This window comes from Felis catus, chromosome X (assembly GCF_018350175.1).
Source record: "Felis catus isolate Fca126 chromosome X, F.catus_Fca126_mat1.0, whole genome shotgun sequence".
Taxonomy (NCBI): Eukaryota; Metazoa; Chordata; class Mammalia; order Carnivora; family Felidae; genus Felis; species Felis catus.
The window spans coordinates 71,463,940-72,563,284 of NC_058386.1; the positions used below are offsets into that span (position 1 = coordinate 71,463,940).

Genomic DNA, 1,099,345 nt, shown 5'->3' on the forward strand with positions numbered 1-1,099,345 from the left:
TAGGATGAATGTGGGGAAACCTGGGTGTCCCTTGACGATGAAGCAAGAATTGGAATATATGAAGGGTGGAGTGAAATTGAAAGGGGATTGCTCTGTGAACAAAGGAAATTTTCATTCCAGTCTTGAAACTGTTTCCCCTAGCGTGTCTGTTCTTTTGTTTTGGCCTCTGAGGCATAATTTTACGCACCAACACTTTAAAACTATATCCCATATATTTTTTGCCTCCATACCTCCCCAACGAAAACCCACGAAAACCGTCTCGCCCTAGTCTAGCCCTGCTTTCTCCAGAATGGAACCTAAATTGAGTCTGCATTTGTTCTAGTTAGTCCAGCCGGACATCCGGCAGTATATATTTAGAAAATTAGCCTTGCTTTACAGCAGTGAAAAAAGATATGAAAGCATAGTAGTTGCTTGATAAGCGTCTAATGATTCTGAATCTAGTTTTTTATACATATGCACGGAGTCCATACAAGATTCTTCTGATAAGCTGCTGCAGAAATGACCATGATAAAATGGCCTTTATAGTAAAGTGATTGTATTTGATGAGGGGCTTTAGGGTTCGTTGTGTAGTTATTTTATAAGCGTTTCAAAATAATTCAAAGCGAGTGCAGTAGTGGACCTTCCCTTAAACAACTTGTCCTCTGAATCGTTTGTGGTTTCCCAGTCACACTGTTGTTCCTCCAGCATGGGATTATCTTCCCATTCTCTACCTAACATATCTTTAAGATTCAGTTTAGCTTCTACCACCTCCTCCTTTTATGTCCTCCCTATATTGGGTTAAATTTCCATAGGTAGTGCTAACATTCTGTCATAGTCTTCCATATTGCCCTGAAATTATTTGCATTTAGGTTGGTTCCTATACAGTACACATATCTACATATGTACAAAAATACACACCCAGATAGGCCTAAATTATAAGACCTTCTATGACAGGGACTGTGCCTTATCTTTTTACCCCCTGCATCTAACGTGGGCCTCTTGCTTAGTAGGATGCCAGTGTTTGCTGAACTGGTTAGTTCTGACTCCCTTAATAGATGGTAAGTACTGTGAATACAGGGACTGAGTATTCCATCTTTATATCTACCCACAACTATCATGTGTCATATTTTGAAGATACTCAATACCTGTTTCTTTGCTAAGGTTCCATGAAAATTCTTTAAAACTGTACTTTACTGGGGTTGGGTTTTGTTTTGTTTTGCTGCATTTTGCCATAATCTTTAGCAACATTTTACATGCTTCATTAATTTATTTTATGGGTTATCTGGATGTATTGAACAATTCTTTTGTGATACGGTCCTCTGATGAATATTTTGTGTAAGAGATTTCTTTGAGAAGTGTAAGGTATTGTTCAGTAAATCACTCTGCCATTTGCCTTGATATGAAAAGAAAGTTTTGAGTACTATCAGAAGTGAAATAGATCTTATCTGTTAGATCTATGAGATTCTTAATACCATCAGTGGAAATGAAAATTAATAGATTTCCCAGAGTAAACACAGGAAACTTTCCAAAATCTCCTTTAACAGTGAGAAGCTATGGATGGGTAGTTAAAAACATGATAAATTAAGGTATCTCTATCATACTTTGGCAATATCTGTATACTTGTGTGTGTATCTTTTTCAATATGAGTGTATCTTTCTATGGATTCAGAAATTTTATAACAATCAGACACACTGTGAAGACACTACTTATCATTTCATTCAATTTTCCTCAAATATTTATTGAATACCTACTATGTGCAAAACACTGATTTAGATGATGGAATTACAGCAATGAATAAAACAGACAAAAACCTCTGACTTCATTAAGTTTACATCTAATAGGGTATAAAACAAAATAAACAAGTAATTGCTCTGTCATGCTAATATTCCAATATGTTTTGCCTCAAATATGAAATCCCTTTTATTCTGAAGTTAGAAAGCAGGACCCTTGGAAAAATAAATTTGCCAGCCTATATTTAGCTGTCCTTCCTCTATTACACACTCTCTGAACATGGAAAATATGGTTACATTAGAAAAAATTAAAAGCCTCTGCATGGAGAAAGTGTTCAAAATACCTTTTATTTCAAATGTATTTTTATAGATCTCCTGTAAAGTAAAGACAAATATAGGGGTTGATAATGTCGTAAAATAGCATGAAGCAAAGCAGCTTAATTGCTGTCTATTCTGTTATTCTAAGGATGTCTATTTTTGAGAAGTGAAATATTTTATTTGGATAAGTCATAGTACGAGATGATGGATACATATTGACTTACCCTATTAAATCACTGTGATCCTAATTTTGTACTTAATGGTTTCCTGAGTTGAAAACCATAATTCCCTGAATATTTACCTTGTATTCAGAAGGTTACATAACTGTGTGATCTGACATAACAAATGTTTATAAACTGGTAATTTAATGGTCTCTATCCCTGGCCTTTCCTTTGAGCTCCAGATCCATATATCCAATCCCTTACTCAACATCTCTTCTGAACATGTCCACTACTGAACTCCTGAACATTTCAGCCCCACTCCCAAACCTCTTCATCCAGTGTTCCCTACCTCAGAAATGGTACTACCTTCTAATTAGTTACTCAAGTCAAAAACTTAAGAATTATCCTTGATATATTATTCTCTTTCACTCTTAAACCACTTCATCATCAACTCTTGCCATATCTATCTCAAAGTTATATTGTAAACATACCCACCTCTCAATCTGGACTGCCCCCATAATCTCTTGCCTAGACTACTACAATAGGCCCCAGCTCGACCCTTGATTTATGCTTGCTTCTCTCCAGTCCACTGTAGAGGAGAGTAAACTCTTAAAAATTCAAATCTAGGGGCATCTGGGTGGCTCAGTCATTTTAGCGGCTAACTCTTGATTTCAGCTCAGGTCATGATCTCACAGTTTGTGAGGTTGAGCCCTGCATCAGACTCCACACTGTCAGCACAGATTGGGATTCTCTCTCTCCCTCCCTCTCTCTCTGCCCCTACCCTGCTTGCACTCTCTCTCTCAAAATAAATAAACTTTTTTTAAAAAAAGATTTAAAAAAAATTTAATTCAAATATAAGGGCACCTGGCTGGCTTAGTTGGTGGAACATGTGACTCTTGGTCTCAGAGTTGTGAGTTCAAGACCCACATTGGGCATAGAGGTTACTTAAAAATTAGATCTTAAAAAAATTCAAATCTAATTATGTCCTCCCCTACCTAAAATCGACATGATTTCCCATTACTCTTAAAATACACTCCAAAATTTTAAGCATGGTCTAAAAGTCCCTGCTGAACTCTCCAGGCTCTTCTCATACCTGTCACCCTTCTCTCTCTAAGCTCCATCCATATTGTCTCTCCTTCATTTTGTCTGATACACCATGCTCCTTCCTTCTTCAGGGCCTTCATTCATGTTCTTCCATATTCCTGAGGTATACTTTTGTCCTTCTTCTCCCTTTCTCCTAGCTTAATCCTACTCATTTTGCAGTTCATTCAGAATATCACTTTCTCTTGTAAGTCTTCATCTAATCCTCAATCTACCTTAAGTCTCCTTTTACCCTATACTTCTCCTTTGTTCAACTTTTCATGATTGGAAATATCAAATTACTTATGCAGTTTCTTATTTTACATCTGTTACCCTCCTAGGAGGTGAGTTATGCAAAGGCGAGGGCCATACCTATGTTTTTAATCATTATATTTCCAGTACCATCATTCAGTGCCTAGCATATAGTAGGCACTGAAAAATATCTGCTGAAATCCCACTTCTGGGTATATATCCAAAGCAAATAAAATCACTATCTCAAAGATATATCTGCACTCCTATGTTCATTACAACATTGTTCACAGTAGCCAAGATATAGAAACAACTTCAGTGTTCATCAACAGATGGAGATATATATATGTATGTATATATATATATATATACACACACATATATATGTATACACACACACACATATATATATATATATACACACACATAGATACATATATGTTTACATAGATTTATACAAATGAATATTAATCATCCCTTAAATAGAGAAATTCTGCCACCTGTATTTTTTTACATAATATATTTAGGAGATCCTGTGTTCTCAGAACATATAGGGACACCTCATTTTTAATGCTTTCCTATAATTCCATTGTATGAATATGCCATGATTTTACTTAATATTCCTCTATTGATGGATATTTAGTTTTTTCCTACAACAAATGATATTGCAATGAACATCATTTTCTTGGAGAGGCAGTATAGAATAATGGTTATGAGTTCAGACTCTTCGCCAGACTTCCTAGGTTGGAGCCCCAATTTTATCTTCTACCAACTGAATGGTCTCAGATAAGTTACTTAACATTTCTTAACCTCAGTTTCCTCATATGTAAAATTGCAACAATAATATAACTTACCCTCCACGGGAGTTATGAGGGGTAAATAAAGCCCTTAACACTGTATTTGATGGTAGTAAGCACTCAATAAATAGTAGCAGCAGCAGTAGTAGTAGTAGTAGTAATAGCAGCAGCAGTCATTGTGAGCATGTGGGAGATACCAACTTCCATCAATCAGATTGGCAAAAATGAAATTATTTGATAGCATACAGTATTGATAAACTTCTGAGGGAGCAAGCTCACTCATACAGTGCTAATGGAAGTGGAAATTGATACAATTTGTTGAAAGAAATTTGGCAGTATTTGTCAACATTTTAAATGCGTATATTTGGTGATTCGGCATTTTCTCATTTTAAATTTATCCTGCAGACTAGTGAATTGTTTTATTCATATGTCAAATGATATGACACCATATTGATCCTCTCAATATTTCTCTGACTTTTGGGTTTTAAATTCATGTGACCAAAATAAAACTTTTCATGTTAATAGTTATTTTTGACATGTGGTATTATAGAATATGTAATTTTTTCTTAAGTAAAATACAAATTCTCTCCTTCCCTAATGGCTTGGGAATTGAACATATAAGCATATTTAAGAAAGGCTTATATAAATTCAAGGACTGTAAAAGTTAGTACTATGAGGGTAGGGATCTTTGTTCACTGACTCCTAAGCATCTAGAAGATGCCTGTAATTGAATAAGAGCTTAACAAATGTTTCTTAAATGCTGAAGGAGTGGATATCTAAAATAATCCCCTACGAAACACCTTTCAGTGCCATGGCCAGCCTTTTTCCCAAAGTGTCTTCTGGGGAAAAGTAATTCTGTAGGATGTTAATAGGGGTTGCACTATCAAATACAATTAGAGAGCAATAAAAGTCAAATGGTTTCTTTACTGGAGGATTCTTCAGATATTTTATAATAAATATACATGTGAGCTATGAAGATTTCTTAATAACCTTAAAAAAATTTAGTATACTTGACAAAATAACATTTAAAGGAAGAACATACTTTGGGAAACACTAGGCTGGACTATTGGTCTAACTCAGAATAACATTTCTTGTGTGTTTCACAGATGATGTTTTTGTCCCACCATCATTAAGACACAGCAAAAAAATTTCTAGGAGTGATAATGGGACCAGATGGACCAGAACTATTACATACATACTTGTTCCAAATGTCAGTGTTACTAGTACAGTTTATGATCCAGCAGTCATATAATTTTAGACACCCATGTGTGCACACACGTACACACACAAATTCAATTCACTACCATGGAATCTCATTCTTACTATATTGTAAACAACCAAACTTACCAGACACTGATCTAGTATAAACTAAAGTAAGAGTGCCAGATAAACCACCGATACTCTAAGTTTATCTTTAAGTTTACAAGAGCTTCTTAGAAAATAGTTATGTCTGTATGAATGTGTATCTCTTAACACTGTGAAAAACAAGTAATAACAGTTAAGGAAGTAAATTATTAACTCCTTAATACAAGTTTCAGACTTACAAAGGAAAAACTTTTTTTAATGCAGAACTAATGTTTGAGCTTGCTTTGAATTAAAAATTTTCTATCTCTAACCCTGTGGTTGTAGTGATAATAAAAATTCATGAGCACAAGTATTCTGGACAGTAAAACATAGCTAGAAGTGGAGAAAATCCAGTCTACCGGAGAATAACCTGAAACTACCCAAAGTTGTACTTTTGTGAGCATACACACTCTTTGAGGTATACCCAGTTGAAGTCAGCTTGGACTTTTCCATTTCAAATATATACAAATATTATCCCATCATACTATTTTCTGTTGTATAAAATTCAGGTTCTTTGAGTTCATGTTCATTTTTACCTTCAATGATAATCAATGTTGTGAGAGCAATTATTTCCACTATATCAGAAGTATGTTTTAAATACGAGTTTTAGTATCAAAATGATTATTTGTACTATTGTATTTGTCAGTTTATTCAATACAAAAATATTCAGAATACATTTGTATTTTTTTTCACTTTCCTTACAAAACAAAACAAAAAAGCTATGAATAATTTGGTGGGAATTTCACAAATCCTTACAGATAGTCTTGCTGTTCTTCTTGTAGCTGTTTAATTGTAATGTCAGTAATAGAAAACAACATACCAAATTTTGCATGGATGAATAAGCACAGTCAATAAGGAAGATTTAATAGAGTAAATCTAATACTGGATTAAACATTTTCTGCATAGCAGACCATAAAATGGGCATTTATTTTACCAATGGATCCTTGGCATTAGAAGTAAATAGAAGTGCATACCAACGTAATTAAACTGAATATTCAGTGGCCTGATTGCAAAGTTTTCCTACATTTTGTTGTGGTAACATCCTGTTAATTAGAATTGTCTAAACATATTCAAGCACACATATTGAAAAAGTTACGTATAAACATTTCATTTGCATTTCATCATTCAATAAATCAATTTGTTTTATTATCCTCAGAGTTTGAACATAGTAAACTTTCTGTATGATTGCACAAAGTAAAAAATTCAAATATATGGATGGGGTGCCTGAGTGGTTCAATTAGTTAAGCATCCGACTCTTGATTTCAGCTCGGGTTATAATCTCACAATTTGTGAGTTCAAACCCTTCATCAGGTTCTGCACTGGCAGCACAGAGTCTGCTAGAGATTCTCTCTCTCCCTCTCCTTCTGCCCCTCCCCCACTCACACATGCATACATATGCTCTCTCTCTCTCTTAATTTCTCAAAAATAAAATTAAATTAAAATAAATTAAGAATGGGGTACCTGAGTGACTCAGTCAGTTGTGTCCTACTCTTGGTTTTGGCTCACGTCATGATCTCACAATTCGTGAGTTTGAGCCCCACATCAGGCTCCATGCTGACAGAGTGGAGCCTGTTTTGGATTCTCTCTTCCCTCTCTCTCTGCCCCTACCCCACTCGCATGTGCTCTCCCTCTCTCTCTCTCTAAAAATTAATAAACTTAAAAACATTTAAATATAAAGAATGAATGAATGAGTGAACACATGAAAACTGCAATATGGGATGGGTTCACATTTGAATAATATTTGATTTTTCATTTTTCATTAAAAAAATCTTTTTTTCTTAAAAATGTTTGCTTATTTATTTTGAAAGAGAGAGATAGAGCACAAGTGGGGAGGGGCAGAGAGAGAGGGAGACAGAAATCCCCAGCAGGCTCCATGCTGTCAGTGTAGAGCTTGATTCAGGGCTCGAACTCACCAACCCTGAGATCATGACCTAAGCTGAAGTTGAACACTTAACTGACTGAGCGACCCAGGCACCCCATAATAAGAAAAAAACTTCTTAATTTAAAGATATATTTAATCTCAGAGGGTGAATTATTCCCCCCAAATTTGCTTACAAAACCTCATATCAAAGTTTTTAACATGGCTATTTATAATAAAATTTTCAAATATTCTATAGTTTGTACTAATAGTATCTCTTATTACTTGTACTTTATCAGTATAGTTTTTTTTACTATAATGCATTTATGCTGTTTTTCAATGCAAAAGCATTTTTAATTAATTAATCTTTATCAGGAAATAGTTGAATAACCTAAGATTCAGAACTTTTATTTTCTTTAATCCTCAAGGATAATGTTTTATTCAGTCAATGTATGACTCAAACCATTAGGAATAGAGTCATTTCATGTTTGGACTAACTTTGTGACAAGTTTGACTATAATGAGGGCATTTGAACTATATTTTATATTCTTTATAGGTACAAAATAGGAGTGTGGAGAGAAATATATGAAATACCTGCTAAAAAGCAGGAATTGTCTCTATATTTCTATAGTACTAATGTCTACCATCGCCACTATACCTTCTCATGGATGCTTTCCCTCCTTCCTCCTGCCAAAAGGCCACAGTCATGTTTTAAATATCACATGACTTCAACCCTCTAGCCATAGTTGATTGAGGACAAAGAATAAAGCTGACCCAAGAGAAACCATGGCTTGCAAAGATTTATGCCTAAACTTGAGGCCTGTTTTAAAAAGATAACCTGAGCCAATCAGACTCCCTTTTCAGGAAATTCTAAATAAATGACATAGAAGATGCAGTATAAGAAAAGCCAAAACAAAATACTGAGATTCGACTTCACTGTAAGGTGAGTTGGAGCAGCCATTATGTAAGGCATCCATCTTTTGTATGCACTTAATCAAGATAGGTACTAGAGGAAGTCAACTGCTAAAGAGAAAGGAGAGTAGAGGAGATATGGAGAGAGGAGTATGATTGCCATGAGAGCAAGAGCAAGTTCCTGCCCTGAGAGAAGAGTTGTGATCTCTGTCCCATGAAGATCAGCTGTGTTTTGTTTTATCCTTCAATTCCTGTAAACTCCAGTGTATCCTTACAGTAAAACCCCCTTTTCTTCAGGTAGCTTGGATTAATATTGAGACAAAAAGAATTTTGTTTAAAAGATTTTAAAGTGCCCATGTAGCCAAGAACAAGTTAGTACACAGGCCCTATAAAATAAGAGGCAGTTACAGACAGTTCTTTGTAAACTATTTCTCCACCTGAAAATTACAGCTTAAAGAGGTTTTAAAATTATTTTTTAATGTTTATTTATTTTTGAGAGAGACAGAGTATGAGCTGGTGAGGGGCAGAGAGAGAGGGAGTCAATCCGAAGCAGGCTCCAGGCTCTGAGCTGCAGCACAGGGCCCAATGTGGGACTCAAACTGAGATCTTGACCTGAGCCGAAGTAGGCCGCTTAACAGACTGAGCCACCCAGGCACCCCTGAAAGAAGTTTTTATTAGCACTATTAAAATGCTAGAAATATTAGTTCAAGTCTAAATAATGCTCAAGAAATCATAGGAAAAAACATATTTAAAAAAAATTGATCTCTCCTTTTGCCTTCAGCTCATTTCATAGCCAAATTACTCCAGGCAGCTGGAAAAAGCTATTTTTATTCTTAAAACCTCTGGGGAAGTGTATTTCATTCTTTTTTGCCCATTTATTCATGGTTAGGAATCTCTGTCACTGCAATATTGGTTTCTGTAATTTTTAATGTTAAATTTGGAGTAGTAAGTGATGTATTAAAATATTAATATGACATCATGACATGATTGAAAATAAAACAACTAATGCCAATTCATCCTAGCATTCAAACCTCCATACAATGCTCCCAATATAAGCATGGTATCATATGGAGTCTGTCAGAAATAGTATATATTATATATAACTATCAAAACACATGAAATTAGCTGCATTAATGGTGAAACCTCAGTTTCAGTCCTAATTACTCTACAGTAGTATGCAAATTACAAGTATTCATCAAGATGGGAAAATCAAAACTGTGGCAGCCAGCCAGCCTCCAAAATGGCATCAATGGGACTCATATCCTGGAAGTCATGCCCTTGTGCAGTCCCTTGCCACATAAAATCAGCTAGCCTGTGTACAAATAGGATTTTGTGGGAATGATGAAGTTTGACTTTAGAGGACAAGTCATTTAAGACATTGCAATTTCCACCTTAATCTGTCTAGGATCACTTGCTCTGGGAAAAGTCAGCTGTCATTTCATGAGAAATTACAACAACTCTTTGGAGAGGTCTATGTGGTAATAGCTTTTGCACATATGCAGCAGGGAACCAAGGCCTCTTGCCAGCAGCCATGTGAGTGGTTGATCCATCTTGGAAGTGTATCTTCCATCTCCAGTTAAGCCTTCAGATGACTACAGCCTCAGCTGCCATCTAGACTGCAACCTCATGAGAGACCCCAAAACAGAACCACTCAGCTAAGCTACTCCTGAAATCTTGGTTCATAGAAACTGTGAGATAATAAAGGTTTATTCTTTTAAGACACTAATTTCTTTTCTTTTTTAAAAATTGTGTAGTTCTTTAATGTTTATTTATTTTTGAGAGAGAGAGACAGAGAGATAAAGCAAGCAGGAGAGGGATAGAGAGAGGGAGACATAGAGAATTCCAAGCAAGCTCTGTCCATGCTGTCAGCACAGAGTCCAACACAGGGCTTGAACTCACCAAACCGTGAGATCATGACCTGAGCCAAAATCAAGAGTTGGACCGACTGAGCCACCCAAGTGCCCCTAAAACACTAATTTCTTAGGTGGCTTTGTTATGCCCAGAATTCGTGATCCCCAAAGACCGCCAGGAAGCCAAGTCTGATGTAAAAGCAAAAGAGCCTTTATTCGAGCTAGCTCGAGCTCAATCCCCTACCTGCACCAACGCAGCCGTGAGATACGGTGAGATACCGGGGAGAGAGAGCGAGTTTCAAAAGGACAAAGGTTTTATTGGGGCCTAGGGGCAGTTGGTGAGGTAATGGCTGTGGCCTCAGCCGATGGGCTGGGGAAGGGTCCGAGTCCTGTTAGGCAGGTGAGCGGGAGGTTACTCAAGGGGAGGAGGCGTGGTCAAGGTGAAGGACACAGAACAAGATGGAGTTGGCCGGCATAGTCCCGCCCTTTCAGCTTCTTATTCAGCATTTGGTAGCTAGTAAAAAAATAGCACTGTAATCTGAAGATGACATTTCAATCATGCTTTCTCATGGTGAGAGCTGCCACTGCTACATCCAAGAAATCTATGCCCCATCCCATCCCAATGATTTAGTCAAATCAAGCCCTAATCTAACCTTTCCAGCATTATATACCACTACTCCTCCACTACCTATACTCTGATCCAGCAAAACTGGTCAAGTCACTGTTTCCTGAACATTTTTATGTCTCCATGTATTAATTTTTTTCTCTCACTGAAAAGCATTTATTTTTCCTATCTTTATTGTAAACTCACACATTTCCTTCAGAATCCCTCTGAGCTGCCACCTGCTTCATGCAAGCTTTACTGATGATCTCTGAAATTGGTTTATATATCTTCTTCCATTTAAGTCCTGTATTATTGGAGACTATGTTAGTTGCAAGTGACATAATCCCACCTCAGACTAGCTCAAGCAAAAAGGACATTTACTGAAGGGAAATTGGCAGTGTAATAAGAGAACACTACGCTTGTGTCATCCCATGAATACAATTGGATAACTATAAAATCATCTTAAATACCCCAGAAATTTATCTGAAGATTGGCAGAACAAATTCCAAAACTGAAGGTAGAGAAAGGCCACATCAAAGAAGGTAGAAAGTGCACAGATGCAGTTTGAGAGAGAAATGGTGTGTGGCTGCTGCATTGGGAAGGGAGCCACAGTTGCATAGAAGGGCGAGACAGACTAGCACACAGGAGAGTGTATGGGGGGAAATAAATCCTCATAGCAATTTTCTTGGAAAGCACAAGGGACTAAATTTTGTGAGTTCTTGCAACCAGTGAGGGTTAAAGCCTGAATTTTTAAAGGTTAGCAGGCATGGCTTGAATAGAGCCTGAGGGCATTGGGGCTGTTCTTGGAGAGAAGGCAGGGCCAACAGCCCATGGACATGCAGCATGGAAACAGCAATCTGAAGAGTGCCTGGGGCACACAGTGGGGAGGTTATTTGCTCATCTCAGAGTGTGTCCCAGAGAGGCAGCATTCATAGAGAGACCCCTCTCAGAACAAAGGAACTGACAGGTGCCATTTTCCTCCCTTACCCTTCAGCATAAGCACAGGACCACCTGCGGGAACCACCGCACAGCAGATACTCGCTACCTAATTTTCTTACAACAAACCCTACCTCCCACACTCTAGGTGAACCCCCCCTTTCCAGTCACACTTGCCTCAGTCCCAGCATGGCAGGCCCCCTCACCCAGAAGACAAGTTTAAATACCTGCCTGCACCTCATCTCCTGACTCAGGAAATTTGCAGGGCCTTGGTTCCAACAGCAGTGACAACTGGTCTTATTTCACAAGCAGACCAGAGCACATCTGGTAAGATTGCACCACATTTAGGCCAGAGACCCAACACTGTCCACAATAAGCAAAGAGAGCCTCTGCAGATGACTGGCCTGAAGGATAAAGTAGTCAGCACAAAACAGCAGCATGCATGCAGCACACATTGGAGACACTCCTGGTGCACCAGGATCTGGGAAACATGGGACACTACATGGCAGGGCACTATAGGATCTCTTCTTCATAAGGCTATTATCCTCAAGAATAGGAGACATAGGTGACTTTCATAACATAAAAAAGCAGGATCAGAAACTTAGAAAAGATGAGAAGACAGAGTAATTTATCCCAAATGAAAGAACAGGACAAGTCCATAAGATATAAGTAACATGCCAGATAGACAATTTAAAGTAATGATCATATATACTCACTGCATTTGAGAAAGAAATGGAAGGCATCAATAAGACCCTTAACACAGAGATAAGGAATAGCATAGCAGAGTTAAAGGGCTCAATAAACAAAATAAAAACATTACTGATGGAGTAAACAGCAATCTGGAAGATGCATAGGAACAAATTAATAACCTAGGAGACAGAGTAATGGAAAATAATCAAGCTGAACAAATGAGCAAAAAAAGAATTATGCAAAATGAGAATAGGTTTAGGGAACTCAGTGACTCCATCCAATGTAATAATATTTGTATTATAGGAGTCCCAAAAGAAGAATAGAGAGAAAAAGGGACATAAAATTTATTTGAAGAAATAATAGCTGAAAACTTCCCTAATCTGGTAAAGGAAACAGATACCTATGTCTACAAGGCACAGAGAACCCTAACAAATTCAACAAAATCAGGTGACACCAAAATATATTGTAATTAAACTGGCAAAATATACCCACAAAGAAAAAAAATTTAAAGGAGCAAGGCAAAGGAAGACAGTAACATATAAGGGGAATATTGTAAGATATCTAATATCTCAAAATATCACTGGATTATTAAGCAGAAACTTTCCAGGCCAGAAGGGACTCAAATGATATATTTGAAGTGCCGAATGGGAAAAATCTGCACCCAAGAATACATTATCCAACAAGGCTATCATTCAGGATATAAGGAGAAATAAAGAGTTTCCCAGACAAACAAAAAATAAGAAGTTAATGACCAGTAAACCAGCCCTGCAGAAAATATTAAAGGGGACACTTTGGAAAGACCAAAAGTGACAGTATGAAGGTAGAAAACACAAAAGCCATAAAGAGGAATATGTCTGTAAAAAAATCAGTCAAGGAACTTACAAAATAAAAGGATTTAAAATATGATACAATATACCTAAAACATTGGGAAAGTGAGGAGTAAAGAATGGGTTCAAATTTAAAAGACCATCATATGAATATAGACTACTATTTGCAAAAGATGTCATATAAAGACCTAATGGACACAAAAAATAAAAAAAAAAACTAATGAATATGCAAAGAATAAACAAATCTAAATATATCATTAAAGAAAACCAGCTAACAATGCAAAAAAGAAAGACAAGAAAGGATCAGAGAAAACCTTCAAAAACACTCAAGAAAGAAGTAATAAAATGGCAACAAGTACAAATCTATCAATAATTACTTTGAATGTAAATGGACTAAGCAATCAAAAGAAATAGGGTGACAGGATGGATAAAAAAAACAAAACTCATTTATAGGCTGCCTACGAGAGACTCATTTAGACCTAAAGACATCTGCAGATTGAAGCTGAGGAGATGGAGAAACATTTATCATGCAAATGGACTTCAAAAGAAATATGGACTAGGAACACTTATGTTGGACAAAGTAGAATTCAAAACAAAGACTGTAACAAGAGACAAAGAAGGACACTATATAATAATAAAGGAGAAAATCCAACAAGAACACATAATAATTGTAAATATTTATGTACCCAACATGTAGCACCCAGATATACAAAAAGTTAATAACAAATGTATAGAAAATAATGGGTATAATACAGTAGTAGTAGGGGAATTTAACACTCCACTAACATCAGTGGACAAATCATGTAAATAGATAATCCACAAGGATAATGACTTTGAATGATACACTAGAACGGATGGATTTAACACATATATTCAGAACATTCCATCCTAAAACAATACACATTCATTTCAAGTATGCATGAAACATTCTCCACAATAGATTACACATTAGCCCGTAAACAATCCTCAACAGGGTGCATGTCTAGCTCAGTTCATGGAGCATGCAACTCTTGATCTTGGGGTTGTAAGTTTGAACCCCACCTTGGGTGTAGAGATTACTTAAAAATAAAATCTTAAAAGAAATAAAACCTCAACAAATTTGAGAAGATCAAAGTCATACCATGCACCTTTCTGACCACAATGCTGTGAAACTAGAAATCAAACCCAAGAAAAAATCTGGAAAGACCACAAATACATACATGGGGGTTAAATAACAAGCTACTAAACAATGAATGGGTCAATGAGGAAATAAAATTTTTAAAAAACCCATGGAAACGAAAATGAAAACACAAAATGAAAACAAACCTTTAAGATGCAGGAAAAGCAGTTCTAAGAGGGATGTTTATAGTAATATAGACATACCTCAAGAAGCAAGAAAAATCTCAAATAAAAACCTAATCTTACACATAAAGGAACTACAAAAAGAACAATAAAACCTAAAATGAACACTATAAAGGAAAAAATAAAGATAAGAGGGGAAATAAATGATATAGACACTAAAAAAACCAATAGAAGACATCAATGAAACCAGGACGAGGTTATTTGGAAAAGTCAATAAAATTGAGAAACTTCTACCCAGACTTATCAAGGAAAAAACAGAAAAGACTACATAAAATCACAAGTGAAAGAGGGGAAATAATAACAAACACCAGAGAAATACAATTATAAGAGAATATTATGAAAAAATATATGCCAAAAAATTGGACAAACTAAAAGAAATGGATAAATTCCTAGAACCATATGAACTACCAAAACTGAAACAGAAAGAAATAGAAAATTTGAACAGACTGATAATCAGCAAAGAAATTTAATCAGTACCCAAAGCTCCCAACAAACAAAAGTCCAGGACCAGAGGGCTTCACAGGTGCATTCTACCAGACATTTAAAGAAGAGTTAATACCTTTTCTTCTCAGAATATTCCAAAAAATAGAAACTGAACGAAAATTTCCAAATTTATTCTATGAGGCCAGCATTACCCTGATTCCAAAACCGGATAAAGACAACACATAAAAGAGAACTACAGGTCAATATCTCTGATAAACACAGATGCAAAAATCCTCAACAAAATGTTAGCGAATCAACTCTGACAATGCATTACAAATTATTCACCACAATCCAGTGGGATTTATTCCTGGTTTGCAGAAGTGGTTCAATATACACAAATCAATCAAAATGATACATCACACCAATAAAAGAAAGGATAGAAACCATATTATCCTTTCAATAGATGCAGAAAAAGCATTTGACAAAATACGACATCCATTCATGATAAAAACTCAACAAAGTAGGTATAGAGGAAACATACTTCAACATAACAATGGCCATATTTGAAAAACTGACAGCTAACATCATCCTTAATGGGCAAGTACTGATAGCTTTTCCCCTAAGATCAGGAATAAGACAAGGATGTCCCCTCTCACCACCTGTATTCAGCATATTACAGGAAGTACTAACCACAACAATCAAACAACAAAATGAAATATCCAAATTGGTAAGGAAGAAGTAAAACTTTCATTATTTACAGATGACATTATACGATCTATGGAAAACCTGAAAGACTCACCAAAAAACTGCTAGAACTGACAAATGAATTCAGTAAATTTGCCAGATACAAAATCAATGTACAGAAATCTTTTCCATTTCTATACATCAAATGAAGCAGCAGAAAGAGAAATTAAGAAAACAATCCCACTTGCAATTGCACCAAAAATAATAAGATACCTAGGAATAAATTTAACCAAAGAGGTGAAAGATCTTTACTCTGAAAACTATAAAACACTGATGAAAGCAATTGAAGAGGACACAAAGAAATGGAAAGACATTCTGTACACGTGGATTGGAATATTGTTAAATATTGTTAAAATATTGTTAAAATGTCTATATACCCAAAGCAATCTACACATTTAATGCAATCCCTATCAAAATACCAACAGCATTTTTCACAGAGCTAGAACAAACAATCCTAAAATTTGTATGGAACCACAAAAGTCCCCAGATAACCAAAACAACCTTAAAAAAGAAAAGTGAAGCTGGAGGTATCACAGTTCTGGACTTCAAGTTATATTACAAAACTATAGTAATCAAAACAGTATGGTACTGGCTCAAAAATAGACACTTAGATCAATGGAACAGAATAGAAAATCCAGGAATAGACCCAAAATTCTATGATCAACTAATCTTTGACAAAGCAGGATAGAATATCCAATGGGAAAAAGACTCTTTAGCAAATATTGTTGATAAAACTGGACATCAACACACGAAAGAATGAAACTGGACCACTTTACTACACCATACACAAAGTAAATTCAAAACAGATTAAATACCTAAATGTGAGATCTGAAACCATAAAAGTCCTAGAATATAACACAGACAGTAACTTCTCTGACAGCAGCCATAACAAGTTTTTCTAGATATGTCTCCTGAGGCAAGGGAAACAAAATAAAACTGAACTATTGGGACTTCATTAAGATAAAAATCTTCTGCACAGCAAAGGAAACAATCAACAAAACTACAAGGCAACTTACAGAATGGGAGAAGATATTAGCAAATGACATATCTGATAAAGGGTTAGTATTCAAAATATATGAATAATTTATAAAACTCAACACCCAAAAAACAATCCAATTTAAAAATGAACAAAAGACATGAACAGTTTTCCAAATCATCCATATGGCCAACAGACACATGAAAAGATAGTCATCATCACCATCAGAGAAACGCAAATCAAAACTATAATGCAATATCACCGCACATATGACAGAATGGCCAAAATCAACAACACAGGAAGCAACAGGTGTTGGCGAGGATGTAGAGAAAAAGGAACCCTCACGCACTGTTGGTGAGAATGTGAACTGGTGGAGTCACTGTGGAAAGCAGTATGGAGATTCCTCAAAAAGGTAGAAATAGTACTACCTTATGATGCAGCAATCACACTACTGAATATTTACTGAAATAATACAAAAACACTAATTCAAAGGGATATATTCACCCCAATGTTTATAGCAGCATTATTTACAATAGCCAAGATAGGGAAGCAGCTCATGCGTTCATCAATTAAGGTTAAAGAAGACTTGGTGTATACACACACACACATATACACACACACACACACACACACATATATATATATACATTGTGTGTGTATATATAGTGTATATATATACATATATATGTATACACCTACAATGGAATATTATTCAGCCATAAAAAGGAATGATGTCTTGCCACTTGTTATGTCATAGATGGAGCTGGACAGTATAATGCTAAGAGAAATAATTCAGTCAGAGAAAGACAAATACTATATAATTTGACTCATATGTGGAATTTAAGAAAGGAAACAATTGAGCAGAGGGAAAATAGACCAACCAAGAAACATACTCTTAACTATGGAGAGCAAATATATGGTTACCAGAGGGGAGGTTGTTGAGGTATGGTTTAAATAGGTGATGTGGATTATGGAGTGAATTTTTTGTGATGAGCACTGGGTGATGTGTAGACTTGTTGAATCACTATATTGTACACATGAAAATAATATAATATTGTTCTTGGGGCGCCTGGGTGGCTCAGTTGGTTGAGCGTCTGACTTCAGCTCAGGTCATGATCTCACAGCTCGTGGGTTCGAGCCCCGTGTCGGGCTCTGTGCTGACAGCTCAGAGCCTGGAGCCTGCATCATATTCTGGGTCTCTCTCTCTCTCTCTGCCCTATCCCGCTCATGCTGTCTCTCTCTGACTCTCAAAAATAAATGAACTTTAAATGTGTGTATATATATATACATACTGTTCTTAATTAACTGAAATTAAAATAAAAATTTCAAATGCATTTGTTGATTCACATAACAAGATATGGAGGTGGCTTAACTATGACTGAATCCTGAGACTCAAACTCAAACAATGCCATTCATTAGTTCTCTGTGTCTCCCTTTCTTGGTCGCCCTCTCTCTATCTCTATCTCTCTCTCTCTCTCTCCCCCATTTCTTGGTCCTGATTCCCCGAGTACCTGTGAAGATTTCCTTTATTCCATAGGCAGTCTCTTTGTTGGGGAAAATAACTGTTAGAAAGATACACATTAAACCCTTACAGTTTGTTATTCAAAAGTAGTCTCTCCATCTCTCCCCAGGTCCCTATATAAGGGCAGTCCTTGATTGCTCCTGTCATCAGGGTCTCAGCAGAAATTGAGGGCACACTCAACCTTGGTAGTTTATTATCAGAGTTTGGGGAAACCTGCATAGAATCTTGCAGCAATTACAACAGAAGAGAGCTTTTATCATGTATGGACAAGAATTGGTAAGAAGCAAGAAGAGTTAGCTGTGCTCAGAGAGGGTAGCTATATGGAGAAGGCCACCTGGCAAGTGTTGTTAATTCAGTAGATGATTGTAGCCAATTCACAGCAACTTTGAGAGGAACAGAGACTAGACCTATGTGGTTGTAGTATGGAACATGGAGAATTTTCTTAAAATGAGACTTTCAAAGTAGGTTATGGTGAGATCCTGAGGGACTTCGAATGGAAAACTAATTGTGGATTTTATATATATGTAACTGGAAACACGAAGCTTTTTGTATGGGAAAAGATATAATTATATCCTTAGAAGAAAATGTTGCTTGTGATATGAAGACTATAGTAGAAAGAGCAGGAGGTAGAATGATCAGTTAGGAGGCTATTGTAATACTTTAGAAAAGGAAAATGCTGAAACCAGAGCAGTGGCAGTGAGAAGGTAATGAGAATGAATTTGGGAGACACATAAGTAGAAAAGACAAACCAGTCAGTATATTGTGGGTGAGTGTGAGGATAAGTGAAGAGAAGTCAAACTTAACCCTAGATAATTAGAGAATGACAATGAAACCAAAGATTTTATCAAAGCTACCACATTGCTCAGTTTTAGGAGGCACCATTCACATTGTGAGCTATGTGAAAGGCATCCTCTGGAGTAGTATTGCACATAGATTTCGCAGTCTGCTCAACTGTAAGTAAAAGTCCTGGTTTCTGTATCCTTCCTGTATTGAGAAAGTACCATTTCTGAGGCAGCTATGTGGCTCAGTTGATTGAACGTCCCACTTCAGCTCAGGTCATGATCTCATGGTTCATGAGTTTGAGCCCCACATCCAGCTGGCTGCTGTCAGTGCAGAGCCCACTTCAGATCCTCTGTCCCCCTCTCTCTGCCCCTTTCCCACTCACACTCTCTCTCTCAAAAATAAAAATTAAAGAAAGAAAGTACCATTTCCTATTATTGACCAATGGAAGTTTTAATGACACTGATTGCTGAGATGACAAGTAACCTATATAGTAAATGGGGAAAATGTGAGAGAATAAAATTTAGGTTAACAGCAAGTTAACAAGTAAAGTTGAATAACAAGCAAAGTTGAATCCAGTGAAGTGACTAGGGCTGTGTTTAAATATTATTTACATATTAGTTTACTATACTGTTTTATTTGCATTGTTATAAGAAGCAGTTGTTTGGGACTAATAGGCTTTCAAACTAGTGTTTCCAGGGTCAAGCATAAAGCAGAGTTTATCAGTTTATTGAGAAATAATTCATATACCACAGAATTAATCAATTTAAGGTGTATAATTCAATGGGTTTTTAGTTTATTCACGGAATTGCGCAATAATCAAGACAGTCAATTTCATCACCTCAAAAAGAAACCCCATACCCATTAGCCATTACTCCCTTATCCTTTTTGGCATCACTCCCACCCTACTTCTCAGCCTCTATAAACCACTAATTTACTTTTTATCTGTATAGAGTTCCCTGTGCTGGACATTTCATATGAATGGAATCATACAATATGTGATATTTTGTGACTGACTGCTTTCAAATTCCAATGTATGGATATACAGCAGTTTGTTTATCCACTCATTTAGGGATGGGCATTTAGGTTGTTTCTATCAACCCATTACTCATAATATGAGTAATGCTGCCATAAATAATCGTGTACAAGTTTTTGAGTGAACGAATATTTTCATTTCTTTTAGGTATATACCTAGGAATGGAACTGATGAGTCATGTGGTAACTTCATGATTAATGGACTGAAGAACTGCCAGACTGTTTTCCAAAGTGACTGAACCATTTTATATTCCTGTCAGCATTGTATCAGGATTCTTATTCTCCACAGCTTTGCTAACACTTGTTGTTATCTTACTTTTATGCTAGCCATCCTAGTAGATGTGAAATAGCATCTTTTTTTTTTTTTTGAAATAGCATCTTATTGTTATTTTTATTTACATTTCCCTAGTTGTTCAGGTCTAGTAGCAGAACTTCAAACCAATCCTCACATTTAGGATAAAGCAAAGGTTATTTAAAAATCTTGAGATCAGTTTATTTAAGATATATTTACATCATTTCTTTGAGTATATTAATGAGAAAGAATAAAAATTTCTTAAAGGATACATTACGTAGACCTACTAGGTTCAAGACACTAACAGAGTGTATAAAAAGACACACAAATGAGTTATAATACTAGGCATTAGATGATAAATGCCACTATAAAGAAATAAACAAAATGTCATGAACATATAAAGGAAGGAACTCTTCCTTATCCTCAGAGAGCTGGTAGAAATCTTCAATGAAATTAAACTATAAAGTATATGCTTGAAGAATAAGGAAGAGGTCTGTGTGGCCATAGCTAAATAAACCTGTCTATACTTATTTATGTAAAGATTTTTAAAGTAATAAAACATATATTTTGGGTATATTTATAATTGTTAAGTGATAAAGCCAGGTTTTTCCCTTTTTAATTTTTTTAATTAAAGAAAATTCTATGTACTTTTAAAAATTTAAGTGATAGTTTAATAAACATGTCAAATTTATTGCTGCACATAGTTGAGCTTTCTTTTGTCTTTACCTGGGGTGGAGAAATGGGAGAGGAGTGTGGCATGTGACCTGACTGCAACATACCTTTCACAGTCCCTTATTTATTTTTTATTGAAATATAATTCATACAATATGTTATAAGTTTCAGATGGACAACATAGTGATTGAACATTTATATACATTATGAAATGATCACCATGAGAAGTCTAGTTACCATCTGTCACCAAACATAGTTATTACATTACTATTGACTATATTCCCTATGCTATGCATTATATCCATGTGACACTTATTTTATAACTGGAAGTTTGTATCTTCTAATCCCCTTTACCTATTTTGTCCATTCCCTAACCCCTATCTCCTCTGGCAACTGCCAGTTGGTTCTTTAACTTGAATTTAGTTTTTTTTAATTTTTTAAAAGTTTATTTATTTATTATGAGAGAGAGAAGAGACAGAGAGAGAAATAGGGGGACAGAGGTAGAGAGAGAATCCCAAGCAGGCTCTGCACTGTCAGCACAAAGCCTGTTGCTGGGCTGTGTCCTGCAAACAGTGAGATCATGCCTGAGCCAATATCAAGAGTCAGATGCTCAGCCAACTAGCCAGGAGGCACCGCTTAATTAACTTGAATTTAAGGAAAAAAGAAGAAAATAAGGATACTACCTGGGCTTGAGAAAAGTATAGAGGAAATTAGAGAATCCCTTACTGCAGAATTAAAAGAACTAAAATCTAGTGAGGCAAAAATATAAAAAGCTATAACTGAGATGCAAAACCCAATGGTTGCAATAATAATGAGGATGGACAGAGCTGAGGAATGAATCAGTGATATAGAAGATGAAATTGTAGAAAATAATGAAGCTAAGAAGAGAATAAAGGTATTGGATAACAAATGTAGACTTAAGGAACACAGCGACTCCTTAAAATATAATAACATTAATGTCATAGGATTCCCAGAAGAAGGGAAAGAAACAAGAGGTTTATTTGAGCAAATTATAGATGAAAACTTCCCTAACCTGAGGAAGGAAATACACATCAACAAAGTCCAGCCATCACCAAGACATATCCTAGTCAAATTCATAAAATACACAGATAAGGAAAGAATCCTGAAAGCAGCAAGAGGAAAAAAGACCTTAACTTTGAAGGGAAAAACAGATCAGGTTCACAAATCTGTTCAGAAACTTGGCAGGCCAGAAGGGGTGGCATGATATATTCAACATGCTAAATGGGAAAAATATGCAGCCAAGAATACTAATCCAGCAAGGCTGTCATTCAGAATAGAAGGAGAGATAAAGAGTTTCCCAAACAAACAAAACCTAAAAGAGTACATGACCACCAGCCCTGAAAGAAACATTAAAGGGGACTCTTTGAGTGGAGGAAGAAAGACAGAAAGGAACAGAGAACAACACCAGAAATACCCAATTTACAGGTAGAACAATGGCACTAAATCCATATCTTTCAATAATCATTGTAAATGGAAAAGGGCTAAATGTCCCAATCAAAAGACATAGGGTACCAGAATGGATTAAAAAAAAAAAGATCCATCTATATGCTGCCTACAAGAGACTCATTTTGGATCTAATGACACCTGCAGATTGAAAGTGAAGGGATGGAGAACCATCTAACATGCTAATGGACAACAAAAGAAAGTGGGAGTAGCCATACTTATATCAGACAAACTAGATTTTAAACCAAAGACTGTAACACGAGATGAAGAAAGGCATTATATCATAATTAAGGGGTCTATCCATCAAGAAGTTCTAACAAACAATGTAAATATTTATGCTCCCAACTTGGATCACCCAAATGTATAAATCACTTAAAAACAAATATAAAGAAACTCATTGATGATGATACATTAATAGTAGGGCACTTTAACACCCCGCTTACAACAATGAGAGATCATCTAAGCAGAAAATCAAAAAGAAAACAATGGCTTTGAATGACACACTGGAACAGATAGACTTAACAGATACATTCAGAACATTTCATCTTAAAGCAGAATACACATTCTTTCAAGTGCATATGGAATATTCTTCAAACTAGATTACATACTGGCTCAAAAATCAGTCCTAAACAAGTGCAAAAAGATTGAGCTCATACCATGCATATTTTCAGACCATAACACTATGAAACTTGAAGTAAACCGCAAGAAAAATTTTGAAATACCAGAAATGCATCGAGGTTAAAAAACATCCTACTGAAGAATGAATGTGTTAATCAGGAAATTAAAGAAGAAATAAACAACACATGAAAGCAAATTAAAATGAAAACACAATACTTCAAAATCTTTGGGATGCAGAAAATGCAGTCCTAAGGTGGAAGTATATTACAATACAGGTCTACCTCAAAAAATAAAAGTCTCAGATATATAACCTAACCTTACACCTTAAGGAGCTAGAAAAGGAAAAGCAAGTGAGGCCTAGAGCCAGCAGAAGAAGGGAAATAATTATGATTAGAGCAGAAATAAATGATACAGAAACTTAAAAAAATACAGTAGAACAGATTAAGGAAACTAAGAGCTAGTTCTTTAAAAGAGTTAATAGAATTGATAACCCCCAGCCAGACTTTCAAAAAGAAAAGAGAGTACCTAAATAAATAAAATCACGAATGGAAGAGGAGAGATCATGATGGAGCACCACAGAAATGCAAATAATTATAAGAGAATATTTTGAAAACTTATATACCAACAAACTGGGAAATCTGACAGAAATGGACAAATTCCTAGAAACATGCAAACTACCAAAACTGAAAGAGGAAGAAATAGAAAACTGGAAAAGACCCATAATGAAGAAATTGAATCAGTAATCAAAAATCTCCCAAAAACAAAAGTCCAGGTTGAGATAACTTCTCAGGGGAAATTCTACCAGTCACTTAAAGAGGAAACGTACCTATTCTTCTTAAATTGTTCCAAAAAATAGAAATGGAAGAAAAACTTCCAAACACATTCTATGAGGCCAACATTAACTTAATTCCAAAACCAAAGACCCTACTAAAAAAGAGAATTACAGACCACTTTCCCTGATGAACACGGATGCAATAATTCCCAACAAGACACTAGCAAATCGAATCCAACAATACATTAAAAAAGTTATTACCAAAAAAAAAAAGTTATTACCATGGTTAAGTGGAATTTATTCCTGGGCTGCAGGAGTGGTTCAATATCCACAAATCAATTAATGTGATACACCACATTAATAAAAGAAGGGATAAGAATCATATGATCCTCTCAATAGATGCAGAAAAAGCACTTGACAAAATACAGCATCCATTCTTGATAAAAACACTCAAAAAAGTAGGGATAGAAGACACATACCTCAACATCATAGAGGCCATATACAAAAGACCCACAGCTAACATTATCCTCAATCGGGGAACAACTGACAGCTTTTCCTCTATAGTCAGGAGCAAAACAGGGATGTCCACTCTCACCATTACTATTTAACATAGTACTGGAAGTCTTACCCTCAGCAATCTGGCAACAAAAAGAAACAAAAAGCATACAAATTGGAAAGGAAGAAGTCAAATTTTCACTCTTGCAGACAACATGATACTCTACATTGAAAACCTGAAAGACTTCACCAAAAAATTTCTACAGCTAATAGATGAATTCAGAAAATTCGCGGGATATAAAAGCAATGTACAGAAATCTGTTGCATTTCTATACACCAATAATGAAGCAGCAGAAAAAGAAATCAAGGAATCAATCCCATTTACAATTTCAACAAAAACCTTAAGATACCTAGGGCTAAACCTAACCAAAGAGGTAAAAGATCTGTACTCTGAAAAGTATAGAACACTTAAGAAAGAAATTGAAGAGGACACCAAGAAATAGGGAAAAAATGCGTACTTATGGATTGAAAGAACAAACATTGTTAAAATGTCTATACTACCCAATGCAATCTACATTTTTTAAATACCTCAAGCATTTTTCACAGAGGTAGAACAAACAATCCTAAAATTTGTATGGAACCACAAAAAAACCCCTGAATATCCAAAGCAATCCTGAAAAAGAAAAGCAAAGCAGGAAGCATCACCATTCCAGACATCAAGCTGTACTACAAAGCTTTAGTTGTCAAGACACTTTGGTACTGGCATAAAAACAGACACATAGATACATGGAACAGAATAGAAAACCCAGAAATATATCCACAGCTATATGGTCAACTAATCTTCAACAAAGCAAGAAAGAATATCCAATGGGAAAAATAAAACAGTCTCTTCAACAAATGGCGTTGGGAAAACTGGACAGCAACATAGCAAAGGTATGAAACTGGACCAATTTCTTGCACCATACACAAAAATAAATTCAAAAAGGATGAAAGACCTAAATGTGATACAGGAAACCATCAAAATCCTAGAGGAAAAAACAGGCATCAACCTCTTTGTCCTTGTAGCAATTTCTTACTGGACATGTCTCTTTACTGTCCAGTTTTGCTGATTTGGATCTTCTTTGATCCAATTTCTTTCCCTCTTTACCTTCAAATCTTGCTTCTTTCTTAAATGGTACTGTTGAAGTTTGCCTCAGCTCTTCCAAACTCATGCAGTGGATATAAGTTGCACTGTTTCAAAAGTCTGATGTGAAGCCTCAGAAATTTCATTTATTGTAATTTAAATTAGCTTATGAATCCCATTTTCATAACTGGCAGAAAAACCTAAACGTGCCAATTTAATGTATTTCAGTCGCCTTTAGTTTTAACTGTGGCCAGTGCAGAATTTGAATTTACCATGTCTTCCTTCTTATTTTATCTTCACAGCTGTTTCTATCAGCACTGTCTTGATCTCTTCCTGTGGGCTGTAGAGTACATAGCTGCTTTCCACTCACCATGTTGAGGTATACATGATGTATGCAGGCTGCACTGAGGATATCTTCCTGAGTATCTCTTATTGCCATTGCTAATCTATTGCCAAGCTATATCCCTATGAGACTCATACTTGTTAGGACACTACATCTAGTACATTTAGGGAGCTAGACAATGGTCTCTGGTAGTGTGGGTCCCACCCTCCAAAAAACAAAAACAAAACAAAACTCTCACTTAGTGGCTGATGATAACTCCATGTTCTCAGTTTTGGTTCCATGAATACATTTTAGAATTCCAGGAGCATTTTTGTCTGTCATCATACTTGGCTCTTATAAATCAAAATGTATTGGCTTTTAAATAATCATATGTGCTATAAGTTTCAAAATCCAATCAACAGCTTAATTAACATCTTACATCTTTGTTCTAAGAGAGGCCCATCCTTCAAGCGGGGCATACAGAAAGCTATCTCTGTTGCCAGGTTAGTGGGAAAGAATAATGGATACAAGGAATAGAGGCAGTGGAGATGAAACATCTCAGAATATTTGCTCACAATATTACACATAAACACACGCAGGAGTTCCACAAATAAATGTCCCTAAATTTACCAGTATCTACATTCCCTTGAAAGCAAGCTTAAAAAATAATACTATTAGGGGCACCTGGGTGGCTCAGTCGGTTAAGCGTCAGACTTTGGCTCAGGTCATGATCTCGCGGTTCGTGAGTTCGAGCCCCGCGTTGGGCTCTGTGCTGACAGCCTAGAGCCTGGAGCTTGTTTTGGATTCTGTGTCTCCCTCCTTCTCTGCCCCTCCCCCACTCGTGCTCTGTCTCTCTCTGTCTCTCAAAAATGAATAAAATTAAGAAAGAGAATTAAAAATATTAAGGAAGGGAACAAATCTTTTTTTTAATGTTTTTATTTTATTTTTGAGAGAGAGAGAGAAAGAGAGAGAGAGAGAGCACAAGAAGGGGAGGGGCAGAGAGACAGGGAGACACAGAGTCAGAAGCAGACTCCAGGCTCTGAGCTGTCAGTACAGAGCCTGACGTGGGGCTTGAACCCACAAACCATGAGATCATGACCTGAGCTGAAGTCGGATGCTTTACCGACTGAGCCACCCAGGTGCCCCTGAAAGGGAACAAATCTTATACAATGAAGCAGCTCTTCCCTTATACGAATTGATTCAGTAGAGTATACAACCAATTCTCTTCTCTTCTCATCTTATCTCACAGTATAAATGTACCACATCTTCTTTATCTATTTATCAATCAATGGACACTTAGGCTTCTTCCATATCTTGACTATTGTAAATAATGCTGATATAAACATTGGAGTGCATATATCATCTGAATTACTATTTTTGCATTCTTTTGGTAAATACCTGGTAGTGGAATTACTGGATCATAAGGTAGCTCTATTTTTAACTTTTTGAGGAAACTCCATACTGTTTTCCACAGTGGCTGCACCAGTTTGCATTCTCACCAACAGTGCCAGAGGGTCTCTTTTTCTCAACATTCTCACCAACACCTGTTGTTTCTTGTGTTGTTGATTTTACCTGTTCTGACAGGTGTGAGGTGATATCTCATTGTGGTTTTGATTTGCACTTTCCCTATGATAAGTGATGATGAGCATCTTTTCATGTGTCTGTTGGACATCTGGATGTCTTCTTTGGAGAAATTTCTATTTATGTCTTCTGTTCATTTTTAAATGGATTATTCATTTTTGGGGTGTTGAGTTTTATAAGCTCTTAATATATTTTGGATACTGTTTATCAGATATATCATTTGCAAATATCTTCTCTCATTCTATAGGTTGCCTTTTAGTGTTGTTGAGTGTTTCCTTCACAGTGCAGAAGCTTTTTATTTTGATGTAGTCCCAATAGTTTATTTTTACTTTTGTTTTCCTTACTTCAGGAGACACATCTAGAAAGAATTTGGTATGGCCAATGTCAAAGAAGTTGCTGCCTGTGTTCTCTTCTAGGATTTTTATGGTTTGAAATCTCACATTTAGGTCTTTCATCCATTTTGATTTTTTTTTTTTTTTTTTTTTTTGTATATGGCATAAGAAAGTGGTCCGGTTTCATTCTTTTGCATGTTGCTGTCCAGTTTTCCCAACACCATTTGTTGAGAGAGACTGTCTTTTTCTCATTGTTTCTCTTTGTTAAATATTAATTGACCATATAATTTTGAGTTTATGTCTGGATTTACCCTTCTGTCCTATTGATCTGTATGTCTATTTTTGTGCCAGTACCATACTGTTTTGAGGACTACATCTTTGTCATGTAACCGAAAGTCCAGAATTGTGATGCCTACAGCTTTGCTTTGATTTTTCAAGGTTGCTTTGGCTATTCAGGGTATTTTGTGATTTCATACAAATTTTAGGGTGGTTTGTTTTAGCTCTGTGAAAAATGCTCATGGTATTTTGATAGGGATTGCATTAAATGTGTAGATTGTTTTGGGTAGTATAGACATTTTAACAATATTGGTTCTTCTAATCCATTAAAACATGGAATGTCTTTCCATTTCATTGTATCATCTTTAATTTCTTTCATCAGTGTTTTATTGTTTTCTGAGTAAAGGTCTATCACCTCTTTGATTAGGTTTATTCCTACATATCTTATGGTATTTGGTGCAATTGTAAATGGAATTATATTCTTAATTTCTCTTTCTGCTGCTTCACTTTTGGTGTATTGAAATTTCTGTACCTTGATTTTGTATTCTGCAACTTTACTGAATTCGTTTATTAGTTCTAGCTATTTTTTGGTGTAGTCTTTGGGTTTTCTCTATATAGTATCATGTCAACTGTAAATAGTGAAAGTTTCCACTTTTCTTTACCAACTTGGATTCCCTTTATTTCTTTTTGTTGTCTGATTGCTGTGGCTAAGACTTCCAGTGTGTTGAATAACAGTGGTGAGAGTGGACATCCTTGTTTTGTTCCTGACCTTAGGGGAAAAGCTGTCTGTTTTTTCCTGTTGAGGATGAAGTTAAGTGTGTATTATTCATATACAGCCTTTATTATTTTGGTGTATGTTCCATCTAAACCTGTCTTGTTGAGGGCTTTTATCATGAGTGAATGTTGTACTTTGTCAAATGCTTTTTCTGCATCTATTGAAATGATCATATGGTTATTAGTCTTTCTCTTATTGATGTGATGTACTACAGTGATTAGTTTATGAATATTGAACCACCCATGCAATCAAGGACTATATACCAATTGATCGTGTATTTTTGTGTACTTTTAAATTATTTTTGTATTTATTTTTTGTATTTATTTTTTATATGAAATTTATTGACAAATTGGTTTCCATACAACACCCAGTGCTCATCCCAAAAGGTGCTCTCCTCAATACCCATCACCCACCCTCCACTCCATCCCACCCCCCATCAACCCTCAGTTTGTTCTCAGTTTTTAACAGTCTCTTATGCTTTGGCTCTCTCCCACTCTAACCTCTTTTTTTTTTTCCTTCCCCTCCCCCATGGGTTCCTGTTAGGTTTCTCAGGATCCACATAAGAGTGAAACCATATGGTATCTGTCTTTCTCTGTATGGCTTATTTCACTTAGCATCACACTCTCCAGTTCCATCCACGTTGCTACAAAAGGCCATATTTCATTTTTTCTCATTGCCATGTAGAATTCCATTCTGTATATAAACCAAAATTTCTTTATCCATTCATCAGTTGATGGACATTTAGGCTCTTTCCATAATTTGGCTATTGTTGAGAGTGCTGCTATGAACATTGGGGTACAAGTGGCCCTATGCATCAGTACTCCTGTATCCCTTGGATAAATCCCTAGCAGTGCTATTGCTGGGTCATAGGGTAGGTCTATTTTTAATTTTCTGAGAACCTCCACACTGCTTTCCAGAGCGGCTGCACCAATTTGCATTCCCACCAACAGTGCAAGAGGGTTTCCGTTTCTCCACATCCTCGCCAGCAGGGATAGTCTCCTGATTTGTTCATTTTGGCCACTCTGACTGGCGTGAGGTGATACCTGAGTGTGGTTTTGATTTGTATTTCCCTGATAAGGAGCGACGCTGAACATCTTTTCATGTGCCTGTTGGCCATCCAGATGTCTTATTTAGAGAAGGTTCTATTCATGTTTTCTGCCCATTTCTTCAATGGGTTATTTGTTTTTCGGGTGTGGAGTTTGGTGAGCTCTTTATAGATTTTGGATACTAGCCCTTTGTCCGATATGTCATTTGCGAATATCTTTTCCCATTCCGTTGGTTGCCTTTTAGTTTTGTTGGTTGTTTCCTTTGCTATGCAGAAGCTCTTTGTCTTCATAAGGTCCCAGTAATTCACTTTTGCTTTTAATTCCCTTGCCTTTGGGGATGTGTCGAGTAAGAGATTGCTACGGCTGAGGTCAGAGAGGTCTTTTCCTGCTTTCTCCTCTAGGATTTTGATGGTTTCCTGTCTCCCATTCAGGTCCTTTATCCATTTTGAGTTTATTTTTGTGAATGGTGTGAAAAAGTGGTCTAGTTTCAACCTTCTGCATGTTGCTGTCCAGTTCTCCCAGCACCATTTGTTAAAGAGGCTGTCTTTTTTCCACTGGATGTTCTTTCCTGCTTTGTCAAAGATGAGTTGGCCATACGTTTGTGGGTCTAGTTCTGGGGTTTCTATTCTATTCCATTGGTCTATGTGTCTGTTTTTGTGCCAATACCATGCTGTCTTGATGATTACAGCTTTGTAGTAGACGCTAGAGTCTGGGATTGTGATGCCTCCTGCTTTGGTCTTCTTCTTCAAAATTCCTTTGGCTATTCGGGGCCTTTTGTGGTTCCATATGAATTTTAGGATTGCTTGTTCTAGTTTCAAGAAGCACACTGGTGCAATTTTGATTGGGATTGCATGGAATGTGTAGATAGCTTAGGGTAGTATTGAGATTTTGACAATATTTATTTTTCCAATCCATGAGCAGGGAATGTCTTTCCATTTCTTTAAATCTTCTTCAATTACCTTCATAAGCTTTCTATAGTTTACAGCATACAGATCCTTTACATCTTTGGTTAGATTTATTCCTAGGTATTTTATGCTTCTTGGTGCAATTGTGAATGGGATCAGTTTCTTTATTTGTCTTTCTGTTGCTTCATTGTTAGTGTATAAGAATGCAACTGATTTCTGTACATTGATTTTGTATCCTGCAACTTTGCTGAATTCCTGTATCAGTTCTAGCAGACTTTTGGTGGAGTCTATCGGATTTTGCATGTATAATATCATGTCATCTGCAAAAAGCGAAAGCCTGACTTCATCTTTGCCAATTTTGATGCCTTTGATTTCCTTTTGTTGTCTGATTGCTGATGCTAGAACTTCCGGCACTATGTTAAACAACAGCGGTGAGAGTGGGCATCCCTGTCGTGTTCCTGATCTCAGGGAAAAAGCTCTCAGTTTTTCCCCGTTGAGGATGATGTTAGCTGTGGGCTTTTCATAAATGGCTTTGATGATCTTTAAGTATGTTCCTTCTATCCCGACTTTCTCAAGGGTTTTTATTAAGAAAGGGTGCTGGATTTTGTCAAAGGCCTTTTCTGCATCCATTGACAGGATCATATGGTTCTTCTCTTTTTTTTTTGTTAATGTGATGTATCACGTTGATTGATTTGCGAATGTTGAACCAGCCCTGCATCCCAGGAATGAATCCCACTTGATCATGGTGAATAATTCTTTTTATATGCCGTTGAATTCGATTTGCTAGTATCTTATTGAGAATTTTTGCATCCATATTCATCAGGGATATTGGCCTGTAGCTCTCTTTTTTTACTGGGTCTCTGTCTGGTTTAGGAATCAAAGTAATACTGGCTTCATAGAATGAGTCTGGAAATTCTCCTTCCCTTTCTATTTCTTGGAATAGCTTGAGAAGGATAGGTATTATCTCTGCTTTAAACATCTGGTAGAACTCCCCTGGGAAGCCATCTGGTCCTGGACTCTTATTTGTTGGGAGATTTTTGATAACCGATTCAATTTCTTCGCTGGTTATGGGTCTGTTCAAGCTTTCTATTTCCTCCTGATTGAGTTTTGGAAGAGTGTGGGTGTTCAGGACTTTGTCCATTTCTTCCAGGTTGTCCAATTTGTTGGCATATAATTTTTCATAGTATTCCCTGAAAATTGTTTGTATCTCTGAGGGATTGGTTGTAATAATTCCATTTTCATTCATGATTTATCTATTTGAGTCATCTCCCTTTTCTTTTTGAGAAGCCTGGCTAGAGGTTTGTCAATTTTGTTTATTTTTTCAAAAAACCAACTCTTGGTTTCGTTGATCTGCTCTACAGTTTTTTTAGATTCTATATTGTTTATTTCTGCTCTGATCTTTATTATTTCTCTTCTTCTGCTGGGTTTAGGCTGCCTTTGCTGTTCTGCTTCTAGTTCCTTTAGGTGTGCTGTTAGATTTTGTATTTGGGATTTTTCTTGTTTCTTGAGATAGGCCTGGATTGCAATGTATTTTCCTTTCAGGACTGCCTTCACTGCGTCCCAAAGCGTTTGGATTGTTGTATTTTCATTTTCGTTTGTTTCCATATATTTTTTAATTTCTTCTCAAATTGCCTGGTTGACCCACTCATTCGTTAGTAGGGTGTTCTTTAACCTCCATGGTTTTGGAGGTTTTCCAGACTTTTTTCTGTGGTTGATTTCAGGCTTCATAGCATTGTGGTCTGAAAGTATGCATGGTATAATTTCAATTCTTGTAAACTTATGAAAGGCTGTTTTGTGACCCAGTATATGATCTATCTTGGAGAATGTTTCATGTGCACTCGAGAGGAAAGTATATTCTGTTGCTTTGGGATGCAGAGTTCTAAATATATTTGTCAAGTCCATCCGATCCAATGTCTCATTCAGGGACCTTGTTTCTTTATTGACCGTGTGTCTAGATGATCTATCCATTTCTGTAAGTGGGGTGTTAAAGTCCCCTGCAATTACCACATCCTTATCAATAAGGTTGCTTATGTTTATGAGTAATTGTTTTATATATTTGGGGGCTCCGGTATTTGGCGCATAGACATTTGTAATTGTTAGCTCTTCCTGATGGATAGACCCTGTAACTATTATATAATGTCCTTCTTCATCTCTTGTTACAGCCTTTAATTTAAAGTCTAGTTTGTCTGATATAAGTATGGCTACTCCAGCTTTCTTTTGGCTTCCAGTAGCATGATAAATAGTTCTCCATCCCCTCACTCTCAATCTAAAAGTGTCCTCAGGTCTAAAATGAGTCTTGGGGCGCCTGGGTGGCGCAGTCGGTTGAGCGTCCGACTTCAGCCAGGTCATGATCTCGCGGTCCGTGGGTTTGAGCCCCGCGTCAGGCTCTGGGCTGATGGCTCCGAGCCTGGAGCCTGTTTCCGATTCTGTGTCTCCCTCTCTCTCTGCCCCTCCCCCGTTCATGCTCTGTCTCTCTCTGTCCCAAAAATAAATAAACTTTGAAAAAAAAATTAAAAAAAAATAAATAAAATGAGTCTCTTGTAGACAGCAAACAGATGGGTCTTGTTTTCTTATCCATTCTGATACCCTATGTCTTTTGGTTGGCGCATTTAATCCATTTACATTCAGTGTTACTATAGAAAGATACGGGTTTAGAGTCATTGTGATGTCTGTATGTTTTATGCTTGTAGTGATGTCTCTGGGACTTTGTCTCACAGGGTCCCCCTTAGGATCTCTTGTAGGGCTGGTTTAGTGGTGACAAATTCCTTCAGTTTTTGTTTGTTTGGGAAGACCTTTATCTGTCCTTCTATTCTAAATGACAGACTTGCTGGATAAAGGAATCTTGGCTGCATATTTTTTCGGTCTAGCACCCTGAAACTCTCGTGCCAATTCTTTCGGCCTGCCAAGTTTCAAAAGAGAGATCAGTCACGAGTCTTATAGGTCTCCCTTTATATGTGAGGGCACGTGTACCCCTTGCTGCTTTCAGAATTTTCTCTTTATCCTTGTATTTTGCCAGTTTCACTATGATATGTCGTGCAGAAGATCGATTCAAGTTACGTCTGAAGGGAGTTCTCTGTGCCTCTTGGATTTCAATGCCTTTTTCCTTCCCCAGTTCAGGGAAGTTCTCAGCTATTATTTCTTCAAGTACCCCTTCAGCACCTTTCCCTCTCTCTTCCTCCTCTGGGATACCAATTATGCGTATATTATTTCTTTTTAGTGTATCACTTAGTTCTCTAATTTTCCCCTCATACTCCTGGATTTTTTTATCTCTCTTTTTCTCAGCTTCCTCTTTTTCCATAACTTTATCTTCTAGTTCACCTATTCTCTCCTCTGCCTCTTCTATCCGAGCTGCGGTGGTTTCCATTTTGTTTTGCATTTCATTTAAAGCGTTTTTCAGCTCCTCGTGACTGTTCCTTTATCCCTTGATCTCTGTAGCAAGAGATTCTCTGATGTCCTGTATACTGTTTTCAAGCCCAGCGATTAATTTTATGACTATTATTCTAAATTCACTTTCTGTTATATTATTTAAATCCTTTGTGATCAGCTCATTAGCTGTTGTTATTTCCTGGAGCTTCTTCTGAGGGGAATTCTTCTGCTTGGTCATTTTGGATAGTCCCTGGTGTGGTGAGGACCTGCAGAGCACTTCCCCTGTGCTGTGGTGTATAACTGGAGTTGGTGGGCGGGGCCGCAGTCCGACCTGATGTCTGCCCCCAGCCCACCGCTGGGGCCACAGTCAGACTGGTGTGTGCCTTCTCTTCCCCTCTCCTAGGGGCGGGATTCACTGTGGGGTGGCGTGGCCCATCTGGGCTACTTGCACACTGCCAGGCTTGTGATGTTGGGGATCTGGCGTATTAGCTGGGGTGGGTAGGCAAGGTGCACAGGGGCAGGAGGGGCAGGCTTAGCTCACTTCTCCTTAGGTGATCCACTTCAGGAGGGGCCCTGTGGCAGCAGGAGGGAGTCAGATCCCCTGCCGGAGGTTTGGCTCCGCAGAAGCACAGAGTTGGGTGTTTGGGCAGAGCATTCAAGTTCCCTGGCAGGAACTGGTTCCCTTTGGGATTTTGGCTGGGGGATGGGCAGGGGAGATGGCGCTGGCGAGCGCCTTTGTTCCCCACCAAACTGAGCTCTGTCTTCTGGGGGCTCAGCAGCTCTCCCTCCCTTTGTCCTCCAGTCTTCCCGCTTTCCGAGCAGAGCTGCTAACTTATGTCCTTCCAGACGCTAAGTCGCGCTTGCTGTCGGAACACAGTCCGCCCGGCCCCTCCGCTTTTGCAAGCCAGGCTCAGGGGCTCTGCTTGGCTGGCGAGCCGCCCCTCCGCCCCGGCTCCCTCCCGCCAGTCCGTGGAGCGCGCACCGCCTCGCCGCCCTTCCTACCCTCTTCCGTGGGCCTCTCGTCTGCGCTTGGCTCCAGCGACTCCGTTCTGCTAATCCTCTGGCGGTTTTCTGGGTTATTTAGGCAGGTGTAGGTGGAATCTAAGTGATCAGCAGGACGCGCGGTGAGCCCAGTGTCCTCCTAAGCCGCCATCAAATCATTTTTGTATTTAGTCCTAGTATTTTGTTGAGAATATTTGCACCCATGTTCATCGGTGGTATTGGCCTGTAGTTCTCTTTTTTAGTGTAGCTTTCATCTGGTTTTGTTATCAGGATAATGCTGGCCTCATAAAATGCTTTTGGGAGTTTTCTTTCCTTTCCTATTTTTTGGAATAGTTTGAGAATAATAGGTATTAACTTTTCTTTAAATGTTTGATAGAATTCACCTGTGAAGCCACCTGGTCCTGGACATTTTTTTGTTGGGAGTTGTTTGATTACTGATTCAATTTCTTTGCTGGTGGTCAGTCTCTTCAAATTTACTATTTCTTCCTGTTTCACTTTTGGTAGTTTATGTTTCTAGGAGTTTATCAATTTCTCGCAAGTTGTCCAATTTGTTGGCACATAGTTTTTCATGATATTCTAATTGTTTGTATTTCTGTAGTGTTGGTTGTTATTTCTTCTCTCTCATTTGTTATTTTTTTTTATTTGAGTCCTTTCCCTTTTTTCTTGATAAGTCTGGCTAAAAGTTTAACAATTTTATTGATTTTTGCAAAGAACCATCTCCTGGTTTCATTGACCTTTTCTATTGTTTTTTGTTTTGTTTTGACTTGTTGTACTTTCTGTATCATTTATTTCTGCTTTAATGTTTATTATTTCCTTCCTTCTGCTGGTTTTAGGTTTTGTTTGCTTTTCTTTTTCCAGGTTAGGTTGTTTATTTGAATTCTTTTTGTTCTTCACATAGGCCTATATTGCTATAAACTTCTCTTTAGAACAGTTTTTTGCTGCATCCCAGATGTTTTGAACCATTTTGTTTTCATTTTCATTTTTTTCCATTTATTTTATTTATTCTATGGTTTCCCAGTTGAGCCATTCATTGTTTAGTAGCATGTGTTTATATAACATGCATATGTGGGCTTTTCTTTGTGTGTGTGTGTGTGTGTGTGTGTGTGTGTGTGGTTGACTTCGGTTTCATAGCATTGTGGTCAGAAAAGATGCATAGTATGCCTTTGATCTTCTTAAATTTGTTGAGTCTTGTTTTGTAGCATAATATGTCATCTACTCTGAAGAATGTTATGTGCACTTGAAAATAATGTGTATTCTGCTTTTTTAGGATGGAATATTCTCAATATATCTCTTAAGTCCATCTGGTCCAGTGTGTCATTCAAAGCCATTGTTTCCTCATTTATTTCCTGTTTAGATGATGTTTCCATTGATGTAAGTGGAGTGTTAAAGTCCCCTACACTTACTGTATTATTATAGATTAGTTCCTTTATGTATGTTATTAACTTTTTTCTGTATTTGAGTGCCTCTGTGTTGGGTGTATAAATATTTACAATTGTTATGTATTCTTGTTGGATTGCCACCTTTATTATTATATAGTGTCCTACTTTGTCTCTGGTCGCAGTCTTTGTTTTAGAATCTAGTTTGACTGAAATAAGTATTTATACTCCATGTTGCTTTTAACATCTATTTGCATGATGTATGTCCTTCCATCCCTTCATTTTCAATCTGGAGATATGTTTACATCTAAAATGACTCTCTTCTAGTCAGCATATGTATGGGTCTTGTTCTTTTAATCCATTTTGTCACCCTATATCTTTTGATTGGAGCGATTGGTCCATTTACAATCAACATAACTGTTGATGGATATGTGTTTATTGCCATTTTATTACTTGTGGTAGTTTCTGAGGATTTTCTCTATTCTTTCTTGTCTTTCTTTCACGTTTTGCTGATTATTTAGTAATATGTATTTATATCTTTCTCTTATTATTTGCATGTTTATTGGTGGTTTTTTATTTTTATTTATTTATTTTTATTTTATTTTTTATTTATTTTTTTAATTTACATCCAAATTAGTTAGCATATAGTGCAACATTGATTTCAGGAGTAGATTCCTTAATGCCCCTTACCCATTTAGCCCATCCCCCGTCCCACATCCCCTCCAGTAACCCTCAGTTTGTTCTCCATATTTATGAGTCTCTTCCATTTTGTCCCCCTCCCTGTTTTTATATTATTTTTCTTTCCCTTCCCTTATGTTCACCTGTTTTGTCTCTTAAAGTCCTCATATGAGTGAAGTCATATGATTTCTGTCTCTCTCTGACTGACTAATTTCACGTAGCATAATCCCCTCCAGTTCCATCCATGTCATTGCAAATGGCAAGATTTCATTCTTTTTGATTGATTATATATGTATATATACCACATCTTCTTTATCCATTTATCCATTGATGGACATCTGGGCTCTTTCCATACTTTGCCTATTGTTGATAGTGCTGCTATAAACATGGGGGTGCATGTGCCCCCCAAAACAGCACACTTGTATACCATGGATAAATGCCTAGTTGTGCAATTGCTGGGTCGTAGGGTAGTTCTGTTTTTAGTTTTTTGAGGAATATCCATACTGTTTTCCAGAGTGGCTGCACCACTGTTTGCATTCCCACCAACAATGCAAAAGCGATCCTCTTTCTCCGCATCCTCACCAACATCTGTTGTTGCCTGAGTTGTTAATGTTAGCCATTCTGACAGGTGTAAGGTGGTATCTCATGGTGGTTTTGATTTGTATTTCCCTGATGATGAGTGATGTTGAGCATTTTTTCATGTGTCCGTTGGCCATCTGGATATCTTCCTTGGAGAAGTGTCTATTCATTTCTCTTGCCCATTTCTTCACTGGATTATTTGTTTGTGGGGTTTTTTGTTTGTTTGTTTGTTTGTTTTGGTGTTGAGTTTGTTAAGTTCTTTGTAGATTTTGGATACTAACCCTTTGCAAATATCTTCTCCCATTCTGTCAGTGGCCTTTTAGTTTTGCTGATTGTTTCCTTCTCTATGCAGAAGCTTTTTATTTTGATGAGGTCCCAGGAGTTCATTTTTTCTTTTGTTTCCCTTGCCTCTGGAGTCGTGTTGAGTAAGAAGTTGCTGCAGTCAAGATCAAAGAGGTTTTTGCCTGCTTTCTGCTTGAGAATTTTGATGGCTTCCTGTCTTACATTGAGGTCTTTCATCCATTTTGAGTTTATTTTTGTGTATGGTGTAAGAAAGTGGTCCATATTGATTCTTCTGCATGTCACTGTCCAGTTTTCCCAGCACCACTTGCTGAAGAGACTGTCTTTATTCCATTGGATATTCTTTCCTGCTTTGTCAAAGATTAGTTGGCCATACGTTTGTGAGTCCATTTCTGGGTTCTCTATTCTGTTGCATTGATCTGAGTGTCTGTTCTTGTGCCAGTACCATACTGTCTTGATGGTTACAGCTTTGTAGTATAGCTTAAAGTCGGGGATTGTGATGCCTCCTGCTTTGGTTTTCTTTTTCAAGATTGCTTTGGCTATTTGGGGTCTTTTCTAGTTTTCTGGTACAAATTTTCAGATTATTTGTTCTAGCTCTGTGAAGAATATTGGTGTTACTTTGATAGGGATTGCATTGAATATGTAGATTGCTTTGGGTAGTATCGACATTTAAATTTTTTTTTAAATATTTTTATTTATTCTTGAGAGACAGAGATAGACAGAAATTGAGCAGGGAAGGGGCAGACAGAGAGGGAGACACAGAATCCAAAGCAGACTCCAGGCTCCGAGCTGTCAGCACAGAGCCTGACACGGGGCTTGAACTCACAAACAGTGAGATCATGACCTGAGCCAAAGCCTGACGCTTAACCAACTGAGCCATCCAGGCGCCCTTGGCATTCTAACAATATTTGTTCTTTCTGTCTAGGAGCATGGTATATTTTTCCTTTTTTGTGCATCTTCTTCAATTTCTTTCATAAGCTTTCTATACTTTTCAGTGTATAGATTTTTCACCTCTTTGCTTAGATTTATTCCTAGGTATTTTATGGGTTTTTGTGCAACTGTAAATGGGATCGATTCCTTGATTTTTCTGTCACTTCATTGTTGGAGTATAGGAATGCAACTGATTTCTGTGCGTTGATTTTATATCCTGCAACTTTGCTCAATTCATGAATCAATTGTAGCGGTTTTTTGTTGGAATCTTTGGGGTTTTCCATACAGAGTATCATGTTATCTGTGAAGAGTGAAAGTTTGATCTCTTCCTGGCCGATCTGGATGCCTTTTATTTCTTTGTGTTGTCTGATTGCAGAGGCTAAGACTTCCAATACTATGTTGAAGAACAGTGGTGATAGTGGACATCCCTCTCTTGTTCCTGACCTGAGGAAAAGCTCTCAGTTTTTCCCCATTGAGGATGATATTAGCGTTGGGTCGTTCATATATGGCTTTTATGATCTTGAGGTATGCTCATTCTATCCCAACTTTCTTGAGGGTTTTTATCAAGAAAGGATGCTGTATTTTGTCAAATGCTTTCTCTGCATCTATTGAGCGGATCATATGGTTCTTGTCCTTTTGTTTATTGATGTGATGAATCACGTTAATTGTTTTGTGGATATTGAACCAGTCCTGCATCCCAGGTATAAATCCCACTTGGTCGTAGTGAATAATTTTTTTAATGTATTGTTGGAGCCAGTTGGCTAATATCTTGTTGAGGATTTTTGCATCCATGTTCATCAGGGAAATTGGTCTATAGTTCTCCTTTTTAGTGAGGTTTTGGTCTGTCTGGTTTTGGAATCAAGGTAATGTTGGCTTCATAGAAAGAGTTTGGAAGTTTTCCTTCCATTTCTATTTTCTGGAACAGCTTTAAGAGAATAGGTGTTAACTCTTCCTTAAATGCTTGGTAGAATTCCCCTGGAAAGCCATCTGGCCCTGGACTCCTGTGTTTTGGCAGATTTTTGATTATAAATTGGATTTCCTTACAGTTTATGGGTCCTTTCAAATTTTCTGTTTCTTGCTGTTTCAGTTTTGGTAGTGTATATGTTTCTAGGAATTTGTCCATTTCTTCCAGATTGCCCATTTTATTGACATATAATTGCTCATAATATTCTCTTATTATTGTTTTTATTTCTGCTGTGTTGGTGGTGATCTCTCCTCTTTCATTCTTTATTCTATTTATTTGCATCCTTTCTTTTTTCTTTTTGATCAAACTGGCTAGTGGTTTATCAATTTTGTTAATTCTTTCAAAGAACCAGCTTCTGGTTTCATTGATCTGTTCTACTGTTTTTTTGGTTTAGGTAGCATTAATTTCTGCTCTAATCTTTGTTATTTCCTGTCTTCTGCTGTTTTGGGGTTTTATTTGCTGTTCTTTTTCCAGCTCCTTAAGGCATAAGGTTAGGTTGTGTACCTGAGATCTTTCTTCCTTCTTTAGGAAGGCCTGGATTATATATAGTTTCCTCTTATGACTGCCTTTGCTGTGTCCCAGAGGTTTTGGGTGTGGCGTTATCATTTTCATTGACTTCCATATACTTTTAAATTTCCTCTTTAACTTCTTGGCTAGCCCATTCATTCTTTAATAGGATGTTTTTCACTCTCCAAGTATTTGTTACCTTTCCCAATTTTTTCTTCCGGTTGATTTTGAGTCTCATAATGTTGTGGTCTGAAAATATGCAGAGTATGATCTCGATCTTTTTGTACTTACTTAGGGCTTATTTGTGTCCCAGTATATGGTCTATTCTTGAGAACGTTCCATGTGCACTGGAGAAGAATGCATATTCTGCTGCTTTAGGATGAAATGTTCTGAATACATCTGTTAAGTCCATCTGGTCCAGTGTGTCATTCAAAGCCATTGTTTCCTTGTTGATTTTTTGATTAGATGATCTGTCCATTGTTGTGAGTGGGTGTTGAAGTCTCCTACTATTATGTTATTGCTATCAATGAATTTCTTTATGTGTGTGATTAATTGATTTATATATTTGGGTGCTTTCACATTTGGAGCCTAAATGTTTACAATTATTAGGTCTTGTTGGTGGATAGACACCTTGATTATGATATAATGCCCTTCTGCATCCCTTGATACAGTCTTTATTTTAAAGTCTAGATTGTCTGATATAAGTATGACTACTCTGGCTCTCTTTTGTTGATGGTTAGCATGATACTGGTTCTCTATCCCCTGATTTTCAATCTGAAGGTGTCTTTAAGTCTAAAGTGAGTCTCTTGTAAACAGCATATAGATGGATCTTGTTTTCTTATCCATTCTGTTACCCTATGTCTTTTGATTGGAGCATTGATTCCATTGACGTTTAGACTGAGTACTGAAAGATATGAATTTATTGTCATGATGCTTGTATATTTGGAGTTTCTGATGGTGTTCTCTGGTCCTTTCTAATCTTTGTTGCTTTTGATATATACATATATATATATTATATATATATACATATATATATAATATATATATATATATATATTATATATATATGTATATATACTCCCTTCAGGGAGTCCCCCTTAAAATTTCTTGCAGGAGTGGTTTAATGGTCACAAACTCCTTTATTTTTTGTTTGGGAAACTTTTTATCTCTCCTTCTATTTTGAATGACTACCTTGCTGAATAAAGAATTCTTGGCTGCATATTTTTCTGACTGAGTACACAATATATTCTGCCACTCCTTTCTGGTCTGTCAAGTTTCTGTGGATAGGTCTGCTGCAAACCTGATCTGTTTTCCCTTGTAGGTTAGGGACTTATTTTCCCTTGCCACTTTCATGATTCTCTCCTTGCCTGAGTATTTTGTGAATTTGACTACGATATGCCTTGTTGATGGTCGGTTTTTGTTGAATCTAATGGGAGTCCTCTGTGCTTCCTGGATTTTGATGTCTGTCCTTTCCCCAGGTTAGGGAAGTTTTCCGCTATGATTTGCTCACATAACCCTTCTTTCCTATTTCTCTCTCTTCCTCTTCTGGGACCCCTATGATTCTGATGTTGTTTTTCTTTTTTTTAATGAGTCACTGATTTCTCTAATTCTTAAATCATGCTCTTTTGCCTTCATCTCCCTCTTTTTTTTCTGCTTCACTATCCTGTATAATTTTGTCCTCTATATTGCTGATTCTCTGTTCTGCCTCATCCATCCTTGCCACTGCTGCATCCATCCATGATTGCAGCTCAGTTATAGCATTTTTAATGTCATTCTGGCTATTTTTTACTTCTTTTATCTCTGCAGAAAGCGATTCTAATCTATTTTTGACTCCAGTTATTATTATTATTATTATCATGATTCTACATTCGGGTTTAGACATCTTGCTTGTATCTGTGTTGGTTAAATCCCTGGCTGTCGTTGCTTCATGTTCTTTCTTTTGGGGTGAATTTCTTCGTTTTGTCATTTTGAAGGGAGAAAAGGAATTAATGAGGTAGAAAAATTAAAATTAAAAAAATTAGAATTAAAAAAAATTAAAAAATATTAAAATTAAAAAAATTAAACACACACACAAATAGAATAAATGATGCTAGATCCTAGGTGTGTTTTGGTCTGGGTGTTGAAAGTGGTTTGACAGATTAGAGGAAAAAAAGGGGGGGGGGAAGGCAATAATTTGAGAATTTCAAAAAATGAATACTTTGAAGTAGACCAAAATGAGATGATGGAGCTAAAATAAAATTTGAAAAAATATACACAATAGTATAGAATATAATAGAGAAAATGAAAGAAAAATATTTTTAATAAAAATTAAAAATAAAAATGAAATTTTTCTTTTTCTATATTATAGAAAAATTAAGGAAATGAACAAGAGAAAAAGAGAAAAAGAAAAGAAAAAAAGGAAATTGTTTGAAAATTTGAAAAAGTGAATACAGTGTAGTACACTAAAATGAGATGATGGAAGTAAAATAGAATTTGAAAAAAATTACATAAAAGCAAAAAATATAGTGAAAAAATTAAAGAAAAATACTTTTAATAGAAATTGAAAGTACAAAAGAAGTTTTTCTCTTTCGCATTCAAGAAAAGAAACGAAAAAGAGAAAAAAGAAAAAGTTAAAAAAAAGAGGAGACCGTTTGAAAATTTGAAAAGGTGAATACACTGAAGTAGACTAAAATTAAATGATAGAAGTAAAATAGAATTTGAAAAAATTTACACAAAGGTAAAAAATATTGTAATACAAATTAAAGAAAATATTTTTTATAAAAATTTAAAATAAAAATGAATTTTTCTCTTTCTGTATTCACAAAAAAGAAATGCAAAAGAGAAATAAAAGAAAGAAAATTGAATAGATGGACTTGCTAACAGATTGAAGTAGGACTGAAATTACTTCGTTTTCCCCTAGAAGTCAGTCTGTGTAGCGCTTTATAGTACATAAACTAAGCCAGTGGTGAGACTTGTGTTTTTGAAGAGCAAAGTTGGCCCAGTTGGGCGGGGCTCAGTGTAGTGGCTCTGCTCTCCCCTTGATGGTGCTGCTAGCCTGAGATGGAGTGGTGTGGCACTCGTAGGTGGGTATGCCCATGCGCGGGAGCAGAGAAAATGGCACCACCCAGCTACATAGTCTGTTCTCCCGGATCAGCAATCACGCACCCATCCTCTGTCTTCAGCTTTTGTCCGCTTCCCGCTTTTTTACTCTCTGTGACCAGGCCCCAGGCAGTACTTCTTTCCCGAGTTTTGTCTCAGATGTGCCTGTTTTCCCTGGCCCCTTATTTCTGAAGGACTGTGTCTTTGACATTTTCCACCCCTCTGTGGGAAGGTACCACTGAGCAATGGTCAAATAAGCAATGGCCAAATGTTGGCTGCACCCAGGAACGCATGCTGGACCCTGCTGCTGTCAGTGCCCAGAGACTATGGCCAGGTGCCAGCCCACCCCAGAAAAAGTTTGTGAGATAGTGTAGCAGCAGCGTTTCAGGGATTATGGAAAATCACAACACACATCTGGTACCAGGCTTTACCCTTAATGACCTTGTTCCAGCACCAGTGAATGTGGCCTTTCTCTAGGGTCTGCTGGGTCCAGGTGGCTTAAACAGTCCTTACCAAATGTCCTTCCAGCAGTGGAACCGCTTTTCCCCATGTGGCCCTAGAACCTCTTGGGCCCCACTCTGTTCCTGGGGATTCGCCTTTCCCATCAGAGCACCACCAGGTATCGAGCTGCAGAGTTGCAGACTGCACTCCCCTTGTTTACAGTCTTAATGGAATTTAAACCCTCTCCTTTCTCCCTTTTTACTTTAGTCCCTGAAGCTGTTTCCAATTTTCCACTTTCTCTCCAGCTGCTTTTGGGGAGGGGTGCTTTTCCTCTATTCTCTGCCCCCTGCCAGTCTCCATCCTCTCTCTACTCACAACAGCACCTCCCTTCTTGCACTTTGCTGCTCCCCAAGTTCACTTCACATCGTGTACCTGATGAAGTCTGTGGTTCAGGTTGTGCAGATTGTTGTGTTATCCTTCAGGCAGTTTTCTAGGTGTGCAGGATGGTTTAGTGTTGGTCTGGCTGTATTTCATGGACGTGAGAAACACAAAAAACTTCCATGTTGTTCCCCCACCTTGGCTCCTCCTCCTAAATTATTTATATATTTGGGACAGTCACCCTTTATCAAATATGCAATTTGGAAATATCTTCTCCTACTCCATAGATTTCCTCTTAGTTTTTTTTTTATTGTTTCCTTTGATGTGCACAAACTTTTTGTTTTGATGAAGCCACAATATTTTTTAGTTTTTTTTTATTTTATTTTTTATGTTTATTTTTTTATTTTTTATATGAAATTTATTGACAAATTGGATTCCATACAACACCCAGTGCAAATCCCAAAAGGTGCCCTCTTCAATACCCATCACCCACCCTCTCCTCCCTCCCACCCCCCATCAACCCTCAGTTTGTTCTCAGTTTTTAACAGTCTCTTATGCTTTGGCTCTCTCCCACTCTAACCTGTTTTTTTTTTCCTTCCCCTCCCCCATGGGTTTCTGTTAAGTTTCTCAGGATCCACATAATAGTGAAACCATATGGTATCTGTCTTTCTCTGTATGGCTTATTTCACTTAACATCACACTCTCCAGTTCCATCATCGTTGCTACAAAAGGCCATATTTCATTTTTTCTCATTGCCATGTAATATTCCATTGTGTATATAAACCACAATTTCTTTATCCATTCATCAGTTGATGGACATTTAGGCTCTTTCCATAATTTGGCTATTGTTGAGACTGCTGCTATGAACATTGGGGTACAAGTGCCCCTATGCATCAGTACTCCTGTATCTCTTGGGTAAATTCCTAGCAGTGCTATTGCTGGGTCATAGGGTAGGTCTATTTTTAATTTTCTGAGAACCTCCACACTGCTTTCCAGAGCGGCTGCACCAATTTGCATTCCCACCAACGGTGCAAGAGGGTTCCCATTTCTCCACATCCTCTCCAGCATCTATAGTCTCCTGATTTGTTCATTTTGGCCACTTTGACTGGCGTGAGGTGATATCTGAGTGTGGTTTTGATTTGTATTTCCCTGATAAGGAGCGACGCTGAACATCTTTTCATGTGCCTGTTGGCCATCTGAATGTCTTCTTTAGAGAAGTGTCTATTCATGTTTTCTGCCCATTTCTTCACTGGGTTATTTGTTTTTCGGGTGTGGAGTTTGGTGAGCTCTTTATAGATTTTGGATACTAGCCCTTTGTCCGATATGTCATTTGCAAATATCTTTTCCCATTCCGTTGGTTGCCTTTTAGTTTTGTTGGTTATTTCCTTTGCCGTGCAGAAGCTTTTTATCTTCATAAGCTCCCAGTAATTCACTTTTGCTTTTAATTCCCTTGCCTTTGGGGAAGTGTCGAGTAAGAGATTGCTACGGCTGAGGTCAGAGAGGTCTTTTCCTGCTTTCTCCTCTAAGGTTTTGATGGTTTCCTGTCTCCCATTCAGGTCCTTTATCCATTTTGAGTTTATTTTTGTGAATGGTGTGAGAAAGTGGTCTAGTTTCAACCTTCTGCATGTTGCTGTCCAGTTCTCCCAGCACCATTTGTTAAAGAGGCTGTCTTTTTTCCACTGGATGTTCTTTCCTGCTTTGTCAAAGATGAGTTGGCCATACGTTTGTGGGTCTAGTTCTGGGGTTTCTATTCTATTCCATTTGTCTATGTGTCTGTTTTTGTGCCAATACCATGCTGTCTTGATGATGACAGCTTTGTAGTAGAGGCTAAAGTCTGGGATTGTGATGCCTCCTGCTTTGGTCTTCTTCTTCAAAATTCCTTTGGCTATTCGGGGCCTTTTGTGGTTCCATATGAATTTCAGGATTGCTTGTTCTAGTTTCGAGAAGAATGCTGGTGCAATTTTGATTGGGATTGCATTGAATGTGTAGATAGCTTTGGGTAGTATTGACATTTTGACAATATTTATTTTTCCAATCCATGAGCAGGGAATGTCTTTTCATTTGTTTAAATCTTCTTCAATTACCTTCATAAGCTTTCTATAGTTTTCAGCATACAGATCCTTTACATCTTTGGTTAGATTTATTCCTAGGTATTTTATGCTTCTTGGTGCAATTGTGAATGGGATCAGTTTCTTTATTTGTCTTTCTGTTGCTTCATTGTTAGTGTATAAGAATGCAACTGATTTCTGTACATTGATTTTGTATCCTGCAACTTTGCTGAATTCCTGTATCAGTTCTAGCAGACTTTTGGTGGAGTCTATCAGATTTTCCATGTATAATATCATGTCATCTGCAAAAAGCGAAAGCTTGACTTCATCTTTGCCAATTTGGATGCCTTTGATTTCCTTTTGTTGTCTGATTGCTGATGCTAGAACTTCCGGCACTATGTTAAACAACAGTGGTGAGAGTGGGCATCCCTGTCGTGTTCCTGATCTCAGGGAAAAAGCTCTCAGTTTTTCCCTGTTGAGGATGATGTTAGCTGTGGGCTTTTCATAAATGGCTTTGATGATCTTTAAGTATGTTCCTTCTATCCCGACTTTCTCAAGGGTTTTTATTAAGAAAGGTGCTGGATTTTGTCAAAGGCCTTTTCTGCATCCATTGACAGGATCATATGGTTCTTCTCTTTTTTTTTGTTAATGTGATGTATCACGTTGATTGATTTACGAATGTTGAACCAGCCCTGCATCCCACGAATGAATCCCACTTGATCATGGTGAATCATTCTTTTTATATGCTGTTGAATTCGATTTGATAGTATCTTATTGAGAATTTTTGCATCCATATTCATCAGGGATTTTGGCCTGTAGTTCTCTTTTTTTACTGCGTCTCTGTCTGGTTGAGGAATCAAAGTAATACTGGCTTCATAGAATGAGTCTGGAAGTTTTCCTTCCCTTTCTATTTCTTGGAATAGCTTGAGAAGGATAGGTATTATCTCTGCTTTAAACATCTGGTAGAACTCCCCTGGGAAGCCATCTGGTCCTGGACTCTTATTTGTTGGGAGATTTTTGATAACCGATTCAATTTCTTCACTGGTTATGGGTCTGTTCAAGCTTTCTATTTCCTCCTGATTGAGTTTTGGAAGAGTGTGGGTGTTCAGGACTTTGTCCATTTCTTCCAGGTTGTCCAATTTGTTGGCATATAATTTTTCATAGTATTCCCTGAAAATTGTTTGTATCTCTGAGGGATTGGTTGTAATAATTCCATTTTCATTCATGATTTTATCTATTTGGGTCATCTCCCTTTTCTTTTTGAAAGCCTTGCTAGAGGTTTGTCAATTTTGTTTATTTTTTCAAAAAACCAACTCTTGGTTTCGTTGATCTGCTCTACAGTTTTTTTTAGATTCTATATTGTTTATTTCTGCTCTGTTCTTTATGATTTCTCTTCTTCTGCTGGGTTTAGGCTGCCTTTGCTGTTCTGCTTCTAGTTCCTTTAGGTGTGCTGTTAGATTTTGTATTTGGGATTTTTCTTGTTTCTTGAGATAGGCCTGGATTGCAATGTATTTTCCTCTCAGGACTGCCTTCACTGCGTCCCAAAGCGTTTGGATTGTTGTATTTTCATTTTCGTTTGTTTCCATATATTTTTTAATTTCTTCTCTAATTGCCTGGTTGACCCACTCATTCGTTAGTAGGGTGTTCTTTAACCTCCATGCCTTTGGAGGTTTTCCAGACTTTTTTCTGTGGTTGATTTCAAGCTTCATAGCATTGTGGTCTGAAAGTATGCATGGTATAATTTCAATTCTTGTAAACTTATGAAGGGCTGTTTTGTGACCCAGTATATGATCTATCTTGGAGAATGTTCCATGTGCACTCGAGAAGAAAGTCTATTCTGTTGCTTTGGGATGCAGAGTTCTAAATATATCTGTCAAGTCCATCTGATCCAATGTCTCATTTAGGGCCCTTGTTTCTTTATTAACTGTGTGTCTAGATGATCTGTCCATTTCTGTAAGTGGGGTGTTAAAGTCCCCTGCAATTACCACATTCTTATCAATAAGGTTGGTTATGTTTATGAGTAATTGTTTTATATATTTGGGGGCTCCGGTATTCGGCGCATAGACTTTTATAATTGTTAGCTCTTCCTGATGGATAGACCCTGTAACTATTATATAATGTCCTTCTTCATCTCTTGTTACAGCCTTTAATTTAAAGTCTAGTTTGTCTGATATAAGTATGGCTACTCCAGGTTTCTTTTTGCTTCCAGTCGCATGATAAATAGTTCTCCATCCCCTCACTCTCAATCTAAAGGTGTCCTCAGGTCTAAAATGAGTCTCTTGTAGACAGCAAATAGATGGGTCTTGTTTTTTTATCCATTCTGATACCCTATGTCTTTTGGTTGGTGCATTTAATCCATTTACATTCAGTGTTATTATAGAAAGATACGGGTTTAGAGTCATTGTGATGTCTGTATGTTTTATGCTTGTAGTGATGCCTCTGGGACTTTGTCTCACAGGGTCCCCCTTAGGATCTCTTGTAGGGCTGGTTTAGTGGTGACAAATTCCTTCAGTTTTTGTTTGTTTGGGAAGACCTTTATCTGTCCTTCTATTCTAAATGACAGACTTGCTGGATAAAGGATTCTTGGCTGCATATTTTTTCTGTCTAGCACCCTGAAGATCTCGTGCCAATTCTTTCTGGCCTGCCAAGTTTCAAAAGAGAGATCAGTCACGAGTCTTATAGGTCTCCCTTTATATGTGAGGACACGTTTACCCCTTGCTGCTTTCAGAATTTTCTCTTTATCCTTGTATTTTGCCAGTTTCACTATGATTTGTTGTGCAGAAGATCGATTCAAGTTACGTCTGAAGGGAGTTCTCTGTGCCTCTTGGATTTCAATGTCTTTTTCCTTCCCCAGTTCAGGGAAGTTCTCAGCTATTATTTCTTCAAGTACCCCTTCAGCACCTTTCCCTCTCTCTTCCTCCTCTGGGATACCAATTATGCGTATATTATTTCTTTTTAGTGTATCACTTAGTTCTCTAATTTTCCCCTCATACTCCTGGATTTTTTTATCTCTCTTTTTCTCAGCTTCCTCTTTTTCCATAACTTTATCTTCTAGTTCACCTATTCTCTCCTCTGCCTCTTCTATCCGAGCTGCGGTGGTTTCCATTTTGTTTTGCATTTCATTTAAAGCGTTTTTCAGCTCCTCGTGACTGTTCCTTTATCCCTTGATCTCTGTAGCAAGAGATTCTCTGATGTCCTGTATACTGTTTTCAAGCCCAGCGATTAATTTTATGACTATTATTCTAAATTCACTTTCTGTTATATTATTTAAATCCTTTTTGATCAGCTCATTAGCTGTTGTTATTTCCTGGAGATTCTTCTGAGGGGAATTCTTCCGGTTGGTCATTTTGGATAGTCCCTGGTGTGGTGAGGACCTGCAGGGCACTTCCCCTGTGCTGTGGTGTATAACTGGAGTTGGTGGGCGGGGCCGCAGTCCGACCTGATGTCTGCCCCCAGCCCACCGCTGGGGCCACAGTCAGACTGGTGTGTGCCTTCTCTTCCCCTCTCCTAGGGGCGGGATTCACTGTGGGGTGGTGTGGCCAGTCTGGGCTACTTGCACACTGCCAGGCTTGTGATGCTGGGGATCTGGCGTATTAGCTGGGGTGGGTAGGCAAGGTGCACAGGGGCAGGAGGGGCAGGCTTAGATCGCTTCTCCTTAGGTGATCCACTTCAAGAGGGGCCCTGTTGCAGCAGGAGGGAGTCAAATCCGCTGCTGGAGGTTTGGCTGCGCAGAAGCACAGAGTTGGGTGTTTGTGTGGAGTGAGCAAGTTCCCTGGCAGGAACTGGTTCTCTTTGGGATTTTGGCTGGGGGATGGGCGGGGGAGATGGCACTGGCGAGCACCTTTGTTCCCCACCAAACTGAGTTTTGTCGTCAGGGGGCTCAGCAGCTCTCCCTCCCTTTGTCCTCCAGCCTTCCCGCTTTCTGAGCAGAGCTGTTAACTTATGACCTCCCAGACGCTAAGTCGCGCTTGTTGTGGGAACACAGTCCGTCAGGCCCCTCCGCTTTTGCCAGCCAGACTCGGGGGCTCTGCTTGGCCGGTGAGCCGCCCCTCTGCCCCGGCTCCCTCCCGCCAGTCCGTGGAGTGAGCACCGCCTGGCCGCCCTTCCTACCCTCTTCTGTGGGCCTCTCGTCTGCGCTTGGCTCCAGCGACTCCGTTCTTCTAATCCTCTGGCGGGTTTCTGGGTTATTTAGGTAGGTGTAGGTGGATTCTAAGTGATCAGCAGGACGCGCGGTGAGCCCAGCGTCCTCCTAAGCCGCCATCTTGCCGCTTCAATTCTATTTTTTAGTTTTAAGTTTATTAGAGAGTGAGAGAGAGAGCGCGAGTGCTCACAAGGGGGGGAGGGGCAGAAAGAGAGGGAGAGAAGAATCAAAAAGCAGGCTCCAGGCTCCAAGCTGTCAATGCAGAGCCCAATGCAGGGCTTAGACTCACAAACCGTGAGATCGTGACCTGAACTGAAGTAAGATGCTTAACTGACTGAGCCACCCAGGTGCCCTGAAGCCACAATATTTTATTTTTGCTTTTGTTTGTCTTGCTTCAGGAGACATAATTAGTAAGAAATTGCTACGGCCCATGCCAAAGACAGTACTCCCTGTGTTCTCCTCTAGGATTTTGATGGTTTCCTGTCTAACATTTAGAACTTTCATAATTTTTGAATTTATTTTTCTGTATGGTATAAGACAGTGGTCCAGTCTGATACTTTTTACAGGTTGCTGTCCTGGTTCTCAATACCTTTTGTTAAAGAGAATGTCTCTTTTTCCTTTGGATATTCTTTCCTACTTGACCATTTAATTGTAGGATCATATCTGGGTTTTCTATTCTGTTCCATGGATGTATGTTTCTGTTTTTGTGCCAGTACCATATTCTCTTGATCACTACAGCTGTGTGAGGGATTGTGATGCCTCCTGCTTTGCTTTTCTTTTTCAAGATTGCTTTGGCTATTCTGGGTCTTTTGTGGTTACATACAAATATAGGATTTTTTGTTGTAGCTCTGTGAAAAATGCTGCTGGTATTTTGATAGGGATTGGTATTAAATATGTAGATTGATTTGGGTAAGAGAGTCATTTTAACAGTATGTGTTCTTCCAATTCATGAGCATGTAATGGTTTTCCATTTCTTTGTGTCATCTTCAATTTCTTTCATTGGTGTTTTATAGCTTTCATAGTACCGATCTTTTACCTCATTGGTTAGGTTTATTCCTAGGTATCTTAAGGTTTTTGGTGCAATTGTGAATGGAATTGATTCCTTAATTTCTCTTTCTCCTGCTTCATCACTGATATACAGAAATGCAACAGATTTCTGTACATTGATTTGTATCCTGTGACTTTACTGAATTTGTGTCTCAGTTATAGTAATTTTTGGTAGAGTCTTTTGGGTGTTCTACATAGAGCGTCATGTTGTCTGAAAATAGTGAAAATTTGGCTTCTCCTTTACATATTTGGATGCCTTTTATTTATTTTGGTTGTGTGATTGCTGAGGCTAGAACTTCTAGTACTGTGTTAAATAATAGTGGTGAGAGTGGATGCCCCTGTCTTGGCCCTGACCATAGAGAAAAAGCTCTCAGTTTTTCCCCACTGATGAGGATATTATCTGTGGTTTTTTCCTATATGGCCTTTACAATGTGGAAGTGTGTTCCTCTATCTCTACTTTGCTGAAGATTTTACCAAGAATGGATGCTGTACTTTGTCAAGTGTTTTTTCTGCATCTATTGAGGGGATAATATGGTTCTTATCCTCTCTTTTTGTAATGTGGTGTATCACATTGATTGATTTGTGAATACTGAACCAGCCCTGCAGCCCAGGAATAAATACCACTTGATCATGGTGAGTGATTCTTTTAGCTACTGTTGGATTCAGTTTGCCTGTAATTCTCTTTTATAGTGGAGTCTTTGTCTTGTTTGGCATCAATGTAATACTGGCCTTGTAGAATTAGTTTGGAAATTCTACTTCAATTTCTATTATTTGGTGTAGTTTGAGAAGACAAGGTATTAAATCTTTTTAAAATATTTGGTAGAATTCCACTGAGAACCTGTCACTAGACTTTTTTTCATTACTGATTCAATTTCTTTGCTGGTTTTACATCTGTTCAACTTTTCTATTTCTTCCTGTTTCAGTTTGGTAGTTTATATATTTCTAGGAATTTATCCATTTCTTCCAAATCGACCAAATTTTTGGCATATAATTTTTCATAATATTCTCTTATAATTGTTTGTATTACTGCAGTGTTAGTTGTGATCTCTCTCATTTATGATTTTACATATTTGAGTCCTCTCTCTCTCTTTCTCTCTCAGTGAGTCTGTCTTGGGTTTATCAATTTTATTAATTCTTTTAATGAACTATCTCCTTGTTTCATTGATCTGTTCTACTGTTTCTTTTGTTAAGTTTCTGTATCATTTATTTCTGCTCTAATCTTTATTATTTCCCTTCTTATGATGGCCCTAGGGTTCGTTTGTTGTTCTTTTGGTAGCTGCTTTAGGTGTTAGATTAGGTTGCATATTTGAGATTTTTCTTGCTTCTTCAGTTAGGCCTGTATTGCTATATTGTTCCCTTGTATGACCTCTTTTGATGCATCCAGATGGTATTAGTCTCTAAGGTTTTCATTATTACATATTTCCATTTAGTGTTTTATTTCTTCTTTAATTTCCTAGTTAACACATTCATTCTTTAGTAGGATGGTCTATAATATCCATGTTTTTCTGGTCTTTCAAATTGTTTTCTTGTGGTTGACTTCAAGTTTCATAGTGGTGTGGTCTGAAAGTATGCATGGTATGATCTCAATCTTTTTGTACTTGTTGAGGGCTGACACATGAACCAGTATGTAATCTCTTCTGGAGAATGTTCCATGTGCGTTAGAAAAGAATGCATATTTTCCTGCTTTAGGACAAAATATTCTGAATATATCTGTTTAGTCCATTTGGTCTAGCATGTCATTCAAAACCATTGTTTCATTGTTTCCTTAAATGATTTTTCCATTGTTGTAAGTGGGGTGTTAAAATGTCCTACTATTATTGTATTGCCATCAATGAGTTTCTTCATCTTTGTTTTTTTGTTGTTGTTGTTGTTGTTTATTTTTTTGAGAGAGAGAGACACACAGTGTGAGTGGGAGAGGCACAGAGAGAGGGAGGCACAGAATCCAAAGCAGGCTCCAGGCTCTGAGCTGTCAGCACAGAGCCCGACGCAGGCCCCAAACCCCCATACTGTGAGATCATGACCTGAGCTGAAGTCAGACACTTAACTGACTGAGCCACCCAGGTGCCCCACTTCATCTTTCTTTTAAAGTGATTTATAGGGGCATCTGGGTGGTTCAGTCAGTTAACTGACTTCAGCTCAGGTCATGATCTCATGGTTCATGAGTTCAAGCCCAGCCTTGGGCTCTGTGCTGATAGCTCAGAGCCTGGAGCCTGCTTTGGGCTCTCTGTCTCCCTCTCTCTCTCTGCCCCTCCCCTGCTCATGCTCTGTTACTCTGTCTCTCTCTCTCAAAAATAAACATTAAAAAATTAAACAAAAATAAAATGATTTATATATTTGGGTGCTTTCAAGTTGGAGGCATAAATACTGAAATTGTTAGATCTTATTGGTAGATTGACCCCTTAATTATGATATAATGCCCTTCTTTACCTCTTGTTACAGTCTTTGGCTTAAAATCTAGTTTGTTTGATATAAGTATGGCTACTCTGGCTTATTTTGTTTTCAATTAGCATTGTAGATGTTTCTCCATCCATTCACTTTCAACCTGCAGGTGTCTTTGGGACTAAAATGAGTCTCTTTTAGGCAGCATATAGTTGGGTCTTATTTTTTTTTTCATTTATTCTGATACCCTATGTCTTTTGATTGGAACATTTAGTCCATTTCCATTCAGAATGATTATTGATAAATGTGTATTTACTATTATTTACTATCATTACTAACATTTACTATATTACCTGTAAAATCATTGTTTCTGGAGATTTTCTCTGTTCCTCTCTAGTCTTTGTTGCTTTTTTTCTTTCTTTTCCACACTCAAAATGTCACCTTTAATATTTCTTTCAAGGCTGGTTTAGTGATTACAAACTTTTTATGTTTTGGGGGGGAAACTCTTTATCTCTCCTATTCTTAATGACAGCTTTGCTGGATAAAGTGTTCTTCACTGCATATTTTTCCCATTCAGCACGTTGAATATACTATGCCACTCACTTCTGGCCTGCCAGGTTTCTGTGGAGATATGCTGCTAACCTGATGTGTCTTCCCTTGTAGATTAAGAATTTCTTTTCCTTTGCTGCTTTCAGAATTCTTTTCTTATCTAAATATTTTGCAAATATTATTATGATATGTCTTGGTTTTGGCATGCTTTGGTTGGTTTTGATGGGATTCTCTGTGCCTCCTGGATTTGGAAGTCTTTTTCTTTCACCACATTAAAGAAGTTTTAAGATATAATTTGCTGAAATAGACCTTCTGCCTTCTTTTCCCTCTCTTCTTTTCTTGGGACTCCTATAATACAAATGTTATTACTCTGTAAGGAGTTGCCGAGTTCTCTAAGTCTACATTCATGATCCAATATTTTCATTCCCTCTTCTTTTAAGCTTCGTTATTTTCCATAATTTTATCTTCTATGTCACTTATTTATTCCTTTAATTCTTCCATCATTGTGTCATTATATACAGTCAGTTTTGCATGTTGGTTATAGCATTTTTTAACTTGTTTTTAGGTCTTTTGTCCTTGTGGTAAGGGTCTCCCTGGTTTCTTCTATGCTTTTCTAAAGCCTAGCTGGTATCCTTATGATTGTTGTTTTAAATTCTGGATCAGGCATATTACTTGTATGTATTTTGATTATCTCCCTATCCATGACTTATTGTTCTTTTTTTTGAGATGAAATCTTCCATCTTGACATTTTATATAGGTTTTCTATCTTTTGTGAGTTAGGAATTCCTTTGCCTGGTCCTATTTCCACTAGATCTGAAGCTTTGCAACACTCTATGATCAGTAGACCCGGTGTGTGTGGGGGGGGTTTCTGCTGGTTTTCTGTGGGAGACGGCCTGCTGCTTCTCTGGCTCTCAATCACACTTGCCTTTTGTCAAGAGGGCACAGGACAGCACAGAGGGCAGGGCTTAGTTTAAGCAGTTCAAGCATCCACTGTATGTGTGGTTTTGCTCGCTAAAGTCCACTTGTGCTGATGGGAGGGGTAAAAAATGGTGTCAGCCTGCTCTCTTCCCCACAGAGGGGAGTTCATTCCTGCCGCTGTTTAGGAAGCCCTCACAAAAGAGCAAATAATCTCCCCACTTGTGTCCCAGGCTTCTGTCAGATTACTACCTTCAACTTGTCTATGACCAAGCCATCTGCCCACCCAGGAGCATGCTGATCCTGTGTTTTATCTCAGGTGACTGGCTGGGTTTCAAAAGTCCAAATTTAAGAAAAGCAATATGAAAAACAATTTAATTATATGCTGCCATTTACATAGTAGGCTATTATTTGTGTAAAAAGAAGGAATACAAATTTACATATATGTATACATTTTATATGCACAGTATAGTTGTGTATGGATGCATAAGAAACTATGAAGCAGTGGAAAAAGGAATCCTAAAGGCATAGCTTATCTTAACTTTCATAAATCAAATGAATTGGAAAAATTTCACATTTTTATATTTAGTTACATTTTTATAATAAAATTAAGAAATATTAGCTGAATAATTGGGTGAATACTAATTAGTGAATCAGTATCAACCACAAATAAATAATCTATATTGGACCAGAGAACACTAGTCTCCATTCCGCTCAGAAAGGATAGGAATGACTTGGATGAGAACATAGATTACATAGTCATCAATTTCCATTATATCAGAAAACTCATAAAAATAAAAAATACATTGGATTGTTGGTCAGTGTTCAGTGCTCTTGTCAACCAAAGTCATCTACATCCCTTAAAAAACCATTAGGATAAAAATAGAGAAAATAAGAGGAACTGACATAATTGTCATCAAGTTTATATTTCTAATTCAAAATTTGACTATTACTATTTTCTCTACACTTGATAAGAGAATTAGTTTGTTGAATTCCAACTCAAATGTGGATTGGTAATTTTCTTTAAACCTAAATAAGAAAGTTTACTAATGTTTGCTGTTTATATCTGCCTATAAGCATTTCTGAATTTTTTTATTATGAAATTTATTGTCAAATTGGTTTCCATACAACACCCAGTGCTCATCCCAACAGGTCGCCTCAATACCCATCACCCACCCAACCCTCCCTCCCACCCCTCATAAACCCTCCGTTTGTTCTCAGTTTTTAGGAGTCTCTTATGTTTTGGCTCCCTCCCTCTCTAACTATTTTTTTTCTTCCACTCCCCCATGGTCTTCAGTTAAGTTTCTCATGATCCACATAAGAGTGAAAACATATAGAATCTGTCCTTCTCTGTATGACTTATTTCACTTAGCATAACACTCTCCTGTTCCATCCACGTTGCTACAAAACGCCATTATTTTTTTCTTTCTCACTGCCAAGTAGTAGTCCATTGTGTATATAAGCCACAATTTCTTTATCCATTCTTCAGTTGATGGACATTTAGGCTCTTTCCATAATTTGACTATTATTGAAAGTGCTGCTATAAACACTGGGGTACAAGTGCCCCTATCAGCCCTCCTGTATTCCTGGGGTAAATTCCTAGCAGGGCTATTGCTGGGTCATAGCATAGATCAATTTTTAATTCTTTGACAACGTCCACACTGTTTTCCAGAGCGGCTGCACCAGTTTGGATTCCCACCAACAGTGCAAGAGGGTTCCCGTTTTCCACATCCTCTCCAGCATCTATAGTCTCCTGAATAGTTCATTTTAGCCACTCTGACTGGCGTGAGGGGATATCTGAGTATGGTTTTGATTTGCATTTCCCTGATGAAGAGTGACATTGAGCATCTTTTCATGTGCCTGTTGGCCATCCGGATGTCTTCTTTAGAGAAGTGTCCATTCATCTTTCTGCCCATTTCTTCACTGGATTGTTTTTTGGGTGTGGAGTTTCGTGAGCTCTTTATAGATTTTGGATACTAGCCCTTTGTCCGATATGTCATTTGCAAATATCTTTTCCCATTCCGTTGGTTGCCTTTTAGTTTTGGTGATTGTGTCCTTTGTAGTGAGGAAGCTTTTTATCTTCATGAGGTCCCAAAAGCTCATTTTTGCTTTTAATTCCCTTGCCTTTGGGGATGTGTCAAGTAATAAATTGCTGCGGCCGAGGTCAGAGAGGTATTGCCCTGCTTTCTCCTCTAGGGTTGTGATGGTTTCCTGTCTCACATTCAGGTCCTTTATCCATTTTGAGTTTATTTTTGTGAATGGTGTGAGAAAGTGGTCTAGTTTCAACCTTCTGCATGTTGCTGTCCAGTTCTCCCAGCACCATTTGTTAAAGAGAATGTCTTTTTTCCACTTGCTGTTCTTTCCTGCTTTGTCAAAGATGAGTTGGCCATACGTTTGTGGGTCTAGTTCTGGGGTTTCTATTCTATTCCATTGGTCTATGTGTCTGTTTTTGTGCCAATACCATGCTTTCTTGATGATTACAGCTTTGTAGTAGAGGCTAAAGCCTGGGATTGTGATGCCTCCTGCTTTGGTCTTCTTCTAAATATTACTTTGGCTATTCGGGGCCTTTTGTGGTTCCATACAAATTTTAGGATAGCTTGTTCTAGCTTCAAGAAGAATGCTGGTGCAATTTTGATTGGGATTGCATTGAATGTGTAGATCGCTTTGGGTAGTATTGACATTTTAACAATATTTATTCTTCCAAACCATGAGCACGGAATGTTTTTCCATTTCTTTATATCTTCCTCAATTTCCTTCATAAACTTTCTATAGTTTTCAGCATACAGATCTTTTACATCTTTGGTCAGGTTTATTCCTAGGTATTTTATGCTTCTTGGTGCAATTGTGAATGGGATCAGTTTCTTTATTTGTCTTTCTGTTACTTCATTGTTAGTGTATAAAAATGCAACTGATTTCTGTACATTGATTTTGTATCCTGCGACTTTGCTGGATTCATGTATCAGTTCTAGCAGGCTTTTGGTGGAGTCTATCGGGTTTTCCATGTATAATATGTCATCTGCAAAAAGTGAAAGCTTAACTTCATCTTTGCCAATTTTGATGCCTTTGATTTCGTTTTGTTGTCTGATTGCTGATGCTAGAACCTCCAACACTATGTTAAACAACAGAGGTGAGGGTGGATATCCTTGTCATGTTCCTGATCTCAGGGAGAAAGCTCTCAGTTTTTCCCCATTGAGGATGATATTAGCTGTGGACTTTTCATAAATGGCTTTGATGATGTTTAAGTATGATCCTTCTATCCCGACTTTCTCAAGGGTTTTTATTAAGAAAGGATGCTGAATTTTTTTTTAAATTTTTTTAAATATTTATTTTTGAGACAGAGAGAGACAGAGCATGAACAGGGGAGGGTCAGAGAGAGAGGGAGACACTGAATCTGAAGCAGGCTCCAGGCTCTGAGCTGTCAGCACAGAGCCCAACGCGGGGCTCAACCCACGGACCGTGAGATCATGATCTGAGCTGAAGTTGGACCCTTAACCAACTGAGCCACCCAGGCGCCCTGAAAGGATGCTGAATTTTGTCAAATGCTTTTTCTGCATCGATTGACAGGATCATATGGTTCTTATCTTTTCTTTTATTAATGTGATGTATCACATTGATTGATTTGCGAATGTTGAACCAGCCCTACAGCACAGGAGTGAGTCCCACTTGACCATGGTGAATAATTCTTTTTATATGATTTTGAATTTGATTTGCTAGTATCTTACTGAGAATTTTTGCATCCATATTCATCAGGGATATTGGCCTGTAGTTCTCTTTTTTTACTGGGTCTCTGTCTGGTTTAGGAATCAAAGTAATGCTGGCTTCAGAGAATGAGCCTGGAAGTTTTCCTTCCCTTTCTATTTTTTGGAACATCTTGAGAAGGATAGGTATTATCTCTGCTTTAAGTGTCTGGTAGAATTCCCCTGGGAAGCCATCTGGTCTTGGACTCTTATTTGTTGGGAGATTTTTGATGACTGATTCAATCTTGGCTGGTTATGGGTCTGTTCAAGCTTTCTATTTCTTCCTGTTTGAGTTTTGGAAGTGTGTGGGTGCTGAGGAATTTGTCCATTTCTTCCAGGTTGTCCAGTTTGTTGGCATATAATTTTTCATAGTATTCCCGGATAATTGCTTGTATTTCTGAGGGATAGGTTGTCATAATTCCATTTTCATTCATGATTTTATCTATTTGGGTCATCTCCCTTTCTTTTTGAGAAACCTGGCTAGAGGTTTATCAATTTTGTTTATTTTTTCAAAACACCAACTCTTGGTTTCGTTGATCTGCTCTACAGTTTTTTTAGACTCTATATTGTTTATTTCTGTTTGTTTATTGTTTGTTTATTTCTGATCTTTATTATTTTCTCATCTTCTACTGGGTTTGGGGTGTCTTTGCTGTTCTGCTTCTATTTCCTTTAGGTGTGCTGTTAGATTTTGTATTTGGGGTTTTTCTTGTTTCTTGAGATAGGCCTGGATTGCAATGTATTTTCTTCTCAGGACTGCCTTCGCTGCATCCCAATGCGTTTGGATTGTTGCTTTTCATTTTCATTTGTTTCCTTGTATTTTTTAATTTCTTCTCTAATTGCCTGGTTGACCCATTCATTCTTCAGTAGGGTGTCCTTTAACCTCCATGGTTTTGGAGGTTTTCCAGACTTTTTCTCGTGCTTGATTTCAAGCTTCATCGCATTGTGGTCTGAAAGTATGCATGGTATGATCTCAATTCTTGTATACTTATGAAGGGCTGTTTTGTGACCCAGTATGTGATCTATCTTGGAGAACGTTCCATGTGCACTCGAGAAGAAAGTATATTCTGTTGCTTTGGAATGCAGAATTCTAAATATATCTATCAACTCTAATCCAGTGTATCATTCATGGCCCTTGTTTCTTTATTGATCTTGTGTCTAGATGATCTAGCCAATGGTGTAAATGGAGTATTAAAGTCCCCTGCAATTACCACATTCTTATCAATAAGGTTGCTTATGTTTGTGATTAAGTGTTTTATATATTTGGGGGCTCCCATATTCAGCACATAGACATTTATAGTTGTTAGTTCTTCCTGATGGATAGACCCTGTGATTATTATATAATGCCCTTCTTCATCTCTTGTTACAGCCTTTAATGTAAAGTCTAGTTTGTCTGATATAAGTATGGCTACTCCAGCTTTCTTTTGACTTCCAGTGGCATGATAAATAGTTCTCCATCCTCTCACTTTCAATCTGAAAGTGTCCTCAGGTCAAAAATGAGTCTCTTGTAGACAGCAAATAGATGGATCTTGTTTTTTTTTTTTTTTTTATCCATTCTGATACCCTATGTCTTTTGGTTGGCGCATTTAGTCCATTTACATTCAGTGTTATTATAGAAAGATACAAGTTTAGAGTCATTGTGATGTCTGTAGGTTTCATGCTTGTAGCAATGTCTCTGGTACTTTGTCTCACAGGATCCCCCTTAGGATCTCTCGTAGGGCTGGCTCAGTGGTGACGAATTCCTTCATTTTTTGTTTGTTTGGGAAGACCTTTATCTCTCCTTCTATTCTAAATGACAGACTTGCTGGATAAAGGATTCTCGGCTGCATATTTTTTTCTGTTCATCACATTGAAGATCTCCTGCCATTCCTTTCTGGTCTGCCAAGTTTCAGTAGAGAGACAAGTCACTAGTCTTATCAGTCTCCCTTTATATGTTAGAACACGTTTATCTCTAGCTGCTTTCAGGATTTTCTCTTTATCCTTGTATTTTGCCAGTTTCACTATGATATGTCGTGCAGAAGATCGATTCAAGTTATGTCTGAAGGGAGTTCTCTGTGCCTCTTGGATTTCAATGCCTTTTTCCTTCCCTAGATCCGGAAAGTTCTTAGCTATTATTTCTTCAAGTAAACCTTCAGCACCTTTTCCTCTCTCTTCCTCCTCTGGAATACCAATTATGTGTAGATTATTTCTCTTTAGTGCATCACTTAGTTCTCTCATTTTCCCCTCATACTCCTGGATTTTTTATCTTTTTCTCACCTTCTTCTTTTTCCATAATTTTATCTTCTAGTTCACCTATTCTCTCCTCTGCCTCTTCAATCTGAGCCGTAGTTGTCTCCATTTTATTTTGCAGCTCATTGATAACGTTTTTTAGCTCCTCCTGGCTGTTCCTTAGTCCCTTGATCTCTGTAGCAAGAGATTCTCTGCTGTCCTTTATACTGTTTTCAAGCCCAGCCATTAATTTTATGACTATTATTCTAAATTCACTTTCTGTTATATTGTTTAAATCATTTTTGATCAGTTCTTTAGCTGTTGTTATTTCCTAGACGTTTTTCTGAGGGGAATTCTTCTGTTTCGTCATTTTGGATAGTCCCTGGAGTGGTGCGGGACTATGGGGCACTTCTCCTGTGCTGTCTTGAATAACTTGCGTTGGGGGGCGGGGCTGCAGTCAGACCTGATGTCTGTCCCTAGCCCACCGCTGGGGCCACAGTCAGACTGGTGTGTGCCTTCTCTTCCCCTCTCCTAGGGGCGGGATTCACTGTGGGGTGGCGTGGCCCATCTGGGCTACTTGCACACTGCCAGGCTTGTGGTGCTGGGGATCTGGCTTAGCTGGGGTGGATCGGCAAGGTGCACGGGGGCAGGAGGGGCAGGCTCAGCTCACTTTTCCTTCCGAGATCCGCTTCAGGAGGGACCCTTCAGCACCGGGAGGGAGTCAGACCTGCCAGAGGGATGGATCCGCAGAAGCACAGCGTTGGGTGTTTGCGCGGTGCAAGCAAGTTCCCTGGCAGGTACTGGTTCCCTTTGGGATTTTGACTGGGGGATGGGCGAGGGAGATGGCGCTGGCGAACGCCTTTGTTCCCCGCCAAGCTGAGCTCTGTCATCCGGGGCTCAACAACTGTCTCTCCCGTTGTCCTCCAGCCCTCCCATTCCTGAGCAGAGCTGTTAGCTTATAACCTTCTAGATGTGAAGTCCCGCTTGCTGTGAGAACACACTCCGTCCGGCCCCTCCGCTTTTGCAAGCCAGACTCGGGGGTTCTGCTTGGCCGGTGGGCTGCCCCTCTGCCCCTTCTCCCTCCCGCCAGTCAGTGTAGCGCGAACCGCCTCTCCGCCCTTCCTACCCTCTTCCCTGGGCCTTTCTTCTCGCTTGGCTCCAGAGACTCCGTTCTGCTAGTCTTCTGGCAGTTTTCTGGGTTATTTAGCCAGGTGTAGGTGGAATCTAAGTGATCAGCAGGACGTGTGAGCCCAGTGTCCTCCTATGCCACCATCTTCCCAGGATCCTCTGGAATCTGCATTTTATTTTTTATTTTTTATTTTTTTTTAAAGGAGTTTTTTTTTTTCAACGTTTATTTATTTTTGGGACAGAGAGAGACAGAGCATGAACGGGGGAGGGGCAGAGAGAGAGGGAGACACAGAATCGGAAACAGGCTCCAGGCTCTGAGCCATCAGCCCAGAGCCTGACGCAGGGCTCGAACTCACGGATCGCGAGATTGTGACCTGGCTAAAGTCAGATGCTTAACCGACGGAGCCACCCAGGTGCCCCTGGAATTTGCATTTTAAATGAACATCCCAACTCTGTTAAACACATTGCTGTAGCCCTTTTTTTGTTCTTACTCCAAATATAACTTTTTAAAAAGGCACTTTTGGTGGTTTTAAATTTATCTTCTAATTTTATAGTTTTCATCCCTTCCTTGGCTTCAGTCTTCCAGATAGTGTATAAATAGGTATATATGTGCCATCTAAAAATATTTGTCCTGAGTATATTTGTTTTTTCATATTTTGTGTGCCGCCTTTTATAATTGGAGCTCATCTGAAATCTCCATATAAGGTCACACTATATTTAGATTCACTCTTCTTTTATATGAGCATTGTTTTAGTTATATAATGAAATTTTCATTTTTGAGATTTCCTACCCTCTTAATATAGTCTCTTTATTTGGATCTCAGTTAGTAAGTTCAGAACAACATTTTCTCTGAGCTTAATTGCCTCAGATTCCTTAGATAATCAGAGTTCCCTGATTTTAAATTTATTGTCTTTGTCTTAAATTTAAGAATTTCCTCTTAGTCTAATTTTTGCTTTATGACACAGTAGGATACAATACTATAGGGTTTCACTGGTCTTCCAAACACAAAAACAAATCTCTTTTTTTTTAACCTGTTTTATTTTTTTAAAATTTACATCCAAATTAGTTAGCATATGGTACAACAATGATTTCAGGAGTAGATTCCTTAGTGTCCCTTACCCATTTAGCCCCCCCCCCACAACCCCTCCCATAACCCTCAGTTTGTTCTCTGTATTTATGAGTCTATTCTCCAAAACCAAATCTCTTACTCCAGAGTTTATACATGGGAGGTTTCCCTCTGACATTTTACTGTAGCCTAACCCCTAGCCTACATGCTGATCTTAAATAAATACTGAATAGATTCAAAACATGCATTCTAAGTTGGAAGCAAAATATCTAGCTCAGAATTGAATAAACTAATATAAATATTTGGAGAAATGAATATTTTATTATTCTTTAATTACTACTATACCATCTTAGTGATGATTTTTTTTTGGACACCTGAAAAATGATTTGTATCTATATAACTAAAGTAATGTTGCTTCTAAAGATTCCTCTTGCTGTATTAATATCTTACTTAGGAAATTGTACTTTTAAAAAAGTTAAGATTCTCGTAATACAGATGAGGCAATGGTCACTTAAAAATCAAGTGGAGAAAATGTACTTTTGATGTTTGAGGTATCTGTGCTTATTCCATTTAATCATTCTAATTCCCCATTTATTTTCATGTTAAACATAAAAGATTTTGGATTTTCCTAATGTTGAAGCCATTACATAATTCCTATCACATTCTTTATTTGCATACATTAAAACAGTGTTATATAATATCCAGGGTACACCATGGGCACTTACTAACTATTTTATAAATTTAGATTCTACTTCTGGGGTAAAATCATGCATATAAGAACAGAGAAGATGGTACAGGAACAAAGACTGTTTTATATTGCTTTGAATATTTTATATGATACAGATTCCTTGGGAAGTTGATATGGGACATACATTGTTATAATTCTCAAATAACAACATAATTGAATCAGTATTGTATGTATTTAATTTGAAATCATTTTAAACGTAATCTAACCATAGACTAAATATTCTGGTCATTTTGTAGATGTCTATTTATAAGGCATCAGCTGATTTTAATCCTTACATTTCTAATATTATGACTCAGTAATATCATTATGTTACTTCTTGAATTCAATTCTGATATTAAATTGTGAAAGAGCTAAACCTCAGAAATCTACTGTTTACTTTTGTTTTCTTTCCTAGCCCAGATGGAGAAACCATTACATTGCACACATTTTAATGTGATCTCTATAACTTTTTACAAGACATAGATTAATGAGACTTGGTTCCAGTGACTCTGGGAAATGAAAAGTGGTTGCTAACCTAAAGACCCAGAACCTACCCATTCATATTTAAGGGTTTTCTATACAGACAGAGACAAAAGAACTTGCCTAAGCACCCCAAGCGGTTCTTCAACTGGATGAAGTGATTAAACTCCCCTTTTGGAGTGTCAGTATCCATGGCAGATATTTTTATCTTGTTCCTTAGGGAAAAGTTAACTAACAAAAAATATATATATAATTCTTTGCATTTTTAAATGTCAGGACAGATGATTTTTAAATAAGGACTATTTGATACTAAATACTAGTCCTTTATAAAATGTGGTCATTTACATGGAAGTTACCATTTGTAGTCAGTAGAACTGCATTTGATTCTTAAGAAAACTGAACTGAAATTCTGCAGTATCACCGTGTTTCTTAGTTTAAACAAGAGGTCACTTTCCAGATTGAGGTTATTATGCATGTGACCCTGAAAAATGATAGTAAGGCACAGTTTTAGAAAGCCTTCTAACTCCTATAAAGCTAGATTTTACAAATATTTTTAGCATAAGTTACTTAATACCCTATTTCTGAAAGGATTCTAAAGTATTTTGAACAAATGTTAACACTTTTTTCCTTTAAGACAATATTTATGTAGTGATGAATGCAAGGAAATCATTTGTGATAATATCTCAGGAACCTGCACACACAGAAATTTCTCAAGATAAGAGCTACAGACATAAGCACAGTCTATAAAAATAGCAAATTATTATTATTGAAAACAATCAATAAAAATAAAGATTATTTCAGCATATAATTTCAATAAGTTTAAGATGCAAAGGAGTACATAATCTGTATAGTTTATATTTTCATCACAAAGTAAAATGTTAACATGCTAGAAACCTGGAAGAAGTCCAATTCATTTGAAAACAAAAATAATTACCTTCATTTGCAGTCAAAAAATATTGTGGCAGCTATATTATAGACTAAGGAGTTCTTTCAGGGTATTTATATTAATTTTCTTATTTATTTCTACTTTATTTTACTTTAAAAAATTTTTGACAATTTAGTTTTAAAATAAAAGGATTAAATTCCCCTACTAGTCACTAGATGGCAGTGACTCTAGGATGGGTCTCAGTAAAGCAGTAAAATGGAACATTTTGTTTGCACCAAAGATAAAGATACATAACAACCCATGATCAAGATTTTAGTGGTAGTAGTAGAATGAGTGTATGTTTGTTGGGGAAGAGAGGATGGAGTAGTGTGTGTGTGAAATGTTTTTATTTGTATTGAAGACATAGTTCATGGTTTAGAAGAGAATTGAAACTGTTTTAGATCCCCTTTTCTGCATATATATGAAATTAGAACTTAATAATGAATTAGAAAAATATAAAAATGTCATATGATAAAACACATGACATTTTTATTTTCATACATTACCCTTATATACAGATGTTTAGTATTTATATTCCAAACAGAATGATTTGCAAGTCATTGTTAATGATAATAGTAGCACATGATTTTTATTTAAGAGGAGGTCACATCTTCCACTTGATGTTTTCTTTCTTTTCAGACATTCAGACAAAATGCATAAATTTGTCTCTATATTTTAAGTAGGGAGTTTAGATAAGTTATTTGAAAATGCATGTCTTATTGAGTTTGAAAGAAATTTTGAGTCTTCATGATGAGTGATTTCAATTGGAATTTATACTTTGTATGCAGAGTCCTCATAGGACAATAGAAGCAAGTGATTTGCCCTAACAAAGACCTCTTATTGAGATGTTTTAGTGAGTAGCTCAGAGCAAAACTTTTCAGAAGTCAGTATGCAAACAGAATACAAACATTGGTTTACATTAAATGGCAGTTGGCAAACCATAAGAGACTTAGAAACTGAGAACAAACTGAGGGTTGATGGGGGGTGGGAGGGAGGGGAAAGTGGGTGAAGGGCATTGAGGAGGGCACCTGTTAGGATGAGCACTGGGTGTTGTATGGAAACCAATTTGACAATACGTTTCATATTTAAAAAAAAGGCATTTGGTTCTTTCATCAGCCATCAGTTATTGATGAAAATTTTCCTATTGAAGCACTCAAATTTCCTACTCTAGCCATAAAATTACATTGAGACCTGACATCCTGACAGGTGCAAACTATTGCAGAGTAAGTGGAATGTGACATGTTGACAGAAAAGAGAAGTGATAGGTTTCCTTACTGGACAGAATCAAAGGCTGATTAGCTCTCATAGAGCAAGGTGAAACCTCTTCAAGCTTCTGAAAGAAAAGAAAGAATTTTGGACAAATAAGAGCTTTGAATTTTTTTAAGCAGCTGTTTTTGCACCACTGCTGCTGTGTTTACACTTTTCATACTCCTCTGTGAACTTGGAGAATATGGTTGGAGAGTCAAATAAAGTCATGTCCCTTTTATTGGTTATTATTTTGAAGTTAGGAGTTAAATTTCTAGATAAACTGAAGGGCTCACCTCTACTTTTCATCACCCTCTGACACTCCTATTCTCAGCCATATTTACTATTGTTTTCATGCCTCTGATTCAAATGCCTTGTCCCATCCTTCCACCCATTTTTACCTAGGTAATGTGAAATGATCCTTCATGATGGCTCAAGTATCACCTGAGAACCCTTCCCTGATTCATCCGATGTAAGGGTTACCAGATTTACAAAATAAAGATACAGGAAACATAGTTAAAATTGAATTTCAGATCAGTGATGAACAATTTTTTGTATAGTACATTCTAAATATTGCAGTGTTTTTTACTTGCTAAATCTGGCAACCCTACCTTAGTTAAGAGATTTTTATTTTTATTCACTTTCAAAATGCAATGTTTAATTGGGCTTATCAAATAATTCCATATGAGGATTTCTTTATCATTGTTTGCTTTGTATACTAACAAAATAAATGAGTATGGCTTTTGTGAAAGGACTGATTACAAAATGTTATGAATTGGCTTTCAACACAAAATTTTCCACTGTTCTTTTCTGGCCTGATTAGACTATACTTATATATTTACTCTGCAACCTCTAAGTGTAGCAGAGGAATAGCCTACCATTGCTAATCGATAAGCTTTCAATATTGTAGAACAATGTAACAAAAGAATTCCTCAATTTACTTCCACAGAAAGAAAGGGTTTATGCCTGAATATTGTTACTCATAATTGATAGTGGGTTAAAATGTAGTTATTGTAAGAAGGATAAATGCCTTTATTAGATCTCCTTGAAGATACTATCATAAATGCCAATTACTGAAAATATCTCTAGTAACTCCTTCTTCTACTTAATAAGTGATATCCCATCTTTAAAATGTTAAAAACAGATGTTGCTGCATTACTTCACTGCTGATGTATGTAATAGAAATGACACACTAATTAATTTAATGCAGTATAAGTGTACTGATTATTTATCATGGCTGACAAAATTATGGAAACATTCAATTACAATCAGTGGTAATTCATATTTATTGATTTTACATTATCCACGCATAAATACAATACAATTAATTATGCAGAAGATGGGATCATTTTTCTGTTGATATGCAGAGATTTGAATTCATCAGTTCCAGTTAAAAATAAAAAAAAATAAGTTTGAGTAATAAGACCTGATCCATACTGAAATAAGAATGCATTTGGAATATTAATATCTAACTGACTTTAGTCTCCTTTAAAAGAATGCCTAAGAAACATGAGATTTTGAGCAAGATTGAATTAATTTTAATATGCTGCTCAATTATATATCTCTGAGGCAGCCAATTATTCTTAACTTCCTAGAATTGCACAGCTTTCAGCCCTTAAACACATACTCAGCACAATGCCTAATAGACTGCTTTGTAAATAGTAGGAATGTAACAAATATTTTCTGTCTAAATATGATCTTGAAGAAAATATTTTGAAAAATTTGTGATTTAAATGTATTCTATGGGTTTCTGGAGAATATAGTGTCTCCCCCACCCCCCCTGTGGCAGTCAGGTAAGACTTTAAGATTAAATATTTTGAAATATAGATTTTCATAAGCTGAGAAATAAAATTTTAGGCAAAGGAACAGCATAGACAAAGGTTGGAGCCATGGAAGAGAAATGTGGACTTAGAGGATATAACAGTTTGACTTGTAGGAGTATATTGAGAACAGTATGTAATGGTTTACTGGGGCCAGACTGGGAAGCAGGATGGAGTGAGCAGGGTATCTGGAAGAGAGGGATTCATAGTTTAAACAACTTCCATTAATTATTGCTACACTAGGTAATTATTCTTCTGACCTTCCCATAGGCTCCAAGTAGTCTGTTGGCTTGGTATTTAGCTCAACCTAGGACTATATATATAAATGAACTTTTAGAAATAAACCATTCCATTTAGTGTAGGCCATTGGAGATGGTAGGGGGCTTATTTTCCTTACAATGTAAGACACTATTTCTTCTTCCTTTAAGGTTTCCATTAGACTGAATTTGATTTCCATAATATTAGTAAAACCAAAACCATGGCGAAACTGCTGCCAACACCATCACCTGAATTGCACACCACAACAAATAGTTTTCTTTATAGTTCTGAGAGGAAATTATTTTCATAATTACTTTAGAAACAGAAAACAGATTGCTTTAAGTATAAGCACAGAAGAAATCATCATTCTAGTTGGCAAAAGGGAGGAGGGGAATGACAACCTCATTTTCCTATTTTTTTCCACTTGTTTTTGGGGGTATAGAACTCTCAGTTGCAAAAGTCTACTGTTTGGGTTTTCATTATTTGCATAACCTTCTTTCTAGAGGCCTATTACCTGTTAGTTTTTCCATATCTCTTACAGTGTATATAAATCACTGTCCACAGAAACAGAACATGTATGCATTTATAGAAAACTCTAATGAAGAATATAATGCATATACTTTAGGTTCTCCTTGACTTCCAGTCCACTGTCGATATTATCAATTCAACTTCAGCACCCAGGTAAGTTAAGACATTAAACAGTATTCCATGTTCTACATTTAACTTGGAAATTAACTGAAAATTGAGTCTTTTATGGACAAGGCAAAGGTGTGGCTTGTTTGTTTCTACCAATAAATTTATACATTTGATGGAGATGATGACATTATTTGAACCGGGTTGAGGAGAAGCAGTATTATTGGCAAAAGCTCTCTCTGACAAATGTCTATCTCCTTTGTCTGCACCTTGGGAGCTTTGAGGTTGGGTTAAGCATGGCTGTGAGAAGAAATGGTGGAAATAGGAACTGGTGAAAACTAATGTGTGAGTGAAGCTTCACAGATAAAATTGATTATTCTATTGTGACTATGAAATCAGCACAATTCTGGAAACCAAACAGCATGGAGAAGTACAGCACCAGTTAAGGCTTCCTGTTTATTTTCATACATAAGACCCATTAAAACTAAGTAGTTGAAGAATAAATGGACAAGATGAGGTCCAGTCAATAAGTGAAGAATATAAGTAAGTTCCTTTTTGATGTAATGTGTTCCTGGAGAATATATTATTTAAAATCTTTATCATAAGTTAAAATCAAGCAGCATGTGTACTTTATCCTGAATGCATATGTAGTGCTACTATTATCTCTTCTGATATCACTGGCAATCACAGATAAGGAATTAGAGTAGGTAAGAAGTGTAACAAGTGGATCCTTCTCCAACCATGATGGCAAGGTTTCTCAAAATCTCTTTGGTAGAAGTCAATTTGAGGAACTTACAACTTAAGGCATCCAGATTTAAAAGAACTGACCTAATGAATGCACCTAAAAACCCTTACAAATTAATTTTAAATGCACTAAACTGCAACAATGACTCTGGCACATTAAGAGACAGACTTACAAAGGCTTTTTTTTCACAGTATAAATGACCAATACTGAACATTGGACAATTAGTGTTCATTTGTCATACTTTGCTCATAAGAAATTGCTCAGGATTTCCTTCCTTCTCCCTTCCCTTATTGCGATTTCAAGGAGAAGCTTGCCACTTTGTTTCACTTTAATGCTGGTTGTATTCACATTAGTAGATGATAATAGTGCTCCTCTGTGTCTAGTCCCTATTCAAGTGTTCAAGCACTTTCAAGTGTTGTGACTCCCTGTTGTTTTCTCAAGCTGCAGATACCAGAAAGTGTAGACCCTTGGAAGTTTAAGATGAAAAAAAACCTTTATGGGAACCTTTTTAAAGCGACCCCATTTAGCTGAGTTAGTATGTTTGAACTGTTCTTCCCACAAAACATGTTGTCAGATATTCTTGCCTATATTTCAATTCCCTCCTTCCTCAGATACATATATACAGTTCTATGACTTGGGTTACTTTCCCTCTGCTTCTTGTATCTCTCCCAGCCTGCATTGCAGAAATGTATACTTTGCTTCCTACTCATTTCCCTTTTTTATTACCACTTGTCAGCATACTTTTTTCCCACCTTTACTAATTATTCCAAGTTGAGGGAGTCATAGTTTGTATACACTGAAACTGAAATTTTGAAAAAAAAAGTTCAAAGATAAATGATAATAGTTAACAGGAATAGCACTTACTCTGTAACAGGCACTATTCTAAGCACTTTATATATATTGTATACATTAACTCTTGTTATCTCACAAAACCCTATGAGGAAATAGTATGATGATGATGATGATGATGATTTTACAGATCAGGAACCAAGGTACAACAAGGTTAAGTAATTTCCCCAAAATTCCCAGTTTACCTAATTGTGGAGCCAGAGTTTGGATCCCAGCAGTCTGGTTGAAGATGCCACTTTCTTACCCACTTTACTAAACTGCTTTCTCACAGAAGAATAACCAAGTTTTAGCCTGAAGAGGTCTTATGGTTGTGAAGGGATGACTGTACTGTAGAGTCCTAATTAGGCACCAATCAATGAATAAAGCACTGAACAATAGAGTAACAACAAATACAAGTACTCGTCCTACTGCGATGTGATGTCTCAGGTTTATGTTCATTTTAATAAAGTATTCCTCTTCATATATTGAATGTAAGTTTTGGACATGTTGAAAATTCTTCAATAGTTTGGAATATGTGTACACATTTTTGTGCCATTTTCTATCACCTCAGAACTTAGGTGTTTCAAAAGTAAACTTTGAAAGTTGTTCTATTAACATTTCAAAAAGTTTAAATCTGCAATTTATGGTTTGTGCCACCATATGGAAAATAGCTTAAAATTTGAGATAAAAGCATCTGAGATTCAGATGGGTATTTTTTCCAGTGGTACGGTTCTCCCCCTACTTCTTAAAATACTTTTCTTATCTTGTTTATAAATGATGCAATTTTATGTTTAAAACATCTGAACTTTAATTTAGCATAGAGTAATATTTTTAAAGAAACAGTACAGTGATTAATAATTGGGTCTAACTTTCTTACACCATTCACAAAAATAAACTCAAAATGGATAAAGGAGCTTAATGTGAGACAGGAAACCATCAAAACCCTAGAGGAGAAAGTAGGAAATAACCACTCTGACCTCAGCCGCAGCAATTTCTTAATTGACACATCTCCAAAGGCAAGGGAATTAAAAGCAAAAACGAACTATTGGGACCTCATGAAAATACAAAGCTTCTGCACTGCAAAGGAAACAATCAACAAAACTAAATGGCAACCAACGGAATGGGAAAAGATATTTCCAAATGACATATCGAACAAAGGGCTAGTATCCAAAATCTATAGCGAACTCACCAAACTCCACACCCAAAAAAACCAAATAATCCAGTGAAGAAAATGGCAAACAAAACATGAATAGACACTTCTCTAAAGAAGACATCCGGGTGGCCAACAGGCACATGAAAAGATGCTCAACGTCGCTCCTCATCAGGGAAATACAAATCAAAACCACACTCAGATATCACCTCATGCCAGTCAGAGTGGCCAAAATGAACAAATCAGGAGATTATAGATGCTGGCGAGGATGTGGAGAAATGGGAACCCTCTTGCACTGTTGGTGGGAATGCAAACTGGTGCAGCCACTCTGGAAAACAGTGTGGAGGTTCCTCAAAAAATTAAAAATAGATCTATCCTATGACCCAGCAGTAGCACTGCTAGGAATTTGCCCAAGGGATACAGGAGTGCTGACGCATAGGGGCACTTGTACCCCAATGTTTATAGCAGCACTTTCAACAATAGCCAAATTATGGAAAGAACCTAAATGTCCATCAACTGATGAATGGGTAAAGAAACTGTGGTTTATATACACAATGGCATACTACGTGTCAATGAGAAAGAATGCAATCTGGCCTTTTGTAGCAACATGGATGGAACTGGAGAGTGTTATGCTGAGTGAAATAAGTCATACAGAGAAAGACAGATATTATATGCTTTCACTCTTATGTGGACCCTGAGAAACTTAACAGAAGACCATGGGGGAGGGGAAGGAAAAAAAGTTGGGGAGAGAGCCAAAACATAAGAGACTCTTAAAAACAGAATAAACTGGGGCGCCTGGGTGGCTCAGTCGGTTAAGCGTCCAACTTCATCTCAGGTCACGATCTCGCGGTCCGCAAGTTCGAGCCCTGAGTCAGGCTCTGGGCTGATGGCTCAGAGCCTGGAGCCTGCTTCCGATTCTGTGTCTCCCTCCCTCTCTGCCCCTCCCCCGTTCATGCTCTGTCTCTCTCTGTCTCAAAAATAAATAAACATTAAAAAAAAAACAGAATAAACTGAGGGTTGATGTGGGGTGGGAGGGAGGGAAGGGTGTGTGATGGGCATTGATGAGGGCACCTGTTGGGATGAGCACTGGGTGTTGTATGGGAACCAATTTGACAATAAATTTCATGTTAAAAAATAATTGGGTCTAGATCATATCTGAATTATATTTCAAGCTCAGACATTTCATATCAGTGTAACCTTGGACAATTAATCATTTTAAGCCTCAGTTTCCTCATCTGAGAATAGGGTATGATAATAGAATCTCCTTCGCAGAACTGTTGTGAAGATTAAATAAAATTATGCACAAAAAGTTTTTAGCAGAATGCTTGCACAAAGTAAGCATTCAATAAATGTTAATTGTGTATATAGCAATGCAGTAACTTTATTATGAATACTTTAAGTGTTTACACAACAAACCCAGCCCTTAGATGGTATGTATATATATACATACATATTTGGGAGTTGATTGTCAACTTTTACACTGGCTTAGTGATGAAGTGCCTAGAGTTCCTTAGGTATATGAATTCAGCCCAAAATGGCTCAGTCATTTGTCTGGATTGTTGCAGCAAAACCCAGGGAAGCCCTTTGCTATGTTCTCAATAACACAACACTTAAGAACGTTTGCTTTCTTTGCTCATCTTTTGCAGAAGAAAACTAACAAAAGGCAACAATTGCCTGGTGTTCTGATGCTGCTGGAAGTATAAATACCCTCATGATAATATTTTCCCCACATAAGAGAAAGGTACTGATTTGTCCCCTACTCAGGAGGAAGACTTTTTTCTCAAGTCAGAGCTGGTTATTTTGCATATGATATTAAATTTACACATTAGCTCTGGGTAGCTCTGTGTAGTCTCCCAGCAGTGATTTGAAATAGTTATGTCGATGACATACTTCCTCTGTTAAGATTCACTTACATAAAACATAACATATAGGGGCACCTGGGTGGCTCAGTCAGTTAAGCTTCCACCTTGGCTCAGGTCATGATCTCACTTTTCGTGAGTTCGAGCTCCGCATTAGTCTCTGTGCTGACAGCTCAGAGCCTGGAACCTGCTTTGGATTCTGTGTTTCCCTCTCTCTCTCTCTGCCCCTCCCCTGCTCGTGCTCTGTTTCTCTCTCTCTCAAAAATAAAGAAAAACATTTATTAAAAAAACCCATAACATATAGAATAAAAAATTTAATAAGGTTTCAAACAGAGATTTAAATATGTTTCATTGATATTTTGTTACATATTCATTACAAATATATAACAATGTTACATATTCATTACAAATGTATAACAAATAAATTCTTTAGAGTTTATAGAAGCAAACATAACATGTAAATTTGTTGCTTTTAAAAGAAGCTTTCATGGGGCACCTGGGTGGCTCAGTCATTTAAGCATCTAACTTAAGCTCAGGTCATGATCTCACTGTTTGCAAGTTCGAACCCCACGTCAGGCTCTGTGCTGACAGCTCAGAGCCTGGAACATGCTTCCAATTCTGTGTCTCCCTCTCTCCTGCCCCCATCCTGCTCACGCTCTGTCTCTTTCTCTCAAAAATAAACATTAGAAGAAGAAGCTTTTGTGAGGAAATTAATGCTTAGGTAAATAAAAATTGAAGTAATTCTTAAGTAATTTGAGAAACCAGCCATCAGTAAAAAGAACCAGCAAATAAGCAAAATAATAATATTTTGTTAATAAGCAAAATAATCAGTTTTTTAACAGAAAACAAATCTTTAATGCACACTAATCTGTTAGACTACTTCAGAGTTGGTAACAATGAACATTTATATTGCTTAACAGTTTATAGATAAGTATCACATACCCATTCATTTAATAAACATATATGAGCACCTCTGATGAGCCAGGCACTATGGTTGGCACACAAAATAGCATTTTGATGGGGCACCTAGGTGGCTCAGTCGGTTAAGTGCCCAGCAGTTTGGGGTATGATATATTAAAAGTTGACAAGTGCTTATGTTTTATGATATGCTTTGAGAGTTTCTTTTTTTTTTGTATTTCAGTTAGTATATGTCCATTTTTCCTCTAATCATCTGATTTTAACTATTACTTCTTGGATTTTGACCAGTTTTCTTCTTGCTCCAGTGATCTTCCTTTTCCGTATTTGCTTCCCTTGGAACTCATCTACAATTTAACATTGAACAGAGTAAGAAAAAATAATTTACATTATAGAAGGTCATTTTATAGCCAGTTTCCTAAGAGAACATATATTCCACTGAATGGGTATATATCTATAGGCTTTAGCCAGTTAAATTCTCAGTTATATGAAGGCTTTCATTTCACATTTATTGCCTTGGTCAATCAATTTTTTTAATTTAAGTATAGTTGACATACAAGGTTAGGGTTAGTATTAGTTTCAGGTGTATAACATAGTAATTTGACAATTCTAATCAATTTCTTTGTATTGTTTGCCTAAAAATGAACCATAGAGGGCTCCTGAGCGGTTCTGATTAGAGCTTATATTAAAGGCTGCAATCTCAGTTGGCTGAGGGTTTCAAATAATTCCATTTGTTACCATGGGTTTTGCTTGAATTCCCATTCTGAAAAACAGTCCTTTAAATGGTCTGGACATTTTGTAATCCTGCATAAGATTGCCAATATATTTATTGATTTTAATTAAAATTGTATCTGCATTTCACTGAAAATGTCAAAGTGGAATATTTGACCTAAAGTCACAGATGACCATCCTTCCCCTCCAAATCAAGTATGAATTAGGAGAAAATATACATTTTCCATTAAATCTTAGAAGATTACAGCATTTCAGAGTATGAGAAGCTACAGTTAGGCCCCAAATCATTCCACTGGAATAGTGGCACCTAAAACTTCTTGTTCTGATGAGATATGGTATCTATACTAATTTTGTTCTCTTATTTGCTAGGGTGATCTGCTCTTACCTGGAAATCATTCATACACTTTGAGTAATGTCTTACTTTTTGTGCAGTGCTTCTCTCCATGGGTATTCTGTTTACTGAAGCCTTTATGATGTTATATTACTTCATGCAATTCCAAATTACAGGGTGTTGGTTAACAAGAATTCCTTTGGCCTTGTGGAAACCCAGGCTTATTTAGGAATAGGTTTATAGAAGACATGAAAGTCAAGATGCGATAAAAACAAACTCTCCATGAAGAATTGTCTCAATCTCAAAGCATACATAACGAGATTAGAACTAACAGTTATAGAAAGAGAGTAATAAAAATATCAAGAAAACCCAAGGAGACAACACCTGGCCTCTTAGATCTAAATTAATAAATCTTTAAATTGTAAGTATCCCTTCATGCAGCAAAGGCAGACCTAAGAGGGAAGGATATTGCAATACATGTCTACTTCAAAAAACAAGATAAGTATCAAATATACAACCTAATCTTATGCCTAAAGGAGCTAGAAAAGGAACAGCAAATAAAGCCTAAAGCCAGCAGAAGAAGGGAAATAATAAAGATTAGAGTAGAAATAAATGATATAGAAACAAACAAACAAAAAAACCCAGCAGTATAGATCAACAAAACTAAGAGCTGGTTTTTTGAAAGAATTAATAAGATTGATAAACCCCTAGCCAAACTTAAAAACAAAACAAAACAAAACAAGAGAAAGACCCAAATAAAACCATGAATGAAAGGGGAGAGATCATAACCAACACCAGAGAAATACAAATCGTTATAAGAGAATATTATGAAAAATTATACAGCAACAAACTGGACAATCTGGAAGAAATGGAAAAACTAATAAAAACACACAAAAACCAAAGCTGAAACAGGAAGAAACAAAATTGGAACAGATGCATATCCAGCAAATAAATTCAATCAGTAATAAAAAATCTCCCAACAAACAAAGGGCCTGATTGATTCCCAGGGGGAAATCTACCAGACATTTAAAGAAGAGTTAATTCCTATACTTCTCAAACTGTTCCAAAAAATAGAAATGGAAGAAAACTTCCAAACTCAGTATATGAGGCCAACATTACTTTCATTCCAAAACAATGACCCCCATAAAAAGGAGAATTACAGGCCAATATCCCTGATGAACATGGATGCAAAAATTCTCAATAAGATACTAGCAAATTGAATCCAACAGTACATTAAAATTATTATTTACCATGATCAAGTGGGATTTATTCCTGGGCTGCAGCGGTGGTTGAATATTATTAGCCAATCAATCAACATGATAATAAAAGAAAGGATAAGAACCATATTATCTTCTTAATAGATGCAGAAAAAAGCATTAGCAAAATATGGCATCTGGTATTGATAAAAACACTCAACAAACTAGGTATAGATGGAACATACCGCAGTATAATAAAGGCCATATATGAAAGAGCCACAGCTAATATCATCCTTAAGGGGGAAAAACTGAGAGCTTTTCCTCTATGGTCAGGAACAAGACAGGATGTCCACTCTCACTATTACTATTTAACATAGTACTGGAAGTCTTAGCCCCAGCAATCAGACAACAAAAAGAAATAAAATGCATTCAAATCAGCAAGGAAGAAGTCAAACTTTCACTCTTCTCAGGTGACATGATACTCTATGTAGGAAACTTGAAAGATTCCATAAAAAATTGCTAGAACTAATACATGAATTCAGCAAAGTCACAAGATATAAAATCAACATGCAGAAATCTGTTGCAGTTCTATACACCAATAATGAAGCAGCAGAAAAAGAAATCAAGGAATTGATTACATTTACAATTGCACCCAAAACCCTAAGATATGTAGGGCTAAACCTAACCAAAGAGGTGAAAGATCTGTACTCTGAAAACTATAGAGCACTTATGAAAGAGATTGAAGAGAACACAAAGAAATTGAAAAATATTCCATGTTCATGGATTGGAAAACAAACATTGTTAAAATGTCTATACTGTCCAAAGCTATCTACACATTTAATGCAACCAAAGTACCACCAGCATTTATCACAGAGGTAGAACAAACAATCCTAAAATTTGCATGGAACCACAAAAGACCCTGAATAGCCAAAGCAATCCTGAAAAAGAAAGGCAAAGCTGGAGGCATCCTGATTCTGGACATCAAGTTATATTACAAAGCTGTAGTAATCAAGACAGTATTGGTACTGTCACAAAAACAGACACATAGCTTCATGGAACAGAACAGAAAACTCAGAAATGGACCCACAATTATATGGCCCACTAACTTTTAACAAAGCATGGAAAAAAGACAGTCTTCAACAAATGGTGTTGGAAAAACTGGATGGCAACATGCAGAAGAATGAAATTGGACCACTCTCTTACATCATACACAAAAATAAATTCAAAATGGGTGAAAGACCTAAATGTGAGGCAGGAAACCATCAAAATCCTAGAGAACACAGGGAGCAACTTCTTTGACCTTGGTTGGAGCAACTTCTTAGACACATTGCTGGAGGCAAGGGAAACAAAAGCAAAAATAAACTATTGGGACTTCATGAAGATAAAAAGCTTCTGCAAAGTGTAGGAAACAATCAACAAAATTAAAAGGCAGCCTATGGAATGGGAGAAGATACTTGCAAATGACCTATCTGATAAAAGGTTAGTATCCAAAATCTATAAAGAACTTATCAAACTCAACACCCCAAAACCAAATTATCCAGTTAATAAATAGGCAGAAGATATAAACAGGCACTTTACCAAAGAAGACATTCAGATGGCTAATAGACACATGAAAAGATGCTCAACATCACTCATCAATCAGGGAAATATAGATCAAAACCATGATGAGATACCATCTCACATCTGTCAGGATGGCTAAAATTAACAATACAAGCAACAACTGGTGTTGATGAGGATGAGGAGGAAGGGGAACCCTTTTGCACTGCTGGTGGGAATGAAAACTGGTGCAGCCACTTGTGAAAACAGTATGGAGGTTCCTCAAAATGTTAAAAATAGAACTACCCTATGATGCAGTAATTGTACTATTAGGTTATTTACCCAAAGGATACAAAAATACAGATTCGACGTAGTACATGCACCCCAGGATTATCAACAACAGCCAAACTATGTAAAGAGCCCAAATGTCCATCAAGTGATGAACGGATAAAGATATAGATATATAGATATTATATATACAATGTAGATATAGATATACAATGGAATATTATTCAGCCATCAAAAAGAATAAAATCTTGCCATTTGCAAGGACATGGATAGAGCTACAGTGTTTTATGCTAAGTGAAATAAGTCAGTCAGAGAAATACAAACACTATATAATTTGGCTCATGTGAAATTTAGAAAAAACAAACAGATGAACATATGGGATGGGGAAAAACGAGAGTGAGGGAAACAAACCATAAGAGACTCTGAATGATAGAGAACAAACTGAGGGTTGATGGAGGGTGGTGAGTGGGGAATGGGCTGTATGATTGATGGGTATTAAGGAGGCCACTTGTTATGATATGAGGAGCACTGGGTGTTGTACGTAAGTGACTAACCACTGAATTCTACTTCTGAAGCTGATATTGCACTGTATGTTAATAAACTAGAATTTAAATAAAAATTTGAGAAAAAAAAACTATGAGTATCCCTTAAGACAATTTTACCAAGTTTATTTTCTAGAAAACTTCTAATGGGAAGGAATCCAAATAACTAAGTGTAGAGTCTGTTGTGTATTGATAAGTTTCCAACGGACTTTAACACTTAAGTGGTCAATGGCTAATTTTACTCCCTAGTATTTTTACTAGAATTTTAACCCTAATCTCTGGTAACAATTAAGATATTACTACATATCTGAAAGATCACATTAAATATGCGACAAATCTAGTTTGAATCTTTTCTAAAGTTGTCAAAGTACATTTATTTTTCAGTATTGCAAATAGTGATTGCAGCCTGTTCCATCTTTTCTTTTTACATTTCAGAATTTCTAAAATTTGAAACATCATAATATATGTGTAATGTTCTATTGCTGAAAGCTCCAAATCTCTTTGCACAAAAAAGGGATTTAGTAATGTGAGTGCAGCCCTATACAGGGAGTAGGTTGGCTTTAGGATTTTTAATGCCTATAGAGGAATTTCCAAATAAAGAAAAAAAAAAAAGAAAAGAAAACAACTTTCCTTTAAAGTCAAATCTAAAAATTTCAATTACAAGTTACCAGAGATAAATTATTTTAACACACATCTTAATAAACATTTCTTGCAAAACACCTGTTGAACACAATTTAGGATTTATCTTAAAAAATTTTTTTTATGTTTATTTATTTATTTTGAGAGAGAGCAAGCGGGAGCGGGGAGAACCCCAAGCAGGCTTGGCACTATTAGTGTGGAGCCCAATGAGGGTTCAAACTCATGAACCATGAGATCACGACCTGAACCAAAACCAAGAGTTGAGTTTAACCCACTGAGCCACCCAGGCACCCCAGGATTTATCTTTTAAAAATCTGGTAAATATAAACATTTCTGTCAGTGCTTTTTGAAAACCTCTACTGCTTTTCTATTCCTTTTTGAAAACCTCTACTTTTTGTGGAAGCTTTTTCTGCCTCTGATTTCTCTTCTCAATTGTCCTTTTTTGCTCCTTCTTCTTTTCTTCCCACAATAACAACGTAGAAAAGATGATTTAATACCTTTTAAAAGTGTTTTATGGTTGCATGAATTGTAGTCTATTATGTTAGAGTCACTTATCACTGTATTCCAAAAGCAACTATCATCACAACTTCTTAACACTTTAACTCCATACAATTAAAAAATTGTAACAGTATGAAGCGATTCAAAGGATAGTTCTTACTACTTGTTTGATGAAATGACAAAAGGAGAAAATATGTTGAAGAGAGAGACAGGAAAATCCAATTGAGAACATTTATGTCTTATTAAGGGGAGGGGAAGCCCACCCACTTTTCCTTTTTGATACTGCTATGTACAAGATCTAAATAGAATTCAGTAAAGATCTAAAATTATTTGCATTTTGGAACGATATTGGAGAAGTGGCCATAGCTGTATCATTGGTAACGTTTTGTAAGGAAATGAAGCATGGATTTCACTTTATGAATAACAGCCTGTAAAGGAAAGGAGCACAGGAAAGGAAACACCTCGATTTCAGAGAATCAAAAGCTCCACAGGAGTCTTAAAACAACTTTGCTGCAGTGATCTAACCACTTCATGCTGTATGGAAAGGACCATGCCTTTTCCCTGGAATGTACCTTGCCTAGACATTTTGCTTATCGTGAAATCTAGTAGTGGGTTTAGGGGCACTTGACGTGTGGGGGAAGAGGAATCTTGAGCTACAGTGCAGGACATGGAGCTGTAATTACTGGGCCATCAAAGCCCATAGATGAGGGAAGAAAATGTAGTATTAAAGAGTGCAAACCCTTGCTGTTCTCTCATATTCTGTAATGACTGTCTTGAGTCTTACGGGAACGTTTCCTATCAATTTTTTTTTTTTGCCAGGGATGGGGCAGGACAATCTTGAAACTAGGGAAAGGAGACAGAGAAAACTGAGTCTGTTCCTAGACAGTGAAGCAAAGGGCTGTAAAATGAGGCGTCAGTCCACCACCTGCAAACCAAATCCCTTAGCCTACTTTCCAAAGCGATTCATCACAGGCTCACCGCGCCTGCTAGTGCTTAGGATTAGGGTTAGCAACCTGCAACTCTGATCTGAGTGCGGTTTTGAACCCTGGTTCCTTTGTGCGCTGAGTATTGGAGAATTTACACCAAGCGCTCTAGGTGGGCTGAACTCACTGGAGTCTTTCTGGAAGCTGGGTGAAGCTATCTAAGACCCACAGAGTTTAGGAGCAATGTGCAAATGGAATTGGAGCTGCCACCACCCTTTCAGGAATTGAATCCAGGTGCAGGGTGGTTTAGGGTTGCGGAGAGGCATGTTTTGGACTCGCGCTTTGTGTTCCCACATCAACGTTGGTGGGGCATGGAGGGGGAGGGGCTTATATCCCAGGCCACTTTGAGAGCTCTGCGTGATAATTGGACGTTCTCTCCTCTGCCTGCTAGGCTGGAAGCAAAGGAACCACACCGCCCCCTTCTCGAGCTCCATCCTCCTCTACCAGGGAATCCTGAAAGGCCTCAGGTAGTTGGGAGGCCGGCCAGAGAGTCTCCACCTCCTCGCGGGCAGCAGCCATTGGGCGCGCTCAGGAGCCGAGGCGAGTGGGGTCCATTGGCTGGGGGACGCTGCCAGTCTAGTAAGAAGGAGTGTTGGGGGTGGGTTCTCCGAACGCGGCGCGTCCGGGCTACTAGCCATTTGCTGCGTAGTGGGTGAGCGTGAACGTGAGTGTGAGCCGGGCTACCATAGACTTGAAAACAGTTTGGAGAGAGCAAAGCGCGCCAGAGTGTGGGAGCGAGTGCGAGGAGACCTAGAGGAGACAGGGTGAGAAAACAGGGCCCAAAAACCTACGATTTGAGACTGAATGACCATGGCTGTCTCCGTACCTCCGGTGATCTCTGCAACTTCCAGCAGTGCCGGCGTCCCGGGGGGCTTATTTCGGGCAGAAACCTTGTACTCGACTCCTGGGGAGCCTCCTCGTCTCACCCCTAATATGATCAACAGTTTCATGGCTAATAACCACAGCAGCAGCGCCAGGGGTGGCGGAGTTGGTGGAGCCACCGGAGGCAGTGGCAACACCAACACCGAGTGCAGGATGGTGGACATGCATGGGGTGAAGGTGGCTTCGTTCCTGATGGATGGTCAGGAACTGATTTGCCTGCCGCAAGTCTTTGATCTCTTCCTTAAGCACCTGGTGGGAGGGTTGCACACGGTGTACACCAAGCTGAAGAGACTGGACATATCCCCCGTGGTATGTACTGTGGAGCAGGTCCGGATACTCCGCGGTCTGGGGGCCATCCAGCCGGGGGTGAACCGCTGCAAACTCATCACCAGAAAAGACTTCGAAACTTTGTTCACCGATTGCACCAATGCCAGGTGAGATACTCATGTTTTAGCTTACTCTTCCCTCTTTGCCCTCTTCTGCATGTTTCATCAACAGCATCCAACTTTGTAGAGTGCCTTAACTAGATTGCCTCTACTCTTCAGGCTGTAAGTCGGTGGGGAAAGGGGACTAGAAGGACTCATTAATTGTTCTTCCCTTCTGGTCTCCCCGCTCAGTGGCAGGGCATGGGTCTAAGTCCCGCACAAACTTCAGTTTGCTGTCCTCTACTGAAACTTTTCAGCTTTTCGTCCATATCTTGCATGGCTTTTTTGGCTGCTTGTGGTTGTTAATTTCTCTATGTGGTTTTCATTCCTCTTCTGTGGCCATACGGGTCGGATAGGTTTTCTCCTGAACACAGACACCATGGGCTTTCCGGGGGCGGGGGGGGGGGGGGAGGAGAAGGCTGGCAGAGCTGTAAACTGGGCTCCTAAATTGGCAATCCAGAATACAGCATTTGGGGGAGGCAGAGGGTCTGAAATTTAGAATCCAACCCAGAGGGTGATTCTTTTCCCATTCTGTGTGTTTGTTGTGAGAGTGCACGGCGACGTGTGTGATGGTGGTGATGGTGATGGTGTGTTTATGAGTGTCTGTGTATGAAAGAGAGCAGAAACAGAGACACACACACACACACACAGAGCGCAAGAGAGCGTGCTAGAGAAAACGCGTGTGTGTGAGCCAATGCAGATGCCTGCTGGGCAAAGCTCCCCGGTTCAGGATACAGGAAAGTCGATGGATCCCATTAAAAAAAAAAAAAAAAAAAAAAAAAAAGAATAACAACAGATGTCACTTTCCTGGGGTCGTCTCTTTTGGGTAATCCGCACAGGGCAATGTGGGGAATGAAACGCTGAGTCTGGGAACTGGTTGAGGGTTGAAGTAGAAGTTGGAGAGGATGCTTCCAGCTCTTCCCCACCGCCAGGCAAACAGTTGGAAGGATCCTATTCCCCCACAGAGAGGATTCCTTAAATGATGATGATGACCAGCTTCTCTGGTTGTAAGTGTACCTTCTTCATATGACAGTTTAGAAGTACATTGTAGAACAAATGTCTATTCGCATATGCCCATCAGCAAATTGTATTCAGTATTTTCCGAGTTTAAAAAAATAAAGTGAAGTAAACTATACTCAAGAGTATTTGACTTTTTAAAGACCTGTGAATTAGTCCTCTTAGTGTTTTTATTCCATCTCTGGGCTGGTAATCATGTTGTTAAGCATGTACACATTTGGCATACAAACCAAGAAATCATCACTGGGTTAAAGAGAGCAAAGGGATTTGTTGTAAAACAGCACTACTGTTGATCATTTTGCAGAAAACTTCTGCAGAGGTGGACTTTCTCACGGGGCAACTTTAAATCATAAGAGCCCTGGATTTACCAACTAAAACTAACTGAATTGTCACATCTGTTGTAAAATCCAAATTACTATGTATTGTTGAAGTTTAGTGACGACTTGTAGACAACTGTTGCTGACTGCTACAATAAAGTAATGCTACAGAACTTACAAGGGAACCTTTCTTCCCCCACTTTAAGCAGTGTTCTCCTGTGTTCTAGCAATTAAACAGAAACCTCTTTTATGAGAACTTCTAGGTGATTCATATCTGGGGCTTATAAACCTGGTTTATTAGATCAAATTTTCTCAAGGTAGATAGATGGCCTTAAAACACAAAGAATAACTGCTCCCTCAATAAAATAAGCAATTATAAGTTTTAAGAGTAGAAAGGAAATTTTATTTTGACCACAAAGCACTGTACTAACATACAAACTCAGAAAATTACCAGGGACTTAAGATGAAAGTCATCTAGTTCATTTGCTGCCATTTAAAAAGACACATTTAAACAATTGCAGACATGAAAACCTATCTCCCCCACCTCCACTCTCACTCCTCCTCCTTCCCTTCCCTCTTCTTTCTTACAAATACCCATTCTTAAAGTGGAACAATTATTATATGCAAGAAATTTGCCCTACTTCAATATTTAATTTACACATCCTTGAGCAAAATCTATGACTTTCATTTAAAAATAAATAGATTAGTATTTTAATGTGACTTTGATACTTCCTCTGTAAATAGAAAGTTTTCTTTAATTAATTTATACTACAGCTACTTACTGAAGGGAAAAATGATAGATTACTCTGTATCAAGAAGCAGGTGTTCTTATACTATTTTTGGACCCTAATGTATGATGTGTTTTTAGGTTATTATTTAATTCAGTTAAGTTTTATTTACTCCTTATCACAGCATTGGCAGTGCTAACTTTTTTGAGGGCTTAAATTGCTTTTGTATATGTATATGCATGTATACAGGTGATAGGGAAATATTAAAAACATAAGAAGAAATATGTATGAGATATGATGCCTGTGCCTCCTTTTGCATTTATTTGTTTATGGGGATGTTATTTATTCACGTGCATTGTATATGAGTGACAAGTGTCACAATATATAATTGTAAAAATTTATGAAATATATTCTATGAATGCAGCCCATGAATGGAGATGAGGAAAACTACTAGAAACACATCTATAATGCAATTTCTAGATAGTAAAAAAAAAAAAAAAAAAAAAAAAAAAAAAAAAAAACAACCACAATATCTGGGAAAAATCTAATTAATGATAAAATAACATTACCCAATTTTATCAAAGCAAAATGCCCTCATAACCATGTTGTTAAAAGCTACAAAATGTGATAATGCTATATATAATGGATGCTTTATGACTTTAGGTAACATCATTTACAGAAATGTGTACCTTCAATCACTCCCACTATCCAAATGATTTTATAAAATTGTGAGATTATTATTTAGATCAACATTATTTCTATGACTTTTCTAGTCCGTGAAAAGAAAGGTGAGGGATGTAAATATGAATGGGGCCCAAGAGAGACAAAATAAGGTAGATGAGACATGAAGCCAGTAAGAAAAAAGAGATATAGGATATGAGCAGGATGATGCTATGAGAGGAGGTAAAAGATGAATCAGAAGAGCTTATAGAGGTGCCTAAAAACATGAGCGATGAATCAATGGAGACTTGGCTAACGAAGATTGTCACTGAGGACTCAAGACTTCTTAGCTCTTTTGCTTAAAGGGGAAAATGCAAGGAAAGAGTATATATATGTTCAGTGAGTAGAAACTCTTATATGCTATTTTTATTTGAGAAAAAAATTAATCCTTATATCCTGATGAATAAATTCCCATAATGTATTGTTCAGTTGAAGGCCTATTTGTAATGGTGTCATTGGTAATTTTCTTTTCCTACACACTAAACATTTCTTCCTCTCTGTGTCAGTTAACTGGGGAAGAGTATAAGTCCTGACTTAGGGTATTCTAATTTGGAATGCTTCCTACACTATTCCAGAAGACACAAAATGGACCATTTTCAAATTGGTCACTTTCAAAGACCTTAATGTATTGCCACTAAGTGACATTTTGATTCAGCTCAGGACACATATTTATTTATGTGCACTGCCGAAAAGTGAATGAATAAAATACGTACATGATTGTTTCTTTTACAGTACTGAGAGTCATAAGAACTCTATCAGTGGTTTATATTAATTATTTTGTTATTAGCTAATTTTCAAAATATTCCAAGTTGTCTTCCCAGAAAAGTATTTGGAAAATAATACTTGCCTCAGCTACTAGAGAATAGTAAGACTAAAAAAACTTCTTGACTATACATTGTTCTATTAAATAAACCAAGCTTTACATCACTGCAGTTCCAAAGGACTGTACAATATTTTTCCTGGTTACTTTTTTACTTCAGAAACTAATTGTATGGAGATTACTTTGAGGACTATTAAGAAAATGATGATGAAAAGAACTAACACAAAGTTATCTTGTTTTAGATTTTTTTTTTTTGGCAGATGAGTCACCGTGATTTTTTTTTTTTCATTTCTTGTGCAACAAAACTTGGAGTTTTTAATATCAGAGCAGGCAGATTCAGAAAGCAAATGTCTAAAAATCTCACTCCCATGCAATGAATTTTCCTTTCTAAATTCTTCAAAGTTTAATATAGCAGTAAAATATTAAATTAAAAATTGATATTCAGTAAATGTGAAAAATCAGCACGTTTTGGTGTTATCTATTTTTATCTACCTTTTACCTGTGTAAAAGTAACATTGTTAAATTTCATCAGCATTTACTTTCATTTGGGGATCAACTGATTAAATGTTATTCAGTCATTTATATATTTAAATGAATGCTTGGGGAAACAAGAATGTATGATGAAGAAAACATTTTAACATATTTGGAGACATGACTCAACATATATTCAAAAGAATAAAATTCAGTTTTTATATTAAAAATTTATATGATCCAATTGTAGTTAATTGTTATTTTGACTGTGTGAACAAAGCATAAATGGGCATCCATGTTAGAATAACTTTATGTGAATTATGACTTTAAAATAATTTAAAACTACTTTCAAATACAAGAAATGCAATTATTGTAAATACTCAATGATTTTGGCTTTGTATTCACACTCAATGAATATAATTCATAATCTACACAGAATAACAATTTACTTTGAAAATTGATGTTTTCATTCATAAGAAAGTTATGCAAAACCAGATTTTTGAAGAACTTGCATCACTTTCCTGGGCTAATATTTTGAATGACTTAACATTTGCAGAAATAATAATAATGTTTTAGAAGTTAATCTGGGTAGTAAATACAGACTATTTCATGGGCTAATGAGAGGATAGTCAGATTGTCTATTAACAGCAGTCAAATAGTTGTCAATGATCTTTTATTAGAAGAATGATTCAAGATTATAATTAAAGCAATTTAGTCATGTGCCAGTGTACATAACTTCTACATGTACATTTATTTTAAATGTACAGTTCTGCATAACTAACAATTTTTGTATTTATCTAAATACTCTAACTGGATTTAATATTTGTCCAAACACTCATCTATTAGGTGATGTATATTACATTAAAGAAGTGATGCATGATATGATGGAGAATTTCTTTGGATATTTATGTGTGATATTACCCTTAATGTATAGTACATGAATGCCAGTAATTAGGAAGTAATGGTCTTCAGACATTAATGTTTTATATGGTTTCACACAGGAAATTCCTAATACTGTAGAAAATATTGTCTGAATTATTTGGTGCTCTCTTAGGTGATCTTTGTCTGAATGAAATCCCTATGTACTTTAAAAGTGCTTCAAGCAGGCAAATATAATTGTAAGAAACCTTAATCATGATATGTTTCATTTGGCAATCTAGATCTTCAGGGTCACTTTATCTGGTGCACTTAGATACAAATGATTTAAGTTTATCCACTATATGCATTTCAAATATGTATTAAAACCACCATAATTGACCAAAAGTGAAAATGTTGTTTTCAGAGAAAGGGCATCAAACCTTCTCCCAAAGCAAAACAATTAGGTATTAATGATATTCTTGTTGCATATTCAAAAGGTCTTTTGTAGCATTTTCCCCTCTTTTTCTTCCCTTTTACCATCTCAACATGCAAAACTCTTCACTGTCACTTCAGATTACACAATTCTAAAAAGATAAAACATTTAAACACATTTTCTTTGGAAGGGAAAATGAGCATTTGTACCCAATAAGCCTGATTGTGGAACTGCATGCAAATTGCGTTTTGATTTATCTCTTTTACACTTTTTTTCCATTTGAATTGATCTTGCATTAATTTCACCAAGCGGCTCTGTGAGGCTGCAGATGTTGCCGTGTGTTTAATAAATCAATGAGACAGATCTGAATGAATCACTTCAGATGGATTCTCTGCTTGGTTTGATGTCTAGATGTTATTCTTAGCTTGTTATCATGACAGATGCATTAATGTTCCCATACTCTGCCAGCAATGTCAAAGAGATCGAAGCTTTTAAAGTGGCAGCATCCCTTTTTCCATTTTCTGCTAGAACAACTAACTGCATTTTATTTTATTTAGGAATCAGTGAAAAATATCAAATTAATCATGAGTTTCTTCACGGGAAAAAGTCTTAATTTTCATGCTATATTAATTATTCTAAAATCGTGGAAATCAATATATTAACACCTAAATATAGTGTAGCTACTTAAAAGTGCCCCCCACATTAATACTTAATCATGGTAGGAAAAATGAGAATAAGTAATATATGATTGGGACAAATTGAAAGTGTCACTATAAATAGAATAATGCTGTATCCAAATTGATTACAAAAGGGTGTTAGTTTTTAAATCCATACTAATAAGCTTCTTGTTGGTTTAATGCAGCTGTAATATACTACCAAAGGATTCAGAACTCCTTCAGGATTTGATATTTCTTTTTAGTAGGAAGAAGATAGCCTGTCCATTGTATATGCATCATTCCTCACTTTGTAAAGCTGAAAATTTTAGAAAAGTTTATTTCAGTTTAGTATATTTCAGTTATTTATATTCTGTGTAATTATTAGTAAGTCATTCAGTAACAATAAATGCTACTTTTATAATCTAATTTCTTAGACTGTAGAAAAGCATAGGCACACCAAAAGAACTTTATTGTAATGCTAGTGAAATTTATTGTTTACATGCATTAAATATCATAATGATCATATTTTATTTCATTTAACGTGTGGCTTTGTTACCTTGATTTTAGGAGAGAAACAATTCTGTCAATTGTTGTGAAATATTTTGAATTGAATGTTGTAGGTGTTATAACTTTTTAGTTAATCTCTGAGACAGGTTTTACTTTTTTTTTTTGGCGGGGGGGAAAGCAATATAGTTTTAATTTAGTTTTCACAAAGAGATACCAGTTGTATGTACCAGACGTCATCCTAAGCACTTTACATGTACCCATTTAATTTTCATCATGGTTAAATAGAAACAAAACTGGAGCAAATATAAACTTTGACTAAGAGAGGTACTTCAAATAAGGGTTCAGACTTACCATCTCAACTGAAGTGTGAAAATCTACTTTCAGTATCATTCTCTGAGACAGGTTTTAAAAAAGAAATTCAATTTTTCTATGTTAAACTTTCTGAAGAATATATATTAAAAAATCAGCTTTTAGAGGTAGTTCCTCTTTGCAGACCTTTACAGTATTCTTTCATCATAATTTTGTTAACTTTATTAAAACAGGAAAACTGGAAACACTGTTAATTGATACCGTTGCGGTCTTAAATTCTTCAGGAGAATTTTTATCTCCACTATTAGGCTAATTTTAGAAGCTTAGAATACATGCTATTGTCTACAGTGTAAAGATAATTTTATAATGAAGTTTAATAAAGTTATAGACAGGAATCTTTTTTCAAATTTTGCTTAAAACATGGGAATGTTTTCATGATAATATTTTGCCACATCTTTCTTTAGAGCTAAACTTATATATTAGAATTGATGAAATTATCATATCGAGAATGTGAATATAACATAATGCATATTATTTTATGAAAAATTGAATGTAATAAAGAGAAAATTGATATATTTATCCCTACCTATAATGATATTCTTAAAAGAGAATGGAATTTGTTACATAAACAAAACCTTGAATTTGTAATAATAATTTCTGAGGAATAAATTTTAACTTTAGTCATATTCATTGCAGAACTTCATTAAGCCTAATATTGTGTATATTTCAGGTACTTAATTCACATTTGTTAAATGAATACACACATGCACACATACACATTTATTCATTTTATCAGAATTCTTTGCACAAATTTCCATTCCTTTGAAAAGCTAGGAAATAGTTACATAAGGTATGCAGTTATTAAAGACACTAATCCTGAAATTTTAATTCCATTATAAAACCATTTGTAATCATGCCATAAACTTTTCATAAATATACCTATAAAGGTATCAAAATCTAATATATGAAATTAGAATTTTGAACTGAAATATATCTTTAAAGAAAAGATGACTTCCTTATATTTCCTTTTAGTGAAAACCCACAGAAGATGCTCTAATATGAATAGCCAAGAATTAATAAATAAGGCAAGCCTACTACCATAAAATCATTCTCAGCTATATAGATTTATACTACTTGATATCAGCACCATGCCTAGTGACAGTTTACTTTTGATCTTTCAAACAGTAAATGCATGTTTATCCAAAATTAGTTGGTAAGAAGAGGGTTTTTCTCCCTTCTATCTATAGCCTGTAAATAGAAACACAAATACTGAAGTATTATGATTTAATTTTTCCCTGTATAATCTCAAGATCTATCCAATGCAACATTAATTTTCATGAAGTATCCCCCATCCAGTTAAAGGAATAACTTAGTTCTTTCAGGTGTAATTAGTTTTGAAGAGTAAAATTTCCTTTCATCTAGGATCCCTGAGGTTGAAGCTACTCATATGTATGTATTATTTTGACCCATTATAGTTATTTAGTTTATTAGAGGAAATTGTGATGAAAACTTTGCAATTACACTACTGGAAAAAATATATATAGTATAGGAAAGTTAAAAACAATAATGAACCACAGTATTTTTATTGCTGCATAACCATTTTATTCTTAAACAAGTTGACTGCTTAATAGTGGATAATGTAGTGTGTATGTTAAGGTAAAAAACATTCCATTGCAATTGTGTCCAATGATCTTATCAGGTTTCTGGCAACTGTTAGCTGGTAACAGCATTTAGGCTACATTTAGTCTATTTGCTATTTATGTGATGAGTTAAAAAGAAAAAAGTAATATTGATCTGTCTCTGGATTAAAGTTTGAAATGGGCAACAGCCTAAACACAAAAGGCTTTTTTTTTTTATGATTTCTCAGCTTGCCATTGATCTCCTAGTTTTATTGCATTCATTATTTATTAAAAGAATTTGCAAGCTAAACATAACGTTAAGCTAGTTTGCACACAGGGACCGCACTTAGGAAATTGAATGGAAATTGCATTAGAGATGAACATCTGTGCTATTTTTCCACTCATGTGTTTATGGGTTTGTATAAAAGGTGTATTGGATTAACAGTTATAACCATTATAGCTTACAGCAATATGCTAGATTCTGAGCTTTTAGTTATTTTGGAAGAAGTCTGTCTTTCACTTATTTTGGAAAAAGTCTTTCTTTCACTTATTTGTCTAAAAAGCATAGTAATAGCATCACAAACATTGAGATAGATTTAATTTTTATTATATTTGTTAATTCATTATCTATATTATGTATCAATTGTGAAATACTGTGCTGTATTAAAGTAAAATATTAAAAAATACATACATAATTATCATTTAAGATTATTCTATCTCTTAATGGTTTTAGATAGTAGGCTACATAGGTGCAATTTATGTAGTATCTATTTTAAGAACGTTGAGTTTAATGCCATATTAAAGCACACCAAATTCACAAAAACAATATAAAATCTTTAATGTGTCCATTTATACTATGTTATTATATATGCATGTTAGACCTTGTTCTTTCTGAGGGGATAATAACTATACAGACACTGAGGACTTGCTTTGTATAACACTATGAACAATAGGGTAGGATGCTGTATGATATGGAAATTTATTTACAAAAATTTCAGTACTTCAATTGAAACAATTCTCCACAGAACATTAATTAGACCCTCGTATCTTTTTTGCAGTGTTGTCTTTAATCTGTAGACATTTGAAGAACTCAATCTACCAATTTAATTATTGGTATTAAAATAAAAACCTCTTCACAATAGTTTTGGTATTATGATTAGATTTGTCATGAGTGTGTGTGTGTGTGTGTGTGTGTGTGTGTGTGTGTAGAGTATACTATGTGGTGCCAGACAATGTTTTAGTTGCTGCAAACAGAGTGAACACAACAGTCTTTTCTCTCATGGAGCTTACATTCTAGAATCATGCTATCTTTAGCTTAGGGTATGTAAACTATATATCTCTTTTATTATATTTGCTAAATTGTGAAATCTTTGTGGTTACAAATATTTTGCTATATATCCATTGTTGAATACTTAAATTTCCTTTCTCATATCTGCCTCATGTGTTATGTCAGTAAACACTAGATTGTTTTTAGTCTATAGAATTATACCAGGAATGTTCAACTAAAAATAGAGTTATTGAGATATAAAACAAAATATTTAGTTTTATGAATGTAGAGAATTACTCATGTTATAAATAAAATATACATCAAGAGGAGACTGGAATAAAACAGGTATTTCTACTTAAGAATGGCTATAGTTAATTGACTTTAGTATCTTTTCTCTGACATATATTTGCTGAATCTTTATGATATGAGCCCTTAAGAACTCATTAAATTAGCCATTCTCTGAGACATATTTTTGTAGTAAAATGTGCAACTTTGGATTAAAAACCATGTTTTTTTTCCTCATGTGCAAAAGCTTTCTTTCATTTGTGTTAGAGTTTTAAATAGATCCTTAAGCTTAGAGTTTGATTTGCTTTGGAAGAATATTTGCAAACATGTATAATTAAATGTTTAATATTAATATTTAGCCTGCTGCTTTGAAAATAGCCTGTGATCTGCTAAATTTCTAAATTTATTTTGTAAAAAATATTTATGAGTAGCCTCTAGGTTTTTATTTGAGGAAAACAAAAGGGGAGTTTATTCATAGAAAAAAAATTTACTGCATAGTATATTTTATACATAGTATACAAGTTTTAGGTCTCATAAGCCAATTAGAATATTCAGTGGAACACACACATATTATATGTGTATATACATATATATAATATAAGTATATATATGAGTATGTATATAAGTATACATATATAATGTTAACCAATGTATGTTAATATTATATATTCATATGTAACATATAAATATTATGTACATGTATACATATATGTATATTTTCCAGGTCCATTCATTTGTCACTTCATTTCAGCAAATATTTAATAAGTACATACTATTCATCTGTACAAGGCTACTTATCAAGGGGAAAGTAGTGATCTTAAGAACTATCCAAATTCTTATTTTTCTTATTTCCAGATTACCCAGCTAGAGTTTTATTGTTACATTGTTAACTCTCAGCTAACATACATTAATGCAAGGAAAAGCAAATAATGTATGCAATTCAAAATTATGGAAAATTAATATAACATTAATTAGGTTTTGCAGTACATTATAAAATATTTATAGTATATTTAAGTGTCTAAATATATTTGCTTATTCTACTATTAAATTGTATTTACATTTTATGCGTATTCACTGGTGGGAAGGAGAGATAGCCCAGGAACATGCTAAGATTGAATTAAATCTGAAATTAAATGTTTTATATGAAGAAAATATCTGAAATGAATAAATAATTAGCAGACATAGAGCTTATATGTTATAGCTAACAGCAGTGTATTGGATCATGTTATTGATTAACTAAGTGTATTTTGCTTGAATTTATTATGTTGTCTATAGAAATATTTATATACGTAATGGATACAATAATCATTAAAACTCTTAGCAGATCAAAACCTGGAAAATTGCATGAAGCCAGTTGTTGATTTTAACATATTTTCCTATGCTTAGGTCCCCTAAATGACCATCTTCCATAAGCTAAACAAACATTTGTTGACAGAAGAATCATGACTTTTGAGTGAAAACACACTGACGAGTATAGTACTAAATCATTTCTGTGAAGTGTTTCTACTCTTTGAAAAGAATAATTAATCTATTTTCAGCTTGTAGTTTTAAAAAAAATGGAACATTTTAGTCTTAGTGCCAATCATGTCCTGCAAGAGTGGTCATTTTGATGATGGGCACATGTTGAACACCTTGACCTCTGAAGAGGGTAGTAACTACTCCAGAACTTAGCTGATATGAGTTTATTTGGTATAATCACTTTCTAACATTTGCAGTTGTTTTGGATTGGTCTTTGTCATACTAGAAAACTGACAGGTTTTTGTTATTTTAGGGGCATGTTCTTTTTCACAAGGTTGTGTGATGTTTACATATCTCCATGTTGCCAGAGTCGAAAGCTTTTATTATTCTTTGAAATTTAGTCCCATAGAATTGAATGATTGTTCTTCTGTGTATTTTGTTTTCAACAGCACTCTCAGTTTTTAAATGTAAATGAAACTCAAGAAATTCCTCCTTTTAGATATTTTTCTGTATTAGTGGTAAAAATGTAAAAGTATTTGTCTCATGGATTCATGTTTCATCAAAGAAGAGGCAGTGGTGCTCAACTATTTAAAGTTTTCTGTCTAATTAGGAAGGCTCTTTAAAAAAAGATTTTATCATTTTTAAGTAATCTCTACACCTAACGTGATGCTTGAACTCACAACCCCCAGATGAAGAGTTCCATGTTCCCCTGACTGAGCCAGCCAGTTTACCCAATTAGGAAGGCTCTTAATTTAAAGATAGGAAGACTGTAATTTGGGTTATGTCAGCATTGATTTAGTTCCATTTGGGCATGGACAAAGAATGAAACTAAATAAAGGTGGAGAAAGCTTGATGAGAAAATATTTCTCATGGAAATATTGAATGGATCAAGAACTAGCTGATAGATAAGAGGTAGGCAGTGTAGTGTGGACTGATGAAAGCCTTTCCACAGAATTCTTAAATGAATTATCCATTTAGTTGCATTCATTTTATTTTAGTGGTTAGTTTAAGCAGATTCCTGAACAGGAACAGAAAGCATAAAAAATATTAGCTGTAAACAAAAATAAAAACTCTAAAGGCAAATGTGGAAATGTTATTCCATGTGAGGTGAGCTGGTGGCATTTGAAACCATAATAGAACATTTTAATACGTGTTATCACTAAAATATTTGTTTACTATGCTAGTAAATGTTAATTTAATTTCTAAAATATTTTATACAACATCCATTTACATTTCTTGTGTAAATTCTATTACTGTTACTGGTCTATTAGCCTGCTTCTAGCTTGCCATAGCACATTTTTAAAACACATGTTGACTGAATTTTTTAAAAAGGGTTACATTTTGCCTTTGGGTATGTGTGTGAAGTTTTATAGTATTCAATAGTAACTAAGTGTGCATTTTAGGAAGTAATTTGAACCACTGCATTCAAGATTATTTAATGAACATTAAAATTTGAATTAAAGAACATCAAAGTGGCATTTTTGTCATTTTTGTATTTAATAAGTGCAGTAAAGTTTAAATATTTCCTTCATGCCTTCTGCCTGAAAATATATCTGGAAATTTAAAATTACTAGCTAGGTGTAATAGTAAAAACTTTACATGTATATACTGGTACATAGTTTATATAGTGCTCTCATATATGTTAGCTCATTTAATCTGATCATTAGAATAGCCTGCTTTTATAATTTTGTTGCAAAATTTCTAAATTTTTATTTTTAAAAAAAAATTTTTTTTTCAACGTTTATTTATTTTTGGGACAGAGAGAGACAGAGCATGAACGGGGGAGGGGCAGAGAGAGAGGGAGACACAGAATCGGAAATAGGCTCCAGGCTCTGAGCCATCAGCCCAAAGCCTGACGCGGGGCTCGAACTCACGGACCGCGAGATCGTGACCTGGCTGAAGTCGGACGCTTAACCGACTGCGCCACCCAGGCGCCCCAAAAATTTCTAAATTTTTATAAACAGATGGCTGATCATTTTACAATGTGGTACTTCTGGGGATCACTTAATCTCATTTAGATTTTCTTCACTAAATGCTAAATCAGCATCATCCATAGTTATAATGAAACTTATAATGCTTCTGGGGAATAATAGTACCTTATGTTTGTGCAGAATCTCATAGGCTACAAAGCTTGTTCATACACTCTCTGCATTTATCCTCACAGCAACTCTATGAGGCAGGTCATCTGATTGTGAATTTAGGTGAGAAAATCGAAATGTAGACAAGTAAAGTAAATTGCTTAAGGCCATAAAATCTAGTCAAGGCAGAACAGTTCTTGAATCTAAGTCTTCTGTTGTACCTCCTCTGTTGCACCTCCTCTGGTACACTATGCTCTCTATGCTGTCTATGAAGTCGTAAATCTTGATAGATGAGTTTGAGCAAACAAGTTTAGTTAGGTGGTGGATTCTTCCAGTTATTCAGAGAATTATGGAAAAACTAGGAGTGGGAAATAGAGATAAGGAAACTAGTAGGAGAGATAAGCACTACACAAAATCTTCCCTGGAATTTCTTCAGGGTACATGCCCTGATAGGAATTTCTGCATTTTAATGATGATGTTTTCAGAAATACAGTAACTAAACTCCCTTGGTGGTGATTCAATTCCATATGCATGTACAGGAAGGTTTTGGGAACCAACAAAAACTTAACATTTTGAATGAAAAAGCGAAAAGAATAATAATAATTCAAGAAAGTGTGTAGAGATGGCAGTAGTTCATTAAAGCACAATATTGAAAGAATTTATGAAATTGGGACCTAGTTACTAAAACATATGAACTGTCTCTTGTGTCCAAAATACTCTGTGGGTACCTTCAGAGAGCTTTAAATCTTATTGTAGAGATAAGGTATACACACATAAAAAAGATTGTGTCATTCATTCATTCATTCATTCATCAAATAGCTATTGGGTGTCTATTCTGTGTCAGGCACTCTTCTAGGTGCTTGGGATACATGTATTAAAAATAAACAAAGATCCCTGCTTATATTCTAGGACATTGTAGTGTGGATAGAGGAAGACAATAAACAATATGAATAATAAAGGAGTCAATTATATTGTAAGAAGGTGGTAAGTGCTATGGAAAAAATAAAGTAGAGCAAGGTACAGGTATGAGTGAACTGGAATTGGTTGCAGTTTTAAATAAAATGAGTCTTATAGCCCTCATTGAGAATGTGAGCTTTGTTCAGACTTGAAAGGGAGGGGAGTTGGCAAAGCCAAATCTGTGGAAAGAGATCCTAGGTTGAGAAAACAGTTGACCAAACGCCCTAAAGCAAGAGCATGCCTTGCGATTTTCAAGTGCAGTAAGGAGGCTAGTGAGGCTGGAGTAGAATGAGCTGAGGAGGAGAATAGTAGGAATCAGATTATAATGGCAATGTTGCGGGTGTGGGAGTGTCATATATGGCCTTTTAAACCATTTTAGTTTTTTTTTTCTCTAAAAAAATGGGGCACCTGGGTGGCTCAGTCAGTTAGTTAAGCATCCGATTTTGGCTCTGGGCATGATCTCGTGGTTCATGGGTTTGAACCTTGTGTCAGGCTCTGTGCTGACAGCTCAGTCTGGAGCCTGCTTCAGATTCTGTGTCTCCCTCTCTCTGCCCATCCCCCCAATAAATAAACATTAAAAAAATTAAATAAATGAAATGAGGAGTCACTGCAGAGTTTTGAGCAAGGATGTAACAGGATTTGACTTAGGATTTCAAAGGATTGATCTGGCTGCTAAATTGAGAATAGGCTTAAAGTGGAGCAAGAGTAGAAACAGGATGCTATTGCAGTGAACTGGGGGAGAGAGGGTGGTGGTTTAGACCATAGTAGTAGGGTAGAGGTAGTGAAAATCAGATTCTGGATAGGTTTTGAAGGTAAAAACAATAGGACTTCCTGAGGGATTAGACACTGAGTGTGAGACAAAGAAGAGTCATGAATAACTCCAAGATTTTGGTATGAGCAACTGAGAAGATGAAGTTTTGAGTCATTTCAGAAGGGGAAGGCTATAGGTGAAACAGATTTGGGGAGAAAGTTCAGGAGTTCATTGTTATACTTGTTAGTTTTTAAGTATTTTTCTTCCTTTTCAGCAGAGATTTAGTCATGTATGCAAGTCTGGTATTTTGGAGAGACATCTGGACAGGAGATATAACTTTAAGACAGGAGTGATTGTAAATAGAAAAGAGGAAAATTTCAAGGACTGAATTCTGAGTCACATCAATTCAAAGGTTAGGAAGAATAGGAGGAATCAGCAGAAGCCTGAGAAAGAAAATCCAGTGAAATAGGGGGGAAAAAGAGAATGGTGTCCTAGGAAAGAAAATGTATTGGGGCACCTGGGTGTCTCAGTCGGTTGAGCGTCTGACTTCAGCTCAGGTCATGATCTCGTGGTCTGTGAGTTTGAGCCCTGTGTCTGGCTCTGTGCTGACAGCTCAGAGCCTGGAGCCTGCTTCAGATTCTGTGTCTCCCTCTCTCTCTGCTCCTCCCCCACTCATGCTCTGTCTCTCTCTGTCAAAAATAAAATAAATATAAAAAATGTTTTTAAAAAGAAAATGTATCAAAAAGGAAGGAGTGATCAACCATGCAAATGTGGCTAATCAGCAAAAATAACTAGGAGGACCAAGAATTAGCCATTAGATGTGAGAATGGAAGTCACTGGTGATCTTGATGAGAGCAGTTTTAGTGGAAAAATGGGAATGAAAAGTCTGGGTGACATCATGTGTTTAAGAAAGAATAGAAGGAGAGGAATTGGAGACAGAGTATAGACAACTCTTTACAAGGATTTGCTGCAAAGATAGCATACAACTCAAGGTCAGAGGGAGTAGCTTGAGAGCAGGGAGCAATGGATCAAGAGGTTATCATATTTTATTAAGATGGAAGAAATAACAACATATGCAGTCAGCAATTTTCCAGGATAAATTTTTAAAAATTTATGTAGAGAAGAGAGAGGAGTATTGCTAAAGTGATATTCTTGAATAGGAGGGAGTGGATAGGTTCCAGTACACAAATAAAGTCATCAGTTTTAGATAGGAGCACAGTTAGTGCATTTCCAGATAGGAAGCCTGAGTATGTGAGTGGAGATTCTGGTTGATCTGGTATTGGGACTCTATGGAAGTCGTGTTCTGATTGTTTCAATCTTCTCAACAAAGTGGGAAACAAATAATTAGTTGGGGGGACTGGAAAAGAGGTGTTAGAGGTGTTGGAGGTGTTGGAGTTTGCGGTGAAAAAGAAAGTGTAAAATAGCCATCTAGATGAGTAGGAGAGTAAAGTATTTAAAGAGGTTTAGTATGATTCCCAGGCAGCACCAAACACTCATTGAGGTTTTATGATCATAAATTCAAAATGGTTAGTGTGGTTGCATGTTTTAATCCCACTATGTAGGGCTGTGTTGGTACTGGTGCAATGTAGGCAAATAATTGGCTTTAATGAGATTTATGGTTTTGCTATGTGTATAAGAAAACCAGAGGTCAAGAGAGTTGAAGGTTTTTGCAAAAAGTTATTATAATTGATGACAATGCATTTTAAACTGCTAAGGGAAAAAAGGACATCAAGGATGTGAGAGATAGTGAAAGCATGGTAGTATCAATGAATTTGAGGTTCCAAGAAGAGGTCAAAGGATTGTTGGAGTTCAAGTATTAGAAGGTGTGAACAACAAAGAAGTAGCGAGAGTCAGAGAGTAGGATGCACAAAATTAAAGATAAGAAAGTGTTGCAGTTAATGGTAAATTACATGGTTTAGGGTATGACCATGGGCATGAATGGCTGAAGTAAAGAGGACAAGATATTTGGAAAGGAGGAGGTCAAGAAACTGAAAGGCTAGAGTGTTGGTCATATCATCTATGTGTACATTGCTCATTGAAACTGCTAAGGATTAAAAGATAAGTCAATGTATCATATTTCAAGTTTTATAGTACATTTCATAATGCTATCAGAGTTTGCTTTGTTTAAAAACTATTTTTAATTTAATTTCTAAAATTTTAAAATTAAAGTTGTTGGAATTAAGAACTCAGGGGACTCGAATTGACTGAATTTTAAAAAGTATTCCTCATTCACTATATTATGAAGGTTTGAACATTTACTTTAACAATCCCTGTTTTGCCACGAGCATGCTGTGCTTCAGTTAAACTGTCCTGAATAAAATGGTGAAAAATGACGTTTTCTAAATAATTTAAATAATGTTTGTTTATTTGATCTATTATTAACATTTTTTACAATGGATAATGCACTTAATTTTATTATGAGTTTTTATTTAAATTCCAGCTAGTTAACATACAGTGTAATATTAGTTTCAGGCATAGAATTTAGTGATTCATCACTTACACACAACACTTGGTGCTCTTCACAACAAGGACCCTCCTTAATCCTCATCACCTATTTAACCCATCCCCCCCATCCACCTCGCCTCTAGTAACCATCAATTTGTTCTCTATAGTGAAGAGTCTCTTTCTTGGTTTGCTTCTCTCTTTCTCCCCACTATGTTCAATTGTATGGTTTCTTAAATTCCACATATTAGTGAAATCATATGGTATTTGTCTTTCTCTTACTGATGTATTTTGCTTAGCATAATACTCTCTAGCTCCATCCAAGTCATTGCAAATGGCAAGATTTCATTCTTTTTGATGGCTGAGTAGTATTCTGTTGTATATATACACCACATCTTCTTTAACCATTCATCAGTCCATGGACATTTGGGCTTTTTCCATAATATGGCTATTATAGACATTGGGGTGCATGTATCCCTTTGAATCAGTATTTTTGTATCCTTTGGGTAAATACCTAGTGGTACAATTTCTGGATTGTTGGTAGCTCCATTTTTAACTTTTTGAGGAACCTCCATATTGTTTTCCAGAGTGGCTGCATTAGTTTGCATTCCCAACAGTGCAAGAGGATTCCCCTTTCTCTACATCCTCTCCAACACCTGTTGTTTCCTGTGTTGTTAATTTTAGCTGTGAACTGAGTTTTATACCAGGAACATTATTAGTCCCAGGAAGCATGTGTGTTGATATTATTATGTCATATATTAATGAAGAGTAAATTAATTTCCTACTTTCATTTCAGTACATTGGTATTTTATAAACAGAGTACTAAAAGTTTGCTAGGCACAGCCCAGAACTGGTAGTCATGGTTCTTTACCTATAGATGGTTCGTAATGCATTCTAAGTTGAAGAAACCCAATCAATATGTGTATGTATATATACAGAGAACAGCAGGTGCTAAATTCGTTATTAACTTCACATGGAAGTTACTTAAACAGCTCCTGCTGTAGTCACCACTTCTAGCTACTCTTTGACTACTGGTTGGATTTCTATGACCTTGGAGGTTTGGTGATGAAGAAATGGTTAAACTTTAAATGAGGTTCTCATGTGAAATCTTTGCAGAGTAAAGCTAAGAAGTTGGTGATCTCAATAGCAATTCCTTGCTAATTACCTGGGAAACGAATTTTCTCTGGTGGAGTTTGCCCATTCACCTAGCATCTTAGCAAAGTGATTGGGAAGAAGGGTTTGGTCAGCATTTTCAAACTCCCATTAGATTCTGTCACTGATCCTGAGTGAGTTTTAATTTCTGTAGCTGGAGAAAAGCAAGGAAAGCCAGATGTAGTAACATCTGCTATTAAGATTCTTGTTTAGGAAAAAAAAAGCAGTTCCATTGTTAAAATTTGATTTTAGCTCTGTTGGGTTGATTTAAAGGATCTTGTTTCCCTTCCTTATGTAGCACTGAAAAAAGACATGTGCATACAATAGACACTGGATTATCTCAATCAGGATAGCCTGTCCAAAAAATGTTGTGGAAATACTGTTTTAGGCACTATGACCCTAGTATCTGTTATACAAAAGCAAAGTAGAGAAACAAATGATTTTTCATCCTGCCTGATATTTCAAATTTGGTGAGATTAAACTTCAAATGAATATTATATCCAATAAATGATCATTGGCAGTGCACTGATATAATATAAACTGCCTAAGGAAACTGATATCAGAAAATATTAATATTGAGATTCCAGGAAGAATGGCCTATACTCAAGAGTTGAAAACCATCGTTAAAGATCTAGCTGAAGTCTTAACCCGTCTGTGAAGACTTCCTTTATCACCTGCAGTGATTTCTTGCTTCTTTGAAATTTTATCTGCAGATAGCCTTCCTCCTCCTCCTGCTCCTTCTCTTCTTTCTCTAAATTATTAAGTTTTAAGCTGTAAATGTTTTCTCTTTCTCTAAACTACCTTCTAAATTATTCAAATTCAGGAACAGTCTGATGTTTGTCATTTTATCACTCATATTGCCTAATATAGTGCACAGATGTAAGTATTCAAAATGTTTTCACTTTTCTGTTTGACAGTATAACTATGATTTTTTATAATTAAATTATTTGCTTTGGGAAATATTCATATTTTAAGGAAATTCATTGCTATACCTAAAGGGTGTATTATTCTGATTCTGATTGACAGCTCCTCTTGAACAACAGAAACCTAGGGGATTACTGTTCTGTCTCAGATACCGGCATTTGTAGATATATAACCATCCAATCCTTAGGTTTTCATCTAAAAATGGGGATAATATTAGTTACATAACTCATGGGGTTAAGATTAATTGAGATCACATTCATAAAGTGCTTAACACATAATAAAAGTTCAGTAAATGTTAGCTTTTAATACTGAAAGTGGTAACACACTAATATGTATGAACCCACATGTATACCTACATTCAGAACACAAGAAAAAAGGAAAATCTCAATAAAATGAACCAGTTAGTTTTCAGAAGTTTTTGCAACCAGTGCTAAATTAACAGGTTGACTTGAGTGACACTCTATGTACTTCATTTTCCAGGAAATTCTTGCATGTTGACTTTCTAGCCTGACATGGCAGCTGGTAGGCCATTTATTACCAGTTCTATTTTGGTGGAAAATTCAGCCTTGTGTGTCATTTAGAGTTTTTGACACATGTACCCTCCTAAGGCTTAATGATTTTTCTGCATATGGGCTGTTATATATTACAGTCATGTAGAATGAAATTGTCTTCTAAAATTAATTTTTCATTTGCCTCCAGCCTTCCTTTAATAGAGGACATACAGTTGCCTGTTTGCAGAAATACTGTTTAATCACATTAATATCTCAGCCCCCCAGGCTGGAGAAGATAATTGTACAAATGAACAGCAAAATCTGTATCTTTAACTTCTTTTTATGATTAAATTATGCAAATGAATTATCTCCTGCCCTTCCAAGCACTAATCATCTAATTAGGAATGATGTGTTAAAGGGATGGTTTTAAATCAGGGGAGGGATGAATTCAAGAAGCAGAAAATGGGGCTGATAATGAAACCACTGAAGGTACATTAATGTGTACGAGATGAATGTATGCATTTGGTATGAAAAGAGGTGAGAAGGCTCATATATACTATCCATAGACCTGACATGTGGCATCTTTTGGCAGGAAATATAGTTCCGTATCTCTGATGACATCATTTTTGGATTAACCTCAAATTTGTTGTAAGGCAAGTGTTAAGTTTTCTTTATTCTTGAACACTCAAGTTATCTATGGTGTTTAACATTTCACTGAGTGAAGGAGTTGGCTTGCTCTTCCAATCCATGGAGGATAAGCTGCAGCAAAGGAATGGGACTCCACCTTGATCATGAATATACACTTGGTTTTTGAGACTACTTTAGCAGAAGCAGTTCCCTTTTCCCTGAAAAAAATTATACAAATTCAAGATATGCAAACTCAGAACAAATATAGTCTTCCTCTTAGGGAACTCAGGCTTAAATTCCAAGTTGTACTCTAGATATGTATTTGTAAGATCTGACTATGGTTTTGTGCTTCTGCTTCCAGAAATTGACTGTATAGAGTTTTTAGCACAATAGTCCTATTTAGTTGTATCTATAATTATTCTATACAATATATTGTCTCTTTTTTATAATAAATACTGTGTTAGAAATTGATAACTATGATAATAATAAATCATATTAATGTTCCTTAGAAGCCATGTCAAACTTTGTACATTGACATAGTTCTTATACTAATGTAAAAATGTAATAAATCATATAGAAATAAAAGAAAATAAGCTTACTGTGTATATTTTAGAGCCTCTTGAAATCCTTTCTTATAAGTACATTTGTGGGAGTCAGAAATCATAACGTTTATGTACTTTTCATATTGTCTTCTACTGATTTGAATTCTGTGCTTTAACTGGTTATTATGGTGAACTCCAGGGTATTTTCTTTTTATAATGTAAATCATTTCCCAATGTGTTTGAGAACAAAATCTCAAGAAATGTATTCTAAACAGAATATAAACATTTATGGATTGCACCAGATAATTTTGTTCTTGAGACCAGTGATGTCATTCTTTTCTTATTTCTTGTAGAGCTTTTTCTTCTGCATGTGCTAGTCCAGTTCATTAACAAGACCCACTGATACCCAACAACTGTCATTTTCTATTGGAGTGTGGCACATCCTTACTATATTGATGACCACTGTATATAGACATTTATATAACATCATTGCTTGTTAAGAATAGGCATAAAAATTCAGTTCATTTGATTTTATTGGGGAAAAATGTTTAAGCTATTTATTTAGACAATTGGAGCTAATGGGTGTAACTTGTTGGACATTCCAACATTGACTTTTTTGAACTTTGTTCTGGAGATTTCACATGTATTCCTGTAAGACAGCTATTTATAGATTTCTACAGTGAAGAGACCACTGCTTTCAGGATTGCACCAAATTCAGAAGGACCAGGTTATCCTGTGGGAATGGAGGGTGATTCCTTTACAACTTATTCTATTGGTATCTCATGAAGCTTTGTCTATCTTTTTTCCCTTTGGAAGCTAACATGATTATTACATTCCCTCCCCCCAAAAAAGTAGTGCATTACTGTATCATATGATAAAAACAATGAACTGAATATGCGCTTGTTAATACATTCTTTTTTACAGATTGAGTTAATCCTCAAAGTCATTGTTGTGGTTTTCCAAAAAATCTAAATAAGTTGAACAGACATTGCTTCGGTTTTAACGGAGACCAAGAAGAATGGTTTGAATATTTGGCAATAGTAGAAATCAATTTTATAATCCCTGACTTCTAGTAACTTTTCCACAACATGTTATTTGCATAACAATTATGGAACAGTTGTGTTCAAGCTCATTTTTATTATTTTATTATAATAAAATAAATATATTTATGGTTTATCATTTTATCATTTGCATAAAAGTTTAACAAGAGATCTGCTTTCATTGATTGAGTCTCCACATTTCTACTGACTCAGTCATAACATCAAGTGCTACCCACACCTCCTGGGTTCTGAAAACACTTCTTCAGAATCCTGAGGTTATGAAAAGCAGATTTTAAAACATAGTATCGAGCAATTAAGTGATTTTTAAGTATTTTTTTATTTTTATTTATTTATTTATTTTTTTATTTATGAAATTTATTGACAAATTGGTTTCCATACAACACCCAGTGCTCATCCCAAAAGGTGCCCTCCTCAATCCCCATCACCCACCCTCTCCTCCCTCCCACCCCCCATCAACCCTCAGTTTGTTCTCAGTTTTTAACAGTCTCTTATGCTTTGGCTCTCTCCCACTCTAACCTCTTTTTTTTTCCTTCCCCTCACCCATGGGTTCCTGTTAAGTTTCTCAGGATCCACATAAGAGTGAAACCATATGGTATCTGTCTTTCTCTGTATGGCTTATTTCACTTAGCATCACACTCTCCAGTTCCATCCACGTTGCTACAAAAGGCCCTATTTCATTTTTTCTCATTGCCACGTAGTATTCCATAAACCACAATTTCTTTATCCATTCATCAGTTGATGGACATTTAGGCTCTTTCCATAATTTGGCTATTGTTGAGAGTGCTGCTATGAACATTGGGGTACAAGTGGCCCTATGCATCAGTACTCCTGTATCCCTTGGATAAATTCCTAGCAGTGCTATTGCTGGGTCATAGGGTAGGTCTATTTTTAATTTTCTGAGAACCTCCACACTGCTTTCCAGAGCGGCTGCACCAATTTGCATTCCCACCAACGGTGCAAGAGGGTTCCCGTTTCTCCACATCCTCTCCAGCATCTATAGTCTCCTGATTTGTTCATTTTGGCCACTCTGACTGGCGTGAGGTGATACCTGAGTGTGGTTTTGATTTGTATTTCCCTGATAAGGAGCGACACTGAACATCTTTTCATGTGCCTGTTGGCCATCTGGATGTCTTCTTTAGAGAAGTGTCTATTCATGTTTTCTTCCCATTTCTTCACTGGGTTATTTGTTTTTCGGGTGTGGAGTTTGGTGAGCTCTTTATAGATTTTGGATACTAGCCCTTTGTCCGATATGTCATTTGCGAATATCTTTTCCCATTCCGTTGGTTGCCTTTTAGTTTTGTTGGTTGTTTCCTTTGCTGTGCAGAAGCTTTTTATCTTCATAAGGTCCCAGTAATTCACTTTTGTCTTTGGGGATGTGTCGAGTAAGAGATTGCTACGGCTGAGGTCAGAGAGGTCTTTTCCTGCTTTCTCCTCTAAGGTTGTGATGGTTTCCTGTCTCCCATTCAGGTCCTTTATCCATTTTGAGTTTATTTTTGTGAATGGTGTGAGAAAGTGGTCTAGTTTCAACCTTCTGCATGTTGCTGTCCAGTTCTCCCAGCACCATTTGTTAAAGAGACTGTCTTTTTTCCATTGGATGTTCAAAGCAGGATTTTTAAGTATTTTTAAGAAAGTTAGAAAACAATTTGAATCTAAAGCTCCAATAATTTTTTTTTCATTCAAGGATCAGAATAAGGAATGCATAAACCAGTTGATTATTCACCAAATAAGAGATTAAGTGCCCTCTATGAAGGAGGCTTATATTCTCTGAGAATTAAAAAAAAAACTCAGAGAAGTTTATCAGCAATTGTTGTATTAGAGTCAGAATTATGACATCACTCTCTTAAAATTCCAAACTATAGAGCTAAGCTTGTAATATGCCTCAGAAGGACTCAGAGGAATACCAAGTATGGAAGATTAATCTGATACTGTTCCATTTCTCCTACTCTTCAATAATTGGGAATGTTGAGTGATCTTTTGAAAAACCATACATATATGCCATACATATATGTCAAACCTTAGTAAATGATCTCTCAATAAAGAATATGTATCTCTGGTTAACCCTACCTGTAAGAGGCAACCTTCTCAGCTTTCCAAGAATATAGGGAAGCACAGTCAATAGTTTTTCTCAATGCTTTTCTCATTGATCTTTTTCTTTTTCTCCAATCCTTTATTCTGTGTAGAGATAGGGAATCTTAATGATATGAGACATAGTCTAACCCCAGCCTGTAATTTCTAGGTAATTAGTTTAAGAGGCCGAGGCAGGGAAGAATATGTCTTTTAGTTTTCTAAAGGGCCTGATTCCTTACCCAGTACATGGTTAACTTTCTGGCATGCTCGGTTCTCTAGAATCTTGCTCTTAGTTGTTACAAGTTTGGTGGTAATGATTAATTTCTGTCTTTTTTTAATGGGGGCTTTTGAAGTTTACTCATTTTAACAGTTCTAATAAACTATCCAGAGGGACATTTGTTAAATATAGAGCATTATATAGCTTTTTAAAAAGTACATATTCTGTATATATCAGTTACTAAAATTATGAATAACTGTCTAACTGCCAATAATATTATTTAAGAACCTGATTTAATAAATGGCATCCATTACCATGTATCTATACTCAAAAATAGACGTGGCTGTTACACTATTATTAAATGAAAATTTGTAGATTAAGGTTTCTAGAAAAAAGTAAGCCTGCCATATTTTTATAGGATTTGAAGTTATAATAATAGTTTCTATTTATTGAGTAGCATCTGTGAGCCAAACACTGTCCTTGGTTCTTTTTATTCATTACCCAATTTAATGCTTATAACAACCTTATGAGTTTGCTACTGCTTCTCACTTTTACAGTTAAGAAAGGTGAAGCTAAGGGAAATTAGGTAAAAGAACTAGTTAGTACGAAGCCAGGAATTCACTGACACCAAACCCAGGCTCTTTTGATTATATAATCCTGTACTAACTAAAATAATACATTAATTAAACATCTTTAAATTATGGCACCAACTAGATCAGGTTTGAGGAAAGGATATTTTAGATAAGGACATAAAAGTGAAATATATACTTTTGGTTGCTTATAATATGGAACACATTTTTATCACTGATATATACTAGTACATTTTAGAGGGGTGGTAGTATTGGCAAATGCTAGTTTTCTTCAGATATACTCCCATTAAGCTCTGATTACAAATGGGATAGAGATTGTTGTCTGTAAAATGAATACCTATGTATTTTGACAAGTCCCTTACCCATTGAACTTATCAGTGGACATCCCAAATCATGAAGAATCTATTTCAGGGGCAAATAGAGTCATTGAACCCACCATTGTTCTGGTTTTCTTCCCTACCGCCTTTAAATGATAACATGGTGTTTTTGAAGACAGGTGGTAACAATTCTCTAAAAAAAGTGTAAGCTGTTGAATGTTAAGTAGGATATTTATAGGGAGCTATAAACTGGAAAGAGTCTTATGTTTCTACTGCACAGGATTTACTTATGCAATTTGCTGTGACTTCAAGGAGAATGAGAGCATTGTTTCATACAATATTGCAAAGGAAGCATATTGGGGAGAGGAGTAATGAGAATTCATACAAATTGGGGTCCAGACCCCAGGCAGGGATATAGAATTGGTAAGTCAATTAACGTTTTCTTAATAATAGTGGTGATCTAAATTGTAGGGCATATGTGGACTCTCTTCTTCACACATATATTTTCATGATGCCTTTGTTGAGTTAGTACTATCTTATTTTGCAATTGGAGGAACCAAGTCACAGAAAGATTTAGTATCTTATCAAAGCAAAACTGGCAATAGTGGAAGAGAAATGGCAGTGTACTTAATTTGAGCCATCTAGTCACTGGACAATGTTTCCTATATCATTTTCATTGTTGTGCAACTCAGTTTACTTAGGGATCTTGGAATAGCTTATTATCAATAGTTAATGAAATATCACAGTTATATAGGATAACAATAAAACTTAATGAGAAGTATTTAATGAATAGAATGAGCTTTTTGGATATTGTGAAAACATGGTCAGAGGTGTCAACTACCTTGAGATTATAATTGATGCCACAAGAGGAAAATTTCCCCTAAATTTTTGGCATAGTATAAACCACTCTGAGAGTGTATAGACAAAGGTTTAGATATGGTCCCTACTTTCAAATCTTACAATGTAAGTGGGAAACTATAAGATATTTTAGTTGATCTATAATTCCTATTCAACAGTAACTAATAAGTTAACTGTCTGACTTAGATGGTTTTGGGGAACACTTTTACAAAACTTTTCCAACTTGAGGCTAATAGTCTACCAGAATGTATATGAAATTCTATAAGAAAGAAGGAAACTCTAGGACATAGAATATGAAAAGGGTAGTAATAAGATGGGATATGGGATAAAATAAATAATACCTCTCAGGTTTGATTTTTGTCATATCCTTCTACAAAGTTTGCAGATAACTACTGACCTATCTTCAGCAACTACTAATAAGGAAATGCTATTCCAGTAGTGAAGGAAGTTATTTTATTGCTTAGATAGCCTGTTTAACCCCAAGAAAGGGAGATTATAAAATTTTTGTGGTCTGATACATTTTAGTCATTTTATCTGTATGATTGATAAAATGAAAGGGACACTCAATAATAAATTCATACCAACAAATTTTTCCTGAGAATATTACTGGCATGAGTTGTCAAGTCCATTCTCCTTTCTCTGGTCCACTGTATAATTGCTGAGAAGATAGTGATTGAAACTCAGGGTGAATCAGTAGGTGGGAAGAATTGTGTTGCCTTCTACTTTCAACCTTTGGTCTACTTACAGGTAAGGAACTGTATCTTTGACGGTGCCTATGATAGAGTATTTATCTTAGTTATACCACTGATCTTACCAGATAAGGTATTTGACATCATTTTCTATTTTTTTAAATGTTTTTATTTATTTTTGAGAGAGAGAGACAGAGACAGAGCATGAGCATGAGCGGGGGAGGGGTAGAGAGAGAGGAGGCACAGAATCTGAAGCAGGCTCCAGGCTCTGAGCTGTCAGCACAGAGCCCGATGTGGGGCTCGAACTTGTGAACCATGAAATCATGACCTGAGCCGAAGTCAGCCACTTAACTGACTGAGCCATCCAGGTGCCCCAGTTTCTATTTTTTTAGTATGATGTGTCCTGTGGTTGGCTGAATAACGGCCTCCCAAAGATGTCCACATCCTAATCCCTCGAACCTGTGTATGTTACCTTACATGGCAAAAAAGATCTTGCTGATGTGATTAAGGCTTCATTTTAAAATTGAAATGAAGAGATTATCCTAGATTATCTGAGTGGATCTGATATAATCACACGGGTTCTTATAAAACTAGGTTGGAGGATCAGAGTCAGTTGCAGAAGATGTGACAATGGAAGCAAGAGGTTGGAGTAGTATGAGGAAGGAGCCATGAACCAAGGAATGCAGGTAGCTTCTAGAAACTGAAAAAGGCAATGAAGTGGATTTTTCCTGAAGGAACCAGGGGAGATACCTTGAGTTTAGACTTTTGCCCTCCAAAACTGTGAGGGAATACATTTGTGTTGTTTTAAGCCACTAATTATTATAGTAGCAATAGGAAAACAATACAAGCCTTAAGCTCTGTTGTCTCTCCCACAATATCTGTCATGTGACTGAGTACATGGTAGACAGTAAACACTTTTTTGCTTGGCTATCTTTCCAGAAAACCTAGGAAATGATTAACTAGAAGTGATTCTGAGACTTTTTATATGATCAGTGGACAGTTGTTGTAAAGGACTTGGAAAATCTTCAACATTTCTCTAAGATGCTGGAATTTGCCCTGAGCAGATTAAGGATTAATGTAACTAAATTCTGTGCAAATACTGTAGGTACCCATATTCAAACACAAATATTTAGAAGTTATAGGAAGCTAATAGTCATTAGACATTTTGATTTTGTTATCATTTAACTCTAGCAGAAATGTTTACCTTGCTATTTTTCTCACTGGAATTAAAATCCAATTATAGTAAGTAGGAAGAAAGATAATTTGGGGTGTTTGGGGGGCTTTGGTAGCATTCACCTTCATAAACCATGTCAGTGAACAAGTGTCATTTATTTAATTGCTTATTAGGACTCTATCATATTGATATGTTCAAATAATGGACAACGGAATATTACAGCTAAGAATGTTTAAAATAACAGTAGCCTGTATGGCTCTATAACAGCCTTGGAATGAGTTCTATAAAACACTATGTTTGTTAGTTTAGTCTGGAGGCCCTTAGGTAGGGTGCATTAATCATTAGTAGGTACCAAAATCAAAAGAATATAGATAAGAATTTTTTTAGTCTATGTTGCCAAAATTCTCATGTTATAAATGTTATAGTTGAATTAAGAATACAGAAAATATTAAAAGAATATTCATATATTTTTCACATTCATATTTTAATGTCCTTCTGGCATTAAAATATCATACAAATGAAATTTATCATTTTCCCATTACCAGATGATCACACTTTATACTTTTTCCATCTTGTTAATAGGGTCACCTAATCCTCTAGACTTTTGATCTTATAGTAATTAAAAAAAACCCCTTCACTTTGTCTTTCATATCCAAACTGTCAAATCCTGCTGATTCTTCTCATTATTTCTGAGACCATCTCCTCTTTGGACTCTTATGCAGATCTCTACATTTTGTTCTTTTATGTTCTTAACATAACCCCCTAAAATAGCTCCTCCTTTTTTCATTGTCTGCATATTTGACTAATGTCATTACTCATTGATCTGCATCATGGAGGCTATTCTGCAGACAATTTAATTTGCTTCAATTCCCCTGATTCAAGATGCATTCATCTCTGGAGTTCCCTTCCTGTACCTTTGTACTAATACATGCCTCTTACCCTTTCAAAACTACTTGAAAACATATGTTTTAAAGCAATCTCTCTGCATCAGTCTTTTTTAAAAAAGTTTATTTTGAGAGAGAGAGGGCATGGGCTTGTGTGTGTGCACCGGTGCGGGAGGGGCAGAGAGAGAATCCCGAGCAGGTTAGTGCAGGGCCTGATGCAGGGCTTGAACTCATGAACCATTAGGTCATGACCTGAGCTGAAATCAAGATTAACTGACTGAGCCACCCAGGTGCTCCTCTTCATTAGTCTTACTTAACTTTTATTCCCCTTTATTCTTACTGTGGTTTTCAACACTTCCTGACTTCCTGACTTGTGTTATGTATGTGAGGCAATATTGGCCTATACTCACAATAGCATGCCTACTGCCAAGTGCTCACCTTGCCTCAGTCAGTGTTCAATATGCATGTAGTATCTGTACAGTGCAATTTCAAATTTATACATAGGCAAGTTTCACAGAACAATGATCAAAAATATTACTCCATATTCTCACTATTATGAATAGTGTTGAAATAAACAATCATTTGAAACCCCTCCCCCCAAGATCCATAGCTAAAGAAAAGAACATTTTGTGCATCTGATTGCTTTCTTGGTTGTTATCTCCTGGAAATCAGTATAAGCCTTGTGTGTTTTAATTTTTCCATGAAACAATGCCTTAAATATAGGAGGTGCTCAGTAAGTATTGAGTTTAATTGGAACATTATAGTGAATATTTTATTAAAAATTAGATGATAAAAGTAGCTACTTTTGTTTTTCACTATTCAATCTGTGTACAACCAGCTCTATTTTAACAGTGAGAAATATTGCCCAAATCATGTGATATAGTGAAAAATTCAGTATTTTGTGTGTGTATGTGTGTGTATTGTGTATAGCCTAGCACAAGGTGTGTCACATAGTGAGTTCCCAGTTAATATATTTGAAAAGATCCAGTCTTCCTTTATGGGACATGAAGTAGAGATTTGGTGGATTGCTGTTATAAGTTGTTGTCTTGGTTAACTGCACCATGACCTTCTAAGATACATTTACCAAGCAGTGTGCACTAATGTATTTAGTAAATGACCTGTTCCTGTGTCCTGACTTCAAGGAATCCTATTTGGTAAACAATATGTGTGCACATGAAGCAACAAAAGAGTATAATTAATTATCAAAATATGTAATATAGATTCTTTAGATTATGTAGAACTTTAGAAAAGGAATAGATCTTGATGTTTTAATAAAAAGTCTGGTTTTCATTTATTTTAGGATGGTGTGGAGAATCATAGTCTCCTTATTCTTACACATTTAAACTATATACTGCAAGAATTGGCTTTTTTTTAATGCAATATAGTGCCCTCTGGTGAATGTTCATTTCAGCATAAGAATTCTATTCCACTGACTTTTTTTGTAAAATCATTTATTCTGTGAAACATTACTAGAAAATAAATTCTATTTGCTCATTAGTTTCCAGAAAACAATGAAAGACAATATTCTGATTTATAATTAAAATTTTAAAATGATTATAATTTAAGCCCATGTAGATTTCTTTTACTCAGTACACTAAAAATTTGCCTGCCTTCTTTTTTCTGTTACTTCCTATGTGAGAAGTAGATTGAAATCCCTGCATCTATTGATAGTGTTGCCAGTTGCTACTTTTGCATTTTTTAAATGTTTATTTATTTATTTTTGAGACAGAGAGTGAGACACAGAATCTGAAGCAGGCTCCAGGGTCTGAACTGTCAGCACAGAGCCTGATGCGGGGCTCAAAATCATGAACCATGAGATCATGACCTGAGCCAAAGTCAGATGCTTAACCAACTGAGCCACCCAGGTGCCCCTACGTTTGCATTTCTTAAAGGTAAAGAGGTGGTACTAATACTGATACTTCAATAAAATACAACAAAGTCAACAGTGGAATTATTCTACAGGGCAAAGCATTTGATCTGTAGGCTCAAATATCACAGGTCAAAACTAGGTTTCATTATTTTTTCTCCTTATTTAAACCATAAATATTCTTTTTTTTTTTTTAATAAACTCTTTAAATTTTTTTTTCAACGTTTATTTATTTTTGGGACAGAGAGAGACAGAGCATGAACGGGGGAGGGGCAGAGAGAGAAGGAGACACAGAATCGGAAACAGGCTCCAGGCTCTGAGCCATCAGCCCAGAGCCCGACGCGGGGCTCGAACTCACGGACTGTGAGATCGTGACCTGGCTGAAGTAGGATGCTTAACCGACTGCGCCACCCAGGCGCCCCAAACCATAAATATTCTTAACCCTTTCCTTACAACATGCTTACTTAGGAGATAGATACTGTTTTTTTTTTTTTTTTTCTGGACATAACTGGAAACTATCTCGTGCTTAAAGTGGTTCATAACAATATAGTAAGGTAGGGCAAATAGCTGTTTTAGACTGATATATTTGAAAAATTTTAAATATAGACCTCAATTTATAATCTCAGCTTAATTCTTTTTTTTTAAATGAAATTTATTGTCAAATTGGTTTCCATACAACACCCAGTGCTATTCCAACAGGTGCCCTCCAATAGCACTGCTAGGAGTTTACCCAAGGGATAGAGGAGTGCTGATATGGGGCACTTTTACCTCAGCTTAATTCTTGACTATTCGTAGGGAATAAACCAAACTTCACCAGAACAAAAAAAGGTGAATATCTTAAAAGAACAGTGATGTCCTTCCCAGTTATTTTTTCTAGGCATGAAGAATTCGTTTAGACAGTTTATATGCTAAGAGGTAAGTGAAGGTAGTCATAAGACAATTAACTGAAGATTCCATCTACCATTTATGAATGATTCTATTGTTTTATTTAGATACTTGCATATGACATTTGTATTATAAAGATATTAATTTTGCTTTTGTTTTTTAAATGATTATAGGTCAAAGTGAATATACATACATTCTTCTCATTATTTATAGCTAACTTAGCTGTTCACATCATTGTAAAGTGATCTTCATGCCCCACTGGTGACCTCCATGTGTATCACTTGAAACTGACAGATTGATGGAATTATTTAGAATTTTGTGTGACATAGAAATAAACCAGAGTGACCCAAATTCAGCTAATTTTACTGAGAGAGACTAATTAGCATTGAGTTGTGTTTTGTAAAAGTATCCAAGCTGTGGTTAAACTTGGTTAAAGTGAATACCCATCTTATGTTGGGGATTTAGTGCATCTTGGGAAAAATCCTACATATTCTTCATGAAGAAATGTATAAATTCATTAAATGTCGTCTCCCATTAAGATATACCTAAGTAGAAAAATTTGACAAGTATTATCTTATGCAGTTAGCTAAAGGTATTTATTTCAGTTAGTTGTTCATCCTAAAATTCTCTGCTATTGTAGTTTCTTAAACTACTTGTCAAGAGAGCAAAGATTGAATAGTTTTAACATGAGCAATTTTATAGAATGAAAATGAAAAACTATGGACTAATAAGATACATAACTTATTTAGTAGTTATGTTATCTATTAGTTTAAACAGATTAAGGTATTTTTCTTTTTTTTAAAAATTCAGTTAGTTAATATAAAGTACAATATTGGTTTCAGGAGTAGAATTCAGTGATTTACCACTTACATTCAACACCCAGTACTCATTATAATAAGTGCCCTCCTTAATACCCATCACCCATCTAGCCCATCTGTCACCAACTTCCTCCATCAATCCTCAGTTTGTTCTCTATTTTTAAGAGTCTCTTGTTGTTTTGTTCCCTCTCTTCTCTTCCTCTCACCCATATGATCATCTGTTTCATTTCTTAAATTCCAGAATACAAATGAAATCATATGGTATTTTTCTATCTCTGATTGACTTGTCTTTCTAGACATAATAGTTTCTAGCTCTATCCATATCATTGCAAATGGCAAGATTTCATTCTTTTTGGTGGCTCAGTAATATTCCATTATATATACATATATTATATTATATATATATGTGTGTGTGTGTGTGTGTGTGTGTAATATGTATATACATACACACACACCACATCTTCTTTATCCACTCATTATGTGATGGACATTTGGGTTCTCTCCATAGTTTGGCTATTGTTGATAATGCTTCTGTAAACATTGGTGTGCATGTACCCCTTTGAATCTGTATTTTTGTATCTTTTGGGTAAATACCTAATTGTGCCCTAATTGTGCAACTGCTGAATTGTAAAGAAGTTCTATTTTTTTGTTTTTTGAGGAACCTCCACAGTGTTCTCTAGAGTGGCAACACAAGTTTGCATTCCTACCAGCAGTGCAAGAGGGCACCCCCTTTTCTCCACAACCTCACCAGCATGTGTTGTTTCTTGTGTTGTTAATTTTAGCCATTCCGACAGTTGTGAGGTGGTATCTTATGGTTTTGATTTGTATTTCCCTGATGATGAGTGATTTTGAGCATCTTTTAATGTTTGTTAGCCATCTGTGTGTCTTCTTTGGAAAAGTGTCTATTCATGTCTTTTGTCCATTTCTTCATTGGGTTGTTTGTTTTTTGGGTGTTGAGCTTGATAAGTTCTTTATACATTTTAGATACTAATCCTTTATCAGGTATGTCATTTGAAAATATCTTCTCCCATTCCATAGGCTGCCTTTTAGTTTTGTTGAGTGTTTCCTTCATTGTGTGGAAGCTTTTTATCATGATGAAGTCACAATAGCTCATGTTTGCTTTTGTTTACCTGGCCTCTGGTGACAGGTCTAGTAAGAAATTGCTCCAGCTGAAGTCACAGAGGTTGCTGACTGTGTTCTCCTCTAGGATTTTAATGGTTTCCTGTCTCACATTTAGGTCTTTCATGCATTTTTAATTTATTTTTGTGTATGGTGTAAGAAATTTGTCTAGTTTCATTCCTTGGCATGTCTCCATCCAGTTTTCCCAAGAACATTTGTTGAAGACACTGTCTTTTTTCCATTAGATATTCTTTCCTTCTTTGATGAAGATTAGTGGACCATATAGTTGTGGGTCCGTTTCCGGATTTTCTGTTCTGTTCCTGAGATGTATGTGTCTGTTTTTGTGCCAGTACCATACTGTCTTGATGACTACAGCTTTGGAATATAGCTTGAAAACTGGAATCATGATGCCTCCGCTTTTGTTTTTCTTTCTCAATATTTCTTTGGCTATTCAGGATCTTTTGTGATTCCATACAAATTCCAGTTATGTGAAAAGTTCTCATGGTATTTGAGAGGGATTGCATTAAACGTGTAGATTGCATTGGGGAGTATGGATATTTTAACAATGTGTATCCTTCCAATCCATGAGCATGGAATGTTTTTCCATTTCCCTGTGTCCTGTTGAATTTCTTTCACAAGAATTCTATAGTTTTCCAAGTACAGATCTTTTACCTCTTTAGTTAGGTTTATTCCTAGTTATCTTACTGTTTTGGGTGCAATTGTAAATGGGATTGATTCCTTGGTTTCTTTTTCTGCTGCTTTGCTATTGGTGTATAGAAATGTGACAGATTTCTGTGCATTGATTTTATATTCTATGACTTTGCTGAGTTGATGTATTAGTTCTAGTAATTTTTTAGTGGAGTCTTTAGGGTTTTCTACATAGAATATCATGTCATCTGCAAATAGTGAAAGTTTTACCTTTTCCTTGCTGATTTGAATGCCTTTTACTTCTTTCTGTTGACTGATTTTTAAGGGTAAGGCTTCCAGTACTATGTTAAATACTAATGGTAAGAGTGGACATTCTTGTCTTGTTTCTGACAATAAGGGAAAGGCTTACAGGTTTTCCCAAGTGGGGATAATATTAGCTGTGGGTCTTTCATATACAGCCTTTATCATTTTTTTAAATTTTTATTTAATTTATTTTTAAAATTTACATCCAAGGTAGTTAGCATATAGTGCAACAATGATTTCAGGAGTATATTCCTTAATGTCCCATACCCATTTGTTCCATCCCCCCTCTGACAATCCCCCCAGTAACCCTCTGTTTGTTCTCTATATTTAAGAGTTTCATGTTTTCTCCCCCTCCTTTTTATATTATTTTTGTTTCCCTTCCCTTATGTTCATCTGTTTTGTCTCTTAAAGTACTCATATGAGTGAATTCATATGATTTTTGTCTTTCTCTAATTTCACTTAGCATAATACCCTCCAGTTCCATCCACATAGTTGTAAATGGCAAGATTTCATTCTTTTTGAGTGCTGAGTAATACTCCATTGTGTGTGTATGTATGTATGTATGTACGTATGTATGTATGTATGTATGTATGTATGTATGTATATATATATACACACACCACATCTTCTTTATCCACTCATCCATCGATGGACATTTGGGCTCTTTCCATACTTTGGCTATTGTTGATAGTGCTGCTATAAACATTGGGGTGCATGTGTTCCTTCAAAACAGCACACCTGTATCCTGTGGATAAATGCCTAGTATTGCAATTGCTGGGTCGTAGGGTAGTTCTATTTTTAGTGTTTTGAGGAACCTCCATACTGTTTTCCAGAGAGGCTGCACCAGCTTGCATTCCCACCAACAATGCAAAAGAGATCCTCTTTCTCCACATCCTTGCCAACATCTGTTGTTGCCTGACTTGTTAATGTTAGCCATTCTGACAGGTGTAAGGTGGTATCTCATGGTGGTTATGATTTGTATTTCCCAGATGATGAGTGATGTTGAGCATTTTTTCATGTGTTGGTTGGCCATCTGGATGTCTTCCTTGGAGAAGTGTCTATTCATGTCTTTTGCCCATTTCTTTACTGGATTATTTGTTTTTTGGGTGTTGAGTTTGATAAGTTCTTTATAGATTTTGGATACTAACCCTTTTTCTGATAAGTCATTTGCAAATATCTTCTCCCATTTTATCGGTTGCCTTTTAGTTTTGCTGATGGTTTCCTTCACTGTGCAGAAAGTTTTTATCTTGATGAGGTCCCAGTAGTTCATTTTTGCTTTTGTTTTCCTTGCCTCTGGAGACGTGTTCAGTAAGAAGTTGCTGCGGCCAAGATCAAAGAGGTTTTTGCCTGCTTTCTCCTCAAGGATTTTGATGGCTTTCTGTCTTACATTGAGGTCTTTCATCCATTTTGAGTTTATTCTTGTGTGTGGTGTAAGAAAGTGGTCCAGGTTGATTCTTCTGCATGTCGCTGTCCAGTTTTCCTAGCACCACTTGCTGAGGAGACTGTCTTTATTTCATTGGATATTCTTTCCTGCTTTGTCAAAGATTAGTTGGCCATACGTTTGTGGGTCCATTTCTGGGTTCTCTATTCTGTTCCATTGATCTGAGTGTCTGTTCTTGTGCCAGTACCATACTGGTTGATGGTTACAGCTTTGTAGTATAGCTTAAAGTCGGGGATTGTGATGCCTCCTGCTTTGGTTTTCTTTTTCAAGATTGCTTTGGCTATTCGGGGTCTTTTCAGGTTCCATACAAAAATTTTAGGATTATTTGTTCTAGCTCTGTGAAGAATGCTGGTGTTATTTTGATAGGGATTGCCCTGAATACGTAGAATGCTTTCGGTAGTATCGACATTTTAACAATATTTATTCTTCCTATCCAGGAGCATGGAATCTTTTTCCATTTTTTTGTGTCATCTTCAGTTTATTTCATAACCTTTCTGTAGTTTTCAGTGTATAGATTTTTCACCTTCTGGTTAGATTTATTCCTAGGTATTTTATGGTTTTTGGTGCAATTGTCAATGGGATCGATTCCTTGATTTCTCTTTCTGTTGCTTCATTGTTGGTGTATAGGAATGCAACCGATTTCTGTGCATTGATTTTATATCCTTCCACTCTGATGAATTCATGGATCAGTTTTAACAGTTTTTTGGTGTAATCTTTTGGGTTTTCCATATAGAGTATCATGTCATCTGTGAAGATAAAAATTTGACCTCCTCCTGGCCATTTGGATGCGTTTTATTTCTTTGTGTTGTCTGATTCCTGAGGCTAAGATTTCCAATACTATGTTGAATAACAGTGGCGAGAGTGGACACAAATGTCTTTTTTCCTGACCTTAGGGGGAAAGCTATCAGTTTTCCTCATTGAGGATGATATTAGTGTTGTGTCTTTCTTATATGGTTTTTATAATTTCGAGGTAGGATCTGTCTATCCCTACTTTCTTGAGGGTTTTTTATTAAGAAGGGATGCTGTATTTTGTCAGATGCTTTTTAAGCATCTATTGAGAGGAGATGTAGTTCTTGTCCTTTCTTTTATTGATGTAATAAATCACATTGATTGTTTTGTGGATATTGAACAAGCCCTGCATCCCAGGTATAAATTCCACTTGGTCGTGGTGAATAATATTTTTAATGTATTGTTGGATCCAGTTGACTAATATATTGCTGAGGATTTTTGCATCCATGTTCTTCAGGGAAATTATCTATAGTTGTCTTTTTTTAGTGTGGTCTTTGTCTGGTTTTGGAATCAAGGTAATTCTGGCTTCATAGAAAGAGTTTGGAAATTTTCCTTCCATTTCTATTTTTTTGGAATGGCTTCAAAAGAGTAGGTGTTAACTCTTCCTTATATATTTGGTAGAATTTCCCTGGAAATCCATCTGGCCCTGAACTCTTGCTTTTTGGGAGAGTTTTGATTACTAATTCAATTTCTTTACTGGTTATAGGTCTGTTTAAATTTTCTGTTTCTTCCTGTTTCAGGTTTGGTAGTTTATATGTTTCTAGGAATTTGTCCATTTCTTCCAGATGCCCATTTTATTGGCATACAATTGCTCATAATATTCTCTTATTGTCTTTATCTCTGCTGTGTTGGTTGTGATCTCTCATCTTTCATTCTGGATTTTATTTATTTGGGTCATTTTTCTTTTTGATCAAACTGGCTACTGGATTATCAATTTTGTTAATTCTTTCAAAAAACTAGCTTCTGGTTTCATTGATCTGTTCTACTGTTGTTTTTTTTTTTTTTTGTTTTGTTTTGTTTTTGCTTTCAATAGCATTGATTTCTGTTCTAATCATTATTATTTCCTGTCTTCTGCTGGTTTTGGATTTTATTTGCTGTTCTTTTTCCAGCTGTTTAAGGTGGAAGGTTAGGTTGTGTATCTGAGACCTTTCTTCCTTCTTTAAGAAGGCCTGCATTGGTATATACTTCCCTCTTATGACCACCTTTGCTGCTCCTCAGAGGTTTTGGGCTGTGGTATTATCATTTTCATTGGCTTCCATGTACTTTTCAATTTCCTCTTTGACTTCTTGGTTAGCCCATTCATTCTTTAGTAGGATGTTCTTTAGTCTCCACGTATTTGTTATCTTTCCAATTTTTTTCTTGTGGTTGATTTAGAGTTTTATAGCACTGTGGGCTGAAAATATGCACGGTATGATCGAGATCTTTTTGTACTTGTTGAGGGCTGATTTGTGTCCCAGTATGTGATCTATTCTGGAGAATGTTCCATGTGCACTGGAGAAGAATGTATATTCCACTGCTTTAGGATGAAATATTCTGAATGTATCTGTTAAGTCCACCTGGTTCAGTGTGTCTTTCAAAGCCATTGTTTCCTTGTTGATTTTTTGTCTAGATGATCTGTCCATTGCTTTAAGTGGGGTGTTGAAGTCCCCTAGTATTATATTAGTATTATCAATGAGTTTCTATATGTGTGTGATTAATTGATTTAGATATTTGGATGCTACCACATTTCAGCCTAAATGTTTACAATTGTTAGGTCTTCTTGGTGGGTAGACCTCTTCATTATTATATATTGCCCTTCTTCATCTCTTGATACAGTCTTTATTTTGAAGTCTAGATTATCTGATATAAGCATAACTGCTCTGGCTTTCTTTTGTTGACCATTAGCATAATAGATGGCTCTCCATCCCCTCACTTTCAATCTGCAGGTGTCTTTAGATCTAAAGTGGGTCTCTTGTAAACAGCATGTAGATGCATCTTGTTTTCTTATCCATTCTGTTACCCTATGTCTTTTAATTGGAGCATTTAGTCCATTGATGTTTAGAGTAAGTACTGAAAGATATGAATTTATTGCCAATTTGTTTCTTGTAGAGTTGGAATTTCTGGCGGTGGTCTCTGTTCCTTTCTAGTCTTTGTTGCTTTTAGTCTTTTTTTTTTTCATCTTCCCTCCCCTCAGAGAGTCCCCCTTAAAATTTCTTGCAGGGCTGGATTAGTGGTTACAATCTCCTTTAATTTTTGTTTTTCTGGAAACTTTTAATCTCTCCTATTTTGATTGACAGCCTTGCTGGATAAAGAATTCTTGGCTGCATATTTTTCTGATTCAGCACACTAAATATATCCTGCCACTCCTTTCTGGCCTGCCAAGTTTCTCTGGATAGGTCTTGTGCAAACCTGATCTGTCTTCCCTTGTAAGTTAAGGACTTTTTTCCCTTGCTGCTTTCATGATTCTTTCTGTGCCTGAGTATTTTGTGAATTTGACTATGTTATGCCTTGTTGATGGTCAGTTTTTGTTGAATCTAATGGGAGTCCTCTGTGCTTCCTGGATTTTGATGTCTGTGTCTTTCTCCAGTTTAGGAAAGTTTTCCACTATGATTTGCTCATATAACCCTTCTACCTTTTTCTCTCTCTTCATCTTCTCGAACCCCTATGTTTCTGATGTTGTTCCTTTTTGATGAGTCACTGATTTCTCTAATTCTTAAATCATGCTCTTTTGCCTTAGTCTCCCTCTTTTTTCTGCACCATTATTCTCCATAAGTTTGTCCTCTGTATCACTGCTCTGCCACATCTATCCTTGCCACCGTGGCATCCATTCCATTCAATAATGGAGCTTAGTTACAGCATTTTTTATTTCATCCTGACTAGATTTTACTTCTTTTATCTCCACAGAGAGGGATTCTAATCTATTTTCAACCATAGCTGGTATTCTTATTATCATGATTCTAAATTCTGGTTCAGACATCTTGATTGTATCTGTGTTGAGTAAGTCCCTGGCTATCATTTCTTCCTGCTGTTTATTTTGGGGTGAATTCTTTCGTTTTGTCATTTTGAAGGAAGAAAAGGAATTAATAAGGTAACAAATAAAATTAAGGTATTAAAAACAACACACACACACACACACACAAATAAAAAAAAATGATGCTAGTTCCTAGGTGAGTTTTGGTCTGGTTATTGAAAGAAGCTTGATAGATTAGAGAAAAATGGGGGGGGGGGAAAGGAAAATCTTTGAAAATTTGAGAAAATGAATACAATGAAATAGAATACAATGAAATGGTGGAAGTAAAATATAATTTGAAAAATTTACAAAAAAGTAAAAAATATAGTAGAAAAAATAAAAATATTTTTAATAAGAATTGAAAATAAATATAATTTTTTTCTCTTTCTGTATTCAAGAAAAATAAGAGAAACAAAAAAGAAAAATAAAGAAAATTGAATAGATGGACCAGCGAACAGACTGAAATATGATTGAAATTACCTCATTTTCCCGGAGAAGCCAAACTATGAGAGCCTTTATATTCCATAAACTAAGCAGGCAGAGATTTGTGGTGTTCTTCAAGAGCTAGGTTGGTCCAGTTGGGCGAGGCTTAGTGTAATGGCTCCATTCTCCACTAGATGGTACTGCTTAGCTTACTGGGTGGATTGTTATGGTGCTTGTAGGTGTGTATGTGCATACATGGGAGGGATGAAAATGGCATCACCCAGCTACCCAGTCTCTAGTATCTTAACTCTGGGCACTCCCTGACCAGCAATTGCACACCTGTCCTTTGTCTCTGGCTTCCATCCACTTACTGCTTTTACACTGTCTGTGACTAAGCCATCAGGTTGCCAGGCAGTACCTCCCTCCTTAGTTTTATCTCAGATGAAGCTGTGTTTCCCAACCCCTCACTTCTGAGGGACTACGGCTTTAACTCATTCAGATCCTTTGGGGTAGTGTCTCATGAGCAATGGCTACGTGCCAGCCACACCCAGGAATGTTAATGGGACCGTGCTGCTGCTGATGTCCAGAGACTGCAGCTGGGTGCCAGCCTGCCCCAGGAAAAGTTCACACGATAATGTGGCAGTAGCATTTCCAGGATTATGGAAAATCACAACACACATTTGGCACCAGGCTTCACCCTTAGCAACCTTGTTCCAGCACCAGCGAATGTGGTTGTTCTCTGGGGTCTGTTGGGACTGGGTGGCCGCATAGCCTCTATCAAATGACCTTCCAGCAATGGAACCACTTCTTCCCGCATGGCCCGAAGACCTCCTACACCTCACTCTGTTCCTGGGGATTCACCCTTCCCACCAGAGCACTGCCATGTTTTGAGCTGCAGAGTTTCAGATTCTGCACTCCCCCTGTTTATAGAGTCTTAATGGAATTTAAACCCTCTCCTTTCTCCTTTCTCCCTTTTTAGTTCAGTCCCTGTGGCTGTTTCCACTTTTCCACTTTCTCTTCAGCTGCTTTTGGGGTGGGGTGCTTTTTCTGTACTGTCCCCCCATCTCTGTCCTCTCTCCACAAGCAAAAATAGCTCCCTGCCCTCCATGGCTTCTTTCTCCCCAGTTCACCTCTCTGCACTGCATACCTGCTGAGTTCTGTGTTTTAGGTTGTGAAGATTGTTGTGTTAATCCTCAGATCAGTTTTCTAGGTGTGCAGGATGGTTTAGTGTTGATCTGGCTGTATTTCATGGATGCACGATGCAAAAAAACTTCCATGCTGTTCCACCATCTTCCGTATATGGCATTTATGATGTTCCCTTTAAACCTACTTTGTTGAAGTTTTTCATTGTGGATGTAAGTTGTACTTTGTCAAATGCTTTTCCTGAATCTATTGAGAGGATCATATGGTTCTTATCCTTTCTTTCAGTAATGTGGTCTATCGTGTTGATCGATTTATGAATATTGAACCAGCCCTACAGCCCAGGAATAAATCCCACTTGATCATTGTGAATAATTCTTTTAATATAATGCTGGATTCTATTTGCTAGTATTTGTTGAGAATTTTTGCATCCAGATTCATCAAGAATATCAGCCTTTAATTCTCCTTTCTAGTGGGGTCATTGTCTGGTTTTAGAATCAAGGTAATGCTGGGTTCATAGAATGAGTTTGGAATTTTTCCTTCCATTTCTATTTTTTGGAGCAGTTTGAGAGGAATAGGTACTAACTCTTCTTTAAGATCTGGTAGAATTCCTCTGGGAAGCAATCTGGCCCAGGACTCTTGTTTGTTGGGAGATTTTTGATTTCTGATTCAATTTCCTTGCTGATTATGGGTCTGTTCAAATTTTCTATCTCTTCCTGTTTCAGTTTTGGTAGCTTATATGTTTCTAGGAATTTGTCCATTTCTTCCAGATTGCCCACTTTGTTGGCATATGATTTTTCAGAGTATTCTCTTATAACTGTTTATATTTCTGTGGGGTTGGTTGTGATCTCTCCTCTTTCATTTGTGATTTTATCTATTTGGGTCCTTTCTCTTCTCTTTGTTTTTAAGTCTGACTAGGGGTTTATCAATTTTCTTTATTCTTTCAAAGAACCAACTCTTAGTTTTGTTGATCTGGGTTTTTTTTTTTTGTTTGTTTCTTTATCACTTATTTCTGCTCTAATCTTTATTATATGCCTTCTTCTGCTGGCTTTAGCCTTTATTTCCTGCTCATTCTCTAGCTCCTTTAGTTGTCAGGTCAGGTTGTGTATTGGGTCCTTTCTTGCTTCTTTAGATACGCCTGAATTCCAATACACTTTCCTTTTAGGACTGCCTTTGCTGCATCCCAATGGTTTTGGACTGTTGTGTTTTCATTTTAATTAACTTTCATGTATTTTTTAATTCTTTAATTTCTTGGTTAACCCATTCATCCTTTAGTAGGATGTTCTTTGACCTCCATGTATATGAGGGATTTCCAATGTTTTTCTTGTGTTTGATTTCTAGTTTCTTAGCATTTTGATTTGAAAATATGCATGGTATGATCTCCATCTTTTTGTACCTGTTGAGGTCTGATTTGTGGGACCCGTATATGATCTATTCTGAATAATATTCCATTTGCACTCAAGCAGAATATGTATTCTGCTGCTTTGGATGTTCTGAATGTTCTGAAAATATCTGTTAAGTACTTCTGGTCCAGTGTGTCTTTCAAAGCCATTGCTTCCTTATTGGTTTTCTGCTTAGGTGATCTGTCCATAGCTGTGAGTGGGTTGTTAAGGTCCCCTACTATTATTGTATTATTATTAATGACTTTGTTTATGTTTTTTATCAATTGATGCACATATTTATGATTTCTCAAGTTGGGGGCATGAATATTTACAATTGTTAAATCTTCCTGATTGATAGACCCCTTAATTATGATATAATGTCCTTCTTTATCTCTTGTCACACTCTTGTTTTAAAGTCTCATTTGTCTGATATAAGTATGCTACCCCAGCTTTCTTTGACATCCATTAGCATGATGGATGGCTCTCATCCCCTCACTTTCAGTCTACAGATTTTAAGTGTAAAATTGGTCTCTTCTAGGCAGCATATAGATGAATCTTATTTTATTTTTATCTTTTCTGATACCCATATGTCTTTTGATTGGAACATTTAGTCCATTTAAATTTAGATGACTATTGAAATATATGAATTTAGTGTCATTGTGTTACCTGTAGAATTGGTGTTTCTGGTGATGTTCTCTGGTCCTTTGTAGTCTTTGGTCATTTTTGTCTCCATTCAATGAATTCCCATTAAAATTTTATAGGGTTTGTTTAATGGTTATGAAATACTTTAATTTTTGTTTTTCTGGAAACTATTTCTCCTATTTTTTTTTGACTATGTTATTTGCACTACACAGTGTGAATATAGTCTTTCTTTTTAATGTATTAAAAAATATTTTTAATGTTTATTTTTGAGAGAGAAAGAGAGCACCAGTGGGGGAGGCCCAGAGAGGGAGACAGAATCCGAAGCAGGCTCCAGGCTCCAAGCTCTAAGCTGTCATCACAGAGCCTGACATGGGGCCCAAACCCATGAACATCAAGATCATGACCTGAAATTGGACACTCAACTGAGTGAGCCACCCAGGTGCCCCTAGTCTTTATTTAAAAATTAAAAAAAAAGTTTTTGAGAGAGAGAGACAGAATATGAGTGCAGGAAGAGCAGAGAGATGGAGACACAGAACCCAAAGCAGGCTCCAGTTTCTGAGCTGTCAGCACAGAGCCTGACGTGGGGCTTGAACTCATGAACCATGAGATCATGACCTCACCCAGATTCAGATGTTCAGCTGACCCAGGCACCCCTATTTCTCCTTCTTTTCTGAATGACAGCCTTTGTATAAAGAATTCTTGGCAGTATATTTTTCACATTAAGAATGTTGAATTTTTCCTGCCACACCCTTCTGGCCTGCCAAATGTCAGTGGACGGGTGTGCTCTTAACCTTATTTGTCTACCCTTGTAAGTTAATGACCTTTGTCCCTAACTTTCAGAATTCTCTTTATCTTTGTATTTTGAAAGTTTCAGTATAATATGTCATGATGTTGACCTGTATTTGTTGATTTTTAGGGGAGTTTTCTGTGCCTCTTGGACTCGAATTCCTGTTTCCTTCCCCCAATTAGGGAAGTTCTCAGCTATAATTTGTTCAAATAAACCTTCTGGCCCCTTTTTCACCTCTTCTTCTGGAACACCTAGGATATGAATATTATTTCACTTTATGGAATCACTGAGTTCCCTGTCTGTCTTCATGATCTAATAGTTTTCTTTCCCTCTTCTTTTCATCTTCATTATTTTCCATAATTTTATCTTCTATATGTTTTTAAAAAAATTTTTTTCAATGTTTATTTTTGAGAGACAGAAGACAGAGCATGAGAGGGGGAGGGGCAGAGAGAGAGGGAGACACAAAATCGGAAGCAGGCTCCAGGCTCAGAACTGTCAGCCCAGCGCCCAACATGGGGCTCGAACTCACGAACGGTGAGATCATGACCTGAGCTGAAGTCGGACACTTAACTGACTGAGCCACCCAGGTGCCCCATATAACTTTATCTTCTATATCACCTATTCTTTCCTCTGCTTCTTCAATCCATGTTTTGACTATATCCACTTGGTTTTGCATCTCAGTTATAGCATTTTTTTATATCAGCCTGACTAGTTTTTATATCTTTTATCTCTGCAGCAAGGGTTACTCTGGTGTCTCATATGCTTTTTTTCAAGCCCAGATTTTAAGTCTTATGACTGTTGTTCTAAATTCTTGTTCAGATATATTACTTATATTTGTTTTGAGAAAGTCGTTGGCTGTGATTTCTTCTTGACCTTTCTTTTGGGGGGAAGTCCTCCATCTTCTCATTTTGGCTGTTCTGTCTTTTGAAAACTTACTATGTTTACTGCACCTGACAGAACTATTATATCAAAAAGGGGTCATACACTGACCATGTCCTGGCACTTCAGGAATTGTTTCTGGTTTATGCTGTTTGCACTCTGCTGTTGCATTCTGGCTGCTCTTTTCCACTGGTAAGTCGTGTGCAGAGCTCATCCTTGCTTGCATAAGGGGTGTTTGGACCTTTAACTAGGTGTGCTTTGATTTGTTTGTTGATATACATCTTGGGAAAAAAAGAGAAGTATGAAAAAAAGCCTAAATCAAAAAAAAAAAAAAAAAGGAAAATGAATAGGAATTAATAAACCAAACGATCAAAAAACTATAAGCCTGATTCTAAAGAAAAATTTCCAAAGAAAAAAAAGAAAAAGACATAAAGAAGCCCAATCCAGAAAAAAGAGAAAATATAATGAAAAAACAAACTGACAAAGAAGAAACTATAAGCCTGATTCCAAAGAAAAGACAAGAGAAATATAAAAGTCAAGAAAAGAGAGAGAAAAAAAAGTAATCCTGGTCTTATTTCCATCAGAAATGCGGGTGACACTTTGAAGCACTCTATGTTCGGTAGACTTGGTGTATGCGGGGTGCTGCCTGTGCTGGTTTTGTTGAGGAGAGGCCCACCTTGCTGCTCAGAGTCAGAACTGTCACAGTAAATATGCATTTGCCAGGTCCAGTGGGGTAGGGGTTGGTACAAGCGAGTCCTGCCTCCACTGGGGTCGCTGTGTTGCTCTCTGAAGTCTGTATCAGTGGAGGGGGAAAATCACATTCTCCCACTCTCTTGTCCCCAGACAGGCGATCTCATACCTCTCGCTGTTCAGGAAGCCCTCACAGAATAGTGAGGGTCGTCCGTGTTTCCTTGCAATACAGTTCTCATGCGTTTTATCTTTGGTGCACAGCTGGGATTCAAAACTCCACATCTTAAAGGACCCGGTGCTGTGTAGACTTGGCCCCTCCTTCAGAGCCTCTCTCCATGCTGTGTCTGATTTCCTTTGTCCCAGACAAATAGTCCCATGCCTGTGTGGCCCACGGAATCTATGTTGTAATACTGCGAAAAGCAACAAGCAGATTTTCTGCTCTCTGTGCACACATCCATCCCTTGCTAATGAAAGGCTGTTTGCTGGTACCTGCTGGGTCTTTTGTCCCTGGGGAGGCAATATACCCTCTTTCAAATGTACTCCAAGAAACATAATATTATCTCCCAATGCAATCCTGGAGATCCCTACACCATTCTATGGGGCCAGTGTGCTCATTCTCCCCAGGAGCTCATGCCATAGCTCTGCCCAGGATATAAAGTAACACACTTCAACGACCTCAGAGTAAGCTCCACACGCTGTTTGCAGAAAACCTGCAACACTCAGTTACCCTCAATCACCAGTCTGTGGTCCAGAGAGGTTTTCATCTTGTGGGAACCCAATGCTGCACTCTATCAGCCCCTCTCTCTTTCTCTCCCTTTTCTCTCTCCAAGGGAACAATTCTCTCCCCTCAGCAGCACCACCATTTTTCTCTTCCACAATGTACTTCCACACACCTTGCACATGTCACACTGTGTTCCTCCAGTGGAGATCCTTCTGTCAGTCCTCAGATGATTACCTGTGTGTTCCAAGTGATCTGACCTCAATTAAGCTATGTTTGAAGGACAAGGAAAGCCTAGGATCCCCCTACTTCTCTGATATCTTAACTTCTCTCCCGAAATTAAAAGTATTTTTTATTTGGGCAGGCTGAGAGAGTAATTCCCCCATGATCCCAAATAAATTCAATCTAATTTCATACAACTTGGGCAACTATTTGCTATGAATTTACATTCTTCAGTCTAGATACTTACTCTGAGTCAAGTGACTGAAGTTCTAGTTTGTCCCTCCCCGAAATTTTCCATTTTTTTCATTTTTAAGAATAATTGACAGAATTGTGTATTCTTGTGTCAATAATAATTGACAATATTGTGAAATACACCATATTTCAAGTGTAAAACATGGTGATTTTACATATGTGTACATTATGAAACGATTACCACAATCAAGTTAATTAGCATCCAGCACCTCACATAGATTTTTTTTTTCTTTTTTGATTCCACATGTAAGTGATACCATACAGCATTTGTCTTTCTCTGTCTGGTTTATTTCACTTCACATAATGTTCTCCAGGTTAATCCCCATGTTAATGCATATGGCAGGATTTCCTTCATTTTAGAGGCTGGATAATATTACACTGTGCATGTGTCTGTGTATCTCTGTGTGGGTGTATAATCACAATTTCTTTATCCATTCATCTGTCAGTGGATACTTCAGTTGATTCCATATCTTGGCAATTGTGAATAATGCTGTAATGAAAATGGAAATGCACATATCTCTGGAAGATGCTGATTTCATTTCCTTAAAATACATACCAATAAGTGGGATTTATGGATCACATGGTAGTTCTATTTTTAATTTTTTGAGGAACCTCTGTAGTTTTCTCTATAATACCTGTACAAATTTACATTTCCAGCAACAGTGTATAAGGATCTGAATAGGCATTTTTCCAAAGAAGAAATACAAATGCCAAGCAGATACATGAAAAGACTAATCATCAGGGAAATACAAACAAAAATCACAGTGGGATATCACTTCATACCTGTTAAAAATGGCTGTAATCAAAATGACAAGAAATAACAAATGTCGGTGAGGATGTGGAGAAGAGGGAACCCTTGTCCCTCTCTAATTTACTGTGTAATGTGGGCAAAGTCACCTATCCTTCCTCAGACCTGTTTATTTGTAAATTAACGTACTTATCTGAGTGATTGGAAAAATTAAATAAAAAATGTGACTGTAGGTTTCCAAAACATCAATATACATTTTTATATTTTTATCCTTCTCTTCACTAAATAATAATCTACTTGAAGACAGAAATGACATCTTATTGTCTTATCCTAGTTTTCATTTAGTAGGTACCAGCTATAAGCTAGGCTATGTTCTAGCTACTTGGAATAAAAAGGTTAATAAAATATAGTCTCTATGCTGAAGGGGCACATACTTTATTTTATGGAGGAAGAAAGGAGGGGATAAAGTGGGAGCAGTAAACAAATATTTAACTAAATATGATGCTATAGAGTTATGCAATAGAGGCATATTAAGACTGATGAATGGATAAAGAAGATGTGGTATATATACACAATGGAATATTACTCATCCATCAAAAAGAATGAAAACTTACCATTTGCGATGATGTAGATGGAGCTAGAGTGTATTATGCTAAGTGAAATAAGTCAATAAGAGAAAGACAAATACCATATGATTTCACTCATATGTGGAATGTAAGAAACAAAACAGATGAACATATGGGAAGGGGGAAAAGAGAGAAGGAAACAAACCACAAGAGACTCTTAACAATAGAGGACAAACTGAGGGTTGATGGAGGGAGGTAAGTGGGAGATGGGCTAGATGGGTGATTGTTATTAAGGAGGGAACTTGTGATTAGCACTAGGTGTTGCATATAAGTGATGAATCACTGAATTCTACTCCTAAAACCAATATTGCACTGTATATGAAATACGAACTAAAATTTAAAGAAATAAAAAATAATAGAGGCATATTAAAAATGCAGAAAATGCGATAACAATGGAGATGGGGACGTTATTGATCCTGACTTGGGATATTCAAACAGTTTCCCCAAAATGGCTTTAGAACTGATTCCTGAAGCATGGGTAGAATTTCTTTCCAGGCAGAATTAGAAAGAGAGGGCATTCAAAGGAGAAAGAAGAGGACAGAGAAAGTACAAATGTATGGAAATAATTTACATGTTCTGGAGAGACTGAGTAATTTGGTGTGGTTGAGGTGTAGAGTGGATGCATGGGGAACTGGCTACAGATCCTGGGGAAGTTGGGAAAATGTATTGGAGTGAAGAGGAGACTAGAGGCTGGGAAATTATCTAGGAGTTTGCTGTAGTGCTCTGAGAAAGAGATTTTGAAGACTTGGTAGTGGCAGTGGGAATGGAGAAGGTTTTGTTTGAGAGCCATCCCAGAAGTAATACTGACAGGATTTGGTGACTGAATGTAAAACTAGAGGGAGCCTTGTAAGTAAAGAGAATTAACCTTTTTAAGTCTTGTGACTCAGAACTATATACAGTGACTTGTACATAGAAGGGGGTTATTAAATCATTGCCTAATTGGATTGCTTAAAGCTCCTCACTAGAAGATGTTAATATCATCATAAAGATAAGGCTTTATTTTCTTGTATCCACAGCTGCCATTCCAGTAACTTTTAAGAGTATTAAATTCGCTATTAAATGATTTTTAGTGTCTCCAAGAGGAAAAAAAAAACAATTCTATTTTTCAAGTAAAAATATAAAGAATTTATAGATTGGCTTCTTTGTTATTGAGGACAGGGAAGAATAAGGATATTCAGAAATTTGCTACTTATTATCATGTGAACAGAACTAGATTGATGTTTATCCTTTCAATATATACCTGGTAAAAGGATTTGCTAGACAGATTTATAGTATTTTAAACTAAAACATTACATTTGCAAAAACTTTTAATTGCCCTAGGTAGTTCTCAAAAAAGCCCTCTGAAGTTGACAGAATATATATTACTATATTCATATTGTAACTGAAGACACTGATACTGGAAGAAGAAAAATAACTTCTCTAAGTATGACAGCTAGTCAATCTTAGTGTCAAGAATTCCTTTCATTTCTGATTTCAGTTTCTCAGCAAGACCCAGGAATATGTATTTTTATCAAGGTCTTTGGGTTATTCTTCAGCAGATAGTACTTAAGAATCATACACTTATAAACTAACTGGAGTTGGGAAATGAGAATGGAGAGGAGGAGAGGTGTTATCTAAAAGGAAAGTAGGTGTCTAAGGTGTTATAATGGGATTATGGAGGAGGGTGGGATAAAGTCCAAGAAAGGTAGGGAAACAGTCACATTTCTAATCCCTTAATCTAATTCCTGGGTTTAGAAATGAGGAGCATTGTTCTTGTGATGGTTGTTGCTGCTGTTGTTTTTGCTGGCGTTTTATTATTATTTAAAAAAAATTTTAAAGTTTAAATTGAGAGAGAGAGACACACAAACAGAGCACAAGTGGGGGAGGGGCAGAGAGAGGGAGACAGAATCCAAAGCAGGCTCCAGGCTCTGAGCTGTCAGTACAGAGCCTGATGCGGAGCTCAAACCCACAAACCAACTGTGAGAGCATGACCTGAGCCAAAGTTGGACGTTGAACCGACTGAGCCACCAAGGCACCCCATTACTTTATTATTATTAATTATTAATTATTATTAGCTTTTTTAAGTAGATGGGGAGTTAAGCACACGTGGAGCAAATTCAAGTTACTTCTTAAAAGTGTTTGCCTTGTCTTACCAAGACCTAATGGTGAATATGTGTCCATGACTTCTTTGGCTGAATGTCAGTATGCATTTCTTTCATTAAAATAAAAGTTCCAAGAAGGTAGGATTTTTGTTTGCCTTGTTCATTATTGTCTCCCCAGAACTTAGAACTGTTTCTGCCACAGACTAGATATACCAGAAGCCTTTGTTGAATCAAATTTCTTGTAGAAAGACATGTCTAAATTCATACATTTGTTGTTGTTAAGCAAGGATACTTTTCTGTAATTGAAGTCTCAAGAGGTTAAGATATGTGACATAAACATGATAGTTTTTTGGTTATGTTGATGTTTGTAGGACTGCCACAAGTACTTCCCAGGACTGGACCAAGCAGTTTCTAAAGACCTGATCTCAGTAGTAGTTGGGTCTATTAGAAATAGAACGATTACTTCAGGTACTTATACATTAAATAAGCCTTTGTGGGCTGGCCTAGGGACATTATATTTTGAATGAGTTGTTTCGATTAACTTAAAATTTAGGAAAGGGGTAAATTGGAATACAAGGTATTATTTTGACATAATCAAAAAAACTGTTCACACCTTAGCAATGGTTAATTTACACTGAAATTTCAAGGCATCAAAGAAATACTTTTCAGATTGGATTTAAAGCAATATATGATAAGAGTACAGTTAGAATAATTTGCTGCCTAGCACAAGTCCAACAATATAATAAAAGGTAATGAGAATTAGAAGTAACTAAAAATGAGGAATAATTTATAATTTCTGAGGCACTTTTACATGCCTTATTTCATTGGATTCTTGAAATAATGCCTATTTTATAGCAAGGAAACCAAAGCTCACAGAAAATAAGTGACTTATCCAGGGGTACCTGGCTGGTAATAGTTGTGTTCCACTTCTATAAAGTGCATTTCTCCAAATGTATATACACACACACACACAAAAATGAGTTTTGAGGGTTTTAAAGAATCCTCCTTCCCAAATGAGAGGAAAATCTATTTTCAAATGTCTATGAAATCTAAATCGGTTTCTTAATGGCAGCATTTACAATCTTTAGCCTGTAAAATGCTAATTTGTATTCTGTTTTCACATATCTAAGTGGAAAAGGCAATAGACAAAGTTTTCTAATTATTTCTGATCATAGAACATTTTTCTTTTCACAAAGCCTTTCCTGAGATTGGTGTCTCTCAGAATTTACTTCAGGAAATGCTATTTCAGGACCTTGTTCTCAGCTGTCAAAGTCAAAAAGCATTGTCATAGTAGTTCAAGGTGTAACAGCTAGAGTTATTTGACTTTTACTATAAGAATCTTGAAGATAGAAGTTTTCAAGTTCCAAAAAAAGTCCTTAATGCAATGATTGTTTTTAAACAAAACCAAGAAGCTGAGGTAGGCATCTGGGGGGGGGGGGGGTAGGAATTATATCCTGAGTGCTCCTCAAATTGTATTATGTAAATGACTACCTATTCCATATACCTGAAAGGAAGCCCTGTGTAGTTGACCTTGATAAAGAAACAAGGCTTTTGCATGAGGATATGACACATATTGTAGTATATTTTTTTCTTTTCCTCTTTATTAATAAGAAAGGCAATTTATAAATGATATATGCTTTTACTTATAATAAAAACAGAACTATATATTTCTAGCCCTTGGATACTTTAAATCAATCATTTGAAAATGATTTGAAAGCGGCTGGAATGATAGCCTTGGGGAATAGGGAATAAGTTTTCTTTTTGGAGACTATTTTATTTCATTCATTTTAACAACTCAATTCAATAAATGGGTTTGCTGAGTGAATGAAAAAAAATCCATGAATGAATAAATGCCACCTGTGTATAATGTTCCATCTGAACAAGGAATTTTGAAGACAGCTAAGAGGTGGTTCTTTATCTTCAAAAGTTTTTAATGGAGTTATGAGCTCTTACCTGTTGCCTACTCCAGATAAATAGCTTTCATGCTTTACAAAGTGTTTTTACATTTATTCTCTCATTGAACCTTCATAAAACTCTGGTATGTAAAATCAGACTTTTCCCTCATTTTATAGGGAGGGAAAATGACTTGCCTGGGGTTCTATTGTAGAAAGATTAGTGTCAGCTGTCATCTATGTGTAGAAAGGCAAATTCTAATCAATCCTTTGCTGGCAAGCTATTCCTGATGAACCATGCCTGTTTTATCAATCTGTTTAGTAAGGATTCCATATGAATTTGAACTCCTTGGTATATACATTTAACTTGTTCTTAAGTTGTTTTCACTGGGACATGTTCCAAAAGGAAGAAACTACACTCGTTTTTTAAACCTTCTCTTAGTGTTTTGTTGGCACATGCTGAAGAATGCACTTCACTGAGAATCTTTGGGACCAGATGATGGTTGTGTCTGAGGTCTGTTTGGTACTTTCCCTCCTTGTATTGGCTGTCTACATGAACATTTTTGGTAAAGTACATACTGCATTTGTAAAATATAAAATGATTTGCACACTTGTCTTCTCAAAATACAAATATATGCATTCCACTTACCAGGAAGGCATCAGGAAAAACACCAGAAGCTAGACAAGAGAAGACCCAATTCAAGTTATGGCTCCAGAATTTACAAACATGTAGCCATGACAAAGTCATTTAGCCTTGCTAAATCTCTTTCCTCACTTATAAAGTGACAGGGTTACTTTTCTTTGTCTATCTATAGATTGGTATTTACAAAACTACTGGGCAGACAATGTCTTTGTAGAGGATTTTGAACTTCTACCAGGAAAAGCATTATAAAAATGTAGCTTTTATTATCATCATGCAGCCATTATAGCTGGTACAATTGGTTTTGTTAAACATTGAAGATCAGGGTTCATGGATTATAGTGTCAATTTTGTCATAAACTTCCTATTTGACTGTGAACACCCAACTTCACACTTTTGTTCCTGAATTTACCTTCTGTAAAATACAGATAGTAATATTTAACTGCATCATACAGGATGTTATGAAACTTTCCTTTTTCAATATTCTCAAGTATAAAGAAACATAACAATTATTAGCACTACTTTATTCTGACTGGCATCTTTGTAGGACAGTCTTAGCATATATGAATAAATTAGAGAGGTAAAGTCTTCTTTCTAGTATATAGTTAAAAATTTTTGCATATATATTTCTCCTATATTCCCTCCTTAAACTGTTATGGAACCAGGCTGGAATGCTGGCAGAAAAACCAAGCGGCACTCGGAGATCTTGGTGGATCTGAGATTTATTTAACACCACCGGGCTCAGAGGAGACCATTTCTCCAAAGATCTGAGTGCCGAATGCAAGTGGGAAGGGTAATTTATAGTTGTCAGCTTCCATATCTGTGGGGGTTTTCACGTGTGTGGCAAACAGGGCAAGAAGAACCCGGAAGAGGGGTCTCTAAGTTAGAGACTAGAGCTTGTTTTAGTCCCATCGGCCTTCTTACGGTGTAAAATTTTATTCATTTTCTCAACATTCTCTCCTTTTATGCTTTTTAAAAAATCTTTTATTAGGCATCACTTTTTAGCTCTAGGGGTTGGTACCCTCGGAGGGCTAGGATATGTGCTGCAGTTTGGCGAGCAGCAGTGTTTTCAATAAAACATACCAGGGTATTTAGTATATAGGGGCCAATGGTCACAAGTAAAATTATGGAATGGAGGGGCCCTGCCAGGGATAGGAGCCAGAATGCCCAGTCTGTGAGATCCCATTCTCTCCATTAACTGATATTTTCCTGTTGTCTACGTTGAACTCTTTCCTTGAGTTACTTAACCTTAGTCCTGACTATTCCTGATTTGTTTACAAAATAGCAACATTCATCCTCCAGAAAGATACAAGTCCCTCCTTTTCTTGAAGTGAGGAGGTCGAGGGCTCACCTATTTTGGAGGGACACTGCTTCCAGGGAGTTTATTTGGCTTCGTAAGGTTAACAGGGAGTCTGCCATCTGTTCCATGTCCAGTTTGTTGGTGCAGTCTCTATTAGCCCAACAGCAAGAAGCAAGATCAGAGCTCTGACACCAGTAAGGGGGAAGGGCTGGCAGAGTTGCATCCGAACCCCTGGGCTTGGCCCACACGTTGATTCCTCAAGCTTTTGTCATGCACAGGCCAGCCAGCTTCTGGGGTGTGGCTGGAGCAGGGCAGGAGATGTCAGGGGCCAGTGTCTTTTTGAGGGTCAGTTTAAGCAGGTTGACTGGATCTGTATCACTTTGCCAGGTTGAGGGTTCCTCTGAGTTGGCCTTCTTAACTCTGGAGTGATGGACCCACGGGGTGATACCTGAAACTGAATCCTCTATTTGGTGGTATATCTGTAAAGTCCACCTCCAAGTTTTCGAAAGGGGTAGGTTTCTGGTAACTGTCAGATCAGGTTTAGGGAAGATATTGTTTGCATATTTAGAGATCCATCCTGTTTTCCAGTTGTTTAAATAATCTTATGCCCATGAGGTCTTATTATTATCCCGCAGAATAATAAGCACAGAAGATTATCTATACATGAAATAGTGTGACAATTTTTCTGAAGTTTACCTCAAGTTGTCTAGTTTAGGCAAACAACAAACATTTAAAGGCGATCATAACTAGAATTTAACATCCATAATGGTGCATTGTTGAAACATAGTTTTTCCCTCTAAACCCCACCCCCCCTTTCCTGAGATAGCCAAATTGAGACCAATGCATTTGTAGAACAAGTCCAGTCTTAACAAACCTGGCCTAAATATTTACATAAGCTCAGCAAGAATAGCGATTGATTGGGGCACCTGGGTGGCTCAGTCAGTTGGGCGGTTGGGCAGTTGGGCGGTTGGGCATCTGACTTCAGCTCAGGTCATGATCTCACAGCTTGTGAGTTCCAGCCCTGCATTGGGCTCTGTGCTGACAACCCAGAGCCTGGAGCCTGCTTCAGATTCTGTGTCTCCCTCTCTCTCTGCCCCTCTCCCGCTCATGCTGTCTCTCTCCTTCAGAAATAAACATTAAAAAAAATTAAAAAAAGAATAGAGATTGATCATGTGGATTATTTATTTATTTATTTATTTATTCGGTGAGCTTTTTTTTATTTTTTTAATATGAAATTTATTGTCAAATTGGTTTCTAAAGAACACCCAGTCTCATCCCAACAGGTGCCCTCCTCAATGCCCATCACCCACTTCCCCTCCCTCCCACCCCCATCAACCCTCAGTTTATTCTCAGTTTTTAAGAGTCCATGAAGATCTTTTAAAGTCTGCTTTGCTGGAACCTTTTATAAGGAATCTATGGGTTGAACTTTTAGTAGCCTCTCCAGGCCAGAAGCCAAGCCAAATACTTGCCATCAGACAGGCCTGCAATACCTGTAGAATTGGGCGAATTCCCCTTCATGAGGTCACCAAGATATCCTGAGGTTCCTGTACCTGCCAGGAAGTGACCTTCTTTACTCACCTGGTGAGGCTGCTGGGAACTCTGTAAGCAAGGTATCAGGCCAACATTTCCAACGGGCTTTATGGTTCCATGTTTCATAAAGTCAATCTTAGTTCCTTAAAGCTGTCTGGTCATATCTGAGTTTATGAATGCAACTCTCAAATATGACATTCCAGTCAAAGCCTTGGTAAAACCAATATTTGAATGGTGACCTGTCACAAGATGAACAGATTCTTATTGAACTTATGCAAACAATTGTAATTGCCATGAAAGAAAGAATACTCACTGAGAGTTTTTGAATTTCAGGGGAGTTATGTAGAGAGAAAAGATAAATGCTTCAGTTTACAAATAAATATGTTATGACATTTCTGTATATCATAGATATCTTAAGAGAAAGTTTCCTTAATCTGGAAGAGCAAACATTAGAGAACCAGCAATATTTTCAACAAGAATCACAAAACTATAATGTTCCTCAGTTCATTTAATCCCATGTTCCTAATTCTTGTTCAATTTGAATGCAGCTTTTTAGTTCTGGAAATTCTTACCCATTTTAGTATTAATCTTAAAGATGTCGAATACCTGCATTTGTCCCCAAAGTCCTTTTATAAATCTCCTTGAAGAAGAAACACGTTTTGTGAGAGAATAAGAACAATATAAATGATAAAATGTCAGAAATAGACATTGTTAAAGATCTGATGAGAGTTCATTATGATGCAATTGACAAAGAAATTCGGTTATTTCTGTGACACGTAACACTTCAAGTAATCAGAATATTAAGTGATGACCTTATACCAAAACATTAAAACTTTAGGAATTGCATATATATTTGGGCAGTTACAGCATTTACCTGTGCAATACAACCTAAGGTTTACCATTGTATGACAGTGCCTTTCCAAGTAACTTAGCATCCCAAATAAAAAGGCCTAATTGGTCAAAAAGACTTCATTTACCATTTAAATCCTGGGAAGTTTGTTAAAACCTTAGGAAGTTATAAGTACATCCTAAATAGGATTACAGATCATTACGAATCTTAAAACTTTATTTATTCAACCAAGGTGGCAATAAAAGATCCTATAGGTGAATATATAGCATTATATAGTTGTTACCAAAACCTAGCTCCTTTAACATTGAGAAATTTTAACTAGTAATCAAAGACCTGATAAAGATGAAACATAAAACTTTGGTTTTCCTGGAAGACAAACCTTTGTTTGCATTGTCTTATCAAGAGCAGATCAACAATGCAAGAACACTTTGACATTTGAGCAGAGAGAAAAGCAGAATTTCAACCTTATACCAGTGTACTTTAAAATTCCATTCATCTCAACCTTAGTTCATCCTGAGCACATGTAAAATTCCTTTTTAAAGATTTCCTTTTATGAACCTTTTACAACTTTTTTTTTGTCTTCAAACTTTGTCCCAAAGCCATTTCTGTCCAAATAACCAGTCTCATTTAGGACAAAATTACTTTCTTCTACCCTCAACAAAAATGTATTTCCATTCCTTATATCTTTCTTACATACTTCCTACTTTCCTACATACAGGGTTGCTTTCCTTATTTCCATCAGTCAAGTACACTTAACAGAATTTAATTCTTAGGAAAACTTAGTCTCCAATTGAGGACTTAGTAACCAACTGAGAGGTGTTTACACCAGAATTTTTTAGATGGTAAATTCATGAACCAATTAAGTACAAAGCATGTTTTCCAATAGGCCCAAGTAGCTTTAATTTCTCTTCAATAAGAAGTTAAAAACACAAACCTATGTTCAGTAATCAAAGCTTCAGCAATTCATTCTATTTGGAAAAGACCTAGATATCCAAGGGGGTGCACTTGACTCCTTGACCTTGAGGATGGGAGGAGGAGCCAGTGGTGCCTGAGGCACTGAGGAGGGTATAGGAACCAATTATATAGACCACACCCAAGTTGGTGCAGAAACAGCAGGGGGAGGGGCAGGCAGAAGAGGCAAGGTGCCAGTAGAAGGCAGAGAAGGAAAACCTAATTCAAAACCTTAACTCAGACAGAGGAGCAGACACCATGTTGTTTTTCCACCAAAGTGGAAATATGGAGTGCACATCAGGCCAGAGAAGACTGGGAATTTCCTTGAAACAAATGGAGTTTCAGCAACTGCTTGGGAACATTCCTTAAAGTCCCCATCCCGAGGTAGACTAACCACAGTTGGCTCCAATTACAGCTGTTAACCTGGGAAATGAGGGGGAATCCCTCACATCTATTAGGCAGAAGAACAGGGAGAGAGAGGCAGTGTCCCTTTCGGTCTGATTCTATATCGGCCAGACCAATAAGGTCCCCTTCTCGAGGTTCCTCCTCCTGGTATCGGCTGGGTTTCTGGGACCTTCCCTGGTTGGGACATTTATTATTTTAATGTCCTTTTTCCTTGCAGTAGGCTCACTGACCCCTTGCTAAGGAGGTTCTGGGCCTCCCCCCTTTTGTTGTGGTTCTTTTGTGCCTCTGGAGCAAACAGTGTGTAAGCCTCACATAGTCTCTTATAATAATCTCTGGGGGAATCTCCTTGCTGCTGGGAATATTTATGGGCTTCTCAGCCCCTGTTCTGATACCCTGGAGGAGAGCCTCTTGGTACTGGCAGATGTTGACCGGCATCTGGAGAGCTCCTGCACCTGTCCAAGGGTGCAATCTGGCTGCTGGTTCTTGTGGGGGAGGGTTCTCCGGTCCGGTCTAGGAGAGGAGACAAGGGCGGCAGTGTGGAGAGACAGATGGGGGGAGGAGTTTCAAGCTCAGGGTCAGGGAGGAGGGAGCCCAGTGAGTCATAAGGTGGCAGAAAGACAGGATCTTCCTGCCAGTGTCCTGCAAACACTAGGGGAGAGGTGGGTTGCTCCTTTGGCTCCCTGGGTGAGTCTCCAGATAAAGCAGCTAAAACCTTTGCCTGGCTCTGCTTGCTATGGATGAATCACACCCAAGGCGGATGATTTTGGGCAATTTCAAGCCAGAGGTCGATGTATGGAAATTGATCAGGGTGACCTTGGTCTCTGGAGACAACATGCCAGATGCAGTGGACCATTGGGACATCTAAGGTTCCTTCAGAGGGCCCTCCTAAACCAAAAGTGGGCTGTTCTAACTCACATAGGGTTCTTAATGTGCTGGGGGTTATCTTAATTCCATAGTCTCCCAAAAAACCCTTCTTTGGTCTGTCCCAACCCCATAATATTCCCGTGAGGCAGAGTCGCATAGACAGAGGGATAGGGGTGCCCCCTCTAATGAGGAGATGAGTCAGATGCCTGTCTGGCTGTGTCCTGAAGGAACTTAGGTGACGCTTAGCTGTAGCGGTCTCAGCTTTGTGACTTATGATCAGAAACTATTCCAATGCCGCCATACGCTGTGTGGCATTCGCCACGGAATCACAGATGGGCTCACTCAGACTCCATGGGCTTTTGGGGACCTTAAGGGTGCCTGCCTGTGGAGCCACAGAATTGAACTCGGCAGGCAAGCTAGACCGAGTTGCACACTCATACTCACATACATACCAGAGGTTATTACATTCCCTCCCATAGAATTCCTACCTGTGAGACTTCTGAAGTCTCCAGGGAGTGATCAGGTCCCCCTTCCACTCTTGTGAGTGGGCCTGACTAGATTGGGCCCCAGCCTTACCGGTTCTGACGTCGGGTCCAGGTCCTCATCTGCCAAGTCTCCTCGAGTCCGGCGGGAACAGCAGAGCTGGGCTGGCCTGAGGCGACCCAGTGGGAGACTGCTGAAATTCAGGCAGGGCGCACCTTCTCCCTTGCGATTCCTCCTTCTGTCACCGCCTCGCCATTCTTCCAAACCGGTGGCAACATATGGGCCAGCGTGGCCCTGTCAGGGAACCAAATATATTATGGAACCAGGCTGAAATGCTGACGGAAAAACCAAGTGGCACTCGGAGGTGGAGATCTTGGTGGATCAGAGGTTTATTTAACACTGGTGGGCTCAGAGGAGACTGTTTCTCCAAAGATCTGAGTGCAGAATGCAAGTGGGAAGGGTAATTTATAGTTGTCAGCTTCCATATCTGTGGGGTTTTGGCTCGTGCGGCAAACAGGGCAAGAAGAACCCAGAAGAGGGGTCTCTAAGCTAGAGACCAGAGCTTGTTTTAGCCCCATTGGCCATCTTATGATGTAAAATTTTATTCATTTTCCCAAAACAACTAATATTTACTGAACTCCACCTGTGTGCCAGGAATTGAATTTAGTGCTGAGAGTTCAAAAGTGGCACTTCCCTCTACCTGCTTTAGGAGGTTTAGAAGTAGAGATCATAAGTTTCTTCAACTGAGTCCTGCTGCTGCTTCAGGTACAGTGCAAGAAAGCAGCATGCTGACAGGGCCCAACAAAGCATGACAGTTGAAACTATTAATGATCATGTCTACTATTTCATAGGAATGAGGCTTGAGGTTCTTACTGGGTCTTAGTTTCTACTATTCATCCATTACCTAGCTATGTGACTTTGGGCACATCAGCTCCACTCCTTGGCATCTCTCAGTTTTCTCATCTGCAGTCTTTAAGACATCATTTATTTTAGGGTTTCTGTCTTTCAGCTACTGGCAAGACAACAGTTTATAAAGACAAGGGAGTTTGTTTCTTACGATTAGCTTCATTAGCCAATCAAGATTAGAAAAGAATGTCTGGGATGAATGGTCCTTTATGGACCTTTGAATGAATAACACCTTTCATGGTGTGTGTAAAGGGAAATGATGAGTTTGTTGATCCAATGTAGCCCACTATAAATACAAACTCTCAAGCCAAGTTTGTTGTTTTCTTGGATTACATTTCCTTAATTTACAGGATCAATCAAAATTGGAGTTTACCTTGAGGTTAATGATATGTACAGTGTTAAGTGAAGGCAGAAATGAAATATTTTATTTTTCAGAGGGCTTTATGTGATTTACTCTATCTTTTTAGTAGGCAGATTTGTCTTGCTCAGAATTTCTTTATTGTTTGTACTCCTTGGAGTCCTAAGAAAAATCATGCATAATTTCAATTTCAGTGCAGATAACACAAGCTTCCTAAAAGTTTCAACTTAGAATTTGTGTTTCTTTCCCCCTGCTTGACTTGAGTGGCAGGAGGCTTAAGGGGGTAGGGCCATGTCTCCTTCCACTTGTGTATCATGGCCCAGCAACTTGATGCTTTAGGCATTATTTAAAAATCCAATGTATTCAAACTTTGGCTTCTGAGAGCAGTAGAATCTGTACGAACAAATAATAGAGTGATAAATACAGAATTTTCATTAAGGAAAAGACTATATTGTGTCCTTTTAAATCAGTATTCAGAAGTTAATCTCAGCATTCACAACCTACTATGTGCTTTAGCTTTGTGCTCATGAAGAAAAGAAAGGAACAAAAAAGTTGATAGTTCTTCTTTCAAATATTATTGTGGCATAAAGAAATAAGTTTAATATATGCCAACAGTGAGCTCCACTAACATTGTGATATTAATTTAATGCTAGTCTCATTAATTTAATACAAGTCTCTTTGAGCCCTGCATAATTGCTGCCAAGAAAGATAGTGCAACTCAGTGAAGAACAGTTTGTGCAGAGCCACCCCAAATTTGTCTGGTTTACTAGAGTAACACAACTGTTAAATTTTCTAGTTTTATTTTTCTTCACAGTATTGGTTCACTCATGAAGATAAAAAAAAGGAGGGGCTCTTTAAAAATACCAATGCATGATTACCATCTAGATTTTCCTTGAATTGCTTGTTACTTCATGTTCACAAAAGCTATTTTATATTAAAATGCATGAACTTTTGCATTTAGAATGTGTCTAATTTTTCTCAGTTGTGGTTATATCCTTTTAAGAATGATAATTTTAAAACCTTCTTTTAACCTTGTGATACTTTAAAAAAAAACACTTAAAAAGCAAAGGAATGAATTAGTAGTAGCTTTATTGTTGTTAGTCTATGGACTTTGACTCTGCAAACTTCTGTTCAGGATTCCTTTGATAGAGAATTAATTTAAAAGAAAATAAAAGAAAGACAAGAAACGCTGACATCAGCTCAAAAGTTTTTTGCTGACCTTTAGTTAACAAAGCTCTAAATGGCTACTAGTTTTCCACCTGCAATCAAGTGTAATAAACCTTTGCAGCAGAAGTCAAATTCTAGGAGAAAAAAGTTGGAAGCACACACTTACACCATAAAACCTTATTTATTGCAACCATCAGTCTTCTAAGATATGCTCCACAATGGGATTTGGTAAAGCCATTACAAGGTGCCGTATGAGTTCCATTTGCCTACAGTAAATAGAATGTCAGAAATGTCAGGGGGAAATAAATATCGGGCTGGTTAAAAGGGAGCAGAGATGGCTCAAAGCATCATTGAGAGGACTGATTTATCTGGCATGCTGTAATGACTGCAGATGTGGATCTGTTATTCTAGATGAGCAATGAATTTGATGAGCTGATAACATAGGGCCAGAGAGCCTGGCTTTAATTACTGATGAGGAATTTATTTGTGAAGCACTCTGATTTACGGAGGGTTTGTTGTGTTATTGACAGGTGACCTTGGGGCTTTTCTCTTCTGATGAATCCCCAAAAAGGAGCTTTTAAAAGAAATAATCAAACGAAAAGTATTTTATCTGTGCTTAGAACACAATGAAGTCATTTGAGATACATTGTTGGGGTGGAAGCTACATTCTTGCTACACACAAAAAGTTTGCTGTTGTGGTTATTTGCTGCTTATAAATTACTGCTGATTTTTATTCAAGTATCTTTTTATGTTTTTCCTCTAAAGTAAGCCTTAATTCTGAGACTAGATGTTGGTATTTATTAGTGTGCTTCTGTCAAGTCAGTTTGAAAAGAAGTTAACTAATTTTCTTTTGCAAACCTTACATCTTATTGTATTTCTTTCTTGTTTTGCTTTTACTTCTGAAGAGCTGGCGGGCATTGGCACTGCAATTTTTTGTGTGAGTATTGTAATGTTTTCTGCAAAAAGTATTATACAGTCTACAATGAAAATCTTAGCATAAATAGACTGAGGCTTTTATATCTGCATTTGTTTGCATGTATAGAACAATAACTAATTAAACTACTTTATACTATTATACTATTATAATAATACTATTATATTTTATTTATACTGGATTTTATTAACTAATATCTGTCTTCTGTATTTCAGATGAGGGGATTTTATCATTAAAGACAAATGTGACTTATTTATTTATTTATATGAAATTTATTGTCAAATTGGTTTCCATACAACACCCAGTGCTCATCCCAACAGGTGCCCTCCTCAAGGCCCATCACCCACTTTCCCCTCCCCCCACCTCCTATCAACCCTCAGAAAAATATGGAACACTTCATGAATTTGCGTGTCATCCTAGTGCAGGGGCCATGCTAATCTTCTCTGTATCATTCCAATTTTAGTATATGTGCTGCTGAAGCGAGCACAAATGTGACTATTTTAGAATAAATTTAGCACCCTAAATTGTGTTACTATAATGTAGAACTAATGTATATATATTCCTAAAACTAAGATTTTATTTGATATATCAAACCAGGTCGACTTGAAATTTTTTTAAATTGGAGGTTAATAAAGATTAAATAATAATTAAAGCAGGCTTTACCCGTTTTTCCCCCCTGTTTTGTGGTTTTATATTTTTAGGTGGGAAACTTTTTTTTTTCCTTTTGCTTTTTTTCTATTGTGGATTTACCATTATAAACTATAGACTTATTTTTTTAATTTTTTTAAATGTTTATTTATTCTTGAGAGAGAGACAGAGACAGAGACAGAGTGTGAGTGGGGGAGGGCCAGAGAGAGAAGGAGACACAGAATCTGAAGCAGGCTCCAGGCTCTGAGCTGTTAGCACAGAGCCAGACACAGGGCTCGAACTCACAAGCTGTGAGATCATGACCTGAGCTGAAGTCGGACGCCCAACTGACTGAGCCACCCAGGTGCCCCTGTATATAGACTTCTATATTTTCCCCTCAAGTAGAAGATTCACTTCTCATCTGATTCATTTTAGATAGGTTAAGTTCCACCAAACAAATGTCAAGTGTATGTTTTCAGGCAATGGGTAAATGCTCTCATGGTAGTACGATCTGTATTTTGGGAAGCTTAAGCACACTAAAAGGTCAAATGGCTAAAATCACAGTTTTCTTACCACAGAATTTTACCATGAGGCACAAGAGTCAGTTCCTACTTCAAAGTATGTGACTTACTTCCATAGAACAAAATTTATTTATATGTGTTTACACACTCTCTTTATATTCTTTCAGTGTAATCTCCTGACAGCATTTTATTAGTCTCCAAGACCAATTTCTAAGGAAAATAGAAGTAAATGGAATAAATTCCATTTGCTATGGTGAGACTGAGGAACCAAAATTAAATACTTTAAAGAAGTTGATTCAGAAAAAGAATGAGCATAATTAACAGGCTACTGCTCAACAAAGAAATAAAGGTAGATTAGTCACTGAAGTATATCTACGTCTACAATGTGTTATTTAATCAACACATCAGAATTTATGCATCCAAACTAGTTATTTAGATATAAACTTTTCCAAATAATACTGCTTTTGCTCATAACATTTTTGAATCACGCTTTATGGAATTATATGCTAATCATATGTTTTGTTTTTATAAATGTAATCAGTAATAGTCATTATCCTTTAGGATGAATTATTTTTCATTATAACCTCATAAATTTTACATATTAGTGGAAAACTGAAAAACTCAGGTGATCTTTTTCCAGTCTTATTTTCCTTGACCTTTCTGCAGCTTTTGAAAAGATTGAAAATCTTTCTTCTTGCCTTCTGTAACAATATAATTTTCTGGTTTTCTTACGTCTCTTTGATCACTCTTCATCACTGTTACCTCCATAGCTAAAGAATAAAAAATTCTATTGTTGGCTCTGTTTTTCTACCTCTATATTTACTTCCTTAAAGAGATCATGACTTAAAACTATTACCTCTTCAAAAATGATCCTCAAACTCCAGAAACAATAGCTTTTCGTCTTTCCGGTCTTAGAATTCTAGCTGCCTTTAGTCATGTTTATATACCTCCAAACTGGGCTTAGAATTCTCATCTCTAAATCACTTCATAATTGTCTATATTAATATTAGTTGTATATATAATAATTGTATATATTTTTTATAATTGTGTATAGCAGTATGATTCCATTTTACAAGTTTATGATTCTCATTCAAACTTTACTGCCTTTTGACCCCCCCCTTTCCCCTTTTTTCCCCTTCCCTACTGTCCATTTCTAGTCTACCCTAACACACAGTAACTATAATGTTGGAATTGCCTCCTAGCTTTTTCAGTCCCTTATTCTTCTGGATTACCTTCATATTGCTTCTAGCATAATCATTTAAAAAATTTGTATAGTTTGCTGTTTTTATTTTCCTTAAGAGTCTTTAGTGAATCTTTTCTTTAAGTTTATTTATGTGGAGGGGGAGGCAGAGAGAGAGGGAGAGAGAGAATCCCAAGCAGGCTCTGTGCTGTCAGTCTGACACCGCTCTCGATCTGACAAACCAGGGTATCGTGAACTGAGTGAGAATCAAGAGTTGGAGTCCTAACCATCTGAGCCACCCAGGCGCCCCATCTTTAGTGGATCTTTTAGTGATTTTTTTAAATTTTTTTTAACGTTTATTTATTTTTGAGACAGAGAGAGACAGAGCATGAACAGGGGAGGGGCAGAGAGAGAGGGAGACACAGAATCTGAAACAGGCTCCAGGCTCTGAGCTGTCAGCACAGAGCCCGACGCGGGGCTCGAACTCACGGACCGCGAGATCGTGACCTGGCTGAAGTCGGACGCTTAACCGACTGCACCACCCAGGCGCCCCTCTTTTAGTGATTTTTAATTGCCTTTAGTATTAAATTTGAACTCCTGAGCTAAGAATTCAGTCTTTTCTATTATATGATTAATTCATACATATTAAAACCTATCTGGTCTTCTGAGTTTTCATTCTAACAGCTTCAGTAATCACTCATGGGTGGGTGGCTCACAAATTGCTATCTTAAGTTTGATGCTGTCAGAAGAAGGATGAAACTGGTGGATCAAGTTACTTGGTTTTGCCTCTAGCCAAGTAAGTATGGATAAGTCAGTGATCTCCACAGTACATGCAGAAGACATTTAATGAATGTTGATAGAATTAAAATACTGTCTTAAAGTGTTTCTCTGTGACTGTTTAAGAGTAGTTAAAGAGTTAAAGAGTAGTTTATTTCCATGTGACATCTATGTCACAAATAAAATGAAATCCAGAGAGTTTTCTGTATTAGTTTTAGACCTCCTCCTTTGCTTCTATTTAGTTTAATATAAAATTATCTTCTTTATGTAAGCTACATACAGTGTACTACTCTTCCTCATCCTTATATACGAAGGTGTGTTTTGTTTGTTTGTTTTTACCAAATAGAAAAAAAAAAGTTAACTCCAAACTATTCCTTATTTTCTTTCATCTCTCAGCAGAGTTGGGCATTTGATGGCTTCTGGGCATTCTTATTTTGGCTTCTCTGAAGTAATAATCTCAATTTTCTCCCTACCCACTTTATCTCATTTTAGAGATCTTAAAAAACACAACACTTGACGTGTACATGGCATATAATTGGAAAAATCTTTATTCTGATTTTCTTTTTTTTTTACAGTTTAAAAAATTATTATTTAATTTATTTTTAAATTTGCATCCAAGTTAGATAACATATAGTACAACAATGATTTTAGGAGTAGATTACTTAATGCCCCTTACCCATTTAGCCCATCCCACTCCCCTGCAACACCTTCAGTAACCCTCTGTTTGTTCTCCATATTGAAGAGTCTCTTATGTTTTTGTCTCCCTCCCTGTTTTTATATTATTTTTGCTTCCCTTCCCTTATGTTCATCTGTTTTGTATCTTAAAGTCCTCATATGAGTGAAGTCATATGATATTTGTCTTTCTCTGATGAATTCACTTAGCATCATACCCTCTAGTTCCATCCACATAGCTGCAAATAGCACGAATTCATTCTTTTTGATTGCCATCTTCTTTATCCATGCATCTTTTGATGGACATTTTCTTTTGGAGGAACCATTCCTCTTATAGTGGCATAGAATGATTTATTGAATTCAGAAATTTATATGGGATTTTACATCTGGTCTATTAAGATTCAAAATGATGAAAATTAGTAGCTTTCATGGTTTTCATAGGGAATCATTTGGGTTCACAGTGAAGGACCTTGTGGTTGAACTGAATTTTCTTGCATCTATTTAGCTGAATAGAGGGGAATGCATAGTCGTTTAGCACTCTTATCATGTAAAAAATAAAGAGAAACCTAAACCTATTGTGTTAAACATAAAATTTATTTTATTCAAGTTATTAACATTCTAAAAAACAAATTAATATTAAATTATGAATAAAGCACTTGTGATGTCAAGATATGGCACAAGATGTAGAGAGTGAGATAGTTTCACCTCTTCTCTCTCATTTTGGTTACAGTCCCTCCTAGTATGCCCATAATTACATTAACTTTATTTAATAATCACAAGTTATATAAGTCATACAGAGAAAGACAGATACCATATGTTTTCACTCTTATGTGGATCCTGAGAAACTTAACAGAAGACCATGGGGGAGGGAAAAGAAAAAAAAAAAAGTTAGAGAGGGAGAGAGCCAAACCATAAGAGACTCTTAAAAACTGAGAATATACTGAGGGTTGATGGAGAGTGGGAGGGAGGAGAGGGTGGGTGATGGGCATTGAGGGGGGCACCTGTTGGGAGGAGCACTGGGTGTTATATGGAAACCAATTTGACAATAAATTTCATATTAAAAAAATAAATATTTCATAACATAAAAAAATAATTACATTGTTTTCTTCTTATTGGAGATATTTCTTTCTCCATTTATTCCTCTACAATTTGTGGAAATAAATTACATAGTTGACAAATTGGATGCACATCTCTAAAATATGTGGATCTGAGGAAAAGGTAGAGTTAAATCTCAGGAATTCTATTTAAGAATTCTTGACATCTTATTACCTAGATGAACTGAAGGTTTTTGGGTTTTTTTTTTTTTTTTTTTTTTTTTTTTTTGGTACCCTCCATGGGAAGAGTTTGCTAAGCAAAACAGTAATGGCAAAATTTAATATGTGTTATTATTTTTTTTTAATTTTTTTTTTCAACGTTTATTTATTTTTGGGACAGAGAGAGACAGAACACGAACGGGGGAGGGGCAGAGAGAGAGGGAGACACAGAATCGGAAACAGGCTCCAGGCTCTGAGCCATCAGCCCAGAGCCTGACGCGGGGCTCGAACTCCCGGACCGCGAGATCGTGACCTGGCTGAAGTCGGACGCTTAACCGACTGCGCCACCCAGGCGCCCCAATATGTATTATTTTTAAAACTATGCAAGATAATTTTAAGTGTTTTAATAATATCTAATCATATACAAGTAATGGATTAGTATCCTATCTTGCAGAATATACATAGCCTTTTATAAAATTGAGGCTCATTATTTTTGAATAAGTAATGGATGCATGTGTTAAGAAAAATTACAAAAGAGTATGGGATAAAAAGGAAGTCTTCCTTCCATAGACTCCTGTCTGCTAGTCATCTAGTTCCCTTTGATTGAGTTTACATTTGTTTGAGGTCTGTGCCACTTTATTTCTGAGCACCTGCCCCTTACTAATTAACTGAGTAGCTTGAGAAGCAGTTGGTAAGGGTATATAGACACAAGTGCCAGGTCCTTATCTTCTTGATAGCATGTGAGGGGAGTTCTGCTATTTGAAGTAACTGGATAAGAGTACAGATAGATCATGACTCATATTCCTACAAGAAAAGAAGTCAGTTTGACATGTGTTAGACTCAAAAGAACTTATTATGATAATTGTAAATGAGCCATATCTGAGTATTACAGTGTTACTTCCTTTTGGCAACTTTGTTAGCAGTTTTCAGATATGACTATGTGGCTCTATATTCTATAAGTAGAAAAAATTTCACTATATCCAATGATTATTTCCTCCATTTCTGAATAAACAAATCGATATATACTTATCAAACTCTAAGTTATGTATATTAATAACTTGTCCAGCAATATAATGATTTTGTGTGCATTATAACAACCACCTTTAAATATATTATTGAACTGAAATTCGATGCAGTATTTGAGCATATATAGACAAGTTGAGACCAGCAAATGTTGCCATGGAGATATCATGGATTTAGAAAATATAACTATAAGTGAAAGTTTCATATTTTTGGAAATAGGTGTCTTTCTGAATACCTGTTTGGTAGTTTTTAATTGTGTTAAGGAATATTGGGTTGAATGCTGAATTCAATAAATACTGCTCCAGGGACTTTTCTTTCTTTTTTAAAAAATATAATTTATTGTCAAATTGACTTATATACAATACCCAGTGCTCATCCCAACAAGTGCCCCCTCAGTGTCCATCACCCACTTTCCCCTCTCCCCTACCCCCATTCAACCCTCAGTTTGTTCTCAGTATTTAAGAGTCTCTTATGGTTTGCCTCCTTCCCTCTCTGTAACTTTTCCTCCAGGGGCTTTTCAAGAGGGATTTGGTTAAAATTAATGTAGTTGAAATGGGAGGGAGATAACACTAGTGAGTAGCAATAGTTAATAAACATTGAAAAGTAATAGGATCGTAATAACTATGCAGAGACTACTTTATTCAATATGGCATTGGAATACAAAATTGTATCTTTGAATAATGCAATAATAAAAGAATCTTTAAAAAGAAATAGAAATAATAGGAAAGTTGAGAATGAAATAAACATTTAACTATAGAGAACAAACTGATGGTTAGCAGAGGGGAAGTAGGTATGGGGATTGGTGAAATACTTGATGGGGATTAAAGAGTACACTTATCATGATGAGCATTGAGTAATGTATAGAATTGTTGAATCACTATATTGTACACTGAAACTATATTTTAACTATACTGGAATTAACTATACTGAAATTAAAATAAAAAAAAAACTTGGGGCGCCTGGATGGCTCAGTCAGTTAAGTGTCCGACTTCATCTCAGGTCATGATCTCATGGTTGGTGAGTTTGAGCCCTGTGTTGGGCTCTGTGAGGACAGCTCAGAGCCTGGAGCCTGCTTCAGATTCTGTCTCCCTCCCTCTCTGCTCCTCTCCCACTTGTCTCTGTCTCTCTCTGTCTCTCTAAATAAATGTTTAAAAAACTTAATAAAAATGAAATAAACATAGTATCTAAAATGCCTCATTGATCTTATGAACATCCTATTTGGAAAAAAAAATTTGCAAACCACTCGGCCCCATTCTGCTCTTCTACTCTAACCTAATAACAAAACAATTATGCATCAGAATTTCTATTCATGAAATTTTAAAATGCCCTTTTAACCTTCATCCAGTATTTGTAAGAATGCAGATTGGTGCAGCCTCTGTGGAAAACAGTTTGGAGTTTCCTCAAAAAAATAAAAATGGAATTACCCTATGATCCAGTAATTTCACCGGTGGGTTTTTACCCAATGAATATGAAAACACTAATTCGAAAAGATATATGCACCCTGTTTATTGGAGCATTATTTATAATAGCAAAGATATGGAAACCCAAGTATCTGTTCATAAGAGAATAAGGAAGATGAATATATCATACCATGCAGGCACTCCAAAATAACTGTACTCTTAATCTCCTTTATTTATTTCACCCAACTCCCCACCCATCTCCCCTATGGCAACTACCAATTTGCTCTCTATATTTAAGAGTCTGTTTTTTTTTTTAATTTTTTTTCAACATTTTTTATTTATTTTTGGGACAGAGAGAGACAGAGCATGAACGGGGGAGGGGCAGAGAGAGAGGGAGACACAGAATCGGAAACAGGCTCCAGGCTCCGAGCCATCAGCCCAGAGCCTGACGCGGGGCTCAAACTCACGGACCGCGAGATCGTGACCTGGCTGAAGTCGGACGCTTAACCGACTGCGCCACCCAGGCGCCCCTAAGAGTCTGTTTTTTATTTGTCTCTTTTTCTGCTCATTTGTTTGTTTCTTAAATTGCACACATGGGTGAAATCATGGTATTTGTCTTTCTCTGACTGACTTATTTCCCTTAACATTTTACCCTCTAGTTCCATCCATGCTGTTGCAAATGGCAATATTTCATTCTTTCTTATGGCTGAGTAATATTTTATTGCATATGTATACACCACATTTTCTTTATCCATTCATCAGTCAATGGACACTTGGACTGTTTCCATAATTTGACTATTGTAAATAATGCTGCTATAGACATTGGGATGTATGTATCCCTGTGCATTGGTATTTTTGTGTTTTTTGGGAAAATACCTACTAGTGCATATCTGGTAAAGGGTCAGTATCCAAAATATATAAAGAACTTATAAAACTCAACACCCAAAAAATGAATAATCCAATTAAAAAATGGGCAGAAATGAATATACATTCTTCAAAGAAGACATACAGATAGCCAACAGACACATGAAAAGATGCTGAACATCACTCATAATGAGGGAAATACAAATCAAAACCACAATGAGATATCACCTCATGCCTGTCAGAATGGCTAAAATCAACAACACAAGAAACAACAGGTGTTGGTGAGAATGTAGAGAAAAAGGAACACTTGTGCACTGTTGGTAGAAATGCAAACTGGTGCAGCCACTCTGAAAAACACTATGGAGGTTCCTCAAAAATGTAAAAATAGAATTACCCTATGGCCCTTTTAGAAAATTAATGTATAAGCTCTAAATTCATTATTAGTAATAAAACTACAGAAAATATGTCACTCATCATATCTAAATATTTACAATAGTAACTTGAGACAGTAATAATTATTTAGAGAATGAAAGACCTATTTATTTGAATAGTATGCTAGTATTTCAGGGAGTATATCAACACACATATAAAATGCATAAAATAGTAGTTAAGTCAGTAATCAAAACTGGCAGTGAAATATGGCCCTAAATTTAAGAATAATGGATAATATAAAAACTACAAAAATATTAGAAATATTGAGATCCTTACTACATATAAAACTAATAAAAAAGAAATACTAATACCTTAGAAAAAGAAACAAAGAATTTAATAACCTTGTAGAAGAAATCAGGTAGATGAAGAAGGAAAGATCATGTAGAAAGCAAAAGAAACAAAGTGTTTAGGAATTATAAACAGAGTAAATACAGGTAACAAATATGATGTAATGGAAACTTTTCAGGTTACATTGCCATAGGTGGACATATCCTAGCTGTGGTTCTTGGAATTCCAAGATCAGGTAGATCAGGGGCCATCAACCAAAGTGCGGTCTGACAGTTATAAAGGATATTAATTAGAGCAATTATATTACATTATGGGCTTCCAGGTAGGATTACTTAGATAAGTATAGAGTGGTGTATCTCTTCAATCCTCTCTGTCACTCTCCCTCTCTGTCTTTGTGTCTCTGTCTCTTTCTGTATCTCTGTCTCTCCCTTACTCTTGCTTTGGTTGATTGCCTAAAGTCTCACAACCAGTATGAGGAGAAGGCATGAATATCATGCTATGTGTTACACCTAAGATAGTGTGTAAATAAAATATCCAAGAAAAATATATCAATTTGTTACTCCTTAAAAACATTTAAATCTTAACTTTCTTGGTTTTAGGTTTTCAATGATTTTATAGAAAAATTGCTTATTAATTTTTATAATGTTTATTTATTTTTGAGAGAGAAAGAGCATGAGAGGCGGAAGGGCAGAGAGAGAGGGGACACAGAATCTGAAAAAGGCTCCAGGCTCTGAGCTGTCAGTACAGAGCCCAATGTGGGACTCAAACCCATGAACTGGGAGATCATGACCTGAGCCGAAGTCATATGCTTAACCCACTGAGCCACCCAGGCACTCTGAAAAAATGCTTATTAATAAGTATTTGTCTTGTTATCTAACTTTTTGTATTATATTTAGTGATTATGTAAATGGTTTCCTTAAAATAACTATTAAATTGCCTAATAATTTCCCCTCAATTGTTGAAAAATGTTTACCCATTTTCAAAAAAATGTTTACTGATTTTCTAAAATTGGTCATCAGCAGCAAGTTTTCTTGTCATTAGTGAGAATTAGTGGAATTCTACTGTATTGGTTAACTTATTATGGTTATCAGCACTATTACATTTATTGCATGTTAATACTTTCTAATTATCCTTTGTATTAAAGTGTGATTGTTGATGGCATACACCTGAAGTGAGTAATTGCATGAATTCTAATGAAGAATAAAGCACAATTCTGTGGAACAAAAGCTGCAGTTTTGTTGTGAAACTTTAATGTTTGTAAGGGATTCCACTATCCCCTTTTATTCTTTTTGTGATTTCCCATTAGGATCTGCACATTATATAAATTCTGAGATTTAAATAAGGACAAGTATTTTTATATTATTTGTAGTCCATATAATATGGCTTAAAACTCCATTTTGTTAAAAAAAATGTGCCTAAAGGGAAACACTTCCCCAATCCTACAAAACCTTAATCCTTATTCCTCGTTTGTAATTACTAGAAATGTGATAGAAGGATATTTAAATAAATACATACAGGGTTGATTTGCTCTCATATATTCTTTGATATCCTTGTAGAACTTGTGAAAATAGTTTTAATGTCCATCAAATACACATTAATGGAAAGAAGATGTCTGATCCATTATTATATTTTTTTCTTTAGCACATGATTTTAGTAATAACTGGCGCTGTGACAAACTACTTAATGCCAGTTTTGTAATGAAACATCTGTACAAACTCAGAATGTGAGTTAATGCATTTATAATGTAATAAATGTCTGAGTTTATGCATCATTTTCAAGGTGGGGGACACTTCATATGAAATAGATACCTTTTTAACGATTGCTGAGAAGAGGATTTATGATACCGAAGGAATTTTCCATGGAATTATTTTTCATATTATGTTGTTTAGTGCAAAAATGCTGTAACCAAACTACTCTTTGGTAAGTTGAAACTGATAATTTGTAGCACAACATTAAATTTTATATAATGGAATTTGTGGATCAAATTAAGACATAGAATGCCATTACATTAAAATAAAAATTAAATGAGTATATGGCACTGTAGTGAGTTCTAATTCTTGTTTCTTGAGAGAAACAATTCATGATCCTTGCCATTCAATAGTTGGTATATTTATATGCATATGTTAACATAAATATTTTTTAAATTTTTTATGGTTTATTTTTGAGAGAGAGAGAGAGAACAGGGGAGGGGCAGAGAGAGAGGAAGACACAGAATCTAAAGCAGGCTTCAGGCTCTGATCTGTCAGCACAGAGCCTGACGCAGGGCTTGAACCCACGGATGGTGAGATCTGAGCCAAAGTTGGACGCTTAACTAACGGAGCCACCCAAGTGCCCCTTAACACAAATATTTATTAACATAAATACCAAACTAGAGTAATACTTATATCCAGCTGTATTTGTCTATCTAGCTTGCCATAACAAAATACTACAGACTTGTTGTCATAAACAACAGAAATTTATTTTCTCACAGTTCTGGAGACTGAATGTCCAAGATCAAGGTGTCAGAAAGTCTGTTTTCTCCTGAGGCTTCTCTCCTTGGCTTGTAGGTATCTGATTTCTCCCTTTGTTTTCTCACAGCCTTTACTTTGTGTGTTTGCACTGCTACAGAGCAAGATCTCTGGTGTCTTTCTCTTTTTATATGGACACCTGTTGTATTGGATTCGAATCCCTCTCTCATGACCTCATGTAACCTTAATTACCTCCTTAAAGGCCCTATCACCAAATACAGTTACATTGGGTTTTAGGGCTTCAACATATTAATTTAAGGGGACACAATTAAGTCCATAATATCAGGTAAACTCTGCTCTGCAAGAAATAATTTTCTGTACATGAAAATAATGCATTGAATTGTATTAAACATAAGAATAGAACTCTCACAATCCTCTCAAATATTCACAGGATGGATTGGGTCTCTAGAAATTATTGCTTCAAATTGTGAGAGGCTAATGGGTCAGTTCTAGAAGATGAACTGTGATGCCTAAAAGTAAGGATCTGCACATATATTCAGAATACTATTCTGGAAAAAGAAGATGGGCAAGATCTAGCTTAACAGCATCATGTAAACAAATGGCCTAAGAGCCAAAAGTGCGAGAACAGGATCAAGGTAGGTATCAGTAAGATACCTGTAGTAGGTAGAATCAGTGTAGATTCCTTTGGCAATGTATACAAGACAACCATATTGGGACTGGGCATGGGGTCAGTCATTGGGTGGGAGGGTTTAGGCAGTTGGGGATAACGGAAAGACCCTAGAAATGGTACTAGGAGAAAGAAGCTGGCAGTAAAATGGTGGTTGAAGAGTCTCAAAATGCAGACTTAATTTCATGATTTTATCCAAGGATACTAAAAGGAGAACTAATGCAGCACTAGCAAATGGGACACAAAGCAGGCTACTTAACCAAGAGAGTTAAATCAAGGAAAATGGCCACCAACCAGGAGGGCATTGGAAATAAAAGTCTGAGAATATGACATGAAAGATGGAAGGGAAATTACATTGGTCCTGTGTGAAGGGAAGCCAGTTTATAAGGACCAAATCTGAAAGTGACAAAAAGAATAAAATGCTTCAGAATGTATAATAAGAAAGTGATATGTGTGGGAGCAGGGAGAAAAGTTTAATGTCTAGGAAAGAGGGTACAAATTTTTTGTTATGATGCAATGTGAACTTGACTCAAAAACCATACCACCAAATACCTACAGCTCTGTGAGGAAGTGGGGGAGGAGGGACTGTCGTCCCCACTGAGAAGGCATTTTGAGACCAGAAAACCAAGCACGTGACTCCATACAGTTTACACAGTTTTATTCAGGGTAATTTACTGACAGAGGATTGGTCAGACAATGATCCAGAGCTGTGCAGCTATTCTCCACGAAGTTCAGACCTTAGTCCACAGATTTTACAGATCGAGGGAATGTGAAAGGCATTGTAGTGTGACCAAAGGGTCCATGTGCACCTCAAAGGGTTTGCTTGTACCTAATTGACAGTTAACCTTTAATTAGATCTCTGGAGCCATCTGTGTGTTAGGAAGGGGCGAGAGATATGTTATCTTTTCTTTCTTTCTTTTAAAAAAATGCTTATTTATTTAGAGAGAGCAGGCAAGTGAGGGAGGCGCAAAGAGAGAGGGAGAGGAAGAATCCCAAGCAGGCTCCGTGCTGTCAGTGCAGAGCCCATCGTGGGGCTCCATCTCACAAACCATGAGATCATGACCTGAGCTGAAAGCAAGAGTCCATGACTCAACCAACTGAGCCACACAGGCACCCCAGACTATGTTATCTCTAACAAATTTACAGAGGGCCAAAGTAAGGCTTCCCATATCCTGGCCTTGGCAGGCATTTCTAAGGTATGTGTATTAATCTCCATAGGGCCCAAAACATCTAGCCTCAAGAGAGGACATGAACACGATGGAGGGTTAAAGATGGAGTCAGTATTGTCAGCACTCCTACAAGCACCTGCTTGCAAAGTGGAGGGTATTCCAAAAGAAATCCCCTTATTAAATGGTTCTAATGTAACTTGTAGATGAATTAGTGATTCACTGCTTTGTAAGCAGTAAGAATTCAATAATACCTAACTGATAATCACCGGCTTTGGCACTATAGCCATTTATCCTGTACATAATAAAGGATTGAAGTATAATCACTTTGTTAAACTTTATATTTTTTCATGTATAATGTACTGTACTTATTAGAGAACTTTGCCTCCTTTTACATCAAACTTCAAAAAAAAAGTGTTTTTTACCTCTAGAGTTTGGTTTCTGTTGGTGCTTTTTAAAATTTTAGTTTGATCTCCTTTTTGTTAAGTCTCTTGCATTAGCATGATGTTGCAGCAATGAATTCCCCTCCCTGAGATCAAGAATATTCTGAATTTTGATGCCTATAATTAACCTTACATACTTATGTATATTATGTAAGTAAATGTATATTATTTTGTATGTATATATAAAGGACATTTTTTTTCTTTCCATCATTTATTTGGTACCAAATAAAACAAAAACCTTTTTCTTATACCAGAAAATAGAAATTCGAGGCCTTTATAATGACAAGCTTACTATCAGCTCATAGATCATCTTGTCAACTTCTGTTTTCGAGGGAATGTCCAACAGAATGGGATATCACAGTTTGTCTCTTTGTCAAAGGGAAAAATAGACCTGAGCTTTAAGGAGAAATAACCTTTTGCTGTTCATTTGACTGTTAGGGTCGTAGTTACTTATCTTTCATTGGGTGCACATTCTAAAGCATTGAATGCTGAAATGATGTTCCCATTTTTAGACACTGACCATCTCTTGAGAAGTAGGGCCTTGGTGTATCGCTATGTAGCTTGTATGCTTTAATGACATGGTAAGCTGTGTCTTCATTTATCAAACAGGGTTTTCTTTGAGATTCTAGTTTCATAGCTTTATCCTTCAGTCTCTTCTGATTGTTTGGAATGTTGTTTCTCTTGTTTTGGCACTATTCCTCTGGTTTTTGCCTTTCCTATAGGAAAGAAAGCTGCCATTTAGAAATGATGTGAATTTCTATATTTATTCTGTTTTTTACCCCCTTAGGAACTGAAAATTGACTGAAGTGTGCACATTTATCTAAGGATGAATTAAATAACTTTAAGAAGTTATTTAGGAACATGCACGATTTTTTGTGAAGTTTTGGTCATGTGTTTTCAGAAAACAATCTTGAGAATTATCACGGGATTTTATTTGGTTCTTGTGTCTGTATTTGCTGCTGTGCTTATTATCTCTTGCCTGAGAAACATACTCCATACATATCTGTTGGTTAACACTGATATATATATATATGCATTCTGTAACTTGCTAATCACGAATCAGCACCTTCCACATTGAATTGTACAAATGCCAGTAGATGTTCCAAATTACCTAGAAATTTCAGAATAAGGTTAATAATCATCCTTATTTTTCTATTTGAAATGGTTGTTAATAACTTAAAAAGTGAAGTGGCTCATTACAAGTTTTTTAATTAGAATATTTCTTTTTATATTTAATTGGGTGTCAAATTTTGCAAATATAATTAATAAAGCATTTAAGAGTAAAGAATTTCTTCAAATGCTGAAAACTGTTGGATTTTTTCAACAAGTTTAACATTTTGTTAATCATACTTCTGAAGTAATGATTTAATGTGCAACCATTTTATACAGTTTATGAACAAGAAAATGCATGGCCTTCAAGAAAGTCTAAAGAGTTCTCTTATTACTGACATCACAAATAATGAATGCAATTTACTCGTCAAAGCTACTTTGTTGTATCTAATGCAACCCCATCTCCCTTTTCACCCCTATATTTGGAGAGTCCATTCCTGTGTGTGGCAATAGCCTTCAGTGAAGTTCTAAATCATCGGTTAGAGTTGGCAGTACTGACAGGGAATGGAGATGTTCTTTGCTAACAAAATGAGTGATAACTTGCTGTTCACTTCCTAGTGAGCTCTGCCTTTAATATTTCTCCAATAAAATTATGAATTTTTCACACCCTGTTAAAAATTCATGAACACTCTAAAATGAGAGCCAATTTGTATTTCCAAATTTGCTGATCACCTGCATCTAGAAGTATAGTGAATTTAGATATATCATTCTGGATTTAAGTTCCAATAAATAATTTTATTGTGATTTTGTTTACTTTCAATATTGCAAAATATTCAATGTTCCCTATTGCCATTTTAGGAGGCTAGTGTTCTTTAAAAAAAAAAAAGTTCTTCAATTAGCTGATTTTCATGACTCTGGTAATTTGTGGCTTGGGATGTTCTTATTTCAGATTTAGAATGGGAGTTACCTAGTTTTAGAATTTACCAAAGATATTTTCCCCCTGTTCTTTTTTTTCATAAAGGGGGGTTTTAACTTATAAAACATATTACAAAATTCAAAATTCTTCTCAGTGGGTATTTTGGTTTTTGAATCTGGATCTGACATTTGTCTATCCTTTGCTTCACAAGTTTTGTCCTTTGGAAAAAAAAAGTCTGGAGCTCTAAAGTAACCTTTTTGTGCCAAAACTTATGAATAGGAGGGGGAGGGAGTGCTGAGACCCATCTTTTAAAAAAGTTTTTATTTAAATTCTTAACATGGTTTAACATAAAATGTTATATTAGTTTTGGGTGGGACACATTTGATAATAACAATCAGCCTTTGTAAGGATTCATTCCAGGCTACTGGCTGGTGAAATTATTTTGGGTAGTTAAAATGAAGTGAAATGAATTAAAGAACATGAAGTAGAGCAAACAGAATGGTTTATTGATTTTCTTTGAAGACACAATAGTTATAGTATCTTTTTTTTACTCATTATCTATGTGGTGGATATTTAAAGCCAGGATTTTGACGACCATGATGGCTGAATAAGGGCTATAAATCCAGGCTAAGGTGCAAATTTCTATGGCCAGCAGTTACTAAAACGGGATGCAAAGACTCCAGTTCTCAAATTGTTTTAAATGATGAATATTCACAGCTGAAGAAAGGAGCAGGCACAGTTTTCCCCCTCTCTGAGGAACATCATATTAGAAGTGAAAGAACTAATGGTTGATTTAAAAAAAAAAAACATGTAATGAATATGGACATAAGAAGGCCATGCACCATCCAAGTCAGAATTGGTATTTGTTTCAGAAGTGTTTGAAAGTTTCCATCTATAAAAATGAAGGCAGTTTTGAATGTATGAGACAGTCAAGTGATTTATAATTCAATTAAAAAATTTAATCAGCTAGGTGACTTGGATCTTGGAATGAAGAAAACTTGTACTTTTAAATGTCTGGAAGCTTGAAGATATCAATACAAACATTTCATGAGTTAGTATAGGGCAGCTTAAAAAGCACTTGGTTTTATGGTATTGTAGCACAGCTGAAAAAATAAAGTGTCATATCAGGTTGGGGTCACATTTGTCTAAGAAAAACTAACAGGATTTCTTTTGTCAACACAGGAGATGAGATGTATGATAAGGGAAAATTATACTCTTACCCTTCTCTTATGGAAGTGAGTAGAGATTAAAACCTCAGTCTGGAGTTGCATTACTTTTATACATTTTTCATGTAAGGCAATTTTTGCAAGAGGAAAATGATAACAAAAAAAGAGTCCATTTTTTTTTTTTTGCAAAAATCACAAGTCTGTTTTGGATTTTCATTTTTCTTTCTTTATTGGTATTCTTACAAATGGATTTGAAAGGATAAAAAGCCAAGTATTCCAAACCAAGAAGTTGTGTGCATGCATACGATGTGTTTCTAATATGTCTGTATTCATCATAAGTTCTATATGAAAAACAATTTACTTATTTTTATTTCAATTAATGGAATACGTATTACAGTGTCAATATAATTTGTCATTGGCAAATTACACTATGTTTTTCAAGTTTTTATTTTAATTGCAGTTAATATACAGTGTTATGTTAGTTTCAGGTGTGCTATATAGTACTTCGACACTTCCATACATGCCCTGGTGCTCATCAGGACAACTGCACTCCTTAAACCCCATCACCAATGTAAGCCGACCCCCCCACCCATATAGTAACCTCTCATCTAGTAACCATCAGACTGTTCTTTATAAGTGTCTTGTTCTTCCTTTGTACCTCTCTCTCTCTCTTTCTTATTTTTCTTCCTTTTGCTTGTTTGTTTTGTTTCTTTAATTCCACATATGAGTGAAATCATATGGTGTTTGTCTTGTTTGTCTTCCTCTGATTAACTTATGTCACTTAGCAGTATTCTGTCTAGCTCCATCCATGTCTTTGCAAATGGCAAGATTTCATGGTTTTGTATGACTGAATTATATATATACATATACACACACACACACACACACACACACACACACACATATATATACACACATCTTTTTTTAAATTTTCCTTTTCTTTTTTTTTAATATGAAATTTATTGTCAAATTGGTTTCCATATAACACCCAGTCCTCATCCCAACAGGTGCCCTCCTCAATACCCATCACCCACCCTCCCCTCCTGCCCACCCCCCATCAACTCTCAGATTGTTCTCAGTTTTTAAGAGTCTTTTATGGTTTGGCTCCCTCCCTCTCTAACTTTTTTTTTCCTTCCCCTCCCCCATGGTCTTCTGTTAAGTTTCTCAAGATCCACATAAGAGTGAAAACATGGTATCTGTCTTTCTCTGCATGACTTATTTCACTCAGCATAACACTCTCCAGTGACATCCACGTTGCTACAAAAGGCCATATTTCATTCTTTCTCATGGCCACATAGTATTCCACTGTGTATATAAACCACAATTTCTTTATCCATTCATCAATCCATGGACACTTGGCCTGTTTCCATATCTTAGCTATTGTAAATAATGCTCATATAAAAATAGGGGTGCATGTATCCCTTGGAATTAATGTTCTTGTATTCTTTGGTACAATAGTGTGATTGCTGTATCATAAAATAGTTCTATTTTTAATGTTTTGAGGAGCCTCCATACTGTTTTCCAGAGTGGCTGCACCAGTTTGCATCCCAACCAACAGTACATGCACGATTGTTCTTTTTCTCCACATCTTCACCAATACCTTTTGTTTCTTATGTTGTTGATTTTAGCCATTGTGACAGGTGTGAGGTGGTATCTCATTGTAGTTTTTGATTTGTATTTCTCTGATGATGAATGATGATGAGCATCTTTTCATGTGTCTGTTGGCCATCTGGATGTCTTCTTTGGAGAAATGTCTGTTCATGTCTTCTGCCCATTTTTAAATTGGATTATTTGCTTTTGGGGTGTTGAGTCTTATAAGTTCTTTATTATTTTAGATACTAACCATTTATATTATTGGTTTCCTCCCATTTCATAGGTTTCTCCTATGAGAATGTCTTCTCCCATTTCATAGGTTTCCTTTAGTTTTGATGATTATTTCCTCCATTATACATAAACTTTTTTTTTAAGTCCCAATAAGTTATTTTTGCTTTCATTTCCTTTGCCTCAGGAGACATATCTAGAAAAAAAACTTGATACAGCCTTTGTCCTCCTTACAGCCTGTATTCTCTTCTAGAATTTTTATGGTTTCCTGACTCATATTTAGGTCTTTAATCAATTTTGAATTTACTTTTCTGTATGGTGAAAGAGGGAGGTCCAGTTTCATTTTTTTGCATGTTGCAGTCCAATTTTCCCGACACCATTTATGGAAGAGACTTGTCTTTTTCCTGTTGGATATTCTTTCCTGCTTTGTCAAAGATTAATGGACCAGGTTTATTTTTAGGTTTTCTACTCTGTTCTATTGATTTATGTACCTATATTGGTACCAGTATGTTACTGTTTGGATTATTACTGCTTTGTAATATAACCTGAAGTTTGGAATTGTGGTGCCTCCAGTTTTGCTTTCCTTTTTCAAACCTGCCTTGGCTCTTTGAGGTCTTTTGTGGTTCCACACAAATTTTAGGACTTTTTTTTGTGGCTTTGTGAAAAATGCTGGTGGGATTTTGATAAGAATTGCATTGAATATATAGACTACTTTGGGTAGTATAGACATTTTAACAATATTTGTTCTTCCTCTCCATGAACATGAAATATCTTTCCATTGCTTTGTGTCATCTCCAGTTTTTCTCATCAGTCTTGTCTAGCTTTCAGAGCAGAGGTTTTTCACCTCTTTGGTTAGGTTTGTTACTAGGTATCTTATTGTTTTTGGTACAGTTATAAATGGGATGGATTCCTTAATTTTCTTTTCCCTGTTTCATTATTGTTGTATAGAAGTGCAACAGATTTCTGTACATTGATTTTGTATCTTGTGACTTTACTGAATTGGTTTATATGTTCTAGTAGTTTTTTTTTGTGGAATATTTTGGGTTTTCTATATATAGTATCATGTTATCTGCATATAGTGAAAGTTTTACTTCTTTCTTGCAGATTTGGATTCTTTCTATTTCATTTTGTTGTATGAATGCTATGGCTAGGACTATGTTGAATACAAGTGGTGAGAGTGGACATCCTTGAAGTTTTCCTGACCTTAGGGGAAAAGTTCTTAGTGTTTCTCCATTTAGGATGATATTAAGTGTGGGTTTTTCAAATATGGCCTTATTATGTTGAGGTATGTTCCATCCAAACCTACCTTGATGAAGGCTTTTATCATGAATGGATGTTGTACTTTGTCAAATGCTTTCTCTGCATCTATTGGAATGATCATATGGTTTTTATCCATTCTCTTATTGATGTGATGTATTACATTGATTGATTTGTGAATATTGAACCAACCTTGAAATTCAGGAATGAATCATACTTGATTGTGGTGAATGCTTTTTATTGTATTGTTGAATTTGTTTGATAATATTTTGTTGTGAATTTTTTAATCTATGTTCATCAGAGATATTGCCGTGTAGTTTTCTTTTTTAGTGTAGTCTTTATCTGGTTTTGGTATCAGGGTAATGCTGGCTTCCTAGAATGAATGAATGAATGTGGAAGTTTTCCTTCCTTTTCTGTTTTTTTTTTTGAATAGGTTAAGAAGAATAGGTATTGACTCTTCTTAATTTTTTCAAATTTTTATTTTAATACTAAATATTTTATTTTAATACTAGTTAAAATATAGTGTAATATTGGTATCAGGAGTAAAACTTAGTGATTCAGCATTTAAATATAACACCCAGTGCTCAACACAAAAGGGACCCTCCTTAATACCCATCACCAATTTAGAATAACCCCTGCCCACCTCCCCTCCATCAACCCTCAGTTTGTTCTCTATAGTTAAGTCTATTATGTTTTGCTTCCCTCTCTTTTTTCCCATGCCCTATATTCATCTGTTTCATTTCTTAACATTTTTTAATGTTTATTTATTGTTGAGAGAGACAGAGACAGAGTGCAAGAGGGGGAGGAGCAGAGAGAGGGAGGGAGACACAGAACCAAAACAAGTTCCAGGCTCTGAGCTGTCAGCACAGAGCCCGATGCAGGGCTCAAACTCACGAACCATGAGATCATGACCTGAGCTGAAGTTGGATGCTCAATCAACTAAACCACCCAGGCTCCCCCATCTGTTTTGATTCTTAAATTCCACATATGAGTGAAGTCATATGGTAATTATCTTTATGTGACTGTTTTACTTAGGATAACACCCTCTGGCTCCATCCATGTCATTGCAAATGGCAAGATTTCATTCTTTTTGATGGCTGAGTAATATTCCATTGTGTTTATATACCACATCTTCTTTATCCACTCATCAATCAGTGCACATTTGGGCTCTTTCCATAATTAGGCTGTTGTTGATAATGCAGATATAAACATGGTGATGAATGTGCCCCTTTGAATAACTATTTTAATATTCACGGGGTAAATACCTCATTGTATTACAATTGCTGGGTTGTAAGGTAGTTTATTTTTAATTTTTTGAGGAACCTCCATACTGTTTTCTCCAGTGGATGCACCAGTTTGCATTACTACCAATGGTGTAAGAAGGTTTCCCTTTCTCCCCATCCTTGCAACAGGTGTTGTTTCTTGTGTTGTTAATTTTAACCATCCTGACAGGTGTGAGGTGAATTCTCATTGTGGTTTTGATTTGTAATATCCTGATGATAAATGATGCTGAGCATTTTTTACATGTGTCTGTTAGCCATCTGAATGTCTTCTTTGGAAACATGTCTATTCATGTCTTCTGCCCATTTCTTCACTGCATTGTTTTTGAGTGTTGTGTTTGATAAATTCTTTATAGATTTTGGATAATAACCCATTATCAGATATATCATTTGCAAATATTTTCTCCCACTCCATAAGCTACCTTTTAGTGTTATTGACTGTTTCTGTCACTGTTCAGAAGCTTTTTATCTTCATGAATTCCCAATAGTTCATTTTAGCTATTGTTTTCCTTGCCTCTTGGATGTGTCTAGTAAGAAGCTGCTACAGCCAAAGTCAGAGAGTTTGCTGCCTGTGTTCTCCTCTAAGATTATGATGGTTTCCTGTCTCACATTTAGGTCTCTCATCCATTTTGAGTTTATTTTTGTGTATGGTGTAAGAAAGTGGTCCAGTTTCATTTTTCTGCATGTCACCATCCAGTTTTCTCAACATCATTTGCTAAAGGGACTGTAATTTTTCCACTGGATATTCTTTCCTGCTTTGTCAAAGATTAGTTGACCACATAGTTGTGAGTCCATTTCTGAATTTCCTCTTTTGTTCCATTGGTCTGAGTGTCTGTTTTTGTGCCGGTACCATATTGTCTTTATCACTATACTTTTTAATATAGCTTGAAGTTCAGAATTGAGATACCTGCAGCTTTGCCTTTCTTTTTCAGGATTGTTTTGGCTATTTGGGGTATTTTGTGGTTGCATACAAATTTTAGGATTGTTTGTTCTAGCTCTGTGAAAAATGCTGGTAGTATTTCATAGGGATTGCATTACATGTGTAGATTGCTTTGGGTAGTACAGACATTTTATAACTATTTTTTCTTTCAGTCCATAACTATGGAAAGTTTTTCCATTTCTTTGAGTCATTTCCAATTTATTTCATAAGCTTTCTCTAGTTTTCAGAGAACAGAGCTTTCACGTCTTTTTATTCCTAGCTATCATGTGGTTTTGGGGGCAATTCTAAATGGGATGGATTTCTTGATTTATTTTTCTGCTGTTTCATTATTGGTATATAGAAATGCAACAGATTTCTTTAATTTTTTTAAATGTTTATTTTTGAGACAGAGAGGGACAGAGCATGAGCAGGAGAGGGGCAGAGAGAAAGGGAGACACAGAATCCGAAGCAGGCTCCAGGCTCTGAGCTGTCAGCACAGAGCCCGACGCGGGGCTCAAACTCATGAACTGCGAGATCATGCCCTGAGCCAAAGTCGGACGCTTAACCGACTGAGCCACCCAGGCGCCCCAAATGCAACAGATTTCTGCAGGTTGATTTTATATCCTGTGAGATTCATGTATTAGCTCTAGCAGTTTTTTGGTGCAGTCTTTCGGGTTTCTACTTAAAATATTGTGCCATCTGCAAGTAGTGAAAGTTTGCCTTATTCCTTGATGATTTGAATGCCTTTTATTTCTTTTTGTGGTCTGATTGCTGAAGCTAGTACTTCTAGTACTATGTTAAATAACAGTGGTAAGGGTGGGCATCATTGTCTTGTTCCTAACCTTAGAGGAAAAGCTGTCAGTTTTTCCCCATCGAGGATGATATTACCTGTGGATCTTTCGTATATGGCCTCCTATGATGTTGAGGTATGTTCTCTCTATCCCTACTTTGTTAAGAGTTTTTATAGAGAATGAATGCTGTACTTTGTCAAATGATTTTTCTGCATCTATTAAGAGGATCATATACTTCTTATCCTTTCTTTTATTAATGTGGTGCATCACATTGATTGATTTGTGAATATTGAACCACCCCTGCAGCCTAGCAATAAATCCCACTTGATCATGGTGAATAATTCTTTTAATGTACTATTGAATTCAATTTGCTAGTACAGTATCTTTTTAAGAATTTTTGCATCCATGTTCATCTGGAATATTGGCCTGTAATACTCCTTTTCAGAAAGTGGGGTTTTTGTCTGGTTTTAGAATCAAGGTAATGCTGGTTTCATAGAATGAGTTTGGAAGTTTTCCTTCCATTTATTTATTTATTTATTTTTGGAACAGTTTGAGAATAGGTATTAACAATCTGGTAGAATTCTTCTGGTAAGCCATCTGGTTCTGGATTTTTCTTTGGTGGGAGCTCTTTGATTACTGATCAATTTCTTTTCAGGTTATGGGTTAGTTCAAATTTTCTATTTCTTCCTCTTTTAGTTTTGGTAGTTTGTATGTTTCTAGGAATTATCCATTTCCTCAAGATTTCTCAGTTTCTTGGCATATAATTTTTCATAATATTCTCCTATAATTTTTTTGTATTTTTGTGGTGTTAGTTGTGATGTCATCTCTTTAATTCGTGATTTTATTTTATTTATTTGTTTCCTTTCTCTAGATAGACATTTATCAATTTATTAATTCTTTCAAAGAACTAGTTTCTACTTTCATTGATCTACTGGGTTTTTTTTGTTTGTATATCATTTATTTCTGGTCTAATATTTTTTATTACCTTTCTTCTGCTGGCTTTAGACTTTATTTGATATTCCTTATCTACATCCTGTCAGTGTATGGTTAAGTTGTGTCCTGAGAATTTTCTTTCTTCTTCACATAGGACTGTATTATAATATCCTTCCCTATTAGGACCACCTTTGTTGCATCCCAAATATTTTGGACTGTTTTGTATTCATTTTCTTTGCTTCCATGTATTATTTTCTTTAATCCTGGTTAACTCATTCGTTCTTTTTTAAAAAAAGAATATGTATTTAGATTCAAATTTTTTAACATACAGTATAGTATTGTTTTCATGAATAGAACCCAGTGATTCATCACTTACATATAACAACAAGTGCTCATCCCAACAAGTGCCCTCCTTAATGCCCATCACTCATTTAACCCATCCCCCCATCCACCTCCCCTCCAATAACCCTCCGTTTGTTCTCTGTATTTAAGAGTCCTTATGGTTTGCCTCCCTCTCTGTTTTTATCTTATTTTTCCTTCCCTTAACCTATGTTCATCTGTTTTGTTTCTTAAATTCCACATATGAGTGAAATCATATGATATCTGTCTTTCTGTGGGTAACTTATTTCACTTAGCATAATAAACTCTAGTTCTATCCATGTTGTTGCAAGTGGCAAGATCTCATTCTTTTTGATTGCTGAGTGGTATTCCATTGTATGTATATACCACATCTTCCTTATCCATTCATTAGTCAATGGACATTTGGGTTCTTTCCATAATTAGGCTATTGTGGATAGTGCTGCTATAAAAATTGGGGTGCATGTGCCCCTCAAATCAGCATTTTTTTAATCTTTGGGAAATACCTATTAGTGCATTTCCTGGGTTGTAGGGTAGTTCTATTTTTAATTTTTTGAGGAAACTTCCATACTGTTTTCCAGAGTGACTGCACTAGTTTGTATTCCCACCAATAGTATGAAAAGCTTCCCCTTTCTCCACACCCTTGCCAACACCTGTTGTTTCCTGAGTTGTTAATTTTAGCCATTCTGTCAGGTGTGAGATGATATCTATCTGATTGTGGTTTTGATTTGTATTTCTCTGATTATGATTGATTTTGTGCAACGTTTTCATGTGTCTGTTAGCCATCTGGATGTCTTCTTTGGAAAAGTGTTTATGTCTTCTGCCCATTTCTTCACTAGATTTGTTTGTTTGTTTTTTGGTTGTTGAGTTTGGTAAGTTTTTTATAGATTTTGGATACTAAACCTTTATCAGATATATCATGTGAAATAACTTCTCCCATTCCATTGTTTGCATTTTCGTATTGTTGATCATTTCCTTCATTGTGTAGAAACTTTTTATCTTGATGAGGTCCCAATGGTTCATTTTTGTTTTTATTTCCCTTGTATCCAGAGACATCTCTCATAAGAGGTTGCTATAGCTGAGGTCAAATTGATTTCTCCCTGTGTTATCCTCTAGGATTTTGATGATTTCCTGTCTCACAATTAGGTCTTTCATCCATTTTGAATTTATTTTTGTGTTTGGTGTAAGAAAGTGGTCTAGTTTCATTCTTCTGCATGCCACTTTCCAGTTTTCTCAGCACCATTTGCTGAACAGACTTTTTTCATTGGATACTCTTTCCTTCTTTGTCTAAAATCAGTTGGTCATACATTTGTGGGTCCATTTCTGAGTTCTCTATTCTGTTACATTTATCTATGTGTTTGTTTTAGTGCATACTGTCTTGATGATTGCAGGTTTCTAATACAGCTTGAAGTATGGAATTGAGATGCTTCCAGGTTTGGTTTTCTTTTTCAACATTACGTTGGCTATTCAGGGTCTTTTCTGGTTCCATACAAATTTTAGGATACTTTGTTATAGCTCTGTGAAGAATGCTGGTGTTATTTTGATAGGTATTGCTTTGTATGTGTGGATTACTTTGGGTAGTATAGACATTTTAACAGTATTTGTACTTGGAATCCATGAGTATGGAATGCTTTTTCATTTCTTTCTGTCTTCTTTAATTTCTTTCATAATATTTCTATAGTTTTCAGTGTATAGATCTTTTACCTTCTTGGTTAGGTTTATTTGTAGGTATCTTATGGATTTTGGTGAAATTATAATTGTGATCGATTCCTTGATTTCTCTCTCTATTGCTTCATTATTGGTATATACAAGTGCAACCAATTTCTGTATGTTGATTTTATAGTCTGTGACTTTTCTGAATTCATGAATCAGTTCTAGCAATTTTTTTGGGGTTTTCCACGTAGAGAATCATGTCATCTGCTAAGAGTGAAAGTTTGAGTTCTTTGCAATTTGTATGCTTTTTGTTGTTGTTGTTGTCTGATTGCTGAAGCAAATACTTCCAGTAATATGCTGAACAAAATTGTTGAGAGTGGACATCCCTGTCATGTTCCTGACCATAGGGGGAAAGATCTCAGTTTTTCCCCACTGAAGATGTTATTGGCTGTGGGTCTTTCATATATGGCCTTTGAGATTTTGAGGAATATTCCTTCTATCCCTACTTTCTTCAGTGTATTTTTTTTTATCAAGAATGGATGCTGTATTTTGTCAAATGCTTTTTTTTGCATCTATTAAGATGATCATATGGTTCTTTTCCTTTCTTTTAGTAATGTGGTGTATCATGTCAATATTGCACCAGCCCTGCAGCCCAGGAATAAATCCCACTTGATCATGGTAAATAATAATTTTAATGTACTGTTGGGATCAATTTGCTACTATCTTATTGAGAATTTTTGCATCCAGCTTCATCAGAGATATTGGCCTGTAATTCTTTTTAGTGGGGTCTTTTTCTGGTTTTTGTATCAAGGTAATTCTGGCTTTATAGAATGAGTTTGGAAGTTTTCCTTCCATTTCTATTATTGAGAACAGTTTGAGAATAGGTATTAACTCTTCTTGAAAGGTTTGAAAGCCATCTGGTCTTGGACTTTTGTTTGTTGGGAGATTTTTGGTAACTGATTCAATTTTCTTTGCTGGTTATGGTACTGTTGAAAATTTCTATTTCTTCCTGATTCAGTATTGGTAGTATGTGAGTTTCTAGGAATTTGTCCATTTCTTCCATATTGCCAGTTTTTTGGCATATAATTTTTCACAATATTCTCTTATAATTGTTTGTATTTCTATGATGTTGGTTGTGATATCTCCTCTTTCATTCATTATTTTATCATTTTTATTACTCTTCTCTTTTTGATAAGTCTGACTAGGGGTTAATCAATTTTATTTATTCTTTCAAAAAACCAACTTTTAAATTTCATTCATCAGTTTTACTGGTCTTTTATTTCTGTATCATTTATTTCTGCTCTAATGTTTCTTATTTCCCTTCTTCTGCTGGTATTAGGCTTTATTTACTGCTCCTTTTATAGCTCCTTTAGGTGTAAGGTTAGGTTGTTAATTTGGTACTGTTTTTGCTTCTTGAGCTAGGCCTGAATTGCAATGTACGTTCCTCTTAGGACTGCCTTAGCTGCATCCCAAAAGGTTTGGATTGTTGTGTTTTCATTTTCATTTCCTTCCATATATAAATATATATTTATTTCTTCTTTATTTTCCTGGTTAACCCAGTCATTCTTTGGTAGGATGTTCTTTCACCTTCATGTATTTGAGGGATTTCTAAATTTTTTCTTGTGGTTGACTTCCAGTTTCATAGCATTGTGTTCTGAAAATGTGCATGGTATGATCTCAATCTTTCTGTGCCTGTTGAGGTCTGATTGAGTGAACCAGTATACTATCTATTCTGGAGAATGTTTCATGTGTACTATAGAAGAATGTGTATTCTGCTGCTTTAGGATGAAATTTTTTGAAAATATCTGTTAAGTCTATCTGCTCCAATGTGTCATTCAAATCCATTGTTTCCTTGTTGATTTTCTGCTTTAGATGATTTGTCCACTCCTGCAAGTAGGGAATTAAAGTCTCATATTCTTATGGTATTATTATCAATGAGTTTCTTTATGTATGTTATTAATTGATTTATATATTTTGGATTTCTCAAGATGAGGCATAAATGTTTACAATTGTTAGATATTCTTTGTGGATAGAACACTTAATTATGATATAATGCCCTTTGTCATCTCTTGTTATGGTCTTTGGTTTAAAATCTTGTTTGTCTGATATAAGTAAGGGAACTCTTATTTCTTTTACCTCCATTAGCATGATAGATGTTTCTCCATCCTCTCACATTCAATCTACAGGTGTCTGTAGGTCTAAAATGAGTCTCTTATAGGCAGCATATAGATAGATCTTTTTGTTTTTTTACTCCATTATAATTCCCTATATTTTTTATTGGAGCATTTAGTAAATTTACATTCAGAATGATTATTGAAAAATATGAATTTTGTGCCTTTTTGTTACCTATAGAATTGGTGTTTCTGGTGTTGTTCTCTGATCCTTTGTAATCTTTATTGCTTTGGTCTATTTATTTCTCCATTCAGAGAGTCTCCCTTAAAATTTCTTGTAGGGCTGGCTGGTTTAGTGGTCATTAACTCCTTTAGGTTTTTGTTGTTGTTGCTGTTGTCTCGAAAAGTCCATATGTCTCCCTCTATTCTGAATGACAGCCTTACTGGATAAAGTATTCTTGTCTGTATATTTTTTCCATTCAACATATTGAATATTTCCTATTTTCCTATTCAACACATTGAATACTTCTGGCCTGCCAAGTTTCAGTGGCCAGATCTGCTACTAACCTTATATGTCTACCCTTGTTGGTTAAGGACCTTTTGTCTCTAGCTGCTTTTGGGATTCTCCCTTTATCTTTGTATTTTGCAAGTGTCACTATTATATGTCATGGTGTTGACCTGTTTTTGTTGATTTTTAAGAGAGTTCCCTGTGTCTCGTGGCCTTGAATGCCTGTTTCCTTCCCCTGATCAGGGAAGTTCTCAGCTATAATATGTTCAAATAAACCTCGTGTCTCCTTTTCTCACTTTTTTTTGGGACTCCTATGATATGAATATTGTTTTGTTTCATGGAATTTAGTTCTCTATGTCTCCCCTCATGATCTAGCAATTTCCTTTCCATCTTTTTTCAGATTTATTATTTTCCATAATTTTAGCTTCTCTTTCATCCTTTCCTCTCCTCTGCTTCTTCAATTCTCATTATCACTGTATCCACTTTGTCTTGAATCTCAGTTACAGCATTTTTTTCCATCTGGACTAGTTCATAGGTTTTTGATCTCTGCATCAAGAGTTTTTCTGGTGTCTTCCAAGCTTTTCTTCAAGCCCACCTAATATTCTTATGACTGTTGTTCTAAGTTCATGTTCAGATATATTGATTATATTTATTTTGAATAAGGCTGTGATTTCTTCTTGACATTCCTTTTGCGGGGAATTCCTCAATCTTGTCATTTTGCTATGTTTATGTCTTTTGTGTGTTTTTAAAGCTTAATATGTTTCCTGCACCTGAGAGTACTGCTATATTAAAAAGGGGTCATACACTGTGCCCTGGCACTGCGGAAGTGTTTATGGTGTATGCTATGTGCACTCTGATGTAGCATTTTGGCTGGTATTTTCCAATGGTCAGTCCTCTACAGAACTCCTTGCTTGCAGTGGTGGAGTGTTAGGAACTTTAACTAGGTGTGCTTTGATTGTTGAAGTAATCCGGAAAAATAGAGGGTAAAGCCTGATACAAAAAAAAAAAAAAGCAAAAGAAGAAAATCCAAACAATCAAAAAATAAGACTGCTTACAAAGAAAAAGAAAGGAAAAAATGAAAGAAGAAAAGAAAAAGGAAAGAATAAAATAGCCTGATCCAAAAAGACGTAAAAGGAAATGAAATTAAAAAAAAAACACAAAGTAGACACTATGAGCCTGAATCCAAAAAAAAAGCAAGCAAGCAAGCAAGCAAGCAAATAGCTGTAGGTGTAGTTTTGAAGTCCTAGATTTTTAGTGCACTTGGTGCATGGGGGATGTTTTCTGTGCTTGTCTTCTGGGAGGAGAGATCCACTGTTTTGACTTAGTCTTGCCACAGTAAATAAGCAGTTTCCAGGCATGGGGAGGTGGTCAGGGTTTGGTGTAAGTGGATGCTGCCTCCACTTAGGGCTGCTCTGTTGCCCTATGAACTCCCACCATGTTGGAGTTGTCAGGAAAATGGCTCCAGCCCAATCTCTTATCCCTGAACTGGGGATCTTATATCTCCTACTGTTCAGGCAGCCCTCTCAGAATAGCGAGGGTAGTAAGCTTACCCTGTGCCACAACTCTCCTGCTTTTTTTTCCTTTAGCATATGGATGGCATTCAAAGACCAAATTCTTTTTTTTAAACAAATTTTTCTTGTTTTAAATTATTTTATTTTTCACTTTTTACTTTTTATTATTTTTTAAATATAATCTCTTGTCAAAATGGTTTCCATAAAACACCCAGGGCTCGTACCAATAGGTGCCCTCCTCATTTCTCATCACCCACTTTACCCTCTCCCCCATCCCCCATCAAACCTCAGTTTGTTCTCAGTATTTAGGAGTCTCTTATGGTTTGCCTCCCTCCCTCTCTGTAACTTTATTTCCCCTTCCCCTCCCCTATGGCCTTCTGTTAAGTTTCTCAGGGTCCACATATGAATGAAAACATATGGTATCTGTATTTCTCTGTCTGGCTTCTTTCACTTAGCATAATACCCTCCAGTTCCATCCACATTGCTACAAATGGCCAGATTTCATTCTTTCTCAATGCCAAGTAGTATTCCATTGTTATATATAACCACATCTTCTTTATCTATTCATCAGTTGATTGACATTTAGGCTCTTTCCATAATTTGGCTATTGTTGAAAGTGCTGCTGTAAATATTGGGGTACATGTGCCCCTATGCATCAGCATTCTGGTATCCCTTGGGTAAATTCCTAGCAGTGCTATTGCTGGGTCATAAGGTAGTTCTACTTTTAATTTTTTGAAGAACCTCCACACTGTTTTCCAGAGGGGCTGCACCAGTTTGCATTCCCACCAACAGTGCAAGAATGTTCCTGTTTCTCCACATCCTCTCCAGCATCTATAGTCTCCTGATTTGTTCATTTTTGCCACTCTGACTGGCGTGAAGTGGTATCAGTGTGCCTTTGATTTGTATTTCCCTGATGAATACTGATGTTGAGCATCTTTTCATGTGTCTGTTGGCTATCTGGATGTCTTCTTTACAAAAGTATCTGTTCATGTCTTCTGCCCATTTCTGCACTGGATTATTTGTTTTTCAGGTGTGCACTTTGATGAGTTCTTCATAGATTTTGGATACTAGCCCTTTGTCTGGTATATCATTTACAAATATCTTTTCCCATTCTGTTGTTGCCTTTTAGTTTTGTTGATTTTAGGTTTCTTTGCAATACATAAGCTTTTTATCTTGAGGTCCCAACAGTTCATTTTTGCTTTCAATTCCCTTGCCTTTGGAGATATGTCCAGTAAGAAATTGCTGGGGTGAGGTCAAAGAGGTTTTTCCTGCTTTCTCCTCTAGGGTTCTTATGGTTTCCTGTCTCACATGCAGGTCCTTCATCCATTTTGAGTTTATTTTTCTGTATGGTGTAAGAAAGTGGTCTAGTTTCATTCTACTGCATGTTGTTGTCCAGTTCTCCCAGCACCATTTGTTAAAGAGACTGTCTTTTATCCATTGGATACTCTTTCCTGCTTCATCAAAGATTAGTTGGCCATACATTTGTGGGTCCAATTCTGGAGTTTCTATTCTATTCCATTGGTCTATGTGTCTGTTTTTGTGCCAATACCTTACTGTCTTGATGATTACAGCTTTTTAGTAGAGGCTAAAGTCTGGTAATGTGATGCCTCCCGTTTTGGTCATCTTCTTCAATATTACTTTGCCTATTTGGGGTCTTTTGTGGTTCCATACAAATTTTAAGATTGTTTTTTCTAGCTTTGAGAAGAATGCTGGTGCAATTTGATTGGGATTGCATTGAATGTGTAGATAGCTTTGGGTAGTATTGTCAGTTTGACAATATTTATTCTTCCAATCCGTGAGCATGGAATGTTTTTCCATTTCTTTATATCTTCTTCAATTTCCTTCATAAGCTTTCTATAGTTTCCAGCATACAGATCTTTTACATCTTTGGTTAGGCTTGTTCGTAGGTATTTTATGCTTCTTGGTGCAATTGTGAATGGGATCAGTTTCTTTATTTCTCTTTCTGTTTCTTCATTATTGGTGTATAAAAATTCAACCGATTTCTTTTCATTAATTTTGTACCCTGCGACTTGACTGAATTCATGTATCAGTTCTAGCAGTCTTTTGGTGGAGTCTGTCAAGTTTTCCATGTAGAGTATCATGTCGTCTGTGAGAAGTAAAAGTTTCACTTCATCTTTGCCAATTTTGATGCCTTTTATTTCATTTTGTTGTCTGCTGATTCTAGGACTTCCAATACTATGTTAAACAACTGTGGTGAGAGTGGACATCCCTGTCGTGTTCCTGATCTCATAGGGAAAGCTCTCAGTTTTTCCCTATTGAGGATGATATTAGCTGTGGGCTTTTCATACATGGCTTCTATGATGTTAATGTTCCTTCTATCCCGACTTTCTCAAGGGTTTTTATTAAGAAAGGATGCTGTATTTTGTCAAATGCTTTTTCTGCATGTATTTACAGGACCACATGGTTCTTATCTTTTCTTTTACTAATGTGATGTATCATGTTAATTGATTGGCGAATGTTGAACCAGCCTTGCATCCCAGGAATGAATCCCACTTGATCATGGTGAATAATTCTTTTTATATGCTGTTGAATTCAGCTTGCTAGTATCTTGTTGAGAATTTTTGCACCCATATTCATCAGGGATTTGGGCCTGTAGTTCTCTTTTTTTGCTGGGTCTCTGTCTGGTTTGGGAATCAAAGTAATACTGGCCTCATAGAATGAGTCCAGAAGTTTTCCTTCCATTTCTCTTTTTTGGAACTGCTTAAGAAGGATAGCTATTAACTCTGCTTCACATGTCTGGTAGAATTCCCCAGGGAAGCCATCTGGCCCAGGACTCTTATTTGTTGGGAGATTTTTTTTCTTTTTTTCTTTTTTTAAATTTTTTTTCAACGTTTTTTATTTATTTTTGGGACAGAGAGAGACAGAGCATGAATGGGGGAGGGGCAGAGAGAGAGGGAGACACAGAATCAGAAGCAGGCTCCAGGCCCCGAGCCATCAGCCCAGAGCCTGATGCGGGGCTCGAACTCACGGACCATGAGATCATGACCTGGCTGAAGTCGGACGCTTAACCGACTGCGCCACCCAGGCGCCCCTTGTTGGGAGATTTTTGATGACTGATTCAATTTCTTCACTAGTTATGGGTCTGTTCAAATTTTCTGTTTCTTCCCATTTGATTTTGGTAGTGTGTGGGTGTTTAGGAAGTTGTCCATTTCTTCCACGTTGTCCAGTTTGTTGGCGTATAATTTTTCATAGTATGCTCTGATAATTGCTTGTATCTCTGAGTGATTGGTTGTAATAAATCCGTATTCATTCATGATTTTATCTTTTTGTGTCCTCTCTCTTTTCTTTTTGAGAAGCCTGGTTAGAGGTTTATCAATTTTGCTTATTTTTTCAAAAAAATAGCTCTTAGTTTATTGATCTGTTCTGTGTTTTTTGGATTCTATATTATTCACTTCTACTCTGATCTTTATTATTTCTCTTCTTCTGCTGGTTTTGGGGTGTCTTTGCTGCTCTGCTTCTATTTCCTTTAGGTGTGCTGTTAGCTTTTGTATTTGGGATTTTTCTTGTTTCTTGAGATAGGCATGGATTGCAATGTATTTTCCTCTTAGGACTGCCTTTGCTGCATCCGAAAGGGTTTGTATTGTTGTGTTTTCATTTTTGTTTGTTTCCATATATTTTTAAATTTCTTCTCTAATTGCCTGGTTGACTCATTCATTCTTTAGTAGGCTATTCTTTAACTTCTATGATTTTGGAGGTTTTCTAGACTTATTCCTGCAGTTGATTTCAAGTTTCATAGCATTGTGGTCTGAAAGTGTGCATGGTATGATCTCAATTCTTTTATATTTAGTGAGGGCTGTTTCGTGACCCAGTGTGTGATCTATCTTGGAGAATGTTCCATGTGCACTTGAGAAGAATGTATATTTTGCTGCTTTGGGATGCAGAGTTCTAAATATATCTGTCAAGTCCATCTGATCCAATGTATCAATCAGGACCATTGTTTCTTTCCTAATTCTCTGTCTAGATGATGTATCCATTGTTGTAAGTGGAGTATTAAAGTCCCCTGCAATTACCACATTCTTATCAATAAGGTTGCTTATGTTTATGAGTAATTGTTTTATATATCTGGTTGCTTCTGAATCCGGCGCATAGACACTTATAATTTTTAGCTCTTCCTGTTGGATAGACCCTGTAATTATTACATAATGCCCTTCTTCATCTCTTGTTACAGCCTTTAATTTGAAGTCTAGTTTGTCTGATATAAGTATGGCTAATCCAGCTTTCTTTTACCTTCCAGTAGCATGATAGATAGTTCTCCATCCCCTCACTTTCAATCGGAAGTTGTCCTTAGGTCTAAAATGAATCTCTTGTAGACAGCTAATAGATGGGTCTTTTTTTTTTAATCCATTCTGATACCCTATGTCTTTTGATTGGAGCATTTAGTACATTTACATTTAGTGTTATTATTGAAAGATATGGGTTTAGAGTCATTGTGATGTCTGTAGGTTTCATGCTTGTAGTGATGTCTCTGGTACTTTGTGGTCCTTGCAACATTTCACTCACAGTGTCCCCCTTAGGATCTCTTATCAGCCTGATTTAGTGGTGATGAATTCCTTCAGTTTTTGTTTATTTGGGAAAACCTTGATCTCTCCTTCTATTCTGAATGACAGGCTTGCTGGATAAAGGATTCTTCGCTGCATATTTTTCCTGTTCATCACATTGAAGATTTCCTGCCATTCCTTTCTGGCCTGCCAAGTTTCAGTAGATAGGTCTACTACAACAATTATGTGTCTACCTTTGTGTGTTTGTGCCCGTTTATCCCTAGCTGCTTTCAGAATTCTCTTTATCCTTGTATTTTGCCAGTTTCACTATGATATGTCATGCAGCAGACCAATTCAAGTTACATCTGAAGGTAGTTCTGTGTGAGTCTTGGATTTCAATGCCTGTTTTCTTCTCCAGATCAGGGAGGTTCTGAGCTATGATTTGTTCAAGTATACCTTCAGCCCATTTCTCTCTCTTTTTCTTCTTCTGAAGAAATATGATATGGATATTGTTCCATTTGATTGAATCACTTAGTTCTCTAATTTGCCCCTCATAATCCTGGATTTTTTATTCTTTTTCTCAGATTCCTTTTTTCCATAATTTTATCTTCTAATTCACCTATTCTTCCCTCTGCCTCTTCAATCTGTGCTGTGACCTCCTCTGTTTTATTTTGCACCTCATTCATAGCATTCTTTAATTCATCATGACTAGTTTTGAGTCCCTTGATCTCTGTAGCAGTAGATTCTCTGCTGTCCTCTATGTTGTTCTCAAGCCCGGCAATTAATTTTATGAGTATTATTCTAACTTCTTGTTCAGTTATATTGCTTAAATCTGTTTTGATCATTTCTTTAGCTGTGACTTCTTCCTGGAACTTCTTTTGAGGAGAATTCTTCCGTTTCATCATTTTGGCTAGTTTTCTGTCCCCTATAAGTTTTAAAAGCTTGTTGTGTGCTCTGCACCTGTGAGCACTGCTACATTAAAGTGTGTTCATACACTGTCCAGGGCCTGGCCCTTCAGGAGGTGTTTTTTGGAGAGTGTTACTTGCTCTCTGCTTTTGTGACTTTGGTTATTTTATTTGCCTACTCATGTGATGTATTGGGCCCTCCACCAGGTGTGCTTTGATTTGTTCCTTGGAGTAGCCCTGTAAAGGAAAACAGACAAACAAGAGACAGAAACACACAAACACACAAATAAAACAAACAAATAAACAAAAACAAAAAAAAACAATCCAACAGCAAAAAACCAGTAACACTGGCTACAAGTAAAAACATGGTGGTGGCGATGATGATGGAAGAGCACATACAAAGAGAGAAATGACAGGGGCAGGGAAAATGAAAACATAGACATTGTCTAGGCAGAGAGACTAAAAGCTTTAATCCAGAGAGAGAGAAAAGAAAATAAGGAAGGAGATGGGGAAGAAGAAAGAAAGATAAAGTTAGCCAGACAGAGAAACTATATGGCTTGATTATTGCAGAGAGAGAGAGAAAGGAATGTAAAGAAGGAGGTGTAGAACATGTATCAAGAGAATGGATTAAATATGTCTATTTAGACAAAGCAATAACCAGAGTAACCTTCCTAGAGGAGGCAAGAGATAAGGAATAGAAATGGCGAGGAGAATATATCTATATATCCAAAATTGACCTTGAATTAATCCAGGCAATGCTGCAGTCCTGGTCTGTAGGAGCTGTCTGTCTGGTTCCATAGGGTCTGTCCTGCTCCAGTAGATACACAGTTACCCAGTGTGGAGGGGCATGGTTTGTTGTAGGTTGGTCCCACCTCCACTGTGGACCCCTCCAACCCCATCCCTGAAGCCCCGCCTTGGTGGTGGGGGGAGGTTTGCGATCCCCCAGTCTCTTCTCCATGGACCCAGGGGACTCTGTTTGAGTCATCCTCACTGTGCCACAGGCACAGATGGGGTGGTCCTACTCACTCTGCCAACTTCTCTGACCCTGCACTTGGCTAAGATTCAAAGACCCACTCCGTGCACTCTGGCACTGGGGAAGCACCTCTCTGTGCAGCCTGACATATGGTCCTGGCTGGCTTTATCTGTGCTGCATCACTTCTGGGAGGACCACCTTGTCCTACTGTGGACTGCACCACTGAACTCGCCACCAAGCCCAGGGGTGGAAGATGCAGGCAGGCTTTGTCCTATCATGCTGCCCTCCAGAGAGGGGACTGCTTTCTCTTACTGTGGCCTGTGCCCCTGATCTACCACCAAACCCAGGGATGGCTCCCCTCCTCCCCAGGTGCACAACCAGGGAGCCAGCCCCAGTCCAAAGAAAGCCCGCAGTTAGAGATGGGATTCTTGTCATTCCCAGTCTGAGGATTTTCTCTTGTCCAGATATAGTCCTACTCTTTGTCTTTCTGCAGAAGGGGATCCTTTCCTTCTGTGCCTACACAGCCCATTTTATCTCCCCCAGTTCACAATCACCCACCTATTATGTCTCAGTTTGTCCTGTTTTCTTCCTGATATATTCAGTCTCTTTTCCTCCCAGACTCTTGGGTTTCAAAGTCCTTTGACTTCAGCACTTCTTTGTTTGCATGACATGGGAAGTATGGATCCCCCTACTTCTCCACCATGTTGGCTCCTGTCTATTTTTTAGAGAGAGAGAATGTGTGAATGGGGGGGGAGGGAGAGAGAGAGAGAGAGAGAGAGAGAGAGAGAGAGAGAATCTGAAGCAGGCTCCAGGCTCTGAGCTGTCAGCACAGAGCCTGATGCGGGGCCTGAACCCATGAACCATGAGTTCATGACCTAAACTGAAGTCAGATGCTTAAACAACTGAACCTCCCAGGTGCCCCTCAAAGTCCAAAGTCTTAAAGGACCTGGCACCATGCAGATCCCTCTCCTCCTCTGCAGTAGAGCCTCTCCATGTTTTGTGAAGTCCTCTGTCCCTGAGAAATAGTCCCATGCCTGCATAGTGCATGAAATCTGTGGTGTAGCACTGCTAAAAGCAGCAAAGTGTATATTTACCTCTAGGTACACCTCTGTCCCCTGTTGATGAAAGGCCTTTGGCTGACACCTTCAGGGTCTTTTGTCCTTGGGAGGCAATAAACTGTCTTCCAAAAGTACTCTAGGAAGGGGAATGTTCTCTTCTAGTATGCCCCAGAGGCCCCTACTCCATGCTATGAACTCCGGGGCTTGTTGCATTCTCCCCATGAGCATGTGCCACTGCTCTGCTCTGGAGAAAGTTGTGCACTTTCAAAACCTGAGTTTGAGCTCCAAATGCAGTTTTCAAGAAAGAACTGGGACACTCAGCACCTCTTGCTGCCCAGTGTGTGGTCTAGAGAGGTTTTCCTCTTGTGCTAACCCTATGCCACACTTTCTCAACCCCTCTCTCTCTCACTTTTGTTTCTCCATGGCAAGGGTTCTCTCCCCTCCTTGGCACCACCATTTTTTCTCTCCTAAATTCATTTCTGTGCACCTTGCAGCAGCCAAGCTGTCTCCCCCCACCATCTGCAGATCTATATCCTGTGTGTTTCATGTAAATTGACCTCCATACAGCTGTGTTTGAGGGATGAGGAAAACGCAGTGTCCCCCTACTTCACCATCTTAACTCCTCCCCAACCCTTTCATTCTATAGTAGGATATTCTGTAATCTCCATGTGTTTGTTGGTTTTTCCAAATTTTGACTTGACATTGACTTCAAGTTTCATAGCTTTCTGGTCTGAAAATATGCATGGTATTATCTCAGTCTTTTGGTACTTTTTGAGGCCTGAGTTTTGACCCAGTATGTGGTCTATTCTAGAGAATATCCCATATGCACTGGAAAAGAATGTGTATTCTGCTGCTTTAGGATGAAATGTTCTAAATACGTCTGTTAAGTCCATCAGTCCAGTGTGTAATTCAAAACCATTGTTTCCTTGTTGATTTTTTGTTTAGATGATCTATCCATTGTTGTAAGTAGGGTTTTAAAGCCTACTACTATTATGGTAGTATTATCAATGAATTTCAGTATGTTTGTTATTAATTGATTAATATATTTGAGTTTCTCCATCTTGGGTACATAAATGTTTACAATTGTTAGATCTTATTGGATAGACTGCTTAATTATGATATAATGCCCTTGCTCATCTCCTGTTACAGTCTTTGTTTTAAAATCTAGTTAGTCTGATATAATTATGGCTACTTTGGCTTTCTTTTGACATCTATTAGCATGATATATGGCACTCCATCCCCTCACTTTGAATCTGCAGGTGTCCTCAGGTCTAAAACAGGTCTCTTGTAGGCAGAATATAGCTGGATCTTTTTTTAAAAAATCTATTCTGTTATTTTATGTATTAATGAAACATTTAGTGTATTTACATTCAGAATGATTATTGATATATATGAATTTAGTGCCATTGTGTAATCTGTAAAGTTGTTGTTTCTGATGATGTTCTCTGTTCTTTCCAGTCTTTGTTGCTTTTGGTCTTTCTTTCCAAGTCAAAGAGTCCCCTTTAATATTTCTTGCAGGGAGGGTTTAGTAGTCGTGAACTTCTTTAGCATTTGTTTGTCTGGGAAATCTTTTATCCCTCATGCTATTGTGAATGAAAACCTTCCTGGATAAATTATGCTTGGGTGCATATTTTTTCCCATTCATCATGTTGCATATTTTATGCCACTCCCTTCTACCTGCCAAGTTTATCTGGACAGATCTGCTGCAAACCTGATCTGTCTAACCTTGTGTGTTAAGGACTTTTTTTCCCTTTCTGGTTCAGGGTTCATTCCTTGTCTGTGTATTTTTTAAATTTGACAATGCATCTTGGCAATGACCTTCTTTTGTCGAATTTGATGGGAAATCTCTGTCTGTATTGGATTTTGATATGTTTCCTTCCCCAGATTAGGGAAGTTTTCAGTTATAATTTGGTCAAATAAACCTCCTGCCTCCTTTTCACTCTCTTCTTCTAGTACTCTTATGATACAAATTTTCATATGCTTTGAAGAGATTCTGAGTTCTCTAAGTCTACATTTTGATCCTATACTTTTTTCCCCTCTACTTTGCAGCTTCATTATTTTTCATAATTTTATCTTCTGTATCACTGATTCATTCCTTTGATTCATCCATCTTCATTGTTATTGGAAACCATCAGTTTTGCATCTAAGTTATGCCCTTTTGTATTTTGGGCCTAAGTAGTTTTTAATTCTTTTATCTCTGCTGTAAGTAATTCTTTAGTGTCTTCTATGCATTTATTAAAGCCAGGTAGTATCCTTATGATTGTTGTTCCAAATTCTGGTTCAGGCATCTTATATCTGTATTGATTAAATCCATGGCTGTTACTTCCTCCTATTATTTCTTTTGGGGTGAATTCCTCTGTCTTGTCATTTTGTCTAGGTCACTGCTTTTTTTTTGTCTGATTGTTAGGAAAGCCTTTTACAGTTTTGCTCCTGAGAGTAATGGCTATATTAAGAAGAGGTTCTGTACTTTTCTGGGCCACATTCTTCAGGGGGTGTTTCAGAATGTGCACTTTGCTGTTCTGTTTTGGTTGCTCCTTCTCTCAGGTCAGTTCTCTGGAGAGATTCTCCTTGCCTGTGGTGGCGGGGGGGGGGGGTGTTGTACCTTGTCCACTGTGTGGCAAGGTTTAACTATATGTATTTTTGTCTGCTTTTTAAATGAAGCTGATCCTATTTTCCCTAGAGCTGAAGTTTTGCAGTGCTCTATGATCTGTAGTCTTGGTGCATGTGAAGGGTTTGTGCTGGTGTTCTGGGGGATGGGCCTGCTGTGCTGAGTATCAAGCAGACTTTCACTAGTGGAGATGCACCTGCAGGGTTCAAGGGTTGGGGTTTTGTTTACATGGACCAGCCTCCACTGGGGGGGCACTGTGTTGCTCACTGAAGTGGGTCAATGCTGATGGGTTGGGGAAAATGGCGTTGCTCCCTTCTATCTCATCCCTGGAGTGGTGAATTTGTGTCCACCACTCTTCAGGAAGCCCTCACAGAAGAGCAAACAGTCTCCCCTCTTGTGTCACCAACTTCTGTCAGATCCCTGCCTTCACCCTGTCTGTATCCAAGTTGTCAGTCTCTCAAGTGGCACAGTAATCCTGTGTTTTATCCCAGGCACACAGCTTGGTTTCAAATCTCCAAATTTTAGGGATCCATGCTGCATGGATCCTCTGTTGTTAGGGTCTTGATGTGCTTTGGCTAGTGCTGGTTTGTCTCAGAAAAGTGGTCTCATGGCTGCTTTATGTCAAAATCCAGCAAAAAGCTAGCACCAATGTTTGTTGCCCTCAGCAGGTTTCTTTGTTTATATGCTAGTGAATAGGGAAGCATGTTGGCTCCCACCAGCCCTTTTGTCCTTGGAGATTCCATGCCACCACTCTGAAATGTAATCCAAGAAAGTGGACTGTTTCTCCCCTTGTGAGGATCTTCAGACCATGATGCCTGTTCCTTAGCCTCCAAGCTCCTTCCCCACAGGAGCTCCACTAAGCTAGACATGATATCCCAGAAATGGTGCAGACTTCTAAAACTAAGTTAGCTGCTGCTAACTTGATTTGTCTTCCCTTGTAAGTGAGGGATTCCTTTTCCCTTGCTGCCTGCATTTTTCAAATTTTACTACACTGTGACTCGGTGTTGGCTTGCTTTTTTTCATTTTGATGGTTATTGTCTGTGTCTCCTGGATTGGGTGTCTGTTTCTTTCCCCAGATTAGTGAAATTTTTAGCTATAATTTGCTCAAATCAGCCCTTTGCCCCCACTCTTCTTCTGGGGGTTCTATGATACAAATGTTATTACATTTTATGGAGTCGCTGAGTTCCCTAAGCCTACATTCATGATGCAATATTTTTCTTTCCCTCTTCTATACAGCTTCATTATTTTCCATAATTTTATCTTCTATATCACTTATTAGTTCTTGTACTTCCATCCTAATGGTTATTACATCCAGTCAGTTTTGTATCTGTGTTATAGGATTTTTTATTTTGGCCTGACTTGTTTTTAGGTCTTTCATCTCTGCAGGAAGAGTCTCTCTGGTTTATTCTATGTTTTTCCCAAGCCCAGCTAATATCCTTATGATTTTTGTTTTAAGTACTGGTTCAGGCATATTACTTATATGTATTTTGATTATCTTCCTGGCAGTGACCACTTCTTGTTCTTCCTTTTGGTATGAGTTCCTCTGTTTTGGCATTTTGTCTAGGTCTCTTTCTTCTGTGTATTAAGAAAGCCTATTATGTTTCCTGCAGCTGTGAGTAATGGCTCTATTAAGAATAAGTTATATATTCTCTCAACCTTATGCTTCAGGAAGTGTTTTTGGTGTAGCTGTGTTCCCTCTGCAGTTGTGTTTTGGCTGCTCTTTCCCTCAGGTCAGTCCTTTGCAGAGTTTCTCCTCGCCTTCAGTGGGGAGTGTCTGGACCTTATCCACTGTGTGTCAAGTTTTAACTAGTTGTGTTTTGGCCTGATTGTTAAAAGAACCTAGATACTATTTCCCCTAGAGCTGAAGCTTTGCAGCATGCTATGGTAAGTAGTTTTAGTGGGTGCAGGGGATTTATCCTGGGCTTTTGGGACCTGCTGTTGCTCTGACTCTCAGGCACACTTGTCCTTGTAACAAAAGCATCTGTAGAGCACAGGGGGGATGGGGCTTGGTGTAAGTGGCTCAAGCCTTTGCTGTGTGCACTGTGCCCTTCGCTAAAGTCTGTCAGTGGTGATGGGAGGGGTGAAAAATGGCATCAGGTGCTTTATTTCCCAGAGAAAGTAGTTTACATCCACAGCTGTTCAGGAAGCCCTCATAGGATAGCAAATAATCTCTCCTCTTGTGTCCCAGGTTTCCATAGATCCCAGCCTTCACCCTGTCTGTGTCTGAGCCATCTGCCCACCTGGAAGTGCAGTGCTCTTGTGTTTTATCTCAGGAGCATGGCTGTACTTCAAAACTCCAAATTTTAGGGACCTGTCATGTTGCAGACCCACACTGATCCTCTGGGAGAGGGTCTCGCTATGCTGTGCATGGTTTGGGTTTGTCTAAGAAAAGGAGTTGCACAACTGCACAGGGACTTGGCTTTCATGGTAAAGCATAGCAAAAATCTGGCATCCAGGTTAGCTGCCCTCAGCGGGCATCTCTGGTCATTTGCTAATTATTGGGGCAGCTCAATGTTGCCCTGCCCCAGCTCTTTTGGCCCCTGAGAGGCAGTGCTGCCTCTCCCAAATGCACTCCAAGAAGGGGAACTGTCTTTCCCAGTGTGACCTAGGGGATCCTCAGAGCACACAGTCGTCTCTCAGGACTCTGCCCTCCTTGTCTATAGGAGCACAGCTACAACTGTCAGGTTTGACCCTGGTGATGGCATGGACTTCTAAAACGTCAGACTTTCAGTTCTGCTGTTTGTAAAATCTTGAGATAATCAGCCCCTCTCTTTTTCCCAGTCAATGGTGTTGGGGAAGTGTTTTTCTTGTGCAGTCCCCATGTGTGCTGCTTTATTTCTCTCTGTCTTTCTCTCTGTTTCCTCTCTCTGTGATCCAGGCTTCCTCCCCACTGTAGTACCTCTGATTCTTTTCTTCCCAAATCATATCACTGCACCTCCTACCTTCCACAATATGGCCTCTTTTCTCGCTCTAGTTGTATAATTTGTTCTCTCAGTCCTTAGCTCGATTTCCTGGGTATTCAGAATGATTTGATAATTATCTAGCTGTTTGGGGGATGAGAAAAGCATAAGATCCTCTTACTACTCCGCCTGCCATCTTAACTCCATTCCAACTGTTCTTTAACTGTTTGGTAGAATTCTCCTTTGAAGCCATCTAGCCCTAGACTTTTGTTTGTTGGGAGTTTTTTGATTACTAATTCAATTTCTTTGCTGCTGTTTAGTCTGTTCAAATTTCCATTTCTTCCTGTTTCAGTTTTTTTTGTAGATTATGTATTTCTAAGAATTTATTCTATGTGGTTGAATTTTTTTTCATAATTTTTTTCATAATAATTTTTCATAATATTCTCTTATGATTATATTTTTATGGTGTGGTTATTATTTCAATCCTCTCTCATTTGTGATTTACATGAATCCTTTCTGTTTTTTTTCTGATAAACCTGGCTAGAGGCTTATCAATTTTATTACTTTTCTCAGAGAACCAGCTCTTGGTTTCATTGATCTGTTCCATTTTTTTTTTAATTTCTATATCATTTAGGGGTGCCTGGGTTGGTTAGTTGATTAAGTGTCAGACTCTCGATTTTGGCTCAGGTCATGAACTCATGGTCATGAGACTGAACCCTTCATCAGGCTTAGCACTGAGTATACAGCTTGCTTAAGATTCTCTCTTGCTCTCCCTTTGCCCCTGCCCTGCTCTTGTGCATGCACACTTTCTCTTCTCTCAAAATAAACACATAAAATTTATATCATTTATTTTGCTTGAATCTTTATTATTTCCTTCCTTCTGCTGGATTTAGGTTTTGTTTGTTGCTCTTTTTCTAGCTCCTTTAGCAAGGTTAGATTGTTTGAGATTTTTCTTGGTTCTTAAGATAAGCTATAAACTTCCCTCTTTGAATCACTTTTGATGCATCCCAGAGGTTTTGGACTAGTGTGTTTTCATTTTAATTTGTTTCCATGTACTTTAAAAATTTCTTCTTTGATTTCCTGGATGAGCCATTCATTCATTATTGGCATGTTATTTAACCTCCATGTATTTGTGGTCTTTCCAGATTTTCTCTTGTGTTTGACTTCTAGTTTCTTACCATTGTCATCAGAAAAGATGCACGGTATGACCTCAATATTCTTGAGTTTGTTGAGGATTGTTTTATGACCTACAGTGTGATCTCTTCTGGAGAATGTTCCATGTGCATTTGAAAAGAATGTGTATTCTGTTTTAGGATGGAATATTCAGAATATCTCTTAAGTCCATTTGGTCTAGTGTGTCATTCAAAGCCATTGTTTCCTCATTGATTTTCTGTTTTGTGATCTGTCCATTGATGTAAGTGCGGTGCTAAAATCCCCTACTATTATTGTGTTATTATCAATTAGTTCCTTTATGTTTGTTATTAACTGTTTTATGTATTTCAGTGCTTCTACGTTGGGTACATAAATATTTACAATTATTATATCTTCTTGTTGAGTTGTCCACTTTATTATTATATAGTGTCTTTCTTTGTCTCTTGGTACAGTTTTTGTTTTAAAGTCTATTTTGTCCCAGAGCGACTGGGTGGCTCTGTTGGTTAAGCGTCCAACTCTTGGTTTCAGCTCAGGTCATGATCTCACAATTCATGAGTTCAAGCCCTATGTTGGGCTCCAAGCTGAGCACACGGAGCCTACTTGGGATACTCTTTCTCTCCTCCCTCTCTCATCTCTCTCTCTGCCCCTCCACTCTTTGTGCTCTCTCCCAAAATAAATAACTTAAAAATGCTTATTTTGTCTGAAATTAGTATTGCTACTCTAGCTTTCTTTTGACATCCATTTGCATTTATAGAATTTTCTCCATTTTCTCATTTTCAATTTGTACGTATCTTTACATACGTTGTGAAATGAGTCTCTTGTAAGCAGCATATAGATGTTTTTTTTCTTTTGTTTTTATTCATTGTGTTACCCTATGTCTTTTGGCTGGAGCATTTAGTTCATTTACATTCAAAGGAATTATTGACACATATGCATTTAGTGCCTTTTTATTACTTGTTTTTTTTTGTTGTTTCTGAAGATTTTCTCTGATCCTTTCTTGTTTTTCTCTTTCATGTTTTGCTGATTTTCTTTAGTGATATATTTGGATGTCTTTTTATTTATTCTTTGCATGTTTATTAGTGGTTTTTGATTTATTATTACCATTAGGTTTGTATATAACCTTTCCTGCATATAGCAGTCTATATTAAGTTGATGGTCATTTAAGTTTGAACCCATTCTTTTCTCCTCTACTCCCCACATTTTATATATTATTAATTTTATATCCTTTTTTTAGTTTATTGACTGATTTTTTTAGAGAAATATTCATTTTTGTGACTTTTGTGTTTCCTACATTTATTCTATCACTTTTGGTGTCTCCTTTCCACTCCTAGGTTCCCCTTTAGTACTTCTTAACAGGCTGGTTAATGGTCATGAACTTCTTTAGTTTTTGTTTGTCTTGAAAGGTCTTTTTCTCTCCTTCTATTTTGAATGATAGACTTGTTGGGTAGAATATTCTTGGGTACAGATTTTCCCCATTCAGCACTTTGAATATATCATGCCACTCACTTCTGTCTTGCAGTTTTTGTTGAAAAATATCCTGCTAGCCTTTTGCTTTCCCTTTTAAGTTAATGACTTATTTTGCCTTGCAACTTTGGAAGTTTTTATTTCTATATCACTATATTTTGCAAGTTTAATATACAATGTGTCTTAGAGTGGGTCTGCTTTTATTGATTTTGATTGGAGTTCTCTGTGCCAAAATTTGGATATTTGTTTCTTTTCCCAGATTTGGTAAGTTTTCAGTTGTTATTTCTTCAAATACATTTTCTGGTCCCTTTTCTTTCTCCTCTTCTGAGACTTTTATAATACGAATCTTATTACATCTGGTGGAGTCACTGAGTTTTCTAAATCTAGTTTCATTTTGTGTAATTCTTTTTTTCTTTTTTGTTTAGCTTGATTACTTTCCATTACTCTGTCTTCTAGATCACTAATTTGTTCCTCTGCTTCTTCTATCCTGCTATCAATTCCATCAAGCATGTTTCTCATTTCATTTATTAAGCACTTTATCTCTTTAATATTATTACTTATGTATGTGTTAAGGGTCTCACTCATATATTCCACTCTTTTTTCAACTCCAGTGAGTATCTTTGTTGTCATTGGTTTAAATTCTCTCTCAGGCATGTGACTTAAATCTGTTGCACTTAGATCTCTGACTATAGCTTTGTCTTATTCTTTCACTTGGGATGAATTCTGTGTCTCATCATTTTGTCTGCCTCTCTGTGTATCCTTCTGTGTGTTAAGAAATTCAGCTGTGTCTTTTGGTTTTGAATGTAGTGAGTTTATTAAGAAGAGGATCGGGGTGCCCTTCAGTGCAGTGCCCTCTGTTCCCCAGAATCTGGCACTTCAGAAGAGTATCCTATGCATGTTACATAGGTCCTGCTGATGTCACTTTTCCTTTCAGTGCAGTCATATTTCTTTTGTGGGCGGTTTTTACTCTCTATGGTGTTAGTGGGACTCAGGCAGGCCAGGTCTGAAGGGGTGTGACCTCCGGGGAACTTGGGAGAGGGGTGGTGGTGTTAGCAAAATTTGCACTGGGTCACTAGTCCTATGCCAAATAACCTTAGGTGCTGCAGCAACTGGGGGTTCTGTACCATGCTTATTAGGGCTCATGGCTGGATGAGGTGCAGGAAGATGGCTGGGTACAGCTGCACTTGGTGCATGATCATGGCTGGATGCTTGCAGCTGTGCCTGGTGGGTTGACCAGGACCCAGTGCAGCAGCTGGGCATGGTGTTTTATGGCACCTGGTGGTGCCCTGTTGGGCAGGTGCAGTAGATATGCACATAGGGGCTGGTAGAGATGCATGCATGGCTGTAACAAAATTTTCTCTGATCCTAGAGCCCAGGCCAACAAGCTTGGATTAGGCTAGTTCTTCAGAGAACTTGTGGGCATGGAACACTGCCAGTGGGTCAAGTAGCAAGTGTCTGTGCAACCCTGCCTCTGGCAGGTCACTCCGTGTTTTTCTGTTCCTGCAACTTCCCCATTTTTAGAGAAGTCACCTAACAAGCTCCAAAATCAGTATGAAAGATCTGTCTTCTGTTTGCCCCCAGCATTATGCAAACTTCTGGCTTTTTGTTGACTTTCCATGAAGACTGCTCTCCCTTTAATGGCAAGGACCCAGGTATCACTCACCCTCTGGGTTCACCCAGTGCTGAGTCAGCAGACTTAAAACTCTAGTCTCCATGTACCATCTGCTTTATAAACTCACAGAATTCAGCCCCTCTCGTTTTCAAAGCCAAATGTTACAGGGATTATTTTTCCCCATGTGGGCTCCCTGGTGCATGGGCTTGTTTCTATGACCTCTCTGTTTTCAGAGCTCTCTCGCTCCTGTGAGTAGCTTCCCTCTGCCTTTCTGACCTTCCTAGATTTTCAGCTGCAGGTTCTTCTTTATATTTAGTTATGGAGTTTGTTCTTCCAGTCTTTGGATTTTTCTCTGGTTTGTTGACTTGGATGTGGATGATATCTAGCTCACAGAGTGAGCTCAGCTTTCTCCTATTCTGCCATTTTCCCAAGGTTCTCCAAAACTTTCCTATCAGCTATTAAATACAGCTTTATTTCCTCCTTTGAAAGCCTTCAAATATTTTCATGGCTGTCTGGTAGCACTAGATGCATGTGGTACATTCTTGCAAGGAAGTAATCAAATCCTTCATAACAAAAAAGCAAATACCAAACAAGCAGCATTCTATGGTTATGAAGCCTATATTTTATTTGAGAGAGATACAGGGAGAGCATGAGTGAGGGAGAGGGACAGAGGGAAAGAGGGAGAGAGAGAGAAAGAGAGAGAGGGAGAGGGAGAGGGAGAGGGGGAGAGAGAGAGAGAGAGAGAGAGAGAGAGAGAGAGAGAGAGACAGAGAGAGAGAAGAGAGAGAGAGAAGAGACAGAATATTAAGCAGGCTTCACACTTAGCATGGAGCCTGAAGCAGGGCTCAATTCTATGACCCTGGGATCATGACCTGAGCTAAAACCGAGAGTCAGATGCTCAACTGACTGAGCCACCCAGGTGCCCCTGTGAAACCTATTCTTAAACTTTAAAAATGATATATATGCTGGAAAAAATATAATGTTCCAGCAAAAGTCATTGCCTGATTATTAAGCTACTACAACAGTACTATATTTATATAATGAAAGTTGACATTTGGATAGTGTTTACTTTAATAAAATTGCTCACTGCTTCTTTCTGATTTTATCTATCTTTTGATAAAAAAAGTAATTCAGATATAATAATAGTTTGCATGGCATAATGAATGTGTGTTCCTACCAGTACATAATGCAACAACATGAAATTAATCAAAAAATATGTTTTTTTTTTTAGTTTCCAATATTGGGTGTTTGCTTTCATCTTGAGTTCAGTTGGTTAGTGGGATGACTGAATTTTATATTAAAATTCAATAAATAGGGTTTTCATTTGAAAAATATTAGAGTTGTTCTTTAAACAAAACAAGCAAATGTAAATCATGATAATTAAACTGTGACATGATGGCTTTACTGTGTGTCTATTTATGAAGATTAATGAGGTGACTGCTAGTAAGTGCAAAGTACTAAAAATGAAAGGAGAGCAAAGAGGAATTTTTAGGATTTGCTTTATTGTTACCAGTGAGCCACTTCTCTTTAATAGAGAAAAGAGTAAGGTTGCAATACCAAATCCTGTCCATCATAGTTTAAATCATAGATAATGCAGTATTATTACAGGTGAGAGTAATGGGATAAAGCAATCATGGTGCTGGTGTGAACTGTGAAGTAACTAATTCAGGTTGTTAATTTTAGTTTTCTCTCCCCTCCTTTTAATGTAACATAAATACAAAGGAGTACACAGAGCATAAGTATACAACTTGATTAATTTTCATAAGGGGAACACACCTGTGTTTGTGAAGCCAGCAGCCAGATTAAGAATTAGAGCATCATTAGCACCCCAGAAATCCTTTTTATGCCCCATTTTATATACCAACACCCTGCCAAGGAATAAGCTGTATTCTGACATTTCTCATCATGTATTTGCCTATTATTGAGCTTCATCTAAATAGAATTATGACATATATAGTCTTTTGTATCTGGCTACTTTTTTATTTTTTATTTTTTTAATTTAAATTTTAGTTAACATACAGTGTAATATTGGTTTTGGGAGTAGAATTCAGTGATTCATCACTCACATGCAACACCAAGTGGTCATCACAAATGCCTCCTTAATACCCATCACCCATCTAGCCCATCTCCCACCCATCTCCAACCATCAACCCTCAGTTTGTTCTCTATTGTTGGAGTCTCTTGTGGTTTGTTTCCCTCTCTTCTCTTTTTTACCCCTCTTCCCGTATGTTCATCTATTTTGTTTCTTAAATTCCACGCATGGTGAAATAATATTGTATTTGTCTTTCTCTGATTGATTTATTTTCCTTACCATAATTCATTCTAGCTCCATCCATGTCATTGCATATGGTAAGATTTCATTCTTTTTGATGGCTGAGTAATATTCTGTATACGGCTACTTTTATTCACTATTATGTCTGTAAGATCTATCCACGTTTTTATGTGTAGCAGTTTGTTCTTTTTAATTGCTGCATTATAAAGTATTGTATGAATATATAAAATTTATTCATAGTAGGATGGATATATTCAATAGTAGAATGAATAAATATATCAAATTTATATCAAATTTATTTATTCATTCTACTATTGATGGATTCTTGGGTTGTTTCCAGTTTTGGGCTATTATGAATAGTGTTTATATGAGTATTCATGTGTTTATCTTCCTATCTTTGATGGGCATAAGCATACATTCCTATCATAAGATATATATGTTTAAATTTATTTTAAGCATTATAGATATTGCCAAATAGCTTTATACTCTCACCAGCAAACAGAGTGTGAGAGGTCGAGTTTTTTAACTTCGTTATTAACATTTGGTATTATTCATATTTTCATTTTAGACATTCTTATGGGTGTGTAATGAGGTCTGTTGGAATTATCAGAAGGGAAAATATGTGTCTGCATAGAGGTTTTTAAATATAGAAAATTATGTTCAGTTAACATCTGTAAGTGATAACCTGATGTTGATTGTGGAGTCCTTTGGGAAGAACCAGTGCTCAGTGTCATCATTTCTCTATGTTGCAACTCAATGCCATTCACTTCATTTTTGTCTTTTCATCTCACCAATTATAACCAAAGCAAGCAACTTCCAAAACTGATTCTATTTAAGCTGTCATTTTAAGCCAGCTCTGTAAGCTAGAGTACTTCTTTGAAATAATCCTGAAAGACTAACCTGATTAAACCCAATTCTGAATTTTAAGCATACACTTACCACATTAGAAAGTTTTGTTGTTTTTTAATGATCAACAGGTAGGCTATCAATTTTGAGTCTATGGAACTTTTAAGAAATGTTAAAGTTGGATATCCTCAAGTTGAAATTTGAGCTACATTTTGCAATTGAATGTATTAAGAGAAGACATCACCATGGCTGCTGTTATCAGAGCATTGTTATTTTATTTCTTGTTCTGTATCCTTTCTCAGATGGTTTTTAAAACTAGGTGGCAGTGTAGAGATAGTTACTCTGTCAACCATCATTTACTGATCAGTACCTCTTTAGGACAGATTATTTTTCATTTGCTTTAAACAGATTGTCTCAGTATGCTCAAAGAAAATGGATTTATAGAGGCAGAGAATAGTTTCTTTGGTATAGGCACCACTCAGGGTTCCTTCCAAGAAAGGTATGCTGTCCCCAGTCTCTGGTTATATTTTTTAGTTCATCATAATAAGTCTGTAGTTATAGCATAGAAAGAGATGTTTGGAAGATATATGGTCATTGTTTATGAAAGCCAACTCCTAATAGGATATTCAATTAGGTCATAAATTAACTGTGAGGTGGCATTGTCTTCAGAGTCATGGAATCCATTTAGATTTTTCTGTCTGAAACTATGAGATTACTTATATTTCTACTCCATTACCCTAACATTAAGCAATTGACAGTATTTTTGTAGAGTTATATTTAATATTTTAAAATTTTTGAATTGATAGTATAGAATTACTCATTTTGATCTTACAATACATCAATATCTCACTGTGGGAAATTCATCAAGTGTCCTATATTTAGAAAGCAGTATTTGTAGGCTAGGTATACACTGTAATTCATTTTAAGAATTAATTATCTTATATGAAGAGGTAGGGTTTATTCCTAAAAGGACTTAATCTCTTATTAGGTTGGAAGAGAGGCCACACTGAAAAGCAACTCAAGAGCATTGGTTACATCATTCTGGGTTTATTGCATGCCCACAAAGAATTTAAAAGGAGGACAAAAGTCTTTCTATTGTGTAATCAACCTCTGAGTGAATTGATTATCCTAATACTACAAATACTACTTCTAATACTGAAAAATATCTTGAAAAGATAGAGTTATAACTAAGCCATGGATGGAATAATAAAATATATTTGATTAGATAGATGGTAAGGCAGTGTGTTTTAGCAGAAGGAAGAATGGAATAGGTGGCAGAAAATTTCTAGTTCTTGGTTGGCAGGGTCAGTTGCTATCAGTGTAGTATTATGAAAGTCACTTAACTTCTCTCAATCTTCGCTTCTTTATCTGTAAAATAAGAAAGAGTCACTGTTATCACCTTATATATTCATCATAAGCATTAAAATCATTTGTAAACTTAAAGTATTTTGTAAATATAGTACACTATTATTAGGATTTTACAAATCTAGGATAGAGAGATTACCACTAAAAGTTATTACAGGAAGAAGGGACTCCTGTTGGGTGTCCAACTCTTGATTTTGGCTCAAGTCATGATCCCAGGATCATGGGATAGAGCCCCACTTTGGGCCCCACGCTGAGTGTGGAGCCTGCTTAAGATTCTATCTCTCCTTCTGTCCCTCTCCCCTGTTCATGCTCTATCTCTAAAATAATAAAAATAAAATAAAATAAAATAAAATAAAAATTATCACAGGAAGAGAGGAAAACTTGGTTTCTGTTGGGTACACATTATATATGAAAACTGGTGAAATAATTGAACATAAAACAGAGAAATCATTCATACCTTGTGCTATGGTATATTATACAATCTTATTTAATAAGGTTTTGCACTATCAGTAAGATATAGTCTGATAAAGGATTTAATGCAGGACTATAAGAACAAAATTAATATAATTATAGAAAATGATATATGATATAATATAATAAAACCAGCAAAGCAAGGATATTAGTATATTTCTCTTCCTTTGAGTAAACATTGGAAAAAAACCCTCACTATGCATTCTCTACCATTCATTCTTTCCCTTAGTGGCAAAGGAATTTAAAAAGTAACTGTGTATATTAAAGGTTACCAAAGAAAAGCTAATGAAAATGTCATCAGTGAGATCATGTACATGTACTGGCTAGGTATATTTGACAACTGAAAGTCTATTATTTTGGTACTAGTTCACGAGGAATATAAAATACTTGCCTATCACTTGGATATTTTTAACTCAGAGTATTGTTTTGTTCCTTGACAACAGGTCCATATTCTTTTATGGATGTATATAAAATTAGTTGGAGTTATAAAAACAATTAATAATATTACATATTTTAGACACATACTATATCCAAATGCTTTTTACATCTTCTTCTCATTTTCTTCATTTTAAGTCATTACCAACTTTGAAACTGTTATCTGAGTGGTCAGTATACATTCTTAATGTAAATTGCCTTTATGGGTAACCACAAAGGGCCAAGATCAGGAAAATTAGGATATACCATTCCAAATAACATGTATTTGGTTTTTAAGTTAATGCTGCTGAAAAACCTCTGCAATATAATAATTCAATGAATCCACAGTAATTTAACACCAAATAAAGAGATTATAATATTGATCTTTCTGGGTTACTACATCTGCTTTTAAAGGTAAATGAAGCATTAACACCGGAGACTGCAGCATTAATCATAACAGTGTCATTGTGAAAGCCTCATTGCTGTCAATTTAATTCTAAGATAAAATAAAGGATTAGCCTACCTTCAAAATCAGGTGGTTAACTTACTGGCCTGCAATGTGAGGTTTCCAGTTAGTTTCAACAAAGTATGTTTCCCTGTAGGAGTTCTGACTCCTAACTTTATAGATGCTGCAGGCATCAGATACTTGCTTGCATTGTATTCCCAGTAATACAATGTATCCACATCTGCTGTGTATTTAAAAAAAATGTTGTTAAAATAATTTATTTAAAGCATAGTTGTTCGTTAAAAATATACATATACATTAACGAGTCTTGAAGATGGTCTGCTTCACAGTCTCATGGAAATATCAAAGATGTAAAAGAAGATTTTGTCTGTCTCATTAAATGAAGAAATACTTTAGCCTGTTTGATATTTCTTGATCGTTTATTGACAATCCTGTCTCCTCTTAAATGACTACTTCCTAAATTCTCTTCTATTATCTTTTTATCACCCAAATAATCAACATGTTTTGCTTTTTTGATGTTGATGTGCATGCAAATCAAAGAATTTTTAAAAAACCCTTCCAACAAGACTAGCTAATTCAAGTTTAACATGTAAATATCCCTGGAAGATAAACTTCTCAACCAATTTTTCCCAAAGTCAATTTTGACACAATTTGACACAAATAATAGATTTTATGGTGTCAGTTTAAGAATTCTAGGGGAACTTTTTATAAACATGTGACTCTCAGAGGAATGTACTACTTGTCTACAGAAAAACGTTTTGCTTTACCCTCTGTTTGCATTCATCTTTAGTTTAAGAAGCAGATGGGTTTTGAAAAACAGGAAGCTCTGGGATGGACAGAAAGGTAAAGAAAAGCTAAATCCATAAATGCCATGTAAGCCATCCAGAGGTCTGGTTGGATTCTTCATGTTTACTGTATTAGGGAAATTATATCAGAAGGGAAATGACACACATATTTACAGATTATGTTATCTGTATTTTTGACACTGTAATCAGTATGTTTCCCATATTTACAGAGAAATCTATTAAATCCTAACAAATATTTTGTATGGTTTATTGGGTTTTTAAGTGTTTCCTATGAATCTTATAAATAAGAGAATACTAAGTTAAAAGGAATTAGCTCCAAGAACAATCCCTGAGTCTAGGGGGGGACGTCAAACTTACTGTTTAGGTGATCAGCTTGTATCAAAATATATTCTACTTTGTATATAGTATCTACATCTCAGAATATGGGGAAATTGAGAGTTTCTGATGATTTATTCTTTCTAATATATGTAAATAATTAAAGCATGTATTATAGATGATCATCATATAAACAGATATGTGTAACAGCATCACTTTATTATTTCATCTATTTCAGAGTAAGGCAAATATAATCTTCAGAATTATTGCTGGATATCTAAACATGGATTATATTATATATTTTCTTTCTCTTATTCATTACCTTTCAGAAACTAAGAACTCATGTGATGCTCTCTCCTTTTTTATGTCTTAAATACTTTTTGCAAAGAAATTAAAAGGCTTATTTCAGTAATTTACATCATGTGCCAAATTCACAAATAATAGCTAAGAATAAAGTTCAGCTCTAGCAAGGAAGGCTTTTAAAGGGAAATCCTTGCATCTATTCCAGTGACTTCCTCATAGTGATTAAGTCATTTCTTGACTCACTATTTTCATAATACTTTGCAAATGAAGCATTTTACTTTTTTGATATTTCACAAGAACTAAAGAGGAGGTCATAAAAAAGGGAAGGAAGAAAAGCAAGTATAACTTAAGTTATACTGCCAAGTATGTGGTATATCTTTCAAATATATATGTAAGGGAAAAGGTTTGTAAAACAAAAATTGTAGAAAATACATTTTCACAGTTTGTTTAAAGAAGAATCCACACAAGAAGTTTCTCTGAGATAAAGATGAAAAATGCACACTGGAGCAGGTGTTGCCATTAGTCCTGCTGTTGGGACTGATGGATCAGTACTGAAGTGGCATAAGGGCAGGGGGGCATCAGCCTCAGTAATGGAGAGATGTCTGGGGGAAAGATTGCTCTATCACAGTGATGGGTTCGTAGCATGTTATAAATCGAAGTTTGTTCTTTCCTGCCAATGAGATGAGCAGCACTTTCTCCTTTTCCAAATGAAATGTTGGACAGAGACAAGGAACAAATGAAAACAAAAAAAGTAAGAGAAAGTTTTATCTCCTTAATGTAAATCTCCAGAACCAATCTGCAGCTTAAACAGGAGGTTAAGAAAATACTTCCTTTTACCAATTCCTTCTCATCTCAGGATGCAGAATAGGTAGGTTATGGTAGCAGTTTTCTTCTTTGCTTGGTGTAACTTGATTCTTAATTTAAAAAATTGAAAACAGGGGTGCCTGGGTGGCTCAGTTGGTTAAGCCTTTGACCTCAGCTCAGATCATGATCTCCCAGTTCGTGGGTTCGAGCCCCACGTTGGGCTCTGTGCTGACAGTTCAGAGCCTGGAGCCTGCTTTGGGTTCAGTGTCTCCCTCTCTGTCCCTCCCCTGCTCTCTCTCTCTCTCTCTCAAAAATAAATAAACATAAATTTTTTAATTGAAAACAAATGTTTTAATAGATTCACACTTTTGGTTTAGCTTGAAAGACATGTTGAACTGGGATGATACTCAGAAGAAGGGACAGGATGGATTAAAATATGTAGAGCCCAGGTCTTGATTTCTGGCTAACCATAATTCTGTGTAAGTAATCCTGCAATTTTAAGCAAGGTACTCACCCTCCTTGAGTTTAGGTCTTCTCATAAGTAAACTGAGAACAGTAATATTGATTTCATAAGTTACTGGGAATATACATGGGATGATATGTAAAAAAAAAAAAAACCTAGCACAGTGCCTTGTGAATAATAAGTTATCAAAAAGTGTTAGTCTCTTTCCCTTTTTACCAGGCTATTAACTTATGTAGCCAGCGTTTAGTTGCCTTTTCCTAGAAATGATTAAATGAAAACCAAAAAAAACTTTTTTTCTGATTATTAAAGAAATATTACTGTCATTAAGATGATCTCAGCAAGGTTCTATATGTATAAATCACCAAGTTACCAAAATTGCTTGCACTTTTAATAAACAAAATGAAAGAAAACACACAAAATTTATGGAGGGATAATTTCCAACAAAGTATTAGGGTAAATTTGTAACATAGGCAAGGTGAAAACTTTATTATAATCATTTTAGCCACAGCTTGGTTAAGTGACTGGCCTAAAATACCATAGAGGATTAGTAGCAGAGCTAGAAATGAGCAACAAGTCTTCTTTCTTTCCATCTAGCATTTTAGATTTTGGTTCATATAATTTGTCACTGGGCAAGCAAGAATCACATAGGAATTTTCTTTTAAAAAAAGTAAAAGAGAAAAGAAAACTAGCAGAAAAAAAAGCATGCAACACAGACTTATATACCCCTTTTAAGGGAACAGGAAGAGCATCAGTGAGGATCCTAGTTGATCTATATGATAATTAATCATCATACTTGTCAGCTGTAAATGCCAAATTCTAACTTCTTGAAGAGCAGCATGTTGTTCCTTGACCTAGTCTATTTTGACCAAAGTCATAGATCATAACTTCCTCCTGAAGAAATATCACTGATTTCAAGATGAGAATTATAGTAATTCACACACATACATGTGAAAAGAGAGAGAGAGGGAATCTGATTATAAAAGCAAAATACAGATTAGACAACATTTGGGAATCTATATAAAGGCAAATATAAACCCCTTCTATTCCCAGCACCCATTGTTACTGCTTGATCTTTTCTTTCTTTTGTGCACACATCTTCATATTTATTTAAACACAATTGGGATTACAAAGTATACATATTTCTCCATTCTTTTTCTTTTATTTAACTTTACATCATGATTATTTTTACAATGGTTTTAATAATCTTCAGAGACATGCTATTTAATGATGGTGTAATGATTTCTTATATATAATCTTTAAGCATTCTATTAATTGGGATCTAGATTATGTTTTATTTTTAGATATTGTTATTATCTTATCATCTTCGCTTTTGTCATTATATCTAACATTTATTAGGTTCTAGTTATGTTCTAGGCACTGTGCTAAACTCTTAACATGCCTTAGTGCATTTAATCCACTTTTGGGATGTCTATTTCCTCTAAGAAATGGTCTTCTTTCTTTTGTTCCTTCAATTCTTTCTATCATGGCATCTAAGTTGGTAGATCATACTTAAAAGGGAGCGTGATGGGGGTGCCGGGTGGCACAGTTAGTTAAGCATCCGACTCTTGATTTCGGCTCAGGCCATGATCTCAGTCACAGTCGTGAAACTGAGCCATGTGTTGGGCTCTGCACTGAGTGTAGAGCCTGGTTGGTTCTCTCTTTCCCTCTTGCTCTGCCCTTCTCCCACTTGCTTTCTATCAAAATAAATAAATAAACATTAAAAAAGAGAGTATGATGTATTGGACCATCTCTTGCTTTTAACATATAAGAACCAAGGAAAACAACATCTAATTATTGCAGTCTAACTCATTCTAATGAACAGTACTGGTATAAAAATACTGTGGTTATGTTTTCTTCCTGCTTGTTTCGTGTGATTAGCTATGATGTTCTCTCTCTCTCTCTCTCTCTCTCTCTCTCTCTCTCTGTGTGTGTGTGTGTCTTTTCTCTTCAGGATTCCTTGGATGAGGGAATTTGCTTTACTTTGTTTAGTTAGAAATAGTGCAGATTTGGGTCCAGAGAAATTCTGCCTCACAGATATGCAGTGTACTGCTAATTCCAGTTAACTATGTTAAGCATGCATGAGGACAATCAGGCAAAAGAGAGTGGATATCTCAGTATAAGCTATCCACAAGGATGGTGGAGTACTAACAACATTCCTTGCATATTGAAGAAAAGTATTTTCCAGGACAAGATGCCAACATAGGAATTCTTAGTATTGATTGCTTCATTTTAATACAGTTCTGTTTAAATTATTTTATCAGAAAATTGTTCATATTTTTTAGCTTGACTTTGCACACTAGATTTTTTAAAGTATTTGAGCATTCTAAACATCACAGACATGAGGAAACAAAGAACACATTTATTGAAGTGCAAAACTGGGAAACAATTTTCTTTAGCTGATTTTTTTTTTCTATTTTGCCCTTCATGAATGTAACCAGTGAGTCTGATTCTGATTTAATTAGATAAGAAAATCAGAGGTTAATCAGATGTTGCCTCTTACCTGCATGTGCCTACCATTTGAAATAAGTGATTATTTTCCGTTACAATAAAGATTAGCTATTATGAATACTTTAAATACCATATCCTATAGTTTATGCATATATGCTTTTTAAATATAGCATCTTAGGGGTGCTTGGGTGGCTCAGTCAGTTAAGCGGCTGACTTCAACTCAGATCATGATCTCATGCTTTGTGGATTCCACCCCCATGTTGGGCTCTATGCTGATGGCTCAGAGCCTGGAGCCTGCTTCAGATTCTGTTGTCTCCCTCTCTCTCTCTGCTCCTCCCTGGCTTGTGCTCTGTCTCTCTCTCTCTCTCTCTCTCTCTCTCTCTCTCTCTCTCTCAAAAATAAATAAACATTAAAAAATTTAAATATAGCATTTTATTAGAAACTCAGGTTAGAAGTGTAACAGCTAACGATGAGAATGTTTTCTTAAAATAATTGATCAAAATGCATGAAGGAACAAGAATGCTCAGTCTAATACATTTTCGTCTGTACATATTTATGTGCCATGTTTAGCTTCAAAGTCATATTCTTTGAATAACTTTTTATTTTCAGAACAGAATATTTTTTCAGAAAGTACCCATGTTAGTTGTGACAAGACTCATTAAACACTGTGTTATTCAATACATCATTAAAATACATGTAGAAATTATTTATTTTAGGTTATCTGTATATCACATATAAAATGTTATTAATGTGCTGACTTGAGGAGATTTTGCCTAATCTTTGAATGAGTTTATTGTCATCTAACCTTTTGGGAGTATTTCCTTTCTTTAAGGAGACAAATTAAAAGGAAATTTTATTTCTATGAGTGGTTGTGACAACCACATTTAAAAATGAGATGTTTAATGGAATTACAAGTAAATGGAAATATATTTTCCTGCCAAAAATTAAATAGAAGTATTCTTTGACTAATACCAAAATCTAATCTAAAATAGTTTTAGCCATTTCATACAGGTGACATCTGTGCTTAAATATAATTTTCCATCCCTGTTCTGGTATTACTGTTAATTACTCAATGTAGTTGAACATTTAGTTAATAAATATGTCAGGCTTTTACCATAGTGTTCTTTTTGCAGAGTTGTGAATTTGCAATTAGTTTTAGATTTACAACATGGTGACAGACAGTGCTGTATAAATAGAGGTTAAACACACAATTTACATATTAATTTCATGATTCATTTATTCAATGATTTATGTGGATATAGGTTGTATTTAATCTCTGTACTGTAGTTGTTTCAGGCATGATGAACAGAATCACTATACTGGCAGAGAAGTAATGATGAACTACGGGAAGTTTGGAGGAAAATAAGAAAAGTTTAGAAACACAATGATTCATTATCTTTAATATTCTCTGAGAGACAAATGAAAAGCAATAATGGATTTTTAAAAGGACTACATCTGACAATATTAAGAGTGGGGGAGGACGGAAATTAACCAGCTAGCACAGTGTAGCGCATAGTAAGGACTGCATCATTTGTTAAGTTGAAATGACTTGAAGTTGGGGATGATAATATATTTCTAATTCTGGATAAAACCTAAATTAAACCTTAAAAAGTTTAAAGTAATTCCTTTTAACTGGCTTCCGTTAATTAACCTTGTTTCCTCATGACAAATACCCCTATACTTAAACAATCCTCTTCTCCTTTCATGTAGTTTTATTTTATATTCTTGGCCATATTGATACAATGTTAAATATAGATTACAGTAAATAAGAGATTTTCTTTCTGCTTATTTTTTTGAAATATTGAAATATATGGACTACTGAAATAGATTATGTCACCTAATTTAAAATTTTTTCTAGTTTGTAGTGGACACAGGCCAGTTTTTAATTGATCTACTTAAAATTTTCAACATATTTCAAAAAAGATCTATTTAAGATAGGTAAATTCATGTATACTTTTCTTTTTGCAATATAAAACCTTGTAATTAAACAGTTTAAAGTGGACAAAACTTAATAATTATGGTAATATTTCTGGAACAGCTTATGGTCTTCAAACTGACCTCATTTTGCTCCTTTTAAATAGGGATCAAATTGTGGATATTCCTTAACTTTAGTGCTGGAAGTTTCACCTTATTTTGTTCTTGAGAAGGAGATCATGCCCTACAAGCCTCATATTCTCAAGACCCTTTCCTATGTGAACATATAGATGTAAAACTCATAATGGTCTGTGGAATGCTTGCTTACATAGGTCATTGGGCTAGATTCTCCCAGTAGGTAAACTACTTTGGACGTCTTTGTATTAAGCATATTTTCAAGCCACAAATTTTAACATTTAGTATAATAATTGCAATTTTTGAAATGAAATAAAAAACACGATTTATCTAATTTAATAAAATGAATCTATTCAATATGCATTTATTTAGCTTCTATTTTATGCTGGGTCCTTTTATATACTCAAAGGGTCTTATTTAATCCTTGAATATCACTGAATAAGGTATTATCAATTCAATTTTGTGGATGAAAACTCTCAGCCTCTGAGAGATTAAGTAGCTTGTCTCATGGCCAATTTATGAAGATTTGAACCCAAAAGGGGGCTCCAAAGACTTATTTTTTCTTTCACATTATGCTGTCTCCTGTTAAGGGAAGGAGTTAATGTGTTTGCAAATGTACCTAAAATATTCCAAGAAGTAAAAATAAAGGATCTAATTCAGAGTGCTCAATCTTCACTCTTGGCAATATTGGTTCCACTCATGCTTAAAGTTTCCCAGTCTAACAGTGTCTATGATGATTCCAGTAATTTTAGTGGATTTACTTAGTAGACAAAATTGATTTCTTCTGTTGTCTATATTGCCTTTTGTTGGTTCAGGTCCAACTATTTCTCATGTTCAGAGCTCCTGTATTCTTCAGAAAAGTTCTAAGAGCCAAAGAGTTAGATGATTAGTGAGTAAATGTTCACACTTCTTCACTCTCTAGTGTCTCAGCATTTTTCTTGAATGCAGTAGTTTCTTGTGGAAAACATACAGGTAATATACAAATCCATGACATATGATCATTCCCTGGGGTAATCTAATGAGTTAATACAGAGGTATTTAGTGGAAAACAAAGCCATCTCATCAAAGCAATTCGTGTTAAAGCAAGCAGCAAATTTCACAAACTAATTCTTTGGTTCTTCTTCCCCTAATGGTTCTTATCCTCTTTCTTCTTCACTCAATTTTCTACTGCCACGCCACTTTCCAGAGGGTGAGGCAGGGATTAATTAAGACTTGATTTCATCTGAAGACATTTTCTAACTACTTAAAATTTACAGCAAAAAGTACTGGATTTAAAATTGTCAAAAATGATTGACTAGGAGTGGAGGATGGAGAGGAATTCCTGGGAGGAAGATGTTTAATGGAGTACATTGTATTCTGGGGCCCATAGTTGAAATCACTATTCCCATTTGCTGGGCACATAATAGGTACCTTTCAGCTTGAGAAAATGGCAATAAATAAAATAAGCCTCTTCCCAATAAGGAAAGTTAGTTTATTATAGTCTTCTTCACTGCGAGCTGTCTTCTTAGCCAATGAGCAATGACACCTAAAGTATACATATGAAGGAAAATTGAAGACGTAGGATGAGTAAAGAGTCATTTCCAACAGCAGACAGACTAGAAAAAGGCAATTTAATGAATGAATAAACAGGTATTCTTGGCAAGATTTCAAACATGATCTCAAATATAAACACTTGAAATCTAAGGGCAGGAAAGGGTGCCAAAGCCTAAATATTCTTCTCCCATATAAACCCACAAAACTGAGCCCACTGCATTTCCATTTATTTTAATAATTTGCATATTATCAAGCAGTGTCTTGCTTTATAGATGAGTTTCTTTTGTTTTACTAGAGTTAAATCTCACTTTTAAGTCCCTTGAAATTGTAATGTGATGAGTAGCTGACTATAGGGAGCAGGTGTCAAACAATACCTAAATGACATTCTCAACAAAATAGATATTGAACCATCCTGTCACTTTGTTGAGGGAATAATCTGCTCCCCAAAAACTCCCATAAATCGTATATCGCCTCTGACATTGTTCTTCAGGAATTATCTGCAGTTTATCTTCTGAGCTGGAGCCTTTTATCAGCACAGCAGTTGAACTACAGTGTAAAAAAAACTGGTAATTGAGTATTTTATCAAATGCTTCTAACAAAACGGACTTTGCAAGTCGTAAATGAAGATTAAAACCATTGCTTGCAGAGATGAACAAATTGGAATGATTTATTATCTTAAACATAAATATGTCGCTGTTCAGAAATAAAATAGAAAGAAACAAACAACCCTGGCTCCCCTCCACATTAACACACCCCTCCCTACCCTACTCTCAGAGATATACATCCAAAGCACCCTTAGTTGCAGCCAAAGCAGTGGAAGGAAGGTAAGTACATTTTAATTATTTGTGCTAGCGAAACAGATAAAAAGACAGGAGGAAAAACATCATAATGATAGTCTAGCTGCTGTGGAGTACTATGTAAGAAAAAAAGACAGTAATAAAAGAACGGTGTCAAAGGAAAGCAACTATGCATGCGCACTTTAGTGCTCCTGATTACAGAAACAAGGATTAAATATAATAAATGGGACGATTTAGAAAAGTGGATTTACTGCTTATGTTGAACACCTAAGTAGCCAATGCTTTTAAAATGGGCTTTATCTCACTTATCTAAAATTTAAAATGGGCTTTGTCTCACTTATCTAAAATAGCTTTAATGAATGATGTTAGAATAATATGCATTGCAAGAATATTCTGTCTTAATCATTTTAATTTTAGGACGATTTGGATTAATGCAGCATGTCTGCCTATTCAGAGTGCAGCCATGAAGGAGATTAACAGAAAGTAAATAATTCATAGGAACTTGATATGGTTTTTCTCACATTTCATTAAATTAAATAATAAGTTTTTGTTTGCTTGTTTTTGTTTTTAAGAATTAAGTTGAGTAAAAGAACAATCCCCTTTTTGGGGATGGTTTAAGCTACTAAAAATGGTGTCATTACTTTGGAGATGTCATTGAATAAGAATCTTTAGTTTCCTTCCAGGATTCCAGCAGGATACCATTGTCTTTGCTGTTCATTCTCTGTGAATCTAAGAGCTTACTTATTCACTAAGTACAAATCAAGTGTCCTTGCATCAGGTAGAAACTAAGGCTGTGAACTTTTTTTTAATTTTTTTTTCAACGTTTATTTTATTTTTGGGACAGAGAGAGACAGAGCATGAATGGGGGAGGGGCAGAGAGAGAGGGAGACACAGAATCGGAAACAGGCTCCAGGCTCCGAGCCATCAGCCCAGAGCCTGACGCGGGGCTCGAACTCACGGACCGCAAGATCGTGACCTGGCTGAAGTCGGACGCTTAACCGACTGCGCCACCCAGGCGCCCCAAGGCTGTGAACTTTTTAAGGGATGTGACAAACAATTAGGTACAGTTCTTTTGGTTTGGATAGAAGGAGCTTTATTCTCTTCCCTCATTGCCCCAAGACTTCCATCTTTTTCATATCTTTTGGATATAAAAGTAAAGAGACAATAGATTGTTACACAGCAAGCATAGCATAATTTTATAAAGAAGTCATAAATGGTTGAATAATTTTTTAAAAAGTTAAAGAATCTACTTCTCTGCTATGTTTCCGATTCTGTGTCTCCCTCTCTCTCTGCCCCTCCCCCGTTCATGCTCTGTCTCTCTCTCCCAAAAATAAATAAAAACGTTGAAAAAAAAATTAAAAAAAAAAAAAGTTATCATAGTAGTGTGCCAACATGATTATTCATATTCATGATCTGAATGTTTAAAAAGCATTCCTGGCTTAGTATGTTACATACCTCTCTCCATTTTATGGCACTAAATATTATAGTTCAATTCATTATATATTTAAATCTTACCGTGCATTGGCTTCATGGTTAGTATAGGTAAAACAAGTGCTCATTACTTGAATGTCATAGACTTTGCTCTGCCAGGTTAAATTCTGACACCCACTCTGCGCTATTTTTTCATTTCTATGTGTTTGTAGTTGGGAGAACATTGGTAGATGAGAACAATCAGCACAGGAGAAGAATTACTAGACAGCATAAAGAATGTTTTCTTCCAAAGCAAGTAATGATGTCAGCTCTTTGAATGAAAAGAGCCTGGTAAAGTTCATTTTATCATGTACCAAAGGACCATAGACTTACTTCATTGCTTTATTCATGTAATTGAAATATAATAATCTCAAATTTTTTAGTTCCTTGAGAAAAGCCAGTGTGCAAATTAAAAGTAATCATAGCAAATAGCAACTAACATTTAGTGAACACTCTCTATGTGCCAAGAATTCTTCTAAGTGCTTTATATATATTGACTCACTTAATCTTCACAAAAACCTTTGAGTAAGGTACTATCATTATCCCTGTTTTTCAGCTGAGGCACACAGAAGCTAAGCAACTTGACCAATGTCACATGGTAAGTAAAAGGTGAAGCTTATTTGAGGATTTAATACCACGCTAGTGGTAAACAGTACTCCTTATTGACTGTTATTACTAGGTGCAGCTACTTACCTGAGCCAAATATAAAGTAATAGTAGAGATCATTTTCTAAAGATTAAGGTTACACAATGATGATGATGCCTCAAAATTAATATGTAGGCTTCATCTATCATGGTATTTGAAGGTGTGGTTAGGCTGCCTGTAGGTTTCTGTTGAGCATTCTACACTCTACTGCTGCTGTCTTTGGAAAAGTGTAAGTGTTGGTGAGAGCTCTTTTTGGTTTATCACCATATTTGGCTTGAATTTTTAGCAGCTAAATTCTACATACAATATAAAGGGACAGTTCACTGACATGTATTTTAGTGACTCCAGCAGTATGCTGCCAATTTTTTAAAAAGTGTAAGCTCTTGACAATACAGATAATCAAATCTCATAATTCAGAGAATACACTGGTCTCCTGCAAGGACAGGGAGAAAATTTTCTTCCCTCAATAATTGACTGGATGCATTATTATTCTTAACCCCCATCCACAGGACCTGGCATTTTCTTGTACCAAAGGCAGGACTAAGAATTATATTACGATGGAACAAAATTTATATAGAAATGACACATTAGGCACCAACCTGCAGAACTAGAGTAGAATGAGCTGAAACTACAGATACTACTTTTGCTGTCTAATGGAGTTCTTTGAGATTTTTTCATTTTGTGTTAAAAATTACACTGAGACTTTCGGACTTTGCTGCTTGATTTTATACATGCAGTATTATTGTCTTTTAGGTTTCAATCTTAAAGCTAATGGGATGGCTGATTATAAATGTAAGGCTTTTCAGAATAGTGAGTAGGAATCAATTCTCCACCCACTCCTCAAAATGGGAATCAAAGATGAAATCGATCTGTTAATTATATTTTTGTCTAAATAGTTTACCAATGTTTACATCTATTTTCTAATTTATATTCAGAAGATTTGGGTTGGAAGTGAGGATGCATGCAGATTGCAGAAATTCCTGTTTCCACATGGGTATATTTTGGTTAGTACAAAGTTGAGCAACTTGTTGAGATTTTTAAGGATTTTTAAGTTTTAATTCCAATATAGTTAACATACAGGATTATATTAGTTTCAGGTGTGCAATATAGTGATTCAACAATTCACCCAGTGCTCATCATGACAAGTGCACTACGTAATCCCCATCTCCTATTTCACCTATTCCCCTACCCACCTCCCCTCTGGTAACCATTGGTTTGTTCTCTATAGTTAAGAGTCTTTTTTTTTTTTTTTGGTTTCCATCTCTCTTTTTCCCTTTGCTCATTTGTTTTGTCTCTTAAAGTCCACATATGAGGGAAATAATATGGTTAAAACTAGAACTACCCTATGATCCAGTAATTGCACTATTGGGTATTTATCCGAAAAATACAAAAACAGTAATTCAAAGGCATATACACACCTTCAATGTTTATTGAAGCGTTGTTTACATCAGCCAAAATATGGAAGCAGCCCATGTCCATTGACTTATGAATGGAAAAAGAAGATGTAGTATATATATATACAATGGAATATTACTCAGCCATCATAGTTTGGCTATGTTGATGGTGTTGCTATAACCATTGGGGTGCATGTACCCTGTTCAAATCTGTATTTTTGTATCTTTTGTGTAAATACATAATAGTGCAATTACTGAATCATAGAGAAGTTCTATTTTTAGTTTTTTAAGGAGACTCCATACTGTTCTCCAGAGTGGCTGCACCAGTTTGAGTTCCCACCAGCAGTGCAAGAGAACTCCCCTTTCTCTGCATACTCATCAACACCTGTTGTTTAGTGTGTTGTTAATTTTAGCCATTCTGACAGGTGTGATGTGGTATCTCAGTGTGGTTTTGATTTTTATTTCCCTAATGTTGAATGATGTTGACCATCTTTTCATGTGTCTGTTAGCCATCTGGATGTATTCTTTGGAAAAGTGTCTATTCATGTCTTTTGCCCATTTCTTCACTTTTTTTTTGTTTGTTTTTTGGGTGTTGAGTTTGATAAGTTCTTTATAGATTTTTGGATACTAACCCTTTATTAGATATGTCATTTGCAAATATCTTCTTCCATTCCACAGGCTAACTTTTGTTGATTGTTTCCTTTTCTGTGCATAAGCTTTTTATCTTGATGAGGTCCCAATAGTTGATGTTTGGTTTTGTTTCCCTTGTCTTCAACAACATGTCTAAAAAGAAGTTGCTCTGAGATCAAAGAGGTTACTGCCTGTGTTCTCCTTTAGAATTTGATGGTTTCCTAGGGGCGCCTGCGTGGCTCGGTCAGTTAAGTGTCCGACTTCAGCTCAGGTCATGATCTCATGGTCCGTGAGTTCAAGCCCCGCATCGGGCTCTGTGCTGACAGCTCAGAGCCTGGAGCCTGTTTCAGATCCTGTGTCTCACTCCCTCTCTGCCCCTCCCCTGTTCATGCTCTGTCTCTCTCTGTCTCAAAAATAAATAAACGTTAAAAAAATTTAGAATTTGATGGTTTCCTGTCTCACATTTAGGTATTTCATCCATTGTGAATTTATTTTTGTGCATGGTATAAGGAAGTGTTCCAGTTTCATTTTTCTGCATGTCGCCGTCAAGTTTTCCCAACACCATTTGCTGAAGAGACTTTTATATATATATATATATACACACACACACACACACACACACACACACACACACACACACACATTGGATATTCTTTTCTGCTTTGTCAAAGATGAGTGGACCATATAGTTGTGGGTCCATTTCTGGGTTTTCTATTCTGTTCCATTGATCTATGTGTCTGTTTTTGTGCCAGTAGCATACAGTTTTCATGACTAGAGCTTTGGAATATAGTTTGAAATACAGAATCATGATGACTCCAGTTTTATTTTTCTTTTTCAGGATTGCTTTGGCTATTTGGGGTATTTCGTGGTTCCATACCAATTTTAGGGTTGTTTGAGTTAGCTCTGAGAGAATGCTGGTGGTATTTTGATAGGAATTGCATTAAATGTGTAGGCTGTTTTGGGTAATACAGACATTTTAACAATGTGTGTTCTTCCAATCTGTGAGCATGGAATGCTTTTCCATTTCTCTGTGTTCTCTTTGGTTTCTTTCATAAGTTTTTCTACAGTTTTAAGAGTACAGATCTTTTACCTCTTTAGTTAGGTTTCTTCCTCAGTATCTTGTTATTTTTGGTGCAGTTGTAAATGGGATCAATTACTTGATTTTTTTTTCTGTTGCTTCATTACTGGTGTATAGAAATGCAAGATTTCTTGCCATTACTGGTGTATAAAATCTGCAAAATGTAGATTTCTGCACATTGATTTCATATCCTGTGACTGCTGAATTCATGTATTAGTTCTAGTAATTTTTTGATGGACTCTTTCAGGTTTTTTACATAGAGGATCATGTTATCTGCAAATAATGGAAGTTTGACTTCTTCCTTGATATATTGTATGGTCTTTATTTCTTCTTGTTTTATGATTGCTGAGGCTAGGATTTCCAGTACTATATTCAACAGTAATGGTGAGAATGGGTATCCTTGTCTAGTTCCTGACTGCAGGGCAAAGGCTCTCAGTTTTTCCCCATTGAAGAAAATATTATCTGTTGGTCTTTTGTATATCGCTTTTATTATGTTGAGGTATGTTCCATCTATTCCTATCTTCTTGAAGGTTTTTATCAAGAATGGGTGCTTTATTTTGTCAAATGCTTTTTTCTACATTTATTGACAGGATAACATAGTCCTTACCCTTTCTTTTACTAATGTGGTGTATCATGTTGAGTGACTTGTGAATATTGAACCAGCCCTGTAGCCCGGGAATAAAACCCACTTGATCATTGTGAATAATTCTTTTATTGTAATGTTGAATTCAATTTTTTAGTATCTTGCTGAGAATTTTGCATCCATGTTTATCAGGGATATTGGCCTGTATTTCTCCTTTTTAGTGGGGTCCTTACCTGGTTTTGGAATCAAGGTAAGGCTGGCTTTGTAGAATGAGGTTGGAAGTGATCCTTCCATTTATATTTTTTGGAACAGTTTGAAAAGAATAGGTGTTAACTCTTTTTTAAATGTCTGATAGAATTTCCCCTGGGAAACCATCTGATGCTGGACTCTTGTTTGCAGATTTTTGATAACTGATTCAATTCCTTTGCTTATTATGGGACTGTTCAAATTTTCTATTTCTTTCTGTTTCAGTTTTGTCATTGTGCGAATTCCTAGGAATTTGTCCATTTCTTCAAGATTGTCCAATTTGTTGGCATAATTTTTCATAATATTCTCTATATAATGTTTGTATTGCTGTGGTGTTGGTAGTAATCTTTCATCTTTCATTTGTGATTTCATCTATTTGGTTCTTTTTTCTTTTCTTTTTGATAAGACTGGTTAGGGGTTTATCAACTTTGTTTATTTTTTCAAAGAACCAGCTCTTAGTTTCGTTGATCTGCTCTACTAGATTTTGTTTGTTTGTTTCTGTATCGTTTATTTCTGCTATCATCTTTATTTTTTCCCTCTTCTGCTGCTTTTAGGCTTTATTTGCTGCTCCTTTATTTAACTAGTTCCTTTAAGCTTTTTCTGCTCCTTTATTTATCAGCTCCTTTAGGTGTAAGGTTAAATTATGTATTTGGGAACTTTCTTACTTCTTGAGATAGCCCTAAATTGCAATATACTTTCCTCATAGGAGTGCCATTGCTGCATCCCGAAAGGTTTGGACTGTCATTTTCATTTTCATTTGCTTGCATGTATTTTTTATTTTTCTTTAATTTCCTGGTTAACCCATTCATTCTTTAGTAAGATGATATTTAACCACTGTATATATTTGTGGTCTTTCCAATTTTTTTTCTTGTGGTTGATTTCAAGTTTCATAGTGTTGTGATCTGAAAATATACATAGTATGATTTCTATTATTTTGTACCTGTTGAGGACTGATTTGTGACCCAGTATGTGATTCATTCTGGAGAATGTTACATGTGCACTCAAGAAGAATGTGTATTCTGTTGCTTAGGATGGAATGTTCTGAATATATCTGTTAAGTCCATTTGGTCCAGTGTGTTATTCAAAGCCACTGTCTCCTTGTTGAGTCTTTACTTAGATGATCTGTCCATTGTTGTAAGTGGGGTATTAAATCCCCTACTATTATGGTATTATTATCAATGAGTTTCTTTATGTTTTTTATTAATTGATTTATATATTTGGGTGCTTTCAAGTTGGGGGCATAAATTTTTAAAATTGCTGGATCTTCTTGATGGCTAGATCCCTTAATTATGATATAATGCCCTTCATCATCTCTTGTTCCAGTCTTTTTTTTTTTTTTTAATTTAGTTTGTCTGTTATAAGTATGGCTATTCTGGCTTACTTTTGACCTCGACTAGCATGATAGTTGGTTCTCCATACCCTCACTTTTAATCTGCAGGTGTCTTTAGGTCTAAAATGAGTATCTTGTAGGCAGCATATAGATGGATTTTTTTTCTTTTCCATTCTGATACCCTTTGTCTTTTGATTGGAGCATTTAGTCCATTTACATTCAGAGAGATTATTGAAAGATATGGATTTAGTGCCATTGTGTTGCCTGTAGAGTTGGTGTTTCTGGTGATGTTTTCTGGTCTTCCCAGTCTTTGTTGTTTTGGTCTTTTTTTTCCCCACTCAAAGAGTACCCCTTTAAATTTCTTGCTGGACTGGTTTAGTGGTAATGAACTCCTTTAGTTTTTGTTTGTCTGGGAAACTCTATCTCTCCTTCTATTCTAAATGATAGTCTTGCTGGATAAAGAATTCTAATTGCATATTTTTCCCATTCAGCATGTTGAATATTTTTTGGCACTCCCTTCTGGGCTGCCAAGTTTCAGTGGCCAGATCTGCTACTGACCTTATGTGTCTACCCTTTTACCTTAAGGACATTTTTTTTCCCTAGCTGCCTTTAGAATTCTCTCTTTATCTTTTTCTTTTGCAAGTTTCACTATGATATGTTGTGGTGTTAACCTGTGTGTGTGTGTGTGTGTTTCATTTTGAGGTGAGTTCTCTGTACCTGTTTCCTTGCCCAGATTAGAGAATTTCGCTACAATTTGTTCAAATAAACCTTCCCCTTTTTCCCACTTTTATTTTTCTGGGACTCCTATAATACAGATATTGTTTCATTTTATGAAATCATGTAGTTGTCTAAGTCTCCCCTCGTGATCTAAAAGTTTCCTTTCTCCCTTCTTTTCAGCTTCATTATTTTCCATAATTTTGTCTTCTGTATCACTTATTCTCTCCTCTGCTTCTTCAGTCCTTCTGGTGAATGTATCCAGTCAGTTTTGCATCACAGTTAGAGCCTTTTTCATATCAGCCTGACTAGTTTTTGTCTTTGATCTCTGAAGCAAGGGTTTCTATGGTGTCTTCTATGCTTTTTTCAAGTCCAGCTAGTAGTCTTGTGACTGTTGTACTACATTCATGTTCATATATATTTATTATATCTGTTTTGGGCTAGTCTCTGGCTGTGATTTATTCTTGACCTTTCTTATGTAGACTATTCCTCCATCTGGTAATTTCATCTAAGTTTCTGTCTTTTGGGTGTTTTGTCTTTCAAATGTTTATTTATTTTTGAGAGAGGGAGAGGGACAGTGTGAGCATGGGAGGGGCAGAGAGAGATGGAGCCACAGAATCTGAAGCAGACTCCAGGCTCTGGGCTGTCAGCACAGAGTCTGATGTGGGGCTCAAACTTATGTACTGTGAGATCATGCCCTGAGCTAAAGTTGGACACTTAACCAACTGAGCCACCCACATGCCCAATATTTTGCATGTTTTGACTGCTTGTTATGTTTCCTGCACCTGAGAGTACTGCTATATTAAAAATAGATCATACACTGTCTTGGGCCTGGCACTTCAGGATATGTTTCTGGTGTATGCTGTGTGCACTCTGCTTTTGCGTTTTGGCTGTTGTTTCCCACTGGTCAGTCCTGTGCAGAACTCCTTTTTGCTTGCAGTGGTGGAGTGTTTGGACATTTAACTAGGTGTGCTTTGATTTGTTTGCTAAAATAAACCTGGGAAAAGGAGGGGGGAACTTGATTCCAAAAAAGGAGAAGAAAAAAGGGAACAAAAAAAAAGAAAGAAAAGAAAAAGGAAAAAAAAATAAAAAAAAATAAGAAAAGAAATAAAAGAAAAAAAGAAGACTGGTCCCCCCAAAAAGAGAAAAGGAAGTGAAAAAAATAAACAAGAAACTGTGAGCCTGATTCCAAAGAAAAAAAGGAGATAAAAAAAGAGCAAGCCTAGTCCTATTTCCCCCAGAACTGCAGGTGTCTTTTTGAAGCACTTGCTTTTTAGTACACTTGGTGCATGTGTGATGCTGGCTGTGCTGTCTTCTGGAGGAGAGGGCCATTGCATTGGTCGAGAGTCAGGTTTCTCCCAGGAAATAAGCAGTTGCCAGGCACTGGCGGGGTGGGGTTTGTGTAAGCGGTCCCACCTCCACTGGACTCCACTGTGTGGCTCTCTGAAGTCCAACCATGTTGGTGTTGAGGGGGGGGATGGTGCCACCCCAATCTCTTGTCCTGGACAAAAGACCTCACATCCCTCACTGTTCAGGCAGCCCTCACAGAATAGTAAGGGCAGTCAGCTTGCACTGCTCTACAGCACCCCTCATCTTTGATTTGATATGCGCCTGGGATCAAAACTCAAAATCTGGCACAGAACAGACCCATATTCCTTTTCTAGAGCAGAGCCTCTCCACCCTGTATCTGATGTCTTTTGTCCCAGAAAAACAGTCCCACACCTGTGTGGTCTGTACAATCTGTGGTGTACCACCACTAAAAGCAGCAAAAAAGTTATATGTCCTCTGATTGTACCTATACTCCTGCCAATGAAAGGCCTTTTTCTGGTGCCTATAGGGTCTTTTGTCCTTGGAGAGGCAATATACACTCTTCTAAAAGTACTCTAGGAAGAGTATGTGCTTTCCCAGTGTGCCCTGGAGATCCCTACACCACACTGTGCAATACAGGGCCAGAACCCCTCTTATCTCCAGTAGCGTTTGCCACAGCTCCATTCCTGAGAAGATCACATAATTCCAAAACCTCAGAGTTTGAGTGCCACAGGCTGCGATGCAAAAACAAACAAACAAACAAACAAAAAACCACCAAAACCAAAAAAAAAACAAAAACAAACCTGTGATACTCTGAACCTTTCACTCACCAGTCTAAGGTCCAGAGAGGTTTTCCTCTTGTAGGAACCTGACACTGCACTCTCTCAACCTCTCTCTCTTTCTCTGCCTTTTGTCTCTCCATGGAAAGGGTTCCCTCCCTTCTAGGGAACCGCCCTTTTTCTCTCCTGCAATTCACTTCCATGTACTTTGCACCTACCATGCTGTCTCCCTCCAGCTGTGGAGATCCTTCTGCCAGTCCGCAGATCAATTTCCTGGGTGTTCCAAGTGCTATAGAGCTATGTTTGAGGGACCAAAAAAAATCAGGGTTCCCTACCACTCTGCCTTCTTAACTCCTACCACAAAATATGATTTTAAATATTAATGCCATTGTTTCTACCCAGAAACTAAATATAGAAAAGAAACAACACATAGATTTCTTTTTGAGACTATAGCAGGAGGCTCTGATAATGGAGCAAGTTGGAAAGGAAATTGAGACAATGATCATTAGGTATATTTCTCCATATGCATACTTGTGAATAGCTCACTCTATATAAGAGTTATGAGTTCAGTATAATTTTCCAGCACCTCTAGAAATCATTTGGATTGGGAAAAATGGGTAGTTAGAGGTGGGAATAGTTTCATGTTGGATTTTTCTCTAAATATATAAGATTAATTCCTCAGTAGTTATTGATTTTGATGCTTCAGAACTATAAGCAAGTAATCAAATCCTTTCACTCTTTACACTTGCACGTTTTAGCAATTTTTCTTCCAAATCATTGATTATCACTCTTGCCAAATGTATTTTATTATCTTCAGGTAATGGTAAGGCAGGATGTAGACTCAATACTATTTGAAATATATTTTTCCATTTGATTTGATAGCGGACAGATTTCATCTGTTTCACTTTTAACATGCAAATGAATACAGATATCCTTTTTGCATGTTATGGATTCCCAAAAAAGGGAGATACCACCTCTTAAAAAAATAATCAAAATAAATAAAATTAATATTTAGACAGATTTCTATAAAACCTTCCATTTGAATCAATCAATAACTATTGCTTAGTTGTCTACTATGTGTCTACTCTATAATATATATTGTAAGGGAAATTTGTAAGGAATGTAAGATGATTTGACACTCACAGAATTTATAGTGTCTTGCATCATGACATACAAAAAAGAGTATGTGACAGCCCTATAGCAAGTAAGTGAAGAAATTTATATTATGGAGAACAAGCAATATAGGAGGTCAGGGAAGAGGTTGATATGAAATAGTTCTATCAAGGGCCTTCAAGCTTTTGAGGCTCTGAGTTTGTTAACGCTGTTCTTTCAGCTTTATAATTCATCTTGTCAATTTTTCCTTCCCCACCCCCTCTTCAAATTTCTGCTTGTAATATTTTAAGACTAATTCAAATGCTACCCTTTCCATGAGTTCTCACAGTTAGGTTTGATTTTTCCTTTTTTTGTGCACAGAATATCATAACACAATATTTCTATTATTTTATTTGCTTCTAGTGACTATCATAGTGCTTTGCTCATGATAGAATGTCAATATATATTTATTCAATGTATTTGACAATGGAATTGTTACTACAGGTGGGAATTGTATAGAAGCTGAGCCATGAGAGATGAGTAGGAATTGGTTAGGGAGAAAAGTAAGGAACACAACTCTGGGGGTATAAATGAATTTGACCATTTAGAACGAGCACAAAATGTGCATTTAAAAATATACACTTTGAGTATAATTTGTAAACTTTAATTCTATTCCCCAGAACCAATGGATTTTAATGCATGTACTAAAATATGTTACCTTAAATTTTATCATGCCTTTATTAAAATAGTTGTATAAGAAGGCATGGTATATTTCCAATTATTCTTAAAATAATGCCTATTATGTTAAATATACTGTTTTAAAAGAAGAGAAAATTTTGAGAAAGACATTTAAAAAGTAAAAGGTTACAAAATTTATCTTGCATTCAGAGAGAACTAAAGAATAAACTATAACAAGGTGATTCGATTTATTGTAGAAGTCACTATGAAAATAGCTAGAGATTAGAGAGAATAACAACCAAAAAAACAAAAACAAAACAAAACAAAACACGAGGAAAACAGCATTGTGTGAGTACTATCAAAATAATTTGGGTTAAGATAGATTGGACACCTAATTAAAGGCTTGGAGAGATCTTTAGCTTTTTCTGATCTAGAGTGAAAATGGCAGGAACAAGTACCATTGAAGAGCAATTAGGTCTCGATTGCTATTGAGTTGACTTGTGTGGATCAATTCAGAAGTCAACTCAAGTAAGCTGGTCCACATGAGAGAAAAGTACTTGTAAAGATTCCATATAATAAGATTGGTTGAAAATTGTATTGAATAAATGAAATATTTCCCTAACATTGTACATACTGCCAGACTCTCAATGGGGCAATGTGGCTTTTATCAATGTATCAACAAGCGTGTGGCTCTCTTGGTTTAGTGTATCTGTTGACTATATTACAATCATTTTATGGGGGGAGAGGAATAAAAGTTTTTAATGCTGACAGGACTACAAGAGAGACCCCCCAAATGGTTGTCTCCCTTTGTAACAAAGATGACATCTAAATGGGGGGACATGCAAATGACTCCATGCCACTCAACAGATACACTGATTCTTTGATAACAGAGAAGTTTTTATTGTTTTATTTTTTAATTAATTAATTTATTTTGAGAGAGAGAGAGAGAGAGTGTGTATGTGAACAGGGGAAGGGCAGAGAGAGAGGGAAAGAGAGAATCTTAAGCAGGATCCATGCTGTTAGCATGGAGCCCAATGTGGGGCTTAATATCACGACTGTGAGATCCCTACCTGAGCTGATGTCAACAGTCAGATGCTTAACCTATTGAGCCACCCAGGTACCCTGAGAGGTTTTTATTTTTTAAAACTATGCATTTATGTCTCTATTGCCATTCATAGACCTTTTCATAGTGCCCCATTTATCTGTATGTGTATTTAATTTTAGGAAAATGAAATTGTAGAGACAAAATGCTATGTAATTTTACATAGTATATAGATATGTTTGTTTTTGAGAAGATTTAACTTGACGTTTACTTTCAATTAGCTCTGTACATTAATTTCTTATTTGTAAAAGAATGAGCATTTCCTTTTTTTTTTTTTAAATCTCCTACTTTATTTGAATGAATGCCCAGCCAATTCTTCTAGGATTTCCATTACTTACTAGGTGTTACTTACATTTTAATTTACTCTTTGTGGATACTATTTAGTTCACTGAAATTGTTATATAATAACTAATGCCTCAGTCAGTGTCCTGAAAGAATATACATATTTCCATTGGTCCCTAATGAGAATGCAAACTATGCCCAATAGGGGAAAAAGTCTCCAAAACAAATATTCCAGATATAAATATTCAGATAAAATGGAAAACTACTAAAAAGAGTTTTAGCATATTACCATTTAGATTTTCTCCAGATTAAAAACAAAAGCATGTTTTTGATATACATTTAGTCAATAAGGGATACAATGATTTTTGAGTCTATAGTATTATGTTACTGTGGAAAATATAATAAAATTAGTTCACTTGAAAACAAGCCAGGCTCCTGATATCAGTAACCTTTGGGAAACTTAAAAATATTTGGCATTTCCAAATTTTATGATTCTGGTCTAATGGGGTTCAAATCAGACTCATATTTAAGGGAAACCCAGTGGGTCATAGGAATAATATGTTTACTGCTTCCAGCATTGGTTTTAATGTTCAGAATACTTTCTTTTGATCTTTACAGAATGTGCATTTTAGGTCTAAGTATTCTATATTTTGGTTTTTTTATATATTTTTCCTTTAAGGAACATTATTTGTATTCATCCTTCACTAGAAGTTTCAAGGTCAGTGTTACTTTCACAATTGTAATAGTCCCAACAGAAAGATAAATATATATTGACTGAGGCTGAAGTTCCAGTTATTTCAGTAAAGGTCAACAGCCCCTTGGAGGTACACTACAACCTTTAAGTGTCTATTGGTTAAATTACTGATAAATTACTGAACTTTTCAAAATGGAGGAAGCCTACATTGTACTGGGAAGAAACCTGATATATTGTGTCTTTGCCTGATATAATTTTGAACAAGATGCAAAGTAATTTCAATCCAGCCCCAGTTCCAAAACTTTATGGAAATGATTATAAAACTGACTACTGAGGCTGAATGTACTGGACCAAAAAAAAAAAAAAAAAAGATTTAGGGGCACCTTTTCTTTTGCAAACCTGATTTGTAACATTGTCTTAAGATGAATTTAAAATGAGCTGACACTTTAAACTCTCAGTCATGTTAACATTTTAAACTATGTAGATACTGAAAGCATATAGTATTGAAAAAGCTGGAGGTGTTGGGGGAAGAGTTAATAAAAAGAATAAAGGACATCATAAGAGAAGATAGATATAAAAACCATCTTCAATGGATAGAAATGCTTTGAGGCTTGAGGTAATCATGTAACAGAGTATTGAAAGCAGAACACTACATCATAGTAAAACTAAATGAGACACTTGACTTTGGACATATCTGCTGGCATATTTTAGACAATGTGATCCCTGAGGGTTGGGTTGAGAAAACTAAACAGGTAGGGTAAAGAAGAATGCATTGAAGATGCTGATTTTTTTCCCTCTCATTTATATATAATTAAGTAATATACCAAAAAGGGTTTATATAACAAACATTATTGTGTAACTTAAAATTTCTTTGTAGTTCAGTACATTTTCTATTACAAAAATTTTTGTATTTTTGTATCATAATATACATATTATACATAATATACATATACATATATATCAAAAAATACATAATACATAATATACATATTTGTCACAATATACATATTTTGGATGTATATTTGTATCATAACAATGTTTTGATATTATCCTTTCCAAAATGATTTCATTTTTAGTGACTTAAATTTTTATATAGTTTGACACTACTTTAGAATCATTTAATTACTCAGCCATAAAAAAGAACAAAATCATGCCATTTGCAAGAACATGGATAGATCTAGAGTGTATAATACTAAGTGAAATAAACCAGTCAAAGACAAATTTCATATGGTATCACTCATATATGGAATTTAGGAAACAAATCAAACAAAGAAAAAAACAGACAAACACAAAAAACATTCTTAAGTATAGAGAACAAACTGGTGGTTGCCAGAGAGGAGACGGGTGGGGGATGGGTGAAGTAGGCAAAGGGGATTAAGAGTACACTTATTGAGCACTGAGTAATGTATGGAATTCTTGAAGTACTATATTGTACATCTGAAACTAATACAATACTGTATGTTAATTATACTGAATTAAAAATAAAAAGTAAAGTAAATAAAAATGCAAAAAAAACCTTAGATGGAATAATAATCTAAAGTAACTTTTTTAAACAAAAATTATTTGCTTTCTGAGGGTTGATGGAGGGAGGTGGGTGGGAGATGGGCTAGATGGGTGATAGGTATTAAGGAGGGCACTTCTTATGATGAGCACTGGGTGTTGTATGTAAGTGATGAATCACTGAATTCTACTTCTGAAACTAATATTGCACTGTATATTAACTAACAAAAAATTAAATTTAAAAAGTCTAAGAAAATTATTTGTGAAATTTATATGTGAAATATCTTATTATGTGACATATTTGATATAAATTTTTACAAATGTAACACCTCAGTTATATGAGCCAAATTTAATAGTACATCATATGCCCAAGTTTTCCTATAAAATATAAGAATCAATGGCAGTATTTTCCCTAAATTAATATCAGATTAGTAATATTACTTTTTATTAATATCAGATGAACAATCTCACTTTTTATTAATTAAACACTTTATTATCAGACCCTCATTGTATTGTGATTTCTTTTGGTTTGTTTAGAAGCTGAATAAAAATTAATGCTTTTGACTTCAAAAGGGGATTCTGAGATTTACAAATATATATCACAGTGATTAAAAATAGTTCCTAGGAGCACACAGGAGAGGGGCACCTGGGTGGCTCAGTCAGTTAAATTTCTCTGTCTCCTCATTTTTTCTGCCTGTCTGTGTCTGTCTGTTTCTGTGTTAAAAAGTAGCTGTGTCTTCTGCTCTTGAAAGTAATGATTTTAGGGGTGAACCTGGGTAGTTCAGTCAGTTAACTGTCTGACTCTTGATTTCAGCTCAGGTCATGATCTCACGGTTCATGAATTTGAGCCCTGCATTGGGCTCTCTGCTATCAGCACAGAGCCTGTTTCAGATCTTCTTTCCCCCTCACTCTCTGCCCCTTCCCTGCTTATGCTCTTTCAAAAATAAATAAACATTTAAAAAAAGAGAGAAAGGAGCACATGGGGAAATGCACAAAGAGAACATTTCCCCAGGCCATAGGCTTAGAAAATGATAGGGGCTGAATTTTGTGAGTTCCTGCAACCAGTGGGGTTTAAAGTCTGGATTTTTTTCTTAAGATTTTATTTTTAAGGAATCTCTACACCCCACATGGGGCTCGAACTCTAAACCCTGATATCAAGAGTTGTATGTTCTATTGACTGAGACAGCCAGGTGCCCCCAGCCTGGAGTTTTAAAGGTCAGTGGGATTGGCCAGGGTAGATCCTGAAGGACACTGCAATGCTCCTGGAAATAAAGCAGGCAAACAACCTGGACACATACAGTATGAAAACAGTGATCTAAAAAGCCCTTGGGCCACATGGGGAAATTATTCATTCTTCTCTTGCATGTCCCTGAGAAACAGTGTTCCCAGGACACCTCTCAGGGAACAAAGCAGCTAGCCAGTGACATTTCCCACCCACTGCCCCTCAGCATAAACACAGAGCTACCATTGGGAAGCAGTTGAACACCAGCACTGGCTGCCTAACTCGCTCAGAGGAAGCCACACACCCCGGGTTCTGGAAAGACAAGTCTTAAAGTCAATCTGGTATCAGTCCTGGCGTGATAAGCTCCTACCCAAGAAGACCAGCATAAATCACTGTGCAGACCATGTCTTCTGAATAGAGAGTTCTTTAGGGCTTAGTTCTGGGTGGAATTGGTGTCAGGTATAATTTCACAAGCACACCAGAACACACCTAGGTAAACTCACCACATCAAGGTCAGGGACCAAACACAGTCCACCGCAGGCAAGGAGAGCCCTGCAGATGACAGGCTTAATGGATAGAGCAGCAAAAACAATAACACAGCATGCATAGCACACACCAGAGACACGCCCTGAAGCACTAGGCCCTGGTCATTACATGACCTCTTCTTCAAAAAGCAATTACTTTCAGGAGCAGGAGACATAACTGGATTTTATAACACAGAGAAGAAGGTACAGACTTCAACAAATGCCAAGACAAAGGAATTTATCCCAAATGAAATAATAGGATAAGGCCACAGTGGGAGATCTAAGCAAAACAGATATAAGTAACATGACTGATAGAGAATTTAAAGCAGCAATCATAAGGATACTTGATGGCTTTAGAAAGGAAGATATCAGCTAGACACCACAGAGATAAAAGAGTTAAAAAAGAATCAATCAAAAATGAAGAATGTAATAAATGAGATTGGAAACAGGTTTGGTTCAATGAATAACAGTCTGGAAGAAGCAGGGAATGAATTAGTGGCCTAGAGAAAAAAATAATGGAAAATAATCAAGTTGAACAACAAAGAGAAAGAGGAATTATGGAACACGAGAATAGACTTAGGCAACTCAGTTACTCCATCAAATGTAATAACATTCATATTATAGGAGTCCCAGAAGAAGCGAGAGAAAAGGGGGCAGAAAATTTATTTTAAAAGTAATAGCAGAAAACTTCGCTAATCTGGAGAACAAAACAGACATCCAGATCCAGGAGACACAGAGAACTCCCATCAAAATCAACAAAAGCAGATCAAACCAAGACATATTGTAATTAAATTTGCAAAATATAGTTACAAAAAAAATCTTAAAAGCAGCAAGACAAAAGAAATCCTCAACCCAAAGGAAAACCCGTAAGCCTAGCTGGAAACATCTCAGCAGAAACTCTGAAAGCCAGTAGGGAGTGGAATGATATATTCAAAGTGCTGAATGGTAAAAATATGCAGCCAAGAATATTCTCTCCAGAAAGGCTATCATTCAGCATAGAAGGAGAGATACAGAGTTCCCCAGACAAAAAAAAGCTAAAGGAGTTTGTGACCACTAAACCAGCTTTGCAGGAAATATTAAGGGGGACTCTTTGAATGGAAGGGAGAGACTAAAAGTGACAATGACAAGAAAAGACAGAATATTTTCAGAAAAAAAGAAAAAAAAACAATTAATAAATTGGCACTAAATTTGTATCTATCAATAATTACTCTGAATGTAAATGGACTAAATACTCCAATAAAAAGACATAGGGTATCAGAATGGATAAGAAGTCAAGACCCATCTATATGCTGACTACAAAAGACTCATTGAAAAAAAATAAAGTACAACAATTAAAAATTTCTCTTTCTGTATCCAAGAAAGGAAAAGAAGAAAGAAAAAAGAAAACAATTTAAGCAAAAACAGAAGCAAAGAAAACAAATAAATGAACCAGCAAACACAATGAAACCCGAATGAGTTTACATCCAGTTTCCTCTAGAACTGAAACTGTGAAACAGTCTACAGTCCATACACTAAGCAGGTAGAGTGACTTGTGCTGGTCTTCAGGGGGATGATCTTGGAGGGTGCAGTTGGGTGGGGCTTGGTGTAACAGCTCCGTTCTCCACTAGGTGGCGCTGCTTAGCTTACTGGGGGCAGGGATCCCTGTGCCTGGGAGGGGGAAATGGCTCCATCCAGCTCCCTAGTCTCTGGTGCAGGAAATTTGAACTCTCACCAACCTGCAATCAAGCCCCCCTCCTTTGTCTCAGGCCTCTGTCTACTCCCTGCCTCCACACTGTTCATGACCAAGCTGTCCACCTGCCAGGCGGTACCTCCCTCCAGAGTTTTATCTCAGATGGGCTATATTTCAAAACCTCACACTTCAGAGACCCCTGAGGCTTGGACCCACACTGACTCTCTGGTGGAGGGTCTTGCTGAGCAATGGCTGGGTGCCGGCATGCCCTAGAAAATGTTTGTGCCATTGCAGTTCAGAGGTTCAGAGATTATGGCAAATCACAACACACAGCTGGTACTAGGTTTTGCCGCACTCTGACATCTTTGTCCCAATAGCAGCAAATGTGGCTTCTCTCTGGGGTCCTTTGGGACCTTTGACCATGGGGAGGCCTTATGGCCTCTACCAAATGCTACCAAGCAGGTGAACCATCTCTCCCCATGTGACACATGGACCCCTCTGACTTCACTGACTGCTCCTGGGGATTCAACTTACTTCCTCACCAGAGCAATGCCAGGCACTGAACTCCGAACCTTCAGACTCTGTGCTCCACTGTTTATAGAATCCTGGTGTTAATGAAACCATCTCCTTTATCCCCATTAATGGCTTTGGGGAACAGGTTTCTTGTTCAGTCACCTGTGAATGTTTTCACTTTTTCTCTCTTTCTCTCCAGCTGCTTTTGAGAGGAGTGTTTTTCTTGCACTATCCTGATACGCCACACTCTCCCCCTTGCTCTATCTCTCTCTGTCTACTGTCCGTGGAAATGGTTCCCTACCCTCTGTGGCTTTTCTCTCCCCCAGTTAAACTCTCCCTACTGCATACATGGCGAGTTCTGTGGCTCAAGATATGCGGATTTTTGCATTAATCCTCAGATCAATTTCCTGGGTGTTCAAAATGGTTTAGTGCTGATCTAGCTATGTTTCAGGGATGAGACAAACCCAGGGTCTCCATGCTGCTCTGTCATATTAACTCATTCTCCCTACAAGAGACTTATTACAAGAGACACCCTCCTCCCTACAAGAGACACCTGAAGATTGAAAGTGAGGGGATTGAGAAATATTTATAACACAAATGGATATCCAAAGAAAGCCAAAGTAACAATGTGAATATCAAGACAAACTAGACTTTAAAACAAAAAATCCAAAAAGAGACAAAGAAGGTCATTATTAGGTGTTAAAAGGGAAAATCCAACAAGAAAATATACCAGTTGTTAGTATTTATGCCCTCAACATGGAAAAACCCAAATATATAAAACAATTAATAACAAAAATAAAGGAACTAATTGAAAATAACAATAATAGTAGGGGACATTAATACCCCACTTACATCAATGGACACATAATCTAAGCAGAAAGTTAACAAAGAAACAATGGCTCTGAAAGACACACTGGATGAAAGGGACTTAAGAGATATATTCAGAACATTCCATCATAAAACAGCAAGTGCACATGGAACATTCTCCAGAATAGGTCACATATTAGGCCAAAAAATGGGCCTTAACAAATACTAAAAGACTGAAATCATGCCATGCATGATTCTGACCACAAAGCTGTGAAACTAGAAATCAATTACAGGAAAAGAAATTGTAAAGAACAAAAATACATGGAGGCTAAAAAATATGCTACTAAACATTGAATGGACCAATCAGGAAATCAAAGAAGTTGAAAACACACTAGGAAACAAACAACCAGGAAATCAAAGAAGAAGTTTAAAAAACACTAGGAAACAAATGAAAATGAAAACACAATGTTCAAATATGTTTGGGATACAAAGAAAGTGATCCTATAGGGGAAATAAATAGCAATAAAGGCTTACCTCAAGAAGGAAGAAAAATGTCAAATACACGACCTAACCTTACACCTAAAGGAGCTAGAAAAAGAACAACAAATAAAGCCTAACGCCAGCAGAAGATGAAAAATAATAAAGATTAGAGCCGAAATAAATGATATAGAACATAAAAAAACACACAGTAGAACAGATCAGTGAAACCAGGGACTGTTTTTTGAAAAAATTAATAAAATTGATATACCCCTAGCCAGACTTATCAAAAGAAAAGGGAAAGGAGGCAAATAAAATCAAAAATGAGAGAGAGGAAATTCACAACTGACATGACAGAAATACAAACAATTATAAGACTGTACTATATGAAATCATATGCCAACAAATAAGGCAATCTGGAAGAAAAGGATAAATTCCTACAAACATATAAACTATCAAAACTGAAACAGGAATAAATTGAAAACTTCAATAGACTGATAACTAAGCAATTGAATCAGCAATAAAAAATCTGCCAACAAAGGTCCAGAAGCAGATGGCTTCAGAGGGGAATTCTACCAAGCATTTATAGAAGAGTTAATACCTATTCTTCTCAAATGATCTCAAAAAATAAAAAAATGGAAGGAAAAATTCTAAACTTATTTGATGTGGGCAGCATTACCTTGATTCCTAAACCAGACAAAGACTCCACTAAAAAAAGGGGACTATAGGCCAATATCCTTGATGAACATGGATGGAAAAATTCTCTATAAAATGCTAGCAAATCAAATCCTACAATACATGAACAGAGTCATTACCACAATCAAGTGGGATTTATTCCTAGGTTACAAACATGGTTCATTATTGACAAATCAGTCAACATGACACACCACATTAACAAAAGAAAGAATAAAAACCATACGATTTTCTCAATAGATGCAGAAAAAAAAACATTTGACAAAATAAATCATCCATTCTTGATAAAAACCCACAACAAAGTAGAGATAGAGGGAACACACTTCAACCTCATAGAGGCCATATATGGAAAACCCATGATAATATCATCTTCAGTGTGGAAAACTGAGAGCTTTTCCTCTCAGATCAGGAACAATACAGGGATGTCCACTCTTACTGTTATTTAACATAGTACTGTGAGTCGTGGCCTCAATAATCAGAGAAAAAAAGAAATCAAAGGCACCCAAATAAACTAGGAAGAAGTTAAACTTTCACTATTTGCAGATTACATGATACTGTATATAGAAAACCCAAAAGACTCCACCAAAATATTGCTAGAACTGATAGATGAATTCAGTGAAGTTGAGGTATGCAAAATCAATATACAAAAATCTTTTGTATTTCTGTACAACAACAATGAAAAGCCAAAAGAAAAATCAAGGAATGAATCCATTTACAATTGTACCAAAACCAATACGATACCTAGGAATAAACCTAAATGAAGGGATAAAAGATCTATTTTCTGAACACTACAGAACACTGATGACAGAAATTGAACATGACACAAAGTAATGGAAAAGCATTGCATGCTCATGGATTGGAAGAACAAATATTGTTAAAATGTCTATGTTACCCAAAGCAATATACACATCTAATGCAATCCTTATCAAAATACCAACAGCATTTTTCACACAGTTGGAACATACCACCTTAAAATTTCTATGAAATAACAGAAGACTCTGAATAGCCAATGCAGTCTTGATAAAGAAAAGGAAAGCTGTAGGCACCACAATTCTGGACTTCAAGTTATATTACAAAGCTGTAATGATAAAGGAATTATGGTACTGGCACAAAAATAGACACAGAGATCAACGAAATGGAATAGAAATAGAAAACCCAGAAATGGACCCACAACTATATGGTCAACTAAAACTATAACTACCCTATTACCCAGCAATTACACTACTAGGTATTTGTGCAGAAGATTAAAAAATAGTGCTTGGATGGGAATCATGCAGCACAATGTTTAGCAGCACTATCAACAATAGCCAAATCATGGAAAGAGCTCAAATGTTGATCTACTGATGCATATATAAAGCAGCTGTTGTATATATATATATATATATATATATATATATATATTTATATATATTTGTATATATATATGTGTGTGTGTGTGTGTGTGTAGTATGTCTATATACATATATATATATATGTATGGGTCTATATACATATATATATGTTGTATATATATATGTTGTGTATATATATATATATATATACACACACACACACACACACACACACACACACACACACACACACAATATGGAATATTGCCAAGCCATAAAAAAGAATGAAATCTTGCCATTTGCAATGATATGGATGGAGAGAAAGAATATTAGGCTAAGTGAAATATGTCTTTCAGATAGAGACAAATTCCACATGGTATCACTCATATGTGTAATTTGAGAAACAAAACAGATGAATATAAGGAAAAAAAGGAGATGGGAAAACCATTAAATGCACTTTTCACTATAGAAATACAAGTGAGGGTTGCTGGAGGGAAGATGAATAGGGAGATTGTTAAATGAGTAATGGGTTTTAAGGAGGATATTTGTGATGAGCCCTGTGTGTGGTATGTAAGTGATGAATCACTAAATCCTACCCCTGAAGCTAATATTATACTGTATGTTAAATAACTGGAATTTATTTATTTATTTTTTATTATGAAGTTTATTATCAAATTGGACTCCATACAATACCCAATGCTTATTCCAACAGGTGCCCTCCTCAATGCTCAATGCCCATTACCCACTTTCCACTCCCTCCCACACCTATCATTCCTCAGTTTATTCTCAGTTTTTAAGAGTCTCTTATGGTTTGGCTCCCCTCTCTCTCTTTTTTCCTTCCCCTCCCCCATGGTCTTCTGTTTCTCAGGATCCACATAAGAGTGAAACCATATGGTATCTATCTTTCTTGGTATGACTTATTTCACTTAGCATAACACTCTCCAGTTCCATCCACATTTCTAAAAAAGGCCACTATTTCATTCTTTCTCATTGCCACGTAGTATTTCATTGCGTATATAAACCACAAATTCTTTCTCCAGTCATCAGCTGATGGACATTTAGGCTCTTTCCATAATTTGGCTATTGTTGAAAGTGCTGCTATAAACATTGGGGTACAAGTGTCCCTATGAATCAGCACTCCTGCATCTCTTGGGTACATTCCTAGCAGTGCTATTGCTGGGTCATAGGGCAGATCTATTTTTAATTTTTTGAGGAACCTCCACACTGTTTTCCAGAGCAGCTGCACCAGTTTGCATTCCCACCAACAGTGCAAGAAGGTTCCCATTTCTCCACATCCTCGCCAAAATCTATAGTCTCCTAATTTGTTCATTTTAGCCACTCTGACTGGCGTGAGGTGATATCTCATCATGGTTTTGGTTTGTATTTCCCTGATGAGGAGTGACTTTGAGCATCTTTTCATATGCCTGTTGGCCATCTGGATGTCTTCCTTAGAGAAGTGTCTATTCATGTTTTCTTCCCATTTCTTCACTGGACTATTTATTTTTTGGGTGTGGAGTTTGGTAAGTTCTTTATAGATTTTGGATACTAGTCCTTTGTCCGATATGTCATTTACCAATATCTTTTCCCATTCTGTTGGTTGCCTTTTAGTTTTGTTGATAGTTTCCTTTGCAGTGTAGTAGCTTTTTATCTCCATGAGGTGGCAATGGTTCATTTTTGGTTTTAATTCCCTTGTCTTTGGGGATGTGTCAAGTAAGGAATTGCTTCGGCTGAGGTCAGAGAGGTTTTTTCCTGCTTTCCCCTCTAGGGTTTTGATGGTTTCCTGTCTCAAATTCAGGTCCTTTATCCATTTTTACTTTATTTTTGTGAATGGTGTGTGAAAGTGGTCTAGTTACGTTCTTCTGCATGTTGCTTTCCAGATCTCCCAGCACCATTTGTTGAAGAGACTTTTTTCCATTGGATATTCTTTCCTGTTTTGTCAAAGATTAGTTGGCCATACTTTTGTGGGTCCAATTGTGGAGTCTCTATTCTATTGCATTGGTCTATGTGTCTGTTTTGTGCCAATACCATGCTGTCTTGATGATTACAGCTTTGTAGGAGAGGCTAAAGTCTGGGATTGTGATGCCTCCCGCTTTGGTCTTCTTCAAAATTACTTTGGCTGTTCGGGGTCTTTTGTGGTTCCATACAAATTTTCGGATTGATTGTTCTGGCTTTGAGAAGAATGCTGGTGCAATTTTGATTGGGATTGCATTGAATGTGTACATAACTTTGGATAGTATTGACATTTTAACAATATTTATTCCTCCAGTCCATGAGCACGGAATGTTTTTCTATTTCTTTCTATCTTCTTCAATTTCCTTCATAAGCTTTGTATAGTTTTCAGCATACAGATCTTTTACATCTTTGGTTAAGTTTATTCCTAGGTATTTTATGCTTCTTTATGCAATTGTGAGTGGGATCAGTTTCTTTATTTATCTTTCTGTTGCTTCATTATTAGTGTAATGCAACTGATTTCTGTACATTGATTTTGTATCCTGCAACTTTGCTGAATTAATGTATCAGTTCTAGCAGACTTTTGGTGGAGTCTATCAGGTTTCCTGTGTATAATATCATGTCATCTGCAAAAAGTGAAAGCTTGATTTCATCTTTGCCAATATTGATGCCTTTGATTTCCTTTTGTTGTGTGATTGCTGATGCTAGCACTTCCAACACTATGTTAAACAACAGCAGTGAGAGTGGATATCCCTGTCGTGTTCCTGATCTCAGGGAGAAAGCTCTCAGTTTTTCCCCATTGAGGATGATATTAGCTGTGGGCTTTTCATAAATGGCTTTGATGATGTTTAAGTATGTTCCTTCTATCCCGGCTTTTAGGAGGGTTTTTATTAAGAAAGGATGCTGAATTTTGTCAAATGTTTTTTCTGCATCGATTGACAGGATCATATGGTTCTTATCTTTTATTAATGTGATGTATCACATTGATTGAGTTGTGAATGTCGAACCATCCCTGCATCCCAGGAATGAATCCCACTTGATCATGGTGAATAATTCTTTTTATATGCTGTTGAATTCGATTTGCTAGTATCTTATTGAGAATTTTTGCATCCGTATTCATCAGGGATATTGGCCTGTAGTTCTCTTTTGTTGCTGGGTCTTTCTATGGTATGGGATCAAAGTAATGTTGGCTTCATAGAATGAGTCTGGAAGTTTTCCTTCCCTTTATATATTTTGGAATAGCTTGAGAAGGATAGGTATTATGTCTGCTTTGATTGTCTGGTAGAATTCCCCAGGGAAGCCATCTGGTCCTGGACTCTTATTTGTTGGGAGATTTTTGATAACTGCTTCAATTTCTTCGTTGGTTTTGGGTCTGTTCAAGTTTTCTATTTCTTCCTGTTTGAGTTTTGGAAGTGTGTGGGTGCTGAGGAATTTGTCCATTTCTTGCAGGTTGTCCAGTTTGTCGGCATATAATTTTTGATAGTATTCCCTGATAATTGCTTGCATTTCTGAGCGATTGGTTGTAATAATTCTATTTTCATTCATGATTTTATCTATTTGGGTCATAGCCCTCTTCATTTTGAGACGTCTGGCTAGAGGTTTATCAATTTTGTTTATTTTTTCACAAACCCAACTCTTGGTTTCATTGATCTGCTCTACAGTTTTTTTAGACTCTATATTGTTTATTTCTGTTCTGATCTTTATTATTCCTCTCCTTCCGCTAGGTTTGGGGTGTCTTTGCTGTTCTGCTTCTATTTCCTTTAGGTGTGCAGTTAGGTTTTGTATTTGGGATTTTTCTTGTTTCTTGAGATAGGCCTGGATTGCAATGTATTTTCTTCTCAGGACTGCCTTCACTGCATCCCAAAGGGTTTGGATTGTTGTATTCTCATTTTTGATTTTTTCCATATATATATTTTTTAATTTCTTCTCTAATTGCCTGGTTGGCCCATTCATTCTTTAGTAGGGTGTTCTTTAATCTCCATGCTTTTGGAGGTTTTCCAGACCTTTTCCTGTGGTTGATTTCAAACTTCACAGCATTGTGGTCTGAAAGTGTGCATGGTATGAGCTCAATTCTTTTATATTTATGAAGGGCTGTTTTGTGACCCAGTATGTGATCTATCTTGGAGAATGTTCCATGTGCACTCAAGAAGAAAGCATATTCTGTTACTTTAGGATGCAGAGTTCTAAATACATCTGTCAAGTCCATCTGATCCAATGTATCATTCAGGGCCCTTGTTTCTTTATTGACCATGTGTCTAGATGATCTATCCATTATTGTAAGTGGAGTATTAAAGTTCCTTGCAATTACCACATTGTTATCAATAAGATTGCTTACGTTTGTGATTAATTGTTGTATATATTTGTGGGTTCCCGTATTTGGCGCATAGACATTTATAATTGTTAGCTCTTCCTGATGGTAGACCCTGTAATTTTTATATAATGCCCTTTTTCATTTCTTGTGACAGCCTTTAATTTAATGTCTAGGTTGTGTGATATAAGTATGGCTACTCCAGCTTTCTTTTGACTTCCAGTAGCATGATAGATAGTTCTCCATCCTCTCACTTTCAATCTGAAGGTGTCCTCAGGTCTAAAATGAGTCTTATAGACAGCAAATAGTTGGGTCCTCCTGTTTTTTTATCCATTCTGATACCGTATGTCTTTTGGTTGGAGCATTTAGTCCATTTACTTTCAGTGTTATTATGGAAATATATGGTTTAGAGTCATTGTGATGTCCGTAGGTTTCATGCTTGTAGTGATGTCTCTGGTACTGTGTGGTCCTTGCAACATTTCACTCACAGAATCCCCCTTAGGATCTCTTGTAGGGCTGGTTTAGTGGTGGTGAATTCCTTCAGTTTTTGTTTGTTTGGGAAGACCTTTATCTCTCCTTCTTTTCTGATTGACGGACTTGCTAGATAAAGGATTCTCAGCTGCATATTTTTTTTTCTGTTCATCACATTGAAGATTTCCTACCATTTCTTTCTGGCCTGCCAAGTTTCAGTGTATAGGTCTGCTACCCTTCTTATATGTCTACCTTTGTAAGTTAGAGCCTGTTTATCCCTAGCTGCTTTCAGAATCTTCTCTTTATCTTTGTATTTTGCCAGTTACACTATGATATGTGTTGCAGAAGATTGACTCAAGTTACGTCTGAAGGGAGTTCTCTGTGCCTCTTGGATTTCAATGCCTTTTTCCTTTCCCAGATCTGGGAAGTTCTCAGTTCTGATTTGTTTAAATACACCTTCAGCCTCTTTCTCTGTCTCTTCATTTTCTGTAATTCCTATAATACAGATATTGTTCCATTTGATTGCATCACTTAGTTCTCTAATTCTCCCCTCTTGATCCTGGATTTTTCAATCTCTCTTTGTCTCAGCTTCCTCTTTTTCCATAATTTTATTTTCCAATTCACCTATTCTCCCGTCTGCCTCTTCAATCTGTGCTATGGTCACCTCCATTTTATTTTGCACCTCGGTAAGTCCCGCTGGCTGTCAGAACTCATGGAGTCTGGCCCGTCCACTTTTGCAAGCCAGACTCGGTGGCTCTACCTTCCTGGGCGGGCTGCCCCTCCACTACCCAGCTCCCTCTCACCAGTCCATGTAGCATGCACCGCCTGTCTGCCCTTCCTATCCTCTTCCGTGGGCCTCTTGTCTATGCTTGGCTCTGCAGAGTCCGTTCTGATACTCTTCTGGTGGTTTTCTGGGTTATTTAGGCAGATGTGGGTGGAACTAAGTGATTAGCAGGACGAGGTGAGCCCAGCATCCTCCTACGCTGCCATTCAAAGAGTCTGTCCTCTGCCTTCAGGTCCTGGGAGGCGATGTCCAATAACTGGAATTGAAATAAGAATTTGGAAAAACAAAGAGAAAGAGAAACTACAAAAACAAACAGGAAATAGAAAACAAAAAATAGAAAATTTGAACAGATTGATGAATCAGTAATTAAAAGAAATTTAATCAGTTATCAAAACACAAAAGTCCAGGGCTTCACACGGGAATGCTACCAAATATGTATGTATGTATGTATGCATGTATGTATGTATGTATTTTAAATTTTTGTTTATTTTTGAGAAAGAAATAGAGCACACAAGACTGGGGAGCAGCAGAGAGTGGGCGACAGAGGTTCTGAAGCCAGCTCTGTGCTTATATCAGTGAGCCAGACATGGGGTTTGAACTCACAAACTGTGAGATTATAACTTCCGCTGAAGTCGGACGCTTAACTGAGTGAGCCACCCAGGCGACCCCAAATATTTAAATAAGTTACTACCTATTTATCTCAAACTAATCCAAAAAATAGAAAAGGAAGGGTAAAGTCCAAATTCATTCTATGATGACAGCATTACCCTGATACCAATCCACATAAAAACTGCACTAAAAAAAAAAAAAAGAACAACAGCCCAACATCTCTGATAAACAATTGTTAACTTGAGACAAGTACAGAATGGGAGAATATGATTGCCAATGACATATCTGATAAAGTGTTAGTATTCAAAAAAATATAAAGAACTTATAAATCTCAACACTCTAAAAGCAAATAATCTCATTAAAAAGTGGACAAATAACATGAATAGATGTTTTTTCCAAAAAGACAAGCAGATGGCCATTAGGCACATGAAAAGATTCTCAACTTCGTTAATCATCGGGGAAATACTGATCAAAACTACAATGAGATATCATCTCACATCTGTCATAATGGCTAATATCAACAGTACAAGAAATGACAGGTTCTGGTGAGGATGTGGAGAAAGTGGAACCCTCTTGTACTGCTGATGGGAATGCAAACTGTTGCAGCCACTCTGGAAAACAGTATGGAGGTTGCTCAATAAGTGAAGAATAGAACTACCCTATGATTCAACAATTACAATTCTAGGTGTTTACCCCTGAAATATAAAAATACTAATGCAAAGGGTGACGTTTACCTGTTATTTATAGCAGCATTATCTACAATAGCCAAATTATGGAAACAGCCTAAATGTCCATCAACTGATGGATGGATAAAGAAGATGTGAATAAAGAAAAAAAGGCTTAAAAATTATATAATGAAATATTAGCTATAAAAAATAATGAAAATTTGCCATTTCCAATGGCATGGATAGTGCTAGAGAGTATTATGTTAAGAAGAATAAGTCATAGAAAGATCACTACAGTATTATTTCACTATATTTCTATTTTAAGAAACAAAGTAAACAAGCAAATCAGGAAAAAAAGGAGAGAGTGAGGCAAACCAAGAAATAGACTCTTAATTATAGAGATCAATTTATGGTTACCAGAGGGGAGTTGGGTGGGGATGATTGAAATAGGTGATGGGGACTAAGAATTGTGCTTGTAATGAGCACTGGATGTTGTATGGTAGTGTTGAATCACTATATTGTACACCTGAAACTCATATTACACTCTATGTTAACTAACTGGTATTTAAATTAAAACTTTTTAAAAAAGTTCTTAAAGGAATCTAGTGAAATGTGTTACATATATACTGGAGTTAACACAACATTTTACTAGGCTTAGTAATTTTATTTTACTTGAGTTTATTCTTGAGGGTTCAGTATTATATGTAGAGTCTACACACAGATGATACAATAGTAGTTGTTACTGGCATTATCTTGTTGAAAGACAGTAAACCAAGGAAAAGGGATGTAGCCCATTTATACACATACATCGTATAATACACAATCCATTCACAAATATAGTTTTACTGGCTTTAGAGTCCTATACAGAAACATATACAGTCACATACAAAAACATATAATTTGAGTAGTTAAGGCAATGAAAACACCACAATTATACCCACACAAAGTGTCAATTTGGTAACCTTATTATTGGGTGATAAGTAGCCTCATTTTCAGAATATTATACAATTAAAAAAAAAAGAGCTTTGACCTTCTTTGATTAAAATGCTTCTAAAAGCCAAGCCACAATCAAGCCCAAGTTCACAGTCCATGGGTCACATCTGGCTCCCAATATGATTTGATACAACCTATATTACTACCCAATGACAGCAAGTGCCTTTCTGCTTTCTGGGTAAATAATTTGTCAGTTATATGGGTATGTGAGCAGCTGCCTGAACACTAAAGTATATAGCAACCCTATCATAGGAGGTTAGTTGTACTAGGAATAGGTGGTCCTGTGATTATATGATTTCATTTTATGTGGAACATTTCAGAAGCCTTTTAAATGAAACCTTTTTCTGACAAGAATAATGACAAAAGAAGAATTTATTGGAATTCAGTCAGATTGTAGGAGGCTGTTAAATTACTCTGCTGAAAGTGAATCAGGCTAAGTGTGTGAAGTGGTGGTAGCTGAAATGTGAGTGATAATCCTCGGAGGTCATATCATTTTATGGCCTAGAAAATGTTTCATGTTGTACTCATACTGCTGTCTGACGAGCAATCTCTGGATAAAGGAGGAAGTGAAGATATTTCCTCCAGTACATAATTCTAGATATTTATTTTTGGTCAGTGGGATATTAATAGGGAGGCCATATAATTTATCTTCTTACCAGAATACTTTAGAGGGTGAAAGGGGTTACCAATAATAATTACATCAGTACAACTGGCATAAATCAGGAAGCACTTTCCGACAAACTGGAATGTATAGGTACCCTAAGAATGAGATATAAAATTGTATAAGATAGTTCCATAGGTGACCCAGGACTAGCCATTAATGAAACTCATTGTCATTATCCTAGTACTGAAATGACATTTTTATAAATGAAATTTCCATATAATAAGTGTCCATTTTATAACAGGATATAATATGGTTCCTGAACATGTTGTGTGTATGGATTTCCTTCTGAGCCCTAAAAAAGTTTGAATGTGGTAGGGTATTGCAGCATCATTAGATGGAAATGCCTGATACAATGGCTGTCATAAAAAATGATATAATTCCATAATTTCCACTAGTGTTTTGACCTTTTTGGCCTACTTCCAGTTTCTGTTTCTTTCTCTTTAGAATTTTCATTTGAGACTGATTTACAGTCTAATTAAACATGCCATATTTAATTTGCTTCCTCTTTGAACCCAATTTTTTTCTGCATACCAAATATATTGTAGTTAAAAGAGAGGCTTCACAGAAACACTTGATTCTCTGGTTTACTCTGATGCAATCTCCCTGGCCTCTTAGACAAATGATGAAACGGTTTTGTTGATGTCTTTATGAAGTTTTATAATAAAGTAAAATGTGTGAGTGCATTTTATGCAACTTACTTAGGTTTTTAGCTGAAAAACAATATAGCTACGTGGAGTAGTACTATCTCAACACACCCGCAAACTAAGCCCTTTGCACATGAAACGTTCATCCACAAGTCTTTAATTTCTTGTTCAAAATGCTGTTGTAAAGATTTTTTTCAATTTGAAAACACCTAATTATATCAATTTTCCACTGTCTTTGAATTATTTTTATAGAAAAGATTTCAAAGTTAAGGTGAAACTTGTAAAATGATGGCAAAAGTTATTTTAGCTATGAGCTGCTTGCCTAATTCACATTTGTTTCTCTCTTACTGTGCCTTTGATGTATAACTAGATTTACTAGATATATTCTTATGATAGTTAAATATATGGCAAATGCTTCTTTATCTGAAAAATAAGCTGATCAGAAAGCTCAGCTAACTACTTACATTATTTCTTAATTTGTATCTTTAGATTCTAAGATCTGTTGAGTTTGTAAAGTTCCTCTTGGCTCTGTCAACATTTTTTTTCTTTTTAAATAATTGCCCACTTTGTACTCATATATTTTAGTGACTTCAAGATTTATTTTTGTAACCTAGACAGCTGTTTTTCATGAGTATACAGTATCTTTTATTGAAGGAGAATAGGCAATGTCAGTTACATTTTAGAATTAAGTTATTCCGGACCAACTTTTCCACCATAAATAAGAGGCAGCTTTATTATGATTCTTATGTTACATTGCAGTGGAGTTCACCTCTCTTTACCACACCTGCCCCCTCCCAACATGGGATTTTCATTATACTTCTGCTTTTTTATATACAATGATATGTGTACATAATGATTATGTTAAACTATGCGGTGATTGTGAAAGTGTTCAGCACAAAGTAGATGCTTAGTACATTTTTGCTGAATATAATATTGCCATAAAATTAACCCTTGTAACTCACAAAGATATATATGCTTTGATTACTGAAGGAATATTCAGGGCAACTGGGAGTTGTGATTGTTGCTTTAGGCCAGGTTTTACCCACATTTGATGGGAGAAAAGGGTAATTACCTCCCCAAATTTGTTTCACATTCTGAGAAGTCAGGTTATTCTGTAACTTGAAAAAGATGTCATTGCTCATTCAAATGAAGAAGCAATTGTTTCCAAATAATGTATATACACATAAAGCTCAGATTAAGATCAGGGCCATTTGTAATATTTCTCCCCATTTGGCCTCCTCCATCTGTTACCATTTTGAGAAGGGTTTATGTTTTTGTATACAAGTCGTCTTTTCTATTGAAATTTTCAGTTTTCTTAAAGCAACAATATAAAACCTATTTTAAAGATTCTCTCTATATTTTATTTTTTTTTATTTTTTTTAACGTTTATTTATTTTTGAGACAGAGAGAGACAGAGCATGAACGGGGGAGGGGCAGAGAGAGAGGGAGACACAGAACTGGAAGCAGCCTCCAGGCTCTGAGCCATCAGCCCAGAGCCCGACGCGGGGCTCAAACTCACGGACTGTGAGATCGTGACCTGAGCTGAAGTCGGACGCTTAACCGACCGAGCCACCCAGGCGCCCCCTCTATATATTTTAAAATGCAGTCATCCAAGATAGAACACTTAATGAAAAAACTTGAAAGAACTAAACTTTACTTCTTTGTGAAAGAAAATTGCATCTTGGTAATTGAAAAGATATCTCTAATTCATTACTGATAATGTTGGGTTTTAATGGGATTTCACTTTACTGGTAGAATTTCTCCGGCTATGTTACTTTCATTTCATTATGAGAGATACTTATTTTTTAAAAAATTTCCTTTATGAATATACCAGTTTTCAAATTAAAAAAAAAGTTTTAGTAGTCTAATAAAAATAGCCGAAATTCATGTGGCTCATCTTAATTTAACTTTCCAGTGGCTTTGTGCTTGGATGCTTGACTATACAATTTGTAGTAATTTCAGGATGTGGTACACAAAAATTCTATTTTGACAGCTTTTCTGCCCATTTATTTTCCTACAATTTAAGAATTATTAAAATTGAACAAATATTTTAGCCTCATCTAAGACAAGTTTTCTTTCAATATGAAACAATGAAAATATTAATGTCAGTATTGTGACCAATGTAATATGGAATGGATTCCTTTAGTGGTCCATATACTAAGGAAAGTAACAGGAAAAAGGAGAAGGTATTCAATGTATGTGTTATATGTGATCTATCTTGCCCATAGAATATTGTTTTTTTTTTTTTCAATTTTCATTTAAATTATAGTTAGGTAATATATAGTGTAATATTAGTTTCAGGAGTAGAATTTAGTGATTCATCACTTACATATAACACCCAGGACTCATCATAACAAGTGCCCTCCTTAGTACCCATCACCCATTTAGCCCATGCCCCACCTCTCCATCAACCCTCAGATTGTTCTCTATCATGAAGAATCTCTTATGGTTTGTTTCCCTCTCTCTTTTATTTCCCTTTGTTCATCTGGTTTGTTTCCTAAATTCCACATATGAGTGAAATCATATGGTATTTGTCTTTCTCTGACATATTTTGCTTATCACAATACACTCTAGCTCCATCCACTTTATTGCAAATGGCAGGATTTCATTCTTTTAGATTTTCTCTTACAATATTGAACACACTGGACTTGAGAATGGTAAGAGGAATAATGATTATAAAGCATTTACAAGCATCCATTGCTTGTGGCTCTCAATTATTTCAGTCATGGAAAAATTGCACATAGGACAGAAATGAAACTATTCTATGTGCTCTATAATATTAACAAAGAATACCATAGAAATTTCTTAATAAATTTTTCACTGCAACACAATGAATTGGGCAACAGATATACATAACAGTATAATTTTCTTTGCTTCTACCAGTGCCAGATGCACACTAATAAATATATTATTGAGAGTATTTTAATTTTTAAAATCTTGTATTCCTGATTCATGCTAAAAATTACTCTTGAAATATTGAGAAAATTATTTTTGAAATATAAAGAAACTTCCCTGTGGACAATGATAGTCTTAACTACCTGTCAATCAAAAGAAGAAGTTTGTTGAGACATTTAATTACAAGATAACGTAGCCATCAAGGTGTCATTGTGGTAACTGACAGCTCATTTTGGACTGAAAGCATGCAACTTCTTCCCCTGAGGTCAGAGATGTTTGGAGGTTAACTTAGTAATGACAAGTCCTTTATTACCACATTATGACATTGAAAAAAATGCAATTATACTAATAAATTAATAACAGTAATAAAATGACAGTCATAATTGCATAATATACAAGTTGTCAACTACATTTTTGTTCCATGATTGGAATTTTTATCATATCAGTATATCTGCACTGTGTTAATTGTTCCCAATATGGCATAGACAAAAAAGGATTTCTGAAAGTTTTCAAAAGCCATGTCTATACTTACAGGTGGTCACTGTGTCCATATTTTTTGGTCCCATTTATCTTTTACCCTCCTCTTCCCCCCCCACCCCGGTATCTTAGCCTTAAATAAGAGAATAGCTATCACCTGACCCAGTGTTAATATATAGCTAACATCCTTATTACTTCACCATGGTTAGTTTTCTGTCTACTCAAGATTTTTTGGGGGGGCTTAAATGTCTTCTTTATGCATTATGATACATGAAGGGAAAAGGACATTTTGCATTTTTGTTCTATTTTCTTTTATTCTATAATGACACTCAAGGAGAACACATTGTATTTAGCCAAACATTTTGCACAGATTTACTATAGAGTAGAGGCACTTTTTACGTTAAAATGAATGATTATGTCAGTAATTACTTCTAAACAGCTGTAAATACAGTTTTAGTATTTAGGTTAATCTAAACAGTTGTAGGCAAAATCTTTGGTTTCCTAATTTTACATAAATCTGCAAAATAGATCTCTTTAGTATCTGACTTCTTTCTGGTATGATACTTTCCAGTTAATGTAATTTAACGAAGTCTAGACTTCTCTATGAGTAGATTATAAATGGATTTATGTGTGGAGTGATCTAGCCATGAGTTTGTACTTGGTAGTTGATATTTATTTATATAGAAAGCCTGTGAAAAGGTGTTTAGATGGCTTTTGTTTCCATTGATCTGAATTCCAGAGAGTAAATTGTATGCTTTTGCAAGCTTTCTCCTGGGATCAGAGAGGACTTTTATAATAATGATTTTCTCCTTTTTATAGTTTTTTGTATCTCTTTCTTTATATCTTCTTTTGGATATGCTTAAAAAATTCTGGGTGTGCTGTGGAGAAAAGTTTTTCTCCTTGGGTTCCAGAGTCAGAAAGTTTACCCAAGTTACTGCCCAGGCTATAGGACACAATAGGACACACACACACACACACACACACACACACACACACACACACACATTTTTTTTTTCCTGAATATATATATATATATATATATATATATTTTTTTTTTTTTTTTTTTTTTTTTTTCCTGAATAGAGAGGAGGTATGCTCCAGATTGAAATATGTTTTAGGGAGACTAAAAAGTCATAGGAACTCACTGGTAATATGGTTGTGGATTGGCAGTGTTATGTAAGTTTGAAAAGAATATGAATGATAATAATAATAGCCAATATTTACTAAAAAAGTTTACTATATTTACTGCACTGCTTTAAGAACATCACATATAGAAACACAGATACCCTACCCAAAATCATATGAAAGAGGTACCAATATTATCTATGTTTTTCAGATGTAGAAATTTAGACAGAGAGGGTAAGTAGCTTGTCTCAGGTTAAACAACTAGTATGTTGTAAAGATTGGATTCAAATCCAGGCCATCTTTAGAGTCCATGTTCTTAAACCAGTAGGGATATCATAGGAAAATATACTTTAAAGATCACTGGGATGGGAATCAGAAGACCTGAATTCTAATCTTATTTTATTGATACTAAATAGTCCTATGATCTTGCACAAGGTGATTCATTGGTCCCAAGTTTCCTCACCTGCAAAATGGACAAGTTCAGGGGCTCTAATCTGGGGTTATGAGAGTTTCAAAAACAGACTAATTCATTTGGTATCCACTCCTTGCCCACTTTCTGTTTCAGTGTGTACCATTTGTTATGTTGTTATAGAGGGTGAACTTAAAAGAAAGTTTTCTATCGGATTTTCCATGTATAATATCATGTCATCTGCAAAAAGCGAAAGCCTGACTTCATCTTTGCCAATTTTGATGCCTTTGATTTCCTTTTGTTGTCTGATTGCTGATGCTAGAACTTCCGGCACTATGTTAAACAACAGCGGTGAGAGTGGGCATCCCTGTCGTGTTCCTGATCTCAGGGAAAAAGCTCTCAGTTTTTCCCCGTTGAGGATGATGTTAGCTGTTGGCTTTTCATAAATGGCTTTGATGATGTTTAAGTATGTTCCTTCTATCCCAACTTTCTCAAGGGTTTTTATTAAGAAAGGGTGCTGGATTTTGTCAAAGGCCTTTTCTGCATCGATTGACAGGATCATATGGTTCTTCTCTTTTTTTTTTTTTGTTAATGTGATGTATCACGTTGATTGATTTGCGAATGTTGAACCAGCCCTGCATCCCACGAATGAATCCCACTTGATCATGGTGAATCATTCTTTTTATATGCCGTTGAATTCGACTTGCTAGTACCTTATTGAGAATTTTTGCATCCATATTCATCAGGGATATTGGCCTGTAGTTCTCTTTTTTTACTGGGTCTCTGTCTGGTTTAGGAATCAAAGTAATACTGGCTTCATAGAATGAGTCTGGAAATTCTCCTTCCCTTTCTATTTCTTGGAATAGCTTGAGAAGGATAGGTATTATCTCTGCTTTAAACGTCTGGTAGAACTCCCCTGGGAAGCCATCTGGTCCTGGACTCTTATTTGTTGGGAGATTTTTGATAGTCGATTCCATTTCTTCGCTGGTTATGGGTCTGTTCAAGCTTTCTATTTCCTCCTGATTGAGTTTTGGAAGAGTGTGGGTGTTCAGGAATTTGTCCATTTCTTCCAGGTTGTCCAATTTGTTGGCATATAATTTTTCATAGTATTCCCTGAAAATTGTTTGTATCTCTGAGGGATTGGTTGTCATAATTCCATTTTCATTCATGATTTTATCTATTTGGGTCATCTCCCTTTTCTTTTTGAGAAGCCTGGCTAGAGGTTTGTCCATTTTGTTTATTTTTTCAAAAAACCAACTCTTGGTTTCGTTGATCTGCTCTACAGTTTTTTTAGATTCTATATTGTTTATTTCTGCTCTGATCTTTATTATTTCTCTTCTTCTGCTGGGTTTAGGCTGCCTTTGCTGTTCTGCTTCTAGTTCCTTTAGGTGTGCTGTTAGGTTTTGTATTTGGGATTTTTCTTGTTTCTTGAGATAGGCCTGGATTGCAATGTATTTTCCTCTCAGGACTGCCTTCGCTGCGTCCCAAAGCGTTTGGATTGTTGTATTTTCATTTTCGTTTGTTTCCATATATTTTTTAATTTCTTCTCTAATTGCCTGGTTGACCCACTCATTCGTTAGTAGGGTGTTCTTTAACCTCCATGCTTTTGGAGGTTTTCCAGACTTTTTTCTGTGGTTGATTTCAAGCTTCATAGCATTGTGGTCTGAAAGTATGCATGGTATGATTTCAATTCTTGTAAACTTATGAAGGGCTGTTTTGTGACCTAGTATATGATCTATATTGGAGAATGTTCCATGTGCACTTGAGAAGAAAGTATATTCTGTTGCTTTGGGATGTAGAGTTCTAAATATATCTGTCAAGTCCATCTGATCCAATGTCTCATTCAGGGCCCTTGTTTCTTTATTGACCGTGTGTCTAGATGATCTATCCATTTCTGTAAGTGGGGTGTTAAAGTCCCTGCAATTACCACATTCTTATCAATAAGGTTGCTTATGTTTATGAGTAATTGTTTTATATATTTGGGGCCTCCGGTATTTGGCGCATAGACATTTATAATTGTTAGCTCTTCCTGATGGATAGACCCTGTAACTATTATATAATGTCCTTCTTCATCTCTTGTTACAGCCTTTAATTTAAAGTCTAGTTTGTCTGATATAAGTATGGCTACTCCAGCTTTCCTTTGGCTTCCAGTCGCATGATAAATAGTTCTCCATCCCCTCACTCTCAATCTAAAGGTGTCCTCAGGTCTAAAATGAGTCTCTTGTAGACAGCAAATAGATGGGTCTTGTTTTTTTTATCCATTCTGATACCCTATGTCTTTTGGTTGGCGCATTTAATCCATTTACATTCAGTGTTATTATAGAAAGATATGGGTTTAGAGTCATTGTGATGTCTGTATGTTTTATGCTTGTAGTGATGTCTCTGGGACTTTGTCTCACAGGGTTCCCCTTAGGATCTCTTGTAAGGCTGGTTTAGTGGTGACAAATTCCTTCAGTTTTTGTTTGTTTGGGAAGACCTTTATCTGTCCTTCTATTCTAAATGACAGACTTGCTGGATAAAGGATTCTCGGCTGCATATTTTTTCGGTCTAGCACCCTGAAAATCTCGTGCCAATTCTTTCTGGCCTGCCAAGTTTCAAAAGAGAGATCAGTCACGAGTCTTATAGGTCTCCCTTTATATATGAGGGCACGTTTACCCCTTGCTGCTTTCAGAATTTTCTCTTTATCCTTGTATTTTGCCAGTTTCACTATGATATGTCGTGCAGAAGATCGATTCAAGTTACGTCTGAAGGGAGTTCTCTGTGCCTCTTGGATTTCAATGCCTTTTTCCTTCCCCAGTTCAGGGAAGTTCTCAGCTATTATTTCTTCAAGTACCCCTTCAGCACCTTTCCCTCTCTCTTCCTCCTCTGGGATACCAATTATGCGTATATTATTTCTTTTTAGTGTATCACTTAGTTCTCTAATTTTCCCCTCATACTCCTGGATTTTTTTATCTCTCTTTTTCTCAGCTTCCTCTTTTTCCATAACTTTTTCTTCTAGTTCACCTATTCTCTCCTCTGCCTCTTCTATCTGAGCCATGGTGGTTTCCATTTTGTTTTGCATTTCATTTAAAGTGTTTTTCAGCTCCTTGTGACTGTTCCTTAGTCCCTTGATCTCTGTAGCAAGAGATTCTCTGCTGTCCTGTATACTGTTTTCAAGCCCAGCGATTAATTTTATGACTATTATCCTGAATTCACTTTCTGTTATATTATTTGATCAGCTCATTAGCTGTTGTTGTTTCCTGGAAATTCTTCTGAGGGGAATTCTTCCACTTGGTCATTTTGGATAGTCCCTGGCGTGGTGAGGACCTGCAGGGCACTTCCCCTGTGCTGTGGTGTATAACTGGAGTTGGTGGGTGGGGCCGCAGTCTGACCTGATGTCTGCCCCCAGCCCACTGCTGGGGCCACAGTCAGACTGGTGTGTGCCTTCTCTTCCCCCGCTTAATTAACTTGAATTTAATGAAAAAAGAAGAAAATAAGGATACTACCTGGGCTTGAGAAAAGTATAGAGGAAATTAGAGAATCCCTTACTGTAGAATTAAAAGAACTAAAATCTAGTGAGGCAAAAATATAAAAAGCTATAACTGAGATGCAAAACCCAATGGTTGCAATAATAATGAGGATGGACAGAGCTGAGGAATGAATCAGTGATATAGAAGATGAAATTGTAGAAAATAATGAAGCTAAGAAGAGAATAAAGGTATTGGATAACAAATGTAGACTTAAGGAACACAGCGACTCCTTAAAATATAATAACATTAATGTCATAGGATTCCCAGAAGAAGGGAAAGAAACAAGAGGTTAATTTGAGCAAATTATAGATGAAAACTTCCCTAACCTGAGGAAGGAAATACACATCAACAAAGTCCAGCCATCACCAAGACATATCCTAGTCAAATTCATAAAATACACAGATAAGGAAAGAATCCTGAAAGCAGCAAGAGGAAAAAAGACCTTAACTTTGAAGGGAAAAACAGATCAGGTTCACAAATCTGTTCAGAAACTTGGCAGGCCAGAAGGGGTGGCATGATATATTCAACATGCTAAATGGGAAAAATATGCAGCCAAGAATACTAATCCAGCAAGGCTGTCATTCAGAATAGAAGGAGAGATAAAGAGTTTCCCAAACAAACAAAACCTAAAAGAGTACATGACCACCAGCCCTGAAAGAAACATTAAAGGGGACTCTTTGAGTGGAGGAAGAAAGACAGAAAGGAACAGAGAACAACACCAGAAATACCCAATTTACAGGTAGAACAATGGCACTAAATCCATATCTTTCAATAATCATTGTAAATGGAAAAGGGCTAAATGTCCCAATCAAAAGACATAGGGTACCAGAATGGATTAAAAAAAAAAAGATCCATCTATATGCTGCCTACAAGAGACTCATTTTGGATCTAATGACACCTGCAGATTGAAAGTGAAGGGATGGAGAACCATCTAACATGCTAATGGACAACAAAAGAAAGTGGGAGTAGCCATACTTATATCAGACAAACTAGATTTTAAACCAAAGACTGTAACACGAGATGAAGAAAGGCATTATATCATAATTAAGGGGTCTATCCATCAAGAAGTTCTAACAAACAATGTAAATATTTATGCTCCCAACTTGGATCACCCAAATGTATAAATCACTTAAAAACAAATATAAAGAAACTCATTGATGATGATACATTAATAGTAGGGCACTTTAACACCCCGCTTACAACAATGAGAGATCATCTAAGCAGAAAATCAAAAAGAAAACAATGGCTTTGAATGACACACTGGAACAGATAGACTTAACAGATACATTCAGAACATTTCATCTTAAAGCAGAATACACATTCTTTCAAGTGCATATGGAATATTCTTCAAACTAGATTACATACTGGCTCAAAAATCAGTCCTAAACAAGTGCAAAAAGATTGAGCTCATACCATGCATATTTTCAGACCATAACACTATGAAACTTGAAGTAAACCGCAAGAAAAATTTTGAAATACCAGAAATGCATCGAGGTTAAAAAACATCCTACTGAAGAATGAATGTGTTAATCAGGAAATTAAAGAAGAAATAAACAACACATGAAAGCAAATTAAAATGAAAACACAATACTTCAAAATCTTTGGGATGCAGAAAATGCAGTCCTAAGGTGGAAGTATATTACAATACAGGTCTACCTCAAAAAATAAAAGTCTCAGATATATAACCTAACCTTACACCTTAAGGAGCTAGAAAAGGAAAAGCAAGTGAGGCCTAGAGCCAGCAGAAGAAGGGAAATAATTATGATTAGAGCAGAAATAAATGATACAGAAACTTAAAAAAATACAGTAGAACAGATTAAGGAAACTAAGAGCTAGTTCTTTAAAAGAGTTAATAGAATTGATAACCCCCAGCCAGACTTTCAAAAAGAAAAGAGAGTACCTAAATAAATAAAATCACGAATGGAAGAGGAGAGATCATGATGGAGCACCACAGAAATGCAAATAATTATAAGAGAATATTTTGAAAACTTATATACCAACAAACTGGGAAATCTGACAGAAATGGACAAATTCCTAGAAACATGCAAACTACCAAAACTGAAAGAGGAAGAAATAGAAAACTGGAAAAGACCCATAATGAAGAAATTGAATCAGTAATCAAAAATCTCCCAAAAACAAAAGTCCAGGTTGAGATAACTTCTCAGGGGAAATTCTACCAGTCACTTAAAGAGGAAACGTACCTATTCTTCTTAAATTGTTCCAAAAAATAGAAATGGAAGAAAAACTTCCAAACACATTCTATGAGGCCAACATTAACTTAATTCCAAAACCAAAGACCCTACTAAAAAAGAGAATTACAGACCACTTTCCCTGATGAACACGGATGCAATAATTCCCAACAAGACACTAGCAAATCGAATCCAACAATACATTAAAAAAGTTATTATCAAAAAAAAAAAGTTATTACCATGGTTAAGTGGAATTTATTCCTGGGCTGCAGGAGTGGTTCAATATCCACAAATCAATTAATGTGATACACCACATTAATAAAAGAAGGGATAAGAATCATATGATCCTCTCAATAGATGCAGAAAAAGCACTTGACAAAATACAGCATCCATTCTTGATAAAAACACTCAAAAAAGTAGGGATAGAAGACACATACCTCAACATCATAGAGGCCATATACAAAAGACCCACAGCTAACATTATCCTCAATCGGGGAACAACTGACAGCTTTTCCTCTATAGTCAGGAGCAAAACAGGGATGTCCACTCTCACCATTACTATTTAACATAGTACTGGAAGTCTTACCCTCAGCAATCTGGCAACAAAAAGAAACAAAAAGCATACAAATTGGAAAGGAAGAAGTCAAATTTTCACTCTTGCAGACAACATGATACTCTACATTGAAAACCTGAAAGACTTCACCAAAAAATTTCTACAGCTAATAGATGAATTCAGAAAATTCGCGGGATATAAAAGCAATGTACAGAAATCTGTTGCATTTCTATACACCAATAATGAAGCAGCAGAAAAAGAAATCAAGGAATCAATCCCATTTACAATTTCAACAAAAACCTTAAGATACCTAGGGCTAAACCTAACCAAAGAGGTAAAAGATCTGTACTCTGAAAAGTATAGAACACTTAAGAAAGAAATTGAAGAGGACACCAAGAAATAGGGAAAAAATGCGTACTTATGGATTGAAAGAACAAACATTGTTAAAATGTCTATACTACCCAATGCAATCTACATTTTTTAAATACCTCAAGCATTTTTCACAGAGGTAGAACAAACAATCCTAAAATTTGTATGGAACCACAAAAAAACCCCTGAATATCCAAAGCAATCCTGAAAAAGAAAAGCAAAGCAGGAAGCATCACCATTCCAGACATCAAGCTGTACTACAAAGCTTTAGTTGTCAAGACACTTTGGTACTGGCATAAAAACAGACACATAGATACATGGAACAGAATAGAAAACCCAGAAATATATCCACAGCTATATGGTCAACTAATCTTCAACAAAGCAAGAAAGAATATCCAATGGGAAAAATAAAACAGTCTCTTCAACAAATGGCGTTGGGAAAACTGGACAGCAACATAGCAAAGGTATGAAACTGGACCAATTTCTTGCACCATACACAAAAATAAATTCAAAAAGGATGAAAGACCTAAATGTGATACAGGAAACCATCAAAATCCTAGAGGAAAAAACAGGCATCAACCTCTTTGTCCTTGTAGCAATTTCTTACTGGACATGTCTCTTTACTGTCCAGTTTTGCTGATTTGGATCTTCTTTGATCCAATTTCTTTCCCTCTTTACCTTCAAATCTTGCTTCTTTCTTAAATGGTACTGTTGAAGTTTGCCTCAGCTCTTCCAAACTCATGCAGTGGATATAAGTTGCACTGTTTCAAAAGTCTGATGTGAAGCCTCAGAACTTTCATTTATTGTAATTTAAATTAGCTTATGAATCCCATTTTCATAACTGGCAGAAAAACCTAAACGTGCCAATTTAATGTATTTCAGTCGCCTTTAGTTTTAACTGTGGCCAGTGCAGAATTTGAATTTACCATGTCTTCCTTCTTATTTTATCTTCACAGCTGTTTCTATCAGCACTGTCTTGATCTCTTCCTGTGGGCTGTAGAGTACATAGCTGCTTTCCACTCACCATGTTGAGGTATACATGATGTATGCAGGCTGCACTGAGGATATCTTCCTGAGTATCTCTTATTGCCATTGCTAATCTATTGCCAAGCTATATCCCTATGAGACTCATACTTGTTAGGACACTACATCTAGTACATTTAGGGAGCTAGACAATGGTCTCTGGTAGTGTGGGTCCCACCCTCCAAAAAACAAAAACAAAACAAAACTCTCACTTAGTGGCTGATGATAACTCCATGTTCTCAGTTTTGGTTCCATGAATACATTTTAGAATTCCAGGAGCATTTTTGTCTGTCATCATACTTGGCTCTTATAAATCAAAATGTATTGGCTTTTAAATAATCATATGTGCTATAAGTTTCAAAATCCAATCAACAGCTTAATTAACATCTTACATCTTTGTTCTAAGAGAGGCCCATCCTTCAAGCGGGGCATACAGAAAGCTATCTCTGTTGCCAGGTTAGTGGGAAAGAATAATGGATACAAGGAATAGAGGCAGTGGAGATGAAACATCTCAGAATATTTGCTCACAATATTACACATAAACACACGCAGGAGTTCCACAAATAAATGTCCCTAAATTTACCAGTATCTACATTCCCTTGAAAGCAAGCTTAAAAAATAATACTATTAGGGGCACCTGGGTGGCTCAGTCGGTTAAGCGTCAGACTTTGGCTCAGGTCATGATCTCGCGGTTCGTGAGTTCGAGCCCCGCGTTGGGCTCTGTGCTGACAGCCTAGAGCCTGGAGCTTGTTTTGGATTCTGTGTCTCCCTCCTTCTCTGCCCCTCCCCCACTCGTGCTCTGTCTCTCTCTGTCTCTCAAAAATGAATAAAATTAAGAAAGAGAATTAAAAATATTAAGGAAGGGAACAAATCTTTTTTTTAATGTTTTTATTTTATTTTTGAGAGAGAGAGAGAAAGAGAGAGAGAGAGAGCACAAGAAGGGGAGGGGCAGAGAGACAGGGAGACACAGAGTCAGAAGCAGACTCCAGGCTCTGAGCTGTCAGTACAGAGCCTGACGTGGGGCTTGAACCCACAAACCATGAGATCATGACCTGAGCTGAAGTCGGATGCTTTACCGACTGAGCCACCCAGGTGCCCCTGAAAGGGAACAAATCTTATACAATGAAGCAGCTCTTCCCTTATACGAATTGATTCAGTAGAGTATACAACCAATTCTCTTCTCTTCTCATCTTATCTCACAGTATAAATGTACCACATCTTCTTTATCTATTTATCAATCAATGGACACTTAGGCTTCTTCCATATCTTGACTATTGTAAATAATGCTGATATAAACATTGGAGTGCATATATCATCTGAATTACTATTTTTGCATTCTTTTGGTAAATACCTGGTAGTGGAATTACTGGGTCATAAGGTAGCTCTATTTTTAACTTTTTGAGGAAACTCCATACTGTTTTCCACAGTGGCTGCACCAGTTTGCATTCTCACCAACAGTGCCAGAGGGTCTCTTTTTCTCAACATTCTCACCAACACCTGTTGTTTCTTGTGTTGTTGATTTTACCTGTTCTGACAGGTGTGAGGTGATATCTCATTGTGGTTTTGATTTGCACTTTCCCTATGATAAGTGATGATGAGCATCTTTTCATGTGTCTGTTGGACATCTGGATGTCTTCTTTGGAGAAATTTCTATTTATGTCTTCTGTTCATTTTTAAATGGATTATTCATTTTTGGGGTGTTGAGTTTTATAAGCTCTTAATATATTTTGGATACTGTTTATCAGATATATCATTTGCAAATATCTTCTCTCATTCTATAGGTTGCCTTTTAGTGTTGTTGAGTGTTTCCTTCACAGTGCAGAAGCTTTTTATTTTGATGTAGTCCCAATAGTTTATTTTTACTTTTGTTTTCCTTACTTCAGGAGACACATCTAGAAAGAATTTGGTATGGCCAATGTCAAAGAAGTTGCTGCCTGTGTTCTCTTCTAGGATTTTTATGGTTTGAAATCTCACATTTAGGTCTTTCATCCATTTTGATTTTTTTTTTTTTTTTTTTTTTTTGTATATGGCATAAGAAAGTGGTCCGGTTTCATTCTTTTGCATGTTGCTGTCCAGTTTTCCCAACACCATTTGTTGAGAGAGACTGTCTTTTTCTCATTGTTTCTCTTTGTTAAATATTAATTGACCATATAATTTTGAGTTTATGTCTGGATTTGCCCTTCTGTCCTATTGATCTGTATGTCTATTTTTGTGCCAGTACCATACTGTTTTGAGGACTACATCTTTGTCATGTAACCGAAAGTCCAGAATTGTGATGCCTACAGCTTTGCTTTGATTTTTCAAGGTTGCTTTGGCTATTCAGGGTATTTTGTGATTTCATACAAATTTTAGGGTGGTTTGTTTTAGCTCTGTGAAAAATGCTCATGGTATTTTGATAGGGATTGCATTAAATGTGTAGATTGTTTTGGGTAGTATAGACATTTTAACAATATTGGTTCTTCTAATCCATTAAAACATGGAATGTCTTTCCATTTCATTGTATCATCTTTAATTTCTTTCATCAGTGTTTTATTGTTTTCTGAGTAAAGGTCTATCACCTCTTTGATTAGGTTTATTCCTACATATCTTATGGTATTTGGTGCAATTGTAAATGGAATTATATTCTTAATTTCTCTTTCTGCTGCTTCACTTTTGGTGTATTGAAATTTCTGTACCTTGATTTTGTATTCTGCAACTTTACTGAATTCGTTTATTAGTTCTAGCTATTTTTTGGTGTAGTCTTTGGGTTTTCTCTATATAGTATCATGTCAACTGTAAATAGTGAAAGTTTCCAGTTTTCTTTACCAACTTGGATTCCTTTTATTTCTTTTTGTTGTCTGATTGCTGTGGCTAAGACTTCCAGTGTGTTGAATAACAGTGGTGAGAGTGGACATCCTTGTTTTGTTCCTGACCTTAGGGGAAAAGCTGTCTGTTTTTTCCTGTTGAGGATGAAGTTAAGTGTGTATTATTCATATACAGCCTTTATTATTTTGGTGTATGTTCCATCTAAACCTGTCTTGTTGAGGGCTTTTATCATGAGTGAATGTTGTACTTTGTCAAATGCTTTTTCTGCATCTATTGAAATGATCATATGGTTATTAGTCTTTCTCTTATTGATGTGATGTACTACAGTGATTAGTTTATGAATATTGAACCACCCATGCAATCAAGGACTATATACCAATTGATCGTGTATTTTTGTGTACTTTTAAATTATTTTTGTATTTATTTTTTGTATTTATTTTTTATATGATATTTATTGACAAATTGGTTTCCATACAACACCCAGTGCTCATCCCAAAAGGTGCTCTCCTCAATACCCATCACCCACCCTCCACTCCATCCCACCCCCCATCAACCCTCAGTTTGTTCTCAGTTTTTAACAGTCTCTTATGCTTTGGCTCTCTCCCACTCTAACCTCTTTTTTTTTTTCCTTCCCCTCCCCCATGGGTTCCTGTTAGGTTTCTCAGGATCCACATAAGAGTGAAACCATATGGTATCTGTCTTTCTCTGTATGGCTTATTTCACTTAGCATCACACTCTCCAGTTCCATCCACGTTGCTACAAAAGGCCATATTTCATTTTTTCTCATTGCCATGTAGAATTCCATTCTGTATATAAACCAAAATTTCTTTATCCATTCATCAGTTGATGGACATTTAGGCTCTTTCCATAATTTGGCTATTGTTGAGAGTGCTGCTATGAACATTGGGGTACAAGTGGCCCTATGCATCAGTACTCCTGTATCCCTTGGATAAATCCCTAGCAGTGCTATTGCTGGGTCATAGGGTAGGTCTATTTTTAATTTTCTGAGAACCTCCACACTGCTTTCCAGAGCGGCTGCACCAATTTGCATTCCCACCAACAGTGCAAGAGGGTTTCCGTTTCTCCACATCCTCGCCAGCAGGGATAATCTCCTGATTTGTTCATTTTGGCCACTCTGACTGGCGTGAGGTGATACCTGAGTGTGGTTTTGATTTGTATTTCCCTGATAAGGAGCGACGCTGAACATCTTTTCATGTGCCTGTTGGCCATCCAGATGTCTTATTTAGAGAAGGTTCTATTCATGTTTTCTGCCCATTTCTTCAATGGGTTATTTGTTTTTTGGTTGTGGAGTTTGGTGAGCTCTTTATAGATTTTGGATACTAGCCCTTTGTCCGATATGTCATTTGCAAATACCTTTTCCCATTCCGTTGGTTGCCTTTTAGTTTTGTTGGTTGTTTCCTTTGCTATGCAGAAGCTCTTTATCTTCATAAGGTCCCAGTAATTCACTTTTGCTTTTAATTCCCTTGCCTTTGGGGATGTGTCGAGTAAGAGATTGCTACGGCTGAGGTCAGAGAGGTCTTTTCCTGCTTTCTCCTCTAGGATTTTGATGGTTTCCTGTCTCCCATTCAGGTCCTTTATCCATTTTGAGTTTATTTTTGTGAATGGTGTGAAAAAGTGGTCTAGTTTCAACCTTCTGCATGTTGCTGTCCAGTTCTCCCAGCACCATTTGTTAAAGAGGCTGTCTTTTTTCCACTGGATGTTCTTTCCTGCTTTGTCAAAGATGAGTTGGCCATACGTTTGTGGGTCTAGTTCTGGGGTTTCTATTCTATTCCATTGGTCTATGTGTCTGTTTTTGTGCCAATACCATGCTGTCTTGATGATTACAGCTTTGTAGTAGACGCTAGAGTCTGGGATTGTGATGCCTCCTGCTTTGGTCTTCTTCTTCAAAATTCCTTTGGCTATTCGGGGCCTTTTGTGGTTCCATATGAATTTTAGGATTGCTTGTTCTAGTTTCAAGAAGCACACTGGTGCAATTTTGATTGGGATTGCATGGAATGTGTAGATAGCTTAGGGTAGTATTGAGATTTTGACAATATTTATTTTTCCAATCCATGAGCAGGGAATGTCTTTCCATTTCTTTAAATCTTCTTCAATTACCTTCATAAGCTTTCTATAGTTTACAGCATACAGATCCTTTACATCTTTGGTTAGATTTATTCCTAGGTATTTTATGCTTCTTGGTGCAATTGTGAATGGGATCAGTTTCTTTATTTGTCTTTCTGTTGCTTCATTGTTAGTGTATAAGAATGCAACTGATTTCTGTACATTGATTTTGTATCCTGCAACTTTGCTGAATTCCTGTATCAGTTCTAGCAGACTTTTGGTGGAGTCTATCGGATTTTGCATGTATAATATCATGTCATCTGCAAAAAGCGAAAGCCTGACTTCATCTTTGCCAATTTTGATGCCTTTGATTTCCTTTTGTTGTCTGATTGCTGATGCTAGAACTTCCGGCACTATGTTAAACAACAGCGGTGAGAGTGGGCATCCCTGTCGTGTTCCTGATCTCAGGGAAAAAGCTCTCAGTTTTTCCCCGTTGAGGATGATGTTAGCTGTGGGCTTTTCATAAATGGCTTTGATGATCTTTAAGTATGTTCCTTCTATCCCGACTTTCTCAAGGGTTTTTATTAAGAAAGGGTGCTGGATTTTGTCAAATGCCTTTTCTGCATCCATTGACAGGATCATATGGTTCTTCTCTTTTTTTTTTGTTAATGTGATGTATCACGTTGATTGATTTGCGAATGTTGAACCAGCCCTGCATCCCAGGAATGAATCCCACTTGATCATGGTGAATAATTCTTTTTATATGCCGTTGAATTCGATTTGCTAGTATCTTATTGAGAATTTTTGCATCCATATTCATCAGGGATATTGGCCTGTAGCTCTCTTTTTTTACTGGGTCTCTGTCTGGTTTAGGAATCAAAGTAATACTGGCTTCATAGAATGAGTCTGGAAATTCTCCTTCCCTTTCTATTTCTTGGAATAGCTTGAGAAGGATAGGTATTATCTCTGCTTTAAACATCTGGTAGAACTCCCCTGGGAAGCCATCTGGTCCTGGACTCTTATTTGTTGGGAGATTTTTGATAACCGATTCAATTTCTTCGCTGGTTATGGGTCTGTTCAAGCTTTCTATTTCCTCCTGATTGAGTTTTGGAAGAGTGTGGGTGTTCAGGACTTTGTCCATTTCTTCCAGGTTGTCCAATTTGTTGGCATATAATTTTTCATAGTATTCCCTGAAAATTGTTTGTATCTCTGAGGGATTGGTTGTAATAATTCCATTTTCATTCATGATTTATCTATTTGAGTCATCTCCCTTTTCTTTTTGAGAAGCCTGGCTAGAGGTTTGTCAATTTTGTTTATTTTTTCAAAAAACCAACTCTTGGTTTCGTTGATCTGCTCTACAGTTTTTTTAGATTCTATATTGTTTATTTCTGCTCTGATCTTTATTATTTCTCTTCTTCTGCTGGGTTTAGGCTGCCTTTGCTGTTCTGCTTCTAGTTCCTTTAGGTGTGCTGTTAGATTTTGTATTTGGGATTTTTCTTGTTTCTTGAGATAGGCCTGGATTGCAATGTATTTTCCTTTCAGGACTGCCTTCACTGCGTCCCAAAGCGTTTGGATTGTTGTATTTTCATTTTCGTTTGTTTCCATATATTTTTTAATTTCTTCTCAAATTGCCTGGTTGACCCACTCATTCGTTAGTAGGGTGTTCTTTAACCTCCATGGTTTTGGAGGTTTTCCAGACTTTTTTCTGTGGTTGATTTCAGGCTTCATAGCATTGTGGTCTGAAAGTATGCATGGTATAATTTCAATTCTTGTAAACTTATGAAAGGCTGTTTTGTGACCCAGTATATGATCTATCTTGGAGAATGTTTCATGTGCACTCGAGAGGAAAGTATATTCTGTTGCTTTGGGATGCAGAGTTCTAAATATATTTGTCAAGTCCATCCGATCCAATGTCTCATTCAGGGACCTTGTTTCTTTATTGACCGTGTGTCTAGATGATCTATCCATTTCTGTAAGTGGGGTGTTAAAGTCCCCTGCAATTACCACATCCTTATCAATAAGGTTGCTTATGTTTATGAGTAATTGTTTTATATATTTGGGGGCTCCGGTATTTGGCGCATAGACATTTGTAATTGTTAGCTCTTCCTGATGGATAGACCCTGTAACTATTATATAATGTCCTTCTTTATCTCTTGTTACAGCCTTTAATTTAAAGTCTAGTTTGTCTGATATAAGTATGGCTACTCCAGCTTTCTTTTGGCTTCCAGTAGCATGATAAATAGTTCTCCATCCCCTCACTCTCAATCTAAAAGTGTCCTCAGGTCTAAAATGAGTCTTGGGGCGCCTGGGTGGCGCAGTCGGTTGAGCGTCCGACTTCAGCCAGGTCATGATCTCGCGGTCCGTGGGTTTGAGCCCCGCGTCAGGCTCTGGGCTGATGGCTCCGAGCCTGGAGCCTGTTTCCGATTCTGTGTCTCCCTCTCTCTCTGCCCCTCCCCCGTTCATGCTCTGTCTCTCTCTGTCCCAAAAATAAATAAACTTTGAAAAAAAAATTAAAAAAAAATAAATAAAATGAGTCTCTTGTAGACAGCAAACAGATGGGTCTTGTTTTCTTATCCATTCTGATACCCTATGTCTTTTGGTTGGCGCATTTAATCCATTTACATTCAGTGTTACTATAGAAAGATACGGGTTTAGAGTCATTGTGATGTCTGTATGTTTTATGCTTGTAGTGATGTCTCTGGGACTTTGTCTCACAGGGTCCCCCTTAGGATCTCTTGTAGGGCTGGTTTAGTGGTGACAAATTCCTTCAGTTTTTGTTTGTTTGGGAAGACCTTTATCTGTCCTTCTATTCTAAATGACAGACTTGCTGGATAAAGGAATCTTGGCTGCATATTTTTTCGGTCTAGCACCCTGAAACTCTCGTGCCAATTCTTTCGGCCTGCCAAGTTTCAAAAGAGAGATCAGTCACGAGTCTTATAGGTCTCCCTTTATATGTGAGGGCACGTGTACCCCTTGCTGCTTTCAGAATTTTCTCTTTATCCTTGTATTTTGCCAGTTTCACTATGATATGTCGTGCAGAAGATCGATTCAAGTTACGTCTGAAGGGAGTTCTCTGTGCCTCTTGGATTTCAATGCCTTTTTCCTTCCCCAGTTCAGGGAAGTTCTCAGCTATTATTTCTTCAAGTACCCCTTCAGCACCTTTCCCTCTCTCTTCCTCCTCTGGGATACCAATTATGCGTATATTATTTCTTTTTAGTGTATCACTTAGTTCTCTAATTTTCCCCTCATACTCCTGGATTTTTTTATCTCTCTTTTTCTCAGCTTCCTCTTTTTCCATAACTTTATCTTCTAGTTCACCTATTCTCTCCTCTGCCTCTTCTATCCGAGCTGCGGTGGTTTCCATTTTGTTTTGCATTTCATTTAAAGCGTTTTTCAGCTCCTCGTGACTGTTCCTTTATCCCTTGATCTCTGTAGCAAGAGATTCTCTGATGTCCTGTATACTGTTTTCAAGCCCAGCGATTAATTTTATGACTATTATTCTAAATTCACTTTCTGTTATATTATTTAAATCCTTTGTGATCAGCTCATTAGCTGTTGTTATTTCCTGGAGCTTCTTCTGAGGGGAATTCTTCTGCTTGGTCATTTTGGATAGTCCCTGGTGTGGTGAGGACCTGCAGGGCACTTCCCCTGTGCTGTGGTGTATAACTGGAGGTGGTGGGCGGGGCCGCAGTCCGACCTGATGTCTGCCCCCTGCCCACCGCTGGGGCCACAGTCAGACTGGTGTGTGCCTTCTCTTCCCCTCTCCTAGGGGCGGGATTCACTGTGGGGTGGCGTGGCCCATCTGGGCTACTTGCACACTGCCAGGCTTGTGATGTTGGGGATCTGGCGTATTAGCTGGGGTGGGTAGGCAAGGTGCACAGGGGCAGGAGGGGCAGGCTTAGCTCACTTCTCCTTAGGTGATCCACTTCAGGAGGGGCCCTGTGGCAGCAGGAGTGAGTCAGATCCCCTGCCGGAGGTTTGGCTCCGCAGAAGCACAGAGTTGGGTGTTTGGGCAGAGCATTCAAGTTCCCTGGCAGGAACTGGTTCCCTTTGGGATTTTGGCTGGGGGATGGGCAGGGGAGATGGCGCTGGCGAGCGCCTTTGTTCCCCACCAAACTGAGCTCTGTCTTCTGGGGGCTCAGCAGCTCTCCCTCCCTTTGTCCTCCAGTCTTCCCGCTTTCCGAGCAGAGCTGCTAACTTATATCCTTCCAGACGCTAAGTCGCGCTTTCTGTGGGAACACAGTCCGCCCGGCCCCTCCGCTTTTGCAAGCCAGACTCAGGGGCTCTGCTTGGCTGGCGAGCCGCCCCTCCGCCCCGGCTCCCTCCTGCCAGTCCGTGGAGCGCGCACCGCCTCGCCGCCCTTCCTACCCTCTTCCGTGGGCCTCTCGTCTGCGCTTGGCTCCAGCGACTCCGTTCTGCTAATCCTCTGGCGGTTTTCTGGGTTATTTAGGCAGGTGTAGGTGGAATCTAAGTGATCAGCAGGACGCGCGGTGAGCCCAGTGTCCTCCTAAGCCGCCATCAAATTATTTTTGTATTTAGTCCTAGTATTTTGTTGAGAATATTTGCACCCATGTTCATCGGTGGTATTGGCCTGTAGTTCTCTTTTTTAGTGTAGCTTTCATCTGGTTTTGTTATCAGGATAATGCTGGCCTCATAAAATGCTTTTGGGAGTTTTCTTTCCTTTCCTATTTTTTGGAATAGTTTGAGAATAATAGGTATTAACTTTTCTTTAAATGTTTGATAGAATTCACCTGTGAAGCCACCTGGTCCTGGACATTTTTTTGTTGGGAGTTGTTTGATTACTGATTCAATTTCTTTGCTGGTGGTCAGTCTCTTCAAATTTACTATTTCTTCCTGTTTCACTTTTGGTAGTTTATGTTTCTAGGAGTTTATCCATTTCTCGCAAGTTGTCCAATTTGTTGGCACATAGTTTTTCATGATATTCTAATTGTTTGTATTTCTGTAGTGTTGGTTGTTATTTCTTCTCTCTCATTTGTTATTTTTTTTATTTGAGTCCTTTCCCTTTTTTCTTGATAAGTCTGGCTAAAAGTTTAACAATTTTATTGATTTTTGCAAAGAACCATCTCCTGGTTTCATTGACCTTTTCTATTGTTTTTTGTTTTGTTTTGACTTGTTGTACTTTCTGTATCATTTATTTCTGCTTTAATGTTTATTATTTCCTTCCTTCTGCTGGTTTTAGGTTTTGTTTGCTTTTCTTTTTCCAGGTTAGGTTGTTTATTTGAATTCTTTTTGTTCTTCACATAGGCCTATATTGCTATAAACTTCTCTTTAGAACAGTTTTTTGCTGCATCCCAGATGTTTTGAACCATTTTGTTTTCATTTTCATTTTTTTCCATTTATTTTATTTATTCTATGGTTTCCCAGTTGAGCCATTCATTGTTTAGTAGCATGTGTTTATATAACATGCATATGTGGGCTTTTCTTTGTGTGTGTGTGTGTGTGTGTGTGTGTGTGTGGTTGACTTCGGTTTCATAGCATTGTGGTCAGAAAAGATGCATAGTATGCCTTTGATCTTCTTAAATTTGTTGAGTCTTGTTTTGTAGCATAATATGTCATCTACTCTGAAGAATGTTATGTGCACTTGAAAATAATGTGTATTCTGCTTTTTTAGGATGGAATATTCTCAATATATCTCTTAAGTCCATCTGGTCCAGTGTGTCATTCAAAGCCATTGTTTCCTCATTTATTTCCTGTTTAGATGATGTTTCCATTGATGTAAGTGGAGTGTTAAAGTCCCCTACACTTACTGTATTATTATAGATTAGTTCCTTTATGTATGTTATTAACTTTTTTCTGTATTTGAGTGCCTCTGTGTTGGGTGTATAAATATTTACAATTGTTATGTATTCTTGTTGGATTGCCACCTTTATTATTATATAGTGTCCTACTTTGTCTCTGGTCGCAGTCTTTGTTTTAGAATCTAGTTTGACTGAAATAAGTATTTATACTCCATGTTGCTTTTAACATCTATTTGCATGATGTATGTCCTTCCATCCCTTCATTTTCAATCTGGAGATATGTTTACATCTAAAATGACTCTCTTCTAGTCAGCATATGTATGTGTCTTGTTCTTTTAATCCATTTTGTCACCCTATATCTTTTGATTGGAGCGATTGGTCCATTTACAATCAACATAACTGTTGATGGATATGTGTTTATTGCCATTTTATTACTTGTGGTAGTTTCTGAGGATTTTCTCTATTCTTTCTTGTCTTTCTTTCATGTTTTGCTGATTATTTAGTAATATGTATTTATATCTTTCTCTTATTATTTGCATGTTTATTGGTGGTTTTTTATTTTTATTTATTTATTTTTATTTTATTTTTTATTTATTTTTTTAATTTACATCCAAATTAGTTAGCATATAGTGCAACATTGATTTCAGGAGTAGATTCCTTAATGCCCCTTACCCATTTAGCCCATCCCCCCTCCCACATCCCCTCCAGTAACCCTCAGTTTGTTCTCCATATTTATGAGTCTCTTCCATTTTGTCCCCCTCCCTGTTTTTATATTATTTTTCTTTCCCTTCCCTTATGTTCACCTGTTTTGTCTCTTAAAGTCCTCATATGAGTGAAGTCATATGATTTCTGTCTCTCTCTGACTGACTAATTTCACGTAGCATAATCCCCTCCAGTTCCATCCATGTCATTGCAAATGGCAAGATTTCATTCTTTTTGATTGATTATATATGTATATATACCACATCTTCTTTATCCATTTATCCATCGATGGACATCTGGGCTCTTTCCATACTTTGCCTATTGTTGATAGTGCTGCTATAAACATGGGGGTGCATGTGCCCCCCAAAACAGCACACTTGTATACCATGGATAAATGCCTAGTTGTGCAATTGCTGGGTCGTAGGGTAGTTCTGTTTTTAGTTTTTTGAGGAATATCCATACTGTTTTCCAGAGTGGCTGCACCACTGTTTGCATTCCCACCAACAATGCAAAAGCGATCCTCTTTCTCCGCATCCTCACCAACATCTGTTGTTGCCTGAGTTGTTAATGTTAGCCATTCTGACAGGTGTAAGGTGGTATCTCATGGTGGTTTTGATTTGTATTTCCCTGATGATGAGTGATGTTGAGCATTTTTTCATGTGTCCGTTGGCCATCTGGATATCTTCCTTGGAGAAGTGTCTATTCATTTCTCTTGCCCATTTCTTCACTGGATTATTTGTTTGTGGGGTTTTTTGTTTGTTTGTTTGTTTGTTTTGGTGTTGAGTTTGTTAAGTTCTTTGTAGATTTTGGATACTAACCCTTTGCAAATATCTTCTCCCATTCTGTCAGTGGCCTTTTAGTTTTGCTGATTGTTTCCTTCTCTATGCAGAAGCTTTTTATTTCGATGAGGTCCCAGGAGTTCATTTTTTCTTTTGTTTCCCTTGCCTCTGGAGTCGTGTTGAGTAAGAAGTTGCTGCAGTCAAGATCAAAGAGGTTTTTGCCTGCTTTCTGCTTGAGAATTTTGATGGCTTCCTGTCTTACATTGAGGTCTTTCATCCATTTTGAGTTTATTTTTGTGTATGGTGTAAGAAAGTGGTCCATATTGATTCTTCTGCATGTCACTGTCCAGTTTTCCCAGCACCACTTGCTGAAGAGACTGTCTTTATTCCATTGGATATTCTTTCCTGCTTTGTCAAAGATTAGTTGGCCATACGTTTGTGAGTCCATTTCTGGGTTCTCTATTCTGTTGCATTGATCTGAGTGTCTGTTCTTGTGCCAGTACCATACTGTCTTGATGGTTACAGCTTTGTAGTATAGCTTAAAGTCGGGGATTGTGATGCCTCCTGCTTTGGTTTTCTTTTTCAAGATTGCTTTGGCTATTTGGGGTCTTTTCTAGTTTTCTGGTACAAATTTTCAGATTATTTGTTCTAGCTCTGTGAAGAATATTGGTGTTACTTTGATAGGGATTGCATTGAATATGTAGATTGCTTTGGGTAGTATCGACATTTAAATTTTTTTTTAAATATTTTTATTTATTCTTGAGAGACAGAGATAGACAGAAATTGAGCAGGGAAGGGGCAGACAGAGAGGGAGACACAGAATCCAAAGCAGACTCCAGGCTCCGAGCTGTCAGCACAGAGCCTGACACGGGGCTTGAACTCACAAACAGTGAGATCATGACCTGAGCCAAAGCCTGACGCTTAACCAACTGAGCCATCCAGGCGCCCTTGGCATTCTAACAATATTTGTTCTTTCTGTCTAGGAGCATGGTATATTTTTCCTTTTTTGTGCATCTTCTTCAATTTCTTTCATAAGCTTTCTATACTTTTCAGTGTATAGATTTTTCACCTCTTTGCTTAGATTTATTCCTAGGTATTTTATGGGTTTTTGTGCAACTGTAAATGGGATCGATTCCTTGATTTTTCTGTCACTTCATTGTTGGAGTATAGGAATGCAACTGATTTCTGTGCGTTGATTTTATATCCTGCAACTTTGCTCAATTCATGAATCAATTGTAGCGGTTTTTTGTTGGAATCTTTGGGGTTTTCCATACAGAGTATCATGTTATCTGTGAAGAGTGAAAGTTTGATCTCTTCCTGGCCGATCTGGATGCCTTTTATTTCTTTGTGTTGTCTGATTGCAGAGGCTAAGACTTCCAATACTATGTTGAAGAACAGTGGTGATAGTGGACATCCCTCTCTTGTTCCTGACCTGAGGAAAAGCTCTCAGTTTTTCCCCATTGAGGATGATATTAGCGTTGGGTCGTTCATATATGGCTTTTATGATCTTGAGGTATGCTCATTCTATCCCAACTTTCTTGAGGGTTTTTATCAAGAAAGGATGCTGTATTTTGTCAAATGCTTTCTCTGCATCTATTGAGCGGATCATATGGTTCTTGTCCTTTTGTTTATTGATGTGATGAATCACGTTAATTGTTTTGTGGATATTGAACCAGTCCTGCATCCCAGGTATAAATCCCACTTGGTCGTAGTGAATAATTTTTTTAATGTATTGTTGGAGCCAGTTGGCTAATATCTTGTTGAGGATTTTTGCATCCATGTTCATCAGGGAAATTGGTCTATAGTTCTCCTTTTTAGTGAGGTTTTGGTCTGTCTGGTTTTGGAATCAAGGTAATGTTGGCTTCATAGAAAGAGTTTGGAAGTTTTCCTTCCATTTCTATTTTCTGGAACAGCTTTAAGAGAATAGGTGTTAACTCTTCCTTAAATGCTTGGTAGAATTCCCCTGGAAAGCCATCTGGCCCTGGACTCCTGTGTTTTGGCAGATTTTTGATTACAAATTGGATTTCCTTACAGTTTATGGGTCCTTTCAAATTTTCTGTTTCTTGCTGTTTCAGTTTTGGTAGTGTATATGTTTCTAGGAATTTGTCCATTTCTTCCAGATTGCCCATTTTATTGACATATAATTGCTCATAATATTCTCTTATTATTGTTTTTATTTCTGCTGTGTTGGTGGTGATCTCTCCTCTTTCATTCTTTATTCTATTTATTTGCATCCTTTCTTTTTTCTTTTTGATCAAACTGGCTAGTGGTTTATCAATTTTGTTAATTCTTTCAAAGAACCAGCTTCTGGTTTCATTGATCTGTTCTACTGTTTTTTTGGTTTAGGTAGCATTAATTTCTGCTCTAATCTTTGTTATTTCCTGTCTTCTGCTGTTTTGGGGTTTTATTTGCTGTTCTTTTTCCAGCTCCTTAAGGCATAAGGTTAGGTTGTGTACCTGAGATCTTTCTTCCTTCTTTAGGAAGGCCTGGATTATATATAGTTTCCTCTTATGACTGCCTTTGCTGTGTCCCAGAGGTTTTGGGTGTGGCGTTATCATTTTCATTGACTTCCATATACTTTTAAATTTCCTCTTTAACTTCTTGGCTAGCCCATTCATTCTTTAATAGGATGTTTTTCACTCTCCAAGTATTTGTTACCTTTCCCAATTTTTTCTTCCGGTTGATTTTGAGTCTCATAATGTTGTGGTCTGAAAATATGCAGAGTATGATCTCAATCTTTTTGTACTTACTTAGGGCTTATTTGTGTCCCAGTATATGGTCTATTCTTGAGAACGTTCCATGTGCACTGGAGAAGAATGCATATTCTGCTGCTTTAGGATGAAATGTTCTGAATACATCTGTTAAGTCCATCTGGTCCAGTGTGTCATTCAAAGCCATTGTTTCCTTGTTGATTTTTTGATTAGATGATCTGTCCATTGTTGTGAGTGGGTGTTGAAGTCTCCTACTATTATGTTATTGCTATCAATGAATTTCTTTATGTGTGTGATTAATTGATTTATATATTTGGGTGCTTTCACATTTGGAGCCTAAATGTTTACAATTATTAGGTCTTGTTGGTGGATAGACACCTTGATTATGATATAATGCCCTTCTGCATCCCTTGATACAGTCTTTATTTTAAAGTCTAGATTGTCTGATATAAGTATGACTACTCTGGCTCTCTTTTGTTGATGGTTAGCATGATACTGGTTCTCTATCCCCTGATTTTCAATCTGAAGGTGTCTTTAAGTCTAAAGTGAGTCTCTTGTAAACAGCATATAGATGGATCTTGTTTTCTTATCCATTCTGTTACCCTATGTCTTTTGATTGGAGCATTGATTCCATTGACGTTTAGACTGAGTACTGAAAGATATGAATTTATTGTCATGATGCTTGTATATTTGGAGTTTCTGATGGTGTTCTCTGGTCCTTTCTAATCTTTGTTGCTTTTGATATATACATATATATATATATATATATATATATATATATATATACATATATATATAATATATATATATATATATATATTAATATATATATGTATATATACTCCCTTCAGGGAGTCCCCCTTAAAATTTCTTGCAGGAGTGGTTTAATGGTCACAAACTCCTTTATTTTTTGTTTGGGAAACTTTTTATCTCTCCTTCTATTTTGAATGACTACCTTGCTGGATAAAGAATTCTTGGCTGCATATTTTTCTGACTGAGTACACAATATATTCTGCCACTCCTTTCTGGTCTGTCAAGTTTCTGTGGATAGGTCTGCTGCAAACCTGATCTGTTTTCCCTTGTAGGTTAGGGACTTATTTTCCCTTGCCACTTTCATGATTCTCTCCTTGCCTGAGTATTTTGTGAATTTGACTACGATATGCCTTGTTGATGGTCGGTTTTTGTTGAATCTAATGGGAGTCCTCTGTGCTTCCTGGATTTTGATGTCTGTGTCTTTCCCCAGGTTAGGGAAGTTTTCCGCTATGATTTGCTCACATAACCCTTCTTTCCTATTTCTCTCTCTTCCTCTTCTGGGACCCCTATGATTCTGATGTTGTTTTTCTTTTTTTTAATGAGTCACTGATTTCTCTAATTCTTAAATCATGCTCTTTTGCCTTCATCTCCCTCTTTTTTTTCTGCTTCACTATCCTGTATAATTTTGTCCTCTATATTGCTGATTCTCTGTTCTGCCTCATCCATCCTTGCCACTGCTGCATCCATCCATGATTGCAGCTCAGTTATAGCATTTTTAATGTCATTCTGGCTATTTTTTACTTCTTTTATCTCTGCAGAAAGCGATTCTAATCTATTTTTGACTCCAGTTATTATTATTATTATTATCATGATTCTACATTCGGGTTTAGACATCTTGCTTGTATCTGTGTTGGTTAAATCCCTAGCTGTCGTTGCTTCATGTTCTTTCTTTTGGGGTGAATTTCTTCGTTTTGTCATTTTGAAGGGAGAAAAGGAATTAATGAGGTAGAAAAATTAAAATTAAAAAAATTAGAATTAAAAAAAATTAAAAAATATTAAAATTAAAAAAATTAAACACACACACAAATAGAATAAATGATGCTAGATCCTAGGTGTGTTTTGGTCTGGGTGTTGAAAGTGGTTTGACAGATTAGAGGAAAAAAAAAGGGGGGGGGGAGGCAATAATTTGAGAATTTCAAAAAATGAATACTTTGAAGTAGACCAAAATGAGATGATGGAGCTAAAATAAAATTTGAAAAAATATACACAATAGTATAGAATATAATAGAGAAAATGAAAGAAAAATATTTTTAATAAAAATTAAAAATAAAAATGAAATTTTTCTTTTTCTATATTATAGAAAAATTAAGGAAACGAACAAGAGAAAAAGAGAAAAAGAAAAGAAAAAAAGGAAATTGTTTGAAAATTTGAAAAAGTGAATACAGTGTAGTACACTAAAATGAGATGATGGAAGTAAAATAGAATTTGAAAAAAATTACATAAAAGCAAAAAATATAGTGAAAAAATTAAAGAAAAATACTTTTAATAGAAATTGAAAGTACAAAAGAAGTTTTTCTCTTTCGCATTCAAGAAAAGAAACGAAAAAGAGAAAAAAGAAAAAGTTAAAAAAAAGAGGAGACCTTTGAAAATTTGAAAAGGTGAATACACTGAAGTAGACTAAAATTAAATGATAGAAGTAAAATAGAATTTGAAAAAATTTACACAAAGGTAAAAAATATTGTAATACAAATTAAAGACAATTTTTTTTGATTTTTTTTACAAATACAGTATATTTTATTTTTATTTTTTAATTATTTTTTTAATATATAAAATTTATTGTCAAATTGGTTTCCATACAACACCCAGTGCTTATCCCAAAAGGTGCCCTCCTCAATACCCATCACCCACCCTCTCCTCCCTCCCCCCCCCATCAACCCTCAGTTTGTTCTCAGTTTTTAACAGTCTCTTATGCTTTGGTTCTCTCCCACTCTAACCTCTTTTTTTTTTCTTTCCCCTCCCCCATGGGTTCCTGTTAAGTTTCTCAGGATCCACATAAGAGTGAAACCATATGGTATCTGTCTTTCTCTGTATGGCTTATTTCACTTAGCATCACACTCTCCAGTTCCATCCACGTTGCGACAAAAGGCCCTATTTCATTTTTTCTCATTGCCATGCAGTATTCCATTGTGTATATAAACCACAATTTCTTTATCCATTCATCAGTTGATGGACATTTAGGCTCTTTCCATAATTTGGCTATTGTTGAGAGTGCTGCTATGAACATTGGGGTACAAGTGGCCCTATGCATCAGTACTCCTGTATCCCTTGGATAAATTCCTAGCAGTGCTATTGCTGGGTCATAGGGTAGGTCTATTTTTAATTTTCTGAGAAACCTCCACACTGCTTTCCAGAGTGGCTGCACCAATTTGCATTCCCACCAACGGTGTAAGAGGGTTCCCGTTTCTCCACATCCTCGCCAGCAGGGATAGTCTCCTGATTTGTTCATTTTGGCCACTCTGACTGGCGTGAGGTGATACCTGAGTGTGGTTTTGATTTGTATTTCCCTGATAAGGAGCGATGCTGAACATCTTTTCATGTGCCTGTTGGCCACCTGGATGTCTTCTTTAGAGAAGTGTCTATTCATGTTTTCTGCCCATTTCTTCACTGGGTTATTTGTTTTTCGGGTGTGGAGTTTGGTGAGCTCTTTATAGATTTTAGATACTAGCCCTTTGTCCGATATGTCATTTGCAAATATCTTTTTCCCATTCCGTTGGTTGCCTTTTAGTTTTGTTGGTTGTTTCCTTTGCTGTGCAGAAGCTTTTTATCTTCATAAGGTCCCAGTAATTCACTTTTGCTTTTAATTCCCTTGCCTTTGGGGATGTGTCGAGTAAGAGATTGCTACGGCTGAGGTCAGAGAGGTCTTTTCCTGCTTTCTCCTCTAAGGTTGTGATGGTTTCCTGTCTCCCATTCAGGTCCTTTATCCATTTTGAGTTTATTTTTGTGAATGGTGTGAGAAAGTGGTCTAGTTTCAACCTTCTCCATGTTGCTTTCCAGTTCTCCCAGCACCATTTGTTAAAGAGACTGTCTTTTTTCCATTGGATGTTGTTTCCTGCTTTGTCAAAGATGAGTTGCTCATACGTTTGTGGGTCTAGTTCTGGTTTTTCTATTCTATTCCATTGGTCTATGTGTCTGTTTTTGTGCCAAAAGAAAATATTTTTAATAAAAATTTAAAATAAAAATGAATTTTTCTCTTTCTGTATTCACAAAAAAGAAATGCAAAAGAGAAATAAAAGAAAGAAAATTGAATAGATCTGGTACCAGGCTTTACCCTTAATGACCTTGTTCCAGCACCAGCGAATGTGGCCTTTCTCTAGGGTCTGCTGGGTTCAGGTGGCTTAAACAGTCCTTAACAAATGTCTTTCCAGCAGTGGAACCGCTTTTCCCCATGTGGCCCTAGAACCTCTTGGGCCCCACTCTGTTCCTGGGGATTCGCCTTTCCCATCAGAGCACCACCAGGTATCGAGCTGCAGAGTTGCAGACTGCACTCCCCTTGTTTACAGTCTTAATGGAATTTAAACCCTCTCCTTTCTCCCTTTTTACTTTAGTCCCTGAAGCTGTTTCCAATTTTCCACTTTCTCTCCAGCTGCTTTTGGGGAGGGGTGCTTTTCCTCTATTCTCTACCCCCCGCCAGTCTCCATCCTCTCTCTACTCGCAAAAGCACCTCCCTTCCTGCACCTTCTTGCTCCCCAAGTTTACTTCGCATCATGTACTTACTGAATTCTGTGGTTCAGGTTGTGTAGATTGTTGTGTTAATCCTCCAGTCAGTTTTCTTAGTGTGTAGGATGGTTTAGTGTTGGTCTGGCTGTATTTCATGAACGCAAGACACCCAAAAAGCTTCCATGCTCTTCTGCCATCTTGGCTCCTCCCTTTTAGTGTTTTTTTATATATAGGTACCATTAGGTGTGTATATTGCCTTTTCTGCATACAACAGTCTATACCAAGTTGATGGTTGTTTATGTTTGAACCCATTCTTTTCTCCTCTCCACACCATGTGGGTATATGTTATTATATTTTATTTTATTTTCTGAATCTCTTGTCTGATTTTACACAAATATTTATATTTATGGCTTTTGTGTTTCCTACTTCCATACTGTTATTTTAATCTCTCCTTTGCACTCAAAGTGTCTCCTTTCATATTTCTTACAAGGGTGGCTTAGTGGTCACAAACTCCTTTAGTTTTTGTTTGCCTGGGAAACTTTATCTGTCCTCTATTCTTAATAATAATAGCCTTGCTGGATAAAGTATTCTTGGGTGCAGATTTTTCCCATTCAGCACTTTGAATATATCATATCACTCCCTTGTGGCTTGTAAAGTTTCTGTTGAAAAATCTCTAGCTAGACTTAAAGGCTTTTCCTTGTAAGTTAATGACTTCTTTTGTCTTTTTACTTTAAAATTTTTTATTTATCACTATATTTTACCAATTTAATTAATATATATGTTGGGTTGGGTCTGATTTTTGTGTGTGTGTTTTGATATGAATTCTCTGTGCCTCCTGGATCTGGATATTGGTTTCCTTCCCCTTATTAAGGAAGCTTTCAGCTATTATTTCTTCAAATTTTTTGCTGTCCCTTTTTCTCTCTCTTCTACTGGGACTCCTATAATATAAATGTTATTATATTTAATGTAGTCAGTGAGTTCCCTAAATTATTCTCATTTTGTGTATTATTTTTCCTCTACTTTGTTCAGCTTGATTACTTTCCATTACTCTGTCTTCTAGGTCACTAATTTGTCCTTCTGCTACTTCCATCCTGCTATTAATTGCATCAGGAATTTTTCTTATTTTGTTTATTATGCCCTTTACCTCTGCTAGGTTATTTCTCATCTCTTTGTTATGATTTTCTCTCTTGTGTTCTACTCTTTCCTTAAGTCCAGTGAGTATTGTTATGCTCACTGATTCAAATTCTCTATTAGGCATGTTACTTATATCATTTTTGCTTTGGTCTCTGGCTGTGGCCTTGTGTTGTTCTTTCATTTGGGATAAATTTCTCTGTCTCTTCATTTTTTTCTGCATTTCTGTGTCTATTTCTGTGTTAAGAAAGTCAGCTGTATCTTCTGTTCTTGAAAGTAGTGACTTTATGAGGGCACCTGGGTGTTTCAGTAAGTTAAGTGTCTGACTCTTGATTTCAGCTCAGGTCATGATCTCACAGTTTATGAGATCAAACCCTGCACAGAGCCTGCTAATATTCTCTGTCTCTCTCTGCCCCTCCCCTGCTCATTCTCTCTCTCTCTCTCTCTCTCAAATTAAATAAACATTAAAAAAATGAAAGTAGTGACTTTATGAAAACGGGGTCCTGAAGTGCCCTGTAGTTTAGTGTCCCCTGTTCACCAGAACCTGGCAGTTCAGGAGAGTATCCTATGTGTGTTGCTTATGCTCTGGTATTGTGTCAGAGTCACTTTTCCTTTCAGCACATTCATCTGCACTGACACACTGCTTGTTCTTGGTTATGCTTTCTCTGTGGTATCAGACCCAGACAGGGCAGTTCTGAGGGGGTGTGCCCAAAATGAAACTTGGGGGCCATGTGGTAAATTTAGCAACATTAGCAAAATTAGTTGTATGCTGGCTCCCCTAAGCACTGCAGTGGATGAGGTCTATGGCAGGGGTGGCCAGGGACACAAGCCTGGGTGTGGTGTGTGACAATGGCTGGGTGTGGCTAGGCCCCATGTTGATGGTGGTTGGCATGTGCAGCTGGGTATGGTGTGGCAGCTGGGCATGGTGGGTGGTGGTACCTGTGCACCTGGTTGCTGGGTAAAACAGTCAACAGCACCAACAAAATTTTCCCTGGGCCATATACCAAGGGTATAATTATTTGTGCAGCTCTGCCTCCTTTATGTGGCTCTGTGTTTATATTGGGAGGCAGGGGAGAAGCATGATGCCTGCCCACTTCATCATTTTCAGACAAGCCCCCCCCCATCATGTTCCCAAATCATTATGAACAGATGTCTCCCATTTGTACTTGACATTGTGTAAACTGCTCTTTTTATGTCGCCTCTCCACACAGCTGCTGTCTCTTTAAGGACAGCATTCTAGCTATCACTTTCCTTCCCCACATGCTCCTTTGGCTCACCTAGTGCTGAGTCAGCTAACTTTCAAAGCTCCAGGCTCCAAGTCCCACTGATTTTACAAACACACGAGTTCAAACCTTCAGTATTTTAAATCCAAACATTATGAGGATTTGTCTTTCCTATGTGGGCTCCCTGGTGGGAGGGTTCATTCCTCTTCCCTCCACACATGCACCTGCCCCCTCTCTGTGGGCAGCCTCCCTCCACTCTTCTGACCTTCCTTAGCTTTCAGATGTAGCTTCTTCTCTATATTTAGTTGTGGAATTTGTTCTCCCAGTCTTCAGATTGCTTTCTGGTTTATTGACTTGGATCTGGATGATATCTAGCTCTAAAATTGGGACAAGGTGAGAGGAGGAGTTAAGATGGTGGAATAGTAGGAGGACTTTATGCTTACTTGGTACCATGAATACAGCTAGGTAATTATCAAATCATTCTGAACACCCAGGAAATCTATCTGAGGACTGAGAGAACAAACTTCACAACTAGAGGGAGAAAATGGGCCACATCTTGGAAGGTAGGAGGTGCAGAGATGTGATTTGGAGAAAAGAATCACTGGTTCTGCAGAGGGGAATGAGCCCTGATCAGTGAGAAGAGAGAAAGAGAAAGAGAGGGGGAGAGAGAGAAGCAGGGCACAAATATTGCACAAGTAAAGCCCTTCCCCCAAACTATTGACTGGGAAAATGAGAGAGACAGATAATTGCAAGTTTTTATAAGAAGCAGAGCTCAAAATCTGAAATTTTAGAAGTCCATACCATCGCTGAATTGTAGCCTGGCAGGCATAGAGGTACCTATGTGGGGTAGGAGGGCAGAGGCCCAGGAGTGGACAGCATGGTCTGATGATCCCCTGTGTCACACTGAGAGAGACATTTCCCTTTCATGGACAGCATTTGGGAGAAGTGTCACTGGCTGTCTGAGGTCAAAGGAGCAGCTAGCTTGGATACCAGCTTTTTGCTGCACTTTACCATAAACTCCAAGCCACTGAATGTTGGTGCCACTGCCCTTCTGGGACAAAGCTGCACCAGCTACAATGCTGCAAAACTCTCCTCCAGAAGATCATTGGGTCTGCACTCCACCAGTCCATAAAATTTGTAGTTTTGAAATACAGCCAACACGTCTGAGATAAAACACAAGACCACTGCACCGCTGGGTAGGCAGACATCTCAGACACAGACAGGGTGAAGCCAGGATCTGAGGAAAGCCTGGAACAGAGAAAGGGGAGGTTGTCCTCTCTTGAGTGAGGGCTTCCTGAACAGCAACAGGCATGAACTACTCTCTCCAGGGACATGAGAGCCAAGTGACATCATTTTCCCCCTAGCCCATCAGCAGGGACAGACTTCAATGAGCAGCACAGGGCCTGCAGTGAAGGCTTGAGCCACTTGTACCAAGCCCTGTGCCCGTGTGCTGCAGGTGCTTTTTTAATATGGCAAGTGTGACTGAGAGTTAGAGCAGCAATGGGTGCCTCCCCTATAATACCATTTCAACCCCCCTGCATCCACTGTCTACTGACCATACAGTGCTGCAAAGCTTCAGCTCTAGTGGAAATACAATCTAGCCTCTTTTAACAAGCAGAACAAAACACATCTAGTTAAATCTCGACAAACAGTGGACAAACTCCAGGCAGTCCTCACTGCAGGCAAGGAGAAACTCTGCAGAGGATTGACTTGAGTGAAAGAGCAGCCAAAACACAACAGCAGAGTGTGCACAACATACACCAGAAACACTTCCTGAAGTGTCATGCCCTGGACTGTATATGACCTCTTTTTAATATAGCCATTACTCTCAGGAGCACAAAACATAAGAGGTTTTCCTAATACACAGGAGAGAGAGCTAGACAAAATTCCAAGATGGAGGAATTCATCCCAAAGGAAAGATCCGGAAGAGGTGATGGATGGCCAGGGATCTAATCAAAACAGATAAAAGAAATATGCCTAAACCAATTTAAAACAATTATAAGGACACTAGCTGGGTTTGAGAAAAGCATGGAAGACACAAATTACTCCCTTCCCACAAAGATAAATTGCCTAAAAACTAGTCAGTCTGAAATAAAAATAATATCATGCAAAATTGAACTGATGTATTATCCACAAGGATAAAATAAACAGAGGAACAATAAGTGAAATAGAGACAAAATTAGGGAAAATAAAGCTGAAAAGAAGAAGGAAAGAAAAATATTGGATCACAAATGTAAACTTCAGGAACTCAGCAATTATAGAAAGTGAAATAACATTCTTATAATATGTGTCTGAGAAGAAGAGATTTAAGAAAGGGCAGAAGGTTTATTTGAGAAAATTATAACTGAAAACTTCCATAATGTGGGGAAGGAAACAGAAATCCAAATCCAGGAGGCACAGAGAACTCCATCAAAACCAACAAAAGCAGGCCAACAAGAAATATCATAGTAAAATTTGCAAAATACAGAGATAAGGAAAGAATCCTGAAGGCAGCAAGGGAAAAGAACTCCCTAACCTACAAGGGAAGACAAATAATGTTAGCCGTACACCTATCCATATAAACTTGGTAGGCAAAAAGTGAATGGCGTGATGTATTCAATGTGCTGAATGGAAAAAAATATACAGCAAAGAATACTTTGTCCAGCAAGACTGTCATTCAGAGTAGAAGAACAGGTAAAGAGTTTCCTAGACAAACAAAAACTAAAGGAGTTTGTGACCACTAAACCAGCCCTTTGAGAAATATTAAAGGGGACTCTATGAGTGGGAAAGAAAGACAAAAAGCATCAAAGACTAGAAAGGAAGATAGAAAATCTCAGAAACACTGAATTTATAGGTAATACAAAGGCATTAAATTCATATATATCAATAATCACTCAGAAAGTAAATGAACTAAGTGCTCCAAAGACATAACATATCAGAATGGATAAAAAACATGATTCATCTATATGCTGCCTACAACAGACTCATTTTAGACCTAAATACACTTGCAGATTGAAAGTCAGTGGATGGAGAACCATTTATGATAATGGGCATCAAGAGAAACCTGGTCAAGCATCACTATACTTATATCAGACAAACTGGATTTTAAGCCAAAGACTGTAACAAGATCTGAAGAATAGCACTACATCATATAAAGGGGTCTATGCAGCAAGAATATCTAACAATTGTAAGTATTTATGCCCACAACTTGTAACACACAAATATGTAAATAAATTAATAATAAACATAAATAAACTCGTTGATAATAGTACAATAATAGTATGGGACTTTAAAATAATACAATAATAGTAGGGAACTTTAACACCCCACTTAAATCAATGGACAGATTATCTCAGCAGAACATCAACAAAGAAACAGTGGCTTTGAATGACAAACTGGACAAGATGGACTTTATAGATATATGCAAAACATTTCATACCAAAGCAACAGAATACACATTCTTTTCAAGTGCACATGGGATATTCTCAAGAATAGATCACATACTGGGTCACAAATCATGCCTCAACAAGTACAGAAGATTGAGATCATACCATACATATTTTCAGACCACAACACTACAAAACTGGAAGTCAACCACAAGAAAAAATTTGGAAAGGCCACAAATACATGAAAGTTAAAGAACATCCTATTAAAGAATGGATGGATTATGATTTCACTCATATGTGGAATTTAAGAAACAAAATATATGAACATAGGGGAAGGGAAAGAAAAATATGATAAGATAAAAACAGAGGGGGCAAAGCATTCGGCTCTTAAGTATAAAGAACAACTGAGGGCTGCTGGAGGGGAGGGTGGAGTGGATATGGGCTAAATGGGTGATGGGCATTAAGGAGGGCACTGTTTTTGATGAGCACTGGATGTTATATGCACATGATGAATTATTAAACTCTACTCCTGAAACCAATACTACTCTATGAATTAACTAACTTGAATTTAAATAAAGTATGGGGAAAAAAGAATGAATGGGTTAACCAAGGAATTAAAGAAGAAATACAAAATATATGGAAGCAAATGAAAATGAAAACATGACAGTCCAAAACTTTTGGGATCCAGGAGAAGTGGTCATAAGAGGGAAGTATATAGCAATACAGGCCTACCTCAAGAAGCAAGGAATGTCTCAGATACACATCCTAAACTTACACCTAAAGGAGCTAAAAAAGGAATATAAAATAAAGCTTAAATACAGCAAAAGGATGGAAATAATAAAGATTAGAGCAGAAATAAATGATATAGAAACAAAACAAAACAAAACTACAGTAGAACGGATCAATGAACCTAGGACCTGGTTCTTGGAAAGATTAATAAAATCAGTAAACCCATACCTAGACTTATCAAAAAAAAATGAGAAAGGACCCAAGTAAATAAAATCACAAATGAAAGAGGAGAGTTCACAGCCAACAACACAGAAATAGAAACAATTATAAGAGAATATTATCAAAAATTATATTCCAACAAATTGGACAATCTGAAAAAAATGGATAAATTCCTAGAAACACACAAACTACCAAAAGTGAAAGAGGAAGGAATAGAAAATTTGAACAGATCCATAACCACAGGAAATTGAATCACACTCAAAATTCTCCAAACAAACAAAAGTCCAGGGCCAGATGGCTTCCCAGGGGAATTCTACCAGACATTTAATGAAGAGTTAATACCTATTCTTCCCAAACTGTTCCAAAAAATAGAAATGGAAGGAAAACTTCCAAACTCATTCTATGAAGACAACATTACCTTGATTGCAAAACCATAAAAACACCCCATTGTAAAAGAGAATTACAAGTCAATATCTCAGATGAACATGGATGCAAACAACATCCATATCTTCTCAACAAGATATTAGAAAATTTAATCCAGCAGTAAATGATACGAATTGTTTATCAGAGTCAACTTGGATTTATTCCTGAGCTGGAAGCGTGGTTCAATATTTGCCAATCAAATGTGGCATATCACGTTGATAAAAGAAAGGATAAGAACCATATGATCCTCTCAATAGATACAGAAAAAGCATTTGACAAAATACAGCATCCATTATTAATAAAAACCCTCAACAAATTAGGAATAGATGGAACATACATCATCATCATGTAGGCCATATACATATACACCAATAATGAAGCAGCAGAAAGAGAAATCAAGGATTCAACCCCTTTTACAATTGCCCCAAAAACTATATGATAGTTAGGAATAAACCTAACCAAAGAGGCCAAAGATCTGTACTCTGAGAACTATGAAAAACTGATTAAAGAAATTGAGAAATACACAAGGAATTGAGAAAACATTCCATGCTTGTGGATTGGAAGTACCATTATTGTTAAAATGTCCATACTACCCAAAGCAATCTACACATTTACAGCAATGCCTATGAAAATACCACCAGCATTTTTCACACAGCTAGAAAACGCAATCCTAAAATTTGTATGGAACCACAAATGACCGGAATAGCCAAAGCAGTCTTGAAAAAGCAAAACAAAGTTGGAGGCATCTAGACTTCAAGCTGCATAACAAAGCTGTAGTGATTAAGACAATATGGCACTATTACAAAAAAAGACACAAACATAAATAGAACAGAATAAAAAAAACAGAAATAAACCCACAACCATATGATCAACTCATCTTTTACAAAGCAGGAAAGAATTTCCATTTGAAAAATGACAGTCTCTTCAACAAATGTTGGGAAAGCCAGACAGCAACATGCAGAAGGATGAAACTGGATCACGTTCTTACACCATACACAATAATTAATTCAAAATGGATGAAATACTTAAATGTGAGATGGGAGCCCATCAAAATCTTGGAGTAGAACACAGGCAGCATCCTCTTTGACCTCGGCTATAGCAACTTCTTACTAGATACATCTCCAGAGCCAAGAGAATCAAAAGCAAAAATGAACTATTAGGAATCCATCAAGATAAAAACTGTACAGCGAAGGAAACAATAAAAAACTAAAAGGCAATCTATAGAATGGGAGAAGATATATTTTTTTTAACGTTTCTTTATTATTGAGAGACAGAGAGAGACAGAGCATGAGCATGGGAGGGGAACAAAGAGGAGGAGACACAGAATCTGAAGCAGGCACCAGGCTCTGAGCTGTCAACACAGAGCCCGACACGGGGGCTAGAACTCACAAACCGCGAGACCATGACCTGAGCTGAAGTTGGATGGTTAACCGACTGAGCCACCCAGGTGCCCTGGGAGAAGATATTTTCAAATGACATATCTGACAAAGGGTTAGTATCTAAAACCTATAAAGAACTTATCAAACTCAATGCCCAAAAACAAATAATCTAGTTAAGAAATAGGCAGAAGACATGAGTAGACATTTTTCCAAAGAAGACTAACTGACGCATGAAAGAGGCTCAATATTACTCATCATCAGGGAAATACAAATAAAAAACTACCTGAAATATCACCTCACACCTGTCAGAATGGCTAAAATTAACACAGGAAACAACAGATATTGACGATGATGCAGAGAAATAGAAACCCTCTTACAGTTTTGGTAGGAATGCTCTGGAAAACAGCATGGATGTTTCTCAAAAAGTTAAAAATAGAACTGTCTTATAACCAGTAATTTAAATACTAGATATTTACCCAAAAGATACAAAAATACTGATTCAATGTGACAACATGCACCCTGATGTTTGTAGCAGCATTATCAAAAATAGCCAAATTTTGGAGAGCCCAAATATTTATTGACTGATGAATGGCTAAAGAAGATGTGGTGTATTATATATATATTATATATATATATATATATATATATATATATATATATATAAGAATATTACTCAGCCATCAAAATATTACTCAGCCACTGTCTTTTGCAGTGATAGAATGAAGTTAGAGTGTATTTTAAGCATAACCAGTCAGAGAAAATCAAGTACCATATGATTTCACTCATATGTGGAATTTAAGAAACAAAACAGATGAACATAGAGGAAAGTGGGAAAAGAGAAAGGGAGATAAACCATAATTGACTCTTAACTATAGAAAACAATCTGAGATTTGATGGAGGGGATGTGGGTGGGGGGATGGGCTTAATGTGTGATGGGTATTAAGGAGAGCACTTGTTGTGTTGAGTACTGGATGGTATATAAAAGTGATGATTAATCACTAAGTGTTACTCTTGAAACCAATATTATATTATATGTTAACTCACTAGAATTTAAATAAAAACTTGAAACAGAAAAATAGTAAATTAAATAAACATGGGACGGAGTGAGCTCTGGGTCCTCCTACTTGGCAATCTTCCCAAACTCCTTGAAGATCAAGTATACAAATGATTTTAGATCATCTATCTTCTATTTGTTCCAAATAAGAATTATTTTGTGGAATGTGTACTTGTTTACATTGAAAATCTTGTTTAACTAGAAAGATCAAGTAAGAGGTTCCAGCTAATTGAAGTTAATCATAAACTTGTGTTGTCAACCCTTTTGGAAATCTTTTTAATAATACTGGTCCATTTTATTGCCTGCTTTAGCTAGCATAGTACAGTTAACATAAATACCACTTTATTTGGGTCATTGAACTCTTAAGGCCTCAGAAACATCCTTATACTCACCAATTTTGATTGCATAGCAATATGGGAGTTAAGGTGTTATCCATACAGAAGCTATAGAGTTATCCGTATAGAAACTGTTTCCATATAGAAGTTTGTTCTTAGTGTGTTTTGGAATATACTTGAAATTTAATGATGCTACACAAAATAATCAATTTTCACATATCACTTATTAATAATTTTAAAATGGTTTTTCTCTTAATAATCGTATAGTTTTTTTTTAATGATATGGGGCTCCTGGGTGGTGCAGTCAGTTGAGTGTCCAGCTCTTGATTTTGACTCAGGTCATGATACCAGGGTCATGGGATTGAGCCCATGTCAGGCTTGGCACTGAGCATGAAGCCTGCTTAAGATTCTTTCTCTCCTATCCCTCTGCCCCTCCCCAACCCATGCTCTCTCCCTCTCTCTTTCTCTCCCTCTCAAAAAAATAAAAATAAAAAATGGCATTAACTGTTTAGCTAATTGAGTTTTAGATAATCAAGGTATTTAATTTGGGTCTTTGGATGGCAGTGAATGGAGGAGTATGAAGAAATACCCAAGTGGTGGCTCTTGGGTGGCTCAGTTGGTTGAGCATCTGACTCTTGGTTTCAGCTTGGGTTGTGATCCCAGGGTCATGGGATCTGCCCCATGTCTGGCTCTGAACTGAGCATGGGGCCTGCCTGGGATATTCTCTCTCTCTCTCTCTCTCTCTCTCTCTCCCTCTCCCCCTCTGCCCTTCTCCCCAGCTCATGCTTGCACTCTCTCTCCCTCTATAAAATAATATTAATAATAATATTAATAATAATAATAATAATAATAAAATAAATACACATGTTGAAAGCACCCCTCCCTTGAGGTGAAGGTGTTTAGTGACTGGAAGTGTATCATATAGAATAGTTAGACCATGACTATGTGGATTTAGTCCCTAGTTCACAATTTCAACATCTATGGATAGCAATTTCAAATGTACAAAGATCATTTGAATTTAGTATACTATTTACACATGTATTTTTATTTACAAAACCAGAATTTCACTGTTACTCTGAGAATGAGAAAGGGAGAGTGTATTTTTCACTACAGAATTATGAAACAAACTGTACAATAAAAAAATATAACACTAGTCTTGTATTTTTACTTGGAAAGCTACTTTTAAAGTCTTTCGATTCACCATGGGTTTGCACATGTCAAAGCAAACATCTTTGGCTATAATACATCATTGGATGAAAGGTTTATCAATTTACTACTGTTGGGATAGTTACAAAGGGAGAATGTGGTGGTATTGGTAAATATAGGCTCCATCAACAAAAACTAACCAAATGTGGTCAATTATACTGCTTCCTGACAACTGCTTAAAGTAACAGTAATGCCACTTGCATAGCATTCCAGACAATAGCCCTTTTCTAGATAGAAAGAACCTTTATATTACCTCTAGCTTTAGAATATCAAATACTGTGAATTGCCATAGGTCTCTGAAATAAAAAAAACAAAAACAAAAACAGAAGTAAGTCTATCTGCAGTCTAATTTCTGACTTGTGCCTCTCCTCCTGGTTGACTTTGCTATCATATAAGGGATTTTATCTGCACTCTACTTTTACATAAGGGGTAAATGGCAGGAAAATGTGCATATTAGGGTTTTATTATGGAAACTCTCAACACTTCTATTGATTGTATGTGATTTTTTACTACCAAATGTCTACTTTCCCTTACAATTAAAAAATTATAGATTCATATGAAAAAATATACTAGTATAGGTGTCAAACTTTCAATTTATAGTGTGTGTAATTGGTGTGGTTTTGAGGAGAAGGAGGAGTAAGAGGTTTGACACAATTCCAGGATCTTACCCTTCTCAAAGCTTCAGGTTCTTATCTTAGTGATGAGGTGTAGAGTGAGCACTGTGAAGTCCTTGGAGGTCTGAACCATCAGAAAACAAAAGAAACAAATTTAAAAAAGGAAATGCATTCCCATTCTGAGCTTATAAGACTCCACTTCAAAAGATTTTCATCAATGTGCACTTTTCTGTTTAATACCCAGTTTAGCTGAAAATTAAGCTTAAGTAAATCTCACACTTGCTTAAAGAGCATGGTAGCTAAGATTTCCCAGTAAAATGCTGATAAATTGTTTTAAATTTATAGCTTTATAGTCACTGAGTGTAATATCTGAAAAACTATCAAGTGGTAGGTAAAATTTTTGTGACATATTGGTATATGTGCCTTACCTCTCTGGGTTATTTATTTCTCACCATTATTTTTGTAATAAATTATATGATTTTATTTTGAAAATGCCGTGATTCTTCAAAATTAGTAGTGTCCAGTTAATAAATACTACTTTCCAGTATAGTAAATTGTATCTAAGGATCATAATTGTTGGTATGGTCTCACACTACCAGCTCTTTGTGTATGATCAGATCTAATACGTAGCAGTGTATTTCAACAAGTACATTAATACCTAAGGCTAATTTTGATTGCAGTTCCACCTTTACTACTGAACTACACTTCTTAATGAAAGTTGATCTGGAAATTAATGATTATAGTATCTGTCTTTGCTACTATTTTTGTATATGTGTATTAAGATAATATATTAAAGATCATTTTTAGTTTTTTTAAGAAATATTATCAGTAGACACATAACACTAACATATCTAAAATACAGGGACCTGAGAAAATGTTGTACTGTTATCATAGAGGATTAGCTGTGATAGTGGCAATTATGATGAACTGAACATTTTCTTAAAGTAGACTTAAATTATGAGTATTTCCTTGTCTTTTGTGTTTGGTTATGAATAAGACTAAAATTACATAATGGCAGGCTGAAGAATTATATCAACACAATATACCATAACTTATTCATTTCATCCCATCAAATTTTTAAGATTATATCACAGAAAAAAAATGCATTGAGAGTAAGAAAAGCATGTTTGTGTTTGTGCATGTTATATTTTGCTTAATGCTACAATTTTAATTTTTTAAGTTTTAAAAAGTTTTAAAATTTATTTTGAGAGAGTGAGAGAGTGTGTGTGAGTGGGGGAGGGGCAGAGGGAGAGAGAGAGAGAGAGAGAGAGAGAGAGAGAGAGAGAGAGAAAGAGAAAGGAAAGAAAGAAAGAAGAAAGAAAGAAAGAAAGAAAGAAAGAAAGAAAGAAAGAAAGAAAGAATCCAAAGCAGGCTCCATGTTGTCAGTGCGGAGCCCAATGTGGGGCTCAAACTTATGAACCAAGAGATTATGCCCAAGCTGAAATCAACAGTCAGATGCCATCTGGTACTGAACAACCTGGGTGCCTCACTTAGTGCTACAATTTTAAACAAAATTTTAGTAATTTATACTTAGTTTTTCATTGATATGTTGCTATGACTAATAATTTATAAATTGATATTATATTAATTTGTGCAATAAAAAGAAAATATACAGAAAGTACCTTGTAATTTAAAATATTCAAAGTCCAGAAATAAACCACTCTATGATTTAATGCCCCTAGATGTAGACTCCTTATAGTTTCAATTTATCTTTTTTCATTCTGTTGCTTTCCAACTTTTGAGGTTTTATATTTAGCAAATAATCATTTAGTCTCATTTCCTGGATCTCAAATAAAATAAAACTTAATAAATTATGTAATTGCATTTTTAAAAATCATGCACACTTAAAAAAAAGGTAAGTGCTGGATAATTTCAAAAGGCTGTGTCATTGAAAGATGATTGTATTTTATTGAAGGGAAAATGCAATAGAGGGCTTACTCCATATCTTTGTGTGAATTCTCTAGTGAGTCTATGGAAAGGAATGACCTTGCTGACCTCACATTCTATTTTTATTTTTTTTCAACGTTTATTTATTTTTGGGACAGAGACAGAGCACGAACAGGGGAGGGGCAGAGAGAGAGGGAGACACAGAATCGGAAACAGGCTCCAGGCTCCGAGCCATCAGCCCAGAGCCTGATGCGGGGCTCGAACTCACGGACCGCGAGATCGCGACCTGGCCGAAGTCTGACGCTTAACCGACTGCGCCACCCAGGCGCCCCTTGACCTCACATTCTTAACAGTAGCAAGTGTAGTCGCTTTTGTCTGAATTGGAAGCAAGGGAGTCATGAAAAAATCCTGAAGACTAGCAATGAGGATTAGTGACTAGAAGACAAGTTTAAACATAGGCAATAGTGCCCTAAATGACTTAAATAAAAAACCTGGCACTCCTTTATGTATCACTCTTTTCTTAATACTGATCAAAGTACCATAAATATTTGAGAGAAAATAGACAAAAAATCCTGTAAGGTTAATCTTTTTTTTAAAATTTTTTTTAACGTTTATTTATTTTTTGAGACAGAGAGAGACAGAGCATGAACGAGGGAGGGTCAGAGAGAGAGGGAGACACAGAATCTGAAACAGGCTCCAGTCTCTGAGCTGTCAGCACAAAGCCCGACGCGGGGCTCCAACTCAGGGACCGCAAGATCATGACCTGAGCCGATGTCGGACGCCCAACCGACTGAGCCACCCAGGCGCCCCAGGTTAATCTTGATCAAATGTTAACCCTTTGATAAGTATTTTTAAATTAAATTGAACATAAATCTGAATTTCATTTGCTGGAACAATATGAAACAGAACGAATCTTAAAATCTGATACTTTTTCTCAAAGAGCAATTACAATATCTGATGGAATAACAACTTATTCCTTATAACATTATTTCAAAATAAATCAGAGCAAGGGAACTCACCCATCAAAACTTTAAAATGTTGAAGTTTCATTTAGGAAGTAAAGTACATTTTATGGACTTTCTGTCCCCCAAAAAGCAAATGAAACAAATTCCCTTTAATGTTATTGTAATGTTACTTGATTTATGAGAATAATCATTTTAGCAGACATTTATATACTTTACTATTTTCCAGGCATTAACATGAACACTTTAATATATTTTGAGCTCAATGAATGTTGGCAACAGCTCTATGAAATAAACGCTAAATATTATTCCTACTTACAGATGAGCAAACTAAGGCACAAGAAAGCACAATTATGTACTCAAATTTACATGGCTAATAAGTGGTGGAATTTCCTGAATGAAGTTTCCAGTTCTGGCTTCATATTCCTGCTCTTTATCCCTGCACCACATTGCCTCTTAGGCTTGGTGCAAGCTTGCCAAGAAATCAGAAAAAAGGAAAGAATTTGAAGATCTGCAATAGTTTAAAAAAATTCTCTCTGAAAGTTTCTATTAATAATATTAATATAATGCAGATTCACTATGTTTACCTGATTTTCTTTCCTTAATGAGGTTAAATTAAACCCTAGAAAATAGTAAATGAAATACCCTGGTACCGCAACATTAAATTTTTTCCACCACAGGGATTTCTGCATGCTTTATCAAGAACTTGTTGGCTGTATAAAGTGCTTTAATAAACTTTGTAAATTATCTTTAAATAATTGCCAAACTTTTTAAAGTCCTTTTAAAAAGTTTTTAAATGTTTTTTTCTTTCTTTCTTTCTTTCTTTCTTTCTTTCTTTCTTTCTTTCTTTCTTGGTTTTCGAGAAAGGGAGAGAAAGATGGAGTGGGAGAGAGTCAGAGGGAGAGAGAGACTCTTAAGCAGTCTACATGCTCAGTACAGAGCTTGATGGGGGTCTCTATCCCATGAACCTGGGATCATGACCTGAGCCAAAATGAAGAGTTGGATACTCAACCGACTGAGCCACCCAGGCACCCCTTGAAAGGTTTTTATCACCTTATCACCTGCACAGTTAATAAAAATCAGTAAAAACACCTTTTTACCTTTTACCCAGCAAATGTTTTTAGCTTAGATGATTTTCTTAGGATGCCTTAATCTACTGTTAGATTTGGGTACTGGCTTATTCTTTATCCAGGAAGGTAAATGTCAAGTGTCCATTATTAAATGGAAAAATAATCTACTTCCATTGCAGAGCTATTTAATTTATAAGTAACTAAAAGTGGTTATTGGTGGGGCGTGATTAAAGTAGCTGTGTGACATCTCTTCATGTACTTCAGATACCAAGCTTCTAACAACAGTTCTTGATCAGGAAGTTAGAGACTTGATACTATCAACTGGTCTGAATATGTTTTTAGCCTCAATTCCAATTTGTGTCATCTGTGCCCAGGACTATAGAATGACTTAGAGCCTAGTAAATTACAACCATAGAGGCTTATAATCATTCAATGGATGAAGTATCTATTTTTTAGAAGGTAGCATTCTGTTGCAGTCACTGATTGCCTAGAGGAAAAGAGAGACTATAGCCCAAATAATAAAGGTAAAGAATAACAACTAAAATGATAATGATTCCCTTGGCATTAATAATGCCTTAGGCATTAGAGTTTGGACTTAGAGACTTCAAGAATACTGGTAAGTCCTTAACGATTTATCTGCAGATTGAGAGTACATCATAAGGATTAACAAGTGAAATTTGTGAAATAGTGTTCATTACATTAATGTTCTTGGAAGCTATAATTTAAAAAAATCTGCAATATATTGTATAGAGGACAGATAGTGGAAACTTAGATCACTACTTTTTAAAATTCTAGAATTGGAAGAACACTGTGAAAGAAGCAGCAAAAATCAAGGTCTTAGTGGTATAGACCCAATTAAAAGCTAATTGGAGAGGATTTTATGTTACTGTTGATGCCTTTTGGAGACTCTAGTGTGGTTATGATCAGGAATTCCAGAGATTTACATGAATGAGCAGTACAATGATATTACTCTTCCTTTTGACTGAAATCATTAAGCTTTTCAAACGATTTCTTATTTTCCTATAAAGTTTCTCTCCCCTTTCTGTGAAAAGGAGGTAATTTAGAGGCTGAATTTAACTTTAATTAACCAATCAGTGTTGCTGGTTATTGATGTCTTTATCCTGATGAAGTTGCTCTGTCAGTTATAGTTTGTTTACCCTTATGGGCTTAGGAAACTGGAAGTGTTGTGGTTGCATCACACTTTTTCCACTTCCAATAAACCATATTTTAATTGCCCTGTGAGTTCACTGTTGCAAACATGAAATGATGAAGGTTAGAATGCAGCTCTTTTCATTTATAGATAGGTTTCTTGAAAGGGATAGGTTGTGTTTTTTTTTAACTCATTACAGAAAAATAGAAGGAAGGAAGAGAAAAGGAAGGAAAAAAGAGAAAGAAAACAGAGGAAAGGAGGGAGCAAGGCGTGAAGGATATAAGGAAGGGAAGTAAAGAAAAATAGGCATTAAGTGAGAGAAAAAAGAATAAAAATTATTTTGAATAAAAGTTGCGACTTTCTAGAGGTAAAACAATTCTTCGATATGATTCAAAGAATTAACTAAGTTTATTAGGAAGCATAATGCACCATTCAGCCTCAACCCACACCAACTGCCTGACAAGGCAAAGCTGGATTTATGCAAGTCTCCTGTTTACTCAAGTATGCAGACATTTCCCTTACAAAATGAAACAGCCTTATCTTTTTACTCTAGTTCATTTTATTTACAAATTTATTTTAAACAGTATTTCAGAAGCATATTTCAAGATTCCTAAATGGATGGACAGTAAAGAATAATTCTCAGTGCTGGTAATATACATTTAATAGATTGCATGACTGAAATGAAGTATTGCCACACATACAAGTAATTTATGTTTTATTTTTTTCTATTTTATTTTATTTTATTTTAATTTAATTTAATTTAATTTAATTTAATTTAATTTTATTATTATTATTTTTTTTAGTATATGAAATTTATTGTCAAATTGGTTTCCATACAACACCCAGTGCTCATCCCAAAAGGTGCCCTCCTCAATACCCATCACACATCCTCCCCTCCCTCCCACCCCCCATCAACCCTCAGTTTGTTCTCAGTTTTTAACAGTCTCTTATGCTTTGGCTCTCTCCCACTCTAACCTGTTTTTTTTTTTTCCTTCCCCTCCCCCATGGGTTTCTGTTAAGTTTCTCAGGATCCATATAAGAGTGAAACCATATGGTATCTGTCTTTCTCTGTATGGCTTATTTCACTTAGCATCACACTCTCCACTTCCATCCACGTTGCTACAAAAGGCCATATTTCATTTTTTCTCATTGCCACGTAATATTCCATTGTGTATATAAACCACAATTTCTTTATCCATTCATCACTTGATGGACATTTAGGCTCTTTCCATAATTTGGCTATTGTTGAGAGTGCTGCTATAAACATTGGCGTACAAGTGGCCCTATGCATCAGTACTCCTGTATCCCTTGGGTAAATTCCTAGCACTGCTATTGCTGGGTCATAGGGTAGGTCTATTTTTAATTGTCTGAGGAACGTCCACACTGGTTTGCAGAGCGGATGCACCAATTTGCATTCCCACCAACAGTGCAAGAGGGTTCCCGTTTCTCCACATCCTCTCCAGCATCTATAGTCTCCTGATTTGTTCATTTTGGCCACTCTGACTGGCGTGAGGTGATACCTGAGTGTGGTTTTGATTTGTATTTCCCTGATAAGGAGCGACGCTGAACATCTTTTCATGTGCCTGTTGGCCATCCGGATGTCTTCTTTAGAGAAGTGTCTATTCATGCTTTCTACCCATTTCTTCACTGGGTTATTTGTTTTTTGGGTGTAGAGTTTGGTGAGCTCTTTATAGATTTTGGATACTAGCCCTTTGTCCGATATGTCATTTGCAAATACCTTTTCCCATTCTGTTGGGTGCCTTTTAGTTTTGTTGGTTGTTTCCTTTGCTGTGCAGAAGCTTTTTATCTTCATAAGGTCCCAGTAATTCACTTTTGCTTTTAATTCCCGTGCCTTTGGGGATGTGTCGAGTAAGAGATTGCTACGGCTGAGGTCAGAGAGGTCTTTTCCTGCTTTCTCCTCTAAGGTTGTGATGGTTTCCTGTCTCACATTCAGGTCCTTTATCCATTTTGGTTTATTTTTGTGAATGGTGTGAGAAAGTGGTCTACTTTCAACCTTCTGCATGTTGCTGTCCAGTTCTCCCAGCACCATTTGTTAAAGAGACTGTCTTTTTTCCATTGGATGTTCTTTCCTGCTTTGTCAAAGATGAGTTGGCCATACATTTGTGGGTCTAGTTCTGGGGTTTCTCTTCTATTCCAGTGGTCTATGTGTCTGTTTTTGTGCCAATACCATGCTGTCTTGATGATGACAGCTTTGTAGTAGAGGCTAAAGTCTGGGATTGTGATGCCTCCTCCTTTGGTCTTCTTCTTCAAAATTCCTGTGGCTATTCGGGGCCTTTTGTGGTTCCATATGAATTTTAGGATTGCTTGTTCTAGTTTCGAGAAGAATGCTGGTGCAATTTTGATTGGGATTGCATTGAATGTGTAGATAGCTTTGGGTAGTATTGACATTTTGACAATATTTATTCTTCCAATCCATGAGCAGGGAATGTCTTTCCATTTCTTTAAATCTTCTTCAATTGCCTTCATAAGCTTTCTACAGTTTTCAGCATACAGATCTTTTACATCTTTGGTTAGATTTATTCCTAGGTATTTTATGCTTCTTGGTGCAATTGTGAATGGGATCAGTTTCTTTATTTGTCTTTCTGTTGCTTCATTGTCAGTATAAGAATGCAACTGATTTCTGTACATTGATTTTGTATCCTGCAACTTTGCTGAATTCCTGTATCAGTTCTAGCAGACTTTTGGTGGAGTCTATCAGGTTTTCCATGTATAATATCATGTCATCTGCAAAAAGCGAAAGCTTGACTTCATCTTTGCCAATTTGGATGCCTTTGATTTCCTTTCGTTGTCTGATTGCTGATGCTAGAACTTCCAGCACTATGTTAAACAACAGCGGTGAGAGTGGGCATCCCTGTCGTGTTCCGGATCTCAGGGAAAAAGCTCTCAGTTTTTCCCCATTGAGGATGATGTTAGCTGTGGGCCTTTCATAAAAGGCTTTGATGATGTTTAAGTATGTTCCTTCTATCCCGACTTTCTCAAGGGTTTTTATTAAGAAAGGGTGCTGGATTTTGTCAAAGGCCTTTTCTGCATCCATTGACAGGATCATATGGTTCTTCTCTCTCTTTTTTTTTTTAATGTGATGTATCACGTTGATTGATTTGCGAATGTTGAACCAGCCCTGCATCCCAGGAATGAATCCCACTTGATCATGGTGAATAATTCTTTTTATATGCCATTGAATTCAATTTGCTAGTATCTTATTGAGAAGTTTTGCATCCATATTCATCAGGGATATTGGCCTGTAGCTCTCTTTTTTTTACTGGGTCTCTGTCTGGTTTAGGAATCAAAGTAATACTGGCTTCATAGAATGAGTCTGGAAGTTTTCCTTGCCCTTCTCTTTCTTGGAATAGCTTGAGAAGGATAGGTATTATCTCTGCTTTAAACATCTGGTAGAACTCCCCTGGGAAGCCATCTGGTCCTGGACTCTTATTTGTTGGGAGATTTTTGACAACCGATTCAATTTCTTCGCTGGTTATGGGTCTGTTCAAGCTTTCTATTTCCTCCTGATTGAGCTTTGGAAGAGTGTGGGTGTTTAGGAATTTGTCCATTTCTTCCAGGTTGTCCAGTTTGTTGGCATATAATTTTTCATAGTATTCCCTGATAATTGCTTGTATCTCCGAGGGATTGGTTGTCATAATTCCATTTTCATTCATGATTGTATCTATTTGGGTCATCTCCCTTTTCTTTTTGAGAAGCCTGGCTAGAGGTTTGTCAATTTTGTTTATTTTTTCACAAAACCAACTCTTGGTTTCGTTGATCTGCTCTACAGTTTTTTTAGATTCTATATTGTTTATTTCTGCTCTGATCTTTATTATTTCTCTTCTTCTGCTGGGTTTAGGCTGCCTTTGCTGTTCTGCTTCTATTTCCTTTAGTTGTGCTGTTAGATTTTGTATTTGGGATTTTTCTTGTTTCTTGAGATAGGCCTGGATTGCAATGTATTTTCCTCTCAGGACTGCCCTCGCTGCATCCCAAAGTGTTTGGATTGTTGTATTTTCATTATCGTTTGTTTCCATATATTTTTTAATTTCTTCTCTAATTGCCTGGTTGACCCACTCATTCGTTAGTAGGGTGTTCTTTAACCTCCATGCTTTTGGAGGTTTTCCAGACTTTTTTCTGTGGTTGATTTCAAGCTTCCTAGCATTGTGGTCTGAAAGTATGCATGGTATAATTTCAATTCTTGTAAACTTATGAAGGGCCGTTTTGTGACCCAGTGTGTGATCTAGCTGGAGAATGTTCCATGTGCACTTGAGAAGAAAGTATATTCTGTTGCTTTGGGATGCAGAGTTTTAAATATATCTGTCAAGTCCATCTGATCCAATGTCTCATTCAGGGCCCTTGTTTCTTTATTGACCGTGTGTCTAGGTGATCCATCCATTTCTGTAAGTGGGGTGTTAAAGTCCCCTGCAATTACCACATTCTTATCCATAAGTTTGCTTATGTTTATGAGTACTTGTTTTATATATTTGGGGGCTCCGGTATTCGGCGCATAGACATTTATAATTGTTAGCTCTTCCTGATGGATAGACCCGGTAACTATTATATAATGTCCTTCTTCATCTCTTGTTACAGCCTTTAATTTAAAGTCTAGTTTGTGTGATATAAGTATGGCTACTCCAGCTTTCTTTTGGCTTCCAGTAGCATGATAAATAGTTCTCCATCCCCTCACTCTCAATCTAAAGGTGTCCTCAGGTCTAAAATGAGTCTCTTGTAGACAGCAAATAAATGGGTCTTGTTTTTTTTTTATCAATTCTGATACCCTATGTCTTTTGGTTGGCACATTTAATCCATTTACATTCAGTGTTATTATAGAAAGATACGGGTTTAGAGTCATTGTGATGTCTGTATGTTTTATGCATGTAGTGATGTCTCTGGGACTTTGTCTCACAGGGTCCCCCTTAGGATCTCTTGTAGGGCTGGTTTAGTGGTGACAAATTCCTTCAGTTTTTGTTTGTTTGGGAAGACCTTTATCTCTCCTTCTATTCTAAATGACAGACTTGCTGGATAAAGGATTCTCGCCTGCATATTTTTTTCTGTTTAGCACACTGAAGATCTCGTGCCAATTCTTTCTGGCCTGCCAAGTTTCAAAAGAGAGATCAGTCACGAGTCTTATAGGTCTCCCTTTATATGTGAGGGCACGTTTACCCCTTGCTGCTTTCAGAATTTTCTCTTTATCCTTGTATTTTGCCAGTTTCACTATGATATGTCGTGCAGAAGATCGATTCAAGTTACGTCTGAAGGGAGTTCTCTGTGCCTCTTGGATTTCAATGCCTTTTTCCTTCCCCAGTTCAGGGAAGTTCTCAGCTATTATTTCTTCAAGTACCCCTTCAGCACCTTTCCCTCTCTCTTCCTCCTCTGGGATACCAATTATGCGTATATTATTTCTTTTTAGTGTATCACTTAGTTCTCTAATTTTCCCCTCAAACTCCTGGATTTTTTTATCTCTCTTTCTCTCAGCTTCCTCTTTTTCCATAACTTTATCTTCTAGTTCACCTATTCTCTCCTCTGCCTCTTCAAGCCGAGCCGTGGTGGTTTCCATTTCGTTTTGCATTTCGTTTAAAGCGTTTTTTAGCTCCTCGTGACTGCTCCTTAGTCCCTTGATCTCTGTAGCAAGAGATTCTCTGCTGTCCTGTATCCTGTTTTCAAGCCCAGCGATTAATTTTATAACTTTTATTCCAAATTCACTTTCTGTTATATTATTTAAATCCTTTTTGATCAGCTCATTAGCTGTTGTTATTTCCTGGAGGTTCTTCTGAGGGGAATTCTTCCGCTTGGTCATTTTGGATAGTCCCTGGCGTGGTGAGGACCTGCAGGGCACTTCCCCTGTGCTGTGGTGTATAACTGGAGGTGGTGGGTGGGGCCGCAGTCCGACCTGATGTCTGCCCCCAGCCCACCGCTGGGGCCACAGTCAGACTGGTGTGTGCCTTCTCTTCCCCTCTCCTAGGGGCGAGATTCACTGTGGGGTGGCGTGGCCCATCTGGGCTACTTGCACACTGCCAGGCTTGTGGTGCTGGGGATCTGGCGTGTTAGCTGGGGTGGGTAGGCAAGGTGCACAGGGGCAGGAGGGGCAGGTTTATCTCGCTTCTCCTTAGGTGATCCACTTCAGGAGGGGCCCTGTTGCAGCGGGAGGGAGTCAGATCCGCTGCCAGAGGTTGGTCCTGCAGAAGCACAGAGTTGGGTGTTTGGGTGGAGCCAGCAAGTTCCCTGGCAGGAACTTGTTCCCTTTGGGATTTTGGCTGGGGGATGGGCAGGGGAGATGGCACTGGCGAGAGCCTTTGTTCCCCACCAAACTGAGCTCTTTCGTCCGGGAGCTCAGCAGCTCTCCCTCCCTTTGTCCTCCAGCCTTCCCACTTTCCGAGCAGAGCTCTTAAGTTATGACCTCCCAGATGCTAAGTCGCGCTTGCTGTCAGAACACAGTCCGTCAGGCCCCTCCACTTTCGCCAGTCAGACTTGGGGACTCTGCTTGGCCGGCGAGTCGCCCCTCCGCCCTGGCTCCCTCCTGCCAGTCCGTGGAGCGCGCACTGCCTCGCCATCCTTCCTACCCTCTTCTGTGGGCCTCTTGTCTGCGCTTGGCTCCAGAGACTCCGTCCTGCTAATCCTCTGGCGGTTTTCTGGGTTATCTAGGCAGGTGTAGGTGGAATCTCCAGAGTAATTAACAGGCGTTATCTACCCAAGGAATGGAACAAATAGGAAGTTCAGGTTCTAAGGAGCTGCCTTGATTGTGCCAGTGGCCCCACGCTAGCTCTTTATTAATTGCACCACCTGGAATGCTGATAGCGAACTGAGCTTTGGAACATTTCAGGCCTGGCATGGAATGCAGTTTTTACACAAGCTGCCACAGGGCACTGCTCTCCATGTGCTTTCTTTCCTGACCACTCTTCAATTAAGAAGTGTGTTATTCCCTTTCAGCCGGAAAATTCTGTGATTTCTTGTCTTGTGGTTCAGAAATCCGATTTCACAGCTTATCTTCCATTAGATGAAAGTGTTTTCGGTGTGTCTGGAGCTGGAGTAAGTTCCTGAGGGTGCCCAAGAGCCGGGGCCTCCTCTCTCCTCTGATTAATTTGCTGATGCCTAACTGCACTGACGCAGCGGTGAGATACTGGGGAGAGAGCTATTTTATTTTCTTTTCAATATATGAAATTTATTGTCAAATTGGTTTCCATACAACACCCAGTGCTCATCCCAAAAGGTGCCCTCCTCACTACCCATCACCACCCTCCCCTCCCTCCCACCGCCCATCAACCCTCAGTTTGTTCTCAGTTTTTAACAGTCTCTTATGCTTTGGCTCTCTCCCACTCTAACCTCTTTTTTTTTTTCTCCCCCTCCCCCTTGGGTTTCTGTTAAGTATCTCAGGATCCACATAAGAGTGAAACAATATGGTATCTGTCTGTCTCTGTATGGCTTATTTCACTTAGCATCACGCTGTCCAGTTTCATCCACGTTGCTACAAAAGGCCATATTTGATTCTTTCTCATTTCCACGTAGTATTCCATTGTGTATATAAACCACAATTTCTTTATCCATTCATCAGTTGATGGACATTTAGGCCCTTTCCATAATTTGGCTATTGTTGAGAGTGCTGCTATAAACATTGGCGTACAAGTGCCCCTATGCATCAGTACTCCTGTATCCCTTGGGTAAATTCCTAGCAGTGCTATTGCTGGGTCATAGGGTAGGTCTATTTTTAATTTTCTGAGGAACCTCCACACTGCTTTCCAGAGCGGCTGCACCAATTTGCATTCCCACCAACAGTGCAAGAGTGTTCCCGTTTCTCCACATCCTCTCCAGCATCTATAGTCTCCTGATTTGTTCATTTTGGCCACTCTGACTGGTGTGAGGTCATATCTGAGTGTGGTTTTGATTTGTATTTCCCTGATGAGGAGCGACGTTGAGCATCTTTTCATGTGCCTGTTGGCCATCCGGATGTCTTCTTTAGAGAAGTGTCTATTCATGTTTTCTGCCCATTTCTTCACTGGATTATTTGTTTTTCAGGTGTGGAGTTTGGTGAGCTCTTTATAGATTTTGATACTAGTCCTTTGTCTGATATCTCATTTGCAAATACCTTTTCCCATTCCGTTGGTTGCTTTTTAGTTTTGTTGGTTGTTTCCTTTGCTGTGCAGAAGCTTTTTATCTTCATAAGGTCCCAGTAATTCATTTTTGCTTTTAATTACCTTGCCTTTGGGGATGTGTCAAGTAAGAAATTGCTACAGCTGAGGTCAGAGAGGTCTTTTCCTGCTGTCTCCTCTAGGGATGTGATGGTTTCCTGCCTCACATTCAGGTCCTTTATCCATTTTGAGTTTATTTTTGTGACTGGTTTAAGAAAGTGGTTTAGTTTCAATCTTCTGCATGTTGCTGTCCAGTTCTCCCAGCACCATTTGTTAAGAGACTGTCTTTTTTCCATTGGATGTTCTTTCCTGCTTTGTCAAAGATGAGTTGGCCATACATTTGTGGGTCTAGTTCTGGGGTTTCTTTTCTATTCCAGTGGTCTATGTGTCTGTTTTTGTGCCAATACCATGCTGTCTTGATGATGACAGCTTTGTAGTAGAGGCTAAAGTCTGGGATTGTGATGCCTCCTCCTTTGGTCTTCTTCTTCAAAATTCCTGTGGCTATTCGGGGCCTTTTGTGGTTCCATATGAATTTTAGGATTGCTTGTTCTAGTTTCGAGAAGAATGCTGGTGCAATTTTGATTGGGATTGCATGGAATATGTAGATAGCTTTGGGTAGTATTGAGATTTTGACAATATTTATTCTTCCAATCCATGAGCAGGGAATGTCTTTCCATTTCTTCAAATCTTCTTCAGTTTCCTTCATAAGCTTTCTATAGTTTTCAGCATACAGATCTTTGACCTCTTCGGTTAGATTTATTCCTAGGTATTTTATGCTTCTTGGTGCAATTGTGAATGGGATCAGTTTCTTTATTTGTCTTTCTGTTGCTTCATTGTCAGTGTATAAGAATGCAACTAATTTCTGTACATTGATTTTGTATCCTGCAACTTTGCTGAATTCCTGTATCTGTTGTAGCAGACTTTTGGTGGAGTCTATCGGATTTTCCATGTATAATATCATGTCATCTGCAAAAAGCGAACGCTTGACTTCATCTTTGCCAATTTAGATGCCTTTGATTTCCTTTTGTTTTCTAATTGCTGATGCTAGAACTTCCAGCACTATGTTAAACAACAGCGGTGAGAGTGGACATCCCTGTCGTGTTCCTGATCTCAGGGAAAAAGCTCTCAGTTTTTCCTCATTGAGGATGATGTTAGCTGTGGGCTTTTCATAAATGGCTTTTATGATCTTTAAGTATGTTCCTTCTATCCCCACTTTCTCGAGCGTTTTTATTAAGAAAGGTTGCTGAATTTTGTCAAATGCCTTTTCTTGGTCGATGGACAGGATCATATGGTTCTTATCTTTTCTTTTATTAATGTGATGTATCACGTTGATTGAGTTGTGAATGTTGAACCAGCCCTGCATCCCAGGAATGAATCCTACTTGATCATGATGAGTAATTCTTTTTATATGCTTTTGAATTCGATTTGCTAGTATCTTATTGAGAATTTTTGTATCCATATTCATCAGGGATATTGGCCTGTAGTTCTCTTTTTTTACTGGGTCTCTGTCTGGTTTAGGAATTAAAGTAATACTGGCTTCATAGAATGAGTCTGGAAGTTTTGCTTCCCTTTCTATTTTTTGGAATAGCTTGAGAAGAATAGGTATTATCTCTGCTTTAAATGTCTGGTAGAACTCCCCTGGGAAGCCATCTGGTCCTGGACTCTTATTTGTTGGGAGATATTTGATAACTGATTTAATTTTTTCGCTGGTTATGGGTCTGTTCAAGCTTTCTATTTCCTTCTGATTGAGTTTTGGAAGAGTGTGGGTGGTTAGGAATTTGTCCATTTCTTCCAGGTTGTCCAGTTTGTTGGCATATAATTTTTCATAGTATTCCCTGATAATTGCTTGTATCTCCGAGGGATTGGTTGTCATAATTCCATTTTCATTCATGATTGTATCTATTTGGGTCATCTCCCTTTTCTTTTTGAGAAGCCTGGCTAGAGGTTTGTCAATTTTGTTTATTTTTTCAAAAAACCAACTCTTGGTTTCGTTGATCTGCTCTACAGTTTTTTTAGATTCTATATTGTTTATTTCTGCTCTGATCTTTACTATTTCTCTTCTTCTGCTGGGTTTGGGGTGTCTTTGCTGTTCTGCTTCTATTTCTTTTAGTTGTGCTGTTAGATTTTGTATTTGGGATTTTTCTTGTTTCTTGAGATAGGCCTGGATTGCAATGTATCTTCCTCTCAGGACTGCCTTCGCTGCATCCCAAAGCGTTTGGATTGTTGTCTTTTCATTTTCGTTTTTCCATATATTTTTTAATTTCCTCTCTAATTGCCTGGTTGACCCACTCATTTGTTAGTAGGGTGTTCTTTACCTCCATGCTTTTGGAGGTTTTCCAGACTTTTTCCTGTGGTTGATTTCAAGCTTCCTAGCATTGTGGTCTAAAAGTATGCATGGTACAATTTCAATTCTTGTATACTTATGAAGGGCCGTTTTGTGACCCAGTATGTGATCTAGCTGGGGAATGTTCCATGTGCACTCGAGAAGAAAGTATATTCTGTTGCTTTGGGATGCAGAGTTCTAAATATATCTGTCAAGTCCATCTGATCTAATGTCTCATTCAGGGCCCTTGTTTCTTTATTGACCGTGTGTCTAGGTGATCCATCCATTTCTGTAAGTGGGGTGTTAAAGTCCCCTGCAATTACCACATCCTTATCACTAAGGTTGCTTATGTTTGTGAGTAATTGTTTTATATATTTGGGGGCTCCTGTATTCAGCGCATAGACATTTATAATGTTAGCTCTTCCTGATGGCTAGACCCCATGATTATTATATAATGCCCTTCTTCTTGTTACAGCCTTTAATTTAAAGTCTAGTTTGTCTGATATAAGTATGGCTACTGCAGCTTTCTTTTGGCTTCCAGTACCATGATAAATAGTTCTCCATCCCCTCACTTTCAATCTGAAGGTGTCCTGAAGTCTAATATGAGTCTCTTGTAGATAGCAAATAGATGGGTCTTGTTTTTTTATCCATTCTGATACCCTATGTCTTTTGGTTGGCACATTTAATCCATTTACATTCAGTGTTATTATGGAAAGATACGGGTTTAGAGTCACTGTGATGTCTGTATGTTTTATGCTTGTAGTGATGTCTCTGGGACTTTGTCTCACAGGGTCCCCCTTCGGATCTCTTGTCGGGTGGTTTAGTGGTGACAAATTCCTTCAGTTTTTGTTTGTTTGGGAAGACCTTTATCTCTCCTTCCATTCTAAATGACAGACTTGCTGGATAATGATTCTCGGCTGCATATTTTTCTGTTCATCCCATTGAAGATCTCCTGCCATTCCTTTCTGGCCTGTAAAGTTTCAGAAGACACATCGGTCACGAGTCTTATAGGTCTCCCTTTATAAGTTGGAGCTCGTTTATCCCCTGCTTCTTTCAGAATTTTCTCTTTATCCTTGTATTTTGCCAGTTTCACTATGATATGTCTTGCAGAAGATCGATTCCAGTTCCGTCTGAAGGGAGTTCTACCTCTTGGATTTCAATGCCTTTTTCCTTCCCCAGATCAGGGATGTTCTCAGCTATTATTTCTTCACGTAAACCTTCAACACCTTTCCCTCTTTCTTCCTCCTCTGGAATACCAATTATGTGTAGATTATTTCTCTTTAGTGCATCACTTCGTTGTCTAATTTTCCCCTCATACTCCTGGATTTTTTTATCTCTCTTTTTCTCAGCGTCTTCCTTTTCCATAATTTTTTCTTCTAATTCACCTATTCTCTCCTCTGCCTCTTCTATCCGAGCCGTGGTGGTTTCCATTTTGTTTTGCATTTCATTTAAAGCGTTTTTCAGCTCCTCGTGACTGTTCTTTTATCCCTTGATCTCTGTAGGAATAGATTCTCTTCTGTCCTCTATATTGTTTTCAAGCCCAGAGATTAATTTTATGACTATTATTCTAAATTCACTTTCTGTTATATTGTTTAAATTCTTTTATATTAGTTCATTAGCTGTTGTTATTTCCTGGAGATTCTTTTGAGGGGAATTCTTCCGTTTGGTCATTTTGGATAGCTCCTGGAGTTGTGTGTAACTGCAGGGCACTTCCCCTGTGCTGTTTTTAATAACTTGCATTGGTGGGTGGGACCACAGTCAGACCTAATGTTTGTCCCCAGTGCACCGCTGGGTCCACAGTCAGACTGGTGTGTGCCTTCTCTTTCCCTTTCTTAGGGGCGGGATTCACTGTGGGGTGGCGTGGCCCATCTGGGCTACTTGCACACTGCCAGGCTTGTGGTGCTGGGGATATGGCATATTAGCTGGGGTGGATAGGCAAGGTACATGGGGTGGGAGGGGTAGGCTCAGCTTGCTTCTCCTTCTGTGAGCCACTTAGTGAGAGCCCCTGCAGCAGCATGAGGGAGTCAGACCCGGTGGAGTGATGGCTCTGCTGAAGCACAGTGTTGGGTGTTTGTCCGGTGCAAGTAAGTTCCCTGGCAGGAACTGGTTCCCTTTGGGATTTTGGCTGGGGTATGGGCGAGGGAGATTGCACTGGTGAGCGCCTTTGTTCCCCGCCAATCTGAGCTCTGTCATCCTGGGACTCAGCAACTCCCCCTCCCGTTGTCCTCCAGCCTTCCTGCTGTCAGAGCAGAGCTGTTAACTTATAACCTTCCAGGTGTTAAGTCCCCCTCGCTGTCCAAACACACTCTGTCCAGCCCCTCTGCTTTTGCAAGCCAGACTTCGGGTCTCTGCATGGCTGGTGGGCCACTCCTCCACCCCAGCTTCTTCCCGCCAGTCCATGTAGCGCACACCGCCTTGTTGCCCTTCCTACCCTCTTCCATGGGCCTCTCATCTGCGCTTGGCTCTGGAGACTCTGTTCTTCTAGTCTTCTGGCGGTTTCTTGGTTATTTAGGCAGGTGTAGGTGGAATCTAAGTGATCAGCAGGACACGGTGAGCCCAGCATCCTCCTATGCAGCCATGTTCACACAAAAAAAATCTTATACAAGTAATTTAAAAAAGGATGGTTGTGAGGAAGATGGTGGTTGAGTAGGAGGATCCTAGGCTTGCCTAGTCCCATGAACACAACTAGATAACTATCAAATCATCCTAAATGCCACACAAATAGATATGAAAACTGACAGAACAAACTCCACAAATAAAGGGAGAGAAGATGTCACATGGGAGAAGGTAGGAAGTATAGACACATGATTTAGGGGAGAAATGGATCATGGATGCTGCAGAGGGGAGAGAGTGGTGGACTCAGAGAAAGGTGAGAGAGAGATGAACACACAACGGAATTCACAAGGAGAGTGTTTTCCCAGATTCCTTCATGTGGAAAACAAGAGGGGCTGACTTTCATGAGTTCTTGCAAACAGCAGGGCTTTAAAGTCTGGAGTTTTAAAGGTGAATAGGCTTGGCAGGGAGGGCACTGCTCTGCTCCTAGAGAGAAGGCAGGCAAACAATCCAGGGACAGACAATGTGAAAACAAAATCTGAAGAGCACCTATGGCACACGGTGGAGAGATTATTCGCTCTTCACTCTTCTCAGAGCACATACCTGAGAGACAATGTTCAGGAAGACACCCCTCTGGGAACAAAGGAGATGGCCAGTGCCATTTCCCTCCCCTGCCCCTCAGCATAAACACAGAGCCACCTGCTGTAAGCAGTGCAGTGCCAACACTGGTTGCCATACACCAAATTACACCCCCCTGCCCTCTGGTGGGACTGACTTTAAACTTGCCTCAACCCCAGCATGGGGGCCCCTCCACTAGAAGACCAGCACAAACCCCTGTCCACACCACATCTTGTGACCAGAGAGTTCTGTAGAGTTTCACTTCTGGAGGAGGTGGTGACAGATCTCATTTCACAAGCTGACCAGACCATATCTGTTAAAATTCACCATATTCAGGCCAGGGAACAAACACTGCCCACTGCAGGAAAGTAGAGCCTCTGTAGATGACTGGACTGATGGACAGAGCAGGCAAAACACGACATCAAAGTGCACGCAGCATACACACCAGAGACACTCCTTGAATCACCAGGTCTTGGGCACTACATGATCTCTTTCATAAGTCCATTACTTTCAGGAGCAGGTGACATAATTGACTTTTCTAACGCACAGCAGGCAGAGACATAGACAAAATACCAAGACAGAGAAATTCATCCCAAATGAAAGAACAAGATAAGGCCATGGACAGAGATCTAAGCAAATGAGATATAAGTAACATGTCTGATGAAGAATTTAAAGCAGGAATCATAAGGATACGCACTGGGCTTGAGAAAAGAGAAGAGATCAGGGAGACCCTTACCACAGAGATGAGTTAGAAAAGAATAAGTAACATATGGAGAGTGCACAAAGAAGCACACAGAGATGCAATGAACAGTATGATGGAATGAATGCAGAGGAGTTAATTAATAATCTAGAAGACAAAGTAATGGAAAGTAATGAAGCTGAAAAAAAGAGGGTAAGAAGAATTATGGAAGAGAAGAGACTTATGGAACTCAGTGACTCCATCAAATGTAGTAGCATTCATATTATAGGAGTCACAGAAGAAGAAGAGACAGGAAAGGGGGCAGAAAACTTATTTGAAGAAATAATAGCTAATAACTTCCCTAATCTGGGGAAGGGAGCAGACACTGAGACCAAGAGGCATAGAGAAAGCCCATAAAAATCAAAAAAAGCAAACCAACACCAAGACGTATTGTAATGATTGCAAAATATAATGGTAATGAAAAAAAAATCTTAAAAGCAGAAACACAAAAGAAATCCTTAACTTACAAGGGAAAGCCTATAAGTCTAGCTGGATATTTCTCAACAGAAACTTGGGAAGCCAGGAGGGAGTGGCATGATATATTCAAAGTTCTGAATGGGAAAAATCTGCAGCTGAGAATACTTTATCCAGCCAGTCTATCATTCAGAACAGAAGGAAATGTAGATATTTGGTGAAAAACAAAAACTAAAGGAGCTTGTGGCCACTAACCAGCCTGGAAAGAAATATTAAAGAGGACTCTTTGAGTGGAAAGGAACAATGTAAAGTGACAAAAACAAGAAAGGATCAGAGAAAATCCCCAGAAACAATGACAAAACATATGATAAAATGGCAATAAATATTTATAACTTAATAATTACTCTGAATGTAAATGGAATAAAAGCTCCAATCAAAAGACACAGGGTGTCAGAATGGATAAAACAACAACAACAAGAAACATCTATATGCTGCCTACAAGAGAATCATTTTAGAGCTAAAGTTACCTGCAGATTGAAAGTGAAGGGACGGGGAAACATCTATCATGCAAATGGATGTCAAAAGAAAGGCAAAGTAGCAACACTTATTTCAGACAAACTAGATTTTAAAACAAAGACTATAATGAGAGACAAAGAAGGACACTATATAATAATAAAGGGGACAATCCAACAAGAAGATGTCACAATATTTACACCCAACTTGGGAACATCCAAATATATATGACAGTTAATAACAAACATAAAGGAAAAATTAATAATAATATAATAATGGTACGGGATGTTAACACCCCACTTACATCAATGGACAGATCATCTAAGCAGAAAATCAACAAGAAAACAATGGCTTTGAATTATGCACTAAACCAGATGGACTTAACAGATATATTCAGAACATTCCATACTAAAATGGTAGAATATATATTCCTTTTGACTGCACATGAAACATTCTTCAGAATAGATCACATTGTAGGTCACAAAATAGGCCTCAACAAATACAAAAAGATGACATCATTCTAGGCACCTTTTCTGACCACAACACTATTAAACTAGAAGTCAACCACAAGAAAAAATTAGAAAGACCACAAATATATGGAGGCTAAACAATATGATACTAAACAATGAGTGGCTTAACCAGGAAATCAAAGATGAAATTAAAAAAATACATGGAAACAAATGAAAATGACAACATAAGGGTCCAAAACATTTGAGATACAGCAAAAGCTATCCTAAGAACAAAGTACATAGGAATACAGGCCAACATCAGGAAACAAGAAAAATCTCAATTAAATAACCTAACCTTACACCTAGAGGAGCTAGAAAAAGAACAACAAACAAAACCTAAAGTCAGCAGAAGGAAGGGGATAAAGATTAGACAGAAATAAATGATACAGAAAGTAAAAAATAATAGAACAGATCAATGAAACCAGTTCTTTGAAAATATTAAGAAATTTGATAAAACTATAGCCAGACTTATCAAGAAAAAAAGAGAAAGGACCCAAATTAATAAAATCATGAATTAGAGATGGGAAATCACAACCAACACAACAGAAATACAAACAAGTCTAAGATAATATTATGAAAAACCGTATACCAACAAATTGGGCAATCTGGAAGAAATGGATAAATTTCTAGAAACATAAATTACCAGAATTGAAATAGGAAGAAATTGAAAACTTGAACAGACCAATAACCAACAAAGAAATTGAAGCAGTAATAAAAAATCTCCAAATAAGTCCAGGATAAATGGCTTCACAGGTGAATTCTACCAAACATTTAAAGAATATTTAATGCCATTCTTCTCAAACTATTCAAAAAAATAGAAAAGAAAAACTTCCAAATTCATTCTATGAGGCTGGCATTACCCTGAAACAAAAACAAGATAAAGGCTCCATTACAGAAGAAAGCTATAGACCAATATCCCTGATGAATATAGATGCAAAAATTTTGCACCAAATCTATAATATACCTAGCAATAAATCTTACCAAAGAGGTGAAAGACCTGTCCTCTGAAAACTATAAAACACTGATGAATGAAATTGAATACAACAAAGAATTGGGAAGTTTTTCCATGCTCATGGATTGGAAGAACCAATATTGTTAAAATACCTATACTACCCAAAGCAATCTACACATTTAATGCTATCCCTATTAATATACTGTGAGCATTTTTCACAGAATTAGAATGAACAGTCTGAAAATTTGCATGGAACCACAGAAGATCACAAATGGCCACAGTAACTTTGAAAAAGCAAAGACATGCTGGATGCATCACAATTACAGACTTCAGGTTACATTACAAAACTGTATTCATGAAAACAGTATGGCACTGGCACAAAAATAGACACATAGATCAATGGAGTAGAATAGAAAACCCAGAAATTAATTCACAGCCATATGGCCAATTAGTTTCCTACAAAGAAATAAAGAAAGAATATCCAATGTGAAAAAGATATTCTCTTCAACAAATGGTTTTGGGAAGACTGGACAGCAATAGGCAAAAGAATAAAACTGGACCACTTTCTTACACCATACACAAATATAAACTCAAAATGGGTTACAGACCTCAATGGGAGACCTGATACCACAAAAATCGTAGAAGAGAACAGAGGCAATCTCTTCTTTGACATCGGACATAGATACTTCTTTCTCGATATGTTTCCTGAGGAAAGGGAAACAAAACCAAAAATAAACAGTTGGAGCTATATTAAAAAAAAACAAACAACTTTTGCACAGTGAACAATCAACAAAATAAAAGGTGACTTATGAAATGGAAGAAGTATTTGCAAATGACATATCTGATAAAGGATTAGTATTCAAAATATATAAAAAATTTAACACCCCCCCAAAAGGAATAATCCAGTTAAAAAATGGGCAGAACACATGAATAGACAATTTTCCAAAAGAGACATACAGATGTCCAACAGACACCTGAAATGCTGCTCAACATCACTGATCATCAGGGAAATGCAAATCAAAACTACAATATCGCCTCACACCTGTTAGAAAGGCTAAAATCAACAACATAAGAAACAACAGGTGTTGGCAAGGATGTGGAGAAAGGGGAACCCTCTTGCCCTCTTGGTGGGTATGCAAACTGGTGCAGCCACTCTGGAATGAGTAGGGGTTAAATGTGTGATGTGGATCAAGGACTGTACCTGTTGTGAAGCACCAGGTGTAGTTTGAAAGTGTTGAATCACTATATTGTACTCCTGAAACTAATATTACAATGTATCTAGGTAACTGGAATGTAAATACAAACTTAGAAATAATGGTTGTTGTGCTTTACTGATGTATAATCTATGTGAATAACAGAAGGGAAATTAGGGTGCTGAAAAAACCTTGTTTATATTAAAAAAAAATATAAACCAGACTGTGATGACTTTGAAACTTAAGTACCAGTAACATCAAAACAGACATCCCTTGGGGTAACCGGGTGGCTCAGTCGGTTAAGTGTCTGACTTCAGCTCAGGTCATGATCTCATGGTTCTTGGTTTTGAGCCCCACATTGGGTTCTGTACTGACAGCTCAGAGCCTGGATGGATCCTGCTTTGGATTCTGTGTCTCCCTCTCCCTCTGCCCCTCCCCCACTCACACTCTGTCTCCCTTTCAAAAATAAATAAAACATTAAAAAAATACATTCCTCTTTCTTTTAATATAATCTATGTCAAAATAGCTTTGATGGTAAAACATGTTTGCTTGAGCAGTAGTATGCAGTACACAATAATCTGCCCTAATTAGGGTATCATAATCTACCCTAGTTAGGGTATAATTAGGGTATAAAAATCTACCCTAGTTAGGGTATAAATTCATCCTGTTCCTATTTCTTTCTCTGTGCAAGGTGAACTCCAAATTTTTATTTGCTTTGGCAACATTCCTTGGCCAAAACTAAATAATTTAATATAATTTAATATAAATAATTTAATAATTAAGATTAATTCCATTGTCCTGCCCTTGATAACCATGGGAAGTGTCACTTCCATATCTCACGACAAACTCAGAGTCTCTGTGAGCATAAGAAAACTATCCATTACATGTCATAAAAATGATTAAGAGCTGTATCATTGACTTCTGAAAATAAAATCCTATAAAATAAAATATTCAATGTGGGTTGGAGTGGTATGTACCTCTTTCATCTTAAGATAAAACCCAATGAGATAAAATGCCTACTGGACCTGGAACAAGGTGTGCTATCTCTATACTACAAATCTCTTTCTTATTTTCTGTCTATATATATGAAACATGAGTTTGTAAAGTATTTACATTGTTTCTCCCTCTCCCCATTCAAATAATGTTTTTCCTTGGTAAATATAAATTAAAATTTAGATTCCCTATTTAGGGTTTTTTTGGTGATGGTTTTATATCCTGAGACCTTATGGAAGAAATTTGACGGCATACAGTCACTGGGAACAGGACTATTTCATGTTAGAGTTCAGGATCTCTGTGCCTTTAGAAACAATTATTACAGGGGCGCCTGGGTGGCTCAGTCGGTTGAGCGTCCGACTTCGGCTCAGGTCATGATCTCGCGGTTTGTGAGTTCGAGCCCCGCGTCAGGCTCTGGGCTGATGGCTCAGAGCCTGGAGCCTGCTTCCGATTCTGTGTCTCCCTCTCTCTCTGCACCTCCCCCGTTCATGCTCTGTCTCTCTCTGTCCCAAAAATAAATAAACGTTAAAAAAAGAAACAATTATTACAGTAGTTTTTTTTTCAGTATAATACAGAGTCATAAACATGAATGTAGTTTTATCTATTGTCCTATCTTAATGTCATGTCCTAAAGGTTTAGTGCTCTTCAGACATAACATTTTCAGGCAGAACTTGTTTGTAATTTAAAAGACATATCTTCATTTGCAATTTCCCTTAAATAATAAAGAATCATCAGTGTGAAAAGAATAATAGAAATTTTTGGATAGTGAGCCTTCTGGTAGAAGTAGTTACTAGTCAGTTTCAGAAGGATTCTCTGATACTCAGTGGGAGTTTTTTAATTTAAGAAATTCTATTGAAATTGCTTAAAAGAATAACAAGCAAAGGAAAACCATCAATATCCAAATCACCATTATTCCATTAGTATGTTTATTCCATCTTTTAAATATTTTCCTCTGATTAAGTGCAATTGGATTTTCTCGGGCCATAAAATAAGCAATGAATCAGCCATAATAGTGTAGCTGAAGTAGTCAGAAAGGGCAGTTTTATCTCCATACTTCTCCTCAGTAAGCACATGGGTACACTTGCACACACACATCTGTCTTTTGTTTTACAGGCTTACTCCAGGAGGTTTGTCTCTTTCTAATTAGATACACACAATCCATTTAGCCCATTTGGGAAGTTCACAAGCTGATTCCCTCTCACTTTCTCTTGTCTTCACTGTCTTCAACTAGACAATGAAGACAAAGATACAGTAGAACTCATTTTCTTATTATTGATTTCACGCACCAGCTGCCAGCTGTTTTAGCTTGTTGGTTTATATAACCCTCTGGGCAACTTTTTTAAAAGTACTTTTCTTTGACCATCTGCTACATATGATTTGTTTAATAATTAAAAACTCACTATCATCTTTCAAAGAAACATAACTGTTCCTATTGCAGCTGAGATATCAATATTATGTATTTAAACACCCAGACATGTTTCATCTTGAATCACTTTGAGTACTTCATGCTTCCCCTCTTCCAGTTTATGCTATGGGGGAAAAGTTCCTAATATTTACAATTTGAGCTTTCTGTTTAAGATTTTATCATCCCCCTCACCTTTTGTTTCCAAGTATGAAGGATTGATACTTAAGCCTTTTGAAGTCTCATTTGTATATATACACAAGTAATTTCTGAACATATATTCAGGAAGGCACTCCAGGTGGATGCACTCATAAGACCGCCCATTATAATGAATGCAGATATATTTCCAGAGAGAATCAAACTCATGGCATCTAATGTGGAAGCACTGTTTGCATGTCAGAATGCCATCATCTGTCTTTTTCTCAGCTGAAGTTTATCTTCTGTATAGACAATCTGAGAATAAACCTACTGAGACCCTTATCATCTTGGAATGTTGATAAAATTGACATGTTTTCCCATTAAGCTTATGAGTAATGTTATTTCTTATTTTTCTTTACTTAGCATGATCTACACTTTGTGATATTGACTCAGGATGTGTAGGTTTTTAACTTTGAGTATTAGAAGCATATTTGTTGGGTAATAAGCATAAGACATCAAACCACTATTGTGAATGGTATCACCAGAGTTTGTTCAGATTTAAGATGGATGCAACCTCAGTTTGAACTCTTCTTTAAGGTTCTAATTAGATCTAAACATTCCAGTGATTTTTCATTGCTTAAAATGTTCCTTTGAAAACTTGTTTATAAAACTGTTTACTGTTTTCAGTGTGCCTTGGAACTGCCGGTAAAATTACAGTCTTATAAGGGTAAAAAAAGTTTATTTCATTTTTTTAATGCCACTTCTATACTTTTATCAGTACATTTGATTTTGTGTTTTACAAAATCATTTGTGCATGATAGCTGTAAAATTAATGTTTGTTAAATTTGTAATGAGGGAAACGGTAGTATATTTTAGGTTTTTGAGGTGGAGATAACATTTTCTTTTTGTGAAATCAAACAAAACAGTTTTTTTGATGTAATAAAGGAAACATTTTCTTAATAAGGTGAGCATAACTTATATCAGCTCCTGTGAACCAGAGAGTTTGGACTCTGTTAAAAAAAGTATTCCCATCTTTAATAATTTTGTCATTATAAACACAGATCTATCCTACTCAGATTTGAATTTTGGTTCCTGTTAATTTTGAAAATGGAAAATGGCAAGTTGACTTTTCTAAGATATCTGGTTAAATATTTGTACACATCAAATTGATTTCATTTATCTTAAGGTCTTAAGTTTGAATAGGAAGCTGCTTTTTTACAGTAATCTTTGTTTTTCTGTGAATCTTCTCAGTATGGTTCTTTTTTTGCAGCTCATACCCTACAATCATTTTTAGAAATGCAACTAAGAGCTAATGAACTATGGAAGCTAAGCTGAATGGTGGTGCTCTGAGGTGATTTTCTCAGCTCCTTTTCTTAGTTATATTAACTTGTCTTTATTATGTTTAATAAATAAATCCATATTTATGAAACCCCCGCATTTATTATTTTTTTATGTATAAACAGTGTTACAAATCATTTTGGCACTTGGTTCTGTGTTTTAGTTTTAGGAAATAGGCAAAAAAAATGTTCCCTTCCTTTTAGATCTTTAAACTGCCTGGGACTTTCGATATTTTACACATGTGAAGCAATCTGAGTTCTGTATAAATAGGAAGCATATAGGTAAGCATTCCTCTTACAGAAGACAATTTAACTTATAGGATCAGGTCCAAAAAGTAATGTTCTTATTTTTTGAGTGAATTTTTATTATGTGACATTCTTCATATATTTAAATAAATTACAACAGAGCAATACCATTTTTACCAAGTTTTTAATGGCTTTTCCAAACATATAGTCTTAATAAGTGAATGCTTTTCTATTGCATCCATTTTTTTTAAAGTTTATTTATTTATTTTGAGAGACAGAACAAGTGAGAGAGGGAAAGTGGCAGAGATAAAGAGAGGGAGAGATAATCTGAAGCAGGCTTCACACCAGAAGTGTGGAGCCTGATGACATGGGGCTCAAACTCACGAACCATGAGATCTTGACCTGAGCCGAAACCAAGAGTCAGAGGCCTAACCAACTGAGCCACCCAGGTGCCCCTACATCTTTTTTTTTTTTAATTTACATCCAAATTAGTTAGCATACAGTGTAACAATAATTTTAAGAGTAGATTCCTTAGTGCCCCTTACCCATTTAGCCCATCTCCCCTCCCACAACCCCTCCAGTAACCCTCTGTTTATTCTCCATATTTAAGACTCTTATGTTTTGTCCCACTCCCTGTTTTTTTTTAATTTTTAATTTTACTTATTTATTTATTTTAATTTACATCCAAATTAGTTAGCATATAGTGCAACAATGATTTCAGGGGTAGATTCCTTAGTGCCCCTTACCCATCCCCCCTCCAACACTCCCTCCTGTAACCCTCTGTTTGTTCTCCATATTTATGAGTCTCTTCTGTTTTGTCCCCCTCCCTGTTTTTATATTATTTTTGCTTCCTTTCCCTTATGGTGCTCTGTTCTGTGTCTTGAAGTCCTCATATGAGTGAAGTCATATGATATTTGTCTTTTTCTGACTGACTAATTTCAATTAGCATAATACCCTCTAGTTCCATCCACAGAGTTGCAACTGGCAAGATTTCATTCTTTTTGATTGCCAAGTAATACCACATGGCATATATATATACCACATCTTCTTTATTCATTCATCCATTGATGGACATTTGGGCTCTTTCCATACTTTGGCTATTGTTGATAGTGCTGCTATAAACATTGGGGTGTATGTGTCCCTTCGAAACAGCATACCTGTATACCTTGGATAATACCTAGTAGTGCAATTACTGGGTCGTAGGGTAGTTCTATTCTTAACTTTTTGAGAAATCTACATACTGTTTTCCAGAGTGGCTGCCAGCTTGGATTCCCACCAGCAATACAAAAGAGAGCCTCCTTCTCTGCATCCTTGCCAACAACTGTTGTTGCCTGAGTTGTTAATGTTAGCCATTCTGAAAGGTGTGAGGTAGTATCTCATTGTGGTTTTGATTTGTATTTCCCTGATGATGAGTGATGATGAGCATTTTTTCGGTTGGCCATCTGGATGTCTTCCTTGGAGAAGTGTCTATTCATGTCTTTTTCCCATTTCTTCACTGGATTATTTTATTTTATTTTATTTTATTTTATTTTATTTTTTTGGGGGGGTGTTGAGTTTGATAAGTTCTTTATAGATTTTGGATACTAACCCTTTATCTGATATGTCGTTTGCAAATATCTTCTCCCATTCTGTTGGTTGCCTTTTAGTTTTGCTGATTGTTTCCTTCACTGTGTAGAAGCTTTTTATTTTGACGAGGTCCCAGTGGTTCATTTTTGCTTTTGTTCCCCTTGCCTCCAGAGATGTGTTGAGTAAGAAGTTGTTGTGGCCAATACCAAAGAGGTTTTTGCCTGCTTTCTCCTCGAGGATTTTGATGGCTTCCTGTCTTACATTGAGTTCTTTCATACATTTTGAGTTTATTTTTATGGATCATGTAAGAAAGTGGTCCAGTAAGGACACTAGACTTATGGATTGCTTTCCCTTTCACATATCCTATTTTATATTTCCTCATCCTTCCTGTCACTTTCCTCTCCCACCCCACTCCCCTGTTATTCCCCTTTGCAGGATTTTGTTACAGATTATAATTTGAGTAAATTCAAGTGTAATCTATTATTTAATATTTGCCTAACACCAATATTTCTCTATATAAAACGTATCATTAGAAATAATTCTGTCAGTCAGCTTGTAAGGATAGAAAACATTCATTTTAGAGGATCTTTATTCCTAGCTAGGTTTCTCTGAGTATGTGTGTTTCTTCCAATCACTTTCTCCACTTGTTAAATGGGCTTGTTAAAGTACCACTTAGAGTAGATTTATCTGAGACAGAAATGTGTTTTCCAAATTAATTCTCTTAGTCCCCCTCCCCCATACATACACACCAGATCTAGGTAGCAATTATGGAGTTGTGGCAAGTCCACTCCTATCCTGCTGCTAACTGATAATCCCCTTCTTTCTACCCTATTATCATTTGGCTAACTGAAAATTCTGCAAAACAGACTATCATGAGAATCTCTGCGAGAAAGATTATCCAACAGCATGTAGCAAAAATGATAGGGAGAGATCATGACCTGAGCCAAAATCAAGAGTCAGATATTTAACTGACCTAGCCACCCAGACTCCCCTGATTATTCTTGATGTAAAAAGAAAACATACATAGTTTTGCAAATGACTGTGATGGGATTCTAAAAACGTCCTGTTAAGATTGAGATTTAGGGCACTTTGTATAGAAGTCCAGTTTTCACTGGCCTGTATCTGACATAAGCTACTAACAATCTGATTAATGGAGGTTGGCTGGAACCTTCAACTCCTTTGATAAGAGGCTAGGCTTGTAGGATATTATTGACGTTTCCATTTGTAAAACTTTCAGATCAGATTTTAAAATGATGAGCTAGTGTCACAGAGCCAAGTTTCATAGCCAGTGAGAGGTGAGACATGATAGTGGATATTATGTCGGTCAAGAATGTGCCATAAGAAAAAGGGAGAAGTAAAACCATTATATTTTGTCTTGTGTATGTTTAACTAAAAAGCATACCTCTAGTTTTTTACAGGTAATTTTATTACAATTATGATTAATTTATGTGATTCTGATGCTGAATACAAATGCTATTATGAACTTAAAAAAAAAGTGCAGCAGCTCCTGGATGGCTCAGTTGATAGAGTATGTGACTCTTGATCTTCGGGTGTTGAGTTTGAACCCCACATAGTGGGGTAGGTTGTACTTAAAATAAAAATAAATAAATGCAAAGCCAAATGAAAAGCTAAGATGGAATAAATATATTGCAATACTAGTTTTGTATGGAAATGTGATCTGTGAACTGAGCTACATTTTGATACTATACATTAAAAATATCCACCTTCTGTAATCTGTGACATTTTGTATTATCCTAGAAAACAAGGTTTTCTAATATCATTAGGTCAGGGAAAGAAAGCATAAACTTGTATGGTCACATTCACATTGAAACTAAGAGAAAGGTAAGAAAGTGTTAAATTCTGGTTTTAGCTGACCAGAATGATGACTTCTGCCTGTTTGGTGAGTACATTTGATTCATGTGTTCATTTTTAAAGTGTGGCTTCTCTAAGATTGTTTTCCTCTAATTAAATATTCATTGTTTATATAGCATCCATATAATAACTTCCAATGTGTTATATATATGTATGTCTTCTGTTCCTTTAGGCCCTACAAACATTTGTAGGATAATAATGTTCAATCACATGACTCAATATCATGATCACTGCCATTCTACAGAATGATTTCATTCCCAAGGATGTTCCCCTTGTGCTGTACACTTCCATTCTGTTGACATTTTTCTATAAAACAATGAAGGAATGATAGATGGAGCATAAGGGTGAAACATACAAACACACACACACACACATACACACACACACATCCATGGTCCTAGATTAAAATAGACTCTTATCAACACTTTTTTCTTTCTTTCTCATGAAAATAGGGTCAACAAAATTTTCAATGTTTGAAAAAACTATAAGGAAAAAGCACACCTTTACATTTTATAGTGTCAACAATATGCTTACATTCACGCTATTGTTAATAGTTCAGTAATGTTATGTATATGACTGTGTGTCATTCTTCCAAAGGCCTACAGCTATTGCACATTCCTTTTTGATTCGAGTATATTTTCCATTCTTTCCTGAGAAGATTAAATCTCTATCGCTTTGGCAATGCAAATTTTTCGCAAGCCAATGCTAAATGATTTCCCAAATAAAAAATTTGAACCCAGATATATGATCAATAAATAATTTATTCCAGAAACACTTTACCCTAATGGTATTAAAAGAAACAAAATTTATTAGCTAAATAATGTTTAAGTGATAGTTTAATATTTATCTTTGAATGATGATCCAGATACTCACTTTTTATTCATGAGCATATTTTGAGCTATGGTATACATTATAATTTTTTTTCAAATTTTTATTTAAATTCTAGTTAGTTGACATATAGTGTAATACTGGTTTCAGGAGTAGAATTTAGTGATTCATCACTTACATATAACACACAGTGCTCATCATAAGTGTCCTCCTTAATACACATCACCTATCTAGCCCATCCCCCCAACTCACCTCCCTCCATCAGCCCTCAGTTTGTTCTCTAGTGTTAAGAATCTCTTATGGTTTGTTTCCCTCCATATTTTTCCCCTTCCCATATGTTCATCTGTTTTGTTTCTTAAATTCCACATGAGCGAAATCATATGGTATTAGTTTTTGTCTGATTGACTTATTTTGCATAGCATAATACACTCTAGCTTCATCCACATTGTTGCAAATGCTAAGATTTCATTCTTTTTGATGACTAATACTCCAACACTCTATTTTGTATACATCACATCTTCTTTATCCATTCATTAGTCAATGGACATTTGGGCTGTTTCCATAGTTTGGCTATTATTGATAATGCAGCTATAAACATCGGGGTGCATGTACACCTTTGACTCTGTATTTTTGTATCCTCTGGTATATACCTTGTAGTGAAATTGCTGGGTTGTAGGGCAGTTCTATTTTTAACTTTTTGAGGAACAACCATAGTGTTTTTCAGAGTGACTACACCAGTTTGCATTCCCACATGGTATACATTTTATTATATCTTGGAAAACCCATCATTAACAACAATGTTATTAAGTTGAAACACACCTGAAATAATCTTTTGGAAATAAAAAAAAAACAACTTTTTTTTTCCTGCCCCATCTGGCCATTTGCTAAAATTTGAAAAACCGTTTAAAGTGTACCTGGCTTTTAAACATTTTCCAGCAACAATATATAATTTGTAAAATTGTACAAAATTTTATTAATTTCTGTGTAGACGCACTACTTATCTCTTGTTACTGTTCTAATTGTAGTGTTTAAGGTCACCACAGGCAAATTGCAAATAATACTTAATATTAATTTAAAAAAATATTATTAATATCAAGGATGGTGGTTACTGGAATAGTGACATATTTTTCAGTTTACATATGAATTTTGTTGAAAATTTTAATTTCATTATTTGATTTCAATGTTTCCCAAAATAGAGCCCCAATAGTTTTCTTGATATTTTATGACAGGATCACCCCTTCAAGACATTTAATAGTATGCCAGTGTATAATCATAGCAAGATTATTATTCATCTTGTTAACACTTTTCCTTTCTGCAAAACAAGATAGTGTAATAATTAAGTACAGTTTTAAGGGCTTTATTTGTAAGGTGTGGAGATACACTGAATTAACTGTTCACTAAGGTTTTATAACTTTTTATTCATCAGATACAAGTATATTTACATATTATAAAAAGATATAAATTTAATAAACTACTTCTTTTTTAAAATGTCCTAAACACAGTATTTTAAAATGAAAATTCACTTGAACAGTAGAGAATTATATTCATTTTTCTCTTTTAGGTATTAAGTTAAATATGGCAGACACAAAAGGATTTATTTTGAAAAATTTAAAAAACAATAGAGATCACTAATTTTAAATTCAAAAATAAGAAAATTAACTTACAAGATATTATCTTGATGCTTACAGTTGTAACAATTGTGAAAGTGTAAATAAACATCTGATACATATTAGTGAATGTACTTCCCTACAAATGATTATATCTATAGCAAAACATACTGAGATTATACCAGAAAAATCTTTGGATTACTCTTGCTTTTTGCTCAGCAAATATTTATTGCATGTTTAAGAAGTGCTACTTTTTAGAACAATTCTAGATACTCTTTAACCTAAATATTCAAATAAGAGCCTGTTGGGAGTCTTATATAGAAACCATATGGCCCAGGAAAGATCAATGTAGAATTTAGAGTCCTGAATTTAATTATACTATGAGGTATAAATTTAGAGGCAGAAAGAGAACATCTTTATGGCATTAATTTTAATAACAAAAATGATTAAATTATAAATATGTATACAGAATTGACAGAAAAATGCAGATAGCCAAGAAACAAACTTTAAAATGTTGGCTAAAGTCTAAAATGTAAAGGTGAAAAATTGAGAGCATTTCCCTAAGGTCAGGAACAAGACAGGGATGTCCACTCTGATGACTTATTTAACATAGTACTGGTAGTCATTGCCCCAGAAAGCAGACAACAAAAAGAAATAAAAGGCATACAAATCATCAAGGAAGAAGTAAAATTTTCACTATCTGCAGATGACACGAAACTATATATAGAAAACTCTAAAGTCTCCACCAAAGAAACTACTAGAACTAATAAATGAATTCAGTAAGATTGCAGGATACAAAATCAACATACAGAAATGCATGGCATTTTAATATACTGAAATGCATGACATTTTAATATACTAATAATGAAACAATGGAAAGAGAAATTAAGAAAAACAATCCCATTTCCAATTGCACCAAAGATAATAAAATACATAGGAATAAACTTAACCAAGGAGATAAAAGACCTGTACTCTGAAAACTATAAAACACTGATGAAAGATATTGAAGTTGACACAAACAAGTAGAAAGATATTCCATGCTCATGAAACAGAAGAACAAATATTGTTAAAATGTCTATGCTACCTAAAGCAATCTATACATTTAATGCAATCCCTGTAAAAATACCAACAACTCTTTTTCACAGAACTAAAACGAACAATGTGAAAATTTGTGTGGAACCACAGAAGGTACTTAATGGTCATAACAGTCTGGAAAAGAAAAAAAAAAAAGCTGGAGAGATCACAATTCCAGATTTCAAGTTCTACTGCAAAGCTGTAATCATTAAAACAGTATGGTACTAGCACAGTAATAGGCACGTATTAATGGAATAGGAAAGAAAAGCCATAAATAAACCCACTTTTATATGGTCAAATTTTGACAAAAAAGGAGAAATACATAATGGGAGAAAGACAGCATGTTCAATAAATGATGTTGGGAGAACTGAATGGCTACATGCAAAAGAATGAAACCAGACTACTTTCTTAGACCATACACAAAAATAAATTCAAAATAGATTACCTAAATGTGAGACCTGAAACTAAAAAAAAATCCTAGAAGAGAACACAGGCAGTAATTTCTCTGACATTGGTCATAAGAACTTTTTTCTAGATATGTTTCCTGAGGCAAGGGAAACAAAAGCAAAAATAGTATTGGGACTACATCAGAATAAAAAGTTCTTCAAAGGAAAGGAAACAACCAACAAAACTAAAAGACAACCTCGGGAACTGGAGAAGATATTTGTAAAGGATTTTTATGATTAAGGGTTATATCCAAAATATATTTAAAAACTTATAAAAGTCAACACCAAAAAAATAAATAATCCATTTAAAAAATGGGCATAAGACACGAACAGACATTTCTCCAAAGAAGACATCTACATGGCCAAAACACACATGAAAAGATGCCCAACATCACTTATCATTAGGGAAATACAAATCCAAATTACAATGAGCTATCAGCTCACATATGTCAGAATGACTAAAATAAAAAATATATATAAGAAACAGGTGTTGGCGAGGATGTGGAGAAATAGGAACCTTTGTGCTCTGTGGGTGGTAGTCCAAACTGGTGTAGCCACTATGGAAAACATTATGGAGGTTCCTCAAAAAGTTAAAAATGGAACTACCCTAAGATCCAGTAATCTCAGCACTGGGAATTTACCCCCAAAATACAAAACACCAATTCAAAGGGATATATGCACCCCTATGTTTATTGCAGCATTATTCACAATAGCCAAATTATGGAAGCAGCCCCAGTGTCCATCAATAGATGAATAGATAAGGAAAATGTGGGGGGTATATGTATATCTATATCTATCTTATCTATATATCATCTATATCTATAGATATATATCTATATTATCTATATATCATCTATTTCTATAGATATAATGGAATATTATTCAGCCATAAAAAAGAATGAAATCTTTCCATTTGCAATGATGTGGATGGAGCTAGAGTATAATGCTAAGGAAAATAAGCCAGAGAAAGACAAATATCATGATTTAACTCATATGTGGAATTTAAGAAAAAAAACAAATGAACAAAGGGGAAAAAAGGCAAGAGAGACAAACCAAGATATAGACTCTTAACTAGAGAGAACAAACTGATGGTTACCACAGGGGAGGTAGGTGGGATAATGGGTGAAATCGGTGAGGGGATTTAAGAGTACACTTATTTTGATGAGCACCAAGTAGTATATAGAATTGTTGAATCATTACATTGTACACCAGAAACTAATATAACACTGTATGTTAATAATACTGAAGTTAAAATAAAAAACTTAACTAAAAAAGGTAAATTTGAATCAATAATACTGGAAAATTTTTAAAAATAAAGTATAAAGGTGATGAACTTTAACCAAAATCTTTAAAATAAGTTAAACTAAATTTAAAATGATATATTAACTGAAATAAAGAAGTTTAAATAGGATTGTTTTGAAAAAATTCATAGGTGATGCATAATTAAAATGTATGGATAACTTGAGGGAATTTGTTTGCAAAGGACAGAAAAGTGTTAATTCCCTGACATTTCCCCACTTAATTTTAATAATTGTCTTAACTGAAAGGAAAACATACACTTCCATGTTTTCTAAGACACTTAATCCCTCCCTTTTCCAGAGTCAGTGCAAACAGAACTGCTTATCACCCAACATATTATGAAGTTACTGAAGTCTCAAAAGACAGTGATTCTGAATACTGTATATTTGCCAGTTGCTAAATAGATTATTTTTCAATAGTATAGTCTATTTTTAACAGTTGGTCTTACTTTTAATTGTGATAATATTTGTATTCTAGAAACTATAATAATAGCTTAGTTGAGAGCAGTCCATCAGTATTTAGCAAACATCCTTTGGTGAGATGGCATAGGCTTGACACTTGGTACTTCAATTGTTTTCTGGCTCTTTGGATACTTCAAATATAGGAAAATATAGCCAGAAATTGGCCTGTTTTCACCCCAAAGGAAAATGGTTTCCAGAGAAAAATGATTTGTCAAGAAATTTATATTGCCTAGAATTTATTCCTATTTAATAGCATAATATTTCCTTAATAAAAGTCTTCCAACTAGACATATATATGTTTAGATTGTATTTTAAGTAAGGTTTTTTATTTTATTTTATTAAGGTTTTTTTAAGGTAGTAATTAGAAAAAAAGAAATTGACACTGGGCCTAATTTGTTTTTCCTTTTTAGGGTGTCCTTGGTGCTTCAAATAGATTCCAAAGAATATTTTTTGTCTCATGACCATCCTTCTTATAGCTCTATGTCCTTTAAAAGTTTTCACTAAAATACTATATGATTAGCTTTAAAATATTTTGATCATATAAAGGATCCTGTTGATATTGTCATGTAGCAAGGTGGTGAGGTAAATTTCCATATGCTATGAAAATGTGGCTTTCATAGCCACAACTCTTATTATTATAACCGATTTTCAAAAATTTTCTATGAAGATAGCTTGCTTCTATTTAATTGTAATATACATGATTGCCTTCACTAATCTTTTTTTTTCCTTTTTAGCAAGAAACCAAAATTGAAATTATAATAATAAAGTTAGTGGTAAAATTATTTTTCCCTGAAAAATAGTTCAGAAAAATCATGTGGCCTGGTATTAAGATTTTAGATTTTGTTTCTCTGGATACATATACATACATATGTGTGTGTGTGTGTGTGTGTGTGTGTGTGTGTGTGTGTTTGAATTCTATACACATATTATGTTTAACAGATGAAATGTTTGAACCACAGTAGTATTTGAACAACATAAAAACGCTATTTTATAAGCAAGATTTTGCAATTTACAGTTAATTTTGTTTCCTACAATTAAAAAAAACATGTATTCTTGTGTTGTACACGGTTTTAATTTTTTTACTTTAATATGAAAAGATTATTTAAATATGACACTAGTTTTCTTCCTATTAAGGGCTTTCAAAGAAAATGATGCTTTTAATGGAAAGTCAAGGCTCTGAATATCTTTGAGTTTTTCCCCTATCCCTGAATGCTCTGTAATTTGTGTGTGAATGATTCAAGACCTGTCTATTTTGTGTGTGACATTGCTATTTTTTTTTTCATTTCTGTTTGCTGCAGTTTGTAATGTGGACATGCTATTTGTGAACAGGGCAAAATATTTTTTCCTACTATGAATGCACCTTCAGAAATCACTGGGTGGTCTTTGCCTCTAGATGTGACTTTTAGGGGAAGCATTCACAAAGACATTCTTCAAGATATGATCGCTATAAGACCAAGAGCCTTACAAGTAAGCTGAGTAAACGATTAAAGATCTTATGTGGGATTGCTGCAATGAGTATAAGGAAAAAAAGAAGGCCTAGCTGTCCTGGAGAGATGAAGAGGGAGTTTGAGATGCCTTAATTTTCAGTGTGAGGACTTCTATACTTTCTACAGTATGGAAAAGAAAGAATGTATTGCTAAGGAGTCGTAAACAAGTGACTAGAGATACATAAGAAGAAGCATGATGTGATTGGTGGGAGGGACCCATAACCCATGCAGAGTAGTTTTGAGTCATTTCTACACAAGTGGTTCACATTCACAAAACTAAGAGGAGTACTTTTCTTTCTTTTATTCTTTCATTTTTAAATATTTAAAACATTTTCTTGAATCAAGAAACAAAGTGGAAGAGTTTTCTCCAAAACTCTGTGGCCAGTTTCCTGGTGGACCTTTCAGAAAAAAAGCATGATTGGTGAAGTTTTAGATTCAAGGGGGAATATCTTCTAATAGATGGAGTATGCATATAGCTGTGTTTGAATAAAGAAGATGCTTATGGAATACTACTTTGCAATGAGAAAGAATGAAATATGGCCTTCTGTAGCAATGTGGATGGAACTGCAGAGTCTTATGCTAAGTGAAGTAAGTCATTCAGAGAAAGACAGATACCATATGTTTTCATTCTTATGTGGATCCTGAGAAACTTAACAGAAGACCATGGGGGAGGGGAAGGAAAAAAAGAGAGGAAGGGAGCCAAACCATAAGAGACTCTTAAAAAACAGAATAAACTGAGGGTTGGTGGGGGTAGGAGGGAGGGGAAAGTGGGTGATGGGCATTGAGGAGAGCATCTGTTGGGATGAGCACTGGGTGTTGTATGGAAACCAATTTGACAATAAATTTCATACTAAGAAAAAGAAAACAAAACAAAACAAAAAAGAAGATGCTTATGCATTTTTTGAGAAGATAGTTTATATGGGTAACCTCTAGTAATTGATAAAGTGAAAAGGGTAAATATCCAAAAGAAATGATCTGACAAGGAGAAAAAAAAATAACACTAGTCACTTAAACAAACATATGGCCAAAAGAAAATATTAGGTAGTGAAATAACTAATAGCCTTCATAAGCATTCATTTGATGCTAATCATATCCTTTGATGTGAACTTAGGTACGAGATTTATATTTGAACAAGCTGCCCATTTACCCATATATTGAAAATTTTATTGAGACTCTTGTTGTTGGACCCATTTGATTTTGCTAAAATGTTAAAATTGATGCCTAAAATAGGAGATAGTGTCAGTACATTGATTTTCACGAAAGGCAAATTATTCTTTTTTTTTGTTTGGGATCAAGAGATAAAGGTAAAAACATGCATAAAAAAGGAGTAAGATGATATTGAACATTTTTGAGACAATGGAAAACTAACTATAGAAGGTGTAGAAGGAATACAACAATAATCCTTTGGGAAGGAAATTTTAGTTGGAGAAAATTTTGTGTAATTCAAAATTTATGGCATTGAAACAAGTATTAAAATCAGAGAATGTAAAAAATTCAATTTACATTTATAAAGATTTTAATAGTATTTGTCAAAATCTGGGGCAAAATAAACATAAATAAATAAAGATTAACTGTAGACTTCTATTAAAAGGCAACATAATAAACCATCAGGCTATAACATCCACTTCAAATTTGAATGTTTTTGAAGCAATGAAACAAAACCTTGATTTCCAGAAAAATGAATGATTGATTTTTTGGAAGAAAAAAATCTATTTGACTAAAGAAAAACACTCCAGTAGGAATATTAATGGGATATTTACATATGTATATCCATGTGCATGGATTTTCCCAAAATCCTTAGAAAAAGTATTATATGCCTTACCTTTGCACTAGTGATTATACCAAATGGAGAAAACTCTTTCTGGAGACGTTCATCATCAATACCATTATCAAGATTTTTTACATAAAGGTTAACAACCTAAAAAAAGAAAACTGTAGAAAAAAGAAAAAGAAAACTGCAGGGGGTAATTAAGCACACTTCTTAGTATTTTTATCCCATCTTTCTTCTTTCCCATACTTAAGTCCTCCAGTTGCCTGTAATGGAAACGAATATAAAATAGGTTTCCTCATCACTGTCTTAACTTGCTTTTCAATTCAAAATTAATGTGGAAAAAGTAATATTTCATTGTATCAAAGATTTGATACAAGATCTGAACAAAATGAGCTTTATCTTGACATGCACATTTGAAATAAACACCATTGTCTCACTTTTTATTAAACATGTACCTTCTAAAGACTTTAATAATGTTTATAATGTTGGAGCTGATCAATGGGGTGTTTAGTAGTTAGGTTTTGTTGCTCACACAGCCTAGTGAGGGAGACAAGTACATTACTGAGTACTATAACAAAAGCATGCATAAAGTGCTATGTGAGCAGAGAGAAAGGAGACATAATTCAGTTAATGTACTTTAAAAAATGACAAAAATGAGAGCGCCTGGGTTGCTTAGTGGGTTAAGTGACCGGATCAGGTCACGATCTCACCATTCATGGGTTTGAGCCCCGCGTTGGGCTCTGTACTGACAGCTCAGAGCCTGGAGCCCACTTCAGATTCTGTGTCTCCCTCTCTTCTGCCCCTCCCTCGCTCGCACTCTGTCTCTGTCAAAAATAAATAAACCTTAAAAATTAAAAAAAAATAAAAATATCAAAAATGAGCCCACCAGGGATAATGTGAACATTAGCATATTATTTGACCTGATTTTACTATTAGAAAAGAATATATTAACTTATTCACAGCAGAGGTAAGGGACAGAAAGTTTAACAGCCCTTTTACATGTTCATTATAACCACTTGATAATTAGGTGTTTTTGTCTGCATGCTTCTTGCTTTTAGTTGTTTGAATTTTAAGTGATAAAACCAATAGACGCTCATGGGGTTAGGCAATGGGAACATATCAATAAACAGATGAAAGTGTACATATTGTTATGTCCTTTCAATTTCATCTGAGGAAGATGAAGTAGGATGGTAGACATCAGTCATCAGGGGTTATGTGTTTTAATCTGCATAATTGTTAGCCAAGCTAGGTAATTAATTCTACTTATAGGAATTTCCAACCAAGAAGTCCAAGATAAAAATAACTGCTTAGAGAAAAAATGAAATTAACAGTGGCTTTCTTGATGAATGACAGCTTTTTACCTATATACATGGTTATAAGAAAGATCTAAAAATTTAAAGGATATATGATGAGATTATAGCATTTCTATAACCTCACTTAGAATATTATGTTTAGTTCTGTTTACCATATTAAAAAAAAGATGTAACATTTGAAAAGGGGAATTAGATTGACGTTATGCTACAAGGTATGAGCTGTGAAGACAGGATAGAATCCTGAGTTTATGTAACCTTTAAAGAGCAAAGGTTGAAGAATATTTAATTGAAAATAAACTCACTTCAGTATATATATAGATTGATAATGTCAACTCTGTTTTTACAGATTATTGTAAGGAGATGTATAAATTTTAATGGAAGTGAAACTTGACAAAATAAACATCTGTACTCCTCAGCTTTTCAAGTCCATCTTTCTATAGCATGTAAGCAGAATAATGCTCTACTGATTTCTTCTATAAGTAAAATGTCTGAAAAATTTTCAGTCAGTGTTTGAAAGATAGAAAGGAGATGCTCTTAGCTGAATACCACTAAACAGACATCCTAATAACTGTTTATCAAAGGAAAGGAAAAAGAGTATGTCTTAGGAGTGGCAACTGAGCTGCAATTGCCACTAACTTCTCAGAGAAATTTAATTTTAATCTACCTGTATTTTAGGAAGATAGACAGCAATTTAGGAATCAGAGAACATAGGGTGTTTGAGTTATTATGGATCACAGAGGTCAATTTGTCCAATCCTGGCTTTACAAATGAGGATACTGGGACCTAAAGAGAAGTCATTTGTTCATAGTCACACAGCTAGTTTGTTGCATAGTTGAGACTAATACCCAAGTCTCCTTATGCCTTGTTCAGTGTTCTTTCTGTTAACACTATTGCTTCCAGAATAGGTTGTTATTTGAAAATTCATTTATAACCTGGTTTCATGGAGCTTGGAAAGTAACTTTTCATAGAAACAATGTCATAAGCTCAGAATTCTTCTTTGCTCTATTCTATACACAGTTACCATGTTAATTTAAGCTTCCAATCATATCAATGCTAGCTTTAGACTTTTTGTTGCGCATGTTCCTTCCTTTTGATTCTCATCTCTACCAACTTGGTCATCTCATGCAGAGAACATTGAAGTAATCTCCAACCTGTTCTCACCTCCAAACTCTTTTGTAATAATTCATTCTGCCTATCCTGTCAGTTGCAATTTCCCAAAGTGTTTTTCTCCTTTTTCTGTATTTGCTCTTCCAAACGTATCTTCACTACTCAAATCAAATTTCATCTCTTCCATAATGATTTCACTGACTATTGTAGGTAAAAGGGATATCTTCATCTAAATTCTTATAGCACTTAGTTTATATCACCTATGCATTCAACATTTGTTCATCAGATATTCTTTTTAAATATTTATTTTGAGACAAAGAGGGCCCATGAGCAAGTGAGGGGCAGAGACAGAGAGAGAGAGGGAGAGGGAGAGAATCCCAAGTAGGCTCCATGCTGCCAGTGCAGAGCCCAATGTGGGGCTTGATCTCACAAACGATGAGATCATGACCTGAGCCAAAATCAAGAGTCAGCCTAACTGATTGAGCAACCCAAGTGCCCTGTTTACTAGATATTCTTGAGTGCCTACTCTATGCCAGGAAATGATGTGGTTTATCACTCACAAACTTTCAATGTAACAATTTGGAACTATGATTTATCACTCTTCTTAGATTTTTATATTCTTTTTTTTTAATTTATTTTTTATTTTTTATTTTTTTTTTTATTTTTGGGACAGAGAGAGACAGAGCATGAACGGGGGAGGGGCAGAGAGAGAGGGAGACACAGAATTGGAAACAGGCTCCAGGCTCCGAGCCATCAGCCCAGAGCCTGACGCGGGGCTCGAACTCCCAGACCGCGAGATCGTGACCTGGCTGAAGTCGAACGCTCAACCAACTGTGCCACCCAGGCGCCCCTGATTTTTATATTCTTGATATTATGAGCCAGGCTTGAAAATCTTTATATTCTACATAGCTCATAGCAAAGAGCCTTTTGTACATAGTTGATGATCAGTAGGTATTTGTAAATATTGAACTAAGAAGCTGCTATTCATAGGGTGAAGAGATAAATGTGGCCTCCATGGGATCAGTAAACAAACTGTTAGATATCAATCATAAGTATGTTTGAAGAGCTTCCTTTCACTCTTAAAGAAGTTCTTTACATATCATAAAAATGACAAGATGATCAAGGAGAAAAAAGTATCAAGAAAAACAGTATTTCAGTCATATTCTGATAGATAAATATTGTGGACAACAGAAAGTGATGGAATAGCATGGAATTGGATTTAAAACCCTTCAGTTTCAGCTCCTACATATACAAAAGTGGGACAATGTTTCAAGCCCACTTTACACACAGAATAGTTGCATTCCATTAGTTAAAACAGAATAAATACTCCATTAACTGTAAAACTATGTAACATTAAGATATTAGTACTTAACATGAAATTTTAGATGAATAAATGAGCTATATTTAGATTTTCAAAAGGTAATCATTTGTAATTTTAAGTAATTGCTTCTGGTGTCTTACTTGGTAACAAATATACTTTATTGTATTTATTTATTTATTTATTTATTTATTTATATTGCATTTTATTTTGTTTTATTTTATTTTACTTTAAGACAGTACAGTGGTCTTTGTCGGGATTAAGTCAGGGGATGAATGTTAAGGGATTTAACAGACTTTCAAGTAAGTAATCCTCTTCATTCCCACTCATGCCTTTTAGTAATACATTGAGAGTATGTCTAGGACAAGATTTCTTTGCTCTGACCCTGCTTGATTGTCTTCATCTGTAGCTAGACTGAACCAGACAGGATTACCAAGAGTGATCAATTGGCAAATTAACTCATTTTCTTAGAAACAGCTTAGCTGAGTTCTACTTGCAGAACTGTCAGCATTTTACATCCAATTTTAGCTTCACTAAATAGGCCAAATGCTAGAAAAAGTTAAGGTCTAAGTAAAACAAAATTTTAGAATATTTTTCTCTCTTTGAATAACTATAATGAATCTATATTTTTTTATCCATCAGTAATTCAGTATATTTGATGTCATCAACTAAGTTTGGGCTCATGATGTTTCTGATCAACTTTAAGTATTCAGTGAAAATTTATACAGATTCTAAAGCACCATGGCTACCCTTATATAAATTAAGCATCATTATCAATAATTAAAACTGTGCTGCATAGTGAAAATAGTTTCGTAAAAATATGTATTATGAAAATAAGCTTGAACACTCTACAATAATGAATTTGAATAAGAGTAAAGTGTCCCTTTACACAGCTAACATTCAGTTTATTTGACAAATATTTACTGGGTGCCCATTCTATTCCAACATCTCTGTTAGATTTTGGAGTGAAACAGTAGACAAGAAACACATACCCATTCTTTTATGGAGATTGCATTTTCATAGGAAGATAGATATAAAACAAGTAAATAAACTATTTACACATTGTTATCAATGCTATGAAGGAAACACCATTTTAGCAATTAAGAATTGGAGGTTGCTACTAAGTTCTCTACATAGGCAGCATACTACTTAGGAAGTAGGTCAATTTACTATCATCTCAGTGTAATATCAAACCTTAAAACCTAAAGCAAACTAGAAGCTGATAAAACAGTAATTGTGTCTAATATGTCAAGGGTTTTGATATATATCTACCATAAATATTTTGTTTGGTTTCTGCAACATTTCCTTAGTGCTTTCTGTCAGTCATTCTGAACATGCAATAGCAAGACAAGATTATCAATTAGACGGCATGAAATATAACTACTGTACCATGTTCAAAAAAGCCTTTATAAAAAGCTGGCTAGAACCCCCATACAGATCAAAGGACAGGATTCAAAGGGCCACACTGTGTCTTTTTTTTTTTATTTAAAAAAAATTTTTTTTCAACATTTATTTATTTTTGGGACAGAGAGAGACAGAGCATGAACGGGGGAGGGGCAGAGAGAGAGGGAGACACAGAATCGGAAACAAGCTCCAGGCTCTGAGCCATCAGCCCAGAGCCTGACGCGGGGCTCGAACTCACGGACCGCGAGATCGTGACCTGGCTGAAGTCGAACGCTTAACCGACCGCGCCACCCAGGCCCCCCGCCACACTGTGTCTTTAGCCAAATATACAAAAATGGATAACAAGAGTATAAGGAGAAAATTTTCCAACAGAAATATGGGAAAAAAAGATGCCACAGCATTAAGAAATTTAAAATGTATGAAGATGTTGAGGGATATTTACAGTTTTATACAATATAAATGATTTCAGGTAGGCTATCTAATAATCAGAGTTCATTTGTGTGACTGATATTTACTGAGTTTGAATATGTGGAAGTATATAGTTGAACAACCTGAGATGCACTTATAGTACCACTAAAGATATTTAATTGGTCTTTTTGATAGGACATATACTCATATTGTGCATATGTGCATATTGTGCACAATGTATTATGATTTTTAAAAGTTTATTTATTTTGAGAGAGAGTGAGAGAGAGAGAGAGAGAGCGAGAGAGAGAGAGAGAGAGCTAGCAAGCAGGGAAGGGGCAGAGAGAGAGGGAAAGAGATTCCCAAGCAGGCTTTGTACTGTCAGCACAGACCCCAATGCAGGACTCAACTCGCAAACCATGAGATCATGACCTTAGTCAAAATCAAGAGTCAGCTGCTTAACTGACTGACCCACCCAGGTGCTGGAAAAGAATATGTTATTCTAATGTTTTATAATTATTTCCTTGAAAAATACATTTGATATTCTGAACCATAATTCTATTTCTGAGATTCTTTGTTATTGTAGGACATATGAGAAATATCACTGAACCTACTGAGGCTCCATAGGCTAGATTGGCAAAGTACTGTCTGTATAAAAGAGCATCTGTCAGGGGTGCCTTAGTGGCTCAGTCGGTTAAGCATCAGACTTCGGCTCGGGTTGTGATATCACAATTCGTGAGTTCGAGCCCCAAGGTTGGGCTCTGTGCTGACAGTTCAGAGCTTGGAGCCTACTTTGGATTCTGTGTCTCCCTCTCTCTCTACCCTTCCCCCACTCATGCTCTGTCTCTCTCTGCCTCTCAAAAATAAATAAAGATTAAAAAAATTTAAAAATATATCATCTGTCAGAGACAATTAGCATAGAGTCTTTTATTCTTTAAGCAATATTGGCAGCCTTTGTTAATACAATACATATCCTGAAACTCTCTTCTGTACAAATTTTAAATTTTTTTTTTCAACGTTTATTTATTTTTTTGGGACAGAGAGAGACAGAGCATGAACGGGGGAGGGGCAGAGAGAGAGGGAGACACAGAATCGGAAACAGGCTCCAGGCTCTGAGCCATCAGCCCAGAGCCTGACGCTGGGTTCGAACTCACGGACCGCGAGATCGTGACCTGGCTGAAGCCGGACGCCCAACCGACTGAGCCACCCAGGCGCCCCATCTTCTGTACAAATTTTAAAAATACCACAGGCTCACTTATCTTTATGATTACCCCACCCCATATTTAATTTTTCTTTTTCTTTTTTCTCTAGATTCTGATTTTAAATTTCTCCTACTTTTTAAAGAGTCAAGCTTATGCATCAAAGTCTTTCAGAAGAAGGAGATATTTAATATGACCAAAAGTTTTGTTATTCCCAAATAGTTCTAGGAAAAATAAATTTCTGAAAGGAGGAAAATGGTCAGTTTTAATTGTTTGGGCCTTGAATCAGAAGAACATGTTTTTGGAGAATTAAGTGATACAGAATTTGTTTGGATGTCTTCTGGATATAATATATCCAAGGCTTTATTTTTATACTTTTATATTGAAAGATATTTTCAGTTCTTTTTTTTTTGTTTTGTTTTACATACATGCTTATAAAAAATTTCTGGAATTCCTAAAGAGATTAAATAGCTTCATAACAGCTGTTATGCGACAAGAGTTGGTATATAAAATGAATATAGTTATTAGCTAAAAGTAAGAAAATCTCCCTAAAAACTCCAATAATGGAAATGCAAGAGTTAATATGATTTAATCATGTCTCCAAAAAGAACCTAAAAATGTTTTACTAACACATATTTGCAGGCCATTTGTCCCCTACAGATGAAGTTGTGTGTGTGGGGGGGGAGCATTGCTTGAGTTGTGTTCTATTTATTTGTTACATTTTTTCCCCCAATCAACATTTTGTTTATTGTATTGGGCCAGAAAAAGAAGTTGCATGACTATAAGATCTTGTATGTATAAGGGGCAGCTAAAATTTAATGTAGTAGTCCCTGAAATATGGCAGTATAGGCCAGGTTAACAGGTGACTTCAATTTCAAAGCATAAGAAACACTTTTTTCTAGCTTTATTTAGGTATAATTGACAAAAATTATATATACTTAATATATATAATCATTTCATATCATATGCATATATTGAAGCATAGGAAACATGTTATTGATATGTTAGAACTTTAAATATGGCTACTACTCTGATTGATAATGTTTCTCTGAGTGTAATCAGTTTCTTATTGAATCTATTTTCATCTAACTTAATTTCCTTTAGGTGCTTTTTTATATGTAAAAAATAGTAAAATGGTGTCTACTTCAAGGGTTGAAGGCTTGTCTTTCCTCATTAAAGAAAGTGCATATGACTTTTTAGGTAGATAAACAATCTATCACTTTTAGTACACCCTCAATTAATAGTATACACATATATGGAAGTTTCCAGATATCTCATATTTTCTCTGAGGAAATTGACTACAGTTTGAAGTAAATTATGTCTACAAACTTTAAAATAGTGGCCATAAAACTCAAATTCCTACTGAAACCAAGGAGGTAAAATAAATTAATTTAGAGGGCTGGGAATACTCTCATAAGACATTGTGGGATCACAATTCTATAGGGGACAGAAGAGTGCATGCTCTGTCTATGGGTAGCCACTAGTTCTCTACTTCATCTAGCTGTGCTGAGCCAGTAAATATGTGGGACCAGATCTTTTGCTAGATATTTCTTTTCAGAGTACCTACTAGAAATTCAGACTTTATGTAAAAACCTCAGGTTTTCAAAGCTCTGGGCAGACCGAATAAAATATATTTGGCAGCCTTTGCTGGCCAGTTTGCAGTCCTTGCTTTCAAAGCAGTGTGATGTAGTGGGGCCTGTGTGGCTCAGTCGGTTAAGCGTACAACTTAGGCTCAGGTCATGATCTCATTGTTCATGAGTTTGGGCCCCACGTCAGGCTCTGTGCTGACATCTCAGAGCCTGGAGCCCACTTTGGATTTTGTGTCTCCTTCTCTCTGCCCCTCCCCCTCTCACACTCTGTCTCTGTTTTTCTCAAAAATAAGCATTTTTTTTTAAAGGAGCGTGGTGTAGAAAAATCACTTGCTTAGAGATCAAGGGACCCACAGATCTTGTCTCTTCTACTGTCTAAATGTGTAGCACATCTGTTGACCTTATTATGTTCTCATGAGAATAAAAGAGATATGACAATCTTTGGGGGAGATTTCAAAAAATGGTTCCCTAATATACAGTAGAGGAAGCAGGGTGATGAATTCAGGGGCAGTATCTTGAGTTAGGAGTTGGGAGACTTCTGACACAAATTTTCTATGCAATCTTGGCCAAATAATTGTACATCTGAGCGGCTAATTTTCTCATCTGGTAAATGGTGGTGGTGGTGGTGGGTAGTAAAGTAGAGCAGTTCAGACTCCCAATATATTATGTAGAAAAAAAGAGCTTCACTATTAATTGAAGGGATGAAAAGGAATGGCTCCCTCTTATCTTTCCTTTTACTAACCACCAGCACTTTCCTTAAGTTCCTTAGAGTCCAGTTTCAAATCCATTGGAGTAGATCATCTCAAAGTTTGACTATATATTTAAAATGCTCTACTTTAAGTAATTTTCTTTATTTGAATAATTAGCAAATGTAACACTTTATTTGGTTACCTTCACATCAGAGGTAGGACCTACTATGTGATATTTGATAGTGAATTTTAAATTTATCTTCAAAATGACTAAAATACTTAAATCCAATGGTTCTGTGACTTCTTAAGCAGACTCCTCACTTTGTAATATTTTGTTACCTCTTGTCATGTGTTTTGTATGCTGTTTATCAATTGTTAAATATGATTCTGTGGTCCAAGTTTAGGTTTCAAATGTAATAATTCCATATCTCTGATTCTTCTACTAATCTGACTCCAAAGAGAGAAGGGTATGGGTGGCAAGCATTGCTATTAACTTTGTTGCCTTTTGTCCACACACTACAAGTTAGAAGAATCAAAGTACGAAAATGTATTTATAATTATTACAGATTAAAAATTATCTTGACAAAGTAGAAATATCACCTTCCCTCACTTACTCAATTCTTGAGTCTCAACTGGTGCGGAATCAATTTCTAGTCATAACTTGTGTATGGGGGAGAGTCTTCCTACAGTCAGGATAACTGGTGTTCTGATCATGTGCAGCAATGATGATGATTGGATCTGCTAAGCTGTGTACAGACCCTTACTACTTTATCACAATATGATGTAGGATCTTGGTAATAGTTTTATTGGTGGTAGTGGTGTATTGAATATAGTATCTGACCCAGTGTTCTTGAACATGTATAACCCCATTTTGTCAGTAGCTTTATAAGAATGTGGTTGTTAGTATATTTCAGCCACAAAGATAAGTTCTAGTGAATTTCAGGCCCTTTATTCATAGTTTTAATTTCACAGCCGAACTTAGAAATGGAGAGAGGCAGCAAAAAGTAATTTCAAGAGACTAGGAGGTATCAGAGGGAGATAATCATTCTAGGCCAACTCCAGGAAACCCAAATGACAGCTGTTTTATACTGATTTGATAATATCTGTAGCATCATCTGCTTATTTAGTCAAATTTTCCAAAATGTTGATTACTTGGAAAACTATAAGGAAATCTAAAATAAATTGACACAAAGAATTAACAAATTAAGCAGTATAGAAGTCACACTTTTTTTGAACATCAAAAATAATGTATATGTATTTAACTTGTCTATAAAGTCCTAGAGCCATAGCTAGTGTTAGGCAGTATTGTAAAATACATTCTCACACCTGGCCAGACAAAGAAAAAAAATTTTAAAGTTAAGTGAACTCCTAATTTCTAAGAAAAGTTAAAATCCTTAATGACAGAACAGTTAATTCATGGGCATTTATATATTTATTGGATAATTGTGACAAGAATGTTTCAGTATTTGGTAATTTTATTTTATTTTATTTTTTTAATATTTTAATGGTTTTTTTTAATTTTTTTTTTCAACGTTTATTTATTTTTGGGACAGAGAGAGACAGAGCATGAACGGGAGAGGGGCAGAGAGAGAGAGGGAGACACAGAATCAGAAACAGGCTCCAGGCTCCGAGCCATCAGCCCAGAGCCTGACGCGGGGCTCGAACTCACGGACCACGAGATCGTGACCTGGCTGAAGTCGGACGCTTAACCGACTGCGCCACCCAGGCGCCCCAATGTTTTTATTTATTTTTGAGAGAGGGAGAGACAGAGCGAGTCGGGGAGGGGAAGAGAGAGAAAGAGAGGGAGACACAGAATCCAAAGCAGGTTCCAGGCTCTGAGCTGTCAGCATGATGTGAGGCTTGAACTCACAAGCCATGAGATGACCTGAGCTGAAGTTGGATGCTCAACCTGGGTTGGGTGCCACTCAGGTACCCCAGTATTTGGTAATTTTAAAGTCTAAACTTAAATAATCTATGAATCTCAGGTCATAGAAGATGTAAATGATTTTTTTGAACTTAATATAATTACATACATATGGTGACAGCCAAAAAAGTTCTGTTGACTTCAGAAAGTTTTGTAGAAACTTTGGAAAGAGAGGATATCTCTACTAAAAGGAAACATAAAATCCTCCAATCCAGTAACATATAGCCCATTGAATTAAGGAAGTATGCATTATCATTGACTTAGTATGCATGAATATATTTCACTTTAAGAAAGTGTCATTTCAAAACAGGTTGGGTGAGTGAACTATAAAGCAAAATCACACAGTGACAGTCAAAACGACAGTCAAACGACAGAACACAAGAATAGGTAAAAAAAAGGTTCACTTTTCTTCACTCCCACCTCCTTTCCCTAGCATCCCCAGATATATGTTTGCATTTCTGGTTTATTTAGTAACCTTTATGCAGATCTTTAAGCAGAAAAGAGTTACCTTTCAAAACAAACAAGCAAACAACAAAAAAACCTGAAAAGAGACTTTTTTCAATTTAATTTTTAAAAATTTCAATAAAATTAACACAGTGTTATATTAGTTTCAGGTGTACAATATAGCGATTCAACAATTTTAAACTCAGTGCTCATCACGATAAATACACTATTAGGATAGGTTTTGCAAGATGGCGGCTTAGGAGGACGCTGGGCTCACCGCGCGTCCTGCTGATCACTTAGATTCCACCTACACCTGCCTAAATAACCCAGAAAACCGCCAGAGGATTAGCAGAACGGAGTCGCCTGAGCCAAACGCAGACGAGAGGCCCACGGAAGAGGGTAGGAAGGGCGGCCAGGCGGTGCGCGCTCCACGGACTGGCGGGAGGGAGCCGGGGCGGAGAGGCTGCTCGCCAGCCAAGCAGAGACCCCGAGTCTGGCTTGCAAAAGTGGAGGGGCCTGACGGACTGTGTTCCCACAAGAAGCGCCACTTAGCGTCTGGGAGGTCATAAGTTAACAGCTCTGCTCCGAAAGTGGGAAGGCTGGAGGACAAAGGGAGGGAGAGCTGCTGAGCCCCCGGACAACAGAGCTCAGTTTGGTGGGGAACAAAGGCGCTCGCCAGCGCCATCTCCCCCGCCCATCCCCCAGCCAAAATCCCAAAGAGAACCAGTTCCTGCCAGGGAACTTGCTCGCTCTGCGCAAACACCCAACTCTGTGCTTCTGTGGAGCCAAACCTCCGGCAGCGGATCTGACTCCCTCCCGCTGCCACAGGGCCCCTCCTGAAGTGGATCACCTAAGGAGAAGCAATCTAAGCCTGCCCCTCCTGCCCCTGTGCACCTTGCCTACCCACCCCAGCTAATACGCCAGATCCCCAGCATCACAAGCCTGGCAGTGTGCAAGTAGCCCAGACTGGCCACGCCACCCCACAGTGAATCCCGCCCCTAGGAGAGGGGAAGAGAAGGCACACACCAGTCTGACTGTGGCCCCAGCGGTGGGCAGGGGGCAGACATCAGGTCCGACTGCGGCCCCGCCCACCAACTCCAATTATACACCACAGCACAGGGGAACTGCCCTGCAGGTCCTCACCACTCCAGGGACTATCCAAAATGACCAAGCGGAAGAATTCCCCTCAGAAGAATCTCCAGGAAATAACAACTAATGAGCTGATCAAAAAGGATTTAAATAATATAACAGAAAATGAATTTAGAATAATAGTCATAAAATTAATCGCTGGGCTTGAAAACAGTATGCAGGACAGCAGAGAATCTCTTGCTACAGAGATCAAGGGACTAAGGAACAGTCACGAGGAGCTGAAAAACGCTTTAAACGAAATGCATAACAAAATGGAAACCACCAGAGCTCGGCTTGAAGAGGCAGAGGAGAGAATAGGTGAACAGGAAGATAAAGTTATGGAAAAAGAGGAAGCTGAGAAAAAGAGAGATAAAAAAATCCAGGAGTATGAGGGGAAAATTAGAGAACTAAGTGATACACTAAAAAGAAATAATATATGCATAATTGGTATCCCAGAGGAGGAAGAGAGAGGGAAAGGTGCTGAAGGGGTACTTGAAGAAATAATAGCTGAGAACTTCCCTGAACTGGGGAAGGAAAAAGGCATTGAAATCCAAGAGGCACAGAGAACTCCCTTCAGACGTAACTTGAATCGATCTTCTGCACGACATATCATAGTGAAACTGGCAAAATACAAGGATAAAGAGAAAATTCTGAAAGCAGCAAGGGGTAAACGTGCCCTCATATATAAAGGGAGACCTATAAGACTCGTGACTGATCTCTCTTTTGAAATTTGGCAGGCCAGAAAGAATTGGCACGAGATTTTCAGGGTGCTAGACAGAAAAACTATGCAGCCAAGAATCCTTTATCCAGCAAGTCTGTCATTTAGAATAGAAGGAGAGATAAAGGTCTTCCCAAACAAACAAAAACTGAAGGAATTCGTCACTGCTAAACCAGCCCTACAAGAGATCCTAAGGGGGACCCTGTGAGACAAAGTCCCAGAGACATCACTACAAGCATAAAGCATACAGACATCACAATGACTCTAAACCCGTATCTTTCTATAATAACACTGAATGTAAATAGATCAAATGCGCCAACCAAAAGACATAGGGTATCAGAATGGATAAAAAAACAAGACCCATCTATTTGCTGTCTACAAGAGACTCATTTTAGACCTGAGGACACCTTTAGATTGAGAGTGAGGGGATGGAGAACTATTTATCATGCTACTGGAAGCCAAAAGAAAGCTGGAGTAGCCATACTTATATCACACAAACTAGACTTTAAATTAAAGGCTGTAACAAGAGATGAAGAAGGACATTATATAATAGTTACAGGGTCTATCCATCAGGAAGAGCTAACAATTATAAATGTCTATGCGCCGAATACCGGAGCCCCCAAATATATAAAACAAGTACTCATAAACATAAGCAACCTTATTGATAAGAAGGTGGTAATTGCAGGGGACTTTAACACCCCACTTACAGAAATGGATAGGTCATCTAGACACACGGTCAATAAAGAAACAAGGGCCCTGAATGAGACATTGGATCAGATGGACTTGACAGATATATTTAGAACTCTGCATCCCAAAGCAACAGAATATACTTTCTTCTCGAGTGCACATGGAACATTCTCCAAGATAGATCATACTGGGTCACAAAACAGCCCTTCATAAGTTTACAAGAATTGAAATTATACCATGCATACTTTCAGACCACAATGCTATGAAGCTTGAAATCAACCACAGAAAAAAGTCTGGAAAACCTCCAAAAGCATGGAGGTTAAAGAACACCCTACTAACGAATGAGTGGGTCAACCAGGCAATTAGAGAAGAAATTAAAAAATATATGGAAACAAACGATAATGAAAATACAACAATCCAAACACTTTGGGACGCAGCGAGGGCAGTCCTGAGAGGAAAATACATTGCAATCCAGGCCTATCTCAAGAAACAAGAAAAATCCCAAATACAAAATCTAACAGCACACCTAAAAGAACTAGAAGCAGAACGGCAAAGGCAGCCTAAACCCAGCAGAAGAAGAGAAATAATAAAGATCAGAGCAGAAATAAACAATATAGAATCTAAAAAAACTGTAGAGCAGATCAACGAAACCAAGAGTTGGTTTTTTGAAAAAATTAACAAAATGGACAAACCTCTAGCCAGGCTTCTCAAAAAGAAAAGGGAGATGACCCAAATAGATAAAATCATGAATGAAAATGGAATTATTACAACCAATCCCTCAGAGATACAAACAATTTTCAGGGAATACTATGAAAAATTATATGCCAACAAATTGGACAACCTGGAAGAAATGGACAAATTCCTGAACACCCACACTCTTCCAAAACTCAATCAGGAGGAAATAGAAAGCTTGAACAGACCCATAACCAGCGAAGAAATTGAATCGGTTATCAAAAATCTCCCAACAAATAAGAGTCCAGGACCAGATGGCTTCCCAGGGGAGTTCTACCAGACGTTTAAAGCAGAGATAATACCTATCCTTCTCAAGCTATTCCAAGAAATAGAAAGGGAAGCAAAACTTCCAGACTCATTCTATGAAGCCAGTATTACTTTGATTCCTAAACCAGACAGAGACCCAGTAGAAAAAGACAACTACAGGCCAATATCCCTGATGAATATGGATGCAAAAATTCTCAATAAGATACTAGCAAATCGAATTCAATGGCATATAAAAAGAATTATTCACCATGATCAAGTGGGATTCATTCCTGGGATGCAGGGCTGGTTCAACATTCGCAAATCAATCAACGTGATACATCACATTAACAAAAAAAAGAGAAGAACCATATGATCCTGTCAATCGATGCAGAAAAGGCCTTTGAGAAAATCCAGCACCCTTTCTTAATAAAAACCCTTGAGAAAGTCGGGATAGAAGGAACATACTTAAAGATCAGAAAAGCCATTTATGAAAAGCCCACAGCTAACATCACCCTCAACGGGGAAAAACTGAGAGCTTTTCCCCTGAAATCAGGAACACGACAAGGATGCCCACTCTCACCGCTGCTGTTTAACATAGTGCTGGAAATTCTAGCATCAGCAATCAGACAACAAAAGGAAATCAAAGGCATCCAAATTGGCAAAGATGAAGTCAAGCTTTCGCTTTTTGCAGATGACATGATATTATACATGGAAAACCCGAAAGACTGCACCAAAAGTCTGCTAGAACTGATACAGGAATTCAGCAAAGTTGCAGGATACAAATTCAATGTACAGAAATCAGTTGCATTCTTATACACTGACAATGAAGCAACAGAAAGACAAATAAAGAAACTGATCCCATTCACAATTGCACCAAGAAGCATAAAATACCTAGGAATAAATCTAACCAAAGATGTAAAGGATCTGTATGCTGAAAACTATAGAAAGCTTATGAAGGAAATTGAAGAGGATTTAAAAAATGGAAAGACATTCCCTGCTCATGGATTGGAAAAATAAATATTGTCAAAATGTCAATACTACCCAAAGCTATCTACACATTCAATGCAATCCCAATCAAAATTGCACCAGCATTCTTCTTGAAACTAGAACAAGGAATCCTAAAATTCATAAGGAACCACAAAAGGCCCCGAATAGCCAAAGGAATTTTGAAGAAGAAGACCAAAGCAGGAGGCATCACAATCCCAGACTTTAGCCTCTACTACAAAGCTGTCATCATCAAGACAGCATGGTATTGGCACAAAAACAGACACATAGACCAATGGAATGGAATAGAAACCCCAGAACTAGACCCACAAACGTATGGCCAACTCATCTTTGACAAAGCAGGAAAGAACATCCAATGGAAAAAAGACAGCCTCTTTAACAAATGGTGCTGGGAAACTGGACAGCAACATGCAGAAGGTTGAAACTAGACCACTTTCTCACACCATCCACCAAAATAAACTCAAAATGGATAAAGGACCTAAATGTGAGACAGGAAACCATCAAAACCTTAGAGGAGAAAGCAGGAAAAGACCTCTCTGACTTCAGCCGTAGCAATCTCTTACTCGACACATCCCCAAAGGCAAGGGAATTAAAAGCAAAAGTGAATTACTGGGACGTTATGAAGATAAAAAGCTTCTGCACAGCAAAGGAAACAACTAACAAAAGTAAAAGGCAACCAACGGAATGGGAAAAGATATTCGCAAATGACATATCGGACAAAGGGCTAGTATCCAAAATCTATAAAGAGCTCACCAAACTCCACACCCGAAAAACAAATAACCCAGTGAAGAAATGGGCAGAAAACATGAATAGACACTTCTCTAAAGAAGACATCCGGATGGCCAACAGGCACATGAAAAGATGTTCAGCGTCGCTCCTTATCAGGGAAATACAAATCAAAACCACACTCAGGTATCACCTCATGCCAGTCAGAGTGGCCAAAATGAACAAATCAGGAGACTATAGATGCTGGAGAGGATGTGGAGAAACGGGAACCCTCTTGCACTGTTGGTGGGAATGCAAATTGGTGCAGCCGCTCTGGAAAGCAGTGTGGAGGTTCCTCAGAAAATTAAAAATAGACCTACCCTATGACCCAGCAATAGCACTGCTAGGAATCTATCCAAGGGATACAGGAGTACTGATGCATAGGGCCATTTGTACCCCAATGTTCATAGCAGCACTCTCAACAATAGCCAAATTATGGAAAGAGCCTAAATATCCATCAACTAATGAATGGATAAAGAAATTGTGGTTTATATACACAATGGAATATTACGTGGCAATGAGAAAAAATGAAATATGGCCCTTTGTAGCAACGTGGATGGAACTGGAGAGTGTGATGCTAAGTGAAATAAGCCATACAGAGAAAGACAGATACCATATGCTTTCACTCTTATGTGGATCCTGAGAATCTTAACAGTAACCCATGGGGGAGGGGAAGGAAAAAAAAAGAGGTTAGAGTGGGAGAGAGCCAAAGCATAAGAGACTGTTAAAAACTGAGAACAAACTGAGGGTTGATGGGGGGTGGGAGGGAGGAGAGGGTGGGGGATGGGTATTGAGGAGGGCACCTTTTGGGATGAGCACTGGGTGTTGTATGGAAACCAATTTGTCAATAAATTTCATATATAAAAAAAATGAAAAAAATAAAAATGTAAAAAAAAATACACTATTAATCCCCTTCACCTATTTCAACCATCCCCCACCCTCTGGCCCTGTCATAACCATCTGTTTGTTCTGTTAGTTGAGATTCTCTTTGTCTCTTTTTTGTTTGTTCATTTTTTTCTTTTATAAAATTTTTTTAATGTTTATTTATTTTTGAGAGAGAGAGAACGTGAGTGGGGGAGGGCAGAGAGATAGGGAGACACAGAATCCGAAATAGGCTCCTGGCTCTTAAGTGTTAGCACAGAGTCCAACGTGGAGATCTAACCCACGAACCACAATATCATGCCTGAGCTTAAGCTGGACACTTAACTGACCGAGCCACCCAGGTGCCCTCCCCTTTTTTTCTTAAATTCCTCATATGAGTGAAGTCATATGGTATTTGTCTTTCTCTGACTGACTTACTGGAGGTGACTTCTAACAAAAATGCTATTTCGAGAGATTACAGAAGGATGATGAACCAGCTATATATATATTTGTAGTGGGCATTATAAGGAGGTTCCTATTTCTGTACTACCAAGAAAGTGTGCTAAAGCTCAAAAGAGCCAAATTGCAGTACTTAGAGTTTTTTAAAGCATATTGTTTTATTTTATATGTACTTTTTTTCAGTTTTAGTTTTAATTCCAGTATACCTAACACACAGTGTTATATGCAGGCATACCGTACGGTGTTTCAACAATTCTATACATTACTCAGGAATCATCAGTACTCTTAAACTCTTCACCTATTTCACTATTCCCCTACCCACCTCACCTCTGGTAACCATTAGTTTGTTCTCTATAGTTAGTTAAGAGTCTATTTTTTTTTGTTTCTCTTTTTCTAGGTTCATTTGTTTAGTTTCTTAAATTCCACATTTGAGTGAAGTCTTATGGTATTTGCCTTTTTCTGATTGCCTTATTTCACTTAGCATTATACCTTCTAGATCCATCTGTGTTTTGCAAATGACAAGATTTTATTCTCTTTTATGACTGAGTACAATTCCATTGTCTATATATACTTCATCTTCTCTATCCATTCATCTATTGATGGACACTGGGTTACTTCTATAATTTGGCTATTGTAAATAATGCTGCAGTAAACATAGAGGAGCCTATATCTTTTGAATTAATGTTTTTGTATTTTTTGGGTAAATGCTGAACAGTGGAATTACTGGATCATAGGGTAATTCTATTTTTAATTTTTTGAGGAACCTCCATACTGTTTTACACAGTGGCTGCACCAATTTGCATTCCCACCAACAGTGCACAAGTGTTCCTATTTCTCCACATCCTTCCCAACATCTGTTGTTTCATGTATTGTTGTTTTTAGCCATTCTGGAAGGTGTGAGGTGATATCTCGTTGTGGTTTTGGTTTGCATTTCCATGATGATGAGTGATTTTGAGCATCTTTTCATGTGTCTGTTGGCCATGTGGATGACTTATCTGGAGAAATGTCTGTTCATGTCTTCTGCTCATTTTATTTGGATTATTTGTTTTCTGGATGTTGATTTTGTTAAATTCTTTATAGATTTTGAATACTAAACCCTTTATAGGATATGTCATTTACAAATATCTTCTCTCATTCTGTAGGCTGCCTTTTAGTTTTGTTGATTGTTTCCTTTACTGTGCAGAAGCTTTTTATTCTGGTCTAGTCCCAGTAGTTTACTTTTGCTTTTGTTTCCTTTCCCTCAGGAGACATATCTAGAAAAATGTTTCTATGGCTGATGTCAGAGCATTTACAGCCTGTGCTCTCTGCTAGGATTTTTTTTATGATTTCAGGTCTCCTTCTGAAGGTTTTTTTCCATTTTTAGTTTATTTTTGTGTATTGTGTAAGAAAGTGATCCAGTTTAATTTTTTTGCATGTTGTTGTCCAGTTTTCTAAACACCATTTCCCCTTTTTCATTGCATCTTCCTGCCTCCTTTGTCAAAGATTAAATGACCGTTTATTCATGGGTTTATTTCTGGGCTCTCTATTATGTTATATTGATATATGTGTCTATATTTGTGCCAGTACCATACTATTTTGATTATTATGGCTTTGTAGTATATCCTTAAATCTGGGATTGTGGTATTTCCAGTCTTGTTTTTCTTTTTCAAGATTGCTTGGGCTATTCAGGGTGTTTTTTGTTTCCATACAAATTTTAGGATTGTTTGTTCTAGTTCTGTGAAAAATATATTTTGTATTTTGATAGGGCTTGCATTAAATCTATAGATTTCTTTGGGTAGTATGGGAATTTTAATAATATTTCTTCTCCCAATTCATTCGTATAGAATATCTTTTGATTTGTGTAAGCTATAATTTCTTTCATCAGTGTATTATGGTTTTCAGTGTAGAGATGTTTCACCTCCTTGGTTAAGTTTATTCCTTGGTATTTTGTTCTTTTTGGTGCAATTTTATGTAGAATTATTTTCTTAATTTATCTTTCTGCTTCTTAATTATTAGTGTACAGAAATGCATTGGATTTCTGTATACTGATTTTGTATCCTGAAACTTTACTGAATTTATTTAGCAGTTCTAGTAGTTTCTTGTTGGAGTGTTTTGTGTTCTTTCTATATAGTATCATGTCATCTGCAAATGGTGAAAATTTTACTTCTTTCTTACCAATTTAGATTACTTTCCTTTTGTTATCTGATTGCTGTCGCTAGGACTTCCAGTACTATGTTGGATAAACGTGTTGAGAGTGGACATCCTTATCTTGTTCCTAACCTTAGGGGAAAAGCTCTAAGTTTTTCAGCATTGTTTATGCTGTTAGCTGTGGCTTTTTCATATAAGGCCCTTATTACATTGAGGTATGGTCCCTCTAAACGAATTTTGTTGAGGATTTTTATCATGAATGGATGTTGTACTTTGTGAAATGCTTTTTCCTCATCTATTGAAATGATCAAGTCATTTTTATCCTTTCTCTTATTGATTTGATGCATCACACTTATTCATTGGTGAATATTGAGCCACCTTTGCATCCCAGGAATAAATCCCACTTTATTAAGTTGGTTTTTCAAATGTATTATTTGATTTGGTTTGCTAATATTTTGCTCGGGATTTTTCATCTGTGTTCATTGGAGAGATTGGCTTGTAGTTCTCCTTATCTGGTTTTGGTATCAGAGTAATTCTGGCCTCATAGGATGAATTTGGAAGCTTTCTTCCTCTTTTACTTCTTGGAATAATTAGAGAATAGGTATTGATTCTTTCTTATAGGTTTGGTAGAATTCACCTGTGAAGCCATCTGGTTCTGGACTTTTGTTTGTTGAAAATGTTTTGATTACTGATTCAGTTTCATTAATAATAATTGTTCAAATTTTCTATTTCTTCCTGATTCAGTTTTGGGAGGTCATATTTCTAGGAATTTGTTTCTTCTAGGTTGTCCAATTTATTGGCATATAAATTTTCATAATCTTCTCTTATAATCCTTTGTGTTTCTGTGGTGCTGATTGTTATTTATCTCCTTTCATTTTTGATTTTCTTCATTTGAGTCCCCTCCCCTTTTTGTTTCTGATGAGCCTGGCTAAAGGTTTATCAATTTTGTGGATTTATTTCAAAGACTCAGTCCCTGAGTTCATTGATCTGTTTCATTTCTTTTTTATTTTCTATTGAAATTTTTTAAAATATTTTTTAAGAGAGAGAGACACACACACACACAGAATCTGAAACAGACTCCAGGCTCTGAGCTGTCAGCATGGAGCCCGATGCAGGGCTCGAACCCACAAACTGCAAGATCATGACCTGAGCCGATGTCAGATGCTTAACCAACTGAGCCACCCAGGCGCCCCCTTTTTATTTTCTATTTAATTTTAGTTCTGCTTGACTCTTTCTTTTTTCCTTCTTTCTACTGTTTTTAGGCGTTGTTTGTTCTTTTTCTATATCCTTTAGATGTAAGGTTAGATTGTTTATTTGAGATTTTTCTTGCTTCTTGAAATAGGTTTGTATTACTCTGAACTTCCCTCCTAGAACCACCTTTGCTGCATCCAGAATTGTTCTGACTGTTGTGTTTTCATTTGCATTTATTTTCATGTAATTTTTATTTTTTCTTTGATTTATTGATTGACCCACTCATTGTTTAGTAGCATGGTATTTAAAATTTTTTAACGTTTATTTATTTTTGAGACAGAGAGAGACAGAGCATGAATGGGGGAGGGTCAGAGAGAGAGGGAAACACAGAATCTGAAACAGGTTCCAGGCTCTGAGCTGTCAGCACAGAGCCCCACGCGGGGCTTGAACTCAGGGACCACGAGATCATGACCTGAACTGAAGTCGGACATTTAACCGACTGAGCCACCCAGGCGCCCCTAGTAGCATGGTATTTAACCTGCATGTATTTGTATTCCTTCCAGGTTTTTTCTTGTGGTTGATTTCTAGTTTCATGGTGTTGTCATTGGAAAAGATGCATGGTACGACTTTGATCATTTTAAATTTGTTGAGACTTGTTTTGTGGCCTAATATGTGATCTATTCTGGAAAATGTTCCATGTGCACTTGAAAAGAATATGTATTCTGCTTTTTTAAGATGGAATGTTCTGAATGTATCTGTTAGATACATCTGGTCCAATGTGTCATTCAAAGCCACTGTTTCCTTGTTGATTTTGTTTGGATGATCTGTCCATTGATGTAAGTGGGTATTAAAGTACCCTATTATTCTATTACTGTCAACTACTTCCTTTGTTTGTTATCAGCTGCTTTATGTATTTGGGTGCTTCCATTTTGGGTCATAAATATTTACAATTGTTATATCTCCCTGTTGGGATTTTCTCTTTATGTAATGTAATTCTTTGTCTCTTGTTAACGTCTTTGTTTTAGAGTCTATTTTGTCTGATATAAGTATCACCACCCCTGATTTCTTTTCACTTCCAATTGGATGATAGATGTATACTAGAGGGAATGAAGAGTAGACTAGAGGAAGCAGAATGACATAAATGTTTCTCCATCCCTTCACTTGTAAACTGCATGTGTCTTTAAGTCTGAAATGAATCTCTTGTTGGCAGCATATAGATAGGTCTGGCTATTTCTTCCACTTTTTTCAATGGTACATATAGCCAATTAACTTTCAAAGTCATTATGGATACATGTATGTTTATTTCTATTTTGTTATGTGCTTTATGGTTGTTTTTGTAGTTTTCTCTCTTCTCTTGCTCTCTTCTCTCATAGTTTGCTGGCTTTTTTTAGTGACATACTTGGATTCTTTTTATTTTTTTGCCTATATATTACTAGTTTTTCATTTGTGGTTATCATTAGGCTTGTATATAACATCTCATGCATATGGCAGTCTATATTAAGTTGATGGTTGCTTAAGTTTAAACCCATTCTAAAAGCACTAAATTTTTACTCCTCTTCCCTGAACATTTTAGATATAGGATGTAATACTTTATATCCTTTTATATTGTGAATACTTTGGCTGATTTTTATAAGTATAATTTATTTTAATGCTTTTGTGCTTCCTACTTTTATTACTCTTGCTTGTGGTTTTCTTTCCACTCAAAGAATCCTCTTAAACATTTCTTGTAAGGCTGGTAGTGGTGATGAATTCCTTTAACTTTTGTTTATCTTGGAAACTTTGTCTCTTCCTCTATTCTGAATGATAGGCTTTCTGGATAGAGTATTCTTGGTTGTAGTTTGTTTTTTTTTTCTTTTCTTTCAACACTTTGAATATATCATGCCACTCCATTTAATCCTGCAGTTTCTGATGAAAAGCCAACTGATAGCCTTATGGGGTTTCCTTTGTATATAAGTGTTTTCTTTCCTCTTTCTGCTTTTAACATTCTCTCTTTGTCACCACATTTTGCCATTTTAGTAACTGTGTGTCTTTGTGTGGACCTCCTTTGGTTGATTTTTTTTGGGCTCTCTCTGTGTCTCCTGGATCTGGATTTCTGTTTCCTTCCCCATATTCTGGAAATTTTCAGCTGTTATCTCTTAAAATACAGTTTCCATCCCCTTTTCTCTCTCTTCTCTTTATGGGATCCCTATAATGATAATGTTATGCTTTGTGGTGTCACTGTCTCTATTTTCATTTTTTTATTATTGTTATTTTTGCTATGTCATGTTCAATTTGATTGCTTTTCTTTATTCTGTCCTCCAAGTCACTGATCTGTTCTGCTTTTTCTAATCTATTCTTTATTCCTTTTAGTGTATTTTTATTTTCAGTTATTGAATTCTTCATTTCTGATTGGTTCTCTTTTATGTTTTCTATCTTTTAAAAGTTTATTTATTTATGTATTTATTTAGAAAGCACATGAGTAGGGGAGGGGGAGAGAGAGAGGGAGAGAGAATCCCAAGCAGGCTCCACACTGTCAGTGCAGAGCCCAGTGTGGGGCTCAAACTCACAAACTGTGAGATCATGACTTGAGCCGAAGTCAAGAGCTGGTTGCTTAACTAACTGAGTCACACTGACACCCCCTATATTTTCTATCTTTTTATTGAGGGTCTCGCTGAGGATTTCCACTCTTTGTTCAAGTCCAGTGAATTATCTTTATGACCATTACTTTAAGTTTTCTATTAGTCATATTACCTATCTTTGATTCATTTAATTCTCTTGCTGTGATTTCATCCTCTTTTTCATTTGGGTCATATTCCTTTGTGTCCTTATTCTGTCTAGCTCTCTGTGTCTGTTTCTATATGTTAGGAAAGTCAGGTAAGTCTCCGTCTCTTGAAAGAAGTGACGTTATGAAGAAGAGGTCCTGTCATGCGCTGCAATGCAATGTCCCCTGTTTTCCATAACCTGGCACATCAAAGGTGTATTCTATGTTTGTTGCATATACCCTGCTATTATTGTGTCTGAGCTGTTTTTACCTTCAGTACAGTCATCTGCAGTGGCTCTCTTTGCCTCTTGTAGTCATGGTTTGGTCCCTGTGTTAGTGAGTTTGAAGCTGCCTTAGGCTTGAGTTGAATCAGACCAGGCATTTGCCAGAGCTATGGCAGCACCAAACTGCAGGGCACTCTCCCTATCTTGTCCCCTGAGAAGCTGTCATTGGTGGGCGGGTCCTAGAATCAGAGCAGATGTATATGCCTCTGCTGGGTTTGCAGTCAGAATTGCATGTGTGGGTATCTTCCTCTTTCCCTAGGGCAGGGATCACTTTGGAGTGGTGGTGGCCTCTGTCATGTTTGCTTCACCCTGCCAGACTTATGGCATTACTTTGGATGGTCTCCTGACAAAGGCCTGTTGGAGAGGGCATGTCTATAGGAAAATGTGGGGTGGGGAGCACAGTGTCAGCAAGGTCTATGCTGCTGTACTTCAGGAGGTTACCTTCAGCCACCCTGGGAAAACTCTTCCCCAATCTGGGATGGAGGGGATAGTCTGTAGATGAGCACAGGGGTGGGGCAAGATTTGTGGAGAGTATTCATCTGCAGTAGTTCCCACAGTTGTCTGGGTAGGTAGGCTGTAGGGCAGGAGAGGGAAATGCCCCCTGCCAGCTCTTTTTTTCTAGAAGTCCTCAAAGAGCTCTTCCCCAGCACCTGCTCTGACATTAGTAAATAAATCTCCTTCCTGTATACCCCAGGCATTTTTCAAACCACTGCTTCTATGCTGTATTTCAGTGGGGCTGTTTGTTATGCTGTTTATTTAATGGCAGGCACTCAGGTTGCAATTGCCCTCTGGATCTTCCAGAGTGGAGTTGCTGAATTTTAAAGTTCCATGTGTTAAGCCCTACTGATTGTTAAGAACAAACAAAGTTAGGTTCCTTTGGTTTTCAAAGCCAAATATTATGGATATTCATCTTCCCACTTTGGGTTCCCCATGCCTGTCATGTTTGGTGTAGGGTCTGCTCCCCTTTATTTTCTTTGCCCAAGGTATCCCTCCCTTCCATGGACAGTCCTACATGTCAGTTTGACTAACTATATCTCTGCCCTTTCTACCCTCTTTAATGTGGCATCTTTTCTACATTTATCTATGGAGAGTCTGTTCTGTCAGTCTTTGGGTCGTTTTCTGGTTTATTTAATGTGGACGTTATCTAGGTGTAACCATGGGACGAGGTGAGCCAAGGGTCCTCCTACTCTGCCATCTTCTCTGGAAGCAATATGTTTTAGATTTCACTGTTCTTCACTAAGGAGTTTGTAAACAGTGGGAAATACTATACTACTGGAAAAATGTTTGCTTTCTTAATTAAGCTAATCTTGTGGGTTTTTTTAATTAATCTTTTTTGCATGTGTTTATTTTGTGTGGATGTGTGTATGACTCTGTGTGTGTGTGTGTGTGTGTGTGTGTGTGTGTGTGTGTGTAACCCTTTTGGGGAGGATGTAAGATAGTTCATTATTGCTCCAGAAATAAGTATACAGTGAGCTATGTGATTACATGGCTCCATGTTTAGAAAATTAAGGCATAAAACTGATATTGGCTCACTGTCATCATCCCGTTGGCCAAATAAAAAAATTAAAAAAAAAACCTACAAGGGGATTTTTTTCCTCTAAAAGTATTGGAACACCCATTGGGATGGGAAGAAAACTCTTGAGAGAAAGGAAGAAGATTCAATATTGCTGATTTTTTTTTTGGAATTGTTATGACCCGAGGCCATTTTTATAAACAGAAATCTATAATCTTATTTCCTTGCCTTCATATATGGAAAAGCCCTAAACCACATGACATTTCAGATTATTCTTTACCCAGTGGGGATTAGACCAGAAATATAATACCATTGTCCATATAATTTAAAACATTATCTAATAACAATTCAAGCTTTTCTACCTTCTTTGTGCTCTTCCTTGCTGGTGTTTCATTGTATGTAACCTATCTAAAATTCTTGAAGAATTTAAGATTTTTTTGTGTGTGAAATATAATAAAGCCTTGATTAATTGGAAGCTAACTATCTAGAACTCTTGATTAACCAGTTTTATTTATTTATTTTTTGCTACACTCTCCTTTTAGAAGGAAGAGGCAAATGACAAGAAAACAAGCTGTTAACAGGTATTTATGTATTTATTTTTTTTAAATCAACTTTCTGGGAATGTCCTGGAGCCTGTACAAATTCAGCCCAACTTTAATAATTTTGTTTCCTGTACTATACTTATTAAGGTAGGAAAGTAGAGCTGTTGAAATGTTTCAGAACAAATGTTGAATCTTTCTTAATCCTTGGTAAAAAGAAAAATGAAATCCAAATAGCTAATTAGATCCTGTCTATTTGAAGGTACTAGTTAATTTGTGTTGCTGTAGTGTCACTATTGACAGTAATCATTTATATCTCTTAACTCAGAATGGATCCTAGGACCATGCAGTGGGGAGATGACTTCCAGCCACAGGAAGTAACTCCTTCCCTGGGAACTAAAGCAGAGTCTAGAGAAAGGCTACAAAATTGATGTGGATTGAGTGAGGGTCACTGACATGAAAACCATGACAACTTTGTAAAACAGTGAGAAGATAATTCACTCCCCTCATGACTCTGGAATGCTTAGGAAGGTACATACACTTTTGAAGGGCAGCACAGACTATTAAGTGTGGTATAGCAATAATGGAAAAAAATAGGCCATCTATTCTTCTGTAGTTATTCTAAGCATTAGGCATGGGTATATTTATTTTGTAAGCATGCTAGTAGTTCTAAAATGTTCAAAATTATTTTTTTCTAAAAATATATTTTTAAAAAATAGTTTGAAATCTAGGAAGATTTATGCTTGAAACTTCCTGAAATATCTATGACAATTTCAGTTGAATTGCAATCAGAGATACCATATTGCTCTAGGCTTTATACCTTTTAGGTTGTAATGGGGAAAATAATGGACAGTAACTCAGAGAAGCAAGGGAAGAGGAAGGAAATCCATCATGCTCAAGTACATTTTTTAAAAAGATTTTTTTTAAGTAATCTGTACACTCAACATGGGGCTCAAACTCACAACCCTGAGATCTAGAGTCTCATGCTCTACTGACTGAGTCAGCCAGGCATCCTATAAAGTTCATTTTTATATTGCCTGGCAATACTGCCCCCTCTTCTCTTCCATGGACCCTTCTCATGTTAAGTCACCCTTTGGGGACTTTCCCCAATATCTTCAGGGCTGCCCTTGATACATGTTTTATCCATATTTTTGTACAACAAAAATGTCATAGGGTTGTGGGGGAGAAGGGAACCACACCATGTGATTTATTCTGGATTTTCAACATAGAAAATTGAAAGCACTATGGTGATGTTTGCAATATCTGGGATATTTCCTATACTAAATATTACTTTTAAATATCATGCACACTAAATAATACCCAAGTGACCTGAAGCAGCGGATGCGCCTCCTTAAGTGCCAAACTTTCCATTGGACACTTTTGTGTTATGGGAGATTAGAACCCACTAGATTTCATTAATGAATGATTTTAACCGAAAAATTTAAATGGATTGAGTTTTGAGTTAAGGTTTGGGATTTTGAAAGTAATTTTTTTTTATTTTATATGAGTACAATTGAATTCAGACATTGAAATTTACTTTCATTGTATTTTAATTTTACTAGTAAAATGACATGCAAATTAATGCAATGCCCTCTTATTTAATTAATTATAACAGTAGTTTATCACTATAGATTTATTTTTTTAATTTTTATTTTTGAGAGAAAGAGCACTCAAGTAAGGGAGGGACAGAGAGAGAGGGGGTCCAAAGCAGACTCTGCACTGATAGCAGCAAGCCCAACATGGGGCTGGAACTCACAAATTGCGAGATCATGACCTGAGCTTAAGTCAGACGCTTAACTGACTGAGCTACCCAGATGCCCCTGTATAGATTTATTTTATTTTATTTTATTATTTTATTTTATGAAATTTATTGTCAAATTGGTTTCCATACAACACACAGTGCTCATCCCAACAGGTGCCCTCCTCAATGCCCATCACCCACTTCCCACTCTCTCCCACCCCCCAACAACCCTCAGTTTATTCTCAGTTTTTAAGAGTCTCTTATGGTTTGGCTCCCTCCCTCTCTCTTTTTTTTTTCTTTCCCTTCACCCATGGTCTTCTGTTAAGTTTTTCAGGATCCACATAAGAGTGAAAACATATGGTATCTGTCTTTCTCTGTATGACTTATTTCACTTAGCATAACACTCTCCAGTTCCATCCACATTGCTACAAAAGGCCACATTTCATTCTTTCTCATTGTCAAGTAGCATTCCATTGTGTATATAAACCACAGTTTCCTTATCCATTCATCAGTTGATGGACATTTAGGCTCTTTCCACAATTTGTCTATTGTTGAAAGTTCTGCTATAAACATTGGGGTACAAGTGCCCCTATGCATCAGCACTCCTCTATCTCTTGGGTAAATTCCTAGCAGTGCTATTGCTGGGTTATAGGGTAGATCTATTTTTGATTTTTTGAGGAAACTCCACATTGTTTTCCAGAGTGGCTGCACCAATTTGCATTCCCACCAACAGTGCAAGAAGGTTCCCATTTCTCCACATCCTTGCCAGCACCTACAGTCTCCTGATCTTCATTTTAGCCACTCTGACTGGCGTGAGGATATACCTCAGTTTGGTTTTGATTTGTATTTCCCTGATGAGGAGTGACGTTGAGCATCTTTTCATGTGCCTGTTGGCCATCTGGATGTCTTCTTTAGAGAAGTGTCCATTCATGTTTTCTGCCCATTTCTTCACTGGATTGTTTTTCAGGTGTGGAGTTTGGTGAGTTCTTTATAGATTTTGGATACTAGCCTTTGTCTGATATGTCATTTGCAAATATCTTTCCCATTCTGTCGGTTGCCTTTTTGTTTTGTTGACTGTTTCCTTTGCAGTGCAGAAGGTTTTTATCTTCATGAGGTCCCAAGAGTTCATTTTTGTTTTTAATTCCCTTGCCTTTGGAGATGTGTCAAGTAAGAAATTGCTGCGGCTGAGGTCAGAGAGGTTTTTATAGGTTTATTTTATATTGATCAGAGCACACATTACATATGTACATATATAGGTAGTGCATTCTTACATTTCCTGTGATCTGAGAAAAACCATTAAATGTTCTTAAAAGTATATATACTGATTCACTCGCATAAACTACAGAGAAACAGGAGAGTTGCAAACTCTAATGCCTACTGAGGCAAGGCTGGTAAAGTAAATGAAAGACCATAAGCAATAGGGATTGGTGGGGACTATGGTGACCTAGAGAGTATGTATTCTTTCCAAAGGTGGCAGCTATTACTTAGCTCAACTTATTGCTACCATCTGGGAATGTAGGCCCAATGTTGTTAAGCTCTCAGTTTTTATTTTTTATTTTCATTAATTTTTTTAGAGAGAGAAAAGAGTGGGAGAGAGTAGAGGGAGAGGAGCATAGGGAGAGAGGGAGAGAAAGAATCTCAAGCAGCGTCCATGCCCAGCGTGGAGCCTGATGTGCGGCTTGATCTCATCAACCGTGAAATCAAGACCTGAGCTGAAATGAAGAGTCGGTTGCTTATCTGACTGAATCACCCAGGTCCCCCAGGTTCTGAGTTTTTAAGAGAAGCTGGGGATGCAGATTTTTACCTAAAATTCCCTAATTCTTCTTAAATGTTGGTAACCAACTCAATAAAAAGCAAAACAAAAACAAAAGAAAAGAAAAAGAAAGAAATACTGTGCAGGTTAAGCAAAATCATCTGTGGTCTGCATCTAGCCCATGGGCTCTCAGTTTGCTTTAAATTGTAAATCCTCTAGATATTGTAATTAAGAAAAATCACAATATATTGTAAATACACCCAAAGGCCTTGATGACAGAAAAATCCATGTAAAGTGAATTAAAAATAAATGGAGTGTTGGGGCACCTGTGTGGCTCAGTCGATTGAGCCTCCGATTTCTGCTCAGGTCATGACCTCACAGTTTGTGAGTTTGAGCCCCGTGTCAGGCTCTGTGTGGACAGCTCAGAGCCTGGAGCCTGCTTTGAGTTCTGTGTCTCCCTCTCTCTCTCTGCCCCTCCCCACCCCTGCTCACACTCTGCTATCTCTCTCTCTCAAAAATAAATAAACATTAAAAAAATGTCTTTTTAATTAAAAAATAAATGGAGTGTTTGTAAATAATTCTCCTCATACTCAAAATTGCGGCTATGCACTTCGTGATTTTTCCTTGCTATATGGAAATAACCAGGATAATTCTTCCTTAATTTGGTTTGAAAATTATGATAAAATTATGAATTTTTTGCATTCATATTTATCAATGAAATGCAATATGAAAGATCATTACTTCCACATCCAAAGAGAACATGTAAATATAGGTTCTGTCACATAACATAATTAAAACTTCTGGTGCTTTAATAGGAAGAAAGCCATAAGAAAGCCATATATATATATATATATATATAGAGAGAGAGAGAGAGAGAGAGAGAGCATGTGTTCTTTTAATTTTAAGTTGACTTGTCTTTCAACAAATTTCCAATTTCTTCTAAAAAATTCCTTTATTTTTTATACATGGTTAAAATAGGAAATAAAAGAAATTTAAGTAGTTAATAAAAGCTCATTTGAACTTTTAATTGGCATTGGCAAATATAAAACGAAAGTTAGTTATCTGAAATTTTATTAAGAAGTAACTCTTTGACTAATGTGAGACTTCATTTGTTTATCTGTCTTGCCTTGGACTTTAGAATGTAATCTCACTGTGCTACAATGCTTTTAATATTTGTATACCCCTTTTATCACTGGCAATTCAAAAGCATATTTGTCTAAAAAGGAAACAATTAAATTCCAGTCTTTCTAGGAAAAAAAAAGAAAAAAAAAAACCTCCATTGCTAAACCTGCTTTAATGGCTCCTATGATCTGCACCATATATCCTTAGGATAGTCAGTTAACATTGTCATTTGTGGTGAGAAACTTATCAGAGGATTTAAAAAAATAGAAAACTGAAAAAGAAAGATAAAGAATTCACAGTTCTTTTAACTAAAAATGCCCATCCTTTGTCAGCAAATTATTCTAGTTGCAGATTTAACACAGGCATATATGAAAGATGAGAAATTGTTGGGCAATTGGTCAACACATGTGACAATTTGCAAAATAAGTGATATTTACTTAGATAAAATTTCAGTAGACTGTGCTGCCCTCTCTAGATCGTCAAATAGTTTTCACCACAAGTAATCTGTTGTGTGATAAAGATGAGCCATGTTTAAATATACTAATTAATTACAACTATTGTGTAAAAACTCTAACTAGAAATTCTTAGTTAATTGATTAGTCCTTACAGATATTTAAGAAATGTTCTTTGATACAATAAACCAGTGTAGACATATAAATGAGATAATTCAGGAAAAATTTCAATAAACATCTCCTACTTTCATTTTGCCAGGACATGATAATATCTAACATTTTCCAGACGTGATATCCCAGGTTATTTTATTGTATTTTATATTTTATTATTTATTATTTTAAAAATTTTTTTAATGTTTTATTTATTTTTGAGAGAGAGAGAGAAAGAGAGAGAGAGAGAGAGAGAGAGAGAGAGAGAGAGAGAGAACGAGTGGGGGAAGGGCAGAGAGAGAGGGAGATACAGAATCTGAAGTAGGCTCCAGGCTCTGAGCAGCTAGCACAGAGCCCAATGCCGGGCTTGAACACATGAACCGCGAGATCATCACCTGAGCCACAGTTGGATGCTTAACTGACTGAGCCACCCAGGCACCCCAATTTTATTATTTTTAAAATATTTACTATTTATTTTGAGAGAGAGAGAGAGAGAGAGAGAGAGAGAGAGAGAGAGAGAGAACATGAGAGAAAGTGCAGGGTAGGGTCAGAGAGAAAGGGAGGGAGAGATTCCCAAGCAGGGCCCATGCTGTCAGCACGGAGCCTGATGCAGAGTTTGATCCTATGAACCGTGAGATCATGACCTGAACTGAAATCAAGAGTCTGAGGCTTAACTGACCTACCCACCCAGATGCCTCATATCCCAGGTTATGTTAGTTCATTTAATCTTCATAACAACCGTACAAAGTAGGTGATATTATTCTGATCTTGTCTTACAGATAATGGCACTGAGGGACAGAGGTTAAATGACTTATCTAAGGCCTCACAGCCAACAAATATCAGAGCCAGCTTTTGAATCAAGTCTGTCTGATTACAAAGCTCATATACTTTGGATGAGTATATTTTATAACCTGACAACTGGAATCAGACTAATTACCAAAACACTTTAAATATCTATATCTTTATCTATATCTATATCTATATCTATATCTATATCTATATCTATATCTATATCTATATCTATATCTATCTATATCATCTATTTACTAAAAAATGACATTATTCTGAAATCAATTTTGTAGCACCATTTTGATTGGGTAATAAACTAGCAAGATTAATTATAAATTAGCTCAAATACAAACAGCAGGTTAATAATGAAAGATATTCGTTGACCAATAACAAAGTCTACATTTTGCTACATTTGATTCAGAACTCATTTTTTAAAAATGTATCTGTAAAGCATTATTGATATGACTAACACTAATCTCCTTTCTCTTCCACCCTTCATTAGAGTTAACCACTGTTTTAAAAATTTGTGTGAATTATTGCTGTTTTTTAAATAACATGTGTGTTTATGCAGTATTCATTTTTGTGTTTTTAAAATGTATCTAAATGGTTTGGTACTGTATTATCCTTTTGTAATCATTGTTTTAACATGTTTTCGAGATTTATCCATGTTGATACATGCTGATTTAGTTCATTTACTTTTTAATTGTCCATTCTACTATTTAATTGCATAAGTATACCACAGTTGGATTATTCTTTACTATATTGATGGACATTTAGGTTGTTTTCAATTTCTTTGTTATTACATACAGTGCTGTAAATGGACATCATGTTTTATTGTGACATTGTGGGAGAATTTCTCTGGGGTATAAACCTAGAAGTAAAATCATTGAGTTGTGAGCTATGTACATCTTCAACTTTTTTATTGCTAAATTGTTTTCCAAAAGTGTTCTGATTTACACTCCCACTTGTGTCATACAATAGATCCTATTTTCTCACATTCTTGCCAATGTAGTAGATATCTTTAACAAACAATTCCTTTTAAGAAAAAATAATTATATTATTGATTCTCATTCATGATTATACAAAGATGAAACACTGATTCTGATCACTTAGTGCACATAACAATGTTTACTGAAACTATTTGTGTCATTATTCTTCATTTTAAAACATATGTAGTTCAGATAAGGATAAGAATACTATTTAAAATTTGTAAGGTATTTTCCAGGTTATAGAGAACTTTCTCATAAAGCCTCATTTGATGAGATAGTGTGGTATAGCAGGAAGACCTCTGGAAAGAGTCAGAGAAGTCCACGGACTTAAAACAACTCTGAAAATAACTCCGTGGCTTGGGATATCAATTGCCATATCTGTAAAATTAGGATGTTGGACCAAGAGATCTTTTAGAGACCTATTATAACTTTTGTTATATAATACATACCTTCCCTTTTCCCTGAAGATATAATTTATTTATTGTGCATGAAATACAAAGACAATATTAAATTTTATCAATTTGTGAAAAGTGTTATTACACCCTCTGGCATAGTTAAGATTATAAGTGTTTCTTATTTATATTCTATTTATCTTTGTATTTCTCTTAATTCAAATAATCTCAGCATTATAAGTACAAGACAGTAGTAACACACCGTTTTGAATTAATCTTCAATATTTCCTATTCTGAATCATCGCATTATAAATGCTGAAATACAATGGAAGTTCAACTACAATTTATTATGGCTTTATGTTTCTTTCAAGTTCTTTTTATGTACATTTCAGATTCAGAGAAGAGGGCTTTCAATATTTTCAACTCACATAAGATTTGATTCCAATAGTGCTTTATGACGCTGCACATAACTACTTAAAGTAGAAGGAGGAGTCAGGTTGACTATTCTGTATATACTGTATTTCTTTTTGGATAAGGGGGGTTAACCAATTGGATTTTATGTTTGGAAAGATTTTTGATTAGGAAGAGCTGGAACTGTACCCTGGAGTTTAACAAAGAGCTTTTCGAGTTTCTTAGATGCTTTGTGTACTGGAAAGAACATCCAGTTAGAAATGTAACTGTCTAATATTGTAAGAGATTAAAGTAGAAAAGGTGCACAGTTGAAACTGATTTTACTTAAGCTCCAGGAATTGCCAGTATACCACACAAACACACTCACATACCCTCACACATTTACACACACACGTATATCCTGTCTCTTGCATAGAATATTTATTATTTTCAATTACGTTAAAAAAGAAATCTTTTAGGACATGAATATAGTTATATTTTTAGTGATGCTTCTACTTATGGAAGACGGCAGTTCTGGCAAACAAAATCTAAATCAGTTTATCTCTTATAATGATGACATTTTGGGGGGCTTCTCTATAAGTAGTCCTGGGAAAAATTTTGACGATGGCATTGGTGGGAGGTAAACTAACTTCTTACAATGTAACAGTCAGATATTACAAGAAAATTGTGGTTCACACACTTCGTTCAGATGATCTCCAGTTTAATACAATTCACATATGTAAACCTCATTGTTCAACTGTGACATTAAGCCTAGAGAATCCCACATAAGTTGCTTTTGAGTGTTTTTACCTTGTTTAATCTATTTGTGAACTATTTGTGAATTTCTGAACTATTTGTGAACTCACTATGGGACTCATATTTAAGAACTTTGATTGCTATTTTTGCTAATTGGAACCCCATCTTATAGTTTAAGCATACTCTGAAAACCACTATTTTGCTTTCTCTGTTACTTCCACAAGTTCAGAGGAACTTGTGCCAAATTATTCTAGGTTAATTTTGCCTAGACCCTACCTATCCTGTGGGTATTTAATTAGGTTATCTAACTCAATAAGCACTAAACAAATCACTTAAAACACAAGATAACACACAAAACCTTAAACTAGTTTCTTTAAATCAGAACATTTTCAGAACAGCACTTCTTGGAAATAACACACTAAGTGTTTGACAAGACTATTGAAAAATAATTAATTAAAAAAATAAATATGGCTGACAAGTATTTATTATGAAAATAGGAAAGGAGGAAATACAAGCATTGTTGTATTGCCTTTATCATCTGTGTTTCTAAAAAGTGCTTCTGTTTACATTTGAGATGTTAATATTAACGGATCTTTATTTACAAAACCATTTGTAGTTGTTCTTTATATTATTCCTTTTTCTTTCTTTTAAGGAGTACTGACACTTGTTAGATTAAACAAAGCCTTGCAAACAACATTTATCTTTTATCTACAAAACATCAAAATCATGGATATTTTTATCTTTACCTCTATCTCCAAGAATATCCATGTGTTTTGCCATGGATGGTATCTAGATAATAATACTATATTACTATGGAAAATACTCCTTTTTGCTATTATTGAATACCCAGTTTGAACCTTGAACAAGTCATTTACATGAAGTTTCCTTGGGATTACCTTGCTATTATTGAATACCCAGTTTGAACCTTGAGCAAGTCATTTACATGAAGTTTTCTTGGGATTACCTACATTCTTGTCCACTCTGACCTTGTATTTTGCTCACAGTTGGAAATGTAATGCAGAATGACTAAGATAATGTTGTTTATACACGCTTTTTTTTTAATATATGAAATTTATTGACAAATTGGTTTCCATACAACACCCAGTGCTCATCCCAAAAGGTGCCCTCCTCAATACCCATCACCCACCCTCACCTCCCTCCCACCCCCCATCAACTCTCAGTTTGCTCTCAGTTTTTAACAGTCTCTTATTGCTTTGGCTCTCTCCCACTCTGACCTCCCTTTTTTTTTCCTTCCCCTCCCCCATGGGTTCCTGTTAAGTTTCTCAGGAGCCACATAAGAGTGAAACCATATGGTATCTGTCTTTCTCTGTATGGCTTATTTCACTTAGCATCACACTCTCCAGTTCCATCCACGTTGCTACAAAAGGCCATATTTCATTTTTTCTCATTGCCACGTAGTATTCCATTGTGTATATAAACCACAATTTCTTTATCCATTCATCAGTTGATGGACATTTAGGCTCTTTCCATAATTTGGCTATTGTTGAGAGTGCTGCTATGAACATTGGGGTACAAGTGGCCCTATGCATCAGTACTCCTGTATCCCTTGGATAAATCCCTAGCAGTGCTATTGCTGGGTCATAGGGTAGGTCTATTTTTAATTGTCTGAGGAACCTCCACACTGGTTTGCAGAGTGGCTGCACCAGTTTGCATTCCCACCAACAGTGCAAGAGGGTTCCCGTTTCTCCACATCCTCTCCAGCATCTATAGTCTCCTGATTTGTTCATTTTGGCCACTCTGACTGGCATGAGGTGATACCTGAGTGTGGTTTTGATTTGTATTTCCCTGATAAGGAGCGATGCTGAACATCTTTTCATGTGCCTGTTGGCCATCCGGATGTCTTCTTTAGAGAAGTGTCTATTCATGTTTTCTGCCCATTTCTTCACTGGGTTATTTGTTTTTCGGGTGTGGAGTTTGGTGAGCTCTTTATAGATTTTGGATACTAGCCCTTTGTCTGATATGTCATTTGCGAATATCTTTTCCCATTCCGTTGGTTGCCTTTTAGTTTTGTTGGTTGTTTCCTTTGCTGTGCAGAAGCTTTTAATCTGCATAAGGTCTCAGTAATTCACTTTTGCTTTTAATTCCCTTGCCTTTGGGGATGTGTCGAGTAAGAGATTGCTACGGCTGAGGTCAGAGAGGTCTTTTCCTGCTTTCTCCTCTAAGGTTGTGATGGTTTCCTGTCTCACATTCAGGTCCTTTATCCATTTTGAGTTTATTTTTGTGAATGGTGTGAGAAAGTGGCCTAGTTTCAACCTTCTGCATGTTGCTGTCCAGTTCTCCCAGCACCATTTGTTAAAGAGGCTGTCTTTTTTCCATTGGATGTTCTTTCCTGCTTTGTCAAAGATGAGTTGGCCATACGTTTGTGGGTCTAGTTCTGGGGTTTCTATTCTATTCCATTGGTCTATGTGTCTGTTTTTGTGCCAATACCATGCTGTCTTGATGATGACAGCTTTGTAGTAGAGGCTAAAGTCTGGGATTGTGATGCCTCCTGCTTTGGTCTTCTTCTTCAAAATTACTTTGGCTATTCGGGGCCTTTTGTGGTTCCATATGAATTTTACGATTGCTTGTTCTAGTTTCGAGAAGAATGCTGGTGCAATTTTGATTGGGATTGCATTGAATGTGTAGATAGCTTTGGGTAGTATTGACATTTTGACAATATTTATTCTTCCAATCCATGAGCAGGGAATGTCTTTCCATTTCTTTAAATCTTCTTCAATTTCCTTCATAAGCTTTCTATAGTTTTCAGCATACAGATCCTTTACATCTTTGGTTAGATTTATTCCTAGGTATTTTATGCTTCTTGGTGCAATTGTGAATGGGATCAGTTTCTTTATTTGTCTTTCTGTTGCTTCATTGTCAGTGTATAAGAATGCAACTGATTTCTGTACATTGAATTTGTATCCTGCAACTTTGCGGAATTCATGTATCAGTTCTAGCAGACTTTTGGTGGAGTCTGTTGGATTTTCTATGTATACTATCATGTCATCTGCAAAAAGCGAAAGCTTGACTTCATCTTTGCCAATTTGGATGCCTTTGATTTCCTTTTGTTGTCTGATTGCTGATGATAGAACTTCCAGCACTATGTTAAACACCAGCGGTGAGAGTGGGCATCCCTGTCGTGTTCCTGATCTCAGGGAAAAAGCTCTCAGTTTTTCCCCGTTGAGGATGATGTTAGCTGTGGGCTTTTCATAAATGGCTTTTCTGATCTTTAAGTATGTTCCTTCTATCCCGACTTTCTCAAGGGTTTTTATTAAGAAAGGGTGCTGGATTTTGTCAAAGGCCTTTTCTGCATCGATTGACAGGATCATATGGTTCTTCTCTTTTTTTTTGTTAATGTGATGTATCACGTTGATTGATTTGCGAATGTTGAACCAGCCCTGCATCCCAGGAATGAATCCCACTTGATCATGGTGAATAATTCTTTTTATATGCCGTTGAATTCGATTTGCTAGTATCTTATTGAGAATTTTTGCATCCATATTCATCAGGGATATTGGCCTGTAGTTGTCTTTTTCTACTGGGTCTCTGTCTGGTTTAGGAATCAAAGTAATACTGGCTTCATAGAATGAGTCTGGAAGTTTTGCTTCCCTTTCTATTTCTTGGAATAGCTTGAGAAGGATAGGTATTATCTCTGCTTTAAACGTCTGGTAGAACTCCCCTGGGAAGCCATCTGGTCCTGGACTCTTATTTGTTGGGAGATTTTTGATAACCGATTCAATTTCTTCGCTGGTTATGGGTCTGTTCAAGCTTTCTATTTCCTCCTGATTGAGTTTTGGAAGAGTGTGGGTGTTCAGGAATTTGTCCATTTCTTCCAGGTTGTCCAGTTTGTTGGCATATAATTTTTCATAGTATTCCCTGAAAATTGTTTGTATCTCTGAGGGATTGGTTGTAATAATTCCATTTTCATTCATGATTTTATCTATTTGGGTCATCTCCCTTTTCTTTTTGAGAAGCCTGGCTAGAGGTTTGTCCATTTTGTTAATTTTTTCAAAAAACCAACTCTTGGTTTCGTTGATCTGCTCTACAGTTTTTTTAGATTCTATATTGTTTATTTCTGCTCTGATCTTTATTATTTCTCTTCTTCTGCTGGGTTTAGGCTGCCTTTGCTGTTCTGCTTCTAGTTCCTTTAGGTGTGCTGTTAGATTTTGTATTTGGGATTTTTCTTGTTTCTTGAGATAGGCCTGGATTGCAATGTATTTTCCTCTCAGATCTGCCTTCGCTGCATCCCAAAGCATTTGGATTGTTGTATTTTCATTTTTGTTTGTTTCCATATATTTTTTAATTTCTTCTCTAATTGCCTGGTTGACCCACTCATTCGTTAGTAGGGTGTTCTTTAACCTCCATGCTTTTGGAGGTTTTCCAGACTTTTTTCTGTGGTTGATTTCAAGCTTCCTAGCATTGTGGTCTGAAAGTATGCATGGTATAATTTCAATTCTTGTAAACTTATGAAGGGCTGTTTTGTGACCCAGTATATGATCTATCTTGGAGAATGTTCCATGTGCACTCGAGAAGAAAGTATATTCAGTTGCTTTGGGATGCAGAGTTCTAAATATATCTGTCAAGTCCATCTGATCCAATGTCTCATTCAGGGCCCTTGTTTCTTGATTGACCGTGTGTTCCGATGATCTATCCATTTCTGTAAGTGGGGTGTTAAAGTCCCCTGCAATTACCACATTCTTATCCATAAGTTTGCTTATGTTTATGAGTACTTGTTTTATATATTTGGGGGCTCCGGTATTCGGCGCATAGACATTTATAATTGTTAGCTCTTCCTGATGGATAGACCCGGTAACTATTATATAATGTCCTTCTTCATCTCTTGTTACAGCCTTTAATTTAAAGTCTAGTTTGTGTGATATAAGTATGGCTACTCCAGCTTTCTTTTGGCTTCCAGTAGCATGATAAATAGTTCTCCATCCCCTCACTCTCAATCTAAAGGTGTCCTCAGGTCTAAAATGAGTCTCTTGTAGACAGCAAATAGATGGGTCTTGTTTTTTTATCCATTCTGATACCCTATGTCTTTTGGTTGGCGCATTTAATCCATTTACATTCAGTGTTATTATAGAAAGATACGGGTTTAGAGTCATTGTGATGTCTGTATGTTTTATGCTTGTAGAGATGTCTCTGGGACTTTGTCTCACAGGGTCCCCCTTAGGATCTCTTGTAGGGCTGGTTTAGTGGTGACAAATTCCTTCAGTTTTTGTTTGTTTGGGAAGACCTTTATCTCTCCTTCTATTCTGAATGACAGACTTGCTGGATAAAGGATTCTCGGCTGCATATTTTTTCTGTCTAGCACCCTGAAAATCTCGTGCCAATTCTTTCTGGCCTGCCAAGTTTCAAAAGAGAGATCAGTCACGAGTCTTATAGGTCTCCCTTTATATGTGAGGACACGTTTACCCCTTGCTGCTTTCAGAATTTTCTCTTTATCCTTGTATTTTGCCAGTTTCACTATGATATGTCGTGCAGAAGATCAATTCAAGTTACGTCTGAAGGGAGTTCTATGTGCCTCTTGGATTTCAATGCCTTTTTCCTTCCCCAGTTCAGGGAAGTTCTCAGCTATTATTTCTTCAAGTACCCCTTCAGCACCTTTCCCTCTCTCTTCCTCCTCTGGGATACCAATTATGCGTACATTATTTCTTTTTAGTGTATCACTTAGTTCTCTAATTTTCCCCTCATACTCCTGGATTTTTTTGTCTCTCTTTTTCTCAGCTTCCTCTTTTTCCATAATTTTATCTTCTAGTTCACCTATTCTCTCCTCTGCCTCTTCAAGCCGAGCTCTGGTGGTTTCCATTTTGTTATGCATTTCGTTTAAAGCGTTTTTCAGCTCCTCGTGACTGTTCCTTAGTCCCTTGATCTCTGTAGCAAGAGATTCTCTGCTGTCCTGTATACTGTTTTCAAGCCCAGCGATTAATTTTATGACTATTATTCTGAATTCACTTTCTGTTATATTATTTAAATCCTTTTTGATCAGCTCATTAGCTGTTGTTATTTCCTGGAGATTCTTCTGAGGGGAATTCTTCCGCTTGGTCATTTTGGATAGTCCCTGGCGTGGTGAGGACCTGCAGGGCACTTCCCCTGTGCTGTGGTGTATAACTGGAGTTGGTGGGCCAGGCCACAGTCTGACCTGATGTCTGCCCCCAGCCCACCGCTGGGGCCACAGTCAGACTGGTGTGTGCCTTCTCTTCCCCTCTCCTATGGGCGGGATTCACTGTGGGGTGGCGTGGCCCATCTGGGTTACTTGCACACTGCCAGGCTTGTGATGCTGGGGATCTGGCATATTAGCTGGGGTGGGTAAGCAAGGTGCACAGGGGCAGGAGTGGCAGGCTTAGCTCGCTTCTCCTTAGGTGATCCACTTCAAGAGGGGCCATGTGGCAGCGGGAGGGAATCAGATCCGCTGCAGGAGGTTTGGCTCCGCAGAAGCACAGAGTTGGGTGTTTGCGAGGAGCCAGCAAGTTCCCTGGCAGGAACTGGTTCTCTTTGTGATTTTGGCTGGGGGATGGGCGGGGGAGATGGCGCTGGTGAGTGCCTTTGTTCCCCACCAAACTGAGCTTTGTTGTCTGGGGGCTCAGCAGCTCTCCCTCCCTTTGTCCTCCAGCCTTCCCGCTTTCTGAGCAGAGCTGTTAACTTATGACCTCCCAGAGGCTAAGTCGCGCTTGCTAAGGGAACACAGTCCATCAGGCCCCTCTGCTTTTGCCAGCCAGACTTGGGGGCTCTGCTTGCCAGGCGAGCAGCCCCTCTGCCCCGGCTCCCTCCCGCCAGTCCGTGGAACGCGCACCGCCTCGCCACCCTTCCTACCCTCTTCCGTGGGCCTCTCGTCTGCGCTTGGCTCCGGCGACTCCATTCTGCTAATCCTCTGGCGGTTTTCTGGGTTATTTAGGCAGGTGTAGGTGGAATCTAAGTGATCACCAGGACGCGCGGTGAGCCCAACGTCCTCCTATGGTGCCATCTTCCCTCAAGCCCCCTGATACACTATTATTAACTAAAGCTTAGACTCTATTCAGACTTCCTCAGTGCTTTCTTAATGTCTTTTTTCTGCCCCAAGAAGTAGGATACCACCTTACATTCAGTCATCATGTCTCCTTAGATTCTTCTTTGTTATGATGGTTTCTCAAACTTTCTTAGTTTTGGATGACCTTGACAGTATTGAGGAGTACAGGTCAGGTATTTGTAGAATGACAGTCAATTGGGATATGTATGGTGTTTTTCTCATTGTAAATTGGGTTTTTGGGAGGAAGAACACAGAGGTAAAGTGCCATTTTTTTAATCACATCATATGAGGGGTACACCTTATTATTATAACTTATCATTCTTGAGATTGACCTTGATCACCCCGTTTATGTAGTGTTTGTCAGGTTCCTCTACTGTAAAGTTACTTTTCTCCCTCTCCCTCTTTATATTGCTTTGGAAGTTTTTTGAAGAAAATCACTATGTGCAGCCCACAGTTAAGGGGGGCAGGGAAGAAGTTTTGCTTCACTTTCTTAAGGGCAGAATGTCAATAGAAATTATTTGGAATTCTGCATGGGAGAGCTTTCCCTTCTCCCTTATTTACTTATAATTTATTATTTATTTATTCATTCATTTATTTATGCAATCATTCGTTTCAGTATGGACTTAGGTATTTATTTTATATTTTGGATTATAATCCAATACTATGATATTTATTTTATTGCTTAGATTTTTCCAGCTTTTACCATTAGGAGCTCTTTCAGTTGTCCCTGTGTACCTTTTACATGCTCCCATCACTGTGGATTTTTTTTTTTTGACCATTTTCTTACTTTCTACCACTACAAAATCCTTCAAGCTCACCTTATATATTTTTTTACCTAATCCTAGAATCAGCCTTTAGGGGAAGTTCTTGTTAGGGGACAATTTGATCTTCTCAATCCTGAGTAAGTATTGGAGGTGGCTAAGAAAGAGGGTTCTCTCAGTTCTCTCAGAGAAACTCTCTCAGTTCCATATTGTTGCTAGTACCCTAAAATTTCTATCAGTTTGAAAATGCATGCAGGTTTCATGGTCTCACCACACACACCTACCCTTTCTTTCATTATATTTAACATGGGGTTAAATAAAAGTAAATATAGGTTTACCACAGGTCTTCTCAGAGCCTGTAATTTATTAACTTGCTCTATGAACCTATAGGAAAAGATATACAAGGATTTTCAGTCTTTTTTAATTAAAGGAATCTTTTTGTTCAGAGAGCCAGAATTCCTTGAAACATACTTTTGGAAATGCTGATATAGTGGTAAGAACCCTGAATTTGTAGGCAGATATCTTGTGTTAATCCCTTACTATACCAATAACTAGCTTTATGATCACAAGCAAATGAGTTAACATCTATAAATCTCTGTTTTATTATCCATAAAAATGGACCTATGAATGTCCCTCATAATATTTTTGTGAGGAGCAAAAAATGAGCAAAAGTATGTGACAATGTTTTGGAAATGCGAAAATGTTGTGGCAATATAATAAGCACCATGAAGTGGGGACCATGCCTTTGTTTTGCTGGTCACTTTTATCTCCAGTATGCAGCATATTTTCCTGACATTTAGTCTTCAATATTCAATAAATATTTATTGAATAATTGCATTGTATTACTATTATTTACATTATTTTCTGTTTATCGCCAAGTGCTGTATAGCAGCTTATGACATTTTATAAATTGTTTTTTGAAATTAAGGGTCCATGTAACAAAATACAGGCAGAAACGTACAGTTGTAGCAGCTGTATATATGCAAAAACTCTTGTGATGTCAGCACTGAGCTGGTGCTTATGAAAAGAAAAGCTCCTGTGAGCACAGGCTGTCAGAAGGCCTTTGGAGCCCTCAAGTTTGAGGCTACGGCTGCAGTTGGAGGTGCTTTGTCACTCCTTTTGCAACCACAGGAAACCGACTAAAGAACTTTTACATTCTTTGGATGTATAATTTGTATTAATTAACAGTAGTTATTGGGTAGAGTTACAATGAGGGTGGCAGGGCCCTGTTAAGAAATATAGTTTGGGCCTCGGTGGCTCAGTAGGTTAAGTGTCTGACTTCAGCTCAGGTCATGATCTCACCATCCTTGGGTTCAAATCCACATTGGGTTCTGTGCTGACAGTGCAGAGCCTGCTTGGGATTCTCACTCTATCTCCCTCTCTCTCTGCCCCTCCTCCCACCCTCTCTCTGTCTCTTTCTCTGCTCTAAATAAATAAATAAATAAATAAAAAAAATATATTTTGGTGAGAATAGTAGTTTCCAGACAGTAACAGGAGCAGGGATCTCACATCATTCATTTTGCCTAATACCCCACAAAACAATGCATTCTGTAGGTATTCCTAGAGGTAAACTTTTTAAGTACCAGCGTCTTTTTTCAGAAAATCCATTGGAGAATGTTTATTATATTTGATTTTGAGAAATTGTCAGCTTTTCTAAAAATTCTAGGTGATTATTTGAAGTCCAGAAAGAACCCATTCAGCTTTGGAAATTATAAAAATATTTAAATCAAATTCTAGGCTTGTGAGTTAGTGATAAAATAGGAAAGATCAGTTTAGGTGTCTTTCTTGTCTTCATATTTAAATTGTAATGATACATATTAGCAAAGCTTTGTCCATCATGTAATTCTTGGGTGCTGGAAAATAGAAATGCTTTACTTTAAAAAAAAAACTATATAGGATAATGGGATCCTAAATTTTCACAAGTGTTGGTCAGAGGTCGAAATTCTCCAAAGATAGTTTAACAATTTTTAGCATTGTTTTTATTCACATTCTGAGATGATTAGAAAGTCTCTCTCCCCCACCACATCTCCTTCCCTCTCAAAAGATGAAGTATAAATTTTAATTTAAGGCTTGCATAAAATATGTGTACAGGTGGAGGAATTAGATTATAATCTTAAATGTATTAATATTATAAATATTAATAATGTATATAAATCTATTATAATCTTAATATTATATTATATAGTACTATGATTGTATTGCCTCATAGATTTTTCATTTTTTTCCTGATTCTACTATTTTCTTTTAAAAGCTAGATTTCCCATTCAGATAATCAACTAGTACCTTCATAAAATTATTCACTGCAGGTTTTAACCAAATATATTAGCTCTGCGTTTAATGGAAATGAATAGATTGTGGGACAAGACATTTTTTCATGTGTTCTTAAAATTTTTCCAGGTTTCCTACATAAAATATAACCACCTTCTTTAAAATAAGCATTTACAGTAAGGAATTTTAAGCCAGCATTTCAACTTCAATTCAGAAATTACATGTAGATATCTTTCCTTGCCCTTTACAAATCCATTTAATTAACTGAACTTGTAGCAGCACAACCAAATTTCGCTGCAAAAATAATGAAATCAAGTTGAAGATTTTGTAAACAAGTGAAGATATTATTCATTCTGTACCACACTACAAATGTGGGAGGACATGTTAAATGATAAATTGGGCATGAACTGCTTTAATCTGTAAACTGAACATGTTAGCAAATGGCTTGCGTTTGTAATTAGTATTTATGGCCACAGGAGAGTGCTTCTTTTAAAGCAGTGACAGGAAATTGATCAGTTTGGGTTGTCATAGCAACCGAAAGAGTTGCACTGCTTCTGTTGGATTTAGCCTATTAAGCTATATGCCCATGTTTAGAAATATATTTATGAACTATAAAGATAAGCTGCTCAATAATGCAAAAGAGGTTGGGATGCTGAAATGCCAAACTGACCAAGTCCAAATGAATGTTTGAACATTACATAACAAGCTTAAGTGTTCTATGGTTGTCACGACATTTTTTTTACAAAGCAAATTATGTCTGGAAAAAAATTCAAACTAGATGAGAATTCAAATCCTTTTATGACAGTATGTGGCTGTCACATTCATAATAACAGACAATAATTGATGATTTATGAGATGACACCATGGCAACAAAGTCTTTCATCATTGGCACCCCTTGGTTACTTTTATATTGGGGACTTATGGGTGCCTGTGAAAAGTTTCCAACATGATATACAAGAAAGTTGACTCATATCTTAATTCATTAGATCTTATTTGATGCAGGGTAAAAGTGTAGAGATTTTCAAATCATATAACAAAGTGAAAGCTGGCAAATTCTTTGGTAAAAAAAAATATATATATCTGCTAAACTAGCAAGCATGTTCAGTAGTTGAAAACAGACACATTTGTTTCAGTCACTTAACTTTCAAAGAAAATCTTGTAATGCTTCTTTTGAGTGCAAGCTATTATGTTATTTAAAGTTATGGTGTCTGATAATATTCTTATATGGAGAGGTGGGAGAAGGAGAAGGGAATACAGTATACATTGATTAGCTTTAAGTTCAGAACAAAGATGATTTTTAAAATTTTATTTTATTTTTTATTTTAACTTGTTTTATTAATTATTTTTTTTTAATTTACATTCAAATTAGTTAGCATATAGTGCAACAATGATTTCAGGAGTATATTCCTTAGTGCCACTTACCCATTTAGCCCATCTCCCCTCCCACTACCCCTCCCATAACTCTCAGTTTGTTCTCCATATTTATGAATCTCTTCTGTTTTGTCCCCCTCCCTGTTTTTATATTATTTTTGTTTCCCTTCCCTTATGTTCATCTGTTTTGTCTCTTAAAGTCCTCATATGATGTTGAGATCTTTATAAAATTGGAATAAATGCGCAATTGGATGTTATAGGATGACTTTGATGTGTTTGGTAGGCTGAAAAGTAACATGATAGGAGATCATCTATTAGTTTTTTTATTGTAGATTTTTTAAAATATTGGAAATATAATGAATTTTGTGCCTTGGTTTTATTGCCAATTTATCAAAAATTAAAAATTTTGACATTTGGGCCTCTAGAAATTATCCTGGGTTATTCAGCCACCTACTTGATTGAAACAAAGGGCTAGATCAGATGATCATTTTGAAATCCCTTCCATTGGAATTGTCCATGATTTATAAGGAATGGTAGAAACATCAACAATTAGAGGTATTGAATATAAAATACTAAAATTATTCAACTTAAATGCCATGAATATAACATAAGCAAGAATGTCAAAATTAACTTACCTTTTATACATGAGGCTTTAAAAAATATGGATGTGAGGAATTTTCCAAGCCCTTATTTCTTAACAAATTTTAGTCCCTGTAAGGATAAAAATCCATAATACTCATTTCCAGGACAAGCCAATTGTATAATGTAGGATCTTTGGTATTTATACATTAATACTTTTTTATTTATACATTTTTCTACAAGGCTGTCAAAGGGATATAAAATCTTTATGCTCAGAGATAATTTTGATCTCAATTAACAGTTAAGAAAATAGAGTCTACCATTCAATATCATAATGATTTACCTCAGTTAATATAAAAAATAAGCTAATTTTTATTCTGAATATTCTTCTAGATGGTGGATAAATCACACAAGAGAACACGATTCTTAATTTGTTTTAAATGAAACTTGTTTTTGTCTCAAGATTTTGCTCAATGATCTGGAATATATATAAGATGGGGAACATATTGTCTCTATTTTCTAGGAGTTTATAGTTTAGTTGACTGAGAAACTAACTATAAACGTGAATCAACTGAGAATAAGCTTAAAGTATTAAATTAAGAAAATGTGATATGTATTATACATAGACTGTAGGCATAAGAATTAAAGCTATTTATAATAAGGTAAAATTTTTCAAATGGTTTCATTGAAGACAATAAGTCAGGAAGTAAGACCAACCCAGACCTTAACTGAATTTAGGAAATTTGAATTGTCAAGAAAGTGTTACTTTAGGTTTTGAGAGCCCTCATGAATAAAGGCACACAGATATAGATAATTACAGCATATTATGGGAACATGGTAGAACTCTGTCCCAATTACACTGAAGTGGTAACACTGATGAATAATAATAACAACACTTAGATATTAAATAGTCACCTTATTTTCATCTTTACCTCCATTTTTAACTGATCTTGAGAATTAGTTCCTCCTCTACACTGTGGTACACTACTACTCCTCTTATCTTAGAATAAAGTCCAAATAACTTAAGCATGACTTCCAACGCCTTATATCAGTGGTTCTGAACTGGAGATGATTTTGCTCCCATGGGACATTTGACAATGTTTGGGCACATTTTCATCTGTCATACTGGGGGATGGTTGTACTACTGGCATCTAGTGGATAGAAACAAGGAATGCTGTTAAATCCTATTGTGCACAGGGGCGTTCCCCAAATACAAAGAATTACCTAGCCTAGAATAGCAATAGTGCTGGGGTGGAGAACTGAGAAATGCTACCCTTTATGATCTAACCCCTGCCCACACTTTAATCTCATCTCCACTACTTGCTCCCTTAGTATCAATTTAATCACTTTGGCACCCCTGAACCACTTTTAGGTTTTCATAAATGATGTTTTCTCTATCTGGAACACTCTCTGTTCCCCCTTTCCTCATACCTCTGCCCTTCATGCTGCTAAACCTGCTTACTCTTCCATATATGCCAATCAACTAGATTCTTTGAGTACAGAAGGTATGTTTTATTCATTTTTGTATCCTTATTGCTCAGCATGTTGTTTGAGACACAATAAATTCCTGTTAGAGAAATTATACATAGACTATTGGAAGGTTTGGATACTAAGATTAACAAAGATGGTAAGGATTTGAGTGATTATAATGACTGTGGGAATGAAAAGCAAGTATATTTGAGGATGACTGCAAAGGTAAAATTCCCATTGATTGATAAATTATTTGATGTGGATTGTGACAGAAGAGTCAAAGATGATTTCTATAAACCAGGTAGACTGAGGGAATGGGAACAGAATTGGGGGAGTTAGGAAAGAAGCTTAATCTTGAGTCAGATAATGAGAATCTATTTTCATTGACTTAGTAATGCCTATAAGCAGCTGGATGCCTATAATTCAGTCTGGGTGAATATATTAGTTCTGTGATCATTTAACTTCAGTTTATCTGTAAAATGGGGAAAGTAGGAGCACCTATCTAATTGGGTGGTTGTAAGGATTAAATGAGTTAATACATGTTAAGCACTTATCTCAGTGTTAGATAGTTAACACTTAATAAATTCAGCTATCATTATTATTATTACTGTTATTATTATTATATTATTTATATTTCCATTACTATGAGTGTCCTTTCCTTCCTTGGCCTCTGCTGTTTGAAATGAAACCTCTGATACCTCTACCAGCATTTCCATGAAGCCTTATATAATGAGTCAAGGGAAAGAAGATTACTTTCCTCCTCTAAATTCCAACAGCATTTTAGTTTAGCCATTTCTTTGGCATTTCTCACATATTGCCCAGTCCTACAATTGTATATGTATTTACACTCTAAGTTCCTTGAAGATAGGACTGTGACTTATTCATCCTTTCTTGACATATATAAAGTGGTAAATGAACATTAGGTTATAATCATGATTATAATTATTATTATATTTGGGGAAACATAAACAGAAGTGTGGTACTTGACTCTTAGAATTCATGTGTTCTCCATTTGTATTCAGTATTAATGCTCTTATGTTTTCAAAGAACATCAATTATGTTTTATGAAATGGAACAGCATCATTTTAAATTAAGTGCTAAGTATTTTGAATAATTTAAAATGTATTTAATTAATGCTAGTCAAGAGTCATTATTAAAAAGCATACCTGATTAAATGGTATTTTTTGAAAATTTAGGCATTTTCAAACTATTAAGTAATAATGAAAAGTCCTTTCTTTATCATCTGTGAAAGGATATTTTTTTTTAATTCCAAACCTTTGAAGAAACACACGTATTAAAAGATCTCATAAAAGATGATGTTTTTTTTAAAAAATGAAATACCTAACATTCCTGAATTTTCAAGAATGCACATTCCTTGTGGCTTCCCTTGCTATATAAGATATAAAATATCATGTAAGTAAGTGTTCGGAATTAAGGTAAAAAAAAATATAGCCCAAGGATGTCTGGAAAGTTTTGTAGTTACATTATATAACTTAAGAACTTCATCATGAACTTCTTTCATGTCTTTTGCAGTTTACTTTGTTTGATTCAGTGATTCAATAAACTGCTCTGTGCTTAGGGAGGTGTTTTATATTTCTAATTTATTTATTATATGTGGACATGTTCTCTGGCTGGACCAGCCTGGTTTTACTATAGATGTGAGTGCAACTGCTATTGGATTCAATTGGGACTTCAAGTGCACATCTTAAGGACATACTTTGCCTTTGGTCTATGTGTGTAAGCAGAGCAGTGTAATAAATGAATCTTAACTGAAAGATTACATGAGCATACTCTTTGATTTATAATGATCAGCTCTAACATATAGCATCAGATAAGTTGGTAAATCCCCATTTGGAAGAAATAGCTTCTAATATATTACAGTATTTTCTTCTAAGCAATTTCACTCTAATTGTATAAAAGCAGAGCCTTTCCAAGTATTCAATAGCTTTAGTTAAGGTATACATAAATAATCAAGTTATTTTTGACATTTGAGATAATTTCTTTGATGTGATTAGCTACTAGGCATATGAATATTTTTCACATGAAGTTGACAGTTGCTTGAAAGAAGAGAAAGGAAAGAGTTACCTGGTTGTTGCATAAATAGGGGACAACAGCATGAAAAATATCAGTATTTATTACACCATTCATGAATAAACATCAACAAACAGTGACATTTGGCTGGCTAAAGATAATCAAAAAAGATAAACTAGCAAGGCAGTATTATTCCATAAATATCTATCAATGTTTGGACAGACAACAGACAAGGAAAACTAGTAATATATATATATATATATATATATATATATATACACACACACACATATATATACATATATACATATATACATATATATACATACATATATATATGTGTGTGTGTATATATATATATATATATATATATATATATATAGCAAGAAGTGCTAAAGAGAAAAATAAAGGTGGAAAGGCAGATTTGAAGTTTGAGAAAAGGAGTGAATTGATGTTTTGGATAAGGTGACCAGGGAAGCCCTTACTGAGGTGACTTTTCTGAAAGATGGGAGGGAACCAGCCATGTGGATATCTAGGAGAACTCTCCAGGCATAGGGAATAGTAAACCCAAAGGTCCTCAGGTAGGAGTTCTGACTGACTTCTTCAAAGAACAGCAAGAAGGACAGTGTGACTGGAGCAGAGTGAATAAGGGATCCAGTCATAAAAGAGTAGACAAAGGAGGTGACAAGGGCCCAGAACATGTGGACTTTTGATTTTATTTTTAAAGAAATGAGAAACCATTGATTGTTTTGGCAAGAGGAGTGACATGATGTTACTTATGCTTTAACAGAATTATACTGTGGAAGGACCTCATCTACTAAGATATTTAAGCCAAGGATTATAATAGGAAGAGATATAAAATCAGATAATGATCCAAGTGGCTAAAATTTTCAAGAAATTAGAATCACCTGTAAATCAGTAGATGTCTTCTAAAAAGGAGGACTATTTGAGGATATATTTTGATAACATGGATAGCATGGGATTCAAAGCTGAGTGCTTTATAGAGAGAGTGAAAATTATCTGGAATGAATAATGAGGAGAGAGGAAGACACCTACTTTGCCTCTAGTCCAGTAGTATGAGGGACGTAGGCGCATAAACAGCTAACACTTGAGTAGGCTGATATATTTTAACCATGTAATAAATTCTTTTACTGTGATCTTATTCACTCAAGTAGACTGCCAGTCCTATAAGTAGTATTGACTGAGAGTGTGGGAATGCACAGCATTTGGGTTATGTATGTATTTGCCTCACCGTATTTATAAGTTCTTGGGAACAAGGGTAAGGTCAATGTACAGAAGTTCTTGGTATAGAAAGAAAAACTTCATAAATAGTCACCTTTTAAAATGATGAATCATAATATCCCTGGTTTATTCTTTTTTTTTCAAGAGAATATAAAATACTTTATTTATTTATTTTTAGTTTTTCTTTTTAATATGGAATTTACTGTCAAATTGGTTTCCATACAACACCCAGTGCTCCTCCCAACAGGTGCCCTCCTCAATGCCCATCACCCACCCTCCCCTCCCTCCCACTCCCCATCAACCCTCAGTTTATTCTCAGTTTTTGAGTCTCTTATGGTTTGGCTCCCTCCCCTTCTAACTTTTTTTTTTTCCTTCTCCTCCCCCATGGTCTTCTGTTAAGTTTCTCAGGATCCACAGAAGATGAAAACTCTTTGTACCTGTCTTTCTCTGTATGGCTTATTTCACTTAGCAGAACACTCTCCTGTTCCATCCACATTGCTACAAAAGGTCATATTTCATTCTTTCTCATTTCCAAGTAGTATTCCATTGTGTATATAAACCACAACTTCTTTATCCTTTCATCAGTTGATGGACATTTAGGCTCTTTCCACAATTTGGCTATTGTTGAGAGTGCTGCTGTAAACATTGGGGTACAAGTGCCCCTATGCATCAGCACTCCTGTATCCCTTGGGTAAGTCCCTAGCAGTGCTATTGCTGGGTCATAGGGTTTATTCTTCAGAGAAGCAAGGTTGCTTTTAAAAAAGTATTAGTATAGATTACTATGCTATTCTTTTATGATGGAATGAAGTCCTAAAACCCTGAAAAATCAGTTCTTTCATGCAATGCACTAAATGCCAAAATGAAAATATTCAAAAGTATTATACTTAACACTATTTTAATAACCTATGAGGATAGGCCAAGTCATGGTTTGTAAAAAAGAAGTTTTGCCATGAGTTATTCAAACAATTAAAAATAAATGTAAAAATGTCTTCTGTTACTGAAGGTAGTATGAGTTTTTAACAAGTTTAAGTAGTAAGACATATGTTCTTAAGTAGGAAAATGGTTTATCCAAATAGCACTTTAAGTTTTTACAGAAAGGGAAAATATTAGAATTATAGGAATAAAAGATGTTCATATGACTTTCATTACTAAAAACAACATAAAATATGGTATTGACAGTATTATAAATTTAATTAAAAAGTTTATTAGAGGTGCTGCTAATGAAACTGGCATGGTTTAGTTTGTAGTAACAGAACTTAAAACATAGACATAATTTACGTAGTTCAGAAATGTTAAGATATGTCTAGAATACATGAGAGAATGACTATTCCCTATAATAAACTTTGGTCAAGTGTTGGGAAAAATATACTTCAGATTTTTACTCATATTCTAACACCAGAACAAATCTATATCCCTATTTTCAAAGTTTCTGTAGAGAATAACATGTATATCTGGTCCATGTTCTAAAGAAGAGTTTTAGATCCTGATTTTTAAAAATCTTATTAAAATTACTTACTCTAGATATTTTTAAATGAAAACTTGCCATCTGAAGAATTTCATAGACCTAAAAGGAAAATGTTGGGGGGAAGGAAATGCATGTGAATCAACTCATGAAACATAAACTTTAGAATTAGTGTCAGATTATTAATTTTTTCCTTCTTTCCTGGCCACCTAGGGTAAAACTACTTGAGCACAGCAACTTGAACTAACATGACTTAGCCTGAAAGGTTTCAGTTAATATAATAATGTGATAATCAAATAAGTGCATTTATCCATTCATTCCACAGTATTCAGAACAGATAGTGCCGTGCTAGGTGCAGGGAATAAAGCTTGGAAATCTGGAAATCTAGCTGGGAAAACAGCACAGCAAACTTGTATGAGCATGATAGGCCTGGATTTATATCCCCAGCTCTGTCACTTGCTTTGTGACCTTTTGCTACTTATATTATCTTATTGAGCCTCAATGTTCTTATTTATAGAAAAGGATAATTTCTAAATTATTTTTTTGTTGTGAGAAGATATAATGCATGCAATGTGACTATCCCTTAGTACTCAATCAACCAAGGGTGGCTTTTCTTATTATAACACAAAATCTACAAATTTCAATCCATTTTCTGTGATTACAAATCTGGCAGGATTAATACAGACAAAAGTTTTGAGGAGGGAGAGATCACTGTGGCCTATAACACTTTGTGACTCCATGGATAAGAAAATGACATTGAGGTTTTGTTGAACGTTGAAATGTATTCAGTTGCTAATGAATGGGGAAGAGTTTCTAAATGGGAGTATGCCATACCCAAAGATGCAGAGAAAGAAAGGGAGACAAGTTTGATAAGTCAATTAAGGCAGTTGTTTCTAGGGCCTTGAGGCCCAAAGGTCTAAGATCATGGGTATTACATCTGAAAAGGATAGGCAGAATATTCCATCTCAAGGATGGATGTAGATTTTGTATTAGATTTAAACAGTTCCTCAGAAGAATTGATTGAGCAATTGACAATGATGCTTCTTTTTTGGCTTGCATTTCTTATTTTACACAGTTTTCTGAGATTCCCAACCCATTTATTTCTCAGGCCATCCATGTGAAAAGGACAATAATAGATATTATTTTTCTTCTTTTCTTCAGATGAGGAAACAAATTTTCTAAAAGTATTATCCTTACATAAATGTACTTTATCCTAAAAGTAGTATATTAAATCATTTCACTGGGATTGGGATAGGTGCTTCAATTAGAAAGTAGTTATGATAACCTCAAAGTAAACCAGCTAAATTAGTGTGAGGATCATGGGACTTGAGAAATAAGAGTCAAATTGAAGTGGAATAGAAAGAATATCTTGGAGGAGCTCTTCTGGGATGTGCACTTTCTACCTATTTCTGTTAGGTCCTTCACACAAGACAGTCCTTGAACTACAATTAGTAACGTACATCATATATGTTTTGTTTTCCTAACTATACTGCAAAGAAACTTGTTTTGATATCCTAGATCCAATATTGTGCCTATTGGTGATGCCCAATAAATAACTAAAATAAATAAATGAATCATTAAATAAATATGAATTGAGCAAAACAAATGGTTGAACTAAGGCAGAAAGTGATATTAAATTAAAGTACATTAAGTCTTTACCCCAGGTCCTTCAACATCCTATTTTTATTCTTCCAGGTTACCCCAAAGGAGTAGTTTAATTTTGAGATTAGTAAAGGAGAGAAATATTTGGCTAATTATCTGTTGAATAGAGAATATTGAATGTCACTCTTCCTTGCTGAGGGTTTGTCAAGTTACTCATACAAGGCTGAATAATTTTTAATTATTTTTACAGACCATTACATATTTTACCATCCCTTGGGTTTACATAGATATAATGTGTGATGCAGCTGATTAAAAGACTATTCACAATTAAGTGATCAGTGATGATTGAAGCACCTGGAGTAGTAACTGGGTAGAGTGGTACTTCATATGAATATGCTGAGAGTAATATAGCAAATATAGGAAAGGGAGTAAAACTGATATTTTTCATATAGTTGATCTAAAGTTTGTTTCAATTTGACAAATGCCATCTGTCCAAACAAAAAACCAAACAAACCCAACTGAAAACCTGCTCTGAAGTAAACAGGTAGTTCCCCAAAGGCATTCTTAGTACATGGTCATTATTGAACCTCTGACTGAAAATAAACAATGTTGACAAGTGTATGTTGGGGAGTTATGATACATGAACAGTGTCAATGCTGTAGGCTGATAACCTATAACTTGGCATTCTTGTCTATAAACTTTGACAAATACATCACTTTGTTATTGTCACTTTATTAACTTCTTTGATAGCAAAAGATAATCTTATCACTGTATGGAACAGCAGTAGTTTACTGAATGAAATATTTGGGAAGCTGTCAATGAAGTTCAGTTTTTACAAAGGATAATCCTTATACTTGGATTTTTATTATTAGCTATTTTTCAATATGGGATAAAATTGTTTGTATATCAACAGTAAACTGATTTGTCACATTAAATTATTTATGCTAAATAATCATGACAGCCTCCTTTTAAAAATAATGCTTTGCTAGAAAATGTGGGTTAGGTTTCCTAAATTAAACACTGTTGCCTTATAAATTAATGTTTTGGTCTTGTGAACTTTAACTGGAAAATAACTGCTGTCCCTAGTTGGAAGTGACTACTTGCTTTTCTAGTAGTTTTCTACCTTGTGGATACAGTGGGAGTTACAAAAGCCTCCAGAAAAGCATGGGAAACTAAATAAGTTTCATAATATTGTGTCTGGGAATTAGAAAAATAATCTTCTAAAAACTATAGAAATCTTATGAAGGAAATTGAAAAAGATACAAAGAAATGGAAAAACATTCCATGCTCATGGATTGGAAGAATAAATACTGTTAAAATGTCAATACTACCCAGCGCTATCTACACATTCAATGCAATCCCAATCAAAATTACACCAGCATTCTTCTCGAAGCTAGAAGAAGCAATCCTAAAATTTGTATGGAACCACAAAAGGCCCCGAATAGCCAAAGTAATTTTGAAGAAGACCAAAGCAGGAGGCATCACAATCCCAGACTTTAGCCTCTACTACAAAGCTGTAATCATCAAGGCAGCATGGTATTGGCACAAAAACAGACACATAGACTAATGGAATAGAATAGACACTCCAGAATTGGACCCACAAAAGTATGGCCAACTAATCTTTGACGAAGCAGGAAAGAATATCTAGTGGAAAAAAGACAGTCTCTTTAACAAATGGTGCTGGGAGAACTGGAAAGCAACATGCAGAAGAATGAAACTAGACCACTTTCTTACACCATTCACAAAAATAAAGTCAAAATGGATAAAGGACCTTAATGTGAGACAGGAAACCATCAAAACCCTAGAGGAGAAAGCAGGACAAAAACCTCTGTGACCCCAGCCGCAGCAGTTTCTTACTTGGCACATCCCAAAAGGCAAGGGAATTAAAAGCAAAAATGAACTATTGGGACTTCATGGACATAAAAAGCTTCTGTACAGCAAAGGAAACAACCAACAAAACTAAAAGGCAGCCAATGGAATGGGAAAAGATATTTGCAAATGACATATCGGACAAAGGACTAGTATCCAAAATCTATAAATAGCTCACCAAACTCCACATCTGAAAAACAAATAATCCAGTGAAGAAGTGGGCAGAAAATATGAATAGACACTTCTCTAAAGAAGACATCCAGATGGCCAACAGGCACATGAAAAGATGCTCAATGTCGCTCCTCATCAGGGAAATACAAATCAAAACCACACTCAGATATCACCTCACGCCAGTCAGAGTGACCAAAATGAACAAATCAGGAGACTATAGATGCTGGAGAGGATGTGAAGAAACGGGAACCCTCTTGCACTGTTGGTGGGGATGCAAACTGGTGCAGCCACTCTGGAAAACAGTATGGAGGTTCCTCAAAAATTTAAAATAGACCTACCCTATGACCCAGCAGTAGCACTGCTAGGAATTTACGCAAAGGATACAGGAGTACTGATGCATAGGAGCAATTGTACCCCAATGTTTATAGCAGCACTCTCAACAATAGCTAAATTATGGAAAGAGCCTAAATGTCCATCAACTGACAAATGGATAAAGAAGTTGTGGTTTATATACACAATGGAATACTACGTGGCAATGAGAAAGAATGAAATATGGCCTTTTGTAGCAACGTGGATGGAACTGGAGAGTGTGATGCTAAGTGAAATAAGTCATACAGAGAAGGACAGATTCCATATGTTTTCACTCCTATGTGCATCCTGAGAAACTTAACAGAAGACCATGGGGGAGGGGAAGGAAAAAAAACGTTAGAGAGGTAGGGAGCCAAACCACAAGAGACTCTGAAAAAACTGAGAATAAATTGAGGGTTGATGTGGGGTGGGAGGTACGGGAGGGTGGGTGATGTGCATTGAGGAGGGCACCTGTTGGAAGGAGCACTGAGTATTGTATGGAAACCAATTTGACAATAAATTTCATATTTAAAAAAAAGGAAAAAAAAAGAATCTTTGGTGACACTTTCCAACAGTTAGGTTTTTGTTTTTGTTTTTTGTTTTTGGTTTTTGGTTTTTTTTTTTTTTTTGGTTTGATAGATTTCTTACTATTGACTTTATACCAGTCATTTGCTATTAGATTAAATCCTGGTATCAATTTGAAATTTGTTGCCTCCAATCCGAAACCTAGTGTGTTTAGAACTGGGATGCAGATCCTAATTAAGTTTATTTTCTCACCTTTTCTTTTCCCAAAGAATGTCCTAATTTACCCTATTTTCCATGGCAACATGTTTGCTCTTCTGACCTCCACAGTGTCCTTGTTGTGTCCTGTTTCTGAGAATCTTTAATTGATGGTGCAGTCCATTTTTCTGCCACACTTGTTGGATCTGTACACTCATATTAATCTTACAGTTTATTGTCAAAGTTGTGCTTAGAACATGAGAATGGATTCATGAGTTATATAGCTTTGGTAAGTGTATCAATTGTTAGTCTATTAGAAAACAATATTCTCCTGATTTAGATGCATTGCCAATATGTACTTAGCACATGTGTCTTATTAAGTAGACTAGCATAGATGGAAAATATGATGCAAAAGCAGATTAAGAATATCATAGCTGGGATTTTTATCTTTTTTTTTCAACTCAGAACCCATTTATAGAGAATGTGGGTATAAATGCTTAGTCAAGTTTATATAGTTTCCTTATTGCTCTCTATGGTGTGCACTGGAGAACAGAGCCCTATCAGAAGCAAACCAGTTCATATTTGTTTTCATTTGCTATAATTCTAAATTATCTTTTCCTTTGATTTTTCCTGTTATAAGAAAAAATGAATTATGATTTCCCTTTATATATTTATTCTATTTTAATAACATCATAATTTTAGACAATAGGCATCATGAATTTTTTATTTTAGTTCAGGAGATCATCTTGCTTTTGAGTTTGGTTTGGTGTAGGTTTTCCTTAACTTCCTCATACACTGCCTCCTCTCCTCTACATTCTTGGTACTGGCATTCAACTTTCTGTGTCATATGAAAATATTTCTTAATAAGATTACCCTCAAATTTATAAAAAAAATAAAGTGTACTCATTACAAAACTTCATCTGGAGAAGATGTGTGGCTGCCATTGTACATTGGCTCTAGATAGATTTTCCAGCAAGAAGAATTTACAATATTTTCTCCACCAGGAAGAAATTATTAGAGGATGTTTGGGACAACTATTTACCTGATGCACTGAGAAACTCTACCAAAATGCTTTGTGTATATAAGATGATATTACTGCCTCTATAAACTGTCAGGTTTCTGAGAAGGAAGAAAATAAGCTCATTAGTTTGATTCCTATTTTTTTTAATTTTTTTTAACGTTTATTTATTTTTGAGACAGAGAGAGACAGAGCATGAACGGGGGAGGGGCAGAGAGAGGGAGACACAGAATCGGAAGCAGGCTCCAGGCTCTGAGCCATCAACCCAGAGCCCGACGCGGGGCTTGAACTCACGGACCGCGAGATCATGACCTGAGCTGAAGTCGGACGCTTAACCGACTGAGCCACCCAGGCGCCCCAGTTTGATTCCTATTTTAAAAATTCTCAGTCTCTTTTTGCTTATATTCTTTGTTTGTAGTCAAACATGTTTGCTAGCCATTATTGAGAAGCAGATGAACCAAATAGGAGCCATTACTGGGAAATACAGAAAAATCCAGCAAAATTTGGGAGAGTGAAGGATATAGCTTTAAGGATTTAACAAGATTGTATGTACAGAAAACTCTTTTTGTACCTGAAAAGAAATTCCACAGAGGGATGAAGATTAATGTGTCTGTGAACTTATTTAAAGAAATGAGTGGTCAGTTTAAGTTCTTCAGATTGACTGGGTAGATTGACTAGGTAAGGTGGGAGGAGTATAACTCAGACAATTGACTTTAATAGTGAATGGATTCAAGTCACTTATCCTCTGATTTTAATATCTTCAATGCCTTAATTGGATTTATTATATACATATTTATGTATTCATTTATATATTTATTATATATCAAATATATATTTTTATGTTTATTGTTGCAATTTACATATGACATTAAAAAAAATACTATCTGGGGCACCTCGGTGGCTCAGTCTGTTTAAAAGTCCAACTCTTGATTTTGGCCCAGGTCATGATCCTAAGCCCCACATTGGACTCTGTGCTGAAAGTGTGAAGCCTGCTTGGGATTCTCTCTCTCTTCCTGTTTCTCTGTCCCTCCCCCTACTCACTCCATGTCTCTCTCAAAATAAATAAACTTAAAAAAAGAAAGACTGGCTGAGGGGTGTGTATGTGTGTGCATTTATTGTAAATGAGTTAGTTAACAGAAACTTGAGTCCCTTCAGGTTGCATTTCTTTCTGGTTATAATAGTAGCAAAAAGATCCAGAGATATCTGTTCATCAGGAAGGTGGGAATGAAGAACTCTAGATTTACTTAATTGATTAAAAGGGAAGTGATGCCCTTGTGCAATATTGAATAGGAATTTCATGAAGGTGTAGTTTTGGGGAGTGGTCTCAGAAAATTATGTGAGATGGTAACATCACTAGGTACATAGTTGCTTTTGTAGGTAATCTCCCAATTCTTGGATTGAAGGGAGGCAGCCATAAAAGCACACAGTCAATACTTAGCTTCAGGAAGTAGCAGGGTCTAATACAAAGGGCCACAGTCTTTTGCATCAGACAACTCTTGGTTCAAATCGATGCACTATTTTTTCTAGCTATTGTGACCTGGGACAGATTTCCTTAACTTTCTGAGCTCAGTGTCCTCAGCTGCAAAATGAAAATAATACGTATCTGGAAGGGTACATGTGTGGAGATTAAGTGGGACCTCACACGTGTCAGTGCTCAATAAATGGCAGTCTGACCTGCAGTGAACATCCCTAGTTATACAGTTTTCCTATTGACTTCAGTTCCTGAAATAGAACAAAAACACTTAAGGAATAAAGCAAAGTGGCTAATCAATCAAATTTGTCTCAATGATAGGAAGGCATGCCAGTAAATGCACGGTACCAGTACCATATGCCAGTTAAATAAATGATTGCACTTTCTGTGTCTATATTTTATTATTCTCTAGGTGTCTGAATATTTTTCTTTTGACCAGAAATAAACGTCACTAGTGACTTTTTCATCTCGTGATGCATAAATGGGGAGTCAGGTTGTTAATAAATTTTTGTGATAGACACAGACATGCACATTTTCTTCTTCTTATGCAATTGTAAATTAGCATCCTAAGAGAAGGTTTTCTTAAATATTTCAGGGAGTTTATGCCTTGCCTAATAAAATTACAAGTACTGAACATGTATTTGTGCCCAAGCATTTTCTTATTGTAATAGGACACAATTTCATAAACAAAAAACAGAACTTGTCAGATTTTCCCTGTCATTTATTTTTATGCTATAATTGCATTACAGAAAATTTACCCTCTAAGCTTCAATCATATTCACATGCATCTAAAGTGTATTGCTTAATGTCAGAAGTTAATACTTATATTCCTCATTTACATTTATATAAAATTGAAAGAACGTGAGAAGTTGTACATTTAAAGTGATCTGCTTCATTACAACATGGATTAATAAAGGGTTTAAGCCTATGAATTCTGTCTCTTAGATTTAAATACTTTTTATCATAATTTATTGTTGTTTTTCTTTAAATTTTAAAGTTTATTTATTTTTGAGAGAGAGAAAGAGGGAGAGGGGGAGGGGCAAGGAGAGGGAGACACAGAACTCAAAGCAGGCTCCAGGCTCTGAGCTGTCAGCACCGAGCCCTACGTGGGGTTTGAACTCATAAACCACAAAATCATGACCTGAGCTGAGGTCAGACACTTAACGGACTGAGTCACCCAGGCACCCCTATTTTTTAAAATTATTTATTTGAGAGAGAGAGAGAGAGAGAGAGAGAAGAGAGAGAGAGAGAGAGAGAGAGAGAGAGAGATGGGCAAAGTGAGAGGGAGCTCAACATGGAGCCTGACATGAGGCTTCATCCCACAGCCCTGGTATCATGACGTGAGCTGAAATCAAGAGTCTGATGCTCAACCGACTGAGCCACTCAGGTGCCCCCATATTTTATTGTTTTTAACCATAGAATATCTTGAACAGTTTTTTTTAATGTTTATTTATTTTTGAGAGAGACAGAGCATGAACAGGGGAGGGGCAGAGAGAGACAGGGAGACACAGAATCTGAAGCAGGCTCCAGGCTCTGAGCTGTCAGCACAGAGTCCAACATGGAGCTTGAACTCACAGACAATGAGATCATAACCTAAGCCGAAGTCAGACGCTTAACTGACTGAGCCACCCAGGGGCCTCTATCTTGAACAGTTTTAAAGAAGTGTAGTATATTGTATACTGCCCTTAAATTATTTTAAATGACTTTTTATATAATGAATCAAATCCAAGGAAAATATATATTATGTGGAAGTTTTTAGGAACTGACAGTGGAAGCTAATTTTCATCCACTTATATAAGCATAAAATGTATGTTTCTTTTCTAGATTTTGTATTTTCTCATAATTTATCATGCTCCAAAGCACACAATACTTCATAATGTACACTTGCACCCAGACTTTAATACAACTAAATGGTACATTATGAATAAAAACTTTATGGCATCTTCTCATAAAGCTTGAAGATTAAGGAAATATTTCATGGTTATGAGTAGATGCTTTCATTCATGTATCCAGCAAGTATTTTCAGGGTGCTTACAGCAATAGTTTATAGTTGTATATTACTTCATAATTTAGTAAGTGGTTTAACACATCTTATTTCATGGATCTTTAAAGCAGGAATTGGGTGGTGCTAAGTAGAGGCCTTTTAGAGTGACAGATCAAAGATGCTAGGATTATTAATGGCTGAGAGATTTATTTATTTTTATTTATTTTTAGAGTTTATCCATTTATTTTGAGACAGAGTGTGTGCACACGAGTGGGGGTGGGGCAGAGGGAAGGAGAGAGAGAATCCCAAGAAGGCTCCATGCTGACAGTGTGGAACCTGATGCGGGACTCAAACCCATGAACTGAGAGATCATGACTTGAGCAGAAACCAAGAGCTTAACTGATCCACCCAGGTGCCCCCTGAGAGAAGATTTAAAACCTAGTATTTGAGTATTACTTTGAAGGGTGATTTATTTGAATGGGTGGAGATTATAAGGATATTCAAGGAGGAGGGAATTGCACAAGAGTGAAATGAAGAGAAAGCATAGGGTGTGTCTGAGAAATGAAGACCAATTCTGTTGCACTAGAAATAGAAACAAAGGTTTTTAAGTGAAGACCTGGTAAAAAATTTCTTTGCCTTGCTAAGCTCTTTAAAGATAAATCCAAATTCCCAACACATAAATTTATTAATTGGAAATTAGGGTTAGCTGGTGGAAGTTTTTTCACAGAGCATTGATTTATATAATTTCTAAATTAATTTTTAAAAATCTTTTGTAGTATGAATGTATTGGTATCACCTTCCTTTGTCAAATCAACTTATATTATAAAAATAATTCTATATTCAGAATGTTACTTAGTTTTTAGCTGGAGGAGGAAAATTCTTAGACATGTGGAAGAATTGCTTATACTTTGTTTATTCCAGCTGGTTGTACTGAAAACAAAACCTGCCTAGTCACTTGGGATAACATTTATAATACTTAAATTCTTACACTATTGACATTACAGCTATGTAAATAGCTTCATAGTTTAATGGAAAACACAAAATGAGAGAAAGGCCCCTGGGGAGAGTTTAGGCAATAGGCCAGAATAAAGCTGAAAAACTTAAATTTATGCCAATAATGTGCATGTAGGAACTACAATGAAAATTAGAGGGAAAAACTCACACTGGGTAAATATAGTTTATTGTCTATTTTTAGTTTATAGTTTAGTATTTAAGAATATGGCATCATTACTATTAAGAGACTTTTTGTTAAGTTAGTACAGAACAGAAAGTAACTGACATATATAGTATTCATGGCAGAATGAATTAAGTAAATATTTTATGGGGAAAAATTTATAGATCCAAGTTTCTATTTGATATTTTTTTTCTTTTTTTTTCTGAATCAACTGACAGGATACTTTTAAAAAACGATTTTCCCTTGTTTTGTTTTATATTATGATTCCATTATTTACCTTATTTGGCTATAGTTTTCCTTCCTCTTCCAGAGGAAGTTGATAGAATAGCATTGCCATATTTAGAAACTTTTGTGATATTTATGGGGAAAGGCTACCCTGTACTTGTCCCTCATACATTAAAATCACCCTTTTGAGTCATTATTTTAATGTTTTTAAAAAATTATTGTTTTGTTGTGCTTTAGCTTAGTCTGTTATCTTATCTACACCCGCTTTTTCTTCCAATTCTGTGCCTTTGAAGAAACCTTACTGGTGGTAGGAGACAGTCTGTAATTGTTGGCCCACACAGGGATCAAAACTTTTGCTTTGGCCCACCCCAGGGTTCTAACTAACCAGTCTATATTCATGATGAGTCAAATGCTAAATTGCAAATAACCTTTTTTCAAATAAGCAGCCAACTATTATTATACTTGGGTAGTTACTTACTATACTGCCGTACTGACCTCAAAGAGTTCATGCAACCTTTAGAAATAACATCATACTGTTAAGAATGATCCGTAATAGAAAATAATCATAATTATTAGGTTCATCATCTTTATCATATCAAATACTGTTCAGTAGGCATATATTTGTCATCTTTCCATGCTAGCTAGAAGTTATGTAGATGATTTGAATACAATGAGAGCTTCCGGAAGGATTTTGAAATTGAAAATGAGTCTGATGTACATCACCTAAAGGATATGTGGCAAGATAAAAACATTGAAGAATTATGCAAATAGGTAAACTATTTACATTATGTACTTGATACGGCTAAGTGTATCTTAGGTATGAGGACCGCAGGTAAATTCTTTTTGGGAGTAGAAAAAGATTCAATTAATTTTGAGAGTTCATATGTTGACTGAATCTGGATATAGGAAAATTATCTCTCCTTTGATCTTTCTAGAAAGTTTCAAGAAGGGAAAGAATATTTAGGAGCTATTAGTAAGAATAGCAATGAAATGGTTTGGTGATCTTTGGAATCCTAGCTTTTCTTGTACCATTTGGGTGAAGCCCTTGCAGGAGATGAAAGGGATTTGCCATATTTGACCTAAGTTTTTTTAGGGATGCAGGGTTAAAAGATCAGCTTTACTTACTCTAAAAAGTTCTTGCGGAGAACTATAAAGCATACGATATTAAATGAAGTGATAAACTAGGGTTAGGTAAGGTTTAAGGCACAGTGTGATGCAGATAATGGGGTAAGATGACAGCATTCCTTACAGCAGCAAATAACCATGCTTAGTGGTGTTAAAGGGTAAAAGAACAAGTTGGGAATTACAAGAACTGGGATAAGCAGGCGGTGGACTGGTTTAAGATCAAAAAATAAATTCATACAGAGGAATGCTTAGGAGACTGGTATATTGGAACAATTTGCTATATTAAAATAGCAAATACTTTAGTCATGAAATTGAATGATGAATGTTGACCTATTCTTTCCCCTTTCCTGTATGGACTTGGTGTGTGCACAAAGTTAGGCATGCAAAATCAGATTTATTACAGTATTAAAGTTGATGGCACTGCCGTAGTTTCCATCTGTTGATGGTGGTGACATTACTTACATATGTGTATATGTGGGGTGTGTGTGTATGCACATGCACCTAGCAGTTTTTTCCCCACTCTGTGTGCCCTATTTCTCTCTTTTTTTTTTGGTAGCTATAGTTATTTCTTTAAAATCTGACATGCTTTCTCCCTCTACTTAAGAATAAGTCACATTCATTCTGAGAATTGATTTGACCATGCTGTCTAGGGTGTTTCTCTACAAACTTTTTAATCAGCAGAAGGAATTTATTTAAGGCTATAATTACTAACAAAAAATTTGTAGAAATTTGTTAGATAACTTTGTAATGTAATGCATTCCAAACGCTGAACAACTTTACTGATTTATATAGTTATTTAATCCCGGCCATTTCTAGATACTTATTTGTAGAATTTTAAAGATTATGCCTTTATTTACCTGTATGCCTCCAGCTTTCTCTTTCAGAGAAGATAATTTCTTGTCATCATGATTAAAATGTTTTAATTCATTATGCTTGCCAGAATGCTGGTGTATAGAGCTAGCATTTTCAGTCTAACTATCATTTCTCAATATGACTCGAAAAGACAAAGTACAGGATCTCCCAAAGTATTTATGCATTCTGAATATTTTTATTTGCCTTTATTTACAAAAGAAGATAAAAATTAAAACAAAGCAGAAATATTTAATAAACAAGAAAAACATTGAATAAAAATAAATTAAATCAAGGTTAGACTCTCCAGAAGAGCTGATGTATTTCTTTTTTTATATAGATTTTATTTAGAAAGTGCCTATCAGCCAAATGCAGAAGCAGTAGTAAAATATTTAGACTACATCCCTTGTTGTCAGTTTTCTTTTGTTATTTCTTTTGCCTGATGATTACACTTATATCATTCAAAATAATTCAATCCAGATGACAGCAGCTCTTTGTTACATTTAATAACTTGCAAGAGCAATGTACTCTTACCTTAACTAGTCTGTCCTTTATCTTCTTTTTTTAAATATGAAATTTATAGTCAAATTGAATTCCATACAACACCCAGTGCTCATCCCAACAGGTGCCCTCCTCAATACCCATCATCTACCCACCCCTCCCTCCAACCCTCCATAAAACCTAAGTTTGCTCTTAGTTTTTAGGAGTCTCTTATGTTTTGGTTCCCTCCATCTCTAACCTTTTTTTTTTCCTTCCCCTCCCCCATGGTCTTCTGATAAGTTTCTCAGGATGCATATAGGAGTGAAAACATATGAATCTGTCCTTCTCTGTATGACTTATTTCACTTAGCAGAACACTCTCCAGTTCCATCCACGTTGCTACAAAAGGCATATTTCATTCTTTCTCATTGCCACGTAGTATTCCATTGTGTATATAAACCACAACTTCTTTATCCATTTGTCAGTTGATGGACATTTAGGCTCTTTCCATAATTTAGCTATTGTTGAGAGTGCTGCTATAAACATTGGGGTATAATTGCTCCTATGCATCAATATTCCTGTATCCCTTGGGTAAATTCCTAGCAGTGCTACTGCTGGGTCATAGGGTAGGTCTATTTTAAATTTTTGAAGAACCTCCATACTGTTTTCCAGAGTGGCTGTACCAGTTTGCATCCCCACCAACAGTGCAAGAGGGTTCCCGTTTCTCCCCATCCTCTCTAGCATCTATAGTCTCCTGTTTTGATCATTTTGGTCACTCTGACTGGCGTGAGGTGATATCTGAGTGTGGTTTTGATTTGTATTTCCCTGATGAGGAGCGATGTTGAGCAACTTTTCATGTGCCTGTTGGCCATACGGATGTCTTCCTTAGAGAAGTGTGTATTCATGTTTTCTGCCCGTTTCTTCACTGGATTATTTGTTTTTCAGTTGTGGAGTTTGGTGAGCTATTTATAGATTTTGGATACTAGCCCTTTGTCCGATATGACATTTGCAGATATCTTTTCCCATTCCGTTGGTTGCCTTTTAGTTTTGTTGGTTGTTTCCTTTGCTGTACAGAGCTTTTTATCTTCATCAGGTCCCAATGATTCATTTTTGCTTTTAATTCCCTTGCCTTTGGGGATGTGTCAAGTAAGGAATTGCTGCAGCTGATGTCAGACAGGTTTTTCCCTGTTTTCTCCTCTAGAGTTTTGATGGTTTCCTGTCTCACATTAAGGTCCTTTATCCATTTTGACTTTATTTTTGTGAATGGTGTGAGAAAGTGGTCTACTTTCAACCTTCTGCATGTTGCTGTCCAGTTCTCCCAGCACCATTTGTTAAAGAGGCTGTCTTTTTACCATTGGATATTCTTCCCTGTTTTGTCAAAGATTAGTTGGCCATACTTTTGTGGGTCTAGTTCTGGGGTTTCTATTCTATTCCATTGGTCTATGTGTCTGTTTTTGTGCCAATACCATGGTATCTTGATGATTACAGCTTTGTAGTAGAGGCTAAAGTCTGGGATTGTGATGCCTCCTGCTTTGGTCTTCTTCTTCAAAATTCCTTTGGCTATTCAGGGCCTTTTGTGGTTCCATACAAATTTTAGAATTGCTTGTTCTAGCTTTGAGAAGAATGCTGGTGTAATTTTGATTGGGATTGCATTGAATGTGTACATAGCTTTGGGTAGTATTGACATTTTAACAATATTTATTCTTCCAAACCATGAGCACGGAATATTTTTCCATTTCTTTATATCTTCTTCAATTTCCTTCATAAGCTTTCTATAGTTTTCAGCATACAGATCTTTTACACCTTTGTTCATGTTTATTCCTATGTATTTTATGCTTCTTGGTGCAATTGTGAATGGGATCAGTTTCTTTATTTGTCTTTCTGTTGCTTCATTGTCAGTGTATAAGAATGCAACTGATTTCTGTACATTGATTTTGTATCCTGCAGCGTTGCTGAATTCATGTATCAGTTCTAGCACACTTTTGGTGGAGTCTATCAGATTTTCCATGTATAACATCATGTCATCTGCAAAAAGTGAAAGCTTAACTTCATCCTTGCCAATTTTGATGCCTTTGATTTCCTTTTGTTGTCTGATTGCTGATGCTAGAACTTCCAACACTATGTTAAACAACAGCGGTGACAATGGACATCCCTGTCGTGTTCCTGATCTCAGAGAGAAAGCTCTGTTTTTCCCCATTAAGGATGATATTGGCTGTTGGCTTTTCATAAATGGCTTTGATGATGTTTAAGTATGTTCCTTCTATCCCGACTTTCTCGAGGGTTTTTATTAAGAAAGGATGCTGAATTTTGTCAAATGCTTTTTCTGAATCGATTGACAGGATCATTTGGTTCTTATCTTTTCTTTTATTAATGTGATGTATCACATTGATTGATTTGCAAATGTTGACCCAGCCCTGCAGCCCACGAATGAATCCCAGTTGATCATGGTGAATAATTCTTTATATGCTTTTGAATTCGAGTTGCTAGTATCTTATCGAAATTTTTTGCATCCATATCCATCAGGGATATTGACCTGTATTTCTCTTTTTTTTTCTGGGTCTCTGTCTGGTTTAGGAATCAAAGTAATGCTGGCTTCATAGAATGAGTCTGCAAGTTTTCCTTCCCTTTCTATTTTTTGGAATAGCTTGAGATGGATAGTTATTATGTCTGCTTTAAATGTCTGGTAGAACTTCCCTGGGATGCCATCTGGTCCTGGACTCTTATTTGTTGGGAGATTTTTGATAACTGGTTCAATTTCCTTGCTAAATATCGGTGTGTTCACGCTTTCTATTTCTTCTTGTTTGAGTGTTGGAAGTGTGTGGATGCTTAGGAATCTGTCCATTTCTTCCAGGTTGCCTGTTTGTTGGCATATAATATTTCCTAGTATTCCCTGATAATTGCTTGTATTTCTGAGGGATTGATTGTCATAATTCCAATTTAATTCATGATTTTATCTATTTGGATCATCTCCCTTTCCTTTTGAGAAGCCTGGCTAGAGGTTTAGCAATTTTGTTTATTTTTTCAAAAAACAAACTCTTGGTTTCATTGATCTGCTCTACAGTGTTTTTAGATTCTACATTGTTTATTTCTGCTCTGATCTTTGTTATTTCTCTTCATCTTCTGGGTTTGGGGTGTCTTTGCTGTTCTTGTTCTATTTCCTTTAGGTGTGCTGTTAGATTTTGTATTTGGCATTTTTCTTGTTTCTGGACATAGGCGTGTGGATTGCAATGTATTTTCCTCTCAGGACTGCCTTCGCTGCATCCCAAAGTGGTTGGATTGTTGTATTTTCACTTTCATTTGTTTCCATATATTTCTTAATTTCTTCTCTAATTGCCTGGTTGACCCATTCATTCTTTTGTAGGGTGTTTTTTAACCTCCATGCTTTTGGAAGTTTTCCAGACTTTTTCCTGTGGTTGATTTCAAGCTTCATCACATTGTGGTCTGAAGGTATGCATGGTATGATCTCAATTCTGGTAAACTTATGAAGGGCTGTTTTGTGACACAGTATGTGATCTATCTTGGAGAAGGTTCCATGTGCAATCGAGAAGGAAATATATTCTGTTGTTTTGGGATGCCGAGCTCTAAATATATCTGTCAAGTCCATGTGGTCCAGTGTATCATTCAGGGGCCTTGTTTCTTTGTTGATCCTGTGTCTAGATGATCTATCCATTTCTGTAAGTGGAGTATTAAAGTCCCCTGCAATTACCGCATTCTTATCAGTAAGGTTGCTTATGTTTGTGATTAATTATTTTATATATTTGGGGCTCCCGTATTCGGCGCATGGACATTTATAATTGTTAGCTCTTCCTGATGGATAGACCCTGTATTCATTAGATAATGCCCTTCTTCATCTCTTGTTACAGCCTTTAGTTTACAGTCTAGTTTTTCTGATATAAGTATGGCTACTCCAGCTTTCTTCTGACTTCCAGTATCATGATAGATAGTTCTCCATCCTGTCACTTTCAATCTGCAGGTGTCCTCAGCTCTAAAATGAGTCTCTTGTAGACAGAAAATAGATGGGTCTTGTTTTTTTTTTTTATCCATTCTGATACCCTATGTCTTTTGGTTGGAGCATTTAGTGCATTTACATTCAATGTTATTAATGAAACATACGGGTTAGAGTCAGTGTGATGTCTGTAGGTTTCATGCTTGTAGTGATGGCTCTGGTACTTTGTCTCACAGGATCCCCCTTAGGATCTCTTGTAGGCCTGCTTTAGTGGTGATGAATTCCTTCAGTTTTTGTTTGTTTGGGAAGACCTTTATCTCCTTCTATTCTAAATCACAGACTTGCTGGATAAAGGATTCTTGGCTGCATATTTTTTTGTTCATCACATTGAAGATTTCCTGCTATTCCTTTCTGGGCTGCCAAGTTTCAGTAGACAGATCTGTCACGAGTCTTATCATTCTCCCTTTATATGTTAGAGCATGTTTATCCCTAACTGCTTTCAGAATTCTCTCTTTATCCTTGTATTTTGCCAGTTTCACTATGATATGTCATGCAGAGGATCGATTCAGGTTACGTCTGAAGGGAGTTCTCTGTGCCTCTTGGATTTCAATGCCTTTTTCCTTCCCCAGTTCAGGGAAGTTCTTATCTATGATTTCTTCAAGTACTCCTTCAGCACCTTTCCCTCTCTCTTCCTCCTCTGGTATCCCAGTTATGCATATATATTTTGTTTAATTATGACACCTAGTTTCTAAGTCTCCCCTCATACTCCTGGATTTTTTTTTATATCTCTTTTTCTCAGCTTCTTCTTTTTCCATAATTTTATCTTCTAATTCACCTATTCTTTCCTTTGCGTCTCAGTCTAAGCTCTGGTCACCTCCATTTTATTTTGCAGGTCATTTATAGCATTTTTAAGCTCCTCCTGACTGTTTCTTAGTCCCTTGATCTCTGTAGGAATAGATTCTCTGCTGTACTCTATACTTTTTTCAAACCCAGCAATTAATTTTATGACTATTATTTTAAATTCATTTTCTGCTATATTGCCTAAATCATTTTTGATTAGTTCATTAGCTGTCGGTACTTTCTGGAGTTTCTTTTGAGGAGAATTCTTCCGTTTCGTCATTTTGGATAGTCCCTGGAGTGGCGGGGAACTACAGAGCTCTTCCTCTGTGCTGTTTGGAGTAATTTGCATTGGTGGGCGGTGCCGCAGTCAGACCTGATGTCTGCCTCCAGCCCACCACTGGGGCCACAGTCAGACTGGTGTGTATCTTATCTTCCTCTCTCCCAGGGGCAGGACTCACTGTGGAGTCATGTGGCCTCTGTCTGGGCTACTTGCACACTGCCAGTCTTGTGGTACTGCTTCAATGGGATTTGGTGTATTAGCTGTGGGTGGATCTGCAAGGTGCACAGGGGAAGGAGGGGTAGGCTCAGTTTGCTTTGCCTTCAGTGGTCCCCTTGTGAGGGGCCCTGCCGCACCAGGAGATAGGCATACCCATAGGAGGGATGGATCCGCAGAAGCACAGCATTATGTATTTGTACTGTGCAAGCAAGTTCTGTGATGGGAAGTGGTTCCCTTTGGGATTTTGGCTGGGCGATGAGAGAGGGAGATGGCGCTGGCCAGTGCCTTTGTTCCCCGCCAAGCTGATCTCTGTCCTCTGGGGCTCAACAACTCTCTCTCCCACTCTCTGAGCAGAGCTATTGACTTATAACATTCCAGATGTTAAGTCCTGCTGGCTGTCAGAACACACTCCGTCTGGCCTCTCTGCTTTTGCAAGTCAGACTCGGGGGCTTTGCCTTGCCAGGTGGACTGGGTGCCCCTCCACTACCTCAGCTCCCTCCTGCCAGTCCATGTAGCGCACACCACCTGTCCACCCTTCCTACCCTCTTCTGTGGGCCTCTCATCTATGCTTGGCTCCAGAGAGTCTGTTCTGCTAGTCTTCGGGTGGTTATCTGGGTATATTAGGCAGGTGTGGGTGGAATCTAAGTGATCAGCAGGAAGCAGTGACCAGCGTCCTCCTACACCACCATCTTCCCGGGCACCTTTTTTTTCTTCATGTATCAATATTAAGGAAACTGGTGTCTAAACTTATTTTTGGTAATGTATCTAATTATTTGGAGATAATATTGATTGATATTTCTGCCCTTTTATATAAATAAAGGGTAGGTTGGAGACTTAAAAGCCAAATATGTGGTTACAGGCTCTGTTAATCCAGGGCCATATCTACTTGCTTTTCATTCTGTTCTTAGTACCTGGCATAGCTCATTGCATATACAGGTTGTTGAATATATAAATAAAGGCCAGCTTAGATTATCTCTCAATTTGTCCTTTATAAAACCTTAGATTTTGTGGACTTGCAAAAATACAGAGAATACATTTATATACTTTTATGAAGAACACAAAAATTGGGATATTAACAAAGCTATATATAGTGTGAAAAATATCTCCATGGATTCACTTTAACTTGGCCCTATCATTTTTTCTTTTACCCGCTGCATTTCCCCTCATACTTCCTATAAATTGTATCCACTAGTGTTTAAGTAAGCCAAATATTATTTTGATTTTGGAAAAGAAAAACTCTTGGGATATTGAATTAAACAATTCTTTCAAATGTAATCTAAAGGTGTTTTTGGAGGATGAAGTTCTAATATTTAATAATATAAATCAAAGAATAATGAGAAGGATTCTACATCTCTTCGTTGTTTTTAATAAAATTAGTGTTTTGAAGTGGGTTTCAAAATTTATGCTGTTTCTTTTCTGAAATGTAGAATGTTTAGAATTTCATAAAGATAAATCAGACATAGCAATAACACAACCTTTGGAGATGAAAATGAGAATTTCCTTTGTGTCAGTATTGCACAAAATGCAGAATATTTTCAAACAGGCTTTTATAGAATTCATCAGATTTCAATGAACTCTAGTGACAGATTCCTATCAATTTATGCAATATTGTGGAAAGGTTTGAGGAATTATAGGCTAACTTATCTGGCATTTCTAAACTTCTTTTTATAGTTTGCATTATATTTTCTGTAATACATTTTATAGTTTGTATTATAGTTTTATATTGTATGGCTCTAAACCTGCAGTGTCCAATATGCTAGGTAGTAAAACCTGCAGTGTCCCATAGGCGAGGTAGTAACCAGCTTTTTGTAATTCTTGAGTAGTTGAAGTGTGGTAGTCCAATTGGAGATGTCCTGTAAGTGAAGTACACATTAGGTTTTGAAGACTTAATATGAAAAAAAGAATACCAAATATGTTTGCAGTGTTGATTATATGTTGGATTTATAATATTTTGGATATACTGGGTTAACTAAAATATTATTAAAATTAATGTCACTGATTTCTTTGTCTTTTTAAAAATATGACTACTAGAAGATTTAAAATTACATGTAATATTCACATTGTATTTATTTTTATTTAACAGTGCTTTTCTAAACTGTTTTAATTCAATTTTATCTGAATCTGGCAATTACACTGTAGGTGGTAGTTAGGGACTGGCTTTATAGAAGAGAACTGAGCATAAAGGATCTAATCCATTAGTGCACTTCCTGGAGCCAACTGAAAATGCTTATTATTGTACCAGTCACATTTGATTGAAAGATTATCTTGTCCTGAGGGGACAGACAGGAAGATGGCAGCATAGGAGGACGCTGGGCTCACCACGTCCTGCTGATCACTTAGATTCCACCCACATCTGCCTAAATAACCCAGAAAACTGCCAGAAGACTAGCAAAACGGACTCTCCAGAGCCAAGCATAGACAAGAGGCCTACGGAAGAGGGTAGGAAGGGCGGAGAGGTGGTGAGCGCTACACGGACTGGCAGGAGGGAGCCAGGGCGGTGGAGGGGCAGCCCGCCTGGCAAGGCAGAGCTCCTGAGTCTGACTTGCAAAAGCAGAGGGGCTGGATGGAGTGAGTTCTGACAGACAGCAGGACTTAACATCTGGAATGTTATAAGTCAACAGCTCTGCTCAGAGAGCAGGAGGGCTAGAGGACAATGGGAGGGAGACTTGTTGATCCCAGGAAGACAGAGCTCAGCTCAGCAGGGAACAAAGGCACTGGCCAGTACCATCTCCCTGACCCATCCCCCAACCAAAATCCCAAAGGGAACTAGTTTGCTGCCTTGAAGTAGTCTACATTTTAACTATTGAGTTCGTTGAGTAAATATCCTCTGTTCTTTAGGGTTGAGTGTTAAAATAATCTAGCCATAGCAGTCATATATAGTAATTTTTTAATGGATTCATAGCTTCTCCAATGAAAGACCGGAAGCTGCAGAAGGCAAATTTACATTCCTCTCATGATGGTTTTTAAAAATGTTTATAGCCAGACTTAAGTCAATTTTGTGTGACTTGAAAAATTGGGGTCATTTTTTAACCAAATTGGTTTTATTGAATTATCTAAGGATGAAGTAATGGCCTACGTAATGCTCAGAATAATTTTTAAAACCAATTGAGGAAAAGAGGTGAAAAAGAAAAATGAAACAAATGCTATTTCACTTGGAATATTATGTTCAAATGGATTTAATGACCAGAAACTTTTTCATAATAGTCATGAATCACAAGAATAATTTGAGCTTTTGAAGATATGTATCCAACTGAGAAGATTAAAGATCAGACAGAAAATGTGAATGTGATGATTGTCATAGGTAGTGTAGCGAATGAAATGATAGAATTATTTAAATGTATGAGTCTGAATGCCATACGGAGTGACTCAGCAACTCTGTTATAATATCATTACATTGCCACAGAATCATAACAAATATAATAAAAACAACATAATAGCAGTGTAATGAGAACAATACCAGCAGTCATTTGTATAGTCTCTTAAAATTTAAAGTTCTTAGTGGTTACATTATTTCCTCAAGATTAGTTGTATAATTTGTACCATTAAGTACACCGTGGTTGTTTTGAATTTTCACTAGTCATCTATTTGACTTATGCCTTTTTAAACAACTCATGAAGTTAAACTTGTAAATAAGCTGTTTATTATTCTCTTTTTGGTAAATATTTTTTTTACAGTTTCTCTTTTGAGAGAGAGAGAGAGAGAGAGAGAGAGAGAGAGAGAAAGAGAAAGAGAAAGAGAAAAAGAAAGACAGAATTCCAATCAGGCTCCACAGTGTCAGTGCAGAGCCCAATGCGGGGCTTCATCCCACAACCCTGGGACCAAGTCTTGAGCCAAAATTAAGATTCAAACCCTCAACGGACTGAGTCATCCAGGTGCCCCTGTGATAAATCTTTTAAGGCGACATTGGGAAAACATGCAAAAGAATGAAACTGGATCATGTTCTTACACCATATACAAAAATGGATTAAAAATTGGTTAAATACCTAAATATGAGACATGAAACTCTAAAAATCGTAGAGGAGAACACAGGCAAGTAACTTTTTTGAGATTGGCCATAGCAACTTCTTTCTAGATATATCTTCTGAGGCAAGAGAAACAAAATCAAAAATAAACCATCAGGACTTCATCAAAAGAAAAAGGTTCTGCACAGCAAAGGAAACAATTAACAAAACTAAAAGGCAACCTACAGAATTGGAGAGGATATTTGCAAATGACATATTTGATGAAGGGCTATATCCAAAATATATAAGGAACAAATAAAATTCAACACCCAAAAAAGGAATAATCCAATTAATAATGGGCAGAAGACATGAATAGACAATTTATCCAAAAGGACATACAGATGGCCAACAGACATATGAAAAGATGCTCAACATGGCTCACCATCAGGGAAATACAAATCAAAACTATAATGAGATATCACATCACACCTGTCAAAATGCCTAAAATAAAAACACATAAAATAAAAGGTGTTCACAAGGATGTGGAGAAAGAGGGACCCTCTTGCACTGTTGGTGAAAATGAAAACTGGAACATTCAGTCTGGAAAACAGTATTAAGGTTACCCCAAAAGTTAAAAACAGAACTATCATATGATTCAGCAATCACACTACTAGGTATTTACCCAAAAGATTAAAAATTACAAATTCAAAGGGACACATGCACCCTAGTATTTATAGCAGCATTATCTACAATTGCCAAACTGTGGAAACAGCCCAAATGTTCATCAACCAATGAATGGATAAATAAGAGGTATATATACACTGGAATATTACCATAAATAAGAATGAAGTCCTGCAAATTGCAACAACATAGATGGTACTAGAGAGTATAATGCTAAGCAAAAGATGTCAGCCAGAGTTAGACAAATACCATCTGATTTCACTCGTATGTGGAATTTAGGAAATAAAGTAAATGATCAAAGGAGAAAAAAAGAGAGAAAGAGTAAGACCAAGAAACTGACTCTTAATTGTAGAGAACAAAATGATGGTTACCAGAGTGGAGTTGGGGAGGGGGATGGGTTATAGATGTTGGGGATTAAGGAGTGTATATGTGATGAGTACAGGGTTATGTATGGAAGTGTTAAATTACTATATTTTACACCTGAAACTAATATAACACTTCATGTTAACTAACTGGAATTAAAATAAAACTTTAAAATAAAGGCTTTGAATTAACAATGAATTTTCCATATTTAGTTTGAGTTTTTATGGTCTTGGTGAAAAAAATCATTTGTTTTTTTTCTGTATTGTCAAATCCATAATAAACATTTCAAGGTCCAGAGAAAACTCATTTTTTTAGTGTTTATTTTTGAGAGAGACAGAGTATGTGTGGGGAGGGGCAGAGAGAGAGGGAGACACATAATCCAAAGCATGCTCCAGGCTCTGAGCTGTCATCACAAAGCCTGATGCAGGGCTCGAACTCATGAACTGTGAGACCATGACCCGAGCCGAAATTAGGACACTCAACCAACTGAGCCACCCAGGCGCCCCCAGAGAAAACTCATTTTAACAAAAAAGAAAATTTTTGTTTTATGTGGATTGACAAGCATGCTCAAGATACACTGTTGGCTGCGACTGAAACATGTTCCATCAGGGAAGTCTACAAAGTCCCCAAAGTAAGCTGAAATGTTAACATAGAATATCAGAATCTTGGGGAAGTTTGAGCAACAAAAAGTGAACAGGTTTTCTTTTTTCATTTTGTTTGTAGGTACAAAAAAGAATTCCGTGAGTGTTTACATCTTCTTATGACATTTTGCACTGCTACGGTTTTGAACAAGTTAGACTAGAATATTAAATAAAAACCACCAAATGAGCTCAGGGTTCTGTTTCCACTGGTACTGAGTGACAGTAATCCTCTCTGACAAAAGAGGGTTTCTTCCATTACTAAAAGCTGTTATGTAGTTCCCTCTGTAGCCTCTATAGTATATAGTAATATACACTGAGAAAGATAAAAAGGACCAGAAAAAAGCAGACTGAGAAGAAATGTCATTCATGTGAAACTTGGAAGAACACTTAGGTGTTCCAGATGTCCCAGATAAATGTATATTATTTCCATCTTTACTGAGATATAATTGACATATCACAATGTACAAGTTTAAGGTGTACAATGTGATGATTTAATACACAAAAGTATTGGGAAATGTTTACAACAATAAAGTTTTAGTTAACATATCCTTCACCTCACATAATTATCATTTTGTTTTTGTTATGGTGAGAGCATTAAAGCTTTATTCTCAGCATTTTCAACTGTATAATACAGTATTGTTAATAGTCACTATGAATCATATTCATCTTATAACTGAAAGCTTGCATGTTTGACCAGCATTTCTCCATTTCTCCAATCCCTCAGCCCCTGGTAACCACCATTCTATTCTTTGTTTCAATGAATTTGTTGTTTTTAAATTCCACATATAAGTGAGATCATACAGTATTTGTCTTTCTCTGACTTATTTCACTGAGAACATTCCAGGCAAATATCTTGATTATAGACATGTAAGTTGTCATTGTGTGACTTACATATAACAGTGTACATTGGAGACTCAAAACCTCATTTATAGAATGACATATTTATAAATGGCTCAAAGACTTATCTATGAAGTTACTTTCATTAGAATTTTATTTTTAGATTAACAAAATTTTACACTTATATGGCTGGATGAGAGTTGTACCCTAATTAAAAGTTGTGCTTCTGTATTTTGAATTACATTATGAAAATGAAACTGTTAAGACTATAGGATACAATTATGTCATTGGAGAATTATTGTAGAACATCAATAAAATCATTCTTAGAAGAAGTATAGTGTTGTGGTCGAACCCATGAACTTTGGAACCAGACTGAGGAGACTCTAACCCTAGATTCCTCATTTGCTAGTTATGTGATCCTGGACACGTTGCTTAAACTGGGTGTCTTTTAGTTTCTTAATCTGTAAAATAAGGGTGATGATAATAATAGTATCTACCCCTAAGGCTAACTTAAGAATTAAATGAGTTATTATTTGTAATGGCCTTAGGACAATGCCTGATATACAGGAAGAGTATATGTGTCAGTGAAATACATACATAAAATTGGTGGAAGAAATACTTTCATCCCTAATCCATGAGATTATAGGTTGCTATTTTCTTTAGTGGTGTCTAGAAAAACATTGCCTTTTTAGGCTCTCATAGGTAAATATGTAAAGCTCGCATATGGTATTGCGATTTCTGTGATAAATTTGCTGGGTGTTTCAGATTTATCCAGATTAATTTTAGCTTTCCTTTTCTACTTTATTTTTTCATATACCTTCTGTATACCAGCTAGTGTGCTAGGCACTTAGAACTTTCACTAGAGCATGGGTCAAGAAAATAAAAGGAGATGAAACTCCATTTTTCAAGTTATTGGTACCTTTGATAGATGATTTGGCTGGAAGAACCATTATGCTGCAATTGTGGTAATAAATGCATGGTTTAAGTTCATTTTTTTGGTCTTTTTTGAAGGGATTATGTAAATAGATTGTTAAACTGTTCTGTAAAATCAGGCTAAGAAATTAACCCTGCATTTAATTTTTCAATGGTGGCATATTATCACGTGTTTACTGTACTAAGAAAGAAGAACAGGGGTGCCTGGGTGGCTCAGTTGGTTAAGCATCCGACTTCAACTCAGGTTATGATCTCATTGTTTGTGGGTTTGAGCCCCGTGTTGGGCTCTTCCTCTCTCTCTGCCCCTCCCCCATTTACTCTCTCTCTCAAAAATAAATAAACTTAAAAAATTGTGCTTTTTCAGAACTTGAGGTGTTTTTTTCAATTATGATATCCTGATTGGTTACTGTATAATATTTTTTCAATCTCTCCAAGAAAAAAAAAACTTATCTCGATGGTTCACTTATTCATCTTGATATGCATACTTAACTCTGTGACTCAAGTAAAAGTATAGAAACATATTTTATTATGCAAAATCATTTTGTAGTCTGAAAATGCTGAAGTACAGCTGCAGAAATTTCTAAACTATCTATTTCATGTGTGACCAGTTTCCATTTTGTCTTTGTCATGTGTATCCATAGAAGTCCCTTCCTCCCACCACTGTTTTTTCCTGAATTCTCTTCAAATGGAATTTGGTGGAAAAAGTATCACTTGTCAGAGCTAAATTAAAGGAATGCCAAGTGAGTAAATGAGTTGTGACTCATAATCTGATGATGGGTTTAAATTTTGAAAAAATCTAAATTCTCAATTCTAGCCTCTGTTGTGGCAATTAATTTCCATAATTGTCAAGAATTTTCATCAACAAGGTTTTCAAATTGTGATTAAATATAAGATTATTTCAGAAATGATGAGAAACTTATACTGAAAATTTTTGTATTTCCCAGCTTGTATTAACTTGAAATTTTAAAATATTTTAAGTTTATTTATTTTGAGAGAGAGAGAGAGAGAGAGAGAGAGAGAGAGCACGAGCAGGGGAGGAGCAAAAAGAAAGGGATAGAGACAATCTGAATCAGGCTCCATCTGTGCTATCAGCATAGAGCCTGATGTGGGTCTTGAACCCATGAACTGTGAGATCTTGACCAGAGCCATGATCAAGAGTTGGATGCTTAACCGATTAAGCCACCCAGGTGCCCCTAACTTGAACTTTTAAATTATATTCCTATTAGGAGAAACTTAAATCATAACATACTAAAACTTAAATTTGACATGAATCAGAGCAAATGTGACTAACAAAAATTTTGATCCATTCAATATTAAGTTCTCAAAAACATATGAAGTGTGACTTCAAAAAAATTTCCCAACTGCTTTTTATTGGGTTTGGATACATAAATAGGGGCTGTTTTGGATTAATTCTGAAAGGAAAATACAATTGCAGATTTATATTGTTTCTAAAGGCCTATGGACCCTGTAGCAGTGTATATAAATGGGTTTCCATTTAGTAAAATGTTAGTTTGTATTCTCCATTTAGAGGAAACTGAGCCACCCAGGTGCTCCTGCATACTCATTCTTAAAGCAGCCTAGCCACCCTTTTTACAAATAAAATAAAGGATTAGTGATCCAAAGAAATGAAATCTCTGTCTCCACTAAATTTGTGGCATTTGCATTATGAATATTTTTATTCCATAATAATTTATGAGTATTGACTGATTTTAACTGAGTTTGATTTACTAGTAAATATATTCCAGAATACCTTAATATATCTTCTGTAATTGCCCTGAGGGAGATCTATAGTTCATTAATCAATAATTAATTTACAATGTATTATGAAATATGAGCTGTACTTTGAGTTATAGATTTCCCACTGGACAATACCATAATTCTAAAATTTCCGTTGATGTACTATTAAAAATTATGTTCATAAGAAAATTTTTATCAACTATCTTTTGAATTAAGGGTATAGTGGAACCCTTCAATTAGTGTTCACCTTTTTCTCAAAATCAGTTGACTCTTGTTTTCATCTTGTTCAAGACTAAATTCCTGTGGCAAAGTGGAACTGATGCCAGTTGCATTGTCCTCTTCCTGAGTTTTATTTTTAATATTTAATATAGAAAGCATAAGTATGAATACAACACAACTAGTTTTCTCCTTTGGTTAATTCATGTGATGGAGTATATTAATTGATTATCAAAAGCTGAACCATACCTAGAATAAACCCCACCTGCTCTTGGTGTAAAATTCTTATTATACGTTGTAAGTTTGATTTGCTAATATTTTGCTGAGGTGTTATAAGAAGTTAGTCTGTAGTTTTCTGGTAATGTTTATACCACCTCTTTTTTATCCATTTATCAGTAGATGGACATTTGGACTCTCTATAGTTTGGCTATTGTTGATAATGCTGCTATAAACATCCAGGTGCATGTGCTCCTTCGAAACATTATTTTTGTATCCTTTGGGTAAATATGTAGTAGTGCAATTGCTGGATCACAGGGTACTTCTATTTTTAAATTTTTGAGGAATCTCCACACTGTTTCCCAGAATGGATTTACCAGTTTGCATTCCTACCAACAGTATAAGAGAGTTTCCCTTTCTCCACATCCTCGCCAACATCTGTTATTTTCTGTGTTGTTCATTTTAGCCATTCTGACAGGTGTGAAGTTGTATCTCATTGTGGTTTTGATTTGTATTTCCCTGATGATGAGTGAAGTTGGGCATCTGTATGTTTTCTTTGAAAAAATGTCTATTCATGTATTTTGCCCATTTCTTTTATTTTTTTCCAAATTTTAATTTAAATTCCACTTAGTTAACATATAGTGTAATATTGTTTTCAGGAGTATAATTTAGTGATTCATTACTTACATATAACATTCAGTCCTCCACAAAACAAGTGCTCTCCTTAATACCCATCACCTATTTAGCCCTTCTGCAGCCCACCTCCCCTCCATCAACCCTCAGTTTGTTCTCTATAGTTGAGAGTCTCTTATGGCTTGCTTCTGTCTCTTTTTTTTCCCTCTTCCCTTATGTTTGCCTGATTTGTTTCTTAAATTCCACATATGAGTGAAATCATATGGTAGTTATCTTTGTCTGACTTATTTTGCTTAGCATAATACACCCTAGCTCCATCCAAATTGTTACAAATAACAAGACTTCTTTCTTTTTGATGGCTGAGAAATATTCCATTGTGTGTGTGTGTATATATATATATATATATATATATATATATATATATATATATATGCGCCACATCTTTACCCATTCATAAGTCAGGACATCTGGCCTTTTTCCATAACTTGGCTACTGTTGATAGTAGTGCACATGCCACTTTGAATCAGTATTTTTGTATTCTTTGGGTAAATACCTAGTAGTGCACTTGTTTGGTCATAGGGAAGTTATATTTTTAACTTTTTGAGGACCCTCCATAATGTTTTTCAAAGTAGTTGCACCAGTTTTCCTTCCCACCAACAGTGTAAGAGGTTCCCCATTTTCCCCATCCTCCCCAAAATCTGTTGTTTCCTGTGTTGTTAATTTTAGCCATTCTAACAGGTGTGAGGTGATATCTAATCCTTGTTTTGATATGTAATTCCCTGGTGAGGAGCGATGTTGAGCATCTCTTTGTGTGTCTGTTGGTCATCTATGTCTTCTTGCGAAAAATATATATTCATGTCTTCTGCCCAATTCTTGATTATTTGTTTTTGGGTATTCAGTTTGCTAAGTTCTTTATAGATTTTGGATACTAACCCTTTATCAGATATGTAATTTACAAATATCTTCTACCATTCCACGGGTTACCTTTTAGTTTTGTTGATTGTTTTCTTCACTGTGTAGAAATTTTTTATATTCATGAAGCTCAATAATTTATCTTTGCATTTGCTTCTCTTACCTCAGGAGACATGTCTAGTAAGAAATTGTTCAGACTGATGTCAAAGAGGTTGGTGCCTACGTTCTCTTCCAGGATTCTAATGAATTCCTGTCTAATATCTATGTATTTCTTAAATTTTATATTAATTTTTGTGTATGGTTTAAGTGGTCCAGTTTCATTCTTTTGCATTTTGCTGTCCAGTTTTCCAAACACCATTTGTTGAAGAGACTATCTTTTTTTCCATTGGATATTCTCTGCTTTGTCAAAGATTAGTTGACCATATGGTTGTGGGTCCATTTCTGGATTTTTTATTCTGTTCCATTGATCTAAATGTCTGTTTTTGTGCCAGTACCATACTGTCTTTATTGTTTCACTTTTTAATATAGCTGGAAGTTCAGAATGGTAATACCTGCATCTTTTCTTTTATTTTTCAGGATTGCTTTGACCATTTGGTTTTTTTTTATTGATAAAACATTTTAGGATTGTTTGTTCTAGTTCTGTGAAAAATGCTGGTGGTATTTTCATAGGGATTGCATTAAATGTGTAGATTGCTTTGGGTAGCAAATTTTATCCATATTTTAATCACTATTTTTTCTTCAAATCCATGAGTATGGAACATTTTTTCATTTCTTTTTGTTACCTTCAATTTCTTTCATTAGTGTTCTGTTGTTTTCAGAGAACAGATCTTTCACCTATTTGGTTAGAATTATTCCTAGTTATTGTATGGTTTTGGGGGTAGTTCTAAATGGTATGGATTCCTTGGTTTCTTTTTCTGCTGCTTCATTATTGGTGTATAGAAATTCAACAGATTTCTGTATGTTAATTTTGTATCCTCTGACTTGACTGAATTTGTGTTTCAGGTCTAGCAATTTTTTGGTGGAGTCTTTCAAGTTTTCTACATAGAGTATCATGTTGTCTGGGAATATTGAAAGTTTCACTTCTTCCTTGCCAATTGGGATGTCTTTTATTTCTTCTTGTTGTCTTATTGCTGAGGCTAAGACTTCCAGTACTATGTTAAATAACTATAGTGAGAGTGGTCATCCCTGTCTTGCTCCTAAACAAAGAGGAAAATCTTTAGTTTTTCCCCACTGAGGATGATATTAGCTGTGGGTCTTTCTTATATGGCCTTTATGATGTTGAGGTATGTTCCATTTATCCATACTTTTTTGGGTGTTGTATTTTGTTAAATGTGTTTTTTTTACATTTACATGATAAGAATCATGTGGTTCTTATCCTTTTATTAATGTGGTGTTTTATGTTGATTGATTTTTCAATATTGAACCACCCTTGGAGCCTAGGAATAAATCTCACTTGATCCTGCTGAATGATTATTTTAATGTACTGTTGGATTTGATTTGCTAGTATCTCGTTAGAAATTTTGCATCCATGTTCATCAAGGATATTAGCCTGTAATGCTCCTTTGTAGTGGGGTTTGTCTATTTTTGGAATTAATGTAATGCTTTCCATGTAGAATGGGTTTGGGGGTTTTCTGTCCATTTCTACTTTTTCAAATGGTTTGAGAAGAATGAGTATTAACACTTCTTTAAATGTTTGGTAGAATTCCCCTTCAAAGCCATCTGGCCCTGCACTTTTGTATTTTGGGAGATCTTTGACTACCAACTCAGTTTCTTTGCTGGTTACTGGTCTGTCAAATTTTCCATTTCTTCCTTTTTCATTTTTGGTAGTTTATATATTTCTAGGAATTTATCGATTTCTTCTAAATTGTGTGATTAGTTGGAATATAATTTTTATAATATTCTCTTATAATTTATTGTATTTTTCTGGTGTTGGTTATGATCTCTAACCACTCCTTCATGATTTTATTAATTTGGATCCTTCTTCTTTTCTTTTTGATAAGAGTGGCTAGGGGTTTATCAATTTTAGAGTTCTTTCAAAGAAGCAATTCCTGGTTTATTTGATCTGTTCTAGTGTTTTTTTGTTTGTTTTTATATCATTTATTTCTGTTCTGCTTTTTATTATTTCCCTTCTTCTGCTGACTTTAGTCTTGATTTATTGTTCTTTTTCTAGCCCCTTTAAGTTTAAGGTTAGGTCGTGTATTTGAGATTTTTTTTGCTTCTTGAGTTAGGCCTATATTGCCATATACATCCCTCTTATGACCGCTTTTTGTACATACCAAAGGTTTTGGACTGTTGTGCTTTCATTTTTATTTGTTTCTATGTATTTTTTTTTATTTCTTCCTTAAATTCCTTGTTAACCCATTCATTCTTTAGAAGGATGTTCTTTAACTGCAATGTATTTGTTGTCTTTCCAATTATTTTTTTCTTGTGGTTTACCTCAACTTTTATAGTGTTTGTGGTTGGTAAATATGCATGCTCTGATCTTAATCTTTTTGTACTTGAGACCTGATTTGTGACCCAGTATGTGAGGCATTGTTGAGAATGTCCTATGTGTTCTTGAAAAGAATGTTTATTCTATTTTAGGATGAAATGTTCTGAATATTTCTGTTAGTCAATCCAGTCCAGTGAGTCATTCAAAGTCATTGTTTCCTTGTTGATTTTCTCATTAAGAGATCTGTCCATTGATTCAAGTGAGGTGTTCAAGTCCCCTACTATTATTGTATTATTATCAAAGAGTTAATTTGTTTTTTTAAATGTTTTATTTATTTTTGAGAGTGAGAGAGAGACAGAGTGTGAGTGGGAAGGAGCAGACAGAGGGGAACAGAGAAGCTGAAGCAGGCTCCAGGCTCTGAGCTGTCAGCACAGAGCCCAATGTGGGGGTTGAACCCATGAACTGTGAGATCATGACCTGAGCTGAAGTCCGACATTTAACTGACGAGCCACCCAGGCGCCATGTACTTTGTTTGTTTTTAATTGTTTTATATATTTTGTTTCTTCCAAGTTGAGGGCATATGTATTTAAAATTGTTAGATCTTCTTGTTGGATAGACCCCTTTATTATGGTGTTGTGCCCCTGTTCATCTCTTTTTATTCTTTGATTTAAAATCTAGCTTGTCTGATATAAGTATGGCTACTCTGGCTTTCTTTTGATATCCATTAGCATGGTAAATTGTTCTCCATCTCCTCACTGTTTATCTGCATGTGTCTTTAGGTCTAAAATAGGCCTCTTTTAGGCATCGTATAGATGGGTCTTGTATTTTTATCCATTCTGATACCTTATGTATTTTGATTGGAGCATAGTCCATTTACACTCAGTGATTATTGATATATATGAATGTAGTGCCCTTTTTTATCTGTAAAGTTATTGTTTCTGGAGGTTTTCTCTGTTTCTTTATAATCTTTATTACTTTTTCTTTCTTTCCCACTGCAAGAGTCCCTTTAAATATTTCTTTCCAGGTTTAGTGGTCATGAACTCTTTTTTTTTTGTTTGTCCGAGAAACATGTTTTTTATTTTTTACTAAATTTTTTTAATGTTTATTTATTTTTGAGAGAGAGAGACAGAGACAGAGACAGAGACAGAGAGAGGCAGAGAGAGAGGGAGACACAGAATCCAAAGCAGACACCAGGCTCTGAGCTGTCAGCACAGAGCCCGATGCAGGTTTGAAATCATGAACCGTGAGATCATGACCTGAGCTGAAGTCAGTCGCTTAAGTGACTGAGCCACTCAGGCAGCCCTGTCTGAGAAACTCTTGATCTCTCCTTATGTTATCAATATCAGTCTTACTGTATAAAGTATTCTTGGCTGCATATTTTTTCCCATTCTGCATATTGAATATATCATGCAATTCCTAGCCTGCCAAGTTTCTGTGAATAGGCTTGCTATTAAACTTATTTGTCTTCTCTTGTAAGTTAAGGATTTCTTTTCCCTTGCTGCTTTTAGAATTCTTTTCTGTTTTGCAAGTTTTACTACAATATGTCTTGGTGTTGTCCTCCTTTTGTTGATTTTGATGGGAGCTATCTGTGCCTCCTTTATTTGGATATCTGTTTCCTTCCCCAAATTATGGAAGTTTTTAACTATTATTTCCCCAAATAAACCTTTGGCTCCTTTTCCCCTCTCTTCTTCTGGGACTCCTATGATATGAATGTTATTACCTTTAATGGGTCACTGCGTTTCCTAAATATACATTTGTGATCTTATATTTTTCTTCCCCTCTTATTTCAGCTTCATTATTTCCCCTAATTTTATCTTCTATATCAATTATTAATTCCTCTGCTTACTGCATCCGTGTGGTCATTATAATCAGTCCATTTTGCATCTCATTTATAGCATTTTTTTTCAACCTGACTACTTCTTAAGTCTTTTAAATCTGTGGTAAGTGATTCCCTGGTGTCTTCTATGCTATTCTCAAACTTAGGTAGTATCCTTATGATTGTCACTTTAAATTCTAGATCAGACATATTACTTATATCTATTTCAATTACATCTCTGGCTGTGACCTATTCTTCTTCCTTTTCAGATGAATAACTCTATTTTTGAATTTTGTCTGGGTCTCTGTCTTCTTCTCTGTGTTAGGAATGCCTGTTATGGTTCATGTTCCTGAGAGTAATGGCTTTATTAAGAAGAAGTCATATACTATTCAGGGCCTGGAACTTCAGGAAGTGTTTCTGTTGTACGCTTCTGCACTCTGCTGCTGTGTTTTAGCTGCTCTTTCCTTCAGGTCAGTCCTTTGCAGAGTTTCTCTTTGCCTGCATTGGGGAGTATATGGACTTTTTCCAGAGTGTGGTGAGTTTTAACTAGTTGTGCTCTGGTCTGCTTGTTAAAAGAAGCCATATCCTATTTCCACTAGAGTTGAAGATTTTCAGCACTCTATGGTCAGTAGACTTTGTTCATGTAGGTTTTTTTTTCCTGGTCTTTTGGAGGAGGAGCCTCCTCCTCTGGTTCTCAGTCACACTTTCTCTAGTAAAGAAGCACCTGCAGAACACAGGTTGATTGGGCTTGGTGTAAGCACCTGAGGCCTCCACTGTTGGTACTGTTTTGTTCCCTGAAGTTGCTCTGTGCTAATGGGTGGAGGAGAAAAATGGAACCTGCCATTTCCCTCATCCCCAGAGAGTGGAGTTTGCGGCCCCTGTTGTCTGGGAAGCCCTAGCAGAAAAGGAAATAATCTCCCCTTGTGTATCCCAAGTCTCTGTCAAATATTTTTCTGGCTGTCAAAACAGCTAGATAAATATCAAATCATTCTGAACAAAGAAGAAATCCTTCACCTTGTCTGTTTCTGGGCTGTCTGCCTGCCTGGCAGTGCAGGGAACCTGTATTTTATCTCAGGCAGGTCAGCTGAGCTTCAACACTCCCGCTTTAGGGACCTGGCATTGCACAGACTCAAGCAGGTCCTCTGGTGGGAGGGTCTTGCTGGGTTGGGACTGATGCAGGTTTGTCCAAGAAGGACAGTTGCACTGGCACACAGAGCCAGATAATTTAGAGCAAAGCACAGCAAAAAGCCAATGTCCAGGTTAGCTGCCCTCAGCAGGTGTCTCTGCCGCTATGCTAAGGAATGGGGCTGTGCAATGACACCCTCCATATCTTTTGTCCCCTGTGGGGCAATGCCATCTCTTCCAGATGCACTTCCAGAAGAAGTAAATGTCTCTCCTTGTGTGTCTCAGGGGATCCTCCTATCATGCAGTCCACTCCAGAGCCTCTGCCCTCCTCCACAGGGGCACCACTGTGCCCACCAGACTCCACACCGACCATGGAATGGACTTCTAAAACTCTCGTTTTTGAGTTCCACTGGTTGTCAAAACTCATGATAATCACTCTCATTTCCCTAGTCAACGGTTTTGGGGAAGGGTGTTTCTTATTTTATCTCCTGTGCACTGAGCTCTTTCTCTCTCCCTCTCTCCTCTCTAGGACCAGGGCTCCCTCCCATCTGAAACACCCATAATCATTTTTCTCCCTCTAATCATATGTCCACACTTCTTACCTTCCACAGTGGAACCTCCCTCTGTTTCCAACCTCCCTCTGGTTGTGCAGTTCTGTCAGTCTTCAGATCAATTTCTTGGGTGTTCAGAATGGTTTGGTACTTATCTAGCTGTGTTTGAGGGAGAAGGGCAAACATAGGGTCCTCCTCCTACTCCACCACTCCTCCTCCTTCAGCTGATTGTGTTTTTAAAGAATTGGTTCATTTCATAAAGGTTATCAATCTATGGGCATATGATTGTTTATAATATTTTATGTTATCCTTTTAATATCCATGAAATCTGTAGTGATGTCCCTCTTTCATTTCTGATATTAGTAACATTTGTGTCTTCTCTATTTTTTTTTTTTTTACTTTCTATGGTTAGAGTCTTAGTGTTTTTATAAAATTTTTCAAAAAATCAACTTTTGGTTGTGTTGATTTTTCTCTATTGATTTCCTGTTTTCAGTTTCATTGATTTCTATTTCTCTTATTATTTTTTGTTCTTTCTTTAGATTAAATTTGCTCTTCTTTTTCTAGTCATAAAGTGATTTTCAGATTTTTATTGAAAATGGTTTCAGATTTTTATTGTTTTAAAATATAGACATTCAGTGCTTGCTTCAACAGCACATATAGTAAAATTGGAACAGAACAGAAAAGATTAGCAAGCATGGTCGCTGCACAAAGATGGTATGTAAAATATATGGATTTAGTGCTCTAAATTTCCCTTTTAGTACTGCATTCACTGGATCCCTCAACGTTTGATGAGTTGTATTTTCATTTTCATTTAGTTTGAAATATTTAAAAAAATATTTAAAATTTTTCTTAGTTCTTTTTTGACACATGTATTTTTAAATCTTCAAGTATTTTGGGATTTTTCAGCTATCTTTCTGTTTAGTTCTCCTTTAAATCCATTATGATATGACAGCTGACATTATACAATTTCTCTTTTTCTAAACTTGTTGAGGTGTATGTTATGGCCCTGAATCTGGTCTCTTTTAGTGAATGTTACATGTGAGCTTGAGAAAAATGTGTATTCTGCTGTTGTTTGTTGAAGTAGTCTATACATATCAATTATATGCAGTTGATTGATGATGCTACTGAATTCAACTATGTCCTTACTGATTTCTGCCTGCTGGATCTTTTGAAATCTATGACTATAATAGTGGATTCATTTATTTTTCCTTACAGTTCTATCAGCTTTTGCCTTACATATTTTGATGCTGTGTTGTTTGAAGCGTACTCATTAAGGATTGTTGTGTCTTCTTGGATAATTGACCCTTTTATCATTATGTAATGAGTCTCTTTAACCCTAATAATTTTCCTTGCTCTGAAGTCTGCCCTGTCTGAAGTTAATATAGCTAATCCAGCTTTCTATTAGTGTTAGCATGGTATATAATTCTCCATCCATTTATTTTTAACCTACACGTGTCTTTATATTTAAAATGGCTTGTTTGTATACAATATATAGTTGGATCCACTCTGACAATATCTGTCATTTTATTGGTATATTTTAGGCCATTGACATTAAAAGTAATTATATAGCTGGATTAATATTTACCATATTCATTACTGTTTTCTTTTTTTGTCCTTATTATTTGTTTCTATTTTTGTCTTCTACCCTTCTTCTACCTTCTCTGGTTTTAATTGAACATTTTATATCATTCCATTTTCTCTTCTTTCTTAACATATTAATTATGCTTTCTCTTTTTTTATTTTTACTTTTTTAGTGGTTGTCCTTGTGTATGCAATATACATTTTAAACAAACCCAAGTCTACCTTCAAATAGCATTATACTACTTCCCAAGTAGAGCGACTACCTTATAATAGCAAAATATTTCTAATTCCTCCCTCCTGTACCTTGTATCATTGCTATCATTCATTTCACTTATACATAAGCTATAATCATTGACTACATTATTATTATTTTGAACAAACTATCATCTGTTAGATAAATTAGGAATAAGAAATGTTAATATTTTTATTTTACCTTCACTTATTCCTTTTCTAATATTAATGTTATCTCTATGTAGACAGAATTTTTGACTTATTTCTCTTTCCTTCTCTGTGAATAACTTATTTTGACATTTTTTCTTCAAGGCAGATATGGTGGAACCAAATTCTCTCAATTTTTTTCAGCTGAGAAAGTGTAGTTACTCTTCAATTTTAAAGGATAATTTTACAGAAAATAGAATTATACGTTGGTGCTTTTTTTTTCTCTCAACACACTCTCTTCTTGCTTGCATAGTTTCTGAGAAGTGAAATTTTGCTCTAAACTTTGCTTTTCTATAGGGAAGGTATTTTTTAACCCGACTACTATGAAGATTTTTTTATTTATCTTTAAGTTTCTGCAGTTTGAATATGATATAGCTAGGTGTACTTAAATGTAGTTATAATACTGATGTATTTTGCTTCCCTACACTTATGGAATAGAATCTGATGGTGAGGGCTTAAAACTTGTCTAAATAATTTAGTTAGAATGCAACCTTAAGCTGATGGCAAAATTATGGGAGAATGGGATGACTAAGTCATCTTAACAGCCTATGGTACTCAAAGATTTCTCACTCAGCAAGACAGATAGCAGTTCTTTGAGTAACAACAATGGTAGGAGCCGGAGTACTACATGGCCTGTTATCTAAGCCAGAGGGAGAGAAAGGATCATGAAGCCTGGACTTTTATAGGATTAACTGTATTTATGACTGGTTGAGAGGAGCTAGGCATTCAGGGCCATTCACATGCAAGAATCTCATCAATCCATTTAACTTATATGGTTGTGTAAATTTGAATGTAACTTGTACCTAAATACAACCTATGAAATTCAAGGTTATTAATTTATTAATTAACAATTTCTATTGATAAAATTTGCTAGATTTTGTTCTAGGACAGAAATGCAATAAAGAACAAAACAAAATGACACCTTCATTATATTGAGGAAGACAGATTATAAAAAAATAAACAAGTAAATTGCAAGTCATATGAAATAAGTGCTATGAGAAAAATAAAGCAAAGAAAACAAAATGAAAATGACTTTGGGATGTTCTTTCAATTAGGATTGTAAAGAAAGGATTTTCTGATAAGGTGACATTTGAGCCTGAATAAAATGAGTGAGCATGCACCCTACATATTGGGCAGGAATGTTTTAGGCAGAGAGAGCAGAAGGTGCAAAGGTTCTGAAGCTAACATTTCAAGGCCTATTCTGGTGAGAGAGGGATGAAACTTTTCTGTCCATTGGTATTTGATTGGGGGATGGCTGATCAAAGTGGATTGTCCTTGGGAATACTTACCAATACATTTATGAAATATGAAATACAACACAATTGTTGAGCTTGAATAAATACCTCTCTTCATTTAGTAGCTATATCTTAGTCAATTGTTCCAACAAATTACATGATAGGCAAATTTTACTTTTAAACCCTCTTTCTTATGCATCTCTTTTAACATCACAGAGTCTAAGTTTATAATTGAACCATCCAATCTCCTCCTCTTACTTTTAAAGATGTTTTCTAGTTTATGTTCTTTTTGCACCATATTTTACATAAATAAATTTTCACAAAAAAGTTAAACATTGGGAAAATCTTCAAGTCAAAAATGATTCTTTAATTTGGCATTCATGATACAAATTGTAGGTCTTTGTATATATAAAAATACACTTATATGTTTAATATATTTTAATTTTATTTATTTTATTTTATTTTATTTATTTTTTTAATTTTATTTTTAAAAATTTACATCCAAGTTAATTAGCATATAGTGCAACAATGATTTCAGGAGTAGATTCCATAGTGCCCCTTACCCATTTAGCCCATCCCCCCCCTCCCACAACCACTCCCGTAACCCTCAGTTTGTTCTTCATATTTATGAGTCTCTTCTGTTTTGTCCCCCTCCCTGTTTTTATATTATTTTGTTTCCCTTCCCTTATGTTCATCTGTTTTGTCTCTTAAAGTCCTCATATGAGTGAAGTCATAAGATTTTTGTCTTTCTCTGAATGACTAATTTCACTTAACATAATACCCTCCACTTCCATCCACATAGTTGCAATGGCAACATTTCATCCTTTTTGATTGCCGAGTATTACTCATATATATATATATATATATATACACACATACATATGTATGTATATGTACATATGTACATGTATATGTATATATATATATATATATATATATATATATCTCACATCTTCTTTATCCATTCATCAGTTGATGGACATTGGGGCTCTTTCCATACTTTGGCTATTGTTGGTAGTGCAGCTATAAACACAGGGGTGCATGTGTCCCTTCAAAACAGCACACCTGTATCCCGCAGATAAATGCCTAGTAGTGCAATTGTTGGGTCATAGGGTAATTCTATTTTTAGTTTTTGAGGAACCTCCATACTGTTTTCCAGAGTGGCTGCACCAGTTTGCATTCCCACCAACAATGCAAAAGAGATCCTCTTTCTGCCCATCCTCGCCAACATCTGTAGTTGCCTGAGTTGTTACTGTTAGCCATTCTGACAGATGTAAGGTGGCATCTCAGTGTGGTTTTGTTTTGTATTTCCCTGATGATGAGTGATGTTGAGTATTTTTTCACGTGTTGGTTGGCCATCTGGATGTCTTCTTTGGAGAAGTGTCTACTCATGTCTTTTGCCCATTTCTTCACTGGATTATTTTTTGGGGGGTGTTGAGTTTGATAAGTTCTTTATAGAATTGGGATACTAATCCTTTATCTGATCTGTCATTTGCAAATATCTTCTCCCGTTCTGTCAGTTGCCTTTTAGTTTTGCTGATTGTTTCCTTCACTGTGCAGAAGCTTTTTATTTTGATGAGGTCCTAGTAGTTCATTTTTGCTTTTGTTTCCCTTGCCTCTGGAGATGTGTTGAGTAAGAAGTTGCTGTGGCCAAGATCAAAGAGGTTTTTGCCTGCTTTCTGCTCGAGGATTTTGATGGCTTCCTGTATTACACTGAGGTCTTTCATACATTTTGAGTTTATTTTTTATGGATGGTGTAAGAAAGTGGTCGAGGTTCATTCTTCTGCATGTCGCTGTCCAGTTTTCCCAGCACCACTTGCTGAAGAGACTGTTTTTATTCCATTGGTTATTCTTTCCTGCTTTGTCCAAGATTAGTTGGCCATACGTTTGTGGGTCCATTTCTGGGTTCTCTATTCTGTTCCATTGATCTGAGTGTCTGTTCTTGTGCCACTACCATACTGTCTTCATGATGACAGCTTTGTAGTATAGCTTGAAGGCTGGGATTGTGATGCCTCCTGCTTTGGTTTTCTTTTTCAAGATCGCTTTGGCTACTCGGGGTCTTTTCTGGTTCCATACAAATTTTAGGATTATTTGTTCTAGCTCTGTGAAGAATGCTGGGGTTATTTTGATAGGGATTGCATTGAATATGTATATTGCTTTGGGTAGTATCAACATTTTAACAATATTTGTTCTTCCTATCCAGCAGCATGGAATCTTTTTTCACTTTTTGTGTCTTCTTCAATTCCTTTCATAAGTTTTCTATACTTTTCAGTGTATATATTTTTCATCTATTTGGTTAGATTTATTCCTAGGTATTTTATGGTTTTTTGTGGAGCTGAAAATGGGGTCAATTCCTTGATTTCTCTTTCTGTTGCTTCATTGTTGGTGTAAAGGAATGCAACTGATTTCTGTGCATTGATTTTAAATCCTGCAACTTTGCTGAATTCATGAATCAATTCTAGCAGTTTTTTTTTGGAATCTTAGGGGTTTTCCATATAGAGTATCATGTCATCTGTGAAGAGTGAAAGTTTGACCTCCTCCTGGCTGATTTGGATGCCTTTTATTTCTTTGTGTTGTGTGATTGCAGAGGCTAAGACTTCCAATAGTATGTTAAATAACAGTGGCAAGAGTGGATATCCCTGTCTTGTTCCTGACCTGAGGGGGAAAGCTCTCAGTTTTTCCCCACTGAGGATGATATTAGTGTTGGGTTGTATGTATATGGCTTTTATGATCTCGAGGTATGCTTCTTCTATCCCTACTTTCTTGAGGGTTTTTATTAAGAAAAAGATGCTGTATTTTGTCAAATGCTTTCTCTGCATTTATTGAGAGGATCATATAGTTCTTGTCCTTTCTTTAATAATGTGATGAATCATGTTAATTGTTTTGTGGATATTGTACCAACTCTGCTTCCCAGGTATAAATCCCACTTGCTTGTGGTGAATAATTTTTTTAATGTATTGTTGGATCTGGTTGGCTAATACCTTGTTGAGAATGTTTGCATCCATGTTCATCAGGGAAGTTGGTCTATAGTTCTCTTTTTTAGTGGGGTATCTGTCTGGTTTTGGAATCAAGATAATGCTGGCTTCATAGAAAGAGTTTGGATGTTTTCCTTCCATTTCTATTTTTTGGAACAGCTTCAAGGTAATAGGTGTTAATTCTTCCTTAAATGTTTGGTAGAATTCCCCTGGAAAGCCATCTGGCCCTGGACTCTTGTGTTTTGGCAGATTTTTGATTACTAATTCAATTTCCTTACTGGTTATGGGTCTGTTCCAATTTTCTATTTCTTCCTGTTTCAGTTTTGATTTCATTCTTGATTTTTCATTCTTGATTTTATTTATTCGGGTCCTTTCCTTTTCCTTCTTGATCAAACTGGCTAGTGGTTTATCAATTTTGTTAATTTTTTTCAAGGAACCAGCTTCTGGTTTCATTGATGTGTTCTACTGTTTTTGTTTGTTTGTCTGTTTGTTTTTATAGCCTCAATTTCTGCTCTAATCTTTGTTATTTCCTGTCTTCTGCTGGTTTCGGGTTTTATTTGCTGTTCTTTTCTAGCTCCTTATGGCGTAAGGTTAGGTTGGGTATCTAATATCTTTCTTTCTTCTTTAGGAAGGCCTGGATTGCTATATACTTCCCTCCTATGACCACCTTTGCTGCATCCCAGAAGTTTTGGGTTGTGGTGTTATCATTTTCATTGACTTCCATATACTTTCTAATTTCTTATTTAACTGCTTGGTTAGCCCATTCATTCTTTAGTAGGATGTTCTTCAGTCTCCAAGTATTTGTTACTTTTCCAAATTTTTTCTTGTGGTTGATTACGAGTTTCATAGGATTGTGGTCTGAAAATATGCACGGTATGATCTCGATCTTTTTGTACTTACTTAGGGCTGACTTGTGTCCCAGTGTATGGTCTATTCTAGAGAATGTTCCAGGTGCACTGGAGAAGAATGTATATTCTGCTACTTTAGGATGAAATGTTCGGAATATATCTGTTAAGTCCATCTGGTCCAGTGTGTCATTCAAAGTCATTGTTTCCTTGTTGATTTTTTGATTAGATGGTCTGATCATTTCTGTGAGTGAGGTGTTGACGTCTCCTACTATTATAGTATTACTATCAATGAGTTCCTTTATGTGTGTGATTAATTGATTTATATATTCGGGTGGTGCCACATTTGGTGCATAAATGTTTACAATTGTTAGGTCTTCTTGGTGGATAGACCCCTTGATTATGATATAATGCCCTTCTGCATCTCTTGATACAGTCTTTATTTTAAAGTCTGATATAAGTATGGCTACTCCAGCCTTCTTTTGTTGACCATTAACATGATAGATGGTTCTCCATCCCCTTTTTTTCAATCTGAAGGTGTCTTTAGGTCTAAAGTGGGTCTCTTGTAAACAGCATATAGATGGATTTTGTTCTCTTATCCATTCTGTTACCCTATGTCTTTTGATTGGAACATTGAGTCCATGGAAGCTTAGAGTGAGTACTGAAAGATATGAATTTATTGCCATTATGATGCTTGTAGAGTTGGAGTTTCTGATGGTGTTCTCTGGTCCTTTCTAATCTTTGTTGCTTTTGGTGTTTATTTGTATATATATATATATATATATATATATATATATTCATTGTTTCTCCCCTCAGAGAGTCCACCTTAAAATTTCTTTCAGGGATAGTTTAGTGGTCACAAACTGCTTTAATTTTTGTTTGTCTGGGAAAATTTTTATCTCCCCTTCTCTTTTGAATGACAGCCTTGCTGGATAAAGAATTCTTGGCTGCATATTTTTCTGATTCAGGACACTGAATGTATACTGCCACTCCTTTCTGGACTGCCAAGTTTCTGTGGATAGGTCTGCTGCAAACCTGATCTGTCTTCCCTTGTAGGTTAGGGACTTTTTTTCCCTTGCTGCTTTCATGATTCTCTCCTTGCCTGAGTATTTTGTGAATTTGATTATGATATGCCTTATTGATGGTCGGTTTTTGTTGAATCTAATGGGGGTTCTCTGTGCTTCCTGGATTTGCTGTCTGTGTCTTTCCCCAGATTAGGAATGTTTTCTGCTATGATTTGCTCACATACCCTTTCTACCTCTATTTCTCTCTCTTCCTTTTCTGGGATCCCTATTATTCTGATGTTGTTCCTTTTTAACGAGTCACTGATTTCTCTAATTTTTAAATTGTGCTCTTTTGCCCTGATCTCCCTCTTTTTTTCTGTTTCATTATTCTCTGTAAGTTTTCCTCTATATCACTGATTGTTCTGCTTCATCCATCCTTGCCGCTGTTGCAACCATCCATGATTACAGCTCAGTTATAGCATTTTTAATGTCATTCTGGCTATTTTTTACTTCTTTTATCTCTGCAGAAAGGGATTCTAATCTAATTTAGACTCCAGCTAGTATTCTTATTATTGCGATTCTAAATTCTGGTTCAGACATCTTGCTTTATTCACTGTTAGTTAAATCTCTGGCTGTCGTCTATTTGTGCTCTTTATTTTGGGGTGAATTCCTTCATTTTCTCATTTTGAAGGGAGAAAAGTAATTAATGAGGTAGAAAAATTGAAATTAAAGAAATTTTAAAAAGTATCAAAATTAAAAATTAAACACACACACACACACACACACACACACACACATCAAATAGATGATGCTAGATCCTCAGTGTGTTTTGGTCTGGGTGTTGAAAGTAGTTTGACAGGTAAGAGAAAAAAAGGTGGGTGGAAGAAAAAAAAGGAAATTATTTGACAATTTGAAAAAATGAATACATTGAAGTAAATTAAAATGAGATGATGGGGTAAAATAGAATTTGAAAAAATATACACAAAAGTAAAGAATATAGTAGACAAAATTAAGAAAAATATTTTTAAGAAAAATTAAAAATAAATATGAACTTTTTCTTTTTCTGTGTTTAAGAAAAAAGAAAAGAAATGAAAAAGAGAAAAATGATTTTAATAGATAAAAAAAAGAAATCATTTGAAAATTTGAAAAAGTGAATACACTGTAGCAGACTAAAATAAAATGATGGAAGTAAAATAAAATTTGAAAAAAATTACATAAAAGCAAAAATATAGTAAAAAAATTAAATGAAAATATTTTTAATAGAAGTTGAAAATAAAATGAAGTTTTATTTTCTTTCTGCATTCCAGAAAAAGAAAAGAAACAAAAAAGAGAAAAAAAGGAAAAGAAAGATAAAAAAGGAAATTGTTTGAAAACTTGAAATGGTGAATACACTGTAGTAAACTAACATAAAATGATGGAAGTAAAATAGAATTTGAAAAAAATTGCACACATGTAAAAAATATAGTAATAAAAATTAAAGAAACATTTTTAATAAAAATTGAAAATAAAGATGAAAATTTTCTCTTTCTGTACTCAAGAAAATTAATTGTAAAAGAGAAAAAGAAAAGAAGGAAAACTGAATAGATGATCCTGCTAACAAATTGAAGTAGGACTGAAATTGGTTCATTTTCCCCTAGAAGTGGATCTGTGTAGCTCTTTATAATCCATAAACTAAGAGGTCAGTGAGACTTGTGTTCTTGAGAGTGTAGTTGGCCCAGTGGGCAGTACTCAGTTTAACAGCTCCGCTCACCACTAGATGGCGCTGCAAGCCTACTTGGGTGGAGTGTTGAGGTGCTCATAGGTGAGTATGCGCATGCCAGGGAGTGGTGAAAATGATGCCATCCAGCTACCTAGTCTGTTCTCCCGGATCAGCAACCACACACCTGTCCTCTGTCTTCAGCTGTCGTCTACTCCCCGCTTTTGTAGCCTCTGTGACCAGTCCCCAGGCAGTATCTCTCTCCCAATTTTTGTCTCAGATATAGCTGTATTCCCCAGCCCCTTAATTCTGAAGGACTGTGGCTTTGACCCGTTCCACCCCTTTGCAGAAGGGTCTCACCGAGCAATGGCAGAATGAACAATGGCAGAATGAGCAATGGCCAAATATCGACTGCACCCAGGAAGGCCTGTAGGACCCTGCTGCTGCCGGTGCCCTGAGACTGGCCAGGTGCCAGTTCGCTCCAGAAAAAGCTCACGAGACAGTGTAGCAGCAGCATTTCAGGCATTATAGAAAATCACAACACACATCTGGCACCAGGCTTCACCCTTCATGACCTTGCCCCAGCACCAGTGAATGTGGCTGCCTTCTGGGGTCTGCTGGGACCAGGTGGCATCAACAGTCTCTACCAAATGTCCTTCCAACAGTGGAACCGCTTTTCCCTGTGTTGCCCGAGAACCTCCCAGACCTCACTCTGTTACTGGGGATTCACCTTTCCCACCAGAGCACCATGAGGTATTGAGCTGTGGAGGTGCAGCCTTTGCACTCCCCTTGTTTACAGTTTTAATGGAATTTAAACCCTCCTTTCTCCTTTCCCCCTTTTTAGTTTAGTCCCTGCGGCTGTTTCCAATTTTCCACTTTCTCTCCAGCTGCTTTTGGGGAAGGGTGATTTTCCCATATTCTCCCCCCCACCCCACCACAGTCTCCTTTCTCTGCCCGCAAAAGCGGTTCCCTACCTTCTGCGGCTTCTTGCTCCCCAATTTCACTTCTCCCTGCCATGTACTGGCTGAATTCTGTGGTTCAGGTTGTTCAGATTGTTGTGTTAATCCTCCAATCACTTTCCTAGGTGTGTAAGATGGTTTAGTTTTGGTCTGGCTGTATTTCATGGATGTGAGACATACATAAAACTTCCATGCTGTTCTGCCATCTTGTCTCGTCCCTATATATTTATTTTATATATGAAGTATATATATATATATATAATTTTAATTGTGGTATAGTTGAAAAGTATATATATATATATAATTTTAATTCTAGTATAGTTCATATACAGTGATATATCAGTTTCAGATGTATAGTCAATTGCTGTAGTAATAAAACATTTCTATAAATTACTCAGTGCTCATCAAGATAAGTGTGCTCTTAATCCCTTTAATTTATTTCACCCATCTCCCCACCTACACCCCCTCTGGTAGCCATCAATTTGTTTTTTATAGTTAAATCTATGTTTTTTAGTTTGTCTCTTTTTTTCTTGTTTGATTCTTAAATTTCACAAATGAGTGAAATCTTATGATATTTTTCTTTCTCTGACTGGTTTATTTCACTTAGCATTTTACCCTCTGCATCTATTCATGTTGCAAATGGCAAGATTTCATTCCTTTTTATGGCTGAGCAATATTCCATTGTCTATATATAGGAGATCTTCTTTATCCATTCAGCTATCAATGGATACTTGTAATGCTTCAATAAGTTGGCTATTGTAAATAATACTGCAATAGACATAAAGGTGCTTATATCTTTTCAAATTAGTGTTTTCATATTATTTATTTAAAAATTTTTAATGTTTGTATTTATTTTTGAGACAGAGACAGACATAGCATGAGCAGGGGAGGGTCAGAGAGAGGGGGAGACACAGAATCTGAAGCAGACTCCAGTCTCCGAGCTGTCAGCACATAGCCTGATGTGGGGCTCGAACTCACAGACTATGAGATTATGACCTGAGCTGAAGTCAAATGCTCAACCAACTGAGCCACCCAGGAGCCCCAGTGTTTTCATATTCTTTGCATAAATACCCAGTAGTGGAATTACTGGATCATATGGTAATTCTATTTTTAATTTTTTGATGAACCCTTAAACTGTTTACTACAGTAGCTCTACCAATTTGCATTCTCACCAACAGTGCACAAGGGTTCCTTTTTTTCCATATCCTTGCCAATACTTGTTTCTTGAGTTTTTGATTTTAGCCATTCTGGCAGTTATGATATCACATTGTGGATTTGATTTGCATTTCCCTGATCATTAGTGATGTAGAGAATCTTTTCACATATCGGTTGGTGATCTGTATATCTTCTTTGGAGAACTTTTTATGTCATCTGCCCAGTTTTTAGTTGGGTTATTTGGCTTTTTTTGGAGTTGAATTGCATAAGTTCCTTATGTATTTTGGATACTAATCCTTTATCAGATATGTCATTTGCTAATATTATCTCCCATTTAGTAGATTATCTTTTAGTTTTTTGTTTGTTTGTTTCCTTTTCTGTGCAGAAGGTTTTTAGTTTGATGTAGTACCAATAGTTTATTTTTTATTTTGTTTCTATTGCCTGAGGAGACATGTCTACAAAGATGTTGTTATATCTGATGTCAGAGAAATTACTACCTGTGCTCTCTTCTAGGATTTTTATGGTTTCAGGTCTCCCATTTAGATCCTCAACCCATTTTGAATTAATTTTTGTGTATGGTGAAAGAAAGTGACCCAGTTTCAGTTTTTTCCACGTTGCCATATAGTTCTCCCAACATCATTTGTTAAAGAGGCTGTCTTTTTCCCAGTGCATATTCTTGTCTCCTTTGTCAAAGATAAATTGACAATATAACCATGGTTTTATTTCTGGGCTCTCTATTCTGTTCTGTAGATCTGGTGTGTCTGTTTTTGTGTAAATACCATACAGTTTTTATTAGTTCAGCTTTTTAGTATATGTTGAAATATGGGATTCTGATACCTTCAGCTTTATTTTTGTTTTTCAAGATTCCTTTGTTTTGGGGTATTTTGTGGTTACATACAAATTTTAGGATTATTTTGTCTAGTCTGTGAAAAATGCCGTTGATATTTTAATAAAGATTGCATTAAATCTGTCGATTGCTTTGGTAGTACTAACATTTTAACAATAGAAAATATTCAAAATAAAGCAGTAAGAGAGATTTTTTTTCAAGTTTTTATTTAAATTCCAGTTAGTTAACATACAGTGTAATATTGCTTTCAGGTGTAGAATTTAGTGATTCATTATTTATATAGAACACCCAGTGCTCATAACACATGCCCTCTTCTTTTTTTTTTTTTTAAATTTTTTTTCATTTTTTTTTTTTTATTTTTGGGAGAGAGACAGAGCATGAACGGGGGAGGGGCAGAGAGAGAGGGAGACACAGAATCGGAAACAGGCTCCAGGCTCTGAGCCATCAGCACAGAGCCACACATGCCCTCTTCAAGTGGGATATTTTTAATCATAAATAATTGATTTGAAATCATTTAAATATTCCCAAAATATTTTTTTTCAACTCAAATGTGAAAATAACATACTATGTTGTTCTTTGAATCTTTTTATAACACATTTACCCATGTAAAACTGGTTTTCACATGAAACTTGTGTTTTAATTCAAAAGAAGTATTTATAGGAGCTCTATGAACTTAGACTATTAGAAGACATCTAGGTGCCACTCAAAAAAAATTTAAAGGTTAATTATAGTCTTGCAACAACATTTACTGTTACTTTAAAATGGTTTCTGAAAAAATTCTTTCCGTTATCAAAAAACAAAAAACCTTTGAGCACCCACTATGTACCTGGCAATATGCTATAGGCTTGCTTTATATGTTTGCTCACTTGAATTCATTAAGATACAAATGTATTTTACTAACCTCTAACTTTATGTGACAAAGTAATGTAGAATACAAATATATTTTTCTAACATTTAATTGGGCAAACACAACTTGTAAATATTAAAGATAATGTAAATGCCCTGGTTCATTCTTTGTCATCTCTGCTTTCTTAGATAAATGTTTAGTTTTACTTAGTGAATGACAGACCTCTTGATTTCAGTTTACTAAATCTAATGATTAGAATGGCAATAGCTTTGTAATGAAAACAGCTCTGATATGATAATAAGTGTGCAGACCTGGTGCTATTAAGTAGAACGCTTAGCATTTCTATTCCTAAAGATAAATTTCTTTACTCAAATTCTCTTTAATAAAATAAAAATACCATTAACAAGATCTTGAATTTTAATAGGCCTATAAGAAGTTGTCTTTGTATGATATTACTGATTTCCTCATTTCTCACTGTTTAACTACTATGAAATTGTCCAGCAATTCTCAAAATGTGTTTCTACACTTGAATTGCTAATTAAGTCTTAATTTGAAAATCAGGCTTACTCCTTCTTAAATCTTAACAACTCAAAAACTTCTCTTTTATTTTTTTGGTAATGCTACAATTACACATTTTATTGGTTATTTGCTTAGTTATAATTTTATTTTATTTTATTATTTTTAATATGAAATTTATTGTCAAATTGGTTTCCATACAACACCCAGTGCTCATCCCAACAGATGCCCTCCTCAATGCCCATCACCCACTTTCCCTCCCTCCCACTCCACATCAACCCTCAATTTATTCTCAGTTTTTAAGAGTCTCTGATGGTTTGGCTCCCTCTCTCTCTTTTTCTTTCCTTCCCCTCGCCCACGGCCTTCTGATAAGTTTCTCAGGATCCATATAATAGTGAAAACATATGGTGTCTGTCTTTCTTTGTATAACTTACTTCACTTAGCATAACAATCTCCAGTTCAATCCACGTTGCTACAAAAGGCCATATTTCATTCTTTCTCATTGCCAAGTAGTATTCCATTGTATATATAAACCACAACTTCTTTATCCATTCATCAGTTGATGGATATTTAGGCTCTTTTCATAATTTGGCTATTGCTAAAAGTGCTGCTATAAACATTGGGGTACAAGTGCCCCTATGCATCAGCACTCCTGTATTCCTTGGGTAAATTCCTAGCAGTGCTATTCCTGGGTGATATGGTAGATCTATTCTTAATTTTTTGAGGAAACTCCACACTGTTTTCCAGAGTGGCTACAACAGTTTGCATTCCCACTAACAGTGCAAGAGGGTTACTGTTTCTCCACATCCTCTCCAGCAACTATAGTCTCCTGAATTTTTCATTTTAGCCACTCTGACTGGCGTGAGGTGGTATCTCAGTGTGGTTTTGATTTGTATTTCCCTGATGAGGAGTTACATTGAGCATCTTTTCATGTGACTGCTGGCCATCTGGATGTCTTCTTTAGAGAAGTGCCTATTCATGTTGTCTGTCCATCTCATCACTGGATTGTTTTTCAAGTGTGGAGTTTGGTGAGCTCTTTATAGCTTTTGGATACTAGCCCTTTGTCTGATATGTCATTTGCAAATTTTTTTCCCATTCCGTTGGTTGCCTTTTAGTTTTGTTGATTATTTCCTTTGCAGTGAGGAAGCTTTTTATCTTCATGAGGTCCCAGTAGTTCATTTTTACTTTTAATTCCCTTGCCTTTGGCGATGCATCAAGTAAGAAATTGCTGCGGCTGAGGTCAGAGAGGTTTTTTACTGCTTTCTCCTCTAGGGTTTTGATGGTTTCCTTTCTCACATTCATGTCTTTTATCCATTTTGGGTTTATTTTTGTGAATGGTGTAAGAAAGTGGTCTAGTTTCTTTAAAAAAAAAAAAAAGGGGGCGCCTGGGTGGCGCAGTCGGTTAAGCGTCCGACTTCAGCCAGGTCACGATCTCGTGGTCCGTGAGTTCGAGCCCCGCGTCGGGCTCTGGGCTGATGGCTCGGAGCCTGGAGCCTGTTTCCGATTCTGTGTCTCCCTCTCTCTCTGCCCCTTGCCCGTTCATGCTCTGTCTCTCTCTGTCCCAAAAATAAATAAACGTTGAAAAAAATTAAAAAAAAAAAAAGTGGTCTAGTTTCATCCTTCTGCATGTTGCTGTCCAGTTCTCCCAACACCATTTGTTAAGGAGACTGTCTTTTTTCTGTTGGATATTCTTTCCTGTTTTGTCAAAGATTAGTTGGCCATAGTTTTGTGGGTCCAATTCTGGAGTCTCTCTTCTATTCCATGGGTCTACGTGTCTGTTTTTATGCTAATACCATGCTGATGATTGCATGATGATGTAAGCTTTGTAGTAGAGGCTAAAGTCTGGGATTGTGATACCTCCCGTTTTGGTCTTCTTCTTCAAAATTACTTTGGCTATTCGGGGTCTTTTGTGGTTCCATACAAATTTTAGGATTGTTTGTTCTAGCTTCGAGAAGAATGCTTGTGCAATTTTGATTAGGATTGCATTGAATGTTTAGATAGCTTTGGGTAGTATTGACATTTTAACAATATTTATTCTTCCAATCCATGAGCAGGGAATGGTTTTCCATTTCTTTGTATCTTCTTCTATTTCCTTCATGAGGGTTCTATAATTTTCAGCATACAGATCCTTTACATCTTTGGTTAGGTTTATTCCTAGGTACTTTATGCTTCTTGGTGCAATTGTGAATGGGATCAGTTTCTTTATTTGTCTTTCTCTTGCTTCATTAGTAGTGTGATGCAACTGATTTCTGTACATTAATTTTGTATCCTGCGACTTTGCTGAATTCATGTATCAGTTCTAGCACACTTTTGGTGGAGTCTATCAGGTTTTCCGTGTATAATATCATGTCATCTGCAAAAAGTGAAAGCTTGACTTCATCTTTGCCAATTTTGATGCCTTTGATTTCCTTTTGTTCTCTGATTGCTGATGCTAGAACTTCCAGCACTATGTTAAACAACAGCGGTGAGAGTGGGCATCCCTGTCGTATTCCTGATCTCAGGGAAAAAGGTCTCAGTTTTTCCCCATTGAGGGTGATGTTAGCTGTGGGCTTTTCATAAATGGCTTTTATGATGTGTAAGTATGTTCCTTTTATGCCAACTTTCTCAAGGGTTTTTATTAAGAAAGGGTGCTGGATTTTGTCAAAGGCCTTTTCTGCATCGATTGACAGGATCATATGGTTCTTCTCTTTTTTTTTTCTTAATGTGATGTATCACGTTGATTGATTTGCGAATGTTGAACCAGCCCTGCATCCCAGGAATGAATCCCACTTGGTCATGGTGAATAATTCTTTTTATATGCCATTGAATTCGATTTGCTAGTATCTTATTGAGAATTTTTGCATCCATATTCATCAGGGATATTGGCCTGTAGTTCTCTTTTTTTACTGGGTCTCTGTCTGATTGAGGAATCAAAGTAATACTGGCTTCATAGAATGAGTCTGGAAGTTTTCTTTCCCCTTCTATTTCTTGGAATAGCTTGAGAAGGATAGGTGTTATATCTCCTTTAAACGTCTGGTAGAACTCCCCTGGGAAGCCATCTGGTCCTGGACTCTTATTTGTTGGGAGATTTTTGATAACCGATTCAATTTCTTCGCTGGTTATGGGTCTGTTCAAGCTTTCTATTTCCTCCTGTTTGAGTTTTGGAAGAGTGTGGGTGTTTAGGAATTTGTCCATTTCTTCCAGGTTGTCCAATTTATTGGCATATAATTTTTCATAGTATTCCCTGATAATTGTTTGTATCTCTGAGGGATTGGTTGTAATAATTCCATTTTCATTCATGATTTTATCTATTTGGGTCATCTCCCTTTTCTTTTTGAGAAGCCTGGCCAAAGGTTTGTCCATTTTGTTTATTTTTTCAAAAAACCAACTCTTGGTTTCGTTGATCTGCTCTACAGTTTTTTTAGGTTCTATAGTGTTTATTTCTGCTCTGATCTTTATTATTTCTCTTTTTCTGCTGGGTTTAGGCTGCCTTTGCTGTTCTGCTTCTAGTTCATTTAGGTGTGCTGTTAGATTTTGTATTTGGGATTTTTCTTGTTTCTTGAGATAGGCCTGGATTGCAATGTATTTTCCTCTCAGGACTGCCTTCACTGCGTCCCAAAGCGTTTGGATTGTTGTATTTTCATTTTTGTTTGTTTCCATATATTTTTTAATTTCTTCTCTAATTGCCTGGTTGACCCACTCATTCGTTAGTAGGGTGTTCTTTAACCTCCATGCTTTTGGAGGTTTTCCAGACTTTTTTCTGTGGTTGATTTCAAGCTTCATAGCATTGTGGTCTGAAAGTATGCATGGTATAATTTCAATTCTTGTATACTTATGAAGGGCTGCTTTGTGACCCAGTATATGATCTATCTTGGAGAATGTTCCATGTGCACTCAAGAAGAAAGTCTATTCTGTTGCTTTGGGATGTAGAGTTCTAAATATATCTGTCAAGTCCATCTGATCCAATGTCTCATTCAGGGCCCTTGTTTCTTTATTGACCGTGTGTCTAGGTGATCCATCCATTTCTGTAAGTGGGGTGTTAAAGTCCCCTGCAATTACCACATTCTTATCAATAAGGTTGCTTATGTTTATGAGTATTTGTTTTATATATTTGGGGGCTCCGGTATTCGGCGCATAGACATTTATAATTGTTAGCTCTTCCTGATGGATAGACCTTGTAACTATTATATAATGTCCTTCTTCATCTCTTGTTACAGCCTTTAATTTAAAGTCTAGTTTGTCTGATATAAGTATGGCTACTCCAGCTTTCTTTTGGCTTCCAGTAGCATGATAAATAGTTCTCCATCCCCTCACTCTCAACCTAAAGGTGTCCTCAGGTCTAAAATGAGTCTCTTGTAGACCGCAAATAGATGGGTCTTGTTTTTTTATCCATTCTGATACCCTATATCTTTTGGTTGGTGCATTTAATCCATTTACATTCAGTGTTATTATAGAAAGATACGGGTTTAGTGTCATTGTGATGTCTGTATGTTTTATGCTTGTAGTGATGTCTCTGGGACTTTGTCTCACAGGGTCCCCCTTAGGATCTCTTGTAGGGCTGGTTTAGTGGTGACAAATTCCTTCAGTTTTTGTTTGTTTGGGAAGACCTTTATCTGTCCTTCTATTCTAAATGACAGACTTGCTGGATAAAGGATTCTTGGCTGCATATTTTTTCTGTCTAGCACCCTGAAAATCTCGTGCCAATTCTTTCTGGCCTTCCAAGTTTCAAAAGAGAGATCAGTCATGAGTCTTATAGGTCTCCCTTTATATGTGAGGGCACGTTTACCCCTTGCTGCTTTCAGAATTTTCTCTTTATCCTTGTATTTTGCCAGTTTCACTATGATATGTCGTGCAGAAGATCGATTCAAGTTACGTCTGAAGGGAGTTCTCTGTGCCTCTTGGATTTCAATGCCTTTTTCCTTCCCCAGTTCAGGGAAGTTCTCAGCTATTATTTCTTCAAGTACCCCTTCAGCACCTTTCCCTCTCTCTTCCTCCTCTGGGATACCAATTATGTGTATATTATTTCTTTTTAGTGTATCACTTAGTTCTCTAATTTTCCCCTCATAAGCCTGGATTTTTTTATCTCTCTTTTTCTCAGCTTCCTCTTTTTCCATAACTTTATCTTCTAGTTCACCTATTCTCTCCTCTGCCTCTTCAAGCCGAGCCGTGGTGGTTTCCATTTTGTTATGCATTTCGTTTAAAGCGTTTTTCAGCTCCTCGTGACTGTTCCTTAGTCCCTTGATTTCTGTAGCAAGAGATTCTCTGCTGTCCTGTATCCTGTTTTCAAGCCCAGCGATTAATTTTATGACTATTATTCTGAATTCACTTTCTGTTATATTATTCAAATCCTTTTTGATCAGCTCATTAGCTGTTGTTATTTCCTGGAGATTCTTCTGAGGGGAATTCTTCCGCTTGGTCATTTTGGATAGTCCCTGGCGTGGTGAGGACCTGCAGGGCACTTCCCCTGTGCTGTGGTGTATAACTGGAGTTGGTGGGCGGGGCCGCAGTCAGACCTGATGTCTGCCCCAGCCCACCGCTGGGGCCACATTCAGACTGGTGTGTTCCTTCTCTTCCCCTCTCCTAGGGGCGGGATTCACTGTGGGGTGGTGTGGCCCGTCTGGGCTACTTGCACACTGCCAGGCTTGTGATGCTGGGGATCTGGAGTATTAGCTGGGGTGGGTAGGCAAGGTGGACGGGTGCATGGGGGCAGGAGGGGCAGGCTTAGATCGCTTCTCCATAGGTGTTCCACTTCAGGAGGGGCCCTGTGGCAGCGGGAGGGAGTCAGATCCGCTGCCGGAGGTTTGGCTCTGCAGAAGCACAGAGTTGGGTGTTTGTGCGGAGTGAGCAAGTTCCCTGGCAGGAACTGGTTCTCTTTGGGATTTTGACTGGGGGATGGGCGGGGGAGATGGCGCTGGCGAGTGCCTTTGTTCCCCACCAAACTGAGCTCTGTTGTCAGGGTGCTCAGCAGCTCTCCCTCTCTTTGTCCTCCAGCCTTCCCGCTTTCCCAGCAGAGCTCTTAACTTATGACCTCCCAGTCGCTAAGTTGCGTTTGCTGTCGGAACACAGTCCGTCAGGCCCCTCCGCTTCTGCAAGCCAGACTCGGGGGCTCTGCTTGGCCGGCGAGCCGCCCCTCCGCCCCGGCTCCCTCCCGCCAGTCCGTGGAGCACACACCGCCTCGCCGCCCTTCCTACCCTCTTCCGTGGGCCTCTCGTCTGCGCTTGGCTAGGGCGACTCCGTTCTGCTAATCCTCTGGCAGTTTTCTGGGTTATTTAGGCAGGTGTAGTTGGAATCTAAGTGATCAGCAGGATGTGCGGTGAGCCCAGCATCCTCCTAAGCCGCCATCTTGCAAACCTCCCCTCATGTTATCTACTAGGGTGTTCTTTAACCTCCATGCTTTTGAAGGTTTTCCAGACTTTTTCCTGTGGTTGATTTCAAGCTTCATAGCATTGTGGTCTGAAAGTGTGCATGGTATGATCTCAATTCTTGTATAGTTATGAAGGGCTGTTTTGTGACCCAGTATGTGATCTGTCTTAGAGAACATTCTATGTGCACTCAAGAAGAAAGTATATTCTTTTGCTTTGGGATGCGCAGTCCTAAATATATCTGTTAAGTCCATCTGATCCAATGTATCATTCAGGGCCCTTGTTTCTTTATTGATTCTGTGTCTAGATGATCTATCGCATGTTGTAAGTGGAGTATTAAATTCCCCTGCAATTATCACATCCTTATCAATAAGGTTGCTTATGTTTGTGATTAATTGTTTTATATATTTGAGGGCTCCCATATTCGGCATGCAGACATTTATAATTTGTAGCTATTCCTGATGGATAGATCCTGTTATTATTATATAATGGCCTTCTTCATCTTTTGTTACCTTTAATTTACAGTCTAGTTTTTCTGATATAATTATGACTACTCCAGCTTTCTTTTGACTTCCAGTAGCATGATAGATAGCTCTCCATCACCTCACTTTGAAGCTGAACATGTCCTCAGTCTAAAATGAGCCTCTTGTAGACAGAAATAGATGGGTCTTGCTTTTTTTGTCCATTCTGATACCCCATGTCTTTTGGTTGGAGCATTTAGTCCATTTACATTCAGTGTTATTTTTGAAAGGTATGGGTTTAGAGTCATTGTGATGTCTGTAGGTTTCATGCTTGTAGTGATGTCTCTGGAACTTTGTGGTCCTTGCAACATTTCACTCACAGAATCCCACTTAGGATCTCTTGGAGGGCTGGTTTAGTGGTGATGAATTCCTTCAGTTTTTGTTTTTTGGGAAGAACTTTATCTCTCCTATTCTGAATGATAGGCTTGCTGGATAAAGGATTCTCAGCTGCATATTTTTCCTGTTCATCACATTGAAGATTTCCTGCCATTCCTTTCTGGCCTTCCAAGTTTCAGTAGGAAGGTCAGCTACTACTGTTATGTGTCTCCCTTTGTAAGTTAGAGCCTGTTTATCCCTAGCTTCTTTCAGAATTTTCTCTTTATCCTTGTATTTTGCCAGTTTGACTATATGTCGTGCAGAAGATTGAGTCAATTTACGTCTGAAGGGAGTTCTCTGTGCCTCTTGGATTTCAATGCCTTTTTCCTTCCCCGGATCAGGGAAGTTCTCAGCTCTGATTTGTTCAAGTACACCTTCAGCTACTTTCTCTCTCTCTTCGTCTTCTGGCATTCCTATGATATGGATATTGTTCCGTTTGATTGCATCACTATGTTCTGTGATTCTTCCCTCATAATCCTGGATTTTTTTTATCTCTCTTTTTCTCAGCTTCCTCTTTTTCCATAATTTTATCTTCTAATTCACCTATTCTCTCCTCTGCCTCTTCAGTCCATGCTATGACTGCCTCCATTTTATTTTGCACCTAATTTATAGCATTTTTTAGCTCCTCATGCCTATTTCTTAGTCCCTTGATCTCTGTAGCCATGGATTCTCTGCTCTCCTCCCTGCTTTTGTCACACCCAGTGGTTAATTTTATGAGTACTATTCTAAATTCTTGTTCTGTTATATTGGTTAAATCGTTTTTGATCAATTCATTAGCTTTCGCACCTTTCTGGCATTTCTTTTGAGCAGAACTCTTCCGTTTCATCATTTTGGGTAGTCCCTGTGGTGGCTCCAAACTTTAGGGCACTTCCGCTGTGCTGTCCGGAGTAACTTATGTTGGTGGGCAGGGCCACAGTGAGACCCGATGTCTGCCCTCAACCCACCACTGGGGCCACAGGCAGACTGGTGTGTACCTTCCCTTCCCTTCTCCCGGGGGCAGGACTCTCTGTGGAGTGGTGTGGCCCGCATCTGGGCTACTTGCACACTGCCAGGCTTGTGGTGCTCCTTCAATGGTATCTGGCCAAGGGCATATTAGCCATGGTGTATCTGCAAGGTGAACAGGGGCAGGAGTGGCAGGCTTAGCTTGCTTTGCCATCAATGGTCTCCTGTGGGAGGAGCACTGCAGCACTGGTGGGGAGGCAGGCCTGTAGGAGGGATATATCCACAGAAGCACAGCATTGGGCGTTTGTGCAATGCAAGCAAGTTTGTTGATGGGAGCTGGTTCTTTTTGGAGCTTCGGTTGGGGGTTGGGAGAGGGAAATGGCGCTTACCTGACCCTTTGTTCACCCGCCAAACTGAGCTCTGTCTACTGGGGCTCAACAACTCTCTCTCTCAAGTTGTTCTCTTGCCATCCCAGGTCTCTGAGAGCAAAGGTGTTGACTTTTAACATTCCAGATGGTAAGTCCCGCTGGCTGTCAGAACTCACGGAGTCTGTCCCCTCCACTTTTGCAAGCCATTTTTCAGTGGCTCTGACTTGCTGGGCGGGCTGCCCCTCCACCACCTGGCTCCCTCCCAGTAGTCTGTGTAGCATGCACTGCCTTTCTGCCCTTCCTACTCTCTTCTGTGGGCCTCTTGTCTATGCTTGGCTCTGGAGAGTCCATTCTGCTAGTCTTCTGGCAGTTTTCTTGGTTATTTAGGCAGATGTGAGCAGAATCTAAGTGATCAGCAGTACAAGGTGAGCCCAGCGTCCTCCTACACTGCCATCTTCCCCTCTCCTAGAAACTTCTCTTTTGATTTCATAACAAGTGAATACTTGGCTAATTAAAAATAAAAGATGATAAAAAGCTAAAAACCTCAGCCTGCTAACACTTGGACAAAACATAATAGGGATCACCTTGGTTTCTTAAAGAAATAAACTCAAAAAAAGTTATTTTGATATTAATAAGTGTAACAGTAATTTAATAAACACTATCAATGGAGAAATTTGGTCTTTGAAATAGAACAAAGACTCTACATGTTATCTGTATATAACAATACTATTTTATCGCTATAAAATTACTAAATTTCCAACTCTTATGTGTAAATGAATTATGAATGCTATGTTTAAAATGTAAGTTTGCTCTGGGCTTTCTTTCATGAAGAATGGTTTGTATACTCTAACCATTTGTAGAGTTGAATTCTGTTATGGTAGAGCTTAATTTTTAAAGCACGTATTTGATTATACTACAGGTCAAAAGTCACCTTTAGAAATATAACCAATTCATATCTTAATACTGAATAAATGGTATGCACTTAACATATGCAAGATACTGTACTAAGCACTTATTTTTTGGGGTTTTAGAATATATAGGTTGCTCTTTCAAGTATAAAGTTCTAACATTTTTAAATTATAAATCATTCATTACCAGAATATATCCTTCTTTTATAGACCACAAACTCAGTGATCCAAAAAGTTTTAAATTTTTCTGGAACTAATCCAAGAGAAATATCCCAGGTCTATCAATAAGTAGAACATTAAGCAAGGAAATTTACAAGAAGATCTAGAATAGTGCCACAATTTGGAATTATATTCTAAATTAGTACTTTTCAACAAATTCACATGTAAAATGAAAAAAAAATCCTATGATGTAACAAAATTTTTATTACCTATTCTTCCATCACAATGAGGTATATAATTACAGACATAATTGCAGTATAACTTTATTGTTTGCCTTGCACAAATTGCTAGAGTCTTAGAGTTTCTTTAAAAATCTAGTCCAGGGGTGCCTGGGTGGCTCAGTTGTTTAAACATCTTAGGTCATGATCTCAAAGGATGTGAGTTGGAGCCCCGCATTGGGCTCTGTGTTGACAGTTCAAAGCCTGGAGCCTGGTTCAGATTCTGTGTCTCCCTCTCTCTCTGCCCTTCCCCTGCTCATGTTCTAATAAAATTTTAGTTCAAATCAACACTAATTTTTAATTTCATGAAAAAAACAAACAAAAAAGCTATCCAAATGTTCAAGGCAGCTGCTGCCTTAAAATTGAATTGAACTGTCTTGTATTGTAATTGTACATGTTTTTAAAAATCTAAGAATTCTGGCATTTTTTAGTAACCTAAGTCCACTTGAATACCTTAATAATGTGTGAGGAATAATTTGTGTCATCTTTATCATCCATATACATCCCAATTCAGAATACAATGATTCAAGTGTTTGAAGGAAGCACTTGTTTGCATGAATGCATTACAGATTCATTTGTTTAAAATGAATAAACTCCAAATAATGTTAACTTACATGTAATGTTTCTTGACATGGGATCAATGCACAACCAATACGTGAAAGGAGTATTAAATTGGGAATGAGGTTCTCCTTCCCACTCCCATCTCCAATGTTTGGAAGAAGAAGGTTATGCAAATAAAATTGTGGGAGAAAGGTTTTTTTTAAAACTTTTTATTTTAGAAGCTTAATGGTGTTATAGAAGCGATATTATACCTCAGAAAGGGGGTAATGCCTGTTTAAAAGCTAAACTACGTCTTCTTTACTTTTCTCAAATTCTCTATAAATCTTTCATGACAGTTTATTTAACAAAGTGTCATTGAAACTGTATAGGTGATTGATTTGGCCCATGTAAGATCAACATGAAATGTTTGTAAATGTCAGCAAAATGTGATCATCTAAAAGCATATAAGGATGAAGTTTCTGTGAAAGTAAAAAAAAAAAAACAGAAAAATGTTTATCTTATTCTTTGTTTTCTGGTATGCAATTACAAATTCATAGAAGAAATATTCCATTTGATTTTTCTTGGAGTTCATGTCATCAGAGGTCTAATTTACTTTTGACATTCACCTTTTCAAAGCTTTGTTATCTTATTCATTGGATAAATTTCCACTATCACGTATGGAAAAATGGTATATGCTCAATATTTCTGAGAAAATGACAATTGTTTTGGAAAGTATGGGCAGAACCTTGACCAGAAACTTTATGTACAGATTATAGGAGATTATCAACTTGGAACTGTCACTGTAAATTTCCTTTTTATTGACATGGAGAAAAAAGCATTGTTGGCTTTCCATTTACTTGAAAAAATACTGATATAAAAACAAATATACTAAGATAGAAAATAAAAGAGAAGGAAAAATAATAGATTAAACTATATAAATATGTAAGAGCACACCAGTAGCTCACTCTGCATTGAATAGTTTCTTTTTTTCTTTTAAATTCCACTATAGTTAAAATACAGTGTTATATTAGTTTCAGGTGTACAATACGGTCATTCAACAATTTCATACATCACCCAGTGCTCATCACAACAAGTGCACTCCTTAATCCCCACCACCTATTTTACCCAATCCCCCCACCCGCCTCCCCTCCATTAACCATCAGCTTCTTCTCTACACTTAAGAGTATGTTACTTGATTTGACTCTTTTTCCTTCAGCTCATTTTTTGTTTGTTTCTTAAATTCAACATATGAGTGAAGTTATACGGTATTTGTCTTTCTCTGACTGAATTATTTCACTTAGCATTACACTCTCTAGCTCCTTCTATGTCGCTGCAAATGGCAAGATTTCATTCTTTTTTATGGCTGGATAATATTAAATTGTGTATATATGCCACATCTTCTTTATCCATTCATCAGTTGATGGACACGTGGACTGTTTCCATGATTTGTTATTGTAAATAATGCTGCTATAAACATATGGGTGCATGTATATCTGTGAGTTAGTGTTTTTATATTTTTGGATAAATACCCAGTAGTGCGATTACTAGATCCTTTTTAAGGAACATCCATACTGTTGTTCACAGTGGCTGCATCAATTTGCATTTCTACCAAGAGTGCACAAGTACTCCTTTTTATACACATTCTCACCAACACTTGAGGTTTCTTGCGTTTTTGATTGTAGCTATTTTTACAGGGATGAGGTAGTATCTCATTGTTGTTTTAATTTTCATTTTTCTGATGGTGAATAATATTGAGCATCTTTTCATGTGTCTGTTGGCAATCTGTATGCCTTCTTTGGATAAATGTCTGTTCATTTCTACTGCCCATTTTTCTTTTTTTTAATTTTTTTAAATTTTATTTTTAAATTTACATCTAAATTACGTAGCATACAGCTTAACAATAATTTCAGGAGTAGATTCTTTAATTCCCCTTACACATTTAGCCCATCCCCCCTCCCACAACTCCTTAAGTAACCCTCTGTTTTTTCTCCATATTTAAGAGTCTCTTATGTTTTGTCCCCCTCCCTGTTTTTATATTATTTTTGCTTCCCTTCCTTTATGTTCATCTGTTCTGTGTCTTAAAATCTTCATATGAGTGAGTTCGTATGATATCTGCCTTTCTCTGACTGACTAATTACACTTAGCTTAATACCCTCTAGTTCTATCCACGTAGTTACAAATGGCAAGATGTCATTATTTTGATTGTCGAGTAATACTCCATTGTATTTTTTACCACATCTTCTTTATTCATTCATCCAAATATGGACATTTAGACTCTTTCCATACTTTGGCTATTGTTGGTAGTGCTGCTGTAAACATTTGGGTACTGTGTCCCTTTGAAACAGCATACTTGTATCTCTTGGATAAATACCTAGTAGTTCAATTGCTGGGTCATAGGCTAGTTCTATTTTTAATTTTTTGAGGAATCTACATACTGTTTTCCAGAGTGGCCGCACTAGACTGGATTCCCACCAACAGTGCAAAAGAGATCCTCTTTCTCCACATCCTCGCCAGCATCTGTTTTTGCTTGTGTTGTTAATGTTAGCCATTCTGACAGTCGTAAGGTGGTATCTCAATGTGGTTTCAATTTGTATTTCCCTGATGATGAGTGATGTTGAGCATTTTTTCATGTGTCAGTTGGCCATCTGGATGTCTTCTTTGGAGAAGTGTATATTCATGTCTTTTGCCCATTTCTTCACTGGATTATTTGTTTTTTTGGGTGTTGAGTTTGATAAGTTCTTTATAGATTTTAGGTACTAACACTTTATCTGATATGCCATTTGCAAATATCTTCTCCCATTCTGTTGGTGGCCTTTTAGTTTTGCTGATTGTTTCCTTCGATGTGCAGAAGCTTTTTATCTTGATGAGGTCCCAGGAGTTCATTTTTACCTTTATTTCCCTTGCTTCTGGAGATGTGTTGAGTAAGAAGTTTCTGTGGCCAAGATCAAAGAGGTTTTTGCCTGCTTGCTCCTTGGGGATTTTGATGGCTTCCTGTCTTACATTGAGTTCTTTCATAAATTTTGAGTTTATTTTTTATGGATGGTGTAAGAAAGTGGTCCAGGTTCATTCTTCTGCATGTCGCTGTCCAGTTTTCCCAGCACCACTTGCTGAAGAGACTGTCTTTATTCCATTGGATATTCTTTCCTGCTTTGTCAAAGATTAGTTGGCTATACTTTGTGGGTCCATTTCTGGGTTCTCTATTGTGTTCCATTGATCTAAGTGTCTGTTCTTGTGCCAGTACCATACCGTCTTGATGATTACAGCTTTGTAGTATAGCTTGACATCCGGGATTGTGATGCCTCCTACATTTGCTTTCTTTTTCAAGATCGCTTTGGCTATTAGGGGTCTTTTCTGGTTCCATTCAAATTTTAGGATTATTTTTTCTAGCTCTGTGAAGAATGCTGGTGTTAGTTTGGTAAGGATTGCATTGAATATATAGATTGCTTTGGATAGTATCAACATTTTAACAATATTTGTTCTTCCTATCCAGGAGCATGGAAACTTTTTCCATTTTTTTGTGTCTTCTTCAATTTCTTTCATAAGCTTTCTGTACTTTTCATTGTATAGATTTTCCATCTCTTTGGTTAGATTTATTCCAATCATTTTATGTTTTTTTGTGCAACTGTAAATGGGATCGATTCCTTGATTTCTCTTTCTGTCGCTTCATTGTTGGTGTAAAGGAATGCAACCGATTTCTGTGCATTGATTTTAAATCCTGCAACTTTGCTGAATTCATGAATCAATTCTAGCAGTTTTTTGTTGGACTCTTTGGGGTTTTCCATATAGAGTATCATGTCATCTGTGAAGAGTGAAAGTTTGACCTCCTCCTGGCCGATTTGGATCCCTTTTATTTCTTTGTGTTGTGTGATTGCAGAGGCTAAGACTTCCAATACTATGTTGAATAACTATGTTAGCAAGAGTGGATATCCATTTCTTGTTCCTGACCTGAGGGGGAAAGCTCTCAGTTTTTCCCCATTGAGGATGATATTAGTGTTGGGTCTTTCATTTATGGCTTTTATGATCTCGAGGTATGCTCCTTCTATCCCTACTTTCTTGAGGGTTTTTATCAAGAAAGGATGCTGTATTTGGCCAAATGCTTTTTCTGCATCTATTGAGATGATCATATGCTTCTTGTCCTTTAATTTATTGATGTGATGAATCACGTTGATTGTTCGGTGGATATTGAACCAGCCCTGAATCCCCGGTATGAATCCTACTTGGTTGTGGTGAATATTTTTTTTAATGTATTGTTGGGTCCAATTGGCTAATATCTTGTTGAGGATTTTTGCATCCATATTCATCAGGGAGATTGGTATATAGTTCTCTTTTTTAGTGGGGTCTCTGGTTTTGGAATCAAGGTAATGCTGGCTTCATAGAATGAGTCTTGAAGTTTTCCTTCCATTTCTATTTTTTGCAACAGCTTCAAGGAAATAGGTGTTAACTCTTCCTTAAATGTTTGGTAGAATTCCCCTGGAAAGCCATCTGGCCCTGGCCTCTTGTTTGGGGAGATTTTTGATTACTAATTTGATTTCATTACTGGTTATGGTTCCAATTTTCTATTTCTTCCTGTTTCAGTTTTTGTAGTGTATATGTTTCTAGGAATTTGTCCATTTCTTCCATAGTGCCCATTTTATTGGCATATAATTGCTCATAATATTCTCTTATTATAGTTTTTATTTCTGCAGTGTTGGTTGTCATCTCTCCTCTTTCATTCTTGACTTTATTTGTTTGGGTCCTTTCCTTTTTCTTTTTGATAACTGGCTAGTGGTTTATCAATTTCGTCAATTCTTTCAAAGAATCAGCTTCTGGTTTCATTGATCTTTTCTACTGTTTCTTTATAATTGTCTTTTTCTTTTTTTTGGTTTCGATAACATTGATTTCTTTTCTAATATCTATTATTTCCTGTCTCTTTCTGGTGTTGGTTTTTATTTGCTGTTCTTTTTCCAGCTCTTTAAGGTGTAAGGTTGTGTATCTGAGATCTTTCTTCCCTCTTTAGGAAGGCCTGGATTGGTATATACTTTCCTCTTATGACCGCCTTTGCTTCATCCCAGAGGTTTTGTGCTGTGATTTTTTCATTTTCATTGGCTTACATATACTTTTAATTTACTCTTTAACTTCTTGGTTAGCCCATTCATTTTTTTTAAATTTTTTAATGTTTGTTCATTTTTGAGAGACAGAGAGACTGAGCATGAGTGGGGAAGGGGCAGAGAGAGGGAGATACAGAATCTGAAGCAGGCTCCAGCCTCTGAACTGTAAGCACGGAGCCCAACAAGGGGCTTGAACTCACGAACTGTGAGATCATAACCTGAGCCAAACTTGGATGTTCAACTGACTGAGCCACCCAGGCACCCCCCCCATTCATTCTTTAGTAAGATGTTTTTTAGTCTCCAAGTATTTGTTACCTTTCCAAATTTTTTTCCTGTGGTTGATTTCAGGTTTCATAGCATTGTGGTCTGAAAATATGCACGGTATGATCTCGATCTTTTTTTACTTGTTGAGCGCTCATTTGTGTCCCAGTATGTGGTCTATTCTGGAGAACGTTTCATGTGCACTGGAGAAGAATGTTTATTCCACTGCTTTGGGATGAAATGTTCTGAATCTACCTTTTAAGTCCATCTGGTCCAGTGTGTCATTCAAAGCCATTGTTTCCTTGTTGATTTTTTGTTTAGATGATGTGTCCATTGCTATGAGTGGGGTGTTGAAGTTCCTTACTATTATGGCATTACTATCAATGAGTTTATGTTTGTGATTAATGGATTTATATATTTGGGTGGTGCCACATTTGGCGCATAAATGTTTACAGTTGTTATACAATTGTTAGGTCTTCTTGGTGGATAGACCCCTTAATTATGATATAATTCCCTCCTGCATCTCTTGATACTGTCTTTATTTTAAAGTCTAGATGGTCTGATATAAGTATGGCTACTCCGGCTTTCTTTTGTTGACGATTAGCATGATAGATGGTTCTCCATCCCCTTATTTTCAACCTGAGGGTGTCTTAGGTCTAATATGGGTCTCTTGTAAACAGCATAGAGATGGATTTTGTTTTCTTATCCATTCTGTTACCCTATGTTTTTTGATTGGAGCATTGAGTCCGTGGACATTTGGAGTACTGAAAGATATAAATTTATTGTCATTATGATGCTTGTAGAGTTGGAGTTTCTTGAGGTGTTCTCTGGTCCTTTCTAATCTTTGTTGCTTTTCATCTTTAATTGTTTTTTTTTTTATTTTTGTTTTCATCTTTTCTTCCCGCAGATAATCCCCCTTAAAATTTCTTGCAGGGATGGTTTACTGGTCACAAACTCCTTTAATTTTTGTTTGTCTGGGAAACTTTTTATCTCTCCTTCTATTTGAATGCCAGCTTTGCTGGATAAAGAATTCTTGCTGCATATTTTTCTGACTCAGCACATTGAATATATCCTGCCACTCTTTCCTGGTCGGAGAAGTTCCTGTGGATAGGTCTGCTGCAAACCTGATCTCTCTTCCCTTGTAGGTCAAGGACTTTTTTTCCCTTGCTGCTCTCATGATTCTCTTCTTGCCTAAGTATTTTGTGAATTTGACTATGATATGCCTTATTGATGGTCGGTTTTTGTTGAATCTAATGGGTGTCTTCTGTGCTTCCTGAATTTTGATGTCTGTATCTTTCCCCAGGTTAGGAAAGTTTTCTGCTATGATTTGTTCACATAACCCTTCTACCCCTATTTCTCTCTCTTCCTCTTCTGGAACCCCTATGATTCTGATGTTCCTTTTTAATGAGTCACTGATTTCTCCAATTTTTATATCATGCTCTTTTTTCTTAGTCTCCCTATTTTTTTCTGCTTCATTATTCTCCATACATTTGTCCTCTATATCACTGATTCTCTGTTCTGCCTCATCCATTCTTGCAGCTGTGGCCTCCATTCGAGATTGCAGTTCTGTTCTAGCATTTTGTTTCATCCTGACTAGTTTTTACTTCTTTTATCTCCACAGAAAGGGATTCTAATTTACTTTTGACTCCAGCTAGTGTTCTTATTATCGTGATTTAAAATTCTGGTTCAGAGGGCTTGCTTGTATCTGTGTGTGTTAAGTCCCTGGCTGTCGTTTCTTTGTGCTCTTTTGGGGTGAATTCCTTCGTTTTGTCATTTTGAAGGGAGAAAAGGAATTAATGATGTAGAAAAAAGTAAAATTAAAAAATTACAATTAAATATTAAAATTAAAAAACTAAAAACACACACCCACAAACAAAATTGAATAAATTATGCTAGATTCTGGGTGTTTTTTGGTCTGGGTGTTGAAAATGGCTTGATTGATTTGTTAAAAAAGCGGGAGAAAGGGAAAAAAAGGAAACCATTTGAAATTTTGAAAAAATGAATACACTGAAGTAGACTAAAATGAAATGATGGAAGTTAAAGAGAATTAAAAAAAATTCCACAAAAGTAAAAAAATATAGTAGAAAAAAAGGTAAGAAAATATTTTAATAAAAATGGAAGTAAAAATGAAATTTTTCTCTTTCTGTATTCAAGAAAAAAAACAGAAACAAAAAAGAGAAAAAAGAAAAAAAAAGAACAAAAATTGAATAGATGGACCAGCTAACAGACTGAAATATGACTGAAATCACTTCATTTTCCCCTAGAAGTCAAACTATGAAGCAGTTTGTAGTCCATAAACTAAGCAGGTGGTGAGTCTTGCATTCTTGAAGAGCGAGGTTGCCCCAGTTGGGCGGGGCTTAGTGTAATGGCTCTGTTCTTCACTAAATGGCACTGCTTAGGTTATTGGGGTGGACTGCTGTGGCACTTGTATGTGTGTATGTGCATGCACAGGAGTGTTGAAAATGGCATCACCCAGCTACCTAGTCTCTAGTATTAGAACTCTGTTCTCCCCGATCAGCAATCACAGACCCGTCCTTTGTCTTTGGCTTCCATCCACTCCCCACTTTTACACATTCCATGAGCAAGTCCCAGGAAGCACCTTCCTCCCAAGTTTTGTCTTATATGTGGCTGTTTTTCCTGGCCCCTTACTTCTGAGGGACTGTGGTTTTGACCCATTCTGCCCCTCTGTGGGAGGGTCTCACTGAGCAATGGCTGGGTGCCAGCCACAACCAGGAACGTTCACAGGACCATGCTGCTGCTGATGCCCAGAGACTGTGGCCAGGTGCCAGCCCGCCCCAGAAAAAGTTCATGAGATAGTGTAACAGCAGCTTTTCAGGGATTATGGAAAATCACAACACACATCTGGCACCAGGCTTCAGCCTTAATGACCTTGTTCTAGCACCAGCTTATGTGATTGTTCTCTGGGGTCTGCTGGGACTCATGGCCTCACAGCCTGTACCAAATATGCTTCCAGCAGTGGAACCACTTCTCCCCATGTGGCTCTAGAACCTCCTTTACCCCAATCTGCTCCTGTGGAATCACCCCTCCCACCAGAGCACTGCCAGGTATTGAGCTGCAGAGTTTCAGACTCTGCACTCCCCCCTCTTTATAGTCTTAATGGAATTTATATCCTCTCCTTTCTCCTTTCTCCCTTTTTAGTTCAGTCACTGCAGTTATTTCCAATTTTGCACTTTCTCTCCAGCTGCTTTGGGGGGGGTGTTGTCTCGTATTCTCCATCCCCCCCTGCCGTCTCTGTTCTCTCTTTGCACGCAAAAGCAGCTCCCAGCCCTCTGCGACTTCTCTTTCCCCACGTTCACCTGTCCGCACCATGTACCTGATGAATTCTGTGGTTCAGATTGTGCAGATTGTTGTGTTAATCCTCAGATCAGTTTTCGGTGTGAAGGATCATTTTGTGTTGATCTGGCTGTATTTCTTGCACACGAGACATGCAAAAAACTTCCATGCTGTTCTGCCATCTTGGGTCCTCTCTAGTGTCCAATTTTAATTGAATTACTCATTTTTGGAATGTTGAGTTTTATCAGCTCTTAATATATTTTGGATACTAATCCTTCATTGGTGTGTAATTTTCAAATATCTTCTCCAATTTTGTAGGTTGCCTTTTAGTTTTCTTGATTGTTTCATTTGCATAAATAAACAGAGCAGCTTTTTATTTTGATGTAATCCCAATAGTTTACTTTTGATTTTATTTCTTTTGACACAGGAGACATATCCAGAAAAATGTTGCAATGGCTGATGTCAGAGAACTTACTGCCTGTGTTCTTTTTTTTTTACTGTTGGGTATTCTTTCATGCTTTGTCAAAGACTAATTGACCATAGAACTGTGGGTTTATTTCTGGGTTTTCTATTCTGTTCCATTGATCTATGCACCTATTTTAATGCCTATGCCATACTGCTTTAGTTGCTAAATGTTTCTAGTATAACTTAAAGTCTGGAATTGTGATGCCCCTAGCTTTGCTTTTCTTTACCAAAGTTACTTTTGCTCTTTGGGGTCTTTTGTGATTATACATAAATTTAAGAATTGTTTCTTCTAGCTCTGTGAAAAATGTTATTGGTATTTTGATATGGATTACTTTAAATGTGTAGATGGCTTTAGGAATTAGAGACATTTTATAAATATTTGTTTTTCCAATCCATGAGCATGGATGTTTTTCCATTTCTTTGTGCCATCTTCGATTTATCAATGTTTATAAATTTGAGAATACAAGTTTTTGATCTCTTTGGTTAGGCTTATTCCTAGGTATCTTATTACATTTTGTGGAATTGTAAATGGACTTGTTTTCTTAATTCCTCTTTCTGCTACTTCATTATTAGTGTAAAGAAATGCAACATATTTCTCTATATTGATTTTGTATCCTGTGACTTTTATGAATTCATTTATCAGTTCTACTAGTTTATTGGTAGAGTCTTTAGGGTTTCCTGTATATAGTATCATGTCATCTGAAAATATTGAAAGTTTCAGTTCTTCCTTACCAATTTGGATGTCTTATTTATTTTTTTGTCTTATTGCTGTGACTAGGACTATGCTGAATAAAAGTGGTGAGAGTGGACACCCTTGGCTAGTTCCTGACCTTAGGAGGGAAGCTCTTAGGTTTGCAGCATTTAATATGATGCTCACTATGGGCTTTTTATATATGGTCTTTATTATGTTGAGGTATGTTCCCTCTCATCCTATGCTAAATCAATATGGTTAGTGTGTCATTCAAAGTCACTGTTTCCTTGTTTATTTTGTGCTTAGATGTTATGTTCACCAATGAAAATGGGGTGTTAAAGCCCCTTCTATTGTATTAGTATTGATTAATTTCTTTATGTTTGTTATTAAATGTTGTATGTATTTGTGTGTTCCCATTTAGGGTGCATAAATATTTACAATTGTTATATCTTCCTGGTGTATTGTCTCCTTTTTTTATTATATAGTGTCCCTTTTCATCTCTTGTTACAGACTTTGTCTTGAAGTCTATTTTGTGTGATATAAGTATTGCTACTCCAGCTTTCTTTTGACCTCCATTTACATGATAAATGTTTCTCCATCCCCTCGTTTTCAATCTGCAAGTGTCTTTAGGTGTAAAATTAATCTCTTATAGGAAGCATATAGATGAGTCTTTTTTTTATCCATTCTGATACCCTATGTATTTTGATTGGAGCATTTAGTTCATTTACATTCAAAGTAATTATTTATATATATGTATTTATTGACATTTTGTTAGTTGATTTGTGGTTGTTTTTGTAGTTTTTCTGTTTCTTCTCTTTCTCTCTTTTATGGTTTGTTGATTTTCTTTAGTGATATACTTTGGTTTCTTACTTTTTATTTTTTGCATATCTATTACTGCTTTTTTTAGAACAATAAAAACCTTTATTACATGACTAGATATAGGGTGGAGGAAGATATATTTGCCTTTCTGAGTTTTATTTTCAACAGATTAAACTCTACCTCCCTGCCCTCTAGCATGTAGCCATCTGCCTGGCCACACTGGCCTGGTCTTGAAGTGATGTATGAAAGAAGCTTTTCCTGCTGGAACTGCTCCTTCAGAAAACTGATGATTTTGACTTTCTTTTTCCTTTCATCATATTTCTTCTTCTTCTTTTGATAGTTTTTTTTGTTGTTGTTTAAAATCTCTTCCTCTGTCAGCTTGAGCCCTTTCTTGTGGCCCAGGAGCAGTGCGTAGCAGTACTCAATCCACTGTGGGTCCTGTGTGCTGTCAATGAGCATGATACAGTTCTTAACCAGGGTCTTGGTGCAGACCAGTTCATTGTTGGATGTATTTTAGACAAAGTCAATAATCCTTGTTTTGTACATACAATACCTATAGTCTTAAGTGAAGTTCCCCACATCCGCCTCAAGGCATGGTTCTTCTTGTTGCCTCCCCAAATGTGGACTGTGTGTATGTGGCAGGGGCCAATCTCAGTGTTGGCAGTGGGGCATCCAAGCTCTTACTTCTGCTTTTTGTAGTAAGGCTTTCCCTTGCCCCCAGTATTGTGGTGATTGTGCCAGGTGTCCTGAGAGAGTCCCATTACTTGGTACTAGCTGCAAAAGAGGTATTACTATTTTTTTTCAATTTTTGATTTGTGGTTAACATTTGGTTTATATATAACTTCTGCATATAACAGTCTCTATTAAGTAGATGGTTGCTTATTTTTGAACTCATTCTTTATTCTTTTCCCCTTCATGGTTCGGATATTTGATATCATCTTTAACATCCTTTTATTTTGTGCTTTCTATTTATCTTGCTTTTTTTCCTACTCACAGAGACCTACTTAACATTTCTTGTAAGGCTTTTTTAGTGGTCATGAAAGTCATGGAGATTTGTTTACCTTTGTTTCTTTTAAGTTTGTTTATCTGGGAAATTCTTTATGTCTCCTATTCTGAATGATATCCTTGTTGGATAGAGTAATCTTGGATGCAGATTTTTATCTTCCAGCTCTTCTAATACATCATGCCACTCCCTTCTGGCCTGCAAAGTTTCTGCTAGAAATAAGCTGAAATCATTATGGGGTTTCTCTGTATGTAACTATCTTCCCTTATAATCTTTCAAATCATTTCTTTATCACTAATTTTTGCCATTTTAATTACTATATGTCTTGGTGTGGACTCCTTGGGTTGAATTTGTTGGAGGATTGCTGTGTCTCCTGAATCTGGATCTGTTTCCTACCCCAGATTTGGGAAATTTTCATGTATTATTTCTTCAAATACATTTTCTGCCCATCTTTCTCTCTCTTCCTTCTGGGATCCCTATAATGCAAATGTTACTACACCTTTTGGAGGAACTGATTCTCAAAGTTTATTCCGTTATTCAGTATTTGTTTTATTGCTCACATGCTCATCTTTATTATTTTCAATTACTCTATCTTCCAGGTCATTGATATGTTCTGCTTCCTGTGGCCTATTATTTATTCCATCTATTATATTTTTAATTTCATTTATTGAGTACTTCATCTCTGATATGTTATTTTTTATCTCTTTGTCAAGGGTCTCACTGATGTCCTCCACCCTTTACTGACATACAGTGAGTATATTTTTTCCATGTTTTTTTTTCAGTTTTAATTTAAATTCCAGTTAGTTAATATACAGTGTAATATTAGTTTTAGGTTTAGAATATAGTGATTCACCCCTTCCATAAAACACCTGGTGCTCATCACACGTGCACTCCTTAATCCCCATCACCTATTTAACCAATCTCCCTGCCCACCTCCCTGCTAGTAATCATCAATTTGTTCTGTATACTTGCGAGCCTGTTTCTCAGATTGTCTCCCTCCCTCTGTTCCCCCCTTTTGCTTATTTGTTTTGTTCTTTATATTCCACATATAAGTGAAATCATATGGTGTTTGTTTTTCTCTGACTATTTTGCTTAGCATGATATTCTCTAGTTTCATCCCCATCATTGCAAATGGCAAGATTTAATTCTTTTTTATGGCTGAGTAATATTTTACTGTATATATATATTCCAATTCGTCTTTATCTACTTATCAGTTGGTGGAAATTTGGGTTCCTTCCACAATTTGACTAATGTAGATAATACTGCTATAAACATTGGAGATGCATGTATCCCTTTGAATTAGTATTTTTTATTCTTTGAATAAATACCTAGAAGTGCATTTGATGGATAGTAGAGTAGTTATATTTTTAATTTTTTGAGGAAACTCCATGCTATTTTCCATGTGGCTTCACCAGTTTGCATTCCCACCAACAGTGCAAGAGAATTCTCCTTTCTCTACATTCTCACCAACACCTATTGTTTCTCATGTGTTGTTGAATTTAACTATTCTGACAGGTGTGAGGTGATATCTCATTGTGGTTTTGATTTGTATTTCACTGATGATCATCTTTTCATGTGTCTGTTACCCATCTGTACGTTTTCTTGGGAAAAAATTTCGATTCATGGCTTCTGCTATTTTTAATTGGATTATTTGTTTTTGGGATATTGAGTTTGATAAGTTCTTTATAGATTTTGGACACTAACCCTTTATCAGGTATGCCATTTTCAAGTATCTTCTCCCATTTCACCAGTTGCCTTATAGTTTTGTTGATTGCTTTTTCTGCTATGCATAATATTTTTATTTTGATGAAGTTCCAGCAGTTTATTTTGTCTTTTGTTTCCCTGGACTCCAAAGACATATCTAAAAAGAAGTTGCTATGGCCAATGTCAAAGTGGTTACTGCTTGTGTTCTCTTCTAGGATTTTTATGGTTTCAGGTCTCACATTCAGGTCTTTCATCCACTTTGAATTTATTTTTTATGTATCATGTAACAAAGTTGTTCAGTTTCATTCTTTTGCATATTGCTGTCCAGTTATTGCAAGACCATTTGTTGAAGAGACTGTCTTCTCATTGGATATTCTTTCTTGCTTTGTCAAAGATTAATTGACTATATTGTTGTGGGTTGATTTCTGGGTTTTCCATTCTGTTCCATTGAACTATGTGTCTATTTTTGTGCCAGTACAATACTGTGTGGATTACTGCAGCTTTGTAATATAATTTGACATCCAGAATTGTGATGCCTCCTACTTTCCTTTTCTTTTCCAAGGTTGCTTTGGCTTATTCAGAGTATTTTATGGTTCCATACAAATTTGTGGATTGTTCTAGCTCTGAAAAATGCTGACAGTATTTTGATAAGGATTGTATTATATGTGTAGATTTCTTTGGGTAGTTTAGACATTTTAACAATATTTGTTCTTCTAATACATGAGCATGGAATGTCTTTTCATTTCTTTTTTGTCACCTTTAATTTTTTTTTCATCAGTGTTTTATAGTTTTCAGAGCATAGGTCTTTCACCTTTTTGGTTAGGTTTGTTTCCAGGTATATTACTATTTTTGGTGCAATTGTCAATGGAATGGATTCCTTAATTTTCCTTCTACTATTTGACTATTGGTGTATAGAAATGCAACAGATTTCTGTACATTGATTTTATATCCCACAAGTTTATTGGATGTGTTTATCAGTTCCAGCAGTTTTTAGTGGAGTCTTTTGGGTTTTCTATACAGAATATCATGTCATCTAGAAATAGTGAAAGTTTTACTTTTTCCGGAAAGGTTTGGATGTCTTTTATTTCTTTTTGTTGTCTGATTCTTGTGGCTGGGACTTCCAGTACTATGTTGAATAACAGTTGTGAGAGTGGACATCTTGGTCTTGTTCCTGACGCTGGTGGTAAAACTCTCAGATTTTTCATCTTGAGGATAATATTAGTTGTAGGTTTTACATAGATGGCCTTTATTATGTTGAGATATGTTCCCTCTATCTCTACTTGGATTAGGGTTTTTTATCATGAATGGATGTTATACTTTCTCAAATGTTTTTTCTTCATCTATGGAAACAACCATACGGTTCTTATCATTTCTTTTATCAATGTGGCATATCACATTGATTGATTTGTGAATACTGCACCACTCTTGCAACCCAGGAATAAATCCCACTTTATCATAGTGAATGATTCTTTGAACGTACTGTTGCATTTGGTTTGCTAGTATCTTGTTGAGAATATTTGCATACAATATACATCAGGGATATTGGCCTGCCGTTTTCTCTTTTTTTAATGTTTTTATTTATTTTTGAGAAAAAGAGTGTGAGTGGGGGATGGTCAGAGAAAGAGGGAAACACAGAATTTGAAGCAGGCTCCAAGTTCTGATCTGTCAGCACAGAGCCCAACGCAGGATTCTAACTCACGAACTGCAAGATCATGACATGAGCTGAAGTCGGATGCTTAACCAGCTGAGCCACTCAGGCGCCTCTGTCATTCTCTTTTTTAATGGAGTCTTTACATGGTATTGGTGTCAGCGTGATGCTGATCTTATAGAATGAGTTCAGAAGTTATACTTTCTTTTCTACTTTTTGGAATAGTTTGAGAAAAATAGGTATTAACCCTTCTTTAAATGTTTGATAGAATTCTCCTTTGAAGCCATTTAGCCCTGGATTTTTGTTTGCTGGGAGTTTTTTGATTACTGACTCAATTTTTTGCTGGTTATTAGTGTGTTCAAATTTTCTATTTCTTCCCGTTTCATTTTGGTAGTTTGTATGTTTCTAGGAATTTATCCATTCCTTCCAGGTTGTACAATTTGTTTCATATAGTTTTACATAATATTCTCTTATTGTATTTCTGTGGTGTTGGTTGTTATCTCTCCACTCTCATTTGTGATTTTTTTTTTATTTGGGTCCTTGCTCTTTTCTTTTTGGTAATTCTGACTGGAGGTCTATACATTTTATTAATTTTCTCAAAGAACCATCTCCTGGTTTCATTGATCTGCTCTTTTGTTTTTTAGTTTTTATATTATTTATTTATGTTCTAATCTTTATTATTTCCTTTCTCCTGCTGGTTTCATGTTTTCTTTGTTTTTGTAGTTCCTTTAGATATAAAGTTAGGATGTTTATTTGCGATTTTTCTTGCTTCTTAAGTTAGGCCTATATTGTTATATACTTCCCTCTTAGGACTGCTTTTGCTGCATCCTAAAGGTTTTGGACCATTTTGTTTACATTTCTGTTTGTTTCTATGTATTTTTTAAAATTTCTTCTTTGATTTCATGGTTGAACCATTCATTATTTAGCAGCATGTTGTTTAACCTCCATGTAGTTGTGATCTTTCTAATTTTTTTTTCTTGTGGTTGACTTCTAGTTTGATTGCATTGTGGTAAGAAAATTTGCATGGTATGATTTAAATATTTTTGTATTGTTGAGGCCTGATTTGTAGCCTAACATTTGATCTATTCTGGAGAATGTCTCATGCACACATGAAAAGAATTTGTATTCTGCCATTTTAGGATGGAATGCTCAGTTCAGTTCATCTGGTCCAGTGTGTCATTCAAAGTCATTGTTTCCTTGTTGATTTTCTCATTAGATTATTTATCCATTGATGTGAGTGGGGTGTTAAGCTCTTCTACTATTCTGGTGTTATCATCAATTCATTCCTTAATATTTATTATTATTTTATATATTTCAGTTCATCCATGTTGGGTCCATTAATATTTATAATTGTTAGATCTTCTTGTTTGAGGGTCCCCTTTGTTATGATACTGTTCCCTTCTTTATCTTTTGTTGCAGTATTTGTTCTAAGGTGTAGTTTGTCCCTTATAAGTATTGCTCCTCTGGCTTTCTTTTGCTATCCATTTGCATGATATTTCTCCATCCTGTCACTTTTGATCTGCAGGTGTCTTTAGGCCTGAAATGAGTCTCTTGTCAGAAGCATATAGATGAGACTTGTTTTTTTAATTCATTCTGATATTCTATTTCTTTTGATTGGAGCAGTTAGTGCATTTGCATTCAAAGTAATTATTGATGGATATGTTTTTAGTGCCATTTTATTACTTGTTTTGTCATTGTTTCTGGAGATTTTTCTCTGATCTTTTCTTGCCTTTGTCAATTTTCGTGTGTCTTTTCCATTCAAAGATTACCATTTAATTTTTTTGCAGGGCTGGGGTAGTGGTCACATACTCCTTTAATTTTTGTCTGTCTGGGAAACTATCTCTCCTTCTATTTTGAATGATAACCTTGCTGGATAGCATATTCTTGGCTGCATATTTTTTCCCATTCAACACTTTGAATTTATCATGCCACTCTCTTCTGTCTCTCAAGTTTCTGGTGAGAAATCTCCAGCTAGTCTTTTGAGTTTTCTCCTGTGAGTTAAGGACTTCTTTTATTTTGCTCCTTAAAGAATGTTTGGGGGTGCCTGAGTGTCTCAGTTGGCTAAACATCCGATTTTGGCTCAGGTCATGATTTCATAGTTCATGAGTTCAAGCCCACATTGGGCTCTGTGCTGACAGCTCAGAGCCTGGACCTGCTTTGGATTATGTGTCTCCCTCTCTCTCTGCCCCTCCCCCACTCTCTCTCTCTCTCTCTCTCTCTCTCTCTCTGAGAAATAAACATTAAAGAAATTTTTAAAAAGAATGTTTTGTTCATTAACATTTTTGTAAACTTAATTATAATATGTCTTGGTGTTGACCTGCTTTTGTTGATTTTGATGAGAGTTCTCTGTACCTCCTGGATATGTATGACCTTTTCTTCATATTAGGTAATTTTTTGGCTATTTTTTCTTCAAATATATTTTCTGTCCCCTTTTCTCCATCTTCTTCTTTTTGATGTCCTATAATACAAATGTTATTATATTTGATGTAGTCACTGAGTTTCCTAAATGTTTCTTGTGTTCTGTAATTCTTCCTGTCTTTTGTTCATTTTCATTACTTTCCATTATTTTGTCTTTTATGTCCTCTGCTTCTTCCAACTTGCTGTTAATTGCATCAATCCTGTTTCCAATCTTGTTTATTGAATTCTTCATTTCTGATTTTCTTTTTAAACTTGCTTATATCTGTGGTAAATTTCTTACTCACATCTTCTATTCTTTTCTCAAGTCTAGTTAATATCCTTATGATTGTGTCCTTAAATTCTCCATCTTCCTTATAACTTATATCTGTTTCACCTAGATCTCTGGCCATGGCCTAATTTGTTCTTTCATTTGGGAAAATTTCCTCTGTCATTGAATTTTGTCCAAGTTTCTGTATTCTCTGTTTTTGAAAATCCAGTTATGTCTCCTGCTCCTGAAACTAATGACATTATGAAGAAGAGTTCCTGTATTCCCAGGGCCTGGCACTTCAGGTAGTGCCTCTAGTGTGTGTTGCATGCACTGGGCTATTGTGTTTTGGCTGCTCTATCCTTCAGATCAGTTGTATGTAGAGGCTCTCATTGCCTGTGGTTGATATTTTTTATCTCTTTCATGAATGTGGTATGTTTTAACTAGGTATGCTTTGGTCTGCTTGTGAAATGAGACCTGACACCTCTTCCACCAGAACTAAGACCCTCGGAACTCTCTGTTTGGCAGAGATTGTGTGGGCCATAGTTTTGCTTGTCTTCTGGAGTAGGGGTACTCTGGGATGAGACTCAGGCAAACATGACTAAGAAAGGCAGTCGAACTTGAGCTCAGGGGATTTGGGCTTTGTGTCAGCAGATAGGCAGCCAGTGTTGGTGCTAGACTGCTTCCTGCAGGTATCTCTGTGTTTATGCTGAGGAGTGGGGGAGAGAAATTATGCCAATCAGCTTTTTTTTGTTCCTGGAGAGGTGTCTCCATAAATGCTCCCTCTCAGGGACATACTCTGGAAAGAGTGAATAATAGTCCCTCTGTGTGCTCCAATTGTTCTACAGATTGATGTTTTCACACTGTTTGCCCCTGGATTGTTTGCCTGCCTTCTTTCCAAGAGCAGAGCAGTGCGCTCCAAGTTGTGTCTCAGCCAAGCCCACTGACATTTAAAATACCAGGCTTTTAGCCCTACTGGTAGCAGAAACTCGTGAAAAACATCCCAGCTCATTTTCCAAGCCAATGATTATGAGGAAATATTCTCCTTGTGTGTTCCTCTGTGTCCCCCCCCCACACACACATATTTATCAGTGACCATGCCTACCTCCGGCCCCCCTAAACCATGTCTCCACACTTCCTACTTTCTTCAGTGTGGCCTCTTCTCTCCCTTTTGTTGTGGAGTTAGTTCTGTGAGTTTTCAGGTTTTCTGGGGTATTTACGATGGTTTAAAGTTTATTTAATTGTGTTCGTGGGCTCAGAGTAGCCTAGGGTCCTCCTACTTTGCTGCCATCTTTCTCCAATATCCAGTAAGTATCTTGATGATGACTATTTTATCATCTATCTATCTATTCATTCAGCAGGTTGCAAGCCCAGTGTGGAGCCCAATTCCTTAGATCAAGACCTGAGCTGAGATCAAGAATCGAATGCTTAACCTACTGAGCCACCCAAGCACCCCTATTTATGATGATTACTTTAAATTCTGTATAAGGCATATTGCTTATTTTTCTTTAGCTTAGATATCCTGCTATAATTTTGTCATGTTATTTCATTTGGGAAGTTTTATTCTGTGTCTTCATTCTGTCTACATCCCTATGTCTGTTTCTTTGTGTTAGGGAAGTTAGCTATGTCTTCTGCTCTTGACTTCAGTGGCTTTATGAAGAAGAGGTCCTGTAGTGTCCTGTCGTGCAGTTTCCCCTATTCACCAGAGCCTGGCACTTCATGTGAGATTGCTATGTGTGTTGCTTGTGTTGCGCTTTGTACCTAAGTCACTTTTCCTTTCAGTCCAGATGTCTGCATTGACTCTTTGCCTGTTGTTGGTTGTGCTTGCTCTCTGTGATGTTAGTGAAATGCAGGCAGGCTGCCTCTGAAGGGGCATGACAGCAGAAGTTCTCGGGTTGGGGTGGCAGTGTAGGAAAATATGCACCGAGTTGCTAGTTCTAGGCGATCCCTAGAACTAAGGATATAGCTGGGGATGTGGTGTACAGTAGGCTAGGGGCCTGCAGCCTTTGTGTGCACATGGCTGGGCACAATGTCTGTATGCCTGGTGGCTGGATGTGGCATGCGGCATCTGTGTGTGTGGTGGCTGGGTACAGAGTGTAGTGGCTGAGGAAAACCACACTTGTGTGTGGTGGCTGGGCAGAGCATGCAGCATTAACAAAAATTGTGTTGATCCCAAGGCTGAGTCCAGCAAGCTTGGCATGGAGGAGGCCTCAGGAGAACTTGTTGGCATGATGTTCTGCTAGCAGTTTGGGTAGCAAGTGTCTGTGCAGTATCACCTCCACATGTGGCTCTGTGATAATGTTGGGGGATAGGGGATGAAAATAGTGGCTGCTGGCTCCTTTGTTTCCAGAATCACCCCCCCCAACATGCTTTGAAATCAATATAAGCAGATCTCCCTTTGATTCTGCAAGCGTTCTTTTTATGTTGCCTCTTCTTGTGCTGTTGTCTCTTTAAGGGCAGGGACCTTGCCCTCATGGTTCACCCAGTGATGATTCCACTGACTTTTAAAGCTCCAGGTTCCAAGTACTGGCTCCAAATCCTGCTGGTTATGCAAACTCACATAATTCAGCCTCTCTGATTTTCAAAGCTAGATGTTATGGGGATTCATCTCCCCTGTGTGGCTCCCTGGTTCTTTTTCCTCTCAAGGACCTCAGTTCCCTCCCTCTTGTGGGCAGCTTCTGACCACCATTTCTGCCTTTCCTAATCTTTCCAATGTGGCTCTTTCTCTACATTTAGTTGTGGAGTTTGTTCTATTAGTCTTAAGATCACTCTCCCATTTATTGATTTGGATATGAGTGAAATTTAGTTGTAAACTTAGGATGGAGTGACTCAGGGTTCTCTTACTCTGCCATCTTCCTGGCAGCCCTCTGAGAATTTGAATAGTTTCTTTACATTTCACTTTGATGTATTTTTGTATAAAACAAATATGTTCCTTAGAATAGAGCACACTCCTTCTTTGGGAGTGGCTTTGGTTGTCATATTTTTTGCATTACATTGCCATAAAAGAAGAATGAATGTAGTGAAATCAGTGCATATGATGAAGTCAGAGAATACAAAACTGAAATTAGAAAGTCAGTTGTCAGGACACCTGGGTGGCTCAGTTGGTTAAGCGTCCAACTTTGGCTCGGATCATGATCTTATCATTTGTGAGTTTGAACTCTGTGTGGGCTCTATGCTGACATCTCAGAGCCTGGAGCCCGCTTCGAATTCTGTGTCTCCCTCTCTCTCTTCCCTTCCCCTGCTCATTCTCTCTCTCTCTCTCTCTCAAAAATAAACATTAATTTTTTTTTAAAGTCAGCTGGCATCATAGGACTTTCCCATTGCAATGAGAACATTTTTGCAAGAGCAAACTTGCAAGCATATTGTTCACCTAATTAATACATTCCTTAGGCCTTTTTGCAAAAAATACAAGTCTGAAGTTTCCATGAAGAATTGCAGAATACCTATTCATTCATCATTGTAAGCTGTTTCCTATCACAATAGTTATACACATACTCACATACTGTACATATATATATATATATATGGTATAATTTTTTTTTACTTTTTCACAGTACATATTTTTGAATGGTACTTGATTGTTTTGCTTATTTGTGGAGCTGGCAGGAAATGCTTGATAATAGTACAGAAAGCCATGATTAAGTGAAAAAACAACTACTTTAAATCCTCAATTAAACAAATTCTCTGTGGAATTCTATTTAACTTTGAGGAAGACTTGGTATGATAAAACAATTCAAGAAATATCTTGAAATCAGTACTCATTTCATTTCAATTTTATTTGCTCTCTGCATCTCTAGTTTGGCACAATAGTTAATTATGTTTGGAGCAATGACTAAGCTATAGCAAGATCTCTGCTGATCCTATTCTGTTACAAACTTGCATATACAAATCTAGGAAATTGTTTAAATTATGGCAGGATTTTAAACCATAGGTCTTTAAGTATAATGATAATTGTTACTTTTGAGTATACTCTAATGGTAAAGCTCAATTACAGACACTAACCACAATATCTTTTTTATTGAACAATCTTGTTAATTATTGCACTTTGAGAAACATGTTAGCCATCTTTCAGCCCATCATATATCTACAATTATATTTTCATGTATATGATAATATTCAAAGAACTATACTGAGCATTGTAAAGTATATGTTGGCACAGAATTAGTTTCTGCCTGCTTCTTGATGAATCTAGTGGGAGAAATAATACATGTATTTATGTATGTATTAAATAAAAGGTAAGAAGTGTAAATGCCTTAAGACAGGTATCGATAAAGATTGGGGATAGTGGTAGAGAGTTCATAGCAGGATGAATAGCTTTTGGCTGTTAAGAATAGGAAGACTTACAATGAATTAAAATGATTAAAAGTAAAAGCCTCTTAATAATGAAAAAAGATATATTATTAAGAACAGAAATGAACTCAGTTTCTTGACTCCAATATATCTACAAACCATAATTCAAAACTAAATAGTTTTATAAATTTATATTGCTTTTTTCTGTATAAGAAAGAATATGGATAGTTTTTTTTCAGGGATTTTCCATGACAACATTTGACTTTTATTCTATTGAAAATATAAAAATTGAAATACAGTTCAGTTTAAAATTCACACACAGAGACAAATAGCAAAATAGCTGATAATGTCATAAGATTTCACTAAATTAGAAACCACAAATGGGGGGGGGTTGGTATACTTGGAACTCATCTATCCTTTCAAGAAAAGAAATAGGGACAGAGATTTGCATGGCTATCCATGTCCAAAACAGAGATGAGCTACATTTGTCTCCTTTGCAAACCCTCTGTTGTGATACTTTTAGAAATACTTGTTTGTTCCTAGCTGTTCAGTTTTGAAAGGAGGCTGGGATGTCCATCTTGTCATTTTTAGATTCTTGAAGCAACCAAGACAATGGCTTTGAACTTGTGACATTCCTAAGTAGTGGAGTTCACATTCAGATACCATAGATTATGATAGATACATATAGGCTCTTTGAACTAAGGGGCACCGGATCCAATGAAATTAGAAATAATTTTGACAACCTGGAAGAGATATGCATATACTATTGTGGGATATAGAGTTGATGTCTTAAGCCTTTCATGCGCTGACTAGATTCCTTTTGGCTTTTAAGATATGGTTTAGAGTATTTATTACCTCAGAAAAAGTTCCTCAGTCTGAATCTCAATAGATAGTTTGTTTCGATATATTCCTTTTCAGGATAGATGGATGACCTGAAGAGCTTTGCAGTTGGGCTGTTATAGTAGAATACAAATATTGGATAATATATTTATTTTGACTATGTCATTGACTTGTCCATGATCCTTGAAGGTAACCATGAAGACCTTGAGAGAAACATTTTACTTTCCCAATTTGGGGCAAGAAGTATGGAAGGGTTGAAGACTGTGCTATGTGGTGCCTCATAGATGTGCAATATAAATGCAAACCTAATATTGCAGCAAAAGTAGTAGGCTACATGGATGGATTGTTGGATATTAGAAGTGGGATAGGCACTTTCTAATGATAGGAAGATTATGGTTGATGAGCCTTCTTCATGGTCATACAGCTGTTGTTATATGTCACTTTTTACATGTTGGGAGAACTGGTATCAAATACCTAATATTGTAATTTAGAAAAATGTTCTAAGTATAAAATCACCAGCAGAAATGATGCTGAATTTTCTTTTTTTCTTAAGTACCTTGTTGTTTCTGGTTATCAACAACCAGAAATAATTATAAAATCCCAATTCTGCCTAAGAATGAAAAATGTGGAGGGGCGCCTGGGTGGCTCAGTTGGTTAGGTGACCGACTTCAGCTCAGGTCATGATCTCGCAGTTTGAGTCCGAGCCCCGTGTCAGGCTCTGTACTGACAGCTCAGAGCCGGGAGCCTACTTCAGATTCTGTGTCTCCCCGTCTCTCTACCCCTCCCCTGCTCATGCTCTGTGTCTCTCAATAATAAATAAATATTAAAAAATTAAAAAAAAGAATGAAAAATATGGATTGCTTTGGGTAATATGGGCTTTTTTAAAATTTTTTTTCAACGTTTATTTATTTTTGGGACAGAGAGAGACAGAGCATGAGCGGGGGAGGGGCAGAGAGAGAGGGAGACACAGAATCGGAAACAGGCTCCAGGCTCTGAGCCATCAGCCCAGAGCCTGACGCGGGGCTCGAACTCACGGACCACGAGATCGTGACCTGGCTGAAGTCGGATGCTTAACCGACTGCGCCACCCAGGCGCCCCAATATGGGCATTTTAACAATATTAATTCATCCAATCCATGAGCATGGAATGTCTTTTCATTTATTTGTGTCATCTTCAATTTCTTTCATCAGTGTTTTATGATTTTTGGAGTACAGATCCTGATCTTTCACCTCTTTGGTTCAATTTATTCTTTTTTTTTTTTTTTTCTACGGGGAATATGAAAAAAAGGTGGGTGGTTCAATTTATTCTTATGCATGTTTTTCTTCCTGGTGCAATTGTGAATGGTGTTTTTTGTTGTTTTCTTTTACATTTCTCTTTCTGCTACTTCATTATTAGTGTATAGCAACACTATTAATTTCTGGGTATTAATTTTGTAGCCACTTTACTGAACTTGTTCATTAGTTCTAAGTATTTTTTAAAAATTTTTTCACCTTTATTTATTTTTGAGAGAGAGAGAGAGACAGAGAATGAGCAGGGGATGGGCAGAAAGAGAGAGAGAGAGAGAGAGAGAGCATCTGAAGCAGGCCCCAGGCTCTGAGCTCTCAACACAGAGCCTGACATGGGGTTTGAACTCATGGAGCGTGAAGTCATGACCTGAGCTGAAGTCGAACGCTTAACCAACTGAGCCACCAGGCCCTCCAGTTCTAGAAGTTTTTTGATGGAGTCTGTCATCTTCAAATAGTGACAGTTTAAATTCTTCTTTACCAATAAGGATGGCTGTTATTTCTTTTTCTTGTCTGAGTGTTGTGGCTAGGACTTCCACTACTCTGTTGAATAAAAGTGTTGAGAGTGGACATTCTTATTTTGTTCCTGATGTTAGAGGGGATGTTCTTAGTTTTTCAGCATTAAGTGTGATATTACCTGTGGGTTTTTCATATATGGTTTTTATTATGTTGAGGTATGTCCCTTCTAACCCAACTTTGTTGGTTTTTTATCATGAATGGATGCTGAATCTTGTCAAATGCTCTTTATGCATCTATTGAGATGATCATATGATTTTTATCTTTCAGTTTGTTGATGTGGTTTTTGATATTGATTGCTTTGCAAAGATTTAATTCAATCTCTATCAAAATACCATAATTTTTTTTACAAAACTAGAACAAGTGATAGAAAATTTGTATGGAACCACAAAAGACCCCATATAGCCAAAGAAATCCTGAAAAATAAGAATAAACCTGGAGAGGGGCGCCTGGGTGGCGCAGTCGGTTGAGCGTCCGACTTCAGCCAGGTCACGATCTCGCGGTCTGTGAGTTCGAGCCCCGCGTCGGGCTCTGGGCTGATGGCTCAGAGCCTGGAGCCTGTTTCCTACTCTGTGTCTCCCTCTCTCTGCCCCTCGCCCATTCATGCTCTGTCTCTCTCTGTCCCAAAAATAAATAAACGTTGAAAAAAACAAAAAAAAAAAAAAAAAAAAAAAAAAAGAATAAACCTGGAGAAATCACAATACCAGATTTCAAGATATACTACAAATCTGTAGTAATTAAAACAGTTTGGTGTTGGCTCAAAAATGGACACGTTCAATGGAACAGAATAGAGAGCCCAGAAATAAACCTATGATTATATGATCAGTTGGTCTATGACAAAGAAAGAAAGAATATACAGTGGGGAAAAGATGGTCTCTTTAATAAACAGTGCTGGGAAAACGGGACAGCTATATGTTAAAGAATTAAACTGGACCACTTCAAACATCATACACAAAAATAAAGTGAACATGGATTAGTGACTTAAACATGAGACAAACCATAAAAATCCTGGAAGAGAGCACAGGCAATAATTTCTCTGACATTGGCCATGGCAACATTTTTCTAGATCTGTCTCATAAGGCAAGGGAAACAAAAAAATAAACTATTGAGACTTCATCAAAATAAAAACCTTCGCACAGGGAAGCAAACCATCAGGAAAACCATAAGACAATCTACTGAATGGAAGAGGATATTTGCAAATTGTATTACCAATAAGGGGTTCATATCCAAATTATATAAAGAACTTAAAGAAGTTAGCACCAAGAAAACAAACAATTAAAAAATGAGAAGAGGACCAGAATACACATTTTTCCAAAAAAGATACAGAGATGGCCAACAGACACATGAAAAGATACTCAACATCATTAATCATCAAGAAAATGCAAATCAAAACCACAATGAGATATCACCTTCCACCAGTTAGAATGGCTGAAATTAAAATAACAATGAGGGGCGCCTGGGTGGCACAGTCGGTTAAGCATCCGACTTCAGCCAGGTCACGATCTCGCGGTCCGTGAGTTCGAGCCCCGTGTCAGGCTCTGGGCTGATGGCTTGGAGCCTGGAGCCTGTTTCCGATTCTGTGTCTCCCTCTCTCTCTGCCCCTCCCCCGTTCATGCTCTGTCTCTCTCTGTCCCAAAAATAAATAAAAATGTTGAAAATAAAAATTAAAAAAAAAATAACAATGAATAAAAAGTGTTGGTGAGGATGTGGAGAAAAAGGAACACGTGCACTGTTGGTAGGAATGTAATTTGGTATAGACACTGTGGAAAACAGTATGGAGATTCCTCAAAAAATTAAAAATAGTAATACTATATGATCTAATAATTTCACTATTGAGTTTTTAGCCATAGAAAATGAAAACCTTAATTCAAATATATATATGCACCCCTATGCTTATTGCAGCATTATTTGCAATAGTCAAGATGTGGATGCAGCCTAAGTGTCCATCAGTAGGGGAATGGATAAAGAAAATATGTAATATGTACACAATGGAATATTATGTAGCCCTAGAAAAGATGATATTGTGCCTTTTGAGACAACATGGATGGACCTAGAGGGTGTTATGCTAAGTGATATGTTAGGCTGAGAAATAAAAACACCATATGATTTCACTCATAAATGGAATCTAAGAACAAATAAATGAAAAGCAGAATCAGACCTATAAATACAGAGAACAAACTGATGATTGCCAGAGGGGAGGGGGGCAGGGGTTTGGCAAAATAGATGAAGGGCAGAGGGAAATAGAAGCTTCCAGTTATGAAATGAATAAGTCACAGGAATGAAAAGCACAGCATAAGGAATACAGTCAATGATATTGTAATAGTGATGTAACAGGACCGATGGTAGCTATAGTTGTGGTAAACATAGCATAATGTATAAATTTGTCAAATTGCTAAATGGTACCCCTGAAATGAATGAAACATTGTATGTAAACTATGCTCAAATGAAAAAAAGAAAAGAAAAAAAATGAAAAAAAATGTGAAAGAACTGCCAGAGCAACCTTTGGTTGATGCATTCTTATTTGGACAGTATCGCCAATCAAAAAATGTATAGTAACTGTCAAAAGGTAATGGATCAAGTTCATCAGTGCTTGGATAATGAAATAAAATAGAATATAGGCAAAATACTATGAAATATATAAAGCCACTAACTTAAAATTTGATTTTGGAGTATTGCTGACGACAGTAACGTAGTAAATACTTGGATATCATTTAGGGAGTTTTCCCTTTATTTGGCTATATTTGAGACTTTGTAAGCTATTCCCCATTTTATTTATATTGTTATTTTCGTATTACTTATTGGTTTTCCATCTACTAATTTTTATTCCATTTTTAACTAAACATTTTATTTAACTCTTTTAAGGTGTTAGGCATGCTTTTCATTTTGCTGTCATTTGAAAGGTAGTGAGAATAGTCCCAATTTTTTGTTTTGAATATTTTGCTAAATATATAAACTCATCTCATTTCCAGTGAAGACATCCATAGAATACCATTCTATATGCCGATTCCATGCTTGTTACTCCCAGAAATTAATGTACCCCGCAAATAAGGTCAGGGAGTGTATTTTCTCACTATGTTGAAGACTTGTATTTAAAGTCCAACAAAGCCCAAAAGACAGTTATAATATGACATTGTCGAATACGTTGGAAATTAACAAGTTGCCTCTTTATTTAGCATATGTGGTTTAAGAGGGAAGGGTGGGGCAAAGTAATAAGTACTAGCAGTTGAAAGAAGTTTAGTATCCTCCATTTCAATCCCCACTCCTTAATGAGTCTGAAAAAGACAATAATGTTGGTAAGGGATTTATGACAATAAATTTTTAGGGAGTTGCCAGTGGAAAATTAGAGTGGATTAAGTCATTACATCACTCAGTAAACATTTAAGAGTTTACCATGTGAAATGCATTCTCCCAGGCTCTGTTGATGTGAAAATGTGTATATGTACATATTATTTGTGTGTATATGTCTGTGTGTGTATACACAGTTTCCAAATTCTACTAAATCTGTAGTGAGTGTTAATCAACAGCAAATATTAAAAATTCAGTAATTATTTGCCATATCAAATGAATGAATTGAGATTGTTACTACCTTATCCTACAATTTCGACAATGGGAATTTAACAATATCTGTTTCTTGCCTGAATTATATCGCTATCCTGACAGGTAATATCAGGAAGTAATAGTTTTAATAGATATTCTGATGTGGCACTGTTAATCTTATTGTGATTGAAAAAGGGTGTGGACAGCCAAATTGATGGGTGTTTATGATGAGACCATTGCAAAAAAAGTGGTAAAAAGGCTTCATATTTAGTCATACCTGGGGCAAGAATTATGACCTTCCTTAAAGTTATAATTTAAGAAATACTTTGTTTATTGTGCCTCTTTTAGCACTGTGTGGATTATCAATATATGTATTTAAGCATTTTTAATATCTTTGTATTTGGATTGACATACTTCTTGTCATTTTTAATGATTTTCTTGCCTAAACAACATATGATAGAGTGTCCCCATGGATAGAGCATTTATCTTTCTTAGTAGGTAATGTGTTTTCCAACACAGAAGTTGTACAGCCAGTGATATATCTTATAATGCCATCAGATTCTTGAAGACAAATATTATACAGCATATTTATTGCATAAATTAATTGTTAGTTATAAAATATAAAGAGGAAATAAAATGAAAATTAATACAGTGTAGAAGGATGTTATGCTTAATTTAAAGTACACATGATATGTCAAAAGACAAGATATTTTCCCCGTGATATGATTTAGTCATTAGTCTAACCCTTTGCTATTATATAAAATAAGTATATTTGGCTATTATATAAATTAAGTGTTTGAACTAAACCAAATAATTATGTAAACACTCAGTAAGCCTTACTGAGCCATAATTTGTAGGATCCAACTCTCCACATTATTATCATTATTATTTTTACTAAACCATAAGCTGAACGGGTTTTTAAATCTCATGATGTGGTTAGAACTGGAATTGAATTTATAGATATTTCTATAACTATTGAAGTGGGAAAAACTAGTATATAAAAATATTCTCTAAACTGAGCAGATGTCTTGTTCAGTTCACACATTCTTACAGTAAAATATTTTATACTTCCTGTCTCCTTAAGATATGTTTAAAAATAAACTTAGAACACTGAAAATGTTGTGAGTTTTTCCCCTTTAATACTTTATTTATAGTGAATATTTGACAGACCTTTTTTCCTCTTTACTTCTGGTTTACAATAGCTTTTAATTCACTAGTTGCTTTTTTCCCAAGTTTTTATTTCAGTTACAATTAGTTAATATACAGTGCAACATTAATTTCAGGTGTAGAATCTAGTGATTCATCACTTACATACAATACTCAGTTTTCATCACAAGTGCCCTCCTTAATACCCATCACCAATTTAACTGGTCACCCTGCCCACTTCCCCTCCAGTAATCTTCAGTTTGTTTTCTTTTTTTTTTTTTTTTTGACTTTTTTTTATTGCTCAGGGTCTCTTATGGTTTGGCTCTCTCCCTCTATAACTTTTTTTTCCTTCCCCTCCCCCATGGTCTTCTGTTGAGTCTCAGGATCCACATAGGAGTGAAAACATATGGAATCTGTCCTTCTCTGTATGACTTATTTCACTTAGCATAACACTCTCTAGTTCTATCCACATTGCTACAAAAGGCCAGATTTCATTCTTTCTCATTGCTGAATTTGTTTTCTATAATTAAGAGTCTGTTTTCTGCTTTGCCTCTCTTTCCCCCATGTTTATGTGTTTTGTTTCTTAAGTTCCACATGTGAGTGAAATTATAAAGTATTTGTCTTTCTCTGGCTGACATATTTCACTTAGCATAATACACTTTAGCTCTGTCCACATCATTGCAAATGGCAAGCTTTTATTCTTTTTGATGGCTGAGTAATATTTCAGTGTGTGTGTGTGTGTGTGTGTGTGTGTGTGTGTCCTTTGGGTAAATACCTACTAATGCAATTGCTGGATTATATGGTAGTTCTATTTTTAACTTTTTGAGGAACCTCTGTACTATTTTCTAGAGTGGCTGCACCAGTTTGCATTCCCACCAACTGTGCAATGGGGGAACTGTGTTCCCCTTTCTTGGAATCGTCTCCAACACCTGTTATTGTGTTGTTAATTTTAGTCATTCTGAAAGGTGTAAGGTCGCATCTCATTGTAGTTTTGATTTATATTTCCCTGATGGTGAGTGATGTTGAGCATTTTTTTTCATGTGTCTGTTGGCCATCTGGATGTCTTCATGGGAAAAATGTCTATTCATAACTTTTGCCCATTTCTTAACTGGATTATTTGATTTTTGGGTGTTGAGTTTGCTACGTTTTTTATAGATTTTTGATACTAACTCTATCAGATGTGTCATTTGCAAATATCTACTCCCATTTTGAACGTTGCCTTTTAGTTTTGTTGTTTCCTTCGCTATGCAGAAGGTTTTTATTTTGATGAAGTCCCAATAGTTTATTTTTGCTTTTGTTTCCCTTGACTCTAGACACATATTTAGTAAGAATTTGCTATGGCCGATGTCAAAGAGGTTGCTGCCTGTTTTCTCCTCTAGGATTCGATGGTTTAAAATTTTTTTAATATTTATTTATTTTTGACAGAGAGACAGAGCATGAGCAGGGGAGGGGCAGAGAGAGAGGGAGACACAGAATCTGAACCAAGTCCAGGCTCTGAGCTGTCAGCACAGAGCCCGATGCAGGGCTTGAACTCACAGACCGTGAGATCATGACCTGAGCCAAAGTTGGATGCTCAACCAACTGAGCCACACAGGCGCCCCTAGGATTCGATGCTTTTAATTAATGTTTAAAATAATGAGTAACTTAGAGTTGATCTATATGTGGTAAAATGTCAGTCGTGTTATTTGGATTGTGGCAGTTTAATTTATTAGCAATTAAATTTATTAATTGAATTCCCTTTGGTTTAAATTCTGCTATGCTTTTTCACTGAAGAAACATTTTCCTTTCTTTAAGAATTAGGAATTTAACCACAGTAAGCAAGGAAATGAAAAACTGTTTTATAATCATTCAATAAGACATTATTGAATATTAGGGCTGTGTGCCTCTGAAAATTTAAAAAAAATGTTTTTGGGGTATAGCATTTAACATTTTTTTTTCCTGGAAGGAAGGAGAAATGTGTCTTTCTTGAAGAGAGAAATTTGGCAGGTATAATGCATTACTCTTTATTTAGGGAAAGATACTAAAAGACAATTTTTAGTTGTGAATAGCAGTTATGATTTAAGACCTGTGTCCTGTAAGGCAAAATCATTATAGCGGTAAATGATCACTAACTGTTCATATACAGTAACCTTATGTTGTACGTATCTACTACTCTGCATTATTTAGAAATAAAAAAAATAGTTATTAATCAGTTTAACTGTTGTAATGAATAATTATTCTGAAAATCTGTCTGTATAAATTTTTTTCGACTATAATACAACTACAGTTAGCTTCTTGATCATAATTAAAACCCATGGAGGTTTAACAGAGCTGAGAAGTGGAAGATTTGAAGAAGGCTTGAAAAACTAACACTGAATGTTGGAGCATCGAATCCATTGAACATCAATTATTTTGCTAACATTGTTAACTGAAACTGATAGCCTGTGAGAGGTTCTTTTGTTCAGAACCAAACTCAAATAGTTTTTCTCAGGGTTACATTGTAGCCAGGATAGTAACATTATGCCTGCACACTGAATGTTTTGTTTTATAGTACTATTTACTCCCATTCCAGATAGTAAAAATTCTACCTTTTATAAAGTTGAACATTAAATTTATATGACAAAAGTAATATAAACCTATTACTATTATCTGTTAGAAAGAAATCAGGATTTTGCTAGTTGAAATAAAAGACAAATATTATTTTCTTATAGAATAAATCCATTGTTGCTATCTTAATATTCTAGCTAATTTTCAGCAGCAAGATATTTCCGAAGAGACTTTAAGATTGGCTCATGGTCAATATTTGACACATATAAAAGCACAGCTTATACTAAACTATCTGTACACCATGAAAAATAGTAGATAACTAGAAATACAATGTTTATTTCACATAGTCTTATTTTTCATCTTTGAACATTAGTGAGATTCTCAAGCTAGTTTTGAATTTGTTTTTTTTTTCTAGCAACACACATACTAAAATTGGAATGATACAGAGAAAGATTTATAGGACCCTCTACAAGGCATGCACATTTTTAAAAGTCTTCATATTTATCTTACTCATCTTTAAAGTCCAAATCAAAAGCCACCTCTTTTGATCTTCTCAGGTTGAAATTTATCTCTATCTTTTGTGCTCCAAATGCATTGTTTACATCAGTATTTTAGTCATTAGTATATGTGTATATCTTTCTTACATCCATGTATAAAGTATCTTTATATTTCTCACAACATTTAACAAAATTCCTTGTAATAGTAGGCACTCAAAACATCTTTATGGATTTGAATTTCTAGAAGTCACTTGTTATTACTGCAGTATACACTTACACAAATACACAGGCATATAACTTATATAAAATAAATGTGAGAAGACCATATAAATTTTCCAGTTGCTATAAACTTTAGGAGTTTTCTGTATGTCCAACCGATAAAGAAATTGGTGACAAATTTTAGAAAGAGAGGAGAAAGGATTTTGTATGAAGGGAGAAATGTCCCTGCTTTAGGTGTCACTTTTTACAGCCAATGGAATTCTGAAACAAATATATTAAACATTAAGATATACACTCATGCAAAATATTGTGGCAGTTGTTGATCTATGCTGGAAATAGCTTATCCTGTTAGGTCATTTAGATTGCTTCCTTGTTTCCTATATGTGGTGTCTTATAAGCATACCATTTTCCCTTTGGGACAACTGGAGTGAACTCTCTTCTCAGTATGTATAAAAAGTTAAAGGTATTTTGTAACAGCTTTTGATCATGGAGAAAATGTATCTTTGCATCTGTCTGGTGGTAGACATGATACTGTTAAAGGCTTACCATTTTCTTCCCAAAAATAGTCTAAGAAAACTGAGATCTGGAAAAATTAGGGGCATTTTATTTTTGCTACATCTTAAAGCTTTCTTTTTTTTAATTTTCAAAAAATGTTTATTTTTAAGAGACAGAGAGAGACATAGTGCGAGTGGGGTGGGGCAGAGAGAGAGGGAGACATAGAATCCGAATTAGGCTCCAGGCTCCAAGCTGTCAGCACAGAGCGCGATGCAACCTTGAACCCACCAACTGTGAGATCATGACCTGAGCCAAAGTCGGATGCTCAGCCAACTGAGCCACCCAGGTGCCCCTAAATTACCTTTTTAAAAAAGGTTTCTGAAAGAAAAAACGTTTCTGATATGGTAGTTAAGACTCTACATCAAAACATTAATTTGAAAAAAAAATTTAGAACCCCAAACCAACCAACTAATCAGCCAGTCAAAAAACATTGTCTAAATTCTCTGGATAGGTGTGTGTGAAATTATGCTCTTTGGATGAATTCGAGCCCCGCGTCGGGCTCTGTGCTGACAGCTCAGGGCCTGGAGCCTGCTTCAGATTCTGTGTCTCCCTCTCTCTCTGTGCCTCCCCCGCTCACACTCTATCTGTCTCTCTCTCTCTCACACAAATAAACATTAAAAAAAATTATACACAGAATTAAGATTCTTCAAGTACCATAAAGTGCTTCCTATGTCTTAAAGCTTTCTGAATGAGCCACTGAACTTTGGTATTTTCACCTCTCCCTGCCTTAATATGTGTATGTGTGCGTGTGTGTGTGTGTGTGTGTGTGTGTGTATGTATGTATGTATGTATATATATACACACACACGTACATATATTTTTTTTACTTTTTTCTTTACCTTATTCATATATGCCATGCTAAATTAATGGTTACCTTCTATAAACTTGAAGAGAATATTTTTAACTTAACTATTTTGTCTGACTATACTAAAGCTCACCAATGATTCTGTATCTTTACTGTAATTTTAAAACTTTCCATGAATGCGAGAAGAGCCGTTGAATTGCTACCAGTATGCATTTGCAGTAAGATTAAAATGAACATCTCTTTCACACAAATTTAGCTCAATAGAATCCACTAAATTATAGTCACAATTTTCTAAGTGTGCTTGGAACTCTGGATGTGCAAACAAAAGGCCATATGGAAATGGCTTTCTCTAAGGTACCAGTTGGTATGGTTTTGTGGGATGCATGTGCCTGTTGGCACTGCTGGCAGTTCAGCACCCTGGGAAAAACATTGCTTTCACACATGAGTAATTGATGAATTGTATGTAATATGCAAATGTGAATACATAAATCTCCTCAATGACAGCTTAATTTATGTGAGCTTTTAAGAATGTGGGATTAGATTTTAATTAAATATCCTCAAAGGCACCCTCACTTTTTCAGTTTTTTGGCTGCTATCTTTAGAAAGAAGTCGGGGAAGGTTTAAATCATAATTTTATGTAAATTATTCACATTTTTCTAATAAGTGGTCATTTTTTAATAGAAAAATCAAGGTATTTAAAGAAGAAAGGCATTTATCTTTAATTATAAAAGCACTTCTGTTGTATTACAATGTCTGCAGCTTGTCATATATGATAGAAAAAAATATGTGGTTTGAAAATTAATGTCGTATACTTCAAATATAATTTCTTAAACATATTTCAGATACTACCATATATTTTAGTATCCCAAGTTGAACAATGGTAACTATAGATGACATTTCTTAGTACATGTTGTTGGGACATTAATATTGTATATGACATTCTACATATTATTACCTTCAAACTGGCTAAAATAAAGAATTGATGGAGATAGAGCTGTCAGTCCCCCTTTGCTCTTAAATATGTAGTGTGTATAGATGCAGCTGTGTATGTGTGTAGTTTTAAGTTCTGATAATAGTATTTTGAACCTTACATAATATGCAGATTAGAATAAAAAGAAGCTAATAAAAATCTTTGAAATTTATGAGCATTTTATCCACCTAATCTTTCTATGTGATCAGCTATAAATTAACATTAACATGTATTAATTATTGATCTATCTAGAGTATGCTGTAAGTACCGTTGTTTTAAAATATTCACACTTTATAGTAAATCACATTGTCCATAAGCAATAAATACATAAAAATCTTGACCAGTTATGGGCTTTGCCTAGTATTACTTTTTTTCCTATATATTTGCTTTCTTATAATTTACATTAAAAAGCTTATTTTTTGACTACATGAAAAATGACTACCTATAACTCTTCACTTGAATATGTATTTCTTCTTTTTAAAAAATTTTTAACATTTATTTATTATTGAGAGACAGAGAGACACAGAGCATGAGCAGGGGAAGGGTAGAGAGAGGGGGAGACATAGAATCTGAAGTAGGCTCCAGGCTCTGAGCTGTCAGCACAGATCCCAATGTGGGGCTCGAACTCACAAACTGTGAGATCATGACCTGAGCTGAAGTCGGTCGCTTAACCAACTGAGCCACCCAGGTGTCTCAAATATGTATTTCTTCTAAGGTATCTTCTATGTATCTTGTAATGTATCATTGTAGTGCTTAATTGCATAAACTCTGGAGTCATACTTTATAGATTCTAAATCCCAGCTCTGTCACTACCTGTTGTGTGACCTTGGGAAGATTATTTAATTGTGTCTAAGCTTCAGGATTTTTGCCAGAATGAGGATACTGAATATAAAGCACTTAGAAGTGTGCCTGGAACTTGGTAAGCCCTATGCAACTTAACTGTTATTATTTATTTCCACTGTTCCTATTATAACCTCATTTTTACCAGGAAGGCCTATCTCTTCTCTGATCCTAATGGAAGAGTTTGCCCTGGAGAAGTGTGGGACTAAATTTTCTAGTTTCTTCTCTGTAGAGAAAAGAATGTATGGATACCTAATTTTAATGGGTATTTCTTAAACTTCAAATATAATTAACATAGTGTTACGTTTGTTTCAGGCATACAACATGATTCAACAATTCTATATTCTTCTCAGTGCTCATCAAGATAAATACATTATTAATCTTCTTTATTTACTCTACCCAGACCCTCCCACCTCCCCTCTGGCAACCACCAGTTTGTTCTCTATATTTAAAAATCTGGTTTATTTGTTTGTCTCCCTTTTTTCTTTATTTGTACATTTGTTTTTATTCTTAATTGCCACATGTGAGTGAAATCATGTTATTTGTCTCTAACCAACTTATTTTACTTAGCATTATATCCTATAGAACAATCCATGTTGTGGCAAATGACAAGATTTCATTCTTTAATATGGCTGAATGACATTCCATTAACATAATTTCTTTGTTCATCTGTTGATGGACACTTGGGTTGCTTCCATATCTTTCTTTGGTAAGTTATTATTTAAATGCCTGTTCGTTAACTTACAGTGTAATATTAGTTTCAGGTGTACAATATAGTGATAAAACCCTTCTATACAACACCTGGTGCTCATCACAAGTATACTACTAAATCCCCATCACCTATTTAGGCCATGCACTCACCCATCTCTCATCTAGTAAACCTCAGATTTTTCTGTATAATTAGGAATCTGTTTTTTTTCTCTTTCTCTTATTTTTCTTCCATTTGCTTTTTTGTTTTGTTTTGTAAACTCCACATATGAGTGAAATCATATGGTATTTGTTTCTCTGACTGAATTTTTTGCTTACTATTATCCTCTCTAGCCCCATCCATGTTGCTGTAAATGGCAAGATTTCATTTTTAATGGGAAGTAATATTCCCATTAAATAGTCTTTATCATTCATCAATCAATGTACACATGAGCTGTTTCCATAATTTGGCTAATGTAGATAATGCTGCGATAAATATTGGGGTGCATATATCCCTTTGTGTATTTGTGTATTTTTTGGGTAAATACCTGGAAGTGCAATTGGTGAATCACAGGGAAGTCCTATTTTTTAACTTTTTGAGGAGCTTCCATACAGTTTTCGAGATTGGCTGCACCAGTTTGAATTCCCACCAACAGTGCAAGAGGGTTCCTTTTTCTCCACATCCTCACTAGCACTTGTTTCTTTTTGGTTGCTGTTGTTTCCAGTTTTTATTTAAATTCTAGTTAGTTAACAAACAGTGCAACATTGATTTCAGGAGAACTTAGTTATTCATTACTTATAACATCTAATCCTCATTCCAACAAGTGCCCTCCTTAATACTCATTACCCATTTAGCCCATGCCCCTGCCCACCTCCCCTCCAGCAACCCTCAGTTTGTACTCTATAGTTAAGAATACTTATGGTTTGCCTCCTTTTCTTTGACTTTTTTACCTTCATTTGTTTTGTTTCTTAAATTCCACATATGAGTGAAAACATATGGTATTTCTTTTTCTCTGGCTGGCTTGTTTCCCTTAACAAAATACACTCTAGCTCAATCCACATCATTGCAAATGGCAAGAATTCATTCTTTTTGATAGCTGAATAATATCTCATTATATATATATATAAAATTAATTATATATAATTATTATATGCCACAGCTTCTTTTTCCATTCATCAGTCAATGGACATTTGGGATCTTTCCATACTTTGACTATAGCAGATAATGCTGCTATAAACATCAGAGTGCATGTGCCCCTTTGAATCAGTATTTTTGTATCCTTTGGGTAAATACCTAGTAGTGCAATTGTTATGTCCTAAGGTAGTTCGATTTTTAACTTTTTGAGGAACCTCCATACTGGTTTCCAAAGTGGCTGCACCAGTTTGAATTTCCACTCCATTAAGAGTGTAAGAATGTTCCCCTTTCTCTGCATCATATACAAATCTGTTGTTCCTATATTAGTAATTTTAGCCATTCTGAAAAGTATAAAGTGATATCTCATTGTAGTTTTTATTTGTATTTTCCTGATGATGAGTGATGTTGAGCATCTTGTCATGTGTCTGTTGGCCATCTGGGTGTTTACTGGGAAAAAGTTCTGTTCATATCTTCTGCTCTTTAAAATAAAATTAATGTTCATTTATTTATTTTGAGAGAGAGAGAGAGAGAGAGAGAGAGAGAGAACAAGCAGGGGAGGGGCAGAGAGAGAGGGAGAGAGAGAATCCCAAGTCAATTCCACACTATCAGTGCAGAGCACAATGCAGGGCTCAATTTCATGAACCATGAGATCATGGCCTGAACCAATATCAAGAGTCAGATGCTTAACCAACTGAGCCACCTAGGTGCCCCTATCTTTTGTCCATTTTTAATTGTATTATTCTTGCTTAGGGTGTTGAGTTTTAATTTTTTTTATGTATTTTGGATACTTACCCTTTATCATATATGTCATTTGCAAATATCTTCTTCCATTCCATAGGTTGCCTTTCAGTTTTTTATTGTTTTCTTCATTGTCCAGAACCTTTTTATTTTGGTGGAGCCTGAAAAGTTTATTTTACTTTTGTTTCCCTTGCCTCAGGAGACATATCTACAAAGAAGTTGCTATGGCCAATGTCAAAGAATTTGCTGCCTGTGTTCTCCTCTAGGATTTTACTGGTTTCAGAAATCACACTTAGTCTTTAGTATATTTTGAATTTATTTTTGTGTTTGGTATAAAAAAAGTGGTTCAGTTTCATTCTTTTGCCTGTTGCTGTGCAGTTTTCCCAACACCATTTGTTGAAGAGACTCTTTTTTCCATTGGATATTCTTTCCCGCTTTGTTAAAGATTCATTGACCATAGAATTGAGGGTCTATTTCTGATTTTTCTATTCTGTCCTATTAATCTATGTGTTTATTTTTGCCTCAGTACCATACTGTTTGAATCACCACAGCTTTGTAATATAGTTTGAAGTTGGAATTGTGAGGCCTTCAGCTTTGCTTTTCCTTTTCAATTTTGCTTTTGCTATTCAGGGTCTTTTGTGGTTCCATACAAATTTTAAAATTATTGTTCTAGGTCTGTGAAAAAATACTAGTGGCATTTTGGTAAAGATTGCATTTAATGCCTAGATTGTTTTTGGGTAGTACAGACATTTTAACAATATGTGTTTTTCCAATTCATAAGTATGAAATGACTTTCTATTTCTTTGTGTCCTCTTCAATTTATTTCATCAGTGTTTTATAGTTTTCAGAATATAGGTCTTTCACTTCTTTGGTTAGGTTTATTCCTAGGTATCTTAAGGTGTTTGGCGCAATTGTAAATGGGATAGATTCCTTGATTTCTTTTTCTGCTGCTTCATTACAGGTGTATAGAAATGCAACTGATGTCTGTACATTGATTTTGTATCCTGCAACTTTAATGAATTTGTGTATCAGTTCTAGCAATTTTTTGATAGGTTTTTTAAATATAGAGTATCATTTAATTTGCAAATAGTGAACATTTGACTTCCTCCTTGCTGATTTGAATGCCATTTATTTATTTATTTATTTATGCTGTCTGATTGCAGAGGCTAGGACTTCTAGTACTTTGTTGAATAACATTAGTGAGAGTGGACATCCCTGTCTTGTTCCCGACCTTGGAGGAAAGCTCTCAGGTTTTCACTATTGAGGATTATATTAGCTGTGGTTCTTTCATATTATGCCTTTATGATATTGAGATATGTTCCCTTTTCCCCTACCTTGTTGAGGGTTTTTTATCAAGAATGGATCCTTTGCTGTGTGAAATGCTATTTCTGTATCTATTGAGAGGATCATATGGCTCTTATCATTTCTTTCATTAATGTGATGTATCACTTTGATTGATTTGCAAATATTGAACCACGTTGCAGCCCAGGAATATATCCCACTTGACTGAGGTTTATGATTCTTTCAATGTACTGTTTGATTTGATTTACTAGTATTTTGTTGAGAATTTTTGTATCCATGTTCATGAAGGATATTGGCTTGTTATTCTCTCTTTTAGTGGGGTTTTTGTCTGGTTTTGGCATCAAGGTATTGCTGGCCTCATAGAATTATTTGGTAAGTTTTCCTTCTATTTTTTGGAATTGTTTGAGAAGGACAGGTATTGACTTTTCTTTAAATGTTTGGTAGAATTTCCCCTGGGAAGCCATCTGGTCCTGGACTTTTGTTTCTTGGGAGATTTTTTATTACTGATGTAAATTATTTGCTTGTTATCATTCTCTTTAGGTTTTTGATTTCTTCTTGTTTCAGTCTTGGTAGTGTATATGTTTCTGGGAATTTATACAATTCTTCCATATTGCCCAATTTTTTGACATATAATTTTTCATAATATTCTCTTATAATTGTTTATATTTCTGTGGTGTTGGTTGTGATGTCTCCTCTCTCATTTGTGATTTTATTAATGAGTTTATAAATTTACTATTCTTTCAAAGAACCAGCTCCTGGTTTCATGTATCCATTCTACTGTTTTTGTTTGTATGTTTGTTTGTTTCTGTATCATTTGTTTTCCGCTCTAATCTTTATTATTTCCCTTCTGCTGACATTAGCCTTCATTTGCTGTTCTTTTTCTAGTACTTTCAGATGTAACATTAAGTTGCCTATTGGAACTTTTTTCTTGCTTCTTGAGGTAGACCTGTATTTGTACATACTTCCCTCTTATGACTGCATTTCCTGCATCCCAAATGTTTCAGATTGTCATGTTTTCATTTTCATTTTTTCCATGTATTTTTTAAATTTCTTCTTTAATTTTTTATTGATCCATTCATTGTTTAATAGGATATTCTTTAACCTCTATATATGTGTAGTCTTTCCAAATTTTTTCTTGTAATTGACTTCAATTTTCATAGTGTTATGGTCAGAAAATATGCATGGTTTGATTTCAAAATATTTGTACCTGTTGAGGCCTGATTTGTGACCTAGTATGTGATCTATTCTGAAGAATGTCCCATGTGCACTGGAAAAGAAAGTGTATTCTGCTGTTTTAAGATGAAGTGTTCTGAGTATATCTGTTAAGTCCATCTGGTCCAGGATGTCATTGAAAGCTATTGTTTCTTTGTTGATTTTCTGCTTAGATGATCTGACCATTCCTGCAAGTGGGGTATTTAAGTCTCCTACTATTATGGTATTATTATCAATGAGATCCTTTATGTTTGTTATTAATTATTTTATATATTTGAGTGTTATCATGTTGATGGCATAAATATTTAAAATTGTTAGATCTTCCTGTTCCATAGACACTTTTATTATGATATAGTACCCTTCTTCATCTCTTGGTACAGTCATTGGTTTAAAATCTAGTTTGCATTATATAAGTATTGCTGCCGCTGCTTTCTTTTGATGCCCATTTGCATAGTAAATTGTTCTCCATCCCCTCACTTTTAATCTGGAGATATCATTGCATCTAAAATAAATCTCTTGCATGTAGCATATAGATTGGTCTTGTTTGTTGTTGTTGTTGTTGTTGTTAATCCATTCTCACCCCCCTATATCTTTTGTTGGAGTATTTAGTCCATTTACATTCAGAATAATTATTAATAGAAATGAAATTATTTTAATTGTATTACTTTTTTTTGCTTGTTTGTTTGTTTTTGGCGATTTTCTCTGTTCTTTTTTAGTCTTTGTCACTTTTGGCCTTTCTTTCCCACTCATGGAGTCTCCTTAAATATTTCTTGCAAGGCTGTTTTAGTGGTCACAAACTCCTTCAGTTTTTTTTTGTTGGGAATCTCTATCTCTCCTTCTATTCTGAATGATAACCTTGCTGGATAGAGTATTCTTGGCTTCATATTTCCCCCATTCACCATGTTTAATATATTATACCACTCCCTTCTAGTTTGCCAAGTTTCTGTGGAGTGATTGGCTGCTAACCTTATTTGTCTTCCCTTGTAAGTTATGGATTTATTATGTCTTGCTTCTTTTAACATTTTTTATCTCTTTATTTTGCATATTTAACTATGATATGTCTTGATATTGGCCTGCTTTTCCTGATTTTGATGGGAGATTTCTGTGCTTCCTGGATGGATGTCTGTTTCTTTCCCCATATTAGAGAAGTTTTTAGCTATAATTTTCTCAACTAAACCTCTTGTCTCCTTTCCTCTGTTTTCTTCTTCTGGGACTCCTATGATTAAAATGTTATTACATTTCATGAAATCACTGAGTTCCTTAAGTCTACTTTCATGATCGAATATTTTTTTTGTTGTTCTTCTTTTCAACATCATTATTTTCCATAATTCTATCTTCTACATCACTTATTTGTTCGTCTTCTTCTTCCATCCTTGCATTCATTACATCCAGTCAGTTTTGAATCATGGTTATTGTATTTCTCACTATGGACGAATTGGTTTTTTGTTGTTTTATCTCTGTAGTAAGGGACTCTCTGATTTTCTCTATGCTTTTCTTAAGCCCAGATGGTTTCTTTGTGATTATTGCTTTAATTTCTGGATAAGGCATATTATTTATGTCTGTTTTGATCAGGTACCTGGCTTTGATCTTTTCTTGTTCTCTCTTTTGGGATGAATTCCTCCATCTTGGCGGTTTTTTTCTAGGTCTCTGTCTTATTCTCTATCTTATGAAAGCCTGTTATGTTTCCTGCTCCTGAGAGTAATGATTTTATGAAGAAGAGGTCATATACTTTCAAGGGCCTGCTGCTTCAGGAAGTGTCTCTAGTGTATGTTGTGTGCATTCTGTGGCTGTGTTTTGGCTGCTCTTTCCCTCAGATCAGTCCTCTGCAGTTATTTTTGACTGCAGTGTGGAGTATTTGGACCTTGGCCAGAGTGTGGCAAGTTTTAACTAGGTGTGCTCTGCTGTGCTTTTCAAAGAGACCTGATGGCATTTCCACTAGAGCTGAAGTTTTGCAGCACTCTACATCAGTATATGTGGTGTGTGCTGGGGGGAGGGGCCCCAATACCTGTTTTTCAGGCACATTTGCCCACAAAAAGCAGCACCTGCAGAGTGCAGGGAGGCTGGGCTTGGTGTAAACAGTTCAGGCAACCACTATTGGTGCTTACTTACTGAAGTTAGAAAATGCTGAGTGGTGAGGGGAGAGAAAGGGCACCAACACCTTCCTTTTTACCTGGAGAGGGGAATTTGTGCCCACTGATGTCTTGGAAGCCCTCCCATAAGAATAATCTCCCCTCACGTGTCCAGGCGTTCCTCAGATGGCTGCCTTCACCTTGTGTGGATCCAGGCCTTCTGTTAATCCAGTACTACAGTACTGTGTTTCTGTGTTCTATCCCAGGCAAGCTGAGTTTTTAAACTCCAAACTTCAGGGATCTGGCATGCCAGGGACCCATGCTGGTTCTCTGAGGGGAGGTCTCACCATGTTGGGAGTGCTACAAATTTGTCCCAGAAGGGCAGTTGCACCACAGCACAGGGGTATGGAATTTGGTGTAAAGTGTAGCAAAAAACTGGTGTCCAGGTTAGCAGCCCTTAGCAGGTGTCTCTGTACCTATGCTGATGGGCAGGGGAGGGTGGTAAAAACTCCCACCAGGGCTTTTGTTCCCAGAGATGAAATGTCACTTACCAGATGTGCTCCAAGACTGGGGGAAATCTCACTCACTGTTTTCCAAGCAATCATCAGATCATACCATCTTCTCCCTAGGCTATCTGCCCACCTACTCCACAGGAGCACTCATCACCCTCAGGGATCCACATCAGACACACAGTAGACTTCTAAAACTCCAGTCTTTGAGCTCTGCTTATTGTAAAAGCTCACAATAATCAGCACCTCTCTCAGTCAATGCTTTTGTGGAATTGTTTTCCTTATGTGATCTCCTGTGCACTCATTTCTTTGTCTCTTTCTCATCCTTCTCTTGATGATCATGGTTCCTTCCCCTCCACAGCACCTGCAATTCATTTGTTCCCTAAATCATGTCTCCATACCTCCTACCTTCCATGATGTGGCCTCTTCCCTCCCTCTAGTAGTGCAGTTTATTCTTTTAGTCCTGAGATTGATTTATTGGGTATTGAGAATGATTGGCTATTTATCTAGCTATGTTTGAGGGTTGAGATTTCTTCGAGGACTGGTTTAGGCCATGAATTCCTTTAGTTTTTGTTCATCTGGGAAATTATCTCTCCCTCTGCTCTGAATTATAGCCTTGCTTGATAGAATAGTCTTGGCTGCATATTTTTCCCATTCAGCGCTTTGAATATATCATGTCACTTTCTTCTGGCTTGCCAAGTGTCTGTGGAGAAATCTCTAGCTAGCCTTATGGGTTTTCCCCTGTAAGTTAAGGACTATTTTGTATTGCTGCTTTTAGGATTTTTTTCTTTATTGCTATATTTTGCAAATTTAATTACAATATATTTTGGTGTTGGCCTGCTTTTGTTGATTTTGGTGGGAGTTCTCTGTGCCTCCTGCATCTGAATGTCTGTTTCCATCCCCAAATTAGGGAAGTTTTCTGTTAGTATTTCTTGAAATAAATTTTCTGCCCCTTTTCTCTCTCTTTTTCTTCTGAATCTTATAAGAGATGTTATTAGTTTTGAATGAGTCGCTGAGTTCCCTAAGTCTATTCTCATGTTCTATAATTCTATGTTATGTCTTTTTTGATCAGCTTCATTATTTTCCATTATTTTAATGGGTCACCAATTAATCTGCTTCTTCCAGTCTGCTGTCCATTTCATCAATATAATTTATAATCCTGTTTATTGCATTCTTCATCTCTGATGTGTTCTTTTTTAACTCTTTTATCTCTGTGGTAAGGGTGTCACTGATGTCTTCTATTCTTTTCTCAATCCCAGGGAGTATCCTTATGATCGTTGCTTCAAATTCTCCATCAGGAATATTAGTTATATCTGTTTCACTTAGATCTCTGGCTATGACCTTATCTTATTCTTTCATTTTGGATAAAATTATTCCATCTTTGCATTTTGTGTTAAGTCTGTGCCTTGTTCTCTGTGTTAGAAAATCCAGTTGTGTCTCCTGCTCCTGAAATTAATGGGCCTATGAAGAAGAGGTCATGTAGTGCCCAGGACCTGGCACTTCATGGAGTGCCTCCATTGTGTGTTGCATGCCCTCTGCTGCTTTGTTTTGGCTACTCTATTCTTCAGGCTAGTTTTCTGCAAAAGCTCCTCTTGCCTGCTGCAGGCACTGTTTGATCCCTTGCCTGAATGTGGTGAGTTTTAACTAGATATGCTATGATCTGCTTATGAAATGAGACCTGTGACCACCTCCACCAGTGCTGACGCCCAGCAGAACTCTCTGGGAGAGGTGGTGTGGGCAGGGGTTTTTGCTAATCTTCTGGGTCAGGGGCCCTCCAGGCTGGAACTGCAACAATCTTGACTAAGAAGTACAGTCCCATCAGAGTGCAGGACATGGGGCTTGGGCTTGGTTTAAAGAAGTTAGACAGTCAGTGTTGGTGGTGTGCTGATTCCAGGAGGTGTCTCTTTTATGCTTACCGGGGGTGGGAGAAAAATGGCTCCAGCCAGCTCATTTCTTTAAGGAGAAGAGTCTCAATGAATGCTGCCTCTCAGGGACATGCTCAAGAAGAGTGAATTATCTCCCCTCTGTGTGCCACAGGTGTTTTTCAGATTGCTGTTTCCATGATGTCTTCCCCTGAATTGTTTCCTTGTCTTAGTAATAGGGTAGTGCCCTCCAGGGTCTATCCCAGCCAACCCCATTGACCTTTAAAACTCCAGGCTTTAGGCCTTGCTGGTTATAAGAACTCATGAAATTCTGTCCTCATTTCCCAAGCCAACAGCTTTGGGAGAATCTTATCATTGTGTGATCTCCTGTGTGCTCCTCTCTCTCTTTCCCTTGCCCTTTCCTGTTACCACAACTCCTTTTCTCCCCTAAACCATGTATCTGCAATTTCTATTTGCTTTGTTGTGGCCTCTTCTCTCCCTTTTTGTTTTGGAGTTTGTTCTCTCACTCTTCAGTTAAATTTCTGGGATATTCCAGATGATTCGACAGTCATCTAGTTGTTTTTGTGGGATGAGACAAACCTTGCCACGATATTTCTGTCTCCTACTATTTCAGTAGTCCAAGTCAGAAAAATGAAGTAAAGGAGAAATCTTAAAAGGGATTATAATGATTATTACAGAAAAAGCTATGTATTGGAAATCAGTAAGCATGGGTTACAATCCTGGTTTCTTTTCTAATAGCTGTGATCATAGATAGAGAAGACACTTCACCTCTTTGGGCTTTTGTTTCCCTATGTGTACAAGAATGAATTTGCATGAACGACACTCTAAGATTCCTTACAGCTTTAACTTTCTGAGATTCTTTAAAGTCTTTGACTCTTGTGATAGCATAAAGTAGTGAATCGACGTCTGGACCTAGAATCACATTGCTGGTGTCTAATTTTAGTTCCCCAACGTAATAGCTGTATGACTTGGGAAAGTCACTTATATCTCTTGAGCCACAACTTTCTGAGCTGTAAAATAAGCATGACAATAATATCACATACTTAACATTGTAAAGAGTATTTTATACATACTTTACTGTGTTAAGAGTATTAAATAAGTCCAAATAAAGAATTTAGAAGAATTATTAATACATACTAAATATTCAATAACATTATATAATTTATTATCCAAAGCTGCAGAGGATGTACATTAAGTACATCCAACTTATATCACATCTTGCTGATGCAAGCACATCTCCATATGGCAGTCAGTTAGTGGGTATAGCCAGTAATGCAGTATTAGAAGGTGGAAGAAAGCCAGTGAAGTATCCTCTTGACTAAGAAGGCACTTAGTGTCCTCTTGACTAAGAAGGCATTTTAAAACCAAAAAAAAAATGAATAATGCTACTCCATAATGTTTATTCAGAATTTTATTCAGGGTAACTTACTGGGGTGGGAGGTTGGTAGGGATTGGGCTGACAAAAAACCCGGGTACCACACAACTATTCTCCACCGAGTCCAGAACCCAATCCATAGCATACAGTGAGGACATTGTAGTGAGGTCAGAGTGTAGTTCCCTAAAGTGGTGCCACCTGTGCATCAGTCACCTCCACTAATTAATTAAACGGAGCCTTCTGTGTATCACTTTAGGGAAGATCAGAAAAAGCCTTCCCACATCCTGGTGGGCATAAATTAACCTCCATGGGTTCTGGAACATGTAGCCCTGAGGGAGGTCATTTCACAGGCAGGAACAAGTTGCAGGGCCAAAGGTGGAGTCAGCGTTGTCAGCACTACATTTTTATCTATCTACTCTCATATTATATCTTCTTACTTTGAATCTGCATAGAACTGAATGACCTGCATTTAGGTTTAATGTTATATTTCTTGTATTGTTAGATATATTTTCATGAACTCATGTCTTTCATTTCCAAAGTGTGTGAGGACAGAATTAATGTCTTATATTTCCTGTTGCCCCTTAGATTATGTGACATTGGATCTGGTCTCTAGTAGATACTCATGAAAAGTTGATTGATGGTACAGATTTGAATCCTTTTCAGAGTAGCATCATAAAAAAATCTCCAATGTTCTCATTTTTAAGTTTAATAAGAATTTAACTGAACATTTACGGAAGAACAAATCCTGAATCAGCATGAGAAAGTAACATTGGACAATATGGATGGTAAGGATTACAAATGATGTTGCCTCATAAATTACATTTTAGGCTAAACTGCTTTCACTTTTTTTATGGCTTATTTTTTTTCCCAAATAAATATACTTATATAGCCTCTTCCCAAATGCCAAATGCTCATTGTTGTGCAATGATGTTGGAAAAATATTTTCTTGTTGTTAGAAGAAAATTCTTCTGTTAATGGAATTTGAAAGTCTCTCTAAATGTATTCTTTATAATTATGTAGAATGTATGCTTACTATGGTTTGCATGAGTCCTTAAAAAAATAGACCAGAAAGTTACTAGAAAATAATGCTTTTGGTCAACAAAGATATTTACGCTGTCAGTAATGTTTATTTAAGAAAAAAGTTATGTAATCAAAGCCAGGAAGTCAAAGTACACCTTAGAAGGAATCTTAAGCTCTTTTTGCCTGCCACCATTTGGACATAGTTACAGAGTGCATCCATGTGTTCTTATTCATTTTATTCATTTTGCAATTTATTTCTCCTCCATTATTTTTAATTTCAGAACACCCACATTATGTACATTGTAAAATGAAGACAAGTTGTTTTTCTCCTTGTTTCCTAAGTAGAAAAAAAAAACACGTACAGACATCTCCTTCCTGCCTTGTGGGGTCAACATCCAACTCAATGTAAGCAAAATATTGCATGTCTCATTCTAAAAACAAACCAAGGCCTGGTTAATTTTGCAGAATGTCATAGCAAAGGGAAAAAGGGTAAACTTCCATTACTGATCCCTATGCTGTAGGCATTTGTGAATCTTAGAGCTATGTGCCATAATTGGTCACATAATGTGGAAGCAATACAGGAGATGGCTTTCAAAAATAGAAATAGTCAGGGGCGCCTGGTGGCTCAGTCAGTTGAGTGTCTGACTTCAGCTCAGGTCATGATCTCATGGCTGGTGAGTTCGAGCCCCGCGTCAGGCTCTGTGCTGACAGCTCAGAGCCTGGAGCCTGCTTCAGATTCTGTGTCTCCCTCTCTCTCTGCCCCTAACCCACTTGCATTCTGTCTCTGGCTCTCTCAAAAATAAATAAACATTAAAAAAATTTAAAAATAAAAAAAATAGGAATAGTCAGACTATCTGACTATATTGGAATAATAATACCAAGAAATATAATTATGGTAACTAGCACTAGACTTAGGTCAAGTTTGATCATTTCTAGTAGAATCAGAACAAACATAGAGATTTCAGTTCCTTTGAGTTATCTGGGTTTGAGGTGACTGTTTGCTGGTTAGATCCTATAATTTCCTGTGGCTTAACACTCACCTTCCTTTTATTTAGTAGGTCTGGAGTAAGGCCTATGCAGTTGTAATTTTTAAAAGACTTATGGGTAATTCTGATGTAGGATTGAGAATAACTGGATTACTCTTTTTTATATAAATTGTATCACATTTTCATTTTCTTCAGGATGAACTACTTCCCCAGTGAGACAGTAAATTTAATGAGCAATGTTATGCTGTAAACACTAGAATCTTAACATTGCTGGACTTTATTTATTTTTCTTCAAATTTTTATTTAAATTCCAATTAATAAAAATACACTGTAATAGTAGTGTCAGGTGTGAAGTTCAGTGATTCACCACTTACGTACAACACCCAGGGCTCATTACAAGTACCCTCCTTAATACCCATCTCCCATTTAACCCATCCCTCCATCCACCTCCCCTTCAGTAACACTCAGTTTGTTCTCTATAGTTAAGAGTCTGTTGGGGTACCTGAGTGGCTCAGTTGGTTGAGCGTCTGACTTCAGCTCAGGTCATGATCTCATGGTTTGTGGGTTCGAGCCCCACATCGGGCTCTGTACTGACAGCTCAGAGCCTGGAGTCTGCTTTGGATTCTGTGTCTCCCTCTCTCTATGCCCCTTCCCACTTGTGCTCTGTCTGTGTCTCTCTCTCTCTCAAAAATAAATAAACATTAAAAAAAATTAAAAAAAAGAGTCTGTTTATGGTTTGCCTTTGTCTCTTTTTTCCCTCTATGTTCATCTATTTTGTTTTTTAAATTCTACATATGAATAAACATAGGTATTAGTCTTTCTCTGACTGACTTATTTTACTTAGCATAATACTCTAGCTCCATAAATGTAATTGCAAATGGCAACCTTTCAATGTTTTTGATGGCTGTGTAATGCTGCATTGTGTATATATATACCACATCTTCTTTATCCATTTATCAGTCCATGGAAATCTGGGCTCTTTCCATATTTTAGCTATTGTTGGTAAGGCTGCTATAAACATAAGGGTGCATGTATCCCTTTGAATCATTATTTTTTACCCTTTAAGTAAATACCTAGTAGTGCAATTGCTGGGTCATAGGGTAGCTCTATTTTTAACTTTTTGGAGAACCCCCATAATGTTTTCCAGAGTGGCTGCACCAGTTTGTATTCCTACCAACAGTGTAACAGGGTTCCCCCTTCTCCACATCATCGTCAAATCTGTTGTTTCCTGTGGTGTTCTTTTTGGCCATTCTGACTGCTATGAGGTAACATCTCATTATAATTTTGATTTGTATTACTCTGATGATGAGTGATGTTGAGCATCTTTTCATGTGTCAGTTGGCCATCTAGATGTCTTCTTTGGAAAAATGTCTGTTCATGTCTTCTATCCATTTCTTAACTTCATTATTTGGTTTTTAGGTGTTGAGTTTGATAAGTTCTTTATAGATTTTGGATACTAACTCTTTATCAGATATGTCATTTAGAAATATCTTCTCTCATTCCATAGGTTATCTTTTAGTTTTGTTGATTTTTTCCTTAACTGTGTGGAAGATTTTTATCTTAATGAAGTACCAATAGTATATTTTGGCTTTTGTTTCCCTTGCTCCAGGAGGTATATCTAGTAAGACGTTGCTGAAGCCAATGTCAAAGAGGCTACTGCCTGTGTTCTCCTCTAGGACTTTGATGGTGTCTTATCACAAATTTGGTCTTTAATCCATTTTAAATTTATTTTTGTATATGTTATAAGAGAGCTGTTCAGTTTCATTCTTCTGCATGTCGCTGTGAAGTTTCCCCAACACCATTTTCTGAAGAGACTTTTTTCCATTGGACACTCTTCCCTGTTTTGTTGAAGATTCATTAACCATATACTTGTGGGTCCATTTCTGGATTTTCTACTCTGTTCCATAGTTCTATGCATGTGTTTCTGTGCCAGTACCACATGGTCTTGATCACTACGGCTTTGTAACATAAATAGAAGTCCCATGTCGTGATGCTTACAGCTTTGCTTTTCTTTTTCAAGATTGCTTTGGCTTTTCAGGGTCTTGTGGTTCCATACAAAGTTTAGGATGTTTTATTCTAGCTTTGTGAATAATTCTGCTGGTATTTTGATAAGGATTGCATTAAATGCATAGATTGTTTTAGGTAGTATAGACATTTTAATAGCATTTGTTCTTCCAATCCATTGAACATGGAATGTTTTTACATTTCTTTGTGTCATCTTAAGTTTCTTTCATCAGTGTTCTGTAGTTTTCAGAATACAGATCTTTTACTCCTTGATTAGGTTTTATTCCTAAGTATCTTATGGTTTTTGGTGCAATTGAAAATGATATGGATTCCTTGATTTTTCTTTCTCCTGTTTCGTTGTTGATGTATAGAAAAGCAACAGATGTCTGTATGTTGATTTTGTATCCCGAGACTTTGGTGAATTCATTTATCAGTCCTGGTAACCTTTTTTTTTTTTTTTGGTAGAGTCTATGATTTCTTTTTTTTACTTTTTTTTTTAAAATATATGAAATTTATTGTCAAATTGGTTTCCATACAACACCCAGTGCTCATCCCAACAGGTGCCCTCCTCAATACTCATTACCCACCCTCCCCTCCCTCCCACCCCCCATCAGCTCTCAGTTTGTTCTCAGTTTTTAAGAGTCTCTTCTGCTTTGGCTCTCTCTCAGTCTAACCTCTTTTTTTTTCCTTCCCCTCCCCCATGGGTTTCTGTTAATTTTCTCAGGATCCACATAAGAGTGAACACATGTGGTATCTGTCTTTCTCTGTATGGCTTATTTCACTTAGCATAACAACAGCTTGGATTGAAGAGGCAGAGGAGAGTCTATGTTTTCTACAGAGTATCATGTCATCTGCAAATGGTGAAATTTTGTCTTCTTCCTTGCCAATTTGAATGCCTTTTATTTGTTTTTAGTTTCTAATTGCTGAGGTTAGGTCCTCCAGTGCTATGTTAAATAACAGTGATGAGAGTGGATATTCCTGTGTTGTTCCTGAGTGTAGAGGGAAAACTCTCAGTTTATCTCCACTGAGGGTTATATTAGCTGTGGATGTTTCATATACGGCCTTTATGATGTTGAAGTATGTTCCTTTATCCCTACTTTGTTGAAGACTTTTATCAAGAATGGGTGCTGTACTTTGTCAATGCTTTTTTCTGCCTTTATTGAAAGGATCTATGGTTTTTATCCTTTTTTTTTATTAATGTGGTGAATCATCACATTGATTGATATGCAAATATTGAACCACCTTTGTAGACTGGGAATAAAACCACTTGATCATGGTGAATGATTCTTTTAATATACTGTTGGATTCAATTTACTAGTATTTTATTGAGAATTTCTGGCATCTACATTCATCAAGGATATTGGCATGTAGTTCTTTTTTATTGGGGTCTTTGGTTTTGAGAGAGAGAATGCATCAGTGGGGACTGGGCAGAGAGAGAGGCAGAGAGAGAGATTCTCAAGCAGGCTCTTTGCTGTAAGCACGGAGCCCTATGTGGGGCTTGGTCCCATGAACTGTGAGATGATGACCTTAGCCAAAATCAAAAGTTGATTGTTTACATGACTGAGCCACCCAGGAGCCCCATTAAATGTTTTATATATTTGAGTACTTCCATATTTGAGGCATAAATATTTACAATTGTTAGAGCTTCTTGTTAGATGCACCCTTTATTTTCATATAATGCTCTTCTTCACCTTTTGTTACAGTCTTTTGTTTAACATGTAGTTTGTCTTGATATAACTATAGCTACTGTGGCTTTCATTTCATATCCATATGCATAATGTATGTTTCTCCATCCCCTCAGTTTCTATCTGCAGGTGTCTTTAGGTGTAAAATGAGTCTCTTGCAGGCAGCATGTAAATGGGTCTTGTTTTTTCACCCATTCTGACAACCTATGTCTTTTGATTCAATCATTTATGCCATTTACATTCAAAGTAATTATTGACATATATGAACTTAAGAGTCTCTTTATGAACTTTAAAGAGTTCATTTTACTGCTTATTTTGTCATTGTTTCTGGATATTTTCTCTGATCCTTTCTAGTCTTTTCCCCGCTCAAACTGTCCCCTTAGTATTTCTTGCAGAGCTGGTTTGTGGTCATGAACTCCTTTAGTTTTTGTCTGGGAAAATATTTCTTTCTTTTCTGAATGGCACCCTTACTGGATAGAGTATTCTTGGCTGCACATTTTCCCCATTAAGCATGTTAAATAGATCATACCACTCCCTTCTTGCTGCCAAGTTTCTATGTATAGATCTGTTGCTAATCTTATTTGTCTTCTTTTATAACTGAGGGACTTCTTTCATCTTGCTGCTTTTAGGATTTTTTCTTCATCCTTATATTTTGCAAATTTATGATACATCTTGATATTGGCCTGCTTTTGTTTATTTTGATGGGAGTTCTCTGTGCTTCCTAGATTTGGATGTCTGTTTTCTTCCCTGGATTAGGAAAGTTTTGGATATAATTATAAACTCCTGTACTCTTTTCCCTCTTTTTCTTCTTCTGGGACTGTTATGGTATGAATATTATTATGTTCCATGAAATAACTGAATTCTCTCAGTCTACTTTGTGATCCAAGATTTTCTTTCCACCTCCTCTTCAACTTCTTTATTTTCCATAATTCTATCTTCTACATCACATATTTGTTCATCTGCTTCTTCTATCCTTGTGTTCATTACATACAATCAGTTTTGAATCTCCATTATTTTGCTTTTCACTATGGTTTTATTGTTTTTTACCTTCTTTTCCTCTATGGTAAGGGGCTCCCTGGTGTCTTCTTTGCTTTTCTAAAACTCAGCTAGTATCCTTATGATTGCTGCTTTAAATTCTAGATAGGGCATGTTACTTATCTCTGTCTGAATTAGATCCCTGGCTGTGACCTTTTCTTGTTCTTTCTTTTGAGATGAGTTCTCTGTCTTGGAATTTTTTTTCAAGGTTTCTGGCTTCCTTTGTGTGTCAGAAAGCCTGTTATGTTTTCTGTTTCTGAGATTAATGGCCTTATGAAAAAGAGGCTACATAATGCTCTTGCCTTGGTGCTTCAGAAGGTGTTTCTGGTGTATGTTGTGTGCACTCTGCTTCTGTGTCATGGCTGCTCTATCTCTGAAGTCAGTCTTCTGCAAGGTTTCTCCTTGCCTACAGTGGTGTTTTGGGACTTTTCCCAGACTTTGGCTTGTTTTAATTAGTGTGCTCTGATATGCTTTTAAAAGAGACCCTGATGGTATTTCCACTAGAGCTGAAGCTTTGCAGCACTCTATGGTCAGTAGACCTGGTGCATGTGGGGGTTTGTCCTGGTCTTCAAGGGGAGCAGTCGGCTGCACTGATTCTCAAACACACTTACCCAAGAAAAGCAGTAACAGCAGAGTGCAGGGTGGTGGGGCTTGGTGTAAGTAATTTAAGCAGCTTGTGTTTTTTCTGTGCTACTAGCTGAACTTAGTATATGCTGAGGGGTGAGGGAGGGAAGTGTACCAGCCAACTCCTTTGTCCCTGAAGAGGGAAGTTCGTGCTTGCTGTTGTCAGGGAAACCCTCCCAGAAGAGGGAATAATTTCCCTTCATGTGTTGTAAGTGTTTTCAGATCACTGTTTGCAAACTGTCTGTGTCTGCATTGCTTGCTTGCACACTTTTTGTTCTATCTCAGCCAGGCTTACTGAGTTTTAAAACTCTAAACTTTAGAGACCTGGTGTGGCAGTGACCTGCAGTGGTCTTCTGGGGGAAGGTCTCACCATGCTGTGATTGATGCAGGTTGGACCCAGAAGGGCGGTCACTCCAGAGTGCAGGAGTATGGAGTTTGGAGCCAAGTGTGCTAAAGAGCCAGTGTCCAGTTTAGCCACCCTCAGCAAGTGTCTCTGTGCCTATGCTGAGGTTTGGGGCAAGGAAATGGCACCTGAGGGCTCCTTTGTGCCCAGAGAAACACTGTCACTTCTCTCAGATACATGACAAGAAGGGGGAATGTATATCTCAGGTTATCCACAGATCGTGACCTCTGTCCCCAGGTTACTAGCTTGCTTTCTCTACAGGAACACTGTAGCACCTTCAAGGCTTTATACCAGCCATGCTATGGACCTCTAAAACTTTAGTTTTTTAGCAAGACTAGTTGAAAATATTGAAAATACTTATGAAAATCAGCCCCTCTCATTTTACCAGTCAATAGCTCTGGGGATGTGTTTTCCTTGTGTGATCCCTTATGTACTCCTCTTTCTCTTTTACCTTTCTTTGCAACCAGGGCTCCTTACCTTCCACAGAACCCACAATCTCTCTCTCTCTCCCAAACCATGTCTCTGCACTTCCTACATTCCATGAGGTGAATTCCTCTTTCCCTCTAGTTGTGCAGTTTGTTTGGTCAGTCCTTAGATTGATATTTTGGGTATTCAAAATGATTTGATGTTCATGTAGCTATGTTCCAGGGATGAGGCAAGCCTAATGTCTTCGTACACTCTGCCATTTTAGCTCTTCAGTGAACTTGTAAAACAAAGAGTTGTATCCCATATTTTGTAGATATAGACAGATCTTTCCAATCAGGCATGTGTGGTTTCATGAACATAATTATATGTGACTGGATTTGGAGGATTACAATTGAAGACCATTAGCCAAAATGGCAACATAAAATACATTAAAATCAACCTAGATATCAGAAATAAATTCCATGTAGAAACAAATTTGGATTATTAATATGTCTTATGCAATCTTTCAATAGAGATCCTTAGAATGATTCCACAAGAAAATAAATTTGTAGACCTAAAATGTGAAAAGTTCAGTCAGCCAGGCTGTATTTTGGCTATTTGATGCTAACAATTCCATTTACTCCAGATGTTTCACTTGTATGGACATAATCATTGTACAGGACAAGCTCTTTAATGAGACGACTGAATTTCTCATTACTCATGTAGGTATTTTGTTCCAATACAGTTGCCACTTCAAAATATTAAATCTTTATAGGAAAAGAAGCTATATATATATATATATATATATGTATATATATATATATATATAAATTTTAGAGAGAGAGAGAGAACATGAGCAGGGGAGAAGGGAAGAGAGAGAGAAAGAATCTAAAGCAGGCTTCATGCTCAGTGCAGAGCCTGATGTGAGACTTGGTCCCATGACCCTGGGATCATGACATGAGCTGAAATCAATAATTGGACACTCAATTGACTGAGTCACCCAAGCGACCCAGGAAGGGAATTTTTAAAATACAAGGAGCCTTAATTTATTTATAAAATAACCTATGTGCACATTGATGTCAGTAAGAGTGGTCATCATCAATATTCAAATAATCTATACAAAGATAAAAAACATTATATTCAACAAAATATTTCGTTCTATATGAAAAAAAGGAATTTTTATTTTAGCAACATTTCCAAAGGAAGCAAATGTTTTAGTCACTATGGCCAAAATAAATGGTTTCTTTAAGGCTGTTAAGGCAGCCAAGTGTTTTTACAGCAATTTCACAATGTTTCCACCCTTTATTTTCACAGAGAGAGTCAACTTCTTACCCAAACCATATGGAAATATTTTGAGAATGTATTTTGAACATGGAAACAGTGAATACATTTTTTAAAATGTTGTCTTTGTGTTAAAAGGATGCTCTCAAAGTTTAAGAAAGATTAAACAAAATGACAGTATGGTGCAGTTGAAAGAATGCTGGAAGCAATAGAAATAGATTTTAGCTTTGACTCTTTAGCTTGATGCTTAAGTTACCTTTAGCTGATTATCTCACTTCTTTTTCAGTTATTAATCAGGAAGATTAAAAAGTTTTACTAAATGCCATATAATCTACATTTTGCATTTTAGTAAAATATATATTGAATACATGTGTCTTCAAATATCAAAGTATCTTCTATATATTTAAAAATGTTTATTTATTTTGAGAGAGAGTGAGAGAGCATGGGCAGAGGAAGGGCAGAGAGAGAGGGAGAGAGAGAATTCCAAGCCAACTCCATGGTGCCAGTGCAGAGCCTGACACAGGACTGGAAGTCACTAACAGTAAGATCATGACCTGAGCAGAAATCAGGAGTCAGACGCTTAATCAACTGAGGCTTTCAGGTGCCCCTATCCTCTATATTTTTAAATAAAAACTCACCCATACCATATTTTTTTCAGGGACAAATTCTCTTACCTTTGTGTTTTAAAAATAAATAAATAAAAACAAACAAATAAAACACTCATAGTATTTTAACCTGAAGCAAGTATTGCCAGTTACTGTGTATGGTCTCCCCTAGCAGCTATGAATGGATTCAAATATTTTCTGCTACAATACAATTTCCTCTAAAACCAGTTTAAATAATTTTCCTCTATGCTTCAGTTTCCTAAACTGGGCAAGTAAAAATATTTGTGTTTATATTGAGTTCAGTTTGATAATGAGAAAAAAAGTGAATATAAACTTTAAGTGAACCATGAGTAGTATTTTTTTCTCTTTACTATCATTTGTGGTTTAAAATTTAGACTGCTTATGGAGTTCTAAGAGTTTTACTTAAACAATATAGATAAGAAATTTAAGAAAAGTGAAATATGACATTTATTTCATACTATACTACAGTGAAAAAATACTACATCAATTAAATAAACTATACTGATTTAACAGTTGTAAGATTATTCATTGCACCACTACTACCAACAATATCTGTTAAATTATTTAACACTATTATTAACGACTACACACAAGACATCACTCTGCAAGCATATTTTGTCTCTGTGTGCTTCTGTGTGTGTTTGGATGTGTGTATCTTTACTACAACTCTAGAGGTAGGTGTTAAAAGGTAAGTAAGTGTTGCTTCCAACTTTTAGATTAAGAATCTGAGATGAACAGAAGTTACATGACTTGCCTAGTATCAAGTGACTTGCCTAGATATAGCTGGCAACAGGCTCAAACCTGGTCTACCTAATGTTAAAAGAGTTTAAAACTTTTGTATTTCTTTGTTACAAGGCTGTAGCAAATACCAGACTTTATATTAGTAATGCAGGAGGTAGATGAAGAGTATGAGCTAGACAGTTTTATTCATTCCTAGAGACCTTTTCACTTGGACTTTACAATGAGATAGAAGCAACTTTCATTGCCTTGACAAATGATCTGTCTAAAGCAAGGCCCCAAAGTCAAACTCTGGTCATAATTCTTGGAGGTCTATTTTGTGCCATTTGACTTAGAAGGCTATCTATGCTTTCAACCCATTAGTGCAACCTAAAAGGAGAGTACTAGTCCTGCTCTAGCCTGACCATGGTTGCTGATCTCTGCCCAGTTCTGAATAGCAGTAAAATCCTTATGGGTGCAAGTGAGCAAATAGTATATCCAAATTACAGGAAGATATTCTTGTGACATTTTGCATACATAGAACAAGACTTTAGCAACTGAAGAAAGGTTTCGGGGCGTAGAAGTTTTTAATTTATTTCTTTTAAGATTGGCTCTTGATTTGTGAATGCTTCAAAATTAGAAGTTTTCCTTTCTGGATCAACTTTTAAAACTCAAAAATACTTAATGAATGCCTACTAAAAGCCCAGCAGTTGTTTAAGCATCAATGATATATATATATATATATATATATATATATATATATATATATATATATATATGATGGATGCAGGCAGTTAAATACAGTTAAGAAAATAAAACATTAAATAAATTTTAAATTGGAGAGTTACATGAGAACATCAGACTATGATATAAGAAATGTCCCAGTGAAGAGGAGTGTAATGAACTAAGTGTTAATAACAGAGCTATGATTGGGCACCTAACTCCTAACTTTGATATCTTCTAATCAATATATTTAATTGCATATTTTTTCTGGCATAAACCATTATGCATATTTTTTTCTCTACTTCTGAATCACGAGTGATACACTTAGCTTTCTTCATTTTATCTCACCTTTTTCAGTAACTCTTGTTTTATGTCAATGGAATGAGATTTAGAAAACAAGAACATCATTTGATGCACCAATATTTACAAACATTAAGAATATATATTTTAGGGGCCCCTGGGTGGCTCAGTTGATTAAGCAGCTGACTTCAGTTCAGGTCATGATCTCACCCTTGGTGAGTTCGAGCCCCATGTTAGGCTGTGTGCTGACAGCTCAGAGCCTGGACCCTGCTTCCAATTCTGTGTCTCCCTCTCTCTGCCCGTCCCCACTCATGCTCTCTCTCTCTCTCTCAAAAATAAATAAACATTAAACAAATTAAAATAATCAGCATTTTAAATGTTTGCATCATATCAAAAAACTTATTTAGTAGCATTGTGCATTAACTACCAGTATATGCATCGACAGCTTATATCCTTTGAAATATTCTACTTAGATTATAAAAAAAAATTTTTTTTGAATGTGAAATAGCTAATCTTATCTGGAAGTAAGGACACTGTTGCTCAGAATGCAATTTGTTCACTATGCTACCCATTTACTTTTGTGGATATTTTTCTTTTCAAAAGAAAAAAAAATTGAGACTCCAAAAGGGTGGGAGTTGCTATTGAATTCATAAGCCATCCTGACTGCTATCTTCTACCATACAAAGATAGGAGAAATATATCTGTATGGAGGCAAGTGAAGGCTCTATGATATTATCACAAAGATCCTATAATTACTAAACATAAGGAAAGGAATTTGTTTCAACTGGTATATTTAGCTTATAAATATAGAGCCCAGGGGTATTAGGTGATTTACCAAAGATTGCAGAGATAATAATGGCAGTTCCAAACCTGATGTAACACTTTCATGCCTCTAACTATGCTCATTTCCATGGCTACTAAATGTTCAAGAAAATGGCTTTCCATATGTTTTGGTACATTGATATGTTTCCCACTCTTAAGTTCTGCTAGAATAAGATACTTTACAATGTCTTCATGATTTTTCATTGCAGATATAATGGTTTTATCTTCAATTATATAAAAAATGAAAATGGCAAGGTCAAATGAAATAATTTGATTTAGAAAACATGACCGCAATGCTTTCCTTTCAGACAGTTGTGTGCTGGTAAATGTTTAACAACTGGCTGGAGGTTAGAGTGGAAGTGGATTCCTTACTTGTAATATTTGCTGATTTTCATTGTGTAAATACTCCCACCATAGGCTATTTCAAGCTACCCAAATGAGATCCTCAATCCAAAATTAGGAATTAACACACACAATTGATGCTTGCAAGCTAGTACATGTTGGTTCAAGCACATCAATGCTTTCAGAGCATAAATGACAGAGTGGGGATCTAATTCAGGGTCTTTTTTTTAATCTCACTTAGGTCCTTATTTTCAGTTTATGTACATATATACACACTCATACATACACTTTACTCCAGGATTTCATGTTTTTGTCTGTAATCTCTTTAAGTCCAATATTCATTGTTTTGGTAATAGATACTATTTCTCCATATATTGTAAATATTGTTTTGAGTTACAGATACTTATTAATAGGAGGATGTAAACCTTAACATTAATCAATAACTTTCAGGAGAAAAACAACAACAAAAGAAAAGGAAGTTACCAACAATACAAACAACAAAACTTGGGCAAAATCTCAATGTCTTTGATTTTGACTTGAGGTCCTAAAAAATATGATGCACTGCCTTTATCCATATTCCACACTCCAAATCACTCCTTCAAGAAATGCAGTTGTAAAAAAACAATTCTGTTTAAAGTTGAAATTTTGAAAAATAAACCATAAACTCCCAGTGTAATGTTTCAACAGAGGATAGAAAAATCGTGTATTCATTGCAGTTTATTGGAACACAACTTACTTTGACTTTTTGTAGTACTCTTAATCAGAGGTGATTACCAATTTTAGAGCAACAATTGCAGTGTTAGTTTAATTAGCAAAAGGGAAGTACCTGTAGTGTGGAGGAAGCCACTCCAAGATTAGACTATCCACATTCAAGTTGTAACAAAGGACAAATTAAATGAGCATACTATTTATCTTCAGCGAAAATATAGTTGCTGAGTTGTTAGATAGCTCCAACTCATGGGAGATGCAAACAGTAAACTTTTGCATGTATAATTCATTTATGGCTTTTTTACCAATAAATTCCAGTGAAGAATGTTTGTGAGTTTTTCTGTTTTTTCAGCACAAACACAAGCTTGTTGTGTTTGGGACAGTTAGACATATCTACCACATCTTCAGTTTAATATGTCATGATTTGCACTTGAGATATTACCTCTCACCCCAAAAATTGATTTGCCACCTTCACCAAATTATCTTCTTCATTGGCCTTCCTCTATTCAAATGTAAATTGTTTTAAATTATTTCTTAACACCTTTCCTTTGCTGCCACTTTCACATTTATAATTATTATTTTACTAAAGGATAAAAAGATTTACAATGATTGTTCTTTGGCAACAGGCCTAAAGTGAAACCCTGTTGTAGTTAATGTGTAAATTATAATATGTGCAGTTGTAAAGATGAGTTTGTGAAATGCTCATGTAACTACAAGAATTTAAAAGAAGCTGTCAGAGAGTTTGTACTTTTTAGAGGCTAATATTCACTTAAAAGCATCTCATAATATGTTATATCTGAAGGGTTAATGAATAGTTTAAGTTAAACACAACCACTAACTTTCTAACTTTCCGGAAGGCAGGAAGATAAGGGATATGGTTGCCTCTGAGCAAGAATGTAGGAAGATTCAAAACCTCTTCCTTTTTTACCATTATTTTGATGCTTATTTGGAATGATTAATTTTCCTGTGGCTTGATGTAAATTGAGGATTATAGACTGTTACATTGCTGACCTTGCTTCCCCCGTTTTCAAGCTAAACTTGTGGATGGCTTTTCTAACCAAGTGTATTTGAGATAGAATCAATTCTTTTTTTTTTTTTAATTTTTTTTTCAACGTTTTTTATTTTATTTTTGGGACAGAGAGAGACAAAGCATGAACGGGCGAGGGGCAGAGAGAGAGGGAGACACAGAATCGGAAACAGGCTCCAGGCTCTGAGCCATCAGCCCAGAGCCCGACGCGGGGCTCGAACTCACGGACCGTGAGATCGTGACCTGGCTGAAGTCGGACGCTTAACCGACTGCGCCACCCAGGCGCCCCTAGAATCAATTCTTTAATCTATATAGGAAACTAAAAAAAAATTCAGTTTTTATTCTGCCAATTTTCAAGAAAGTTTCCTTTCTAAATTTAGATTGCAAAAATATTCAGCATGCAGCTCTCTTTTGCACTAATTGGTAACCCTGCCACCTTTTAATTTTGGTATTTTAAACCAGTTCTGGGAGAGTTTAGGAGAAAGTCCATGTATTTGTCTCTTATTTCTATCTCCCAAGTTTCAAAGGAAACTCACAAAAGTGCTTACATAGCATACTGTACAAAGTATTTTGGCAAAATATTCAAAATAATTCTCTTACCCCACCTTCCCTTTGTCTCTTTTTCCTCTCTCCCTCCCTCCCTCTCTCCCTCCCTTCCTCCCTTCCTTCCTCCTTTCCTTCCTTCCTTCCTAGTTGATGTTTATTTTGTAACAAGAACTATGCTAGGCATAATCATGTAATACTTATATACAACAAGATGCAATCTCTATCAACAAGAAAATTATAGTCTAGGCAAGTAGCTATAATCTATTTACATTTAAGTCTTACAATAAGCAGAGCAGGACAAACTGCTCAGTTAACCCTGGTGCTGATATGAATTTAATTTACATTCCTGCAGTACCTAAAGGATGAAACTGCTATACACATGCAGGAAACCTCTTGCTGATCTGATGATGGAAGGAATGTTAGAATAAAGGGCATCATCAGCTCTTTCAGGAAGTAAATGTTACAGTGCTCTCAGCATACCTCATTGATGGGGTTAAATTGCCAAAAATGTTTAAGAACTTTAAATTTCCTATGGTTTTGACATTGATAAATATATTTTTTTCTCAAAAAGGAGAAATAATCAACAGACTTTTACTTCTTAGGGAAGGCTTTAAATTGTATTTAGTAATTATATAATAGGAGTATGTTAGTTGAAGTTATCTTAGAAAAAGGTATCAGTGATGAAACATTTTTAATTTTAGGGTACAAAGGTGTATTTCTATCTATATTCCCCTCTTTGTCGGGGTGTTATTTAACAGTGTATTTGTTATTGTCTAGCCAGCTAAGCTAGAAAATGGCACTCCCTCAAAGCAGAGATAACTCTCAGAAAAAGAAAGTCCAAAGACAATGAATATTTACACTGATTATTTTACAGAAAGTATTTTCTAGTAAAGTAATTATAATAATTCTAATATAAGAGTAATGGACTAAATAAAAGCATGATACAAATAAAGCAAAAACAGAGAATAAATACATATGCTCATTTTTCATTTATAAATACAGCTCCTTCATCAAAACTTTGAAAAGGTTCATAAAGTTTTTCACTCCCTTTCCCTTCCTATATGTAGGGATATATTTTGTGATATCAAGTATTAAGTGGTGAACATTAGGGTGAATGTATATAAACACATTTTCTCACAGTGAAATTATGCTTTTCCACATTGAGCTGTATCAGGGCATTTTGTAACCTTGAACTGCGCTGTGGGTGTAGCTATCAGGAATGTGTCTGTAACAACATATCCTATTCCTATAGACCTTTACAAGATTTGAATCTAAAGATAGCTTATGGATAAACTTGTTTCTGTTCTAGTTCATTTTATACTGACAATATTGTGCACATGGAGCATGTTCAGTTCGTGATTCAAGAATATGCCATTTGAATTGACATTTTTTCCCACTGACACTAGTAACTAATGCAGAAGCAAAAAGCCATCAGCTGCAGCAGTAGGAGGAATCCCTGCTTCAAAGAGTCTTCAAGAAGAAATGCAGGCTTTCTGAGGTTCTTCCTTCTTCAGGCTTGGTTTCCTCATCCACAATCCCCAGTCAATTCTACCTCATGCTGGGAAGTCCTCTTGCTTCCCACTGCTGCCAACTCCTTTATAACAAGGAAGGTGAATCCTTGAATTAGTCTGCTGATTGGTGTCCTGTTGCTAGGAAACTCTGAAGTGAATGTATCATATTTCATAATAAAAATCCTCTGACCCACCCTTGGAAAGACATGCACAATGAGTTAAGGCCCCAAATGGAACAGGCCTGTGCTGGCCTTCTACCTCTTCTTTATTCTGCTCCCTTCTGGGGTCATTGTGAGATAACTAGTTGTTGTTAATAGTGGTCACTCTCTGGCCACATGCAGGGATATCTGTGGCCTGACTTAGGGTTCTGTCCATGGCTAAGGTTGGGAGAATGGCCATCCATTGCCAGAATGGAGTCTCAGTCTATGATCAGGATTGACAGGATGTTCAGTTCACAACTAAGTTTCAGTGCTCAGTCTAGAACTGGGATTAGGGTTTAGGTTGTTGCAAAGGTCTATTTGGGAAAGAAAAGAAGAAACTGATCATTAGAGTATTGACAGTTGAATTATAATAAAAATGATTTACCTAAAAAAAATAAGGATTACTCTTTTTGAAACCTTGTCTTATTGCTAGTAGGAACTATAGGATCAAATCGTCCTCAGTAGTATTAAAGAGATTCTCACTTGAAATGGAGACCCATATTAGTCTAGGTGCTATTAATTTCATTTCTCTCAGAAAGTAGTAAAACATTATAGTGAGAATCAAATGTACTCATGAGGGAGCATTAAAAAGCAGACCATAAATTATGCAAATTACATTTATTTTATTTTTTTCTATGGTTAAAGACATAAGTTATAGGTATGGGGGGAAATACCATGTTTTTAGGGAAAGGTTCTCTTTTATAGAGGAAGCTAGAGAGAAATAGGAAAATAATCTTTGCCAGCTTTGAGATTTGGCAATTTTGTTTACTTGAAGACGGTAAAGTAAAAGGATATTTTTCAGGGATTAAATAATGAAAGTGATAATATTTTTGACTGAAAACAGCTCAAAAAAGATGAAACAGCTTCAAGGACACCCATACGAAAACATCAAAGTAATTGTATGGTGCAACATACCACTGCACACCACTACTATTTAAAGTGAGAATCTATTTAAATTAGAAAATTCTGCTCAAAGAAGCTCACACATTGGCTGTTTCTTTTCCCTTCTTATATATTATTTAATTAGGGAGGATTTTAGAGAAAGGAATTTTCAATTCCTCATAATACTTTGAATCAAATCATTTCAGTACCCGGTTAGCAGATGATGAAATGGAAGCACAGAGAGGTTGAGTTTCTCAGTCACAAACTGAATTCACAGCTCACTGCTGGCCTATTAAATTGTGCTGCCTTGTGGAAATGATGATTTAGGAAGATAAATGACTTAAAAATTTTTTATTATGTTTATTTAATTTTTTTTGAGAGAGACAGAGCGTGAATGGGGGAGGGGCAGAGAGAGAGGGAGACACAGATTCCAAAGCAGGCTCCAGGTTCTGAGCTGTCAGCACAGAGCCCGATGGGGCTCGAATCCATGAGTGTGAGATCATGACCTGAGTTGAAGTCAGACACTCAACAGACTGAGCCACCCAGGTGCCCCAAGAAAAATGACTTTTTAGAGAAGTGTGTTAATCTGTAACTAGGCTGCTATGTCTCAAGATTTACTTGTTATATTTTAATCTACCCAAATTTACCTCACTTCAAAATGAAAGTGAGAGGGGGCAGGGAACTTTATGAGCCAATCTAGTTGCTCACAAGCATGTCCACTGCCATTGCAACCTTAAAGCTCTTCATGCCCATTTATTAAAGTCTATAAATTTATTCATGATCATGTCACAATCAACAATAAAGACAATTATAATTTAGTTCTCTATTTCCTAGTGAACTACAATGATCTATTTTTTTCTTTGATGAAAATTATCTTATTTCAAAACAGTAAAGAGATATGGGGCAAAGTTTTTTGTGAACAACAGAACTACCTAAGAAATGTTTTCCTGTCAAAGTAAGGAATGGGGAAGGGAAAATAATGAGAAAAAAATCTGCATATAAACATGTATTAGCGTTACCTTAAGAGAAATTAGAATTGTGAAATTAAAATATAAAGCTTGAACTGTTGAATTCTGCCTTAGGAGTAAGGACTTCTTGGGATGTAAACTAAGTATATGGTAGGAGATGGTTGGGAGAGTTGGTAATTCTTCTAGTACCAGCCATTTTAGCCATTTTTAAGTGTAGTATTCAATAGTGTTAACTAAATTCACATTGTTGTGCAACATATTTCTAGAACTTTTTCATCTTGCGAAACTGAAACCATACTGACTGAACAACTTCCCATCCCCCACATCCCACCCCCAACCTGGACCTAGGAAAACACATTTCTACTTTCTATAAATTTACTACTATATATACCTCATATAAGTGGAATCATACAATATTTGTCTTTTTGTGACTGCCTTATTTCCCATAGCATAATGTCCTCAAGGTCCATCCATGTAGCATGTATCAGAATTTTCTTTCTTTTAAGTTGTTTAGCACTTTTAGCTTTTCAAACCAGTGTTCATATATATTGAAAAATTACACACAGCTATCAGGTAATGATAATGCTATGATATTATGCACACATTTTTTCTTTTTTGGGATAATTTTCCATGGAATCAATCCAGAAACAATGTAACTTAAAATATAAGCTAAAATAGACATACAAGAAAGTGGAAAAGTTTGTATATTTTGAAGTTAATGAATTATCTGAATTTGACCAGAAATATAACATGGTTCTAATGATCAGATTCATAGATTATTTAGTTTACATATCTAATATTAAAGCGAGAAAGCATATTTAGAATAGTCATGTAATTTGCCCATGGTCACATGGCTCACTAATGGCAAAACTGGTGTACTAATTTTCTGTTGTTATATAACCAATTGCCTCAAATTTAGCTACTTAAAACAACACCCATGTGTTATCTCAGAGTCCTGTATATCAGAAATCTAGAGAATCTTGACTTGGTTCTCTTCTTGAGTCTTAGAAGGCCGAAATCAAGGTGTTGTCAGGCTGGGTTCTTAATCTGAAAGATCTTGGGAAGAAGATACTTGCAAGCTCATTGAAGTTGTTGGCAGAATCTAGTTCACTTGTAGGATTTGCATACCTGTTTCCTTGTTGGCTATCAGCCCAGGATTGCACTTGGCTTCTAGAAGCAGCATTCATCTCTTGGTGCATGGCTCTCTATATTTAAGCCAGCAATGATATGTTCTCTGACTTCTTTTCTGTTTTTAAAGGGTTATGTGATTACATTGGAAAAATCTCCTTTCTTATTAACTCAGAATCAACTGGTTAGTTAACTTGATCACCTGCGCAAAATACCTTTGCCATGTAATTGTAACAATCCCAGGTGTAATACCATATTCACAGTTCTAGTGATAGGGCTAGAAATCTTGGGATGGAGGATGATTTTGGAATTCTGCCTACCACAACCAGAATTATAATTCAGATTTAATTTCTAGAGCTTTCCACATCACCCCACTGAATATCCAAGATTATTTAAAGTAGTTTTATTTTAGTACAAGTTGCTAATATTTATCCATGAAAACTTTAAAAAAATAAATTAGCAAGGAAACTGGCATCTGTGCTTATCAACTGAATGTGTGCTACCAGGCTATATCGCTAACAGTAGAGACTAATGCAGTCAGGTTAACAGTGATTGTATTCCTAAAGATCTTGCCCAACTTCCTAACCTCTCCTGAGTTGTGATATTAATGTAATTTTCCTGAATTCTCTAATTGACATTAAAATTTGAAATGTTAACTATTAAGATAATCATAGGATTATACACAGACTGTGGCAATAACCGAAGTGATTTTATTTGCCAGACATGAAAAACAGTATTTTGGTTAGTTGGAGCAGTTTCCTTAATGCTGGTACTAAAGTGCCCTTTGTGAACCATTTAAGAAAGCCTGTATATGATGATATAAAATAAAAGGCAGTGGACTTTAAGGAAAAAAGCAGCAGTTACAGCAGGTTATACAGAAGCCTTCCCAAAGCAGTGGAACTTAACAAAGCATGTGTCCAGGAACATTGATACTTTGAAAATGTTTCACAGTGAAAGGGTTCTAGCTTCAAATACTATGCTTAGCAGACAGTGAATCAACTCGTCCAGCTGGAGTAGAAGACTCAAGAAGTAATTAGAGACAGGTGCCTGGGTGGCTCAGTTGGTTAAGCATCCAAATCTTGATTTCTACTCAGGTCATAATTTCACAGTTTGTGAGAGTGAGCCTCACAACAGGCTCTATACTGACGGTGTGGAGCCTGCATGGGATTCTCTCTCTGCCCCTCCCGACTCTTTCAAAATAAATAAATAAATAAACTTAAAAAAAGAAGTAATTGGAGAAAGAAAAGAAATATATATTGGGGAAGATTGCCACACTAAGACATTTAGACTTTGTTTTGTATGCAGTCAGGAATTATTGAAGGTTCTAGCGCAAAAGATGACATAATGAAAGGGATGCTTCACCAAAACTCATAGCAGAGTTTTTGTAGAATGGATTGGAACAGTGATGCAACCTGTTAACAATAACCTGGGCATGAAGTGATGAGGACCCGAATTAGGATTTTAGCAATAGAAGAAGATGGAAATCTGCAACACACATTACAATGGAACAAAAATATTAGAGACTGAAAATGAAGGGAGAGGAAGAGGGAGAATCAAAATTACTCTCAAGTTTATAGTTTTGGCAACAGAGAGGAGACATGTCTGTACTACTGACAAAACAGAAGACTTTATTGGAGAGTGGGATTTGGGGAAGCATATGTTGAGCTCGAGATGCTAGTGGAATACATCCAAATGTGAATGTTAAATTCTTATCCATTCTCTTAATATCAGAAGTTTTGCACAGTGATCTACTCTTTGAATTCAAGAATGCCTTTGTTTTAAAAACATTGTTTCTGACAGTGATACGATATACTTTAGAAAGGGAAGTGTTTATTTAACGTGATTTACTTTAAGATTTACTAAGGTGCATTGATTTCACTGAAGTTAAAAGGAATTACACAAATAGAACAAAAAGAGGCTGCTGAGAATTCAAGTCATACACCAACATTTCTGTTATACAATCTTTGTTAATTATACTAAAACCTTTATTAGAATTCACTTAATTTATGACAAAAAGTAAACTTGTTTAAAGGTGCTAACACCAAGCCTGGAGCACATTTAATTTAAATAGGGAACAGAGTCAAGTAAATGAAGTGTAAAATAGTTTCACAGTTACACTTTCTATCAAGTGAGTAGTCAAGCCTTAAATTGTCTATTACATCAGATTTATTCTTTATTGAAGGAAAAACAGAAGCTCAGCATTAGCAAAGGAATTAAAGATTACAATTAAGATAACATCTATAAATAATTCAATTTATCACAATTATAAGATTAATGCATAAACATGGATTGCTCTACATGATCCTCAATATTGTAATGTGTGACCCATCAGCAAGTGGAGGTTTTCCTTCATCCTTTAAACACCCTTTTGTTAAGGATAATTTCTTTAACTTCCTTAACTCTAATAGAATCCTGGTGTTGATATTTTAATATATCCACATTTAAGTTTGGAATGCCTATAAGAACTGAAAAAGGTATACCTAAAACTATTATGTGTCAATTATACTAAAATTCTACTCCTGAAATCATAATTACACTATATGTTAACTAACTTGGATTTAGATAAAATTAAAAATAAACTAGAAAAGGAGTAAGTGATAATGGAATATAAATTATTTTTCCTCTGGTGTATTTTTTGTTTCTTGTTCCTAGAGACATGATGAGCCACACTTTTAAGTTCCCATGAACCAAGGGCCGATTGATTCCCAGTTTAACATAAGCACCATTTTATGAGAGTTACCATAGTGACCAGGTTACAGTTATCAGCTTGAACAATTTCATATATGATTAATGTTAATTGCCCATTTTTCATGGATAACTTTTTCCCAGTTGCTGAATTGGTTGCTGTTGACTTTGATCTAGTTGGGAATATAATCCAGTGCAATAGTTAGACAAATTATCAGTTTGCCAACACTGAGAGAAGATGGATTCAGGTTGCTGTGAGGTCAGAGTTTGTTTCCCTTCATAAACACTGAAAGGTCAGGTGGAGTTTAACTACCATTGGTGTCCTTGAAATATTGTAATAAATGTCAGGCCTAAGAAATTATTATTAATCATGATGCAATTAAAAGTTTTACTGTTCTGGCAAAAATAGTCTTATTTAATTTAACAAGCACATTGAAAATCACAGCAGCACTCTCACAGGTAAACGACACCTTCAAAGTTAATGTCATTCTTGGCTTCTAATGTGAGTGAAAAAATGATGCATTCAGAGATTATCTCAAATTATTTTGAATATCAGTGATAGCTCTGAAAAGTGAATCCCAGGTCATTGCTAACACCTCCAGGAATCCAATTGCAGTGGTCTTACAAATGTTTGCTAATGCCACCCTAGCTGCCACTATATCTTCAGCAATTTGCTCAGTTTGTCCCAGAATGTTGCAAATATTTCTTTAAAAGTAGTAAGCCAAGCTGCCATTGAAGAGGATGACATAACTTGTGATTCCTTCCTAAATCATGTGCTGACCATATGATTTGTATTAAATATCCTGAAGGCTCATGTCATCACCAACTAATTTACTAACAAGATTTTTATTCTTTGAAAAACAAAATCACTCACCTTATTTAGCTGCTTATTCTTTGATTCATATACAAATGGCTGATGACATGAGACAAAAATAACTCCAACAGTGAAACTTTATAATCTTAATGAGTAAAGTATTAGCTACTTTATTTATTACAACTTGGAATAGATACGTCATGGAATGTGTCATATCTTGTTGATACCAGACCTGCTGAATTTCCCTCTTACAGGAGTGCCAACTCTACAAAGTTTATAAACTGTGAGATAACGCTCTGATAGTAATCCACTTCAACTGCAGAAATATGAAATATTGTAGATTTATATTGAAGTTGGTTTACTTTTACCTCAGGAAGCTGACTTATTTTATTTCTTCTAAAGAAGTGTACAGAATAAAGGGGAACTACATATCAGGATAAATTATGTTAAATAATGATCTGGACCCAGAGAAAATCTTGTTTCTTTAGTATAATTTCCCTGCAAACAACCTGTTAATGTAACATGTAAGGTTGATTGTATAAACTGGAGCTCCTAAATATTTAGCTGAGCTATTTAGTAGAATTTTTGCTATTTTATGGCATTGTTTGCCTTGTACCTTAACAACTTTTGTCTATAATGCTCATGGGTGACACATCCACTGAACCATTTGGGTGGGAAATTTTTTTAAAGGCTGTTTTATTTTATAGAGTGTGAATTACTTTGTAATTAAACAGAAAACAAATAATTACCAACAAGAAATTATCATTCAATTAAGGAGTAATTACAGGGTTATCTGTTCTCTGTAAAATAAAGCATTACTGAAATCAGTAACACAATATTTCAGCAAAGACAGGATGCTGCAGTGGTGGACCTTTCAACCTGTGCTGATTAAATTGTCATCCAAATAACAGTTTTCTAGTTAAATCACCACATGTTTATTTGTCTTGATTAATATGTAAATATCTGCCTGATGATAATAAACCTCTTAAAGATTAGAAGTATAGCAGGGTCATCTATCAAAAATGATCTTTTCCAACTTTCTACAGAGTCCTCCATAGTCTTGCATCATGTTGTTAGATTTGTGTTCTTTGAAAAGAAATGCAGGAACTTTAGTGCTAGAAGTGCCTTACTACAGAAGATCTAAATCTTTAGAACATTAGCTCTAAAAGTAAAAACAAAGCTATCTTATGTTAGTATGGAACTTTCTTGATTATAAAACACTTTTACAAACTTGATTCTAATTAATTTACTCTAGGGACCCAAGTATTCTTTCCAAGAGTAGAAACAAAGACATCTGAATGTGATTTTTGCTCACTGATAAATTTAAACAAGTTTGGATATCACACAATCATACCTACTAAAGAGTTAATCGAAATTTTAAACAATAGGTCAAATACACATCTCTATCACTAGATCATAAGATCCTCAAAGATGGAAGCTATTCTGAATGTTCACATTATATCAATGAACAAAGAGACCAAATCCCTTACCTAGAAAGGCTTGAGAACAAGCTTACATTTTAACCAGTATAATCCTTATATGTAATACTGTGCCAGACACACACTGAATGGGCATCTAGAGCATGTTTGCTTACTGGATGATTGAATAAATGATATTGTCACTGCATATGTATAACTCCAGGGACCTTTAGTCCTTGAGTGGGATCTTGAAGCTTTCAGGGCCTTTTTTAACCTTGTACATAGTCAGATTCAAGTGGATCATATTTTGAAGCTCTTATAATTGTTGTGGAGTCCAAGACTTAATTACCTGATGATTAAATGGTGCAACTGTCTTACTATTTATGCAGTCAAGGGGAGTAGAGCAATTCAAGGAATATTTGGAAACTGAACCAACAGTGAAATATTTCCTTTTATTATTAACTGAATTAATTAACCATTTACTTGACCCTACTGTGTGCTTGATACCATGAGAATTGCTCAGGATGCAGTGACAAAACCAGAAATAGGCTGCCTTCATAGAGCATACATTCTTTTAGGGGCGACTCAATTGTACCAACCAACCAACTTAAAAGGGTGTTAAGATTGAGAATATTATCCTGTTAGTTTATGACATATGTTGTAAATATTACCAGGCCATTTATGACATAATCCATGAATTCTCCCATATAGATCTGATGGTGGGAAATTTTACCATTTTTTTTTTCAAATCTTGGAATTTAAGGTAGAACCATCTGAGAGGCTTCTAATGCTTCTCAAACTTGAGTCAGCTTATTGGAAAAGAGCAACTTCAAATTGTGAGATTGACCAAGAAATTTGGAACAAAGCTAGGTAAACCTTGAAGGATTCAAAGTGTATTATCAACAAGTGGCTCATTATGTGGAAATAGAGAGAGTGTCAGGCTGCTTAGTTCTGGAGGCAACCTTTCTGAAAGTGATGGTCAACCTGAAGACAGCACTGCAATGTTTACATTGAAAAAGTATGAAGTAATCAGGTATACTTGAATACAGTTAGTAGGTTTGTATTCTGACAACCGAAAAGACACAAAGTAGCACTTAGAAACTATAGATTTGGTGAAGATTATTCAACTTCTAATGGTTGGATATACATTGATGAACATTATTCAGTGACCTTGGAATCCTTTAGGGCGTTTGAAGTAAATAGTGCATTTCTCTTATCCTTAAAAGAGTTAGGAAACCATAAAACAAAGTAAGGGCAAACAGAATAACAATACTGAATTAAAAAAAGATAAATTATGGCTCAGAATTGAGCAGAAAGTAGAGGAGAGTCAGTTTTTAAAATTGAAACATTGAATGAGAAAACAAAATCTTGCACAATGGATTGATATACAATATTGATGTACAGAGCAGGGTGCCTGGGTGGCTCAGTTGGTTGAGTGTCCAACTTTGTCTTAGGCCATGATCTTACAGTTCACAGGTTCAAGCTCCGCATTGGGCTCTGTACTGATGCTCAGAGCCTGGAGCCTACTTCGGATTCTGTATCTCCCTCTCTCTCTGCCCCTCCCCAGATTGTGTTGGCTCTCTCTCTTTCTCTCTCTCTCTCTCTCAAAAATAAATAATAAAACATTTTTAAAATGATTTAAAAAGTATTGATGTACAGTGAAAGAAAATAACATCAACAGAATGTATGAAAAATGAATTGGGCAATGGTACTTTCACATAAGGTTGCTAAAAGTTGTCTTCATTTAAAATGTTGAGTTTGGGAATGTGGCAAGATGGCGGCTTAGGAGGCCGCTGGGCTCACCGCACATCCTGCTGATTCTTAGATTCCACCTACACCTGCCTAAATAACCCAGAAAACCGCCAGAGGATTAGCAGAACGGAGTCGCCTGAGCCAAACGCAGATGAGAGGCCCACGGAAGAGGGTAGGAAGGGCAGCGAGGCGGTGCCCGCTCCAGGGACTGGCGGGAGGGAGCCGGGGTGGAGGGGTGGCTCGCCGGCCAAGCAGAGCCCCCAAGTCTGGCTGGCAAAAGCGGAGGGGCCTGACGGACTGTGTTCCCACAACAAGCGCGACTTAGCGTCTGGGAGGACATAAGTTAGCAGCTCTGCTCGGGAAAGCGGGAAGGCTGGAGGACAAAGGGAGGGAGAGCTGCTGAGCACCCTGACAACAGAGCTCAGTTTGGTGGGGAACAAAGGCGCTCGCCAGAGCCATCTCCCCCGCCCATCCCCCAGCCAAAATCCCAAAGAGAACCAGTTCCTGCCAGGGAACTTGCTCTCTCCGCCCAAACACCCAACTCTGTGCTTCTGAGGAGCCAATCCTCCGGCAGCGGATCTGACTCCCTCCCGCTGCCACAGGGCCCCTCCTGAAGTGGATCACCTAAGGAGAAGCGATCTAAGCCTGCCACTCCTGCCCCTGTGCACCTTGCCTACCCACCCCAGCTAATACTCCAGATCCCCAGCATCACAAGCCTGGCAGTGTGCAAGTAGCCCAGACGGGCCACACCACCCCACAGTGAATGCCGCCCCTAGGAGAGGGGAAGAGAAGGCACACACCAGTCTGACTGTGGCCCCAGCAGTGGGCTGGGGGCAGACATCAGGTCTAACTGCGGCCCTGCGTACCAACTCCACTTATACACCACAGCACAGGGGAAGGGCCCTGCAGGTCCTCACCACGCCAGGGACTATCCAAAATGACCAAGCGGAAGAATTCCCCTCAGAAGAACCTCCAGGAAATAACAACAGCTAATGAGCTGATCAAAAAGGATTTAAATAATATAACAGAAAGTGAATTTAGAAAAATAGTCATAAAATTAAATGCTGGGCTTGAAAACAGTATACAGGGAGCAGAGAATCTCTTGCTACAGAGATCAAGGGACTAAGGAACCATCACGAGGAGCTGAAAAACGCTTTAAACGAAATGCATAACAAAATGGAAACCACCACGGCTCGGCTTGAAGAGGCAAGGGAGAGAATAGGTGAACTAGAAGATAAAGTTATGGAAAAAGAGGAAGCTGAGAAAAAGAGAGATAAAATTTCCAGGAGTATGAGGGGAAAATTAGAGAACTAAGTGATACACTAAAAAGAATTAATATACGCATAATTGGTATCCCAGAGGAGGAAGAGAGAGGGAAAGATGCTGAAGGGGTACTTGAAGAAATAATAGCTGAGAACTTCCCTGAACTGGGGAAGGAAAAAGGCATTGAAATCCAAGAGGCACAGAGAACTCCCTTCAGACGTAACTTGAATCGATCTTCTGCACGACATATCATAGTGAAACTGGCAAAATACAAGGATAAAGAGAAAATTCTGAAAGCAGCAAGGGGTAAACGTGCCCTCACATATAAAGGGAGACCTATAAGACTCGTGACTGATCTCTCTTTTGAAACTTGGCAGGCCAGAAAGAATTGGCACGAGATTTTCAGGGTGCTAGACAGAAAAAATATGCAGCCGAGAATCCTTTATCCAGCAAGTCTGTCATTTAGAATAGAAGGACAGATAAAGGTCTTCCCAAACAAACAAAAACTGAAGGAATTTGTCACCACTAAACCAGCCCTACAAGAGATCCTAAGGGGGACCCTGTGAGACAAAGTCCCAGAGACATCACTACAAGCATAAAACATATAGACATCACAATGACACTAAACCCGTATCTTTCTATAATAACACTGAATGTAAATGGATTAAATGTGCCAACCAAAAGACATAGGGTATCAGAATGGATAAAAAAAAAACAAGACCCATCTATTTGCTGTCTACAAGAGACTCATTTTAGACCTGAGGACACCTTTAGATTGAGAGTGAGGGGATGGAGAACTATTTACCATGCTACTGGAAGCCAAAAGAAAGCTGGAGTAGCCATACTTATATCAGACAAACTAGACTTTAAATTAAAGGCTGTAACAAGAGATGAAGAAGGACATTATATAATAGTTACAGGGTCTATCCATCAGGAAGAGCTAACAATTATAAATGTCTATGCGCTGAATACCGGAGCCCCCAAATATATAAAACAATTACTCATAAACATAAGCAACCTTATTGATAAGAATGTGGTAATTGCAGGGGACTTTAACTCCTCACTTACAGAAATGGATAGATCATCGGGACACACGGTCAATCAAGAAACAAGGGCCCTGAATGAGACATTGGATCAGATGGACTTGATAGATATATTTAGAACTCTGCATCCCAAAGCAACAGAATATACTTTCTTCTCGAGTGCACATGGAACATTCTCCAAGATAGATCATTTACTGGGTCACAAAACAGCCCTTCATAAGTTTACAAGAATTGAAATTATACCATGCATACTTTCAGACCACAGTGCTATGAAGCTTGAAATCAACCACAGAAAAAAGTCTGTAAAACCTCCAAAAGCATGGAGGTTAAAGAACACCCTACTAAAGAATGAGTGGGTCAACCAGGCAATTAGAGAAGAAATTAAAAAATATATGGAAACAAACAAAAATGAAAATACAACAATCCAAACGCTTTGGGACGCAGTGAAGGCAGTCCTGAGAGGAAAATACATTGCAATCCAGGCCTATCTCAAGAAACAAGAAAAATCCCAAATACAAAATCTAACAGCACACCTAAAGGAACTAGAAGCAGAACAGCAAAGGCAGCCTAAACCCAGCAGAAGAAGAGAAATCATAAAGATCAGAGCAGAAATAAACACTATAGAATCTAAAAAAACTGTAGAGCAGATCAACGAAACCAAGAGTTGGTTTTTTGAAAAAATAAACAAAATGGACAAACCTCTAGCCAGGCTTCTCAAAAAGAAAAGGGAGATGACCCAAATAGATAAAATCATGAATGAAAATGGAATTATTACAACCAATCCCTCAGAGATACAAACAATTATCAGGGAATACTATGAAAAATTATATGCCATCAAATTGGACAACCTGGAAGAAATGGACAAATTCCTGAACACCCACACTCTTCCAAAGCTCAATCAGGAGGAAATAGAAAGCTTGAACAGACCCATAACCAGCGAAGAAATTGAATCGGTTATCAAAAATCTCCCAACAAATAAGAGTCCAGGACCAGATGGCTTCCCAAGGGAGTTCTACCAGACGTTTAAAGCAGAGATAATACCTATCCTTCTCAAGCTATTCCAAGAAATAGAAAGGGAAGGAAAACTTACAGACTCATTCTATGAAGCCAGTATTACTTTGATTCCTAAACCAGACAGAGACCCAGTAAAAAAAGAGAACTACAGGCCAATATCCCTGATGAATATGGATGCAAAAATTCTCAATAAGATACTAGCAAATCGAATTCAACGGCATATAAAAAGAATGATTCACCATGATCAAGTGGGATTCATTCCTGGGATGCAGTGCTGGTTCAACATTCACAAATCAAACAACGTGATACATCACATTAACAAAAAAAAAGAGAAGAACCATATGATCCTGTCAATCGATGCAGAAAAGGCCTTTGACAAAGTCCAGCACCCTTTCTTAATAAAAACCCTTGAGAAAGTTGGGATAGAAGGAACATACTTAAAGATCATAAAAGCCATTTATGAAAAGCCCACAGCTAACATCATCCTCAACGGGGAAAAACTGAGAGCTTTTTCCCTGAGATCAGGAACACGACAAGGATGCCCACTCTCAACGCTGCTGTTTAACATAGTGCTGGAAGTTCTAGCATCAGCAATAAGACAACAAAAGGAAATCAAAGGCATCCAAATTGGCAAAGATGAAGTCAAGCTTTCGCTTTTTGCAGATGACATGATATTATACATGATATTATACATGGATAGACTCCACCAAAAGTCTGCTAGAACTGATACAGGAATTCAGCAAAGTTGCAGGATACAAAATCAATGTACAGAAATCAGTTGCATTCTTATACACTAACAATGAAGCAACAGAAAGACAAATAAAGAAACTGATCCCATTCACAATTGCACCAAGAAGCCTAAAATACCTAGGAATAAATCTAACCAAAGATGTCAAGGATCTGTATGCTGAAAACTATAGAAAGCTTATGAAGGAAATTGAAGAAGATTTAAAGAAATGGAAAGACATTCCCTGCTCATGGATTGGAAAAATAAATATTGTCAAAATGTCAATACTACCCAAAGCTATCTACACATTCAATGCAATCCCAATCAAAATTGCACCAGCATTCTTCTCGAAACTAGAACAAGCAATCCTAAAATTTATATGGAACCACAAAAAGCCCTGAATAGCCAAAGTAATTTTGAAGAAGAAAACCAAAGCAGGAGGCATCACAATCCCAGGCTTTAGCCTCTACTCCAAAGCTGTCATCATCAAGACAGCATGGTATTAGCACAAAAACAGACACATAGACCAATGGAATAGAATAGAAACCCCAGAATTAGACCCACAAACGTATGGCCAACTCATCTTTGACAAAGTAGGAAAGAACATCCAATGGAAAAAAGACAGCCTCTTTAACAAATGGGGCTGGGAGAACTGGACAGCAACATGCAGAAGGTTGAAAGTAGACCACTTTCTCACACCATTCACAAAAACAAACTCAAAATGGATAAAGGACCTGAATGGGAGACAGGAAACCATCAAAACCTTAGAGGAGAAAGCAGGAGAAGACCTCTCTGACCTCAGCCGTAGCAATCTCTTACTCGACACATCCCCAAAGGCAAGGGAATTAAAAGCAAAAGTGAATTACTGGGACCTTATGAAGATAAAAAGCTTCTGCACAGCAATGGAAACAACCAACAAAACTAAAAGTCAACCAACGGAATGGGAAAAGATATTCGCAAATGACTTATCGGACAAAGGGCTAGTATCCAAAATCTATAAAGAGCTCACCAAACTCCACACCCGAAAAACAAATAACCCAGTGAAGAAATGGGCAGAAAACATGAATAGACACTTCTCTAAAGAAGACATCCGGATGGCCAACAGGCACATGAAAAGATGTTCAGCATCGCTCCTTATCAGGGAAATACAAATCAAAACCACACTCAGGTATCACCTCATGCCAGTCAGAGTGGCCAAAATGAACAAATCAGGAGACTATAGATGCTGGAGAGGATGTGGAGAAATGGGAACCCTCTTGCACTGTTGGTGGGAATGCAAATTGGTGCAGCCGCTCTGGAAAGCAGTGTGGAGGTTCCTCAGAAAATTAAAAATAGACCTACCCTATGACCCAGCAATAGCACTGCTAGGAATCTATCCAAGGGATACAGGAGTACTGATGCATAGGGCCACTTGTACCCCAATGTTCATAGCAGCACTCTCAACAATAGCCAAATTATGGAAAGAGCCTAAATGTCCATCAACTGATGAATGGATAAAGAAATTGTGGTTTATATACACAATGGAATACTACGTGGCAATGAGAAAAAATGAAATATGGCCTTTTGTAGCAACGTGGATGGAACTGGAGAGTGTGATGCTAAGTGAAGTAAGCCATACAGAGAAAGACAGATACCATATGGTTTCACTCTTATGTGGATCCTGAGAAACTTAACAGGAACCCATGGGGGAGGGGAAGGAAAAAAAAAAAGGTTAGAGTGGGAGAGAGCCAAAGCATAAGAGACTGTTAAAAACTGAGAACAAACTGAGGGTTGATGGGGGGTGGGAGGGAGGAGAGGGTGGGTGATGGGTATTGAGGAGGTCACCTTTTGGGATGAGCACTGGGTGTTGTATGGAAACAAATTTGTCAATAAATTTCATATATAAAAAAATAGGAAAAAAATGTTGAGTTTGTCTTACATTGATGGAGTACTTTGCTACTGCAAAAAACAAAAACAAAACAAAACAACAACAAAAACAGAGTAAGGATTAACATGTGTGTGAGTGTGTGTGTGTGTGTGTGTGTGTGTGTGTGTGACAGAGAGAGAGAGAGAGAGAGAGAGAACACCAAAAGTCCTTTTTGGAAATGTTTTCTGTCTGAATCTCATATATTTTTGTGGTTTGAGCTAGTTAATATTGTATTTTGCAGTATTTTGTTAAAAGCCCTATTAGTCAGCTTTTAAACTGCATTTATACTTGGGGTGCCCAGGTGGCTCAGTCAGTTAAGTGTCTGACTTTGGCTCAGGTCATGATCCCAATGGTTTGTGGGTTCAAGCCCACATCAGGCTCTGTGCTGAGCCTGGAGCCTGCTTTGGATTTTATCCCTTCCCCCTCTCATGCTCTCTCTCTTTCAAAAATAAATAAACATTAAAAAAATTTAAACCACATTTATAGTAAAAACAACAATGGCAATATCTTAGGCAACATTGGAAAGTAATATGTGAGATATATTGGGTGACTTGAGAATAACTTATCCTAATGTTTGATGCCTTGTAAGTCTCTTCATTGTGGTGACAGCTTCCAAATGAAGCTGACTTCATTATTCATTACAATGACTGTATTACGGTATAACATGAAAGCCAGATACTGACTTTATATTTTATTATTTTATGGATTAATACTTACAACTGCAATTCTGGCACTGTTCACACTAGGGTGAAGAATGTGCAGATAGAACAGGTTAGGTGAATAAGTTTAGCCTCAACTTGTCAGTTAAAAACACTAATAAATCTGTGAGAAAAGGAACACTAACAAATCTGTGAGAAAAGACAGCCTAGATTGCAAAGGTGGCTGGTTTTGTTAGTACAGCCACTCTTTAAGAGAGTGCACTGATGGTTATATAGCCTGGTGTAAATAACAGGTAAGAAAAAAACTCTACTGAGGGTGGGGGTCTTCTGTTTCTTTTGGTCTCCTGGAAGCTATGGAAATGCTAAAAAACATCAGATCTTACTCTACATCTCTTAGCTCTTTACCCCTTTACCTCTCTGGGCAGAGACTTAACCACTTCACATTCTATAAAATCTTAATTCTGTAAATCACCATCTCAGATCTCAGTAGCATGTATGAATACGAGTAATCAAATGTTGCTTTAAGGACGGGGGTAACTTTGGGTTTCTTACAAGTAAGCTGTATTGCAAAGTGCTGCCTTGAAAATAGAATCTAAACTAAAAAGTAGTCTTTTATGGTTTTAATGTTTGCCATAACTACATTGGGAAATTTAATAGAAAGGAAAGTATTGGTTTTTGTTAATCAATGAAAATAGTCTTTAATGTAAAATTCTATCACTCTTGGCAATTAAACAAGATTTATGAGGCAAATGTAGCAAGTGATGGTATTTCCAAAAAGAGTACATTTTTAACCTGATCTTTGTGTGTTTTTCAACAGTTCCAGGCCCGGCAGGCCTCCTAAGCGTTCTTTGGGAGTGTTTCAGGACAATGCTCGCCTTCTGCCCCATTCAGTCCCAGGCCTTTTATCACCAGGACTAATCACTCCGACAGGTAATAAAACCCATCTGATGATCAGCCTTGTCTGTTCATGCTGCCCAGAATTAGAAATAAACTAATATTGATCTAACTGCCTTGTCCTTCTGAGCTTTTCAAGCTGTACTAAAGGTTACATTATTGAATTTTTAAAGTATTCATGAAAACAGTTTTGTTACTCCAGTGACTCAAATCAAATGGACATGACTCTTTAAAAAAATTAATTGTCATTTCCTGGCAGGAAATCCCTTTCAAGACCTTATTGTATGTATGTTTTTATGTGTTGCGGCAGGGATGAGGGGCACTAGCCAAACAAGCCTTGTCTCAAAACCTCCTATAGGATGCAGCACATCTGCTCACTTATATTTCTCAATAATATATATTTTTCTTTGTTTTTAAGGGTTTGGGGCATTTGTGTATCATGTCCAAGTTTTACTCGAGGCTAAAAAGTAGAAAGAAGATGTAGCTTTGATAGAAAAGCTTTCTTATTAGAAAAGACAACATCCAAATGGACATTGTCATAAATAATAATTCAGTGTTTATTAACACTATGATAAATAGCATATCCCTAAAAACACCACTTTCATAATTTAGCATTGAACTTTTTTATTCTCTGTAAAAGAGCTTAATAATGCATGAAACACTTAAAATAAGCTTAATATTTCTTTAACTGAAACTTTAAAAATCAGTAAAGTTATTACATGGTAAAAAATGAAAATGAACTTAATGATAATGTGATATTTATACCTTTAATAACACAAAATTTTATAAAGCACCTACTGTATTTGAGTATTATGTCTAAGGTAATAAAAATTATATGAGTATCAGTACTTGCCTATAGTTGAACTAGAGAGAAGGACATGTAAACTAATAACTATAATAAAGTATGATATAGACAATAATACAAATACATACCGGGTGCTTTAAGATCATATAAATGGGAGAAAACTAAATCAATTTAGTAAGTTGGGAAATACACACAGGGATGGAAACTTTGGAGCTATGTTTTGTAGACTGAGTGTTGGATAGAAGGTAAATCAGTAGAAAAACATTCTAGGCAGAGAGGAGACTGTAGACAGATATACACTGATGAGAAAGAGCCTAGTGTGGGGAAATATCAATTAAGGCGAAGAGACTAGAGAAGATATTTGAGGTGGGAGACTCATAGGCAATATGTTTAGAATAGAGAGGGTGGGAAAAGCCAACTTGTGAAAGTAGCTCTTTATTTATCAGGTTTAGCAGTTTAGGATTTTCCCTATAGACCAGTGGTGTCTTTCAAGGACTTTCCTTATTGCTGACATGGAATTGGGGAAGTACTTCCAGAATCCCCACTTTTGCCTCAGAATATTATATATTCTAGTTCACATAAGATTTTGTTTAAATTTTTAAAAAGTCTGTTGTAGATAAAAAGAACCACTGCTAAGAAACGGTAAATGTTCTGAAAACAATTATTGTGGAGTTTAAGTAGCAATGAAAGCAACAAAAGGAAGGAAAGTCACTTGTTACAGTTCAGGGGAAAAATACTGAGGACTGGAACTAAAGAAAGTTCAATACAATGAAAAACATATTTAGAATGGCTTAGTAATTATAATTAATCACACTTGATAATTGACAAAAATGGAGAGTGAGAGGATGAAGTCTAGGATAATTCATGTCTAGCCTGGGTAACAAGCTGGATGATGGTGTCATCCAAGACAGAGAATTTAGGAAGAGACACAGGTTTTGGGGGTTAGAAAATTATTTTTTAGAGTACATATTTATAAACAAATTCTCAATTTTTCCTGTGCATATAAAAGAATATAGAAGGGATAACGGTGCTCAATAAATGATAATCTATTTCTTGACTTATAAAATAAAATACATTGATAGAGCTTAGAAATAGTACCGTGTAAATAATCAGACCCACGTTCTGATTTTGAGGGAATGTGTAGATGAAAGAAAAAAAAGGATTTTTAGGGGTGCCTGAGTGGCTCAGTCAGTTAAGTGTCCGACTTTGGCTCAGGTCATGATCTTGCTATTCGTGGGTTCGAGTATGGCATTGGGCTCTGTGCTGACATCTCAGAGCCTGGAGCCTGCTTTGGCATCTGTGTCTCCCTCTCTCTCTGCCCCTCCCCAACTCGTGCTCATTCTCGCTCTCTCTCTTTCTCTCTTTCAAAAATAAATAAATATTAAAGAAAACAGAAGAAAAAAGGATTTTATTTTATTCTTTTTGGTCTTATTTATTTATTTATTTTTAATATAATTTATTGCCAAATTGGTTTCCATACAACACCCGTGCTCATCCCAACAAGTGCCTTGAAGTTAATGTACTCTTGAGTAACCTATATCTGTTATCTGAAGAAAATCAGTAATATATGTTAAATTCTTATTATATACCAGGCATAAGTGTTAAGTGTTTTATATGCACTTCATTTAATCTTCACTGTAGCCTTATGGATTTAGTCTTCATTTTTCAAGTGAACAATTTATGGCTCACTGAGTTTACATTAATTGCTTAAGGTCACAAAGCAATTGAGTGGCAGAATTGGGTTTCAGACCCAAGTCTTTTAAACTCCAGAGTCCATACTCTTTCCTCATCTTCACGATGTCATATAGTACATGTGAGAATCCAGTCTGAGGCTTTCACCTTCTCCTAATTTACTTGGCATATATATTTCATTTTTCTTAGAGCCTCCTTCCTTGCATTATTAGGGCCTTGGCCTTCCTCCTACAGCTTGGATTTATCACACTGAGAGCCAATGAGAGAAAAATCCTCAATTCTTAATTCTTTGCTTGTTCCTAGAATGAAATGATAGAGATAGATAAGATATTGAGTGGGGAAAGGCATGAGCATTTCTGTCTAAAAGACAAAAAGTAGAGAAAAAACATTAAATAGGGGGAGATGGAGGAATCTTCACAGCTCGATAGTAATTCCTCTCCTTAATTTACATGACTTTATTTTACAAGCCAAAGAATATTCTACTCACCTATAGTCAGATGTAAGAAGAAAACGTTGTGTAAAACCAAGTGGAAATAATTCTAGGATTATGCATTATTTTGGATTAGACATACCACTTCACTCCTCCATTAACAAAGATAATTGACAATAAACTCTCAATTTAGCTATCAACAAATTTAATATTTGACATTATACTTACTATGCCTTTCAAGCTTAACTTTCATTAATTTCATTAATTTTATTTATTTATTTTAAGTTTTATTTGAATTCCAGTTGATTTTTTGTAGTTTCAAGTTTTTATTTCAATTCCAATTAGTTAACATACAGTGTAATATTAGTTTCTGGTGTAGAATTTGGTGATTCATCACTTATACACAACATCCAGTACTCATCATAGACAGTTGCTATTTGTAATACAATCTGTTATGGATTGAGATTCATCCTCACCCCTCCCCCACAACGATTATTGAAATATTTTACAATACTTTTAGTTCCAGGTACTTGTGTCTCAAAATATTTTTTTGTAAAGAAAGATACAATGTTATACAGTTGTGTGTAATTTTATATACAACATACAAATTAATTATTGAAAAGAGTCTGCTGGGGCGTCCTGTTTCAGTATCATATGTGTGGAGAAGACCCTCTGAATCCTGCTAAATTTGCCTAAGTAACGGAACTTGTTCTATATTTGTTTGTATCATTTCTTTCCATTTATAACCTAAATATGGTGTCTAAAGGTAACAATATAGAATGATCAGGTTGTCTCTTTTAAGATATTATGATGTTTTTTTATGTTACTTTTGTTTTTAATTTGTTGTTTTCCCCCAGCCGTTGCCAGCAAAAAACTCATGTAAAAAGGATTAGAAATGGTTAAGGCGTCATCATTTGATTTATTTAAGAAGAGTTCTCAATTTATTAAATTAGCTTGATATATACATCTTTAAAAATGCAGAATAATATCAAGTGTGCCATATTGTTATATCTGCTTAGCATAAAGGTAATTTATTTTACTTTGTATTTTCATATGATTTTATTTCCTTTTCTGATGTAATTTTTTTTTTCATTTCAAAGATGTTCATTTTCTTCTTGGCTATATTTCCCCTATATAATGGAACCTGATTCATTCAAGCTCCTCTAATTCAGGATTTGAGATAATTCAGACAGTGGCTATGCTAAAGTCTCCAATATTAATAAAAATACCTTAGCAAACAAAACTATAAACAAGAAAGAAATGTACATGGGTGTGAGTAAGTGCATTGGTGTAGGGTTAAAAAACTTGAGAGGTTTAAATTTACTTAGGGACCTAAAGACTACTTCAGCAAGATCTGATTCTTTATAAATAATCAACATACGTACTATTGAAGATAGGTTTTTTTTTTCACTAAAGTAGGACCCATAGGATCTATTCTTAAAAATATTGCCTGATATTCATTTAGATATTATTCCTATGTAACTATAGATAGATATAGTATCTATCTCTATTTCTATTAAATATATATATTAAGATTATATATATTAATATTTCTATTATATATATTCACTCTTTTTATTTAACATATATCTATTGAGTATATTGGGCATTTATTCTGCACCAAACAATATGAGAGAAAATTATAACACCTTAAAATAAAATGCATTTTGTGAGTCAGAGTTTTTCCAAATTTCATCCAGCCTTTTCCTTAGTTATTACAAAATGATGAAGTTTGTGTTTTACCTTCATATATTGAACTGCTTGATGTTCTGAACATCTCATGTCTCTCTCTTGGTTCCTATTGTTCAATTCACATCATAATTATTCATAGTACATTAATACATAGTAATCTTATTTTCTGGTATTTTTTCAATAAAATCCTTTGGTATATTAAGGGGAAAAGGAGAAGAAATATTATCCCCATCTTTCTCTGCAGCTCTGCAGAAGTACTAATATCCTTGGATCACACTGAAGGGATGGATTACCTGTGTATACCTTTGAATTTCCCAAAAGATGACTGCTTGCTTTTCTTCAGCTTATGAAGCATTTCAAATAGATGTGGAATTTGGCTTGAGAGAGATTTAAACTGGCAGCTTACAAAGAAGTAATATAGTGCTTTAGATGAAATTCTGTAGCGTTCATTTCCTAAAAGGTAGCAGATTCTTCAGTTTTGTTTATTTTTTATTATATTTTTTATTTTGATTCTAGCTCTATTGTGGGAAAATATTTTCATGAATTTCAGCTCAAGTCCCTGGTGAAGAGACCAGTCCACAAACCAGTGAAGATAAAATGCAGTAATAGTGGCTACAGCACTCAACTCAGAATTGTCAGAACCATAAGTAGAATCATGCCAAGTCTTGGCAGTGTGATGCCAACTTTATGATATGATCATAACTTCAATTATCCTGATACCGCTTTTGAATCAGTTTCCCTTCTTTTTCACAATGCATTTCATAATCTCACTCAGTTTGGAGGCTAAGAAGTGGTCTTAAGGAGCACAGAAAGGTCCTAGGCTTCTCTTTTATCAGTGTAAAAAGGAAAGCTCAATCTAGAAAAAAAATCAACCTTTTGATGTTTGATTTAAAACATGCCTGTTTATATGACTTTCCTTGGGTTTTTCAATGAGCATTATTGTAAAGCATGCTTCATATCACACAAATGGTACCTGCTTTTATGTCATTAGATTTTCTTAGTTATTTCTTGTGTGTTCAGGAAGACTATTGGTTGAATTACTAATATTTTCTAACATAGAGTGCAGTTTAGACTTAATATGCAATTTTACTTTCTTTACTAAATAAAAAGCTTAACTACATCAGTTTGATAGCAAGAACCCCATTCATTCTATTAATTGAATCTGGGTTTCCCAAATCTCAATTTCTTTGTTATTTTTTTTTCTATATGTGTTCTAAGTATTTTAATATAAAAATGTCTTCACCCAATTTTTTTTTAGACTTATGTAAATTATTTTCGTCCTGCATGAGAGTCTCACAGAGCAGATTCCTTTGCTGATTTTCAATGTAGACAGATGGGAAAACTTTGAATTTAAGCAAACCTTACAGGATGGTGGTTGTGGTGATGATGATGATGATGGTGGTGGTGGTGATAATTTAAATAATGCTTTTATAAAGCACTTCTATATCTTTAATGTAGCTCTATGTGTATGCATATACCTAAACTTTAACTTTCAAAAGAATGATTTTAAAATTTTTTCTCATTTGATCTTTTCAGCAATCCTGTAAAGTTAGCGTTAATATTTCTGTCTAACAGATGAATAAAATGAGTTTTCAAAAGTTAACTGAGTTGCTTCAAATGTGAGAGACAGTAAAGTATGAAGCCAAGTCTCTTGACCATTAATTTATTTTTCCCCTTTTCAATATTTATTTTACTTTATTTTTTAAGTTTTAATTTAAGTCCTAGTTAGTTAACATACAGTGTAATATTAGTTTCAGGTATAAAATACAGTGATTCAACACTTCCATACAATGCCTCATGATCATCACAAGTGCACTCCTTAATTCTAATCACTTATGTAACCCATCCCTCCATCCACCTCCCCTCTGGTAACCATTCGTTTGCTCTCTATAGTTGAGTCTTGACCATTAATTATAAAAGCTGAGATCTCTTGAGCATTAATATCATAATTTTATAAATACACGGAACTACATCTCTCATGCAAAAGCTTGGTGTTGAGAATTTAGGCTGTAAATCATTATGGTTGTATCAGAACTACTTAGGTATGAGAGATAAGATGTCAGGTATGTCAGAATAGGAATTCCTGGAATAATCCATGTAATTAACTGTTGGTGACTGCATAACTTCAATAAAATAAAACCTTGATGTTTTCCTTTACTTTTTTTTATCATTTTTATAGTATTTTATAGTGTGGGAAGCTAGTATAATTAGATGTGTCTATAATTTTTCTTTCCAAAGAGTATAAAAACAGTCTTCTGAATGACTGCAACCTACCTTTCCTGTAAAGAAAGGTAACAGTTATAAATTGTTCCTGTTGTGACAATTCTTGAGTAAATAACTTTGATATGTATGGATTGAATTAATATGGTCAAGTTAATGAGAAATACAAATGTTGCCAAACTCCACTAGTTTGAGTGCAATGCTATTTTTCATTTACAGTTCTAACTCCCATCTGTGTTTAGAGGATCACTGATGACTACACACTGTCATTGTGTTAAGTGATATATCCCACACTGCCCTGCTTTCCATCTAATCAATCCTCAAACCATCCCCAAATGAGATCTTATAAAAATCACAAAGTCACAGCACACCTGTACCATTCATATGAGGACTTTAAGAGACAAAACAGATGAACATAAGGGAAGGGAAACAAAAATATAAAAACAGGGAGGGGGACAAAACAGAAGAGACTCATAAATATGGAGAACAAACTGAGGGTTGCTAGAGGGGTTGTGTGAGGGGGGATGGACTAAATGGGTAAGGGACATTAAGGAATCTACTCCTGAAATCATTGTTATACTATATGCTAACTAATTTGGATGTAATTAAAAAAATTAAATTAAATTAAAAAAATCACAAAGTCACAAGGCAAATCCAGTGTATTGTAGAAAGACACATTCGCATCTCTAGGGCTCACATCCAACTTCATTTTCCACATCACACAGAATTTCCATAAAATGAAATACACAACTCTTCACCTACTACATGTATCATTTCTTCAGTGCCTGGTCTTTATGCTGACTTACTTTTCCCAGGGGAGAAATCATACATTTAAATAGCACAGTAAAACTTTCCATTGTATAATATGCTTGAAAGATGATAAGCTGCCTCGTGACTACTTTATTTTATTGGATTCAGTAGATGGCTGTATTGAAATAACTCATTATATTAAAGTGTGTAGTTAGGAAAACACACTAAGTATCAATAATTTAAGGAATACTACAAAGCAAAAATAAATTTCTTATCATTTCCTATTAAAGTGATAGAGGATAATAAGAGTTAAAATCTACAGGCATAACCTTCATATTGTGACTAGAAATGAGTAACAAAACATAGCCTTGATACATAGTGCCCAACTACAAAAAAATCTATAGGTCATAAGATATCATGCCTCTGTGATCAACCCAAAGTTGGGGGTAGGGGTTGGTTACTGTGGTGTTGGTGGTGGTGAAAATTTTTTGTGTGACCTCTGGCTCCCCTTTTGCAATGTATAAACTTTGGATCATGTTGTCAACTCATTTTATTTATATTTAATATAGGTAAAATCCTGAGAGTTCGCAAAAATTTTCATTGTACACTTGTACACATGACTGAATCAATATAGACAGTACCTTTGTATTGAGCTTAAAAATGTTATTAGTGTATGCTTTTCCTTTCATGAGTGCTTTCAGTAATTTTAATGTACAGCTGGAAGTGCCAGGTAATAGTTTTTTAAATCTTTATATAAAATAAATATGGGTTAGTAAATAATTTGATATACTCCTTGTATATAATCGCTAAAAATAAAAAGTAGAATTCCCTTGCCTTTGGAGATGTGTCAAGTAAGAAATTGCTATGGCTTGGTTCAGAGAGGTTTTTTCCTGCTTTCTCCTTGAGGGTTTTGATGGTTTCCTGTGTCAGATTCAGGTCCGTTATCCATTTTGAGTTTATTTTTGTGAATGTTGTAAGAAAGTGGTCTAGTTTCATTCTTCTGAATGTTGGTATAATTATACAGTATTTTATTCATATATTTCCCTCTTGTAGTTTAAAGTGATATAGAATACAAAATTATGGAAAATTATGGAAAAGAAGAGGAAAAAATATTGGATCACAAATGTAGACTTAGGGAACTCAGTCACTCCATAAAGTATAATAACATTTGCACCATAGGAGTCCAAAAAGAAGAAGATAGGGTAAAATTGGCAGAAGGTTTATTTGAGCAAATTATAGCTGAAAACTTCCATAATTCTATAATCTTGGGAATTATCTAGACATCCAAATCCAGGAGGCACAGATAACTCCCATCAAAGTCAACAAATGCAGGCCAACATCAAAACATATCATAGTAAAATTTGCAAAATTCAAAGATAAGGAAATAATTTTGAAAGCAACAGGGAAAAGAAATCCCTAACCTACAAGGGAAGACAAACAAGTTTAGAAGCACAGCTAACTATTGAAACTTGCAGATCAGAAGGGAGTATCATGATATATTCAAAGTGGCAAATGGGAAGAATGTGCAGCCAAGCATACACTTTCCAGAAAAGATGTTATTCAGAATAGAAGGAAATACCAAGGGTTTCCCAAACAAATCTAAAGGAGTTCATGACCACTAAACCATCCCTGAAAGAAATATTAAAGGGGGCAGTTTGAGTGAGAAAGAAAGAACAAATGTGATAAAGACTAGGAAGGAACAGAGAATATCTCCAGAAATACCAACTTTACAAGTAACACAATGGCATTAAATTCATATATATCAATAATCACTCTGAATATAAATCATCTAGTGCTCTAATCAACAGACATTGGGTATCAGAATGGATGAAAAAGCAAGACCCCTGTTTATTTTGCCTACAAAGACTCATTTTAGACCTAAGTTACCTGTAGATTGAAAGTGAAAGAATGTAGATCCATTTCTCGTGAAGATGGACATCAAAAGAAAGTCTGAGTAGCCGTACTTATATACAATGAACTAGATTATATGGCTGTAACAAGAGATAAATAAAGCACTATATCATAATAAAGAGGTCTATGCAATAAAAATAACTAACAATTGTAAATATTTATGCCCCAAACTTGAAACACCCAAATATATAAATCAATCAATAACAAACATAAAGAAACTCATTGATAATAAGACAATAATTGTATGGGACTTAAGCACCTCCCTTACAGCAATGAACAGGTCATCTAAGCAGAAATTCAACAAGGAAGCAATGGCTTTGAATGACACCCTGGGTCAGATGGACTTCACAATTACATTCAGAACATTTCATCCTAAAGATGGAGAATATACATTCTTTTTTAGTGCACGTGGAACATTCTCCAGAATAGATCATCTACTGGGTCACAAATCAGGCCTCAACAATTACAAAAAGACTGAGATCATACCATGTATATTTTCTGACCACAACACCATGAAACTTGAAGTCTACCAGAAGAAAAATTTGTGAAGACCACAAATTCAGAGACTAAAGAACATCCAAGTAAAGAATGAATGGATTAGCCAGGAAATTAAAGAAGAAATTAAAAAATACATGGAAGGAAATAGAAATGAAAGCACATTAGTCAAAAACCTTTGGGATGCAGCAAAAGTTGTCAGAAGAAGAAAGTATATAGAAATAGAGGCCTACATTAAAAAGCAACTAAAGTCTCAAATGCACAACCCAACCTTACACCTCAGGGAGCTAGAAAAGGAACAGAAAATAAAGCTAAAAGCCAGCACAAGAATGGAAATAATAAATATTAGAGCATAAATAAATGATATAGAATAAAAAACAACAGTAGGACAAATCAATGAAACTAGGACCTGGTTCTTTGGAAGAATTAATGAAATTGATAAACCTCTATCCAGACTTCTCAAAAAGAAAAGAGAAAAGACAAAAATAAATCATGAATGAAAGAATACAGTTAACAGTGAACACCCTGGAAATACCAACAATTATGAGTATATTATGAAAAATTATATGCCAAACATTGGGCAAGCTGAAAGAAATGGATAAATTCCTAGAAACATATCAACCATCAAAACTGAAACAGGATGAAATAGAAATCCTGAACAAACCAGTAACCACCAAAGAAATTTAATCAGTAATGAAAAATCTCCAAACAGAAGTCCAGGGATGGATGGATTTCCAGGGGAATTCTACCAAACATTTAAAGAACAGTTAATAACTGTTCTTATAAAACTGTTCCAAACAATAGAGATGGAAAGAAAACTTAGAAACTCATTCTACAAAGCCAATATTACCTTGATTCCAAAACCAGATAAAGAACCCACTATAAAGGAGAAATGCAGGCCAATATCCCTGATGAACATGGATGCAAAATTTTCAATAAGATACTAGCAAATCAAATCCAACAGTACATTAAATGAATTATTCACCACGATCACGTGGGATTTATTCCTGGACTGGAAGAGTGGTTTAATATTCACAGATCAATCAATGTGATACACCACATTAAGAAAAGAAAGGATAAGAACCATAAGATCATCTCAAAAGATGCAGAAAAAGCAGGTGACCAACTATAGTATCCATTCTTGATAAAAGTTCTCAGCAAAGTATAGATAGAGGGGACATACCTTAACATAATAAAGGCCATATATGAAAGACCCACAGCTAATATAATCCTCGCTGAAGAAAAATTAAGAGCTTTTTCTCTACCATCAGAAACAAGACAGGGATGTCCAGTCTCACCACTGTTATTTAACATAGTACTGGAAGTACTATTCTCAGCAATCAGACAAGAAAAAGAAATAAAAGGCTTCCAAATCAGCAAGGAAGAAGTCCAACTTTCACTACTTGCAGATGGCATGTTGCTCTCTATATAAACTCAAACGACTCCTTGAAAACATTTCTAGAGCTGAAACACAAATTCAGCAATATCACAGGATACAAAGTCAACCAGCAGAAATCTGTTGCATTTCTATACACCAATAATGAAGCAGCAGAATAGAAATCAAGGAACCAATCCCATTTACATGCAACAAAAGCCACAAGAAAACTAGGATAAACCTAATAAAAAAGGTAGAATATCTGAAGTCTGCAAACTATAGAACACTGATGAAAGAAATTGAAGAAAATACATAGAAATGGAAAAACTTTCTATGCTCATGGATTGGAAAAACAAATATTGTTAAAATGTATATACTACTGGGGCACCTGGGTGGCTCTGTTGGTTAAAGCTTCCAACTTTGGCTCAGGTCATGATCTCGTGGTTTGTGAGATTGAGCCCCGTGTCAGGCTCTGTGCTGACAGCTCAGAGCCTGGAGCCCGCTTCGGATTCTGTGTCTCCCCATCTCTCGGCCCCTCCCCTGCTCATGCTCTGTCTCTGTCTCTCAATAATAAATAAATGTTAAAAAAATTTTAGGAAAAAAATGTATATACTACCCAAAGTAATCTATACCTTTTGTGCAATCCTTATCAAAATACCACTAGCATTTTTCTCAGAGCTAGAACAAACAACCCTAAATTTTGTGTGGATCCAAAAAATACCTTGAATAGACAAAGCAATCTTTAAAAAGAAAAGCAAAGTTAGAGGCATCAGAATTCCTGACATCAAGCTATACTACAAAGCTGTAGTGATCAAGACAGTAAGGTACTGGCACAAAAATAAACACATAGATCAATGGAATAGAATAGAAAACCCAGAAATGGACCCACAGCTATATGCTCTACTAATGTTTGACAAAGCAAAGAATATCTAACAAAAAAGACAGTTTCTTCAACAAATGGTGTTGGAAACTTGGACAGCAAAATGTAGAATGAAACTGAACCACTTACACCCTATACAAAAATAAATTCAAAATGGATGAAAGACATAAATGTGAGACAGGAAACCATCAAAATCCTACAGGACAACACAGGCAGCAACCTCTTTGACATCTTAGAAAATTCTTAGTAGACATGTCTCTGGAGGCGAGGGGGACAAAAACAAAAATGAACTACTGGACCTTCATCGAGAGTGAAGAAAACAATCAACAAAAGTAAAAAGCAAACTATGGAATGGTAGAAGATATTTCCAAATGAGACATCTGATTAAGGGTCGTTTCCAAAATCTATTAAGAGCTTATAAAACTTAACACCCAAAAAGCAAATAATCCAGTGAAGAAATGGGCAGAGGCATGAATGGAAATTTTTCCAAAGAAGATATATAGATGGCTAACAGACACATGAAAAGATGCTCAACATAACTCATCATCAGGGAAATACAAGTCAAAATTACAATAAGATATCACTTCACACCTGTCAGAGTAGCTAAAGTCAACAACACAGGAAATAGGTGTTTTAAGGATATGGAGAAAGAGGAACATTTTGCACTGTTGGTGGGAATGCAAACTGGTGAAGCCACTCTGGAAAACAGTATGAAGGCTCCTCAAAAAGTTAAAAACAGAAGTATTCTTCCATGCAGCAATTGCAATACCAGGTATTTACTCATAGGATATAAAAATATTGATTCAAAGGGACACATGCACACTGCTGTTTATAGCAGCATTGTCAACAGTAGCAAAAATATAAAGGGAGTCTAAGTGTCCATTGACTGATGAATTCATATGGAAAATGTGGTATATATACACAATTGAATATTACTCAGCCATAAAAATAATGAAATCTTGCCATTTGTAGTGATGTGGATGGAGCTAGAGTGTATTTTGTTAAGGGAAACGAGTCAATCAGAGAAAACGAAATACCATCTGATTTCACTCATGTGGAATTCAAGAAACAAAATAGAACATAAGGGAAGGGTGTAAAATGAGAAGAGACCACCATAAGAGACTCTTAACTATAGAGAACAAACTGAGGGGTACTGGAGGGGAGGTGGGAAGGAGATGGGCTAAATGGGTAATTGGTTAAGGAGAGAACTCATGGTGAGCACTGTTACATGTCAATGAGTAATCACTAAATTTGACTGGAACCGATATCATACCGTATATTAACCAACTAGAACTTAAATAAAAACTTTAAGGAAATGAAGAAAAATGTCCAAAGTATTTTCCACCTGAAAAAAAAATTTAAGAATTTAAAGAAATGCATTCATTAACAACCTATCCCTGAAACCTGAATTCAAGTATTTGCACCAAATACTGTCTCCTGTTCAACAGTTAATCCGTAAAGAAAGTTATACTTTGTTTAATCATGTGACCTTAGTATAAATGTGTATCCATTTCTACATTAAGTATAGATTTATAGTTGATGAGAATGGAGACTGAGGACCAAGGTGAAGGAGACATCCTTTGGTTCGTTTCTGTGCAGCATTGTGGACCTTGACATTTTGAGGCAAAGCGAAAGAACGGGTGGAGACAAGAAGCAATAATAAAGTGGAAAGGTGACCAAAATGACCTATTCCTATTTCACAATTTATTCTAGGGTCAGCCTAAGGTATAAATAGATAAATATTCGAAAGCTGAAAGTTGGAGTTATGTTTTGTGATTTTGTTGTTTTACACAGTTGGCTTTTTAATCAAGGATTGCACTTGAAAACTGAAATAGAGGTTTCTTGGAAAAAGAACCAAATTCAATAGTTGTGTTTGAAATCATTTGTAGGAAGGGCTTTATGAAAAGGGCATACCATAGCCCCTTGGGCTTAGATACCTTGGTCACAATGGATAAAAGACCTAATTGGGAAATAAGAACAAAAATTAACTATTGGACCTTCATCAAGATAAAAAAAAAAAACATGCACAGTGAAGGAAACAATCAATAAAAATAAAAGGCAGCCTACCAAATGGGAGAAGATATTTGCAAATGATATATATGATAAAGGGTTAGTATCCAAAATCTATAAAGAACTTATGAAACTCAACACCCAAAAAACAAATAATTCATTAAAAATATGGGCAGAACACATGAATAGACCTTTTTCAAAAGAAATATCTGGATGGCTAACAGACACAGGAAAGGTGCTCAACATCACTCATCATCAGGGAAATACAAATCAAAACTATGATGAGATACCACATCACACCTGTCAGAATGGCTAAAACTGACAACACAGGAAAGAAAAGATGCTGGCTAGGATATGGAGAAAGGGGAACCTTTGCACTATTGGTGGGAATGCAAACTAGTGCAACCACTCTGGAAAAATAGTATGGAGGTTCCTCAAAAATTAAAAATAGAACTACCCTATGACCCAGAAATTGCACTACCAGATGTTTGTACAAAGCATACATAAATACTGATTCTGAGTGGCACATACCTTCTATGTGTACTAACAATTATTAACAATAGTCGAATTATGGAAAGAGACCAAATGTCCATAGACTGATGAATGGACAAAGGAGATGTGGTATACATATACAATGGAATGTTACTCAGCCATCAAAAAGAATGGAATCTTATCATTTGCAGCGATGTTAGTGGAGCTAGAGTGTATTTTGCCAAGTGACATAAGGCAGGCAGAGAAATACAAATACCGTATGATTTCACTTAAATGTGGAATTTAAGAGACAAAAGAGATGAACATTGAGGACTGCAAAAGAAGAGAGGGAGGCAAACCTTAAGAGATTCTTAACCAGAGAGAACAACTTGAGGGGTGCTGGACGTGAGGTGGGTTGGGGGATGGGCTTAAATAAGTGTTGAGTATTAAGGAGGATATTTGTTGTGAAGAGCACTGGGTATTATATGTAAGTGATGAATCACTAAATTCTACTCTTGAAACCAATATTCACCTATATGTTAACTAGAACAAAATAAAAACTTTAAAAAATAAAGAAAGGTAATATTAAAAAAAGACCTAATATAGTTTCCCTGGAAACACTCATAATATACTACACCTGATTGTGGAATTGTGCATTGAAATAAAAGCTTAATTAAGGCAATTAGATAAATGATTATTAAATGGTAAAGAACATTGTCCTTAAACTGTGAGAAATGTAATGTATTCCATCACACTGTCAAAGTAAAATAGAAGTTTGAAGTCAAACATTTTCTGGTGTATATTTTAGTGAAGAAAGTATGATTTATAGAGTGGACCTTTTAATTTTCATAACTTTTATGCCCATTCCCTTTCAAAAAAAAAACTTTTGTCCCAGCTTGATGTTTGATATCTACATATTAGTTTTTCTTTTAGGACCAGAGTATCTGTTGTGTGCTTTGAGAAAGGTAACTAAAATGACTGAAGGCATGGAGAGGCTTGCATATGAAGCAAACTAAAAATGAATAGTACCTTTTAAGCAAGATAGATACAATTTAAAAGGGGATATGATGTAAGTATATTAGTCCATTCAAGACATGAATTTAGTGATTGAAGACCTTTTCACTGGCTTAGAGAATATGAAATAAATATATTGAAGATTAAGGGAGGAATTAGGAGTAATCGTTGAAAACAATTTAGACTGAAAGGAAGAGAGAGAAATGGCTTTTAGGTTTAAATATTTTTTGTCCCAATTGTAGTCCAGTTCAACTCATGTTAGAATTTATTGAGATAACAACTTCATAAAGAGTGGTGAAGAAACCTTCAGCATGTTCATGATAAGACCATTTTTTTTTTCTGAAGGTGACATGTATTGGAGTTAATGATCACAGTTTCCCACAAAGTCATCCTCAGGTGTTCTTTCACAGGTAGAAAAAAAAGGTTTATCTTCACATGACATTGCTTATATTGTTCATTTCTAAAGAGATAGCATTGTTTGAAGAAGGTATGCAAAATAAAAGTCTTTTATTCTTTTTTATGTTTTTTGAGAAATTCCAACTAAAACCATTTATTTCCTTATATATTGGTTTTGTTCATTTGACCAGCAATGATCAATCCTTTAATAACTTGCATTATTCAAATTTAGTTTGCATTTAATTTTATATTCATAATTTACAATGAATATTAACTGAAATTTTCATATAGCTTCTACTGATAGAGTGTAGTTTTCAAAAAAATAAACAAAAATTAGCTGAAGAGAAAACACATATTTTTCATAATTGTGTTCTTTAAAATCTGAAAATAACATTACTTTAAAATTATTCCTTCCTACTTATAGTCAACAGACAAATCCTCCTCTAACAACGTTCTTATCTTTCAAAAATACAGATTTGTTATTATCCCTTGCTTGAAACTCTACTATGCCTTTTCACTGACAGCAAAATGAAGTTCAAATTTCTTAAAATGGAAAGTCTTTCTGATCCTGCCTCAGCATAACTTTCTATCATCATCTCCCACAAGTTCTTTCTCAAATATCATGTACTATATAATCTCATTGAACTTGTCTCTATTCTTCAGATACTCTATGTTCTTTCACACATCCATGACTTTGTGTATGCTCTTCCCTCTTGTCTGCATTACTTATGAGATGAGTAAAACTTCAATACAGAATCTGTCTTGACATGGGAACTTTTGAATTAGTATAGCAAGATATTAATTATATACAGCTATTATAATTTCTTTACAATAAAAATAAAATACTTGAATAGTATGAGCATTTCTATCAATTTACTATGAGTATCAAGTTCTTTCAACAAAATTATTTAATGAATAATTATTGAGCACCAATTACATTTTGACTCTTGCAAGCTCTTTGATGTTGCTAATTGTGTGCAATTTTAAGGTTTTTGATTCCAGAATGGCAGGGCCAAGGATTCTAGATAAAGCAAATGATATCTCTGTTATGTCAAATGTATGCAAAAGCAAGAACTTCCATGCTGACATCTGTATCAATTTGATTACTTCAAAAAGCCACTGCCAATTTTTGTGGACTCCTAAGAATTACTACACTTGTTCTGCTACCCAGAAAAGTGACTGACAACTGAGACTGTTAAAAGTACTCTAGTATATTGATTCATCTGTTAGTAGATTCCCTACAGCCTTATTATCTTTAATTTTAATTTATTAATTTGAAGGCTAAGTCACTTGTTTATAGTGTCTTATGAAGGAGTTGGGAAGTTATTGCAAGGCAAGGAGAAATAAAAGATGGTGGAAAGGAAAGTACCCTAAGATTAAGGTTCACCACAGTAAGGTTAAAGTGTATGGAGTATGGGAAGGGAGGAAAGGAGTTAATTGACCATTTGTATTTGTCTAGTTAGGAACAATTGTGGGTTGTATGCAGTGTTTCTGTTCGCAGGATAGAAAACCAAAAAAATTATTTCTGAATTTTATTGCCTGTATTGGGTATAGAAAGATGACAAATAAATTGGTAAGAAATTAAAAAATTGTTTGAAAGGACAATGTATCTTCTCTTTCATTAACATTCTTCCATAACAATGAAACAAAAATTAAACACCTATATGAATTGAAGACTGTACTTCTCAATAGTTTGCAGTCTCACCCTATTGGTCAGATTATATTCGACCTGAGCTAAATCATGCATTAGATTACACTTACCCTTCTTTCCATACTCAGAAGTATGCCCCTTCCTTTCTATGGTTGATCCAATAGCTAAAACTGTATTTCATATAGACCTAAACTTTATTAAAATCCTTTTTTCCTTTTAAATTAAATGTTTATTTTTCTCTATGGATCTTCTGTAGTCATGCCTCTTTCTTCTTGAAAACGTTGTGTGCTTTTTGGCTTTATGACTGTTCACTTCTCCTAAGTTTTCTCCGAATGTGTCCCATTTTCTGTTTACTTAATTTTGTACCTTTTTAATGTTATTTTTAGCATTTTTAATTTGTCCTGTCAATGATCCTCAACTAAATATAAAACAAATAAATCTAATTATATGATTACATTGAACATGTTTATAGTTTTCCTATCAATTATGAATTTACTTAGAATACACAAAGAGATGGAAAGGACTGCCAAAATGTATATATTTAATTGTGATATCCCAAGCAATGCATAATTAAAAGTTATCCATACTTCTATTTGAAAAGCAATGTTTTTATATTTACGTTTTTTTGAGGTGGAAGTAGTAAATTTATTTGTGTAATGTCTTGTTCATTCAACTCATTCATTAAGTATTTAGTTAGTATCTGCTATTTGCCTAGAAATGAGGATTCAAAGTTTAATATGACATGTCCTCTGCCTTGAAAGAACTCATCCAACCTATTGGGAGAGTGTCCGAGTATGTAAGCAGTTTTGAGATAATTTAACTTGTCTCTGTGCACATGCAAAAGAGTATTCCATGAAAGAGAGGGGATGAGAATGTTTCAGAGAAAAGAAATAATTATGTGGTGACAATCTTTGAATGTGTAGAGAGACAAGGGAGTTTACCATAACAAGAAAGTGGGACACAATTCTGTGGGTATCAGTATAATAAGTGCAGGATGGAAGGAATGATGACATACAGTCTAAAAGAAAGATATTGGTATTCATCATAAAGATGAATCCTTTTGAGGACAGCTCCAGAAAGAATATCTTGAGAGTCTCGTCTTCCCATCATTTTATAAACACTTAAAACTGTTTATTTTGTTGGTGATGATTACTCACTTAAGTGTTCATAGTACTTTAGAGATTTTAAAAATATGGTGACTATTACCACATTAAATTCTTTAAGGTAGACAGAGTGGAGTGTTTATCTTAACATTTTCCTGATGAGGACACTGGGGCCTCAAAAGTTAAATGATTGCTCAAGAATACACAGTTAATAGCAGTAGAGTCAAAATAGAAATGTAACTTTTTCTGACACCATGTTTAGTGCTCTTACAATGGGAAAAAGATGAAAACTATATAGATAACTGGGTGAATAATTTAAATGTGAGGCATACAAGGGTGTTATATAATTAGCTCTATGAGTCTAAGCATATTACCCTTTCTATTCTGTACCTGACTTTCCTCATTTGTAAAATGCAGATAATAATAGTGTTGACCTTGTAAGAGTTAAATGACATTATGCATGTATATAACTTAGTATTGTGTCTGGCATAATAAGCATGCAGTAATGGTCAGCTAATACTATATTATTGTTTGGGAAACGTAACTTAAAACCATGAAGCTGTGGCATAAGGGTACTATTAGTTGACCCATCTGAAAGGGGGTCTTTCCATACATAACATGACTTGAGAGGTTTAAAAATGAGAAAAAAATAATTTATTAAAAAAGTGAATGATGACAAACTTATCGTCATAAAGCAGCCTATTTTTCCTTGATCTAAAAAAGTTATAAAATAATGTCACATTTAGCTGTTATAAATGCAATACATCTTTAAGACATATATGTTTGAACATAATCTTATTTGACTTTTGCCTGGATATTTTAGAGAATGTGTTTGATTCATTTTTCTGCTTACTGGGTAGTTGCTACCTGTCAGTTTTCAGATAGTACTAAATACTTCTCAATTGACCTCTTTTTACATTTGAAGAAAATCAGGAGCAGGTGGTACATGTAAATCATTTAGCATCTACATTGGGCCTCCTCTCTGAAATAAGATGCCAGGAAGATCACAAACTGAGAAACAGGATGTTAAATGTGAAAGATTCTGAGGACACTATAACCATGATGCAAAGAAAATATGCATCACCTAACCTGTGTGAGAGACAATACTAACTTCAGATCCATTTTTGTAACCACATTTGTATCATAAAAAGTAGCCCAATCAGCAGAATCATTGCCAAGTATGAAGAATGATAATATGTCTTGATCTCTTCTGCTGGAATATTTAGTACGCATTTTTTGGTTAATATCCAAATTGTGCCTGCTGGTCTGGAAATTAAGTTGCTGGATTGATAGCTGTTCCTTAGTTGAAACATGGCAAGAGTTTAATTTATGTAGCATAGAGCTGATTCACTTGGTCTCAAACTGACAAACTCCAAATTAGATAAATATTTGCTTTATTTTGTAATTTTTAGTGTTATGATTGCTATAATTTGTTGCTATTCTGACAGGCTGTGAAAAAGATGTGGGTCTTCACTACATAAAAATACAATAAGTCAATGGTAACTACTGTGATAGAGAAGTAATAGTCCGTATGTTTATGAATGCTGATGGAATGCCTGGCTGACATCCAGGAATGTTAGGACTAAACAAAGTTTCCATCCAATAATGAATATCATCTCTCCCTCTTTTGTCTATGAGCCAAGGCACTGAAATATTCATGACCAAATGCTTACCTGTGAAAAAGCCATGTATTGCAACAGTGTTTGCAGTGTTTGGTTAAACCTGTAAATCAGAAACGCATTGGTGAGCAAAGCTGACTTTCTTTCCTGCTTTCTTTTTTAAGTTGTTATTTAAATTCCAGTTCGTTAACATACAGTGTAATATTATATTCAGGTGTACAAAATAGTGATTTAACACTTCCATACAACACACAGCGCTCATCACAAGGGAACTCCTTAATCCATACCACCTATTTAACCCATACCCCCACCACCTCCCCCCTGGTAACAGTTTGTTCTCTATAGTTAATTAAAAGTCTGTTTCTTGGTTTGCCTCCCTCTTTCCCCCCCCCCTTTACTCATTTCTTTTGTTTCTTAAATTCCACATATGAATGAAATCATATGGTATTTGCCTTTTTCTGACTGACATATTTCGCTTAGCATAATACTCTGTAGCTCCATCTATGTTACTGCAAATGACAAGGCTTCATTCTTTTCTATGGCTGAGTAATATTCCATATATATATATATACATATATATATATATATATATATATCCACTTATCCACTTATCCACTTAACCACTCATCAGTTGATGGAGTTTCTATAATTTTTGGCTGTTTATATAATTTGGCTATTGTAGATACTGCTGCTATAGACATTGGGATGCATGTATCCCTTTGAATTAGTATTTTTGTATTCTTTGGGTAAATACCCAGTAGTGTGATTGCTGGATGGTAGGGTAGTTCTATTTTTAATTTTTTAAAAAACCTCCATACTGTTTTCCAGAGTGGCAACACCAGTTTGCATTCCCACTAACAGTGCAAGAGGGTTCCCTTTTCTCCACAGCCTCGCCAACACCTGTTGCTTCTTGTATTGTTGAGTTTAGCCATTGTGACAGGTGTGAGGTGATGTCTCATGGTTTTTTTTTAAAGTTATTTTTTAATATTTATTTTTGAGAGAGAGACAGAGTGCAAACAGGGGAGGGTCAGAGATAGAGGGAGACACAGAATCTCAAGTAGGCTCCAGGCTCTGAGCCATCAGCACAGAATCCCCTGTGGGGCTCAAACTCTCAAACCATGAGATCATGACTTGAGCTGAAGTCAGGTGTTTAACCGAGTGAGTCACCCAGGTGTCCCTTATGTAATTTTGATGTATTTTTTTGATAATGAGTGATGTTGAGCATCATTCCATGTGTCTGTTGGCCCTCTGTATGTCTTTGGAAAAATTTCTATTCATGGTTTCTGCCTATTTTTTAAAATTGGATTATTTGCTTTTTGGGTGTTGAGTTTGATAGTTCTTTATAGATTTTGGATACTAAACCATTTATATACACCAATAATGAATCAGCAGAAAGAGAAATTATGGAATCAATCTTATTTACAATGCACCTTTCTTGATTTAAAATACATTTTTGACTAAACACATGTCAATTTCTCATTCCTATTGTATTGAGTTTGCAAAATACATGAGAATATGTAATTGTTACTTGATGTTATTAAAATATATGCTCCATACCATCCAGTTTTGTCTTCTGTGATAGTGTTTCTTTACATCTATCCTGAGTAATATTTGCTTTCCTCCCACCACAGTTTATAGGCTCATTGTATTCTGAGTCCCTCCAATTACCCCTCCCTGACTCTAACACTGTGTATTGCCTTTAATAGATTCTCAGTACATGTTTGTTAAATTGAAATATGCATATAAAGATATGTGATTTAAACTGGCTATAAAGATATGTGAATTAAATTTGCTAGACTAGAAAAAAAAAAGAGGTAAATCTTGGTCACTTATTAACTCTTTGTCCTTGATAAAAAGAGTCCAGGGGGCGCCTGGGTGGCTCAGTCGGTTAAGCGTCTGACTTCAGCTCAGGTCATGATCTCGCCGTTCGGAGTTCGAGCCCCGCGTCGGGCTCTGGGCTGATGGCTCAGAGCCTGGAGCCTGCTTTTGATTCTGTGTCTCCCTCTCTCTCTGCCCCTCCCCCGTTCATGCTCTGTCTCTCTCTGTCTCAAAAATAAATAAACGTTAAAAAAAATTAAAAAAAAAAAAAAGAGTCCAGGTCCCCTTGGGTTAACATTTGTACACCTTAGTTTGGAAAATGGTAAAAGGGAAATGTCTAATTTTGGCCTAAAATTATTATTAAAAAGTTGGGCAAAGAGGATCTCAATAATGCTAAACTTATTTGACATTACATTTAAGAGAAAAGAAGTAATAGACACTATTTACTGAAAATTCTGTATGTCTGACAATATGCTGTACATACATTGTTTCATTTACTTTTTTTAACAACTCACAACTTAAGAGTACAAGCTGGAATCATGATTCCGGATCAGAAATCTTACGGCCAACATTTATGGTGTTAAGTACTCTTATTATTCTGATGTTATAGATAAAGAAATGTGCCACAGGACTTAGTAGGTGATTTGACATTTTCAAGAATCAAGATTCCATAAGATTTAAGCTCAGGAGTCCTGACTTCAGAGCTTGTATTCTTAACCCCTGAGTAGTTAAAACAAACAAACAAACAAAGAAACTTTTTTTTGAGGGTTGGGGGTTAATTAATCAATATCTGAAGAATTTGGAAGTATTTATATGTTGGAATAAAATCCTTATCTCCAACCAATACTTGCTTCATTCATTATTTCACTTTGAACAATATATATATATATATATATATATATATATATATATATTTTTTTTTTTTTTTTTTGCAGAGATGATGATATAAAGATGTAGGACACTTGTTTGCTTTACTACCAGACAGTTAAAAAGAAAAAGAAAGCCAAATTCCCTGGAGGAAGAATAAGGTATCAGATTTGTTTTGGCATTGAAATAAACCTTCCAATCAACACAGATAGTTTAGAATTTAATATAAATTTTCAAGTTTTAAAAACATAACTAAGGGCAAAGAATTTTTTTAAATGCTTATTTATTTGTTTTGAGAGACAGCGAGTGCGACCAGGTGAGGGGCAGAGAGACAGGGAGAGAGAGAATACCAAGCAGGGTCCACGCTGTCAGTGCAGCAATTTCTTGATCCCATGAACCATGAGATCATGACCTGAGCCAAAATCAAGTTGGACATTTAACTGACTGAGCTACCCAGGCACCCCAAGGACAAAGATTTTAAAGTGATTCAGAGCCCATGTTTTTTTGTAAACAGCAAAATTTCCTTTCAACTCTCAGTCTATTCTGCGAAGTTAGATATATAATGTTACTGTTATTTTCACATCTATTATTTAAATTAGAAATGAGATATATATTAGATAAATGAAATTTAATTAAGAGCAAATGATGTCAAATAACATTTTTTTTGTAACTGAGAAATATGGGCAGTTTGAAAAGTGAACTCTGAAAAGAAAGAATATCCTCAATAAATGAAAGATATAGTATTTTATAAGTCTTATATTGAAAGAGTATTTCTATGCTGTTTTATTAAATTAGGCAAGATAACCATTTCATTTTACTAATAAATATGGTTTGTAAGACGGTGCACTTCATTCCTAGGGAAAAGTGGATAAATCGTATATTAGAATATGAAATAAAACATGAGCTAAAATAGTAATTTAAGTGGAATTTAATAGTATGTTCCATTTTCAATTATTTTTGTAGCAGTTTTTTTTTCCTTGAATGGCTCAATTAATGTGAGAATAATGCATGTGCCGATTGATTTGCTATGCCTCTCATATGCACTATTTCCAGAATTCCAGCAGCAGGTGGATTCAACCTAAGAGTCAATGTTCAATGTCTGGCTTGGTGAGCTGATCCTTTTATTTTTTAATGGTTATTTATTTATTTATTTATTATTTGTTTTAAATATGAAATTTATTGTCAAATTGGTTTCCATACAACACCCAGTGCTCACCACAACAGGTGTCCTCCTCAATGCCCATCACCCACCCTCCCCTCCCTCCCACGCCCCATCAACCCTCAGTTTGTTCTCAGTTTTTAAGAGTCTCTTATGCTTTGGCTCTCTCCCGCTCTAACCTCTTTTTTTTTTCTTCCCCTCCCCCATGGACTTCTGTTAAGTTTCTCAGGATCCACATAAGAGCGAAAACATATGGTATCTGCCTTTGTATGTATGACTTATTTCACGTAGCGTAACACTCTCCAGTTCCATCCACGTTGCTACAAAAGGCCATATTTCATTCTTTCTCATTGCCATGTAGTAATCCATTGTGTATATAAACCACAATTTCTTTATCCATTCGTCAGTTGATGGATATTTAGGCTCTTTCCATAATTTGGCTATTGTTGAAAGTGCTGCTGTAAACATTAGGGGAACAGATCTTTTTAGATCTGAAACCTTTTCAATAACTTGCTTTAAAACTGGATGATGGGAACATATGCATCTGAGCTATTGTTTGCCAATATATACTTATATACTCTTTACTTTTTTCTTTTTTTTCAAGTTTTTATTTAAATCCCAGTTAGTTAACATATAGTGTAATATTAGTTTCAGAAGTAAAATTTAGTGATTCGTCACTTACATACACCAAGTGATCTTCAACAAGTGTCCTCCTTAATACCCATTACCCATTTAACGCATCTATCCACCCACTTCCCCTCCAGCAACCCTAAATTTCTTCCCTATATTTAACAGTCAGCTTTATGGTTTTCCTCTCTTTTTTCTCCTATATTCACCTGTTTTGTATCTTAACTTCCACATATGAGTGAAATCATATGGTATTTGTCTTTCTGACTGATTTATTTTGCTTAGCATAATACACTCTAGCTCCATCCATGTCGTTGCATATGGCAAGATTACATTCGTTTTTTTATGGCTGAGTAATATTATGGCTCTGTATATATACCACAGCTTCTGTATACATTTATCAGTTGATGGACATGTGGGATCTTTCTAAAATTAGGCTATTGTTGTTATTGTTGCTATAAACGTTGAAGTACATGTGTCCTTTCCAATCAGTATTTTTGTATCTTTTGTCTAAATACTTAGTAGTGCAATTGCTGGGTAGTCAGTTCTATTTTTAACTTTTTGAGGAAGCTCCATATTGTTTTCCAGAGTGGCTGCACCAGTTTTCATTTCTGCCGACAGAGCAAGATGGTTACACTTTCTCCCATCCTCACCAGCAATTATTGTTTCCTCTGCTGTTAATTTAATTTAATATTTAATTTAATTTACAATTATTTTATGATTTTTAATGTTTATTTTTGAGGAAGAGGGTGGGGGGAGGCAGAGAGATAGGGAGACAGAGGATCCAAAGCAGGCTCAAATCCATGAAATGAACCATGAGATCATGACCTGAGCCAAAGTTGGATGCTTAACCTAATGAGCCACCCAGGCGCCCAATCCCAACACCGTTTTTTGAAGAGACTGTCTTTTTTCCATTGAATATTCTTTCCTGCTTTGTCAAAAAATTAGTTGACCATATAGTTGTGGGTCTTTCTGGAATTTCTCCTCTGTTTTATTGACCTATGTGTCTGTTTTTGTGCTAGTACCACACTGTCTTGATCACAACAACTTTGTAGTAAAACTTGAAGTTCAGACTTGTGATACCCCATGTTTTTTTTTTCTTTTTCAAGATTTCTCTGGCTATTTGCAGTCTTTTGTGTTTGCATACAATTATAGGGTTGTTTGTTCTAGCTCTGTGAAAAGTGCTGGTGGTATTTTTTTAAATTAAAAAATATATATTTATTTATTTTTGAGAGAGAGCATGAGCAGTGAAGGGGCAGACAGAGAGGGAGACACAGAATCCTGAAGCAGGCTCCAGGCTCTGAACTGTCAGCACAGAGCCTGATGTAGGGCTCGAACTCATGAACTGTGAGTTCATGACCTGAGATGAAGTTGGTGCTTAACTGACAAAGCCACCCAGGTGCCCCATGGTATATTTTTACAGGGATTGCATTAAATGTGTAGATTGCTTTGGGCAATATAGACATTTTAATCATATTGGTTCTTCCAATGAATGAGCATGTAATGTTTTCCTTATCTTTGTGTTACCTTCAATTTTTTCATCAGTGTTCTTTAGTTTTCACTGTATAGATCTTTTACCTCTTGGTTAGGTTTATTCCTCAATATGTTATGGTTTCTGATGAAATTATAAATGGGATCAATTCCTTGATTTTTCTTTCTGCTGCTTCATTATTAGTATATAGATGTGCAACACATTTCTGTACATTGATTTTGTATCTTATAACTTGACTGCATTTGTGTGTCAATTGTAGCAATTTTTTGGTGGAGTATTTTGGGTTTTCTATATAGAGTATCATGTCATATGCAAATAGTGAAATTTTGACCCCTTTCTTGCTGATTTGGATGCCTCTTATTTATTTTCATTGTCTGTGCCGAGGCTAGGACTTCCAGTACTGTGTTAAATGACAATGGTGAGAGTGGACATCCCTGTCTTGTTATGGACTGTAGAGGAAGAGTTCTAAGTTTTTTCCTATTGAGGATGATATTAACAGTGTGCCTTTCATATATGGCCTTATTATGTTGAAGTATGTTCCCTCTAAACCTACTTTCTTGAAGGTTTTTGTCAAGAATGGATGCTGTACTTTTTCAAATGCTTTTTCTGCATCAATTGAGAAGACTGTATGGTAATTATCCTTCTTTTTATTAATGTGGTGTATCATATTGTCTGATTTGCAAATATTGAACCACCCTTGCAACACAGGACCAAGTATGCAACACAGGACTAAGTCCCACTTGATCTTGCTGAATGATTCTTTTTCTGTACAATTCTGTACAATTCTGTATTCAATTTGCTAGTATTTTTGTTGAGAATTTTTGCATCCATGTTCATGAGGGATATTTCATGCTATTCTCTTTTTTAATGAAGTCTTTGTCTGGTTTTGGCATCAAGATATTGCTGGCCTCTTAGAATGAGTTTGTAAGGTTTCCTTCCATTTCTATTTTTTTGCAACAGTTTGAGAAGAATTCTTTAAATGTTTTGTAGAATTCCCCTGGGAAGCCATGTGGCCCAGAACTTTTGATTTTTGGGAGATTTTTGATTGCTGAATCAATTTCTTTGCAGATTATGAGTTTATTCATTTTTTTTATAAAGAGAGCAAAAACAGGGGGAGGGGCAAAAGGAGAGGGGAGAGACAACCTTATGCATATTCCATGCCCAGCACAGAGCCTGACACAGGGTTCAATCTCACAACTGTGAGATCATGACCTGAGCTGAAATCAAGAGTCAGACACTTAGCCAACTGAGCCACCAAGGCGCACTGGGTCTGTTCAAATTTTCTATTTCTTCCTCTTTCGGTCTTCATAGTTTATATGTTTCTAGGAATTTATCCCATTCTTCCATATTGCCCAGTTTGTTGTCATATAATTTTTCATAATTTTCTATTTTAATTGTTTGCATTTCTGTGGTGTTAGCTGTGATCTTTCCTCTCTCATTTCTGATTTTATTTATTTGGGTCCTTTCTCTTTTCTTTTTGATAAGTCTGGCTAGGGTTTTTTCAAATTTATTAAATCTTTCAAAGAACCAGGTCCTGGTTTCATTGGTCTGATCTACACTTTTTGCTTGTTTGTTTCTGTATCATTTATTTCTGCTCTAGTCTATTATTTCCATTCTTCTGCTGACTTAAGGCTTCATTTGTTGATATTTTTCTAACTCCTTTACGTATAAGGTTAGGTTGTGTGTTTGAGATTTTTGTTGCTTCTTATAGTAGGCCCATATTGCTATATATTATTCTCTTATGACCACTTTAGCTGCATTTCAAACCCTTTGGACTGTCGTGATTTCATTATCATTAGTTTCCATGTATTTTTTAAAGTTTCTTGTTGTTGTTGTTGTTGTTGTTTTTTGAGAGGGAGAGAGAGCGTGCATGAATGGGGGAGGGGCAGAGGTAGAGAAAGAAAATCTTAAGCAGGCATCATACCTGGTGTGGAGCCTGACACAGGATTGATCTCCAGACCATGAGATCATGACCTGAATTGAAATCAAGAGTTGAATTCTTAGCCAACTGAGCCACCCAGGTGCTCCATTTTTGATTTCCTCAATCCTGGTTAAAACATTCTTTATTAGGTTGTTATCTAATCTCCATGTTTTGGTGATCTTTCCAAATTTTTCTTGGGGTTCACTTCAAGTTTCATAGCATTGTGTTCAGAAAATATGCATGGTATGATCTCAATCTTTTTGTATTTGTTGAGAACTGATTTGTGACCCAGTATGTGATCACTTCTGGCAATGTCCCTCCCATGTGCACTCGAAAATAATATATATTCTGCTGCTTTAGGATGAAATGTTCTGAATATGTTTGTTCTTTCATCTGGTCCAGTGTGTCATTTAAAGCTATTGTTTCCTTATTAATTTTCTGCTTCAATGAACTGTCTATTGATGTAAGTGGGATGTTCAAGTCCCCTACTATTGTTGTGCTATTATCAATGGGTTATTTTATGTTTGTTATTAATTGTTTTATATATTCCGGTTCTTTCAAGATGGGGGCATAAATATTTAAAACTGTGAGATCTTTTTGTTGGAAAGATGTGTTTATTATGATGTAGTGCCCTTCTTCAACTCTTCTTACAGTCTTTGGTTTAAAATCCAGTTTGTCTGATACAAGGATGGCTATTCAGGCTTTCTTTTGACACCCATTGGCATGATAAATGGTTCAACATCCCTTCACTTTCAATCTGCAGGTGTCTTTCGGTCTAAAACAAGTCTTGTGTAGTCATCAAACAGATGGGTCTTGTTTTTGTATCCATTCAGTCTCCATATTTGTTTTGATTGGAACATTTATTCCAGTTATATTCAGGAGTGATTACTGACAGATATTAATTTAATGCCATTGTATTACCTGTAAAGTCATTATTTCTGGAGATTTTCTCTCTTCCTTTCTAGTCTTTGCTGTTTTTGGTCTTTCTTTCCAAAGACCAAAGGGTCACCTTTAATTTTTCTTGCAGGGATGGTTTGGTGGTGATGAACTCCCTTAGTTTGTTGTTGTTGTTGTTGTTGTTGTTGTTGTTGTTGTTAGGAAACCCTTGATCTCTCCTTATATTCTGAGTAAGTTTTACTGGATAAAGTATTTTGGTGAACATTTTTCTCATTCAGTACATTGAATATATCTTGCCACCCCCTTCTTGCCTTCCAAGTTTTTTTGGGGGGGGTGGTAATTATACTGATTACCTTTATGTTTTCTCTTCTAAGAGATTTATTTTCCCTTGCTGTTTTAAGATTTCTTGGTTATCTCTGTATTTTGCAAATTTTACTATGATATGTCTTAGTGTTGGCCTGCTTTTGTTCATTTTGATGGAAGTTTTTTCTGCCTCCTGGATATGGATGTCTGTTTCCTTCCCCAGATTAGGGAAGTTATCAGCTATGTTTTTCTCCAGTAAACTTCTATCCCTTTTCCTTCCCTTCTTCTGGGACTCCTATGATACAAATGTAATTGTACTTTATGGAGTCACTGAGTTCCCTAAGTCTTTATCCATGATCAATTATTTTTCTTTCATTCTTCTTTTCAGCCTCATTATTTTCCATAATTTTATCTTCCATATCACCTATTAGTTCCTTTGCTTCTTGTATTCATTACCATTAATCAGTTTTGCATCTCAGTTATAGAATTTTTATTTTGGCCTTACTAGTTTTTAGGTCTTTTGTCTCTGAAGTAAGGGACTCCCTAGTATCTTCTATGCTTTTCTCAAGCCCAGCTGGTATCCTTATTATTGTTGTTTTAAATTCTGGTTCAGGCATATTACTTATATCTGTTTCAATTAGATTCCTGGTTTTGACCTTTTTTTATTCTTTCTTCTGGTATGAATTCCTCTATCTTGGCATTTTGTCTCAGTCTCTATCTTCCTCTGTGTGTTAGGAAAGTCTGTTATGTTTCTTAATCCTGATAGTAATGGTTTTATAAATAAGAGGTCATATATTTTTCATGGCCTGGCGCTTCAGGAAGTGTTTCTTGTGTATGCTGTGCATGCTATCCTGCTGTGTTTCGCCTGCTCTTTCCCTCAGGTCAGTCTTCTAAAGAGTTTCTTCTTGCCTGCACATGGGAGTGTTTGGAACTTTGCCAGAGTGTAGCAAGTTTTAACTAAGAGTGCTCTGGTCTGTTTGTTAAAAGAAACCTGATGAAATCCACTAGAGCTGAAATTTTTCAGCAGTCTATGGTCAGTAGATGTGATACATATGGGGACTTGTGCTGGTCTTCTAGGAGAGGGGCCCAGTGCTCTGGTCTCAGGTGCACTTGCCCTAGTAAAGCAGTACTTTCAGAACGCAGGGTGGTAGGGCTTGGTGTAAGTGGTTTAGGACACAACTTTTGTCACTGTACTTCTTCCTGAAGTTAATTTATACTGAGGAGAAGGGGAAGAAAATGGCACCAGACCTCTCCTTCATCCCCAGAGAGGGGAGTTGCCACTTGCCAATGTCCTGGAACCCCTCACAGAAAAGCCAGCAATCTCTTCTCTTGTGTTCCATATGTCACTTAGATCCCTGCTTTCACCCTGTCTGTATCCAGATAATCTACTGCCTGGAAGCTCAGTGACCTTGTGTTTTCTTAGGCACACAGGCTGTTTCAAAATTCCAAACTTTAGCATCCAAATATTTCATGGACCCATGTTGATCTTCTGGGGGAGGATGTTACTACACTGGGGCTGTTGCTGGTTTATCACAGAAGACCAGTCACATCAACAGACAGCAGCTTGAAGTTTAGAGTAAAGTGGAGCAAAAAGCCTGAGTCCAGGTTAGCTTCCCTCAGCAAGTGTGTCTGTCTCTAACTGATGGGACAGGAAGTGCAATTTTGTGTCCTGAGAGGAATGCCACCTCTCTGAAGAAGGGGGAACTGTATCTCTCAGTGTTTTTCAGAGGATCCTTAGATCGCACTGTCTGCTACAGGTCTATCTGTCCTCCTTCTCCACGGGAGTACTGAAGCACCTACTGGGGTTAATACCAGCCATACCGTGGACCTCTAAAACTTCAGTCTTTGAGCCCTCCTGGTAATAAAACCTCATGATAATCAGCACCTCTCATTTTCGCAATGTCTTTGGAGAAATGGTCTCCTTGTGCAGTCTCCTGTGCACTTTCTCTCTCTTTTGCGTCTGTCCATGACAAGTGCTCCCTCCCTTCCACAGCACCCATGATCCTTTTCTCCTACCAATAACATCTCCACACCTTCTAACTCCCACAATATGTACGCTTCTCTCTTTCTAGTTGTGCATTTTGTTCTGTAAGTCCTCAGATCAATCTCTAGAGTATTCAGAATGATTTGATATTTATCTAGCTATGAGAAGGCAAACCTAGGGTCCTCCTCCTACTCTGCCATCTTACATCTCTCTCTGACACCTCCACTTATCTACTATTTTTACAGGTTATAAACAAGTTGAACTGTGTCCACTTTTACTTTCCTTAATATTAGCACTGTAGAACTTGACCCTGTCCTCCCTTTTTCATGTTGTGTGAACTTTACTCTTGAAGCCCCTTTACCTGGACACTGGACATACAGAGTATAGAAAAGTTTGGGCTATGTGCCTGTAGGTTAGATGCATCTGTTTTTAGTGAAGGAGTGAAAGCAATGTAGATTTCTGCAATACTCCAAACTACTTGTTTTGTCTGATGCTCATTTGATATTCCAGAGAGAATCTCCAGTATGTAAAAGTAAAAGGTCAACTTGTGGAAACAAATGTATATGTGTTCAATGACATTTTGTTGAACACTTACTAAGTAAATGGAAATTAAAATAAACCATGGAAGTTTCCTTAAAGGGTACTTACAATTTTATTGGTCAGTGAGAATGTTTATTATGCATTGGTTGCAAATGAAAATACATTTCGCAAAGGTCACCACCTATGAGTTAAAATTTGTATTTATAAATTCTTATTGTTTTCTTATTTCTAAGATCATTTCAGTGTTGTGATTTGATGTATTTTCTTGCCTTATGTGGGGATGTTGCCACCTTAGTCTTCTTTTAGTATACACGAAACCTAAAGTGCCACAGCATGCACATGTGCACACACACACACATACACCCCTGCCTAGAGTAAAATACATTATTGACATGATTTAATTGAAGGATATATGGTGTCACAATGTTTATCTTTGTAACTCTTCTGGTTAATTTTATTTGTATTTATTTTTTATTTTTTAAGTATGAATTTGGTATCTATTAGTAAAGGAAGGAAACCTACCATTACCACTGATTGGAATGGGTGGTTACTTGAAGTAAGATGGCTCTTTTTGACATTACATATTACATGGAAAGGAAAGCACAATCATGAATTAAGAAGAGTTGATTCTTACTATCATTAATGTCCAATAGTTCTGCACATATATGTGAAATTCGGTTCTTCTTTTTACTCCCTGAACACAGTGCTTAGTGGAATGCAACTAACTTGGCCTTAGCAATTGTTTAGCAGGTGACTTGATTACACTGAAATCAGGCAGAAAATGTCCTCTTCTGGCCATTCAAGTGAATCAGTCAAATTATTGAGTGGCAAAACTAATTCTATGCTTTGGGCCATCAGAGCTGCCAGTTCCTATAAGTCAAGCCATCACTTAGTCTGAATTTTTTTTATTTTATTCTCTTTCATTTATTATGCTTATTTCAGCTAATACATTTAGTGAATGTGAATCAGCCAGTGTGCTTGGGTGGGTCTAGATTTGCAACCTCCAGATCTAGTGGTGCTGAAATACTTTAGAGTTGCTATCTGTTTAGAAAACATCTAAAATTTATTATGATTCATATACTTAGCTAGTACAAAGCAATGATTATGATTTAAAAATAAGACACAGTTTTTGAGATACAGCTTTGTGTCAGACTCTGTGCCAACAGTGCAGAGCCTACTTGGGATTCTCTTTTTCCCTCTGTCTCTGCCCCCCCCTTTTACTTTCTCTCTCTCCATGTCTCCCCTCCTATAAAAATAAATAAATAGACTTTAAAAAAATGAAAATGAGACACAAAGGGAAAGAAGATTAAATAAGGTGAGCTTTAATGAAATTTTACTCCTACTACATTTTTCTTAATGGAAGTATAAATACTTAAACTTTAGAACTGGGACATATCTTTGGTTAAATTAAGATTCTTAAATGAGAGATAATTATCTCTTGATTAAAAAAATAGGTTCTTCTGTCCATCTCTGAAGTAAATCTCCATGCAGTTCCTTACATACTACTGATTTCCTGAATCAGATCTATTATTAACAGAATCATTGTTATCATTGTGCATATATGTCGATAGTGAAGGTACACAATAGAATTATATGGACATTAACTTCTACTTGTCATTTGAATGGGACAAAATATTTGTACCATCTTAAAGTATTTAACAAAGTGTTTATGTATCATGCAGTTTTCCATACACTTCTGCTTATTGTTTATACATAATAAGAAAATGTACTGGTTTTTGCAGCAATCAAAACCTGAACTTAAGACCAACATTTAAAAAAATAGCCAATATTTACATATATTATTGTGATTGGGAGCATCTTTTTGATGCTGGTAGATTCCTTCAAGAGTTGTTCTCCTACTACAGAATGTCTCTTATATTTTGTTACAAAATGGCAGTTGAATTGTTGAGAATTGTTTGCCTACACATATGCATTTAATGAGCTTAGATTTTACTTAGAGAAGTGGATGAGCTATAGTGTAGGATGTCAGATGTCGGATGTCATACACTTACATTTCTTTATGTTTACAGTTGGGATTCAAAATCTCATGTGCTACATATTTTGTTTGATATCTCAAGAGGCATTTATGTATTTTGTGATATACAAATATGAATCCTTTTCTCTTGGAACAGTATATACAAATTATATGTGGTATATTGCTAATAATCACATTAATCTTTTCTCTCAATATAGCACAGTTTGTATCCATAATGTATGCAATATTCCTGGTAAAAATTCTTTTAATTTCTGTAAGGGAGTTCCTAGGAAATAGTTTTAGACATGTTTCATAAAGTTTTCCATAATTTTGAAGTACAGTTTTATAAAATTCTAACAACATGTAAAAGAAATATTTGAAATTTTATTTAAAATGTATGAAGAAAGGAGAGAAAGAAGGCATCAGAGTATAAGGACCCTAGGCTCATCTCTTCCCACAAACACAGCTGAATAACTATCAAATCATCCCAAATACCCAAGAAATCAACCTAAAGACTGACAAAACAAGCTCCACAAATAATGGGAGAGAAGAGGCCACAATGAAGAGAGTAGGAAGTGTGGGGACATGGTTTAGTGATGTGGAGGAGAGCAAGCTGTGGTCACAGAGAAAGGTGAGTGAGGGTAGAGCAAACAGGGAAATGCACAAAGAGAATGTTTCCCCAAAGACATTGGCTTAGAAAATGAGAGGAAATGAATTTCATGACTTTCGGCAAATAGTGGGGCTTAAATCCCAGAGTTTTAAAGGTCAACTGGCTTGACTCAGATAGAGCCTGGGGGACAGTGCTTTGCTCCTGGAAATATGGCAGGCAAGCAACCTGGGGGCAGAGAGCATGGAAAAACAGTGATTTGAAAAATGTTTGGGGCACACACTTGGGAGATTATTCACTATTTTAGGAGCACTTCCCTGAGAGGGCATGTTCAGGGAGATGTCTCTCCAGGAACAAAGGAGATGGCCAAAACCATTTTCCTTCCTTGCCCCTCAGAATAAACACAGAGCCACATGTGGGAAACAGCTCAGCACTAACACTGGCTGCCTAACTTGCTTACACCAAAACTCTTGCCCCTGTGCTCTGGCAAGTTTTCCCTTCTCAGTCAAGATTGTCTCATTCCCAGAATGGCAGGTCCCTCCCCAAGAAGACCAGCACAAACCCCTGCCCTCACCACATCTTTAGAGACTGGAGTTTTAAAGGACAGCAGGCCTGGCTGGGATAGAGCCCAGAGGGCCCTATGCTGCTTCTGGAAGAAGGAATAAAAAAAAAAACTCAGAGGCAGACAGCATGTAAACAGCAATTGGAAAAAACACATGGGGCACACAGGAGGGAAGATTATTCAATCTAAGAGCACTTCCCTGAGAGGCAGCATTCACAGAAATGTCTCTCTAGGAATAAAATAGCTTGCAAGCCTCATTTACCTACCCTGCCCTTCAGCATACACACAGGGCAACCTAAGGGGAGCAGCTTAATGCCTACACTAGCTGCCTTTCTTACATTAAGCCCCACCCCCTTCTGCTCTGGGAAGTCTGCCCTTTTCAGTCAATCTTGCTTCATTCCCAGTGTTGTGGGCCATTCCCCCATAAGACCAGCCCAAATCCCTGCTCACTCCAAATCTCTGAGCCAGAGAGTTTTGCAGGGCCACAGTTATGGTGGAATTGGTATCAAGTTTCAAATAAAAAGGAGACCACTCACCATATTCAGGCCAGGGAATAAACACTGCCCACAGCAGTCAAGGAGAGCCTGTTCAGAGACTGACCTTAAGGATAGAACCGTGATACCACAACAGCAGAGCACAGGCAGCACACACTGGAAGCAATCCCTAAAGCACCAGTCCCTAGGCACTACATGACTTCTTCATAAGGCCATTACTTTCAGGAGTAGGAAACATAGCTAACACACAGAAGAAGGCAGAGACTTAGACAAAATGAAAGAATGGAGGAATTTATCCAAAATGAAAAAAGATAAGTTCACAGCCAGAGATCTAATCAAAAAAGATATAATTAATATGTCTGATGGAGAACTGAAAGCATCAATCATAAGGATACTCACTGAGCTTGAGAAAGGAATAGAAGACATCAGGGAGACCCTTACCAGAGACATAAAAGGGTGAAAAAAGAATTAGTCAAAAATAAAGACTGCAATAAAAAAGATTGGAAACAGGCTTGAAGCAATGAACAGCAGGATGGAAGAAGCAGAGGCATGAATTAGAGATAGAAAAGACAAAATAATGGAACATAATGAAGCTGAACAAAAGACAGAATAATTATTGAACACAAGAATAGACTTAGGAAACTCTATCAAATATAATAACATTCATATTATAGGAGTCCTAGAAAAAGAGAGAGAAAGGGGGCGGAAAATGTATTTCAAGAAAAAATAGCAGAAATCTTCCCTAATCTGGGGAAGAAAACAGACATCCAGATCCAGAGGCACAGTGAATTCCCAACAAAACCAACAAAAGCAAGCCAACACGAAGACATATTGTAATGAAATTTGGAAAATATACTGATAAATAAAAAAATCATAAAAGCATCAAGAAAAAGAAGTCCTTAACTGACAAGGGAAAACCCATAAAGCTAGCTTAAGAGTTCAGCAGAAACTTGACAAGCCAGAAGGGAGTGGCATGATATATTGAAAGTGCTGTGGGAAAAATCTGCAGTCAAGAATACTCTATCCAGGAAAACTATAATTCAGAAGAGAATGAGAGAAAAAGAGTTTCCCAGACAAACAAAAACTAAGTTTGTGACTACTAAACCAGCCCTGCAAGAAATATTAAGAGGGAGAGACTCTTTGAGTGTAAATGAGAGACCAAAAGTGGCAAAGATAACAAAGGGACAGAAAAACAGAAACAATGACCAAATAAGTAATAAAATGGCACTAAATGCATATATATCAATAATTACTTTGAATGTAAATGACTAAACAATCCAATCAAAATACATGGGGTGTCAGAATAAATTAAAAAAACCAAGACATATTTATGTACTGCTTATAAAAGACTCGTTGTAGACCTAAAGACAACTGCACATTAAAAATGAGGGTGTGGAGAAACACTTATCATGCCAATGGATGTGAAAAGAAAGCTGGAGTAGCAATACTTATATCAGTAAATCTAATTTTTAAAACTAAGTGCGCAACAAGAGATAAAGAAGGGTAATATACCATAATAAAGGGAATAACCAAAAAGAATATCTAACAATTGTAAATATTTATATACTCCAAATGGAGCACCCAAATATATAAAATAATTAACGACAAATATAAAGGGACTAGTATATAATAACAGTAATATTAAGGGATATTAACGCCTCACTTATATCAATGCACAGATTATCTAAACAGTGAATAAATAATAAACAATAGCTTTGAATGACCCATGGGACAAGATTGACTTAACATATATTCAGAAAATTCCATCTTAAAACAGCAGAATATGCATTCAAGTGCACATGGGAAATTTTTCAGAATACATCACACACTAGGTCACAAATCAGACCTCAACAAATACAAAGAATTGAAATCATACCATTCACCTTTTCTGACATAGCATGACAATGCTATGAAATTGGAAGTCAACCACATGAAACAGTTTGGAAATACGACAAATAGTTGGAAGCTAAACAACATACTACTAAACAATAAATGGGTCAACCAGGAAATCAAAGATAAAATTTTAAAAATACATGGAAACAAATTAAAATGAATATATAACAGTCCAAAACCTTTTGGATGCAGCAAAAGCTGTCCTAAGAGGGAAATACATAAAATAAAGACTGTTTCAATAAGCAAGAAAAATCTCAAATAACCAACCTTACAACTAAGTCAGCCAGAAAAAGAACAAAGAAAACCAAAAGCCAGCAGGAGAAAGGAAATAATAAAGTTTAGAGAAAAAAATAAATCATATAAAAAACTAAAAAAACAATAGAAGTGATCAATGAAATCAGGAGATGGAACTTTGAAATTTGATAAACCTCCAGCCAGACCTATTAAAAAGAAAAGAGAATGTCCTAAATAAATAAAATCACAAATGAGAGAGGAGACATAACAAGCAACACAACAGAAATACAAACAATTATAACAGACTACTATGAAAAACTATGTGCCAACTAAATGGACAATTAGGAAGAGGTGGACAAATTCCGAGACATATAACCTAACAAAACTAAAGCATGAAGAAAAAAATTTGAACCATATGATACCTAGCATAGATACTGAATCAGCAATAAAAAACTCCCAACAAACAAAAGTCCAGGGCCAGATGACCTGGAGGAAGTCTAACAGACATTTAAAGAAGAATTAATACCTATTCTTCTCAAGCCATTCCAAAAAATAGAAAAGGAAGGAAAACCCACATTCATTTTATGAGGCCAGCATTGCCTTTATACCAAAACCAGATAAAGATTCCACTAAAACAGAGAACCACAGGCCTACATCCCTGGTGAACTTGGATGCAAAAATTCTCAATAAAATACTAACAAAAAAAAATCAAACAATAGGTTAAAAAACTCATTCAGCATGATCAAATGGCATTTATTCCTGGGTTTCAAATGTTGCTCAATATTCGTAAATCAATCAACATGATACACAACATTAATAAAAGGAAGGATAATGGGTGCCTGGGTGACTCAGTTGGTTGAGCATACCACTTTGGCTCAGGTCGTGATCTTGCAGTTTGTGGGTTCAAGCCCCACATCAGGCTCTGTGCTGACAGCTCAGAGCCTGGAGCCTGCTTCATATTCTGTGTCTTCCTCACTCTTTTCCCCCCTCCCAATCACACTCTGTCTCTGTCTCCTTCGAAAATAAATAAACATTAAAAATAATAAGTAAAAGGAAGGATAAGTATAATATAATCATTTCAATAGATGCAGAGAAATCATTTGTCAAAGTATAGCATCCATTCATGATAAAAACCATCAACAAAGTAGGTGTACAGAGAACATACCTCAACATCATAAAGGTCATATATGAAAAACCCACAGCTAATATCATCCTCAGTGGAGAAAAATTGAGAGCTTTTTCCTCTATGGTCAGGAATAGGACAGGGATATTCTCTCTCACCACTATTATTTAACATAGTACAGGAAGTCTTAGCCATTGCAATCCCACAACAAAAAAGAAATAAAAAGCATCCAAATTGGCAAGGAAGAAGTCAAACTTTCACTGTTCGCAGATGATATGGTCCTCCGTGTAAACAACCTGAAAGACACCACCAAAAAAACGTTAGAACTGATAATTCAGTAAAGTTCTAGGATACAAATACAAAGTACAGAAATCTGCTGCATTTCTACACACCAATTATGAAACAACCGAAAGGTTAATCGTGGAATCAATCCCATTTACAATTGCACCAAAAAAAAAAAAGTTCCTAGGAATAAACCTAACTAAAGGGGTGAAAGACCTGTATTCTGAAAACTATAAAACACTGGTGAAAGAAATTGAAAACAGCACAAAGAAATGGAAAGACATTGCATGCTCATGTATTACAAGAACAGATATTATTTATTTATTTATTTATTTATTTTAAATTTTTTTTAAATTTACATCAAAATTAGCATATATGCAACAATGATTTCAGGAGTAGATTTCTTAGTGCCCCTCACCCATTTAGACCACCCCCCTCCCACAACCCCTCCAATAACCCTCAGTTCTCTATATTTATGAGTCTCTTCTGTTTTGTCCCCCTCCCTGTTTTTATATTATTTTTGTTTCCCTTCCCTTATGTTCATCTTTTTTGTCTCCTAAAGTCCTCATATGAGTGAAGTCATATGACTTTTGTCTCTCTCTGACTGACTAATTTAATTCAGCATAATACCCTACAGTTCTATCCACACAGTTGCAAATGGCAAGATTTCATTCTTTTTGATTGTCACGTAATACTCTGTTGTATATATATATATATATACCACATCTTCTTTATCCATTCATCCATTGATGGACATTTGGGCTCTTTCCACACTTTGGCTATTGTTGATAGTGCTGCTATAAACATGGGGGTGAATGTGTCCCTTTGAAAGAGCACACCTATATCCCTTGGATAAATGCCTAGTGGTGCAATTGCTGGGTGTAGGGTAGTTCTACTTTTAGTTTTGAGGAACCTCCATACTGTTTTCCAGAGTGGCTGCACCAGCTTGCATTCCCACCAACAATATAAAAGAGATCCTCTTTCTCCACATCCTTGCCAACATCTGTTGTTGCCTGAATTGTTAATGTTAGCCATTCTGACAGGTGTAAGGCTGTATCTCATTGTGGTTTTGATTTGTATTTCCCTGATGATGAGTGAAGCTGAGCATTTTTTCATGTGTCGGTTGGCCATCTGGATGTCTTCTTTGGAGAAGTGTCTACTCATGTCTTTTGCCCATTTCTTCACTGGATTATTTTTTGGGGGGTGTTGAGTTTGATAAGTTCTTTATAGATTTTGGATACTAACCTTTTATCTGATACGTCATTTGCAAATATCTTCTCCCATTCTGTCGGTTGCCTTTTAGTTTTGCTGATTGTTTCCTTCGTTGTGCAGAAGCTTTTTATTTTGATGAGGTCCCAGTAGTTCATTTTTGCTTTTGCTTCCCTTGCCTCTGGAGACATGTCAACTAAGAAGTTGCTGTGGAGAAGAGCAAAGAAGTTTTTGCCTGCTTTCTCCCTGAGGATTTTGATGGCTTCCTGCCTTACATTGAGGTCTTTCATCCATTTTGAGTTTATTCTTGTGTGTGGTGTAAGAAAGTGGTTCAGGTTGATTCTTCTGGATGTTGCTGTCCAGTTTTCCCAGCACCACTTGCTGAAGATGCTGTCTTTATTCCATTGGATATTCTTTCCTGATTTGTCAAAAATTATTTGTTGGCCATATGTTTGCGGGTCAATTTCTGGGTTCTCTATTGTGTTCCATTGATCTGAGTGTCTGTTCTTGTGCAAGTAACATACTTTCTTGATGATTACAGCTTTGTAGTATAGCTTGAAGTCTGGGATTGTGATACCTCCTGCTTTGGTTTTCTTTTTCAAGATCGCTTTGGCTACTCGGGGTCTTTTATGTTTCCATACAAATTTCAGGATTATTTGTTCTAGCTCTGTGAAGAATACTGGTGTTATTTTGATAGGGATTGTATTAAATATGTAGATTGCTTTGGGTAGTATTGACATTTTAATGATGTTTGTTCTTCCTATCCAGGAGCATGGAATCTTTTTCCATTTATTTATTTTTTTTTTTTTTGGTGTCTTCTTCAATTTCTTTCATAAGCTTTCTATAGTTTTCAGTGTACAGGTTTTTCACCTCTTTGGTTATATTTTTTCCTAGGTATTTTATGTTTTTTTTTTGTGAAAATGTAAATGGGATTGATTCTTTGATTTCTCTTTCTGTTGCTTCATTGTTGTTGTATAGGAATGCAACTGATTTCTGTGCATTCATTTTATATCCTGCAAATTTGCTGAATTCATGAATCAGTTCTAGCAGTTTTTTGGTGGAATCTTCTGGGTTTTCCATATAGAGTATCATGTCATCTGCGAAGAGTGCAAGTTTGACCTCCCCCTGGCTGATTTGGGTGCCTTTTATTTCTTTGTGTTGTCTGATTGCAGGGGCTAAGACTTCCAATACTATGTTGAATAATAGTGGCGAGAGTGGACATCCCTGTCTTGTTCCTGACCTGAGGGGGAAAGCTCTCAGGTTTACCCATTGAGGATGATATTAGCGTTTGGTCATTCATATATGGCTTTTATGATCTCAACGTATGCTCCTTCTATCCCTATTTTCTTGAGGGTTTTTATCAAGAAAGGATGCTGTATTTTGTCAAATACTTTCTCTGCATCTATTGAGAGGATCGTATGGTTCTTGTTCTCTCTTTTATTGATGTGATAAATCACGTTAATTGCTTTGTGGATATTGAACCAGTCCTGCATCCCAGGTGTAAATTCCACTTGGTTGTGGTGAATAATTTTTTAATGTATTGTTGGATCCAGTTGGCTAATATCTCGTTGAGGATGTTTGCATCCATGTTCATCAGGGAAATTGGTCTATAGTTCTCCTTTTTAGTGGGGTGTCTGGTTTTGGAATCAAGGTAATTCTGGCTTCTATATGCTGTTAAAAGAGACGCACTTTAGACCTAAAGACACCTTCAGATTGAAAATAAGGTGATGGAGAACCATCTATTATGCTAATTGCCCACAAAAGAAAGCCGGAGTAGCCAGACTTATATCAGACAATCTATACTTTGAAATGAAGACTGTATCAAGAGATGCAGAAGGGAATTACATCAATATCAAGGGGTCTATCCACCATGAAGACCTAACAATTGTAAACATTTATGCACCAAATGTGGCACCACCCGAATGTATAAATCAATTAATCAGAAACATAAAGAAACTCATTGATAGTAATACAATAATAGTAGGAGAATTCAACACCACACTTACAACAATGGACAGATCGTCTAATCAAAAAATCAACAAGCAAACAATGGCTTTGAATGACACACTGGACCAGATTGACTTAACAGATATATTAACAGATATATTCAGATATATCCTAAAGCAGCAGAATATACATTCTTCTCCAGTGCACATGGAACATTCTCCAGAATAGACCATATACTGGGAAACAAATTCTACCTAAGTACAAAAAGACTGAGATCATACTGTGCATATTTTCAGACCACAACACTATGAAACTCAAAATCAACCACAAGAAAAAAATTGGGAAAGTTAACAAATACTTGGAGAATGAAGAACATCCTACTAAAGAATGAATGGGCCAAACAAGAAGTTAAAGAGGAAATAAAAAGAATATAGAAGTCAATGAAAATGATAACGCCACAACCCAAAACCTCTGGGACGCAGCAAAGGCAGTCATAAGAAGGAAGTATATTTTATTTTTTTTATTTATTTATTTTTTAAAATTTTTAACGTTTTTTATGTATTTTTGAGATACAGAGAGACAAAGCATGAACGGGGGAGGGTCAGAGAGAGGGAGACAAAGAATCCGAAACAGGCTCCAGGCTCTGAGCTGTCAGCACAGAGCCCGACGCGGGGCTCGAACTCACAGACCGCGAGATCATGACCTGAGCCGAAGTCGGCCGCTTAACCGACTGAGCCACCCAGGCGCCCCAAGAAGGAAGTATATTTTAAATCCAGGTCTTCCTAAAGAAGGAAGAAAGATCTCAGATACACAACCTAACCTTACACCTTAAGGAGCTGTAAAAAGAACAGCAAATAAAACCCAAAACCAGAAGAAGACAGGAAATAACAAAGATTAGAGCAGAAATTAATGCTATCAAAACAAAACAAAACAGTAGAACATATCAATGAAACCAGAATCTGGTTCTTTGAAACAATTAACATAATTGGTAAACTACTAGTCAGTGTGATCAAAAGAAAAGGGAAAGAACCCAAATAAATAAAATCAAGAATTAAAGAGGAGAGATCACAACCAACACAGCAGAAATAAAAACAATAAGAGAATATGAGCAATTATATGCCAATAAAATGGGAAATCTTGAAGAAATGGACAAATTCCTAGAAACACATACATTACCAAAACTGAAACAGGAAGAAATAGAAAATTTGGACAGACCCATAACCAGTAAGGAAATCAAATGAGTAATGAAAAATCTCTCAAAAACAGGAGCTCAGTGACAGATGGCTTTCCAGGGAAATTCTACCAAACGTTTAAGGAAGAGTTAACACCTATTCTCTTAAAGCTGTTACAGAAAATAGAAATGGAAGGAAAAGTTCCAAACTGTTTCTATGAACAAATATTATTTAAAAGTCTATATTACTTGAAGCAATCTACACATTTAATCAGCATTTTTCACAGAACTAGAACAAACAATCCTAACATTTTTATGGAATTGTAAAAGACCCCGAATAGCCAAAGCAAACTTGGAGAAGAAAAGCAATACTGGAATCATCACAATTCCATATTTCAAGTGATATTACAAAGTGTAGCAATCAGAAAAATATGATTCTGGCACAAAAATAGACACACAGATCAATAGAACAAAATGGAAAATCCAGAAAGAAATCCACAACCATATGGTCAATTAATCTTCAACAAAGTACGAAATAATATACATTATGAAAAAGACAGTATCCTCAACAAATAGTGTTGGGAAAACTGGGTAGCAAAATGAAAAAGAGTCAAACTGGACCACTTTCTTCCACCATACATAAAAGTAAATTCAAAGTGGATTAAATATCTAAATGTAAGATCTGAAACCATAAAAATCCTAGAAAAGAACATAGGCAGTAACCTCTTTGACATCAGCTGTAGCAACTTCTTTCTAGATGTGTCTCCTGATGCAAGGTAAACAAAAGCAAAAATTAACTATTGGGACTTCATCAAATAAAAAGTGCACACCAAAAGAAACAATAGACAAAAGTAAAAGCCAACCTACGGAATTGGAGAAAATAATTTCAAGTGGCATATTTGATAAAAGGATAGAACCCCAAATAAATAAAGAACTTATAACACTCAATACTCAAACAACAAACAATCCAATTTAATAATGTTCAGAAGCCATGAATAGACATTTTTCCAAAGAAGAAATACAGATGGCCAGCAGACCAATGAAAAGATGCTCAATATCACTTATCACGGAAATACAAATCAAAACTACAATGAGATATCAGCTCACACCTATCACAATGACTAAGATCAATAACACAAGAAACATCGGGTGCTGGTGAGGATGTGGAAAAAAGGGAACCCTCTTGCACTGTTGGTGGGAATGCAAACTGATACAGCCACAGTGAAAAACAGAATGGTGTTTCCTCAAAAAGCTAAAAATAGAAACACTCCAGCAATTGCACTACTAGGTATTTACCAAAAGAATTCAAAAATACTAATTCAAAGGAACACATGTACCCCAACTTTTGTATAAGCCTTAGGTACAATAGCTACATATGGAAACAGCCCAAGTATCCATTGATGAACTGATAAAGAAAAAATGGTATATATATATATATATATATATATATATATATATATATACACATATATACCATATATATATATATTTTCCATATATATACATTTTTCCATATATATACATTTTTTCACTCTTTCCTATATCATTCTTAAACATTTCTCTACAATTAATCTTTTCTTAATTTTTTTATTTAAATTCTAGTTAGTCAACAAAAAATGTAATATTAGTTTTAGGTATACAATGTTGTGATTCAACCCTTCATACAACACTGAATACTCAGCAAATGCACCCCTTAACCCCATCACCCATTTTACCCATCCCCCCACCTATCTCCCCCATGGTAACCATCAGTTTGTTCTCTATACCTAAGAGTCTGTATCTTGGTTTGCCTCCCTCTTTTTTTTTTCACTGTTCATTTGTTTTGTATCTAAAATTCCATATATGAGTGAAGTCATGTGGTATTTGTTCTTTGACTGACTTATTTCACTTAGCATGATACTCTAACTCCATCCATGTACTTACAAATGGTAAAATTTCATGCTTTTTTGTGGCTGAGTACCATTCCATTGTGTGTGTGTGTATATATATATATACATTTATACTTCTGTAATTGGCCGATGTATGTCATTTCTGACATACATCATATGAAAAAATCATGTGAAAAAATCATAATATATTATGAGGTCAAAGAAATCTAGAAAAATGTGAATATCTAGAATATGGAAATGAAGAAATGACATACATCGGCCAATTACAGAAGTATAAATGGCCAGTAAACATGGCAATGATGCTTAATCTCATTACTCCAAAATTGCCAATTCAATCTTTGACATCTTTGAGACATAAAATTTTTAAAATATATGAATACATTTGTTTTCACATGATGTACAATTGACATACAATTCATATTAGTTTCAGGTGTACCACATAATGACTAGACATTTATATATATTAAATGATTACCATGGTAAGTCTAGGTACCATCTGCTACCACACAATATTATTAAAATCCTATTGACTATATTCCCAATGCTTTACTTTTCATCCCCATCACTTATTTTATTACTGGAAGTTTGTTTCTCTTAATCCCTTTTACTTATTTCACCCATGGCCCCTTCCTATTGGCAACAACCAGTTCTCTTTATTTATGAGTCTGTTTCTATTTTGTTTCTTTGTTTTGTTTTTCAGATGCCATGTATTAAGTCAAATCATATGGTATTTGTCCTTCTCTGACTTACTTAATTCATGTTGTCACAAATAGCAAGATTTCATTTTTATGAAATAAGTAATATTCTGTCATATATATTTATATCTTATTCCATTATATATATCATATATAGTATTCTGTTATATATCTATCTATATATAAATATAGATATAGATATATAGGATATATCTTATATCTTATAGATATATCTTATATCTTATATGTAAGCATGGATCTCACAACTCTGAGATTGTGACCTGAGACAAAATCAAGAGTCAGATGTTTAACCAACTGACATATCTGGGTGCCTCTCATTGTGCTTTTGATTTGCATTTCCCTGATAACTAGTGATGTTGTCCATCTTTTCATATGTTTGTGGGCCATCTGGATGTCTTCTTTGGAAAAATGTTTATTCAGATCTGCTGCCCATTTTTTAATTGGATTATTTGCTTTGTGTTGAGTTGTATGGGTTCTTTATGTATTTTGAATATTAACCTTTTATTAGATCTATAGTTTGCAAATATATTCTTTCATTCAGTAGGCCATTTCATTGTTGATGATTTCCTTCTCTGTGTAAAAGCTTCTAGTTTGTTGTAATCCCAATTATTTATTTTTGTTTTTGTTGCCCTTGCTTGAGGAGACAGATCAAACAAAAAATTTCTAAGACCGATGCCCAAGAGTTTACTTACTATTGTTTTCTTTTATGAGTTTTATGGTTTCAGGTCTTACATTTAGGTCTTTATTCCATTTTGTGTGTTTTCTTGTATATGGTGTAAGAAAGTTACATTCTTTTGCATGTAACTGTACAGTTTTCCCAGCACAGTTTATTGAAGTGACTATCTTTTTCTGTCATATATTCTTGCCTCTTTGTTTTGTAGATTGATTAATCATATAAGTGTGGTTTATTTCTGGACTCTCTATTCTGTTTGACTGAGTGATGTGCCAGTACCACAAGGTTTTGATTACTATAACTTTGTAGTATAGTTTAGGATAGTTTGTAGAATAGTTTGAAATCGGGGAGTATGATACCTCCTGCTTTGTGATTCTTTCTCAAGACTGCTTTGGCTTTTTGGGGTCTTTAATGATTCCTCACAAATATTAACATTATTTGTTCTAGTTTTATGAATTGGTATTTTGATAGGTATTGCATTGAATCTGTAGATTGTTTTGGGTAGTATGGACATTTTAATAATATTAATTTTCCCAGTCCATGAGCAAGGTAAATATTTCCATTTATTTGTGTCATCTTTAATTTCTTTAATCTATTTTTTTTATAATTTTCAGAGTACAGGCCTTTTAACCTCCTTAAGTTTATTTTTAGAATTTTTTTTGTTTTGATGCAATTGTCAATGGGATTTTTTTTAAAAAATCTGGTACTTTGTTATTAGTTTATAGAAATATAACAAATTTATGTATATTAATTTTGTATCCTGTAATTTTGCTGAATTTATTTATTAGTTGTAATAATTTTTAAGTGGAATCTTTGGGGTTTTCTATATATAGAATCATATTATCTTCAAATAGTGATGCGTTTGCTTCCTCCTTACCAATTCAGATGCCTTTTATTTCTTTTTCTTGTCTGATTGCTGTGGGTAGAACTTCCAGTGCTATGTTGAATAAAAGTGGCAAAAGTGGGCTTCCTTGTCTTGTTCCTTATCTTAGAGGAAAAGCTTTCAGCTATTACTTCTTCAAGTAAGTTTTCTACCTCCTTCTCTCTCTCTCTTCTCCTTCTGGGACCCCTACTGTGCAAATGTTAGTTCACTTGATGTTGTTTCAGAGTTCTTTGAAACTATTCTCATTTTATTTAATTCTTTTTTTTTTCTTTTCATTGACAGCTTGGGTGATTTACCTTACCCTGTCTTCCAGATTGATGGTCTGTTCTGCATCATCTAATCTGCTGCCAATTTTTTCTAGTGTATTTTTCATTTAAGTTATTGTATTCTTCAGCTTTCATTGGTTTTCTTTTTATTTTCTCTCTCTTTGTTGACATTCCATGTGTTCATCCATTCTGGTCGCCAGTTTAGTGAGCATTGTTATGACCATTACTTTGAATTCTTTATTAGGTAGATTGTTTTCTCCATTTCATTTATTCCCCGCCCCCCCCCCGAGGTATTTGTTGTGTTGTTGTTTCATTTAGAACATATTCTTTTCCCTCCTCATTTTGCTTCATTCTCTGTGTTTCCATGTATTATGTTGATCAGTTACATCTCCTGGTGTCGAAGGAGTGGACTTATGTAGGAGGTGTCCTGTGGAGTCCAGAAGTGTACCCTCCACCTTGGTCCAGGCATTGCAGGGGTGTCTTCTTTGGTCTTCTTTATGGAATGCATGCAATCTCCTCTTGTGGCTGGGTTTACTGCTGTGAGTGTGCTGGTGCACATGGTTTTGAGGCCCAGCTGTGACAGTCACAGGCACGCTGGTGGATGGGGCTTTTTCTTTCCACACTGCACCCCCCCCCCCGCTGGGAGCCACATTGGGGATGGCATATGTACTGGCTAAGGCTGCCTGCAGGATGTGGCAGGGTGTTATTTAAAAAAAAATCATTTAAAATAAAAAACAATCATTTAACATTTCTTAATTGGATTCCATTAGGGATGTAGTAAATGAGTTTAAAAAGTATATGTAAAAAAGATGAGTCTGGAGTGAGAGCTTTTTTCTCTTTTATATTCTTTCAGGTGCAAGTTAAAAACACAGCTTCTTGGAGCGCCTGGGTGGCTCAGTCGGTTAAGCGGCCGACTTTGGCTCAGGTCGTTATCTCACAGTCCGTGAGTTCGAGCCCCGTGTCGGGCTCTGTGCTGTCAGCTCAGAGCCTGGAGCCTGTTTCAGATTCTGTGTCTCCCTCTCTCTGACCCTCCCCCATTCATGCTCTGTCTCTCTCTGTCTCAAAAATAAATAAACGTTAAAAAGAAAATTAAAAAAAACCACAGCTTCTCTTTATGTTAATTTTGGAGTTATGAAGGCTTTTTAAACTAAGTGTTTTAAGAACTAACACATATTTTATTGTCTACATCTGGCATTACTGGTATTTTCTTAAGAACAGTTAATTGGAATAAAACATATTTGCATATTAAGATGTTTAATTTAAATTTTCACTTTGCAACTTAATTTCCAGATATACTTTTTTGGAGTGAAAAATAAATTAATTAAAAATAGTTATTAATCAAACAGCACTTACCTTTAATTAGATTACACTAGATTTATACTGATAATGAACATAGTTTTCAATCACTAGTTTCTTTGAAAACTGCTTTTTATCAACAAATGATAAGGTTTATTTTCATGGCTCATAAATGTGTATATCTATAAAAATAATTACCATTATCTTTATATTGCATATTGGAGTCTTTGGAGCCTAATGGAAGTCACATTTGAATCTAAAATCATATACCTTGGTGAGATTACAACTTGGATGTTCAAAATTTCTTAGGGATAATCAGAAAATAATATTGAAATACTTATTTGGATCCTTTCAAACTTAAATGAAGCATTTGAAGACTACTGAAAAGTATTCAAAGCCATACAGACAGGAAAATTTTGAATGATTAGGTTTTAAATTTTTGGAATTTTTCAATACTTGATTTAATAAAATTGAATTTAATCTATGGAAAATTAATATGTTTGTTTTTTCTCCTTTATGACAGGTGGTAGAAATATGTTTGTGTAAACTAAATGTATAATAAAAAGCTTCTAGGAGTAAATTATTAAATAAATGAAATCAAGTACTGTGTGGAAAAATTGATAATTTTTTTCACAGTGCAACTTATTAGTGAAAACCCTGATTAAGCATCAATGCCAAAAGAAAAAAAAAAGATAAAAAAGAAAAGAAAAACAAGTCCTATATTTTTCTTAAAACCAGGGCCATATTGTGATGTTCTTGTGCAGTTCTCAGGTATAAACAGCCTGATGTTTTCCTTCCTGGAGGGAAAACAAATTCCTGGATCCAGAGAGTTTTACGGATAAAAAGTAGGCTATTGGTAATGCTGTCTGCTTTCACTTTATCAGAATTACAAGAGGAAAATGCCTCAGGAAGAAGTCAGTGGTAAATTCCCTCATTAAGTGTTTGCCACTAAAAGACTGGCTAAAATTTAGAACATTGTCATGAAAACTACTGGGTATTATGTGGGAAAAATAATCCAATTATTGTGTATCTGCAAAAATTAATTCCCAGAAGCTTATTTTACATGGAAAATATGTCTTTTGAAGCAAGCTTTTAAAAAGTGAAGGGATGAAGTGGGATGTAGAAGTATGGTTCCAGCATCCTCTGAGGGGCAACAAATGAAAGATTTTTTCCTCATTAAACTGTTTCTTGATGTTTCCCAATGGATTCTGAGCTGAATACTTGTTAATCCCAAAGCATTGACAAGCAAGTCCTGCAGAATTAGGCCAACCACTGCTACAGATAGCTAGTGTACGTTAAGTGGTAATCATTGCTTCATAGTCTATTATTAGATTAACGTCATAGGGATTGCTTTTTTTCTCCTGGGAGTTCATGCATAAATGACATGCTGTACCCTCCAATAAATCTAATAGCAGAGTAACTATAACATGAGGTTAATAGCCCTTGGTCTCATGACAGATTCTTTTTGATTGCTACAGGAGTTTGGAGAAGCTTCAAAACATTAAAATTTAAAAGGATCATTGAAATGTTACAACATATCTAAGTCATAAAGACTATTTCAGATTCTGAGTTATGTTCATCGGTTTTTGTCCAATGATCTCAAATAAAACTTTGTAAGTAGTTTAGGAAACTGATTACAAATCATCAATTGAGCTGATAAACAAATTTACCATAAGGCATAAGAATGATTGCTCTGTGCCTTCAGGATTTCTAGCATTGATCAGTGTTACCAGAGAAAATTTCTGTCAATACTATCTATGTTAACACCTCCTTTTCTCTTATGAGTTACATTAGAAAAGCATGGTATTAGATGCCAAGCCTCTTCTATAGGAAATTCTAAATACATTCTCTCTGTAGAAGAACAGTTTTTTGTTTGCATGCTTCAGGAAATCAGTAACCTTTATTTTGATATTTCCTCCCCACCTCAACATACGAGTTTTGGGTTATTTTTCCTGATAACTTAAATCCAGTCTGTATATTATTATCTTGTGAAAATGGTTTAGATAAGTGCTTAGGAGAAAATGGAATGTGAGCATGCTTTTTCCAGGTTTCAGAACCTTGAAGCTTTTCACTTTTGCAGGCCTGTTTCCAAGTGCTTCCTGATTCCTTTTCAGTTTAACTTAAGGATGATCTTTACATGTTAAAATTAGGGTGATTCATTTTCCTGGGATATTTTTGGTCTATGCCTGTTCTGATGTCCTTCCCAGTTTATTAGTGTTCATCAATTTCAAAAGTGTCCTTGTTTGAAAGATAAATTGTATAGTTATCTTAGTTATTAAAAAATCTAATCTTTATGTGAATAAATTTGTCTTAATGCCTTTTGGAGCTCAACATGTATATAAATGAATTCTAACATTATTGGTTCTTTTCTATTTATAACCAGTACCTCTCAATTATCATTTTTTTTTACTGTAAGAGAATAAAGAGGCATAGTATATACAGTAGGACACTTCATTTCAGATACTTTTATGTGGAGACAATTGGAATACAAAATTGGGTCTAAAAAGTTTAAAATTGCTATACCCACTCATTGATCATCACCCTTTCCAGAGATAAACTGTTGTAAACTAGCACTTTAAGTACCCCAATTTTTTCTGTATTATTATAATGTTAAGCACTAAGATATATTTATTGATATGTTTCTATTTAGTGTATTAGGCGCTAGCATTATTGCAAAACACAACAGGCAGCACAACTAATGAAGGAGCTAAGGATGGGTCTCTTCTTAGGAAAGATTAAAATGAAAACTAAATTTGAATTGCTTTAGTCAGAAATTTTGAACATTTTAAGAATTTACAAGTAAAAATGTAATCCATGCTATGAAAATGCGTGGTATGCTTGACTATAGCTTCATATGAAGTAAAGCATACAATTATTTGATTGAGAAATGCCTTCATTAAATTTAAAGCAAGATTTGTTACACACAGAGTCTAAAGCTAATGTGTATCTAATGTATCCAGTGGGTGTTTATTAATAATAGACTTCTCTGGCTTCTATATTCAGTGTATAGTAGCAGTTTGACAACATTGAAAGTCTCACAGGAAAATAAAAATGTTCCCAACATAATGATGTTTATTGTTATCATGTAATACATTTTACTAACTAAATATACATCAAATCATACACTGTATGGTATATAATCATGGAGCAACACACACATTTAGGGAACAGAATTTATTTCAAAGAGAGAAAAAAATAAATTTACATAGCAATGGTAGATAAGTAGACATTTAGCAGATAGGTAGGAAAGTTTAATAGCTAGGTAAGTTTAGAAGTAAAATGAATATATTTTGTTTCACACAGTCAACTGTAAAGGCCAAATGTGATAAAACACTAATTCTTATTTTAGGTTGCTTAGAACTCTCTCATCACAAATAGCGTTTCTGACCATAAGTTAAAAAAATATTCTAATCATATTTCCCAAGCATAAACTAGTAATGAATAACAATAAAAAAAAACAACACATGTCTGAGTACTGAGGTCAGAGTACCTCATTCAGTGTCTACCCAGGACAATTTTTTTTTGTTTTGTTTTACAATGTGATTTGAAATTGAAACAGGTTGTGTTTGTGTGTGCTTGTGTGTGTGTGTGTGTGTGTGTGTGTGAGAGAGAGAGAGAAAGAGAGATAATATTTGATTTTTGTAATGCATTTAATTAAGAAACATTTGATGATTGATATATTTGTATTACATCAAGTTTTCATAAATGAGAAGTTAATATAATTCCTTATATAATTCCTTTGATGCTTTAGTTGGGTTTGTTATTGTTTTCATAAATATAAGTGGAATAGTGTGATAGTATCACCCAGAGGCATTTTGTATATTAGAATAATAACAATAACATATTATTATTATACAAAGTGTAGCAACCTTTTTATTAGAAATATATTTTCTTCTTTACTCAGGGTTTTAAATGGTCAATTAATTTTATTATTAAAATTTTTGCCATGTACATACTCAAGATGAATACACTATATCACATGGAAAGTTCCACTTCTTATTTTTAATTTGAGAGAGAGAGAGAGAGAGAGAGAGAGAGAAAGCGGGGTAGGAACAGAGAGAAGAGACAGAATCCCAAGCAGGCTCTGCACCACCAGCACAGAGCCCAATGGCAGGGGCTCAAACCCACGAACTGTGAGATCATGACATGAGCCAAGATCAAGAGTCAGATACTTAACTGATTGTGCCACCCAGATTCCCTGGAAAGTTCTACTTCTCAACAGACTTTTTTAGGGGCATTATTAGCATATAGTAATATGTCTTTTGTGATAGATATGATAACATATATTGTTTTAATTATAAATTACAGACTGGGATGCAACTGGGCAAGAGGAAGTAAGTTATATTAGCTTCTATATAACTTATATAGAGTACTTCTTATAACTTGAAGAGTGTCATGATATTTCTTTTCTTCTGACACAGTTATGGCAGCATGATGCTTATAGAATGAGACTGGGGGCGCCTGAGTGGCTCAGTCAGTTGAACTTCCGACTTCAGCTCAGGTTATGATCTCACAGTTCATGGGTTCCAGCCCCGCGTTGTGCTCTGTGCTGACAGCTCAGAGCCTGGAGCCTGCTTGGGATTCTGTGTCCCCCTCTCTCTCTGCCTCTCCCCTGCTCGTGCTCTGTCTCTGTCTCTCAAAAGTGAATAAACGTTAAAAAAATAAAAAAAAAGAATGGGACTGGATTAGGTCCTAGATAATAACCAATTAAGGTGATTTCTGGTAAATCATATTTATTTTTTGAAGGAATATTTTTCTCATCTGTAAGATGTTCATCTTTTAGGTTACTATGGGGTACAAATGAATGCATGAGTTGTGTGTGAAAATGCCTTGAAGATGCAAAATACTGAATGTAGTACTATTCTTATTGCACTTTGGCTTTCTTTTCTTTTTATCAAAGTTTTAATATTAACATATGCTATATTACAGAACTAGACAATAGATTCCTTGTAATGTGATGGAAAATATTTTGACTTTGTTGATACCATAGACTAACTCATGAGCTGAATGATTTTTTTCTGACCTAGTAAATATATTTCATTACTACCAAAAATATCTTGTTCATACAGTTTTCTAACCCAATGGCTAACAGCATATGGAATAAATCTTCTACACACCTGCCATGTAACAGGTTCCTCATGCTAAACATAATATCTTAAGTAATGCCAAAACATACTTGTAACAACTTCAAAGCTATCCAAAATCACATTTTTGCTGAAAATATTTTATTATTTGTAATTTTGGGGTTTCCCTACATCAAGTATAAAATAAAGCAATTTTGTAGAATGATATCCCTTTCCATATGTGAGAAGTATGTTTCTGAAGCTCACATATGCACTTAAGAGTTAATGTTTTAAATATTTACAAGAGCAAATCATTATGCAAAACACAAGTGCTATGTGTACAACCAGTTGGGCACCCAGCTATTATTTGGAAAATGTCTTCTTATTTCTATCATCCTATACTTTTCTCCAGTAAGAACTAAAGCATAATTTGTATCTTTGAGAGGAAAATTCTAATTGAAACTATGCAATAAAAGTGCAATTAAACAAAACAATTAGTTTTAAGTTTTTTATTATTTTAAGCCGATTATTATAAAGATTACTATTAAGAAGGCTATAAAATTGTGTTGGGTGTCAGCACATTGCATTCTCAAACACATTTTTTTTCAATATATGAAGATTATTGTCAAATTGGTTTCCATACACACCCAGTGCTCATCCCAAAAGGTGCCCAACTCACTACCCATCACCCACCTTCCCCTCCCTCCCACCACCCATCAACCCTCAGTTTGTTCTCAGTTTTTTAGAGTCTCTTATGCTTTGGCTCTCTCCCACTCTAACTTCTTTTTTTTTTCTTCCCCTCCCCCATGGGTTTCTGTTAAGTTTCTCAGGATCCACATAAGAGTGAAAACATATGGTATCTGCCTTTCTCTGTATGGCTTATTTCACTTAGCATAACACTCTCCAGTTCCATCCATGTTGCGACAAAGGCCATATTTCATTCTTTCTCAATGCCACGTAGTACTCCATAGTGTATATAAACCACATTCCTTTATCCATTCATTAGTTGATGGACATTTAGGCTCTTTCCATAATTTGGCTATTGTTGAGTGTGCTGCGATAAACATTGGGGTACATGTACCCCTATGCATCCGTACTACTGTATTCCTTGGGTAAATTCCTAGTAGTGCTATTGCTGGGTCATAGGGTAGGTCTATTTTTATTTTTTTTAAACATTTATTTATTTTTGAGACAGAGAGAGACAAAGCATGAACAGGGGAGGGTCAGAGAGAGAGGGAGACACAGAATCTGAAACAGTCTCCAGGCTCTGAGCTGTCAGCACAGAGCCCGACGCGAGACTCGAACTCACAGACCGCAAGATCATGACCTGAGCTGAAGTCAGCCACTTTACCAACTGAGCCACCCAGGTGCCCCTATTTTTAATGTTTTAAGGAACCTCCACACTGTTTTCCAGAGTGGCTGCACCAATTTACATTCCCACCAACAGTGCAAGAGGGTTCCCGTTTTCAACATCCTCGCCAGCATCTATAGTCTCCTGATTTGTTCATTTTGGCCACTCTGACTGGCGTGAGGTGATATCTGAGTGTGGTTTTGATTTGTATTTCCCTGATGAGGAGCGACGTTGAGCATCTTTTCATGTGCCTGTTGGCCATCTGGATGTCTTCTTTAGAGAAGTGTCTATTCATGTTTTCTGCCCATATCTTCACTGGGTTATTTGTTTTTCAGTTGTGGAGTTTGGTGAGCTCTTTATAGATTTTGGATACTAGCCCTTTGTCTGATATGTCATTTGCAAATATCTTTTCCCATTCCGTTGGCTGCCTTTTAGTTTTGTTGGTTGTTTCCTTTGCTGTGCAGAAGCTTTTTATCTTCATAAGGTCCCAGTAATTCACTTTTGCTTTTAATTCCCTTGCCTTTGGGGATGTGTCAAGTAAGAAATTGCTACGGCTGAGGTCAGAGAGGTCTTTTCCTGCTTTCTCCTCTAAGGTTTTGATGGTTTCCTGTCTCACATTCAGGTCCTTTATCCATTTTGAGTTTATTTTTGTGAATGGTGTGAGAAAGTGGTCTACTTTCAACCTTCTGCATGTTGCTGTCCAGTTCTCCCAGCACCATTTGTTAAAGAGACTGTCTTTTTTCCATTGGATGTTCTTTCCTGCTTTGTCAAAGATGAGTTGGCCATACGTTTGTGGGTCTAGTTCTGGGGTTTCTATTCTATTCCCTTGGTCTATGTGTCTGTTTTGTGCCAATACCATGCTGTCTTGATGATGACAGCTTTGTAGTAGAGGCTAAAGTCTGGGATTGTGATGCCTCCTGCTTTGGTCTTCTTCAAAATTAGTTTGGCTATTCAGGGCCTTTTGTGGTTCCATATGAATTTTAGGATTGCTTGTTCTAGCTTCGAGAAGAATGCTGGTGCAATTTTGATTGGGATTGCATTGAATGTGTAGATAGCTTTGGGTAGTATTGACATTTTGACAATATTTATTCTTCCAATCCATGAGCATGGAATGTTTTTTTTGCATTTCTTTATATTTTCTTCAATTTCCTTCATAAGCTTTCTATAGTTTTCAGCATACAGATCTTTTACATCTTTGGTTAGATTTATTCCTAGGTATTTTATTCTTCTTGGTGCAATTGTGAATGGAATCAGTTTCTTTATTTCTCTTTCTGTTGCTTCACTGTTAGTGTATAAGAATGCAACTGATTTCTGTACATTGATTTTGTATCCTGCAACTTTCCTAAATTCATGTATCAGTTCTAGCAGACTTCTGGTGGAGTCTATCAGATTTTCCATGTATATTATACGTCATCTGCAAAAAGTGAAAGCTTGAGGGGCGCCTCTGTGGCACAGTCGGTTGGGCGTCCGACTTCGGCCAGGTCACGATCTTGCGGTCCGTGGGTTCGAGCCCCGCGTCAGGCTCTGGGCTGATGGCTCAGAGCCTGGAGCCTGTTTCCGATTCTGTGTCTCCCTCTCTCTCTGCCCCTCCCCCATTCATGCTCTGTCTCTCTCTGTCCCAAAAATAAATTAAAAAAAAAACGTTGAAAAAAAAAGTGAAAGCTTGACTTCATCATCTTTGCCAATTTTGATGCCTTTGATTTCCTTTTGTTGTCTGATTGCTGATGCTAGAACTTCCAACACTATATTAAACAACAGCGGTGACAGTGGACATCCCTGTCGTGTTCCTGATATCAGGGAAAAAGCTCTCAGTTTTTCCCTATTGAGGATGATGTTAGCTGTGGGCTTTTCATTAATGGCTTTGAAGATGTTTAAGTATGTTCCTTCTATCCCGACATTCTCGAGGGATTTTATTAAGAAATGTTGCTGAATTTTGTCAAAGGCCTTTTCTGCATCGATTGACAGGATCCTTTGGTTCTTTTCTTTTCTTTTATTAATGGGATGTACCACATTGATTGATTTGCAAATGTTGAACCAGCCCTGCATCCCAGGAATGAATCCCACTTGATTGTGGTGAATAATTCTTTTATATGCTGTTGAATTTTGTTTGCTAGTATCTTATTGAGAATTTTTGCATCCATATTCATCAGGGATATTGGCCTGTAGTTCTCTTTTTTTACTGGGTCTCTGTCTGGTTTAGGAATCAAAGTAATACTGGCTTCATAGAATGAGTCTGGAAGTATTCCTTCCCTTTCTATTTTTTGGAATAGCTTGAGAAGGATAGGTATTTTCTCTGCTTTAAACATCTGGTAGTACTCCCATGGGAAGCCATCTGGTCCTGGACTCTAATTTGTTGGGAGATTTTTGATGACTGATTCAATTTCATCGCTGGTTAAGGGTCTGTTCAAGCTTTTCTTTTCCTCCTGATTGAGTTTTGGAAGCGGGTGGGTTTTTAGGAATTTGTCCATTTCTTCCAGGTTGTCCAGTTTGTTGGCCTATAATTTTTCATATGATTCCCTGATAATTGCTTGTATCTCTGAGGGATTGGTTGTAATAATTCCATTTTCATTCATGATTTTATCTATTTGGGTCATCTCCCTTTTCTTTTTGAGAAGCCTGGCTAGAGGTTTGTCAATTTTTTTTATTTTTTCAAAAAACCAACTCTTGGTTTCGTTGATCTGCTCTACAGTTTTTTTAGATTCTATAGTGTTTATTTCGGCTCTGATCTTTATTATTTCTCTTCTTCTGCTGGGTTTAGGCTGCCTTTGCTGTTCTATTTCTTCTATTTCCTTTAGGTGTGCTACTAGATTTAGTATTTGGGATTTTTCTTGTTTCTTGAGATAGGCCTGGATTGCAATGTATTTTCCTCTCAGGACTGTCTTCACTGCATCTCAAAGCATTTGGATTGTTGTATTTTCATTTTCGTTTGTTTCCATATATTTTTTAATTTCCTCTCTAATTGCCTGGTTGACCCATTCATTCTTTAGTAAGGTGTTCTTTAACCTCCATGCTTTTGGAAGTTTTCCAGACTTTTTCCTGTGGTTGATTTCAAGCTTCATAGCATTGTGGTCTGAAAGTATGCATGGTATGATTTCAATTCTTGTAAACTTATGAAGGGCTGTTTTGTGACCCAGTATATGATCTATCTTGGAGAACGTTCCATGTGCAGTCGAGAAGAAAGTCTATTCTGTTGCTTTGGGATGCAGAGTTCTAAATATATCTGTCAAGTCCATCTGACCCAATGTATCATTCAGGGCTATTGTTTCTTTATTGACCGTGTGTCTAGATGATCTATCCATTGCTGTCATTGGAGTGTTAAAGTCCCCTGCAATTACCACATTCTTATCAATAAGGTTGCTTATGTTTATGAGTAATTGTTTTATATATTTGGGGCTCCCGTATTCGGCGCATAGACATTTATAATTGTTAGCTATTCCTGATGGTAGACCCTGTGATTCTTATATAATGCCCTTCTTCATCTCTTGTTACAGCCTTTAATTTAAAGTCCTGTTTGTCTGATATAAGTATGGCTACTCCATCTTTCTTTTGACTTCCAGTGGCATGACCAATAGTTCTCCATCCCTTCACTCTCAATGTAAAGGTGTCCTCAGGTCTAAAATGAGTCTCTTGTAGACAGCAAATAGATGGGTCTTGTTTTTTTATCCATTCTGATACCCTATGTCTTTTGGTTGGCACATTGAATCCATTTACATTCAGTGTTATTCTAGAAAGATACGGGTTTAGAGTCATTGTGATGTCTGTATGTTTTATGCTTGTAGAGATGTCTCTGGTACTTTGTCTCACAGGATCCCCCTTAGGATGTCTTGTAGGGCTGGTTTAGTGGTGACAAATTCCTTCAGTTTTTGTTTGTTTGGGAAGACCTTTATCTCTCCTTCTATTCTAAATGAAAGACTTGCTGGATAAAGGATTCTTGACTGCATATTTTTCCTGTTTAGCACACTGCAAATATCGTGCCAATCCTTTCTGGCCTGCCAAGTTTCAAAAGAGAGATCAGTCAAGAGTCTTATAGGTCTCCCTTTATATGTGAGGGCACGTTTATCCCTTGCTGCTTTCAGAATTTTCTCTTTATCCTTGTATTTTGCCAGTTTCACTATGATATGTCGTGCAGAAGATCGATTCAAGTTACGTCTGAAGGGAGTTCTCTGTGCCTCTTGGATTTCAATGCCTTTTTCCTTCCCCAGTTCAGGGAAGTTCTCACCTATTATTTCTTCAAGTACCCCTTCAGCACCTTTCCCTCTCTCTTCCTCCTCTGGGATACCAATTATGGGTATATTATTTCTTTTTAGTGTATCACTTAGTTCTCTAATTTTCCCCTCATACTCCTGGATTTTTTTATCTCTCTTTTTCTCAGCTTCCTCTTTTTCCATAACTTTATCTTCTAGTTCACCTATTCTCTCCTCTGCCTCTTCAAGCCGAGCCGTGGTGGTTTCCATTTCGTTTTGAATTTCGTTTAAAGCGTTTTTTAGCTCCTCGTGACTGCTCCTTAGTCCCTTGATCTCTGTAGCAAGAGATTCTCTGCTGTCGTCTATACTGTTTTCAAGCCCAGTGATTAATTTTATGACTATTATTCTAAATTCACTTTCTGTTATATTATTTAAATCCTTTTTGATCAGCTCATTAGCTGTTGTTATTTCCTGGAGATTCTTCTGAGGGGAATTCTTCTGCTTTGTCATTTTGGATAGTCCCTGGCGTGGTGAGGACCTGCAGGGCCCTTCCCCTGTGTTGTGGTGTATAACTGGAATTGGTGGGCGGGGCCGCAGTCAGACCTGATGTCTGCCCCCAGCCCACCGCTGGGGCCACAGTCAGACTGGTGTGTGCCTTCTCTTCCCCTCTCCTAGGGGCAGGATTCACTGTGGGGTGGTGTGGCCTGTCTGGGCTACTTGCACACTGCCAGGCTTGTGGTGCTGGGGATCTGAGGTATTAGCTGGGGTGGGTAGGCAAGGTGCACGGGGGGCAGGAGGGGCAGGCTTAGCTCGCTTCTCCTTAGGTGATCCACTTCAGGAGGGGCCCTGTGGCAGCTGGAGGGAGTCAGATCCACTGCGGGAGGTTTGGCTCCACAGAGGCACAGAGTTGGGTGTTTGCACGGAGCGAGCAAGTTCCCTGTCAGGAACTGGTTCCCTTTGGGATTTTGGCTGGGGGATGGGTGGGGGAGATGGCGCTGGGGAGCGCCTTTGTTCCACACCAAACTGAGCTCTGTCGTCCAGGGTCTCAGCAGCTCTCCCTCCCTTTGTCCTCCAGCCTTCCTGCTTTCTGAGCAGAGCTGTTAACTTATGACCTCCCAGATGCTAAGTCGCGCTTGCTGTCGGAACACACTCTGTCCGTCAGGCCCCTCCGCTTTTGCAAGCCAGACTTGGGTGCTCTGCTTGGCCAGCGAGCCGCCCATCCACCTGCGCTCCCTCCCGCCAGTCCGTTGAGCGCGCACCGCCTCGCTGCCCTTCCTACCCTCTTCCGTGGGCCTCTCGTCTGTGCTTGGCTCCGGAGACTCCGTTCTGCTAATCCTCTGGCAGTTTTCTGGGTTATTTAGGCAGGTGTAGGTGGAATCTAAGTGATCAGCAGGACGCGGGGTGAGCCCAGAGTCCTCCTACACCGCCATCTTCTTCCAGCCCCTATTTATTTTTGACAGAGAGAGACAGAGCACGGGCAGGGGAGGGGCAGAGAAAGAGGGAGACAGAATCCAAAGCAGGGTCCAGGCTCTGGGCTGTCAGCTTAGAGCCTCACACTGGGCTCAAACTCACAGAGTGTGAGATCCTGCCCTCAACCGAAGTCGGACGCTCAACTGACTGAGCCACCCAGGCACCCCGCCATTTTCAAAGTTCTAATTATTAAAAAGTGTTTGGCTACAAAATAACAGTTGTGTATGAATCAGGCAATTTTGTCATTGAAAACAAATGTCATATTAATTTAAAAGTTAATATTAAAAGTATCACAGGGAACGATTTCAAACTTCCTTGGAATATAAAATTTCATATATGATAAAATGTTTGTTAATTACAAAAAGAGCCAACACCAACTTGGGAAAGAAATGGAACATAAATTTTGGACTAAGAGTCCATATGCAGTCATGTAAACAGCCCTATGTTTTGTCTTATTTCGTTCTAGCTCCAAGTTCTCAGGCAAGTCTTTTTTTTGTCTTTAGACCTCAGTTTTCAATATGCACTATTTTGTCCCAAGTCCTTCCTAACTTCATTATCTATTGGTCCACTTCTGTAACACACAATACAAACATAATGCATGATTACTCTTTGTGTTATAAGACAAATAGTATTGCCACCATCATAACAAAAAACAAATATCAAAAAGTATACTGATCATATAAATAAATTTTCTTATTTCCACATGGTTTAACTTAAAGGAATCTGCACTTCTTAATTTTTTAAATTTTTCTCAGTTAACCCTTCACATGTATTACATTATCTATACCTGTCACAGTAGACTGGTATTCAGGAGCAGCCAATAAACCTTAAGATACATGAAGGAAAAACACTTAGATAAATTCCGATTTTCCTTCCTGAAATATGGTACAAAATCCAAGTTAGTGCCACATTGACATAGTTTTCCTACTTGTTATCAGTTATAAAACCTGGGATTGCCTGAGTGATTGTTTTCTCAGAAAACCACAATGTAATCTCAAACCTAATTCTTCAAAAACCATGCACTAATTAAAACTGCAATTACATTTTTGCTCAAACAAAATGGCTTAATAAACATTATCACAAACTCTTTACCCTTCCCAAAAACAATTTATGCTCACTAATAAAATTCCCCATTAAAACTGCTGCCAGGTAAATTAAAAACTCTTGAAATAGTAAGAGGGAAATTGATTCAACGGTTTGATCTAGACCTAATAACAGTTGCATTCTCAAAAGAAAAAAAAAAGATTGCTACAGCAGGGACTTAATGAACAGCTTATTCCCCATTTGATAAAAGTAATCCACTCTAATTCCAGTGTAATTTACCTCAGTGTAATATAAACCACAAGCTGCTTCTGGTGCTGGTAATTATTAGCTTTGTCCTTTGGCCACATTGACAATAAAAGCCAGCAATATCTTAATAATAAGAGGCTGTCTGCTAAATGTCCACAATTAAAGATGTAATATAAAATCTTCCAACAGCAGCAGCTATGTATACTGCCACATAAGCAGGGATTGATGTTTAGATTTAAGTTGCATTTAATTGCTCCACCTAGTTCTAGGAAACAAGTGTGCCATGTAAAAAGTAAGCATTTTATTGGTTTCATATATAGGGAAGCAAAGGGAAATAGGTGATTAATTTATCTAATTCATTCCATCCTTACTGCCACTGACTTAGCACAGCTATCATCTTTCTACTTGGACTACTGCACAAATCTGTGTAGTATATCTTTCCCCATCCCCTACTCTAGTCCATCCTCTGTGTAGCCACCTACACAAATATTATCTTGTAATTTTCTTTAATACAAACCTTATTCCATACCTATCCACAGGATAAAGTTGAAACTCTGTAGCATAATGTAAAATTCCTTTCATGTTCTGGTCCTAATCTATCACTGAAACCTTATTTATCAACTTGGAATATAAATAAAGAAGACAAAGTCTGCCTATAGTACCTTTTCTGGTTTTTCCAATTTTCCTCGTGTATCTTCTACCTCTTCTGTGAAGTTATCTTAGACACTTCCCATGAAAATTTAGTCTCTCCTTTTTTCTCTTCTAACTCTTTAGATCCTCTATCATTCCACTGATTGCTTTGCCTTTTATTTCTGTTAATATGTTTGTCTTTACCTATTAGGCTAGCAGTTTTCAAAGTATGGTCCCTGGACTAACATTTTCAGCATCACCTGGGAACTTGTTAGAAATGCAAAATTTCAGGCTTCATCCCAGACCTACTGAATCAGAAACTCCTTGGGTGGGGCCTGGCATTCTGTGTTTTAACAAGCCTCTAAGGTGATTATGATGGACAGTAAACTTTGAAAACCATTTAGATTGTGAGCATATTGGGGACATAGGCAAAAGCTTATTCATTTTTTTTTAAATCTTCACATGATGAATTATAGCTCATAGTAAGTACTACGAAGTATATTTTGAAAGAATGAGTTATGGGAAGATGAATTAAGTAGTATACAAAAATGGAAAATCTTTGAGAAGATATCAAATGCAAATAACTTCCATGTTGCCTGATATCCAACTAAAATGCAAATCTGTTTCCCTGAGTAGATTCTTTATTTTAAATAGTGAAACAAAGATAAAAAAAATTATCAATATGTTCATTCCTTCTGTGCAACAAAGGCAAATCTCACAGAAGTATATTTGTATATGACTGATATTCTCAAAAAGTTAATATAGGTAACCTTTTAATATAACTAATATAGTTAACAGATGTTATTCTTATTTTATGGATGAAGAAGCCAAGACTCAAGCAATTGAAATTATTTCAAGATAGAATTAGAACCCAGTTGTCTGAAAGCGAGTCCTGTACTCCTTCCACTTTATTATACTTGTCCCACACTTGCAATTCCATTTACCAAACATGTGTGGACTGAGTTTTGTCCTTCAGATAATATGCTTGGGTATATTTGGGTTTAATGCATTCCAATGGCTTGAATGATGGGTAGCAATTGGGTAGTTGGTAAGTAAAAATCAAACAAATCTAGATTGAAATAACATAATAAAAAAAGATGTGGTTTAAACCAAGGCATATTGGAGAATGAATAATTAATGAATAATTCACTTTGGAGAAGAATGGGAAATGAGATGGGAAAATAGATTGGGATTGGTTATAAATAGTATCCTGTTCCAAAGTGGAGTTTGAACTTTACTCTGTAGGAAGCAAATGAATTTGTTGAACAGAGGATGATGAAATGGGAATTTTAAGTGTATTTATCTGGCAGCTCTAGGCAGTTATACTGGAGCAGAGACGAAGGTGTGAAAAGTGTCTGGACTTATGGCTCTAGTTAGAGATTGTAATATTCTCAGTTTGAGGACATAAAGCCTAAGATAGAATATCAGCAATGACAATACAAAAGGGTAATATGTGCATTCTTCATCTGTACATGTGTGCCCTTGGTTACAAAATCATTTCTAATCAATTTGCAGGGTTTTTAAAAAGTTTTTATTTAAATTCCATTTAGTTAATTGTATTTATATTGGTTTAGTTAGTTATATTGGTTTTGCATGTACAATATAGTGATTCAACACTTCCATGCAACACCTGTTGCTCATAAAAACAAGTAGACTCTTAATTTCCATCACCTATTTACCCATCCCACCCACCCACCTCCCCTCTGGTAATCATCAGTCTCTTCTCTGTAGTTAGGGGTGTGAGTGTGTGTGTGTGTGTGTGTGTGTGTGTGTGTGTATGTGTCTTTTTCCCCTTTGCTTGTTTTTTTTGTTTGTTTATTAAATTCCACATATGAGTGAAATCATATGGTGTTTATCTTTCTTTGGCTTATTTCATTAGCACAACACTCTCTAGCTCCATGTATGTCATTGTAAATTGCAAGATTTTGTTCTTTTTTGTGGCTAAGTAATATTCCATTATATGTATATGTATATACACACATATATGTGTATACATATTATATATATATATAATATATATATATATGTATATAATCCATTTATCAGTTTATGGACACTTGGGCTGTTTCTATAATGTGGCCATTGTAGATAATGCTATAAACATTGGGATGCATGTATACTTTTGAATTAGTACTTTTGAATCATCTTTGGGTAAATACCTAGTGGTATAACTACAGGATCATAGAGTAGTTCTATTTGTAACTTTTTGAGGAACCTCCATACTGTTTTCCATAGTGGCTGAACCATTTTCATTTACCACCAACATTGCAAGAGGATTCTCCTTTCTCTACATCCTTACCAACACCTGTTCTTTCTTGTGTTGTTAATTTTGGTCATTTGGACAGGTGGGAAGTGATATCATATTGTAGTTTTGATTTGTATTTCCCTGACGATGAGTGATGTTGAGCATCTTTTCATATGTCTGTTAGCCATGTGTATGTTTTCTTGGAATAATGTCTATTCATGTCCTCTGCCCATTTTTAATTGGATTATTCCTTTTTGGAATGTTGAATTTTATAAGTTCTTTATATATTTTGGATACTAACCCTTTATCAAATATGTCGTTTGCAATTATTTTCTCCAATTTCATAGGTTGCCTTTATAATTTTGTTGATTATTTCATTTGCTTTGCAGAAGTTTTTTTTTTTTAATTTTTGTGAAATCCTATTAGTTTATTTTTGCTTTTGTTTCCCTTGAATCAGGAGACAAATATAGAAAAAATTCGTATAGCCAATGTCAAAGAGGTTACTGCCTGTGCTTGCTTCTAGGACATTTATGGTTTGGGGTCTGACATTTAGGTATTTGATCCATTTTGAATATACTTTTGTGTATGGGGTAAGAAAATGGTCCAGGTTCATTCTTCTGCACCTTGCTGTCCTGTTTTCCCAACTCCATTTTTGGAGACACAATTTTTCTCTTTGGATATTCTTTCTTGCTATCTCACAGATTGACCATATAGGTGTGGGCTCCCTTCTGGTTTATCTATTCCATTCCATTGGACTATGTGTCTGTTTTTGTGCCAGTATCATACTGTCTTGATGACTACAGCTTTGTAATGTAATTTGAGGTTCGGAATTGTGACACCTCAGCTTTTCTTTCCTTTTTCAAGATTGCTTTGGCTATTTGAGATCTTTTGTGGTTCCATACAAATTTTCGGATTGTTTGCTCTGGCTCTGTGAAAAGTGTTGATGGTATTTTGTTAAGGATTAGGTTTATTTCTAGATACCATAAGGTTTTTGGGGGGCAATTCTAATTGGGATGGATTCCTTCATTTCTCTTTCTGCTGTTTTCTTATTGGTGTGTAGAAGTGCAACAGATGTCTTTATGTTGATTTTGTACCCTGGGACTTCACTAAATTCATTTATCAGTTCTAGCAATTCTTTGGTCTTTGGAGTCTTTAGGGTTTTCTATATATAGTATGTTATTTGCAAATACTGAAAGTTTCACTTCTTCCTTGCTGATTTGGATGCCTTTTATTTCTTTTTGCCATAGGATTGCAGTGACTAAAACTTCCAGTACTGTGTTAAGTAACAGTGTGAGAGTGGACATCCCTGTCTGTTCCTGACCATAGAGGAAAACCTCTCAGTTTTTCCCTATTGAGGATGATATTAGCTGTGTTTTTTTCATATATGCCCTTTATTATATTGAGATATATTTCCTCGAAATACCACTTTGTTGTGGGTTCTTATCATGAATTGATGTTGGAATTTGAAATATGTTTTTCCTAAATCTATTAAAAGGATCATATGGTCTTATCCTTTCTGTCATTCACATGGTGTGCCACATTGATTGGTGAATATTTAACCACAGTTCCAACCCAGGAGTAAATCCCACTTGATCATGATTAATGATACCTTTAATGTAATGTTGGATTCATTTTGCTAGTATTTTATTGTGAATTTTGCATCCATGTTCATCAAGGATTTTGGCCTGTAGTTCTCTTTTATAGTGGAGTCTTTGGTTTTGGTATCAGAGTAAGGCTGACCTCATAGAATGAATCTGGAAGTTTTCCTTCCTTTTTATCTTTTTATTTTTTGGAATAGTTTTGAGGAGAATAGGTGTTAACTCTTTAAGTGTTTGGTAGTATTTACTTGTTAAATCATCTGGCCCTAGACATTTGTTTGTTGGGAGATATTTTATTACTGATTTAATTTCTTTGCTGACTATCATTCTGTTCAAGTTTTCTATTTCTTCTTATTTTAGTTTTGGTAGTTTATGTGTTTCTAGGAAATTATCCATTTCTCCCAGGTTGTCCAATTTATTGGCATATGGTTTTTCATAATATTCTCTTATAATTGTATTCTGTAGTGTTAGTTGTTATTTCTCCTCCCTTGTTATTTTATTTTTCGTGTCCTTTCTCTTTTTTTTTATAATTCTCTCTAGAGGTTTATCAATTTTATTAATTGTTTCAAAGAACAAGCTCTTGCTTCTTTGATCTGTTGTTTTGTTTCTTATTTGTTGATGCCTGTTTTGTGATCAAATATGTGATCTATTCTGGAGAATATCCCATGTGTAATTGAAAAGAGTGTGTATTCTGGTTTTTTAGGATAGAATGTTTTTTTTAATTTTTTTCCAACGTTTTTTATTTATTTTTGGGACAGAGAGAGACAGAGCATGAACGGGGGAGGGGCAGAGAGAGAGGGAGACACAGAATCGGAAACAGGCTCCAGGCTCCGAGCCATCAGCCCAGAGCCTGACGCGGGGCTCGAACTCACGGACCGCGAGATCGTGACCTGGCTGAAGTCGGACGCTTAACCGACTGCGCCACCCAGGCGCCCCTAGGATAGAATGTTTTAAATGTTTCTGTTAAATCCATCTGGTCCACTGTGTCATTCAAAGCTATTGTTTCCTTTTCTATTTTCTGTTTACTTGATCTGTCCATTGATAAGTGGGTGTTAAAGTCCTGTACTTTTATTATATTATTATCATGAGTTCCTTTACGTTTGTTTTTAATTGTTTTATATATTTGGGTGCTTTCATGTTTGGTGCATACAGATTTATAATTGTTATATCTTCTAGTTGGATTGTCTTCTTTACTATGATAGCATGCCCTTCTTTTTCTCTTGTTAAAGTCTTTGTTTTAAAGTCTAGTTTGTCCATCATAAGTATTGCTATTCCATTTTTCTTTTGACATCCATTTACATGATAAATATTTCTTTATCCCCTCACTTTCAATGTGCAAGTGTCTTTAGACCTGAAATGAAGCTCTTATAAGCAGCATATAGATGTATCTTGTTTTTATTTTTATTTTTAACTATTCTTATACCCTGTGTCTTTTGTTTGGATCATGTAGTCCAGTGACATTCAGATTAATTTTTGATAGATATGTATTTAGTGGCATTTTATTACTTGTTTTGTCATTGTTTCTGGAGATTTTCTCTGTTCCTTTCTAGTCTTTGTCACTTTTGGTCTTTTGGTTTTTATCCATTTTGATATCCTATGTCTTTCATTTGAAGTGTTTGGTCCGTTTATGCTCAAAGTAAATATTGACAGATATGTTTTTAGTATCATTTTATTTCTTGTTTTTGTCATTATTTTTGGAGATTTTCTCAGATACTTTTTTGTCTTTGTCACTTTTGGTCTTTTCTTCCCATTCAAAGAGTCCTCTTTAATATTTCTTGCAGGGCTGGTTTAGTGGTCATAATCTCTTTTAGTTTTTGCTTGTCTGGGAAACTCTTTATCTCTACTATTCTGAATGATAACCTTGCTGGATAGTATATTTTGGTTGAAGATTATCCCCATTTAACAGTTTGAATATACTATGTCACTCCTTCCTGGCATGCCAAATTTCTGTTGAGCAGTCTCCAGCTAGCCTTATGGGTCTTCCCTTCCAATTTAAGGACTACTTTTGTCTTGTTGCTTTGAGATTATTTCTTAATCACTATATTTTTAAAACTTTATTACAATATGTCTTGGTGTTGGCCTGCTTTTGTTGATTTTAATGGGAGTTCTCTGTGCCTCCTGGATCTGGATGTCTGTTTCCTTCCCCAGATTAGGCATATTTTCATCTATTATTTCTTCAAAGAAAATTTCTACCCCCTTTTCTGTCTCTTCTTCTGTGACTCATATAATATGAATATTATTACTTTTGAGTGAGTCACTGAGTTTCCTAAATCTAGTCTCGTGTTGCATAATCCTTCTTTCCCTTGTTTGTTCATCTTCATTGCTTTCAATTACTTTGTCTTCTATGTCATCAATTCCTCTGTTTCTTCCAGCTTGCTGTTCATTCCATCAAGAATGTTTCTCATTTCATTTATTGAGCCCTTCAAGTCTGGTATATTATTCCTTATCTCTGTGTTAAGGATCTCACCAATGTCTCACACTCTTTTCTCAAGTTCAGTGACTATCTTTATGATTATTACATTAAATTATCTCTCAGGCATGCTATTTATATCTGTTTCACTTAGATCTCTGGCCATGACCTTGTCCTGTTCTTTCTTTGGGGGCAAATTCCTCTGTCTTCTCAATTTGACATGTTTCTATGTCTGCTTCTGCTTCTGAGGAATGTCAGCTCCTTTTCCTGTTCTTGAGCATAATGACCTTTGAAGAAGTGATCCTATAGTGCTGTGCAGTGTAGTATTCCTTGTTATCCAGGACCTGTTGTCTCAAGGAGTGTCTGAAGTGTGTGCTGGGTGTGCTCTGATGTATCTTGGCTTTTCTATGCTCCTATCTGCAGAGGTTCTCTTTGCTTATTGTGGGAAGTTTCATCCCTGGCCTGAGTGTGGCACATTTTTACTAGATGTTTTCTGGTCTGCTCATGGAATGTGACCTGTCGCCACTGCCACCAGAACCAAGGCCCTACAGAACTCCTGGATCAGGAGATGCAGTATGGTCAGAGATTTAGACAAGCTCTGTGGGAGGTAATCCACTGCACTGGGATTGAGGAAAACATGAGTGGGAAACTTGGTTCCACAAAAGTACAGATATGCACAGCTTGGTGTAAACCAGTTAGGTAGTCAGTGTGGGCAGTGTGCTGATTCACACAGGTGTCCCTGTGCTTATGCTAAAGGGTGTGGAAGGGAAATGGTGCTTGCCAGTTTTATTGCTCCTGGAGGGGTCTCTGAATTCTGCTTCCCTGGGACATGTTCCAAAATGAGTAAATTACATCTCCACTGTGTGCCCAGGTGCACTTCAGATTGGTGCTTCCATGCTGTCTGTATGTGGGCTATTTTCTCTGCTCTCTCTCCAAGAGCAGCCCCAATGCCTCTGGGCTCTGTCTGATCCAAGCCTGCTTTCCTTTAGAACTTCAAACTTTAAGCCCCACTGTTTTCAGGAAATCACAAAATTTGTCCCTTCTCATTTTCCAAGCCAATTGCTGTGGGAAATTATCTTCCCTGTGTGGTTTACTGTGTGCTAGTCTGTCTGTCACCCTTCTCCTTGACCACAGCTCCCTCCCCTCTGCAGTGGTCAAGGTCTGTTTCTTTCCCAAACCATGTATCTGCACTTCCTATCTTATTCAATGTGGTATTTTCTGTACTTTTAGTTGTGGAGTTTGTTTTTCCAGTATTCAGGCTGATTTCTTGGGTATTGAGATTGATTTTATGGTTATCTAGTTTTATTTGTGGGATAAGGCAAGACTGAGGTCCTCCTACTCTGCCACTATCTTCCCTCACCCTCCTCCTTAAAGGGGATTTTGGTAATAGCTCTTCTTCCCCTTCTCATCAAAGAACAAAATTCATTGTATTCTAAGCAAAGCAGAAAGCAGAATGTTGTTGAAAAATCTTATTTTCTCTTTGCTTTTATGCTGGATATGTTCGTACAACCCAAGTGTCTAGGATGTGTGACCTGGTGCCTTTTCTAATGCTGTGTCTTTAATTAGAGCACAATTCCATATTCTGCCATTATGGGATTCAGTTCATTCCAAAGATTAAAGTATAATGATACAACAGCTATAATGATCATATTAGGTTATACACAAAATTTAGATTACCCCTAGATTATAGGTTTATCTAAACCTATAATGGCAGCTTTCAGGCAGCTGTGTCGACAACAGATTTTTATTAGCTGCACAATCTCTCTCAGTTACCCAAATTTTTACCAATTTAAGTACATGAATTTTTATTGCTTAGTGTCATGAAATTTAATTGGTGAGGCATGCCTGTGCCATTACTATTATTACTTTGACCCATTGATCTTTACAGTTTCCAAATGAAAGATACACATAAAGATATCCCTTATATTAGAGGAATGCATAAAGAAGATGTGATAGATACATATAGATGTAGATATAATGGAATACTACACAGCCATAAAAAAGAATGAAATCTTGTCGTTTGCAACAATATGGATGGAGCTAAACAGTATAATAAGCAAAATAAGTCACTTAGAGAAAGATTAATAGTATGATTTCATTCATATGTGGAATTTAAGAAACAAAACAATTGAACAAAGGAAAAAAGACACACACGCACACACACATAGACACACACAAACATACATAAAATCAAGAAACAGACTCTTAACTATAGAGAACAAACTGATGGTTCCCAGAGGGGAGGTAGGTGTAGGGATAGGTAAAATAGGTGATGGGGATTGATGAGTACGCTTATCTTAATGAGTACTGAGCAATGTATAAAATTGTTGCATTACTGTTTTGTACACCTAACACTAATAGAACATTGTTAACTATACTGGAATTAAAATAAAAACCTTAATAACATAAGAAAAAAAAGTATCCCTCATATGAACAATGGCATGTATCCAAGCATATAGATTCACATACTGTCACTTTTGAGAATTTTTGTGTGTGGCCCCGTTTTTTTAATCCCCTTCTTTATATGCATAGGCAGGCATTGAGAGCTATACACATACATACTGCACATTTTAAACTTGAAATAGGTATTTAAATATTAAAGTAAGAGAATGTGATATTACATATGAAAGTTACATATGTATTATTTATTAAATATGTATATTTAGTCATGTTTCCATATCTATTTTGCCATGCTCTTATGCCACAGCAATGTCCCAAAACAGAATGTCAGAAGATTTTAGGTTCAACCTCCCAAACCTATTCTCTTTCTTGTCATAAATACATCAAATATTGATGAGGAAATGTGTACACTGAAGCCTCACAGGACAGAGTTCATAATAAAGATTTATTATACAATGATATAGTGCAAACTGTTGGTCATCTGCAAAAGTGGGTGAAAATCATAGCTTGCTTTCCTGTGCCATAGTTACTTTATGCAAGTATATGATTTGTGTGTCCAACAGGCAAGGGAAGGGTTATTTAATTTAAAAAAAAAACAAAAAAAACAAAACAAAAAAACTTTTGCTCACTTTATTGTGGAAGGCCCTGAAGGCATAAAAGTTTGAAGGGTAAGTTATGATCAAATATTTGAACACATCACTTTTTCCCTGTAATTTTACATACACTTTCAGGATCTGATAAATATTTCCTCTTTTCTTAATGAAACTATAAAACAAGAATTTATTATGTTTTCGTTTCAAAATTAAATGTCGCAATGTCCAAAAAGGTCCTGTACTTCAAAATATCAAGGAATGGAAGGTGGCAATTAACAGATAATCGAGGAGTCAGGGGAAACTGACTAGAAGCTTTCTGATAAACTCAGTTAATTATTCTTTCTTATTTAAAATATCTTTTTTAGTAGCTGATGGAAAAACAAACCTCAAGTTAAAAAAATTTTAGTTGTTTTTAACAAAAGCAACACATAAACATTTGTTACCTAATAATTACATTGTGATTGTTCATATGTCAATATGAGAAATATAAGAGAAATATATTTGTTTAATAGAGGGAAATTTTTTTTATCTGAATATGGGTTATTGGTTTACTGATGTGCCATTTTGGCTGCTTGCTAGTAGGGAACTGTGTTCCATTATAAACATCATTTTAGTGGGTAAAAAATTAATCTATGAAGACTGATGCTAACTTTAAGCTCTTTCTATAATAGATTTGGCCCTTGAAAATAATTTTTTATTTATACATTTTAATGACCAAAAAAATTATATGGCTTGCTCTTCTGTTACAGTGAATTAGAACAAATTGTGAATTATGTTCAGGTGCAATTTGGGAGATGTTAAAAAAAAAAAAAAACATGTGACTATGATTTCCATAAAAGTTGAATGTGATTAGTCCAGAGTTTTAGTTGAATTGTATTTGCCATTTAACATAAGAGGCTTAAGAAAGAGATTTAACCTTGAAGATTTAAAACCCTTTTAAACTCTCTGGAACTCTACTATAACATAATTTTTAATCAGAGCAGAATTCACGAAATACTGAGTTTTTCTAAGGGGGTGGGTAGTTATTCAAATAATAAAAGAAAGTATATTAGAACATATTAGAAATCAAAGGCTGCTCACATAAGCAATCGCACAATAAGTACTTGTTGATTGAATTGAAATATACAACAGAAGTTCCAGTGTATTTTTGACATTAAGGGTATGGTTGCCTAGTTCAGTTAGGTTTTATACCACACAAATAAGGCACAGTTTGTACAATTTCTGGAGCAGTTAGTTTCATGGTCATAGAATGTAGCAGCCCCCTCAACTAGCTATTTTGCAAATATGTGTCATTGGTCACAGAAAAATGGGTTATATAAACTATAGATGAAACAAAATCTCTCTCCATTAGTGTTGAAAATGACCTCCTGGTTGCACATAAGCCCTTACAGATACACAATGAACCTACATGGTGTTATTTTTTTCAGTCTGTTATTTAAAAGAAACAACCATAATTTGTAATTATGAATTTATTCATACACTGATTCAGTTATTCAACAAATATTTCATATCTTTTATGGACCAAGCAATGTGTTAAACATGGAGTATTAAATGATAAAGAAGATAGCATTTGTCCTTCAAAAGGCTAAAATTTTTAGGGCTTTAAGGTCATTACCAATTATCAATATTAAATATAAATACTATAAGAATGAGGCAAAGAAGAATATAAATACTATGAGAATGAGGCAAAGAAAAAAGTGATATATTTTTGTGAGAGGATCAGAACATGAATTATAAAGGAGATATGATAAATGTAGATATGAGAAAATGGTATCTGATTTTGCTTAATATGCATTAATGTGTTACCCTAACTTTACAAGGGGATTTTTTTTTAAGAAAGTATATTTTTATTGGCATGTGTTAGAATGAATAGTTTTGGGCTCCTGGGTTGCTTAGTCGGTTAAGCATCTGACTTTGGCTCAGGTCATGACCTTGCAGTCTGTGAGTTCCAGCCCCACATAGGGCTCTGTGCTGACAGCCCAGAGCCTGGAGCCTGCTTCGGATTCTGTGTCTCCTCTCTCTGCCCCTCCCTACTCATGCTCTGTCTCTCTCTGTCTCTCAATAATAAATAAACGTTAAAAATTTAAAAAAAAGTAAATAAAATGGCACCTGGATGGCTCAATTGGTTGGGTGTCTGACTTCGGCTCAGGTCATGATCTCAACATCTGTGAGTTTGAGCCCCGCTTCAGGCTATCTGCTAACAGCTCAGAGCCTGGAGCATGCTTCAGATTCTATGTCTCCTTCTCTCTGACCTCCCCCCCAACTCGCACTCTCTCTCTCTCTAAAAAATAAAAACATTAAAAAATTAAAAAAAGATTACAATGTAAAATATGTAGAATGGTTTGGAGTTAGAAGATTTTTACTGCAATTATTACTTCTAATCTAGCCATTCTTTCCCTTATCTGCATAATAGCTCTTTTATCTCAAAGTAAGATTTTAAAATTATTTTTCAAATGTAAATTTGAAACTTCTATCAAATGCTAGACATTTAGTCATTATTATGTTAGTTATATTCAAGTAATATTTACTTTTTACTTTATGCCATGTACTGTAATGGATACAACATCAAATCTAGACGATATAATGCACCAAATGAGTAGTAGTTGTGATTATCATTATTTTCTAAAGAGTTTTGAGGTTAGCATGTGTTCATTTTTGAGTGTTTGTATATATGTTTTGGAGCAGGAAAGGGGTTAGTAAAGGTGGAAGGAAGTACGGATGGAATAGATGTCTGTCAGATTTTTAATAAGCTACTATAACTAATACAATTCTATAGCCTTTTGATAGCAATATCTCTATTATTTAGAATCTCAATCTGCTGTCTTCCTCAATCATTTTTCAATAATTTAAATCTTATTTATAAATAATTTGATAAAATTACCTTTTGACATATTCTATGGATATTTTAAATATAGGATTTAAAAAATATTTTTAGATTTACAGAAATACTGCAAAGATAATGAGTGCTTCTTTATACTCACACCCAGTTTGTCCTATTAGTGACATCTTACATCACTATAGTATAATCAAAAATTTTTGAAGCAACATTGATACATTATTATAACTAAAATCCACTCTTTTTATTTCTTTAAGTTTTTTAAATATTTATTTTGAGAGAGAGCGACAGACAGAGTGCAAGAAGGGGAGTGGCAGAAAGTGAGGGAGACACAGAATCTGAAGCAGGCTCCAGGCTCCGAGCTCTGAGCTGTCAGCACGGAGCCTGACAAGGGGCTGGAACTCATAAGCTATGAGGTCACGACCTGAGCTGAAGTTGGACACTTAACGAACTGAGCCTACCAGGCACCAAAACCAATTCTTAATTCATATTGCCTTAGTTTTTAACTCAGATTTATTTTGTCTTATCATTTCAAGAATGTCATATAATTGGAATCATGGAGCATCCAGCCTTTTCAAACCAGCTTCTTTTAGTTAGCAATGTGCATTTAAAACTAAATTTAAATGTGCATTTAAAACTAAAAATTAAATGTGTGGATTGACAGCTTATTCCTTTTAATTTCCAAATAGTACTCCATTGTATAGATATATCACAATTTACGTAGTCACCTAGAGAAGAACAACTTGGTTGCTTCCAATTTTTGGTAAGTATGAATAAAGCTCTATAAACATTGACATGCAGAGTTTTTTTTAAAGTTTCACTTCACTTGGGTAAATACCAAGGAGCATGAGTACTGAGTTGTATGGTATGTTTAGTTTTATAACAAGTTACCATGCTGTTTTTCAAAGCAGATGCACCCTTTTGCATTTGCATCAGACATGTTAGAGTACTCTAGTTTCTCTTCAGTGGTGCAAGCATTTGGTACTGTCAATAAAAATATTTTAAACATATTTGTTTTTCAATAGGTGTAGTGGAATCTAATTTTGGATTTAATTTGCATTTCTCTAATTGATAATGACACTGATCAACTTTTCATGTATTATTTTTAAGAGTTTTTTTTATCATGAACAGATGTTGAATTTTTTCAAATGCTTTTTCTGTGTCTAGTGAGATGATACTAAGAATTTTTTTTAAATTTTGTTCTGTTAATTTAATGTATCTTATTTATTAGTGTGCATGTATTGAACTATCTTTCCATCGCAGGGACGAATCTCTCTTTTTTTTTTTTTAATATATGAAATTCATTGTCAAATTGGTTTCCATACAACACCCAGTGCTCATCCAAAAAGATGCCCTCTTCAATGCCCATCACCCACCCTCCCCTCCCTCCCACCCCGCATCAACCCTCAGTTTGTTCTCAGTTTTCAAGAGTCTCTTATGCTTTGGCTCTCTTCCACTCTAACCTCTTTTTTTTTCTTCCCCTCCCCCATGGGTTTCTGTTAAGTTTCTCAGGATCCACATAAGAGTGAAACCATATGGTATCTGTATTTCTCTGTATGGCTTATTTCACTTAGCCTAACACTCTCCAGTTCTCCAGTTCCATCCACGTTGCTACAAAGGACCATATTTCATTCTTTCTCACTGCCACGTAGTACTCCATTGTGTATATAAACCACAATTTCTTTATCCATTCATCAGTTGATGGACATTTAGGCTCTTTCCATAATTTGGCTATTGTTGAGAGTGCTGTCATAAACATTGGATGACAAGTGCCCCTATGCATCAGTACTCCTATATCCCTTGGGTAAATTCCTAGCAGTGCTACTGCTGGGTCATAGGGTAGGTCTATCTTTAATTTTTTTAGGAACTTCCACACTGTTTTCCAGAGTGGCTGCACCAGTTTGCATTCCCACCAACAGTGCAAGAGGGTTCCCATTTCTCCACATCCTCTCCAGCATCTATAGTCTCCTGATTTGTTCATTTTGGCCACTGACTAGCGTGAGGTCATATCTGAGTGTGGTTTTGATTTGTATTTCCCTGATGAGGAGCGACGTTGAGCATCTTTTCATGTGCCTGTTGGCCATCCGGATGTCTTCTTTAGAGAAGTGTCTATTCATGTTTTCTGCCCATTTCTTCACTGGGTTGTTTTCCAGGTGTGGAGTTTGGTGAGCTCTTTATAGATTTTGGATACTAGCCATTTGTCCGATATGTCATTTGCAAATATCTTTTCCCATTCAGTTGTTGCCTTTTAGTTTTGTTGATTGTATCCTTTGCTTCGCAGAAGCCTTTTATCTTCATGAGGTCCCAGTAGTTCATTTTTGCTTTGAATTCCCTTGCCTTTGGGGGTGTGTCAAGTAAGAAATTGCTGCGGCTGAGGTCAGAGAGGTCTTTTTATGCTTTCTCCTCTAGGGTTTTGATGGTTTCCTGTCTCACATTCAAGTCCTTTATCCATTTTGACTTTATTTTTGTGAATGGTGTAAGAAAGTGGCCTAGTTTCATTCTTCTGCATGTTGCTGTCCAGTTCTCCCAGCACCATTTGTTAAAGAGACTGTTTTTTTTTCCATTGGATATTCTTTCCTGCTTTGTCAAAGATTAGTTGGACATACTTTTGTGGTTCTAGTTCTGGGGTTTCTATTCTATTCCATTGGTCTATGTGTCTGTTTTTGTGCCAATACCATGTTGTCTTGATGATGACAGCTTTGTAGTAGAGGCTAAAGTCTGGGATTGTGATGCCTCCTGCTTTGGTCTTCTTCTTCAAAATTCCTTTGGCTATTCAGGGCCTTTTGTGGGTCCATATGAATTTTAGGATTGCTTGTTCTAGCTTCGAGAAGAATGCTGGTGCAATTTTGATTGGGATTGCATTGAATGTGTAGATAGCTTTGGGTAGTATTGACATTTTGACAATATTTATTCTTCCAACCCATGAGCATGGAATGTTTTTCCATTTCTTTATATTTTCTTCAGTTTCCTTCATAAGCTTTCTATAGTTTTCAGCATACAGATCCTTGACATCTTTGGTTAGATTTATTCCTAGGTATTTTATGCTTCTTGGTGCAATTGTGAATGGGATCAGTTTCTTTATTTGTCTTTCTGTTGCTTCATTATTAGTGTATAAGAATGCAACTGATTTCTGTACATTGATTTTGTATCCTGCAACTTTGCTGAATTCATGTATCATTTCTAGTAGACTTTTGGTGGAGTCTATCGCATTTTCCATGTATAATATCATGTCATCTGCAAAAAGTGAAAGCTTGACTTCATCTTTGCCAATTTTGATGCCTTTGATTTCCTTTTGTTGTCTGATTGCTGATGCTAGCACTTCAACACTATGTTAAACAATGGCGGTGAGAGTGGACATCCCTGTTGTGTTCCTGATCTCAGGGAGAAAGCTCTCAGTTTTCCCCCATTGAGTATGATATTAGCTGTGGGCTTTTCATAAATGGCTTTTATGATGTTTAGGTATGTTCCTTCTATCCCGACTTTCTCGAGGGTTTTTATTAAGAAAGTTGCTGAATTTTGTCAAATGCTTTTTCTGCATCGATTGACAGGATCATATGGTTCTTATCTTTTCTTTTATTAATGTGATGTATCACACTGATTGACTTGGGAACATCGAACGAGCCCGGCAGCCCAGGAATGAATCCCACTTGATCATGGTGAATAATTCTTTTTCCATGCTGTTGAATTCGATTTGCTAGTATCTTGTTGAGAATTTCTGCATCCATATTCATCAGGGATATTGGCCTGTAGTTCTCTTTTTTTAATGGGTCTCTGTCTAGTTTAGGAATCAAAGTAATGCTGGCTTCATAGAATGAGTCTGGAAGTTTTCCTTCCCTTTCTATTTTTTGGAACAGCTTGAGACGGATAGGTATTATCTTTGCTTTAAATGTCTGGTAGAATTCCCCAGGGAAGCCGTCTGGTCCTGGACTCTTATTTGCTGGGAGATTTTTGGTAACTGATTCAATTTCTTCGCTGGTTATGGGTCTGTTCAAGCTTTCTATTTCCTCCTGATTGAGATTTGGATGTGTGTGGGTGTTTAGGAATTGTCCATTTCTTCCAGGTTGTTCAGTTTGTTGGCATATAATTTTTCATAGTATTCCTTGATAATTGCTTGTATCTCTGAGGGATTGGTTGTAATAATTCCATTTTCATTCATGATTTTATCTATTTGGATCATCTCACTTTTCTTTTTGAGAAGCCTGGCTAGAAGTTTGTCAATTTTGTTTATTTTTTCAAAAAACCAGCTCTTGGTTTCATTGATCCATTCTAAAGTTTTTTTTAGACTCTATATTGTTTATATCTGCTCTGATCTTTATTATTTCTCTTCTTCTGCTGGGTTTAGGCTGTCTTTGCTGCTCTGCTTCTATTTCTTTAGGTGTGCTGTTAGATTTTGTATTTGGGATTTTTCTTGTTTCTTGAGATAGGCCTGGATTGCAATGTATTTTCCTCTCAGGACTGCCTTTGCTGCTTCCCAAAGCATTTGGATGTTGTATTTTCGTTTTCATTTGTTTCCATACATTTTTTAATTTCCTCTCTAATTTCCTGGTTGACGGATTCATTCTTTAGTAGGGTGTTCTTTAACCTCCATGCTTTTGGAGGTTTTCAAGACTTTTTCCTGTGGTTGATTTCAAGTTTCATAGCATTGTCGTCTGAAAGTATGCCTGGTATGATTTCAGTTCTTATATACTTATGATGGCTGTTTTGTGACCCAGTGTGTGATCTATCTTGGAGAATGTTCCATGTGCAGTAGAGAAGAAAGTCTATTCTGTTGCTTTGGGATGCAGAGTTCTAAATATATCTGTCAAGTCCATCTGATCCAATGTATCATTCAGGGCCTTTGTTTCTTTATTGATCCTGTGTCTCGGTGACCTATCCATTGTTGTAAGTTGGGTATTAAAGTCCCCTGAAATTACCACTTCTTGTCAATAATGTTGCTTACGTTTGTGAATAATTGTTTTATATATTAGGGGCTCCTGTATTTGGCGCATGGACATTTATAATTGTTAGTTTTTCTTGATGGATAGACCCTGTAATTATTATATAATGCCCTTCTTCATCTCTTGTTATAGCCTTTAATTTAAAGTCTACTTTCTTTGATATAAGCATGGCTACTCCAGCTTTCTTTTGACTTCCAGTAGCATGATAGATAGTTCTCCATCCCAGGGATGAATCTCAATTGATCATGGATAATAACTCTTCTAATGTGCTGTTGAATTTGGTTTGCTAGTATTTTCTTGAGAATTTTTGTACATATAATCACCAGCAATATTGTCCTGAAGTTCTTTTTCTTGTAGTATCCTTTTCTGGCTGTGGTATCAGGGTATTTGTGGACTTTATCTTTCTTGACTTATGTAACTGGATAGGATCCCCAATATTATGTTAAATAGTAGTGGCAACAGTAGGCATCTTTGCAGTGCTCTTGTTAGGGAAGTATTCATTCTTTTGTTGTCAAGTGTGATGTTAATTAAGATTTTTGTAGTGTCCCTTATCAGACAGAGGAAGTTACTTTCTATTCCTATATTGCGGAGAATTTTTACCATGTTTGAATATTGGTTTTGTCAAATTCTTTATTCCAGAATTTAATAAGATCATTTGTTTTTTTCTTCTTTAGACAGCTGATATAATGAAATACATTGATAGATTTTCAAACACTAAAACAGCCTTGTAGCCCTGGAATAAACTTCAGTTGGGTGTATAATTTTTTTTTATATATACCTGAATTCTATTTGTCAATATTTTCTTAAAGATTTGTGTATCTGCATTGGTGAGGGAAATTCATCAGTAATTTTCTTTTTTTGTAAAATCTTTGTTTTGACATTATGTTAATGTTTGCCTTTCAGAATGAAACAGGAAGTGTTTCCTTCTCTTCTGTAATAAATGTGTAGAATTACTGCTGTTTTTTTATTTAAATGTTTGATAAAATTCTCCATTGAAATCATATGGGCCTAGAAATTTATTTTCGGGGAAATCATTTTCAATGTTTAGAGGAGTATACTGTCTGCAAACTATCTGTATCAGTTTGGGTGAATTTTGGAGGCCTGTAGTTTTCAAGGTATTGGTCACTGTATTATGAATTGTTGAATTTATGTGCATAGAGTTGTTCATATTAGTCCATTATTATTTTTTGAAGTCTTCAAGTATGTATGGTATTCTCTTTCATTCCTAATATTTGTGTCTTCTTTCCGTTTATCTTTTTCATTGCTTTATGATTTTCCAATTTATTCAGCCTTTAAAAAAAGCTTTTGTTTTCATTGATTTTTTTCTACTTTTCTGTTTCCACTTTTATTTTTTCATGATCCTCCCTTCTGCTTTATTTTTCTCTTCTTTTCCTAGATTCTTAAAGTGAAAACATAAATTGTTAATTTCGAACCTTGTTTCTTTTCTAATATAAGCATTTATTGCAATAATTTTCCTTCCAGCATTTTTTAACAAAGTCCTGCAAATTTTCGTGTGTTGTATTTGTATTTTTGTTCAACTCAAAATATTTTTTAAAAATATTGATATTTTATCTTGATCCATGGATTTTTAAAAATATGTTGTTTAATTTATAAGTGATTGGAGATTTTCCTATGAATTTTCTCATTTATTCCTAGTTTGATTCAATATTGATGGATCATATTTGTCTAATTATTTAAAGCTGTTTGTTTTATGACCCAGTATATGTTGTATAATGACAAATGTTCTATTTATACCTTAAAAGTTTGTGTTTGTTGCTGTTGCAGAGTGGGAATTCTATGAATGTCAGTCAAATCCAGTAGGTTGATAGCATTGTTTAGTTTTTCTATATTCTTGCTGATTTCTTTCTTCTTGTTCTATTAATTATTAAGAAATAAATATTAAAGTTTTGATATAGAGAAACTTTTCCATCATAAAGTTTGTTTTATTCTCTCCATTATATATGTATGTATATATATATATGGCACACACATATTGCATCTATATACAGAGAAAAGCTCATTAAAGAATGCTACACTTTTTGCTTTAATTTGTCAATCTTATTTAAAAAGACTCAAGACCAGAATAATTGTCTATTATATTTTGCTAGATATTTATCATTTGTTATTCTTCCTTCATTCTTGGTATTTCAAGTTTCTTTTTGTTGAAATTGCCCTGAAAAATTTCTTTTAGCAATTCTTTTGGAGCTGGTGTACTGGCAATATTCTTCTTAATTTTTATTTATCTGAAAACATCTTTTTTAAAGCATTAAATATAATTTATTGTCAAATTTGTTTCCATACATCACCCAGTGCTCATCCCAACACGTGCCCTCCTCTATGTCCATCACCCACTCCCCCCTGTCCCCTACCCCCCATCAACCTTCAGTTTGTTCTCAGTATTTAAGAGTCTCTTATGGATTGCCGCCTTCCCTCTCTGTAAATTTTTCCACCTTCCCCTCCCCCATGGTCCTCTGTTAAGCTTCTCAGGATCCACTTATGAGTCAAAACATATGACATCTGTCTTTCTCTGCCTGACTTATTTCACTTAACATAATACCCTCCAGTTCCATCTACATTGCTACAAATGGCCAGATTTCATTCTTTCTGATTTCCAAGTAGTATTCCATAGTATATATAAACCAAAATGTCTTTATCCATTCATCCGTTGATGAACATTTAGGGTCTTTCCATAATTTAGCTATTGTTGAAAGTGCTGCTATAAACATTGTGATACCAGTGCCCCTATGCATCAGCACTCCTGTATCCCTTGGGTAAATTCCTAGCAGTGGTATTGCTTTGTGATAGGGTAGATCGAGTTTTAATTTTTTGAGGAACCTCCACACTGTTTTCCAGAACAGCTGCATCAGTTTGCATTCCCACCAACAGTGCAAGAGAGCTCCAGTTTCTCCACATCCTCTCCAGCATCGATAGTCTCCTGATGTATTCATTTTAGCCACTCTGACTGGCATGAGGTAGTATCTCAGTGTGGTTTTGATTTGTATTTCCCTGAGGAGGAGTGACATAAAAATATGGAATGCTTCACGAATTTGCATGTCATCCTTGCACAGGGCCATGCTAATATTCTCTGTATCATTCCAATTTTAGTATATGTGCTGCCAAAGTGAGTACTGAAAACATCTTTATTTTACCTTTAGTGAAAGATATTTTAAGTGGATATAGAACTGTGGGTTGAGAGTATTTTTTTTTCTTTCAGTGCTTATAAATGTGCCACTTCATTAAGCTCTTCACAGCTTCTGATAAGAATGCCATGGTCATTCAAACAGTTGTTCTTGTTTAGGTAATGCATAGTTTTTGTTTTACTGCTTTTAAGATTTCTCATAGTCTTTCCTTTTCAGTAGTTTGATTATGATGTGCCTGGCATGAATTTCTTTGGGTTTATCATGTTTGAAGTTTACTAAGCTTCTTTAATCAGGAGGTTTATGTATTGTGACAAATTCAGGAAGCTTTCAGCCACTATTTCTTCAGCACTGCTCATATTCTTTTCTGTAGGACTCAAATTATATGACTATTGCAACTTTTTGTTATTATTCCACAGATCTCTCAGGTTCTGCTCAATTTTTTAAAACTTCTTTATTGGTTGTTGAGATTGGATAATTTTAATGGTCTAGCTTAAAGTTCACAACTTTTTCCTTTGAAATCTCCATTCTCCTATTGAGGCTATCCAGTGAGTTTAAAACTCTTGTCATTATATTTTTAAGTTCTAAAATTTCCATTTGGTTTTTATATACATCTTTTATCTCTTTTCTAATGTTTGTGGTTTTGCATTGTTTCGAGAGTATTTATGATAATTTTGTTGGAGGGATTTTATAATTTCTGCTTAAACATGTTAAAGAAAGCCAACAACTCTGTGATCTCAGCCTTGGTATCTATTGATTGTTGCATTTTTAAGAACTTTATTGAAATATAGTACACCTACAATACAATTAAACCATGCAAACTATACAATTCAATTATTTTTAGTATATTCATAGATTTGTGCAACTCTCACTACAATCTAATTTTAGGAAATTTTTATTATCCCAAGAAGAAAATCCTATACCCATTAGGAGCCAATCCTCATTGCCTCTCTTCCCCCATTGTCCTAAGCAATACTTTCTATCACTATAGATTATCCAGTTCTGTACATTCCATGTAAATGGAATAATGTAAATATGTGGTTTTTAGCATAATATTTTCAAGACTTTTTCATGATATAGCATATATAGTTACTTTATTTCTTTTTATTGACAAATAGCATTACATTGTATGGATATACCTTGTTTTGTTTACCATTCAGTAGTTGATAAAAATTAGGGCTTTATTACCACTTTTTGGCCATTATGAATAAAGATTCTGTGAGCATTCATGGTCAAATTTGTTAACTATTGCTTTGATTATATCCATCTTAGTGGTGTTACCTCACATTTAAAAATTTATAGGCTATTTTTAAAGTTTATTTATTTATTTATTTATTTAGAGAGAGAGCACAAGCAATGGAGGGAGGGAGAGAGAGAAAGAGAGAGAGAGAGAGAGAGAGAGAGAGAGAGAGAGAGAGAGAGAGAGAATCCCAAGCAGTATCCATGCTATCCGTGCAGATCCTGATGTGGAGCTCATAACCATGAACTGTGAGATCATGACCTGAGCGACAGTCAAGAGTCAGATGCTTAACTGACTGAACCGACCAGGTACCCATAATCTATAGGGTATTTTTAGGCCAGTTTTAGGTTTACAGAGAAGGTGAAGAAAAACTATGGAGGATTCCTTATTTATTTATATTTTTCCAGGGATAGAATTTAGTGATTCTTCACTTACTTGCATGTAACACCCAGTGCTCATCCCAGCAAGTGCCCTTCTTAATGCCCATCACCCATTTAGCCCATCCCCCCACCCAGCACCCTTCCACTAACTCTCAGTTTTTTTCCTGTATTTAAGTCTTTTATGGTTTGTCTCCCTGTGTTTTTATCTTATTTTTGCTTCCCTTCCCCTAAGTTCATCTGTTTTGTTTCTTAAATTTTACATATGAGAGAAATCACATAATATTAGCCTTTCTCTGAATTACTTATTTTGCATAGCATAATACACTCCAGATCCATCCACATTGTTGCAAAGGACAAGATTTCATTCTTTTCGATTGCCAAGTAATATTCTATTGAATATATATAGCACATCTTCTTTATCCATTCATCTGTTGATGGACATTTGGGCTTTTTCCATAATGTGACTATTGTAGATAGTGCTGGAATAAACATTGGGGTGTTTGTACCCCTTTGAATCAGCATTTTTGTTTCCTTTGGGTAAATACGTATTAGTACAATTCCTGGGGTGTAGGGTAGTTCTATTTTTAACTTTTTGAAGAACATCCATACTGTTTTCCAGAACGGTTGCACCAGTTTTCATTCCCACCAGCAGTGCAAAATGTTTCCCGCTCTGTGCATCCTCACCAATATGTTTCCTGAGTTAATTTTAGCCATTTTGGGAAGTGTGAGGTGGTATCTCATTGTGATTTTGACTTTTAGTTCCCTGATGATGAGTGATGTTGAGCATATTTCAATGTATCTGTTAGCCATCTGGATGCCTTATTTGGTAAAGTGTCTATTCATGTCTTTTTTCATATCTTCACTGGAAGATTTGTTTCTTGGGGTGCTGAGTTTGATAAGTTCTTTACAGATTTTGGATAATAGCCCTTTACCTATATGCCATTTGTAAATATCTTCTCCCATTCCATTGGTTGCCTTTTAGTTTTGCTGATTGTTTCCTTCACTGTGCAGAATCTTTTTATCTTGATGAAGTCCCAATAGTTCATTTTTTGGTTTTGTTTCCGCTGCCTCCAGTGACATGTCAAGTAAGAAGTTGCTGCGGCTGAGGTTTCCTGTTTTCTCCTCTAGAATTTTGATGATTTCCTGTCTTACATTTAAATCTTTCATCTATTTTGAATTAATTTTCTGTATGGTACAAGAGAATGGTCCAGGTTCATTCTTCTGCATGTCACTATCAAGTTTTCTGAACATCACTTGCTGAAATACTTTTCTCCATTGGATACTCTTTGCTGCTTTATCAAAGATTGTTGGCCATACATTTATAGGTCCATTTCCAGGTTTTCTACTCAGTTCCATTGATCTATGTGTTCTTGTGCCAGTACCATACCATCTTGATTATTATAGCTTTGTAATACAGCTTGAAGTCTGGGATTGTGATGCCTCCAGATTTGGTTTTCTTTTTCAACATTATTTCAACTACTCATGGCTTTTTCTGGTTCCATACAGATTTTAGAATTGTTTGTTCTAGCTCTGTGAAGAATGCTGGTGTTATTTTAATAGGGATTGCATTGAATATGTAGACTGCTTCAGGTAGTATTGACATTTTAGCAATGTTTGTTCTTCCAATCCATGAGCATGGAATGTCTTATTCAATCTCTTTCATAAGCTTTTTATAGTTTTCAGTGGATATCTTTTACTTCTTTGGTTAGGTTTATTCCTAGGAATTTTATGTTGTTTTTTTTTTTTGGTGTAATTGCAAATGGGATTGATTCCTTGATTTCTGTTTCTCCTGCTTCATTATTGGTGTATAGAAATGCAACCAATTTCTGTACATTGATTTTATATTCTGTGATGTTGCTGAAATCATGTATCAATTTTAGCAGTTTTTTGGTGGAGTTTTCCACATAGAGTATCATGTCCTCTGCCAAGAGTGAAAATTTGACTTCCTCCTTGCTGATTTGGATGCCTTTTATTTCATTTGTTGTCTGATAACTTGGGCTAGGACTTCCAACACTATGTTGAATAACAGTGGAGAAAGTGGACATCCCTGTAATGTTCCTGCACTTAGGGGTAAAGCTCTCAGTTTTTTTCCCCATTGAGGATGATATTAGCTGTGTATCTTTCGTATATGGCCTTTACAAACTTGAGATATGTTCTTTCTATCCCTACTTTCTTGAGGGTTTTTATCCTGAATGGATGCTGTATTTTGTCAAATGCATTTTCTGCATCTGTTGAGAGGTTCATGTGGTTCATTTTAACTTGACTAGACTCTTTGTTTTAAAAATCTAGTTTGTCTGATATAAGTATGGCTACTCTGTCTTTCTTTTGATATCTATTAGCATGATAGATGGTTCTCCATTCTCTTACTTTCAATCCGCAGGTGTCTTTAAAAATGAGTCTCCTTGGGGCGCCTGGGTGGCTTTGTCGGTTGAGCATCCGACTTCAGCTCAGGTCATGATCACATGGTTCGTGGGTTTGAGCCCCACTTTGGGCTCTGTGCTGACAGCTCAGAGCCTGGAGCCTGCTTCAGATTCTGTCTCTCTCTTTATCAAAAAAATAAAATAAAATAAACATAAAATGAGTTTCCTGTAGGCAGCATATAGGTGGATCTTGTTTTCTTATCCATTTTGTTACCCTTTGTCTTTTGATTGGAGCATTTAGTGCATTTACATGTAGATTGATTATTGAAATATGTGAATTTAGTGCTATTATGTTGCCTGTAGCGTTGGTGCTTCTGGTGATGTTTTCTGGTCCTTTCTAGTCTTTGTAACTTTTGGTTGTTTTTACTTTGTTTTGTTTTCTCCACTCAAACCTCCCCTCAAAATTTCTTGCAGTGCTGGTTTAGTGGTCATGAATTATTTTTTGTTTTTCTGGGAAACTCTTTATCTTTCCTTCTATTTTGAGTGACAGCCTTGCTGGAAAAGGAATTATTGGCTGCATGTAATTCCTATTCAGCATGTTCAATATATCCTGCCACTCCCTTCTGGCCTGCCACGTTTCTGCGAACAGATCTTTTGTGAACTTTATCTTTCTTCCCTTGTAGGTTAAGGACTTTTTTCCCCCTTCCTGCTTTCATAATTTTTTCTTTGTCTGTGTATTTTGTAAATTTGGCTATGATATGCCTTGGTGATAGTAGTTTTTCTTTTTCTTTTTCTTTTTTTAATCTAATGGGTGTTCTCTGTGTTCTTGGATTTTGATGTTTGTGTCCTTCCCCAGATTAGGAAAGTTTTCCACTATAATTTGCCCACATAAACCTTCTGCTCCTTTTTGTCTCCTTCACCTTCTGGGACTCCTATGATACAAATGTTATTCCTCTTTAATAAGTCACTGAGTTCTCCAAGTCTTGTATTGTGATCTTTTTGGCTTTTTTCCCTCTTTTTTATGCTTCAAAATTTTATCTTCAATATTGCTGATTTGCTGCTCTGCTTCATACAACCTTGCTGTCATGGCATCCATTTGAGAGGGCATCTCGGTTATAGGATTTTTAATTTTAGTTTGACTAGATTTTAGTACTTTTATCTCTGCAGAAAAGGATTCTCTGGTGTCTTCTATACTTTGTTCAATCCCAGCTAGTATTCTTACAATCATGGTTTTTAATTCTAGTTCAGACATGTTACATATATCTGTGTTGATTAAATCCCTAGCAGTCATTTCTTCCTGTTATTTCCTTTGGGGTGAATTCCTTTGACTTGGCATTTTGGAGGAAGAAAAAATAAATAAGATTAAAAAAAACTAAAATTAAAAAGACAGGGGCACCTGGGTTTCTCAGTCGGTTGAGCGTCCAACTTCGGCTCAGGTCATGATCTCACAGTTTGTGATTTCGAGCCCTGCATTGGGCTCTGTGCTGACAGCTCGGAGCCTGGAGCCTGCTGCAGATTCTGTATCTCCCTGTTTCTCTGCCCCTCCTATGCTCATGCTCTGTCTCTCTCTGTCTCTCAATAATAAACATTAAAAAATATTTTTTAAAAAATTAAAAAGACAACAAAAAAATCACATAAAAGAAGGTAGATCCTAGGTGTCTTTCAGTCTGCTTGTTCAATGAAGCTTGATAGCATAGAGAAAAAAGAGAAAGAAAAGAAAAAAGTCTTTAAAAAGTTAAAAATTAAAAAAATATACATATAGAATAAAAATGAATATGATAAAATAATGAAAATAAAACAGACTAAAAATTTTTATTACAAATAATGAAAAAAATAAAAAATGAATTTGTTCTTTCTGTATTCAAGAAAGAGAAAGAAAAGAGACAATCATTTAAGCAAAAACAGAAGCAAATAAAATGAACAAACAAATCAACCAGCAAACAGAATGAAACCAAATGAAGTTACTTCCAGTTTCCTCTAGAACTGAAACATTAAAGCACATACTATAGTTCATTCACTAAGCAGGTGGGGGAATTTGTACTGGTGTTCTGGGGGATGTGCCTAGCAGGCACAGTTGGTTGGAGTTTGGTGTAACGTCTCCGTTCTCCACTAGGTGGCTATACTTAGCTCACTGGGATGATCTATATATGTGTGTGTGTATGCACGTGTGTGGTAGAAGTGAAAATGATTTCACCCAGCTCTCTAGTCTCTGACTCAGTAACTTCAAGTTCTCACCGACCTGAGATCAAGAACCCCTCATTTTTCCCAGGCCTCTATCCACTCCCCACTTCTATCCTGTCTGTATCCAAGCTGTTTGCCTGCCATGTGCCACCTCCTTACAGAGCTTTATCTCAGATGTGGTTGGTTGTGTTTCAAAACCCCACACTTCAGAGACCCCTGCAGCTTGTACCAATGCCAATCTCTGGAGGAGGGTTTTGCTGAGCATTGGCCACGTGCCAGCTTGCCCCAGAAATCATTCGTGAGATACAACAGCAGACGTTCAGAGATGACAGCAAATCACAACACACAGCTAATGCCAGGCTTTACTGCACTCTGACATCTTTATTCCAATATCAGCAAACATGGCTGCTTTACAGGGTCTGCTGAGACCTTTGGAGGGAGGAGGCATATGGCCTTTACCAAATGTACTCCAGAAAGGGAGACCACCTCTCCCCATGTGGACCATGGACCCCTCAGAACCCGCTGCCTGCTCTTAGGGATTCACCCTACTTCCTCACCAGAGCACCACCAGGCACTGAGCTCCAGAACTTCATACTCTGCACTCCACTGTTTATAGAATCCTGGTGGTATTGAAACCCTCTCCTTTCTCCCCATCAATGGTTTTGGGGAACAGATTTCTTTTTCAGTTCCCCGTGAGTGTTTTCACTCTTTCTATCTCTTTCTATCCAGCTACTTTTAGGGGAAGTGCTTTTCTTGCATGATCCCAATACGCTGTACTCTCCCCATTACTCTGTCTTCTCTCTGTGAAAACAGCTCCCTACTCTCCACGGCTTATCTCTCCCTCAATTCACCTCTCCACACCACATACCTGCCAAGTTTTATGGCTCAAGTTATGCAGATTGTTGTGCTAATCCTTGATCAATATCCTAGGTGTTCAAAATACTTTGGTGCTGATCTCGCTGTATTTCAGGGATGAAATAAGGTCTGGGTCTCCATACTGCTCTGCCATCTTAACTCGTCTCCTATAGAGAGTTCCTTTATACCTCTCTCTTTTCTCACACAGTTTATCCTATTATTAACTTCTTTCATTAGTATGTTATAATTGACAAACCAATATTAATATTTATTTATTATTAAGTAAAGTTCATATTTTATAGTGGCATTCATTCCTGTGTTATAGAGTTCTATGATTTTCCACAAATATACATCATATATCTACCATTACAGTATCATGCAGAATAGTTTCAGCAACCTAAAAATCTCTATGGTTAATCAATTCACCTCTACTCTTTCCAAAGCTCTGACAACTACTGATATTCCAGTATCCATAGTTTTGATTTTTTTCAGAATGTTATATAGCTGGAATCAGGCAGTATGTGGTGTTTTAAGCCTGAATTCTTTTACCAAGGTATATGCATTTAAGATGACTTCCTGTCTTTCCATAGCTTGGTATTCATGTATTTTTGTTGGTGAATAATGTGCCTTTGTATGGAGTACTACAGTTTCTTTATCCATACCTATTGAAGGACATCTTGATAGCTTCTAGGTTTCAACAATTAAGAATTATGTTGCTATAAATATTCTCATGCAAGTTTAGGTGTGGACATTAATTTTTAACCTCATTTGGGTAAAAATCAAAGAGCACAATTGTTGGATCATATGATAAGACTATGTTTCATTTTGTAAGAAACACTCTGTCTTCTAGAGTGCCTGTACCATTTTGCATTCCTACCAGTAAGTGAAGGTGAGTTCTTGTTGCTCCACATCCTTGCCACTGTTCGGCGTTGTGAGTGTTTTGAATGTTGGATATTCTAATAGATGTGGAGGATATACCATTATCGTCTTAATTTGCAGTTCCTTCATGATACATGATGTTAATGTTTTCATATGTTTAGTTTCTATCTGTACATCTTTGGTTAGTTTCTGCTCAGGTCCTTGGCTGAATTTTTAATCAGGTTGTTTGTTTACTTATTGTCAAGTTTTAGGAATATGTTGTATATTTTGGAAGAAGGCCTTTGAAATATTTTCTCCCCAAATCTGGGATAAATCTGGAAAGTTGCTTTTTTATTTTCTTAAGAGCCTTTCTGGCAAAGAAGAATTTCTTAATTATGATGAAGTCCAAATTATCCATTTTTTTCTTTCACGTATTGTGCTTTTTAATATTGTGTCTAAAATGTCATCACCAAACCCAAGGCAATTTAGATTTTCTCCTATGTGATCTTCTAGTAGCTTTATACATTTGTTTTTCATTTAGGATTATGATCTAATTTTAGTGAAATTTTCGTGAACAGTTTAAGATTTGAGTCTAGATTCAATTTTATTTTATTTTCTGCATATGGATGTCCAGCTATTCTAGTACCATTGTTGAAAACCAGATCAGTTGACTATATGTGAGTTTATATCTGGGCTCTCTACTCTGTTCCATTGATCCGTTTGTCTCTTCTTTCACCAAAATAACACTATCTTGATTGCTGTAACTTTATAATAAGTTTTAAAGTAGGGTAGTGTCAGTCCTTTGACCTTGTTATAATTTTTAATATCATATTGCTTATTCTGGGGCTTTTGCATTTCAATATAATCTTTAGAATGACTTTGTTGATTCCACAAAATAACTTCCTGGTAGTTTCATTGGGATTGTGTTGATTTTATAGATCAAGTTGGGAAGAATGAACATTTTAATATCAATGAGGTTTTGACCCATCAACAAGGAATATCTCTTCATTTATTTAAACCTATTTTGATTTCAATCATCAACGTTTTCTTGTTTCCCTCCTATATTTCTCACACATAAGTTAGATTTATATCTAAATATTTTTATGGTTTTGCCGCTGATATAAATGAAGTTTTGTTTTTAATTTCAAATTGCAATTGTTCATTGTTAGTATGTAGGAAAGCAATTGACTTTTCTATATTAATTTTTTGTTCTGTAACCTTGCTATAATCACTTATCAGTTCCTTGAGTTAGTTTACTGATTATTTGGGTTTTTCTGTATAAAAAAATCCGGTCATTTACAGTTTTATTTTTTATTTTCCCAATTTGTATACCTTGCATTTCCTTTTCTTACTCGTTTTGCTAGGATGGTTCAGTATGACGTTGAAGAAGAGTAGTGATAGGGGACATTACTGCCTTATTCTTTTTTTCAGCAGAAAAACATTTACTTTGTTATAATTAATTATAATGTTAGCTGTAGGATTTTGTGGATATTCTTTATCAATTTGAGAAAGTTCTCCCTCTAATCCTAATTTAATGAGAGTTTCTATTATGAATATGTACTGGATTCTGTCAAATGATTTTTCTGTATCTATTTATATGATCATACAATTCTTCTTCTTCTTTATTATCCTTTAAATGTGATGGATTACATTAAATTATTTTCCTATGTTGAATCAAACTTGCATATCTGGAAGTGAGAGTTTCACTTGATGTTGGTGTATAATTTTTTAATACATTGTTTCATACAATTTGCTAATATTTTGTTTAGAACTTTTGCATCTATGTTTATGAAAGGTATTCATCTATAATTTTATTTCTTTGAATGTTTTTGTCTGATTTGGTATTTTTCAATGATGCCCTCCTAGAATTAATTAGAAAATATTCCTTCTGCTTCTATTTTCTTTAAAAGATTGTAGAGAAAATGGTGTAATTTCTTCTTTAAATGTTTCTTTGCATTCCCCAGTGTACCCATCTGGGCCTAGTGCTATCTGTTTTAGGAAGTTATTAATTTTTGATTCAATGTCTTTAATAGGACCTATTTACATTATTAATTTCTTCTTGTGTGACTTGTGGCAGTTTGTCTTTCTAGTTCTATTTCATGTATGTTATCAAATTTGTCAGTAGAGTCTTTTTTAATATTCCTTTACTTTTTAATGTTTATAGGATTAGCAGTGATGACTTCTTTCATATCTGATATTAATAATTCATGTCCTTTCTCTTTTTTTAGCCTTATTACAAGTTTATTAATTTTATTGATCTTTTCAAGTAATCAGATTTAGTTCCATTGACTTTCTGTTTTCAATTGTTCTAATCTTACTATTACTTTCCTTCAGCTTTCTTCGGATTTAATTTCATCCTTTTTTTTTCTATGCTCCAAAGGTAGAAGTTTGGATAATTTATTTTATTTTTTTCTTCTTTGTAATGTATTCATGCAATTCTATAGGTTTCCCTCTAAGCCTTCCTTACTGTGTTCATCATATTCCACAAATTTTGATAAATTATATTTTCACTTTTATGTTGTTTAAATATTTTAAATTAATCGTGGATTACTTTGATCCATGTGTGATGGAGAAGTTTACTATTTAATTTCTATGTATTGGTGTTTTATAGGTATCTTTGTGTTATTCATATCCTGTTCAATTTCACTGGGATCAGAGAGCATACTTTATATGATTTGTATTCTTTTATATTTGCTAAGGCATGTTTTATGGCCCAGAATGTGGTCAGTTTTGGAGAATGCTCAAAATAGTTTAAGAAGGTGTGTATTCTGTTATTACTGGATGAAGAATATGTAAATGCCAATTAGATCCAGTTGATTGATAGTGCTAGTCAGTTCAACTCTGTCTTTGCTGATTTTCACCTGCTGAATTGATCTGTTAATTAATGACACAGGGGTGTTGAAGTCTCCAACTATAATAGTGGATTAATTTTTTTCTACTTGAAGTTCTACCAGTTTTTGCCTCACCCATGTTGATGTTTGTTGTTGGGCACATTCTCCTTAAGGATTACTAAGTACTTTTGGAGAATTTACCTCTTTATCATTATGTAATGCCCCTCTTTGTACGTGACAATTTTCCTTGTTCTAAAGTCTGGTGTATTTGAAGTTAATGAGATGACTCCAGTTTTCTTTTTGACTGTTGTTACCATGGTATGTCTTTTTCCATCTCTTTTAATCTATCTGTGTTTTTATATTTAAAATAGTTTATAATAGCATATAATTCGTTGTTGCTTTTTTAACCATTTTTATAGTTTCTTTTAATTGATTTATTTAGATAATCAATATTGAAAAGTGATTATTAATATAGTTGGATTAATATCTATAATATTTATAACTATTTTATATCCATTACCCTTATTATTTGATTCTACTTTTCACTCTCATTCATTTTCTGCCTCTCTGGTTTTAGCTGAGCATTTCTTGATTCCATTTTATCTTCTCTTTTACATTCCAATTACATTTTTATTTTGATATTTTTGTGGTTGTCCTAGAGTTTGCAATATGCATCTATGACTAATCCAAGTCCATTTTTCAATAATACTGCATTAAATAATTTACAGTTAGTACAGTTACCTTATAACAGAGAATTCCCAATACCTCTCTCTTGCCTTTTATAATATTACTGTCAATCAATTTGCTTATCCTTACAAATTGCCAAATTCACTGTTGCTATTACTATTTTGAAAATACTGTTAACTACTAAATCAATTAAGGGTAAGGAAAATACAAGATCTTGATTTACCTTCATTTATTCCTTGTCTAATACTCTTCTTTACTTCATGTAGATCCAGATTTTAGAGATGCATCATTTCCTTTCATTGAGAAGACTTTTCTTTAACATTTTTATGCATGGCTGGTCTATTAATAAAAAAAAATCCCTAAATTTGTGTTTTTTTGACAAAATATTTTTTACTTACTTTTGAAGAATAGTGTCACTTGGAAGAGAATTATAGATTGGTGTTTTATTTTTTTTTTCTTTCCACACATAAATATTGTACTTTACTCTCTTCTTTCTTGCATGGGTTTTGAAGAAATACATATGTAAATCTTGATATTGCTCCTCAATAGGTATTTTACCTCCCTCCCTGCTTTCTTCTTTTATGATTTTCTGTTTGATTTTGATTTTCTGGAGTTTGACTCTGTTATGCCTAATTGATTACATGTGTGTGTGTGTGTGTATATGTAATTCACTTGTTCTTGCGTGTTCTTTACTTTTTCTGTTAGTACCTTTAGCATATCAATCATAGTTAGTTTTAATTCTCAGCCTGATAATTCCAAAATCTGTCTTATGTAAGTCTCACTTTGATGCTTTCTCTGTCTCTTTATTTAAAAAAAATAAAAATTTTATATGAGTATAGTTGACACACAATGTTACATAAGTTTCAAATGTACAGTTTATTGATTTGACAACTTTATACATTGTGCTATGTTCACTACAATTGTAGCTACCATGTGTCCCACTATATCATTATTAAAATACCATTGAGTGTATTTCTTATGCTGTGACTTTTATTCTTGTGATTTATTCTTACATAACTGGAAGTCTGTATTTCCCTCTCTCACCCATTTTGCTCAACTTCCCACCTCCCTCCCCTCTGGCAACCATCAGTTTTTTCTCTGTATTTATGGGTCTGTCTCTGTTTCTTGTTTGTTTATTCATTTTTTTTAGATTACATTTATGAGTGGAATCATATGGTATTTGTCTTTCTCAGTCTGACTTATTTCACTTAGCATAACATTCTCTAGGTTCATCCATGTTGTCTCAAATGGCACAGAACTGCATTCAACATGTTAAAACCTTAAATAGTGTCTAGACATGAAATTTTTAAAGGGGTAATTGAGGTATTTCCCTTCCCAAGGTCAGTTATTTTCTGGTAAAAGCCCAGTCAATTAGGCTCTGGTAATATACTTTCCCTGAGAGCATTTTTTTTTAACTGAAAGAATAGAACGCTCTGGATGTATCTCAAAATGGGCACTTTTCTCCTCTTCCTGCAGAAAGCATTAATGGATTTTTCTCTGGTTTTCACTGTAAGAACCTGGTAGGACTCTTGGAGGTAAAACCCAGGAAAGTGTAAGCCCCTTCTAAGATTGGCTCTCCCTGATGTTTAACTCTCAAGCTTGTCTAAACTGAGACTTTGGTAATTTGTCAATTACAGTTTAAGTTTTCTACTATGGTGTTGTTTCTAATGGTAGATTATATTCCTAGGTTTCTGGTCTCATAAGCTGTGATACTGTGTATTCACTTGTAATTTATAATTTTGAGGAAATGTTTCACCCTGTGACTTTAATTCTCTGATGGATCTAAGAAAAAAAATCTTCATTTTCAGTTTGTTGAGGTTGTTTTTTTCCTATTGTGAGAATAAGAGTGACAACTTCCAGAAAACTCTTATTGGGGCTGTAAATTGCATTTTCCTGATGGATAATGATGTTAAACATGTTTTCATGTGTTTACTGGCCATATTTATATAATTTGTTAGAGAATTGTCTATTCAGGTCCTTTGCCCATTTCTTAATTGGGCTACTTGTCTTTTAATTTATTGAGTTGCAAGACTTTTAGTTTTTAGAGTATTCATTTTCCACTTTTTAAAAATAATGTTTATTCCTAACTATTGTATTTCTTTTGATTCTATTGGAAATGAATTATTCTTTCAATTTCATGAATTGGTCTTTTTAAGTGTTTATAGAAATACAATTATTTTATGTACTGATTTTTTTTTATTGTACAACCTTGTAAATCTACTTTACTCAATAGATTTTCTTAAACTGAATTCCCTAAATTCAAGATCATCTCATCCACAAATATAGATAGTTTTATGTGTTTTTCCCAATCTCATTGCTTTTTACTTCATTTACTTGACTAATTGCTATATAGCTAGATCTTCCTGTACATTTTTAACAGAGGAGGCGATAGCAAACATTCTTTTCTTTATCCTGATCTCAGGGGGAAAGCATTTGGTTTTTCACCATTAATTATGATGTTTTATAAGATTTCATATATGCCCTTTATCAGATTAGGTTCCCTGTATTTCTACTTGTTGATGTTTTAAATTTTATTTAATTTTTATTTTTAATTTTTATTTTTTGCTAAGAAGGGATGTTGTATTTGTCAAATGCTTTTTGTTTCTATTGATACAATGTGCTTTTGTTTTATTATTCTATTGATATGGTATGTTATATTAATTGATCTTTCTATGATAAGCCACTCTTGCATTCCTGAGATAAATTTTAATTGGTCATGGTGTATAATATTTTATGTTTCTGGATTTGTTTTACTAGTATTTTGTTGAGGATATTTGCATCTAGATTCTTTTTTTTTAAGTTTATTTATTTATTTTTTTTGAGAGAGAGAGACAGAGATAGTGTATGTGGGGGAGGGGCAGAGACAGAGGGGTAGAGAGAGAGAATCCCAAGCAGGTTCTGCACTGTCAGCGCAGAGTGTGGTGTGGTGTTTGAACCCATGAACCGTGAGATCATGACCTGAGCCAAAATCAAGAATCAGGTGTTTAACTGACTGAGCCACCCAGGCACCCCTGCATCTAGATTATTAAGATATATTGTTTGTAGTTTTCTTATGATGTCCTTGTTTGATTTTAATATCAGGATAATACCTTACTCATAGAATGAGCTGGGGTATGTTCTCCCTTCTAGTTTTAGAAAGAGTTTGTGTAGAATTTGTGTTAGTTTATCTTGTAAATCTTGGTAGAATTCTCCAGGGAAGCTATCTGATTCTGGATTTTTCTTTGTGGGAAGTTTAGTAAATAAATATATTTTCTTGTTATAGATCTATTTACATTTTATATTTCTTCTTTTTTTTAATTTTTTTTCAACGTTTTATTTTATTTTTGGGACAGAGAGAGACAGAGCATGAACGGGGGAGGGGCAGAGAGAGAGGGAGACACAGAATCGGAAACAGGCTCCAGGCTCTGAGCCATCAGCCCAGAGCCCGACGCGGGGCTCGAACTCACGGACCGTGAGATCGTGACCTGGCTGAAGTTGGACACCCAACCGACTGTGCCACCCAGGCGCCCCAACATTTTATATTTCTTCTTGAGTAAATTTTAATAGTTTGTATCTAGGAATTTGTCTATTCAATTAGGCATTTAATTATTTTTATTTCTGTAAGGTCTTTAATATTGTCTTTGCTTTTATTCCTGATTGAATTAAATTCAATCTTCTTTCTTTTTTTGTCAGTCTATCTAAAGTTTTCCAATTTTGTTGATATTTTAAAGAATCAACTTTAAGTTTCCTTGATTTTGTTAAATGTTTATTTATTTTTGACAGAGAAAGCACAAAGGGGGAAGGGGCAGAGAAAGAGGGCAGAAGATCTGAAGTGGGCTCTAGGCTGACAACAGTGAACCCTATGCAGGGGTCAAACTCATGAACCATGAGATCATGACCTCAGCCAAAGTCAGATGCTCAACTGAATGAGCCACCCAGGTGCCCCTCAGTTTCCTTGATTTTGTGTAATGTTTTTCTCTTCTCTGTTTCATTTATGTCTACTATAAGCTTTACCATTCTTTTCTAGGTTCATAAAATGGAAGATTAGAGTATTGTTTTGAGATCTTCCCTTTTTGTGGTAAAATACACATAACATGACATTTATTATTTTAACCATGTTAAACGGTACACTTCAGGAACAGTAAATACCATCACAGTGTTATACAACCACTATGTTGTTCCGGAATATTTTCATCACCCCAAAGTGAAACCCCATACACATTAAACAGTCATCTCTTCATATCTCCTTTACCAGCCGCTAGCTTTCTGTCTCTGTGGATTTGCTAGTTATGAAAATTTCATGTAAATGAAGTCATACAATACATGGCCTATTGCACATGTTTCTTTCACTAGTATGATGTTTACATCATAATCCATGGTGCAGCATGTATCAGTATTCATTATTTTCTATGTCTGGAGAATATTCCATTGTATAGATATACCACATTTTGTTTATTCATTTATCACTTGATTGGGCTATTCCTGTCATTAGTCTGTTGTGAATAGTATTACTATGAACATTAGTGTACAAGATTTCACTTTAATACCTGCTTTAAATTAAGGTATATACCTAGGAGTTGAATTGCTGGGTCATATGGTAATTCTATTTTTAACTTTTCCAGGAACCACCAAAATGTGTTCCATAGTGAATTCACCTTTTTATTTTAATTTGAGTATAGTTGACACAATGTTACATTCGTTTCAGGTATACAACATAGTGATTCAACAACTCTATGTTATGCTGTGCTCACCACTAGTGTAGGTAGCAGCTGTCACCATGCAACAGTATTACAATACCATTGACATTTTCTCTGCTGTATCTTTTATTATTGTGACTTATTCATTCCATAAATGGAAGCCTGTAACTCCCACTCACTTTCACCCATTTTTCCCATCTCCCCCAGCCTCCTACCTTCAGGCAACCATCAGTTTGTATTCTGTTTTTATAGTTCTGACTCTGCTTTGTGTTTATGTATTCCTTTGTTTTGTTTTTCAGATTTCACATATAACTGAAAACATATTGTACTTATATTTCTCTGACTTATTTCACCTAGCATAATACCCTCTATGTCCCAAGTGGCAAGATCTCATCCTTATTTTTTTTATTTTTTAATGTTTATTTTTGAGGGAGACAGAAAGTGAGTGGAGAAGGGGCAGAGAGAGAGAGGGAAACACAGAATATGAAACAGGCTCCAGGCTCTGAACTCTCAGCACAGAGCTTGATGCAGGGCTCAAACTTGGAAATGGAGAGATCATGACCTAGGCTGAAGTCAGATGCTCAACTGACCGAGGCACCCAGGTGTTCCAGATCTCATCCTTTTTTAATGGCTGTGTATATTCCATCATGAGTGTATGTGTGTGTGTGTGTGTGTGTGTGTGTGTGTGTGTGCGTGTTTACATCTTCTTTATCCATTCATATATTGATGAGCACTTGGGTTGCTTCCATATCTTGGTTATTGTAATTAATGCTGCAATAAACATAGGGTGCATGTGTATTTTTAAATTAGCTTTTTTTTCCATTTTTTGGTAGGTAAATACCCAATACTGGAATTTGGGGATAATATAGCATGTCTACACTCAATTTTTTGAGGTACCTCCACACTGATTTTCATAACAGCTGTACCAATTTACATCCCCATCAACAGTATGCATGGGTTCCTTTTTCTCCACGTCCTCACCAATACTTGTTATTTCTAGTTTTTAAAGTTTATTGAGAAAGAGACAGAGAGAGTGTGTGCAGGGTAGGCGCAGAGCGACAGTGAGAGAGAGAATATCAAGTAGGCTCTGTGCTCTTAACACAGAGCCAAACATGGGGTTTGATCTTACAAATGGTAAGATCATGACCTGAACTGAAATCAAGTGTTGGATGCTTAGCCAACTGAGCCACCCAGGTACCCCTCTAGATTTTTTATTACCAACCATTCTGACAGGTTTAAGGTGATATCTCCTTGTGGTTTTGATTTACATTTCCCTGATGATTAGTAATGTTGAGCATCTTTTCATGTGTCCATTGGCCATCTGTATGTCTTCTTTGGGAAAATATTTATTCAGGCCCTCTGACTATTTTTAAATTGGATTATTTGTGGGTTTGGTGTTGCATTTTGTAAGTTCTTTATATATTTTGAATATTAACCCTTTATGAGATATGACATTTGTAAATATCTTTTCCTGTTTAGTAAGTTTTTTTTTCTGTTGATGGTTTCCGTCTTTGTGCAAGTTTTTATTTTGTGTAGTCCCAAAAGATTATTTTTGCTTTCGTTTTTCTTGCTTTAGGAGACAGATCTAGAAAGATGTTGCTAATGCTGATGTTGAGAATATTACTACCTACATTCTCTTCTAAAAAATTTTATTGTTTCAGATCTCACATTTAGATCTTTAATCCATTTTGTATTTATTTTTGTGTTTGGTCTAAGAAAGTGGTCCAGTTTTATTCTTTTGCATGTAGCTGTTCAGTTTTCTTAGCACTATTTATTATAGATACTGTATTTTCCTAATTGTACATTCTAGTCTCTATCATAGATTGACTGTTAAAGTGTGGCTTTATTTCTGTACCCTCTATTCTATTCCATTGATACAAGAGTCTATTTTTGTGTCAGTACTATTCTGTTTTTGATTACCACAGCTTTGTAGTATATCCTAAAATTTGAGATTGTTATATCTCTAATTTTTTTTCTTTTTCAAGATTGTTTTGGCTATTTGGGTCGTTTGTAGTTCCACAGAAGTTTTATGATTATTTGTTCTACTTCTGTGAAAAATACTTTTTTGTGTGTTTTGATAGAGATTGCATTGAATCTGTGGATTGCTTTGGGTTGTATGGACATTTTAATATTAACTGCACCATTTTACAGCCCTACTAAAAATGTATGCAGATTCTAATTTCTTGACATGCTAGCTACCACTTATTTAATGCATTTTTTTCCTTGTTCTGGCCATCCTTGTGGGTATGAAGTGGTATTTCATTGTGGTTTTGGTTTATTTTCACTAATGACTAATGACATTGAGCATTTTTTTCGTGCTTAATGGCTGTTTGCATGTCTATTTTGAGAAATGTATGTTCAATGCCTTTGTCTATTATTTGTTTTTTGTTTTTATTTTTTTAAATGTTTATGTATTATTGAAAGACAGAGAGAGTGAGTGTATGCAAGCATGGATGGGCAGAGAGAGAAAGAGGGAGACAGAGGAACTGAAGTGGGCTTTGAACTGACAGCCCTGATGTGGGGCTTGAACTGATGAATCATGAGATTATGACCTGAGCCGAAGTCAAACATTTAATGGATTGAGCCACCCTGGTGCCCCTAATAGTCTGTTTTTTAATTGTACGAGTTTATATATTCTGGATACTAGGTTCACATCAACTTTATGCCTTGTAAATATTTTCTCCTGTTCTGAGTTGTCTTTTCACTATCTTGATGGTGTTATTTGATGCACAAAAATGTTTAATATAATTATTTCAAATTTATCTATTTTTTCCTTTAATTTCTGTGCTTTCAGTGCTGTATCTATGAAACCATTGCCAAATCCAAGATCATCAAGGTTTATCCTTAGAATTTCTTTTAAAAGTTTTATAGTTAGCTTCTCTTATCCCAGCCTTAAACACTTGTTTCCCCATTGAATAGTTTTGTCACCCTTGTCACAAAAACAATTAACCACAGGTTGCCTGTTAGATTTGTTGATTGTTTCCTTCCTGTGCAGGTTTTTTATCATTGTATTGTATTGTATTGTATTGTATTGTATTGTATTGTATTTATATTCAAGTTACTTAATGTACAGTGTAGTCTTGGCCTTGGGAGTACAACCCAGTGATTAATTTCTTATATGTAACACCCAGTGTTCATCCCAAAAAGTGCCCTCCTTAATGCCCATCATCCATTTAACCCATCCCTCCATCCACCCCCGCTTCAGCAACCCTCATTTTATTCTGTATTTAAGAGTCTGTTATGGTTTTCCCCCCTCTCTGTTTTTTGTCTTATTTTAACTTCATTCCCCTGTGTTCATCTGTTGTGTTTCTCAAATTCCACATATGAGTGAAACCATATGATATCTGTCTTTCTCTGAATAACTTATTTCACTTAGCATAATAACCTCCACTTCCATCTACATTGTTGCAAATGGCAAGATTTCATTATTTTTCATCTGTAAGTAGTATTCCATTGTGTATGTGTGTGTGTGTGTGTGTGTGTGTGTGTGTATTTATATTTATAAAGAAGGTGTGGAATAAAGAAGATATATACACAGCACATTCATCAGTTGATGGACATTTGGTCTCTCTATAATTTGGCTGTTGTTGATAATGCTGCTATAGACATTGGGGTGCATGTGCCCCCCTCTTTTTGGTAAGGATTGCATAGGGATTGCATTAAATGTGTAGATTGCTTAACAATATTTATTTTTCCTATCCATGAGCATGGAATGTTTTTCCATTTATTTGTGTTTTCTTCAGTTTCTTTCATAAGTGTTCCATAGTTTTCAGTATACAGATGTTTTACCTCTTTGGTTAGGTTCATTCCAAGGTATCTTATTATTTTGGTGCAATTGTAAATGGGATCGATTCCTTCATATCCCTTTCTGCTGCTTCATTATCGGTGTATGGAAATATCAAGATTTCTATATGTTGATTTTATATCCTATGACATTTTTTAATTCATGTATGAGTTCTAGCAATTTTTTTTGTGGACTCATTTGGATTTTCTACAGAGTATCAAGTCTGCAAATAGTGAAAATTTGACTTCTTCACCAATTTGTATGTCTTTTATTTCTATTTATTTTCTGATTCCTGAGGCTATGACATCCAGTACTATGTTAAATAACACTTGTGAGAGTGGAAATCCTTCCCTTGTTCCTAACCATACAGGAATAGCTCTCAGTTTTTCCCCCATTGCATATGTTATTAGCTCTAGGTCTTATATATATGGCCTTTATGATACTGAGGTATGTGCCCTCTATCCCTACTTTGGTGAGGGTTTTTATCACGAATTGATACTATATTTTTTTTCAAAAATTTTTTCTGCATATACTGAGAGGATCATATGGTTATTGTTTCTTTTATTAATATGGCATATCACATTGAGTGGTTTGTGAACCAGTCCTGCAGCCCAAGAATAAATCCCACTTAATCATGGTGAATAATTCTTTTAATGTACTGTTGGATTCAATTTGCTAGTATCTTGTTGAGTATTTTTGCAACCATGTTCATCAGGGATATTGGCCTGTAATTCTCTTTTTACTGGTGTATTTGTCTGCTTTGGGAATCAAGGAAATTCTGGGTTCCAAAAGAAGTTTTGAATTTTTTTTTGATTTCTAGTTTTGGGAACATTTTGAGAAGAATAGGTATTAACTTTTTTCTTTTTAATGTCTAGTAGAATTGCCCAGGGAAGCCATCTGGGTCTGGATTTTTTTTATATGTTGGGAGATTACTGATTACTGATTTAATTTCTTTGCTTGTTTTGGGTGTTTCGAAATTATCCATTAATTCTTGTTTCAGTTGTGTTAGTTTGTATATTTCTAGGAATTTGCCCATTTCTTCCAGATTGCCCAGATGGTTGGCATATCATTTGAAAAAATATGCTCTTATATTGTTTTTATTTCTGTGTTGTTTGTATCTCTCCTTTTAATTTGTGATTTTATTTCTTTGGGTCCTTTTTATTTTTTCTTTCTTTCTTTCTTTCTTTCTTTCTTTCTTGTCTTTTCTTTCTTTCTTTCTTTCTTTCTTTCTTTCTTTCTCTCTGTGAGGCTTTATAGGGGTTGATCAATTTTATTAATTCTTTCAAAGTACCCGATCTTAGTTTCATTGATTTTTCTTCTGTTTTTGTTTGTTTGTTTCTGTATTATATCTTTCTGCTCTAATCTTTATCATTTTATTTATTCTCCTGGCTTATGCTTCATTTGCAGTTCCTTTTCTGGCTCCTGTATGTGTAAGGTTAGCTTGTGGTTTTGAAACTTTTCTTGCTTCTTAAAGTAGGCCTGTATTGGAATGTATTTCCCTCTTTAGACTGCCTTTGTTTTTTCCCAAAGGTTGTGGGCTGTCGTGTTTCCATTTTCATGGGCTTCCATGTAGTTTTTACTTTCTTCTTTAATTTCCTGGTTAACCCACTCATTCTTTAGTAGGATGTTATTTAATCTCCATATATTTGTGGTCTTCTCCAATTTTCCCTAGTGGTTTACTTCAGGTTTTATAATGTTGTGATCTGAAAATATGCATGGTTTCATCTCAGTCTTTTTGTACTTGTGGAGAGCTAATTTGTGACCCAGTATATGATCTGTTCTGGAGAATGTCCCATGTGCAATTGAAAAGAATGTTTATTCTGCTGCTTTAGGATGAAATATTCTGAATATACCTGTTAACTCCATCCGGTCCAGTGAGTCATTCAAAGTCATTGTTTCCTTGTAAATTTTTGGCTTAGATGATCAATCCATTGATGAAAATGTGGTGTTAAAGTCTTCTATAGTAATATTGTCATCAATGAGTTTATGTTTGTTATTAATTTAATTATATATTTGTGCTCTTCCAAGTTGGGGACATAAATATTTACAATTAGTAGATCTTTATGGATAAACCTCTTAGTTATGTTGTAATGCCCTTCTTCTTATCTTGTGATAATCTTTGGTAAAATCTAGTTTGTCTGATGTAAGTATGGATACTCTGGCTTTCTTTCTTTTTTCAAATAATTTATTTATTTTTTAAATTTATATCCAAGTTAGTGAGCATATAGTGAAACAATAATTTCAGGAGTAGAATCCTTAATTCCCTTACCCATTTAGCCAATCCTCCCTACCACAACCCTTCCAGCAACAGTCTATTTTTTCTCTATATTTAAAAGTCTCTTAAGTTTTGTCCCCCTCCCTGTTTTTATTTTTTTTTTGCTTCCATTCCCTTATGTTCATCTGTTTTGTATCTTAAAGTCCTCATATGAGTGAAGTCATATGACTTTGTCTTTCTCTGACTGACTAATTTTGCTTAGCATAATACCATCTAGTTCCATCCACGTAGTTGCAATTGACAAGATTTCATTCTTTTTGATTGCCGAGTAATACTCCATTATATACATATAACATGTGTTCTTTATCCATTCATCCATCGATGGACATTTGGGCTCTTTCCATACTTTGGCTATTGGTAATAGTACTGCTATAAACATTGGGGTGCATGTGACCCTTAAAAACACCATACCTGTATTCCTTGGATAAATACCTAGTAGTGTAATTGTTGGGTCATAGGGTAGTTCTATTTTTAATTTTTTAAGAAACCTCCATACTGTTTTCCAGAATGGCTGCACCAGTTTGCATTCCCACCAGCAGTGCAAAAGATTATTTTTCTTCATTTCCTCGTCAACATCTTTTGTTGCCTGAGTTGTTAATGTTAGCCACTCTGACAGTTGTGAGGTGGTATCTCATTGTGGTTTTGGTTTGTATTTCCTGATGATGAGGATGTCGAGTATTTTTTCCTGTATCGGTTGCCCATCTGGATGTCTTCTTTAGAGAAGTGTCTAGTTATGTCTTTTGCTCATTTCTTCACTGGATTATTTGTGTTTTGGGTGTTGAGATTGGTAAGTTCTTTATAGATTTTGGATACTAACCCTTTATCTGATATGTCATTTGCAAATATCTACTCCCATTCCATCACTTGCTTTTAGTTTTGTTGATTGTTTCCTTCTCTGTGCAGAAGACTTTTATTTTGATGAAGTCCTAATAGTTCATTTTTGCTTTTGTTTCCCTTGCCTCCAGAGATGTGTTGAGTAAGAAGTTGCTGGGGCCAAGGCAAAAGAGGTTTTTGCCTGCTCTCTCCTTGAAGATTTTAATAGCTTCTTGTCTTTTGTTTAGGTCTTTCATCCATTTTGAGTTTATTTTTGTGTATGGTGTAAGAAAGTGGTCCAGGTTCATTTTTATGCATGTCGCTGTCCAGTTTTCCCAGCACCACTTCCTGAAGAATGGTTTTTATTCCATTGGATATTATTTCCTACTTTATCAAAGATTAGTTGGCCATATGTTTGTGGGTCCATTTCTGGGTTCTCTATTCTGTTCCATTGATCTGAGTGGCTGTTTTTGTGCCAGTACCATACTGTCTTGATGATTATAGCTTTCTAGTACAGCTTGAAGTATGGAATTGTGATGCCTCCAGCTTTGGCTTTCTTTTTCAAGGTTGCTTTGGCTATTCGGGGTCTTTTCTGGTTCCATACAAATTTTAGGATTGTTTGTTCTAGCTCTGTGAAGAATGATGGTGTTATTTTGATGGGGATTGCATTTAATATGTAGATATCTTTGGGTAGTATTGACATTTTAACAATATTTGCTCTTCCTTTCCAGGAGCATGTATCTTTTTTCCATTTTTTTGTGTCTTCTCCAATTTCTTTCATAAGCTTTCTGTAGATTTCAGTGTATAGATTTTTCACCTCTTCAGTCTTCAGGTCAATTTCTGGGATGTTTAGGATGATTTGATAGTTATCTAGTTTGTTGGTAGGATGATACAAGCCTAGAGACCTCCTACTTTGCCACCACCTTCCAGGCCTCAATATTTATGATCAAGGAATTGATCTATTTATTCCAGGAAAGAATTTCTCATTCATATTTTACATGCTGTGTTTTAAATGTAATTGCCATTAGCTAAGTCTTTGCCGTGCTTTCAAAATCTCAACTTGGTGTGCATTATCTAGGAAATTCTGTTGCTTTCTTAGTGCTGGTTTAGTTTAGCTCTCAAAGTCTTTGGTGTGCATATTAAGATAAGATCTCCATGCCTTCACTGTTAAGAACTAATGCCATAGTTTCATAGGCAACTTTATAGGCTAAAGTCGAGTGATTCCCTCTTTCTAATCTCTCCTGTGATTTCAAGTTTTGGGGTCTCTTCTGTTCAGTCATTTGTACCAATACTTGGGATTTAGTTATTCAACTATATTGGCATTTTCATTCCTGTGCCTGTATTTAAGTTCAAGTGGTCAGAAGTATGAACAAATGTCATAGTGTTAACAGTGCCTTCTTTGTACCAGGTACCATTAGAACAGGGAGATTTTGGTGCCTCTGTTTCCATACTACAGACTATGTGAGAGCTAGGATGTGAGGGACTGGAGAGAGGAAAAACAAAACAAAACACAAAGCAAAAAATCAAGTGTTTCTACAGGTTTGAATAGTAAGAGTTCCCTTTCTTGCTCCTTGATCCAGTAGTAGATGACTGCTCCTATTTTGTTATCTAATGCATCAATGCCCATTTATATGTTTCAAGCTAAGTTGAGTTCCTGCTAGGAAATACTAGAGGGAAAATTATTCATAATCCCTACTGGATAAGTAGTGCTTTGAATTCAGATGTTCTTCTTCTATCTTCCTGCTGTCATACTTTTCAAACTTCTCAAACATTTACATCATGCATTTTGTCCAGGTTATCATTGTTCTGTGTGAGAGATAAAGTGTTGCAAGTGTTGACCATGTTTTATGTGAAACTATCATCAATTTTGTTACAGTAAGTATTTTGGTCTTTCCCTGTATGCTTAGGTACACCATTTCTAACCCACTAAGCACACAGGTAAATCATAAGATTTAAGTACTCCTTGCTTTCCTTGTAACAAAGATCTTGAGTTTTGATGAACTTTGGTTAAGATTACCCATCAGTCTACTGATTTCTTGTAGTAATCCTAAAAGATAGAGGAAATATATAGCAAGTGAAGCACAAGTAAACTTACAGTCTTATCCTTTACAGTTTAGCCTTTTAGAATTTATTTCTTTTGTTTCTAATGTTTACAAACTCTTAAAAGTTTATAGCTCAAATGCTTATTTTAATGAATGTTTTTATTTAACTAGATACCATTATTTTTTTTAAAAAAATTAATGTTTGTTTATTTTTGAGAGAGAGAGACAGAGAGAGAAAATGAGCCAGGGAGGGACTGGATAAATACCTAGTAGTGCAATTGGTGGGTCATAGGGTAGTTCTATTTTTAACTTTTTGAAAAACCTCCATACTGTTCTCCAGAGTGGCTGCATCAGTTTGCATTCCCACCAACAGTGAAAAAGTATTCCCCTTTCTCTGCATCTTTGCCAACATCTGTTGTTTCCTGAGTTATTAATTTTAGCCATTCAGACAGGTGTGAGGAGGTATCTCTTTGTGCTTTTGATTTCTATTTCTCTCATGATGAGTGATGTTGAGTAACTTTCTATGTGTTGTTAACCATCTGGATGCCTTCTTTGGAAAGTGTCTATTCATGTGTTCTGCCCATTTCTTCAGTGAATTATTTGTTTTTAGGGTGTTCAGTTTGCTAAATTCTTTATAGATTTTTGATACTAACCCTTTATAAGATATGCCATTTGCAAATATCTTCTCCCACCATAAGTTCCCTTTTAGTTTTGTCAATTATTTCCCTTGCTGTGCAGAAGCTTTTTATCTTGAGGTAAGAAGTTCCTACAGCTGAGGTCAAAGAGGTTGTTTCCTGTGATCTCCTGTAGGATTTTGATGGTTTCCTGTCTCACATTTAGGTTTTTCATCCATGTTGAGTTCATTTTTGTGTATGGTATAGGAAAGTGGCCCATTTCATTCTTCTGCATGTCACTGTCCAGTTTTCCCAACCCCACTTGCTGAAGAGACTCTCTTTTATCCATTGGATATTCTTTCCTGCTTCATCAAAGATTAATTTGCCATACATTTGTGGGTCCATTTCTGGGTTATCTCTTCTGTTCCATTGATCTATGTGTCTGTTTTAGTGCCAGTACCATACAGTCTTGATGATTACAGCTTTGTTATACAGCTTGAAGTCCGGAATTGTGATGCCTCCAACTTTGCTTTTCTTTTTCAACATTATTTTGACTATTCAGGGTCGTTTCTGGTTCCACACAATTTTAGGATTGTTTGTTCTAGTTCTGTGAAGAATGCTGGTGTTATTTGATAAGGATTGCATTTAATGTGTAGATTGTTTGGAGTTGTATAGACATTTTAATGATATTTGTTCTTCCAATTCATAAGCATGGGATTTTTTTTTCCATTTCTTTGTGTCTTCTTCAAATTCTTTCATAAGCTTTCTATAGTTTTCAGTGTAGAAATCTTTTACCTCTTTGGTTAGGTTTATTCCTATGTATGGTATGGGGTTTTTTTGTGTAAGTGTAAATGGTATTGGTTCCTTGATTTCTGTTTCTGCTGCTTCATTATTGATTTATAGAAATCCAACTGATTTCTGTATGTTGATTTTATATCCTATGATTTTGCTGAATTCAGGAATCAGTTCTAGCCTTTTTTTTAGTATTTTGAGTTATCCAGGTAGAGTATTCTGTTGTCTTCAAAGAGTGAAAGTTTGACTTCTTTCTTACTGATTTAGTTTCCTTTTATTTCTTTTGTTGTCTGGATGCTGAGGTTAGGACTTCCAGTACTCTGTTGAACAACAGTGGTGAGAGTGGGCATCTCTGCCTTCTTCCTGACCTTAGGGGAAAAGCTAAACTTTTCCTCAGTGAAGGTGATGTTAGCTGTGTGTCTTTCATATATGCCCTTTATGATGTTGAGGCATGTTCCTTCTATCCCTAATTTCTTTTGGGTTTTTATTAGGAAAAGATATTGTATTTTGTCAAATGAAATTTCTGCATCTACTGAGAGAATTATATGGTTCTTATGCTTTCGTATATTAATGTGCTGTATCACATTGATTTATTTTCACATATTGAACCAGCCCTCCATCCCAGGAATAAATCCCACTTGAACTTAGAGAATAATTCTTTTAGTATGCTGTTGAACTCAATTTGCTTATATCTTGTTGAGAATTTTTGCATCCAGATTCATCAGGGATATTGGCCTGTATTTCCTTTTTACTGTGTGCTTTGCCTGGATTTGGAATCAAGGTAATGCTCATTTCATAGAATGAATTTGGAGTCTTCCCTTCCATTTCTATTTTTGGAACAGTTTGAGAAAAGTAAGTATTAACTCTTCTTTAAGTATCTGGTGGAATTCCTCTGGGAGCCCATATGGCCAAGAATTTTTGTTTTTTGGGAGATTTTTGATAACTCATTCCATTTTTTTTTTTTTTGGCTGGTTATGGGTCTGTTCAAATTTTGTATTTCTTCCTATTTCAGTTTGGGTAGTGTTTGAGTTTCTAGGAATTTGTCCATTTCTTCTGGATTTCCCAATCTGTTTGGCATATAATTTTTATAGTATTCTCTTAAATTGTTTGTACTTAGGACTTATGGTGATTTTTCCTCTTTCATTTGTGATTTTATCTATTTGGGTTCTTTATCTTTTCTTTTTGTTAAGTCTAGCTGAGGGTTTGTCATTTGTTAATTCTTTCAAAGAACCAACTCTTAGTTTCATTTATCTGTTCTACTGGTTTTTTGTTTGTTTCTTTCAATATCATTTATTTCTGCTCTAATCTTTATTTCCTTTCTTAGACTACTTTAGTCATTAATTGTCTCTCCTTTTCTAGCTCCTTTAGGTATAAGGTTATGCTGTGTATTTGGACCTTTCTTGCTTCTTGAGAAAGGCCTGAACTGTAATTTACTTTCCTCTTAGGACTGATTTTTCTGCATTCCTAAGTTTTTGAAATGTTGTATTTTCATTTTTATTTGCTTCCATGCATTTTTTATTTCTTCTTTAATATCTTGGCTAACAAATTCATTCTTTAGCAATATGTTTTTAACCTCCATGCATTTGGAGGCTTTTCAAATATTTTCTTCTACTTGATTTCTAGTTTCATAGCATTCTGATTTGAGATATGTGTGGTATTACATCAATATTTTTGTACCTGTTGAGGGCTTATTTTTGACCCAGTTTGTGATCTATTCTGGAGAATGTTCCATGTGCACTCTAGAGGAATATGTATTCTGTTGCTTTAGGATGAGATGTTCAGAATATATCTGTTAAGTCCATCTGGCCCAGTTTGTCATTCAAAGACATTGTTTCCTTGTGGACTTCCTATTATATGATGTGTCCATTGTTGTAAGTGGAAAATTAAAGTCCCTCACTATTATGGTATTATTATCAATGTGTTCTTCATGTTTGGTATTAGTTGATTTATATATTTGGGTGCTTAAAATTTGAGATATAAGTATTGACAATTATTAGATCTTCTTGATGTATATCCCTTTAATTATGATATAACACCCTTCTTCATCTCTTGTTACATGCTTTGTTTTAAAATTTACTAAGTCTGATATATGTATGGCTACTCCAGCTTTCTTTTGACACCCATTAGCATGATAGATGGTTCTCGATCCCCTTACTTTCAATCTGCAAGTGTAGTTAGGTCTAAAATGAGTCTCTTCTAGGCAGCATATACATGTATCTCATCTTTTTATCAATTCTGCTACCTTATGTCTCTCGATTGGAGCATTTACTCCATTTACATTAAGAGTGAATTTAGTGTCATTCTGTTACCTGTAGAGTTTTTGTTTCTGGTGATGTTTTGTGGTCCTTTTTAGTCTTTGTTGCTTTGGAATTGTTTGTTTTTTCTCCTCTCAGATTGTCACCCCATGAAATTTCTTTAAATCTGGTTTAGTGGTCACAAATTCCTTTAGATTTTGATTGTCTAGGAAACTCTTTTTCTCTCCTATTCTGAATAACAGTCTTGCTGGATAAAGAATTCATGGCTGCATAATTTTTCAATCCAGCATATTGAATATTTCCTGCCACACACTTCTGGCCTGCCACATTTCAGTGGATAGGTCTGCTGCTATCCTTATGTGTCTACCCTTTTAAGATAAGAATCTTTTGTACCTAGCTGCTTTCAGAATTCTCTATCTTTGTATTTTGCAAGTTTCATTATGATATGTCATAATGTTTACTTGTTTTTGTTGATTTTGAGGGGAGTTTTCTGTGCCTTTTGGACTTGAATGCCTGTTTCCTTCCCCAGATTAGGGAAGTTATAGGTATAATTTGTTCAAATAAACCTTCTACTCCTTTCTCTCTCTCTCTCTCTCTCTCTCTCTCTCTCTTCTTCTTCTGGAACTCCTATGATATGGATATTATTTCATTTCATGGATTCAAATAAGTCTCTAATTCTCCCCTCGTGATCTAATGGTTTCTGTTCACTCTTGTCAGTTTCACCATTTTCTATAATTTTATCTTCTATATCACCTTTTATCTCCTCTGCTTCTTCAATGTTCATGGTGACTGTATGCAGTCAGTTTTGCATCTCAGTTATAACATTTTTTTAATTTCATTCTAACTAGTTTTTAGGTCTTTGATCTCTGCAGAAAATGTCAAGTCCAGCTACTAGTCTTATGACTGTTGTTCTAAATTCATGTTCAGATATATTGCTTATATCTGTTTTATGGAAGTCCATGGCTATGATTTCTTCTTGACCTTTCTTTTGGGGAGAATTCCTCTGCCTTGTCATTTTGGCTAACTATATGTTTTTTTTTATTTTTTAATGTTTATTATTTTGGGGAGAGAGAGACAGAGAGAGCGACAGAGAGACAGAGAGCAATCAGGGGAGGGATAGAAAGAGAGAGGGAGACCCAGAATCCAAAGGAGGCTCCAGGCTCTAAGCTGTCAGCACATAGCCTGACTCAGGGCTCAAACCCAGAGATTGCAAGATCATGACCTGAAACAAAGTCGGCTGCCCAACCGACTGAACCACTCAGGAGCTCCAGTTAAGTATGTGTTTTTGTGTGTATTGGAAACTTGTTGTGTTTCCTGCACCTGAGAGTACTGCTATATTAAAAATGGGTCATACACTGTCGAGAGCCTGGCACTTCAGGAAGTGTTTCTTGTGTGTGGTATGTGCACTCTGCTGTTGTGTTTTGGCTGCTGTTTCCCACTGGTCAGTCCTGTGCTGACCTCCTTTTTGCTTGCACTGGGGAGTGTTTGGACCTTTAACTGGGTGTGCTTTCATTTGTTTGTTAAATAAGTCTACATTCCCGCCAACAGTGCAAGAGTGTTCCCTTTTCTCCACATCCTAAAAAATTAAAAATAGATCTACCCTATGACCCAGCAGTAGCACTGCTAGGAATTTACCCAAGGGATATAGAAGTGCTGATGCATAGGGGCACTGGTACCCCAATGTTTATAACAGCACTTTCAACAATAGCCAAATTATTGAAAGAGCCTAAATGCCCATCAACTGATGAATAGATAAAGACATTATGGTTTATATATATACACTGGAATACTACTTGGCAATGAGAAAGAATGTAATCTGGCCTTTTATAGCAACGTGGATGGAACTGGAGAGTGTTATGCAAGTTAAATCACCCATCCAGATAAAGACAGATACCATATGTTTTCACTCTTATGTGGATTGTGAGAAACTTTACAGAAGACCATGGGGGAGGGGAAGGGAAAGAAAAAGAGAGGGAGCAAGCTGAACCATAAGAAACTCTTAAAAATTGAGAATAAACTGAGGGTTGATGGGGGGGTGTGAGGGAGGGGAAAGTGGATGATGGGCATTGAGGAGGGCACCTGTTGGGATGAGCACTGGGTGTTGTATGGAAACCAATTTGACAATAAATTTCATGGTAAAAAATATAAATAAATAAATAAATAATAAATAAATAAATAAATAAATAAGTCTTGGGAAAAGGGAAAAAAACTTGATCCCCAAAAAGAGGAAAGGAAAGGGAAAAGAATCAAACAGAAAATTTAAAAACAATATGGCTGATTCCAAAACAAAAAGAAAAAAAAGGTAAAAAAAAGAAGAAAAAGGAAAGAAAGAAAAAAAAAGAAGGCTGATTCCCCCCAAAAGAGGAAAGGAAATGGAAAAAGCAAAGAAGAAACTATGAGCTTGATTCCAAAAGAAAAAAAACAAGAAGAAAGAAAAGAAAAAAATAAAAATAAATTAGTCTGGTCCTGTTACTACCAGAACTGTAGGTATCGTTTTCAATCACTTCATTTTCAATATGCTTGGTGCATGCAAGGTGCTGCTATGCTGGTCTTTTGGAGGAGATGCCCAATTCATTGATGCAAACAGGCTTGCCCCAGAAACTAAGCACTTGATAGGCTCTGGGGGATGGGGTTTGGTGTAAGTGTGTTCTACCCACACTGGGGATATTTGTGTTGCTCCCTGATGTCCCACACTGTTGATCTTGGGAGGAAATGGCACCACCCTGGTCTCTCATCCCCTGACAGTGGCCTCATACCCACTGCTGTTTAGACAGCCCTCTCAAAATAGTGAGGGCAGTCAGCTCACCCTGCACCACAACTGTCCTGTATTACTTTTTATTTTTATTTTTTTGGCATGTGTCTGTGCTTCAAAACTGGTAGTGTTTAAGGACCTGTCATACTGAGACCCACCCCTCTCCTCTGGAGTAGAGCCTTTCCACACTGTCTGAAGTGCTTTGTCACTGAAAACCAGTCCGACATCTGCTCAGTGTGCAAAATTTATGGTGTAGCGCCATTAAAAGCAGCAAATTTTATATTCCCTCTCGGTGCACCTGTTTCCCTTGTCAATGAAAGGCATTTTGCTGGCAACTACAGGGTTTTGCCATCAGGGAGGCAATATATGCTCTTCCAAAGTACTCCAGGAAGGGAATGTTCCCTCCCATTTCTCCCCAGAGATCTCCACACCATGCTAAGCACTCTGGGGCCAGTTCCCTCCTATCCAGGGGCAAGCGCCACATCTCTGAAGCAGAGAAAGTCACACACTTCCAAAACCTCAGAGTTTGAGCTTCAAAAGGTGTTTACAAAAAATCTATGACAGTCTGTACTTCTCAATCCCCAGTCCATGGGCCAGAGAGGTTTTCCTCTTGTGCAAATCCAATGCCACATTCCTTCAACCCCTCTCTCTCTCTGTTATTCTCTTCATAGGAAAGGTTTCCTCCTGTCTGTGGAACCACCTTTTTTCTCTCCCTGTATTCACTTCTTTAAACTTCACACCTGCCACACTGTCTCCCTCAACTGTGAAGATCCTTCTGATACTCCACAGATTGATTTTCTGGGTATTCCAAATGATCTGATCTCAATAGAGCTGTGTTTGTTGGACTAGAAAAGCTCAGGGTCCCCTTATTCTCTGCCATCTTAGTTCCTCCTTCAACAAGTATACTTATTAATGTCAAAATATTCTTCTAGACAAGCATTGTACACTGGAACTGTTTTTTTTTCAATGATGGAGATGTCCTAAATATGTGTTGACAAATAGTCACTAGTCATGTGTGGCACTTGAAATATGGCAAAACAACTGAGGAACTAGTTAGAGACTACATTACACACTACAGTTCTAGATGTTGTTGCAAACACAAATATAACTATTAATAATAAGTTAGTATTTATTGTGGGTTGCATTGTATTAACATTTTTTAATATGAAATTTATTGTCAAATTGGTTTCCATACAACACCCAGTGCTCATCCCAACAGGTGCCCTCCTCAATGCCCATCACTCTTTCCCCTCCCTCCCACCCCCCATCAACCCTCAGTTTATTTTCAGTTTTTAAGAGTCTCTTATGGTTTGGCTTCCTCCCTCTCTAACTTGTTTTTTCTTCCCCTCCCCCATGGTCTTCTATTAAGTTTCTCAGGATCCACGTAAGAGTGAAAACATATCTCATTATGCACATTCATTACAACTTCCTTATTTTATTGTTTATGGTGGAAGAAACCATGGTTGAAGTAAAATAACCTTTCCAAAGTCACACACTTATTGAATACCAAAAGTTGGCTTTATACCTAGTTATGTATTGAGAGCCAATTTTGGAGCCTGCACTATACATTTTTTTTAAAGTCAGGATTATTGAACTATAGTTTACATATATAATTACATATATAATTCACCATTAGGAGTATAGAGTCCTATACATTTTGACATGTATACAGTCACCAAAATGAACACATAGAAAATTCCATCACTCAGGACGCCTGTGTGGCTCAGTCCTTTGAGTGTCCGATTTCAGCTCAGGTCATGATCTCACGGCTTGTGAGTTGGAGCCTCGCGTCAGGCTCTGTGCTGAGTGCTCAAAGCCTGGAGCCTACTTCAGATTCTGTGCCTTCCTCTCTCTGCTGCTCCCCTGCTCACACTTAGTCTCTCTCTCCTTCAAAGATAAACATTTAAAAAAAAAATTTCCATCACTCAAAAGTTTATTTTGCCCCTTTGTGAATAATCCCTTGGCACACTGTAAGGAATTACTACTCTGTTCTTCTGTACCTATGGTTTTGCTTATTCAAAATGTTCTATAAAGTGCAATATGTGTTATATGTAGCTTATTTGAGTGCAGTTTCTTTACATTCATCAGTGTTGTTTCCTTTATCAGTAGTTGGTTATTTTTTTTTAAATTGCTGTGTAGTGTTCCATTTTATGGGTATGAAACTTTTATCTACTCACAAACTGAAGGTTATCTGTTTTGTTTTTAGTTTTTGTAAACTATGCATACATTTTCTATAAACACCTTTGTACAAGTTCTTGCATAATTACCTTGCACATATCAGAAAACGCCCATCAGTAAGGTTCTGAGTTAAATGATAATTCATATTTAATTTTTTTACATCTAATGTATTATATTTGTATCTTGGTTTTCCACAAGCCAAACTAACCTCTTCCTTATATATTTTGTTCTTTATTTTTTTTTCTTTTTCTTTTTCAGGTATCTGTTTTCTTCTTTTTTTTTATTTTTTATAAACTTGTTTATTTACTTATTTTTTTAAATTTTCTTCCAAATTAGTTAGCATATAGTGCAACAATGATTTCAGGAGTAGATTCCTTAGTGCCCCTCACCCATTTAGCCCATCCCCCCTCCCACAACCCCTCCAATAACCCTCAGTTTGTTCTCCATATTTATGAGTCTCTTCTGTTTTGTACCTCTCCCTGTTTTTATATTATTTTGTTTCCCTTGCCTTATGGTTATCTGTTTTATCTCTTAAAGTCCTGATATGAATGAAGTCATATGATTTTTGTCTTTCTCTGACTAATTTCACTTAGCATAATACCCTCGAGTTCTATCCACATAGTTGCAAATGGCAAGATTTCATTCTTTTTGATTGCCGAGTAATGCTCCATTGTATATATACATATATATACCACATCTTCTATATCCATTCAACTATCGATGGACATTTGGGCTCTTTCCATACTTTGGCTATTGTTGATAGTGCTGCTATAAACATGGAGGTGAATGTGGCCCTTTGAAACAGCACAAATGTATCCCTTGGATAAATGCTTAGTAGTGTAATTGCTGGGTCATAGGGTAGACTCAAAAAACTTTTAGTTTTTGGAGGAAACTCAATACTGTTTTCCAGAGTGGCTGCACCAACTTGCATTCCCACCAACAATGCAAAAGAGATCCTCTTTCTCCACATCCTTGCCAAAATCTATTGTTGTCTGAGTTGCTACTCTTAGCCATTTTGACAGGTGTAAGGTAGTATCTCAGTGTGGTTTTGATTTGTATTTCCCTGATTATGAGTGATGTTGAGCATTTTATTTATTTATTTATTTATTTATTTATTTATTTATTTTTGTATGAAATTTATTGTCAAATTGGTTTCCATAAAACACCCAGTGCTCATCCCAAAAAATGCCCTCTTCAATACCCATCACCCACCCTCCCCTCCCTCCCACTCCCTATCAACCCTCAGTTTGTTCTCAGTTTTTAAGAGTCTCCTAAGCTTTGGCTCTCTCCCACTCTAACTTTTTTTTTTTCCTTCCACTCCCCTATGGTCTTCTATTAAGTTTCTCAGGATCCACATAATAGTGAAAACATATGGTATCTGTCTTTCTCTGTATGGCTTATTTCACTTAGCATCACACTCTCCAGTTTCATCCACGTTGCTACAAAGGACCATATTTCATTCTTTCTCATTGCCACATAGTACTCCATTGTGTATATAAACCACAATTTCTTTATCCATTCTTCAGTTGATGGACATTTAGGCTCTTTCCATAGTTTGGTTATTGTTGAGAGTGCTGCTATAAACATTGGGGTACAAGTGGCCCTATGCATCAGTACTCCTGTAGCCCTTGGGTAAATTCCTAGCAGTGCTATTGCTGGGTCATAGGGTAGGTCTATTTTTAATTGTCTGAGGAACCTCCACACTGTTTTCCAGAGTGGCTGCACCAATTTGCATTCCCACAAACAGTGCAAGAGGATTCCTGTGTCTCCACATCCTCGCCAGCATCTATAGTCTCCTGATTTGTTCATTTTGGCCACTCTGACTGGTGTGAGATGATATCTGAGTGTGGTTTTGATTTGTATTTCCCTGATGAGGAGCGACGTTGAGCATCTTTTCATGTGCCTGTTGGCCATCTGGATGTCTTCTTTAGAGAAGTGTCTATTCATGTTTTCCTCCCATTTCTTCACAGTATTATTTGGTTTTTGGGTGTGGAGTTTGATGAGCTCTTTACAGATTTTGGATACTAGCCCTTTGTCCGATATGTCATTTGCGAATATCTTTTCCCATATCATTGGTTGCCTTTTAGTTTTGTTGATTGTTTCCTTAGCTTTGCAGAAGCTTTTTATCTTCATGAGGTCCCAGTAGTTCATTTTTGCTTTTAATTCCCTTGCCTTTGGGGATGTGTCAAGTAGAAAATTGCTACGTCTGAAGTCAGAGAGGTCTTTTCCTGTTTTCTCCTCTAGGGTTTTGATGGTTTCCTGTCTCACATTCAGGTCCTTTATCCATTTTGAGTTTATTTTTGTGAATGGTGTGAGAAAGTGGTCTAGTTTCAACCTTCTACATGTTGCTGTCCAGTTCTCCCAGCACCATTTGTTAAAGAGGCTGTCTTTTTTCCATTGGATGTTCTTTCCTGCTTTGTCAAAGATGAGTTGGCCATACGTTTGTGGGTCTAGTTCTGGGGTTTCTGTTCTATTCCATTGGTCTGTGTGTCTGTTTTTGTGCCAATTCCATGCTGTCTTGATGATGACAGCTTTGTAGTAGAGGCTAAAGTCTGGGATTCTGATGCCTCCTGCTTTGGTCTTCTTCTTCAAAATTAGTTTGGCTATTCAGGGCCTTTTGTGGTTCCATATGAATTTTAGGATTGCTTGTTCTAGTTTTGAGAAGAATGCTGGTGCAATTTTGATTGGGATTGCATTGAATGTGTAGATAGCTTTGGGTAGTATTGACATTTTGACAATATTCATTCTTTCAACCCATGGGCATGGGACGTTTTTCCATTTCTTTATATCTTCTTCAATTTCCTGCACAAGGTTTGTTATAGGTTTCAGCATACAGATCTTTTACATCTTTGGTTAGATTTATTCTTAGGTAATTATAACTCTTGGTGCAATTGTGAATGGGATCAGTTTCTTTATTTGTCTTTCTGTTGCTTCACTGTTAGTGGATAAGATTGCAACTGATTTCTGTACATTGATTTTGTATCCTGCGACTTTGCTAAAATCATGTATCAGTTCTAGCAGACTTATGGTGGAGTCTATCAGATTTTCCATTTATATTATATGTCATCTGCAAAAAGTGAAAGCTTGACTTCATCTTTTCCAATTTTGAGGCCTTTGATTTCCTTTTGTTGTCTGATTGCTGATGCTAGCACTTCCAGCATTATGGTAAACAACAGCGGGGAGAGTGGACATCCTTGTCGTGTTCCTGATCTCAGGGAAAAAGCTCTCAGTTTTTCCCCATTGAGGATCATATTAGCTGTGGGCTTTTCATAAATGGCTTTTATGATGTTTAAGTATGTTCCTTCTATCCCGACTTTTTCGAGTGATTTTATTAAGAAATTTTGCTGAATTTTGTCAAATGCTTTTTCTGCATCGATTGACAGGATCATATGGTTCTTATCTTTTCTTTGATTAATGTGATGTATCACGTTGATTGATTTGTGAATGTTGAAGCAGCCCTGAATCCCAGGAATGAATCCCACTTGATCATGGTGAATAATTCTTTTTATAAGCTGTTGAATTCGATTTGCTAGTATCTTATTGAGAATTTTTGCATCCGTGTTCATCAGGGATATTGGCCTGTAGTTCTCTTTTTTTACTGGATCTCTGTCTCGTTTATACATCAAAGTAATGCTGGCTTCATAGATTGAGTCTGGAAGTTATCCTTCCCTTTCTATTTTTTGGAATAGCTTGAGAAGGATAGGTATTATCTCTGCTTTAAACGTCTGGTAGAACTCCCCTGGGAAGCCATCTGGCCTGGACTCTTATTTGTTGGGAGATATTTGATGACTGATTCAATTTCTTCCCTGGTTATGGGTCTGTTCAAGCTTTCTATTTCCTCCTAATTTAGTTTTGGAGGAATGTGGGTGTTTAGGAATTTGTCCATTTCTTCCAGGTTGTCCAATTTGTTGGAATATAATTTTTCATAGTATTCACTGATAATTGCTTGTATCTCTGAGGGATTGGTTGTAATAATTCCATTTTCCTTCATGATTTTATCTATTTGGGTCATCTCCCTTTTCTTTTTGAGAAGCCTGGCTAGAGGTTTATCAATTTTGTTTATTTTTTCAAAAAACCAACTCTTGGTTTCATTGTACTGCTCTACAGGTTTTTTTTTTTTTAGATTCTATATTGTTTATTTCTGCTCTGATCTTTATTATTTCTCTTCTTCTGCTGGGTTTAGGCTGTCTTTGCTGTTCTACTTTTATTTCCTTTAGGTGTGCTGTTAGTTTTATATTGGGGATTTTTCTTGTTTCTTGAGATAGGCCTGGATTGCAATGTATTTTCCTCTAAGGACTGCCTTCACTGCATCCCAAAGCTTTTGGATTGTTGTATTTTCATTTTCGTTTGTTTCCATATATATTTTTTAATTTATTCTCTAATTACCTGCTTGACCCATTCATTCTTCAGTAGGGTGTTCTTTAACCTCCACGCTTTTGGAGGTTTTCCAGACTTTTTCCTGTGGTTGATTTCAAGCTTCATAGCATTGTGGTCTGAAAGTATGCATGGTGTGATCTCAATTCTTGTTTACTTATGAAGGGCTGTTTTGTGACCCAGTGTGTGATCTATCTTGGAGAATGTTCCATGTGCACTCGAGAAGAGAGTATATTCTGTTGCTTTGTGATGCAGAGTTCTAAATATATCTGTCAAGTCCATCTGATCCAATGTATCATTCAGGACCCTTGTTTCTTTATTGATGTTGTGTCTAGACGATCTATCCATTGCTGTAAGTGGAGTGTTAAAGTCTCCTGCAATTACCATATTGTTATCAATAAGGTTGCTTGTGTTTGTGAGTAATCATTTTATATATTTGGGGGCTCCCATATTTGGCACATAGATATTTATAATTGTTAGCTCTTCCTGATGGATAGACCCTGTAATTATTATAAAATGCCATTATTCATCCTTGTTACAGCCTTTAATTGAAAGTCTAGTTTGTTTGATATAAGTATGGCTTCTCCAGCTCTCTTTTGACTTCAGTAGCATGGTAAGTAGTTCTCCATTCCCTCACTTTCAATCTGAAGGTGTCCTTAGGTCTAAAATGAGTCTCTTGCAGGCATCAAATAGATGGGTCTTGTTTTTTTATCCATTCTCATACCCTATGTCTTTTGGTTGGCACATTTAGTCCATTTATGTTCAGTGTTGTTATAGAAAGATATGGGTAGAGTCATTGTGATGTGTGTAGCTTTCATGCTTGTAGCTGTGTCTGTGGTACTTTGTCTCACAGGATCCCCCTTAGGATGTCTTTTAGGACAGCTTTAGTGGTGATGAATTCCTTTAGCTTTTGTTTGTTTGGGAAGACCTTTATCTCTCCTTGTATTCTAAATGACAGATTTGCTGGATAAAGGCTTCTCAGCTGCATATTTTTTCTGTTCCTCACATTGAAGATTTCCTGCCATTCCTTTCTGGCCTGCCAAGTTTCAGTAGAGAGATCCATCACGCATCTGATTGGTCTCCCTTTATATGTTAGAGCACGTTTATCCCTAGCTGCTTCCAGAATTTACTCTTTATGCTTGTATTTTGCCAGTTTCACTATGATATGTCGTGTAGAAGATTGATTAAAGTTACATCTGAAGGGAGTTCTCTGTGCGTCTTGTATTTCAGTGCCTTTTTCCTTCCCCAGATCAGGGAAGTTCTCAGCTATTATTTCTTCAAGTACAACTTCAGCACCTTTCCTTCTCTCTTCCTCCTCTGGAATACCAATTATGCGTAGATTATTTCTCTTTAGTGCATCACCTAGTTCTCTAATTTTCCCCTCATTCTCCTGGAATTTCTTTTATCTCTCTTTTTCTCAGCTTTTTCTTTTCCCATAATTTTATCTTCTAGTTCACCTATTCTCTCCTCTGCTTCTTCAATCTGAGCTGTGGTCATCTTCATTTCATTTTGCAGCTCATTAATAGCATTTTTAGCTCCTCCTGGCTGTTTCTTAGTCACTTGATCTCTGTAGCAAAAGATTCTCTGCTGTCCTTTAGACTGTTTTCAAGCCCAGTGATTAATTTTATGATTATTATCCTAAATTCCCTTTCTGTTATAGTATTTAAATCGTTTTTGATCAGTTCGTTAGCAGTTGCTATTTCCTAGAGATTCTTTTGAGGGGAATTCTTCCATTTCATCATTTTCAATAGTCCCTGGAGTGGTGCAGAACTACAGGGCACTTCCCCTGTGCTGTCTTGAATAACCTGTGTTGGTGGGCGAGGCCGCAGTCAGACCTGATGTCTGCCCCCAGCCCACCACTGGGGCCACAGTCAGACTGGTGTGTACCTTCTCTTCCCCTCTCCTAGGGGAGGGATTCACTGTGGGGTGGGATCGCCCATCTGGACTACTTTCACACTGCCAGGCTTGTGGTGCTGTGAATCTGGAGTATTCGCTGGGGTGGATTGGCAAGGTGCACCGTGGTGGGAGGGGCAGGCTCAACTCACTTATCCTTAGGTGATCGACTTCAGGAGGGGCTCTGTGGCACTGGGAGGGAGTCAGACCTGCTGCCGGAGGGATGGATCCACAGAAGCACAGCATTGGATGTTTGTGGGGTGGAAACAAGTTCCCTGACAGGAACTGGTTCCCTTTGGGATTTTGGCTGGGGGATGGGCGAGGGAGATGGCGCTGGTGAGCAGCCTTTGTTCCCTGCTAAGCTGAGCTCTGTCGTTCTTCTGGCGCTCAAAAACTCTCCCTCCCATTGTCCTCCAGCCCTCCCACTCTCTGAGCTGAGCTGTTAACTTATAACCTTCCAGATGTTAAGTACCGCTTGCTGTCAGAACACACTGCATCCGGCCCCTCTGCTTTTGCAAGCCAGACTCGGGGGCTCTGCTTTGCCAGCGGGCTGCCCCTCTGCCCTGGCTCCCTCCCACCACTCCATGTAGCGAGCACCGCCTCTCTGCCTTCCTACCCTCCTCCGTGGGCCTCTTGTCTATGCCTGTCTCTGGTGAATCCATTCTGCTAGTCTTCTGGCAGTTTTCTGGATTATTTAGCTAGGTGTGGGTGGAGTCTAAGTTATCAGCAGGACGCAGTGAGCCCAGCGTCCTTCTAAGTTGCCATCTTCCCCTCAGAAATCCTGATGTTGAGCATTTTATCATGTATCTGTTGGCTATCTGAATGTCTTCTTTGGAGAAGTGTCTATTCATGTCTTTGGCCATTTCTTCACTGGATTATTTGTTTTTTGGGTGTTGGGTTTGATAAGTTCTTTATAGATTTTGGATACTAACCCTTTATCTGATTTGTCATTTGCAAACATCTTCTCCCATTCCGTCGGTTGCGTTTTAGTTTTGCTGATGGTTTCCGTCGCTGTGTGGAAGCTTTTTATTTTGATGAGGTCCCAGTAGTTCATTTTTGCTTTTGCTTCCCTTGCCTTGGAGACGTGTCGACTAAGAAGTTTCTGTGGCGAAGGGCAAAGAGTTTTTGCCTGCTTTCTCCCTGAGGATTTTGATGTCTTCCTGCCTTACATTTAGGTCTTTCATCCGTTTTGAGTTTATTTTTGTGTATGGTGTAAGAAAGTGGTCCAGGTTCATTCTTCTGCATGTCGCTGTCCAGGTTTCCCAGCACCATGTGCTGAAGATACTGTCTTCATACTGTTGGATATTCTTTCCTACTTTGTCAAAGATTACCTGGCCATATGTTTGTGGGTCCATTTTTGGGTTCTCTATTCTGTTCCATTGATCTGCGTGTCTGTTCTTGTGCCAGTACCATACTGCCTTTATGATTATAGATTTGTAGTATAGCCTGAAGCCTGGGAGTGTGATGCTTCCTGCTTTGGTTTTCTTTTTCTAGATTGCTTTGGCTATTCGTGGTCTTTTCAGGTTCCATACAAATTTTAGGATTATTTGTTCTAGCTCTGTGAAGAATACTGGTGTTATTTTAATAGGGATTGCACGGAATATGTAGATTGCTTTGGATAGTATTGTTATTTTAACAATATTTGTTCTTCCTATCCAGGAGCATGCAATCTTTTTCCATTTACTTTTTTTTTTTTTTGGTGTCTTCTTCAATTTCTTTCATAAGCTTTCTATAGTTTTCAGTGTATAGATTTTTCACCTCTTTGGTTAGATTTATTCCTAGGTATTTTATGGTTTTTTGTACAACTGTAAATGGGATCAATTCCTTGATTTCTCTGTCACTTTATTGTTGGTGTATAGGAATGCAACTGATTTCTGTGCATTGATTTTATATCCTGCAGCTTTGCTGAATTCATGAATCAGTTCTAGCAGTTTTTTGGTGGAATCTTTTGGGTTTTTCCATATAGAGTACCATGTCATCTGCAAAGAGTGAAAGTTTGATCTCCTCCTGGCAGATTTGGATGCCTTTATTTCTTTGTGCTGTCTGATTGCAGAGGCTAAGACTTCCAATACTATGATAAATAACAGTGGCAAGAGTGGACATCCCTATCTTGTTCCTGACCTGAGGGGAAATGCTCTCGGTTTTTCCCCATTGAGGATATTAGTGTTGGGTCGTTCATATATGGCTTTTATGATCTCGAGGTATGCTGTTTCCATCCTTACCTTCTTGAGGGTTATCATCAATAAAGGATGCTGTATTTTGTCAAATGCTTTCTCTGCATCTGTTGAGAGGATCATATGGTCTGTGTTCTTTTTTTTATTGATGTGATGAATCACGCTAATTGTTTTGTGGGTATTGAACGAGCCCTGCATCCCAGGTATAAATCCCACTTGGTCGTGGTGAATAAATTTTTTAATGTATTGTTGGAGCTGGTTGGCTAATATCTTGTTGAGGAATTTTTGCATCCATGTTCCCTATTCACCAGAGAAACTGATGTATAGTTATCCTTTTTAATGGGGTCTCTGTCTGGTTTTGGAATCAAGGTAATGCTGGCTTCATAGAAAGAGTTTGGAAGTTTTCCTTCCATTTCTATTTGTTTGGAACACCTTCAAGAGAATAGGTGTTAAAATTAAACACACACTCACACAGACACACACACACACACACACACACACAAAATCTAATAAATGATGCTTTATCCTAGGTGTGTTTTGGTCTGGGTGTCAAAAGTGCTTTGACAGAGTAGAGAAAAAAACAAGGGGAAAAAAAGGAAATCATTTGAGAATTTGAAAAAAATGAGTACAGTGAAGTAGACTAAAATGAGATGATGGGAATAAAATTGAATTTGAAAAAATTTACACAAAAGCAAAAAATATAGTAGAAAAAATTAAAGAAAAATATTTTTAATAAAACTTAAAAAAATGAATTTTTTTCTCTTTCTGTATTCAAGAAACTGAAAAGAAACTTAAAGGAGACAAAAAGAGAAAAGAAAAAAAAAGAAATCGTTTGAAAATTTGAAAAAAAGTGAATACACTGTATTAGACTAAAATAATAACATGTAAGTAAAATAGAATTTGAAAAAAGCATAGAGGCAAGCAAAAAATATATTAAAAAGTTAAAAAAATATTTTCAATAGAAATTGAAAGTAAAAATGAAGTTTTTCTCTTTGTGTATTCAAGAAAAGAAGTAAAAAAGAGAAAAAAGAGAGAGAAAATTGAATAGATAGACCTGCTTACAGATTGAAATAGGACTGAAATTACTTTGTTTTCCCCTAGAAGTCAGGGTATGTAGTGCTTTATGGTTCATAAACTAAGCAGGCGGTGAGACTGGTGTTCTTGGAGAGTCAGGTTGGCCCAGTTGTGACAGGGCTCAGTATAAGGGCTCCATTCTCCATTAGATGGCACAGCTTGCCTACTGGGGTGGAATGTTGTGGCACTTGCAGGTGCATATGCGCATGTGCAGAAATGGTGAAAATGGCATCACCCAGCTACCCAGTCTCTAGTATCATAACTCTGCTCTTTCTGATCACCAATCGTGCACCCCTCCTCTGTCTTCAGCTTTTGTCAACTCTGCGCTTCTTCACTGTCCGTGACCAAGCCCCAGGCAGTACCTCTCTCCTGAATTTTGTCACAGATGTGGCTGTTTTCCCTGGCCCCTTACTTCTGAAGGATTGCGGCTTTGAGCCATTCTTCCCCTCTGTGGGAGGGTCTCACCAAGCAATGGCCGAATGCTGGCTGCACCCAGGAATGCTTGCAGGACCCTGCTGCTGCTGGTGCCCTGAGACTGTGGCCAGGTGCCAGCTTGCCCCAGAAAAGTTCGCGAGATAGTGTAGCAGCAGCTTTTCAGGGATTATGGAAAATCACAACACACATCTGGCACCAGGCTTCACCCTTAACAACTTTGTTCCAGCACCAGCGAATGTGGCCATTTTCTGGGGTCTGCTGGGACCATGTGGCTTCAACAGTCTCCACCAAATGTCCTTCCAGCAGTGGAACTGCTTTTCCCCATGTGACCCAAAAACCTTCTTGACCCCACTCTTTTCCTGGGGATTCACCCTTCCCAGAGCACCGCCAGGTATCAAGCTGCCGAGTTGCAGATTTTGCACTCCCTGTTTACAGTCTTAATGTAATTTAAACCCTCTACTTTCTCCTTTTTCCTTTTTTAGTTTAAATCCCTGGGGCTGTTTCCAATTTTCCACTTTCTCTCCAGCTGCTTTTGAGGAGGGGTGTTTTTCCTGTATTCTACCCCCCCTACCCCAGTCTCCGTCTTCTCTCCACCTGCAAAAGCAGCTCCCTGCCCGCCGTTGGCTTCTCTCTCCACAAGTTCACCTCTCCACGCCATGTACCTGCTGAATTCTGTGGTTAAGGTTGTGTAGATTGTTGTGTTAATCCTGCAGTCAGTTTTCTAGGTGTGTAGGATGGTTTAGTGTTGGTCTGGCTGTGTTTCATGGATGCGAGACACACAAAAATCTTCCATGCTGTTCTGCCATCGTCCATATTTAATTTTATTAGACAATGCCAAACTGTTATCGTAAGTGGTTGTATCATTTTGAATTCCCTTGACAATGACCTAAAGTTCCACTTGATTCATATTAGGGTCAGAAATTGATATTGTTGGTTTTTTAAAAGAAATTTATTTTAGGCATTCCAGTGTTGTTATCTAATTATTATTGATTTGCATTTTCTGAATGACTATGGATACTGAGCATCTTTTTATGTACTTTTTTGCCATATTTATATATTTGGTTAACTGTCTTCTAGAGCTTTTGTCATTTGCTATTGGGTTAATTTTTCTCATTATTCAGTTTATGTATTTTTGATATAATTCCTTCATCAGATATGTCATTTTCAAATATTTTATATATGTTTTTGAGTTGTCTTTTCATATTTTAACAGGGTTTTTATAAGAACCAAAGTTTTAAATTTTGATGAAGCCCAACTTATCAATTTTTTTTAAATTAAATGATTTTTTTTCATTTTATCTAAGAAATATTTGCTTTATCCAAGGTCACATTATTTTATCCTATGTGTTCTAAAATATTTTATGTTTTGGGGGCACCTGGGTGGCTCAGTTCGTTAATTGCCTGACTTCGGCCCAGGTCATGATCTCACGGCTTGTGAGTTTGAGCCCCACATCAGACTCTTTGATGACAGCTTGGAGCCTAAAGCCTGCTTCATATTCTGTCTCCCTCTCTCTCTGCTCATCCCTCAGTGACACTATGTCTCTCTCTCAAAAATAAACATTAAAAGAATTCTTAAAACTTGTTATAGTTTTGTGTTTTACTATAGGTCTAGTATACAGTTGATCCTTGAACAATGTGGGGATTAAGGACACTGATCCCCTACACAATCCAAAATCTGTGTATAAATTTTGACTCCCCCCAAACTTAACTATTAATAGCGTACTGTTGACGAGAAGCCTTACCAAGTAAACAGTTGATTAACACATATTTTGTATATGTATTGAATATTGAATTTTTGTAATAAAGAAAACTAGAGAAAAGAAAATGTTAAGGAAATACACTACTGTGCTGTATTTATCTAAATAAATCCATGTATAAGTAAACATACACAGTTAAAACCCATGTTGGTCAAGGGTCTGCTAACTATATTAATTGGCTAGGGTGGTTATAACAAAGTACCACAAACTGGTTGGGTTAAACAACAGAAATTAACTTGTTCACAGTTCTGGTGGCTGGAAGTCTAAAATCCAGGTGTCAGCACAGTTTACTTCTTTTGATGGTTATGAGGGAATGATTTATTCCATGCCTGCCTTCTTGGCTTATAGACAGCTTTCTCTGTATGTCTTTGCACATATTCTTACCTTTATGCATGTCCTTGTGTACAAATTATTCCCTTTTGGAAGTATACTAGTTATATTGGGTTAAAGCCCACCCTAATTTACCTCATTTAATCTTGATTATATCTATAAAGACCCCATATCCAAATAACTTCATATTTTAAAGTACTGAATATTAGGACTTCAACATATGAATTTGTGGTTGCACAGTTCAACATATAACACTCCATCTTCTGCTCTCCTGAATTCATGTCCTTCTAACACGGAAAGTACATTTTCCCTATCCAAACATCCCCAAAGTCTTAACACATTTCAACATCAACTGTAAATCTAATACCTTTTCTAAATCCATCTAAATTGGCTGTGGGTGAGATCTGGGAATGACTCATTCTGAGGCAAAATTCCTCTTCAGCTGTTACCCTGTGAAACCAGACAAGTTGTTTGCTTCCAAAATAAAATGGTGAGACAGGGTATTGTAAAAGTGAAATATCAGAAGGAATAAAGGGGTCAATGGGTAACAAGCAAATCAGAAACCTAACACGAGAAATTTAAGTAAATTTTAAGTCTTGAGAATAATGTTTTTTGGCTCCATGCTTTGTCTTCTGTGCCTACCAGATGGCAAGCCCACCCCTTTTTCCTGGATAGTGGCCTCATGTCCTCAGCCTGTACCTTCTTGGCATGAGGTGGCATTGGCAGTTTCACCAGGCTCTGCATCTATGACTCTGTCCTCAAAGTCATTCTTCCTTTATTTTGTACCATCTCTGTTTTCTTCAACTGAGGCTGTAATTGTTTTTCATGGTTTAACATTCCCAAAAACTTTACTATCCTTTCTTGCAATTCATGAAATCCAAGCCATCACACAAAATGTTCCTCCTCCACATATCTCTCCTATATAACCAAATTTCTATTCCTTGCTTTTGCTAAGATGGTGTATTGGATCCACAAGTCATAGGCCTATTCTCTTTAGCACACAGCTGTCCAACCATGCAATTGGCTTCGTTTCTAGAGATACTCTCTGGTTAGGCTGAGAATTTTCCAGATCTTCAAGTTCTGGTTCCTATTTGCTCAATAATTCCACGTTAATTTACATTTGTCATCTCTCATTTAACTATAAGTAGCAAGAAAAAACGAGGCTGCACCTTTAGCACTTTTGTTTAGTAATCTCAGCTAAATAACCCAAGTTCATTGCTTACAAATTCTTTTCATCCAATAGAATATAATTCAAACGAGTTCTCTGCTACTCTATAATAAAGATCACATTTCCTCCCATTTCCAATAACATCTTCCTCATTTTCATTTGTGATCTTACCAGAAGCATTTTTAAAACTCATATTTAAAATATTCTGTTTATGGCAAAATATGTACTCTTTAAGATGATAGAATCTTTATAACTATCCTCTCTTGTTTTTGAACTTTTACCAGAGTAACTTCCAACATTTATACTTCAACCAACAGTCCCTTCATAGCAATCTAGGCTTTTTCTAATATGCATTGTGAATTTTTCAGCCTCTTCTCATAACCTAATTACAAAGCCACTTCTGTATTTTTATGTTTGTTACAGCAGAGCTCCACATCCAGGTACCAAAGTCTATGTAAATTTGCTATAGCTGCCATAAAAACAGAACGGAGGTTATTCAAAAAAGTTAAAAATAGAAATACCATATTATTCAAAAATTACACTATTGGGTATTTACCCAAAGAAAATGAAAACACTAACTCAAAAAGATACATGGACCCTCTTTTTTTGTATCAATTTTTAATTTACATTATAGTTAGTTAACATATAGTGTAATACTGGTTTCAGGAATAGAAATTAGTGATTCATCACTTGCATATAATACCCAGGGCACATTGCAACTGCCCTCCTAAATATCCATTACCCATTTAGCCCATCCCCTGCCTACCCCCCCTCCATCAACCACTAGTTTTTTCTCTATAGGTAAGAGTTTCTTATGGTTTGCCTACCTCTCTTTTTTCTTCCCTTCCCATATGTTTATCTGTTTTGTCTCTTAAATATCACATATGAGTGAAATCATATGGCATTGGTCTTTCTCTGACTGACTTATTTAGCTTAGCATAATACATTCTAGCTCCATCCATGCCTATGCAAATTTCAAGATTTCATTCTTTTTGGTGGCTGAGTAATATTCCAGTGTGTGTGTGTGTGTGTGTGTGTGTGTGTGTGTGTGTATACACATATATATACATACATACACACCACTTCTTCTCTATCCATTCATTGGTTGATGGATATTTAGGCTCTTTCCATAATTTGACTATTGCTGATAATGCTGGTACAAACAATGGTATGCATGTGCCCCTTCAAATCAGTGTGTTTGTATCCTCGGGTAAAAACCTAGTAGTGAAAGCACTGGGTTGTAGGGGAGGTTTATCTTTAACTGTTTTCCACAGGGGCTGCACCAGTTTGCATTCCCACCAACAGTGCAAGAGGGTTCTCCTTTCTCTGCATCCATGCCAATATCTTTGTTTTCCTGTGTTGTTAATTTTAGCCATTCTGACAGGTGTGAGATGGTGTCTCATTGTGGTTTTGATTTGTATTTCTCTAATGATGAGTGAGAATAGCATCTTTTCATGTCTGTTAGCCATCTGGATATCTTCTTTGGAAAAGTGTCTATTCATGTCTTTTGTCCATTTCTTCACTGGATTTTTTTTTGGGGGGTGTTGAACTTGATAAGTTCTTTGTAGATATTGAATACTAACCCTTTAGCAGATATGTCATTTGAAAATACCTTCTACCATTCTGGAGGTAGCTTTTTAGTTTTTTTTTTATTTTATATATGAAATTCATTGTCAAATTGGTTTCCATACAACACCCAGTGCTCATTCCAAAAGGTGCCCACTTCAATACCCATCACCCACCCTCTCCTCCCTCCAACCCCCCAACAACCCTCAGTTTGTTCTCAGTTTTTAACAGTCTCTTATGCTTTGGCTCTCTCCCACTCTAACCTCTTTTTTTTTCCTTCCCCTCCCCCATGGGTTCCTGTTAAGTTTCTCAGGATCCACATAAGAGTGAAACCATATGGTATCTGTATTTCTCTGTATGGCTTATTTCACTTAGCATCACACTCTCCACTTCCATCCACGTTGCTACAAAAGGCCATATTTCATTTTTTCTCATTGCCACGTAGTATTCCATTGTGTATATAAACCACAATTTCTTTATCCATTCATCACTTGATGGACATTTAGGCTCTTTCCATAATTTGGCTATTGTTGAGAGTGCTGCTATGAACATTGGGGTACTAGTGCCCCTATGCATCAGTACTCCTGTATCCCTTGGATAAATTCCTAGCAGTGCTATTGCTGGGTCATAGGGTAGGTCTATTTTTAATTTTCTGAGGAACCTCCACACTGCTTTCCAGAGCGGCTGCACCAATTTGCATTCCCACCAACAGTGCAAGAGGGTTCCCGTTTCTCCACATCCTCTCCAGCATCTATAGTCGCCTGATTTGTTCATTTTGGCCACTCTGACTGGCGTGAGGTGATACCTGAGTGTGGTTTTGATTTGTATTTCCCTGATAAGGAGCGACGCAGAGCATCTTTTCATGTGCCTGTTGGCCATCCGGATGTCTTCTTTAGAGAAGTGTCTATTCATGTTTTCTGCCCATTTCTTCACTGGGTTATTTGTTTTCCGGGTGTGGAGTTTGGTGAGCTCTTTATAGATTTTGGATACTAGCCCTTTGTCTGATATGTCATTTGCGAATATCTTTTCCCATTCCGTTGGTTGCCTTTTAGTTTTGTTGGTTGTTTCCTTTGCTGCGCAGAAGCTTTTTATCTTCATAAGGTCCCAGTAATTCACTTTTGCTTTTAATTCTTGTCAATAAATTTCATATAAAAAAATAAAAAAAAATAATTCCCTTGCCTGTGGGGATGTGTCGAGTAAGAGATTGCTACGGCTGAGGTCAGAGAGGTCTTCTCCTGCTTTCTCCTCTAAGGTTTTGATGGTTTCCTGTCTCACATTCAGGTCCTTTATCCATTTTGAGTTTGTTTTTGTGAATGGTGTGAGAAAGTGGTCTACTTTCAACCTTCTGCATGTTGCTGTACAGTTCTCCCAGCACCATTTGTTAAAGAGGCTGTCTTTTTTCCATTGGATGTTCTTTCCTGCTTTGTCAAAGATGAGTTGGCCATACGTTTGTGGGTCTAGTTCTGGGGTTTCTATTCTATTCCATTGGTCTACGTGTCTGTTTTTGTGCCAATACCATGCTGTCTTGATGATGACAGCTTTGGAGTAGAGGCTAAAGTCTGGGATTGTGATGCCTCCTGCTTTGGTCTTCTTCTTCAAAATTCCTTTGGCTATTCGGGGCCTTTTGTGGTTCCATATGAATTTTAGGATTGCTTGTTCTAGTTTCAAGAAGCACACTGGTGCAATTTTGATTGGGATTGCATTGAATGTGTAGATAGCTTTGGGTAGTATTGACATTTTGACAATATTTATTTTTCCAATCCATGAGCAGGGAATGTCTTCCATTTCTTTAAATCTTCTTCAATTTCCTTCATAAGCTTTCTATAGTTTTCAGCATACAGATCCTTTACATCTTTGGTTAGATTTATTCCTAGGTATTTTATGCTTCTTGGTGCAATTGTGAATGGGATCAGTTTCTTTATTTGTCTTTCTGTTGCTTCATTGTTAGTGTATAAGAATGCAACTGATTTCTGTACACTGATTTTGTATCCTGCAACTTTGCTGAATTCCTGTATCAGTTCTAGCAGACTTTTGGTGGAGTCTATCGGATTTTCCATGTATAATATCATGTCATCTGCAAAAAGCGAAAGCTTGACTTCATCTTTGCCAATTTGGATGCCTTTGATTTCCTTTTGTTGTCTGATTGCTGATGCTAGAACTTCCAGCACTATGTTAAACAGCAGCGGTGAGAGTGGGCATCCCTGTCGTGTTCCTGATCTCAGGGAAAAAGCTCTCAGTTTTTCCCCGTTGAGGATGATGTTAGCTGTGGGCTTTTCATAAATGGCTTTTATGATCTTTAAGTATGTTCCTTCTATCCCGACTTTCTCAAGGGTTTTTATTAAGAAAGGTGCTGGATTTTGTCAAAGGCCTTTTCTGCATCGATTGACAGGATCATATGGTTCTTCTCTTTTTTTTTGTTAATGTGATGTATCACGTTGATTGATTTGCGAATGTTGAACCAGCCCTGCATCCCAGGAATGAATCCCACTTGATCATGGTGAATAATTCTTTTTATATGCCATTGAATTTGATTTGCTAGTATCTTATTGAGATTTTTTGCATCCATATTCATCAGGGATATTGGCCTGTAGTTCTCTTTTTTTACTGGGTCTCTGTCTGGTTGAGGAATCAAAGTAATACTGGCTTCATAGAATGAGTCTGGAAGTTTTCCTTCCCTTTCTATTTCTTTGAATAGCTTGAGAAGGATAGGTATTATCTCTGCTTTAAACGTCTGGTAGAACTCCCCTGGGAAGCCATCTGGTCCTGGACTCTTATTTGTTGGGAGATTTTTGATAACCGATTCAATTTCTTCGCTGGTTATGGGTCTGTTCAAGCTTTCTATTTCCTCCTGATTGAGTTTTGGAAGAGTGTGGGTGTTCAGGAATTTGTCCATTTCTTCCAGGTTGTCCAATTTGTTGGCATATAATTTTTCATAGTATTCCCTGATAATTGTTTGTATCTCTGAGGGATTGGTTGTAATAATTCCATTTTCATTCATGATTTTATCTGTTTGGGTCATCTCCCTTTTCTTTTTGAGAAGCCTGGCTAGAGGTTTGTCAATTTTGTTTATTTTCTCAAAAAACCAACTCTTGGTTTCGTTGATCTGCTCTACAGTTTTTTTAGATTCTATATTGTTTATTTCAGCTCTGATCTTTATGATTTCTCTTCTTCTTCTGGGTTTAGGCTGCCTTTGCTGTTCCGCTTCTAGTTCCTTTAGGTGTGCTGTTAGATTTTGTATTTGGGATTTTTCTTGTTTCTTGAGATAGGCCTGGATTGCAATGTATTTTCCTCTCAGGACTGTCTTCGCTGCGTCCCAAAGCGTTTGGATTGTTGTATTTTAATTTTCATTTGTTTCCATATATTTTTTAATTTCTTCTCTAATTGCCTGGTTGACCCACTCATTCGTTAGTAGGGTGTTCTTTAACCTCCATGCTTTTGGAGGTTTTCCAGACTTTTTCCTGTGGTTGATTTCAAGCTTCATAGCATTGTGGTCTGAAAGTATGCATGGTATGATTTCAATTCTTGTAAACTTATGAAGGGCTGTTTTGTGACCCAGTATATGATCTATCTTGGAGAATGTTCCATGTGCACTTGAGAAGAAGGTATATTCTGTTGCTTTGGGATGCAGAGTTCTAAATATATCTGTCAAGTCCATCTCCTCCAATGTCTCATTCAGGGCTCTTGTTTCTTTATTGAACGTGTGTCTAGATGATCTATCCATTTCTGTAAGTGGGGTGTTAAAGTCCCCTGCAATTACCACATTCTTATCCATAAGGTTGCTTATGTTTGTGAGTAATTGTTTTATATATTTGGGGGCTCCGGTATTCGGCGCATAGACATTTATAATTGTTAGCTCTTCCTGATGGATAGACCCTGTAACTACTATATAATGTCCTTCTTCATCTCTTGTTACAGCCTTTAATTTAAAGTCTAGTTTGTCTGATATAAGTATGGCTACTCCAGCTTTCTTTTGGCTTCCAGTAGCATGATAAATAGTTCTCCATCCCCTCACTGTCAATCTAAAGGTGTCCTCAGGTCTAAAATGAGTCTCTTGTAGACAGCAAATAGATGGGTCTTGTTTTTTTAACCATTCTGATACCCTATGTCTTTTGGTTGGCGCATTTAATCCATTTACATTCAGTGTTATTATAGAAAGATACGGGTTTAGAGTCATTGTGATCTGTATGTTTTATGCTTGTAGTGATGTCTCTGGGACTTTGTCTCACAGGGTCCCCCTTAGGATCTCTTGTAGGGCTGGTTTAGTGGTGACAAATTCCTTCAGTTTTTGTTTGTTTGGGAAGACCTTTATCTCTCCTTCTATTGTAAATGACAGACTTGCTGGATAAAGGATTCTTGGCTGCATATTTTTTCTGTCTAGCACCCTGAAAATCTCGTGCCAATTCTTTCTGGCCTGCCAAGTTTCAAAAGAGAGATCAGTCACGAGTCTTATAGGTCTCCCTTTATATGTGAGGGCACGTTTACCCCTTGCTGCTTTCAGAATTTTCTCTTTATCCTTGTATTTTGCCAGTTTCACTATGATATGTCGTGCAGAAGATCGATTCAAGTTACGTCTGAAGGGAGTTCTCTGTGCCTCTTGGATTTCAATGCCTTTTTCCTTCCCCAGTTCAGGGAAGTTCTCAGCTATTATTTCTTCAAGTACCCCTTCAGCATCTTTCCCTCTCTCTTCCTCCTCTGGGATACCAATTATGCGTATATTATTTCTTTTTAGTGTATCACTTAGTTCTCTAATTTTCCCCTCATACTCCTGGATTTTTTTATCTCTCTTTCTCTCAGCTTCCTCTTTTTCCATAACTTGATCTTCTAGTTCACCTATTCTCTCCTCTGCCTCTTCAAGCCGAGCTGTCGTCGTTTCCGTTTTGTTATGCATTTCGTTTAAAGCGTTTTTCAGCTCCTCGTGACTGCTCCTTAGTCCCTTGATCTCTGTAGCAAGAGATTCTCTGCTGTCCTGTATACTCTTTTCAAGCCCAGTGATTAATTTTATGACTATTATTCTAAATTCACTTTCTGTTATATTATTATATCCTTTTTGATCAGCTCATTAGCTGTTGTTATTTCCTGGAGATTCTTCTGAGGGGAATTCTTCTGCTTGGTCATTTTGGATAGTCCCTGGCGTGGTGAGGACCTGCAGGGCACTTCCCCTGTGCTGTGGTGTATAACTGGAGTTGTTGGGCGGAGCCGCAGTCAGACCTGATGTCTGCTCCCAGCCCACTGCTGGGGCCACATTCAGACTGGTGTGTGCCTTCTCTTCCCCTCTCCTAGGGGCGGGATTCACTGTGGGGTGGTGTGGCCCATCTGGGCTATTTGCACAATGCCAGGCTTGTGATGCTGGGGATCTGGCGTATTAGCTGGGGTGGGTAGGCAAGGTGCACGGGTGCACGGGGGCAGGAGGGGCAGGCTTAGCTCACTTCTCCTTAGGTGATACACTTCAGGAGGGGCCCTGTGCAGCGGGAGGGAGTCAGATCTGCTGATGGAGGTTTGGCTCTGCAGAAGCGCAGAGTTCGGTGTTTGCGTGGAGCTAGCAAGTTCCCTGGCAGAAACTGGTTCTCTTTGGGATTTTGGCTGGGGGATGGGCGGGGGAGATGGCGCTGGTGAGCGCCTTTGTTCCCCACCAAACTGAGCTCTGTTGTCCGGGGGCTCAGCAGCTCTCCCTCCCTTTGTCCTCCAGCCTTCCTGCTTTCAGAGCAGAGCTGTTAACTTATGACCTCCCAGACGCTAAGTCGCGCTTGTTGTGGGAACACAGTCCGTCAGGCCCCTCCGCTTTTGCCAGCCAGACTCGGGGGCTCTGCTTGGCCAGCGAGCCGCCCCTCCGCCCCGGCTCCCTCCTGCCAGTCCCTGGAGAGCGCACCGCCTCGCCGCCCTTCCTACCCTCTTCAGTGGGCCTCTCGTCTGCGCTTGGCTCAGGCGACTCTTTTCTGCTAATCCTCTGGTGGTTTTCTGGGTTATTTAGGCAGGTGTATGTGGAATCTAAGTGATCAGCAGGACGCGCGGTGAGCCCAGCGTCCTCCTACGCCGCCATCTTCCCTCCTCCCGGTAGCTTTTTAGTTTTGGCGATGTTTCCTTCCCTGTGTAGAACCTTTTTTTGATGAAGTTTCAAAAGTTCACTTTTGCTTTTGTTTTCCTTTCTTCCAGCTACTTGTCTAGTAAGAAGTTGCTCTGGCCAATGTCAGAGAGGTTGCTGCCTGTGATCTCCTCTAGGATTTTAATGGTTTCCCCTCTCACATTTATGTCTTTCATTTATTTTGAATTTATTTTTGTGTATGGTGTAAGGAAGTGGTCCAGTTTTATTCTTCTTCATGTTGCTGTCCAGTTTTCGCAACACCATTTGTTGAAGAGACTTTCTTTTTTCCATTGGGTATTCTTTTCTGCTTTATCAAAGATTAAATGATCATACAGTTGTGGTTTCATTTCTGGGTTTTTTTATTCTGTCCCATTTATCTGTGTCCATTTTTGTACAAGTACTATACTGCCTCGATGACTAGTGCTTTGTACTATACCTTAAAGTCTGTAATTGTGATGCCTCCAGGTTTGCTTTTATTTTTCAAGATTGCTTTGGATATTTGGGGACTTTTGTAGGTCCATACAAATTTTAGGATTGTTTGTTTTAGCTCTGTTCAAAACACTGGTGGTATTTTGATAGGGATTGCATTAAATATGTGGGTTGTTTTGGATAGTATAGACAAATTCAACAGTTATTTTTCTTCTCATCCACAAGCATGGCATGTTTTTCCATTTCTTTGTGTCTTCTTCAATTTCTTTAGTCAGTATTTTATAGCTTTCAGAATATAGGTCTTCAACCTCTTTGGGTAGGTTTATTCCTAAGTATCTTAAGGTTTTTCGTGCAATTGTAAATGAGATTGATTCCTTGATTTTTCTTTATGTTGCTTCCTTGTTGGTGTATAAAATTGCCACAGATTTCTCTACGTTGAATTTGTATCCTGAAAATTTGCTGAATTGTGTACCACCTCTAGCAGTATTTTGGTGGAGTCTTTTTTTCTTCCCCTCCCCCATGGTCTTCTGTTAAATTTCTCGGGATCCACATATGAGTCAAAACATATGGTATCTGTCTTTCTCTGTATGGCTTATTTCACTTAGCATCACACTCTCCAGTTCCATCCACGTTGCTACAAAAGATCATATTTCATTCTTTCTCATTGCCAAGTAGTATTCCATTGTGTATATAAACCACAATTTCCTTATCCATTCATCTGATGAATGGATATAGTTCAATTTAAAAACAGAACATTTCTTTCATATCCTTCCTTATGCCTGCTGAGTCCGTAAAAATAAATTCACACAGAATATTTACCTGGGAATGTAGTCTGTTTTCCAGGAATACATGGTACAGAAGATAAAATATTACATAGGTCTGTTACTCAACTCTAAACAGTAGATATTCCAATACAGTGGATGTGGCTTTCTCAAAACATTTTTACATAAAATTATTTTGTGCCTTCAGGTGGTAGAGTTCTTAAAAGACTGAATCAACAGGTATTTAAATATTTCATCTTCTCTTCCTTATTTTACAAGAATATTTTCAATATCCTGGTTATATTTGATGATCAAACTTCTTTACAAGGACTGACAAAAATTTTCCAATTGAAAGGAATTCACTTTAAATTATCATACACAGGGCGCCTGGGTGGCTCAGTCGGTTGAGCGTCCGACTTCAGCTCAAGTCACGATCTCGCGGTCCGTGGGTTCGAGCCCCGCGTCGGGTTCTGGGCTGATGGCTCAGAGCCTGGAGCCTGCTTCCGATTCTGTGTCTCCCTCTCTCTCTGCTCCTCCCCCGTTCATGCTCTGTGTTTCTCTGTCTCAAAAATAAATAAACGTAAAAAAAATTATCATACACATTTTCATTGAAAATTATAAATCGATATGAAGAGCTGGACTATATGGGAGAAAATGCATGATAGAAAGTGTGAGATTTAAAAAGCTAAAACTGTGCAGCCACTATGGAAAGCAATATGGAGGTTCCTCAAAAAATTAAAAATAGAATTACCATATGTTTCAATAACTCCATTACTGGGTACATACACAGAGAATACAAAAACACTAATTTGAAAAGATATATGCACACATATATGTATTGCAGCATTATTTACACTAGGAAAAAAATGGAATTAACCCAAGTGTCCATTGATAGATAAATGGATAAAGAACATGTGATATGGATTATTACTCAGCCATAAAAAAATAAAATTTTGCCATGTGCAACAACATGGATTGATCTACATGGCATTATCCTAAGTTAAATAAATCAGAGTAAGACAAATTCAATATGATTTCACTCATGTGGAATTTAATAAACATAACAAATTAAAAAAATGTGAACAAAAACAAAAAACAGAGACATATAGAACAAACTGGTGGTTTCTGGAGAGGAGGAGGTTGGAGGGATCAGTGAAATAAGTGAAGGGGATTAAGAATACACTTATGATAAGCAATGAGTAATGTATACAATTGATGAATCACTATATAGTACACCTGAAACTAATATAACACTGTACATTAATTATACTAGAGTTTTAAAATAAATAAAACTACAAAAAAGCAAAGTGTGTTTCTTCTACACAACAAAAACATTTTTACTTTTTTAATATGAAAATTATTGTCAAATTGGTTTCCATACAACACACAGTGCTCTTCCCAACAGGTGCCCTCCTCAATACCCATCACCCATACTCCCCGCCCTCCCACCCCCCATCAACCTTCAGATTGTTCTCAGTTTTTAAGAGTCTCTTATGGTTTGGCTCCCTCCGTCTCTAACTTTTTTTTTCCCCTTCCCCTCCATTTTTAAAATTAAAAGCCAGAACTGAACCTAAGTCATGATGCGAGATGACTCTGTATACATTAAAAAATGACCTAATAGATGTTGTAAGTAAAATTAAAAACATGAAGGAATACAACTTTAGTGGAAAATTCCATGTGGATTCTATAAATGAGCAAATATAAATACCTTTTTCCTAAAATTGCTGAAACTTTTCATTTTAAAATGTATATATTTCTAAATAACTGGAGTAGAATTGAGAGATTAAACATAAGGTAGTTAGATATGAGAAAATCGAATAGTAAAGTACAGAATGTTGAAACTACTTATGAAAAATCTGGAACTCCAAATATTGCCTTTTAATTTTGCATAATATCATCTACACATATATTTGGCTATTTAAAGATCAATATTAATAATAGTTTACATCTATATACAGTTTACATAAAACATATTTAATATATAATATCAATTAAACATCAGAAAATTTCTACAAAGTAGTTTAAACTAGGCTTGAATCATTGAAATAAGTATATATATATTACACTATGTACAAGACACATTTATTTTATATCTCTACGATATTATATATCATAGATAAAAACAAACAGAAACACAGAATAGTTTTTACATAACAGTGACTACTGCATTTTTCTATTTTATTCAAAATTAACAAATAGAGTAGTATATTTGGCACTGAATCAACAAATAATGCTCATTGAGCTCATATATTGTTTCTGGCTATATGATAGTTTCTCTAATACACATTATCTAAATTAGTTTTCCCAGTAATTCTAAAGGAATTGAAAGTTGTCTCATTTGGCAGATAAGGAAAGTGAAATAAGTAGAAGTTAATATCTTGGGCCATTCACATTAGTAATGGTGGAACCAGAGTTCAAGACAAAAGTTTTCATTATAAGCTAATGTTTTAATACACTAGCTTACTTCAGGATACAATGTTTCAAACTAGATTTTTTAAGTAAAAAAAAAAAATCCTGATTCTGTTTTAAGAAATTACATTCTTTAAATAATACTTGTATTTGAGATGTATTTTATGGCAGGAAAGGTACTTTTTATGATGATATTTGGTTACTTTATGTATGTTTAGCATTTTGCCATGTGAGGGCTGATACAAATGTTACCAATATTGGTAGAAAATAAACGATTATTGGTGTTTGCAAAAACAAACTTATTTTTTTAAGTTTATTTAAATTCTAGTTAGTTAACGTACAGTGTAATATGACTTTCAGAAGTACCATACAGTGATTCAATACTTCCATAAAGCACCCTGTGCTTCACAAGTGCACTCCTTAATCCCCATCACCAATTTAACCCATATCCCCACCCACTTCCCTTCTGGTAACCATTAGTTTCTTCTCGATAGTTAAGAGTCTGTTTTTTGGTTTACTTCTTTCTATTTTTTTCCTTTTGTTTGTTTGTTTTGTTTATTAAATTCCATATATGAGTGAAATTAAATTTTGTCTTTCTCTGAGCAACTTGTTAGCAAAATACTTAGCTTAATACTCTTAGCATAATACTCTAACTCCATCTATGTTGTAAATGGCAGGACTTCATTCTTTTTTAAGGGTGAGTAATATTCCATTGTATAAATATGCCAAAACTTCTTTATCCATTCATCAGTCAATAATTTGGCTATTGTAGATAATGCTGCTATAAACATTGGAGTGCAAGTATCCCCTTGAATTAGTATTTTTGTATTTTGAGGTAAATATGTAGTAGTTCAATTGCTGAATTATAGGATATTTTTAACTTTTGGGGGAACCTCCATACTCTTTTCCAGAGTGGTTGCACCAGTTGCCTTACCATCAACAGTGAAGAGGGTTCTCCTTTCTCCACATCCTCATCAACACCTGTTGTTTCCTGTGTTACTGATTTTAGTCATTCTGATAGGTGTGAGAAAATACCTCATTGTAGTTTTGATTTGCATTTCCCTGTTGATGAGTGATGTTGAGCATCTTTTCATGTGTCTGTTGGTCATCTGTATGTCTTCTTTGGAAAAATGTCTATTCATGTTTTCTTCTCATTTTTTGATTGGATTATTTGGGGGGGGTTTTGAGTTTTACCAATCAACAAAATTAAAAGGCAAGCTACAGAATGGGAGAAGATTTTTGCAAATTACATATTCAATGAAAAGTTAGTACCCAATATAGATACTTTTCTTAATGTCCCCAATATCATATTTTTCCTTTTCCTATTTTTTACATGTTTATTTATTTTTGAGAAAGAGCAAGTGGGGGAGGGGCAGCAAGAGAGGGCGACATAGAATCTGAAGCAGGCTCTGTGAGGTCAGCACAGAGCTCAACATGAGGCTTAAACTCACAAAGTGTGAGATCATGACCTGAACTGAAATCAAAAGTCAGTTGCTTAACTGACTGAGCCACCCAGGCACCCCCTCCTTTTTCTATTTTTTTGAATATAATTTCAGGAGTCATTCTTCAAAATCTGAGTACAATATTAGAAATAAAGTCTATTACATATTAAGCTTGCTTGATTTTTTTTTTAAATATGAAATTTATTGTCAAATTGGTCTCCATACAACACCCAGTGCTCATCCCAACAGGTGCCCTCCTCAATGCCCTCCCACCCCACATCAGGGATAAATGGTCTTAGAGCCCATTGTTATGGGATTAGTCTTCCCCATATGAGCTCTTTGGTGTGAGGGCTCATTTCTCTGCCCTCTCTGTGCAGGCAGCTCCATTGCTTTTCTGGGTAACCTCCCTCCATATTTCTGACCTTCAGAACATTTCATATGCAATCTCTTTTCTCTATTTAGTTGTGGAGTTTGATCTATTATCCTTTGGATTGACTTGGATGTGGATGATATCTAGTTGTAAACATGGGATGGGGTCAACTCAAGGGTGTCCTACTTTGCCATCTTCCCAATCTATTTCCTCATTAGCTGTTGTTTGAGATACTTCAGTACTTTAGCAAATATATCCAGGTCCCATCAGGAAAGTTGAATTTTGCTTCATATCTCCCTCTAAATATTTGACCTATGACACTTAACTGTGAGACTATTTCCTCATCTTCAAAAGGAAGAGATTGAACTAGGTAGTTCTGAAATGTCTTTGTAATGTTAGCATATTTTGATTCTTTACTACCTTAATATTATTTTCTGAATTTGTTTGCTAATATTTTTTCAATGATATCATACAGATAGCATTTGGTTGAAAAAATGCATAGATATTGGAACTTTCTATCTTTTCTATGAATTAAAAATATATGGGAACTCTTGCTCATTAATTGTCTTAGTGTCATTGCATAAGACATATTTTATCTGGAATTCTGCCTATAACATATTTTGCTGACTTTTGTTTTTCACAGTACAAATCTATATATTGTTCACAAAAATCTACTACTTGCACTACCAATAATTAAACAACAAATAATTCAATAATTGTCATACTCAGGATCCAGTCTGGATTAATAGAGTAGTTGATGTAAATTCTGGACACTTTTCCTGATACGTCTTGGGTTATGAGGCACTCAGCCCTGGCAGTCCTTTGGTTTATTTAAATCATTCCCATCATATTTTCATACTAGAGTTACCCTTTGATGGTGGGCAGGTCATTGAAGGCCTGGAATTCTGTAAAGCTAAATATGGCAAGAAAATCTCTGGGATCACCTATATAATGTACAAATGTATATCTTCAATTCTGAAACTAAAGCAATTTCTTTCAGATTATTTCTTTACCATAATTTATAGATGGGCTAATGTAGTGAAATGTTCACTTCATTTGGAGTTTTCCATGCATTGTAAAGAGCACAGAATGGCAAAATAGAAACTTATTTATTATCCCAATACCTAACACAGTTAGATATTCTAGGCTTTACTTACTTCCCCTTACACCTTTCATAAGGGTAAACCGTACCCTTTAGAATCAGATTCTTGTGATGATGGCAGTGATTATCTTTTTACCACAACTAATATATGTCTTATTTTCCTTGATTTGTATTTGCATAGGAGAATAGATTTAATTGAATTCTAAAAGGCTGTGTTTTAGTTTTTTCATTTTTTCAAAATTTTATTTAAATTCTAGTTAATATGCATATGCCTGCAATAAACAGTGTTTTAAATTGGCCAGTTTTTTTTTTCCTTTTTGGCCCATGGCACCAGTGCACCAATAGATGGTTAGGAATTTAGGCATTATATACAAATAATTAAGTTGAATTCAATAGATATTTTGGAGGACATTACTGGAGTATGGCTTGTTCCATTTTTAGTATACATTTTCCTATATATCTTTATGATACTGCCTGGTATAGACTTCCTAGGAGAAACAATTTCAAACTTAAGCACTCAAATTTTCTCTTTGAGTTTTTTATTTCTACCTATTTATACCATTATACAGAGTTTTAAAAATAATTGCTTCATATCAATACAAAAGAATGTAATTATACTACAGGGGGTGGTATACATTCAGAGGTTTCATGCCATGTTTTCATTTATTTGGTCTCTCAATGTAAAAGCATAAGGAAGGCAAAAGGTGGAAAGAGAATCTGAAATAATCCCCCCCCATCTTTCCCCCTCACTTCTAAGATAATTCTCACAGCCAAGTCAGTTCATCCTTTAGCAGAAGTCCCTACAGTAATACTCACTGGAAAGTATTTTCATCAAGTATTTCACAGATTTTCTTCTGACAATATTATTTTAGATGGAATTTAATATACATTTAATGATTTTTTTGAGTATTAAACTGTCCATTGTAAGATGAAGTAATAACAGGAGTTGAAAATTACTTTGCTACAGGATATTATTCATAAATCAGACACGGTTTTCTTTTGGCTTGTGCTATGCAGAACAGACCTGTTAAACAAATGTATACAGCTTTCAGTTACATTAAGAAATGGTCCCCATTATAAAAGGAATGGTTCTGATTTTAGGTATAACAGCTGCAGCAATGGCTGAGGCAATGAAGCTGCAGAAGATGAAGCTTATGGCAATGAACACTCTTCAGGGAAATGGAAACCAAAATGGGGCTGAATCAGAGCCTGATGATCTTAATTCTAATACAGGTGAGTGTCTTCAGGATTACAAGGCAGGTGAGTCTTACTAAAACATTCTGAGATTGGAGAGAGGAGGGATGAGGGAGAGAAGAATCACTTGTATATGTTGATTAAAAGCAGTTATTGTGGAAGGATGCTTAACCCTCTCTCTAACTAGTACAGTGAAACTAGAAAACCATTATAGGTTATAATTACATTTCAGGAAACATTCAGTTATCTTCATTTTTTTGGTAGTGGAATTAATTACTAATTTTTATAGTGCTATTTTACCTTCTGCCTGTGAAAGGATGTTCCCTTCAGTTTCAGCCTATGCTTCTTCAGCTTTCTCTAAACAATCTGCCACTTAGAGGCATGTCTGAGAATCCACCTTGGCTCAACTGCAGTCATTATAGCTGGAGTGTCACCTCCTTAGCTAAGTAAAGGTGCTGGCATACTTAGGTCATTGGAAGGGACTAAGGAAAAGAGGTAGAACAAGTAGAAAAAAAGAAAAAAAGGAAGGAATAGAACAGAAAGAGGCCTGTGGAGTCGAATATACCCTCTCTTCTTGCCATTTGTTCTTCCTCCTTTACCATGTGATAATTATACTTTGGTTTTGATCATAAGACCACCCCTCAGATCTCTTTTGGAAGTAACTTGGATTTTAACTATCAAAATGCATTAATGGATGCATAAATAAATGAATAAGTTTTAATTTTAGTGGAAAATGAGAAAGGGCAACCAAAAATGGTCTTAGGAGCCATAGATTTCCAATCTAACTCTGCAGCTAAATTCAATGTAATGTGATAGACATATTGGTAGCAGTATTATCTCTGTTCTTTTAGGCTCCTAAAAGTGTAAGCATGGTGGAGTTTATCTTGGAGGGGAAAAATGTTAATTAAAGAGGGAAATAATTGACTCAGATCAGTAGGATAAACCTCCTTGACTTTCATATAGCATAGCTCTACTCATCTAAAATTGAAATGATCACGGCGAACTATAGAGTGGGAGTTGTTCTTCAACCAGTTCTCAGATTCAGGAATCAATGGAAAAAAATGCATTCTTTTACTGAATTTGTTTTAGCTGGAAGCAACACATAGATAATACTAAAATTAAAACTAAACAAAGAACAATAACAACACTAAGAAGTTACCAGTTATTAGGTACTAAGTATCTCCCATGTTTCTTCTTTAGTTCCAAACATTTTTTATTTAGATATAATTAGCATATAACATTGTGTACGCTTAAAGTGAGCAATGTGTTGGTTTCTTATATATTGCAATATAATTAACATGATAGTGTTAAATAACACCTCCATCACATCACATTATTTTTTGTGTGTGTGGTGAGAAACTGTAAGATCTAGTATCTTAGCAACTTTCAAGTGTATAATACAGTATAGTTAACTATAATCTCAGTGTTGTGCAGAATTTATTCATCTATCTTTTGTGTTACTTAATTCTTACCAAATTTCCAGAAGGAAAAGCATTTTCAATACTCCCATATGCATATCAGGAAACACAGGCACAGTATGTTTCAGCTTTGCTCATATTCAGTAAGATAGAAACTAGCAGAGCTATGTTTCAGTCTCCTGTCTGGTTAAGTCCAAAATCTGCTTTATTCACATTATTCCTCATCTTTAATGCTGTTTTGTAGCAGATATTTTATTTTATCAAATTTTTCAGAAAAAAGTTGTTTTTATGATGAGGAGACACTGATAAACTGATAATCAGTTTACTAATCCTAACATCTCTTACCTCATACTAGCTTTCAAATCTTACAGTGTCTTAGAAGTGACCAACATTTGACAGGAAATATCTTCTATATAAAAATGTTTGTACCAATAAAAATTACTGGGAGTTCAAGCAGTAATTTCTTCCATGTTTTTCTTAGGTATACCATATTATGAAAAATATTTTGGACAAAAATTTTATGTTGTTCCTTTTTTAACAAGATAACAAAAATATTTTGATAAATATACTGGTAAACTAATTTCTGAATTGATAAGTAGTTAATTTTCCTGACTAAATATAATGTGGCCTACCTCCAAATATCTGTCATTGTGGTAAAACAAAGTATTAGGTTCCCATTTATATATAATGTTATACTTGGAGCTATAGAAATGGAATTAGAGTAGTCACTGTGTTTGACCATGCAGAGATTGAAATCTATCTGTATCTTGACGTAATGAAGGTAAGTAGGTATAAAAAATAATGATAATGATAATGATGGTGATGATGATAATGATGATGATAGATATTTAAATGAAGAAGTCCCTGAGAATTTCTAAGTCTATAAATGAGCACTGTTGCCATGTGCATACCTGAACACTAGATTCTGTTATTAAGAGGGATCCCCATGGCCATAACTTCCCCATGTAGGGGGAAGGGAGAGCAGGAAGACTTCAGCAGTATTTGCCACTGAGGACTACAGCAGCTCTCTTTGTCACCACAGACACCCACAGATTTGTCTGCCAAACAACCTCACATTCACTTCAAAAGGTAACCTCACCTGATGGAATTTCACAAAATCAACACTGCCCTGCCCTCCTCATTCCTAGATCTGGAGCTGCCATTGCACTCTCCTAAGGCCAAAGCTGCCACACCTCAGCCAGCCAATGTCTTTGTAGCCACCTGCATATGAAGGTCTTTTCCCACTGAAGTGAGTCCATAAGGTCTGAAAGAGCTGCCTATTGCCTCAAATGTGCAGAGAGAAATGCAAACTCATAGAACATGAAACATCGATAATTATCACCACCAAAGGAACAAAATGGTTTTTCACTAACTGACCCCAAAGACATGGAGATCTATGACTTACCTGACAAATTTGACAAATCCAAATAATAATTACATAATAATTGTTTTATGAAAGCTGAATGATTATAAGACACAATTAAGCAACTCAAGGAAATCAGTAAAACAATACATGAACAAACTGAAGAGTTCAACAAAGAGATAGAAATCAAGAGAATCTAGCAGATTCCAATCTGGAATTGAAAGATTCAATATCAGGCATGATCAATCAGAAGGAAGGAACTGTGAACTTGAAGATAGGTCATTTGAAAATTTCCAGAGAAGAAACAGGAAAAAAGGAAACAAAGGAAAGAAAACCTACAGGATTTATAGAATGTCAGGATTTATTGTTTTTCTTGCACTGATAAATGCATTATTTGAGTCCCAGAGGGAGAAAAGAGAAAGAATGAGGGGAAAAGTTTATTTAAAGAAATAATGAATGAAAAAAAAAATAAATCTAAGGAAAGAAATTAACATCCAGGTTAATGAAGCTCAAAAATCCTCGGGCTGCTGGGTGACTCAGTCAGTTAAGCATCCAACTCTTGATTTTGGCTCTGGTCATGATTTCACAGTTTGTGAGTTCAAGCCTCATTTCAGGCTCTGTTCTGGCAGCGCAGAGCCTGCTAAGAATTCTTTCTCCCTCTCTCTGAGCCTCCTCTGCTCACGATCTCTCTCTCTGTCTCTTTCTTCCTCTCCCTCCCTCCCTCTCCCTCTCTCTCTCTTTTTCAAAAATAAACTTAAAAAATCCTTAAATATTATCGATCCAATGAAGACTACAATGAAACACGTTATAATCAGATTATCAGAGGTCAAGGACTGGGCAAGAATTTTGAAAGTAACAAGGGAAAATCAATTTCTTATATATGAAGAAATCATAAAATATAAGTGAATTTCTCAGCAAAAACTTTGCAGGACAGAACAGAATAGGATGATATATGTAAAGTACTAAAAACAAATCTCATGCCAAAAATACTGTAACTGGAAACATTGTATTTTAAAAAATATAGAAGTATCCAACTATTTATTTCAGCTCATGTCATGATGTCACAGTTTGTGAGTTCAAGCTCCCCATATGACTCTGCACTGACAGTGTGGAGCTTGCTTGGGTGTCTCTCTCAGACCGTCTCTCTCTCTCTCTCTCTCTCTCTCTCCCCCTCTCTCAAGATAAATAAATAAATAAATAAATAAATAAATAAATATTTAAAAATAAATAAAAACAAAAAATATAGAAGTAATAAAGTGTTTACCAAATAAACAAAAACTGAGGGATTTCATCATCACCATTAGAATTGCCTTAAACACATGCTTAAGGGAGTTCCTAAAATTAAAATTAAAACACACTAAACGTCAATGTTACATTATAGAAATGCATAAATATCACTGGTAAAGCTAAATATATAGATAAATGAAGTTTAATGTACTACTGTAATGGTGCATAAATAATTTTTAAACCTAATATAAAATTATAAGATATAAAATTGTTAATGAATACATGATATAAAAAGAAGCAAACTCTGACTACAGAAAGTATGTGGGAAAGTAAAAGTGGAGAGTTTTTTATGTAATAGAAATTAAATTGTTATTAACTTAAAATAAAAATTGAAAGTACATATTTTATACACACATACATTAACAGAAAGTAAAAAGCTATGATAGATACACAAAAGATAAAGAGAAAAGGATCAAAGAAAACCACTCATAAAACAACCCAACAAATATCAAAGAAAGGTGGCAAGAGAGGAAGAGAAGGATAAAACAAGTTAAAACAATAACAACAAAACTATTAACAAAATGGAAAGAGTAAGGCATTACCTATAAATAATTAATTAAATGTAAATGGGTTAAACTCACTAATTAAAAAGCACCAAGTGGCTGAAAGGATTAAAAAAAAAAAAAAGATCCAGCCAAGTGGGATATATTCTAGGTTTGCAAGTGTGGTTCAATATTAACACAACAATCAATGTGATATATCACATTAACAACCCTGGGTTTGGCATCAGCTATTCATCCTTTATGGAAGAAGATGAGTGCCCAAAATTTGTAGACACCATGTTCCTTACCTGAATGGCCTATACGGCAGTGTGAGTTCCCTGTGGAAGAAGAACTGCACACAAAAATAGTTGTGTGCTTTGTAGAGCAGACCAGGATGGCTCTGATAGCCTCAGCAGAGACAAATCCCCTCTGGCAAAGTACCAGATCCACCTTGTTAAAATTGTGCACCCCACCCACGATATTCAAGAGCAAGAGATGTAGTTGACTTTCCTAACACAGAGAAACAGATACAGAGAGTTAGACAAAATGATGTAGAGGAATATTTCTCAGATGAAAGAATAGGACAAAACCACAGCAAGAGATCTTAGTGAAATGGAGGTAAATAATATGTCTGATAGAGAATTCAAGACAACAATCAAATAATTCTAAATACCCCAGAAGTCAACCTGAAGACTGACAGAACAAACTCCATATCTACAGGGAGAGAAGAAACCACGTCAAAGAAGGTAGGAAGTACAGAGACATGGTTTCTGGGAGAAACAGGTTGCAAGTGCTGAGAAGGGGCAGGAGCTATAGTCACAAATAAAGGTGAGATATAACAGAGCATACAGGGGAATGCACAAGGAGAATATTTCCCCAAAGCCATTAGCTGAGAAAAAGAGAGGAATTGATTTTCATGAGTTCTTGTAACCATCAGGGCTTAGAGAATGGAGTTTTAAATGTTAGTGAGCCTGAGTGGCTCAATTGGTTAAGCGTCCAACTGTTGATTTTGACTCAGGTCATGATATCACGGTTCGTGGGACTGAGTCCCATGTCAGGCTCTGCACTGACAGTGTGGCCTGCTCGGGATTCTCTCTCCTCCTCACTCTCTGCCCCTCCACCAATTATGATCTCTCTTTCTCTCAAAATAAATAAATAAGTTTAAAAAAATCAGTGGACTTTGCTTGGATACAGCCCTGAGGACACTGCCTTATTCCTGGACAGAAAGCAGTCAAACAATCTGTGAGCAGATGGCATGGACACGGTGATATGAAGTAAGCCTGGGAAACATAAGGGGGAGACTATTCCCTCCGTTGAAGTGCATCCCTGAAAGGCAACATTCTAGAAGTCTCTCTGGGAACAAAGAAAGTGGTTAGCTTCATTTCCCTCCCTTGGCCCTCAGCATATAGACAGAGCCACAGACTTGAATCAATTCAATGCCCTCAGTGGCTGCCTAACTTGCTTAGATCAAGTACCACAATCCTTTCCTCTGGACAGAATTCCTCTATCAGTCAAGACTCCCTCAGGGGGCCTCTTCACCAGAAGACTAGCAGAAAACCCTGCCTAAACCATGCCTCCTGACCAGATGTTCTTCAGGACTTCAGTTCTAGTGTAAGTAGTTCAGGATTCATTTCACAAGCATATCAGAGCACACCTAATTAAAACTCTCCACATTCTGGTCCGGGACCAAATATTTCCCACTGCAGTCAAAGAGAGTCTCTACAAACAATTGACTTGAAGGATGGAGCAGCCAAAACATAACAGCAGGGGGAATGCAACACATACCAGAAATACTCCTTAAAGTGCCAGGCCCTAGAAACTATATGTCCTCCTCTTCGCAAAACCATTACTCTCAGGAAAAGGAAACATAATGGGCTTTTCTGAGACAGAGAAGAAGACAGAGACTTAAACAAAATTCCAAGATGGAGGAATTCATCCCAAATGAAAGAAGAAGATAAGGTCGCAGTCAGAGATCTGAGCAAAACAGATATAAGTAACATACTTGATGAAGAATTTAAAGCAAAAATCATAAGGATACTCGCTGGGCTTGAGAAAAGAATGGAGACTCAAGGGAATCCCATACCACAGTGATAAAACTGTTAAAAAAGAATCATTTAGGAATGAAAATGCAATAACAGTTTGAAAACAGGCTTGATGCAAAGAACACAAGGCTGGAAGATGTGGTGGTATGAATGATTGTTATAGAAGAGAAAATAATGGAAAATGATGAAGCTGGACAAAAGAAAGAAAAATCATGGAAGACAAGAATAGACTTAGGGAACTCAGTGATTCTATCAAATGTAATAGCATTTATGTTATAAGAGTTCCAGAGGAAGAAGAGAGAGACAAAGGGCCAGAAAATTTATGTGAGGAAATAAAAGCTGAAACATCTCTAATCTGGAGAAGGAAACAGATCCAAATCCAGAAGCATCCAAAATCAACAAAAGTAGACCCACAGCATGGCATATTGTAATTAAATTTGCAAAATATAGTGATAAAGAAAAAGTCTTAAAAGCAACAAGACAAAAGAAGTCATTAACTTACAAGGTAAGGCACATAAGTCTAGCTGGAGATTTCTCAACAGAAACTTGGCAAGCAAGGCAGGAGTGACATAATATATTAAAGTGATAAATAAGAAAAAATCTTCAGCCAAGAATGATCTATACAACAAGACTATCATTCAGAACAGAAGGAGAGATAAAGGGTTTCCCAGACACACAAAAACTAAAGGAATTTGTGACCACTAAATAAGTCCTACAGAAATATTAAAGGGGACTCTTATTGGAAAGGAGAAACCAAAAGTGGAAAAAAAATAAAAGAACAGAGGAAATCTCCAGAAATAATGACAAAACAGGTACTAAAATGGCACTAAAAACATCTATCAATAATTACTTTGAATGTAAATGGAATTACTGTTCCAATCAAAAGACACAGTGAATTGGAATGGGTCAAAAAAAAACCAAGATGCAACTACATACTGCCCACAAGAGACTGATTTTAGACCCAAAAACACCTGCAGATTGAAAGTGAGGGGAAGAAAAAACATTTACCATGAAAATGGACATCAAAAGAAAGCCAGAGTAGCAATATTTCTATTAGACAAAGTAGACTTCATTTTTTGAAGGTGGTGGGGGACAAGTGAGTGAGGGACAGAGAGAGAGAGAGAGAGAGAGAGAGAGAGAGAGAGAGAGAAAAGTGGGGCTCACCTGAAGTGGGGCTCATGGTCACCTGATATGGGACTCAAACTCATGAACTGTGAGATCATGACATGAGCTGAAGTCAGATGCTTAACTGACAGAGCCACCCAGGCACCCTAGACTTTATTTTTTAAAGAAGTTTATTTACTTATTTTGAGACAGAGAGAGAGAGGCAGAGACAGAGACAGCGAATGAGTGGGGGAAGGGTAGAGAGAAAGATACAATCCCAAGCAGATGGCATGCTGTCAGCACAGAGGTGGTGCTGGATCCTAGGAACCGTGAGATCATGACCTGAGCCTAAGACAAGAGTCAGATGCTTAATCAACTCAGCCATCCAGGTGCCCCCAGACAAACTAGACTTTAAGCCAAAGACTACAACAAGAGAGGAAGAAGGGCGTATCATAATTAGAGGGACTATCCAACAAGAAGATCTAACAATTGTAAATATTTTGCAACCAACATAGGAACAGACAAATATATAAAACAATAACAAATATAAAGAGAATGATTGATAATAATAGTTATTGTAGGGTACTTTAACTTTCCGTTTACTTCAATGGACAGACCATCTAAACAGAAAATCAACAAGGAAATAATGGCTTTGAAGAACACACTGGACTAGATGGACTTAACAGATATATTCAGAACATTTCATTTTAAAGTAGCAGAATACATTTTCTTTTGAAGTGCACATAGGACTTCTCCATATTAGATCACATACTAGGTCACAAATGAGGCCTCAACAAGTAAAAATAGATACAGATCATATGCATATTTTGACCACAATTCTATGTAACTTGATGTCAACTGCAAGAAAAAAATTAAAAGATTACACAAACATGGAAGCTACACACCATGCTATTAAATAATGAATGTGTCAACCAGGAAATAAAAGAAGAAATTAAAAAAAATACATGTAAATAAATGAAAATGCAAACACAGAGGTCCAAAACTTTTGGGATGCAGCAAGAGTTGTCCTAAGAAGGAGGTTTATAGCAATACAGACATATAGGAAATGGATAAATTCCTAGAAAAATATAAACTATGAAGACTGAAATAGGAAGAAATAGAGAACTTAAACAGACTGATAACCAGCAAAGAAATTTAATCAGTAATCAAAAATCACCCAAAAAATAAAGTCCACGGCCAGATGGCTTCAAAGGTGACTTCTACCAAACATTTAAAGAATTAATACCTATTATTCTCAAAATTCAAAAAAAAATAGGAAAGGAAGGAAACTTCCAAATTCATGCTCTGAAGCCAGCATTACCCTAATAACAAAACCAGATAAAGACTGCTGAAAAAGAGAACTATAGGCCAATATCCCTGATGAATGTCTATGCAAATATTCTCAATAAAATACTAGCAAACAAAATCCAATATTACATTAAGAATAATTTCAAAATAGATGAAAACTAAAATGTAAGACTTGAAAAAAGAAAATATAAGAAAAAACCTTCTTAACATTGATCTGGGCAATAATTTTTTTGGTTATGACACCAAAAGCACCAGCAACAAAAGTAAAAACAGACAAATGTGATTTCCCAAAACTAAAAAGCTTCTATACAGCGAACAATCAACAGAGTGAAAAGGCAACCTATGGAGTGGGAGAAAATATTTGTAAACTATATATTTAATGAGGGGTTAAAATTCAAAATATATAAGAAAATCAAACAATTCTATAGCCCAAAGAAACCCCAAATAATTCTGGTAAAAATGGGCAATTTACCTGAATAGTCATTTCTCAAATGAAGACATGCAATCACCAACAGTTATTTGATATGGTGTCCTACTTCACTAATCATCACAGAAATGCAAGTCAAAACCACAAGATACCATCTCATACCTGTTAGAATTGCTATTATCAGAAAGACAAAAAGATGACAAATATTGGCAAGGTTTTGGAGAGAGGGAATTCTTGCACACTGTTGATAAGGCAAATTGGTACGACCATTATGGGAAAGAATATAGTGGTTCTTCAAAAAATTAAAAATAGAGCTACCTTAAGATCTAGCAATCTCACTTCTGGGTATATATCCAAAGAAAATGAAATCAGGACCTCAAGATAATATCTACATTTCTGTGTTCATTGCAGTACTTTTCACAATAACCAAGATATGGAAGCAATTTAAATACCTTTCTAAAGATGAATAGATAAATAAAAGTGTGATATATACTGGAATATTATTCAGCTGTAAAAAATACAAATCCTTCTATTTCCAACAACATAGATGAACCTGGAGGATGTTAAACTAACTGAAAAAAGCTAAATGCAGAAAGTCAAATACTACATGAACTCACTCACATGTGGATTCTAAAATAGTCAAACTCATGGAAGCAGAGAATAGCGGTTACCAGGAGTTGGAGGGTGGGAAAATGAAGAGATGTCAGTCAAGGTATACAATATTTCAGTTATGCAAGATTAATAAGTTTTGGAGATCTAATGTACAACAATGTGAGTATAGTTAACAATACTGTATTGTAGACTTGAAATTTGCTAAGATCTTATGTATTCTCACTACAAAAAAAGTAAAAAAAAAAGAAAATGCTAACTATGTTAGGTGATAGGTTAATTCACTTGATTATGGGATTATTTCACAATTTATATGTATATCAAATTATCAAGCATATATCTTATATATTTTTTGTCAATTATACTTCAATAAACGTGGGAAGAGTCTGCATAAATGACATCTCTACTCACTGAAAGATAATAATCTACAGTTTTAAAAGTGATCTTTTGCAAATGGAAATTTATATCAAGAATTTTAGATCTGAAATTTGTTTGATAATCCAAGGAGTAGTATGTCCTTGATGCTTTTTGGGTATCCTACCTCAGGACTTAAATTGTTTGAGATCACACACTGGGCATGACTTCTCTTGTTTTGATTTCCATGGTTATAACCTTTTGATTTACTTCAGTGCCTTTCAGAAAGGGAAAGAAACAGGTAGATATTGACAAGGGAGCTATCAGTTAACAGCATTTAGGGGCTTGTTACTATTTATGGGCATGGTATTTCTGAATGTTTGTGGTTCAAGTAGAAATGGGAAATCAGACATTCAAACCAAAGGTAAGCTAGGTATTGGAGGATCACTAAGGCTCTATTTACAAGGTAAGTACTAGATCCAAGTCAAGAAAAATCAGTCAGTGAAGTAATAATATTCAATCAAGTGGGTTGTGAAGATATATTTTACAGGAAAACATATTGCATCTTTCATATTATTTGTGTGATGACCTAGATTCTGAACGTTCAATTATGATCTAAGTTGGTTATTTTTAGCTTTGGTTACACAGAATTCCAGTGGTATAGTTGAAGTGACTAACAAATGATAAACATTTCATAAAGGTCCAGTATGTGAGTGCAATGAACAGTGTGGATAATGACCATTAATAAACCACTCCATTAGGGATTAGAGTAATTCTTGAATATGATTATTTACTAAATCAGTTTTCATCCACAATGTATAACATTCCAATAATTAAAAAGGCAATACTATGGGAAGAAAAGTAAAAGAATAACTGGCTTTAAAAACTTATGATATAGGAGAAGAAATATAAAAATGAATCAATATATAAATGACTATACTCTGAAATGGAATGGATTGAAAACAATGAAAGGAACAAAGTGTTGTGAGAATATAGAGAAAGGAAATTTCTTATGAATAAGAGAATCAGAAAGAAATTAAAGTGTAGGATGAGACATTTTAACTGGTCTTTGAAGGATGTGAGAAATGGGAAAATGGATGGCCTTGAATGATGTAAGGAGATTATACAGTGAATTCTCCAGGACATTCATTTTCAAATTGTGGTTCTCAGATCCCTCATCCTTTCTCTAGGAGTTGGATAAGAGTTGTGGATTTGGCTTGAGGAAATATTATGTTTAATAACTGGGAAGTTTTGATTAATTGCATCCTTAGATTAGCTATAAAGCACGTGTTACAGTCTTACTGATTAGTATTTTTAAAATTAAATTTTAGAGTACTAAGTGATTTTAACTAATTAAGTGCCACCCCATCATTCTACAGATGATGCTTGGAGGAGAAATGGGCTTAGTTTTGGTGACACAGCTAGATAATGAAAGAGTTGACACTGATCTTTCTGTTACGAAGTTATGCTCCGATGTTTGAAATGATTTTCCAGTATAGTATAAAGAATGTAATGGAATTTCTTTCATTAACATTGAGTCTCAATCAATAAGCCTAGATATGGAGATGTAGCTGATAAATGAGACTGTCCTTAATTTGGCCTGCCCAAAGTTCTATTTACAAGGTAAATCCCAGACCTCTGTTCAGAACGTGACCTGACCTCACGATCTACTGTGGGCAGTACTATTTTGACAATATCTCTTACGGGTTTTCTTTCTTGACAAGATTTTTTTCTTCTAAATTAAGTGTGATGCAGAAAAGAAATTTTTGTAGTTCTGAAATTGGGTCCAATTAATGATGCCTTAAAATATGCTAGACTTGCAAATATTGCAAATAATGGAAAATGATTTAGAAATTTCTATAATTTTTAAAGTATAAGCTCAAGGACTTAGATCTCAGCTCTCAAATCAATCTGACTAAATGCTCTTATTTTTCCCTACTGGGCAGGATTTGTTCTTATAAGGTAAGTTTTTAAATAGAAATAAATACTCTCTCTTCTTCCCACTTATCTGTGGTCATGTGAACATTTTAACTTAGAAAAAGATTTTTGACACTTATAAACCATTTTAACAGTGATCTATATAACCAGAAAACTCAAAGAAATGAAGTTTTTTTTAATTTCAAAAAGAGCATGCTCTGTTTTAAATGCCACATTGTGACAAGCTTCTGTTCAGTTTCATCATTGTTATCAGTTGCTAAGTCCTCAGAGATAAAATTAAGGCAGCTGTAAAAACATATAATGTTCAATTAAATTTTTGTGTTGGTGTTAATATGTTTATCTGTCTCATCATTTAAAACAAATCATAGGGGCGCCTGGGTGGCTCAGTCGGTTGAGCGTCAGACTTCGGCTCAGGTCATGATCTCACGGTCCGTGAGTTCGAGCCCCGCGTCGGGCTCTGGGCTGATGGCTCAGAGCCTGGAGCCTGCTTCCGATTCTGTGTCTCCCTCTCTCTCTGCCCCTCCCCCGTTCATGCTCTGTCTCTCTCTGTCTCAAAAATAAATAAATGATAAAAAAATTAAAAAAAATAAAACAAATCATAATTTATTTTCTCTGCACATTCCTCATAACTTCTTATTCCAATCCCTACATTGCCTGCTTGACTCTTGCCATTTATTTGTGGATATCTTGTCTTTTCTTTGTGGTAGGTTTTGTCAAAATGTGGAATGAAATATCATTGTCTTCATATTTACACTCAACAGGAAAATGTACAGAGATGTAACATTTTCCTAGAGGGTATGAAATCAGCCATTGCAGATTATACTCTTCAAAACACAACTAGGATAGTCATAAAGCACATATTCCATAACAAAATGTAATTTCCAAGTTTATTGACATATCTTGAAATAAGCAGGTCAGGAAGCCTGTATTTAGTTGATATGTTTGAATGTGAGTTAATAGGAATTTTCCTTCTGTTAATTATTATATCACCTTCTGTTTGGTTAAAATTGGTATTTTTGGATGATTCTGAAAGAGAAGAGATAGGAAAGAGTGAAAATAGAATTAATAACATGAAACTTAAAAAAGGAAAAACAAGCATAGACTTTAGAAAATTCTTAGGCAAAAACATTTTCTCTTTTAAAAATAGACCTATAGTTTCTTTGATTCAAGATTTTGTTTAATAGCTTCTATAATGGCTGCACCATGACTTTGCATCAGGATTTCACTATGAATAACAATCTGTTCATGTTTCATTTAGCTCCAATGAGAAATTCTGTATTTTATTGTTTTAGGAAATTAGTCTGTGTACTATTGCTCCTGGAGCTTTATAATGAATCACTAAAGGTTATGGCTGTGGGGAGTTTGTGGGAAATATATGCCTGAATTATTATAATTATAGCTGTCAAATCAGAAATATAGTTATACAGCAGCAGGTCTTTTTATTCTTTTACTATAACAAAGACTTTGAGGATTGCCTATTTAGAAATAAACGGAAGTAGAAATAAATGGAGTATTTTTCAACTACATTGCTTATTTCAGGAAGAACTGTGCACAGTGACTTCCTCTGGAGAATCCACAATGATAACCATGTAAATCTTTATCCTCTGAGTCCCTGCTTGCTCTGATTTGTGTGTTGGTTTAGCTTCTGAGCAGATGTTGAATATTTTACCTTTTAGAAAATATAACTTATTGTGGAAAGAATCAAAGTATATATAGTTGATTAACCTGCAAAGTTGAATTAGAAAATTCCCAGTTACCTTCATTCTTTGTTATCCAAACACCTCATTATATAGGAGCAAAATGTTTCTAGAGAATCAAATGAAGCATGCTTTTTTATTTGATCCTGATTCAAGGAACTGTTTTTGGCTTTTCTCATAGAATTGTAAACTTTAAGCATTCTACCTGTCTTACTTTCATGCCTATCTGACTCTTGATATCATCTCAGGTCATGATCTTGCGGTAGTGATCTCTTGGTCTTGTGATGAAGCCCCATGTGGAGGTGAGCATGGAGCATGCTTGGGATTCTCTCTCTCTCTCTCTCTCTCTCTCTCTTCCTCTCTCTCTCTCCCTCTCCCTCCCTGCCCCCAATTTGCACTCTCTCTTTCTCTCTCAAAAATAAATACACTTTTTTAAAAAGAATGTAAGCCAGAATAACCCATTTTTTAAAAGTAATCTCTACACCCTACATGGGGCTTAAACTCACAATCCCAAGATTAAGAGTCACATGCTTTCCCAACTGAGCAAGCCAGGTGCTCCCAGAACCCATTGTAGTTTTAAAGACCCTTCTCAAAACTTATTCCAGGCATAAGCAGCTCTGAGTAATGGAGAATTATTATGTTTACTCTTAATAAATCACATAGCAAATTAAGAACTTGTTCTGTCAGTGTTATTAAGGCAGTTTGTATAAAAGCATGTTCAAGTTAAGCCTAAGCATTATCTCTTTTTCACAATGAATAGTTCGAAATGATGTGATCTTTCCTTATAGATCTTATTTTTCCAGCTGTAGTCATTCTGTGTCTTTATTCTTAATACTTTTCTCCCATCCTGCCCCCAAATAGACTATGTTTAAAATTGTTTTAATGTTTAGATTTGAGAGAGAGAGAGAGAGAGAGAGAGAGAGAGAGAGAGAACAAGTGGGGGAGGGGCAGAGAGAGAAGGAGACACAGACTCGGAAGCAGGCTTCAGGCTCTGAGCTGTCACCACAGAACCCAACATGGGGATCAAACTTAGGAACTGCAAGATCATGACCTGAACTGAAGCCTGATGCTTAACTGACCGAGCCACCCAGGTGCCTCTCTTTAAAAAAATAAATAAATAAATAAGTTTATTTCTTTATTTTGAAAGAGTGAGCAGGGAAGGGACTGAGAGAGAGAGAGAGAGAGAGAGAGAGAGAGAGAATTCTAAGCAGACTCTCAGTGCAGGAGCCCAGAGCCCAATGCAGAGCTCAAACCCACAAACTGTGAGTTCACGACCAGAGCTGAAACCAAGAATTAGATGCGCAACTGACTGAGCCACCCAGGTGCCACCCAATTAGATTATCTTTAGACCAAAGGGCAGAACTCCACGTCTTTAAAAATTTTTTTGAGTTTATTCATTTGTTTTGAGAGAGAGAGAGCACACCAGAGGGATAAGGACAGAGAGAGAGAGAGAGGAGAGAGAATCCCAAGCAAGCTCCACACTATTAGCACAGAGCCGGATACAGTGCTCAAACTCACAAACTGTGAGATCATGACCTGAACCAAAATCAAGAGTTGAATGGTCAACCGACTGAGTCCCCAGGTGTCCCTAGAACTCCACTTCTGAGGAAGGATCTAAGTAATGTTGAATTTACTATCTTGGTTCCTATATGTTATGCTCCTTAAGAATTTCTGTGTTTTTATACATTAATTTTAAATATGTATTTCTGCTACAGTTTTGTTCTGTGATTTTGAACAAGTCCCTTTCTATTTTTGTACTGTAATTACAATGAAGGAGTCTGAAATAATCATTATGGTTTTTGAGCTCTAATCGTCATTCTATGATACTTGAACATCTTTTTTCTGTCCCTATTATCTGCTTGTATTATTTATACTTAATGGATACTCTCCTGAATCCAAAGATCTGAAATTCCATCATTTATTTCTTTAACATTTAAAAAAAATAATGTTTATTGTTGAGAGAGAGAGAAGGAGAGAGAGAAAAAGAGAGAGCATAGGTGGGGTAGGGCAGAGAGAGAGGGAGACATAGAAGCGGAAGCAGGCTCCAGGCTCTGAGCTGTCTGCACAGAGCTTGATGCGGGTCTTGAACCCGCTGAAGGCAAGATCATGACCTGAGTTGAAGTCGGACACTTAACTGACTGAGCCACTCAGGTTTCCCCCCCCCCCAATTTTTAAAAATGTTTATTTATTTTTGAGAGAGAGAGAGAGAGAGAGAGAGAGAGAGAGAGAGAGAGAATGAGCGGGCGAGGGGCAGAGAGAGAGGGAGACAGAATCTGAAGCAGGCTCCAGGCTTTCAGCTGTCAGCATAGAGCTTGACATGGGGCTCGAACCCGCTGAAGGCGAGATCATGATCTGAGCCAAATTCAGACGCTTAACTGACTGAGCCACCCAGGCACCCCATATCATTTATTTCTTATTGTGTCTTACATTTAGCAATGTAACTTCAGATTCTGAACTCATTGTCAGAGTTTTGGTTTAGTGTCACTTGGTTAAAATGTCCTATGTTCGTGTTCAGGACACTGATACAAACGTTTGCCTGCCCTTGGGATCTAGGAGATATTTTGTATCATTGCCCCAAACTGACATTAATCCATGGATGATCATTCTTTGAGTGCTCCTCTCCTGCCTTCTGGGAACTCTCTCTAGCCCTGTGACCTGCCTGGATTTTTCACACTTTATTGATGAGCCAATTGTTTAGATTGGTCTCAGAAACCTTGACAAAGTCAAAATAAATTACATCTATTGCTTCCCCTCTATCCTCAGGCTGTCATTCTGTCAAAGAAGGAGATTAGATTTATCTAACAAGTCTTGATCTTTAGGAAGTTATACTGGGTATTACCCACCATACAGTTCTCTTCAAGGTATTTTCAAATTGATTTGCAGCATCTTCTAGGAAACACATGTTTTCCTTACAGATGAAATGCAAACAGATGAAAAAAATAAATGCCAACAGGTGAAAAGCAACAGAAAAGGATAATGTAAGCAATAGCTCTTGAACTAGACCAAGAAAAATAAAATTTTAATTCCTTTATCTAAAACCTTTGGAGGAATTATTGTAAATGAGTTGTTATGTATATGTTACTTGGGAGATTGTGTTCATAAATGGTTTTTACAATAGCTGACTATCGGTATATTTTATTTTTAAAAAGGTCATTTGTAGGGGCGCCTGGGTGACTCAGTCAAGAGTTGGACCCTTGATCGACTGAGCCACCCTGGTGCCCCTGGCGACTGCTAGTCTAATAATTCATGGTACTGTATGAATTTGTCTATTTTAGACATCTTATATAAGTGCAATCCTACAAAATGTGACCTCTTAGGTCTGGATTTTTTAACTTGACAAAATGTTTTTATGGCTTTGTAAGTTTCTAATTCCAGTTAATTAACATACATTGTTATATTAGTTTCACGTGTACAATATAGTGATTCAGCAATTATATACGTCACCTGGTGCTCATCATGACAAGTGTTTGACTTAATCCCCATCACCTATTTAACACATCCACTAATCACTCTCTCCTCTGGTAACCATCAGTTTGTTCTCTATAATTTAAAAAAAAATGTTTATTTACTTTTGAGAGAGAGAAGAAAAAAAAAATGCATGCGTGTGAGGTAGGGGCAGAGAGGGAGACAGAGGATCTGATACAGGATCTGCCCTTAGAGCAGAAAGCTGAATGCAGGGCTTGAGTCCATGAACCATGGGATCATGACCCAAGCTGAGTGGAAGTCAGATGCTTAACTGACTAAGCCACCCAGGTGCCCCTGTTGTCTATAATTAAGAGTCTGTTTCTTGGTTTGCCTCTATTTCTCTTTTTCCCTTTGCTCATTTGTTTTGCTTCTTAAATTCCACATATGAGTGAAATCATATGGTATTTGTCTTTCTCTGACTTATTTTACTTACATTATACTGTCTAGATCTATCCATGTTGTTGCAAATGGCAAGATTCCTTTCTTATGTCTGAATAATATTGTAGTGTATATGTATATATCACATCCTCTTTATGTATTCATCAGTTGATGGACACTTGGGCTACTTCCATATCTTGATTAGTGTAAATGATTCCGCTATAAATATAGGGGTGCATGTATCCTTTTGAATTAGTGCTTTTTTATTCTTTGGGTAAATACTGAGTAGTGCAATTGCTGGGTCATTGGGTAGTTCTATTTTTAACTTTTTGAGGAACTCCATACTGTTTTCTAGAGTGGCTACACCAATTTGCCTTCTCGCCAACAGTGCAAGAGGGTTCCCTTTTCTCCACATCCTCACCAACACTTCTCTTTTTTTTCTAAATATAATTTATTGTCAAATTGGTTTCCATTCAACACCCAGTGCTCATCCAAACAAGTGCCCTCCTCAATGCCCATCACCCACTTTCCCCTCTCCACCACCCTCCATCAACCCTCAGTTTGTTCTCAGTATTTAAGAGTCTCTTATGGATTGCCTCCCTCCCTCTCTGTAACATTTTTTCTCCTTACCCTCCCCATGGTCTTCTATTAAGTTTCTCAAGATCCACAAATGAGTGAAAACATATGGTATCTTTCTCTGCCTGTCTTATTTCACTTAGCATAATACCCTCCAGTTCCATCCACGTTGCTGCAAACAGCCAGATTACATTCTTTCTCATTGCCAAGTAGTATTCCATTGTATATATAAACCATATCTTCTTTATCCATTCGTCAGTTGATGGCCAACAGACACATGAAAAGATGCTCAACACTTCCTGTTCGTTGTGCTCCTTATTGTTGATTTTAGTCATTGTGACAGGGGTGAGGTGATATCTTATTGTAGTTTCAATTTGCATTTCCCTGATAATGAGTGATGTTGAGCTGCGTCTTTTTCATGTGTCTTTTGACCCTCTGGATGTCTTCTTTGGAGAGATGTCTGTTCATGCCTTCTGCCAATTTTCTAATTGGATTGTTTTTTGAGTGTTGAGTTTTATAAGTTCTTTATATGTTTTGGATACTAAACCATTGCCATATATGTCATTTGCAATTATATTCTTCCATTCTATATATAGGTTGAATTTTAGTTTTGTTTATTGCTTCCTTCACTGTGCAGAAACTTTTTATTTTGATGTAGTCCCAACATTTTAGTTTTTCTTTTGTTTCCCTTCCCTTAGAAGTATGTCTGGAAAGAAGTTGCTATAGCCAATGTCAAATGAATTACCGCTTGTTTGTTTTCTAGGAGATTTATGGTTTCAGGTCTCAAGTTTAAGACTAATCCATTTTTAATTTATTCTTGCATATGGTGGAAGAAAGTGGTTCACTTTCTTTCTTTTGCATGGTGCTATACAGTTTTCCCAACATCATTTGTTGAAAAGACATTTTCAACATCATTTGTTGAAAAGACATTTCCTTCCTGCTTTGTTAAAGATTAATTGATCATATAATTGTGGGTTTATTTCTGGGTTTTCTATTCTGTTTCCCTAATCTATGTGTCTATATTTGTGCCAGTATCATGCTGTTTTGATTACCACAATTTTGTAATATAAAGTCTGGAATGATAATGTCTCTACCTTTGGTTTTCTTTTTCAAAATTGCTTTGGCTCTTTAGGGTCTTTTAAGGTTCCATACAAATTTTAGAATTGTTTGTTCTAGTACTGTGAAAAATACTTCTGGTTTTTTGATAAGGATTGCATTAAATGTGTAGATTGCTTTCGGTAGCATAGACATTTTAACAATATTTGTTCTTTCAATCCATGAACATGGAAAGTCTTTCCGTTTATTTGTGTCATCTTCCATTTCTTTTTTTTTTAACCTTTTATTTTTATTTTTGAGACAGAGAGAGACAGAGCATGAACGGGGGAGGGGCAGAGAGAGAGGGAGACACAGAATCGGAAGCAGGCTCCAGGCTCCGAGCCATCAGCCCAGAGCCCGACGCGGGGCTTGAACTCATGGACTGCAAGATCGTGACCTGAGTCGAAGTCAGACGCTTAACCGACTGAGCCACCCAGGCGCCCCTGTCATCTTACATTTCTGTCATCAGTATTTTATAGTTATCAGAGTACAGATCTTTCACCTCTATGGTTAGGATTATTCCTATCTATCTTATTATTATTGGTGCCTTTGTAAAAGAGATTGCTTTCTTAATGTCTCTTTCTGTTGCTTCATTATTGGTGTATAGAAATGCAACAGATTTCTGTACATTAATTTTGTATTGGGAATTTACCTAATTTATTTATTAGTTCTAACAATTTTTTGGTGGAGTCTTTTGGATTTTCTATATAAAGTATCACGTCATTTGCAAATAGTATAAGTTTTACTTCTTCCTTACCGATTTAGATGCCTTTTCTTTCTTTTTGTTTTCTGAATGCTGTGACTAAGTCTTCCAGTACTATGTGATGGAAGTGATAACAATAACAGTGATGAGAGTGGACATCTTTGTCTTGTTCCTGACCTTCGGGGGATAGCTTTCAATTTTTCCCCATAGAGGATAATGTTATCTGTGGGTTTTCATATATGGCCTTTATCATGTTGAGTTATGTTCCTCTAAACCTACTTTGTTGAGGGTTTTTTTTATTATGAGTACATGTTGCACTTTGTCAATATTTTTTTTTCTGAATCTATTGAAGTGGTCTTATGGTTCTTATCATTTCTCTTATTGATGTCATGTATCACATTGATTGATTTGTGAGTATTGACCCACTCTTGCAACCCAGAAATAAATCCCTCTTGATCATGGTGAATTTTTTTTAATGTATTGTTGAATTCTCTTTGCTATTATTTTGTTGAGGATTTTTTGAATCTATGTTCATCAAGGATATTGGCCTGTAACTTGACATAATATTTTCAAGTTTCACCTGTATTGTATCATTTTATCAGTATTTCTCTGCTTCTAATGCCTGAATAATTTTACATCATAAAAAAGTACTACATTTGGTTTCACCATTTATCTGTTGATGGATATTTAAGTTGTTTCTACTTTTTTCCTCTTATAAATAATGCTGATATCAATGTTCATGTGCAAGTTTCTAGGTGGACATGTGTTTTCATTTCTCTTCAGTGTATACCTAGAAGTGGAATTGCTAGGTCAAATGGTAACTCTATGTTTACCATTTTGAAGAAATTCCAAACTATTTTTCAAAGTGACTACAACATTTTATATTCGCCAAATGAAGTTTGTGCATTATACATCCACAGATAGTTTTCAAAAAATAGATTGTAATTTATCATGCATTTCTTGGATACTATGCACTCTATGTGCTCTCTTGTGCAAATGTCATGGTATTCCAACATTATAATTCCCTTTTTTACAGGGAAGCTGTTCCTGCTGAATAGCAGAAACTGCAGTGCCCCCAAGAATGTTGAGAAGCTCAAAGGTTGTGCCTTAAAGAGAATTTAAGAAGTGACATATGATAGTTTAGTTGACATAGGGAGAGAAGAACTGACCTCTGACTTTTCTAAAGTTTATAGTATATCAATATGCAACATATAAATAAATCATACCACAAAGGAGTCATTATAATAGTATTGTCATCAAAATCCATACTTTTCTTTTTTTAAATTTTTTTTTCTTCAATGTTTTTTATTTATTTTTGGGACAGAGAGAGACAGAGCATGAACGGGGGAGGGGCAGAGAGAGAGGGAGACACAGAATCGGAAACAGGCTCCAGGCTCCGAGCCATCAGCCCAGAGCCTGATGCGGGGCTCGAACTCACGGACCACGAGATCGTGACCTGGCTGAAGTCGGACGCTTAACCGACTGCGCCACCCAGGCGCCCCAAAATCCATACTTTTCTACAATCTTTCTAGAATTAGCCTAGCGCTCCAACTCTTGGCTACTGCTCACAGGTAGAGGTAAGATTTTTTAGGAGACAAAAGATTAGTCAAAGAATAATGCAAAGAGTACTGCTACCAGGGATAAACACATGCCTATTTGGCACTGGGATAGCAGGAGGGTTGCACAAGACTTTCCTGCTGAAATAGCATGAGCATGAAAACAAGATGAAAAGAAATTTTATATTGGGAAGTTTTCCACTACCTGAACTGTCTTAGGATACATTGTTCATGGATTCAGGTATATCCTCAGGGCAATTATACTCTCAGGATTTTTCCTTTCTCTCCTGCCTTACAATATGGAGAGAGATAAGCCTCAGTATTAAACCTTAAAACGGTTAAACAAGAGCAACTTCAAGGGAATCATCACACCCCAAATCACACACAAACATTTATATTTGTGTATCATACACACATACATATATTCTTTATCTGAATATAAACATATAATTTAATGATAAAAGGATAATGCTTACACATGTGTTTATCAAAATACTCTGAATATATTTCTGCCTATTTTAAAAAGTTTATTTATTTATTTTTAGAGAGAGAGAGTGGGCAAGGGAGGGGCAGAAAGAGAGGGAGAGAGAGAGAATCCAAGCTGGCTCTGAGCTGTCAGCACAGAGCCCGAACCCGATGCAGGGCTGGAACTTACAAACTGAGAGATCATGACCAAGAAGAGACCACGAGTCAGATGCTTAACCAACTGAGCCACCCAGATGCCCCCTAAATTTTATTAATAAATAATTAAGCAGCAAGATATATACTGGAGGAAAAAACAAAAACAAAATAAAAAAACAAACAAAAAACAAGTACACACAGTGAAAATCAGTAGCTCTCCAGCAATAAACAGAGTTGGAGAAACTTCATAGGAATCTCCATTAAGGCCACTGGCTCTCAGGATAGAAACTGAATATAGAAACTTAATGTAGCCACTCACTGTACGAAATATTTATTTCACTCATGTGTGAGAGTTTTGGTTTCTGACTCACTGAGGGAAGTTGACTGGGCATGGATTCGAAAAAACATGTTCCCTTTAGTAAAATCAGATTTAATTAATTGAATAATATAGGATACTTCAACAGAGCTGGTTTTATCTGTAAGATGATTTCATGGGCTCTGGCAAATCACAATGTTTCTGGTATTGCCAACTCTCTTAGTGCCTATCTAATGCAAAATACAAAATTCAAATTCATTTTAAATCTCCCTAGGGTATTGTAATTTTTACATTTGTAAGTTGTTTACATATTAGTGTGAATGAAAGTGTGAGAGTTGCTGCTGATGAGAGGGTGGAGTTCCCTGGGCAAAGCCCAATGAACAGAGATTGTGTACAACTAGGAGAAAAGAGAACTGAAAGTCAGAGACCCAAATACTTAACTCTGCCTGTTTCACAATTCACTTCTCTTTTGAACCCAAGATATTTCCTAGGGAAAGGTATATCTAAACTTTATTGAAGATGTTTAAATTCTCTTTCTTGCCAACAAAATTAAAGTCATTTCACAAGGATTATTCTCCATGTGAAAATTGAGTCCACGTCTGCTTTACCTAACGCATTCCCACACCAGGCTTCTTTTTCTGTATGAATCAAAATGTCAAGCCTCACTAATTGGGTCATGAATGGTTACAAGTGCCTCCTCTAGGAGATCATTATAAGATCCTAGTATTTATCTTAAATAACTTGTAGAAATTTGTCAGGAAACCTTTAGTAACCCCTAGGACTTTTTTGTATCGAAATCATTTTTAACCATGAGGCAAAAGTTCTTTTCTCTGGATGCTAAAATTTACATTTTATGGAGCAACAGTTTCTCTGAAAAATATATACCTTATTTATAACAATAGAACACAAGGGGTGCCTGCGTGGCTTGGTTGGGCGTCTGACTCTGGATATCAGTAGAGGTCATGATCTTTCAGTCATGTGATCAAGCCCCGTATAGGGCTCCAGGCTGAAAGTGGAGCCTGCTTGCAATTCTCTCTCTTCCTCTCTCTCCGCCCCTCCCCTGCTGTGCTCTAAGTAAATAAGTAAATAAAACTAACTAAATAAATAATTAAACTTAAAAAATAGAGCTCGAATGCTATTCTCTTAAAACTTTCTGGCTTTAGACTCCTTTATCTTGCTAAGACATAATCAATGGAGCATCAGTGCATTGTCCTGGAGAACATATCTGTTTTCCTAAAGGACTGAACAAGGAAGAAAGCAATTATTTTCCTTGTGTTGCCTCAGGAAGTTAACATGTATGATTTAATGAATGTGTTTTTCTCTCCCAAGTGAGATAAAAAGCAGTGCTGCATGTTTCAGTGGTATTTTCTTAGAAGTTCAAATGTTTTTAGTGTAGACATTTTGGAGTGGGAGGTTTAGGAAGGATGACATTTGAAGAATCAAGAGTGGGGAAAAGTGTCCAGTTATAAAGTTTTATTGTTTTTGTAACTTTTTTTCCCAACTGCACCTGCCATGGTGTTATAAATGTGAACACTTCATAATCTGTTTAAAAAATAAAAACACAAATACATCACTGAGAGGAATATTTAAGGAATTATCAAGAGGGAAAAAAAACTCATTGGTTTAATGGAATACTGTCAAGTTAAATCAGCACCATAAACAACACTGGGGCAGAATTGAAACTTTTGCACTGAGATGTTAGAGGAAAAGCCCATGCATTATTTAGAAAACTCAGAAATCTGTCAGCTGTATGATTGCTGAGTTAGCAGAAGCAGGAGGATGTTGTTCAAGTTGAAAAGAAATGCTTAGGCACAGATTCATATTGTAACCTTTCATGTTTTCCACCCACCATGAATGGTCAGCTATTATCTAGTCAGCATTTTTGAATTTTTCTCTTTTAAATTTTCAAATTCTTCAAAAGGCAAAGGAGGTAGTTCTTTTATTCTAAAAAAAGCAAAATGTCTAGGCTGTTATTTTAGTATTAAAGATGACAAGACCAAAGAAATACTGTTTTTCATCTTTGTGAGTACTGTGCAGGTTTCCCAAGAATGTTTTAGGGTTATTAAGGTATGTATTATTTTTACACATTTATCCCATGAACAAAGTATTTTCTTAACCATTTTCCCTTCAATTAATAGGAGAAAACATTCTGTTTTGGTGCTCTAACCACACTAGCATATCAATTGTAAACATGGAAAATTTTCTTTTCCACTAATATAAAAATGACATATACATATATACATGTCAACGTTTTAAATCATTTTATTAAATACATATTGTCAAAATATAGTTCTTGACCTCCTCATACCCTTGCATTACTCCTGTGAGGTAAGTACTCTTCCTACTATCATAGAAAAGAAATGCACACACAAAAAAAACTCCAGTGCCTTCCTTAAAGTTATAGAGTTTAACAATAGGAGAAATTAGTGGTAATAGAAACAAGATTTTTTATGCTTTCAGTTTAGTGAGTCTAGTGTATTTTATGCTGCAGTTATACCCTGACTTTTCTCTGTAAGTCACTGTGCATTTATAAGTTTATTTGCCTCTACATCAGAAAACTACATAGAAATCTTCTACTCCATATTAGCTTAACTAAATATTCTATTTTAATAAAAATATTTTGTTAGAGAGAGAGAGAGAGAGCACGCGAGTGAGGGAGAGGGGCAGAGGAGGAGAGAGAGAGAATTTCAAACAGGTTCCACACTCAGTGTGGAGCCTGATGCAAAGCTTGATCCTATAACCCTGGGATCATGACATGAGCTGAAATCAAGAGTCAGACACCCAACTGACTGAGCCACCCAGGCGCCCCTAAAAAAATTTCTATTCCATGTTAGCTGTTAATTTATAGCCAATGTAGAAAAAAAAATCACATAACTAGCTAACCAGGAATAATGGCATAAAATTGGAAAATAAGATTTTTGGTGCTACTATATTTTGGAAAAGTCTGTCAAGATAGATTGTACAAGCTGAATTTATAATGCAGTCGTCCAATTTCAAATTGCACCTTACTTTGGTAGAAAATTATAAATCTTCTGATATTACCACTGGAAATAATGCATAGGAGTAATTTATAGAACATATGTTATCCCTTGATTTCTGGGTCTCTAGTCTTTCTATGGAGAGAGATGTGCATATGATGGTTAAACTTCCTTTTTGTGAGTTCTTGTGGGTTTTGTTACATGAAGGACTTCTTTGGGAGGACCATAAATTTACACTTTTTTTTAATTTTCATAAAACTCGTCATTATCACCATTATCTTCAGTTTCTACTGACAAAGTCAGCGAAGTGAAACAGAGAGCTAAATTAATATTTTCAGTCTACCTGTGGAATGGTCTGAGGTATAAATCATCAGTTTTTCCTAGCTTATTTCTTTCTTAATGCTGTTTTCCAACTCTATACTCTCCTTTTACTCTTCACCAACCTGTTTTTACTGCATTTCTGAGCTGTGTCTACCTTTGGAATTAAATGCTGGATACAGTAATAACATTTCATATACTGCAGTAATGTTTCTGGAAGTGTGTAAGACAGAGGGAAAGAGAGAGAAAGGAAACAAGGAAGAAATACATGTCCTTCCTATGTAAAATGTTCCTATTTCTGATTATTTAGCATTTTTGATGGTATCAAATTCTGTTGTAATTATTTATGAAAATACATTTGGTACATACTTCACTTTATAAAGTACCTGTGTTGATTGTAGATAACTGGATTACATTTGATCAGGCTGAAGCCCTTCCCTCAAACAAGAAACAAGAACTTCCAGGATGGTTTGGAAATGAGGGAAAATAAGAGGATATATCTGAGATTAAGTTGCAGGGTTGCAGAGAGAGCCAATTGATTATTGGATGTTATAATTACATGGGTTCTAGAACCACTTCTTCCAAGAAGCAATTCTCTTCCAGTACCTGACCCTGCGCTTTTTGATGTCTAAAAATAGGAAGAGAAACTAAATGACATTTAAAGACAATACCAGCTATGGTAATTCTACCTTTGTGCATAGGGTAAATGGTTATTCCTAGCACTCTAATTTCAGAAGGGAGCAAGAGAAGTGTTCTATACATATGAAAGGGTGACCATTTAGTTCACTTACTATAAATAAATTGTATAAAACTAATAATCTAGATATGGTTTGTCAACCATCTGATTATTTTCTAGAATTCTAATGTAGCTAGAATATATCTGCTTTACACACATTAGATAACACTGAATTGCTATGTAATACATGGTAAAGAAATTGGCCCTGGTCCAAAACTCCCATCCCCACAATAAAAAGGTAAAAAAAAAAAAAAACTAATATAATATATTGTGGAAGAAGAACTGGGTTTATCATTGTTCTTGAAAGAGTTAAAACCTAAATGAGAAGCCTTCTCTCTCCTTTGTTTGTAGGACAAGATCAATTATATTCATCTTCCTTCAGTTTAGAAAAGCTCTGATCTCCATGAACTTTATGGTTTGATATACTATGAATAGCAAACATTAAGGTCTATTTGGACTACCTGGACAGACTTTCCATAAGAAAATTTATAAATAAATAAAATACTATAGATTGTGTACTTCAGTCATTCAGGATATAGTCTTCCTTGGAAGCATTAACGTTAATGAGCACTGCATTGAAGGAAAATATATACCTCTTAGTTTGTATTTCAGCCATTTAGGCATATTGTATGGTCTACTTTACTTGATTTATCTAGTCTGTAACTTTTCTTGTATTCTAAGAACTGGTACTGTGTTTTAATAACAGAAAAAGTAACTTAGCCTTATAAAATCAAAATTACCTACTTGCAAGTAGTCCATTTTCATATGTAACCTTTGTTGTATGAAATTTACTTTCAAGTATGAGGAACGTGTCTTTGTAGAGCAAAAGAAAATACCTCCAGGCAACTGCCAAGTAATAGGGAAGGAACGTCTCAGTTTCTCACTATTTTCACTATAACTAAATGCGACGGAACAAAAACTAATGACAAAATGCAAGTATCACAGTTAAACTGTTTAGAATGAAGCATTTTTACATGTCTGTCACCTTGCTGATATTCCACAAATTTATGGTATCTGAGTGCAAAGGTATAAATCTTCAAAACTTGAAAAACAGAGGTGCAACATGAACTAATCTTCACTTTTTTCTCTATCGTCTTACAGTAACACTAATGGAAATGTATTTTGTTTAATGACTCTGAAATCCTATTTGTAATTAGATGTGGGAATTGGTCTTACTTTGTAACAGATGATACTGGAATAATAATATGAGAGATGCTACACTGAGACCACTATCCTCCTAAATCTATATCATTTTTCATTTTATTGACAGGAGATGCATGTAAGGAACAAAGAAATTAATTTTAAAAAGGAGGAAAATAAGATCTAATAAAAACTTCCAATCCAAATACTTTAGTGTTGCTTTCAATATACTGACTGCAGTGGAGAAGGAAAGGGCATGCACCTTGTGTTTAATTTTAGGAAACAAGGGTTTTAGATTTGTTGCTTTGTTCCTGATAATGGTCTTTAAATGTTGTTGCAAAAACTAAATAAAGAAGTTTAATGAAGTGACAGAGACCATATTATTGAAGCATGTATTATTTGTTAGTATGATTACACAAAATAATGTCTTCTTTGAAATAACAATTTTATCTTCAAACAACGAACTTAAAGAGTGGGCAGACTGAATGCAACAGCTATTCTGTACATCATGTTCTTAATTGTCAGTAAGTGCTACTGCCACAAATAATTCTGGTCACTAAAGATTTATTAATGTTTGTAGGTCTTAGATCGTTTTCCATTACTACTAATGGACTCCAGGAGCCACAGAAAGACTTACACAGAAATAAGATGTATTGTGGATAAGTTTCATTCTCCCTTCAAAACACATGTATTATTGGCATTTATGGTAATAAGAATGCTTGGACACTTTCTTGTAGATTTTGATTAGTACATACTTAATAGTATATGGTGATCAATTTAGTTATTGCATTCTTTTGCTTTCTAATTCACATGTTGGACTCTCTTCAGTAGATCCAAGACTTGGCAAAAGAGAAAAGAGAAAAAAATACTGTGAGTCATTTCCTCGGAAGCTCAAATTTGTTTAGCAATTTAGTTCATGAATCAGTTTCACACCTATTTATTTCTTTTATCACAAAAATCCTGTAAAGTAAGTGGAACACATATTATTATCTTTTTGTTAGTTGAAGAACTAAAGCCCAAAGAAGCTCAGCAATTTGGTTAAGTTCAAATAGATAGTGTATAGCCAAATACATTACTTTAAAGTCCAAAGCCATCATTTTTCCATGGCAAAATAACTCATGGTGAAGAATTAAATTGAGAATGCATATGGTTCCGTCAGTATACAGGTTAATAGATTTTGGTGACTTCATAATGGATAGGAACACAATGTAATTAGAATAGAAATTTCCCCAAACAGCGGGTACATGACCCTACTCACATTTTAAAGTAATGGAGTAGGTTTCAATTTGATGATGGTGAAAAGAATCCTTTATTTGCTATCATAACAAGCATTTTTTTTCATGAACCATTAGACCATTACTGGGTCACCTACTCTTTCCTTGCAAAAGAAATCAGATAGCATATCTGCGACAAAGCAACAATTATAAAATCTTTTTTTCTTAAGATTAAAAACAAGGGATGTGCACTTTACATTTCCTATTGCAATATATTGCAAACATCAACCTATTTGTATTGGAGTTTATCATTAGATTTTCTTTTTCTACTTCTTAAAAACAATGCCTTTGTTATTTTCACACATAACATGTTAGCTATAATGGCTAATAAAATTACTCGAGTGCAAATGTACAAATTAACTCTAGGGGTTCTAGATACTTCAATACGAAATACTAAAAATCTCATATGTATGCAGCAACATAATTGTGTAATTTTACTGTTTATATTCATTAACATAGAATAATGTCTTATATAAAGTTTGTATGGTAAATATATAAAAGATAGATTAATTCTATCAACTTTAGCGTATGTTTCTGGAATATGGTGGATAATCAATAAAGATTTCCCGGATGCTGATTATGTAGTATGCCATTTCATTATACAGTAAAACCTTGTTTTTTGAGCATAGTTTGTTCTGGAAACATGCTTGCAATCCAAAGCACTTATATATCAAAATGAATTTCAAGGACCATTGGCTCAGTTGTGGTCATGTGATGTTTGGCATCACATACTACTCGTATTGTAAGACATCGCTCATTTATCAAGTTAAAATTTATTAGAAATGTTTACACATCTTGTGGAATACTTGCAGAACAAGTTACTCAGAATCCAAGGTTTTACGGTTTATGTAATACTGAAAGTCCTATGGATTAATATACTGTAGGACACAAAGTAATTCTAGCTCTGTCTTCAATATTGACAAAGATTCTTCTGTCAATACAAAGAACCACATTTCCCTGAAATGTCCAAAGTAAATACATAAATGGAAATTATATAACTAACATTATTTATCTTCTAAACAGCCTACAGGAAAGTATAAAGATAAAATAGTTACAATGAACAATTCTGTAATACGTTTAGAAAACTAATTTAGAAACTTCAAAGGAAAACACTGTTTGTTGCTGTGATTTACTACTGTGAAAAAATTTAATTGGAATACTACAGTATTTCTTATCAATGTATTATTTTGAATTACTTTCAGTTTGAAGGATAAGCTTTTTCTTAGTGATGGAAGCAGTAGAACATGGAAATTCAAGTAATAGGCATGGCAGGTAAAATGAAAGAATGATCATAGAAAATTTGGAGAAAATCCAGACAACTGAAAGAACTAGGGCATAAGACACACACACACACACACACACACACACACACACACACACATAATGTTTTAAGTTTTGATTTAAATTATAGCTAGTTAAAATATGATGTGATATTAGCTTCAGGAGTACAATTTAGTGATTCCTCACTTATATATAACACCTAGTGCTCATCACAAGTGCCCTCCTTAATAGCCATCACCCATTTAGCCCATTCCCCATCCACCTCAACACCAGCAACACTCAGTTTGTTCTCGATAGTTAAGTGTGTCTTTAAAGGTTGGCCTCCCTGTCTTTTTTTTCTTCCCCCTAGGTCCATGAATTTTCTTAATTTCCATATACATGTGAAGTAATACCGTATTTGTCTTTCTCTGACTGATTTATTTTGCTTAGCATAATACACTTTAGCTCCATCCATGTCTTTGCAAATGGCAAGATTTTATTCTCTTTTATGGTAGAGTAATATTCCACTGTATATGTATACCAAAACTTCTTTATCCATTCATCAGTTGATGGACATTTGGGCTCTTTCCCTAATTTGGCTGTTGGTAATGGTGCTATAAATATCAAGGTGCCTATGCCACCTTCAAATAAGTATTGTTTTATCCTTTGGGTAAATACCTAGTAGTGAAGCTACTGGGTTGTAGTGTAGTTCTATATTTTAATTTTTAATTTTTTTTAATTTTTTTTGAGAGAGACAAAGCATGAGTGGGGGAGGCACAGAGAGAGAGGGAGACAGAATCTGAAGCAGGCTCGAGGTTCCGAGCTGTGAGCACAGAGCCCAACATGGGGCTTGAACTCAAAAACCACAAGATCATGATCTGAGTTGAAGTTGGACACTCAACTGACTGAGCCACCCAGGCACCCCATTGTTTTTTAACTTTTTAAGAAACATCCATACTGTTTTCCAGACTGGTTTAACCAGTGTGTGTTCCCACCAACAATGTAAGAGTCATGCCCTTTCTCCACATCGTTGCTGATATCTGTTGTTTCCTGTGTTGTTAATTTTAGCCATTTTGACAGGGGTGAGGTGGTAACTCAGTGTGGTTTTTATTTGTATTTCCCTGATGATGAGTGATCCTGAGCAACTTTCCATGTGTTTGTTGCCATCTGATTGATGTCTTCTTTGAAAAAAAAATGTCTGTTCATATCTTCTGCCCATTTCTTAACTGGATTATTTGTTTTCTGGGTGTTCAGTTTGATAAGTTCTATATAGATTTTGGATACTAATCCTTTATCAGATATGTCATTTGCAAGTACCTTTACCCATTCAATTGATCTCCTTTTAGTTTTGTTGATTGTTTCCTTCATTGTGCAGAATATTTTTTTATCTTGGTGAAGTCCCAATTGTTCATTTTTGACTTTGTTTCCCTTGCCTCCAGAAACATGTCTGGTAAGAAGTTGCTATGGCTGAGGTCAAAGAGGTAGCTGCCTGTGTTCTCCTCTAGAATTTTGATTGTTTCCTGTCTCACATTTAGGTGTTTAATCCATTTGGATTTAATTTTTGTCTATCATGTAAAAAAGCGCTCTAGTTTCATTCTTCTGCATGTTGCTGTCCAGTTTCCAACACCATTTGATTAAGACACTGTCTTTTTTCCATTGGATATTATTTCTCTCTTTGTCAAACATTAGTTGAGCATATAGTTTAACTATATGGGGGGTTATTTCTGGGTTTTATGTTCTGTTCCATCAATCTATGTGTCTCTTTTTGTGCCAGTACCATACTGTCTTGATGATTAAACCTTTGTAATATAGCTTGAAGTCCAGAATTGTGCTGCCTCCAGGTTTGTTTTTCTTATTCAAGATTGCTTTGGATATTCTGGGTCTTTTTTGGTTCCCTATACATTTTAGTATTGTCTTTCTTAGCTCTGTGAAAAATGCTGGTGGTGTTTTGATAGAGATTAAATTAAATGTGTATATTGCTTTTGGTACTATAGACATTTTAACAGTATTTGTTCTTCCAATCCATGAGCATAGAATGTTTTTCCATTTCTTTGGAAATCCTACAACTTTGTATAATTTGTGTATCAGTTCCAGCAAATTTTTTGGTGACATCTTTTGGGTGTTCTACATAGAGCCTCATGTCATTTGCAAATAATGAGAGTTCGAATTCTTACCTGCCAATTTGTATGTCTTTTATTTATTTTTACCATCTGATTGCTGAGGATAGAACTTCCAGTACTATGTATAATAACAATGGTGAGGGGAGCCTGGATGGCTCAGTCTGTTAAGCATCTGACTCTTGGTTTTGGCTCAGTTCATGATCACATTTCGTGAATTCTAGCTGTGCCTCTGCACCATCAGTGCAGAGCCTGCTTGGGATTCTCTCTCTGCCCCTGCCCTGCACATGCTTTTTCTAAAAACAAATAAAAATTAAAGAAAAAAAGAAGGTTTAGAGAAATAACAGGGGTGATAATAGACACCCTGTCTTTTCCTGACCATAGAGGGAAAGCTCTCAATTTTTCTCTATTGAAGATGACATTAACTGTGGTTCTTTCATTATAGGGCCTTTATCATGTTGAGATATTTCCCTGTATCCCTACTTCATTGAGTTTTTATCAAGAATCAATGCTGTAACTTTGTCAAATGCTTTTTCAGCATTTTTTGGGAAGATCGTATGGCTCTTATGAATTGTTTTATTAATGCGGTGTATCACGTTGATTGATTTGCAAATATTGAATTACCCTTGCATCCCAGGAATAAATCCCATTTGATCATAGTGAATGATGCTTTCAATGTATGGTTGGATTCAATTTGCAAGGTTTTTTTTTTTCTTTTTAAGAATTTTTACATCCATGTTCATCAGGGATATTGGCCTCTACTTCTCCTTTTTAGTGGGATCTTTGTCTGGTTTTGGAATCAAGGTAATGCTGACTTCATAGAATGAGTTTGGACGTTTTTCCTTTTCTATATTTTGGACAAGTTTGAGAAGAATAGTATTAACTCTTCTTTAAATGTTTGGTAGAATTCCCCTGGGAAACCATATGGCCCTGGACTTCTGTTATTGGGAGATTTTTGATTACTTATTCAATTTCTTTGCTGTTTATTGGTCTGTTCAAATTTATATTTATTCCTGTTTCATTCTTCAAAGTTTATACTTTCTACAAAGTTATCAATTTCTTCCAGACTGTCAAATTTGTTGCCATATATTTTTTTTCATTATATTCTCTTAGAATTGTTTTTATTTCTGTTGTTTTGGTTGTAATCTGTCATCTCATTTGATTTTACACATTTGGGTCCATTCTCTTTTATATAAGTCTGGCTATGAGTTTATCAATTTTATTAATTCTTTCAAAGAACCAATTCTTACTTTCATTGATATGAAATTTTTTTTTGTTTCTATATCATTTAGTTTTGCTCTAATCTTCCTTATATTCATCTCACTGCTGTCATTAGGTTTCGGTTTTTGTCCTCTTTCTAGCTTCTTTAGGTGTAAGGTTCAGTTGTGTATTTGAGATCTTTCTTGTTTCTTGTGATAGGCCTGTATTGCTATATGCTTCCCTCTTGGAACTGTTCTTGCTGCATCCCAAAGATTTTGGACCATGTGTGTTCATTTTCATTGGTTTTCATGTATTTTTTTTACATTTCTACTTTAACGCCTGGTTTACCCATTCATTCTTTAATAGGATGCTGTTTAACATCCATGTATTTGTGGTCTTTCCAAATTGTTTCTTGTAGCTGACTTAAAAGATTCATAGTGTTGTGGTCTGAAAATATGAATGGTATGATGTAAATCTTTTTGTATTTATTGAGGCCTAATTTGTGACCCAGTATGTGATCTATTCTGGAGAATGTACCATGTGCATTCAAAAATAATGTGTATTCTGTTGATTTAGGATGGAATGTTCTGAATATATCTGTGAAGTCCATATGGTCCAGTGTGTCATTCAAAATCATTTTTTCCTTGTAGACTTTCTGCTTAGATGATGTGCCATTGCTCTAAATGGAGTGGTAAGGTTCATACTAATATTGAATTATTATCAAAGAATTCCTTTCAGTTTGTTATTAATTGATTGATATGTTTGGGCATTCAAGTTGGGGACATAAATATTTAAAATTGTAAGATCTTGTTGGATAGGCCCCTTTATTATGATGTAGTACCTTTTTCATCTCTTGTTACAGATTTTTATTTAAAAATCTAGTTTGTCTGGTATAAGTATTGCTACACTAGCTTTCTTTTGACATCTATTTGCATGTTAAATGTTTCTCCATCCACTAACTTTTAATATGCATGTTTTTTATATATCAAGTGAGTCTCTTCTAGGTAGTATATAGATGGGTCTTTTTAAAAAATCCATTCTGATACCCTAATTCTTTTTATTGGAGCATTTAGTCCATTTACATCTATGAATTGAATGCCATTGTATTACTTGTTAAGTCATTCTTTCTGGAGCTTTTCTATGTTCCTTTCTAGTCTTTGTCACTTTTGGTATTTCTTTCCCCTTCAGGGAATATTCTTTAATATTTATTGCAGTAATGGTCATGAACTCCTTTAGTTTTTGTTTTTCCTAGAAACTCTTTATCTCTCCTTCTATTATGCATGATAGCCTTGTTGGATAGAGTATTCTTGGCTGTATATTTTTCCTATTCAGCACGTTGACTATATCATGCCATTCCCTTCTCATCCACCAAGTTTCTGTGGTGGCATCTGCTGCTGTTCTCATTTGTATTCCATTGTAAATTAGGGATTTTTGTCCCCTTGCTGCTTTTAGGATTTTTTCCTTATCTGTTTAGTTTGCAAATTTTAGTATGATATGTCTCAGTGTTGGCCTGCTTTTATTGATTTTGATGGGAGTTCTCTGTGCCTCCTGGATTTGGATGTCTGTTTCCTCCCCCAGTTTAGGGTAGTTTTTGGCTATAATTTGCTCAAATAAATTTTCCACCCCTTTTATCCTCTCTTCTTCTGGGACTCCTCTGATATAATTGTTATTATGCTTTTTGGAGCCACTGAGTTGCCTAAGTCTACATTGCAATGCAATATTTTTATTTCTTTCTTTTCAGCTTCATTATTTTCCATAATTTTATCTTCTATATCACTTATTCATTCTCCTGTTTCTTCTATCTTTTTGGCCATTTCATCCAGTTAGTTTTGGATCCCAGTTACATTTTTTTATTTAGGTCTGACTAGTTTTTAGGTCTTTTATGTCTGTGGTAAGAGACTACCTGCTGTCTTCTATGGCTTTCTCAGTCCCAGATGATTCTCAGTCCCTTATGATTGTGGTTTTAAATTCTGGATCAAGCTTATTATTTATATATGTTCAATCAGATCATTGAACATGACCTTTTCCTGTTCATTTTTGGGAGATGAATTTCTCCATCTTGTTATTTTGTCCAAGTCTCTGTTTCTTTTCTGTGTTAGGAAAACCTGTTATGTGTCCTGCTCCTTAGAGTAGTTGCTTTATGAAGAAAAGGTCATATACTCTCCAGGACCTGGTGTTTCAGGAAGTGTCTCTGGTGTATTCTGTGTGCACTCTGCTTCTGTGTTTTGGGTGCTCTTTCCCTCAGACAAGTCTTCTTCAGAGATTCTTCTTGCCTGCAGTGTGGAGTATTTGGACTTTGTCCAGAGTGGGGTGAGTATTAACTAGATTTTCTCTAGTCTTTTTGTTAAAAGAGGCCTGATTTTCTTTCCATTAGAGCTTAATCTTTGCAGCACTCTATGGTCAGTAGACATGATATATGTGGGAAGTTTGTGCTGGTCTTATCGGGAAGGGGCCCACTGCTCTGGCACTCAGGCACAGTTGCCTTGGTAAAGAAGCACTTGTGCAATGCAGGGGGTGGGGATTGGTGTAAGCAGCTCAGGCTTCCAGTGTTGATGCTGTTCTGCTCTCTGAAGTCAGTCTGTGCTGATGGGCAAGGGAGAAAAATGGGGCCAGTCTTCTCCCTAGTCACTAGAAAGGTGAGTTAATGCCTGACATTGTCTAGGAAGCCTTCACAAAAGAGCGAACAATCTCCTCTCATGTGTCCCAAGTATCCCTTAAATTCCTGCCTTCACCCTTTCTATGTCTGAGCCATCTCCCCACCTGGCAGCATGATACACCTGTGTTTTATTTCAGGTGTGCTGGTTGGGTTTCAAAACTTCAAATTTTCAGGACCTGGTTGTAGCAAGGGCCTATGATGGTCTTCTAGGGGTGGGTTTTACCCTGCTAAGGCTGGTTCCAGTTTGTCTCAAAAGGCCAGTCACACCAACGCACAGCAGGTTGGAGTTTAAAGTGTGGCAAAAAGCCTGAGTCCATGTTAGCTACCCCAGCAGGTGTCTTTATATCTATGCTTAAGGGGCTTGGAGCACAGTTGGTACCCACTGGCTCTTTTTCCCCTCAAAGGCAATACCACCTATCCCAGATTCCAAGAAGGGCAAACTGTCTCTCCTAATGTATCCCAGGGGATCCTTAGATCACGCCATGCTCTTGGGCCTCTTCCTTCACAGAAGCAATGCAGCATCTGCTAGGTTCAACACCAGTCATGGCACAGACTTCTGAAACTCCAGTATTTGAAGTCCATGGGTTTTAAAATCTCATGATAGGGGTGCCTGGGTAGCTCAGTCAGTTAAACATTCAACTCTTGATTTCAGCTACATCATGATCTCATGATTCATGAGATTGAGCCCAACATCAGGCTCTGTGTGACAGCATGGAGCCTGCTTGGGATTCTCTCTCTTCCTCTCTCTCTGCTCCTCCCCCACTCACACTTATTCTCTCTCGCTCTCTCTCTTTCTCAAAATAAATAAATAAACTGAAAAAATTAAATATATAAAATCTCATGATTATCAACCCTTCTTTTCCCAGTCAATAGCTTTGGAGAAGTGTTTTCCCTGTGCTCTGCTCTTTCTGTCTCTCTCTTTCTCTCTCTCCCCACATCCCCTTTCTCCATGATCATGGTTCCTTCCCCTCTGCAGCACCCATCATCCTTTTCTCCCCCAAATCACACATCTCAGTGCCTCCTACCTTCCATGATGTGGCCCCCATCTCCCTCTAGTTTTGCAATTTGTTTTGTCAGTCCTCAGATTGATTCCTTGGGTGTTCAGAATGATTGATATTTATCTAGCTATGTTCAAGGGACAAGGCAAGCATAGGGTTCTCATACTACTCACTTATCTTAACCTTCCCTTTAGAGTATAAGATATGTTGATGTGATGCTAATAATTTTGATAGCATGTGTCATAATAAATAGAAGACAGTGGGCGTGTTGGTCAGTAGATATAAATCTAGAAGAAAGTGGAACAACATAAACCACACCAACGGGGGCCTAGATATCCCAAAAGCAAAAGCCAATTAATTATTGGAATGGAGTCTTTGGAAATCCGGGAAAAGTCATTATATTGAAAATAAAATAAAGTCCCAAAATACCCTATTAGAATGGTCAGTAAACAAGAAAAAAAAAAAAAAGAACAAATGTAGTCATGTCTACATTTCTTTCACCTATTTTTGGAAGTGCTCAGAGAATCTCATCATGTCTTAGTTGAATTTAGTTATACAAACTATACTGAATTAGGATCTTTCTGAAGGTATGAATGCAATATAAGACAGAAAAGAAATAATCTTAGAACTATAATACTAAGGAAGAATAAGGGTGAGATTGTATTCTTAGCCATCTAAGATATCATTACAATATAGAATTGGAGACATTATAGATATATTGCCAAAAATACCCTAAAATAAATGACATATTTGTTATTTTTATCTTTATTCATTTATAGATCCACCCAATCCATCTATTCTTCTTTGCTTTCTCTGTGGCATGGCTGTTAAGGAGAATTAGACATAGTCCATTACTTGGAGACACTCATAGAGCTGTTGTGAAGATAAAATAAAATAATGGATCCAAACATGCTTTGAAAAGTTAATGTTAGGCAAATACTAGGCATTTTTTTATTGTAAACACCCAGTAGCTGTGATGATAATTTAATAAACTTGGATAGTGTATGCAGATAGTTCATTTAAGTGAATTAGGCCTTGTGACCATCTTTTTTTTCTTAATTTTTAAGGTAATTCTGGGAAATATATGTGGAAGGAAAAGGTTTTAGTAAGATTTTTCTGTATAATTACAATAATATAGTTACATAGATCATACAGAACTTTTTGTTTCAAAGCAGTTTTATGTCCTTATTTCATGATTTCATGTTGGGAAAATCAGAGACCATTACGGATGCAAAATATACTTACTAAATTCTAATTGTCACATATGTGAGGGGCAATTTATTTTAAGAATGGAGATTGTTTTTCTCTCTCAGGAGAGGTACCTCTTTCATATCCCTGTAAAATCTACCCCAGATTCGAATTTCAGCTGATCCCTATCCTGCCCCTGTGCTTTAGTGCAGACATACCTCTCTACCTACCTTTTTGACTGATGAACAAAAACAGTTTTTAGCAGTTCAACCACTATGTGATAGTATGATATTTAACCCTCATCTGTATGAATCTGTTTCCTCCATCTAAAAAGTGGCAATTTAGTGGATGATAACACCTTGGTAATGTCAACTCCTGAATGTGCACTGGGGAGCAAACCTTGGAGAGCTGAGCATGCGAGGGGAAAAAAGATCATCTAAAAAGTTTCACTAAAAATGAACTACTTAGACCTCATCAAAATAAAAAGCTTCTGCACTGCTAAGGAAACAATCAGCAAAACTAAAAGGGAACCGAAAGAATGGGAGAAGATATTTACAAACAACATATCAGATAAAGGGTTAGTATCCAAAATCTATAAAGAAGTAATCAAACTCAACACCCCAAAAAACAAATAATCCAGCGAAGAAATGGGCAAAAGACATGAATAGACACTTCTCCAAAGAAGACATCCAGATGGCCATCTGAGACATGAAAAAATGCTCATCTTCACTCAGCATCAGGGAAATAAAAATCAAAACCACTATGAGATACCACATTACACCTGTCAGAATGTCTAACATTAACAATTCAGGCAACAACAGATGTTGGTGAGGATGTGAAGAAAGAGGATCTCTTTTGCGTTGTTGGTGGGAGTGAAAGCTGGTGCAGCCACTCTGGAAAACAGTATGGAGGATCCTGAAAAAATTAAAAATAGAACTACACTACAACCTATCAATTGCACTACTAGGCATTTATCCAAGGGATACAGGTGCGCTGTTTGAAGGGACATCTACACCCCCATGTTTATAGCAGCACTATCAACAATAGCGAAAGTATGGAAAGAACCCAAATGTCCATCAATGGATGAATGGATAAAGAAGATGTCGTATATATATACAATGAAGTATTACTCAGCAATCAAAAGGAAAGAAATCTTGCCATTTGCAACTACATGGATGGAACTGGAAGGTATTATGTTAAGTGAAATTAATCAGTCAGAGAAAGACAAATATCATATGGCTTCACTCATAAGAGGACTTTAAGAGACAAAACAGATGAACTTAAGGGAAGGAAAACCAAAATATAAACATAGGGAGAGGGACAAAGCATAATACTCTTACATATAGAGAACAAACAGAGGGTTACTGGAGGGGTTGTGGGAGGGGGGATGGGCTAAATGGGTAAGGGGCATTAAGGAATCTACTCCTTAAATCATTGTTGCACTATATGCTAATTTGGATGTAAATATAAAAAACATAAAATTAAGAAATAAAAAAAGTTTCAGCTGAAATGGGCTGTTACTATAAGCACAAATTAGAATTTGTTGTTTCTCTTATCTGTAACGTGAAGGAGTAGGATATGGATAATGTATGATGACCAACTAACCAGCATATTTTCATTTACCCCTTATTGTGGTTTAGTTGTCTTTTCTGTGGAGTCAGTGCTATGTAGCCATTTGGTAAAGATACAATTGCTGGTGACAGAAATAAATGGGAATAGGGTATTTTCAAAAAGATATATTAAATATATTAATAGTAATGGACTCACAACCCAAATTCTTAATGCATATTCACTTGGATTGAATTGTTTCATTTTTAGGGATGTAACAATTGAATTTCATTTAGTACACTGACAAAAAACTATGTCATCTATACTATATGAGTATAAAGTGGACTGGATAAAGCTGCAAATAAATATAATTATTTTATAGCACTACAATTCTCAGTGATCCTAATTTTATATATGTGATAGCTTCTAATTCAATCAGGATCAGCTATATTCCATATTAATTTGTCTGTTAAAATCCATGCATTGTACTAGAAAAAGAAGCATTAACTTAGTAAAATAAATTTCACTAGTTTTAGTTCAGTAACTTTGAAAACAAAAGTGTTATAGAGGAAGAGTCTTTGGATAATTTTGTTTCTTACATAATTCCTCAGAACTGTAAAGACTTATTGCAACCCTATGCTCTTTTCTTTATGCTCTCAGTGAGAGCCCAAATTCATCATTGGTTCATTTTTACATGTGCATTCAGAAGGCATCATTTATTGCTGTTGTTTGAAAGTCACTTTACAGACTCTCAGAATAGAAATCACCTGCCCCTACCTAGACACAATCTTTCATTTGACAGTTTTGAAAGCCACAATTCAGTATAAATGTCCAAGTGTTCTACCAGGAAAGAAAGCTGTAAAGGCTCCACTGTAAACCTTGTTCTATCTTGAATTGATTTCTTACTGGTGTATATGGATGGTTGGTTTTGATCTTTTACAGCTGATTGGTCAAAAAAGCAGACTAGAATGATGTTCAGAATAAATCAAGACCAACCCATTAAGATGTTTAACTTATTAAGGATAAATAACATCATTGTGAACAGAAATATTTTGGGTATCCAGTGTTTCTATTTTCTAGCTTAAGAATGACTTATTGCATGAATTACAAATCAGTTACTTTTCTGGATTTTGGTTTGTTATATTTGAAAAATGAGGAAAATACAAGATTCCTATCTCATAAAGAAATAACACTTTTGAGCTAGTTTTGAACACTCTGAGCAATGTGGACACATCATTTTCTCCTCTCTCATCAGTATTAATTAAAAGAAGTATGTTGTACATACTCATGTAGCACATCCTAATTCTAAATAATTTGCTTCTTAGTACCAAATGGAATATCCAAAGTCTATTGTGTGTGTTTTTCCATTATTAACTTTTTAAAAATATTTAAAATGTAAAACAATGTGACACATGTGTAAATTACAAATAATAATAATATAAATGTCAGTGAGCCCACCTTGCAACTCGAGAACTAAAACATTATCAACAATTTGCATTTTTATGTGTCCATTCCTTTTCCTATATTTCTGCTTCCCTGCCAAAGGTAAGCGCTCCTCCAAATTTTGTGTTTAACTTCTTACTGTTTTTTTACACTGCTTATTTGAAATGAAATATTTATGTTTAGAAGCAACTTAGAAAATTATAGAATGCCTGAGCTTGAATGAACCTGTGAGAACATTCAGCTCCACTCCATCATTTTATGTAAAGGGAAATTGAGACCCATAGGAGGCAGAATGAAGATGTCTGGCTTTTGGGTGGGAATTTGATCATCAGTTGGAAGGTGTGAAATATACTAATTATCTATGAGTTTACTATCTATTCAGTAATAACTGCAATCATAACAATTGATACTAAAATACTCAACAATAGGTAGAGAACATGGAAGATGGTGGTGTAGGAGGACACTGGGCTAACTGCATCCTGCTGATCACTTAGATTCCACCCACATCAGACTAAATAACCCAGAAAACCACCAGAAGACTAACAGAACCAACTCTCTGGAGCCAAGCATAGACAAGAGGCTCACAGAAGAGGGTAGGAAGGGCGGAGAGGCGGTGCGCCCTACACGGACTGACAGGAGGGAGCCAGGGCAGTGGAGGGGCAGCCCATCTGACAAGGCAGAGCCCCCGAGTCTGGCATGCAAAAACAGAGGGGCCCAACTGTGTGAGTTCTGACAGCCAGCGGGACTTAACATCTGGAATGTTAAAAGTGAACACCTCTGCCCTTGGAGAGTGGGGAGAGCAAGAGGACACTGGGAAGACAGAGCTCAGGTCAGCAGGGAACAAAGGCTCTTGCAAGCGCCATTTCCTTCTCCCACCACCCAGGCAAAATCCCAAAGGGAACCAGTTCTCATCACCCAACTTGCTTGCACCACGCAAACACCCAATGCTGTTCTTCTGTGCATCCATCCCTCTGATGGGTCTGCCTCCCTTCTGGTGCTGCAGGACCCCTACAGCAGGGGTCCACCAATGGCAAAGCCAGCTAAGCTTGCCCCTCCCACCCCTGTGCACCTTGCAGACCCACCCCAGCTATTATGCCAGATCCCATCAAAGCAGCACCACAAGCCTGGCAGTATGCAACTAGCCCAGAAAGGAGCCACACCACTCTACAGTGAGTCCTGCCCCTGGGGGAGGGGAAGATAAGGTACACACCAGTCTGTGGCCCCAGCGGTGGGCTGGGCGCAGACATGGGGTCTGACTGTGGCCCTGCCCACCAAAACAAGTGACTCTGGACAACATGAAAAGTGTACTGCAGTTTGGAGCCACCCTAGGGACTACCCAAAATGATGAAACAGAAGAACTCTCCTCAAAAGAAACTCCAGGAAGTAGCAACAGCTAATAAATTGATCAAAAACGATTTAAGCAATACAACAGATGAAGAATTTAGAATAATAGTCATAAAATTAATCACTGGACTTGAAAAAAGCATAGAGGACAGCAGACAATCTATTCCTACAGAGATCAAGGGACTAAGAAATAGTCATGAGGAGCAAAAAAATGCTATAAATGAGGTGCAAAATAAAATGAAGGCGGCCATAGCATGGATTAAAGAAGCAGAGGAGAGAATAGGTGAATTTGAATATAAAATTATGGAAAAAGAAGAAGCTGAAAAAAAGAGAGATAAAAAAATCCAGGAGTATGAGGGGAGAACTAGAAAACTAAGTGATGCAATCAAATGGAACAATATCCGTGTAATAGGAATTCCAGAAGATGAAGAGACAGAGAAAGGGGCTGAAGGAGTACTTTAACAAATCAGAGCTGAGAACTTACCTGATCTAGGGAAAGAAAAATGCATTGAAATCCAAGAGGCACAGAAAACTCCCTTCAGACATAACTTGAACCAATCTTCTGCACAACATATCATAGTGAAACTGGCAAAATACAAGGATAAAGAAAAAATTCTGAAAACAGCTAGGGATAAACACGCTCTAACATATAAAGGGAGACCTATAAAACTAGTGCCAGACCTATCTACTGAAACTTGGCAGGCCAGAAAGGAATGGCAGGAAATTTTCAATGTGGTGAACAGGAAAAATATGCAGCCGAAAATCCTTTATCCATCAAGTCTGTCATTCAGAATAGAAGGAGAGATAAAGGTCTTCCCAAACAAAAACTGAAGGAATTCATTACCACTAAACCAGCACTACAAGAGATCCTAAAGGGGATTCTGTGAGTTAAATGTTGCATGGACCACAAAGTACCAGAGACATCACTACAAGCATGAAACATACAGACATCACACTGACTCTAAACTCATATCTTTCAATAATAACACTGAATGTAAATGGACTAAATGCTCCAACCAAAAGACATAGGGTCTCAGAATGGATAAAAAATCAAGACCCATCTATTTGCTGTCTACAAGAGACTCATTTTAGACCTGAGGACACCATCAGACTGAAAGTGAGGGGATGGAGAACTATCTATCATGCTACTGGAAGTCAAAAGAAAGCTAGAGTAGCCATACTTATATCAGACAAACTAGACTTTAAATTAAACAAAGATTGTAACAAAATTGTAGAGATTAAACAAGAGATTAAACAAAATTGTAACAAGAGATGAAGAAGGGCATTATATAATAATTACAGGGTCTATCCATCAGGAAAAGCTAACAATTATAAATGTCTATGTGCCGAACACGGGAGCCCCCAAATATATAAAATAATTAATCACAAACATAAGCAACCTTATTGATAAGAATGTGGTAATTCCAGGGGATTTTAACACCCCACTTACACCAATGGATAGATCATCTACACACACGGTCAATAAAGAAACAAGGGCCCTGAATGATACATGGGATCAGATGGACTTGACAGATATATTTAGAACTCTGCATCCAAAAGCAACAGAATATACTTTCTTCTAGAGTGCACATGGAACATTCTCCAAGATAGATCACATACTGTGTCACAATAAACAACCCTTCATAAGTATAAAAAAATTGAGATCATACCATGCACACCCTCAGACCACAATGCTATGAAGCTTGGAATCAACCACAGGAAAAAGTCTGGAAAACCTCCAAAAGCATGGAGGTTAAAGAACACCCTACTAAATAATGAATGGGTCAACCAGGCAATTAGAGAAGAAATTTAAAAAAATATGTGGAAACAAATGAAAATGAAAATACAGTAATCCAAACGCTTTAGGACACAGCAAAGGCAGTTCTGAGAAGAAAATACATTGCAATCCAGGCCTATCTCAAGAAACAAGAAAAATCCCAAATACAAAATCTAACAGCACACCTAGAGGAAATAGAAGAACAGCAAAGACACCCTAAACCCAGCAGAAGAAGAGAAATAATAAAAATCAGAGCAGAAATAAACAATATAGAATAACAAAAAACTGTAGAGTATATCAATGAAACCAAGCATTGGTTTTTTGAAAACATAAATAAAATTGATACACCTCTAGCCAGGCTTCTCAAAAAGAAAAGGGAGATGACCCAAGTCGATAAAATCATGAATGAAAATGGAATTATTACAACCAATCCCTTAGAAATACAAGCAATTATCAAGGAATACTATGAAAAATTATATGCCAGCAAACTGGAAAACCTGGAAGAAATGGACAAATTCCTAAGCACCCACATACTTCCAAAACCCAAACAGGAAGAAATAGAAAACTTGAATAGACCCATAACAGCAAAGAAATTGAATCAGTTAGTAAAAATCTCCAATGAATAAGACTCCATGACCAGAAGGCTTCCCTGGGGAATTCTACCAGATATTTAAAGCAGAGATAATACCTATCCTTGTCAAGCTGTTCCAAAAAATAGAAAGGGAAGGAAAACTTCCAGACTCATTCTATGAAGCCAGCATTACTTTGATTCTGGAACCAGAAAGAGACCCAGCGAAAAAAGAGAACTACAGGCCAATATCCATGATGGATATGGATGCACAAATTCTCAATAAGATACTCGCAAATCAAATTCAACAGCATATAAAAAGAATTATTCACCATGATAAAGTGGGATTCATTCCTGGGATGCAGGGATGGTTCAACATTCACAAATTGATGTGATACATCACATCAATAAAAGAAAAGATAAGACCATAGGATCCTGTCAATCAATGCAGAAAAAGCATTTGACAAAATTCAGCATCCTTTCCTAATAAAAACCCTCGAGAAAGTCGTGATAGAAGGAACATACTTAAACATCATCAAAGCCATTTATACAAACACCACAGCTAATATCATCCTCAATGGGGAAAAACTGAGAGCTTTCCCCCTGAGATCAGGAATAGGACAGGGATGTCCACTCTCACCACTGTTGTTTAACATAGTGTTGGAAGTGCTAGCATCAATAATCAGACAACAAAAGGAAATCAAAGGCATCCAAATTGGCATAGATGAAGTCAAGCTTTTACTTTTTGCAGATGACATGATACTATACACGGAAAATCCGATAGACTCCACCAGAAGTCTGCTAGAACTGATACGTGAATTCAGCAAAGTCACAGGATACAAAATCAATGTACAGAAATCAGTTTCATTCTTATACACTAATAATGAAACAACAGAAAGACAAATAAAGAAACTGATGCCATTCACAAATTGCACCAAGAAGCATAAAATACCTAGGAATAAACCTAAGCAAAGATGTAAAAATCTGTATGCTGAAAACTATAGAAAGCTTATGAAGGAAATTGAAGAAGATACATAGAAATGGAAAAACATTCCATGCTCAGGGATTGGAAGAATAAATATTGTTAAAATGTCAATACTACCCAAAGCTATCTACACATTCCATGAAATCCCAATCAAAATTGCACCAGCATTCTTCTCGAAGCTAGAACAAGCAATCCTGAAATTTGTATGGAACCACAAAAGAACCCGAATGGCCAAAGTAATATTGAAGAAGACCTAAGTGGGAGGCATCTCAATTCCATACTTTAGCCTCTACAACAAACCTGTAATCATCAAAACGGCATGGTATTGGCACAAAAATAGAGACATAGACCAATGGAATATAATAGAGACTCCAGAATTGGACCCACAAACGTATGGCCAACTAATCTTTGACAAAGCAGGGAAGAATATCCAATGGATAAAAGTCAGTCTCTTTAACAAATGGTGCTGGGAGAACTGGACAGCAACATGCAGAAGCTTGAAACTAGACCACTTTCTTACACCATTCACAAAAAAAACTCAAGATGGATAAAGGACCTGAATTTGAGACAGGAAACCATCAAAATCCTAGAGGAGAAAACAGAAAAAAAACCCTCTGACCTCAGCCGCAGCAATTTCTTACTTGACACGTCTCCAAAGGCAAGGGAATTAAAAGTAAAAATGAATTATTGGGACCTCATCAAGATAGAAAGCTTCTGCACTGCAAAGGAAACAGTCAACAACACTAAAAGGCAACTGACAGAATGGGAAAAGATATTTGCAAATGGCATATTGGACAAAGGGCTAGTATCCAAAATCTATAAAGAACTCACCAAACCCCACACCTCAAAAACAAATAATCCAGTGAAGAATGGGCAGACAACATGAATGGACACAAGACATCCAGATGGCCAACAGGCACATGAAAATATGATCATTGTCACTCCTCATCAGAGAAATACAACTCAAAACCACACTCAGATACCACCTCTAGCCAGTCAGAGTGGCTAAAATGAACAAATTAGGGGACTATAGATGCTGGAGTGGATGTGGAGAAATAGGAACTCTCTTGCCCTCTTGGTGGGAATGCCAACTGGTGCAGCTACTCTGGAAAACAGTGGGGAGGTTTCTCAAAAAATTAAAAATTGATCTATCCTCTGACCCAGCAATAGCACTGCTAGGAATTTATCCAATGAATACAGGAGTGCTGATGCATAGGGGAACTTGTACCCCAATGTTTATAGCAGCACTCTCAACAATAGCCAAATTATGGAAAGAGCCTATATTTCCATCAACTGATGACTGGAGAAAGAATTTGTGGTTTATATACACAATGGAATACTATGTGGCAATGAGAAAGAATGAAACAGGGCCTTTTGTAGCATCGTGGATGGAACTGGAGAGTGTTCTGCTAAGTGAAATAAGTCATACAGAGAAAGACAGATACCATATGTTTTCACTCTTATGTGGATCCTGAGAAACTTCACAGAGGACCATGGGGGCGGGGAAGGAAAAAAAAAGAGGTTAGAGAGGGAGGGAGCCAAAACATAAGAGACTCTTAAAAACTGAGAACAAACTGACGGTTGATGGGGGTGGGAGTGAGGGGAGGGTGCGTGATGGGTATTGAGGAGGGCGCTTGTTGGGATGAGCACTGTGTGTTGTATGGATACCAAGTTGATAATAAATTTCATTTAAAAATAATAAAAATAAAGTACTCAACAATAAAACATAAAACTTCTGCACAGTGAAGGAAATAATCAGCAAAACTAAAAGGCAACTTATGGAATGTGAGAAGATATTTGCAAATGACATACCTGATAAAGGGTTTGTATCCAAAATCTATAAAGAACTTATCAAAGTAAATATCAAAAAACAAATAATCCAGTAAAAAAATGGGTAGAAGATATGAATAGAAAATTTTCCAAAGAAGACATCCAGATGGCTAACAGACACATGAAAAATGCTCAAGATCCCTCATCATCAGGGAAATACAAGTCAAAATCACAACGAGATACCCCCTCACACCTATCAGAATGACTGAAATTAACAACATAGGAAACAGTGGATGTTAACAAGGATACAGAAAAATGGAATCCTCTTACACCATTGGTGGGAATGGAAACTGGTGCAGCCACTCTACAAAGTAGTGTGGAGGTTCCTCAAAAAGTTAAAAATAGAACCACCCTACAACCCAGCAATCACACTACTAGGTATTATCCCAAAGGATGCAACAATAGTGATTCGAAGGGGCACATGCACCGTGATGTTTTTGGAGCAGTATGAACAATAACCAAGTTATGGAAAGACCCCAAATGTCCATTAACTGATGAATGGATAAAGAAGATGTGGTATATACACACAATAGAATATTAGCCATCAAAAAAAGAATGAAATCTTGCAATTGTCGATGATGTGGATGGAGCTAGAGTATATTATGCTAAGTGAAACCAGTCAGAGATTATGCTGAGTGAAATCAGTCAGAGAAAGCAAATACCATATGATTTCAGTAATATATGGAATTTAATAAGCAAAACAGATGAACATAAAGGAAAGGGGAAGAAAAGGACAGGGAGGCAAACCATAAGAAACTCTTAACTATAGAGAACAGAGTTGATGGAAGGTTATGGGGGTGAGAGTCTAAATGGGTGATGGTTTGTGATGAGCACTGGTTTTTGTATGTAAGTGATGAATCACTAAATTCTACTCCTGAAATCAGTACTATACTATATGTTAACTAACTAGAATTTAAATAAAATCTTAAATAAATAAATAAATAAATAAATAAATACCATCTTGGAAGGAGAATCATTTTCTAAGATTATAAAATTGAAGAAAAATAATAATAAAACTAGGTGCTGTGGTTCTCAAATCAGCATTCTTTGTAATTTAAAAATATAAGAATTGGGACACCTGGGTGGCTCAGTCGTTTAAGCAACCAACTTCAGCTCAGGTCATGATCTCATGTCTCGTGAGTTCCAGCCACACGTCAGGTTCTGTGCTGACAGCTCAGGTCCTGGAGCCTGCTTCAGGTTCTGTGTCTTTCTCTCTGTCCCTCTGCTGTTTGCACTCTGTTTCTCTCTCTCTCAAAAATAAATAAACATTTAAAAAAATTTTAAATATAAGAATTATGCAATAACATATTTACAGAAAAACTGCCTATAAATCAAAAGTGTATATATTGTGCCTTAGTCTCTGAATTCTATTATATATCTGGAGTATCAGCCCTACCAAAAACTTTAAAATTTGCATTAAATTCTTTTAAAAGACACATCTCATTGAAATATAATTTATTTTTCTAATTTTTTTAATATTTATTTTTGGAGAGAGATAGAGACAAAGCGCAAGTGGGGGAGGAATGAGATAGAGAGAGACACAGAATCAGAAGCAGGTTCCAAGCTCTGAGCTGTCAGCAGAGTCTGACACGGGGTTAGAACTCATTAACCATGAGTTCATGATCTGGCAGAAGTCATACTGTTAAGTGGCTGAGCCACCCAGGAGCCGTGAAAAATAATTTCTAATGAAAATATTAAACTTTTCTGATTTTCTTTAGAATTATACTACTGCATACATTAAATAGTATGGTGAAAAGATAAAGAGTGTGTGTGTATGTGTATGTGTGCGTGTGTGTGTGTACACACAATTACTGTATTGAACTTATGCAGTAATATAATTCTAAAGAAAACTAAAGCAGATATACATATATACAGATAATATATGTATATATATATATATATATATACACACATACATATATACATATACACACATACATACATACACAACACACCACAATGTGTTTCTAGTTACTTATCAACTAAGGCTATTTTAACTGGAGCCTCTTACTCTCCTAATGATGAAATTAAAGGGATTCTGAATTTTTTGTAAATTGAAGGTTCAATATTTGATTTATCTGTTCTTTAATTTATAGTTTTGTCCACAGTTTGATATCACTAATTTGCGTTAATGGGGAGGTAGTCTGAAATACAGACCAGAACTGATCAATAGAATTTTCTCTAGTGATGAAAATGATTTTTCATGATGTCCAACATGATAACCACTAGACACCTGTGAGTAAAAAAGCACTTGAAATGTGGTTATTGAGGAATTGAATTCTTAATTTTATTTATTTAAATAATTTAAATAGCAACATGTGGCTAATAGCTACCACATTGCACAGCTCATAAAAACTCAAAAGATTAGTTTGGTTATATTCAAGAGATAAGGATGTAACCATTAAGAGTCACCCTACTAGACATGTTTTCCTGAGTTGACAAGCATTTGTAAATAATATTCTCTTTGTTTAACATAAATAATTTTAGCCCAGTTTGTTATGTCAGTGAAACACATAAAAATTGAAAAAGTGTTTATTTTCTTGATACAGCTCTTTTTATAATGTGGTGAGAGATTCATCACCCTACACTCTATTAGTATAGTTACATATTCTAAATTTATTAGTGTAGATTTATTGTTTTCTTACATGGACTAAAGACAGAGAGGCACACAGTGATATGATTTTTTATTAAACACAAGAAATAATTAGAATAATTTCAATGGCAAAGTAGAAGAAAAGCTACCTTTTGACATACTGGACTTCAAAATATTTAGTTCCTATGATAGCATCTTAACTAAATACCTGGCATGACCATTTTTGTGGTTAGGAAAAGTGATCTTAGAATTAAGTTAATCAGTGCCTAAACATCTTTGTGGTTAACTTTTTACTGAATTGCCACTTTCATTTAGGAAGCATAATAATGAGGGGTGGCTGGCTGGCTCAGTTGGTTAAGCATCCAACTTTGGCTCAGGTCATGATCTTGCAGTTTGTGAGTTTGAGCCCCTCATCGGGCTCTGTGCTGACAGCTCAGAGCCTGGAGCCTGCTTCGGATTCTGTGTCTCCTCCTCTCTGCCCCTCCCACGTTCATGCTCTGCTTCTCTCTGTCTCTCAATAATAAATAAACATTATTTTTTTTAAAGGAAGCATAATAATGACAATGATGACCTTAATATCATTATGTAAACTTCTATCCATGAAAATATTGGTTTTTCCAATCTCTAAAGATCCATTAGAGCTGGTTTGTAAAGCAGGCCATACTTTTTCATTGAAAACTCTCAAAAATAATGCTATTTTCATACTATATTCCTAAAATTAGAAGAGAAGTTTCTTTCATTGACTCTGAAGAGTTCTTTTGGCTTCTAATCATATAAAAAAGAAAACATTGCTATTATGTCCTAAACACTGGACCATAGTTAAGGTAAAAGAAATCCTCACTGTACTCATGTTGTAAACAGTAGCCTGACATCAACTGAAAACAAGGAAATGGGTTGTAGGGTAGATTAGTCCTAAAGTATAGCAGGTGCAGTAGTCCTGTGTGATACAGACATTGAGAACATGTTAAAACAACTTTACCAAAACAACTTACTCAGTTATCAGAAATGAAAAGTTAATTATCAAGGTTTACTAAGTGCAAGAGCTTTGTGAAATGTGTATTTGTCATTATGGTTAATTTGCACATACCTCACTGACGAAAAGGCCAGGGGAGCTAGGCCAAGAACACAGCTGTACAGGCAGCTCAACTAATTGCCTCTCCATCCTCAACCTCATTTATCTTTATTTCTTCCCAATTATACCAAATTATCAATAGTCTCTGTTGTATCAGAGTCTTAATCCCCTTTATTCAGGCAGCATTACATAGTGGCAGATGGATTCTTGGAGGGATTCAGAGTAAATAGCCATGAAATGCCACCTCTGGCAGATGGCACTGCTCACAAGAAATGAGACAAAATATTTGGAATTTGTAACTGAGCATTGGTATGAAGATGCAAGCTGGTAATATTTTTTTAAGATAATCAAGGTGCTACCTGGTAAAAATGTAACCTATATTTTAAAGAAAAAATACAAAGGTTCAGGTGTTCACATATCAAAAGATAATACGTTTTTAGATGGTATATTCCCACTGAGTACTGTAGCCATGAAGTCCTTTCATGCCATTATATCTTATGATAATAAATGGCCTATTTTCATTTGAAACAAAGAACAGATATTCTGAATTCAAAGATATAATATCATTTATTTTTCTCTCCTATCAAATAACAGACTGTGAAATATTATTGTATCTACTGCCAGATTGAAAATATGCTTCAAAATTTAAAAACAAACTGAACATAAAAAAGAAAAAAACATCGTGAGAAAACAGTTTGGAAACGTAAATTCTTTATTTGGTAAAAATAAGTCGTTTTTTATATCACTTACAAAATATCAGTAATAGAAATCTAAAAAAAAATTCTTTTCATTTGATCAACAAATTTTGTTGATTTGCCAAAATAAGTACATAGCAAGTATGTTTTTTTATGAATTTAATATTCAGAAGCATATTATCTATACATATTATTACATAGATACAATGGCTGAAACAAACGATAAGTAAATGACAGTAACTTTTAAAATGAAATGTGAAATAGTAAAATAGGTCACTTTAGTGTATTTTATTTTCAAGCCAAATATATTTTAACAAGAGCTAGTAGATATTTCTTTGACCTTTTCTATAACACAGTGCTGCTTAAGGAGTAGGTATCTCTTTGTCATACACACACTGGATGCTGAATTCAATAGAATTACCACAAATTTTATCCCGTTTGTCAGTGACACAGAAGGGGGAAAGTGGACAAAACTATGAAGCTGCTTGCTTCCTTGGTATCCAGGGTTCCAATTCTCTATGTCCTTTTATATACTCCCCACCCCCAGCCTTTTTAAGTTTTATTTATTTATTTAGAAAGGGAAAGCATGAGCAGGGGAAGGGCAGAGAGACATGGAGAGAATCCCAAGCAGGATCTGCGTCATCGTCATGGAGCCTGATGCAGGGCTCAATCCCAGGAACCCTGAGATCATGACCAGAGCCAAAAATCAAGTCAGCTGCTTAAGCAACTGAGCCACCCAGGAGCCCCTTATACATTTCTTCTTAAGCTACTCCTGGGCAACTGTATCTTACACCATTGTCTATCTTCTACACTGACCTATCCAAGTTATATCCTGTAAATATTCCTTCTCATCTCAATTTCTTCAATAGTTAAAATTTTTCATGTTCACTTTATAAAATGTTTCTAGACTGCATGAAGTAAACATGTGTGAATTGAGCTGTTAATTGAGCTTGGAAAATAATAATTTCTAGCATTTTCTCCCCAAACTTACTGTTGAGGTTTCTTAATTTGAAACCAAAATTCCAAGGCTACTTTGTATTGTACACTGTTGACTTGGGTCAGTTTAGGAAATTTGTGTGAAAACATAAGTATAAATTGTCCTGACACTGATCTATCAAAAGTTCATCCCACTTTTATTTATAGTTTGGATCTGTGCTGTGTTCTATTCTACAACCTGGGAAAATCATATTATTACTGTAGACAGACTAATGCAAAACATATTGTAGACAAATCCAAACTTTTGAGATGCCTATAGTATTATAATGTCAATAACTCTGGAGCTACTATTATTTTATAAAATTTTGAAAAGTTAGTTTAAACTGTTTAAATGTTTATTTTTTGAGAGAGAAGGAGAGGGAATGAGCAGGGTAGGGTCAGAGAGAGAGGGAGACAAAGAATCTGAAGCAGGCTCCAGGTTCTGAGCTGTCAGCACAGAGCTGGACATGAGTCTTGAACCCATGAACTGTGAGATCATGACCTGAGCCAAAGTCGGACACTCAACAAACTGAGCCAACCAGGCACCCCAAAAAGTTAGTTTTAAAATGTAACATAAATTCTTTGCTTTCATTGTGAAGCATAAGTGATGTTATTTTTTTTTCCAAATGTATTCATCATGCCTGATTGTCATCCTTGGAAACAAAAGTTTGTAAATTGGCCAGACATTTTTTGCTACCTTTGATGCATTGCCAGCCCTAATAAGCTGAGTCTGTGTGGTTTGCCAGTGAATATTTAACTCTTAATCCTTACAAGAATGAGTCTGAGATTAATAGTGGTTATGTGTTGGGATTTAGTAGGCTGTGAACAATAAATAAAGAATCCCATTTAAATATAAATTGAATTATGCAACTGAATAGGCAAAATAGACTCATTTGTTTGCATTCTGTTCCTTCCTTTCTGAGCATACTATATTACCATGAAAAGACCAATTCAAATAATTCAATAATGTAAACATTCAATTTTGATTTAAAAATTCCAAATATATTAAATTATGTTAGTTTTAAGATCAATTTTGTCCCTCCATATATTGCTGAAATTGAAAATGAATATTGAAACATAACTAAAAGTTTCTAAATTTTTTCTAAATTTTGCACTGCTCCTTAGAAACTAAAACTTGTTAAATTAACTAAGAATAATCTGGCTCTTATTGCAGAATATATAATCATATTTTTGAAACATTTACCTGTTATATATACGTATGTGTATGTGTAGTAAAAAATTGCAGCTAAATTAACATATTAATTATTTTTACACAGTATTTTATTTCTTTCTTTGAAAAAAGAATAATCTGGAATCAAAGTCTCAGACTTTTTTTTTTTTTTTTTTTTACTAACCTGCCTATGGTGCTTTGAATAGCCATTTGAAGAGCAAATAAATAGTACTTCTCCTTGATCACTTGAAAATTTAGTGGGTATCTTAACTACATTCACCAATTATTTTCTTTAAAAAGTCTTTAGTGGCTTTTCCAACAAGTACATTTATTTTAATTATTTAATTCATAATGACTGATTTCTCTTGATTTTAAAACAGGATATTTCTTTATTTAGGACTCAAGTTCATACAGAGTTGAGATTATGTGTTTCACACTCAAATCTGTATGTATGTCTGACTCCATTCCATCATGCTTGGTAGAGTTTTTTTGAATTTGTTTCTTTATTATATGGTAAACATATGATATCAAAAGAATGCATCTTTGAAAAGGATGTGGGTTTCTTTTTTTTTTTTTTTTTTCATTAAAAAGAAAAGAGTCTTATTTATAATGTCTGTCTAGTGCACTTCATCCAAAATAATTCCAGTTGGTTAAATAGAGGTTGGAAATTGAAGTTAAAAATCTATCTATGTAGTTCTTTCTATTTAAGATATTTCTGTTGCATTTTGATTTAGATATATTTTCATTACTTTAAGCCCATGACTTCTAGCATCTTTTTCTGAAAATTAAAAAAAAAGTTTTGACAGTTGTATTGGATGCAGTAATTCTAACTTTTTCACCTGAATTATTCTTTTTAACTGTGGCATTAGACATTATATGACCTGTCCTCTTTTCAAAAGTGATTGACTTTCAACAAATGCCATTTTTCCCACTCTTTTTTTTCTTTTCAGGCATCAACTTGACTTTTTCCTCTTGATGCTTTATAACCTCACCCTTGTTTTCAAAATACAGAGAAAATAATTCCCAGAGGTAGCATACATGGCTCATATATATATATTTTAAGACTTCCTTTTAAAAAAGGGACCTGAATACAAAAGTGGTTTTCTGCCTACTTCCAATTGAGAGGTTATCTTTGAAGGACTCCCATTTCATGACATACATCTGTTCAGTACAGATCTCAATTAGTCTTATAAGCCTGTATTTGAGACTACCACTTTTTCTTTTTCTTTTTTTTTTTAAATGTATGTTAATATGATTAAAATCACATACTTTCGTTTAATAATGTCAAAGGTTTAACAAAATACTTAATTGAAATTCACAGCATTAAACATGTTTTTAGTTATTCAAAGTTATTCACAGCCTGATTCTGATGTGAGAAAGTCAATGTAGTGACAATAGAAGGCAAAACCAGAAACTACCACTATTTTAATTTTCTTCACAAATGCCTCATTTTGCTCCTCTGAGTTGAAACAGTACTATGCACATTCACAACCAAAGCTTCAGTTAAAAGTATTTACGTCAATATGCCTTCTACGAACAATGTTGACAATAGTGGTTTAGTGTGCCTGTTCTGGAGCTTATTTTTGTTTGCTGTTTGGTTAATGGCTGTGTGAGCTTGGACAAAGTACTTAATTTTGGGGCACAAGCTTTTTTTTTTCTTTAAAGTGTGATTATGGTACCTACCATTTAGAGTTGTTGTGAGGACTAGATGAATACTGTTTGGCACATATCAATTCTCAATGTGCTTTGAACATTTTTCTGGCACATTTTAGGAGCTTAATAAATATGATTACCACTACCATATGATATTAGACTTATATATTGTAATTTATTTTCTAAGTAGTGACCCATAACTACTAAATGTAGTGTTAATTACTCAACATGGTGACAAAGTGCATTTATGAACCTCTTTTTTTAGTGCAAGCCAGTTTAATTCACAAATATGTGTGTCACAAGGAATACTAGCAAAAATTATTTAAAGCAATAATTGAGCACATAGATGAGTGAGAAGTCTTTCACCACCATAAAAATAAAAAAAAAACTAACAAACACTAAAAGCACATGGTTGAATGATGACAGAAACTAAATTATTTCCATCCTCCCAATTCCCCAGCTTCAGTGAGATGTCCAGTGGTTTCTACTGGAACACTAACACTCTGAGGCCTAGCAAATATAATGTTTTCACAAAGTAATGATGATGGAAAAATAAACATTCTGTTTTCTGATCAAACCCAATTAAAGGAAAATCTAACTCAGGATAAAGACCACTTGTGATGCTTATATTTCCTGCTCACCTGCTATTGCTTAAATTCTTTATTTTATATATATATAATATATATATATATTATATATATAATATGTATAGTATACATATAAATAGATACAAATATATACATTTAATTTAATTTAATTTTTTTTTTTTAATTTACATCCAAATTAGTTAGCATTTAGTGCAACAATGATTTCAGGAGTAGATTCCTTAGTGCCCCTTACCCATTTAGGCCATTCCCCCTACCACAACCCCTCTAGTAACCCTCAGTTTGTTCTCCATATTTATGAGTCTCTTCTGTTTTCTCCCCTCCCTGATTTTATATTATTTTTGTTTCCCTTCCCTTATGTTCACCTGTTTTCTCTCCTAATATCCTCATATGAGTGAAGCCATATGATATTTGTCTTTCTCTGACTGACTAATTTCACTTAGTATAATCCCCTCCAGTTCCATCCACATAGTTGCAAATGGCAAGATTTCATTTCTTCTGATTGCCGAGTAATACTCCATAGTATATATATACCACATCTTCTTTATCCTTTAATCAGTTGATGGACATTTGGGCTCTTTCCATACTTTCGCTCTTGTTGATAGTGCTGCTATAAACATTGGTGTATATATATCCCTTCGAAACAGCACACCTGTATCCCTTGGATAAATGCCTAGTAGTGCAATTGCTGGGTCGTAGGGTAGTTCTATTTTTATTTTTTTCAGGAACCTCCATACTGTTTTCCAGAGTGGCTACACCAGCTCGCACTCCCACCAGCAATGAAAAAGAGATCCTCTTTCTTCACATCCTCACCATCTGTTGTTGCCTGAATTGTTAATGTTAGCCATTCTGACAGGTGTAAGGTGGTATCTCATAGTGGTTTTGATTTGTTTTGCCCTGATGATGAGTTATTTTGAGCATTTTTTCATGTGTCGGTGGACTTCTGGATGTCTTCTTTGGAGAAGTGTCTATTCATGTCTTTTGCCCATTTCTTCGCTGGATTGTTTGTTTTTTGGGTGTTGAGTTTGATCATTTCTTTATAGAATTTGGATACTAACTCTTTATCTGATATGTTCTTTGTAAATATCTTCTCCCATTCTGTCGGTTGCCTTTTAGTTTTGCTGATTGTTTCCTTTGCTGTGCAGAAGCTTTTTATTTTGATGAGGTCCCAGTAGTTCATTTTTGCTTTTGTTTATCTTGCCTCTGGGGATGTGTTGAGTAAGAAGTTGCTGTGGCCAAGATCAAAGAGGTTTTTGCCAGTTTTCTCCTCGAGGATTTTGACAGCTTCCTGTCTTAATTGAGGTCTTTCATCCATTTTGAGCTTATTTTTGTGTATGGTGTAAGAAAGTGGTCCAGGTTAATTCTTCTGCATGTGGCTGTGCAGTTTTCCCAGCACTACTTGCTGAAGATACTGTCTTTGTTCTATTGGATATTCTTTCCTGCTTTGTCAAAGATTAGTTGGCCATAAGTTTGTGGGTCCATTTCTGGGTTCTGTTTTTTGTTCCATTGATATGCGGTCTGTTCTTGTGCCAGTACCATACTGTCTTGATGATCACGGCTTTGTAGTATAGCTTGATCCAGGATTATGATGCCTTCTGTTATGGTTTTTGTTTTTCAAGATTGCTTTGGCTATTCAGGGTCTTTTCTGGTTTGGTGAAAATTTTACGACTATTTGTTCTACCTCTGTGAAGAATGCTGGTGTTATTTTGATAAGGATTGCATTGAATATGTAGATTGCTTTGGGTAGTATTGACATTTTAACAATATATTTTCTTCCTATCCAGGAGCATGGAATCTTTTTCCTTTTTTTGTGTGTGTCTCTTCAATTTTTTTTCATAAGCTTTCTGTAGTTTTCAGTGTATAGATTTTTCACCTCCTTGGTTATATTTATTCCTAGGTATTTTATGTTTTTTTGTGTGTGGAACTGTAAATGGGATCTATTCCTTGATTTATCTTTCTGTCGCTTTATTGTTGGTGTCTAGGAATGCAACCGATTTCTGTGCATTGATTTTAAATCTTGCAACTTTGCTGAATTCATGAATCAGTACTCGCAGTTATTTTTGGTAGAATGTTTTGGGTTTTCCATGTAGAGTGTCATGTCATCTGGGAAGAGTGAAAATTTGACCTCCACCTAGCCAATTTGGATGCCTTTTATTTCTTTGTATTGTCTGATTGCAGAGGCTAAGACTTCCAATACTATGTTGAATAACAGTGACGAGAGTGGACATCCCTGTCTTTCCCTGACCTGAGGGGGAAAGCTCTCAGTTTTTCCCCATTGAGGATGGTATTAATGTTGGGTCATTCATATATCGCTTTTATGATCTTGAAGTATGGTCCTTCTTTCCCTACTTTCTTGAGGGTTTTTATCAAGAAAAGATGTTGTATTTTGTCAAATACTTTCTCTGCATCTATTGAGAGGATCAGATGGTTCTTGTCCTTTCTTTTATTGATGTAATGAATCACGTTAATTTTTTTTGCGGATATTGAACCAGCCCTGCATCCCAGGTATAAATCCCACTTGGTCGCGGTGAATAATTTTTTTTTCAATGTATGAAAATATTGTCAAATTGGTTTCCATACGACACCCAGTGCTCATCCCAAAAGGTGCCCTCCTCAATACCCATCACCCACCCTCCACTCCATCCCACCACCCATCAACCCTCAGTTGGTTCTCAGGTTTTTTTTTATATATGAAATTTATTGACAAATTGGTTTCCATACAACACCCAGTGCTCATCCCAAAAGGTGCCCTCCTCAATACCCATCACCCACCCTCTCCTCCCTCCCACCCCCCATCAACCCTCAGTTTGTTCTCAGTTTTTAACAGTCTCTTATGCTTTGGCTCTCTCCCACTCTAACCTCTTTTTTTTTCCCTTCCCCTCCCCCATGGGTTCCTGTTAAGTTTCTCAGGATCCACATAAGAGTGAAAACATATGGTATCTGTCTTTCTCTGTATGGCTTATTTCACTTAGCATAACACTCTCCAGTTCCATCCATGTTGCTACAAAGGGCCATATTTCATTCTTTCTCATTGCCACGTAGTACTCCATTGTGTATATAAACCACAATTTTTTCTCCATTCATCAGTTGATGGACATTTAGGCTCTTTCCATAATTTGGCTATTGTTGAGAGTGCTGCTATAAACATTGGGGTACAAGTGCCCCTATGCATCAGTACTCCTGTATCCCTTGGGTAAATTCCTAGCAGTGCTATTGCTGGGTCATAGGGTAGGTCTATTTTTAATTTTTTGAGGAACCTCCACACTGTTTTCCCGAGCGGCTGCACCAATGTGTATTCCCACCAACAGTGTAAGAGGGTTCCTGTTTCTCCACATCCTTGCCAGCATCTATAGTCTCCTGATTTGTTAATTTTGGCCACTCTGACTGGTGTGAGGTGATACCTGAGTGTGGTTTTGATTTGTGTATCCCTGATGAGGAGCAACGTTGAGCATCTTTTCATGTGCCTGTTGGCCATCCGGATGTCTTCTTTAGAGAAGTGTCTGTTCATGTTTTCTGCCCATTTCTTCACTGGGTTATTTGGTTTTTGGGTCTGGAGTTTGGTGAGCTCTTTATAGATTTTGGATACTAGCCCTTTATCCGATATGTCATTTGCAAATATCTTTTCCCATATCATTGGTTGCCTTTTAATTTTGCTGGCTGTTTCCTTTGCTGTGCAGAAGCTTTTTATCTTCATAAGGTCCCAGTAGTTCATTTTTGCTTTTAATTCCCTTGCCTTTGGGGATATGTCAAGTAAGAAATTGCTGCAGCTGAGGTCAGAGAGGTCTTTTCCTGATTTCTCCTATAGGGTTTTGATGGTTTCCTGTCTCACATTCAGGTCCTTTAGCCATTTTGAATTTATTTTTGTGAATGGTGTGAGAAAGTTGTCTACTTTCAATCTTCTGCATGTTGTTGTCCAGTTCTCCCAGCACCATTTGTTAAAGAGACTGTCTTTTTTCCATTGGATGTTCTTTCCTGCTTTGTCAAAGATGAGTTGGCCATACGTTTGTGGGTCTAGTTCTGGGGTTTCTATTCTATTCCAGTGGTCTATGTGTCTGTTTTTGTGCCAATACCATGCTGTCTTGATGATGACAGCTTTGTAGTAGAGGCTAAAGTCTGGGATTGTGATGCCTCCTGCACTGGTCTTCTTCTACAATATTACTTTGGCTATTTGGGGCCTTTTGTGGTTCCATATGAATTTTAGGATTGCTTGTTCTAGTTTCGAGAAGAATGCTGGTGCAATGTGTAGATAGCTTTGGGTAGTATAGACATTTTGAAAATATTTATTCTTCCAGGGGCGCCTGGGTGGCACAGTTGGTTAAGCCTCCGACTTCAGCCAGGTCACGATCTCGCGGTCCGTGAGTTCAAGCCCCAAGTCGGGCTCTGGGCTGATGGCTCAGAGCCTGGAGCCTGTTTCCGATTCTGTGTCTCCCTCTCCCTCTGCCCCTCCCCCGTTCATGCTCTGTCTCTCTCTGTCCCAAAAATAAAAAAAAAAAAATATTTATTCTTCCAATCCATGAGCATGGGATGTTTTTCCATTTCTTTATACCTTCTTCAATTACCTTCATAAGCTTTCTATAGTTTTCAGCATATAGATCTTTTACATCTTTGGTTAGATTTATTCCTAGGTATTTTATGCTTCTTGGTGCAATTGTCAATGGGATCAGTTTCTTTATTTGTCTTTCTGTTGCTTCATTATTAGTGTATAAGAATGCAACTGATTTCTGTACATTGTTTTTGTACCCTGCAACTTTGTTAAATTCATGTATCAGTTCTAGCAGACTTCTGGTGGAGTCTATCAGATTTTCCATGTATAATATCATGTCATCTGCATAAAGTGAAAGCTTAACTTCATCTTTGCCAATTGTGATGCCTTTGTTTTCCTTTTGTTGTCTGATTGCTGATGCTAGAACTTCCACACTATGTTAAACAACAGCGGTGAGAGTAGGCATCCAGTCGTGTTCCTGATATCAGGGAAAAAGCTCTCAGTTTTTCCCCATTGAGGATGATGTTAGCTGTGTGCTTTTCATAAATGGCTTTTATGATGTTTAAGTATGTTCCTTCTATCCCAACTTTCTCAAGGGTTTTTATTAAGAAACGTTGCTGAATTTTGTCACATGTCTTTTCTGCATTGATTGACAGGATCATATGGTTCTTTTCTTTCCTTTTATTATTGTGATGTATCACGTTGATTGATTTGCGACTGTTGAACCATCCATGCACCCCAGGAATGAATCCCACTTGATCATGGTGAATAATTCTTTTATATGCTGTTGAATTCGATTTGCTAGTATCTTATTGAGAATTTTTGCATCCATATTCATCAGGGATATTGGCCTGTAGTTCTCTTTTTTGGCTGGGTCTCTGTCTGGTTTAGGAATCAAAGTAATACTGGCTTCATAGAATGAGTCTGGAAGTTTTCCTTCCCTTGTTATATTTTGGAACAGCTTGAGAAGGATATGTATTATCTCTGCTTTAAATGTCTGGTAGAACTCCCCTGGGAAGCCATCTGGTCCTGGACTCTTTTTTGTTGGGAGATGTTTGATAACTGATTCAATTTCTTCTCTGGTTATGGGTCTGTTCAAGTTTTCTATTTCTTCATGTTTGAGTTTTGGAAGTGTGTGGGTGCTTAGGAATTTTTCCATTTCTTCCAGGTTGTCCAGTTTGTTATCATATAATTTTTCATAGTATTCCCTGAAAATTGCTTGTATTTATGAGGGATTGGTGGTAATAATTCCATTTTCATTCATGATTTTATGTATTTGGGTCATCTCCCTTTTCTTTTTGAGAAGCCTGGCTAGAGGTTTAAATTTTATTTTTTCAGAAAACCAACTCTTGGTTTCGTTGATTTGCTCTACAGTTTTTTTAGATTCTATATTGTTTATTTCTGCTCTGATCTTTATTATTTCTCTTCTTCTGCTGGGTTTACGCTGTTTTTGCTGTTCTTCTTCTAGTTCCTTTAGGTGTGATGTGAGTTTTTGTATTTGGGATTTTTCTTGTTTCTTGGGATAGGCCTGGATTGCAATGAATTTTCCTCTCAGACTTCCTTCACTGCGTCCTAAAGCATTTGGATTGCTGTATTTTCATATTCATTTGTTTCCATATATTTTTAAATTTCTTCTATAATTGCCTGGTTGACCCGTTCATTCTTTAGAATGAACTCCATGCTTTTGGAGTTTTTTCAGACTTTTTCCTGTGGTTGATTTCAAGCTTCATAGCATTGTGGTCTGAAAGTATGCTTGGTATGATTTCAATTCTTGTATACTTATGAAGGGCTGTTTTGTGACCCAGTATGTGATCTATCTTGGAGAATGTTGCATGTGCACTCAAGAAGAAAGTATATTCTATTGCTTTGGGATGCAGAGTTTTAAATGTATCTGTCAAGTCCATCTGATCCAATGTATCATTTAGGGCCCTTGTTTCTTTATTGACTGTGTGTCTAGATGATCTATCCATTTCTGTACGTGGAGTGTTAAAAAGTCCCCTGCAATCACCACATTCTTATCAATAAGGTTGCTTATGTTTGTGAGTAATTGTTTTATATATTTGAGCCCTCCTGTATTTGGCGCATAGACATTTATAATTGTTAGCTTTTCCTGATGGATAGACCCTGTAATTATTATATAATGCTCTTCTTCGTCTCTTGTTACAGCCTTTAATTAAAAGTCTAGTTTTTCTGATATATGTATGGCTACTCCAGCTTTCTTTTGGCTTCCAGTGGCATGATAAATAGTTCTCCATCCCCTCACTCTCAATCTGAAGGTGTCCTCAGGTTGAAAATGAGTCTCTTGTAGACAGCAAATAGATGGGTCTTGTTTTTTTTATCAATTCTGAGACCTTATGTCTTTTGGTTGGCGCATTTAGTCCATTTACATTCAGTGTTATTATAGAAAGATATGGGTTTAGAGTCATTGTGATGTCTGTATGTTTTATGTTTGTAGTGATGTCTCTGGTACTTTGTCTCACAGGATCCCCCTTAGGATCTCTTGTAGGGCTGGTTTAGTGGTGACAAATTCCTTCAGGTTTTGTTTGTTTGGGAAGACCTTTATCTCTCCTTCTATTCTAAATGACAGACTTGCTGGATAAAGGATTCTTGGCTGCATATTTTTTCTGTTCATCACTTTGAAGATCTCCCTCCATTCTTTTCTGTCCTGCCAAATTTCAGTAGAGAGATTGGTCATGAGTCTTATAGGTCTCCCTTTATATGTGAGGGCACGTTTATCCCTTGCTGCTTTCAGAATTTTCTCTTTATCCTCTATTTTGCCAGTTTCACTATGATATGTCATGCAGAAGATCGATTCAAGTTACATCTGAAGGTTGTTCTCTGTGCCTCTTGGATTTCAATGCCTTTTTCCTTCCCCAGTTCAGGGACGTTCTCAGCTATAATTTCTTCAAGTACCCCTTCAGCACCTTTCCCTCTCTCTTCCTCCTCTTGAATACCAGTTATGCGTATATTATTTGTTTTTAGTGTATCACTTAGTTCTCTAATTTTCCCCTCATACTCCTGGATTTTTTTTATCTCTCTTTTTCTCAGTTTCCTCTTTTTCCATAATTTTATCTTCTAGTTCACCTATTCTCTCTTCTGCCTCTTCAATCTGAGCCATGGTTGTCTCCATTTTATTTTGCAGGTCATTAATAGCATTTTTTAGCTCCTCCTGACTGTTCCTTAGTCCCTTGATCTCTTTAGCAAGAGATTCTCTGCTGTCCTTTATACTGTTTTCAAGCCCAGCGATTAATTTTATGACTATTATTCTAAATTCACTTTCTGTTATATTGTTTAAATCCTTTTTGATGAGTTCGTTAGCTGTTGTTATTTCCTGGACTTTTTTTGAGGGGATTTCTTCCGTTTTGTCATTTTGAATAGTCCTTAGAGTGGTGCGGGACTGCGGGGCACTTCCCCTGTGCTGTCTTGAATAACTTGCGTTGGTGGGCATGGCCACAGTCAGACCTGATGTCTGCCCCCAACCCACTGCTGGGGCCACAGTCAGACTGGTGTGTACCGTCTCTTCCCCTCTCCTAGGGGCAGGATTCACTGTGGGGTGGCGTGGCCCATCTGGTCTACTTGCACACTGCCAGACTTGTGGTGCTAGGGATCTGGTGTATTAGCTGGGATGGATCAGCAAGGTGCACAGGGGTGGGAGAGGCAGGCTCAGCTTGCTTTTCCTTTGGGGATCCGCAGAAGAACAGCATTGGGTTTTGCACGGTGCAAGCAAGTTCCCTGGCAGGAACTGGTTCCCTTTGGGATTTTGGCTGGGGGATGGGCGAGGGAGATGGCGCTGGTTGGCGCCTTTGTTCCCCACCAAGCTGAGCTCTGTCGTCAGTGGCTCAACATCTCTCCCTCCTTTTGTCCTCCAGTCCTCCCGTTCTCTGAGCAGAGCTGTTAGCTTATAACCTTCCAGATGTCAAGTCCCAGTTGCTTCAGAACACACTCTGTCTGGCCCCTCTGCTTTTTCCAGCCAGACTCAGGGCATCTGCTTGGCTGGCAGGCTGCCCCTCTGCCCCGGCTCCCTCCCGCCAGTCCATGTAGTACCCATCACCTTGCCACCCTTCCTACCCTCTTCTATGGGCCTCTCATCTGTGCTTGGCTCTGGAGACTCTGTTCTGCTAGTCTTCTGGCGGTTTTCTGGGTTATTTAGGCAGGTGTAGGTGGAATCTAAGTGATCAGCAGGAGGTGGTGATCCCAGTGTCCTCCTAAGCCCTACTCCACCTTTCTTTGACATCCATTTGCATGATAAACATTTCTCAATTTCCTCACTTTCAATTTATAATTGTCTTAGATATGAAATGTGTCTCTTGTAGGCACCACTAGATGGCTGTTCCTTTTTTTTAATGCATTATCACATCCTATGTCATGTTATTGAAGCATTTAGTCCATTTACATTCAAAGTAATTGCTGATACATGTGTTTATTATGATTTTATTATTTGCTTTGTAATTGTTTCTGAAGACTTTCTTTGATACTTTCTTGTCTTCGGTTTTGCGGTTTGCTGATTTTCTTTATATATTTGGATTTCTTTCTCTTTAATCTTTGCATATTTATTACTTGTTCTGGATATATGGTTACCATTAGGTTTGTATATAACCCCTTCTGCGTATAGCAGCCTATATTAAGTTGATGGTCATTCAAAGTTGAACTCATTTTTTATCCTTATCTTTCCCATGTTTAGGTATGTGTTGTTATAGTTTATATCGTTTATTTTGTGAGTTCTTTGACTTTTTTGCAGAAATATTCATTTTTTACTAGTTTTGTATTTCCTACATTTATACTGTCACTTTTGGCCTCTCCTTTCTACTGAAAGAGTCCCCTTTAGTATTTTTTGCAGGGCTGGTTTAGTGGTTATGAACTCATTTAGTTTTTGTTTGGGAAACTATTTATCTCTCTTTCCATTCTGTATGATAGCCTTACTGAATGGAATATTTTGGGCTGCAGTTTTTTCCCATTCAGCACATTGAATATATCATGCCACTTTCTTCTGGTTTCCCAAGTTTCTGTTGAGAAATCTGCTAGCCTTATGGGTTTTCCCTAATAAGTTGCTGTCTTATTTTGTCTTGATGTTTTTAAGATTCTTTCTTCACCACTATATTTCCCCAATTTGATTACAATATATTTTGGTGTAGGGTGTGCTTTTTTTGATTTTGATAGGATTTCTCTGTGCCTCTTTGATCTTGATGTCTGTTTCCTTCCCCAAATTAGGGAAGTTTTCAGCTATTATTTCTTCAAATAAATTTCCTGCTCCCTTTTCTCTCTTTTCTTATGGAACTCCTATTGTACAAATGTTATTATATTTGATGGGGTCATTGAGTTCCCTAAGTCTTTTCTCATTTTGCATATTTTTTCTGTCTTTTTTTTCAGCTTGATTAATATCCATTGCTCTCTCTATGTAATTAACTCATATCTCTCCTTCTAGCCTGCTGTTCATCCCATCAGGCATGTTTCTCATATTGTGCTTGAGTCCTTTATCTCTGCTCTGTTGTTCCTTATCTCTGTGTTAAGGGTGTCACTCATGTCTTCCACTCTTTTCTCAAGTCCAGTGAGTATCCTTATGATCATAGCTTTATATTCTCTATCAGGCATGTTACTTATATCTGTTTCACTTAGATACCTGGCTGTGGCCTTGTCTCATTCTTTCATTTGGGATAAATTTCTCTGTCTACTCATTTTGTCAGCTCCTCTGTCTGTTTCTTTGTGTTAAGAAAGGCATTTATGTCTTCTGCTCTTGAAGGTCAAGACTTTATGAAGAAGAATCCTGGAATTCCCTGCAGTGCAGTGTCCTCTGTTTAGCAGAAGCTAGCACTTCAGGAGAGTATTCTATGTGTATTGCTTTTGTCCTGCTGTTGTGTCTGAGTCCCTTTTCCTTTCAGTGCAATAATTTGCACTGTCTCTCTGCCTGTTGTAGGCTGTGCTTGCTCTCTGTGGTGTTAATGGGACCCAAGAAGGCCAGCTTTGAGTGGGTATGCATGTGGGGGAATTTGGCTGTGGGGCAGCATTGTTGGCAAAATTTGTGCTGAGCCACTAGTCCTTTGCTGGATCCCTCCAAGCACTGTGGCTGTTGAGGTTCTGCACACCATTGTCACTGTGGGTATGAGGCTGTGTCCTGAGCTTGGCAATGGCTGGGCACAGCTGGGCATGGCATAGTGATTTGGGTTGTTGCTAAGAGGTGACTTGGCACAGTGCATGGTGGCAGTTGTGCACCTGGTGGCTACATGTAGTGAATGTGCAGCTTTAACAAAAATTTCCCTGAGCCCAGAGCTGAGGCTAACAGGCTTGGAGTAGATCAGTCCCCAGAAGAAATCATGTGCTGGTGTATTGCTAGTATGTTAGGTAGAAAGTGTCTGTGCCACCTATCCTCCTGCAGTTGGAATTGTGTTTATGCTAGGGGGAAGGTGAGGAAAATAGCACCTTCCAGCTCCCTCATTTTCATACTCCAATATCAGTATGAACAGATCTCTCTCCCCTTTCCCTCAGTATTGTGTAAGCTGCTATTTTAATGTTGCCTTTTTGGAGGCTGGTGTCTCTTTAAGGGCAGTGACCCTGTTGTTACACATATTTTCTTGAAGTAAAGGTGAAGGTTTTGATGAGGCTTCCCTAAACCACTTCATACTCAGTTTCTAAGACATGCCTTGTTGCCATGCTATCCAGTTTTTTTTTTCCTCTTTATTAGAAGGATTGCTTCAGAAAGCAAGTGTGATCTGGTTCAATAAAGGGTGCTTACTCTAGTATTATGGGATGAATTGTGTCTCTCCAAAATTCATTTCTTGAAGTACTAACCATCATTACCTCACAATGGTCCATATTTGGAGATAGCATCTTTAAAAGTGTGTTTAAATCAAAAAGAGAGCCCTAATCCAATATGACTGGTATCCTTATAAAAAGAAAATTTTTGACATACAAAGAGTTACCAGGGATGTGTGCACACAAAGGAAAGACCATATAAGGAAACAGTGAGAAGGTAGCTACCTGTAAGTTAAGAAGAAAGGCCTCAGGATAATCCAAACCTGCTGACATTTTGATCTTGGACCTTTAGCCTCTAAAACTGCAAGAAAATAAATTTGGTTGGTAAACTGCCCATTCTGTGTTGTCTTAGTCCTTTTGGACTGCCATAACAAAAATCCATAATAAAAATATCATAGACTAGAAGATTCAGTGTCTGGTGAGGCCCATTTTCTTGTTCATGTGTCCTCCCATGGCATAAGGGGTCTCAGGAGTTGTTTGTCATCTATTTTATAAAGGCATTTATCCCATTCATGACCTAATCACTTCCTAAGGGCTCCATCTCCCAATATGATCACATTGGAGATTAAGATTAAACATATGAATTTGGGGGAACACAAGCATTCAGTCTATAATATGTCATCCTTTGTTATGGCAACACTAGCACACTAATATAGATAGGTAGATAGATAGATAAATAATAGAAAAAAGAAAGTGGATATTCAAGCCCTCTCCCCACACAGTGATAAAAATGTTTGACCCTAGAATAGATTGATAAAAATAATGTTTTAGTTTTAAAGGCAGTGGATGTTAAAATCAGATGTACTAAATGAGCAAAGGGAGAGAAGGAGGGAGGGAGGGAGGGAGGGAGAGAAATACAGAGAGAGAGATAGACATAGATAACAAACCAGAGGAGAGGTAGGTGAGGGAAATAGGGGATGCAGATTAAATAGTACACTTACCATGATGAAAATAAAATAAATAAAAATAAAATAAAAGGTATATTAAGTTTTAGTCTAATATTATATACATCACATATTTCAAATATAAAAAGTGTCCTACACTCACTTCATATACAGTTGCCTTCGGGAAGCAGGATAATTTCTTATAGCTATATTCAGTGAAGATGGGAATAGCTGGTAACCACCTTCCTATCATTTTTAACACAATAATTAAAAAGAAGAGAGTTGTTGGGAAACATTCATCTAAAACTGTCAACAAAGCATACACTTGGAATTCTTTAATAAGGTTTAAAAAAACATTTCTATTCAAATTTATTTGAAATATGTGCTTGTCACAAGTGCACTCCTTAATCCCCATCACCTATTTAACCCATGCCCTCACTGCCCCCTGCCCCAAGTCCATAACCACCACCACCTTCTTCTCTATAATTAAGAGTCTCTTTTTTTTGGATTTTTTCTCTATTTTTCCCTTTGCTAATTTGTTTTTGTCATGATATATCACATCTTTATCCATTCATCAATCAGTGGACACTTGGACTGTTTCCATAATTTGGCTATAGATAATGCTGCTATAAACATCAGGTACATGTATCCCTTTGAAATAGTATTTTTGTATTCTTTGGGGTAAATACCCAGTAGTGTGATTCTTGGATAATAAGGTAGTTCTATTCTTTTAATTTTTTAAAGTTTTAAAATTTATTTTGAGAGAGAGAACACAAATGGAGGAGGGGTAGAGAAAGAGGGAGAGAATCCCAAGCAGGCTCTGAACCATCAGTCCAGATGGGGCTCGATACCATGAAACACAAGATCATGACCTGGACCAAGATCAAGAGCCAGACACTTAACTGACTGAGCCACCAAACCGCCCCTATTTTTAATAATTTGTGGAACCTTCATACTGTTTCTTAGAGTGGCTGAACTAATTTGCATTTCCACCAACAGTACGAGGATTCCTTTTTTCTCTGCATCCTCACCAGCACTTTTTTTTTGTTTCCTATGGTTTTGATTTTAGCCATTCTGACAGGTGTGTGGTGATATCTCATTGTGGTTTTGATTTGCATTTACCTCTTGATGAGTGATATTGAGCATCTTTTCATTTGTCTGCTGGCCATCTGGATGTCTACTTTGGAGAAAAGTGTCTTCATGTCTTCTGCCCATTTGTAATTGTATTATTTGTTTTGGGGGGTATTGAGTTGTAATATACCATTCAATATTAAATGTGGACTAAGAGATTTTCAATTTATAAAATATTGGCATAAATTTAATCCTAATATTGACGTATATTGTTGTTGCTGTGATTGTACTATACCATGTTAATATCATTGATATAATTTAGTGTCTTATAAATCTACCTTTCTTTGTCAATGTTTTGCTAATCATTTTACAATGTGCAGTTCTGGAATAATAAGGTAATTTATACCTTGGACATAGTATTAAAATGATGGAGTGGTTCTGGTTTTGCTCAACAATTGATCTCTCAAGTTTTTGCACTTTCTGGTATTAATCCTGTTTATTGGTGCAATTTTTTTGTAAAGAATTGTCACTGTTGCAATGTGGTTTCTTGAATTATTTATTAAAATCCTTCCCTTCACCTCACCATTCCTGTTCATTAAAGCATAACAATATCTTATTGATCATAATTGGAATTTCAAATTTGTTAATGTAAGATTCTATCAATGCATCAATCATAAATTACCTCCCTGCTCCTAGGCAGTAACTTTACAGCAGCAAACATCTGGATGAAAAGAGAGAACCATTGGGGTAATCATAGGAGTGTGGTATGTTTTCAACAAATACACCAAGCTTCAACATGATCAGGAAAATGCTTTCAGGTCCATTAAGCCATTGCTATCATATTCAACCAAATTTCCTACCTTCTAAGCTTCCATGCATGCTAACTGAATGGCTTATATCAAAAACAGAACAATTAGCTACTTATTTCTTCCCCATTTGATTAAAAAAGCTTCATTCATATAGGCAGGGACAGGTACCCCTCAGGGTTTATATACACTGCTGGAGAATCTGGTTTTGTTTTGTTTTTTAATGAAACTTATCTAGTTGGAAACTGGCCAAGTCTCTCACTTTAGGATTAGAGATTTACTTCAGCCACAAGGGAGCTTGAAGAGTCCTGAGGAGGAGATTCCCAAAGCTAGGTAAGAGTAGATGAGTGCATAGAAAGGTTAAAAAAGAAACCTCTCAGAGATTCTAGCAGATAGTTTGCTTAAATAGATTTTAAATCTTCAGGAAGAATACCAATTGGATCTGAAAACATAGAGTAATACAAATAGAGATACTAATGTCACAATCCCAGAATGGGAATGGTAGTAGAACCACTTACTCCTGAATAAATTAACCAAATCAAGCAAATATATGGGGCAGCCCATACATTTTCTTTTCTAAAGCCAGATAGTTTGCTACTGCAGCGATTGGAATTCAACCCTTACTCCTCTTTTTGAAGCATTGTGCTTAAAAGGATGCCCTAGAAATAATTCTGTGGTTGTTTTGCATATGACTTTAAGCAATGGTTCTGTCTCCACAGTATTCTAAGTCCCAGATTAAGTAGCTATGTTGTTGCAGATCATTATAATAATATAGTAGTCTGCACTTTACACACACTTTTCTTCATTCTCTAGTGTGGAAGATCAAAGTAGAGTACAGTTTCAAATTGGGGGCCATGGTTTTACGTTTTATTCAGTTTTTGTTTTTTTTGTACAAAAGCCTGCTGTGTATGAAGAGATTAGCCTCTGTAAGACCAGATCTGAGAACAAAGTAACTGATAGCTTTTTTACCACATATTTTTGCATGTTATCATGCTCTTATTAATGAGTGTATTCTTTGTGAGTTAATAACAACTATTCTTCATTAAAACTTTATACGTGTATGGTAAAGCATTGGAATGGGAGGCAGTAGTGGTCAGTTAATGGCTTTCAACATATTAGCATTTTCGATAGCGCTAATTCATTATGATCCCAGATTTGTTTAGATTGCTTGTAAATAGACCATTAGTAAGTGTTGTTCAGTCTTCTCAGAGGCAGCTAAAATCCTAGGTTATTAAAGTTTTTGAAATCATTATTAAAATGAGTTATCTATGCTAATCATACTTTCCTAAGAAGTAAGATTAATAAATTAAACTCTAAAAAGGGAATTTTCACAAAGCCTTCTCATGGAAAGTTGTCAAATTGCAGTCTGTTCATACAAATGTTTTTCAGGTGAAAGTGAATCCTCCTGGGATAAGGATAAGTTGCAGTCTCCTCTTGCTGCTCCTGGACCCCAACATGGACTTACTCATGCAGCCCTGTCTAACCAGCCAGGTCTTGGGGGTGTTTCTACCCTCAATCCACTGCAGCAGAACAACCTACTGACCAATAGTATGTATGATGTAATTTCAAAACTTGGTGTTTTGAAAAAAAAATACCACGCAAGACCAATTGGACACCTTTGGCTAGCAGGGCTAGTACATTTTTCTTCAATAAAGTTTAACAGTTTGAAGTTAGAAGGGTAAATAGGGATTCATTTGAAAGCGTGGGATTTATAGAGTAGAGATAGATCAAGAGGCTATGTAGCAGAGTAATTAAGAAATTTGGCTATAGTCACATAAACTTAGGTTTGAAATCCAAATCTTTTGAATTCCATATTACTCTTTGACTTTGGAGGTTTCACCTAACTTTTACAGGTCTCAGTGTTCACAACTATAAAGTAGGAAAATAATATATACCCATTTAGTAAGGTTATTGTGAAAGTTAAAAATAATAAAAGAAGCTTTTAACAGTGACTTGTATATAGTAATTACTGCATAAATTGTAAGTATTATTACTCAGCAATCAAACTACAGCTAATGGATACAAATTCAGGTTTAGATGATGATTTTAGGAACTTCAAAAACTCAAAACTTTTTCTGCATAAAAATGGCTGATATACATTACTGGACTAAAATTTTACTTTACTTGTAAGCAGGAATGTGAAAGAAAACTTACATTATTCCTTTCCTTGAGATATTCATTCTCTCACTAAACCCTAAGATTAAAACAACAGAACAGAGGAATTCTTAGATATTTTAACACAATATTATAAATCTTAATGAAATTCATCAGTTATGAAGCATATAAAATAAGTTATAGGGTCTTACTTTAAAGATATTATAAACTCAAATGTGAAAGGTCCCATAAAATAGAATGTTAAGCAAAGGTAAATAAATAAATGCAAGAAAAGTTATAAATATCTTATGAGAAGTAAAAAAAAAAGCCTGATTAAAGTAGACTTATTTCATAAAGTAAAGGAACTTATAAGACTTCTGGTTTCTGGTCTGACATTTAAAGAGTTTAGAAGTTGTTACTCCTCCTCAAAGCAAGATCAACAACTCCTTTAAATCCATCAGAGATTGAGTTCACAGGGCAGGGTTATCTCCAAAACTGGAGAGATAGTCAGAAACAGAGAATCAGAGTTTACCGGGAACAGAAGCCACAGCTGGACCCTGGTAGAAACATTTAAATTGCTGGAGACTCAGTGTGAACTTAGATGAGAGATAAAAACCCCTGGGGGCCAATCCTTAGTGGATCACTACACTTATAATGAGTTCTACCTCCAGGAACCCCATCAGGTTCTCATGGTGAAGACTTGAGAAAATTCCCCTCATGTTTCTGGCTGGGAGACAAGGAAAATACCCATTTCAAAATATGCCCAGAATGTTCTGTTCTCCTTAACAAAGCCTTGCCCTCAAAGGAAACTATTTTACCAAAGTTAAACCACTTTCTTTTTAACAGAGCCTAACTGATGTGGGGGAAAGGATATATTAAAATCCACCACCCTGTAGTCATTGATATAAGGGAAAGGAGATGCATAACTCCAGCCCCTTTAGCATTTCCTGTGTAGCAGCCTCCTCACACAGTCAAGACACTGAGACTTTTCTTTCCAGAAAGCAACTTTGTTCATGTTGACAGAGACTCAGAGGGTTCTTTTCCAAAAGACTGAGCCCCAAATGCCAAATGTGGGGTGATGTAGCCTTTTATGCATTTTCTACCTCATTGTCTCCCATATATGGGTAACATATAGACATACAGTCTGATTGGGTGGTCTCATGTTACAGGGTCTTGAGGGATGTCACTTATGCACTTAGCCAGGTTGCCTTCCCTTATCTTGAGGTCTTTTCTTACCACATTCCTTAGGGAGGGGACTTTACCACACCTATGGGGAAAGAAATACTCAACTCTAGTCACCTCTAGCCTTTCTGTCTTACCTAAGATGGAAAAAGCTAAAGAGCACTTGTGAAAGTCATAGCCCGAGGACACAGGCTCACAGATTGAGACCTGATCACATCTTTCTCCTCCCTACACATTTTACCACAACCACAATAGGGCTCTGTATAAGAACAGTGGGTTACAATGGAAAGAACTGAAATCCTCAGAATGAACTGAATTTGATTCTCTAGGATACACCAAAGATAACAGGAGGATAAGAAATGACAGCCACTAATATAACCGGTACAGCAAATAGTAAACATAACCTAATTTTCAGTCAGATAAAAATAAAGCCTTCCACTAGAGGCATGCTTGTTTCAGTTTTCTTTAGCTAATATACCATTTCTGGCTTTAAAACAAAAATTACAAGGTGTGAAAAAGGCAAAAAACACAGTCTGAAGAGATAAAGCAAACATCAGAACCAGAATTTGATATAGCACATATTTTAGAATTATCAGACTGAGATTTTAAAATAACTATGATTAGTATGCTTAAAAGAAGGGAAAACATACAAGACTACCTGGGAATATTAAAACTGTATGTTAATTATACTTGAATAAAAAAAATAATACATGGGAAATGTAAGTAGAGATGAAAATTGAGAAGCTAAAGTAAATACTGGCTCAAAAACACTCCAAAAAAATGAATACCTTTAATGGGCTCATCAGTAGACCAGACAAAGTCAACAATTGACGTATGTCAATAGAAACTTCCCAAAATGGAAATAAATGTGGAGCAAAGATTGGGAAACAAAACCCAGAATAGAATATACAATTATTGTGCAGCAATTACAAACAGTGTAGCATAAATGTAATAGGAATATGAAAATAATAAGAGTGAGGGAAAGTAACAGAAGAAATGTTTAAAGTAACAAGGACTGAAAATTTTCCAAACTTAATGAGAGACACCAGACAAAAGCTCTAGAAAGCTCAGAGAATACTAAGAAGAATAAATATCAAAAAAAGGCTACACCTATGCATATTATAGTCACACTGGAATATCAAACACAAAGAGAAAATCTTTTTTAAAAAATTCAGAGATAAATAAATTCTCCTTACCCATAGAGGAACAAGGATAAGAATTACATTGAACTGCACTTCAGAAACCAGGCAAACAAGAATACAGTGGTATTAAATACAGAGGTGTGACTACTTGAAAGAAAAAATAAAACACCAACCTAAAATTCTGAATTCTGAAAATTCCTTTTAAAAGTGAAGACAGAAATAGAGATTTTCTCAAACAAAAGTTGAGAGAATTTATTATCATACCAAAGATCTGCCCTGTAAAAATGTTAAAAGAAGATCTATAAAGAGAAGGAAAATAATATAGGTCAGAAACCTATATCTACATAAAGAAAGAATGTTAGAGAAGGAATAAATTAAGGTAAATACATATTTTTCTTATTCTTTTTTTCAAGTTTATTTATTTATTTTGAGAGAGACAGAGACAATGCAAGTGGGGGGAGGCAGAAAGAGGGAAAAAGAGAATCCTAAGCAGGCTCTGTGCTTCCAGTGCAGAGCCCAGTGCAGCCTTATAAGTTTTTTGATTCTCTGTTTTGTTGTTGTTGTTATTGTTGTTTTTGTTGTTCCCTTTCCTTTTCTCTTTTTGGGTGATCAGGGTTTGGTTTTTTCCCCCTTTTTTTCTATTTATTTGTTTAATAAACAAGTCAAAGAGTACTTAGTTAAAAATCCAAACACTCCTCACTGCAATCAAGGAGGCACTCTGCACAAGACTGACCAGTAGGAAAAAGCAACCAAAAAACAACAGCAGAGTGCACACAGCATACACCAGAACACTTCCTAATGTGCCAGGTCCTGGATAGCGTATGTCCCCTTTTTAATATAACACTCTCAGGTGCAGAAAACATAACAAGCTTATAAAACCTGCAAAAGACAAAAATTTAGCCAGAATGACAAGGAGTAATTCTCCCCAAAAGGAAGGTAAAGAAGAAATCACAGCCAGAGACTTGCTCAAAATAGATATAGGCAATATATCTGAACAAGAATTTAGATAAACATTCATAATACTACTAGCTGGGCTTGAAAAAAGCATAAAAAACACAAGAGAAACCCTTGCTACAGAGATCAAAGACCTAAAAAAGTAGTCAGGCTGAAATAAGAAATGTTGTAACTGAGATGCAAAACCAAGTGGATACAGTCACAATGAGGATTGAAGAAGCAGAGGAGAGAATATGTGATATACAAGATAAAATTATGGAAAATAATGAAGCTGAAAAGAAGAGGGAAAGGAAACTAATAGATAATGAGGGGAGACTTAGAGAATTTAGTAATTCCATAAAATGAAACAGTGTCCATATGATAGAAGTCCCAGAATAAGAACAGGAAGAAAAAGAGGCAGAAGGTTTATTTGAACAGATTACAGCTGAGGACTTTCCTAATCTAGGGAAGGAAATAGGCATTCAAGTCCAAGAGGCACAGAAAACTCCACTCAAAATCAACAAAAACAGGTCAAAACCATGACGTATCATAGTGAAACTTGAAAAATACAAAGATGAAGAGAAAATTCTGAAAGCAGATAAAGACAAAAGGTCCTTAAACAACAAGAGTAGACACATAAGGTTAATAGCAGACATGTTCACTGAAACTTAGCAGGCCAGAAGGTAGTGGCAGGAAATATTCAATGTGCTGAATGGGAAAAAATATGTAGCCAAGAAATCTTTTTAAAAATATTTTTTAATGTTTATCTATTTTTCAGAGAGAGAGAGAGAGCACAAGTGAGGGAGGGGCAGAGAGAGAGGGAGACACAGAATTTGAAGCAGGCTCCAGGATCCAAGCTGTCAGCACAGAGACTGATGCAGGGCTCAAATTCACAAACTGAGAGATCATGACCTGGGCTGAAGTTGGATGCTTAACTGACAGCCACCTAGGCGCCCTGAAGCCAAGACTTCATCATCCAGCAAGGCTGTCATTCAGAATAGAAGGAGAGATAAATAGTTTCCCAAACAAAAACTAAATGGGTTCATGATCACTAAACCAGCCCTGCAAGCTGCAATTTTAACGAAGAGTCTTTAAGTGGAGGATAGAAAAAAAGACTAGAAGCAAAGACTAGAAAAGCAACAAAGACGAGAAAGTACCAGAGAACATTATCAGAAACAAAATGTCTCTACAAGTAACAAAATGGCACTAAATTCATATCTTTCAATAATCACTCTGAATGTAAATGGACTAAATGCTCCAATCAAAAAATAAAAGAATGGAGAAATATATAATATTTTAACACTAATCAAAAGTAGGTATAGCTATATTAATTTCAGACCAAGTAGATTTCAGAACAAGAAAAACTGTAAGGACGAAGAGGGGTATTACATAATGATAAAGAGCTCAATTCTTTGAGAAGATATTAACAAGTCTTAATGTGTTTGCTTGTATTAACAGAGTATCAAAAAATGTGAGGTAAAAACTGATAGAACTGTCAGAAGAAATAGATGAATCCACTCTTTTAGTTGGAGACCTCAATACTCTTTTATCAGAAATGGGAATATTCAGGAGGCAGAAATTCAAGAAGGGTATAATTGAATCGAAAAGCACCATTAATCGACCTGATCTAATGGACTTTTATAGAATATTTCATCCAACAATAGGAGAATATACATTCTTCTTAAATTTACATAGAACATTCACTAAACTAGATATGCTAGAGGCAAAAAGCAAATTAGCTTTACAATAGACCTCCAGGATCCTGTAAGTCTTCTTTAACATATGGAAATACCTTTAGAAACTTCCTTTATCTCTACCCCCTCCAACTTGAAAGTATATAATCAATCAGTCCGCACAATCACAGAGCAGCTTTTTCTGCCCATGAGTACTGTGAAAAGCACCTATTTGCACAAGGAAAAAATGATAGATTACATTACAGGTACTTTATGGAATAGAAATCATACAAAATATGCTCTTAGTTGTAATGGAATTAAACTAAAAATTAACAAAAAGACACCTGGAATATCCAAAAATACATGGAGAATAAACAGCATATACAGAACGGCATTAAATAATAAAAAAGGGATCAATACAACACGAAGATACAACAATTTTAAATATCTATGCCTGTACATTGGACCACTTAGACACATAAGCAAAAATTAGACAAATATAGAGAAGTAGATGTTAATACAGGAATGGTATGAGACTTAAACACACTACTTACATCAATGGATAGATCATTCAGGTAGACAATCAATAAGTAAACAATGTCTTTGAATGATACATTAGACCAGATGGACATAATAAATACATACCATAGTCCATCCCAATACAACAGAATACACATTCTTTTCAAGTGCACATGCAACATTTTCCAGAACAGATAACATGTTAGGCCACAGAGCAAGCTTCAGTAAATTTAAAAAGGATTGAAATTATATTACACATCTTTTCTGACCACAATAATAAGAAACTAGAAATCAATCACAAGAATAAAACTAGAAAAAATACAAATATATGGAGGTTAAATAACATGATATTAAACAACCAGTGCATTAGGTAAGTAATCAAAGAAATAAGAAAAATATGGCAACAAAAATACAAAAGATAATGAAAGAATATTATGAAAAATTATATGTCACAAATTGGACAACCTAGAATAAGTGGATAAATTCCTGGCAACAATCTTTCAAAACTTGACCATGAAGAAATAGAAAATCTGAAGATACAGATAACAAGTAACAAAATTGAATCAGTATGCAAAACACTACCAAAAAAATAAAACTTCCAGACCAGATGTCTTCACAAGTGAATACTACCAAACATTTAAAGAAAAGTCAGTACTGGGGCGCCTGGGTGGCGCAGTCGGTTAAGCGTCCAACTTCAGCCAGGTCACGATCTCGCGGTCGGTCCGTGAGTTCAAGCCCTGTGTCAGGCTCAGGGCTGATGGCTCAGAGCCTGGAGCCTGTTTCTGATTCTGTGTCTCCCTCTCTCTCTCGCCCGTTCATGCTCTCTCTCTCTGTCCCAAAAATAAATTAAAAAAACGTTGAAAAAGAAAAAAAAATTTAAAGAAAAGTCAGTACTATTTTCCTCAAAATATTCCAAAAAAAAATAGAAGAGGAAGAAAGGTTTTCAGGTACATTATACAAGGCCATCCTTTTCCTGTATCAAAACCAGACAGGCATCATAAAAAAAGAAAACTACAGGTTGATATCCCTGATGTACATAAATGCAAAAATCATCAACAAAATACTAGCAAACCATATTCAACAATAGATTAAAAGGAGTACTCACCAAGATCAAGTAGCATTTATTCTGGGGATGAAAAGATGGTTCAATACTCACAAGTCAATCAACACCATACACCACATCAACAGAACTAAGGATGAAAATAATATGATCATTTAAATAGATGCAAAAAAAGAATTTGACAAAATTTAAAATCTGTTCATGATGAAAATTCTCAACAAAATGAGTATTGAGGGAAAATAGCTCTAAATTTAAAGGCCATATATGAAAAACTCATAGCCAACATTTTAGTGAAGAAAAACTGAAAGCATTTTCTCTAAGATTAGGAACAAAAAAGGATGTCTAATCTTGTCACTTTTATCAACTGGAAATCCTAGCTACAGTAGTAAGACAAGAAAAAGAAATTTAAAATTATCCAAATAGGTAAGAAAGAAGTAAAAATTTCATTAGTTTCACATGATATGATACTAAATACACAAATCCCTAAAGACTCCACCAAAAGACTACTAGAATAAATTAATTCAATAAAGTTGCACGATACAAAATTAAAACCCAGAAATTGGTACCATTTCTATACACTAATAACAATGGAGCAGAAATTTTTTGAAAACCATCCATTTACAGTTCCACCAATTAGGATAAAATACCTAGAAATACAGTTAACCAAAGAGATAAAAGATCTGTACTCTGAAAACACAAAACACCCAGGAAAGAAACTGAGGATGACACAAGCAATTGGAAAGAAATTCCATTCTCATTGATTGGAAGAACCAATATTGTTAAAATGTCTATGCTACCCAAAGCAATCTAGAGATTCAATGCAATATTTATCAAAATACCAACACTTTTAACAAATCTATAACAAATAATACTAAAATTTTTGTGGCACCACAAAAGACACAAATTTCCTAATGCAATCATAAACACACACACATACACACAAACCTGGAGGTATCACAATTACAGGTTTCAAGGCACACAACAAAGCTGTAATAATCAAAATAGAATGGCACTGTAACAAAAATAAGACACATAGATCAAATGAACAGAATAGAGAACCTAGAAATAAACCCACAATTATATGGTCAACAAAACAAAAAGCAACCTACTGAAGGAAGGATATATTTGCAAATGATATACCATATAAGGTGTAAATATCCAAAATATATAAAGAACTTATAAGGAGTTTAGAAGATGGTAGCAAACTAGGAAGACCCTAGTCTCACCTCATCCCACAAACAAAATTACATAACTACCAAATCATCCTAAATACCACAGAAATCACCTTAAGACTGACAGAAAAATACTACACAATTAAAGGTAGAAAATAGGCCACATCAAAGAAGGTAGTAAATACAGAGATGAGGATTAGGGACGAAACAGATCACAGCTGCTGCAGAAGGAAGGAATCCATGGTTCTGGGCAAAGGCATAAGAGAGAGGATCACACAGGGTAATGCACATGGAGAATATTTCCCCATGGCCATTGGCATGGAAAAAAAAGAGGGATGGGATTTTGAGGGTTCTTGCAACCAGCAGGGCTTAAAGCCTAGAATATTAATAGTCAGCGGGTGTGACTGGAATAGAGCCTGGAGGGTATTGCTCTGCTCCTGGAGAGAAGGCAGGCAAACAGCCCAGGGCTGGACAGCATGGAAACAGTGATCTGAAGAGCACCTGAGGCACACAGGAGATTATTCACTGTTCTCAGAGCACATCCCTGAGAGTCAGCACTCCGAGACACTTCTCTAGAAACAAAGGAGCTGGCTGGTGCTATTTCCATCCCAAACCTCTCAGCATAAACACAGAGCCACCCTCAGGAAGCAATGTAGCACTGACACTGGGTTCCTAACATGCTTACACCAAGCACCATCACCTGCACTATGGTGGAACCACCCTACTCAGTCACATTTGCCTCAATCCCAGCCCAGAGGGCCCCTTCCCCAGAAGTCCCACACAAAGCCATGCCCACACCACCTCTTCCCCTCCAGAGAGTTTTGCAAACCCTCCGTTCTGTTTGAGGTGCTGTCAGGGCTCATTTCACAAGCAGACCAGAATACATCCAGTTAGAACTCACCACATTCAAACCAGAGACCAAACACCTCCCACAGGAGGCAAGAAGACCCTCTGCAGATGACTGGCCTGAGGGAAAGAGCAACCAAAGCACAAGAACAGAGCACATAAAACACACACCAGAGACATTCCCTGGTTCACCAGACTCTTGACTCTACATAACATCTTTTTCAAAAGGCCATTAATTTCAGAAGCAGGACATATAATATCCTTGCCTAACACAGAAGAAGGCAGAAACAAAGACAATCTCAAGAGAGAGGATATCATCCCAAATGAAAGAACAAGACAAGGCCACAACCAGGGATCTAAGTGAAAAAGATATAATTAACATGGATGATAGAAAATTTAAAGAAACAATGACAAGGATACTCACTGGGATTGAGAAAAGATTAGAAGACATCAGTGAAATCTTTATCACAGAGATAAAATTTAAAAAAAGAATAAATCAGAGAGGAAGTGTCCAACAAACGATTACTAGAACATGCTTGATGCAATGAGAACAGATTGGAAAAAGCAGAGAAATTAATGACCTAAAACACAAAGTAATTGATGGAAATGAAATTGAGCAAAAGCGAAAAATAAGAATTATGCAAAAAGATAATAGACTTAAGGAACTCAGTGACTCTATCAAACATTATACAGTTGTATTATATGAGTCTGAGGAAAAGAAGAGGGATAAAACTGGGCAGAAAATTTATTTGAATAAATAATAGTTGAACACTTCCCTAATCTGGGAAAGGAAACAGATGCTCAGATCCAGGAGGTACAGGAAACTCCTATCAAAGTCAACGAAAGCAGGCCAATACCAAGACATATTGTAATTACATTTGCAAAAATAGTGATAAAGAAAAGAAATCTTAAAAGCAGCAAGACAAAAGAAGTCCTTAACTTACAAAGGACAACCCATAAAGCTAACTGGAGATTTCCCGACAGAAATTTGGCAATCCAGAAAGGGAATGGCATGATATATTCAAATTACTGAATGGGAAATACCTGCAACCAAGAATACTATATCCGGAAGGTTATCATTCAGAATAGAAAGAGAGATAAAGGGGGGCGCCTGGGTGGCGCAGTCGGTTAAGCGTCCGACTTCAGCCAGGTCACGATCTCGCGGTCCGAGAGTTCGAGCCCCGCGTCAGGCTCTGGGCTGATGGCTCGGAGCCTGGAGCCTGTTTCCGATTCTGTGTCTCCCTCTCTCTCTGCCCCTCCCCCGTTCATGCTCTGTCTCTCTCTGTCCCAAAAATAAATAAAAAACGTTGAAAAAAAAATTAAAAAAAAAAAGAGAGAGATAAAGAGTTTCCCAGACAGATAGAAACTAAAGGAGTTCATGACCATTAAACTGGCCCTGCAAGGATTATTAGAGAAGGCATATCTAGAGGAAAGGAGAGGTCAAAAGTAACACAGGTAGGAAACAACAAAGCAGTAAATATGAATACTACTGTAAAATTCTGTCAAGGAACTCACACAAAAAAGGATATAAAATATAATAATATATACCTAAAACAGAGGAGAGATGAGAAAAGAATGGCATCAAACTTTAATGACCATAAACTGAATATAGACTGCTATTTAGAGAAGAAGATACATATAAACCTAATGGTAATCATACATTAAAAAAAAAACACTAATAAACATGCAAAGAATAAAGATAAAATAATCCAAATATATCAGTAATAAAAAAATCAACAAAACATGAAGGAGAGAAAGGCAATAAAGGATCAAAAAAAAATCTCCAGAAACAATTACAAACAAGTAATAAAGTGGTAATAAATACTTATCTATCAATAATTATTTTGAAAGTAAATGGATGAAATGCTCCAATCAAAAGTCATAGGGTGTCAGAATGGATAAAAAAGACCAATCCAAATGCTGCCAGAAAATATTAATTTTTAATTTAAAGATGCTGGAATATTGAAAGTGAGGGGATAGAGGAACATTTTTTATGCAAATAGATGTCAAAAAGCCAGGATAGCTATACTTATATTAGACAAACTAGATTTTAAAAAATGTTAATGAAAGATAAAGAAAGGCACTACAAAATAATAAAGTAGACTTTATTAAAGTAGACTTCTACCCAAGTAGAAGATACAACAATTGTAAATATTTATGCATGCAGCATGTGAGTACCCAAATATATAAAACAACTAATAACAAACAAAATGTAATTAATTGATAATAATACAACAATAGGGGATTTTAACACCCCACTTACATCAATGGACAGATCATCTAAACATAAAATTAACAAGGAAACAAAAGTTTTGAATGACACACTGGACCAGATTGACTTAACAGATATATGAAGAACATGACATCCTAAAACAACAGAATATGTATTATTTTCATGTGCACATGGAACACTGTCCATAATATATCACATATTAGGCATCCAAACAGACCTTAATAAATATGAAAAGATTGAATCAATACCATCCACCTTTCCTAACCACAATGTGACGAAATTAGTAGTCAAGCTAAGGAAAAAAAACAAACAAACTGGAAACACCATAAATATATGTTGGTTAAACAGCATGCAAGTAAACAATGAATTGTCAACCAGGAAATCAAAAAAGAAATTAAAAAATACATGGAAACAAATGAAAATGCAAACAAAATGGTCCAAAACTTTTAGGATGTAGCAAAAGTTGTCCTAAGAGGGAAGTATTTTGCACTACAGTTGTATCTCAAGAAATGAGAAAAATCTGAAATAAATAACATAATCTTATACCTAAAGGAGCTAGATAAAGAACCACAACCAAAGCCTGAAGCCATTGAGAGGAAGGAAATTATAACGATTAGAGCAGAAATAAATGATATAGAAACTCAATCAATAATAGATCATAAATGAAACCAGGAGATGGTTCTTTGAAAAAAATCAATAAAATTGATAAACATCTATCCAGACTTATCAAAAACCAAAAAAAAAGATTCAATTAAATAAAATCACAAATGAGAGAGTATAAATAACAACCAACACCACAGAAACACAATTATAAGAAAATATTATGAAAAACTATATGCCAAGAAATTGGACAACCTGGAAGAAAAGGGTAAATGCCTAGAAACATGAAACTATCAAAACTGAAAAAAGAAGAAATAGAAAACTCCAACAGACTGATAACCAGCAAATAAATTGAATCAGTAATCAAAAAATTCCCATCAAACAAAAGTCCAGAACCAGATGGCTTCAAAGGAGAATTCTACCAAACTTTTAAGGAAGAGCTAGTACCTATTTGTCTCAAACTATTCCAAAAAGTAGAAAAGAAAGGAAAACTTCCAAATTCATTCCATGAGGCCAACATTACCCTAATACCAAAACCAGATAAAAACACCACATAAAAGGACTACTTCAGGCCAATATCTCTGATGAACATATACGGAAAAATTCTCAATAAAATTCTAGCAAATCAAATCCAACAACACATTTAAAAATCCTTTACATGATCATATGAGTTTTCTTCCTGGGTTCCAAGAGTGGTTCTATATTCACAAGTCAATCAAGGTGATGCATAACATCAATAACAGAAAGGATAAAAATCATATAGTCATTTCAATAGATTAAGGAAAAGCACTTGACAAAGTACAACATCCATTCATGATAAAAACTGTCAACAAAGTAGGTTTAGAGGGAACATACCTCAATGTAATAAAGGCCCTGTATGAAAACACCACAACTAATATTATCCTCAATGTGGAAAACCTGAAGACTTTTCCTCTATGGGTAAGGAAGAAGACAAGGATGTCCACTTTAACAACTGTTGTTTAACATACTACTGGAACTCCTAGCCACAGCAATGAGAAAACTAACAAAAAAAGAAATAAAAGTGATCCAAACCTGCAAGGAAGAAGTAAAGCCTTCACTTTTTATGGATGACATGATACTTATACAAAGAAAATCTAAAATGCACCACCTAAAAACTGCTATAACTGATAAACAAATTCAATAAAGTCACAGGATACATCAATGTACAGAAATCTGTTGCATTTCTATACACTAATAATGAAACATCAGAAAAATAAATTAAATAATTAATCCCATTTACAATTACACCAAAAATAATAAGGTATCTAGGAATAATCCTTACCAAAGTGGTGAAAAACCTGTACCTTGAAAAGTATAAAACACTTATGAAAGGAATTAAGATGAAACGAAGAAATGGAAAGACATTCTATGCTCATGAATTGGAAAAACAAATATTGTTTAAATGTCTATACTATCCAAAGCAATCTGAATATTTAATGCAATCTCTATCCAAATACCACTAGCACTTTTCACAGAACTAGAACAAACACTCTGAAAATATGTATGGAACCATAGAAGATCCTTAATGGCCACAGCAACCTTTAAAAATAATATCAAAGAAGGAGGCATCACAATTCTAGACATCAAGCTATAGTACAAAGCTGCAGTAATGAAAACAGTATGGGACTAGCACAAAAAATAGACATAGAGATCCATAGGTGAGAGTAGAAAACCTTGAGATGAACCAACAATTATATGGTCAACTAATCTTTGACAAAGTAGAAAAAATATATCCAATGGGAAAAAGACAGTCTCTTTAGCAAATGGTGTTGGTAAACTTGGACAGCAACATGCAAAAGAAAGAAACTGGACCAATTTTTTACACCACGCACAAAAGTAAATTCAAAATGGATTAAAGACCTAAATGTGGTATCTGAAACCATAAAAATCCTAGAAGAGAACACAGGCAGTAACTTCTTTGACATTGGCTATAGCAACTTCTTTCTGGATATGTCTCCTGAGGCAGCAGAAACAAAAGCAAAAATAAACTATTGGGACTACATCATAATCAAATGGTGCACAGTGATGGAAACTAAACAAAATTTAAAAGCAACCTACAGAGTGGAAGAGGATGTTTGTAAATGACTTATCTGATAAAGGGTTAGTACCCAAATATATAAATAACTTAAAAAATTTAACACCCAAAAAACTAACAACCATTGAAAGAATGGGCAGAAGACATGGATAGGTATTTTTTCCAAAGAAGACATACAAATGGCCAACAGACACATGGAAAGATGTTCATTATCACTTATCAATGGGGAAATGCAAATTGAAACTACATGGAGACACTACCTCACACCTGTCAGAATGGCCAAAAAACAACACAAGAAACAACAGTTGTTAGTGAGGATGTGGAGAAATGGGAACCCTCTTGCAGTGTTGGTGGGAAATGTAAATTCATGCAGCCACTCTGGTTAACAGTACAGGGGTTCATCAAAGGGTTAAAAATAGGATCCAGCAACTGCACTACTAGGTATTTACCCAAAGAATACAAAAATACTAATTCAAATGGATACATGCATGATGTGTATAGCAGCATTATCTACAATAGCCAAATTATGGAAGCAGCCCAAATGTCCATCAACTGATGAATTGAAAAAGATGTGATATATATGTACAATGGAATACTAGTCAGTCATAAAAAATAATGAAATCTTGCCATTTGCAACCACATGCATGTAACTGTACAGTATTATGCTAAGTAAGGTAGTCAGTCAGGGAAAGACAAATACTACATGATTTCACTCATATGTAGAATTTAAGAAAAAAATGAACAAAGAGGATAAAAAGAGAGATAGTGTGGCAAATCAAGAAACAGATTCATAACTCTAGAAAACAAACTGATAGTTGCCAGAAGGGAGTTTGGTGGCAGGAAGGGTTAAATGGGTGATGGGGATTAAGGAATACAGTTGTTGTGATGAGCACCAGGTGATATATGGAAGTGCTGAATCACTATATCGCACACCTTAAAGTAATATTATGCTGTATGTTAACTAACTAGATTTTTAAATTAAAACCAAAACAAAATGAAGTTACATGACTCAACACCAAAAAACAGGCAAGCAAACAATATGATTATAAAATGGGCAGAGAACCTGAATAGACATTTTCCCAAAGGCATTTACAGTGGCCAATATACACATGAAAAGATGCTCAACATCACTAATATTCAGAGAAATGCAGATTAAAACTACAAACATATATCACCCTACACATGCCAGAATGGTCAGTATCAAAAGACAAGAGATAACAAGTTCGGTGAGGATATGGAGAAAATGGAACCCTTGTGTACTCCTGGTGGAAATGTAAATCTGTGTACTAATTCATAAAGCAGTATGGAGGTTCCTCAAAAAATTTAAACCATAAAGATCATATCCAATAATTCCTCTACTGGATTTTTACCCAAAAAATCAAAACATTAAGTGTAAATTTATATTCACCACTATATTTATTGAAGCATTATTTATTATAGCCTAAATAATGAAAGCAAAATGCATCCATTGATAGACAATTGGATGCAGAAGATGATGCAGTGTGTATACATACATAATATAATATTTTTAAGCCATAAAAAAGGATGAGATCTTGCCATTTGTAAAGCATGGATGTACCTAAAGGGCATTATGTTAAGTGAAATAAGTCAGAGAAAGATAAATACCATACGATTTCACTCATTTGTGGAATCTTAAAAAAGAGAAATAATCCAATGGAAAGCAGAATCAGGCTTGTTAGTAATGAACAAGCTGATGGTTTCCATGTGAGGGAAATGGGCAAAATAGGTGACGGGGAGTGGGATATACAGCCTTCCAATCATGTAATGAATAAATCACAGGAATAAAAGGTACAGCATAAGGAATGTGGTCCATGATATTGTAATAATGTTGCATGGTGACAGCTACACTTGCAGTGAGCATAGCATAATGTATAAACTTGTGAACATGTAACGTGGATTGTCAACTACACTTGTAGAAAAAAATAAAAATAAAATTTTGAAGAAATGTGAATGAATATTTATAAGTGAAAAAGCGCCAGTCTGAAAACACAAAATAGTGTATGATTGCACCTATGTGTCATTTAGGAAAAGATATATCAAAGCTAAAAAATTCAGTTCACAACAAACCAAAGAGCTTATACTTTATTTTGGAAACAGTAAGTAGCCACTGAACATCTTAAAATTGGAGTGGAGAGGCAAATGAAATGGTGTTGAAAAACCAATCAGAAAGCCAGGGTACCAAACGGTTATGATAGGATTGGTAGCTGACTGTAGAAATGTGAAGATATTACAGAGGTCAACATGACTTGGATGTCAAATGAGTGTGGGATTTTAGGAGTATTAGCGTTTTACTGAAGTTTATAGTCTTAATAGCTAGAAAGAGGTGATGCTATTTACTTACATAGAAGTTGTAAGATTTGCTGGAATACCAAGATGCTTTACAAATAATGCTTATAGTAGCTGGCATGATGACCTTGAGGTTAATAGGAAAGAGATGACTCATTTTGGTGATTAAAAAAATGATTTTAATTACCATACTATTCAAAGTCTATACATTTCTGATATGTGACTAAAATGAGCCAGATTCCTGGAGTGTGATGTACTTTTGATGGCTCTTAATTTAATGTTTTCAACTTTGGTAAAAGGTTGACTTACATAGTTCATATTTGCATATGCTTTGCATGTGCAACTCATGTGGAGTCACTGTTAAACTGGCCAGTGATGTAAATATTAGCTTAGAGTCTAGGATATTATAGTCAATTAACAGTTATTGCAGGTCATGATCTAAAAGTATAACATTTAAGTCCTGCATGGTCATTTGAAATGTTGGATTAATTGTATTTTAAAACTGCCAATAGGATGTTAAATTCTGTTTATAGTTTGCATTTAGTTTGCAAGTCAATTGGACTTTAAGTAGGCATATGACTTGATATGGCCAGATGGTGTCTGAAAGATGCTGAAAATCTTTGGAGAGTGAGGAATTATTACATTGTTAAGAAAAATGTAAATTGAACAAAGGCTTACTTAAACATATGAGTGGTAAAGGGAGGCACTGATGGCTACTTTTCATATACAGTTTTATCAATTTTCTACTAAGACTCTGAGTACACAAAGAAGAATTGAAGTCTATAATTATGTTTGGTAAATGAGAGCCTTATATAGAAACCTATTTGCATCATTAATGGTTACTATTATGTTAAGCATAAAGTGAAGATTTCAGGGAAAAGATAAACAGTGATTAAATTAATATGTGGTATACAATATCTTATTATAGCAAAGTCATATGATGAGTATAATATAAAAATGCATATACATCAAAGTAATTTTGGAAGGCCATTTTTTATTTTATTTATTTTATTTAAATTTTTAATGTTTATTTATTTTTGAGACAGAGAGAGACAGAGCATGAATGGGGGAGGGTCAGAGAGAGGGAGGCACAAAATCTGAAAAAGGCTCCAGGCTCTGAGCTGTCAGCACAGAGCCCGACACGGGGCTCGAACTCACGGACAGAGAGATCATGACCTGAGCCGAAGTTGGTCACTTAACCGACTGAGCCACCCAGGTGCCCTGGAAGACCATTTTTAAAATCTGTGCTTACACTTTATTGAGGCTTCTCTAGGAAATTAATAATCACAGGGTAAATTTTCATAACTAAAAAGTTTGGTTTGGTAGATTGCTTCTTAAAAGGATTTGGAGATAGTGAGCCATAAATGAATTAATAGGGGGAAAGTTTAAAATATTTTGTTAATATTCTGTGGGGATATGCAGTCATGGAAAATACAGAGTATGTTCTCCTTGGTTTCCATGCAGAATTTAAGTTTCTAACATTTTTAAATCCTTGTGTATTTTTAATAACAGTATATTTATGGCTGTTTTGGTCACAAATATTAGTGACTATTGTGTTCTTTATATAGGAGTTCCTTTAATTGAGATGATCACTTTAGTTTTTTATGAGACCTGTTAAATGTGTTTTACTACATTGCACAACTTTGAATTTTTTCTGGTTTTATTCAACCATCATTGTTGAGCCCAAGAGACAAACCTTGAATCAATTAACAGAATTTTTGTCTAGCCTGCTTTTTCTCTTAAATGTATGTGTTTTGACAATTTTTATTACTGTTACTGTTGTTTTCAGGAATGATATTTAGGAGGATTCTAATTATACTTTCTGTAGATTCATCATTGTTCACTAGTTTTTGTGATTTTCTTTTTTTTTTTTAATTTTTTTCAACGTTTATTTATTTTTGGGACAGAGAGAGACAGAGCATGAACGGGGGAGGGGCAGAGAGAGAGGGAGACACAGAATCAGAAACAGGCTCCAGGCTCTGAGCCATCAGCCCAGAGCCGGACGCGGGGCTCGAACTCACGGACCGCGAGATCGTGACTTGGCTGAAGTCGGACGCTTAACCGACTGCGCCACCCAAGCGCCCCAGTTTTTGTGATTTTCAAAGCAAGAAAAAATGAGGGAATGGCAAAAAGGATCAAGGGATATTATTAATAGTGGATAATTGCATTTGGGATCAACATAAGCACTGTCCATTGTAGATTTCTATAATCTGCAATAATTTAGGAAAATTATAGGCAAGGGTATTTTAGAACATCTGTTAAAGATTACTTGTTTCTCGGTTTCTGTCCAAATGAAGGCAAGATTACTGTTGAAGCAATAGTTTAAAATATATTATAAAGTGTTATGGTTTACTTATCATAGTGATGTTAACATCCATAATGTTAGGCTAAATTTCCCTAGCCTCTGTTCAAACATGTTTCCTCACAAATCTCAAGCTCATAAGGGGTAAGTAGAAAAAAAATTCAATTTGTTACCCTTTTCATGTTGACGTATCTGTGGCTACCATAAGTATAATGTGGATAATACTTGAAAGATATTAATTGAGAAATTTAAAATACGTGAAAACTATTTCACCTTGCATAAGAAAACAGAATTCCAGACATTAATCAATGATGTTGGTATTTGTTATTAAACTGAAAATACGTTGAATATTTTGATAGGGCATTACTCCTTATTGACAGAATCTTCAAATTAGAGCCAGAGCATTCATTTTAGAGATATATGACTAAAAGTGTAGACCATATTCCAAGTCTTATTTTCTTCAATAATTCTGAAACCTAGACAATCTACATCCTGTCATGCCAGCATCACTATTATATATTCTAAAAATGTGTTAAGTTAGAAGCTGGTAACACATCAATATATTGTAATGATTAAAAAGAAAGTTACTTCTTGTTAAAAAAATGATGTTTGGCTTAAAGATTTTGGTTTCATGAGTAAAACAAATTTCATCTTATAAATACTTTAGGAGTGAGAACAAGAACAAAGAATATTGATAAATAAAAGCTTATGGATATAGGAATGTTTTTTAAATTATAAAGCAATATTAAATCCTAGATACCATTAATTGCCCAAAGAGATACTAGGGTATAATAAAACTTACTTTAAAAGAAAGAGTGAATTCAGATACATTTTTTATTACTTCTACTATAGTATCAATTTTGATGTGATTTTCCTTTGTCCAAACAATGTGACAAATATAATAATTTAACATACACTGTCTCTTTTAGGACTGGATCTGCCATTTATGATGATGCCACATCCCCTACTTCCAGTCAGCTTACCTCCTGCATCAGTTGCCATGGCAATGAATCAGATGAACCATCTCAATACTATTGCCAACATGGCTGCTGCAGCCCAGATTCACAGTCCACTCTCCAGAGCTGGGACCTCTGTTATAAAGGTAAGAATTATGATTTGGAAGAGGACAAAGATTTTAATTACATGTAAATTTTGAGAAAATATTAACATTACCACTGCAACTTCAGTATAAACATACGGCTCATTGACTCAGTTGCTTAGCATATAGATAATATTGATGAATTTTATTTATGACTATTCCTGCTCAGGTAGTTTGTGTTTGTTTGTTTTTATTCAATGACCACAGATCTCACCTTTAATTCTAGCTTCATGTCTTGCAGTCATGAGCACAGTGTGTGAGAGGCATAGAAAGGGTAATGGCAGAGTACAGTACTTTGCTGGGTGAAATAAACACTGTACACCTTTTTGGTGTCTGGAAGGCAATTGTTGAGTAGTATATACCATACAGGACTTGTAAACAGAAAGATCTTAGGTTCAATTCTTATCCTGCTACTTAGCTGAATAACATTGGATATGATATTTAACCTTGTCATAACAAGCATGAACTTTTTTCCTCAATTGTAAACGATATGTCATAGTAATAATCTATCCCAGTTACTTCGTTGGTTGTCCAGAGATAATGTGAGTAAAATAGAGGTTAAAAGCTATGAAACACTGGGGTACCTGGGTGGCTCAGTTGGTTAAGCATCCAACTTCAGCTCAGGTCATGATCTCATGGTTTTTGGGTTCAAGCCCCATGTCAAGCTCTGTGTTGACAGCTCAGAGCCTGGAGCCTGCTTCAGATTCTGTGTCCCCCTCTCTCTGCCCCTCTCCTGCTCGTGCTCTGTCTCTCAAAAACAAATAAACTTTAAAAAAATTCAAAACTGTGAAACATTAAACAAATATTTATTATAATTTATAGTATTATCATTATCATCATTAGAATACTATTTTTTTCAAAATCTCATGACCATTGGCTATTGAAACACAAACAGTATTTTATAATCTGTCCTGATGTCTTCTATTAGTTTGGCATAGGATCTCTTTGCCCTCTCTCCCAGTATCATGTGAACTTTGCTTAAAAAGCCAATATGTATTTTATTTTGGCAAAGAGATAATATAAGTGTATATAGGATCAAAAGAGTATAGTTAGTAAGAGCAACCCATCGATTTGTCCCTTTATTTCTTTTTATATTCAACAAATGTCATATCCTTGATAAATGCATGCTGTAATGAACAATATGGGAAAGAGATAAAGAAAATATAATTAATCTCTATCTTCCAGTACTCACAAACTAAATGTGATATAAACAAGTACCCATTTAATTTGCACAACAAGCAAACAAACTTAACAAGCAACAATTTAACACTGATTGATATGTAGGCTCCATGCCCAACGTGGGGCTCGAACTCATGACCCTGAGATCAAAAGTCGCATGCTCTCCTGACTGAGCCAGTCAGGCACCCCCAATACAGTTGTTATTAAAAGACAACTACACACATGTACACATACATATAAACACATATTTAACATTAATGTATTAATACTTCATACATTCTGTGTATACTACCATATTTCCAAGGATGTAAAGGAATATTGAGGTGAAATAAAGGATCTACATGAAAATGAACAGAGTTGATAATTTAGTGCCAATAAACTACATCCTAAACCAAACTTAGTGTTACACCTTGTATAAAACTGAATATTGACCTTGCTTTTTATACTTTCAAATGATTCAATATGATGAACATCTCCTTTGACCATTTGTGATATAAACCACCCCAAAACGGGAAGAGTATGATGTAAGAGGGTATAATATGTACTAGTAAATAGCATTTTCTATATATTTTTTTAATTTTTAGGAATAATCCTTGAACTATGCACATATATGCTAGAATCTGAATTATTATTGCAGATGATTTTACTAATAGCCTTTGATTTGGGGAATTGATTGGGTAAGTATGTATCAACTTTGGAAATGTCTCTCCTCTGCTACTTTGAATCTGGAGAAGACTTGTAGTGTTTCAGAAGAGCTACAGCTGTTTTCCAAATGAAAACAAATGAAATACGTGAAGGGTCCAAATGAAATACATGAAGAGTAACAGGCTTGTAAAAGTCATAAATGCAAATAAAATTAAGTCATCAATGATTAAAAATGACTGGGACTTTGGAGATGCAATTTTCCTTTTAAATGTCCTTATTTATTTGTTGCAATCACTGTTAACCCTGTATTTGGCAAATGATGAGGACATTATCACTTGCGTTCTCATTTGTAATAAAACAGATTAACTTGCTGTGAACTTTTAACTAGGCTGAGACACAACAGTAGCCACCTAATGAGCCAAAGCACATTGCAGTTAAGTAGCTAAATAGATGCATACTGATTACAGGAATGAAAAATGGATCTGTTTACTTCCAGAAAAGAAATTGTTCATAGAACTATTATTTTAAGAGAAATTAAACATTCCCAGCTACACACACACACACACACACACACACACACACATTTTAACCCCACCTAACTCTTAATCAATATAAGGCACTAAACTTATCTAATACAGTGTATATGGTGAAAAAAAGTCTGATCTCTGCGATACCTTAGGGAAACAATAACAATGACCTGAACGTTGACTGAATTTGGAAAGTGCAGACTATAAAATCTTAAAGCAGAAATAAAACTTCATGCAAAATGTTAGTCACTCTAAATCAAGTTTTCAAAGTTAGTTTATTGTTTTACCTAATATGATGTTGCAAATGTCAAAGAAAGGGGCACCTGGGTGGCACAGTCGGTTAAGCGTCCGACTTCAGCCAGGTCACGATCTCGCGGTCTGTGAGTTCGAGCCCCGCGTCAGGCTCTGGGCCGATGGCTCAGAGTCTGGAGCCTGTTTCCGATTCTGTGTCTCCCTCTCTCTCTGCCCCTCCCCCGTTCATGCTCTGTCTCTCTCTGTCCCAAAAATAAATAAACGTTGAAAAAAAAATTAAAAAAAAAAAAAAGAAAATGTCAAAGAAGGAGTTGAATAGAAAGTTACTTGAGTTCATATTATTTGATCATTTGCTAATTTTAAACATTTGTGGGGGAGGCATCTGGGTGGCTCAGTAGGTTAAACGTCAGGACTCTCAATCTCATAGTTTGTGAGCTCCAGCCCCGCATCAGGCTCCATGCTGACAGTGCAGAGCTGCTTGGGATTCTGTCTCTCTCTCCCCCACTCTCTCTGACCCTGCCCCACCTATGCTTCTGCTCTCTCTCTCTCTCTCTGTCTCAATAATAAATTAATTAAAAAAATAAACATTTGGGGGGTCCACCTTTATAGGATTGTATTTTTTCTCATTTTCATAGCATTTTATATTCATGTAGATACCCTTTCAATTTTTTTTTTAATCAAAGTAAGCTTTCATTTTCTATTAGGCAGAGTGGACAAGAGCAAGTACCACTGTGAGTTGGATTCTCTTGCTTCTCCAAACCATCGATTTTATGAATCACTTAATTTTTTTCTATTTTTATTATAGCAGCATATATTACTGTGTGTATGATTCCTGTTTGCCACCATAGAGTGATTTTGTTTGTTCAGTTCCATTTTTGCCCCATATAAATGCTGTAATTTGTTCCTATCCATTCATTCAGATGCCCATGAAACTTAAATGTAGTTCATTGAATTACATATATATTTTAGCAAATTTCCAATGTTACAATCAAAGACAAATACTGAATGTTCTACATTTTATACACATATTTTGAGAAAGAATCATTGGGGCTATGCAACAGTAAAAGGCAGAGAAATAATTTTGACCTTATATGTAAAAACCCTTGCATTGGTGGGGCATCTGGGTGGCTCAATCAGTTAAGTGTCCGACTTCAGGTCATGATCTCATTGTTCATGAGTTTAAGCTCTGTGTCAGACTCTGTGCTAACAGCTCAGAGCCTGGAGCCTGCTTCAGGTTCTGTGTTTCCCTCTCTCTTTGCCCCTCTCCCACTTTTGCTCTGTCTCTCTCTCTCTCTCTCTCTCTCTCTCAAAAAATGAATAAACATTAAAAAAAAACCCTTGCATTGGTGTGTGTCTGTGTACATATAGTATTCAAAGAATATGCTTTTAATCATGACAGTTTAGTTTGAATTTCACAACGAATGAACTGCTAGTCCTTTCAGAAAATAAAACAATGTGGTACAAGGGCTATATATATATATATATATATATATATATATATATATATCTTGCTGCTTATCCTCATACCATTACTGCAGAATACAAGTATAATTATTTGGGGGAAAAAGTTGATTATTTTATCCTGCTTTGTTTATATGTTTCTTTCTATTTTGTCCTGTATATATAGTGTTACAACTAGGTATTTATCTGTATAGTAATTATAAATGAAATGTATAATTCTGTCTTAAAACATTGTTTTTGAGGTCTGATAACAATTATAATTATCAGTATTTAATTAAGATATAGTACTGCAGCTAATATACTCAAAGTCTACTATTCATTTTACTAAAATTATCAAATGTTAATTATTTGCTAGACAATAATATAAAACACCATGTAAAAAGTGAACCTACTACATTGATGACCATATTAGTGTTTCATTGCTGCTGTAACAAAATATGAAAATTTTGTGGCTTGAAACTATGCAAATTAATTTTCCTGTAGTTCTATAGGTCAGATATCTAACATGGATATCACTAAGCTAAAATCAAGGTGTTGGCAGGGCTGCATTTCTTTCTGTAGCTTCCAGGGAAGAATCTGTTTCCTTGACTTTTCCAACTTCTAGAATGCACCCACATTTCTGGGTTCATGGTTCCTTTCATCCATCTTCAAAGCCAGAAATGTTGCATCTCTCTGATTATTCTCCCATAATATCTGCCTTTGACCTTCCTTTTATGCCTCCAAGTGTGATTTATTTCAAGATTCTCAGTCACGTATGAAAAATCCATTTACCATGTGAGGTAATATATTTACAGGTCTTGGTCATTAGGTTGTGGAGGGGATATTTAGGGGGCCATTATTCTGCCTGCCACAATGAAAGACACTGCAAAATGTTAAGTTCTACTAACGAAATAATAAGCTTTAACTTTCATGCTATTTACTTTTGTATTTAAACAAACAGCAGTTTTATCTAGAGAATTTATAAATTTAAACCTCTCAGGCAAAATCAATGTGAAAATGTATAAGCACATATTTGACAAATTAATTTTTAACATTATTATGATTTGAATACTGATGTTGTAATTTTAGATAATTAGAACAATTAAGAAATTTATTAAGGATGAATTAAATATTTTATAGAACGGACATTCTCTGTCCCAACATGTCTATTACCCATTCACATTTATTGCATAAATGCATAAAACAGCAATTTGGTTATTTTAGTGATTAAATTAAATGAATGATTGTCAGATTTATTCATCAAGTTGTGATGTATAAACATAATGAATAACTTCAGAGATTTATAGCAATATTCATAATCATAAAAGTCTTGAGGACTATTAACAGTTACTGAAGAGCTATGTAAAATAAATATTTTATTTTTATTCAAATTCATTATTCAAAACTATAAATGTCTAAACAATACTAAGCAATTGATATTCATAGGTCTTAGTTTTAGTTTGCAAAACCATCATTGTGTACTGTGATTACCAAACCATTTTGCTGGGAGAATTCAAAATAAATTTCTAAGGTCTGATAGAGGAGGTGTATACTGTTTCTGTAATTTTTATTTGTGCGGAAAGACTCAACGTGTACCAGATGCCACTATTTGTGATTTTTATTCCTAGGTTTTCAAGTGTTTACCTTAGGGATATCTTAGAGAGGGGGATCACCCTCCATGCCTGGTATATACTTTATATAAATATAAACGTTTACAATAATAATATTCTTCACTGCACACCTATGTTCATAATATAGAATGCATTTCTTTTTTCATTATTACATATTTTATTCTGACATACCATTATATTAATAAAATCATCATTAAAATGCCAATCTTGGCTATTACATAAATGATACAGTGAATAGGTTCATAGGGAAATATCAAGGTAAAATTTTAATGTATTTCTTAAGAAAGAAAATGGAAATTAACTTTTCTTAAACCTCTAACATATATCAGCATCATGCTTATTGCTTTCACCCTCTCTTATTAAATTCTCATAATATCTCATTAATTTTGCAAGAAAAATATGTATTTGTCTAAAATTACATGTTAAATACCAGGTATCATGAACATGCCTGCTTTTGGGATAAGGGAGAGGTCAACATTTCAAATATCATGGACTCAACCAACATGAAAAACTTGGTGCACAGATGATATTTCCTTTTGTGTCTCCTTTTGTGTCAGGAACGGATCCCAGAGAGTCCTTCTCCTGTTCCCTCTCTGGAAGATAATCATTGTCCTGGGAGTCAAATTTCCTCCCACCCCAGCAGCAGTGTGTCCAGTTCTCCTTCTCAGATGGATCACCATTCAGAGAGGACGGGTAAGTATCTCGCCCAAAACAAGGAATTTAAAGAAATTCTTTCGGGAAATTCGTCATTAGTCAATAGAAATTGGAGAAAGAAGCTGGGGAGCTGATGCCTCCCTAAAAAATGGCTTTTTGAAGTGGCCTTTTTTTTATTGCTAAAGCAATATGAACAACAAAATGAAACTTAAGGTGTTATAAGTTTCTTCTCAGAAAGGGCCTTTATTTACTGTGTCACTGGATTCCAGGGGAACAATATGATGGGATTTTTGTAGAATATATGCTAGTTCAGTATGTTGGTATATAACAGTTTATGTGATACAATATACTTGCTACATTCACAGCATCCTTTGAATAATGAAAGATAAAATATATTTTAAACAGTTGATCATTTAGAATGATTAAAAAGTGAATCAATATATAATTTGCTACAATCTCAATAATTTAGATCACAAGTATTTAACATGCCTTTCCCTTTATTTTTTTATCATCTCACAAGTCTTACACCAGAGATACTATTCCAGAAATACTATAGTGTTATTGTCAGTGATGTTGCATATGGGAGACTTGAATATAGCCATAGTTCCAGTGGTGACTAGCTATGAGAATGTAACTTGGGTATGTAACTTAACCATTATGAATTTCTTTACCCAATATATAGAAATAATTACTTCCTTGCCTAAGGCACTGGATTTTTGTGAGATAAAATGAAATAATATGTGGAAAAACACTTCAGAAACTTAAAGTGCTAAGGGAATGTGAGGGACAAACACTATTTTTCTCTGTGTGGCTTTACCTTGATTGTTTATCATCCCTTGCTGTCTGATTTTACTCAGGTATACAGATGTTACCATATTGTAACAAATTCTCCTTTAGTATATAATAATTATGAACCAATTGAGTTAGGTAAAATATTTGTTAATATTATGTACCTACACAATCCAATTTCCTAAATATCCATTTCATTTAGGAAAAATTATTTCTGCTTTTCTTTTAGCCTTACTCTATATGGATGTTCATTATGTAAACTCTACATTTTTACACATGGTAATAGTGATTGCTTTAAGCCTCTTCAAAATAATGTTTTGGTGGGGGGTGAGGGGGAGAAGAGTAATTTGAGGGATTAGTGGAGGTGTTAGGTTCCAAATTTGTGTTAGGGAAGGATGAATATGATTTCTCCCTTGTGGAAATTCATGCAAGTCTCACTTAGCCTGTCAATATTACACATTGTTTATGGCTCATAGTATGTCCAATGAATCTCAAATCAGGCTCCCCATTATAATTGCAAATTCTGTGGAGCATTTACAAATCTGGATGATCAGACTACATGCTCAGAGTCTGATTTACGTAGTCTGGAATAAAGCATGGCAGCAGCGTTTTGTTTTTATTTTCAGTATCTCTTCATCAGATTCTAATATGCAGCCAGAGTTACGAATCACTGAGCTAGAACTTGCAGCTAGTGACCCTAAGGAAGTAAATTTAATTCCTGGAAGAGGTGACAGATCTTCTAGCTTTACTTTGTCACAGCTTTTGGACACAGACGACCTGATTATTACAACATTGTGCAACTGATTCAAGGGAGACTGAACAAGGCAAGCAGATATAGCCATAAGACCATTGATGAATCAATAAACCAAAACACACATTATTCTGTCAGGATAATCTTTGTATTGATGAGAGGTGGGAGAGAAAAAAAGAGAGATTATTGAGTGCTGTCTAAAAGCAAAGCAAATAGGGAAATATATTTTGTGATAGATACATTGTAAGAGAATGATATCTTACACTTAGAAGTAAAATCAAATATTTTCAAATCAATGTAGTATTCTTAAAAATATATTAACCACGTAAAACATTTCTTATTGCACTGGCAGTAATTAGGCTATCTAAGCACATTCCCAGTTGTACAGACATGATAGTGAGATTGTCTCTAAATGAATACAAATATTTAAATGTTTCATTTATAGTGACCATATTTTATTTATAGAACATTATGATATTTTAATAAAATATAACAAAAATGAATTAAATGATCAAGTATGAAAATTGGCATGTATTTCTCTTTCAATAGAAATATTTTGTGAAGGAGCATTTATAATAATTACCAGAAAGTTAGACTTCACCTCTTAATTTTGCTGTATATATTTGCAAAAACTTTATAAGGTGAGTTAAATGCATAATTATTTTAAACTCAAGAAATTAAGTGATAAATTCTTTCCAGAAATACTTTGGAAAATATATTATTAATTATTCAGGTAAATAGCTAATTTACATATGTATTTTAAAAGAGGAAATATTTAAAATGATTTAAAGAAAATATGTGGGCAATTATATATGTGCCATATATTAATTCCACTTTAAAAATTCACATGATTAAAGCAGCTTATCAATTTTTAAATTATATAATCATCAGACCAAATTTCTCCACTGTTTCAAAAGTAGAGGTGTATACAATTCATGTTACTACTTATCAGAGTAAAATAGCTATTTATGTAATACTTTTATGCCTTTCTTTTGGGTACTTTGCAAAAATATTACTCAGTTATATCTTTTCTTTATAGTCATGATGCCCAACAATAGAGAAGAACTTATTGTTGATCAGGATAATGTACCCACCATCAAAAGGGATAATAAAGGTAAAATAATTTTTGCTTATGTGGTTGACATATAAATATTAGATAGTAACTGAATTAACATCCCAGTACTGTATACTGCATCCATATTTCCTGAACAAAATAGATTTATACTGTCTTTGCATAAATTACTATAGTAGTAAAAAAATTATGTTTACCGGAGACTTGTTTATTTGATGTTCTAAATTACATGTCAGCCTAAAGTTTTTCTGTGCCTGTGGTTGGAGATTTTACTTTAAGCCCTTTTATTATGCCTGATCAGAGACATCAGACTCTCTTTTTATTACATATTCACTTTGTTATCCATGTTTAAGTAACTCACCATTTGATAGTTATGTTTGAAAAACTGAGTTGCTGCCATGGAGAAGAAATATTCCTCTCAATTATGAAAAGAGGTTTTTAAAATATATGCTAATCTGGGCATTTCAAATGAAAGCCTAACAAGTTACTCCAGCAAAGTATTTATCTGGAAATGCAGATAGATATGATGGTAATCTAGCTTTTGATCCACTGAGATACATGTATATCTCCATAGTATCCACTTTTTTCTTTTTCTTTTTTTTAATATGAAATTTATTGTCAAATTGGTTTCCATACAGCACTCAGTACTCATCCCAACAGGTGCTGTCCTCAATACCTATCACACACCTTCCCTTCCCTCCAAGCCCCCATCAACCCTCAGTTTATTCTCAGTTTTTAAGAGTCTCTTATGGTTTGCACCCTTCCCTATCTGTAACTTTTTTCGCCCTTCCCCTCCCCCATGGTCTTATGTTAAGTTTCTTAACATTCACATGAGAGTGAAAACATATGGTATCTGTCTTTCTCTGTATGACTTATTTCACTTAACACTCTCCAGTTCCATCCACATTGCTACAAATGGCCAGATTTCATTCTTTCTCATTGCACGTCGTATTCCATTGTGTATATAAACCACAATTTCTTTATCCATTCATCACTTAATGGACATTTCGGCTTTTTCCACAATTTGGCTATTGTTGAGCGTGCTGCTATAAACATTGGGGTACAAGTGCCCCTATGCATCAGTACTCCTGTATCCCTTGGGTAAATTCCTAGCAGTGCTATTGCTGGGTCATAGAGTAGGTCTATTTTTAATTTTCTGAGGAACCTCCACACTGCTTTTCCAGAGCGGCTGCACCAGTTTGCATACCCACCAACAGTGCAAGAGGGTTCCCATTTCTCCACATCCTCTCCAGCATCTATAGTCTCCTGAATAGTTCATTTTAGCCACTCTGACTGGCATGAGGTGGTATCTCAGTGTGGTTTGATTTGTATTTCTCTGATGAGGAGTGACGTTGAGCTTCTTTTCATGTGCCTGTTGGCCATCTGGATGTCTTCTTTAGAAAAATTTCCGTTCATTCTTCTGCCCATCTCTTCACTGGATTACTTGTTTTCGGGTGTGGAGTTTGGTGAGTTCTTTATAGGTTTTGGAAACTAGCCCTTTGTCTGATATGTCATTTGCAAATATCTTTTCCCATTCCCATGCCTTTTAGTTTTGTTGATTGTTTCCTTTGCAATGCAGAAGCTTTCTATCTTGATGAGGTCCCAATAGTTCATTTTTGCTTTTAATTCCCTTGCGTTTGGAGATGTGCTGAGTAAGAAATTGCTGCGGCTCAGGTCAGAGAGGATTTTTTTCCTGCTTTCTTCTCTAGGGCTTTGATAGTTTCCTGTCTCACATTCAGGTCCTTTATCCATTTTGAGTTTATTTTTGTGAATGGTGTAAGAAAGGGGTCTAGTTTCATCCTTCTGTATGTTGCTGTCCAGTTCTCCCAGTACCATTTGTGAAGAGACTGTCTTTTTTCCATTGGATATTTTTTCCTTCTTTGTCAAAAACTAGTTGGCCATACTTTTGTGGGTCTAGTTCTGGGGTTTCTATTCTATTCCATCGATCTATGTGTCTGCTTTTGTGCCAATACCATGCTGTCTTGATGATTACAGCTGTGTAGTAGAAGCTAAAGTCTTGGATTTTGATGCCTCCTGCTGTGGTATTCTTCTTCAATATTACTTTAGCTAGTTGGGGTCTTTTGTGGTTCAACACAAACTTTAGGATTGCTTGTTCTAGCTTTGAGAAGACTGCTGGTGCAACTTTGACTGGGATTGCATTTGAATGTATTCATTTCCTTGGGCAGTATTAACATTTTAACAATATTTATTCTTCCAATCCATGAGCACAGAGTGTTTTTCTATTTCTTTGTATCTTCTTCAATTTCATTCATAAGTTTTCTATAGTTTTCAGCACGCAGATCTTTTACATCTTTGGTCAGGTTTATTTTTAGGTATTTTATGATTCTTGGTGCAATTGTGAACGAGATCAGTTTCTTTATTTGTCTTTGTGTTGCTTCATTATTAGTGTATAAGAATGCAACTGATTTCTGTACATTCATTTTGTATCCTGTGACTTTGCTGAATTCATGTATCAGTTCTAGCAGACTTTTGGTGGAGCCTGTTGGGTTTTCCGTATATAATATCATGTCATCTGCAAAAAGTGAAAGCTTGATTTCATCATTACTAGTTTTGATGCCTTTTATTTCCTTTTGTTGTCTCATTGCTGATACTAGCACTTCCAACACTCTGTTAAACAACAGCCGTGAGAGTGGACATCCCTGTCGTGTTCCTGATCTCAGGGAGAAAGCTCTCAGTTTTCCCCCATTGAGGATCATATTAGCTGTGGGCTTTGCATAAATGGCTTTGATGATGTTTAAGTATGTTCCTTCCATCCCGACTTTCTCGAGGGTTTTTATTAAGAAAGGATGCTGAATTTTGTCAAATGCTTTTCTGCATCAATTGACAGGGTCATATGGTTCTTTTCTTTTATTAATGTGATGTATCACGTTGATTGATTTGTGAATGTTGAACCATCCCTGCAGTCCAGGAATGAATCCCACTTGATCATGGTGAATAATTCTTTTTATATGCTGTTGAATTCTATTCGCTAGTGTCTTATTGAGAATTTTTGCATCCATATTCATCAGGGATATTGGCCTGTAGTTCTCTTTTTTGGCTGGGTCTCTGTCTAGCTTAGGAATTAAAGTAATGCTAGATTCATAGAATGAGCCTGGAAATTTCCCTTCCCTTTCTATATTTTGGGACAGCTTGAGAAGGATGTGTATTATCTCTGCTTTAAATGTCTGGTAGAATTCCCCTGAGAAGCCATCTGGTCCTGGACTCTTTTTTGTTGGGAGATGTTTGATAACTGATTCGATTTCTTTGCTGGTTATGGGTCTGTTCAAGTTTTCTATTTCTTCATGTTTGAGTTTTGGAAGTGTGTGGGTGCTTAGGAATTTGGCCATTTCTTCCAGGTTGTCCAGTTTGTTGGCATATAATTTTTCATAGTATTCCCTGATAATTGTATCTCTGAGGGATTGGTGGTAGTAATTCCATTTTCATTCATGATTTTATCTATTTGGGTCATTTCCCTTTTCTTTTTGAGAAGGCTGGCTAGAGGTTTATCAATTTTGTTTATTTTTTCAAAAAAACAACTCTCGGTTTCATTGATCTGCTCTACAGTTTTTTAAGATTCTATATTGTTTATTTCTGCTCTGATGTTTATTATTTCTCTTCTTCTGCTGGTTTTGGGGTGTCTTTGCTGTTCTGCTTCTATTTATTTAGGTGTGCTCTATTTGGGATGTTATTAGGTGTTTGTATTTGGGGTTTTTCTTGTTTCTTGAGATAGGCCTGGATTGCAATGTATTTTCCTCTCAGGACTGCCTTCACTGCGTCCTAAAGCATTTGGATTGTTGTATTTTCATCTTCATTTGTTTCCATATATTTTTAAATTTCTTCTCTAATTGCCTGGTTGACCCGTTCATTCTGTAGTAGGGTGTTCTTTAACCTCCATGCTTTTGGAGGTTTTCCAGACTTTTTCCTGTGGTTGATTTCAAGCTTCATAGCATTGTGGTCTGAAAGTATGCATGGTATGATCACAATTCTTTTATAATTACGAAGGGCTGTTTTGTGACCCAGTATGTGATCTATCTTGGAGAATGTTCCTTGTGCACTTGAGAAGAAAATATATTCTGTTGCTTTGGGATGCAGAGTTCTAAATATATCTGTCAAGTCCATCTGATCCAGTGTATCATTCAGGGCCCTTGTTTCTTTTTTGAGTCTGTGTCTAGATGATCTATCCATTGTTGTAAGTGGGGTATTAAAGTCCCCTGTGATTACCACATTCTTATCAATAAGGTTGCTTATTTTTGTGATTAATTGTTGTATATATTTGGGGGCTCCCATTTTTTGGTGCATAGACATTTATAATTGTTAGCTCTTCCTGATGGATAGACCCTGTAATGATTATATAATGCCCTTCTTCATCTCTTGTTACAACATTTAATTTAAAGTCTAGTTTGTCTGATATAAGTATGGCTACTCCATCTTTCCTTTGACTTCCAGTAGCATGATACATAGTTCTCCATCCCCTCACTTGCACTCTGAAGGTGTCCTCAGGTCTAAAATGAGTCTCTTGTAGACAGCCAACAGATGGGTCTTTTTTTCTTTTTCCATTCTGATACCCTATGTCTTTTGGTTGGAGCTTTTAGTCCATTTACATTCAGTGGCTTTAATGTAGAGCTCTAGATAAATGACTCTCAAATCATATCATTACTCTGCTAAAATTCTTCCATAGTTCACACTTGTCTTCTAACATAAATATTTTCCTGTCTGTAGCATTCAAATTTTTAAACACAGTAGTGTCCTGAGAAGTGTTTATTAATCAATCAATCAATAGCCCTGATTTGCAGCATTTAACAAATTCTATGGTGTGAATTCTCTTGCTGTGGCCAATTCCAAGCTAACAAGGTAATGCCACTGAATGCAGACCTGATAAGAGATGCTAATAGTCATTTTCAGAAGCTGGTGTAAGGCCAACTCCAACAAACCACTGCTTGTGCCACCAGTCTTCAAATTCTATCTTCAGTCTTATCTTGTGTTTTTGCACCAGGTTAGATTAAAATTATTTTCTGAATGTGCACCACACATTTCTTCCTGAATGACTTATACATTGTTATTTTGTTTATGCCATTGGCTAAATTTAGAAAAACTTCACACTCCACCTTTACCTACTGAGATGCTAATAAGCTTTTCAAGGCCCAATTCCTCAGATTTTCCTGGTATTCACATGAACTTACTCTATATTATATTCTTTTATGAATTGCTTTTACTAATTCCAAACATCACTATCTATTGTACCACCAAGATTTTAATATCTCGAGTCCAGGAAATTGTTCTTCTTTCCAGAGTCTTGGCCAGGTCCCTAATATCTGCAGTTGAAATAAATTAACTGCTGATGGGCAAATCAATATCTCAATTGTAGCTGATCAGTATGATGTAATGTATTCTAGTGGTACATTTAAACTCTCTCCCTCCTCATTTTGTAAAGTAACAGAAACATGTTTCCTAAAATAGATCACCCATACCTCAAAAAAACAGTTGTTTAACCTTCTATAGACTTGACCTGTTTACAATGAATCATTGCAGTAGACAATTGTCTTTAATAATTAATTTAACATTAGGGATTTAACTGACTGTAGAATTTCACTATTTTGGGGAAATTAGTACCATTGAACTCCTGTGCTTTTTCTACTTTTAGGCTGCATAAATGTGAACAGAAATTAATTCATTGGCTAGAACCTCACAAGCAATATTTATTTCTGATAATGCTGCTAATTTGTATTTTACTTGTGGCATTGTTTAAGCATATATTTCTCTCCTTCCTCCCTAATTTAAACAAAATGCCACAAAGAAAGGAATGTACCTTAAGTATTCAAATTATATTTGCATTTTTCCTAGAAAGCAAAAAAGGAGAGCACCTGCCAGAAATGTAGGGGAGTAGATACTCTGAGAATCTATTTGTATAAATAATTAGAGTGCAAGCTTTTATAGAATTTTCCTTCTGGTACTATTAACTGAATTATAGGGTAGCACACTAATGTCAACTCTTTTTTTTTAAGGCAAAGTCTTTTTTTTTAAGTTTACTTATTTCAAGAGAGACAGAGACAGCGTGAGCAGGGGAAAAGAAGAGAGAGAGAGGAAGAGAGAGAATCCCAAACAGGCTACATTCTACCAGCTGCAGAGCCCAACATGGGGCTCCAAACCACAAACCATGAGATGATGACCTAAGCCAAAATGAAGAGTCAGATGCTTAACCAACTGAGCCACCCAGGCACCCCACTGGATGACAACTCTTAATTTGACATTTTCTGTTATTTGCTACTCTGTGAATTCTCCTTGGCCAATTTGATTCTGAGGCTAACTCAAGTTGTCTAGGCCATATGTATCTTTTTTTTTTTAATTTCAATGTAGTTACCATACAGTGTTGTATTCATTTCAGTTTTACAAAATAGTGATTCAAAAATTCCATATAGTACTGACTACTCATAAAAATAAGTCTACTCTTAATCCCCTTCACCTATTTCACACAGCCCCCACCCACCTGCCCTCTAGTAACCATCTGTTTGTTCTCCATAGTAAATAATCTATTTTTTTGGTTTGTTTCCTTTTTTTCCTTTGCTCACTTATTTTCTTTTTTAAATTCCACGTATCAGTAAAATCATATGGTGTTTGTCTTTCTCTGATTGGCTAATTTGTTAAGCATTATACTCTCTAGATCCACCCATATTGTTGCAAATGGCAAGATTTTCTTTTTTATGGCTGAATGTATACGTGTGTGTGTGTGTGTGTGTGTGTGTGTGTGTATTGTTTATCCATTCATTTACCAATGGATTCTACTTAGGTTAATTCCATAATTTGACTATTATAAATAATTCTGCAATAAACATAAAGGTGCATGTATCCCTTTGAATTAGTTTTTTTGTATTTTTTGGGTAAATACCCAGTAGTGCAATTACTGGATCATAGGGTAGTTCTATTTTTAACTATTCGAGTTACTCCCATACTGCTTTCCACAGTGGCTGAACCAGTTTGCATTCCCAACAGTGGAAGAGGTTTTACCTTCTTCGGCATCCTTGCCAACACCAGTTTTTTCTTGTGTTGTTGATTTTAGTAATTCTGACAGGTGTGAGGTGATACTCATTGTGGCTTGGATTTGCATTTCTATGATGATGAGTAATGTTGAATATCTCTTCATGTATCTGTTGGCCATCCGTATGTCTTCTTGGAGATATGTCTGTTCATGTCTTCTGCCCATTCTTAAATGGATTATTATTATATTTTGGTGTTGAGTTATACAAGTTCTTTATGTATTTTGCATGCTAACCCTTTATCAGATATGTGATTTGTAAATATTTTCTCCCATTCAGATCTTCCCTTAGTTTTATTGATTATTTCATTTGCTATGCAGAAGGTTTTCATTCTCTTGTAGTCCAAATAGTTTATTTTTATTGTCTTTCCCAGGCCTAGAAGACATATTTACAAAGATGTTGCTAGGGTTGATGTGAGAGAAATTATTGCCTGTGCTCTTTTCTAGGATTTTTATGGTTTCAAGTCTCACATTTAGACCTTTAATCCATTTTGAGTTTATTTTTGTGTTTGGTGTAAGAAAGTGGTCCAGTGTCATTATTTTGCATGTAGCTGACCAGTTTTCCCAATACCATTTATTGAAGAGAATTTTTGACATTGCATATTCTTGCTCCTTTGTTGAATATCAGTTGAACATATAACTGTGGGTTTATTTCTGGGCTCTTTATTCTGTTGTATAGACTTATGTGTCTATTTTTTAAAATTTTTTACTGTTTATTTTTTTAGAGAGAGAGAGACAGAGCTTGAACAGGGGCGGGAAAAAGGGAGAGAGGGAGACACAGAATCTGAAGCAAGCTCCAGGCTCTGAGCTGTCAGCGCAGAGCCCAATGAGGGGCTCAAACCACAAACCATAAGATCATGACCTGAGCCGAATTTGGATGCTTAACCAGCTGAACTACCCAGGTGCCCTTGTGTCTATTTTTGTGCAAGTAACATACGTACACACCTTTGTGTAAGTTTTACTACTACACCTTTGTAATATAACTTGAAGTCTGGAATTGTGATACCACCAGCTTTGTTCTTCTTTTTCAAGTTTGCTTTGGCTATTCAGAGTCTTTTGTGGTTCCCTAGAAATTTTAGGATTATTTGTTGGGGTCTGTGAAAAATGCTGCTGGTATTTTTATAAGGATTGCATTAAATGTGTAGATTTTCTTGGGTAGTATAGACATTTTAGCAATATTTGTACAATCCATGAGCATGGAATGTCTTTCCATTTGTTTGCATTGACTTCAATTTCTTTTATCAAAATGTTATAGTTTTCAGACTATGGGTCCTTCACCTCTTTGTTTAAATTTATTCTGAGATACTTTACTATTTTTAATGCAATTGTAAATGGGATTATAATGTAAATTCGGTTGTAAATGTTTTCTTCATTTCTCTTTCTGCTGCTTCATTATTAGTGTCTAGAAATGCAATGGATTTTTGTACATTGATTTTGTATCCTGTGATTTTCCTGAATTCATTTATCAGTTTAATAGTCTTTTGGTGGAGTCTTTTAGGTTTTCTATATATAGTATCATGTCATCTGCAAATAATGATAGTTTTACTTCTTCCTTACCAATTTGGATGCCTATTATTTTTCTTTTCTGAGTACTGTGGCTAGGACTTCCAGTACTATATGAAATAAAAGCAGTGAGTAGACATCCTTGTCTTATTCCTGAGTTTAGAGGGAAAGTTCCTAGTTTTTTGCCACTGAATATAATGTTAGTTGTGAGTTTTTCACATAAAGCCTTTGTTACGTAAATATATTTTCCTCTAGACCTACCTTGTTGAGGGATTTTATCATGAAACATGTTGCAGATTGTCAAATGCTTTCTATTTCTATCATCTATTCAAGTGATCATATGGTTTTTATTGTTTTTCTTATTGATGTGATATATTACATTGATTGATTTGTGAATAACGAACCACCTTGTATACCAGGAATTAATTCCACTTTATCATGGTAAATAATTTTTAATGTATTTTTGAATTCAGTTTGCTAATATTTTGTTGAGGACTTTTGCAGCTATGTTCATCAGAGATATTGGCCTGTAGTTCTCTTTTTTGTGGTTTGTTTATCTTGTTTTGGTATCAGGGTAATGCTGGCCTCATAGAATGACTTTGGAAGTTTTCCTTTCTCTTCTATTATTTTGGAAAAGTTGGAGAAGAATAGGTATCAACTCTTCTCTAAATGTTTAGTAGAATTCACCTGTGAAGCTGACTAGTCCTGGTCTTTGGTTTGTTGGGGTTTTTGGATTACTGATTCAACTTCATTGCTGATAATTAGCCTGTTCAAATTTTCTACTTAGTTTTGATTCTGTCTCAGAAGGTTATATGTTTCTAGGAATTTATCCATTTCTTCTAGGTTGTCCAATTTTTTGGTATATATATATTTATATTTATAATATCCTCTTACAGCCCATTGTATTTATGTGTTGGTTGTTATTTCTCCTTTTGTTTCTGATTTGTTTATTTTATTTCCCTCTTTCTCTCTCTCTCTGTCTCTCTCTCTCCTTTTTTTAATCAGTCTAGCTAATAGGTTTTTCAATTTTGTTGATTTTTTTTAAAGAACCAGCTCCTGGTTTCATTGTTCTGTTCTATTGTTTTGTTTTGTTAGTTTCTATATCATTTACTTCTGCTCTAATCTTCTATTTCCTTCTTTGTGCTGATTTGTGTTTTATCTGTTCTTCTTCTAGCTACTTTAGGTATAAGTTTAGGTCATTTAGTTGAGATTTTTCTTGCTTCTTGAGGTAGTCCTGTATTGCTACAAACTTTTCTCTTAGAAATGCTTTTGCTGCATTCCAAATATTTTGCATACTTGTAATTTCATTTTAATTTATTTTCATATTTTTTAAATTTTTTCTTTGACTTCTTGGTTGTCCCATTCATTGTTTTGTGACCTAATATGTGAACGATTCTGGAGAATGATCCATGTGCACTTGAAAGGAATGCATATTCTGCTATTTAGGATGGAATGTTCTGAATATATCTATTAAATCCATCTGGCCGGATGTGTCATCAAAGACACTGTTTTCTTCTTGATTTTTTAAATTTAAATTCCAGTGTAGTTAACATACAGTGTTATATTCATTTCAGGTGTAGAATAACATGATTCAACAATTCTTTACATCACCCAGTGCTCGTCATGACAAGTGCATTCCTTGTTGATTTTATTTTGAGGATCTGTCCATTGATGTAAGAGGCGTGCTAAAGTTCCCTACTATGATTGTATTACTGCCTATTAGTTCCTTTAAATTTGTTATTAACTGTTTTATGTATTTGGGTGTTTAATGTTGGGTGCAAAAATATTTACAATGTTATGTCTTCTTGTTGAATCGTCCTGTTAATGGTTATATAGTGTTCTTCTTTGTCTCTTGTTACAGTCTATGTTCTTAAGTTAATTTTGTCTGATATAAGTATTGCTACCCTGGCTTTCTTTTCACATCCAGTTGCATCATAAATGTTTCTCCATCCCCTCACTTTCAATCTACATGTATCTTTAAGTCTGAAGTGAGTCCCCTGTAGGCAGCATATAGATGGTTCTTGTTTTATTATCCATTCCATCACCCTATGTCTTTTGATTAGAGCATTTAGTCCATTTATATTCAAAGTAACTATTGATAAGTGTGTATTCATTCCTATTTGTTTTGTGTTTGTTTTTGTGAAACTTCACTGTTCCTTTTTTCCCTTGCTCTCTTCTCTCACTATAAATTGGCTTCCTTTAGTGATATACTTGGATTCCTTTCTCTTTATTCTTTGCATATCTACCACTGGTTTAGTTACCATTAGGTTTGTACATAATGTCTTTTGGGTATAATAGTCTATCTTTTTTGGGTGGGTACAGTAGTCTATTTTAAATTGATAGGTGCTTAAGTTTGAACCCATTCTTTACTCCTCTCCTCCTCACATTTTAGGTTATGTGGTGTCACACTTACTTCCTTTTATTTTGTGAGTTCCTTGACTGATTTTTAAAGATATACTTATTTTACTGCTTTTGTTCTTCCTACTTTTCTTATTCTTACTTATGGTGTTTCTTTTTCACTCATAGAATGCCCTTTAACATTTCTTGTAGGGATGGTTTAGTGGTCATGAATTCCTTTAACTTTTGTTTGTCTGGGAAACTCTTTCTATCTCCTTATATTCTGAATGACAGCCTTGCTGGATAGAGTATTTCTGGTTGCAGTTTGTTTTGTTTTGTTTTGTTTTGTTTTTGTTTTTACTTTTAGCAGTTTTAATATATCATGCCATTCCCTTATGGCCTCTAATATTTCTGTTGAAAAATCCAGTGATAGCCTTATGGGGTTTAATTTGTATGCAACTGTCTTCTTTCTCTAGCTGCTTTTAGAATTCTTTATTTATCACTGATTTTTGCCACTATTATGTGTCTTGTGTACCTCCTTGGGTTGAATTTGTTGGGACATCTCTGTCTCTCCTAAATCTGAATTTCTGTTTCCTCCTCCAAATTTGGGAAGTTTTCTGCTATGATTTCTTCAACTAAATTTTCTGTCCCTTTTTTTCTCTCTTTTTCTTCTGGGATCCCCACAATTCACATGTTATTATGTTTGATGATGTCACTGAGTTCCCTAAGTATATTATCATTTTGCATATTTTTTCTCTCACCTGCTCAGCTTGATTAATTTTTTTATTATTCTGTTTCTCAAGGTCACTTATTTGTTCTTCTGATTCTTCTAGCCTACTCTTTATTCAATCTAGTGTGTTTTTAATTTCAATTATTGAGTTCTTCATCTCTAATTGGTTCTTTTTTTTATCTCTGTGTTAAGGGCCTAACTGATGTCCTTCACTGTTTTCACACATCCAGTGAGTACCTTTATGATCATTACTTTAAATTCTCTCTCAGGCACGTTACTTATCTCCACTTTGCTGAGGTCTCTTGCTGTGATTTTGTCCTGTTCTTTGGGGGGCATATTCCTTAGTCACCTCATTTTGCCTAACTCTCTGTGTCTGTTTCTCTGTGGTAGGAAAATCAGCTATATCTCTTGGTCTTGAACATTGTAGACAGGGTATACATTTTTAAAAAGGCAGTGGTGGTCCTCTTCCATAGGAGATGCACAGCTACTGACAAAAACAGGGCCAGACATGATTGCCCCATAACATAGGTGTGGGCGGGGGCATGGTGACTGTAAATTGTGCATGGAAGTTCTCTTCCACAGGGGACACACCTCTGCTGCAGAAACCAGGATTGGGTGAACCATCCCAAAAAGCTTATACTGGTGGTGGGGGGGTGCAGTTTCAGTAAGGTGCACACCTCCTCCCTTGGAGGTGGGAATTGGGAGATACAGTGTTGGCAAGTTTTGCACCAGTGTTCTGGTGGAGAAATCGGCAGTGCTAGGTCTGAGTCAGGCCCAGCTGGAGGAAGCGGGGAGTAGCTTAAGGAAGTTAGTTAGTGAATTATATATATCTACATTGAATGAATTAAGTGGTCAACAAATAACACAAAACACTTAATAGGTGGGTTCTGTTCAAATAACTAGTTAAGAATATTAGTGAAGAGAAAGATTTGGCAATTTGGCAACTTCGACAGAGATAATGAGCATTACACCAAAATTTGACCCCAGGTGTGAGATTGCCCTATAGCAGACTGCTGGACTATAAAATATATTCAGGGTTCACCCTTTAGAGACTTGTAGATGAAATGCAGGAAAAAATCAGTGGGATCCAGTTGTTGAGTGTCAAGATCTTCAGGGTAAAGGGTTAGTAATTTATTTTATAGGTCTTAGACTAATGTGATCAAAACACTGTTTTTAAGTGGCAAATTAGAAAGGAAAATTATATTAAAATCATATAATATGTTTCACAATCAAAAGAATGTGCTACTTTGGATTATTCCTTGTATTGGATTTTCCTTTCCTTGGCAGCTTCTCTTTTTATCAGTCATTAAGAATTGGCTCTATTATTACTATAATATGTAACAAATATTTTCCATGTAGGGTAGTATATGAAATAGTATTTCTTTTTCCCCCCCTCCCCTCCTCCCTCCCTGGAATAGTATTTCAAAGTGACAGATCATTCACAGCTTTAAGCCAAACTTAAAAATGAATTCTCTCACCATGTTTGATTTTTCTAAAGTGGTTAATAGTATTTTTGTAACACTAATTAATTATCAATATAACATCAAGATAAAAATATTGTGTTAAACAGAATTTCATGATTAGTAATATCAGCTTCCAAAATTATATTTACCTTTCCTATTTCAGGACACATATTTTTCAAATTCATTCTAGGTAAAAAATTGAAAACTGTCAGTTGTGTTTACAGCCCATGTTTTTCTAATTGTGTCTTCTTATGTGTAAGCAAATTTCAGTACAATCTAGAATTTGCTTTCAATTATTTGAAAATAATTGATCTTGGAGCACCTGGGTGGCTCTGACGGTAAGCATCCAACTTCAGCTCAGGTCATGATCTTGCAGTTTATGGGTTTGAGCTCTGCATCAGGCTTTGTGCTGACAGCTCAGATCTTGCAGCCTGATTTGGATTCTGTGTCTCCCTCTCTCTGCCTCTTCTCTGCTTGCTCTCTGTCTCTCTCAAAAATAAATAAACATTTAAAAAATTTTAAAAAAGAAAATATATGATCTTGCAGAGGATTCATAGCTTTATGATAAATGGAATTAGATGATAAATCAATATATCTTAAAATAAGATTATTTTTAATATTTTCTGACTAATTTTTAGAAAAATTTAAGGGTCTGTACATTATTAACTCATTTGAGGTAAGTTGGAGTGTTGTAATATTAGTTTGTGTTTTTTAATTTATACGAGCATATATCTATAATCATGTAGGAATATAGTCATATACTCATATAGAAATTAAGGGCATAGACATTCTCATATTTTTGGCAGTATCAGGGTAGATTGGGGTAAAGTCATTTCACACTAAGGGTCACATTTATTATTTTAATGACAAGATACTGTACTGATTTGGACACTCAAAATGATACCAGAAGCTCTGTGAGATTCCTCAGATATTCCAGTAGTAGAAAACTATAATTACAATTACCCTTTAGTCTGCCTTCATTTTACATGGGGAGTGTTCAGTAAAGTTACCCAGAATTCTAAAGCACATGGATACATACAAACATACACTCATCAGTGACTATATATTAGCCACTCACTGATTTTTTCACTCAAGCACTAATATGCCCATATATTCATGTGGGTGGCTACATTTTCACAGCAAAATTATTATGGAGAGCCATTGTTGGCTCTAAGGAAACTGTGGAGCCCTAAGAAGAATCCTAAGTTCAAGGTGTCAAAGAATTCCCAAATGCCAGTCCCTTAGCTTCAGAACATCTTTTGAAGAAACATGACTTGAGGTGTTTGTAAGCAATTCACTTGAATTGCCTATGCCTTTCCCATATCAGATTAACCTCTTTTTTCTAGCCAATTGCAAACATAAAACAAAGTTATCCTTTTTCTCCCTGTCCAAATCTCACCCACAAATGGTATATGAAAGTAAATGGTACATTTATAAATGCATCAATTCCTTTAGTTAGAGATGGTAAAAGAGTATATCTCAACGGACAGTTTCTAATCACTAGGTCAGGTGACAAGGTAAAAGTATCAAATGTGGCCAAATACCTTTTTTTCTTCAGAGAAAAATAACACATTTTGAGGCATAATTTAACTATGTACAAATAATTGATTCAGTATTTTTTTTTAATTCTGGGATATTCTGGGGGGTCTAATAATAAAAGCAACTAAAATATAAGACATTATTTGAAGACTATGTCCTTATTTTCTGTTGAAGTGTTAGTGCCTGATACAGTCATATCCCCTAATTGTACTCACCAAATGCTAGATAAATATAGAGAACTTTGTAAAGTGTTCAGTGCATAATTCTTTGGGAAAGACTAATGTCCTCAAGCATTGATACCTTAATATATAACATTGGGGCATGCTTATATCCCATATATTAGCTATTTAATTTTTGTGTTTATACTGATATTTACTAGGTAACACTTTTGAAAAACATAACAAAAGTAGTCATGGTCTTTTTATATGGGCATCATAGAAATGTTATATGGCTTGCTTAAAACGAAGTGTTGTAGTCACATAGTAGCTAGGACTTGAGTTCAGTTTTGCTTACAAGTCAATTTGATGCTGAGGCTGCTAATGTATGTAAACTGCTTTTGTTGAATTTATTCACTTATTAAATTGACTTTAGGATGCTTTTCATTTGTGTTTGATCTAAAGTAAGAATTAAAATAATAATATTTCATGTTTAACTGGATTATCTCATCGCTAAACAAAATATACAAAAAATTTAAAGATAAACACTGAAGAGGCTTTCTACATTACAATTCCTTATAATTATAAATTCAAGCAACTATTTCACAAATACCTGAAGTAGATCTAAAAATTATGATTTCTGTGTGGAGGAGAGATATTAAAGTTAGTACTATTTTGTTTGCTTTGAAAGAATAGTTTGAAGTTTATATTGATGCTGCAGTATTAAAGTGCTTAACTGTGAAGATAATGTTAACTCAACAGTATCAGTGTTTTGATCTTTGTTTAAAGTCTTACAAAACTAGATTGCTATTTGATTGACAGCCTTGTCAAAGAGTGAATGAAGACTGACACCATAATATTGAAATGCAGCATTTACAAAACTTTAAGCCAAGTTTTTTCATGACATTGCTTATTTTGTGGAAGAGTGCATTTTACATTTAAGAAAATAAATGTGTATGCTGCTAGATATAGCTAAACATGATGGGTCTTATATTTTGGCTTCCTGGATCCCATTCACCTACTTAGACATGTAGATTAGGTATGTCCCTATTAGCCATCATGACTGAGAATCTTTACTGTAAGGAAATTTAAAAACCTCATTGTCTTAGTGTCTGTTCTTTTTCAAAGTATGACTTTATGGGTTTGTAAAATGTTGATACATTAGTTCAGTGTACCATAAGCCAGGCATTATGCTGTGTATTAAGAGACAGTTGTTAAACGCTCAGAATATAGAGTCAAACAGAACTGCATTTACTTCACACAGCTTTGCTCAAAGTCTGTTTCCTCAGCAGAAAAAATGGGGAATAATAGTACCAATCTTATGTTGTTGTTATGAGGATTAAATGAGATGATAAATGTAAAGTGCTTAGCATAATGCTTGGCACTTATTATTGTTATTATTATATAGTGCTTAGTATGATATTGTGCTCACCAAAACAACCAAGAATGCTTGACAAAAAAGGCTTAGAACACCTATTTATCTTAGGGTATTTAGTTATCCTGCTAACAAGAGTAACTAGAAGTCAGTCTCATTTGCCTCTTATGGGGGTTTACAAATCTAGTTTTTATTTTGTTGATCCTAATTTCAACCTTATAGAAGTATTCATGTTATATAAACAGACAGTAAACTACCCATTTATTTTCATTATATGTAACTGGCAAGATTATGTAAACATGCAGATTGTGCAATTATAAAAATAAGCCATGGATGCTTTGTTTTTCTCTTCATCTGGGAATAGTGGTGATGGAATACTATATTTGGAAAGGGTAGGAGATATAGAGGAAAAAAAGACATTGTCAGAGATCCAGTTGTCTTTTTATTTATTTTTATTTTAAAAATTGTTTATTTATTTATTTTTGAGAGAGAGAGAGCGAGAGAGCGAGAGAGAGAGAGAGCACAAGTGGTGGAGGAGGCAGAGAGAGAAAGGGAGACACAGAATCTGAAGAAGGCTCCATGTTCTGAGCTGTCAGCACAAAGCCCTATGTGGGGCTTGAAGTCACAGACTGTGAGATCATGACTTGACCTAAGGACAGACTTTCTTCCTTACTATATGGAACAGTCATATTTCTAGTATTGTTTTATTAAGGAAATCATCATAAGCCCCCACATGTTGAGCATTTAATCACATGCTTCTGTGGAAATACTAGAACTACTCAAGTCTATCTCCTACTTTCCAAAACCTTAAAATATGAGAAACTAAAATTTCCTTCACAAATTAAATATTAAAATATTTCCAACTATGGTAATGATTATTTCTAATCCAAAGGATCAATTTATGTGGGTAACCAGCTCACCTCATTTTTAATTTTTAAGTTTCTATAATTTAATGCTCTGAAGAGGATTCTAGTTTTTTTAAGACCTGAAACTATTTATCATAGTGTTTAAGAATCTTGGCAAGAAATATGAATAACTGAGATTCAAGAATATATAGGTAATTAGCTTAGTTTTCATTGCCCGCATTTCTTTGTGGAATTTTCAGAGTAAAATTTAGGTATTGGTTTTAGTGCAACAAAATTTCATTGCTCCTAAAGGGAAAAGTGATAGAATGAAGTGTTGAAAATTGTTTTATTTTGTATATAATGTATATGCTTTAGCTTGGTTTATCACAAATCTGATTTTAGCCCAGTATATTTTATCAGCAAATAACTGTTATTTTCTTTCAAAGTATTTTTCAATGTTATGATTTGATTATTTACACACTTTTATGATTGAAATTTACAACTTAAACTATCCATTTGTAAATATCAGCATAGCATTAATGAGAACAATTCCAATACCATAGGATTTTTTCAATATTTATGTTTTTTGTCATGTTTAATACTTTAACACATTCTCAGGGTCACTTATTGGTATCATTGGGAAGAGCCAATGAAACTCATTAGACTTATTTCTCAGTCAGCATCTTTACCATTATATAACCACCACATATAAGAGCCATTTAGCATTATCTTTTGTAATTTTCTCTTCCCTTTCTGATCATGTCCATTTATTTTGTGATTTATTCCTATTTTTCATCATTGTACAAAATGGCATTGTACAAAATTAGGCATTTATAAGCTAGTTAACTTCTACTTGAAAACAAATATTCCTATGGTGTTTCAACTAATAACTCAATCTTAGAAAAGCTATTAATATTTCCCTCAAAATTGTATTTGCAAATCAAAACAATTCCTATGTAAATAATAGTTTAAATAGCTCCCCGGTGCTTTGAGCTTAGGATAGTGCCTTAAAAAGAGATAAGTTACTGCCACCCTTTTAAAACATGAGCCTTCATTTACTGTTTCCTTTCATCGGTTGAAATGATTACTCTCTTTTCTACATTCAATAGTTTGTTCTGGTCATTAATATTTCTGTAAAATTAAGGTTGAAAGGTGCTTTGAATGTTCAAATAGACCGCAGTGCACATTGGCTATTAAATTCAACCTACTTAGAGCTGAACTAATGTTTAACACTCACAGATATTTGAAGTAGTTCACTGCCAGTTTAATGATGCTGCCAAAGGCAATGTCCATATTTATTACTCACTATAATATTCGAGGGGTTTGTTATTCTAGTAATAAAGGCAATCAATGGCTTTTCTGAACACAGTGACTGGAATCCTTTACATAGTGCTTCCCACTAACAAGCTACAAGTTGTAATTTCATTGGTTATTGTAAGTAGGAGTCATTACCTGAGATCTATTTCATGGAAATCCATTGAGAAAAATTATATTCATGACACTATTATGTATAAGTTTGTGTATATGCATGCTTATATGCCCACAAATAATGATGTATTTATGTGCACATGATGAGTATAAACTCATGAGACAAGTAGTTTTTTATATGAAATTTAAGAATCAACCTTATTATATTATTACCATGTACAAAGCAGAATGGAGTAAAATATAATCAACAAATAATCATTGTGAATGTACAATGTGTGCAAAGCAGTGTTAAAGGTGCTCTTGGAATGTAAAGGAGTGATTACATATAGGACAGGCCTAAAGACTGAGCCTTCCTGTCATCCAAAAATAGGTCTTGGAGACAAGAGGAACTTGTGAAGGAAATTCAGAAGGAACAGTAAATGAAGTAGGAAGAAAACTAAGAGAGGGGTATCTCAGAATTCAAATGACACACATACTTTAATGGCATGATTAACTATGTCAATAGCTGGTAAGTGAAGTAATATTGGGGTTAATAATTGACTCCTGGATATAGCAATGTAAATATTGGCCACTTTTAAAAGAGTAATGTCTGTGGACAGGCGGGAGTAAAAGCTTAATTGAAGTAAGTTTGCAAGAGAATTGGCTACTGCAAACATAGACAATTCTTTCAATGATTATTTTCTATAAAATGTAAGAAGGGAACTGGTGTCATAAGAAGCAAATATTTATAGAAATATATAGGAGGATCCATGGAGAGAAGTTTGAATTCCTCTCCTTCTTTCCATAACCAAAATAGACCATTAATTACTCTCTAACACCAGACTACCACATATACTTAGGTTGTGGGTTTGGGGGAGGTGTAGGAGAGAGAATGCAGAAAGGAAGAGAGGCAGATAAGTAATCACTTAGAAGTGGAGTGGCAGATTTGAAATGAACAAAATATGCATCTAGGCTCTTTTCTCTCCCTTCAAACTGGAGCAGAGAGAAATATCAGAAGTTTCTGGAAGAGTAAGTAGGACAGTGGAGATGCACATGCATGTATGGACCTAAAGAACAAGCTGCTGCCCATTAGGTTGTGAATGTTTGGTAATGACATCATAGCTGATACATCAGTAACTTGCAGGGACCAAGCCACCAGCAGTTAGCGTTGGTGTCATGGTTTTCATCATGATAAGGAGGCAGCCAAACTAATTACTCAAACTAATGGATGAAGATGTGGATGGAAACAGCATGTCCAAATCAGTGTGATGAAAATTCTTATTGATTTTTGATAAAAAGTTAGCATCTAAAATGTTCACAATAGTCTTGGTTAATTATTTATTTACCACTTATAAATACTTCTAACATTTTCTCTCTAACATTCTTCTCTCAGTATTTCATGTGCCAATTATGACACAACATTGTTGCTATTGGATTTGGAAACCTTTTTTTGCTTAACAAACGAGCTGTGAACAAATTTAAGACTAATTTAGTAGATCATATTTTCCTGCAGAAATAAATTTATTTCATCATCATTGCCTTTAATGAGGGGTTGAAAAATAAATCTTTAAACAATACCAGTAAAATTTAGTGCTAGCATAGAAAGAAACATGTCTAGAGGATTAAATGGAGAAAAAATGTGTTTTGACACTTTAGAGTGAAAATTTAAAGTTTTATTTTGCTCTGCTAGGGCTAGAAAAGAAGTTAGAGTTTATTTTATAGGGAAAACAAATATAGATACACAGGCTATGATGTGATACAGAGAAAATAGTATTTTTTTTGTTTTCAAATGCATAGCTGTTGAGACTTCATTCAATGGAATTAAATTTGTTTTTACATGTCATAAGCCTTAAGACAATTGTTGAACTACAATGACACGCAATTTTTTTTTAATTATACCACTTTCCCATTTTCATGTTCTCCGTTTCTTTATTTTAATCAATAATGCCCATACATTAAGCTAATAGGGATTTCCTTTTCCCCTTACTTAATGGACTCCCTCTTACCAATGCTTGTATTACAGAGGTGAGGAGAGACTAGCTCAGAAAGAGTCAGACAGTACAAGGAAATTTATATTTGTATTAAACAGAAGGCACGTTTAAGACACTGGAGAATCACTTTATGTTTTAAGTCACTGGAGAATCACTTTAAAATTCTCCTTTGATTTTTCACCTCTTGATAAACACCTACGTGATTAAAATTGAATGATATTCTAAGAATATATAGCAGTTACTCATTTTTTAACATAGGCTGAATCTACTCTTAAGGTACATCTAATTACACTTACCCATCTCTGACTTGTCCTTTCATGTGTGGCTAGCCTTCCAACTTGTGAGAATTTTGAGATGTCTTTTCAAAAAGATTCCATATATCTACATTTGAGGATTTATTTATACTTAAGGGTTGTTTTCTAGGCCAAATATTTATTCTCAATTTATATAACTCGATCATTTTTATCATACATGTAAAAATATGTGTAATCATGATTAGTGTTTCACAAAATAAGAATATAGTTGTTATTGTTATTGAAAATGGTTAAATTTTAGAGGTTTCTCTGTGGTTTGTGTAATGGAATAGGACAGTGGCTCCCATGAGGTAATTTTATCTTCATCATAAAAGTCGAGAACCACCTTATCTCTGATGGATATTTTCGTAAAGCTTTCCATCTTCAAGTACTTCATAGTAGATTAGGTCTTAAAAGGGTGGTTGACAATTTGGATTTTGTCTTGTCTGCATAGTTAACACAGGTACATTTCCCCTAACTTTTAGGTAGTAACAACCTCTTGAAAACTGTAGAAGCCCAAAAGATTTTATCTGGTATTATTTTTTTAATTGTGAAATCAACAGATGCAGCCGATGTCAAATGCTACATATAATTTGGAAAACATATCTCTATTTTTTTAGATTTATTTATTTATTTATTTATTTTTGAGAGAGAGAGAGAGAGAGAGAGAGAGAGAGAGGGACTGTGTGTGTGTGTGTGTGTGTGTGTGCAAGAGAGCGACAGGGAGTGGGGAGCACTTGAGCATAAACAGGGAAGGGGCAAAGAGAGAGGGAGACAGGGAATCTACAGCAGACTCGGTACTGCCAAGGCAGAGCTCAACGCAAGGCTCGAACCCATGAACTTTGAGAACATGCCCTTAGCCAAAGTCAGATGAACCAACCATGCGCTCCAACATCTCTATTTTTTTAATTATCTTCAATTACAATAAAAAACATTGTGTTTATTCAAAAAGTGTAAAAAAAAGTCTAATACCTATTAAACTCCAAATTACAGCATATAGCTCTGTCTATCCTGGTTCTTCTAAATGAATTTGAATAGGTTTAAGATACTGCTATCTGCACAACACTTAAAGGAAATATGAGACAAAAGGGAGTTAAATATTATACATTTATGTGTAAATGACTTGTTTGTATATAAAGCTATTGCAGCATAGAAATAACATTTTCTTCTGCATATAAGATACAATGCCAAAGGATTTATAAACCTACCTTTTTCTTAAGGTATTAGAAATAGATGTCACCTATTTCATAAATGATGTAATTTAACAAAAATAGAGGAATGAAATCAACCGAAGGAAACAATATTGAATTAATTTCCCAGTTGTAATTCCATTTAGAATAATGCTTAGGTACTATGGAAATTCTTTCATTTTGTATAGAGAGAATATTTCACTGTGTACCTTATTTCTAGGTAGAAATGAAGAGGAGGGTTTTAAGGGTTATATGCACTTGATTCCATCACACACGCACATGCACACACAGGTTGGTCATTAAAATTGAATTGGAAGGGGTGCCTGGGTGGCTCAGTTGGTTAAGTATCTGATTTCAGCTCAGGTCATGATCCCGTTCGTGAGTTCGAGCCCCACATCGGGTTCTGTGCTATAGCTCAGAGCCTGGAGTTTGCTTTGGATTCTGTGTCTCCCTCTCTGCCCGTCCACTGCTCACACTATATTTCTGTTTCAAAAATAAATAAATATTATTTTTTTTAATTGAATCGGACAATCAATTCAATCTGAAAACAAGTCAACTCTGTAAGATAATTGAGTGGTTTCTTTTTCTTTCAATTTACTAAATGTTTAATACCAAATCAGTTCAGTGAAAGGGATCAAAATAGCTGTGTGCATAGACACAGCTTAAGTTGCAAACTACTATGATTATTAGTCTCTTAAGAGTGTAGTATTCAAGATTAAATTATATATTTTTGTACATAATAAAGAACAAATACAAAAGAGCTTAGAATCCACATGAAATTTCACTTTTTCAAAATGTTAGATGTTGAATTGAAGAAAAACTCCAGTTTAAATTGTAAATAGCATGTTGTTATTAAGGATGAAAAACACTTATGTAATCAACTATTAGAGAACAAGAACCTAGTTCCTATCAAGCATAAAATGTTGCTTACAAAAATATTAAGTAATGCTAGGGAAACCATACATTTTCTTTTCTACCCCAAAACACCTATTCAGTTTGGATTTAAGAAATTGTCATTTGTTTAGGATTGAATCAATACCTCAAAATCCTGTCTCCATTATTGACTTTCTGACCATGACATGTCAACAAGTTGTAATAATCTCATTCAAACCACAAAATAGATGTTATCCTGCTGAGTGTTCTTTCCTTAATTTGGGGATCATGGGAAGTTTCCAAAGATTCAGAGCCTAAAAAATCTATTTACTTTCCTGCTTCTGCATTTTAAGTCTTCATGTATGCTCTCTAGATAGCCTTAACCTCTTTAAATTTTCTTATTGTTTCCCATCCTATGTAATTTAGAAATCAAACTAAAAATATGTATTGAATGAACAGTGTGCATAGTAGTTTCTGCAGAAAATAAGATAACAATAAATAGACAATATTCCCTACTCTCAAATTACTTAATGTCTAAATTGGGACTTAAGGCATTAATATATAAATATTCAATTACTAATAAAAGCTGAAAATAACACTGTGAGAGACATAGGTAGATGTATTTTGGTTTCTCTATGTGTGGTTTTGAAAATTAACTAAGAGAAGTGGAAGGTTATTATAGGCTGAGGTAGTCTGGAAAAGCCTTAATGGCAGACCCTAATTTAAGATATTAAATGCCGATAATATTTAGAAATGCGGAGGGGATAGGTTAATATTCTAGATATGTGTGTTGAAGAAAAATTATAGAAATGAGAACGCTTTAAGAGTAGTAGGCAACAGGGAGCTAAACAGTGATTACAGCTGAAATTTTTGTAGGGGTATTTGTAGATGAAGCACAAAAGGTAGGGTAAAACTATTGAGGCTCTCAAAAGCCTATTGGTTTGTTCACAGGGGGTAAAATTAATTTGGGGCAATTTAATCTAGTGTTAGTGTCCAAAATGGCATAGCAGAGGGAAAGACCAAAGCTATAGACTCAGCTAACTATCCAAGTGTGAGGTGGTTGAAACAGGTAGCAACGTGGATGGAACTGGAGAGTGTTATGCTAAGTGAAATAAGTCATACAGAGAAAGGCAGATACCATATGTTTTCACTCTTATGTGGATCCTGAGTAACTTATCAGAAGACCATGGGGGAGGGGATGCAGAAAAAAAAAAGAGGTTAGAGATGGAGAGAGCCAAAGCATAAGAGACTCTTAAAAACTGAGAACCAACTGAGGGTTGATGGGGGGTGGGAGGGAGGGGAGGGTGGGTGGTGGGTATTAAGGAGGGCACCTTTTGGGATGAACACTGGGTGTTGTATGGAAACCAATTTGACAATAAATTTGATATTTAAAAAAAAAGAAACAAGATATTTTAAAGGTAGTATTAAGAGTACCTGTTTACAGATTAGATGTGATGAGAGAGACAAAAAAGAAAGAAGAGTCTAAATGAGTAGGATGATTCAAGCCTTGATAAGAGATGGTAAAAATGAATAAGAATCATGATATGAAGTCACATTTGGTTTAGGCCTATGGTTGGACTGTAAGTGATCTTAATAAAGTAATAGGTTTGCTTTCTGAATAGTTTCATGTCATGATAGAATATCCTGGTGAAAGTGTCTAGTGGAAAGTAGAAAGTGCAAACTGGAGCTAAGGGGAAAACACAGACTAAAATAGACTTTAGTTATTCTTTCCCTTTCAAAGAAAAACAAAATTGTACTGTAACTTTTCTTTCTTCAATAGTGTGGACATCTTTAAGAGACCTGGAAGAATGATTATTTATGAGGTGTTTAAGATGCTTCAATATTTTGCCAGACATAACATAACTGAAAAAAGATAGCTGGATAAAAACTAATTGGTAGAGGTTTTACATTTCATGATCATATTTGTTTTGAAGGACAATTGGGAACCACCAGTAAGTTTTGAAGAAAGGTGCTAGTTAATAAAATTGATTATTTAAATGCTTATAAAAGAATAAACTTTTTGATACAAAACAAGGAAGTGGAAAGTACCCTTTCATGTTATCTTGAATTGTAGGATAGAATACACACACACACATACTTCCCATTCACAAATATAGAAATCAGATTCATGAGGACTGAATAGAATGCAATAGATAACAGTGAAGAACTTAATTAATTGCTAAAACTTTCTAAGAAATCAAAAAAGCATAAAACAAAAGTAATTATCCCCAAATTTTAACTCTAGAAATTCTGAATTCAGGATTTGGCTGTCTTTGCTTCTAATTTAAATTCTAATCTATTCTACCATGAGGAACTCATAGGGCATTTTTCCCTACTCTGGCTTATTTGAAATTTACCAAAACATATATAGCACATTAAGTATGTATACTGTAATTTTTCTTTGCTAAGTTACAGTCATCAAACAATATCTCGTGCAGTAAGAGTAAAACCTAGGTTGAGGGGGAAATGCATTTTCTGGCTTCATATTGGTAAATGTCATAATGCAAATTTGTGATTGCATTGCAATTAAAATCTTTTTAAATTTCAAGAATAAGTCCTGTGAAAAATTGAGGAAATTGGAGGAATTTGAGCTTTAGTATATAAGAAGACCTGTTCTATGCTAGCTCTTAAAAAATTTTAAACAAGTGCTGTGGGAAGCCATTGTGTTTATAAGTCTTTTAATGTTTATAGCAAAACATTTTTCCCAGTGATTGATTTTTTCAAAGTACTAAAGTACTGTGGAGAAATACGTTTTCCACTACTTTTATGGCTCTCTAGATGCATTTTCTACAAATTTTGTATCTGCTTGGACACAAGCAATATTGTAAAAAGACAACTAACTATACCATTTAAATGGGATGTATAGCTTTGAAAGTATATGTACAACATACAAATAGGAATGTCAGTGTCACAAGAAAAATACAGTTCAAAGGCTACTCTTTTTATTAAAGTGGACCTGCATAATTTATTCCTATTTTATATCTCTATTTTTAGTAGTATTTTACATGTGTGAAAATACTACTGTTGTGTCTATACTTTTTGGCTTCAGTGGATGGCATGGGATATGATATTTCTGAAGTCTAAGCAAGGGAAGACATAATAGCAGAATTGTCCTTTACAACATGTTTTATTCCATTGAAAAGTAAATGAAAAATAAATATCTGGGACCTGAAAATGAGGCTTCTGTATACTTTAAATGTTTGGAAGGGCTGACAAAGTTTAAAAAGCTATGAGGTGTGATCAGTAGAATTTTGCTAATCACAGAACCCACATTCTAGGCAAAAGGGGGAATCTATTACCAAGAAATTCTCAAGTACAATCTGTATTACAGATTCTTGAGAGAACTTACTAATAAACCAAGAAATCATCTAATTTTACTTAACACTGTCTCTGAAACAGTCTGGTGTTTTAAGAAAAACTATCAGAGTGTAAAAGCAATGAAATAATGCTATTTAAATTTGAATAATAGTGTATATTGCTTTATTTCCTCAGCTACAACTTCCTAGAGGATACTTTCTTATCTGGATACTTACAGTACATGTTATCTTCCCACTTTTTCCTAGAATGTGGGCTCTGTGATTAGCAAAATTCTACTGATCACACCTCTTAGCTTTTTAAACTTTGTCAGCCCTTCCAAACATTTAAAGTATACAGAAGCCTCATTTTCAGGTTCCAGATACCATATGTTTTCACTCTTATGTGGATCCTAAAAAAGTTAACAGAAGACCATAGGGGAGGGGAAGGAAAAAAAAAAAAGAGAGGGAGGAAGCCAAACCATGAGACTCTTAAAAATTGAGAATAGGGGCGCCTGGGTGGCGCAGTCGGTTAAGCGTCCGACTTCAGCCAGGTCAGGATCTCGCGGTCCGTGAGTTCAAGCCCCGCGTCAGGCTCTGGGCTGATGGCTCGGAGCCTGGAGCCTGTTTCTGATTCTGTGTCTCCCTCTCTCTCTGCCCCTTCCCCGTTCATGCTCTGTCTCTCTCTGTCCCCAAAATAAATAAACGTTGGAAAAAAAATTAAAAAAAAATTGAGAATAAATTGAGGGTTGATAGGGTATGGGAGAGGGGAAAGTGGGTGATGGGCATTGAGGAGGGCACCTGTTAGGATGAGCACTGGGTGTTGTGTGGAAACCAATTTGGCAATAAATTTAATAAAAAAATAAAAGAAACAAAATACTATACTTATAAAACCTTAATAATTGCTACATTAACTAAGTCCTTTAATCAATTTACTAAAAGAAATTAATAAGAAATTTCATGGCAAAACCTGAAAATCAGTGTATATTCAATGCAGTTTTTTTTTTCTTAAACATCCTGAAGCTAACATAGCTTCAGATCTAGCTAATTTTTACTGAGGATCTACTAAAGCTAAGTACAGTACTAAGTGCTCCCATTATAGTTTTCTAATTTAAACCTCCCACAAATACTCTGTGAGGTGGTTCATCCTATTCTACAAATAGGTACATTGAGGTTTAGAGATGTAACATCCCAAGATGCAGAGAAATCCAGTCATACTCATTGTGTTATGAGTAGAATAGCTGACTCATACATTTGAGGGAAAAAAAAGAGTTAAAATAAGAAAGTGGGGTCATTTGGTGATTAACCCTTGAATAACCATTGAAGTTAAAGTTGGATGCATTTGTGAAATTTCCGATTGAGATTTTTTGAAGTTATTTCTCTTTGTCACACAGGCAAACTCTAATTATCTAATGAAGTTATTGGAGGAAATCACTACCACACTTTTCAATTTACAAGTCTGTAAACTCATTTTAATTTATACCACGATATCATGCACTCCAAGTACCCACTGTTTCTGATAAGTCATTAAATTAGCTATGGGTATTGAAATAGAAGAGAGGAAAATCAAAATAAGCCCTACAAACTAAGTAGAAATGAAAATGAGTAAGAGCAATGTTAAAACAGGAAACAAAATGGCACATTAATATGTTCTACTGATGATGTTTACCCCTCACCCCTAGCTGTATCTTCTACATTATTATTATTATTATTTGTATTACTATTTTAACAAAAAAGAGCTTGTTCAGTGCATGATGTAAGTTCTCATGGCAAGAGACAACATCCAAATGTAGGATTGTGCATTTTGTGAAAGTTGTTGAATGGAGCATTACTGATAGATGACTATTTCCTTGATAAAACTTTAGAGATTTTCAGAGGAGAAGCAACAGATTTTATGGTCTTAATGCCTACATTACACAAGAAAGAAAAATTTGAAAATTACAGTATTTGCCCTATTAAAATTTATTTTAAAAAATTAAGCTTTGTAAAATAATTAATCAATTGGCATCATTTTGAACTGGCTAGGTTTACAACAATGTTGCTATTACGATTTCAAGACTTGTCTATTAGGAAATTTTATAATTTTATTAAAAAATTTTATCAAAAATATGGTGCCTTAGTGACTAAATTTCTTATTTCTTACCTAATACAGAACAATCAGCATATAGTCTCACCAATGTGTGTGTGTGTGTGTGTGTGTGTGTGTATTCATTCATGCATGTGCACTTTTGTCTGTGAGAGAGAATATTCTTAATTTTCTACCATCAGTATGGTAGTAAAATAAAAAATATGAAAATACACAGATTATATATAGGTATAATTGCAGTTATTAGTGAGGATATCTTTATAAATGTCAAACCTTTATATCTATTCATTCCTTATTACTGAATTTATAGGAGGTGACAAATTATAAACTGCTATATAGACTTTCTTGCCAAGTTTTCTGATGGGTTTTTGGAGTGAAATTGGGGTTCAGAGCTGATGGCCAAGAAAGAATTCTTGAAGACATCTTTGGTGCAAAAAGGTGATTTTATTCAAGCATGGGGACAGAACCCATGGGAAGAAAGAGCTGCACTGGGATGGTGAAGAATGATTGGTTATATACTACGGAGTTGGAGGGAGGTAAAGACAAAAGGGAGGCTTCCAGAAGGACTTTAATATGCTAAAGAGGACTCCTAAGATACCTGAGGCCTTGCTATTGTCAAACTAAGGTTTTTCCTCTAGTAAGGCATTAACATTAGGACATTAGGGAGTTCCTGGAGAAATATTATACTCCCTGTTTTCCTCCAGTATTTGTCAGTGCACTGCAGGTTATAAGGAAATTTAATTTAACCTGCCATTTCCTTCTTGCCTTTGTTCCCAACATCATTATGGAGGGGAAGGTGACATTAGGGCTCCAGGAAACTGAATCTATAGGCTTCTGGAGATTAAGCTAATGATAAGATTGCCTTTTTTCTTATACTTTATTAAGATATTTGTAAACTGATGGAGACTCATGTCTTGCTTGACACTGATCTCTATTAGTTAACCATTTGTTTTCCCCTTTCTTGTGTTCTTGGGCAGCCAGGAGTGTCTGAGGAATATCACACATATTCCACCTGGGGGGGTGATATGCTAGCTTGTACTTTGCCCTCAGACTGCCTTATACTCCCTCATCATTTTCAACAACAATGCCATTCTGATTGTGAATCATCTTTAATTTTTAATCTTAATCCTACCAGAATACCCACTTTCCACCTTTCTTGGATAGAAGGAAATAGTATCTAAGAATTAATCCATAGAACTGTGGCTTTCCTTATTAAACAATTCCATATGTTAAATTCATTCTTAGAAAAGAATTTTGCTTTTATCTGTATAGACTCACATTTTTTACTGTTTTGTTTCCTGATTCAATGTTTACAAATAGATTCCATTATACATTTATTTTCATTGCAATGTAAATTGATTTTTAGAATCTACAGGTCTGTAGAAAAGGCTAGTTGATGTGTCTTTAATTTCATGCAATTATGAAAACTGTGAAAATATATACTTAAAAGTAGTTATCATTTTGAAATAGTTTCTTAAAATTGTACAGACCAGTTAAAAAATATTGTCATAGGAGGCAATGTTAATCATCTTTAAATGTAGCAAAATATGACTTTTATATAGGCCAGTGATTTCTCAAACTGAGGTCCCAAACTACCAATATCAACTATCAATCAGGTACTCGGAAATTCAAGTTGCCAGGCCCTACCCTAGACCTGCTGAATCAGAAACTTCAGGAGTTGGGAGCTTTTTAAAAAACACCTTCAGAACATTCTGATGCATGACAAAGTTTAAGAACAATTGCTGTTAAAATGCTGGATTAGTATCCCCTTCCCTTGTACCTTCCACTGATACTCTCTACTCAGATATGTTAACTAGGTAAACACACACACACACACACACACACACACACACACACACAAAGCAAAGAAACAATAACAGTGATTTTAAAGTTAGTACAAGCAATTCCAGGTCAGAGCAATAAATTTATCTTCCTGATACGTGCCAGATTAAGAAGAGAGGTCTCTTTCCTGGTTGATGGAAAGGATTGCACATTTCCCGGCAGAAAAACAAAGTGAGAAATCTGCTTTACAGCTTCTGCAGTCAGCCAGATTACTGAAGGTCTAGTAAGGGTAAAAGCAGGGTTATATTGAAACCCTGAAGCCATTTTAAAGATAAGCCAGCATAATAAAACATTATCACGTGGAAAGGTCAGCTAATTGATGGAAATGTATGTCCTTCCCACAATCTTCCCTGAACATATCTCTTTAAAATATCAGCTTCCTGGGGGCCTGGGTAGCTCATTCAGTTGTTTTCTGATCTCATGGTTCTTGAGATTGGGCCCCTCAGTGCTATCAGTGTGAAGCCTGCTTCAGATTCTCTCTTCCTCCATCTCTGCCTCTCCCCCTCTCTTAGGCTCTCTCTCTCTCTCTCAAAATAAAAAAAATAAATAAACTTAAAAAAAAAACAAGCCATCAGCTTCCTTCCCACTTTAGCTCTTTTCCCATGCCTGCCTCTTGTTTGTCAGTTTCTGACGCAGACTATTAAATTATTACTCCCCACTCGGTTAATGTTCTCCTCTCTGCAGCCTTTATCACAGAAGTTGCCAATGTGGTTTTCTGGAGAAGGGACTTGCACATGCCTCTGATACTGTTTGGTTGTTTATATTAGAAATTTTTGTCTGTCTTTCAGTTTTTAGAGCAAATTTTGGTCTATGTATAAAGTTTCTATGGGTGCATGGGTGGCTCAGTCAGTTGAGCATCCGACTTCGGCTCAGGTCATGATCTCAGGGTTCATGAGTTCCAGCCCCTCATTGGGCTCTGTGCTGACAGTTCAGAGCCTGGAGCCTGCTTCTGATTCTGTGTGTCCTTCTCTCTCTGCCCCTTCCCAGCTCGTGCTCTATTTCTTTCTCTCAAAAATAAATAAACATTTTTAAAAAGTTTCTTTCCATGCTGGATCCTCAGACTTTTACTTATTTCTAGGCTCTAGTAAATATAGATCTACTTTAAAAAAATAGTCAGGATCACTTTATCTTTGATGCAATAATACATCATCTCAAAGATGATGGGGAAGTTTGTGTGTGAGCCAGAAATATTTATATTTTACTATTTTTTGTTCAAAGGACTATGATATGTAGACAAGTTCAATAAATATACAGTATATAACGTCGTTATGACAACTCTATCAAGTATTTTTCAAAATTGCAAAATTTCAGTTTGTCACATCGGTATAATAATCATTGATTTTATTGGAAAGGCTGAGATTTGACCAGAAACTCTTTATCTCCACCTCCCTATTCCTCCTTTGACTATATACTTATAACTATATTTTAAAATGATATATTCTTGTACAATCTTGTCATTTTGAATAGAAAGATACAATGGAATCAACCTGATGCTTAGAAATCTTACATCAAGTTTTAAGATTACCAGTCTCCATATCCAAAGTCATTACATGTATTGTAGACCCAGGATAGCTTCTACTGTAGATACTGAGAAGACACCAAGTGAGAAAAATTTTAAGACAAAGTTACCACTCTCATGAAGAATATATTGTAGTGACATACAATATGTAACAAAAATAGTAAATACGTAAGTTATATTGTATATTAAATGGTGATAAATATTCTATGAAAAAGAAAACATGTTAAGAGGGTAAGAATAGGGTGCAGACTGCAATGTTGAATAGGATGTTCAGTAGATTTCACTAATAAGGTGCCACTTGAGCAAAGAACTGAAGTCAGACACCCAAAATTAAATGCATACTAACTCTAAAACATACCTTGTATTGTGTTAATTCTAATTCATTGATTTAACATTATTATCTTATTAAGCTTATTAAACATTCTAGTAGAAGTTAAGTGCAGAAAGATGGCAGGACCACATCCACACTTCCTCGGTTTTGACTGGCAAAAATGTCTCCAGCCATCACCAAATGTACTTTGAGCTGAAAAATTACTCTCAGTTGAGAACCACTGACCTTGACTTAAGAAGTCTCCTCAGACCTTTGATAACTGAGAAGGTAATACTGGCTTAATTTAGGGTGAAACCAGACTCATCTACTACCTAAAAAAGGATCTTGTCACATGTTTTAAAAGGTCTTAATGGATGTTTAGCTGGTCAAATATTTTACTATAAGCTCCTCTCCCACTCCTGGGAATTTTCAATTGCCATTTAGTTTATCTAACAAACTCTTATTTTGCATTTCATTTGGGTTGTGATTGTTCTACAACTTTACAAATAGTAGCTCATTAATCTTTATAACAACTTTATGAGATAAATATTATCCTAATTTTACAGATGAGGAAATTGAGGCACAGACAAGTTAACTTTCCCAGGGGCTTGCAAATTATAGAGCAGAGTTTCAAACCTACACAGCCAGGCTTTGGTATCTTGCTCTTCATCACTATACTCTCAGCTGCCTAGATTAACATGTAATATACGGTAATACTTAGAACTAGCTTTTAAAAAATTAATGTTTATTTATTTTTGAGAGAGAGACAGAGTGCAAGTGGGGGAGGGGCAGAGAGAGAGGGAGAGACAGAATCTGAGGCAGACTCCAAGCTGTCAGCACAGAGCCTGATGTGGGGCTCGAATCCACAAACCGTGAGATCGTGACCTGAGCCGAAGTTGGACACTTAACTGACTGAGCCACCCAGGTGCCCCAGCACTAGCTTTTTAAAGGCTCTGAGTTGTTCTGCTTTAATAGATTTAGCAAATAATAAAAGAAAACAACATATCCAGTGAAATTTGAATTTCAGATAAGCAACGAATTATTTATTTTTTAGTATAACAAAGTCCCATAGAATATTTTGGACATACTTACGTTGAAAAATCATTTGCTGTTTATCTGAAATTCAAATTTAACTGAGCACCCTGTAATTTATCTGCTAAACCTTGCTTTAATTAAAATTGTTTATCATTGTTTAACCCAGGTTTTTCAACACTAGTTTGAGCAAGGAAATTGTCGGCATACCTAATATCTTGGGGAAGTCCATGGGACTGTATTTTGATTACAGTGGGAACACTTTTCAGATAGAGAATGAATGGATTATTTTAAGTGCTTAATCCACCCTACAGTAATCTCTCCCATGAGAGGCCCTTAACAACCTATGTCACACGATTTTACACTTAATTATCTACTTCTATAACTTGTTGACATTTATTTAAAATGTATCAGCTCCTAAATGACAGGGACTGGGTATCATACTTGTTCCAACCCCTCACTGTGTACAATATTTATTATTAGCATGACATTTTATCTGAAAAATGATTTATTTCTAATTCATAATGTATATAGGAATCTGTTATGCCAAATTGTTAATCCAAAGATCCAGAGCAAACTAGGGCCATACTAATTTTAGAAGTATTGTATCTCACTTTTTCAGCCTGGTAACCCTTCATTTTTTTGCTGCTAGTTTTCTGTTTTCATTTGTCAGCATTATTTCTTTTTTCTTCACTCTAAAGAAATATAATAATGTGAGGATCAAGATTTAGTTTTCCATATTTGATGATGGCAACATTTGAATCACAATTCAACTCAGAACACTGTTTAATAAAGAACACTTCTTTATATTAATGGAAGTCACATCACTACACAGCAGTTGGTCATTTTATTGTTATTGTTCTTCAGTTTGGAAGAGGGAAGAAGGTGTCTTGCTTGTGCCAAATGTAATACTGATGGCACCAACAAAGGAAAGTCTCTTGAGATAGATGTATTTAGGGGAAAGCACTCAAATGAAATTGTGAAATATAATTTATTTGTTAAAGAATAAAAACTGATGACCTGATGGCAGGTGGCGGCATTTTTCCTCTGCTGAGTGAGTCAGTGGTGTTTCTTTTCTTTTTTTAAATTAATTTTTTTAATGTTTATAGTTTTTGAGAGAAAGAGAGACAGAGACAGAGACAGAGACAAAGAGAAAGCAGGGGAGGGGCAGAGAGAGAGGGAGACACAGAATCTGAAGCAGGCTCCAGGCTCTGACCTATCAGCACAGAGCCCGATGTGGGGCTTGAACTCACAGACCTCGAGATCATGACCTGAGCTGAAATCAGCCAACTGACTGAGCCACCTAGGCACCCCAGTGGTGTTCATTTTCTTATCCTGTATTACAATTCTCAGTCCAGAGGAAAGAGGAAACACTGAACTCCATGAAAAAGTGGGAAAATAAGCACTATGTTCACATAGAAAGTCTCTTGAAACCTTGACTTTATTTTTTAGGGGGACTTTTTCATTCTGAGAATTTACTGTGAGTTTTTATTTTTTTCTACAAATAAAGCTCTTGTCAACTTTTTACATCTATTCGTCTGGGCCCTAAGGAAGAAATTAAAGTTAAGAGCTGGTTCTGCAAATGGATTCCCAAGTGCTATTACAAAGTATGGCAAGTTTGACCAACAGGCTCAATAAAAGTGGTCTCCACTTTGCTTCAGTAAATGAAGAGGTTGCTTATGTCCTCAGCTAGGTAGCAGTTTTCCTTTATCTTTTAGTTTATACTATTGCATAATGTGTGTTTATAAAGGTTTAAATATATAAAATTTGAACACAAGCCTTTTAAAGTGCTCAGTCAAAACATTTTCTCCCTGGATTACAAAGAGATGCTCTTATTTAACTGACAATCTATGGTTCTAGTACTTGTCCATATGAAATTTCATTGCCAGTTAGGATTTCTCAAGGCTACTGAATAAATTTCTACATAACAGTGCATGTATTCAAACTGAGCAAAATGGTGATGTCATACAGATGTGAAAACCTATTACAAGATTGAAATATATTTCCAACGCATTTATTACACATTTTTGTAATATATGATTTAAATGGGAAAAAAACATGACAAATTGTTTGGCACTTTTCACTAATATACAGCAAAACATAATACACTTTGACTAGCTTTTGGCCATTACGGTCCTTAGCATGCAATGTGACCTTGGTCTGAAAAAGCATGTTTGGTTAGCACAGAAACTTAATCATAAGAAGTCATAAGTAGAATCCTTCTTCTTTACTGCCCTTTTCTAGGACTAGGAAATTTATTGCTTGTGGGACAGGTAGGATATGAACAATGGGCCAAATAGAGTCCAGGGCTATCTCATCTGTGTGAAAACTACTGCTGAAAATCAATGTGATCCCTGCTACACTGTCATCCCAATTCCCACCTTCTGTGTCCTATTTGTCTTTTGGTAGAAGCTTAGATCTGTGTGCTGTCTCTATGTGTTTCTCTTGGGCCAGATTAACAAAATGAATCATTGCCTGCATAACTCTTATATTTCTATTCATTTTCCTGATGTCGACCAGGTCTGATGAAACATGATTCTTTTTGCATTTGATCCTCACTGCAGCAAACAACACCTAATTCAACTGTGTCCATCTCTTTAAAGGAGAATAATGCTATATTGAAACTTCAATCTACTGTACAGCAACATTACAAACCATAGACCATGCAACCTGTCTTCATAGTCAATAGTAATTTTCCTTTCAGCCAATTTAATAGCATATCTTTCATCTCCAAATATAAGACTTCTGGCAATTTTAATGTAATTATAATTTTGTTTCATGCATACTGAATATATTGCTTTCTTTTTTGGGTATCTTGTTTGTAGAATATCCCTCAGATACTCACCAGTGAGGTTCCATGTGCATAGAGTGATACATAACAAGGAATACATTAATTTTAATAACTCTTCCCCTGATAAAAAATATTTATTCAGAGGAAACATCTCTGAATCAGTAGGATGTCAATGTTCTAACCGTGTAGCAGTTCATTTTGTAAAAATAGATCTTCCAGGCTACATAAATTCATACTTTAAGATTTTTAGACATCAATACAAAGGTATAGAAACTCACCAGTTATTATCAATAAATAATTATGAAGTTATTCTATCCACTTAATGCAATCACATGCAGAAGACAAAATGCTACCTAAACACAGACTTTAAGCAATACAAATAAAACATAATATTCCTTGGTTAGGTGTTGAGAAATGTACTTCAGAAGAATTAGAGCTGCTGCCAAAGATATTTCAGAATTGTTTTTTAATGACATATTTCAAATATTCAAACCTTGTAGTTGAAATAGATCACAGAATTTGTGATAATGTACTAACTCCTTCTGGAATACTTCAACTCTAGCAAAACTTCCACTGGCAAGGAGGGAAGTGGGAAAGGAAAGAAGGAAGGAAGGAAGGAAGGAAGGAAGGAACGAAGGGAGGGAGGAAGGGAGGAAGAAAGGAAGGAAGGAAAAAGGTCAGGGTTAATTTTACATCAGGAGAGTTGTACAAAACACATAAATCATGCATTTATAATAAAAATGTTATTTTTTAAGTTTTATGAAAAAAACCTGAGGGGCGCCTGGGTGGCGCAGTCGGTTAAGCGTCGGACTTCAGCCAGGTCACGATCTCGCGGTCCGTGAGTTCGAGCCCCGCGTCAGGCTCTGGGCTGATGGCTCGGAGCCTGGAGCTTGTTTCCGATTCTGTGTCTCCCTCTCTCTCTGCCCCTCCCCCGTTCATGCTCTGTCTCTCTCTGTCCCAAAAAAAATAAATAAAAAAAAAAGTTGAAAAAAAATTTAAAAAAAAAACCTGAATACGCTCATTATACCTTCTTTTATTAGAAGAAAATGAACAGGCTAGTTTATACATTTTATTGAATTATTTACAACCAATAAAATGATTTTTATAACATTTTTGGATTCAAATAATATGACAGTGTTAATTCTATAAAATAATTGCTTAGCACTTTTTATCCCTGTAGACTTTAGAACATTACAAGTTGTAAAAAAATTGTAAAGGTGATCTCTAATAAAAACATCTTATTCAGAGATAATGCTGTCCCATTAAAAATTTCCAGAAGTGGGGCACATGAGTGGCTCAGTCAGTTAAGCCTTGGACTCTTGATTTTGGTTCAGGTCATGATCCCACAGTTCCTAAGTTCGAGCCTGGCATCAAGTTCCACACTATCAGCAAACCATGATGACTATGAAATCTGTGTGGTTCAAGCTCTGCACACTACATGTATAGGCTTCTTGCAATTGAAAAATGAGATTTAACTGTATAATAAATCTATATTTCTGTCCCTACTGGAACCAGAACCAAAACATCTCATTAAACAACAATTCTATTGGTGTCTCTTTACCTGAAGCTAAGAGAGAATCTTGATTAAGTAAGGATAATGTGGGAGAAGATAATATAAAAATAAGGAGAAAAGATATAATTTGTGTTTTCACACCACAACTGATATTTTTTCATAAGTAATATACTTCAAAATAAAAGGTAACACTGGAAATAATCCAAAAGCATGTCAACTAGTGAATAATTAAACAAAAATCAATATATCCATGTAAGGGAATACTTTCCAGCAATAAAAAGGAAGAAACCACTGATACATGCTACTACATGAATGAACCTCGAAAACATAATGATAAAAGAAGCCAGACACAATGACTACATATTATATAATTCTATTTGGAAAATATCCAGAAGAGGCAATCCTATAGAGGCAGAAAGTAGATTAGTTGTTGCCAGGGGATGAGGATGGGAAAGTATATTAACTGTAAATGGGCACGAGGGATATTTTGGGGGTGATCAAGATGTTCTAAATAGATTTGTGATGATGGTCCCACAACTCTGTAAATTTACTAAAAATCTTTGAAGCGTGCACTTAAAATAGGTGAATTTTATTGTATGGAAATTAAACTTCAGTACGGCTATTAAAGAATGGAGATAACAGACTTGAAAATGAAAAAAAAAGCAGTGTATGCATTACAAGAAGGATCTGATTATTTAATTTATAGGCATTCATAAACATATCATAATTTTTCTACAAGTCTCATGCCTCTTTGGCAGTAAATGTTGCTTCATTTGCACTGATTATTTACTGAAACATTTATTTTGAGAAACTACAGGCAGCTGGTTTCTCAATACATATGACTTCCTATTATGTGTTTGCTATCATTTAGTTTTAGAAAGAAAATCTTTATAAGATGCTATTAGAAGTAAAGGAAACAGAACATTTTTAGCTGTTAATTCATGAACCTTCCGATAATAATTTTGGGTTTTTTGTTTGTTTGTTTGTCTTTGTTTTTGTTTTTGTTTTGCAGAAGAGGTACCATTTCAAATTCCAATGATCAAGTCACCCTTGGACAAGATCCAGTTGACTCCTGGACAGACATTACCTCCTGGATTCCCTGGACAATTCATTTTTGCTGATAGTTTGTCCTCTGTGGAGACTCTGTTGACCAACATTCAGGTCAACAATATTTCTATAAACAAAATAAATGTAATACAAGACATTAGCATCTACATAAATTATTTAATATTTGAGAAACTAAAACAGATAAGATGAACTGCATGTCATTTTCTGTACTTTGACAGGGCCTACTGAAAGTGGCTTTGGATAATGCTCACATCCAGGAGAAGCAGATTCAACAAGAAAAAAAGGAACTGCGAATGGAGCTCTATAGAGAGAGAGAAATTAGAGAAAACCTTGAAAGACAACTCGCAGTTGAACTTCAAAGCAGAAGTAAGTTTAACAAGTTCAATTACAGAATAAGTATTTTGTTGCAGATATTTTCTTTTTTTTTAAATTTTTTAAATATTTATTTATTTTTGAGAGACAGAGAGAGATAGCATGAGCAGGGGAGGGGCAGAGAGAGAGGGAGACATAGAACATGAAGCAGGCTCCAAGTTCTGAGCTGTCAGCACAGAGCCTGACACGGGGCTCGAACCCACGAGCCCTGAGATCATGACCTAAGCCTAACCTAAGCCGCAGCTGGATGTTTAACCAACTGAGCCACCCAGGCGCCCCTTGTTGTAGATATTTTCAATAATAGTATAAATATTCTCAGGGATACCTTAGAACTACTGAAAAATAACAAGCTAAGAATCAAATACTGTGTGTAATCCACAAGGTAAGATATTTATACTATTTCTCTTTATTATAAAAGATAATGAATTAGATCGACTTCAGGCTAGCTGATTTGGAAAACATGAATATTCTTAGTTTTCTCGTAATTTCATAAAATACCCTGCATATAGATAATCAAATAAATTCTTATAGATGGAATGCTTACTCTTTGCCAAGGACAGTGCTAGATTCTGGAGATTTCAGATAAATAAAACTCAGCCCCTGTCCTTGAGAGATGTACATTTTAGAGGGATAGTACAACCAACCGTTAATTTCAAGGCAAAATGCAAGAGCAAGGATGCACAGTATATATGGTTATATAGAGAGGGGGTAATTAGTTCAGCTTGGTGGGGGAGTTAATGGTTAAGGAAGGCTTCCTGACACTGACACTTGAAGCTGAGTCTTGAAGATCGGTAGGATAAGAAAGGGCATGAGAGTGCCTGAGTGATTTGGAGTCTCTAGACAGAGGTATCAGTGAGCATAGGCATGAAGGCAAGAAGTCTCATACAAGGGCAATTATAAACAGTTTGTTATTACTGTGGCTCTGCATTTTATGAAGTGAATGATGGGAGATGATGGAGAAAGATGAGGGTAAAAGCTAGGGCACCTGGGTGGCTCAGTCTGTTAAGTGTCTGGTTCTTGATTTTGGCTCAGGTCATGATCTCAGGGTTCGTGGGATCAACCCTACATTGGGTTCTGCACTGACAGTGCAGAGCCTGCTTGAGAGAATCTCTCCTCTCTCTCTCTGCCCCTCCCCTACTCATATGTATGTGCATTCTCTCTCTCTCTGTCTGTCTCTCTCTCTCTCAAAATAAATAAATACACTTAAAAAATATGAGTGTAGAAGCTAAATTGTGAAGGACATTTTTTAACCATGCAAAAGATTAACTTGGATTTTGTCCTATAGGTGATGGGAAATAGACAAAGATAAGCAAGGGGATGATTTGGTCTGTGTTCAATTAGACCACTTTGGTGTTGGGAATATATTAGAGGGGGCTTGAAGTAAAACTAGAAACAAGGAAAGTATGTAAAAGGAGTTTGCTCTCATCCAGGCAATGGTGATGAGGACTGAACTAGGGTAGCATAAGTACGGATGGAGACAAAAGGGAGAGAATGGAGAAATAATGTTCATAAATAGAATTAACTTTTCAACTGTGGGTATCCATTAAATTATACACAGATATGGATAAAGAGACTAGTTTATTCCAAAACCAGAGAAAATTTAAAACTTCAACTCAGCCAATAATCTCCACCTTTTCCTTACATTTACCATAAAATACTAAACAGCAGCAAAAGTGATGATTGTGAATTTCATTCAGTTTCTTCTGTTCTCTACTTACTCTTCTATGGAAGAGTCACAAAGTAATAATTAAATAAAATAGTTAAAGAATGGGAAGGAAAGTCAATGAAAGGGAGAGAAAATCCACATGTAGATAATGCCTCCCTGAACAAGGAAGAATAATTCCAGTTGAATGAAATCCACTTACTTTACACTATACCAAGGTAGTATATTATACTCCAAAAATTTTGCAAGTAATTAAAAACTTACTGTATATTTTACTTAAGGCCTAGGAATAATTATTATTCCAGTTCAACATATAAAGTCAGTCACTGAATTTAAAAAGAATTAAACCTCTTGGGGTGCCTGGATTGTTCAGTTAGTTAAGCATCTGACTCTTGATTTGGGCTCCAGTCATGATCTCATGGTCATGATATCAAACCCCACATGGGACTCCATGCTGAGCATGGAGCCTGCTTAAGATTCTCTCTCTCTCCCTCTCACTGCCCATCCCCTGCTCACGTGCTCTCTCTCTCTCTCTCTCTCTCTCTGTGTCTCAAAAAAGAAAAAAAATAACCTCTTCGAAAAATAAAATATGAGGAAAAGAGGCTCAGTTTGAGGAGCAGGTGACACTTGATCTTAGAGTTGTAAGTTCAAGCCTCACATTGGGTGAAGAGTTTACATACATATATACAAATCTTAAAAATAGACTTAAACCTCTTATTATCTTGCCAAAGTCATTAAATACTATTTAGCAAAAGCCAGCCTTTCTTTTTAAAGTTTAGAAAAAAATCATTTATTTCTGGTATTTGGTATGCAAAATACATTATTATGATTAGCCATCATAAAAACCACATTTTTATTAGGATATTTATTTATACTAAAGGACCTAATAATTACATCTTAGATATAATAACATTGTCAAATTGACTTATGTATATCTACTACATAGAGTAAAATTGGCTTCCAAACTTTTAGGTATGTGCTCATGACAATTTCTACTTACTAACTTCTCATAGACTCTTAAAAGTCTATCTTTATAATTACTATCATATCTATTGTCTTTTAAAAAGGCATAGGCATGGTAGATGTAATATTCAATATATTATCAAGCATATTCTTAAGTATTTGTATTTTATTAATGTAGCATATTATGATATAATAATAATACCACTGCTACTATCATTACTGTCACTATTGCTGCTACTACTACTACTGGCTAATACTTATCAACTGTCTGCTATGTTCTAGGCATTGTTTTTAACATTTTACATCTAGAACTAACATAATTATATGAAACTACTCTGTTATCCTCATTGATTTAGAAAAAAATATCTACTTCATCTCTATGAAACTCAGTATCCTCATCTATTACAATAGATGAGCTTTAAAATCACGTAAGTTCCTTTATAGTTCCCTAAATATCTCATACACAGGATAACTAACTTTTTATGACAAATGGTGAATGCTTGCTTTATCTCAAGTCATATGATTGAAAAGAAAGAGGGGGAGAAATTGATATTATGGTTAAAAATGACAACTGTCCAAGGATATAGAAAGAAGAGTAACTACATAACTATATATATGTATGTATATGTGATATTTGTAAAACAATTATATATAATAATTATTTACAATAATTATATATAATAATTATATATATATATAGTCCTTATTACTATATTTTTTCAATTAAAGAAAGTAATGAGACAGAGTCCCAGAGACATGTTCATAGTAGGTTCTAAATAAATGATAGTCATTATCATTTATTGATATAATTTAAAATGTAATATGTGGTTGCTATGGAATTGTTGAGAGTGGCAGTCAAGAAAAAATTCTTGAGATATTTTATGGTGCAACTTAGTAAGTTTCTTTAAGTTGCATGGGACAGGACAATGGGCAGAAATAACTGCACTTTTTGCTGTATTAAGCTGGTGATTATGTGCTTAATGCTCAAAGGGAAGGGGTCATGCAGGGAGTATTACATCATAAATGTCTGTCAAATTTCTACCTATAAAACTGCTTTCGTAAGATTTCTCTGGTTCTTATCATTCAGATCAATATGAACTGTTGGTGAGATTTACAGGCAGTCATGAGACTCTTTAAGAAGGTAGCACCCAGGGGTGCCTGGGTGGCTCAGTTGGTTAAGCCTTCGATTTCGGCTCAGGTCATGACTTCATGGTTCTGTGAGTTCGAGCCCTGTATCTGGCTCTGTGCTAACAGCCTGAAGCCTGGTTCAGATTTTGTGTCTCCTCCCCCTCTCTGTGCCCCTCCCATGCTCATGTTCTGTCTCTCAATAAATAAAAAAGTTAAATAAATTTATTTAAAAAAATTTTAAAAAAAGAATGTAGGGACTAGCACATATGTTAGCATTATTGAAACAATGCAGGCTATAGGTCAGCCTTCTGAGTTAAAGGTGAACATTTTTTTTTGCTTCTATCTCTCATTACTGTAACATTGTTTATACCATATGTAATTATAAATTTCAAGGGAATCAACATATAGCATATTTTTGAACCAATAATTTTACTGGAAGCTAACATTTGTGTTATCAAGGACATTAAGTTGTATGTTAATTTGAACAAATCTAGATTGCTGGTTTGAATAATTGGTTGAATACTTTATATGAATTATTATAATTATAATAGTAAACTATTTTTATGTTCAGCCTCAATAATCTTTCATCAAAAATAACAGAAACTATACATCCTCAGCGTCATTGTTTCAAGTTTTCCAATTTTGTTTTTACTTCAGACTTATGAATTTTAGACTCACATGAACATAAATTTACCTGGGTAACTGATTCTCTTCAAGGTGCTGGAGGTCATTTATATGAAAGACAATGAACTGTGAAATAAATACAATTGAAACTTAAATTAGTATCATAATTAGTTTAATAAAAATATTTAATTATATGTGAGCACTTTTAACATTTCTTAAATGTCATAAAAATTTTAATTTTGTGTAATGCTTCTTGAATGTTTTTCTATCACCACAATGTCAATATCTTAATTTTTAAAAACTGATTCAGAAAGACTGTGAAGGTTGGTATGCTTAGAACCCTGCTGTGAACCAATAATTGCAGGATCCCAATAATTCTATCTAAAAAATTATCAAATATTTAATACCATCATTTAATGCATGTAGTTAGTGAAAGTAGAAAATGATTTTCTACCGATAGTGCCACTGCCATATAAATGTATATGTATTATAAAGCATACACACTGGAAAAGTGAAAGCAAAAATAAGTAAATCACATGATTGAACACTCTGGTTGAGTCTAATGAGAATTGGAGTCCAAAGAAGCTAATCATATGCAGTAAATATCTCTCTCTGTATCTGTATCTATGGTTTATAATACATCAACATTGGCAACGTATTTTATTTTATTCACCAAAGTTTTGCAAACGATTTACCTTTTCATGTTTTAGCTACCATGCAAAAGCGTCTGAAGAAGGAGAAAAAAGCCAAGAGAAAACTGCAGGAAGCCTTGGAATTTGAAACAAAACGCAGGGAACAAGTGGAACAAGCACTTAAGCAAGCCACTACTAGTGATGGTGACTTGAGGAGGTTGAAAGGTAATGTCTCATTTAAAAAAGATAGAGAGGAAGAAGGAAGGAAGGAAGGAAGAAAGTAAAGAAGGAAGAGAAAGAAAGAAAAGAAAAGAAAAAGGAAAGGAAAAGAAAAGAAAAAGGAAAAGAAAGGAAGGAAGGAGGGAGGGAAGGAGGGTGGGAGGAAGGAAGGAAGGAAGGAAGGAAGGAAGGAAGGAAGGAAGGGGCTTTGCTCAAGAATCATTAAAAAATCCATTTGAGGCTAAGTGCTTTGGGTTATTAATTAAATGTGTCAAAATAATCCCTACTCTGAGAGATACAAATAGTCTAGGAATAACAGGAAATCCTGCTGACTTTTGCAGTAGAAACACTAATATTGATAACATCCTTGCACATAAAATGTAAGTGTTTTACTCTTATGTGGATCCTGAGAAACTTAACAAAAGACCATGGGGGAGGGGAAAGAAAAAAAAGTTAGAGAGGGAGAAAGCCAAACCATAAGAGACTCTTAAAAACTGGAAATAAACTGAGGGTTGATGGGGGGTGGGAGGGTTGATGGGGGTTGAGGAGGGCACCTGTTGGTGCAAACCAATTTGACAATAAATTTCATATTAAAAAGTGTAAGTGTTTTAGGTCCATTCATATTAAAATATGCTGATGTTTGGTGTACTCTATTTTAATGAATTATAGGATCTTCATTTCTTTAATGTAGATTGCATCAGTGTTGAGGGTTTAAGGAGGACCTAGTTGAAAAAGAATGCTTTAAGTACATCCTGGAAATTCTGTGAGAAGAGAAACTTCTGTCATGAAATCTCTTAATTCCAAATTTTTTATTACATTTTCAATTATTAAATCCCACAACATCATTTCATCTCATATAATATTCAGGTTCTTCTTTCATAGCTCATTGACAGCTTGTATGTTTAACTGATATGTTAAATACATAAGTGTATATTAACTGATAAATGTGTGTAACAAGTATAAGCCTAAGAATTTTATACATACATGTATACATGCTCTATTCACATGTATAACACACACACAAAATTAAAAGAGTGCTTCAGGGTCCTATACTAAAAATGAATAAAGAATTTTGTACAAACATCAGTCATATTCTTTCTTTCGAAAAGTTCAATTCCCTTTTTACCGTGACTGTCTTGGATCATTGTGCTCACAATCAGTACAAATATAGTGCTAGATTATTTTAGCTCGTGCTAACCATGTCTCATTGAGACACAGTAAAGAAAGAGTAAATAATCTCTCACACAATGAGGCATCTTAGTGGGAGCCAGCATCCTTGCTTATCAAAGATTTTAAAAGGAACATTTCTTGAATAGCAATGGGATATATGTTCTGTGTACTCATTATTATTATTTGAGGCCCTGAACTTGTCATTCTGAAATGGTTTGACATTTTTTTTACATATTTAAGATCCACCCATAAGTAAACTCCATTTAGGTTTAGCTTTTCTATAAGGCTGTATAGTATAAAGTAAAAGTATAAAGGAAAAACAGCTGTTTCTACAGCATGATGGGTACCTTGTATTCAAATCATTTTCTTCTCATATTAATCTTTGATGGCATTGGGTGATACGCTGGCATCTGTTATCACATTATACAAGGGTGTCCAGGAAAATGTATGTATACACAAATGCTCATATAATGCTATACTTCATGGATATGGATAACTTTTAAATAATCACATCTCATATTTAAAATTAAAAATAAAAACCTAACTCTTATTTCTCTTTCTTGAATTTTTTCAAAAACAATTCATGTGTCCCTTTGCCCTTATAGCCAGTACTGCATAAAGACCACAAACCACAATTTGTGTTTTGGTGTTCAGTACACTTAACATAGAAATAATCTTATTATCTACAGCATTTCACAAATGAAAAATATACCATAAGGAAGGGGCACTTCCACTTATGCAATCTTATTCCACAGCCATGGTATGTTACTTGATAGTCTGAGGGGATTTTTATGGACAGATAATATTCATGAGAATTATCTCTAGAGAATGAAATAAAAAGTATTTACTATATATTTTAAAATATATGCCAAATTGTAGAATTCTGCTACAGTTTATAATCCTCCCTTTTACCACTACAAAGAAATAGACATACAAAAACAAACACAAAAATGCGTTCCAAGGTCTTGTGTTATCTATAGGACCAAAGTACTGGTTTCACTTTAAATGGAATCAGAAAAAATAGAATTGTGCCTTAATCTTAAATGTCACTTCTTTCAGATACTGGAATTCCAGATATTGAAATAGAAAAAAATGGAACTTCTCATGATAGTACCTCTATTCAAGGTACAGTAAACAGCATACTTCTCTCTATAATTGCCTGATATGAAGTGGGCATGAGTTCCTATATTGATATTCTTTATATAAGTAAAAGAAATAAGTTTAATTCTTACTTTATGGCAGAGGCAGAAGTATTCATGTGTTTTTTGAGATTATATATAGAGACTAATAATTTTACATATACAATGTGAGCAAATTTCTTGTATGTTTAGCTGTTAAAAGGGTGTATATTTATGTGTTAGGCATATTCTAAAAATGCATAAATGTGAATATAATTTACCTTTCTGAAGTGTACAATAGTATACTTTAAAAATATCACTACTGTTTGTAAAAACCACAAGTAGAAAAATAATAAACTATCAATATTTTTAAAGTATTCTAGACATTTTTTTATCAATCTTTAAATTCTGATGCTAAATTTAGATAACTAGAAACTGTCTAAATATGGAAATAAGACTACAACTTGTTACTCATGATTTTCAGGATTCCAATAAATGCTTAGACCTTTAAAAATTTTTAAATACTTAGTAGTAAGAAAATATATAAAACAAGTCAATATAGATTTTCACTGGAGTGCAAAATTATCTAAAAATAAAAACTGAATTTAACCGCTGGAGTTTTTCCAGTATGATTCTAATGGAGTTTCCTAGCCCTTTGGATGTAGATTACATTTACTTTCGTGTTTAATGTGAAGAAATTTCTCACTCAAATAAAAAAAAAAAGGCATCTCCATGAGAAAATTATTTCTTAACTTCAGAAAGGAAGACAACCATGGATATGTTGCTTGCTAGAGGTTTGACTAATCACTGCCTTTTCACTGTGTAACGAATAGATCTACAAGAAGGCAAAAAACTGGATGTGACTGACAAATCCATTTGAGGGTCACCATTTATCTGGCAGCTTCAGGAAATTTAGAAACCTTCATTCATGTAGAGTTGCCCATCATTTTTACAAAATAAAGAATGTCAGAGCTCATGGATCTTCTAGTAATCCCTGATTCTGCTGCAGTTGGGTAGACCTAATAAATACCTTAAGTTTGCTAATTGCGAAAGCATGAATGTTTATTTCATTCAGTGAAACTTTTGCTGTTTCTTATCCCTCTTTTGTTTGCCTGCTTTCTTCCTTTAACTTAAAGGCTGTGTCTATGTGACCAAAGGCAATTTGGATGGGAACTCAGTGTTTGTCCAATTTGCCACAGTTAAATTTATGAAGAAAACCCCACTAGTTGTAAGCTACCATTAGCTGAGGTTGCTCCCACATATCAGGGCCAAGGTAGGGTTTAATAAGCCTGAAGCATCTGATGCCTTCTTAATCAGTATAAACCCAGTCTTTAGGGAACACTGAGCTTGATTGTGCACCCCCCCTCTTTGAGTGGCATCTAAGGTCAGTTTTGGAACTGGAGGGGGTAAACCAAACATACCATCAGAGGGTTCTATCTTTATTATCTTTTAATCCTATATTTTCAATTAATTGCTGTTTGTTTAATGTATATGATGCCTTTAATTTGCAACAGTAACATCTTTCCCAACTCTGAATTAATACAAGCTTTTGAACTATCCTAAAGTTATTTCATTTCCATGCAACAAAAAACAGATATCTTACTCATGGGAGTTCAATTGGATAATATAAATCAAAAGCCTTCCATTTGGCTCATTTTTTTTTTTTTTACTTTAACAAAGTTTGCAAAGGATGGCATTTGCATATTAACTTGTTATTAGGGGATAGAACATTTAATATTTATTTTCATTGAGCATACTTTTCTACTTTTTGCTGGATAAACATGAGTAAATTAGTGTACCTTTAAAAGGGTTAAAGATAGAATTTATTTTAAAGCAATGGAATTAACTTTTATTATATTTTTCTAATTACAGATCAAATTGTCTAATATTTTTGGTTAATATTGTCAATATATGGCAAAGGAAGGTGTGTTAGAAATCACTTACTGAATGTCAACCATTTAGGTTATATTATATAATATTCTTGATAAATGTGATAAAAATGGAAAAGTACACATTCTTTTCTCAGCATAGCATTTAAGCACTGTAAATGATAAAATTCCCATCATCAATTTATGGAAAACTTCATGTTAATGCTTCATGTTAATATGTTAATATGACGGTAGAATCACGATTTAATATCTAAAATAAGTTTATTTTTGAGCAAAAAAAAATATTAGCCAGGGGAATAGATGCCTGAAAATATTATTAGACCTATCTTAAGGTGCAGTTCACAAAATCAGTCAATTCAAACAATTACCTGTAAATCCTGATAATATTAGTTATTATTTAAAATGCTCAGAATTCAAAAATTACTTTTATATGTATATATGAACTTCAGAAAATGTGTAACACCTGGAAAACATAAAATACAAACTTAGCCATTATTTTTTCATTCTTTCTAATAGTTTTGCTCTTGTGTGTCATAGTTTTTATCTTTTGTGACTTACTTTGATACTGACTTCATCTTTCCATTTCTCTCAATTACCCATTTTTTACCTTGGAAGATTATTTCCTAATATTGCTTATGAGGGTCAATTCATGCATGCCAATCAAATTCCATTTCCAAAACTCATCTTTATCACAGCAAAGAATACCAACATCAGTGAAGTCTTTTCTCTTTCTATTGTCAATAGCTCTGCTGGATAGAAATATATCAATCACCTAGTGCTCTCACTTGAAATTAAATTAGTTCCAAAGGGATAGATCCTCAAGAGAGTTTAAAGAGGAGTTGGAAGAATGTTAGTTGGTCATCTTTAAAAGTAACACAGTCTTATACAGTTTTATGATAATTTTCACATAAAATTTAGTACAAAGATACTTTACAGTAAGTTTCTTATATGTATTCTAAATCTCTTTAGCTTAGTTATTTCATGTCTTTTATGCCTTGAATGTTGGTTGACAGACAAGGTATCTATGCATAAACCACCTTCTGATATAAGGATTTCTGTATACCTTATTTTAGCAGTCTATTACAGCAGCTTCTTCTGAATATTTTAAGGTGATCAAACAATGAATACATACTCATTCTGATGGCTCTGTCCACTATTGCTGGAGGTGAAGGATTCGGTGGAACATATAAACTAACATTCTCCCACCCAGATTCCCATAACTCAGTTGAGGGCTTATAAGACAGTACATTAACCATCTTATCAACCAATCTCTGTTTCACATAAAATAAACATACGGGTATCATTAAATGCACCTTCAGATCAATGATTTTTGCAAATGACATTCAAGTACCGTTTGTGTAGTGCATTTTTGCTGATAAAAACAAAGTAGCACAACTACAAATGCACTGATAAAAACTAAGACTGAACAGCAGTACCATTAACTAACAAAGTAATATTTTCTCTTTCCTGTGTTGTGCCATTTAGTTATTAACCTATTGGAAATCTAGTTATATAATCATTTTACTCCCTAGTCAAACTTCATAGTTTTTTCAAGCTTAGCACTGACAAGTGATTTCATTACATTTGATTACCCGCACCCAGATTGACTTAACTTCACTTGGAGACCTAAAAGCCCTCTCAGTTTCTCATATTCCATATTTGCACATTATAGCAACAGCTCCTTTAATTAATTAGCATGAACAGCAGTAATATGAACTGCTGAACAAAAAATAACAGCATTTTATGATCACAGGGAGACTTCCCCTTTTGCATGTTTATACCTTAGTTAACTTTTGTATGACTGTATTTCATTGTTAGGGGCTACTGGTGCAGTTGACAGTGCATGTTTCTTGAATTTTTGAGAATTGACACCATCATCTTAATAATAACAGATAAAGCAAATCCAGGATATGAAGATCTTAAGTTTTAGAAAAAAACATAACAGACTTCATGAACTGACATTCTAGTAATAAAAGAAAATCATAAAAAAAAGTTCAAGGGAGATAGCATCGTAAAGTGCAAGAGCACAGTGACAGATTACTTCTGTTTCTGTCATTGTATTTGTTTTGGGGAAAGAAAACAAACTAGCAACTGCTTTTCCAAGAGGAATATTAATCTCTGTGAATAATTTTTACATTTGCTTTTTTTTTGCCTACATGTTTGACACACCAGAAGTAGATATTAAGTGCAACCTACATGTAAAAAGTAAACCCAAATTTGATGCAAAAAATAAATGTACTAAAAATTTTTCCCTGCTGAACCATTTTTGTTCAAAAAATGTGAAAGCTTAGTCAGAGAATATACACTAACCATTGTAAAATACAAAATGCATGATCTCATCCATACAGCTCTTGGTGAAGATGCCGCTGAAGAATTAAAAGCAAGGTAACTGAAGTGTCATTTGACTCTAAAAGCAGCAGACACAATTTTAACACTTCTTTGCTAAAAATACCCTTATTATATCTTACAGTGTAATTTAATATATATTTATAATGTAAAAAATTGAATATATACTTATACTATGAAATACATATGAATATGTATATTCTCATCTACTCTCTCAAAATCCATTTGAGCAATGTCTGGCCTTCCTTGACCTTTGAAACTTCCTCATATTCTCTCTTTCCTGCTCATTTGGTAACCTAGAATAACATTTGTCCAATGAGCTTAAGGTAGAATGCCAATATTTACTGAAAACAATTACACTTGGACTAAGATTGTCATTTCAGAATTTTGTATAATAGCATAGAAAGTGATGATAGGAGCAAGTAAGGAGACTGGAAAAGATAAATCAAATATATTACTTGCTATGTATATGATATGACAAGAAAAACTAAAGGGAGAGAAGGTAGAATTTCTCTATAGGCTTTTCTACTAACTCCCACCACATTGTGCTCTACATCTTTCTCTTGGGGTTCCATAGACTACTTCCTGCCCTATCCTCATCAATCATTAATTGTCCTCCCCTTTTATGTCTTGTACTATGTTGGAAGGTATACATAGGCACTTTAATATTCCCATTTTAAAGTGGAAATGTTCTTTTGTAAAGTGTCTAGAGTGTCATAGATTCGAAAGATTGTGGTAAGTGGGTCTTCTTTCCTCTTAAATGCTTCATTTGAGAGTAAGAGCCTTTTTACTACTCAGAGAAACATTACTACAACTGCCAATATAGAGTGAAAAAAAATTAGCACACACCCCACAGAGAAGGTTTGAGTAACTTTCTCTAAAGCAGCAGCAAGTATTTATTTCTCTCTCATTTCCTTCATCCTTCACCGGATTTTTTATCTTGATTATTAGTACATCCCAGTCCATATTATACGTTTTTCTATGAAATACCTGTCAGATAACACACATTATCCTTTTAGTTCTTTCTTAGGAGGATGTAAAGACCTTACATTACTTGATAATTTAGGGCTTGGATGTCAAGGAACGGCTTGCACCACCTACTGTTGCATTGTTATCAGAATATTTGCAATGACTGAATGGATGCCACACTAATGATGATGATAACAAAATCTCATCTACAGATCTAAGACTTAAAATTCCAGTTAATCTCACACAATACATGAAATTGTAGTTGTAGTGATAACAAGATAGTGGGAGTTGCAAGGTAAAAAAGGTTGCTCTGCTACTCAGCATTTTGGAAGTCTATAGAACTAATTCATCAATCAGCAGGTCTTTCTGCCTATAATCTAGGAAGGGTTAACTCAGTTCTGATAACTACCTAACTAGTTTATGCTCCATCCTCTGTACTTATGCAATACATTTTTAAGCATAAAATTCAATCCATCTGGGGGAGGGGGCAGGGTGGTCCTGGGTGGCTCAGTCGGTTAAGTGGCTGACTCTTGATTTCAGTTCAGGTCCTGATCTCATGGTTTCATTAGTTCGAGCCCTGCATGGTGTTCTGTGCTGACAGTGTGGAGCCTGCTTGGGATTCTCTGTCTTCCTCTCTCTCTCTGCCCCTCCCCCACTTGTTCTCTCTCTCTCTCTCTCTCTCTCTCTCAAAAATAAATAAATAAGGTAAAAAAAATTTCATTCCATCCCACCCCAAACCTAGATACACCTGTGGAAAATTCCAAGGGAAAACCTTTCTCTGAATGTTCCTCAGTTTCACATTTGTGTTTTAATTAAAAACATACATAGAATTTTCATACAAGCCTGTGTTAATATGTCATTGTTGTCACACCACTTTTTTAAAAAGTAGAATAAAATGAAAAAAAAAGCAGAATTATGTTGCAGCCACATAAACGTATGGTGGTTCTATGCCAACATGCTTATTTGATAACCCTAAAAATGGAATAGTGAAAAAAAGAAAGGTAAGATCTAGTATTTGTATAGCCTGGTGAACTTTGTGCCATTCTTTTCTTTTTTGGGGATTGAGTGGGGGAGGGCTTAAGTTAAGAAAACAACTTATTAGGTGACTTAACTGAAACTTCCAGGGATAGATTCAGGTATGGCTGGATCCAGGAATTCAAATAATATATACATTCAAGATGTTTCCCTTCCCAGTTCCCTCGTCTCCCTTCCCTTTGAAAACTTTGGGTTTTATTTAGACTTGGCTAAGTTTATCTGTTCCATTGTTCAAAATGTGGCAAGCCTAGGCTTAGTAACAATTCCATCAGAAAGAGGATTTTGTCTTTGTGACATTTTTAACACACACATTCTCTACCAGGATTATCCTTGTGTGATAAATAATAAAGGTATGATTAACCCCATTTTATAAGTAGGAAAATAGCCTAGGAAAAGCTAATTAGCTTTCTATTGATAATGGGTTCTAAAACACAGCAATCTTAACTCTCTCACTCATTATTTTCATTATCAATTCAAATTGATATTATCACTTTCAGCCTATACTGTAAAAATCTCTCATAGTCAGCTAACTAGGATATATATCTTAACTGTAATATTATCCTATGCAAAACAATGCAGCAGGATCTAGATGGAAGAAGGCTTCTCTCATTTGTAGTTACTTAACCAAAATAGTCTAAAACCAACTATAATTAAATAATCACTTCTACCTTAAAACTGCAGAGATTGAGGTAGTACTTATAAAAATTACACAAATACCATATAGCTCCCTTTTCTATTTATAACTGTATAGGGAAGCTGAAGTAGAAATAGAAAATTTTCAATTTGTGGCAAAACTTACATCATCCTATCAGAACAAGACCCTAGCAGATCCTCTATTATGTGACTTTAGGCCAGATTCTTTACCATGGGCCATTAGCATAAAGTTTTATTTGTTCACCATAGGGAACTGCTTTCTCATTTATAATAGCCATATAAAAATCAACTTTTGAAATTAAAGTGACTTCAGAGAGAAACATTCTTTAGAATGTTATACAGACCTCCTTGGAGTCCCCTAATTTGATGACCCCCCACAGTTTATAATTCACTTGTTTAATGTTTGAAAATTAACATTAGTAATATTCTGCATACTGAAACTGGAATCTACTTTACCTCAATAATGCAAATAGGTATTTGGACAACATTTTCACCAATTTCTCTTTTAAGAAAACAGCATTTTTAAAGCATTCCTTCACTATTTCCCTATTGCACCATAAATGTTTAAGTCCTCTTATTTTTTTAAAAAAAGTTACAAATGGGGGCTGCTGGGTGGCTCAGTCAGTTAAGCATCACACTCTTGACCTCAGCTCAGGTCATGATCTTGGCACAGGTCATGATCTCACGGTTGGTAGAATCGAGCCCCTCATTAGGCTCTGTGCTGACAGCACAGAGTATGCTTGGAATTCTGTGTACCTCCCCTGCTTTCTCTCTCTCTCTCTCTCTCTCTCTCTGTCTGTCTCTCTCTCAACAAATAAATTTTAAAAAATACAAATGGATATCATGTTGATCTCAGCATTGGTGTGTAACCATTTAAAATGAGTGAGGCAAAACCTGCAACTCAAATCTTACAATCTCCTGCTAACTGTATTTCAACCCTCTATGGGAAATGTTGGATGTGGTCATTTTTAATGTTGTTCAAGTAAACATTAATGTCTTCCCATTACTTTCATTTTCATTTTCCTCCATATTTTGAGTGCACATTTTAATTCCTTTGAAATGAGGGATTTCTAGTGTTTTTCTATTAGTTTAACATACAAAAGGAATACTTAAAAGTTATAAAATAAGAAATTAATTGTACTCTTATTTTTCTTATTTTTAGAGAGAGAGAGCATGAGCAGAGGGAAGGGATAGAGGGAGAGAAAGAACCGATCTCCCAACTATGAGATCATGACCTGAGCTGAAATCAAGACTTGGGTGCTTAACCGACTGAGCCATCCAGGTGCCCCTTAATTGTACTTTTAAGTATTACATTAAAATATCTGCAATATGCATCCTAAACAAAGCTCAAATAAATTTGACCTTTATAAAACATTTTATACCTTATTTACTTATGAAAGGTGGGTGATATAATTAATTTTAGATTTTTAGAGGAATGACATAGAAACATAAACAACTTACCACTTTCATCATGGAATTATCTATAATAAGTAGTGAAAGAATCTGGAATTCTACATGTGAAACAAGTGCTTAGAATGACTTAGTATGTTTCCTAACAATCAATGTTCCATAGATACTAGTTTTTATGTATTCTTTTTTCTTTTTGTTTCTCTTCTCTTCAGGAAAGTAGAATTTAAGTACATCTAGATCTTAGTCTGGCTCAACAGTTGCAGGTCTGTGTACTGGACACATGTGATTTTATTGACATTTTATAACTGGTCTGTGGGAGACACAATGAAGTAGTAGGAAGAGCACTAGTCTAGTAGTCAGAATTATTTACTCTCTAACTTGGTTACTAACCTTGAAGAGTCATTCAACCTCTCTCTGCCTTAATTTTAGTAAAATATTAATTATATTTGCCTAATCATCCTCATCAGAAAGTTAGATCCATACTTGTCAGAAAGTATGACAAATACAAGATATCATTATTACTATGCCCTATAAAATATATATGAAGTTATTATTTGTGTTTCCAGGTGTAGATTTTAGTAAGAGTGAAATATTCGGCATAAAGCTGATGTGTAAAACTTGCTTTAAAACATTCTCTTCAGTATATAGTTATGGCAAATATATTTTTATAATTTATCCTCATATTAGAATAACCATATATTGAACACCAAGTACTGTGCCTTATGTAGCAGGTGCTTAATAAAAAAATGAATAAATGAGTTAATATTTGAATGAATGAAATAAATCACCTTTTAAGGTTGGTCTTACAAGGACTAGAAATTAAATAAAGGGGAAAAAGGTATATTAAAGAATTAATTAAAAAAACAAAGTGAGTTAAAAGTGAGCAAGAGAGGTTGATATTCCACTGTGCGTAAGAAAAGACAGCCTAGGGGCGCCTGGGTGGCGCAGTCGGTTAAGCGTCCGACTTCAGCCAGGTCACGATCTCGCGGTCCGTGAGTTCGAGCCCCGCGTCAGGCTCTGGGCTGATGGCTCAGAGCCTGGAGCCTGTTTCCGATTCTGTGTCTCCCTCTCTCTCTGCCCCTCCCCCGTTCATGCTCTGTCTCTCTCTGTCCCAAAAAAAAAAATAAATAAAAAACGCTGAAAAAAAAAATTAAAAAAAAAAAAAAGAAAAGACAGCCTATACTGATCTTTGTTTTGATTAAAGCATATATCAGAAATTTGGGGGGGGGGCTAATAAAGCCAAGTGGTTACTATTTTCAAGAAACTTCCATTTTTTAAAATACCACATTATAAAATCAACACCAGATACTGCTAAAGATGACTCTAAAGCAATGCTTTCTCTAGACAAAAAGTAATAAAATGTTATACTATTTTATTATCTTCCCATGTCTTACATTAGTGTACTTTCCCTACTTTCAGATTAGTAGCTCTGTATTTTTACTACTGTACTAATGACAAACTGGACCCTAAACTATTATCACTGATTTGGGAATGCCACATTCTGAACAAATTTCCACAATTTAAGTAGATCTCATACAATTAATTGAATATTTAATTTGGGTTGAACCTAAGACTGAAGTGGAACATTAACCAGCACAGTGTTTTATCTCTCTCTCATTCAGGTTTGGAAAACATGGCCTTTCAGATGTGACCTTATTTAGTGCCAAATAATATAGTGCCCATTAATTAAACAACTTAAAGAAAACATGAAACTAAATAGTTATGGAGAAATCATTTATAAAACATTGCCATTAATTCATGAATAATGTAGCTAACCTGGGTGGCTCAGTCGGTTAAGCAGCCAACTCTTGATCTTCGCTCATGTCATGATCTCACAGTTCATGAGATTGAGCCCTATGTCAGGCTCTGTGATGACAACACAGAGCCTGTTTAGGATTCTGTCTCTCCCTCTCTGTCCCTGCCCCTCCCTCACTCATGCCCGTGTGCACTCTCTCTTTCTCAAAATAAATAAACTTAAAAAAAGAAAAAAAATAAGGTAACTACCCCAAAATAAATGTTTCATAGCCCAAAGTATGCCTATGATGAAGCCTATCAGTTCTTAAGATAATCCCATGTTTTTTTTAAGTTTTTATTTAAATTCCAGTTAGTTAATAATACACTGTATAATATTAGTTTCAGGTATACAATTTAGTGATTCAACAATTACATACAACACCTGCTGCTCATCACAAGTTCACTCCTTAATCCCATTGTTTATATGAGTGACTAAGTGGTGAGGAAACACTTGGAAGAAAACATGAACCCTGGGTAAGAAAAATATTTTTTCTCTAAACATAAATTCAATATTCAAAAACATAATAGACTCATTTCTTGGCTTTCATCTTTGCTTCCTGAAAATATAGGCTTCCAGTTATGGAATGAATGAGTCACAAGAATAAAAGGCACAGAAAAAAGAATACAGTCAATGATATTGTAATAGCCTTGTATGGTGACAGATGGTAGCTACACTTGTGGTGAGCATAGCACAATATATAAAGATGTTGAATCACTATGTTTTACACCTGAAGCTACTGTAACATTGTGTGCCAACTATACTCAAATAAAAAAATTAAATAAATACACAATGAGAAGTTACTTATAAATCACCATCTGTCAGGGAAGGAAATCTCATGAAATTGCAATTATTAGTAAAGATTTTGGCACAGAGAAAATGGTGTGGATCTATATTCACATTTTATATTATAAAGGGGGAAAACCTTTCTAAATGCCTTGCTTATTAAGCTAGTAATTCATTTCACTGCAGGTTGTAAAGATGTAGCACATGCACAAGGGGCTCATAAGGATATTTTAGAGTTAGGAAATATAATTTATACTATTTTTATATTGTCAATATCACCTGTAGAGAATACGATTAAACTTTACACTACTGTAAATCTACAGTTTTGCTGACCTTTGTGTAATTTTGTTTTTAATAGAATGAAACTCACATGAATGAATATATGTTTAAGGGATAAGCCTAATAAAATAATAGATTTATTGCACAGAGATTTATTAAATTCTTGAACATATATAGCACAAAAAAATAGTGTAAAGCCAGTTTGTGGTTTTCAGTGAAGTTCATTGAATAGATTTTAGGTTTTCTTTGTTGTAATGAAATTTTGACCAGGTCTTATTGTTTTTTCTGTGCAGCCTGAACACTGATGACGGAACTCCAACTGATCATAAGCACGAATAGAGTGCTGTAAAAGTTACCTGCTTATCTAGTGCTGTAATTCTTTAGAATTAATACTCAAATTCTTAAAATATGGAACCTTCAATTACTATTTGTTCATTACTGATAAATAGAACCTTGCACGTACAGGAAAAATATGCTAGAGAATGGGCTTCACAAGTTTTTAAGGAATAATCATAATGATGATAGAACATGATACTTTACACTTCTATAACCCCTTTCTTCCATGGAGCTCATAGTGCTTCATAAACGTTATCACAGTAATCCACACAGCATCCTAGTGGGGTAAGTAGGTGCTAGAATTTTTAAGACAGAGAAAATGCTATTTCTAAATGGTGTGACAGAAATTTAAATGTAGACCCACTTAAGCTGTCATTACTATGAAATAGCTTTATATTTGCCTGACCTGGGATTTAATAGGAAGTATGTGAGGAGATAACACACTTGTGCAAATGACCAATATTTGTTATCACTGCTTTGGAGCTCACTTTTCTAAAAAAAAGACAGAAACAAACAAAAAGCACGTTACCTGTAGTGTTCTCCAAGGGAATATAGACAGATCTAGTTTGTAGATTTTACCATACCTAGTTCTTCCTTTGATCTGTTAATGTAAAGCAAGTCATTTAATCTCTACTAGCACATTCATTATTTGTAAAGAAGGCAATAATAAAAAATATAGCCAAGCTACTAAGAATACCCCTTTTACTGTTTTCTACTCTCCTCCTATCTCCAATCCTGCTTCCTCTTTATTAAGTAATCAACAACTAACCAGACTGAAAAAATGTATAGACATAAGAAAGGAAAAAGGCAGACATGATGGATCGTTAACATCATTATTTTCCGTTGTTCACCTCCTGATCTAGATATGACCAGATGCCTAAGATGTTCCAGTAATTAGAACCAAATGGGTCATTTGTCTGAATTGTCCAGGAAATTCCCTCAAATATTTTTGACCATTTACTTAATGGAGACATGACTAAAGACCTGTCATCATTATGGTGGCAATACCTGTCATCATTACGTTCATGCCTCTTAAGAATCTAATAAAGCAGATTCCAATGTGTTAAGTGGCATCTAGTGATAAAAAATTTTTAATGTCTCATCCTATAATGCCCTCCTTACACCAAACAAAATCTAATCTGTTATGTTATTTTTACAACTGCCTAGAATTAAATTCTGATGTGACAAAAGCACCACTCTTATGTAAAAGGCCAATTCTGTTTTTAATCCATTCTCCAATAATCAGTTCCCTGTGGAAGTACATGCAATTTCTGCTATAATGACCACCTACTCTACACATTTTAAAATGTTACATTAATTAATATTAATGTGACATTTCAGTCATTCCATGCTCCGAAAAAATTTCTTCTAAGACACAGGAATTTGGCTTCTTGTGCTCTTGATAGACTGTAGAAGGTCTACTTGTGTAGAGTAGGTGTGCTATTTTAACCTAATTCAGTGAAATAAGATCAGAAATAAGTCATGGACAGAGGCAAATAAAATTTTTAAAACTTGTTTTAATATTAAATATCTGAATTGAATAACAAAAAGGTGTGACTAAAAATATAACATCCAGAAATGTCTCATTATTTGATAGTCAAACAGCATAAAAACAAACTAGCGTCTTTTTACAAATAGATATGTTTAATTCATTTTGATTGAACTATATGAAATCCTCATATGTTTTGTTCTAGTCCTTTCCCACATATTTGCCTTTTTTGTAACACCTGATTTTAGCTTTTTCCTTTCATAAGTTTAAGATGTATGACACAGAAGGCCAATCTCACACTTTCTGAGTTTGTAACAACTTGGTGTGGCCTTTTAAACATAACTGATCAGCAGAAGCTCATATTCAGACTCTTGTGCCATGGTGCATGTCCATGTCAGGCAGTGCTGTACTAAGGGAAGGACTATATGGGCCAATTTTTTAATGGTCACATTTGTGTATATCACATTCACCCTTTTACTTATCTGGTAAATCTTAATGGAATAAACTGTGTCAGCTCTTCCCAAATGTCATTGTGTATCACTCCTTATAAATTTCCAATCTCCATAACATTCCTCTAGAGAGGTTTTGTTGGTTGCTTTTCCTGATCTTTAATCTTATTTATATCTAGGGTGCATATTATAGCATTTATTTTGGAAGCCAAGTACAAATCCTGTTAAAAACATGAGACATTTAATTACTAATTAGCTGTTTCCTGTTCCTAATGAAGTGAGCATGCTGGGTTTGGATTGAAATTCAGCTTTTGCTCTCTTCTATTTATGGTTCCAGATGTTTTCTTTTATCTAGGAGTTTACTTTGACAGCTACTACTAAATGATAAATCACTCATTATAGCTAAAATGTATTTTGAAATTGAAATGTGGCAAACTTTGAGATTGTTCCAAGGATCAGTGTCAGTTAGCAGGTCAATTTTGGCTTTTTCCTCATGATCACTCAGTATTGGTATATGCAAAACAATAACAGAATCTGTGTCAGCATTATACCGCATGCTGCACAAGAATCTATTTTGATACTCTCCTCCAAATTAGGAGAAAAAATTTACTACTATGAAATCTTAATTTATTGTATTCTGGGTAGAAACATTGATTCATATTAATACTGTCTTCTTCTTGTTAGCCTAGTTTTTCTTTGGATTTGAGCTGCTGTGGAAATAGTTCCTGATAGGCCTTATAAACCAGCACTTTTAATGAAGGTTGTGGGCAGATATGTTTGTCTGTTTTTATAAAGGCAGTAATTAAACATAATAAAGAAAAGAGGTTTTTAAGAAACCATTTTTTTAAAGGGTAAATGGTGATTGCTTTTTACCATTTGTTACTGGGTTTATGGACCTTTTCTATAAAATATTATTTTGTTTTGCCATTGCTTTCATGTTTGTAATGTTCACAATTTATATTGCATGATTTAAGCTTTAGCTACATTGTATAAAATTCAATCCTGATAAAATGACCGTTTTCCACTTGAGGCTGAAGAGCTTTCCTTTGACCTTTAAGCTGTGTGTACAGAAGATGAGGTAGAATGGAAAATTGAGCAGGTATCTGGTGAATTTTATCAAATATCTGTGCTCAGATGCCACAAAGCTATCTAAGAAATTCTCCAGGCTGACAGACTACTTAACAATTCCCCTGGGGCGCCTGGGTGGCGCAGTCGGTTAAGCGTCTGACTTCAGCCAGGTCACGATCTCGCGGTCCGTGAGTTTGAGCCCCGCATCAGGCTCTGGGCTGATGGCTCGGAGCCTGGAGCCTGTTTCCGATTCTGTGTCTCCCTCTCTCTCTGCCCCTCCCCCGTTCATGCTCTGTCTCTCTCTGTCCCAAAAATAAATAAAAAAAAATTGAAAAAAAAATTTAAAAAAAAATAAAAAAAAATTAAAAAAACAAAAAACAATTCCCCCAAATTCAACCTATTTTTCTTCTGGTCCTAGGAAAAACAGGTGAATTCCACAGACTCTTTGGCAAAATATCTGGTTGCTGTTTAATGAAGTTTGACCCTCTAGATCATCTAACACAGACTTTTATTATTCTCTTACCTTATCATACCTTTATTTTTGGTTCTGAGGTATTATCCAGAAAATTCCAGCGAATCACCACAATACCTCTATAAAGAAAGAATAAATATTTTAAATATTTTATACACAAGGCATACAAAGTGTATATTTTCCTCCTGGCAATGCTAAACTTTGACTAGACTGAATTAATATTTTAGACTAGAAATATCAGTCCAACAATGAAAATGTACTCTCTTTTATGTGTGAAGTTGATACATTTGACTCACAAACACAGACTTTAGGTGTTTCTTAAGCATGGGTGATGGATTTGTACATTAGGTGTTTCTTAAGCATGGGTAATGGATTTGTACATCCATACTTTCTTTCCTGATTCTTCTTTTGTGACAAAAGGTGAATTGTTAGGAGGTAGCTGGATAGAGACTCAGCCCATAAGCCATGGCTATGGAAGAGAGCAAGGTTACACAAAAAGAGGTAGAATTGCTGTTTGAAAATTGTTTCCAAGTATAATTTTTATCCACAGAAACAAATATGGATGGTATGGATTCTTATGATTGTCAACATTTAAGTAGATACTGGTTTGACCAAACACGTGGTTAAATTGATACTCATAATTAGTCTGCCTTCATGCAGTATACACAGTTTCAGGGTTAAGCTGAGGAGGGGAAGTTATAAATGTACAATGCTATCATTACCTTAGATGATAACCATACACTCCTTCTTCCTTGTTGTGGTAAACCATAGGGATCTCAAACATACCATTATGTACAAAAAGCAAAATTAATGTGGATTACTATAAACATCACGGTTTATGAAATTAGTCTTATCAGTCTTCAAGGTCTTCAGTGCTGTGGGAAGTGGAGACACTATAGCAAAAAACTTGAAAGATCTTTAAAAACTGACACTTTACCTATAGAAATGTTAAGAAATTTTAAATTTTACCGATACTAAATCAAGTCTCTTACATCAGATTATTTGGATTCCTGAAAATAGAAGTTCAGTATTTTTAAGCACATATGAGAATTATTTCTCAGAAGAACTAACTTGTTTTTTTAAGGAGGTAGCTATTACTGTTTAGCAATGGCATAACAGTTTTATTCAGCATGAAAGGTCCTCGCTGGCTTTACATAAATGAAGATGCTTCTGATTCCAGTTTATCTCTGAAACTATTCAACATGGAGTTATTTCAATTGTGTTTATGCAAAGCTTTGTTTACTGAAGGATTTATTCAATCTATATTACATTTTAAAAAAATGAACATGTGTACAGTTTAAATGCAATGATGTAACTTTGTCCTTGCATTCAATTGATCAGTTTAAGAATATGAGCTAAGTACTAATAGATAAAGTAACCTGACCATATTTGATGCTTTTCTATGTTCAATTCAGCTTGGCTTTTTGTATTTTAAGGGGAAAAATGCAGTAGTGTGTTAGAGATTAGAAACATGTATGGTTCTATCATATATTAAATTGAAGTACACCTTCTTTGTTAAAAATGTACTTGCTAACTTCAGTATAAATAAAAGCATTTTGACTTTGTCAATTGTCACTGAGTTTTTATTTTCAAATTTCCAACTGCAGTCATTGAAGTAGAGTCATAGTGCAAATCAAAATTCAGGAACTAGGCTGGTGTTTGCAAAGCTTCCTTTGGTTTGGTTCTTTCCAAACAAATATGAACATACATCTTATTTCAGTTCACTTGTTTAAACAAGCCAATATCCTTGTCCTCAGTTGTTCTATTGAGTCATATTAGATTGCCTTTTCCTGGCTGTGTGTGCTTAGTGAACCTGTTTTTAGGAGGAAAGGCTGTACTGGGAAGCAAAAAGAATGTAGTGAAGCAAAGACTGGAAAATCATTTCTGAACATCTTTTATTTCTAAAAAGTTTCTTCTTGAGAACTACCTGCAGTGGAGAACAAAAAAAAAATGGAAAGGGCATCTAACTATTCTGTCCCAAAGAAATTTCTGTACATCCAAATATTAATTGTAGCCTAATGAAAAACCAAGGCCAGAATTTTTAAAAGCCTAATGAAGAAACAAACTGAAACCATGGCCCTGCCTTAGTTTATCTAAAATGTTTTCACTTTCTCTTCGGTTCATTTCCACTAAAATCCTTGAGTCCATCCAAATTCCTGTTCAATAAGGAACCTCTCAGTTATTCCTACACATTACCATTCTGCTACTCATCTGGTCTTATAAAAGTTGTGTTGTATTTCACAGTATTTCTAGCTGGCTCACCACAGACTTTAGGTCTTCTAGTTTGGAACCATATTGCTTACTTCCATATGTTTCCTCTCACCATATTTGTTTATTGAAGTTTAAAGAGTACTGAGGAGACTTTAAGTTCTTTCTCTGCTCTAGAGGAGAAAGGCCATTAAGGGTTTTTTTTTGTTGTTGTTGGCTAAGCAGGCCTGCTCTGGTAGTACGACCTCCCCCCCACCATAACACGATAAGAAGGGTACCAAATAGTCAATCACATGATATGAAGTGTTGCATTATTTACAGCTTAATGTAATGATCATAGGAAGCCTGTGCCCTTTGCTGCCCAACTCCGAGGGGTGTAGGAGCCAAATCTGACTATAGTTTAACCCCATCTGGTAGCAGTTATCCACACTGGCTTGACATTGTTGGGTCAATTTGAATCTGAGTCTTGTGGACTGGTGGGATTTCTTAGGAAGTAGAAGCACCTATGAGAATCTACTGGTTATTTGAAGTTCAACTCATTGGCCTTTCTGGGGAGAATGGAATGGGATAGGAAAACACTGAGATTGAAGCCCACCCTGCACCTTCATGTTTCCTGGAATAAAATTGCTTTCCATTTCAATGCAAATGTTTGACTACCCTTCCACAACCTCCTCTTCACTACTACCTCCCTCATCAGCATAAGAACCTTAACCTAGAGAAAAGAGCTGGTACAAGATAGGGATTCCTTCATTGCAGGCCAGTGGTTTCCTTGTATATCAACTCTTTCTTAGAGTAAACTGTCTTCTAGTGTTGGGAAGATCAATGATACATCATTCCCCCCTCTGTGGAGATCCTACAATTTTCATTCATCCTGAAACTGGCTAGAGGATCTGCTGCATGAAAACTTCAGGGACTCTGACCTCAAGCTCACTGCTTATGCAGTAACAGTGGGGGAACACAACTGCTCCTACCTCCATAGGTGTATAATCATAGTATCTACATATATAATTCTAGTATAAGGATGTTCCCATATCTTTCAAAGCACCTAACAGTTTTGGAGATCCAATTGTTGTCATGCTTCCCAACTAACTGATCATGTACAAATGAATGTCAGGAGATTTAGTCATGAAAGCCCCCCCCCCCCCATCAACAAATACCAATATTGTGCCTTCTTACTCAGGGAAAAGTGTCTCTGTGGATGATGTTCAAAAAATAGCTTATAATAGAATCTTAGATTAATAAGTGAGTAGGAGGATCGTTGAATACCTTCAATAGCCTCATACCTCAATGTAGGCACACAGTTAACATCTGAACAATTATAATGCCAACAAGGCTACTTTTTTGTTAGACAGATTTTAGTATTGGAAACCACAAAACTGATACTGAAAATTTTGCCACTTCAAATTGCACTTCATGGAGGAAAACTACCCCCAATCATAAACACAGCTAAGACACTTGTTATTAAAAATCATAGAAATCCATCAGGTATTACTGGTAATGTAAAATGAATCAGCATGGATTCATTCCTGTTTGAACTCATGTGCATGCATGTGTGTTCACACACAATATATACACAAAAAACCACATCTGCTTTTTTTTCTCAATGAGTTACTGAAATTAAATCTGAATGTTTTAAAAATTTCACATGATTCAATTCTCTCTGGAATAATATGTGCAGCTAATTTATGATGTATAAAAAGATGTCGTTGGGGCACCTGGGTGGCTCAGTCAGTTAAGCGTCTGACTTTGGCTCAGGTCATGATCTCACAGTTTGTGAGTTCGAGCCCCACGTTGGGCTCTGTGCTGACAGCTCAGAGCCTGGAGCCTGCTTCAGCTTCTGTGCCTCCCTCTGTCTCTGCCCCTCCCCTGCTCATGCTCTGTCTCTCTCTGTCTCAAAAATAAATAAACATTTAAAAAAATGCCATAGACTCTAAGTCTAAAGTTCTCTTTTGGCCAGCAAAAGAGTGGGCGCAGGTTTAAAGTGAGAGATGGCTAATGTCTGGGAAAAGACAAGGCCCCAAATAAGGGTCCTTGTCCCGTTTTTATTAGGATCAGAAATATTACAAACATGGTTATGGACGTGCACAAAGGGACAATGAATCTGTGATCATTAACTTGTGGATGTGAGGGAAAGGGGGTCTTGAGGATATTTGTGGTTAGGGGTTTGGTTAACGCAAAACAAAATCCGGGTGCCAGGCAGTCTGGAGGAAGGTTGTTTACAGCAGACATGAGGAAGCACCTCTGTTTATCTTAGCTAGCCTAGGGGATGAGACAGGAGAAATAACCTCGGGGTTGACAAGATACCTTTTCTTTTGTTAACCATCTCCACTCTGGGCTGCTTTGCCTGCAGCACAGCAGTCCATAGTCCCATTCACCAATTTACCTAACCTGGCATTATTCCCCTGTGAAAGCAGCTTTCTGCTACAGTACTAAATTTGGGGTGTTTTCACCCTAAATATCTAATCTTGTTCATTTCATATTCCTATGTATTGGGCATCTTTGTGTCATTTCTATTTCAGGCCTTTGCCTCTACCTCTCAGTTTTGGGGTGCCTTTGCACCTCCCTATTCCAGGCATTTTTGTGCCCTACTATTCTCGGGTGTCTTTGCAACCCCTATTCATGGAGTGCTAATCTGGTTTACTCAAACTCTGGTGTGAGCATTTTATGACTTTGTATTACTTTATGCTTTGTTAACCCATTGGTGTAAGTCTGGGAGATTCCTAAGCTTATCCCGCACAAAAAGAAAGGTATTAGGGTAGTTAGCTATCATTGGGAAGGGTGGAAATAAGTTTATATATTAAATGCCTAGATGTTTATAATAATTCTGAAACACAGCTCTTTAATAGTTTATAGTCCCTTCTCTTGACTCACAATGTCCATGTGAGATTTCCCCCCTTTTCAACTTATCTCAGTTAAATTGTGATCTTTCTCTACAGTTTCTAGTTTTAAATTAACAATAACAGAACTGAGAACACAGACCTGGGACCCTGTTTTAAGTCATGATACATTAGAGAAATACAGGAAATAGGAATTTCAGGAAGGCAAATACACTGATTTAGCAATAGTAGGGCTGCCTAGAATATCTGGGCATATTTATTAAAATTATTAGAATTGACTTATGCCTCATCAACAACTTCCCTTACCTATTTAAATCAGAGAGATTTGGTAGCTATTATGCACTACAATAAATGCAAATGCAGTTAAACTCAACTAATGAACTTTTTAGGCCATGTCATGAGAATTCATTATGTTATGATGGGAGGAATGTTTCTTCATCTTTGGATGACTTTTTTTTGGAAGAAAGCTAAGCCCATAATACATTAAATTTATGATAAAAATATACAATAGGTAGCAATAAACATAACAGGAACCCATTTGAGAGATGAATCTGAGAGCAGCGTGGGATGGATTGAACAGATATGGTACAGGAAGACAGTTACCTGTCATAAAATAACATTAAAAAAACATGTTTTCCTCTACATATTTAATTTAAAAGCAGTATTCCTTGTAGTTAGGGATGACACACTTGTTACCAGTTTTTACTGATGTTCAAAATCTTAGTGAATTATGAAAACATGAGTTATTCTCAGGATTTATCAATATGAAGAAAGGTTTAATATTTGGATTCAAGCCTCTACAAACATCAATAAAATCATTTGCCATAGAAAGTTTTATTTGAAATAAACCTTTCAACTGAAGATTTAGTCAACTTAATTCTTACACCTTTACTAATACAGGCAATCCTTGAATACTAAATGGCATAGCAAGGATCATCTTTTATTTATGAACGATGGCTCCAGCTTTCCCTCATCTTTCCTACCACTCAAAGTTTCACTCCTTTTGTGACTTTAGATGTAGGCTGTTCTACCACTTTGACATGCTCCCACTGAACCCTCACTCACCCTCTGCCACCTAAACTTCCTTGTCCAGGCTAACCCCAAAGTCAGACCTTCTACAACATTCACAGTCCCATGAAACTCTTTGTCTCATCACTCAATAGACTGAAATGATGATGAAATAATTCCATATCTTGCTACTAAGGATACACTGGTTGTTATATCATTTGGGTCTATTATGGAAATCATAATGAGGCCATTTTTTCCCTGTGTTCAATATTGTTAGATTTGATAAGTAGCTGGAAGTTTTAAAGGAGTGATGGTTCTATCTATAGATCAGCTGTTCCATTAGTTTAATTGTATTTCTTGTTGGTTTAAGAAGGTAAACATTACAAATGACAAGACATATAAAAATGTAGTTTTTATTCTGAACAAAGAAATCATTGAAATTCTTGAACACATTCTAGTTGAAAATCAGAGGTTGCTTAGAAGTAATACCACATAATTAAACTTTAAAAGTGAAGAAGATAAGGTACATAAATAAATTTCTCAATGACTAAAATTATTTTTTTCTTTAATAGTCACCGTGCTATACATTACATCCTAGAACTTACTTATCTTATAACTAGAAGGTTGTTTTTAATATATTTTTTAAATTAATATCCAAGGTTTATATATATGTAGTTATAGATATAGTTATATATATAATATATAGTTATATACATATAATATATATAATATATATAGTTATATACCTATAATATATATATATATGTAGCTATATATAACAATATATAGTTAACATATAGTGTAATAATGATTCCAGCAATAAAATTTAATGATTCATGATTCATCACTTACATATAACACCCAGTGCTCATCCCAAGTGCCCTCCTTAATGTCCATTGCCCATTTAGCTCATCCCCACACCCAACACCCTGCCAGCAAACCTCAGTTTGTTCTTTGCATTTAAGAGTGTCTTATGGCTTGTCTATCTGTTTTTTATTTTATTTTTGCTTCCTTTCCCCTATGTTCATCAGTTTGGTTTCTTAAATTTCATGTATGAGTGAAATCATGATAACTTTTTTCTTTGACTGACTTATTTCACTTACCATAATACACTCTAGTTCCACCCACATTGCTCCAAATGGTAAGAATTCATTCTTTTTTTTAAATTAACTTTATTTTTTATTTTTTTTTAAATTTACATCCAAATTAGTTAGCATATAGTGCAACAATGATTTCAGGAGTAGATTCCTTGGCCCCTTACCCATTTATCCCATCCACCCTCCCACAACCCCTCCAGAAACCCTCCGTTTGTTCTCCATATTTACGAGTCTCTTCTGTGTTGTCCCCCTCCCTGCTTTTATATTATTTTTGTTTCCCTTCCCTTATATTCATCTGTTTTATCTCTTAAAGTCCTCATATGAGTGAAGTCATATGATTTTTTGTCTTTCTCTGACTAATTTCACTTAGCATAATACCCTCCAGTTCCATCCACGTAGTTGCAAATGGCAAGATTTCTTCTTTTGATTGCCGAGTAATACTCCATTGATGTATGTGTGTGTGTGTGTGTGTGTGTGTGTGTGTGTGTGTGTATATATATATATATATATATATATATATCACATCTTCTTTATCCATTCATCCATCGATGGACATTTGGGCCCTTTCCATACTTTGGCTCTTGTTTATAGTGCTGCTATAAACATGGGGGTGCATGTGTCCCTTAGAAACAGCACACCTGTTTCCTGTAGATAAATGCCTAGTAGTGCAATTGCTGGGTCGTAAGGTAGTTCTATTTTTAGTTTTTTGAGGAACCTCCATACTGTTTTCCAGAATGGCTGCACCACCTTGCATTCCCACCAACAATGCAAAAGAGATCCTCTTTTTTCCGCATCCTTGCCAACATCTGTTGTTGCCTGAGTCATTAATGTTAGCCATTCTGACAGGTGTAGGGTGGTATCTCATTGTGGTTTTGATTTGTATTTCCCTGATGATGAGTGATGTGGAGCATTTTTTCATGTGTCAGTTGGCCATCTGGATGTCTTCTTTAGAGAAGTGTCTATTCATGTCTTTTGGCCATTTCTTCACTGGATTATATATTTTTTTGGGTGTTGAGTTTGATAAGTTCTTTATAGATTTTGGGTACTAACCCTTTATCTGATATGTCATTTGCAAATATCTTCTCCCATTCCATTGGGTGCCTTTTAGTTTTGTTGATTGTTTCTGCTGCTTCGCTGTGCAGAAGCTTTTTATTTTGATGAGGTCCCAGTAGTTCATTTTTTCTTTTGTTTCCCTTGCCTCTGGAGACGTGTTGAGTAAGAAGTTGCTGCGGCCGAGATCAAAGAGGTTTTTGCCAGCTTTCACCTCGAGGATTTTTATGGCTTCCTGTCTTACATTGGTCTTTCATCCATTTTGAGTTTACTTTTGTGTATGGTGTAAGAAAGTGGTCCAGGTTCATTCTTCTGCATGTCGCTGTCCAGTTTTCCCAGCACCACTTGCTGAAGAGAGTATTTTTATTCCATTGGATATTCTTTCCTGCTTTGTCAAAGATTAGTTGGCCATACGTTTGGGGGTCCATTTCTGGGTTCTCTATTCTGTTCCATTGATCTGAGTGTCTGTTTTTGTGCCAGTAGCATACTGTCTTGAGGATTGCAGCTTTGTAGTATTGCTTGAAGCCTGGGATTGTGATGCCTCCTGCTTTGGTTTTCCTTTTCAAGATTGCTTTGGATATTCTGGTTCTTTTCTGGTTCCATACAAATTTTAGGATTATTTGTTCTAGTTCTGTGAAGAAGGCTGGTGTTATTTTGATAGGGACTGCATTGAATATGTAGCTTGTTTTGGGTAGTATTGACATTTTAACAATATTTGTTCTTCCTATCGAGGACCATGGAAGCTTTTTCCATTTTTTGGTGATTTCCTAAATTTCTTTCATAAGTTTACTATAGGTTTCAGTGTATAGATTTTTCACTTCTTTGGTCAGATTTATTCCTAGGTATTTTATGTTTTTTTGTGCAACTGTAAATGGGATCGATTCCTTGATTTCTCTTTCTGTTGCTTCGTTGTTGGTTTATAGGCATGCAACCAATTTCTGTGCATTGATTTTATATCCTGCAATTTTGCTTAATTCATGAATTCTAGCAGTATTTTGGTGGAATCTTTTGGGTGTTCCATATAAAGTATCATGTCATCTGTGAAGAGTGAAAGTTTGACCTCCTCCTGGATGATTTGGATGTCTTTTATTTCTTTGTGTTGTCTGATTACAGAGGCTAAGACTGCCAACTATGTTAAATAACAGTGCTGAGAGTGGACATCCCTGTCTTGTTCCTAACCTGAGGAGGAAAGCTCTCAGTTTTTCCCCACTGAGGATGATATTAGTGTTGGGTCGTTCATACATGGCTTTTATGATCTCGAGGTATGCTCCTTCTATCCTTACTTTCTTGAGGATATTTATCAAGAAAGGATGCTGTATTTTGTCAAATGCCTTCTCTGCATCTATTGAGAGGATCATATGGTTCTTGTCCTTTCTTTTATTGATGTGATGAATCACGTTAATTGTGATATTGAATGAGCCCTGCATCCCAGGTATAAATCCCACTTGGTCATGGTGAATATTTTTTTAATGTATTTTTGGAGCTGGTTGGCTATTATCTTGTTGAGAATTTTTGCATCCATGTTCATCAGGGAAATTGGTCTATATTCTGCTTTTTAATGGGGTGTCTGGTTTTGGAATGAAGGTAATCCTGGCTTCATAGAAAGAGTTTGGATGTTTTCCTTCCATTTCTGTTTTCTGGAACAGGTTCAAGAGAATAGGTGTTAAATGTTTGGTAGAATTCCCCTGGAAAGCCATCTGGCCCTGGACTCTTGTTTTTTGACAGATTTTTTTATTACTAGTTGGATTTCCTTACTGGATATGAGTCTGTTCCAATTTTTCTATTTCTTCCTGTTTCAGTTTTGGTAGTGTAAATGTTTCTAGGAATTTGTCCATTTCTTCCAGATTGCCCATTTTATTGATATATAATTGCTTATAATATTCTCTTATTGTTTTTTTTTTCTGCTATGTTGGTTGTGATCTCTCCTCCTTCATTCTTGATTTTGTTTATTTGGGTCCTTTCCTTTTTCTTTTTGATCAGACTGGCTAGTGGTTCATCAACTGTGTGAATTCTTTCAAAGAACCAGCTTCTGGTTTCATTGATCCATTCTACTGTTTTTTGGTTTTGATAGCATTAATTTCTGCTCTAATCTTTATTATTTCCTGTCTTCTTTTGGTTTGGGGTTTTATTTGCTGTTCTTATTCCAGCTCCTTAAGGCGTAAGGTTCGTTTGTGTATCTGAGATATTTCTTCCTTCTTTTGAAAGGCATGGATTGCTATATACTTTCCTCTTATGACCACCTTTGCTGTGTCCCAGAGGTTTCAGGTTGTGGTGTTATCATTTTCATTGAATTTGATACACTTTTAAATACCTCTTTAACTGCTTGGTTAGCCCATTCATTATTTAGTAGGATGTTCTTCAGTCTCCAAGTATTTACATTTCCCAATTTTTTCTTGTGGTTGATTTCAAGATTCATCGCATTATGTTCTGAAAATACACACGGTATGATCTTGGTCTTTTTGTACTTACTTAGGTCTGATTTGTGTCCCAGTGTATGGTCTATTCTGGAGAATTTTCTATGTGCACTGGAGAAGAATGTATGTTCTGCTGCTTTAGGATGAAATGTTCTGAATATATCTGTTAAGTCCATCTGGTCCAGTGTGTCATTCAAAGCCATTGTTTCCTTGTTGATTTTTTGATTAGGTGATCTGCCCATTGTTGTCAGTGGGGTCTTGAAGTCTCCTACTATTATGGTATTACTATTGATTAGTTTCTTTATGTTTGTGACTAATTGATTTATATATTTGGGTGCTTCACATTTGGCACATAAATGTTTACAATTGTTAGGTCCTCTTGATTGGTGGATAGATCCCTTGATTATGATATAATGCCCTTCTTCATCTCTTGATACAGTATTTATTTTAAAGTCTAGATTGTCTGATATAAATATGGTTACTCCGACTTTCTTTTGTTGACCATTAGCATGATAGATGGTTCTCCATCCCCTTATTTTCAATCTGAAGGTATCTTTAGGTCTAAAGTGGGTCTCTTATAAACCACATATAGATGGATCTTGTTTTCTTATCCATTCTGTTACCCTATGTCTTTTGGTTGGAGCATTGAGTCCATTGACATTTAGAGTGAGTACAGAAAGATATGAATTCATTGCCATTATGATGCTTGTAGAGTTAGAGTTTCTGGTGGTGTTCTCTGGTCCTTTGCCATCTTTGTTGCTTTTGAGATATATATATATATATATATATATATATATATATATATCGTTTGAGAATTTAAAAAATTCAGTACACTGAAGAAGACTAAAGTGAAATGATGGAGGTAAAATGGAATTGGAAAAAATATACACAGAACTAAAGAATATAGTAGAAAAATTAAAGAAAAGTATTTTTATTAAACATTAAAAATAAAAATGATTTTTTTCTCTTTATATATTCAATAAAAAGAAAAGAAACAAAAAAGAGAAAAAAGAAGAAAAAAGGTAAGGAAATAGTTTGAAAATTTGAAAAAGTGAATACACTGTAGTAGACTAAAATAAAATGATGGAATTAAAATAGAATTTGAAAAAAAATTACCTAAAAGAAAAATATAGTAAAGAAAATAAAGAAAAATATTTTAATAGAAATTGAAGGTAAAAATGAAGTTTTTCTCTCTCTGCATTCAAGAAAAGGAAAAAAAAGAAAGAGAAAGAGAAAAAAAGAAAAAGAAAAAAGGTGATTGTTTGAAATTTGAAATGGTGAATATACTGAAGTTGACTAAAATAAAATGATGAAAGCAAAATAGAATTTGAAATAATTTACACAAAAGTAAAAAAGTATAGTAATAAAAATTAGTGAAAAATATTTTTAATAAAAATTGGAAATAAAAATGAATTTTTCTTTCTGTATTCAAGAACAAGAAGTGCAAAGAGGAAAAAAAAAGAAAGAAAATTGAATAGATGGACCTGCTAACAGATTGAAATAGGATTGAAATTACTTCCTCTTCCCCCAGAAGTCAGTCTATGTAGCACTTTATAGTCCATAAACTAAGCTGGCATTGAGACTTGTGTTCTTGAAGAACGAGGTTGGCCCAGTTGGGCAGGGTTCAGTGTAATGGCTCTGCTTTCCACTAGATGGCGCTGGTAGCCTATTGAGGTGGAGTGTTGTGGCATTCGTAGGTGCATAGGCGCATGCGCAGAAGCGGTGAAAATGGCGCCACCCAGCTACCCAGTCTGTTCTCCAGAATCAGCAATCACGCACCTGTCCTCTGTTTTCAGCTTTTGTCCCCTCCCTGCTTTTTCACTCTTTGTACCCAGGCCCCAGGCAGTACCTCACTCCCGAGTTTTGTCTCAGATGCAGCTGCTTTCCCCAGCCCCTTACTTCTGAAGGACTGAGGCTTTGACCCCTTCCGCCCCTCTGTGGGAGGGTCTCACGGAGCAATGGCCAAATGTCGGCTGCACCCAGGAATGCTTGCTGGATCCTGCTGCTGCTGGTGCCCCAAGACTACAGCCAGGTGTCAGCCGCCCCAGAAAATGTTTGTGAGATAGTGTAACAGCAGTGTTTCAGGGATTATGGAAAATCACAACACACATCTGGCACCAGGCTTCACCCTTAACAACCTTGTTCCAGCACCAGTGAATGTGGCCATGCTCTGGGGTCTGCTGGGACCAGGTGGCCTCAACAGTCTCTACCAAATGTCCCTCCAGCAGTGGAACTGCTTTTTCCCATGTGGCCTGAGATCCTCCCGGACCCCACTCTTTTTCTGGGAATTTGTCCTTCCCACTAGAGCACCGCCAGATATGGAGCTGTGGAGTTGCAGACTGTGATCCTCTTGTTTACAGTCTTAATGGAACTTAAACCCTTTCCTTTGTCTTTTCTACCTTTTTAGTTTAGTCACTGTGGCTGTTTCCAATTTTCTACTTTCTCTCCAGCTGCTTTTGGGGAGGGATGCTTTTCCTGTATTCTACCCCCGCCCCCCAGTCTCTGTCCTCTCTCCACTCGCAAAAGTACCTCCCTTCCTGCATCTCTCGCTCCCCAAGTTCACTTCTCCATGCCACGTACCTGCTGAGTTCTGTGGTTCCAGTTGTGCAGATTGTTGTGTTAATCCTCCAGTCAGTTTTCTACGTGCGTAGGATGGTTTAGTGTTGGTCTGGTTGTATTTCATGGACACGAGACACACAAAAAATTTCCATGCTGTTCCACCATCTTGGCTTCTTCCTCTCATTCTTTTTGATCACTGAGGAACATTGTGAGATTATCTCTGAGCAAACACTGGTTCCTAAATATGCAGTTCAAATTAACTAATCATAACACATACATTGCCTTTGTGTAACTTCCATGTGAATCAGGCTGCCAGAAAATGTGATAAATATTTCCATTTCAAGGATGCCAAAGAATTTCATAATAGTAATGTTTCTCAATTGGATTTTCTTTCAGGGCTAATGTTCCCTTATATCTTGAGGAAATACACAGTGATGGATATAGACAAAATCAAAGTGCATATGTGTGACTGCAGTCCAGAGATATCATTTGTAGAGGCCATAAGCACTAAAGCAACATTCAAGCCATAAAAGCATAACTCCAATAGTCATCTGGACAGAATTTCTTATTATGCAATCTAATGCTTAAAATATTTATTTTTAACATGGTCTGTCTCACAAAGCCTAATGATAAATCACAGCAATGGAATGCTATTCAATACATTTAGATTTATTTTTCCTTAAAAGAGGAGTTTCATCACAGAACAACAGTCTTTAGTGGAAAACTGAGGGCAAAGTACATTACTTTTAGCCACTAATATGTGATTCCATTTTGAAAATTAAAATGACTCCAGTTATGTACAAATTAAAAGCCATAAGCATCTACTTAATATTAGCTTTCTTTAACTAAAAGGATAAAAATAATCAGCATCATTATCATCAAGACAAGCTTATTAGATCTACACTTATCTAAAATAATTACTAAAGGAAATTTTGGTTGATAATTGGTGTAAAACATGTATGGCAGCTAATAAGAGTACACCTCAAATTACATAGTCTAGTTTGACTACATGGACTATAACAATATATATAAAAGTGTTATTATGATTTCATGCCAACACTCCTTAAATGTATGGAAGTGAATTATTGACATACTAAAAGTGTAAATACAGCAATGTTTTGAAAAATAGCTTATGTAAGATGTTTTAAGATACAACCATGACAACATAGTGAAAAATTATGACTAAAACATCAGTTGTCTGATAAAGACCCACATCGTTAACATGTATGTGCACATATCCTTATACAGGCAATACAGATGCTTCTAAAGGAGAGAAGAAAATAGTTGATTTGATTAAATATATACAAATGCACATGCATATCTATATCTATTCAAAGCCTTATGATAGTAGTTATAGAATATTAAAAATATATACTAGTAAATATTCTTTTTAAGATTGAAAATCATTTGCATTCATTACAAGATATATTTAAATGTGCTTATATGGAATTTTCAAGTGTAAGGACTGCTAAATTTGAAAGTATAAATTTTGAAAGAAACCATACAAGTAATTAAACCAATATAGATTAATATCTATATTGTGTTGTGAAAAGAAAAGCCTCTCTAAGCATAACCCTTAAGACAGAAACCATTAAGGAAAAGACTGAGGGATTTGAATATTAGTAATCAACCATATCTGCATATTAAACATACTGTAAGATGAAAGTTAAAGGAAAACAACAGGCAATATATTTGCACTACAGACTGACAAGGGGCTAGTAACTTTATTATATAAAGAGTTATTAAAAAAGAGTTATTGCGATTTAATAAAAAAAAGTCAAATGAAAAATGGACAGATTAATGATTTTAGTAAACAATTCAAATTTGGGGGGATCTGGGTGGCTCAGTTTGTTCAGCATCAGACTCTTGATTTCAGCTCAGGTCATGATTCCAGCATTGTGGGATCGTGCCCACATTGGGCTCCATTCTGAGTGTGGAACCTGCTTAGGACTCTCTCTCTCTAATGAGCCCCTCTTCCCTGCTTGTGCTCTCTCTCTCTCTCTCTCTCTCTCTATATATATATATATATAATTCAGATTTGAAACATACTCAATCTTACTTGCAATAAAATGCAAAGTGAAATAAGAACCCTATTTTACATATAATATTAACATAAAGGAAAAAGAATGCTTAGTATTAATGAATATGGGTGGAAAATTTATACACACATGGCAGTAGATATTGTTTACTGTTAAACCTTTTGGAGGAAAATTTATCAATATGTTTCAAGAACTTCCTATTTGCAGATTTTTGACTTAGTAATTATCTTTTATAAATTTATTTTGTAAAATCCTTCCCTTAACTTATAAAAATGGATATACAAGATTATTCACATTAGCATTTTTTTGTATGAAAGAAAATAAAATTTATATGTTTAACAATAGGTATTAGTTAAATAAATAAGCCCCTCCATTTAGGGGACTTTTCTGCAGCCATGGATATTTTGTATACATAAAGGTCTTAACAAAATGTTCATAATTGGGGCACCTGGGTGGTTCAGGCAAGCATTCAACTCTTGGTTTTGGCTCGGGTCATTATCTCATTGTTCAAGGGTTTGAGTCCCACCTCAAGGGGGTGCTGCCAGTGCAAAGACTGCTTGGGATTCTCTCTGTCTCTCTGTCCCTTCCCCCAATTTGTGCTTTCTTTCTCTCTCAAAAATAAATAAAGTTAAAAAAAAAGGAAAATGTTCACTATATATAAATAAGTGAAAAAAAACCTACAAAACTATGGGTACCACAATCATACAGAAACATACACACATGCACACACACACACACACACACACATCTATAAGTCTCTAAATACTACTCTGTAAGGTTGGAAATGTTACCTATAGAGTTGATTACTTCTGTTTCTACAGTTTCTAACTGTGCTACGAGTACAGAATATTATTATAGGTGGTATTTTTTAATAAAAATATGTATTAATAAGCATTTGCTAAAACCCAGAACTAGGGTCAGTCATATTTTGTTATTTAGGTTGAATTCTAATTCATAGGTAGCTTTCTCTATAAAAGTTAGACAGTGATTTACAAAATGCACAAACATTTCCAATTGCACTGTTATTTTCATAAAATTTATTTTTTCTCATTACAAAACAATATAATTTCATTGTAGATGATGTTTGAAATATGTAAAAAGACAAAGCAAATTCTGCCTACCATTTTACTACTAATATATAATCCCTTTTATAATTATTTGTTAGTTATGCCCTTTTCATCTTGTTTTTTTTTTGTTATCAAAATAAAGATATGGATATGGTCTAAAGCTTTTCTTTTTTAAAGTAATCTCTACATTCAACATGGGGCTCGAACTTACAACCCTGAAAATAAGAGTTGTGTACTCTACTGACTGAGCCAGCCAGGTTCACGTGGCTCTAAAGCTTTTAAAAATTCAAGTCATATTATACATACTATTTTGAATATAACACATGTTTGGGTCTGGTTACCACTCTGGCAATTTCTATCTTTTAATTAGTGTATTTAGACCATATTTAAGGTTATTATAAATATAGTTGGTTTAATCTAATACATACTTATCTATGTTCAATTCATTGCTTTGTTATTTTTTCTCTCTTTTTTTTTTATTTATTTTTGGGACAGAGAGAGACAGAGCATGAACGGGGGAGGGGCAGAGAGAGAGGGAGACACAGAATCGGAAACAGGCTCCAGGCTCTGAGCCATCAGCCCAGAGCCCGACGCGGGGCTCGAACCCAAGGACCGCGAGATCGTGACCTGGCTGAAGTCGGACGCTTAACCGACTGCGCCACCCAGGCGCCCCTATTTTTTCTCTTGATATTTTGTCTTCTACTGTTTTTATGCTTTCTTTGGCTTTAATTGAGCATTTTATATGATTAAATTTTTGTCTTCATACTTAACATTTCAAATAAATTTATTTAAACAATTGTTTATTCATTTTTGAAAGACAGAGAGAGCACAAGCAGGGGTGGGGCGGAGAGAGGGGGACACAGAATCTGAAGCAGGCTCCAGGCTATGAGCTGTCAGCACAGAGCCCAACACGGGGCTCAAACTCACGAACGGTGAGATCATGACCTTAGCTGGACACTCAACTGACTGAGCCACCCAGGCGCCCCTCAAATAAATTTACTTTTAAAAATTCTAAGTGGATGCCCTCGATGTTGCAGTATATATTTACAATAAATCTAAATCAACTTTCAAATAATACTGTACCTCTTCACGGATAGTGTATTTTATAAGGTATTATTCCCAATTCCTCCCTCCCATCTCTTATCATATTGTTATTCATTTCAGTTATCTATAAACTAAATTCATTGTATACATTGTTGCTATTATTATTTGTTTTTTACTAGAAGGCGTGAGTGAGCAAAGGGCACAGAGAAGGGGCAGAGAGAGAGAGTGGAAAAGAAACAGAAGCAGGGCTCACCTGAAGCAGGGCTCAAGCTCACCCAAAGCGAGACTAGAGCTCATCCAGTGTGGGAGTCTAGCTCATGAACTGTGAGATCATGACCTGAGCCAGTCAGATACTTGACTGACAGAGCCACTCAAGTGTCTCCTTGCTAATGTTATTTTGAATAGTTATCTCAGATTGTTAAATCATTCTTTTCATCTTTGTATTTATGTTTTAAAAGTATCTATGGACATATTTTCAAGCTCACTGATCCTCTCCTTGGCCATGTTTACTCTAATGATGGCCAACTGAAAGCATTCTTTTCTTCTTTTTATAGTGTTGTTGATTTTTACTACATCCTTCTGATTCTTTTTTTATTGTGTACATCTCTCTGCTTACATTACCTGTATGTTTTCCCATGTTATTCACTTTTTCTATTGGATTCCTTAGCATATTTATCACAATTATTTTAAATCCAGTTGATAATTCCAAAATTTATGTCATATCATAGTCTAATCTTGATATTTGTTCATCTTTTCAACTGTGTTTTTTGCCTTCTAGCATGTCTTGTAATTTTTTTGTTCAAAATCAGACCTGATGTATTGGTTAAAGGTTTTGTTTTCCTGGCTTGGAGATAGTCTGTGTTTACTGTTTGCTGTAGCTGAAGTTAGAGGAGGTTAAATTTTTCTCTAGAGTGCTTGTTTTTATTTCCCTTGTTGTCTTTGGATTTCTCTAGAGAGTTATTTTTAAATACGGTGTGAATATTGTAGTTACGTTGTAATCCATTATTATCATACAGGAACAAGATTGATATGGTGGTATGGTGTGAGGGAGAGGAAGAATTATATACTCCTATGACTGGGTCTCAGTAATTTAAGGAGCATGTGTCTCTGGACAGACTTTCAGAAGTGCCTCTTAGATTTTTTCTCTTAGATGAGCAGAACAACCAGAGGGAACTGAAGTTGGGTATTTCCTTTCCCCCAGGTTAGTCTCTGGTAAAATAATAATAATAAATAATAATGATAATAATAATAATAATGTGGGTTAGTCTTTCATGCATGATTTCTTCTGAGAATGTGCCATGGTTAAGGAGAACAGAATGCTCTAGGTGTTTTTCAAAATGGTTACATTTTCCCTTCTTGTGCCAGGAGGATCAGAGGATTTTTCTCCAACCTTCATCCTGTGGATTTGTTTGGGTTCCTGGAAATAAAACATAAAGTTTTTGGAGCCCTACCAAAACTGGACTTGCCAAGTTTTTAATTCTTAAGTTAGTCCACCCTGAGCCTCCAGCAATTCATCAATGAGAGTTTAAGTTCCAACTAGTCCTAGCTTCAGTGGTGGATTCTTAGTATCAATTTCTCAAATTTTCCTGGCAATTGTTTGCCCTCTGACCTCAATTTCCTGATGAATATAAGAAGAGTTGCTGATTTTCAGTTCACCTTCTTGTGAAGACAATAGTGATAACTTATAAGCTCTTGACACATCAGAATCTCCTTGTACATAATATTTTAGAACTGTTTATTCAAATAACAATATATAGCATCATTTTTTACAGTGCAGCATGCTTTTTTTAAAAAAAATAACATTTATGTATTTTCAAGAGACAGAAACAGGGTGAGAGTGGGGGAGGAGCAGAGAGAGAGGGAGACACAGAATCTGAAGCAGGCTCCAGGCTCTGAGCTGTCAGCACAGAGCCTGACGCAGGGCTCAAACTCACCAACCATGAAATCATGACCTGAGCTGAAGTCAGATGCTTAACCAATTGAGCCACCCAGGCACTCTGCAACATGTTTTTTTTTAATGACTTCATTGTATTGCACAGTTCAGAGGTACAATAATTTAAAGTACCTCATATGTTAGACATTCAGGTTGCATAAAATAATATCATGTTAAGCAGGATGGCAGAATAGAAAGTCCCCTGCTGATATGTCCACACAACAGTAATTTGGCATCCATTTATTGTAAAAAGTGCCTTTGTGGGAGCTTTGGGATCCATGTAGGAAATTATAAAACAATGATCTAGCCCCAAACCAAGCAAGGCAATTTTAGAAAGCAGGCTCATGCCCAGGTCACAGGATCTTTGATTGTGATATAGGCTAAAGGCCAAGAAGCCCTGTGTACTTAGCTGGAGCCCCATTTAACCTTGGTCCTGCCACCAACACATTCTGCCATGGGATCTAAGACACAGACCAGCTGGATTTGATCCTGGCTGTGGACACTGAAGTAGCCTGTGGCTTGGCTCCAGCTTCATTCAGCTGTGGTCTGGGAGCAGTCCTGCCCACACAGGCACTCAACAAGAGACGTGCCCATGCATGCCTCAGTTGGCAGGTCTGCTGACTGTGGCCTGATTGCAGATCCTGAAGCAGACCTCTGACCTGGCTCTAGCCCATTTTGGTCATAGTCCAGGGAGAGTATCCCTTGTCCAGAAACTTGACAGAAGGCATGTATCTCTGTAACCCTGGAGAGAAGACTGAAGACTTCAGTCCTAGTTGCTGACACTGATATTGCCCTGTTATTTGGTTCCAGTCTTTCTCAGCTGTGGTCTGCGTCTAGTCCTATCCACCCAGGGATCTTGCCCAGTGACTTGGCGGGGTTGCTCCTAAGGACCTGATGAGAGCCACACCTACCTGGTAACATGCCTGCCCTCTGTGGACCTAACTTCCTTGAAGCAGACTTATGTCCAACACTAACCCTACTGATAAAGGTCCTGGAAGCAGTCCTATTCTTCCATGAATTAGTCAGGACCCAAGCCCACCTAAGTTCCAAGTAACAGTTGCACAAAAGACGGACTCCACTACAGACATAGTGACAGCCATGTTACCTGACTCAAGCCCTACTTAACTGTGATCCTGGATGCAATCCCATAAGACCAGGAACCTGAAAGGAGGTCTTTACCTGCTGAAACCATTTTGTAAATATGGGAAGGGGTATTTGCACTTTTAAATGAACAAACACAGGATGCCTGGATGGCTCAGTCAGTTCAGTGTCTGACTTGATTTCAGCTCAGGTCATGATCTCATGGTTCATGACATCAAGCCCTGTGTTGGGCTCTGCATTGTTGGCACAGAGCCTGTTTGGAATTGTCTGTATTCCTCTCTCTGTGCCCCTCCCCTACTCCACTCCCTGCACAAATTCTCTTTCTCTCAAAATAAATAAATAAACATTAAAAAATGAACAAACACAAGGCTACATGGGCCAAGAAGATTCAAATATAACATCACCAAAGAAAACTTTCAGTATTTGATTCCAAAGAAATAGAGATCTACAAATTGCTTGACAGGAAAATGAAAATAATTATCTGAACAAGATAAAAGAAAACACAGATAAACAACTAAATGAACTCAGAAAACCAATGGATGAACAAAGTAAGAAGTTTAATAAGGAAATGAAAACCATAAAATAGAACCAAATAGAAATACTGGACCTGAGACTTTAATGACTGAGATTTAAAAATTCAATACATATCTTCAATAACATAATCAATCATTCAGAAGAGAGAAACAGTAATTCAAAGGAGGCTATTTTAAATTAAGCAGTTAGAGGAACAAAAACAACAACAAAGAATGAAAAAGGGTGAAGTAGGCATCCTGGTTATGGGACATAACCAAATGAATTAATATATTCTATGTGGGAGTCCCAGAAATATAAGATAGAAAGGGGCAGAAAGTTTATTTTAAAAAATAATAATAATGGCTGGAGGAGTTAAGATGGCAGAGAAGTAGAGGGACCTTGGGGTCTCCTGAATCCTCAAACACAGCTTTTTTGAGGTCAGATTATTTGGAACACCCAGGAAATAGATCTGCAGAGGGACAGAAGGATCTCCACAATTGGAAGGAGATAGCTTGGCAGATGCAAGGTGTGTGGATGTGAATTGCAGGAGAAAAAATGATGGAGCTGTAGAGGGGAGGGAACACTTTCTGTGGAAAGACAAAAGGAAGAGAAAGAAAGAGGGATTGAGAAAGTGTGGCATCGAGTTAGTGCAAGAGAAGAACCTCTCTGGACCATGGACTGGGGAGTGAGAAGTACTGAATATTCAGTTCTTTTTTGCAAACAACTTTTAGATCTCAAACTGACATTTTGGAAATGTGCAACTTTCTTGGGAGCAGAGCTGTGGTACACAATCCTGCGGAGGAGGGAGCTGGCCCTAGAGTTCAGACTGTGGTATAGTGATTTCTGGGGTGCACTGGGAAAGAACAGTTCCCTTCCTGGAGTACATTTGGAAGAGGATTTATTCTCTCCTCAAGGACAAAAGACTCTGCAGGTGTCAACCAAAAGCCTTTCATCAGCATGGTAGAGGTTCTACTCTGGAGGAAGGGAGAAGATCCGTGCCATTTCAGGTCTTTTAAGACTTTGGATTTTGAATCCCAGCTGTGTGGGGGTGGGGGGAGGAGGGTGGTGGTGGTGGTGGTGAAAGTTTTGGTACAGGGTGCACTGACTTCCCTTGCTCTCTTGCTATTCTCTAAGAGCTGCCTGAATAGCAGGGTTGAAATCCAGTCAGGGCACAAGAGATTGGGGTGGTGCCATTTCCTCCCTAACACCAACATGGTGGAATTCAGAGAGGAACACAGCAGCTCCCAGTGGAAGCAAGACCTGTTTACATGAAACCCTGCCCCTCCATGCCTGGAAACTACTTATTTACTAGGGTAAGACTTACCCTGAGCCAATGCAGCTGACTTCTCCTTCAGACCAGCACAGTCACTACCACCCAGACACCAATAGACAAACATTTTTTTTCTTTTTTACCTCATTATTCTTTTTTTTTTTATTTTGGAATCAGGCTCATTGTTTCTGATTTTTATTTTTTTGTCATTTCCTTTTATCTTTTTTTTTTTCTTTTTGGAACCGGGCTTTAATACTCTTTTCTTTTTCCTTCTTTTCTCCATTCTTCTGCTTTTTTTTCTTCTTTTCTTTTCCTTGGAATCAGACTTATAGCTTTTTGATTATCTGTTTTTCTTGTTGTTGTCATTGTTTCTTACCCTTTCTACCTTTTGTGGGATCAGGTTGTTTTCCCCCAGGGTTACTTTTTAACCCTTATCCCCCCTCTAGGGTTACTTCAACAAATCAAAGCACATGTAGTTAAAGGTACAAACACTCTGCCACTGCAAAAAAGGAGGAGCTAGGCAAAGGACTAACCAAATGGAAAGAGCATCCCAAACGAAATAGTAGAGTGCACACAGCATACCCCCCCCAAAAAAATGGTGTTCCAGGCCCTGGAAAGTGTATGACCCCTTTTTAATATAGTAATACTCGCAGGTGCAGGAAATGCAACAAGCTTTTAAAACATGCAAAAAAATTGCCAAAATGACAAGATGGAGAAATTCTCCTCAAAAGAAAGGTCAAGAAGAAATCACAGTCAAGGACTAGCTCAAAAAAAGAGATAAACAATATATGTGAATAAGAATTTAAAGCAACAGTCATAAAACTAGCTGGTCTTGTAAAAAATGTATAGAAGACACCAGAGAAACCCTTGCTGCAGAGATCAAAGATCTAAGAACTAGTCAGGATGAATTAAAAAATGCTCTAGCCAACTTGCAAAAGAAACTGGATATGGTGACAGGGTGGAAGAAGCAGAGGAGAGAGTCAGTGAAATAGGAGATCAATATATGGAAAATAGTTAAGCTGAAAAAAAGGGAAAGGAATGCATAGATCATGAGGGGAGCCCTGGAGAACTAAGTGATCCCACTAAATGAAACAATATCGGTATCATAGGAGTCCCAGAAGAAGAGCGAGAAAAAGGGGCATAAGGTTATCTGAACAAATTATAGCTGAGAACTTTCCTAATCTGGGGAAATAAACAAGCATCCAAGTCCAAGAGACACAGAAAACTGCCTTAAAAATCAACAAAAACATATTAACACCATGACATATCATAGTGAAACTGGAAAAATACAAGAATAGAGAGAGAATTCTGAAAGCAGTTAGGGACAAAGGTCCTTAAGCTAAAAGGGTAGATATAAAATGTTAGTAACTGACCTGTCCACTGAAACTTGGAAGGCCAGAAAGCATTTGGCAGGAAATATTGAACGTGAAGAATAGGAAAAATATGCAGCCAAGAATCTTTTATCCAGCAAGGCTGTTATACAGAATAGAAGGAAAGATAAAGACTTTGCCAGACAAACAAAAACTAAAGGAGTTTGTGGCCATTAAACCAGCCCTACACAAAATTTTAAGGGGGACTCTCTGAGTGGAGGAACAAAAAAAAGATGAAAGCAGCAAAAACTACAAAGGACCAGAGAACATCACCAGAAACACAAAATCTACTGATAATACATTGGCACTAAATTAATATTTTTCAATAATACTTGGAATGTAAATGGACCAAATGCTACAATCAAAAGACATAAGGCATTGGAATGGATAAAAAAAATATCCATTATTATACTGCATACAAGAAACTCATTTTAGATCTAAGGATCCCTACAGATTAAAAATGAGTGGATGTGAACTATCTATCATGCTAATGGAGGTCAAAAGAAAGCTGAAGTAGTCAAACTTACATCAGACAAAGTAGGTTTAAAAAAAAAGACTATAACAAGAGATGAAGAAGGTCATTATGTCAGAATTACAGGGTCTATTCATCAAAAATATGTAAGAATTATAAACATTCCCCCAATGTGGGAGCACCCAAATATATAAATCAATTAATAACAAACATAAATAAACTCATTGGTAATAATGTCATTATAGTAGGGGACTTCAACACCCCACTTACAGAAATGGTCATTATGTAAGAGGTTATCCAAGAGGAAACAATGTCTTTGAATGACACATTGGACCAGATGGACCTAACAGATATTCTCAGAATATTTCATCCTAAAGCATCAGAATACACATGCTTTATGAGTGCACATGGAACATTCTCCAGAGTAGATCACATACTGGGTCACAAATCAACCCTCAGTAAGTACAAAAAGACCGAGATTATGCCATGGATATTTTTAGATCACAACACTATGAAACATGAAATCAACGACAAGAAAAAATTTGGAATGCCCTCAAAAACAAGGAGGTTAAAGAACATGCTACTAAAGAATGAATGGTTCAACCAGGAAATTAAAGAAGAAATAAAACATACATAGAATCAAATGAAAATGAAAATAAGATAGTCCAAACCCTTTGGGATAAAGCAAATGCAGTCCTAAGAGGAAAGTACATTCCAATTCAGGGCTATACCAAGAACCAAGAAAGGTCCCAAATATACAAGATAACCTTACACTTATTGGAGTTAGAAAGGAGCAGAAAATTAAGCCCAAAGCCAACAGAAAGGAAATAATAAAAACTACAGCATAAATAAGTAATATAGAAACAAATAAAAACACCACAGTAGAACAGATCAATGAAACTACAAGCCGGGTTTTTAAAAGATGAAACAGAATTGATAAGCCCCAGCCAGATTTATCAAAAAGAAAAGAGATAGTACCCAAATAGATAAAACGATGAATGAAAGAGGAGAGATCACAATCAGCACCAAAGAAATACAATTATAACAGAATACTATGAAAAATTATGCCAATGGACTGGACTGTCTGGAAGGAGTAGACAAATTCTTAGACATGCACACACTTCCAAAACTCAAGCAGAAAGAAATAGAAAATTTGAACAAGCCCATAACTAGCAAGGAAATTGAATCAGTTATCAAAAATCTAACAAAAAAGAGTCCTGGGCTAGGTAGCTTCCCAGAAGAATTCTAATAGTTAAAGAAGAGTTAATACCTATTCTTCTCAAACTGTTCCAAAAAATAAAAATTGAAGAAAAGCTTCCAAACTCATTCAATGAAGCATCATTACCTTGATTCCAAAACCAAAGATCTTACTAAAAAGGAGAATTACTACCCAATATCCCTGATTAAAATAGCTGCAAAAATTCTCAACAAGGTACGAGGATATTGAATTCAACTGTACATTAAAAGAATTATTCACAATGATCAAGGGGAATATATTCCTCAGATGCACACCTGGTTCAATATTTACAAATCAATCAATGTGATACACCCCATGAATAAAAGAAAAGAAAAGATAAGAACTATATGATCCTCTCAGTAGATGCAGGAAAACATTTGAGAAAATACAGCATTCATTCTTAATAAAAAAACCTTCAAGAAAGTAGGGATATAAAAAACATACCTTAACATAGTAAAAGTCATATATGATAGGCTCACAGCTAATATCATCCACAAAGAAAAACAGAGCTTTCCCCCTAAGGTTGGGAACATGACAAGGATGTCCACTCTGAACACTTGTTCAACATAGTACTGGAAGTCCTAGGCTCAGACAACAAAAAGAAATAAATGGCCTACAAACAGGCAAAGAAGAAGTCAAACTTCCACTCTTTGCAGATGACATAATACTCTACATGTAAAACCTGGAAGACTCCACCAAAAGATCCTGCTAAAACTGATATGTGAATTCAGCAAAGTAGTAGGACATAAAATCAATGTACGGAATGTGCATTTCTTTAAAAAACAATTTTTTAATGTTTATGTATTTTTAAGAGACAGAGATAAACAGAGCACAAGCGGGGGAGGGACAGAGAGAGAAGGGGACACAGGATCCTAAGTAGGCTCCAGGCTCTGAGCTGTCAGCACAGAGCCTGACACAGGGCTTGAAGTCACAAAATGCAAGATCATTAACTGAGCTGAAGTCGGATGCTTAACCGACTGAGACACCCAGGTGCATCATCTTGGTTGCATTTCTACACAGCAATAATGAAGCAGGGGGAAGAGAAATCAAGGAGTCCATCCCATTTACAATTGTACACCCACACAAAACATGATACCTAGGAATAAACCTAACCAAAGAAGTAATAGATTTGTACTCTGAAAACTGTAGAACGCTTATGAAATAAATTTAAAAAGACACAAAGAAATGGAAAAACATTCCATACTCATGGATTGGAAGAACAAATATCATTAAAATGCCTATACTTCCCACAGCAATCTACATATTCAATCGAATCCCTAGCAAATTAGCACCAGCATTTTTCATAGAGGTAGAACAAACTATTCTAAAATCTGTATGGAACCAGAAAAGACCTTGAACAGCCAAAGTAATGTTGAAAAGGAAAATCAAAGTGGGAGGCATTGGAATTCTGGACTTCTATCTGTAATACAATGCTGTAATCTTCAAGACAGTATGGTACTGACACAAAAACAGACACATAGATCAATGGAACAGAATAGAAAATCCAGAAAAGGACCCACAGCTATATGGTCAACTAATCTTCAACAAAGCATGATAGAATATTCAATGGAAAATAACAGCCCTTCAACAAATGGTGTTGGGAATAGTGTATAGTGACATGCAGAAAAATGAAGTTGGACCACTTTCTTACACCATACACAAAAATATATTCAAAATGGATGAAAAACCTAAATATGACACGGGAAACCATTAAAATGCTAGAAGGGAACACAGTCAGCAACCTCACTGACCTCCGCCAGAGCAACTTCTCATTAGACATGTCACTGGAGGCAAGGAAAACAAAAGCAAACAGGAACTATTGGGAATTCAAGATAAAAAGATTCTGCACAGTGAAAGGAGCAATCAACAAAACTCAAAGGCAACCAGTAGAATGGGAAAAGATATTTGCAAGTGACATATCAGAGTAAGGGCTTGTATCCAAAATTTAAAAAGATCCTTTCAAACTCAACACCTAAAAAAACAAATAATTCAGTTAATAAGTGGGCAGAAAACATAAATAGACACTTTTCCAAAGAAGACATCCAGATGGCTAAGAGGCACATGGAAAGATGCCCAACTTCACTCATCATAAAGGAAATACAAATCAGATCAGAATAAGATATTACCTCACACCTTTCAGAATGGCTAAATTTAACAACTCAGGAAATTAGATGTTGCTATGTTGCAGAGAAAGTGGAATCCTCTTACACTGTTTGTGGAAATGTTAACTGTTTTCAAACGGCCATGTTTGAAAAAATTTGGAGTTTCCTCAAAAAGAAAAAAAAATAGAACTACCTTATGATCCAGCAATTTTTCTAATGGGTATTTATCCAAAGGATACAAAAATACTAATTTTAATGCAAACTACACCCCAATGTTTATAATAGCACCACTGACAATAGCCAAATTATGGATAAAGCCCCGATTTGGAATGACAGATCAATGGATAAAGAAGATGTGGTATATTACTCAGCCATGGAAAAGAATGTAATCTTGCCATTTGCAATGACATGGATGGAACTATTGCATTATACTAAGCTAAATATGCTAATCAGAGAAAGACAAATAGTATATGATTTCATTCATACATGGAAATTAAGAAACAAAACAGATGAACATAGGGGAAAGAAAAGAAATAAAATAATATAAAAAAAGGTTTTTACCTTTAGTCAACAAACTGAGCATTGCTGGGTGGGAGTTGTTGGTGGGGGGATGGACTAAATGGGTAATGGGAATTAAGGAGGGCACTTGTGATGAACAGTTGTATACATAAGTGATGAATCACTAAATTCTACTCCCTACTCCTGAAACCAATACTATACTATATGTTAAATACTTGAATTTGATTAATATCTTGTAAGAAAAAAAGAACAAGAAAAAATATATATGTGCACCCAACAATGGAGCACCTAAATACATGAGAAAATATTAACAGACAGATAAAGGGAAATTGATCATAACCCAATAATAGGGGACATTATCACTCCACATACAGTCAAACCTTGGTTTGTGAGCATAATTAATTTTGGTAACATGCTTATAATCCAAAGTACTTGTGTATCAAAGTGAATTTTCCCATAAGAAGTATTGGAATCTCAGATTATTCATTCCAAAACACAAAAATATTCTTATAAAAATGATTACAATACTGTATTATATATAATACAAAATAATAAAGAATATAAAGAAAATATATAGAAAAATAAACAAATTAACCTGTGCTTACCTTTGAAAATCTTTGTGGCTGGTATGAGAGAGGCAAGAGAGAGGACTGTAATTCTGTAGGAAAACTTTCATTACTACTAACGGATACTGACTACAGTACAGTATTAACAAAATTTTGTCATGTACTGTATTTAATGTAACTGACAATAAAGCAGCAGAGGAAAAGGTCTATATCTATAGCAGACTGACATACAATGAAGCAAAACATTCCTAAGCTTACTTTTGAATGGAAAAGCAAAGGACTGTCCATAGATGCTTTGATGTAACAAAAAATACACTAGTGTCAGTTGTGGACACCTTCCAATGTAACGAAAAATCACTGATTTCTGCCAAACACTGAATCCTGAGACTAAGCATCCAAGCATGGAAGACAATCACCCACAATCCCAAAGCAAGAGAGAGAAGAACCATTGGCTTATTTATGACCATGTGACACTCGGCATCATATACCACTTATATTGCAAGACATCACTCCTTTATCAAGTTAAAATTTATTAGAAATGTTTGTTCATCTTGTGGAACACTCGAAGAACAAGTTACTCACAATCCAAGGTTTTACTGTATATCAATGGACAGGTTAGATGAACAGAGAAACAATAATGAAACAATATCTTTGAATGAAACATTGGATCAGTTGGAAATGACAGACTTATACAGAATATTCCATCCAAAAATAACAGAACACACATGATTTTTATGTGTACATTGATCCTTCTCCAGAATATATCACATGTTGGCCACAAAACGTGACAGTTTTTAAGAGAATTAATACATTTTCCCCTGAAACTATTGCAGAAAATAGAAGAAAAAGAAAAGTCTCCAAATACATTCTATGAGACAAGTCTTACCCTGATAGCAAAACCAGACATTACACACAAAAAAGAAAACTATAAGCCAATATCCCTGATGCACATAGATGCAAAAATCTTCAACAAAATATTAGCAAACTACATACAACAGTACTTAAAAATATCACTCACCACCACCAGGATGCAAATATCATTCAGTATTTGTAAATGAATCAACATCACACACCACATAAACAAAACAAAATATAGAAATTATGATTATCTCAATAGATGCATAAACATTTTTGACAAGACTCAACACATTTATCAAAAATCTCAAAAAATGGGGAACAAAACTCAACATAATAAACACCAAATATGAATAACACACAGATAGCATCATCCTCAATGGTGAAAAACTGAAAGCTTTCCATCTAAGGTCAGGAACAGGGCAAGGATGTTCATTCTAAGCATGTGTATTCAACATAGCACTGCAAGTCCCAGCCACAGCAATAAGACAAGAAGAAGAAGGCATCCATATGGGTAAAGAAGAAGTTAAACTGTCACTATTTGCAGAAGACAAGACACTATATGAAGGAATCCTAAATATCCCACAAAAACAACTAGAAGTGAAAAAAAATTCAGAAAAGTGGCAGGATGCAAAATGAAAACCCAGAAATGGGTAGCTTTTCTAAAGACTAACAACAAAGTTGCAGAAATAGAAATACAAAAAACCAACATTTAAAACTACACCAAAAAGAATAAAACACCTAGGAATACACTTAATCAAAGATGAAATACCTATACTTATAAAACTATAGAGAGGTTTGCAAGATGGCGGCTTAGGAGGACGCTGGGCACACCACACGTCCTGCTGATCACTTAGATTCCACCTACACCTGCCTAAATAACCCAGAAAACCGCCAGAGGATTAGCAGAACGGAGTTGCCGGAGCCAAACGCAGACGAGAGGCCCATGGAAGAGGGTAGGAAGGGCGGCGAGGCGGTGCGCGCTCCACGGACTGGCGGGAGGGAGCCCAGGGCAGAGGGGCAGCTTCCCGACCAAGCAGAGCCCCTGAGTCTGGCTTGCATAAGCGGAGAGGCCTGACGGACTGTGTTCCCACAACAAGCGCGACTTAGCCTCTGGGAGGTCATAAGTTAACACCTCTGCTCAGAAAGCGGGAAGGCTGGAGGACAAAGGGAGGGAGAGCTGCTGAGCCCCCTGACGACAGAGCTCAGTTTGGTGGGGAACAAAGGCGCTCGCCAGCGCCATCTCCCCCGCCCATCCCCCAGCCAAAATCCCAAAGAGAACCAGTTCCTGCCAGGGAACTTGCTCACTCCACGCAAACACCCAACTCTGTGCTTCTGCAGAGCCAAACCTCCGGCAGTGGATCTGACTCCCTCCCGCTGCCACAGGGCCCCTCCTGAAGTGGATCACCTAAGGAGAAGCGAGCTAAGCCTGCCCCTCCTGCCCCTGTGCACCTTGCCTACCCACCCCAGCTAATACACCAGATCCCCAGCATCACAAGCCTGGCAGTGTGCAAGTAGCCCAGACGGGCCACACCACCCCACAGTGAATCCCGCACCTACGAGAGGGGAAGAGAAAGCACACACCAGTCTGACTGTGGCCCCAGCGGTGGGCTGGGGGCAGACATCAGGTCGGACTGCGGCCCCGCCCACCAACTCCAGTTATACACCACAGCACAGGGGAAGTGCCCTGCAGGTCCTCACCACGCCAGGGACTATCCAAAATGACCAAGGGGAAGAATTCCCCTCAGAAGAATCTCCAGGAAATAACAACAGCTAATGAGCTGATCAAAAAGGATTTAAATAATATAACAGAAAGTGAATTTAGAATAATAGTCATAAAATTAATCGCTGGGCTTGAAAACAGTATAGAGGACAGCAGAGAATTTCTTGCTACAGAGATCAAGGGACTAAGGAACAGTCACGAGGAGCTGAAAAACACTTTAAACGAAATGCATAACAAAATGGAAACCACCACAGCTCGGCTTGAAGAGGCAGAGGAGAGAATAGGTGAACTAGAAGATACAGTTATGGAAAAAGAGGAAGCTGACAAAAAGAGAGATAAAAAAATCCAGGAGTAGGAGGGGAAAATTAGAGAACAAAGTGATACACTAAAAAGAAATAATGTACGCATAATTGGTATCCCAGAGGAGGAAGAGAGAGGGAAAGGTGCTGAAGGGGTACTTGAAGAAATCATAGCTGAGAACTTCCCTGAACTGGGGAAGGAAAAAGGCATTGAAATCCAAGAGGCACAGAGAACTCCCTTCAGACATAACTTGAATCGATCTTCTGCACGACATATCATAGTGAAACTGGCAAAATACAAGGATAAAGAGAAAATTCTGAAAGCAGCAAGGGGTAAACGTGCCCTCACATATAAAGGGAGACCTATAAGACTCGTGACTGATCTCTCTTTTGAAACTTGGCAGCCAGAAAGAATTGGCACGAGATTTTCAGGGTGCTAGACAGAAAAAATATGCAGCCAAGAATCCTTTATCCAGCAAGTCTGTCATTTAGAATAGAAGGAGAGATAAAGGTCTTCCCAAACAAACAAAAACTGAAGGAATTTGTCACCACTAAACCAGCCCTACAAGAGATCCTAAGGGGGACCCTGTGAGACAAAGTCCCAGAGACATCACTACAAGCATAAAACATACAGACATCACAATGACTCTAAACCCATATCTTTCTATAATAACACTGAATGTAAATGGATTAAATGCGCCAACCAAAAGACATAGGGTATCAGAATGGATAAAAAAACAAGACCCATCTATTTGCTGTCTACAAGAGACTCATTTTAGACCTGAGGACACCTTTAGATTGACAGTGAGGGGATGGAGAACTATTTATCATGCTACTGGAAGCCAAAAGAAAGCTGGAGTAGCCATACTTATATCAGACAAACTAGACTTTAAATTAAAGGCTGTAACAAGAGATGAAGAAGGACATTATATAATAGTTACAGGGTCTATCCATCAGGAAGAGCTAACAATTATAAATGTCTATGCGCGAATACCGGAGCCCCCAAATATATAAAACAATTACTCATAAACATAAGCAACCTTATTGATAAGAATGTGGTAATTGCAGGGGACTTGAACACCCCACTTACAGAAATGGATAGATCATCGAGACACACGGTCAATAAAGAAACAAGGGCCCTGAATGAGACATTGGATCAGATGGACTTGACAGCTATATTTAGAACTCTGCATCCCAAAGCAACAGAATATACTTTCTTCTCGAGTGCACATGGAACATTCTCCAAGATAGATCATATACTGGGTCACAAAACAGCCCTTCATAAGTTTACAAGAATTGAAATTATACCATGCATACTTTCAGACCACAATGCTATGAAGCTTGAAATCAACCACAGAAAAAAGTCTGGAAAACCTCCAAAAGCATGGATGTTAAAGAACACCCTACTAACGAATGAGTGGGTCAACCAGGCAATTAGAGAAGAAATTAAAAAATATATGGAAACAAACGAAAATGAAAATACAACAATCCAAACGCTTTGGGACGCAGTGAAGGCAGTCCTGAGAGGAAAATACATTGCAATCCAGGCCTATCTCAAGAAACCAGAAAAATCCCAAATACAAAATCTAACAGCACACCTAAAGGAACTAGAAGCAGAACAGCAAAGGCAGCCTAAACCCAGCAGAAGAAGAGACATAATAAAGATCAGAGCAGAAATAAACACTATAGAATCTAAAAAAACTGTAGAGCAGGTCAACGAAACCAAGAGTTGGTTTTTTGAAAAAATAAACAAAATGGACAAACCTCTAGCCAGGCTTCTCAAAAAGAAAAGGGAGATGACCCAAATAGATAAAATCATGAATGAAAATGGAATTATTACAACCAATCCCTCAGAGATACAAACAATTATCAGGGAATACTATGAAAAATTATATGCCAACAAACTGGACAACCTGGAAGAAATGGACAAATTCCTGAACACCCACACTCTTCCAAAACTCAATCAGGAGGAAATAGAAAGCTTGAACAGACCCATAACCAGCGAAGAAATTGAATCGGTTATCAAAAATCTCCCAACAAATAAGAGTCCAGGACCAGATGGCTTCCCAGGGGAGTTCTACCAGACGTTTAAAGCAGAGAGAATACCTATCCTTCTCAAGCTATTCCAAGAAATAGAAAGGGAAGCAAAACTTCCAGACTCATTCTATGAAGCCAGTATTACTTTGATTCCTCAACCAGACAGAGACCCAGTAAAAAAAGAGAACTACAGGCCAATATCCCTGATGAATATGGATGCAAAAATTCTCAATACGATACTAACAAATCGAATTCAATGGCATATAAAAAGAATTATTCACCATGATCAAGTGGGATTCATTCCTGGGATGCAGGGCTGGTTCAACACTCGTAAATCAATCAACGTGATACATCACTTTAACAAAAAACAAGAAAAGAACCATATGATCCTGTCAATCGATGCAGAAAAGGCCTTTGACAAAATCCAGCACCCTTTCTTAATAAAAACCCTTGAGAAAGTCGGGATAGAAGGAACATACTTAAAGATCATAAAAGCCATTTATGAAAAGCCCACAGCTAACATCATCCTCAACGGGGAAAAACTGAGAGCTTTTTCCCTGAGATCAGGAACACGACAAGGATGCCCACTCTCACCGTTGCTGTTTAGCATAGTGCTGGAAGTTCTAGCTTCAGCAATCAGACAACAAAAGGAAATCAAAGGCATCAAAATTGGCAAAGATGAAGTCAAGCTTTCGCTTTTTGTAGATGACATGATATTATACATGGAAAATCCGATAGACTCCACCAAAAGTCTGCTAGAACTGATACAGGAATTCAGCAAAGTTGCAGGATACAAAATCAATGTACAGAAATCAGTTGCATTCTTATACACTGACAATGAAGCAACAGAAAGACAAATAAAGAAACTGATCCCATTCACAATTGCACCAAGAAGCCTAAAATACCTAGGAATAAATCTAACCAAAGATGTAAAGGATCTGTATGCTGAAAACTATAGAAAGCTTATGAAGGAAATTGAAGAAGATTTAAAGAAATGGAAAGACATTCCCTGCTCATGGATTGGAAAAATAAATATTGTCAAAATGTCAATACTACCCAAACCTATCTACACATTCAATGCAATCCCAATCAAAATTGCACCAGCATTCTTCTCGAAACTAGAACAAGCAATCCTAAAATTCATATGGAACCACAAAAGGCCCCGAATAGCCAAAGGAATTTTGAAGAAGAAGACCAAAGCAGGAGGCATCACAATCCCAGACTTTAGCCTCTACTACAAAGCTGTCATCATCAAGACAGCATGGGATTGGCACAAAAACAGACACATAGACCACTGGAATAGAATAGAAACCCCAGAACTAGACCCACAAACGTATGGCCAACTCATATTTGACAAAGCAGGAAAGAACATCCAATGGAAAAAAGACAGCCTCTTTAACAAATGGTGCTGGGAGAACTGGACAGCAACATGCAGAAGGTTGAAACTAGACCACTTTCTCACACCATTCACAAAAATAAACTCAAAATGGATAAAGGACCTAAATGTGAGACAGGAAACCATCAAAACCTTAGAGGAGAAAGCAGGAAAAGACCTCTCTGACCTCAGCCGTAGCAATCTCTTACTCGACACATCCCCAAAGGCAAGGGAATTAAAAGCAAAGGTGAATTACTGGGACCTTATGAAGATAAAAAGCTTCTGCACAGCAAATGAAACAACCAACAAAATGAAAAGGCAACCAACGGAATGGGAAAAGATATTCGTAAATGACATATCGGACAAAGGGCTAGTATCCAAAATCTATAAAGAGCTCACCAAACTCCACACCCGAAAAACAAATAACCCAGTGAAGAAATGGGCAGAAAACATGAATAGACACTTCTCTAAAGAAGACATCCGGATGGCCAACAGGCACATGAAAAGATGTTCAGCGTCGCTCCTTATCAGGGAAATACAAATCAAAACCACACTCAGGTATCACCTCACGCCAGTCAGAGTGGCCAAAATGAACAAATCAGGAGACTATAGATGCTGGAGAAACGGGAACCCTCTTGCACTGTTGGTGGGAATGCAAATTGGTGCAGCCGCTCTGGAAAGCAGTGTGGAGGTTCCTCAGAAAATTAAAAATAGACCTACCCTATGACCCAGCAATAGCACTGCTAGGAATTTATCCAAGGGATACAGGAGTACTGTTGCATAGGGCCACTTGTACCCCAATGTTCATAGCAGCACTCTAAACAATAGCCAAATTATGGAAAGAGCCTAAATGTCCATCAACTGATGAATGGATAAAGAAATTGCGGTTTATATACACAATGGAATATTACGTGGCAATGAGAAAAAATGAAATATGGCCTTTTGTAGCAACGTGGATGGAACTGGAGAGTGTGATGCTAAGTGAAATAAGCCATACAGAGAAAGACAGATACCATATGGTTTCACTCTTATGTGGATCCTGAGAAACTTAACAGGAACCCATGGGGGAGGGGAAGGAAAAAAAAAAGAGGCTAGAGTGGGAGAGAGCCAAAGCATAAGAGACTGTTAAAAACTGAGAACAAACTGAAGGTTGATGGGGGGTGGGAGGGAGGAGAGGGTGGATGATGGGTATTGAAGAGGGCACCTATTGGGATGAGCACTGGGTGTTGTATGGAAACCAATTTGACAATAAATTTCATATATAAAATAAAAATATAAAAAAAAAGAAAAAAAAAGTCGGCAGAGGACCCGAATAGATATTTTCCTAAAAAAAAAAAAAAAAAAAGACATATAGATGGTCAACAGACAGATGAAAATATGCTCCACATCACTAATTATCCGGGAAATTCAAATAAAAACTACAGTGAGATATTACCTCAAGTCTGTTAGAAGGCATGAAATCAAAAGACAACAAACAAACAAACAAAAATAATGGTGAGGATGTGGAGAAAAAGAAACACTCATGCACTGTTGGTGAGAATGTAAATTGGTAAAAGAGTATGGGGCTTCCTCAGAAAAATTTAAAATGGAAATTCTTCTTCTCTGGCTTATTTCACTTACCATTAAACTATCTAGTCTCCTTCATGCCATTGCAAATAGCAAGATTTCATCCTTTTTATGGCTAATACTCCCTGGTACATATATACAACTTCTTCTTTATCCATTTATCAGTTGATGGACACCAGGATAGCTTCTATATCTTGGCTATTGTAAACAATACTACTATAAACATAGGGGTGAATGTACCCCTTTGACTTAGTGTTTTTGTATTCTTTGGGTAAATAAGAAGTAGTGCAATTGCTGGATTGTAGCTTAGTTCTATTTTAAAATTTTTAAGAAATATTCACAAGGTTTTCCAGAATGGCTGCACCAGTTTGCATTCCCACCAACAGTGCAAGAGGTTTTTATTTTCCACATTCTCATAACACTTGTTTTTTGTCATTCTGTTTTTAGCCATTGTGACAGATGTGAATGATATCTCATTGTAGTTTTGATTTGCATGTCCCTGGTGTTGAGTGATGTTGAACATCTTTTCATGTGTCTGTAGACCATTTAAATGTCTTTACAGAAATGTCCATTCATTTCTACAGCCCATTTTAATTGGATTATTTGTTGGTTTCTTTTTTTTTTTTTTGGTTGTTGAGTTGTAAAGTATATTTTAGATACTAATGTATATTAGCAAAGATACTAATGTATATTTTAGATACTAATGCTTTATGGGATATGTCATTTGCAAATATCTTCTCCCATTTCACAGGTTATCTTTTAGTTTAATTGGTTGTTTCCTTTGCTGTGCAGAAGCTTTTTATATTTATGTAATCCCAAAAGTTTATTTTTGCTTTCATTTCCCTTGCCTTTTGAAGCATATATAGAAAAATGTTGCTATGTCTGATCTCAAAGAAATTATGGTCTGTCCTCTCTTCTTGTATTTTTTATGGATTCAGGTTTCACATTTATATCTTTAATCTACTTTGAATTTATTTTTGTGTATGGTGTGAAAAAGTGATCCAGTTTCATTATTTTGCATGTAGCTATCCAGTTTGTTTAAGAGACTTTTTCCTGTTGGATATTCTGCCCTGCTTTGACAAACATTAATTCGCCATAGAATTGTATGTTAATTTCTGTTTTTTTTCTAGTCTGTTCCTTTAATCAATGTATGTATTTTTGTGTCAGTACCATACTGTTTTGATCACTACAGCTTTGTAATATAAGTTGAAATCTGGCATTGTTTTACATCCAACTTCGCTATTCTTTTTCAACATTGCTTTGGCTATTTCGGATATTTTGCAGTTATATATGTAAATTGTAGGATTGTTTGTTCTAGTTCTGTGAAAAATGCTGTTGGTGTTTTGATAGAGATTGAATTAAATGTGTAGACTTCTTTGGGTAGTATAGACATTTTTACAATATGTGTTTTTCTTCGAATCCATGTGCATGGAATGCCTTTTCATTTATTTGTGTTTTCTATTTCTTTTATCAGTGTTTTATACTTTTAAGAGTACAGTTGTTTCACATCTTTGGTTACGTTTATTCCCAGATATCTTACTATTTTTGATGTCACTGTAAATGTTATTGTTTTCTTAATTTGTCTTTCTGCTGCTTCATTATTAGTGTATAGAAAAACAAGAGATTTCTGTACTTTGTGTAACCTGCAATTTTACTAAATTTATTTATCAGTTCTAGAAGTTTTTTGGTGGAATATTTCACCTTTTCTATATAGAGTATCATGTCATTATGCATAAAGATGCCTTACCGATTTGGATGCCTTTTATTTCTTTTTGTTGTCTAATTGCTTTGGCAAGGGCTTCCAATACTATGTTGAATAAAAATGGTGAGAATGGACATCCTTGTCTTGTTACAGAAATTAGAAGGGGGGATCTCAATTTTTTCCTCATTGAGGCTAATGGTAGCTGTGGGTTTTTTTTTATGTTTTAATTATTTTTGAGAGAGAAAGAGAGCAAGTGAGAGAGAGAGGCAGAGAGAGAGAGACAGAGAGACAGAGAGAAAGAGACAGAGAGAGAGAGACAGAGATAGAGAGCACAAGCCAGGGATGGGAAAACAGAGGGGGACAGAGAATCCTAAGTGGTCTCTGTGTTGACAGCAGAGAGCCTGACATGGAGCTTGAACTCACAAACACCTTGACCATGACCTGAGCTGAAGTCAAACACTTAGCTGACTGAGCCACCCAAGTGCCCCAGCTGTGATATTTTCATATATGACTGTTATTATGTTGATGTATGTTCCCTCTAAACCTACTTTGTTGAGGGTTGTTTTATCATGAATGGATTTTATACTTTGTCAAAAATTTTGTTCTGCATCTATTAAAATGATCATATTGTTTTTATCCTTTCTCTTATTGATTTGATATATCATGTTATTTGATTTGTGAATATTGAACCACACTTGCATCCTGGGAATAAATCCTACATTGTTGTGATTATTGATTTTTTTTTTTTATTATTATTTTTTTTTTAATTTTTTTTTCAACGTTTATTTATTTTTTTTTGGGGGGGACGGAGAGAGACAGAGCATGAACGGGGGAGGGGCAGAGAGAGAGGGAGACACACAATCGGAAACAGACTCCAGGCTCTGAGCCATCAGCCCAGAGCCCGACGTGGGGCTCGAACTCAGGGACCGCGAGATCATGACCTGGCTGAAGTCGGACGCCCAACCGACTGCACCACCCAGGTGCCCCTGATCATTGATTTTTTAAATATGTTGTTGGATTTGATTTGGTAGTATTTTGTTGAGAATTTTTGCATGTGTGTTTATTAGATATATTGACCTATAGTACACATTTTTTTGTGATATCTTTCTCTGGTTTTGGTGTCATGGTGATTTTGCCTTATAGAATGAATTTACAAGTTTTCTTTCTTCTATTTATTGGAATAGTTTGAGAAGAATATGTATTAACTCTTCTTGAAGTGCTTGGTAGAATTCATCTGTGAAGACTTCTGGATCTGGACTTGCATTTGTTGAGTTATTATTTTTTTTAGAGAGTCAATCTCCTTACTAGTAATTGATGTGTTCAAATGTTTTATTTCTTCCTGATACAGTTTTGGATTGTTATATCTTTATGGATAATTATCCATTTCTTCTAGGTTGTCTAATTTGTTGGCATGTAGTTTTTCATAATATTCTCTTAAAATTCTGTATCTGTGGTGTTGGTTGTTATTTCTCCTTTTTTGTTGGTGATTTTCTTAGTTTGAGTCCTCCCCTCCCCTCTTTTTTGGTGAGTCTAGCTAGAGGTTATCAATTTTATTGGTCTTTTCAAAGAAGCAGCTACTGATTATATTTATCTGTTCTGTTGTTTTCTAGTTTCTACATAATTTACTTCTGTTCTAATCTTTAGTATTTCCTTATTTCTACTGGTTTTGGGTTATGCTTTTTCTTCCTTTACTAGCTCCTTTAGTTGTAAGGTTATTTATCTAAGATTTCTCTTGTCTCTTGTTGTAGGCCTGTATTGCTATAATCTTCCCTCTTAGAACTGCATTTGTTGTATCCCAGAATTTTTGGACCTTTGTGTTTACATTTTCATTTGTCTGCATGCATTTTTTTTTTGAATTTCTTCTTTGGTTCCCTGGTTGACCCATTCAACCTTTAGTAGCATGTTATTTAAACTCCAGGTATTTGTGTACTTTCCAACTTTTTTGTGTGTTTGATTTCTAGTTTCCTAATGCTGTGATCAGAAAAGTTGCATGATATGACTTCAGTATTTTTTTTTTCATTTGTTCAGGCTTGTTTTATGGCCTAATATGTGATCTATTCTAAAGAATGTTCCATTTTCACTTAGAACAAATGTGTAATCTAATGTTTTAGGATGGAATGTTCTGAATATATGTGTTAAATCCATCTTGTCCAGTGTGTCATTCAAAGCCACTGTTTCCTTGTTAGTTTCCTTTTGGGAATATATCCATCAGTGTAAGTGGGATATGAAAGTCCCCTACTTTTATTGTATCACTATCAATTAGTTCCATTATGTTTGTTTTTAACTGTTTTACGTATTTGGGTTCCTCCATGTTGGGTGCACAAATACTTACAATTACTATATTGTCTAGTTGGATTATCTTCTTTATTATTATATAGTGTCCTTTTTTGTCTCTTTCTATAGTCTTTGAATTAAGGTCTATTTTTCTGATATAAATATTGCTACTCCAACTTTCTTTTGACATCCATTTGTATGATAACTGTTTCTCCATCCTCTAACTTTCAATTTCCAGGTGTCTAGGTCTGAAATGTGTATCTCCTATGCAGCATACATATGGGCCTCTTTTTTACAATTCTGTCAACCTATGTCTTTTGATACGAGCATTTAATCAATTTACATTCAAAGTAATTATTGATAAATATGTATCCATCATCATTTTGTTACTTGTTTTGTGATTTTCATAATTTTTCTCTGATTCTTCTTTTTCTCTCTTCCTTGGCTTGCTGGTTTTCTTTAGTGATATACTTGGATTGGTTACTCTTTATGTCTTGCATATCTATTACCGTTTTTTGATTTGTGATTACCATTAGGTTTATATATAACATCTTGTGCATTTGGTGTTCTATATTAAGTGATTGTCACTTAATTTAAAACTCATTACTACTGCTCTCCCAACTGTGTTTCAGATATCTGGTATTATATTTTACATCCTTTTATTGTGTGCCTCTATTGACTCATTTTTATAGGTATAATTAATTTTTTTTCTTGTGTACTTTCTCTTTTTCTTACTCTTACTTATCAATTTTGTTTTCTGGCCACAGAATCTCACTTAACATTTCTTGTAGTGCTGATTAAGTAGTCATGAATTTCTTTGTCTAGGGCACCCTTTATCTCTCCTATTCTGAATGATAGCCTTGCTGGATAGAGTATTCTTGGCTACAGATTTTTTTCCTTTCAGCACTTTTAAAACATCATGCCACTCCTTTCTTGCCTGATTTTTTTTTTAATTTGATGTTTATTTATTTGTAAGAAAGAGAGAGAGAGAGAGAGAGAGAGAGAGAGAGAGAGGCAGAGTGTGAGTGGCAGAGGGAAGAGAGAAAGGGAGACATAAAACCTGAAGCCGGCTCCAGGTTCTGAGGTGTCAGTACAGAGCCTCACATGGTTCTAAACTCACAGACTGTGAAATCATGACCTGAGCTGAAGTTAGATGCCCAGCTTTCTGAGTCACCTAGGTACCCCTCACCTGTAAATTTTTACTGAATAATCAGCTAAAAGCATTATGGGTTTTCCTTTTAATGTAACGATCTCTTTTCTTTTGCAACCTATAAAATTATGTATCACTTTTTTTTGACATTTTCATTAGTATGTGTGTTGGTATGGACCTGCTTGAGTTGAATATTTTGGGTGTCTCTGTATCTCCTGAATCTAGATCTGTTTTCCTTTTCAGGTTTGGGAAATTTTCAGCTATTATTTCTTTAAATACATTTTTCCCCTTTTCTAGCTTTCCTCCTTCTCAGATCCTTATAATATGAATGTTATTATGCTTCATGGAGTCACTAATTTTCTAAGTCCTCTAAGTCTAATCTCACTATGCAGTATTTGTTTGACTGTTACTTGCTCAGCTTGATTGCTTTCCATTACTCTATCCTCCAGGTCACTGATATGTTCCTCTTCTTCTTATAGCCTTCTATTTATTCTATATATTGTGTTTTTATTTTCATTTATTTAGTTCTTTATCTCTGATATACTATTCTATATCTCTTTGTTAAGGGTCTCACTGGTGTCCTTCATCCTTTTCTGAAGTCAAGTGAGTATCTTTATGATCATTACTTTAAATTCTATAGCATGCATATTACTTATTTATGTTTCACTTAAATATCCTGTGATTTTGTCCTGTTCTTTCATTTGGGATGCATTCCCTTGTCTCCTCATTCTATCTACCTCTCTGTGTCTGTTTCTTTGGGTTAGGAAAGTCAGATACATCTTCTGCTCCTGAAAGTAGTCGTTTTATGAAGAAGAGGTCCTATAATGCCCTGCAGTGCAGTATCTTCTGTTCATCAGAACCTGATACTTCAGAGGAGCCTTCTATGTATGTTGTTTGTGTCCTGTTTTTGTGTCTGAGTACCTTTTTCTTTCAGTCCAGATGTCTACACTATCTCACTTTCTGTTGTGCTCTGTGTTTACTCTCTGTGGTATTAATGAGACCCAGACAGGCTGGCTCTGAGGCAGCGTGATCACAGAAGAACTCAGGAGTGGGGTAGTTGTGTTAGCAAAATTTGTGCTGAACCACTACTCCAAGGCTGGATCCCTGAAGCATAGTGAGCATGGTGACAGCCACAGGTGTGACATGTGGAGGAGGCTAGAGCTGCCAGATGCATGGTGCCTGTGTGTGCAGCATTAGCCCACATTTGCACTGAGCCCAGGACCAAGGCCAGTAGACTTGGCATGGGCACTTCCTCAGGAAAACTCATGGGTAAGGCACATAGCTAGCAGGTAAGGTAGCATGTGTCTGTGAAATGCCGCCTCCTACAAGTAGCCCTGTTTTTTATTTTTTTATTTTTTTAACGTTTATTTATTTTTGAGACAGAGAGAGACAGAGCATGAACGGGGGAGGGTCAGAGAGAGGGAGACACAGAACCCGAAACAGGCTCCAGGCTCCGAGCTGTCAGCACAGAGCCCGACACAGGGCTTGAACTCACGGACCGCGAGATAGTGACCTGAGCCGAAGTCGGCTGCTCAACCGACTGAGCCATCCAGGCGCCCCAAGTAGCCCTGTTTTTATGCATCGGAAGACGAAAATGGTGTCTGCCTGCTCCTTTATTCCCAGAGAAGACACTAATATGCTCCGAAATCAGAATAAACAGTTCTTCCTCCATTTTCCCAGGCATTGTATAAACTGTTGCTTCTATAGTGCCTCTCCAAGGGCTGTTGTGCCTTTAAGGGCAAAGACCACTATCACACTCCAGAATCACCCAGTGCTGAGTCACCTGACTTTTACAGCTCTAAGCTCTATGTCTTGCTGGTTATACATTCAGGAAATTCAGCCTTTCTGATTTTCAAAGCCAGCCATCATAGGGATTCATTTTACCCATGAGTGCCCTCTGATGTTATCCCCCTCTGAGTCCATAGCTCCCTCCTTGTAGACAGTTCCCCAACACTGTTTCTGACCTTCCTAACCTCTCAAAGGCAGCTTCTCTATATTTTAGTTGTGGAGTTTGTTCTTCCAGTCTTAAGATCACTTTCCAGTTTATTTATTCAGATGTGAGTGATATGTATTTGTAAACGCTTGGCAAGGTAAGCTTAGAGTCCTCCCACTCTGCCATCTTTCCAAGCTGCTCTCCTAGAAAAAGTGTTAAAGTTTATATGGAACCACAAAAGACCCTGAATAGTCAGAGAAATCTTGAGAAAAAACAGAGCTGAGGGTATTACATATTTTGATTTCAAACTATATTACAAAGCTTTAGTAATTAAAACACGTGGTACTGACATTAAAAACAGACACATAGATCAGTGGAACAGAAAGAAGAGCTGAGAAACGATCCCACACAATCATGGTCAACTAATTTTTGGCAAGGGAACCAAGAACAGTAATTGGGAAAAGGATAGTCTTTTCAATAAACAGTGTTCAAAAACTGAATAATCACATGCAGAATAATGAAATTGGACTCCTATCTTACTTTACTCATAAAAATTAACTCAAAATAAACTAAATATTTAAATATAAAACCTGAAATCATTAAAATTCTAGACGAAAACATAGGGAAAAAGATCCTTGACATTGGTCTTGGTGACAGTGTTTTTAATATGATACCAAAATCACAAGCAACAAAATAAAACAATTACTATTACTACGTCAAACTAAAATCCTTTGTTTTTCACAACAAAAGAAACAGTCAATCCAAGTGAAAAGGCAAACTATGGAATTGGAGAAAATATTTTCAAATTACATATCTCATAAAGGATTAATATCCAAAATATATTTTAAATACTCAGAGAAACTCAATAGCAAAAAAAAAATAGGAATCTAATTTAAAAATGGGAAGAGGAGGGCAACTGGGTGGCTTGATTAAGCAGTGGACTCTTGATTTCAGCTCAAGTCATGGTCACACAGTAGTGAAATTGAGCCTCTCCTCAGGCTCTGTGCTGGATGTGGAGCCTCATCTTGAAACTCCCTCCTTCTCCCACTGCCCCTCCCTCACTTGCACTCTCTCTCTGTCTTTCTCTCAAAAAAAAATGGGAAGAGGAACTAAATAGACCTTATTTTTTTCCCAAAGAAAATGTATATGTCTAACAGGTATATATAAAGGTACCCAACCACACTAACCATCAGATAAATGCAAATCAAAACAATACTGAAGTATTGACTAACATTTAAAAAAAAAAGTCTATCATCAAAAAGGCAAGAGATAACAAGTGTTTGTTAGGATGTGGAAAAACAGAATCTGTGTATAGTGATGGTGGGTAATATAAAATTGTACATCTACTGTAAATAACAGTATGGGTGTTTCTCACAAATTTAAAAGTAGAACTACTTTACGATTCAGCAAATCCACTTCTGGGTATATATTCAAAGAAAGTGAAAACAGAATCTTGAAGAGATAATTGCATTCCCAATTTTATGGCAACAGTATTTACAATAACCAAGATATAAAAACAATATCAGTTTCTGTCAATGGGTGAATGGATAAAGAAGATTATATATATTCTTCTATATAGCCAATAGAAAGGAGGAATTCCTGTCATTTGTAACAACATGAGGGCATTATGTTAAGTGAAATAAGTCAGGCAAAGAAAGATGAATACTGTATTATGTTTATATGTGGAATTAAGAAGTGTGAACTCATAGAAACAGAGAGTAGAAACGTGGTTACTAGGGGCTTGGAATGAAGAAATGAGATTTTGGTCAAAGGGTACAAACTTCCAGTTATATGACAAAAAAGTTTTCGAGATCTACTTTATAGCATGGTGGTTACTGTTAATAATACCATAGTATATACATTAGATTTGCTAAGATAGTAAATCTTAAATGTTCTCACCACTAAATTGCAACAGAAATTATGTGATGTGATATAGATGGTAGCTAACTCTATAGTAGTAATCATATTACAATATGTGAACATAATATATCAACGCATTTTATACCTCAAACTTATACAATATTATATGTCAATTATATCTGAATGAAGATAGAAAAATTGTAAAAAAAAATAAGCCACACATAGAGTCATTTATAGTCAAACCGCTAAAAATCAAAGATAAAGAGAAAATTTTTTCAGTCAGAAAAAGAATTAACTCGGCGGAATATGTTAAGTATGGTTACTACTTTTTCATAAATATCAATACAAACTAGAAGACAATAGAATTATATCTTAAAAGTGCTAGGATAGAAAAGCAAGCCTAGGAATTCAATATCCAGCAACATCCTTCAAAAATTAAAGCAAAATAATTTTTAGGTGAACAAAAATCAAAAGCTTGTGTTGCCAACAAAACTACATTATAAAATTTACTAAAGGGAATTCCTTATATTAAACGGAAGTGAATTTATTAATCCCCACCAACTATCTAACCTATTCCCCCTCTCCTACTTCCCCCTGGTAACCATCAGTTTGTTCTCTATGATTAAGTCTGTTCTTGTCATGAAGAGAACCAAGTGATGTATGGAATTGTTTAATCACTATATTGTACACCTGAAACAAATATAACACTATATGTCAACTAATTGGAATTAAAATAAAAACTTTTAAAAAATGGTGGTGCCTAGGTGGCTCAGTCGGTTAAGGTCCGACTTCAGCTCAGGTCATGATTTCCTGGTTGGTGGGTTTAAGCATTGCATTGGACTCTGTGCTGACAGCTCAGAGCCTGCAGCCTGTTTCAGATTCTGTGTCACCCTCTCTCTCCGCCCCTACCCCCTCATGCTCTGCCTGTCTCTCTCTCAAAAATAAATAAACATTAAAAAAAAACCTTTAAAACAATAAAGGGTGGGTAACTGGCTGGCTCAATCAGTAAAGTGTGACACTCTTGATCTCAGGATTATGAGTTTGAGACTCACATTGGCCATAGAGATTTAAAAAAATAATAATGAAGGAAAGTGATACTTGAAAGAAATTTGAATCTACAAGGAAATTGTATAAGAGGATCACCAAAAATGTCAAATATATTAATAAATTTAAAAGTCTACTTTTATTTCTTAGTTTTTAAAAGGAAAATTTACTGTTTGAGACAAACTGCATACCAAAAGTTTGGAAGGGCAAAATAATTACACAATTTTAATTTCTTATAGAGGTAAATTGTTACAATATTAATTTGAAGTATTCTGTGATAAGGTTGGATATTGTAACCATTAAAAATAACATAAAAGCAGATAGCAAAACAAAGGACAGAGGAAATAAAACAAAATATGACAGGGGGAAAGGAAGAAAGTTTGAGAGAGAGAGAGAGAGAGAGAGAGACACAGAGAAGAGAGAAGACTGGAGCCTGCCCCAGAGTCTGCGTCAGATTCTGTGTCTCCCTCACTCTCTGTCCCTTCCCCATTCACACTCTCTCTCTCTCTCTGAAATAAACATCAAAAAAAAGTATGCTATTCAAAAAGTTTCAACGGGCACCTGGGTGGCTCAGTCGGTTGGGCATCCGACTTCAGCTCAGGTCATGATATCACAGTTGGTGGGTTCAAGCCCTGCGTCGGGCTCTGTGCTGGCATCACAGAGCCTGGAGCCTGCTTCCAATTCTGTGTCTCCCTCTCTCTTTCTGCCCATCCCCTGCTCACACTCTGTCCTTCTCTGTCTCTCAAAAATAAATAAAAATGTGTAAATTTTTTTTAAGGTTTTAAATATTTGGAATTTAAAAACACTTTTTGAAATATCCCGCGATGGAAGAAGAAATCACAAAGGATATTTTTAAAATATCAATATTGTAGAAATTTAATTAAGGGAAAATTATAATTTGAAAGTTCATATTATGTAAGAAGAAAATTTTAAAGCCTGTGATTTAAGCTTCCAAAGCAGAAGATAATAAATAATAAAAAGTAAACATAAAAAGAAAATTGGAAAAATAAAAACAACAAAGCCTAATGTTCATTCTTAAAATGGCTAATAAAATGGATATACACCTAGTAATGCTGATAAAAAAAAGAGAGAAAGCAAACTATCAGTATGAGGAAGTAGAGAGGGACATCTCTACAGATTTTGCAGATAATGAAAATATAACAAAAACATGGCTTAGGCCAATGTATTCCACAAAGTAGACATAATATGGAATCCTTGAAAACATAGTTTGTCAACATGGACAAAAGTAAAAATACAAAATGTAAATAGTTTTATATTTGTTATATAATTTTAAATATGTAATTTAATATTTTCTCCACAATGATCTGACCCAGATGGCTTTACTGATGAATTCTATCAAACATTTATGGAAGAATCAATATAAATCTTACACTTTCAGAAAATGAGAGCTATCATTCCAATTCATTTTGTGATGCCATAATAAATCTGATACTAAAACCTGAGAAGAATAGTATTTTTAAAAAAGTGCAAATTACTTGAAAGTACAAATATCCCACGTGAACATAGAGAGAAAACAACACTAACAAAAATATTAACCAATAAATTCTAACAACATATGTAAAAGATAACACTTCATGAGCAAATTGCATTTACTCCAGGAAAACATGTTGATTTAACACTTGAAATCAAAACTTAGATTAATAAGGAATTTGAGTCCATTTGGGGTTTAAAGAATTTCTTACCTCACAGATACACAAAAGATGCTAAGTGAAATAAGCCATACAGAGAAAGACAGATACCATATGGTTTCACTCTTATGTGGATCCTGAGAAACTTAACAGGAACCCATGGGGGAGGGGAAGGAAAAAAAAAAAAGAGGTTAGAGTGGGAGAGAGCCAAAGCATAAGAGACTGTTAAAAACTGAGAACAAACTGAGGGTTGATGGGGGGTGGGAGGGAAGAGAGGGTGGGTGATGGGTATTGAGGAGGGCACCTTTTGGGATGAGCACTGGGTGTTGTATGGAAACCAATTTGTCAATAAATTTCATATATAAAAAAAAGAAAAAAAAAGATAAATCAAAGTCATACATATGTTTCCATATCTACTAAAGCCACAAAATAAGTCCTCACCCATATACTTCTTATTCCCTTTGTAATTCTAGACATCATTGATAGTGACCAAGGCACCCATGTCACTTCAAAGAATACAAAATGCTAGGCTGTTGAACAAAGCATTTAACGGAACTTTCACCTCACTAACATCCTTAAGCCTCAGACTTCATAATGTAACATAATGACTTCTTAAACAAGTTATAATTCAATGGGCTGCAACATGGTACATTCAGTGATCAAACAGCAGGAGTAGATTATAATAAAAAGTCTGATTCCAGGGGCTTCTGGGTGGCTCAGTTGGTTAAGCATCCAACTCCTGATTTCAGCTCAGATCATTATCTCACAGTTTATGGGATCAAGCCCTGCACTGTGTTCCACATTGACAATATGGAGCTTCCTTGGGTCTCTGTCTCTCTCTGTCTCTCTCTATATCTCTCAAAATAAATAAAGTTAAATATTTTTTAAAGTCTGATTCCATTTTTCTAATATTCAACTAATCACAGCTTTAAAAGAGTTAACCACTTTGTTTTACCCATCTGCCCCACATCTGGGAAAGCAAATTAAAATTTCTGGATGCTCACTCTGTTGGTGCTGATAAAAAGTATATACCTACCACACATGGTAACCCTCATACCAGTCATAACACCTAAAGACCATAAAAATCCCAAGCCAGGTTCTTTTCCCTGCTTTCTTAAGCCATTTTCAGACCTGATTAAGAGCCAGGCTGCTCTTTCCAGAAAACCTCATTATGTGAATAATAAAACTTTTCATGCCCTGTTGATCTAGTGTGGCATGAACATCTAAACTGAATATTAGGGACACCTGGGTGGTTCAGTCTGTTAAGTGTCCGACTTAGGCTCAGGTCATGATCTCACGATTCGTGAGTTTGAGCCCTGCCTCAGACTCTGTGCTGACAGCTCAGAGCCTGGAGCCTGCTTCAGATTCTGTGTCCCCCTCTCTCTCTGCCCCATCCCTGTTTGTGCTCTCTCTCTGTCTTTCCAAAATGAATAAACATAAAAAAAATAAACTGAATATTAGATAGGGGACCCTACTATTTCTGAGGAATGACCACAATAATATAATTAGCCACATTCACAGAATAAAGTAGAATAATCATATACTTATCTCAACAGATGGAAACAACATCAAAGAACTACAAACTAATAATAAAATCTCAGCAAACTTTCTTATTCTAAAGCTTCTAGTAAAATGCTCTTCCTAATGTCATACATAATGGTGAAAATTGAATATTTTTCTTTTAAGCTCTGAAAAAGGCAAGGATAACTGCTGTCACCACTTTTATTCAACATTTTATTAGAAATTCTAGCCAACGAAAGGAGAAAAGAAAATTATAAGAGCCTCAAAGATTGCAAATGAAGAGGTCTCTATTTGCAAATGAAATGAATGATTACATTAAAAAGTCTAAGAAATGTACAAAAGACCTACTAGAAGTAATCAATTAGTTTATCAACGTTAGTGGAGGCAAGGTTAACATAGAAATTTTGATTGTATTTTGATAGTAATAAAAATTTAAAAACAATATAAAAGATAATATTTGAAAATTGTATGACTATATACAAAAACATCAAAAGGCAATATACCTAGGAATACATGAAATGAATATGTATAATAACCCAAAGTGAAATATTCAAAATATTTCTGAAAGAAATTAAAGATCTGTATTTGTGAAGATGTTACCTATGTTTACGAATTTCAGGACTCAATATTGTTAATTGTACTCTAGTTTTTCTATATTTAAGTCAGTACCAATCAAAATCCCAGTAGGATTTTTTTGTACAAATTGAAAAAATGAGTCTAAATTTTACCTACAAATAAATATAGAAAAGTTAATACTATTTTGAAAAGAAGAAAATTTCACAATTTATATCATTTCACAATTTACATTATTTCATTTTTAGATGTACTATTAAACAATAATAATCAATAAAGTTTAACAATGTCACAAAGAGAAACAAATACATCAATAAAGAAAGAAAGGTCAGGTATATACTTATGTTAATATAGTCACTTTTATTTTAACAGCTTTATAGATCTAACTCACATAGCATAAAATTCACTAGTGTACAGTCCAGGGTTTCAGTATATTCACAGTGTTGTACAACTATCTTCACAATCTAATTTTTGAATATTTTTATTCATCAAAAAGAAAACCCATATTTATCAGAAGTCATTCCTTAATGCCATCAACATACTGACCGCTGACAACCACTCATCTACTTTCTATCTGCATAGATGGCATATTTTGACATTTCATATACATTTCAAAGTTCATCTATGTTGTGCCACTTATCAGTATGCCATCTCTTTTTATTGCTGAATAATATACCATTCTATGGATATGCAAGTTTTTATTATCCCATTCTTCAATTGATGGACATTGTTTCCACTTTGGGGCTAATATAAATAAATAATGTTACAATGAACATTCATGTACAACTTTTTATGTGACCACATATTTTCACTTCTCTTAGGTACATAGGTAGCAATAGGTTATGAGATCAGAAGGTAAATGTATGCTTAAACTTTTGAGGAAATGTCCAAAAGTTTTCTACAAGTCCTTCGTTTTAGATTTTACCTTCAACACAGCATGAAGGATCTAATTTCTCCACATTCTCACCAACACTTATTATGTGTATTTTTAAATTTCATCCATCTTTGGGTTTGTGAAGTAGTACAATATTGTGGTTTTGATTTGCACTTTGATAGCTTTTGAAGAAAAACTTTTTATTGCATATTGAGCATATGCATATCTTTTTGGAGAAAGTCTATTAATATTTTCGACATTGTAATTGTTATTAATATTTTTATTATTGAGTTGGAAGAGCCAAATATATTCTGGATACTAAAAACTTGTTAGATGTTTTTATTTGAAAATATGTCCTCCAAAAAAAAAAAGAAAAGAAAATATGTCCTCCCATTCTGTGTGTTATATATATTTTTTTTAATTTTTAAACAAAGCAAAGCTTTTTATTTATTTTTAAATGTTCATGGATTTATTTTTGAGAGAGAGAAAGAGAGAGAACATGAGTGGGGGAGGGGAAGAACGAGAGGGAGAAAGAGAATCTCAAGCAGGCTTTCCACCATTAGCACAGAGCCTGATGCAGGACTCAAACTCAGAAACTGTGAGATTGTGACCTGAGCTGAAATCAAGAGTCAGGCGCTTAACCCACTTAGCCACCCAGGCACCCCATTGTGGGTTATCTTTACACATACTTGACTATGTAATTTGAAGGACAAAAGTTTTTAATTTAAAATTTTCTATATGCTTATAATTTTGTCACTTGTGCTTTTTTACACATAAAATAAAAGTTATAAAAAATAAAATTAACTTTAAAAAAGGTTATTTTTCAGAGAGAGAGAAAACACAAACAGAGGAGAGGCAGACAGAGAGAGAGGGAGACAGAATCTGGAGCAGGCTCCAGGCTTCAAGCTGTCAGCACAGAGCCTGATACGGGGCTGTAACCAAGGAACCATGAGATTATGACCCCAGCCAGAGACGGACGCTTAACTGACTGAGCTACCCAGGCGACCCTAAAATTAACTATTTTAAAGACTACAATTCAGTGCCATTTAGTACATTCAGAAAGTTATGCTATCATCTCTGTCTAGTTCCAAAATATTTTTCACCCCCAAAATAATCTCCATTTCCATTAAGCAGTCTTTCTTCCTTCCTCACTTTACCCTGGTCTCTGGGAAACATTAAATTGCTTTCTGAATTTATGGGCTTATTTATTCTGGATATTCATATAAATATAATCATACTGTATGAGACATTTTGTGTGTGGCTTCTTTAACTTATAGTGTTTTCAAGATTTATTTATGTTGCAACATATATCAGTATTTTATTTGTTTTATGGTTAATAATATTCCATTATATGGTTATATCATGTATTTTAATCAATTCATCAGTGGCTGGACATTTATGATGTTTCCCCTTTGGGCTATTGTGAGTAGTGTTGCCATAAACATCCACATACAAGCATTTTTTTTTTTGATACCTATTCTTCTTAATGTTTATTTGAGAGAAAGAGAGAATGAGCAGGGGAGGTGCAGAGACAGAGAGAGAGAGAGACAAGAGAGAGAAAGAGAGAGAGAGAGAGAGAGAGAGAGAGAGAGAGATATTCCCAAGCAGGTTTTGCACTGTCAGTGTAGAGATGGGGGTGGGGCTCAATCTCACGACCATGAGATCCTGACGTGTGTCAAAATCAAGAGTCAGATGCTTAACTGACTGAGCCACCCAGGCGCCCTGTGTTTGATACCTATTTTTAATGCTTCGGGGTATATATCTAGGAGTGAAATTGTTGTTTCATGTAGTAATGCTACATTTAGCTTTTTGAGTAACTGCCAAAATGTTTTCCACAGTGGATATACCATTCTGTTTTCATCAGCAATGTAAACATTTTTCAATTTATCCACATCTTCACCCACAGTCATTCTTTTCTTTTTTCAAATACCCCTCCTACTGAATGTGAAGTGGTAACTTATTTAGGCTTGTTTGCATTTTCCTGATAACTAATGACATCAAAAATCTTTGTATATGCTTGTTGGTCTTTTGCGTATTTTTTGGAGAAGTGTCTGTTTAAGTCCTTTGTCCATTTTTAAATTGGATTATTTGTCCAATTTTTTTAGTTGTAAGAGCTCTAAAAAACAGTTATTTATACAGTCTGGTTAGTAAACCATTATTCAGCATAAGCTTTGTAATTTTTTTACCATAATGAAGGTTTTCACTTTCTTGATATCATCCCTTGATGCACAAAAGTTTGTAATTTTGATGATGTTCAATTTATTTATTGTTTCTTTCTGAATCTTTTATTGTCATATCCAAAAACCCATTAAACAAATCTAAGATAATTAATATTTATGTATAAATTACCTTCTAAGAGTTTTATACTTTAGGCTGTTAGAGTTAGGTTGCTAGTGACTTTTGATTTAATTTTTAAATTTTTTTTGAGAGAGACAGATACAGCATGAGTGGAGGAGGGGCAGAAAGAGAGAGAGGGAGAGAGAGAATCCCAAGAAGGCTCTGTATTGTCAATGTGGAGGCCAATGTTGGGCTCAAACTCATGAACCACAAGATCATGATCTGAGCAGAAACCAAGAGTTGGATATTCAACTGACTGAGTCACTAAGTGCCCTGAGTTAATTTTTGTATATGATGTCAGGTAGCAGTCCAACTCCATTTTTATATGGACATCAAGTTGTTTCAGCATCATTATTTAAATACCTCTTCTTTCTCCATTGAATAATTTTAGCATCCTTGTCAATAACTGACCATAGAAGTAGGGTTTATTTATGGATTTTCAATTCAATTTTATTGGCCTATATGTCTATGCTTATGCTAGTACCACACTTTTTTGATTAATATGTATTTTTAGTAAGTTTTAAATATTTAAACAGAGAATGATGAGTTTCCTTTGTTATTCCTTTTCAAGAAAATTTTGGTTATTCTGGATCCTTTGCAATTTTATATGAATTTTAGAATTAATTTTCCCACTTCTATCTAAAAAAAAAAACCCTTGGGTATCCCTGATGAAATAGATGCAAAAGTCCTCAGCAAAATACTAGCAAACAAAACTCAATAATATAATTTAAAAACTTCACCATGATTGTGTGAGATTTATTCCTGGAGTTCAAGGGTGGCTCAATATTTGCAAATCAATCAGTATGATACACCACATCAAAAAAAGAATGTATAAGAACAATATGATCATATCAATAGATGCAGGAAAAAAGCATTTGATAAAGTACAATATACATTCATGAGAAAAACCTTCATAATGTATGTTTAGATAGGACATTCCTCAACATAACAAATGACATATATGAAAAACCCACAGCTAATATCATCTTCAGTGGGGAAAATCTGAAAGCTTATCCCCTAAGATCAGAAACAAGACAGGTATGTCCACTCTCGTTTTACTCACAAAGTACTGGACATCCTAGCCATACCAATTAGAATACATAGAATACATAAAGAAATAAAAGGCATCCAAATTGGTAAGAAAGAAGTAAAACTTTCACTATTTGCAGATGATGATACTATATAAAGCAAACTTGAAAAATTCCACCAAAATACTGCTAAAACTGATATATGATTTCAGTAAAGTCACAGGATAAAAAAATCAATGTTCAGAAATCTGTTTCATTCCTATATACTAATAATGAAGCAAGAGAAAGAGAAATTGAGAAGACAATCCTATTACAATTGTACCACAAACCATAAGATACCTGGGGATAAAATTAACCAAAGGGTGAAAATCTGTACTTTAAAACTATAAAACACTGATGAAAAAAAAATCAAGATAGCACAAAGAAGTGGGAAGGCATTCCATGCTCATGGATTAGAAGAACAAATATTGTCAAAATGTCTTTGCTACCCAAAGCTATCTATGCATTTAATGTAATCCCCATAAAAATACCAACAGCATTTTATACAGAACTAAAAGAAACAATTCTAAAATTTGTACAGAACTGGGAAAGATCCCAAATAGCCAAAGAAATCATGAGGAAAATAAGCAAAGTTGGAGGCATCACAATTCTGGATTTCAAATGATATTACAAAGGAGTAGTCATCAAAACAGTATGGCACTGGCACAAAAATAGGCACATAGATAAATGGAATAGAATAGACAAGAAAGTAATGAACCCACAACTATGTGGCCAATTAATCTTTGACAAAGCAGGAAGGAATATCCAATGGAAAACAGACTGTCTCATCAACAGCTGGTGTTGGGAAAATTGGAAAACAACATGTAAAAGCAAGAAACTGTAATAAGGTATACCATATTACACCATACAGAAAAATAAATTTAAAATGGATTAAATACCTAAATATAAGACCTGAAACCATAAATATCCAGAAAAGAACATAAGCAGTAACTGCTTTGACATCAGTCATAACAACTTTTTTCTAGATAGGTGTCCTGAGACAAGGGAAATGAAAGCAAAAATAATCTGTTATAACTACATACAAATAAAATGCTTCCACACAGCACAGGAAACAATTAACCAAGCTAAAAGGCAACCTACAGAATGCGAAAAGATATTGCAAATGAAATATCTGATATAGGGTTAGTACACAAAATTTATAAAGAACTAATAAAACTCAACACCCCCAAAGTGAATAATCCCATTAAAAATGGGCAGCAGACATGAACAGACATTTTTCCAAATAAAACATCCACATTGCCAACAAACACATGAAAAGATGTTCGCCATCACTTCCCATCAGGGAAATGCAACTCAAAACTGCAATGAGATATCACCTAACACCTGTCAGAATGACTAAAATCACAACAAGAAACAACAGGTGTTGGCGAGGACATGGAGAAAGGAGAACCCTCTTGCACTGTTGGTGGGAATGCCAACTGGTGCAACCACTGTGGAAAACAGTATGGAGGTTCCTCAGAAAATTAAAATTATAACTACCCTATGATTCATCAATCACATACCCACAATCTTTGGGTATTTACCCAAAGAATACAAAAACACTAATTCAAAGGTAAACAAGCACCCCTATGTTTATAGCAGTATTATTTACAGTACTCAAGATAATAATACAACCCAAGTGTCTGCTGATGAATGAATAAAAAAGAAGATGTCATATGTGTATACAATGGAATATTATTCAGTCATAAAAAAAGAATGAAAACTTGGAGCACTTGGGTGGCTCAGTTGGTTAAGCATCCAACTCCTGGTTTTGGTTCAGGTCAGGATCTCATGGTTTGTGAGATCGAGCCCTACATTGAAGCTGTCAGCACAGAGCCTGCTTGGGATTCTCTCTCTCCCTCTCTCTCTCCCTCCCCTGCTCATGCTGGCACTTTCTCTCTCTCTGCCTCTCTGTCTCTGTCTCTCTCTACCTCCAAAAACAAATAAACATTAAAAAAATGAAATCTTGCCATTTGCAGTGACATGGTTGGAGCTAGAGAGTATAATGCTAAGTGAATTAAATCAGTCAGGGAAAGAAAAATACTGTATGATTTCAGTCATGTGTGGAATTTAAGGAAAAAAAGAAAATGGGCCAAGGGAAAAAAGAGAGAGAGAGAGAAATCAAGAAATAGACTCTTAACTACAGAGTACAAAGTGATGGTTACCAGAGGAGAGGTGATTAGGAGGATGCGTTAAATAGGTGATGGGGATGAAGTGCACTTATCATGATGAACACTGGGTGATGTATGGAATTGTTAATTGTTAAATCACTATACTGTATACCTGAAACTAATATAATAATGTATGTTAACATACCTGAACTAAAATAGAAACTTATATAAAAAAAAAACAAAAAAAACCTTTGTGTTCATTACAGAGTTTGTGTTTAATCTATAGATTGTTTGGTTAATATTGCTACCTTAATATTATCTTCTATCAATGAACATAAAATATCTTTCCAATTTTGTAATTATTAAAAAAAATTATTTCAACAATGTGTTGTAGTTTTTAGTGTTCAAAATTTGAACATTGTCAAATATATTCCTATGTATTTTACTATTTTGATTCTAGTGTAAATGGAATTGATTTCTGAATTTTATATTCATCCCTTATGTGTTTGGTGTCATATAAGAAGGCTTTTTTTAAATACAAATTCAGAATTATTTACTTCAATATTTTCTTCTGAGAGTGTTATAGTGTTAGTCCTTACATTTAGATACATTATTCATTAGTGTTAATTTCATGTATAGTTTAGTGAAGGAGCTAAATTTCATTCTTCTGCTTGGGAATATCCAGTAGTACAAGTACTATTTGTTGAAAACTTTACTCAATAACCATTCAAACATTTTGTTACCCTAGACAAAAATCAATTGACCATAACATTTGAGGGTTTACTTCTAGACTTTTGATTATATTCCATTGATATGTATATCTAATCTTATTACAATACAAAATTATCTTGATTACTTTGGCTTTGTATTAATTTTTAAATCAGAAAATGTTTACCTTCCTTTTTTGTTTTTCATCGCAAAATTATTATGGTTGTTCACCATACCTTACATTTCTATATTAATTTTATTTTCAGTTGTTAATATTTGCAAAGAAATCAACTGTGAATTTAATAGGGATTTGACTGAATCTGTAGGTCAGCTTCAAAAATATTGCCACATCAATATTGTCTTCTAATACATGAACATGGGATGTATATTCACTTATTTTATTTATGTCTTCTTTATTTTAACAATGTTTTGCAATTTTTAGGGTATATGTACTTCTTTTGATAAATGTGTTACTAAATGTTTTGTTTATTTATTTATTTATTTATTTATTTATTTATTTATTTATGAGAGCACTAATGGGGGAGAGGCTGTGAGGAGAAAAGAGAGACTCTTAAGCAGGCTCTATGCTCAGTGTGGAGTCTGATGTGGGGCTTGATCCTACGACCCTGGGATCATGACCTGAGCTGAGATCAAGAGTCTGACACTCAACTGACTGAGCCACTCAGATGCCTCATAAATGTTTTAACATTTTAATGCTATTTTAATTTTGTAGTTTTCTTAATTTAATTTTTTATTCTTCATTGATAGTGTGTAGAAACACAATTGTTACTGTATACTGATCTTGTATCTTGCAAATTTGCTGAACTCGTGTTATCTCTAGTAGTTTGTGTGTATTTGTGTGTGTGTGTGTGTGTGTGCACACGTTTGTGTTTGTATTCTTTTTGAGTATCTACATACTAGAACATGATGTTTGCAAATAAAGATAGATTAACTTCTTCCTTTCCAATCTTGATAACTTTTATTTGTTTCTTGCGTAAACTTTTTGGCTAGAGCTTCCAGTACAATACTCTATAGAAGTGGCAATAACAGACATTCTTGTGTTGTCCCAAATTTAGGGATAAAGTATATATTCCATGATTTTAGCTATAGATGTTTTCATAGTTTTATCAGAGTGAATAAGTCCTCTATTTCTACTGTGTTGAGTATTTTTGTCATGACGGGATGTTCAATTATGTTAAATTCTTTTGTGTGTCTATTCACACCACCATGTGTTTTTGGTCTTTAATGATATTCATATGATGTAGTACATTTATTTTTATATGTTAAATCACCTCTTGGAATAAATCTCACTTGGTCATGGTGGCTTTTTTAAATATGTTGTTGCATTCGGTTTCCTGGTATTTTGCTTAGGAATTTGCATCTATATGATGAAACACTGGTATATAATATTCTTTTTCTCTTTTGCCTTTTTCCTGATATTGGAGTTACATCAGTCTCAAAGAATGATTTGGGAAATGTTCCCTTTTCTTCTATTTTTTGGAAGATTTTGTGACTTACTGGTGTTAATACTTCTTTCAATATCTGGTATAATTCACCAGTGAATTCATCTGGGCTTGGACTCTGTTATTTGCTGTTTTGGTTTTTTTAATGTTTGTTTACTTTTGACAGAGACACAGAGCACTAATAGGGGAGGGGCAGAGAAAAAAGGAGACACAGAATCTGGAGCAGGCTCCATGCCCTGACCTGTCAGCACAGAGCCTGACACAGGACTCGACCCAGGAACCGTAAGATCATGACGTAAGCCGGAGTTGAATTCTTAACAGACTGAGCCACCCAGGAGCCCCACTGTTGTTGTTTTCAAGTATAGCTCACACACAATCTTACATTAGTTTTAGGTGTCTAACACAGTGCTTCAACTTCTGTATATGTTATGCTATGCTTACCATAAGTGTAGCTACCATTTGCTACCATACAAGACTATTACAATATCATTGATTGTATTTCCTATGTTGTGTATTTTATCCCCATAACTTATTCATTCCATAACTGGAAGCCTGTAACTCCCACTCTTCTTCACGCATTTTGCCAATCCCCCAGGCTCTCTCTCCTCTGGCAACTATCAGTTTGTTCTCTGTATTTATAGGTCTGATTCTGCATTTTTTAAAATTTTTATTATTATTTTTAAAATTTACATAAAATTTAGTTAGCATATAGTGCAACAATGATTTCAGGACTAGATTCCTTAGTGCCCATTTCCCATTTAGCCCATCCCCTCTCCCACAACCCCTCCAGTAACCCTAAGTTTGTTCTCCATATTTATGAGTCTTCTGTTTTGTCCCCCTCCCTGTTTTTATATTGTTTCCTTTCCCTTATTTTCATCTGTTTTGTCTCTTAAAGTTCTCATATGAGTGAAGTCATGATTTTTGTCTTCTATGACTGACTAATTTCACTTAGCATACTCCCCTCCAGTTCCATCCACGTAGTTGCAAATGGCAAGACTTCATTATTTTTAATTGCTGAGTAATACTCCATTATATATATATATATATATATATATATATATATATATATATACCACATCTTCTTTATCCATTCATCCATCGATGGACATTTGGGCTCTTTCCATACTTTGGCTATTGTTGATAGTGCTGCTATAAACATTGGGATGCATGTGTCCTTTCAAACAGCACACCTGTATCCCGTGGATAATACCTAGTGTGCAATTGCTGGGTGGTAGGGTAGTTCTATTTTTAGTTTTTTGAGGAACCTCCATACTGTGTTCCAGAGTGGCTGCACCAGATTGAACTCCCACCAAAAATGCAAAAGAGACCCTCTTTCTCCGCATCCTCGCCAAAATCTGTTGTTGCCTGAGTTGTTAATGTTAGCCATCTGACAGATGTAAGGAGGTATCTTATTGTGGTTTTGATTTGTATTTCCCTGATGATGAGTGAAGTTGAGCATGTTTTCATGTGTCGGTTGGCCACTAGGATGTCTTCTTTGGAGAAGTGTCTATTCATGTCTTTTGCCCATTTCTTCACTGGATTATTTGTTTTTTGGGTGTTGAGTTTGATAAGTTCCTTTTAGATTTTGTATACTAACCCTTTATCTGATATGTCGTTTGAAAATATCTTCTCCCATTCTGTCAGTTGCCTTTCAGTTTTGCTGATTGTTTCCTTCGCTGTGCAGAAGCTTTTTACTTTGATGAGATCCCTGTAGTTCATTTTTGGGAGGGGACATCACCACCACTTTTGTTCAGAATTCCCTCACAGAAAAACAATCTATCCTCTTGCATCCCAGGCTTCAGTAAGAAACCTTCCCTCAATCTGTCTGTGCCTGGGCCATCCTCATGCCTGGCACCACAATTCTCCTGTGTTTTATCTCTGGTGGCTTGCTGGGATTTGAAACTGCAAATCATAAAGAATCCAACTTGGCATTGAACTGCTCCCCTCCTCCAGAAGAGAGTCCCACAGTGTTGTGTATCTTGTCATTTTCTCCATGAAAATAAGTTGCAAGACCAATAATGTGTCTGGAATTTATGGTGAAGCACAGAGAAATGTTGGAACTGGGTATCTTCCTCCTGTGTACTCTTCTGTCCCTTGCTGATGAACCACTGGTCAAAGGTGCATGCTAGGTCTTCCATCCTTGGAGAGGTAATGTTCTCTCTTCCAAATGTACTCCAGGAAAGGGAACATTCTTTCCCAGTGTGGCTCAGGGGATCCCTTCACCACACTTTCTGATGTCTGCTCTGGGGCTCTGCCTTCCTTCCCAGGAGATTTGCTGCCCACCCAGGTTGATATCAGTGAATGGCAGGTACTTTTAAAACCTCAAAATATGAGCCCCAATGTTTGTAAAATTTTGGGATACTCAGTTACCCTTAATTCTCCAGTCAATCATTTTGAGGGAGTGTTTTTCCTGCATGTACCTGATGAGCTCTTCTCTCTCTCCTCTCTTTGCAAAAAGGTCATCCTCCCTTCTAGGGTACCATGGCTTTTCTCTCCCACAATTCATATCTCTGTACCTTGTACATATCATGTTCTCTCCCTATAATTGAGCAGATTGTTTTTTCTTAATTCTCAGATCAATTTTATAGGCACTTAAAATGATTTGATATTAATCTATCTGTGTTCGAGGGATGAGGCAAGACCAGGGTCACCCTACTACTTAGCTATTTTAACTCTCCACCCATGGATGCATAGATATTTTTAATTGTTCTATCCTCTTATTGGATTAATCTTTGTATCATTATAATATCCTTATTTGTCTCATTACACTCTTTAACATTTATTTTGTTTGATATAAATAGTTCTACCCTGTTTTTTTTTTTTTTTTGCTCCCATTTGTATGCTAAAATATTTTCCACTCCTTCATTTTCAGTCTGTATGCATCTTTAGGCCTGAGGTGAATCTGCTGTAAATGGCATATAAATGGGTCGCTTAATAAAACCTCATTATTTTTTTTTTTTTGCTGTTTAGATTGTATGCTTTCCATTACCTTGTCTTCCAGATCAGTGATACATTCTTCTGCATCCTCCAATCTACAGTTGATTCCCTATAATGTACTTTTTATTTCACTTATTGTACTCTTCAGCTCTGATTGTTTTTTTTAATACTTTCTGTCTCTTTTTATGAATGTCCTACTGAGTTTTTCCATTCTTTTATTCAGCCCAGTGAGTATATTTACAATTATTACTTTAAATTATTTATCAGGTATATTGCCCATCTCTGTTTCATTTAATACTTTTACTGAAGTTATTTTCTTGTTATTTCTTCTGTAGCATATTCTTCTGTCTCCACCATTTTGCTTGAGTTTCTGTGTTTGTTTCGGTGGATTAGGCAAAATAGTTACTTCTAAACTTGAAAGAATGGTATGAAGGAAGGTATGGTGACCCCTATGTAGACTCTGTGTGTTTGGTGACTTTTGCTGGCTCACTGGAGCTGTGACTGTACATGCTAGTTACTATTTTAAACAATAGTGTGCCTTTGTCTCTTGCTATTCTCTTGTGACTCTCTCCGTATTTGATAGTTCAGTAGCTGTTCAATGAGCCCTCACTTCTTCAGGAATACATATTTTATTAATAGGTGTAATTTGGTGTGGCCCATGGAGGAGGTGAATTCAGAGTTCTTATGCTGCCATTTTGAATCAAAATGCGTGCTAATTTTGTTTGTTTGTTTGTTTGTTTTTGTTCATATTTAAGAACATATTGCCTAAACCATGGTCATAATATTTTACAGCTATGTTTCCTTCAAAGAGTTTTGCCATTTCAGGTCTTCTGTTTAAGTATTTAATTCACTTTTTTGTGTGTATGATGGAAGATAAAGGTCCTCCACATTTAAAAAATTGTATAAGGACATCCAGTTTTATCAACACCATTTTTGAAAAGATTATATTGTACCCATTTTGTATTTTTTGCACCCTTATCAACGATAGTTGACTGCATATGATTTTTTTTTTTCTGTGCACTCTCCTCCGTTGTATTTGTCTATATGTCTGTTTTTATGTCAGGACCATTCTCTTGATTACTGGAGCTTTCAGTGTTAAAATCAGTTTGAGTGAATTTTCAAACTTGGTTCTTCTTTTCAAGATTTTTTTGGCCATTCAGTGTCCTTGCATTTCCATTTTATTATTAGAATTATTTTTCTTCTATTTACATAAAAAAAAATGTTGGAATTTTATAAGATTTTTTTTAAATCTGTAGATTAATTTGTTGAGTATTGTTATTTAATAATCTTAAATCTCCTGATCTAAAAACATGGAATATCTTTCTATTTATTTAGATCTTCTTTAATTTCTTTACACAGTGTTTTGTAGTTTCAGTAGACAAGATTTGAACTACGTTCCCTAAATTTGTCTTTATGTATTTTATTTCTTTTGATGTTATTGTAAATATGATTATTTTACAGTTTAATTTCAGATTATTCCCAATGCATAGAAATACAACACATTTTTATATTTATCTGCAAATTTAATGAACTCACTTAGTAACTCTGAAAGTTCCCCTTCCCCATGGATTTATTACATTTTTCCATACATAGTCACATGATATTTATGAATAGGTTTATGACTTTATTTCTAATATGGATGCCTTTTTTTATGTGTAATTTCACTAGCTAGAACTACCAGTATGATGTATAATGTAAGTAGCATGAGTGGGCATTGTATTATTTCTGATTTGAGGGAGAAAGTTTTTATTCTTCACCATTAAGGATGATGCTATTTGTGATTTTTCGTTGATGCCCTTTAACAGTTGAGGAAATTCCCTTCAGTTTTGTTTGTGTAATTTTTTTTAAATCATGAGGAGTGTTAGGTTTTGTTAAATACTTTTTCTGTATCTATTGAGAAGATCTGAAGTATTTTTCCCTTAATTCAATTAACATGCCACGTTACTTTTATTGATTTTCATATATCAAAGCAATCTTTAATTACTGGGACACATTTCACTTGGTTGTTGTGTGTCATCCTTTTAATATGCTGCTAGATTTGACTTGCTAATGTTTTGTGGAAGATTTCCTATCTCTATTCACAAGGAATATTGGTCTGCCAGTTTTCTTTCTTTTGTTGTATCTTTTTCTGGCTTTGATATCATTCTATAATAATAGTGGGAGACTTCACTATCCTACTTTCAATAATAGATATAAGACCCAAACAGAAAGTTAGTAGGGAAATAGAGTATTTAAACAACACTTGAAACCTGCTAAACTTATCAGACTTATAGAGAACATCACACTCAGTGACAGCAGAATACATTATTCTCAACTTCACACAGATCATTCTCTAGGGTAGGCCATGTGATAGCCCACAAAACTAGCTACAACAAATTTTACAACCAGGAAATAATATGAAGTGCCTTCTCTAACCACAATGGAATGGACGTAGATATCAAAAAGTGGAAAATTTAATGATATGTGAAAATGCACATGTACTGTTAACAAAATCAATTGATTAAAGAAGAAATCACAAAGGACATATGAAAATAGTTAAAAATGGAAAAACATATCAAAACTTACAGGATGCAGTGAAGATAATATTTAGAGGGGAATCTATAGCTGCACATAGTTAATGATAAAGAAGAAAGAACTCATATCAATTACCCAGATTTACACCCAGAGAGAATAGAAAAAGATGAGTAAACTAAAACCAAAGTTATTAGAAGAAAGAACATGATAAAAATTAGAATAGAAATAAATAAAATAGAAAGTAGAAAACAATAGAGAGAATAAGGGAAACCACAGTTCTTTCTTTGAAAACATCAGCAAAATTGACAAAACTTTAGCTAGACTAACAAAAAATAGAGATAAGGTACAAGTAACTACATTTGTAAATTTAAGTGCGTACATTACTACCAATATTACAGAAGTAAAAATTGTCATAAGACTATACCATGAGCAATTATATCAAGAATGAGATAACTCATATGAAATGGACAAATTCCTAAAACCACACAAATTATCTAAAGTGACTCAAGAAAAAACAAATTCTCAACAGTGCTATAACAAGTTGAAGATACTGAGTCAGTAATCAAAAATCTTCCAATTAAGAAAAGTCCAGCATTAAATGGCTCCACTGGTGAATTCTACCAAACAATAAAAACGATTAACATCAATACTTCTTAAACTCTTCCAAGAAACTGAAGATGATAGAACATTGTTCAAACTCATTCTATGAGGCATGCATTACCATGATACCAAATTCAGATAAAGATACCACAAGTAAAGAAAGTATGGACTAATATCACTTATGAATATAGATACAATAATTTTCAACTAAATAATAGAAAACTGAATTCAACAGTATATGAAAAGTAACAGAGCAAAGTGGGATTAATCCCAGACATACAATGGTTCAACATAAGGAAGCAAATCAATGTGATAGAACTTATAGGAAATCAAAGGGAAAAACACATGATTATCTCAGTTGATGCAGAAATGCCATTTATTTGACAAATGTCATAACCTTTCATGATTTAAACATTTGGAATTCTAGGAATAAAGTACACTTCTTCAATACAACAAAGAAAATTATGAAAAACCCACAGGTAACATCATACTCACTGGTGATAAAATGAAAAATTCCCTTCTAATATCTGGAACAATACAGGGCGCTCACTTTTACCACTGTGCTATTCAACATTATACTTTAAGTTATAGCCAGAACAATTAGAAAAGTAAAAGAAATAAAAGTTGGAAAGGAAAGGGTAAAACTATCTCTATTCTCAGAAGACATTTTCCTATATGTGGAAAAATCCGAAATATTTCACAAAAAAAGCTCCTGGAGCTAATAAAAATTTCAGTAAAGTTGCAGTATGCAGCATCAACACACAAAAATCAATTATATTTCAAACACCAGCAATGAACAAACCCAAACTAAATTTAAAACAGTCTCACTTACAATAACACCAAAAAGATAAAAGTATCTAAAAATGCATTTAACCAAGGAGGTGAAAGCCTGTATATCCTTCATTTTTGCTGAATTCATTTATTAGTTCCAACAATTTGTTTTAGGAGTTTTTTGGTTTTCTACATACAATTTCATGTCATCAGCAGTCAGAGATCAGTTTAATTATCCTTTCTGATTTGGATGTCTTTTATTTGTTTATCTTGTCTAGTTGTTCTAGTTAGGACTTTCAGTACTACATTGAATAAAAGTGACAAAATGGGCACCCTTGTCTTTTTCCTGATCTTGGAGAAGTTTTCAGTTTTTCCCCATTGAGTAGATTAGTTGGCTTTTCTTACGTGGCCTTTATTATACTGAGGTAAATTCCTCTTAAATCAAGTTTATTGAACACTTTATCATGGAATAATTTTTAGTTTTGTCAAACACTTTAATGCATCTATTGAGATGATCATATAATTTTTATCCTTTATTCTGTTAATATGTTGCATCACATTAAATGTGTATGTTGAACCATCCTTGCCATTTAGGGATCAATACCTTTGTCATGGTGTATAATCCTCTTAGTGTAATGTTAAACTCAGTTTGATAACATATTCTTATAGATTTTTACATATATTTTTATCAGGGATTTTTTTTTCTTTTCTTGTGGTATCTTTGGCTTTGTTATCAGGGTGAGGCTGTTTTCATAAAATGAGTTTGAAAGTGGTTCCTCTTCTACTTTTTTGGAAGAGTTTCAGGATGCTTGGTGTTACTTTTTGTTTAAATGTTTGGTAGAATTGACCATAGCCATTTGGCATGGAATTTTCTTTGTTGGGAGGTTATTTATCATTGGCTTAATATTCTTATTTATGATTTATCTGTTCAAGTTTTCTATTTCTTCATGATTCAGTCTTGGTAGGTTTTGTGTTTCTAGGAATTTATTCATCTCTTTTAGGTTATTCGATTTTGGGAGTTATATAATTGTTTATAATAATCTGTTATGATATTTTTTTATTTCTGTGCATCAGTTGTGATGTCTCCTACTGGTATTTTATTCTTGTCTATTTCTCTTTTTTTGGTCAGTGTTTTCTTTATATATTTAGGTCCTCTGATACTGAGTATATATATATGTATATATATATATATATATATATATATATATATATACAGAGAGAGAGAGAGAGAGAGAGAGAGAGAGAGAGAGAGAAGTATCTTCCTGATGAATTTATCCTTTCATGATTATATAATGGTCTACACTATTTTTGTGACATTTTTTGTTTTATTTTGTCTGATATTTATATAGCCACTGCTGCTCTCTTTTGCTTACCACTTGAATAGAATATCTTTTTATATCAGTTCACTTTCAGTGTATATTTGTTCTTAAATCTAAAGTACGTTTTTTTGCAAGTATATAGTTAGGTCTAAATTTTTTATGCATTCAGCCCCCTTATGTTTTTTGAATACGGGGAACTCAATGTTGCCATTTTGTTTATCATTTTCTGTCTTCATTTTGCTATTTCTCATTTACTTTCATTCTTTCTTCCTTTTCATTTCATTGACTCTTTGGTAGTGATATACTTTGGTATGCTTTAATGATAAGCTGGTATTATTTTGGTAGTAATATACTTTCATTTCATTGATTTTTAGGTAGTTATGTAGTTTCTCTTTTTTGTGTGTGTCTTCCATAAGTATTTTCATTGTGGTTACATTGAAAGTTATATAAAATATCTTTTTTTTAAGTTAAGACAGTCTATTTTATTTTTTTTTAATTTTTAAGTTTATTTATTTATTTTGGGAGGGAGAGTGAGAGAGAGAGGCAGAGAGAGAGAATGGAGAGAATCCCAACCAGGTTTCAGGCTTTCAGCACAGAGCCTAACGCGGGGCTCAAACTTGCAAACCATGAGATCATTACCTGAGCCGAAACCAAGAGTTGGATGGCTAACTGACAGAGACCCAGGTGCCTCTACAACAGTGTATTTTAAACTGATAACAATTTAACTTTAATCACACACAAAAACTCAACTGATTTGCTTCTCCCTCCACAGTTTATGTTAGTGATTTCCCTTTTTACATCTTTGTGTATGTGTGTACCATTACCAAGTTTTTGTAGTTATACTTATTCCTAATAATTTTTAACTTTTATACTTAAGTTAAAAGTAATTAACACACACTATTATAGCATGATAGAATTTTTATCTGTCTATATGTTTATCTTTACACTTTATAAGTGAGTTTTATATTTTCATATGCTTTAATGTTGCTGTTTATCATTTTTTCATTTTAAATTGAAGAGTAAATTTTGGAATATTTTTATAAGTCTAGTCTAGTAGAAATCAATTCTATCTGCTTCTGTTTGTCTGAAAAGTTCTTTAACTCTCCTTCAATTTTTAGGATTATTCTGTCATACATAATATTCTTGATTGGCAGTTTTGTTCTTTCAGCACTGAATGTATCACACCATTACCTTTTAGCCTTCAAATTTTCTGCTGAGAAATCCACTGAGTCTTACAGTGTCTCTCTTGTATATAATGAGTTGCTTTCATTTTGCTGATTTGTAAATTATCTTCCTTTATTTTAAATTGACAATTAGATTATCATGAATCTTGTTTCAGACTTCTTTTGATTCATTCTAATGGAGACTTTTGTACTTTACAATTCTGGATGTCCATTTACCTCCTCAGATTTGTAAAGATTTATGTTTATTTGCTCTTAGTTGTCCCTAAATATCCAAACTATGCTATTCCCCTCAGCACTCTAGGAGGCATGAGATAGAAACTGGACATTCAGGCAACATTCTGAAAAAACAGGAGTGTTCTATTTATACTCCTCTCTCTCTCTCTCTCTCTCTCTCTCCAATAAGGAGATCATTGACCAATGAAGTATCTCTAAATCCTGTGCTGTTAACTTGGGGGAGACTCTGATATAAGTAAAGTGAAAACATATTAGACATAATAGAAAAATGCTTTTAATTTTTTTTTCAACGTTTATTTATTTTTGGGACAGAGAGAGACAGAGCATGAACGGGGGAGGGGCAGAGAGAGAGGGAGACACAGAATCAGAAACAGGCTCCAGGCTCTGAGCCATCAGCCCAGAGCCCGACGCGGGGCTCGAACTCCCGGACCGCGAGATTGTGACCTGGCTGAAGTCGGACGCTTAACCGACTGCGCCACCCAGGCGCCCCCGAAACAGCACACCTGTATCCTGTGGATAAATGCCTAGTAGTGCAATTGCTGGGTCATAGGGTAGTTCTATTTTTATTTTTTTTGAGGAACCTCCATACTGTTTTTCAGAGTGGCTGCACCAGCTTCCATTCCAACAACTCAAAAGAGATCCTCTTTCTCTGCATCCTCGCCAACATCCATTGTTGCCTGAGTTGTCAACGTTAGCCATTCTGACAGGTGTGAGGTGGTATCTCATTGTGGTTTTGATTTCTATTTCCCTGATGATGAGTGATGTGGAGCATTTTTTCATGTGTCGGTTGGCCATCAGGATGTCTTCCTTGGAGAATTGTCTATTCATGTCTTTTGCCTATTTTTCACTGGATTATTTGTTTTTTGGGTATTGAGTTTGTTAAGTTCTTTATAAATTTTGGATACTAACACTTTATCTAATATGTAGTTTGCAAGTATCTTCTCCAATTCTGTCGGTTGCCTTTTAGTTTTGCTGATTGTTTCCTTCACTGTGCAGAAGGTTTTTGTTTTGATGAGGTCCCAGTAGTTCTTTTTTCCTTTTGTTTCTCTTGCCTCTGGAGACCTGTTGAGAAAGAAGGTGCTGCAGCTAAGATCAAAGAGGTTTTTACCTGCTTTCTCCTCAAGGATTTTTATGGCTTCCTGTCTTACATTTAGTTCTTTCATCCATTTTGAGTTTACTTTTGTGTATGGTGTAAGAAAGTGGTCCAGGTTCATTCTTCTGCATGTCGCTGTCCAGTTTTCCCAGCACCACTTGCTGAAGAGACTGTCTATGCCATTGGGTATTCTTTCCTGCTTTGTCAAAGATTAGTTGGCCATACGTTTGGGGGTCCATTTCTGGGTTCTCTATTCTGTTCCACTAATCTGAGTGTCTGTTCTTGTTCCAGTACCATACTGTCTTGAGGATTACAGCTTTGTAGTATTGCTTGAGGACTGGGATTGTGATGTCTCCTATTTTGGTTTTCTTTTTCAAGACTGCTTTGGCTATTATGGATCTCTTCTGATTCCATACAAATTTTAGGATTATTTGTTCTAGCTCTGTGAAGAAGGCTGGTGTTATTTTGATAGGGACTGCATTGAATATGTAGATTGCTTTGGAGAATATCGACATTTTAGCAATATTTGTTCTTCCTATCCAGGAGCATGAAATATTTTTTCCATTTTTTTGTGTCTTCTTCAATTTCTTTCATAAGCTTTCTATAGTTTTCAGTGTATAGATTTTTCACCTCTTTGGTCAGATTTATTCCTAGGTATTTTATGTTTTTTTGTGCAACTGTAAATGGAATAGATTCCTTGATTTCTCTTTGTGTTGCTTCATTGTTGGTGTATAGGAATGCAACTGATTTCTGTGCATTGATTTTATACCCTGAAAGTTTGCTGAATTCATGAATCAATTCTTGAAGTTTTTTGGTGGAATCTTTTGGGTTTTCCATGTAGAGTATCATGGCATCTGCGAAGAGCGAAAGTTTGACCTCCTCCTGGCTGATTTGGATGCTTTTTATTTCTTTGTGTTGTCTGATTGAAAAGGCCAAGGCTTCCAATACTATGTTCAATAACAGTGGCTAGAATGGGCATTCCTGTCTTGTTCCTGACCTTAGGGGAAAAGCTGTCAGTCTTTCCCCACTGAGGATGGTATTAGCGTCGGGTCCTTCATATATGGCTTTTATGATCTCGAGGTATGCTGCTTCTATCCCTACTTTCTTGAAGGTTTTTATCAAGAAAGGATGCTGTGTTTTGTCAAATGCTTCCTCTGCATCTATTGAGAGGATCATATGGTTCTTGTCCTTTCTTTTATTGATGTGATGAATCACGTTAATTGTTTTGCAGATATTGAACCAGCTGCTCTGCATCCCAGGTATAAGTACCGCTTGGTCATGGTGAATAAATTTTTTTTTAATGTATTGTTGGTTCAGGTTGGCTAATATCTTATTGAGGATTTTTTCATCCATGTTCATCAGGGAAATTGGTCTATAGTTCTCCTTTTTAATGGGGTCTCTGTCTGGTTTTGGAATAAAGGTAATTCTGGTCTTTATTTTAAATTCATTTTCATGTATGCTGTAAGAGAGTGGTCAGTTTTGTTCTTTTGCATGGAGATGTTCAGTTTTCCCAGCAGCATCTGTTGAAGTAACTTTTTCCCACTGTATACTTTTGCCTCCTTTGTCATAAAATAATTAACCATGTAATCATGGGTTTATTTCTGGACTGTTTTGATTCATGAGACTATTTAAGTGTCAATGCCATATATTTTTTATATAGTTCTATATTTAACATTTGAAGCATCACCATACTGTTTTCCAGAGGGCTGCACCAGTTTGCATTCCCACCAACAGTGCAGGAAGGTTCCTGTTACTCCACATCCTTGCCAACACCTGTTGTTTCTTGTTTGTGTCTTTGGTTTATTTTTGTTGTTGTTGTTTTTTGTTTTTTGTTTGTTTGGTTGGTTTAGAGAGTGGGTGCAAGTGAGCGAGGGGCAGAGAGAGAGACAGAGAAAGAGAGAGAGAGAGAGAGAGAGAGAGAGAGAGAGAGAGAGAGAGAGAGAAGCGGTACTCACCTGAAATGGAGGTCCTGCTCGAGGTCATGATTGAGCCAAAGTCAGATGTTTAATGACTGAGCCACTCAGGAGCCCTCTTGTATTGTTGATTATAGCCATTCTGATGGGTGTGAGGTGATATCTCATAGTAGTTTTGATTTACATTTCCCTGATAATCAGTTATGTTGAGCATCTTTTTCTCTGTCTTCTGGACATTTGGATGTCTTCTTTGGAAACATGTCTATAGGTGTCTTCTGGACATTTTTTGATTTGATTATTTGTTTTTTGGAGTCCAGTTTTATAAGCTCTTTATATATTTTGGATATTAGCATTTTATCAGATAGGTAGTTTGCAAGTATCTTTTCCCATTCTCAGGGTTGACTTTCAGTTTTTTTTGATTGTTGCTTTCACTGTGCAGAAGATATTTATCTTGATAAAGTCTCAATAGTTTATTTTTTGCTTTTCTTTCCATTTCCTCTGGAGACCTATCTAGTAAGAAGTTGCTATGGTTGATGTCAAAGTGGTTCCTGCCTGTGTTCTCCTATAGGATTTTAATGGTGTCCTGTCTCACATTTAGTTCTTTAATCTCTTTTGAATTTATTTTTGTATATAGTGTAAGAAAGTGGTCCCCTTTCATTTACTTGCATGTTGCTATGCAGTTTTCACAAGAACATTTGTTAAAGAGACTGTCTTTTTACTATTGGAATTTTTTCTGGTTTATTAACGATTAGTTTGCTATATATTTGTGGGTTCACTTCTGGGTTTTCTATTCTGTTCTATTGATCTATGCATCTATTTTTGTGCTGGTACAATGCTGTTTTGATTCCTACAGCTTTGTAATATAACTTGAAGTCCACAAATGTGATGTCTCTGGCTTTTCTTTTCTTCATCAAGATTGCTTTGGCAGGGCACCTGCGTAGTTCAGTCAGATAAGCATCCAACATCGGCTCAGGTCACTATCTTGCAGTTAGTGAATTTGAGCCCCACATCAGGCTCTGTGCTGACAGCTCAGAGCCTGGAGCTTGCTTCAGATTCTGTTTGTCTGTCTCTTTCTCTGCCCCTCCCCCACTCTCATTCTATTTCTCTCTCTTAGAAATAAATAAACATTAAAATAATTTTTTAATTAAAAAAAAGATTGCTTTCACTTTGGCTATTTTTTTTGTGGTCCCGTAAGTATTTTAAGATTGTTCTACCTCAGTGAAAAATGTTTGTGTTTTGATAGGGATTGCATGGAAATTGTAGATTGCTTTGGGTAATATAGACATTTTAACAATATTTTTTTTCTGACCCAAGAGGTTGGAATGTCTTTCCATTTTTTTGTGTCCTCTTCAATTACTTTCATCAGTGTCTTATACTTTTCACAGTATAGGTCTTTTGCCCCTTAGGTAAGGTTTATTCATAGGTATCTTGTTGTTTTGGGTGCAATTGTAAATGGTATTGATTCCATAATTTCTGTTTCTGGTGCTTCATGATTGGTGTATAAAATGCAACACATTTCTGTATGTTGATTTTTTTATCCTGCAAATGTACTGAATTAGTGTATCAGTTCTAGAAATGTTTTGGTGGATTCTTTCAGGTTTTCTATATAGGGCATTATGTCATTTGTAAACAGTGAAGCTTGTACTTCTTTCTTGTCAATTTGGATGTCTTTTATTTCCTTTTGTTTTCTAATTGCCAAGGCTAGGACTTCCAGTTCTATGTTAAATAACAGTGGTGAGAGTGGAGATCCTATCTTGTTCCTGACAGTTGAGGAGAATCTGTCAGTTTTTCCCCATTGGGGATGATACTAGCTGTGGGTTTTTAAAATATGGCCTTTTTTATGTTGAGGTATATTCCCTCCAAACCTAGTTTATTGAGAGTTTTTATCATGAATGGATATTGCCCTTTGTTAAGTGCCTTTTATGCATCTATTGAAAGGACCATATGGTTCTTGTACTTTTAAAAACTATTTTAGTGTATCTCATTGATTAATTTGTCAATATTGAACCACCCTGCAGCCCAGGGATAAATCAGATTTGATTGTGATGAACGATTCTTTTAATGTACTGTTGGATTCAATTTGCTAGTATTTTATTAATAATTTTTGCATCCATGCTCATCAGGGATATTGCCCTTTAATTCTCTTCTTTAGTGGAGCCTTTATCTGGTTTTGATATATTAGTGTAATGCTAACCTCATAGAATTAATTTGGAAGTTTTACTTCCATTTCCAATTTTTGGAATAGTTTGAGAAGAATAGATATCAACTATTCTTTTCTTTTTTAATGTTTAATTATTTTTGAGAGAGAGACAGAGCATGAGTGGGGGAAGAGCTGAGAGAGAGGGAGACACAGAATCGGAAGCAGGCTCCAGGCTCTGAGCTGTCAGCACGGAGCCCCATGCGGGGCTTGAACCCACAAACAGTGAGATCGTGACCTGAGCCGAAGCCAGACGCTCAACCGACTGAGCCACCCAGGCGCCCCGATATCAACTATTCTTAAAATGTTGGTTTGAATTTGCCTGTATAGCCATCTGACAGATGACTTTGTTGGAAGATTTTTTAACTACTGATTTAATTTCTTTGCTGTTTTTCAGTCTGTTCAAGTTTTCTATTTTTTCCTGTTTAAGATTTTTTAGTTTATATGATTTTAGGAATTTATCCATTTATTCTAGGTTGTCCAGTTTGTTGGTATATAGTTTTTCATAATATTATTTTATAATTTTGTATTTCTGTGATATTGATTGTTATTTCTCCTCTTTCTTTTGTGATTTTATTTTGGCATTTTATTTTTCTTTTTGAAAAGTAAGGTAGAGGACTTTCAACTCTATTAATTTTTTCCAAGAACTGGCTCTTGTTTCATTGATCTGTTCTACTGTTATTTTACTTCCTATATCACTTAATTCTTTGTTATTTCTTTCCTCTACTGTCTTTAGGCTTCATTTGTTTTCCTTTCTCTAGCTCCTTTAGATGTAAGGGTAGGTTGCTTATTTGAGATTTTTCTTGCATATTAAGTTAGGCCTGTATTGCTATATATTTCCTTCTTAGGACTGTTTTTGCTATATCTCAATGGTTTTGTACCATTATATTTTCATTGTCAATTGTTTCCATGTATTTTTTAAATTTCCTTTTTCATTTCCTGGTTGACCCATTCATTATTTGCTAGTATGTTCTTTAACCTCCATGTATTTGTGGGAATGTCACATTATTTCTTCTGATTGACTTCAAGTTTCATATCTTTGTGGACAGAAAAGATGAATGATAAGATGAAAATATATTTTTTATTTGTTGAGGCCTGATTTGTGACATAGTATGTGAGTTATTCTGGATATCACCCCATGTGCACTTGAAAGGAATCTGTATTCTGCTCTTTTAGGGTGGGAAGTTCTGAATATATCTGTCCATCTGGTCCAGTGTGGCATTCAAAGACATCATTTCCTTTTTTATTTTCTGTTTGATGATCTGTGCATTGATGTAAGTGGGGCATTAAAGTCACTAACCAGTATTATATTATTCCCAGTTAGTTCCTTTATATTTCTTGTTAATTGTTTCATATATTTGGGTGCTCCAATTTTGGACACATAAATACAATGTCATATCTTCATCATGGATTGTTCCCTTTATTATGATATATTATACTTCCTCATCTCTTGTTAGAGTCTGTTTTCGAGTCCAGTTTGTCAGGTATAAGTATTGCTACTCCAGCTTTCTTTTGATGTCCATTGCATGATAAATGTTTATACACCACCTTACTTTCAATCTTCAGGTGTATCAGGTCTAAAATGACTTTCTTGTAGGCAGCATATTGATATGTCTTATTGTTTTATACATTCTGACAATCTACATCTTCTTATTGGAGTGTTTGTTCCATTTACATTCAGAGTAATGATGGATATATCTGTATTTAGTGACATTTTATTACTGGTTTTGTAACTGTTTTTGAAGAATTTCTCTTATTTTGTTGTTGTTTTTGTGAGTTTTGTTCTCTCTTTTGCACTCAAAGAGTGCCCTTTGTTTTTTCTTGCAGGTATATTTCCGTGGTCACAAAATCCTTCAGTTTTTGTTTGCCTTGGAAATATTTATCTCCCCTTCTAGTATGAATGATAGCCTTGCTGGGTAGAGTATTCTTGTCTTCAGATTTTTACCTTACAGAACATTGAATATATCATGTCACTCCTTTCTGCTTTGCAAAGTTTCTTTTGAGAAATCGCCAGCTCACCTTATGGGTCTTCCCTTGTACATTAAGGACTTCTTTTGTCTTGCTGCTCTTAAGATTTTTTGTCACTATATATTTCTTTGTTAATATACATTTATAATGTCTTGGTGTTGGCTAGACTTCTTTCTTTCTTCTTCTTCTTCTTCTTCTTCTTCTTCTTCTTCTTCTTCTTTGTGAGAGTTCTCTGACTTCTGGATCTGAATGTCTGTTTCCTTCTCTAGATTAGGGATATTTTCAGCTACTATGTCCTCAAAGAAATTTTGTCTCCCCATTTCTCTGTCTTCTTCTGGGACGCCTAGAGTAAAAATATTATTACATTTATTGGAGTCACTGGATTTCCTTTGTATATTCTTGTGTTCCACAATTCTTTAATTTGTTCAGGTACATTATGTTCTACTATTTTATCTTCTAGGTCACTAATTTATTTGTCTGCTTCTTCTAGCCTGCTGTTCATTGCATCAAGCCTGTTTTCAATCTCATTTTTTGTATTCTTCACCTTTGACTGATTTTTTAAAACTCTTTTGGCTCTGTGCTAAACATCTCCCTAATGTCTTCCATTCTTTTCTCAAGCTCATTGAGTGTTCTTATGATTAGTGCTTTAAATTTTCCATCAATCATTTTACTTATATCTATTTAACTTAGATCTATGGCCATGGTCTTATCTTATTCTTTTATTTGAGATAAATTCCTCTGTCTTGGCATTTTATCTAAGTCTCCACCTTCTTCTCTGTGTTAGGAAAGACAGTTACCTGCAAAAGAATAAAACTGAATCACTCTCTTATACCATACACAGAAATACTTTAAAAATGGATGAAAGACCTAAATGTGAGACACAAACCCATTAAAATTCTAGAGAAAAATACAGGCAGGGACTTCTTTGATATCAGCCTTGACATCAGCTTTTAGATATATATCCTGAGGCAAGGGAAACAAAAGCAAAAATAAACTGTTGGGACTTCATCAAAATAAAAAACCTTTTGCACATCTAAGGAAATAATAAACAAAACTAAAAGACAACCTTTGGAATTGGAGAAGATAGTTAATTATAAAATATCTGATAAACTTAGTATCAAAAATCTATAAAGAAATTAACTCCCCCCAAATAAATAATCCAATTAACATGGGCAGAAGATATCAATAGACATTTTTTTTCAAAAAGATATACAGATGGCCAACAGATACATGAAAAGAGTTCAATATCACTCATCACCAGGGAAATACAAATCAAAGCTACACTATAGTATCACCTTTAAGACTAGTTAAAAAAAACACAAGAAACAACAGATTTTGCAAGGATATTATAAAAGGGGAACCCTCTTACACTGTTGGTGGTAATATAAATTGGTGCTGTCACTCTGCAAACAGTATGGAAGTTCCTCAAAAAAATTAAAAATAAAACTACTTAACATCCAGAATTTTCACTACAAATATTTACCCAAAAAATAGGAAATTCTAATTCAAATTGATAATGCACCCTGATGTTTATGGTAGAATTATCTACAATAACCAAATTATGGCAACAGCTCAAATGGTCATTGACTGATAAATGGACAATGAAGAATATGTATATATATATATATATATATATATATATATATATGTGTGTATAATATTACTCAGCCATAAAAATGTAAATCATGCCATTTCAACAATGTGGATAGTATTATGTGGATAGTATTATGTAAAGCAAAGTATGCTAAGCAAAGCTCTGAGCTGTCAGCACAGATTCTACTTCATATTCTGTGTCTCCCTTTTTCTGCCCTTCCCTGGATTGTGCTTTGTCTCTATCTCTCAAAAATAAATAAACATTAAAAATTTTAAAGTTAAAAAAAAACTATAGAGAACAAATTAATGGTTACCGGAGGGGTGGTGGGTGGGGAAATGGGTTAAATAGATGATGAACACCAGGTCTTTTATGCAAGTGTTAAATCACTAAATTGTACACCTGAAACTAATACACTATATATTAACTGGAATTTAAATGAAAACTAAGACAAAAAGTTAAAGAAAAGAAGAGCCGTTGAGGTTTCCTGATCATAACAGTAGTGGCTTTATGAAGAAGAGGTCATGTAGTGTCCAGGGCCTAAGGCTTTAAAAAGTGTCTCTGGTGTGTGCTGCATGCACTTGGCTGTTGTGTTTTGGCTGCTGTATCCTTCAGGCCAGTCATCTACAAAGGCTCTCTTTGCTTGCAGTAGGTAGTGTTTGGTCCTTGACCAGAATGTAGTGAATTTCAACTAGGTGTGCTCTCATCTGCTTGTAAAATGAGACCTGATACTACTTCCACTAGTACTGATGCCCTGCAGAGCTCTCTGGTTGGGAGACATTGTGTGGGCAGGGTTTTCTGCTGGGCTTCTGGGGGTGGGGCCCACTGTGTTTGGACTGAATGATGCAAGCTTGACTGAGAAGTGCAGTCCTACCAGAGCCCAGGGGTATGGTGCTTTGTGTAAACAAGTAGTAGGCAGGTAGTGTAGGCATGCCACTGCTTTTTGTAGGTGGAGCTGTATTTGTGCTGAGTGGTGTGGGGGGAAAATGGTGCTGGCAATCTCCATTGTCCCTGGAGAGGTATCTCTGTGAATGCTGCTTCTAAGGGATGCACTCCAAAAAGAGTGTGTGCCCCAGACATTCTTTAAATCACTGTTTCCACACTGTCTGCCACCAGGTTTTTTGCCTGACTTCCATATAGAAGCATGGCAGTGCCCTCAGGGCTTTATCCCAGCCAAGCCAGGTGATTTTTAAAACTCCTGTCTCTAAGCCCCACTTGTTGCAGCAACTCAGGAAAATCAGCCTCTTTCAGTTTCTCAACAATGGCTTTGGGAAAATGTTCTTCTTGTGTGTTCCCCTGCATGCTCTACTCTGTCTTGTCCTTCTCCATGACCGCAACTCTTTCACCACCACAGTACCTGTGATCTACTTCTCCCCTAAACCACATATCTACACTTCCTACCCTTCCAATGTTCCCTTCTCTCCCTTTAGTTGTGGAGTTTGTTTTGCCAGTTGATTTTTGGTGCATTTAGGATGATGTGATAGTTATCTAGTTGTGTTTCTGTGAGGAGACTAGCCCAAGGTCCTCCTGCTCCACTGCCATCTTCTCTGTTTTCTCTTCTTAATGTGATGTATCACATTGATTGATTTGCAAATATTAAGCCACTCCTTCATTCTTGGAATAAATCCCACTTGATTGTGATGAATGATTTTTTAATGTATTATTAGATTTGTGTTTTTAATATTTTGTGAAGGATTTTTGCATCTATGTTCATCAGAGGTATTGGCCTATAGTTTCCTTTTTTGTAGTTTCTATTACGTTTTAGTATCAGGGTAGTGCTGGCCTCATAGAATTAATTTGGAACTTGCCCTTCCTCTTCTGTTTTCTTGAAATCTTTAAGGAGGAGAATGATTAACTCTTCTTTATAGGTTTGGTAGAATTAACATGTGATACTCTCTGGTCCTGGACTTTATTTGTTGGTAATTTTTTGATTGCTCAATCAATTTAATTGGTAGTAATCAGTCTGTTCAAATTTTCTATTTCCCATTGATTCCGTTTTGGTAGGTTATATGATTCTAGAAATTTATCCATTATTTCTAGTTTGTCTAATTCTGGGAGATATAATTTTTCATATTATCTTATAATCCTTTTTATTTCTGTGGTGGTGGTTATTTCTCCCCTTTCACTTCTGATTTTAGTTATTTATGTTCTCTCTCTCCACTCTTTGGATGAGTCTGACTAAAACTTTATCAATTTTGTTAATCTTTTCAAAGAAACATCTCCTGATTTTAATGATCTGTTTCATTATTTTTAGTCTCTATTTAATTGTGTTCCAATCTTTTTTTTTTTCCTTCCTTTTAGTGGATTTTTGCTTTCTCTGTTCTTCTCTTGCTAGTTTTGTTGTTGTTGTTGTTGTTGTTGTTGTTAGGTGATATCATTGGTTGTTTGAGATTTTTCTTTTTCTTTCTTTCTTTTTTTTCTTTCCTTTTTTTTCTTTTTTGGTAGTTGTCCTGTATTGTTATAATTATCCCTCTTAGAACAGCTTTGTTACATTCCAAAAATTGTGGATCATTGTGTTTATATTTTATTTTTCTCCATGTATTTTCAGATTTTTTTTGATTTCTTGTTTGGTCCATTCACTGTTTAGTAGCATATTTATTAGACTCTTTGTATTTGTGTTCTTCCATAATTATTCTTGTGGTTAATTTCTGGTTTCATAGCATCGTAGTTAGAAAGGTTGCACGATATCCTTTCAACATTTTTGAATTTATTGGATACTCTCTCTTTGTAGCCAAATATGTGATCTATTTTGGAGAATATTTTCGGTGCCCTTGAAAATAATTTGTATTCTGTTGTTTTTGATTGAATATTCTGTATATATCTGTTATGTCCGATGTGTCATTCAAAGCCATTTTTTCCTGATTGATTTTTCTCTTTAGATGATCTGTCCATTGATTTAACTGGGGTGTTAAACTCCCCTACTATTATCCTATTACTGTTTGTTTCATTTTTTATGTTTATTATTATATTTTTTGTGTATTTGGATGCTTTCATGTTGGGGGCCTAAATATTTACAACTATTATATTTTCTTGTTGGATCATTCCCTTTATGATTATGTAGTGTCCTTTGATTCTTGTTATAGTCATTGTTTTAATGTCTATTTTGTGTGATATAAGTATTGCTACCCCAGCTTTCTTTATGCTTCCATTTGCATGATAGATGTTTTTCTATAACTTCACTTTAAATCTGCGTGTGTCTTTAGGTCTGAAGTAAGTCTTTCTTAGGCAGCATATAGATGGTTCCTTATTTTTCAGCGGGGAGGGTTCTTGCTTTTTTTATATACATTCTGTCACCCCATATATTTTTATTGGAAATTTAGTCTATTTAATCCATTTATATTCAAAGTTATTATTCATAGGTATGTATTCATTACCATTTTATTCTTGTTTTGTGGTTGTGTGCATAGTTCTTCTCTTTCTCTTTTTTGTTTTGATCTTTATTGTGTTCTGATAGCTTTCTTAGTGATATGTTTGGATTTCTTTCTCTTTATTTTTTGTACATCTATTACCTGTTTTTGATTTGTGATTACCAAATAGGTTTATGTTTAATATTCCACGCTTATAGCAGTCTGTATTAGGTTGATGGTCACTTGGGTTTGAACTGGTTATAAAAGCACTGAATTTTTACTTCCACCTCCACAGTTTATATATATGATGTGCTGTAAATCATTTTATTATGTGTATCCCTTGAGTAATTTTTATAGATATAATTGATTTTATTGTGTTTGTATTTTAATCTATGTTCTAGTTTCATAAGTGATTAATTTACTACCTCATTATATTTGTATGCAATGGTGATTTTTTTTTAATTTCTAATTTTCTTAGTTCTAAATATGGCCTTTTCTTTCCACTCAAATTTTTCCCTTTAACTTTTTTTTTTTTTTTTTTTTTTTTTTTGTTAAGATGGTTCAGGTTTGATGAATTCCTTTAACTTTTGTTTATCTGGGAAACTCTATCTCTCTTTCTACTGTGATTGATAGTCTTGCTGGGTAATCTTGTTTGCAGATTTTTTTTTCTTTCAGCTCTTTGTGTATATTGTGCCACTTCTTTCTGGTCTGCACCATTTCTGCTGAAAAATCAACTGATAGCCTTATGGGATTTCCCTCGTATGTAACAGTTTTCTTTCTCTTGCTGCTTTTAAAATTCTCTCTTTATCACTACTTTGTTTGCCATTTTAATTATTATGTATCTTGGTGTGGACCTCCTTGGGTTGAATTTGCTGAGGACTTCTGTATCTCCTGGATCTGGATGTTTGCTTCTTACCCCAGATTCAAAGACTTTTCAGCTATTATTTCTTCAAATAAAATTTATGTACCCTTTACTCTTTCTTCTCCTGTTGGGATCCATGCAATGGGAATGTTATTATATTTATGTTGTCATTGAGCTCCTATAAACTCTTCTCTTTTCCCCTTTCTTTCTTTCCGTTTGTTGGTGGTGGTGGTGGTCAGCTTGATTGCTTTGTATTCTTCCCTCTTTCAGCTCACTGATTTGTTTTTCTGCATTCTATAGTTTACTATTTACTCCCTCTATTGTATTTTTTATCTCAGTTATTGATTACTTCATCCCTAATTTGTTGATTTTTTATATTTTCTATCTCTTTTTTGAAGATCTCGCTGAGATCCTCCACTCTGTTCTTGAAGGTAGTAAGTGTCTTTATGACCATTACTTTGAATTCTCACATATATTGATTACTTTCATTTAATTTATCTTTGTTGTTGTGATTTTGCTCTGTTTTTAAGGGCATATTCCTTTGTATTTTTATTTTGTCTAAGTCTCTGTGTTTGTTTTTGTGTATTAGGAAAGTCAGATGCATCTCCTGCCATGAATGTACTGACCTTATGAAGGAGTCTTTTAGTATTCTGTGGCATGATGTCCTGTCTTTACCAGAACTTGGCGCCTCAGGATTGTCTTCTATGTGTGCTCTGTGCACACTACAGTTGTGGTTGATTAATGTTTGCCTTCAGGCCAGTCAGATGCAATGGTACTCTCATTCTGTTGTGGGCAGGATTTGGTTCCTGTGTTGTTATTGGACCAGTCTAGGGCCACCTTGGGCTCATAGTTTTTTCTGACCAGATGTCTGCCCTCAGCTCATTTTCTAGAACTGTGGTTGCACTGAATTTCAGGGTACTGTTCCTGTTTTGTCTCCCTGAGGAACTTTTGGTGGTGGGTGGGGACTGCAGTCAGACCAGATGTCTGCTTCCAGTCTCTTTCTGGGTTTTAGTCACCCCCAAACTTGCTGGATCTTGTTAGGCATTTTTTGGTGGGCAGAGCTGACTTTCAGATCAGGTGTCTGTTCTGAGCTCACTGCTGGGACTGCAGTTGAATTGGTGTGTGGTTATCTTTTTATTCCCCAAAGTGACAGTCACTTTGGAGTGTTCCTTGTCATTTTTGGCATTGTTTGCCGAATGAGAAACATCAGGCTTCACTTTAGAAGACTCCTGCCATATGAAGCAGTTTGGATGGGGTGAGACCACAGGAGAGCACAGGGGCAGGGAAGAGAAATTCCACTCAGCAGCTTTTTTGTTCTTGGAAAATTTCCTAAAGATCCCTGCCCCTCCAGCAATATTATGAGTATAATAAATAAATCTCCTTGTATACCCCAGTTACTTTTTAAATTATTTCGTCTATGCTGTATCTTGTGGGGTTGCTTGTTATACTGTCTCTTTAATCAAGTGACTGTTTCCTGTCACCCTCTGGATTTCTGGAAGCAAGGCTGACTGATTTTTAAAGTGCCTGGTGTTATTCCCACTGATTGTAAAAACTTGCAATGTGAAGTCTCTCCGGTTTTCAAAGCAAACATTATATGGACTTGTGTTCTTTGTGCAGGTCCTCCATCTCTGGGATAACTCATGTGTGTCTGTTCTGCTCCTTTTCCATGCTTCTGGTGCCCCTCCAATTTGTGGTTAGTCTTGCAGGTTAGTCTATTTCCTGACTGCATGTGTACTCTATCATTTTTTATGTGGTCTTTTCTGTAGAATTAACTGTGCAAAGTTTGTTCTACCAGTCTTTGGTTGATTTTCTGGGTTAGTTACACTGATGTGGCTATAATCTAGGTATATCCATGAAAGGAAGTGAGCTGATTATTCTCTTAGCCATCTTCCAAGGCTCCTCAAAACTTTGTTTTTTTTTACTGCCTCGTCTACATTTTATGTATGTAGTGCCATAATTTTTGTGATGTCATATTTTAAACATTTTACTCATAATTTCCTTGAATCTAATTATCACAATTTATTTTACACTTAAAATAGTCTCTTTAACCTTTTTTTAAATGCTGGTTTAGTGGTGATAAACATATTTATTTTTTCCTTGGGAAATTCTATCTCTCATTCAATTTGTGATGATAATTTTGCAGGGTAGAGTGTTCTTGATTGCAGGTTGTTTTTCCTTTTAGCACTTTGAGTATATTATGCCAGTCCCTTCTGGATGCAAGGTTTCTGCTAAAAATATCTGCTAATAACTCTATAAGGTTTCCTTGGTCCATAAACTTTTGCTTGTCTCTTTCTGCCATTAAAATTCTCTTTATCTCCTTTTTGTAATTTCTAAATTTTATTTTAGAGAGAGAGGGAGAAGAGCAGAGGCAGAGAGAGAGAAAGATAATCTTTTTTTGTTTTTTTTATTTTGTTTTTTTTATATATGAAATTTATTGACAAATTGGTTTCCATACAACACCCAGTGCTCATCCCAAAAGGTGCCCTCCTCAAAACCCATCACCCAACCTCTCCTCCCTCCCACCCCCCATCAACCCTCAGTTTGTTCTCAGTTTTTAACAGTCTCTTATATTTGGCTCTCTCCCACTCTAAACTCTTTTTTTTTTTCCTTCCCCTCCCCCATGGGTTCCTGTTAAGTTTCTCAGGATCCACATAAGAGAGAAACCATATGGTATCTGTCTTTCTCTGTATGGCTTATGTCACTTAGCATCACACTCTCCAGTTCCATCCACGTTGCTACAAAGGGCCATATTTCATTTTTTCTCATTGCCACGTAGTATTCCATTGTGTATATAAACCACAATTTCTTTATCCATTCATCAGTTGATGGACATTTAGGCTCTTTCCATAATTTGGCTATTGTTGAGAGTGCTGCTATGAACATTGGGGTACAAGTGGCCCTATGCATCAGTACTCCTGTATCCCTTGGATAAATTCCTAGCAGTGCTATTGCTGGGTCATAGGGTAGGTCTATTTTTAATTTTCTGAGGAACCTCCACACTGCTTTCCAGAGCGGCTGCACCAATTTGCATTCCCACCAACAGTGCAAGAGGGTTCCCGTTTCTCCACATCCTCTCCAGCATCTATAGTCTCCTGATTTGTTCATTTTGGCCACTCTGACTGGCGTGAGATGATACCTGAGTGTGGTTTTGATTTGTATTTCCCTGATAAGGAGCGACGCTGAACATCTTTTCATGTGCCTGTTGGCCATCCGGATGTCTTCTTTAGAGAAGTGTCTATTCATGTTTTCTGCCCATTTCTTCACTGGGTTATTTGTTTTTCGGGTGTGGAGTTTGGTGCACTCTTTATAGATTTTGGATACAAGCCCTTTGTCCGATATGTCATTTGAGAATATCTTTTCCCATTCCGTTGGTTGCCTTTTAGTTTTGTTGGTTGTTTCCTTTGCTGTGCAGAAGCTTTTTATCTTCATAAGGTCCCAGTAATTCACTTTTGCTTTTAATTCCCTTGCCTTTGGGGCTGTGTCGAGTAAGAGATTGCTACGGCTGAGGTCAGAGAGGTCTTTTCCTGCTTTCTCCTCTAAGGTTTTGATGGTTTCCTGTCTCACATTTAGGTCCTTTAGCCATTTTGAGTTTATTTTTGTGAATGGTGTGAGAAAGTGGTCTAGTTTCAACCTTCTGCATGTTGCTGTCCAGTTCTCCCAGCACCATTTGTTAAAGAGGCTGTCTTTTTTCCACTGGATGTTCTTTCCTGCTTTGTCAAAGACGAGTTGGCCATACGTTTGTGGGTCTAGTTCGGGGTTTCTATTCTATTCCATTGGTCTATGTGTCTGTTTTTGTGCCAATCCCATGCTGTCTTGATGATGACAGCTTTGTAGTAGAGGCTAAAGTCTGGGATTGTGATGCCTCCTGCTTTGGTCTTCTTCTTCAAAATTCCTTTGGCTATTCGGGGCCTTTTGTGGTTCCATATGAATTTTAATATTGCTTGTTCTAGTTTCGAGAAGAATGCTGGTGCAATTTTGATTGGGATTGCATGGAATGTGTAGATAGCTTTGGGTAGTATTGACATTTTGACAATATTTATTTTTCCAATCCATGAGCAGGGAATGTCTTCCCATTTCTTTAAATCTTCTTCAATTTCCTTCATAAGCTTTCTATAGTTTTCAGCATACAGATCCTTTACATCTTTGGTTAGATTTATTCCTAGGTATTTTAGGCTTCTTGGTGCAATTGTGAATGGGATCAGTTTCTTTATTTGTCTTTCTGTTGCTCATTGTTAGTGTATAAGAATGCAACTGATTTCTGTACATTGATTTTGTATCCTGCAACTTGCTGAATTCCTGTATCAGTTCTAGCAGACTCTTGGTGGAGTCTATCGGATTTTCCATGTATAATATCATGTCATCTGCAAAAAGCGAAAGCTTGACTTCATCTTTGCCAATTTGGATGCCTTTGATTTCCTTTTGTTGTCTGATTGCTGATGCTAGAACTTCCAGTACTATGTTAAACAGCAGCGGTGAGAGTGGGCATCCTTGTCGTGTTCCTGATCTCAGGGAAAAAGCTCTCAGTTTTTCCCCGTTGAGGATGATGTTAGCTTTGGGCTTTTCATAAATGGCTTTTATGATCTTTAAGTATGTTCCTTCTATCCCGACTTTCTCAAGGGTTTTTATTAAGAAAGGGTGCTGGACTTTGTCAAAGGCCTTTTCTGCATCGATTGACAGGATCATATGGGTCTTCTCTTTTTTTTTGTTAATATGATGTATCACGTTGATTGATTTGCGAATGTTGAACCAGCCCTGCATCCCACGAATGAATCCCACTTGATCATGGTGAATAATTCTTTTTATATGCCATTGAATTCGATTTGCTAGTATCTTATTGAGAATTTTTGCATCCATAGTCATCAGGGATATTGGCCTGTAGTTCTCTTTTTTGACTGGGTCTCTGTCTGGTTTAGGAATCAAAGTAATACTGGCTTCATAGAATGAGTCTGGAAGTTTTCCTTCCCTTTCTATTTCTTGGAATAGCCTGAGAAGGATAGGTATTATCTCTGCTTTAAACGTCTGGTAGAACTCCCCTGGGAAGCCATCTGGTCCTGGACTCTTATTTGTTGGGAGATTTTTGACAACCGATTCAATTTCTTTGCTGGTTATGGGTCTGTTCAAGCTTTCTATTTCCTCCTGATTGAGTTTTGGAAGAGTGTGGGTGTTCAGGAATTTGTCCACTTCTTCCAGGTTGTCCAATTTGTTGGCATATAATTTTTCATAGTATTCCCTGATAATTATTTGCATCTCTGAGGGATTGGTTGTAATAATTCCATTTTCATCCATGATTTTATCTATTTGGGTCATCTCCCTTTTCTTTTTGAGAAGCCTGGCTAGAAGTTTGTCAATTTTGTTTATTTTTTCAAAAAACCAACCTTTGGTTTCATTGATCTGCTCTACAGTTTTTTTAGATTCTATAGTGTTTATTTCTGCTCTGATCTTTATTATGTCTCTTCTTCTGCTGGGTTTAGGCTGCTTTTGCTGTTCTGCTTCTAGTTCCTTTAGGTGTGCTGTTAGATTTTGTATTTGGGATTTTTCTTGTTTCTTGAGATAGGCCTGGATTGCAATGTATTTTCCTCTCAGGACTGCCTTCGCTGCGTCCCAAAGCATTTGGATTTTTGTATTTTCATTTTCGTTTGTTTCCATATATTTTTTAATTTCTTCTCTAATTGCCTGGTTGACCCACTCATTCGTTAGTAGGGTGTTCTTTAACATCCATGCTTTTGGAGGTTTTCCAGACTTTTTTCTGTGGTTGATTTCAAGCTTCATAGCATTGTGGTCTGAAAGTAAGCATGGTATAATTTCAATTCTTGTAAACTTATGAAGGGCTCTTTTGTGACCCAGTATATGATCTATCTTGGAGAATGTTCCATGTGCACTCGAGAAGAAAGTATATTCTGTTGCTTTGGGATGCAGAGTTCTAAATATATCTGTCAAGTCCATCTGATCCAACGTCTCATTCAGGGCCCATGTTTCTTTATTGACCGTGTGTCTAGATGATCTATCCATTTCTGTAAGTGGGCTGTTAAAGTCCCCTGCAATTACCACATTCTTATCAATAAGGTTGCTTATGTTTATGAGTAATTGTTTTATATATTTGGGGGCTCCGGTTTCGGTGCATAGACATTTATAATTGTTAGCTCTTCCTGATGGATAAACTCTGTAACTGTTATATAATGTCCTTTCATCTCTTGCTACAGCCTTTAATTTAAAGTCTAGTTTGTCTGATATAAGTATGGCTACTCCAGCTTTCTTTTGGCTTCCAGTAGCATGATAAATAGTTCTCCATCCCCTCACTCTCAATCTAAAGGTGTCCTCAGGTCTAAAATGAGTCTCTTGTAGACAGCAAATAGATGGGTCTTGTTTTTTTATCCATTCTGATACCCTATGTCTTTTGGTTGGCGCATGTAATCCATTTACATTCAGTGTTATTATAGAAAGATACGGGTTTAGAGTCATTGTGATGTCTGTATGTTTTATGCTTGTAGTGATGTCTCTGGGACTTTGTCTCACAGGGTCCCCCTTAGAATCTCTTGTAGGGCTGGTTTAGTGGTGACAAATTCCTTCAGTTTTTGTTTGTTTGGGAAGACCTTTATCTCTCCTTCTATTCTAAATGACAGACTTGCTGGATAAAGGATTCTTGGCTGCATATTTTTTCTGTCTAGCACCCTGAAAATCTCGTGCCAATTCTTTCTGGCCTGCCAAGTTTCAAAAGAGAGATCAGTCAGGAGTCTTATAGGTCTCCCTTTATATGTGAGGGCACGTTTACCCCTTGCTGCTTTCAGAATTTTCTCTTTATCCTTGTATTTTGCCAGTTTCACTATGATATGTCGTGCAGAAGATCGATTCAAGTTACGTCTGAAGGGAGTTCTCTGTGCCTCTTGGATTTCAATGCCTTTTTCCTTCCCCAGTTCAGGGAAGTTCTCAGCTATGATTTCTTCAAGTACCCCTTCAGCACCTTTCCCTCTCTCTTCCTCCTCTGGGATACCAATTATGCGTATATTATTTCTTTTTAGTGTATCACTTACTTCTCTAATTTTCCCCTCATACTCCTGGATTTTTTTATCTCTCTTTTTCTCAGCTTCCTCTTTTTCTATAACTTTATCTTCTAGCTCACCTATTCTCTCCTCTGCCTCTTCAAGCCGAGCCGTGGTGGTTTCCGTTTTGTTATGCATTTCGTTTAAAGTGTTTTTCAGCTCCTCGTGACTGTTCCTTAGTCCCTTGATCTCTGTAGCAAGAGATTCTCTGCTGTCCTGTATACTGTTTTCAAGCCCAGCGATTAATTTTATGACTATTATTCTAAATTCACTTTCTGTTATATTATTTAAATCGTTTTTGATCAGCTCATTAGCTGTTGTTATTTCCTGGAGCTTCTTCTGAGGGGAATTCTTCCGCTTGGTCATTTTGGATAGTCCCTGGCGTGGTGAGGACCTGCAGGGCACTTCCCCTGTGCTGTGGTGTATAACTGGAGTTGGTGGGCGGGGCCGCAGTCCGACCTGATGTCTGCCCCCAGCCCACCGCTGGGGCCACAGTCAGACTGGTGTGTGCCTTCTCTTCCCCTCTCCTAGGGGCGGGATTCACTGTGGGGTGGTGTGGCCCATCTGGGCTACTTGCACACTGCCAGGCTTGTGATGCTGGGGATCTGGCGTATTAGCTGGGGTGGGTAGGCAAGGTGCACAGGGGCAGGAGGGGCAGGCTTAGCTCGCTTCTCCTTAGGTGATCCTCTTCAGGAGGGACCCTGTGGCAGCGGGAGGGAGTCAGATCCACTGCCGGAGGTTTGGCTCTGCAGAAGCACAGAGTTGGGTGTTTGAGTGGAGCGAGCAAGTTCCCTGGCAGGAACTGGTTCTCTTTGGGATTTTGGCTGGGGGATGGGCGGGGGAGATGGCACTGGCGAGCGCCTTTGTTCCCCACCAAACTAGGCTCTGCGGTCCGGGGACTCAGCAGCTCTCCCTCCCTTTGTCCTCCAGCCTTCCCGCTTTCTGAGCAGAGCTGTTAACTTATGACCTCCCAGAGGCTAAGTCACGCTTGTTGTGGGAACACAGTCTGTCAGGCCCCTCCGCTTTTGCCAGCCAGACTCGGGGGCTCTGCTTGGCCGGCAGGCCGACCTGCCGCCCCAGCTCCCTCCCGCCAGTCCGTGGAGCGCGCACCGCCTCGCCGCCCTTCCTACCCTCTTCCGTGGGCCTCTCGTCTGCGTTTGGCTCCGGCGACTCCGTTCTTGTAATCCTCTGGCGGCTTTCTGGGTTATTTAGGCAGGTGTAGGTGGAATCTAAGTGATCAGCAGGACATGCGGTGAGCCCAGCGTCCTCCTAAGCCGCCATCTTGCAAACCTCTCCTTATAACATATTTTCTGAATCCCAGTTGGAACCGTGTGGTCCTACCAAAAGTTTTAGAATTAGAAATTGGATAAAAGTAATTTTGTAAGTTTTTAAGGGTTATTTTTAAGGATTATATGCATATTTTACAAATGTAGGCAAATCATATATAAATGCTGTTGGTTTTTCCGAAAAGAACATATGTATGTATGTATGTATATGTGTATGTATTTAAATTTTAGCTAGTTAATAAAAAGTACATATGTATGTATGTATGCATATATGTATGCATGTATTTAAATTTTTAATTATGTAATTAATACACAGTGCAATAGTGGTTTCAGGAGTAGAATTCAGTGATTCATCACTTATATACAACACCCAGTGCTCATCACAAGTGCATTCCTTAGTACTCATTATCCATCTAGCCATCACCCACCCACCTACATCTGTCAACCCATTGTTTGTTCTCTATCATTAAGAGTCTCTTGTGGTTTCTTTTCCTGTCTTCTCTCCCCTACCCTTCCCATATGTTCACCTGTTTTGTTTCTGAAATTCCACACATGAGTGACATCATACAGTATTTGTCTTTCTCTGATTGACTTATTTCACTTAGCATATACATTATAGCTAAATTCACATCATGACAAATGGCAAAACTGCATTCCTTTTTTAAGTTTATTTATTTGTTTTGAGAGAAAGAGAGCAGCATGAGTGGGAGAGGGGCAGAGAGAGGGGGAGAGAGAGAATCCCAAGCAGGCTCTATACTGTCAGCATGCAGAATCCAATGTGGGGCTCAGTCTTACAAACCTCAAGATCACGACCTGAGCCAAAATTAAGAGTCAGACGTTTAACCAAATGAGCCTCCTACATGCCCCCAAGATTTCATTTTTGATTGCTGAGTAATATTCCATTGTGTGTGATTGTGTGTGTGTGTGTGTGTGTGTGTGTGTGTGTATGCCCTTGTACAAGAACAAGTAAGAATATGAAAGTAAATTTGTAGACAAGTCTTTGTTAATGTCCCTATAGTACATCTACAGCATTCTGTAGTGGCAGTATTCTAGTGACTTTGCAACATACCATGTAATTTATTGAGAAAATCAGGATATTTTAAATTGATGTCTCTTAGTTGATCTTTTATAATAATAAATATTTAAGTAAAAATTTTATATAAATAACACTATCGTATGTAGAAGAATACCACTAAATATACCATTGGATGACAGTAAAGAACAAACAGTGGTAGTGCTATGTAGAACATTTAGGCAGAATTGACCTTGGGAAGAGCATGCTAATTCAGTAAAATGTGACAATATGTCAAAAACATCTATAACGTCTATAACATTGACATCAATAATGAATAATAGGGCATATGAATGAGTGGACAAATACGTATTACTAGTACTGGATTTCTTCCAAACTAATGGATTATTGTGTAGAGAATCAGTATGATAATGTAATTAATTGTTTTTTGGAATCAGAAACAAAGCAAAGTAAAACAAAACAAAATTTTGTTAGCATTTTAGATTCACCAATTCCTGGCTGTATGATCTTGGACAAATTATTTAAGCTCCCTAAACTTTATTTTCTAATTTATAAAATGGGAGTAATGGTTAAATCTACCTTATCAGAGTATCATAAAGATTAAATGGCATAACACCTCTAAAATATCTGACCATTCATTGGCACAATGTAAGCACTCAATAACCATTAGCTGAAACTAATTCATAATAAATCCTCTAATATTGATTGGATAATGACTGTCATGAAATTTAACTTTTTAGTACCAATGATTAAATACATATTTTTTCTGCATGTGAATTTTCTTAGAAAAGTTACAGAATTACAATTGACATACAATTAACAGTACATTTTATATTTCGTAATTTGTAAGTTTTCACAAATGTATGCATCTGTAAAACCATCAACTGTAATTATGATAATGAACACATCCATCACGCAAAAGCTTCCTCAGGTCTGATTGTAAGCCCTTGCTCCTGACTCTTCCCCCCTTCCCATGCCCAAGCACCTACTAATATGCTTTCTGTCACTGTAGATTACTTTCCATTTTTATATGAATATAATCATGATGTATACTCCTCTTTTGGCTATCCTCATTTACTCAGCATAATTATTTTGAAATTTATCCAATTTTTCTGTGTATCAATAAAGCATTCAATTTTATTGCTAAGCACTATAATATGACATGCTATAATTTTTTATGCATTCACCTGTTGATAAGTATTTGGGCTGTTTTCCGTCTTTTGCTATTATAAATAAAGCTGCTATCAATATCCATGTACGCGTCTTAGAACAAGCAAATGCTGAGTCCTAGCCTCGCCACTGCGGCTGGCTGGCGGGAACACTGACAGGCAATAAAACCATGAGCACAGACCCCGTGGGAGAGCGCGCTCGCCTCTGGCGCTACTCCAAACTCCCAGTGTAGGTCCTGGAGGATCACCAGTAGGTCCTGCCTTATATATACCGGGCCAATGGCTCAAAGCATCTTCCTCCAGGTAATATAAGTTTTGTGCATTTCGATTCACATAGAGACCTCCTTATTCCTGTGAATATGCCAGCTGACACTGTGTTTGACAAGGAAACACTTTTTGGGAAAAAATGGCGTTTTCAATTCAGTCACAAGTACTTTTCCTTGAAACAACCATGGTACCTCAAAAGAATTAAATATTGAGAATTGGATTATGTCTGCAGTTAATGCTGGCCATTTTTCTCATGTTCTATGGCTTCATCCCATGTGGGCTCAGCAAATAAGAGAGGGCAAACATCACTTTTTAGAAGGCAGAGACACTTCTACCAAAACAATCAGGGTTACAAGTACAGATCATTACTAAGTGATGGTCTTTATGTAACTGAAGACCAGCTAGAGAACCAAAAACCTTTGCAATTGGATGTGATTATGGTAAAACCTTACAAACTGTGTAACAGCCAAGAAGAAAATGATGCAGTGTCTTCTGCTAAGAAGCCAAAGCTAGCACTGGAAGATGCAGAAAACACTGCCTCTACTAACTGTGACTCTTATTCAGAAGGATTGGAAAAGGACACAGTGACACAGAAGAAGGGCTAAACTTCCCTGGAGCAGTCATGCCCATGCTTTTCTGAAAGCCAAGAATGCCAGACAACAGTCAGCACTGGGGAAATTCTGGAAATTTTGAAGAAAGGGGATGCATTTGTTTTAGATATTTACTTGGATTTTTTTTTCCAGTCAAGAATCCCTTCAAAGAAATATTCACTCAGGAAAAATACAAAATCTTACAAGAGTTGTACCAATTTAAAAAGCCTGATACCAACCTGACAGAGGAAGATTTGGTAGATTGTGTTGATACTCGAATTCATCAGTTAGAAGATTTAGAAGATTCTTTTGCTGATCTGTGTGATGGTGATGATGAAGAAACTGTACAGAAATGGGCTTCAAACCCTGGAATAGAATCACTAATTCCACTTGTATAGAGTTTGAGAAACTGGATGGAAGTACCAGACTATGAAATGGTTCACCAGGCTAGTCTAACCTGTGATTATTTGGAACTACCTCACCATATCATCACAGAACAAGAAATTGTTCTGTATATTATTCAGATATATATTCTGTATAATATTCTGTATATATATTCTGTAAAATATTCAGTCTGTATATTATTTACTGAAAAATTTACCAAAACCTACTCTTGTGACAATTTCAAGGTCAAATCTGGAATGATTACTGTCCTTCTGAGCAAGTTGACACCATTCAAGAAAAAGTCCTTAATGTGCTGAGCTCCCTGTATGGGGCTGTAGACATTCACCTGGTGTATTTAGCAGAGTGTTCTCCATCTTGAAACAACAAAACACTCGGTTCCTATAACATCTTGATGTAGTAACAGGGTTTTCATTAACTTATTATAAATGAGTCTTCCAGAGAAGACCTTTGTTTTTATATTAACTTTGTTAAAATCTTTCAGATAGTTTGAATCTCAAACAGCTCTCATCAGTTGTTGAAAGATGGCAATTTTTTTGTCTACAATTTTTTTTGTCTACATCAGGTCTACCCTCCCCCCCCATTGATTGTTGCTTATTTTTCTTCCTTTCTATCATAGTCTTTCTCATTTTGTGCAAGTTGTTTTCCCCCCTAGGTAAATTGGACTGTACAAAATTCATTCATTCATTCATTTATTCACTCAACCGACATTTACTTAGCATTTACATGTGCCAAACATAATTATTTTCTGGGTATATGGTAATGAACAGGATAGACAAGGCCCCCTGTCCTCTTAGGGGATGGCTAAGAAACAAATTATGGATTATGAGAAGTATTGTGAAGGAACAACCACAAATATGTCTTAGGCATCTTCTTAGTACTCAGGGCATCCTGGCAAGATAAGAAAGTAATATTCTCAAAAGCTACCAAAAAAATAAATAAATAAACTTGCTAGTCCATGAAAATGTCGCAGGAATCCTACCTTTCCAAGACTGTCAGGGTTGTGGCACAGCTGTTGTGGCAAACTCACATTATTGTTGGTATGGAGAAGGTCTATTTGAGCAGTCAACAAAACAAAAATTTTCTTTGCTAATCAGAAAAGCCCTTCAGGGTTTTTGGTGCCTCCAGATGATCAGTATTGGCATTGATTATCATTATAGTTCCTAACTGCCACTTTATTGGCAGTCTGGGTTGATAATTTCTTCAAATAAACCAGCTTTTAATGTAAATAGTAGATAAAAAAAAGACAAATCCTTAATTTTGACCTAGTGTAAATACCCAAAGATATAACTGCCTTCTACCACCCTCTCCATGAGGAAGAGACCATACCTGAGTCCTTCTTAATCATAGAACTTTTCATTTGCTTAATTTACCAAAGTCTTACCCTATTCAGTATTCCCCATGTTCAGCAATTATTTTTCACTGCGTGGTTTCTTTTTCTTTAAAAGTTAGGATGACATTTAAAGGGGGAAAAACACCCATCCATTCCTCAGTCCTAACATAGCATTTGTTTTCATTTTGTATGTTACTTTCAGGCCTTGACCATATGTGTACATGTGCAGCTGCATGTAACTGCAGTTGTATGTTACCTAACTTGATGGCTAATATCCAAGATCACATTACCATTGTCACTCAGTAGATGGCACCAGATCCCATTTTTCGATGATACTATTTTCCTGCGAATTTTTCTTGTCAGCAATTTCCCAAGGCTGATAGCGTGAATGCCTATTTCTGTTGTGAAAAGCAAAGCAAAGTGATTCAGCTTTCTATTTTGATAGAACGTTATGTGCCAAAAAGTTTTCTCCGTAAAATCAGAATTGCAAAAGAGTGCTATTTATTTTTAAGTTTTGAAAAAATTTTATTAGAGTTCTATAAATGGATGTTACTTTTATGAGTAAATTATTTTGTGTGCTAAAATAAATAAAAAGGTATGTTTTGAGATTTAAAAAAATTTAAAACCAAAACCAAAAATTAAAAAAAATAAAGATTGAAAATAAAAAATGAATGAGCAAATACTTTTTTTTTCTTGACTAAGTGTAAAGAAGTTAAGTGGCTGGATTATATGGTAATTGTATGCTTAACTTTTTGAGAAATTGCCAAACTGTCTTGTGTACCATTTTCCCTTACCACCTACAGTGTGTTAGAATTCGGTTGCTTCCACGTTTTTTCCAATACTTGATATGATTAACCTTTTTAATTTCAGACATTCTAGTAAGTTCGTAGTGGTATTCCATTGTGTTTTAATTTACATTTCCCTAACAATTAATGATTTTGAGCATATTTTCAATGTATTTAATTGACCATTCGTATATCTTTGTGGGTGAAGTGGCACACTTTTGCCTGCTTTCATTGGGTTATTTTTTACTTAGTATTAAATTATTAATGTTAATTGTAGACCAATTTTAGGTTTACAATAAAATTGAAATAAATGTAGATATACTGTCCATATACCCTGTGTCCCCACACATCCATAGTCTCTTCCATTGTCAACATCTTTCCCCATAATGGTACTTTTTGTTGTTGTTGTTTATTAAGTTTATACGTCATAATTTGACACATCATAATCGCCTAAAGTCCACAGTTTACTCTTAGTGTTCACATTCTATGGCTTTTGACAAATATATAATGACGTATATCCATCACTATAATATCACACAGATATTTTCACTGTGTTAAAACTCTCAGTGCTGTGCCTATTCAATTCTTCTCACCTAATACCCCATTGCAGGCAACAGCTGAACTTTTTATTGTCTCCATAATTTTGCCTTTTCCAGAATGAATGTCATACAATTGGAATCAGAACTTGTAGCCTTCTCAGATTGGCTTTCCACTTAGTAATACACATTTAAGATTCATCCATGTATTTTTATGTCTTGATCGCTCATTTTTTTAGCACTAAATAAATATAATAAATAAACACCCATTCTCTTGATACACCACTGTTTATTCATTTACATAACAAAGGAAATCTTGGTTGTTTCCAAGTACTGGAAATTATGAGCAGAGCTTCTATACACATCTGTGTGAAAGTTTCATGTGAACATACACTTTGAACTCTTTTGGGTAAATACAAAGGCATGAGTGTTTTTGCTAGAATTCATGGTAAGAATATGTTTAGTTTTGTTAGAAACTGTCAAAATGTCTTTGAAATTGGCCTGACAATCTGCTGTCCCCACCAACACTGTATGAGAGTTTCTACTGCCCCATATTATCACCAGCATTTGATGTTATCAGTGCTGCAGATTTGCTCATTCTAATAGATTTGTAGTGTCATCTAATTGTTTTAATTTTCATTTCCCTTGTGACATATGATGTGGAGGATCTTTCATACACTTATTTCCCACCTATATATCTTCTTTGTGTGTGGTGATTGTTAGGGTCTTTGACCAATTAAATTTTTTTTGTTGTTGTTGAGTTTTAATAGTTCATTATCCTGAAAAATTTTTATTAGATAATGTCTTCTGGAAATATTTTTTCCAGCATGAGATTGTCTTCTCATTCTCTTGATCCTGTTTCTCACAGAGAAATCTTTATTTTTAATACAGTTCAGCTTATAAATTATTTCATTCATGGATCATGTCTTTGGTTTTGTATCTAAAAATCATCACCATACCTAAGGTCATCTAGGTTTCTTTCTATGTAATATTCTAGGATTTCTATGGTTTTGCATTTTACATTTAGGACTATGATCCATTTTGAGTTAATTTCAGTGAAAAGCATAAGATCTGTGTCTAGATTAATTTTGCATGTGGATGTCCATTTGTTCTACACTATTTTTTGGAAAGACTATATTTGCTCCATTGTATTGCTTTTTCTTTTTTGGCAAATATGTTAACTTTATTTATTAGGGTCTATTTCTGCGTCTATTCTGCCTGTTTCCCTGATCTATTTGTCTAGTCTTTCCTGAATTCAACATTGTCTTGATTACTGTAGCTTTATAAGTGAGACTTCAAGTAAGGTAGAATCAGTCCTCCAACTTTGGTCTCCCTAAATTTTTTGTTGGCTATTTTGGGCCTCTACATATAAACTTTAGAATCCTTTTGTTGCTATCCCTTATCATTTTGTAATGTTTTTCTTTATCCCTGATAATTTCTCTTATTTTGATATCTTCTGTCCCTGAAATGAACTATTCCTGTTTGTTTTTTTTATTAGTGTTGCCATGGGATTTTTTCTCCATCCATTTACTTTTAATGTACATGTGTCTTTATATAAAAGTGGCTTTCTTGTTGAAAACAGAGTTTTGGTTGTATTTTTTAATCCATTCTGACAATCTTTGTCTTTTTATTGGTGCATTTAGACCACTAACATTTGAAGTGATTATTGATATAAAGTAAAACCTTGGCTACAGAGCATAATTTTTCTGGAAACATGCTGGTAATCCAAAGCACTTGTATATCAAAGCGAATTTCAAGAACCATTGGCTCAATTGTGATCATGTGATGTTCATTGTCACATATATCATATTGTAAGACATCATTTATCAAGTTAAAATTTATTAGAAATATTTGCATGTCTTGTGGAATACTCTCAGAATATGTTACAATACAAGTTTTTATGGGTTTTTATTTGTTGAACTTGCTCTTTATTCCTATTTTTGTCATTAACTTTATCTGCACTTTGTGGCTTTAACTCAGTATTTTACATGATTTAAATTTCTTTTCTCAGCATATCAATTCTTTTTGTTTGTTTTTATTTTATTTTTTTAGTGGTTGCCTTAGAGTGCAATATACATTTACAACTAATTCAGGTAACACTATACCATTTCATGGGTAGGATGAGTACCTTATAATAACAATACAATTCTAATTATTTTCTAATTCCCTTATGAAATTTATGTCATTCATTCATTTATATATATGCATACACAAGTGTGTATATATATTATAGATAAATAAAGAAACATAATAAAATATATCACTGTTGTTATTTTGAACAAACGGTTATCTGATAGATCACTTAAGTATAAGAAGAATGAAAATTTTTACTTTGCTTTCATTTTTTATTCCCTCAACGCTCTTCCTTTCTTTATGTAGATTCTAGTTTCTGACATATATTATTTTCCTTTCAAAGAACTTCTTTCAACATTTCTAGCAAGGAAAATCTACTAACAACAAATTCCCTAAATTTTTGTTTGTGTGAAAAATTTTATTGCTCCCTGACTTTTTTTAAATTTATTTTTTATTTAAATCCAAGTTAGTTAACATATAGTGTAATAATTATTTCACGAATAGAATTTAGTGACTCATCACTTACGTTAACACCCAATGCTCACCCCAACAAGTGCCCTCCTTAATGCCTATAGCTCATTTAGCCCATTCCCCCAGCCAATACCCTCCCAGCAACCCTCAGTTTGTTTTCTGTATTTCAGAGTTTCTTATGGTTTGTCTCCCTCTCTGTCTTTATCTTATTTTTGCTTCCTTTCACCTATGCTCATCTGTTTTGTTTCTTAAATTCCACATAAGAATGAAATCATATATTTGTCTTGTTCTGACATACTTCGCTAAGCATAATGCACTCTAGTTCCATCCACGTTGTTCCAATGGCAAGATTTCATTCTTTTTGATTGCCAAACAATATTCCGTTGCATATATATATATATATACGTATATATATATATACATATATATATATATATACGTATATATATATATATATATGCCACATCTTCATTATCCATTCATTAATCAATGGATATTTGGGTTCTTTCCATACTTTGGCTATTGTTGATAGTGCTGCTATAAACATTGCTGTGTATGTACCCCTTCAGACCAGCACTCCTGTATTTTTGGATAAATACCAACTAGTGCAATTGTTGGATCCTAGGGTAGTTCTATTTTTAATATTTTTGAGTTTCCATACTGTTTTCCAGAGTGACTGTACCAGTTTGCATTCCCAGCAGCAGTGCAAAAGGTTTCCTCTTTCTCTGCATCCTTGGGAACATCTGTTGTTGCCTGAGTTGTTAATTTTAGCCATTCTGACAAGTGTGAAGTGTTATCTCATTGTTCTTTTGATTTGCATATCCCCTGATAATGAGTAATGTTGAGAATCTTTTCATGTGTTTGTTAGCCATCTGAATGTCTTCTTTGGAGAAGTGTCTATTCATGTCTTTTTCCCATTTCTTACTGGATTAATTGTTTTTTGGGGCATTGGGTTTGATAAGTTCTTTATAGATTTTGTATACTAACCCTTTATTAGATATGTCATTTGCAAATATCTTCTCCCATTCCGTTGGTTGCCTTTTAGTTTTTCTGATTGCCAGAAGCCGAGCTATCCAACCAGCCTGATGGCAGGGCCCGGGCTGTGGACGGATCGGGACTGCAGGGCGGTCCACCGACAGTGAAGCTTCTTGTACTCCCGCTTTTATATAATTTGGCCTTAATAAAGTACCTGGGGAATTGTCTGTTGGGGAATTGCCCTCGACAGGTCCCCTGGGAAAAGAACCATTGAGAAAGAAATAAAGTTCCGCAAGGAAATTGTGCGGCCCTACATTTAGCCCTTGTCACCCCCTAAAAAGACTTCTCTACATAAAGGAAGGATAGCTTCATGTATTTCTCAGCCAAGGAAGGAACAAATGGATTTGAAAGCCCCACTCTGGCAACAAAGGAGTGTATCTATGGGCACAAGTTACTCCACCCCTAGGCCCACTTGGCCCCCAGGAGGCATTCCAGATGATGATTGAACCTAGTCGGTTAAAGTACAGAATGGTTCATTAGTTCCTAGGTGCATTGTATCTCTGAGAATGTATAAGGCGTGGGGTCCTAAAGCCCTCTTGGCCCCTTCCTGGCACCCCGAACTGAGGTGAATACTTTTGTTCCTCAAGCCACAAATGGTTCAGGGAAACAACTAAAAGGTCATGTCCCTGTAACTATTCTACTTGAGGTGTTGAGAGATAGATCACCTTTCATGAAAACAGCAAAGCAAATGCTTTACAGATTATAGATAAATGTAGATACATAATTAAAATAATGTAAGAAATTAATTAATAAGCATAGGGCAGGAGGGAACGTTATGAGAAAATAACCATGTTATTCCTTAAAGGGTGATTACACATAGGAACATTTTTAGAATTAGGTAATGTTAGAAAACATAGATGACATACGCTACAAGGAAATTGCTAACAAATATAATGCCACGTTTGCCACAATAAAGCAGCCAGTTCAACACACTGCTGTTGTCTGTGTCCATTTTTATTTTTGTTTTATCTTTTCTCACTTTTTCACCAATGCCGTTCATCCTTCGGGAACCCCTGGACCTGCTGGAGCTGGACTCCAGGAGCTGATTGTTTCCCTCTCTGTGCAGAACCTATTTATCTTGATAAGGTCCCAATCATCCATTTTTGCTTTTGTTTCCCTTGCCTCCAGAGACATGTCTAGTAAGAAGTTTCTGCAGCCAAAGTCAAAGAGTTTGTTGCCTGTTTTTTTCTCTAGGATTTTGATGGCTTCCTGTCGTACATTTGTTTTTTTTTTTTTAACCATTTTGAGCTTATTTTTGTGTATGGAGTAATAAAATAGTCCAGGTTCATTCTTATGCATGTCGCTGTCCAGTTTTCCCAACACCATTTGCTTAAGACACCTGTATTTTTTCCATTGGATATCCTTTCGTGATTTGTCAGATTAGTTGGCCATATATTTTTGGGTCCATTTCTAGGTTCTCTATTCTGTTCCATTGATGTATGGGTCTGATTTTCTGCCTGCACCATACTGTCTGTATATTTACAGCTTTGAAATACAGCTTGAAGTATTGATCTGTGATGCCTCCAGCTTTGGTTTTCTGTTTCAACATTACTTTGGGTATTTGGGAACTTTTCTGGTTTCATACAAGTTTTAGAATTGTTTGTTCTAGCTCTGTGAAGAATTCTAGTGTTATTTTCATAGGGATTGAATCAAATATGTAGATTGCTCCATGTAGTATGGACATTTTAACAACATTTGTTCTTCCAGTCCAAGAGCATGGAATGTTTTTTCCATTTCTTTGTGATTTCTTCAATTACTTTCATAAGATTTCTATAGTTTTCGGTGTATAGATATTTTACATCTTTGGTTAGGTTTAATCCAAGGTATTTTATGGTGTCCGTGCACTTGTAAATGGGATCAATTCCTTGATTTCTCTTTCTGCTGCTTCATTATTGGTGTATAGAAATGCAACCAATTTCTGTACATTGATTTTATATTCTGTGACTTTGCTGATTTAATGCTGGTTTTTGGTCTTTTTTTTTTATTTTCCATGTAGTCATCTGCAAAGAATGAAATTTTGACTTCCTCCTTGCCAATGTGGATGCCTTTTATTTATACTTGTTGTCTGATTGCTGAAGCTAGGACTTCCAACTCTATGTTGAATAACAGTGGTGATTGGACATCCCCGTAATTTTTCTGACCTTAGGGGGAACACTCTCAGTTTTTCCCCATTGAGGATGAAATTAGCTGTGGGTTTTTCATATTTGGCCTTTATGATGTTGAGGTATGTTCTAGCTATCCATACTTTCTTGACGCTTTTATCAAGAAAGGATGCTAGGGGCGCCTGGGTGGCGCAGTCGGTTGAGCGTCCGACTTCAGCCAGGTCACGATCTCGCGGTCCGTGAGTTCGAGCCCTGCATCGGGCTCTGGGCTGATGGCTCAGAGCCTGGAGCCTGTTTCCGATTCTGTGTCTCCCTCTCTCTCTGCCCCTCCCCCGTTCATGCTCTGTCTCTCTCTGTCCCAAAAATAAATAAAAAAAAAAAAAAACGTTGAAAGAAAGGATGCTACACTTTGTCACCTGTTTTTCTGTATCTATTAAGAGGATCATGTAGTTCTTATCTTTTCTTTTATTAAGGAGATGATCACGTTGATTGATTTGCATATTTTGAACCAGCCTTGCATCCCAGTAATAAGTCCCACTTGATAGTGGTTAATAATTATTTTAATATATTGTTGGAGACAGTTTGCTAGTATCTTGTTCAGAATTTTTGCCTCCATATTCATCAGGGAAATTGGTCTGTAGTTCTCTTTTTTATTGGGTTTTTTATCTCTGGTTTTGGAATCAAGGTCATGCTGGCTTCATATAATGAATTTGAAGTTTTCTTTCCATTTTTATTTTTTAGAACAGCTTCAAAATAATAGGTGTTAATTCTTCTTTAAATATTAGGTAGAATTCCTCTGGAAAACCATCTGGCACTGGACTCTTGTTTGTTGGGAGGCTTTTGATTGATTCGAAGTCTTTACTGGTTATGGGCCTTTCCAGATTTTCTATTTTCTCCTTGACTTTTGAAGGACAGTTTAACAAGATTCAGAATTTTAGATTGGTATTTTATCCACCTCTGTCTCTCACAACACAAAATATTGAATTCCTCTCTCTTCTTGCTCTTTTTTTTTTTTAGGATAAGTCAGGCATAATTCTTATCTTTTTTCCTCTACATGTAAGATGTTTTTCCTCAGCTTAATTACAGAATATTTCTTTATCTTTGATTTTTGTAACTTTAAAATTATATAGTTAGGTATAATAGTTTTGTTTTTGTTTTGTTTTGTTTTGTTTTTAGAATGTATCCTGTTTGTTGTCTCTAAGCTTCCTGGATATGTAGTTTTGTGTTTGACATTAATTTTGGGGAAATGCTCAGTTATTATTAATTCAAATATTTCTTCTGTTTCTTTCTCTATTTCCTGTCCTAGAATTCCCATTATGCATGTATTACACATTTTATAATTGTTCCATATTCGTTGAACATTCTGTTTTGTTCTTTTTAGACTTTGTTCTCTTCACTTTTTGATCTTTGAGGATTTTATTGGTGTACCCTTTAGCTCAGAGATTCATCCCTCTACCATTTTCAGTCTACTAATAAGCCAAATAAAAGGTATCCTTCATTTACATTACAGTGTACTTATCTTCAGTGATTTTTTTTTTTGGTTCTTTCTTAGAATTTCTATTTCTTTGCTATTATTGGTCTTCTGTTCTTTTATGTTATTTACTTTATCCATTGCTAATATCCTTTAGTAGATTAGTGATAGTTTTTTCAAACTTCCAAGATGAAAACTCCAACATGCTTGCCATGTCTGTTTCTGATGCTTGCTTCAACTCTTCATTTTTTTTTTTTTTGCCATTGGTATGACTTGTAATATTTTCTTGATAGCCAGAGATGTTGTACTAGTACAAGGAGCAGCTGTAACTAGCCCTTTATTAATGAAGTGATGAGGTGTGGAGTGAGGCAAAATGTTCTAAAGTCTTATGAGTAGACCTCAGTATTTCAGTGCACCTATGTCTCTGGACTGTGACCTTCACACGTTTTTCTTACTGTTTTATTTACCCTTAGATGGGATTGGATGGCTACAGTGATCTGGACTTGGTGTTTCCCTTTCCAGGTCTTTAGGTGCTGATAATACTCTAGCAGTTTAGACTCTGGTTAGTTAGACATCCCTGAGGACAAGCCTATTAAGAACAGACTGTTGTGGTGATTTCCAAAATGATTCATTTTCTTCTTTTCCTGCCAGAAGGCTGAGGGGATTTTTCTTTGATATTTGCTGTGGGAATCTGGTCAAGCTCTTGAAAGTAAATCTCACAACATTGTGGGTCCCTCCATGACTGGGTACCCCTGGAGTTTTTAGCTTTCAAAATTGTCTGCACTGAGCTTCTAGTAATTTTTCAATTACAGTTCATGTTTTCCTATTCTGACACTGATTCCCATGGAGGATTCTGTTCATGAGTCTCTGATCCCATAAGCTGTAAATCTGTCTTCACCTACCAGTCCTTCCAATACTGGGGCCAGTGTTTTGTCTTGTGTCTTTTTAAAAATACAAGAAAAGTCATTGATTTATCTCTTCCAACTTTTACTGGTTATTGGGATGGAGTGGTGATTTTCAACCTCCTTACATACAAAACTGGAATATGGAGGTTCAGTTATCAGTTTTAAAAGTACTTTAAATTCTTTTATAAAATGGATGGCTTGCAAAAATGCTCCCCCAACTTATGACTTGCATTTTTATTTTATCAACCTTTCCAAGAGCTGTGGTTTATTAATTTTAATGAAGTTCAATTTAAAATCTTATAATTTTAGAGTTTGCTCTTAGATTTATGGTCCATTTTGAGTTATTTATGTATGTTATATAGTATTAACTTATTATTATTATTATTATTGGTATATTCAGCCAATCCAACACTATGTTTTGAAAATACTAAGCTCTGTCCATTGAATGGTTTTGACACTTTGTCAAAAACCAGTTGATCATATATATGTATGGCTGTGAACCCTTGTTGCAGTCTACTGATCTATTTGTCAATCTTTATGCCAATACTTCACTGTTTCAGTAATTGTAAATTTATAATAAGCATTAAAGTCGTATAGTGTTAGTTTTCCTTCTTTGTTATTATTTTAAATGTTGTTTTGACTAGTCTAAGCATTTTCAATTTTCATTTGAGTTTTAAAATAAGCTTGTCAATTTCTATTAAAAAAAACTAGGAATTTGACAAGAATTGCATTAAATCTGTAGTAAAATTTTGGGAAAACTAATATCTTTGGAATATTAAGTTCTCAGTTTCATAAATGTTTTATATTTCTCCATTTATTTGTCTTTAATTTTCATTAATATTTTGTAGATTTCAATGTGCAACTTTTACACGTATTTTGTGAGATTTTTTTCTAAGTATACTATATTTTGATTTTATTATAAATATTTTAAATTTATTTTCCAACAGTTCATTGATAGTAAATGGACATATAATTTATTTTTTGTGTATTGATCTTAAATGCTGCAACTGTGCTAGTCTCACTCATAAGATCTATCATTATTTTTGTAGATTCTATAGGATTTTCTATGTAGATAATCATGTCATCTCTGAATAGAGAGTTTTACTTACTATTTTTTTTTCCAATCTGGAAGCTACTCCTCCTTTCCTCTTGCACTATTGTACTGACTAGAACCTCCAGCACAATGGTAAATAGAAGTGGTGAAAGTGAACTTCTGTTTTGTTTCTGATTTTAGTTAAAAGCATTCAGTATTTCACCAAATAAGCATGTGTTTTCTGTAGGTTTGTTGAGAATGTTAATCAGGGATGGATGTTAAATCTCTCTGCATTAATGTTTATTATCATATTTTTTGTGCATTGTTATGTTAATATGTAGAATTTCATTGACGTTTTAAAAGATTTTCTCTGGTGGTGAGGTTGGAGCTTGAGTCTCTGAACACTGCTATCTCAACACTTTTCACCTGCTATTAATTGGATTTTTTTTTGCATAATGCCCATATATTCCCTCTTCTGCATTACCTAATTCATACTGTATTGGGGCTAGAAGGATCTTTTTGCATAGACTATCATAACAGCAATCTGGGATGAAAAAAAGGAATAAAATTGAAGGAAGTTTTTAAAAAAGCTTTTCTTAAAAAATCTAAGAGGACAAGGGAAATCTGAAAGAAAAAAAGTCCAAATGGATACCCTCAGCAGGAGCAAGAGCTTTGAATGTCATTGCCCCTCCTGCCAAATATTTCACTCCAAGAACCTTGGTCCAATCTGTATGTTCTTAACCCACACATCACAACAGCACTCTTCAAGCTTAAGGGTTTGGAGGTTAGAATTCCCTCTAGAGCTGAAGTGTGCCTCTAAGAACAAGTCATTACAATATATAATGACATATGGGTTGCAAGAGAGCCAAGCATGAAAAACTATGCAAATAATGAAGAGGCTGTGACTCAGTCTAACACACAATAAATTAAAGAAGACTTTATAAAGAAGGTAACAGAGTGACTGAAATAATGAGCATATGAGACCTTAATTCCTGTAATTTATACTTTATTGTGTGAATTTTCTCATTCTCAAAGTTTGAAAATGCACATAAACATTAGGGTGTATATTTCTACTTGGGATTGAAACATTTCTTGGTTCTCTTTCTGGAATTTATCTGGGTTTCTCTTTGTCATTCCTGGCTGGCTTCTGTGCAGGAATCCTTTGCACTTCCTGAGATATGGTGTATGATAGTGGTTCCTTGGTGTCTCTGTTCAGCAGACATTGCTTCAATTTACTTCTACAATCTTCCAAAGTGTTTGAGGCCCCAAATGATTTAAAAGCATGTCCACATACTTTTAAATAGGATAATGAAACAGGAACAAGGCAACTTAACTCTATCTCCCCTGCCTATATTTCCTCCATATTAACTTAAACAGGTGGTGGTGTTTAGGAGAGAGAAGGCACAAAACAAGAAACAGAATGATTCTTTTGGCAACACTGTGGGAAGTAATGTGTTTGATTTGAATGCTGTATACTGGGTACATGTGATTAGTAAGGAGTTAAACCACTTTCCAGGTTGTTTTTAAATAACAGTTTGCCGCAGGTTTTAAGAAATTTCAACTGTCTAATTGATGTCTTTAGTCAGTGGCTGCTTATAATCAAGGATATTGTGCTTAAAAATTATAGAGGCTGGTCTTATTGGCATGATATTTTGCTATGTAATTACCAGTCAGGTAATAGCAGATATTTTTGTGTTAACAATGCATATTTGCCAAGAAAAACTTCTCTGTGCTGTGCTATTTGTAATAAGTACCATTGGCTTTTCATCTTTGGAGTTTCTATTATCCTATTCCATTTGTTTTATAATGAAATTATTGGTTATATTTATTCATTACGCATTTATAGAAAATCTGGTATGTTCCAGGCACTGTATAGAAAACTTTGTAAACAGTGAGGATACAGATTCAGACAAATAGACTGATAAATTTAAGGCAATATGATTAGGATGACTAGGGGAGGACATATATCAGTGGTCAGCACATTTATTTTCATTAAGGGACAGATTTAAAATATTTTAGCCTTTGTAGGCCATAAGATCACCGTCACAACTACTCAATTCTGCTTGTATTATGTAAAATCAGACATAGGCAACACATAACAATAAACGTGATCACTTTTCTAAGAATATTTTATTTATGAACATCAAAATTTGAATTCCATATAGTTTTCATGTATCAAAAATATTCTTTTGATTACTTTTCAATTACTAACAAATGTAAAGCCATTATTAGCTCACAGGGCCTTACAAAAACAGGCAATGGAACAGATTTGGTTCATGAGTCATAGTTGCTGACATGGACTAATCTTTAGACCCTCTTGTTACTGTTTGAGTAATTCCTGTCAAATGGTGGGGAGTGCATTATTTTTTCTTAGATGTGACCATGTGGATCATTGTCACAGAGATATTAGAGTTGGTAAAATGTCAAAAATATATACATATTTAGAGAAGGATATTCTCTGTACTCCACTCCTTCCATAACTGTTCCAAATGTGTAAAAACCTCATAAAATAGAATTCTTCCCCATGTCTAAACACAATACATTGTACTAGAAGTAAGGCTTTATCACCAAAATGAGACCAGACTCTAAACACTAATGCATATAAATTGTTTCTCTGTAAAATTCAATGTCATGGGAAGAGCTTAACTGCAGATATGGATTATTGATAGGAGGTCAGTTTCTGCAGCCTGGGTTTAGATAAATGCAGCCCATCTAAATGGACATCAGCATATCAGAATTATTGTTGTCACCTGAAATAATCTTTGTCAAATTTAGAGCCCATCTTATACCAATGTCTGTTGTTTGAATGAACTACTTCCAGAGACAGTTATTTCTGCATCCTAGAAACAAGGTATGAGTATTATGAACTCACTGATTGATTCTTATGGGTCATATTCTTCAAAGAGACTTGCATGTCATGGCAATAATAAATGCATTTAGTCTGGATTAAAAGTTAACATAAAATATACATTCTTCCAAAGGTTAAGTTATCTTTTAATAGTTTCGGTTTATAATTCTAAGAATGGATAGATAAGATGAGCTTAACCATCTGCTTTATATAATTTAGGTACTAAAACAATTATAAAAAAGTAATAAATAGGGTGAAAGGCGCTTGGGTGGCTCCGTCGGTTAAGCATCCGACTTTGGCTCAAGTCATAATCTCATGGTCCGTGAGTTCGAGCCCCGCAAGGGGCTCTGTGCTGACAGCTCGGAGCCTGGAGCCTGCTTCAGATTCTGTGTCTCCCTCTCTCTCTGCCCCTACCCTGTTCATGCTCTGTCTCTCTCTGTCTCAATAAATAAATAAATAAATAAACAAATAAATAAACATTAAAAATTTAAAAAATATAGGGTGAAATGTAGTAACTGATTCTGAAATTCAACATAATTTGAGAAAAAAACTGTAAGTACTATGTTCTTGTTTAAGGAGATAGTTTCATTAATATATTTCTACTTAAATACTTAACTGTCCAGCTAGCTACCATAGAAAAGTAAATTTTTGAGAATCATTTATTTTTAAAAACTGAAGATTCATGTAAAGTATGATTAAAAAACTGCCAAAATTCAGCATAATCTGTAACAGAAGAAATACATTCTTTCAGTGGTGTTTAAGATTGATTTACTAACTCAACTTAGACATACAGTTCCATGGTTGCATGTAAGTACAAATTTCAATATTCTTTTCCCCACAATGATATATGCTTTAAGCTGGAAATAATTTGTTATAGATCCACAAGTAATATTCGGTAAATCTAAGCTGCTTGGTAATATTAACCGTATAATAAGTACTATGTTCTCACTAATAATAGGTATTATCTATTGAGCATTCATCGTGTTAGAAATGTTAAAAATGGTAATGTTAAATGATCCTTGAAATCTTGGGGTAAAGTCCCTTTTGTCATATTCTATTTTTGTTAAATAAGGCTTACTTCAATTTTATACATGTTATTGAGAAATTTTGCATAAATTTTTATGAAGGGTATGCTAGTTTTCCATTTTTAGTAATCTTTACTTATAAATTTTTGTGTAGTTTTAACATAAATGACCTGTAAGAATGTGCACCCCTTAAAATGAGTTGAAATATATTCCCTCATCTTTAACTACAGAAAATTTTGAGGGGTGCCTGGGTGGCTCAATCAGTTAAGTGTCTGACTTCGTCTAAGGTCATGATCTCACAGCTCATGAGTTTGAGACCTGCATCAGGCTCTGTGCTGACAGCTCAGATTCTGTGTCTCCCTCTTTCTCTGCCCCTCCCCCACTAGCATTCTATCTCTCTCAAAAATAAATAAACATTAAAAAAAGAAAAGTTTGCATTAGTTCTTCCTTAAATGTTTATGGAATTAGTGAATAAAGACATCCATGTGTAGGCTTTTTGTAAGAAGGTTTGTAACTAAAACATCAATTTTTTTACAGATATACATTTATTTAGTTAATCTATTTCATCTGAATCACTTCTGCAGTTTGTGTCTTTCAATAATTTCTTTTCATTTATGTTATCAAAATTGGCAAAACTTCTTCATATTATGATATTATCTTTTTATCATATGTAATATTTATAGAATATGTAGTGATGACATCTACTTCCTGATAAGGGAATTTGCATCTTATTTCACTTATTATGATAAGTCTGAATAGAAATTTATCTCAAAAAGCCACAAGCTATATTACATTGATTTTCATAATTTTTAAATTTTCAATATTCATGTTTCTGGGGGCGCCTGGGTGGCGCAGTCGGTTAAGCGTCCGACTTCAGCCAGGTCACGATCTCGCGGTCCGTGAGTTCGAGCCCCGCGTCGGGCTCTGGGCTGATGGCTCAGAGCCTGGAGCCTGTTTCTGATTCTGTGTCTCCCTCTCTCTCTGCCCCTCCCTCATTCATGCTCTGTCTCTCTCTGTCCCAAAAATAAATAAACGTTGAAAAAAAAAATTTAAAAAAAAAATAAAAAAAAAAATAAAAAAAAATAAAAAAAATATTCATGTTTCTGTTTTCTATTTTATTAATTGTTGCTGTCTTATTTATTATTTACTAACTTTACAGTTTGGGTTTAGTTTATTCTTCTTTGCTCAGTTTATTATAGTGGAGGCAGAGGTAATTAATTTCAAACATGTTTTTCTCTCCTTATATAAGGATCTAGTGCTCTATGTTTTCCTATAAAAAACTTTTTAAACAGCATCTCAGAAATTCTAAAATTCTGTGTCTTCAGTTTAATTTTGTTAAAATATTTTTTCATAGTTTCTAGTTTACATTTAAATTACAGTTAGTTCACATTGTATAAAATTACTTTCAGAAGTAGAATTTAGTGATTCATCACTTACATACAACATCCACTATTCATTACAACAACTGCCCTCCTTAATTCCCATCACACATTTAACCCATCCCCCACTGGCTTTGTGACCAGCACTCCTCAGTTTATTCTGTCTGGTTAAGAGGGTTTTCCCCTCTTTCATCTTTTTTTCCTTATGTTCATCTGTTTCATTTATTAAATTTCACATATGGTATTTGAAATCATATGGTATTTGTCTTTCTCTGATTTATTTTACTCAGTATAATGCAATCTACCTCCATCTGTGTATATATGAAGAGCAAGATTTCCTTCTATTTGATGGCTGAGTAACATTCTATTGTGTGTGTGTGTGTGTGTGTGTGTGTGTGTGTGTGTGTGTAGCACAACTTCTTTATCCATTCATCAGTTGATTGACATTTGAGCTCTTTCCATATTTTGGCTGTTGAAAATTTTACTATAAACATTTGGATACATGTGTCCCTTCAAATCAGATTGTTGTATCCTTTCAGTAAATGCCTAGTAGTGCAATTGCTAGATTGTAGGGTAGTTCTATTTTTATCTTTTTGAGGAAACTCCATACTGTTTCCAGAGTGGCTGCACCAGTTTGCATCCCACTAACCCTGTAAGAGACTTCCCCTTTTTCCACATTCCTGGCCACATCTGTTGTTTCCTGTGTTGTTAATTTTAGCCACTCTGACAGGTGTGAGGTGATAGTTCATTGTAGTTTTGATTTGCATTTCCCTGATGATGAGTGATGTTAAGCATTTTCCATATGTCTGTTAATCATTTGGATGTCTTCTTTGGGAAAAAATATCTATTCATATCTTCCTGCCTTTTCTTAACTGGATTATTTGTTTTTTGGGTCGTGAGTTTGATAAGCTTTTAATAGATTTTGGATACTAATCCTTTATGGGATATGTCATTTGCAAATATCTTCTTCTATTACAAAGTTTACCTTTTAGTTTTCTGATTGTCTTATTCACTGTGCAAAACCTTTTATCTTAATGAAGTCCCAATAGTTTATTTTTTTTCTTTTGCTTCCCTTATCTCTAGATACATGTCTAGTAAGCATTTGCTATGGCCAATGTCAGCTAGGTTGTTGACTGTGTTCTCCTCTAGGATTTTGATGGTTTCATGTTTCACCGTTAGGTTTTTCATCCATTTTGAATTTATTTTTGTATATGGTGTAATAAAATGGTCCAGTTTCATTTTTCTGTATGTTGCTGTCCAGTTTTCCCAGCACTATTTGATGAAGAGACTGTCTTTTTTCCATTGGATAATCTTTCTTGCTTTGTGGAAGATTACTTGGTCATAAATTTTTCAGTCCAGTTCTGGATTCTGGATTCTGTAACATTGATCTATGGATCTGTTTTTTTTTTTTTTTTTTTTCCAGTACCATACTGCATTGACGATTACACTTTGTAATACAGCTTAAAGTCTGGAATTGTGACGTGTCCAGCTTTGCTTTCCTTTTCATCATTACTTTGGCTGTTGTGGTTCTTTTCTTGTTCCGTACAAAGTTTAGGACTTTTCGTTCTAGCTCTCTGGAGAATGTTGCTGTTATTGATAGGAATTGCAATGAACGTGTAGATTGTTTTGGGTAGTATAGACATTTTAACACTATGTGTTCTTCTAATCCAATAAGATGGAATGCTTTTTCATTTCTTTGGGTCTTCTTCAAGTTCTTTCATAAGTTTTCTATAGTATTCAGTGTATAGATCTTTGAGCTCTTTAGTTAAGTTTATTCATAGGCATGTTATGGTTTTTGATGCAATTATAAATGGAATCGATTCCCTGATTTCTCTTTCTGCTGCTTCATTATTGATGGATAGAAATGCAACCAATTTCTGTACATTGATTTTATATCCTTCAAATTTGCTGAATTCATATTTCAGTTCTAGTAGTTTTCGGGGAGTCTTTAAGATTTTCCATGTAGAGTATCATGTCATCTGCAAATAGTGAAATTTTGAATTTTTCTTTGCCAACTTGTATGACATTTATTTCTTTTGTTGTATGCTTGCTGAGGATAGGACATCCAGTAGTTTGTTGAATAACAGTGGTAAGAGTGGACATCCCTGTTGTGTTCCCTACCTTAGGGGAAAAGCTTTTAGTTTTTAACCATTGGGAATGATATTAGCTGTAAGCCTTTCTTATGTGGAATTTATTATGTTGAGATACGTTCCTTCTACCCCTACTTTCTTGAGAATTCTTATTAACAATGATGTATTTTGCCAAATGTTTTCTATGCTCTATTGAAAGGATCATATGATTATTCTTCTTTATTTTTTAATGTGGTGTATCAGATTGATTGATCCCAGGAATAAATCCCACTTGATTGTGGTAAATATTTTTTAAATATACTATTTAATTCAATTTGCTAGTATTTTGTTGAGAATATTTGTATTCAGGTTCTTTAGGGATATTGTCCTATAATTATCCTTTTCATGGGGTCTTTGTCTGGTTTTGGAATCTAGGTAATGATGGCTTCAATGAATGAGTATGGAAGCTTAACTTCCATTTCTGTTTCTTGGAAAAGTTTGAGAAGAATAGGCATTAACTTTTCTTTAAATGTCCGGTAGAATTCTCCTGGGAAGCCATCCTATCCAAGACTCTTTTTTATTGGGAAATTTTTGATTATTGATTCAATTTCTATGCTGGTTATGGCCCTGTTCAAATATTTTATTTATTCCTTTTTGAGTTTTGGTAGTGTGTAAATTTCTAGAAATTTTCTCCATTTCTTCCAGATTGTCCAGTTTGTTAGCATATAATTTTTCATAGTTTTCTCTGATAACCATTTGTATTTCTGTGGTGTTGGTTGTGATATCTCCTCTTTCATTCTTGATTTTATCTATTTGGTCCTCTTTATTTCCTTTTGAGAAGTCTGGCAAGGGGTTTATCATTTTGTTTATTCTTTAAAAAAACATTTCTTAGTTTCATTGATCTCTTCTACTGTGTATGTTTTTTTATTCTGTATCATTTATTTCTGCTGTAACCTTTATTATTTCCCTTCTTCTACTGCCTTTTGACTTTATTTGCTGATCCTTTATAGCTCCTTTAGATGTAAGGTTAGATTGTGTATTTGAGATTTTTCTTGCTTCCTGAAGTAAGCCTGTATTGGTATATACTTCCCTCTTAGAACTGTGTGTATTGTATTCCAAATGTTTTGAACCATCATGCTTTCTTTTTTCTCTTTTCTTTTCTTTTCTTTTCTTTTCTTTTCCTTTCTGGTTCCATGTATATTTTAATTTCATCCTTAATTCCCTGACTGACCTATTCATTCATTAGTAGGATGTTCCATAAGCTCCATGTATTTGTAGTCTTTCCATTTTTTTTTTTATTTTGCTTGACTTCAAGTTTTGTAGCATTATAGTCTGAAAATATACATGATGTGATCTCAATCTTTTTTAGTTGTTCAGATCTGTTTTGTGACCTAGTATATGATCTATTCTGGAGAAGGCCTATGTGCAATTGAAAAGAATGGGTATTCTGCTGATTTAGGATGAAATGTTCTGAATATATCTGGTAAATGCATCTGGCCCAGTGTGTCATTCAAAGCCATTGTTTCCTGTTTCATTTTCTCAATAGATGATCTGCCCGTTGAGGTACGTGGGGTGTTAAAGTGTTGAACTATTGTGTTATTATCAATGAGATTCTTTATGTTTGTTATTGTTTTATATATTTGGGTCCTTCAATGTTTGGTGCATAAATATTTACAATTGTTAGATCTTCTTGTTGGATTGTCACCTTCATGATTATTTAATGCCCTTTTTCATCTTGTTTTACAGTCTTTTTATAAAGTCTCATTTGTCTGATAGAAATATTTCTACTATGACCTTCGTTTGGAATTCATTAGAGTGATCAGTGGTTGCCTATTCCCTCACTTCCAATGTACAGTTGTCTTTAGGTCTAAAATGAGTCCCTTGTATGCAGCATGTAGATGGTTCTTGGTTTTTTTATCCATTCTGCCACCCTATATCTATTGATTGGGGCATTTATTCTATTTACATTCAAAGTAGTTATTTGTAATATGGAATTAGTGCCATTTTATTACTTATTTTCTTGTTGTTTTGGAGATTTTCTCTGATCTTTTCTTGTCTTTGTAGCTTTTCACCTTTTCTTTCCACTCACAGAGTTCCCTTTAATTTCTTTCAGGGAAGTTTAGTGGTCATGAACTCCTCCAGTTAATGTTTATCTGGGAAACTATTTTCCTCTACTTTTATTCTGACTGTGAGCCTAGCTGGATAGAATATTTTTGGCTGCAAATTTTCACATTCAGCACCATGAATATATCATGCCACTCTCTTTTTGCTTCCAATGTTTCTGTTATGAAATTTGCTGTCATCTTTATTATTTATTTTTTTCAAATTAGGTACTTCTGTTGTCTTCCTACTTTTAGGATTTTTTATCATGTTTTGCAAATTTACTTATAATATCTCTTGGTGTGTGTCAGTTTTTGTTCATTTTGATGGTAGTTTTCTTGGCCTCCTGGATCTGAATGTCTATTACCTTCTCCAGATGAGGTAAGTTTTCTGCTACACTTTGTTGAAATATATTTTATGCTCCCTTTCTTTCTCCTCCTCTGAGATTTCTATAAATGTGTGTTATACATTTGATGGAGTCAATGTGTTCCCTAAGTTTTTTCTCATGTTGCATAATTATTTTTTTCTCTCTTTTGCTCAGCTTCATTTTTTTCCATTATTTTTTTCTTCTAGGTCACTAATTTGTTCCTCTGCTTCTTCCAGCTTGCTGTTCATTGTATTAAACCAGTTTACAATCTTGTTTATTGTATTCTTCATCTCTGATTGATTGCTTTTTTTTTTAACTCTTTTATGTGTGTGGTAAGAGTCTACTGATGTCTTCTAATCTTTTCTCAAGATCAGTGAGTGTCTTTACGATAGATGCTTTAAATTCTCCATCAGGTATGTCCTATTTGTTTAGTTTAGATTGCTGACTGTGGCTTTATCATGTTCTTTCATTTGAGATAAATTCCTCTGTGATCACATTTAGTCTAAGTCCCTGTCTTCTTCTCTGTGCTAGAAAAGTCAGTTATGTCTCTTGCTCCTGGATGTATTTGGTTTATGAAGAAGAGGTCATGTAGTGCCCCAGACCTGGTGCTTCAGGGAATGTCTCCAGTGTGTGCTGCTCTGCTGTTGGGTTTTGGATGCTCTATCCTTCAGGGCAGTTGTCTATAGAGTCTCTCCTTGCCTGCTGTGGACAGTGTTTGATCCTTGGCCTGAATGTGTCAAGTTTTAATCAGATGAGCCTCGGTCTGCTTGTTAAATGAGACTGGACACCACCTCCACTGGAACTAAAGACCTGCAGAACAATCTGGCTGGGAGACTTAGTTCAGGCAGGGGTTTGTGCTGGTTTTCTGGGGGTAGAGATCTGCCTTCCTGGAACTGAGCAAAGTTTGACTTACAGAGGAATTCCTTCCAGAGCACAGGAGGGTAGTGCTTTGTGTAAGCAAGTTAGGCAGCTTTTTTTTTTTTGTACTGGACTGCTTCCTGCTGGTAGCTCTGTACATGCTGGAGAGGCAAGGCTTGTAGATAGTGCAAGCTATCTCCTTTCTCCTGGAGAGGCATCTCCATAAATGATACCTGTCAAAGAAGCACTCCAAGAAGAGTGAAGAGTCTCTCTCCTGTGTGCCTCAGGTGTTTTTCAGTTTGCTGTTTAGTTTCCAAACTTTCTGCCCTGGTTGTTTGCTTGCTTTCTCTCTAGGAGTAACTCAGTGACCTCTGTGCTGTATACCAGCAAAGCTTAAATATGGTGGCTAAGAAATCATGATATCTGTAGTCAAAAAGCTGGAGACCAAGATGTGCCAATGGTATAATTCCAGTGTGAGTCTAAAGGACTGAGTCCCAAGGGAATCGATGGTATAAGATACAGTAAAAGGCCTGCAGTTATCATCATTTTTGTAATATATTTTCACTGGGTAAAGAATTTTAGAGTGACAATTTTTTTTCAGTATTTCAAATATTTTGCTCCACCTTTCTAAAGATTACACTGTTTTTTGGTGAACAATCTGTTATCATCTTGTCTTTGTTCCTCTACACATAATGTGTATTTTCTTATGGCTGCTTTTCAAATTATCTCTTACTGGCTGTTAGCAACTTTATTATAATGTACTTTGGCAAAGTTTTATTTATGATTCTTGTGCTTGGGTTTATAGGTCACTTTGAATTTATAGATTTATAGTTTTTGTCAAATTTGGAAAATGTCCAGCCTTTGTATCATCAGTTTTCTTTTTCTGCTACCTCTCACTTCTCTCCTTCCAAGGCTCTAAATACATATATATTTACATTTATATTTACACTTACATTTATATTTACATTTATATATAATATGATCATGTGAAATTGTTCCAGAGATTAATGTTGTTCTGTTCATTTTTATTAGCTTTTTTTCTGTGTGTTTCATTTTAGGTAGTGTCTTTTGTTTGAATTTCAGTAAAAATTTTTCCACAATGCCTAACCTGTTATTAATGAAAGTGTATTTTCAATATCAACATATTTTATTTTTCATCTGTAGAAGTATAATTTGACATTTTACATTCACACACACACAAGCACACACACCTTTTAAAATCTTTTATTAACATGTTATTTCCTCTACCTTCTCAAACATAAGTTTTTGTATCTTTGTTATTCATATTATTTGACTGTAATTTCTGTACAGTCTCAGTTGATTGCTTTTTTCTCTCCTTCATTGTGAGTTGTATTTCCCTGCTTCTTTGAAGGCCTGCTAATTTTCCATTGGGTGTCAAGACATTATGAATTTTAACTTTTAGTATCTTCATATATTACATCCTTATTTATCAGCTTGAGTTATTACTGTGAACATGACGAAATAACTTGTAAACAACTTTGTCTATTTAGATCTTCCTTTTAAATTTTGTTAGACAGAATAAGGATTGCATTTAATCTAAGGGTAAGTCTTCAACACTAGCAAGAGACCTTTAATAGTACTTTATCTGATATCTCCTTAATTATGACATTTTCTACTCTGGCTATTAGAAACAGGCTGTATTTTAAGACATGTGAAAGCTCCATGCATCTTTTCATCTAATGCTTTCATGTGATTATTTCCTTGCCTTTGCACTGGTCAGTATTCAACTAATATTTAATGGAGAAATCTCTGTATATCTCTAGATTTCTCTCTGTGTAAACATCTTTTAATATACTTTTCTGTCAAATATAGCTACTTTGTTTTACACAGACTCCTAGTTTTTTTACCTTCATCTCAGAGAGACTACCACTGTTTTTTTGGTATTTTCTCCATGTGCAGCAGACTTAAAACTTTCTTTAGGGGCACATGGGTGTCTCAGTCGTTTGAGTGTCCAACTTCTACTCAGGTCATGATTTCACAGTTCATGACTTCAAGCCCCACAATGAGCTCACTGCTGTCAGTGCAGAGCTGGCTTCAGATCTTCTGTATCCCTCTCTCTTTGCCCCTCCCCTGCTTGGGTTCTCTCAAAAACAAAAACAAAACAAACAAAAAAAACCACTTTATCCAGATGGTAGTTTGGTGCATTCATGGTGTTACTTTTTCTGCTTTTATTATGTTTGTAGGTAGAAGAATGGCCCTGTTACTCCATCTTGGTCAGAAGCAAGAGCCCTACACATTTTAATAAACTGTCTTCCGCTTTCTTAAGATAATGAATGAGTGGTACCCAAGGAATGTGTGAACTGGAAATATTCCACATAAAGGTGATGAAACAGATAAACATTTATATTTTGGGGGGTCACCTGGGTGGCTCAGTCAGTTAAGCATCCAACTTCGGCTCGGGTCATGATCTCTCAGCTTGTGAGTTCGAGCCCCGCATCAGGCTCTGTGCTGACAGCTCAGAGCCTGGAACCTGCTTCAGATTCTGTGTCTCCCTCTCTCTCTGACCCTCCCCCACTCACACTCTGTCTCTGTCTGTCTGTTTCTCAAGAATAAATACACATTAATTTTTTAAATAAAACATTTATATTTTTGACAAAATTATTATGCCAAAATTTAAAGTTTCCAAAATTTTATTATATTTTGTCCATGTGGAATATCTTACTATGTTAGCAATATTTCACTTGTCATGCATGAATTATCATAAGTTCATAGGAAAATACAGACTTTCTTTTTTTAATTAATGTTTTAATTTACATACAAGTTAGTTAGCATATAGTGCAACAACGATTTCAAGAATAGATTCCTTAATGCCCTTTACCCATTTTGCCCATCCCTCCTCCCACAACCCCTCCAGCAACCCTCTGTTGGTTCTCCATATTTATGAGACTCTTATGTTTTGTCCCCCTTCCTGTTTTTATATTATTTTTGCTTCCCTTCCCTTATGTTCATCTGTTTTGTATCTTAAAGTCCTCATATAAGTCACATGATATTTGTTTTTCTCTATTTTCGCTTAGCATAATACCCACTATTTCCATCCATGTAGTTGCAAATGGCAAGATTTCATTCTCTTTGAATGTCAAATAATACTCCAGTGTATAAATACAGACTTTCAAAGGTTGATATGATTTAGCACAATGTTAATTATCTGACCATATGAGTTGTAGAATGTCCTCAGCCAATATTGTCAAGTAATTAATGCTGGGAAGTTATTAAAGACATTTTGTTCACCATCTCCTTAGAAAGGTAAGGTTAATATCATTGTATCTTTCAGTTTGAGAATACTTCCATTATAAAGCAGTTTTCTGTACTACAGGTATCAATCATGTCAGATCATGTATAAAAGATACTAAAATAATAATTGCTGGGACACTCTGTGCTGTTTACATAAATTTACTTTAATACAGAGAAAGTACAGAGTTCTCTTAATCATAAATTATATTGCAGTCCACTCTTACTTAGACACACAGATAGTATGGAGGTATAGTCTTCTTTTGACTAATTTTGCTAAAACTAAATTTAAAACATATTCCAAAATATTTGACATTTCATACTGTTATGATGTAAGCTTGTAAAATTAGCCCTTGTTTTAAATTATCAAGATATCTTCTAATTCAACAATTAACTGGTAACATATGAGACTGCTGCCAAGAGGAGTTTTAATCCTTTTAAACACTAATGTAGTATTTTTTTTTTTTTTGCTTCTGCTACAATAAGGCAGCCATCTGTGTTTCAATGTGTTGGGAAACTGGGGATATGTTTACAGGAGAAGAGAGAAAGAAAGGCAAATATACAGGAAATTGAGTTTTATACAGCTGGCATCTAAAGTCAAAAATTGTTTAAAAACATGAAGGTATTTGTTGTTCATATGAGCAGTTTTGATCTGCAGCTGTTCAACTGCAACAGTTTTTTTTAATTTTTACATAAATAAAAACTCTTTGTACTAAAAATATTTTCTTATGCATCTAAGTCTAAAGAGTAAAAAGAAATTTCTCATATTGTATAAAACAAGGTTTGCAATATTTGCTTAATACTGACATTCACATATTCAAAAGGAGGTAGTGTGGTTGTTTCAAAAGCTGGTAAAATTCAAATGTAGTGTAACCACATTTCACTCTTATTTGAAAAGCTGATGATCCAAAATATGAAAGGAGGTGGTAGTTAATTTTGAAGTGTTTGCCAGTCACAAATGGTCACTTGAGCTCTAAAATGCTGAATGAGTACTTTTAGGATTGTTAATGATATGTGTGTACTTACATACTGCATGAGTAAACTCTTTCTTATATTTAACTTGAATTTGTTTTACTTTAATGGAAGCCAATGTGCTCTAAAAAGAAATATGGTACAGAATTAGAGAGTCACAAGACCTAGGTTCTAGACCTTAGCTTTTATATGAAATGTAAAATTATTTAATTACTCTGAGGCTATTTTGGTATTTAATAAAGGAAGAAAATAGAGCAAATGGTTGGCTTTCCAACATTTTTTTTCACTAGTTGAATTTTACAATGAATATCTCATACACCAGCAATAACTGTTAAGGAGATAAACTATTAAGGGGATAAAAAAAAATACTAATAATTCCAAGAGGGAAAAAAATGAATAGAAAATTGTTTAAAACTTGAAAATAGATATAAAATTACGGGGAAAAAAAGAAGCAGCAAAACTAACAAATCATGAAAGGAGAAAAATTCAATACTCTTCAGAGTAAGATGACAGACATCAGCATCTCCACAACCATTCATTCATAATGTCCATTATATAATATACATTATGTAACATGTTAATTTTCATAAAATGTGACTTATAATCAGGAGAAATTAATAATAGAATCAATCAAAGACAAGCTAGATGTTGTGATTAGCAAAGACTTTAAAATTCTCTCTTTTTTTAAGTCTTTAAAATTCTATTATAACCAAGTTTAACTATTATAGGGAAAGGTGAATACAATACAGAAATGATGGAAAATTTTAGAAGAGATAAAGAAACATTATAAAGGAAACCTCAGAATTGGAAACTACAATATGTGAAATTAAAAAAAAATAGATAGGTGGACTTAGGAATGTTTGTATGCCACACAAGGGACATTTAATGAACATGAATACAGATAATTAGAAATCAACCAAACTGAAAGACAATTAAAATTGATGTGAAAATTTAATTAAAACAAAATAATCTGTGGAACATTCTCAAGTGGTCTAAAGTTCCTGTAATTAATATCTCAAAAAAAGAGGAAATAAAAATAAGGCAGGAAAAATTGAGAATATAATAGACAAAAATCCAAATTATATTCAAAACTGCAAAATTCCCTGCAGAATCCAAGGTTTATCTAGGCACATACTTGTCAAACACCTGAAAATCAAATATAAAAATCTTAAAATCAGCTTGTGGAAGGGTTAGAATAATTAATTCAATATATCATTCAACTATAAAAAATAATAAAATCTTTTCATATGTAACAACATGTATAGATTTATTAAAGATATCATGCTAATTGATATGTCAAAGAAAGACAAATATCAAATTATTTCACTCATATGTATAATTTAAATAACAACAATAATGAACAAAGGGGGAAAAAAGAAAAACCAAAAAACTGACTGGTAACTATATATAACAAACAGATGATTACCAGAAGGGAGTTTGGTGAGAGGATGGGTGAAATAGGTGAAAGAGATTAAAAGTACATTTATCTTGAGAGAAGCCAAGATGGTGGAACAGCATGGAAGTTTTTTTGCATCTTGCATCCATGAAACACAGCTGGATCAACACTAAACCATCATGCACACCAATAAAACTGATTTGAGGCTTAACACAACATTCTGCACAACCTGAAACAAAGAACTCACCAGGTACTCAGCACAGAGAGGTGAACTGGGGGACAGAGAAGCTGCAGAAGGCAGGGAGCTGTTTTTGCTTGTGGTGAGAGGATGGAGACAGGGGGAGAGTGTGGGAAAAGCACCCCCCACAAAAGCAGCTGGAGAGAAAGAGGAAAAGTGGAAATAGCTGCAGGGACTGAGAAGGGAAAAGGAGAAAGGAGAGGGTTTAAATTCCATTAAGACTCTATAAACAGAGGAAGTGAGAGTCTGAAACTCTGCAGCTCAATACCTGTCAGTGCTCTGATGGGAAAGGCAAGTCCCCAGGAGCAGAGTGAACTCTGGAGGGTCATCGGGCCACACGGAGAGAGGTGTTTCCCCTACTAAGAGAACATTGGTAGAGGCTGTGTGCCCCCCCCCCCATCCATAGGCAAAGGCCCCAATGGGCCCCAGAGAACAACCACATTTGCTGGGGCTGGAACAAGGTCAGTAAGGGTAAAGCCTGGTACCAGATATGTGTTGTGATTTTCCATAATCCCTGAAATACTGCTGCTACATGATCATGTGAACTTTTTCTGGGGCAGGCTGCACCAAGTCACAGTCTCTAGGCATCAGCAGCAGCATGATCTCATGAAAGTTCCTGGGTGTGGCTGGCATATGACCATTGCTTGGTGACACCCCCCTCCCCAATAGAGGATCAGAATGGGTCAAAGCCACAGTCCCTCAGAAGTGAGGGGTGGGGAAACACAGCCCTATCTGAGACAAAACTCAGGAGGGAGGTGCTGCCTGGGGCTTGGTCACGGACAGTGTAAAAGTGGGGAGTGCACGGAAACTGGGCACAAAGGCCAGTTGCGTGTTTGCTGGTTGGGGAGAGCACAGAGTTCCAATACTAGAGACTGAGTAGCTGGGTGATGCCATTATCACTGCTCCTGCACATGCACATACACACATACAGGCACCCCAAGGATCCACCTCAGTAAGCCAAGCAGCACCATCTAGTGGAGAATGGAGCTGTTACACTAAGCCCCGCCCAAAAGGGAAACCTTGTTCCTTCAGGAAAACAAGTCTTTCTGCCTGCTATTTTACAGAGTATAAAATGCTCCATTGTTTGACTTCTAGGGGAAAAAGAAATAATTTCAATCGTATTTCAGTCTGTTCACTGGTCCATCTATTGAATTTTCTTCTTTTTTTGTCATTTTTTCTCTCTTTTTCATTTCTTTTCTTTTTCTTGAATATGGAAAGAAAAACATTATTTTCATTTTCAATTTTTATTAAAAATATTTTTATTTTTTCTACCATATTTTTACTTGTTTGCAAAATTTTCAAACTCTATTTTCTTCCATCATTTTATTTTACTCTATTTCATTGTATTCATTTAAAAATTTTCAAATGATTTCCTTTTCCTTTTCCTTTTTCCACTTTTTTCTCTAATATATCAAGCCCCTTTCAAAACCCAGCCCCCAAACGCCTAAGATCTAGCATCATTTACTTGATTTTTTTGTGCATGTGTGTTGTTTTAATTTTTTAATTGGAGTTTTTTAATTTTTTTTACGTCATTCATTATTTTTCTTCCTTCAAAATGACAAAACGAAAGAATTCACCCCAAAAGAAAGAACAGGAAGAAATGTCAGCGAGGGACTTAACCAACACAGACACAAGTAAGATGTCTGAACTAGAATTTAGAATCACATTAATAAGAATACTACCTGAAGTCAGAAATATATTAGAATCCCTTTCTGCAGAGATAAAAGAAGTAGAAGCTTGTCAGAATGAAATAAAAAAAATGCTATAACGGAGTTCCAATCTTGAATGGCTGCCAGAGCGGCAATGACGGATGAGGCTGAAGAGATAATCAGTGATGTAGAGGACAAACATATGGAGAATAATGAATCAGAATAAAAGAAGGAGACTAAGGCAAAAGAGCATGATTTAACAATTATAGAAATCAGTGACTCATTAAAAAGAACATCAGAATCATAAGGGTCGAAGAAGATGAAGACAGAGAAAAAGGGATCAAAGGGTTGTATGAACAAATCATAGTGGAAAACATTCCTAACCTGGGTAAGACACAGACATCAAAATCCAGGAAGCACAGAGGGCTCCCATTAGATTCAACAAAAACCATCAATAAGGCATATCATAGTCAAATTCACAAAATACTCAGGCAAGGAAAGAATCATGAAAGCAGCAAAGGAAAAAATGTCCTTAACCTACAAGTGAAGACAGCTCAGGTTTGCAGCACACCTATTCAGAGAAAATTGGCAGGCCAGAAAGGAGTTGGAGGATATATTCAATGTGCTGAATCTGAAATATATTTAACCAATAATTCTTTATCCAGCAAGGCTGTCATTCAAAATAAAAGGAGAGATTAAAATTCCCCATACCAACAAAAATTGAAAGAAGTTTGTGGCCACTAAACCAGCCCTGTGAGAAATTTTAAGGGGGACTCTCTGATGGGAGAAAAGATGAATGAATGAATGAATGAATGAATAAATAAATAAATAAATACCAAAAGCAACAAAGACTAGAAAGGACAAGAGAACACCACCAGAAATTCCAACTCTACAAGCAACACAATGGCAATAAATTCATATCTTTCAGTACTGACACAAAACGTCAATGGACTAAATGCACCAATCAAAAGATATAGGGTAACAGAATGGATTAAGAAAAACAAGATTTATCTATATGTTGTTTACAAGAGACTCACTTTAGACTTAATGACACATTCAGATTGAAAATAAGGGGATGGAGAACCATCTATCATGCTAATTGTCAACAACAAAAAAAGCTGGAGTAGCCATACTTATATCAGACAATCTAGACTTTAAAATAAAGACTGTATCAAGAAATGCAGAAAGGCATTACATCATCATCAAGGGGTCTATTGACCAAGAAGACCTAACAATTGTAGACATTTATGTGCCAAATGTGGAAACACCCAAATAAATAAATCAATTAATCACAAACTCAAAGAAACTCATAGATAATAATAGCATTATAGTAGGGGACTGCAACACCCCACTTACAAAACGGTACAGATCATCTAATCAGAAAATCAACAAAGAAACTAGCTTTGAATGACACACTGGACCAGATGGACTTAACAGATATATAAGAACATTTCATCCTAAATCTGTGGAATATACATTCTTCTCCAGTGCAAATGGAACATTTTCCAGAATAGACCACATACTGGGACACAAATCAACCCTCAACAAGTAAAAAATTATTGAGATCATACTGTGCATATTCTCAGACCACAATATTACAAGCTCGAAATCAACCACAAGAAAAAATTTGGAAAGCTAACAAATACTTGGAGACAAAATAACATCCTACTAAAGAATGAATGGGCTAACCAAGAAGTTAAAGAGGAAATTAACAAGTACATGGAAGCCAATGAAAATGATAACACCACAACCCAAAACCTCTGGGACACAGCAAAGGTGGTCATAAGAGGAATGTATATAGCAATCCAAGCCTTCCTAAAGAAGGGAGAAAGGTCTCAGATACACAACCTAACCTTAAACCTTAAAGACCTGGAAGAAAGAATAGCAAAAAGCAAACAAACAAACAAACAAAAAAACCTGCAGAAGACAGGAAATAACAAAGATTACAGCAGAAATTAATGCTACTGAAACCAAAACAACAGTAGAACAGATCAATGAAACCAGAAGCTGCTTCTTTGGAAGCATCAACAAAATTGATAAACCACTAGCCAGTTTGATCAAAAAGAAAAAAAGAAAGGACCCAAATAAATAAAATCAAGAATGAAAGAAGAGACATCACAACCAACACAGCAGAAATAAAAACAATAATAAGAGAATATTATGAGCAATTATATGCCAATAAAATGGGCAATCTGGAAGAAATGGACAAATTACTAGAAATACATAAACTACCAAAGTGAAACAGGAAGAAATAGAAAATTTGAACAGACCCATAATCAGTAAAGAAATTGAATTAGTAAGAAATGTCTTCCAAAAACCAAGAGCCCAGGACCAGATGGCTTTCCAGGGGAATTCTACCAAACATTTAAGGAAGAGTTAACACCTATTCTCTTGAAGGTGTTCCAAAAAATAGAAATGGAAGGGAAACTTTCAAACTCTTTCTATGAAGTCAGCATTACCTTGAATCCAAAACCAGACAAAGACCCCACTAAAAAGGAGAACTACAGACCAATTTCCCTGAAGAACATGGATGCAAACATCCTCAGTAGGATATTAGCCAACAGGACCCAACAATACATTAAAAAAAAATTATTCACCACGACCAAGTGGGATTTATACCTGGGATGTAGGGCTGGTCCAATACCCTCAAAACAATCAATGTGATTCATCATATCAATAAAAGAAAGGACAAGAACCACATGATCATCTTAATAGATGTAGAGAAGGCATTTGACAAAATACAGCATCCTTTCTTAATAAAAATCCTGAAGAAAGTAGGGATAGAAGGATAATACCTCGAGATCATAAAATCATATATGAAAGACCCAATGCTAATATAATCCTCAATGGGAGAATACTGAGATCTTTCCTCCTAAGGTCAAGAACAAGACAGGGATGTTCACTCTTGCCACTGTTATTCAACATAGTTTTGGAGAAGGAAATAAAAGGCTTCCAAATTGGCCAGGGGAGGTCAAACTTTCACTCTTTGCAGATGAAATGATACTCTATATGGAACACCCAAAAGATTCCACCAAAAAACTGCTAGAGCTGATCCATGAATTCAGCAAAGTGGCAGGATATAAAATCAATGCAAAAAAAATTCGGTTGCATTCCTATACACCAACAATAAAGCAACAGAAAGAGAAATCAAGGAATAGATCTCATTTACAACTGCATCAAAAACCATAAAATACCTAGGAATAAATCTAACCAAAGAGATGAAAAATCTATTCACTAAAAACCATAGAAAGATTATGAAAGAAATTGAAGAAGATACAAAAAAACAGAAAAAATATTCCATGCTCCTGGATAGGAAGAAAAAATATTGTTAAAATTTCAAAACTATACAAAGCAATCTACATATTCAATGCAATCCCTATAAAAAACACGAGCATTCTTCACAGAGCTAGAGCAAACAATCCTAAAATTTGTATGGAACAAGAAAAGACCCTGAATACCCAAAGGAATCTTGAAAAAGAAAACCAAAGCAAGAGGCATCACAATCCTCAGCTTCAAGCTATATTACAAAGCTGGAATCCTCAAAACAGTATGGTACTGGCACAAGAACAGACACTCAGATCAATGGAACAGAATAGAGAACCCAGAATGGAACCACAAACGTATGGCCACCTAATCTTTGACAAAACAGTCTCTTCAGTAAGTGGTGCTGGGAAAACTGGACAGTGACATGCAGAAAAATGTACCTGCACCATTTTCTTACTCCATACACAAAAATAAACTCAAAATGGAAGAAAGACCTTAATATAAGACAGGAAGCCATCACAATCCTTGAGGAGAAAGCATGAAAAAAACCTCTTTGATCTTGGCCGCAACAACTTCTTACTCAACACGCCTCCAGAGGGAAGGGAAACAAAAGCAAAAATGAACTATTGGCACCTCATTAAAATAAAAAGCTTCTGCATAGTGAAGGAAAGTATCAACAAAACTAAAAGACAACCAACAGAATGGGAGAAGATATTTGCAAATTAAATATCAGATAAAGTGTTAGTATCCAATATCTATAAAGAACATACCAAACTCAACACCCAAAAAACAAGTAATCCAGTGAAGAAATGGGCAAAAGACATGAATAGATGTTTCTACAAAGAAGACATCCAGATGGCCAAATGACATATGAAAAATTCTCCACATCACTCATCATCGGGGAAATACAAATAAAAACCACAATAGGATACCATCTGACACCTGTTAGAATGGCTAACATTAACAACTCAGGCAAGAACAGGTGTTGGCGATGATGTGCAGCAAAAGGATCTCTTTTGCACTGCCAATGGGAATGCAAACTGTTACTCTGGAAAACAGTATGTAGTTTCCTCAAAAAATGAAAAATAGAACTACTCTATGATCTAGTAATTGCACTACTAGGTACTTATCCAAGGGATACAGGTATGCTGTTTTGAAGGGGCATATGCACCCCAATGTTTATAGCAGCACTATCCACAATAGCCAAAATATGGAAAGAGCTCAAATGTCCATTGACAGATGAACGGATAAAGAAGATGTGGTATATACACATACACATGTGTGTGTATGTATATGTATGTATATACATACATGTATACATACATATATATACATACAATGGAGTATTACTCAGGAATCAAAAAGATTGAAATCTTGTCATTTGCAACTACATGGATGGAACTAGAGTGTATTATGCTAACGAAATTAGTCAGAGAAAGACAAATATCATATGACTTCACTCATATGAGGACTTTAATATAAAAGGCAGATGAGGGACACCTGGATGGCTCAGTCAGTTGAGTGTCAGACTTCGGCTCAGGTAATGATCTCACAGTTTGAGGGTTTGAGCCTTACATCAGGCTCTGGGCTGATGGCTCAGAGCCTGGAGCCTGCTTCAGTTTCTGTGTCTCCCTCCTTCTCTGTCCTTCCCCCACTCATGCTCGGTCTCTCTGTGCCTCTCAAAAATAAAGAAATGTAATAAAAAATTTCAGATATATATATATATATCTGAAATTTATATATATATATATATATATATATATATATATATATAAAAGGCAGATGAACTTAAAGGAAGGGAAGCAAAAATAATAATATAAAAACAGGGAGGGGAGCAAAACATAAAAAAAAAACTCTTAAATATGGAGAACAAACAGGCAGTTACTGAAGGGTTTATGGGAAGGGGGGAATGGGCTAAATGGGTAAGGGTCATTAAGGAACCTACTCCCAAAATCATTGTTACACTATATGCTAACTTGGATTTAAATTCAAAAATGAAATGAAATTAAAAAGATTTCCTAGAAGAAAACATAGGCAATAATTTCTTTGATATGTCTGTAGAAATATTTTTCTAGATTAGTCCCTTCTCAAAAGAGAAACAAAGCAAAGTTAAAACTATTGGGAGTACACTAAAGTAAAAAAGGTTTTGCACAGTGAAAGGTACCATCAACAAAACAGAAGATAACCTACTGAATGGGAAATATTGCAGAAGATATATCCAGTAAGGGTTTAAAATCCAAAATATGTAATTAATTCATTTTACTCAACACCCCCCCAAATAATATAATTAAATAATTGGCACAGAACCTGAATAGACATTTTCCAAAGAAGACATAGCGATGGCCAAAGAACATGAAAAGAGGTTCAACATATTTAGTCATCAAAATATTTAAATGAAAACACACCTCTCTGAATTGCTAAAATAAAAAGTAGAAGAATTAACAAGTATTGGTGAGCATGTGGAGGAAAAGACACCCTCATGCACTGTAGGTGGGAATGCAAGCTTTTACAGCCAATGTGGAAAACAGTATGGAGGTTTTTCAAAAATTTAAAACAGAATTACTATATGATTCAGTTATTCTAATACTGGTTATTTACCCACAGAACAGGAAAACTAATTCTGAAATATATATGCACCCCTATGTTTACTACAGCATTGTTAACAATAATTCATATATGGGAGCAAACCTAAGTGTGCATCAATAGATATATGGAGAAAGAATATGTGGTGTATATATATTACTCAGCAATTAAATGGGTGAAATGGTTGAAAATATTGCTATTTGCAATGACATAAATGGAAGTCGAGGGTATAATGGTAAGTGAAATAAATCAGTCAGAGAAAGACTAATACCACATTATTTCACTTATCTGTGTAATTTTAAAAATAAAACAAAAGGTAAAACAGAAAAATTTGACAGACTCTTCAATACCAAGAACAAACTGGTCATTGCCATAGGGGATGTCGGTGGGGGATGAGTGAAATAGAAAAAGTGTATCAAGAGTACACTTTTCTTGAGCATTGACAAATGTATTGAATTTTTGAAACATTATATTGTGCATCTGAAGCTAATATAAGATTGCAGCTATTTGCATTTGAGTAAAAAAGAAAATATTAATAAAACTGAATGAGAAATAGAAATACATTATTAGAATGGATCTTTAATACCTCCTTTCAACAATGTACATATTATCCAGACAGAAAATCTTGAAAGAAAACATTGTCTTTATTCTATATTTCATACCAGATGGACCTAACAGACATATAAAAAATATTCCATCCAATAGCAGCATAATACATTCTTTTCAAACATGCACATATCATTGTCCAGGATAGATCATATGTTACTCCACAATAGAAAAGGTAATAAATTTAGGAAGACTCTTATCATATCAAGCATGTATTGTAACTAAAATAGTATGAAACTGGGAATCAATTACAATATTAAAACTGGAAATTTTACAAATATGTGGAGATAAAACAAGAAGGTCCTGAATAAATAATGGGTCAGGCAAGAAATCAAAAGTAAAATTAAAAAAAAAATCTTGGAACAAATAAAAATGGAAATAAAATGTACCAAACTTATGGAATGTAGCAAAACATTTCTACGAAGGTAGTCTATAGAGATAAATGCCTACATTAAGAAAATATAAAAATGCAGGTAAAACAACCTAATTTTACAACTCAATGAACTACAAAACAGGAACAAACTAAGCCCACAGTGAAAAGAAGGAAGGAAATAAGAAAGATGACAGGAGAAATAAATGAGAGAGAGATTAAAAAGACAATAGAAAAGATCAATAAACCAAAGGTTTTTTAAAAAGATAAACAGAATTGACAAAACTTTTTTAGACTAAGATAAATAAAATTAGAGGAGACATTACAATTGATAACACAGAAATCTAAAGCATCATAGAAACTACTATGAAAAATAATACATGAACAAATTAGATAACCTAGAAGAAATGGATAATTTTTTAAAACATACAACCTGTTGAGACTGAGTCATGAAGAAATAGGAAATCTGAACAGACCTATTACTAGTAGGCAGATTGAATCAGTAACTGACAACCTCCCAACAAAGAAAATACAGTATCAGATAGCTTCACAGTGAGTTTTATTAAATATATATAAAAATTGATAATCTTTCTCAAGCTATTCTAAAAAATAGGAGAAGTAAAATTGTGAAGGTAATTTTTAGGCCATTATTACCCTGATTCCAAATACTGACAACAATGCTACAATAGAGAAAATTATAGGTCAATATGCCTGATGAACATAGAGGTAAATCCTTAATTAAATATTAGCAAACTAAATTCATCAGTACATAAAAAGGGTCATACAAATGATATTCAAGTGATATTTATTTCTGGGAAGCAAGGGTGGTCAAGATATATAAGTCAATATGTTATATGCATAATAAAACATTGAAGGAAAAGTGTGATCATCTCAATAGATGCAGAAAAAAACATTTGACAAAATTCAAAATACTATCATAAGACTCTCAACAAATTGTATACAAGAGAGGTAACAAAACATAATAAAGGCAATATATGCCAATCTCACAGCTCACATCACACTGAATGGTGACATGCTGAAAGATTTTACTCTAAGGTCAGGAATAAGACAAAGATGCTCAGTCGTACAATTTTTATTCAACCTAGCCAGGTTAATTAGACAATAAAAATAAATAAAAGCCATCCAAATCAGAAATAAATAAGATGAAAATATGTACCTTGAAAATTATGAAACACTGATGAAAGAAACTGAGGAAGATTCATATAATGGAAATATAGTCCATGTTCATGGATTAAAAGAATTAATATTGTTAAAATGCCCATACTACTTAAAGTGATAAACAGATCTAGTGCAATTCACTAAAATTCCAATGACATTAGCATTGATGTGAATGGAGATTAAAAATTTTTCCCAATACTTGCCAATTCCTTCTATATTGCACACATATATTTGAATCCGTTGCAACTGGTCTCAGAATTTCTAAAGATATTCTCAGAAACTTTTATGTAAGGCCTATAAAATATATTTTAAGCTTTTATCTAATAGTTTCTGTGTTTACTTACTTGAACTATGTGATAATACAACCATCTGTATGTGTGTTTGTATGTGTAGATTATAAATATAAATAGAAAAAAAACCCAAATTTTTTGAAACTACAAAAGACCATAAATAGCAAAAGCAAACAAGAAAAAACAAAGTTTAAAGCAACACATTTCTTGATTTCAAAATTTATTGCAAACCTATGGAAATCAATGAAATCTGGTATTAAAATAAATAGTCTCTTGAATTAGTGGAGCAGAGAGCCCTGAGATAAACCCACACATATGTGGTCAATTGATTTTTGACAAGGGAACCAAGAATATACAAAGGGGGAATTGTGTTGGGAATCCTGGAAGTTCACATTAAAAAATAATGAAATTGGATTCCTATTTTATATCACTCACAAAAATTAACTTGTAATGGACTGAAGACTTAAACATAAGACTTGAAACAATTAAACTTTTAAAAGTTTCTTTTGAATATATGAAAGGAGCTTCTTGACTTCAGTTTTGAGGTTTGAAAAATTTGGCAAGGAGGAGGAGCTCAGATGGCAGAGAAGTAGGGGGACCCTGAGCTTTCCTTGTCCCTCAAACACTGACTTCAATAGAAGTCACATTACTTGGAATACCCAGGAAATCAATCTGTGGAGTTGCAGAAAGATTTCCATAGTGGAGAGAGACAGCTTGGAAGGAGTGAGGTGTGTGGTTGTGAATTGAAGGAGATAAGATGGCATAACCCTTCTGTGGAGAGGCAAAAGGAAGAGAAATATAGAGGGATTGTGAAATTGCAGGATCAAGTTAGCACAAGAGGAAAACCTCTTTGGAGGTTTTCTCTGACTGGGTCAGAATTATGGAGTGTGCCAGTTTTTTTTTTTTTTTTTCAAACAGTCTTTGGAGCTGAAAATCTGTGGTTTTGGCAGTGTGTGACTTTCTCCAGAGTGGAGACATGATGCATGCTCTTGGGTAAAAGGGAACTGGCCCCAGAGTGCATAGGGTGGTGTAGTAATCTCTAGGATGAACTGAGAGAGAGCAGTCCTCTTCCTGAAGTACTTTGGGAAGAGGGTTTATAACCTCCCCAATGACAAATGTCCCTGCAGGTGTCAGCCAAAGGCCTTTAATTAGCAGGGTGCAGAGGCTTTACTCCAGAGGAGGGGAGAGGATCTGTGCTGTGCTGGATCCTTTAAGACTTCAGGTTTTGAATCCCAGCTGCATGCCATGGAGAAGGCACAGGAGAGTTTTGAGAGAGGGGAACCTGATTGCCCTCGTTATTCTGCGAGGGCTTCCTGAACAGCATTGGTTGAGATCCCCAGTTCAAGGAGAGATTGGGTGATGCCATTTCCCCCCCAACACCAACACTGTGGAAATTCAGAGAGCAGCACAGTGGTCCCCAGTGTTGGCAGGACCCACTTATACTCAACCCTGCCCCTATGTGCCTGGCCATTGTTTCTTTACTGGGGCAAAACTGAGTCTAACCCAGGGAAGCCTGCCTTTCCTCCAGACCAGAGTAGCCACCACCCACAGGCACCAACAGACATCTCTCTCTCTCTCTCTCTCTCTCTCTCTCTCTCTCTCTCTCTTTTCCTCTCCCTCTACCTCTCTCTTTTGATTTCTCATTTTTTCCAGAGTTACTTCAGCAAACAAATCAAAGCACACTTAGTTAAAGGTCCAAACACTTCACCACTGCAAGCAAGGTGGAGCTCTACAGAGTACTCCACCAGTGGGATAGAGTGGCCAAACACAGCAGCAGTGTGCATGCAGAATACGTCAGAAACACTTCCTGGAGTGTCAGGCTCAGGACAACATATGGCCCCTTTTTTAATATAGTAGTACTCTCAGGTACAGGACACATAACAAGCTTTTCAAGCACACAAAAGACAGAAACCTAGTCAAAATGACAAGATGGAGGAATTCTCCCCAAAAGAAATGTCAAGAAGAAATCATAGCCAGAGACTTGCTCAAAACAGATATAAACAATATATCTGAACAATAATTTAGAACAACAGTCATAAAACTACCTGCTGGGCTTTAAAGAAGCATAGAAGACATTAGAGAATCTATTGCTTCAGATATCAAAGACCTGAAAATTAGTCACAATAAATTAAGAAATGCTAGAAATGAGATGCAAAATTAACTAGATACAGTGACAACAAGGATAAAAGAAGCAGATAAGATAATAGGTGAAATACAAGATAAAATTATGGAAAATATTGAAGCTGAAGAAAAAGAGGGAAAGAAAATAACAACATCATGAGGGTAGAATTGGACAGCTAAGTGATTCCATTAAACAAAGCAGTATCTGTATCATAGGAGTTCCAGAAGAAGAGTGAGAGAAAGGAGAAGAAGGTTTATTTGAACAAGTTATAGCTGAGAACTTCCCTAATCTGGGGGAGGAAACAGGCATCTAAGTCCAAGAGGCACAGAGAGCTCCCTCCAAAATCAACAAAAACAGGTCAACACCATGACATATCCTAGAATTCTATGGATAAACAGATAGGGACAAACAGTCCTTAATGTACAAGGGTAGACACATTAGGGTTGTAGCAGACCTGTCCACTGATTCTTGGCATGCTAGAAGGGAGTGGCAGAAAATATTCAATGTACTAAATAGAAAAAATATTCAGCTGTGAACCTTTCATCTAGCGAAGCTGTCATTCAGAATAGGAGAGATAAAGACTTTCCCAGACAAACAAAAACTAAAGGAGTTCATGACTCCTAAATGAGACCTGCAAGAGAACCTAAGGGGGACTCCGTGAGTGGAAAGCAGCAAAGAATACACAGGACCAGAGACATCACCACAAACATGCAATCTACAGATAACACGATGACACTAAATTCAAATCTTTCAATAATCACTCAATGTAAATGGACTAAATGCCCAATCAAAAGACATAAGCTATCATTTGGATAAAAATAAAGATCCATCTATATGCTGCCTACAAGAGACTCATTTTAAACCAGAGGACACCTGCAGATTGAAAGTGAGGGGATAACCATCTATCATGCCTAATGGACGTCAGATGAAAGCTGGAGTAGCCATACTCAGACAAATCAGATTTTATTTTATTTTTGTTATTTTTTAATGTTTATTTATTTTTGAGAGAGAGAGACAGAGCATGAGAGGGACAGAGAGGGAGACACAGAATCTGAAGCAGGGTTCAGGATCTGAGCTGTCAGCACAGAGCCTGACATGGGGCTCAAACCCACAAACCATGAGATTATGACCTGAGTGAAGTCAGGCGCCCAAACAACTGAGCCACCCAGGTGCCCTGGGACAAATTAGAATTTAAAACAGAAATCACACAAGAGATGAAATAGGGCATTATATCATAACTAAAAAGGGCTACCCATCAAGAAAAGCTTACATTTGTAGACATTTACGTACCCAGCTTTGGAATATATATATATATATATATATATATATATATATAAAACATAAACTCATTGATGATAATACCATTATTGTAGGAGACTTTGAGACTCCACTTACAACAATGGACAGATAATTTAAGCAGAAAATCAATAAAGAAACAATGGCCTTGAATGATACACTGGACCAGATCAACTGAACAGGTATATTCAGAATAATTCACACTAAAGCAGAAGAATACACATTTTTCTTGATCTCACACAGAACATTCTCCAGAAAATATCACATATTGGGTCACAATCAGCCCTCAACAAGTACAATAAATCAAGATCATACCATGCATATTATCAGATCAGAATGCTACGAAACTTGAAATGAACCACAAGAAAAAATTTGGAAATCCCTCAAATACATGGAGGTTAAAGAAAATACTACTAAAGAATGAATGGATTAGCCAGAAAATTAAAGAAAAAATTAAAACACATGGAAGAAAATATAAATGAAAACATTACCGTCCAAACTACCCGGGATGCACATAGGCAGTCCTAAGGAGGAAAATGCATTGCATTTCAGTCCTACCTCAAGAAACAAGAAAGGTCCCAAATACACAGCCTAAACTTACACCTAAAGTGCCTAGAAAAGGAGCATCAAATGAAGCCCAAATCCAGAAGAAGAAGGGAAATAAGATTAGAGCAGAAACAAATGATATAGAATACAGAAAAAAAAAAAAAACAGTAGAATAGATCAATAAAACTAAGAGTTGTTTTTTTGAAAGAAGAAAGAAAGTTGATAACCCCCTAGCCAGATTTCTCAAAAATAAGAGAGGACACAATAGATAAAATCATGAATATAAGAGGAGAGATCACAACCAACACCACAGAAATATAAACAATTATAAGAGAATACTATGAAAAATTATATGACAACAAAATGGACAATCTGGAAGAAATGGAAAAATGCCTAGGCACTCATATACTACCAAAACTCAAACAGGAAGAAATAGAAAATTTGAGCAGGCCCATAACCAACAAAGAAATTGAATTGGCTATCCAAAAAAAAATCACCCAAAAAATGAGTCCTGGGCCGGATGTCATCCCAGGGGAATTATACCAGACACTTAAAGAAGTTAATACCTTTTCTTCTCAAACTGCTCCAAGAAGTAGAAGTGGAAGGAAAGCTTCCAAACTCATACTTTGAAGCCAGCATTACCATGATTCCAAAAGCAAAGACTCCACTAAAAAGGAGTACTACAGGCCAATATCCTTGATGAAATTGAATGCAAAAATTCCCAACAAGATATTAGCAAATCTAATTCAACAGTACATTAAAATACTTGTTCACCATAATCAAGTGGGGTTTATTCCTGGGCTGTAGGACTGGCTCATGTGGTTCTTTATAAACATGCAGAAAAATCATTTGAAAAAATAAAGCACCTTTTCTTGATAAAACCCCTGAAGAAAGTATGGATAGGAGCAATATACCTACACATCATAAAAGCCATATATGAAAGTCTCACAACTAATATCATCCTCAATGGGGAAAAACTTAGAGCTTTCCCCTTAATGTCAGGCAGACAATACGGATGTCCACTCTCACCACTGTTGTTCAACATAGTGTTGGAAGTCCTAACCTTAGCAGTCAGTCAACAAAATGAAAAAAAAAAAGAAAAAGCATCCAAATCAACAAAAAAGAGGTAAATCTTTCACTCTTCTCAGATTGTATGATACTGTACATGGAAAACCCGAAAGACCACCAAAAAACTGCTAGAGTTGATACTTGAATTCAAGCAACATCACAAGATATAAAATCAATGTACATAAATCAGTTGCATTTGTATACACAAATGATGAATCAGCAGAAAGAGATATCAAGGAATTGACCCCTTTTACAATTGTACCAAAAACCTTAAGACACCTAGGAATAAACTTAACCAAAGTGGTAAAAGATCTATATGCTGAAAATTGTAGAAAGCTTATGAAAGAAATTGAAGAAGACACACAAAAAAATGGAAAAACATTCCATGTTCATGGATTGGAAGAACAAATATTGTTAAAATGTCAACATTATTCAAAGCAGTGTACACATACAGTGAAATCCCTATCAATATATCACCAGAATTATGTACAGAGATAGAATAAATAATCCTAAAATTTGTATGCAACCAGAAAAGAACTCAAATAGTCAAAGTAATTTTCAAAAAGAAAAGCAAATTTGGAGGCATCACAATTCCAGACATCAAGCGGTATTACAAAACCATAATAAGACAGTGTGGTACTGGCATAAAAACAGACATGTAGATTAATGGAATAGAGTAGAACACCCACAAATGGACCCACAAATATATGGCCAGCTAATCTTTGACAAAGCATGAAAGAATATCCAATGGAAAAAAAAGACAGTCGCTTCCACAAATGCTGCTGGGAAAACTGGACAGTGACATGTAGAAGAATGAACCTGGACTACTTTCTTACACCATATACCAACATAAACTCAAAATATATAAAAGTCCTATGTGTAAGACAGGAAGCTATTAAAATCCTAGAGAAGAAAACAGGCAACAACCTCTTTGACCTTGGCCTCAGCTACTTCTTACTAGACATGTCTCCGGAGGCAAGGGAAACAAAAGCAAAAATGAATGATTGGGAGCTCATCAAGATAAAAAGCTTCTGCACAGAGAAAGAAAAAAAATAACATAACTAAAAAGACAACTGACAGAATGGGGGAAGATATTTGCAAATGACATATCTGATAAAGGTTTAATATCCAAAATCTATAATGAAGTTATCAAATTCAACATCCAAAAAGCAAATAATCCAGTGAAGAAGTGTGCAGAAGACCTGAATAGACAATTTTGCAAAGAAGACATCCAGTTGGTTAACAGACAAATGAAGAAAAAATGCTCATTATCACTCATCATCAGGGAAATACAAATCAAAACCACAATGAAATTCCAACCCCACACCAATAAGAATGGCTGAAATTAACAACTCAGGCAAAAACATGTTGGCAAGGAAGCAGAATACTTTTGTACTGCTGCTGGAAATGCAAACTGGTGCAGCTACTCTGGAAAACAGTATTGATGTTCCTCAAATATTTAAAAATAGAAATACGACCAGAAATTGCAATACTAGGTATTTATCCAAAGATACAAAAATGCTGATTTGAAGGGATACATGCACGCCAGTGTTTATAGCAGCACTATCAACATTAGTCACATATGGAAAAAGCCCAAATATCAATCACCTGATGAATGGATAAAGAAGATCTGGTATATATAAATATATATAATAAAATACTACTCAGTGATGAGAAAGAATGAAATCTTGCCATTTGCAACCACATGGATGGAACAAGAGTGTATTATGCTAAGTAAAACAAGTCAGTCAGAGAAAGACAAATATCATATGATTTGACTCATATGTGGAATTTGAGAAACACAACAGATGAACATAGGGGAAAGGAAGGAAAAATAAGATAAAAAGAGAGAACGAACTAAGGCTGCTGGAGGGAAGATGGGAGAGGGATTGAGCTAAATGGGTGATGGGCTTTAAGGAGGGCACTTTATGAGATGAGCACTGGGTGTCATATGTAAGAGATGAATCACTGTGTTTTACTCCTGAAACCAAGACTACACTGTATGTTAACTAACTTGAATTTAAATTAAAAATTTTGACAACAAAAACAAAGGTGACAAAAGCAATAATTAACAAATGGGATTAAATCCATTTTAAAAACTACTCGGCAAAGGAAACCATCAACAAAATGAAAAGGCAACATATGGAATGAGAAAAAAAATATTTGTAAGATTTATGTGGTAAGGAGTTAATATCCAAAGTATATAAGGAATAGATATAACTCAATAAAAAATAGGAAAGTAGGCAAAGAAAGAAAGAAAGAAAAGAAAAGAAAGAAATACAAATTAATCCAATTAAGACATAGACAAAAACCTGTATGACTATTTTCCCAAGGAAAACATATAAGGCTCCTGGGTGGCTCAGTTGGTTAACCGTCCAACTTGGTTTTGCCTCAGTTCGTGATCTCATTTTTTGTGAGTTCAAGCCCCATATCGGACTCTGAACTGACAGTGTGGAGCTTGCTTGGAATTCTCTCTCTCTCCTTCTCTCTGCCCCTTCTGCGCTCTCTCTCTCTCTCTCTCTCTCTTTCTCTCTCCCAAAATAAATATATAAAAACAAAAAAGAAAACACATAAATGATCAACAGTTATATGAAAAGATGTTCAACATTACCAATCATCAGGAAATGCAAATCAAATCCACTATGAAATATCACCTCACACTAGTTGGGATGCTTATTATAAACAAGATAAGAGATTATAAACACTAATTTACTGAAATGGTAACTGGTACAGCCACTATGGAAAACATTGTGGAGGTTCCTGAAAAAGCAAAAGTAATACTACCATGTTATCCCAATCAGCAATCCCAATTCAGGGTATATATTCAAATGAAATAAAATCATTATGTCCACTATATAACTGCACTTCCAGAATTCATTGAAGCATTATTCACAATAGTCAAGATATGGAAAAACCTAAGTTTCTGTTGATGATTGAGCAGATTAAAAAAAAGTGATTATATCTCTATATCTATCTATCGATTGATTGATCGATCAATCTATATATCTATCTATCCTTTAAACAGAAGAAAGTCCTACAGTCTTTAACAGCATGGATGAGACTGGACTGCATTATGTTTGCTAAGTGAAATAAACCAGAAATTTAAAGACAAATGCTGCATGGTATCATTTATACATGAAATCTAAAAAAATAAGAAAAAATTGAATTCATAGAAATAGAGTGGAGTGGTGGTTTGCAGGGTAAGGGAAGGAGTGATAGAAATAGGGAAAGGATGGTAAAAGTGCACAAACTTTCAGTTATAAATAAATAAGGACTGAGGAACTAATGAATAACATGTCTATATTTTATAATACTGTATTATATAATTAAATTTTTATAGGACATTAGAATTTGTGATCTCATTTTTTAAAAAAGGTAATTATATCAGGTGGTCAATGTGTTTATTATCTCACTGGTAGGACTGCTTTCACAATGTATATGTATATCAAAACCTCATATTTTATACTTGAATATCTTAAAATTTTCTCAATTATATCTCAATAAGGTTGAATATATTTTATGATTGACGATTTAGTACAAAGAATGGGTTCCAGAAATCAATGGAATGACATATTTAATAGGCTGAGAAGTATATGTTAACATTAAATTCTGTATTTAATGAAAATATTTGTAAGTAGGAAAGCAATAGACATTTTAAGACTAAAAAATAACCACAGAAAACGCTAACACATCTATATTACGAAAAATGCTTAAGTTATTTCTTCAGGCAGAAAGATGAAAAGACACCAGATTGAAATTAAGATCTACAGGTGTCTGGGGCACCTGGGTGGCTCAGTCAGTTGAGCTCTGACTCTGGCTCAGGTCAAGATCTTGCAGTTAGTGAATTGGAACACCACATTAGACTCTATGCTGATGGCTCAGAGCCTGGCGCCTGTTTGTTTCTCTCTCTCTCTCTCTCTCTCTGCTCTTCCCCCACTCATGCTCTGTCACCCCCCCCCCCCGTCTCCCAAAATTACAATAAACATTAACTTTTTTTTAAAGATCTACAGGTGTCAGTGAAGATCACTGGGAATGGTAAATATGTACCCCAATATAAAATAATAATTTCCCTTCTTAGATTCTATAAAATCTATGTGAATTAATGAGTGAGTTTAGTAGGGTCTCAGAATACATGGTAAATATAAAATGCAAAAGAATAAAATTAGGCTTTGTAAAAACATATTTTCTTGGGGCACCTGAGTGGCTCAGTCGTTTAAGCCTCCAACCCTTGATTTTGGTTCAGGTCATGATATTATGGTTCATGACTTCAAGCCCTGCATCTGAAAGTGCAGACCCTGCTTGGGATTTTCTCCCTCCCTTTCTATATGCCCCTCCCCTGCTCAATCTCCTTGTCTCTCTCTCATTGTGTGTCTCTCTCTCCCCTCTCCTTTCTCTCTCTCAAAAATAAATAAATAAACATTAAAAAATACAATTTACCACAGCATGAAAATATATGGAATACTTAGAAATAAATTTAACAAAATATGTTCCAGTCTCATAGTATAAATTAACAAATATTGATAAATGAAATTCAAGAGACCTAAATAAATAGATATGCCATATTTTTTATCAGACAAAATAGGCTTTGCTTTTTAAATTTTTATTTAAATTCTAGTTAGTTAACATACAGTGTAATATTAGATTCAGGTGTGCAAATACAGTTATTCAAAACTTCCATATATCACCTGGTGCTCATCACAGAAAATGCACTCCTTAATTCCCATCACCTATTTAAAACATCTCCCAACTCACCTCCCTTGTAATCATCAGTTTGTTCTCTATAGTTTAGAATCAGTTTCTTGGTTTGACTTTCTCTCTCTATCTCTCTTTTTACCTTTGTTCATTTATTTTGTTTCTTAAATTTCATATATGAGTGAAATCATGTGGTATTTGCCTTTCTCTGAATGATTTATTTCGCTTAGCATGACACCATCTAGCTCCATCCATATTGTTGCAAATGGCAAGATTTCATTAATTTTGGGGGTAATATTCCACTGTGAATAGATATAGATATAGATATAGATATAGATATAGATATAGATATAGATGATATAGATGATATAGATGATATAGATGATATAGATGATATAGATATAGATACAGATATAGATCTGACATCTAATTTATACATTCATCAAACAATGGACACTAGGGTTGTTTCCATAATGTGGCTATTGTAAAGTTGAAATAAACATTGGAGTGCATGTATCCCTTTGGAGTAGCGTTTTTTTTTATTCTTTGCATAAATACCTAGTAGTGTGATTGTTGAATCATAAAGTGTTTCATTTTTAATTTTTTGAAGAACCTCAATACTGTTTTCCAGGGTGGCTGCACCTATTTGCATGTTCACCAACACTATGAGAGAGTTCCCCTTTCCCTGCATGTTCCCCAACACCTGTTGTTTTTTGTGTAGTTGATTTTAGCCATTCTGAGAGGTGCGAGGTGATATCTCATTCTAGTTTCGATTTGCACTTCCCTGATGGTGAGTGATGTTGAGCATATTTTCATGTGTCTATTGGCCATCTGTATGTTTTATTTGGAAAAAATGTCTATTCATATCTTCTGCCTATTTTTAATTAGTTTATTTGCTTTTTGGGTGTTGACTTTTATAAATTATTTATACATTTTGGATACCAATCCTTTAAAGATATGTAATTTACAAATATCTTCTCCAATTCCATAGGTTGTCTTTTAGCTTCGTTGATTGTTTCCTTCACCGTGCAGAAGCTTTTTATTTTGATAAAGTCCCAAAGGTTTATTTTTGCTTTTGTTTCCCTTTCCTCAGGAGACATATCTAGAAGGAAAAAAAATTGTCTATGACTGACGTCAAAGAAGTTACTGCCTGTCTTCCTTTTTAGGATTTTAATGACTTCAGGTCTCATATTTATGTCTCTCTTCCATTTTGACTTTATTTTTGTGTATGGTGTAAGAAAGTAGTCTAATTTCATTCTTTTGCATGTTGTTGTCCAGTTATTCCCAACACCATATATTGAAAAGACTGTCTTTTCTGATTGGATATTCTCCCCTGCTTTGTCAAAGGTTAATTCCCCATATAATCTTGGGTTCTTTTCTGGCTTTTTTGTTTTGTGTCACTTATCTATGTGTCTTTTTTTCCCAGTACCATACTGTTTTGATTACTAAAGCTTTGAAATATAACTTGAAGTTCAGCATTTTGATGCCTCCAGCTTTGTTTTTCTTTTTCAAGATTGCTTTTGCTATTCGTGGTCTTTTCTGGTTTCATACAAATTTTATGATTGTTAGTTCTAGCTCCGTGAAAAACGCTGTCGGTTTTTGATAGGGTTTGCATTAAATGTGCAGACTGCTTTGGGTAGTACAGACATTTTAACAATATTTATTCTTCTAATCCATGAGCATGGAATGTCTTTCCATTTCTTTGTGTCATCTTCATTTTACTTCATCAATGTTTTATAGTTTTCATAGTACATGTCTTTTTTCTACTTGGTTAGGTTTATCCCTAGGTATCACATTATTTTCCATGCAATTGTAGTCAGATTGATTCCTTAATTTCCCTTTCTGTTGCTTTATTTTTGGTGTATAGAAGTGAAATATCTTTCAGGTTTCCTGGGTGTCTCAGTCAGTTGTGTGTCTGACTTCGGCTCAGGTCATAATCTTGCAGTTCGTGGATTTGAGCCCTGCATTGGGCTCTGTGCTGACAGCTTGGAACCTGGAGCCTGTTTCAGATTCTGTGTCTCCCTCTCTCTCTGCCACTCCTTCACTTGCACTCTGTTTCTCTCTGTGTGACTCAAGAATAAATAAACTTTAAAAAACAATTAAAAAATGCAACAGCTTTCTTTACATTGATTTTGTATCCTGCAAGTTGCTGGATTTGTTTATCAGTTCTAGGAGTTTTTGTTGGAGTGTTTTGGGTTTTATATATATAGTTTCATGTCATGTACAAATAATGAGTGTTTTAATTCTTCCTTGCTGATGTGGATCTTTTATTTATTTTTGTTGTCTGATTGTTGTGCCTAGGACTTCCAGTACTATGTTGAATAAAAGTGATATGGGCATCTTTGTTTTGTTCCTAACCAAAGAGGAAAACCTCTAATTTTTTCCACATTTAGGATGATATTAGTTTTGGGTTTTCATATATGGACTTTATTTTGTTAAGGTATGTTTCTTCTGAAGCTACTTTGTGGAGGGTTTTATCATGAAAAGATGTTAAACTTTGTCAAATGCTATTTTTGCATCTATTGAAATGAGCATATAGTCTTTACCTTTTCTTTTATTAATGCAATTTATCAGGTTAATTTATATGCAAATATTGAATCACCCATGCAACCCAGGAATATGTGATCATTGTGAACAATTTTTTAATGTATTGTTGGATTTAGTTTGCTAGTATTTTGTTGAAGAATTTGCATCTATGTTTATCAGAGATATTGGCCTGTGGTCCTCTTTTTTAGTGGAATCTCACCTTGGATTTGGTATCAGTATAATGCAGACCTCATAGGATGAATTTGCAAGTGTTCCTTCCTTTTCTTTCCTTTTTTTTTTTTTTTTGAATAGTTTAAGAAGAATAGGTATTCATTCTTCTTTAAATATTTGGTAGAATTTTCCTGTGCAGCCATATGATCCTGGACTTTTATTTTGGGGAAATTTTTTGATTACTGATTTAATTTCTTTACTCATTATCTATATGTTCAAGTTTTATATTTATCATTCTTTAAGGTTTGGTAGTTTACATGTTTCTAGGAATTTATCCATTTATTCCAGCTTGTCCAATTTTTTGGAATATAATTTTTCAGAATATTCTAATTGTTTTTATTTCTTAGGTGTGGTTTGTTATTTCTCTTTTCTTATTTGTGATTTATTTATCTGGGTCCTTTATATTTTCTTTTTGATAAGTCTGACTAGAGGTTTATCAATTTTATTAATTTTTTCAAATAACCATCTCTTGGTTTCATTGATCGGTTCCTTTTTTATTCTAGCTTCTAGATCATTTATTTCTGCTATAATATTTATTGATTCCTACCTTCTTCTGGCTTTAGGCTTCATTTGCTTTGCTTTTTCTAGCTCCTTTAGGTATAAGGTTAGGTTGTTTATTTGATACTTTTCTTGCTACATACTTAAGCCTGTATTGCTGTATACTTCCTTCTTAGGACTGCTTTTGCTGCATCCCAAAGGTTTGGGAACATTGTGTTTTCCTTTTCGTTTGTTTTCATGTATTTTTTTATTACTTCTTTGATATCCTGTCACCCAGTCATAGTTTAGTAGCATGTTATTTAACCTCCAAATATTTGCGATCTTTCCTGATTTTTCCTTGTGGTTGGCTTCTAGTTTCATAGTGTTGTGGTCAGAAAAGTTGCATGGTGGCTTCAGTATTCATGTATTTGTTGAAGATTGTTTTGTGGCCTAATGTGTGATCTATTCTTGACACTCTGCCTTGTTCATTTGAAAAGATTATGTATTCTGCTTTTTTAGAATGGAATATTCTGAATATATCTGTTAAGTCTATCTGTTTCAATGTGTCATTCAAAGTCACTGTTTCTTTGTTGATGTTCTGTTTAGGTGATCTGTCCATTAGTGTAAGTTGGATGTTAACATCCCTTACTATTATTTTATTATCAATTAGTTCCTTTATGTTTGTCTTTAATTGTTTTATATATTGGGTGTTCGATGTTGAGTGCATAAATATTCACAGTTGTTATATGTTCTGGTTGTCTTGTCCCCTTTAGTATTATACAGTGCATTTCTTTGTCTCTTGTTACTGTCTTTGTTTTAAAGTCCAGTTTGTCTGATGTATTGTTACTCTGGCTTTCTTTTGACATCCATTTGCATGATAAATGTTTCTACATCCCCTCTCTTACAATCTACAGGTGTCTTTAGGTCCAAAATGAGTCTCTTGTAGGCAGCATATAGATGCGATTATTTTTTTTTAAATCCATTCTGACATCCTATGTCTTTTGATGGGAAGGATTAGTGCATTTACACCAAAAATGATTATTGATTTATATGTATTTGTTGCCATTTTATTACTTGTTTTGTGATTGTGTCTGGAGATTTTCTCTGAAATTTTTTTTGTCTTTCATCTTTTTCTGATTTTCCTTAGTGATATATCTGGGCTTCTTTCTCTTATTCTTTACATATTTATTAGTAGTTTTTGATGTATGGTTACCATTAGGTTTGTATATAACCTCTTCTGCAAATAGCATTCTATATTAAGTTAATGGTCTTTTAATTTTGAACCCTTTCTTTTCTCCTCTCTTCCCCATGTTTTAGGTATATGTGATTATATTGCATAATTTTTTTGTGAGTTCTTTGATTTTTTATGGAAATATATTTTTATTGATTTTGTGTTTCTTGCCTTTATACTGTCACTTTTGTTCTCTTCTTTTTTTTAAATATTTATTTGTTTTTGTGAGGGAGAGAGTGAGCATGCACCTGTGAGTGGGGAGGGGCAGAAATAAAGAGAGACAGAGAATCCCAAGCAGGTTCTGAGCCACCAACACAGAGTCTGATGGAGGCTGGCCGTGATATCATGATCTGAGCCAAAGCCAAGAGTCGGACACTTAACTGAGCCACCGAGGATCTCCCCTAGCATTTTTTTTTAAATATATTTTAAAAATAATCACTACACCCAATTTGGGCTTTGAACTCTCAACCCTGAGATTAAGATTCACATGGTTTACTGACTGAGCCAGCTAGGCGTCCTTTGGTCTCTCTTTTCCATTCAAGAAGTCCCCTTTATTATTTCCTGAAGGGTTGGTTTAGTGGTCACTATCTCCTTTAGGTTTGTTTTGTTTTGTTTTGTTTATTTATTTATTTATTTATTTTTGGGGGGTCTGGGAAACTCTTTAACTCTCCTTCTATTCTGAATGATAGCCTTGATAGAGTATTCGTGGCTGCAGATTTTTCCCATGTAGCATTTTGAATATATTATGCCACTCCCTTCTGGCTTGGCAAGGTTTTGTTGAAAAAATTTCCTGCCAGCATTATGGTTTTCACTTGTAAGTTAATGACTTCTATTTTCTTGCTCCTTTTAATATTTTTATTTATCACTATATTTTGCAAATTTAATTGCAATATGTCTTGGTGTAGGCCTGCTTTTGCTTGATTTTGATGGGAGTTCTCTGTGTCCCCTGGATTTGTATGTGTGTTCCTTCCCCACATTAAGGAAGTTTTCATCTTTTATTTATTCACCTAAAATTTCTTCCCCTTTTTCTCTCTCTTTTTCCTCTGGGACTCCTATACTATGCATGTTATATGTGTGATGGAGCTACTGAGTTTCTGAAGTCTATACTCATAAATGATAGTCTATTCTCATAATTCTTCCTAATTTTGTTCAACCTCATTGCCTTCCATTACTATGCTTTCTAGGTCATTAATTCATTCTTTTTTTCTTCCAGCTTGCTGTTCATTGCATCAAGAGTGTTTCTAATCTCACTTATTATACACTTTATCTTTGAATCTTTTTTAACTCTTTTATCTCTGTGATAATGTTTCACTGATGTCTTCATTTTTTCCCCAACCCCAGTGAGTATCCTTATGATCAATGTTTTAAACTGTCCATCATGCACTGAGAATTTGAGCTTACTTGGGATTCTCTCTCTGTCTCTATGTTCCTCCACCACTCATGCTATCTCTTTATCTGAAAATAAAAAAAGAAAGAAAAAAAACAAAGCTATAATAATCAAGAAATTGTGGTATTAGCATAAGCATAAGAATAGGCAAATGAGACAGTCTAGAAATAAATCATAATAAATATGGTGAATTCATCTATCTGACAAAGATACCAAGTTAATTCAATGTGAAATGGACAGATTTAAAAATAATTGGTACTAGGGTAATTGAAAGCCATATCTTAAAAAGTATGTCAAGCATATTCTGAAGTCATAAAAATTAACTAAAAGTAGATTATAGGATTAATATAAGCCTTAAAGTTATAAAACATCTGAAAGAAAGTCTAGAAAAATGTTAATGATTTTAGTGGCAGGTATTTTTTTAGTTAAGAGCCATAAAGCACAGACCAGTACATATCTATGAAAAATGAAAGAGGACTTTTGACTGGAGCATCTAAAGACCACTTCCAACTCAGGAGTAAAATGGATGAAAAACCTAAGAATGAGTGTGCAAAGATTTTGATACTCCACCAAAGAAGAACTACAGGTGCCAAATAAAGACATGAAAATATGTCTAATATCATATGTCATTAGATAAATGCAAACTAATACCAAAAGAATATATCACTTTACAGCTACTAAGATAGTGAAAATTTTTCAATACAAAGTGTTTTCAAAATTTTGTAAAGTCATATCACTTGAACTTGCAGTGAGACCCACAGAGACATCTGCCATTTTAAAACCAATGTTTTGTATGGTCTGGCTCTTGTGGTTTTTATAATGATTTCAAGACATCTTCAACTGTAATCATCAGAAAACTTAAAAAAAAAACAGATTTTATTATTCACAAGTAGTTATATTACTTCCAGTCCTATAGGATACACAGCCTGCCTGGGACCACACAGTTATGTACTGGGTGGTGGGTGGGAGGAGAAAGAGAGACACAGAGAGAGAGAGAGAGAATAAAGGGCCAGAATTTCTGCGTTTATTGGGGTTAACAATGGTCAGTCCTGGTATTTTGTAAGTTTACTTTATTGATTACTTTAAAACATAAAAACAACAATTAAAGCATGGGTACAAAAAAGAAAATGGTCAAATGGTCTGTTATCTAGGTCAACAAGAGATTTCTAAAACAAAAAAAAAAAAAACTGTTGAGAGGGGAGAGTAGGCATGGAATTTTATCCAGTCATGTATTTATCCAAAATGCCCATATTTGAAGTGGTTGTCATGGACATCAAAAAATTAAGTCAGGCACTTGCATTAAAATAAAATAAAATAAAATAAAATAAAATAAAATAAAATAAAAATTGTCAGGCACTTACCCTGCAATCTACCCTGTGATGCTGAGACATCAGAGTTAATGGTAAGGGCATTAACAGCCTGGGTACCCTATAAGTTAAAAATCAGAAGTATGACATGTTTAACCAAGAAAGTACACATCTGTGTAAGATTATGGTAGCAATTTTATGATAATTATACAGGAAATCGTCAAAAATATAGTCTATAACAATTGTCTCAAACTTGTTAGCAACAGAAACAGCAACGAAGTACCTAACACTTCTTCAGAACTTGCTATATCCAAGTGCTGTTATCAGTGCTTTACATATATTTCAACAATGCACAAAATAACCTGGTAATATAAGCAGTATCTTTATCTTCATTTATAGATTAGAAACTGAAAGGAAAAAAAGTGATGCAATTTTCTTGAAATCACAAAATTACTAAATTACAATGGGAGTCACAGAAAAACTCTACATTTTAAACATTGTATTAAGGTTGCCTGAGATAAATGATGATTAACATTTAAGGTGAACATGTTCTGTGCCACATATATATATTTTAAATAAGCATTATTTTTATAGAAGTTATAAGTTCTCAGCTAAATTAAGGGGAAAATACAGATTTTCTTTTTTTTTAATTTTTTTTTTCAACGTTTATTTATTTTTGGGGCAGAGAGAGACAGAGCATGAACGGGGGAGGGGCAGAGAGAGAGGGAGACACGGAATCGGAAACAGGCTCCAGGCTCTGAGCCATCAGCCCAGAGCCCGACGCGGGGCTCGAACTCACGGAGCCCGACGCGGGGCTCGAACTCACGGAGCCCGACGCGGGGCTCGAACTCACGGAGCCCGACGCGGGGCTCGAACTCACGGAGGGCGAGATCGTGACCTGGCTGAAGTCGGTCGCTTAACCGACTGCGCCACCCAGGCGCCCCATGGAAAATACAGATTTTCTATATACTCCCTGCCCTCCTACATGCACAATCCTTCCCACCATCAACATTCCACATCAGAGTGTGTACATTCATTAAAGCTGATAGACTTATGCTGATACATCATTATCACTCAAAATGATAGTTTGAATTAAGATTCAGTCAATGTAGTATATTATATGGGTTTTACAAATGTCCAATGATATATATCCACCATTATAGTGTCATAAATAATAGTTTCAACACCCTAAAAAAATCCTCTGTACTCTGCTTCTTCATCCCTTCTTCACTTCTAATCCCTGGCAACCGTTGATCTTTTTACTGTCTCCATAATTTTTCCTTTTCCAGGATATCATATATTTGGTATCATAGAGTATGTAGCAATTTTAGATCAGTTTCTTCAACTTAGCAATATGGATTTAACAGTCCTCCATGTCTTCGTGGCTTAATATGTAATTTTTGCACTGTATAGCATTCTATTGCCTGGATACACCACAGCATATGTATCCACTCACCTACTAAAGGACATTTTGGTTGCTTTCAAGTTTGGGAAATTATGAATAAAGCTGCTATAAAGAGATATGTGCAGATTTTTGTGTGGATATATTTTTTTTAATCATTTGGGTAAATATCAAGGACATCTGCAGAAAGGGATTCCCTTGTGTCTTCTATGCCTTTTTCAACTCCAGGTAGTATTCTTATAATTGTGGTTTAAATTATAGTTCAGATATCGTACTTATATCTGGGTTGATAAAATTCCTGGCCATAATTTCTTCCTGTTCTTTCATTTTAGGTGAACTCCTTTGTCTTGTCATTTTGGAAGGAAAAATTAATAAAATGAAAATTAAAAATGATTAATAAAAACAAAACAAAATATCAAATAAAAGAAGCTAGATCTTAGGTGTATTTAGGTCTGTTGAAAGAATTTTATAAAATAGAGATAAAAAGGAAATTAAAGTAAAAACAGTAATAAAAAACTCAAAAATAAAATAAAATAAAAAATAAAAAATAAAATAGACTAAAATTTTTTTAAAAAAATTTAAAGAAATAGAAAATAAATAAAAATAGAAAATAATTTACCCTTTCAGTATCCAAGAAAGATACAGGAAAAGAAAGAAAGAAAGAAAGAAAGAAAGAAAGAAAGAAAGAAAACAACATAAGCATAAACAGAATTTAAAAAATCAACAGATAAATGAGCCAGCAAACAGAATGAAACCCGAGTGAATTTACATCCAGTTTCGCCTAGAACTGAAACTTTGAAGCACACTATAGTCCCTCCACTAAGCAGGTGGAGGGATTTGTGTTGGTTTTCTGGGTAATATTCCTGGAGGGCACAGTAGGCAGAGTGTATTGGTTCTGTTCTCCACCAGGATGGGGTGCTTAGCTTACTGGGATGGATCTGTGTCTGTGGAACATTGATGTACAAGGTAGAGGTGAAAATGTTTTCACCCAGCTCCCTAGTCTTTCATGCAAGAACTTCGTGCTCTCACTGACCGGTGATCAGGCACCCCTCCTTTGTCTCAGGCATCCATCCACTCCCCACCTCAATCCTGTCCATGTCCAAGCTGTCTGCCTGTCAGGTGGCACCTCTCTCCAGAGTTTTATATCAGGATTGTGTTTCAAAACCTCACGCTTTAGAGACCCCTTGGGTTTGGACCCGTGCCAAATCTCTGGGGGAGAGTCTCACTGAGCAACGACTGGGTGCCAGCTTGCCTCAAAGAATGTTTGTGTGATTGCTCAGCAGCAGAGGTTCAGAGATTATGGCAAATCACAACACACAGTTGGCACCAAGTTTTGCCTCATTCTGATGTCTTTGTTCCAATACCAGCAAACATGCTGCTCTCCAGGTTCCGCTGGGACCTTATCAGTGGGGCCTCTACCAAATTAACTCCAAGTAGTGGAACCACTTCTCTCCATGTGGCACACAGACTTCTCAGACCTTACTGCCTGCTCCTGGAGATTCACCCTACTTTATTACCAGAGCACTGCCAGGCACTGAGCTCTGAACCTTCAGACTCTGCACTCCACTCTTTATAGTATCTTGTGGGTATTGTAATCCTCTCCTTTCTCCCTGTCAATGGTTTTGGGGAACAGATTTCTTGTCCAGTCCCCTGTGAGTGTTTTTACCCTTTTTCTCTGTTTATCTCCATCTAATTTAAAGGAGTGTTTTTCTTGTGTGATCTGTATGCGCTATACACTCCCCCTTTATCTTTCTCTGTCTTCACCTGCATAAATGGCTCCCTACTCTCTGTGGCTTTTCTCTCCCCAATCCAACTCTCCACACCGTGTAACTGCTAAGTTCTGTGCCTCAAGTTATGCAGATTGTTACATTAATCCCCAGATCAATTTGCTAAATGTTCAAAATAGTTTTGTGCTGGTCTAGCCATGTTTCAGGGACAAGTAAACTCAGGGTCCCCATACTGTTCTGTCATTTTAAGTCCTGTCTCACAGAATATTTTTTACTAGAGAGAAAGAAGAAGATTTTATAATGGTAAAAGTTTCAATATGTCAGGAAAGCATACACACACACACACACTTAACAATAAAGTCAAAATTATATATAGCAGGAAATGACATGTAATGGCAAGTGTCATCAGCAAATGGTGGACTAGGAAGTTCCAACCTCTCTTCTCTCCACGGAAAGAGAAAGAGAGAGAGAGAGAGAGAGATGCTGTGTTAACCAACTTTGTAAGAATTCTGGGAAAAAAAATTTGTAGAACGCAATCAAATGCATGATGAAGAAAAACATGTTTTCAAAATGATATAAGGTTTTGTGTCATTTTTTACTTGCATTTGCTTCACCCTTTTTCTAATGAAACTGTGGCCTTCAGTCTTGAGCTGAGGTACCCATGTTTTTTATCTCCCTCCTTGGATTGAAGTTAGCAGAGCAGATCTTATTTGCAAATTATGGTGTACATCTGTTCTAATCTGACTAGGGGATACCTTAAGGAATGATTTGCACATCTCTTTCTAGCTTAAGTTGGAATTCAGATGGAAGAAGTGGCAATCTCTGTTTATTAATACTACAAGATTAGAAACTGAAAGACACTAGGGATAAGAGTTTATAAAGAAATACAATACACCACATAAGCCCTAGAGGTAGAGTTGGGGTGAGATTCTTTTAGAAATTAGGACTTATGAAAAAGAGTCACAAAAATAAAATTTATCGTTACTTTTTGTAAAAATTAACTGAAAATCAAAGACAAACTTAAAAGGTAATACAATGAGACACTTAGAAGAAAACTTGTGAGAAAACTTCATGACATTGGATTTGTGGTAATATATTGGAAATGGCATCAAAAAAGTACAAGTAACAAAATGAAAAAAAAACAAATTAGTTTTCATAAAAATTAGAAATATTTGAATATAAAGGGACACTATCAAGAGTGTGAAAAAAAACACAATAAAATAAATATTTGCAAATCAAATACCTGATAAGGGATTAATATCCAGAATATATAAGGATCTGCTAGAGTTCAACAACAAGAAAGCAAACAACCTAATTAAAAAAAAAGTCAGTCTTGCACAGACATTTCTCTAAAGAAAATATACACATGAATAATATGTACATCATTAGTCATTACAGACATAAAAATTAAAACTCATGAGTTAACACTTCACATCCATTAGGATGGCTATTAAATTAGAAAGGAAAATTAGCAAGTGTTTTCAAAGGTGTAGAGAAATTTTAAATTTCATGCATTGTTGGTGGGGATGTAAATTAGCACAACTAGTATGGAAAAAACTATGATGTTTCTTCAAATAGTTAAATCTAGAATTTCCAAATGATCCAACAAAACTACTTCTAGGTATATATCCCAAATAATTGAAAGCAGGAGTTCAAACACATACTTGAACACCAATTTTCATGGCATAATTATTCACAGTAATTATTAGGTAGAAACAATTTAAAGGACCATAATTAACAGAAGAATATAAAGAAAATGTGGTATATACATACAATGGCACATTAGTTAGTCTTGAAATGGAATGAAATTCTGATACATGTTACAATATGGATGGACCTTGAAAACATTATGGTAAACTAAATAAGCAAGACAATAAAGAACAGATATTGTATGAGTCAACTCATATGAGGTACCTAGAATAGGCGAATTCATGGACACAGAAAATATAATAAGAGATTATGAGGTTCTGGGAGCAGAAGGAAATTGTGAGAATTTTTTTTCTTTAATGGGTACAGTTTTTCTTTGGCATGAAAAAATTTTGGATTTAACTTCTCTAACTTGTACGCTTAAAATGTGAGAAATGGTAAATTTTATGTTACCACAATAAAAAATTGATAAAACTGATGGGGAGAAACATACAATTCACCAATATTTATATACTTCAATACTCAATATTTAATAATGCATAGCAAAACTAAGTTAAGCAGAAAGTCAACAAGGAAATAGAAGATTTTTACCAAATTATAAACCAAGTAGACCTAATATACATATAGAGAACATTCCATATAACATCAGAATTACATAATTCTCACACTCACATTGGACATTCTCCAGGATAGACTAGGGAAAAAGCCTTAGTGAGTATAAATTGGTTTAAATAATAGAAGTTATGCCTTTTGTTCTCTTCGTGATTTTTTGAAATTATAATTGGTGATTGAAATAAAAATATTTTTTTTTCTGCTAGGATTTAAAATGTATATAGGGAAATATTTTAGAAATCTTATTATAAATGAAGGCAAGAAAAATGACAAAAAGGGAGGCGAGTGTTAACACTCCATTTAAAAAGAGTAATATGTTGACAATACTATGCTGTATGCAGTTATTTATATATTAAATAACATCTAAAGCAACTGAAAAAATTTACACAAAAGTACACACAAAACCCATATAGATATATTAAGATGGAATATTTTAAAAATGTAAAAATATTACATATGAAGGCAGAGAAAAGTAGAAACTGAGAGAACAAACAAAAAATAAAGTAAAATGACAGAGTCAAACCCTCATGTATCAATAATTACATTACATCCAAATGTTCTAATTATGTCAAATAATAGAGTTTGCAGAATGGACGAATGAACCAAAAGCATGAAAGCAAACCAACAAAAAATAACATGGCTTAACAATATACTGTTTAAAAATAGCTGAATTTAAATATGATAATATTTATAAGGTAAAAGTACAAAATATAAAAATATATACCATATGAACATTAATCACAGGATAGTAGGAGTGGTTATATTAATATTAATACCAGGTAAAGTAAACTTAAGGTAGTAAAAATTACTAGGGGAAATCATGGGCTTACAACTATAAAACTATTGGAAGATCACATAGGAGAAAGCCTTTAGAACCTAGAATTATAATTATTTTAAGAACCTTGATGGTTCTTTTTATCACCAGCTTTCATTATCTCATCTAATTCAAAGAAGAAATGTATTTTTATTAAATATTCTCAAATGTCTCCAAATCTCTTCCTTGATGGTTTAGTGTCATGCTATATTCATAGAATTAGGAATCTGATTAAATGGATTCAAATCCAGATTCTGCCACTAAGTGACCTTAAGTTTCAGTTCTGTTAGCTGCAAATTGGGGTTAGTTATATTTCCTAATACATAAGGAGGTTCTTTGTGCATATCAGTTACAGTATTGCATATAAACTCTTTTATATGTTACACACTCTGTACATTTTTAAATTAGCTATTATTATAGCCTATAATCACAACCATACAATCTTCTGCTTGGCATGCAAGATCTTCCAAAATCTGGTCCAACCTCTACATCCCATACCTCGTTCTCTCTCTGTACAGTATTCACTCATGTTTCTCTTTCCATATCGTACATTTAAGTCCACATTAAATCTTAGTGTCTTTATAAAATCTTCAATGAGCACTTCACTCTACATTAACTTACCCCTTTTCTGAACTGTGTCCTTAATCTTTGTATTATATTTATACGGGTATTATATACTGTTTTTCAAAGCTACTGAATATGAATATTGGCTTTCAAATTGGACTGCTAGTCATGACAGAGAAGATTTTGCATCCCTGGTTTTCTGAGAATAATCCATTCTTAAATTTAGCTGTTGGATATCTATTGACAGAAATTGTGTCGTTTGAATTTTTTTTAATGAAAGACATAGGTTTTTTTTTCCACCTTAAAGAAATCCCAATAGGCATTGAAATCTCATTATGTGTGAAATAAAGATGAAAGAAACTTTTTATCTCCCTAGCAAAACTGACCTGCAATTTTCAATTCAATTCAACAACACTCGTTTTTGCTGTATAAGCCCTTTAAAATCCAAAGGAGATCAGTATATCAGTATGCGATTCAGAGGATTCTCCACTACTTTCATTAAGATTTCTTATAAAGAACTTCTGTTTTCTACTTTTGTGTCTATACTCTCTCTGGTATATGACTTCTTAGTGTGTAAAATAAGCCGTCAACCTCCAAAGCTTGAATTTTGCAACCAATTTTACCCTGTAATAGAGGCCAACAACTAGAGGCATGGCTTGTTTAATTAAGGCTGAACTTCATTAAGAGCTTTGTTCCAAAACTCAAACTCTCTGTCTCCTTCTGTCTCTGTCTCCCCCACCCTTGCTCTTTTTCTCAGCTAGTGATATTTGTTTGGATTTTGTATCCATTGAATTGTCAATAATTATAGAAGGAAAATTTTGCTCATTTCTTAATGGAAAACATTTGGGTTTCCAAATGTATTACTCTTTTCAAACAGATATGAAAACTGAAGAGCAAGATAACGCATCTTATGAAATTATGGGGCTCAATATCCCTTATCTTGTTCTAGATGTAGGATCCAGGGAAAGAGAATGCAAATTCAAAATTTTTACCATCTATTTCTTCATTCCAAATTACACAAACATTTTAAAAATCAGATTTCAAAATAGGTTGTTAATCCAGGAAACTGTTCAGTTTCTCAATCTTACTATGCTCCTTTTGATAATACCAGCAATGCTATAATATCAGTATGTAGTGCATACAAAAGTGTGTAGTTTTCTAATGCATAGCAACAGTTCTTAGTTATATTGAAATACCAATCAAAATTCTGTAATGTTTAAACTTTTCCTTCAAGGAATTGTTCCTATTTTATCCAACAGTCTTCTGGTACCAGTAACTAATAGAATATCTTGTTTTTAAAAAAAAATATATGACAGTGTGAATTAAAGGCTTTTAGTTTGGATAAGAGAAAAGATGAGGATATTGTTAAAGCACACAATGTCAAATAGATGTTTTCTACTTGAGGTATTCCCTGGGATCATATATAGCCAGATTTTTACTAACCAAAGAGTTCTTTAATGGAAATCGATCACTGAACTACTCATTAATTTGAGAAATTGATTTCATAACAAAATTGGCATTAGTTTTTCTAATAAAATATAATAGATTTAATTATTGATAATTTGATAAATATCTTCTAGTTTGCACAGATCACTAGTCTTAGCATGACCCTTGCTATAGTAATAAAAAGAAAAAGAAAAAAAAAGAAAATGTCTTTGGAAATAACAAAACAAATGCTATACATTGGAAACATTAGATTACTTTCCTATTATGAGTAGGAAAGAGCAATGGAGATAGATTTAAGTTTATTTATATTCTTTCTTCTACTCACATTCAATGTCTCTCTTATTCAAAAGTAAGCACTTGTGAATATTTGACTGAGACTCAGCTCTATATCTCTGCAGAATTCGTATAAAGTTACCTGATCCATGAGAAATGACCAACAGCTGAGGTTGGTCTTACTAGCACCTTGTTCTAATATTAATCACCTGAATTAATATCAAAATATAAACCATATATTATTGAAAAAGTGATGTTGGGTAAATATGTCAATAATTTGGGAGGAAAAGTCAGATCTTTGATTTACACTATACACATATAAAAACAAAGAAATAAAATTACTAGAAATACATGCACACAACACACAACTCTCTGTATATAATCTTAGAGTAGATCATTCTGAATTCAAAGATAAAGTCAAAACAGAGTAAGAAATTGATAAATCTGACACATAAATAAGGTAAATCATCAGTCTTTGCACAAATACAAAAGGTAAGTCAAAATCTGGGTCTAATATCTGTGGCATATTAAACAAAGGCCTAATAATTTTAGCATACATATTTTTAGCATACATATATCTTTACCAAATTAATAAAAATTTAATAAAAATTGGTTATCCAAATATAAAAATGTACAAAATACTTAACTAAGGCAACAGTGAAAATCAAATTATCCACAAAAATACAAAAAATGTTCAATTATCAAAGTAGTAATAGAAATGTGGGTTGTAACAAAATCTTGAAACAATTTTCTTCTCTAAGATATTAAATGTTGTAGACTCTGGGTCTGGAGTTCCCTCTTGTCCATCAAGTGGTCGCAGAATTAAAATGCTAGAGAATCTAATGTTTGTGAGGAGACAAGAGCCCTGAGTAAGGGTTCTTTGTTTTTATTAGCATCAGAAGGCTGACAAGCCTGATGGATGTACAGAAAGTGAAACCATGAACATTAACTCATGTGTGTGAGAGAAAGGGGGTTCTGAAGATAGGTGGTGTTAGGAGTTTGTGTCAATACAAAACAAAATCCCAGTGCTGGGCAGATGGCTGTTTATGGCAGGCACGAAGCTCCATGTCTGTTTATCTTAGCTTGCCTAGGGGATAAGACAGATAGAACATGCTACCTCAGAGTCAACATGGCACACTTATTTTTCTAATTAGCTCCACTCTGGGCAATTTCACCCAGCTGCCGTGGTCCATAGCCCTGTGTACCTGTTTACCTATTCTTTACTTTCCTCCTGTGAAAGCAGCTTTCTGCTTTTGTACTATGTTGGGGGCACTTCCACCCTGATCTAATCTTGGATACTTTCATCCTGTGGCTTCTTATTCCTATGCTTTTGTTCTATACTGGGGATGCTTTTGCCCTGTTTACCTAATCTTGGATGCTTTCATCCTAAGCCTTGTTAACCCATTGGTGCAAGCTCAGGGTATTCTTAAACTTATTCCCCACAATTAAAATATTAAAAATTCTAATACCTAGTGTTTAAATGGAGGTTTTGTTCTTTCTACATGTTACTGAAAAATTGCAAACATTTGTGCATATACATAATTATTTCCTTATGATAAATTCCTGTAAGTAAATATGTTGGGTTAAAAGCTGTATACATTTTAAAAGAAGAACCATGTAGAGAAGTATCATTCCTTTATCTGTACAACTTTCTTTGTTTTCATTGTCTAGAAACATTATCTGGAGATAAGATTCAGAGTGCAAGTGGTTTTATTGGGAAGCTGGTCCCAGGAAACATCTGTAGGGAAGAGAAGTGAGGGAAGAAAAAGCATAACATAAAGTGTGCTTTTTATCAAACAACTTATTATGGACAATCAGAACTTAATGCTTCTGGGGGACTCTGAGACATTATAGAATACATACTTCAGATTTTATCACACTCAAGAAATGAGGAGCTGCTTTCTGTTTGTGTAGGAGGGTCAATTTCTTTGGCAATGAGATGCAGATGCTGATAGTTGGAAGTCAAGCTAAAGTGCATTAAAATGGAAGACATGAGGTAACATGGATTGGGTTTTATATTGTCTATTCATCACCCTGTCCAGAATTGTGCCCTCTTCTCTCTCTCTCCTTCTTTCACTTATTTTTTTCCCTTGGCACTGTACCATTATAAAGTATAATTGTTAGTATTTTTTACCCTTTCTAGAGTACAAGTTTTTTAGACCAAAAATGTTTCCTGATTTTTTTTTCTGCTTTGTTTTTGGTTTTTAGAAGACTGCCTGACAATTATTAAGCTTTCAATAAACATCGCTTTGATGAATGAACACATGCGTTGCTGTAATAGAAACTTCTGAGTGAACTTGTTATAGAACTAAAGGAAACAACTCATAATCTAATAAGAAGTACCAAGAACAGATATGGTTTGGTGATGCTCAATTTCTATGATTTTTTTATGATTCTGCAATTAGTGAGAACATTAGCCCTGATATATGTTATCGCTAAACATAGTTCTGTACCTCAAGGATGGAAGTCTTTCAGTAAGAAAGATCAACTATACCAAAAAACACTGAAACTATAAAGGGCTTCTCATGTAGTATATGAATGTTAAGTTTAGGTATAGTACATTGGTTTTGTGCTTTGGTTCTGAAACAAGACTGGAATGTTACCATATCTCATTTCTACTACTTAACGGTTACGCAAATTGGGGTTTAGGCTCTTGATCTCTAGTGGTTTCCTCATAATAGGAAATAATAATTTTATTTTAGTTTGTTTATGCAGTTTGTAACAAGGATTTCATAATATCATGGAGGTAAAGGACTTCCCTTAAGGTCTGGAGAAGAGTTACCACTTTATAAATATTAAAATACTAATGCCCAGCTAGATATAAGTGCTTACAGGAATATACACTCAATATATATGGGAAAATTATACCTAACTTTATGTTTAGAGAGTAGGTTTAATTATTTTGACAATAATAACAATATACAACTGTTTATTCAGTTCTATAAATCAACTTTTTCCTGAATAATTTCCTGCATAACTAGCTCAGTTATTTTAGTTGGAGCAGTGATAAGCAAATTTTTTTTTCTGCAAAGGGTCAGAGGGTAAATATTTAAGATTTGCAGCCATAAGGTCTCTGTCACAAGGACTCAACTCTGCTGTTGTAAGGGCAAAACCAGCCATTGACAATATGACTATGAGCATCTATGCCGAAAAATTAAAACCTCATTATAAAATTAAATCAAAAATATTTTTCAGAAATAACCTTTTGAACAAGGAATCTATAGAAGTGAAGAGGATTTGGGGTTTCTTTGAAAACAAAAAAAATCTTAATTCTTTACCTACTAAAACAGTAAATAATAACAAAAACAAAATTATAATTCTGTAATGTGTAGGATTCCCATCCATGCCTAAAAAGTATGTTATTATTTAAGCCATTTTAATAAATAAATTAAAATACAACGTGATAACTGTGAAAATGCATTTCATCCAAAATAACAAATAGAAAACACAGCAACTCAGAAATATGCTGCATTATAATAGGTGGAAAGTAACTTGAATCAATGCAATGGAAAGCAGAATTAAAGAACATCTGGAAAATTTCTTAATGGTCTACCTTTAGAAAAGGCAACTGCCTCTCTTCTTGGCCATTTAGAACTTTACTAAACAATTAAATCTTTTTTTAAAAATTAAAAACAAATGTCATTTAAGTTTCAACCTTATATTCACATGTCATAAAACCCCTCCTTATGATGTGACAAAAAGTGATATATATCTAACTACAGAATGGGAAAATATGGAGGAAAGGATGAGCCACATATAAATAGTTTGGAAGAGTCCAGATAAAGCCTGTTTAGCTAAATATCCACTTTTTTCCCACTATGCTAAAAGTTTGACATCAGCGTCATTAATTCTAAGGGAGTAGTCTCTATCAACATGCAAATACCTTGAGCAGAACACTTTGGTATCATTAGTATACCCTTCTAATTAACAATTGTTTAAGAACAGAGCAAGTGCAATAAAAGGAAATGGAAGAATGCAAAGAATGATCTCATGTGTTTTTTTAAATTATTATTTCTAATAGTAACCCTTCATAGAATTGTGTCCACTCCAGATCTATCATTTTATTATACCAGTAATTTTAAATAGGAAGGCAGCAGAATATCTTGGGAAGTTTAAAAGATATTTGCTTGGGTCCCACTAACTTATTGAAATTATGGAAGTGGATTTCAGGAATCTTTATTTTTCTTGACTTTTTTTAAATTTTTTGAAAAATTAAACTATCTTAAACAGGCCAAATGGCTTTATTGATGATTGATTGATTGATATTTATTTTGTTTGCTTCATATTTTTGTACAAATTCCAGCTAGTTAACATATAGTATACTATTGGTTTCAGGAGTAGAGCTTAGTGATTCATCACTTACATATAATACCCAGTGTCCATCACAAGTTCTTTCTTTAATATCCATCACACATTTAGCCCATCCCCCACCCACCTCCCCTCCACAAACCCTTAGTTTGTTCTCTATAGTTAAGAGTCTCTTATGGTTTGCCTCCCTCTCCTTTTATTTTTCTTCCCTCTTCTCCTATGATCCTCTGTTTTGTTTCTTAAATTCCACATGATATTTACCTTTCTCTGACTGACTTGTTTCACTTAGCATAATACACTTTAGCTTCAACCAAGTAATTGCAAATGAAAAGATTTCATTCTTTTTGATGGCTGAGTAATATTCCATTGCATATATGTACGAAAACTTCTATCCATTCATCAGTTGATTAACATTTGGGATCTGAACATAATTCGTGTATTGATGATAATGTTGGTATAAACATGCACGAGCATGTGCTCCTTAGAATCAGTATTTTTGTATAATTTGGGTATAATTTGTATAATTTTTTTTATAATTTTTATAATACCTACTGGTGCAATTCCTGTGTTGTAGGACATTTCTATTTTTAACTTTTTGAGGAACACGCATACTGTTTTCCAGAGTGGCTACAACAGTCTGCATTCCCACCAACAGTGGGAGAGGTGTCCCTTTTGTCTGTATCCTTGCCAACATCTGTTGTTTCTGTGTTGTCAACTTTAGTCATAGTGACAGGTGTGAAGTGATATTTCATTGTAGTTTTTATTTGTATTTCCCTGATGATGAGTGATGTGGAGCATCATTTCATATGTCTATTAGCCATCTGTATGTCTTCTTTAGAAAAAATGTCTGTTCATGTCTTCTTCCCATTTCTTGGATGCCTGGGTGGCTCAGTCAGTTAAGCGTCCGACTTCAGCTCAGGTCATGATCTCGGGGTTTGTGAGTTCAAGCCCCACATCAGGCACTGTGCTGACAGCTCAGAACCTAGAACCTACTTCAGATTCTGTGTTTCCCTGTCTCTCGACCCCTCCCATGCTCATGCTCTGTCTCTCTGTCTCAATAATAAATAAACATTAAAAATATTTTTAAAAAGAAAAAGAAAAAAAACAAGGTATGAGATCAATAAGACTAGCTAACCTAGATTGGCACTAACCATGTGAAAAACACAGTTCCATAATCTTTATAGATATTAACTAAATTAATCCTATAACCACCTTATGAAGAGAGGAAAATTATTATTCCCACATTATAAGGCGAGAAATTGATACACAAAGAGGTTAAGTAACTAGTTTATGATTACATAGCTGTGAAGTGGCAAGGCAAGGATTTGAACACAGGTAGTGCTGAAACAAAATTAGAAACTAAACAATGCAGTATATGGATAAGGCAGGTAAATGTCCATGGCAAAATTATTCTGTTGTTATTAAAAGGAAAGTTATTGTAAGGCAGGTAAGAAAAATTATGTCCACCTTATGGAATAGTGAAATAAAAACTTTAAAATTCGTGAATCAGGGACAAAAATGAATCAGAAATTTTTTTTTTATTTTACCAAAAAATGCTATGGTTCACAGATTTCTATTTCTACTTTTGATATTCATACTTTCTTGTGAAGATTGTTTCTTGAAACCAATATCTCTATCATTCTACTAAAAACGTATGTTTCTTTAGGGGCACTTGGGTATCTCAGTCAGTTAAATGTCTGATTTTTGGCTCAGGTAAAGAACTCACAGGAGAGAATCCTGGGAAGATGACTGTGTAGGAGATGCTGGGCTCACTGCGCATCCTGCTGATCACTTAGATTCCACCTACACCTGCCTAAATAACCCAGAAAACAGTCAGAAGAATAGCAGAACGGAGTCTCCGGAGCCAAGCGCAGACAAGAGGCCCACGGAAGAGGGAAGGAAGGGCGGCAAGGCGGTGCACTCTCCACAGACTGTTGGGAGGGAGCCAGGGAGGAAGGGCAACCAGCCGGCCAAGCAGAACCCCCAAGTTTGACTTGCAAAAGCTGAAGGGCTGGACCGAGTGTGTTCTGATGGCAAGCGGGACTTGACATCTGGAAGGTTATAAGCTAACAGCTCTGCTGTAATCACAGGGTCTATCCATCAGGAAGAGCTAACAATTATAAATGTCTATGCGCCGAATACCGGAGCCCCCAATTATATAAAACAATTACTCACACACATAACCAATCTTATTGATAAGAATGTGGTAATTGGAGGGGACTTTAACACTCCACTTACAGAAATGGATAGATCATCTAGACACACGGTCAATAAAGAAACAAGGGCCCTGAATGAGACATTGGATCAGATGGACTTGACAGATATATTTAGAACACTGCATCCCAAAGCAACAGAATATACTTTCTTCTCAAGTGCACATGGAACATTCTCCAAGATAGATCACATAATGGGTCACAAAACAGCGCTTCATAAGTATACAAGAATTGAAATCATACCATGCATACTTTCAGACCACAATGCTATGAAGCTTGAAATCAACCACAAGAAAAAGTCTAGAAAACTTCCAAAAGCATGGAGGTTAAAGAACACCCTACTAAAGAATGAATGGGTCAACAGGCAATTAGAAAAGAAATTAAAAAATATATGGAAACAAATGAAAATGAAAAGACAACAATCCAAACGCTTTGGGATGTGCAAAGGCAGTCCTGAGAGGAAAATACATTGCAATCCAGGCCTATCTCAAGAAACAAGAAAAATCCCAAATACTAAATCTAACAGCACACCTAAAGGAAAGAGAAGCAGAACAGCAAAGACAGCCTAAATCCAACAGAAGAGAAATAATAAAGATGAGAGCAGAAATAAACACTATAGAATCTAAAAAAACTGTAGAGCAGATCAACGAAACCAAGAGTGGGTTTTTTGAAAAAATAAACAAAATTGACAAACCTCTAGCCAGGCTTCTCAAAAAGAAAAGGGAGATGACCCAAATAGATAAAATCATGAATGAAAATGGAATTATTACAACCAATCCATCAGAGATACAAGCAATTATCAAGGAATACTATGAAACATTATATGCCAACAAACTGGACAACCTGGAAGAAATGGGCAAATCCTAAACACCCACACACTTCCAAAACTCAAACAGGAGGAAATAGAAAGCTTGAACAGACCCATAACCAGTGAAGAAATTGAATCAGTTATCAAAAATCTCCCACCAAATAAGAGTCCAAGACCAGATGGCTTCCCAGAGGAATTCTACCAGACATTTAAAGCAGAGATAATACCTATCCTTCTCAAGCTATTCCAAAAACTCGAAAATGAAGGAAAACTTCCAGACTCATTCTATGAAACCAGTGTTACTTTGGTTCCTAAACCAGACAGAGACCCAGTAAAAAAAGAGAACTACAGGCCAATATCCCTGATGAATATGGATGCAAAAATTCTCAATAAGATACTAGCATATCAAATTCAACAGCATATAAAAATAATTATTCACCATGAACAAGTGGGATTCATTCCTGGGATGCAGGGCTGGTTCAACATTCGCAAATCAATGAATGTGATACATCACATTAATCAAAGAAAATATAAGAACCATATGATCCAGTCAATTGATGCAGAAAAGGCCTTTGACAAAATTCAGCACCCTTTCTTAATAAAAGCCCTCGAGAAAATCGTGATAGAAGGAACATACTTAAATATCATAAAAGCCATTTATGAAAAGCCCACAGCTAACATCATCCTCAACGGGGAAAAACTGAGATCTTTTTCCCTGAGATCAGGAACACGACAGGGATGTCCACTCTCACAGCTGTTGTTTAACATAGTGTTGGAAGTTCTAGCATCAGCAATCAGACAACAAAAGGAAATCCAAGGCATCAAAATTGGCAAAGATGAAGTTCACGTTTCACTTTTTGCAGATGACATGATATTATACATGGAAAATCTGATAGACTCCACCAGAAGTCTGCTAGAACTGATACAGGAATTCAGCAAAGTTGCAGAATACAAAATCAATGTACAGAAATCAGTTGCATTCTTATACACTAACAATGAAGCAACAGAAAGACAAATAAAGAAACTGATCCCATTCATAATTGCACCAAGAAGCATAAAATACTTAGGAATAAATCTAACCAAAGATGTAAAAGATCTGTATGCTGAAAACTAGAGAAAGCTTATGAAGGAAATTGAAGAAGATATAAAGAAATGGAAAAAGGTTCCGTGCTCATGGAGTGGAAGAATAAATATTGTCAAAATGTCAATACTACCCAAAGCTATCTACACATTCAATGCACTCCCAATCAAAATTGCACCAGCATTCTTCTCGAAACTAGAACAAGCAATCCTAAAATTTATATGGAGCCACAAAAGGCCCCGAATAGCCAAAGTAATTTTGAAGAAGAAGACCAAAGCAGGAGGCCTCACAATCCCAGACTTTAGCCTCTGCTAGAAAGCTGTCACCATCAAGACAGCATGGTATTGGCACAAAAACAGACACATAGACCGCTGGAATAAAATAGAAACCCCAGAACTAGACCCACAAACGTATGGCCAACTCATCTTTGACAAAGCAGAAAAGAATATCCAATGGATAAAGACAGTCTCTTTAACAAATGGTGCTGGGAAAACTGGACAGCAACATGCAGAAGGTTGAAACTAGACCACTTTCTCACACCATTCACAAAAATAAACTCAAAATGGATAAAGGACCTGAATGTGAGACAGGAAACCATCAAAACCCTAGAGGAGAAAGCAGGAAAAGACCTCTCTGACCTCAGCGGTAGCAATCTCTTACTCGACACATCCCCAAAAGCAAGGGAATTAAAAGCAAAAATGAACTACTGGGACCTTATCAAGATGAAAAGCTTCTACACAGCAAAGGAAACAATGAACAAAACTAAAAGGCAACCAAAGGAATGGGAAAAGATATTTGCAAATGACATATTGGACAAAGGGCTAGTATCCAAAATCTATAAAGAGCTCACCAAACTCCACACCCGAAAAACAAATAACCCAGTGAAGAAATGGGCAGAAAACATGAATAGACACTTCTCTGAAGAAGACATCCGGATGGCCAACAGGCACATGAGAAGTTGCTCAACGTTGCTCCTCATCAGGGAAATACAAATCAAAACCACACTCAGATATTACCTCATGCCAGTCAGAGTGGCCAAAATGAACAAATCAGGAGACTATAGATTAGATACTGGAGAGGATGTGGAGAAACGGGAACCCTCTTGCACTGTTGGTGGGAATGCAAATTGGTGCAGCCGCTCTGGAAAGCAGTGTGGACGTTCCTCAGAAAATTAAAAATAGACCTACCCTATGACCCAGCAATAGCACTGCTAGGAATTTACCCAAGTGATACAGGAGTACTGATGCATAGGGGCACTTGTACCCCAATGTTTATAGCAGCACTCTCAACAATAGCCAAATTATGGAAAGAGCCTAAATGTCCATCAACTGATGAATGGATAAAGAAATTGTGGTTTATATACCCAATGGAGTACTACGTGGCAATGAGAAAGAATGAAATATGGCCCTTTGTAGCAACATGGATGGAACTGGAGATTGTTATGCTAAGTGAAATAAGCCATACAGAGAAAGACAGATACCATATGGTTTCACTCTTATGTGGATCCTGAGAAACTTAACAGAATCCCATGGGGGAGGGGAAGGGAAAAAAAAGAGGTTAGATGGAAGAGAGCCAAAGCATAAGACACTCTTAAAAACTGAGAACAAACCGAGGGTTGATGGGGGATGGGAGGGAGGGGAGGGTGGGTGATGTGTGGGTGATGGGTATTGAGGAGGACACCTTTTGGGATGAGCAGTGGGTGTTGTATGGAAACCCATTTGACAAACTTCATACATTGAAAAAAAAAAATCTCACAGTTTGTGAGTTCAAGCCCTGCATCAGGCTCTGTGCTCACAGCTTGGAGCATGGAGCCTGCTTTGGATTGTATGTTTCCCTCTCTCTCTCTCTGCCCCTCCCCCACGTTTTCACACTGTCTTTCTCTCTCAAAAAAATTTTAAAAAAATTAAAAAAATTCTTTTTACTTAATTTACCTTAATTTCCATCATTCATACCACACATATATATTCCATTTCAATGAAGAATTCTTCTTTCTTTCTCTGTGAAGAATTGTGGAAAAATAGTACAAAGCTTTCATTGGAACCTAGTAGTTTATGCCTTCTGTAAATCAATTTCCATTTGAGTCTATTTCTTACGTTATTAATTAAAAGCTATTCTTTTGTCACAGGTGTGTATGTTTATCTTGAGAATACATTCCTTATTGAGGAATGGTACCAGGAAAGTTAAATTGGAAAATAATCCCACACAAAATGTTTCACTCCCTAATTATTATCAATCAGAAATAAGAAATACAATAACAGCAGATTTATTATATTAGAAAACAAAGCCACAAAATAAGACTTTTAGCGTGGCTTCGTGAATAGTTCTTACCATCACATTTCCTACCCCAACACACACTCAATAACTATATTTATTTATATTTTTACATTTATATATTGAATATAGAGCTTTCCTTTCAACCCTGTAGAGGAAAACATATTTAGCATCCAAAAATACATTTGACACTTACAGCTATCCAAATAGCTGGCAAACAGAATTGAGAGTGGAGCAGTCCCTTTTAATTTGGACAGAATATCATAGGCCTGTGATCTGGAAAATAGCAGTACCAACATCTCTCATTAGGAAGTAAAAAACAAACTAACAAACCTATATTTAATTTGAACAGAAAATTGCTAGAGAAGTGAATAAAGTATGCCAAAGATGACCAACGGTGCTAAAACAGACTCTGGTCTCCAGCTTAGAGACCCCTCCTCCATATTCTTCTTCCTTTGTTTGCTGTGCATGCAAAAAAAAAACAACAAAAAAAAAAAAACAAAAAAAACAAAAACAAAACAAAAACAAAAACAAACAAACAAACGAACAAAAAACATAGATATGGAAGCTGACAACTATAAATTACCCTCACCACTTGCATTCTGTGCTCAGACCTTTGGAGAAACATTTTCCTCTGAGCCCACTGGTGTTAAATAAGTCTCCAATCCACCAAGATCTCCGAGTGCCACTTGGTTTTTTTGCCAGTGTTCCACCCTGCTCCCTTAACATACTTGGTTCCCTGACTGGGAAACCCAAATGCCTTGGCCCATTGTTGCCACTGGTTTGGGAGAACAGCGAGGTGGTGACGGAGCGAGGAATCTCAAGGGAGAAGGTGCACCCTGCCTGAATTTCAGCAGTCTCTTTGGTTGCCTTGGGCCAGCCCCGCTCTGTTGTTCCCGCCAGACTCAAAGAGACCTGGTAGTTGAGGACCTGGACCCGGCATCCGAACCAGTAAGGCCAGGGCCTCAAAGAAGTCAGGCCTACCCAAAAGGGTGGAAGCGGGGCCTGATCAATCCCTGGAGACCTTAATAGATCTCACAGGTAGAAAATTTTGCGGGAGGGAATGTAATAGACTCTGGTGTGTGTGTGTGCGTGTGTGTGTGTGTGTGTGAGAATTTGTGGCTCGGCCAGGCTTGCCAGTCGTGTTTGAGTTTGTGGCTCATGGACGGGCACCCTTAAGGTCCCCAAAAGTCTACAGAGTCTGAATGGGCTCTCCTACGTCCTGGTGAGAGTATAAGGGCTAGGGCAGTATTGGATCAGATTCCGATTTCAAGTCACAAAGCTGAGTCCCCTACTGCCAAACCTCACCTAAAGTTTCCCTCAGGAACACGACCAGAGGAGTATCTGATTGGTCCTCTCATCCAAGGGGATACCCTACCTTTGTCTGTCTTTGCCACACTGAACACGAGAAAGAAATTAATAATGGGATCAAAACAGAGTAAGCCTATGATTTTAGAGGTAATGCTCAAAAATTTTAAACAGGGAGTTTCAGACGATTACGGGGTGAAAATAACACCCAGGAAGTTAAGGACCTTTTGTGAACTAGAATGGCCCATATTCAATGTAGGATGGCCTCCAGAAGGGACATTAGATGCTCAAATAGTGCGGTGGGTTTGGCTAATAATCACTGGGAACCCAGGCCACCCTGATCAATTTCCATACATTGACTCCTGGCTTGAAATTGACCAAAATCCCCTGCCTTGGATGTGATTCATCATTATCAAACAGAGCCAGGCAAAGGTTTTAGCCACTTTATCCAGAAGCTCACCCAGGGAGCCAAAGAAGCGACCCACCGCTCCTCTAATATGGAAGATATTGTCTTTCCCCCTCCTAACTACTTGCCAAGCTCCCTCCATGCTCTCCCTAAGCTTGAAACTCCTCCCCCATCTGTCTCTCCACCACAGCAACAGTTACCGTGGCAGTGGGCGCCACCGCTGCCTCCGCCACCACCACAGTTGATGCCACACATCTCCTCACCCCTCTCAGACCCAGAGAACCCTCCCCCACAGAGGTCAGCAGCCAGACTGCACCTCAGACCCAGACCTAATGCTTTCCAAATGCCTGTAAGGGAGACAAAAGAGCCTGAAAGACAGAATGAGGACTGAACAGTCCAGCCCAGCCTTTCCATGATGTATTATCAACCTTTGTCTACATCCGACCTCAATTGGAAACACAACACTCCATCATACTCTGAAAAGCCACAAGCAATGGTCGACTTGATGGAGTCCCTCTTACATATCCACTGACCGACTTGGGAAGATTGTCAACAGTTACTCCGTACTCTGTTTAATATAGAAGAAAAAGGAAGAATGAGAGAAACACGACAGTATTTAGATGATCACACACCTCTGGGGATCAATGACCCTGCTGTCTGGGCTCAAGCTGCCATGACTGAAGAACGCCGAACATGGGATTTAACCACAGAATAAGTATAAGCCCACATCCGACGATACCAGGAAGTCCTCCTTCAGGGAGTCCAAGCTGGAGCCAAAAAGCCCATGAACATGACTAAAATATCCTCAGTCACACAGCACGCTGGGGAGTCTCCCAGAGATTACTATGAAAGATTATGTGAAGCATACCGTGTATACACCCAGTTTGACCCCGAGGCACCAGAAAGTCAACAGATGGTAAACACCTCTTTTGTGGCACAGGCTGCCCCAGATATCAGAAGAAAACTCCAGAAGTTGGAGGGCTTTGCCGGGATGAATATCACTCAGCTGATAGAGGTCACCAATAAAGTTTTCATAAACAGAGAAGTCGCAGCCGAAAGAGAAGCTGAGAGAAGACTAAAAAAAAGGCCACCCTTCTCACAGCATCACTAAAAGAAACAGATGATGAAAAGATGGGAAGACTCCAACCACCAAAGGGGGGAAGCCCAGAGCCCCCTTGGCAAGGGACCAATGTGCATACTGCAAAAAGAAGGGACACTGGAAGAATAAATGTCCAAATCGGAAGGGGCCTTCGAAACCCAGCTGCCATCAGGAGGAACCTCGAGGTGAGAACCTCGTTGGTCTGGCTGGGGTAGAATCGGACTGAGGGTGGCCGAGCTCTTTCTCTCTTGGCTCCCATGAGCCCACGGTCAAGATGAAGTTAGGGGGCCGAACAATAACTTTCATGGTTGACACTGGGGCTGGATACTCTGTTGTTACTTCCCAGGTGGCACCCTTAAGCCAAAAGACAGCAACCATACTTGGGGCTACTGGGACACAGGCAATGTAGCAGCCCTTCTGTCAATCTCAACAGTGTGAACTTGGGGGGTCACAAAATCCGTCATGAGTTCCTCTACTTACCTGACTGCCTGATTCCTCTCCTGGGCTGGGATCTGCTCTCCAAACTTGGGGCCCAGATAACTTTTGGACCCACTGGACACACTAGCCTCCAATTAAACCCAAGGCAGGAGGAAACACTGGTCTTGGCAATTACCCTGCCAAGGAAAAAAGAATGGAGACTATTCTGCACCCAGGCCTTACCTTATAGCCCCTCAGAATTCAGGCTTACATTCCTCTCCATATGGGCTGAAGATAACCCACCTGGACTAGCTTGGAGTCAGACCCCCATCATTGTTGACCTGATCCTTGGAGCCCAACCTCAGAGACAAAGGCAGTACCTCCTCCCATTTGAGGCTAGAATGGGCATACAAGAGCACCTGACCAAGCTCAGAGAAGCAGGTATTCTAAGTGAGTGCCAATCAGCTTGGAATACCCCACTCTTGCCAGTCAAGAAGCCAGAAGGAACATACTGACCAGTACAGGATCTGAGGGCCATTAACAAAGTGACTGTTTCCTTACACCCAGTGGTTCTGAACCCGTATACTCTCCTCAGCCAAATTCCGGGGTCAGCCAGATGGTTTACATGCCTTGACCTAAAGGATGCTTTCTTCTGCCTCCAATTGGCTCCTCAAAGTCAACCATTGTTTGCCTTTGAATGGACTGAACCTGTTACAGGGCACCAGATGCAGCTGACCTGGACACGACTTCCCCAAGATTTCAAGAACTCACCCAATCTTTTTGGGAAAGCACTAGCTGCAGACCTCCCTGACTTTCTGAGGGAAACCACAGGGTGTATCCTCCTCCAATATGTAGACGACCTCCTCCTTGCCAGCAACACCAAGAAGACTGTATGAAAGGTACCAAGGCCCTCCTACAGCTCCTGTCCTACTCGGGGTACCAGGCCTCTTGGATAAAGGCACAGATTTGGCAGCAGCAGGTCCTATACTTAGACTTCCTCTTCACAAAAGGAAAAAGAGAACTAGGGCCAGAAAGGAAGAAAGTTTTTACCACACTGCCACAGCCCTAAACAAAATGAGGTTTGTGTGAAATTTTAGGGGCTGCAGGGTTCTGTACATTTAGATTCCCGGATTCTCAGCCATAGCGAGGCCCCTCTATGATCTGTTGGGAGGGCCAGACCAGGAACCCCTCGCATGGACTCAGGAGGCAAGGGCCACTTTCACAGAAATAAAGTTGGCTCTGGAACAAGACCCAGCCCAGGGTTTGCCTGACATAGAAAGGCCCTTTAACCTCTTCATACATGAAAAGGACAAAATAGCCCTTGGATTGCTCACACAGAGCATGGGGCCTTGGCAATAGCCAGTAGACTACCTATCAATAAAACTTGATCCTGTGGCTGCAGGATGGCCACCATGCCTCAGAGCATTGGCAGCCACAGTCCTGCTCATCAAGGAGGCAGACAAACTCACAATGGGACAAACCACTTAATGTTAAGGTCCCACATGTGGTCATGTCCCTCATGGGCACCCAAGGATATCGTTTCCTCTCCAATTCTCAGCTGACACAATACCAAGACCTTCTCTACAAAAACCCAAGGGTCACTCTAGAAACAGTAAGAACACTAAACCCGACCACCTTCCTTTGCACAGAGGAGGGAGAACCCGACCATAACTGTTCTGAAGTAGTGGATGGAGTCTATGCCAGCCACCTGGACCTCCAAGACCAGTCTATAACAATCCCGGAGACCACCCTGTTCAGTGATGGGAGCAGTTATTTACAAGAGGGCAGCCGAAGAGCAGGATATGCTGTAACCACAACCGCTAAAGTTCTGGAAGCCAAGACCTTGCCAGAAGGATGGTCGGCACAACAAGCTGAACTGTACACCTCAACCCAAGTCCTCATCCTTAGCAAAGGTAAATGAGTTAACATCTTAACTGATTCCCAGTATGCCTTCACTACTGTGCATGTACACAAGGCCATCTATAAAAAAGAGGCCTCCTTACTGCTGCAGGGAAACTATCAAAAACAAGGAAGAAATACTAAAGCTTCTTGAGGCTGTATGGCTGCCAGACAAGGTAGCTATCCTACACTGTAAGGGACATCAGAAAGGAGATGACCCCATAATTCAAGGAAATCACCTGGCTGACAAAACAGCCAGCATGGCCACCTGTGATGACCCAGGTGAAGCTCCTACCTACACCATGACTCTTGCACCCCAGAGGGAAGCCTCCCCATCCCTGTACACAAATGAAGAAAGAAGTTGGGCCTCGACAGAAGGGGGCACACTAAGCAAAGAGGGATGGTGGGTCGGGCCAAATGGACACATCTTTGTCCTGTCGTCTATGGGAAAACATCTAGTGAAGGAATATCACCAACTCCCGCACCTAGGGAAAACTGCACTAGAGGCCCTCCTGAAAAAGAACTACTATATCAGCCAGCTGCCTGCATTATGCTGAGCTGTCAGTGAACAATGTGTAATGTGTGCCAAAAACAATGCTTGGTCTGACCCACGGCTCCCACCTGGCACACAAAGGATAGGGGCCACCCCTTTCGAAGACTTAGAGGTGGACTTTACCCACATACAACTAAATAAAGGGTTCAGGTACCTTCTTGTAATAATCTGCACATATTCGGGAAGGGTCAAAACATTCTCCACCAGAACGGAATGAAGTCGCGAGGTGGCCAAAGCTCTTCTATGGGAGATTGTGCCTTGGTTTGTTCTACCCTTAACTATACACAGTGATAATGGACCTTCATTTGTGGCAGACATTATACAAACCCTAACAAAGTCCCTCAACATTACCTGGAAACTGCACACTTCTTACCGACCACAGAGCTCAGGGAAAGTAGAGTGGATAAATCGCACCCTCAAGGAAACCCTGGCTAAATTCCACCAAAAGACTAATCTCCCATGGCCAGATTTACTACCGCTGGCCCTCCCGTGTGCCCGATGCATGCCTGGGGCACTGGGATTCTCACCTTTTCAGTTATTATATGGGCAATCCTCCCCCCCCCCATGTTTAGGAATACTCCCAGGAGACCTACACCAGATTGGAAACAAGGGAATAAGAGAAAAGCTCCAGACCTTGGGGGCAGCCCTAAATAAGTTACAAAGATACACCATAGAGAGGGCCCCAATTTCCTTAGGGACCCCCGTTCACTCCTTTCAGCCAGGAGACTCTGTGTGGGTCAGAGATTGAAAGAGGGAACCTCTTAAACCACGGTGGACTGAGCTTCATAGTCTTATTCTAACAACTCCTACAGCCCTTAAAGTTTCAGGTAGCACCCCATGGGTCCATCACTCCAGAGTTAAGAAGCCAACTCAGAAGAACCCACAACCTGGAGAAGTGATCCAGATCGAGTCAACCCACTTAAACTGACCCTCAAAAGGGAAACTGACCCCTGAGACCTCCAGCCCTGCTTCAGCCACACCCCAGAAGCTGGCTGGTCTGTGCACAGCAGAAGCTTGAGGAATCAATGCATGAACCTAGCCCTGTGGTTTGGATGCAACTTTGACAGCCCTTGCCCCTTACTGGTGTCATAGCCAGCCCTGATCTTACTTCTTACTGTTGGGCTGATAGAGACTGCACCAACAAGCTGGATATGAGACAAAAGATGCATGCTGTGTCTCACATACCTCCTCTGGATGTGAAGATTGTTAAGTACTGCCTGTGTATTATGATAACCTCTCTTACCCTCACAACTGCCACTTACCCACTTTGCCCCCAGGATTGTTATATGACAATAAGTGGGTCAAGGGCATTCAGCACCTTCATCTCCCTCCACAATGATTGCTACAAGGGAAAAACACCCACTCTCTGTCAGTCACCCGGTGCCCCAAGGAGTAAGTATTGGACCATAGAGATAACCCAAAATGTCAGGACCCCATGTCACAACAAAGGCCTCCAGAGAGGGAAGCAAGCTTTCTACACTTACCTTCCTCAATGGGAGATCTCAGATGGGGGAGGGGTACAATACAGGGCCCTTCAAAAGTTATAAAGGATAGCCAGGATAGGGTAATACAAGCCATAAAGGCTACCAGGGCTTGAACCTTTGAGCCTTTAATCAGATGCTTACCAATTCCCCACTCCAGCATTGGGCCAACACTACTCTTCAAGTCCTCCATAAAATAGATAATCACATCCAAACCTGCTGGATGTGCTTGCCCCTCAGCTGGAGGGCTTAATTAGCCACTCCCATCCATTTGACCTGGGAAGCTCCTGAAAATCTCAAAACCAACACCTCTGTCTTACATGGACCCCTGGCCACTGGGGTCCGTCTCACAAATGCCGACAATCTAATCTGTACAGTCCCTGAAGGTATGAACAGTACCTCTCTATGGAGAAGAAATATAACCTTAAAGAGGAATGCAACCCTGTGTTCAACCCCTGGGGTATTCTATCTGTGTTCTAATTCAGCCTACCGATGCTTAGAAGCCAACTGGACTCAGATATGTTATTCCATCTTCCTAATCCCAGAGATATCTGTATACACTGAAGATCAATGTATAGCCCCAAGTTCCGGGCTAAACAGGCAGTCCTGCTACCCGTTCTGGTAGGCACAAGAATTGCAACAGGAATAGGAACTGGAATGGAGGGCTTAGGTTCATCCGTAGGATTATACCATAGACTATCTCAACAGATAAATAAAGATATGGAATGGGTGGCAGAATCTCTGGTAACCTTACAAAACCAAATAAACTCTCTGGTGGCAGTGACCCTTCAAAATAGGCAAGCCCTTGATATCCTCACTTCAGAAAAAGGAGGGACTTGCATCTTTCTGGTAGAGGAATGTTGCTATTTTGTAAACCAGTCAGGAATAGTTACAACTAAAGTTAAGGAACTCAAGGAAAGAATTCAACATAGATAACAGGAAAGTATCAATCAATGGAAATGATGGGATCTCACAAATTGGGCATCCTGGCTTCCTGCCCTGGCAGGACACCTCCTCTCCATAATTTTACCTGTATCCATTGGCCTCTGTATACTGAATGCTGTGGTACATTTTATGGAAAACACTGTTGCTTACCAAACTACTGCACATATCTTAGCCTTCTCAGAGTACCAACCTGTAAAACTGAAAGGTGATGCCTACTAAAAGTTGTTGTTTTTTTTTAAAGGCATCAAAGGAGGGAATGTTGAAGAAGTGAATAAAGTATGCCAAAGATGGCGGATGGGGTAAAACATACTCTGGTCTCTAGCTTAGAGACCCCTCCTCCTGGTTCTTCTTCCTTTGTTTGCTGTGCACTGGAAAAACCCCCACAGATATGGAAGCTGACGATTATACATTACCCTCTCCACTTGCATTCCATGCTCAGACCCTTGAAGAAAGAGTCTCCTCTGAGCCTGTTGGTGTTAAATAAATCTCCAATCCACCAAGATCTCTGAGTGCTGCTCAGTTTTTCCGCCAGAGTTCCAGCCTGGTTCCATAACAATGGGGAATAAGTTTAGGAATTCCCTGAACCTACACTGATGGGTTAACAAGGCTTAAAGAATTAGAAAGCCATAGGATGCTCACACCCAAGTTTGGGTAAACAAGATTAGGTAAATACGTATGGGGGGGCAAAGGTCCCAGTATAAAGAGGGCAGGGCCAAGGCCCCAGTATAGAACAAAGGTATATGAGGTAAACAAGATTAGAAATTCAGGGTGGAAATGCCCCCCCAACTTAGTACTATAGCAGAAAACTGCTTTCACAGGAAAGAAGGACCAAATTAGGTAAACAGGTAGCTATAGACTGCTGTGGGTGAAGTTGCCCAAAGCAGAGCTAATTAGCAAAAGAAAGGTGCCTTGTTGACCCTGAGGTTACCTGCTCGGTCTTTCTTGCCCCCTAGACCAGTTTAGGTAAACAGAGGTGGTGCCTCAAGTCTGCTGTAAACAACCTTATGCCCAGCCACCAAGCACCACAATTTTGTTTTCTATTAACCCAAACTCTTAGCCCCACATATTTTCAAAACCCTCTTTCCCTCACACCCATGTGTTAATGTTCACAGATTTATTGTCTCTTCTTGCATGTCCATCACCATGTTTGTAAGCCTTCTGATCCTAATAAAAAGGGAGGAGCAAGGAACCCTAATCGGGGCTCTTGTCTTCTCCTGGACATTAGTTATCTCTCGCATTTTAATCCTGCATCCCACTTTCTTGCTACACAAGAAAGAACTCTAGACCCAGAGTCTAAGAGAGATGGGGCAAAGAGAGAAGGAGACATAGAATCTGAAGCAGGCTCTAGGCTCTGAGCTGTCAGGGCTCAGAGCCCAACGTGAGGCTTGAACTCAGGAACTGTAAGATCATGACCTGAGGCAAAGTCAGATGCTTAACTGACTGAGCCACCCAGGCACCCCTCAAACCAATCACTTTAGTTGTAATATACTCACTTTCAATGTTTCTACTCTTAAAAAAAAACTACCTCAAATTTTTAAAGAATAAACAATTCAATTTTTAACCCTCCAACTCTTCTACAATGGGGGAGGGTATCAGAAACTTTTTGCCTACAAAACCAATTTTTGAGTAGTTCTTAGTACTCACTAAGAAGGAAGAACAATTCTTCAAGTAGTTTCAATGCTATTCCATTTCCTCTTGTATTCTACCACAAAGATTTTGAAGTTAAAAACTATGTTTTGGGGGAACTTGGGTGATTCAGTTGGTCAAGCTTCCGACTTCATCTGAGGTCATGATCTCAGGTTTCATGGCTTAGAGACCCCGCATTGGGCTCTGGGCTGACAGCTCAGAGCTTGGAGCTTGCTTCAGATTCTGTGTCTCCCTCTCATTCTATTCCTCCCCCACTCACACTCTGTCTCTCTCTCTCTCAAAAAAAAAAAAAAAAAAAAAAAAAAAAAAAGGAATAGGACCAGGGAAGAAGATGGCGGCGAAGGAGGACGCAGGGCTCACCACGCATCCTGCTGATCACTTAGATTCCACCTACACCTGCCTAAATAACCCAGAAAACTGCCAGAGGACTAGCAGAACGGACTCTCCGGAGCCAAGGACAGACGAGAGGCCCACGGAAGAGGGTAGGAAGGGCAGCGAGGCGGTGCGCGCTCCACGGAAAGGCAGGAGGGAGCCGGGGTGGAGGGGCGGCTTGCCGGCCAAGCAGAGCCCCCAGTCTGGCTTGCAAAAGCGGAGAGGCCGGACGGACAGAGGGTGTTCCAACAGCAAGTGCAACTTAGCATCTGGGAGGTCATAAGTTAAGAGCTCTGCTCGGAAAGCGGGAAGGCTGGAGGACAAAGGGAGGGAGAGCTGCTGAGCCCCGGATGACAGAGCCCAGTTTGGTGGGGAACAAAGGCGCTCACCGGCACCATCTCCCCCGCCCATCCCCCAGCCAAAATCCCAAAGGGAACCAGTTCCTGCCAGGGAACTTGCTTGCTCCTCGCAAACACCCAACTCTGTGTTTCCATGGAGCCAAACCTCCGGCAGCGGATCTGACTCCCTTCCGCTGCCACAGGGCCCATCCTGAAGTGGATCACCTAAGGAGAAGCGAGCTAAGCCTGCTCCTCCTGCCCCCATGCACCCTGCCTACCCACCCCAGCTAATATGCCAGATCCCCAGCACCACAAGCCTGGCAGTGTGCAAGTAGCCCAGATGGGCCACGTCACCCCACATTGAATCCCGCCCCTAGGAGAGGGGAAGAGAAGGCACACACCAGTCTGGCTGTGGCCCCAGCGGTGGGCTGGGGGCAGACATCAGGTAGGACTGCAGCCCTGCCCACCAACTCCAGTTATACACCACAGCACAGGGGAAGCGCCCTGCAGGTCCTCACCACTCCAGGGACTATCCAAAATGACCAAGCAGAAGAATTCCCCTCAGAAGAATCTCCAGGAAATAACAACAGCTAGTGAACTGATCAAAAAGGATTTAAATAATATAACAGAAAATGAATTTAGAATAATAGTCAGAAAATTAATCACTGGGCTTGAAAACAGTATAGAGGACAGCAGAGAATCTCTTGCTACAGAGATCAAGGGACTAAGGAACAGTCACGAGGAGCTGAAAAACGCTTTAAACGAAATGCAAAACAAAATGGAAACGACGACAGCTCGGATTGAAGAGGCAGAGGAGAAAATAGGTGAACTAGAAGATAAAGTTATGGAAAAAGAGGAAGCTGAGAGAAAGAGAGATAAAAAAAAATTCAGGAGTATGAGGGGAAAATTAGAGAACTAAGTGATACAGTAAAAAGAAATAATATACGCATAATTGGTATCCCAGAGGAGGAAGAGAGAGGGAAAGGTGCTGAAGGGGTAATTGAAGAAATAATAGCTGAGAACGTCCCTGAACTGGGGAAGGAAAAAGGCATTGAAATCCAAGAGACACAGAGAACTCCCTTCAGACATAACTTGAATCGATCTGCACGACATATCATAGTGAAACTGGCAAAATACAAGGATAAAGAGAAAATTCTGAAAGCACAGGGGATAAACGTGCCCTCACATATAAAGGGAGACCTATAAGACTCGTGACTGATCTCTCTTTAGAAACTTGGCAGGCCAGAAAGAATTGGCACGAGATCTTCAGTGTGCTAAACAGAAAAAATATGCAGCTGAGAATCCTTTAAACAGCAAGTCTGTCATTTAGAATAGAAGGAGAGATAAAGGTCTTCCCAAAGAAACAACAACTGAAGGAATTTGTCACCACTAAACCAGCCCTACAAGAGATCCTAAGGGGGACCCTGTGAGACAAAGTCCCAGAGACATCACTACAAGCATAAAACATACAGACATCACAATGACTCTAAACCCGTATCTTTCAATAATAACACTGAATGTAAATGGATTAAATGTGCCAACCAAAAGACATTAGGTATCAGAATGGATAAAAAAACAAGACCCATCTATTTGCTGTCTACAAGAGACTCATTTTAGACCTGAGGACACCTTTAGATTGACAGTGAGGGGATGGAGAACTATTTATCATGCGACTGGAAGCCAAAAGAAAGCTGGAGTAGCCATACTTATATCAGACAAACTAGACTTTAAATTAAAGGCTGTAACAAGAGATGAAGAAGGACATTATATAAGAATTACAGGGTCTATCCATCAGGAAGAGCTAACAATTATAAATATCTATGCGCCGAATACCGGAGCCCCCAAATATATAAAACAATTACTCACAAACATAAGCAACCTTATTGATAAGAATGTGGTAATTGCAGGGGACTTTAACACCCCACACTTACAGAAATGGATAGATCATCGAGACACACGGTCAATAAAGAAACAAGGGCCCTGAATGAGACATTGGATCAGATGGACTTGGGGTGCCTGGGTGGCGCAGTCAGTTAAGCGTCTGACTTCAGCCAGGTCACGATCTCGCGGTCCGTGAGTTCGACCCCACGTCAGGCTCTGGGCTGATGGCTCAGAGCCTGGAGCCTGTTTCTGATTCTGTGTGTCCCTCTCTTTCTGCCCCTCCCCCGTTCATGCTCTGTCTCTCTCTGTCCCAAAAGTAAATAAAAAACGTTGAAAAAAATTAAAAAAAAATAAATTGCACTAGCATTCTTCTCGAAACTAGAACAAGCAATCCTAAAATTCATATGGAACCACAAAAGGCCCTGAATAGCCAAAGTAATTTTGAAGAAGAAGACCAAAGCAGGAGGCATCACAATCCCAGACTTCAGCCTCTACTCCAAAGCTGTCATCATCAAGACAGCATGGTATTGGCACAAAAACAGACACATAGACCACTGGAATAGAATAGAAACCCCAGAACTAGACCCACAAATGTATGGCCAACTAATCGTTGACAAAGCAGGAAAGAACATCCAATGGAAAAAAGACAGTCTCTTTAAAAAATGGTGCTGGGAGAACTGGACAGCAACATGCAGAAGGTTGAAACTAGACCACTTTCTCACACCATTCACAAAAATAAAGTCAAAATGGATAAGGGACCTGAATGTGAGACAGGAAACCATCAAAACCTTAGAGGAGAAAGCAGGAAAAGACCTCTCTGACCTCAGCCGTAGTAATCTCTTACTCGATACATCCCCAAAGGTAAGGGAATTAAAAGCAAAAGTGAATTACTGGGACCTTATGAAGATAAAAAGCTTCTGCACAGCAAATGAAACAACCAACAAAATGAAAAGGCAACCGACGGAATGGGAAAAGATATTTGCAAATGACATATCGGACAAAGGGCTAGTATCCAAAATCTATAAAGAGCTCACCAAACTCCACACCCGAAAAACAAATAACCCAGTGAAGAAATGGGCAGAAAACATGAAAAGACACTTCTCTAAAGAAGACATCCGGATGGCCAACAGGCCCATGAAAAGATGTTCAACGTCGCTCCTCATCAGGGAAATACAAATCAAAACCACACTCAGGTATCACCTCACGCCAGTCAGAGTGGCCAAAATGAACAAATCAGGAGACTATAGATGCTGGAGAGGATGTGGAGAAACGGGAACCCTCTTGCACTGTTGGTGGGAATGCAAATTGGTGCAGCCGCTCTGGAAAGCAGTGTGGACGTTCCTCAGAAAATTAAAAATAGACCTACCCTATGACCCAGCAATAGCACTGCTAGGAATTTATCCAAGGGATACAGGAGTGCTGATGCATAGGGGCACTTGTACCCCAATGTTTATAGCAGCATTCTCAACAATAGCCAAATTATGGAAAGAGCCTAAAAGTCTATTAACTGATGAATGGATAAAGAAATTATGGTTTATGTACACAACGGAATACTACGTGGCAATGAGAAAGAATGAAATATGGCCTTTTGTAGCAACGTGGTTGGAACTGGAGATTGTTATGCTAAGTGAAATAAGCCATACAGAGAAAGACAGATACCATATGGTTTCACTCTTATGTGGATCCTAAGAAACTTAACAGAAACCCATGGGGGAAGGGAAGGAAAAAAAAAAAGAGGTTAGAGTGGGAGAGAGCCAAAACATAAGAGACTGTTAAAAACTGAGAACAAACTGAGGGTTGATGGGGGGTGGGAGGGAGGGGAGGGTGGGTGATGGGTATTGAGGAGGGCACCTTTTGGGATGAGCACTGGGTGTTGTATGGAAACCAATCTGACAATAAATTTCATATATTAAAAAAAATGAATAAACATTTAAAAAATTAAAAATTATGTTTTGTTTACCTTTATATCCCTGAACACAATGAAGAGCCTGGCAACGTAGTCACTCAATGAATATTTGAATGAATGAAATAATAAAACATTTTAAAAGATTATCTACTTTAAATGTTTTTCAGATTCATGTAATTTATATGTAATAGTTAAGCAACTGATAGAACTGTGGTAAAATGAAAATTATTTTTTTTTGTTTTCATCTGATACAGATTTTTTGTTGAAATGGTCTCGATTTAGAAATTTGTGGTCCTTTAAATAAAATATTTTTTATTGAATGCTATTTATGGATACAAAACAAGAGGAGAGACTAACACAGAATCTTTATATTGTAAAGTCAGTGTCTTCTGTCTTTGACTCTGAATCTCTTTGTTCTCTGGATGACTGAATTTATTAGGTGACCGATCTTTCATGTTACTGCTCTGCAGATCCTAATCTCTTTATAGGTAGTTGTGAGAATTCTTAGTTGGCCTCATGCCTTTTCCAGAATAATAAAAGTGATATATTTATCCTCATCTGGCTCCATCATTGCTTTCTCTAATGGCTAGAATTCAAAAGATAACCTAAATTTCCTGTAGTACTAGGAATGTTTAAACTTTGAGCCTTACTAGAGAGTCATGATGGACAACTGTTATCTTGTTTCTGATTAATGAAGCATTTGGGATTCATGATTTTTAACTAGAAATATTAAAAAATATTCTGGTGGTAATTTAGTTTGTATGTTCTCAGGATTCAAAATGCACCTCAGTAGGTGATGTCACTGAAAATGATAGAATAAGGACTTCACCAAATTCTCTTCCATAAAGCACTGAAAAATTTGGCAAAAAGGCAGAGTGAATGTTTTGAGAACAGTTGAAATTAGCCAAGGTCTCGGTGCATTCTGAAAAATATTTATTCAAGAAAAAAAAAGTTTAATCTTGGTTAAAACAACAGCCTATATAGCCTTTTAACTTGCCCTATTTTCAGTGTCTTCTTTCTAGCCCCATAATGGCCTTGAAAACCAATAGCACAAAATAATGTTAAAAGCCAACAGCTTGTTAGCAATTAGAGGGATAAGAAAAGGGTGGAGTGACATGAAAACCTCATTCCCAGATAATTATTATTATTTGACCTATTATGTAACCCTTTGGAAGACTCCACTTTCAAGATTGTCGTAATTTTATTTGAGCTACTAAGAACCATTAAAAGTATAACTATTTCCATCATTGAAAATAGGCAAAGAAATAGCAAGTTATGATTATTCAGGACAGATTAGAAAAGTAATAAACTGATAGAAATCCGGGGATATGAGTCTATTATTTTTTGGTTAAGAGACTGTATTTTGGTTCAGCAGTTTTAGTTTTACAAGAAAAAAAATTGAAATAAAAATATAGAGAGTTCCCATCTACTCCCTTTGCTCCATTTTCCCCATTTCCCCCTCTTAGTAACAGTTTGCATTATTGTGGTGCATTTGTTCCAATTAAAAAGCCAATATACACAGTATTATTAACTAAATTCCATAGTTTATATTAGAGTTTATTCTTGGTGTTACATATTATAAGGGTTTTGACAAATTTATAATGACATATATGCATCATTACAATATCATACAAAATAATAATTTTATTGTTCCCCAAATCCCCATGCTCCACCTACTATTTCCTCCTTCCCTCACCCAGAACTTCTGACAACCATGGATTTGGTTACTGTTGCTATGGTTTAGCTTTTTCCAAAATGTCATGCAGTTGGAATCATATAGAATATAGCCATTCCAGATTGGCTTCTTTCACTTAGCAGCATGCAGTTAAGATTCCTCTATATCATTTTGTGGCTTGATAACTCATTTGTATTTATCATTGACTACTTGTATGACTATACCATAGTTTTTTTCTTTTTTCTTTTTTCTTTTTTTTTGATCCATCTTAGAAGAACTTCTTAGTTGCTTCCAAGTTTTGGCAATTATTAAAAAAAAAACTGTTACAAACATTTGTGCAGGTTTTTGTGAAAATGTAAGTTTTTATTTCATTTGGGTAAATTATAAAGGGCATGATTGTTGGATCACATGGTAAGAGTATGTTCAATTTTGTAAGAAACTCACTGGGATTGTTAGTTTTATGTGTCAACTTGACTGTGCCATGGTATGCCCAGATATTTGATCAAACATTATTATGGGTGTGTCTGTGAAGGTGTTTCAAGATGAAATGAACTTTTGCTTCTGTAGACTAACATCACTATCCTTATTGTGGGTGAATCTCATCCCAGAAGTTGTGGGCTTAAATAGAACAAAAAGGCTGAATAAGAGGAAACTCTTTCTGCCTTACTATCTTTGAGCTGGGGCATCAGATTTTTCCTGCATTCAGACATGAACTGAAACATCAGTTTTTTCTGAATCTTGAGCTTTCCAGCACTCAGAATAGAATGGAACTATACCATCAATTCTTCTGGTTCTCAGGCCTTTAGACTTGGACTGGAACTATATTGTTGATTCTCCTGGGTCTCCAGCTTACTGACTACAGATCTTAGGTGTTGCCAGCCTCCATCACTACATGGCCCAATTCTATATATATATAGTTTTGTAGTGGTAACATACTATTGTTTTAATTTGCAATTTTATACTAACATACAATGTTGAGCATCTTTTCATATGTTTATTTTTATCTGTATATTTTATTTAAAGAGGTGTTCAAATCTTTTGCACATATTTAAATTGGGTATTTTAAAAATTGTTAATTTTAAAGAGTTATTTTTATATCTTGAGTAAAATTATTTTATTAGATGTATATTTTGCCATTTTTTTCTTCCAGTCTGTTGCCTGTCATTTCAGTCTCTGAACAACTTGTATCTTTCACAGAACAGAAATTTTTAATATTAATGAAGTCCAGTTTATCATATTTTTCTTTTATGGATAATGCTTTTGGTGTTGCATCAAAAAAGTCATTACCAAACCCAAGGCCACCTAGATTTTCTCTTATGCTATTTTCTAAGGGTTCTATAGTTTTATGTTTCATATGAGCTCTATCATTCATTTTGAGTTGATTGTTGTGAGTGTAATCTATGTCTAGATTCATTTTTTTAAACATTATTTTCTAGTTGTTCCATCACAAATTGTTGAAAATGTTATCTTTTTTCCATCGAATTTACTTTGCTTCTTTGTCAATTATCAGTACACTACATTTCTGGGCTTTTTATTCTATTCTGTCTTTTGCCTATACCAAACTGTCTTGGTTACTGTGGTTTTATAGTAAGTTATAAACTTAGGTAGCATCCTTTCTTTCAATATTATGTATGTTATGTGGTTTGCTCTAGTTTGCTTGTCCCAGATTACAATTCTTTTTCTATTCTTAAATAAATTCATATTTTCTGAAACTAAATTGCTTTTATTTAAAGTTGATAGAACAGAAATAAAAATAATAAATAGCCCTTAAAAACGTGGGAATTCATCAATCTTACCAACATATGCATATGTAATACCCAAGAGATGAGAAAGATAAAGCATCGAAAATACAATTTTGAAGAAATAATGACAGAAAACTTCCCAAATTTGAAGAAAATTATTTATCCAAGAAGCTCAACAAATTCAATCAGGATAAACCCCAAAAGAACAACACCTATACATCATAATCGAACTGTCAAAAGGCAAGTACAAAGAAGGAATCTTGAAAGCAGAAAGAAAGAAGCAACTCATTATGTAGAAGTGACCTTCGGTAATGTTAAGAAATTAGTGGGATGGCATATTCAACACATTGAAAGAAAAAGATGCTAAATAAATTTAAAAGAATTGAAATCATACACGATGTGTTTTTCCCCAGGAAAATGGAAGGAAATTACAAATTAGTAAGAAGAAAATTTGGAAATTCACAAACATATGTAAATTGAACAACACCATTTTATTTTTATTTTATTATTATTATGTTAATGTTTTTGAGAGATAGAGAGAGAGACAGAGGGAGAGAGAGGCAGCTCATGAGCAGGGGAAGGGCAAAGAGAGAGGGAGACACAGAATCTGAAGCAGGCTCCAGGTTCTGAGCTGTCAGCACAGAGCATGATGCGGGACTTGAACTGACAAACTGTGAGACCTGAGTTGAAGTTAGTCACTCAACCACCTAAGCCACCAGGCACCCTGAACAACAACATTTTAAACAACTAATGGGTCAACAAAATAAATCACAGGGGAAATTAAAAAAAAATAACTTGATACAAATGAAAATGAATACACTACATACCAAAATTTGCAGAATTTTTTTAATGCATGCTTAGAAATTTATAGCTGAAAATATTTGTATTAAAGAAGGAACACAAAATAAACCTAAACTTTCATATTAGGAAATTAGGAAAAGAGAAGGAAACTTAAAGCAAGCAGAAGGATGAAAAATAATAAACAGCAGAAATAAAGGGTATATTTAGAAAAACAGTAGAGAAAAAAAGATTAGTTTTTTTTTTTTTAAATCATAAACAACATTGACCAATCTTTAGCGAGACTTACCCAGGGTGAAAAAATAGCCACAAATTACTAAAATCTGGAATGAAAAAAATGAGGTATTACTATCTATCTTATAAAAATAAGAAAAAAATATTATAAAGGAATATTCTGAACAACTGAATGAAAAATATTAGATAATTTAGTTGCAATACACAAATTCCTAGAGAGATACTAACTACTGATTCTGATTTAAGAAGAATTAGAGTATCTGAAAAAAATAATAAGCAGAAAGATTGACTTATAAGAAAAAAAAAATCCCACAAAGTGAAGCCCAGAACCATATAACTTCACTAGTGAAGTCTTTCAAAAGTTATAGAAGAATTAACACCAATACTTCAAAACAACTTCCAAAAATGAAGAGAATGGAACACTTCCTAGTATCTTTTATACCAAAACCAGATAAAGATATCACAAGAAACACATGGAAGACTAATATCCTTCATTAATATAAAAACAAATATCCTTGGTATAATAGATAATTGATTATACATCATGGCCAAGTGGGATTTATCCATTGGACAAAATTCAAAACTGTTTATGATAAAAACTGTCAACAAAATCAGAATAACATTTACAAAAAAAAAACACCTAACATTATACTTTGTGGTGAAATATGAAAAGCTTTCCCTATAAGAACAAGGATAAGAAAAAAAATGTTTATTGCTGACATATCTATATAGCATTAAAATGGAGGTTCTAGCCAGGACAGTTAGACAAGAAAAATAAATGAAATAACATTAAATGAATGAATTAATATATTATTAATTATTAAATTAAATTAACTACTCATTAAATTAGTTAAAGTCATTAAGATTGGAAAAAAAGATCTAAAACTATTACAAAACCATTTGTAAATGACATGATTATGTGTGTTGAAAATCTTAAAAAATCCAGGAAAAAAAAAACTAAAAGAAATAGTAAACCACTTCAAGTGAAGTAACAAGATACAAGATGTATATGCAAAAATCTATTGTATTTCTATAGACTACCAAGGAAAATTTGAAAATAAGATTAGTAAACCACTCCATTTACAACAGCATGAAAAAGAAAAAAAGAAATCCTCAGCTATAAACTTAACCAAAGAAGTATAACACTTGTACACTGAAAACTACAAAAGAATGTTGTAACTAATTTTAAAAGACCTATCTAAATAGAAATGTATTCCTTATTCATGAATTGGAAGACTTAATGTTATTAATATGGTAATACTGTCCAAATTAATCTCCAGAGTCAATGCAAGCTTTATCTTGTGTTCAGCTGTCATTTCTTCAGAAATGGACATGTTGATTCAAATTCATATTGAAATGCAAGTAACCCTAAATAGTCATAACAATTTTAAGAACTAAAAACAAATGTAGGAGCATTTATGTCTATTGATTCCAAACCTACCACAAACCAATGATGATTAAGACAATGTGATACTTGCATTAAGGAGAGATATGTAAGCCAATGGAATAGAATTAGGAGACCAGAAATAAAATCATGTGTCTACTCATTTTCTACAATGGTATCAAAACAATTCTATGAGAAAATTGTTTTGTTTTGTTTTCCTTTGTTTTTAACAAATGGTGCTGGGATAATTGTATATTCACATACAAAAGAATGGAATTGGGCTTCTACCTCAGGCAGTATACAAAAATTAAATGGATCAAAGACTTTGGTTTATGAGCGAAAACCACAAAATACTTAGGAAAAAAAAAACATAGGGGTGATTCTTGGTAACCTTGGATTAGACATAATTTCTTAGATAGGACACCAAAAGCATGAAAGAAAAAGTATATGAAATAGGCATTATCAAATATAAAACTTTTGTGCTTCAAAAGATACCATGAAGAAATTGAAAAAAAAAAAAAAAAACAACTTAGAATGAGACAAAAAGTTTGCAATCATACATCTAATAAGTAACATATTTAGAATATATAGAAGAACTACTAAACCTCAATAATAAGACAAATGACCCAATTTAAAGCAGGGAAAAGTTCTGAATAGACAGATCTTTGATGAAGATAAATATGGCCAAAGGTAGGCCCAAGAAAAAAATGCTCACTATTGTCAGCCAGCAGGGAAACATAAATTCAAACCACAATTAGATATCGCTTTACACCCACTAAGATGACTATAATCAAAGGGTCAGATAATAACTAGTGATTCGTGGAAATGTGAAGAAACTGTAAACCTTATACTATGATGTTGGAATGTAAAATGTTAAACTTGCTTTGTAAAATGTGTGACAGCTCCTCAAATAGTTAAGCATAGAATTACCATGTGATCTAGTAATTCCATTCCTAGGTCTATACCCTCAAAAAATAAAAACATATCTTCACACAAAAATGACATAAATGTTCATAATAGCCAAAAAGGGGAAACAACTCAAATGTCCATCAACTGATTAATAGATAAATAAAATGTTGTATATCCATATAATGGAATAATACTCAGCAACAAAAGAAATAAAGTACTAACCCATGCTGAAATATGGATGTTCCTTGAGGCTACTATGGTAAATGAAAGACGTCACAAAATATCACATAGTGTATAACTTCATTTATATGGAATGTCCAGAATTGGAAATATGTACAGATAGAATATAGATTGTTGATTGCTTAGGGATAAAAGTGAAGGGAATAGAGCAGTAGCTATGTGGATAGCCTAAGAGGTTTAGAGTGTTTTAGGAGGATAATGAAAATGTTCTAAAATTAATTGTGGTCGTGAATGTAGATGTCTGTGACTATACTAAAAGCCATTGAATTTTACACTTATATGGGTTAATTTTGTGTGAGTTATATCTCACTATAAACACACACAAGCAAACATGTACACTAGACCCTAGGATTGGGATTTTGCTAAAGGTGCATAATTAAATACATTCTTATCATATTTTAGAAACATTTTCCTCAGACCTGGCACATTTCATAGGTCTCTGAAATCATCATTTTTAGGTGGGATTGTGCGTTGTTGGTACAGTGGTGTGCGTACCTGCTTTCCTAGGGATGAGAGTGTGCTGATGATGCATAATAGGGAAAGCAGGACTGGATGTGGTCAAGGTAGAGTTTCAGAGCCAAGCCAAATTTAGCCCAAATCCTACTTGTGCCACTAATGAAGTATGGTCTTGGACAGTTTACTAAGTTGCCCTGTATCTCAGTCCTTTTATCTCTAAAATGGGGGAACATGCCATCTTTCTAACAGACTTGCTATGAGAATTAAATTAAATAATTCTAACAAAGCATACGTGCTTAATTTTATGCTATTGTCATAATTATTATTTAGATGTAGCTGTAAGTATTGATAGACTGAGTATGTTCCAGTTATATGAAATGGTCATTCTAGGCAGAGGGAGCCATTTGACCAAAGGCATAGATGTGAACAGCATGCAACATATTTGCAGATCTAGCTATAGTATATGATGTATAGAGAGGAAGAGTGTATGGAAAAGTTGAACATATTAGTTGTTACTAAAACTTGAAAGGAAAAGAGTAACAAGTTAAGGAACTCTGAAGTAGTGGTTTAGAGGCCATTTCATATTCACCTTTGAATCCTCAAGACCTGGACCTAACAACTTTGAAAAAAAAAAAAAACAGAATTGGAAAACTGACATTAGTTGACTAAACAAAATTTATACAACTACATTAATAATGATGATAATTTAATGGTGTTAGGATAAATGCATAGATCAATGGAACAGATTAGAGCATTTGTAAATAGAGCCACATATGTATGATCAATTAGTTTTCGATAAAAGTGTAAAGGCAGGTCAGTGTAAAATGTATAGTCTTTTCAACAAATGATGCTAGAACAATTGAACACTTATATACATAAAATGAACTTTGACCCATACAAAAGGCAACTCAAAATGGATCATAGACTTAAACATAAAACCTAAAAGTATGAAACTCCTAACAGAGAGTGTAAGAGAAATTTTGATTACCTCCAGTTAGGGAAATACTTTTTATTATTTATTTGCTGATTTGTTTTAGAGAGAGTGCACAAGCAGAGGAGAGGAGCAGAAGGAGTGAGATAGAAATAGAAAATCCTAAGCATGCTTACCACAGAGCCCAACACTAGGCTAGATTCCAAGACCCTGGGATCATGACCTGAGCTGAAACCAAGAATCAGGTGCTCAACCCACTGAGCCATCCAAGCAACCCAATACTTTTTAGATATATCCACAAAACATGATCCATAAACATTAAAAATTAATAAATTTGACTTCATAAAACTTGACTCTGCTCTTCAAAAATACTGTTAAAAGAAGGAAAAGACAAACTACATATTAGGAAAAGTATTTTCCAATCACATATCAAAACATTGGTCTCTAGAATATATAAAAATAAAGAAGGAGCAGAAGGTTTGAACAGATACTTAATCAAAGAAGATATACTGATAATAAACAAACACATAAAAAAGATGTGCATCAAGAAAAAAAATGCACATCAGGAGTCATTCTGCATATACTACTACATATCTTTTACATGTGCTAAAATTAAAAACATAACCATCCTAAGTGTTGGTGAAGATGTGGAGTTATGTTTCTGATAAGAATATAAAATAAAACCACAACTTTGGAAAACTGTTTGGTAGGGTCTTAGAAAGTCGTTCACATTTTTGCTATATACACCACTCCTAGATACTCAAGAGAAACAATGTCTAAATTAAAACTCATGTGACTATTCCTAGCAGTTTTATCATAGTAGCCCAAAACTGAACACAACACAAATCTCATCAATTCATAAATGGATAAACAAATTATGGTATATTTATACGGTGGAGTACATATCAACAATAGGGCCAAAAATAACTATGATACATGTGACCAAAATGATTCTCAAAATAATTATTGCAAGTGAAAGAAACCAGACAAAAGAGTATATAGTTATTATTTTTAAAAAAGAAGTATATAGCATAACACTCTCCAGTTCCATCCACATTGCTACAAAAGGCCATATTTCATTCTTTCCCATTGCCAAGTAGTATTCCATTGTGTATATAAACCACATTTTCTTTATCCATTCATCAGTTGATGGACATTTAGGCTCTTTCCATAGTTTGGCTATTTTGAAAGTACTGCTATAAACATCGGGGTACAAGTGCCCCCATGCATCAGCACTCCTGTATCCCTTGGGTAAATTCCTAGCAGTGCTATTGCTGGATCATAGGGTAGATCTATTTTTTAATTTTTTGAGGGTTGATGGAGGGTGGGAGGGAAGGGAAGGTGGGTGATGGGCATTGAGGAGGGCACTTGTTGGGATGAGCACTAGGTGTCATATGGAAACCAATCTGACAATAAATTTCATATTAAAAACAGACAAAAAGAAGTATATAGTTTATTATTTTATGTATATAAAAATTTAGAAAATGCAACCTCATTTATAGTGACAAAGTGAAAATCAGTGGTTGCCTGGGGGAGGCAACAGAGAAGAAAAGGAGGCTGGGATTAGACAGGGTACTAGAATACTTGTCTAGGTGATGGATATATGTATTATCTTGATTGTCATGATGTTTTCATGCATATAAATATATCAAAAATGATCAAATTGTACATTTTATATATATACAACTTATTATAAGCAAATTATACTCCAAAAATCTGTATTTATTTATTTATTTATTTATTTATTTGAGACAGAGAGAGAGAGAGAGAGAGAGAGAGAGAGAGCCTTAAGCAGGTTCCACAGTCAGTGCAGAGCCCTATGCTGGCTTGCTTGGGGCCTGATCCCATGACCCTGGGATCATGACCTGAGCCAAAATTAGGAATCAAATGCCCAACTGACTGAGCCACACATGTGCCCCAACAAAGCTGTTTTTAAAAGGGTACCTCAATGTTTTGCATTCTGAATTTTACTTATAAAATAAAATGTATTTTTTTATTAGAATTGTTTCATATTTAGAATTATAGCAATAGAAAGGAGGCATAGTAAACTTGACTTTCAATGCCGGACTAAGGAAAAGAAAGTTTTCAGTGATTTAATGAAGGGTAGATTCCAACAATACGTCTATGAATGGTTGAAAAACTTTACAATAGACCAGTCTAGCCCAGAGAGATGAGAAACAGTGTTGTAATTTTTGAGAAAAACTTGTGTTAATTCTACTGAATCTAACAAACAAAAGAAGATGTAATATCTTCCCTGCCAAGAGATTTGCTGCATCAAATAAATGGACGTTTTGTCTAGTCTATCCTTCAAGCCAGTCATCTGTGGAGGCTCTCCTTGTGTGCTGTGTGAAGTTTTTGGACTTTGGACTGGATGTGGAATTACTTGTTTATTTTTAAGTTTATTTATTTATTTTTGAGAAAGAGAGAGAGAGCAGGGGAGGAGCAGAGAGAGGAGAGAGAGAATCCCATGCAGGCTCTGCTCTGTCAGCACAGAGCCCCATGCAGGGCTCAAACTCACGAACAGTGAGATCATGACCTGAGCTGACATTAAGAGTCTGACGCTTAACTGACTAAGCCACCCAGGAGCCCAGAATGTGGCATTTCTTATTATTTTAATTTATTTAGTATCTTTCTTTTATTTTCTAAATCCAGATTCCTCTTGACACTCAATGTTTAGGGGAAATGACAATGCTACTTTCAAATGATTGCTTCATTTTTGTCTTCCAGCAAACTAAATTATACACACATTAATAATTTTTTTGCAAATTACTACAAGCTCTCAAATTCTAGTACAGTAATAATACATGACTGAAAAAAATAATACACCAGGCTTGCATGCAGTATGCCAAGGTGCTAAACAGGTGTCCTTAGTAGTACAGTAATGGACATAATGACCTTTGGAAGATAAACTAATTTACTCAACTTACCATAGGAATCCAAGGGAACACCCAATTATAAAGAGCCTAATCAGTAGTATTAACATTTTCATGAGGAATAGGCAGCATAGGAAGAAAAGCATGTGGTTCAGAGAAGTCCTATTTATAGAGTGTGAATTCAGCATTGTCCAAAGGAGACACTCTAAAACTGAAGGATAGGAATAATCTATTTACTGAAAAGGAATTATGGTTGGACAGGAAATATTTCACCATATCTGACAGAATAGTGTCACATGAAGTAATAGTATTTGGTAGAGAAATTCTGGCTTTTGGAAATTATCCTAAAGAAATCAAAGCACCAGTTATAAGGACATATATAGGTTGCCAAGGGAATTGTTCTTTGTAGTATCAAAATGTAGTATCAAAATGACTTTCTCTATAAAGGTAGATGATAGATAAATAGATATAGAGAAGATAGATTCATAGATATAAATATATTGATATACAGTTATTGCTATATATCAAATACTTATTACTTTAAGACATGTATGATCTGGTAGTAAACTCTAATTGTTCATGATTATCTACCTATGTACCATGACATCTTGCACATAACTTAATGAATTGTAAAGAATGTACAATTGTTATCCTCCTATTGTATTGCAGATAATGTATTGCCAAAATACGAAGCAGATAAAATCAATTTTATGCTTCTGGGTCTTTAAATTTTATTTCTATAAATTTTCAAATGTAATTTTTAATTTTTATTTATTTTTGAGAGAGAGAGAGAGAGAGAGATAATGAGCATGGAAAGGGCAGAAAGAGGGAGACACAGAATCTGAAGCAGGCTCCAGGCTCCAAGCTGTCAGCACAGAGCCAGATGTGGGGCACAAACTCATGGACCAGGAGATCATGACCTGAGCTGAAGTCGGCAGTTCAACTAACTGAATCACCCAGGTGCCCCATAAAATGTGAATTTTTTATATTTTTTCCCCAATATTTTATCTAAATTCAAGTTAGTTAAGATATAGTGTTGTATTGGTTTCAGGAGTAGAATTTAGTGATTCATCACTTACATATAACACCCAGTGATCATCACAATAAATGCCCTCTTTAATGTCCATCACCAATTTACCCATTCCCACTACCTCCCTTCCAGCAACCCACAGTTTGTTCTCCATCATTAAGAGTCTCTTATGGTGTGCCTCCCTCTCTGCTTTTATCATAATTTATTTTCCCTAACCTTTGCTTATGTTCATCTGTTTTGTTTATTAAGTTCCACATGAGTGAAATTACATGGTATTTACCTATCTCTGAATGACTTATTTTGCTTGCTATAATACACTGAAGTTCCATTTAAATTGTAGCAAAAGTCAAGATTCTGTTCTTTTTGGTGGCTGAGTAATATTCCACTGTATGCTACATATTTATCAATTCATCAGTTGATGGGAATTTGGGCTCTTTCCATAATTTGGCTATTGTTGATATTGCTGCCACAAACATTGGGGTGCATATGACCCTTTGAATCAGTATTTTTTGTATCCTTTGGGAAAATACCTAATAGTGCAAATGCTGGGTCATAGGTTTGTTCTATTTTTAACTGTTTGAGGAACCTCCCTCCACACTGTTTTCCAGTGTTTACAAGTTTGCATTCCCACCTACACTATAAGAGGCTTCCCCTTTATCCACATCCTTGCCAAAGCTGTTGTTTCCTGAGTTGGTAATTTTAGCCCCTTTAACAAGGGTGAGGTGTATTTCATTGTGGTTTTGATTTGTATTTCCCTGATAATGAGTAATACTGAGCATTTTTTCACGTGTTTATTAGTCATATATATGTCTTCTTTGGAGAAAAGTCTGTTAATTTCTTCTGCCTATTTCTTAACTGAATTATTTTTTGGGGTGTTAAGTTTGATAATATCTTTATAGATTTGGATACTAGCCCTGATTCTCATATATCATTTGCAAGTATCTTCTCTCATTCCATAGTTTCCCTTTTAATTTTGTTTTGTTTCCTCTGATATGAAGAATGTTTTTGTCTTGATGAAGTCCCAATAATTAATTTTTGCTTTGTTTCTCTCACCTCCAGAAACGTGTCTAGTAGGAAGTTGCTATGATTCAGATCACAGTGTGTGCTGCCTGCATTGTCCTCTAGGACTTTGATGGTTTCCTATCCCACCTTTAGGCCTTCCATTCATTTTGAATTTATTTTTGTTTATGGTGGAAGAAATTAGTCCATTATCATTCTTCTGTATGTCACTGTCCAGTTTTCCCAACATCATTTGTTTAAGAGACTGTCTTCATTCAAATGGATATTCTTTCCTGCTTTGTTGAAGATTAACTGACCATATAGTTGTCAGTCCATTTCTGGGTTATCTATTCTGTTCCACCAATATGTGTCAGTTTTTGTGTCAGTACCATACTGTCTTGATTCCTACAGCTTTGTAATATACCTTGAAGTCCAGAATTGTGATGCCTCCTGCTTTGCTTTTCCTTTTCAACATGACTGGCTGCTTGGGTTCTTTTCTGGTACCATTCAAATTCTAAGCATTGTACCTATGTGAAAAAGCTTGTGGTATTTTGATAGGCATTGAATTGAATGTGTAGATTGTTTTTGGTAGTATAGACATTAAAAATATATATTTGTTCTTCCAATACATAAGCATGGAATGTTTTTCCATTTCTGTATCTTTTTCAATTTCTTTCATAAGTGTTCTATAGTTTTCAGTGTACAGATCTTTTACCTCCTCGGTAAGTTTATTCCTAAATATCTTATGGGTTTTGGCGCATTGAAAATGGGATTTATTCACTGATTTCTCTTTCTGCTCCTTCATTATTGATGTATAGAAATGCAACCATTTCTGTATGTTGATTTTATGTTGTATGACTGATGAATTCATGGATCAGTTCTTGCATTTTTTTTGTGTGTCATCTTTTGGGTTTTCATGTAGAGTATCCTGTAGTTTGCAAAGATGGAAAGTTTGACTTTGTCTTCGCTGATTCGGATGCCTTTTATTTCCTGTTTTGGTGTCACTGCTGTGGCTAGAACTTCCAGTACTATGTTGAACAACACTGGTGAGAGTGGACATCCCTGTCATATTCCTGACCTTAAGGAAAAAAAAAAAAAAACTAATTTTTTCTCCCCATCAAAGATCCTATTGGGGAGGAGCCAAGATGGTGGAACAGCATGGAAGCTTTTTGTGTGTCTTGCGTCCATGAACTACAGCCAGACCAACACTAAACCATCCTACACATTTAGAAAACTGATTGGAGGAATAAAACAACAATCTGCACAGCCTGAACCACAGAATTCAGCAGGCACACAGTGCAGAGAGTTGAACTTGGGGAGCGAGAAGCTGCAAAAGGTAGGAAATCACTTTTGTGAGTGGAGATAAAATGGAGACTGGCGAGGGGGGTAGAATATGGGCAAAGCAATCCTCCCCGAAAGCAGCTGGAGAGAAAGTGGAAAATTGGAAGCAGCCACAGGGACTAAACTAAAAAGGAGAAAGGAGACAGGAGAAAAGAGAAGGTTTAAATTCCATTAAGGCTGTAAACAAGGGGAGCACAAAGGTTGCAACTCCACAGCTCGATACCTGGCGGTGCTCTGGTGTGAACAGCCAATCCCCAGGAACAGAGTAGGGTCCTGGAGGTTCTCGGGCCACACGGGGAAAAAGCAGTTGCACTGCTGGAAGGACATTTGGTAGAGACTGTTGAAGCCACCTGGTCCCAACAGACCCCGGAAGGCGGCCACATTTGCTGGTGCTGGGACAAGGTTGTTAAGGGTGAAACCTGGTGCCAGATGTGTGTTGTGATTTTCCATAATCCCTGAAATGCTGCTGCTACACTGTCTCATGAACATTTTCTGGGACAGGCTGGCACCTGGCCGCAGTCTCAGGGCACCGGAAACAGCAGAGTCCAGCAGGCATTCCTGGGTGCAGCTGACATTCGGCCATTGCTCATTCTGCCATTGCTCAGTGAGACCCTCCCACAGAGGGGAGGAACGGGCCAAAGCCACAGTCCTTTGGAAATAAGGGTCTGGGGAAAACAGCCGCATCTGAGACAAAACTTGGGAGAGAGGTACTACCTGGGTCCTGGTCACAGAAAGTGAAAAAGCAGGGAGTGGACAAGAACTGAAGACAGAGGACGTGTGTGCGATTGCTGATCCTGGAGAACAGACTGGGTAGTCCAATTTCACCGCTCCTGCGCAAGCGCATATGCATCCACAAGGTCCACAACAATCCACCTCAGCAAGCTAGCAGCGCCATTTAGTGGAGAGCAGAGTTGTTACACTGAGCCCCGCCCAATTGGGCCAACTTTGCACTTCAAGAACACAAGTCTCACTGCTGGCTTAGTTTAAGAACTATAAAGCACTACACAGCTGACTTCTAGGGGAAAACAAAGCAATTTCAGTCCTACTTCAATCTGTTAGGTTCATTCATTCAATTTTCTTTCTTTCTTTTTTCCTTTTTTTAATTTTTCTATTTTACAATTCTTTTCTTGAATACAGAAACAAAAAAATTCATTTTTATTTTCAATTTTTATTAACATATCTTTCTTTAATTTTGATTACTATATTTTTTACTTTTGTGTAATTTTTTTTCAAATTCTACTTTACTTCCATCATTTTATTTTAGTCTACTTCACTGTATTCACCTTTTCAAATTTTGAAACAATTTCATTTTTTTCCTTTCTTTTTTTTCTCTTTTTCATTTCTTTTCTTTTTCTTGAATGCATAAAGAGAAAACCTTCATTTTTACTTTCAAATTTTTAACAAATATTTTATTTAATTTTCATTACTATATTTTTTGTTTTTATGTAAATTTTTTCAAATTCTATTTTATTTCCATCATTTTATTTTAGTCTAATTTAGTGTATTCACCTTTTCAAAATTTCAAACAGTTTCCTTTTTTTTCTCTTTTTCATTACTTTTCTTTTTCTTGATGCAGAAAGAGAAAAACTTCATTTTTACTTTCAATTTCTATTAAAAATATTCTTATTAAATTTTCATTATTGTTTTTGCTTTTATGTACAATTTTCAAATTCTATTTTACTTCCATCATTTTATTTCAGTCTACTAGAGTGTATTTAATTTTCAAATTTTCAAACGATTTTTTTTCTTTTTTTAATTTTTTAATCTTTTTTCCTTTTTTCGTTTCTTTTCTTATTAAATACAGAAAATGAAAAAAATCATATTTATTTTTAATTTTTATTTAAAATATTTTTCTTTAAATTGTTCTACTATATTCTTTATCTTGTGTATATTTTTTCAAATTCTATTTTACCCCATCATCTCATTGTACTCTACTTCAGTCTATTCATTTTTTCAAATTCTCAAACTATTTCCTTTTTTTTTTCTTCTTTTTTTCTCCCCCGCTTTTGTTTCTCAAATCTGCAAAACCACTTTCAACACCCAGACCAAAACACACCTACGATCTAGCATCATCCATTTCATTTTTTTGTGTGTGTGTGTGTTTAATTTTTAATTTTAATATCTTTTTAATTTTAATTTTTTTAATTTCAATTTTTCTACCTCAGTAATACCTTTTATCCACTCAAAATGACAAAATGAAGGAATTCTCCCCAAAACAAAGAGCACGAAAAAACGACAGCCAGGGATTTAACCAACACAGACATAAGCAAGATGTCTGAACCAGAATTAAGAATCATAATAATAAGAATACTAGCTGGAGTCAAAAAAATATTAGAATCCCTTTCTGCAGAGATAAAAGAAGTAAAAAATAGCCAGAATGAAATTAAAAATGCTATAACTGAGCTGCAATCACAGATGGATGCAGTGGCGGCAATGATGGATGAGGCAGAACAGAGAATCAGTGATATACAGGACAAATTTATAGAGAATAAGGAAGAAGAAAAAAGAGGGAGATTAAGGCAAAAGAGCACGATTAAAGAATTACAGAAATCAGTGACTCCTTAAAAAGGAAAAATATCAGCATCATAGGGGTCCCAGAAGAGGAAGAGACAGAAATAGGGGTAGAAGGGTTATGTGAGCAAAGTATAGCGGAAAAAATTCCAAACCTGGGGAAAGACACAGTCATCATAATCCAGGAAACACGGAGGAACCTCATTATATTCAACAAAAACCGATCATCAACAAGGCATATCATAGTCGAATTCACAAAATACTCATGCAAGGAGAGAATCATGAAAGCAGCAAGGGAAAAAAAAGTCCCTAAACTACAAAGAAAGACAGATCAGGTTTGCAGCAGACCTATCCACAGAAACTTGGAAGGCCAGAAAGGACTGGCAGGATACATTCAGTGTGCTGAATCAGAAAAATATGCAGCCAAGAAATCTTTATCCAGCAAGGCTGTCATTCAATATAGAAGGAGAGATAAAAAGTTTCCCAAGCAAACAAAAATTAAAGAAGTTTGTGACCACTATACCAACCCTGCAAGAAATTTTAAGGGAGACTCTCTGAGGGGAGAAAACATGAAAATGTAAGTAAATAAATAAATAAATAAATGCCAAAAGCAACAAAGATTAGAAAGGATAAGAGAACAGCACCAGAAACTCCAACTCTGCAAGCATTATAGTGGCAATAGATTCATATCTTTCAGTACTCACTCTAAATGTCAATGGATTCAATGCTCCAATCAAAAGACATAGGGTAACAGAATGGATAAGAAAACAAGATACATCTATATGCTGTTTACAAGAGACCCACTTTAGACCTAAAGACACCTTCAGATTGAAAATAAGGGGATGGAGAACCATCTATCATAATAATGGTCAACAAAAGAAAGCTGAAATAGCCATACTTATATCAGACAATCTAGACTTTAAAATAAAGACTGTATCAATGCAGAAGAGCATTATATAATCATCAAGGGGTCTATAGACCAAGAAGACCTAACAATGTTGAATATTTATGCGCCAAATGTGGCAGCACCCAATATAAATCAATTAATCACAAACATAAAGAAACTCATCGATAGTAATACCATAATAGTAGGAGACTTCAACACCCCACTCACAGCAATGGACAGATCATCTAATCAAAAAACTGACAAGGAATCAATGGCTTTGAATGACACACTGGACAAGATGGACTTAACAGATATATTCAGAGCATTTCATCCTAAAGCAACAGAATATGCATTTTTCTCCACTGCACATGGAACTTTCTCCAGATTAGACTATATACTGGGACACAAATCAGCCCTAGGTAAGTACAAAAAGATCGAGATCATACCATGCATATTTTCAGACCCCAACGCTATGAAACTCTAAATCAACCACAAGAAAAAATTTGGAAAGGCAACAAATACTTGGAGACTGAAGAACTTCCTGCTAAAGAATGAATGGGCTAACCAAGCAGTTAAAGAGGAAATTAAAAAGCATATGGAAATCAAGGAAAATGATAACACCACAACCCAAAACCCTGGGATGCAGCAAAAGTGGTCATAAGAGGAACCTGTATAGCAATCCAGGCCTTCCTAAAGAAGGAAGAAAGATCTCAGATACGTAACCTAACCTTACACCTTAAGGAGCTGGAAAAAGAACAGCAAATAAAACCGAAAACCAGCAGAAGACAGGAAATAATAAATATTAGAGCAGAAATTAATGCTATCAAACAGCAACAACAACAACAACAAAAACAGTAGAACAGATCAATGAAACCAGAAGCTGGTTCATGGAACGAATTAACAAATTGATAAATCACTAGCCAGTTTGATCAAAAAGAAAAAGGAAAGGACCCAAATAAATAAAATCAAGAATGAAAGAAGAGAGATCACAACCAACACAGCAGAAATAAAAACAATAATAAGAGAATATTATGAGCAATTATATGCCAATAAAATAGGCAATGTGGAAGAAATGAACAAATTCCTAGAAACATACACACTACCAAAACTGAAACAGCAAGAAATAGAAATTTTTAACTGACCCATAACCAGTAAAGAAATCAAATTAGTAATCAAAAATCTTCCAAAAAACAAGAGTTCAGGGCCAGATGGCTTTCCAAGGGAATTCTACCAAACATTTAAGGAAGAGTTAACTCCTATTCTCTTGAAACTGTTCCAAAAAACAGAAATGGGAGGAAAAATCCAAACACTTTCTATGAAGCCAGCATTACCCTGATTCCAAAACCAGACAGAGATCCCACTATAAAGGATAACTATAGACCAATTTCCCTGATGAACATGGATGCAAAATATGTTCAACAAGATATTAGCCAACAGGATCCAACAATACATTAAAAAAATTATTCACGACCAAGCGGGTTTTATACCTGGGATACAGGGCTGGTTCAAAATGCACAAAACAATTAACATGATTCATCACATGAATAAAAGAAAGGACAAGAACCATATGATCCTCTCAATAGATGCAGAGAAAGCATTTGACAAAGCACAGCATCCTTTCTTGATAAAAACCCTCAAGAAAGTAGGGATAGAAGGATCTTACCTCGAGATCATAAAAGCCATATATGAGTGACCCAATTCTAATGTCCTCAATGGGGAAAAACTGAGAGCTTTACCCTTACGGTCAGGAACAAGACAGGGATGTCCACTCTCGCCACTGTTATTCAACATAATGTTGGAAGTCTTAGCCTCTGCAATAAGACAACACAAAGAAATAAAAGGCATCCAAATCAGCCAGGAGGAGGTCAAACTTGCACTCTTCGCAGATGACATGATAGTCTATATGCAAAACCCAAAAGATTCCACCAAAAAACTTCTAGAACTGATTCATGAATTCAGCAAAGTCACAGGATATAAAATCAATGCACAGAAATCAGTTGTGTTCTTATACACCAACAATGAAGCAACAGAAAGAGAAATCAAGGAATTGATCCCATTGACAATTGCACCAAACACCAGAAAGTACATAGGAATAAATCTAAGCAAAGAGGTGAAAAATCTATACACTGAAAACTATACAAACCTTATGGAAGAAATAGAAGAAGACACAAAGAAATGGAAAAAGATTCCATGCTTCTGGATAGGAAGAAAAATATTGTTAAAATGTTGATACTACCCAAAGCAATCTACATATTCAATGCAATCCCTATAAAATAACACCAGCATTCTTCACAGAGCTAGAACAAATAATCCTAAAATTTGTATGGAACCAGAAAAGATCCTGAATAGCCAAAGCAATCTTGAAAAAGAAAACCAAAGCAGGAGGCATCACAATCCTAGACTTCAAGCTATACTCCAAAGCTGTAATCATCAAGACAGTATGGTACTGGCACAAGAACAGACACTCAGATCAATGGAACAGAATAGAGAACCCAGAAATGGACCCACAAACGTATGGCCAACTAATCTTTGACAAAGCAGGAAAGAACATCCAATGGCATAAAGACAGTCTCTTCAGCAAGTGTTGCTGGGAAAACTGGACAGCGGCATGCAGAAGAATGAACCTGGACCACTTTCTTACACCATACACAAAAATAAACTCAAAATGGATGAAAGACCTCAATGTAAGGCAGGAAGCCATCAAAATCCTCGAGGAGAAAGCAGGAAAAACCTCTTTGATCTTGGCCGCAGCAACTTCTTACTCAACACGTCTCCAGAGCCAAGGGAAACAAAAGAAAAAATGAACTACTGGGACCTCATCAAAATAAAAACTTCTTCACAGCGAAGGAAACAATCAGCAAAACTGAAAGGCAACTGACAGGATGGGAGAAGATATTTGCAAATGGCATATCAGATAAAGGGTTAGTATGCAAAATCTATAAAGAACTTATCAAACTCAACACCCAAAACACAAATAATCCAGTAAAGAAATAGGCAAAAGACATGAATAGACACTTCCCCAAGGAAGACATCCAGATGGCCAACCGACACATGAAAAAATGCTCCACGTCACTCATCATCAGGGAAATACAAATCAAAACCACAATGAGATACCACCTTACACCTGTCAGAATGGCTAACATTAACAACTCAGGCAACAACAGATGTTGGCGAGGATGCAAAGAAAGAGGATGTCTTTTGCATTGTTGGTGGCAATGCAAGCTGGTGCAGCCACTCTGGAAAATAGTATGGAGGTTTCTCAAAAAAATAAAAATAGAACTACCCTATGACCCAGCAATTGCACTGCTAGGCATTTATCCACGGGATACAGATGTGCTGTTTCGAAGGGACACATGCACCCCCATGTTTATAGCAGCACTATCAACAATAGCCAAAGTATAGAAAGAGCCTAAATGTCCCTCGATGGATGAATGTATAAAGAAAATGTCATATATATATATATATATATATATATATATATATATGTATATGTATATATGTATATACACACACACATATATGTACACACACAATGGAGTATTATACATATATATATATTCTATATACATATTATATATATATATATATGTGTATATATATATATAATGGAGCATTACTTGGCAATCAAAAAGAATGAAATGTTGCCATTTGCAACTACATGGATGGAACTGGAGGGGATTATGCTAAGTGAAATTAGTCAGTTAGAGAAAGAGAAAATCATATGACTTCACTCATATGAGGACTTTAAGAGACAAAACAGATGAACATAAAGGAAGGGAAACAAAAATAATATAAAAACAGGGAGGGGGACAAAACAGAAGACTCATAAATATCAAGAACAAACTGAGGGTTGCTGGAGGGGTTGTGGGAGGGGGACAGGCTAAATGGGTAAAGGGTATTATGGAATCTACTCCTGAAATCATTGCTTCACTATATGCTAACTAATTTGGATGTAAATTTAAAAAAAATAAAAAATAAAATTAAAACAATTAAGTCTAGTTTGTGCAATATAAGTATGGTTAGTTGGTTTTCTTTTGACGCCCATTAGCATGATAGATGGTTGTCCATTGCCTCACTTTCAATCTGCAGGTATCCTTAGGTCTAAAATGACTTTCTTGTATGCAAGAAATAAATGGTCTTATTTTATCCATTTTGATACCCTATGTCTTCTGATTGGGGCATTCAGTCAATTTATATTCAGAGTGACTACTGAAAGATGTGGATTTAGTGCCATGGTATTATCTGTAGGTTTAGTGTTTGTGGTGATGTCTCTAGTCCTTTGTAGTCTTTACTGCTTTCCACTCAAAGAATCCCCCTTAGCATCCCCTGCAGGGCTGGTTTAGTGGTCACGAACTCTTTTAGGTTCTGTTTGTCTGGGAAAGTCTTTGTCTCTCCTTTTATTCTGAATGACAGCCTTTCTGGATAAAGGATTCTTGGCTGCAGATTTTTCCTATTCAGCATACCGAATATTTCTTGCCACTCCCTTCTGGCCTGCCTAGTTCCAGTGGACAGGTCTCCTACTATCCTTATGTGTCTACCCATGTACTTTAAGGCCCACTTGTCCCTAGCTACTTTCAGAATTCTTTATCTTTGTATTTGTCCAGTTTCACTATGATATGTCCTGGTGTTGACCTGTTTTTATTTGTTTTTGCTGGGAATCAGCTTAGGAATTCCCTGAGCTTGCACTTATAGGTTAACAAGGCATAAAGAATTGAAAGTCATAGGATGTGTACAGCCAGGTTTGGGTAAACAAGATTAGGTAAACAGGACAAAGGCCCCCAGTATAGGACAAAGGTATAGGAATATGGAATCTCAAGATGAAAACATCCAAGATGAGGCAAAAAAGATTAGATATTCAGGATGGAAATGCTCCCCCCCCCCAATTTAGTACAATAAGAGAAAACTGCTTTCACATGAAGGAAGGACCAAATTAGGTAAACAGGTAAAAAAGGCTAAAGACCGCAGTGGGGCGAAGTTGCCTAGAAGGGAGCTAATTAGCAAAAGAAAGGTGCCTTGTTGACCCTGAGGTAGCATGCTCTGTCTTTCTTGTCCCCTAGGCCAGTTTAGGTAAACAGAGGTGGCACCTCATGTTTGATGTAAACAACCTTCCACCCAGCACCAGAATATTGTTTTGTATTGACCCAAACCCTAACACCACATATCTCCAAAACCCCCTTTTCCCCACTCCCATGAGTTAATGTTCATGGATTCATTGTCTCTCTGTACATGCCCATCATGCTTGTCAGCCTTCTGACCCTAATATAAATGGAGCAAGGACCCTTACACGGGGCTCTTGTCTCCTCCTGGACATTAGCCTCTCTCACATTTTTAATCCTGCATCCCACTTTCTTGCTGGACAAGAGAGAACTCCAGACCCAGAGTCTACGACAGGTTTTGAAAGGAGTTCTCTGTGCCTCTTGGACTTGGATGCTTTTTCCTCTCCCCAGATTATGGACTTTTTAGCTATAATTTGTTCAACTAAACCTTCTGCCCCTTTTTCTTGCTCTTCTTCTGGAACTCCTATGATACAGATGTTGGCTTGTTTTATGTAATCAGTTAGCTCTCTAATTCTCCCCTCATGATCTAGTAATTTCCTTTCTTTCTTTTTTTTCAGCTTCATCATTTCCCATAATTTTATCTTCTATTTCCCATATTCTCTTGTATGCTTCTTCCGTCCTCGCTGTCACTGTATCTAGTTTATTTTGCATCTCATTTATAGCATATCTTAATTTACCGTGAATATTTCTTAGGTCTCTGATCTTTGCAGCAATAGATTCTTTGCTGTCTTCTATGCGTTTTCAAGCCCAGCAGATAATCTTATGACTGTTGTTTTAAATTCTTGTTCAGATATATTCTCAATATCTGTTTTGAGCAATTCTCTGGCTATCAATTATTCCTGAATTTTCTTTTGGTGGTAGTTCTTTATTTCATCATTTTGGCCAAGTTTGTGTCTTTTAGGTGTTTTAATAGCCTTTTATGTGCCCTGCACCTGCGAGTACTAATGTATTAAGAAGAGGTCATACATTTCCAGGGCTTGAGCTAGGAAGTGTTTTTTGGAGTGTGTTGCACATACTCTTTTGTTGTGTTTTGGATGCTCTATCTTACTGGTCAGTCTTCTGCAAAGCTCCTCCTTGCTTGTAGTGGTGGAGTGTTTGGACCTTCAACTAGTTGTGCTTTGATTTCTTTATTGACACAACCCAGAAAAAAAAGAAAGGGGAGGACCCTGACCCCATACAAACAGAAAAATGAAAGGGGAGAAAAGAAGACCAAGCAGAGTATCAAAAGCTATAAGGCTGAATCCAGAGAGATATTAAGGAAAATAAAGAATAAGTAGATATAGAAAACGTGTAAGAAGAATAGCCTAAAAATGCCTGATTAAATAGAAAAACACACAAAGAAAAAATTATATATATATATATATATATATATATATATATATATATATATAATTGACCAAAAAAATCAGAAAATATGAGCCTGATTCAAAAAAAAGAAAGAATAGGGTAGAAATAAAAAGTTAGGAGAAGATAAGAGGACAAACTGACAAACAAACAGAACAGAGAGACAAACAGACAAAAAGAAAAAAAAAAACAAAAAATGGTTGTCTGTTCGTGCCTGAGACCAGTGGCTTTGCTGGTCTGGAGGAGAGGCTGGCTGTGTTTTATCTCCCCCAATTCACATACACACACCTTGATTTCACCAAGCTGTCTCCCTCCACTTGTGGAGATCTTTCTGCCACTCCATAGATTGATTTTCTGGATGTTCCAAGCGATCTGACCTCAGTACAGTTGTGTTAGAGGGACAAGGGAAATCCCAGTCCCCCTACTTCTCTGTCATCTTAATTACCTCTCATGTGTTTTCTACATAGAGTATTGTGTTTTCTGCAAATAGTGGAAGTTTGACTTCTTCCTTGCTGATTTGGATGCTTGTTATTTTTTTGTGTTGTCTGATTGCTGATAAGACTTCCAGTACTGTGTTGAATAATAATGGTGAGACTGGATACCTTTGACTTCTTCCTGACTATAGGGAGAAGTCTCTCAATTTTTCCCTTTAGGGATGATATGAGGTGTAGGTCTTTCATATATGGCCTTTATGATATTGAGGTATGTTCCATCTATCTCTACTTTGTTGAGAGTTTTTATAAAGAATGGATGCTGTATTTTGTCAAATGCTTTTTCTGCATCTATTGAGAAAAATGTGTGGTTCTTATTATTTATTTATTAATGTGGTTTATCACATTGATTGATTTGTGAGTATTTAACCAGGCCTGCAAGCCAGGAATAATCCCACTTGATCACAGTCAATCATTCTTGTAATATACTGTTGAATTTGATTTACTAGTATCTTGTTGATAGATTTTAAATCCATGTTCAACACGGATATTGGCCTGTAATTCTTCTTTTTAGTGGAGTCTTTTTATGGTTTTGGAAACAAGGTAATGGTGGGCTCCTAGAGTGAGTTTGGATGTTTTCCTTCCATTCTTGTTTTTTGGAACAGTTTAAGAAGAATAGGTACTGAGAATTCCTTAAATGTCTAGTAGAATTCCCCTGGGAAGCCATCTGACCCTGGACTTTTGTTTGTTGTGAGATTTTTTATTACTATTTCAATTTATTTGCTGGTTATGGGTCTGTTCAAATTTTCTTTCTTCCTGTCTCAGTTTCTTAGTTTGTATGTTTCTAGGAATTTACCCATTTCTTCCAGATTGCCCAGTTTGTTGGCATATACATTTTTTAATATTCTATTATAATTGCAATTTCTGTGGTGTTTGTTTTGATCGCTCCCCTTTCTTTTATGATTTTATTTATTTGATTCCTTTCTCTTTTCTCTTTGATAAGTCTGGCTAGGGGGTTATCAATTTTCTTAATTCTTTGAAAGAACCAGTTCTTAGTTTCATTGATCTGTTCTACTGTGTGTGTGTGTGTGTGTGTTTTCTGTTCTAGTCTTCATTATTCCTCTTCTTCTGCTGGCTTTAGGTTTTATTTGTTGTTCATTTCCTAGCTCCTTTAGGTGCAAAGACAGGTTGTGTCTTTGTGACCTTTATTGATTCTTAGTGTAGGCCTGTATTGCCATATACTTCCCTCTTAAGACTGCCTTTGCTGCATCCCAATTATTTTGGACTATTGTGCTTTCATTTTAATTTGCTTCCATGTACTTATTAGTTCTCTGGCTAGCCCATTCATTCTTTAGTAGGATGTTATTTAGCTTCCAAGTATTTGTGGTCTTTCCAATTTTTTTTCTTGTGGTTGACTTCAAGTTTCATTGCATTGTAACCTGAAAATATGCATGGTATCATCTCAATCTTTTTATACTTGTTGAGCTCTGATTTGTGACCCAGTATGTGATCTATTCTGGAGAATGATTCACGTGCACTCAAAAAGAAGGTGTATTCTGCTGCTTTAACATGGGATGTTCTGAATATATCTGTGATATTCATCTGGTTCAGTGTGTCATTCACAACCATTGTTTACTTGTTGATTTTCTGTTTAGATCATCTGTCCGTTGCAGTAAGTGGGGTATTAAAGTCCCCTACTATTATTGTATTATTGCCATGAGTTGCTTTATGGTTTTTTTTTTCTTAATTGATTTTTATTAATTGTTCCTAATTTGGAGCTCCCAATTTGAAGATTAACAATTGTTAGATCTTTTTGATGGATAGACCCTTTAGTTATGATATAGTGCCCTTCTTCATTTCTTTTTACAGACTTTGGTTTAAAACGTACTTTGTCTGATGTAAGTATGGACTCCCTGGCTCTATTTTGGCATTCATTAGCATGATAGATAATTCTCCATCCTCTCACTTTCAATCTGCTGATGTATTTATGTCTAAAATGAGTCTCTTATAGGCTGCATGTAGATGGGTGTTTTTAAAAATCTATTCTGATACCCTATGTCTTTTGATTGGAGCATTAATTCATTTTCATTCTCGGTGATTATTGACAGGTATTAGTTTAGTGCCATTGTGTTACTTGTAATGTTGGTATTTCTGGTGATGCTCTCTGGTCCATTCTAATCTTTGTTGCTTTTGGTCATTTTTCCCCCACTCAAAGAGTCCCCCTTAATATTTTTTTAGCACTGCTTTATTGGTCATGGACTCCTTTATTTTTTGTTTCTATGGGAAACACTTTATTTCTCCTATTTTAAGTGACTGCCTTGCTGGATAGAGCATTCTCTGCTGCATAATTTTCCCATTCAGTGTTTTAAATATGTCCTTCCATTCCCTTCTGACTTGTCGAGATTTTGTGGACAGATCTGCAAATATGTCTGTTTTCCTTTTTATGTTAAGGACTATTTCTCCCTTGGTGCTTTCAAAATTCTCTCTTGTCTGTGTATTTTGTGTATTTAACTATGATATGCTTTGGCCATGGTCAGCTTTTGTTGGATTTAATGGGAATTCTCTGTGTTTCTTGGATTTTGATGTCTGTGACCTTCCCCAGGTTAGCTAGGTTTTCAGATATAATTTGCTCACACAAGCCTTTTGTCATTTTTTTCTCTTTCTCTTCACCTTATGGGATATCTATGATACAAATGTCATTCCATTGTAATGAGTCACTGAATTCTGTAAGTCTAGCTTCGTGATTAATGACCTTTGTTTCCCTCTTCTTTAGGTTTGCATCTACGTTATAGTTTTAGTCATTTTGGCCTGACTAGATTTTAGCTCTTTTATCTCTGCAGTAATGGATTCTCTAGTGTCTTCTATAGTTTTTTCAAGCTCAGCTAGAATCCTTATGATTGTTTTAAATTCTAGTTCAGACATCTTAATTATATCTGTATTAGTTAAATCGCTGGCCATCATTTCTTCCTGTTTTTTCTTTTGTGTGAATGCTTCCATCTTGTCATTTTGGAGGAGAAAAATAAAATAAAATAAAATAAAATAAAATAGTTTTAAATTAAAAAAAAATAAAAGAATCTGGATCCTAGGTCCTAAGTGTGTTGGTCTGCTTGTTAAGGGAAGCTTGATAGAAAGAAGAAGAAAGAAAAAAAAGAAGAAAAGAAAAGATAAAAAAATTAAAATTAAAAAAAAGTATAATAAAATAAATAAAATACAAATTTTGCTCTTTCTGTGTCCAAGGCAAAAAAGGCAAAAAATAAAAACAGAAGCAAAATAACCCAACTAAATAAACAAAACAAAAAACCCAGAGGAAGCCGGATCCAGTTTTCTCTAGAGCTGAAACTTGGCAGCACTCCATGATCAGTAGACTTAGTGTGTGGAAGGCATTTGTGCTGGTCTTCTGGGGGAAGGGACCACGCTTCTGATTCTCAGGCTTACTTGCTCTAGTGGAGTTGTGCTTGGAGGGTGAAGGAGGTCAGGGTTTGATGTAATGGCTCTGTTCTCCACTTGGTGTTTCTGTTTAGCTCACTGAGGTCAATCACCGCTGGTGGGATAGTGGAGAAAATGGCTTTACTTCACTCTCTAGTCTCTGGAGCAGGATGTTACACCCTCACAGATGAGTGATCAATCACTCCTCCTCTGTCCCCAGCTTCTGTCAGCTCCCTGCCTTCACCTTGTCTGTGTCCAAACTGTCCAGCTGCCAGGCAGCAATGCCCTCCTGAGTATTATTTCAAGTGTGGCTGTGTTTCAAGACCCCCCATTTTAGAGACCCTTGAGGCTTGGACCCATGCTGATCTTCTGAGGGATGGTCTTGCCACACTGTGGCCAGTGCTAGCTTGTCCCAGAAAATGGTCATGTGACTGCACAGTAGCAGCAGCTCAGAGTTTATGGTAAATTGCAACACACAGCTGGCACCAGGGTTTGCTGCCTTCAGTGGGTTGGGTGTCTTTGTTCCTATATTGGTAAATAGGGCAGCTTTATGACGCCTGTGGGTCTTTGCCTTCCAGGAGGCCATATCACCTCTACCAAATGCACTCCAAGCAAGGGAACTGCTTTTTGCCATGTGACCCAAGGGAACTTCAGACTGTGCTTTGTCCTCCTGGGGCTGCATCTTGCTTCACCGCCAGAGCACTGCCATGTGCTGGCCTCTGAAACTTCAGACTCTGCACTCTTCTGTTCATTAAAAAAAAACTGGGGTATTGAAACCCTCTCTTTTTCCCATCAATAATATTGGGGTAGTGTTTTCTTGTGCAGTCCCCTGTGCATGTTTTCACTCTCTCTTTTGTTCTCTCTCTCTCTCTCTCTCTCTCTCTCTTTCTCTCTAGCTACTTTCAGATGGAGTGCTTTTTTTGGGTGAAACCAACACACTGTTCTCTATCCCCCTCTCTCTTTCTCCTCTTCTTGAAAAAGGTTCCCATTCCTGTGTAGTGCCATGGCTTTTCTCTCCCCTAATTCCTTTTCCACACCGCATACCAGCCACATTCTCTCCATCAAATTATGCAGATTATTCTCTTAATCTTCAGATCGACTTTCCATTTGTTTGAAATGATTTGGTACTGATCTACCTGTGTTCTAGGGATGAGACAAGGCCAGAGTACCCCTGCTACTCCACCATCTTAACTCCTCCTGCTCCCTTATGTTCAGAATTCGCTTTTGAAATTGCACTATCATTACACTCAGAAAGACAAAGTTGTCTTGTACACAATTAATATATTTTTTTATTTCTGTGGTTACTATGTTTTTAATCATTTTTGCTAACTTTAATAGATTTTAAAGAGAGAGATATATCAATTGTGACATTGTAGGTAGCATAATTAGATAAGAAGAAATGAATAGGGAACAAGGTTTTCCTCCTTAGATTGTATAGGTACATATAGTATATATTAAAAACTTATTCAGTGTAAAATTGCTCAGAAGGTTGTTGTGTGATTTACTCTATATCAACAAAAGCTGCAACTGCAATGATATTTTAAATATTTGGTATGGAAAATAAACACTCGGTTAAGAATTATAAATCATACTTTAGATAATGAAATTACTAAGTTTGTATGCACCATACTTTATTTCCTTATTATTCATTTTTAAATTTCAGCATAGTTGACATATGATATTACATTACTTTCAGGTGTACGACATAGTGATTCAACATCTCTATGCATTATGCTATGCTCATCTTAAGTGTAGCTACCATCTCTCACCACCCAACCCTATTAAAATATCATTGACTATATTGCTAATGCTCTTCCTTTTATTTCCTTGACTTATTCATTCCATAAATGGGAGCCCATGTCTCCCATTACCCATTACCCATTTTGCTCAACTGCCAACCTTCTTCCCTCTGGCAATCATTAGTTTATTCTCTGCCTTTTTAGGTCGGATTCTATTTTTGTTTATTTAATCATTTTTGTTTTTTAGTTTACACATGTGAGTGAAATCATATAATATTTGTTTCTCAGTCTGACTTACTTCACTTAGCATAATACTAAGTCCATCCATGTTGTTGCAAATGGCAAAATCTCATCCTTTTATGGTTGCATAATATTCCACTATATAAAAATACCACTACTTTATCCATTTATCTATTGATGGACACTTAGGTTGCTTCCATATATATATTGGCTATAGGTTGCTTCCATATATATATTGGCTATTGTCAATACTGCAGCAAAAATATATAAGCTTGCATATATCTTTTCAAATTAGTGTTTTAATTTTCTTTGGGTAAATATCCAGTAGTGGAATTACTGAAAAATATGGTATTTCTGTTTTTAATGTTTTGAGGAAATTCCAAACTGTTTTCAACAGTAGCTGTACCAATTGACATTCCCACAAACAGTGCGTGAGAGGTCCTCTTTCTCTGCATCTTCACCAGCATTTATTATTTCTTTTATATTTGATTCTAGCCACCTTGCCATGTGTAAGGTGATATCTCACTGAGGTATTGATTTGCAATTCTTTAATGATTAGTGATGTCGAACATCTTCTCGTGGGTATGTTGGCTATCTATGTGTCTTCTTTTGGGAAATGTCTATCCAGGTATTCTGTCCATTTTTAATCAGATTATTTTGGGTTTCCTTTCAAGGCTGACTTATATAAGTTCTATATATTTTCTGGATTTAATTTATTATTGGAAATATCATTTGCAAATATATTCTCTCATTCAGTAGGTTACCTTTTTGTTTTGTTAATGATTTCCTTCACTGTGCAAAAGCTTTTTAGTTTGTGTGGTCCCAATAGTTTATTTTTGCTTTTGTTTACTTGGCCTGATGACACATATTCATAAAAAAAAAATGTTGCTATGGTCAATATCAATAAAATTACTACATAGAGTTCTTTTCAAGGATTATTATGGTTTCAGGCCTAACATTTAGGTCTTTAGTTTTGAGTTTATTTTTGTGTATGGTGTTAGAAAGTGATCCAGTTTTACTCTTTTGCATTAAGGTGTCCAGGTTTCCCAGCACCGTTTATTGAAGAGACTATCCTTTCCCCATTGTACATTATTATAGATTGCTTTATTATAGATTAATTAACAATAAAAGTGTGAGTTTATTTCTAGGCTCTCTATTCTGTTCCATTGATTAATGTGTCTAGTTTAGTGCCAGTGCCATACTGTTTTGATTACTACAGCTTTGTAGTATATCTTGCAATCTGGGATTGTGATGTCTCCAGCTTTGTTTTTTTTTCTTCTAAAGATCACTTTGGCTATTTGGGATCTTTTGTGGTTTCATACAAAATTTAGAATTATTTGTTCTAAGACTGTGAAAAACTTCTTGGTATTTTGATAGGGATTGCATTGAATCTCTAGATTGCTTTCCAGTCATATGGAAAATTTAACAGTATAGGTTCTTCCATTTTATGAGAATGGAATATCTTTCTATTTGTTTGTGTCATCTTCAGTTTCTTTCATCAATGTTTTATAGTTTTCAGAGTACAAGTCTTTCACCACCTTCCTAGGTATTTTATTAATTCAGGACCAACTGTAAGTGAATTGTTTTCACAATTTCTCTTTATGCTACCTTGTTATTAATGTATAGAAACACTACCAATTTCTGGCTATTAACTTTGTACTCAAACTTTACCGAATTCATTTATTACATCTAGTATTTTTTTGATGAAGTCTTTATGATCTTTTATGTATATTATCATGTCATCTGAAAATAGTGACAATTTAGCTTATTCCTTACCAATATGTATGTCTATTACTTCTGTTAGTTGCCTGAATACTGCAACTAGTACTTCAAGTATTATGTTGAATAAAAGTGGAATAAACGTTATTGTATTATCCCTGATCTTACAGGATGAGCTCTCAGTTTATCAACACTGAATATGGTTAGCTGTGGGTTTTTCACATATAGCCTTTACTAGGGTGAGGTATGTTCCTTCTAAAACCCACTTTGTTGAGAGTTTTTATCATGAACAAATGTTGAATTTTCTCAAATGTTTTATCTACTTTTATTGAGAAAATAATATAATTTTTATTTTTCATTTTTTTTGATGTGTATCATAATGATTGATTTGTGAATATGGAACTATCCTGGCATTACTGGAATAAATCCCACCGCATTGTGGTGCATAATCCTTTTAATGCATTGTTAAATGCAGTTTGCTAACATTTTTAAAGGAATTTTGCATGTATGATCTTCAGAGATATTGGTCTGAAATTCTCTTTATCCTTGATGTCTTAGGTTTTGGTATCAGGGTAATGTTGGCCTTACAGAGTATGTTTGAAACTATCCTTTCTCTTCTATGTTTTGGAATCATTTGAGAAGAATAAATACTAACTCTACTTTAAATGTCTAATAGAATTCACCGATGAATCCATCTGGAAGTGAATGCTATTTTATAATTAGTGATTCACTTTGGGAATAGTAATTGTTAGATTTTGTATTTATTCCTGATTCTGTTTTGTAATATTGTCTTTTTGTAGAAATTTATCCATTTCTTCTAGGTTGTCCAGTTTGTTGGAATATTATTTTTCATAGTACTCTCTTGTACTTCTATTTCTGTAGTGTCAGTTGTTACTTCTATTTCATTTCTGATTATATTTTCTTGAGTACTTTCTCTTTTATTATTGTTGAGTCTAGCTAAAGGTTTACTAACTTTGTTTATCTTTTCAAAGAATCTACTCTTGGTTTCTTTGAATATATATATATATATATATATGCATATTTATATATACAAATGTATATGTATATTCAAATATATATATATATTCAAATATATATATATATTCATATATATATTGTCTCTATGTCATTTATTTCTCCCCTGATCTTTATTATTTCCTTCCTTCTACTCACATTGGGCTTTGTTTATTCTTCTTTTTCTAGTTACTTTAGATGTAATGCTAGATAATTTATTAAGATTTTTCTTGTTTCTTGTGGTGCCTGTATGGCTCAGTCAGTTTAGCATCTGACTTTTGATTTCATCTCAGGTCATGATCCCAGGGTCACAGAATCAAGCCCCATGTCCAGTCCAGATTCTCTTTCTTTCCCTCTACCCCTCGCCCCCACTTGCTCTCTCTGTCTCCCTGAAAGAAATTATCTTGTTTCTTGAGGTAGGCCTGCATTGCTATACATTTTTCTCTTAGACATTTACTGTATCCAAAATATTTTGAATTATTTTTTATTTGCATTTGTGTCTACGTATTTTTTTTCTTCTTAGATCATTTCATTGAATCATGGGTTGTTTAGTATTTTGTTTTCTAGACCCCATTTGTTTGTGTTTTTTCCAGTTTTTTTTTCTTGTGATTTGTTTCCAGTTTCATACTGCTGTGATTGGAAAAGATGCATACTGTGATTTCAGACTTCTGAAATTTATTCAGATTTGTTTTTTGGCCTAACATGTGATATATTCTTGAGAATATTCCTTGTGCCCTTGAAAATAATGTATATTTTGTTATTTTGGTTGGAATGTTCTGTATATATGCATTAGTCCATCCGTTTAATGTGTCTTTCAAAGACACTGTTTCCTTGTTGATACTCTGCCTAGTTGGTGCACTCATTGATGTAAGTGGGATGTTAAAGTCTCTACTGTTATCACAATACTGTAAATTTCTTCCTTTAGGTCTGTTAATATTTGCTTTATGTATTTTGGTTCCTCAGTGTTGGGTACATAAATACTTATGATTGTGGTATCCTCTTATTGTATTGAAACCTTTGTCATTTTGTAATGCTGATCTTTGTCTCTTGGTACGGTTTTTTTTTTAATCTATTTTGTCCAATATAAGACTTGCTTGTTTCACACTTCCAGTTGCATGGTAAATGGTTTTTACACACATTTATGTTAATTCTTCATGTGTCTTTATGTCTGGGATGAGTCTCTTGTAGACAGCATATACATAGGTCTTGTCCTTTTTTTTTTTTTTTTTAATCCAGTAACCCTGTGTCTTTTGACTGGAGTATTTTAACCATTTATATTTAAAGTAATTATTGATAGATAATTATCAATACCTATTGATATTTGTATGTATTTATATCTATATCAATAGTGGCACTATTGATATTGCCACTTTGTTAATTGCTTTCTGGCTGTTTTTGTACTCTTTCTCTCTTGCTCTTTCTTTTGGATTGCTGTATTTCTGTAGTGCTATATTTCTCTTTTTATTCTCTTTAATTTATGTGTGTGTATCTATTATACCTGCGGGTTGTATGGCTACCATGAGACTTATATATAACATTGTAAATACGTAGCTGCGCATATTAAGGTGATAGTCATTTAAGTTCCAACACATTTTAGAAAACTTTTTTTGACTCACTTCTTTATGATTTATGTAAATGCTGTAATATTTTACATCTCTTTATTCATATTATGGTCTTTGATTATGGTCTTTTCTTTTCCACTTAAAGAATTCCCTTTAATATTTCTTGTAAGAATGGTGTAGTAGTGAACTAACAGAAGTTTAGAAGATGGCAGCAGAGTATGAGGACCCTAGGCATGCCTCATCCCATGAACACAATTAGACAGCTATCAAATCATCCTAAATACCCTAGAAATCAGTCAGAAGACTGATAGAACAAACTCTAAAACTAAAGGTAAGAAAGAAACTACATTGAAAAAGAAGGTAGGAAGTGTGGAGACATGGTTTGGGTAGGAACAGAATGTGGGTGTGTGGAGGAGAGTGAGCCTTGGTCACAGAGAAGAGTAAGAGAGAGAGGAGCACATAGCAGAACATACAAGAAGAGTGTTTCCCTAAAGCTTTCAGATTAGAAAATGAGAGGGGCTGAATTTCATGAGTTTTTGCAACCATCATGGCTTAAAGCTTGGAGTTTTAAAGGTTAGATGGCTTGGATGGGATAGAACACAGAGGACACTGCCCTGCCGCTGTTGAGAAGGCAGGCAAACAACCCAAGTGTATACAGTGTGGAAACAGTGATCTGAAGAATGACTGAGGCACACAGTATTGAGATAAGTAAATTATCTCAGAGAGAATTCATGGGAGTCAGCATTCATGGAAACACCTCTCTAGGAACAGGGGAGCTGACCAGTGACATTTACTTCCCCTGCCATGCAGCATAAACACAGAGCAATCAGCGGGAGGCAGCACAGCTCACATGCTGGCTGCCTGACTTGCTTATACCAAGACTCACCCCCTTGCATTCTGCCAGGGCTGCCCTTCTTGGCCAAGTCTGCCTGAGTTTCAGAGTGGCAGGACCCTTCCCCAGAAGACTAGCACAAGCCCCTGCCCACACCACATTTCTAAAGCCTGGAAGGTTTTTTTTTTTTTTTTAAGTTTGTTTGTTTGTTTGTTTGTTTGTTTGTTTGTTTAGATGAAATCATAACCTGGGCCAAAATCAAAATCAAGAGTTGGACACTTATAACCGACTGAGCCACTCAGGTGCCCCTAAAAGTCTGCAGTTTTAAAGGTCACAAGGCTTGACTGGGATAGAGCCCAGAAGACTCTGCACTGTTCCTGAAGAGAAGACAGGCAAAAATGCAGGGGCAGACAGTGTTGACACATGGATCAGAAAAATGCCTGGGGCACACAATGGAGAGGTTATTTGCTACTCTAGGAGAATTTTCCTGAGAGGCAGTGTTCAGATAGATGCCTATCCAGGAACAAAGGACATGACTGGCCCCATTTACCTCCCCTCCCCTCATCATAAAGGCAGAGCCACCTGAGGTAAGCAGCTCACTCTGCATACTGACTCCCTAACTTGCTTACACAAAATCTCATCCTCCTGCACTCTAGCAACACTGACCTTCTCCATCAAGCTTCCCTCAGTCCCAGAGTGATGGGATCCTCCCTCTCCCAGAAAATCAGCAGAAACCCCTGCCCACACCACATTTCTTGACCAGAGAGTTCTACAGGGTCTCAGTTCTGGGGAAAGTGGAGTCGGGTCTCATTCAACAGGCATAACAGAGCACACCTTGTTAAAAGCTGCCACATTCATTCAGGGATCAAACACTGTTCACAGCAGGCAAGGAGAGTCTCTGCAGACAACTGGCCTGAAGAATAAAGCAGCCAAAACACAACAGCAGAATTCCACCAACACAGATCAGAAACAGTCCATGAAGGACCAGGTCTTGGGAACTACATGAGTTCTTCATAACGTCATTACTTTCAGGAGCAAGATATAAAACTGGCTTTTCTAATACAGAGAAGATGGCAAAAACAGACAAAAATGCCAAGGTGGAAGAATTTATCCCAAATGAAATAACAAGATGAGACCATGCCAGAGAGTTAAGTGAAACAGTTATAAGGAACATGCCTGATGGAGAATTTAAAGCAACAATCATAACTATAACTACTGAGCTTAAGAAAAGAATAGAAGATATCATTGAGGCCCTTAAAACAGAGACAAAAAATAGTTTAAAATAATCAATCAGAGAAGAAAAATGCAATCAATGATACTGGATACAGGCTTCATGCAATGAACAGCAAGCTGGGAAAATCAGAGGAATGAATTAGTAACATAAAAGATAAAATAATTAATAACAATGAAACTGAAAAAAAAGAGTAAGAAGAACTATTTAACATAAGAACTGGCTTAGAGACCTCAGTGATTCCATCAAATGTAATAATATTGGTATTATAGGAGTCCCAGAAAAAGAAGAGAGGAAAAGGGGAACAGAAAATTTATTTCAAGAAATAATAGCTAAAAACTTTCCCAATTCGGGGAAGGAAACATACATCCAGATTCAGGAGTCACAGAGAATTCCTATCAAAATCAACAAAAGCTGGCCAACGTGAAGACATATTGCAATTAAATTTGCAAAAGATAGTGATAAAGAAAAAAAAATCTTAAAAGCAGCAAGAATAAAATAAGCCTTTAGTTACAAAGGAAAATCCATAAGGCTTTTGCCGTTTTCAGAATTCTTTCCTTATCATTAACCTTTAATATTTTAATTATCATGTACCATGTTGTGGACCTACTTGGATTCATTTTGTTTGGAACTCTGTGCTTCTTGAACCTGGATTTCTATTTCCTTTCCTAGGTTAGGGGGATTTTCAGCTATTAGTTCTTCAAATAAATTTTCTGTCCCTTTCTCTCTTCATTTTCTTCTGTGACCTCTGTAATGCAAATGTTCACTTGAAGTTGTCCAAGAGAGTTCCTAACTTATCGTCATTTTTAAAAATTATTTTTTCTTTTTGCTCTTCAAACATGGTGTGCTTTCTATTATGCTCTTTTAAAGATCACCAGTATGCTCTGCATCTACTAATCTACTGTTTTTTCTAATGTATTTTTTAAATTTCTGTTACTGTATTCTTCAACTCTGATTTTTTTTTATATTTTACATCTCTTTATTGAATGTTTGCTGAGTTCTTCCACTCTTCTCTCCAGTCTAATGAGCATATCATTACTTTAAATTCGTTATAAGGCGTATTGCTCATCTCCATTTCATTTAGTTCCTTTACTAAGGTTTTGTCTTTTTCTTTCTTTTGGAATATAATCCTCTCTCCATTTTGCTTGACTTTCTGTATTTCTTTTTATGGATTAAGTAGAAAAGTTACTTCTAAACTTGAAGAAGTGGTCTTGTGAATGATTGTAGACTGTATGTAGATTGTGCAGACTGCATGTGTTTGGTGAATTTCACTGGATGGCTGGAGCTTTGGCTGGTGTGGGCTGGGGTTTGTGGGGCATTCCATGCTGGGACTGTCCTGGTAAATGACCAAGGATAAAGTGGGCACAGGTCAGGGTTTTCCTGAGGCTTTTCTATCAGGAGTGCTTTGAAATGAAATCTTAACCTGAAGTGGATGCAAGCTGAGGGGTCCTTGGTTCTTCACAGTTGGCAGGACAACTAAATATGAAAAAAAGTGCATACCAGGCTGTCCCAAGTCTCTACATGTGAAGTGAACCTTGGCAGGATAGCTGAAGCTAAAATGGGTACAAGCCATGGTGTCTTATGATGCTGTGTGTATGGCTGAGGCATTATGTGAGCTTGGAGGTCCCTGAGCTCTCTGTGCAGAGGGTGCCCTAGAAGGATATCTGAAGCTGAAATGTATGTAAACTGGGGTGTTCCAGGACTCTGTGCATGGAAAGTGCCATAAAGGTGCAGCTGGAGCCAAGGTGGGGTACAGGCTGAGGAATCCTGGGGCACACTACACAGGGGCATCCTGGCAGGACAGCTAAAACTGAAGTAGGTATTTTTCCATGTACTACCTAGGTGCTTTGTGCAAACTGTGTCCTGGTATAACAGTTGAAGTATGTGCAACTCAGGGTGTCTCAGTGCCATTGAGGGGACCTTGGAAAGACAGCTGAAACTGAAGCAGGTACATGCTAGTTTGTCTTTGAGGGCTCAGCACAGAACGTGTCCTGACCAGGTGCCTGGAACCAAGGCCAGCACAGACAGGAGCGTTCTAGGGTGATCCATTCAGGAAGTGCCTTGGTTGAGTGGGTGAAACCAAGGCAGGCATGGGCTATTGGTTATTAGGGGACTGTGTACAGAGGCCATCCTGGTAGGATAGCTGGATCTTAAGTAGGCATCAACTGGGAGGTCCCAGAATGCTCTGTGTCTGGGATGTCATGGTATAACATCTAAAGTCAAAATGGTGTAGACCTGAAATGTCTTGGAGTACTTTACATCTGTGTCACCTTGGTACAAAGGCTGGGGCTATAGTAAGTGCTGACCAATGGTGTCATGGTGTGTATTACCCTGTGGCTGCCTTGGTGGGATGGCTGGGGCTGGTGTGGGCTAGAGGCCCATGACTCACTTAGGAACCATGCCCATTAGGGAGTCGATATCCTACACTGGTCTTTCACTTTCAAGGTGCAGGGATAGCATAAACACTGTCTTCCAGTCCCTCTACCCAGAGAGAGTTCCAGCATTTCCTTCAATGTCTAGAAGTATTCTAGATCTAGATTGTTATATGCTAGTTTTTCCCTTTAAGTGTTGTTTTTTATTTGTTTTTTTTTTTTTTTTTTTTTTTTTCAGTTTCCTACTATGTCTGGGTCTGGTGTGAGCTAAGGTATCTAGTGCCTGCTGAGTCATCAGGCAGGTTAGTGTGCTTGGACACTGTTCTCATTCTGTTATTAAGGTGGAGGGGAGCATAAACCGTGTATTCTAGCTTCTCCCACTCAGAGTTTCAGCGTCTCCACCACCATTTGTTGGAATTCTAGGGCTGGCTCTTTTATATACTGTTTTCTTTTATAAACTTTGACTCTTTTTTTTTCTGCTGTGCCCCAGAGCATCTGGGGCTGGTGTGGGTTAGGGACCCAGAGTTTGCTGAAGCAGCAAGCTGGCTATGGCATCTGATCCTGTTCTGGTCTGTGCTTTCTACATGAAAGAGTAGTTTAAACCATGTCACTCACCAATCACTCTAACCCAGAAAGTGTTCCAGCAGCTCCTCCACCATTTGGCAGAGTTCTAGTGCTGAATCTTTTTTAAGCTAGTTTCTCTTTTAAACCATGGTTTTCCTGTGCCCAAGGACAGACAACTCTGCTCATATTCTATCAATACTATTCTTCCCCACTGTAGTTTGTAGCATTGAGGGTGGGTTTTCCTTCATTACTTTGTCTCTGTCTTTCTTCCTATTCTCTTTTGCTGTTCTATTTTGTGTTGTGCAGAAGCTGTTCAGTCAGCTCTCATTCTTCTTTAGGTGGAATTTCTCTATAAATAAATGTAATTAGTGTGTTCCATGGGGGAGGTGAGTTCATGGTTTTCCTATGTCACTATCTTGGACTGGAACCTTCTGATTTTATTGTATTTTAAAGCTTGCTAGTGGAATCATTAAAATAAGCAGGGTCTCATACCATAGTGATTAAAATTCTAGTCATGCCTAGAAGTAGAATTTATTTAGCCTATCTATTTCAAATTTAATCTTCAAAACAAAGTCACATTAAAACAATAGTAGGAAGTGTCGTGGCATTTTTCTTGCCATGGTCCCACAGCCTCTTTGGTAGTGTTATGTGGCTGAGAAGAGACTGCCCAATTCCAGGTACCTCCCTTGAAACTAAGAGAGAAAAAACACAAACTTGTTTGCAATGTTCTTGTTTTCTGGGAGTTCTTGAGAATGATCTGTCAGACTCAGCACTGATGGCAATGTTGGAATATCAGGTATCAGGTTGAAGACCACTGAAAACCGTTGCAGGCCATATGGTGCATTAGAGCTGCAGTCCCATGAGGGACTGGGGGCAGATGTTAAGGACAGAAAAATAAAATATAAATATAAATGTCCTGAGAAGAAGCAAAGGTAATAATTTTAGGGGAATTAAGACATTTAAAAGCACCCTTGTTTATGTAAGAACAGGAATCAAAACTTGCACCCACAAGTCTAGAGAAAATGCATCCACAGAAAGTGAAACTTTCATCTTTACACCTTGATACTGGTCTAATTAATGGATTACTAAAGGTCTAATTAATGAAGGTCTACACCTGCATGAAGGCAGACTAAAACCAAAACCAAAAACATAACAAAGAAGTAGCTGTTTTTCCAAATGTACAAAATTTCAATGAAAGATCACAAGGCATACAAAGAAAGAGGGAAAGTGGCTCATTAAAATGAAAAAAAAAATTCTCCAGGAACCAACCTTTAAGAATTATAGGTTTTTGAGTTAAATGAGTTCACTGAGGTAAAAGAGAACACAGACACACAATTAAAAAAAAAAACCAAGGAAAATATTATAAACAAAATGGGAATATCACCAACGATACATAAATTATAGTCATTTGAAAAGAAAGTTTATTATGTTGGTTTTTGATAGAATGTTCTGTATACATCTGTTGAATCAATCTGGTCTAATATGTCATTTAAAGTGACTATTTTTATTAGTTTTTTTGTCTGGAAGATCTATTAATTGATGTAAGTAGGATTAAAGTCCCTTATGCTTATTGTATTACTGTCAAATTCTCCCTTCCTGTCTGTTAATATTTGTTTTATATTTTTAGGTACTTTTATATTGGATGCATAGATATTTACTGTTATCATGTCCTTGGATTGAATTGATCCATTTATTATTATGTAAATCCCTTCTTTGTCTCCTGTAACAGTCTTTAAGATTTATTTTGTCTAAGTATTGCTACTCCAGCATATTTTTTCTTCAATTTGCAAAGAATATACATATATATATATATATATATATATATATTTTTTTTTTTTTTTTTTTTTTTTTTTTACTTCCCTTCACTTTCAACCTGTATGTGGCTATAGGTCTGATTTGAGTCTCTGGTAGGCAACATATAGAAAGGTCTTGCTTTTTTATTCATTCAGTCATCCTATTTGTTTTGACTGGATTATTTAGTCTGTTTACATTTAATTACTGATAGGTATGTACTCATCACTATTTTGTTAATAGTTTTCTGATTGTTTTTATAGTTCCTTCCTCTGTTTTTCTTCCTCTTTTGCTCTTTGACATATGGTTTGATGTGTCTATTTAGAGTTATGCTTGGATTTCTTTCTCTTTAGTTTGTGTATATCTATTATAACTTTCTGGCTTGTGGTTACCATGAGATTCATATATAGCATTCTATGAATACAGCAGTCTATATTTATATTTTCTTAATCTCAAATACATTCTAAAAACAATATATTTGTACACCCCTCTCCATGTCTTATGTATACGGTTTCATATTTTATATCCTTTTGTGATTCCTCTTAAATTGTTGTAGATGTAATTGATTACACTATTTTGTTTTTTCTTTTTCTTTTTCTTTCAGCATAAGTTGACTATTCCATAATTATTTGTCCCAGAAGATAAGGCTGTCAACAAACAATTTCATTACTGGTTTTGGAAAAAAAATTTAAATTCTAATTATTTAATAAATACTTAATATTGGTTTCAGGAGTAGAATTTAGTGATTCATCACTTGCATATAAAACTCAGTGCTCGGGGCACCTGGGTGGCTCAGTCGGTTGGGTGGCCGACTTCAGCTCAGGTCATGATCTCGCAGTCCGTGAGGGCTGTGAGTTCGAGCCCTGTGTCGGGCTCTGTGCTGACAGCTCAGAGCCTGGAGCCTGTTTCAGATTCTGTGTCTCCCTCTCTCTGACCCTCCCCTGTTCATGCTCTGTCTCTCTGTGTCTCAAAAATAAATAAATGTTAAAAAAAAATTTAAAACTCAGTGCTCAACTTAGTGAGCTCAGTACTCAACTCAGCGCTCAGTCTTCCTTAATACCCATGACCCATTTGGCCCATCACAGCTCTTACTTTCCCTCCATCCACCCTCTATTTGTTCTTTATAATTAAGACTCACTTATGGTTTGCTTCCGTGTCTTTTTTCCCCTTCCCCTATGTTCATTTTCTTTGTTACTTAAATTCCACATATGAATGAAATCAAATGGTATTTGTCTTTATCTGACTGACTTATTTTGCTTAACATAATACACTTTAACTCCATCCATATTGTTGCATCTGGCAAGATTTCATTTTTTGATGGCTGAGTAATATTCCATTGTGTATATATACTACTACTTCTTTTTTAACAATTTTTGATGTTTATTTATTTTTGAGAGAGACAGAGAGAGAGAGAGAGAGAGAGAGAGAGAAAGAGCCAGAGTGATAGGGAGACATGGACTCTGAAGCAGGCTCCAGGCCCTGAGCTGTCCACAAAAAGCCTGACATGTGGCTCCAACTCATGATCCATGAGATCATGACCCAAGCCAAAGTTGGATGCTTAACCGACTGGGCCATCCAGGCACCCCTATACCATTACTTCTTTATGCATTCATCAGTCAATGGACACTTGGGCTCTTTCCATAATTTTGTTATTTTTAGTAGTGCTGCTTTAAATATCAAGGTGAATGTTCCCCTTCAAATCAATATTTTTTGTATCCTTTGGTTAAACCGAGTAGTGCAATTACTAGGTTGTAAGGTAGTTATATTTTTAGTTTTTTGAGGAATCTCCATACTGTTCTCCAGAGTGGTTGCACCAGTTTGCATTCCCAACAGTGTAAAAGGGTTCCCCCTTTTCCAGATCTTTGCCAACAACTGTTGTTTCTAATGTGCCTGTCGGCCATCTGGATGTCTTGGAAAAATGTTTATTAATGTCTTCTGTCCATATCTTAACTGGATTATTTGGTTTTTGGGTGTTGAGTTTGATAAGTTCTTTATAGAATTTGGATACTAACCCCTTATTAGATATGTCATTTGCAAATATCTCTTCCCATTTGATAGGCTGTCTTTTAGTTTTCTTGATTGCTTCCTTCACTGTGCAGAAGGTTTTTACTTTTGTGAAGTTCCAATAGTTCATGTTTTCTTTTCTTTCTCTTGCCTCCAGAGATATGTCTAGTAAGAGGTTGCTTTGGTCATGGTCAAACAGGTTGCTGTCTGTGTTCTCTAGGATTTTGATGGTTTCCCATCTCAAAATTAACTCTTTCATTCATTTTGAATTTACTTTTGTGTATGGGGTAAGAAAATGCTCTAGTTTCATTCCCCTCCATGATATCTCCAATTTTCCCAAAACAATGTTTTAAAGAGACTGTCTTTTCTCCTGTGGGTATCCTTTACCCATTTATCTATGATTAGTTGACCATATACTTGTGGGTTCATTTCTGGTATTACCATTCCATTCCATTGATCCATGCATCTGTTTTTCTGCCACTACCACATTTCCTGATGAATACAACTTTTCAGTGAAGTGTGACGTCCAGAATTGTGATTTCTCCAGCTTTGCTTTTCTTTGTTAACATTACTTTGGGTATTTGGGGTCTTTTGTGGTTTCATACAAATTTAAGGATTGTTTTTTCTAGTTCTGTGAAAAATATTACTGTTATTGTGATAGGGACTGCATTAAATTTGTAATTGTTTTGGGTAGTATAGACATTTTAACAATGTTTGTTCTTCAAATCCATGGGCATCAATGATTTTTCATTTCTTTGTGTCATCTTCAATTTCTTTCATAAGTGTTCTATAATTTTCGGAATACATATCTTTTAGCTCTTTGGTTTGGATTATTCCTAAGTATCTTACGGTTTTTGGTGTAATTATAAATTGGGTTGATTCCTTGATTTCTATGTGTATAGAAATGCAACATATTTGTGTACATTGATTTTTTATCCGGTGACTTTGCTGAATTCATGTTTCAGTTCTCACAATTTTTGGTGGAGTTTTCAAGCTTTTCTACAGAGTAGCACGTCTTCTGCAAATAGTGGATGTTTGACTTCTTCCTTGCCAATTTGGATGTCTTTTATTTCTTTTTGTTCTCTGATTGCTGAGGCAAGGACTGCCATTATATGTTAAATAATGACAGTAATAGTTGACATCCCTGTCTTATTCCTGACCATAGAAGAAAAGCTCTCGCTTTGTTTTGTTTTGTTTTGTTTTTCCCATTGAGGTTGAAATTAGCTGTGGGTCTATGGCCTTTATGATATGAGGTATGTTCCCTCCATCCCTACTTGTTGAGAGTTTGTATCAAGAATAGATGCTATACTTTGTCAAATCTATTGAGAGGATGGTATGTTTCTTATCATTTCCTTTTTTCATGTAGTATATTAAGTTGACTGATTTGTGAATATTGAACCACCACTGCAGGACAGGAATAAATCTCACTTGATCATGGTGAACAATTATTTTAATGTACTGTTGGATTTGATTTGCTAGTTTTGCGTTGAGAATTTTTGCATCCAGGTTCAGCAGGGGTATTGGCCTGTAATTATTCTTTTTATTGGAATATTTGTTTGGTTTTGGGAACAGGGTAATACCAGCCTCATAGAATGAGTTTGGAAGTTTTCCTTCTATTTCTTCATTTCTGTTTCTTTTATTTTCTTCTTCTTTTTGAATACTTTGAAGAGAATAGGTTTAACTTTTCTTTAAATATTCGGTAGAATTCCCCCTGGGAAGCTGTTTTGCCGTGGACTTCTGTTTGTTGGAAGATACTTGTTGACTTTTTCATTTTCTTTGCTTGTTGTGGGTCTTTTTAAATTTCTATATAAGTTTTCATTGTATTCTCTTGTAATTGTATTTCTGTGGTGTTTGTGATCTCTTCTCATTCATCGTGATTTTATTTATTTGTATCCTTTCTCTTTTCATTTGGATAAGTCTGGCTAGAGGTTTTTCAATTTTGGTAGTTCCTTCAAAGAACCAGCTCTAAGATTCATTGATGTTTTGTGCTTTTTTTGTTGTTGTCTCTATATTATTTAGTTCTGCTTTAATCTTTATTATCTCCTTTTTTCTCCTGGCTTTAGGCTTTATTTCTTGTTCCTTTCTAGCTCCTTTAGGTGTAAGGTTAGGTTGTCTATATAAGACTTTTGCTTCTTGAGGTAGGCCTGTATTGTTATACACTTCACTCTTATGTCCATCTTTGCTGCACCCTAAAGGATCTGGAAAGTCGTGTTTCCACTTTCATTTGCTTCCATGTGTTTTTAAAATTTTATTTGATTTTCTGGTTAACCCATTCATTCTTTAATATGACTTTGTTTAACCTCCATGTATTTGTGGTCTTTCAACTTTTTTTTCTTGTGTTTCCCTTAACTTTTCATAACATTGTGGTCTGAAAATATGCATGGTTTGATCTCAATCTTTTTATACTTGTGAGGACTGATTTGTGACCCAGGATGTGATATATTCTGGAGAATGTTCCAGGTGTACTCAAAAAGAATGTGTAATCTCCTGCTTTAGGATGAAATGTTATGAATATATCTGTTAAGTCCATATCATTCAACATGTCACTCAAACTCATTGTTTTCTTGTTGATTTTCTGCTTATATGATCTGTCCATTACTGTAACTGGGGTGTTAAAGTCCCCTGCTCTTATTGTATTATTATCAATGAATTTCTTTAGATTTGTTATCAATTTATTTATATATTTGGTTTCTTCCATGTCAGGGGCAGAAATATTTACAATTGTTAGATCTTCTTGTTGGACAGACACCTTAATTACGATGCAGTGCCTTTCCTCATCTCTTCTCACAGTCTTTGTTTCGTATTCTAGTTTGTCTGATATAAGTATGGCTACTCTGAATTTCTTTTGACTTCCATTAGCATGGTAGATGGTTCTCCATTCTCTCACTTTCAATCACAAGGTGTTTTTAGGTGTAAAATGAGTCTCTTGTAGGCAGCATATACTTGGGTTTTGCTTTTTTTAATCAATTCTGACATGCATGTCTTTTGTTTTGAGCATTTAATTCATTTACATTCAGAGTGTTTATTGATAGATATTAATTTAGTGTGACTGTATTATCTATAAAGTTGGTGTTTCTAGAGTCTTTCTCTGTTCCTTTCTAGTCTTTATTGCTTTTGCTCTTTCTTTCTCTACCATTCAGAGTCTCCTTTAATATTTCTTTCAAAGCTGGTTTAATGGTTACAAAATCTTCTTTAGTTTTGTTTTCTCTGGGAAATTCATTATCTCTCCTTCTATTCTGAATGAGAAACTTCTTGGATAAAACATTCTTAGCTGCATATTTTTCCCATTAGCACATTGAATATATCATGCCACTCCCTTCTGGTGGCCTACCAGGTTTCTGTGGAGAGGTCTCTTGATAACCTGATTTGTCTTCCCTTGTAGGTTAGGGTTTCCTTTCCTCCTGCTACTTTCAGGATTCTTTCCTTATCTCTGTATTTTGCAAATTTTAATAAGATATGTCTTGGTGTTGGCCTGCTTTTGTTGCTTTTGATGGAAGTTCTCTGTGCCTCCTGGATTTTGATGTCTCTTTCATTCCCCAGTTTAGGCAAGTTTTAGATATAATTTCTTCCCATAAACCTTCTGCCTCTTTTTCCCCTTCCATCCTCTTCTAGAACTCTTAATATATGAAAGCTTTGTGTTTTATGGAATTGCTGAGTTCTCTAAGTCTACATCACGATCCTACATTTTTCCCTTCTTGTTTACATCTTCATTACTTTCCATAATTTTATCTGCTATATCACTTATTCCTTCCTCTGATTCTTCTATCCTTGTGTTGATTTTATCCATTAGGTTTTGCCTCTCAGTTATAACATTTTTTATTTCCACCTGAATACATTTTAGGTCTTTTATCTTTATGGTAAGGGACTCCCTGGTATCTTCTATGCATTTCTCAAGCTAGTATCCTTAATTATTTTTTAAATTCTGGTTTAGGCATTTTACCTCTGTCTATTTTGATAAGATTCCTGGCCTTGACCTATTCTTGTTCTTTATTTTAGGATGATTTCTCTCTCTTTGCATTTTTTTTTTTTTGTCTCTGTCTTTTGTATGTTAGGAAATCCTGTGGAGTTATTTTTACAGAGTGTATTGTAAGACCTGGGAAAGTGAATGGGGTAATTCCTGATATGTCAGCAATGTTCTGGTCTCAAGGTTGTTGAACCTGATAGCACTATGAGATCCAGAGCCCCATGGTCCCCCAGGGGCCACTTAGGGAACAGACCCACTGTAATTTCATAGCAGTCCTTGAAATTGCACATTGTACCTACATGCTTTCATGTAAACACCAGATGTGTATTTGGTCTATGTCAGGAAGCTCTTTGTGCTTTCCTCCCATGCTTTGACATTCTTTGATGTTTATACCTGGCGAACATCAAATAAAGACTATGTGAAGTTTGCTGCTACTGCTGTTTTGCTGGAAGAGGCAGACCTGCATGTCTGCACAATCTAAGTGCCTGAGAACTTTTATTCAGTGCATGGATACAAAATCCTGTGCCTTTTTTTTCTCCTTTGGAACTGAAGCTTTGCAGCACTCTGGTCAGTAGACTTAGTTCATGCAGGCTGTTGTGCTTGTCTTCTGGGGAAGGAGACAGCTGTAGCTGTGGTTCTCAATCACAATTGTACTATTAAAAGAGGCACCTTCAGAGCACAGAGGGGCAGGACCTGATGTAAGCAGGTCAAGTCTGTACTGTGTGCCCTGTGCTGTTCACTGAAATATGTCCATGTTGACAGGAGTGGTGAAAAATGGTGTTGGTCTGCACTCTTCCCTAGAGACAACAGTTCACACCTACTACTGTTCTGGAAGCCCTCACAGAAGAGCAAATATCTTCCCCTTTGTGTCCCAGGCTTCAGTCAGATCCTGCCTTAACTCTTTTCCTTTCTAGTCTTTATTGTTTTTGTTCTTTCTTTCTTTCTGCCTGACCAGCAGTGGCTTAGTGCTCCTGTGTTTCATCTCAGGCTTGTGGCTGGGTTTCAAAACTCCAAATTGTAGGGACTTGGCTTAGCATGGCATGGCCCCACACTAATCCTCTGGAGGAGGGTCTTGCCACACTGTGGCTGGTATCAGTTTGTTCCACAAAAGTATCCACAGGACTATACAGGGGCTTGGATTTTATGGTAAAGCTAGCAAAAGCTGGCATCCCAAGTTAGCTGCCCTGAGCAGATGTCTCTGCTGATATGCTAATGAATGGAGCAACTCAATGGCACAGGCATAGCCACCGCTCCATAATACACTTCTAGAAAGGATGAGGTCTCTTCTAGCATTGTCCGGGGGATCCTCAGAGTATGCTCTCTGCTCCTTGACCATAGCCTTCCTTCTTCACAGGATCACAGTTATGCCTGTCAGGCTCGACCCTGGCAGTGGTGTGGACTTCTAAAACTTCAGACTTTCAGCTCTGCTACTTGTAAATATTTGTGGTAATCAGCCCCTCTCGTTTTCCCAGTGAGTGGTTTTGGGGAAGGTTTTTCTCCTTTCTCTGTGATCAGGGCTCCCTCCCTTCTGTAGCACACCAATTCTTTTCTATCTCAAATCACATCTCCACACCTCATACCTTCCATGATGTGGCCTCTTTTCTCCCTGTAGTTGTGCATTTTGTTCTAGTTGTACAGTTTGTTCTCTCATTCCTCAGATAGATGTCCTGGGTGTACAGAATGATTTGATAATTATCCAGCTGTGTTCAAGGGATGGGGGAAACATAAAAGTCTTGTGTTTTAACCTTTATACTAGCTCTATATGTGATTGGTGATTGATCTACTACTTTTACTATATGTTTGTTTTTTATCAGTGGCATTTACCCATATATATATATATATATATATGTATATATATATATATATATATATATATATATATATATATATTCTTCTAGTTATGGTCTTTTCTTTTCCATGTGAAAAAGTTCCTTTAATGTTTATTGTAAGTTTGGTTTAATGGTTATGACCTCCATTAAATTGTTTCTTTGGAAAATACTTTATCTCTTCTTCAATGCTGAATAATAACCATTTGTGACAACATGGATGGTCTTAAAGTATATTTTGAGAAAAGAAATAAGTCAGACAAGGAAAGATAAATACCATATTATTACATTATGTGTTGAATCTAAAATAACATATAAATGGACAAACAAAAACAATAACAACAAAAAATAAATAGAAACAGACTCATAAATATTGAGAACAAATTGCTTGTTTCCAGAGGGGAGGGCTTGGGGAGATAGGCAAAATAGGTGAACTAGATTAAGAGGTACAAACTTCCACTTATAAAATAATTCATGAGAATGAAAAAAAACAGCATAAGGAATATAGTCAATAATATTTTAATGACTGTGTGTAGTGATAGATGGAAAACTTCCCTTATTTTCATGAACATTTCATAATATTTATAATTGGCAAATCACTATGTTTTTATCTGAAACTAATATCACATGTCAACTTTACTTCAATTAAAAAATAAAAAGAAGAAAAAAGATATATAAATTACAATAAAAGACCAAACATAATTTCTAAACCTGAAAAATAAAGTAACTAAATTGAAAAACTCACAGGGGCAGTTGTACAGAAGACCTGATCATGAAAAAAAAAAAAAATACAGAACCTGAAGAGAGGTCTCTTGTAATTATTGAGTCTAAGGAAAAAATAAAGTAAGAAATGTTTATTTTGCTTCTGTTAGATGGAATGTTCTGTATAAGGCTGTAAGTCCATTTTTTCCTAAAGTATTGTTAATTTCTATTTCCTTGGTGTTTTTTTCCCGTGTGTAAAATCTATCTTTTGCTGAAAATGGAATATTGAAATCCCTATTATTTTTAAAATGTACTCATTTTTTGAGAGAGAGAGAGAGAGAGAGTGAGTGGGAGAGGTGAAGAGAGAGAGGGAGACACAGAATCTGAAGCAGGCTCCAGACTCTAAGTTGTCAGCACAGAGCCCAAAGCAGGGCTCGAACCCACAAACCACGAGATCAAGACCTGAGTGAAAGCCAGATGCTCAACCAACTGAGCCACCCAGGCACCCCTGAAGTCGTCTACTATTATGGTATTGTGCGTTTCTTCCTTGAAATCCACTATTTGCTTATTATACTTTGGTGCTCAAGTGGTGGGAACGTATATATTTATGATTGTTACTTATTCATGAATTGACATTTTTATTTTTATATATAGAATGCCTTTGTCTCTTATTACACTCTCAGCCTGGAGTCCATTTTTCTGATGTAAGTATGACTGTTGCCCATTTTCTTTTTTCATTTGCTTAGGATACCATTGTCTTTCCAACTTGAGCCCATGTGAGGCTTCAGAGAAAAAAATGAGTTTCCTGTAGACAGCATGTAGTTCTTGTTTTCAATCCATCCAGCCACTCTATGCCTTTTATATTTGTGAGTTTAATCCATTCATATTTGGAGTGATTATTAAAATGTAAAGATTTGCTTTTGCCATTTTATCTTTTGTTTTCTGGTTATTTCATCTTTCACTGTTTCTTTTGTTTTCTGTTCTTACTTACCTTTGTAAGTTGCTAATTTACCATGGTGATTTGCTGTTTCCCTCTTTTCTATGCCTAATATCTCTGCTCTAGATTATTGTTTTGTTGGTACCATAAAGTTTACATAAATCATCTCATAGGTAAAATAATCATTTTTATGCTGATAGAAATTTATTTTAATTCACCTGTAAAATGTCCATCATTTTACCCTTCCCCTTTTATATTTATGATGTCAAAAAATATCTCTTTTATGTTGTGATTTTATTACAAAATTGTGCTAGCTATTTATTTTCAATGCTTTTTTTCCTTTAAACTTTATACTATAAATGTTTGGTATACTATTCTATAAAAAGACTCACAACTTTCTAATTATGGATATTATCTTAATTGTGTTTTGTGTACTTTCATCTTTTGGTCAGCTTAAAGAGCGAAGCTTTTATTTATCCTTCACATCTGGAGAATAAATTTGCCAGACAGAGTATTGTTGGTTGGCAATGTTTATCCTTTGATACTATGAATATGTTATTCTACTATTCTGGCCTCTAGAGTTTCTGCTGATAAATCTGCTGGTAGCCTAGTGCTGGTAACTTTGTAGGTTGCTGTTTACCTCCCTCCCCCAGCTGTCTTCACTTTTTAAGATCACTGACTTTGGACAGTTTTGTGTCAGATACAGATAAGGTATTTTTACATTGAGATAATAAGCTATCCTAATGGCTTGTATATCCATTTCCTTCTTCAGGTTAAGGAAGTTTTCAGCAATTATTTCTTTAAATACACTGTCTGCTCCCTTCTCCACCTCTTTTTCTTTTGATATACTCATTACTATTATCTTGGATTTACTAATGGAGTCTGATAGTTCTCATAGGGTTTCTTCACTTTTAAAAAATGTTAGTTCTTCCCCTCCTTCTCCCTTAATAATTTTTTATACTCCTTTTCTCAAACTCATTTATTCTCACTTCCATCTGATCTATTTTCAATGCTTTCTAATTCATTCTTCATTTCATTTATTGAGTTCTTGATAAATTATCTACAGAATTTCTGGGCTTTTTCTTAAAATGTTAATCTCTTTGATAAAGTTCTCCTGTTTTCTAATTTTCTTTTTTAAATTATTCCATTGTTTTCTTGTAGCTAATTTCATAGCTAATTAAATGTCTTCAAGATAGATATTTGAGTTATCAGTTAGATAACAATATTTTGTGTCTTTGAGTTAAGTTGCTGAAAATTGCCGTTTTGCTTTTGTGATACCATATTACTGCATATTACTGTAAATGTTTTATAGTGCTTGATGAAAAGTATCTCTCCTGTTCATTAAAAGTATTGAACACCTTTCTTATTAGGTAAGATTTTCATTACTTTGATTCTAACAGTTCAACAGGTTTGTAATTATCAGCCTTTGTTTTATTTTCCAGAAGGTGGTGGTGCTACAAGTGTTTGGTTTATCTCACTAGAGGTGATTCTACCTCGGGTGGGGGGGGGCATGTGCATTAAAAACACACCTTTATACTCAACCTCTTGTGCCAGAAAGGTGATGTTGGCTTCTGCTGCTGCTTCTGCTGCTGACACTGCCTTTGCCACCACTTTCTTGGCTCCATAGCCTCCTCTAAGGTCCAATTCACCTACTTTCAGGTGCACAGATGGATGGACCTCTCAAGTATTGTTTTGTGCTATATAGATGCGATTTTATTTTTCAGTTATTGATTTCTGGTTACTTGTAAATAAAATAGGGAGAGAAAAAAGGAACAGCACACAAAACCCCATGATTCCAACAACACCTGACATCCATATAGTTTTGCGAAATTTTATATATATTTATCAGATGCTTAATATAAACCTGAATTTATCAGTTTTTATTTCCTTTTCAAAATACTCTCTTCTATATGAAATATGTTTTATGTGAACATAATAATAGTTTTATATTTTAACAAGGATCTTACTATTTGTATAATTTTTTTAAGTTTATTTATTGGGGTGCCTGGGTGGCTCAGTTGGTTAAGGGACCTACTCTTGAATTGGGCTAAGGTCATGATCTCATGATTCATGAGTTTGAGCCTGGCATTGTGCTCTTCCCTGACAGTGTGGAGCCTGCTTGGGATTCTCTCTCTCTCTCTCTCTCTCTCTCTCTCTCTCTCCCTCCCCCTGTCTTTCTCTGCTTCTCCCGTACACTCTTATGTAAAATAAGTAAACTTAAAAAAAAGAAGTTTATTTATTTAGTTTGAGAGACAAAGAAGATGAGCGAGGGAGGGACAGAAAGAGTGGGAGAGAGAGAGAATCCCAAGAAGTCTCTGCATTGTCAGTGAAGAGCATGACATGGGTTTCGAACTCACAAAGCATGAGATCATACCCTGAGCCAAAACCAAGAGTGGGCTGCTTAACGGACTGAGCCCCCCAGTCACTCATATTTGTATAAATTATTTTCAACTTTTCTTCTAGAGTTCTTTCATAGGTATAATTGGGCCTCCTATATTTTTTAGGTTGGACTTTGGAATATGTATACTTTTCTATAATTTCACTGAAAACTTGATCTTTAGACAAGGCAAAACAATTCTTTAACAAACTCCATAAGATATCTATATGACCAGTGATAAACTTTGGGGTATTAATTAGCTTTTGGTTAAAGGGATAAAATGAAAGGTACAATTATTTGTTATGCAAACCCTGATGATGAAACAGCTAATGCCATTTCTACAAAGGGAGATTGGGCCAATGAGAAAATGCATTGCAAGTTAGAATGGAAGCATTATTTTTTTCTTACCTTCTGGTCGTGGCTTTTGTTCTATTTTGTTTCAATGGATAGGTTTTTTATGTTTTGTTGAGGCAAGATGATTTAGGCGGTAAAAGATTAAAGGACTTGAAAGACAATTATTATTTGTCAGTAAAGAGTGTAAACAATTGAACACTTCTTTATGTCTACTCTCTCACAACTCATATATGAACAACATAATTTATTCTGAAGTGTGACTTTTGTATAGGCAGAGACAATAAAAGGTACATGTTGTAAATACAATTTAGGGTCATAAAGAATGTATGATAAATATATTATAAGGCATCACTTCTGTAGGCCATGCATACCATCAGAGCATAGTGATTGGTTTATTATTGCAACCCTTCATTGGAATAAAATATTCATTATGTAACTAAAAGTGACAAAAAAATCACAGAGAGCTTTTGTATAACTTTTAACCTAATACAATAACCTAATATAACCTAATATATAACCTAATATAATTGTTTTGGAAGCAGGTGTGTGTAACCTACTTTACATATAGAGTTGGTCACATCCACATTACATACACATAATGAGTTAAAAAAAGCATAAAGGGTAATGATTCAGACAATCTCTACAGGCAGGCAGTTTGGATTTGAACCTCGGTCATACAATTTATTAGTAGTGTTAACTCAGATTATGCTACTACTTTGAATGTTAGTATCCTCATCAATAAAAATACAACCAATAATACTACCTGTATCATAGTATTTTTGTAAATTTTAAACAAATGAGTACATATAAAATGTTTAAACAAGTGCCTAGCATATAAGAAGTGCTAGAAGTTGATTATTAATATTATAGTTCACTTTTTCCCCTCAAACAGCTTGTAACAACTTGTGGAAGACATGGCAATAATTGTAAAGTATGGAATAGAAAGACATAAAAAATATGCTTGAATCTATGTAAAATATAGATTTTTTTTTCAAATCTTTTTTTCCTTTTTTTTGTCAAAAGTAGATATTTGTATCATTAAAAATTATTAACTTTTTAACTTTGGCACTATCTCTTTCTCTGACTTACATAATACTGTTTATTTATGGCATTTTCTACAGATCCTTTCTCATGGTCCCTTTATTTGTTTTTCTCCAGATCACTCCCTGAAGGTATTTCCGATTCACAAATATCACATACTGCATAATTTAATTTATATGAAATGCCCAGAAGGTAAATCTGTAGATACATAAAGTGGGTTAGTGATTGTCTAGGGCTTGGAGATTATAAGAACTGACTGCTTTCCTTCACAGTAAAGAAAATGTTCTAAAATTGATTGTGGTCATATACTAAAAGTTATTGGATTATACATTTTAATGGATAATTTTTATGTTATGAAAATTATACATCAATTATACTATTAAAATGTAATAGAAATCCTTAGTTGTCCACAAAAATCTATTATTTCATAGATGAATATACATATAAATATTCTAGAGCAAAAGAATAGAAGTATCAGCTTTAGGGTTCTACAAAGGAGGGAAAATTAAATAATGCAAAATAATTGACTCAAAGTAAGGACCTGAAGAAAATATTGAAAAGTTAAACATAGTAAGCTCAAAATTAGATAGTGATAAAAAAACAAATTTATTAGTAATTTCTAAATGTGTTAGTATTCAAAGTGCTCAATTCCTCAACAATGATTGCTGCTCACAAGAAACACAGTAAAACATAGTGATATACAAATGTTAAAATTAAAGATCAGAAAAACCATTAGTAGGAAAATATTAATCAAAGATAATTTGCTACAGTTATAAAATGTCAGATAAAATTGATTTTAAAAAGCATTGCAAGGAAGACATGGGAATTTTACATACATGTATAACATAACCTCTAAATATTTAAAATGAAAACTGATAGAACTACATGGAGAAAGTGACAAATCCACAGTCATAAGTTAATATTTGACACACAGTTCTCAGCAATAAAGCAAATATATGAAAAACGTATTTAAAATAGGTAAATCATAAACACAATTATCAAACTTGATTAAATTGACATATATAGAATACTTCACCCTGAAAATAAAAAGAAATACAGGTTTTTTTTAGCACATGAAATGTATTTTCGTAAGTTAACAATATGGCAGAACATAAAGTAATTCCATTGAAATTCAGATGATTGAAAAATACTATTAGGATGATTTTTAAATAACAATGCAGTTAGATCAGAGATTAGTGTAAAACTGTAACTGGAAAATACCCACAGTGTTAGAAATTGAGATATACTACTATATAAGTGAGGATTAAAAAAAGAAATCATGATAGAAATGTAAAATATATTTAGAATTTAATGACAAAATAATATATAATACATAAAACTTGTAAGATACAACAAAATTATACCTTAAGGTATTTAATATTGTATAGTTATATATTATAATATATATTATCATTGTATCATTACTATTATATATAAACATACACATATTGATATATGATAGATAGATAGATGTTAGATAGTAGTAGAAAAGAAAGGAGCACTAAGAATCATTTTGAAGAAATTAGAAAAACAACTGCAAGATAAACCCCCCAAAACTAGAAGGAAAATAATAATAAACATAAGAGCATAAATAGATCATTACTGAGGGCAAAGGAGAATTATATCAGGAAAATGTGGACTAGGAAGTACTAGAAAAAGGCAGATTAGAAAGCTCTGGAACTCTGTACCTCCACACAGACTTCTAAGACTAACTAGATACTTGATGAAATATCTTTAAAAGATTTCTGGAGAAAGTCAAAGATGTACAACAAAATGAATACCTAATCAAGAAACTACCACATTCAAAAATATAGGCAATTTTGTGGCATTTTAACTACTTGTCCCACCACCTTTTGCCAGGAACTGTGTGATTTTGGTTTGGACTAGATGGCAAACCAGTTCCCAATTTACTCCCTCAAACCGAAGGAAATAAAGCAGACATCATTTGCAGCATTTTAAGTAATCTAGGGGCTTCCTGAAGAACTGTTCTCTGTTTTGTTTGTGTTGGAGTTCAGGTAAGAATAAGTGGCATATTTCAGAATTCAAGCTGGAAGAAGTGGTAGAAACTAACTGGCACTATTCAGAAAAGCAACACAGAAAAAAGCTCCCATCCATTTCCCCAGCCATATACTTTCCCTGTCCAATGGACAATCAGTGCAGGTCTTATGTATTGCCCTGCATTTAAAGAACACCTTTATCAAATACTTATCTGTCTTTTCTTATAACTCACCATTTATAAGAAAGAAGTGGGGATGTTCTACTGGGATATGGGGTTCTGTAACATTAGAAATAATTAAAAGTTTGTGTACATTCACAACTTCTAAACAAATGCCTTTCTTCTTCTTTTAAACTTTAGCTCTCCCTCTCTGCTCCCTTCAGGCATGGTCACTTGCTCCATATTAAAATTTCAACCACAAATTGTGGCAGAATTTTTTTTTAATATATGAAATTTATTGTCAAATTGGTTTCCATACAACACCCAGTGCTCATCCCAAAAGGCGCCCTCCTCAATACCCATCACCCACCCTCCCCTCCCTCCCACCCCCCATCAACCCTCAGTTTGTTCTCAGTTTTTAACAGTCTCTTATGCCTTGGCTCTCTCCCACTCTAACCTCTTTTTTTTTTTTCCTTCCCCTCCCCCATGGGTTTCTGTTAAGTTTCTCAGGATCCACATAAGAGTGAAACCATATGGTATCTGTCTTTCTCTGTATGGCTTATTTCACTTAGCATCACACTCTCCAGTTCCATCCACGTTGCTACAAAAGGCCATATTTCATTTTTTTCTCATTGCCACGTAGTATTCCATTGTGTATATAAACCACAATTTCTTTATCCATTCATCACTTAATGGACATTTAGGCTCTTTCCATAATTTGGCTATTGTTGAGAGTGCTGCTATAAACATTGGGGTACAAGTGCCCCTATGCATCAGTACTGCTGTATCCCTTGGATAAATTCCTAGCAGTGCTATTGCTGGGTCATAGGGCAGGTCTATTTTTAATTTTCTGAGGAACCTCCACACTGCTTTCCAGAGCGGCTGCACCAATTTGCATGCCCACCAACAGTGCAAGAGGGTTCCCGTTTCTCCGCATCCTCTCCAGCATCTATAGTCTCCTGATTTGGCAGAATTTTTTAAACATCTTAAAATACATATGGAATCTTAAGGATCATAAATGATCAGATAGATTTAATAAAGAACAAAATTGGAAAAGCCATACTTCCTGTTATAAAAACGTATAACAAAACTACACAAATCATTAGAAAGGAAGATGACAGCAGAGTAAGAGGACTGTAGGCTCACCTTATCTCATGAATACAGCTAGATAACTACCAAATCATCCTAAATACTCCAGAAATCAACCTGAAGGCTGGTAAAACAAACTCCACAACTAAAGGTAGAGAAGAGGCCACATTGAAGAAAGTAGGAAATGTGGAGACATGGTTTGGGAGAGAAAGAGATTCTGGCCACTGTGGTGGGAAGGGAGCCATAGTCCCAAGAGAGACTAGCATACAGGAGAGTTCATGGAGTAAATGAATTTCCATAGCAATTGGCTTGGAAACTGAGAAGGGGCCAAGGTTTGTGACTTCTGGTAAATAGTGGAGCTTAAAGCTTGGACATCTAAAGGTCAGCTGGCTTGACTCAAAGAGAGTCTGGAGGGCATGCTCTTGGAAAGAAAACAGGGCAAACAATTTTTGGACATGCAGCATGGAAACAGTTATCTAAGGAGTGCCAGGGGCACTCAATGGGGAGGTTAAATGCTCATCTCAAAGCATATCCTGAGGAGCAAAGCATATCCTAAAGGTATATAATTCATGGAGAAAACCCTCAGGGAACAAAAGAACTGGGAGGCACCATTCCCCTCCACCTCTTCTCAGCATAAACACAGAGTAAAGTGTTGGACTCAGCACAACCCCTACATTTACTACCTAACTTGCTTACACCAAGTACCATCCCCTATTCCTACTGAACCACCCTTCACAGTCAAGCTTGCCTCAGTCTCAGTGCAGCGAAACCACTACCCCTGAAGACCTGCCCAAACCCCCGCCCACATGCATCTCCTGACCAGGTAGTTTTTGAAGGGCCTCAGTTCTAATGACAGTGGCCACTGATTCAGGTCACAATCAGATCAGAGCACACCTAGTTAATGCACCACATTCAGGCCAGGGACCAAACACTACTCACAACAGGTAAAGAAAGCCTTTGCAGACTATTGGCCTAAAGGATAAAACAGCAAAAACACAATAGCAGAGCACACATAGCACAAACTGGAGACACTGCACAAAACACTGGGCCCTGGGGAACAGGGGACACTGCATGGGAGGGTACTAAGGGACCTCTTCTTCATAATTCCATTCTCTCAAGAACAAGATACATAGATTTTCTAACACAGAGAGGCAGACACAGAGATTTAGACAAAATGAGAAGACATGGAAATTTTTCCTAAATGAAAGAAAAGGACAAGGTCATGGTCATAGATCTAAGCAAAACAGACATAAGTAACATGTATGGTAGAGAATTTAAGGTAATGGTCATAAAGCTACTCACTGGACTTGAGCAAAGAGTAGAAGACATGATTGAGACTCTTAACACAGACATAAGGAATAACATCGTAGCAGAGATAAAGGGCTCAATAAATGAAATGAGAAACATGCTTAATGGAATGAACAATCGGCTGGAAAAACCAGAGGAACAGTTAATGACCTAGAAAAAAGAGTAATGGAAAGTAATTAAGCTGAATGAAAGAGAAAAAAAAGGGGAGGGAAGATGGCGGCGTAGGAGGACGCTGGGCTCACCGCGTGTCCTGCTAACAACTTAGATTCCACCTACACCTGCCTAAATAACCCAGAAAACCGCCAGAGGATTAGCAGAACGGAGTTGCCAGAGCCAAGTGCAGACGAGAGGCCCACGGAAGAGGGTAGGAAGGACGGCGAGGCGGTGCGCGCTCCACTGACTGGCGGGAGGGAGCCGGGGAGGAGGGGCGGCTCGCCGGCCAAGCAGAGCCCCCGAGTCTGGCTTGCAAAAGCCGAGGGGCCTGACTGACTGTGTTCCGACAGCAAGCGCGACTTAGCGTCTGGGAGGTCATAAGTTAACAGCTCTGCTCGGAAAGCGGGAAGGCTGGAGGACAAAGGGAGGGAGAGCTGCTGAGCCCCCGGACGACAGAGCTCAGTTTGGTGGGGAACAAAGGCGCTCGCCAGCGCCATCTCCCCCGCCCATCCCCCAGCCAAAATCCCAAAGGGAACCAGTTCCTGCCAGGGAACTTGCTCGCTCTGCTCAAACACCCAACTCTGTGCTTCTGCGGAGCCAAACCTCCGGCAGCGGATCTGACTCCCTCCCAATGTCACAGGGCCCCTCCTGAAATGGATCACCTAAGGAGAAGTGAGCTAAGCCTGCCCCTCCTGCCCCCGTGCACCTTGCCTACCCACCCCAGCTAATATGCCAGATCCCCAGCATCACAAGCCTGGCAGTGTGCAAGTAGCTCAGAAGGGCCACGCCACCCCACAGTGAATCCCGCCCATAGGAGAGGGGAAGAGAAGGCACACACCACTGTGGCCCCAGCGGTGGGCTGGGGGCAGACATCAGGTCGGACTGCAGCCCCGCCCACCAACTCCAGTTATACACCACAGCACAGGGGAAGTGCCCTGCAGGTCCTCACCACGCCAGGGACTATCCAAAATGACCAAGCAGAAGAATTCCCCTCAGAAGAAGCTCCAGGAAATAACAACAGCTAATGAACTGATCAAAAAGGATTTAAATAATATAACAGAAAGTGAATTTAGAATAATAGTCATAAAATTAATCGCTGGGCTTGAAAACAGTATACAGGACAGCAGAGAATCTCTTGCTACAGAGATCAAGGGACTAAGGAACAGTCACGAGGAGCTGAAAAACACTTTAAATGAAATGCATAACAAAATGGAAACCACCACGGCTCGGCTTGAAGAGGCAGAGGAGAGAATAGGTGAACTAGAAGATAAAGTTATGGAAAAAGAGGAAGCTGACAAAAAGAGAGATAAAAAAAATCCAGGAGTATGAGGGGAAAATTAGAGAACTAAGTGATACAGTAAAAAGAAATAATATACGCATAATTGGTATCCCAGAGGAGGAAGAGAGAGGGAAAGGTGCTGAAGGGGTACTTGAAGAAATAATAGCTGAGAACGTCCCTGAACTGGGGAAGGAAAAAGGCATTGAAATCCAAGAGGCACAGAGAACAACCTTCAGATGTAACTTGAATCGATCTTCTGCACGACATATCATAGTGAAACTGGCAAAATACAGGATAAAGAGAAAATTCTGAAAGCAGCAAGGGGTAAACGTGCCCTCACATATAAAGGGAGACCTATAAGACTCGTGACTGATCTCTCTTTTGAAACTTGGCAGGCCAGAAAGAATTGGCACGAGATATTCAGTGTGCTAAACAGGAAAAATATGCAGCCGAGAATCCTTTAAACAGCAAGTCTGTCATTTAGAATAGAAGGAGAGATAAAGATCTTCCCAAACAAACAAAAACTGAAGGAATTTGTCACCACTAAACCAGCCCTACAAGAGATCCTAAGGGGGATCCTGTGAAACAAAGTCCCAGAGACATCACTACAAGCATAAAACATACAGACATCACAATGACTCTAAACCCGTATCTTTCAATAATAACACTGCATGTAAATGGATTAAATGCCCCAGCCAAAAGACATAGGGTATCAGAATGGATAAAAAAACAAGACCCATCTATTTGCTGTCTACAAGAGACTCATTTTAGACCTGAGGACACCTTTAGATTGAGAGTGAGGGGATGGAGAACAATTTATCATGCGACTGGAAGCCAAAAGAAAGCTGGAGTAGCCATACTTATATCAGACAAACTAGACTTTCAATTAAAGGCTGTCACAAGAGATGAAGAAGGACATTATATAATAGTTACAGGGTCTATCCATCAGGAAGAGCTAACAATTATAAATGTCTATGCACCGAATACCGGAGCCCCCAAATATATAAAACAACTACTCATAACGTAAGCAACCTTATTGATAAGAATGTGGTAATTGCAGGGGACTTTAACACCCCACTTACAGAAATGGATAGATCATTGAGACACACGGTCAATAAAGAAACAAGGGCCCTGAATGAGACATTGGATCAGATGGCTTTGACAGCTATATTTAGAACTCTGCATCCCAAAGCAACAGAATATACTTTCTTCTCGAGTGCACATGGAATATTCTCCAAGATAGATCATATACTGGGTCACAAAACAGCCCTTCATAAGTTTACCAGAATTGAAATTATACCATGCATACTTTCAGACCACAATGCTATGAAGCTTGAAATCAACCACAGAAAAATGTCTGGAAAACCTCCAAAAGCATGGAGGTTAAAGAACACCCTACTAACGAATGAGTGGGTCAAGCAGGCAATTAGAGAAGAAATTAAAAAAATATATGGAAACAAACGAAAATGAAAATACAACAATCCAAACGCTTTGGGATGCAGCGAAGGCAGTCCTGATAGGAAAATACATTGCAATCCAGGCCTATCTCAAGAAACAAGAAAAATCCGAAATACAAAATCTAACAGCACACCTAAAGGAACTAGAAGCAGAACAGCAAAGGCAGCCTAAACCCAGCAGAAGAAGAGACATAATAAAGATCAGAGCAGAAATAAACACTATAGAATCTAAAAAAACTGTAGAGCAGGTCAACGAAACCAAGAGTTGGTTTTTTGAAAAAATAAACAAAATGGACAAACCTCTAGCCAGGCTTCTCAAAAAGAAAAGGGAGATGACCCAAATAGATAAAATCATGAATGAAAATGGAATTATTACAACCAATCCCTCAGAGATACAAACAATTATCAGGGAATCCTATGAAAAATTATATGCCAACAAACTGGACAACCTGGAAGAAATGGACAAATTCCTGAACACCCACACTCTTCCAAAACTCAATCAGGAGGAAATAGAAAGCTTGAACAGACCCATAATCAGCGAAGAAATTGAATCTGTTATCAAAAATCTCCCAACAAATAAGAGTCCAGGACCAGATGGCTTCCCAGGGGAGTTCTACCAGACGTTTAAAGCAGAGATAATACCTATCCTTCACAAGCTATTCCAAGAAATAGAAAGGGAAGGAAAACTTCCAGACTCATTCTATGAAGCCAGTATTACTTTGGTTCCTAAACCAGACAGAGACCCAGTAAAAAAAGAGAACTTCCGGCCTATATCCATGATGAATGTGGATGCAAAAATTCTCAATAAGATACTAGCAAATCGAATTCAACGGCATATAAAAAGAATTATTCACCATGATCACGTGGGAATCATTCCTGGGATACAGGGCTGGTTCAACATTCGCAAATCAATCAACATGATACATCACATTAACAAAAAAAAAAAAAAAAGAGAAGAACCATATGATCCTGTCAATCGATGCAGAAAAGGCCTTTGACAAAGTCCAGCACCCTTTCTTAATAAAAACCCTTGAGAAAGTCGGGATAGAAGGAACATACTTAAAGATCATAAAAGCCATTTATGAAAAGCCCAAAGCTAACATCATCCTCAACGGGGAAAAACTGAGAGCTTTTTCCCTGAGATCAGGAACACGACAGGGATGCCCACTCTCACCGCTGTTGTTTAACATACTGCTGGACGTTCTAGCGTCAGCAATCAGACAACAAAAGGAAATCAAAGGCATCCAAATTGGCAAAGATGAAGTCAAGCTTTCGCTTTTTGCAGATGACATGATATTATACATGGAAAATCCGATAGACTCCACCAAGAGTCTGCTAGAACTGATACAGGAATTCAGCAAAGTTGCAGGATACAAAATCAATGTACAGAAATCAGTTGCATTCTTATACACTAACAATGAAGCAACAGAAAGACAAATAAAGAAACTGATCCCATTCACAATTGCACCAAGAAGCATAAAATACCTAGGAATAAATCTAACCAAAGATGTAAAAGATCTGTATGCTGAAAACTATAGACAGCTTATGAAGGAAATTGAAGAAGATTTAAAGAAATGGAAAGACATTCCCTGCTCATGGATTGGAAGAATAAATATTGTCAAAATGTCAATACTACCCAAAGCTATCTACACATTCAATGCAATGCCAATCAAAATTGCACCAGCATTCTTCTCGAAACTAGAACAAGCAATCCTAAAATTCATATGGAACCACAAAAGGCCCCGAATAGCCAAAGGAATTTTGAAGAAGAAGACCAAAGCAGGAGGCATCACAATCCCAGACTTTAGCCTCTACTACAAAGCTGTCATCATCAAGACAGCATGGTATTGGCACAAAAACAGACACATAGACCAATGGAATAGAATAGAAAGCCCAGAACTAGACCCACAAACGTATGGCCAACTCATCTTTGACAAAGCAGGAAAGAACATCCAATGGAAAAAAGACAGTCTCTTTAACAAATGGTGCTGGGAGAACTGGACAGCAACATGCAGAAGGTTGAAACTAGACCACTTTCTCACACCATTCACAAAAATAAACTCAAAATGGATAAAGGACCTGAATGTGAGACAGGAAACCATCAAAACCTTAGAGGAGAAAGCAGGAAAAGACCTCTCTGACCTCAGCCGTAGCAATCTCTTACTCGACACATCCCCAAAGGCAAGGGAATTAAAAGCAAAAGTGAATTGCTGGGACCTTATGAAGATAAAAAGCTTCTGCACAGCAAAGGAAACAACCAACAAAACTAAAAGGCAACGGACGCAATGGGAAAAGATATTCGCAAATGACATATTGGACAAAGGGCTAGTATCCAAAATCTATAAAGAGCTCACCAAACTCCACACCCGAAAAACAAATAACCCAGTGAAGAAATGGGCAGAAAACATGAATAGACACTTCTCTAAAGAAGACATCCGGATGGCCAACAGGCACATGAAAAGATGTTCAACGTCGCTCCTTATCAGGGAAATGCAAATCAAAACCACACTCAGGTATCACCTCACGCCAGTCAGAGTGGCCAAAATGAACAAATCAGGAGACTATACATTAGATACTGGAGAGGATGTGGAGAAACGGGAACCCTCTTGCACTGTTGGTGGGAATGCAAATTGGTGCAGCCGCTCTGTAAAGAAGTGTGGAGGTTCCTCAGAAAATTAAAAATAGACCTACCCTATGACCCAGCAATAGCACTGCTAGGAATTTATCCAAGGGATACAGGAGTACTGATGCATAGGGGCACTAGTACCCCAATGTTCATAGCAGCACTCTCAACAATAGCCAAATTATGGAAGGAGCCTAAATGTCCATCAACTGATGAATGGATAAAGAAATTGTGGTTTATATACACAATGGAATACTACGTGGCAATGAGAAAAAATGAAATATGGCCTTTTGTAGCAACGTGGATGGAACTGGAGAGTGTGATGCTAAGTGAAATAAGCCATACAGAGGAAGGCAGATACCATATGGTTTCACTCTTATGTGCATCCTGAGAAACTTAACAGGAACCCATGGGGGAGGGGGAGGAAAAAAGAAAAAAAAAAAGAGGTTAGAGTGGGAGAGAGCCAAAGCATAACAGACTGTTAAAACCTGAGAAAAAACTGAGGGTTGATGGGGGGTGGGAGGGAGGGGAGGGTGGGTGATGGGTATTGAGGAGGGCACCTTTTGGGATGAGCACTGGGTGTTGTATGGAAACCAATTTGACAATAAATTTCATATAGTAAAAATAAATAAATAAATAAAAATTAAAAGAAAAGATAAAAAAGAAAGAGAAAAAAAAGAATTATACAAAGTGAGAATCAAATTAGGGAACTCAGTGACTTCATCAAATGTGATTAAATTTGCAGTACAGGAGTCCTTGAAGAAGAGAGAGAAAAGAGAGCAGAAAATTTATCTCAAGAGATAACAGCTGAAAACTTTCCCAGTTTGTGGTAGGAAACAGATCTCTAGATCAAGAAGGCATAGAGAACCCTCAACAAAATCAACAAGAGCAGATCCACACTAAGACATATTATAATTAAATTTGCAAAATATAGTGATAAAGAAAAAAATCTTAAAAGCAGAAAGACGAAAGGAGACAGTTATATACATGGGAAATTCATAAGCATATCAGGGGGATTTTCAGCAGAAACTTTCAAAGCCAGAAGAGAATGGTACGATAGATCCAAAGTGACCATTGGGGGAAATCTGTAGCCAAGAATACTTTATCCAGCAAAGCTATCTTTCAGAATAGATGGAGAGATAGAGTTTTTCAGATAAAGAAACATAGAGCAAAAGGGGTTCATGACCACTAAATGATCTCTGCAAGAAATATTAAAGGGAAATCTTTGAGTGGAAAGGAAAATCCAAAAGTGACAGCAAGAATGTAGGAAATACAAAAGCAGTAAAAATGAATATTTTTGTAAAATACCGGCCAAAGGACTCACAAAATAAAATGATGTAAAATATGGCATGATCCACCAAAAATGTGGGGAGGAGAGGAATGAAGAATGGGTTCGAACTTAAAATCAAATTAGTACAGATTGCTGTATACAAAAGATGTTATATACAACCTAATCGTAACCACAAGTCAAAAACCACTAATAAATATGCAAAGAGTGAAGAAAAAGAAATTCAAATATACCACTGAAAGAGAGAAAGACAAGAAAGGATCAGATAAAATATTTAAAAACAACCACAAAACAGATAATAAAATGGCAATAAATACACACCTATGAATAATTACTTTGAATATAAATGGACTAAATGCTCCAATCAAAAGACATTGTGACAGAAGGGATAAGAAAATAAGACCCATCTATATGTTGCTACTAAACAATGAATGAGTCAACCAGGAAATTAAGTAATGTAAAATACATAGAAACAAATAACAATGAAAACAGAAATGTCCAAAATATTTGGAATGCTAATAGGGAAATTTATAACAATACAGGACTACATCAAGAAGCAAGAATAATCCCAAAGAGGTAAGCTAACTTTAAACTTAAGGTAGCTACAAAAAAAAGAAAAAAAAAAAACCTAAAACCAGCAGAAGGAAGGAAATAATAAAGATCGGAGCAGAAATAAACGACATAGAAACCTAACAGTAATAGTAGAACAGATCAACAAATCCAGGAACTGCTTCTTTGAAAAAATGAACAAAATCGGAGCGCTTGGATGGCTCAGTTGGTTAAGGGTCCAACTTCAGCTCAGGTCATGATCTCATGGTCTGTGAGTTCGAGCCCCGCGTTGGGCTCGGTGCTGACAGCTCAGAGCCTAAAGCCTGTTTCAGATTCTGTCTCCCTTGCTCCCTGCCCCTCCCCGCTCATGTTTTGTATTTCTGTCTCCCTCAAAAATAAATAAAAACATTATTTTTTTAAAAAAAGAATAACAAATTTATCAATCTGTAGCCATACTTATCAAAAAGAAAATAAAATTGACCCTAATAAATAAAAACATAAATGAGAGAGGAGAAATAACAACCAACATCACAGAAATACAAATAAAAGAACATTATGAAAAACTATATGCCAACAAATTGGACAACTTAGAAGAAAAGAATGAATTCCTAGAAACAAATAAACTACCAAAACTGAAACAAGAAGAAATAGAAAATTTAAACAAACTGATAATAAGCAAAGAAATTCAATCAGTAACCAAAAAGCAAAAACAAGCAAACAAACAAACAAAACAAACAAAACAGACAAAATCCCCCAAAGCAAAAGTCCAGGATCAGTGTTCTTCACAGGCGAATTCTACTAAACATTTAAAGAAGAGTTAATACCTATTCTTCTCAAATTATTCCAAAAAATAGAAAAAGAAGGAAAACTTCCAAATTCATTCTGAGACCAGCATTTCCCTGATACCAAAACCAGATAAGGATACCACTGAAAGAGAGGACAGGCCAGTATCCCTGATGAATATAGAGACGAAAATTCTCAACAAAATCATAACAACCTAAATTCAACAATATATATATATATATATTTTTAAAAACTGTTCACAATGATCAAGTGGAATTTATTCCTGGGCTGCAGGGGTGGTTCAATATTTACAAATCAATCAGTATGATACATCACATCAATAAGAGAAGGGATAGGAAACATATGATTATTTCAAATGATGCAGAAAAAGCATTTAACAACAACATCCATTCATTATAAAAACCCTCAACAAAGTAGTTTTGAAGGAACATACCTTAGCATAATAAAGGCCATTATGAAAAACCCACAGCTAACACCCTACTTCATGGAAAAACAAAAGAATGTCCACTCTCACTACTTTCATTCAACATCATACTGGAAGTCCTAGCAAAAGCAATCAGACAATAAAAAAAAAGGAGATAAAAGGCATCTAAATTGGCAAGAAAGAAGTCAAATTTTCACTATTTGGAAATGACATGATACTGTATTTAGAAAACCTGAAAGACTCCACTGAAGAACTCCTAGAACTGATAAAAAAAAATAATCAGTAAAGTCTCAGGATATAAAATCAATATACACAAATCAATATACACAAATCAATTGGATATATATATATATATATATATATCCAAAATAAAGCAGAATAAAGTGAAATTAAGAAAATGATTCCAAATAGTAAGATACCTAGATGTAAACCTAACAAACACGATGAAATATATGTACTCTGAAAATGATAAAACACTTATGGAAAAAATTGAAAATAACACAAAGAAATGCAATGACATTCCATTGTCATAGATTGTAAGAACAAATAGTGTTAAAATGTCTATATTGTCAAAAGTAATCTACACATTTATTGCAATCCATGTCAATATACCACCAGGATTTTTCACAGAACTAGAAAAAAAAATCCTAAAATTTGTATGGAACCAGAAAAGACCTCTGATGTCCAAAGGAATCTTGAAAAAGAAAATCAAAGATGGAAGGATCACAATTCTGGACTTCAAGTTGTATTGCAAAGCTATAGTAATCAAAACAGTACAGTACTGGCACAAAAATAGACACATAGATCAATGGAAGAAAATAGAAAACCCAGAAATGAACCGACAATTATATGGTCAATTAGTCTCTAATAGAGCAAGAAAGTATATTGAATGGGAAAAAGACAGTATTTTCAATAAATGACATTGGGGAAACGGGTCAGCAACATGGAAAAAATGAAACTGTACCATTTTCTGACATCATAGAGAAAAATAAACTCAAAATGGATTAAAGACCTAAATGTGAGACATGAAGCCATAAAAATCCCAGAAAAGAGTACAAGCAGTAACTTCCTTGACACTGGCCATAGCAACTTTGTTTTGATAGGTCTCCTAAGGAAGGGAAACAAAAGCAAAAATAAATTATTGGGACTACATCAAAATAAAAAGTTTCTGCACAGCAAATGAAACAATGAACAAAACTGAAAAACAGCCTAAGGAATGAGAGAAGATATTTACAAATAATAGGGGATGTATCCAAAATATATAAAGAACTTATAAAACTCAGCACCCAAAAACCAAATAGTCCAATTAGAAAATGGGCAGAAGAAAGGAATGGACATTTCTCCAAAATAGACATACAGATGGCCAACAGGCACATGAAAAGATGCTCATCATCACTTACCATGTTGAAAATGTAGATCAAAACTACAATGAGGGACACCTGGGTGGCTCAATCAGTTAAGTGTCTGACTCTTGATCTCAGCTCAGGTCATGATCTCATGTTTGTGAGATCTAGTTCTATCCACATTGGGCTCTGTGCTGGCAGGGTGGAGCTTACTTGGGACTCTCTCTCTCTATTTCTCTTTCTGCCTCTCACCCTGCTTGCACTCTTTCTGTCTCTCAAAATAAGCAAACAAACCAATAAATAAACAAACTTAAAAAGAAACTACAATGAGATATCACTTCACATCTGTCCCAAAGTCTGAAATCAACGACATAAGAAACAAGTGCCGGCAAGGATGTGGAGACAGGGGAAACCTCTTACCATGTTGGTGGGAATGCAAACTGGTGCAGCCACTGTGAAAAACAATATGGAGATTCCTCAAAAAGTTAAAAATAGAACTACCTCATGATTCAGTAATGGTGGTACTGGGCATTTCCCCAAAGAATATAAAAGCACTAATTCAGAAGTGTACATGCACCCCTATATTTATAGCAGCATTATTTACAATTGCCACAATGTGGAAGCAGCCCAAATGTCCATCAATTGATGAACGAGTAAAGGAGATATGTGAGTGTATATGTATACATATATACAAACAATAATCTTCAGTCATAAACCAGCATGAAATTTTGACATTTGCATCGATATTGATGGAAGTAGAGAGTATAATGCTAAGTGAAACAAGTCAGTCAGAGAAAGACAAATAGCATATGATTTCTTTCATATGTAGAATATAAGAAACAAAACAAATAAGCAAAGTGGGGTAAAAAAGAGAGAGAGAGAGAGAGATCAAAAAGCAGTCTCTTAATTATAAAGAACAAACTGATGGTTACTCAAGGGGAGGGTTGTGTGGGGATGGGTTAAATAGTTGATGGCGATTCATGAGTGCAATTGTGATGACCACTGGATGCTATATGAAGTGTCGAATCAGTATATTGTACACCTGAAATTAACATAATACTGTATGTTAACTAAATGGAATTAAAATAAAACTTCAAAATTAAAAAAAAATAATAAAATTTGAGGAAAACTAAAAATTGGAAAACAAAAAGTCAGATAACTTTATGCTGGCTTGTACTTTTACATTTTTTAATCTTAGATTTTCCTACATAATTGATATATATACATATATATGATTTGCTATATTGATGTTTTATATTTTATTCATTTTTATAATATAACTGCTTTCATAATAACATATATATTTTTTGTGTTAAAATATGCATAACATAATATTTATTATTTTAATCATTTTTAAAGTGTACACTTCAGTAGAATTAAGTACATTCACATTGTAATATAACCATCATCATTATCTACTCCAGAATATTTTCATCATCCAGACCTGAAATTCTGTACCCATTAACAATGGCTCTCCATTCTTTCCCATCCTCAGCCCCTGGTAACGATTATTTTGATTTCTGTCTTTACGAATTTGACTATTCTAGCTACCTCATATAAATAGAATCATACAATATTTGTTTTTTTGTGTGTCTTTTTTCTTTCATTCAGCATGCTTTCAAGATTCATTCATGTTGTAGCATGTATCAGAATTTTACTCCTTTTTACACCTGAACAATTCTTTATTGCATGTACATACCACTTTTTTATCCATTTGTTGCTGGATTGCTTCCATCTTTGGCTATTGAATATTATATGTATATAAACATTGGTATATAAATACCTGTTCAAGACCCAGCTTTCGGTTGTTTTGGGTATATACCAAGAAATGAAATTGCTGGATCATTATGGTAATTTAATGTTTAATTTTTTGAGGAACTGCCATATTTTCTACAGTGACTGCACCATTTTACATACCTACCAGCAATTCACAAGGGTTTGAATTTCTCCACATTTGTGCTAATTCTTGGTACATTTGTTTATTTTATTTTACTTTAATTTTATTTTATTATATATATATATATATATATATATATATATATATATACATATTTTTTTTTGGTGATAGCCATCATAATGAGGTGCAGTGGTATCTCATGGTGGTTTTGATTTACATTGCTCCACTGATTATTGATGTTGAGAATTTTTGCTTGTGTTTACTTGTCATTTGCATATCTTCTTTACACAAATGTGTATTCAAGTCATTTGCCCATTTTTTAACTGGATTTTTTTCTTATTAAGCTATAAGGGTTCCGTATATGTTCTGGATATTAATTAAATGTCAGGTATCTGATTGGTGAATATTTTCTTCCATTCTGTGGATTGCTTTCTCATTCTGTTGATACTAGTCTTTTTGTTAATGATTATCCTTTTATTATTTGAAGAAATAATAATACTTTTTAATGTTTTTGGATGTATTAAAATTTTTATTTTTAATTTCTATATATAATTTATTATCAAATTGGTCTTTGATGCATAAAAATTTAATTTTGATGAAACCCAATGTATGTATATTATTGTAATCTGTATTTTTGGTGTCACAGACAAGAATACATAGGCAAATACAGTATCATGAAGTTTTTTCCCTAAATTTTCTTCTAAATGTATTATAATGTTAGCTGAAAGTTTCCCCTTTGATCCATTCTCAATAATTTTTGTATGTAGTGTAAGGCAATGGTCAAACTCTTTTACATGTGGATATTCAGTTTTCCCAGCACAATTTATTGAAGAGACTGCCTTTCCCTGTTGAATTTTCTTGGAACCCTTGTTGTTGAAAATCATAAAACCATATATGTTAGGGTTTGTTTCTGGACACTCTATTCTCTTCCATCAGTATATATAAATATATATGTCTCTATTCCAGTAGTGCATTGTTTTGATTAATGTAGCTTCATAGTTAAGTTTTGAAATCAGGAGGTGTGAGTCCTTCAACTTTGTTATTATTTTCAAGATTTATTGGCTATTTGGGGTTTATTGATATTCTATATGAATTTTAGGATGGATTTTCTATTTCTATAGAAAAATAGTTGAGAGATTGATAAGGATTGCATTGAATCTGTAGATAATTCTCGTAGTATTGATATCTTGATTATATTAAATCTTCCATTTGATGAATACAAGATGACCTTATATTTGTGATCTTTAATATTTTTCAGCAATGTTTTATAGTTTTCAGGGTACTAATATCACTCTTCCTTGGCTAAGTTTGTTCCTCACTATTTTATTCTTTTACAAGTTTTGTAAATTTTTCTAATTTTATTTTCAGACTATTCTGTCTTAGCACATAGAAGAATAACTGCTTTTTTTTTAATTAAAGAAAAAATTATCTTCTCATAGTTCTGTGGCAGGTAACTCCAAGATCAAGAATCTGGCCAGTTATTTTTGGTAAGATCTCTCTTTCTGTGTTTTAAGTGGCCATCATATGACTGTATGTTCACATGAACATTTATGCATGTGGGGAAAAAAAGACAGGATTCTCGTGTGTCTCTTTTATAAAGATATTAATCTATCAGATCATGGTCCTATCCTTATGACCTCATGTACTCTAATCATTTATTTAAAAGATTTTATCTCCAATAGAGCCACATAATGGTTTAGGGTCTCAACATGAATTTTGAGAACAAGTAATCTGCCCATAGCAACCACAAACTGATTGTCATAAGAAAGAATATTAGAGAATGAAAAATTAAAAGCAAAATAAAATACTATATTTTTCTTAACCTTAATTGATCTAATGTATTTGTTTGATGTATCAGTTTGTTGAAAATAATCATAGCAACAGTGTATTTAGTGATTACATCTTAGAGATAAGTGAAATGTGTGACAGTAATATTATAAGGTATGTTAAGAGAGGAGAAGAAATTAAGTGATATTGAATGGGACCATATTAATAGAGAGAAGGCAAAAATATTGGAAGAGAAAAAAAGATAACTTAATCTGATATTAATGCGACCAAACCACATTTCTTTTTTTTTTTTCCCCCTATGGTGTCTTTATCTATTTACTTTTAACTTATTTTTGTCTTTATATTTAAAGTGTATTCCCTAAAGGCAGCATTGAATTGAGCCTTCCTTGTTTAAGTTTTCAGAGAATGTCTATCTTACCCTACCACAGTGTAAGATGGGTTTACATTTAAATTAATTGTAGGGGCGCCTGGGTGTCTCAGTCAATTAAGCATCTGACTATTGATTTCAGCTCAGGTCATGATCTCACATTTCATGAGATTGAGTCCCTTGTGTGCCGTGAGAACGGAGCCTTCTTGAGATTCTCTCTGTCTCTGTCTCTGTCTCTGCCTCTTTCTCCCTTCCCTCCCCCAATCCCTCAAAATAAATAAATTAACATTTAAAAATAAATTAATTGTAATTTTTGACCTGTTAGGTTTATTTATATCAAATTACTATTTTTGTCCCATGTATTCATTGATACTCATTTCCTCTGTGCCAGGCTTTATTTGAATTGATTAAATATATTTTACATTGTGTTTTAACTGTAATTCTTTGCTTTATAATGTTGGTTGTTACTTTAAGATTTACAGTTTACATGTTTAGCTTATTTCAGTTTACCTTCAGTTGATGCTTAACCAATTCACATATAGTATGAAAAACTTAGTATAATTCCATTTCTCTCCTCCTACTACCATTTGGGTTATTTTTGTCAGAAGTTTCATTTATAGATATGTTGAAGTGCAACTTATTTTTGCTTGCTGATTTTGTGTCCTTCCAGGTGGATGGATTTGTTTATTAGTATTGTGTTTTGTGGAAACTTTAGGGTTGTTTTTTACATGTAATACCATGTTATTTGGAAACAGATGATTTTACTTCTTTCTTTCCAATTTGGGTGACTTTTATTTATATCCTTTGCCTAACTTTTCTAGCTGGAACTTCCAAAATTATGTGGAGTAGAAGGGAAAAAATATGTGGGCCCTTGTCTAATACTTGAGCTTAGGAGAGAGGCTTTTAGCCTTTCACAATTGAGTCTGATGTTAACTGTGGGTTTTTCATATATGCCCTTTATTACATTTGAGGCAGTTTCCTTCTATTATAGTTTTGTGGGTGTTTTTATCATTAAATAATTTTGAATTTTGTCTACTACTCTTTCTGATTCATTTTATGTAATCATTGTTTTCTTTCCCCTCTTAACTTCTGACAATGTGATATGTTATGTTGATTCTGGCATGTTGAAACAAGCTTACATTCCAGGAATAAATCCAACTTGATCATGGTGTTTAATCTTTTTAATATTCTGTTGAATTAATTTCCCCAGTATTTTGTTGAAGAATTTTACATCAATATTCATAATGGATTTGGTCTGTAGATTTCTGTTCTTGTAGTACTTTTGTCTATGTGTAGTATCAGATTAATCCAACTTCATAAAATGAGTGGGGAAGGGTTTCCTCCTCTTCCATTTTTGGAGGAGTTTGAAGAGGATTTATGTTAATTCTTTAAAAGTAATTCATTAGTGAAATCATCTAGTCCTGGGCTTTTCTTGCTTGTCAGGTTTTTAATTACAAAGCTATTCTCCTTAGTAGTTATTGTTGTATGTAAATTTTCATTGTCTTTATGATTCACTTTTTTATAGTGAAAAATTTATATTTAGATTTAGCCAGCTGGACTCAATTTACATGACCCCAATTTTGTTGGCAACATCCAAAGTATCAAAGTCAAGAGCCAGTAAAACATATGCCTTTTTATCTCCTTTGTGTCTGATCACGGTGTTGACCTTGGCCATTTCAACGTCATAGAACTTCTTCACAGCCTCCTTGATCTGGTTCTTATTGGTCTTGACATCCACGATGAACACAAGTGTGTTTCTATCTTCTGGTTTTTTTATTGCTAACTCAGTAGTCAAGGTGAACTTGATGATGGCATGATGGTTAAATTTGCTTCTCCTGGGGTCACCTTTTTGAGGATATTTGGGCCGTCTTTGGAGACACAGTGTCTTGTACCATGGGAATGTAGGTGATGTGTCAATCTTCTATTTTTGTTACTGTGGATGCTTTTCAGCACCACTTTCTTGGCCTTAAAAGCTTTGGCTTTGGTTTTGGGAGGAGCAAGGGCTTCCTTCTACACCTTTGGCACCATCTTCATAAAAGAATGATTCACTTTTTCTAGGAATGTGTGTGCTTCTAGGAATTGTGCTTCCAGGAATTTGTGTATTTCATCTAGATTATCCAATTTTTTAGTACACTATTATTCAAAGAACTTCCTTATAATCCTTTCTATTTCACTAAATTTCATACTAATATCTTTACTTTTATTTATGGTTTATTAACTTGAATCTTCTCTCTTTTCGTGAATCCAGCTAAAGATTTATTCATTTAATTGATCATTTCTAAAAAAAAAACAACTTTTAGTTTCATATTTTTCTCTATTTTTTCTAATATTTATTTTATTTACCTTTATTCTAATTGTTTTAAATTTCTTTACTTCAGATAACTTTAGGTTTAGTTTATTCTTTTTTCAGTTGCTTAAGTTGTAAAGTTGGATAATTGTTTTGTTGTAAAGTTGGATAATTGATTTGAGATATATTTTCTTTTTTATATATGTGTTTATACTCATAAGTGTTCCTTCTAGTACTGTTTTCACTGCACCTGTGATAATTATATGTCACTGCACTAGGTATGGGAAGCCCAAATTAAACACTATTTCTGGGTTTTTCTCTGAGGGTGTTTAAAGATTAGCATTTCAATCAATGGAGTCAGTAAAGTAGATTGTTCTTCCCAATGTGAGCAGTCATCATCCAGTGTTGAGGGCCTGAACTGGATAAAAAACAGAGGGGGAGAAATTCACTCTTTGCTTCCTGTATGCTTGAGCTAAGACAGCAATCTTTCTTGCCGCTATCTCTCCTGGTTCTCAGGCCTACAGATCCAAACTAGAATCTGTTATCAGCTCCCTTAGTTCCTGGGCCTTCTGAGACTGAAATATACTACTGGCTTTTCTAGATCTCAGGCTTGCATATGCCAGATCAAAGGATTTCTTAGCCTCCACAATTGCATGATCCAATTTCCTTATAATAAATATTTTATTATATATAGGCATCTTATTGGTTCTATACTCTAGGCAACCTTTATACAACATTCATGTAGTTTTAAAATATTGTGTTTTAATTTCAATTGTCTGAAGGTATTTTCTAGTTTTTTGGTGGTTTATTCTTTATTATTGTTAAGTGTGTGTTGTTCACTTTCTATATTTTTGTGCATTTTTCAGTTATCCTTTGTTATTGATTTAAATACTCTTTCAATTGGTATCTGAAAGGATAATTTTAATATTTAAATATTTTTAAAATATTAACACTGGTGTTTGGTCTTAAAATATGGTATAAACTGAAGAATTATTAATGTTCAGGTAAGAAAAAAATGTGTATTCTGTTCTTGTTGGTTGAAGCGTTCTCTATATATTCATGCCAAATGGACTTTTAGTGTTGTTGAATCTTCTACTTATTGTTCTTCTGATTGTGTTATCTGTTATTTAAAGCATGGTGTTGAAGTCTATGAGTTTTATTGTAGACCTGTCTATTTCTCCTTTAAATTCTGTCAATATTTACTTCTTATACTTTGGAGCTCTAATGTTTGGTATATATATGCTTATTATTGTTCTATCTTCTTCATGTTGACATTTAATGAAAGCATAATGTCCATCTTTCTCTCTTGTAGAATTTTTTTACTTAAAACTACTTTTCTAATACTAATATGGCCACCGCTATTCTTTTTTGCATAGAATATTTATTTCTATATCTATTTCTATTTGCATAGAATATCTTTTTCCTTCCTTTCACATTCAACATATTTGTGTCTTTAGATGCATAGTGTATCTTCTGTAGACAGGATAGGGTTGTTTCATTTTTTTAAAAAAAATCTGCAAATTTCTATCTTTTGATTGTAAAATTTAGTTATTTCACATTCAAATAAATTAATAAGGGAAGACTTACTTTTGCCATCTACTTACTTGCATTTTGTAGCTCTTAGATGTTTCCCACCCTTAATTTCTTCCATTACTGTGTGTGTGTGTGTGTGTATGTGTGTGTGTGTGTGTGTGTCTGTGTGTGTGTGTGTGTGTGTCTTTGATTTTTGTGGTGACACACTTTGATGCTCTTGCAATTTCATTTAAGCTCTACTCCATAGATGTCTTCTTTGTGAATACCATAGCGATTACATTTAAAATCCTAAAGTAACATCAGGTTAATTTGGGTTGATATCAACTTAACTTCAATTGCATACAAAACTTCTATCCCTCCACTGTTTTGTACCACTGCCACTATGTTATTGATGTAACAAATTGTGTATTCATACATTGTGTATCCATTAATGGATTTATAAAACATTTTATTATTTTTCTTTTACATCCCATAGAAAATAAATGTGGAGTTAGAAAACAATTTAAGTAATACTGTATTTTTTTTATCTGCTTCAACCTATGACCGTTATATGTTCTCTGGCTCTGAGTGACTGTCTAGTGTACTTTTTTTTCAATATATGAAATTTATGGTCAAATTGGTTTCCATAGAATACCCAGTGCTCATCCCAACAGGGGCCCTTCTCAATACCCATCACCCACCCCCCATCAACCCTCAGTTTGTTCTCAGTTTTTAACAGTCTCTTATGCTTTGGCTCTCTCCCATTCTAACTTCTTTTTTTGTCCTTCCCCTCCCCCATGGGTTTCTGTTAAGTTTCTCAGGATCCACATAAGAGTGAAAACATATGGTATCTGTCTTTCTCTGTATGGCTTATTTCACTTAGCATAATACTCTCCAGTTCCATCCACGTTGCTACAAAGGGCCACATTTCATTCTTTCTCATTGCCACGTAGTACTCCATTGTGTATATAAACCACAATTTCTTTATCCATTCATCAGTTGATGGACATTTAGGCTCTTTCCATAATTTGGCTATTGTTGAGAGTGCTGCTATGAACATTGGGGTACAAGTGCCCCTATGCATCAGCACTCCTGCATCCCTTGGGTAAATTCCTAGCAGTACTACTGCTGGGTCATAGGGTAGGTCTATTTTTAATTTTCTGAGGAACCTCCACACTGCTTTCCAGAGCGGCTGCACCAATTTGCATTCCCACCAACAGTGCAAGAGGGTTCCCGTTTCTCCACATCCTCTCCAGCATCTATAGTCTCCTGGTTTGTTCATTTTGGCCACTCTGACTGGCGTGAGGTGATATCTGAGTGTGGTTTTGATTTGCATTTCCCTGATGAGGAGCGACGTTGAGCATCTTTTCATGTGCCTGTTGGCCATCCGGATGTCTTCTTTAGAGAAGTGTCTATTCATGTTTTCTGCCCATTTCTTCACTGGGTTATTTGTTTTTCGGGTGTGGAGTTTGGTGAGCTCTTTATAGATTTTGGATACTAGCCCTTTGTCCAATATGTCATTTGCAAATATCTTTTCCCATTCCGTCAGTTGCCTTTTACTTTTGTTGGTTGTTTCCTTTGCTGTGCAGAAGCTTTTTATCTTCATAAGGTCCCAGTAGTTCATTTTTGCTTTTAATTCCCTTGCCTTTGGAGATGTGTCAAGAAATTGCTACGGCTGAGGTCAGAGAGGTCTTTTCCTGCTTTCTCCTCTAGGGTTTTGATGGTTTCCTGTCTCACATTCAGGTCCTTTATCCATTTTGAGTTTATTTTTGTGAATGGTGTGAGAAAGTGGTCTAGTTTCAACCTTCTGCATGTTGCTGTCCAGTTCTCCCAGCACCATTTGTTAAAGAGACTGTCTTTTTTCCATTGGATGTTCTTTCCTGCTTTGTCAAAGATGAGTTGGCCATACGTTTGTGGGTCTAGTTCTGGGGTTTCTATTCTATTCCAGTGGTCTATGTGTCTGTTTTTGTGCCAATCCCATGCTGTCTTGATGATGACAGCTTTGTAGTAGAGGCTAAAGTCTGGGATTGTGATGCCTCCTGCTTTGGTCTTCTTCAAAATTCCTTTGGCTATTCGGGGCCTTTTGTGGTTCCATATGAATTTTAAGATTGCTTGTTCTAGCTTTGAGAAGAATGCTGGTGCAATTTTGATTGGGAGTGCATTGAATGTGTAGATAGGCTTGGGTAGTATTGACATTTTGACAATATTTATTCTTCCACTCCATGAGCACGGAATCTTTTTCCATTTCTTTATATCTTCTTCAATTTCCTTCATAAGCTTTCTCTAGTTTTCAGGATACAGATCTTTTACATCTTTGGTTAGATTTATTCCTAGGTATTTTATGGTTCTTGGTGCAATTGTGAATGGGATCACTTTCTTTATTTGTCTTTCTTTTGCGTCATTGTTAGTGTATAAGAATGCAACTGATTTCTGTACATCCATTTTCTATCCTGCAACTGTGCTGAATTCATGTATGAGTTCTAGCAGACTTCTGGTGGAGTCTATCGGATTTTCCATGTATAATATGTCATCTGCAAAAAGTGAAAGCTTGACTTCATCTTTGCCAATTTTGATGCCTTTGATTTCCTTTTGTTGTCTGACTGCTGATGCTAGAACTTCCAACACTATGTTAAACAACAGCGGTGAGAGTGGACATCCCTGTCGTGTTCCTGGTCTCAGGAGTTTTCCCCCATTATGGATGATGCTAGCTGTGGGCTTTTCATAAATGGCTTTTATGATGTTTAAGTATGTTCCTTCTATCCCAACTTTCTCGAGGGTTTTTATTAAGAAAGGGTGCTGGATTTTGTCAACGGCCTTTTCTGCATTGATTGACAGGATCATATGGTTCTTTTCTTTTATTAATGTGATGTATCATGCTGATTGATTTGCAAATGTTGAACCAGCCCTGCATCCCAGGAATGAATCCCACTTGATCATGGTGAATAATTCTTTTTAAATGCTGTTGCATTTGATTTGCTAGTATCTTATTGAGAATTTTTGCATCCATATTCATCAGGGATATTGGCCTGTAGTTCTCTTTTTTTACTGGGTATCTGTCTGGTTTAGGAAGCAAAGTAATGCTGGCTTCATAGAATGAGTCTGGAAGCTTTCCTTCCCTTTCTATTTGTTGGAATAGCTTGAGAAAGATAGGTATTATCTCTGCTTTAAATGTCTGGTAGCATTCCCCTGGGAAGCCATCTGGTCCTGGACTCTTATTTGTTGGGAGATTTTTGATAACGGATTCAATTTCTTCGCTGATTATGGGTCTGTTCAAGTTTTCTATTTTTTCCTGTTTGAGTTTGGAAGAGTGTGGGTGTTTAGGAATTTGTCCATTTCTTCCAGGTCGTCCAGTTTGTTGGCATATAATTTTTCATAGTATTCCCTGATAATTGCTTGTATTTATAAGGGATTGGTTGTAAGAATTCCATTTTCATTCATGATTTTATCTATTTTGTTCAAATACCTTTTTTTTTTTGAAAAGCTTGGCTAGAGGTTTATCGGTTTTGTTTACTTTTTTCAAAAAACCAATTCTTCATTTCATTGATCTGCTCTACAGTTTTTTTTTAGATTCTATATTTTTTAATCTGCTCTGATCCTTGTCATTTCTCTTCTGCTGTTTGGGGTGTCTTTTCTGTTCTGCTTCTATTTCCTTTAGATGTTCTGTTAAATTTTGTATTGGGGATATTTCTTGTTTCTTGAGATAGGCCTGGAATGCAACGTATTTTCCTCTCAGGACTGCCTTCGCTGCATCCCAAAGCGTTTGGATTGTTGTATTTTCATTTTCATTTGTTTCCATTTATTGTTTAGTTTCTTCTCTAAGTGCCTGGTTGATCCATTCATTCTTTATTAGGGTGTTCTTTAACCTCCATGCTTTTGGAGGTTTTCCAGACTTTTTCTTGTGGTTGTTTTCAAGCTTCATCGCATTGTGGTCTGAAAGTATGCACGGTATGATTTCAATTCTTGTATACTTATGAAGGGCTGTTTTGTGACCCAGTATGTGATCTATATTGGAGAAGGTTCCATGTGCACTCGAGAAGAAAATATATTCTGTTGCTTGGGATGCAGAGTTCTAAATATATCTGTCAAGTCCATCTGATGCAGTGTATCATTCAGGGCCCTTGTTTCTTTATTGATCCTGTGTCTAGATGATGTATCCAATGTTATAAGTGGAGTATTAAAGTCCCCTGCAATTACCACATTCTTATCAGTAAGGTGGCTTATGTTCATGAGTAATTGTTTTATATATTTGGGGGATCCTCTATTCGGCACATAGACATTTATAATTGTTAGCTCTTCCTGATGGATAGACCATGTAATTATTATATAATGTCCTTCTTAATCTTTTGACACAGCCTTTAATTTAAAGTCTAGTTTGTCTGATATAAGGATGGCTACTCCAGCATTCTTTTAACTTCCAGTAGCATGATAGATAGTTCACCATCCCCTCACTTTCAATCTGAAGGTGTCCTCAGGTCTAAAATGAGTCTCTTGTAGACAGCAAATAGATGGGTCTTGTTTCTTTATCCATTCTGATACCCTATGTCTTTTGGTTGGCACATTTAATCCATTTACATTCAGTGTTATTATTGAAAGATACGGGTTTAGAGTCATTGTGATGTCTGTATGTTTTATGCTTGTAGTGATGTCTCTGGGACTTTGTCTCACAGGGTCCCCCTTAGGATCTCTTGTAGGGCTGGTTTCGTGGTGACAAATTCCTTCAGTTTTTATTTGTTTGGGAAGACCTTTATCTCTCCTTCTCTTCTACATGACAGACTTGCTGGATAGAGGATTCTTGGCTGCATTTTTTTTCTGTTCATCACATTGAAGATTTCCTGCCATTCCTTTCTGCCCTGCCATGTTTCAGTAGACAAATCCATCAGTCTTATCAGTCTCTCTTTATATGTCACAGCACGTTTATCCCTAGCTGCTTTCAGAATTCTCTCTTTATCCTTGTATTTTGCCAGTTTCCCTATGATATGTCGTGCAGAAGATCGATTCATGTTACGTCTGAAGGGAGTTCTCTGTGCCTCCTGGATTTCAGTGCCTTTTTCCTTACCTGGTTCAGGGAAGTTCTCAGCTATGATTTCAAGTACACCTTCAGCACCTTTCCTTCTCTCTTCCTCTTCTGGAATCCCAATTATGTGTATATTATTTCGTTTAATTCTGTCTCTTAATTTTCTCCCCTCATACTCCTGGATTTTTTAATCTCTCTTTTTCTCAGCTTCTTCTTTTTCCATAATTTTATCTTCTAATTCACCTATTCTCTCCTCTGCCTCTTCATTCCGAGATGTGGTCACCTCCATTTTATTTTGCAGCTCATTTATAGCATTTTTTTAGCTCCTCATGACTTTCTTTTTCCCTTGATCCCTGTAGTAATAGAGTATCTGCTGTTCTCTATACTTTTTTCAAGGCTAGCGATTAATTTTATAACTATTATTTTAAATTCATTTTCTGCTATATTGCTTCAATCGTTTTTGATCAGTTCATTAGCTGTCACTACTTCCTGGAGTTTCTTTTGTGGAGAATGCTTCTGTTTCATCATTTTGGATAGTCCCTGGAGTGGTACAGAACTTCAGGGCTCTTCTTCTGTGCTTTCTGGAGTAACTTCCGTTGGTAGGTGGGGCCGCAGTCAGACCAGCTGTCTGCCCCCAGCCCACTTCTGGGAACACAGTCAGACTGGTGTGTACCTTATCTTCCCCTCTCCCAGGGGCAGGACTCACTGTGGAGTCATGTGGCCTGTCTGGGCTACTTGCACACTGCCAGGCTTGTGGTGCTGATTCGATGGCATCTGGTGTCTTAGTGGGGGTGGATCTGCAAGGTGCACAGGGGCAGGAGGGGTAGGCTCAGCTCACTTTGCCTTCAGTTGTCCACTTCTGGAGGAGCCCTGTGGCACCGGGAGGGAGGCAGACCTGTCGGAGGGATGAATCCGCAGAAGCACAGCATTGGGTGTTTGCGGTGAAAGCAAGTTCATGTCGGGTTCCCTTTGGGATTTTGTCTGGGGGATGGGCAAGGGAGATGGTGCTTCCCAGCGCCTTTGTTCCTCCGCCAAGCTGAGCTCTGTCCTCCAGGGCTCAACAACTGTCCCTTTCGTTGTCCTTTAGCCCTCCTGCTCTCTGCTCTCCAAGCAGAGCTGTTGACTTCTAATATTTCAGATGTTAAGTCCCACTGGCTGTCAGAACACACTCCGTCTGGCCCCTCCACTTTTGCAAGCCAGACTCGGGGGCTCTGCCTTGCCAGGTGGACTGACTGCCCCTCTACTTCCCTGGCTCCCTCCTGACAGTCCATGTAGCTAGCACCACCTCTCCACCCTTCCTACCCTCTTCTGTGGGCCTCTCATCTATGCTTGGCTCTGGAGAGTCCCTTCTGCTATCTTCTGGCAGTTTTCTGGGTATATTGGGCAGATGTGGGTGGAATATAAGTGATCAGCAGGACGCAGTGAGCCCAGCCTCCTATGTATTTTGATTGGAGTGTTTAGTCCATTTACATTTAAAGCTATTATAGATGGGTATGTAATAGTGGCATTTTTAACTTGTTTTGTTGTTTTTGTTTCTGGAGATTTTCTCTGAACCTTTCCTATCTTTGTCATTTTGGTCTCTCCTTTTCACTCTAAGTGGACACTTTAAAATATCTTGCACAGCTGGTTTAGTGGTTATGGACTCCTTTATTTTTTATTTGTCTGGGAAACTCTTTATTTCTCCATCTATTCTAAATGACAGTCTTGTTGGATAGAGTATTCTTTGCTGCAGATTTTCCCCATTCAGCATCTGAATATACCATGCCATTCTCTTTCCTTTGCCCATTTTTCATTAGATTTTTTGTTTGTTTTTGCTATTGAATTATATGATTTCTCTCCCTCTGTCTCTTTCTCTCTCTCTCTCTCCCTCCCTATTTCTCTGTACACACACACACACATACACACACACACACACAAGTTATTTAACCTTTTTTTCGGTATCTGATTTGCAAATATTATCTTTCATTCAGTAGTTTTCTTTTCCGTTTTATTGTTTCTTTTGTTGTGCAGAAGGTTTTTAGTTTGATATATTCTCTTTTATTGATTTTTTTAATTGCCTGTGTTTTTGGTGTCATATCTAAAACAAATTTTTACCAAGACCAATGGCAAGTTTTTTTTACTCCCTGCTGTATTTTGTTTTATGATTTTAGGTCTTATTTTAAGTCTTTAATCCATATGAGGCTAATTGTTTTCCATTTAATTTTTTTAATTTTTTTAAAATTTTATTTTTTAATTATTTTATTTATTTTTAATATAATTTATTGTCAAATTGGCTAACATACAGTGTGTAAAGTGTGGTCGTGGTTTTTGGGGTAGATTCTCATGGTTAATTGCTTACATACAACACCCAGTGCTCATCCCAACATGTGCCCTCCTTAATGCCTCTTTTCCCTCTCTCCCATTTTCCCCTCTCCCCTACCCCTACCATCCCATCAACCCTCAGATTGTTCTCTGTATTTAAGAGTCTTATGGTTTGCCTCCCTCCCTCTCTGTAACTATTTTTTTCTTCTTCCCTTACCCCATGGTCTTCTGTTAAGTTTCTCAAGATCCATATATGAGTGAAAACATATGGTATCTGTCTTTGACTGACTTATTTCACTCAGCCTAATACCTTTCAGTTCTATCCACGTTGCTGCAAAGGCATGATTTCATTCTTTCTCATTGCCAAGTAGTATTGCATTTTATACATAAACCACATCTTCTTTATCCACTCATCATTTGATGGACATTTAGGCTCTTTCCATGATTTGGCTATTGTTGAAAGCGCTGCTATAAACATTGGAGTACATGTGCCCCTATGAATCAGCACTCTTAATTTATGTGTGTTATAAGACAGTTGTCCAATTTCAGTCTTCTTTACATGGTTATGTTGTTTTCCCAGTACCATTTATTGAATTCTTTTTCCTTTCCCCAATGAGTATTCTTGGGTCCCTTGTTAAATGTTAGTTTACCATATATACGTGGGTTGGTTTTGTGGTTTGTTTTTTTGTGTGTGTGTGTGTTTTTGTTTGTTTGTTTTTAATCCTAGTGAGGAATATAAAACACAAAGGGCAAATACATTCCTTGTTTAGAAAAATGACATCTTCGGGGCGCCTGGGTGGTGCAGTCGGTTAAGCGTCCGACTTCAGCCAGGTCACGATCTCGCAGTCTGGGAGTTCGAGCCCCGCGTCAGGCTCTGGGCTGATGGCTCGGAGCCTGGAGCCTGTTTCCGATTCTGTGTCTCCCTCTCTCTCTGCCCCTCCCCCGTTCATGCTCTGTCTCTCTCTGTCCCAAAAATAAATAAACGTTGAAAAAAAAATTAAAAAAAAAAAAAAGAAAAATGACATCTTCAAGTGTTATGCTATGTTAAAAAGTTAAAGGGACTATAAAAGTAGATACTTGTAACTAAAAAATGTGAAAATAAACATATGTCTGGAATACACATATTAGAATAAACTAATAGAAGAGCTTGTAAACAACTTGATTGAATTAGTGTGGGATATAATGTGATGTTGAATATTTTTCTAAAAGCTTGCTTTGACAGTAAAAACAATACATCACAGAATTTTTCCTAATCAAATGGAAATAAATCACAATCTCTATTCTTATAATAAAAACCTTGCATTAATTTTGCTTTCTGGTGTGCTACTGTTATTCAAGAAGTGATTTTAAAGATTAGAATTTCTAGGGCACAATAACCTATTTTAAAATTATCTGGCAAGTTGCCCTATGCTCAGCAACAACTCCATTGCTTTAAGACAATTTTTTAACAAACTTTTCAAAGCTTCATTGCTCTTATTTAAATACTGTATTGTACTACAAACAACTAGTTCAAAATGTAATCAACAGGAGATATGATGATAAAAATGCAATTAAAACATAAAAGTTAACAACATGACAAAAACACCACAATTGTCTATATATCCTTAGCTTTCATTTACAATATGTGAAGTATAAAACTACAGCAACTATACTATGAAGTTTTTTGGAATAATTAATAATTCCCTTTATCTGGTGTTATAATTCTGTTTAAATTATATTTCATTATGATAAAGTTACACAGTCTAAACTCACAATAGTATTTTGAGAGATTATTACTGAATGTTGCAACTTCTATCTTCTCCTGAGGCACATATGAAACTTATGTATAGTATATACATACTTTGAGAAAAATAAGGTGATAAAATTAAAAGAGCATTTGACTAGGAAGGAGATAAAATGTATTCTACTTCCAGGATAATCACTACCCATCTGTGATAGCTTAAACAAATCATCTTATCTCTATGGGTATAACTTTTATCCTGTACCCAAAATAGTGGATTTAATAGTTTATTATCATATTCAGAGAACAATCATTTATAGAGCATCAAGTACATATCAGATACTGTGCACTGTATTTCAAGTAACCATCACATTCTTTGTGGTTTATAGATAGTAAGAAATAAATTTCATATTGAGACACAGTACACACAAATATACAAAACTGTAATTGAAGCAAACATTTCTTCTGTTTTCTCTTCTCTTTCTATTTTCTTCCTCTTCCTTCTTTTTTCCCCTTTTTTATTCCATTATATTGTAATTAATTTAAACAAAATATTATATTGTATTTAATTAAAAATATTTTTTCAACTTACTAAATATGTTTCATAATCAATAGATGTATCAAAACTACATATAGAAAAACATTAGGTTGGAGAAAAAATAGCATTAGAATAGGAACCTAGGCTCATCTAGTCCCCAGGACACTAGATATGTATCAAATCATCCAAAATACCCCAGAAATCAACCTGAAGAAAGTCAGAACAAACTCCCTAACAAAAAGAGATAAAAGGCCACATCCAAGAAGGTAGGAAATGCAGAGACATGGTTTACAGGAGAAAAGGACTAAGGGTGCTGTGAAAGGGAGGGAGCCATGGTCCAAGAGAATCACAAGAGAGAGAGAGAGAGAGGAACACAAAGAGGACTGAACAAGGAGAATATTTCCCAAAAGTCATTGGCTTGTAAAAAATTGAGGACTGAAATTTGTGAGTTCTTGGAACCAGTCAGGCTTAAAGCTTTCAGTTTCAAAGGTCTGTGGGCTTGGCAGTGATAGAGCATAGAGGGCACTGTGCTGCTCCTGGAAAGAAGCCAAACAATATGGGGGCAGTGTGGAAACAGCAATCTGATGAACACCTGGGTCACACAGGGTGGAGATTGTTCACTCTTCTCAGACCCTATCCCTGTGAAGCAGCTTTCATGGAGAGCCCTCTCTACGAACAAAGGAGCGGGCTGGTGCCAGTTCCTTCCCCTTCCCCTTAGCATAAACAAAAAGCCGCCTGTGGGAAGCAATCCAGCACCAATACTGGCTGCCTGATTTGCTTACACAAAGGTCCATGCCACTGCACTCTATTGGAACTACCATTCTCAGTAAAGTTTGCCTCAGTTCCAGTATGGCTGACCACTTCCCAAAAAGAACAGCACAAATCCCTAGCCACACCACATATCTAAAGCCTCGAGTTTGGAACGTCAGCAGGCTAGGCTGAGATAGAGTCCAGAGGGCACTGCACTATTCCTGGAGAGAACACAGGCAAACAACCCAGGGACAGACAATGTGGAAACACTATTGAAAAACACCTGGGGCACATAGGGAGGTGATTAGTTTTATTCACAAAGCCTGTTCCTGACAGGCAGGTTTCAGGGAAACTCCTCTTTGGGAAAAAAGGAGTTGGCTAGTGTCATTTCCCTCCCTCACTCCTCAGCATAAACACAGAGCCACCTGCAGGAAGCAACATGGTGCTCACACTGGCTGCCAAATTTGTTTACACCAAAACCACTCCCCTGATTTCTGGCAGGACTGCCCCTCTCATCTGAGCTTGGCTCAGTCCCAGGTAAATTGGACTCTCATCTTGAAGACCCTTGCCCATATCATGTCTCCAAATTGGAGAGTTCTACAGGGCCTCAGTTCTTGTGGAAGTGGTATCAGGTCTCATTTCAGAAGAAGACAAGGGCACAACTAGTGAAATCTCACCATATTTAGGCAAGAGACCAAACACTGCTCACATCAGGCAAGGAGAACCTCTGCAGATGAATGGCCTAAAGTGTTGGGCAGCCAAAACACAACAGGAGAGTGCTTTCAGAACACACCAGAGACATTCCCAGAAGCTTCAGGCCCTGGACACTATATGAACTCTTCTTCATAAAGCCATTACTCTCAAGAGCAGGGAACATAATTGGCCTTTCCAACACAGAGAAGAAGGCAGATTTATTTAGACAAAGTTCCAAGACACAGAAATTAATCTGAAATTAAAGACCAAGATAAGGCTACAGCTAGGGCTCTAAGCAAAACAGATGTAAGTGACATGCCTCATGGAGATTTAAAGCAACAATCATAACGTTACTCACGGGGCTTGAGAAAAGAATACACAACAGCAGTGAGACTCTTACCACATAGATAAAATAGGTTTAAAAAGAACCAAACAGAGATAAAGAATGCAGTAAATGAGGTTGGAAACAGGCTTGATGCAATGAACATCAAGCTGGAAGAAGTAGAGGAGGGAATTAGTGACAGAGAAGGAAAAAATAATGGAAAATAATGAAACTGAACAAAAGAGAAACAGTATGGAACAAGAGAATAGACGTTAAGAGACTCAGAGACTGCATGAAACATAACATTCATACTATAGGAGTCCCAGAAAAGAAGACAGAGAAAATGGGGCAGAGAATTTATTTGAGGAAATAATAGCTGAAAACCATCTGTAATTTAGGAATGGGAACAGGCCTCACAAGTACAAAAAGACTAAGACCATCCCACACATATCTTCAGACCACAATGCTGTAAAACTTGAAGTTAACCACAAGAAAAATTTGGAAAGACCATAAATACATGGAGGTTAAACAACATGCTACTAAACAATGAATGAGTCAACCAGAAAATTTAAGAGTAAATAAAAAAATAAATTGAAGCAAATGAAAATTAAACCATGAGAGTCCAAAATCTCTGGGATGCAGCGAAAGTGGTCCTAAGAGGGAAGTACAGAGCAATACGGACTTACCTCAAGAAGCAAGAAAATCTCAAATACAGAAACTAAACTTACACTTAAAGGAGTTAGGAAAGGAAAGCAAATACATCCTAAAGCCAGCAAAATAAAGGAAATATAAGAGATTAGAAAAGAAATAAATGATATAGAAGTCAAAAAAAAAAAAAAAGTAGAACAGATCAATGAAATAAGAAGCTGGTTTGTTCAAAGTATTAATAACATTGATAAGCTCCTAGCCAGACTTATCAAAAGGAAAACAGAAAGGACCTAAATAAATAAAATCACTAATGAAAGAGGAGAGATGACAACGAAATGAACAGAAACACAAACAATTATAAGAGAATACTATGAAAAATTACATGCCAGTGAATTGGGCAATCTGGAAGAAATGGGTAAATTGCTAGAGACATAATCTACTAACACTGAATCAGAAAGAAATAGAAAATTTGAACAGACCCATAAGCAGCAAAGAAATTGAAAAATTAATAAAAACAAATCTCTCAACAAATAAGAGTTCTGGACCAGATGACTTCCCAGGGGAATTCTACCAGACATTTAAAGAAGAGTTAATACTTATTCTTCTCAAACTGCTCCAAAAAGTAGAAATGGAAGGAAGACTTCCAAACTCATTCTATGAGGCCAGCATTACCTTTATTCCAAAGCCAGACAAAGGAGATTTACAAGCCAATATCCCTAATGAACATGGGTGCAAAATTGTGAACAAGATACTAGCAGATTGAATCCAACAGCAAATAAAAAGAATTAGTCACTCTGATAAAGTGGATTTATTCCTGGGCTGTAAGGGTGGTTCCATATTTGCAAATTAATTATCCTGATATATCACATTAATAAAAGAAAGGATAAGAACCATATGATCTTGTCATTAGAGTCAGAAGAAGTATTTGCACAATATACAATTGATTCTTGATAAAAATTCTTAACAAAGTAGACATAGAGGAAACATATCTCAACATCACACAGGCCATAAAAAATACCCACAGGTAATTTCCTCAATGGGGAGAAAATGAGAGCTTTTCCTCTAAGGTCAGGAAAAAGACAGAGATGTCCACTCTCACCATTGTTATTTAACATAGTACTGAAAGTCCCAACCTCAGCAGACAACAAAAAGAAATAAAAGGAATCTAAATTGTCAAGGACACAGCCAAACATTCAAACCTTGCAGATGACTTCGTACTGTATGTAGAAAATCTGAAAGTCTCCAGCAAAAATTTTCTAGAACTGATACACGAATTCAGCAAAGTTGCTGGATACAAAATCAATGTACAAAAATCTGTTGCAGTTATACACCAATAATGAAGCAGCAGAAAGAGAAATGAAGGAACCCATTCCATTTACAACTGCACCAATAACATGAGCTACCTAAGAAGAAACCTAACCAAAGAGGTAAAAAATCTGTACTATGAAAATTATAAAACACTTATGAAAGTAATTGAAGAAGTCATAAATGAATAGGAAAAACATTCCATGATTGTGGATTGGAAGAACAAATATCATTAAAATGTCTGTACTATGCAAAGCAATCTACACATTTAATGCAACCTTTATCAAAATAACGACCAGAATTTTTATCATGGCTAGAACAAAAAAAAATATCTTACAAGTTGTATGCACCACAATAGACCCCAAATAGGTAAAACAATATTGAAAAGGAAAAGAAATCTGGAGTCATCAGAATTCTGGACTTCAAGCTATATTACAAAGCTGTAATCAAGACAGTCTGGTACTAGCACAAAAAAAGACAGATCAATGGAACAGAATAGGTAACCCAGAAATGGACCCACAAAGATATCACCAAATAATGTTTGAAGAAGCACGAATGTACATATCCAGTGGAAAAAAGACAATCTCTTTGAGAAAACTGTCAGTTGAGAAAACTGGACAGCAAACATACAAATAAATTAAATTGAACCACTTTCTTATACCATACACAAAAATAAATTCAAAATGGAAGAAAGACTTAAATGTGAGACAGCAAAATATCAAAATCCCAGAGAAGAACACAGGCACAAAGCTCTGAAATTGGCCATAGCAACTTCTTATTAGATACATCTCTGGAGGCAAGGGAAACAAACAAACAAGAAACATGAATTATTGGGTCTTCATCAAGATAGATAGCTTCTGCACAGGGAATATAATAGTTAAGAAGGCTAAAAGACAGCCTATGACATGGAAGAAGCTTTATGCAAATGACATATCTGGTAAAGGGTTAGTATACAAAATATATAAAGAACTTATCAAACTCAACATCCCCCCCAAAATAATTCAATTAAGAAATAGAAGAGATGTATGTACATTTTTCCCAAGAAGACATCCAGACAGGTAACAGACACATGAAGAGATGCTAAACTTCACACATCAGATAATTACAAATCAAAACAATGATGAGATACCACCTCACACCTATTAGAATGGCTAAAAATAACACAAGAAACAACAGATTTTTGCCAGGATGTGGGAAAAAAGGAAACCTCTTACGGTTTTGGTGGCAAAACAAACTGGCACATCTGTGAAACAATATTTAGGTTCCTCAGAAAATTAAAAATAGATCTACCCTATGATTCTTCAATTGCCCTACTAGGTATTTACTCAAGAGATACAAAAATACTGACTTAAGAGGGCAAATTCACCCCAATGTTTATAGCAGCATTACCAACAATAGCCAAATTATGTAAAGCACACAAATTTCCACTGACTGATGAGTGAATAAAGAAGAGGTGTATATATATATATATATATATATATATATATATATATATATATACATATATAATTTGGATATATAATATCTATTTCTATTTATATCTTCTGCTGAGAGGGCTGACCAAATCCATGAATAACACTACAATCTCTATCAAATAATTTTTCAACCACAACGTTGGTGCTCTGTCTTGAACACATTGCCTTATTTTTTTGTAACAAGGGTACTCTGAGAATTTTCCAAAACTTCAAGTTTAGGTTCGTTATTATTTAATAATTCTTTTAATTTATCTGTCTTCTCACATTTTACTACAAGCTGTAGCAGGGAAAAAAACCTTAAACACTTTGTTTAGAAACATGCTCAGCTAAATATCCAAGTTCATCACTTTTTAGTTCTATCTTCCATAAAACACTAGAACCCAGTTCACCCAAGTACTTTGCCACTTTACCACAAAGATTACCTTTTTTTCCCCTTTACAATAACTCACTCTTCCTTCTGTTCTGAGAACTCCCCATAATCACCACTGACATCCATATTTCTAACAGTCTTTAAGATATTTTTACTTTTTCTGAAAAAAAGACTAAATCATATTACTGGATAATATGTTACTAGAATTATAGTAATAATACAAACAAATCATAGTTAATAAAATGATATAATTCAAATAAGCCAAAAAAGTAAGAAATAAGAAACACGTGTACTATAAAGAAAATCAACAAAGGCCAAAATTGTTCAAATATATCTAAAAATTGATAAACTACAAACATGTCTATTCAGGAAGAGTGAAGGTGCAAATTATCCATGAAAACTAGGACACCATTGACTACACTGTATATATAAAAATAGATGATTTAATAGACAGATTTATGTCATTTTTTAAAATTTTATTTTAATTTGTTATTTATTTATTTCAGACAGAGCATGAGCAGGGGAGGGGCAGAGAGAGAGGGAGACACAAAATATGAAGCAGGCTCCAGGCTCTAAGCTGTCAGCACAGAGTCTGACACAGGGCTCAAACTCACAAACCACGAGATCATGACCTGAGCTGAAGTCTGACACTTAACCGACTGAGCCACTCAGGCGCCCCTATCTCAAAAATTTTGAAGATTTACATGAAATGCGCAAATTCCTTGAAGACACCACTTATGAAAATTGACACAAAAATAAATAGAGATCATTTTATAAGATGGCAGAGGAGTAGGGGAACCCTAGCCTTGCCTCATTCCTTGAACACAGCTAGGTAAATATCAAATCATTTTGAACACCCAAGAAATCAATCTGGGGACTGAAAGAGCAAAACAGCAC

General features: G+C 36.0%; 2 protein-coding genes, 3 non-coding genes and 3 pseudogenes across 5 annotated transcripts; 4 read left to right on the top strand and 4 right to left on the bottom strand.

Annotated features, from left to right (window-relative positions):
- Window positions 1-82,448: 82,448 nt before the first annotated feature.
- DACH2 (dachshund family transcription factor 2) lies at window positions 82,449-824,898 on the top strand. Its single transcript, XM_019824052.3, has 13 exons — window positions 82,449-83,289; window positions 350,161-350,199; window positions 517,374-517,486; window positions 662,973-663,104; window positions 735,309-735,467; window positions 754,968-755,140; window positions 761,369-761,504; window positions 764,045-764,119; window positions 802,207-802,355; window positions 802,481-802,628; window positions 807,723-807,869; window positions 810,093-810,158; window positions 821,605-824,898. The coding sequence occupies exons 1-13, from the start codon at window positions 82,778-82,780 to the stop codon at window positions 821,607-821,609; spliced, it is 1,854 nt and encodes a 617-aa protein (XP_019679611.1). The 5' UTR covers window positions 82,449-82,777; the 3' UTR covers window positions 821,610-824,898.
- On the bottom strand, window positions 146,675-146,781 carry LOC111558906. The gene has a single exon (XR_002740016.1). It is a non-coding gene; the product is annotated as a U6 spliceosomal RNA (small nuclear RNA).
- LOC111558832 lies at window positions 412,870-412,983 on the top strand (annotated as a pseudogene).
- On the bottom strand, window positions 447,487-448,142 carry LOC102902435 (annotated as a pseudogene).
- On the bottom strand, window positions 600,823-600,928 carry LOC111558788. The gene has a single exon (XR_002739928.1). It is a non-coding gene; the product is annotated as a U6 spliceosomal RNA (small nuclear RNA).
- On the top strand, window positions 702,013-702,088 carry LOC111558852. Its single transcript, XR_002739978.1, has one exon. It is a non-coding gene; the product is annotated as a small nucleolar RNA SNORD55/SNORD39 (small nucleolar RNA).
- Window positions 824,899-916,877: 91,979 nt separating the features above from the next.
- Window positions 916,878-918,410, top strand: LOC101098777 (annotated as a pseudogene).
- A 162,667-nt stretch (window positions 918,411-1,081,077) lies between these two features.
- On the bottom strand, window positions 1,081,078-1,089,283 carry LOC123383276 (60S ribosomal protein L23a-like). The gene is made up of 2 exons (XM_045050384.1): window positions 1,089,165-1,089,283; window positions 1,081,078-1,081,381 (listed from the first exon to the last, which is right to left on the bottom strand). Exons 1-2 carry the CDS (start codon window positions 1,089,281-1,089,283, stop codon window positions 1,081,078-1,081,080), a joined length of 423 nt encoding a protein of 140 aa, XP_044906319.1.
- Window positions 1,089,284-1,099,345: the final 10,062 nt, after the last annotated feature.

What these genes read in the sequence shown, in the direction of transcription:
- LOC123383276 (XM_045050384.1), bottom strand. Translation starts at nt 1,089,283, where the DNA reads ATGAACTTGCTTTCACCGCAAACACCCAATGCTGTGCTTCTGCGGATT. An exon ending in AGTGGACAACTGAAGGCAAA is followed by an intron (nt 1,081,382 to 1,089,164) that starts GTGAGCTGAGCC and finishes GTGTCTCCAAAG; the next exon opens with ACGGCCCAAATATCCTCAAA.
- DACH2 (XM_019824052.3), top strand. Translation starts at nt 82,778, where the DNA reads ATGACCATGGCTGTCTCCGTACCTCCGGTGATCTCTGCAACTTCCAGC. An exon ending in AGGACTAATCACTCCGACAG is followed by an intron (nt 517,487 to 662,972) that starts GTAATAAAACCC and finishes TTCTGATTTTAG; the next exon opens with GTATAACAGCTGCAGCAATG. An exon ending in AGTTGAACTTCAAAGCAGAA is followed by an intron (nt 802,629 to 807,722) that starts GTAAGTTTAACA and finishes TTCATGTTTTAG; the next exon opens with CTACCATGCAAAAGCGTCTG.